This window comes from Rhinatrema bivittatum, chromosome 5 (assembly GCF_901001135.1).
Source record: "Rhinatrema bivittatum chromosome 5, aRhiBiv1.1, whole genome shotgun sequence".
Classification (NCBI taxonomy): domain Eukaryota; kingdom Metazoa; phylum Chordata; class Amphibia; order Gymnophiona; family Rhinatrematidae; genus Rhinatrema; species Rhinatrema bivittatum.
Window position 1 is genome coordinate 348,073,496 of NC_042619.1, and position 1,116,988 is coordinate 349,190,483.

The window sequence follows — 1,116,988 nt, forward strand, 5'->3', positions numbered from 1 at the left end:
GCAGGATTTACGCGCCCAGGTGTGCCCCCACTTAAAATCAGGTGCACATGTGAGCACGTGCAAGTTATAAAATAGCTAGGTCCCTGGGCGCGCACCAACGCACACACATGCCAGTGCGTGCCCGCAAGCCGGTTTGAAAGTTACCGTCCTTAAGCTCAAAATGTAACTCCTGGTCAGAGAGTAAAGTTCTGGTAGTCTACGAGGATAAACCTGGAGCTCATGATGCATATCAAATCTACAGCTTCTATTAAATTCTGCTGCCCGCCTCATCTCTGGTACCAAACGATATGAACACATCACTCCTACTTTAATAGATTTACATTGGCTATCCATCAGCGAACGCATTAAATACAAAATCGGAATGCTTGTGCACAAGCTTCCCAATGAGCAAAAATGTCACTGGGCCAAGGCTATCCTCAAATTTCACCAGCCAACCAGACTACTTCGTTCTTCACAAAGAGGTTTACTTGATGTCCCAGCTCCAAAATTCGCCAAACTCAGCACTACTCACGAATGCACCTTCTCCATAGCAGCACCAACTCTATGGCACTCTTTCCCACTTGAAATCAGACTGTGATTCTCTGCCTCAATTTAGAAAACTCATTAAGATCTTTTTATTTAATCTAGCTTATGGTTAATTTTACCCTACCATTTTAGCTATTTGATTATTATTCATATTAATTTTATGTTTTCAAGTTACTGTTTATATTTTTTTTTTATTATTTGTTTTGTTTATATGCAACACATTATTATTTTGATTTTAAATGTATGTTGTTTTCTATTAGTTTTTCATTTAAATTATGTATGTTTTACCGCCTAGGCCTTTTTAGTGATGGGCAGTTTATAAATGCAATAAATGTAAATGTGATGCATGGGTTCTATACACAGAGCAAACGTGTGCAAATCAAGATTTCTGTGCAGGAGTTGTTTTATATGCAGAAAACAAGATTTGTGCACAAAATGTGTGCTTTGTGCACACAAATCAGGCTTTCTGCACATAAATCATGTGTTATGTACAGAAAACAAAAGTTGTGTACAGAACCCATATTTTGCACAGAAAGCATGGTTTATACACAGACAGGGGCAGATTTTAAAAGCCCTACACGTGTAAATCCAGCTGGATTTAGGCGCGCAAAGGGGTTACGCGCACCGAGCCTATTTTGCATTGGCCCAGTGACTCGCATATGTCCCGGGGTTTGAAAAAAGGGGCGGGGTGTGGGCAGAGGCCTTCATAGGGCTGCTAGGCCGGGGGATCACTTGCCGGCACTCGGCCGGTGTGCGCAACCTACGACTGCCCAGAGGCAGGCGCAACTTATAAAATAAAGGTATGGGGGGGTTTTAGGTAGGGCTGGGGGGCGGGTTAGGTAGGGTAAGGGATGGGGGGACGGAAGGAAAGTTCCCTCCGAGGCCGCTCCAATTTCGGAGCAGCCTCGGAGGGAACAGGGAAAGTCATCGGGTCTCCCCTAGGGCTCGGCAACCCCTTGTGCGCGGCTGCGCGTAGGTATTCAGATTGTTTTCATATACACTTGGAGGATAACTTTCAAACAAATACTTGCAGTGGCACGTATATACGTATGTGGCCGTGAGTGGCTTAACATGCACACATTTTATAAAATGCATGTATCTCTACCTCGCAACATATGAACGTACATAGGCTTCTGCACAGATACATGCAATGCATTAAAACGCGTACGTCAATGCATTAAACGTATGTACTTTTCCTACCCATTTAAAAAAAAAAGACATCCTTCAGGAAGCCTGACGTACTGGGTAAATGCATTCAAGATCCATTAGCAGCGTGTATAGTGATGTGGGAAACGCAAATGTCATTCAGTAATTGCTGCCTTTCATGTTGATTAGACAAGCCACCATGCTCTAAAGCAGCAACCTGAACATGCTCAAATGCAAATGACTCTCTATATTACAGTCTAAGATAAAATATGTCTGCTCTGAATTTATATGAAGTGATATGAGTTGTTTGCCTATGTTTGTACGCCTTCCTGGTCAGTCTGGTACTGGGTGAACGGCATACAGAAATTTGAAATAAATACATTTTATGCACAAAAATAAAGTAACACTTACTCGTCTCAGTTTTGCTATCCACGTGTAAATTGTCCAATTTTTAAACTTTGTGAGCATCAAGTAATTTGCCAGTTTTACCAGTGACTACCAGTTTTCCCAGTCCTTATTTAGGTCATCGAGAATTTTCTGATTCTTCAGTCTGAACTCCCCCCACCGAGTCAGTATTACACAATAAACACATTTAAGGGGTCATTTTCAAAAAGATTTACATGTATAAATGTAACTACTAATGTAGCAATTTTCAAAATCCATCTTACTCGAGTGAAGTGCATTTATATAAGTAAAATTCTGTTTTACGTATATAAATGCTTTTCAAAATCAGGCTCTTAATATGACTTACACCAGATAATTAGCAGGTGTAAAACTATGCAACTAAATTGGCAAAAGTATGTGTGCAAGTGTATTTTAAAATAGCAACTTACCCGTGTGCTAGCCTTGCCCTGGATTCCCCAGACCACAGCTTTTTTACAATGTATACTTGCATGCGAAAGTGAAAATAATTGTCTATTTTTGAATTTTATAAAATATGTAACACGCAAGTAGCGGCTACTTACGTTACATATATGCTAACTTTTATGCATGTAACATTTTGAAAATTCACCTTGTGTGTGCACATTTTTGTGAACAGGGACGGTAACTTCCAAACCAGCGCGCGTACACACCTTTGAGCACATGTATTGGCCAACGCCCAGGAGGCGTGGCCAATTTATAACACACATACGTTTATAACATAGCCCCAACCATCTGGGATAAACTTCCCAGGATATATCAGGTACAAAAGGAGTATTTGTTGTTTAGAAGATCTTTAAAAGCATGGTTATTCTGAAAGGCTTCTCCTGTTGGGTAAAATCGTCGTGTGAGAGGTAGATGTTTTGTAGAGAGTGGATTCAGAGTGCAGCGGCTATGGGGCTGGAGGGATGGTTTTTACTTTGATTATTATTACCATCTGTCGTATATGGTTTGATGCTTTTGATGAGTTATGGTTCTTTTAGACGTTATGGTGCCGTTACTGGGCATTTTAAATGTTTGCCATACTTGCACATCACTTCAAGTCGCCGACAAGCAAATCACTAAACGTGACAAATATTAAATAATAAAATAATAGAAGCACGGAGAGTCTAAGAGGTGGGATTATGTAAGGGTCAGTGTGGGTGTTATCTATGTTTTTTGGTTGTATTATCCGCACCCCTGTTTTCTGTAAACCGACATGATGTGAACGAGTTCATGAATGCCGGTATAAAAAAACCTTAAATAAATAAATAAATAAATAAATAATTGAAAGGTGGAGCAGGGCACAAAAATGATGGGAAAGGATATGGGGAGAATGAGAGGAAGGAGTGAGTGTGCGGGAGGGAGGATGTGCATGGAGGAAAGGGTCTGTAGTCACGTGACTGCTCTGGGATTAGTGTCTGTCACTGCCATTTTCAGTCTTTTCAATGAAGCTGTGCATCCTATCTGATGAAGAAGATATGTGCCTAGGCTTTTTTTTTCAGAATGTTTATTTTCAGTGTAGCCCGAGAGAAGGAGTTCACCAGGGTGGTTCTATCGTTGGTTAAGGTGAGGCGGCGCCATCAGGCGACAAAATTTTGCGGTAGCAATAAGGGGGCCACCCCACCCCAAGCAGCGGCTGCCTCACCTTGCAACAGACGTAATTACCCGGGATTCAAAAGACAGGCCCGGTGGGGGCTACAGGAACTCTATCCCACCGCAGCTGAAGAGAGGCCCAGCAGGGTTGCATTGGACCCCCATCCCACCACAGACCAAAGAGAGGCCTGACAGAGCCACAGCAGACCCCATCCTGCCACAGCCTGAAGAGCGGCTCTGCAGGGCCACGGAAGACCCCATTCCGCCACTGCCCAAGCAGGACCATGGTGGACCCCATCCTGCCACAGCCTGTAGAGAGACCCGGCTGTGGCAGACCCCATCCCACGATGGCCGAAGAGAGGCCCAGCAGAACTACAGGAGACCCCCATCCCACCTTAGCCAAAGAAGAAAATGGGAAGCCCTGAGATTATGATTATATAAGAGAAAGTGAGAGCCTGTGTGTATATGTGTGTGGGGGGGGAGAGAGAGCCTGTATGCCTGAGTAACGGGGTGTGTGTGTATGTGTGTGGGAGAGAGAGAGAAAGGGTTTGAGTAACAACTTATGTGCATGTGTGTGTGTGAGAGAGAGAGCCTGTATGAATATGTGAGAGTGAGTCTACATGAATGTGTGTGTGAGAGAGAGAGAGAGAGAGAGAGAGAGAGAGAGAGAGAGAGAGAGAGAGAGAATGTGTGTGAAAGCCTATGTGCTTGTGTGAGTGAAAGAGCCTATATGCACATGTGAGAGTGAGTCTATATAAATGTGTGTGTGTGTGTGTATGTGTGTGAGAGAGAGGGTATGCATGTGAGAGCCTAGGTGCTTGTGTGAGTGAGAGAGCGAGAGCCTGAATGCATATGTGAGAGTGAGTCTATATGAATGTGTGTGTGTGTGTGTGTGTGTGTGTATGTTTCTGTGTATGTATGTGTGAGAGAGGGTATGCGTGTGAGAGCCTATGTGCATATGTGAGTGTATGTGTGTGTATATCAGAAAGCGAGGGTATGCATGATGGCGTGTGAATGAGGGAGAGAAAGCCTGAGTGTTTGTGATAGTATGGGTATGTGTATGAGAGAGAGTGCGTGTAAGTGTGTGTTTGAGAGAGAAGATAAAAGTTTGGATGGCCCTCCTCCCCCAATCCATGACAATCTCAGGATGACTGGAGATCAAAAGATCCCAGATATAGAGAGCAGGAAAAATGTGTATTCTTATTAATTGCAATTGCTGGGTGTTATTTGAGTGTCTATTTTAAAATATTTTATAGTTTTTTTGAGAAACTTTGAAAACATTTTTTAATTTAATTATTGAATGATGTTCTATTCATCGGCTGTTTTGAAGCATTTATTCTTTCTATTAATATGGTACTACTATTATGATTAATGTGTTGTACTTCTAGATTTTATTATTGTTTTATGAGGAATGATGGAGTTTCTGCTTTGCACTGTAGCATAACAGAGTCTGGCTTCTTGCAATTTCCAGTTCACTTTTTGTCTGTACATTTCTACTAACGGTGTCTTTATTCTTTATTTGGTGGGGGTCTGTCTGTGTGCTTCAACACGTGTGATCAAGGTCAGGTGTTCTGCTAGAATATAGTTTCTCTATAGGAATCTATAGCAGTCTGGCTTGTTCTTTTCCTAATACCAGCTGTATTGATAGGTTAATGGGACACAGTCAGCATGGATTTACCCAAGGGAAGTCTTGCCTCACAAATCTGCTTCATTTTTTTGAAGGGGTGAATAAACATGTGGATAAAGGTGAACCAGTACATGTAATGTATTTGGATTTTCAGAAGGCGTTTGACAAAGTCCCTCATGAGAGGCTTCTAAGAAAACTAAAAAGTCATGGGATAGAAAGTGATGTTCTCATGTGGATTGCAAGCTGGTTAAAAAGACAGGAAACAGAGAGTAGGATTAAAAAATCTGTTTTCTCAGTGGAAAAAGGTAAACAGAGGAGTGCCTCAGGGATCTGTTCTTGGATCAGTTCTTTTCACTAGATTTACAAATGATGTGGAAAGGAATGCGACGAGTGAGGTAATCAAATTTTCAGATGATACAAAATTATTCAGAGTAGTTAAATCATATGCGGATTATGATTAACTGCAGGAGGACATTGCAGGACTGTAAGATTGGGCATCCAAATGGCAGATGAAATTTAATGTGGATAAGTGCAAGGTGATGCATATAGGGAAAAATAACCCATGCTATAATTACACGATGTTGGGTTCCATATTAGGTGCTACCACCCAGGAAAGAGATCTAGGTGTCATAGTGCATAACACATTGAAATCGTCGGTACAGTGTGCTGCGGCAGTCAAAAAAGCAAACAGAATGTTGGGAATTATTAGGAAGGGAATGGTGAATAAAACGGAAAATGTCATAATGCCTCTGTATCGCTCCATGGTGAGACCGCACCTTGAATACTGTGTACAATTCTGGTCGCCGCATCTCAAAAAAGATGATTCTGTGCATTTTTTTCTCCAAAATATTCTCTTCATACACATTTTAAAAACAGACTCCTCAGTGTTGAAGGAAATCAAGCCTGAACAATATCCTTTAAACTAATTCTTCTTACCACAGCCTGAAACATGATTGAATCCTTTCTGCAGTCCATTTTCCTGACTCAAGCTTTCCTTTCTTTCTGGTTTTAAAGCTCTGACAAGCGTTTAGCAAATTTTTCACTCAAAAATCAACCTTTGATTGCGGTCTGCTAGTTGTATTTCTGCCTCCCGTATTCAATGTGTTCACCACTCTAATCCTCAAGTGCAGGCACTACAAACAGATTCACAATTGTGTCAAACGAGCAATCAAAAATCTAGAAAAATAAGAATAAGGTGCAGAGGCCACGCTGGTGGCTCAGTGTCAGTGCTCCGTCCTGCCGCGCCGAAGGCCTTGGGTCGATTTCCCATGTTAAACCAACGACATGGGGGGGGGGGGGGGGGGCAGCGGCCTAGGAGGGGTGAGGAAGCCCAATTACTGGCCGGAATTAGGGTGCAAGTGTACCGGGTCCTGTGGACGCTGCCCAAGGAACATCACTGCAACTTAGCGTTGCCCGTTTCTAGTTGAGTTAGAAGCCAAAGGTGCACAAAGAACCCGCCAAGTCAAGGATGCAATAAAAACAAAAAAACAAGACAGAATGCCTTCTTTTTCGTGGCACAGTTAGGCCATTGAGGGTCTCATCTGGAAATATCTTAAGTATAATTTCAAAGAGAAAGTACCCGGATAGTTTCCCCTTTGCAAATTTGTTAAAGTAGGGTCCCACAGGGATCTCTACTAAAGGAGTCCGGCTTAGCGGTAAATCCGCCAAAACACTGCTTCCAACTTTTATTCAACTCCATCCTCTGTCTTTTGCACATGCTCAGCCCCAATCTATATAGGGGCAAGCTGACCAATTCCAGCCTTGGGAGAAGGAAACTTTTAGGGATGGTCTAAAAAAAAAACTGCAAGTTCCTAGCGCTGGTCCAAAAGGGAAAAACATACAAGGTAAGGGGCCAGAGTATTCCTTATGACCGAATTTTCGATGACCCGCGCGCATGAAATCCAGGGGTTATGCGCATGGTTGGGCCATGCGCGCCGAGTGCGTTTTAGAAAGGGCCCGGCCACGCATGTAACCCCCGTTATGTGCAGAAGTGCCAGGCCATCAAAAAGGGGCAGGCTGGGGGAGGGGCGGGAAGGGGGGCCAGCCGGAACAGCAGCCATTAGGCCCTGTCCCAGGGAAGTGCACACCAGCAGCTTGGCCAGCACACAGAAGGAGCAGCAAGTATAAAAACAATACATCTGGGGATAGCTAGGGTTAGTTTGGGGGGTCGGGGAGGAAAGGGGAAAAGGAAGGAAGGGTAGGTAGGGATATAAGAAAGTTCCCTCCTAGACCGCTCCTTAATTGGAACGGACTGGGAGGGAAATGGGGAAGGCCCTGTTGCATCGCTGTGCATTTCAAAAATTCCCATTACACCCATTAGAGGACACCTGCCTACACATGAGCGCGTGGATATTAAAATCTGGCACGCAAGTGAGAGCAACCGTATTTTATAACATGTGCGTGCCGATGTGTGCATGTTATAAAATAGCCGCGTCCATTTCCACGTGCCGAGAACCGCGTGCACATGGACTCACACGCACTTCTTTTAAATCGGCCCCTTAGTGTCTGTGTCCTGCTTTGCTCTCTCTCTCCTTCCTTCCTATTGCTCCCTTGACCCAAAGCAATCTGGGACAGTTTACTTCCTGGAGGGTTTTTTCAGATGGGGAAAAGGCTCTTCCTCACAGCTCATCCTGAATCCTCCAACAAGCCCCTAGAAGCATCGCCTTTTCATTATTAGTGTAAGAAACCTTTGCTTTCCCTACCAAAAGGACTGGACTAACAAGCTGGTGAGGTTCAGAGAGATTTAGTTGTTTGGGTTTGATTCCCCTGACTGGCAGCTGCAGATGGTCTAGCAGCATATAAACCTCTGCCATCGTCTTAGAGGGTGGATTCTGATAGGTTAACTAAAACCTATCACACAGCAAGAGGTTCATGTCTCCTGTTGCAATTCTGTCAGTCTTTTGGGGCTCCTAAGTTGACCTTTTGGGTCAGGCTATTGTCTGACCTGTTTTGGCTCCATTTTTGGAAACCTTCCCTATGAGAGTCTTGGCACTCTTCACAAAGGATTTGGGAAGTCCCTGTGTAAGGTTAGATCAAGGGTAGGGAAAACTCTTCTGTTACCTATCTCACCTCAAGTGGATAGATCAGTAACTGATCCAAAGCAGAGGAGTTTTCATATTGAGTTGTTTTTCCTTATTGACGATCTTCTCATTTTCGGCAACAAGGAAATGTTTTCCCCTCTTTCTGCCTCTGGGTTTTGTTTTCTCCCTTTTGAGTCAGTCTAATTTTTTTCCTTCTGGAACTGAATGCCCTTAGTACATGGGCCTCAGTTTCCAAACCATTGGGAGAAGAGGTATCTTTCACCTAGGAAGAATCTGAAGAGTAGAGGCGTTATCTTTGAGAAATGGAACCCTGTCGATTACCAGGAGGAAGGAGTTGAATAACCACTGCTATTACTAGCAACGGTAACATAGAATAGACTTAGTTTTTGGGTACTTGCCAGGTTCTTATGGCCTGGATTGGCCACTGTTGGAAACAGGATGCTGGGCTTGATGGACCCTTGGTCTGACCCAGTATGGCATGTTCTTATGTAATGTTCAAGAGTTGTTTTTCTAGTGACTCAAGTATACTGCACTTGTGCCGAGAGTACCCACTTGGTGCTCCCAGAAGGTGATCTTAGATGTTTAAGAAGACTACAGGAGAGGTATGAGAATCGGAACTTGCTGTCTTCTAATTAGTACTTGGGGATTACATTTTAACCATTCTACAGTGGGGAGAACATTAAGATAAATTTGGAAGAAGGACTGCATTTTCTTCAATCTAAGTAACTGAAAAGGAGACGTGATACAGTGCATTTTTAAGGAACTGGATTCCATACATTTAGAAACTTTGCTAGAAAAGTGAGGTCACAAATTTATGAATTTTATTTTTCATCATTATTCATCATTTTTTTTAAACCATAAAGCTAGATTTTAAAAGGCGCAGGCGTCCATATGCACACGTTCCCAGCACATGCACATGGACACGCCGATTTTATAACATGCGCACCCGATTTTGTATCGGTACGCGTGTGGCGAGGGTGATTTAAAAAAATACACGCAGCAACGCGATCGGCCCGTTCCCAGTTCCCTCTCAGTCCGCTCCAATTAAGGACGTGGTCAGGCTGTTTCTAAAACGCGGTCACCGCGCGCACAGCCTGGACACGCACGTATCTGCCAGGATTTGTGCGTGCTGGTGATTAAAAATGTACCCGTCAGTGCTGTAAAGAATCCTGAGTCAATTTATCAACTATCAGTAAATGAGTTTTAAACCATATTGCTGCTATAGACTGTGGAGATTATCAGTTCTGTTTACAGGGACTGAAAAAGGGCTGTGTACTTTGATTAATGCAATAGAGCACTGAAGCTCTGCTTTGGAGGGATGTGCAATCGTTTAGGCAATTTCAACGAAATTTCCTAATTCGTCCTGGTTCGGGGAACCCGAAAACCAAACCAAATTTTCCCAAAATTTTGGTTTTCGGGTTAGTGTGCGCTAACGTTAAAATGTTAGCGTGCACTAACCCGAAATTCGGGTCCCCCAAATTACAAAGGCCCAAACCGCGGGAAATACGAAATTTCCCGCACATCTCTAACTTCCACCCAGAAAAAGCAATGGACCTCAGAAGTGGAAAGCTTTGCATGGAGGACTGCTTGTAGATAGGGTCTATTTTATTTCTATGTGCCCAGGGACTACATAAGCATCCACCTGCTATCTGTGTGGCTCTTCTTGGTGCCTTGTCATTCACAGTGAGTGAGGAACAGTTCACCATTCTAATAAATGTTTGGTACTCAAGAACTGAATTTTCTCTGGCATCTGAAGCTGAGAAAAAAAATTTAATTGGCTGCCTAGGAACACAAGCTAAGGAACCGTATTCCAAAGGCAGCACAGTCTGCATGGGTTTTTAGTTCAGCTACTGAGAAAAGAGGAGCGTTTCCTTAGTTCTTTTAATTTTCTCCTGTGTGAAGGCCCAAAACCTTTGCTTAGAAGTTTTTTGAAAAGTAGCACGAGAACTTATAACTCGCACCCGGTGTTTCAGAAGTGTCTCTAGTGAATTTTTTTTTTTTTAATTATCCAGTGAGGGATTTTGTTTGGAGAGGCAGCTTTTATCCACCCTTCCTTCCACCCTCCGGAGAGGTACGGTAATGGTGGAAGGAAGGGTGGATTCCACACCCAACCAGCAAAACCCCAGGGAGGAGGAAGGAGTGGATATTCCGGCATTATGCGGTGTCTGAGAGAGAAAGAGAAGAAGGTGCGGCACCCATCCAGTGTATAAGCACAGGAAATACCCTTCAAGGATGCCAGGAGAACACGTTTAGAGAACCAAGATTGAGGATCTGCATCTCAGGCATTTGTAACGAGGAGGATGCCATGTTTCAAGGCTCCACAAAAACAACGTACACACAGTTTTTCGAGGGATATAAATATCACAATTGCACAAAACATGATATCACCTCGGAAAAATATTCCAATGATTTTTTTTTACATTATTACAAACCGGAGAAAAATCTCTCACTGTTTGAAAAAACTATCAAATGCAATGGGTTTATCCACCAACAAGGCAAAACATAAATTTTTAGGGAAAGAAGAGGAAGGTTTCATACAATTTCATATCATCGCATCCAGCAATGTATGGCATTTTTAATCATGAACCAACCAACTCCAACCCGTGAATATTTTTTCTATTTTTAACGTGATTAAATTTAGTGAAAAAATCTTAAAACTTTTCCTTAGAATATTTCTTGAAGTTGTTTTTTTTTTTTGTCACCCACAATTGGGCTTTTCTCAACCTTCAATATTTCAAGAAGCACCAAAATCTCTCTCCATAACGCCGACACACCGTTTTTTCAATTTTACAGCGGGGAACCACCCCGTCACTTATCTGTATTAGAATTTACAAGTTCCCCGTTGTAAAATTTAAAAAAAAACTGTGTCGGCGTCATTGAGAATCGTTTGGGTGCTTTTTGAAAAAAGCCCAATTGTGGGTGGAAAAGCTCTAAGGCCTGCGATACTTTAGGAAACGAGGGGGCAGTCCTGCGCTAGCCGGCAGCGATCGCACCGCCGCGGTGTGATCCCTGCCGGTTTCACACCCAATAGCGCCACCATAGAAGGTGTAGCTATTGGGCGCGAAGTAGGACGCGAAAAGGCCCTTACCCCGGTGACGCCCCGACTCCTCCTCTTCCGGGGCCGACTCCACCCCCCATCTTGGTATTGCACGCGATAAGGGACTTTGAGTGAGAAACATCCCTTATCGCGTGCGATGTCTGGTAAATGACCCCCTAAGAAGCTAAAGTAAATAGTTTACTACATATAAGGTGCACCATACAATAAAAAAAAACCCAAACAGTAACTGGGCCATTTTACCTTTCCGGTTGATAAAGAAGCATGAAAATGCCTCCAGGGAATATGTTAAAAATTAGCCAATCAATTAGAAATGCAAGAACCACAACTTCAGCACTAGAGCAGGTTCATACTGTGCAATCTAAGAAAAAGTGCTGTCAAGAGTAATTTATTACCTCTCAAGCAGATGCACAGATTTATCACCCCATTAGATACACAATCCTTCAAGAACTTTTATTGGACTATGACATTTCTTGCAGCCCAAATAAAAGAAAAGTAGCCACTTAGGAGGTAATTTTCAAAGTCATTTATGTGCATAAAAACCCTGTTTAACGTGTATAACTGTATGTTCTAAAATTGACTCGTGCTCAGTGTGCAGAAAAGTAGGGTGTAGCCCAGTTTCACATCTATTTTTATGCACACTGGGAAAAGGCATTACAGGGAGCTGGAGCGGGGGTAACCCTTGAGATTTACATGCAAACTTTGGCATTTTAAAAAGCATGGCCCCCAGGGAGAAGGTAGGAAGCCCGAGGCAACGGCAGCTCTAACTCGTGTGCATATACCAGTCCAATAATCCGCGCACAAGTTCGCTTTGAAAATGTTGGATAAAGTCTGTGTGGACAAGTTACATGCAGCTTTAGCCCTCCATGTACAATTGTAAAATTACCCTCGATATGTAAAATGGTGAGGGCAATCAGGCGAGCGTCCATTTTCCTAACCCATGGCTCTGCACAGGTTAGGAAAACGGATGCTCATATAATTGAGCGTCCAGTTTCCCAACCTGATCGCCACCTCTCCCGGGCGCCTGCTGCCGAGGGGACGCTAGAGGTGCACTATTTCCCCAGCACCTCTTTTTTTTTTTTTTTTACCGCGGCACCCGATTGAAATATTAAATTGGGCGCCTGGGAGAGGTGGATCGGCGTGCGTCAAGGCAGCAGGCGCTCAATCATGCGTACCCGTTTCGACATGCGCCGATACTGCATCAGCCTGTAACTTAGGCGGATAAGTCATGAAGACCGCTATTTAGATGGACAAGTAACGTTTTTTGAGACTTATCCTGCTAAATGGAGTCAGCCACCACTTAAGCGGATGTCAAAATGTATCCGACAATGATGAAATCACATTCTGTGTATCTCTTATACGCGTGAATTTTGTAGGGTAGATTTATGCATACTTTATTTATTTATTTTATTTATTTAACATTTTTCTATACCGACCTTCATGGTAAAAGCCATATCAAATCGGTTTACATAAAACAGGGAGGAAACTTAACAGTAAATAAATAATCAATAACCATTTAACAGAAGGAGCAAAAGTTACAATCAACAAGGAGGCTAAAACTTGGAAGCATAGGTAGCTGGAAAAAATGGAGTAGAGGAGACAGATAACTGAGCACATAATAGTACATAATAGTAAACAATGGAGACGCATACAACAAATAGATCAGAAATTAATAACAATACAGATTAGAAAATTTATAAAGTTTATATAGTGCACACGCATTTTCCTGCAAGATCCAAAATACATGAGTATGAGCATGCAACCCTATTCACACATATTAGAAGGCACATACACATGTTTAAAAGTTATCTTCCCTGTTTATACATTCTCTCAGCAAAACTAGTTTTCCTGCAATAATTTTCAAAACACATTGACACATTAAGCACATTGATACATTAAGCACATTGACAGGCATTTACGTTCTCTCTATTTAATCCCCAGCTTCTTTTCTATGCTCCAAGTTGTATTACTCCCTTGTTTTATTGTAACTGCATACCTTAACCTTCTCTTGTTTAATGTTTTTTATCATTATTATTACTACAACTATTATTATTATTATTATTATTAAGATAAATGTTAGTTTTTTACCTTGTTTGTTACCTATCCACTTGTTTATTGTAAACCGACATGATGCGATATCTATTGCGAATGCCGGTATAGAAAAACTTAAAATAAATAAATAAATAAATAAAACATAGCTTTGTAAACCAGCATAACTTTTCTGCACGTCTATTAACAAGCTTATGCACACTGCAACAAAATTACCTCCATAACAGGGGATTTTCAAACAGCCTATGTAGGGCTAAAGTGTGCAGGTGCTTTCTACTTGTAGACATATGTGCATAAGTCCACTTTAAAAATTTGCAGGTTGTGCAGCTACACACATGAACATACATCCACAAAGTTACACATACTCAGGAGATAAGAACATAAGAACATGCCATACTGGGCCAGACCAAGGGTCCAGCAAGCCCAGCATCCTGTTTCCAACAGTGGCCAATCCAGGCCAGAAGAACCTGGCAAGTACCCAAAAACTATTCCATGCTACTGATCCTAGTAATAGCAGTGGCTATTTTCTAAGTCAACTTAATAGCAGGTAATGGACTTCTCCTCCAAGAACTCATCCAATCCTTTTTTAAACACAGCTACAGTAACTGCTCTAACCACATCCTCTGGCAACAAATTCCAGAGTTTAATTGTGCGTTGAGTGAAAAAGAACTTTATCCGATTAGTTTTAAATGTGCCACATGCTAACTTCATGGAGTGCCCCCTAGTCCTTCTATTATCCAAAAGAGTAAATAACCGATTCACATTTACCCATTCTAGACCTCTCATGATTTTAAACACCTCCATCATATCCCCCCTCAGCCGACTCTTCTCCAAGCTGAACACCTTTAGTCTTTCCTCATAGGGGAGCTGTTCCATCCCCTTTATCATTGTGGTTGCCCTTCTCTGTATCTTCTCCATCGCAACTAGGTCTTTTTTGAGATGCGGCAACCAGAATTATACACAGTATTCAAGGTGCGGTCTCACCATGGAGCGATACAGAGGCATTATGACATTTTCCGTTTTATTCACCATTCCCTTTCTAATAATTCCCAACATTCTGTTTGCTTTTTTGACTGCCACAGCACACTGAGCCGACGATTTGAATGTGTTATCCACTATGATGCCTAGATCTGTTTCCTGGGTGGTAGCACCTAATATGGAACCTAACATTGTGTATAGCATGGGTTATTTTTCCCTATATGCATCATCTTGCACTTGTCCACATTAAATTTCATCTGCCATTTGGATGCCCAATCTTCCAGTCTTGCAAGGTCCTACTGTAATGTATCAGTCTGCTTGTGATTTAACTACTATGAATAATTTTGTATCATCTGCAAATGTGATTATCTCACTCGTCGTATTCCTTTCCAGATCATTTATAAATATATTGAAAAGTAAGGGTCCCAATACAGATCCCTGAGGCACTCCACTGTCCACTCCCTTCCACTGAGAAAATTGCCCATTCAATCCTACTCTCTGTTTCCTGTCTTTTAATCAGTTTGTAATCCACGAAAGGACATCGCCACCTATCCCATGACTTTTTACTTTTCCTAGAAGCCTCTCATGAGGAATTTTGTCAAATGCCTTCTGAAAATCCAAATACACTACATCTACTGATTCACATTTATCTACGTTTATTAACCCCTTCAGAAAAGTGAAGCAGATTTGTGAGGCAAGACTTGCCCTGGGTAAAGCCATGCTGACTTTGTTCCATTAAACCATGTCTTTCTATATGTTCTGTGATTTTGATATTTAGAACACTTTCCACTATTTTTCCTGGCACTGACGTCAGGCTAACTGGTCTGTAGTTTCCCAGATCGCCCCTGGAGCCCTTTTTAAATATTGGTGTTACATTAGCCTCCGTTCAGTCTTCAGGTACAATGGATGATTTTAATGATGGGTTACAAATTTTTCCTAATAGATCTGAAATTTCATTTTTGAGTTTCTTCAGAACCCTGAGTGTATACTCATCCGGACCAGGTGATTTACTACTCTTCAGTTTGTCAATCAGGCCTACCACATCTTCTAGCTTCACCATGATTTGGTTCAGTTCATCTGAATCACTTCCTATGAAAACCTTCTCCGGAACGGGTATCTCCCAAAATCCAAAATCCTCTTCAGTAAACACCGAAGCAAAGAAATAAGATTAATCTTTCTGCGATGGCCTCATCTTCTCTAAGTTCCCCTTTAACCCCCTCGATCATCTAACGGTCCAACTGACTCCCTCACAGGCTTTCTGCTTCGGATATATTTTAAAAAGTTTTTACTGTGAGTTTTTGCCTCTACGGCCAATTTCTTTTCAAATTCTCTCTTAGCCTGTCTTATCAATGTCTTACATTTAACTTGCCAACGCTTATGCATTATCATATTTTCTTCTGTTCGATCCTTCTTCCAATTTTTGAATGAAGATCTTTTGGCTAAAATAGCTTCTTTCACCTCCCCTTTTAACCATGCCGGTAATCGTTTTGCCTTCTTTCCACCTTTCTTAATGTGTGGAATACATCTGGACTGTGCTTCTAGGGTGGTATTTTTTAACAATGACCACGCCTCTTGGACACTTTTTACCTTTGTAGCTGCTCCTTTTATCAAAGTTTCTCTTTTGAAAGTTTAGTGTTAGAGCTGCAGATTTACTTACTGTACCCCTTCCAGTCATTAATTCAAGTTTGATCATATTATGATCACTATTGCCAAGCGGCCCTGCCACTTTGTGCATGTAAATTTTATGCGCATACTTTTAATGTTATATGTAAGGGTTCTGCCCATTTGTTCCTTTTTAACTGTAAACCGATGTGATGTGTAAACGGTCATCGGTATAAAAGAAACTTTAAATAAATAAATAAATAAATAAATAAATAAATAAATAAATACTTTTGAAAATCAAAGGAATGAATGTAAATCCTTTCCCTGCTCCAACTCTGCTCCCCTGTAACAGCTCTTGTGACCACACACAAAAGTCTGAATTAAATTGTGTTTTATGCAAAAACTTTTGCACAAATTTTCAAAAGACCATTTATCTGCATTAAAAAGGTTTCATATGTATAAATCTTTTTGACAATCATCCCATGATAGGACAATTTTCAAAAGCTACTTATCCAGGTAAACTGTCTGAAAATTGCCCACCCTGTATGCAGATAAAAGTATGCATACAGGGTGGCCCATGGAAAAGTAGCCCGCCTCCAATACCAGTGCCACTCAGGCAGGCTACTTTTCCATGGGCCACCCTGTATAATGTGTGTATTTTTACATGCATTAAGGGGTAGATTTTAAAAGCCCTAAGTGCGCCAAATCAGAGAGATACACGTGCCTCTTGGGGCGGTGCACGGTGTGAGTATTTTAAGAAGTGTGCATGGACGCACGTGCACAAGAGCGCACCGGGGTCCCCTACCGCGTAACTACTTCTGCTCTAGATGGTAAGTTATAAAACAAAAAAAAAAACTAGGCTAGTCAGTGGGGTTTTAAGGGTTGGGGCAGGTAGGGTAAAAGAGAGGTTAGTTAGCTAGGGGGGTTAGGTTAAGTCCTATCCTGTAACTTGGCAAAGTGCGAGCGAACTGGTTTAACTGGTAACTGCGTCGGCGGGCGTGTATATTAAAATCCCCCCACACACACACACACACTTGTGCGGTAGAAGCAGCACATGCGTGCATCCATATAAAATGATGCACATTTACGCGCGTCCAGTCAGTTTTATTAAGATGCGAGCATGTTATAAAATGGCCACATCCATGGGTGCGAACCGGCATACACGCGTTCATGTAACCCCTTGCATCTGTTTTAAAGTTACCGTCCCTGAGAATAAGAAGATAAACACTGCCATGCTGGGTCAGACCAAGGTCCATCGATCCCGGCATCCACTCTCAGACAGTGGCCGATCCAAGCCACAAGTACCTGGAAGATAGCAATAGGTTTCTTCAGTCTACCTGGACTTTTCCTCCAGCAACCTTTCCAAACCTCGTTTAAACCCTGCTATGCTAATTGCCTTAATCATATCCTCTAGCAATAGATTCCACAGTTCGATAGTGCACTGAATGAAAAAGTACTATGATTTATTTTAAATCTGCAGGTTGTTAGTTCATGGAGTGCCGTCTCATTATTTGAAAGAGTACAAAATCATCCTTTATTTACTCATTCCACCCACTCATGATTTTATAAACTCTTATTATGTCCCCTCTCAGCCGTCTCTTTTCCAAGCTGAAGAGCCCCAGCCTGCGTAGCCTCTCATCACAGGAGAGATGCTCCATCCCCTTTATCATCCTTGTCGCCCTCCTCTGCACCTTTTCTAGCTCTGCTACCCTGTTTCCCCGAAAATAAGACCTAGTAGAGGTTTTGCTGAATTGCTAAATATAAGACCGACCCCGAAAGTAAGACCTAGCAAAGTTTTTATTTGGGAGCATGCCCGTCGCACAGAACACCAGAGTATGCAGCTGTGATTTTTTTACCCTGCAGGATTCACAGTTAGTTGTCATTACAAACCAGCACAACCAGACAACTATTCAGAATATAATAAATGTTCATTTTTTTGTTCAACAATATATGTGAATTCTTCTTCATGGAAAAATAAGACATCCCCTGAAAATAAGGCCTAGCAAAAATTAATATAAGACACTGTCTTATTTTCGGGGAAAACACGGTATGTCTTACTTGAGAGAGGACGACCAGAACTGCACTCAATACTCAAGGTGTGGTCGCACCAGGGCTCAGCACAGAGGCAGTATGATATTTTCCTTTTAATTCTTCAGTCCTTTGTGGATAATTCCTAACATTTGATTTGCTTTTTTTTTTTGACAGGGTGGAATTAGGCCAGGGGAGGCAACAACACATGTTTTGTACAGGGATGGGACTAGGAAAGGAAGCCCAAGGGGATGACATCAGCAGGACAGCTTTTACCTATGAGGATGTAGCCCCCAATGACTTTATTGGCTAATGCCCTGAATCTCAGGCAGCACAGAATAGCTTCCTGCTTCCTGTTCCAGCCCCTCCCCTTCCTTCCCAGGTAAGAATGCAAGGGACAGGGTTAGAAGGGGGCGGGGAATAGCCTGGAGCAGGCAGAGCACGGTGCAAAGCAACGAAGACCTCTCTGCTCCCTAATCCGCCCCCCTCTCCTCTTTGGGGGGGGGGGGGGGGAGAGAGTTGGGGAAAGCTGGATTGGATAGCGCAACAAAGGAGAGTGGAGGTTTTGTCTGCATATTTCTACTTCGCGATCCCTTATTCTGTATCTGGGGAGGGTCTCTGGCCAATGAGCTCTCTCGGTTGCCAGGCTCTGCGGAGGGAACGGCAGTAACCTGTGGCGGGTAACGTGATTATTAATGATTAAACTCTGCAATCGGAGCACGAGGGGGCGCCTATGCTGAAGGACCCAGGGAAGGAGCTCCCCAACCTTTCCTGGGGGGCCTCATAGCCGGATACCCGGGGCTGCCTCGGTGTCTGTTTTTTCCTGATGTTTCACAGCTTCTGTGCTGGGGGGGGGGGGTTGTTTCTCCAGCTGTTGCCACTGCTCCTGCTACTCCACAGTTATCAGCTGTGGCAGCCCAAGGAGCACAGAAGGGTGGAGAGAGACAGAGAGTGGGGGGGGAAGAGGGGAGAGAATTGCCGCTGGGTAGGGGATGGAGGGGAAAATCAAAGAAGGGACTCCTGCTGGCAGGAGGTTGGAGGGCTGCTGCCGGACCGGGGGGTTGGTGGGGAGAGGGAGGGGAGAGGGGGCGAGGAGGAAAGAGAGGAAGCTGCTAAGCAGAGAATGGATGGAAGTGGTGGGGTGCTGCTGGGAAAGGGATGGGTGGGGGGGGGAGAGAGAGGAGGGATCCTGCCGGACTAGGAAAGAAGGAGGAGAAAAGGGGGATGCAGGGCAAGTAGTTGAGGGAGAGGAAGCGGGAAGCCGGAGCAAGCAGTGCGGGGAAGAGAAAGAAGGTGGGGGGGGGAGGGCATGGAGTGGAGTGGATGGGGGAGATGGAGATGCATGTGAAGGGGTGGAGGGGGATCGGCAGGGGGTGGGGAAGGAGAAGCAGGGGATGCCGAGTAGGAGGGGGAAATAGAGAGAGGGGGTTGGCTTTACTGGCGCTGCCGCCATCAGAGAGGCAGCTGGGCCTTGGCTGCCGCAGGAGAATGTGCTGAGCTGAAGCAGCCGCCGCCGAATCGCGGGGCAATAATTCTGAACCTATGCCCCGGGTGGCAGAAAACTCTGGTCCCGGCACCCGGTTCTGTGTTTTCAGAAACTATGTAGGCCGTTTACACTTCAAAAGCGAGTGCCGATCTTTGGGTAATTTCTTTTTTTTAACTTTATATTTACTGAATTTATCGTATTACCAAGTGCAATTTCAGTAACAAACTGAGTGGCACAAATTCAAAAAACAACAACAAAAAAGAAACTCGTGCGAGGCAGAAAGCTGAACAATTCCACTCAGAGTGCGTACGTCAGGTGAAAGGAGAGGAGAGCCAGGGAAATACGGGAGAGCATGGAACGTATCCCCCTGCCTGTCAGACGCCACTCTTTTTTGAATCAATAAACATTCGCAGTGGTTCTGGGGCAAAGAAAAACAAACCATTTCTGATTATATCTGAAAACACGATGACAAGGACAGCTTAATAAAAACGATGCTCCCGAGGCATAAACCTTCTGTCTCGTGGATAAAAAAAAACAAAACAAAAATAAATAAATAAATCCTCCTCCTTTCCTGATCCAAAAATATTCTAGCAATCTGTCCAAGAAAACTGGCACGGATATCCCTGAAATATTACTTCATGACCAAAACTCAAGTCCCACTAACAAAGGCAACAAGCAGAACGCTCAAGAACGTCAATGTGAGAACTTTCCAAACAAAAAAAAAAAGAAAAGTAGTTAAATTAGATATTCCACAAGAAGCGGAACCTGCTGAGAAACGGGAGGCAGAAGATACACCTTGTTAGAGAAATATTAAGTGTCCCTGCTCCCTCCTGGTTTTCCCAGATATCCCACCCATCTGGAAAGAACCCCCCCTCGCTCCTGCATCATAATAGCATTAACTTCACTTTCCAATCCTGCTCTCTGATTTGCCTCACACGCTGCAGAAGTAATGGTTCAACGGGCGGTCACAGCAAGTCCCACCGAGAATCCAGTGTGACCACCGCCGGCTTGATGAAGCCCCAAGTGGAGACTCCCCAGGACCACAAAACCACACGATTCCATCCGTGAGGATCCCCATTGTCAACGCAACACCAGAATGAGCAGCTGCCAAGGTATCTCGGTCCTGGACTCCAACTCCACTGGGCACAGAGGCCCTTCCGACTAATGCCAACACATCCAGGACTCCCTCTGGTGCAGTCGCCCACGTCGCTCGTTTGGCAGAGACCGGAGGTCTCAGGGGCTTAAGCGATACTCCTCTTCCTGGCGAATCCAGCGTTCCCCTCCCTAGAAATGGCGGCGGAGCCTTCCGAATCCCCTCATAGCCACAGGAAGCCGTGCAGTGAAGGTTGTAATGGGCCTGCTGACCTGGAAGGCATTAACGAGGAAAAACGGTAAATCAGCAGGCCATTCATGCCGCCATCTTGGTTTTTCCAGCAGCCTGAACCGTTTTCGAAAGGAAAGGGTGCACATAACCTTCTCTTTGAATACTGGTGCAAACTCCGCAGTAAAAGTACTTATGGACTTTTCACCTGCCCGTACCGTACAGTCAGCACCATGTTCTCAATTCACCCAAAACTGGGACTTAAAACTTTTTTCATCAGAAACATTGATTTTGGTGATTCAAAATATTTAAATTCAAAGTAAAAAAAAAAAATCCCAAATTCAAAGACCCAGTATATCTCTGGAAAGCAAACTCGTCTTCGTGTGTATTTTTAGATCAATTTTTACCCAGAGTATCATAATAAATATATTCTCGGTTTCATTATAACAGATATGAGGTTATCCCTTTTCAGCGTGCAAGTCACTTTTCAGACATCACTAACATCTTGACTTCTGCGGAGGGACTCCACTGGGCACGCTGTCACCATGATTTCAGCTCAGACTAAAGGCTGGGAGTCAAAAATGCTTTCACATACGTCAATCGCTTAAATGTGCTCAACAGAACGAAAACAGGCCTACACAATAGGAATGAAGGAGGAGACAGGAAAATGTAAAGTTAAATGAAAATCTATCATTCACGGTGCCAAATAACGCCAAGGTCCATATTCAAAAGCATTTAGCTGGCTACCTCAGAAGTCAGCCGGCTAAATGAATATTCAGGCACTTATCCGGCTGACAAGATATCCGGGCTAGAATTTAACCGGCCAAGGCCTAAGCCACAATGTTTTTATGAGGGAGGGTTCCCACTATACTACAGACCTTCCCCTGAAAAAAATATCGCGGACGTATAGCACATTGTTTTATCTCACGGCAAAACACCACTGAACAAAGCAACACAGCTACGAGAAAACCAAAAAATAACCAGGAATCAATAATTCACAGAAAGGAAAAACCAAAAGGTATAAGAGCTTAGCTCTAAGAGAAAATCATAAAGTGGGATACAATTATTCGCTAAATGATTGTTCCACAGAAGAGCATAAGGCACATTTAGCGCAGTTCATTCTCCCCCCTTTCATTGGTCTCAAATATCCGTGCAAAATACATCTTTTTAAATGCTTTTTTTTTTTTTTTTTTTTTAATTGCTATCAAAGACCGTTTTGAAAACAGTCACTTATCTTGCAGACGCCAACAGACATATCCACCTTCTCCGCAGGAAGAAACAGCTGTAAAAGGATCCAAATATTTGACCGAACCAAACGCCCGACGCGTTACGCGTTTCTGTTCTTCATCGGGGGCGTTAACCATTTCTCGGCATTGCGGCGCTCCGCTTCCTATATCTCGTCAGCACATGCGCAAGGCACGTTACAAATCAGATGCAGCAGGTATTTCCCTGCCCCAGAGGGCTTACAATATTGTTTATGGTGGAGGCAACCAAGGGTGACGTGAGTTGCCCAAGGTCACAAGAGGCATCAATAGGAGAAGCAGGATTTGAACTCTGCCTTTCCTATTTCTCAGTCTGCTGTTCTAACCAGGTTACTCTGCCACTGCGAGGGCAAAATTAATTGACACTTTCGCACACAATATAGAACGCCATTTGTCCCAGAAATCTCCATTATAAAAGTCACCTTTCTATAGCGCTTTGCCTAAATTGCAGGATGAATTTCAAATAGCTGTGGCTGAGTAGCAGACAAAATTGCAGGAAACAGATAATTGCAGGCTCGCCAGCAGGAAATAGATGATCAGAACAGCCCTGTTCCAATTTTGTGGAAGTAGCAGATCCTGCAAAATTAGGCCTCTATCACAGTTTAAGTAGGGACTTGTTTATCTATACTAAGAGAAATTAGTTTGTATTTCAGCATTTCCCCGATTTTTTGAGCTCAGCACATAAAATGGATGAATTCCCATGTTCCAGAGTCTGACGTCTTATCTTTAAGACAGATAATTGTATTTCCTGGATGAGAAAGCTGAATAACGCCTTAATATTTTTATTTGTCTTATCAACCAGAAACAAAATATATACTTGCAATGTCGATGCAATACATTCAAAGCACGTTTTAACAAGTCGAACAAAGATTTCAGCCGAGTGGAGAAAAAGAACAAATGGAAGCAACATTTCTCTTTGCAAAATGGACATCAATCTCTGGCATTTGAACACCAGTTCTTGATACTCTTCTCAGCAAATGCACATCCCTAAACTACTCTCCACTGTTATTTGTTCATGAAATAGTGACTATAACCCACAGCTGCCCAGCCCTCTCCTGGAGGCATATCTAACTAGTCAAGTTTTCAGGATATCCATAATGAATACGCAGGGTATGCAAATCTATCTCGAGCATATTCATTACGGCAATCCTGAAAATGTGACTGGCTACGTGTGCCTTCAGGAGAGGCACTGGTGTAACCCCTTCCGCTGAGCCTTTAGTTAGCTCTGAATAATTAACCGATTGTAAACGAGGACAGATTTCCCCAATTCATTGAAATACACTATCGTTCATCCTCTTCCAAAGGGCAAAACTCTAGATTCAAATAACATTTCAAACCAGCGACCAATCTTCTCCCTCCCTTTCCTTGCTAAAATTGTAGAAAATAGTGTTACAACAATTAAGTGAGTACATACAGAATAATAAGATCCTTGATCGGTTTCAATTCAGGTTTAGGAAAAACTTTACTTCTTCCGCCAGTTGATAATCTACTGGGAGGTTTAGATAACGGGCTGAGATATGCGTTAATTCTTTTAGATGTCTCTGCAGCATTTCACACTTTACATCACTACATTCTGTTGATCTGATTGCAGGTAGAAAGGTTGTGAACTGTTTGTTTTGTAATCATATCTGAATGAGGGAAACAACTTAGGACAACTGATCAATGCACAGACTGACATACCCCAAGGGCTGGCTTTGATAGCCTTGACTTTCAACATTTATTTAACGCCACTGTGTAAATTGTTAGCTGGGTTATGATATATATGCGGATGGTATTCGATTTTTCATTCCATTACATATTCATGGGAGAAGATATTTAAATTAGCAGTTATATATTTGTCAGTGATCAGAAGTTATCTAATACCAGATTAACTTTAAAATTTAAAGAAAACTGAAGCAATTATTAATGGAAATACCTACAGAATTTTGATGGTTACTAGATTCCAATCCAATCCTATGTGTGTAATCTGGAGGTATTAATGGATAGCAGATTATCAATGAAGTCTCATATTAGTAAATTAATTAAAACAGAGAGGTCCATATTCAGCTGCTATGAGGCTGTGTTACTTAGCCAAATAAACCTATCTGGCTAGCTAGCGTTGTATATTCAGCGGTGCAGTCGCCTGGCTGAGTATACCCAGTTATCTTAAAGTTAGCTGGATAACCTTAAATTGGCTGACTTTACAACACCTCTATGGCCTGCCCAGAGCTGTCTGGAAACTTCTGCCAGTTAACTTATCCAGCCCAATCGATCTCTCCCCGATCCACTCATTCCCCACCCCTGACTTGGCTGGATAAGTGACTCTTTCAGCTATGTGGCACCCACTGATCCTAGCCAGATATTCAGCCGCGACACTTAGCCGGGTAAGTGCTACTTATCCAGCTAACTACCATTTTTGAGTATCGGCCTCAGAATTTTTTAAACTGTGTCTGTCGCGTAGGTTAAAGCTGGCGTTAGAATATTTTCATACCATTCTACGGGTTTTAGATGTTTAAGGAGTAGAATATTGTAATTCTTTATTACTGGGCTTCCCAGCATGTTGAACTGAAATCTTTGCAGGTACTCCAGAATTCAACAGCGTGTATATTATTGAGGACTCCAACAGGGGAGCAAACAACACCAGGGGCCTGATTCACTGAGCTATTTTCCCATAGACCCATTCAGTTTAGGATTCTATATAAGGTATTGATGTTAATCTTTCTTTAACTTGATAAACAATGTTACTTCACTTAGAATTTCATCAATGGTACAGATATACCAAACTTCATGTATGTTGTATTCAGTTAATATAGGATTACGTCATCTTCCATCCCCTGGAATCGTGAGATTGGCAGAGATAAGAGAGAGACAGGGCATTTTCTGGGCAGCTTCACTACTACAACAGAATTTATTACTTACAGGTTTGACTGTTGATAATTTTAAAAAGATGTAAAGTCCTGTAAAGTAATGTGATCTCATTACTGCTAGATGCGGTATAGTCTGAATGTTTGGTTAAGCTATGGCTGGCAAGGTCTTGAATTGTATGTTATTTATATTGTTTTATGTTTTATTCTGCTTGATATGTAAGTTATGATTTGTTACTGAATTATGTATGTTTGGTTGTAACCCGGCATGAACCAGGGAGACTGGGATACAAATATTTTAAAATAAAATAAATAAGAATCCAAGGGGCGATTTTGAACATATTTAAAGCATAACTATAAAACAATTAACAATAATAATTTCTGTTCCAATACACACGTGAGGCTTTACTGGAGTCAGCACATCATGTACAATAATATTCTTGACCAGTATAATGGTCTGATTCTCTCTGAAACACATTTTTTTAGATTTTTAATTGATAGAGATATGTTAAATGTTATCATTTTAACCAGTTGCAAAAGACAATTTATACATTTAGCACAATGATTTGAAATTAGTTCCTGAATGTCAACCATTTCAGCCTTTCCAGACGAGAGGTGTTTTTTGCTCATGATATACCTTTTAGCACAAAACACACGCTCGTACAATATATTTTGACAAAAGGTATTCAATCATCGGAATTAAGTGGTTCTTTCAAAATATCATAAGGAAAGAAAGCCAATTCTTTTCTCACCGTTTTGAACTGAGACAAAACTTTCACCATGCCACTATATTTTTGATAAAGGAGTTGATTTAATTTCCAGAACTTTTATAAGAAAAGTTTCTGTAGTATATTTTAAAGCAAAGGTGGACAATCCTGATTAAATGGCAGGCCACTCTATCAGGGGATTCTCTTTGGAGCAGCATGCACAGGAAGGAAGACTCACCACCTGACCTGCAGCATTGACATCACTCCTGATGTCACTGGATGTCACTTCCTCCCTGGGTCAGTGGAAGGGATGTCTTCACCATGGGCCAGGGCACTCATGCTCTGTAGGTTGGAAGGACATCTGCGGGCCAGCTGTGGACCAAAGTTTTCCTACCCCGGATTTAGAAAAATCAGCTTTCTTAAGGAAAAAGTAAGTTATCCTAGAATGTTTTTTATTTCTATGTAAAAACTTTTCTATAGTTTCTAACTGAAGCAGAAGTATTTTAGCTTTCACATCAGTGAGACCTTGACCATCCAACTTTAATGGCAAGCATTGTTTACCACACCAGAAAATAATTGCTTTTTCTGAATGTTAGGTACAAAGCTTTAAGGATGTGAGGGAATGATCAATGTCTGCCAAAGAACAATTTATCAACTGATTAGAGACAGCAACTCTACTTTGGTAGGAGAGTGCAAGAAATAACAGCCTATTTTTTCACCTTTATGAAGGTTTACAATCCAAAATTAGCCAATATGATCTGGAAACTTTGGTTCACTAAGATGGACACTAAAGGACTTTAACGCATTCAGGTCAACAGAGAAAATATATTTGCATGCTCTCTATATGGTTCAGTCGATCCTAATAAACCTACACTTTTACTTCAGTTGATTTTGAAATATGTGACCTAATATAAAACATGAGGAATATAAATCAAATAAATAAATTAAAGCATTTCATCTAGAACAACGAGGACTATATTCAAACAGTTTGTCCGACTAAGTTTGGCACTTAGCCGGACAAACCACAGAACTTAAAAATCGCACTGCGCCGACTGCTGCTGATTGATGCATTTGGATACGTTTTTAGATGGATGAAGCTTACCGGGATAAATCAGAGGGCTAACTTAGCTGGACAATAATTGATATTACGCATTATCTGGGTAGGTCGGATCGTGCCACGGAGCCATCCTAAAGTTATCCGAATACATTTATCCAGACTCCTTGGTTTTAACTGGGTATATTCATTAGTGTGGCTACCCTACTAAATATCCAGTTTACGTTAGCTGGATAATGCACCTGGCCAGCCTGGACTAAACACTGACTTCAGCATCTCTTTGCCGGTTCACGAAAGAAGTAATATCATCTGCATTGGCAGAAACGTTCAGTACGCTAACTATTCCAGGAAAGTAAACCCAATCAGGCCTCTAAGCAACGACAAAGAAGGCTCCATAGAAATGAAATATAGAAGTCCAAACAGCAGAGAGAGCTGTTGAATTCCATGCGAAATGAGTGCTGATAATATTCCATTTATCTTATAGACTTTGGTAGACAGTACTTCACAGTATCAATATATGTTATTTTTCCAAAATTCATTACAGGCATTGAGTTGAACAGATATAGCCAAGATCTACAAGATCAAAAGTTTTTTCTTGATCTAAACATAACTAAAACTGCAGGATATATTTCAGTTTCACAGCGTTCTATAATCATGAATCAAACCAATAAGATAAAGCAATGGAGTCTTAGCTCTTGCCTAGACGCACCATTGAAAAAATAAAGGTTGAGTCTATTGACAAGTACATTATCTGTGAGTAGTGAGATAGGTCTCTGGGTTGGGTTTTTTTTTATATTTTTTGAACCTCCTACATTTTGACAAAGTGACAACAGCAATCTTAGTAATAAAAAGGAAGTTCTCCTTTTGAAATGCATTTCACTTGTCATTTCAGTTTAGTTTCTCTAGCTATATGCAAAACTACTGCTTCCACAATTCTGAGGGACAGGCCATCAACTCCTGGAGATTTAGTATTAGGAGAACCTCATAAACAGCTGCACAAAACTCTTGCTAAGAAAACTCTGATTCTAATAGAATTGAATCTTCATAACACAATCTGAAGTAACTCAGTTTGGTGTTTTATATCTTGTTTTATATTTTATTTTACTTTTTAGAGTTATTATTGCTATGTCCTAAAATTCTTAAACATGCTAGTAAATGTATTTTATTCTGTTTTGCTTTAAACAGATTTAAACGTACTTTTATATTTTTTGCATTTCTTATGTGTTTATGTTAAGTATGGGCTACAAATCCACTGCTGGAAAAAGCCCCTGGCACAACTTTATCCACTTGCACCACTGAATTATTTTATAGAATTAATATCAGGATGACGCGGAAATAAATGGCTTGCCGGTAGCACTTTACATACTGATTTCCATATTTCAGACACTTCCTCAACTACAGTCTTCATTTCACAGCTTCTAATGCTCTTTCTCTAAGCTTCTTTCTTTTAAATACCTAGTATGTGAATATAGGGGCATCCATATTACTAATGCACTACTTCTTGATTCTGCTAGAAAACCTTTTGGCTTTATGGTTGAATAGCTTAGATAAAGAATCTTTTGTCATTTGATAGTAATAAAGATATTAACTTGATATCAGTTTAATTGATAATTCATTTAATCTTATTAAATCCTCCTCTGAAGAAGAGAGCTATCTCAACAGGCCGGGATTTAGGCAGAGGAAACGTAAGCAATTGCCTCCGGTGCCAATTTTGACAGGCAACCGGAGAGTTCGCAGACATTGCCGGTCATCTGTCCTGCAACCCTGTCTCCTTCCAGGTCACCTCCCAACTGCAGCAAGATAACATCTCCTGAGCAAACAGCGGGTCCTTGGCACTGGCGTGGCGGCGCGGGTCTTAAATGACCTCATACATTGGCATATCGTGTAATGCTAAATAGCATATTAGATAGTACGCCAATCAATATAATCATAGGTCAGCCATGAATTAGCATTTTTATTTGCTTCGTGAAAGGTATAGAGAAAGGTAATCAAAATAATAAAGGGAATAGAACGGCTCTCCTACGAGGAAAGACTAAAGCCTTTTCAGCCTGTAGAAAAGATGGCTGAAGGAATACATAATGGAAGTCTATAAAACCATGAGTGGAGTAGAACAGGGTAAATGCAAATTGGTTGTTTACTCTTTCAAAAAACTAAAAAGACTAGGGAACACTTCATGATGTTACCAAGTAGCACATTTCCAACAAACTGGAAAAAATACTTTTTCATTTAACGCACAATTAAGGTCTGGAATTCATTGCTGGAGGATGTGGTAAAAGTTGTTGAGTTTAAAAAAAGGTTTGGACAAGTTACTGGAAGAAAGTCGATAATCTATTATTAAGCAGGTAGATTTGGGAAAAGCCACTGCTGATACCTGTGTGTAAACAGCATGGAATCGATCTGCAATTTGAGATCCTGCCAGGTACTTTTGACCTGGGTTGGCCACGGCTGGAAACAGGATCCTAGGCTGGCTGGACCTTTGTTCTGTCCCAGGATGGTGGTTCTTATGGAAAGGAAGCCCATGCTCTGGCAGGGCAGTGAGTGTGGCTGGCTCTGCTGTGGGCATGCGCACCCTGGTAAAAGGCCCTGAGATTGTTGAGGGGGAACTTCTTGCTGCAGTGCAGACAGGAGCTTGAAGAGGAATAAAAGGGTTTGCAAACCTGGTCCAGAGGGAAGATGAGCCATGGGACACCAAGGGGAGAAAGTAAGACCTAGGCGAGGGGCCTGCACCCTTTCATTTCTGGGGGGGAGGAATACTCCAATCTTGATAATTACTGAGAGAAGGGGCCACCCTGCCCCCACCCTCCATAATTTATGGGGGAGCGCCCCTCCAGTGCCTATAGACACCCAAATTGTAAATCTGATGCTGCATCTCAGCATCCTTTATCAAGTTCATTTCCAAATATTTTTTGGCATAACATCCTAAATGCCCTTTTCTCTTCTCTTCTCTCATCAATATTTTAAATTAGAAAACATTTTTCTTGATATGCCAATTAGTCCAAAAAGGTCGAAAGGTATCATGAAAGTCAACATTATTCAGAAACGACTTACTGAAACACCACAGGGAATGCTTTCCTCTGAAGCTGACATTTTATCAATATTTTGACCACGCTATGGTCAGCAAACAAGGATGGAATTAATTTACATTGCCTATCAGCATACTTAGAGGAAGACGTTAAGTCTAGCCACGGAAATGAGGTTATTTATAGTCCTTAACCATGTGAGCTGCTTGGTTTTAAGTTGGTAGCCTCCCAAATTTAACACAGCAGATAAAGGATGGGGTTCAATCTCATTCCTATCAATGTGTCTAGAGAATACAAATGTTTGTATCATTGAGACAAAAATGCCAATGCGCTAAGTTACATGGAGTTTCACTGGAAAGTTGTTACTGTGCATACGTTTTTTTACTGAGATCTGCAAAGAAGCCTGGTAGAAAAATTGCGTCTAAACTTTTCTTATAGACTTCACAAAAGAAATACCTACCGAAGCATAGTTATCCATTTCATGAAAACCACCTCACAAAGACATCTTTACATGCTAATTTTGAATTGATAGCTGTCCTACACAATACTACATCGCAGCAGCTAAATCCCCGTCTGTGAAAACCTTCGCATCTTAGTCCGTCGGCTTCGCAGCGTGGACAAATATTTAGAGATGTCATCAAAGGCGGCAATTCTTTAAGGACCACAAACAGAAGTATAAATATTTACCAAATAAACTATTCTTCACAGGCAATTATTATATTTCTTTCTTTGCCAATTACAACTAAATCTATCTCATGAACAAGAAATGAAAGACAGGGGGAAAACAAGATGGTTACCTGTCGTGGTTCATCTGGTTGCTGATGAATGATATGTTAGAAAAAGAGACTGGATGGCCGAATTAAAGTGGTGGATCAAGCAGGGAGTCACTCAGGAGAGTAAAGGGCTCAACGGCAATCCCGGTAGAGCAGTCAAGACTGGTAAAACAAGGCCTAGCTTGGAAGGCAAGCAACTGTGGCACTAGAGCCGACACAGGTTCAGGAAGCCAGGAGAAAGGCACAGAGCAGGGACACGGGAGCTGGAAAGGCGTGGAGCAGGAGCTCCGGCTTAGGAATGCAGAGCTTGACGTGGAGCTGGATGTAGGGTAGAACCCTGGAGGAAGATGGCAGAGCAGGAGCACTTCAGCATACAGAAACAAAGAGCCCTCTGCATACTAGTCACAGGCTGAGATAATCAGATTCAGGCTCAAATCAATAAAAAACAGACATCAGCGCAAGTAATTCATTCATTTGCACGCAGTCAAACTATTTCCCTAGTCCAAATGATCACACAAATCAATAACCACACAAACCAAAATTCCAGCAGGCCACAGACACAGTCACGCATGAATCACTACTTGATTTTAAATAAATCAAACGATTTCACATTGTAAAACCCGAGTAAGTAAGTAAGATGATTATCAGCTTCTTCCTGAATTACCCCAAAGACATTTCAGACGTCAGCTCTTCTGGAATTCTTTCCAAATTGGTTGAGCCTGCAACACTGCTCATATGATTCGGCAAAGCCTAAGACGCCTGACCAAAGGAACATCTAAAAAACTTCACAAGGAAGAGCAGAGCAAATGGAATGGATGATTAAATTTTAAAACAGCATTAAAAACCATGAGGAGCCAGGCCATTAATTGCCTTAAAAACCAAGCGTTAAGACTGTAAACTTCACTCGACAAAGATCTGGGAGGCAGTGAAGCTTGCAAAGAATAGGTGTAATGTGTTCACGATGGGGAAGCCCAGAAACAAGTCTGGTCATGGCATTCGGGATATGCTGATGAACTCTTTATATAGATGGAGATAAGGCCCAGATAGAAAGCATTGCAATAACCAATCAGTGCACCGATAAGGACTTAAATGACTATTCTAAAATCCTCACTATTAAGGTGTCAAGTTCTGCTATAAACGTGGCTTTGAAAAAGGAACTATTAACAAAATGTTTAATATGTAAATGAAGAGGAAGAGCAGAGTCCAACTGGATACCCAGATTTTGTGCCTGGCAAGTGATAGAAATCTGAAGGACGCTCAGCAAAATGTCAAAGGCATATCAGCAATAGGGATGAGCATTTGCAAAATGTAACGAATAAGGGGCAATTCGTTTCATTTGGGGGCCACAAAATGAATTGAGGTGCTTCCCAAATTAAACAAATCTTATTTCTTTAATCCAGTCGGGCCTAATCCTAGCCTCGCTTACGGCAAAGCAGGGGCTGTGGCCTAAACCCCACTGAGACACCGGTGCCTCGGCCTTAAGTCCGGGCCATGGCCTAAACTAGAGTGCAATACTGGGATCTTGGCCTTGGCCATGAGCAGAGCAAAAACCCAGAATCCTCCAAAAAAATTACTTACCTGATCTGTCAGGTAACCAAAGCGTAGCCCGGCTGGCTCCCAACACCTGGGTCTTGGCCTAGGCTGGAGCTTCTGGCCCAGGCCTGATACCAGGGACCAGTCTGGAGACCGGGTCCTGACACCAGAGCCTCAACACAGGCCCAGGCCTGACACCGGGGCCCAGCCCAGGAGCCGGGTCCTAATGTCTTGGCCTCATCCCAGGCCAGAGCCTGGACCCTGGCCCAATGCAATGCCGTACTGCAAAACGGCACCTTCCACCGATGTGCCAGAAATAATTTACTCTAGTGCGACCCCAGCGGACGGCATCAATAGAAGAAAAAAAAAAAAGACCTATGAGGCCTGGGCTCCAGGTCTGGGCCTGAACCTAAGCCAAGGCCCTGGCATCGGTTCCAGGCTGGGCCATAGCATTAGGCCCGGGCCTGGGCTCTGGTCCAGGCATCAGGACCCAGTCTACAGACTGGGCTCCAGCATCTGGTTTTGATCCTGATGTCAGGCCTGGACTAAGGCATGGGGACGAGGGCTCCAAGCCTCGACCTTGCAGACATCTTAAGCCGAGGTTGTGATAACGAACCTGCAGCTTTGGCTTACACAAGGCCGAGGCTTCGGTCTGGGCCTAGGCCTTCAGTGGATCCCAAAGGACCAGGTTGGGGGCCGGGGGAGGGGATCCTGGCCTCAGCATTTTTCCAGGTGGGAGGGATGGGTGGTGGGAATGGGAGGCCCCATTTCCTTTTTTTTTGTTTTTGGGTGGGGGGGGGGGGGATTATGTTTGATTAAATATTTGAATGAAATGGAATTCGTGTAGGAAAAAAAAAAGGAAAAATGAACCGGAAAAGAAACAAATTTTTTACTCCTGCAAATCCCTAATCAGCAATGGAGAAGCACAAAAGCAGAATAGTTTCAGTTTTATTTGATAGTGTGACCCAGCTTTGCCCGTCACTAAGCTTTTGCCTTATTTTTTAGCATAGTAGGGGGGGGGGGTGGACAATTTTTGGGAATCCTCTTTTGCAGTTATCCCTACCTTTCTTTGGGAAGGTTTAAGGGGACTATAAATTCCCCCTCCCCCCCCCTGGCATGTGATTCGGGCCTTTGCCATCCCCCGGCTGCACTGACCAGGAGGAGACCGGGTTTCTCTGTCTACCTTGTACTGGAGGAGACCCAAGGGGGCAGATGTGGAGTTCTGAAGATTTCTACTTTTTCAAGACTTGGGTTTGCACCGGACAGACGGGATGCGGTGTTTCTTGCCTCTGTGGCTAGAAGGGTCTCGATTTCTGAGAGAGACTCGCTCTGAATTCAGGGGATCTTTCCCTCCTTTTTCCAGTTTGATGCTGGAGGTGCAATGGGGATGTCCTGTTTCTGGATATGGATGATGGGGGTAAGGGAGCAAAAGGTCCACAAGCAGTAGAAGCAAGGAGACAGGGACTATGGCATTTTTGACACTTATTTTTCTCATTTTATTTCTGATATTTACCATCTTGGCTTGATTTACAAATTGAAGTAAAATTTTTGTTTTGAACACCCCAGTTGGACTCAAAGACTTTATTTTATTCTTGGACTTCGTATCAGTAAAAAAGGAGAGAATGTGCTGAGATGTTTTTTGGTTTTTTTATTCTGTTTTGGGTTTTTTTTTGGCCCATCGAGCGTCACTCGGCACCAATTCAGAAGAGCTGTGAGAGCAGAAAGACTATTATTGACCGGGGACTATGTCTATGCCAAGGGCCCAGTAAGCTAAGCTTCCCCCTGCTGGATAAACCCCAACAACACAGTGCCCCCGAGAGCGGCCAACCAGCCAACCGAAGGGCCCACTACAATAGAAATATGGAAGTGTGACAACAGGAAGAGACCATACGGCCTGTCTAGTCTGCCCATCCATCCGATTAAACCAGCTTTACAATCCTTATCCCTCTCTCAGAGATCCCCTGTGCTTATCCCACGCTTTCTTGGATTCAGATACTGTTCTTATCCCCACCACTTTCGCGGAGAAGCTGTTCCACGCATCCACCACCCTCTCTATAAAGAAATATTTCTTTAGATCACTCCTGAGTCACCCTCATCCCATGGCCCCTTGTTCTAGAGCCTCCTTTCCACTGGAAAAGGCTCAGCTCCTATGCACGGAAGCCTTGGAGGGTATCTAAACGTCGCCATCATTTTTCCTCTACAATATACAGGTTTAGATCCTTAAGTCCGACCTCATATGCTTTGAAAAGAAGACCGCTGACCATTTTACTAGCAACTCTCTATACCAACTCGAACAGGTTTATTATCTCTTCTTGAAGGTGTGATCTCCAAATGAGATCTCACCAAGGACCCTTCCTCTCCCTATGCAGCCAAGCATCTTTCTGGCTTTTGCTGTTGCCTTATCTTATCTGTTTGGCCACCTTCAGATCCTCAGGAACAAACATCCCCAGATCCTGGTTTTTTTTTCTTGCTGAGAAGAATTTCTCCTCCTGTACTGTAACTTTCACTTGGGTTTTGGCACCCTAGATGCATAAGGCTGCATTTTTTAGCATTCAATCTGGACCCTGGCCCATTCCTGGAGTTTCTCTGCATCTTCGCTCCCCACACCTTCCTGGCTGTCTGCCATGTTGCAGATTTTGGTACATTCGGTAAAAAAAAAAAAAAAAAGACAAACCTTTCCTGACAATCGGGGCTCAGGGAGAACCAAGAATTAATAACAGATAAGCAGTGCGATATCCTCCCTGGGGAGTTCACTAACAGAGTTTGAAATCAAGAAGTAAAAACTGAACATCAGCAGCATAAAATCTGTAGCTCATTCCTCAGTTAGACAGAACCTTAGAGATCGGAGAGATGTAAAAGTTGAACAGAAAGAGCCGAGTCCTGAAGAACACTGGTAAGCAGAGCTACCTTCCCCAGACTCTGAAACCGCTCGTGTAAAAGCGACGAGAGCCAAGCGGGCATCACCGAAGAAACGCCCAAGGACTACAGGCAATTAAGCACTATAGCATGGTTTACTGTCATCACAGGCAGAGGACAGGTCCAGCAAAACCAGGAAAACGTTAGAGCCAGAATTAAAACTGCGACAAAAAAGGGTTAAAACCGGAGAGCAGAACCAGTCTCGGTGTTGTGGGAGACCCTGAACCCGAACTGGAAATAATCTAAATAATAGTTTTCATATAAAAAGACTATGTAACTGCTTCAAATGCAATCTTCTCGGTGATCTAGGCCTGGAATAGTAACAAAGAAATAGGCTGATAGATTTAAGGGTCCAAAATTGTCCTTTTTCACAAAAGGAAGAGATGTGCAGCAATCTTCATTATATCTAGTACTCAGCATTTTTTAATAAACGTCACACCACACCTCCTGCTGTTCTGATCTTGGCAACCCTTTAAGGAAATCCTTTATCCCATTATCTGCATCTGATTGTACATAAAAGCAGGCTCCTTTAAATTCCTGTGCTCTGCTGCCTGGCTGGTCCCATATGGGGTTCTCATGATATTATTCACATGATATGCAGAGGGATGACAGCAGCAGGAACTAACCCTACTTCACTTCCTGGGGACTAATTCTGCTGCCTTCCCATTACATTGACCTCTGTAATTGCCTTTGTAAAAGTTTATTTGATGTTTTGTTTTCTTTTACTATGATTGACATTTTTGATTTATTTATTTTATGTTTTATCTTGTTATGATAGTATTATTGATTAAGACTGTATTCTGTTTTTATTTCATTCACCTGTTTTATTTTAAATTAATTACTTATGTAAACCGTTATGATGGTATATTCTGAATGACGGTCTATATAAACTTATAAATAAAATAAATAAATACATTTTAAATAAAGGTAGAAGGGGTGGATAAATAGTAGCTAATGTATCCTATCATGCATGTTTGTGATTGCCAATGCCATTTATAAAATTAGTGTTAAGGTTTGAGATGTTCATGTTTGTTGAATAACATGAGTCTCTTTGATTTTATGTTTCAGACAACCACCTTCTATCTGATGAAGGGGAGCAGTCAGTATGTAAGGTAAAAACGTTAACAAGTGAAGTTTAACTGAAGCCATGGACAAAGTGAATTTTGGAAAAGCAATCTGAAGAAAAATAATAATAATAATAATAATAATAATAATAAAAGCCAGTTTGCACCCCTCCAGGGCAGAGGATGCTTAAGGGATTATTATGATTACCACTCTAGCATCCTTTCCCTGGGATGTATATATGTGCATATAAGCATACCAACAAGTACTGACACAGATTTATATTAACTAATTCTTATTAACAAAACAATTTTTATTAGTACAATCAATCCTTAAGCTAATTTACTAAGATGATAATATTGTTGAAACCACACAGTAGAAAATCACCCTTCACACTGCAGACCCTTTGCAATGTGCATCCACCCTCTCATACACGGAGCTGAACACAATCATCACACACACATACAAATATAACATTAAAACAAATGCATATCTTTGCAGATAGGTAGCAGACCCTTTGCAATGTGCATCCACCCCCTCATACACGGAGCTGAACACAATCACACACACACACACACACACAGATATAAGATTAAAACAAATGCATATCTTTGCAGATAGGTAGCAGACCCTTTACAATGTGTATCCACACCCTCATACACAGAGCTGAACACAATCACACACACACACAGATATAAGATTAAAACAAATGCATCTCTTTGCAGATAGGTAGCAGTAGTGCTGCCTCTTGGGAATGGATTACATTCAGCTCTATCCCCCAAGGGCTCACAATCTAAGGGCCCGATTTACTGTCTGCAGGGGGGGTGGAAATGTTTAGTAAATGAGGCCCCTAAATTTATACCGGAGGCAAGAAGCGTCCGCAAGATTTTAAATCCTGGCTTTCTTGGTTCACAGCCTCCTTCCCTAACCACCAGGCTGCTCCTCCACTATTTTATTTAATCATTAACAATGCCTTTCCAAAGCTCTCCATGACATAAAAGTGTATTCATAGCGTACCTTTCCCATCAAACATCCGAGACAAAAAAAAAACAAAAAAGCAGCCGACATAGGGTATGCGGGAACCTTCGAGTGGCTGTGACTCCTTGGGGGCGAGATGGGGAGGGAGGTCAAGCCAGAAGAGAAGCAGGACCTCTGGCAGCCCCTAGCAGTGTACATCACGAAGCTTTCATCAGTCAGTAATGAGGACTCTCTAACCTAGGCATTTCTACCAGAATTACATATTTAGGGGGAGATGTACGCGCGATTTTATAACATGTGAGCACGTTATAAAATTGCGGGCGGCGCACGCAAGGGGGAGCAGAGTTAAGCAAACATCGCGCAGCAACACATCATTGGGCTTCCCCAGTTCCTTCCCAGTCCGCTCCAATTAAGGAACGGACTGGGAAGGAACCAATTAAGGAGTGGACTGGGAGGGAACTTCCCTACCCCCCTACCCTAACCTCCCTTCCCCTCTCCTTTTTTAAATCACCTTTTCCTCCTCCAAAGGAGCAGCAGCGGGTTGCGCGCGCGCCGGCAGGGTGCTGGCGCACGATCCCCTGGCACACCGGCAAATGGCCACTGTACCGGCGCCTCCAGCCCTGCCCCTTTGTGCGGCCGCAGAGCCCCTGTTTTTTTTTTTTTACGCGCGCGGGCCTTAAGAGAATAGCACACAGCGCCCATCATGTACTATAGCATATCTGAAAAGTAGTTTAAACTTGTTATATAACAATTGAAAGCTTTGCTTCTTAGATGCTTTGAGAAATTTATCACAGTACCATCATCGCACACATTCATTATGGCATCCGAAAGATTCAAGCAGAATGCACATCATTATTTTCGGTAAACTGGATTAATGAAAATGTTAAGTAATATCTGACTCTTGCAAATATGATGGGTGTTACTATTAAGCACACAAACTTTATGAAAAAAGAGAAGACGTGGCACTGCAGAATGTACACGGGAGGCAGATGCACAACTCCAGCCAGCCCCTTACGGTTATTTGTCTGGACACTGGTTGCTATGGTTTTGACCTTCTAAAGTAATTAGCCATATATATTAAAAAAAAAGGAAGAACAGGAAACATAAAGATGGGAACCTAGAATAAAACAGGGAAAATCTCTCACAAACACCCCACCTAAAAAACATACAGCACTGGTAGTGGAGGTAAAGGAAGAAAGGTAATATTTAAAAAAAATAAACACTTTTTATTAGTACAATCAATCCTTAAGCGTACTCCGTTAGGAGGTCATTCTTTAAAACGCGAAGTGGCCTTATCATATGCGTTAGGGCCTTATCGCGTGCGATAAGGCCCTAACGCCCACAATAGCCACCCCATCACGACGTTAAAATTTAAATGAGGGGAAATGGGAGGAGTTAGGGCAGGGTTTCGAAAAATAAAATTTTCCGGTACTTCTGGGGGCAATTTTTTAGACATTATCGCCGGCAATAGCACCGAAAACAACACTACCTTTCACGGTGGCGCTATGGGGGGGCAATAGTGTGCGCCACGCCGCAACCGCGGTGGGCAACTCACCCCTTTTTTCTTCGCGGCTCATCATTCCGCTACATTTATAGCTATATTTATATTTATAGCGGCTCATCTTTCCACTATATTTATAGCGGCTCATCTTTCCGCTATATTTATAGCTATATTTATATTTATAGCGGCTCATCTTTCCGCTATATTTATAGCTATATTTATATTTATAGCGGCTCATCATTCCACTATATTTATAGCTATATTTATAGCGGCTCATCTTTCCACTATATTTATAGCTATATTTTATTTACAGCGGCTCATCTTTCCGCTATATTTATAGCTATATTTATATTTATAGCGGCTCATCTTTCCGCTATATTTATAGCTATATTTATATTTATAGCGGCTCATCTTTCCACTATATTTATAGCTATATTTTATTTACAGCGGCTCATCTTTCCGCTATATTTATAGCTATATTTATAGCGGCTCATCTTTCCGCTATATTTATAGCTATATTTATATTTATAGCGGCTCATCATTCCGCTATATTTATATTTATAGCGGAATGATGAGCGGAATGATGAATCTAGGCCTTAATTAGAAAAGATCAAGGTAGACTTCTCATGCACAACAAGTACTGGCTAGGGCAGGTCGCAAACCTTTGATACTATGTATATGAAGTATAGTTCAAGTCATATCTAAAACTGTTACTGAAATAAAAATATATTGTAATATTTAAGTACACAAGGTATGGCATTTTGCATAACACAACTGACATCTCGTGTTGGATAATATTGTGAATATATGGATATGAACAAGGTAAAATTACAAACAAAGATCGTTTTTGCAAAACATGAAACACGTTTAAAGGTCTCATTCAGCAACATTTTTCCCATTGACAGAGAATGAGAGAAAAGTCTTAGTGAATCAGGCCCTAGATCTACAAAAGCATCTATTTAGATTTTAATTCCACCTTTCGTGTTCTGCTAAGGCAACAGTTAGAGATGTCAGAACAACAGGCCCACTAAAAATTAGAAAAAAGATCACATCATGCCCAGTTTGGAGCAGATTATTGATTTATTTTATGTCTGACCCATCAACCAGCAGATGCTGGGGAAAGAGTCGGAGATAGAATTGATTGATATGATACCACAACTAGCATTAAATCACTCACACTTAATCGTGGTGGAGGTTTTTAACTGTAATCTAGCAACTACACAACAGAAAACAGCTGTTAATTTTCTGTCATCTTTGGATGCTGGGGATTTAATTCAGCTGAATGTATTCCCCACTTATAAGGCGGGTCGCACCATCGATCTTTTAGCAGTTTCATCTGCTCTTCAAAGATAGAGCATTGGTCCATAAGGTGGGATAGTTCGCCTTTAATTTGATCGGATCATGACTTTGTGTTTGGATCAATGGATGGTAAAGAGGTGCAATCAGTCTACTGTTTAACAACATCAGAGTAGGGGGATAAGCCAGATGTCGAGGAATTCCATGACTCAATTCCTTAACGTTGTGATAATAAATGGAAGATACCTTAGATAGGTCAACAGATAACTTTTGGGTCCATTGCACCTTTTGAAGACAAAAAACAGATGCTTCACTGAATCGCTTAGACAGAGTACCTGGCACAGCTTGCAAAACTGCGGATAAAGTCAGGAGTCTCTGGACTGACCAATTCAGAAAGCATAAGAAACCCGTTATAGCAGCAAAAGGATTTATTACAGGAAAAATACTTAAGGCAAAGAATTCTGTCAATAAGCCTTTTCGGATGTTTGTATGCTCTGCCCAGGACCCCCGGCAGGCCCAGTAGTCCCAGAGACTGATACAGTGGCCTCCGTCTAATTCAGAGGTGGATAGGCCTGATTAAGTAGAATCTCAGGTGAACTTTGGTTGGAGGAAGGCTGAAGGAAAAGGCCAATTAAGCTTCATAGTCTGACTACCTTTGAATCAGTGGACTTCACTATGATTAAGAGGAGGATGGATAAACTGCCTTATGGGAACTGTTACCTGAATCCATGCGCTGGACGGGAAAAAAAATCTACCTGAAACAGTTTTATGTCAATTAACAACTTTGGTCAGTCAATCTTTGGGGTAAAATTATTTTCCCTAGTGCTCTTAAGTTAGCAGTCATTAAGCCTCTGCATTAAAAAAAAAAAAAAAAAACAACCCTGTGGAAACTCTTTGATTGTGCTACTTACCGTCTGGCCTTAAACGTTGCAGCCAAACTGATTGAATCTATAGTTACACGGCAGCTGAATGTTCACTTGCAGGATTCGGGAGGGCTAGACTCCACTTGGTTCTGTTCCAGGCCCAGCACACGGCTGCTCACGGATCGAGGAGAATCAAGATTCCTCGTTCTTCTCGGTCTTTCGATACAGATACATCGGCAATTCCTTGCCTGACTGAGGATACTAGGGGTGGGTTGAGCTGGCTCTGAAATGGGATAAGAGTCCTTTTTGTCTATTAAATTCCAGAGAGTGTGCATCTCAGCCTTAGCAGTTATCAATGGCTGCACCTCAGGGCTCCCCCTACTCATCAGTTCTTTCTAACACATATCTTTACCCTCTGGAGTCCGTCATAAGAAGCCTTGAGGGTAAAAGTTATATCTAATGCCAATGATGTTCAGATTTTAGTCCTATGGGAAAAAATCCTGGAAAAAGTCCATCAAAACTCTTTTTAAGTCAGCAGAACAATTTGAAATTAAAAGGTGGATAAGACAGATTCTACGGGTGGGTCTGTCTCCTTTACCGATTATTACTCTGGCATTGATCTGGGAAATATATGTATCAAAACTAATGAGACAAAGGAGTTTGGGAGTCATTTTAGATTTAAATCGCACTATGTAAAAGGACAGATCCAGGCAATAGGCTTTTTCACAGTTAAGACTGGAAAAGCCTCATTTAAGCTGCATAAGATTGGTGTACGGTGATGCAAGCTTAGGTTTTATCATACTTGATGACTGCAATGCACTTTATGTTGGACTCCTAAAAACGATGACAGCTTGTTTGCAAACTGTACAAAATACAGGAAGTAGACGGGAGGAACAAGCCTCCTCATTCTTCACTGCTCTGCACCAGCTAACAGTATTCTGTAAGATTGAATGCAAGATTTTTGGATGGCCGAGATCTCCCATTAAGTGCCCGCCAAGACATTACATTCTAGCCGGGACGTGAGACTGGAGATTCCATCAGCAAATATGAATCTCTTAAAATCAGAACAAGGCAACACTCATTGGAATGTGCTACCAGCAGCATTTTAGGAATCTTTTAAACTATCCATGGTTTTTTGTCAGCAGCTGAAAACCTTTTCTAATCAACTGGAAAAAGGAATTTGGTGCAAATAGGGAATTTTGTGCCATGTGGTGTTGTGCTGCTTCTATGGGATTGGGGACGTGTTGTGCTTTGGGCTGGTTTTAATGATTAGGAATATTGATTGCATTAGATTGTTGTGCTGCTGCTATGGGATTGGGGAAGGGTATTGTATTTGTGGTTGTTTTAGTAATTAGGAATATTGAATGTACTAGATTTATTTATTTAGACATTTTATGTTAATATTTTAATTTAATGATGATATTTTAGGTTTGTTTGTTTGTTTTTTTTATTTGTTGTACTTCATGCCGGAATGACTTATGCTGTGGACAGTAGAACAGAAAACTGTGAATTAAATTAAATTGCTGTTTATCAAATGCATTTCAGATTTCACCTAAAAACCTTATAAACATACAGTATAATACTGACAAACAAGGCAGATTACAGTTGTCATCTTATGGTTCTATAACATTCTGAAAAAGCCCCGAAGACAAATGTGCAATCTATGCCAGTAGCACAACAAATCTAAGTTCAGAGAAAACTTTTTATTCTCTTGCCTAGCTTTCTGGAGAGTTCGGATTGCTATATGTGCCAACTGCAACTAGAAGAAGTTAAGAATCGGAATTTGAACTTCATTTGCTGCCTAGTGTTTTGAAACATTCTATTAAACTGAGTTTACCAGAAATCATTCAACAAAATTCACCGACTCTGCCGGTGAATTTTTGATGAAAAACAAAATTTCAGTTTTGTCATGGTAACTGATATGAGATGCGTCACCCCCTTCTATCTTCACAGTGTTTCCATTCTTGCATGATTAATGCAAAAAAAAAAAAAAAAGCTGACATTATACCACATTCAATCAACTGGAAAAAAAAAAATTAAACGTATTAAGGAGCTATAAGGAATAATCATATGGCATTTTTTTTATTTTTACAAGAGTAATTTTGCAACATCATGAGTAACTTATATGGCAACTACGCACATAAATTACCCCAAATGTCCATGCTCTTTGCAATGACTAACTCGTATATATGTGAACGTCTGCATATACTTTTTTAAAATCAAAACTATGTGCATATATCTAAACTCTACCCCAGCTCTGCTCGCTGGAATGTCTCTTTTTTGTTCACATACAAGCAGGGTTTTGTACATAATTCTATGCACGTAAAGCCTAGACTATTTTATAACAAGCCATTTACAAGCCTATTACTTGCAATGTTTTCTGCATGTGAATGGCTTTGAAAATGTGCATCTGCACGATGTATTTCCAGAGCAAACAAACTAAATCATCATCTGCCCTCCCAAGAATTTGAATTTTAACTTTGTGTTGCGTCATATTTGTACAGTCTCAAAAACAATACGAATAATTAATGCAAAAACAAAAAAAAAAAACCAACCATAAATGTAAATATTTATCAATCATTTTATGCACCACCATAATAGGGTGACTTAAAGTCACAAAAATGACATGTATGTCCCTACTGCAGCAAACTGGACTGAGTATCTGTTTGCTGCAGTTTGAAATAAATCATTGTAAAGGCCAGAAGCACTGTGTCATTCCACTCTTGCATGTCCCTATTGAGGGTCATTTTATAACCGCACACAGAGCCCCTCACTAATTTTATGCATGCAAATGGCTATAGTCTGCACGCACATCATACCGGCCATTAGTCAAATAAAAGGCCTTGTCTTCAAGAAAAGATTCTGCTCACCTCATGCCTGCTACAACTGTAGCATGCAACGTCAAGAGAAATACTGGAGATCCTCAGCAGAGCAGGCATTGGTGTAGGTCACCACAAGAATGATATTTTAGTGTCACAATAAAATTATGGACTCGTCTTTTTAAATCTTTTCCTAGAAAGGGGCCATAATCCTTTCATCATGACCTGTCACCTCCCATCCAACCAGACCCAGAACCCGAAAATGATGTCTTCGGTCACCCTTTTTCCTCATGAGGGTAAGGATGAATATTTTTAGGTTTGTAGATCTCATAGCACACCATTATGCCTCTTGGATTTCAACACAGAAATATGACATTTCCAAAAATAGCTTGGTATCAAAAAATAGCAATTCTTCCTAGAGAACCAGCAGAGGTAGAAAACGAACTCGATAGAGAGAACAAAGGACCAATGACTATCTGAAGCTGAAAATGACAGCTCAACAATTTAGATCTCTTCTCCCTCCAGCATTTTCTCCCATTTCTGCATGCTCAATGTGACAATCCTGCAAGTGCAGCCACTGCCAGAATGAAGAAAAATTGTCAAGTCTCCAAATTCTCTAGTTTTCAATTTAATATCAGACACATAACCTTTTGTTCCTCGAGGCTCTACGTTTTTAGAAAGTGTATAGCTCAGGCAATAAAATTAGTAGGGCATTCATAAGTTTACATGATCCAGAATTCATAAATCTGATCCAGGGTGCAGTGGTTTGATTGACCTAAGTCACTATCCTATAGAGAGATGTATATATAGATAGTGTGATGAGTTGAGCCAGAGCGGAGTCTCTGTGCTGTATAACTTTGAGGTGTTTTCCTCAAAGGGACTGTTACTTTGCAGGAAGGAAACTACATTTCCCAGGTGCCCTGGTAGTCAGCCTCAGGAAGGGTTGGGGGCAGGGAAACACAAGGGCGGTTTCTTCCTAGGGAGGGGCACTCTATCTGACATAAAGAGAGTAGCCTTCCAAAGGAAGAGGGAGGAGAGCTGGAGGGAAGGCAAGGCAAGTAACATCTAAAGCCTGAGGCAGGGGGATGGTGCCCAGGTAGACCCTTTTCCACTAAAGGCTACGTCAGCTCTAACAGGATTCCTTCACTCTTAAGGGCTGTGTAACAGGGGATATGCATAAGTGTCGTCAGCAGTGCCTTGAGGGTTAATTAGAGGGATTAGCTCCGGTGGCGTTGAAGAAGCTGCGGTAGGAAGGCTTATGCAAATGTGGAGAATGCTTATTGTGGGGTTTGGAACGAAGTATAAGGTAAAAAGGAAGAATATAAAATGGTTTTAGGACTGTACAAGCCAGGGGAGCTTGTGGCAGTGAAAAGAGTAGTTTTACTTAATGAAGTCAGCTGGAGGAAAAGAGGTAATTAGGACCTGGCAGCTGGCCTAAGGAGACGTTCCTGCAGTGGGGGAGGTTTCAGTACTGTGTTATGCTTGGGGGAAGTATAAGGTACTGGGGGAAAAACCTACTTTGCCCACATGTTGTGCAGGGGAACATATACTAGAAATTCAGAGTGAGAAGCTTGGATGTTTTGGGGGATTAGTGAATCAGGGCTTAAAGGGTATCAAACCCACAAGCTCCCAGTTACTGCTTGGTAATGCAGGTCTGGTAATACTGTTTATGTTGAGTGTTTTTCCTTTCTGTGGAGTTTTGTTTAATTAATAAACTTCAATACATAAGAAGCTTCTGCCTGAATGTAATATGTTGTTTTAAAGGGCTGCCCGGGGGGTGACCCTTACTCTAGTGGAGAATGAGGGAAGTTTGGTCTCAGGGGCCTAGTTGTACGAGAACCTTCCCTCACAGGTGGTGCTGACCCATAGCCTCCTTGCCTTATGGTTTATCCTCTACTCCTGTCTCCTGGGAGAAACTTCAAGAAGGGATCTGCTATAAAGGACTTTGTGGAAGCAGTCCTTGATAATTAGCCCCGAGCTTGAAGTCACCGCTGAGGACCTGCCACCAGGGGCACCATCATCGCCACAATAGATATAAATAGATATAGATATACTGAACTAAATAAGTAACATTTAAAAAGTAAAATTGTTGTATTCCTTCTTAATAGTCTATTTTCCTATTTACAACAGCAAAATATCAAGAAATTACCCTGGGCTTTTTTGATTAATAAGCAAGCAATACATCAACATATACAGCATCCAACTAAAATAATTAAGCTGAGATGCAACCATATGGACATATAAAACATATTAAAAAAGCACTGTAGACCATTCAGAGAAAAAAATTACCAAAAAAAAAAAAAGCCAGCCAACATATTTCCCCATTTTTTGGGAAGGAGTAAATCTATTGTTAAGAAAACAGTCTACAGGATAACATAGAAGGCATTTGGAGCACCACCAGGAAGGGACCATAGGACATTTGCCAATGAAAAGGATATAGTGCATACATTATTTTTTTCAAATTAACCTTTTGTTTACTAAATCCCTATACAAACATTACAGCAATCCTCGTTATATGGAAACTCACTTAATGGAATTTAACAGAATTTATGGTTTGGTTTCTAAATTCAATTTACAGAATGGAGACTCACTATATTTTATTAGAAATAAAAAAATTAATAAAGAACATGAACAGTAATCAAAAAGAGTGAAAAATGACTGATACAATAGCTGAAAATAATGCTCTACATTAATATATATTGTGTTATTACAAAAGCTCCCTCCCTGGATATGCATGGGAGTCTATGGGAAAATGGGTTTCAATGTAGGGAATTTCAATATTTGAAATAAAAACTGCTGAATTATATTTCTTCCGTACATCAAGGGACTGTTGTATAACACATTTGCATTCAAAATCTCCCCAAAAGTCTTTTTAGAACCAAGGAATGTCATGAACCATGGAAAGCTGTCATTGTTTGCTTTCAGCGATAACTCTGCAGGGTATTAGTTGTGTAAACAACTCAGAAAACATCTTTATTTACCACTAATTTAGAACGCTCTGCCGAAAATACCTCAGCAACCCCATTCAAAATGGGAAGGTGCCTCGGGCGGGCACAATGTCACGATAAGATACAGAACTTGGCTTGCTCGTGTCTCTATACCTGCTCAGTTTTCTATCATTTTTCTCTTCTCCCAGTAACTGAATTGTTAATTTCAGGTTCTCTTCTCTCCTGGATACGTCATGAGGAAGCAGGTAGGCAGTTACGGATGAGTAGGGAGTTATAATCGAACAGCTTTGACTAAAAAGTTATTAAAAAGGGAAAAAAAAAAAAGTGACTTTATGCTTCGTTCTTCCGCTTTACATGTCCAATTTGGGAAACTCACGTCTGCTAGTTTACTGGAGACTGAAAGGGAAGCCTTCTATTACATCAAACTCTACAGAGCCATTAGTAAGTACACAGAAGTAGTCACCGATTGCACGTACAATCCTCCCAAGCATACAACCTCCCTCTTATGTGCCTAACAAGAAGCCTTTAACTTTTATGCATTGGGCAGCAGTAGACAGAACTGCCTGCAAGTCACATGTAAGCTCATAACGCGTTTGATTAAAATACTGTGGATCAAAACTTTAAGACTAGCAATAATTTCCCCTTGATTCAGATTGATATTTTGGGAGGTTTAAAGATACTATAAGAAGGGTGGCCAACTCCTGTCCTTGTGTCCAGCCCACAAACAGGTTAAGGTTTTCAGGATTTCTGCAATGAACACACATGAGATAGATTTGCATGCACTGCCTCCATCGTATGCAAATCTTTATCTCATGTATATTCATTGTGGATCTCTGGAAAGCTTGGCCTGTTTGCGGCTCTTGATGACCAAGGTTGGCCATCCTTGTTCTATTCAAATTCTCTGCATCCTCAACTAGTAGGTAAGTATTATTTATAGTACATTTTGCTTAGGGATCAGCAAGTCACTTTAGATTTCATTAGAAAATTGCAATGCCCAGACTTTGGATAATCAAAGGCTGAAAAATTAAAATATGTGGGAGCTAGACTAATATGACCTGATTTGATCCTGGACATAACAAACTCGGAGTTGCATCAGAAATGTATTATACAGAGCCCTCGCTGCTGTACTTACCAAGAGATAGCCAAGCTAGAATCATAGTTTATTTAATCTCCACTCAGTTATAAAAAAAAGCCTGGCATACAGTGGGTAATTTTCCAAGGGACTTCTGAAGGTAAACAGTGTTTTCTGCGCGGAAGTGTCCTGTACAATAGCGCATGCCTGACAGTGGGTAATCTTAGGAGCACGCGTCATGTTTGGCCAGAAGCATTTCTGAGGATGAAGTTAGGACTTATGTGCAGGAGAGGTACATTTTCAAAGGAGTTACGCATGTGAATGTAATATGACATCGCGACAGTTTCCAAAAAGCCCTTTTACAGGCTTAAAGTGCACTTATTCACAATTCAATGGCATATATTAACAATTTGCTTTGTACCACTATTTTATTTTTCCCCTTCATTGTTCCACTGTTCTCTCCCCTCCCCTCCCCCCGCTTAACAAGTTTATTGTAAAGAACTATTGCATATGTTCGTTAACAAGTTTGTTGTAAAGTTTATTGTTTATTGGAAATGTTTATTGTTTATTGTAAAGCACTGTTGCACATGTTCGTTCTAGTTGGCACAGCTGCAATTGTGAACAGATGTGAGGTTACTAAACAAATGTCAGTATATAAAAACTGCAAATAAAATAAATAAATATATATATATATATATTGCAGCAATTTTAAAAAGCCAACTTAAGCACGTAAAGTGCATTTATACATGTAAATCCCAGTTTTAAGCATGTAAATCCTTTCGAAAATTACCCCCATATATTGGGAGGGCAATTTTCTACAAGGCCACTTACTGCCCATAAAACACTATTTTACCAGCAGATGTCCCTTTGAAAATTACTCTCAGAATGGTCAGAATCTTTCCTATTAAGGCCTTTTTGATTTAAGTTCAACTTAATTAGCTTTAAACATATTTCAGTCTTCCACTATAATAAACAGAACGACCTACAGCAATGAACTGAAAGAGACTTACTTCAAAATGTGTACAGTAAAGATGGGAGAGTGAAAGCTACTGAAGGAACAATTTTGGTAGCTCTAGCAGTAAAATGCTACAACCTACATTTGCATATTAATTGACATTGTTTTCACCAAATCTGCCATTTCACAATTGATCATTTCTTTAGTCTCAAATGATAACAAAAAAAAATGTCATTAACTTGTCATCTTCTTTCAAATCATAAATATTAGTTTAACATTACAGCAAACAAAGAGGACGCAAACAAAATGTGGAATAAATATAGTTTAAATATCAAATGCTGTATAATTACTGTAAAAAAACATTAAGTCTAGGAAATAAACTTCAGCTTGATGCAGTCTTTTTTTTTTCTAAGGGAATGTACAGTATTGCTGGCCACCCAAGGGCTTTTACGACTTTATAGACCCTAAGGAAACTGCAGCATCTAGAAAAAAAAAAAAAAAAAGCCTAAAAACATTTCTTCTCTGCAATGCATCTTAATCAGCACCTTAACTTGACCTTAAAGTACACCTGTAATTTCAGCCTGATTTCTAACAATCGTGAATAGAATCCATGTTAAAACACTGTCTCGTGTTTGTATGATCACGAGATAAATCTCAGTTGCAAAATTATATATTATATATATATATATATACATACATACATACACACACATAAATAGTCAGTGACATCTATATAAAGCTGCATATACTCACACACATGCGTATATGTAATTGATGTATAGGATAGAGAATGCACACATATATATAAGAATCTATCATGCTATATAATCTTCAGAAGATTTCAAGTCGATTCTCCTGCCTTTAATATGTTTACAGAACACATTCACAGTTTGACCAAGCTGTTAGGAGCAGATGAAGGCATGCAGGCCGAGGTAAAACAGATTTTGTTTTATTTTGCCTGGTTCTCCTCTGCATGGGATTGATTTTCAGTTATCAAACACAGCGTACACAGAACACAATAGAGAGCTTCCTGACTGCAGCACTGGCAGCCCAGTTTCAAACGGCACCTCCTGGAATGATTATATACATAGTAATAAGAACTGCAGTGCATTCAACAGTCAAGCAGCAGCTTTGCCCTGACAATCCCCTCTTCGGTAGGCTAAGGAACAATTTCCTTGCTGCACAATGTACAGCAAAGAGAGACGCTAAACATTTGTTGTTTGTTTGGTTTTTTTTCAATCCATCACTGCCAAGTCATCCAGCCTCACTTCTCTTTGTCTTTCTGACTTAAAAGCAACTTGCAGCCTTAACATAACATAGATAGATATAGATAGATATATGGAGACAGCAAAAGCCTTAGTCTGCAAGCCATCTCAATGACTGTGCCACTTGACTTGTTGATGTTGAGAGTGTCAGAATGGCAAGGAGAAGCTTATGATCTACTACACTGCAGTGCCAACGTCAGGAGCAAAGGAAAAGGATTTTCTGCTCTGGATGGGATTGGGGAACCGAAGGAGTCGCAGGTCACACAGGAATAGGAGGGCGCAACAGTGAAGAAGTCACCCCCACAGGAGAGATTCTCCACCATTAGGACATTAGGCTTGCAGGCAAATAAAGACCCTCAGCTTTTCTGCAGTTGCATTTATGGACTTCAGAATGATTTTCTTGACTGTTTTTTTTTTCCAAAGTAGCCTGTGCAAAAGCCTGGGAAAAGTAACAGGGCCTACAGAAACATTATTTTAAATAATGTGCAAAAAAAAAAAAACCAAACCAATTCCAGCATTGAGGTTCAAGAGTATTGCATCGATTAAGTGAACCTCGCTTTTGATTGCAGTCTCAAGCTCATCACACTACAGAAGCCTTGTTACTTTGTGTTTGTGTGTGTGTGTGCCTCCACAACAAGGATATTTATTATCCAACACAAATACCTTATGCATTTCAGATCTACTTGCGTTGTTTGCCTCAAGTACAAAAAAAAAGTATGTGGCTTGACTACTACATGGGGTAGGCAAAAGCTGCCAGGGTTTTGGTTCGTTTTTTACTTTTGAAAGATGGTCAGCGGAGGGGGAATATTTTGCAAGCTAATCAGAAAAAAAAAACATTGCAGAAAATCAATGAAAAAAAACAAAACAAACAACCACCCAGCCCTGTTAACCGACCACAGCAGAGCTTGCAAGGAAAATGTGATCGTGCTTTCTTTGCACGACTAAATGCAACCTATGGAAGGGGGAGTGTAAGTTAAACAAACCATTCCATTTTTTTTTCTGCAACCTCTAGCTTTCTCCTTTTTCTTGCCAACACAACACCAAAGCCACGGCGCCCGGCGCTCCTGCCCTACCGCATTAAGCGATCGCGTTCCCCCCCCCCCATGCGTGGCCTCCAGAAAGCGGCGGCCAGCAGGGTCCCCGGCGCCCGGTAAAGGAAGGCAGAGCCACGCGAGGGGGCACTCACCGCTGGGGTTCTTGCTTTTCTTCAGACTCTTCCCGCAGAGACACTGCAGCATATGCGATCCTTTGCTGAAAATGTTCCAAAGAAACCACATTGACTTGGGTGAGGAGCGAGCCCGCAGCTTAAACACCCTGAGGAGGAGGAAGGAGGGCGCCTCGCGGGTGCATAATAACAGCAGGCGGCGATCAGGTCCCCCGAGCAGGCGCCCCGCCGGCTTGACCATAAGAAATCGAGGCGAGTCCTCTCTCTCCGCCGTAGTTTGGGGGCTTATTTCCTTCCCACTTCTCAGCCAAGGCTTGGTTTTTTTGGTTTTTAATTTTCTTCCGCAGCCAGGGTTATTTCTTGGGGGGTGATCCCCTCCCTAGATCAAAGGCTGGTCCCTTACCCAAAGCGTGCACATTTCCTTTTCGGTGGGAAGCCAAAAGTAAAAAAAAAAAAAAAAAAAGTAAGAGGAGGAGGAGGAGATCCCAGGCCAAAAAAAAAAACAAAACACCCCCCCCACTAATGCGAACCATAAAAAATCCCCACGGAGAAAACCATGGCTTGATCGCTAGGAGGATGGGTGGATCTGCAGGACGTCAAAAAGCAAGGCAGGATTCATCTTACGGAGGGAACTGCGACTGTAGCCCCTGGAGAGAGAGAGAGAAGAAGGGAAGAAAAAAAAAAAGGACAAATACCATCCCACCCGAGCCAAGCTGACTGATGAAGATCTAGGTTACCTTTTCCAAGAGGCTCGGTTTGACCATCAATTGCCAGTGATCTGTGTAATTGGGTTTAACCTGCAGTTCTCAGTCAAAAGCTGACGCAGACGCAAAGAAAAAGCTCCGGAGCAGGAGATTTATTTTAAGTGGAGGTGTGAAAGGCGCGAGGCGAGCTCCAAACGCCGGGCGGGCGGGCGCGCGCTAAGGAGAAACCCTGCGCCCGCGCGGTCGGGGATGTGGAAGGCACCGAGCGGGCGGGGCTGAAGTTCGCACGGAGGGGAAAAAAAAAAAGGGAACTGGCTCCGCGTGACGTCACACGCGCGCGCGCGGGCCCGGCCCCCAGGCTGCAGCTCGCGCTCCGTCTCGCTCTCGTGCTGCTTTTGCTGCAGCCTCCCCGACTACATTTCACGCCGCGCTGGCGGTTCTGGGAAAAGTGAAACTGCCTCGCTCGGGGCTCTCCCGCTATTTCTTTGAGGGGGGGGGTGGGAAACGGCCGGCGACCTCCCCCGTCGTTCGTTGAATCATTTAATCGCAGGGCATGCCCCCCAGGACTGGAAAGACTCGGTTGCTAAAGCCGCCCTTCACATCATTGCTATTTTTATTGTGTTTCTGCTGTGGATATTTACGAGGAGGCAGCCTCTCGCATTACCCCCCCGTGCTCGCTGGAAACTGCAGCCTCAAAACTGCCGGAGAGCGCTCCGCTTCCCGGCGTCTGCACCGCGCTATGTCGTCAGCTTTCCCAGTAATCGCGCGCCCACCTTAGAGGCAAAACTTCAAGGCATTTCCCGTTGTGACTGTCCGTGAACGCCAGCGGGAATTGACGCATCGGTAGAGCCCAGGCTCTTCCTCGCACCTGCCTTTCACACTTCTCACTGCAAGCTGTGCCGAGAAGCAGCGCAGGTTGCAGATGCTCCAGGGGTGGACAAGGGAGGCAGAGAAAGGAAGCTGCTGAGCCTGGAGGAGCCTCAGCAGCCGTCCAGATGAATTGCCTTTATTTTACCACAAAAGAGAAAACCTCCTGCAGACAAATCGGTAAGATGGATCTGATCATTCCGGGGCCCTTGAAGCGCCCAGAACCATCACTTTTCTCATTAACACAATGGCTGCTTCTTTTCTTTTTTTAATAAACTTTATTGAAAACAGAAATATAAGCAAAAGGACAAGTCATCGCGGAATTTATTAAAAAAAAATTACCCCAATTCGCTTTCAGGCAATTTCCAGTTATAAATCCATTGTGTGGTGTTTCTTCACAAGCGTTTCAAGTACTGCCGGTGGCTTGCGCAGTTATGCCCAAAATAATATGCCACATAGGATCAGGGACAAGAAATGTCAACTCGGGTAAGCGTTCGGGATGCAGTGCAATAAAAATAACACAATAAATGGAAAATCAAACAAACTGCATTCTCATATGTACTAAGTTTAAATGCGCCCCAATCGTGGAGGCAGGAGTTATTCATTCCTTCAAGCCCATTGCCACTGCTGCTGATGGCATCCCATGTCAGGTCCCTGTTTGACTGGTCACATAGCCGTGAGTCATTCCTTTATATATATGCCAGCTTAGGGACTGACTTTATCACAGGCAGAGACTTTTTCCCATAGGCAGAGAAGATAAAACTATTGAAAACCATGCTTTCCAGTCCACCACCATTCCCAAGACCATTTTAGCTCATTTTAACTTATTGCAAAGAATAATGACAAACCATTTCACCATAGAATGGAAAATGTCCCTCTGGTGACTGCCACTGTATAAAAATGAGATTTTCATGTTTCCTGACCTCAGTGTTGTGTGACTTTCAGTTCTTATCTGTTCAGTTTACTAGTTAAAAGTATTACTTTACTACTGCAAGTGAAAATGGAGTATGATGCTCATTATATCCTTCTCTAATTACTGTCATGAAGCAATAGGATCTTAGCATCATCTGCAAAAAGACAAAAACCTCTTAAATGATCTGAAAATGACACACACTTCCGGTGTGACCTCTCTAAAATGTTATTCAGAAAAATAATAAAAGAGAATTAGACCCAGAACTGATTCCTGAGTCACTTCACTGGTGATCCTCCTTTCCTTGGAGTGACTTCCATTTACCACCGTGGCCACTACCTCCTAGTTGCCTACCATGCAACCAGCTTCTAACCCAGTTTACCACCACAGAACCCAATTCTGGCCTACTCAGCTTGCTCATGAGCCCCTTTCTGTATGGAACAGCATGAAAGGTTTTACTAAATTCTAAGTGCATGGCATTCAGCAATATCCCCTGATCTCGCGTCTAAGTCATTCAGTCAAAGAAATTGATCAGAGTTGCTTGACAGAACTTCCCTCTGGTAAAAAAAAAAAAAAACCAGTTCTGCCTGGGGTCCTGTTTACTGGATGCAAGATGCTCCACTATCATCTCTTAGAGTAGTGATTCTATTAATTTGCCCACCAAAGACGGCAGACTCACTGGACCGTAATTACCAGCTTCCTCCCTTTTCCCACATTTGTAGGGAGATGAGAATCATCTGCTTGTTTCCAGCCCACTGAAGTCCATTCTTGTCAAACTCTGAGAGAACTGTCAGTGGAGCAGCCAGAGCCTCTGTAAGCTCTCTTTATGTACTAGAATGTATCCTGCCTGGTTCCATTTTATCTGTGCAATCATCAAATATAGGAGCAAGGATTTTAAGTGATAAACTGAGAAGTTTTAAGCTGGAAATCAAAGGAACACATTCACATGCAACACCAAGGATACTCTTGTTATAGTTAGTGAGGTTTGGGTGGACCCTTGGACACTGGCAGCTGACCATGCCCATGGGGGAAGTCCCGTGAGGGGCAACAGGTCAGGCTCAGCTCTGGACACAAAAACACAGATTACATCTTTATTTAGACAGTTTGAGAAGGCACCAGAGGGGGCAGTAGTGAGTAGAAGATGGAGCCCGGCTGGGCCAGTATTCCTCAGGGCGCTGGGACAGCGGTTCCTCCGGTAGCAGTGCTGTAGTGGAGAGAACTGAGAAAGTGAGTACAACAGAACATTCACAGAGTCCCAAATATGGGGAAGCCCCGAGATAGGGAGAGCTGGCCCTCGAGGAGCGAGTACCAGATCCCTGGGAGCAGGGAGACTCATTGGCAAAGTACTCACACAGCGGTTCCACGTAGGAGATGGCACTGGAACGGGGGCTGGCCCTCGAGGAGCGAGTACCTGGTTCCAGGGAGACAGCTCTGAGGAGTGGATGGTAGTAGTACCCACTGATGGTCTCTGTAGCGAATTCTTTCAAGTAGAAGAGGAGATGGACACAGGCAGCGAGTCGGGGAACACGGGCCCCCGAGGAGCGAGTACCCCATTAGCAGAAAGAGCCCAATGGTAGTTGGAAGGCAGAGTAGCTGGGTACGGAGAGCGAATCCCATCCATAAAAATCCCCCTTGCTAACTCGACGGCTAGCGATAAACTGTAGGCTTAAATATCCGGGCAGCGTGACGTCATCACAAGGGGACGCCCCTGAGGAACGCGCCAATGAGGAAATAAGAATGAGGGCCGCACGGCGCGCTCGCCCTAAGGTACCTGTAGAACATGGCGGGAGGCAGCGCCCAAGCCGGTCCGGGGACGCCGAAGAGGACGGCAGGTGGACGCCGCGGCAGCCAGCCGTCCGGGAAGAGCAGGAGGAGCCGCAAAAAAAAAAAGGAAAGGTAGGCGGAGTGAAGCCGTCGGGAAGTGACAGTCGCAACAACTCTAGTGGACCTATTTACTAAATTGTGTTAAAAATGCACATTATTGCAGTGCATTTACCATGCTATTCACAGAGGGTCATGAAGCCTTTCGTGAGTACTGTGTTAAACTGAGGTTTACCATGACTGCTAACACATCCCAATAGGGGGCATTCGTGTAACTAACTCAGCACCCTTGAGAGGAAGAAGGAGCCCTGGCAACCAGAAGGTATCCGTGCAGCCCTAAATAAAAGGTCTGCTGTGGCCACAATGGGACCCCCAAGGCCCTGATGTCCACCGTGCAGCCCCCCTCGCCGTCAGAAGGTCTAGGATTAGTGAGGAGAAATCCCCATTCCCAAAGGAGCACAAGCACTGGTGGGCCTGAAGAAATGAGTAGCACTGGCCCTACGGGCAGCTGGAAGAAGCAGAAATGACATCGGCGGGCCCAAGGGGAAGGAAGAAATAAACAGCATTAGCCTGTCGCGCCCTCCCCTCCTGAAAGAAAAGGACAGGCGCAGAAGGGCCCGCATGGCCACAAGAAAAGCGAGGGCATCCCATCAGCAGTGCAGGCTGAAGAAGGAGGCTGCTGCTGCTGCTTTGTGCCTTGAGGAGAAGGGGAACAGTAAACCTTTGTGTGAGAGTAAGTGTGCTAGGATATGTGAATGTGCGAGTGAGCATGTGAGAGTGTGTCAGCATGTGCATGAGAATGTGTGTGTATGTAAGAATGAGAATGTGGGTGTATGAGAGAGCATGTGCATGAGAATGTGTGTGTATGAGAGAGCATGAGAATGTGTGTATGAGAGAACATGTGCATGAGAATGTGTGTGTATGTAAGAATGAGAATGTGGGTGTATGAGAGAGCATGTGCATGAGAATGTGTGTGTATGTAAGAATGAGAATGTGGGTGTATGAGAGAGCATGTGCATGAGGAGTGTATGAGTATGTGCGTGTGTGAAACAGAGAGAGAGAGCACATTTTGTGCACACCCTCTTTCCCCCACTAATCCATGACATTCTGAAGGTGACTGAAAATCATAAATTCTCAGGTACGGAGAGCAGGGGATTCATTTATTCCTATTTGTTTTCATTGTTATGTGTTATCTGATGTATGTACTGTTTGAAATATTTTATTGGTGTCTGGGAAATTTTTAAAAATTTTTACATGACTAATTATTTGATGTTATTCAATTTGTCAGCTGTTTTGAAATATTTATTCTTTATAGCAGTATGTTTTTGCTATTATTATTGTTTTATATTTCTTGATTTTATTGTTGGATGTTTTAAAAGGAATGGTAGTGTTTCTGTTTTTCCATGGTTGCACTGCATACAGCGTCTGGCTTGTTGTAGTTTCCAGACCAGTTCAATTTTTGTCTGCACACTCTATTTATACTTTATGGTCTACAAGAGGGTGATATTCAGTGCTACGTAGCCAGATAAGTTAGAACTTATATAGAAATGAAACATAGAAATGACGGCAGAAGAAGACCAAACGGCCCATCCAGTCTGCCCGGCAAGTTTCGCCCTTTTTTTTTTGTTCTCATACTTATCTGTTACTCTTGGCTCTTAGTAACCTTTTGGTTCTATTTCCCTTCCACCCCCACCATTAATGTAGAGAGCAGTGTTGGAACTGCATCTAAGTGAAATATCTAGCTTAATTAGTTAGGGGTAGTAACCGCCGCAATAAGCAAGCTACACCCATGCTTATTTGTTTACCCAGACTATGTAATTCAGTCCTTGTTGGTTGTTGTCTGTATATAGATCCACTTTTCTTCATTCCATCTGCCGTTGAAGCAGAGAGTTATGCTGGATATGCATTGAAAGTGAAGTATCAGTTTTCTCCCCTGCCGTTGAAGCAGAGAGCTATGCTGGATATGTATTGAAAGTGAAGTATCAGGCTTATTTGGTTTGGGGTAATAACCGCTGTAACAAGCAAGCTACTCCCCGTTTTTTTGTGAATGCAAATCCTTTTTTCCACATTTCTTCTTGCCGTTGAAGCTTAGAGCAATGTTGGAGTCGCATTAACCGTGTGTATGTTTATTGAATAAGGGTATTATCTCCAGGCACTAGCCGTCATTCCCGCAAGCCACCCACTCTTCATTCACGTCCTCTAGACTTTATGGATCCACAGTGTTTATCCCATGCCCCTTTGAAGTCCTTCACAGTTCTGGTCCAGGTAAGTTGCTATAGTTGAATATCCAACCCAGCTGAATGTCTGCCACCTAGTCAGAGAACTAGATATCTGGCTAAATAGTTAGCCAGCTAAGTGGTAGGTGGAATGAGGGCATATCAGGGAAGAGCCAACTTAGGGCCTGATTCATCAAGGCATTTTCCCATAGACACAGAATGAGAGAAATGCCTTAGTGAATCCCATTCTCCCATTTTCTCCCATATCTGGCTACCTTGGACATTCAAAGTTAGCTGGATAACTTATCTGGCTAAGTCTGATTGGCCCATAGGGCTGTCCTAACATTAGCTAGATAAACTTATCTGGCTCACTTTAAGAGAGCCTCTGAATATATGAGCTAAGTTGGCTAATTAAGTTTATCTGGTTACCTAGCCAAGCCACAAAGAGGCTGAATATTGACCTCTTTATTCTCTCTTATTGGGGAGGGTCTCTGTCTGTGACCAAGATGAGATGGTCTGTTAGCATGTAGGTTCTATGAAGGGATCTCTTGCAGCCTGGCTTGTTCTGTTTTCCCCAATAGAAGGTGTATTTGTGTTTTAGGGCCTGGTGTAATATTTGCAGAGTTGCTTTTTGTTAGGTGGGGGTGTTGCTATTTGAGTGCTGTCCTGCTATGGGAGGTTTACGATATTGTAATTGAAATTCAGTTGACTCGTGGCTTTTTGAGAGCCAAGCTGACACCCAGTATGCATTGCAATAGGTCCAATAACATATAGGTTCTAAGTCTCTTTTTGGGGTTTTTTTTCCCCAGAGTTTTCTGGTTGGCACTACAGCAGTTCATTTAAATATAATGTGCATGTAGTAAGTGACGTTTTTACTTCAGAAGACTGAATGTCATTTTTCATGTAAAATATTATTAATGGATAATTTTTAATTGTGTGTGTGGGAAGGGCAGGGCACCAGTCCTGATTACTCTCCTGCTCCTTTGTCCTAAGCACACAATTCTGCTCAGGGAGGGGAGGGGCAGACATCTTGGCAATGTACTACTGGCCAGGTTAATGCAAGTTGTGTGACTGACACGATGTACGTTTAACACTTTGGAGTAGTGATAGTTGATTTGCACGCATTCGCATCCAATGCAGCTTATTCCCATCTTGTTCATATCGTTTTATCTTTAACGGTGACAAGTCTGTGCTTTCCTATAACATGCAGGGCAGCCTCTTAACACTCGGTAAGGTGTCAATGCTGCTAATATGATGCACATTAATGCACTTAAGTAAACAGCCCTCTATGTTTTTTTGTGAATGAAAGAAAACGAGAATGCAAGCTAAGACTGAACAGAAATATACAGATTGATTGTCTCAGCTAAGAATTACTGTAATTAAGGCCTTAGCTAGAAAGCCAAACAAAAAAACTGTAGATATTCTTGGGTTTCTTCTACATAATTAACAGAGAAGCACTTAACCACTAACCACTTTTGAAAGTGTTGTGATGGAAGAATTGTGCTTATTAATTTAAAGTTTCTTTAGCTCCTTTTGGCATAAAACAAAAAAAAAAGCCTGGAAAAATTTCATCCCAGGTTTATTTGCTCCTCTAAAATTGGGATCTGTAACTAATTCATCTTTTTTAAAACTTGCTTCATCATTTCTTGTTGCATTTTATCTGCGGTATCAAGTCTATTAATTGTAAGTGAAGGTAACACAGGTTTAGATTATTAAGGGGGCAATGTTTAGTACGCTGGTTAGGTGTAACTGCATAATTTCAGAGAAGCTATGCTGGTAGTTTATCTTTAGAAATTAATTTACTCAGATACAAAGGGCCCATGTACTTTGCACCTGCCATTTGAGTGGGAAAAGGAGTGGAGGTAGATTAGAGGAAATTCTCAGCTTAATGCATTTAGAGTTAGAATGATTCAAAGCCATGTTTCTAAATTGATATCCATCCCAATTTACATTTTTTTTTAAATAATCTCTTTATTACAGTGAGATAATATCAACAAAACCTATGTCAAAGAAGCATGTTACAAATAACATAGAAACCACAAACCAAGAAGACATAATGGCTCAGAATTATGCTTCAATTGAACTCAGTAGGTGAGATCAAACCGTTGCGTGGTTAGATCAGTTGGTCCACGTGAATAACCGAGATAACTACACCAACATTCATCTATATATAATCAATTTAGACGCTCACTCTACAATTGTCTTCACATCACCATTGTACTAGGCATCATCGTATTAGCTTGCGTTTTTTAAACTCTGCCTTATGCTTAATCATAGGTCATCCAAATGGAAAGTCCCACAAAAATTCCTTTTTTTTTTTGAAAGTTTTTTATGCTATTAAAATTCGAAAAGTACTTAACTTAATAATCTCAGTCTTTCAACCAATTCATGACAGTCCTTCATCTCCCGATTAGGAATGGTAACCCGACACTGGTCCGGGTTTCAAGAGTAATGTTCCTGCGTCAAACAAAACTTATAAGTAGATATTCAAACACAATATGCATGTTACAGCAGGGGTCCCCAACCACCGGTCCGCGGACCAGGACCGGGCCGTTGGGGCTTTTTTGCTGGTCCGCGGCGCCGCACTCCCAGGCAGACGTTCATTGGCTGCCGCTGCTGCAGGGAGGCGGGTCGAGGCTGGAGGCCCACCTCCTCGAACCCCAAAAGGGAGGAGGCACGATCCGAAAAGCCAATTAACACGTAGCGGCTGAGCGGTGAAATACTCAGCAAGAAGATCAGCAGGGCCATGGTGGAGCTCCCGTCACCACGGCCCGAAAAAACCCGTCGAGTCTAAACGTGCAGGTGCTCCTCCTTCTTCCTGCCCACGCAGCCCCGGAAGAAAAATGTTGCAGGAGCCGCACGGCAGAAAGGAGGAGGAACATCAGCCGCGTGCAGAAGAGGAGCAGCGCGGCCTGAGAAGACCAGGGCCGCTGCAGAGCCCATCCTGCAGCGGCCTGTGAAGAGGAGGCCCAGAGGTGAGAGAGAGGCTGAGGGTTTGTAGAGTGTGTATGTGTGCGTGTATGAGATGAGTTGAGAGACTGTGTGTGGGAGTGAGGACCTGAATGTTTGTAGAGACAGCATGTGAGAGCCTCTGTGGTTGTGAGAGAGACAGCATGTGACAGTGAGAGCCTGTGTGTATGAATGATTGTATGAGAGAGAGCATGTGACAGTGAGAGCCTGTGCTTGAGCAAGACAGCATGTGGGAGTGAGAGAGAGCCTGTGTGTGAGAGACTCAGACAGCATGTGCCAGTGAGAGACTGTGTGTATGAATGATAGTATGAGAGAGAGCATGTGAGAGTGAAAGCCTGTGTGTGAGAGAGAGAGAGAGAAAGCATGTGAGAATGAGAACCTGATTGTGTTTGAGGGAAGAATACAGATGGAGAGAAAAGAAATAGAAAAAAAGGCAATATAAAAGGAATTGGCAAAAAAATAAGAAAGGTAGGTGGGAAAAAAAGCCTGTGACCAACTGATTAGAAAACTAAGATCAGACAGCAGATGTAAAAAAAAATAAATTACTGTTTACTGATTGGCACATGTAATCCCCAATAGCCACGTGGCAGCAGTGACAGTGGCAGCAGAGGAATGAGAGAGGCTCTGAGGTTGTGAGGGAGCCAGTGAGAGTGAGAGCATGAGTATGAGAAAATCCAGGGGAGTAAGAGTTTGTGGAGGGGGTGTGTGTGGAGGGGGAGAGAGTGTCTTAGAGCCTGAGAGTGTGTCAGCGTCTGTGAGAGCGAGAGGTTATGGTGGGTATAAGAGCATGAATGTGTATGTATGTGACAGTGTATGTGTGAGAGAGAATGGACATGTGAGTATGTGTGAGAGAGAGAGGATAACCTTCTAATCCTCGACAATATCAGGGTGACTGGAAATCAAGAGCTCCCACAGAAGGGGACAGCAGGGGCTTTTTAAAATCATTAGTTTTAATTATTATGTGTTATTCGATATGTGCTATTTTGAAACATTTTATTGGTGTTTGAGAAATTGTAAAAAATGTATATGATTTTAATTAATAGAAATTCTATTTATCAGTAGTTTTAAAATATTCTTTTATTAGTATGGTTTTACTATTATAACTGATGCTTTATGTTTCTTGATTTTATTGTTTTATGAGGAATGGTGGTTCTGTTTTTCCATTGTTAATACACAGAGACTGGCTTCTTGGAGTTTCCATTTCAGTTTTTGTCTAATTTGTGCTCCTTTATTTTGTATTCTGTATTTGGTGAGGATCTGTCTCTGCTCTGTGTGTGTGACCGTGATGAGAGATTCTGCTAGCATAGGGATCTATAGCAATCGGGTTTGTTTTGTTTCCTCAGTAGGTGGTGTATTGGTATTCTAGGACCCACTGTAATATTTACCCTTGCTTTTTCACAAGTAGGGTTATTGTTGTTTGAGTCCTTGGTGTTATTACTGTTATGTTGGATTTTTTTTTAATACTAACATTATTTGAACATTTTGAGAATATTAAGAGAAAAATCATAATCTCATTTCATGAAACATTATATTACTTAAATAAGTAATCATTTCCCAACTATCTCTTCCTTCTTTGCCCGAGAGTCTAGCAGTTTGGTGAATTAACAAGATCTCCTCCACCATATAATAAGTAATCGATTTTCTGCGTTTATTAAATGATTTCTCCGAAGCCTCCACTCACAGGAATCAAGTTAACTAGCACTGGAAAGAGCTGAATACTTTCACATTTCTTCTTGTTTATTTCCTTGGTATTGAGAGATGCCACATACAAAAAGGAAGGGGAAACTGAGAGAGGGAGCAACTACATCCTCCCCCAGTGAACCCCCCACCAGCTTAAAATTGAAAGTTTCTTCAACTCTGCCCCAGAAGCCTCTCGTGTTGAAGGAGGCGCTGTGATATCCACAATTGAGCCTAAAGTGGTATCACCTGCCTCGGTTATATCATTGAGTCCGGGAGCGCCAAATACTCCCTCACTCCCTCTTGGTGAAAGAACACCTACATCTAAGATATTTGAATTAAACCTTTTAACATCAGGGGAAAAGGCTCTACAAGAAGGAGGAGGAGGAGTAGAACCTTGCAAACGGGGTGAAGGAAAAAGCTCTGGCACAAGCCAAACTGTGAATGGTGCCAGAGCCCCAGATTTAGACACCATTACCCCCCCCCAAAAATTTGAAAAGCCATTGAAAATTTCGCTTGATAATGTCTGGACTGCAATAATGACTCTAGAAAAATCTATAACCACTTTAACAAATGTGGTGGCAGATGTGAATAAAAGAATGTTGAATATCGAACAACAGAATGTAGCACAAAAAACACAAATGCAGAATTTAGTTCAGAAGGTGCTACAATTAGAGAAAATGCAGTCTGGACTAATACAAGGGGAAATAGCACAGCAGAAAAAGATGGAGAGAATTGAAAATTAATTCTTAAATTTGAGGGTGATTAATTTCCCCCAAATTGAAGGCATTTCAATTCAAGAACAATTTAAACAATGCATGAACATGGTATTGAAGATACCTAAAGAATCTACACCGCCACTGGCCAAAAATATATTTTCTTTCTGAAAGAAGAGTGAAAGAACAAGGAGAAAAACAAGAGCCACTAAATGTTACTGAACTGCTTGAATCATCAAATGAGGAGACAGTGCAAAAGAGAGGAACAGCTCTGGTAAAATTCATATTTCCCTCTGATAGGGATATGGTGCTCAAATTATGTAGAGAGAAGGCAAAGCTTGTGTACCCCTCTCCTCCAACTAATCCACGACAATCTCAGGGTGACTGGAAATCAAAAGGTCCCAGGTATGGAGAGCAGCAAATTTCTTTTATCCTTATTAATTTTAATTATTGGGTGTTATTTAACCTGTCTGCTCTTTGGAACTATTTCACTGATTTTTTGGGAACATTTTAAACATTTTTATATGAGTTTAATTACTGAATGTTCTATTTGTCAGCTGTTTTGAAATATTATTTTTCTTAGTATGTTTGTACTATTGATGTTTTATATTTCTTAGTTTTGATGTTTTATGAGGCATGGTTATGTTTCTGTTGTTCCTTCACTGTACTGCATAAAGAGTCTGGCTTGTTGCGGTTTCCAGTTCAGTTTTTGTCTGCCTGTTCCTATTTATACTTTATTTTATTTAGCGACGGTCTATCTGTGTTCTGCGTGTGTGGACGAGGTGAGAGATTCTGCTAGCACGTAGTTTCTGTGTAAGGATCTATAGTACCTGGCATGGTCTGTTTTCCTAATAGGAGATGTATTGGTGTTCTAGGACCTATTGTAATATTTGCAGTGCTGCCTTTTCATAGGTAGGGTTCTTATGGATTGAGTGCTGGCATTTAGTACTGTTTTGGTATGAGATGTTTACTATATTGTAATCGTAATTCAGTTTTCTCATGCCTATCTGAGGGCCTAGCTGTGTTTAAAAAAGGATTGGATAAGTTCTTGGAGGAGAAGTCCATTACCTGCTATTAAGTTCACTTAGAGAATAGCCACTGCCATTAGCAATGGTTACATGGAATAGACTTAGTGTTTGGGTATTGCCAAGTTCTTATGGCCTGGATTGGCCTCTGTTGGAAACAGGATGCTGGGCTTGATGGACCCTTGGTCTGACCCAGTATGGCATGTTCTTATGTTCTTATCCAATATGCTTTACCGTAGATCTAACACCATATGGAGTTCCAAGTGTATCTTTTGCAGGGTTTTCCGGTTGGCACTACAGCAGTGCATGTAAATATAATATACATCTTATTAGTGATATTTCTTTTATCTCAGATGTGTACTTTGAATGCCCTTTTTTACATGTAAAATCTCCATTTTTTGGGTCGGGGAAGTGGTTGATAAAACGTTTTGAAACGCGTGCGTAATTTTTTATTGTTTGTGGGGGGCGGGGCTTGTGACACAGCCTGGTAATATTCGCCTGGGGCGCTTCGTGGCTTTGCACCGGTCCGGGGAGAGCGGTAGCTGCTAGAGATTCCGCGGGCGAGAGACGTTTACCGGTCCCCCTAGAAATATTCCCTCACTGACGCTTTACCTGCCTCTCCTCCGGGGTCCCCGGCCCCTGCTTGCCTCTTCCCCCCCCCCTCCCCCCATCACTTCATATCACTGACACGGCAGGCTCCAGCCCCCCCCCCCCCCTCAGTAATTTGACCTGGGCTGCTCTTCGGGGGGGGTGGGGGGTGCACCGTCTCACCCCTTGCCTCTGGATTGTCTTGGGACGCCCCCCTGGTTGCATAAGATTGAAAATAGTTCAGAAACGCTATTGGCGATAAACTAAAAGTAAAAGCTTTACGGGTACAGGAAAGTGTACAGGATTTTTCCCCCCCTGTAGAATGGGGGGGGGAAAGAAGAAGTGCTGACAACGGAAAGAGAAATGTTTTGATTGGGGTTAGAATTAGTTTAGTTTGAGAATCTTTCCCTTGGTAAGTGAAAGCAGCCGACATAAAAGCTTCACAGGCTGTGAATAGGGGGGGGGGGGACCTGCCCTCACCATCACAACTCACACTATTGCAAGGCTGACAAGGGGTTAAATTGTCATTATGACAGCTCTGGCCACTAAACAAAAGCCTCTTCACTAAGGGTCATTTATTATTAGTCCTGCTTTGTTTTATCTACCACAGCCCAAATGACTTTCCATCCTGAGTGAATGAAACAAAGTACAGGCTGCCGACTGTTTCCAACCGGCTTCTGACCCTTCTGAGAGAGAAAAGGGTAACACACGCGCGTGGAAGAGGAAGAGCTTCATAAGATAGGATGCATTGATTCAGCTCTCTCTAATCAGGATTGTACTCTTCAAGGGAACCTAACAATTTCTTTTAAAAAAGCCTTTACCTGTTTTTTTGTTTCTTTTGTCAGGGAAGGTTGTGCCGTCCTGGTTACCAAATCCATAGGAGGCTGAAAATCTATCTTGGCGTTCCCTGGCTGTTTCCTGTGGTGTGACGTTTTGGAAGGACACTTTTACAGAGGAAAGGCCGCCATTACAACAGAGAGAAGAATCCCCTGGTAAGAAAGGACATTCATGCATTTTTGGAAGTCCAGAACTCATTATGAAATAGCATAAAATCATCTGTTTACTTTTGCTGTCCCACAGGATAGTTCAACTATCCCTGTGATGCTGGCATTTTTGTCTTTTGCACGATAAAGGATTTGAGAATTGACAACATGGAGAACACATTAATTATTCTTTTATATAGCAACACTGAACTAGTGCCAGTAAACGGATTTTCCCAACTGCTATTCATGCTGTTCAGGCAAGCAGCGCAGGCACGGGAGGGCATGCATTCACTCTACCTGTGTTTGCTGCCACTCTGTGGGTATAAGTCGTGGCCTTCTGCTGCAGCTTAAAGATGTGCCTTGCCAGGACTGGTAGTGAAAGCATTTGAAAAGGTCTGACCCTCGCTGTTAAGCGGATTTCACTGCTCGCGCGCCGTAATGATGCACTGCGTGTCATCCAGGGCAGCTATTCCTGCGTAGGCACCGCCTCATTTGCGTGCGTTCCCACCTCCTCGCCCTGCATCAGCCATAGACACGTTTTAACACTTCCCTACGTCCGTGTGTTCGGCCGAGGGTTATTTGCCATTGAATGGGTTCTTACTCTCCCTGAAGGACGGAGAACAATCTTATCTTCAGCATCTTATCCGTGAAGTTCACGTGTCTAAAGCACCCAGGGATAGTGGCTAATCTAAGGTGCAACCTGTTTCTCCCTCCTTCCCTTGTTTTGGGTTGCAGATATATTTGTGATAGGGTGTGTACTTCCCGTCCCTGCACACAGTCCTGAGAGCACCCTAGCACTCAGAGTACTGGCCACGTTGTTGTAAGCTTCTGCCTACTATTACCGCATCATCTGATTTGCAGTGACCCCAGTGGTTACGAGGGATGCACATTCATTGGACACTTTAAATAAAGTCTCCCATTTTGTTTCAGTTTTGTTTTTAAAACGGAAATGAAAGAAAAATGCTTTTGCTTTGTTTTAAAAGGTCGTCACCAACAGTAAAAAAAAAAAAAAAAAACTCACCGTCTCTGACCACCCCCTTCATTCCCCCATCCTCCTGAACCCTCTCACCGTATTTCGCTTCTTCTTCACAGCGCTAGAACCGGAGGTGCGCCTAGAAATGGCGCTGGCAGGCTGAAGCCAGCACCTTCCATGCAAAATGGCGCCAGACTGATGCCGCTGTATACAATGGCGCCAGCCAGTGCCGTTCCTAAGCGTATCTCCAGGAATCTCGCCTCCTCTGTGAAAGTACAGAAAGTCATGGTAAAAGGGTTTGGGGCTTGGGGGCAGGGATAAGATGGGAGGCCTGAGAGGGTTTTTGTTTTTTTTTCTTTCTCTGATAGGGATCAAACATTTCATTTTGGTTTTCTTTTTTTTTTGTCTATTTCATTTAAAATAAATGAATAGAAAAGAAACAAACAGCAAACAAAATGAAAAACAAAAAAACAACCCAAAAACCCCACCAAGATGAAAAGCAAAATGTACCCCAAAAATTGTCCATGCACACCCATAGTGGAGATTATTGACCTGAGCATCTACACATAGAAGAGCTGAGTTCCAGGCATCCTCCTCTGGCAGTCTGAATTTGATGATCCTGGGATTCATCATGGACGAACGTTTTGGATTTGGTCTGCTTTGTGGATCATTTCTTGGCAGTCCTAGATGGAGCAATGAGATTGCTGGTCCACTGCTATCCATCATCCTCTGATAGTGATGCATTTCCAAGAAACCTAAAGCAACTGATGTTTTATCTGGAGAAAGGATGGAGACTGAAAAACCATGTGGGTTCATAAGCCATCTATTTATACCCTACTGTCTTTTACAAGGAATGGGTCAATCTCTAATAAACTGGGCACTCTACTTCTCTTAGCCTATTTGTAATGCCACCTAGTGTCCTGTCAATATATGTCTACCTTCTTTTAAAGAAAATATGTGAAATGGCAAACATAATTATATATACAAGTACTTTTTTTAGTTTATATTCTACATTTTGGCATTTCAAAGCAGATTCCATTCAGGTACTATAGGTATTTCCCTATCTCCAGAGAGTTTACAATCTAAGAGGCTGATGCATCAAGCCCCGTTAGTGTTCTAGCGCATATTATATTGCGTGGGTCGCATTATATACGTGACATTTTGCATCTCCCTGCCCAGATACCTTCCCCTATTCCAAAGATCTTCTTCGCATGTGATCTGCATGCATGAGTAATGCAAATGCATGTAAAGAAGGTCATTGCTATTCAATTTGATGTCAATATTTTATTGCGGCCGACCGAGAAGATGGTCTGCTGCGATAAAATAAGACCTATTTGAAATGCATTAGATGTGAGGTGGGGGAGGCCTGAGGCCTTAATACAGGAAAAAAAATAAAATGGCGGCAAGCGGAGAGATTGAGCGGGGAGGGGTCAGTGCTGACCCCGTCTCAACCGGGAGCCACTAGTCAAGGCAGCCCTGACTCCCCCCAAAATGTTAATTTTCAGTGTTTTGGGGGTGTCTGGGCTGCCTCGATTGACTTCCCCCGGCTTGAGATGGGTTTCAGCACTGACCCCCAGCTCAACCTCCCCATTTGCACATGACTTTTGTTTTTCAGACCAGCAGCCCTTAAAGGCAATGGCGGTCCCGTGAGATTGGGGCCGCCATCGCGTAAATGCGCCACACGTCACGTCCTTTTGTCGGGCAGTTTTTGGCCTTGAGACAAAAGAATGCGCCAATAGGCCGCAATACTTTTTCAGGGGAAGGCCCCACTATTACAATGACACACACACCCCTCCCGCGATAGTGGGACACCTCCTGCAAAAGCGCATTGCGGCTTAGTGCATCCAGGGGTAAGATTTTACCTGAGGCAAGGGCAAAAGAAGTAGCAGTAGGATTGAAACCCTGGTTTGTAGCCCACTGCTCAACCCCCCTAGGCTACTCCTCTATTCTTATAAGAAGGAAAGACGCCGGACTTGGTCTTGACCCGTTCTGCATTTGAACATACGAGTTTTCCCTGTGCACCATATTTCATTTGAGTTACAGGCACGACGTTACCGGTTTACATTGAATGTTAGCTTAGATTGTTCTTTTTTTCTCTTGGTTCTCCTCACGGGGATCCAAGTGTTGCTCTAACGCCAGCACCAGGTGAGCCATAGACGTAGGCCTTTGCAGTTGCAGTCAAGTACATGGAGAAGGCTGCACACTTGCTTTCAATTCAAACCTGCAACTTTCCCCACGAGGGCTCAAGATTGGTCCTCTGGGTTTATAAGGAATCAATAGGAATATCTCAGTGTTCCTGGCAACTTGAGATTTTGAAAGCTACACCTTGCGCTGTTGATCCTGGGTCCCGAAGATCCTTAACTCTGACTGAACCTGATTATATGTGAAAGCTGACTGGACTTTCCTGACACAGAAGGGATAGTGAGTATTGTGAATCTGCTGTTATATTCTGTATTCAAATTTAATGAAGCTAAAGGGAACCTATTAACTTTTAAATGTTTTGTATAAAACTTGCATTGAATGAGAAAAGGTATCTGTGTTTCACATCCTATGGCTAGCAACCTGACAGTGTTGCCCTGGAACTGTGTCTTGTATCTTCTAAGTCCTTGCCTAACAGTTTGCCTGGAGATTAACTCTGCCCCCAGTACAAAGTAAACTATTTTCTGTGCTGGCTGTGGAATCTTGCCTTGTCAGTGATAAACAAGAAGTAAGACAGGAGAGTTAGAGTGTGTAGCAGTGAATGGTGACATAGACTTAACTGGCATCTCAGAGACATAGTGGAAGGAGGACAACCAATGGAATAGTCCAGGGTAGAAATTATATTGCAATGATAGAGAGGAGCACCCAGGAGGTGGTGTGGCGCTTTATGTCCGGGATGGCATAGAGTCCAACAGGATAAAGATCCTGCATGAGACTAAATGTACAATCAAATCCCTTCATTGTTGGGGAAGAGTATAGCGATAGGAGTATACTACCGTCCACCTGGCCAAAATGATGAGATGGATGGTGAAATGCTAAAACAAATTAGAGAAGCTAACCAAATTGGTAGTGCAGTAATAACGGGAGGTTAATTACCCCAATATTGACTAGGTAAATGTAACATCAGGACATGCTAGAGAGAGAAAGTTCCTGGATGGAATAAATGACAGTTTTATGGAGCAATTGGTTTAGGAACTGACAAGAGAAGGAACAATTAGAGATCTAATTCTCAGTGGAGCACAGGATTTGGTGAGAGAGGTAACTGTGGTAGGGCCACTTGGCAATAGTGATCATAATATGAACAAATTTGAATTAATGACTGGAAGGGGGACAGTAAGTAAATCCACAGCTCTAGCACTAAACTTTCAAAAGGGAAACTATGAGAAAATAAAAAACAAACAAAACAAAACAAAAACTGAAAGGTGCAGCTACAAAGGTTAAGTGTGAGCAACAGGCATGGACATTTTTTAAAAATACCATTTTAGAGGCAAGATGGCATCCTGAACGGAGCCACATTTGAGAGCTGCTACTATATTTGTCTGCTTGTTGCTATTTCCTTTAGTCATACCACCTAAACGGAAGGACAAAGTGAGGAGTTTTCCCTCTATCTCTACTCAACTTGTGAAGCAGCCGTTGATTACCACCTTTATAGCTCCCGGAGCTGCATCTATCGGTGGGGTCATCCCTGCTGCAGAACCGGTTGGAGGAGAGCCGTTTTCACCTGGGGGAGAGGTTTACCTTGCACACCCCCCCCCCTTCCCCGACATCAGGCACCAACCGTTTGAGAGAGTCTGCATTAGGCGCGTTACAGACATCGCTGAATGATGATGTCAGCGACTTTTACTGCAAGAGGGAATATCTGGAGTGTCTCAGGAGCCAGCATCTTTGCAGTCTGTGTTTCTTCAATTTGTGAAGGATCTTCAGTGTTACCCCTCCCTGATGGTGCCCCCTCGACATCGGGTGAGCCAATTTTATCTCCAATTAAACCTGTGGTGGTAACATTAGATACTCTGTGGGAACTTACTGCTGGGCTCTCGGTTGCTGTTAAATCCTGCAATAATAAAATGGATATGCTTTCTACTTCTTTTAACTCTAAAATTAAAGCCCACGAGGACACCTTACAAAAGTTAAAGTCTTCTAGTGCCAAGATGGAGATAGACATCCAACAAATCCAAAGATTCAATGCGGCAACAATTAAAGACAGACATGCTCTATCTAGAAGGCTTGAGTTATTGGAGAATTGGCGTTGTCGTTTTGAGTCTTAGATTAATTAATTTTCCCAAAATTATGGGAGAACTTCCGCTAGTTACCTTTAAAATATGTCTTCAGGAAGGGCTTCTTATTCCAGAGACTGAGTTTCCTTTAATTAACAAAGTGTATTTTTTACCCACTACTTCAGCAGATGGACGTCCACCTCCGGACTCTGGGGGGGTCTTCCTTTTGATATGCAAAATCTTACTACTGTTTTTGGAATCTTCTGGTTTGGGAATGATTGATCGCTCCACCTTACTTGTCTCTTTCATAGCTGAGCAAGACATTTAGTAAATTGTCTTGTTATTTTCGTCACTAAAATTCTCCTTTTCGTGGCTCAAATGTTCGCATGTTTCCTGATATTTCTAAGATTACACAAGAAGGGAGAAAGGGGTTCCTTGCTATGAGACAAGAAACCATTTCCTCAGGAGCAACTTTCCTTTTAAGGTATCAGGTAAATGCATAGTTAAATAAAGATAGTGATTTGTTACATCCTTTTTTGCCTCAGAACAGCTGAGACCATTTTTGATTCTTCTATTCAGCTTTAATACTCATAGAGATCTAATGTTTTTGTAACTTTGTCAAGCAGCTCTATCTGTTCAGGATTATTCTTTTTCTTTGTTAGTTTCTTCTATACTCCTCAGTATAAAGCCCTTTCTCTCCGTTGGTTTATTAACCATGTATTAAGCCAAGGATTAGTATTTTCTTTCTTGTTTTTGTAATGCTTTTTTCAATACTTGGTTTATACGGTATTTTCTATCTGTTTCATATTTTGTATGTATCTGAAAAGTTAAAGAAGAAAACATTTTAGAAGTGCAGTCCAGAAGTATTCCAAGCATTAAGAAATGAGGAAGAAAGGTCAAATAATTACCGACATGGCTAAAAAGTGAGGCGAAAGAGGCTATTTCAGCCAAAAGATCTTCATTAAAAGATTGGAAGAAGGATCCATCAGAAGAAAATAGGATAATGCATAAGCATTGACCAGTTAAATGTAAGACATTGATAAGACAGGCTAAGAAATAATTTGAAAAGAAGTTGCCATAGAAGCAAAAACTCATTATAAAAACTTCTTTAAATATATCTGATGCAGATAGCCTGCAAGGGAGTCAGTTGGACAGTTAGATGATCGAGGGGTTAAAGGGGCATTTAGGGAAGATAAGACCACCGTGGAAACACTAAACAAATTCTTTGCTTCGATGTTTATTGGAGGATGTTGGGGAGGTACATGCTCAGGAAACAGTTTTCAAGGGTGACGATTCAGATGAACTGAAACAAATGGCAGTGAACCTTGAGTATGTGGTAGACCAGACACCTGGACTGGATGGTATACACTCCAGGCCACTGCAAGGATCTCACCTCATGGAAGCCCTGACACAAACGCTGCTCCTCTTCAGAACACAGCCGACGTTCCTCCTCCTTTCTGCCTGCGCTTCTCCAGCAATTTTTTTCTTCTGGAGCCACACAGGCAGGAGAGAGGAGGAGCACCTGGACGTGACTTTTTCTTCTGCCATGGTGGACCTGATCCCACTGGTGGTACCATGGACCTCCCCTTCTTCTGCTACCGGTGGGAACGGGTTCACCAGTGGCAATACGGGCCTCTCCCTCTTCCCAGTGCCGCCCTACCGGGTGCGCCACCCTGTGCAATTGCACAGTTTGCACACCTGGTGGCGCCAGGCCTGGTAATTTCAGGAGTATCCATTGCTGCATTGCTGTTTAAAACTGCTACGTTGGACTTTGTTGCCTCATTTTGTATTCCATAATGTAACTGGATTTGCAGTACTTTTCTCCTCACATTGGCTTGAGATGCCAGGGCCAGAGCCGCAACGGGGCCTACTCACCCCCGATGCCCGGGTCCTGGCCCGGGCCCTTCTTTGGCAGCGGTAGGCAGTTGCTTATGTGCTCGAGCTCCTGCCATATTCCCAGGTTCCTCCGGCAGCTCCGCAGCCTCCTCCGGTCCCAGTCGGGTCTCCCTACATGCCCCGAGGGGAGACGCCGCCACCACGTAACTCCATTCAGTATGCCTTAGACACATGTGCACTTTCCCCGACTTTAAAGGGGCCGCAGCTGGAAACCTTCCCGCGGCACCCAGATGATGACATCTCCGAGTCCTGATACTTAAGGCAGGCTCCGCCATCCGGTCTTTCCCTTGGCAACAGGTCTCCATGCTTCCAGTCGTGTGCTTAGTTGCTACTCCTTCATGTTCCTTTTCCTGCTCCTGTGCTTGTTCTGTACCAATCCTGTGTTCCTGTTCCAGTTCCCGAGTTCCAGTGCCAGTCTCCTGTTCCTGATTACCCTTTGGATGGATTCCTGGCTTTGACCCTCACTTGCTCCTGACCATGCCTTGGACGGATTCCTGGCTTTGACCCTCGCTTGCTCCTGACCACGCCTTGGACGGATTCCTGGCTTTGACCCTCGCTTGCTCCTGACCACGCCTTGGACGGATTCCTGGCTTTGATCCTCGCTTGCTCCTGAACACACCTTGGACGGATTCCTGGCTTTGACCCTCGCTTATTCCTGGCCACACTTTGGACGGATTCTCTGGCTCTGACCCTTGCCTGTATCTGACCTTGTCTTCAGCCGCCTGCCCTGTCTCCAGCTTGAATCTGACTTTGCCTTCAGCTGACTACTTGGACTTGGCCTTTCTTAGGCTCTTGTTCCTGATCCCTAGCCTGTCCAGGCTTTTGGATCCAGGCCCTGTCTCGAACTCAGCTCCTTCGGACTCTGTGTTTCAGTTGCTTCCTGGCTCCCTGCCTTGAACATCCTTCACAGGATCAACCATGCGGAGGTCTGCTTAAGACCAGTCGGCCCCGGTATCCAAGGGCTCAACCTGCGGGGAATGAAGGTTGGTATTGGCGAAGCTCCAGTTGGCCTCTGTTTCACATTCTGCTCCGCATCCCCTCGGGTAGTGCCAACTCCACCTCGGGCTAAGGGTCTACCTCCGCGACAGATGCCAGTTGTTCACCTTCTCATATGCCAAATCTATTTCTGTAATGAGGAAGGAGGCAAGGTACGTAATCTCTTAAAGCCGTATGTCCATAATGCATTTAATCTATACTATCTGCTGGTTCATCATCTGCTTTTTAAGGTTTGGTTATTTCTGCCATTATCTGCATGATTCCCCACATAGTCAGGAATGTCTCTGCTCTGACATCGGGTCCCTTGTGTCGTGGTAGCTATTTTGATTCACGACTCCAGCTTGGCTCAGTCTGTGAATAAGTTACAGAGGAATTCGGGGTCTCTTGAAATGTGATTCACTGTACCTCTAATACTTGAATCTACATATTCCAGCATGAAGTGCTCAATCTCTCTGGAGTCCATTTCTTCCCTCTGTAGTACAATTCTACTCAGCTGGACTGGGCAATGCATCCAGGTAGACATTAACAGTAATCCCATTAATTTTCTGATTGCTAGACTATCTGCTGAAGATAAACTTTAGGTAGTCACTACTCTGGTCTTGTGTTCATAATCTTTTGTAGTTACCTTTGTTGAGGTAATAGCCACTATAGGTGGAGTCAGTTTCTGATGAGAATCAGTTTTAATCCATAAATCTTCATCCCAGTTCTCTCCTGAATCAAAAGCCAAATCACTAGAGCTATCAGTTAGAGCTGCAGCTTTTTCAAATTTAGAGCATATGACGGTTCTTTAATGTGTAATTCACAGAGCTCATTGTTAGCTGGTAGCCCAGTAACTTCTGTTTTTAATCTCTTATAATCCTTAGTACATTATTCTAGGTTCATGAGCTGTATCTGGGAGTCTTTATAACCCAAAAAGGGACTTACCACTTGTGACTGATAAACGAAAACAATGTTTCCCGTTATCTGCTTTGTCTGTAAGCTTTCTAGAGATCAATAGTCAAAGGCATTTATCCAGATAAGTCAAACGTTATCTGGATAAATGCCAACTTTTAAATGTTGAGGCTATTTATCCAAATAAGTTTTATCTGGATAAATCAGTATCCAATTAAAATGTATCCAAATAAATGTTAGGCATTTCGGGAATGTTTCAGGGTGAAATTACGACAGCCAAATAACTACCAGCATTGTTCTCAGAGTAACCCTGGATTTTGTCAGGAGCCAGACACATATTCCAAGCTCCCAGTTATGGTTAAAGGGTTGGAGGAGTCCAGATATGGTAGAAGGGTTAAGGTGGGGATTTCGGGGGGAGGGGAGGTATCTTCCTGCTGCCAGCCAGAGATTTATTTATTTGTTTGTTCGTTTTTGTATACCTATGTTCAAAAAATATCACATCGGTTTACATGACAATAAAGGATAAACAATTCAGTAAAAACAAAACAAAAGTCAAAATACATTATCAACAATAAATCATAATTCAATTTCTAATGTATGAATCTATCAGTACATAAGTCATTTGTCATCATGCCCTCTAAAATTCTAATAACTATGAAAAATAAATATTAAAACTAAAGAAATAATGTAAAATTTATGAAAAATACTGGTAAACAAATGAAATATGTACAGAAATTAAAATGGAAATATTGAAATGATGCTATGTGAAGGCTTGTTTAAAAAGCCACGCTTTGATACCTTTTTAAAATATTTTAATATTAGGTTCTAGGTTCGTGTGGGAGAGAATTCCACAATCGTGGACCAGCAATAGATAATGCTCTATGTCTAACAGAATTGAGATGAGCGGATTTTGGGGAGGGGATGGGTAAGGTACCATAGCTGTCTGATCTAGTGTTTCTATGAGGCGGATAGAAATGAAGTGCTGCCGTAAGCCATTCCATTTTGTCATTATATAAAGTTTTATGGAGTAAGGCCATTGTTTAGTATTAATAACGATGGGTTATGGGGAACCAATATAAGCTTTTTAAAACAGGGGTTATGTGTTCAGAAAACTTTCTATTTGTAAGAATTCTGGCCGCAGAATATTGTAACAACTGGAGAGGTCTTGTGGTGGATGCCGGGAGACCTAAAAAAAGGGCGTTACAATAGTCTAATTTTGAGAACAATAATGCTTGTAAAACGGTTCTAAAATCTTGAAAACGTAATAAAGGTTTAAGCTTTTTTAAAACATGAAGTTTAAAATATCCGTCTCTGATGAGGTTGTTAATCCATTTTTTGCAATTAAGTTCTCTGTCCAGGGTTACTCCTAAATGTCTAATTTCGTGCAAAATCGTGTAGTTGTTATTAGTAGAAGTGCTAATATGCAGAGTAATAAGTCATAGTAGATGTGATGTGAATCGGTTATTTACACTTTCGAATAATAGAAAGACTAGGGGGCATTCCATGAAGTTAGCAAGTAGCACATTTAAGATTAATCGGAGAAAATTCTTTTTCATTCAACCCACATAAAGCTCTGGAATTTGTTGCCAGAGGATGTGGTTAGTGCAGTTAGTGTAGCTGGGTTCAAAAAAGGTTTGGATAAGTTCTTAACAGCTATTAATCAAGTTTACTTAGGGAATAGCCACTGCTATTAATTGCATCAGTGGCATGGGATCTTCTTAGTGTTTGGGTAATTGCCAGGTTCTTGTGGTCTGGTATGGCCTCTGTTGGAAACAGGATGCTGGGCTTGATGGACCCTTGGTCTGACCGAGCATGGCAATTTCTTATGTTCTTATGTTCTAATGGGGTCATTTATTTTGGGGCGAAGAATAAGAAACTCGGTTTTTGCCAAGTAAGCTAAATAGATTTCCCAAAGTTTAAGTGTTTTTTCAACAGAGTCAGTGATTGGTATTAGAATTTGCACATCATCTGCATATTTATAGTGCGTTAAGCCTAGACCCGCCAAGAATTTACACAGTGGAAGCATGTATAAGTTACGGTAAATAGGGTTCGATGACAGGGATGACCCCTGCGGTACCCCGTCGGTAACATTGAATTCCTCAGAAAAATGGGTATGTAAATGTACTCTAAAAGACCTATTCTTCGGGGAGGATACAGACCATTGATAAACAGCACCTGCGATACCAATTTCATTTAGTCTGTCTAGTAGAATCTCATGTTTAACGGTATCGAAGGCATAACGAGAATGTAAGATTGCCCATTGTCAAGACCTCTCAAGACGGTCTAATAAAGTCTCTGTGCTAAAGAATTTTCGAAACCCATATTGGGAAGGAAATAAAATATTGTTCGTTTCAAGATAATCCATTAATTGCAGGTTAACTGTTCTTTTCAATTAGTTTCGCTAAAAATGATAAATTAGAAATCGGTCTAAAATTTAAAAGATCAGTGGTAGGTAAGTTTAGGGTTTTTTTGAAATCGGTTTGATGACAGCACTTTTTAAATCATCAGGTAGAATACATCGGGAAAGGGACACATTAATTATATTAAGCCAGCGGTTTAGAAATAATATTTGGAACTAATTTTAATAGTTTAGTAGGAATAGAATCCAAAGGATGGGTAGTAGGTTTTAATTTTCGTAAAAAGCATTCTATTTCTGTTGAAGCAATAGTGTCAGAGGTGGACCATGAGGTGTCAGTGATAGATGTAAGAGTAATTTTGTTGCCAATATCAAATGGAATAGCATTTATCAACTTTAAAGGTTTGTCTCTAAAGAAATGGGCCAGCTCATTGCAAAGAAATTCGGATGTTTGAGAAATCTCTAGATTGGAGGAAGAATTGACCAAATCTGAAACAAAAGATAAGAGAACTCTAGGATTGAGTTTAAAGTCATGATTTTTTTTTTTTTTTGAATAGTGGTTACATTTAGTAATATTAATTTTATTTTGATAATTATGAAGGGCTGCTCTATAATTAGCGAATGTAGTTGGTGAGGGTGCTTTATGCCATTTTTTTTCCAAATTTCATAAAACACGTTTCATTGATTTTAATTCTGAGGTATACCAAGGAGAATTATTCTTTTTACTTAGTTTAATTTCTTTTTTAATTAAAGGGCAGCAATTGTTTGCAACCTTGCTGGTAATATCCGACCAGGACTTAACAGCAGTGTCAGTGTTGGAGACATCTAACTTTTCAATGGCATCAGGGAGGAAGTCGATTAGATTGTCTATAGAGCATGTCTTTCTGTATTCAATCAATATTCTGATTACACGGGATTATATTATGATTTTCAACGGTGATCATCATAGCTGAGATCAAAAAGTGATCAGACCAGGGAATGGGAAGAATGTTTGGTGGATCTTTGTATTGTATAAGGGAGTTAATAAAGATGAGATCCAGGGTATGGCCTGCTTTATGTGTAGGTGAATTAATGATTTGATGAAAACCAATAGCTGTCATGGTGGATAGAAAAGATTCGCAATTAGATGAAAGTGAATTAGAGTCCGCATGAATATTAAAGTCACCTAAAATAATCGATGGAATGTCGGAATCAATGTTGAACATGAAAAATTCAATTAAAGGAGACGGGTTATGCTCAATCAGAGCAGGAGGGGCATATATTAAACATATTTGTAGCTGTTTAGATTTCAGCAAGCCAATTTCAAAATTAGAAGGCGATATAGTAACTTGTAGCGACATCTTGAAAGTTTTCTTAATCAATAATAGTAGTCCACCTCCTCTTTTTTTTTCAACCGGGGAATGGAATAAACATCATAAATGTTTTTTGGTAGCTGAGTTACTGTGACAGAATATGTTGTTTTGAGCCAGGATTCAGTTACTCCACAAAAGTCAGGTTTATTATCCAGTACATCATCATTAAATACTGGCAGCTTTTTTGTTAAAGATTGAGCATTTAACAATAATATGGATATCGTTGACATTCCTAAAATGAATAATTTATTTGATGTGGGAATTTGCAAAGGACAGCGCGAAGCAGATTTTCTATATGGTTTTATATATCCTTGCCTGTTAGACGTGATAAGTAAAGTCCGAATATTTTCCATGTTGGAGAGGCTACAAGCTTAAGTTTTGGAGAAAATGCTGTTATAATGCAAGTAAAAAAAGCATCAAAAAGGACACAAAGAGGGGCACAAAGGGGCGCACCAAGGGGCATGCCCCTTGGTTGCGCTCCTTCGGCGCACGATGCCTAAAGCCCACACATGTGCTTTTGGCCCTCCTGGCGCGCAGGTGACGTCAACCGGGGGGGGGGGGGGGGGGGGGGGGGGGGGGGGGGGGGGGGGGCACAGCAGATTCACCCAGGACTCGAGGAACGTGTCTAGTGGGAAACAGAAAATGCAGCAAGTAAGTAATCCACACCTCTGATGAGGCAGCCAGCAGATGGCAGACAGCAATGGAGACGTTGCTCAGCCTGCACACTCGCTTTGGCCCACCCGGTGCGCAGGTGACATCAACGGGGGGGGAGGCACGACAGATTCACCCAGGGCTCAAGGGACGCATCTCTGATGAGGCAGCCAGCAGTTGGAGACGGCAGATGGCAATGGAACCGTAATGGAGATTACTGCTTCATAGTGCTTTGAGTGAAAAAATACTTGTCTACAATTTGTTTTAAATGTAGCACCTGTTAGTTTCTTTTCCACCTCCCGTATGAATTTATAAGCCACTATCATATCTCCTGTTCTCCAAGCTGAAAAGCCCTAACCGTTTTGGCCTTTCTTCTTAAGAGAACTGTTCCATCTCTTCCAACATTTGTTATTGCTTTCTCTGTACCTTCTGTAATTCTGCTATATCTTTTCTGAGATGTGGCAACCAGAACTGCACACAATAATCAAGATGAGGTCACACTATAGACATATACAGAGGCATTAGGATGCTCTCCGTTTAATTCGCCATTCCTTGCCAAATAATTCCTAGCATTGTATTTGCTTTTTTTGACCACCATCACCCTCTAGAGCTGATTATTTCAATGTACTGTCCACAAAACTTCAAGGTCCTTTTCTTGTGTGGTTACTCCTAATTTGGATCCCAACACTGAGTATCTAAAATTGGCATTATTTTTCCCTATGTTCATTACTGTCCACCTTAAATTTAATCTGCCATTTAGATCTCCAGTTCTCCACTCTCATAACAGTGTTTTCCTCACAGTCTGCCTGCATTTTAACTACTAGTACTTTGAGTATTTTTTTCCCATCTGCACATTTGATCCCTTCATTAATCACCCCTTTTCCAGGTCATTAATGAATAAGTTGAATAACACATATCCCAGAACAGATCCCTGGCGAATTTTACTATTCACCTTTCTCTACTGGGAATACTGATCATTAGTCCTCCTCTGTGTCATATTTCTTAACCGGTTACCAATCCAGTGTAAGACTTTGCCTCCAAATCGATGGCTTTTTAGTTTTCTGAGGAATTTTATCAAATGCATTCTGAAAATCCAAAAACATTATCTTGATCGGCTATCCACATGCTTATTTATTCCCTCACTGAGTTCTAATAGGTTAGAAAGGCAGGGACTTTCCTTGGTCAAATCCATGCTGGCTCTTCCCTATTCAGCTGTGTTTATCCATGTGACCAGTGATTTTGTTCTTAACGTTTCCACCCTTTTAACAAGCACAGGGTCTGTAGTTATGCAGGTCCCCCCTGGAACCCATTTTGAAAATTGGTGTTGCACTAGCTAGCCTCCAGTCCTCAGGTACAGAGGTAGATTTGAGTGATAGGCTACAAATTACCAGTAGTAAGTCCGCAATTTCATATTTGAGTTCCTTTAGAACTCTGGGGTGAATATTATTAGGTCCTGATGATTTGCTGCTATTTAGTTTGTCAAATTTCCCAGGCACTACTTCCAGATGCTCACCGATTTTATTTGGATCCTCTGAGACATCTAGAAAAATGGTTCAGGCATGGGTATCTCCCCCATCTTCCTCCTCTGTATAGTCTGAAGCCTTATCCTCTCTGAGTACCCCTTTTACTCCCTGGTCATCTAGTGGCCTAACTGACTCCCTTGCAGGTTTTTTGTTGCTAATATGCTTGAAAAGAATTATTTTGCTTTTGCCTCTTTGGCAAGTCTATCTTCAAATTCTTTCTTGGCCTATTTTATTAATGTTTTACATGTAATTTAGTAGTTGGTGTTTCTATTTTCCTCATTAGGCTCTGCTTTCCATTTTTTAAACACACACAATGGGTTTTGTGTGTTTTTCTTTTGACCTTTTTCAGTTTGTGGAATACATTTTACCTAGGCTTCCAAAATGGTGCTTTTAATAAACATTCTCCATTCCTCCTACAGACTTTTGACCCTTATAACTGCTTCTTTTAGTTTTCTTCTAACTAGTTTCTTCATCTTGTCATAATCTCCCTCTTTAGAATTATATGTTCTTGTAATAGTTTTGTAGTGACTATCTCAAATTTGATTCCATTCTGATCAGTGTTGCCTCTTGTACCAGATCTTGCATTCCAGTAAAAACTAGTTCTAATGTAGGCCTCCCTCCCCCCCCCCCCCCCCCCCCCCCACCTCCACCCTTGTTGACTACAGGACCAGTTCCTTCAAGAAGCAATCATTTATGATGTCTAGAAACTTTACCTCCTTTTCATGCCCGATGAGGCATTCACCTAATTAATATTGGGGTAATTGAAATCTCCAATTATTACTATGCTTCCATGTTTAGTAGCCTGTTTTAGCATTTCACAATCTGTTTCACTATCCTGATCAAATGGACATTAGTATACTCCCAGTGCTATACTCTTCTCCGTCATGCATGGAATTTCTATCCATAAAGATTCCAGATTGCGGTCTGTATCCTGCAGAATCTGTGTTCTGCTTGATTCTTTGGAGTCCTTGACATATATTGCCATACGCAAAGCTTTCCCTGCTTACAAGCAAGTTACAAATTCAGGGATTATTTATGTGGGGAGAATACAAGCACTGCAGCACCCTGATACTAATCAAAGCAAGCTTTATAGAACTGAGTACAGTCTATCAGCATCCTGGTACTTGTAAGGTAGGCTATTAATTACAACTGAGAACTTTGCGGAACTGTATCTGGATATCTTAGAACATATTTATTGATCTGAACGGAGAACTCTTGTATCGGAACACTGAATCTGGATCTTTAGCATCCATATGTATATTCGGAGAAATATGCATGGAGAAAATTCTATTTTGATTTGTTTGTAGGTAATATTCATTTTTACCTCTAGATGTCACTTTCTGTTCACATATATATTCCCTCTGGATTTAGCATTTCACCACTAACGTTGCAAGTGAGATGGTAAATTAGCTATATGAGGAATACTATAACAATAATGTTAGAAACCAAAATAATCTTAGGGTTTTATTATGAGTACAAATTACAAGGCAATCAGATTATAGTGCATTTCTTTATAGCAATTTCATGAGATTAATTTTTTGATAGAGATCTCCAAAGCTCCTATGCAAACAGACCTTTATCCCTACAGATCATTTTTAGATGTTACTTTAAGTCAGGTAGGCCATGCTGAATTTGTAACTATAAGGATGTATATGACGGCAGGGGGACCTGGCCGATCTTCACCAGGAAATCTTTGCAGGATACCTTTGTAATAATGTCTCCATAGTTCTTTGGTCTTGGTCATTATTATATCGTTTGCAGACAAGCAGTCATACATGACATATAGATTAGGCCTTCCTATTGTGAATGCTGTATTTTGTTATGCTTCAGTGGTCCCTGTCTCCTGTTGTTTTTTTCAAGATCAGTGAATAACAGGCAAACGTCCTTGTAAACCTGCATGTCTTTCAGAGCCTGCTTTTCGTAGAAAATGTTGATCTTTGCTTTTCACTGAAGTCAGAAAATTCTGTGGTTTTCCAGCTTCCTTAGTTTCCATCTTTGTTCATTCAGTAGTTATCAAAAGTTTGCCACATGAGTTTATCTTCAGCCAATAGTGATGCCTAAAGGTCCAGTTTAAGCATTAGGTGCAGTACACAACATAACAGATCAGACTGACCATCAATCACAAAGCAACTTTTTAACACTCCAAGGTGTGCTTGATGCCTCATTGTACCTCCTGCCTTCAGGGAGGATTACAAGAGACTATAACCATGATTGGAATACATAACCAGTCTTACCTGTAGAAACAAAGCAATAAGTTGACATTTCACTGGTCAACAAAGTATTAGAAGTTGGTATACTGAAAAAAACCTGAGCATGTTTTTTGGTGTAAAAAAAAAAAAAAGGGCCAAACCAATGCATTTCTTTTTACTTTGTTCAAGAATTAAAACTAAAATACATATATAATTTGACTTGGATTACTTTAGGCAACTGCAGGAATGAAAAGTGGCTGCTGAGTTTGAACATAGATGCCCACTATTTCATTGCCCTGTTAATGTCCACAAATCGTGGTGCAGGCAAGGTTTTGCTGCAGCCGAGATGAAATGTTAATTTTATATTTCATGCTCCAAGGTTTGCCTGCTTCTGCAGACGTACAGTGGGGTAAAAGCAGGAGCAGAAGATGCGCTCATAAACATGGCTGTGTGATAGCTCCAGTCCAGGCGGAGCACGGGGGACACCACTTTTCAGAGTGGCACGGGGACAGCAAGGCAAGGCTGGAGCAAAGCTTGGACATTTTGCTAAAGCTGGAGCAAGGCTGGGCCAGTCTGGTAAGGCTGGAGCAAGACTCGAACAGGAACAGAGTGCAGGTAAGACGGGACTGAGGCTTGGACTGGAATAGAGTGCAGAGAAGGCTGGAACCAAGCCTGAGACTGGAATTGAGGTTTAGATTGGAACAGCGTGCAGGTAAGGCTGAACAAGACAGGACAAGACAAAACATAGAACATACAGGCCTGAAGGCAGCGATAGAGGAAGGTCCCAAGGGGCAGGACTAGGCCACAGAGCAAGGCTAGGCCTATGCAGGCAAGAAGGCCCAAAGGGCACAAGGCAAGGGTCAGAAGGTCCAGGGGTCACAAGGCAAGGTAAGGGTGAGGTCAGAAGGCCTGGAGGTCATGAGACAAGACAAGGTAAGGGTGAGGTCAGAAAGCCCGGAGGCCAGAAGGCAAGAGTGGCTAGGGCAAGGAATCAAGGGTAATAAGAAACAGAAGCGTCAAAGCAAGGGGCAGGCAGGGTTATGTAGGTCTGGAGTCTGGGTGTAGTGCAGGCAGGGAGGAGGAGCTGACGGGGACAGCATGGGATGGAGCTTCGAAGAGGCCTCTGCTGGCGGGGAGGTGTCACTGTCAGGGTACGATGAGGCTGTGAAGTGTCTGATCCTTTGTATGCATGGAAGTCTCGGCTAGTGCTTGTTTGGCATCTGTAAAATATCAACTACGAAATATCTTTTACAAAATCTGTGCATGCTAACTTTTGTTGAGACAATGTATAAAGAAAATACATTACCTCAGGTGTTTTTGTGCTTTTTTGTAGAGAAAGATACAGATGCAAGTCTCACTGGCGTAGCTGCAAGCCCATAACGCATCTTGTGAGGCATTACTGGAAAACTGCAGGTCTGCCACTAAGCCCTGCCTCTACCCGCTGATATCATTTCTAGGTTGGCGCTTTGCAAAACGCCAAATCTGATTTGGACAGCCAGAGCCCTCGTGCGATGCAGAAAGAGGGTGAGCTTTGCTTGGTACCTCCAACTATTTCTGGATTTGCTGCTTTACTTGACAGTTTGCCTTCATCTAGCACTGGAAACTGTGGGGCGCCCGCCCGCCGACAACATTTCCAGGTCAGTGCCTGCACAATGTCGACCTAACCGGGGGTGGCATGTTTGCCGCTGGCAGGTTCGCCGTCGAAGGGGGGGGGAAAAACCCCAGGACTCGGGACTAACATCTGCCCTTTTGAACTTATATTTGTCTCCTTTAGGTGCACCACTCAAGGCACTTTAAGTGCACTGCTTAAGGTTTTTCCAAAAGTGCACATCTGATATAAAAATGTGGCTCGTGTGTAGTGGTGTCAAGAATGCTACGTGTTTAGCTGGTTTACAGCTTTCAGGCTATCAGACAGGGGCTTATTAGAGCCATGCAAGGAAATGTAAGATTGCTGCCCCCCTAGACTTTCCCAGGGTTAGTATTCAGGATGGACCCAGGAGGGAAGAGCCCGTGAGGGGTGCGGGGAGTCCACATCCTTCGGCTGAGCTGCTACCAGGTGCAATAATACATAGCGCAGACTTTGTCACTGAGCCTAGCATGGAGATGGCCTCTGAAGAAGATGAAGCACAGCCTCCCGATTCCTGGTGGCCATGAAGTTACGTGGATGCCTTAAGGTGATCACAAGAAAAAGACTTTGCGCTGGCGTTTAAAGAAGTTGTGAAGTGCTTAGATAAAATTCTGCAGAAACCCGGACATTTAGAAACAAAGGGAGTTTGATTTTTTTTTTGGAGAACCACTCTTGTTATATCGAGTTGGAAACCCATGGGTTGCTGGCTGAAAGGAAGCACGGGGTACGTTTGAATGTAAGCATACACAGAGGGAAATAAAGAGTGCAGTACTGCTGAGAGATTGCCTTAATACGGGAAGCTTTTCTCCTGGTTTAATCTGCACAGTGCAGCACAGCTGAGGGATTCTCTTGCTTGACACGAGCACTGTGACTGTGCTACTGATGTTAACCAGGTTAAGCAAAACTTTAGAAACTGGAGCAGGACCATTGTGAAAGCCAGCTACTTAAATTGCCCTGGCTGGGTAATAATTAAGCATGATATGGAGAGTGGCAGCACTGACACTGCTCGCTTTGTAGGTTTACATCCAGGATGCTAAGCCTTTGCTTTTCAAATTTGATTTGTATCCGGAAAGCTAAGTTTCTGTATTCACTGAAGGTAATGTTGGGAGTAAACCCTGTAATTAACACAGAGAGATTAAATTAAGGTTGTTCCTTGAAAGCGCAGGAACCTTGCACTTAAATTTAGTGCGGACTTTGTTAAAGAATGAAGCTTGTATTTAGGAATTGTGATGTATTAGTGGGAGAATAGAAAGAAAATTATGTAACAGAATTTCAGCAAAGTGACTGGTATGATGTATACTCTGGAAAGTGATAAATGTGAGGAGCTTGGAAGATAACCTTGAGCTGTGTAATAAAATAGGGTTTGAGGCTTCCACTTATGTCACCTAACTGAGTAGTTGCAGTCACGGAGAGCTCCATGAGAGTCGTTTTTTTTTAACTTCATCCACTGCGTTTTTGGAGATTTGAATGGGGCTGATTGTTGCCACAATATCTTCCTAATTGAAAACGCTACAATTTGCACATTTTGGGATGTCAACATGAGCTTTACGTACGCCGAAGGATAAAGGGAAAGACAGCGAGAAAATTATGTTGACTGAAGCAAAGATGGTGACGGTCTCTGAACAATCTCTTGCAGAGTTGAAAGATGCTCTGGTACGAGATATTTCTAATAATGTTACTGCGGCTTTGACTGATCAACTGAATAAGCTTCAATCGGCAATGGAAGAAATGACTGAGAAAGTCAGCGGCCAAGCCACAAAGATTTCAGACTTGGATAAGAGAGCGTTCAAGAATAACATTAGGGTCATTGTTCTCTCGGAATCAGTTAAAGAGCAAGATTTTTTTGCAGTTTTTTTTCAGGTTTGACTTCCCGAGGCCTTGGGACTTTCTCTTGAGATGAAGCCTATTTTAGTACAAAGGGCACATCACATTGGGACACGCAGAGAAGAAGATCTGTTATTGCCTGCATTTTGAGCTATGCAAATAAGGTCTGACTCATGAGGGCTTACCGGAAGCGGGATAACTCTTTGGAACGTGAAGGTGTTAAACTTTTTCTCTTCGGTGATTTTTCTGCAAAAGTATATGAAGACCATCGGAAAATGGCACCGATCTGCACCGCTTTGTATCGCTAGGACATGAAGCTTTCATTTCAGTTTCCAGCAAAGATGTATGTGTTTGCTGAAGGTAAAACGATTGTGCTTCACTCTAAAGATCAAGCACAGCGATATTTAGATTCTATTTGACTCTTTACAGTACATTTTCTAATCAGCACTTGACGATTGGGAGGCTCTACTGCGTACAGGTTTGATGCAGCATTACATTGATTTTTTTTTGTTCATTTTTTTCTTTTTTCATTTCCTTTTGGATGCTGAATATTAGCAATATGGGGTTTTTGGACATGCCAATGTAACTTTGCTGTGCACAGGTGGTTGTTTTTTAAATAGCTTTTTTGGTGGTAGCTCTCAGACTCAAGTTTTGACTACTGCATCATACTCTGTTGGGAAACCCGGCTGCGGCTGGTCCCCCCCTGCTCTTACCAGCATTCACCGGTGCTCCCCGCTGGCTTCCTCACTCCGGTCCGAACCGCGACGGGGCCTTCCCACGGCGTTCTCCCCAAGAGGGAGAACGTGATCTAAATTGGTCATTCCTCTTTGGCAAATAATGAATGTTACAAGACTGTTCACGATATATACAGTAATTGGTTGAGCTAAGCCTTAGAAAAACCGGTTCTATTTTGTCACCGGCTTTAACTCTTGATACGGCATAAGCTCAATTTGAACAAAATAAACTGTGTTCAGAATTAAAAAAAACATTTTTCACAACAAAAACCTAAAAAAAAATCTTTCTAAAATACATTTTGAATAAAATGACTTAATTGGAAAGAGGTTTTTGACCCATGATTGTAGCAACTGATGTAATCTCTGATGAAACCTTTTCAGACACATACCAGTGCTGAGGTCTTTTCCTCTTTTTCTAAACAAGTTATCATTTACTAGATTGAATTGAGATATTCTTAAATAACAGTCTTTTCTGTAACGAGAGTATACACCAGCCATTTTTTCCATTTTTTTCCATATTTGTTCCAGATGGTATGCACCCCAGGGCTCTGAAGGCACTAAAAAATGAAATTTCTGACCTATTAGTTAAATTTTGTAACCTATCATTAAAATCATCCATTGTACCTGAAGACTGGAGGGTGGCCAATGTAACCCCAATATTTAAAAGGGGCTCCAGGGGCGATCCTGGTAACTATAGACCAGTGAGCCTGAATTCAGTGCTGGGAAAAATAGTGGAAACTATTCTAAAGATCAAAATCGTAGAGCATATAGAAAGACATGGTATAATGGAACACAGTCAACATGGATTTACCCAAGGGAAGTCTTGCCTAACAAATCTGCTTCCTTTTTTTGAAGGGGTTAATAAACATGTGGATATAGGTGAACCTGTAGATGTAGTGTACTTAGATTTTCAGAAGGCATTTGACAAAGTCCCTCATGAGAGGCTTCTAAGAAAACTAAAAAGTCATGGGATAGGAGGCGATGTCCTTTCGTGGATAACAAACTGGCTAAAAGACAGGAAACAGAGAGTAGGATTAAATGGGCAATTTTCTCAGTGGAAAAGGGTAAACAGTGGAGTGCCTCAGGGATCTGTACTTGGACAGGTGCTTTTCAATATATTTATAATTGATCTGGAAAGGAATACAATGAGTGAGGTAATCAAATTTGCAGATGATACAAAATTATTCTGAGTAGTTAAATCACACGCGGATAATGATAAATTGCAGGACCTTGCAAGACTGGAAGATTGGGCATCCAAATGGCAGATGAAATTTAATGTGGACAAGTGCAAGGTGATGCATATAGGGAAAAATAATCCATGCTGTTGTTACACAATGTTAGGTTTCATATTAGGCGCTACATCCAGAAAATAGATCTAGGCATCATAGTAGATAATACATTGAAATCGTCAGCTCAGTGTGCTGAGGCAGTCAAAAAAGCAAACAGAATGTTAGGAATTATTAGGAAAGGAATGGTGAATAAAACAGAAAATGTCATAATGCCCCTGTAGCACTCTACTGTGAAACGGCACCTTGAATACTGTGTACGATTCTGGTCGCTGCATCTCAAGAAATAGCTAGTGTTGCTTACCTGTAACAGGTGTTCTCACAGGACAGCAGGATGTCAGTCCTCACGTATGGGTGACATCACAGGATAGAGCCCTGTATGGAAAACTTTTCTGTCAAAGTTTCTACAAAGCTTTGACTGACACTGGCACACTGAGTGCACTGAGCATGCCCAGCCTGCAATTATCCCTGTGAGCCACAGGTGTCTCCCTCAGTCTCGTCTTATAGCTAAAAGCGCAAGCGAAACTAAAATAAAAGTAAAAACGTATACAGACCCAACTCCACGGGGTGGCGGGTGGGTTTCGTGAGGACTAACATCCTGCTGTCCTGTGAGAACACCTGTTACAGGTAAGCAACTCTGCTTTCTCACAGGACAAGCAGGATGGTAGTCCTCACATATGGGTGAGTACCGAGCTGAGGATGTCCAGATATGCACCAAATGTACCCAAAGGCTTGCAACTGGCACAACAGGGGTGGAAATTTGGAACGGAGGGCATCCTGAAACCCTTAACAGGTTGGTGGAAGGATGTTGGGTAGTTAAACCGAAAAGAATAGGAGTAGACAGACTGGCCAAACATGGAGCATGCCGGCTAGTCGTATCTAAGCAATAATGGGCTGCGAAGGTATGGAGAGAGCTCCAGATTGCAGCCTGATAAATATGTACAAGCAGCAGCGGCCGAGGGGAAGCTATTAGGGCTGGGACGGACGCAACAGAGTGTGGTTACACACAGTGTTGTAGTGAAATGCCTGCTTGTCGGTAGGAAAAAGAGATACAGACCGTCAATTAGGAGGAAGAGGTCTGTTTGCCCACCGGAACTCGCAGCTTGACTCTTGCCACAGAAGGAAAGAAAGCGTTAGGTGGAATTCCTATGGAATGTAGTGTGATGTAGATAGAATGCAGGTGCACTATTACAGTCCAAGGAGTGGAAAAAAACCCTCTCGCTCTGGTGAGAGAGAGGTGTTGGGAAAAATGGGCAGAGTATATCCTGAGTAAGGTGAGATGCAACGTCTGCCTTAAGAAAGATAGGAAGTTGAATGCCTAAAAACCACTCTGTGACGGAGGAACGCAGGGTCGGATGAGTATGTAACAAAGTGTGTAACTCACTGACCCTGTTGGCAGAAATTACATTTATGAGGGAAAGTATTTCCCATGTCAAACTGTGAAATGACAGGAATGGAAAGGCTCGAACAGAGAACGTATGAGACTTATAAGCATGAGATATAGGTTCCATTCCGTGAGTAGTGAAAATAGAGGCGGCTTGATCAGTGGATAATCCATGGTAAGCTGACTGAGAAGGGGTTTACCGTAAATCGGGTATCCCCACTCCCAAACGATACACCAATTAGAACAGAGGTGTACCTATGTGAAGGATGTCTGGGGAGCAGAATCCGAGGGAGCAAGAGAAAAGAGTGTAGAAAAAGAAAAAAGGGTAATACCCTTTTGTATGCGTCATGTGGTAAATCATGCCATTTCGAATGGTAGGATTTATTGTGGAAGGTTTTGTGACGCTACCAGTACCTGAGAACATCAGTGAGTCTACGATTTGAGACTGACTGGTGAGAAGGCAAATTGGTTACTGGTGTGATAGATTGAGAAGTATGGGAAGCATACTGGTCTCGGCCAGGATGAAGGGTCTGAGGAACAGTGAACCCCGTCCCACTTCAGCATTAGAAGAGTGCTGGCTATGAGAGGCAGCAGAAGAAACACATTTAAGAGGCCCTTGATGGAAGAAAGGCGTCTATGGGAACGCATTGGAAACATGTCTAGGGAGTAGAATCTGTGCACCGTATGGTTCGATTCAGATGCAGAGGGCAAGTTCGGTTGACCTTTCAGAAATTAGTACATCTCAGCATCAGATTTCATAAGCACTTAAGAGAAGCTGGTGAAACCTGTTCCTCTTTTCCAATGCTTCTAGTTTTCTGTGTATAACCCCTTTATCTTATACCATTGCATCACTGGATGCTTGCATGAGCCCATTTGTGTTGTTTCTCCAAATTGTTCATCCTTACTGCATAAGTTGGAAGTATCACCTAAAGACCAGAGATCTTAGACTGAAAATTAGCAGAAAGAACCCTTGGATACTAAATGCTCCAATGCTACCAAGACTTACCACCTATAGGTTTCAAACCTATTCACAGTACATTTGTGAGTGTAAGTGGATGCATGGAGCTTTATCCTAGAGTTTTATAAAGGGAGGCGCTAATTTCTCCGGGCACTGGGAAAGTGCACAGAAAAGCAGTAAAGACTGCTTTTCTGTGCACCCTCCAGCTTAATATCATGGCGATATTAAGTCGAAGGTCCCGAAAGTTACAAAAAGTTAAAAAAAAAATAAAAATTTGAAGTCGGCCCGCGGCTCGTGTGTTGAAAACCGGACGCTCAATTTTGCCGGCGTCCGGTTTCTGAACCCGTGGCTGTCAGCGGGTTTGTGAACCGACGCCGGCAAAATTGAGCGTCGGCTGTCAAACTCGCTGACAGCCGCCGCTCCTGTCCAAAAAGAGGCGCTAGGGAGGCGGTAGTGTCCCTAGTGCCTCAATTTTTTTAGATCATGCACGTGCATCTGCGTGCATGATATAAAATACATGCTCATTAGCACATGAGGCTATTTATGCATGACTATGGCTTTGCACACCATTGTTTTTAAGTTATCCTCTAACAATGTAGCCATCCCAACCTACTCTTCATCATATATTTTCTAAGAATCCTGTCAGGTCCAGGTTTATCCAGAGAAAGTCCATGCTTAAGATCGTCTTCAGGTAGGGGAGACATCATCTGGTGGAATTTTGAGAATCTTTAATAAATACTTTTGTACATCTCAGCATCAGATTTCATAAGCACTTAAGAGAAGCTGGTGAAACCTGTTCCTCTTTTCCAATGCTTTATCCTAGAGTTTTATAAACTGCATAGTTTATAATATATTGCATGGTTCTGCTTTGAAAGCAAGTGCATATGTTTCAGTATAGGTGAGAATATTTCCAATGCAAGAAAATGCATACTTTGGGGCAGATTTTAAAACGTATGCACGGACGTAGATTTGTTCTCGCAACCTGGCGTGAACAAATCTACGCCCGATTTTATAACATGTGCGTGCTGCCGCGCGCATGTTATAAAAATCCAGGCTTGGCGTGCGCAAGGGGAGCCCCAATGGCTTTCCCCGTTCCCTCCAAGGCCGCTCCGAAATCGGAGCGGCCTCGGAGGAAACTTTTTTTCGGCCACCCCCTCACCTCCCCTCCCTTCCCCTATCTAACCCACCCCCAGCCCTAACTAAATCGTCCCCCCTACTTTTATTTCAAAAGTTACGCCTGCCAACTCGCCATCCCCGAGCACAGGCCGCTATGCCATGGAATTCTGCCCCGCCCCCGGACCACCCCTGAACAGCAGCCACGCCCCCGGATCCGCCCCCTGATCCCCCGGACTACCGTCACGCCCCCGGACCTGCCCCTTCCCACCCCTTTTTCGAAGCCCCAGGACATACGCGCATCCCGGGGCTTGCGCGCGCCGCCAAGCCTATGCAAAATAGGCTCGGCACGCGCAGGGGCAGATTTTCTCAGGTTATGCTCATATGTTACACGCGTAGCCTTTGAAAATCTGAAAATCAGGCATAAGGCCTGATTTTCAAAAGCATTTACACACGTAAAACTGGGTTTTACACATGTAAATACACTTTATTCATGTAAATGGGCTTTTGAAAATTGCTACAATATTTGCCATTGAATTGTCCATAGGATTTACTTGCATAAGTGCACTTTATGTGTGAAAATGGCTTTTAAAAATTGCTAGAATAGTATCATACATTTAAAATGTGTAATGTTTTTGAAAACTCACCTGATACATTTTAGGCATGTAAAAATATAACATGTATGCATAATAACCTTGATTTATTTGCAGGATCAGGTATTTTATAAAGTATTGTGCATATACCAGTTTGAAAATATACTTGCATACATAATTGAAATTATCAATTCGCCGAAACCTCTGCCAATTCACACAGTCCTTCTCCAGTTCATCTAAATCCGCTAGCACATCATTTGGAATTCCCACCAGTTCATCCAGACCTTCCACCCAAAAACTGCAGCCAACAGACAAGTTCAATTTCACTTGCACCCATCAATTAGTTGTTGAAAAAGTGTACAAATAAGTTTGGTAATGTATATGCATATATCTCTTATAAAATAGCAACTTCTGTGCATACTTCTGAATCCTGCTCTGGCAAGCTCCTTTATTTTCCACTAAGAAAATGTGTGCGCAAAATGGAAAATATGCACATCCCCTTGACATTTAGGAAATAGCATATCCGCAAGTGCATGCTACTTCCACATGAAACCCCTCTGAAAAATTACTTCATAGAGTCTAGAACAAATGGTTCCTGGTGTCATTAATGCAGGCGGTTCTACTTGGATTTTAGTAAAGCTTTTGAAACAGTTCCACATAGAAGACTCATCAACAAAATGAGAAGCCTGGGAATCAGCTCCAAGGTGATGGCGTAGATTACAAACTGGATGACTGATAGAAGACAACGGGCGATGGTAAATGGAACCTACTCTGAAAAGAGAATGGTGTTAAGTGGATTGCTATAGGGATCGTGTTGGGACCGGTTCTGTTCAACATCTCCGTGAGCAACATTGTGGAAGGGATAGAAGGTAAAGTTTGTCTATTTGTGGATGATACTAAGATCTGCAACAGAGTGGACATGCCAGAAGGAGTAGAGAAAATGAGATGGGATTTAAGGAAGCTGGAAGAGTGGTCGAAGATTTGGCAGCTGGGATTCAATGCCAAGAAGTGCAGAGTCATGCATCTGGGGTGTGGTAATCCGAAAGAACTGTATTCGATGGGGGTGAAGGGCTGATGTGCACGGAGCAGGAGAGAGACCTTGGGGTGATATTGTCTAATAACCTGAAGTTGACGAAGCAGTGTGACACGGCGATAGCCAAAGCCAGAAGAATGCTGGGCTGCATAGAGAGAGGAATATCGAGTAAGAAAAGGGAAGTGATAATCCCCTTGTACAGGTCCTTGGTGAGGCCTCACCTGGAGTACTGTGTTCAGTTCTGGAGACCGTATCTCAAAAGGGACAGAGACAGGATGGAGGCGGTCCTGAGAAGGGCGACTAAAATGGTGGGTGGTCTCCATCGAATGACTTATGAGGAGAGGTTGAAGAACCTGAATATGTACACCCTGTGGAGGAGAGGAGAAGCAGGAATGATATGATACAGAGATACCTGAAAGGTTTTAATGATCCATGGTCAACAACAAACCTTTTCCATTGGAAACAATTTAGTAGATCTAGGAGTCATGACTTGAAACTCCAGGGAGGAAGACTTAGAACCAATGTCAGGAAATATTTCTTCATGGAGAGGGTGGTGGATGCCTGGAATGTCCTTCCAGAAGAAGTGGTGAAGACTAAAACTGTGAAGGATTTCAAAGGGGTATGGGATAATCACTGTGGATCCCTAAAGGGTAGAGGATGGGAATAAATAATAAAGCTTTGGGGTAACCTGCACGGAGCAGCAGTTACTACCCTTAACAGAAACGAGGAGGTAACCTGAGGAGCAGCAGTTACTACCTTGGGAAGCTTGCTGGGCAGACTGGATGGACCAGTTTGTTCTTTTTCTGCCGTCATTACTATGTTACTTTGTTACTATGTTATATAACCTGTAGGAAGGGGGACGAAGTGTTATGCTTACAGTGGATGAAAAATCCTTGTGTGTGGCAAAAAAAACAGCTCACTTCCTCCATTGTTTCTCCCATGGCTAGACACAGCACAGGCAGGCAGCCAGCCAGCTGACCCCCATGAGCCCAGCAGTGAGAGGGCATTTTCCCACAGAGCCCAATTGCATCTCTCCCAGAGGACCAACCATTCTCCACCTCATCGGAGGAAGAGTGCAGGGCTCGACATGGTGTCAGCTACCATGGCCCGCAAAGGATCCAAAGGGTGTTCACCATCATCAAGACTCAAGGAAATTGAAAAATTCAGCCACACTGCTGCTCACTCCCACTGCACAGCAATGGAAGGACCCAACTGAAGGTCTAATGTGTGGTGAATAAAGCTTGACCCAGAGTAGCTTGGAAAGCTGCAGAAGTTAGTGAAGCTTCCAGAGGATAGTTCCTCAACTCTTCCTTGCCATTTCCTCATAGGTTATAAAGAAGATAAATAATTTCAAACACTTAAGGATCACCCAAGCACCACAAATGCTTTCAGCAACTCAGTACGATCTTGAATCTAAAAACAACATTCTAAACAAAATATTTGCTGCATCAAAATGACTGTGCATTAGTATGCATGTATTTGATTTATATTCTGTCTTTCATACACTTCAAAGTGGATGACCTTCAGGTATTTGTAGATATTTCCCTGTCCCCAGAGGGCATAAAATGTAAATTTGTACCTAAATGGAGGGTGAAATAACTTTTCTCAAGGTCACCAGGAGCAGTGGTAGGATTTGAACCCTGGCTTTCCTGGGTCACAGCCTGCTGATCTAATCACTAGGGCTATGCCACAGTTTAAAGACCATTTTAACATATGGTTTTATCATTTTTCACCATTATTGTCATTTAGTCATTGTTCATTTCACTTTTTAATTTTAACAAAATCTTCTAAACATGATTTATGAGACAATGATTGCAAGATGGTAACAGCGATGTGGATTGATGATTGGTTTTGTACAATGCCGCCTATTTATTTCCTTTCCTGTTTAATGTTTAATTTTACTTGTTCCTAACAATCCTAATCATCTTCCCAATAGACATGAAGAGTTTAATTTTCAAAGCAATTTACTGACATTTATTGGCTGTCTGAAAACTGCCCACCCTCAAGGCACCTAAACGTTTGTGTGTGCTTCCACTGTGTGCGTCCTTTTAGCAGCACTGAGAGGAGGCATTCCCATGGACTTGTTTAGGTTGGGGAAGGAAAAGCAGGAAAAAAAGCAGGTGCAAGTGATTGCATGCACTTTGTATCCACAGCATAGCAAAGGTGCCCATATACTTTCGCTTTGAGAACGGCACAATGCCTCCAATTGAAAATGATGTTCAATCTCTGACCCAATGCAGACAGATTAAAAATGTCCCCTCTTCAGTCGATTTGATCCTTGCTGTTTGAAGAAAAATAAGAAGGGAAACAATGTCTGAATAACATGTCTTGTTTTTAACTTTGTAGAAATTCTGAAATGCATCTGTCCAGCCAAGATACTTCTTCACTGATGAATAATTCTGGGAACTCTATGAAAGACAATTCACTGCTACAGATTTAGAATTTTACCATTTGGTGACTTTAAAAAAATTATTTTAAAAAATTCTACATAGATATTCAGCAACTAAAGAGAAAATTCCTGCATTCAATACACAGGCACAAATATATGCTAATAACGTATCTAACTCATTTATGGAAGACAAGTGTACATCGGTATCTTCATCACTTCTCTCTTCTTTCACAATGATTCATTCAGATCAAGGTTTTTCAGCAGACGACATTGTAAAAACAGGAATGTTGAGTACTTCTAGCCCTTCATATTCTTCCATTCTTTCAGAGATTTGTAATTTTATGTCAGATGAAGGCTCGGATACTGAAACTTTTTATGTGGAAGACTCTGTACCTTTCCTGGACTCTGAAACCAGAACTTACAGTTCTAGTTCTGAAAGTCATACATTAGGGTCTTTCACCTCGAGGAAAACAAAATTATATTTCTCGATGTTATCTCGATTAGGTAACTCACGTCTATTTACAAATGTATCAAAAACTAAAGCAAGATTTGCGCCACAATCAATTATAAACTCTTCATCACTGGACAGGTTGACATCAAGCAAATATAAAACCAATCAATTCAAGATTGATTCTGCATTGTATTACCTCCACTCTCCCTCTGGGCAAGAGGCTATTGCTGTGGAGAAACAAGACAGAGTCCAGAATCTAGAGTCCCTCCTGAGAAGAAGAATACTTTATCCAGTATATGGATACCCACCAGCAATAGTGGAATCCCACATCATAACCAAAATAACAGAAGGTACTAAACAACAAAGGAAATTCAAAGAAAAACAGGACCTAATTGAAATATACAACTTACCTGTTGATGTACCTGTATTGACACCTAATCAAATAAAAAACTTAGAAATGAATGTAGCAAAACTCTTTCTTCATATACAGTGGGGGTCGCCATGTGGAATAAATCATTTGCAAGTATTAAAATCGCCACTTTCACATAAAAGAAAAAAACTATTAACTGACATGATAATAGCAGTAGTTGATACTCCAGTACTCAGAATGGATCAGATCAGCCATCTTGAATTCACTCTTAGGCAAAATATTTTATACCACCAGATGTACCACAAAATGATGCCATTTGAACTTCAAGTACCTCAAAAAAATATATGTCCCATGGAGGTAAATATTATGCAACGTGATGTGCCTATCATTAGTGAAGATAACATTAATGACTTGGAAATATGTTTAGAGAAAATGGTGTTACAACATAATTGCACACCTGTAATACCACAAAAGTCTAGGGCAACCTTTGGTCCACTTTCTTCACTACTACCTCCCCTGAAAACATATGTACAGAGGAGAATATGCCCAACATACCCAAAACATGGATTTACACATCCATTAAGGACACTTGAATCTACTAAAAAATACAAATATAGTCCTAGCAGATGCACTTTCTCACCAGTTATTAGAAAGGCAAGCAATGAAGCGATGACACCAAAGCTGCATTTCAACACTATAAAAATTTGCCATGAAGAATTCCAAACAAAATACCAGCTAGAATGTCACCTTTCCAGAAAAGTTATTGAAATAAAAATTAATTTTGCCCCAAAATATGTGAAAACCTCCAATGATAAAGCTAGGCTAGCTCAAAGAAAAAAATCACTACCGATATTTGGCCAGAAAGACAAAAGATTTAGGAAAGCAAGATGTGAACAAATTCTGTATATGGAACAGAAAACTATTAACCAAATAAATCTGAACATAAAACAGAAACACCTTCAATTTCTCTGGGGAATCACAAATATCTATAGAGTGTCTTTGGCAAAACTGGTGCCTAAGTCCTCACAACTGTGCACAAGAACTTCCTCGGCAATAAGCAAAGAAGTCACAGATATGGATGTGCCTTTCATTCCTCAGAAAATCAGAGACGTTCTAGAACTGCATATTGCACACAAGGAATTGGAGCACCTTTTGAATTTGCCTCTACAGCTAAAGAAGTCTCTGAATGCAATCATGCCAGTTCCGCTAAAGTTATTTAGACCCAAGAATCGTGTCCAGCAAAAAATAGTGGTGGCTAATCTTCTTAGTCAAATAATATTTCTTAATGAAAGAAATATACAAAACCTGGAAATTCACATCAAGAAAATAAAAATTCAGAAAAAATGCAGAGTGCCTACAAAAGTAGCCGAATACCTCAATCAGTTCGCCCTCCTTGCACCATCAACACAACAAGAACTGACCCAAGCAGGCGAAGAAAGGATTTCACAATCTGGGATGATCTGCAGAAACAGAGAACATTGTCAAGTGGATTTCCTGACTCTTGGCACACGTGTACAAGCTGACACCAAACCATTCTGCTCAAGGTGTTTCAAAAACTCAAGTAAGCCTCAACTCCAGATCTGTGAAGATGATGAAATACATCTGCATTTCATCCTAAAGTCTCTTGACGTTCAAATGGCAACATTACCTGCACTGGTAACAAAGTCCTATAAAGTAGCTTATCTGATGAAAAAGGAAATGATACCCAAGTTGATTGGTCCTGGTAAGAATACTCTAAGGGTTAGAAGCATATTTTTTCCATTTATGGAATCCTATGTAATAAGTGTTTTAGATATGAATATAAAGCATAAATACATTGGGTTTCTGTGGGAGCTTCCTTCTTTTTATAGGAAGTCTTCAGAAAAAACGATTCCTAAGAGACCAAGTTTTCCTCAGCTCAAAGCAAGTGCAAGTGCTACTGAAGTCACGGACATAGATACATCATTCATGCCGAGATATGTCAGGAAGCTTTTGGAATGGCATGTTCAAAAGAAAATACTACAACTTGAGTGGGGTTTGCCAGCGACGGCGAGTACAAGCCTGACTGCATTTATGTCACCGGCTCCACAAATAATAAAACAAAATTATAACATTTACCCGCAGGTAGCTGTGACCATCCTCATTAGTCAGCTGCGCTTCATCTCTGGCAAAACGTGCTGTCTGTTTGAATCCCATATAAAAAAGATGATAACTGAAAGGAAACGTGGGCTTCCCCCAAAAGTGGAGAAATCACTGCCCCGATTCCTACCTCGTGTGCCGTCTGTGCAAAAGCAGCGCGCTCCCTCTGAAAGCGTGAAGCATCCAATTATGATCCTGCAACAGGATGAAGTGAAAAGACTCTCACAAGCCTCACGACTGCAAAACGGAACCCAGTTCCAAGCAGTGGAGCCGCCCGCAATAGCACATTCGGGAGTAACAAAAGCAATGGAACGCCCCATCATCCCAAAGTCAGGTGGAGATAAGAATGAATTATATATGCATTTTACAAAGAAATTTCTTGAAATTATTAGCGGGACAATACCTAAAGTGGCCGATCAATCATACAAGAGAAAGCATCCGTACAGAAAGAGGAACCTACCGAAGATAATCCATTCTGAAAATCTGGTCCCGAAAAAGAAAACTACAGGTCTCTTATTTATGCAGCCACATTTTGTAAATAATTTAAATATGAACATACTTCATAAATACCTCGACTTCCTCTGGGGGCTTCCCAGTATCTATACTGAGTCTCTAAGGAAAATCATTCCAGTGGTACCATCTATGTGCCCAATAATGAAGAGCCCTGGAAAGATGAGCGAGCTCATTGACGCGGAGACCCCATTCATGCCAGAAGCAGTAGGAAGCAATTCAGAATGGCAGCTGCAAATGACAAAATGCAAGGAGCATCTGGAATGGAACATTAAGGCGAAAGAGCTTGAAAAGCAATGGGGCTTTCCAGTAAAGATACAGGAATCCCTGAATTCGTTCATGCCCTCTGTTCCAGCAGTCAAATCTAAAGATAGCCTGCACTCTCCAACGCAGGTACTTTTCAATATAAGTGATCCACCGTTCATCAGAAGGGAAGCCAAGCAGAACCTCGAGGCACACCAAAAGAAAGCAATATTACTTAAAAAAATGAAGCTCCCCAAAAGAGTGCAAGATTCATTGAGCACGTTTATGCCTCTTCCGCCAACAAATGACGTAGTTTCCCATACCGAAACAGACAGAGAGCTCAGAACTAGGCCTCTCTTTTATAAAGTGAAAGACAAGGCATTATTGGACTTATTGAAAAATATGAAAGAGACAGATCTAGAAGCTAGGTCAGAGCAAACCTCTGTCTGCAAGTTTTACTTGAAAGCGCCTGGGGAGAAGGACAAACTGGAAAAATACTTGGTAATTAAAAGTTTGGAAATAAAAACAGAGGCAACGCCATCCCTGGTGCAATGTTCCAACAAATCTGTGTATTCAGGAAAAAAGTACAAGTTCCCTAAATTGTTCAATCCTGGGGAGAGATCTAAAAGAGCTAGAATCACATTTTTGCCATTTATAGAACAGGAGCCTCTGGACCGCATAAGTCTCAACTTAAAACACAAATATCTCCTGTTTCTCTGGAAACTTCCTTCTGCGTATGTTTCGTCCACACAGAAGTTGACCCCTTTGGTTCCTCTTCAGTGCTCAATAAACAGCACGGCTGAAACTCCGACTGAGTCAGCAGAAGAGCAGACGGCCTTTGTTTCCCGACATATTCTGGAGAACCTAGAATACTGCATCAAATGTAAGACACTAGAACATTGCTGGGGAACACCACTAGAAGTACAACAATCATTAGATGAACTTATCCCATCTGTCCCAAAATTTCAGACTGTCAAACAGTTATTAAAGGCATACGTTAGGGTCATGCCCATTGTTAATGACTTGCCATTCCTTGATTCAGACACAAAGAAAAACCTTGAAAAGGATATTAAAAGGATAATTGAACAACACAGTCTCCAGCAGTCACCACGGGCTCTTGAGCCACCTTCGCCATCACTGAATGATGTGCAGCCGGAGCTGTCTGACAACGGGAAAAAGAACGAAAGTGTTGCTTCAGAAAACAATCAAGAAACGATGCTTCCTCCCGAAAGTCCTGGGGTTACCCCTGGCACTTCCGAAGCAACGTTTAAAGAGTCAAAAACAGATGAGGAGAAAACAGTAGCACAACTTGGACAAACAGAACGGGATCCGCCAAGTGATTTTAAAACTCTTAAGTCCGCCATGAAAGTACGTCACCAGGAGAAACCACCAAACAACCCTCTTCCTGATATAAATGATAAGGCAGAAATCAAAGCTGCCATAGAATTCCACTTAAAACAAAAAGCAGATTATAGCGGTTGCATGAAGGTACCACTCCATGTTACTGACTCTGTTAAATTAAGCAAACCCCCGCCCGTTCCGCTTTTCCCCAGCTCATTTATTGACAAATCTAAAGTGCTATACAGTGCATTAGAACCACGAGAAATACTAAGAAATAAATTTAAGGAAAGGTTTACCTTAAATTTTCATTTAAGAAAGAAGCAACTTGAGGAAAACTTTGGAATCCCTCCCACGGTTCAAAAATCCAGAAGTCTAGCTGGTAAAATTGCTCCAGCAGAAGCTGGGCAAGGGATTAGAAGAACAGTGTCTGAAGATGTTTACAGTCAGTGCCGGAGAATGAAGGATGACCGCCGTACCTCTCATCGAGTAAAGCATGTGGAATTGTATGCTATTGATAACAGACCATTTAATAAAAAACACATCACTGACCTTCTGGAATTCAATTTCAAGAAAATGAAGTTCAATCAACAATTAGGTTCTAATAGTCTGAAAAGGTCTGTGTCATCTGATGTCTCAGAAAATGCAGATCCTAGCCTTTCTCCTTGCCGTGATAAGCCATGCAGCAGTGAACATCAGCATCCATCTACGTCTACACAGCTCCCTTCAGTTCCTAGGCATTGGATAGTGAGTGTGAAAGATTCGTCTGTTTGTCATCTTCCTCGGAGCCACTATTTTCACAATACAGAGAGCACGATAAAATATAGTAAAACTCCCCAAATTAAAAAGCACCCTGAAATGGAAGCTTATGGGGCTCGTTTTCAAGAAGGGTCAAAAATATCATCAATGTTTTCAAGAAAATTAGATACCTCACAAATTAAAAAGAGCTCCTCGGTAACAAAAAGCAGCATACCTGGACAGGGAGAAAATAAGAAAAACCTACTTAATATACACTTAATGCAGAAAATAGTAATGAATTCCAGTATACTGCCAGCTTGTGTTATAGAAGCTAACAACAAATATAAGGCTAGGCAAATTCAGGAGAAGAGAGATGCTGCTAGGAAATTGAGAGAAAAGCTGAAACATAATTTGCAAAAATTAAGATGGGATGCTGAAGAGAAGCAAAGTTATATATTTGATTTTGTCAACAAGCAAAAAATACTGCCAACAGAGGATAAACTAGAGGTTACTGAGGCACCCAATTCATTCAGAACAGAAGTTAACGTCTACTTCCCCCATGGACAGATATCTTTCTGTAATTTCTATCATTCTTTTGGAAAGAAGGAAGAAGAGCAATCAAGTGCTTCCAGTAACTTCCAGAATGAAATATTTACCAAAGCAATATTTAATGCCCCGTCCCAAAAACAAACCCCTTCAAGTGAAGAGTCTGAGGTTTCTGAAAATGACAAGTTCCAAGACACCACCCATTGTCAACGTTCAAGTGATTCTTCTCACCTTCTGCCTACAGCTACAGCGTCCTTTCATGACCTTTCACATCTAATGGAGAAGCTCAATAAAGGTGCTTACAATGAAAAGAACGAAGAAATCGATACAGAATTCAAGGTGCCCTTGAAAATGAAAGTTCATCACGGAGCACATAAATCCAGGAGCCACAAACTAACACATTCTGACCATGTTAGATTTGGACCAACTATATATTTCCCACATATTTCAAAATCCCACAGCACTGAATTCCCAGAGTCGCCAGCCGAGCATGATGGAAGAGAAGCTAAGAACATAAGCAAGAACGAGAACAGGAACTATAGTACGACGACAGATCAGAGCCAAGGGAGGAATAATAACGTTTCAAGGCAGCCAGAGCAGACAGTGAACGACGCACCAAACGGCAAAGCTCTGAAAGTGGATCAGGGAATTCAAACTTCCGACCATGCATTTCAGAAACACCTCGAGTCCAGCACAAATCCTGAGGACTATTCTTCTTTCAAGGGGGCAAGCAGGAATGGGAACCACGACAGGCCACCGCAGAGACCCTACTACCTAAGGTGTGTACAATTGCCAGCCAGCACAAGTGACAAGCATATTTGGCAAAGACTTCCTGAAATGGAGGGCTTGAAATCAGAGGCAGACACATTGAGGAAAGGGGGGTGTTCTAAGAAGACATTTTGGAATTCTATAAAGGAATTATATACTTGCCCTATTACATTTAAAGCAATAAAAGATTGTTTTCACAAATTAGGGCTACATCAGAAATAAATGATAAATGATATGTGTTGTGCTCTTTTCACAAATTAACGGTTTTACTCTGGACACCTCCTTTGGAATCGCTTCAAACCCCCAATTAAAATGTGGTTCCAGGTTTTTTAATCTTATGTTGAATTTCTTTTCACTGTTTGTTTTGGAAATTTCTGAGCCGGTGTGTGGCGGCAGCACCCTGGGAACCGGGATGGGCCAGCGGTACATGGCAGCCTCTGCCCAGTCCTTTTCCCCTCTCCTCCGGCCCATTAGGAGGAGGTGTGAGGGCTTTTCCTCCTTCACCCTTGGCTTCGTTCCGAACATTGGAGTCTTCCGCAGGACCCTAAGAGTCGTGCAGGACCCACCAAGAGCAGCATCTTCATAGCATCCGAGTGAAGCCTGCTGGACAGAGTAGGAAGGAAACGCTGCCTTCTCCTCTTCCAGCTGGAGAAAGGGGGGGAGATGAATTGCCAGGCTGGGGGACGGAAGAGATGGATAAGATAGCGTGTCGGTGGAGTGGAAGAGAAACCACACTGGGAGGGGGAAAGGTGATCGCACAGAGAAAGGGGGTGAGAGGTGATCACACGGTGGAGGGTGGGGGTAAGAGAGAGAATTATGCAAGGAAGGGGAGATAGGGGCATGAAGAAGAACCAGCAAATTAGAGAATATGTCATAAAATAGAACAATGCTTTCTCAATCTTTTGCAGGTACGTGCCACTAAAAACAGAAGTTTTCAACCTAACCGTTGGAAATGCTTCCCATGGCTGTTTGGTACTATTTTATAGCACTACAGACATGCAAAAAGTAAACATAACTTTGAAAAAAGCTATTTGCTTTTTGCTTGTGTTTTGCACCTTTCCCTGAATACTGTGGCCTCAATTCTGCAAAATTTATGAGTTGTAAATGTAAAATCCTTGAGGTCTCTTTACTAAATTTAAATTGAAAGCTATGCTGTAAGGGCCGGATTTTATTATCTACACCCAATTTTATAAAATGCACGCGCAGCCGCTCGCATGTTATATAAAATCCGGGGTTGGCACGCGCAAGGGGGTGCACACTTGTGCACCTTGCCCGCGCCAAGCCCTAGAGGAGCCCCGATGGCTTTCCCTGTTCCCTACGAGGCCCCTCCGAAATCGGAGAGGCCTCGGAGGAAACTTTCCTTCCGCTCCCCTCACCTTCCCCTCCCTTCCCCTACCTAACCTGCCCCCCAGCCCTACCTAAACCCCCCCCCCCGGACCTTTATTTTTCAAGCTGTGCCTGTCTCTGGGCAGGCGTAGGTTGCGCACGCCAGCCAACTGCCAGCTCACGATCCCCCGGCCTAGAGGCCCTATGGAGGCCTCTGGCCACTCCCCTGCCCCGCCCCTTTTTTCAAGTCCCGGGACATAACGCACATCCCAGGGCTTGCGCGCATCGCTGAGCCTATGCAAAATAGGCTCAGCGCGCGTAACCCCCTGCGCGCATAAATCTTTTAAAATCTGCCCCTAAGGAGGTAATTTTAAAAGGAGATACACCTGTAAGTGTAACACACTATTGCAGCAATTTTAAAAACCATTTACGCGTGTGGAGGGCACTGACACATGAATATCCTATGGATAATTCAATGGCATATATTGTAGCAATTTTCAAAAGCCCACTGACTTGAGTGAATCTCAGTTTTATTCGAGTAAATGCTTTTTAAAATCAGGCACATAAAACCCAATTTTAAGCATGTAAATGCTTTTGAAAATCGGGCCCTAAATCAGAGATGATATTGTGCTAGTTCCATGCTGGATTTTTTAAAATATTCTCAACATTTTCAAATGCATTGAAGTTTGCACAAAATAAATACAAATGACAGAATGCCGTTGCTTTTATTAATTAAGTCCACCATTAAGAGAACCAAGATTCAGAAGTAATAAGAAATCAAAAACAATGTGCCAGCACAGCCAACCAGAATAAGAAATAACAAAATACCAACTCAATCTTCCAATGATATTAAAGATCCAATTGTCTCATTCCGTGAATTTTCCTGATATTTCTTAAAAAAAAATCAGACAACTGATCAGGTTTAAAAAAAAACAACAAGGAATTGCATTCATAATTTGCCTTTCATTTGTAAGGATAACTAACAAAAATAAATGAGGAGCACCCATGGCAAGAATCTGAGGCCTTATCATACCAGAAACATCTGCTGACCCGAAAATTTCTATCCCATCTAGGAAAGAAATAAAATTGAAAAGCTAATCCTAGCTAACTAGCAACGTCCCATCCTCCATAGATTCCAGGAAGAGATCTAACTGGAAACCTCTCCTAATCCAAAATCAGGTTTCAGCAAGATCTGCTTGCTTGAGGCTTGTCAGATCCCAATTGTTGTTTCCTTTTAGATGGTAGGCAGTAGGTAGAGATTAATGAGGATATTCACTAAAACACAGTAAACTTAATGGAGCCAAAGTAAACTTGATGCAGCTGCATATAGGGCCGGATTTTAAAAGGGTTACGCGCATAAGGTACGCGCGTAACCCTTTTAAAACCCCCCTGTGTGTGCCGAGCCTATTTTGCATAGGCTCGGCAGCGCACGCGCAAGCCCCGGAACGCGTGTAAGTCCCGGGGCTTGCAAAAAGGGGCGGTCGGGGCGTGATTTCGGATCGGGGGCATGTTCGGGGGGCGCGTGGGCAGTCCGGGGGCATGGCCGAGTGCCCCGACACAGCGGCCTGTGTCGGGGTCTGCTGCGCCGTCGCGCGTATGTTACTACTGCCCAGAGGCAGTAGTAACTTTTCAGATAAAGGTGGTGGGGGGGGGGGGGTCCTAGATAGGGCCGGGAGGGTGGGTTAGGGAGGGGAAGGTACGGAGGGGTGGAAGGAAAGTTCCCTCCGAGGCCGCTCCGATTTCGGAGCGGCCTCGGAGGGAACGGGCAGCGCGCACAAGGGGGCGCACAAATGTGCGCCTCCTTGTGCGCGCCGACCCCGGATCTTATAAGATACGCGCGACTACGCGCGTATCTTATAAATTCCAGCGTATTTTTGTTCGCGCCTGATGCGCTGTCTTTTAAAATGTACCCCATAGTTTGTAACAGATGTTAAATGCGTCTGTGCTAAAATTAATGGCCCTAAGATGGCTAATAATGGCAGATGCATTATTTAATGCTGTAATTTCAGCCACATTTGCAATTTCAAAGAAATCCAAATGAGGGCAGAGAGGTGGGGATTGGAATATGTATGATAATGTTTGGAGCACATTGTAAGTGCAAACAAGCATTTAATGCAGGATTTTTACCTACACCTCCAGAGGAGTAGGTAAAGGTTTTTTGGAGTGTTAATACAGGCTGCATTAAAATGTCCATTATTTAATGCACATGCTGGCTTAGACCTCACAAGCCACTCCTTATCCATCCTTCTGCTTATAAACACTCTTCAAACCAGTCGACGTTTTCCTAATATTACCATCATGCTGAAATGGGTTGTTCAGGAGTCAGGAGAGGAGGCTGGAGCCCAGGAAAGCATGAGGTGTTGAGGATCCAGCAACCACCAACATCAAGGAGGACAACCAGGTAACAAGTGCAACATCTGTACTGACCATGCACCAGCTTGATGGGGCTCACTAAGCCAGAAGTGATAACATGGCACAGGCTGAAGCCAGAATGTTGCGCTTGCCGGCTGTGGCTTCCCTTAACCAATGCCGAGCTGTGGCCGCGGCTTGCCTCCCCAGCTCGAGTCCCATGGACGCCGATGATCCTCCTCGTCCCACGGCTCGAACGCCATCCACCTCCTCCGGCGAGCGGCCTCCCTCAAAGTGTGCTCAAGCACCTTTCTCAGTTTCTTAAAGGGCCCCTGGCAAGGAAATGTTGCTGGCCCTCCCTGATGATTGTTATGGGTTTTGTGGATCCTTGGGTGCTGTGGAGATGACCACGCCCACGGAGAGGAGCCCCGTGAGGAGCCACAGCACTGGGCTAGACTCTTAGACACAAAACACAGGAAAGGTCCTTATTAGCTTGAAGATTTCCACCAGAGGTGGCAGTAGTGAGGCATTCTGATGTTGTCTCAGGGACCTCGGCAGAGGGAGCCCTTCTCTCCTGGATGACGTCAGGAGGTTCCGTAGCAGGTCTCCCAGCGAGGAGATGCTGTGGATGTGAGAGACTGAGTTAGAGTACTCGCTAGGTGTAGCTGTTGGTATGCGATTCCACCAGGTATGTTGTAGAAGGTACAGGCACCGAGGCAGGGAGAGGAGCGAGTACCTGTTCCCTGTAAAACCTGAAATAAAGCAGAGGGCCCCCCGAGGAGTGGGTACCCAGGTTAGCAGTTACCCCGAAGGGCAGAGAGAGAGAGCTTCCTGCGGCAGCACGGAAGCGGCAGAGTAGCGTAGACAGGAACAGATTTGAGTCCTTGCTAACTCGGGAGCTAGCAAATGAGTGAAGGTAATATACCCGGATGGCGAGAGCATGAGGGAACACCCTCAAGGTTCGTGCCAAGGGTGGTACAAAAACGTGGGATGTGCTTCTATCCCTAACTTATCTTTTCTCTGAGAGACACACCTAGATAGATAGGATTATAGACAGTGCTGGGGAGGAGCCGGCTGTCATGGTACATTTGGGCACCAACAACAGGAAAATGTGGGAGAGAGGTTCTGGAAACCAAATTTAGGATTTTAGGTAGGAAGCTGAAATCCAGAACCTCCAGGGTGGCATTCTCTGAAATGCTTCCTGTTCCACGTGCAGGTCCCCAGAGGCAGGAAGAGCTCCAGAGTTTCAATGCGTGGATGAGACGATGGTGCAGGGAAGAGGGATTCAGTTTTGTAAGGAATTCTGGGGAAGGGGGAGACTTTTCCGAAAGGATGGGTGGAACCAAGCTGCTGGCACTAACTTTCAAAAAGGAGATAGAGAAGCTTTTAAACTAGAACAAGGGCTAAAGCCGACAGTCACTCAGCAGTGCATGGTTTGGAGAAATGTATCCTTGAAGGATACTAATGAAACAGGAGAGTTAGGGCATCCCAACAGAGAGGTTCCATTAAAAGCCAACATAGTCCATATGCCTATATGTAAAAAATCACCTGAGCTAAAGAATTCCAAATTATCCCTATCAGCTGAAAAGCAGGTTGTTAATACAAACAAGAATCTTACTTTGAAATGTCTGTATGCCAATGCCAGAAGTCTAAGAAGTAAGATGGGAGAATTAGAGTGTATAGCAGTAAATGATGAGATTGACATAATTGGCATCACAGAGACTTGGCGTCCCCCTGAGATGACATCATCCGCTTCAGATATTTAAAGGTCTCTGAATTGCTAACAACTCAGGTTAGCAAGGAATGGCAACGGACTCGCTTCGTCTTTCCAAGCTACTCTGCCTCCTCGGCGTTACCAGGGGTACCTGCTCCTCGGGGGCCTCGCGCTCTCTCTCTTACTTTGTAGATTGCAGTCTGGAACTGGTACTCACTCGTCGAGGGCCCTCGTTCCTGGACTTCTTCGGAATTCACTGCTGCACTCTCAGAGCTTTCCCTGGAACCAGGTACTCGCTCCTCGAGGGCCTATACATTCCAGCTCCTGGGCTTCTATGAGACATTGTGAGAGTGTTACCATCAGGTTCTGTTCATGAACTCTGCATACCCTGCCTACTCACTATATTTCAGTTTTCTCTGCAGCTCAGCCTCCAGGGATCGCTGTTCCAGTATCTGAGGGACTGCAGCCCAGCCGGGCATTCCAGCTCACTACTGCCACCTCTGGTGGTTCAGTATACTGTCTAATAAAAGAACTAGTGTGCGTCCGTCTCCTAACTCTGAGCCTGACCAGTGGTCCCTCTCGGGATCTTCCCCCGGGGGCGTGGTCATCTGCCACCGGTCCAAGGATCCACCCACAATTCTCCTAAATAATAACAGATTGCTAACTCCTTGCAACAGATTAATAACAAAACCCCCAGGATTTCCAAAGTGTTACATGAGTAAATCTTTGTCCTACCATATGGGAGTGGAAATGGTGTCAATTTCTGAATCCTAGATAGCTAGAGAATGTTTTAAATGTCATATGCCTAAATTTATTTCTGATAAAATCCAATCCAAGGACTCAATCCAAGGACTCCCCAAAACATTCAACCATTAAAAATACCATTTGTACATAGTATTTAATTAATTTAATTTGTATTTTGTCTAACCAGTTATTCTTTCCTATCTCTTCCTTCTTCTCCAAGTTCTGTGACCCTTGTTAATTGTAACTGTTTCCTTCGATCACCACAGTTTTAGTTTGATGTATTTAATGCACCCCGTTTCATGTAAACCAGCAAGATATGTCCTCATGATTGCCGGTATATAAAAACCTTAAATAAATAAATAAATAAATAAATAAAATGCCTGCTCTTCCAAAACTCCAATTCTTAGAGCCCTGCCTTCTGAAATACCTCATCTTCCAAAAGCCTTCTAAAGAAAGCCTGTTTCTGCACTGGTTTCACATAGCGTGCACTCACAGAGGTCCCTAGATCTTTCTGTAATTAATATGCAGCCCCAGACACTGAAAACTGAAGAACATGATTAATTGTTGAAGCTACCTTCTTAACTAAGGAAATATTTCAACAGAAAAACAAAGAAACACTGTAATCAAGTTAAAAGGGTATATTCTTTATTAGAGGACTCCAGTATTCCTGTTGTCAGTAGAAGCAAGACGGACGCCATGCAACTGAAACCTGGTTCCAGTGTGGCTTCAATTAAAACACATTCACAGAGCCCTCTGTATTGCACAATAGTTAATTCACAGTACCAAACACTAGAAAAAGAAAAGAAAATTATTCCTTACCTGCTAATTTTCGTTCCTGTAGTACCATGGATCAGTCCAGACGGTGGGTTATGTCCCCCGTCCAGCAGATGGAGTCAGAACAGAGCTCGAGGGCACCGCCTCCTATACCAGCGCACCCTCTGCTGGAGCTCAGTATCATGAATAACAAAGCCCAAAAGAGCAAAACAAAACAATTTGGATCAAAAAACCTGACCGAAGTCAATAACAAGAACAAGAAATAGGCACGAACCCAAAACGAGGTCGCCCCAGTTAACTTGTGAGGAGCTGTACAACTCTGATAGAGAACCAGAGAAGAAGAGAGACAGAAGACGCATAAGATTCCGAGCAGGAGCGGACAAACCCAGAGTGGTGGGCGTCTGGACTGATCCATGGTACTACAGGAACGAAAATTAGCAGGTAAGGAATAATTTTCTTTTCCCTGTACGTACCAGGATCAGTCCAGACGGTGGGATGTACCCAAGCTTCCCTAAACCGGGTGGGCCCTTGAGAGCCCTGCTCGGAGAACCTGATCACCAAAAAGCGCAGGATCCGAAGGCGGCAGGTGTAGCCGATAATGCCGAGCAAAGGTATGCAACGACTTCCATGTCGCTGCCCGGCAGATTTCCTGTGGAGAGACGGACCGGGACTCCGCCCAAGAAGCAGCCTGCGAGCGCGTAGAATGAGCCCTGACGCCCGCAGGAGGAGTACGCCCCGCTCCGATATAAGATGCCGAGATGGCATCCTTGATCCAGCGGGCAATCGTTGTCTTCGATGCGGAGGAGCCCTTCTTAGGTCCCGACCAGAGCACAAAAAGACGATCGGAGATCCGGAAATCATTGGTAGCCTCCAGATAATGGAGCAGAACACGCTTGACGTCCAAAAGACGAAGGGACCTCTCTTCCCCTGGAGGAAACGCCGGCAGTTCCACCGTCTGGTTCAAATGGAAGGAGGAGACCACCTTCGGCAGGAAAGATGGTACGGTACGTAGAGAAACTCCGGCCTCCGAAAGGCGGAGGTATGGTTCCCTGCAGGAGAGGGCCTGCAGCTCCGAGATGCGACGGGCAGAAGAGATCGCGACCAGAAACACCGTCTTCATAGTGAGGTCCTTGAGGGAAGCATCCTGTAGTGGCTCGAAAGGGGCACCCACCAGGGCCCGGAGAACCAAATTAAGGTTCCACGACGGACAGGGATCCCGAACCGGAGGCCGGAGATGCTTAGCACCCTTCAGGAAACGAGCGATATCCGCTTGGAGAAGCAGAGAAACTGGTGTCTGTACCAGAACATTCAGGGCCGCCACTTGTACTCGAAGAGAATTGTATGCTAGGCCCTTATCCAATCCGTCCTGCAAAAATTGAAGGATCAGAGGAACCGTTGCTTCCGTCGGCCGGATCCCCTGACCGACACACCAGGACTCGAAGACCTTCCACACTCGCACGTAGGCAACAGAGGTCGAGGGCTTACGAGCCCTAAGCATCGTAGAGATCACCGCTTCCGGATAGCCTCGGCGTCGGAGGCGGCGCCGTTCAAAAGCCAGGCCGCTAGACAAAAGAGTGCCGCCTGCTCGAAAAATACCGGACCCTGGTGTAGGAGCCGTGGAAGATGACTCAGACGGAGTGGACCGTCCACCGCCATGTGAACCAGATCCGCAAACCAAGGCCGCCGCAGCCATTCCGGAGCCACGAGAATCACAGGACCGTGGTGGTTTTCGATGCGTCGAAGAATCTTGCCCACCAAGGGCCAGGGAGGAAACACATATAGGAGCTGGCCTGCCGGCCACGGCAACGCTAGGGCATCCACCCCCTCTGCGCCGCGCTCCCGTCTGCGACTGAAGAAGCGCGGGGCCTTGGCGTTGAGGGCTGTGGCCATCAAGTCCAACCGTGGCGGTCCCCAGCGCCGAACCAGGAGGTCCATCGCCTCGGCGGAGAGAGACCATTCGCCGGGGTCCAAGCGCTGACGACTTAGGTAATCTGCCTGAATGTTGTCCACCCCGGCGATGTGGGAGGCCGCGAGACGAACGAGATGGAGTTCCGCCCATTCCATCAGGAGCGTGGTTTCCGCGGAGACCTGCTCGCTTCGCGTTCCGCCCTGACGATTGATGTAAGCCACTGTGGTTGCGTTGTCCGAGAGAATTCGTACTTCCCTGTCCCGAACCAGTGGTAGGAACCGTTGAAGTGCTAAGTGCACCGCCCTGGTCTCCAGACGATTGATTGGCCACTTCGCCTCCTCCGGGGACCACATCCCCTGTGTGGCGCTCCGGCCGCAGACTGCGCCCCAACCCACGAGGCTGGCGTCGGTTGTCACCACCACCCAAGTGGGAACGGCGAGCGATATGCCGCGGGCCAAGTGAGCCGGAACTAACCACCACTTCAGACTGTCCCGAGCCGACTGAGGGAGAGGCAGAATCACCTGATACTCCTGCGACACCGGTTTCCAGCGAGACAGAAGGGACGCCTGCAGAGGTCGCAGGTGAGCAAAAGCCCAGGGCACCATGTCGATGGTGGAAGCCATCACTCCCAGAAGCTGCAGATAATTCCACGCTGTGGGTTCCGACAGGGCCGCGAAGCGGTGGATGTGCTCCCTCAAAGAGATAGCCTTGTCCGGACGCAGGAAGACCATGCCTAGCTGTGTGTCGAAGGTTGCTCCCAGAAAGTCCAGGCGTTGCGATGGAACGAGAGAACTCTTGGGGAGGTTCACGACCCAACCCAGGGAGCGAAGCACTTCCAAGACTCTGGCCACCGAGTCCTGTCCATGAGAGAAAGACTTTGCCCGTACCAGCCAGTCGTCCAGGTAAGGGTGCACTAGTATACCCTCCTTCCGGAGGGCCGCTGCCACTACCACCATGATCTTGGTGAACGTCCGCGGGGCCGTTGCGAGCCCAAAGGGTAGTGCCCAAAACTGGAAGTGTTGACCCAGAATTTTGAAGCGTAGGTAACGCCTGTGGTCCGGATGTATAGGGATGTGCAGGTACGCCTCCGTCAAATCCAGGGACGCAAGAAACTCGCCCTGGTGGACTGCGGCAATCACTGATCGCAGAGTCTCCATGCGGAACCGGCTGACCCGCAACGAGCGGTTCACCTCCTTCAAATCCAGTATGGGCCGGAACGACCCATCCTTCTTGGGCACCACGAAGTAGATGGAATAATGGCCCGAGCCCACCTCTGCGAAGGGCACGGGGACGATAGCCTCTATTGCTTGTAGCCGGTCTAGTGTTTGTTGAACCGCCATCCGCTTGAGGTCGGAGCCGCAAGGAGAGAAGAGAAACCTGTCCCGAGGGAGGCGGACAAACTCCAAGGCGTAACCGTCTTGGATGGTGTCCAGGACCCACTGGTCTGAAGTAATCTTTACCCACTCCTCGACGAATTGTGTGAGTCGACCCCCGATGGTCGGGCAGGAGGAGTGGGCTGGTCTGGCATCATTGAGCAGATTTGGCGGGGGGGGTTCCCCTGCCCTGAGCCCTCCCTCGAGGGCCTCCGGCCTCGAAAGGAGCGCGACCACGGCTGTGGTCTACTGGAGGTTGTCCGAGAGCTTGGTTGTCGGTAAGATCTGTAGCGCCGTTGTGCCCGAGCCCTGGTTCTGGTGGAGGCAAAACCCCGATAAGGCCTTTGCCGATCCTCGGGCAGGCGATGCACTGAGTTTTCTCCCAGAGACTTGATGATCTGAACCAGATCATTTCCGAAGAGGAATTTCCCCCGGAAAGGAAGGGATCCCAGGCTCGACTTAGAGGAGGTGTCCGCAGCCCAATTCCGGAGCCACAGGAGTCTACGAGCCGCCACCACCGACACCATGGACCGAGCCAGGACGCGAAAGAGGTCATACAGGGCATCCGCCCCATAAGCGATGGCAGACTCCAGGCTGTCAGCCTGAGCGGCTTCGTCCGGCGGCAACTGCTGCGACGTTAGAAGCTGTTGGACCCAGAGAAGACTGGCCCTCTGGGTCAAAGAACTGCACATGACGGCCCGCATCCCTAAGGCCGACACCTCAAAAACCTTCTTGAGGAACGTCTCCAACTTGCGGTCTTGCGTGTCCCGTAGGGCCGTGCCACCAGTAACTGGGATCGTAGTTCGCTTAGTCACTGCCGAGACCGCCGAGTCCACCTTTGGAAACTGGACGAGATCCAGGAAATCTTCCGGCAACGGATATAATTTCTCCATGGCCCGGGAAACCCTCAAGGACGCCTCCGGAAAGTCCCATTCCCCGGTGAGGAGCTGTAGAAAAGACTCATGGACCGGGAACGCCTTGGCTCTAGGCCTAAGGGCAGCCAGTACCGGATCCCCTTTCTTGGAGCATGTCGCGACCGCTGGGGCCACAGGGGCCGAAGGATCCGGCGGTGGATCCAGATCTAGTTCCTGCAGAGTCCGTTGCAAAAGGTCTTCCAGCTCTTCCTTGTGGAAGATACGCAGGGCTCGCGGGTCGTCGCCCTCGGCTTGTCCCTCCGCATGTGCAGGATCCGGAGGGTCCGAGGGGTCAGGGCCCAGAGGGAGAGCCGCTCCCATCGCAAGTGGCTGGGATGGCAAAGTTGAGGGCCCTGCGGCCGCGCCAGGAGGAACCAGGGGCCCGGGGACGGAAACCGCGAGCTTGGAGATCTTGGGTGCCGGAGGTCCTGTGGTAGCAACCCCCGGGTCCGCCAGTCCCTGTAGATAGGCTGTGTGCATCTTCAAAATGAAGTCCGGCGAGAAAAACGGCAGACCGGGTGAAGCCGAAGCAGTAGAATCCCCTTGTGGTGGCCGGGCTGAGGGGCCCTCTTCAGGGCCTTGGTGCAGGCGGGGGGCGCCCCGAACTGCGTCCGCCGCATCCGGAGAGAGTACCTCAGCAAACTCTCTCTCTAAAATGGCCGCCGTTCCCGCCACTGACGAGAACGTGGCCGGCCCATCCAAATTATTAAAGACAAAAGAAAATGACAGGAGAGACTCAAAGTAATGAAAATAAACTCAAACCCTGTCACACTGGGGAAGCACTGTTTCCCCAACCCACATCTGCTGGAGTCAGAAAGATACTGAGCTCCAGCAGAGGGTGCGCTGGTATAGGAGGCGGTGCCCTCGAGCTCTGTTCTGACTCCATCTGCTGGACGGGGGACATAACCCACCGTCTGGACTGATCCTGGTACGTACAGGGAAAAGCAGTTCCACTCTGCCTCTAAACATCTGCTTTGACTTTTCCTGAAAGTAATTTCTCTGTGCAGAAATCAGTGGAGAAAGATGACAAAGAAAAGTGTTCAGTTCCAGAGATACCTGTCTTAATAACTGGTCCTTGTGTTCCAGCTTCTCCTAACACCATTCTGACTCCTGATTCTACCAGGTTAATGGCTACACCTGTCTGAGGTTTATCTCTAGCCCAGGTTAACACCTTTAAAACCAACCTCTGAACAAGAAGAATTATTAAGATCTAATTCAACTGCTTATGCGTTTCCCACTCTGTTAAGTAATACTGAAAGCCGTGCCCTGAAACTCCAGCTATGGCTAATCAGAATCTAATTAGAGCTCAAGCCCTATGGAAAGCAGCTTGCACGTTCTCTGCCAAGTACCCTGATTCAGCTTGCTTTATCTAAATCTGACCATGTGGATGAAGTTTTAAAGACTAGTTCGGTAGTGCAGGTTACTTCCAGTGCTGATCCTATGGCAGGATCTCGGCCAGCCAGAGTAACTACCTGTCCAGAATCTAACTTTGAAACAGACTATCCTAAAATTAAATCCAGTGCTACACTCTACCCCAGATCTTCTGTTTCACTATTCTGCAAGGAACCTTTTGCCTGAGAAGGATCTGGTAGTCAGTACCCAGAGTCTGCCCTTACTCTTTGAAGAGAATTCTAACCATGTTCAGTCTACTTTTGTCCCAGATTCTGCCGTGAGCAATCCGGTCCAAGAAGTGAGTGCTACTACAATGGCTCCAGCCAAGCTGCTCCAGGAGGGGTCCGGTCAAGCCATGCCACCCCAGGATGGGTCCGGTCAAGCCATGCCACTCCAGAATGGGTCTGGACAAGCCATGCCACCCCAGGTGGGGTCCAGTTCAGCTTTGCTGCTCCAGAAGGAGACCCAGTCAGCCATGTCTGCTTTGCTGCTCTTGGTGGAGCCCCAGTCAGTCTTACCAGCCTTGCCTTTGAGAGACTTTAGTCCATTAACTGTACTCCTAAATAACTCAGACTCAAACAACCCAGTTCCAGGTACTCTCTGTGGACTTTCAAAGACTCCTGATGTTCAGTTTCACCCTGGCTATACCTCCTTCCCAGTGGGACCTGGGGGGAGGGAGGGCTTAAGAGGGGGTACTGTTGTGATACTGCCTGTTATACTGCCTCCCAACCATCAGAGGTCCCCATGGAGCTGCTCCTACTCTAGCTCCAGTCATAGCTTCTATGATCCCATGACTCAATAGGCTTCTGCCTATTTAACTCTGCCTCCGGTTTTGCTCATTACCTTATCATTGAGTCTCGCTAGGTCTCTGCTTGGCCATGTCCTGCTTTGGACTGCGCTCTAGCCTTTGGGCCTTCCAGTTTTGTTTTATCTTGCCATGTGGCCTTCTGCCTTTATCTTGTCCTGTGGCCTTCTCAGGCTTTCTGCCTTTGCCTTGCCCTGTGGCCTTCTCAGGCCTTCTGCTATGATCCTGTATGGTGGCCTTCTCAAGCCTTTTGTCTAGTCTGTTGCCTTCAGGCTTTTGGGTTCCTTGTTTTGTTTTGTCCTGTCCTTGTCTTGTCCTGGTCTGTCCTGTCCATTCCAATGTTCCAAACTGTTCCAGCCTTACTTGCACCTAGCTCCAGTATTCGTCTGTTCCAGAGTTCCACACTAACTTGCACCCAGTACCGGACTCCAGTTCCACGCCTGCCTGATTCCAGCCTCGCATTGTCTCAAGTCTCCAGTCCTTCATAGCCTGCACGTCTACATCAGCCACAGTCTAAGTCCTGCCGAACACCAGATCCCGAGGGCTCAACCTGTGGGGGAGGTGGTCGGTATAGGCTGAAGATCCTTAGTCCTGTCTGTGTCTATCCTGAAGTCCTGGCTTGCCTCTGTGGGGGTTCACTAGCCCTAGCCAGGCCCACAGCCGTAACAGTGGCCTAGGCTGACCTCTGGTGCACTGATGTCCATCTGTTTTCTTGGACACTCCTATTTGCATAGGAAATAAAAGGCAGCTTCTTCCAGGGCCATTTATCAGTGCTGAGTGGTGCTAGCTGAGCTCTGAAGTAGGAATTGGAGGTATTGTAAGTGTTGGAGTTGGTGATTGTTTAATTGCAATTGTTGAGTGGTGTCTTGTGCTGCTTGTTTTTCCCTTGCTATTTCCCATCTTTTGGTCTGGGTTCTTGAGTGAATCTTTAGAGTGCATATGATTTTTGGTCTGGGATTGTTGGTATTTTTGTGCTCCTTTTTGGTCCACTTTTTTGGTTTAGGTTCCTGAAAGAGCAGAGTGAGTGTGAAAAGAACTGAATGTGACAGAGGGGGTGTGAGTGGGGAAGCAGATGATCATGACAGACAGGTGAGAGAATAGGAGGAGTGTGATACATGAGTAGGTGGAGTGTAGCCAGACAGGAGAGATGAGGCAGGAGGCGAGTGGCATGCATGAGGTAGAGGGGGAAGAAAGATGTAATGGCAGACCAGCTTGCAGTAAAACTACTCGTCAAGACCAGTGTGACGCTGGGATGGACCGTTATACATGCTGAGACAGAATGCATGAGGAAAGAAACATATCGGTTACAGAGAGTCCAGACTGTCTGCAAAGTAAAGCATCATTGCAGTCAATGTGGTGGATTGAGTTACAGCTTAGTCCAATGACATTATCAATGTCTTAAGAGGTCTTGTCTCATCTGTAGAGGATATTACAGGACCCTTACCAGTGCAATCGGGCTCAAAGTTCCCCAGGAGGCAAGCTCATTGTCTAACTCTGAAACCATAAACCGCAGCAGCCCCCCTCGAAGAGCCAGAGGTGAGAGCCATGGATGGAGGCCATATCCATGAGGAAAGTTCCCATTGTGCTGAACCATATGCTGGACCACCGATGACTCCATCTTGTCCTATCCTGACCCTATGCTAGACTGCTGTTCTGTCCCCAGCCGTGGGTATATGTTTGTATCTGTATATACTGTAGTTTAACTGTATTTAGTGCAGTCCTTCCTTCTGAGGATTCTTGATACTGAAACACTTTTTGTAACCCATGATAAAAGTCTGTGAGCCTTGCCTTTAAGAGGAGCCTTTGCCCTTAAGAGAAGCTCCCTCCCCCCTCCGCTTTCTCTCACTATTGGAAGAGCTTGAATGCCCCTCAATCTAACTTGAGTCTTCCTAGGTGCCTTATAGGTTCAAGGGACTGTCCTTCATGCTCCCCCTGTGTCACAAGGTTCTTAGGCTCACTGCCATTGGACCTTGCCCCCCTGCCCCAGCTTGTGGAGGTGATTCCCTTAGCAGCTCTCGAGGAGAGCCCAGTCTTGCCCACGCGGGCTTCAGAGTCAGCAGCGCTCTGTAAAACTCCCTGAAACGATCAAGTTTTTACCTTCTTTTTTACTGCCTTCTTCTGAAGACTAAATCAGCCTCATATCCCTCAAGCTTCCTACCTCCACCATAAACTCTCCTGCAACTCAAGAGACCTTCTTCTCCCTCCTGCTATCCTATCTCCCGTTACCAAAGATATTTGCCTTGGGGCTTATGTTTGAGATGCAACAATTGTAAGTAGAATCTATCTGTACAATAAATAATTTCAAACAAAGAATCTTTGTCTTGAGGACTGATTGGAAAGAAAGTTTATCTGCCTGGATGGCAAACTCGGATGTCTGTCTGATCCAGAACAACTGCCTTTCCTCATAGGACAGCTGTTCCATACCCATCATTTTGGTCACCCTTCTCTGCACTTTCTCCAGTGCAGCTATATCCTTTTTGAGATGCAGTAACCAGAACTGCACACAGTAGTCAAGGTGCGGTCTCACCATAGAGTGACACAGAGGCATTATGACGTCCTCTGTTTTATTTTCCATTCCCTTCTTAATAATTGCTAACATTCTGTTTGCTTTTTTGATCGCCACAGCACACCGGGCTGATGATTTCAATGAATTATCCACTATGATGCCTAGATCTCTTTCCTGGGTGGTAGCTCCTAAGATAGAACCTAACATTGTGTAACTACAGCAAGGGTTATTTTTCCCTATATACATCATTGTGCACTTGTCCATGTTAAATTTCATCTGCCATTTGAAAGCCCAATCTTCCAGTCTTGCAAGATCATCCTGCAATTCATCACAATCAGTTTGAGATTTATCTACTCTGCATAATTTTTGTGTCATCTGCAAATTGTGTCATCTGCAGATTTGGATGATAGCAAAATCTGCAACAAGTAAGATGGCCAGGAAGATTTAGAAAATATGCAAAAGGAATCTAGTGAAGTTTAAGGAATGGTCTGCAGTCTGGCAGCTAAGATTTAATGCTAAAATGCAGTCATTTTTTTAGGATACAAAAGTCCAAGGGAGCAGTACCGTATAGGGGTGAAATTCTTCTAAGCATGAAAGAAGAACAGGATTTCGGGGTGATCGTATTAGATGAACTTAAGGTGGCCAAACAGGTGGATTAGGTGATAGCAAAAGCCAGAGGATGCTTGGCTGCAAAGGGAGAGGAATGGTCAGCATAAGAAAAGGAAGTGGTACTACTATTGTATAAGTCCCTGCAGAGATCTCATCTAGAATGCTGTGTACAGTTCTAGAGACCACAGCTTCAAAAGGACAGAACCAGGATGGTGTCAGTCCAGAGGATGGCCACTAAAATGGTCATCAGTCTTTATTCTAAAGCTTTGGGCACAGACTTAAAGATCTAAACACTTCTATCCTTGAGGCAAGGTGGGATAGGGGAGATACAATAAAGATATTTAAATATCTCCAAGGTTTCCATATACTGGAAGTAGGCCTCCATCAAAGGAAAGGAGACTTTAGAACGAGGGGTCATGAGATGAGAGTGAAAGGGGATAGTTAAATATTTCTTTACATAGTATCAACATATCCTAGAAATTAATGTTCCACAATCAGTGAAGAAATTGAAGTTGAAATGAGTTTGGATATTTCAACAAGACAACTATTCGAAACATACCCCCAAATTAACCATGAAGTACTTAAGAAAAAAAAGATTATAATTTTGGAATAGCCTTCTGGTCCTCAGACTTGCATATTAATGAAAATCGGTGGTGAGATCTCGAACATAAGAAAATGCCATACTGGGTCAGACCAAGTGTCCATCAAGCCCAGCATCCTGTTTCCAACAGTGGCCAATCCAGGCCATAAGAACCTGGCAAGTACCCAAAAACTAAGTCTATTCCATGTAACCATTGCTAATGGCAGTGGCTGCCTGTTCCCTCCAAGGCCGCTCCGAAATCGGAGTGGCCTCGGAGGGAACTTTCCTTCCCCTCCCTTCCCCTACCTAACCCACCCCCCCGGCCCTATCTAAACCCCCCCCTACCTTTGTTGGCAGATTTATGCCTGCCGAAAGCAGGCGTAAATCTGCTGGTGCGCCATCACCTGACCCGGGGGCTGGTCCGGAGGCCTCGACCACGCCCTCGGGCTGGCGCCACACCCCGGGTCCCACCCCGGGTCCTGCCCCCTCCCCGCCCCTTTTACAAAGCCCCAGGACTTACGCGCCTCCCGGGGCTGTGTGTGCGCCGGCGGCCTATGCAATATAGGCGCACCCGCTTGCGAGTGCCCTGAGCGAGTAAATCCGGCCGGATTTACGTGCGCAGGGCTTTTAAAATCCGGCCCATTCTGTTTGCTTTTTTGACTGCCGCAACACACTGAACCAACGATTTCAATGTGTTATCCACTATGACGCCTAGATCTCTTTCTTGGGTTGTAGCACCTAATATGGAACCCAACATTGTGTAATTATAGCAAGGGTTATTTTTCCCTATATGCATCACCTTGCACTTATCCACATTAAATTTCATCTGCCATTTGGATGCCCAGTTTTCCAGTCTCACAAGGTCTTCCTGCAATTTATCACAATCTGCTTGTGATTTAACTACTCTGAACAATTTTGTGTCATCTGCAAATCTGATTATCTCACTCGTCTTATTTTTTTCCAGATCATTCATAAATATATTGAAAAGTAAGGGTCCCAATACAGATCCCTGAGGCACTCCACTGTCCACTCCCTTCCACTGAGAAAATTGTCCATTTAATCCTACTCTCTGTTGCCTGACTTTTAGCCAGTTTGCAATCCACGAAAGGACATCGCCACCTATCCCATGACTTTTTACTTTTCCTAGAAGCCTCTCATGAGGAACTTTGTCAAATGCCTTCTGAAAATCCAAGTATACTACATCTACCGGTTCACCTTTATCCACATGTTTATTAACTCCTTCAAAGAAGTGAAGCAGATTTGTGAGGCAAGACTTGCCCTGGGTAAAGCCATGCTGACTTTGTTCCATTAAACCATGTCTTTCTATATGTTCTGTGATTTTGATGTTTAGAACACTTTCCACTATTTTTCCTGGCACAGAAGTCAGGCTAACCGGTCTGTAGTTTCCCGGATCGCCCCTGGAGCCCTTTTTAAATATTGGGGTTACATTTGCTATCCTCCAGTCTTCAGGTACAATGGATGATTTTTATGATAGGTTACACATTTTTACTAATAGGTCTGAAATTTCATTTTTTAGTTCCTTCAGAACTCGGGGGTGTATACTACTCGGGGGTGATTTACTACTCTTCAGTTTGTCAATCAGGCCTACCACATCTAGGTTCACCGTGCATGCAAGGAGATAAGAACATTTCTGAGCTAGAAGAATGGGAAAAAAAATTCCAAAACCAAGAACAGAGAGAAGTTTAGCTGGTTACAGGAAATGTTGGGAAGCTGTTATTTCTGTCAAACGAGGCGTTACAAAGCGCTGAGTGAAAAGGTACACAAATATTTGCTGTGCTAATTTCTTATTTTGTATCTGTAAAAAATATATATATATATATATATATATATATTCAAGATGATGCGTCTGCAAATTTTATTTGCATTTTTTTTTTAAATAAATTCAATGTCCCTGAAGATATCATATCACCTTCTGTTCGCTTAAAGATCATTGAAACATACAATTTGACCGTGGGGAGCCTAAACCTTTGCTCAAAATTGTATATGCTGTCCCCTGCTTTGAACTATCTGGAAAAGGCTAAGCTTAAAAAAAACCAACAAATAAATAAATACAGCTTCCAACAAATTCTAGTGATCGCTGTCCAAAATATTGACAGAGTGCAGGCATCAGCAACAACTTCCTGCTAGGAGGCGGCTCCAGGGGGAGGCTGTTCCTTTAAGAACTGCAGGCTTCGCCGGCTCGGGACCCCGAGCGCTCTGCCCTGATTGGCTCGGCGTCTCGCGCTGTCGCCTCGCGCGTGAGTCTGCGAGTCACCGCGGCCTGCCTGCCTGCCTGCAGCCTGGGAGCCGCGAGCGCTTTTCCCTGTCGGTTGTTTCCGTTAGTGCGGCCTGCGCGTGCTCCTGCTCCGTCATGGCGTCCGTGGCCGCCGAAGAGCCCTTCCCTCTGCACGGCCTCCTGCCGAAGAAAGAGACGGGCGCGGCCGCCTTCGTGGGCCGTTTCCCGGAGTATGACGGGCGGGGGGTTCTGATTGCGGTGCTGGACACCGGCGTGGACCCCGCAGCGCCGGGCATGCAGGTAACACGCGGCGGGGGTGGGGAGCTCTCCGGGCACTGCTCGCTTCGCCACCTGGGCCCCGCGCGCGCGCTCTGGCGCGTGGCTGTAGTTGATTCGGGGGGGGGGGGTTTAAAGCGGCTCTTTTCGGTCTCGGCGGCTCCTCTCGTCTTGCCTCGGTTGACACCGGCCCTAGGGGCCGGCCGAGTGTCACACGCCCGAGACGCAGCCGTGCAGTCGTCTGCATGCAGTGATTCAGGAAAATGCCCCAGAAAGTGCCGAGCGCACACAAACCTTCACCTTTTCAGTGTACATATGTTGTTTGTAATTTGTGTGTGTGGCAGGGGCGGAAGGCGCCTAAGCGCAGCGCCCTTTTTAATCCGGTCTTGGGACCTTACGGGCCGAAATCCTTTCAGGAACCCTATGGAAAAAGTGCTGCTGCTTGCAAAACGTTATTTACATTTCTGCTGACTTGACACGAGAGAGCCTTCTGACGAAGTGGGTTACCTACTTTTCTTTGTGGGAATGCCTGCTGCACTGAAGCATGGTCTTTTTTACCTCTGGAAGATAGACCCTGGCACTTCCAGGTTAAAGCACCTTATGCTTTAACCCATATTCTTTATTGTATTATGTTACTATTACTTCCTGCCTTTACCTGCTTTCAGCTATTTAAGCTTCCCAGTTTCTACTCCTCGTTAAATGTAACTTTGCCTTATCCACCCTATTGTTAATGACTTTATTTATTGCTTCACTTATACCCTTGTTCTATGTAAACCGATCCGATATGGTTATTACTATGAAGGTCGGTATAAAAAAACTGTTAAATAAATAAGGGGGGTACACGGGACCCAGTCTGTCCCCGAACAGCTGATGCCTAGCATCATATGAAGAACTTCTTGAGAAGGGAAAGTCTCTGTCTCTGCAACACTACAGATCACTGGGAGCCAGCCATCAACCTTCCAGGCTGGCAGCAACAGGCAAGCTGAGGAGGGGAACGACAGGTTGGCTGGTTACCTGGGCGCTAGCAAAGGGGCTGATGCCAGACCCTGCGCTCGGCCCAGCGCACTGTTTAACCTGTGGCTGAAGGAGGGTTTTTGCACGCGCGTCCACAGCCCCTTTTGCTATAAGGGGATTAGCGTGTCCACAATGTGCGTCCAACGCGCCACGAAACTAATAGTGCTCATCGCATGCAAAATGCATGTTGATGCTATTAGTTATTCACCCCGCATGAGAAAAAAAAACGCGTGCGCCGGACCAGAGCAGGTGTTAGTTGCTGGGCAGCCCCCAAAATAGCTTTCTGTACATCCTCCAACTTTATATCGTAGTAACACAATATACATGACAATCTTTAACAGGTCGATACAGTAAGGCCGCGTTAGAAAGAGTGCGGCAGTGCCGGGCGCACCCTCATTCCCCGCACGCACAGTTCTCTTCACCTACCGCTCGATACGCTATTTAAATTGCTTGCAAATGCAAGCCACGTCTGCGAACTGTTAGGAGAAGCGTTAGGCCCGCGCTTAATACAGCGCCTATACAGTATCCTGGGTGCGCTGGTACCTGTCATTTCAAATGTCATTTCAACTGACATTTGAAATGACGGGTACCAGGAAGTGGTTGGTTTCCCCCCCCTCCCGAAGCAAGGCGCAGGGCGAAAATTAAAACAAAAGGGAATAAAGTGTAAAAAAAGTAAACTTACTGGCGGGAGCCGGCGGGCGCGCGTTCGAGGCGGGAGCGAGTTCATCGAGGCGGGAGCCGGCAGGCACGCGTGCTGTCATCGAGGCTGGAGCCGGCGGGCGGGTGGGCGCGCGTTCATCCAGGCGGCGGCGGGAGCCGGCAGGCGGGTGGGCTCGCGTTCATCCAGGTGGTGGCGGGAGCCGGCAGGCGGGTGGGCTCGCATTCATCCAGGCGGCAGCGGGAGCCGGCGGGCGGGTGGGTGGGCGCGCGTTCATCGCGGCGGCGGCGGGAGCCAGCGGGCGGGTGGGTGGGCGTGCGTTCATCCAGGTGGCGGCGGCGGGAGCCGGCGGGCGGGTGGGCGTGCATTCATCCAGGCGGCGGCGGTAGCTGGCGGGCGGGTGGGTGCGCGTTCATCCAGGCGGCAGCGGGAGCCAGCGGGCGGGTGGACGTGCGTTCATCCAGGCGGAGGGAGCCGTCGGCGAAAGCGGCCTCCAGCAGCCCCCGCCGGCAGTGAATGAATGCACGCCTGTGTACGCCCGTGCAATTTCGGCGCTCGAGGCATGACGTCACGACACTTGACGTCACGGCATGTGACGTCGGCGTTCGCTAATGCACTGCTTTGTGCGCCGAAATTGCACGGGCGTACACAGGCGTGCATTCATTCACTGCCGGCGGGGGCTGCTGGAGGCCGCTTTCGCCGCCGGCTCCCTCCGCCTGGATGAACGCACGTCCACCCGCCCGCTGGCTCCCGCTGCCGCCTGGATGAACGCACGCCCGCTGGCTCCCACCTCGATGACCGCCCGCGTGGAGATGGGGTATTCGGAAAGTGACATCCAAGGTATTTATAACAACTTTACCAACAACTTGTTTTAAGTTCATTTAAGGAATCGCATGTGTAGTGCAATGGTTCAGAATATCATGTAAAAAATTAAAAAAAAAGGTGGGGGCTAGCTGACAATAATAAAATAGACATGGACAGTAAATAAGAGATTAAAAGCTGCCCTTTCATATATTTAATGGTTTAAAGGTGTTCAGGTTTTCTTTTGAGGGAAAGTTTGCCGTCTACCCTTAACCCTTGCCTCTAACGCAGGGGTAGGGGTAGGCGGTAAGTTAGCAGGTTAAACGTGGGGCAAAATGGCAGGGTAAAATAGTGATAGTCGGGGCGCGCGTTACTGTATGGGAGGGAATAGCTAATTCGATCGTTTACATCTGATATACATGCCGCGTGCGGAAGGGGTTATCCGGGGATTTAAAGAGGCGGTAAGGATGGATTAAAGGGGATAGTGTATCGCGGGTTGGGCTAACACGGCCGAAAAGTGAGTAGAAAGCGGGTTAGGAGCAGGGTAACCGCGGCCGCACTTTACTGTATTGAGCTGTAAGTAATTTAAAATGTAATACAGAAAAAAGTTATTACTTAAAGATTCAACGTTTTAAATATTTTGAGCTGCATTTCACTAGAAGTACGTTATAAGAACATCCCTTTCACTCTCTCTCCATGCTCCCCTGGCCAGTCTCCTTTCACTTTTCCCTCTCAGGCCCAACTCCTCCATCTGCCACTATCTCTCCCCTTTCCCTCTAGGCTCAGTCCGCTTCACTCTATCTCCACTCCCGAGTTTGACCCCTTTCTCAGTACTACCCCTCATACAGTCTCTCTCTCTCACGCACACATCTCTCTCATGCACACATAAGGGCTCCCTCTCGCACAAACAAGCACACTCACATACACACAATCCCTTTTTCATATACACTCCTTCATGATCTCCTCACATAGGCTCCCTTGCTCTGGCACCCACATTCACACACCCTCACACATGCTGTCCCTCATCAATCTTACACACACACTCATTCACTCTCACCAAGGTCTGCTCTCACTCGAGGCACGCCAGGGCCTGCTCCTTTGCTGCGTGCGTGCTTATGGCACGAAACTAATAGTGAGTGGAGGTTGGCGAGCTCGCTGCCCAGGCATGCCGAAGCAGGAGCAAGTCTAAGCGTGCCGCACGCATAGGCTGTTACACTCACGGTATGCGGGGCCTGCCACATTCTGCGCAACTGCACAGGTGAATTCTGTGGGAATTCTGCTCAATTAAGCGCAGAATTCCTATAGGACTAAAACAAATACAACACATCAATCTGCTAGCGCCATCCCTAGTGGGGATTCCCTGCAGCAGCGGGGACACGGGGGCTTGTGAAGAGTGAGAGCAAGATGGATGGTGCAAAGTGCAGGCAGATCTTTGAGAAAAACCTTTCAGTTTGCCATAGACCTGGTATCAGACCGAAGAAGTACAATGGAGTGACTCAGCAAAAACAAGATACATATCCTTGAGTGACACAGTTCAATAGAAGATCTGGGCAAGACTTGAAGACTGCAATCAACAGACAATCCCCAGCCAACATGAAAGAGCTTGAGTTCTGCCAAAAAGAATGGGCAAAAATTACCATACCAACTTTGCACAGAGGGAGTCAGTTATCTTAAATAACTGTTATTGTTGTAAAAGAAATATGCAAGGGATATAAAGATTTGTGCGAGCAAGACGTTGTGTGTGTGCGTGTGTGTGTGGTTTTTTTTATTTAATTACTTGTGCAATATTTTTATTATTCATTCACAATAAAAGTGTAGAGTATGTTGTGTAATTAGTAAAACAAACTTTTTGCATTTTGTATTTAGACAGAATCTTGAGGCTTTTGCAAGGCACTGAATAAAAATGTTTCACTCATTTTATGCACTCATTTACGACTGTGCCGTTTAATGTTCTTTGTTCTCTTACTTTCAACATATTTATGTAAAAAAAAATCAGCTGTTTGATTAGAATATGTTGTTAGGCAATTTGTTAAAAGATTTCCAACATCTGAAAGTACTCTTTTATGCTTTTGTTTTTTCTCTAGATCACAACAGATGGGAAGCCGAAAATAATTGATATCATAGATACAACAGGCAGTGGAGATGTTAACACTGCTACTGTAGTCGAAGCAAAAGAGGATGTAATAGTTGGTCTGTCTGGAAGAACTCTTAAGGTATAGTGTTGTGTATTTTCCATTTCACTTGTTAATATCCAGTTGTAGTTTTCTAAGACTGATTGAATAAAGTAGTGTGATTGCTAAGTTAGTTCACTTGACTGTTCAAACATAAAGGTCAGTAAAAAAATATATATTTTGAAACGAATGGCATGGCTTCGAGCCAGCACAATAAGAGAGGATGTGCATGAGAGATTGGCTAATCTTCCTTGCCATCCCGATAACTTGTTTGGCGATCACTTCAGACACTGTTGCTCAATTAAAAGAGCAGAAATTAGTGGTCCAGTCTCTCACCACGCCATCACCTTTTTCCTACGGTAGAGGCTACTATTCTGGTTACAGGAAACTGAAATTTCAACGCCGCCCTTTCCGGCCTTATTCTCCCTCTAAGACCATCTTATTACCCATCATCTCACCCCCAGATGTCTCAAGCTTTAGCTTCTAGGCAATGTCAGAGAACACCAAAGCCTAGACCTCTGCAATAGCAAAACCAACCTACACCTTCCCAAGGTTTTTAGGACTTCACACACCATCACCAGTTGGGGGCAGGCTCCTACAGTTTTCCCTGCACGGGAGAACATCACAACTGACCTCTGGGTTTTAAAGATCATAAAGGAGGGTTATTCCTTAAATTTCAACACCCTTCCTGCACTGCAGAAGTCCAGGGATCTGTCTTGACTCCACAGGGTAAGCCAGCGAAGCCCCTTTTGATAGATGAGAAATAAAAACCCAAAAGGTTTCACAGATATGTGAGACATGATGGCAGAAAAAGGATAAGATTTACTAGTTAACCAAAAGTCTTTCAAGGGAATAATTGGCAAGAACAGCTGCTTCTCGATTATGGAGCAGACTGTACAGATAACCTGAAACTCCGTTTTAGCTTGGGGAATTGTGGAAAAAGCCACAGGGAAAAGCACTTAGCAAAGGCTCTTTCAGATATTGTCCATTCAGATAATGTCCGATATCAAAAGCCTGGTTGGGTAACTCTGTCCCTTTTCTCAGTCAAACTTCATCAATATTTAGTTCCATAAGGCTTCAACGTTGATCCAGATTGGATGTTGCCACTTCCTCTAGACACAGGATTGGTGGGATGCAAATGATGCCATCTGCTTCTCGAGACTCATAGTCTCATATGAGTTAATGAAGTTCAGAGAGCCTTAGCAAAACAGGTGCTAGAAAAATACCCATTTCATAACTGGATACAAAGTTTTTACCAAGGACATGCTTCACAGTTCTGGTGTCCAAGGTTTTCTTCTCACATTGGAAGGTGTTGACAACTCTCTGATATGAAGAAACAGTCTATTTTTCCTCTGTGTGAAAAACAGTCTGATTATAAAGTTGCCAAAATCATTATATGGCTGCAAGCTGTCTTTGCATTGCTTTAGGCCTGCACTTTCTACTCGGTTTGTGTGAATGGCAGTAGGCTTCAAGTTCATGATGCACATCCTGTTTATGGTCACTGGTGTTTATCCTACAACATGAAGAGACTTGAAGAGAAAGGGTGGTCATTTTAAACATATATATATATATATATATATATATATATATATATATATATGTGTGTGTGTGTGTATGTATATATATATATGACAAAAAGATACTTGAAGAGTATTTTTTTTAGAATAAGTGTTTTTAAATTCATATATTGTGCATGTTGAATGTGTATGGATGGTATTTATTAGTGTATATGTGATGATATGGGCCTTATATGTAATATATTTTAAAGGTTCTATATATCTGATTTGATTGTATTTTCTAAATCTTCTGTGTACTTCTTTAATTAGATGTTTTCCACATAATATGAAGAACAATTATTATGTTGTAACTTTAGTTTTGTACAAAGATGTGAAAAGTATTAAAGGTAATGAAATTTCAGTTTTGTGATATATAGATTTCTCTCATTTCATTTGAGATGTAAAAATAGAGGCCACCAGGATAGTTCATGACTGCTGCTTTGGCCCTCACCACAATTCTACAGGTCAAGTGCAGCAGTGTGTTTAAATCCAGATAATCTTTCACACGTCGACCTATGTAAAAATCTAAAGGGCCGATGTGAGAATTTCCACGTGAATGCTTTTTTCAATGCTGGTTTGTGTAGGGGCTAGTTGAGACTGACCCAGTTCTGATTTCATGCATTCTTCAGATCTGTGGTGCACAAACACCATGGTTCTTTAGATTATATCTTATTTCCTGGAGGAGAGATTTCTCTTTGTATTCTTAGTTATGCTTCTGTGACCTGCCACATCTGGGCTACTTTCTTTTAAAAGGCTGAGGAGGCCTCTGCTGATTTTTTTTTTTTCTTTTTCTTTTAACTGCTCTTCTAAGCACTGCTAGATCTGACCCTGTCTGCTCTATGGTGTTCATTTTATTCAAAATGGCTGTATTGACATGGCCCATGACATCTTTGGCACTGCTTTTTGTTGCACGTTTCACATACGGTTTAAACAATCTCAAAACCCCGTCTCAAAAGTGGTATTTCTTTTGTAAAGAGACTATGAAACACACAGCATATTCCTACACCATACATGACTGGAGCCCCATAATACCCTGAAAGCCCATGTTTGACCTGTCTGCATAATAGTTTTTGTATGCAGTGGGGCCATCATAGTCTTTAACCACCACCATTTAAAAAAAAAAAAAAAAAAAAGCACTCCAAGGTCACAGATAAAGCTTAAGGATCACCTTCCTGTGACAAAATGATGTGTTGGTTCTGATCTATCTTTATATCAAATGTGATGGTGTCAAGGTGCTGTTTGTTCATAGGGACATAAAGTGGCATGAAGATGATAATCTTGTTCTTAACACCTTTTAGCAGAAACAATGTAGCAGTGGCTGAAAATGGTCTCCAACCCCACCAGTAATATCTTTTGGAAACAAGCGCAGAGTATTTGTTTTAACTTTTAGCCCCAAAATGGTTGCTAAATTACCTTTTCTTAGCATCCAATTAGATGAATCCAGAAAAAGTGGGTTATGCACCTCTACCAGCAGATGGAGATGGAGCAAACTGACGTATCAGTATATATACCCCTGCAGTGGCATCAACCCACCAGCATTCTCCGGCTCCAGCAGATGGCGGATATGCATTTCCCTACTGGGGGTTATTTCGATTTAAAAAAAAAAAAAAAAAAGGAACAAATTTGCCCCACTTTCCTGTGGTGATAACAAAAGGTCCCTCCCTCAGTTAAGAATTCCTGAGGTGATTTACGTGGTCTCTCAAATGAGTGCCTTGGTCCGGTAGCTGGATTTCAGCTAGCGTGGACTTGACTGTTAAAAGCTGAAAGGCAGTGGGTGCAGGAAGCCGAGCGCGGCGGTGACAGCAAATGCCCTCTTCCCCCGCAGGTGAGTCTGGCTTTGTATTCAGCCAGATAAGGCCAAGCTCAGGTAAGTTTAAAAAAAAAGAAATACAGATAAGGGTTTTTTGCTGTAGGGCTTCCTCCTTCCCCGGGTCTCTTTGCTTGGTGCGCCATTCCGACATTTGTCCCGCTCCATGGGAGATCGAGGGATGTGGGCAACCTAGAGGATTGAGCAGACTCTGTAGGCTAGGCCTTGCTCTGAGGCTTTTTTGCTTCATGCCGAGTGGCGGGCCTCAAGGGCATTTGCACGCATTTTGTAGGCTGCCTTCTACAGGATTGTCTGTTTGGTGTGTGTTTCTAGCTGTGCATCCAGCTTTTGGATGGTAAGGCAGGCCTGTGCAGCCAGCTTTTGGATGCTAAGGCAGGCCTGTGCAGCCAGGTTAAGCGGTGCCTTAAATGACTGTCCGCTTGCCTGTGCGTTCTAGTTGAACGGAGCTGTGCGCTTAATTTTTCATAGCGCTTATTCTTTGGACGCCTAATTTTTGGATGTCTTAAAAAACAAAACAAAAAAAACCCCTAGACTTTCTCTTCCAGCCGCCAATTAGTGCGCTGCCGGTCTAATTGCGCCTAGATCTAAGAAACCTAAGCGCCTTTCTCTTTGTACTGCCTGTCTTATTTGGGCATCTCAACTAGGAGTGTCTGCTGACTTGTGCCAGTGCTGTTTGGAGGCTCAGGGAGAATAGTTTTTCTCGGATTTCACTAAGCCTGGTTCTTCCCAGCCGGATGTAGGTCAGAGTAAAGGGGCACCTGGTTTTGGAACTCCCCTAACTGGTTCTTCAGCAGGAGAAGACAGCTCTAGTGAGTATCCTCAGTTAACTCCTGGTCTGGATACTTCTACATTTTCATGGGTAGAATTTTTCCAGGGATTATAATTCTTTCTTCAAGCACAGTCCTCAACCCTGTCCAATGCTCCCAGGGCAAGAGTCGCAGGTGCAGACCTTGCCTGGACCTACTGGTAAGCATCAGAGTACTCCTAGAGGGGCAGCGGGACTACTCGATAGAGATCTGGATGGCACAGATGATGCCGATTCTGACTCTGAGGATGATGAAATTCCTCCGGGTTTAGAAGCGTATAGGACTATGTTACGGTTCTTCTATAGAGATGAACTGCCGGCCCTGATTTCCCAGACCTTGAAAATGCTGGGAGTACCTGGAGCAGATTTCGTGTCTGAGCCAAAGAAAAATCCAACTTTTGTTTCTTTGCATAAAGCCTCTTGTTTTTTCCCTGTGATGGAGGCCATTCAAGAATTGCTTGATCTTGAGTGGGCTGCCACAGAGGCTGATTTTCAAAGGAGGTTGGGTTTTGGAAGGCCTGTACCCTCTGAATCCAGTGGTGAGAGATTTTGTTTTCCGAATGTGGTTGCTCTTGTATATACAGTCTCCAAGCAGATGACTATCCCCATGGAGGAAGGAGCGTCCTTGAAGGATGTACACGATAGGAGAATTGAAACTATCCTTAAGCAGGCATTTGATGCAGTGGCAATGAATTTGCAAATAGCTTCTTGTTGTTCCTTGGTGGCTTGCTCATCTTTACTTCTCTCTCAAGAGGTTGATGACTCTGAGGTGAATTCCAGGCAGTTGTGGAGCCAGTGGTTGCCTTCTTGGCAGATGCAGGCTGCGATTTGGTCTGCACCTCAGCGAGGAGACATAAGGGAGAAATTATTTATAAGAGAAGCTTTTCTGTTGGGGAAGAAAATAGTCTATCAGTTTGGAAGGATGCCATACAACCATCTTTTTGACACTGGCGTAATTTATTACATAGTTCAATGCAGGTGAAAAATTTGGCTAGTCGTGCTGATTTTTTTTTTTTTCCAGAAGAGATCTTTTCTTGCCATTTGGGAAAGATATATATTCAGAATCTGCCTGCACGCGCCTGTATTTTGGTTTTCAACTTTTAAGATTGTCTGCTTTGCAGTTGCTTATTTTTCATGGTAATTAAACAGTTAAGGGGCAGATTTAAAAAAAAAAAAGTATGCCGGATTTTAAAAGATACACGCGTAGCCGCACGTATCTTTTAAAATCTGGGGTTGGCGCGCACAAGGCTGTGCAAAATCAGCAGCCTGCGCGCGCCGAGCCGCACAGCCTGCCTCCGTTCCCTCTGAGGCCGCTCCGAAATCGGAGCGGCCTCAGAGGGAACTTTTTTTTTTGTCCCCACCCCCAGCCCTAACTAAATCCCCCTCCCCTACCTTATTTCGTTGAGTTACGCCTGCCAGGCGTAACTTGCACATGTCGCCGGCTCCCTGCCCCGGCACAGGCCGCTGTGCCGGAGCACTCGGTCCCGCCCATGGACTGCCGCGCCGCCCCCCCAAGCAAAGCCCCGGGACTTACGCGCATCCCGGGGCTTTGTGTGCGCCAACGGCCTATGCAAAATAGGCGCGCTGGCGCGCAGGGCTTTTAAAATCTACCCCTAAATGTGGATCAGTGAGGGGTAGAAAGTAAGATCAGTTGGGGCTTTTATAAATGGATGAGATGATTTTTATACAATATCCAATTTGTGGGGTCTAAGTTGAGAACAGGAAAGTTGAATGAGACATGGGGTGGGGGTGAAAGGAGGAGGAAAAAACATGGAAAATATTGGATTGTAGCAAACTGTATGTATGATACTTGCTAATCATAACAAATACATACCAGGCAATTTTTTGCCTATAAACAGTTTAAACATAAAATGTGCCTTAGCAGGTCTATATAAAGAAAAAGAATCTTGGTCTGTTAGCCATTCAATTCCTTGTTTTTTAGTCATTCTATCATAGGGACCTTTATTTTGTTTTTATTTTTCTTGGAATTTCAATATTAACAAAAAAAAACCCCCAAACAAACCTGTGAAAACATAACTTCGCCACTGATTTTTCTCTTGTTATGACTGTCATTTTTCCATTGATTTTTTTGTTTTGTTTTTTGTTTTGTTGTAACATTGAAATTTCTAGGGAAAATACAAGAAAAACTGAGAACGAAGGTTCCTAGTGTTTCATTACATTTTTTTTTTTTTTGCAGCCTGAGAGAGGCTATTTATCCCACCAAAACTTCCTGTTGCACCTGGCTTATAACTAATTTTCTCTAACAGCTCTTCATGCATGGTTGTTGTGTCTGTAAACAAAGTAGTCTTTAAAAACTCGCTTGTTCTATTCGCTTTTTTGAGTTTCTAACTCCTGCTATTAATCATTCTTTTTGTGTACTACAATGGATCAGCTCAAACTTCATTCTCAATGGATGGCGTGAAACTTGAGCATAGAGGAGAGGAGGAAAGGGTGGAATTTCTCCTTGTCACTGTGTACAGCGTGAGAAAACTTCCTGCCACATCACAGGTCACCCTGTAGCAGTAACTTGGAATTCCAGGGTCAGGATCTCTTGTTTCTGGCTGTGTTACCACCTTGGTAGCAGTTGTTTGGACTTCAAGTGATATCATCAAAAAGGCAGGGTCCATTTCTGATTACATTGTAGGGAATGGATTTGAGACATGATTTAGGGGGTCATTTTCAATAGCTTTCACACGCGAAAAGGGACTTTTCGCATGAGATAGGGTGATCAGGGCAGAGTCGAGGTGGCACCGGGGCTGACGCGGCGGAGACATCGCTGGCGGCGAAAAGGTAAGGACCCTTATCGCCATGTTTCGCGCCCAGTAGCGCCACCTTTCACGATGGTACTATTGGCTGCGAAAGCCTGCAGTGATCGCAGGCCTGCCCCCCGGTACCGCGCGATTCAGGAAGCCCGGCGAAGATAGAAAATCTAGGCCTTAGTTGGACTTCATTTATTTCATCAAAAAGCAGACAGGGGCTCATAATTGTAATGTAATCAAAAGCAGCCAGGGTCATTATTTGTGATGTCATCAAAAGCAACAATGGCCATTTCTGATGACATTGGGGGGTGTAGTTTATGGGTGGAGCTATAGAAATTAACTTCTGTGGGAGGGGTATGGGTAGAGTTATGAGCAGGGTGTAGGTATGTCCTAGATTGGAAGTGAACACTGGCTAAAGTGTTATGTATCTCACTTGTCAATCACTTTGAGAGGTGTAGTGTAGTACGACTAGGGTGTGAGATACTGATACGCATCAAACAAGAGTGAGCAAGTGGTAATCATATCTGATGATCTCAAGGCTGATGAACATTGCAAGAAGGCAGTGGCCACAGGAATGCTAGGATGCATTATGAAAGATATAACCTGCAAACAAAATAGGGAACAGTACCAAGTCATTGAGACCTCATGTGAGTATTGTGTCCAGTTCTGGAGGCTGCTTCTCCAGAGCACATAGAGTAGAGGTTGTCCAGAAAGAGGCTACAAAAAGTGTGCAGAACCTGCCCCCAAAGCCCTATGAGATGAGGCTCATGGACTTATATATACTCTGGAAGAGGAGGAGAAAGAGGGACGTCTGACACATTGAGATTCAAAGGTATAAATAATGCATAAGATGAAAACATTTTTCAGTGGAAAAGAGGTTCCATTACAAGAAGTGATGATTCTTTGCTCCAAAGGAATAGATTCAGAAAACCATTTTCGCATAGGCTGATAGACACATGGAACGGTTTTCTAATGCAAGTAGAGAAGACAAAATTAACAGAATTTAAGAAAATGTGGGATAAGGACAGAGGACATAAGTGAATGGAAAACCAGATTTCAGCTGGGGTTTATGGTATTGCAGTCGAATTAATGTTAAATTATTCTTCCACAGATTCCGTCCACTTGGATAAATCCATCAGAAAAATATCACATAGGCATTAAAAATGGCTATGACATCTATCCTAAAGCACTGAAGGAAAGAGTTCAGGTAATGGTACTTTTCTTTTATTCTATATTTGTTTATTTTTTAAAACAGTTTTAATTCCAATTGTAGCTGCTGTAATTTGACTGCACTGAATTTATTGCCTTTCTCTGTCCACAAGCAGAGCTGAGCTGGCAATGATGTGAGTAATGTCATCTGATGGCGCCAAATGGACCTATTTCTGAGTTCAGTAAACTTCACTCATTGTATGTGGAAATATTTATTTATTTAGAGCTTTTATTTACCGACTTTCTTGATGCAAATCAAATCAACTCGGTTTACAGAGAACAAAGATCTTAATAACAATAAACATTAAACCATAACCAGATGAAGTAAAAGTTACAATAAAACAAGGGAATACAACTGGGAATGGAAAAGAAGAGAGGGAGAGCTAGATACTAAATACTGAGATGTCTTTAGGGAGGCTAGAGTGGCCTATCTCTAATCTATGTCATGTTTATATATGCACTGCTTTGTGAGCCTCTTCCGTCTGTTTTTGTCCAAGCTTCCACAGAGACATGGGACTGCTCTCTGCATTTTGTTGAGTAAAAGTTTCTTCTCGTTGCAGTCGTGGTTTTAGCCTTGCTGTCTCGGCAGCCGTTCAGCTGCACTTTTTAAGTGCTATTTCAAAAACGAAAGTTAAAGTTAAGTTTCAGCGATGTCTAGGGAAAGGCTGAAGAAACTTCTATCAGCAGCTTAAATTCCTGCAGCTATGGACACGATATCTATTATGAATTCCCATGATGTTTGCTCTGGGCTCTGACCACAGTATAATTAACTGCTATAACTGTGATCACATGTCCCCTTTGGGCACCGTAGTCTTGTGCTTTGAAGATGTGGTACCTCAGAGTGCTTAAGAGTAAATGCCTGGATGAGTCTGGAGCCATTCTTCCCGGAGTTGACATCCTTGGGCATCCATCAAGCTGGTTTGGGATTCTTTGCTCCTGCTCTGCTGTGAAGGCTTCCCCAACTCAGGGTGCCTTCTACTGAATCTGCCTCAGGTTCAGAGTCTAGCAAACACAGGAGCACTTGGCATGGAAGAAGATGCCTAAGTAATTCTTGTCTTTGGGGTGGGTCTTATCAGAGCCAAAAAGATTGAAAAGGAGCTTAGGCAAGGTTATATGGCTGCAGGGGCAGTCTGCACCAAAGAAAAATAGGGCCACACAGTTCAAATACTATCTTCATTCATGGTACGAAAATTCCCCATGGTTTTCTTTTGGGCCCATGCTCTTTCAGGGCACAGTCTGTAGCATCAGTGTGGCATGCCCATTATAAGGTGTCTGCATATAAACATGAGGTACTGGTGCAGAGACTCTCCATAAAGGCAGCTGTGGCACTGGTGAGGAAGGCACTGGAACAGGGCCCATTGGCATGGAAGCCTACAATAGAGGTGCTGGTGTGGAATCAAGTCTAGCTGGCATGGAGCACCTCTGAGCCAGAAATTGCTCTCTCCTTGGAGCAATTACTTCTGCTGGGTTTCAGCAAAGTGAGGAGGAACCTATGTGTGTTTCTGAAGCAGATGTCTCTTCCATTTCCATCCCAGAGGCACATGAACCCATGGATCAACTCAAGTTGATGAAGAATTTCTTCGCCTTGACTCCTGAAGACTGGAGAGGGTCCTTGGAGCCTTTTTTGACCAAGATGGTGGAAGTGTTCCCATAGAGTGGAGCTCCATGCTAGTGCACAGCCCACCACAAGTTACTGTTTTATAGGCTTTAGCCCTCAACAGTCTAGCAAGCCTTTTCCTGTGGCATGTGATCTCCACAATGAATCAGAGAATGTGGAAGGAGCTTCAATTAGGTCAGCCTTTCTCCTGGGCATGGTCCCTTTGGGGCCGTGGCCAGGTTCTTCATCGGGCTCATGGATAACAGTTTCTCCATGGTTAAAGAGGAAGGTTAAACAGGGATTCTGATGGACCCCTTTACCTGATAACCACAGCATTCCTACCCCTTTGAGAATCTCTGCTATTCCAACTATCTGAGTAAGTTGGCAAATGTATTTGACATCAGTATTAGGAAAGAAGATTAGAGGACTGAGGATTTTGGGCTTCTACAGTTCATGTAAACTTCCATGGACTCTGCAGTCATTCTAGTGCACTAGTTGCTCCAAGTCCTCCAGTCGAGGATGAGGCAGAATCCCACCTCTTTGCCTTCTGGTTTCTCAAGAGGTTGGCTTAAAGTTCAGAGTGCAGCTCCTGGTTTTGATGGTGGTGTGCTTTCTCAGCACTCTGTAGTGGTGGAATAACTTTCGAGTGGTCCAAAAATACTTGGGTATATACAATATGCTACCAGGAAAAGACCCAAAGCTTCTGGATACCTTTTAATAAGAAAGTCTTGTAGAGTTCTAGGCTGAGTGCTTGAATTGCAGCACACCAGATGTACATGATGCATTATCTACATGACTGCATCAAGAAGCTAATAACCTGATGGAGGTCAGAGTGTAAGAAACATCTGATCCATTGAGGCTTTTGATACTATGGCCAGGACATTAGTGGCAGCCTTTAGAGCACAAAGACTGGGTTGGTTTGGCTAGTAGTCAGCATGAAAATGTACTTGATCATCTTTGTACAGGAAACAATTTGGTTGGCAAAGGGTTAATTGTTTCCTGTACTTCAAGTCACTATTCAGACCTTTTCTGTCAGAGGAGGTGACTAGCCTCTGCCCTCCAGGCAATTATATAGATGGGCATTTCTTTCCAAAAAAAAACAGCAAGAGGGGGGAAAGGAAGGGGGATTTGACACCTATTCTGGATTTACATAGATTAAACAAAGTACTGGTTCAGTAGAAATTCAAGAGGAACGTCCTCTTCCTGCTCCCACCTCATCCTCCCATTCATTCAACCCAGAGGTTTGGATGTGTGTCATGGGTCTTAAGGACAATTATGCTCACATCTGCATCCGTCACATAGGAAGTTCCTCAGATTTGCAGTCCAATATTTTTTCTGCATTGAATAATATACATTCTACTTTTTACATGCCACAGTGCTGACAGGTATAACATTAAGTCATAGCAAAGTCACATAGGCACAAGATATAACACCACAGGGAAAACCAGACTGACACTTCCATGGGGAGCACTTTTTGGAATCAGACCACTACATCAATAACCTTATGATCAGGATAATTGAAGGAGAACTTTAAAACTGTCCAGAAACGCAGACTTTTGGAGTTATAAAGATTAAACACTTTGGACCTGACAAATATCGACTCAACAAAGACCTAAGTTTCTTGTTTCATTTTGAGCCATAAAATTATACCTCCTGCCATGTTCTGATCTCCCATCATCACCTTGCCCCCCACTCCACACTTTTTCCCTCTTCCACCTTGCACCCCACTCCACACTTCTTTTCCCTCTTCCCTATCATTCTATCACTGGAATTCCTTTTATGGTTCACTTAAGGCATCTACACTACTTTATATGTTCTGTTAATATCGTCTTTTGCTCCTTTGAATTTGGACTTGAAGAAGAGTTTTAGCTCTTGAAAGCTAATATAGATTGTTTTCTTGCTGACATTTATTGTTCTGCATTTTTGTATTGTAATTGTAAGCTTTGAAGTCTGTTTTTCCAAGCAATTGATATTGCTACTCTGTATTAAGTAATAGTTTAACAAAAATAAAGTATTGGGCTTTTCTCCTCTGGGTCTGGTGATTCATAGTGCATTGCAGGGGGTCATCAAGGACTTCATTAGTTAGAATTGAAGTGCCTTGCAGGTGGAGAGACACATTGCTACCTGTCCTTGTGACCAGTTAGGTTGAATAATTATAATTTAAAGTTAGTCATCATATAGAGTGCTTTCTTGCTAACATTTATTGTTCTACATTTCTGTATTGCATGCTTTGAAATCTCTTTTTTTCTAAGCTATTGATATTGCTAGACTGTATTAAGTAGCTGGAGTATTGTGTTCCGTTCTGGAGCCCTTATCTTGAAAAGGATAGAGACAGGATGGAGGCAATCTAGAGAAGGGCAACCAAAATGGTATGGGGTCAGTATCTGAAGACTTATGAGGCAGAAGGATCTGAATATATATACTCTGGAAGAGAGCAGGTGCAAGGGAGATATAATACAGATCTTCAGATACCTGAAATGTTTTAATGATGCACAAATGTCAAATCTTTTCTGTTGGAAAGAAATGAGTAGAACTAGGGGTCACGAAACGAAACTCCAGGGAGGATGACTTAGAACCAATGTCAGGAAATATTTGTTCATGGAGATGGTGGTGGATGCCTGGAATGCCTTTCCGGAGGTGGTGTTGAAGATGAAAACAGTGAAAGAATTCAAAGGGGCTTGAGAGGGAGAGTGTGTATCCCTAAATGCCAGAGAATGGAAATGAAAAAAAAGTGCATCGGGGTAATTTACTGATGTGGCGGTTATTACCCTTAACCAATAAACCTTGATACTTTTGATGCAAGTCCAACATTGCTCTCTGCTTTAAAGGTGGGGGGGAAAAGGGAATTGGACAGCAATCAACAAGGGCTCCAACTTTTACAGTCTGGGGAACTGATAAGCATGGGGATAACCTGCATAGAGCAGCAGTTACTACCCTTAACAGACTGCATGAGATTACTACCTTTAATCAATAAGCCTTGATGCTTTTGATGTAACTGCAACATTGTTCTCTGCTTTGACAGAGGGGGGTAAGGGGTGGCGGGAAAGAGGAATTTGGATTCAGAGACAACCAACATGAAACATGATTTTTTACAGTCTGGGGTACTAATGTGCAGACATTAGGGAAAACCATAGGACTGCTTTTGTGGCCAAGTTCGTAAGCAAAGCACATCAAGCAGCACTGACTGATACATGGGGGTAACCTGCATGGCGTGACAGATACTACCATGGGAAGCTTGCTGGGCAGAATGGATAGACCATTTGGTCCTTTTCTGCCATCATGTCTGTTTCTATGTTTTAGATGAACTCACCTAAGGGAACAACCATGACTTCAAGTTCTTATGGAACCACAGATAATTAGTTACCAGTAATTTATTTATTTAAGTGTTTAGGGAAATACACAGAGGACAAAAAAATAGAAATACACCATCAGCATAGACTATCAGCAATAATACAGATATCCATCTAGACTGCTGGGGAAGTCAGTATGCCATACACAGTAAACAATATACCAGAAAAGCCAAGGAAATAAATGAGAGGCAGAGAATTATGTCGTGTAGTCTCTTCCAAACCTAATAGGGTCCCCAGATTGCATCATATAATGCAACGCTATCTTTGAGCTGATATGTACATTTATCCAGGAGAGCTGTTTCTGCTAACTTGTTTTACCAGTGCAACAATTGTGGTGTGGCCTACTAAAAGAAAGCTATAGTAGTTCTAGCGGTGTGTAAACACTGGTTGATCAGTAATTTAGTATTTCTTTCCCTTGGGACCTCCTCATTAATTCCCAATAGAGAGAATGAGACATGATTTAAGGAAGCTTGAACGGTGTTTGAAGATAGATATGGACGCTGGGATTCAATGCCAAGAAGTGCAGTTATGCATCTGAGATGTGGTAATCCAAAAGAGCTGTATGTGATGCGGGGGTGAAGGGCTGTTACACATGGAGCAAGAGAGGGATGATGGAGTGATTGCTTCGCCATCTTCAGATCACTAGACACTATGTGATAAGGCGATAGCTAAAGCCAGAAGATTGCTGGGCTGCATAGAGAGAGGAATAACCTGTAAGAAAAGGTGATAATCCCCTTGTACAGGTCCTTGGTGAGGCCTCACCAGGAATAATTATGTTCAGTTCTGGAGACCGTATCTCAAAAGGGACAGACAGGATGGAAGCTGTCCAGAGAAGAGTGATCAAAATGGTGGGGTGGGGGGGGGGGGGTCTCCATCAAATGACTTGCGAGGAGAGGTTGAAGGACTTAAATATGTATACCCTGGAGGAAAGGAATTGCAGGAGAGATCTGATACATACCTTCAGATACCTGAAAGATTTTAATGATGCACATTTGACAAACCACCTCCATTGTAAAGAAATCAGGAGAACTAGGTGTTACGAAATGAAACTCCAGGGAGGATGACTCAGAACCAACGTCAGGAAATATTTCTTCATGGAGAGGGTGGTGGATGACTGGAATGCCCTTCCGGAGGAGGTAGTGAAGACAAAAATGGTGAAGATTTCAAAGGGGCAAGGGATAAACACTGTGGATCCCTAAAGGGAAGAAGCGCGACAAAGGAGCCTGCCCTTTTGTGCGTGCCTGAAGTGACGCCTGAAGCAGGTAAACTCTCTAATTTCAGCCATAACCAAGCACATCATAAAATGGAGCCAGTCCACCTCATTGAAACCATCACAGGACGAGGAAACTAGAGACATGATCAGAGAATCTCAAAATACAAGCAAAGAGAGGGTGAAAACCTGATCTATCCCGTTAAGTAACAACGCTCCTGTAATTTCTTCCTGCCTAATGTTTACTCTCCTATTACTAAATGTTCAATTGCTATCAAAAAAACAAATCCCACTGATAAATGACCTACTAGAGGAACAAAATCCAACTATCTTCTGCATTACTGAAACATGGCTAAAAGACAGTGATAATGTCCTCCTAAACCAAATTGATCACCCCAACTATATCTTTCACTTCCCTAGACACAAATGGAGAAGTGGGGGTCTCTTAATCTGCAAAAAAGAACTTAAACCTTACAAAGTTGAGATAAACCTGCTCAACAAGGTTGCAATACTAAAATTACCACTTCTAAATATTGGTTTGATCAATAGCCCACCTGGAACACCTCAAAAAGACTGCTCACCTCTAATCAAAATCTTCACTAAAGCGTTTCCAGCTCAAGAATCAACTCTAATCGTAGGGGACTTTAACCTACATCTGGACAGCATACCTAAATCTACAGCATGTGAAATCTTTCTAGATACTATGGAAACCATAGGTTGGTCACAATTCGTATCCAACCCCGCTCATAAAGCAGGACATATCCTTGACCTAATTTTTGCCAATCTCAATAACTGCGTAACCAATACTTCTCAAAAGATATTGCCTTGGTCTGATCACCAGCAAATAAAGGCAGAAGTAACACTCCTCACCACACAACAAACAAACTCTCATATAATAATCTTTCACACACAAAAAAGATAGAAATGGAAACACGAAGAAACTATTAAAAATAAAATAAATGAGTTTGATCACGATAATGCCTCCTCATCTTTGACTCCTGGGATAAAATCATCAATGAAATAGTGGATACCTTATGCCCAATCCAGAAAAAAAGTTCCAAAATGAAGGCAACCAACTAAATAAAAGAAACCTTGGTATAGCAAAGAGCTTAGACACACTAAACAGACTGAGAAAATCTGAAAAGCAATGGAGGAAATGCCAATCTACAGAATCCCTAGAAAAATATGAATCCCTATTAACAAAATGTCATTAACATAGAAACATAGAAATGACGGCAGAAGAAGACCAAACGGCCCATCCAGTCTGCCCAGCAAGCTTCACATTTTTTTTCTCATACTTATCTGTTTCTCTTAGCTCTTTGGTTCTATTTCCCTTCCACCCCCACCATTAATGTAGAGAGCAGTGATGGAGCTGCAACCAAGTGAAATATCAAGCTTGATTAGTTATGGGTAGTAGGGGAAGTAACCGCCGCAATAAGCAAGCTACACCCATGCTTATTTGTTTTACCCAGACTGTGTTATTCAGCCCTTATTGGTTGTTTTTCTTCTCCCCTGCCGTTGAAGCAGGGAGCTATGCTGGATATGCGTGAAGTATCAGTTTTTCTTCTCCCCTGCCGTTGAAGCAGGATATGCATTGAAAGTGAAGTATCAGGCTTATTTGGTAGGGGTAGTAACCGCCGTAACAAGCCAGCTACTCCCCGCTTTGTGAGTGCGAATCCTTTTTTCTTCTCCCCTGCCGTTGAAGCAGAGAGCTATGCTGGATATGCGTGAAGTATCAGTTTTTCTTCTCCCCTGCCGTTGAAGCAGAGAGCTATGCTGGATATGCGTGAAGTATCAGTTTTTCTTCTCCCCTGCCGTTGAAGCAGAGAGCTATGCTGGATATGCGTGAAGTATCAGTTTTTCTTCTCCCCTGCCGTTGAAGCAGAGAGCTATGCTGGATATGCATTGAAAGTGAAGTATCAGGCTTATTTGGTTTGGGGTAGTAACCGCCGTAACAAGCCAGCTACTCCCCACTTTGTGAGTGCGAATCCTTTTTTCCACATTTCCTCTTGCTGTTGTAGCTTAGAGCGATGTTGGAGTCACAGTAACCATGTGTATGTTTATTGAATAAGGGTATTATCTCCAGGCAGTAGCCGTCATTCTGGCGAGCCACCCACTCTTTATTGACGGCCTCTTGATTTTATGGATCCACAGTGTTTATCCCACGCCCCTTTGAAGTCCTTCACAGTTCTGGTCTTCACCACTTCCTTCGGAAGGGCATTCCAGGCATCCACCACTCTCTCCGTGAAGAAATACTTCCTGACATTGGTTCTGAATCTTCCTCCCTGGAGCTTCAAATCGTGACCCCTGGTTCTGCTGATTATTGATTAACAAATCAATAATCAATAATAATAATTTGTTAATCAATAATTGGCAGAACCCCTGGTTCTGCCGATTATTGATTAACAAATCAATAAAGCAAAAAAAGACCACTACATAAAACAGATTCATGGTGTAATATTTAATTCCAAACTACTCTTCAAACAGTTAAAAACCTAATCAAGGACCCATCTTCCTCCATCTCAAATAACTATGACTTTACAAAGAACTCATGCAATGAATATGCTACTTTGTTGTTAAAACAAAATCAATACACTTAAATCAAATCACAGTTGTCCCCCTGCTTACTAAAAAAAAAAAAAAGAGCCTGAAGAAAAATGTGGTCAAGTGAAATGGCACTCATTTGACCCAGTGTCTAAATTTTTGAAGTAAACTAAATCATCACAAAAATGAAGCCTACTACCCACCCACTGGACCCTATCCCTGCAAATGCCCTAAAAACAGTAAACGGCGTAATAACTCCAACATTCACAGCCATAGTAAACCACTCGCTATCAGAAGGACCGGTCCCCGCTGGGGCAAAACAAGCTGTGATTAAACCAATCCTAAAAATAAAACTGGCAAAATCGATGATTGGGACAGTTACCGACCAATATCCAACCTGCCTTTCATCATGAAATCCTAGAAAAAACAGTTTTATCACAATTAGAGAACCACCTAGAAGACAACAATATACTATACCCAAACCAATTCGGATTCAGAAAAAATGGCTCAACAGAAACCCTACTCATTTCCTTAGCTGACCCTGTACTACAAAGCTTTGACAACAATGAATCATATAACCTGGTACAAATAGATTTAACAGCGGCATTCGACACAATTGATCATATTCTATTCCACCAGCTGAGAGAAATAGGAATGGACGGAAATGTTAACAAATGGTTCTCTTCCTTCCTAAAAGGACATTCCAAGTCAAACTGGGTAACCAAATTTCAGACATCTTCACATTCGATAAAGGGGACCCCTCTCAGCCACACTATTCATCTATCTGCTGCCTATATGTGCATTACTAGCAAATCTAGGAATCAACTTCTTCCTATATGCAGACAATATACAATTCTATGTCCTCTTTGACAAAACATTTGAAAAAACTGCATAGTCTGTCAGCATACATGAAGACATACGATAAAAACTTTCTCAACTGAAACTAACTCTAAACACAAAAAAACCTGAAATTGTGGGGTTAAGGAGAGAGAAAACGAGAATCAAACCTCCAACCCTAGACCTAGGAATTACTAATATTACTCCCTCAGATAAGTACGAGACCTAGGAATTCTGATTGACGAGAACTTCACTATGAAAATGCACATAAGCAAATTAATCAAAACAGGATACTCCAAGCTCAGAATATTACATTGACTAAAACTATTGCTAACAATGCAGGATTTCCGCACTGTTTTACAAACACCTCTAATATTTTCAAACTTAGAATACTGCAACTCCCTTTTACTAGGCCTATTAAAACCACTACAGTTACTTCAAATTGCCTCTGCAAGATTCTTGCTAGGGACAAGGGAATTCAAACACATCATCTCCTCGCTGATTGCACTGCACTGGCTTTGTTTACAATCCAGAATTCATTATAATGTATTAACTCTAATTTTCAATATCATCAACAATATTAACCCATGTTTATTAGGAGTGACACTAACATTACACAGCATAGAGAAACCTAAGATCACAAAACAAAGGATTTCTGACTTCTATTTGGAACACACACCTAACTCAAATAAGAGACCAAATGTTTTCCACATCAGGTCCCAAGTTCTGCAACTCGCTTCCAGAGTCATTACGTCAGATAACAGATTTTCAAGTGTGATCTGAAAACAAGGCTCTATAGGAATTCATACGACTTAACGTAAAATATCAATATGCTGATAACATCAACGTCCGTACCAGAGATAAAGTTAGTGGAACGAGCAATAAGTAATGAATGATGTAAAGTGTATTGTTAGTAGAATTAGAATTTGTATTTACTGTTGTGTCAACCTAGAAAACATATGAATATGAACTAGATTATATAGTAGCTATTGTGATGCCCTAGAATAGTGGTTCTCAACCAGTGTGTCACCAAAAATTTAACATAGCAAGCCTATGCTTTCTATAACAGCTACATGTGTTTTGTTGCTTGAGGACAGTGCAGAGTCAGGAGCCTGGTACTTAATTCCTAATCACTGCTCTCTGTTCCTGCTTTTCCCTCACCCCTGGAAATCGCTGCCGCCACCAATCCAAGCCAGAAATGTAGGCATGCTGAATCCTGCCCCGTCATCCCGCCACATCTTCCCCTCCAGTTTTTCTCTATTCGCTTTTTTATAATTTATGATCTTTTATTCTGCATCAGATAAGGGTCAGTCTGAATTCTGCATATTTGACAGAGGTGAGGGATTCTGCTAACTAGGATGTAGATTCTGTGTAGGAATCTAGAGCAGTCTAGCTTTCTTTGTTTTCCATTAGTAAGTATATTGGGGCAGATTTTATAAATCTGCCCCAATATACTGGGGCACACGCCCAAGTACGCGTGTGCCCCAGATTTTATAAATCTGTGCGCGCCGAGCCACACAGCCTGCCTCCGTTCCCTCCGAGGCCGCTCCGAAATCGGAGCGGCCTCGGAGGGAACTTTCCTTCGCCCCCCCCCCCCCCCCGGCCCTATCTAAACCTCCCCCCTACCTATATCACGAAAGTTACGCCTGCTCAAAGCAGGCGTAACTTTGCGCACGCCGGGCTGGCTGCCCCGCTCCATGTTCCGGTCCAGGGGCTGGTCCAGGGGCCGCTGTCACGCCCCCTGACCGGAACCACGCCCCTGGATACGCCCCCGAAACGCCATGTCACTCCCGGCACGCCCCCAACACGCCCCTCCATGCAAGCCCCGGGACTTGCGCACGTCCCGGGGCTTGCGCGCGCCGCCGAGCCTATGCAAAATAGGCTCGGCACGTGCAGGGGGGGTTTGGGATAGGTTTTCGGGGGGTACGTGTGTATCTTGTGCACGTACCCCTTTGAAAATCTACCCCATTGTGTTCTATATTTGCAGTCTTACTTTTGTCTCTGGTTGGGTTACAAGAATCATCATACTGCAGATAGTTTGTATAAAAAATGGCAGTCACCATAAAGAGGACACAGCTGAATTGGCGGTGGGTTTGGGGGTAGAACATATGTTGGAAAGTGATGGATCTTGGGAAGATAATGCATGCAGTAACTGCACTACAGAATAGATATGCCTTTTGATTCTTCATCTGCTAACTTTTACTATGTAATTATGTAACAAAGATCCTCGGCTATAGAAAGGAATGAGGCTGAGAAGCTGCATGTGTGGCATGGCCTCCAGGCTTATTTCCCAATTTGAACGAGGCAGGCTAGTCATGACGATATGGAGGATGATAGAAATGTAGGCAGCGGATAGCTACCTAGGAGCCAGGCTTTGGATATGTGTCTTTTGAAATTCTTCTGATAGTCCTGACTCTGAATGTATACGATATGACAAGATCCTGGATTCTAGTCTAGGCATTACATACTACCTGCATATTCATGAAATGGAAACTTTACCTGTTCCTATATTTCTTTCATGCTGCATTGGAGGCTTTAATGCTACATGCATGCAACCAATAGCAGCAAGCATAGAAGGAAAATCCTCTATGCGAAAGAAATACCTTTTTGTTTCTACTCTCTGCTGTTACAATATAAAGTCAATCATTCTTCAGCACAGAGCTGTAATAAATTGATGGTATACAGTGGGAAGGGGCTAAAAAGGCCAAGGCTGTGGTGACTTTTATTTACACAGGAAAAGCATGGTTTCTCTGTGTGGTTTTCTAGATTACAAAGATCCAAAATAGTTTGCTTGTTAAACAGATATCTAGTGAACAAAATCTCTTCAAGGAGATCAAAGTAATGAATTCTGGCCCTGTTGGCCCTTTGAAACTATCTCTTCCTTTGCTGCCTTCTATGTCTCCAGTGCCGCCTCCCCCACAAATGTGGAAGCATGCCCTATTTCTAAAATGCTTCAAGCAGCTGAATTGTGACCTACAGCTGTGTAACATGCTGTCCAGACCGAGTTAGAAGAAAGGTTGAGAACCACTGATTTAGACATCTGCAGGAGCAGCCCTTTCAAAATACTCTTATATCAGGATATACCTGAGAGATGTCACTCACATGCATGACACACTGATACATGACCATCATGGGACTAAATATAAACATATACTCTGTATCCACAGGAATCTCCCACTTCCTAACAATGAGTGCAGAGCAAAACTATGGCATTTCCCTGTACAACTCACCATACAAAAAAGATATTCTGATTCTGGTGTCATCTTAATAACCATATCACAAACTCCTCTACTACCAGGTGCATTGTAAAATAATACATAACCAGGAAAAAAAACCCCCAAACAAGCTCCACCTTGTATATGTTTTATCATCAAACCTGCCATAACGAAGCAGCACCATGAAAAAGCAGCAGTTCACCACCAATGCAATATCATATTGAGAAAATACAACAAATAAGGCTGATACAAATCCCTACATGCTACATCCGTGTCATACAAAAAGAATAAAGACAGACCTATCTTCACCTAACATAGAATAAAATACCACAAATTACAAATACGGAAACTCCAAGACCTTCTGCATGGAGTGCAAAACTGGAGAACTAGAAGAGAAAGGTATTTTCTCCTACACTAAGCAAAGTTAAAAAAAAAATAAAAAATAGAAGAAATGCATATTCTCAAAATTGACATAGTATGGCTCTTGTACCTTGTCACCCCTCACTTCTCCCAACTACTCAGTCGTCCCTTCACATGCACATACCCCTGTCCAACATTTCCAACATTCCTCACTCCTGCATCCTTTTCCCTTTGACGCCTCTCTCCCTTGCTCAACTCTCCCTGCCCATCCCTCTCCCCTTTCCTATCCAGCATACCTCTTTCCCATCTCTTCCTGCTCAACATCCCCTGACCTCCCCTCTCCCCCAACCCAGCAGGCCCTACACCTCCCATCACTCTCTCCACTTCCATCTCTACCCAGCAGCCCCAGCCTCCTTTCTCCCACCCCTTCTTACCCAGCAGACTCCTGACTCCCTATCTCCCAAGGCCTTTCTGCCCAATACATTTCCCCCTTCTCCTGGCTCCCAGCCAGCATAAAAGCCTTCAGTCCAATCCAGAGACTCCCAGCATCAGATGAGGGCAAGAAGCATTGAGGAGAGGAAGAGATGAGGCAGCAGCAGCGGAAGTCAGCAGTGGATCTATAGAGCACGCATCTCTCTCCCTCATGCTCCTGCTTTCATGTCCAGGCCCCATGGGATAAAGAGAACATCAGCAGCCTCACTGCCAGGCCAGGCAGAGGAAGATAAAGTTGGTGTCCTGCCAGGCCCATATGAACAGAGTTGGTGATATCTCGCTCTGATCTGGGTAAAAGAGAAGGGAATAACCTCCCACTGGGCGAGGAAGAGGAAAAGGAAGCAAGAGCAGCTTCCTCTCATACCCAACTTCTATCCAGACTGATGAGGAAAGAGCAGCCTTCTGCTGGGTCTGTGACACATCCTCCGTGACCTTGCAACACACTAGTGTGTCCCGACACATCTGTTGAGAACCACTGGTCTAAATAGCTATCCTAAGTTTATCCGAATAAATGTGATCACTTCTGCATCTCTGTATTTTTTTTTTTTATGTTTTAACTTCCTGGGTGGCTGTTTTGGCAATGCCCCTGACATGCCCTGAAAAGCCTTTCTATAGCCGGCTCAATGCAACTGTCCAGTACCGATGTTTGGCTAAGCTGCCACTGCTGAAAATCAAATATAACTGGATAAAATCTATTTAGCTGGCTAAATGTAGTGTGTAAGGTTTGAATATGTACCTCAACATTTTTCTGCAATTCTTTAATGCAAAATTATTTCTGATTTTTAACAAATTAAAAATAATAAAAAAGAATGGATGGGGATGGAACAGCTCCCCTATGAGGAAAGGCTGAAGAGGTTAGGGCTGTTCAGCTTGGAGAAGAGACGGCTGAGGGGGGATATGATAGAGGTCTTTAAGATCATGAGAGGTCTTGAATGAGTAGATGTGACTTGGTTATTTACACTTTCGAATAATAGGAGGACTAGGGGGCATTCCATGAAGTTAGCAAGTAGCACATTTAAGACAAATTGGAGAAAATTATTTTTCACTCAATGCACAATAAAGCTCTGGAATTTGTTGCCAGAGGATGTGGTTAGTGCAGTTAGTGTAGCTGGGTTCAAAAACGGTTTGGATAAGTTCTTGGAGGAGAAGTCCATTAACGGCTATTAATCAAGTTTACTTAGGGAATAGCCACTGCTATTAATTGCATCAGTAGCATGGGATCTTCTTAGTGTTTGGGTAATTGCCAGGTTCTTGTGGCCTGGTTTGGCTCTGTTGGAAACAGGATGCTGGGTTTGATGGACCCTTGGTCTGACCCAGCATGGCAATTTCTTATGTTCTTATGACATGCCTGGTTAAGTCTCCTGCTGAATATATCCAGATAAAGATACATACTTGTCCTAAAGTTATTTGGATAAAGATAACTATATTTCTGATCAGAATTATGGGGTAGATTTTAAGAAAGTGCGCCTTCGCGTACTTTTGTTGGCGCACCAGGCGCCAACAAAAGTACGCTTGATTTTAGTAGATACGCGCGTATCAGCTAAAATCCAGGATCGGTGCGCGCAAGGCTGCCGATGTCGTGTAGCCGGTGCGCACCGAGCCGCGCAGCCTGCCACCGTTCCCTCCGAGGCCGCTCCGAAATCGGAGCGGCCTCGGAGGGAACTCGCTTTCGCCTTCCCCTCCCTTCCTCTATCTAACCCACCCCCCCGGCCCTATCTAGACCCCCCCCCCACCTTTGTCGGGGGATTTACGCCTCCCGGAGGGAGAAGTAAATCCCCGCGCGCCAGCGGGCCGCTAGCGCGCCGAGACGCGACCTGGGGGCGGTTCCGGAGGGCGTGGCCACGCCCCCGGACCGCCCTGGGCCGAAACCACGCCCCGGTCCCGCCCCCAAAACGAAGCACCAATCCGACACGCCCCCGACACGCCCTCCTCGAAAAACCCCGGGACTTACGCGAGTCCCGGGGCTCTGCGCGCGCCGGTAGGCCTATGGAACATAGGCGCACCGGCGCGCAGGGTCCTGCTCGCGTAAATCCGGGCGGATTTACACGAGCAGGGCTTTTAAAATCCGCCCCTAAGTGTAGAATGGAAGCTGCAGCGCGCTCAGTATGTACGATTACCGGCTAATGTTTAGCCCCTTTCATAGAATGTCTACAGAAACTGTTTCCCCAGTAGTCTACTCGCCATGGTGGAGTCAGGATTGCTTATTCAGTAAATATTCTGTTGCAACCCTCAGCTTGGACCTCCTCTTGTCATGGCTAATTCACCCTACTTGACTTACCATAAATGGTGTTTTCAGTAGATAGCAGGATGAATTAGCCATGCTAAATACCTTTCCATCTCCCTGGAGAGTTGAGTACCTACCTAGCTAGCTTAAGCTCTGATATCTACTGAGGAGGCTCAAAAGGCAATGACTGCATGGAGCTCCTGCATGTGCTCAGTAGAATTTAAAGCTCTACTAACTAGAAGCGACCATTAGGTGCTGCTAGATCATGACATCCACAGATCATAGCTGATTCATTCATTCTGCTATCTTTGGAAAACACCATTTAGTGGCTACTGTGGGGAGTTAAGGCATGGAAACAAAAGTTAGTAGTGTAGCACTGATCTATATCTAGGCAAATAAATAGCAGTTCTAAATTTAGGCCTAACTTTTAGGGTGTTAAATGCAAGTTAATGTTTAGCTGAAAACTTAAATTCTTAGATTTGGCTGAAAATAGAGAGTTTAATTTTGGTATCTAATGTAGGAAATCAGCTTTTCTTTTTGGATTACCATCCCCATAGTTGGAGGAAAGGAGGAATATGATATAAATATTCAAATATTTAATACACTTCTGAGAGGCTGTTAAATGTCTGAAATAGCCTACCAACAGAGGAAAACAAAACTGGGTGTTTTGTTTAGGTATGGCAATGGTATATGCTCATCTATTTGGTGTGGCAGAGGATCAAAAAGGAGAGTTGACCATACATGGGAACTTTTTTTATTTCTAATCACCCTGAGATTGTTGTGGCTTAGCAGGGGGGATGGTATACGCATAAATTTTGTTCTCTCATATATGCATACACTAACAAATAACTTGTTCTCTCACATACACCCATGCTTATTTTACACATGCTCAATAACATTCTTCTCATTTTGCCTCACATTCTCTCACACACACACACACACTCTCACATCCCTTTACTTCTGTTCCATATACACACATACCCAGTCAATCTTGACTTCTCTCCCTCACACCTTGACCTCTCATATACACTCCCTCACACATACATGCCCACCCATGCTCACATGCTTGCTGCTTTCCTCCCACACACATACTTACTCTCTGTCGACTACTCTCAAAACTGGGTTTTCAACACTTCATTTACGCAGATGATGTGCAAATCCTCATACCTATTAACCGTTCTCTCTCTAATGCCCTGAACACATGGAACGTGGCCCTCACAGAAATTAAAAAAAAAACTACTTACTGACAACTATTTGGCTATTAACACCAACAAAACTGAGCTGCTCATCATCTCACCTCCAAACAACTCCACATTGAATACAACTTTCCTATCCCAAGTCTGCCCAGCCACTGCACAACAAGTCCGCAGCCTTGGTATCATCATTGACAACAATCTCACGTTTAAAAAATTCATCACTGCCACTGTTAAAAATGGATTTTTCAAGCTCCATACACTAAAGCGTATCAAACCACTTCTACACCCGTATGACTTCCGCACAGTACTACAAGCTACAATCCTGTCAAAGTTTGACTACTGCAACTCATTACCAAAAAATACGTTACAACCGTTACAAATGCTACAAAATGCAGCTGCCCGCATACTCACAAACACACACTCCACGATCACATCACTCCTGCTCTTCAGTCTCTTCACTGGCTACCCGTTGCATACAGGATTATATACAAATCCATTACGCTAATACACAAGGCCATTCATAACCAAAACATGCAATGGTTTTCTGAACACCTGTATTTCAAGAAGACAAACCGACCAACAAGATCGCAGCATCAGGCCAAACTGCCGATCCCCTCTCCTAAAATTACCAAACATGCATCTACAAAAGAACGCTCTCTCATCATAGCAGGAACCACAATACGCATATCCAGCATAGCTCTCTGCTTCAACGGCAGGGGAGAAAGTCTGATACTTCACTTTCAACGCATAGCTCTCTGCTTCAACGGCAAGGGAGAAAGTCTGTTACTTCACCTTCAACGCACAGCCAGCATAGCTCTCTGCTTCAACGGCAGGGGCAATGTAGAAAAGAGTATCTATCTATCTATATAAACAACCAACAAGGACTAAATTACATAGTCGAGTAAACAAAAGCATGGGTGTAGCTTGCTTATTGAGGCGGTTACAACCCCTAACTAAGCTACATATTCAATTAGATGCAGTTCCAACACTGCTCTCTACATTAATGATGGGGTGGAAGGGAAATAAAACTAAAAGGTACTAAGAGCCAAGCGTAACAAATAAGAGGAAAAATAAAAAGTGCATAGCTTGCTGGGCAGACTGGATGGGCCGTTTTTTGTCTTCTTTTACCGTCACTTCTATGTTTCTATATGTTTCTATGCCCTCTGAACTGCTCCAGGAACCTTGCCACAGAAAATTTAAACAAAACCTAAAAACCTGGCTGTTCAAAAAAGCATACCCATGACTGACTGGGCCCCATACAGGCCACATATGGCGCTGTTAACCTCCCTTCTGCTTCCCCCCCCCCCCCTTACCCGCACTTGTTCCCTTGAAAAGCTCTCTATTGTATATTTCTATATGTAAATCAAATTCTCGGTAATCCTCGTTACTTTTAGTCAATGATATTTATTTGCTAAATTAACTGTTAAACATGTTTTGTTTTTTGCTCCGTTTAATATTTTATTGTAAAGCCTGTTGCTGCATTACTGTTTGCTGTAAACCGAGGTGATGTGCTGCACGTGCCGCGGTATATAAAAATCTCTAAACAAATTAAATAAATAAATAAATAAATAAATACTCATTCTCTCTCCCTGCCCCAAAGCAACAAGTGGCAGTGGATGCCTCTTTTGGGCCTGCACCGCTGACTGGACTCTTCTTTTGGCTGTATGGGCTAAGGCTGCTTCTGACCTTCTGGCTGCATAGGCTAATGGGATGACTCCTATTGCTTCTGCTGATGGGACTTCTCCTTTGAGCCTGTGCTGAGTGGGCCCTGGTGACTTTGTCTTCCAGGCGTGTTCAAGCTGCATTAGCAGCATGGCCCCTGGAGTTTTCCAGTGTTTGCCTAGAGACCTGGCAATTCCTTCAGAATTCTGAAGTCTCTGGTCAAATCTGGAGAGTTCCCAGGTATGGAGATGGCAAAACTGACTTGGATAAGGTGTGATGGGGGGAGAACCAAGATGGCGCGTTAGGGTGAGGGTGTGTGTCGTCTCTCTCCTTACTCGCCTTGCAATTTTTCCTATGCCTCATTTGAGGCACAAGCGGAGGACCCGCGAGAGGTTGAATTTGGAAGCCTCAACGCCGGGTCCGATTCGAGGGTCGATGGATGCCCACATTCTTAGAGGAAATGGAGAGTCGGGTGTAGAGTCGCAGGAGGAACGCCGAGGAGACTCCATGACATCTGGCACTTCCATGACTCCTTGACATCGTTATCCCCGGCTGAGAGAACAGCCCCCGAAAACCCGGCAATCATTCTGACAGCTAACCTGAATCGTCTGGAGATGTTTCCGAATGTCGCCAGGGAGGGGGCCTCGCGAAGTGCGGAGGGAACTCAGATTAGAGCGGCGCTCCCAGTAACTGCTGGATTGGAAGGTGGAGACCTCCATGGAGGAGAAATTCAGGATGTGGAGGAGTTGATATCCTGGCAAAGAGTAGGAGATTCTGAAGAGGGGATGTTGCAAGAAATGGAACCCGTTTTGACTCAGTTGGTAAGACCTGAACATTTTACATTAGAAACAAAGCTGAATAAAAATGTAACTGCGCAAATAACTCTGATAGTGAAAAAAGTGGGTTAAATTGAGACACAACTGCATAAATTGAAGGTCAAGCAAATAGAAAATAAAAGAGAAGTTGATTTATTGAAGACAGATATAGGGGAGATGAAAAATCAGTGCCAAGGAATGGTAAAAGATAATTTATATTTCTTAAGGAAGATGGAAAATTTAGAGAATCAACAAAGAAGTAAAAATTTAAGATTAATTAATTTCCCCAGAAAGATAAGTTTCTCTGACAGAGATGTGGACTAAATTTGCGTTAGGAATCTTGAAAATTCCGCAGGCAACTCTACCCCCACTGTCAAAGATTTATTATTTACCTTCAAGGAAAAAATCATCGCTAGAAGGTAAAGAGATGCTGCAGTTATCTCCAGCGAATTTTACTGAGATATTGGAATCATCTATTGAGGAAGAATCTCAGCCAGCAACATTGATCATTACTTTTCTTTTAGACTCTGATAGTAACTGGGTTCTCAGACTTTATTTTCAGAGTCAACATGAACTTTTTCTGGGATTGAAAGTACAAATCTTCCCAGATTTGGCTAAGGAGATGCAGCTAAGGAGGAAGGAGTTCCTGGAATTAAGATCTGGTGTAGTACAATTGGGAGCGCTGTTTTTTGGGGGTTTGTTTTTTTTTACATTTCTATGCAAGTGCCTTGTTAAGTTTAAAGATTTATTTGACAGCTTTTCTATACCGGTATTCGTGTGAACATCATATCTGTTCACTCGATCTAACCTACACCTTTTTTCAGCCTTCCCAGTTGAGTAAATTTATAAGTGATAGAACTCATGTTTTGCCAGAGAGGAGCCTCGATCTAGAGCCTGTATAACCTCAATATGTGGATATAAGTTCTTTATAATACTAACCACTTTCATGACCTAGTGCTTTCAATATTTAAGGTATAGTTTTTCTTACATCATTTGATGAATAAGTCGTCTCTGGTGGTGGTGCTCCCCCAACGTTATTGAGGGCTATGGGAAGCTATGACTGTGTTATATTTCCTGTAATGTGATAAGGAATGTAATTTATTGTGTTGTCATAAATGTTTACCTTTCAAGTGTATACTATTGTATCATTGAAAATGTAATAAATAGAAAATTTAAAAAAAGAAAAAAGGATAAGGTGTGATGATCTACGTGTGGTAAAACTTGCACGACTAACAGCTGAGAGAGATCTTTACTTGGAGCTTTGTATGCAGGGACAATTGGGTAGACAGTGTGGCCTTATCTGCCATTTGCTGTACTACTATGATACTATATATTTTTTGTGTTTTTATTACAGAAGGAACGCAAGGAGAAGATGTGGGATCCCACTCACAGACATGTATTAGCAGAGGCCTGTAAGAAGCATGAAGAGTTTGACTCCATTCATAATTCTCAGTTACAAGTTAGTAGTAATGTTAATTTGCAGTATTTTAAAGAAATATGTTTCATTGTGGGTTTAAAATGTTGTTTTTGATACCTAGTGCAGGCTGAATTTAGTATCAAAAAGAAAAAAACCTCAATTAAAAAAAAATACTTAACTTTTATATTAGAACATAAGAAATTGCCATGCTGGGTCAGACCAAGGGTCCATCAAACCCAGCATCCTGTTTCCAACAGAGGCCAAACCAGGCCACAAGAACCTGGCAATTACCCAAACACTAAGAAGATCCCATGCTACTGATGCAATTAATAGCAGTGGCTATTCCCTAAGTAAACTTGATTAATAGCCGTTAATGGACTTCTCCTCCAAGAACTTATCCAAACCTTTTTTGAACCCAGCTACACTAACTGCACTAACCACATCCTCTGGCAACAAATTCCAGAGCTTTATTGTGCATTGAGTGGAAAAGAACTTTCTCCGATTAGTCTTAAATGTGCTATTTGCTAACTTCATGGAATGCCCCCTAGTCCTTCTATTATTCGAAAGTGTAAATAACCGATTCACATCTACTCGTTCAAGACCTCTCATGACCTTAAAGACCTCTATCATATCCCCCCTCAGCCGTCTCTTCTCCAAGCTGAACAGCCCTAACCTCTTCAGCCTTTCTTCATAGGGGAGCTGTTCCATCCCCTTTATAATTTTGGTTGCCCTTCTCTGTACCTTCTCCATCGCAACAATATATATATATATATATATATATATATATATATATATGGTTCCTGTCTTTGAGCCAGTTTGTAATCCACGAAAGGACATTGCCTCTTATCCCATGGCTTTTTAGTTTTCTTAGAAGCCTCTCATGAGGGACTTTCTCGAACGCCTTCTGAAAATCCAAAAACACTACATCTACCGGTTCACCTTTATCCACATGTTTATTAACCCCTTCAAAAAAATGAAGCAGATTTGTGAGGCAAGACTTCCCTTGGGCAAATCCATGTTGACTTTGTTCCATTAAACCATGACTTTCTATATGCTATACGAATTTGATCTTGAGAATAGTTTCCACTATTTTTCCCGGCACTGGTCTTTTTTTTTACTCGTTTTTCCTTATGTCTATACAAAGTTTGTTTTTGCTTTGTATTTAAAATGTGTTTGTTTTTAAAATTTGAAAAATAAGTAAAAAAAAAATTTAAATTTATTTTCTCTGCTTTGGCAGTTCAAAACAGATTAGATAGTTGCTCATATGTTGGATTTTTATTGCCATTCTTCCATACAGTTGCATACTTTAGAATATATTCTGAGTGACAGTTGTTTTCTGCTAATAACTTTTTGTTTTTTTGTAGTTATACATAAAGGGGTAGATTTTCAAAGGGGTACGCGCGTAGCCCCCGAAAACCTACCCCAAACCCCCCTGCGCGCCCCGAGCCTATTTTGCATAGGCTCGGCGGAGTGGCATTTCGGGGACGGGCACGGGGGCATGGTCGAGGCCTCCGGACCAGCCCCTGGGTCGGGTGATGGTGGGCCAGCAGCCCGCTGGCGCTCGCAGATTTACGCCTGCTTTCCGCAGACGTAAATCTGCAAACAAAGGTAGGGGGGGTTTTAGATAGGGCCGGGGGGGTGGGTTAGGTAGGGGAAGGTGAGGGGAGGCGAAGGAAAGTTCCCTCCGAGGCACCCCCTTGCGCGCGCCGACCCCGGATTTTATAAGATGCGCGCGGCTATGCGCGTACATTTATAAAATCTACCCCAAAATGCAATCCTGTTTTGACAGGAAAAGCAGCATCAATTTCATTGTTAATATAGAATCTTAGAGTGAAAGAGGAGGAGGAGGTTATAACAGGACAGTGTCCTCTTCTCTCACCCCCCTCCAAAATAGACAAAATGCAGTTTTCAGAGGTTTCGATCTGTACAGTGGATCCAAATAAAGGAATTATACAGTTTATTGACTCCTTTGGATTACCATTTCACTTAATAAAGAAGAGAATTCATGCGGTTTTAATTACTCTTAGAATCTAACCACCTTTCCAGACTCCTCGGCAGCAGATGTTCACTATGCGGCAGGGAGCCGCCATTGGATGATGCTTAGGGCGTGCATGTGCATCGGTATGCACAATTCGGCACATGTTGATAGGAGAGTCAGGTACCCACCCAGATGATGTCACGTTCAAGACTACTTATCCTACCTGGATTTGGATTCGTTGCCTCGGCAAGAAGGTCTCCTGACTCCTGCTCCTCCTGATTCTGTCTTGCTCAAGCTCTTTAGCATCAGCCTGGTTCCTGCCTTAGTGTCATCCTGGTTCCTGCCTTTGGCTTCTGTCTGGTTTTGTCTTCTCAGCCTTCAGCTTTGCTTCACTCTTCATCTCAGCTTTAGTCTCAGCCTTGTCACAAGCCATCAGCCTTGTCCTTGCCTGGCTTCAGCTGCAGTCTAGTTTTTGTATAGACTTTTGGACTCTGTCATAGTCTGGTGTGCACCAGGTCTTGCTCACTTGCCGCTAGCATGGGTCTCAGGACTCCTCATATGAAGCTGCATAATGGCAAGAGGGGCTCACACATACACGGTTCCTTACAATTTACTAAGGCCATGAGCTCTGTGAATGCGTCCCCGCGATGGGCCATCACTGCTTTGATAACCCAGATGCAGGAGCAAAAAACAGACTTGATTGGTCTTCTGCCCCAGTTCATGAAATAGGCCCAGAAGCAATTTGATCAAGTAAGACACATTATGGACCTTGTCCCAGGGTTTAGACATAATACAAGTCCAGCTTCCAGCTTCAGTCTCCTTTCCAGTTCTGGTGAACTTTACACTGGCACCTATCTAGACTGGTGAGTTCTTGATTTAACTACCACTACCTCCAAAGTATGGGGGTGATAGTAAAGCATGCAGAGGATTCATTAATGTATGCAAGATGCAATTTGAATTATAGCTCGTTTTTTCTCAGTGTCAAGATCATGTTTGATGGTCCAGCTCTCGCTTGGGCCTCTCCCTTGTAGTAACAAGATGATTTGCTTCTCAGGAATTTGAACAATTTTATAAAGCAATTCCATCTGATTTTTGATCAACCTTGGGTGTCATGTCCGCTGCCCCAGAGCTCCTTCGTATTCATCAGGGCAATCATTCTGTTGGCGAATATGCTGTAGAATTCCATACCTTAGCTTCTGAACTCAGTTGGAGTGAAGATAGCCAAGCTGCTGACAGGGATTATCTGAGAAAATAAAAGAAGAACTTACAACCCTGGGACCTTCCTTCGTCCCTCGAAGCACTCATTGCTTTGGATGTTCGTATTGACCCGAGATTCCAGGAATAGGCTCATGAAAAGAACAACTTGGCAGACCTCCAAATCTCTTGCAGTCCATCCTGGAACTACCAAAGGTTGCTGCCTTCGAAGAACTCATGCAATTGGGTAATACCTGACTTTCGCTTGATGAGAAACAAAGATGAAGATTGCAAAATCTTTGTGACTAATCTGCCGCACAAGATCATTTTGTCCGTTATGTTCATTTTGTCTTATGTTATGTTAGTGCACCCTGAGACAGGAAAACTCTATAAAGAGAAGTCTCGGAAATGCAGCCTGGCAGCATCCTGGTTCCTCTTTGCTACTAATGATTCTGGTGTACTTACTTACTGAAAACACTCAGTTCAGACTGAAGGTTTAGTAGATTCTGGAGCCGGGGCCAACTTTATTCAAGAATCACTGCTACATCAGTGTGGTTGCCCTACTACCAGCTTAACCACTCCCTGTGTCATTTTGTCTGTCAATGGGAGAACTCCCATCTGGTTGTGTGACTACAGCTTCCTTGCCCATCATGCTGCAGATTGGGTCTCACCAAGGAAACATTCAGTTTTATGTACTATCTAAAGCATCCAGCCCTCTTGTACTTGGACTACCCTGGCTGAGTGTTCATCATCATTTTTGACTGGAATTCCTTACAGATTGACCAGTGGGGTCCATCCTGTCGGGATCATTGTATAGTTTTCATCTTTGTCTCTGGCCTCTTCACTTCGAACCACCTCGTCTGAAGTGCTGGTTTTGCCCACTTCAATGTACATCCTGTTCCTTCATGAATTCTGAACTGTTGTCCTTCTGCCAAAGTACTTTTGTTGATCAGAGCCAGTCTGTCCTTGTGCAAGCTTTCAACCTTTCTTCAGTTAAGTCTTTTGCTTTGAATGGTTTTTCAGTCCAGTCTCGAAACCAAAGAATCTCTGGAGCTTGGGTCTGGACCCCTGAGCCCCAGTTGGTAAAATAGTACCTTTGTCTCCTCAGAAGATGCTTCAGGAGGGGGAACTGTTAGAATACTGCCACTTTCCCAGACTCCTTGGCGGCAGATGTTCACCATGCGGCAGTTGGTTGCTCTGATGTGTGTGATACTAGGACTCGGCAAAGATGCTTAGGGCGTGCATACACATCGGTGCACACGATTCAGTGTATGTTAGCGGAAGAGTCAGGTACCAGCCCTGATGATGATGTACTGGGGTACAATAACCTTAAAACATTAACATAGTAAAGAAGCAAAAAGTTACAATAAAACAGGGGTGAATAACTGGGGAAACGAGAAGACAGCGCATAGGTAACTCAAATATAAGGACAGTTATATGAAGTGTACTGAGAGTTCTAAAAAAATATTCGTTGTGGTGAATCAGAGACCTTAGCTATGGGGAATCAGTGAATTTATGTAAAGGCTTGTTTAAATAACCAAGTCTTAAGCCTTTTTCTAAAAGTCAGTAGGCAGGGTTCTTGTCTGAGTTCAGGGGGAATAGTATTCCAAATGGTTGGTCCTGCTGTAGAGAAGACCCGTTCTCTTGTGGCTATGTGGTGAGTTGCTTTGGTTGGAGGGGCGTGCAGGGATCCTCTGTAGGCTTCTCTGATCGGTCTGGATGAGGTGTGTAATCTGAGTGTGATTTGAAGGTTAAGAGGTGCTTGATTGTGGATGGTTTTGTGGATAATGGTGAGGGACTTGTGTAGAATTCTGAAACGGATTGGTAGCCAGTGAAGATTTTTAGGATGGGGGAGATGTGTTCTCTTCTGCCCGAGTTTGTCAGTATTCTGGCCGCCGCGTTTTGAAGCATCTGAAGCGGTTTGATTGATGAAGTAGGTAGACCTAGCAAAATGGAATTGCAGTAGTCTATCTTGGAGAATAGGATGGCTTGGAGGACCGTTCTGAAGTCTTGAAAGTGTAGAAGTGGTTTAATTCTTTTCAGTACTTGCAGCTTATGGACACACTAACTGTAGCGTGCTTAGAAAAATCAATAGCCATTCATCATCTGAGAAACATTTACCAAGGTCTAGTTCCCAAGCTTTAACATGAGTGGGTTTATGGGGTAGACGGGCATTTAGTAGTTTATAGATTTTAGATATCAAGCCCCTTGGAGTGCGGGGATTGGAACAGTAACCTTCAAATAGGGAGCGTTGCATGGATAATAAACCTTGGCGACTAAATCTCATGAAGGAAATGCCTTATTTGTATATATTCCGTATATTCAGTATTAGGAAGATTATAGGTGGTCTGTAATGCAGTGAAGGTAGGAATAAGTCCCTGTGAAATAATGTGAGTTATCTGGGTTATGCCCTTTGCCTTCCACTTAATAAATGCAGACTTGGGAGTACTTGGTGGGAAGGATTCATTATGAAGAAAGTAAGAAGTGTCCCCCACCAATTTACGCTTCCAGATCCGCCAAACATTCAGAATATGTCTAGTGCAGGGTGACATGATGGGACATGGTCGCCATGTATATCGCGGTTGCTACACTAGGGTTGAGATCGGCATCTCTGGTAGCAAGGCCTGTTCGAGCTGGATCCATTGCTTAACCTCAGTAGCATTAGGCCAATCTATGATGGGCCTGAGTTGGGCAGCTGTATAATAACCTTCCTAACCTTCAGAGGTAAGACCTCCATGCTCCTTCGCTTGGTAAAGCACTGCCTGAGCCACTCATGGGGGCCTGCGTCGCCTCAGGAAGCGGAGTAATTTGCGCTGCCAAGTTTTCAATAATGTGCTAACAAGGATGGGTAGAGTTTGGAAAAGAGATAGGAATCTGGGCAATTTATTCATTTTAATTGTAGCTAGTCAGCCAAGCCATGTTAAGGGAAGTTGGTCCCATTTAGCCAGGTCCCTATCAGTATTTTGAATCGGAGGGATATAATTCAGTTGAAATAGTTGAGTTACATTTGCCAATATGGACTCCTCCTAAATATTTGAGCTTGGAAGTGGCCCATTTAAAAGTATGACGCTCTTGAAGATATGTAACCTCCTCGGAGACATTTAGGATCTCTGACTTGTCCCAATTAATTTTGAATCCGGAGACCACACTAAATTTAGCAAGTTCCAGTTCAACCTCAGTTAGAGAGATAGTAGAGTGACTCACAGTAAATAGGATTTTATCTGCGAATAATGACATTTTTACACTGTTGTGAATTTAGAGAGAAACTCTCAATGCTGGCTTTGGATCGTATTTGAATAGCCAAGGGTTCTAAAAAAATGGCAAAAAGAATAGGAGAAAGCGGGCAGCCCTGAGTTGTACCTCGTTGTACAGGGAACGGATCAGAATATTTACCATTAATTTTTAGGCGTGCCATAGGGGAATTATAAAGTGCCTGAAGCCAATTGTGAAAAAAATCGCCAAACTGCATAGCTGCGAGCGTTTGAAAAAGAAAAGACCAGTGGACCGTATCGAAGGCCTTTTCTGCATCGATGGCCAATAGGAGGTTGGAAGATTGCTGTTTGGTAGTTCCCCATAAAATATTAATAATCTTCTGCACAATATCGCCGGCCATCCTTCCTGGGATAAATCCAGCTTGATCCAAATGAATAAGCTTTGCTATGAAACAGTTTAATCGGTCTTCTAAAATTTTAGCTATTAGTTTAATATCAAGATTGATGAGAGAAATGGGTGTGTAGGAGGCACAGAGCGCTGGTTTAGCTATAATGGTGACACCAGCCATATTGGAGTCAGGTAGCAAGGTTGCCCCCCTGTCGTAGAAAATTAAAGTGGGCTTGTAAGTGTGTCACTAGGTAGGATCCGAATGTCTTATAAACTTTGGCTGTAAGACCATTGGGTCCCGGAGTCTTGCCCACCTTGAGATTTTTTATAGTGTGTAATATCTCGGGAGTAGTGATTTCGGAATTAAGAAGATCACGCATGACTACTTCTGGTACAGGAAGCTAGTAAAAGCCTGATTCTTTGGCCAGGCCTCTAATGCTAAAGTCATAACTTCTTCCATCCTAGATAAACTGGCACCAATTGCTTAAACATGCTGCTACAGCCTGTTGTGTAGAGCTGTTTATAACTTGTTGATTTTATGCCACTTTTTTTGAATTATTTATAGTCCGTTCCTTACTGTTTGCGCCTTGCTGCTGTTAAGATTGTAACTGCTGGGATTTTTGAGTATTACTTTAAATAAAGTTTACTCATTACTCTTTAATTTGTATATTAGTCTAGTCCTTATTATGCATCTTATTCTATATTAAGCTTTTAATGATCTTTGATTGTATGCTGCTGTTCTAATACATTGTATTCCTCTTCATGTGGATTATTTTCAAAAAGGTGGGTAGTAAATCAAAACTAAATGTAGCTATTGAGGATTCTTGTTAGCCTTTTATATTTGATTTCTCATATTTATTTCACTTTGGATTGATATGCTAACTTATGAAAATGCCTTATATTCTTAAAATGTTTTCTTGAATCCACTCTTTGCATGCTCATACATCAGGCTTTTCATGGAATAATGTGGTCATGCTTGGGGTACTTGGCATCACCCTGATTTATTTTAGTTTCTTGTATTGGGAATTCTTTAAAAGGAGGAACTTTCAAAAACTGGAAAGTTTTTGCTTTTAACTCCGGAATGAAATGTAAATCTGAATGAAAAATCTACTACTTCATTTCATGTTAAATTCAAATGGAATAATCTAAATGCTTTTGCCAATGGTGCCTTTTTAAAAGAATTCACAGATATTTTATCTAACTTGCGGTGACTTCTGATTCTATTTTATCTTTGTTTTAAACGTCAAGTCACAGTTTAAACCAGTTTTTGTTCTCTTTAAGGTAGATAAGTTAATGAAGGAGGAGCTTCAGAGTCAAGTGGAACTGTTGAATTCATTTGAAAAAAAGTACAGTGATCCTGGTCCTGTATATGACTGTTTGGTTTGGCATGATGGTGAAACATGGAGGTAATCTCAATTGCTGTTGTGTATTTATAAAGTTTTAGTTAAAAGCATAGAATAGTGGTCCATATAGAAACTGAAGTGCATGTATGTAGAGTTTTATAAAAAAAAAAAAAAAATAACAGAAAAAACAAAGTTAATATTGAAAGGGTTTTAGTTTATACAATTAAGTCACGTTTTTTGGATGCTATTATTTTACTTAAATCCATGAAGGGTAAATTTTCAAAAGCTTAGAGCTTACATATATAACGAGTTGCATGCATAAATTGTTACAACACACTTTAGTGAAATTTTAGCTAGTAAAAATATATACACAAATGCAGAACATGCTAAATTTGCTACTTAAAAAAGGTGTTCCAGAGATGTTAGGAAGTTATGCATATAAATTAAATTTTTCAAAAATGTGTGTATCCAGCATCTCAGTACCAAGCATGATTTTGTGCCTAATTCTACAACAGATACAGGCCGATACAGTACAGTGCGCTCCAGTGGAGCGCACTGTTAACCCGCATTTGGACGTGTGTTTTCGACGCTAGCTTTACCCCTTACTGAATAAGGGGTAAAGCTAGCGTACAAACCCCCCGAAACTAATAGCGCCCACAACATGCAAATGCATGTTGATGGCCCTATTAGTTTTATTTTATTTACGATTTTTTATATACCGATATTCATTTCAAAAAGAGATATCACATCGGTTTACAATATGGTACAATAGGTAATTCACTATCCCCTAAAAGGGCTTACAATCTAAAATTTTTGTACCTGAGGCTAAGAGATTACAAAAATAAAATCATCAAAATCAAAGTTCTTAACAATTAAGCAAAAGGTATAACAAGGAGCATATTAAACAAATAACACAAAGTTATTATTATTATTAGTTATTCCCATGCGATACAGAAAGTAAAATGTGCAGCCAAGACGCACATTTTGCTTTCAGAAATTAGCGCCTACCCAAAGATAGGCGTTAATTTCTGCCGGCGCCAGGGAAGTGCACAGAAAAGCAGTAAAAACTGCTTTTCTGGGCACCCTCCGACTTAATATCATGGTGATATTACGTCGGAGGCCCCAAAAGTAAAAAAAAAAAAATAAATTAAAAATCGGCCCGTGTGTCGGAAGACGGACGCTCAATTATGCCGGTGTCAGTTTTCCGAACCCGTGGCTGTCAGCGGGTTTGAGAACCGACGCCAGCAAAATTGAGCATCGGCTGTCAAACCCGCTGACAGCCGCCGTTCCCGTCAAAAAGGAGGTGCTAGGGACACTAGCGCGTCCCTAGCCACCTCCTTTTACCACGGGCCCTAATTTGCATAGGCCACCCTCCTGAATCGCGTGCCCAGGAGAGTGGCCTGTGCGCGCTCCGGGAGAGTGGGCGCTCGCCAGTTCTCCCGCGCGTTTTTCTGTATCGGCCTGATAGTTATGTGTATAAATCGACCTGCATAGCAGCCCACTATTCAAACCTGGTTTATGCCATATCTTGGGTTTTGAAGATCAGGCTGTTTTTGTGTACTGACAATTATGTGCGACTCCATAGTTAAGGGCACTACTGAAAATTTATCCCATAATGTCCAGCAGTTAGCATGCAATATTTCATGGCCAATGTTACGCGCACAAAATCAAATTATTTATTTTGTATAGCAGTTTTTCTTGGGCTTTTTAGTTAATGCACCCTTTTCCTTCTGATACTTTTAGTCCCTTCCTTTGTGAAAAAAAAGTTAAATTTAGGTGGGGGGTTTTTTTTTTGGTTTTTTTTTAAATAATTTTAAACAAAATATTTTGTCTCACCATGATCCTTCACCTGCTCCTTGGTTTGAGAACTGTTGTTGTACAGACCTTAGTTGTCTTTCATGCACTAGTTATGTTTACTTTCCCATAATTCCTGATTGACTATTTCATGTTAAGATTGTTCTGGCACCTTCCTCCTGCTCTTTTCACATTTCATAGTTAGTTGGAATCAGGGCTGGATTTTGGCACAATGAGCCTTTATTTGAAACTATCGAAGGTTGTTTTCCCTACTATTTTATAACCATTCCTTGCGCAACATACCTAGTTTGGTCATTCTAGTAACAGTCCTTCAGATGGAGGCCATACACACAGGGATCATTCCAGGATCCTGAATCTGGCCACTATTTGTCATCCTGGAACAAGGAGCAAGAATTCTGTGCCCCTAGGGCAGGGGTGGCCAACTTGGGTCTTTGAGAACCATAAACAAAAGTAGCATCTGTGGTACAACAAATGTCAATACTTTGTTTTGACATGGGGCCATGCCCACTTCTGGGTTAACTCCCTCCCCTCAGCCAATCAGTGTTCACTTCTGGATTAAGCCCCATCTCTTTGCCCACCCTATCCCCACCCCTTTGACAGTCAGCCTAGCTCTGCCCAAGCCATGCTCCTTTTTTGCCCATGGGGCAACTATTTTGGCTGTGGCTGTGAGCTAGGGGCAGCCATTATAGATGACGACATGGCTAAAAGGGGGCAGCCATCTTGGATGGCATCACTGGAAATTACATTACAGCTAAAAGGGGGTAGCCATGTTTGGTTAATAACACAGCAGAGCAGAATTAGGAGCTTCCCCTTACTACTCACCATGCAAAACAAAAAAAAATTTCAAATTTTGGTGGCATCTCAGCAGTGACACAAACACCTTCCACTGCAAGCACTCTGTGATACAACACCACACCCCAGCTCTGTAACACATGACGTCCTTTTAAACGAAATAACTGTTTCAACCAGAGGCAAAATAGTTTAAATTTATTCTTCTAAGGAGAGACTTTTGCATTGTTTATGTATCATTCCTGCAGCCTCTCACAATTAATTACAGCCAGGGACTGAAATGAATATAATGCTTATCTTAGTGTAAATAAGTCAGTTAAGATATGATCTGCCAAAGAAAAACAAGTGTAGGGCTTCAGTCATTTTTTTCCTTAACAATATATATTTTTTAAATCCACAGTTATAACGTGTAACCACAGAGCAGAATTAGGAGCTTCATCTTACTACTTACCATGCAAAAAATGATTGAGGTTTGAATACACACACAGATTGAGATATGCTGTAGCTGTCTTCCCATGCTGTGTTTTATGATTAAATCCACTGGAAATAGATTTCATCTGTTCACAGCTTTCAGTATTGCCAATGCCAAAATTTTTATAGCCCAATCCATCTTGAAATCTAGCTGAAAACTAAAAAAAAAATTGCAAAAAAAAGAAGATAGCGGACTCCTGCTCTGTCTCCCTAGTTTTTCTCTCCACTGGAGTTTTCTCTTTTGCTCTTGCTCTTAAAAATCAAGTGTTGCGTGTCCCGCCCGCGGCAGGCCTGCACCCAGGCCCACTTACCTCTGGCGCCCGGCTCCTGACCCGACCCATCCTCACTGGCGGCAGTAGGCAGCCGTGTGCACTCCCGCACCCCTGTTGCCTCCTCGGCTGTTCCTGGCTCCTCTGCGGACCTCCCTGGCTCCCGGTGAGTCTCCCCATGTGTGCTGCGGGGAGATGCCGCCATCCAGCATCCTGCCTCTCCTAGAATCTTAGGCCATTGCAGAAAGACTAAATTAATTCTTTGCTTCCGTGTTTACTAATGAGGGTGTTGGGGAGATGGTTTTCAAGGGTGATGAGTCAGACGAACTGAACCAAATCACTGTGACCTGGGAAGATGTAGTAGGTCAGATTGACAAACTAAAGAGTAGCAAATCACCTGGACTGGATGGTATGCATCCTAGGGTACTGAAGGAACTAAAAAATGAAATTTCTGATCTATTAGTTTAAAATTTGTAACCTATCATTAAAATCATCCATTGTACCTGAAAACTGGAGGGTGGCCAATGTAACCCCAATATTTAAAAAGGGCTCCAGAGGCGATACAAACACTTTAACTTCTGTTTATTCGTTGACTTACTGCCTATTAAAAGCACAAACAATAATATACCCAATGTTTTGCTTCACCCCAATACTTAAAAAAAATTCCCAAGCAAAACTTACTGATTCTTTTCAGCCACCAGCAAGGTGATCCTCTCCGCTCAGTGCTCCCACTGGATTGTGAGAACAGCAGAAGGAAGACAGTGTGATGTTGAAAGATAAAAGGATGCAAGAAAATACTGGTAAAGAGAGTAGGAAACCCCAGAGAGAAAAGAAAATGCCAAACAAAAATGTAAAATTCTTCTGTGAAAGGAAGCTTCTCTGTTAAAATCTAGCACCTGTGTCTGGGAGCAGACAAGTTACGTTATGAAACTCAGATATTTAACTTAGGTTCAGTAATACATTTTTGGTGTCAGCGGGTTCACGGTTTTGGTGATGAAACTAATCCCCATGCATTACATTGTTTCCTATGGAAAAATCTGTTTTGACAAGACAATCTTTTCAGAAACCAATTGGGACTTGTCTGAGGCAGACTTGTAGACCTAAGTTTTATTGCAACATATCATCAACAACTGGAAGGTTTTCCAATCTCTTTGCAATCTCTTAGTTGCTAAATTTGTCAAAGGTCTTTACCATCTTTGATTGCCTTTAAAGGTCCTTCCCCCATAATGGGACCTCAATGTAGTACTTTCTCAATTGATGAAATCACCATTTGAGCCCTTAACGGCAATTGATCTCAATTTTCTATCTTGGAAAGTGTTATTTCTCATAGCTGAAACCTCTGTACACAGAGGGGCGGATTTTCAGAGCCCTGCTTGCCTAAATCCGCCCAAAACCGGGCAGATTTAGGCGAGCAGGGCCCTGCGCGCCGGTGAGCCTATTTTACATAGGCCTACCGGCGCGCGCAGAGCCCCGGGACTCGCGTAAGTCCCGGGGTTCTCCGAGGGGGGCGTGTCGGGGGGCGGACCCGGTCGTCGCGGCGTTTCGGGGTCGTGTCGGCAGCGTTTTGGGGGCGGGTACGGGGGCGTGGCTACGGCCCGGGGCGTGGCCGCGCCCTCCGTACCCGCCCCCCAGGTCGCGGCCCGGAGCGCAGGAGGCCCGCTGGCGCGCGGGGATTTACTTCTCCCTCCGGGAGGCGTAAATCCCCGGAGAAAGGTAAGGGGGGGGTGTAGACAGGGCCGGGCGGGTGGGTTAGATAGAGGAAGGGAGGGGAAGATGAGGGGAGGGCGTTAGAGGATTCCCTCCAAGGCCGCTCCGATTTCGGAGCGGCCTTGGAGGGAACGGGGGTAGGCAGCGCGGCTCGGCGCGCGCCGGCTATACAGAATTCATAGCCTTGCGCGCGCCGATCCAGGATTTTAGTGGATACGCGCGGCTCCGCGCGTATCTACTAAAATCCAGCGTGCTTTTGCTTGCGCCTGATGCGCCAGCAAAAGTACGCCTATTCGCGTTTTTTGAAAATCTACCCCAGAGTGAGCAAGCTCTAGTAGCCCTTGCTCCCTTCACAGATTTTTAAAAATAGAGTAGTGTTGGACTAGACAATTTGAATCACAGATGTAATCTATATAGAATATCGCTTAATAGTTTTGAAATCTTCTAAAGATTGTTTTTTGTCAGATTTGGAATCCATATTTTAAAAGTTTTCCAGAAACATACATAGAAGCATAGAAATGAGGCAGACATGCCCAAACAATCCATCCAGTCTACCCAGCAAGCTTATGGTTGTATCTGCCGCACCATACAAGTCACCCTCATATTTAGTTTCCCAGATCTTCAAAGTCTTGGCCCTTGTTAGTTGCTGTTTGAGTCCAGTTTCCCATCACCTCTTGCCATTGAAGCAGAGAGCAATGTGGAGTTGCATCAAAAGTTTCAGGCTTATTGGTTAAGGGTAGTAACTGCCATACCAACAAGTTACCCCCATGCACTCTTTGCTTCTTTTCCATCCTCTAGCCTTTAGGAATCCATAATCTATTAGAGATGTGCATTGGGTTTTTGTTTTTTTTCCAGTTCATGTTTTGTTTTCGAGCCCTGCGGGAAATTTCGTTTTTCCTGTGGTTTCGGTTTTTTTTTCTCGTGCTAACATGAACTACGAATTTTTCCGAAATTGTCTAATTCAGGAAAAACTAATGCACTTCGCTATAATCCATGCCCCTTTGAAATCTTTCACCGTTTTTGGCTTCACCTCTTCTGGAAGGGCATTCCAGGCATCCACCACCCTCTCAGTGAAGAAATGTTTTCTAATGTTGGTTCTGAGTCGACTTTCTTGGAGTTTCATTTCGTGACCCCTAGTTCTACTGATTTCTTTCGAGTGGAAAAGGTTTGATGTTGTTTGTGCATCATTAAAACCTTTCAGGTATCTGAAGGTCTGTATCAATCTCCCCTGCACCTCCTCTCCTCCAGGGTATACATATTTAGGTCTTTTAACCTCTCCTCATGTCATTTGATGGAGACCCCCCACCATTTTGGTTGCCCTTCTCTGGGCCGCCTCCATCCTGTCTCTGATCATTTTGAGATGCAGTCTCCAGAACTGAGCACAGTATTCCAGGTTGAGTCCTCACCAAGGACCTGTACAAGGGGATTATCACCTCCTTTTTCTTACTGGTTATTCCTCTCTCTATGCAGCCCAACATTCTTCTGGCTTTAGCTATCGCCTTGTCATATTGCTTCGCTGTCTTCAGATCGCTAGGCACTATTACCCCAAGGTCCCTCTCTTTCTCCGTGCAAAACAGCCCCTCACCTCCCCATCACACAAAGCTCTTTTGGATTACTGAACCCCAGATGCATGATTGCACTTCTTGGCATTGAATCCCAGCTGCCAAATCGTCGACCACTGTTCAAGCTTTCTTAAATCACGTCTCATTCTCTCTAATCCTTCTGGTGTGTCTACTCTGTTGCAGATCTTAGTATCATTCATAAATAGACAAACCATCTTTTATCCCTTCTGCAGTGTCACTCACCGATCCTTGTGGTACTCTGCTTAACACCGTTCTCTCTTCAGAGAAGGTTCCATTTACCATCACATGCTGTCTTCTGTACATCAACCAGTTTGTAGTCCACGTCACCACCTTGGCGCTCACTCCCAAGCTTCTCATTTTATTCACAAACCTCCTATGCGGGACTGTATCAAAAACTTTGCTGAAATCCAAGTAGATGCCATTGAGCACTCATCCTCAATCCAATTCTTTAGTCACGCAATCAACTCCAGTATAAAATTAGAGCTCATCAGATGCGAGGAACTGCAACTTCAATAGCACACTTTAGCTCTACTTCAGTTTGAGACAGCTGCAAAGCAGCCATTTGATCCTCTATGCATACCTTTACTAAGCATTACTGTCTTGAAGAATGTTGTTGCAGGGTTTGTAGCTTTGGCCAAGCAGTTCTAAGAAGCATATTTTAATTAATAGCTTCAGCTGTCCCTCTGTTTTCTTTTCAACCAGGTTTCAAATACTCCTTAGCAGCAAAAGATAGATATTTTTATTCAACCCTCAGCTTAAGAAACCCCACTTGTGTGGCTGAATTTGTTCCTGCATGTCTACAGAGAAAGCAGAATTGCTTACTTGTAACAGGTGTTCTCCGTAGAGCAAATCAGCTATAGAGTTGAAGCTTAACTTATGAAAATGCTAAGGAGACTTGTGCGGTGGTGGCTGTGTTGGGGACACTTGTGCATGCTCAGATTTCTAGGTCTTTCTGAGCTCTGAGCGAGCACATTCTATCTTGGCATCGTTTGATGACATCACCCGCTTGTGTGGTCTGTCTATTTTATTTAAAAGCATTTATTTCCTGCTGATCTACAAAACTCAGTGGGTTACAACATAACATACATAAAATGAGTTTTCTGGTCCTGTGTGCAGTGATGCAGTATAACGTTGAACATATCCCTATACCTTAGTATATCCATTTTTAATTAGCATGTATAAATAATAACTTGGAACAGAAGCTCGCTGGGGAATGAACTGTGACACATGCAGCATTTTGTATTTACTCTGACATTGAACTGTACATATGTATTAAACGGTTGATGTAAGTGAATAAGTGTTCACCTGAATCATTTTTGTTCATCATTAGAGCCTGCCTGGATACAAGCGAATCTGGAAATCTTGACTGTTGTACTGTGCTAAGGAGCTATAAAGAGATGCAGGAGTATGGATCTCTTGGCACGACTGAGATGTTGAATTATTCTGTTAACATTTACAATGAAGGAAATCTGCTTTCTCTTGTGACGAGCGGAGGTAAGATTAGAATCATCTTAAAGATAAATATATAGTGCGTAATAATAGGACAAAAATTAAATGGTTTCACAAACATTTTGCTAGTATGCACCAGTGATGGGCCAATTTTTTTCTTTAGTCCAGACCCAAATTAAAATGAACTTTGTTTGCTGTAGACCTGTGATAATTTGTGACTTTAAATATTTTATAAAATGTAAAATAAATTAGAATTTACATTAAAACAGTGCATGTGGCAAAAAGTATTATAATGGTTTTATAGCTAAAAATGAGGGTAATGCGCCAAGAGATTAGATCTTTTGGTGCTTACTTTTTACTTCGCTATTCATGTAAATGTTTGGTTACCTTTAATTCTGCTTATTATGTTTTCCTTCGTCCTGAGCAGTTAAGGATATTTCTTAGTGAAAAAAAAAATTACTGCTTCCACACCAGAGACATCTACAATAGAATGCATTAGACCACGATTAGTTCCAGTTTCTTCGATTTTTATTTCCTTATTTTCTCCCCATTATTTCAGTTCCCATCTCCTCTCCCATATTTTCTTCTGTACTTTGTGAGGATAATTTGCTTCTCTATATTTCTTGGTATGTATTTGTTCTGATAACTTTGTTCCAGAAATAAAAAGGTTTCTTGGATGTTAATTTGGAGATTTAATAAAAGAAAGTTAAAAAAAAAATTGTGGGGTAATTATCTCATGATTGTGCACCACTTTCAATGGCTTTATCACTATTAATAAAATAGAGACCCAAAGATTCCTCATTCTGTTATTTTTGCTTGATGACTCCCACTGTATCTATTTTCCTTTTCTTTTCTAGCAGTTAACATACAGTACCTTTTCTCCTTGATTGCAAGACCTCTGCCCACCATATCCATGTGCCTTTTGGTTCATACTTACTGCATTCCATTCCATCAGTTAGTTGCCAGTTTAGATTTAACCTCTGTTATCATGGTACACTAGAGATCAAATCTGATTGACTGAGACTTTTCATTTTCAGTTTTAATTAATGTTAAGCAGAGAATAACCATGCAGTTTGCTCCTGAGACTCAGCCCATGCCCAGCTGAGCTAATAAAATTGAGTATTGTTGCTATAAATAATACTTAATTGAGAGTATCATACATGAAAACAGTGGAATTATCTTTATCAAGATTAACCTATGTGTGAGGAATAAGACTTGCGGTCCTCCAGTGCTTACCCACTCCAAAGATCTGCAGCCTTGATGTCTAACTCTTCCTCTCCACACAGCTGCCTACCTCATCCGATGATGAAGAAAGGCATTGGGGACAGTCAAGATTTCCTGCTATTATAACTCTGAAGATTCAGATGGAACTATCTAACCTGTTGCTCTTTTTTGCAACACAGAAGGCCCTTTGTGCACACCAGCTTGTGAATGAATGAGAAAGGGGCTGGGGCTTAGATCAGGACCTGCCAATGCTTTCGACAAAAGTTAACTACACCTGATCTTTTCAATTACTGCAAATCGCGTGAATCAGTATGATTGCAGTAAGGTATTTTCATATTAATAACCTGCATTGGCATGCTACACAGCTCATTAAAATGTTTGTTAGCGCGTTACGATTAATATGTATTAAAGCATTTCTTCATCGACAAGTAGGCTCGGTCATCTTAGAAATGCCTAGAAGGCTCTATCTAGGCATATGCTGCTCTCTTTAAAAGTTTTTAAGATTTCAGTTTTCTGAAGATTATTCTTTTCATATGTGCTTTAGGCTTCCTTGGATGCCCCAGTAATTAATTCCAGAGGCAGGATTTTACTGCATATCCTAAGTTTTGTTTATTCTTTACAACTGCAGTATTGCTGTTTCTGTGGTAAGACTTCTTCGCCCACCATGTTGTTTTTTTCACAAGGACAAGCAGGTTGGCAGTTACATGGGTTGACATCATCTGAGGGAGCCCAACATGGAAAAATTGTCAAGGTTTGTAGAACTTTGACTGTGCCTCACTGAACATGCCCACACATAAGAACATAAGAAAATGCCATACTGGGTCAGACCAAGGATCCATCAAGCCCAGCATCCTGTTTCCAACAGTGGCCAATCCAGGCCATAAGAACCTGGCAAGTACCCAAAAACTAAGTCTATTCCATGTAACCACTGCTAATGGCAGTGGCTATTCTCTAAGTGAACTTAATAGCAGGTAATGGACTTCTCCTCCAAGAACTTATCCAATCCTTTTTTAAACACAGCTATACTAACTGCATGAACCACATTCTCTGGCAACAAATTCCAGAGTTTAATTGTGCGTTGAGTAAAAAAGAACTTTCTCCGATTAGTTTTAAATGTGCCCCATGCTAACTTCATGGAGTGTCCCCTAGTCTTTCTACTATCCGAAAGAGTAAATAACCGATTCACATCTACCCGTTCTAGACCTCTCATGATTTTAAACACCTCTATCATATCCCCCCTCAGTCGTCTCTTCTCCAAGCTGAAAAGTCCTAACCTCTTTAGTCTTTCCTCATAGGGGAGTTGTTCCATTCCCCTTATCATTTTGGTAGCCCTTCTCTGTACCTTCTCCATCGCAATTATATCTTTTTTGAGATGCGGCGACCAGAATTGTACACAGTATTCAAGGTGCGGTCTCACCATGGAGCGATACAGAGGCATTATGACATTTTCCGTTTTATTCATCATTCCTTTTCTAATAATTCCCAACATTCTGTTTGCTTTTTTGACTGCCGCAGCACACTGAACCGACGATTTCAATGTGTTATCCACTATGACACCTAGATCTCTTTCTTGGGTTGTAGCACCTAATATGGAACCCAACATCGTGTAATTATAGCATGGGTTATTTTTCCCTATATGCATCATCTTGCACTTATCCACATTAAATTTCATCTGCCATTTGGATGCCCAATTTTCCAGACTCACAAGCTCTTCCTGGAATTTATCACAATCTGCTTGTGATTTAACTACTCTGAACAATTTTGTGTCATCTGCAAATTTGATTATCTCACTCGTCGTATTTCTTTCCAGATCATTTATAAATATATTGAACAGTAAGGGTCCCAATACAGATCCCTGAGGCACTCCACTGTCCACTCCCTTCCACTGAGAAAATTGCCCATTTAATCCTACTCTCTGTTTCCTGTCTTTTAGCCAGTTTGCAATCCACGAAAGGACCTCGCCACCTATCCCATGACTTTTTACTTTTCCTAGAAGCCTCTCATGAGGAAATTTGTCAAACGCCTTCTGAAAATCCAAGTATACTATATCTACCGGTTCACCTTTATCCACATGTTTATTAACTCCTTCAAAAAAGTGAAGCAGATTTGTGAGGCAAGACTTGCCCTGGGTAAAGCCATGCTGACTTTGTTCCATTAAACCATGTCTTTCTATATGTTCTGTGATTTTGATGTTTAGAACACTTTCCACTATTTTTCCTGGCACTGAAGTCAGGCTAACCGGTCTGTAGTTTCCCGGATCGCCCCTGGAGCCCTTTTTAAATATTGGGGTTACATTTGCTATCCTCCAGTCTTCAGGTACAATGGATGATTTTAATGATAAGTTACAAATTTTTACTAATAGGTCTGAAATTTCATTTTTTAGTTCCTTCAGAACTCTGGGGTGTATACCATCCGGTCCAGGTGATTTACTACTCTTCAGTTTGTCAATCAGGCCTACCACATCTTCTAGGTTCACCGTGATTTGATTCAGTCCATCTGAATCATTACCCATGAAAACCTTCTCCATTACGGGTACCTCCCCAACATCCTCTTCAGTAAACACCGAAGCAAAGAAATCATTTAATCTTTCCGCGATGGCCTTATCTTCTCTAAGTGCCCCTTTAACCCCTCGATCATCTAACATGCTCTTCGGCTAAGTGTCCACTTGGGGTCCCTTCACTCTTTCTTTTTCCATGGGGCCCTTGAGTCAGTTTGGGTGCCTTGCTCTGGTTTTCTGGACCTTTTTGGTTTTATCAGATTCATAGGATTATTCGTCCTGGAGCCCCACAGTTTTTTTTGGTAAGGTTTTTCAGTCACTTTTTCCAAGTTTTTGTTGTTTCTTTACTTGTTTGGCAGTGGTGAGCCTTTGAGTCACTACTACCATTCAGTTTGACTTTTGCTTCCTTTTTATTTTGGTCATCATGTCTAGCAGATTCCAGTGATGCCCTCAGTGCACAACATAAAATGCCATACTCAGACCAAGGGTCTATCAAGCCCAGCATCCTGTTTCCAACAGTGGCCAATCCAGGCCATAAGAACCTGGCAAGTACCCAAAAACTAAGTCTATTCGATGTTACCATTGGTAATGGCAGTGGCTATTCTCCAAGTGAACTTAATAGCAGGTAATGGACTTCTCCTTCAAGAACTTATCCAATCCTTTTTTAAACACAGCTATACTAACTGCATTAACCACATCCTCTGGCAACAAATTCCAGAGCTTTATTGTGCGTTGAGTAAAAAAGAACTTTCTCCAATTAGTTTTAAATGTGCCCCATGCTAACTTCATGGATTGCCCCCTAGTCTTTCTATTATCCGAAAGAGTAAATAACCGATTCACATCTACCCGTTCTAGACCTCTCTTGATTTTAAACATCTCTATCATATCCCCCCCCCCCTTAGCCGTCTCTTCTCCAAGCTGAAAAGTCCTAACCTCTTTAGTCTTTCCTCATAGGGGAGCTGTTCCATTCCCCTTATCATTTTGGTAGCCCTTCTCTGTACCTTCTCCATCGCAATTATATCTTTTTTGAGATGCGGCGACCAGAATTGTACCCAGTATTCAAGGTGCGGTCTCACCACGGAGCGATACAGAGACATTATGATATTTTCCGTTTTATTCACCATTACCTTTCTAATAATTTCCAACGACTATCTCTTATTGCAGAACCCCATGATAGATGTATCCTGTGCCTGAGGGCATCGCATTTTATCCAGGGGTATTGCAAATGTGTGACCATGACCCTAAAAGGGGACACACTCATAGAAAAGCATTTCAGGTACCAGAAGATCTATCCATTGAGGTTGAAGAACCGTGGAGCTGCATTGGAGGAAGGATCAGCATCTGCATCCAGAGGATCATTGGTTCCCTCAGTGCCACAGGCCGATAGATAACCCAGAGACTGGCCTTCATCTGACTGTTCCTGAATGAAGAAGATATCAGATTCTGTCTGACACAGCATCGAGAAAATCTTGTGCCAAAGATTGAGGGAAGCTGAAGAAACATTGGCATTGATTTCTATTAGTGCTTGATTCTGGGAGTGAGGAAGATCTGGCGCGTGCCAAGAAGCCCCCTAAATTGTCCCATGGCAAAGAGGCCAAAGACTTGTGGTAGCTTCACTAGTTGAAGTGTCTACCATCGATCCACCTGTCCTGAGAAGAACATGGTCACCCCCCTTGCCTCTCAGTCAGTGTTGGCATTGGCTGTCATTGAGGAGGAACTGGATATAAAGATATAATTGCGATGGAGAAGGTACAGAGAAGGGCTACCAAAATGATAAGGGGAATGGAACAGCTCCCCTATGAGGAAAGACTAAAGAGGTTAGGACTTTTCAGCTTGGAGAAGAGACGGCTGAGGGGGGATATGATAGAGGTGTTTAAAATCATGAGAGGTCTAGAACAGGTAGATGTGAATCGGTTTTTACTCTTTCGAATAGTAGAAAGACTAGGGGGCACTCCATGAAGTTAGCATGTGGCACATTTAAAACTAATCAGAGAAAGTTCTTTTTTACTTAACGCACAATTAAACTCGAATTTGTTGCCAGAGGATGTGGTTAGTGCAGTTAGTATAGCTGTGTTTAAAAAAGGATTAGATACGTTCTTGGAGGAGAAGTCCATTACCTGCTATTAATTAAGTTGACTTAGAAAATAGCCACTGCTATTATTTATTTATTTATTTGTTGAGTTTTATATACCGTCGTTCGGTAGAGCCATCATAATGGTTTACAAAATATACATTTTCTTAACAGTTGTGCAAAAAGTATAACAAGGTGGATATTAAACAGAAGTTAAACATTTCAAGTCCAGAAAGTATTAGTAAGTGGGACGAGGAGGGTATGTAGGTTCTGGTTGGAGAGAAATAATTCAGAGGATTTTGGATGAAAGTTCAGTTGTGAGTTGGGATGATCAGACGTAAGAAGGTCAGTGTAGCATTTGCGAAACATTAATATTTTTAGGTCTCTTTTGAATGTTTTTAGGTTGTGCTGGGTTCTCAGATCTTTAGGTAGGGAGTTCAAAAGTTTAAGGGAGGCAACGGAAAAGGCTCTCTCTCTTGTTGCCAGATGTGCATCTCTGATGAAGAGATGTTTAAGTATCCTGAGTTGTTAGAGCGTAGGTTTCTTGGAGGATTATGTTTGATATTTAGACCTTGATGATCATTGTTTAGAATTTTGTGAATGATTGTCATTGATTTGTATGCAATACGTGCTTTAATTGGGAACCAAAGAAGTGATGTCAATATGGGCGTTTGGGTTCATTTCTTTTTGTTCCTGTTAGGACTAGCAATGATACTAGGAATTGGTAACATGGAATAGACCTAGTTTTTTGGTACTTGCCAGGTTCTTATGGCCTGGATTGGCCACTGTTGGAAACAGGATGCTGGGCTTGATGGACCCTTGGTCTGACCCAGTATGACATGTTCTCATATTTTTAGAATTTGGAGAAGGTGCTGCAGGGCCTTGCTACCATGGCATTGAGGGCACTGAGGCAGGCCCAGATAGTCCTCAAGCCTCTGCTTGATTCCTTATGGGTACTTGGTGGCAAGGCACCAGCACCAATGCTAATGACCTCTGCCTCAATGTTGATCTTCGGCTTCTTGGGGAGAAAGCTTCCCTGGGCCATCAAAGCTCCTCTGGATCCATATCAAAACACCCAAGAGTACCGGTCCTGGAGATCTTGGCTGGGGGGGTTGAACACCGGTGGAGTCCTCACCACCGGTAGACTAGGGTGAGTCAGACTTTGAATACTCGGGGGTGTGGCAATGAACTCCATAAATGCCTCTGAAGAGGAAATGGTGATGGGGATCCCCTCTGACTCTTCCTCCACCAGAGAGAGAATTCCTCTTAAGGTCCTCTCCTTCACAGGCTTTTCCAGGAAAATGATTGAGGCCGTTTCATGTAATTTACAGATGGAGGATAAAACCTGAAGTAAAATGCTAGACATCTTTCAGTTTGTGGAGCCCTATGAAGTTTTTCAGGAGATGCGGATGTGGGAGAACCCCATAAATAAGAAGGGAGACATGATCTATTTCATCAAACAGGCTTCCAGATTCGAAAAAGGGCAGTTGCCAGACCAATCTGTGGTAGTTGAATCTGCTGTCAAGAAGTGTAAGAGATGCTGAACTCATTCCTTGGTGCCCTTCGGGGAAGGACTTGAGAACCATTGATACGTTTGTGGGAGAGATTTTCATGGGGCTCTACTCAATACCCACATAGCTTCCTACTAGCTCTTCATTTGCAGTATATGCGAGACTTGCTGAAGTAAATGGAAGGATGGCCAAGTAGCTTCCTCAAAAGCAGAAAGATACCCTCCAGTAATTAGTGAAAAGGGTTAGAGTGTAGAAAATACATGGTCTATTCTACTTTTGATGTTTTTGAGATGGCATTGAGGATCTGTGCTGTAGCAATTGAAGCCCGCAGAATCATTTGACTGTGTGCCTCGCATCTCTGCCCAGAAGTGCATGAAAGACTGGAATCTCTTTAGAGACTGAGTGAACGTTGCGGTCACGCAGTTCAGAGATCACTCTGCAACACTCCAGCTGCTTCTGCTGACACTCAAGACCCAGCTGCTGCCTCCAGGAGATATCCGAGCACAGGGCAGAGGGGGACGCTTTTTCCAGCCGAGAAAGTGATGTCCTTTGCTTCCTCAGTCCTATATACAACACGTCCCTCGTGCCTGCCCGAGGCAGGAGATTTGCCTAAGCTGCCAGACAGCAACCCATGCAATACTTCGTTTGTTTTTTTTTTTGTTAACTTTTTATTTAAACAAAAGTCTGATTACAAGCAAAGTTTCGTTATCATACACAAGACTCCAGCAATTGTAAACAAAATACAAAACTGAAATATTGCCCCCCCCCCTTTTATTACATTGAATGACAGAATTTCCAGTAAGGATCCCAAATCTTGTTGTATAACATAAACGTTAACTTTTCAATTAAGGCAACTGAATGGACCTGGGTTCCAAAGTTGGCACCGATTTCCATTTCAGAGCAGTAGATAAACGAACCGTATACCACAGCGGTTGTATCAACAATTTCTGAAACTTGCCAAGTTGTTGGCCACCCGATAGCCCCAAAAGACACAATCCAGGAGACAAAACCACCGAACATCCCACTATTTGTTCAGTTATACTTCCCACTCTCTGCCAAAAGGCAGAAGATATATTAGGGCATCTCCACCAAACATGCATATATGAACCATTTTGCCCGCAATCACGCCAACACAAAGGTAAGGCTGTGGCAGCAAACTTACAGAAGAGCAATAGGTATCTACAACTTCTCATTATTATTCTAATCAACAAGTCAGCCCTTTTGGCACATAATGACAGCTTATGTGCTTTATGCCAAATAAGCCTCCATGTCTTATATTCGAGCTGGAGCCCCCAGATCCTCTGCTCAAACTTCAGAATGGGGGTATGAGTCAAATAGATTTGTATAATTTGTATAATTGTATAATTGCCGTATACAGTACAGAGCACCTTTTCCTCCTAGCAAATCCCCCAGTCCTTCCCTACTGGTGAAGGACTAGACCACTGCCAGCTCTGTTTTCTACTCAGCGTCTCAAGCAAGTGAGAAAATGGAAGGGGCTGATGTGGTAAGCTTTTTTTCAAACCTGACTGCTGGCCTCTGTCAAGGCTGATTTTTAAAGGGAGCAGAGTAAAATTAGACCGTGCTCTTCTTGCTTTGGCACCGATGCCTAAGGCAAATGAAAGGCCTAGGGCATTTATAGTCCAAGTGTACAGCTTCACGGATAAATGCCAGCTCATGGAGGCAGGGTAGCAACAGAAAGAATTGCACTACCAGGGTGCGTGAATATTCCTGTTCAAGGTTTTTCTATGGAGGTTAAGCGTGAGCTGAAAAACCAGGGCCTGAAATACGCCATGCTCTATCCGGTGTGGCTGAGGGTGATACATGGTGGTAAACCAGTTATCTGCAAGTCTGTGCAAGCGGTGCAGACCTTCTTGCAGGAGTTGCATAAGGCAGAAGATAATGTTCCCAATGATGCTGTCTGTTTAAAGTTGCCTGATGACTGATATCCTTCATCAAATGCTATGCAATAGGGAATTTTTCCCCTTCTTGCACTCTTTCTCTTTGTGCTCTCACGGGGGAGGGAGTTTACACTCTGTTCCTCCACTTCAGTTCTCATTCTTTTTATGATGGATGTTTGGCCATTATTTCTGTTTTCTTTTACATATTTTAGTTCAGTGGGGTAGTTGGGTGGGGTGCAGAAGGGACATAAGGATGTGATGGTGTATGCTTCTGGGGTGGTTTGGGAAGGGGGTGGGGGGACTGGTGGGAGAGAGATATGGTTTCTTTTTTTCTTGCTTATAATATCTCAGAGATTTGCAATCTTGAGTCATGGATGGCGGATATTGACGACTCATCTTGAAAGTGCAGAGTTGACTACTCAACTTGTACGTTCCATATTAGAGAGTTGAAGATGCCTGGGGGAGACTCTGTAAAATGAACTGTGCTTTCACTGTGGCTTGGGTTTCTTCTACTGGACAGAATGAAGGATTGTTGGACTTTTGATGTGTTGCTCAGCAGGGTTCAGGGATGGGTGGGTTGGAGGCAGAAGGGCGAGAGTTTGGTTGATCTGCAGAGAAGAGGGCTGGTCTCGAGGTGTCCCTCACTTGTCCTGGTTCTTATTTGTTGGGATGGAGATTGGTCTAGAGTTTTACAGGTTGGGTCGGCCTAGGAGTGTCCCAGTTTGGGTGCCTGGATGTGGTGTTTCTAGGGGTTGGGTTAGGGGGCAGGGTTGTCTGTTGGGGGGGGGTGTAACAGCTTATTTAGGGGTTTGGGTATTAAAACAGACATTGGCTCTCTCTTACTATTGCTTGGGGGTGGTATTTTACCTTTGATCAGTGATTTATGGCTAGTTTTCCCCTTAATATATAGTCTCCTTAAATGTTCAGGGAATTGGGTCACCAATCAAAAGAAGGCAAATTTTAGATTATTTGAAGAAAAAGGGGGCCCATGTAGCGCTCCTTCAGGAAACACACCTGACTATTTTGGAGCAATCTAAATTAGTTAGGGACTGGGTGGGGCGTATAGAATTTGCCTCATTTAATTCCAAAAGTAGAGGTATCTGTATCCTTATACACAAATCTGTACCACTGGGTATGCATAAGGTTCAATCAGATAGGGAAGGCAGGTGTATTTTATTGGAATATTCTTTGCAAAAGGGAACATTTTGTGTTGGCTTATGTTTATGGGCCGAACTTAAGGCAGCAGGAGTTTTATGCCAATTTAGGTAGGGTGGTTGAGGCCTTTTCGATTTACCCTGCTGTAATCGGTGGAGACTGGAATGTCTGCCTAGATCCCAGGGTGGACAGATGGGTGGATTGGCAGACAAGTTGAAAGGTATGATGTGCTTGGGATTTCAGGACATTTGGAGGGTGCAAAACCCGTCTGACAAAGATTTTACTTATTCTCCTCGGTTTCAGTCACATAGTCGGATAGATTTTTTCCTCTGGTCTCGAACGTTTGTAGGTAAGGTGGACCTTGCAGATATTTTGCCTCGAGTCCTCTCAGATCACAATCCAATTTGGCTGTCGATTCAACTGGCTTTGAAGTCTTCGCAGGGCAAAAGCTGGAGGCTGAATACCTCCATGTTGCATCATAAACCTTTTTGTAATATGATCTGACAGGCTGTAGCAGAGTGTTTTTTTAAAATCCATAACTTAGATGAGTATTCTCCAATATTGTTATGGGAAACTCTGAAAACGGTATTACGGGGTCATATTAGTTTTACTTTGCATCACAAGAAAGAAAGACTGGCGGGAACAATCTCTTGAGCGGAAAATAGGTCAGAGCACACAAGCGTACAGACTCATATCGACTTTATTGAACTCTAGAAAATGTAGGGCAGATCTTAGGGAGCTACAGTTGGAAGATGTAGAATGAGCTATGCGTTATTCCAGACAGCGTTACTATGAACACGGAAATAAGGCAGGTATCGTTCTGGCGCCTTTGTTAATATGGAGGAATCAGTGAACCTTGATAACAAAGATCAAGTGAGTGGATGGTATGCTGGTTTCTACAGATGAGAGCATTAATGCACAGTTTAACATTTATTTATTTATTTAAGGCTTTTATATACCGACATTCTTGATACAAATCAAATCAACTCGGTTTACATCGAACTAAGCGGTTAACCGTCTCAGTAGTAATGTAGTTGATGATCTTACCCAGATGTAGCGAAGGTCCGGTAGTGTTCTGCAGTGTGGGATAGGCCATGAACCTGAAGGGTGGAGCGAGGAGAGCTTGGAGTGTAGTAGTACTCACTGGGTAGCAGCGATGATAGCTTCCTTCGGCAGTCCGAGGTGCAGATTAGGCCCTCGAGGAGCGAATACCTAGGAGCACCAAGGGCACCTGGAATAAAGCAGACAAGACCCCCCAAGGGGTGGGTGTCCTGATGGCTAAGCTGAATAACCTCAGAGGGCAAGTAGAAGCGAGGGGCCCCTGAGGAGCGGGTACCCAGAGCTTCAGTAGGTAGCGAAATACCCCGGAGGGTAGTGAGGAATCCAAGCTAACAGCTTAGAAGCGGTCAAAGTAGCAAAACTGAAGTCCTTGCTAACTCGTTGTATTGGAGCGTAGCGGAGGTTAAAATACCTGGAGGTACTGATGTCATGCGATGGGGCTACCCTCGAGGTTCCCCCCATGACGTGTTTAAGAACGTGGGCAGCGTGCGCATGCTCTAGGAGGCCTCAGGAAGAAGCATGATGGACGGGGACGCCCATGCTGGCTCGGAGATGCTGAGGGGTTCGGCAAACAGCAGCAGAGGCAGCCATCCTTCCGAAGGAGAAGGAGAAAAGTTAGAGAGGTGAGGCAGAGCGATCGTAGCTGTCTGCGACCGATGGATGCAACAGTTTGAAAAAACATAAGGTATCAATCGCTTGTTTGCAGGAAACCCACTTGTCCGAATTAGAAAACTCAAAATTGAAAAGAGATTGGGTAAATCTATGCTACTTTCTCAGCAAAAAAGAAGGCGGCTGGTGTGGCTGTTCTTATCAGTAAATCTGTGAATTGGCTAAAGGGAATTGGAATCCAATACCCAGGAGGTAGATTTATAATTTTAATTGGGAAGATGAATTGCAAGGAAGTGCTCCTAACAAATATAACAATTTCTTTCTCAGTTTAGTACATATTTTAATAACTCATACAAAAGGCGCTTTGTCCCTACTGGAGACTTTAATTGTGTACATGATCCCATCCTTGATAACCTATCTCGCCACATTACATTGCGAATTTAATGGCAAAGGGATACCATTCTTTTGCAAAAGATTACACCATTTGGACATTTGGAGAACTCTGAACCCTGAGGTTACTCACGTCTCTAGGGCTCATTCCTCTGTCTCGAATTGACTATATTTTAGTCTCTAAAGATATGTTTTCAAAAATCAGTAAAGCAGAAATTGGCCCGCCTGGTATATCTGATCATTCTTTGATATGGATAGATATCCAATTTTTTGATATCTGGAAAGGGGAGAAGATTTGGAAATTTCCCAGTTATTTGAAAGGAGATATTGATTTCCAAGCTTTTCTTCAACAAAAGTGGACAGATTTTGAAAAAAAAAATCAACCAAATGCATAGGGATAACCCTACACTCTCTTCTGGGAAACTAGTAAGGCTGTTTTAAGAGAGGAAATAATCTTTTACCTGATTGGGAAGAACATACACATTAATAAAACTATTTTGCAATTTTAAGAGAAACTATAGCTGGCAAAGACAAAATTTGTTACTTGTCCCAGGAAAACAAAGCAGAATACTTTACATCTCTAGAAAGTTTAACTTTCTAGAACTAAAAAAAAAAAATGCTACAGCGCTCATAATTTCTTTAGGTTTGGGAACAAAGCAGGGAAGTTTTTAGTTAATGCGGTCAAGGTTTGATGAGGAAAAACTTTCATTGAACATATGAGGACTGACCAAGGCTCTATAGTCAATAAAGGAACAGATATTTGCAAGGTTCTGAAAAATGTCTATAAATCCTTATATTCAGAAAACAGAAAAGACGGGTTGAAGGAGGAAAATCTGTTTTTCAAGGATATGATCTTACCCTAAGTCACAGAACAACTACTAGGATTTCTAAACAGGCCAATCCAAGCTTACAAAATTTTGAATGTGATAAGTTCTAGTAAATTTTGTAAAGCACCTGGACCTGATGGTTTTTCTTATGACTATTATAAGATATTGAAATCACAAGTGGTTGGGCCAATAAACAAATTCTTCATACAATCTCTCCAACAAGAATCTTTTCTTATAGGCTTTAATAGAGCTTACATCATGATTCTAGCTTGTCCAGGGAAAGATTTGCTTTTACCATCCTCATATAGACCGATTTCCTTATTTAACTGTGACCTTAAAATAATTGCCAAAATCTTAGTGGATAGATTGGGACAGATAATGCCAGGGTTACTCTCCAAAATTCTTGTGGGATTCGTGAAGGGAAGAACAGCTTACATACACATAGTCAGGTTACTTACAGCTATAACCCAATGTAACAATCAGAATCTGTCAGTAATGGCTATAGGATTTGATTGGGTCTCTTGCCCATGCATATTCTCAGCTTTGCAAAGTTTTGGGATTAAAGGCGATATTGTTAAATACATATCATTACAAAGATCCGATTTCTAATATAATAGTGAATGGCCACAAATCGTTAGACTTTCCTATTGATATGGGGATAAGGCAAGGCTGTTTTCTCTCCCCCCCTGTTATCCATCTTATCTATTGAACCGTTGCTTCGGAAAATTGATGAAGATGAGTTATTCAGGGCTATAGTAGGGGGGTTCATTCTTTTAAGGTAGTGGCTTTTGCTGATGATGTTTTACTCTTTTTGACAAACCCCAGAGACTCCTTCCTAAGAATATTACATTATCGGACTTGGTTTGGGCAATTTGCAGGACTAAAAATTAATCAAGAAAAGTCTGAGGCCTTAGATGTCCAAGGTAACTTGATAGACAGTTGGAAAGGTAACTTTCCACGTAGATGGGTACAAGGAGTAATGAAATATTTGGGAATTCAGATACTTATGGATATTGGGAAAATACATGAAATTAATGTATAACCTATGTTGAAGGGTATATCCAAATCCCATTCTCATCGGCAGGTATTACCTTTGTTACTTATGGGTAGGATTCCGTTGCTAAAAATGATGGAAGCCCCAAAATGGCTCTACTTTATGCAAATGCTTCCCATCTGGTTAACCCAAAGGAATTTAAAGAAATCAATAAGCTTTTTAGGCTTTTCTTATGGAATGGGAAGGAGGAGATAATCCCACTCTCCATTCTCATGAAACCCATAGCTCAAGGTGGTTTGTAATCCCCAAACTTTCAGACTTACAATCTGGCATGTAGGCTGAGGCATGTATCTAATTGTATGTTCGGGACCTGACACTTTTCTCCTATGGAGGTTTTACAATGTTGTCTAGGCTCTATGTCTCTTAACTCCTTTGATGCCCGGTTTTATCCCTTAAGTTGGTTACCTCATGTAAGAAAGTGTGGTCACTACTCTGTAGATTAATGCATCAGTCAGGCAGTATATCCTCTCTTATTTCCATTTGTGGTAACCCATACTTCCCCCAGGTCTAAAAAAGCCCTATTTTTGAGCAATGGCATAAGAGGGGTCTCAAGCAAATTCAGCCTCTCTTTACTACCAATACAAATGTAATTTATAGCTTTCAAGAGCTTCAAGAATGTTATTCCTTACCTCATAAAGAATTCTTTGCATACTCCTAGCAAGGTAGGAGTATGCAAGACACCTTGTTGTAGAACACAGGTGGCAAACTCGAGGGCCACAAACAGGCCAGGTTTTCAGGATATCCACAATGAATATGCATGAGATAGATCTGCATGCTCTGCCTCCAATGTATGCAAAACTATCTCATGCATATTTATTGTGGTTATCCTGAAAACCTGGCCTGTTTGTGGCCCTCGGACTGGAGTTCGCCACCTCTGCTCTAGAATTTAAGCGGGGGATGCATATTACAAGAAATATTGTCACACGACAAGCTAGGGAAACCGTCCTGTACCAAATTTAACAAAGCCCCAAATATAAAGGCTCACAACAAGTGCACTGAAACCTTTTTCTAAATGGAGTCAGTGGCCTTGCTTTACCCTGTCAAGAGTAGAGTTTCAAGACTGTTTCAAACATATATGAAATCACTGAAAATGTTATTTTAAGGGATACACATTACAAATTTTTATTCCAAAGCTTTCTATCACGGGATCAAGCACATAAAGCTAAGATTTGTGACACAGCGATCTGTCTTAAATGTGAAGTTGAACTAGGGACCTTCACCCATTGTTTTTGGAGTTGCTCAGCGACTCAGAAATTTTGGGGAGAAGTACAAAATTATTGTGGGAATCTGCTTGCTTTAACTTTATCGAATGACTCTTCGCTATGGCTCTTTGTTGTTTATGGAACACTCCACCTGCAGTTAGAACTGAATAAAAGATTATTTCTAGACAAAGCTAGTTTAGTAGCAAAAAAACCCACCCAATTCTATCTGCTTGGATTGGGAGTGACAATCTGGAATGATCAAATTACTTACCTTCGAATACCGTCTTGTAAAATGCATGTCTAACAAAAAATACAAAAATATGTTGGCAATTTGGCAAGTAGCATTTCTATCCCCAATGGTGAGAAATTCAATTCTTGATCTTTAGCTATGGACTTCTACTGAGTATTAAGCAAACCAAGAGGAGGTGAAGGTGGGATTCTCTTCTATTATAGCTTACATATATGATTTGTGTAAATTTGTACCTCTCATATTACTGACAGTTGTGCAGTGAACCTAACGTTGAGTCCAATGTACTCAAGATTAGTTTCACCCTTTGAGACTACAACCTATTATATGTTATCTCCTTTTCTTTCATCTTATTTTCATTTTGTTCTATTTTAAATTAATTACATTTGCTAATCATAGATTTCATCTGTACTCAACCAGTGTTTTCAGATATTCCAATATATTGTTCTATCTGGAGAGGGAGGGGGAAGGAAAGTAACAGTATGTTTATTTTGCTGATTGTATTATTGTCAACAATGGTTTATGCTGTTTATTGTTTCATCTTACTCATTGTTTTAAAACCCAATAAATATGTTTGGAAAGAAAAAAGACAAAGTATATTTTTAAAGAATATCAACCAAAAAATTTCAAGGGCACATTAAAACATATTACTGTGCAACAATACACTATTGTAAATACACACACAGTTTCCCTGTTGACTAAAATAAAAAAATCTACCAGCACTTGCACTCTTTTCTTCTTAAGCATCACAAGTGCTGCAGCTTTGGTTTTGCTAGCTTTGGCATTCACAGTTCACATGAAGAAAGGTAGAAGGAAGACTTCAAGGACAGACATGAAAATAACATTCTTATCACCATGTGCAGGATTCTCTTCCCAAAGCTTACAGGAAAAAAAATACCAGGACTTCAGAAAATAGTTGGACACAAAAGTAGCCCATTCGTGCTTTACCCAAGATTTAAAATTATTATAATCTCTGGCAAAAATAGACAAAACAAACATGCAACCTGTCTCAAGCTTACCATTCACACTGGACATCCCAAAGCACTAACACTGATCTGAAAAACTTTATATTCTGCCTGTCTCAGACAGGAGAATCTTCCCAGGGACTTTAACCCTGAGGCTCATGTCACTGTTACTAAATTGAGATCTCTTTTCCAGCACCATGGAGGTAAACTGTTTACTAGACCGAGCACTGTTCAGGAAACTAATTGCCCTATGTGCCTAAGCTCACCTAATAAACGCTGCAATATTCCAGAGGTAAACTGTAACAACCCATGTCCTGGATATTGACTTGACTCTAGGGGAATTTACTCAATTCCCCAGGGAGTCTGCCCTGTGTATCTGGGATAAACCTAAAATGCTTCAAATCTAAAAGTCCAATTTGTCTCCCTGCTGTAGGCATGTTGCAAAATACCCAAATCAGTGGGTTTCTTTATTTATTTTATTTAACATTTTTTATATACCGAAATTCTAGCAACAATGTTGCTAATCATTTCGGTTTACATATAACATTGGAGTGACTTAACATGCGAGTCTTACATGGAACAGGAAAATGAACTTGGAGAAAATTGAATAAATACTAATAACAAATAACATTAAAAACAACAGTAGTAATAGACATGTTATATACAGGCGATTTAAAAGAATCAGTATGAATAAGATATCTGCAAAATAGACTAGATGGATTGGAAAATTAATTCTTTAGTTGTTGAGCTAAGAGGTATTATATGGCATAGACCTGGAGGAGGGATTTGTGGATATACTCAATCGTAGGCTTGAGAGAAAAGCCAAGTTTTTAAGTCTTTTTTTAAAAGTGAGGGGCATTGTTCAAGCCTAAGATCCGATGGTAGAGAGTTCCAGTGGATCGGACCTGCAGTGGAGAAGGCTCTTTTTGTTTGACGAAATCTTAAGTGGAGGGATTTTCAGAGAGCCTTTTTGCGCAGTTCTCAGTGGACGGGAGGAAGTATGTAGCTGGAATGGGATCCTGAGATCTAGGTATGAGGCTTTGTAAATGGATTTATGAATGGATGAAAGGGTTTTGTAGGTGATTCTGTGTTTTATAGGGAGCCAATGGAGATTTTTTAATATTGGTGTTATGTGGTCCCTTTTTTTTGCTTTAGTTAAGATCCTGGCAGTGGCATTTTGGAGCATTTGTAGCGGTATCAGGGAGTCCAAGTAAAAGGGAGTTGCAGTAATCAATTTTAGAAAATATGATTGCTTGCAGAACTGATCTGAAATCATGGGGGTGCAATAAAGGTCTGAGTCTTTTTAGAACCTGGAGTTTGAAGAAGCATTCTTTCACTGTGTTACTGATAAAACTTTTGAAATTCAGTAGGTTATCCATGGTAACTCCTAGGTTTCTAACCTGAGTAGAGAGAGTAGAAAGAGGAGGTGGTGCCGACGAGCGAGTGTTGGAGAGTTGGTAGTTGCCTTCTTGGGTGATTAGGAGGTATTCTGTTTTGTTGGTATTCAGTACTAGACATAGATCAGCAAGGAGATTGGATATGGAGAGGAAGCATGAATTCCAAAAGTGAAGTGTTTCTTGCAAGGATTTGGTGATAGGAATAAGTATTTGGACATCGTCCACATAAAGGTAGTAGGTTAGATTAAGCTTAGAAAGTAGGTTACAGAGTGGGAGCAGGTAAATGTTGAATAAGGTCGGGGATAAAGATGATCCTTGAGGGACGCCAAGGTTAGAACTGATCGGTTGAGATTCATAGTTGTTTATCTTAACTTTATAGAACCTGTCTTGTAGGAAGGATTTAAACCAGTTGAGTGCTGTGTTTTTGATACCAATCTCTGCTAGACGGTCTAAGAGGATCTTGTGGTTGACCGTGTCAAACGCCGCTGAGAGGTCAAGGAGGATCAGTAGGCAAGGGTGTTTTTTCTCTTGGTTTAAGAGAATATTGTCGGTTAGAGAAATGAGAAGGGATTCAGTGCTTCGGGATTTGCGGAATCCAAATTGTGTTGTGGCGAGAATGTTGTTATCGTCCAGAAATTCGCAGAGTTGATGGTTGACTAATCTTTCTAGGATTTTAGCTATAAATGAGAGATTGGCTATAGGCCGAAAGTTGGCTGGATTTTCCGGAGAGAGGTTGGGCTTTTTTAGGAGGGGTTTTAGTATAGCGAGTTTGAGTGGGGTTGGCACTAAGCCCTGTGTGAGGGAGGCATTAATGATTTGAGCAATGGGCTTAGAAATAGCTTTGGCGCCAGCAATGAGCATATTAGCAGGAATCGAATCAAGCGGGTGGGATGCAGGTTTAAGTTTTTTTAGGATATTTTCAGTCTCAATAGTGGATGCTGGCTCGAAGGCTTCAAGGCTTGAAATTTGAAGAGGATTGGAAGTTGAGAGAGGAGGTTGGGGGGGAAGTTTTTTTCTGATCCAGGAGTGGTTTAAGTAAGTTATATACTTTCTCTTTGAAGAAGATAGCGAGTTCTTCGGCTTTGCTTGCAGATTTTTCATCTGGAATGATGAATGTGGGTGGTTTAGTGAGGGATGAGACCAGGGAGAAAAGAGCTTTAGGATCATAGATGAAGTGGTGGATTTTTCGAGAGTGGAAATCTTTTTTTTTCTGTAGGATAGCGATCCTGTATTGGTGCATGATGGTTTTGAAGGCTGAGTTGTTTTCCAAAGTCGGATTTTTTCTCCAGATGAGTTCTTTATTTCTAAGTTCCCGCTTTAAATGTCTAAGTTCGGGGGTATACCACGGCTTTTTCTTTTCTTTGTTAGAGTTGATGGTTTTGGAGATAAGAGGGCATGTCTGATCTGCAACTTTTTTGGTTATAGAGGACCAGGATGAGAGGGCTGAGTCAGCATCCGAGATGTTTATGTGTTTTAGTTCTTCCAATAGATGTGTGATAAGGGTTTCCTGATTGCATAGTTTTCTGAATTGAATCGAGGTTTTTAATGAGGTAGTAGTGCTTGGGAGGTGGGTTGCTAAGGATGAGCGGATTAGCTTGTGATCAGACCATGGGATTGGCAAGCAAACTACTGGGGCTGATAGGGAGAGACCTTTATTTATAAAGATTAGGTCTAGGGTATGGCCAGCTTTATGAGTTGATTCGTTTATTAGTTGATGAAATCCCATGGAGTTGAGAGTGTTGATGAAAGTTTCACAATTGGAGGAACGAGGGTTAGCATCTACGTGAAGGTTGAAATCTCCAAGTAGTATGGCTGGAGAGTCCGTGTTGATGTGACGAGCTATATATTCTATTAAAGGGGAAGGGTCGGAGTCAAGGCGGCCTGGAGGAGCGTAGATGAGGCCTATTTGTAGGTGAGATGATTTGAAGACAGCGAATTCAATATTAGAAGTAGCAATAGATGTGAGCAGAGATAATCCTATAAATTTTTTTGATGCTAATAACAAACCACCTCCTCTTTTCTTAGGTCTAGGGATGGAAAAGATGTCGTATGTTTGGAGAGGAAGTTGATTGATCAGGGCTGCATCCTCTAGTTTTAGCCATGATTCAGTGATGGCACATAGATCTGGTTTTTCCTCCTCCAGATAGTCACTTAGTAGGTGAGTTTTTTTTGAGAGAGATTGAGCATTCAAAAGGGTAACAGAGAAAAGCGTGAGGCCTAGGAGTTGGTTTAGCGGGGAAATCATGATTGGTAAGAGCCTTTTTTGTCGAGTTTGTGGTTCATAAGGGGCGGTTTGTTTGTTTGGTGTGAATCTCCTGATTTTATATATTATTGGGATTGAGTTGAGTCTCATATTTACTTAAAGATGAGACGCTGCAGTCAGACGAATGCTGGGCGAATGCAGTCAGACGAGTCAGACTGGGCGAATGCAGTCAGACGAGTCAGACTGGGCGAATGCAGTCAGACGAGTCAGACTGGGCGAATACAGTCAGACGAATGCTGGGCGAATGCAGTCAGGCGAATGCAGTCAGGTGAATGCTGGGCGAATGCAGTCAGGTGAATGCTGGGCGAATGCAGTCAGGCGAATGCTGGGCGAATGCAGTCAGGCGAATGCTGGGCGAATGCAGTCAGGTGGAGATAGAGGGAAACAGGAGACCCCTGGGAAAAGGAAGAGCAAAAGATGCCTTTTTTTTAATATCAAATAGGGCTCTGACACCTCTCCAATCTCATTTCACATCCCAACTGGGTTTCCAAAAAATTGGGGTGCTGGTAAGCACTGAATACCAACAATCAGTAAGAGAAAAATCTTTAGTCTTTTCTTTTAAGATATCTTATAATAGGAGCAGTGCAGAGTAAATAAAGCTTCAGCTCAGCTCTTCTGAGCTGTTACACTCAGTTAAATGTCACCATCTCTAACTTACACACCAATGAGTTAGTTTGTTCCTAATTGTTTGGTATTATATGCTAATAAGACTGGATTCTTGTAAGTCATATAGTTTCTTGTAAACTGAGCCCAGAAGGCAGAAATGAAACTCTGTGCTGACCAAGTTTATATACTTTTTAGCATTTCAGCAGAGATCAGTACAATCTCTATTCTTACATGCCTAATCCATGCAATCTCATTGTGCTATATTTATCTTTATTTCTTCACCGCCACTAAACTCTTCTGGCTTCATAGAAAACCGCTTTAAAGCACCCTTACAGGGTACTGATCTATTCCTTTACTTGTGTGGTCTGATAGGTAAGACCTTTCTCTTTTTCCTGTTCCAAGTCCCTCTTTCCTCTTCCTCGCTTTCTTTCCCTATCGTCTTCCCTCCCTCTGCACACTCCTCCTTTTTCCTTTTCCCTCTACCCCCTTCCCCATCTTGTCCCCTTTTTCTTCCTCTTCACCTCTCTAGCTAACTGTTGCTCCTACCTACACCAGCCAGCCAGAGAAGGAGAGTGGTACTTAATGCCATTTCTGCCCCCCTCCTGGAGCCTGCTCATGGTTTGAAGTGCATGGGGACACTGGTAGAGCTATGTTCTTTTTGGTTCAAACCACAAATCTATCTCAGGCAGAGATGGCATGAAGCGCCCCTCTTTTACTTCTACCAAGAGGTTGAGGGAAGGAGGACAGCTGGCTGACTACCAAGTAGGTTAAGGCTCCGTGGCTGACTAGAGGGAAGGAGCAAGGCCAGTCCCACAACCCTACTTTCTTCCTGTAGCTTACCCTCTTCCACCAACAATTTCTCCAAGAAGGGGCAGATTTTGCAGCCCTTGCCATTGAATTGCTGGACAAACCAGGGCTGTGGGTATAGCTTTGGGCAGCACTGAGGTAGAGATGAAACAGATCCAAGGAGCAAGTTAAGACATCAGAAGATATATACTTTCACTATTAGGTACATTGTATAGTAACACAAAAAGTAGACTCTGCTTCTATGTAGCAAACCTACTATATCATAACAGCACTAACGCCCAGGATACAAAAAGTAAAAATCTTGCTTATAAAAAGACGCACTGCAAGTATTGCACTGAACCCTAAAACACAAATGAATCTTCTGTTGGAAAATAAAGATTGAAAAACAAAACAAGCTGGACTTACATAAGTGCCTACATGCTAACAGCATAATCTCACCTTGGTTCCACAGAACATACACAGACCCTTACCAAATAGCGTAAGTGAACCCAAATTAAAAATAAATGTACCAAAAAAAAACTTGAAATGGAAATCCCAAGAAGCCTAGTTACATTGAGTGCAACACTGAAGGAATAGAACAGAAATGCATTTCCTTTTCCAGTGTGCAAAATGCAAAGGTATCAGAGATGCATATTTCTCAAAACTGATTGAGAAATTAGACTTCCTGCAAAAAAAAATCCATTAATGTCCTTTCTGTATGTTGTAACTTTATTTTACTGTTCTTATTATTATTATTATTATTTTGGTTGTTATTGAATCATTCTTTGAAATCCTTTGTCAACCTGAGTACAAAGGTTTCCTGAATCTAATCTAATGCAATATGTAGCTAGAAGAATATGTGCTTGGCAAGATAGAGCTTTATTGCAATATATTCTCTCTTTATTCATAAAGGAGCACATGGGACACATGTGGCTAGCATTGCTGCTGGATACTTTCCAGAAGAACCAGAAAGGAATGGCGTGGCACCTGGAGCTCAGATTCTTGCAATCAAGATTGGTGATACCAGGCTAAGTACAATGGAAACAGGCACAGGCTTAATAAGAGCTGTACGTTTTCTATTTGTATTTGCATTTGCTTAGAATTTGCCGGTTTAGAAGCATATTCTTATGATAAATGTAAGAAAATCCCTCATGAAATACTAGTCAGAAAACTAAAAAGTCATGGATGGTATAAATTTTACTTGTTAACTCTTTAAAAGAAAGGAAACAGAATGTGAGATTAAGTGGTCAGATTTTCCAGCAAATAAAAAAAAAATAGTGGAGTGCCCCTAGGATCTTTTCTCGGACCAGTGTTTTAACTTATGTATTAATGATCTGGAAAAGGTAGCAACAAGTGAAGTTGTACATTTGCAGATGGCATAAACATATTCAAAGTAATTAAAACAGAAGCAGAGTAAGGATCTGCAGAAGGACCTTGCAAGACTTGGAAACTGAACATTTACAGTGCATTGTAAGTTTTCACACCCTTGTACATTTTTTATATTTTGTTGTCTAACAAAGTTTTTCACTGATCTACAGTGAACTCTGTTTCATTGTAAAATAACAATTGTAGAAATATTCCAAAAGTAATTGAGTAGAAAAAAAAGAAAATATCTTATGTCTTCATACTGCTTGACTCAATACTTGGTGGAAGCCCTTTTTGCAATAATAAGTTATGAGTCATTTAGGATAAGTGCTTTGCACAGTGGGCTGGTGCAGTTTTGCCCATTCTTGGCAGAAGAGCCCAAGCTTTTTCAGGTTGGCAGGGGATCATCTGTGGACTGTGGTCTTCAAAGTCTTGCCACTGATTTTCTGTTGGATTCAGGTCTGGATTTTGCATAATTAAGCCCTGAATTCATTGTTAGTGGATATAGTGAAAGCAGTTAGTGTAGGTGGGTTTAAAAAAGATTTGGACAGATTTCTGGAGGAAAAGTCCATAAACCATTATTAAGGTGGCATTGCAGGAATCACTGCAAATCCCTGGGATAAGCTACCTGGATTTTGTCTGCCCTTTGGGATCCTGCCAACTACTTGTGACGTGGATTGGTTGCTGCTGGAAACCAGATACTGGGCTTGATGAAACTTTGGTCTGACCCAGTATGGCAAATCACATGTTCTTATGATCTTTCCAAGTTCCCACTGCTGTAAAGAATCCCTACATCATAATACTTCTACCCCCATGCTTCACTGTAGAAAAGATGTTAGCAGGGTGATGTGCTGTGTGTGGTTTTTTTTACTACACACATCTCTTAGTATGGAGACTAAAAGGTTCTACTTTAGTCTCATTAGACCACAAAACTTTCTCCCACTTTTACATAGTGTCACCTAAGTAAGTGTTTCATTTCAAACACTATGCAGCTCATCATGGCATGCATTCAGCGGTGGCTTCCATCTTGCCACCCTCCTATACAGACTATGTTTGTGGAATGATCTTGAAATTGTTGAAATCAACATTTTCACCAGGTTAAACTCGAAGACATCTCTATCTAGTTATTTTAAAGTAATCCTATAATGACCTTTTGCAGCATTTTCTTTAACACACAGCTACTGATTTTGGAGGGATGGTCTGATCGTGGAAGTGTCTTGATCATGCCAAAGTGTTTCCATTTACAAAGATGAACTTGACAGTGCTCCAGGAGTATTCAAACACAAGAAATTTTCTTTTAGCTTTCCCCCAATCTGTTCTTTTCCTGCAATGTTGTTCCGGAGTTCTTTCCATAGCTCTTTGTTGTTTTGATCTTTGCTTCAATTCACATCATACAACAGAAACAGTTTGCTTCTTCACCCATGAGTATTTGAATCAGCTCAACTACTGTGATTAGACATAGGTAGTCTAGTCTCTCTTTAACATCATATGGGCCTTGTTAGGGCAGTTTTTTGTATCTGCACCAAATTTGTTTTCTGTGAGGGTGTGAAAGTTATGAAATCAGACTTTTTTTTCCCCATAGTTACTTTGGCATATTTATATTGATTTTGATGATGAAAGTGTATTTTGTATAGATCAGTAACACAGATGCCTATTTTAATGCATTTTATTTTAGTTTTTTGAAACCTGAATGTGAAAAATGTGCAAGATTTGAAGACTTTTACAAGGCACAGTAAATGGCAAATTTACTATGGACAAGTGCAAAATGATGTACATAAGGAAAAATAATTCTAAATATAGGTGCACAGTACTGGGTTCCATATTTAGGAGTAAGCATCTGGGAAAAGGATCTTAGAGTAATAATAGTTGAAATCCTTACCAAATAATGCAGCTGGAGTCAGAACTTATTTAGAAGAGAATGTAGAATAAAACTGAATATCATAATGCCTCTGAATAGAACTATGATGCAACCACATTTTGAGTATTGTGTGCTTCTGGGTACAGCAGAACTAGAAAATGTACTGAGAGAGGTCACAACAACGATAAAGGGGGTGGAATGGCTCACTTACAAAGAGGCTAAACAGGTTAGGGCTCTTCAGTTTGAAGAAGAGACAATTCAGAGGGGGAGTATGATAGAGGTTTTTAAAATTGTGAGTGTAATACATATATAGGGAATGGTTATTTACCATTTCTTATAGTAGTAGGACTAGGGATACTCTTGAAACTAACTACAAATTTAAAACAAATTGAAATCTATCTTTTTTTTTTTTAAACTCGGTGCACACTTAAGCTGTGGAGTTGGGTGCCAGAGGATGTAGTCAACTCAACTACTATAGAGCTAGGTTTAAAATGGGTTTGGAGAAGTTCCTGGCTAGAGTCCATAAACAAGCATTAGCCAGATGGACTTGTGGAAAGCCATTGCTTATCACCAAGGTTGAACAGCAAGGAGTTGGATCTGTTTGGGATCTGCTGCATCCTTCCTAATGACCTGGGTTAGCCACTGTCGAGACAGGATGCTAAACTTGATGGTCTGATCTAGCATAGTACATATTATGGGGATAGATTTTCAAAACCTACGCGCACCCATCCATGTGCGCTCGCTATCCAGTGTGCACACATGGGCGCGCAATTTTATAACATTTGCGCGCATGTTATAAAATGCCAGGTCAGCGCACGTAAGGGGGGTCTACTTTTGCAATTATGCATGGCGACGCATCGGGGCCTTCCCCAGTTCCCTCCCAGTCCGCTCCAATTAAGGAGCGGGCTGGGAGGGAACTTCCTAACCCCCTATCCTGTCTTCCCCCTTATCCCTATCCTAGCTACCCCAAATTTTATTTTACCTTTTGCTCCTGCCTCGGAGCAGGAGCAAGTTGTGTGTGCCGACTCAGCGGCAAATGGCCATTGTGCCAGGTGCCTCTAGCCCCACCCTGCCCCTGGACCGGCCCTTTTACAAGCCCCGAGACTTGCACGCTTTCCCAGGGTTTACACGCATTGCCAGGCTGTTTGAAAATTGGCCCGGTGCGCATAAGGCCCGGCTACATGCGTAAGCCCCGTGATTTATGCGCACCGGGATTTACCCCTATATTTTTATGTTATATCTTTGTTTATGTGAGCCATTTTGAGTTTGGTTTCCCTCAAAAGTACATTTTTGAAAAAATGCAATCATAAGCAGTGGTGTTGATGACAGGGAAGGAGAGATTTAAATGTTATGACTCTCTTATGGTAGATGACAGAAAATTATTAAATTTAAATTGCACTAAATTGAATAAATATGGTCTTACATGTGCAGACTTTAAAATAGATCTGTTCCTTTGTCATGTATTTCAATAAATTTCACTAAAGGTATTAACTCTTTTAACAGATGATAGAAGCCATAAAATATAAATGTGATCTTATCAACTACAGTTATGGAGAAGCAACACATTGGCCAAATTCTGGGTAAGCTTAATTAACTATTTGTATTTCTCTATCCTGTAGTGGATATTGTATATGGAATGGAAGCTGTCTTGTTTCAGAGTGGTCTGAAACAAAAACACAGGCAAAATAGCATTTTATTGCACCCAGTAGTTAAGTTGTATAAAATCAGTAGTGGGACTATCGAGAGAGGGAATTTAAAGTTAATAGATTGTGAAAATCAGTCAAGTATGCTCATTGTAGAACCCTTGTGATGAACCATATTGATATTTTGTTTGTAATATTTTGATATTTTTGGTGTGCCATAATTTCAAACATAGAAACATGGCAGAAAAAAAAACGCATGGCCTATCTAATCTGCCCATCTGCACCAATTATTCAGCTCTACAATATCTACCACTTCTTCAGAGATCCCCTTATACTTATCCCTGTGCTTTTTTGAATTAATATACTATCCTTGTCTCCAAGTGAGGTGATCAAATTTGCCAGTGACACACAATTATTCAAAGTTCTCAAATTACAAGAGGATTGTGAGAAATTGCAAGAGGACATTGCGAGATTGGGCATGCAAATGGCAAATGAAATTTAATGTAGACAGGTGCAAGGTGATGCACTTAGGAAGAGTAACTCAAATTCCATAATGGTTTAACAGTGTCGCCCTTACCTTTCCTCACTTGTAATACAAAGAATCTGAGCTCTTCCACTCAATGGCCAAATGTTTGCCAGTGCCTCACCAAAGGGGCACCCTCTTTCAAAGTTCTTAAACAACTTTTATGTTCAGTAATCCTAACATGGACTTCTCTCTTCGTATGTCCAATATAGACCTTATTGCAGGGGCACACAATAGCATACACCATCAGAGTGACATGAATAATGTCCTCTAATGGTAAAAGGCTAACATCCCTGTATAGGTCTAAACGATTTAGTGACCAAAACATTTTCACATACCCAACAGTCATTACATTTATATTGGCCATTCTGCATACTAGGCATAAATTCCACATCATCTGAGACTAATAGATTCCTTAGATTCTTGCCCCCACGCATAGCAAATATAGGATTTTCTGAAAACCCCGGTAAGGCACTCAAAACTGGCCGATGTTTTAAAATGATGTGTTTAATACATCCTGACCTAGTGGAATAAGGAATACCACAAATAATCCTTTGCATCTGTGATCGGGATTCAGAAATTAACAGATTTTCTTTATTAGTATACAGAGCTCTTTTATAGGCTTGTTTCACACATCTATATGGATACCCACGTGAGATGAAGTTTTGAACCAACTGCTTGGCCCTGACCTTATATTCATCAATAGTGGTACATACCTGTCTATATCTAAGAAATTGTCCTACAGCGATCCCTTCCTTCTTTGGAGTCACTGCTATTTATAATTTATCATTTAAATCATTTTGGATTCATGTTGCATGGACATATATTTATATTTCCCCTGAGGAAGCCCTGTCGAGGGTGAAACAAGGATCCTTGTAGGGTCACTACATAGGAAAGGTTATTGTACAAAAAGGACATTATAACAGGGTTAATATATATTACAACATATTGTAAAAATCTAATGAGTGATAGATAAGGAGGATATTGTGTTGTAAAAGGTGATGGTGGTGATTTAAATAATGTATGAGTGTATGGGTATGTGTGTGTTGGTTTGATGAATGGATATGTTTTATAATGAGATATATGTAATATACATTATTTTATTATTTGGGGTGCATCTCAAAGTTTATACTGATTTTGTGTTTTGTTGAATAATAAATGTAGTAAATATAATAAATGTGATTGTAATAGTTATTTGAACCATTGTTGTGGGTATATTTGTAAATTATATATTAGACCTCTGTTTATGTATATTATTGCTGTTGATTTCAATGGGAAACATACTCCTTATAATTACCTGATTGGCCTGTAGATCACACCAGTAATAATGGATGCACCATTTTTTTAATTTTTTTTAGTACGGTCCATAATGCTATATGTCTATATTTAAAATCACCAACAATGTAAATCTGAGGGAAATGCAGCACAGAATTTTCCATAGAGTGGTATGTTCCCTGCAACGAGCATATCAAATGAAGTTTATTACTTCCCCTATATGTCAGAAATGTAATTAATGCCCTGCCACCCTGATACATGCATTCTGGGACTCTGCACTAATCCAAATGTTTTGGGAGGAAGTTCGTTCCTTGGTGTCTGACCGGTTTCCCACCCCAGTCACCTGGTCATGTTCATTTTGTTTATTAAATAACGATGTGGGAGACAGTTGAACAATGATAATACTTTTATTTTTTGCAAAGACTTGTCTTATTGCTAAGAAGTGCATTCTGCTTTGTTGGATGGATGGCACATCACCGGATGGAACTCTGTGGAAGGCAAAAATGACTGAGTTATATCACCTGGAATATGGATCGCAATTCTTTTACTTTTCCACTAAGAAAAAAAAAAGATTTTCCAGGACATGTGGTACAACTATTATAACTCCCTTCCACACAACATCCAGAAGTTGTTCCCATTATCAAAAGATATGGCTTAAAAGATGCTGGTGGGAGTGGATGATGTATAAGGATACTAGATGACTTAGTATGCTCCCTACACTATGGAGTTGATTATGCTTGACGTCACGGGAGGGGAGGGAGGAATGGAGATTGGGGGGAAGGGGGGAGAAAAGATTTCAAAACTACTGTAAGGATGCCAGTTGAAGTGTGTATATGCTTTGTTTTATATCTTTTATATGATGTATGACATTGTGAATAAAAATTATTGGGAAAAAAAAAACTAGGGAACATGGGTGGCGGGAGGTGCCAATGAATTTGGCATATCATCCACAAACAAAACAAGAAGGAAGCGGAAGAAACAAAATCAATCAGTTCAAAAAAGCATAAAAAGTGATTACGAAGAGCAGCTGGAAAGCTATGACTACAAATGTTCATAGTTTGGGCAATAAAACCCCAGACCTGCAGGCCCTAATAGTGGAGGCGGACTTGGACATTGTAGTTGTTTCCGAGACATGGTTCACTGATTCTCAAGATTGGGATATGGCCATCCCGGGCTATAATTTATTTAAAAAAAAAAAAGAGACAGAAAAGGGGGAGAAGTAGCTCTTTATGTCAAAACAATATCCAAGTAACCGAATTGCAAGGGGCATGGGGTAGAAAAGAAGCATTCTTTTAGCATCAAAGAGTCAAGTTCCTCTTTAACATCTACTTGCCATCTTGGAGCCAGGTTGTCAAAAATGGCATGTTTAGTAACATTCTGACAGAATTTATACAATAAAGACAAGGAACCTTGTTTACTTTGAAATAATTTGAGAAGAAATAAATATGTATTAGTCAGAGGGAATTTTCTCCCCATCAAGAGTCGGAACACAAAAGTACGTAGCTGTGCATACCCCAAAAAATTGGTAGTCTGCATTCCCAAATGGGCTTGCAGGTCCCCAAACGTCTGAAGGCAGTCCATCGCTGGAGTCAAAAAATTAACCCGAAGTCCATTGCGACAACGAGAGCGAGAAACCCCAAGAAAAGGTTTAGTAAAATAATACTTTAGGGTTTCCTTTTAATGGATAATGAGTTGATACCTGTGTATATAACTGTAAAAGGTTACGCAGGTCCACCCATATTTGCCTCATATTATGAACCAATTGAGCTTTAATGCCCAAATTAGGTGTAAAATAAATTTGGGATCTACCGGGTTACATATATATACAATTAACGGGTACACCGTATATTCGGAAGTGCCATTTATCCAATCACCTAAGAAATGAAGATTTGCCGCCCATGTATATTTTTTTAAAGTCTGGGAGGTTTAACCTTCCTCTTTCCTTGGGGCCATCAATGTGGCATAGTTCTGCCTTGCCCTTTTACCTTGCCATACAAAGCACATGATGCCTCGTTGTAGGTGTCTTAAATCCTTGTTAAGTATGATAGGAAGCATACTTAGTAAATAGAGAATTTTTGGAGTTATAACCATTTTAATTACTGCAATTCACCCAAAGAGAGTAATGGGAAAAGTTTTTTCCAAGCTTCCAATTTGGTCAAGATTTATCAAGCACAGAGTGTACGTTGACAGAGTACCATTTGTGAGTGTCTTTGTGAATGAATATTCCAAGGTATTTTATCTTGTCCCCTGCCCATTGAACCGGAAAGGAGAGCCAATTATGCTCCAAGCCGCCCATAACATCCAACGCCTCCATCTTATCTAGGTTTAATTTAAATCCGGATACCTCCTGATACGCCGAAAATAGCTGTAGTGGAAGGGATAGAGCTGTGCGTGCCCTAGATAACAATAGTAATAGATCATCAGCAAACCTCAAGGTTTTATAGTAGTGCCTACCAAGTGGAATGCCTTCTATGCCGGGATGGGACCTCAGGGCAATAGTGAGGGGTTCCACTGACAGAATGAAAAGTAACTGTGACAGAGGACACCCCTGTCTAGTCCCCCTACCCAGTAGGAACCCATCAGAGAGAGTTCCATTAACAAGAATTCTTGCAGTCGGGTTAGTATACAATACGGTGATAATAGTCATAGATTTTACCATGAAATCCAAATCTGTGGAGTACTTGTTTCAAAAAATTCCAAGCGACCCTGTCGAATGCTTTTTCAACGTCACAAGCCACTAAAAGGGGGTCTTGGACAGAGTGTTGTCGGCAATATTCTAATGTGCAGAGCACTTTGTGAATGTTTACAGTGGATCAGCGCCCTTTCACAAAACCAACCTGGTCCCCCTCTGTAATGTGGACATCACATTTTTCAGCCGGTTGGCAATAATCTTAGCATAAATCTTAATATCCAGATTTAACAGAGATATCTGTCTAAAAGACGCCGTCAGAAGAGGGTCATGCCCTGGTTTAGGGAGAACCACTATAGTAGCCATTGCCATAGAGTCTGGCATACAACCCTCCTGACACATAGCTTCATACACTGCATGTAGAGACTCTGGGACTTCTTGACTTAATATTTTATAGGATTGTTCGTATTTATTGGGGGCGTATATTGAAGCTAGCGTCACCTCTTTACCCATAAGACGTCCCAATTCAATGACACATCTCCCACCAGAATCTGCTATCTGCCATTTTAATTTGAAATCTAGAGCTTTGTGCAGAAGTATAGCGATCCCACAGCCGAGAAAACATGCCCAATCCCCTTTTTTTTTTTAGTTTGGCTGCTTCGGATTAAGTAAGGTTGGTCGCCTGTAAAAAAAAAAAATTAACTTCGCGCTTAATTTGCGTATTCTTTGTAAAATTTTCTCTCTTTATGGGCGCCCCCAAACCAGAAACATTCCAAGTCATTATAGTCCCCGCCATTTATCTAGCTGTAAAGATTCATACCCTGAGGTCAGTGTAAAACACCCCCACTGTTTCCTTGACATATCATGTCTTAACCTTTCCCACCTGAACAGCCATAGTATGTATATGTCGCAGGGAATAACAAGTTCAAAATGGAGTAACACTACGATAGGTTTCTTAAAGTATACTTGGCATCTCAACCCCCAGCGCACATCCCTTCCCACCCTCCCTATCCCCGAAATCTGAAAAACATTCTTAACGATTTGTACCTCCCCAACTAGTACAAACTTGGGATCAGGAGTCATCAACTTACGACGTGTTCAGTCGTCTCACATTAGGAAAACAAACAGTGAGAAGATCATAGTTTTCAGATGATGATGTACAACAAGAATATGAAAAATGAGAAACAGAGAAAAAAGGTAACATCGACTAGCCAGATGAACCATCGGCTCAAAATTTCCATGTTTAGTATCGAGTAGCCCCTATCTCGCACAAAACCTCCAATGCACTCCCAGGGCCACTCACAGCTAGTCAGATGTGGTAGGGTCCATGGACTTCCAAAAGTTGACATACTGAGGACAAACACTCAATTGGTGGCCTGTACATGCTGCCAAAGAATGCCCAATGAGTTAGTCATCCCTCCTGTGTGGTGCTCCCCTGCTAGATAGAGTCCACATAGTCTTGTGTTGGTGAGCCCTCATCAAAAATCTTGAGTGATCCTTGGTGCCATATTTTTAACCACGGGGTAAAGCAAGGAAAACTGAATCTTCTTAGCAGCTAGGAGTGAATGCCTTGCAAAGCCCTGACACCTTCGCAGAAAAATCCTGGAAGATTTAAATTTTCTTATCATATTTCATTTCCCGTTCTTTGCGGTAATGCTGTAATATAAGTGCTTTGTGGGCATAATTCGTCTCGCAATAATCACTCTCGATCTATGGGGGGTAGTTGCTTGTTGGGTACTCAATCGATGTGCACGCTCTATTAGGCCCCTAATACAGGCCTGTAGGTCCAGAATCTGTGTCATCAGCCAGGTTTCCAAGATGTGAGGGAGCTCAGCATCAGTAATGGCTTCAGGGAAGCCTACAAAATGTAGGTTGTTTCTACGAGTATGATTTTCTAGCTCGTCTAGCTTGTCATCCTGGGCTTTCACAATTTTTTCCATCTCTGTCATTCAGCATTCCAATGCTCCAACATTGTCCTCTATTAACGTGGTGCGGCCTTCCACACGTTCCAACTGATTGTCCATTTCTAATAAAGAGGAACGTACCTTGGCAATCTGTTCCGATATCTGGTGTAAATGTGCATAGAGTGCTACAATAACCACTTGGGAGATTTTATCTTCTAGAGATTCTTCCCCCAGGAGCTCCGGATTTTCTGGAGTTGTCGGCACCATTTTAGGTTCAGGCCGTTTCGCCGCCTTTTTCTCTTTTCTTTGTAATTTGGTCGCCATGCCTCTTCTGAAACTGCTCTCTGATCCTCTGTATGGATGGGCAATTCCCCGGAATACTGATCAGTAAATTGTGGATGAAAACAGAATTGCCCAAATTGCAAAAATGTGTGAGATGTCTGGAGCTCGGTCGGTGTGCTTCCAGCCGAGATCACCACATCACGTGACTCCCATGCTCCCTAGTTTAAATGCCTTATAATGTATGATAATCATTTTCACTTAGCCTCCTCTTTCCTGCCTTTGACAAATGTAGACCATCATTACCCTATCATATTTTATTGTTCCATACAGGGCCCCAGCTTCCAGTGTATCCAAATCCACATTCGTTACACCAAGTTTTGAGCCAGGCATTGAAACTATCTTTATGGCATAGCCTTTCCTTTCCCTTTCCATGAATAGGTAATACTTTGAAAAGGCAATAGTCTTTGCCATGTGACTAATCTTTTTCCCTAGATTTTGGAAATCTTTCTGAAGTTTATGGACACTTTCTAGCAATGTCATTGTTCCCCCAATAGTAAATAACATTGATATCAGAGTTCTTGCTTTCTTCTATAATAGCATTGACCACTTGGTTTGCATTTCTGTTAGCTGAAGATCTTGGAAGGCATTTAACTGAGTTCCCAAATTGATTACTCTGGTGACTGAATCTCCCAGGAGATGCACCTTTCTTTTATGACATTTGATCATGTTGAAGGTGCATTGGGTGACTACATCCCTTTTAGACATTTTACTCCAAGTATTTCCAGTGATCATCAGATGTATGATTTGATATCATAAATAAGATATAGAGAAGTCTCTCGAAGATGGAGTTTTGAATTTCAAAAATACGTACTTTGTCAAAATGGGGATGTTCCTGGAGGAAGAACTAAGTGACTGGGAGAAAATGGGTGAGGTGGAACAACAGTGGGACAAACTAAAAGGAGCTAATTCAAAGGCAATAAATCTATATGTTATGAAAGTAAACAATAGTAAGAGGAAAAAGAAACAGATATGGTTCTCAAAGGAGGTGGCTGAAAAAATAAAGGCAAAAAGAACATCATTCAAGAAGTATAAGGGATCCCTAAAAGAGGGAAGAATATCTGGTGAAACTAGGAGACAAATCGGGAAAGCAAAAAATCAAGGGGAAGAAAGGATTGCCAAAGAGGTAAAGCGAGGTAACAAAATATTTTTCAGATATATCAGAGGAAGAAGGGAGGCTTGAAGTGACGAGGAGCAATGTGTGGAGAGAGACGAAGAAATGACAGAAATATTAAACAAAATAATTTTATGCACGAACGAAGGCCGTTGAGAAGACTGTAGATGGAGGTGGAATAGACAAAACTCCATTTACAGAAGAGTATATATATAGTAAGAGCTAGAAAACTGAAAGTAGACAAGACCATGGGACCAGATGAGGTACTTCCCAGGATACTGAGGGAGCTCAAGAGATGTGCTGACAGGTCTGCTAAAAGACCTATTCAATAGATCCCTGGAAACAGGAATGGTGCCATGTGTCTGGAGAAGAGCTATGATAGTTCTGCTTCATAAGAGTGGTAGCAGAGAGGATGCTAGAAACTACAGGCCTGATAGCCTTACCTGAGTGATGGCAAAATTAATAGAAGTAAATATGTTTTTGAATGTTAGAATTCGCTAATGTTCATTGTTTAATGTATCGCCTCCCAGCGAAAGTTCTATTCCAATGTAAACCGGTGTGATCTGTATTCTTTATAGGAATGTCAGTTATATAAAAATTCAAAATAAATAAATAATAGTGAACTATCTACAAACTAGTGGGTTGCTGGACCTGAGACAGCATGGATTCAGCAGCGGAAGGTCCTGTCAGACAAATCTGATTGGGTGACTAGATTGTATCAAGGTAGAGTGCTTGATGTGATTTTCTTGGATTTTAGCATAGCGTTTGGTAAGGCTCGCATAGGAGGCTCATGAATAAAATGAGAAACTTGGGCCTCTGTGCTAAGGTGGTGGAGCGGACTTTAAACTGGTTGACTGACGGGACAGCGTGTAATGGTAAATAAAACCTACTCTGAAGAGAGAACAGTGTTAAGTGGAGTGGCACAGGGATCGGTTTTGGCACTGGTTCTCTTCAATATCTTTGCGAATGACATTGCGGAAGGGATAGAAGATAAAGTTTATCTGTTTGCAGATGATACTAAGATCTACAACAGAGTGGACATGCCTGAAGTAGTAGAGAAAATGAAAAGTAATTTAAGAAAGCTTGAAGAGTGGTCAAAGACTTGACAACTGGGATTAAATGCCAAGAAGTGCATAATCATACATTTGGGGTTTGGTGATCCAAAAGAACAGTTTGTGATGGGGGGTGAAAGATTGATGTGCACAGATTGGGAAGAGGGATCTTAGAGTGATAGTGTTTGACGATCTGAAGGTGGAAAAGTCATGTGATAAGGCAATAGCCAAAGCCAGTAAAATATATAAAAAACCCAAAATAATAAGAACACAGTAATAGAAACATAAAAGCATAATATCAAACTATTGTCTTAAGAACAATTAATACATCAATTAAAAATACAAATTAATCTATAAAATAGTGTAAAAAGTGCTAAGTAAATCATAGTCATAAGAACAGTCAGTAGACTTCCGGCGATGACGTAAGCCGAGACGGAAGCAGGGGGATAGAGCTCCGCTGCCCCACTCAAACTTCAGCGAATTTACTCACTTTTGACGTTGCCTTGGGCCCCTCGGATTCCCCCGACCGCTGTGGGAAGTGCCCCTAATCACGCCTCCGTGCCTGCCAGGCGTGGAATGTGCCGCACCGGCACTCGAGGAAGAACAGAGCGCCGGCTACAGAGACCACGTGGTGCCAAGATGGCGGAGACACCCACCCCTGCTGAGCCTGTTTTGGCAGAAATTTCGGAGGGAGCCCTACAAAACATTTCGTACAGCGTTACGGAGGCCTTGGACGGTCGGCTGATTAAACTGCAATCTGCAATAGAAGACACAAAAACGGCTGTTGAAGGGCACTCAAAGCGGCTGGACGTTGCTGAACACACCCTCTCAGATCTGGGTGACAGAATGGCTGCCTCAGAACGCCACGTGGATGAGCTGCATGACCAGCAAAAAGACCTGATAGCTAAAATGGAGGAACAGGAGGATCGTGGAAGGAGGAATAATTTAAAAATCATCGGCCTGCCCGAATCAGTTACTGAAGCTGAACTCCGCTCCATAGTTGAGGACTGGCTCCCTAACCAGGTGGGCTTGGACTTGGCGGGAGAGCGCCTGCAATGCGAACGGGTGCACCGAGTAGGCCTGCTGCGGGAGGGACAAGGCCGGCCGAGGCCCGTTATGGCCCGCATATTAAATTGGCACCATAAAACCCAACTTCTCAGGGCGTACCAACAGCAGGAGAAATTGGAGCATTCTGGTAGCAGGCTGCTGCTATTTAATGATTTTTCTGCTGGCACAGCAGCGCAAAGGAAGCTGTTGGCTCCGGCCTGCTCGGCACTCCATTAGCGTGGCATTAGGTTTGCCCTGTTATACCCTGCAAAGTTGAGGGTGCATCATAATAACCAAATCACGTTTCTTCTCTCCAAAGCTGAAGCGGACAGATTTTTGGCATCGCTTCCGCCCGGCGCTGCTGAGTGAGCAGAAGCTCTTTAAACTGGGAGATGTTGATCCGACTCCATTATTGATCTTGAGGACTGTTTTGGCCCCTGGATGGATTATTTTGCCTCTATGTGTCTTGGACTGACCTCAGTGCCAGATCACTCTGATTATAAAACACACTGGTCTGCTGGTTAGCTGTTTGCTGCGTTCGATTTCTGCCCAGTGGTATACTGACTTTCTCACATCCCCCATAAGGACCGTGAAGTGATCTAACTTCTCATGGGGGACCGATGTTTGGGCATTGTTGATGTGTTGCAGGGAGCACTTGGTCTTGGTTGGGGGACGGGGGGAAGGGTGGGGCTGGGGGTGGGGGACCCCCGACACTTGTAGCAGCACGTCGGGACCCCGCTCCTGGGAGTTGAGGTGGGCTTTGGTATGTTTGGTATGCTTGTGGGGTTCAGTGAGTGTGAATGTCAGGGGGGGGGGGGGTGAGTGAGCAAGGGGATATAGAATGGTCTCTAATGAAGTGTATTCCTAATGTGGGTTTACTATGTTCTGTATGCTTCACCTTTTTTCAGTCCCTGCGGCCTAGGCTGGGAGGCCGTGGAGACTTTCAGCAGATTGTTTCTTGGAACCCTACGGGGCTTCCGGGCTTAAGCTTGTCTTTCTTTTCTTCTCATGACCCAGGTTAAACTAATATCTCTCAATGTAGACGGAATCCATTCCCCAATAAAACGTACTAAGTTAACTGCGCTGTTTAAACGATTGAAGGCGCAGGTGGCTTTCCTTCAAGAAACCCATCTGGGAGATGCGGAACATGCTAAACTGAGACGTGATTGGGTGGGCCAATGTTATTATTCCTCCTTTAGTAGGCGGAAGAGGGGAGTTGCCATCCTCATCCACAAACATTTGCCCTTTCAACTTACCCGGGCCTGTCAGGATGCAGAAGGGCGCTATATCCTGGTGGCAGGCACTCTATCAAAAGAAAGTGGTCTTTTGTAACATTTATGCCCCGAATGTGTACTCTCCAGGGTTTTTCAACGCTTTATTGCGTCTGTTGATGGATTTCCAGGACCATGATTTCATAGTAGGCGGTGACATTAATGTAGTGGCAAACAAAAGTATAGACATCAAACCCCCCAAACTGGTTTCTGCGGCTGATGGGACTAAAGGGGTTAATCTACTTTGCCAGGAGCTGCAGCTTATAGACGCGTGGCGGGTCCTCCATCCTCAGGACAGGGACTTTACCTTTTACTCACATCCACACAACACGTATTCACGGTTAGATTATCTGCTCCTTTGTGAATGCTGCTTTCCTCAATTGCTGGCAACCTCTATTGAACCTATTGCGCTGACGGATCATGCCCCGATTACTATGACTTTTTGCTGGGGGTCCACGGCCCATTTACCATTCTCTTGGCGTATGAGACCGGATCTTTACTGGGATCCTGAATTTAAAACATATTTGCAAGATAATTGGGCAGAGTATGTGGCTACTAATTGTACCCCTGAGGTAGGCCCGGGAACAATATGGGAAGCGGGAAAAGTGGTGATGAGGGGGGCCATCATAGCTTATGTGGCCCGGCAAAATAGGCTACGAAATGCGGAGATCCTCCGGCTCACGGCACGCCTGAAGGCAGCTCAGCTTTTACATGCAGACTCCATGACGCCTGAGGCTAAGGCCTCTCTTGAATTGGCTCGTATTGCTTTAAATAATCTTTTACACTTGCGAGCGTCCAAATCTCTTCGCTATTATCGTTATCAATTACATCGCTATGGCAACAAGACTGGAAGGTTTTTGTTGCATTTGATGTTAGCAAATTTACAGAATTTGTATCAAAATGGAAGAGGTTTGTACAAAGAATTATCGCATTGATAGTCATTTGCTGTTTCCACCTTTCTTTTGTTGTTGAAGTCACTCTGCAGTAGAGAAATGTGTAAGTTACTAGGGAATCATACTTGCGTGAGTAGATAAATCTGTTTGCCTTCAGGGAATGCAAAGTTGCTTACCTGTCAGAGGTATTGTTGAAAAGACAGCAGTTCACCGGTCACTCAACTCCCTTTTTGGAGTTATTTTTTCCCAATCCATATGAATTGAATTAAAGGAAGCCACAGGACCATACAGTATAGGAGCACTTTCAATTTTCAGTAAGAACATAAGAAATTGCCATGCTGGGTCAGACCAAGGGTCCATCAAGCCCAGCATCCTGTTTCCAACAGAAGCCAAACCAGGCCACAAGAACCTGGCAATTACCCAAACACCTAGAAGATTCCATGCTACTGATGCAATTAATTGTTGTGAATTCAACACTGAGCACAGTTACATGATCCTCTAATGTGACTGGTAAATTATATTCAAACAAACATCTTACAGGTGAGCAACTTTGCTGTCATCTTGCTGGGCAGTAAGTTTAGAAGAGTGCTCTCTAGCTGCTGGGAGCTACAGATTTGTGATGCAGCAAAAAGACAATTAGAGCTTTCAGAAAGCATAATATTTTTAATGATGGAGAAGTGAAGTCTATTTTATATTTGTCTTTGTGTGTATTACAGGAGAATTTGTGAAGTCATCAATGAAGCTGTGTGGAAGAACAATATTATCTATGTTTCTAGTGCAGGGAATAATGGCCCATGCCTTTCTACAGTAGGATGTCCAGGAGGAACTACCTCAAGTGTAATTGGTAGGTTAACTCCCAGAGAATATTTTCTGCATCTCTTATACTTATTTTATGTTTCAATGAATGAGTGTTGAACAAAGGGGGGTTCTGCAGGTCAAATTTAGGTGTCTTGTTAGAAGACCGAAATCCAGTTCTCTAGAAATATTCCTAGTTCCATGCACAGGCTCCCAGAATCTGCATTTCTCAATATGTGGAAGAGGCAGTGATGTAAAGAAGAGAGATGTAGATATATTGGGACATGGGAAAATACATTTTCCTAGCGTGTAGACAGATGGACTTAGGATCAGTGAGTTATGCTCCCCTGCTAGCAGATGGAGACGGAACAAGCTGATGTTACATTCTATATACTCCTGCAGTGACCCCAACCTGCCAGTATTCTCTTCAAAAGCAACTGTGGAAAGACTAGCAAAAGATTAAAAACTTGATTAAACTCAGGCAACCATAACTGTACTCAACCAACAAGAAAACACTGAACTCATGTAAGAATCTAGGTACCCCAATCTAAGGACTGGATGAACACTTACCAGCAATCCCTTGGGATCCAGAGCTCCACAGGAGGGCTGTTGACACATTCATGCGGCAGCCAAGGGCGGGAAGCTGAGTCTATCTGCTACACTAAGGCAAAAGAAAATATCAGGTAAGTAATTTCTCCATTTCCTAGTGTGTAGACAGATGGATTCAGGACTAGTGGGATGTACCAAAGCTACTCCCTGACAGGATGGGAGGCTGCCCGCGTTCCAGTCAACACCGCACGTGAAAAGGCTGTATCCTCTCGGGTCTGCACATCCAAACGATTAAAACCTGGAAAAAGTGTGCAAGGTCCATGTCGCAGCTCGGCAGATATAGACGGGAGACAACTATCAAACTTCCACCCATGTCACTACCTGAGCTCTAGTGGATTGAGCATAAAATGGCAGATTTTACAGTGGTAATATGCAACCTATCAGTAAAATCTGCTAAGGTAATTCAAATTTTTACAAAGGGCTTTATCATGATCCTGGAAATGAAATACCAGTGAGCCTAGCCTTGGATAAATTAAGTTTTGGAATTGCAGACTATAAATATGTAAAATAAATACATTGATTTTGGGCTTAGTGTTAGAAAAATTAAGAACAGAATTCTGAGAGCAAGCAGAATATATCAGCCACATAAGAGGGTGACAACATTGAATAGTGACAACATAGACGGTCTCTGAGTAAATTAAAAATGGGCCATCAACACGTATCCTTCCATACCTCTGATGGCCAAAACCTTTGGCTTTCAAGGGTGATAAGTCAGATGAACTTAACCAAATCACAGTGAACTTGGAAGATAATATAGACCAGATTGACAAGCTAAAGAGTGGCAAATCACCTGGACTGGATGATATGCACCCAAGGGTTCTGAAGGAACTCAAATATGAAATTTCAGATCTATTAGTTAAAATTTGTAACATATTAAAATCAATTGCACCTGTTGAATGGAGGGTGGCCAATGTAACCCCAATATTTAAAAAAGGCTCCAGGGGTGATCCAGGAAACTATAAACCAGTGAGCCTGACTTCAGTGCCGGGAAAAATAGTATAAACTATTCTAAAGAACAAAATCATAGAGCAAATAGACAGTTTAATGGAACACAGCCAGCATGGATTTACCCAAGAGAAGTCTTGCCTCACAAATCTGCTTCATTTTTTTGAAGGGGTTAATAAACATGGATAAAGGTGAACCGGTAGATGTAATGTATTTGGATTTTCAGAAGGCGTTTGACAATGTCCCTCATGAGAGGCTTCTGAAAAAACTAAAAAGTCATGGGATATGAGGCGATTTCCTTTCGTGGATTACAAACTGGTTAAAAGACAGGAAACAAAGTAGGATTAAATGGTCAATTTTCTCAGTGGAAAAAGGTTGAGTGATATGCCTCAGGGATCTGTAATTGCACTAGTGCTTTTCAATATATTTATAAATGATCTGGAAAGGGATATGATGGGTGAGTTAATCAGATTTGCAGATGATATAAAATTATTCAGAGTAGTTAAATCACATGTGGATTGTGATAAATTGCAGGAAGATCTTGTGAGACTGGAAGATTGGGCATGCAAATGGCAGATGAAATTTAATGTGGATAAGTGGAAGGTGATGCATATAGGGAAAAATAACCCATGCTGTAGTTACATGATGTTATGAGCTACCACCCAGGAAAAAGATCTAGATGGCATAGTGGATAATACATTGAAATCATAAGCTCAGTGTGCTGAGGCAGTCAAAAAAGCAAACAATGTTAGTGAATGTGAATAAAACGGAAAACAACATAATGCCTCAGTATCGTTCCATGATGAGACGCATCTTAAGTACTGTGTACAATTCTGGTCATCACATCTCAAAAAAGATATAGTTGCACTGGAGAAGGTATGGAAAGGGCGACTAAAATAACAGGGATGGAATGGTTCCCGTATGAGGAAAGGCTAAAGAGGTTAGGGCTGTTCAGCTTGGAGAAGAGACGGATGAGGGGGGATATGATAGAGGTCTGTAAAATCATGAGAGGTCTAGACAGGGTAAATGTGAATCAGTTATTTATTCTTTCAGGTAATAGAATGACTGGGAGGCTCTCCATGAAGTTAGCAAGTAGTACATTTAAAACAGATTGGAGAAAATTATTTTCTCCTAGGACAAGCAGGATGGTAGTCCTCACATGTGGATGACATCATCCAGTGGAGCCCAGCACAGAAAACATTTGTCAAAGTTTCTAGAAACTTTGGCCAGCAGACTAAGCTGCTACTATCCACGCGTCCTCGCCAGGTCCCCCTTAAGTCTCCTCTTTTCCATGGTGCAGTTGCCTCGCGGTCCATGGAACTTTTCACATTTTTTCTTCGATTCCTCGAGTTTTTAAGATCCTCGTTTGGTCCCCCTTTGCGGTTGGTTCCCACTTGGTACGGTAGGTCTTTTTTTGGACATTTTCTTCGAATTTGCGGTCGATTCCTGACTCTCCACCCTACAGTGTCTGTTGGCCATCGACTGCACGCCTGTAATTTTCTTGGCGTCGACCTGTTTTTGTTGGTGCCCCCAGTGCCTGTGGACCATGTCCATCACAGATCTGCATGAGGTTTGCATCTTCTGCCTGGGGGCCTCGCATGATGGCCCCCAGGCAGAGGATGACATCCAAAGGGCATCGAGCGCCTCAAGAAAATGGAGAAACTTTTCGGGACCCAGAAATCCTCCACACCTGCGTCAGTTTTTTCGACGCCCAAGGATCGCGGAAAGCCATCTCAGTCACTCCCTTTCGTGATTCTTCTCGCTAGCATCCCCAAGGATCGGGGAGAGGGAGATCGATCCTCAGTGGTTTCTCTCCTCCCGCAGACCTTGGGGTCATACACTTCCTCAGTGCCGGGGAAAGACTGGGCCGAACACCGAAAACGATCCCGGAAGCACCAGCACCAATCACTGTCCAGATACGGTTCCGGATCGGCAGTGGTGGCTACCAAGCCACCAACGAAGCGGCACTGTTCACTGGAGGTCCCATTCTCCGGTGCCCCCAGTAGACAGAGGCGTTCCCCACCTCGGGGACCTGAGGATGAGCTGGTGATGCCTCGTCCTCGACGCCCGGGCCCAAGTGAGGATGAGGGTCCCTTATTACCCTTGGGGTGATGACTCTACAGACTCGTCCTCCGAATACTCTGACAAACCCTTCTTGGAGCCTTCCTCTCCAGAGGCCATTCACCACCTGAGGACCTGTCGTTCGCTGGATTTGTCAGGCTATGGCTGAAGCCATCCCCTTTCAGCTCCTCACGGAGGAGGGGACACGTCACAAGATGCTGGAAGTCCTCCAGTTCATCGATGCTCCTAAGGAGATCGTGGCAGTTCCGATCCACGATATTTTTAAGGAACTCCTCCGCACGTGAGAACACCCCATCTCCGTCTCTCCAGTTAACAGGCCGATGTGCAACAGGCCCTGGGGTTTGAGGGGAGACAGCTCCTCTACCAATCAATGGTTGTGGAGTCTGCCTTAAAAAAGGCCCGGCGTTCCCGTATCCATGCCTCTGCTCCTTGGGGACGCGAGCGTAGGGAACTAGACGCCACAGGGAGAAAAAATTTTCCAAGGCGCCATTCTGGTTGCCTGCATCGCGGCCTACCAAACTTTACATGACTCAGTACAACTGCAATCTCTGGAAGCAAATCCAGGATTTTGCAAAGGGCCTTCCCCAGCAACAGCAGGAAGTGCTTGCCGCCATTACCTCACTAGGTCTGGAAGCAGGAAAATATAAGGTGCATACCACCTATGATGTTTTTGAAATTGCAGCCCACTTAGCCGCCATGGGCTTTGGCACCAGACGGATGACTTGGCTACGAGCCTCGGACCTCCAGCTGGAGGAGGTCCAGAATAGGCTTGCCGATCTCTCTTGTACAGGCGAGAATCTGTTCAGGGATAAGGTCCAGGATGTGATGGCACAGCTGAAGGATCATCACGATACCCTCCAGCAGCTATCCGCTAGTCCCTCAGAAGGGCCCTCCTCGGCCAGGAAATCATCCAGGCAAGGTTCTTGTAAACCCTTCTGCTGCCGGAGGAAGTATTGCCCTCCAGCCGCTCGAATTTGCACGCCCCGAACCGGTTCCAGGGGTTGCCCCCACCTGCAGCGGGCCCCCAGACCCCAACCGGCGCCCCAGCAAGTCCCAGCCACGGGCTTTTAACTGGCAGCTAGGGAGCATAAGCCAGCTGGAAGTTTCCCTGGCGCCCAATCCCCCAGTCAGCGGCAGGCTCCTCAGCTTCGCCCGGTGCTGGGAAGAGATCACGTTGGACTGTTGGGTCCTCTCCATCATTCACCAAGAGTACCGTCTGCACTTCAGCCAGCTATTCTTCAAACAGAACTCTCCGATCTCCTTGCAACGGGCACAGTGGAACTGGTCCCTCGCAAGCAATAAGGCCAAGGGTTCTACTCGAGGTATTTCCTCATCCCAAAAAGGAATTGTGGCTTGCACCCCCATTCTTGACCTCAGGGCACTGAACAAGTTTCTCGTAAGAGAAAAATTCAAGATGGTCTGTCTGGGCACGCTGAATCTCTGAAAAAGGGACTGGCTTTGCTCCCTGGACCTGAAGGGGGCATACTCACACATTGAGATTGTCCCCAACCAGAGGAAGTACCTCCGCTTTGTGGTGGGGAAGGCACATTTTCAATACAAAGTGCTGCCCTTTGGGCTGGCATCAGCCCCCTGTGTCTTCACCAAATGCTTGGCGGTGGCGGTTGTCTATCTCAGGCTTCGCTCGGTCCATGTGTTCCCATACCCGGATGACTGTCTGGTCAGGAGCGACTCCCACTCCGGAGCCTTGCAAGCTCTGGCCCTGACTGTTCATACCCTGCAGACTTTGGGGTTCTTTATCAACTTCCCCAAGTCGCACCTCTGTCCATCCTTGCAGCTAGACTTCATAGGCACCAGGTTGGACATGGCACAAGTGAAAGGTTTCCTGCCCAAGGACCGGGCGATTGTTCTCTCCTCACTGGCCATCCTCATCCGCAACAGCAGGAGGGTGCCAGCCCGTCTACTGCTTCGCCTGCTGGGCCATATGGCGGCCTCCATCCATATAACTCCCTTAGCTTGCCTCCACATGAGGAGCCTTCAGTGGGCTCTGTGCTCCCAGTGGCAACAGGCATCCCAGAATCTAGGGTCCGATTATGGTCACAGACCCTCTCAAGCTATCTTTGGCCTGGTGGGAAGCCCTCCCCAATCTAGAACGTGGGCTTCCCTTCCAGCCTGCGCCGCCCCAGGTGACCCTTACCACCGATGCTTCCCCTCAGGGATGGGAAGCCCACACGAATGGTCTACACACTCTCAAGGCCTTTGGACCCTGCCGAAGCACGTTGCCAGATAAACTTTCTAGAGCTTCAAGCGATACGTTCTGGGATCAGTTGTCGGCCAAGGAAGTTCTGATCAGGACGGACAACCAGGTCGCCATGTGGTACATCAACAAGCAGGGTGGCATGGGCTCGTTCCTCCTCTGCCAAGAGGTAGTACAAGTCTGGAACTGGGCCCTCTCCCAGGGGATGTATATGCGGGTGACCTACCTGTCAAGTCACCTCAACGTGCTGGCAGACCGCTTCAACCGGTCCTTCCAGCCACAGGAGTGGTCCCTCAACCCTGTAGTAGCGGCCGGCCTATTCTGCTGCTGGGGTACGCAAGATGTAGACCTGTTTGCCTCCCCTCTCAGTCACAAAATGAGCAAATTCTGCTCCCTGGTAGCGGGGAACGGCCATTGGCCTGTGATGCCTTCTCCCTTCATTGGGGACAGGGCCTCCTGTATGCATACCCACCTCTCCTGCTCCTCTCGAAGATGCTGTCGAAGCTTCAGGAGAACGGGGAGGACCATAATTCTCATGGCACCCTCCTGACCTTGGCAGTTTTGGTTCCCACTTCTCCAGGACCTGTCGCGGTCGCCCATCCCACTAGGGACAGCGCCTGACCTCATACCACAGAACCAGGACACTCTGCGCCACCCGAACCTCCGGGCACTGGCCCTCATAGCTTGGATGTTGAGCTCATGATCCTCCAGCCCTTACAGCTCTCAGAAGATGTTTCCCGGGTCCTGATTGAATGCTGGAAACTTTCAACCAGGAAGTCCTACAGCCCAAAAATGGAAACACTTTTCGATCTGATGCGGAGGGCATAGGTTAGACCCTTTCTCGTGCCCTCTCCCCTGGCTGCTGGACTACCTGTTGCATTTGTCTGAGTCTGGGCTGCAGACCAGTTCTGTCAGAGTGCACCTCAGTGCTGTCAGTACATACCACCGAGGTGTCGCTGGTACGTCCGTTTAGGTCCAGCCCCTCATTGACCGTTTCATGCGGGGTCTCCTCCAACTGAAGCCCCCTCTTCGGCTTCCGACAGCATCGTGGGACCTCAACGTTGTCTTGGTGAGACTGATGCGGCCTTCCTTGGAGTCTCTGCAATCCTGTGACCTGAAGTTCCTCACTTGGAAAGTCATATTCCTGGTGGCGATCACTTCCGCTCGCAGTCAGTGAGCTTCAGGCCCTGGTTACATACGCACCATACACAAAGTTCTTCCACGACCGTGTGGTCCTGCGTACACATCCTAAGTTCTTGCCCAAGGTGGTGACTGATTTCCACATCAACCAGTCAATTGTTCTACCACCTTCTTTCAAGGTCACATTCCCACCCTGGACTGTAATCGGGTGCCAGCCTTCTATTTAGATCGCATGAGGAACCACAGACAGTCCACCCAGCTCTTCATGTCATTTGACCCCAATAGGCTGGGTGCTGCGGGTGGGTAAGCAAACCCTTTCAAACTGGCTGGCGGACTGCATCGCCTTCTGCTATGCACAAGCAGGCCTTCAGCTGGCCAGCAAAGTGAAGGCTCACTCTGTGCAGGCCATGATAGCGTCAGTGGCCCATTTGTGTGCAGTCCCCGTCGCAGAAATTTGCCGGGCTGCAACCATTTGCAGCTCACTACTGCCTTGACAGGGATAGCTGTCAGGACGGTGCTTTTGGTCAGTCTGTCGTGCGCAACCTATTGTAGAACTGAACCCAACTGTCTCTCCTTGTGGGACCAGACTGCCCCCTGTTTTTCCCCACAGCGCCACAGTTGTGTTGTGCCCGTTGGCACTTTGGCCGCTGTTGGTCTCTCTGGTCAAATGGGGCAGTCTGGAGCTCTGTACTCACCCACATGTGAGGACTACCATCCTGCTTGTCCCTGGAGAAAGCGCAGTTGCTTACCTGTAACAGGTGTTTTCCTAGGACAGCAGGATAGTCCTCAGGAATCCCGCCCGCCTCCCCGTGTTGTTGGGTTCACCTTCGGTTTGTTTATTTTTCGCTCATCTGCTTTGCTATGTTATGAGACTGAAGGGGGGAACCTTGTGTGGATGCATGGATAGTAGCAGGCTGAGTATGCTGTCCTAGGAGAACACCTGTTACAGGTAAGCAACTGCACTTTTCACTCAATGTACAATTAAGCTCTGGAATTTGTTGCAGAGGATATGGTTGGGGTAGTTAGTGTAGCTGGGGTTAAAAAAAAAAAAGGTTTGGATAAGTTCCTTGAGGAGAAATCCATTAACTGCTATTAATCAAGTTGCGTTATGAATATCCACTGCTATTACTGGTATTAGTATCATGTTTGGTTAATTGCCAGGTTCTTATGGCCTGGATTGGCCACTGTTGGAAACAGGATGCTGGGCTTGATGGACCCTTGGTCTGACCCAGTATGGCAGGTTCTTATGTTAATAGAGCAGCTTGGGGAAGTGTAGCTCCCTTTTGAAAAATTGATCTGGTTTCCATTCCTGTAGACTGTGACTTTGTAATCAGTGAGAAGAAGGTCACATTACTCCACTCTCTTGCCTTCAGATGCTGTATGTTGAGCGTGGGGGTATGTAATAAAATCGTTAGTTCTCTTAGTTCTAGGAAGCAATCCATCAGAAGAGGTTATGGTTTTGCAGTCTTCTGTGAGGGTTCTTTGGGCTCACTCAGAAACTGAATACCTTCTGGCCTTTCCAGAAAGCTCTGCAGGCTTATTTGGCACTGATATAAGTAAATAACTTCTTTCCCTACCTAGCTTCTGCTTTTCTGGAGACCATGCTTATTTCCTACAGCCTTTATTCTGACTGCAGCTCACTGGCCATATGAGGCATCTTCATGCTGTTTTTGTCACTTGCTGAAATTCTTGTTTTTGTCATTTTTTAGGTGTTGGTGCTTATGTTTCCCCTGACATGATGGTTGCTGAGTACTCTCTGCGTGAGAAACTACCTGCCAATCAGTATACTTGGTCATCTCGGGGACCTAGGTATATTAAAATGATGTATATTTATATACAGTACTGACTGTCAAAAGAAATGTAACTGTTTCTTGTGGGGGTCTTGTGTATATGAATAAATTGTAAATACATTTTTTAGGGGTAATTTCCCTCTAGTTTCCTCGTATTTTATTCTCAAGACAATGTGGGAGGAGAGATTTGTAAATATGAAAATGTTACAGGTGATATATTTTTATATCAAATTTTTGTTGAGACAATATCAATTATACATATTCAAAGTGCGAGTATATAAATGGAAGGTGTTAATTCTCTGGATGATGCAGAAAGAAATGCCAGGGGGAATTGGAGTAATTTCAGGCATTTTAAGACTAGATTTTAATAGCTGTATCCCTTTTTCAGGTTAACATATTGGCCTGTTGGAAGGCATGTCTGAAAAACTAATCAAAACTGTTTCATGTTTGGTTAAAAGTATCACTGGAAACAACAAGGTGGAATCCAATGCAAGTACAAAAGTTCACACACTTCAGAAATAAAGGCTCAAACTGTTGTGTTTTGTGAAATCTGAAGATTTCTAGGATTTTCATTAGTGGCTTTAAGTCTTTAATTTTATTTTTTCTTTTTTTTTTTTTAAGTACTGATGGAGCTCTTGGAGTCAGTATCAGTGCACCTGGAGGAGCTATTGCTTCTGTGCCTAATTGGACATTACGGGGAACCCAGCTCATGAATGGCACATCCATGTCTTCACCTAATGCTTGTGGAGGCATTGCTCTAGTTCTGTCAGGTAACCTCTGAATGTGCAAAATAGTAATACTGTTTCTAGTTTTGGACATTTAAAACGTATTAGAAACTGAACATGTAGCTCAGCAAGTAAGACTTAGTCTCCAGGTGCGTTATTTGATATTTAATGCACAAGAAATTGAAAATAACGGACATTATAGAAGCTACAAGAGCAGGACCATGTGTGCTGCTAGACAATTGAAAGAATTTTCTCAGATGTTAATTTGTAAAATAGAAAGGAAGGAAGGTGATATCCATTTTGTAATCTATTTTGTAATAGCAGTTGCATTCCAGGCAGGGAGCATGGCAACCATTTGAGATACCTGACCATTAACAACAGTTATGTTGTGATGTTTTCTTCTGCTGTGTCTGCTGTTAATTAATTGGCCTGCATAATTTTCTCTTGTAAGCTAGAATAGTTTATAATTTCTCAAAAATATTTGCTCAGAGTTGTATTTAGTGAAAAGTATGATTTTCTGATCACAAGCAGGTGCAGTAAACCACATGGATGGATCACATAACTTCTTGTACCAGCATGGATAACAAATTCCAGAGCCATCGCTTGTCTAGTGCATGCCAGATGTATGCAGCATTGTACAAAGATGGTTTAATATGTCTGTGCTATTTGCCAGTCCTGGTTATTTAAAAGCGTAGTTATTTTTTCATCATTTATTATGCTTCATAGTTTTTAGATCTAATTAGGTTTTAATGTTTTAAATGATATTTTATTTATATTTGTTTTTATTATGTATGTACAGTTGTAGCCCACCAAGTACATGGGATTGTGTGGGCTATACATCTTTTAAAATAAATAAATAAAACAATGTAAAATAAAGAGGTAGCAATGTTAGTGTGTACTATAATTGCCTGTTGATACAAAAATGTAAGTTTTGAAGCAATCTAATCTTCACAGCTTTATCCCAGGTCATGTTTTGGTCAGAGAACCAGCAGGTGACATTAACTGAGCCCAAGACAGATCTCTTCTCTAGAAGTTCACAGAGCTCCCGCTGAGTGTATCTGGGATGGTCCCTTTCAGTCAGTTTTTATCCATGACTCTTCTCTGCCTTGAATATTTTCTATTTTTCAGCCTTTTTTTTTTTTGGTCATGTGGGCCACCTCAGTCATGCACCTTCAGACTGCTTCCTCCCTTTTATAGCCCTAGTTAGTTATTAGATATTTTGAAGTTTTCTTTGCATTATTACACATTGCAAGCTGATCAGATTGTAGTCTTCTTTGTTCTTTATGGTATCAAGTAATGTTTAGCTGAATTGCATCATATTTTGCACTATCAGGTTTTTTTTTCAGCGGCTTCAAGAAACATGGACTCCTTTGTTGCATGATGTCTATAACAGAGCTTCAAGCTGACTCTATACATTGCTTCTGTGTTGCTCACAGCATCTTGTTTAGTCGCACATTTCAGATGATGTCCTCCAGGAGTTTGAGACTCTTGAGAGTGTGCCATGTTTGTTTATTTTGCCTGGCCATTAATTTTAATTCTCCCAACTCCTGTGTCAGCATAGGTGGCATCAGTATTGTTGGACCCAAGAGCTGCATTGTCTGCTGCAGTGTTCTGCACTGGTAGGCACCACAGAAGTAGGGGCTCTTCCCATTCCTCCTTCCCAATGCTTGCAAAGGGTTCTGCAGCATTGATATATAGGCATCAGAGATTAATGATTTCTCAGAGGACAAGCAGGATGGTAGTCCTCATACATGAGTGACATCAGATGGATCCCCGACACATAAAACTTATGTTAAGGTTTCTAGAAATTTGACTTGGCACACTGAGTATGCCCAGCATGCCCTATACTGTGCGTCTACACGGGTTCCCTCTCCAGTCTCTCTTTTTTTTTTTTTTTTTTTTTTTAGCCTTTTAGTCTTTTAGTCTTTTCTCCTTTCTCGTGTTTTTCATGGGCTTTTTCTTTTCGGTGTTCGCCAGGGTCCCTCTCAGTGCTTTCCAGTACCTAGTCAGGGTTTTCGACGTTTCTGATAAGTTTTCTTTCACGGTTGATTACCTGCAGTGGCAGTGCTTCAGTGTCCATTGGCTGTTGAGGCCTATCACCATTGAGATTGATTTTTCTTCCCTTTTATGTGTCCCGTCATGGCTGTGTCCAGGTTTAAGAGATGTTCTTGGTGCCCAAGGACCATGTCCATCACGGATCCCCATGATGAATGTGTCCTCTGCCTGGGGGCATCGCATAACATCTGGGCCCCAAATGCACCTTGATGACCCCCAAAGGACATTATCTTCATCTTGACAAGATAGAGGTTCTCTTCGGGTCAAAGAATACTAAGCCATCAGCATCAGTGGCATTGGCACCTAAGGATCATGGTGCTGCACCAATGGACACTGAGCCATCAACATTGGCAGGACTGGTGGTACTATCGACAAATAGGGGTGCTGGAGATCGGCCATAGTTGAGCTCCCCAGGACAAGGATGTCTGGTTCCTCATCTTTGGTCTCTGCATCGGAGAAAGACTGTGCTGAGCATCGAGGGAAGCTGAAGAAGCATTGGCATTGGTGTCCGTCTATGCATGGTGCTGGGCAAGGGGATGTGCCAGCTCATGCTGTGATGCCCCTGAAGTGATCCCGCAGCAAGGAGAGCCAATCCGCCATCAGTTCTGGAGATCCACAACTGTCTCCACCAGTCCTGGTGCCAGTCATCGATCCTCCTCTAGGTTCCAAAGAGGATCTGGGCACCCCTCCTTCCTCCCAGTCAGTGTTGACATTGGCAATGTTTGAGGAGGAGCTCGAGCAGCGAGTCAAACTGGTGGTTGAGTGCGCATTATGAGACATCGGTCCAGTGGCACCAACAGCACTGGAGCCGGTACCATCTGTTCTGGAACCACGGTTGGAGAAGTTCAGTGCGCTGATTGGCACGTTACCGTCCCAACTGGCATCAGTTCCTGGGCTGGCATCGGGGCACCGCAGCCTTCCCCTGCCAATCTGGTGGTTGTGGCCAGTTCTAAAGAGGAGGAAGCTCCACTGAGGCTGGCTGAGACACTGATGCCTGCAGTTTCCTGTCCAGCTCCACCAGTTCCTGCACCTCTGGACAAAGGCCGAGTGCCTAGGGCCCCGTCCCCTATTGATTTCAATGAGGATGATGGTCCCTATGACCCCTGGGGGGTTGACACCATGGAGTCATCCTCCAATGCTTCTGAGGGTCTCCCCTCAGACCCTTCTCCTCTAAAAGAGCGATGGCAGTGTGTCACTGAGGACTTGACCTTCGCAGGTTGTGTATGGGCGATGGCAGAAGCCCTCTTGTTTCAGTTGCTGACAGAGGAGGATGCCAGGCACAAAATGCTTGAAATCCTCCAGTTCGTGTAAACTCCTAAGGAGATCGTGGCAAACCCAGTGCACGAACTCCTTAAGGAGTTACTGCTGAGGATTTGGGAAAACCCCCTCACAGTGTCTCCCGTAAACAAGAAGGCAGACAGGGTTTACCTAATTAAAAAAGGCTCCCAGATTTGATAATTGACAGCTTCCCCACCAATTGGTGATAGTCAAATCCTCTCTCAAGAGGACTAAGCAGTCTTGGACCTGTTCCTCTGTGCCCCTGGGGAAGGATTATAGAACAATGGATGCTCTTGGGAGAGAGGTTTTTCAGGGGGCTATGTTCATTGCATATAGCTTCCTATCAGCTCCATATGAGCTAGTATTCATGGGATATCTGGAAGCAGGTGCAGGAGGCAGCAGCAGGACACCTTCATGTTGCTGGAACATAAGGGCCTGGAGTGCAGAAAACACAAGATCTTGCGACCTACGATATTTTGAAAACAGCATCAAGGGTCTCTGCAGCAGGAATTTTTGCCTGCAGAATGGCTTGGCTGCGGGCCTTGGGTCTCTGACTGTAAGTACAGGAAAGACTCATGGACGTGCCGTGTACTGGAGAAAATCTCTTCTGAGATAGGGTGAGGGATGCAATGCTCAGCTTTGGGATCACCATGAAACCCTCTAGCAACTTTCCACCAGCTCTCTGGACCCATCCGCCTCTGCTAGGAGGTCTGTGAGATTGGGGCAGAAGAGAAGTACTGTCCTCTGTTTCCTTATTCCCGTTATCAGTATCAGAGCTCTGGCACATGGCTGTTCCAGGCAGCAGATAGCCCCCAAGTCCCAGCCAGCGCCTCATTCAACTCCAGGAACAGAAATTTGACTGGGTCGTAGGGAGCATAGTCCAGTCGCCCTTATGCAGGAAGATGGATCCGGCGGTTTGGGGAAGGCCACAGTTCTTTGTGAACCAGTTGCCCAGTATAACTTCAGTCCAGTTGGCTCTTTGCATTGTCTGACAAGGGTAATGATTGAACCTATTGTGGACCCTACCAAATTGCTCTCTGAGCCTGCTTTGGGGGCCAGTAGTGCATCAGGAGTTACTACTAATTGAATCATCTCTCTGAAAGGCCAGAGTGGTCGAGTCTGCTCTACCAGGGTGCAAATTTTACTACAGGTACTTCCTGATTCCAAAGAAAGCAGAGGACTCCATCCCATCCTGGACCAAAGGGCCTTGAACAGATTTGTCAAAAAAGAAAAGTTTAAGATGGTTTCCTTGGGCATCTTGTCCTCCTTTTACTAAAAGGGGACGGGCTATGCTCCCTTGATTTGAAGGATGTGTACATTCATATCCAGATTTTCCCTGATCACTGGAAGTATCTTAGATTCGTGGTGGGAAAACAGCACTTCCAGTATCGGGTGTTGCTATTTGGGCTTGCATATGCCTCATGGGTCTTCACAAAATGCCTGGCCGTGGTGACAGCGTACCTCTACAGGCTAGGGGGTACATGTTTGCCCTTCTCTGGATGATTGGCTGGTCAAGAGTACATTTCAGGTAGGAGCTGCCAGGTCCAGCTCTTGTTGGAGTCACTAGGGTTCATCAGCTACCCAAAGTCCCATCTCAGCCAGTCACATCAATTGGACTTCATAGGTGCTCTGCTAAACACGGCTCAGGCCAAGGCCTTCCTGCCTCATCAAAGGGCCTTCACTTTGACATCCATCGTGGCAAAGAGTCGACAGAGATTCAGCAAAGCCAGCAGGCGACAGCCTGGCATATGTTGAAGTTGTTGGGCCATATGGTCGCACCCGTCCATGTCACTCCCTTGGCATGATTATACATGCGCAGGGCCTAATGGACCTTGATGTCGCAGTGGCACCAGGCCACGCAGAACCTCCAGGATCACAGCTGAATCACCTCTCCCTTTGGGATTCTTTGTCCTGGTGGCGGGTACTTTCAAATCAGGAATGGGGGATCCCATTCTGAAGTCCTCCTATCCAAATTGTCCTAACCACGGATGCTTCCACCCTGGGATGGGGAGCTCTTGTACATAGGGTCAGCACCCAGGGTCTTTGTTCTGCCCAGGAAAGCTTTGCCAAATCAGTTTCCTGGAGCTCTGGGTGATCAGATACGTGCTATGGGCTTTCAGAGATCGGCTGTCCAACAAAGATGTCCTGATCCAAACAATCAGGTAGCAATGTGGTATGTCAACAAGCAGGGAGGTATGGGCTCATAACGTCTGTGTCAGGAAGTGGTTCAGATCTGGTCATGGGCCCTGTTTCACTGTATGGTGCTCAGAGCCTTGTACCTGGCCGGGATGGAGAACATGTTAGCAGACAGACTGAGTCATACTTCAGACCCCATGAATAGTCTCTGGACCCCAGGGGGTTGCAAATCAGATATTCCGCCTCTGGGGGAGCCCGGACGTGGATCTCTTTAAGTCTTCTTGCAACAGAAAGGTGCCTCTGTTCTCCTCCCTGTACAGAACAGATGGCAAACTGGCCTTGAATGTCCTGCCCGTCATTGAGGCAGAGATCTTCTGTACGCGCGTCCTGATTCCCTTAGTGGCGAAAACTCTCTCAAAGCTTTGTGAGGACAAGGGGACTATGATACTCATAGCCACATGTTGGCCGAGAAAGGTCTGGTTTCCACTCATAGAGGCGTTGTCCATTCAGAGACCATTCAGTGTGGGGACTTTCCCCACGTCTCATCACGCAAGGCCGAGGCAGGTTGCGACATCCCAATTTCTAGGTCCTGTCATTCACAACCTGGATGTTGAGAGGTTAATTCTGCAACCATTTGATCTCTCAGAGGATGTGTCTCGGGTCCTGTAGCTTCTAGAAAGCCTTCCACTAGAAAGGCATATAGGCTGAAGTGGAGGAGATTTTCTGTGTGGTGTGAGCAGAAGACCCTAAATCTGTTCTCCTGCCCCACACAACTGCTTGATTACCTTCTACACCTGTTGGAGGCTGGCTTGAAAACCAAGTCTGTTGGAGTTCATCTAAGTGCAATTGGTAAATACCACCATGGTGTAGATGGTACACCCATCTCTGTACAGCCTACAGTTGTACATTTTATGTGGGGCCTGCTTCAATTGAAGCCTCTCCTAAGGCCTCCCGCTGTGTCTTGGGAACTCAACATGATAGCTTAGCTGATGAAAGCTCCTGTTGAGCTGCGGTGTATCTATGACCTGAAGTACCTGTCCTGGAAGGTCATATTTTTGGTGGCGGTCACTTCAGTGCACAGGGTCAGCGAGCTCCAGGCCTTAATGACTTATCCATCTTACACTAAGTTTTATCATGAAAGGGTGGTCTTGCGTCCGTACCCTAAGTTCCTGCCTAAGGTGGTGATGGACGTTCATCTTAATCAGTCCATTGTCCTGCCAACATTCTTTCCCAGGCTCCATTTACACCAAAGCGAACGAGCCCTGCAAAGTTTGGTCTGCAAGTGAGCCTTAGCTTTCTGTCTGGAGCAGACAGAAGCCCATAGACAGTCCACCCAACTTCTTGTTTCTTTTGACAGGAATAGATCGGGCATTGCCATTGCCAGACATTATCAAATTGGCTAACAGATTGCATCTCCTACTGTTATGCCCAGGCAGGACTGTATTTTGGAGGTCATGTCAAGGCTCATTCTGTCTCAGCCATGGCAGTGTCGGTGGTCCACTTGCCAGCAGTTCCCGTGGAAGAAATCTGCAAGGCTGCAATGTGGAGTTTTTCCACACATTCACATCTCTCTGCTGCTTAGATAGGGATATCCGAAGTGACAGTAGGTTTGGCCAGTCTGTCCTTTTGAATCTCTTTGAGGTGTAAAACCCAACTCTCCCCTCCTAGGGTCCATTGTTTGGGTTCAGGCTGTCTCCCTCTCTGTTACCATCAGCACCAGTATTGTTGTGCCCTTGGCACTTGGTTTGGGTGTCTGTTGGTCCCCTTTTATGTTGTGGGGTAGCCTGTAGCTAGGGATTCATCTATGTGTGAGGACTACCATCCTGCTTGTCCTCTGAGAAAGCAGAGTTGCTTACCTGTAACACGTGTTCTCTGAGGACAGCAGGATGTTAGTCCTCACAAAACCCGCCTGCCACTCTGTGGAGTTAGGTTTCTCCTCTTTTTTTGTCCTGCTAAGCCTGTTTGCAGCATAGAATTCAACTCCCTCCCACCTACTGCCCATTCCAGTTTGTTTTATTGGTTGTCTTCTGTGTCAGAATATGTTGTGTTTTTCTTCTATTTAAAAATGAGCAAAATGAAATGTAGGACTGTTTTTAATTTTGTTTTGTTATTTCTTCTTGTTTAGTATTTTCCCTTTTATTTTAAGATATTCGTTCTTTGCGGAGTCCTTTCCATGTAGCTAGTTGAGCCTGTTGTCATTGGAGTAAGTAATGATAGCAGTGTGACAAGCCACATAATCCAGCCAGCTCCTTGTTGGAAGTTTTCTTCAGTTATGGCTCTAGGTTTTCAATAAACAGAAGAGCAGCAAGTCTAATGGCATGATTGAAACTTCCATACAGGTTTGAAAGCTTTCATAGAAAGTTCTGAAAAATGTCCTCCATACTGGTATGAGATGAATTTATGTGGTCTATCATTGTGGCTCATTGTACTCCTGTCATCCAAGAACATCTAGTACGTGTAAATAAGTTTTGTTTTTTTTAAACATATACCTGAAGAGTGTCTCTTTATTTTAGGACTGAAAGCTAATGATGTTCGTTACACAGTGCATTCAGTCAGAAGAGCTTTAGAAAATACAGCAATGAAGGTTGAAAACATAGAAGTGTTTGCACAAGGGCATGGAATTATTCAGGTACTTGATGCACAATCATTAAGGAGCATTTATCTCTTGTACAAAGTTTGTGGTATTGAAGCTGAATCATATATATATTTTTGACTACTTAAATTCTGTATGACTTTGAAATTCCATTTTCATTTGTGTGTGCGTGTGTATTTATATATATATATATATATATATATATATATATATATATATATATATATATAGATATAGTTTTATTTAGTTATTGAATTTATTTATATTTTGCCTTTTGGTGCTTCTAAGCAGATTGCATTCAGATACTGTAGGTATTTCCCTATTCCCAGGAGGCTTACAATCTAAAGACTAGATTTACTAAGCTGTGAGATGGCTGTAAAGTGCATTAAAGAGTGTATATCGTGTGTTTTCCTTCAATAGCAGGTCTGAATTAGACATGATCTGTGGGTGACGTCCAGTAGCACTGAATGAAACTGTCTCTCCAGCTGGTAGAGCTTTTGAGTTCTATTGAGCATTTGCAGGAGTTCCCATGCAAACGTTGCCTCAGAGTCTCCTCAGACTTTTTTTTTGTCTACCCTTTACATTGTTCTGGGTTCAGACTGTGCACATTGGCATTCTGCCCTGGAGCTCTGACCTGGGGGCTACTATCACTGGGGTTTGTACTGGGAGATACTTGAGAAGCTTTTCACCTGCATGCACACAGGACTGCCTCGGGGGCTTACCCAATGTAAACACACTTAATTACTGGGATTATACCTTGGGACTTGAACCCAGAAGCTTATTCCCCACACAAATAGCCACACACACACACACTTTCATTTAGTACCTCAGGGTTCCAGGTATTTAGGAAAGTAAGTTTATTTGATCAGTAAGAGGATAGAACAATAAAATCAGATCATATAGAAGAATTAGTTGCAGATAACAATTGCATGTTTCTAAAGGATCAGTCTGTGGTATCACATCCGGAAGTGCACGCCCCCTCTCTTTCTCTCTTTTCCTTATTCACTAAATGCTTGTGAGAGCAGCAGTGTTCCCTCCTTCTGTATTCTTATCAATTTCAAGTACAGCAGTATGGCCTTCACTGTCTTATAAATTATCAGTTAATTGTTTACTTTCTCGCCATAGAACTACTGGCTCTACAGTTCTGAGTCTTTCCTGTTCATAAACATTTCATAGTGGAAAAAGTAAATGAGTTCACTCAGAGGTTGGCCTGTGGCCTTCAAACTAGTCTGTGTCTGGGTGAATCCATACAGCCTAACCTCTAAATACATCCTCAGCCAGAATAGTCAGAAATAATTCCATTACACACATAGATGGATTTGTATCTTATTCGTTTTCTCCCAGGACAAGCAGGATGGTAGTCCTCACATATGGGTGACATCAGGATGGAGCCCTATCATGGAACACTTTTGTTAGTTTCAAGAACTTTGATTGCACACTGAGCATGCCCAGCATGCCACTAACCCTGCATCCAGCAGGGGTCCCTCTTCAGTCTCTTTTATCCCAGGACAAGCAGGATGCTAGTCCTCACATATGGGTGTCGTCACTCACGGAGCCCTAATGCGGGAAAACTTCTGGCAAAGTTTCTAGAAGCTTTTAACTGGCAGCCTGGGGCTACTGAGCATGCCCGGCATGCCATGATATTCCCTGCCACAGGGGTCTCACTTCAGTCTTCTTTTTTCCTCGCTGCCATCGACATCGCGGTCACAGGAGCCCTGTGAGGTTTTCCTCACAACTTGACAGAGAAAGTTCACTTTTTCTTTACCAAATTTGCCCCATATTGGGTCTCACACGGTTTGTCACCGGCTGGTGACAAACAATTTAGCTTTCACTAAAAAATTCAGCGTTTTTTCCATCGATGGACGTCGAGTCAAAATGTCATCAGGCTTCAAGAAGTGCCCAGCCTGCAACCGAACAAGGACCATAACGGACCCGCATATCGAATGCGTTCGGTGCCTTGGAGGACAGCATGATATCGCTGCCTGTCCAAAATGCCAGGAGATGATGGCAAAAGGCAGAAAACTCTGCCAAGAAAAAATGGCACAGATTTTTCAAATCCAATCGGGGCCTTCACCGACAACTTCTACAAAATCATCACCGGTAGGCCTTACAAAAAAGATCCTGATCAAGAAAAGACTTCCGGAGGGTTCGGGGGATGCCTCTTCTCCAACACCCTCCACGTCATCGACAAGGTCGGTATCCGAACCACGATCGAAGCACAAGCACCGCTTCCGCCGCCGGAGGAACCGCTTTCGCCGCCGGAGGAACCGATCACTAAAAGAAGTCTTCCTCAACTATGATTCCATCGGTTCCAGAATCGATACCGTCGACATCATAGCAAGTATCGACTTCAATTACTGACTTGACTGTGTTAATCAGACAAATAGTCACCGATGCCTTACAGCATCAAATTCCGGCGTCATCGCCGATGCCGACCACCGTGTCGATGCCGGCGGGATCGTCTATGTTAACCACTCCTTCGATACCGGCTTCACAGCTGATGCCGGCGACTCCGCCGATGATGCCGACATCTCAGTCGATGCCGGCATATACGCCGATGCCAGCGATGTCTTAATCGATTCCGCTGATGACTTCTTCGATGACGGATCCGGTTCAAACATACATACCATCGATATCATCGGTTCCTTTACCATTCCCGATGCCTTCGATGCCAGCCAGACCTATACCATCGATGATTCCAATCTCGATGTTTACCTTCACTACTTCATCGATGCCACCAGTTACACAATCGATGTCTCTCTACACCATGACACCATCCAAACCACCTTTGCCAAGAAGAACATCTTCCACACAAAAGTCATCGGGGAAATTTAAACATTCTTCACTGAAGCCTTCTCCCACAGTTCCAGGCACTTCTAGTTCTGAAGCACATTTACACAGCATCCTCACTAAGAGGTATCAGGACCTTCTGGCTTCATTGCCCATGATGCCTGGGCAAGAAGAAGAGGAGCGAGAGGTTTCACCGGACCCACAAGATCCATTGCAAGGCCCTTCTGGAATACCTCCACCTCAAAGGCCTGAACCTCCTCAATATCCACTACCAACTTCTGATACTTGGTCAGATACAGAATCTGAGCCCTCATCAGATTTCATGTCTGAGGCCTCTCCACCTCAAGCCAAAAAACAGTCACCTCCAGAGGACCTTTCATTTTCATCTTTTATTCAAGAAATGTCTGAGTCCATACCCTTCCAACTCCAGGCTGAAAAGGATGAGAGGCAACAGACCCTAGAAATTTTACAGTTTGTAGCTCCTCCTAAGCACAATCTGGCCATCCCGGTACACGAAGTGCTATTACAGCTTCAGCAGAGGATATGGTAACATCCAAGTACAACCCCTGTTGTCAGTAAGAGGGTAGACTCTACCTATCTTGTTCAAGCAGCCCCAGGATTTGAGAAACCTCAACTTCCTCACGATTCCCTTGTGGTGGAATCTGCTCAGAAAAAACTCGCAGAACCAGAACTCATGCCTCAATCCCTCCGGGAAAGGACAGTAGATTTTTAGATCAGATGGGAAGAAAAATCTACCAAGGAGCCATGCTCAACTCCAAAATTGCTGCATATCAGCTTTACATGACGCAACAACAGAGAAATCTCTGGAAGCAGATTGAAGAGTTTCTACCCTCTCTGCCTCAACAACATCAAGAGGCAGCACAAATCATAATCCAAAAGGGCTTGGATGCAGGGAAGCATGAGGTAAGGGCAGCCTACGATGCTTTTGAAACATCCTCTAGAACAGCAGCATCCGGCATCAGTGGAAGAAGGTGGGCCTGGCTAAAGGCTTCTGATTTACGCCCTGAAGTCCAGGACAAATTAGTAGACCTTCCCTGTCAGGGAGATAATTTGTTTGGCACCAAAGTGCAGGATGCTGTCGCCCAACTTCGAGAGCACTCAGAAACGCTAAAACAACTCTCCATGCTGCCTCATGACCCTGCAACCCACACAAGTCGCAGACCACCGCGTAGAGAAGCAAAACATCCCTTCTATCGCCCAAAGAGGTACTATCCTCCCGCTTCTAGGCCAAGACCTCCAAGGTCTCAACAAAGACCACAACAAAGACGACAACGGTCTGCGAGGCCCCAACCACCTCCTCAAACAGGATCTACCTCGGGCTTTTGAAACAAATTTCAGAGCACAAGGCCAATATTCCAATCCCTATGCCACCTTGCCAGTTGGAGGGAGAATATCCCATTTCTACAAGGAATGGACAACAATAACAACCGATCATTGGGTCCTCTCCATAATTCATCAAGGCTACCGCCTAGACTTTGCATCTCTCCCTCAAGAGTTTCCACCACAAAACTCCCATCTCAATCACATACCTCAATTACAAACAGAATTATCCGCTCTTCTGCAAGCAAAAGCTGTGGAACAAGTACCACACAGTCAGAAGGGCAGAGGATTCTATTCCCGGTATTTCCTCATTCCAAAGAAAACCGGAGGCCTACGTCCCATTCTAGATCTCAGAAATCTCAACAAATTCTTAGAAAAAGAAAAGTTCAGGATGGTTTCACTAGGCACCATGCTTCCACTTCTACAAAAGGGAGATTGGCTTTGTTCTCTGGATCTTCAAGATGCTTACACACACATTCCTATATTCCCGCCTCATCGCAAGTATCTGCGATTCACAGTAGGACATCAGCATTTCCAATACCGAGTGTTACCATTCGGCCTAGCTTCAGCTCTCAGAGTATTCACCAAATGCCTGGCAGTGATAGCAGCACACTTACACAAACAAGGTGTTCATGTTTTTCCTTATCTCGACGATTGGCTCATCAAAAGTCAATCACAACAAGGAGCATTAACTTCACGGAATTACACCATAGCTATACTTCACAAACTGGGATTCCTCATCAATTATCAGAAATCCCACATGAACCCTTCTCATCAACTCCAATTCATAGGAGCAGAGTTGAACACAGACATTGCACAGGCTTTTCTACCAGAAGATCGTGCAGTCACACTGTCCCGGTTGGCACACTCAATTTCCATGCAACAACAAACGACAGCTCATCAGTTTCTTACCTTACTAGGTCACATGGCCTCCACAGTTCATGTCACTCCTATGGCACGACTCGCCATGAGAGTAACTCAATGGACTCTACGATCACAATGGATTCAAGCCATCCAACCATTACATTATCCAATCCAAGTAACCCACCAACTACGCTCCTCGCTACAATGGTGGACAGTCCGGGACAATTTACGCAAGGGCCTACCCTTCCAGAAACCGGTCCCTCAGATAACATTAACTACAGATGCATCCACCTTGGGGTGGGGAGCTCACATAAACTCTCTTCAAACTCAAGGAACTTGGACAAAACTCGAAGCCACATATCAAATCAATTTCCTGGAACTTCGAGCTATACGTTATGCGCTGCATGCGTTCAAGGACTGCCTTTCACACAAGACTGTTCTGATCCAAACAGACAATACAGTAGCCATGTGGTACATCAACAAACAGGGAGGTACGGGCTCATATCTCCTTTGTCAAGAAGCTGCACAAATTTGGGACTGGGCCTTGAACCACTCAATGTTCCTACAGGCCACTTATCTAGCAGGAATTCAAAATGTGCTAGCAGACCGACTCAGTCGTCAGTTCCAACCACACGAGTGGTCCCTGAATCCCTCAGTAGCCACCAAGATATTCCAACGTTGGGGACAACCAACAACAGACCTCTTTGCGTCACACCTGAATCACAAAGTAGACAATTTCTGTTCTCTACACAAACAGAACCAGCTAGCCAAGGATGCTTTTGCTCGCCCTTGGAACTCCGGCCTGCTATATGCGTATCCTCCAATACCGCTTATAACGAAAACTCTAGTGAAGCTACAACAAGACAAAGGGACCATGATACTCATAGCCCCATACTGACCTCGACAAGTATGGTTTCCCACACTGCTAGACCTTTCAGTCAGGGTTCCAATACGCCTGGGAGTAGCTCCCAATCTCATAACTCAGGATCAGGGTCGGTTGCGCCATCCCAACCTTCAATCCCTATCCCTGACGGCATGGATGTTGAAAGCTTAATCCTACAACCACTCAATCTTTCAACAAATGTTTCTCAAGTGCTTATAGCTTCACGCAAACCTTCCACAAGAAAGAATTATTCTTTCAAATGGAAAAGGTTCACTTTCTGATGCAGACAAAACCACTTTCTGATGCAGACAAAACCACATCAACGCACATACATTTCTCCCACCAAGTCCGAGACCTAGGAGTCATTATTGATGACCAAATAACCCTCAAAAAATTTATCAGTACAATCCTTAAAGAGTGCTTTTTCAAATTACATACACTCAAAAAATTGAAACCTTTGCTTCATGCATCTGATTTCCGGACAGTTCTACAAGCCATGCTGTTTTCCAAAACAGATTATTGTAATTCTCTCCTCCTAGGCCTACCTAAAATGCCATCCGCCCCTTACAAATCCTGCAAAACACTGCAGCCCGTATCCTTACTAACACAAACTCAAAGGAACATATTACGCCAGTTTTGAAGGAATTACACTGGCTCCCCATTCAATCCCGCATACACTACAAGACTCTAACACTTATCCATAAAGCCCTCCACAATCCTGAAATGAAATGGTTTAATAAATCAATACAACTTCAATCTTCTATTAAACCCACCAGAAATCAATACCTCGCCACATTACAAACCCCTTCACCTAAATTATATAACCATGTTTCCACCAAAGCACGAGCGTTCTCTTTTGCTGGCCCTTTGTTATGGAATACTATGCCCACTGAACTGCGCCTTGAGCCATCTCCCAAAACATTCAAGCAAAAACTCAAGACATGGTTATTCACACATGCCTATACGTGAAATATATATGTTGATCCTCTCCCATTTTCTCACTGCCTTCTCTACCCTTCTCCCCCTGTCTAGACACCATCTCTAATTCTCCTACCTCTGTTCCCACTGTAAATACCTCTCTTTACAATTGCTATTAACTACTTTTGAAATGCTTTCTCCCCCCTCTTACTACATCTAATGTAGAACTACATCTCCTCTTAACCCTTTTCCCTTACCTCAGCCCCAATTTACTAGAATCCCGTTGCTACATCTCCTCCTAACCCTTTTCCCTTACCTCAGCCCCAATTTACTAGAATCCCTTTGCTCCCTAGTTCTGTTTAACTTACCTCAACTAATATACCCCCAAAGTATAGTTCTGTGTTTTTTAATAGATTCTACTTTTATTATATTTAAATATTTATATACATACTTTCGTTTAATATATAACTTGTTAAATATATAATCTGTTAAATGTACAATCTGTTAAATGTATAACGCTCCGGCGTAAGTTAAATCTGTTAAATCTGTTAAATCTGTTAAATGTATAACGCTCCGGCGTAAGTTCCTGTTCATTGTACACCGACGTGATATCTTTGATGAGCGGCGGTATATAAAAAATTATAAATAAATAAATAAAATAAATAAATATTGATCCTTTCACTTGCCCCACTACTTCTCTTCTAGACTATTTGTACCATCTTTCAGACTCTGGTCTTCAAACTTCATCAATCAGATTACATTTGAGTGCAATCTCTGCTTATCATAACAAGGTGGGAGATGCGCCTATATCCACACAACCTCTTGTCAGTAGGTTTATGAGAGGTCTAACTCACCTTAAACCACCAATTCGGCCTCCAGTCACAGAATGGGATCTGAATCTGGTTTTAACAGCATTAATGCGTTCTCCTTTTGAACCCATTCATTCTTGCGATCTCAAATTTCTCACATGGAAGACTATCTTCCTCATAGCCATCACATCAGCTAGAAGGGTTAGTGAGTTACAAGCACTTGTCACGTATGAACCTTATACAAAGTTTCTCCATGACAGAGTGGTTCTCAGTACACACCCAAAATTCCTTCCTAAGGTAGTTACGGAGTTCCACTTAAATCAAACCATAGTTCTACCCACATTCTTTCCAAGACCTCACTCTCACCAAGTAGAACGAGCTTTGCACACTTTGGACTGCAAACGTGCGTTGTCTTTTTATCTGAATCGCACTACGTCCCTGAGAAAATCCAATCAGCTTTTTGTCTCTTATGATCCAAATAAGCCAGGTAAAGGAGTGGGTAAGCATACTCTATCAAACTGGTTAGCAGATTGCATACAGTTTTGCTATGAAAAAGCAGGCCTTCCTCTCCAAGGGCGAGTTAAAGCACATTCAGTACGTGCAATGTCAACTTCAGTAGCACATTTTCATTCAGTGCCAATCATTGACATATGTAAAGCAGCAACATAGAGTTCCCTTCACACCTTTGCAGCTCATTACTGTCTGGATAAACAAGGACGACAAAATTCAGCCTATGGACAATCTGTCTTAAAGAACTTGTTTCCAGTTTGATCCCAACTCCTTCTACAACCAACCTGCTGTAATCTTCGGCTGCCTCATTTCCTCAACAACGCATCACTGCTAACTACATGGACAATGACTCAGCCTCTAGTTTGCTAATCACCCATATGTGAGGACTAGCATCCTGCTGTCCTGGGATAAAGCAAAATTGCTTACCTTGTAATAGGTGTTATCCCAGGACAGCAGGATGTAGTCCTCACAGAACCCACCCGCCACCCCGCGGAGTTGGGCCTCAGACTTATTATTTTACTTTTGCTTACGCTTATTGCTACATACCAGACTGAAGTGAGACCCCTGTGGCAGGGAATATCATGGCATGCCGGGCATGCTCAGTAGCCCCAGGCTGCCAGTTAAAAGCTTCTGGAAACTTTGCCAGAAGTTTTCCCACATTAGGGCTCCGTGAGTGACGTCACCCATATGTGAGGACTACATCCTGCTGTCCTGGGATAACACCTATTACAAGGTAAGCAATTTTGCTTTGTGTAAAATTGGGATCATTTTCATAGCAAACCTATGTGCATAAATTCACTTTGAAACATGGTTCATGTATTTGTCTGCACATTGTAACAAAATTACACCCATTATGTCTAGGAAATTATTAATAGGTGAGTTTTAAATTATTTTCTTAGCAACAGTTCTGACTTCTGCTAATTTGTTTTGAAATAGCACATTTTCCAAAATTAGACAACATATTTTGAAGGCCACTTATTTTATATTGTACTTTTGAGAATGCAACTGATTATGATTTACTCTAATATAATTTTCTAATCTTAAACCTAAAACATTTGAGATGTGGTTTTGTATCTTCTTCATTAGGTTGATAAAGCATATGAATACCTCATACAAAACTCGTCACTTGCTAACAACATAGGCTTTACTGTTACTGTTGGAAACAACCGTGGAATCTACCTCAGGGATCCTGTCCATGTAGCTGCTCCTTCAGACCATAGTGTTGGCATAGAACCTGTGTTTCCAGAAAACACAGGTAAGCTCAAAAGTTCAAATTTCACATAGTTTAAGCTGTCAAAGTTCATAATGCAGGGAAAGCCGCCTGATAAATTGCATCTTTAGTCGCAATTGATGAATACTCTTTAATGCTCACTGAGCCCAACCTGTCTCTTACCTCTTCATGCGGTTTGCGGACTAGTTCCCCAAGCTTTTCCTGTCTACTTGCTCCACATGTAGCTCATGGGGTTAAGCTCCCTAGGACAGTGCTGTCTCTTTCTGAAGAAAAGTAGGTATAACAAAACAGTGCGATATGGATTGTGTAATTTCATGAAAGCTTTTAAACATGAACAGTGGTTTCCCATGTGCTGCTGGACTTATAGCAGATTTAGTATTTGATATCCTGCTGGCGATGTAGGAGTAAGCAGGACCGGCTCATGTAACCACTTTTTCTTCACAAGCTTTTCCTCTCAAACTGTTTTTCTGCTAAACTTTCTCTTTGTCTCAGTAGCTCTATAGTTAATATTTTTAATATTTAATTATGTCTTTAACAGCACTCATTGTTGGTGAAAAAAGTGATCCTTTCTCATAACCCTCTATCTGCTGCTATCAGTTCAGTTTTAAATTTATTTCTGTTTTGACACGTCAGTTCTGGTTGCCCCATCTCAAGAAAAACATAGTGGAACTAGAAAAGGTGTAGAGGAGGGCCACAGAAATAATCAAGGGGATGAAACCTCTCTCTTGTGATGAGAGACTACACAGGCAAGGGCTCTTCACCTTGAAAAAGAGATAGCTGAGAGGGGTCATGATAAAGGTTTTTATAAAATCAGAAGTGAGATGGAATGGGTAAATAAAGGGTGGTTATTTATGCTTTCAAATACTAAAACAAGGGGGCCCTACATGAAATTAGCAACCAGCAGATTCAAAACAAATTGAAGAAAGTACTTTTTTGTTTGGCGCATTATCAAGCTGTGGAGTATATTGCCAGAGGATATAATAAAAAAAAAAAAAAAAGCATAATGGAGTTTAATAGAAACGGACAAGTTTATGGAGGAAATGTCTATACACATTATTAGCCAGGGTGCTGACCCTGGGAGTGGGTAACAGAAATTAGATCACTTTATGGGATCTGCTAGGTACTAGCAACCTGGATTGGCTGCTGTCAGACTCAATGGACCTTGGTCTGACTCAGCATGGGAATTTTTTAATTCTTCTGTATAAGTAAACAAACTCAAAACTGATCTCAAATCCTAAAGAGAAGGCCCAGAGAGCTAACAAAGTTTGCATTGGTAACTTAAGTTGTGTTGAAGCAGTCTTGGCTACTTTTTATGCCTTGGATTGATGACAAGCTCTGGAGTTGGAATATATTCTTTTTTCCAGCTAAAGTCATTATAAAGGCAGGAAAAACTCAGTTTGAGTTGAAGTGGGTGTACCCAAGCCTTTAGCAGAAGCTTCAGATTTTGTGTTCGTTGTCGACCTGTTTGAGTTTGCCTGTGCTTCAGATTGTCCAAGACAGGATGAAAGCCACGCTGTGCTGCTGTGTGTGGGCTTTGAACAGCTCCTTCAAACAATTTTCAAAGCTGTATGTTTTGTCTGTAGCAGTGTTTTATACAGAGTGAAACAAGGTGATCTCTGAGGTATTGAATTGTCCGTTCAGATGTTCAAATCATGTGCATCAGGAATATAGTCACTAATGGCTTATGTTGAGCAGTGCACTTCTTGTAACCTTACTGTGTGGCTGGTCAATTGCTTTGCACCAGGCTCAATCACTTGTAGAAGAGAAGCACATTTATCCATGGACAAACAGAACTTAATCAGCCACACAAGTGGGTGACATCATCTGATGGCGCCAAAATGGAAACGCTCTCTGGGTTCAGAAAAACTGGAAAGGTCTTTCTACGCATGTGCAGTTGTTCCCGAGTAGCTGCTTGCTGCTGCAGGAGTTTCCTGTCGTCTTTCTCCCCCAAGAGCAAAAGAATGAGAGAATTGCTTTCTTCAGTCACTTGCTATTTTTTTTTTTTTTTTTAGGGTTATGGTATCAAGTTTGTATTTTTCTTACATTATTTTAATTTTTTTTGTTATTTTCAAGAAAAAAAAAGAAAATTAGATTTTTCTTTAACTTTTCTTTCTCTAAAAATTGAACTCAATTTAGTTTGTCCTCTTTACCATGAGGGACAGGTAACCAGGTTTCAAGATGTGGCCAAACATAATTTCAAAATATTTCTCTTAGTCTTGCATGATCGGTGCCTACGTTGTCTGGGACCATCTATGATATGCCAAATTAAGAACATAAGAACATAAGAAAATGCCATACTGGGTCAGACCAAGGGTCCATCAAGCCCAGCATCCTGTTTCCAACAGTGGCCAATCCAGGCCATAAGAACCTGGCAAGTACCCAAAAACTAAGTCTATTCCATGTAACCATTGCTAATGGCAGTGGCTATTCTCTAAGTGAACTTAATAGCAGGTAATGGACTTCTCCTCCAAGAACTTATCCAATCCTTTTTTAAACACAGCTATACTAACTGCACGAACCACATTCTCTGGCAACAAATTCCAGAGTTTAATTGTGCGTTGAGTAAAAAAGAACTTTATCCGATTAGTTTTAAATGTGCCCCATGCTAACTTCATGGAGTGTCCCCTAGTCTTTCTACTATGTCCCCAAGAGTCATAAAATATAGGGAATTTAAGCTTAAAGTACTTAAGCTTGCCTCAGGTTCTTTCTGGGAAGAATCAGAAACATCCAGCAAGAGTTCAATAACTAAAGCAGAAAGGTCAGAGTCCTCTTAAGCTTAGAGCCATGGCCATCCTAAGCCTCAGCGCAGACATTACTTGACAAGGGTATAGGCTACATTGGTGCCTAAAACATCCCAGAATCAAACTGAAGAAGGGCAGAAGAGAGCATTCATGTATACAGTTCTCACTGCTGAAGCATCACTAGAAAGTGTTTTCAGCCCTTGTCAGTACAGATGTTACTAGCATGTTTGCTTCTTTGTGCCAAATCATCCCCAGTGCCATCAATTATCAGGCTTCTTCTACCCTTGTTGGTGTTGACAATCTCTCTATGCAGAGTCTGATCGCCTTATTTTATCTGATTTTAAAAAAGCAATGCTCATATGGGCTCTAAAGTTAAAGTTTTTGTGCCTTATTGTGAACCGTTGTGATGGCACCCACTTAACGACGGGATAGAAAAGATTTTAAATAAAATAAAATAAATAAAATAAATAAATAGAACAGAAGGGCAACCAAAATGATAAAGGGGATGGAACAGCTCCCCTGTGAGGAAAGACTAAAGAGGTTAGGGCTGTTCAGCTTGGAGAAGATACAGCTGAGGGGGGATATGATAGAGGTGTTTAAGATCATGAGAGGTCTTGAACTAGTAGATGTGACTCGGTTATTTACACTTTCAAATAATAAAAGGACTAGGGGGCACTCTATGAAGTTAGCAAGTAGCACATTTAAGACTAATCAGAGAAAATTCTTTTTCACTCAACACACAATAAAGCTCTGGAATTTGTTGCCAGAGTATGTGGTTAGTGCAGTTAGTGTAACTGGGTTCAAAAAAGGTTTGGATAAGTTCTTGGAAGAGAAGTCCATTAACGGCTATTAATCAAGTTTACTTAGGGAATAGCCACTGCTATTAATTGCATCAGTAGCATGGGATCTTCTTAGTGTTTGGGTAACTGCCAGGTTCTTGTGGCCTGGTTTAGCCTCTGTTGGAAACAGGATGCTGGGCTTAATGGACCCTTGGTCTGACCCAGCATGGCAATTTCTTATGTTATGGTCTTATAGTTCTTACTATTTCAGAGCATGACTTTTTAAATAGGAAATTGTAGCTGGATTTTGTCCATAGTTATTTTGCAAAAATTCTTGATTCCCCTCCATCTTCTTCTCAGATGGAGTCAAATTTACATTCCTTTGCTATTCCTGTTAAATCCCAATATTCCATACTACCATTCCAAGCAAGAGAAGAGATGCTACCATTAGATTCTCCAGTTCTTAAAGCTCCAGTTCTTCTAAAGATAAGAATACCATACTGATTCAGATGAAGGATCCATCAAGCCAGGTAGCTTATTTCCAGTAGTGGCCAATTCAGATCACAAGTAGCTGGTAGCATCCCACATAGTAGATAGATTCCATGCTGTTTGCACCCAGGGATAAGCAGTGGCTTTTCCCAAATCTGCCTCTAACCTTTTGGCTGGGTGCTGGTTGTCCTGCAACTGGCCGCACTTACCTGCAACATCACGATTCACACTCCACCAAGATGCTGTCCTGCCATGTCAGCCTGGGGCCTCCTAGGCGTAAGCAACCTCTTAAAGGCCCTGCACAAAGAAAACCCTCAGGCGTCCTCTGATGTCATGCGGCAGGGTATTTAAACCCCCGCCACGCAATTAACCTATTGAGTGTCCCATCAAATCGCCTTGCAAGTCCATTTTGGGGCACTTCTGTCTAAACTCTCCTTTAATGACCAGAGCAGTTGAGCCCGTTCCAGGGCACAGAGGGAGGGGATTCTACTGATACTTCCTGATTTCAAAAGAAACCGGGGGACTCCGTCCGATCCTAGATCTAAACTTTTTTTTTGGAAGGTGAAAGCCACAGATAACCAGATGTTTTGTTATAGCAAAAGCACCAAGATCTTATGACTTAATATCCTTTTTTTTTTCTCAGAGGACAAGCAGGATATCAGTCCTCACACATGGGTGACATCTTTGGATGGTGCCCAACACAGAAAATTTATGTCAAAATTTCTTGAACCTTGAGCCTCATTGAGCATGCTCAGCATGCAATGTACCACATGTCCATGCGGGGTCCCCGTCAGTCTCTTCTTTTCCGCGGAGCTTGTCATTCCGCATTTGGGTGAGACCCTTTTTTCTAACTTTTTGGCCTAATTGGTCTGTTTTTGGAAATTTTTGTTTTCGTAGTTCTGAACTTCACTGCTTCGCGTGGTTGATGCTGGGACCCCCGGTTTTCGATGTTTATTAGTATGTTTATTTTCATAGTTATACCACAGGGCGGCAGTGTGTTCAGTGCCTGCCAGGTGTCAATGGCCACCACCATCGATTTCCATCTCGTGGTCCTTTTATTTTATGATGACATGTCCCCTTTGAGATTTAAGTGATGCCCTTGGATAATGCTCCAGGATAATGCTGAAGGGACGTAAATTCTAGCTCAACAAGATGGAGCGCCTCTTCGGGCCAGAAAAGACCGATCCATCAGCATAAGCATCGAGGGTCGTCGGAGCCACACCAGTGGGCACCAAGCCATTAACACTGGTGGGGCCGTCTGTTCTATTATGATGGTCTGCTGAAAGGGACGCTGGAGACTGGCCATCGACTGGCTTCTTCAGGATGAGGATGTCTGATTCCTTGTCATTGGTCTCTGCATGGGGAAGGACTATGCCAAGCATAAAGGGAAGCCGAAGAAGCATTGGTTCCTGTCGATGCACAGTGACATATACAGGGATGCACCAGTTTCTGCTGAGATGCCCCCAAGTGACCCCGTTGCGTAGAGATCCAGTCCTCAATTGATGCCAGGGATGCACCACTGGCTCCATTGGTCCTGATGTCAGCCACTGATCCTCCCCTCGCTTCTGAAGAGGTTACACCTTCTTCATCCCAGCCGGTCTTGACATCACCAATGTTCGAGTAGGAACTGGAGAGGCATGTGCAGCTGGCTTTTGAGAAGGCGACACATGGCATCAGGTTCATGGCATCGCTGCCCCTTGAGCCACTGCTTGAATCCTTGCATGCGCTCATTTGTGGATTACTGACCCAGCTGGTGTCTGTTCATGGCATGGTATCGATGCCCTTTGGAGCACAGCCGCCTTTTCCTGCTGATCCAGTTGTTGCTGGTTCCTTGGAGGAGGAGGCTCCCGTCAGACTTTCAGAGGCACCGGTGCCTGTGGCCCCATGTCCAGTTCCATCAGTCCTTGCACTGGTGGTTGAAGGCTGAGCGCCCAGGGCCCTATCCCCGGTTGATGACAGTGGGATGAGGGCACCTATGACCCCCTGGGGGGATGATTCACCCGTGGTCTCTGGTGATGCTTCTTATGGTCTCCCCTGAAAACCATCTCCTCCAGAGGACTGAAGGAAGTCCCCAGCAAAGGACCTCTCCTTTGCATGGTTTGTCCGGTTGATTGCAGAAGCCATTCCCTTTCAGTTAATGACTGAAGAGGATACCAGACACAAAATGCTCAGTTACCTCCCAAGGAGATTGTGGCAGTGCCGGTGCACAAGATCCTTAGTTACTGTTGAGAATGTGGGAACACTCCCTCACAGTTCCTCCCAAGAACAGGAAAGCAGATGTGGTTTATCTTGTCCAGAAGGCTCTTGGATTTGACAAGTGCCAGCTAGTCTACCAACTGGTGGTAGTTGAATTCGCTCTCAAGAAGACAAAGCATTCTTGGATCCATTCCTCAGTAACTGATTGACAGAATTATGCACATAATTGAAATGAAGAGCAATCAAGTTATGTAGCTCCAGATTGGCTTCGGAGACCATGGTATGCAGATGAAGACTTCAGCTTAACCATCCCTTGCATCTGCCGGAGGCTTGAGGGCTCTTGGTATATGGTCTGATTTTTCATGAAAGATTCATTTCCTTTCTTACTGCTTGGCTCTTGAGTTGAGGTCATGCTTGAAGAAGAGAGACTACTCTGCTTCTTTTATTTCTATTCTACTTAAGACTCATAAGACTTCTACTTCTCTGGCTTATATGCAAGTCATTCTGCTCAGATTCACATGTTTTCCTCTGGCATTCTAACGTGCTTTCATTTTAGGTTTTCTTCAGAGGAGTCTGGACAAGGGCTTGGCCTTGAATTTTCCAAGTGGCGATCTCTTGATAGAGACAAGATTCGGGGAGTTTCGATAGCAACTTGCCTAGATGTGTTGAGATTTCTTCATGGAATTTGATTGGCCTCCTTTTAAGCCTTTGGTTCCTCAATGGGATCTCAATCTTAATCTGGTTTTCACAGCTTTAGTTTTGCTTCCCTTTGAGCCTCTGATATTTTTGCTTAATGATCTTTTCTTGAAAGTGGTCTTTCTAGTAGCTATATGTTCAGCTTGCATTATTTCTGAGATTCAGTCCTTGTTGTGCAGATGCTTTTCTAGTCATTGCACCAGATTTGGTGTCCTTTTATTTTGAACTTTCCTTTTTGCTGAAAGGAGGACTGTCAGGGCGCTAATAGGTCTTTCAGGATCATGGACCTACGTCAGGTGATCAGGTATGTTAAAGTGACTAGCTCTTTCCATAAAACAGATAGACTTTTGTGTTTGGCAGGCCAAGTAAAGGTGAGGTGGCTTTTCTCTGGCTACATAGTTCAAGGACACAGTTAACATCAGTATAGCTGCTTAAGGTCCGACTGACATTGGAGCTTATTTGTGTTCATTATAATAGCTTACAGTGGTGGTCTTGGATGGAAGCAATTACTGTTGTGCCACTGGACATTTACAGAGCAGAGACTTGGTTGTCCTTGCAGTTGCTTACAAAGCATTACAGATTGGGTATTTTGGCTAAGGAGGATGCAATTTATGGAGCTGGAATTCTCAAGGCAGCCTTATTTCTTCCCTCCCACATTAGTTGGGTATTGATACTTCCCACCTGCATGGACTGGACTGGTGCAGTAGGATGAAATAGGAAAGGAAAGTTTTACTACTTTAACCTTCTAGGTACCAACGTTCCATAAGTGGAACATTTTTTCATATACTTTTAATTACTTGCAAATTTTTTTATACCATATTTGGGTCTAGTTAACTAACATATGTAAAAAGGGGCATCAGGAAATAATTCTTTCAATGAGCAGGATCTTAAAGGATAATTTCCTTTCCATAAATTCTTTTACACCAGTCCAGGAACCTACTAGGAAGTTCAGCCATTTAGGTTTGTAGAAATGTACTTGTATCAGTTTTCATAATATATATTTTGCAGAGAAACAGGTCTTCGTTGGGCCTGAGGTGAGCACGTTTCTGTTCTTTTGTTTTCCTTCCGGTATTTTAACAAGTGCTTGGTTATAGGAGAATTTTCTCCCTTAATATGTTGGGGAGAAAATGTTGTTCACAAATAGATTATTATAGTCTGCTTTTTCAGTGCTTTATCAGGGGAATACTAGATTTCTTTCTGCTGCACACCCTCTAGGTAGTGGTAAGGATGTCACAAAGGAATTGTGCTTTCTGCCGCCATCTGCTGATAGGGGACATAACCCACCTATATGAACTGGACTAGTGTAGTAGGATACATGGAATGGAAATTAACAGGTAAACATTTTTCCTTAATTCAGGATCTGTTGGCATGCTAATCATCTACTTTAATATGAAATTGTATTAGTAACTAAGAATAGAGGAAAAATTTGATGTTAGAAATCTTGCAAAGCCGAACTTGCATGTGCAGTTTCTTGATTTTCTTGATTTTATATTCCACTTTTTGGCACTTCAAATCACTTTTACACTAGGGCAAAACTGACTAGTGTAATTGTTATATCCTAGTCACGCCTTGGAAAATGACTTCCTACCATGTTTGCTGCTTAAAGGAATCATATATTTTTAAGTTACAGGCAGTATGTATCCCCAGACTGAGTGAGTGATTTTATCCTGAAAATCCACCTGTACGTTCCTTTTTATTTTTTGGAGGGTGAGGGGAGGAGGATTTGAATCATGGATAAAGATCTTACAATATAATCAAATGTATTTTCTTAACAGACAATGCAGAAAGAATATCGCTTCAGCTCCATCTAGCTCTAACTTCAAATGTATCATGGATTCAGTGTCCCAGTCACTTGGAACTTATGAACCAGTGTCGGCATATAAATATCCGGGTGGACTCCCGTGGTCTCAGAGAAGGCCTACATTATACAGAGGTACTTAACTCCATAGTGCATTAAATGCTAATGAAATGTAAATCCAAAGCTTCTTCCTTTTTTTATCTTAATAAAATGTATTCTTCAAGGACAAGTATGATGTGTAGTCCTCACAGGTGGGTAATGTCAATCAACAGATTCTGGCTAGTGAAGATTATATAAAAGCTTATGCCATGCTCTACTGAGTAAGTGTATGCTGTCCTACATCACACAGGGCAGTTTTTCTGTGGAGCCCAACAGTCACGTGTTTTTCTTTGAGGAGAATTGTCTGAAATTGTGTTTTTGACATGAGGCCTCTCTTTTTACCTTATCTTACTCCTCTTAGATTCACTAGGTAGGTTTTATGATCAAGTTTTTGTTTTTTTTAAATTTTTGATTGAGTGCTTTGTGCATCGTTGTCTGCATCTCAGGTTTTTAAGTCATTTGATTTTGTCTGTAATTTAACACAGAAACCTATTTAGACCTATGTCCCAAAATGAAACGGGGGGGCCAGTGGCTTCAACAAGTGTCATGAATGGATCCACATAATAGATATGTACTCTGCCTTGGGGGAAAATGTAGGAAAATAACTCCCAGAGGACCTAGTTCTCTCTGGAAATCATGGAGAAGCTATTTTGGAAAAGTAAATCTGGTCTATTGGCATCAAAGAGCCCTGGAGCTGTACGAAATGCTGGCAGTACATCAAGGAGGCATTAATGTCCATTGACATCGAGCACCCATAGAGGCAAGGGAGAAATATTATCGTCTAACTGCTCCCCCCTTCCCCCCTTCCCATTTTATGAAAGTGAAGGATTCAACTTACTTAGTTCTCATATTGAGAAATAACAATGCCAGGTGCCAGGTTAAGTCTAAGAAGCTCAGTATCAATCCTTTTTGATATGCAGTACCAGAAGTGGGGAGATTCTGATTGCAGTCTGAGGGCAGCCCATTAATTTCACGAATTGCACCAGCCACCAGGTCCAACATGCCAGTCACCAATCTTTCTTAAGTGTTCTAAGAAGATATGACCTCTCCTCTTGCTTTCCATGTGGCTGGTGGGCGTGAGGATCGTTAGATGATCGAGGAGTTAAAAGGGGCACTTAGAGAAGATAAGGCCATTGCAGAAAGATTAAATGATTTCTTTGCTTCGGGGGTTTACTGAAGAGGATGTTGGGGAGATACTCATTCCGGAGAAGGTTTTCATTGGTAATGATTCAGATGGACTGAATCAAATCGCGGTGAACCTAGAAGATGTGGTAGACCTGATTGACAAACTGAAGAGTAGTAAATCACCTGGACCGGATGGTATACACCCCAGAGTTCTGAAGGAACTAAAAAATGAAATTTCAGACCTATTAGTAAAAATTTGTAACCTATCATTAAAATCATCCATTGTACCTGAAGACTGGAGGATAGCTAATGTAACCCCAATATTTAAAAAGGGCTCCAGGGGCACTTCATCTGAATAATCTTGAAATAGAAAAATATGCTGACCCAAGTACTTCAGCTCATTCTGCTGTCTGCTCGTATTTAAGAGATGACACTTGTCCCAGAAATTATGCACTCTCACTGTCACCAATCTGGGCCTTTCATTTGCCTTAGGCATGGGTGCTAGAGCTCTGTGGGCCCAGTCCAGTTTAACCTTGCCGCCTTTAAATGTAACATTAAGTAGTATAGGCAACCACGTTGCAAAAACCACCGCATCTGCACCTTCAGCGTGTTCCAGCACTCCTATGATTCTTAAATTATTTCGCCGATTCCAATTTTCTTAATCATGTTGCTTTTCGGTAGTCTCTTTCTCACAGGACAAGCAGGATGGTTGTCCTCACAAATGGGTGACATCGAGGATGGAGCCCACCACGGAAAACTTCTGTCAAAGTTTAAACAGAACTTTGACTGGCCCCTACTGGGCATGCCCAGCAAGGCACTGACCCTGCAGCCAGCAGGGGTCTCCCTTCAGTCTTCTTTTTTCCGCGCAGCAGTTGCCACGCGGTGAAAGGAGCTCTCTAACCACGTTCCTGACAGGAATTTGGAAGTTAATTTCCTAAGAAAATTTGCCCCTCAGGGGTCTCCCTTCGACAAATTTTTAGTCATCTTACGGAACCCGGTAAGTTTTTTGCCTTTTTCCATCGACTACCGTCGATTTTGGCCCTTGAGGCCTGTTGGCACTTACCGATCCCCAGCCTAAATTTTGGCTTCAGGCCATGGCAACGGGGTTCCGTCGTTGTCCGGATTGTACCCGGACTATGTCCATCACAGACCCCCACAGGGTTTGTGTAATGTGTTTGGGTAGTGAGCATGATGTCCTGACTTGCACCAAATGTGCCTTAATGACACCCAAGGGTCGCAAAGCCAGGATGGAGAAGATGGGGCTCCTCTTCCATGCACCCACCCCAACGCCATCGATAGCATCGACGTCATCGGAACCGGCACCGTCGAAGTTGTACCATCATCGTCAACCTTCCGGTGACCGTCCGCCATCGATCGCTTCTCGGCCGTCGACTCCCGTCCCTTCCCCGGATGGGCGAGGGGATCGGAAGGAAAAGCACCGCCATCGACGGCACAAGTCTCGGCCTGTCGAGGATCCACAGCCATCGACCTCTGCTCAAGCCGAGCCACCGACAAAGAAGCCGCGAACAGACCAGACACCCTCCATGTCTCGTTCGCCGGCATCGAGGAAACCCTCACCCTCCCGGGGTGCGGGGGCCGTGATCCCACCGGTTATGGTGGTCCCTCCGGCCCTGCCTCAGCCTCCCTCTCCCGTCGAGCCGGGTATGGTTACCCCTGGTCTCCGGGCAGAACTGGACCGGCTGGTCCAGGAGGCCATCGAGAAAGCGATGAAGAAATTGCAACCTCCATCGGCACCGTCTCCGGCACCGGTTCCAGTGCCGCCCCCGACACCGGCACCGGCTTCGCCACCGAGGAGGGAACCGACCACCGAACCGTTGATACAAGCGCTAGCACCGCTACTGAGCCGCATGGAGGCGCTCATGACGGCCCTTCCATCGGTGATTCCAGTACCATCGACAACACCACCGTCTCCGACTGGATTTTCATCGGCAGGAGAAACACCGTTCCGGATTCCCCCTTCCGGGGTGGTTCCATCGGTGCCTTCTGGTATATCTCCACCGATATATCCTTCGGTTCCATCCATTCCATGCCAGGCACCGATTCCATCGGCAGCACCGAAGCCATCGATGCCATTTCTGGTTCCACCTACGGCACCGATTCCACCTCGGTTTCCATCGATGCCTTCAGAGCCTCAGCCAGGTCCATCAGGGCTCCAAGCCCCACTTGATCCCTACGATACCTGGGGTGATGATGATGATACATCTTCTGACACAGATTTGCCTTCGCCACCATCTCCTACAGAGAGTAGAAAAAGATCTCTTCCTGAGGATCTATCTTTCATTAATTTTGTGAAAGAGATGTCAGAAGTTGTACCTTTTCAACTACAATCTGAAGCTGATGACAGACACCAGATGATGGAACTCCTTCAATTTCTGGATGCTCCAAAAATCATCGCTTCCATCCCTATACACCAGGTGTTTTTGGATCTGCTCAAGAAAAACTGGGAATCTCCTTCATCAGTGTCACCAGTTAACAAAAAAGCTGACTCCACCTACCTTGTCCAGTCAGCACCAGGTTTCCAAAAACCTCAACTGGATCATCGCTCTGTTGTGGTTGAGTCCGCGCAGAAGAAGGCCAAGCGTCTTAAGCCACACTCTTCTACCCCACCTACCAGGGACAACAAGTTCCTAGATAGTGTTGGACGGAAAGTCTATCATGGAGCTATGTTGATTTCACGCATAGCTTCATATCAACTTTACATGACTCAGTACAACAGAGCCATCCTTAAGCAGATGCAAGACTATGCTGACACGTTGCCAGACCAATACCAACCGCAGCTTCAAGCCCTTCTTCACAAGGGATTTGAGGCAGGGAAGCACGAGATTAGGACTGCCTACGACATATTCGATGCTTCCACAAAAGTTTCAGCCACAGCCATCTCAGCCAGACGTTGGGCTTGGTTAAAATCATCCAACCTTCGCCCAGAGGTTCAAGATCGTCTTGCTGATTTACCCTGCTTAGGCGATAATTTGTTTGGAGAGCAAATTCAGCAGAAACAACTCTCATCTGTCCCACCTGAGCTGACCTCCAAGCAACCGCAAAAGAAAGACTCTAAGAAGTCATTCTTTCGACCACGCCGTTATTACCCTCCATCGGCCAGGCCTCGTCCAGCTCGATCCTCTACTAGGCCTCAGCCGCGTCAGCCTAGGAAACAAAGGCCTGCTGTAGCCCCTCCTCCTGGGCCTGCGGCTGGCCTTTGACTCCCCTGTAGGGAACACATGCCAAACCCCTCTTCCGGACATCCCTGTAGGAGGTCGACTGTACCATTTTCTACAACCTTGGTTGCAGATCACCTCAGATCAGTGGGTGCTAACAATTATCGCACAGGGTTACCACCTCAACTTCATAACTCTTCCGGCAGACTCCCCGCCTCTTCAAGCGTGGAGTCTATCCACCCATTTGGCTCAATTACAACAGGAAGTATCCCTTCTTCTGCAATCAAATGCTATAGAACCCGTTCCTCCCTCTCAACGAGGCAAGGGATTCTATTCCAGATACTTCCTAATACCAAAGAAATCAGGGGGACTACGTCCCATTTTGGACCTTCGAGCCCTCAACAAATACCTTCAAAAAGAGAAGTTCAAAATGGTAACCCTAGGCGCGCTGCTCCCTCTGCTACAAAGAGGGGATTGGCTGTGCTCTCTCGACCTCAAGGACGCTTATACCCACATTGCGATCACACAATCCCATCGCAAATATCTGCGGTTTCTAGTAGGCCACGACCATTATCAATACCGTGCCCTCCCTTTCGGTCTAGCTTCTGCCCCACGAGTCTTTACCAAATGTCTCGTAGTGGTAGCAGCATTCCTAAGGAAGGAAGGGGTCCACGTCTACCCATACCTGGACGATTGGCTAATCAGGGCCTCCACCCAACAGATAGCTCAATCCTCCCTAAAATTGACTATTCAAACACTCCTTTCCTTAGGGTTTCTCGTCAATTACGAGAAATCTTGCTTAGTCCCGTCTCAAACCTTATCCTTCATTGGGGCAGACTTGGACACCTTACAGGCAAAGGCTTACCTTCCTCTTCAGAGGGTCCACACCCTAATGTCCCTGGCTCGCCAGCTCCAGTCTCAGAACACTGCCACGGCTCGCCAGTTCCTCATTCTCCTAGGGCACATGGCATCCTCGGTTCAAGTCACTCCCATGACCCGACTAGCCATGAGAGTAACACAATGGACTCTACGACACCAATGGATTCAATCTTTTCAGCCTCTGTCCTCCATAGTCACAGTCACACAAGCGCTGCGCCTATCCTTAACCTGGTGGACGACTCAGGTCAACCTCCTTCAGGGCTTACCCTTTCTTCCACCGGATCCGGAAGTAATCCTAACCACCGACGCTTCTCACATCGGTTGGGGAGCCCATGTGGACAACTTTCAAACCCAAGGGTTATGGTCCAAACAGGAAGCCGAACACCAGATCAATTTCCTGGAACTTCGAGCAATCCGCTATGCGCTCCGCACTTTCAAAGATCATCTCTTTCATCAGATAATCTTAATCCAGACGGACAACCAAGTGGCCATGTGGTACATAAACAAGCAGGGAGGCACAGGCTCCTTCCTTCTGTGTCAGGAAGCTGCGCAGATCTGGGCGGAAGCCCTCTCCCACTCCATGTACCTCAGGGCCACTTACCTGCCGGGAGTAGACAATGTATTGGCAGACCAGCTGAGCCGTGTCTTCCAACCACACGAGTGGTCACTCGATCCTCTGGTAGCAACCTCTCTGTTTCACAAGTGGGGTTCTCCCCGCATAGACCTCTTTGCGTCCCCTCAGAACCACAAAGTGGACGATTACTGCTCTCTCATTCGGAGCCAGCACTCTCGGCCGAGGGATGCATTCTCCTTCAAGTGGACAACCGGTCTGCTCTATGCATTCCCTCCATTCCCTCTTGTGTCAAAGACTCTCGTGAAGCTACGCCAGGACGGAGGAACCATGATCCTGATAGCACCTTACTGGCCACGCCAAGTATGGTTTCCAATACTTCAGGATCTCTCCATCCGCAGGCACATTCCTCTGGGAAAGGACCCGCATCTGCTCACTCAAAACGACGGATGCCTCCTCCATCCCAACCTCCAAGCCTTGTCCCTGACGGCATGGATGTTGAAAGGTTAGTCCTTCAACCATTTAACCTTTCAGATTCCGTTTCTCGGGTCCTGATAGCTTCACGAAAGCCTTCCACAAGAAAGTCTTATTCATACAAATGGAAAAGGTACACATCATGGTGCACTTCTCAGTCCCTTGATCCCCTTTCCTGTCCAATCTCCAAATTCTTGGACTATTTATGGCATCTCTCTGAATCAGGTCTTAAAACCTCTTCTATCAGAATGCATGTCAGTGCGGTAGCCGCCTTCCATAAGGGTATTGGGGGTAATCCTATTTCAGTACAACCCCTCGTAACACGCTTTCTTAAGGGCTTGCTCCATCTAAAGCCGCCCTTGCGTCCTCCGGCCCCATCCTGGGACCTTAACCTGGTTCTTGGTCGTCTTATGAAACCTCCTTTCGAACCTTTGCACTCCTGTGACTTTAAATATCTCACTTGGAAAGTGTTATTCTTTTTGGCTATTACTTCAGCTCGCAGGGTTAGTGAATTACAGGCCCTAGTTACCTATCCACCTTACACTAAGCTCCTGCAGGACCGGGCGGTACTCCGCACTCACCCTAAATTTTTACCTAAGGTAGTTTCTGAGTTTCATATCAATCAATCCATCATACTACCTATCTTTTTTCCCAGGCCCCACTCCAACTCTGGAGAGCAGACCCTGCATACCCTAGACTGTAAACGAGCTCTAGCTTTTTACCTAGACCGTACAGTTTCCCATAGGAAGAGCACTCAATTATTCGTCTCTTTCCATCCTAATAAGTTGGGACAACCTGTGGGTAAGCAGGCTCTTTCTTCCTGGTTGGCGGACTGCATTTCTTTTTGCTATGAGCAAGCTGGCATTCCTTTTCAAGACCGTGTTAAAGCACACTCTGTGAGGGCCATGGCGACGTCAGTGGCACACCTTCGATCGGTGCCGCTTCCTGACATCTGCAAAGCTGCAACCTGGAGTTCTCTCCATACCTTTGCAGCCCATTATTGTTTGGACAAGGCTGGAAGACAGGACTCCATCTTCGGCCAGTCTGTCTTGCGTAACCTTTTTCCAACCTGATGTACCAACACCCTTCCACCTACCCGGTTGGGTGCGGATGCCCTTTCCCAAATTTCTCCTCACTTATTGTGCCTGCTGCACACCGTTGGGTACATTTGGTGCAAGTCGGGACATCCTCAGCTCGGTACTCACCCATTTGTGAGGACAACCATCCTGCTTGTCCTGTGAGAAAGCAAATGTTGCTTACTTGATGTAACAGGTGTTCTCACAGGACAGCAGGATGTTAGTCCTCACGAAACCCGCCCGCCTCCCCGCGGTGTTGGGTTCGTTTTATTTTTACTTTCTAGGCACTGCCTGTAGCTTTGAAAATCAGACTGAAGGGAGACCCCTGCTGGCTGCAGGGTCAGTGCCTTGCTGGGCATGCCCAGTAGGGGCCAGTCAAAGTTCTGTTTAAACTTTGACAGAAGTTTTCCGTGGTGGGCTCCATCCTCGATGTCACCCATTTGTGAGGACTAACATCCTGCTGTCCTGTGAGAACACCTGTTACATCAGGTAAGCAACATTTGCTTTATGTGCTCTTTCCAAGGTCTCAAGCCGTTGCCTCGTAGTAAGCGACATTTTGAGTTTCCCCAACCGTGGAGACTACCTGTGATACCCAATCCACAACTGACTCCAGTTTAGCATCCAGGCTGGATTGGGTCTTGTTACCAAGTTGATTGATCTCAGACTTAACCGCCTCAGCAATATCTGCAGGCAAGGTCCTGTCTGCCATATTATCCTCATCAGAAGCCAGCTCCTCGCTGCAGGCCACATGCTCCACTGCCGATTTTCTACAGGTGCACTTAGCTCTTACCGTTTGCTTGCCCCAAAACATAGCAGGGACTTTTTACCTATCTTATCTGCTATAGTAGCCAAGCTTTGTTAAAAAAAAAAACAAGGAGGAAAAGCTGCTCAGAGTGTCAAGGAGCCAAGAGACCTGCAACTGCTTAGTTCAGCTGCATCACGTGACCATGCCTCTTCTGTGTTTTTAAATATCACCAAGCTCCTCCTATTTTGTTGCCACAGCTGCCCGCTAGAAGTTGGCAGAGGGAGGGGCTACAGCCAAAAGCCCAGCAAAAGTTACAGGAGGTTCTCAAATTGGTACCAGCCAGCTGGATCTCTTATCCTGTGGCCCAAGAGATTTGCTTCAATACCCTTTTTTCCTCTTGGTCTCTGGCCTTTGTGCTTCTTCAGTCAAGGGTCAGCTTGGCACCATTGCAGTATATCACAAGCATGTGGCATTCTTTAGTATCCAAGTCATGAAAGATTTGTGGCATTCTAAGCTTAGTAAATTTCCAGTGCCATAGTCCCTAACTCAATTCATGAAACTTCTCTTCAAGCCCCTCAAGGTGGAGGACGAAGTATTCCACCTGTAAAGTGGTGTTTCTGTTGGCCTTCACCTTGGCAAAAAGAGTAAATGAATTACATGCTCATTTTCAGCATATTTGCAGCTTTTTCACAAGGTTGTTGTGCAAACTCACACCAAGTCCCTTCCATAACTGGCATGTGCATTCCAAATTAACCAAGCTATTTTGCTGCCTACCTTCTTTCCAAGACCGCATGAACACACAGAATGGTTTTCCGCTAATTGGATTGCAAGAGGGTCCTAGTGTATAATCTAAAGAGGACTCAGTCTCACTGTCAAGCTTCTCAACTATTTATGTTATTGGATCACATTAGTTTGGGAAGGACAGTTGCTAAGCAAGTTCTCTGTAATTGGCTAGTGGACTGTATGGCTCTAATTGGCTAGTGGACTGTGTATGGTACAGTGGCTTCTGTGGCCCATCTGTGTATCACATCTATTGAAGGTTATATGTAAAACTGCTACTTGGTTGTCAGTTCACATCTTCATTCCCCACTGCTGTCTGAGCAGTATGTCTTGAGGAGACAATAGCTTTGAACATGCATTTCTGCACAACCGGTTCACGCAGTAGTCCTCTCTCCACCTGGTGGATTTAGGTTGTTTAAGTATTGCTCCTTAAGGCAATCCTCAGCTAAAGCTTAGGCTCTGGAAGGGCTTATGAGGCAGTGCGAGTGTGGGAATTCCCTTGTATGCTCAGTAACAGGTGAATTTTCAAAGGTATTATGCATATAAATATAATATATTATCATAATTTTCAAAAGCTATTTATATGTACTTAATGCGGGTAAAACTTATAGACAATTCAGTAGCATATATTGTATCCATTTTCAAAAGCCACTTAACGCGTCAAGTGCATTTATACATGTAGAACCCATTTTATGTGTGTAAATGCTTTTGAAAATAGAGTCCTAAGATTTTTACAGAGTTCTGAGAGTTGAGTCTGTGTTGATGGTGTCAGATGACATCCATGTGTTATGGCCGAGTCATTCTGTTGCCTATGGCGAACTCTGTTTACAGGTGAGCAAACTTGCTTTCTCTTTTCCAGCTAATTCTTATAATTTTCTGATTTTTTTCTTGTTTTTTTACAGGTGTGTGGCTATAATCTAGTAACTCCAAATGCAGGCCCTCTCTTCAGGATTCCTATAACTGTCATCATACCAACCAGGTCAGAAGCCTTGAATTTTAGTTATTTTCCTTGTCTTTTGTCTTAATTTCTTTTTGAAGTTAAGGAACAGTAAAAATTGAGACCTTGCAACACAGATACAGTAAGACTATAGACACTAAAATTCCGAGGAGGTAATATTCAGTAAGCTGGTTAGTGGATAAGTTATCTGACTATGGTAGCCAGATAAACACTGAGGAACAATTTTTAACATAATTTCTGTTGAGTTCAATTTTTCAGCTGTTTTAGACTTAAATAGGCATGCTGATTTCAAAACTGCAGTTAGTTTTTTTTTGTTTTTTTTTTACATCAAATTTTTTTCTCTACAGCCTATCTTAGGCCTGGATTTATCAAAATGCACTAAATATCCCATGTGATAGGAAAAGGGGTGTGTGTTTTGTATAGAGAAGTGAATGCTCTGCCCCAAAATCTTCAGCCCACTGTCCAGCCAACAATGGTAGATGGTAATCTAGAATTAATATGCAGGGATCAGACAGCAATTTTATTAAATCTAGGTGTCCTATCCAAGAAGCTATCCTCCTCATCCGCCAAGGATATTGACTTCAGATTCCCCTTTCTTACTTTTAACCAATAGTCTTATCCCTGCAAATATGCAGAAAAACTGTGGCCTGGGCAAATCTCATGTTTCTTGCATCTGTTGGAATGGATATAACAGAGGGATTCCGAATCTACCCATAGCTCCACAAAGTACAATCCCTTTGCCGTCCACATTTTAAAAACCCCACCATCTAACCCTGGCAGGAAATCCCTATTACCCACAAAAGTCAAGAAAGGATAGATAGTGGGACAACAATACATTTTCTCCACCAGGTCAACGCCTTTCGCAAGGCCGTCATCCAGAATACTGGGGGAAGCAGCAAGTTACAAGGCTCATAAGGAAAGGTCCAGTCTCTCATAAGATTATCCACATCAAATTTTCTCTGTCTAGAGATCCAATTCTTTATGTAACAAAAGAAGACGAGACTTCATAATGTGTTGTACTTGATCCGTGCTCTCTTATGATTCCAAACAAATGAACTGATCGAAATGACTGAATGTCTTTTTCCTTAACCCATAAAGGAATCATCTGTAGGCAGGAAAGCAATTTGGATAGGATCACCATTTTAACTAGGGTGCATCTCCTTATAACTGACCACGGCAAAGTACATCTTTTCAATTGGTCCTTCACTTTTTCAAGCATAACTCCCAAATTTACCTCATATAACTTAGATGATGAGCATGCCAATTGAATCCCCAGATAGCACAAACGATCCTTAGCCCACATAAGAGGGAAAGGCCACTCCCACTGTATCAACAGTGATTCATCTAACAGGAATGCCTTGATCTTAGTATAGTTAATCCATAAGCCACAAAGGCACCAAATTGTTCAAAAACCAAGACGATGTCCTTTTAGGGAGACCCTGAGATTACCCAGGAACAGCAGCATATCATCCGCATATAAGCCCAGCCTCATCCCAAGGCACCAAACAGAGATTTCAGAGATAGGACAAATAGTAGGGATGACTGGAGGCATCCCTGCCTTGTACCTTTACATAAAGCAAATGGCTCATATAAGTTCCCATTAATAAGCAACTCTGCCATTGGGTTATACCCATTTGGTAAACTTGTCCAATGTACCAAATTTCTTCGAGAAACACCAGAGATAAAGCCATTCCACACAGTCGAAAGTCTCTGTGTCTAGGCTGATTATGGTATTGCAGAGTGAGTTTAATGCCTTTATTAAACAGTTGGGTACAGTAGGGCGTGTTCTCCCTGAACGCCGCAAGAACTCTTGCTGAGAAATCCGGGAACAGCAAGATTTTATTACTTTCATACATCAGTTCTTGCTTCCTCCAGTATGCTTTCAAAATCTTGGCTTTGTCAAGACAATTAAGGTATTTGGCAATCATCTGCCTGGGTCTCATGTGGGATGCCTCATTCACCCCCAGTCGGTGCGCACATTTCACAATAATGCTGCGCCCCATTCCAGATTTCACCAAAGCCTCTGGCAGCATTTTCCAAACCAGTTTAGGAGTTCTTCCCCCTGTAACTACTCAGGCAAACTGAGTACCCATTATGTTCCTTCTGCTGCGATTTTCCAATTCATTCAATTTATTTTCCAACTCTAAATTTTGTTTGTAGTAGTTGAGCAAATTGGGGTAGATTTTCCACTTGTGCACACCACGTCCATGTGCACGCGCTTCCTGGTGCGCACACATGGACACGCCAATTTTCTACCATGAGGGTGCCGGCACATGCATGGTATGTGAGATGTGCACCGGATTTTATAATCCGTGCACGTATGTGCGGGCGGCACGCGAGGAGGGCATTTTTGAAATTCTGCCCGGTGGCGCATTCTGGCCCTCCCCAGTTCCCTCCCAGTCCGCTCCAATTAAGGGAGCTACCCTTCCCCCCCACCTAACTTCCCTTCCCCTTCCCCTCTGCTCCCCACCCCCTAAACCCTACCTTTTTCTTTTTTTTTCTTCTTTATTTATTTATTTATTTATTTATTTGAAGTCTTTTCTATGCTGTCGCTAAGATATATTTATTTATTTATTTATTTAAAGTCTTTTTTATACCGAAGTATAGCAAAAAATGCCTTCACTCCGGTTTACAGAATAACAACTTGATACATACAACGAGTTTGATACATATAACTAACAATATGAAAGAGAATCCAAATAAAACAAGCAATGAACAATATAAATGGGTAACATGTAAACAAGATGTTACGGGGACTATTAAGTAATTATTTTAGGTTGAACAAGTCTAACTATGTATAAATATTGCTTATCAGGTTGAAAATAATAATAATAGTAAATATATATCTAACTATGTAAAATATTGCCTGAACCGGTTATAATAAAGTGCTGATGCATTAATTCTATGACAAGATATATATACCATCGCAACGGTTTACATGTAGGCACATAAGTAATGTTGGAGTAAGCGTACTATAGTACATTCTAACAGGTGCAATTAAGTTTCTGTTACATTATATCATCAAAATATGCATAAATGTTTAGTGATGTAGGTTCTGGCCAGGTGTACCTGGAAGGTACTTTCCAGGTAAAAAATCTCATTTCCTGTGTTTCATTATTACGTTAGTTGTGTGCTAAATTTATTAAAATATTGTAATGCACATTTATGAGAATAGTGCTGTGTGCCGGTGCTCTTCTGTTTATTCCAGTGTATTTTCTATTCTCCGGTCTCTTTATACAAGGCTTGGTTAAAAAGCCATGTCTTTAGACTTCTCTTGAATGTTTTGGGGTCTCTCTGTAATCTGATCTCCAAAGGCATTGTGTTCCAGAGTGTGGGTCCTGCTAAAGACAAAGCCCTTTCTCTTACCTGGGTTAGTCTCGCTGTCTTGACTGAGGGAATGGTTAAGAGAGCTTTGTTTGCTGAACGAAGGTTCCTGTGTGGTACGTGTACCCGTAGTGCAGTGTTTAGCCAGTCTGCTTTTTCATCATGTATTAGTTTATGTATGGTGCATAGTGCTTTGTATTTTATCCTTTGTTCTATGGGTAGCCAGTGAAGTTCGGCCAGAGTTTATTTGGTCTCTTCTTCTTTTTCCAGTTAGTATTCTGGCTGCTGTGTTTTGTAGAATTTGAAGTGGTGTTATTGTTGTATTTGGGAGTCCTAGACAAAGTGCATTACAGTAATCGGTACTGGTGAAAACTAGTGCCTGAAGCACTGTTTTAAATCTGCAGGAGTTAGTAGCGGTTTAAGTTTTCTAAGGATCATGAGCTTAGCGTAGCCTTCTTTTACTTTTAGTGATATGTGTTGTTTTAGATTAATTTCGGGGTCCATTATTATTCCAAGGTTCTGTACTTTTTTCGCTAGTTCTATTTTCTGGTTGTTTTGCAATTTACTTCAGCTCCCGGCCAGCTGCCAGCGCGCGAGTCTCTGGGACAGGGAACAATGGCGCTGTCCTGGCCCGACTCTTCGAAGAACCCCCGGCACTTGTGTGCACACTGGGCTTTACGTGCGTGGTCAGGCCCCTTCGAAAATTGGCTCGGCGCACGTAAAGCTTGGATTCTAAACACTGCAGTTGAAAATCTGCCTGAATGTGTGTACATATCTCCCAAGCATTCCTTATGCAGATCCACTTTCCATCAGGTTAACCTGGTTTCCATCGAGGAAGAACTGTAGTTTTGTAATTGGTCGTTCAATGCGGATGACACTGTTTTCGTTATTTCATGCAGTAGAATCCCTGAAACACCCTCTGAGGCCACAAATGACTCTACCATCTTGTCATCGGGTAGGCCCTCTCTCTCCACCAAGGATTTCTTCTGCCTGGTCATCATGTCAGCACTCTGCTTTGCAACAAAATTGTCCATTCAATACCAGAGCGGACCCTTCACAGGAAAAAAAAAAAAAAAAAATCACATGATTGGGCAGAATAGATTCCCAAGGAGCAGTGGAGCCTGACAGCCCACTAGCTTTGCTGCTACTATCGGTTTTTAATATTTTTTTTTTTTAATTCACAGTGCTAAACTGGATATCTTTTGAAGATATCCAGTTAACTAGTAATTTCTCCAGCCACACAAGGCCAGATAACTTTAGACCAGCTCTGAAGTAGTGATAGTTAAAGCAGGATTCGTGTATTCTCTGTCTCCAGTTGATAAAGTTACTACTAATTGAGCAGCAGTATTATATATCCTATTGGCCTGTCCTGTGATTTGAATTGGGATAAAGCAGAAAAAAGACCATTTTATCTGAGGCATTGACCTAGAAGATGTGGTAGGCCTGATTGACAAACTGAAGAGTAGTAAATCACCTGGACCGGATGGTATACACCCCAGAGTTCTGAAGGAACTAAAAAATGAAATTTCAGACCTATTAGTAAAAATTTGTAACTTATCATTAAAATCATCCATTGTACCTGAAGACTGGAGGATAGCAAATGTAACCCCAATATTTAAAAAGGGCTCCAGGGGCGATCCGGGAAACTACAGACCGGTTAGCCTGACTTCAGTGCCAGGAAAAATAGTGGAAAGTGTTCTAAACATCAAAATCACAGAACATATAGAAAGACATGGTTTAATGGAACAAAGTCAGCATGGCTTTACCCAGGGCAAGTCTTGCCTCACAAATCTGCTTCACTTTTTTGAAGGAGTTAATAAACATGTGGATAAAGGTGAACCGGTAGATATAGTATACTTGGATTTTCAGAAGGCGTTTGACAAGGTTCCTCATGAGAGGCTTCTGGGAAAAGTGAGAAGTCATGGGATAGGTGGCGATGTCCTTTCGTGGATTGCAAACTGGCTAAAAGACAGGAAACAGAGAGTAGGATTAAATGGACAATTTTCTCAGTGGAAGGGAGTGGACAGTGGAGTGCCTCAGGGATCTGTATTGGGACCCTTACTGTTCAATATATTTATAAATGATCTGGAAAGAAATACGAGTGAGATAATCAAATTTGCAGATGACACAAAATTGTTCAGAGTAGTTAAATCACAAGCAGATTGTGATAAATTCCAGGAAGACCTTGTGAGACTGGAAAATTGGGCATCCAAATGGCAGATGAAATTTAATGTGGATAAGTGCAAGGTGATGCATATAGGGAAAAATAACCCATGCTATAATTACACGATGTTGGGTTCCATATTAGGTGCTACAACCCAAGAAAGAGATCTAGGTGTCATAGTGGATAACACATTGAAATCGTCGGTTCAGTGTGCTGCGGCAGTCAAAAAAGCAAACAGAATGTTGGGAATTATTAGAAAGGAATGATGAATAAAACGGAAAATGTCATAATGCCTCTGTATCGCTCCATGGTGAGACCGCACCTTGAATACTGTGTACAATTCTGGTCGCCGCATCTCAAAAAAGATATAATTGCGATGGAGAAGGTACAGAGAAGGGCTACCAAAATGATAAGGGGAATGGAACAACTCCCCTATGAGGAAAGACTAGGGGGTTAGGACTTTTGAGGACTTTTGAGGACTTATGAGGAAAGACTTCAGAGGTTAGGACTTTTCAGCTTGGAGAAGAGACGACTGAGGGGGGATATGATAGAGGTGTTTAAAATCATGAGAGGTCTAGAACGGGTAGATGTGAATCGGTTATTTACTCTTTCGGATAGTAGAAAGACTAGGGGACACTCCATGAAGTTAGCATGGGGCACATTTAAAACTAATCGGAGAAAGTTCTTTTTTACTCAACGCACAATTAAACTCTGGAATTTGTTGCCAGAGAATGTGGTTCGTGCAGTTAGTATAGCTGTGTTTAAAAAAGGATTGGATATGTTCTTGGAGGAGAAGTCCATTACCTGCTATTAAGTTCACTTAGAGAATAGCCACTGCCATTAGCAATGGTTACATGGAATAGACTTAGTTTTTGGGTACTTGCCAGGTTCTTATGGCCTGGATTGGCCACTGTTGGAAACAGGATGCTGGGCTTGATGGACCCTTGGTCTGACCCAGTATGGCATTTTCTTATGTTCTTATGTTCTTATGGTCCAGAATTTGGTTATGCTCCCATTCCCATCAAAGGCTTTTTTGGTTGAGCCAATATAGTGTGTGTGTGTATGTGTATATAGATATATATATAGAGAGAGAGAGAGATTTTTACAATTGCCTAAATAGACACATATCAGGCAATATAACTTTTGTCTAAAGTGTTCAAGTGCTTATAAATAAAAAATGTTTGGAATGAGTACTAATGTGTAGTATAACTAAATTGTAAATACATTTATTCATAACTTATATATGTCAATTTATAAAACTTATACATAAACATCTAAATATATATATAAAAATACTGTACCACACAATGTGCAATAATTGCCAAATATTCAAAAGCAATATATCAGAATATCAGTATCACAATATCAGAGAAACACCCCCTTGATTCATTCATATGTCGAAATTGAAACAAGGTTGTAAAAGTTCAATGGACTCAATGATATGAGCTGCAGAATCTTTTATCTTTAGTGCAAACGAAGTCTCAGATGCAAGAAATGGTGCAGTGCTATCCCTGACAAAGGCCCTCATTTCAGCAATAATGACTTCCTCAGGGACCTCTAACAATGAAGGCACTGCTGACAATTATCCTATAAAATGGCGTGTGTCATTTATACTGTTTACTTTGACAAGCTCCATGGTACAGGTTCAGTAGTTAGGCGTTAATACCGCTTAGAATCTGCCTTCCTCCTCCTTGGCGAACCTCTGAAGGAATCAAAATGAGGCCGGTCTAACGCAGCTTATGATATTGGCCCCATTAATTCTCTAGAGCTCTCTTCTATCATGCAGGAACCTTTATTCTCAAAATCACAAGTATTATCTCACCCTTACTTTTATTTTGACAAGTCTATTATAATGGGTTAGAAAAAAATGTAGTCATGCTCGATCCACGACAATGGATTTTAGTAGTGAGATATACAGTTGCCAGCTTGGGAAAGCTCTCTGTGAAGGTCTCACCTAAAAACATCACATTAAATTATCAGACTTGAGAATAGTGCAAAGTTTTGTGTTATCCCTTTTTTCTGCATCTGAAGAGTAAAATGAAGCAATTTCTATGTGATAGTGCTACTTCAGAAGCATGAATAATGAAGCAAGGTAGAACCACTGAAATAGTTTTACTGGTAGGTGGTATATAAACAAACCTGCAGTTAGGGAATATCCAGCGTCACAAAACATTGTTTCCTGTACTTCAGATTGAGTGAGGTTAGAATTCCGAAGCCATAATCTTCTCTACACAAATGAGCAGGAGCTCCTTTAGAAAGTGTATAATTCCTAATCCCAAATGGCAAAATACAAAGATGATGCAGATTTTCCTGCAGAAACAAGGCATGAGGCATCAAGGAGATATACTATTACAGATTTGGCCATAGAGGAACTTGCAGTATGTTTCCCCTCCATGTCCTCTTTATGGGACCTATTTTAACATTTAAAAACAAAACAAACTAAAGGGGTACTAGTGGCACTGGTTTGGTTCACATGGTTGCTTTATGCACATGTAATGGGTTTGAGGTTTGAGCAATCTCTAAAATGTCTAGAAGTCAGAGATGATCTAATCCAAGGCATGTTATCATTGTAGGACCAACTTCCAGTTTTTATCCTTTAACATGACTTTAGCAAGGGTAAGTTTAGCTACTGAAGGCTTTTCATCGTCCTTGCTGTTTTCCCTATTATAAGTATTTCCATATCATATATTCATGTTTGGCATTCTTTTGAATCATTTTGCAAAGCTTCATCAAACTCCTAGCTATGCAGATATTTCTGGAACTTTAGCTGCTTTACAAAAAAGAGGCTAGTAAAAGGTTTTATGCACAATTAAATGTGGATGTAGATATCAATAATATGTTAGAAAGACAGTCAATGGAAACTGTCTCTTGATATGAATTGTACATCCTTAAGAGTGGTTTTATCTGTTGTGGATGCTAAATTTGTTCATGATGATTTCAATAATGGTGCCTTTTGAACCTATTACAAGGATGATGATTAAAGTTCTTATCTTAAGAATGCTTTTTCTAGTCTGAAAAACATTAGCAAGATGTTTTTAAATTAATCTTCCAATTAGAAATCCAATTAATCTAGCATATTCTACTTAAACAGACATGATTTCTACTTTTACTTGGAAGTAATCAAAATGTTATTGAGATATTTAGAGGTCTCAATTTTTTTTTCCAGAAATTCAGATAAATTCTTCATTTATTTTGGAGGAGTATAAAAAGTTTAGGTGATAACCAAACCAACAGTTGTAAGTTGGACAAAGGAGTCGATGATAACAGCATATATATTAAAAGGAAATTAGGCACTATCAGAAATCAGAGCCCATTCAAAAGGAGATCAGTCATCCTCCTTGGGCGTAAGAAGGAGTTGTATATGTGGCATTTATAAAGTGGCCACAAGATCCACATTACTTTTATGACTGGAATGTTTTCATGAAAAAGAATACTGCTTACTGCACGGAGCGGCAGTAGCCACAGAGGCATTCACGGAGCGGGATGCCAGTGGCCGGTGGTAGGTGTCCACCTTCACGGAGCGGAAGGATGAAGGGCAGCCATCTCCCAATTAAAAAAAAAAAAAAGAAAAAAAACAGGGATGGGTTCATGGGCTATAGGTATTACCAATTATTAGGCTTTTCAATATTTGATGATAGTTAATGTGACTTTCAAGGCATACTTCACTTTCAATGCATATCCAGCATAGCTCCCTGCTTCAACGACAGGGGAGAAGAAAAACTAATACTTCACACATATCCAGCATTGCCCTCTGCTTCATGGCAGAGAGCTATGCTGCCGCTTACCCAACTAATAAAACTTAATATTTCACTTGGAAGCAGCTCCATCACTGCTCTCTACATTAATAGTGGGGGTGAAAGGGAATTAGAACCTAAGGTTAGTAAGAACCAAGGGAAACAGATAAGTATGAGAAAAAATAAGTGTGAAGCTTGCTGGGTACACTGGATGGACCGATTGGTCTTCTTCTGCCGTCATTTCTATGTTTCTATATATATGTTATAAAGCAAGCATTCTATATGCATGCTGCTTATCCTCCCATCCAGAATAATTGGACTTTGGTACTTTCCAATAGTTGTGCCCAAGCCTCTGCTATCGATGTTGGCAACCCTCCTAGAGTGTCTGGACGTCCTGGGAGCCCTACCGATGCGGCTGGGGCCCGAAGGGCCATCGATGCCCTGTTGGCCACAGATGCCCTCCAACGAAGCGATCCCACTCCTCTGGTCTTCCGAGGAGGATGAGGTCAATGGGGCTGGGTACCCTCGCCCACAGTTCCCTGAGCTGCTGCCGGGCCAATGATCCCCCTTGATGCCGGGGGATACATCAGTGTCGCCAGTACCCCTTGCGTCCTCCAAAGCCCTCAGAGCCCAAGATCGATGTCCCTCAAGGCTCTCGGCGCCCCGGCCCAAGTGAGGAAGAAGGTCCTTATGACCCTTGGGGTGATGACTCCACAGACTTGTCCTCAGAGTACTCAGACGACTCCCTCTCGGAGTCTTCTCCCCCAGAGGAGCAGCACCGTTCACCACCTGAGGACCTGTCATTTGCGTGGTTTGTTAGGGCTATGGTTGAGGCCATTCCCTTTCAACTCCTCATGGAGGAGGATGCACATCACAAAATGCTAGAAGTCCTCCAGTTCATTGACACTCCTAAGGAGATTGTGGCAGTTCCGATCCATGATATTTTTAAGAAGCTTCTCCGTATGTGGGAACACCCCATCTCCAATTCCCCAGTTTATAGAAAGGCCGATGCCACCTATTTGGTGCAACATGCCCTAGGGTTCGAGAAGAGGCAGCTCCCCCACCAGTTGGTGCTAGTGGAGTCTGCCTTAAAGAAAGCCCGTCATTTCCGCACCCATGCCTCCACTCCTCCGGGACATAAGCATAGGGAACTCGATGCCATAGGGAGGAAAGTCTTCCAAGGTGCCATGCTGGTCTGCTGCATTGCAGTTTACCAACTTTACATGACTCAATACAACCGTAATCTCTGGAAGCGAGTCCAGGATTTTGCAGAGGACCTTCCCCAGCAGCAGCAAGAAGCACTTGTAGCTATTACCTCACTGGGTTTGAAAGCAAACAGGTCTCCCCGCAATGCACCCACTGTGCGCTGCTGTCTTGCAGCTATTATGGGCTCACCAGACACCGATTGATGACCACAAGGCTTGGGAGGTAATCACAGGGTGTCGGGACCCACAAACTCTCAGTCCTCTGGCTGAGCCCTCCTGCAAACAAGAGGTAGGTCTCCCCACAATGTTCCTGTCTAAAGATCTACATTTGTTCCCTCCTACTCATCTGCCCACCCCTTCTCCTTTTCTGCTCTCTTGTTGCCCTTCTTCCTTCCCCTTGCTCTCCCTCCTGCCTGCCTACCTTTCTTTGTCTCCTCCTTCCTCCTTCCTCCCCTTCCCCACCTCATTCCCTTCTCTCCATTTCTCCCCTTCCTCTTCCATCTTTTTTTCTTACCATTTATTCCCTCCATCTGACATTCCTTTCTCCTGCATTCTTCCTTTTTCTTTGCTTCCTGCTGGTCTCCTTCCTTTCACTGCCTTCTACTCTTTTGAAGGATTTATTGTACAAGTTACTCTAAGAGTAGTACTATATACCAGTAGATTGAGTAGTGTAAAACCTTAACTGGATCATTCTTTCTGCTGACCAGTTGATGATCAGGTTTGAGAGAGATTTCTGTTTTGGTCAGAGCATGCGAGACTGCCATTTGGTATACTTGAGATTGAATTTCCAGTCTACATACTGAAGTCTTTAAGAGCCTGTCTCTCCATAACCAGGAGAGAAAAGCTTTGGAGACAAGGTAGAAGAGACTTTGTCCAAGGTCAAGAACAGCTGGACTGCATTGTTCTTCATGTCCCTTGCTGTCACTGAGAGACCTCAAGAAAAATTTCAACAGAATAAGACCATTTCTTATAAGAACTATTTTCTGGATCTTCCCAGTAGCAGGACCTTGATTACTTCAGGAAAGGATAAACCAAGGTTGCTCACTGAGCTACTGAAATACTCCTTCAGCCACTAAATTTAAGTACTGAAATACCTTTCCTAGAATTCCATTCTTTGTGGTAATTACTTTAGTTCAGGGTTTTCCAAACTTTTAGCCTGTATGATCCTATTTTAGCACTTGAAAGTTCAGATGACCCCAAAAGAATGACTAAAACATAATAGGGGTAGGGTCCCCATCTAAAAATTACTCCAGTCTCCTCCTCTCCGTACCCAGTTAATCTATTCTCACAAATTCAGCCCTTTCCAGCTGATCCTTACTCTAAATTTCCACCCCTCCAGAGATTCTTCTTGAATCAGGAGAGAACAGTTATTTTGTCAAACCACCCCCAACAACTCTATCACTCCTACTCTTAACCTCCTCTCCCTCCAGCAGACCTCCTTTCTGAACCTTTGCCCCTATAACTGATCCCCTCTGACATCCCCCAGGTCCTCTTACCTCTCCAGAAACCCTCACCCACTTTTTACCCCTTTTGTTTCTCCCCAGCTACTTCTCTTACCCCAAGCCCTTCTTATCCCAACTGATCCTCTGCATTCCTCTCATCCCATACCCTCACTCTAATCACATCCACTTTTTATCAACTCCCTACTTTACCTCATCCTCTCCAACCCTTCTCTCACATCACCCCCAGCTGATCTTGTCTCACCCCATCAACCTTTTATTTGTTTGTTTGTTTGTTTATTTACTTACTTACTTACTTGTTTTTAAAATTTGTGACTCATTAATCCACAGACCTTAGCAGGTAACAAGAATTACATAATAAAAATACAGTAAGTTACAAGCAGTACAAAAACTTAAAAATTAAACATTAAAATGTTAAATACAACTGCAAAAAATTCACCCTCCACAGTCTATCCTTCAGCTGATCCAACCGTCAAACCCTTCTTGCATCTCATCCTTTCCTTCACACAGCACCAGGGCCAGCAGCAGCATTTTCCTTTGGGCCCAGGCCAAAGGTTGATGACCACTGGTAAGAAGAGAGGGCAAGAGGGATGACTGGGGCAAAACTTTTCTCTTGGCTAGATTCAAGTGGTGGATAAGAAGGAGAGGATCAGTTGCAATCTTCACTGGCCTATGCAGACTCAGCCTTTCCATCCAGTCATGGCTAGTCCCAAGCCCAGTGGTGATCTGCAAGCTCCAGCAGCATTAGTAATGAAGGTCAGCTCGGGGCCTGTGAGCCAGTGCAAGATCACAGGCCCTGCATGGATCCCAGTACCTCCTCACATAGGGCTTCCTGTTACCATAGAAACTCATATGAGGGCAGGGTCTGTGAGTGTGTACTGGTTTACAAACCCCACATTGCCTTCCAATACTAATGCTGCTGCTTCTGGTGCCTTAAGAGCATTGTAAACATACAATTGAATGAGAGTACACAATCTTTATTATTAAATGTTACACAGCATTCACAATAAATAACATTAAATCACTCATACCCATCCACATTCATTCACTTATTAAAATAGTGTAACAGGATGAACAAACACCTGTGGTTGAGCAATGATTTACAATACAGCAATTAAATTGACCTAATGTCTGTTATATAACAAAAAAATAAAATGATTATATAACTTCAATTATCACTTATGTCAATTATGCTATTCCCAAAACTCAATAAAATGAACTCATAGTCACAATGATTTCTTCAACAGTTTTATCCATCAGTTGACTGCCATGTTCACTGTGAGTGTTGATCTTCTTTCTATTGATGTAGGCCAATACTTGCATTGTGCAGCCTTTACCAGTGCTGAAACTTCCCTTAGTTTTCCAAACGACCGATGTTTCACAAATCACCCTACAAGAGGCCCTTGTTTCTCCAAAATGGCTTCATCAGGGGAAATACAACATTGACTCTGCTGCAACCATCACTTGCAATATCACCTTATAAGCATTTATCAATTTGTCCAAACATTATTCCATGCTCTGTTACCCAACCGGGTCGATAGTCGTGATCTTTTTAACTCTCCACCTCATCTGCTCGGGACTAAATTCTTCTTCACCATACATGGAAATCTAAACACCTTAAGATCTGGCTATAGGTAGCATGTGGGTGGGTATGAGTGATTTAATGTTATTTATTGTGAATGCTACCTATAGCCCGATAACTTTAACCCTAACTGGCAAGTCTTTGAATATCCCCAATTAAGCCTAAAGTTATCCGGCCATTGTGTGGCCAGATAACCTGGCACTTAACCGGATATCATCGAAAGATACCAGTTAAGTGGCGATCCTTTAAAAAAACAAACCAACAAAAAACACAAACACAGAATCATGGACCGATGCAAACCCCCCCCCCCCCCCCCCCACCACAAAAGTATGCCCTGCCTTCCTGCTGGCCAGAACCCCCCAAATTAACAAATCATATATTGGATCCAACCAGGTCCGTCCCTCTCGCCCCACTTTATATACAATCAATATGAGTGTCTCCCCACACACACACTGCCATCCTCTTCTTGAAGCCCTTCTACCCACCTGGTACCTTAATTGCTGCCCCATTTATCTCCCCGGAATCACACTACATAGCGATCCTGAGCCACTTCCAGCATTACTATAGGACTAATGCTGGAAGCATATGCTATCAGAGTAAATGTTCAACTCTGGACTGAACATATGCACTGCTTTTGTATGCTTCCAATGCAAATGTTCAACCCAGGACTGAACATTTACACTGATAGACTGTGCTTCTGGCACTAGTCCTATAGTGATACTGGCCCAGAATTGCTATGTATTGGAATCTCTGAGAGATAAACAGGCTGCAATTAAGGTAGCAAGTGGGTGGGAGGGCTTCGAGAGGGTAGCAGTGTGTATGTGTCGGGGGTAGGTGCCAAGAAGCCTATATTGATTGTATATTTAACAGGGAGGACTGGAGGGCCGGGCCTGGCCAGATCCAATATACGATTTATTTGTTAATTTCTGAGAGGATGGGGGCATACTTTTGTGATTGTGGTGGGAGGGGGTCACATTGGCTTGGGAGTCCCATGATTGTGTGATTTTTATCACCACTTAATTGAATATCTTTTGAAGAAATCAAGTAAGTGGTAGGTTATTCGACCACCCAAGGCCAGATAAGTTTAGGGCTGCTCTAAAACAGGCCTAAAGTTATCTAGCAAACTTAGACCTAGATTCATCATACTCCCCTTTGTGCACCCCTTCGTGCAACCCGTAGTGCTATATTTATTTAAAAATATTCTACAAATATTCGCCTATTGCTGTTAACTCTCATCTTAATATGCTTGTAACCTTCACATGTTTGTAATCCATTATGATAGCTTTATTGTGAAGCTTCCTTACCCCCTCCCTTGAACCCTCCCATTATTTCTTTGATTAGCAAATGTTAAATTAGCTTTATGTTTGATGCTTGTAAACCGTTGTGATGGCTTTACCAAATGACTGTATATAAAACTCAACAAATAAATAAAATCATTTTGCTATTAATTTCGCTAGAATAGCACCCGTGATACAAAAGGGGTGTGGTTAGGGCAATTTTCCAGATACTGCAAAGCACACTTATTTTACCGCATCACGTAGGTATTTTAGTGCCACGTGCGATTTACACAACATGCGCTGAGACGTGCCCAGACAGGCTTTTATCACATTTTGGGGCTGCTGCTGGCTAGAGAGAAAGAGAGAGGATCTTTATAAGGCTCTCATTATAAGTAAACTATTTTATACCACTGTAAGAGGGGCAACTAGTACCTCTGGTTCAGGTTTTGATGGTGGCTGAGGTTTTGGGGGGCAGGTTTACATTTACAGTCAGAGGTATGAACAACACAGTATACATCAGTGAAGATTTTGTGTGATTTGGAGTGACGACAGGTACACAAAGATGAGATTTGTACATTGAACTCTCGACCTAGCTTGATAGCAGCTACGTAGAGAGTGCAACAAGCTATGTGAAGAGTACATTGTACAAATCTCATCTTTTTTGACTGTGTGCCTCCCCAGAGACTCTCTCTTTCCTCCCCTTCCATCTCCCCTCTCCCAGCCCAAAACGGGATTTGTGGCATAACACAAAGCATAATGCCCAGAAAAATGGTGTATTTGTTTCCGGCGTTAAGTTGTGCGATAGCATTCATTACACTATCGCACGCAACGATAAACACCCCTCATTTTCATAAACTCTGCCGAAACCCCTCCCTTTTAACTAAATTTGTAAAATTTGCATACAATTTTGCAATTCGTTGTTTATCGCATGCATTAGGGCGTTATCGCGATAACGCCCTAATGTGATTTGATAAATGACCCTGTTAGGTGGATATAGTTCAACATAAGTTAAAATAGCTTGGTAACTAAACACCTCTTAGAAACGTCGGCAAAATGCCTCTCTTAGCCGGATTAGTCATTATCCAGCTATAATTTAGCTGGATAAGTGGCTGAATATGGCAAATCTTGCCATTTAGACAGAAAACTTGTGAATTATCCATCTAAATTGATTTTAATATTGACTTCAATATGTTAAGAATAATGACTCTTGCCTACTCATGCTTTTTTAAATCTTAAGTGAGCCATTAGTTTATTCAGAAACAATAGCACTGATTCATAAGTGGAGGAAGATCTTGATCCCAGCTTTGGCAGTAGAGAACTTCTAGTATCATTTAGCTGTTGTTCCAAGAAAAACAATTGAGGATGGTAGTATTTTTCACTGCTCATTGCATTTCACTGCTACAAGGTATAACTATATTTGTAGTATCCTAATTACAAAAAAGAATAATCTCCACAGGTTATCTGAATCTTCTGGCTGTGACCTTACATACAGTGAAGTACATTTTAAGCCTGGTCAAATCCAAAGGCATTTTATTGAAGTTCCTCAGGGAGCCAACTGGGCTGGTAAGCAAAATTTATAGTTCTTATTTTTTAAATTTTAATTGTGTCATGAATTGTGTTTTCAAATATATTACCTAGATAGTTAATGCTTCCATTTGCCATTAAAATAAGAATAATCCACCTCACATCTATTGAATAGAGTATTCAAGGGCATTAGTGCAGATGTTTTCCAATTTATTCTGTATCCAGAAAATGTTGAGAAGTTATTCATAGTATTTCATTTATTTATTTAGTCATTTTATATATCGTTGCTCCAAAAGAAGATCACAACGGTTTACAGAAGCAAGATTCACGTTTTGGGTAAACACATTCACATTAAGGGCAGGACTGGACAACCCTCCACCCAGCCTTCACTCGGTCCGGAGATAATCTGGCGGTGCTTACGGGGTGGCGATGACTCCTCTCGGTGTCGTTCCTGCACGTTGTAATCCCGTGCATGCGCAAGCCTGCAAGATTTCTAGGGGGCTGCGCATGCCGAGATGCCTGAGCAATGGCCGGCGGAACCAATTTAAGGTCCCGGCCATTGTCTGGGGCGCCATATTGGCAGCAGCATGGTGGCAGCATCACATGCAGTCGGTAGTCTGCAGCGCAGCTCAGACCCTGTATCACCCTCTTCAATCCTCCATACTGCAGTTCAGCACTGTGGCTAGCACCAGTCGGCAGAAGAATGAACAGAGATTTGTTGATTGTCTAGGCCAGTGTGCTCAGCCGGCGGAGCAGCGCCAAGCTCCCCCCCCCCCCCCCCCCCCCCGTGCTGCATCAGTTGACATCTTGGTGGTGGTAAGTGGAGTCAATGTAGAGCAATCAAAAGGGGGGATTCGATGGCAGGAGCAGCAGGGCGGTGAACATGTGCCAAGCATGGTGGGATGCAACTGACGACGTGCTTTCTGATCTGATGCTGCGTCAAAGGACACTACGGCATACAAGAGCGAGGGGGTGATTGAGACTAGCAGTGACTGGGGTAAGAAGAGACTGATTGGGGTCACAGAGTCAACGCGGACGTTGAGGCAGGGAGTCCCGAGCGGACGATGGTATCTAGGCAGTACCGGCAGGTGGCAACGAAGTGGAGGTGGCCCAGCCGCTATGTGGGGATGCGTGGTGTTATGGGCAGCACGGAGGCTGCACCAGCATGAAGAGAGAGCTTTTCTAATTTGTTAGCATTTCACTTAGAAATTAGTGACCACAATAATTATGAGACAAAGAAGCTCGGCTGCATAGACAAGAGGCATGGTCAGCATCAAATGGAGATGATAATGCCCCTGTATTAGGTCCCTGCTGTGATCTCATTTAGAATACTGTGTACAGTTCTGGAGACTGCAAAGGCATATGAATTAGTCTAGAGGGTGGCTACTAAAATGGTCAGTGGTCTTTGTTCTAAAGCATGTGGGCACAGACTTAAAGATCTAAACTTGTATACCATAGTGGAAAGGCGAGATGGGAGAGATATGATAGAGACATTTAAATAATCCAAGGTTTCCAAGGAGACTCTAGGATGAGATTGAAAGGAGAGAGTCTCAGAAAAAATCTTTCATTATCAAGAGGGGAGTGGATGCATGGAATAGCCTCCTAGTAGAGGTCGTGAAGACAAAACAACTAGCTGAATTTAAGAAAGAATAGGATAAACATAAGGAATCTCTGAGGGAGGGAATTGTAAAATGAAATTAGATGGGCAGACTAAACAGGCCTTACTGGGTTTTTTTTGCTGTCACGTTTCTGTTTCTAATATAAAGGAAAATTAGAAAAAACCTTAATGGAGTTGTTGCATGGATGATGTTTAGAAAACACAATATTGGAAGCTGCGATGGAGAAGGTACAGGAAGGGCTACCAAAATGATAAGGGGAATGGAACAGCTCCCCTATGAGGAAAGGCTGAAGAGGTTAGGACTGTTCAGCTTGGAGAAGAGATGACTGAGGGGGGATATGATAGAGATGTTTAAAATCATGAGAGGTCTAGAACGGGTAGATGTGAATCGGTTATTTACTCTTTCGGATAGTAGAAAGACTAGGGGACACTCCATGAAGTTAGCATGGGGCACATTTAAAACTAATCGGAGAAAGTTCTTTTTTACTCAGCGCACAATTAAACTCTGGAATTTGTTGCCAGAGGATGTGGTTAGTACAGTTAGTATAGCTGTGTTTAAAAAAGGATTGGATAAGTTCTTGGAGGAGAAGTCCATTACCTGCTATTAAGTTCACTTAGAGAATAGCCACTGCCATTAGCAATGGTAACATGGAATAGACTTAGTTTTTGGGTACTTGCCAGGTTCTTATGGCCTGGATTGGCCACTGTTGGAAACAGGATGCTGGGCTTGATGGACCCTTGGTCTGACCCAGTATGGCATTTCTTATGTTCTTTGTTCAAAATTAAATTCACAACATTTGTGACAAAGGGAAGCGAGATCGTCTCTAAGCAATTTAAAAGACACATTTGAGCAATCACTCAACATGCAATAGTTAACTTTTAGATTAACCAAAATAGTGATTTCTTCTGTGCTGGTTTCTGTAAAAGCTTCCCATATAATTGGGGTATCAAGATAATCAATTTTTGTGTCATTTTAGAGAGTTCAAGCGACTCAATTTTTTTAATAAAAAGCTGATGTATCAGATTGCTGTATTATTATTAACTGTAACATTAATAGATGATTTAATCGATTTTACAATGAAGAACAATTCTTTAGGTTGTTTATTGGCTTTGCAAATCTTATTAGAAATACATTGGCGCTTAGACGAGTCTGCCTTAACCCTGTGTTCATCAGCTTTACCAAATCTTTTTTAGCTTGCTGTAAAAGAAATTTCTCCAATGTCGTTCTGATTTCCTCATCTCTCTTAACAGAACTCAAATCAAGAGTAAACCAAGGTACAGAGTATGTTCTCTTCCTTGTTTTATTCTCATAGAGGGCAATTTGATCTAAAGCAGTTCTAATTGAACTTTTCCAGTGATCTACTATGTCTGCAGAATTAGAACAGAAAGCCTCATTTAATTTATGTATGAAGGCTTCTCAAAAGGAATCCACTTCAAACTGGGGACATACTGAGTGTGTTTACAATATTTACAAGGTGACAGGCAAGGTTGTTCATTTTCAACTAACAACTTAATTAGTGGTCAGACCACAGCACCATCAAACAATTGAATTCTAGCGTCACCGCAGTAACAGCCACACAAACGCCTTCTACTGCCAGAAAATGTGTGAAGTAATACAAAACCCTTCAAAAAAGACACTCAGAACTTATATAGAAAATCTGCTAAACCATAACTAACTCACAGGACTCAAACAGCAGCAACTGTACCTGGGTGGAGGTAGCATTGCACATTTTACTGTAGGCCCTAGAACACCAATGCACCTTCTACTAGAGAAACAGAACAATCAAGATACTACACGCCCCGTCACCTGATTCATACACACAGGGCACAAACTGACCCTTAACTAATACAAAATAAGGGACATCAAATTAAAAACAGAGGGCCTGATATTCAAATGGCAGATAGCTGGATAAATACTAGTTATCTGGCAATCTAGCGGCTGCTGAATATCCAGATAAACTCAGTAGCCACTAAATAGCCAGATAAGAAACATATTTTAGCCAGAGAAAAAGTGAGTGGACAATGGGCTGATTGGGGCAGCGCTCTTTAGCCGGATAACTGGCTAAGTAGTGTTTTGTATGCAGATATTCAGTGCCCTAACTTACCATTGAATATCCTTATAATTTAGCCAGATAAGCTATATCCGGCTAAGGGACTTAACTGGCTGTCCTTTGAATATCTACCCCAAAAAAATGCAGACAAAAACTGAATGGAAACCTTGAGAAGCCCAATTCTGCATGCAATGCAACAACTGAGAAAAAAGAAACAGAAATGCATTCCCCCTGAACTAAGCAAAATGTAATGATATAACAACTGCACATTACCAAAGCTCACTTTTTACATACTCTAAAAACTGAAAATAAAATATTTTCTACCTTTGTTGTCTGGGCTTTTTATGTTTGTGGATGTTGGTCCTGGACTTTCGCTTCTCCATTCCACTTTCCATTTTTTCTATCCTCTTGTCTTCTTCCCTTTCTTCCTTACATCTGTCTCAGACATTGATTCTTCCCTTTTTCACGTAGATAAGCAGCTGAATTAGCCATGCTGTCTGGGTACATCTTCCATGCCACTAGGTGGCGGAGCTCTCTAAGTATAGTAAAGTCTTTCAGCCGGGTGCTCCCTCTTATATCCTCTCTGATGAACCTCAGGCTCAGTCAGTTTTTTTCCACGCGGCAGTTGGCCCGCGGAGCTCTGCTCTCCTGTGAGAGAAACTTCTGTGTAGTAAAAAAAAAAAAAAAAGGAAAGAAACCAGTGAAAATCATCAGCACTGCTTTGAATTATCGACAGCTAAAAGGATGCCACGTCCTGGTTTCAAATTTTGCTCTTGTGGCAAAATTGTCGGCCACCGATGGCCACATCTCCTGTTACTTGTGTCTGGGACCCTCCCGTGACCAAGTAAATTGTGCGGACTGCGGACGCATGTCTCCACGCGCCCAGCATCAGCGGGAGCAAAGATACAGGACCTTCAAGCCAGGACTTTGGGTTCCTATGCCCCATCTGAGGCTTCAGTAAGGTCATCACCAGGACCAAAAAGAAGAAAAAGGTCTCCCTCATCGAGGAGAGCCTCCTCAGTAGACACCCCCCCCCCCCCCCCCAGGTCAGAACACACACTGTTGCTTACCCGTGAAAAACCGGGGCATGGTGCTGGGGATACCGACGCACTCGACGCATTGACGGCCAGCAGTTAGACGCGCCGACACGGCTCAGAAGCTACGAAGCGTCGACGCACCAAGGGACGTTCAGCACATCGACGCATAAGTACGCCTCTGCGTCAAAGCTTCATCACCCCAGCGCAACAACTAAACTGCTAACGCATCGACGCACAGATATTTCTGCCTCGATGCCTCATTTGATAGGCGCGTCGTCGAAGCATACCGGTGCACAGCCAACGCAAATGCCACCAAAACAACATAAGAAGCACCACTCTGGCCACAAAAGGCCAAGAGACATATCTCCTCTGCCAATTATGGAGTCTGAGCCAGTTTTCACCATCTCATATTTCTCCCACAACTCCTACCTCACCTGGAGCATTATCATCTGACTCCATAGTTTCGATTGGTGCATCAAGCCCTGGTCAACCTCAGCCGGCTCCAGGACATGATTCAGAGGATGTAATCCCACCTGCTTTATCAAAGAGTTCGGAGCCAACACCAGCACCATCCACTTTGGGTCTCGCTACTCAAGCCATGACTCAAATTACCAACATTCTGTCTCTGTTTCTATAATCAGTGGAAAAATCAAATATACCACCTCATATATCACCTGCTAAATTACCAATAATTCCAGTGGTCCCTGTCACACTGGGTCCAGCACCCAAGGTCCATCCAATACCACATCCATCCCCAATTGAATATGATACTGATTCCTCTGCAGATACTTCCACGGGTTACCCGTCTGACCCAGCAGAGATGCCCCCAGAACCATCTTCACCTCTGTTCTTAACCCTCTCCCAGTGCAAAGGTCCCTGCTTTCCCTGAGTCACTGTTCTTTCCCCTACTCTCCACCCCAGTTCCTGCTGTCCCTGAGTCTCCAAATCCCATTCTTCCCTTGAGCAACCCCTTCAGTCCCTGCCTTCCATCCTTCCTCTGCATTACCTCCAGTCCCTAATTCACATTCTTCTTCTGTTGCCCCTCCCTCATAGTCCCTGCTTCCAGTTTTCACTTGCTCTCTTCCTCAGTTCCATGTTTCCCCTGCACTTTCCCCTGACTTCCCTACTCTAACCAGCATCTCTAAGTCATCTCACTGCAGTTTGAATATGGGCACCTCCTCCCTCCTGCAGCCCTATGGTGAGAACATTCCTTGTTTGAACCACAGTCCTCTGCGTCTACAGAAGCCCGCATGGTTCAAACATCTTGTTCTTAGAACTGCATGGGGCTGCACAGTTCTAAAAGTAGATGTTTGAACCATGCAGGCCTCTAGATAGAGAGCCCTGCAATTCCAACAGAGGATGTTTTCACCCCAGTGCTTTAGGAGGGAGGAGGCGCCCGTATTTGGTGTTTAAAGTCAGTGGTGCACGGTGCACTCCTTTTTAAAATTCGTGGTGCCTGTGCACCACTGCACTATGGTCGCTATGCACCTGCGCTATTCCTTGAAGCATCTACTATATAAAATCATATCATCAAACCTCCTCTTCCCCTTCCACAAAGTCTCTTCTCCTTTCACTCTGTCTTAGGAATGGTTTTTATGATTCTCCCAGGACAAGCAGGATGGTAGTCCTTACGTGGGTGACATCAGGATGGAGCCCAATCACGGAACACTTCTATCAAAGTTTCTAGAACTTTGACTGGCACACTGAGCATGCCAGCATGCCACCAACCCTGCATCCAGCAGGGGTCCCCCTTCAGTCTCTTTTTTTTTCTGCGCAGCAGTAGCCTCGCGGATTTCTGGAGCTCTGTGTTTCATAAAAGCCAACTGCCCCATCAATCTGTGGTCGTTGAGTCTGCTCAGAAGAAGGCCAAAAGATCCCGGCCTCATTCTTCTGCCCCTCCAGGTAAAGAACAAAAATCCTTAGACGCCTTTGGACGGAGGGTCTTCCATGGCTCTATGCTGATGGCACGTATAGCAACTTATCAACTATACATGACTCAGTACTCAAGGAATCTTTGCAAGAAAGTCCAAGAGTTCTCAGAGACCCTACCAGATGAATATCAAGAAGGGCTTAATGCAATCCTTCAAAAAGGACTCTATGATGGAAAGCACGAAGTGAGAGCAGCATATATCTTTGAAACTGCCTCAAGAGTATCAGCAGCAGGCATAAGCCCCAGATGCTGGGCATGGCTCAAGTATTCTGACCTATGCCAGGAAGTCAAAGAAAGATTAACAGATCTTCCATGTACAGGGGATAATTTACTCTTGTCCTGACGTAACTTCACGAGAGTCTTCGAGAGACTCTCGTGAAGCTACGCCAGGACAAGAGAACCATGATCCTGATAGCACCTCACTGGCCACGCCAAGTGTGGTTTCCCATACTTCAGGATCTCTCCATTCGCAGGCACATTCCCTTGGGAAAGGACCTGCTTCTGATCACTCAAAATAACGGGTGCCTACGCCATCGCAATCTTCAAGCCTTGTCCCTGAAGCCATGGATGTTGAAAGGTTAATCCTTTAGCCACTTAACCTTTCAAATCCAGTTTCCCGTGTCTTGATTGCTTCACGGAAGCCTTCCACGAGAAAATCTTACTCCTATAAATGGAAAAGGTTCACATCATGGTGCTCTTCTCAGTCCCTTGATCCCTTTTCCTGTCCAATCCCGAAGTTTTTGGACTATCTCTGGCATCTGTCAGAATCAGGTCTCAAGACATCTTCCATCAGAATGTATGTCAGTGCGGTAGCCGCCTTCCATAAAGGTGTCAGGGATGTCCCTATATCAGGACAACCCCTTGTAACGCGCTTTTTGAAGGGCTTGCTCCATATCAAGCCACCATTACGTCCTCCAGCCTCTTCCTGGGACCTTAACCTCATTCTCGGGCGGCTCATGAAACCATCAGTCGAGCCTCTTCATTCCTGTGATCTAAAATATCTCATGTGGAAAGTGATTTTCCTTTTGGCTATCAATTCAGCTCGCAGGGTTAGTGAGTGACAGGCCCTAGTTATCTATCCACCTTACAGTAAACTCCTGCAGGACCGGGCGGTACTCCGCACTCACCCTAACATTTTACCTAAGGTAGTTTCGGATTTTCATGTAAACCAATCCATCATACTACCTACCTTTTTTGCCAAGCCCCATTCCAATCCAGGGGAACAGGCTCTGCATACCCTTGACTGTAAACGGGCTCTAGCTTTTTATCTAGACCATACAGTTGCCCACAGGAAGAGCACTCAGTTATTCGTCTCTTTTTCCACCCCAACAAATTAGGGCAACCTGTGGGTAAGCAGACTCTCTCCTCCTGGTTGGCGGACTGCATATCTTTTTGCTATCAGCATGCAGGAATTCCTTTTCAAGACCATGTTAAAGCACACTCTGTGAGGGGCATGGCGACTTCAGTAGCACACCTACGATTGGTGCCGCTTCCTGACATTTGCAGGGCTGCCACCTGGAGTTCTCTCCATACCTTCACAGCCTATTGCTTGGACAAAGCCGGAAGGCAAGATTCCATCTTCGGCCAATCTGTCCTGCGTAACCTATTTCCAATGTGACGTACCAACACCCTTCCACCTGCCCGGTGGGGTTCAGGATGCCCTCTCCCAAATTCCACCCAGTTATTGTGCCGGTTGCAAGCCTTTGGGTACATTTGGTGCATGTTCGGACATCCTCAGCTCAGTACTCACCCATATGTGAAAACTACCATCCTGCTTGTCCTGTGAGAAGGCAAATGTTGCTTACCTGTAACAGGTGTTCTCACAAGACAGCAGGATGTTAGTCCTCACGAAACCTGCCCGCGGCGTTGGGTTCGTAGCATTTTATTATTTTACTTTTCAGCACTGCAGGGGGGACCCCTGCTGGCTGCAGGGTTGGTGCCATGCTGGGCATGCCCAGTAGGGGCCAGTCAAACATTTGGAAACTTTGACAAGTTTTCCGTGATTGGGCTCCATCCTGATGATGTCACCCATATGTGAGGACTAACATCCTGCTGTCCTGTGAGAACACCTGTTACAGGTAAGCAACATTTGCTTTCTCCCAGGACAGCAGGATGTTAGTCCTCATGAAACCCACCCGCCACCCCCGCAGAGTTGGGTTCACTTATGTTTTATTATTTTATTTTTCGCTCGTACTTTTGCTACAAAAGAGACTAAAGGGGGAACCCCTGCTGGATGCAGGGTTGGTGGCATGCTGGGCATGCTCTGTGGTGCCAGTCAAAGATCTAGAAACTGTGACAGAAGTTTTCCGTGATTGGGCTCCATCCTTTGATGTCACCCACATGTGAGGACTAACATCCTGCTGTCCTGTGAGAACACCTGTTACAGGAAAGCAGCTCTCATATTTTCTCGTAACATCATCTTTTGCTCATTCTATTCTGACTTGAAGAAGGGAGTATTCCTTTCTAAAAACTAATCAAGAAATGTATTTAGTCCAATAAAAAGTATTGACTTTTATATTTTTTTGTTTATTTTGTTAACCTTTATTTCCGTGTAAAAAATAAAATTTCAAACTTTTTCTTCCCTTTAATGTTTTGGAACTTTCAAAGCCCAACATTCCTACACCGTGTCAGGCTGATGCAATATAAGTACAAAAAAACATGCGTCCAAACTGTGTGTCCAAACGTACACACATCCTCCTCTCCTGAGTGCAGGATCTAATACCCAAATGAGCTAGCGTGCTAAAAGGGCCACGCAGTAGATAATATGTGCAACCCTAGCACTCTACATCAGGAGAACAGTCTGGCCAGAGCTTCCTCCTCACCCCCAGCAGGGCTGTACCCAGTTTGGACCTTTTCAGTCAGGCCGATTCAGTAAACTCCGTGGGAGAGCCGGCACTCCGAGGCGAGCGCCCACTTTTCCGACGCGCGCCCAGGCACTTCTCCTGGGCGCGCGATTCTTTATTAAAATTAGGGCCCGCGCTAATGAGGCGCTAGGGACATTAGTGCTTCCTTAGGTCTTCCTTATTAGCGGAAGCGCGGTGGCTGTCAGCGGGTCTGACAACCGATGCTTAATTTTACCGATGTCGGTTGTCGAACCCGCTGACAGCCCCACGGGTTCTGAAAACGGACGCCAGCAAAATTGAGCGTCCATTTTCCAACCCGCGGGCAAATTTTTTATTTTTTTTTATTTTTGGGGCCTCCGACTTAATATCATAGTTTTTTTTCTGCTTTTTCTGTACACTTGCCTGGTGCACATTTTACTTTCTGTATTTTGGGTGACTAACTAATAGGCTCATCAACATGCATTTGCATGTGATGAGCACTGTTAATTTCGGGGATATAAGGGGTAATAATAGCGTGTCGAAAACGTGCAGCCAAATGGGGGCTAAATGGTGTGCTCGGCCGAGTGCACTGTTCTCTATCGGCCTGATTCACAATTGTCAGTGAAAGGACCAGTCCCCTTTCAGGACAGCCTTCTGAAAGTGGATTGGTCCTTTCACTGACATGTGACAGTGAATGGACTAATCCGGTCAGTAAAGAAGTGAATAAATTAATATTAAGTGCCCAACACTTAATTTATTCACTCCTTCACTTACCCTGCTACAGCCCCGAGATCCCTGTCAGCACCTCGCCCCTGGGAGGCTGCTTCTCATGCTACTCCGGTTTTCTAAGTAGCAGCAGGCAGCTTTTAGCTTAGCAACTGCAGCTCAACTTCCTGCCGTAGCTACCAGCATTACACTGTCTCTCAGCCTTGAAATTTAGTGGTCGATCTTCTTTGTGCTAAGCTGCAGCCTCTCTATCTCACTGGTGAGGGTTGCTTGATTTTAAACAATCACTAATGCACACCTCTGGGCTGGTGTTAAATTTGCTGCATTAGAAAGGGTATGTTAGCAAAGTGGCAATTTTCTGCATCTAGGGTAATAGCTAATAGTCTCATCTACATGGCATTTACATGTGATGAGTGCTGTAAGCTACGAACCTGTTTGGACACGTGTTTTGGACACGCTAATCCCATTATTGCATCAGGAGTTATTCTAGCACGTCCAAAACACGCATCCTACCGAGGGTTAAGCTGTGCGTAATGCTGGACGCACTATATTGCATTGGCCTGAGTATTAATTGCTCATTTTTTTCTTTTCACTATAGAGGTTATAATATCATCATGCTCTTCTGAGGTTTCTTCCAAGTTTGTTTAAGCTGTGCGTAATGCTGGACGCACAATATTGCATTGGCCTGAGTATTAATTGCTCATTTTTTTCTTTTCACTATAGAGGTTATAATATCATCATGCTCTTCTGAGGTTTCTTCCAAGTTTGTTTAAGCTGTGCGTAATGCTGGACGCACTATATTGCATTGGCCTGAGTATTAATTGCTCATTTTTTTCTTTTCACTATAGAGGTTATAATATCATCATGCTCTTCTGAGGTTTCTTCCAAGTTTGTTTAAGCTGTGCGTAATGCTGGACGCACAATATTGCATTGGCCTGAGTATTAATTGCTCATTTTTTTCTTTTCACTATAGAGGTTATAATATCATCATGCTCTTCTGAGGTTTCTTCCAAGTTTGTTTAAGCTGTGCGTAATGCTGGACGCACTATATTGCATCGGCCTGAGTATTAATTGCTCATTTTTTTCTTTTCACTGTAGAGGTTACAATATCATCATGCTCTTCTGAGGTTTCTTCCAAGTTTGTTTTACATGCAGTTCAACTTGTAAAACAAAAAGCCTATCGAAGCCATGAATTCTACAAATTCTCCTCGTTACCAGAAAAAGGATCAATAACTGAAGCATTCCCTGTTTTAGTAAGTTGTTTTACAGTATTATGTTCAAATTATAGTATAGCTTTGTCATCTTAAGCTGTTCCCATCTGCATTATCTGATGGTTAATAGGTTCAGATAACAATATGATCATCTCACTTTTTTAAAACTATATTTAGTGTTATAGGTATTTAACTGTATATCTGATTTTTAATGTATACTTTTGAGTGATACATTTGATAGCATTTTTAACGCTGTGCTTTTATTGGAGGAAGGAAAATGAAACATTTTCTGAAAATATAATTACTTTTTTCTAAATTTATTTATAGGCCGGAAAAACAATCGAACTTTGTATTGCTCGTTGGTGGGCAAGTCTCAGTGACGTCAGCATAGATTACACAGTTTCTTTCCATGGTTTAGTTTGTGCCACTCCTCAACTAAATATTGTAAGTTTGTCTCCTTTATTTTCACATTAAATTGTATTACCAATCCTGAAAACATATGTCATCTCTTAGTGGGTCCCCTTTGTCCTGAAGGAAAATGTGAAGGGTGTTCAGAAGTACTGATATGGGGGCAGAGCCTCAAATAGTTTTGATAACTGCTTTAAAAAATTGTTTTTTGTGTTTGTTTTCATGTTCACTTGTCTTTTACCAGCTTCTCTGATTATATTCTCTTAGTGGAAGTGACTTGCAAAAAGTAGCCTCACAGTATTAGAGAGTGATATTCACTGATTGAGGTTTTCATTTTGTCCTATGATGCATTGTTAGTATAGGTAGAAACCAGTGTCCAGGTGACTATGGCATCTATTACACTAGCTCTCTTGATCATCAGTTTTCATTATCAGGTGGCCAAATAATCAAGTTTAAGGGTGATTGCTCTTCCAATCCCTACCTAAATATAAAATATACATGTTTCAGATTTATTTTTCTTTCCCCTTCACTGGTTTCTACTGCCCCCTGCCCTCACCAGACTATTTTGTCTATGCTGCATAAGAAATCCTGCCAGCTACTGGTGCGGAATGGGCCCTAGCTCTGAGTTTCACCCTCAGCATCATAGATTGTTCAGTAGCGAATTGTAGTTGATGCATTCTTCTCTCCTTCCCTGGGCTTGAGATTTCCACTGGGTTTCAGAGAGTCATGGTAATGTTACCCCAGAAAAGAGAGAAAAGAAAAAGAATCCTCATCTCAATGGAACTGCTTTCCAGGCAAAGTTCAGCTCTTTCGTGGGGATGAAAAAGGCTCCAAGAAGGGGATGTAGGAGGCACAGAGGGTGTTCAAAACATATAATGAAGGTCAAAGCATTCACTCCCCTGTTGTGTTTATGGAAAGTCAGCTGGCCAATTTTTATAAGGAGTGGACTTGAATCACAACAGTCCAGTAGATTTTAACTGTGGTAAGATGTGGCCACTAACTTGAAATTTCCTGCTGCATTGTTGCCTCCCTATAGGCCTGGATTTGTCATTAGGCACCCTAGGCCTGTGCTTAGGGAAGCAAATATCTGGGGGGCAGCTGGCCAGTTAAAGATTTGCTTCTGCCCAACTGTGCTGAATCTCACTTAGCAAAGAACAGCTTTCTGTGTCCTGCTCCAGCCCTTCCTCTCTCAGTAAAGAGAACGGGAGTGGACGGGTGAAGCTGGAAGGAACAGAGCAAAGAAACGGGTCTCCACTCTATTCCAGCCCTCCCCTTTTGTTCAGTGCAGTGAACAGAAAGAGAGGTTTGAGACCATAATACACAGCAGAGAGAAAAGAAAAGCCACTCAGCTCTCTAATCCAGCCCCGCTCCTATCAGTCAGAGACAAGAAGGGAGGAGGTGAGCTTGGAACAAATAGAGCAGAGAAAGGGCTGTGCCATAGACCACTTGCTCTGTTGTTTCTTGTCCGGAAAGGATGGGGGGGTGGGGAATAGGGGACAACAGTGCCTAAGGGTGGCAAAATCCTAAATCCATTACTGCATCCTGGCCATTTCCCTGAAGGAAACAGTGGTGCGGTTTCACCAGAGTTGACTACTCCAGGTTGGATCGGTGGTTTAGGTCCCAAACGAGAAACAGTGGCAAGGACGATATTCCCACTGCTTTATTGTGCTTATCATGGCAGATCATCGGAGATTCTTAAGATTTGTGGTTCAAGGACAACTCTTCCAGTTTCTAGTGCTTCCTTCTGGATTAGCTACAGCCCTGTAGACTTCCTAAGTAATGATAGCCGTAACCAAGGTGCTTTGTAAGGAAGCATCTGGGTACACAGAGGAAAGTTTTCATGACAGCAGATAGTCAGCCTTGACATCAGATCTGAATGCTACTGCTAATGTGGATTACCAGAGCCTGGGGCTATATAAAGGTTCTGAGATTAGTGGGGACAACTTTTGGCATGTTTACAGAGGCTTCTTCATTCTTTCTAGATCATTTGAAGGAATGATCTCATGATTACAGTGTGAGAATACTGCTTCAAAGGGAGACCAGACTCTGCTTAGCCTGGTGTTTATTCAGATGGAATCTGTTGAAAGGATTAGAATTGGAATCTTCTAGGGAGGAAATGACATCACACTGAATGGCGGCTTGTTCTAAGCTCCCGACCTAATCTGCAAACATCATTGGTAGAACGGGGTAGAGCGATCAGTTTTGGCAGCATGCTGCAAGCAGTAACTGCAGAGAGAATAGTGATGGCATCCCAAAAGAAAAAAGTGGATCTAAAACACTTTTATTATGCGAATGCGGGGGCTTAGGGGGGTGAAGAACCTCAGCAATGACTCTGGTTTATCCCTGCTGAACTGGTGGTAGGCTGTGGTCTTACAGAAGCTGCCGTGAGGGATACGCCATCCAGAATATAATTTCAGAACTAGTTTAAAGAGCTCCAGTCAGATATGTTGGCAATCAAACAGGAGAATGTGGATATTGTGGCTAAGATGCAATATGCTTGAGTTGGGAAAACTGTGTGGCAGAAGCAGAAATAAGGTTAGAGGAACAGGTCTCTCATATGGTTTAGTGGAATACCACGAGTGATAAGTTGGCCCTCTCCAATGCAGAACTTAATGACCATCTGGAGGACCTTGAAAATAAGTCTTGAAAGGCAAACCTGAGATTCAGGGAAATCCCGGAGGGGGCTGAATTTGTGTACTGCTTCCAAGTGATGGATAGCATCTGCATAGCGATCTTTGCCTCAAATGCGAGGAAGCAGAAATCTCACCCATAAAACTGGAACAAGCACACTGCTCATTGGGAACTCCCGGGGGAATCTCCCAAGAAACATTGTTACGTGCTTCCATAGTTTTATAGTGAAAGAGAAAGTTGCTATACAAGCTCACAAGATGGGCCTATTGTGGAAGGGCCCTAAAGTGGAAATCTTCCAAGATCTTTTTCTGAAAATGATTTGTATGAGGAGGGAGTTTAAAGACCTGGTTGCGATTCTATGGAATGGGAATGTGAAATACCATTCGTTATTCCCCTTTGGCCTTAGTTTCATTATTAGCGGTGTTACATCAAGAATAAAGACTGACTGAGGCAGCTGAAATTATGAGAGCAGCTAGAATGGGGGTGCCACGAGCAAACCGCGTGGGTTGACCGCTTTTTGTTCTAGGGGGTTATCATCTAAATGGCAAAGGGTGACCAACGGGGGAAGGAGACTGAGGCGGCAGTCTGGAGGCTCATCTTAATCAAAGGAGGCTCCTGCGTGTGATAACTTTGTTCCCTGTACGTACCAGGATCAGTCCAGACTGCTGGGTTATGCCTCCCTTCCAGCAGATGGAGTCAGAGAAAAGCTGAAAAGCACCCCCTAGATAACCTGGTGTGCCACCTACGATCCTTCAGTATTTCTCTGACTCCAGCAGATGAAAGAGAGCATAACCTGTGGTCCAGATCCTGGTCAAATTCAGTGATTATTCGCTACCTTGAGTAAAAGGTTTTGCATTTGGGATATACCTTTGGCTAGATCAATCTTGTTTAAAAAAAAAAAAAAATTAATAAATCCTGTCAGCAAAGGCACGTGTATTGAGAGCGTTCTGAAGGGCAGGCAGGGCAGTGCCCTAATGCCACTTTTCCCGGAGATTGTAGCCCTACCTGGTGAGCTGGGGGGAGTGTTTACCGGTAGGCCTGTCACTCTCCCTCCACCCTTCTTCTGGTGGGTGCTGATTTTACTACAAGGAAGTCTTTGCCCCTGCTTGCTGGCTGATCAAAAAAAAAAAAAATTGATAAACAACCTTTTACCAGTAATTTAACATCCTTTCTTCAGCCCTAGCCTGCCATGGTCTCCCGGGCCTCCGGAGGGGGGGTGGAATCCTTCACATAGCTGCCTTTTCTTTTTTCGTGTGCTCTGATATGCCGCGTGGGTCGTGCTGCTGGGCTTGTGGGGAAGCCGGCTTCTCGGCTCTCTCGCGAAGGTCTATGCTCCGGTGTATTCCCGGGAGCGAGGGACCTTTGCGGAGGCCAAATTCTGAGCGAGGGAGCTCTCTGCCTTGACTGCGCAGCTTGGGGAGCAATTCAGCAGCTCGCAGGCAGAAGCCTGCCTCCTCCCCGCGCAGCTCGGGGGAGGCGACCATCTTGCCTGCTCCGATTCCTGACGCTGTGCAAGGCTCCGAGGGAGAAGATCTCCCTCCTCTCTCCCCGCCGTCCTTGAGCCCTCAATGGCCCCACGACCGGCAGCCAGACACAGGCCCTCCCTCGACTTTGCCTCTGGTAGGGTCCTTAAAGTGGCAGCACCCATTTTTGTCCCAATTTGTATTACTCCTTCATAGGGCATATCTGGAAGCTGAGGCTGACTGGAGCGCGCAGTATCCTGCTCCGACAAAACAATTTAGGTCGGCTGCAGACCCGGGGTGTGCTGGACCTCTGCTTCCTTCCTAGGTTTTGGCTGGGGGGGTTCCTATGCCCTCCATACCTTTGACTCCAGCGCCTCAGGACCCCTCCACGCTAGATTTGAGCAATGATGTGGATAGTGCGTTCCGCTGGAGGGAGATGATCCACAGGTGCTCCGCCTGTTCCGTAAGGAGGAACTGGATCAGTTAATCCCGCATGTGCTCCAGGAACTGGAGATCCCGGCTCCACATGCAGTGTCGGATTCTTCTTGGGGGGATTCGGTATTATCGGGGCTTCGAGATCCACCTCAAACTTTTCATTTTCATCCGAAGCTTTTCCAAATTCTGTCCCGGGAATGGGATGCGCCTGAAGCCACCTCATGAGTCAGCAGGGCCATGGAAAAGCTTTATCCACTACCGAGTGAGTCCTTGGATCTTCTTAAGGTTCTGAAGGTGGACTCGGCCGTCACGGCCATAGCTAAGCACACCACGATTCCTGTGATGGGAGGAGCAGCTCTTAAGGATCTCCAGGATCAAAAGCTGGAAATTTTACTCAAGCGGGTATTTGAGGTGTCCGCACTGGGAGTGCAGGCCGCCGTTTGTAGCAGCCTTATGCAGAGGGCTACCCTCCGCTGGATTCAGCAGTTGCTCTCGTCCCAGGATCTCCCTCCAGGGGAGATGGAGCAGGCGAACTGCATGGAATCTGCGGTTGCCTATACGGTGGATGCGTTATACAATCTTCTCCGTACCTCCGCACATACCATGTCTTCGGCGGTTTCCGCGAGGCGGCTGCTGTGACTCCGTAATTGGTCGGCTGATGCCTCTTCTAAGTCTCAGCTAGGTTCCTTTCAAGGGGAAACTTGTTTGGAGAAGATCTGTAACAACTTATTAAGGCTTTGGGAGACAAAAAAGTTTCAAGCTACCTGAGGAGAAGCCCAGACTGTCTCGACCCTTCGGCGCCTCCTGGGGTCGTTTCCGAGGTCAGCGCCACTTCCGTTCTGGCAAGGGTGCTTCCTTTGCCCCTCGGCAAAGGTTGGTACAGTCGCAGGCATGGGCGTATTCCTTTCGTGGCAGGCGGCCTCAGCGCAACGGAACCTCTCATGGTTTCGCTGCTACCAAAGCTCCCCAATGAAGGTGCGCCAGCCCATTCCTCCCAGAAGATAAGGGGGAGCGGCTCTCCCTGTTTCGCGAGGAATGGGTCAAGATCACGTCAGACCAATGGGTACTAGATATTATAAATCACGGTTACACTTTGGATTTTCCTCGCCCTCTTCGGGATCTATTTCTCGTGTCTCCCAGTGGGGCGCCAGCAAAACGCCAGGTGATTCTTCAAACCCTGTCTTGGTTGAAGGACCTGGGAGCGATTGTCCCGGTTCCACCAGACGAATGTCAGACCGGTCAGTACTCCATTTACTTCATAGTCCCCAAAAAAGAGGGCTCGTTCTGCCTGATCTTGGATTTGAAGAAGGTCAACAAAGCGTTGTGAGTTCCTCGGTTTTGGATGGAGACGTTGAGATCCATCATTGCGGCCGTGCACAAAGGCAAATTTTTGGCCTCTTTGGATCTGACGGAAGCTTACCTTCATGTAGGAATCCAGGAGCACCATCAGAGGTTCCTGAGGTTCATGGTTCTGGGGGAGCACTACCAGTTTTGCACCCTTCCGTTCGGGCTGGCGACGGCTCCTCGAGTCTTCACCAAGGTAATGGGAGTAGTCATGGCCTGCCTTCGGCGCGATGGCATATTAGTGCATCCCTATCTGGACAACTGGCTCATTCGAGCGAAATCGGAGGAGCTTTGCAAGGCGGCAGTGCAGTCTGTCTTGCACCTTCTGCATTTGCTAGTCTGGATCATCAATTACGCTGTCAGCGGCTAGATCCCGGCGAATGGGAACTGTCCGTGGAGGCGATGCAGCTCGTGATGCGCCATTGGGGGACTCCTTGACTGGACTTAATGGTGACTCGGCTGAATACAGTCGCAGAAGGTAGCTCGGGTCGGAAGGAGTGGATGCCCTCGCCTTCCATGGCCTCCCGACATTCTCCTCTGTGTTTCCTCCTTGGCCGTTGGTGGGAAAGGTTTTAAGACGAAAAGAGTCCCACTGGGGGCCGGTCATCCTTGTGGCTCCGGAGTGGCCGTGGAGGCCGTGGTTCACAGATCTGATCAACCTCGTGATAGAGGGCCCCTTACGTCTAGGTCATCTACTGAATCTACTGAGACAGGGTCTCGTATTTTTCGATCAGGCGGCTCGCTTTTGTCTCGCAGCTTGGCTTATGAGAGGAAGCAATTGAGAGAGGCTATCCGGAGGCAGTGATTACCACTCTCCTACACGCGCGCAAGACTTCTACTTCCCTCACCTATGTTCGGGTTTGGAAAGTATTTGATTCCTGGTGCAGTGGGTTGAAGGTGTCCCCGCGGCAGACCACTATAGTCCCCATTCTTGCCTTTTTGCATGAAGGCTTAAAGAAAGGTTTAGGGTATAGCTCCCTCAGGGTCCAGGTGGCGGCGTTAGGCTGTTTGAGAGGTAAGGTTGATGGTTCTTCTATTGCGGGACATCCGGATGTGGTGCGTTTTTTGAAGGGGGCCAAACACTTACACCCGCCGGTGCGAGCGATATGAACTTCGTGGAGTTTGAATTTGGTTCTCCGGGAGCTTTGCAGTTCTCCTTTTGAGCCTCTCAAACGGGCTACATTGAAAGACTGTGTTTCTTGTGGCTATTTGTTCGGCTAGACGAGTTTAGCCAAAAATTCCGTTCTTGGGAATTTCAGACTCTGGAGTTTCGCTTCAGACAGTACCCTCCTTTTTGCCAAAGGTGGTATTGGCTTTTCAAGTCAACCAGTCAGTTGAGTTGCCGGCCTTGACCCCTCAGCAAACATCGGTACGGTGGCAGGCAGCCTCAGCGCAACAGAACCTCTCACGGATTCGCCGCTAACAAAGCTCCCCGATGAAGGTGCGCCAGCCCGTTCCTCCCAGAAGATTGGGGGGGGGGGGGGGGGCTCTCCCTATTTCGCGAGGAATGGATCAAGATCATGTCGGACCAGTGGGGTACTAGATATAAATCGCGGTTATGCTTTGGAGTTTGCTCGCCCTCTTCTTCTGAATTTCTGTATTGCATGCTTTGAAATCTCAATTTTTCCAAGTTTTGATATTGGTAGTTTGTATTAAGTACCTCTGTTTGTTAATTGAAAAAGACTGCTATCTAGTTGACAAGACTGTGGATGGAGGTGGAATAGACGATACTCCGTTTACAGAAGAGAATGTATGGGAAGAGCTAGGAAAACTGAAAGTAGACAAGGCCATGGAGCTAGATGAGATACGCCCCAGGATACTGAGAGCGCTCAGAGATGTGCTGGCGGGTCTGCTGAAGGATTTTAGATTCCTTGTAATGGGAGTGGTGCCACAAGATTGGAGAAGAGCGGTGATGGTCCTGCTTCACAAGAGTGGGAGCAGAGGGGAAGCTGGAAACTACAGGCTGGTTAGCCTCACATTGATGGTGGGAAAATTAATGGAGACATTTTTGAAAGAAAGGATTGTGAACCATCTACAATACTGAAGCAGTATTGGTTGCTCGACCCGAGGTAGCATGGATTCACCAGGGAAAAGTCCTGTCAGACAAATCTGATTTTTTTTTTTTTGATTGGGTGACTAAAGAATTGGATCAGGGAAAGATTGCTGGATGTGATTTACTTGGATTTTAGTAAAGCTTTTGATACGGTCCCAGATAGGAGACTCATGAACAAAATGAGAAGCTTGGGAGTGGGTACCAAGGTAGTAGCGTGGATTGCACACTGGTTGACTGATAGGAGACAATGTTAATGGAACCTACTCTGGAAAAAGAACGGTGTTACGTGGAGTGCCACAGGGGATCAGTTTTGAGACCAGTTCTGTTCAGTATCTTTGTGAGTGACCTGGCGGAAGGGATAGAAGGTAAAGTTTTGTCTATTTGCAGATGATCTGCAACAGAGTGGACATGCCTGAAGGAGTAGAAAGAATGAAAAGTGATTTAACAAAGCTTGAAGAGTGGTCGAAGATTTGGTAGCTGGGATTCAGTGTCAAGAAGTTTGTCATGCATCTAGGGTGCGGCAATCGAAAAGATCTGTATGTGATGGGCGGTAAAAGACTAATGCGCACGGACTGGGAGAGGGACCTTGGTGTAATAGTGTCTGATGATCTAAGGCAGTGAAGCAATGAGACAAGGCGACCGCTAAAGCCAGAAGAATGCTGGGCTGCATAGAGAGAGGAATAACCAGTAAGAAAAAAGAGGTGATAATGCCCTAGTACAGGTACTTGGTGAAGCCTCACCTGGAGTACTGCGTTCACTATTGGTGCCCATATCTCAAAAAGGATAGACAGGATAGAGGCGGTCCAAAGAGGAGCAACCAAATTGGTGAGGCGGTCAGCATTGGAGAGAGGCTGGAGGATATGAATATGTATACCTTGGAAGAGAGGAGGTGCAGGGGAGATATGATACAGACCTTCAGATTACCTGAAAGGCTTTCAATGATGCACAATCATCAAACCTTTTCCATTGGAAAGAAATCAATAGAACTAGAGGTCATGAAATGAAACTCCCGGGAGGATGACTCAGAACCAATGTCAGAAAATATTTCTTGCAACAGATGTATCTGCACTTGCTTTTACAGAGAGCAAATGATTCAGAATTAACTTATACGGCTGTACTACTTGTTATATCTTTCTGACACTGGTCTGAAGACCAACTCAGTCAGAGTACACCTCAGTGCTATCCGGGACCTACCACCACGTAGTTGATGGCCTCCTGTTGTGTCCTGGGATGTAACATGGTACTGGCTCATCTCATGCGAGATCCTTTTGAGCCGCTGCGATCTTAAGTACCTGACATGGAAGATTATCTTCTTGGTTGCAGTTGCTTTGGCACACAGAGTCAGTGAGCTTCAGGCGTTGGTGACGTATCTGCCTTACACGAAATTCTTTCATGACAGGATGGTTCTATGCACTCACCCTAAGTTTCTGCCTAAGGTGGTGTCTGATTTTCATCTCAACCAGTCCATTGTCCTGCCTACCTTTTTTTCCCAGGCCGCATTCTCACCAGGGCAAATGGGCTCTGCACAGCTTGGATTGCAAGAGAGCCTTGGCTTTCTACCCTGAGCAGACAGCAGGCCACAGACAGTCCACACAATTCTTCATTTCATGTGATTAGAATAGATTGGAAGTTGCGGTCACCAAGCACACGTCCAACTGGCTGACGAATTGTATTTCCTTCTGCTGTGCTCATTTAGGCTTTCCTCTTGGAGGCCACATCAAGGATCATTCTGTCAGAGCCATGGCGGCATCAGTAGCCCACTTACATGTGGTTCCTGAGGTCGAGATCTGCAGGGCTGCGACATGGAGTTCTCTCCACATGTTTGTTGCCCAAACAGAATGTTGGGAATTATTAGAAAGGGAATAGTGAATAAAATGGAAAATGTCATAATGCCTCTGTATCGCTCCATGGTGAGACCGCACCTTGAATACTGTGTACAGTTCTGGTCGCCGCATCTCAAAAAAGATGTAGTTGTGAAGGAGAAGGTACAGAGAAGGGTGATCAAAATGATAAAAGGGATGGAACAGCTCCCCTATGAGGAAAGGCTGAAGAGGTTAGGGCTGTTCAGCTTGGAGAAGAGGCGGCTGAGAGAGGATATGATAGAGGTGTTTATTTATTTATTTTATTTTAAGGGCTTTTATATACCGATGTTCATGTACTGGTACATATCACGTCGGTTTACATAGAACCAAAGTTTGAAATTACATTGAACATTCTATCGAACAAGAGGGTACAAATAACATGTCTAACATCATGGGAACTTATTGATAACGCTGAGAACTTATAGGTAGAGCCGAGGACAAGTTAGAAATTAAACATTAGAAATCCAGATACATTATACCAACTGGCTCACCTATATCCATATATTTATGCCCTCAAAAAAATGTAGAAATTTGTGAGGCAAGACTTCACTAAATCCATGTTGCTTTGTCACATTAAACTATGCAGCAATTTTGTTTTTTATGATTGTTTCTACTATTTTTTCTGGCAAAGACATAAGACTCACTGGTCTATAGTTTCCTGGATAACCACTTGATCCCTTTTTTAAAAAACTGGCGATACACTGGCAATTCTCCACTCTTCAGGTACCATAGACGATGTTATGATAGTTTACAAATTTCCAAAAGCAGATTCGCAATTTCATTTCTCAGTTCTTTCAGCACTCTGAGATGAATACCATTTGGTCCCGGTGATTTGCTACTCTTTAGTTTGTTAGTTTTAAATGTGCTACTTGCTAATTTCATGGAGTGCCCTCTAGTCCTTCTATTATACAAAAGAGTAAATAACTGATTCACATTTATACGTTCTAGACCTCTCATGATTTTAAACAAAGTGCACATTGCAGAAGTGTGCATGGACTTTTTTACAAAGTGCACATGGACTTTTTTACAAAGTGCACATTTTAAACAAAGTGCACATGATTTTAAACAAAGTGCACATTGCAGAAGTGTGCATGGACTTTTAGCCACATTTGAAGGTGAGTAATTTTTAGACAGCCATTTTACACATAGGAAAAATGCTTTTCAATTGCCCTCATTAATCTTGACTGTTTATCTATATGAGCAACCTATAAATAACATAAATTGAACCTACTGTAGATGATTTTGAACAAATCTCAAGCTACATGAGCTTTCTGTTTCCTTTTCGCTTATCCCAAAAGAGGTAAATGATACAAATAAGCTGAATGTTTGCAGAAATTTCTGAAAATTGTCCCAATGTACAGATATTCGCTTCCTTCCATTTCCAGAAAATATTATGCTATTATAACCCTGATAGGAGATTAGGGCATTAAAAAGTCATGGGCTAGAGGGCAGTGTCCTTTTGTGGATTGCCAACTGGTTAAAAGATAGAAAACAGGGAGTAGGCTAAATGGTAAATTTTCTCAGTGGAGAATTGTGAATAGAGGAATGCCCCAGGGATTTGTTATGAGACCACTGCTTTTTAATATATTTATAAATAACCTCACTTGTTCCAATTTCCAGGTTATCAAATTTGCCAATGACACAAAATTATTCAACGTTTTTAAATCACAAGAGGATTGTGAGAAATTGTAAAAGGACATTGCAAAACTGGGAGACTAGGCATGGAAATGGCACTTGAAATTTAATGTGGACAAGTGCAAAGTGTTGCACTTAGGGAAGTGTAACCCCTTTTATAGCTACCTAATGCAAGCTTCCACATTAGGAGTCACCACTCAGGTAAAGGATCTAGGTGTCATCATTGATAATACGTTGAAATCTGCTCAGTGTGCAGCAGCAGCAGCATCCAACAACGCAAATAGAATGCTAGGGATTATTAGGAAAGGAATGGAGAATAAAACAGAGAATAACATAATGCTTCTGTATAGCTTAATGGTGCGACCTTACCTTGAGTGCTGCGTGCAGTTCTGGTCACCACATCTCAAAAAAGATTTAGCTGAATTAGAAAAGATATAGAGAAGGGCAAGCAAAATGATAAGGGGGATGGAACAATTCCCCTAGGAAGAAAGACTAAAGAGGTTTAGGTTTCTTCAGCTTGGAGAAGTTTCTTCAGCTTGGAGAAGTTTCTTCTCCAAGCTGAGGGGAGATAATGATAGAGGTCTAATGAGTGGAATGAAAAATGCGAAGACCAAGAGACATAAGGAAGTTACTAGGTAATGCACTTAAAACAAATAACAGAAAATATTTTTTCCCCAATGCATGATTAAGTTCTGGAATTTATTGATGTGGTGAAAGCTATTAGTGTAGGTATATTTAAATAAGATTTAGACAAATTCCTGAAGGAAAAGTCCTTTAACCATTAAGGTACAGTAAAATAAAATTAAAAAAAAAAAATCCACTGCTTATTCTTGGGACAAGCAGCTTGGAATCTGTCTACTCCTTGGGAATCCTGCCAGGTACTTGTGACCTGGATTGGCCATTGTTAGAAACAGGACACTGGGCTTGACGGACCTTTGGTCTTATCCAGTATGGCAAGTCTATCTATTATTTCAGGATGAGCTTCACAGCGATCGGATAAATATATCTTTTCATTAGCACATGCTGATGTGCAACTTGATTGGACATTTTTAGCTGCAAAGAAAAATATACAAAAAAAAATTTCCAAAACCTATTTGTTTGAACAGATTAAGTGGTAAATGATTACACAAATCTGCTTGTCCAATATCATGTCTATTCAAATTCATACACGGACTTGATTATTCGCAATATCTATTTATTTAAGTCATCCTTCTCATATTATATTATTTAACCGATTACTTGCAGACTATATACGCTACTAAAGTTCCTTGTAAAATGTGAACACAAATAATGTTATAATAATATTATCTGTTTGTTAAATACTATTGTTACTTTCACTGTTCCTTGTAATAATGTTCAATAGTTGATTGTTATTGTTCTATGTTCTATGTAAAAAACCCCAGTCTAACCTCCCAGACCAGGGCAACCTTTTCGTTACTTGTAAACCGGACTGATTTGTATTGCATACAGGAATTCCGGTATATAAAAATTAAAAATAAATAAATAAATAAATATAGTCCTTTGAGGGGAAAAAGACAGTAGATTAATTATCTAGCCCACTATTTGTCTGATACGTTTTAGAGAGAATAGTAAGTGTGGTGTACTTTACCTCTTTTTGATGTTTTTGTATTTCCCACAATGAGGTATTGTGCTTCTAGCTTTTTGACGTTTTTGTCCAAATGAGTATAGCATTCCAGTTAAAGAAAAGATTATTGGATAGCAGATTCCATATTCTTCATATATGCCTAAACAATTTGACCTTAGACGGGCATGTCAAGGCCTATAATGTTAGGGCTTTTTGGCTGCTTCAGTGCCCTTCTGAGTTCAAGTTTTATTGAATAGATTTGAAAGCTGCAACATAGTTCGTTCCACACAGTTGCATTTTATTATTGCTTAGATACTGACAGCAAGTTTGGACAGATTTTTCTTCAGGGTTTTTGAGGGTTGGAGCCCAACTTCAGGTCCCACAATGCCCCCATCCATGGGCCCATTCTTTCATTTAGGGTTGTCTTCCTGTTCAAAATGTTTAAAAATTTTGAGTTGTACCTGCCATAAAAAAGTTGTTCTGCTCTGCTGGTGGTGTTTAAACACTTTTTTTTGTTGGACAACAACTCTTTGCTAGGGAGTCCCAGGTGTGTAACTACAATGAATTACTTGCCTTCAAACAAAGTTCAATTGCTTACTTGTAACGTGTTCTCTGAGGGCAACGTATACTGGTTATAGTTAAATAACATTTCCCATGTATGTGTCTGAACTTCATAGAATACCTGTTTTAATGTAAACTCCTCTGCTTTATAGATTTAATTAATACAATTGTTTATTTATAGCATGCTTCTGAGGGTATCACGCGTTTTGATGTGCAGTCCACCTTAAAGTATGAGGATCTTACTCCTTGCATAAACTTGAAGAGCTGGGTTCAAACATTAAGGTACAGTATTGTCTTTGAAAGTATAAAACTGTTTTAGCCGTCCTTCTGAAAATGAGTATAAAATATGTTGCGAAAACCAAATAGGCACTCAAATATTTCCTCATTGAATGATAATGTATGGCCAGTTCATTCAAAAGCAACGACACATGGCAAAGTTCATAAAATCAAAATAAGTAAAGAGGAAAAATTATACTAGGGTCTGTGCCCCTCCTTGCTTCACTCGCCAACCCTGCCAATGGGCTCTCTGCCCTAGACTCCATGTTTGTGCCTTGGTGTCTGTGTGGGGATGTTTATTGGGGAAGGCATGGGTAGCAGGGGGAGCATGGGTAGCATGGGGAAGGCACCGATAGCAGACATTATAAATTGCTCCATCACCACCGGCAAAGTCCCCGACCCCCTTAAGCTTGCTATTGTAAAGCCTCTACTAAAAAAACCCACCCTTGACCACAATGATCCTGCAAACTACAGACCCATATCTAATCTACCTTTTATCTCCAAAATCATGGAGAAGGTGGTCAACACCCAACTCACAGAATTCCTAGAAGAGAACAATATTTTACACCCCGCCCAATATGGCTTTCGCCAAGATCGAAGCACCGAAAAACTCCTACTCGCCATAACAGATACTATCCTTAAGGGCATGGACCACAGCCAATCCTACATCCTTGCCCTCCTAGATATCTCAGCTGCATTTGATACTGTGAACCATCAAATCCTACTATCACGCTTATCCGAGATAGGCATATCAAACACAGCCCTATCGTGGTTCTCCTCTTACCTAGATCATAGAATGTACCTAGTCAAACTCGATGACTTCGAATCCGCTCACATTCCCCTCACGCAGGGCGTCCCACAAGGCTCCTCCCTATCATCCACCCTCTTCAATATTTACTTACTCCCACTCTGCCACTTACTCTCTAAACTAGGACTGAAATTTTTCCTATACGCAGACGACGTACAAATATTGATTCCCATTCGAAAATCCCTCAACGAAACCCTGCAGTACTGGGAAACTTGTCTGACCTCTATCAACTCACTCCTCTCCAATCTCCACCTTGCACTTAACACCTCCAAAACTGAAATCCTTATCCTAACAAATCAATCTTCCGACTCGATCCACTATATGATCCAAAACGCCTCACAAGCTCAATCACTACCACATAGCGTCAGAGACTTAGGAGTTTACCTAGACAACCAACTAAACTTGAAATCCCACATTAAATCACTGCTAAAAGGAGGCTTCTTCAAACTCCAAACCCTCAAAAAACTGAAGCCCCTCCTTCACGCCCATGATTTCCGCACCGTTATGCAAACCACCATGTTATCCAAACTCGATTATTGCAATGCCCTTTTCTTAGGCCTCCCAGCCTCTACTACTAAACCTCTGCAAATCCTCCAAAACGCTATGGCACATATCCTAACAAACACAAGAAAATCTGATCATATCACTCCCATACTACAAAATCTCCACTGGCTCCCCATTGCATTCCGTTCCCAATACAAAACACTTACCATCCTACATAACACTCTATACAAAAACAGCTCCCCCTGGCTTGAAGATATGCCTCAATTCCGGCAATCGAACCGCCCCACCAGAAACGCCCTCGCCGGCACCCTCCAAACCCCCTCACTCAAAACTGGGCACCTCACCGCCACCAGGGAAAGAGCCTTCACTATCGCGGGCCCCTCCCTCTGGAACTCCCTCCCGGCCAAACTCCGCCTAGAACCATCCCTGAGCCACTTCAAAAAAGGAATAAAAACATGGCTGTTTAAACAGGCCTACCCCAACTCCTCTCAACCCTAGGCCTCCCACGCATGCAGGATTCTGCATTCTATATACAGCCCTTCTCACCTTTCCCACCCTGGTAACCCTTCCAGTACTCCCCATGCTCACCCTCTCTCCCTCCCTCCACTCCCCCCCCCTCTCCCCGCCATTAGCCTCTACAGCCTTCCCCTTCCCCGCTTTCCTTACCTTTTAAATCCCTCCCTTATCCTTACCTCCTCTTTCGCATATATTCTCCCCCCTTTCCCTCTCCCCTCACCTCTCCCCCCAACTTTGTAAATAAGTTCACATATGTAATTTTAAATCCATATCTTTCCAATTTAAGTTATCCATGCTTGCTTTCTCTTTCTCTCGTACTTCGCTATTTACCTTGTTCTTTTTATCCAATTATTATCCAATATCTCCCAGTTAAACCCCCCTGTTCAATGTAATTTCCTTTCTCAGTTAATTGTGAACCGACATGATGTGTCCTACGAATGCCGGTATATAAAAAATGTTAAATAAATAAATAAATAGAGGTCTGTCAGAAGGCTTGCAGAGGATATGTGAAGATGGGAATGCGTGTTGGGGTGCGGTATATTGTGATGGCTGAATTGTATGTCTGTGATGGTCCATCCTGTCATTACGATATAATTTGTAGCATGGTATCACAATGTCCCATTGATTATCCTCCTTTTGCCAGGTCTCTGAGATGACAATTATATCTACCTCTTCATTCAGTGCTATACATTCTAACTCCCCTGTCTTTAGACTTCTAGCACTTGTATATAGTCATTTTAAAGTATGTTTTTTGTTTGTATGAATAACCTGCTTATCAGTTGGCAGGGGTAATTTGAAATCTTTTTGCTCTGCTGTTTTCTTAAAGGCACTTGGGCTACGTTAGCATTTGTTGCAACCTCTCCATCGAGATGCCCTAACTTCCCTGTTTTGTTAGTATTCTTCAAAGATACATCTTACCGAACCATGTGCTTCTGTGCGACTGTCTGCTTTCCCCCATTATCTAGTTTTAAAAGCTGTTCTATCTCCTTTTTAAAGGTTAGTGGCAGCAGCCTCGTTCCACTCTGGTTAAGGTGGAGACTATCATTTCATAATAGGCTTCACTTTCTCCATAATGTTCCCAAGTTCCTAACAAATCTAATATCCTCTTCCCTTCATCATTGTCTCATCCACATATTGAGATTATGGACCTCAGCCTACCTCTGGGGTCCTGCTCATAGAACAGGGAACATTTCTGAGAATATAACTCTGGAGGTTCTGGATTTCAATTACCTAAGAGCCTAAATTTATTGCCAATAACTTCCCACCTGCACTTTCCTTTATTGTTTATATCCACATGTACCACAACAGTTGGCTCCTGCCCAAGACTCTCTAAAATCTTATCTACATGGTGCATAAGTTCCTCTACTTCACATCAGGCAGGCAAGTTTCCAAGTGATCCTCATGCCCACCAGCCACCTAGCTATCTACATCCTAATCCTTCCTTTCCTCAGCCATTGTCCTGACAACATATCCTTGGTGCGAGAGGATAAGGCATCACCTGGAGGGCAGCTCCTAGCTATAGAATCACTTCCTGCCACACCTAGGTGGTGATCTCTTGCCAGATGGCCTTGCTAATCCAAAGCAATGCAAGGGCTGCTTGACTGGATTTGGGAGAATTCTACTGTGTCCTTGAAGATCCTCAATATATCTGTCTATCTGCCTCAGCGCTTCCAGGTCTGTCACTATGGCCTCCAGAGATCAGGAGCGCTCTCTCTCAGAGCCAGGAGCTCTTTGCACCAGGTGCACACATACAATACCTCACCAACAGGGAGATACTCATACATGTGGTACTCTATGCAAGAGACTGGATAGCCCCCCAACTCACTGCTGGACTTCTGTCCACATCTTCATTTTATTAGGTTGCTCAAATTTTGAAGCTGATTATGGAGTAGGTATGTCTCTCAATTTAAGGGTTTTAAATTTTGGTGTCTTTTAAAATCTTAAGTTTTTTAAATTGATAACTAGGTGACTTGTGTTAGTTTGTGAATGACCAGCAACAAAGCTAACATGATATTAAGTCGGAGGGTGTACAGAAAAGCAGTTTTTACTGCTTTTCTGTGCACTTTCCCGGTGCCGGCAGTAATTAAGCCTACCTTTGGGTATGCTCTAATTTCTGAAAGTAAAATGTGCGACTTGGCTACACATTTTACTTACTGAATCGCGCGGGAATAACTAATAGGACCATCAACATGCATTTGCATGTTGCGCGCCTATTAGTTTCGGGGGGGTTGGATGCGCGTTTTCGCTGCGCTATTACCCCTTACTGAATAAGGGGTAAAGGTAGCACATCGAAAACGCACGTCCAAATTGTTTTCTTCTGATAGCCCCTGAAGCAGCTCAAAGGAGCGAAACTCGGCCTGAGTCAGGCTTTTTATGATGATCTGTGCAGAATAAAGAACTCTTGGTGTTCACTGATCCTTTTGTTTTGGTTGCTACTGCAGTATTGGATTGGTTTCCGGTTTGTTTTTTTAAGGTGGGAAATATTACTGCATCACTCAGAGTTCTCATATCTTTTTAGCTGTTAGTGGCATATATTGTCTGCGTGTACGATCAGATAAAATAAGGATTCAACCCCTTCTTTGAATTTTTTATCCCACTCGTTTTCTTTCTTTGAAGCCTTCTCCATCCAACTAGTCACCCCATTACCTCTGAGTATAGGAGTTTTGTGGCATAAAAGTCAGAAGGGTCATCAATATGGAGGTTAAAGTTGACAAGAATAAGGGAGGTGAAAGTGATCACAGAAGAAGGAAAGCCAGGAATCAAAGTCAGTGAGAATAGAAGAGGGGGATTTATCAGAGGGTTGATAAATTACAGTTCCTTTACCTACTCATTTGATCTCCAGCTCTGCTCTACCACCCCTTCTCACAAGCATGACCATTGCCTTTCCTGTAACTTCTGTCTCTGACTTCTCCACCTCAATTTTTCCTATCTCAGACCATTATCTGATAACTTTCACACTAAACCACCCTCCCCACAGCCTCATCCAGATAACCTCTACTTCCCTCTACCTCCCTCTTCTTTCCTCTGCCTTTCTCTCCTCCTTTTCTGGAGTCACAATGAAGGAAACTGCTAATCTTTATCTCCTCCTCCAAACTCACTACTTATTCCTATGAACCAATTCCCATCTAGTTCCTCAGCTGTATCTCCAGAGGATTGTCACATCCTCAATCTTTCACTTTCCACTGTTTCTTTTTTTGCTGCCTTCAAACATGCAGTGATCACATCCCTCCTGCCAATTATCATCCCATCTCCTCCCTCCTTTTTGCTTCCAAAGTACTTGAATGTGCTTTTCACTATAGTTGTCTTGACTTTCTTTCATCTCAAGCATTCTTGATGCACTCCAGTCTTGTTTTTACCATCAATCTACAGAAACAGCCTTTGCCAAAGTATCCAATAGTTTATTTATGGCTAAAACCAAAGGCCATTACTTAGTCTTTATCCTCCTTGATCTATCTGCTGCTTTTGACATTGTTGATCCTTGATACTTTGATTTCAGGACTCTGTCATGTCTTGGTTCTCTTCTTAACTCTCCCATCACACTTTTACTGTTTCCTCTAATGGATCCTCCTATCAATTGATGTGCCTCAGGGATTTGTCCTGGGTCCTCTTTTTCTTCTCTCTATACTAATTCCCTTGGTGCTCTGATTTCCTCTCAGGGTTTCAATACCATCTTTATGCCTATGATTCCCAGATTTACCTCTCTACAGCAGAAATTTCATCCAGAATCCAGTCCCAGATCTGAGCCTGCTTGTCTGACATTGCTGTCTGGATGTCTTCAACTCATCAAGGGTGATAAGTATCAGTGACCGAATAGCCAGCCATGCTGAATGGCCACCACTTAGCTAGATAATTAGTTATCCAGCTAAATCGTTGGCTAAGTGGCAGGCAGGGCTAGGGTGTTCCAGGGAGGAGCCACTTTAGCCAGATAAGTTATCTAGCTAACTTGGATATTCAGAGTTAACTTATTCAGCTAGGTCTGGACAGCCCATAGGGCTGACCTAAAATTAGATGGATAAAAGTTATCCGCTGAATATATGGGCTACGTTAACTGACTGACTAGCCAAGCCACACAATGGCTCTCAATAGGAGCAAGTTCACTCCTCCTTTCTAACCCTCCCTCCCTTCCCACCCCCGTACCCTCCTGCAAATGAACAGAACAAAGTTGGGTATCAATTAGAATAACTTTTATGGGATATATTGAGGCCACAGCACAAGCTTAATTTTGATAAAAACATATACAAACAACTTTAAACTAACAACTTTTGTTATCCAACGAACTGCACCTAGGTAAGGCTGGGGTGACCCATATTGTTTGCTCTGCCTTGTCTCCATGTCCTCGCCATCCTGGCTGTCGAAGCCTTAGCTTGTTGGTGCCATCGATAAGAGTTTTGGCTGAATCCCCGTTCTGTAGAAGTTCGGGGCAGACAAATCCAGCTTCACCGCTTACCTCGTCTGCCGTAGAAGCGAGAGGCGTACTTCCAGTATACCCCAAATGCCGGGGCTTCTTACTGCTCAAGGTTATGCTGCCTTTGAGGACTCCTTTTTATGCCCCCTTTAGCCTTTTATGACCCCGCCCTCCTTGCTTGTGCCGTGACGATTTTACTGTCCTATTTCTAAATTCTTTTGAGGGTGGGTGGGTGGGCAGTGCTGGTGCATCTGTGGGGAAAAAAGGGGTTTTCCCTAGGTGTAGGATGCCTTATAAAGGGTTGCAGTCTCCAATGAGCCTGAGCTTCTTAATCCTTGCCCTTTCCTTCCCCTTTTCCCAGCTCCCTCCTCTTGTTATCCGACACCACCCCCTCTTGTTTTCCTTCCTATCCTATTACCTAATCTGGTTCCTTTTATTTTCCTAGCCTCTAGACGTCTGTCCCGCACGTATTGTGCCCTGCCTGGGACAATGGGTCCCAGGTGCAATGATCTTTATCTCCCTCGTCATGGCCAAGACAGAGCTCCTTATCCTCCCCCGAAGCTCACTTCCCCTCATCCTCTATTTCTGTGGATAACACTGTAATCCTCAGTCCCCTCGGATCATAACCATGAATTCATCTTTGATTCCTCTCTCTACCTTCTGTATGCATATCCAAAACACTGCTAAAAAGTGCCATTTCTTTGACTATAACATCACTAAAATCATTCATTTCTGAACACATTACGAGAATATTTATCCCACTCTTTTCACCTCCCTCTTAGATTATTGGAGCCTGCTCCTCACAGGTCTGTCAGTGAGCCATCTCTCTCCACTATAATCTATCCAAATTCACCTGCACGATTTATCTTTCATTAAAGTTGCTACACCCACATAATACCTCTTCGCAAGTTAATACATTGGTTCCCTCATCTGTTCCCACATACAGTTCAAGTTCCTCACCTACATTAGTCTTTACTCTACAGCTCTTCCATTGCTCTCCTGTCTCTGTCTACACCCCCCCCCTGTATTCTGCTGAACAGATAAGTCACACCTTTTGTGTATGCCCTTCTATACTCCATGCTTTCTACCTGGCTGCACCCATGTTTGGAATAGACTTTCTGAGCTGGTGCATCATGCTTCCTCTTTTGCCTTATTTAAATCTTGTTTAAAATCCCACCTTTTTAAAGATGCCTTTCTGTCTTAACCCATAAGAGCATGCCATACTGGGTCAGACCAAGGGTCCATCAAGCCCAGCATCCTGCTTCCAACAGTGGCCAAGCCAGGCCATAAGAAACTGGCAAGTACCCAAAACTAAGTCTATTCCATGTTACTGTTGCTAGTAATAGCAGTGTCTATTTTCTAAGTCAACTTAATTCTCCTCCAACAATTTATCTAATCATTTTTTAAACCCAGCTTCACTAACTGCACTAACCACATCCCCTGGCAGCAAATTCCAGAGTTTGTGTTGAGTGAAAAAGAACTTTCTCCAATTTATTTTCTCCTGCTTACAGCCTCATTAGTTTTTAACCATTTTTTTAATAAATGAAATTCCCCAAGTCTCTTTTGTCCTGTATATTTGTTTTGATTAGATAATAAGGTCTACCAAGCAAGGACTGTTTCTTATGTTTTAGTACAGCGCTGCTTATGTCAAATAACACTATAGAAGTGTTAAGTAGTAGCAGCAGCAGTAGTAGTCATGTTGTCCCTGCTTTAAGTACCGTATTTTTCGCTCCATAAGATGCACTTTTTTTCCTAAAAGTGGGGGGAAAATGTCTGTGCGTCTTATGGAGTGAATATAAAAAATAAAATAAAAAACTAACTATAAACCCCACTCTCCTGATCCCCCCCCCCCCCCTCCCAAGACCTGCCAAAAGTCCCTGGTGGTCCAGCGGGGGTCCGGGAGCGATCTCCTACACTTGGGCCATCAGCTGCCAGTAATCAAAATGGCGCCGACTGCCCTTACTATGTCACAGGGGCCACTGGTGCCATTGGTCGGCCCCTGTGACATGGTAAGGGCAAAGGGCCGTCTGTGCCATTTTGATTACTGGCAGCCGCCAGCCCAAATGCAGGAGATCGCTCCCGGACCCCCGCAGGACCACCAGGGACTTTTGGCAGGTCTTGGGGAGGGGTCAGGAGGGTGTGGGGTTGTAGTTAATTAAATTTAAAGGGTTGGGATGGGGGGGTCCCGCAGAAAGAGAATACGTTTTCTGATCTGGGGAGTGGACCGAAATGGCCCTCCCCAGACCCAAAAACAAAATGGGGACAAACAAATTTTATGCACTCCCCTAGTTTGCTCCATAAGAGACACAATGCCCGGGAACAGAGCCGGTTTAGCACACCATTTTTTTTTTTTTTTTTAATTTTCCCGCTCTGAATCCTAGGTGCGTCTTATGGAGTGAAAAATACGGTAGTCAGTAGTAGCAGCCCTCGTATCCCTTATCTTAGACGGGTATGTCAAGGCTCACAATGTAAAGGCCATGGCAGCATTTATCATTTAAGTTTTGTCTCCATTGATGATCGAATGACACCACAGAATAAAAATGTAGTGATACATATGCCCTCAAGTGCTGAGTTGGCTAAGTATTTTTGTAATAAAGTGGAAAGAATTAGAGCTCCTATAGAAGGAAAGAGGAACACCAAGTTGATAGTCAATAATGCTGACGAAATTGCAGTTAATACTTGATAGGATACATTTGTTTTGTATAATGAAAATTGGTTATAGGAAGTAATCTCTGTGATTAGAAAAAACTTTAATTTTCAGGATCCCTTTTCCTTTTTACTCTTTGCAAATAAGCTTCCTGCCTTTAACCACCAGTTGGTAGAAATTATAAATTTAACATTGACTCAAGGGGTTGTTCCACTTAGCCTCAAGAAGGCTTTTGTAACATCTATTCCGAAACTACCAGACTTCCGAGAGAGAAAATGTCTTATTTTCACCTTATCTTCAATTTATCTACTTCATCAAATGTTCTAGAGAAATGGGTGTTAAAACTATTGGAGGAATTTGAAACTGATGTCACAGTTTATGATAATGAACAATACGGGTTCAGGAAGAATTGCAGGACCAAAACATTGTTGTCCTTATTGGATGACATGTACTCTGCTGGAAGATAAGAAAACAGGTGTTCTTTTTCAGTTAGATATTGCCTCAGCTTTTGACGTGTTTTGTCATAGTAAGTTGTTTAGGCTGCAGGACTACGGGGTGGCAGGAATTGTCCTGCAGTGGTTTTGCTATTAAGTGATAGTCAACAGAGAGTATGTCAGAAGAATGATGTATCAGATTGGTATTCCTTGGCAGAGGGGGTTCCACAAGGTTCATGTCTATTGCCTTATTTGTTTAATATCTGTAAAAGTCCATTGCGTAAGGTACAGTCAGAGATGGGGCTGGTATACAAATGTTATGCTGATGATGTGCATGTATTTATTCCTAGTGATTGCCCGGCATAGGTTCCGGTGGAAAAACTCGAGTTATCTGCCAAAGGTCAATGAATGGTTGCTGGCAAATGATGTATTGTTAAATTGTGATAAGACATCTATTTTATGGATAGGGAGCATGCCACTGCCACCACTTTATCCTATTCGGTATGAGAAAACTAAGTGACTTTAATCTACTGAAATATACAGTTTGGGGGTTAGGTTAGACTCAGCTCTAACTTTAAAGGCTCATGTGACTAAAAGAGCAAAAATGGCTTTTTATAGATTAAAATTGCTAGTCATTAGAAAATATTTTCACAGTTAAGAATTTTAAGGTTATTATTCAAGCATTAGTTTTATTGTCTATTGATTACACTGATTTGTTTTATTATGGGTTGCCAGCGAAGTTGATAAATGGTTTACAGCTGTTACACAATGCAGCAGTCCAGATTATTTTTAATTTGCCTAGAGGATGTCAATCTCACCTTATATGCAGCATCTTCATTGGCTACCAATCAGTTATAGGGAGAAATTTAAAGTGCTTGTTACTATCTATAAAGGGGTACATAATGTTTCCTGTGGTTTAAGGGATAAGATTGAGAGGGAGGAGATTTGTGCTTCTCAGTGCAAGAATGGCTGTTAGTTCTCTCTTTGCAAAACTATAGAATGAACAGGGCTAGAAAGAAGGCTTTTTCTACATTAAACCTCGGTATATAAAGTTATAAATAAATAAATGTGCTCCATGTTTCTGGAATGATTTTGCCAATAGGGGTGCATAGAGAATCTGATTATTTAAAATTCTGAAAATTAGTAAAGACAGAATTATTTTGTGAGGCTTTTGCTGGAGGAGAGGTTGAGGCTCAGTCACAGCTATAATGATACTAGTAGGTGTGTTCAGCTTGGAGGCTGTTCAGCTTTGAGGCTGTTCAGCTTGGAGAAGAGACAGCTGAGGGGGGATATGATAGAGGTCTTTAAGATCATGAGAGGTCTTGAACGAGTAGATGTGACTCAGTTATTTACACTTTCGAATAATAGAAGGACTAGGGGGCATTCCATGAAGTTAGCAAGTAGCACATTTAAGACTAATCGGAGAAAATTCTTTTTCTCTCAATGCACAATAAAGCTCTGGAATTTGTTGCCAGAGGATGTGGTTAGTGCAATTAGTGTAGCTGGGTTCAAAAAAGGTTTGGAGAAGTCCATTAATGGCTATTAATCAATTTTACTTAGGGAATAGCCACTGCTATTGATTGCATCAGTAGCATGGGATCTTCTTAGTGTTTGGGTAATTGCCAGGTTCTTGTGGCCTGGTTTTGGCCTCTGTTGGAAACAGGATGCTGGGCTTGATGGACCCTTGGTCTGACCCAGCATGGCAATTTCTTATGTTCTTATCATTTATAATTTTAAATATTGTTTTCTTTGTGTTAATTGTTTGTTTTATACTTTTATGAATAGTTAGAGCAGTGGGCTATGACCCAGGGAAACCAGGGTTCAAATCCCGCTGTCACTCCTTCTGATCTTGGGCAAGTCACTTTACCCTCTGTTGCCTCAGGTACAAAATTAGATTGTAAGCCCTGTGGGGGATAGGGAAATACCTATAGTGCCTGAATGTAATCCTCTTTGATGTAAATAAATTAAATCCATAAATATTGTGATCTGCGTTTGAACATTGTGTGAATATGCAGAATGTTTTTGTTAAAATTAATAAACTGGGTCATGGATCTCAATTCATGTGTTTACATTTCCTTTTTGTTTGGACATATCCTCCTAACTGGGTAGTAGGTTTGAATTGTCTGTCCTCCAAGGTCTCTTTGAGGGACAGAGCTCTATGTCATCCTCCTTAATGCCCATTTTATAATTTTGGAATGTCTTCAATGTTTAAGAAAACATTAAAAGGGTTATCGCAATAAAAATATATTTCTGCCTTTTGATACTTATTAATGATGATGTTTTCATCTTTTTGTTGAAGGATAGGCCTTAGTTAAGAAGTCCAAGCTGTGTGAGTGAACCTGCTTGTCTTCATAGAAAACAATGTTGTTTACCTATAACAGGTATATTTGTAGACGGCTGTTTACCAATCACAGTGTCACTCCGACCTTCCCTTAAGAGTAATCCCAGTTATAGCTGTTTCTTAGAAATAAGGGAACTGCAGTGCTGTGGCAGCCCAGGAATGCTGCGCATGAGCAATAACAATTTGAAGTCTTTGTTGAAAGCTCCGGAAAAGCACAGTCACTTACACCTACTTACGTGACTGGGGAAATAGTCTCCAGACAACACCTGTTGACAGGTACATAAATCCAATATCTTTCACATCAAGACTGCTTCAGAAAACATATAGGATTTGTGAAATATCTTGAGTATGTTGTAACAATTATTTTGTTGCATAATTAATGAAGTATTATACAACTTCAACAAGAAACTGATGGCTTTTGACTGTGTTTTAGATAAGTTGTGACATAAAACGTGATAGAATTATGATCATCTTTCTGCCTAACCAACTGTGGAATAATATGTAAAATTGTAAATTTTTGAAATAGGAAGCATTCCACTTGTGTTTGGTTTTAAAATATTGAGTTACATATTTTTCTGTCTTGTGGTTTATTTACAGACCTATTTGTGCTAAAACGAAACCTTTAGGATCACGTGATGTTTTGCCAAATAATCGACAGATATATGAAATCATTTTAACATACAACTTTCATCAGGTAAGTGCTAATTGAAATTAGTAAAGCAGAATGGAAGTAGCCCATGTAACTTTTGGTATTATAATCTATCTTATGATTCATACCCTAAGATAAAAAATGGAGATTTTAATGATCTCTGAGAAATGTTTATTTTTCTTTTAGTATGTGCTTAAATAACTAAAGTAAGAGAAGTGACTAAGGTGCATTGCCTTGCTGACGTATTGAAATATTACAGCACCATGCATGCTCAAGAAGTAATGGTATAACTTTGCAAAAGTAATCTTGTTTACGTATTTGTGGGGCTTAGTGCACTCTAGGAATTGTTTTCACCCTTCCAGGCAATGTCCTTTTTCTCTGTGGACTAGCAGGAACAAACAACAACATAAATGGCTAATGCCATCCAACACTGAAAGTCTTTTGAGCACGCATGTGAGTTCCTGCGCTGTTGCTGCTGTGTAAGACAACTCAATTTTTGTGTCTGCAGAAGTGCTCTGATTAAAATTTCCTTCCTTTCTTCAAATCGATACCACTACAAATATTTTGGTTTTTTGATCGGGGTTTATTGGTATGTTTCAACTTCATTTTTGACTCTTTGCGGTGGTGCTATTTTTCTGATTTTTGAACAAAAACAAAAGTTTTTCTCCCTTCTTTTTAGCTTCATTATATCAGAAGTTTCTAAGATCAAACTGTGCAATGTATCACCATAAGATGGGTAGCCAGGATTTACACTATATGTTTCAGGTGCTTAGGTCCCCATCATGACTATACTGCTTGTGAGAAAATGTCTCTGTAAGGTATTCAGTACAGGAGCATGAAGCTAAGCAATGAAATTTCATCTTCTTCTGTCAGAGTTCCTCCTCAAAATGACCAGATCAAAAAAAGGTGAGTATAGATGGAAAGAAGGCTCAAGCTCCTCTTCAAACAAATGATTCTAGAAAGAGAAAGCATGATTCTTTGGTGCTGGTAGACAAGAAGCACCATGCCGAAAGATCACATAAGCATCAGAACCATTTTTTAAAAAAGCATTGCACCAATGAATCAGCATGAAAGCGTTCTTCGATATTGTACTTGGAGTTGTGCCCTAGGCTCTAAGGGATCAAAGTTCCTGCGTAGAAAAAGAGTGGTACCAAATTTCAGTCAATAAAGAAGAAAATATCTCATCACAAAACCTCTATATCCATTTTAGTACTTGAGTCAGATATCTCATCTAAAACAGCCTTTCCAAAGCAGGCATTGCCTCCATTTCCTGAGGCCTTCATCCAGAAATTATGGAAATATTTTTATTAAAAACTATGTCTGACACAATTAAACTGTCAACCTCAAGAGGACTTCTAGTCTGGAAAAATTTGCTACAGAACTTTCAATGCAGTCCCCTATTACACCTTACCAGAAAAATATTCAAGAAGCATCACTTTTTTTGACTTCAAAATAAAAATCTATGTCAAAAGATCCTCCCATAGTCATTCCTGATTATGAAAACTCATACTCCTTGGGCCCTTCGGACTCTTTTCATTCAATAGAAGAATCTTTGAACTATTACTGGATCCATTTCCAGAGCCTGAAAGGAGTAATACCCCCTTTGTCCCCTTTCTGCAAACATGACTTATGTTTTCTTATAGAAGATGTCAGAAAATATTCCTTTTTCAGACTTTGCAAGATCTGCAGTTTAGGATCTACTTAGTACTCCACTGGTAAAATAAAATAATGTATAAAGTATAGAGTACAGCAATATCTAGACTGTGACAGTTTTCAACTTCCACTTGATTCCATTATGGTTGAGCCATCTATGAGGAAAGCTAAAAAATCAAAAGGTTTTCCCTTAATTCCTCCACCAAAGGAGTCAAAATGTATGGGTGCTGTTGGGGAAAAAGGTTTCAGATGGTCATGCTTCAATCAAGGGTAGTAGCCATCATTTGTCCAGTATTTATATAATACCCTGTAAAAGCTAAGAGGTGCTACTAACTCCATAAGTTTTAAACATCAAAACAAGACAAATGTGCAAAGCATATGGCTAGATCAGTTTTAATGCCTATGATAACTCTTCAAGATCTTCAGTTATGGCCATAGCTACTAGGAGACTTGCATGGCTAAATGCATCTTGTGGTTGGAGGATTTTCATGATAGAATAGCAGATGCTCCTTGTTTCAGAGATAATTTATATGGGGAGAAAGTGGTGGAAGGGGCTGAGATCATCAGAGTACTACACCGCCATGCAGACTCTAACATCAGCATCTACTGCCAGCCAGCCATCACAAAAACAATACCAGCAATACCCCTATAGAAAGCCTTAGTTATTACAGCAGAAGAACATTTTTCAAATAATTAAAGACTAGAAAGAGTGAAATCCAAAATAACACAATCACTCTAAGGCTTAAGTGAATGTCAAAAAATATTAGTTTTAGACGACCATGATCAGATTCTTCACATTCTAGTTTGTAACTAAAATTCACTTGTAGAGTCAGGAGGTGTAATCACAGGTCATCAGCAAAATATCACTATTTTTTTTAGAGACATTTTTCTTTGCAAATAAAAAGCACTTTCTTGAGAAACAATCTTTGTCGGTTTCAAGATTGTATAGATGTCCTCCCGAATTGAAAATCTCTTAGCAATTTATCTCAACACTGAACCAGCATTTCAAAATTAAAATTTCTGCATCAGGGGTAACTCTGTCTTGATAGCTTCTTGTGCCAGAGAAGCTAAGAGCTCTTGTCAACAATGTCCTTGGGGAAGGCAAAGCAATACAAAGAAGTATTCATTCTAAAAATGAAATATTCATATGCGATATAAGTAGATCACTTAACCTTTAAAAATGCACAGGGAAACATTTTTTAAAAATTGTGTGACGTAAAATATTTTAAAATATTGAAAGATGTCTCCGATATTGAGTCATGGCAGAAATATCCAAATTTAAATAGTCAACATAATATTGAAGCAAGCAGGTAAAAAGTAGAGCAGAGAAGCCAAAAACCATCTTCAAATATTATAAAATGTCTCCCAATCATAGCTAAATATACAAATACGCAAAGTTGAAACATCTAGGTACAAGCAATCAGATAAAACCTTTCTTCTTATGGTGGAGGAGTTCTGCAGGAGGCTCGTGTGTTGTATACTCAGCTACTGTCTCCATAAACAGAAGCACAGGGCAGATACTGCCATATTTAAAGGGACAAATGGTGAGAAATTAGAGCTGTCAATTAACCAGCGGGCGTGAGAAAATGAGACCAAAAAAGCTCCTAAAACACAGCGATGCATTTCTTCTTTAAATGTGGTGAACAAATGTTATGGACCCAAAAAGCAAGAAGGAAGACGGTCTAAAAAAGCCGTGAGACATAAAACAAGGATTAGCCGAAAGTCCTCAAATTTTTTTTTATTCAATCAATATGTGGGCACTTATTGATTGAATAAAAAAAATTTTTTGCGGACTTTCGGCTAATCCTTGTTTTATTCCTCAGAACAAATGTTATGAACAGTGAAGACAGTCTCCCATTATTAAATAATGGTGGAATATTGCTGCTAACCCTCTACAAAGAAAATTAAGTGTGAGATCAATCTTTATACTAAGTATAAATGAATAGATTCAGGTGAGTTCATAGGGTTTTTTGAATAGCCATGTTTTTAGATCTTCTTTGAATTTCTTTTTTTTTTTTTTTGTTTTAGCACAAATAGGTCTGTAAATAAACCACAAGACAGAAAAATATGTAACACAATATTTTAAAACCAAACACAAGTGGAATGCTTCCTGTTTCAAAAATGTACAATTTTACATATTATTCTACAGAACATACTAATGAACTGGTAACAGCCTTGCCTTGTCTTCCAGCCTCACTTTGTCTCCTTTACTGACCTTACCCTATGTCTTCGTTTGCCCTTAGCTTACCCTCCAAATCTGACCTTTTGCCTGGACCTGACCACGTTTTCCTTCCACTTGCATCTGACCCCTTGCCTGGACGACTATTCTTGCTAACTTCCTGCCCTGATCTTGGCCCGTGTCTGACTCTGTTAGCCTGCTGCCTGCCCTGACCGTGGTAAGGCTCTGCTCTCTAATAATCACCACTGACCTAGGGACCCCCACCTAAGTCCTGCCAGCTGCCAGAACCAAAAGGCTCAACTTATGGGGGAGGTGGCTAGTTAAGATGAAGCTCCAGACTGTCCCACTGCCAGCATAGGCCTCGGGGCTTCACCCTTAAGACTGCAAAATCTCCTTTCACAGGCTTTCTTTTCTCAGTGAGATTCCTATTTTGATGATGTCATTAGGGAAATAGTTCTTACCCAGTTTATATTCCCTGTAGTCCCATTGATTCAGTGTTAAACCCTGTCAAATTTATATAAACAATGATTTTTCAGTATGTTTAAAATTTTCCTTTAACTGGGGTAAATAAGTAATTAAAAACTATGGCTTAAGTATGTGTAAATATGCTAGCATTTTAGTTTTTAGCTTCTGGTAAGCACTCCGTTTCCATGGTGTCTCCCTAGTGATGGCTTTAGAATTCTGAATTTTTTCTGTTTTTTTGGGGTTTTTTTATCATGCTCAGCACCAGAAATTCAAAATAAATAAAAGTAATCCCATTGAAGTAGAGTCCAAAACCACCCAAAAATCCCACCTTAAAACTGGTTCAAATCTACTCCATCACCATCAATCCTGACCCGTAGATGTCCTGTACCAACCAAACACTCCTATAACCAGTCAGAAACACACCAAAAACATTCATGCCCATAATTTGAAAATTATAATATTTTAACTGCATAGAATGGTCAAACATGGGTCCCTACCACCTCCGCAGGTGTTCACAACCATTTCCCCATTCTTCATGAGGTGTTTCACCCATCTCTAAGCCCTAATTGCGCTCTGTGAAAAATGGGTCCAAATGTGTCCTCAAAACTAATTTTTTACCCCAAATAATGGTTTATTTAAATCAGCTCCCTAGCCTTCACTTTCATGACCCCAGCCAGAATTTTCTTCAGATTTGGTGTTTTTAATGTGTTTTTAAACTTAATAGCACTGGATTTGCCAAGGTGCTTCCCAGGGGACTAAACTTGTTAGGGAACCTCCTTTAGGGCTTCCCAACTGATTTAGGGCATTTCAAAAATTTTATTTTGATTTCCCCCTTTTTTTAACTTTAAACTTGTTCTGGGGTCGAACGTAGGAGCTCACTGACATCAGTGATGACATCAGCGGGACCTGGCCTCTGCAGCTCAATTGTACCGGGGTGAGTCAGATTGTCTCTGCCCTGCAGTGCCAGCCTTCTCAAAGCTGCTGCTGTTTGATCTACCTCACCTGCTGCAGCCCATAAATTGCCACAAGACAACTGTTCCAACGCAGCCCTTTGCTGCAACTCTTCCCCAAGCCGCAAGGAGCTCCCCACACTCTTGCAGCCGCTCCCTGACAGCCACTGTAGCCACCTCATTCTGCGCCCACTCCAGGGCTCTCTATACTCCTTTATAAAAATGTTCATGGCCATGCTTCCTGGGCTTCCCAGCCCCACCACTGTACTGGGCCCCTGCCAGGACACACTCCAGTATGCACACAGTGAGGCAGGTAATTCAATATTTTTTAACCTCCTATTCACACTAGCTTTCCCTAGATCCTGCTTTCTTCCCTTTCTGCAAGAAAGGCATATATTTCTAGTGTACTACTTCTTGATTCTTGTGGAACAGTGGATCCCTTTACAGCCTCTTGGCTCCTTGGTGACATGTTTTCTTAGCATGGTCCATTATACTTGCCTTTTCTATCCCTTTGGTTCTGTTGCGACCGTCGCTGCCCGACGTCTCCACCCCACCCACTTTACCTCTGTGGCGACTCCCTCTTTGCTTGTTGGATGTTTGGCTGCCGCGGCATCATCTTGCCGTCCTCCTCCAGTCTTCCCGGACTGGCAAGGCGCTGCACTCTGCCATGTTTCCCAGAAGCCTAAGGGCGCGTGCGCAGCGCGGCCTCGACTCAAGTACCAGCAGTGGTGCGAACCTTGGGGAACCCTGAGATGACGTCATCCGCTCTGAATTCGCTAACTAATCGAGTTAGCAAGGACATGGACTGGACACGGAAACGTTCTTCGCTCCTAGCTACTCTGCCTTCACGGACTTACCAGGGGTACCCACTCCTCGGGGGCCTCATTTCTCTTTTGCCTTTCAGGTCGCAGTCTGGAACCAGTGCTCGCGCCTCGAGGGCCCACGTTCTCAGACCTGCTTCTGAATACCACTTCTGCCAGGAAGTCATCGCTGCCTACACCACCAGTGAGTTACCATCCTTCTCTCAGAGCTTTCCCTGGAACCAGGTACTTGCTCCTCAAGGGCCTATTCCATTCCAGCTCCTGGGCTGCTTCAAGAGACTATTGTGTGAGTGTTGCCATCAAGGTTCTATTCCTAAACTCTGCATACCCTGCCTACTCACTATACTTAGTTTCTCTACAGCTCTGCCATCCTGGGATCGCTGTTCCAGTATCTGAGGGACTACAGCCCAGCCAGGTGCTTCCAGCTCACTACTGCTACCTCTGGTGGTTCAATATACTGTTTAATAAAAGAACTAGTGTCTGTCTGTCTCTAAACTCTAAGCCTGACCGGTGGTTCCTCTCGGGATCTTTCCCTGGGGGCGTGGTCATCTGCCACCGGCCCAAGGATCCACCTACAACTATCCCAAACAATAACAGATTGCTAACTCCATGGATCCGGCACAACTCAATGCATTGCAGGCCATACCGGGCCTGGCCCAGCGCATTGTGGTGCAGCAACACACCTTGGAGAGACTTACTTCAGCGTTCCATCAGCTTCACACACAGAAGCTTCAAGGCACAGCTTCCAACCATGAAGGTCAGTTACAGTAGGTAACTTTAAAGACTGCTGTACCACTGGCGGCTCCAATCCGCTTTTCCGGAGAAATCCAGAAGTGCCGGGGCTTTTTAAACCAGTGCTGCATGCATTTTGCTTTATAGCCATCATTGTTTCCTACAGCTGTCTCCAAGACTACCTACATCCTTTCATACCTGGATGGTAGGGCCTTGTCTTGGGCCTTGTGGGAACGTAAGGACCCCATTTTGCAGGACATAGAAGGATTTATGGATTTGTTTAAATCCATTTTCGAAGACCCTGCTCGAACTTCTGTAGCTGATTCTGCTTTGGTTGAATTGAAGCAAGGCAACAGATCTTTGGCTGAATTTGTCATAGAGTTCAAAACTCTTGCAGTGGAATTCTGCTGGGACCCCAAATGCCTCAAAACTCTCTCTTATAGAGGCCTGGATACCCGTTTAAAGGACAGGTATCAGTGTCTCCGCCTTTACGGGCGCCTATCTTTACAGACGCCCATCTATCTGGCGTCCGTAGAGGCGTCCGTGTCTCCGCCTTTACGGGCGCCTATCTTTACGGACGCCTATCTCTACGGCGTCCGTAAAGGCGTCCATGACCGGAGCCTCAGAGAGGCCCAGAGATGGATGGATGGTACAGTTAAACCGAAACATATCACATACCTCCTCCGGTCTTGCTGCTGGGTTCACCGGTCGGATGGGTTCTCCTTGCTACTGGCCCCCCCTGTTCACCTCTCCAATCTGCCGAGCATTTCCAGCGTTTCTCATTCAAGCATTTCTCATTTTGCTTCTCAACCGAATGAAAAATAGCGCCAGAGCAATAATATACATGTTGTACATGGCGCTGTCTGGTACGAAGCTGACCGAACACCACACTAACGCCAGGGTAAGGGTACGCGGTAAATTTGCAGGTTAAAGACGCAGCAAAATAACTGGTTAAAAAGGCGATAATCTGGGTGCACGTGACTGTATCGGAGGGAATAGCTAATCCGATCATTAACATATATACATGCGGCGGGCGGAAAGGGATATGCGTCCATTTCAGTAAGCGGTAAGGACGCGTAAAACCGGATACTGAATCGCGGGTTAGACATACGTGTCCAAATGTGCGTCCAAAGCGGGTTAAAAACAGGGTAAACCGCGGCCGCGCTTTACTGTTTCGGCCCGTATGTTGGAGGGGTTGCGGGAAAGAAAAGGGGAACTTGTATACATATATAGTGGCATTGTCCTGTAGTGAGTGAATTCTGGAAACAGATCACACAAAAGATATCTGATATACTGGATGCCCCTGTGCATGTTGTATCTTTGCTAGGTCTACTGGGATGATAGTCTGTGGCACTAATACCTCTAAAGTATTGAAAGCTGATTGCCCAATTATTACTGGCTGCTAGATTCACTATTGCGGAGTTTTGTAACAAGTGCAAAATGTCATTGACATTGAGCGTCTGAGATTTGATCTGAAGGGCAAGGCCTGCAAATATAAGAACATTTGGGACATATATCATCAGTATTATAATTATCCACTGCCTATATCTGTTTAAAGAGAGCTGATGGGGAAGCGAAGGAACATTGTTTGGACCAATGTGTAGCTTTTGTGCTTGACATTGTGAAAGTAAAATTTGATGTATACCTATGCTTATAATGTTAACTGGCATATATGTCAGTCTTTTTAGTTCATTGTTTGCCAAAAAGTAACATAGAAAAAAAAAAAAAAAAAGCTGCTGATGCAGTCATTGCCCCACAACTTAGCCAGAAAGCCAATGACACTAGGTGTTGCCCCACCTCCAATTTGGAGACGCCGGAATGCCTAAGGTGAACTAAATACTCAGTCACTGTTCTTTCCATAATTTGCTTTGGATAGGAGTTGCTTTGCGAGTGACCAAAATTTCGGAATGAAGTTCATACCTTCAAATAAACTCTGCATGTACTCTCCTCCAGTGCTGGTCTCAACATGGAGGCAACTCCGGGCATCCCAATTCCCAGTTCCAAGGTGGGATCCGTGATGGCAGTGCTTCCGCCTCTGGCACTAGGAACCTGAAATGAAGCCACTGAAAACACAAAAGTGCATCTGTCAGCAGTGCCATTCTCAGTCCTAGGTGTACATTCTTAGCCTTAAAGACCAGGCAGAGCAATATTAGCTCCCACAAAAGCCTTAGGATTCATAGTGTCCCTATCGTGTAAAGTTCTTTAAAACTCCTCCTACATAGTCATTCCCATTTTTATCCATCTGTGTAAAGCTGCTGATGCTGTGATGTTTATCAGACCTCTATGACAACCATCGCACAACCACATTATTCAATACTGGCATTTAAAACTAATCGGAGAAAGTTCTTTTTCACGCAACGCACAATTAAACTGGAATTTGTTGGCAGGGGATGTGGTTCGTGCAGCTGAGTTTAAAAAAGGATTGGATAAGTTCTTGGAGTAGAAGTCCATTACTTGCTATTAATTAAGTTGACTTAGAAAATAGCCACTATTACTAGCATCAATAGCATGGGATAGTTTTTGGGTACTTGCCAGGTTCTTATGGCCTGGATTGGCCACTGTTGGAAACAGGATGCTGGGCTTGATGGACCCATAGTCTGACCCAGTATGGCTTGTTCTTTTGTTCTTTAAAGCATAAAAGCAACATGAAGAGCTCTCCCTACTGAAACTGACACTAAAACACTAACAAAACTGAAATAATTTGGTTAAGAAAAGAAAATACATCTCCAAAACTATCCATACTAAACATAGAAATAGCCAATATATCAACTGCTGATGACGTACATGATCTCGGAATCCAAATTGATGAAAACTTCAACATGAAAAAGCATATTTCGAAGATAATCAAATCTGGTTACGCCAAACTCAGAATGCTTCACTGTCTAAAACCTTTGCTAACCTTCCAGGACTTCCATACAGTGTGTTACAAACTCTAATTTTTTCTACTCGACTACTGCAATTCATTATTTTTAGGTCTTAATGCAAACTTAATTAAACCTCTTCTCCAGAATGCTTCGGCCAGAATCATCACCAAACTAGAAAATGTGATCATATCATTTTCTCCCAGATAGATCTTCATTGGCTTCCAGTAACCTTCCGAATCCAATATAAAGTTGTATCAGTTATCTTCAATATTATCAACAATATTGACTCTTCTCCTGGAATTTCAATACAACCCTACAATCCAAGAAGAGACCTAAGATCCCAAAACAAAGGCATTCTTTCAATACCTTCCAACAATATTGCTCATCTTACCCATATAAGAGATTGTTTTCTATTGCTGGTCCCAAACTTTGGAATTCCCTACTTAGTTCTCTAAGACTAACAACTGGAAAAAAAAATTCAAACAAGATCTAAAAACATGGCTATTCAAAAAACCCTATGAACTCACCTGAATCTATTCATTTATACTTAGTATAAAGACTGATCTCACACTTAATTTTCTTTGTTTTATGTACTTTTAAACTTATATTTAAATAATTCCTTGGAACTATTTTCCATTGTTGCAGTAATTAATAACTATCTGTTTTCTTACTTATACTTTTATATTAACGTGGTTTGAAATTTATTATCTTTCTACATTGGAATTCAATGCTACATTTGTAAACCGTTGTGATCTACTTTTGGAAGACTGTATATAAAAGACATAAAAAAATAGATATTAGGAGATTTTGTAATTAAAAATTGGAGGATTTAACCATTACATGGCCAAAATGTGTGAAATATGTAATATTTTATGACCAATAAGCGTTTGTAATAAAATTATGAAAGAGAAGCTGTAGAGCCAAGAAACAGATAAGATAATATTTTGGCTTCATGGCCAACTCAGAACTGGAGTTGTAAAGATCAGTGGCATAGCCACTGGTGGACCTGAGTAGGCCAGGCTCATCCAATCAGCGTTGCCTGGCAGCCCAAGAAGAGACACCGTGTCATAGGGCCACAGGAGACATGTCGGGCGAGAGGAGGAAGAGATCCATGAGGCTGCTGGTGGACCCCATCTCACTGGCAGCTGAGAAGAAGAGGTAGCCTTGAAACTGCCGAGAAAAGACGTAGGACCGGGAGGCCGGCAGTCAAAGAAAATAAAAACCTCACCAGAAGATGCCCATTCTCCTGGTACTCCATATTTACCAGCCCTGCGCATTCAAAACCAGTGCAGCCAGTAAGTGTTCTATCTTGATCTCTTGCATTGCAAGATCAGCATAGAGGAGTTCCAGCCATGCAAGTTTTGAATACCACAGGCAAGCACACGAGGACCAGCAGCAGAACAGGCTCCTCCTTTTGCTACTGATGGAGAACCTGCCTGTGTTTTGTGTTTGTCTGTGTGTATATGTGAATGATAACCTGCCTGAGTGTATGTGAATGGTAGCCTGCTTGGGGATGGTAGGGTATGAATATGAATGGTAGCCTGCCTGGATGTGTGTGTGTGTGTGTGTGTGTGTGTGTGTGTGAATGGTAGCCTGCTTGGGGATGGTAGGGTATGAATATGAATGGTAGCCTGCCTGGATGTGTGTGTGTGTGTGTGTGTGTGTGAATGGTAGCCTGCTTAAGGGTGTGTTTGTGTGTATCTTTGTGAGAATGGTAACCTGTGGTTATGTATGTGTATGAATAGGAACCTGGCTGAAGGGGTTGAGGGGTTCATGAATGAAAGCCTGCCTGGTGGGCTCAGGGGTATGAATGGGAAACTGCCTAGGGGGGTGTGTGTGTGTGTGTGAATGGGAGTCTGCTTGGGGGAGATGTTTTTGAGAGTCTACCTAAGGAGGAGTTGTGTGAGAGAGAGAGTATGTGGGAGTGGGAGCCTGCCTGTGCACGAGAACATATGGGAGCCTATGTGCTTGTGTGAAAATGGTAGCTTACAATATGAAAGAGAGCCTGTGTGCATACTTGTGTGTGGAAGTGGGAGCAGGAGCCTGCATGTGAAAGTGAGAGCAGGTGTGTTGTGTTCATGGGAATGGGAGCATGTGTATAAGAACATGAGAGAAAGCCTGTGTATGTGGGGAGGGGTGGGGTAGGAGCCTGTGTGAAAGAGCATGTAAGAATGAGAGCCTATATATGTGTGTGAGAACCTGTGAGTACGAGAGAGAGCATGGATCTTGTGTGAGAGAAAACGTGTGTGTGTGTGTGTGTGTGAAAGAACATATGTGAGGAAGGAAAGAAGACAGAATAAAAGAGACCCTGAAAAAGGAATAAGGAAAAGACAGAGAAGGGGGAAAAGAGAGACTGGGATCAACTGACTAGAAAAATAAGATCAGAAAACAAAGGTAAAAAATAATTATTTTGCCTTTCAGGAATTGGAATATGCCATCTTTGGAAATGCGCATTTCTTATCTATTTGTATTTGCTTTTTCTTCAGTGTTCCAGTGTTCACAGAGTCTAGTTTCTCAGGCTTTCCATTTCAGTATTTTGGCTAGCATCTAGTTTCTCTGTAGGTATGTGTAGCAGTCTCTTTTGATCTGTTTGCCCATTAGGTAGTGTATTAGTGTTACTGGGCCTGGTGTAATGTTTGCCTTGCTGCCTTTTCATAGATAAGGTTGCTACTGTTTGAGTCCTGAGAGTTACTGCTATTATGGTCTAGTTTTTATTTACTTATTTTTTTGCAGAGCTTGTGTTAGTTCACAAAGGGGTCAATTTTGAAAGGCATGTGCGGGCGTCCGTGTGCGCATGGTTCCCATCACGCGCACACGGATGCGGTTATTTTATAACATGTGCATGTTATAAAATCTGATTCTTCATGCACATACGTACTGGATTTTAATATCCACACGCGCATGTGCGGGCGGGTGACTAGTCGTGCACGTAGGAGGAGGGATTTTAGAAAAATACAAGCAACGGCACATTCCCAGTTCCCTCCCAAGGAGCAGTCTGGGAGGGAACTTCCCTACTCTATCCTTCTGCCCTCCCCAACCCCTAAACCTACCCTAGCTATCCTCAATTTTTTTGATTTTATACTTACTGCTCCTCTGGAGCAGAAGTAAACTCCACGTGCCGGCCAGCTTCTGGCGTGCGCTGCTGTCCTGGCCCGCTGCCCACTTCCGCCCCCCCCCCCCCCCCCCCCCCCCCCCGGCCTGCCCCTTTCTTCAGGCCCAGCACGTCTGCATATATCAGGAGTTAAGTACGTGTCTGGGCACTTTCTAAAATGTGCTCAGCGCACGCAGGGCCTGGCCATGTGCGTAACTCCCAGTTTGTGCACGCATGGGACTTTTAAAATCAACTTGAACATGTTTGGCAGTAAAGGGAATTTGTTTTGCTGTCACTAAGTTCACACCAGAATTTGATTTTTTTTATTTTTTTTTTTTGCATGTCCTAGTTCTGTTCTGTACCTGTTGGACATGTTTTTATGATGATTGTTATGATTATTGCTGTTTTATTGTAATTTTTTGCATTTTTGGAAAGAGGATTCATAAGACTATATTGATATTTGTTTTATTAAGTGATTGGATCTGATGTTTCTGAAGTGTTCTTTGTTTACTTTTTACATGATTGTATATTTATAAATTACAATAATATAAAATTAATAAAGATGTTGGTAAGTGCTTGAAGTAATAGAATTAAAATATTTTAAAAAGTCAATCAAGCATGATGCCTGTTGCAAGCTACTCAGAAATCCTTTGTAGGATGCATACTAAGGCATTATTTATCAATAAGAGTACAACTGTCTACTGCCCACTCATATTAACCTTGGGCCCTCCCCGCAAAAAAAAAAAAAATTCTAGCTACGCAACTGGTCAAGATCTTGCTGAATTGTGAAATCTTTATTTGCAAAACACAGCCTGCATCATTCCTTTAGCTCAGTACAACAAGTTGAGGATATGGACTTGGACCTGATTTTCAAAAGCATTTATATTCTTGAACCTGCATTTTGTATGTATAAATGCATTTTACCCATGTAAGTGGTCTTTTGAAAATGACTACAAGTATATACCATTGAATTATCAATAGATTTTACCCACATTAAGCAGTATTTATGATTTGATTTATTATTTCAAAATCATTTATATTCCATATAATCTAAAACATTCAAACATGGGTTACAATAAAACATTCATAAAATAATTACAAAAAATACAATTCAATACAATACCTAACACAAACACAGAATTTGCATCAAGAACCATCACGGCTGTCTCTACACTTCTAAATAATTCTCTGCAAAAACTCTACGAAACAACTCTGCTTTCAGTAGTTTTCTAAATTTCAGATACTCTTTCACCCCTGATTGCCACTGCAACCTATTCCACATATCTGGCACAGCAATGGAAAACGCTCTGTTCCTTGTTTTATGCATCTTATATTCCGATGCTGATAGAATTGCCAGAAACCGCTGACTAGAGGACCACAATTCTCAACTGGGAACATAATGCACAATCTTATTTTTTAAATTATGTGAATCATCATAGACTACTCTATGCATTGTAGCTAACAACTTGAACTATACTCTAGCACTAATTGGCAGCCAGTGAAGTCTTTTCAAAAAAGGCTTGACTGAAGTCCCCCTCGGTAAGTTGAAAATAACCCGGACTGCTGCATTCTGCATCATCTGCCAAACCCTTAGGGGAAGATTTTAAAAGGTGCACACATTTTATAAAATCAGTGGGCCACGCACACTGGATTTTATGCACCAAGTTGCAAATGCAACCCCAAATTTTTTATTTTACCTTTTGCTCCTCTTCAGGAGCAGTAGCAACTTGCATGCACCGCAGCCAGCCCCACCCCACCCCCCCAGACCACCCCTTTCTCTGGGTCCAGCACTTCTGCACGTAACAGTGGTTATGCGCATGGCTGGGCCCCTTTGAAAATGTGTGCAATGTGCATAAGGCCCACCTACGTGCATAACCCCTGTTTTTTACGCGTGTGGCCATTTTAAAATTAAGCCGTTAATAATTTGTCTGGCAAGCCACATGTATTCAATATACATTCCCACCAGTGCACTTAATGTGGGTAAATGGATTTTGAAAATTTCTATAGTATGTAACTCCTTTGAAAATTCACCTGTTTGTGTGTGTTAGCGTAACTCCTTTAAAAATTCACTTGGTTTTGTTTTTTTCCAGCCTAAAAGTGGAGAGGTGACTCCAAGTTGTCCATTGCTTTGTGAACTGCTGTATGAGTCCGAATTTGATAGCCAGCTCTGGATTATCTTTGACCAGAACAAAAGACAAATGGGGTCAGGTGATGCTTATCCACACCAGGTACAAACATATGTGTAAAACAAGCTAAATTTGCTTTACATGCATAAGGTGCTATGAAGAACCTTCTTTTTAGATCTTTTCTTTACTTCCATTTTAGGTATGTGTATTTATTTATTTATAATTTTTATATACCGATGTTCCTGTATAATATACATATCACACCGGTTTATTTAAGATGCTCCTTTAACAAGCAGGTACAGTGTGCCATGTGAATGGATCATGTGATTCAATCTCATGCTGATGAAAAGAATATATTCCAGAGTTTGCTTTTCTTTTAGCCTGCAGTTTCTTTTTTTCCTTTCAATTCAATCAGAACCTGATGCCATGAATCTTCATTCATAACTACCTGGGAATTTTTGCTCCCATTGTATAGCCCTTCCCAACTTATGCTTAGTACAATCATTGCAATAACAATCCTGGACTCGGGGTCCATCCTCCAGGGCTCCTTCTAGAACCCTGAAATCATAGGCACTGAATATGGCCACCTCACATCACCCTTAACCAATGACCATGACTTCCTCCTTCCCTGGGAAGACACGAGCCAGGGATAAAACTAGAGACCTTCCACAAGGCAGTGCACAGCACACCTGAGCCATCAGGCCAGCCTTTGTCAGAGACAAGCAGGGTGGCAGTTTCAGACACACGAGATGATAAGGAACCTGGCTCGGAAATTTGATTTCAAAGTTTCTAGAAACTTGAGCATGCCACATGTTCATGTGTATCTTTTTCACATAGCTCACAGGTCATGATTCTTTGTCTCTCTTGCTTTTGGTGAACCCTCAGCTTCCTGAAAAGGTAGGATTCGTCTTTTGTGGGGCCCCAAGATCTGTTTCGCCCCTGTAGTCAGCTAGGTAGGTTTTGTCACTGTTTTATAAATTTTCGGTTTTTTGAAAGCCACATGGTACACCAGCATCAATCAGTGCATTGAGGCAGCATTAGTTGCAGTTTTGTCATTGGGTCATTTGATTTTGCAATACTTATTATTCATTTGATGCCTTTACCAAAGAAGAAGGCCAGCGGTTTCAATAAGTAACCCCTGTGCAAGAGGTTCATGTATCTCATAGAACTCCATGATAGATATGTTCTTTGCCTGGAGGCTGACCATGACATGTGGGGGGTGTCCTCTTTGTAGGACTATGAAACCTAGAAGACATACATCCCAATTTGACCTCATGGAAAAGCACTGTGGGATGCTTAAGTCTGGCCCATTGATATTGGTATTGGAGGCATTAACATCGAAGGACCTGGAAACTGCATCAACATCAGGAAGGCATTGGATCCCCTTGACATCAAGTGCCAGGAAGGATCAGGGAAATGGACCTTGGTCTGTCCTTTCCCACCCAGAGAGCGGAAGGGTTCAGCCTCTTTAGTTCTGGCATCAAGGAGCTGAGATGATGGGCATTGGGTAAAGTCCAAGGAGCATTAGCATTGGTCTCTGTCAATGCATGATGCCAGGAGTAGAGAAATTTGTTTGGTAAGCATGATTCCCTTGAGACATTCCCATGGTGAGGAGAGTTCATCCTCAGTATAGTTCTTGAGAATCGCATCAGTCTCCAAGGGACCAGATGACAGGCATTAATATAGCTCTGGTATTCTAGAAAGACATGGCTCCACTTCCTACCTCCCAGGCCGTGTTGGCATTAGCAATCTGTGACGAGGAACTGAATAGGAAACTCCAGGAGACCTTCCAAAGCAGGTAGTGAACTAGGACCCCAGCACTGTTCCCTGTTGGTGGAAGCAGCAAGAACAACAACACTGGCCCTGTGGGCCACATAGAAATGAAACTTAACAGCAACTCTTCTTTGTCCTGGGAGCAGGTAGGATATGGGGAGCAGTAGTAGACAGCAGCAACCCTTCTTAATCCCTGCAAGCCTTACAAAAAGAGAAACTATGCTGTTCTTCAGCCTAGCTTACACATAGGAAGGAGATGACACTTTGTGCTTAATGTCCTGTGCAATTGCATAAGTCTTACACTTTAAAAGCCTACCTGACAGTAAGTTCTAATATATATTTTAGTATATTTAATAATAGTAGCATAGTAAAGGACAGTAGACAAAGACTAAAAAGGCCCATCACAAATAATATACAAATCTACCCAAAGTAGATCAAATTCCTACATGAAACCCAATCCCCTTTCCTGTTGTGTTTCCTTCAGGGTTGCATCTGCCACTCTTTTCAAGGTAACCTATGCCTTCCAGGAAGCACCATCTAGCAATATTGCTGTTGCCTTTGACTGCAACTGTCACTCAGTGAAGTCTGTCCAGTATTTCATTACTATTTTCTTCCACTAGGTATTATCTTTGTTTATCCCATTTTATCACTGTCCTTGTGATCACCAGCTCCTCCGAAAGGGCATACCAGGCATCCACCACCCTCTCTGTGAAAAAATACTTTCTGACATTTGTTCTTGAATATATCCCCTTGGAGCTTCAAATTGTGATCTACAGCTTCCTTTTCATTAAAAAAAAAACAAAACTTGGGCCGCTGAAATTACCTTTCTTGCTGCCTTGGTAAGCCTTGCTTGAATTCTCATTTCCTGCTCAAACTCCTGGCCTGCCGGTCAGTGGGAGGAGTCTGGTTGCCATAAAAGAACTGCGACCATGGTGTGAGGTTGCCGCTAAAATTACCTTTCTTTCTGCCTTGGTAAGCCTTGCTTGAATTCTCATTTCCTGCTCAAAATCCTGGCCTGGTGGTCAGTGGTTGCCATAAAAGAACTGCGACCGCGGCGCGACGCTGCCGCCGGTGCGACGCCTAAGCCGCGTGCGCCGAAGGGGCGTGCAGCTTTGCCCGGCTTAGCACGGAGAAGCACGGAGAAGCCATAGAGTATTAAAAAATTAACTGATCAAGTAAGAGGTTTATTTCTTAATTATTGAGTCAGCGGCCGAGAGACTTTGCAGGTAAAAATATTGTTGATTGTCGACTGAGATATCCTCTTCCTTTTGGTAATTGTTTCATATATTCCCCAATGCCGCATACCAAACGGAAGGCTCGAGTTAGTTAGCCTCTACACATATTACAGATATGATTCAGCCACGGATTGAGGAATGTTTCAGTAGAGCTTCGCCTTTAGTTCCGGGTGCGGCCGCTGGGGAAACCGCTTAGGAGCAGGAGCTGAACCAAAGGCCATTAGAGACATCATTGAGCCCCGGGGCCCCAGAGAGACCTTTGCCACCATCTGGTAGAATGGATGCACTTCCTGTACCCCTGGAAAACTCCCAGGATGGGGGCTCCAGGGAGCCAGGAAGTGTAGGGGTCGTAAAGGAAGATGGGAAGGCTACTGTAGTGTTAAGAGAGAGGGAAATCCAGGTAATAACTCCCAAGTTGTTAACACCTTTTACATCAAAGAATTTTTCTCTAGAAAAAATAGGTAATATGATAATAGGGATGCAAAAATCAATAAATAATTTAACAAAAATAATACAAGATGTTTTACAGCAGAATATGGACAAAAAATAGAGATATTAGAATCATCAGTAAGAAAGGTTGAAGAGAAGTTAGGAGAAAATGAAAAAGTTCAAATAAATTTGATTAGATCAGAAAAGATGTGTGTGGATAGACTTGAATCCTTGGAAAACCAAGTTAGAAATCAAAATTTGAGAATTTTAAATTTCCCAAGGATTCGTTTGATTACCCCGTTGGATTTGTTCCATAGTTATCTAATGAATATTCTGAAATACTCGGAATCGGCTATACCAGCTATATCTAGAATATATTATGCCCCACAGAAAACAGGGGAAGAGAAGAAACAATCTTCAGAGGAAGAACCAGATGTAAATTTAAATCTAACAGATATTTTAGAGAAATCCTTCGAGGTAAATGTAACATCTAGGGCTACTTTGATTGTCCATTTTGCATTTTTGATGGAAAGGGATTCGGTATTGAAATTATTTTTTAGAAATCAAAAACAGAATTTCTATGGCCAAACCATTAAAATCTTCCCAGATATAGCCCGCTCCACGCAATTACGAAGGAGGAAATATTTTTCTATGAGAACAGAAGTGGCGGATAGAGGGGCAAAGTTTATGCTTAGATATCCCTGTCGATGTTTTATTATCCATCAGAACTCTTAGATATATCTTCAATTCTCCGGAACAACTAAGAGCATACCTGGACTCCCACTCTTAATGGACTCTATAGTAATTGGGTTAAATTAGTAGTTAGGTGAAGCACTGACAATCATTTTCCTGTGTCAATGTCGATGTTCTGTTTAAACCGCTCTGTTTAATGAGAACTGCTACGTCTCTAATTTCCTTGCAATATGAATACAGGATATGTAAGAGAAGTATAATATTATGCTTGTGAATCTGAATTGTTTGAAAGTAACATTCTTCTCTGTATATTCTACTTTGTAAATTATGGAAAAGTTCAATAAAAAATAAATTTAAAAAAAAACTGGCTTCCTGTGCAATAATACTTTTTAGGAATTTAAATGGCTGTATTATATCCTGCCTGTTTCGCCTCTCTTCTAGGATATAGGTATTAAGTTCCTTCGGTCTTATCTCATACGACTTTTGGTGCAAACCTTGTGCATTGTCTTTCTCTAGACTGTATCCTCTTTCTACACTTTCTGAGTTGTGGCCTCTAGAACTGAACACAATACTCCAGGTGATGCCTCACCAATAACTTGTAAAGAGGCTTTATTACCTCTTACTATTGATTATGCATTTCTCACAGGACAAGCAGGATGGTTGTCCTCACATATGGGTGACATCACAGGATGGAGCCCAATCACAGAACACTTTTGTCAAAGTTTCCAGAACTTTGACTGGCCCCTACTGGGCATGCCAAGCATGGCACTAACCCTGCAGCCAGCAGGTCCCCCTTTAGTCTTCTTTTTTCCGCGCAGCAGTAGCCACGCGGTTAAGGAGCTCTGCAGAGATTCCTGACAGGAATTTTCCTCACGGAATTACTAAAAATTAATTTACCCTACAGGGGTCCTTCCTTCAACTTTTTCAAGCCGCGGTACTCCGGTAAGTTTTTTACCTGTTTTCCGTTGATTACTGTCGAGTTAGGCCTTCGCGGCCTAATGGCCGTCGACCGTACCGCGGCTCAATTTTTTCATGGCCATGGCGTCGGGATTCCGCCGGTGCCTGGACTGTAATCGCACCATATCCATCACAGACCCTCACAAAGTCTGTGTAATGTGTCTCGGAAGTGAGCACGATGTCCTAACCTGTACCAAATATGCCCTTATGATACTAAAAGGTCGCAAGGCTAGAATGGAGAAGATGGAGCTTCTCTTCCGTGCTCAAAGCCTGACACCGTCCATTGGATCGACATCGTCAGAACCGGCACCGACAACTTCGCGCCAGCATCGACCTCCGGCCGGTGACCGGCAGCGACAACTTCTTGACCTTTGTCACCCTCTACTCCCCCTCAGGACCGAGGGAATCATAGAGAGAAACATCGCCACTGGCATCGAACGTCTCGGACCATCGAGGGAGCAAAATCATCGACCTCGCCATCGTCCGAGCTGCTGTCGAAGAAACCCCGTCCAGGAAAGGCACCGACCTTTTCAGCGACTGGGTCACCGAGCAACCCTCACCCGACAGGATATCGGGTGCCGCGACTCCGCCTTTAACGGTGGTCCCTCCGGCTATGCCTCTGCCTCCTCCTTCTGTTCCGGAGCCGGGGCTGCTTGCTCCAGGTCTCCGAGAAGAACTGGACCAGATGGTTCAAGAGGCCATCGATAAGGCGATGCAACGACTCCAGGTTCCTCCGGCACTGACACTGGGTACCGATTGTGGAACAGACAACTAACCCGATTCCAGCAGCTCTCGAGGATGGAAGTGCTTATGGCCACTTTTCCACCGATGGACCCCGGGTCACCGATGGCTCCGGTGCCCTCCCCACTTGTGTTCTCATCGGGAGGAGAAACACTCTTCCGCATCCCTCCTTCGGGAGTTCTGCCGATGCCTCAGCCATCGATGCCGATATGTCCGTCAGTGCCACCGATCCACCCATCGGTGCCGACGCGTCCATCAGCTCCACCGATCCACCCATCGGTGCTGACGTGTTGATGGCTCCACTGAGCCATCCATCGGTACCTCCAGTTCTTCCTTTGAGTCCTTTGGAGCCTCGACCAGGACCTTCAGGGATCCCACCGCCCCATCCTCCTCTAGTCCCTAGAGGAGCAGGTGCTGATCCCTACGATACCTGGACTGATGATTCTTCACCAGATACCGATGATTTGCCTTCACCACCTTCACCTACTGAAAGTAGAAAGCGTTCTCCTCCAGAGGACCTTTCCTTCATAAATTTTGTGAAGAAAATGTCTGAATTGGGTCCCTTCCAATTGCAGACTGAACAAGATGACAGGCATCAAATGATGGAGCTGTTACAATTCCTGGATACTCCCAAGGAAGTAACCTCCATCCCTATCCACCAGGTTCTTCTAGATCTCCTCAAAAAGAACTGGGAACATCCTGACTCTGTGGCTCCAGTCCACAGGAAAGCTGACACAACCTATCTCGTTCAGCTCCAGGTTTTGGCAAACCTCAATTGGATAACCAATCTGTGGTTGTCTAATCTGCCCAGAAAAGAGCAAGGAGAGCAAAACCTCACACTTCCTTTCCCCCAGGCAAGGAACAGAAATTTCTAGATGCCATTGGTCGCCTTGTCTTTCAGGGATCAATGCTCATCTCCAGAATTGCCTCTTATCAGCTCTATATGACCCAATATAATAGGGTCTTATTTAAGTAGATACAAGACTTAACAGACTCCCTGCCTCAGCAATTTCAAGATTAGCTCCAAATCCTAGTAAACAAGGGTTTTGAGGCAGGCAAGCATGAGATCAGATCATCTTACGACATCTTTGACACTGTTTCCAGGGTATCTGCAGCTGCTATCTAAGCAAGATGATGGGCCTGGCTCAAGACTTCCGACCTTCGCCCTGTAGTACAAGACAGACTATCCGACCTGCTTGTGTATGAGATAATCTGGCGAGCAGATTCAACGAACAGTGGTGGAACTCAAGGATCATCATGAGACCTTAAGACAACTCTCTCTGATACCTTCTGAGTACTCTTCAAAACAATCCTTCCGGAAGGACTCATAAGAAGTCATTCTTCGGCCCGAAGAAATCCTACCTGCTACCATCTAGAACCCATTCTACGAGACCGTTCCAGAAAGCCCAGTCTCGTCAGACATGGAAACAAAAACCGCAAACAGCCCCTCAGCTGGGCCCTGCTTCCGGTTTTTGACTCTTACATAGAGAGCAGCAGCCAGCTTCCATTGCCCCACATACCAGTGGGAGTTCGATTGTGCCATTTCAACAACAGGTGGCGCTCAATCACCTCAGACCAGTGGGTCCTAGCGATAATTGCTCAAAATTATCATTTGAACTTTCTCTCCATTCCACCGGACTCCCCACCTCTACCGATGTGAAGAATATCCGACCACTCACTGCTCCTGGAGCAGGAGGTCTCCCTCCTCCTCCAGTCCAGAGCAATAGAACCAGTGCCATGCTCACAACAAGGCCTAAGGTTCTATTCCTGGTACTTTCTAATCCCCCAAAAATTGTGAGGCGTTCCAATTCTGGATCTACATACCCTCAACAATTCTGGATCTACATACCCTCAACAAGTACCTCCAGCGAGAGAAGTTCAAAATGGTAACCTTGGGCTCTCTTCTTCCTCTTCTACAAAGTGGAGACTGGCTCTGCTCTCTAGACTTCCAGGACGCATACACTCATATCGCGATAGTTCCATCTCATCACAAATACCCGAGGTTTTTCATAGGCCCCAAGCACCATCAGTACAGAGTGCTTCCATTCGGCCTTGCGTCTGCACCACGAGTCTTCACAAAATACCTCGTTGTAGTTGCAGCCTTCCTCAGAAATCAAGGTGTTCACGTCTACCCCTACCTAGATGATTGGTTAATCAGGGCTCCCACTCAGCAAGCTGCTCTTTGTCCTTACATCTTACTTTACACAGCCTAATTTCACTCTGACTTCTCGTCAACTACGACAAATCCTGCTTAGTCCCATCTCAAACCTTATCATTCATTGGGGCAGACTTGGATACCTTGCAGGCAAAGGCTTTCCTGCCTCGACAGCGAGCTCTCACGCTCGTGTGTCTCACACACCAGCTGCAGTCTCAACATTCCACGACTGCACACCGCTTTCTCATCCTCCTGGGACACATGGCGTCCTCTGTTCAGGTTACCCCAATGGCCCGTTTGGCCATGAGAGTCATGCACAACTCTGAGGTCTCAATGGACTCAAGCTATTCAACCTCTGTTGGCTATTGTCCGCCTCACCGACTCACTCCGTCTGTCTCTCGCCTGGTGGTAAAATCAGGCCAAACTCCTCCAGGGATTGCCCTTCCAAGTTCCAAATCCTCAAATCATTCTCACCACCGACGCTTCCAACCTCTGGTGGGGAGCCCATGTAGCTGATCTGCAGACACAAGGCTCTTGGTCTCCAGAGGAAGCCAAACACCAAATAAATTTCCTGGAACTTTGAGCAATTAGATATGCTCTCAGGGTCTTTCAGGATCGTCTCTCAAATCAAGTCATCCTGATTCAGAAGGACAACCAGGTGGCCATGTGGTACATCAACAAGCAGGGAGGCACAGGCTCCTTTCTTCTGTGTCAGGAAGCTGCGCAGATTTGGGCGGAAGCTCTCTCCTGTTCGATGTACCTCAGGGCCACCTGATTGCCGGGAGTGGACAATGTACTAGCAGACAAGATGAGTCACGTCTTTCAACCGCACGAGTGGTCTCTCAACCCCTCGGTAGCAAACTCCATCTTCTGACAATGGGGATATCTTCAGATAGACCTCTTTGTGTCCCCTCAGAACCACAAGGTGGACAACTACTGCTCCCTCATTCGCAGCAAACACTCTCAGCCCAGAGACGCATTCTCCCTCTCATGGGCAACCGGTCTGCTTTATGCATTCCCTCCACTTCCACTTCTCTCGAAGACTCTCGTGAAGTTGCATCAGGACAAGGGAACCATGATCCTAATAGCACCTCACTGGCTCTGACAAGTGTGGTTTCCAATACTTCAGGATCTCTCCATCTGCAGGCACATTCCCTTGGGAAAGAACCCGCTCCTGATCACTCAAAACGACGGGAGCCTACGCCATCCCAATCTTCAAGCCTTGTCCCTGACGGCGCGAATGTTGAGAGGTTAATATTTCAACCTCTTAACCTTTCAGATCCAGTTTCCCATGTCTTGATTGCTTCGCGAAAGCCTTCCACGAGAAAATCTTACTCTTACAAGTGGAAAAGGTTCACGTCATGATGCTCTTCTCAGTCCCTTGACCCCTTTTCCTGTCCAATCCCGAAGTTTCTGGACTACCTTTGGCATTTGTCAGAATCAGGTCTAAAGACCTCTTCCATCAGAATGCATGTCAGTGCGGTAGCCGTCTACCACAAGGATATCGGGGATGTTCCAATATCAGTACAACCCCTTGTAACACGCTTTTTAAAAGGCTTGCTCCATATAAAGCCTCCATTATGTCCTTCGGCCCCTTCTTGGGACCTTAATCTAATTCTCGGTCGGCTCATGAAACCGCCATTTGAGCTTCTTCACGCTTGTGAACTCCGATACCTCACTTGGAAAGTGATTTTCCTTTTGGCAATCACTTCAGCGTGCAGAGTTAGTGAATTGCAGACCTTAGTTACCTGTCCACCTTACACTAAACTTCTGCAGGACCAGGTGGTACTCCGCACTCACCCGAAATTCTTACCTAAGGTAGTCGGATTTTCATCTAAATCAATTATACTACCTACCTTTTTTCCCAGGCCCCATGCCAACCCAGGAGAACAGGCTCTGCATACCCTTGACTGTAAACGGCTCTAGCTTTTTTACCTAGACTGTACAGCGGCCCACAGGGAAAGCACTCATTTGTTCATCTCTTTCCACCCTAACAAGTTGGGACAGCCTGTGGGTAAGCAGACTGCATATCCTTTTGCTATCAGCAAGTGGGCATTCCATTTCAAGACCATGTTAAAGCACACTCTGTGAGGGCCATGGCGACTTCAGTAGCACACCTACGATTGGTGCCGCTTCCTGACATTTGCAGGGCTGCCACCTGGAGTTCTCTCCATACCTTCGCAGCCCACTATTGCTTGGACAAAGCCGGAAGACAAGATTCCATCTTCGGCCAGTCTGTCCTTCTTAACCTGTTTACAACATTTATTTATTTATTTATTTTATTTAAAATTTTTATATACCGGCATTCATGTTGCAAACACATCATGCCGGTTTACATGACGTACCAACACCCTTGCGCCTGCCCGGTGGGGTTCAGGATGCCCTCTCCCAAATTCCACCCCAGTTGCTGTGCCTGTTGCACACCTTTGGGTACATTTGGTGCATGTTCGGACATCCTCAGCTCAGTACTCACCCATATGTGAGAACTACCATCCTCCTTGTCCTGTGAGAAAGCAAATGTTGCTTACCTGTAACAGGTATTCTCACAGGACAGCAGGATGTTAGCCCTCACGAAACCCGCCCGCTGCCCCGTGGTGTTGGGTTTGTAATGTTTTATCACTTTATTTTTCGGCACTGCCTGTAGCTTTCAAATAAGACTGAAGAGGGACCCCTGCTGGCTGCAGGGTTAGTGCCGTGCTGGGCATGCCCAGTAGGGGCCAGTCAAAGTTCTGGAAACTTTGACAGAAGCTTTCCGTGATTGTGCTCCATCCTGATGATGTCACCCATATGTGAGGACTACCATCCTGCTGCCCAAATTGACTACTTGTTTTCTGACCCTGTTCTCACCCAGCTCTATTTCCCCTGATGTCACCCCTTCCATCTGTCGCATCCTCAGTCTATCACTTTCCACTGCTTCTGTTTCAGCTCCCATCAAACATGCTGTGATCAGACCACTTCTCAAAAATCCCTTACTGGACCCTACCTGAACTGTTAACTATCATGCCATCGCCCCACTCACTTTTACCACCAAACTACATCTACTGTCTTGACTTTCTTTCATCTCGATCCACTCCAGTCTGGGTTTTGCTCTCTGCTTTCCATAGTAACAGCCTTTGCCAAAGTCTCCAATGATATGTTTATAGCTAAAACCAAAGGCTTTTACTCAATCCTTATGCTCCTTGGACTACTTCCTGCTTTTGACACCGTTAATCACCATATTCTCCTTGATTCTCTTTACTCACGTGGATTTTGGATCTCCATCCTATCTTGTTTCTCTTCTTACTTCTCCCATTGCATATTTAGTGTGTCCTGTGGCATATCCTCCTCTACTGCCATCCCACTATCAATTAGTGTGTTTTAGGTCTCTGCCCTGAGCCACTATTTTTTCTCTCTGTATACTAATTTTTTGCTCTGATTTCCTCTCATTGGCTTTCAATACCATATTTATGCTGATGGTTCCCAGATTTAGTTCTCTATACAGGAAATTTCATCAGGAATCCAGTTCTAAATCTCAGCCTGCTTGTCTGATGTTGCCTGATGTCCCATTGCCATCTTAAATTCAACATGGCCAAGACAGATCTCCTCTTCTCCCCCCACCCCCAAGCCGCCTTCCTCTCATCCTGCTTTCTCTGTTTCTGTGAATAACACCGTAATCCTCCCTGTACTTTCAGCCCTTAACCTTGGAGTCACTGTTGACTCTTCTCTCTCTCTCTCTCTCTCTCTCTTTCTCTTTACATATTCAAAACACTGCTAACGTTTCTTTCTCTAAACATCACCAATATGCTTCCTTTCCTTTCTGAACAAACTATTAGAACATTTATCCACTCTCTCATTACCTACTGCTTTGATTACTGCAAGCTGTTCCTTTCAGGTCTCCTAGTGAATCATCCCTCTCAAATATCACCTATCCAAAATTAAGCTGCATGATCTTTCATCAAAGTCTCTGCGCACATATAACCCCTCTTCTCAATTCACCACATTAGCTCCCTATCCATATCTGCATATAGTTCAAGCTCCTCTTATTTACCTTCAGGAGTCCTCACTACCTATTTCTTTCTACACCCCTCCTTGTGAGCTCTGCTCATCAAGCAAGCCCATCTATACCCTTCTTGTCTAGTGCCAGTTCTCAGTTCTGTGTTTTCCACCTGGCTGCCACTTATGATTGGAACAGACTTCCTGAGTTGGTACGTCATGCTCCTTCTCTTGCTTTATTTAAATCTAATCTAAAAACCCATCTTTTTGAGGCTACTTTTAAATCTTAACCCTTGATTGTCCCGCTTACAGACATGGATTTTAACATTTTCGTGATAGATAAAATTCCCAAATTTTCTTTTGTCCTAAATATGTCTTGATTAAGTTGTAAGCTCTACTGAAAAGGGGAATGTCCCTTATATGATTTTGTACAGCATTGCATATGTTGAATAGTGCTATTGAAGTGATAAGTTTTGTCTTTACCCACGGACACTAACAGTGCACCTGCTGAAATAGCCATATGTCCACTGCTTTACATATAGTGCAATAATCACTTAATAAAACGTATAAGAGAGAGGAAAATAATTATTTGTATCCTATCCTCCTCAAATATGCAAAATTGACACATTCAATTTAGTGAAATGCTTGTGACATTGTGAAATGCTTGTTAAAATCAACTTGTACATTTGTATATATTTCTCGTATTATCATCTCCTGCCCTTGTTAACCCCCCCTACCTGTTAATGTTATTATTGTAAAGCTTGTTGCTAAGTTATGTTACATTGTGAACCGAGGTGATGTTTTGCAAACGTGCCTCGGTATATAAGAAACCCTTAAATAATAAATAAATAATAATAACATAAATCCCAAATTATATTTTCTTCTCTCTTTTCAGTACTCTGTGAAGCTGGATAAAGGTGATTATAACATTCGTCTCCAAGTTCGTCACGAGCAGATGAATGAACTAGAGCGCCTTAAAGATCTTCCATTTATTGTTTCTCACCGGATATCTAATGCTTTGAGCTTAGATATTTATGAAAGCCACAATGCAGCACTTTTGGGGAAGAAAAAATCAAGCAGTTTAATGCTGCCACCAAAGCACAGCCAACCCTTCTTTATAACATCTTTGCCAGATGACAAGTGAGTGACTGAGAAGGATCTCATTACAAGAGAAGATTATAAAATGACACAATTATTTGTATATTCTGTCTCTTTTCTAAAAGATATCTAGTTATTCCGTAAAGAGTTTTCATTTTATGATGAACAATGAAATGCTGCATTCTTTTGTACATGGGACGCAATCAAAAAAGTTCTTTGATTATTGCTGCCTTCCCCTCCCCTCTGATACAGCATGTGTACTGTAATCTGCATCAAAGCGTGGGTGGAGGTATATCCAGGAAATGAATTTAATTTTCAGATTTCCTTACGAACTTTGCACTTGCTCCTATCCAGGTGTAAAGTATTATGCCCTTGCTGTGTGCACCAGCTGCATTTCCTGCAAGTTCTTTCTGCCTGTTCTGCAAGAAGTTTGTTCTTTCCCATTGATAGCAGGGCTGAATTAGCCATGCTGTCATGGGATCTGTCAATCAGGTCCGGGAGGCGGAGCTTTATTAAGCAGAGGTTTGGCTTTTTAGTCTCTGCGACTGCGCGTGTGTTCCCGCACAGGAAAGTAACAGATTCTCCTCAGTCTGTTTCTTTCCGCGCGCGGGATTGCATGTGGAGCTAACTTTCTCCTCAGAGAATGTCGAAATCTGGATTCAAGTCGCTGCGGCAAGGTAATGTCGGTCACGGATGGCCATGACCGATGTTATCACTGCCTCGGTGCCAATCACAACGCGGGGGATTGTGAGTTTTGTGCTCTCATGTCCCCTCGGGCCCAAAGACAGCGGGCCTGCAAAATGAAAGAACTTTTCAGCCTGTCGGAGCCATCGGAGGCTCATTCCTCGCCGGGATCCCTGATCGGTTGGATCAGGGATCTGATCCAACCGATCGGCCTCGTCAAAACGACCGGCGCCACGTGATCATGCAAGACGGGCGCGAGATACGACACAGTCTCGGGAATGAGCCATGGAGCCGAAAATCCTACCAAGCGACATGGTGCCGAAGATTCAGGTGCAGACGACAGCCCCGAAGAGACCGGCGCCGAAGATGTCGGTGCAGAGTACAGTGCCGAGACCAATTACTAAACAACAAAAACCCCGAAACGGATCAAGGAGTCCATCACAGGATAGGTGAACACCTATGCCTTTAAAGATACAAAAAGTGACACATCCAAGCAGAAGCGGCCTAAAACGGAGGCATCAATCTCCACAATTATCCCACTCCACTTCTCGTGACTCTACGCCACGGCGTTCCGAGACTTCATCAAGGGGATCTAGACCTAAACATAAGAAAAGGTCACCATCAAGGGATAAACCTCATGTGGCGCCACTGCTTACCCATCACCACAAACATCATTCACACCATAAAACATTTCCACATAAGACCTCAGGATGGGACGTCGGCCCCTCTACCTCCATCTCTTCCAGGAGTAAACATCCTAAACCACATTCATAGGTCGCTAATATATCTCAGCTCTTCTAGGAGAATAGGAGATAAAGCTCACAAACCAGAGCACATCCCGCCTTCAGTGTCTCCGCCAGTACCGGAAGAACCGACACCACATCCTTCACCACACCATGCTGGTAAATCTGTCATGCCTCCTAAAACAAAAGAGGCTTTTTGGCAGCTATCGCAGTCTCTAGCGAGTTTCTAAGAGACCCTAGAAGCCTCCTTCAAAATATCAAATCAACCATCGACCGGCTCCAGAGAACAGAGTGTCCATCTCTCAAGGGAACCATTTGTAGAACCTCCATCATCACCGGTTCCAGACCGGCCACATTCTCCAGTTACAAAACAGGACACACTGGTGGATTCCACATCTCCACCAACATCTCCTTCATCCTCGATGGGGTTTCCTTCGGATCCACAGGAACAACCAAAAGAACCATATTCTCCGCCAGAAGATCTTTCATATCCAAGATTCTTGGAGAAGTGGGTACCATCTTACATTTAGATGTAAGTGTAGATGTTTGGAAGACCCAAGATCAGAGACCTTGGGTCTTCTAAACATTTTTGACGTTCCAGGAGAACCCACTTTGTTACCACCACAAGAATTACTACATAGTGTTCTCCAAAAATCCTGGGAAACCCCTCACTCTCTGACGGCGGTCTCACGAAAAACCGACATTAAATTTTGCATGCGAAAAGTCCCGCCGTATACACTCCCACAATTACCTCATGCTTCCATAGTGGTAGAATCGGTGATGCAATGATTCAAAAAGTCAAAAACACACACTACATACCCACCAACCAAAGACAATAGGTATTTGGACTAATTTGGCAGGAAAATGTACCAGAAATCAATGCTGAACACCAGAATTATGCATCACCAGTTTTATATGGTACAGTATTTATATGAATGTATCCAAGCTATGAAGGGTTTGCTCGCCTCCACGGCAGATCAAACTCCACAGACGCTCCATGATATGGAGGAGTGCTCCCAACACCTCCTCCGTTCAGTATATGAAGGACTGGAAACATCATCTAGAGCGTCGGCAACAGCCATAGCAGCCCGTAGGATGACATGGTTGTGTTCGAGCACTATCAGGGAAGATTTGCATGAAAAATTGGCAAATCTACTGTGTACGGGAGATAACCTATTTGGTGACCGGTTTCAGGAGACGGTGGGGAAACTAAAAGACGAAGCTATAGCAGTGCAATCATTACAATCACAACCTGCCTACTCTAGCACACGGCGTTATTTCCCATGTCATCGCCGATCCTCGTACAATCGCAGACCCTATAGGTCTTATCAATCTTTCCGTCAACAGACATACCCATCTTACCAACGACCACAACAGCAACAACAACATACCCCTCTTCAACGCAGGGGTAAACCTCGGAATCAGAGACAACCAAATCAACAACCAGCAACTACTGTAAAAACAACTCCGTCTTTTTAAACATACAGCCACCACCACAACATTTAAAAGAGATATAGTTGCACTGGCAAAAGTACAGAAAAGGGCAACCAAAATGATAAAGGGCATGGAACGGCTCCCTTTTGAGGAAAAGCTAAAGAGGTGAAGGCTGATCATCTTAGGGAAGAAATGACTGAGGGGGGATATGATAGAGGTCTACAAAATCATGAAAGGACTTGAACAGGTAAATGTGAAATGGTTATTTAATTTTTTGGATAATACAAGGATTAGGGGCTAATTATATCTGGGATATCTAAGGGTGTAATAGGAATTATAAAGCTAATTTAATTGGGCAGATGAACAAACTAGATGGGCCATATGATCTTTTCTGCCTATTTTCTGTGTAAATAGGGTTCTCTGTAGAAAGCATGATGAATCAGCCATACTTAATACTCCCCCATGTACCTGGAGAGTTGGCTACCTTGCTAATGCTTAAGCTCTGGAAGAGACTGGGGCCTCATGAGGCACTAGAATTCCCGCATATGCTCATTTAAGACTTCTACTGACCTCTTGGAGTTGGGTCCATTCCTGCACTTTTGGAAAATGTTACTCATGCATTATGGATGATTCATCCTGCAGTCTACAGAGAACTCTGTTTACATTAAGCAAACTTACTTTCTTTTCCAGTAAGCTTAGTTATTCATGTGATAACTTCTGATACTATCTCTTGTTTATATGCTATACAATAACTTTTTTCTATTGGCATACCTGGGGCATTTTATGATAAATGCAAACTTTATGTGCTTATGTCATCAGGCAATTAATTGACAATTGAAATATGACTGTTTTACTATTCGCTTTAGAAACAACTCATTCTGAACTTCAGGTTTCATTTTCACAAATGTAGTATTTCTTAGTGTCTAGATAGATTAATCCAGAACTGGATTAATCTATCTAGACACCTTGCATCACCAAATTCAGAGCCCAGCTCAAAACCTGGCTATTCAAACAAGCCTTTCCCCAACACCCTTGATGAATATTGAATTGTGATGGATCATGACCTGAATTTGACTATGACCTTGTTCTTATGACATTATAGTTCACTTGTTGTTTGTTCCTATGCTTCTCTGCTCTCCTTATGGTTTTTGTACCCCTTACCCTTCCCCTGTCACTTGTAATTTCCGTTGCTTTTGTTCCATGTAAACCGAGGTGATGTTTCAACTAACATCGGTATAGAAGACTTTTAAATAAATAAATAAATAAATAAATAAATCTAGACCAGATGAAAACTGAGCAAAGCTGACATCTCAGTATATATACTCCTGCAGTGACATCAGCCTGCCAGTATTCTCCGTCTCCAGCAGATGGTGGATGTGCATCCTCCCTATTGGGGATTGCTTCCACTTTTGGAAGGAGAAAGAAAGAAGGAAATTTAATTTGCCCTGTTCTCCTGCGGTGATATCAAATAGTCCCTCCCCCGGTTGAGAATTCCTGAAGTGATTTCTGTGGTCCCTCAGATGAGTGCCTTGGTCTGGTAGCTGGAATTTTCAGCCAGCATGGAATTTGCTGTTAAAACAGCTGAAAGGCAACTGGTGCAGGAAGCTGAGTGTGGCAGTGATCGTATATGCCTTTCCCCCCCGCAGCCGGAGACATTCTCTGTACTCATCCGGGATGGGCTAAGCACAGGTAAAGCTTAAAAAAAAAAGACAGACACTGAAAGGAGGGTGTTTTGTAGGGCTTCTTCCTTCCTCCAGTCTACGTGCTCAGTGCACTGTTCAGACTTTTGTTCCCATTCCCGAGGGAGGTTAAGGGACATGAGCAGCCTGACAGGTTGAACAGCCCTTTTTGGGCTAAGCCCTGATTTAGGCTTTTCTCTGTGCACTGCAAGGTAAGCCACCTCAGCATTTTCGTGTGCCTTTCCTTGCGCGTTAGGCTGCCCTCTTCAGGACCATCTGTTCATGCAAGTGCGGCTCACTTTGCATCCAGGTTGTGCATTCAGTTCTTGGACGCGTAATCAGGTGCCTGCTTGGGCGTCCAGGTAGTGGCTGTGTCTGTGTTAGGCACACGCTTACTTGTACACACAATTTGGGCCACATTGGTTGAGTGCTTAAGTTTGGGATGCTTAGATTTTGGATGCCTAAAATTGAACGCATCACCCCAGTTCTAATGAATTTGCATTGGCTTCCTATCAGCTATCGAATAAAATACAAATGCTTAACGCTGATTCATAAAGCCATATATGGCAATAACAATGAATGGCTAAATGCAGCTTTGCATATCCATATACCTCCTCGTAATCTACGGTCCTTAGGCAAGGCTCTTCTTTCTGTTCCTTCAGTAAAATCAGCTCACCTCAATGCAGTTAGGGAAAGGGCCCTCTCGATAGCTGGCCCTAAATTGTGGAATTCCCTCCCGCTCGAGCTACGATTAGAGGAAAATATTCAGTTTTTCAAGAAGCACCTAAAAACATGGCTGTACACGCAAGCTTTCACTATAACAGATTGATTCTAACAGATTTTTCTGGGAATTAAAATACTAAAATATAACTACTAGATTTTATTTTATTTTATTTTTAACCCTATTACTAGTTTGAAGATTGAATGAATGTATGTATTTTATTATTTTTTAATTGATTATAGTATAATTTAATGTTACTATTTATAGGGTTTCATTTTAATTTCTAATTTTGCCTTATCATTTATAATATTTTATTTGTTTTAAGACATGTCGTTAAAGACAGTCGGTTGTTTTATTGTAAACCGACTTGAAGTGTATACAATATGTTCGGTATACAAAAATGTTTAAATAAATAAATATTTTTAACGTCTAAATTTTGGACGTATATATTTTACAGCGTGAATTCAGCTGGATGCATACCTCTCAGTCGAATGTTAAGCATACTAACAGATTGATAGTGCCTATAGCTAAGAAACCTAAGTGCTTTTCCCTCTGTGCTGCCTGTTATATTTGGGCATCTCAGCCTGGCGTGCCCTCTAACTTGTGCCAGCGCTGCTTAGAAGCTCAGGGAAAATTACCTTTATCGGATTTTACTAAGCCTGGTTCTTCCCAGCCTGATGAGGACCTGGTTAAAGACACCTTGGAATTCTCTTAACTGGTTCATCAGCAGGGGAATGAAGTTCTGTGGGCATAGCACAAGTGCCTTCTGCTTTTGGCATGGATCCTTCTGCCTTTTCTTGGATGGAATTTTTTCAATGATTGCAATCCTTTCTTCAGGTGCAGTCCTCAGCCTCGACCAATCTTGGCAGATCATAGTCACAGGTTGTGCCCTCTCACTCGCCTAGTACTACTGTTAAGCACCAAAGTACACCTAGATTGTCAACAGGTCTTCTCAATAGGGAAAACTAGATGCAAAAAGGCCAAAGGGTGGAATAAAATATGGTTAAACATGAAATGTAAATAACATCCCAAATAATTAAAGTATTCCAAATAAACGTACACACATAATTACAATAAATATTTTCTCTATGTATGTAAGTTTATTTGGAATACTTTAATTATTTGGGGTGTTATCTACATTTCATGTCTTCTCAAAAGGGAACCAGATGGTATGGATGATGAGGCCTATTCTGACTCTGGAGGATGGGAAAATTCCTCCGGGACTGGAACTGTATAGGACTGGGTTGCGGTTCTTTCATAGAGATGAGTTACCATCTCTGATTTCCCAGCCATTAAAGATGCTGGGAGTACCTGGGGCTGATTCCATGTCTGAGATAATGAAAAATCCCATTTTGGTTTCTTTTGTAAAGCCTCATGTTTTTTCCCTGTTATGGAGGCCATTCAAGAACCTATTGTTTTTGAGTGGTGCGCCCTGGAGGCTAATTTCAAAGGAGGTTGGGTTTTGAAAGGCCTGTACCCCCCTGGATCCAGGGAGAGAAAGCATTCTCGTTTTCTGAAATTGGATGCGCTTATCTGTGCCGTCTCCAAGCGGACGGCTGTCCCTATGTAGGGAGGAGTGATCTTGAAGGATGTGCATGATAGAAGGATTGAGGTCATCCTTAAGCAAGCATTTGAAGCAGTGGCAATGACCCTTCAGATAGCTTCTTGTTGTTCCCTAGTAGCTTGCTCTTTTTTACTTCTCTCTCAGGTCTATGAATCTGGAGTGAATTCCAGGGCTGTTATGGAGCCAGCAGCCGCCTTTTTGGCAGATGCGGGCTGCGATTTGGTCCGCACATCAACCAGAGGGGTGGCTTCAGTAATAGCGGCCAGGCGTCGATTATGGCTGAGAAATTGGTCAGCCAATGTGACCTCTACGGCTAACCTTAGGAAATTGCCCTTTAAAGGTTCACTCTTGTTTGGTAGTAAGTTGGAGAAACTGGCCAATAAGTGCTGCGAATCCCTGGTTCCTCGGTTGCCAGAGGATAAGAAACTTCTTTGGCATGAGAGGTCATGCTAGGGGGATCCAACCATTTTCAACCCTACAGAGGAGCGACCTTTCAGAGGACTCAACCTTTCGGTAGATCCCAAAACATCAATCGGCTAGAAGACCTGGCAGTCCAGTTGGCATACTTGCATTTCAGCAGCAGGTTGTAGGGTTGAGCAGTCCAGATAATGTGAGACAATACAACGATAATGGCTTACATCAATTGGCAGGGAGGAACCAAGTGTGGCAGGAGATACACCTCTGACCTTTCCATAAGTTGGTCTATCTTCAGGAGATCTCAGCCTCACACATTGCAGGAAAAGTCAATGTAAGGGACTTTCTCAGCAGACAGTCTGGATCCAGGAGAATGGGTATTATTAGACAAGGCATTTCAACTGATAGGCGATTACAGGGGCCTTCCATTTCTAGACCTGATGGCAACTTGAAATGCAAAAGTTCCTCGATTCTTGTCTGAAGTCACTGGGTATCGATGTTCTCGTGCAAGAATGGCCAAAAGACAAGCTGCTGTATGCCTTTCCCCCAAGACCCATGTTAGGCAGGATGGTTTGGAGGGTCGAGAGTCACAGAGGGATGGTGCTTCTGGTGGCACCAGATTGGCCCAGGAAACCATGGTATGCGGATCTGTGAAGGCTCCTGGTAGACTCCCACCTCCTGTTTCCAGTGCACAGGGATCTGTTGCAGCAGGGACCTTTTCTTCACAAAGTTCCAACTCTATTTTGTCTTATGGCATGGCCCTTGAGAGGGCTAGCTTGCTGAAGCATGGATATTGATTGCCACCTTTCTACAATCAAGAAAGTTCTCCATTTCCTTGGCCTATGTGCGGGTTTGGCAAATGTTTGAGGCTTGGTGTGAGATTCAAGGTGTCCTTCCTCATGCATTTAAGATCCCACTCATTTTGGAATAAAGGGTTGGCCCTTAATTCCTTAAAGGTGCAAGTAGTGGCTCTTGCCTGTTTCAGGGGTCAGATGAATGGTGGTTCCTTGTCAGCTCATCCAGATGTGACTCCTTTCTTAAAAGGAGTGAAATATTTTCATCCTCCCTTGCGGTTACCGGTACCCTTGTGGAGTCTTATTCTGGTTTTGGATTTCTTAGCGGGCCCTACATTTACACAGATGCATAACCTTTCCTTGCTGTTAATGACCTTGTGAATGGTGTTTCTTGTGCAATTTGTTTGGCATGTTAAATTTCCAAGCTGCAGGCCTTGTTTTGCTGAGAACCGTTTCTTCGAGTAACTCCAGGGGTGATAGAGCTGCATATTGTTCCTTCCTTTTTGCTGAAAGTGGTCTCAGATTTTTCAGTCCATTTCCCTACCATCTATGGATAGGGAAAGAAATGCGGAGGAATATCGCATGTTGTGACCCTTGGATGTTGAGACATATCATGAAGTATCTGGAGGTTTCTAAACCTTTCCGGAAGATGGATCGCCTGTTTGTCCTCCACAATGGTAATAAATAAGGCCAGACGGCTTTGCAGGCTTCAATAGCTCACTGGATTAAGGAGATAGTCAAGGTCGCATACATAGTTGCTGAACAGGATAGGGCTCATTCCACTAGGGCTCAAGCATTGTCATGGGTTGAAATTAGATTGTTGTCTCCCGTCGAAATTTGCCGAGCTGCAATGAGGTCCTCCTTACACACCTTTTCCAGGTATTATCGTCTGGATGTGCAGGCCCGAGAGGACGCAGTCTTTGCATGTGCGGTTTTGACTGGACCGTGGGCAGCCTTCCATCCTATTCAGGAGTAGCTTGGGTGTATCCCACTGGTTTTGGATTCATCTGTCTAGATGCTAAGAAATGAGAAATTACTACTTTCCTGATGATTTCCTTTTCTTTAGGATAGACAGATGAATCCAGCTTCCCGTCCTTGGCTGCATAATGATTGTGTTATGGTCCTCCTGAATGGCTACATGTTCCGGGGGTTACTGGTAAGTTTTAGTCCAGTCTCTAGACAAATGTTGATGTATTCTTTGTTTGAGCTCAGTATTTCCTGTTGGCTGATTACTGAAATGATTATTTGTTATTAATCAGTTTTTGCTAGTCTATCCACAGTTGGCTTTTGAAGAGAATACTGGCAGGCTGATGTCACTGTGATGTCAGCTTTGCTCCGTCTCCATCTGCAGGTAGAGGTGTATAATCCACTGGTTCTGGTTTCTTCTGTCTATCTTAAAGAAAAGGAAATGTATCAGCTAAGTAGTAATTTCTCAGTTTTTAAAAAGTAATTTTTTTAATCAATAAGTTAAGCAGTTATATACAGGCAATCCAAAGGCTGCATAGTAAGGCGCTTTTAATTGTCTCTTTCTGCTTTGTTTAAATAATAAAAAAGAAAAAGATCCATATTGACTCTTTTCACAACTTGTCTTTCTAGAATTCCTAAAGGAGCAGGACCTGGATGCTACCTTGCTGGAGCTTTGACATTATCTAAGACAGAACTTGGAAAGAAAGCTGTAAGTTATTATTTGATTATTTTATTGTCTGTTCCTATAGGTTTATATTTTTTAATACATTAAACTAGGGGTTCTCAATCCAGTCCTCAGTACACACCCAGCCTGGTTTTTAGGCTATCCACACTGAATATGCATGAGAAAGATTTGCATGCATTGCCTTCAATGTATGCCAAACTATCTTATACATATGGAAGTCAATATTCAAAGCCATTTAGATGGATAACTCACAAGTTATCCATCTAACTTCATATTTTCCAAGTTAACCATCTAACTCCAAGTTAGCCGTCTAAATGTTTAGCTTTTAATATTGACCTGATTGTAGATATCCTGAAAACCTAACTGGCTGTTTTGAGAGCCACTGCATTAAACATTCTTTCAAGAGACTCCAAACATCTCCATTTACCCCAAATTATCCTTCTTCCCACCGGAAAATTTTTAAATCGGACTCTGCATGCTTCTGGTCATAAGGTCCATTGTAAAAAAACAAAAATAGATAAATCCTTGGGTCCTCTGGGATCACAGTCTTTGAAATAATTTCAATTGCTCATTTGACTTCCCTCTAATAAGCTACCAACATAGGACAGCTATATATAATGTGTGTAAGGTGCCTAACCTGCCCACACCCTCTCCAGCACAATTTCAAACACCCCTTATTAATTACTTGCAATTTAACCAAATTCAGATAAGCTCTAAGCAGGATCCGATATTGCTGTTCCACAATACTCACAGAGATGAAACACATCCATACCCCTTCTGTGATTTGATCCTCCTCCTCCTCAGGAATTCTTCAATTCCTTTTCCAAGATTGGGATCCTAGGTAATCTCTTGACCTTCTCCCTCCAGCAAATAGCTTTGTAAATATGGCTCAGCCGATCCTTAACTATCCCAACCATGAGCACTACTTTTTCCAGAAAGCACAAAGACCTCAAGATCCGTTGTGCTTTACCAAAACAAAAGACCTTAATTGGAGGTAGCCATAAAAGGGAAAGTCTTGTAGATGAAACTTATCCTTAAAATCCTCCCAGGAGCAAAAAATCCCTCTACTGAAAAGTTGAGGAAAGGTTAAAGAGAAAAGATACGAAGCATCTCCTTCATATCCTGATGCCACACCTCAGTCAGTGTAGCCCATGCCAGTATGGACATAAATCCCACCAGTTGTTCCTCTCTTCCCCACACCGTTAAACATCTACCATTTCCTAGCAGCTATCCTCAGACCGTATAGTCTCTCTTTGTCCCCAATCTTTCATGGATACCATGAGCCTAGCAATGTAGTTCTATCCATTCAAATTCCACCCAGTGCTGAGAAGGGGAAGGGCAATAACATTGGGCGAAAAGATTAAACAGAGTGGCCAGATATTTCTGGAAATCTGCAAACTCACCCCCCCCACCCCAAAAAAAAAAAGAAATTATTGGTCTCGGCAGAATCTTCAAATTTATTCTCTTTTTTTTTGTCTTTCCAAATAAATCCTGTAACTATTTTATTCAGAATGATGAAAAAGGGCCCAGGTATGTCCAGGGGGAGCATTATGAATATTTACAACAACTGTGGCAACTGGTTCATATGCATTGCATTAATTTTACCTAGCCAACTCCATATAGCCCCCTCCATATTTTCACAGCCTCCCTCAGCTTGGGCATAATAGAAACATAATTCAGTAGGAACAGTGTGCTCATGTCAGAAGACACATAAATACCCATTACTTAATGTGATCAGAGGTCCACCTCAGAGGATACAGGATCCTCTGTCTTAACTCCAGAAACTCAGAGCCAATCAAAGCCAAGATTTCCGATTTGTCAGTGTTCACCTTATACCCAAAAAGCAAACCTTACTCCTCCAGAACCCCCAAAATCCTGGACAATGAAAAGTTCAAGATATACAACAAAAAGTCATCAGCATAGAAGGCTATTTTCTGCTCCTGTCTGCCAGCTTAGATTCCAATTATATGCCCCCCCCCCCCCCATATAAGCTACCAAAGGTTCTATCTTAGAAACAGCATCCGCATCACGCAGCCTCTAAGGAGAACTCCCTGTCCTGGTCCATGATTTTGTCTCATTTGGCCTAAAGAATGCCTTTCCAAATCCCTGTAATGCAAATTGTCTTAACTATGGATGCATCCAGCCAGAACTGGAGAGCTTATTTAGAGTTGTTCTATATCCAGAGACTTTTAACTGCTGAGGAAATGCTTCAGCAGATACATTTCCTAGAGCTAAGGATGATATGGTACGCTCAAAGGTCACTCAGGGTTCAGTTGGCCAACAAAATTGGCCTCGTCCAAACTGGCAAACAAGGTAGGCAATGTTCTACATCAATAAGCAGGCAGGTTCATACTTCCTGTTTCGGGAGACACTCCAGATCTGCGACTGGGCCATTTCCTTTAGAGCCATGTATCTGATGGGCAACGAGACTGTCCTGACAGACGGATTGAGTCAGGTCTTACAATCTCACAAATGACTCCTGGACAGAGGGGGTAACTAATAGTCCTCTGGTTATATGGCTATAACGAAATTTCTAAACACAAAACATTATCTCCATAGATATGAAAATCCATTAAGACTTAATAATAGGCTCTACCAGCATGCAAATGCTTTCATAGCCTTTTTAATAATCATAGGTCGGATCATTGCATTTTTTTAATACATTTTTCACATGCACATAAAACTGGTACTTATACCGATGAATTTGTATGTATAGCCTCACATGCAATCAAAGAAACCCCGACACGGGTCCGTGTTTCAATGTAGAAATTTGCATCAGGGGAAATGATGTATTCTATTCCATCGTGGACTTGGTCAATTAGTTCGATCAACTCAGCATGCGTGCCTGTCTTGGCACCAAAAATCAAGGGGAGGTAACAAACCAGATATTCCACAAGTGAGCCACACCAGTCCTAGACTGGAGACGGGGCCTTCTGTATGCTTATTCTCCAGTTCTTCTGGTGACAAAAAACTTACTGAAATTCATAAGAGACAGGGTAACTATGATTTTCATAGCTCCTTAAGAACATAAGAAATTGCCATGCTGGGTCAGACCAAGGGTCCATAAAGCCCAGCATCCTGTTTCCAACAGAGGCCAAACCAGACCACAAGAACCTGGCAATTACACAAACACCAAGAAGATCCCATGCTACTGATGCAATTAATAGCAGTGGCTATTCCCTAAGTATAATTGATTAATAGCCATTAATGGACTTCTCCTCCAAGAACTTATCCAAACCTTTTTTGAACCCAGCTACACTAACTGCACTAACCACATCCTCTGGCAACAAATTCCAGAGCTTAATTGTGCACTGAGTGAAAAAGAATTTTCTCTAAGTCTTAAATATGCTACTTGCTAACTTCATGGAATGCCCCCTAGTCCTTCAATTATCCAAAATTGTAAATAACTGATTCACATCTACTCGTCTAAAACCTCTCATGATCTTAAAGACCTCTATCATCTCCTCCCTCAGCTGTCTCTTCTCCAAGCTGAACAGCCCTAACCTCTTCAGCCTTTCCTCATAGGGGAGCTGTTCCGTCCCCTTTATCATTTTGGTTGCCCTTCTCTGTACCTTCTCCATCGCAACTATATCTATTTTGAGATGCCGTGACCAGAATTGTACACAGTATTCAAAGTGTGATCTCATCATGGAGCGATACAGAGGCATTATGACATCCTCCATTTTATTCACCATTCCCTTCCTAATAATTCCTGTTTGCTTTTTTGACTGCTGCAACACACTGAGCCGACGATTTTAAAGTATTATCCACTATGATGCCTAGATCTTTTTCCTGGGTGGTAGCTCCAAATATGGAACCCAACATTGTGTAATTATAGCATGGGTTATTTTTCCCTATATGCATCACCTCACACTTGTCCACATTAAATTTCATCTGCCATTTGGATGCCCAATCTTATTGGCTGAGACAAATTAAATTTCTCAGGTTGGGAATTCCCCAACTCTCAACACTCAAGATCAAGGGTGATTGTGACCTCCCAACATTAGGTCCCTAACCCTCACAGGATGTATGTTGAGAATATACTCTTGCAATACCTGAATCTATCTGAGGATGTTCTTCTGGATTCCGGGAAGGATTCCACAAAGAAATCCTATGGTCTAGTAGAAGAGGTTTGCCTTTTGTTGTGGGAAAAGATCCTAAATATTTTCTCCTGCTTCAGACAAAAATTGTTCAATTATAGAAACTTTTCTCATTGATAAAAATGTGGGGAATTAGAATATACTTTTATTGTAATTCATGATTTGGTGGCCATATAACTGGTTAATTTTATAACAGTTTAGATCAGCCTCTTCCTGGTTCTTAATGATTTCTTTTCCTATTTTTTTTCTCCCCTTCCCCCTTTTTTCTTTTTAATGAGGACTAGATTATGATTTACATTGGGTATTTCTTAATGTTTTCTTTTTGAAATATCATATAGTGTTCATGATCTGTGTTCATGATCTTTCTGCTTTTATTTCATTTTTGTAAATGATTTAAACTTTAAAAAAAACATTTTTAACTGCTTGATTAATTTTTACTTCTTTCTGAGTCTGGTCTGAAGACTATCTCAGTCGGGGTTCACTTCAATGCAATTAGCACTTTTCACCACCATGCAGAAGGAAAACACATTTCTGTACAAGCCTTTATTTGTCCATTTCATGAGGGGATTGCTTCAGTTTAAGACTCTCATCATGCCTCATTCATATCATAGGATCTCAGTGTGGTATTGACTCAGTTGATGAAATCTCCCTTTGAGCCACTAGACTCCTGTGACCTGAAGAACCTGACTTGGAATGTATATTTTTGGTGGTAGTCACTTTGACAAGCATAGTCAGTGAGCTCCAAGCCCCAGTAACTTATCCACTTTATACCATGTATTTTCACAGTTGGAGATAGTGTCAGGTTTCCACCATTACCAGTCAGTCATATTTCCAACATTTTTTCCTAGGCCACATGTCCACAGAGGTAAATAAGAGTTACACAGTTTGGATTCTGAAAGAGCCTTAGACTTCTATCTGGAGAGGATTAAAGCCCTTTGAAAGTCCAACCGGCTTTTTGTTTCATTTGATCCACAACAGACTTGGAATTGCTGTTGTAAAATGCACCATTTTTAATTAGCTAGTTGACTGCATCTCTGGCTGTTATGCCCAGGCAGGCCTGAATCTGATAATACATATCAAGATGGGGGGGGGAGGGGGGGGTGTGAAGGACTGATGTGCACGGAGCAGGAGAGAGACCTTGAGGTGATAGCATCTAACAATCTGAAGTCGGCAACTCAGTGTGACAAGGCGATAGCTAAAGCCAGAAGAATGCTGGGCTGCATAGAGAGAAGGAATATCTAGTAAGAGAAAGGAAGTGATGATCCCCTTGTACAGGGCCTTGGTGAGGCCTTACGTGGAGTACTGTGTTCAGTTCTGGAGACCGTATCTCCAAAGGGACAGAGACAGGATGGAGGCGGTCCAGAGAAAGGTGACCAAAAAGGTGGATGGTCTTCATAAAATGACTTATGAGGAGAGACTGAAGAACCTGAATATGTATACCCTGGAGGAGAGGAAGAGCAGGGGGTGATATGATACAGACTTTCAGATATGAAAGGTTTTAATGATCCATGGTCAACAACAAACCTTTTATGTTGGGAAAAAAATCAGTAGAACTAGGGGTCACGATTTGAAGCTCCAGGGAGGAAGACTCAGAACCAATGTCAGGAAGTATTTTTTCACGGAGAGGTTGGTGGATGCCTGGAATGCCCTTCCAGAGGAAGTGGTGAAGACTGAAACTGAAGGATTTCAAAGGGGCATGAGATAAACACTGTGAATCCATAAAGGCTAGAGGATGGGAATGAAAAGAAGAACCATGGGGGTGGATTACCCTTAATAAGCCTTCGCACGGTTAATGCAACTCCAACATTGCTCTCTGCTTCAACGGCAAGGGGAAATGTGGAAAAGATGATTTGCATTCAGACAACAACCAACAAGGACTGAACTTCACAATTTGTGTCAACAATAAGTGTGGGGGTAGCTTATTATGGCGGTTTCTACCTTAAACCAATTAAACCTGAATCATCACTTTGAAAGCATAAACAGCGTTGCTCTCTGCTTCAACGGCAGGGGGAAATGTGGAAAACAGTATTTACATTCAGACAATACCAAAAAGACATGGATATATGTGCAGTCTGGGTAAACAAGCATTGGGGTAACTTGCTTGATGCGGCGGTTACTACCCTTAACCATTAAGCCTTATGCTCACCTTTGATGCAACTCCAACATTACTCTCTGCATCAATGACAGGGGATGGCAGGAAATTTGAATCAAACAGTTACCAACAAGGGCCCTGTATTTGGTGGTTGATGAAACAGATAAGTATGGGAAAATAAGTGTGGGAGTTTGCTGGGCAGACTAGATGGGCCGATTGGTCTTTTTCTGCCGTCATTTCTATGTTTCTATGTATGGCTTATAGTATTACACCATGGCAGTGTTGGTAGCCTACTTTTCAGCATCTATGGAAGAGATCTGCAAGGCTGCGACATGGAGTTCTCGCCAAACATTCCCATCACACTATTGCTTGGGAAGGGACCCTAATGCAATAGTATGTTTGACCAGTCTGTCCTGTCCTTTGAGGCTGTAGAACCCAACTCCATCCCCTCTATCCAAGTTACCCTTAAAAATAAAATATAAGCACACAGAAAATAATAAAATGGCCTGTTGCCATCAAAAGCTTTTTGCTCGTTGGCACTGTTCTTGTATATTTTTTATCCTGGTTTGTCTGTAGCTATGGTTTCTCCACATGTGAGGACTTTTATCCTGCTTGTTCTTGGAGAAAACAAAGTTGGTTACCTGTAACAGTTCTCTGAGTACAGCAAAAACCATCTTCCTCCCCTTGGAGTTGGACATCCAAGTTCATTACTATTGTACAGTTTGAAGGAGCCCCACATGAACACGCTAACGTGAATCAGGCTGCATGTACCCGAGCAAGCCTGCTCAAAACTTGTAGATGTTTTGAGGCCAAAACATTCTACACTGTCTCATGATGTCATCCACATGTGAAGCCTTACATCCTGCTGTCCTTGGAGAGCACCTGTTACAGGTAAGCAACTTTGCTTTATGAGGCATAACCTAAGTTGCTTCAATTTTGCATTCCATAATAAGTAATTTTAATATTAATGAGATGTTTTGCATGTAATGCAACCCATTAATTTTTGCTAAGTGTTAACTCAATTTTTCTGTGCTGTCAGATTTGGTGTTTAACATGTGCAAATGCACTTTAAGTAAACAGACCTCTTAAGTATGGAATTCTACATCACTAACCAAAATTAATGGGCTTAGCATCCTCAAGAATTTATTCTACTTGGAGTCAGGATGTAAAATGAGATTTGGCATATTGGAGGTTTTATTAGATGTGTCAACTCTTTGAAGCGGTGGTTGATATTGTCAAGAGCACTAATCACATACGATTTAGTGGTAAGTGCCACAAAATTCAGTCATTGCCACAGATTTCTGTCGTCCTGCAGAATCACTGGAAACCAGGAGATCAATATTCAGTCACTGTCCAGATAAACTTATCCAGCTAACTTTGGAAATGTATTCAATAGTGCAGTGCACTGTTTTATTTATTTATTTGAGTGTTTTATGTACCATCATTCCATGTGAGAATATATCCGGCTATCTTAAATTAGCTGGCTAGAATGTAGCCAGCTAACTTTAGTACAGATCTATGGGCTCACTAGACTTAGCCAGTTAAGTTGTCTGGCTAACTCTGAATATCACAGTTAGCCAGATAACTTATCTGACTAACTCAAGTCCTCCCAGCTACAGGCCCAGAATGTGCCCCTAACTTAGCCGGCTATCTTATTAGCCAGATAAGTGCCCAAATCATCATTTGGCTAATGTCTGAGTTAGACCAGATATATCAAGAAAAAACCACCATGAGTTTCAGCGATCCTCAATAATTAACTAGAAATCAAAGAGAAACTCTATCGCTGACAGATTATCATTTTTTGAAAAACATTTGTGCTACCTTTAAGGAATTATAACAAACTTTCATACACCTACACTCCGTGGGACTGTGAGTTTTCTAAAAAAAACTTTACTGACTCAAAAAATATATTTATAGAGTAGGAGGGAGGTTTCATATACAATGTAGGTGTCCCCGCACCAATACGTGATTGGTTATAATCATCAACCTGCCGCCTCCTCCGTGAGTACTTTTTTTGAAACTTTATATCGGCCGTACCACGAGACCGATCAAGGTCAGATTGGGAGAGCATAAATCAAGATTTACAACAGCTAAGATGACAGCTCCGATGGTACAACACCTTAAAGACTTTGGTCATACCATTGCAGAACTACAGTGGACAGTTTTAGAACATATATCACTTCCTTCCAGAGGCGGCGACATACAGACATTGCTTAATCTCCAAGAAGCATTTTGGATTTTCACCCTAACATCTTCTTCCCCCCGGGGTATGAATGATGAATTAAATTTCAACACTCTGTTGTAAAAATTTTTCAAAGGGGGTTCATCGCAGTTGATTACATATTATGTAGAGATATTCTGTCATTTCAACAATCAAGCATCGATATTTAAAGACACAGCTTATAGTTGTCACCAGTGATACCGCAGGATGTTGTCAGACTTTTCTTGTTTCTATCAGGTCCGATACTTAGATTATGTAAGTAGGACAGAAGTCCTCTATTAGGTCGGCTCCTGACGTCAGCAGGGATCGCCGCCATTTTAAATAAATGAGAGCGACATTGGAGGACCCTTTCAGGTCCAAACATGAGACAGAATCAACACTACAACAGTTTTCTATCAGGTCGGCTTCACACGTCATTTCAGTTTCGAGCAGACCTTTAACCATGTGAATCGCTGATTGGCTAGGATATGCTCTCCCACGCATTTTAAAAGGGGTCATGTTGAATTTCAGTTCATTCTTCCGGAGGCTCACGACTGAGCAGAACTGATGTGAGGTGGTAAAACCGATTTAACAGACAAGAAGGATCAGTGTGTGGAGAGGTCGGAACCCCAAATGGTTGGTTAGATATTGCTATTACATTCCCCTGAGGAAAGACCAACGTCTGAAACATGAACGGTTTGTGTCGGGATCATCATTAAAGGTTTGACATCAGAGACCAACAAATTCGGGAAGTCTGTCGTGGACCCGCTTTAAAATTTATTTCAAGCCTTACAGCTTGAACTGAATTATTCCGTACATAAATTTAACGTCTTTAGTGCCACGGAAGAATCTGATATTCTATTTGGACTTTCACTAAAAAAAAATTTTTCAGTTTCAAAAAAAGTACTCACGGAGGAGGAGGCAGGTTGATGATTATAACCAATCACGTATTGTTGCGGGGACACCTACATTGTATATGAAACCTCCCTCCTACTCTATAAATATATTTTTTGAGTCAGTAAAGTTTTTTTAGAAAACTCACAGTCCCACGGAGTGTAGGTGTATGAAAGTTTGTTATAATTCCTTAAAGGTAGCACAAATGTTTTTCAAAAAATGATAATCTGTCAGCGATAGAGTTTCTCTTTAATGTCTGAGTTAGCCAGCTAAATTCTTTTGAATATGGACCTCCCCGAGCCAGCAGTTATCTAAGCACATGCATTTTTATCTTCCCAGACCCCTCCTGCTGCTGACCCTTCCCCCTGTACTGTGGAAAGTCCGCAGCAGAAGGAGGAGGAGAGCCGCAGCCCCCCTAGCCATGTCATTATCCCCTCTCACCCAAGACTGGACTCACAGTCCAGTCTTTACCCCATGTGGAACACTACAGTCCCAGATGGTTCAAAATGCAAGTCAGGTCCTGGGCAGGAAGAAGGATGGAGCATCACTTCTCTCCTCCTTGCAGGATGCTGGGGGTGGGATTGGGGAAACAGCTTAGGTATTAACAGAGGGGAGAGTTTGAAGAGGGTATGTATATCAGCAGCTGGGATAAAAGATGGGGCACTTCATTTGGGGATAGGAAGGGGGATGGGAGGGAGGAAAAGGTGAGCTTATCTGAGGGAGGGACACTTTCTCCTTCATCCAAGATCCCAAAAACCCTACCCACAGCTCCCACAGAAATCCTTCCCCATTCTCTCCCCATAGCTTTCTCCACACTCCCAGAACCCCTTTTCTTCCATTCCTTCATTCCTAGAATGCTTTCCCTTTCCCCACCCAGATCCCAGAAGCCCCTCTCCAATTCTCCCATTGTCCCTCCTCCCTGTCCCCTAGGAGATTATGAACCCTCACCTCTTAAACCCTTAAAAGAACAAAATAAATTATACAGGCACACAAGGCTGAAAACTATTTTGCTGTACAAAATAAATGTACATTATTAAATTTTCAAAATGATGCAAATGTGTATATAGATGTGCTGCAGAACTGTCTAACTCCAGCAGAATCTGCCTCTCAGCTGTGCCCCGAAGAAGAAACATAATCAATTTGTTACAGTTAGGGGCTAAAAAATAACGGAAATAAAATTATCTGACACAGATGGCATACAGGTGAGGGGCTGAAGATCCATTGGCTGGAAAAATGCAGGGGTAGTGCAGTGGAGCTACTCCTATTGTGAAAAATAGTTTTTTTGTGCTGGGAAGCCTGGGGCTGTAGGGATGTGGACCTGTGCCTTGGCATAAAGGCATCCTGCTGCCGGAGTTGGGAAGCCACAAGCAACAGCATGAAGGGTCATAGAGGCCTCTGGTCACCGCAGCTCTGCAGGAAGAGATGGGAAGGGTCCGAGCGAACGAAGAAACGGTGCTGCTTCCACTCTTTCTAATTGTTTCCAGGGGCCTTGGGAAAACCCCGGTGCTGGAATTGTATGGAGGCTGCTTTAGTCAATGATGTCAGGCTGACTTTTCCCAGTCATCGTGGCAATGGAGGAAAAATAAAAAAAATATGTTAAAACAATTAGAAATAAAGATAAAATGGGAACAAGAGGGGTCCCTGAACCGACCCTTGTGGGGCTTTGAAAAGTACAGGAAGAAAAAATGACAGTTTCAGTGCTGGCACAAGGGAAATAAAAAAAAAATATATATATATATATATATTATTAAAGTGGTTTGGAGCCTCGAGCAAGCCTCCACCACATTGTCAAAATCATCGAATAGTTTGGATCTAACATCAGTGGCATCAATTAATATAGTGGCATATTGAATGCAAAAGTAGACAAAACCTTCAATTATTCCTTCAGTGTTGGAGCGTGTGTTAAACTATTTTTCTGCTTTCTCGGTACTTTTAATGCAGCACTTCTGACAGTGCTGCATTAAAGTACAGCTCCAACCATTACTCTTCTCACATGAATACCTAGCTATTCATGCTCTGGTGATGTCACTAGTTTCCTAGCGTGTAGATAGATGGACTCAGGACCAGTGGGTTTTGCTCTCCTGCCAGCAGATGGAGACAGAGCAAGCTGACTTCAAGGTATATGCTCCTACAGTGACCCCAGCCTGCCAGTATTCTCCATCTCCAGCAGATGGTGGACATGCATTTCCCTATGGGGATTGCTTCATATTTTGGAAGGAGAATTTAACATAGAAAAAGAAAAGCCCCGCTCTCCTGCGGTGATACCAAATGGTCCTTCCACCAGTTGAGAATTCCTGAGGTGATTTCCATGGTCCCTCAGAAGTGTGCCAGGTCTTGGCGTGGCAGCTGATTGTACAGCTTAAAGGCAGCGTGTACAGGAAGCCGAGCATAGTGGTGATGGCTCGTATCCTCTCCCTCTGTAGCCGCAGACTATCTCTGTACTCAGCCAGTAAGAGCTGAGCTCGGGTAAGTTTAAAAAAAGAAAAGAAAAAAAAAAGAAAGTTTGTAAGACAGCGACATTATAGAAGGATTTACAGGACTTCCTCCAGTCTCTGTGCTCAGCATGCCACTCTGACATTCGTTCCCACTTCCGTGGGGGCTAGGGGAACTGGGCAGCCTGGCGAGTTGAGCAGCCCCGGTGGACTAGGCCCCACAGTTAGGCTTTTTGCCTGTGTGCCACATGATAGGCCGCGGCAGTGTTTTTGCATGCTTCTCTGCGTACGTTACTGCCCTCTACAGGATGTCAGTGTATGTAGTGTGTCGGCTCTGTGCACATGTTGTATGTTCAGTTTTACACGTGCTTTTTGCACGCACAAATTTCTATGCACAGGTAGTGCGCACAGGCCTTGACACACAGTTTGTGAGTGTTTTTTGTGGTGCTTACTTTTGGGGCGCCTAGTTTTTGTGCACTTGAAATTTTGTCAGCGCAAGCTGGCTGAATGCACATTCTCCATTGCCTTTGCACTGATGGCGCCAGTGACCAAGAAACCTAAGCACCTTTCTGTGTTGCCTGTCATATTCAGTCATCTCAGCCTGACATCCTCTGATCTGTGTCAGTGTTGTTTAGAGGCTCAGGGAGCATTGGTTTCCTCTGATTTCACTAAGCCTGGATCCTCCCAGTCTGAATGTGATCTGGTTAAGGATCTGTCTGGAGGTACGCCAGATCTGGGAACTAACTTGACTGGTTCCTTCGCAGGGGATTGCAGTTCAGTGGGCCCCACTCCAGTTCCTTCTGGGTTTGGCCTGCTGCTTTTTCTTGGGTGGAGTTTTTTCAAGGTTTGCAAACTTTTCTTCAAGCGCAGTCCTCACATTTGCCCTCTCTTGTCAGGTTGGACCCTCTTCTTTTGGCCCCTCCCTCATCCAGCCCTATGTTTAGGCACTGGAGTACCCCTCGATTCGCTGTGGGTAATCCCAACAGGAACCTGGATGGCACTGATGATGGGGCAGATCCTGATTCCCTAGAACAGTGGTTCTCAACCTTTTTTCAGCCAGGATACACCTGACAGATGGTTCTCACATGCGTGACACACTGAACATGTGACCATCACGGGGCTAAATGTAAACCTGCACTCAGCATCCACAGGAACCACCTCGACCCCCAGCAGTGAGTGCAGAGCAGAACTAGGGCATTACCCTGTACAACTCACCATACAAGAAAGATATTCTGGTTCTGATGTCATCTCAGTAAAAGCAAAACAAACTCCCTTTACTACCAGGCACAATAGTCTTCCTTATGAAAAGACAGTAATTTTTATAAATATGGAGACAGAAACTGAAATGGAAAACCAAAAAAGCCACTCTGCATGCAGTGCAAACCTGGAGAAATGGAAAGAGAAATATAGCACCTAACATAGTCCCAGGATTTGCAATAATGCACACAAACTAACCAGCACAAAGTTACATCTGTATTGTGGAACACACTCAGAGTAACAACCTTATCTATGAAAAGGCAACACTTCAAATATTAAACCAGGCCCTAAATACTAATGCACTTTCTATTAGGAAAACAGAATAAGCCCCAGAGCTGCTATAGAGCCCCACACAGAAATAATTGTAAAGCAATACTAAAAATGTTACAAAACAGCTGCTGAACATCCAACAAAAACTCATAAAAATTATAACATGTCCAAATATCAATAAAATATTTCAAAACAGCAGACATCGCATAATACCCAATAATTAAAATGGCAGTCAATCAAGAAAAATAAACTTAAAAAGCCACCTTTACTTACCCTATCCAGCAACTCTCCTACTCCTTTCCCTTCCAGGCCAATTGCACTCACCAGAAGCAGCAAGGGCTGCTGAAGCTCTGTCCTTACATTCCTCTTCCTTAGCGCCCACAACCAGTCACTCACACACACACACAATTAGACCCCACGACCAGTCTCGTTCTCTCTCTCTCACACACACACACACCAGTCATCTTTCTGACAGTCTCTCTCACACACGCACCATTAGTCATCTTACTGACCAGTCTCTCACACAGAAACATCACCTCCCTGACCAGTCTCACTCTCAATCATACACATGCTCTCTTATATACAAGCTCTCAATCACACACAAATGGTATCGCACTCATTCACACCAGCTCTCACCCAGGCACCCATTCACACCCACACACCCAAGCTTGCACCCAGGCACCCACACACACACACCCAAGCTTGCACCCAGACACCCACACACACAAGCTGTCACCCAGGCACCCAGTCACACCCACACACACAAGCTCTCGTCCCCAAACCTTGTCTTCCTTCGCTGCAGGAATGGGCTCCAGTTCCACAGCGGCTTTACTCCGGCGGGCCTTTTTCACTGCCACAGGGATGGGCTCCCGTGACGGCCTTGCTTCATCGGGGTCGGATTTCCTCTTCACTGCCACGGGGATGAGCTCCTTGGCGGCCTTGCTTCATCGGGGTTCAACACTGCCATTCCACCCCACCCTCAGCCTATGTGATGCCCCTTCTTCCTGCCTCACCGGCCAATCAGAGGCTTCCTTCCTTCTTCCTACTTCCACTGGCAGGTAGAAGGGAGGAGGCTTCCGATTGGCCTGCGCAGGGGCAGGAAGAATGAAGGAGACTTCCCATTGGGCATTGGGGGCAGGAAGAAAGGAGGCTTTCCATTGGCCCAAGGGGTCTGGAAAAAGGGTGAAGAGAAATACCGGGAGCCGTGACACACCTGCAGGTGCTTGGCGACACACTGGTGTGTTGTGACACACCGGTTGAGAATCACTGCCCTAAAAGATGGGGAAATTCCTCTGGGTTTAGAACCATGTCGAACCATGTTGCGGTGCTTTCATAGAGATGAACTGCCGGCCTTGGTTTCCCTGACCTTGAAGATGCTGGGTGTTCCTGGTGCAGATTCCATGTCTGAACCGAAGAAGAATCCCATTTTGGTTTCCTTGTGTAAAGCGTCTTATTTTTTCCCTGTTATGGACACCATTCGGGAATTGATTGATCTTGAATGGGGAGCCCCAGAGGCAAGTTTCAAAGGGTGGGTCAGACATTGGAAGGCCTGTACCCCCTGGATCCAGCTGTGAGGGAGCATTTACGGTTTCCCAAAGTGGATGGACTGATCTGTGCTGTCTCTAAGCGGACAACTATCCCTGTGCAGGGAGGCGCGGCCCTGAAGGATGTGCATGATAGGTGGATTGAGGTTATCCTTAAGTAAGCCTTTGAAGCAGTGGCTATGACTTTATAGATAACTTCTTTTTGCACCCAAGTGGCACGATCTAGTCTGTTTCTTTCTCAGGAAGTTGATGATTCTGGAATGAATTCCAGGGTGGTTATGGAACCCGTTGCCCCCTTTTTAGCTAATGCAGGCTGCGATTTGGTTTGTACCTTGGCCAGAGAAGTGGCTTTGGTGGTAACGGCCAGGCAGCAACTATGGTTGTGACATTGGTCATCTGATAACACCTCCAAGCTAATCTTACAAAAATGCCCTTTAAAGGCTCGCTCTTGTTTGAAAGTGAGTTGGATAAATTGGCCAGTAAGTGGGACAAACCGCCGGTCCCTCAGAGGATAAGAAACAGTTGCAGCGCCCCTCTGGTATGAGGGTCGTCTCAAGCATTTTTGTTCCTACAGAGGGTCAACCTTTCAGAGGACTTGGCCTTTTGGTAGGTCTCAGTCCCAGACAGCCCAAGAGAAGAGCAGGCTCGGGGCACGGATCTTCCCAGTGAAGGTTTGCTGACTCATCTTCGGGAACAAGAGATAGGGGGATGCCTCTCTCTCTTTTATCAGAAGTGAGTTGAGATCACATCGGATCAGTGGTCCTGGAGGTGACATGAGAAGGATATGCGCTGGAATTTCACAGTATTCCTCAGGACATGTTCATGTCTCCTTGCCAGTCCCCGCAGAAGAAGCAGGCAGTGGAATCTACGCTTCTAAGGCTCCTCTGGTTGAGGGCTGTGGTTCCAGTGCCTACATCTCAAGAAAGTATGGGACGGTATTCCATTTATTTTGTTGTACCCAAGAAGGGGGGGGGGCTCTTTTCGTCCCATCATGGATCTTAAAAGTGTCAACTGTCATTTCAGAGTGACTGATTTTTGCATGGAAACCTTATGCTCAGTAGTGATGGAAGTGCAGTCGGGAATTTCTGACTTCCCTGGATCTGTCTGAGACTTTTCTGTGCCAAGGGAAAGACCCACAAAAGCCTCTCATCAGCTACTAGCAGCTTCCCAATTCTGGCAGTACACCGCTGCCTTTTCACCAAGGCACAGGCCCAGATCCCTGAAGCCCCAGGCTTCCCAACACAAACATACTATGGCTTTCCATAATAGAGGAAGCCTCCACAGCATTGTCTCTGCTGCCCTGCCTCTATGGCTTCCCAGCCAATGGATTTTCAGCCCCTCACCTACACCAAAAAGCAAGGAATGCCACCCTCCCTACATCAGGTAATTTTATATTTATTTTTTTAGCTCCTATCTGTAACCTTATTATATAACAAATTGTAATTCTGATGAGTAAAAAATGCATTTTTCTATGATCATAATTCACAGTAAATTTGATATTCAGTGTTGTAGAATTATAACAGTTCATATAGAAAATAATTTTCTGTATTTCTCGTATCAAATACTGTGCTGCAGTTTAAAGACTCTGGTTTGATCCATTTTAGCCCAAGCTCATTATCATTGTATAGCAGTGATTTTTAGATCCTGAAGCACAGAATATACTGTAGTTAATGTTTCACATGGGTTTTTCATTGGAAAATTAGATATTAAATATTCCTTGCACTCACACTACACATACCAGCAATGTAATTGCTCATGTGGATGAGTACAATTCTGTTGCATGGTTGCCAACAACAATGGCATCTTATTGCCATCACTAGTAGTTGTCACAGTGAATGCACTGACTTTGGGATGTGACTCCATGTTATGTTTAATACATTAAAAACATTGCCACAGTATTGTGTGCATCAATTTTGTATAAATGTCAACACATGTTCTTATAGTACTACTTAAATTGCACTTTGTTCATGTGTAATTATCATTGTCATGTGTAGATCACAGTTATTGGTGAGCTAAAATGTTAACACTAGGCTGTTTGAATTTAAAAAAAGAAAAGATAAATGCATACACAAATCTAAGTAAATTTTAACATATTTTCAGTAAAAATATGGCAGTGATACTACAGTATAGTAGAAATGTAAGCATACAGTGGTTTCTCCATTCTGTATAGTATGTACATGTTTTCTTACAGTATGTTATTCTGACTCCAGGGGCAGTCTGCTGCAAAACGACAAGGAAAATTTAAAAAGGTACTGAATGCCAGTTTCTGAAAAACAAGATTCTAAAGTCTTATTTTATGTACAGTAGTTTGATCTTTTCCTTTTCTTTTTTTTTTTACACTTGTTTTATGTCCCTAGATGCCTTCTTTTATAATTTTTTACGTCTTTATTTCAGTGACTGTAGTGACACTCATTTTATATATATTTAGGGACCTTCACTCATTTTTTTTTTATTTTTCCTGGAAATTTATCAGAATACAAATGGGAGAAATCAGTGGAAAACTTGGAATTTTTCCAGATAAATATAATTTTTGTTCTTGTTATAATAAATACCAATAAATTCTCATGAAAAATAAAATAAATTTAAATGAAGGTCTCAACATATACTGTTACAAGTTAATATGGTTGGTATTTGCCAACTCCGTAAGTTGGCAATTTTCAAATGTTGTATGGGTAGGTGCAGGGTCTGTGCTTATTTTGATTTGCACTGGTTCTCAAAGGAAAAGTATGCATGCACTTTACCATTGTAAATTGCCTAGGGTAAAAAAGATCCAGAGATTTGCACCAGCTTTTTCTGCAGGTACTTTTTCCTTTCAAAACTTATGTGGTTTTGAAAATGCAAAACTTTGGGCATTGTTGCATTCCCTGACTCTGGCGATGCCTCCACTCAGTGCCTGTAAAGGCGTGCATGCTGTGTTCAACAACATGCTTTCGGTTACCTGCAGGGAAGGGGGGCGGTTTTCTAAAAGCTCTTGTATCTGGGTAAATATGACTTTTATCCTCGTATATGACTTTTGAAAATTGCTTTCTAAAGTAGTTACTTTAGTAAACATGGTCTTCTATCTTATCTAATGCCCCATATTTGCCACTTTATTTGGAAATCACATGCGCTTCACTCTTAAGTTTTATTTTATTTATATTCCGCCTTTCATGAAAGTTTGTCTTGCTGTAAATAGTTATTCACCAAAATTAATGCTCATTCAATTACATAAGCGTATTTTTGTATCGTATTGTAAAATCTTAAGCAGGTTTCTGAAGCAAGGTCACTTTTGAAATACATCTTGTCTGATTCACTTCTGTGACTTGTAGCATATATTTGCCCAGTGTACTCATTAAACATGTTCAGTTCCAGGTGAATTTTCAAAGGAGTTATACATGTAAATGTAACATACTATCATAGCAATTTCCAAAAGCCATTTACCTGCTTTAAGACAGTGGCTTTCAAAGGGCTGCCTGGGCGTCCATGTGCGCACCGATTTTATAAGATGCGTGCGACAGCGCGTGCGTGTTATAAAATCCGCTACCTATGTGCACGATTTTATAACAGCGCGCACGTAAGTGGGGGGGATTTTACAACCTGCATGCGGCAACGGATTAGGCCTTTTACCCAGTTCCCTCCCAGTCCACTCCAATAAAGAAGCAGACTGGGAGGGAACTTCCTAAACCCCCTACCAAACCTGCCTCCCTTTTCCCCTATTAACCCCGACCCCTAAAACCCCGCTAACTACCTTAGATTTTTTTTATTTTAAATTTCTGTTCTCCGGAGCAGCAGCAGGTTGCATGAGCCGGTCTGATCCTGGTGCACACTTCAGCAGGACAGTGCCTAATGGCACTGTCCCAGCCCACCCACAACCTGCCTCTGGCTAGCCCCTTTTTTTAAAACCCTTTCTTCTGCGTGTACCAGGAGATATGCGCATGGCCGCAGGCATTTGAAAATCCACACGGCGCTCATGCGTTCCGGCCATGCATGTATCTCCTAGTATAGGCGCACATAGGCCTTTGAAAATTTGGCCCTAAGTGTATTTTATACTGGTAAAATCTATTGTCAATTAAATGGCACATAATGTAGCAATTTTTGAAAGCCCACTTGTATGCATAAAGTGCTTTTACATGTGTAAACCCCAGTTTGAAGCATCTAAATCCTTTCTGAAGTTACCCTCTTATTGTATAGCATTGGATAGTTCACATCTTTACCAGTATCTTCTATTGTTTGATGTTAGTCCCTAAAAAGCTCATCTGTAGCTTTGCATTTTATCAGCCTTTCATTAAAGAATTACTTAAGCTGAAGAAGTATACTCAAAAGGGTTAGATAATCACAGAAGTTTTTAGACACTTTTGAAAATGAAGTAGTAGAGGTTTCTTTATAGATCTTAATCATTAGCTGAGTAGCTGTAAGCTTATGTGGTCTTTTGGTGATTTGAATCATCAATACCTTCTACTCCCTACAAAATTAAAGCTTGAATTGAGTAGCAAAACAAATTTTAGGATATTAGAGTACAGGAAATTCCAAAACAATGTTCTAAAGCAATCCTGTATTGTTAAAAATATATATATTTTTTTTTACATTAACCCAAAGTAGGAAAAATGAACAGGTTCTTTCTCATCCCTCCTTCACCTTTCATTATTGTTGTGCCCCTGGTCAATAAGTGAGTGGCTTTTTAAGACAGGCTTGTTAGCTGGAGGCATGAAGATGAAGGTGGTGACTGAGAGCCACATTGGCAGTTCTCCTGGTTTCCTAGTTAATCAAAACAAAGCTGCTTTTTGTGAGAATACCTTAATAAAAAATTAAAGTATATAACTACCTTGTGACAGAAACTGCAACTTTGACTGATAAGACTTTTTTTCTGCATTGGGTAAATTATTGCAAGGAATGTTAGTGTCATCTATCTCTATTATATCTGTTGGTTTTATGTTGTAATCATATTAGCCAGATTGGCACATTAGAATGTGTAAAATAGTCTTAATCTACTCATAGTCAGAAACAGTGAAAAAAAAATCTGTTATTACAGAACATCATGTTGAATGATCCAGTCTCCTAAAAGAGACCCTCGAGAACGCACTAAAACTGTGGGATCTATCAGCTATAAGACACCTACTATCTCAAATGACTCTAAGACTCAATCACAATAAAACAGAAATCCTATAAGAACATGCCATACAGAGTCAGACCAAGGTTCCATCAAGCCCAGCATCCTGTTTCCAACAGTGGCCTATCCAGGCCATAAGAACCTGGCAAGTACCCAAAAACTAAATCTATTCCATGTTACCGTTACTAGTAATAGCAGTGGCTATTTTCTAAGTCAACTCAATTAATAGCAGGTAACGGACTTCTCCAAGAACTTATCCAATCCTTTTTTAAAAACAGCTATACTAACTGCATTAACCACATCCTCTGGCAGGAAATTCCAGTTTAATTGTGCGTTGAGTGAAAAAGAACTTTCTCTGATTAGTTTTAAATGTGCCACATGCTAACTTCATGGAGTGCCCTCTAGTCTTTCTATTATCCGAAAGAGTAAATAACCGATTCACGTCTACCCGTTCTAGACCTCTCATGATTTTAAACACCTCTATCATATCCCCCCTCTCAGCTGTCTCTTCTCCAAGCTGAAAAGTCCTAACCTCTTTAGTCTTTCCTCATAGGGGAGCTGTTCCATTCCCCTTATCATTTTGGTAGCCCTTCTCTGTACCTTCTCCATCGCAATTATATCTTTTTTGAGATTCGGCGACCAGAATTGTACACAGTATTCAAGGTGCGGTCTCATCATGGAGCAATACAGAGGCATTATGACATTTTCCATTTTATTCACCATTCCCTTTCTAATAATTCCCAACATTCTGTTCGCTTTTTTTGACTGCCGCAGCACACTGAACTAACGATTTCAATGTGTTATCCACTATGACGCCTAGATCTCTTTCTTGGGTTGTAGCACCTAATATGGAACCTAACATTGTGTAACTATAGCATGGGTTATTTTTCCCTATATGCATCACCTTGCACTTATCCACATTACATTTCATCTGCAATTTTGATGCCCAATTTTCCAGTCTCACAAAGTCTTCCAACAAACTTTTCAGTACTTAGCCCCGACTTCAACTCATGCCAATTAAAAAAATCAACTACTCTCTACAACAAAAGATCTAGGCATCATCCTAGATAGCGAACTAAACCTTAAAAAAACACATTAACTCCATGATAAAAATTGGACACTTCAAGCTCCAGATCTTAAACTCAAACCACTCCTGTACATCCAAGACTATCGAACATTTCTTCAGGCACTAATCTTCTCAAAACTCGATTACTGCAACACCCTCCTTTTGGGCCTCCCAACAGCCACCCTAAGACCAAGGCAGCTATTACAGAACGCAGCTGTTAGATCGCTAATAAACTGCAAAAGATCGGATCACATCACACCAATCCTTAAAGAGCTACACTGGCTGCCCATTCCATATAGAATTCAATACAAAGCCTTAACCCTTTTACACAAAATGTTACACAATGATAAAATGGACTGGATGAATGCCGTATTACACTTTCACATCCCACAAAGGAACCTCCGATCCACAAATACTGGACTTCTTTCAACCCCCTCTCCGAAATTGGCACACCTGATCACAGTAAGGGACCGCACACTATCTCTGGCAGATCCCGCCCTATGGAACTAACTGCCTACAGAGTTAAGAACAGAACCAACGACCCAAACATTCCAAAAAAGCCTAAAAACATGGCTCTTCCAAAAAGCCTTTGCATTTATGTCATGACGCCGATCAAAACACCCATCAAACACTGACACTGGGAAAAAAAAAAGAGAATATTGTGTACCCGTAGAAAATCTCTGATTGCACCATATTGAAAGCCCCTATGATATCTATAATGACAATTGATCGTAGCTATGTTAATATCAGTTTATACCCCGTTAATACCAATTAATCTCATATTAATATGTTTGAGTTCAGTTAAAGTTTGATTCTAAGTTTTACTGTAAGAAACAATAGGAAAACCTTTGTTTCCAGCACCATTTTCTCTGTAAACTGATGTATGTCAGATCGAATATCTGTATATAAAAAAAATAAATTAAAAAATAATAATAGTAAATATATGTATATATATATCTTTATATCTATATATCTTTAGCCATATGAGAGAATTATGTAAGTACCAAAACCTCCCCAAACAAATATGAAAAAAAAGGCAAATTCAATAATGCTGAAAAATATGCTTAAAGGGGTGGTCATATGAAGGGTAATTTTTATAACAATCGAAAAAACTCATGTGTTGCCAAAGCACATAAATTTCACTGATTTTCAAAGCCAACTTGTGTGCATAATTTCACTTTGAACACTGTCCCTAAGAATGTGCACAAACTACCTGCAGAAAGGTACACCTGCTCTTCGCAGGGCATAACTTGTGTGCGTAATTTATGTGCAGACTTTTTCAAATCAAAAGCATGCATGTAAATTCCAACTCTTTCCCCCACCCTCTCCCCAGAACATTTGTTTGGTTTTTTTTGTGCGCATAAAAGTATGTTCAAAATCAAGTTGTGCACATACTTTTATGCTCACAACCCTCACACAATTTTATAATAAGCCTTTTTTACAAGTATAAACCAGTGTTTTATGCACATAAATGGCTTTGAAAATTACCCCCATATTGTGATCAGGGATGTGGCCCCATAGGTGCACACATATGATGCCACACAGATATAGGCCTATATTTTCTAATCTGCATGCATACACCTGTGCAGATTATAAAACATGTGAATTTATTATTTAAAATATATGCACATATGTAAACTATTTGCATAAATATTCACATGTATGTGAACTCATGCATGTACCCTTTGCACTAAATCTCAAACATACGTGCGTATATTTTTCAACATGCACGGGAACTTCCAGCTCTTCCAGGGTGAACTCATTCCAAGATGCCCCCCCTCCCCACCAGCAAAGTACCCAACTTTACCACCAGGGACATCCATTCGCTGTCATCCCTGGTGGAGATCCAGGGGAGCCGCAGACAAAATCGTGTGCTCAGACAGGCCTGGAGGGATCTGTAGGCCCATTTCAATCGCCTGGCTTCCTACCTCCGTGGGGTAAGTATAATGTGGGAACTAGGAATGTGGGTGGGGGTAGGAGTGGTGGTGGGTATGAGGAAGCATTTGGAGAGGCAGTTGAGGGGGTTTTGGTTATGAGTGGCATTAAGGTGGGTGTGAGTAGAAGAGAAATTCAGGGTTGGGGGTGTTGGGGTGGGCTGATGTATGGGGCCATTAGAGGGCATTTGGGAGAATTTTAGAGGTTGGGGGGATATGAGGGTCTTTGGGTAGGGGAAGGGTTTTGGATGTGGAGGCAAGGAGGGCCATTGTGGGCATGTGGTAGGGCAAGAGGCAATGGAATATATGGAAGACAAAAATGATTTATGATACATTAATAGCATGGCATATATATATATATATATATATATATATATATGTCATTTGGAAAAAATAGGGAGAACTTGAAGCTAAGGTCATAAGTATGATAAATCCCAAGTAAAGAAAAAAACATCCTCTGGGACATTTCTTTTTGCTGGATGCTATTGCATACCTGACCTGTGTCCTTGTTCCAGAAGGGAGAAAATTAAGCCAGTCATACTTGCAAACTTACATCCCAAAGCTGTGTGGTATCAGTCATTTCTGATTCTTCCCTTTGAAATTATAATGCTTTAGCATGGCGTTGTCCAAAAGGCTGGCCTACTGTCTCCCTCCTGAAACTGGGTGCCTTAGCTGTTCTTAGGTTGCTCTTGCTCTGGTCAGTAATCTAGCCTGGTGGCAGGGCACCACATATAGCTGCATGAATGGAGAGCAGACAGCCAGGAAACAAACTCAATGCTTCAGTAGAAAAAATGGAAACATGACATTCTGGAGATCACATAAGCAGTTACATTGAACTTACAGCTATCTCTTCCTTTTTTTCTCTATAGATTATGGACCTCAAGAAGAAGGCCTGGAAGCTGAGGCAAAAGGAAGGGGAATGGCTGAACCTGCTGCATGCCTGGCAGGAGGAAGCACCGGAGGTAAGTTCGTCAACAAGGTCTGTCTATTTCCTGCTTCCTTCTCTGGCCTCACTATTGTCCCGTCCCCCCCCCCCCCCCCCCCCCCACTCTGTATGACCCTGTGTCTGCTTAAAGCATCCTAAAACCTTCATGCACTATCATTTTATCCATGCCTATTCCTTGGGTCTTGGGCAGCACTGCCATGAAGCACTACTTGTAATGCACTCACAGGCCTGATATAGTATTAGAGAAGGTATTAGAACATACTCATAACTCTTATTCCTCCAATTCAAAAAAGACCTATACTTGGGGCTGCATCCTGACCCCTGATGGTTCATACTCAAGGACACACCCCAATGCAAACTACCCAGACACTGAGCCTACTCCAAGCTCCTATCACTAGCTAGGCACCATGTTATTAAACACAGCTATACAAAAGATTCCGTATGTCAGGGTACCTATCTATTGCTCTACCACTTCCTATGGGACATACGTGTCCCACCACTAGGAGCACTTACCATGTCCTACACCTATTCCTGGAATGCAATGCCCTCTAACTGTTTGTATGGTGCTCATACCAGCTGATAACTGACATACCTTTTGCTGTGTTCACAGAACATCAGGACTGAAGAAAAGGAGGATGATGAGGAGCTCCTTGTGTCTTCTGCTGCAATAGCAGCACTTGTGCCCCTGAAGAAGACCTGTAGTCACCACCACCAATGGTCGCAGCAGCATCACAGCACCCATTCCCTTCCCCCTTCTCCACTGGAAGCGCCAAACCTATTGCAGACACTATCCTCTACCCTCTTTAGTAGGGCCTCCTCCTATGGTCCCAGAACCTTTGGATGCAGGTCCTGAGGCAGCCCAGCCATTGTTAGGCAAAATCGGTGGGCAGGTCTATAGATATCTTCACCCTGATCTTCTACAGCGCCCCTTGAAAGCAGAAGCCAGTTTTGGTGCAGGAGCCCCGTCTCCAGGCTAAAGGGCTGGACTCTAAATTCCATTAGAGGAGCTGTGGAGATGGTGGAGGAACTCAGTGGCCTGCGGGTGGACCTCAGGTGGATGATGGCAGTTTTGGAATGACTTGCCAACATACAAGAGAGCTACACAACAGCTCTTGAGGTGATGGCAATGAGGCAACTGCCAGAGCCACCAGCCCCTAGGTTTTCAGGACCGAGCCTCCGGTTGTTCTGGGGCCTTTTTGTTGTTTCTAAATAAAGTCCTTAGATTTTCCACCCATTTCCCATTTTTTTATATTGTTAAAAGTTTGAAAATATTCAGAGTCTTATAAAAGTTAGTTTATATTTTCTAATCTGTGTCTTTTTTTTTTTTTTGGATGCATGCTAAGGCTGTTTTCTGAGGACAGCCAACTTCACTCTCACACTGTAATACAAGGAGCTTGCTATGCTGCTCTGACCATTACTCTGTATCTTCTACTAATCTGCCCTTACAGCTCACTATGTGAAATATTTGGATGTGCAGTCTGTACTTAGCTCCCCTGAATGACCATAGAAACATAGAAGTGACGGCAGAAGAAGACCAACGGCCCATCCAGTCTGCCCAGCAAGCTACGCAGTTTATCCATTTTTTTTCCCCTTTTTTCTCCCTCCCACCCGTCTCTATTGGCTTCCAGCACCCTCCGGCCCCAATTCCCTTCCACCCCTCCACCAATGCAGAGAGCAGCGCCATCCTAGTGAACATCCAGCTCAATCAGGGGTAGCAACCGCTGCAACCAGCAGGCCACACCCCTGCCCCTTACCCACCCCTGTTTTGTTTGCTTGTTTGGTTTTTTTTTATTTTTTTGAGATGGCATCCCTCCATCTTTCCGCTCTGTGAAGGTGGAACACCAACCACTGGCCACTGGCATCCCGCTCCATGAATGCCTCTGTGGCTACTGCCGCTCCGTGCAGTGTTTTGTTGCATGAAAGTGGAACACCAACTATTGGCCACTGGCATCCCGCTCCGTGAATGCCTCAGTGGCTACTGCCGCTCCGTGCAGTGTTTGCTGCCTCCTCTCTATTTATGCCCACTAGACTTGATGGATCCACAGTGTTTATCCCACGCCCCTTTGAAGTCCTTCACAGTTTTAGACTTCACCACTTCCTCCGGAAGGGCATTCCAGGCATCTACCACCCTTTCCGTGAAGAAATACTTCCTGACATTGGTTCTTAGTCTTCCTCCCTGGAGCCTCAGCTCGTGACCTCTGGTTCTGCTGATTTTTTTCAGAACCAGAGGATCAGAGGTTGAAGTCTACATGTACCTCTTACCTCTCCAAAGGGCCAGAGATGTGAATACAGCCAAGCCACAAGCATGGGTTTAGTCTCTAGAGGGAAAATTTGGTATACTTCCATATTACTAAAAGCACAGTACAAGGTGACAAGAAGCACACATGAAGTAGCCCTTTATACTACAGCTCAACTTCAGAGAAGAGAAGAGATGTTGAATAAATGTGTTTGTAGGAGCTCCATTCACCTGAAGCTGCCTGCTGCAGCAAATCTGATTCACCTCTACATCCCAAAAGCTGCAGATGGTAATTAATTGTCAAGCTGTCTGTCTTATGTCACAGATATGAAGGCCTCCCTGGATTAGTACAGAAGTCTGATGTATCTATCGCACTAAGCCTAACCTTCTCTCTGCTCACATTGGTTATCTTCCCTGGTGGTGCCCAGCTTACCTCCACAAGGCTCCTGCTTCCATCTTCTAATCCCTACGTGCACTTAGCCAGTTATGTGTTTGAAAGACTACCTTTCAATGGAGATCTTCCTGCAAGAAGAATGGATTTCCATATGTGCTACAAGACATGTAGGATAATGTTCTAAAAACATAAATTGCCATACTGGGTCAGACCAAGGGTCCATCACACCCAGCATCCTGTTTCCAACAGTGGCCAATCCAGGCTTTAAGTACTTGGCAAGTACCCAAAAACTAAGTATATCCCACACTACTGATGCTAGTAATAACAATGGCTGTTTTCTAAGTCAACTTCGTTAATAGCAGGTAATGGACTTCTCCAAGAACTTATCCAAACCTTTTTTAAACCCAGCTATACTAACTGCACTAACCACATTCCCTGGCAACAAATTCCAGATTTAATTGTGTATTGCGTGAAACAGAATTTTCTCCAATTAGTTTTAAATGTGCCACATGCTAACTTCATGGATGGGCCCCCTAGTCCTTCTATTATTCGAAAGAGTAAATAACCGATTCACATTCATCCATTCTAGGCCTCTCATGATTTTAAATACCTCTATCATATCCCCCATCAGCTGACTCTTCTTGAAGCTGAACAGCCCCAACCTCTTTAGTCTTTCCTCATAATGGAGCAGTTCCATTCCCTTTATCATTTTGGTCGACCTTCTCAGTACCTTCTCCATCGCCACTATATCTTTCTTGAGATGCAGTGCCCAGAATCGTAAACAGTATTCAAGGTGAGGTCTCACCATGGAGCAATACAGAGGCATTATGACATCCTCCGTTTTATTCACTATTCGCTTCCTAATAATTCCTAACATTGTTTGCTTTTTTGACTGCCACCGCACACTGAGCCGACGATTTCAAAGTATTATCCACTAGGAAACCTAGATCTCTTTCCTAGGCGGTAACTCCTAATATGAAACCTAACATCGTGCAACTACAGCATGGGTTAGTTTTATGCATCACCTTGCACTTATCCACATTAAGTTTCATCTGCAATTTGGATGCCCAATTTTCCAGTCTCACAAGGTCCTCTTGCAATTTATCACAATCAGCTTGTGATTTAACTACTCTGAATAATTTTGTATCATCTGCAAATGTGATTACCTCACTTGTCGTATTCCTTTCCAGATCATTTATAAATATATTGAAAAGAACGGGTCCTAGTAGAGATCCTTGAGGCACTGCACTGTATACATTTCCACTGAGAAAATTGTCCATTTAATCTTACTCTCTGTTTCCTGTCTTTTAACCAGTTTGTAATCCACGAAAGAACATCACCACCTATCCCATGACTTTTTACTTTTCTTACAAGCCTCTCATGAGGAACTTTGTCAAATGCCTTTTGAAAATCCAAATACACTACATCCCCCAGTTCACCTATATCTACATGTTTATTAACCCCTTCAAAAACGTGAGGCAAGTCATGCTGACTTTGTTCCATTAAGCCATGTCTTTCTATAAATTCTGTGATTTTGAACACTTTCCACTGTTTTTCCTGGCACTGAAGTCAGGCTAACTGGTCTATAGTTTTCTGGTTTGTCCCTGGAGCCCTTTTTAACCACCCTCCAGTCTTCAGGTACAATGGATGATTTTAATGATAGGTTACAAATTTTAACTAATAGATCTGAAATTTCATTTTTTTTAGTTCCTTCAGAACCCTGGGGTGTATACCATCCGGTCCAGGTGATTTACTACTCTTTAGTTTGTCAATCAGGCCTGCCACATTTTCTAGGTTTACAGTGATTTGGTTCAGTCCAACTGAATCATTACCCATGAAAACTTTCTCCGGAATGGGTATCTCCCCAACATCCTCTTCAGTAAACACTGACGCAAAGAAATTGTTTAACCTTTCCATGATGGCCTTGTCTTCTCTAAATGCCCCTTTAACCCCTCGATCATCTAGTGGTCCCACGGACTCCCTCACAGGCTTTCTGCTTCGGATATAATTTTAAAAGTTTTTATTGTGAATTTTTGCCTCTATGGCCAACTTCTTTTCAAATTCTCTCTTAGCCTGTCTTATCAATGTCTTACATTTAACTTGCCAACGCTTATGCTTTATCCTATTTTCTTCTGTTGGATCCCTCTTCCAATTTTTGAATGAAGATCTTTTGGCTAAAATAGCTTCTTTCACCTCACGTTTTAACCATGCCAGTAATCGTTTTGCCTTCCTTCCACCTTTCTTAATGTGTGGAATACATCTGGACTATGCTTCTAGGATGGCATTTTTTTTTTTTAACAATGTCCGCTCCTCTTGCACGTTTTTTACCTTTGTAGCTGTTCCTTTCAGTTTTTTTCTAACTATTTTTCTCATTTTATCAAAGTTTCCCATTTGAAAGTTTAGTGCTAGAGCCGTAGATTTACTTACTGTTCCCCTTCCAGTCATTAATTCAAATTTGATCATATTATGATCACTATTACCAAGTGGCCCCACCACTGTTACCTCTCTCACCAAATCCTGAGCTCCACTAAGAATTAGATATAAAATTGCTCCCTCTCTTGTCTATTCCAGACCAATTGCTCCATAAAGCTTTCATTTATCATATCCAGGAACTTTGTCTCTCTAGCATATCCTGATGTTACATTTACCAAATCACTATTGGGGTAATTGAAATCTATCATTATTTCTGCACTACCAATTTAGTTAGCCTCCCTAATATCACTGTCCATCTCACCATCTTGGCCAGGTGGACAGTAGGATACTCTTACCACTATACTTTTCCCCAACCCATAAGGGATTTCTACCCATAAAGATTTGATTGTTTAATCTCATGCTGGATCTTTATCCTGTTGGACTCTATGCCATCCCAGACATAAAGCACCATCCTGCCTCCCAAATGCTCCTGTCATTGCAATATAATTTGTACCCCGGTATAGCACTGTCCCATTGGTTGTCCTCCTTCCACCATGTCTCTGAAATGCCAATTAAGTCTGTCATCATTCACTGCTATACATTCTGGGCCGGTGCGCACAGCCTGCGCCTGCTTCGAGCAGGGGCAAAAGGTAAGATAACTTTTTTTGGGGGGGGGAGGTTAGAATAGGGGAAGGGGTGGAAAGGATAGATTAGGGGATAGGGAAGTTCCCTCCCAGGCCACTCCAATTTAGGATCGGAAGGCCGCGGGCATCGGCGCGTGTAAGTTGCACTCATGTGCACTGCCTTACATGTGACGACCCCCAATTATAACATGTGCGCACGTCTTAAAATCTACCCCTCTGATTTTTCCATCTTACTTCTGGCATTATCATACAAACATTTCAAAGTGTGCTTTTTATTTGTATTTTCATTCTGCTTTCTTATTGATAGGGATAAATTGGAATCTTTTAGCTCAGATGAGTTTTTAATTACAGGCACTTGGATTACTTTTCTTTCTTTTTGTTGGGATGCCCTAATTCTAGTGCGTCATTAGTATCCTTTGAAGATACCTTCCTCTTGAACCATGCGCTGCTGAGTGACTGTCGGCTTTCCCCTTTATTCTAGTTTAAAAGCTGCTCTATGTCCTTTTTAAAGGTTAGCGCCAGCAGTCTGGTTCCACCCTGGTTAAGGTGGAGCCCATCCCTTCGGAAAAGACTCCCCCCTTCCCCAAAAGGTTCCTCAGTTCCTTACAAAACTGAATCCCTCTTCCTTGTACCATCGTCTCATCCACGCATTGAGACTCCGGAGCTCTGCCTGCACCTGCGGACCTGTGTGTGGAACAGGGAGCATTTCAGAGAATGCTACCCTGGAGGTTCTGGATTTAAGCTTTCTACCTAAGAGCCTAAATTTGGCTTTCAGAACCTCCCTCCCACATTTTCCTATGTTGTTGGTGCCTACATGTACCACGACAGCCGGCTCCTCCCCAGCACTGTCTAAAATCCTATCTAGGTGACGCGTGAGGTCTGCCACCTTTGCACCAGGTAGGCATGTTACCAGGCGATCCTCATGCCCACCCGCCACCCAGCTATCTACATTCCTAATAATCGAATCACCAACTATGACGGCCGACCTAACCCTTCCCTCCTGGGCAGTAGGCCTTGGGGAGATATCCTCAGTGCGAAAGGACAATGCATCACCTGGAGAGCAGGTCCATGCTACAGGATCATTTCCTGCTGCACCAGGTGGATGCTCTCCATTCATAAGACTTTCATCCTCCAAGGCAGCACCAGGGCTGCCAGTCTGAAGTTGGGACTTGGCTACTATGTCCCTGAAGGTCTCATCTATATACACCTCTCTGTCTGCCTCAGCTCCTCCAGGTCTGCCACTCTACATCCAGAGATCGGACTCGTTCTCTGAGAGCCAGGAGCTCTTTGTATCGCATGCACATGTACAACTTCTCACCGGTGGGTAGAAAATCATACATGTGACACTCGATGCAAAAGACTGGGAAACCCCCCTCTTGCTGCTGGACTGCTGCCTTCATCTCAAATTTGTTCAGTTCCTACTTAATTTTTTAGGTTCCTCTGGAAGTAGGAATGTGTCTAATTAGGGTCCTTTAAATGTATTTGTGTATTCATTATATATCTAGTAGTGGCCTACACGGGAATGATCAAACTCTCAATAAGGTGTGGGGACTTTGTGAAGTGGTTATAGGGCTGATTTTTTTTTGTGTGTGTGTGTGAAAGTGGCACTTGCCTATAAATTAAAGGATGAGCTAGGGGTGGGTGGGAGGGTTGGGAAATCAATCACACTAACTTGTTTATTAGCTAAAAAAAAAACACTACTGTTTAAAAAAAACAAACACTAACTTCTGTTTATTAGCTGCCTTTCTGTTTTGAGGTCTGTAACACAAAAACTCCCAGCTGTGAGCTATCTAGGGACTCCTTGCTGTTTCCATAGCCTTGCCCCCTCACCCACTTCTCCCACCTGTAATATGTAAGGATCCACACACAATACAATTTGCAGTTGGTCATCATAGCTTGGCTTTCACCTGAAGCTGGGTCAGAACTGTGAGTTTCCTCAGATGCTTCCCATCCAAACAATAATTATATCACAAAGAGATTGTACAGTGGATGGTTACACACATCCAGTGTTAAACTGTGTGCCTGATATATTGTAATACACAGGGCACATAACATTTCCCAAGAAAGTTCTGTTTCTTATGTGAAAAAAACAGGTATAATGAATAAAAGCAAAGGCTAAAGATAAAACATACAGGCCTCTGATGATGAATTCATCATCCATACATGCCTTGATTTCCTAACATCCAAGATATATCTTCTGGACATGGGATAGCTGCTGACTCCATGTTATCAGCGACACCCAGATACAGTCCAGGTGTTAGTTACATTGAAATTTATAGGGATAAACACTGGACAGGCTCTGAAAGTCCATGAAGACATTGCGTCTGCTGCTATTCCATTAATAGACCAACTATGCACACACCTAAGTGGCAAAAAGTATGCATATACCACTACATTACAGTGGCTATACATGAAAAATATAATGTACGCACGTGGAAAAATGACTTGCTTGCCTATAACCCCATTTATGCGTGGAAGTTGGTATATTTTCAAACATGCACATGTAAATGAAAGTTCCAAATTTTGGATACCTCCTCCAGGTCATCAAGGCCCTGTTGGTTCTTTAGCCTGAATTCCCCCCAGTTCACCCACATCTCCAGCCCATACTATTGTACTAGACAATAAACAAAGTTGATATCACTTAACCCATTATGTCACAATTTTTTTTAAGATGCTATCCTCTAAATAGGAAACTAGGACATAATGGGTTAAACAAGATAATTAGCAGGTGTAAAATTGCACAAGTAAGTTACCTAATGTATGCGCATAGATGTGTCATGCCCATAACATGCTCGCTTTTTTGTACATGTAAAGCTACATATACATGTGTATGTGGCCAGTTTATAATATAGAGTGCACACAGATGCTTCACATATGTGTGCCTGCTCTTTTTTTTACACATACCTTTTGAAAATTCACCTCAATATGTGTACTTGTACTTCTCTTACCACAGTCTTTAGACATGTGGTTTACACAAGCTCACCAGTCAGAAATATATAAAAGGTGAAATGCATCTTAATTGTATTTCTTCTTTAATTACAATTCCTAAAGAACAATTTTTGGCGGGATAATGAAAATATACTCTAAGAAAATGAAATTGATCATTAAATGGCCCTAAAAGGCAAAGCAAATATGCATGAATGACAAAATGACCAACCTAAAAATCTACAAATTATATATTTACTGAGAGAAGACTTTATTAAAAAAAAAAAAAAAAAAGTAGCCTAAAATTATTCTTCTTTGTGGTCCAGTGGTATCCTGAGCAGCTGGCAGAGCCCATCCCACCAGCCACTGAAGAGTAGAGTGCAGCAAGAGAGGCAGAGAGAGAGGGAGATGATCCTAGTATAAACTCTCTCACCGGAATATATAATGTCTAGGAAAAAATCTTGTAAAGAATGTGGACGCAAAATGGCTTCAGTGGATCTCAATAAGATATGCTTCAAGTGTCTAGGCAATAATCCTGACACTTCAAACTGTGAGACCTTTGCTAAGATGCTACCAAGACCTTAAGGTACAAACAAGCTTTTTTCAGAAGTCTCTTCTACAGAGGAAAGAGCAGCCTTATACCAAAAATAACCAGAGGCTCACAAAAAGAGAAAGCCAGAGTCTTCAAAGCACAAGAAAAAAGAGGCCGCCTCTTCCTCTCGATCCCATAAAGATAGAATTTTTGTCCCCTTCAAAGCGCAAATCGGTGTACGAGAAGACAAATCACGAAATCATCTCAGCATCATTATCTGTATCTTCCATGGTGCCAAAAAATGGGATTACTTCCACTGATCCCACCCTATTAAAAGTCAATGAGAAAAGAAGAAACATCTCGGATATAATTTAGTCCTGCATTTGAAACTGGATTATCACTTCTTGGAGTGTTATCCAGAAACAGAAAAAGTAACACAGCTCCAGAAAATCTTTCATCTCAAAAGTGGCAGATTCAATCTCTTTCATAATTCAAGATGAACTAGATCTGAAATGTTCTGAGGTTCTTAAATACACCAATGCCCCAAAACAACCATCTGTGATACCAGTGCACAAGTCTTGCAGATCTCCAAATGAAACTGTGGTTTATGCCAATTTCTGATCCACCAGTGGCATAATAATTAACCTTAAAAGGTAAAAGAATGCCCAGGCATTGACAGGATGCAACTATTCCATGTCTCAGTAACATAGTAATGATGGCAGAAAAAGACCAAATGGTCTATTCAGTCTGCCCAGCAAGTTTCCCTAGGTAGCAATTGCCACTCCATGCCACTACCCCCATGTTTCTCTTAAGGGTAGTAACTGCTGCTCCGTGCAGTTATCCCAAGCTTTATGATAGCCCATAAAAATTTCCACTAACAACATTTTTTACTGGGTGATGAGCTTTCTTGAAAATTCAGACAGTGCCTCTTGATGTGTGTTGTTTATGGACTTTGCTGTAGAAGCAGTCCTCTGCTTTTTCCCTTAGCCTGAGTATCAGTACCTGAGACCATAGAAGTCTGGGCCCTCTGTTTTCTGAATCCAATTCCCCTTTTCCTTCCTGCCTTCAAAGTGGGGAGCAATGTTGCAGTAAAAGCATCAAAGTTTATTGGTTAAGGGTAGTAATCTCCATGCCTTCTGCTAAGTGTAGTAGTAACCACTGCACCAGAAAGTTACCTCCCTGCATGCATTTCTTCATTTCCGTCCTCTAGCCTTTAGAGATCCACAGTGGTTATCCCATGCCCCTTTGAATTCCTTGACTGTTTTTCTTTTCACCACCACCTCTGGAAGGGCATTTCAAGAATCCACCACCCTCTCCATGAAGAAATATTTCCTGACATTGTTTCTGAGTCATCCCCCATGGACTTTCATTTCATGACCCCCTAGTTCTATTTTCTTTCCAATGGGAAAGATTCAAATTTCATGCATCATTAAAACCTTTTAGGTATCTTATGGTCTGTTTCATATTCCCCTGCACATCCTCTCTTTCAGAGTGTACATAATCAGATCCTTCAGCCTCTCCTCATAAGTCTTCTGATACAGACTCCATACCATTTTGATCGCCCTTCTCTGGACTGCCTCCATTCTGTCTATCCTTTTGAGATACGGGTTCCAGAACTGAACACAGTAATCCAGGTGAGGCCTCACCAAGGCCCTATACAAGAGATTTCTGCTTCTTTTTAATTACTGGTTATTCCTCTCTCTATGCAGCCCAGCATTCTTCTGGATTCAACTATCACCTTGTCACATTGCCTTGCCATCTTCAGAACACCAGACATTATTGCCCCAAGATCCCTCGCTTGTTCCATGCACACCAGTCTTTCACCCCCCCCCCCCCCAAATCACATAAAGCTCTTTTGAATTACCACAGCCCACTCTGCATTTCTTGGCATTGAATCCAAATCAACCAAGCTTTCTTAAATATCTTTTCATTCTCTCTACTCCTTCAGGTATGTCCACACTGTTGCAAATCTTAGTATCATCCACAAATAGGCAAATTTTACCTTCTATCGATTACGCAATGTCACTCACAAAGATATTGAACAGAACCGGTCCCAATACCAATCCCTGTGGCACTCCACTTAATACGGCTCTCTCTTCAGAGTAGGTTCCATTTACCATTAAATGCTGTCTCCTATCAGTCAACCAGTTTGTAATTCACGCCACCACCTTGGCGCTCACTTCCCAGTTTCTCATTTTATTCACTAGCCTCCTATGTGAGACCATATCGAAAGTTTTGCTGAAAACCAAGTGGATCACATTGAGCGCGCTCTTCCTCGGTCCAGTTCTCTAGTCACCGAATAAAAAAAATCAGATTTGTCTGACAGGACTTTCTCCTGGTTAATCCATGCTGCCGTGGCTCCAGCAAGATATCGGATTATAGATAGCTCTCTGTTCTTTCCTTCAGCAGAGTCTCCATTAATTTTCCTACCACAGAAGTGAGGTCAATCGGCCTGTATTTTCCAGCCTCCTCTCTGCTACCACTTTGGTGAAGTGGGGCCACCACCGCTCTTCTCCAGTCTTCCAGCACCTCTCCCATTTCCTGGGATGTATTGCAAAGGTCCTCTTGTTTCCAGGGATCTATTGAACAGTAGATGTGGAATCAGCTTTGTGGAAAATAAAGAAATCAAACATTTATTCTAATACCTCTCCAGGTAAAGAGCGTAAATTACTGGATAGTATAGGGTAAAATGTTTTTCCAATCTTCTATGCTCCAGATCAGAATCTCTAATCAATATCAAATGACGCAGTATCTGTATACTATCTTACAGAAAATCAAAGATGATTCAGCATTAAATTCCAACAGAGCGTCAGCAGAAATTCCACTCCAATTTCCTGGAGGAAGATGAGTGTTCAAATCAATTAAATCAAGTTTGCCAGTTTGATATTGCTTCCAGAGCATCAGTGGTTACAACAGTGACTAGAAGATTAGCATGGCTACATCATCTGCCCGAAGAGAAGATGTGCATGTAAAATTAGTGGAAGCTCCCTATAAAGGAGATAATCTATTCAGGGACAAAGTGAGAAATACTATAAACATTATAAAAGATCAGTGTACAAACATATATGCTTTCTTCAACATCTGTGTGTCCATCAACCTCACAGTCCTACAGAAAACCTTACTATTATTTATGGAGGTGTTATGCTCCTTACCATTATAGGTGTCAGTGGTACCAGCCTCAGCAACACAAAGCACAAACCAGACCACATACAAGAGACAGATCTCAAACAAAAGCAGTTCAACAACCTGGTCAGAAATCATTACAAGGATTTTGACAACAAACACTTTCCAGTGGGAGTAGGATACAACATTTCTATCAAGTGGTCCATGATTACTGCTTATTAACAGGTACTAACATTTATCAAAAAGGGTTACTGTTTAAATTTCCAAAATCTACTACCCAAGTTTTCCCATGCATGTCATGGTATTCCGAGAACAGTTGCTCATAATAAAGCAGGAGATAGCTCTTCTGTCTGCAAAGGCCATAGAAGCGATCCCCATTGCAGATAGAAACAAGGGGTTTTCTCCTGGTACTTCCTGATTCCCAAAAAGAATGGAAGATAATGCCTAATACTGGATTTAAGTAACTTAAGTGTTTATCTGAAATGGGAAACATTCAAAATGAATTTTATTCACCACGCTTCCTCTTCTGAAGCTAAATGACTGGTTAACTTCATTAGATCTCAAGGATGCTTGTACCTATTTTCCTATTCATCCAGTTCACAGGAAATACATGAGATTTATGTGTAAACCCTGTGATTGCTGAACCTGAATACTAGTTCCAGAGGCCATATCTCAAATTTATATTTTAAATAGAATACTGTTATGCCAACCATTGTAACTCCAGGGTTTCCTGTGCGGGAGGAAGTCTCCCTTCAAGGCCTTTCACTTTGATCTTAGTTTTTCCCATGTTAAAGTCTTTGCACAAGGCATTGAAATCACTGAGTGAAATCTACTTAGAAATTGGTTTCAAACATTTCTCTTTTACTAATAAGATGCAAAGTGATGATTTAAAGTCTTTACAGCTCTGTACTTCAATTTCAAGATGGTATAAGTGTATTTTTTTATTTTGAATTTATAGACCACCTATCAAAACTTTTAGGTGGTTTCCAAGCAAATATTCATAAATCGTAAGGCAAATTTGAAAGCATAAAAACTATGAAAATAAAACATAGACACAAGAACACACGACTAAAACAATTCATAATACATAAAACAAATATCAATCCTCAAAAATAGTTGCATAACACCATTACATGAAAAATCCCCTATCCAAGCCAGCATAGACAGCTTAATACCCAAGATATTAGTGAGCTGCTGCTTCTTTACAATACCATCCTTCAAAGGCCTGCTGAAATAAGCAAGCCTAGACCATTTTCCTAAATTTTAAGAGTACATTCCTCTCTCAGTTCTTGGGATAATGAGTTCCATAAAACCGAACTCTGAACGTAAAAGAGATGCTCACAGGATTTGTCCAAATGAATTACTCTAAATGATGGAACTCATTTCAGAGCTCATGTGTGATTACACATTTTCTCAAAGAGGAGCTCCTACATGTTTAAGAGCCACCACTGGGGTCTCTTGTTGCTGCCAGGCGCTAAGATCAGAGCCCAGATGCTGGCCTGGACCTAAGCATTATACAGTGATGACTTTTCTGTGGCAAACCTAATTAAATCTGAAGACACATTGGTTGGGAAACACTGGGATAAATGCATCATGCTATGGAATCTCTATAGTCTTTTTCCCAACATTATTTTGTTTTTATTTGTTTTAGAATTATTTTTATTAGCACTATGAAATGCAAACACTTCACTAACTTTTTATTTTGCTTGTATACATGAAAAATAAAACAATGTGCATCCAATCTTTGTAGTACTAGCAATTCCTGAGCAAAATGCAAAATACCAGGACAAACTAGAGAGCATACCCTGCAAATGGTAATTTCTTTATGAATACAAATTATTTTTCTAAGCCTAAACCTTATGAGAATGCAAACACTATGCTAACAGAGTTAAGAACATAAGATGTGCCAGGCTGGGTCAGATCAAATGTTCATCAAACCTAGCATCCTGTCTCTGATAGTGGCCAATCTGGGTCACAAGTACCTGGCAGATCTCAAAGAGTAGGCCCAATTCCTTATTACTCATTCCCAGGTTTAAGCAGTAGCTTTTCTAATTCTGCTATATCATTTTTAAGATGTGATAACAAGAACTGCACACAGTACGCAAGATGCAGTTGCATTATAATATTCTCCTTTTAAATTTTAAAAGGAGAATATTATAATTTAAATTTAAAAGTCTGTGTCCTCTCTCTCTTTTGCAGTATCAAGGTGATATCTCTTACTCCTCTTCTTCCAATCTTCAGTAAATGTACATGGGCCCTGAATGGGGTCTATCTCCTTTCCTCTCTTTCCTTTCTCCTTCTTCCAATCAGGATGGCTAAAAGTCATCCTCTCATTGGATCCTGATGATCTCCCAGTAGATTGAAGAGCAAAAGTAAATAAGCTTAGTTAAGTTCCAAGTGATTGGGCACTCCAACTCAAATTAATTTAAGATTTAAGGATGGACTGGGATAGTGGAAGAAAACTCTCATCCAAACAAAAGGTCAACATGAAGCCATTATTAAGTTAATAGAAAAATCAAAGAACAGCCAAGACATGCTGTCTCTGTGAAAAGGAAATCCACAAGGTAGCATGGTAATCTGGCTTTGAGCCAGAGGGACATCTCCATTGTAAGCTTCTACATAGGGGAGGTGAAAACCCATTAGGTTACTATTGTGTCTCTCTCCCAACCATTGGTATATTCCTCTAACTAAATCCTAGTAAGGGACTAACAGAATCCCTACACATAGTAGAAAACCTCCATTACCAGTACAAAGTTCTTTCCTCCGAACTCAGCAGCCCAAGAGTTTTTACCAAATGTCTACCAGTAGTGGCATCTTATCTGAAGAAAAATGTTCCTCAAGCAGGTCTATCGAGGGCTTTTGCTGTAGGCTCTGCTGGTCTAGTACATGTTCATGGTCCACTGGTTTTCCTCCTGCCCTTTCTTTACATGGTTGACAATCCATTGCAAAATAGCCTTCGACACCATCTGCTTGTGAAGACAAAGAGAAAGAAGTCCAAATGTGGCATGCTTAGCATTGTTTCCCTGCATTCCCCAGCATTAGGTTCCTCTTGCACCTTTCCTCCCCCCCCCCCGGCGAACTGCTCACTGGAGGTTTAAATCAGCGAGCTTCTGCCTGGCAAATATATATGCTGACGAGGTCCGCTTGTGCTATCTGTGTAGATGGGCTAAGGTAATCTTACTTTCATCCTCTAGGCAAGATACTTTTAGCAAGGGGTTACAGTTTCCTGTGTCCTCCAGTCTATGGCACGGCACTTGAACGATCCCCATCCTGTCGCCATGTGTAACGTACCTTTTGTGCAATGTTGTCTTCAATGCTTGTTGGTGCTGAGTGGCATCCAGTGCCCTCTGTGAAGTGTGAAGCAGTTAACTCTGGCCAAGACCAGCAGTTATTCCCCTCTCCTGGCTACATTTGGGTGCCAGGAGTCCCTTCCTCAAACCAAATAACCACAGCAGCGCAAACTGTGTCCTGGGGTTGTCTCTGCCAGCCCTGCAAGTCCTTGCCTGCATTCCAAAAAATACATACAGGCTTCAGAGTACTAGTAGAAACGTCAACCTACAAAGAGTTCCTGTAGGCTTGCAGTGCCTCATCCACATCACTGCAACAATACCTCAGTCCCCTTTCCCACCCAGAGGTTCTGTAACCTGCAGACTTTTGACCTGCAGACTTGCCAGGGAAAGTGGGCCTACCTGGTGGCCCAAAGAACTCCTCTGTCCTTCCTAACATACACCTCCATGGCTGTTGCTTCAGGAAATGGCCAGTCCATTACTACATTCATGTCATTCTTATCTGTTCTACTGTCTCTCCCAGCTCTTGGTTTTCTGCTTCTTACATCTATGTAATAAGGGCTATGGGGGGGGGCCCCAGGTCATGGTCTTCCCCATGACTAATGGGAAATGTTGTTCTTCAGCCTTTTCCCTTGTCTTGAGGATTATGCTTGCCTCTGGACTATGTATTTCTGTTGCTCCAGCTCCAAGTATTCAGGGCCTGTGCCTGGTGGTCCTGTCACAATACCCTAGAGGAAAGGCAGGATAGAGAAGATATGATAGACATTTAAATACTTCCAAGGTATCAATGCACAGAAGACGGCCTCTTTCAACCAAAAGAAGGCTCTGGAAGTTGGAGTCATGGGATGAGGGTGAAAGGGGATAGATTCTAAAGTAATCTAAGGAAATATTTCTTTACAGAGAGGGTGATGGATACATGGAACAGCCTCCCGGTGGAAATAGTGGGGACAAGGACAATATCTGAATTCAAGAAAGCATTGTGACAGGCCAGGGGATCTCTAAAAGGCAGTATGGTCTTTTTATACCATCATGTTTCTATGTCAGTTTGACTTTGTGGAATACCTGTGAAGGGGTAAGAACTTCCCCCTTGATTGAATACTTTCAGATGACCAGAATACTAGGTCAGGGAGATGCATATTAGATGTGACCCATCCAAATTTCAATAAGACTTTTTATGCTGTGCCACATATAAAAACTACAAGCAAGATAACCAATATGTGGATGGAAGAAGAACTCAGAATGGTGCTCATGAGGACCCATTCTGGTAAAAGAAACATGACCAGCAGGGTGCCACTGGGATCGGTACTCGGCTCAGTCTTTTTCATTGTCTTTAATAAATGATGCGGAAGAGGACATGTATCTGGTTACAGATGAAATGAAAACCTACAGCAGAGTATATGTGCCTGGAAGGATAGTTAAGATGGAAGATTATTGCAGAAAATTGAAAGAATTGAAGGAACTAAAAAATGAAATTTCAAACCTATTAGTAAAAATTTGTAACCTATCATTAAAATCATCCATTGTACCTGAAGACTGGAGGATAGCTAATGTAACCCCAATATTTAAAAAGGGCTCCAGGGGCGATCCGGGAAACTACAGACCAGTTAGCCTGACTTCAGTGCCAGGAAAAATAGTGGAACGTATTCTAAACATCAAAATCACAGAACATATAGAAAGACATGGTTTAATGGAACAAAGTCAGCATGGCTTTACCCAAGGCGAGTCTTGCCTCACAAATCTGCTTCACCTTTTTTAAGGAGTTAATAAACATGTGGATAAAGGTGAACCAGTAGATATAGTATACTTGGATTTTCAGAAGGCGTTTGACAAAGTTCCTCATGAGAGGCTTCTAGGAAAAGTAAAAAGTCATGGGATAGGTGGTGATGTCCTTTCGTGGATTGCAAACTGGCTAAAAGACAGGAAACAGAGAGTAGGATTAAATGGACAATTTTCTCAGTGGAAGGGAGTGGGCAGTGGAGTGTCTCAGGGATCTGTACTGGGACCCATGCTTTTAATATATTTATAAATGATCTGGAAAGAAATACAACAAGTGAGATAATCAAATTTGCAGATGATACAAAATTGTTCAGAGTAGTTAATTTATCACAAGCAGATTGTGATAAATTGCAGGAAGACCTTGTAAGACTGGAAAATTGGGCATCAAAATGGCAGATGAAATTTTAATGTGGATAAGTGCAAGGTGATGCATATAGGGAAAAATAACCCATGCTATAGTTACACAATGTTAGGTTCCATATTAGGTGCTACAACCCAAGAAAGAGATCTAGGTGTCATAGTGGATAACACATTGAAATCGGTTCAGTGTGTTGCGGCAGTCAAAAAAGCAAACAGAATGTTAGGAATTATTAGAAAGGGAATGGTAAATAAAATGGAAAATGTCATAATGCCTCTGTATCGCTCCATGATGAGACCACACCTTGAATACTGTGTACAATTCTGGTCGCCGCATCTCAAAAAAGACCTAGTTGCGATGGAGAAGGTACAGAGAAGGGTGACCAAAATGATAAAAGGGATGGAACAGCTCCCCTATGAGGAAAGACTAAAGAGGTTAGGACTTTTCAGCTTGGAGAAGAGACGGCTGAGGGGGGATATGATAGAGGTGTTTAAAATCATGAGAGGTCTAGAACGGGTAGATGAGAATCAGTTATTTACTCTTTCGGATAATAGAAAGACTAGGGGGCACTCCATGAAGTTAGCATGGGGTACATTTAAAACTAATCGGAGAAAGTTCTTTTTCACTGAATGCACAATTAAACTCTGGAATTTGTTGCCAGAGGATGTGGTTAGTGAAGTTAGTATAGCTGTGTTTAAAAAAGGATTGGATACGTTCTTGGAGGAGAAGTCCATTACCTGCTATTAAGTTCACTTAGAGAATAGCCACTGCCATTAGCAATGGTAACATGGAATAGACATAGTTTTTGGGTACTTGCCAGGTTCTTATGGCCTGGATTGGCCACTGTTGGAAATGATGCTGGGCTTGATGGACCCTTGGTCTGACCCAGTATGGCATGTTCTTATCCAAAAAAATCCACATATATGTAGATTTTAGAAACTGGGTGCAGAAAATTGCTGTTTTAGTGGTGGTGAACTAACAGTCTCCAAACAGAAAATAGGCCTATGGTCTTTGGTAAAAAAAAAAAAAGCTGGGAAAGCCATAATTATTTATTTCTGTAGCAGTGTAATAATGTTAGGTATATGCAGAGCTGAACAAATACACAAGATGTCTGCTCCATAGTTTACAGTCTAGTAAAGACAGACATACAGGATAAAAGAGACTTTGAAAAATTAATCTATTAAGAAAATGTTTAAAACTAGCAAGACTTTGATCAGGAGAATCAGGGTTTTTAAAATCAGCTTCAAAAAGCCATAAAAACAACTCCGGAAGTCTATTCCAAGCAAGCTGAAAGGTTTAGAATCAAGAGTTGGCAGTTAGAAGAAGGGCGTAGATAAGCATGACTTTCCCAAATGAACGGCATTCACGAGAAATGCTGTAGAGAGAGATAAAGAGGAAAGATAGTGAGGCGCTGCAAAATGAATATGATTGAGATAAGTAATACTCAAGTACATAAAGAGTGGTGTCATAATAGAAAAAGGCTAGTTGGCATTTGTTTCACTGATCTACACAACACATGTTCATCATTAAAGAACAATTATAGGAATATTTAAAAGTAAATTTAAAAAAAAAAAATCTTTATTTCATAAGTCTTCACACCCCTTCACTCAATACTTGGTGAAAGCTCCTTTGGCAGCAGTAACAACAATGAATAATATTGAATGCCTACAAGCTGTGTACATTAAAAAAAAAAAAAAAGGATGACACATACTACAAAATGTAAAATCTTTAATCACAAATCAAAAAGTTATAGTAACATTTATGTTCTCTTAGATTGAATCAAATCAGATTGAAGCAAACTGTGTTGAATCTTCTCTACCTTAGACACTCAGGCATCCAGAGTTTCAATTTTATTCCCATTTGAGGCTACCAACTTATCAGTAGCCACCATTTGCTGATTGGTATCCAAAGAAATTTTTGTTAAAGAGGAAATGGAGGCTTGTAATGTGAAGTAAAGCATTCCAAACAGCTTCCAATGAGAGCGGTATTAAGCGGAGTGCCGCAAGGATCGGTGTTGGGACCAGTCCTGTTCAATATCTATGTGAGCAACATAGCGGACGAGATAGAAGGTAAGGTTTGTCTGTTTGCGGATGACACTAAGATCTGCAACAGAGTGGACACGCCAGAAGGAGTAGAGAGAATGAGACGGGATTTAAGGAAGCTGGAAGAGTGGTCGAAGATATGGCAGCTGAGATTCAATGCCAAGAAGTATAGAGTCATGCATATGGGGTGTGGAAATCCAAAAGAACTGTATTCGATGGGGGTGAAGGACTGATGTGCACGGATCAGGAGAGAGACCTTGGGGTGATAGTGTCTAACGATCTAAAGTCGGTGAAACAATATGACAAGGCGATAGCTAAAGCCAGAATAATGCTGGGCTGCATAGAGAGAGGAATATCGAGTAAGAAAAGGGAAGTGATTATCCCCTTGTTCAGGTCCTTGGTGAGGCCTCACCTAGAGTACTGTGCTCAGTTCTGGAGACCGTATCTCCGAAGGGACAGAGAGGATGGAGGCGGTCTAGAGAAGGGCGACCAAAAAGGTGGAGGGTCTTCATCGAATGACTTATGAGGAGAGATTGACGAATCTAAATATGTACACCAGGTGTCATGATTTAAAACTCCAGTGAAGAAGACTCAGAACCAATGTCAGGAAGTATTTCATCATGGAGAGGGTGGTGGATGCCTGGAATGCCCTTCCGGCGGAAGTGGTGAAGACCAGAACTGTGAAGGACTTCAAAGGGGCGTGGGATAAACACTGTGGATCCATAAAGTCTAGAGCAGTGGTTCTCAACCCTGTCCTGGGGACCCCCCCCCCAAATCAGTCGGATTTTCAGGATATCCACAAAGAAACATAGAAACGACGGCAGAAGAAGACCAAACGGCCCATCCAGTCTGCCAGGCAAGCCTCACACATTTTTTCTCTCATACTTATCTGTTTCTCTTAGCTCTTGGTTCTATTTCCCTTCTACCCCCACCATTAATGTAGAGAGCAGTGATGGAGCTGCATCCAAGTGAAATGTCTAGCTTGATTAGTTAGGGGTAGTAGGGGTAGTAACCGCCGCAATAAGCAAGCTACACCCATGCTTATTTGTTTTACCCAGACTATGTTATACAGCCCTTATTGGTTGTTTTTCTTTTCCCCTGCCGTTGAAGCAGAGAGCTATGCTGGAAATGCGTGATGTATCAGTCTTTCTCCCATGCCGTTGAAGCAGAGAGCCATGCTGGATATGCATCGAAAGTGAAGTATCAGGCACATTTGGTTTGGGGTAGTAACCGCCGTAACAAGCCAGCTACTCCCCGCTTTGTGAGTGCGAACCCTTTTTTCTTCTCCCCTGCCGTTGAAGCAGAGAGCTCTGCTGGATGTGTGAAGTATCAGTTTTTCTTCAGCCCTGCCGTTGAAGCAGAGAACTATGCTGGATATGCATTGAAAGTGAAGTATCAGGCAATGAATATGCATGAGAGAAAATTTGCATACACTGCCTCCATAACATGCAAATTTTCTCTCATGCATATTCATTGTGGATATCCTGAAAACCCGACTGGCTGGGGGGGTCCCCAGGACAGGGTTGAGAACCACTGGTCTAGAGGATGTGAATGAAGAGTGGGTGGCTCGCTCGAATGACTGCTACTACCTGGAGATAATACCCTTATTCAATAAACATATACACGGTTAATGTGGCTCCAACATTGCTCTAAGCTTCAACGGCAAGAGGAAATGTGGGAAAAAAGGATTTGCATTCACAAAAAAGCGGGGAGTAGCTTGCTTTACGGCGGTTACTACCCCAAACCAAATAAGCCTGATACTTCACTTTCAATGCATATCCAGCATAGCTCTCTGCTTCAACGGAAGGGGAAAGACTGAAACTTCACTTTCAATGCATATCCAGCATAGTTCTCTGCTTCAACGGCAGGGGAGAAAGACTGATACTTCATGCATATCCAGCATAGCTCTCTGCTTCAACAGCAGGAGGGGGGAATGAAGAAAAGGGGATCTATACAGACAACCAACAAGGACTGAATTACATAGTCTGGGTAAACAAATAAGCATGGGTGTAGCTTGCTTATTGCGGCAGTTAATACCCCTAATAATTAAGCTATTTCACTTAGATGCAGTTCCAACACTGCTCTCTACATTAATGGCGGGGGTGGAAGAGAAATAGAACCAAAAGGTTACTAAGGGTCAAGAGTAACAGATAAGTATGAGAAAAAAAAAAGTGTGAAAGCTTGCTGGGCAGACTGGATGGGCCGTTTGATCTTCTTCTGCCGTCATTTCTTTGTTTCTATGTATAAAACCCTTCACAATAATTTTACAATACATAGAACCACATACTGACCAAGAAAAATGGAAACAAAAAATACCAAAAAACAAAAAATTGTGTATAAAACACAAAAGCACAAACTTTATCTTACCAAAAAGGCTCACAATATATAATGTAGAATATCATAAGCCTAAAGTCCCATATAATAAAGGCTTCTCATCAAACATGATCTTGAAACAGGCATGAAACACTCAAAGAGCCACATGTTTTGTGATGTTAAAAAGGTCTAGTCATAAAGAAGTCCATGAAAATGTTCAAATTTTAAAATCCTAATATGATTCACTCCTCAGAGCTTCCTCAGGGGATATATGATGAGAAGTGTGGCAGAACGACTCAAAACGATGAACAATATTCCACAATTAAAGGGCACATTAGGCAGATTTCCAAGAGCAACGAAGGAACACATGTGCCATCTCCAAATAAGTCAGAGGGCTACTGTATATGGTAACATTTCTATAATAAATATATACAGTGAAAAACAAAAAGACATTCTTGAAAAACTTTAACATATATGAACACAGAATACATTTCAAAATGAAAGCACACTCACCCAGCATGTCTTTGAAAATCACACCAACAGCAGAGAGACATCAAATGCCATCTCAAATCCAAAAAACATGTGGTCAGAACAGACCAATCAAACTACAAATTTATAGCTCCAATCACAGCAGGGCAATATGTCAATCAAAGACAAGCCACCCAATCAGAGTAGCTTATGACCAATTTACTGAGGTAATAGAGTGATAAGCTACTCTGGTCCTCAAGAGCCACAAAAGATCTCACTTTTAGGATATGGATGAGATATAACTGCAGACAATTGAAGCAATGTATTCAGCTCGATCTCATGCATGTTAATTGTGGATATCCTGAAAACCAGACCTGTTTGTGGCTCTTGAGGACCAGAGTTGGCCACTCTTGCTCTTAGACAAAAGGAACAGTTTAAATACTGTGGCATAACAATGTTTGGTTAATGCAGATTAATGTATACCATCTCTCTTAAAAGTCATGCTGCACAACTAAACATATGAGAGATGCTCCCCGCTTTGGATTCAGACCATGGATGCCCAGAATCCATGGTCTGGGATACTGGTATGTGGACATAAGGGAAAAAAGCACAGGACTGCTTCTATGGCCAAGTCCTAAATGAAACGAAGAAAAGCGTCAAGGGGGTAACTTGCTGGTGCAGCGGTTACTACCCTTAACCAGTAAGTCTTGCTACTTTTGATGCATCTCCAACATTGATTCAACAGCAGGGGAAAAGGGGAATTGGATTTAGACAGCAACAAATGAGGACCCTGAATTTTATGGTCTGTGGAACTGATGAGCATGGGGGTAACCAGCATGGAGCAGCATTACTGCCCTTAACAGAAGGCATGGGATTACTATTCTTAACCAATGATGCTTTTAACTGCAACTGCAACATCGCTCTCTGCTTCGAACGAGGGTGATGGAGTCTGAAAGAGAAGAGAAATTTGGATTCAGGGACAACCAACACAAGCCAAAATCATTTTTACACTCTGGGGTACTGATGCTCAGACATTAAGGAAAAAACACAGGACTGCTTCTACAGCCAAGTCCATAGAGAAAAGCGGGTCAAGCAGAACAGAATGATACATGGCACAGCAGATACTACCAAGGGAAACGTGCTTGGCAGATTGGATGGACCATTGCTCCCCCCTCCCCCCCTCTATTCTTCTCCCTCTGTCTTTTCCAAGCCGCATGTTAAATGTTATTTCTCAAAGTTACTATTTCCAGCTAACCATTCTGATTTACTATGTAAATCGTTATCTATAATTTATCTTTTTAAGTTACAATGTTACAATGTAAATCTCTCTAAATTATTATCTAAGTTACAATGTAAAATAAGCAGCCCCTGCCTTATTTATGTTTAGTTATATCTAAACTGATGTGATATTTTGATCGAATGTCAGTATATAAAAACAAACAAATAAATAAATACAATTTTCTGCCATCATGTCTATGTTTCTAAATAGAAGTAACATTTCTGAAGAAAAATGCTCTTTACAGAACATTAGGGAGTGCAGGCACCTTCCCAGTAATGCAGCAATTTTTAGGGGCACTAACAGGAATCAGTGGAAAGTTTGGTTATTCAATTCTTGTAAACTAACCGTCTTATAAGGTGCAAGCAGACTCTGTTTTTCTGCTACAGACTAGCATGGTTACCCCTCTGGAAGTTATGACATATAGTATAAAAATGCATGCCTGTCTCTTTCGATTGACTTGTGAGGGTTTTATTTCTGGTTACTTTCCTTTTCTTAGTATGAGCATTCTGCTTATTTCACAGTGCATGCTGCTAAGAGAGTTTCAGATTTTTGTAGAAGAATTGAAAATCTGGTGCTTTGCCTGGGATTCATAAAGGAATGGAGTTCCCGCTGGGTACCTACTTATTGCTATAGGAAAATTCAGCTTTTACTGGTTAGCACCAAGTGTAGGGTAGGGCAATCTATACTTCTCTAGTGTGTTTTTTTCCCTTGCTTATGAACCAACAACATGTGTCATAATTCAAAATATATTTGTTGATAAATGTTTATTCATTCTTATACCTCTGAAATGCAGTTGATTACTATTTGTCTTTAATGTAGCTTTATCTTTAATTGAAAAGCAACACTATTTACTGAAACATGATTTCCCTGTTTAATGAGCTCTTTCATTTTATACTGTAGGATATAATCCCTGTACACTATCATCTGATACCTTCACCAACAAAAACTAAGAATGGCAACAAAGAGAAGGAGAAAGATTCTGAAAAAGATGTTAAAGAAGAATTCTCTGAAGCTCTGAGAGATCTGAAAATTCAGTGGATGACTAAGTAAGTTGAAAAATCGATCACAAAATGATAGTCAGTATAAGTAGTAAGTAGTTGATGTTGCCTCTGAACCACAAAACTGTGCTTAATGCTGACACAAAACTTATGTTTGAATGCCTTGCTGAAATTACAGTGGAATATACAAGAATTGCCAAGAAAGCAAATAGAATGCTAGGGATTATTAGGAAAGGAATGGAAAATAAAACAGAGAATATCATCATGCCTCAGTATTGCTCCATGATGCAACCTCATTGTGAGTATTGGGTGCACTTCTGGTCACCACATCTCAAAAAAGATATAGCAGAATTAGAAAAGTTACAGAGAAGGACGACCAAAATGATAATGGGGATGGAACGATTCCCCTATGAGGAAAGGCTAAAGAGGTTAGGACTCTTCAGATTGAAAAAGACATGGCTGAGTGGAGATTTGATAGGTCTATAAAATAAGTGGAATGGAATAAGTGAACGTTAATCAGTTGTTTACTCTTTTTTGAAAAGTACAACGACCAGGGGTAATAAAAACCAATAAGAGAAATTATTTTTTTACTCAATGCATAATTAAGCTCTGGAATTTGTTGCCAGAGGATGTGGTGAAAGCTTTTAGAGTAGCTGCGTTTAAAAAGGTTTGGACAAGTTCCTGGAGAAAAAGTCTGTTAACCATTATTAAGGTGGAGTTGCAGAAATCCACTGCTTATCCCTGGAATAAGCAGCTTGGAATCTATTTACCCCTTGGGATCCTGCCAGGTACTTGTGATCTGGCTTGGCCACTATTGGAAACAGGACACTGGGCTTGATGGACCTTTAATCTGACCCGGTATGGCAAGTCTTATGTTCTAGCTATAAGTATTTAGATGGTAGACAGAAACATAAATATGTAATCAAATTAAATATGTATTTATACTTTCAAGATTTTCTGTAATGCTTTAGTGTACTGTACTATAAACTGCCTAGAAATTTTGATAGACTGTCTATAAATATTTTAAATACTGCTCTTTTAATATTCAGTTCCTCATGTGAAAAACTATTGTTTACTGGCAATGCCGTTAATAAATGGCAACATTTCATTTTATTTCTTTGGAAATATAAATAGATTGCAGATTTTCATGGTAGTGCAAACCTAAAAATAAATGCTGTTTCAAAGTGCATATTTTAAAATAAGATTTAACATCTGTTGTTCTCTGTTAGTAGATTTCAGTATTAAAGCAACAGGACTAGAAAGTAGGTCCCTTTTTGCCTGTTTTTCAATATGATTTTTAGTAACTAAGGAGATATTAATGTTTAAAGTTTTTTTGGAAAGCTGGTTCTCCTTATTGTGTTCAGCATTATACGTTTTTTGATTCCATTCTGGGTATCAGGATATGAGGTTTGATTGATAGATCTTTTCACTTATATTCTATTATTTTTCTATGTTTTCTATTACTTTTTTTTATATTGCTGTATTCTGCTTATAGCCTTCTTGAATTAGGTGACACAAATAAATACTATCATTATATTGCTGCTATAATTTAATATGCATGACTTCATAGTGTTCAGATCTCAGTAATGCATAATCAGTTTGTTAAATGGGTCAGTAATCACCAAAACAAATTAGGAAAATAAAGAAAAACTTGAATGCTCAATGTTGTTCTTCTGTTTGCAAGGTTGACCTTCTGCCAGCATGTATTAAATAAGTAACTGCACCAGAAATTAGTTTTGACCAATTGGCAAGGCCCTGGTTAGTACAAATATTTGATTCCCATGCTTAGAAAGCAATTAGAAAAGTAGGACATATTGAAAAAGTGTCTGACAATTTTAATAAATGTATTGACTGGCATAATATATAAGGCTGTCACAACTGAATGTATACCTGTTTGTGAAAATGCAAATGAAGGGGTTCTGATCATCCTGTGCTAAGTACATCATTGTCAGTGTAGAAATCCTGATGTGTGTTTCAGATAAAAGAATTCAAACTTCAGATTTATATGGAAAAGAGAGTTTATATGAAACTATAAAAAAAAAAATTAAAGTGAGCCAAGCCATGGGGCCAGATAGGATATATCCTTGGATATGGGAGGTCTGTTAAATACATCTTTGTAACTAGGCGTGGGAATAGAGAAGGGTGAATGTCGTTTTTTATAGCAGTGATTATGTGGAGGATGCTAAACATTACATACTGGTTAGTCTGACTTCACTGGTGGGAAAATTAATGGAAACTCATTCGAAAGAAAAGATAGTGAAGTATTTTGAAACTGACTGGTTGGTTATAGGATCTGAGGCAGAATGGCTCTACCAGATGGAGATTATGTCAGACAAATTTGATTTCTTATTTTGGGTGACCACAGAATTAGATTGGGGGCTGGTGCTGGATATTGTATACTTGAAATTTAGAAAAGCTTCTAGCACTATATCACATAGGAGGTTTATAAATAAACTGAGCAGTCTCGGGTGGTACATAAGGAGTTGGGCTAGATTAGAAACTGAGGGATAGACAAGAGCTTGATGGTAAATAGAGTTCACTCTAAAGAAAGAAAAGTGATCCCTCAGGGATCCATTCTGGGGCCAGTTCTGTTCAATATTTTTGTCAGCAATAGTGCAGAGGAGTTGAATGGAAAAGATTTGTCTTTTTGTGGATGATGCTAAGATCTGCAAAAGCATGAATATGCTTGAGGGAGCAAACAAATGTGCCATAAAAAAGGTCAGGGAATGGTTGGCAGCTAAGTTTCAATACTAAAATATGTTATGCATTTGAGGATGCAGAAATCTATAGGAGAGACGTTATGGGGGGTAACATACTAGTATCCACAAGCAGGAAAAAGACCTCAGGGTGATAGTGTCTGATTGCAAGGTTACAAAGTACATCAAAGGGCTTGCCAGAGCTAGAGGAATGCTAAGGTGTGTACAGAGTCATAACTAGTAGAAAAAAATGTGATTATGCCAATATACAGGCAGTTGATGAGACATCACTTTGAATATTGTTTCCAGTTCTGGAGGCTATACCTATGGGAGAGTATAAACAGGATAAAGGCAATCCAGAGAAGAACTATGTAGGATGTTCACCAAATGTCTGGCAGGAGTCCCCAAACTATGGCCCAAGGACTGGATGTTGCCCTTGGCTGCATGTCAATTGTCCCCTGGTAGCAGTGGCAGAAGGAATTTTATCTGACCCATGAGAACAACAACAGTCATTGCTGGATCTGGCCTGCAGTGGTGCAGCAGCAAAAGCGCATTCCACTTCTACCTCTAGTTAAGGTACTTAAAGTCAGAAGTGCGAGTGGAAGCACATCATAGCAGTGTGAGCAGGGCATGATGGTTGTGTTAAGCATTACTGACATAAGTGCGCCTTCTGCAGGTGGAGCCACGTGCCAAAGACAGGCTGCAGCTCAGCCACTATGGAGGGAAGTACAAGCCCTGGGGAAGAGTACACTGGCAGTACCAAACCTTGGGTTCTATAGGGCTGCCAAAGAAAGTTATATATATATATATGTGCCTCCAAAGCTTGCATTCTTAGGGGACTATGTCCATGGTCCCCCTACAGCTCTACAGATGGTGGCACAGTTGGATTAGGGTCTCCAGAGAGGGTTGTTTTGCTCGTTTCACGAATCTGGTGTGTTGCAAAAGATGGGAGCGAGAGGAAGGGGAAAGAGAATTAGGTGTAGGGGGGAAGGAAATGGAGGAGCAAGAGTGCATGTGGGCAGAAGTAAAATAGAGGGCACCACATACATACAAAAACACCTTATCACTCCTTCCTGCCTCCTACTTTCTTTAGGCAGAAGAAGGTTACAAGATTTCTGGCAGTGTGCCAACTTTGGAGAAATCTAGAAATAATATTTGACACCATCTGCCACACCTCTGCAAACCCAGCCTCTCTGTTTTTCCAGCATTTCAAATCACTGAAAGGGCTAGACATATTCCTCCCCCTATCAAACCTTTTTCAGCAAACAACTTTGAGGGGTTCTCTCCCTCCTCCCCCCTCTTCCCTGAGCTCAGCAAACTCTGAGGAAGACCCCCACCTCTGTCCCTGGCCCTCTTGGTGATTCAGAATTTCTTATGTGGCCCTTCCCTAAAGATGTATGCTCTAGAAAAGAGGAGAGAAGGAAGATATGATAAGGACATTCAAATTCTTAAAAGTTATTTAATAATGTACAGGAAACAAACCTTTTTCATTGGAATGGAAGTTGGACAAAAAGACATCTTGGTCAAAGGCTCCAAGGCAGTAGACTCAGGAGCAATGACAGGAGTTCCATACATCAACCATCACAGAAAGGATGGTTGATGTATGGAACTCCTTCCCGGAGGCTAAAATGGTAAGAGACTTGAAGAAGGTATGGGATAAGCACAGATGATCTTTAGTTATGAAAAAGTTAAGAAATAGCAGAAGCATAACCTTGCAGAAATTAACAGGCTTGCTGATGTCACCTTACATAGGCTCTCAGCTTGCCAGTATTCTCTGTCTCCAGGAGATGGTAGGAGAACATGCCCCATGCTCAGAGATGAGGCCTGGTTAAGCTGTTTGAAAAGGATTGGATTGGAAGGGCAGTTCCTGCTGTGAAAACCTTATGCTCCCTCCCCCAGTTGAGCATGGCCTTAAACCAGGGTGCTTCCAAGGGGCTGGTTTGGACTCCACATTTCATTCTGGGTTGCTCTGTTTCCTCCTATTATCCTTTCCCACTCTTCTCTGACTGGACCTCCTTAAAAAAAAGCTAGATTGGATTCTGATTCTCCCTCTGACTTGTTAATTATCATAAAGTTAAAAAAAAAAAAAAGCAAGATTTCTGCACAGGATGGTGTTTCCTTTTGGAAGGCTCAGTGTTTAACAATGCTTCAGACAATGTCACAGTGAGCATAAAAAAAGAACAGCAAGCTTCTCTTTTTCACATCCTGACACTTTGTTTTGTTTTACACGGTAAAGAGAAAATGAACTCTCTAATGAAGCATGGAAGAAAACCCATGCTCTGTATGTGTTGTGCAATACAGAGGCAGAAGCGATAAGGAGGTCTGTTGAGTCAAGGCAGAAGGGGTTTGTGCTGGTGGGGCTGGCAGTGCAGTCTGTTCTGGCTGGCGATTGGTCTGCCACAGCCAGTCCAGCATCCATTTTGTATGTGCTGCAAAAGGTTTGAGCTAGGCCCTCTACCCTGGGATCCTACAGTCTGTTCCTCCAGGGCCATATTAGCTGGTGATTTTTAATTGGCAATTTACTCTCCCTGATGTCTGTCTGTCTCCACTGCATCCTGTCAGAATTTCCTCGGACCTTTTAAAATGTGTGCAACATGTTTTCTCTTTGGGGAAGAATACATCTTCAGCTTGGGATTTTGCTTTCCAGGGGAGCAACCCTGAGATTTTAGGTGTTAAAAGGATGAGAATGTAGGACATTCAAAAAAAAAAAATCAGTTATTCTCCTTGGCCAGTGAGTGAGTTGTTGGAGGATGTGAAAGGGGAGGCATCTCTGGTCAAGACTGTTTTATGAAGAAGAGCTGTTCTCCTTAATTTCCCATTCCTTGTGAGTGCAAAACCTTTCCGAGGGAACAATGGAGGAATGTCTTCATACGTCAGATCATTTCATTTTACCAATATTCCGAAGCTAGCAAGGGTTTTCTGTTGCTTAGGTCAGTCAAGGATATTTTGGTTGTTTTGGAATGGGATTCTCTTGAAGCATGTTTTAAAGGGGTTTTCTCACTAAGGAAAAAAAAGGCAAGATTATCTCCCCTTATCTCCTAAGAAGTAGAAAACCTGTCTTTCTGAGGTGGATGCATTGACTTTTGCAGTGATGTGGAGCATCATGATTCCTGTGGAGCAGTGGTTCTCAAACCTTTTTCCCATCGTGACACACCTGACAGGCCATGGTCACATGTGTGAGACACTGCTCATTACAATTCACAGTGGAAATAAAAAGTAAAGGTCCGGTAATTATTTTTATTGTTTAAAATGACACAAGGAAAAGATACATATTCTGCCTGAACAGAAGTTGCATAAATAGTAAACAACCCACACCAAAACAGCACCAATTTCCAGCACTTAAACAGTAACCACCTTATCTAAGTAAAGGCAACACTGAAAATATTACACCAGGCCTTAAGACACCAATACATCTCCTATTAGGAAAACGGACCAAGCCAGGTTGCTATAGAGCCCTACACAGAAACTACACGCCAGCAGAGAACCTCACCTGAGTCACATGTGCTGACCCTCACCTAACAAAGAATAAAGAGACCAAAACACATAACTAGAAGCATGCAGGAAAAACTGAATTGGAAACTGCAACAAGCCAGAGTCTCTATATGCAGTGTAATAAAGGAAAAAAGAAACATCACCCATCATTATAAAACAAATCAAGAAATATAAAATCAGTAGCAGTAAAACCATACTAACAAAAAGAACAGATTATTTCGAAACAGCTGATGAGTGGAATATCCAATAATTAAAAACTCATATAAAAATTTTCTAGATACCAATAAAATATTTCAAAATAGAAAACACAAAGACCCAGTAATGAAAAATAAGGATACAAACATTTTTTTGCTCTGGATACCTGGGAACATTTGATATCCAGGTATCCTGAGATTGTTCTGAATTAGCAGGAGGAGGGGTGGTTTGCTTGGAATGTTCTCCTCTCTCTCTCTGTCACATACCAGTGCTCTCTCTCACACTGGCTCTCAATTACACACCTATACACACATGCTGTCAGTCACTCACATATATGCATACTTTTTCTCTCACTTATATAAGCTTTTAATTACACATTTACACACATGCTGTCTATCTTTTCATGCTTACACACACAGACTTTCAGTCCCACACACACATGCTGTCTTTTTCTCTCACACACAGATTCTCATTCACATGCTTACAAACATGCTCTCTTTCTTTCTCTCATGTACACACATGCTCTCAATCACATACTCAGATGCTCCCTCACCTAAACCAGCTCTCAATCACACATAGACACACATGCTCTCTATTTTACTTATACATACAGGCTCTTAATCATACATACACATGATCGCTCTCACACACAAAGGATCTCAATCATACACACATACTCTTTCACACAAATGGGTTTTCAATCACAAACTTACACATACAGGTTCTCAATCACAAAGTTACATTCATGCTCTCTCTCTCACAGGCAGGCTCTCAATCACAGACATACTCTCTTTCACATATACAGGCTCTCAATCATTCACATACATGCTATCTCACTCACACACAGGATCTCAGCACACATGCTTGCTTGCTCATCCACTCTCCTTTCCTCCCTCCCCGGAACTAGCGGCAGCAGCAGCCTCCTCCCAACCCTAACCTCCTTCATTTTCAGCCCTCGCGCGGAGAAAGGAGTCCCATCGGCCGCGGGGGTTTGACGTTCTTCTTCATTTTTCTCTGAGCCACGCTGCTCATTCCTCCGGCCACATCTTCCAGGCCACAGGGGGGGAGACGGGAAAAAGAGACTATGGAGGTGCCACTGACTCCAGCTGTTCTGCCGTGTTCCGCCCGGGCTGACTGCATATTAAGTCCGGGCGGAGGAGGACCGGGAAGTGTGGTGACGCACCGGTTGAGAACCACTGCTGTAGAGGGTGGTTTGACATTCTATTTGAAACAGTTTTTATTATTTTATCAAAAAAACCATATATCACACACGGGAGAGAGACGTGACACTTCATCCCTCTCCCCCAAAATGTATCAATTAATACAAACTATTAGAAACAATTCCCATGGCCCAAAGCCCCGACCTCCCCCCCCCCCCCACCATGGCCCCTTGGAGTCTTATAACTGTAAACAGTCCTGAGTTCCATTCGTCCAATATGAAACAATAAATGTCCATGGATAATAAAGCCTCTCCACTCAGTCCAATTAGACCAGGAAGGTCAGTCGTTGATAATCGAACTACGCACCGTCTGTGGAAGTGACAGTAAGTAGGCCTCCCATATGGCAAGAAACCGTTTCTTCTGATTCGGAGTTTGTCGCATAGTTGCGGCATCCAGCAGCATCATACGATGGAAGTTGTTTCGCCATGTCCAGTACGCAGGAGGGGATATCTCCCACCACTGCAGTAAAATAATTTTCTTCCCTACCAGACATGCCTTATGAATGAGTAAACGATTTCCCAGCCCTCTAATTCGAAGTGAAGAAATGCAACCAAACAAAAGCCATAATGGGGAAAACGGAAGCACCACATCCAGCAAGTTCTCTAAGTAGTGGGCCACTCTCATCCAAAATTGAGAAATGGCTGGGCATTCCCAAAATGCATGGGACAGATTACCCCTGGCATGTCCACAACGAGGGCATGCCGCTGAAGAGGAGATCCGCAACCGGACGGCCTCCTCTGCAGAGACATAGCATCTCCTCAAAAATTTATATTGCATTTCTCGGAAATAAGAATTTATCGAGAGCTGGGAAACCCGCCGAAATCCGGCTTTAAGAATATGAACATTCACTGTAAACACTCCATCACTATTCCATCTATCAACCAAAATAGAGTAGGTATCCACCGACCCCAATTGTCGAAGGCGCTTGTAATAATGAGACATGGAGGGCGGCTGGTCCTTATCAAGAGAGAACATCGCTCTCAATGCCTGAAGATGAGAGAGTTGCAAAGAGGAGGAAGGAAGGGAACAAACATAATGCTTTAACTGTAAATATGGAAAAACCTCCCCCACCGCTATACCATAACAAGCCCTAAGTTCCGACAAGGACATAAAGACTCCCTCCGGAGTTAGCGCCCGACCTAGCAGGTCCACCCCCAGCCCATGCCTTCTCTGAAAGGCCGCAGTTTGGGAACCAGGAGTAAAGTCAGGGTTTCCCCGAATCGGTAGAAGCGGGGCACAGATCCTCGGGATCTGGAGCAGCCTCGTAAGGCGCCCCCAGGAGGTTCGCACAGGTTTAATAATAACACTCTGCACTAGGAAAGACAAGAATACTTTGTGAAATGAAATGGGATTATGCTGTACAAGGTAGGGAGGGGAAGGCTTTCTGTTTTCTTTTTCCCATCATGTGTGGATTTCAGTATGTTTCTCCAACATTAACTTCATTGATCTCCAGTCAAGGATGCATTTTTGACAAACTAGGCTAGTATTTCTTGGTCACAGATCATCACTTATAAGAGGAGTAGTTGATTCAGCTTTCACAGTAGGGATCCGGGACTTGTAAGCTCCATTTCAGTGGTAATATCAACTCAAGGAGCCTGAACCAGGGATCAAACTTTGCTCACTCACATAATAATGTAAACCAATATGGCAAAGTTGGACCCAAGGAATATGTGGTCATCTTTGAATCTTGCTAACAGGGCTACTACCAAGGTTTTACAATCATTTTCAGAAACTACTTAAATAATTTCAAACTGACATGCCCTACGCTAATGAAACCTGTTATAATTAGAAAGAATTCAGAAAGGTCCTGAAAGCTTTTATCTTTTCCAACACTTTTAAAGACCTGCTCCATGATCAGTCCCATAAATAATCATAATCAGTCCAATAAACCTCTCCACACAGGTGCCAAGGTCCTATATTCTTTTCTTAAGTCGTTATGTTTTTGGCTTTTCATTATACTTTTGTTGTTATGTATGTTTATGTACCCTACCCCGAACTTCAGAGGGAGTGGGTTCTGAGTGATTTTTAAATTAAATTATAATTATGTATTACTACTGCTTATGTGCAATTCTAAACATGATACAAAAGATAGCACTTTCTTTTAAAATCTTACTTCAAAATATTTGGCTCCCTTTGCATCTTGTTTTAGTTTATCCATCATTTCGACACTTCACATAGATTTTAAACCGTTTATGGTAAGAGTTTTTGATTTTTATAATCCTTTTTGTGAACTTTGTAATTTGTGCCTGTTTATCGCTATATAATAATAGTGATTTGATTCTCTATTAATGATTAACAATAATGTAGTAATTTAGAGATATGTACTTTGAAACTTGACATGTCTTTCACTCGGTTTGTTGTTCTGTGTTGATAGATTGGATACCAGTGATATATATAATGAACTGAAAGAAGCCTATCCTACTCATCTTCCATTGTTTGTTGCAAGACTTCATCAACTGGATTCTGAAAAAGTAAGAGTATTTCCTGGCACTAGATAATTGTTTACAAATGTTCAATCAGAACCATCATTGTGATAGAGAATATATTTTATATTTGTGTCTATTTTTAAGGACAGATGTAGGGATGAAAGATTTATACCACTACTACAAATAATCTCTGTAGTGCTACTAGATTAACACAGCATTGTGCATATACATATAGGAAACATTGTCTGTTCTTGGAAGACTAGCAGTTCAGTATAATCACAGGTATGGATTATATCATTCAAGGGCACTGACAAATAGTTTTCCAGAGCTTTCTAGTGCCCACTAGTCCTTCTATTATCCGAAAGAGTAAATAACTGATTCACATTTACCCATTCTAGACCTCTCATGTTTTTAAAGACCTCTATCATATCCCCCCTCAGCTGTCTTTTCTCCAAGCTGAACAGCCCTAACCTCTTTAGCTTACAGGGGAGCTGTCATCCCCTTTATCATTTTGGTCGCCCTTCTCTGTATCTTCTCCATCGCAACTATATCTTTTTTGAGATGCAGCGACCAGAATTGTACACAGTATTCAAGCGGCTGTCTCACCATGGAGCAATATAGAGGCATTATGACATTTTCCATTTTATTCACCATTTCCTTCATAATAATTCCTAACATTCTGTTTGCTTTTTTGACTGCCGCAGCACACTGAGCCGACGATTTCAATGTATTATCCACTATGTGACACCTAAATCTTTTTCCTGGGTGGTAGCTCCTAATATGGAACCTAACATTGTGTAACTACAAAATGGATTATTTTTCCCTATATGCATCACCTTGCACTTGTCCACATTAAATTTCATCTGCCATTTAGATGCCCAATCTTCCAGTCTTGCAAGGTCCTCCTGCAATTTATCACAATCTGCTTGTGATTTAACTATGCTGAATAATTTTGTATCTGCAAATTTGATTACTTCACTCATTGTATTCCTTTCCAGATCATTTATAAATATATTGAAAAGCACCTGTCCAAGTACTGATCCCTGAGGCACTCCACTGTTTACCCTTTTCCACAGAGAAAATTGACCATTTACTCCTAGTCTCTGTTTCCTGTCTTTCAACCAGTTTGTAATCCACGAAAGGACACTGCCTCTTATCCCATGACTTTAATTTCCTTATAAGCCTCTCAGGAGGGACTTTGGCAAATGCCTTCTGAAAATCCAAATGCACTACATGTCCACATCTTTGTCCACAAAACAGAATCTCCTTGTTTTTAAAATATTTCTGCATAATTAATTTCTTGTCGCTTTCTCTGCAGAAAGTGACTAGCAATGTTGATCTTTGAGGAATATCATCCAATGAGGATTCCAAAAATGCTGTTAAATTTGGAGACTGCTGTTGGACAATGTCCATCCCTTCCTGTCCCTCCTGTTTTTTAAGTCTAGTATTTGTCACATGAAAAATCACTTTCAAAGATTTATTATCTATTGAAGATATGGCTAAAATTTCTACCAAATATTTTTTTAATAATTCAATAGGAGATAAAAGTCTCGTAATGGGGAAATTCAAAAATCTTATGTTTCTTACTCTATTTTCATTCTCGAGACTTTCAATCTGCCTATGAATACTTATACTGTCTTTAATAAAGGCATTATTGGCTGTTTGTAAGGTATTTATCTGTACATTAATCATTTTACTTCCTTCCTCCATTTGTTTCAGCTTATTATCATGTAAATCTAATACATTTTTAATTTCAATAGATGAATTATTACTCTGGGCCATAAAACCCAACATAGCCTTTTGCATTTCATTTATAGCCCTCCATACATCAACCAATGTTATATTTTGGGGAACAAAAGTACACCGGGTTTTATAAGATACGCGCGTATCTTATAAAATCCGGGGTCGGCGCGCGCAAGGCTGCGCAAAATCGGCAGCCTGCGCGCGCCGAGCCGCGCAGCCTGCCTCCATTCCCTCCGCGTTCCCCTACCCCCCAGCCCTACCTAAATCCCCCCCCCTACCTTTTGTTGTGCAAGTTACGCCTGCACTTGCTCACGCCACCTCAGCATCCCCCGGCACAGGCCACAGTGCCAGGGGACTCGGGACCGCCCTCCCGGACCGCCCCCTACCCCCGGACACGCCCCCTCCCGCCCCTTTTACGAAGCCCCGGGACTTACGCGCGTCCCGGGGCTTTGTGAGTAAATCCGGCAGGATTTACGCGCGCAGGGCTTTTAAAATCTAGCCCACAGTGTACCATCACCAAGAAAAGTGGCATCCAATTTCCCATAGTCCAATAGTAGCAAAATTTATGAAAGGCCTTTATAACATGCTGCCTCCGTTGCAGTGGGATCTCAACTTAGTGCTACAGAAATGAATGCTACCGCCTTACAAACCTTTAGCTTCATCAGACCTGAAGTATTTTTTGTGGAAAACTCTCTTCCTAGTGGCCAGTACTTTGGCCAGAAGTCAGAGAACTGCAGTCCCTAGTGGCTTATTCCCATATACACAAATTTTAAGAATAGTTTATTTATTTATTTATTTATAGCTTTTCTGTACCGATGTTCCTGTAAAATATACAAATCACAACGGTTTACAATGTAACTAAAACGTTCGCACAAGGTGATACATAGAACAGAGGTAGTAAATTAACAGTAAAACAGGCCCTAACATAATATATCCTTACACGATAACTCAAAGCAAATCATCTCAAAACAGATGAGATGAAAACTGGATAAAACAGCGGAGGTAATGAACTGGACAAAGGTGTCCGCATGGAAAGTTTACATGAGAAAGAGAGGATGCAAGTGAGAGAAGACTAAGTGTCCGGGAAGGCTTGTCTAAATAGCCATGTTTTAAGTTTTTTTTTGAAAGCAGATGGGCAGGGTTCTTGTCTGAGGTCCGGGGGTAATGCATTCCAATGATGGGGACCTGCTGTCGATATGGTACATTTTCTTAGGGATGTTTTCGCTTGAGGGGCATACAAGGTGTCTTTCTAGGCACCTGATTGGTCTAGAGGAGGTATGAGGTCTTAGTTGAGTAGAAGTGTGGAGAGAAGTGAGGTTGTTTTTGGCTTTATGTATGATCGTGAGGACTTTGAAGAGGATCCTGAATTTGATAGGTAGCCAATGGAGGCTCTGAAGGGTGGGAGTGATATGTTCCCTTTTTTTGGTATTGGTGAGGATCCTAGCTGCGGAGTTCTGAACCATTTGAAGGGGTTTTATGGAGTTGGCCGGGAGACCGAGAAGAAGGGAGCTGCAATAGTCCAATTTCGACATGATGATGGATTGCAGCACCAATCTGAAGTCTTGGAAGTGAAGTAGTGGTTTTAAGTTTCTGAGAACTTGCAGTTTAAAGAAGCACTCCTTAGTGGTGGTGTTCACAGACTTCTTTAGGTTAAGCTGTTTGTCCAGGATTACGCCTAAGTCTCTGATAAACAGAGAGATATTAATAGTAGTGTTAGCTGATTGGGAAGAGGACGGCAAGATTGGATGTGTTGCAAGACTTTCTTGCGAGATGATTAGAATCTCAGTCTTATTGGTGTTCAAGACCAGGTTGAGAGTGGAAAGTAGGTGGTTAATTGCTTGAAGGCAATTGTTCCAGTGGTTGAGAGTTTTTTGTAGAGATTCTGTGATCGGGATGAGTATTTGGACGTCATCTGCATACAGGAAATGGGTTAGTTTAAGTTTTGTAAGTAGGTGGCAGAGTGGTAGAAGGTAGATGTTGAAGAGTGTAGGTGAGAGAGAGGATCCTTGGGGGATGCCCAGGTTAGAGCGGACGGGGGGGGGGGGGGGGGGGATTCTCTAGTATTAATCCTGACTTTGAAGCACCTATGGGACAAGAATGATCTGACCCAACATAGAGCAGATCTCTTGATGCCTATGTCTATTAATCTTTCTAAGAGAAACGAATGGTTCACCATATCAAAGGCGGCAGATAGATCGAGAAGCGCAAGTAGGTAGGTTTGTCCTTTTTCCATGTTTATAAGGATAGTATCCGCAAGGGATATAAGGAGAGTTTCTGTACTGAGTGTCTTACGAAATCCATATTGAGACAGTGGGGAGATTGGTTTGGTGAGCGGAATCAAGGTATTCCGATTGCTAAAATCATGGAAAAAATAGTTAATAAACAGCTATCATTGGAAGGTTAACTATCGGGCGGAAGTTGGCTGGGTCCGTTGGAGACAAGTTAGGTTTTTTTAGAATGGGTTTAAGAATGGCGAGCTTTAGTTGGTCTGGTACTAGTCCTTGAGTTAAGGAGAGGTTGATGATGTCAGAAATTGGCTTTGAAATGGTGTTTGGGATGTTAAAGAGAATGTTGGTCGGTATTGGGTCTGAGGGATGCAAGGCTGGTTTCATTTTTTTTAGGATACTTTCAATCTCCAGCAAGGATGTTGGTTCGAAAGCTTCGAGCATTGAGTTATGTTGTAGCGGGGTGGGGAGAGCGAAGAGAGGGGACAATGCTGGGAGGGGTGGAGAGTGAGGCAGTAAGGTTGGAGATTTTTCTCTCAAAGTCAAAACAAAGCCAGTACCTTGGCTTTGTTGAGCACTTAATTGTACGGAATGATGGGGGGAGATGGTTTGGTGAGCGCAGAGACATATGCGAATAGGGCTTTCGAGTCGAAGATGAAATGGTGGATTTTCTTAGTGAAGAAGTCTTTTTTCGTTCTGAGGATGGCGATCCTATAAGCGTTGAGTAGAGATTTGTAGGCAGCTAATGACGCAGTGGATGGATTTTTTCGCCAACTGTGTTCTTTCTTTCTAAGGTCAAGTTTGAGGGCCTTAAGATCTGGAGTGAACCAGGGTTTTCTGTTAAGAGATGAGGGGCTTAGGACTTTGGTGGACGAAGGACAGGTTTGATCAGCAACTTTTGTGGTAACATTGATCCAGGATGTGATGGCTGCGTCTGCGTTTGAGAGGTCAAGATGTGAGAGTTCCTTGGAGAGGTAGCTGTTGAGGTGGTCAGAGGAGCAGGGTTTTCTGAATTGTATTGTAGGTTTAGGAAAGGATTGGGGAGGAAGATCCTTAATCTCAAGCGCAGTGGAGATGATCCTGTGGTCGGACCATGGGACCGGTGAGCAATTGGGCTTGGAGGAGAGCGAGATGCCGTCGTTGATGAAAATGAGGTCTAAGGTATGACCTGCTATGTGAGTAGGGCTGTTAATGATTTGAGAGAAGCCTAGGTAGCTGAGCGAGGAGAGTAGAGTTTCACAGTTATGAGATAGTGGGGAGGCGTCCACGTGCAAGTTGAAGTCACCCAAAATTACAACTGGTTTGCCAGCGTTGATGTGCTTCGCTATGAGTTCAATGATGGGAGAAGGGTTGGATTCCAGGGGGAGCGTAGATTTATCAGATTTGTAGGTGGTTTGACTTAGAGGGCAACTTCTATGTTGTGAGAGGAGTTGGTAAGTTGTAGGGTGAGGCCTAAACCTTTTTTTGCCGCTAGAAGTAATCCTCCTTTTAGTATTGTGCATGCATCCTAAATTCTCTCCAAACGTTTTTTCTTCCTTTCACCTAAACCAAATAATAACACTGCCAACCGCTTTTCCCAAAACCACAATCCATTGCTCAAGGAACAGGTTTTTTCTCTCAACTGCTGAAGAGCCATCTTGTTCTACCTAGACAGAACCAAAATTCAAAGGAAATCAACGCAGCTATTCATATCCTTCTGTGACCAGAAAAGAATTGCAGTCTTTAAACAAACTGTCCAGATAGCGTATCCACTGTAGATTACATGTTTATAAGTCTGCAAATAGTAAGGATGCACATCATGTGAAGGCAAATCACTACAAACTGTTGCCTCAACATTAGCTCACCTCAGCTCTTTGTCAGTTCAAGATTTGTGCAGAGCTATGACTTGGTCATCAATACATATTGTTTCAAAACATTGTCTAGAGCAAGCATCCTGAGTGGCTAGTAAATTTGGACAATGTGTTCTCAGTAACATTTTGAAAAAAAAAAAAAAGAAATGCAAACCTAAGCTGGGATGTCCCATCTTGTGTGGATGTTATATGGTGCTTGTCCATGAAGAAATCAAAGTTGCATACTTGTGACAGGTGTTCTCCATGGACAACAGAACAAATAGCCACAACAATTGAGTTATAAGCTTGGCAATGGACTAAGGGGAAATCCCACGCATGCCCATAACACAATCCTGAAATTTCTGGGCTAGAGGAAGAAAAAAGACCAAATCTGTACCATTGGATGATGCTGCGCATCTTGTGTGGCTGTTTGTTCTGCAGTCCATGGTGAACATCTGTCACAGGTATGCAACTTTGCTTTTAACATGCACTAAAACCGTTTAATGTGGACTAAATGGAAAAAACTAAATAATAAAAATGAAACAAAACACCAACAAAATAAAATGAAAGGCTTGTACGCCTGTGCTGCAGAATTGCTGCAGAATTTCAGAAACGTTTGCTACAGAATTTTCTGACTTTTCCCATTGAATCTAGCCTTCAGCTGCTTCCAGAAACTGGGGGCTGTGACGACAATCTCAAAAAATTGGTCTAAAATGTTATTTAGATGCAGTGTTACATAGGTTAAAAACTGATCTAAGAAAATTCAATACAGGTAAAAAGTTTGCAGTAGTGAGGGGAGTGCATACTCATTTTAATTAATGATGCTATTGTACTTCGTTAATTCTATGGAAGTGCTTTTGTAAATTTTTGAATGCATGCTTGGCTGTTTATGAAAGCTATAAAGATTTTAAAAATCATTTAAACTCAAGATAACTTATGTCAGGATTTATTACAAAATGGAATATCACATTGATATTGTTAATACTGTTTAAATCATATCCTGCTTCTGTTTTTATAGGAAAGAATGAAAAGACTAAGTGAAATTATTGAAGCTGCGGATAATGTTATCTCACACATTGATCAAACCGCACTAGCAGTTTATGTGGCCATGAAGATTGATCCCAGACCTGATGCAGCGACTATAAAAAAGTATCTAACCAGTAAATAGTGTTTTCTGTTGTTGCATATATCCCACATTTTGAGAGTCTTGGTTTAAAAGATGGGCTGCTGCTGTGGTTGCAGGGCAGAGTTGGGAAAGGAATATAGAGATGTGGTACGGAGGACACACTGGGTGGTTGGGAATGAAGACTTGTAGCAAATATAAAGGAAAAGCGGGAAACATATATTACTACTTTGTTCTTGATTTCCATAATTATTTCCCATTTCAATCACAAAGGTACTAAAACCTGTATTAAAATCATTAAATAGCCTTCTAGTAGGTTTGTGGGGAGTAGAAACCCCCCAGTTGCCTAAAACTTGGTGACTGGCATCTGCCACTGGCCTAACCTAGGAAGAATCACTGTCGTTGCAGATAAGTCCTAGCCCTGAAGAGATCTGCTTTGGTGGGCCGAGAAGGAGCAGCTGCTTCCTTCACTTTAGAAGACAGACTAGAGTGTTGGGGGCAGTGGAGAGGCAAAATAAAAAAAAGCCTCAAGCCCCTAACAACAAATTTGACAAAAAAATTCCCAAACAATATCCCAAAATAAAGCAAAATAAGACTAAACTAAACAAGTAATGATTATATATTCTCACCAGTTGTACGTATGTGGGATTGTAGATTGGTAGTTTTTTATATTAACTTATTAAATTGAACAGTTCAATTAACACATGATAAACTTGAATAAGCAACACCATGGTATGAAATATCAAATCAATAGTATGGAACATGAATTAACAAAAAAATCTTACTGCCTTATTAGACCACAATCTGTGGGATTTAAAAATAAAATTTTGCTAGGAAATGAAACTCACTATACCATTCAAGCAAACTCAAGGAGACTTCCAAATTAATCAAACCAAGTTAACTGGCATAAATGTGAACTGTAAAATTGTTGGACCCAGTTCTATATGTGATTCTCTGAACTGGATCCAGTGGGCCTAAAGCTGATATATTCCCCTAAAGCTGATTTATTCAAATTAGAAGTGGCATTTTTCAAGTTTGTTCGCACATTGCATATTAAGCATTTTTTTGCTGAACAACCTAGCGGCCCAGAGATATCTATATTTAAGAACAAATCGACATGGATGCCTCCTGGCCCACTGGATCCAGTCATTACTATTTTTCATCAAAAGGACCATACAAGACCTATGGGAATGTTTTTCCAGCAAGCGCTCCTTTTCCAATATGACTAGACAGGAGGTTTCTGCTTTGAAAACCCTCCATGACAATCAAGACCTGATTGTGAAACCTGCTGATAAAGGGGGAAAGATAGTACTCCTTGATCGCATTAATTACCAAACAGAGGTCTATAGGCAACTGAACAATCAGATTTTTTTACCAACCTTTAATGACTGATCCAACCAATGAATTGTCAAAAGAAATTGAAGTCTTAGTTAAAACAGGAACAGAAATAGGATATCTCACTTCCCAGGAGGCTACCTTTCTGATGAAATTTCTCAAGGTCCCTGTTTTCCATATCCTTCCTAAGATACACAAAAATATTACACAACCACCTGGAAGACCCATTGTATCCAGTAGAGGTTCTTTGTTAGAACCCTTATCCAAATTTATTGATCATTTTTTTTGGCACCTTACGTACCATTGCAGAAATCTTAAATCAGAGACTCGCAAGCCATGATCCAGTTCCTTGAAAACTTTGATGGAGACATATCCCATTCGAAGATGGTTACACTTGATGTGGAGGCCTTGTACACAAGCATCCCGCAAGATGAGGCTATGTATATAGCCACACAATTTTTTTGAAGCGCGTCCACAGCCACAAAGGATTCCCACTTATTTTTTACAATCTTTATTGAAGATAGCCCTCACAAAAAAATTTTTGCCTTTGAGGGTGCCTTTTTTCAGCAGATTTGTGGGACAGCCATGGGGGCTACCATGGCCCCTGATCTGGCAAATTTATATATGGCAAAATTTGAAAATCAGTGGATCTACATGAACAATCCTTTTTTGCACAAATCATAGCATGGAAACGATACATTGATGACATCTTTCTTTTGTGGTCAGGCACTGCTGAAAACTTGTCTCTCTTTTTGAACTGGTTAAATGGATGCAATAGCTGATATTCAGATGGAAAGTATTCATTTTTTGGATTTTACCATTAATAAGACCTCTGGGAAATTTATCACTACATTATATCGAAAACCGGTTTCAAGCAACATCTTTTTGCATTTTTCCAGCGCACATCCTCGCAGTCTAAAAGAAAATCTACCTGTCAGCCAATTTTTTCGAATTCGGTGGCTATGCACCACTACAACAGACTTTAAACTCCAAGCACGTCTTTTAAGTGCCAGATTCCAGGCAAGAGGTTATCCCACACGTTGTATTAAGAGCCTACACCAGAGCTAAATTCTCACACAAAGAATGGTTATTTCTACCCAAGTCTGAAGATCAACTGGCTATTCTGACCTGTGTGCTTCCTTTTTCTTCTATGATACACCAGATGAGAAACATCATTGTCAATAATTGGCATATATTGCAACTTTACTCAGAGTTTCGACAAGTTCCACGGTTCACGTACACCCATGGAAGCAATTTGCGAGACCAGTTACTATACTCTGATTCAGGTATACAACAAAATCCCACCGTCACAGGGTCCCATAAAGCATGTGGCTCCTGTTCGGTGTGCAATATAATGATTGACGCCTCAGTCATTTATTTCTCCAGATTCAACTTCATTCTTTTTTTTTTTTTTTTTTTATTGATATTTCAACAATTTACATTGTTCAATTGAAAATTGAATATTGATATAAAGAAAGAAATCATTGCAATACACACAAAATCTCCTAATCTTTAGGAAAGAGGAAAATAAATTTTTCTCTTAATTATAAGAACAATGGGAGAACCAAAAATATTTAGCGGATTACAGGAAATAGTTAAACAACTTCCACATGAAAAACTCTGTGTTGTGTACCCACTCTAACTATCCATCCCTCATAGTTCTGGGAGTTTAGGAGTCCAGATATTGACGGAGCTGCGCTGGGTCCGTGAAGATATATCTATTATCTTGGTGTAGAAGGATACATCTGCACAGGAACCTCAAAAAATATTTAGCTCCTCATGTGATCACTTCTTGTTTCATTATCAAAAACTCTTTCCTCTTTTCCTGCATTTTCTTGGTTATGTCCAGAAATATTCTTATTTGATAGCCATAGAATAATAAATTTTGTTTTCGAAAAAACTTCAATATGCTATCTCTATCCATAGTTTGTACAAACGATATTAATAAAGTCGCTCTATTCTCAATCTTTCTCATATGATTTCTCCAGAATCTCAAATAAGTTATCTGGCTCTTCAATATTTTCTCTCTTCTGTTCCTTTTTTTCAGGTAGGTAAATCATTTTTGAAAATGCAGGGATAGTTACTTCGGTATATCCCAAGATATTCTTAAGGTAACTTATGAAAAGATCCTTAGCCGTCATCCATCTTGATCTGGGGAAGTTCAGAATTCGTAAATTGTTTCGACGTATTTCATTCTCTAAGAAGTCCATACGTTTTCCCATACTAGTTTCAGTTTTGATAAAATTATACTGAACCTCCTTCACTCCAGCGATTTCAATTTCAACTTTATCTAGCGTTTTCTCTACAAATTGAATTCTTTTTTCCAAGCCATCCGATTTCTCCATATTTTGCTTTACTGCAGAAGTTAACTCACAAATTGCCTTATTCATGCTTATAAGAACTTTCCGAATTTCTTCCAAGTTTAACTTTTCAGCAATCTCCACCGGCTTCCCCACAATCACCTCAATTCTGGGCTCCTTACCTCTCCCTTCTATGAGGCCAATCTCTCCATTTACCTTCTGAATTGCTTCCTCTTTACCTCCCCCAGAGCCCCCACCGGAGCTCACCGAAGCAGACGGGTTCGCTCCGTCACTTCTCGGGGAGTCATAAGTCCTTGGAGCTGATTTTTCCATCAGGTTAAGCTGTTCCTGCCCCGGTGATCCTGGGACTCGAAATGGCCTTGCTGGAGCTGTTGGAGCCCGGGGGCTCAAAGATGTTTCGTCCGCCTGGGCGTCTGATGGTCGCTCTCCAATGCAAACGCCAGCGGCCTCTCCTTCCGGGTCCTGGTGCACAAGTCCGAATGCATCATCGATTCGTGGCTGCCTCATTGAGGAAATAGGTGTTGAGGTAATATTTTCACGAATCCTTGCTTTTCTTTTCGTGTGAGGCATCTAGTACCAAGAAATACTCGACAAGGAAAAAAAATTTCAAGAAATTAAGCAAGGAGCCACAGAGCCGAGGTGAATTCGTGTCACAGAGTGGCAGCCATCTTGGTTCTCCCTCAACTTCATTCTTTCATTAAAACACCATACAGATTGTACAACAGCAGGAGTGATTTACCTTATACAATGCCTCTGTAATCTCTGGTATGTGGGCAAAACAAGGCATCAGCTGAAAATCAGGCAGATCGAACACAGGTCATGTTTAAACAAAGCATGCACTACAGCGCCTTTGGTAGCTCATTGTTTGGAACAGGCTCATAGTTTCGATTCATTGCGTGTATGTGCTCTGGCACAGCTTTTTCCATCCTGGCGAGGAGGAGATTTTAATGCTGTCCTGCTGCAGGAGGAACAACGGTGGATTCATCTACTCAACATAGTACATCCAAATGGTTTAAATTCTGCTTTAGAATTGCAAGTTTTTTTTATGAGATTCGTATCAGCTGCTTTTTGTTGATACGGTCGCCATGCCATTGAGACGTCATCACGTTCTATTTTGCGCGGGCTATTTAATCTTTACAACCTGCTTGAATCGGTTTCTGTCCCAGGTTTATGAAGAATTGCTACGAGACTTGGCGTCCATAAGAAGGAGGTTGGCTCCGAGTTTACATCAAGCTAAGTGATTTAATTTTTTGTTCCCGTGTCTTACTTTGGGTTTCTCTGCTTGTTTCTAAGGTGATTCTCCCCTGATGAAGCTGCACTTTTGCAGCGAAACACCGGCCACCTTCGGGCTCAGAATTACATTTCATGTTGGGACAGTGTGACAAGCCTAAGAGCTGTTTTCTATACGGGATTACAATAATAATACTGCTGAGAACTCTGAATACAAAAAAATATTTCATCACAGGCTTCACAGCCGGTAAGAGCCGCAAATGATTATCAGACCGGCGGTTCAACTTTGTTTATTTGAACACGTCGCCAGGCTTGCTGATGCGGCTTTTACAAACAAGTATATTCTCTCATATATACATGGTTTTTTTATCCTTCTGGATTATCTTTGCAGAGCCGGATCTAATTGTAGACGGTACCTTTTGTTGATTAATTTTGATATTCAGGACCAACACAGTGTTCTTTGTTTTTGTTGAGTTTATACTTAACTTGGCAATGCTTATGTTTTATCCTATTTTCTTCAGATGGATCCTTCTTCCAATTTTTGAAGGATGTTTTTTTGGCTAAAATAGCCTCTTTCACCTCACCTTTTAACCATGACGGTAATCGTTTTGCCTTCCTTCCACCTTTCTTAATGCGTGGAATATATCTGGACTGCACCTCTAGGATTGTATTTTTAAACAATGTCCATGCCTGTTGAACATTTTTAACCTTTGCAGCTGCACCTTTCATTTTTTTTCTAACCATTTTCCTCATTTTATCAAAGTTTCCCTTTTTAAAGTTTAGTGTTAGAGCTGCAGATTTACTTATTGTCCCCCTTCCAGTTTTTAGTTTAAATTTGATCATGTTATGATCACTGTTGCCATGTGGCCCACCACCGTTACCTCTGTCATCATCAGCAGTGCTCAAACTGTGTGTTGCAAAGTACAGGCAGATGTGTCGCCATCATCCGCTGGCAGGATACTTTTCTTCCCAGTCTCTTGCTGGCCTGACTGCTCTTTCCATTCCTTCCTGATCCCCAGCCAGATGTGGAGTCCTCTGCCCGGGCTTGAAAATGCAGACAACCGGGCAGAATGCAGCAGCAGAGTTGGTGGAAGCACTTGGGAGGTGGAGACAGTAGCAGCTTGGCCTCTTCTTCTTCCCACCCAGAAGAGGAAATGGTGTGAGGTGGGCCCCCGCACATGCATGGGAAGAAGGACAAACCATGTTGCCATAAGAAGTAGGAGCAATATCATCCCTGGGCCCAATTAATCAGCAGAAAGAGCAGTGCGGGCCTGGAGCAAGAACAGAAGCAGCCGATAGGAGTGGGAGGCAGAGCAGCATAAACCTTTCCGGCCGATGGGACTGTTACTCATTCTTGGGGAACAAGGGCTGGAAGAACAGGAGGAGGAGAAGAGAGGAAAGTGAGTGAGAGAGCAAGTGTGTGTGTATGAGATAGAGAAGATTGGAGCAGTACCTTTCCCAACCCTGGTCCAGCCCGGGAGTGAGCCACAGGCACAAACTAGCCACCCGAGGGAACCACCTGACTGCCAGGGGCCTTAAATCATGGCAAGGAGCAGAGAGAAATGCGGGTCAGCAGCTTTCCCAACCCTAGTCCAGCCTGAGAATGAACTGCAGGCACAATGCAGGTGTCATCCCTTCCCTGGTGGATTCCATCACCTTGAAGGGAGTCCAGAATCTCACACCCCTTTCTTGCTCTGTTCTCCAGCAGTAAACTTATTTAACCTGATACATCTAGTGGTTGGTTGTTTTGGCCATCGTTTCTTTTAAAAGTTAAAAGCAAGGGAGCCATAGCTTGGGGAAATGTATTAAAATATATTTTTAAGGGTGGTCAGAGAGAAATAGGGGGTTGGGAAGACCCAGGAACCATGTTTTTTAAAGAGCTGGAGGGAGGAAACCGCTCAGGATCGATGAGATTTTTTTTTTTTTTTATTGTTTAATTATAAGAGCCAGAGGAAGAGTGGCCAGACAAATTTAGCACTGGCATTACAGTTCCCAGATTTGGGTGACTGATGTTGAAAATCAGTGCTAAAACCCTAACTTTTTGATCCTGCCCCCGGTCCACCCAGAAGTTGTCCAACTAAATTTAGCTGTTGTGAAATTATGCCGGTTAGGTCAGCTAGTTTTCAAAGGCTTTGGCTGAGCTGGCTTACATCCCTTTGAATATTGACCTCAAAATGACTTACCCAAGGTCAAAGCTATTGTCAGTAGATGAAACAGTCGGATACTAAAACCACTAGCCTACTCCCTCTTCCATCAGTACTCTACAGATTTTGAAGTTAGTGGAAATATTCTGTAGACTTTATATCCTTTCTGTGTTCTAAACATTGCACCCAATAAGGCTTTTGCACCATATGATGCTGTCTGGTTTGACTGCACCTCAGCGTCTGTGGAAACCATTGTGATTATCCTTACCATAATGTAACCTGTTTGAGAGAACCTGAGAGAATGCTTAGTTCTGTTTCTTGTATTAATGTTATACCTTTTGGACACAGTGACATGGAAAAGCAGAAGTCTACGCTAATTGATGCCCTCTGTCGAAAAGGAAGTGCTTTGGCAGACAAAGTTCTTCATCTTCAGTCCCAAGATGGTGCCGTTTCGAATGATACAGAAAGTAAAGAAGAAGATCAAGAAAGCTGCCTGGATGTTATATCGGAAATTTACTGGGAGACTGCAAAGTGGACTGATATTTGTGATGCAAAGGTTATACCCTTTATACCTTTTTTTCTTCAACCAAGGAAAGTTCTGCATACTCAATGTTGATGTAATGCAAGAACACAATCTAAATAGAATGTAATGCTTAGTACTAATTGTCTTTGTATAAAACAGATCTTTTGTATGTGGTCTTCTAAAACTGAATGGCACAGTTAGTGTCCTTATTTGCAGAACGTCATGTTGACTTGCCAGTATCATGCTTTTAAATAACGACAGCAAGAGAAACTCTCAACTTTATAAATCCAAGGTCTGCAAGTGTAAGTGAGCTTTTGATTCCATCCAAATGAAAGCTTTTAACCCAGGCAGCTGCAACAATTTGTTGCTAAAAGGGAGGAGGGGAGGAGCAACAGCAGCACACACTCACAAAGAGACCAGATGTGGGGTAAAATTGGCCGCAGCTTTATTAATAACAACATACAATATAACAGTCTACCCAAGCCATAACATAGAGCTGTCAAAGCACCCACTTCTGTGCAGGCAGCACGTCACCTCCAGCCCGTGGCCCTCTGCAACCAAGCAAGGTCCTGCCCTCTGGGAGGTAATTATCTTCATGGTGTTCCCAGTCACCCGCCTTGCCCAATCAAAGGGCGGGGGCATCTGGTCTGCTGCCGCTCCGAGGCCAGTGGGCCCTGGTGACAGACAGCCCCCATTGCATCGAAGTCGGGTATACCACATGCTGTGCACTGCCTCCAACTAGTGACCCCCCCTCCCAGCTCAGGTTCTCCCACCATAGGGATTGGATAGCTATACGGCTTATCAGGGACCCTGCAAACTAAACTTTCACAGCCATGATCAGTCACAGTGCAAAGAAGTTGCAGTTTTAAAATGTTTTTATAAAAGATCATTACACCACCTCCTTTCCTACCTACCCTAGTATGTTGCAAATCAGAGTAAGTGGTTGGGCAATAAAGATTAATAAGCAGACAGTCAGTTTGTGACAGCCAAGTTTCTGTCAAAAACAAAAAAAAAATCAAACTCTCCATCAGTTAAGACAGAAGAAATTATATCAAATTTGTGCTTGATCGATGCAAACTTAATGTATAGTTGAGGTGGTAGTTTTTTGTGATGTGGAAACTTGACAGTGGGAGCTGAACTGATACCACCGATTTGTTCTAGTAGCTGGCATTTACTCATCTTTATGCTTTTATTTACTTTGCTTTAAATATGTGCAATATTGTTCTACTAGACATCTGCTCAAAGCCTTTATAACTTTCTTTAAGGAAAACATGGAGACTGGTTATATAAATAAACTTTTCCAGTGAAATATGGAAGCTGATATTCAAAAGCCAATTTAGACAGATAATTGAAAAGTTATCCATCTAAATGGCTATTTGGCGATATTCATTGCTGTATGCTGCTAAATTCTAGCCACATAAGTCAGAGGCGTTCTGGAGGAGGGCAGGAGGAGTTTCTGGGCAGAGCAGAGTTATCCGTAGGGCTGTCCTATAGTTAGCCAATTAGACTAGCTAAGCCATACAGTTGCTGAAAATGGACCCCCATAATTTTTAAGGATCTCTGAGAGACATATTACTGTTAGTATTATTCTGATGTTTAATTAATTTCTGGCATAATATCTATGGATTACATCTTGATGCTTAATTGTGTTTATCTTATGACTTTTGAGATATTTGTGGTCTGCTTTGGAATGTTTTCATGCGGGGTGGAATATCAAATTTGACATTAAAGTAAAAGTGAATTCATTTTATATAAGTGCCAGACAGGTTTCAGATGGTAGTGACTTAAATCACTACCTATCTCAGTTGAATTTGAACAGACTTGAAGGTAAATGATATAAACTATTCCACCGCTACCCAAAGATTTTTTCTCTTTTAGCTTTGGATTTGAAATTAAGTAGTTGTTATATCTAGAGCTGAATTTTGCTGTTCATATTATATAGTCATGTTTGTTAAGGCCTGTCATAAAGTAGGGATGGTAAACTTTAGTCTTCAATGGCTAAAAACAAATCTTATTTTTTTCAGGGTAGTCAAAATTAACATTCTTAAAATTAATGTACATAAATATATCATTCATATTTGTTGTGGCTATTCTGATAAAAGCATCCCTACTGGAAAGTCTTGACATGCAATTGATGTTTCTGCTGCTTCTGTCAGTAGAATACTTGAACTCTATATTCCCCACCCCTTCAACCAATATTTTTTTCTTTTATATTTCACCCTTTCACAAAAACATTAAAAGTAGGGAGAGGATGGTTTCATACATCAACTGCAACTTGCTACCATAGCCTTGTATGCAGTGTGATTGATAATAGTAATCATGAACCAACCTCCCTCCTACCTATGGTTTGTTTTTATTAAATCTTCTATGAAACATTTTTTTTAGTGAATCTTATATATTTTAACCCTTCTAATTCAACTTAAGTAATTAAAGTCCATCAATGATTCGTCAGTAACGTTACTTGTATTTCGATAAAGATGATTTTTCCTTACTAATCGTAAAGGTGTCACTGAACTTCAAACGTGCGTCGCTCTTCTATTATTCCTGTTGGTGCTCGATTCTCTCTAAACAATCATTACTTGTAAATGCAGCTATTGCTTGATTCTTTTCCAACCGGAACCCTTCAGTTCTAATTCTTATTCATTAATAAGTACTGCTAGCTAATCCTTAAATGTAAATGCGGCAGCTACTTCAAATCGAGGCACTTCGATGTTTGGACACTCAGATGAAAACACGTTCATTCACATTCAACCGCCACTTGTGTCAAATTGTTGACTTATGGCTTATTATATTGCTTGCATCTTTATGAATGTGAATACTATATTTTGAATAAATGTATAAAGTCCTCTTTAACAGTTACCTCCCAGTCCAACTGATGGTTACCCGGTGCCAACAAACTTTAAGATCTTCTATGCCGTACACGTTTTGTTTTTTAAATCTTACAAATATATTGAAAAGATGGCTTAAACCTCCAAAGCCTTATACATCTTTAACTTATTATATGTCATTGATAATTCACTATATAGCTGTCGTAACAGATACATGTTAAATCTTCAGCGTCTTTTTCACACACATAAATCCCCATCGTCTTTTTTTCTTTTTTTTTCCACCGTTTGAATATGCGTTCCCGATCTACTTAGCTTTTTGTTCTCGTCTCCCGACATGGCCATGTTTCGATAAACGCGAGTTATCTTCTTCAAGGGAGTCTGTCGTCATTCTCCTTACTGTCGGGTCGCTCTTTACCGCTTGAAAAGCATTTTATGAACATTTTGCTTTAAGAACATAAGAACATAAGAAAATGCCATACTGGGTCAGACCAAGGGTCCATCAAGCCCAGCATCCTGTTTCCAACAGTGGCCAATCCAGGCCATAAGAACCTGGCAAGTACCCAAAAACTAAGTCTATTCCATGTAACCATTGCTAATGGCAGTGGCTATTCTCTAAGTGAACTTAATAGCAGGTAATGGGCTTCTCCTCCAAGAACTTATCCAATCCTTTTTTAAACACAGCTATACTAACTGCACGAACCACATTCTCTGGCAACAAATTCCAGAGTTTAATTGTGCGTTGAGTAAAAAAGAACTTTCTCCGATTAGTTTTAAATGTGCCCCATGCTAACTTCATGGAGTGTCCCCTAGTCCTTCTACTATCCGAAAGAGTAAATAACCGATTCACATCTACCCGTTCTAGACCTCTCATGATTTTAAACACCTCTATCATATCCCCCCTCAGTCGTCTCTTCTCCAAGCTGAAAAGTCCTAACCTCTTTAGTCTTTCCTCATAGGGGAGCTGTTCCATCCCCTTTATCATTTTGGATGCCCTTCTCTGTACCTTCTCCATCGCAATTATATCTTTTTTGAGATGCGGCGACCAGAATTGTACACAGTATTCAAGGTGCGGTCTCACCATGGAGCGATACAGAGGCATTATGACATTTTCCGTTTTATTCACCATTCCTTTTCTAATAATTCCCAACATTCTGTTTGCTTTTTTGACTGCCGCAGCACACTGAACCGACGATTTCAATGTGTTATCCACTATGACACCTAGATCTCTTTCTTGGGTTGTAGCACCTAATATGGAACCCAACATCGTGTAATTATAGCATGGGTTATTTTTCCCTATATGCATCACCTTGCACTTATCCACATTAAATTTCATCTGCCATTTGGATGCCCAATTTTCCAGTCTCACAAGGTCTTCCTGCAATTTATCACAATCTGCTTGTGATTTAACTACTCTGCACAATTTTGTGTCATCTGCAAATTTGATTATCTCACTCGTCGTATTTCTTTCCAGATCATTTATAAATATATTGAACAGTAAGGGTCCCAACACAGAACCCTGAGGTACTCCACTGTCCACTCCCTTCCACTGAGAAAATTGCCCATTTAATCCTACTCTCTGTTTCCTGTCTTTTAGCCAGTTTGCAATCCACGAAAGGACATCGCCACCTATCCCATGACTTTTTACTTTTCCTAGAAGCCTCTCATGAGGAACTTTGTCAAACGCCTTCTGAAAATCCAAGTATACTATATCTACCGGTTCACCTTTATCCACATGTTTATTAACTCCTTCAAAAAAGTGAAGCAGATTTGTGAGGCAAGACTTGCCTTGGGTAAAGCCATGCTGACTTTGTTCTATTAAACCATGTCTTTCTATATGTTCTGTGATTTTGATAGTTAGAACACTTTCCACTATTTTTCCTGGCACTGAAGTCAGGCTAACCGGTCTGTAGTTTCCCGGATCGCCCCTGGAGCCCTTTTTAAATATTGGGGTTACATTTGCTATCCTCCAGTCTTCAGGTACAATGGATGATTTTAATGATAAGTTACAAATTTTTACTAATAGGTCTGAAATTTCATTTTTTAGTTCCTTCAGAACTCTGGGGTGTATACCATCCGGTCCAGGTGATTTACTACTCTTCAGTTTGTCAATCAGGCCTACCACATCTTCTAGGTTCACCGTGATTTGATTCAGTCCATCTGAATCATTACCCATGAAAACCTTCTCCATTACGGGTACCTCCCCAACATCCTCTTCAGTAAACACCGAAGCAAAGAAATCATTGGGGGTGGTTTATGAACATGTGTTCATAAAATGCTTTTCAAGCGATAAAGAGCGACCTGACAGTAAGGAGAAGGGCGACAGACTCCCTTGAAAAAGATAACTCGCGTTGTTAAAGATGTATAAGGCGTTGGAGGTTTAAGCCATCTTTTCAATGTATTTGTAAGATTTTTTTAAAAACTGCGTACGGCGTAGAAGATTTTAAAATTTGTTGGCACCAGGTAACCATCAGTTGGATTGGGAGGTAACGGTTAAAGAGGACTTTATACATTTATTCGAAATATAGTATTCACATTCATAAAGATGCAAGCAATATAATAAGCCACAAATTATCAATTTGACACAAGCGGCGGTTGAATGTGAATGAATGTGTTTTCATCTGAGTGTCCAAACATCGAAGTGCCTCGATTTGAAGTAGCTGCCGTATATACATTTAAGGATTAGCTAGCAGTACTTATTAATGAATAAGAAGTAGAATTGAAGTGTTCCGGTTGGAAAAGAATAAAGCGATAGCCTCATTTACAAGTAATGATTGTTTAGAGAGAATCGAGTACCAACAGCAATAATAGAAGAGCGACACGCTTTTGAAGTTCAGTGACACCTTTACGATTAGTAAGGAAAAATCATCTTTATCGAAATACAAGTAAAGTTACAGACGAATCATTGATGGACTTTAATTATTTAAGATGAATTAGAAGGGTTAAAATATATAAGATTCACTAAAAAAAAATTTTTCATAGAAGATTTAATAAAAACAAACCATAGGTAGGAAGGAGGTTGGTTCATGATTAGTATTATCAATCACACTGCATACAAGGCTATGGTAGCAAGTTGCAGTTGATGTATGGAACTATCCTCTCCCTACTTTTAATATTTTTGTGAAAGGGTGAAATATAAAAGAAAAAAGAAAAAAATATTGGTTGAAGGGGTGGGGAATATAGAGTTGTTGTAATTGTTACATTTGTCCCCATCAGCAGCGGGGAGTGATTATATTTAGTAGACTACTTGAAGCATTGAGTACATTTTAGTTTATTATTCTCACGTACTTTGTGTTTTTGTAGGTTTTACCTTTTGCATATAAACATGCTTTGGTCAATAAAATGTATGGGAGAGGTCTCAAATTTGCAACAAAACTTGTAGAGGAGAAACCAACAAAAGAAAACTGGAAAAACTGTCTACAGGCAAGTGAATAGTTTTTCCTTATATGTTCAGAAATTAAAAGAGAAAGTCCAACATATAAGCTAAATCACTAGCCAGGAAAAGCTTAGTTGGAGGATAGGATTGCTTATGCATTTTGCTTTGGGGGTGGTTTCTAAGATATTTCAGGTTTAAAACAGTGCAGTATAATAGCTTTCAGGGCCGGCGCGTCCATTAGGCAAACTTCAACTGTCGCCTATGGCGCCGAGCCATAGGGGGCACTGAAGAGCAGCCACGTGGTGCCATAAGCGGCAAACAGAAATAGACACTGTGTCGCGCCCCCCCCCCCCCCCCCATTTCGGTGCCGACTGTTTCTATTTCTCTTTGCCGCGAGTGGGGTAGGCCCCGCTTGCGGCACCACATGGCTCTTTGGCGCCCCCTACAGCTCGGCGCCCTGAGAAGCACACAGTCGGTGCCGAAACAAGTAGGGTGGGGCGCGACCGGGGAGGGCGGCAGCGCAAGGGTCGCCTAGGGCGCCCAATACCCTTGCACCGGCCCTGATAGCTTTATATTGCTACATTCACAAGAAATTTCCAGTGTAATTTTCTTACCATTTCGTCAACGCACAGATTATGCTTTTTACTGGAAATTTCAGCAAAAAGTATGTGTATACATTAGCTGGTGAAATTAGTTTTTATCTGTATAGATCATTACTGTAAAGTTACATCATTGTGTTTTATTGGGTTTATTTGAAAGCAGACTTTAAATGGATTTCTACACAGAACATATTCAAAATTTAACAGAGCATTGACAGCTACAATATTAACATAAACTAACAGATGTACTATAGTGCAGTGGTTCTCAACCTTTTTCCCATCGTGACACACTGCTCATTACAATTCATGGCAAAAATAAAAAATAAAGGTCCAGTATTATTTTAATTGTTAAGAATGACACAAGGAAAAGACAAGTACTCTGTCTGGACAGAAATTGCATAAAAAGTAAACATCCCATACCAAAACACCAGTTTCCAGCACTCAGTTACCACCTAAGACAAGGCAACACTGAAAATAATACACCAGGCTTTAATACACTTGGTCCATTAGGAAAACAGACCAAGTCAGGCTGCTATAGAGCCCTACACGCCAGCAGAAAACCTCACCTAACAAAGCATAACTAGTAACATACAGACAAAAACTGAACTGGAAACCGCAACAAGCCAGAGAGACTGTATGCAGTGTAACAAAGAAAAAGAGAAACATCACCAGTCCTCAAAACAAATCAAGAAATATAAAATCAATAGCAGTAAAACCATACTAACAAAAAGAACAAATTCTTTCATTCTCACAAGACAAGCAGGATGTTAGTCCTCACATATGGGTGACATCATCAGGATGGAGCCCAATCACGGAACACTTTTGTCAAAGTTTCTAGAACTTTGGCTGGCATCTACTGGGCATGCCCAGCAATGCACTGACCTTGCATCCAGCAGGGGTCCCCTTCAGTCTTCTTTTTTCCGCGCAGCAGTAGCCACGCAGGTTAAGGAGCTCTCTTGAGATTCCTTCCAGGAATTTTCCTCATGGAACTTCTTTCAAAAATTTAAAAAAAAACCTACCCCATAGGGGTCCCCCTATCGAAATCCATACTCCGCAGTCAAAAGGTAAGGTTTTACCCTTCTTGCGGTCTATTCTCGACGAGTTAGTCCTTCGGGGCCTACTGGCCATCGACTGCACCACGGCTAAATGTTTGACTGAGTCATGGCATCTGGTTTTCGTCGGTGCCCCGACTGTACTCGAACAATGTCCATTACTGACCCGCACAGAGTCTGTGTTGTGTTTGGGGTCCGAACACGATGTCTAGAGAAAAAGACCGAGGAGATCATCGAGAAAGATGTCGATACAGTCATCGCAAAGCTCAGTCTGCCGATCCAGGCAAGCCCTCGGCATCGGCGTCGACAGAGCCACCGGTAAAGAAGCCCCGTCCAGGAAAGGGCCCATCCTCTTCTGTGACCGGGTCACCGAGGCATTCCCCACCTTAAGTGGTGCCAGGATCTGCGATTCCACCTTCACTAGTGGACCCTCTGGCTACACCAGTGCTGCCTCCTACTCCGGAGCCGGGGTTCCATGCCCCAGGTTTCCACGAGGAATTGGATCGGATGATCCAAGAGGCCATCTGTAAAGCACTTCAAGGCTTCCCACCTCCATTGACGCCAGTACCGATCATCGATCCGATTCCCATAGCACTCGCACAGCTACTGGGTAGACTGGATGCGTTGATCGGTGCCCTGCCTCCAATGAAACCAAGAGCAACCGATGGGTCCGGTGCCTTCCACACCGATTCCATTATCATCTGATGAGGAAACACAGATACCCATTCCACCATCTGGGATTTTACCACCGACTCATCCATTGCTGTCACCGGCCCCTTCAGTGCTTCCATTGATGCTGTCGGTGCCACCGATGCCTAGGCCTGGTCCTTCAGGATTAGTACCATTTCTCCCTGCTGGAGACCCACTAGGTGCTGGAGATCAGCCCTATGATCCTTGGACCAATGATTCGTCCCAAGATACAGATGATCTACCATCAGAGCCCTCTCCCCCAGATGAAAGATGACGTTCTTCACCAGAAGATCTGTCTTTTATTAATTTCATCAAGGAAATGTCTGAAACCATTCCTTTTCAACTTCACACAGAAGAGGACTCTAGGCACAAAATGCTGGAAGTATTCCAATTTATAGATGCTCCTAAGGAAATCATGTCTATACCTATTCTTGAAATCCTGCTTGATCTCCTGAAGAGAAACTGGGAACACCCAGGTTCTGTTCCACCTGTCAACTGCAAGACAGATGCCACCTATCTTGTGCAGTCAGCTCCTGGGTTCCAAAAGTCACAGCTGGATCATCACTCTGTTGTTGAATCAGCCCAAAAGAAGGCACGACGTTCAAAACCTCATTCCTCCAGGAAAGGAACAAAAATTCCTGGATGCTTTTGGCAGGCGTGTCTTCCATGGCTCAATGCTCATATCTCGCATTGCCTCTTACCAGTTATACATGACCCAGTATAACAGACCTTTTTAAGAGGATCTAGGATTTCTCTGATTCTTTACCAGAGCAACTCCAGGCTCAACTTCATACTCAGCTTCATACTCTGGCTCAAAAAGGTCTGGATGCTTGAAAACACGAAGTCCGCGCTGCGTATGATATCTTTGAAACTGCCTCTAGAGTGTCTGCAGTGGGGATTAGTGCAAGAAGATGGGCCTGGCTCAAATCCTCGGACTTAAAACCAGAAGTCCAAGACAGGTTGGCAGATCAAATATTGGTAATAATCTCTTTGGAGAAAAGATCCGAGAGACCGTGGCGCAGTTGAAAGACCACCATGAAACACTGCGCCAGCTTTCTTCTGTGCCGTCTGAGTTTCCTTCTGCCCCTAAGAGAATTTTCAGGCGTGACTCTAAGCGGCCGGCTTCCAAGTCAAGAAAATTTTCTCCTCTGGCTTCTAGAGGAGCCCTTCCAGACTTTACCAAAAAGGTCAATCCAGGCAGACTCGGCCTCAAAAGTCTCAGCCAGCTTCTCAGCATGGACCAGCGTCAGGATTTTGACTCCTTCCTAGAGAGAGTGTAAGCCAACCTCCTCTTCCATCCATACCGGTCAGCAGTCGGCTGTGCCACTTCAACAGTGTTTGGCATACAGTCACCGCAGACCAGTGGGTACATGCAGCGGTCACTCAGGGTTAACACCTAAATTTCCTGACTGTTCCAGCAGACTCTCCACCTTGGCTGACGTGGGGGACGTCCGACCACTCTCCCTTGCTCGAACAGGAGGTCTCATCCCTCCTCAAATCCCGAGCAATAGAGCCAGTGCCCCTCTCCCAGCAGGGACAGGGGTTTTATTCCTGGTATTGTCTAATACCAAAAAAGTCAGGTGGCATACGCCCAATACTGGACCTCTGCGCCCTAAACAAATTTTTACAGAAAAAAAAAATCAAAATGGTAACCTTGGGCGCTCTACTTCCTCTGCTACAAGCAGGAGATTGGCTATGCCCTCTAGATCTCCAAGACACTTACATACACATCTCAATTTCTCCATCTCATCGCAAGTACCTGCGATTCCTGGTCTGCCCTCGTCACTTCCAGTACCGTGTATTACCATTTGGCCTAGAGCCCGCTCCACAAGTATTCACCAAGTGCCTGGTGGTAGTCGCAGCCTTCTTCAGGAATCAGGGTGTGCATGTCTACCCTTATCTCGACGATTAGTTGATAAGGGCTCCGACTCAGCAGGGCGCACTAGCCTCCCTGCGTCTCACTATCCACACCCTGATCTCCTTAGGGTTTCTAATCAACTATCCCAAATCCAAGATAGCTCCATCCCAAACCCTATCCTTTATAGGGGCCGACCTAAACACTATTCAGGCAAAAGCCTTCCTCCCCCAGGATCGCGCTTTCACCATAGCATCTCTGGCGCATCACCTACAGACTCGACTATCTTCAACTGCTCATCGCTTCCTCATACTGCTGGGTCACATGGCATCCTCGGTGCACGTCACTCCGATGGCTCGTCTAGCCATAAGAACATAAGAAAATGCCATACTGGGTCAGACCAAGGGTCCATCAAGCCCAGCATCCTGTTTCCAACAGTGGCCATTCCAGGCCATAAGAACCTGGCAAGTACCCAGAAACTAAGTCTATTCCATGTTACCATTGCTAATGGCAGTGGCTATTCTCTAAGTGAACTTAATAGCAGGTAATGGACTTCTCCTCCAAGAACTTATCCAATCTTTTTTTAAACACAGCTATACTAACTGCACTAACCGCATCCTCTGGCAACAAATTCCAGAGTTTAATTGTGCGTTGAGTAAAAAAGAACTTTCTCCGATTAGTTTTAAATGTGCCCCATGCTAACTTCATGGAGTGCTGCCATGGGAGTGATGCAGTGGACCTTAAAATACCAGTGGATTGAAGCTTGTCAGCCAATGTCCAGAATTATCCAGGTTACCAAACAGCTCAGTCTGTCACTAGCCTGGTGGATACACCACTCCAATCTCATTTAAGGCCTTCCATTTCAGGCTCCAGAACCTCAAATTACCTTAACAACAGACACATCCAACCTCAGGTGGGGTGCACATGTAGGGGACCTGCAGGCTCAGGGAACCTGGTCTCCAGAGGAAGTCAAACACCAGATAAATTTCCTGGAGCTACGGGCGATCAGATATGCCCTCAACGCTTTTCAGGATTGCCTATCAAACAAAGCCATCCTGATTCAAACGACAATCAGGTTGCGATGTGGTACATCAACAAACAAGGGGGAACGGGCTTCTACCTCCTGTGTCAGGAAGCTGCACAGATATGGGCATGGGCCCTTTCCCGCTCGATGAACCTCAAAGCAACCTACTTGCTGGGAGTGGATGATCTTTTGGCGGACAGGCTGAGTCACACTTTCCATCCGCACGAGTGGTCTCTGAATCCCACCATAGCGGACACAATATTCCAATGCTGGGGTTACCCTTGCATAGACCTCTTTGCGTCAGTCCATAACCACAAAGTAGACAACTTCTGCTCTCTCATTCGCAGTCACCACTCGCAATCACGCGATGCCTTTGCTCTCTCCTGGGCCAGCGGTCTCCTTTATGCGTACTCTCCACTTCCTCTCATTTCAAAGACTCTCGTGAAGCTCTGGCAGGACAAGGGAACCATGATCCTGATAGCACCTCACTAGCCACGCCAAGTGTGATTTCCAATACTTTAGGATCTCTCTATCTGCAGGCACATTCCCTTGGGAAAGGACCCGCTTCTGATCACTCAAAATGATGGGTGCCTACGCCATCCCAATCTTCAGACCTTGTCCCTGACGGCATGGATGTTGAAAGGTTAATCCTTCAGCCACTTAACCTCTCTGAACCAGTTTCCTGTGTCTTGATTGCATCACGGAAGCCTTCCACGAGAAAAGCTTACTCTTACAAATGGAAAAAGTTCACGCATGGTGCTCTTCTCAGTCCCTTGACCCCTTTTCCTATCCAATCCCGAAGTTTCTGGACTATCTCTGGCATCTATCAGAGTCCAGTCTTAAGACTTCTTCGATCAGAATGCATGTCAGTGCAGTAGCTGCCTTCCATAAAGGTGTCGGGGATGTCCCCATATCAGTACAACCCTTAGTAACACGTTTTTTGAAGGGCTTGCTCCACATCAAGCCTCCACTTCGTCCTCCAGCCCCTTCTTGGGACCTTAATCTGGTTTTGGGTCGGCTCATGAAACCACCATTCAAGCCTCTTCACTCTTGTGAACTTCGATATCTCACATGGAAAGTGATTTTCCTTTTGGCTATCACTTCAGCTCGCAGAGTTAGTGAATTGCAGGCCCTAGTTACCTGTCCACCTTACACTAAACTTCTGCAGGACCGGGCAGTACCCCGCACTCACCCTAAATTCTTACCTAAGGTAGTTTCGGATTTTCATCTCAATCAATCCATCATAGTACCTACCTTCTTTCCCAGGCCCCATGCCAACCCAGGAGAACAGGCTCTGCATACCCTTGACTGTAAACGGGCTCTAGTATTCTGCCTAGACTGTACTGCTGCTCACAGGGAAAGCACTCAGTTGTTCGTCTCTTTCCACCCTAACAAGTTGGGACAGCCTGTGGGTAAGCAGACTGCATATCCTTTTGCTATCAGCAAGTGGGCATTCCACTTCAAGACGTGTTAAAGCACACTCTGTGAGGGGCATGGCAACTTCAGTAGCACACCTACGATTGGTGCCGCTTCCTGACATTTGCAGGGCTGCCACCTGGAGTTCTCTCCACACCTTTGCAGCCCACTATTGCTTGGACAAAGCCGGAAGACAGGATTCCATCTTCGGCCAATCTGTCTTGTGCAACCTATTTACAACATGACGTGCCAACACCCTTCCGCCTGCCCGGTGGGGTTCAAGATGCCCTCTACCAAATTCCACCCCAGTTGTTCTGCCTGTTGCAAGCCTTTGGGTACATTTGGTGCATATCTGGACATCCTCAGCTCGGTACTCGCCCATATGTGAGGACTACCATCCTGCTTGTCCTGTGAGAAAGCAGAGTTGCTTACCTGTAACAGGTGTTCTCACAGGACAGCAGGATGTTAGTCCTCACGAAACCTGCCCGCCGCCCCGCGGTGTTGGGTTCGTAACGTTTTATTATTTTAATTTTTGGCACTGCCTGTAGTTTTTAAATAAGACTGAAGGGGGGAACCCTGCTGGCTGCAGGGTTGGTGCCGTGCTGGGTATGCCCAGTAGGGGCCAGTCAAAGTTCTGGAACTTTGACAGAAGTTTTCCGTGATTGGGCTCCATCCTGATGATGTCACCCATATGTGAGGACTAACATCCTGCTGTCCTGTGAGAACACCTGTTACAGGTAAGCAGCATTGCTATATAGATTGCACAAGACAAAGAGGAAAGTGAACATTTGTGAAAAATATCCCTTCATGGCATTCTTGTTTAACTGGAGCATGTTTTTTGCTTTTCTTGATAGATGATGAAGTTACTTGGATGGTTTCATTGTGCATCATTTACTGAAAACTGGCTTCCAGTTATGTTTCCTCCCGACTATTGTCTTTTTTGAAATTTCAACTAAGATTTTATAATTGATGTTATTAAAAAAAAGGAAAATGTTTGGTTTTATATAGCATGTTTTCATCCATTTTCAGATGCTGATTATTAAATTGTCTGTATTTATCAGAAAAGACACTGGTGTGCAATATAATACTTGTTGAAATTGGGCTGTGATAGGCTTCTTGCATGAGTGGTAGATCCATTTACTGTTCTTTATGGCAAACCCGTGAAAGCTCTTTCCTATGTAAAGAAAGAGTTTTAAATTGTTAATATTTCATTTGTATGAAAGCCTTAAAATAAACTGTATCCATAATAGCTGACATTTTATTTATTAGATGAAAAGAAATAAAATGTTACCTGTATTATCATTTATATTTAAATTCTCAAGACAGACTCTCTCCACCTCATTATATCATTCGGTCATTTGAGCTTTTATATATCTTGATCTGCAAATCATGTTTAGTGTTACTATCTGAAGTACCCAAAATACTTAAAGAAGAATGATCTTGTTCAAGTGCCAGACATTTAATGCTTCTTAATCAGGTACTGTAAAGTTATATATATGACTGTGTAAGGAACACACAATTATGTAAATTGCTGCAGAATAAATGTGCAGATCAAAGAACATCATATGCATTCTGATACCTTAAGATTTTTTTATAATTATAATAAAAACAAATATGAAAATTTATTAAATCTGTTTCTTGTTTCACAAGAATTGGGTGTATAAACGTTTTTGCTAATATATTCAGTGTTGTGGGAAATCATTGAGAATGCCATGGAATAAAATATGTATCTGGGTAATGTTGTGCACCCCAACATTCTGCGCATAGTTTTAAAATTATGCATATTTTATTTGACAAAATAACACACTGTAATCAGTGTTTAGAGTAATAATTTAAACTGCAAGGCAGAAAATAGTTCTCCATAGACAAAAAGTCAACTACACAAGTGGGTGACATCATACAAACCCAAGGTAGTTTATGAACATGCCTGGGTCTCAGCCTTTTTTTTCATCCACTGATGTGCTTGCCAGATTTTTAACGCATGCTTTCTTTTTCTCTCAGAGCATTCTATTTTCTTGTCACATGTCTCCAAAATAAAATTTCTTGTTACTTCACATTTCTAAAGAGAGCTGGCTTCAGCTCTCTTGGCAATAGCAGACAACAAACCAAGTTTTAAATGATGTCCACATTATTACCGTACTTACTTTTTTCCCCAAAGTCAAACCAATGAGAAAGTGTGTGTATATCTCACTGTAAAATAGCCTTGGCTTATTACAAAATAAGAACTCAGCCACATTATCAGACTTTGCAACTATTTGTCTCGTATGATCCTAACAGACTGGGCAGAGAAGTAGCTAAATGTACATTGTCCAACTGACTAGCAGATTGTATTGCATAGTGCTGTATGTTAGCAGGCCTACAAGTTATAGACACCATCAAGTTACAGCCATGGCTGAATCAGTGGTACATCTTCAAGCCATATGTATCAAAGACATCTGCAAAGTTGCAACATTACTATCTGGACAATCTCTCAAATAATTGCAATAGATTCAGACAAGCAGTTTTGTGTAGTCTATTCATCAAGTAGTCTACTCTCTATAGTGGGATCCGAGTTGCTTATTCAGTAAATGCTCTGTTGCAACCCTCACCTTGAGACTCCCCACATGTCATGGCTAATTCAGCTCTGCTTGTCAATGGAGAGAGAGCATGTTTGCTTACCATAGACCAGGGGTGGGCAATTCCGGTCCTCGAGGGCCACAAACCAGTCTGGTTTTCGGGATATCCCTAATGAATATGCATGACAGATTTGCATACAACGGAGGCAGAGTGCATGCAAATCTCTCTCATGCATATTCATTAGGGATATCCTGAAAACCAGACTGGCTTGTGGCCCTCGAGGACCGGAATTGCCCACCCCTGCCATAGACTATGTTCTCAGTTATCAGCAGAATGAATTAGCTTGCTAAATACCAGCCTGCCTCTCTTGGATAGTCTACGATCTAGCTAGAATTTGCTGTAAAATTAAATGAGGGGCTGCTCATGAGACAACGCCTGTATGGGAATTCCCACACATGTTCAGTAGATCAAAAGCTCTAGCCTTAGAGAGAATGGTCGGTTTGGTACTACTAGATGACATCACCCACATATCATGGCTAACATGCTGTCCATGGAGAACTTTATGATAAGCAAACTTGCTCTATCCTAAGGACATAAGACTTGCCATACTGGCCAGACCAAGGGTCCATCAAGCCCAGTATCCTGTTCAAACAGTGGCCAAGCCAGGTCACAAGTACCTGGCAGGAGCGCAAGGGGTAGATGCCATGTTGCTTATCCCAAGAATAAGCAGTGGATTTCTGCAATTCTCCCTTAATAATTGTTGATGGACTTTTCCTCCAGGAATTTGTCCAAACCTTTTCAAATGCAATTATACTAATAGCTTTCACTACATCCTCTGGAAAGGAATTCTAGAGCTTAATTATGCATTAAGTACAAAAATATTTTCTCTTATTAGTTTTAAATGTATTATCCATTGCCTTCATTGTGTGTATCTTGGTCTTTGTACTTTTTGAAAGAGTAAACTTACTCATTCTATTTCATAGACCTCTTGTTGCATTACTGACTTGGACAAGTTTTCTTCAGGTTCCAACAAACAAGTACATTTTAAAAGGAGTGCACATGCGCCCAAGCAAAAATACACTTAATTTTATATTGTGCATGCAAGTACACACATCATTTAAAATATCCCAACCACACACATATGGATGGGGCCTTTGAGAGAGAGAGAGAGAGAATCTGGCATTCTATATATATATCTCACACTGTAAGAGGGGTAACTTCAACTCGAGGTGGGTTTTGAGGGGGTGATGGTACAAGGGGTTTACAGATTATTGTGCCCTAGGCAGACCAATGTTACACCACCCCCCTAAACCTACCTTGAATTGAATGTGCCCACCTTACAGTGAGAGATATATAGAGTTTCAGATTGTTTCTCTTTCTCTCTCCCCCTCCTGTCTTCAGGATCCCTCTGCTTCAAAATCTCCAGACTTGTGCCCCATCAAGACCAGTAGAAAAGTTATGCAGGTAACATGGCATGCACTGCCATGATCAGCCTTGCAAAATTTAGGGGTTACACGGTAAGTCTTGGCCCCACACCAGAATGCTCATTCCCCATCCCTTTTCTGCCTCCTTATTCTTGATGCACTCACAGGTATGTACGTGCGTACTTCCCCAATTCTTAAAATTCATGTTTGTCGTGCGCAGCCCACATTTGCATGCATGGGGCCCTTTGCGCGAGCAACGCTTTTAAAATCTCCCTGCAAATGTATAAAATACGGGTTACTCTTGCTGAATCCTTTCCTTGGAGATTGCTTATATTTCATCATAACCTACTCAACTTTTGCTGTTGCTTTAAACAACTTGATTTCCAAGCCTGGAAATTCTGCCAGTAGTGTTGTGTCAAATGTACGCCTGAATTTTTCAAGAAACTCAAAATCTGTGTTGAATCGGAACTTATTCGCCCATAACAGCACTGTCCCTGGCTGACACAAATATTTCATTGTGGTTAGCAATGGATCCAGAAATGTATGGTAGTACACAACATCAGCTGCTAAGATATAATCATAAAGGCATGAAGATCGAGGAAAGTTTTGCTCTAGGTTTTCTCCCCACATCAGTTCTCTCACTTGAGGTTGATGTAGATTTCTTCCTTGTGTATTTCTTGATAGATTGAATCTTAGGTTCCCAAGTATATCAGGCAGATCAGTAGCTGTAACATAAGCCCCTAGGAAAGAGAAAGAGACGTGTAACAGAGGATTTTTCTTTTCATATCCTGTTTTTTGCTGGGTTATCTTGTTACGGTGTGTTGTCCAACAAACTTGGCATCTTGTACAATCATTGAAACAGACAGCAATCTATTCATATCACATGTTTGACCAGTACCCCAATAGGATGGATTTGCCATTTTACTCTAAATACTAGTCCTAATATTCATCATTAAGCAAATATTACCAACCTAATATACTTGCCACAATTGATACAAGGCCTGTTCCAGCACCAATTTCAAGTACCCTTCTGTCTCTTAACTCAAATTCTTCCTGGTTGTCTTCTAAATACTGAGATAAGGCCAGTGCCTGTGAGACAATACAAAAAATTATAGTTCACATTTTTTTTCTCCTTAGATGATTCAACTGAAGCCCCATTATTCAGTGCTCAGCTAACAAGCATTTAATGGTGGTGCCTTTTATTTTCTTAACTGCTGCCTGGAAAATTTAAACAGAAAGCTAATTAACGGTCAGGAGCACAATATCTTCTCTCTGCTCTTTTCATGCCAGCATTGCTCCCTCCCCTCCTGTTCGCTGTAGCAGGAAGCAGGAGATTCTCATTTAAATGGCATTTGTTTGATTACCAATTACTGGCATGGACTACTAAACATACATGACAAATAATGTTTTTTGTTGGGGGGGGGGGGGGGTTTGCTGTATTTGGATTACACAATTACTAATGTAAACACAGAACATGAGAATTCTGTATTTTAAATTTTTTAAGTCTCTGTTCCTGAATACATCTGCATGCCTGTCTGAGTCTCCAATGGAGCTGAGGACATTTTCATCAGACATTTGTTATGTATTCTACCACTGCCGTTTCTTCTCTGGACTAAGGAAAAATAATACACAGATTACATTTTCAAATCCTTGAGCACTGCTGTATTCACTAAGTGTGTAGTCTTTAAAGGACAAGTCACAATTTTAAAGTTAATTCTGTAATAAAAACAGAGATAGAGACATGGACATGATTAATTACATTTAACATTATTGATCACTAACTATGTTACCGAACCTTATGGCATCCTTGTAAATGTGCAAATCACAGTGTCATTAATTTTATGTGCCTTGATGTAAACCGTTGTGACAGTATCCTCCAAACAACAGTATAGAAAAGATTTAAATAAATAAATAAACATTATTTTCCATTTAAAAAGTCACACAAAGCAGGTGGAAATGTCTGTGGCTATGTTGCACCTGCAGCAATTCTCAACTCAAAAGAATGCACATATGCTTGCTTTGAAACTTGAGGCAAATCACATGGATAAAAGTACCTCAGACTTTGTTCTAATAGACTTTACTGTGCATAAGTTAGCTTTGAAAATCTTATTTGTATGCGCACACACTGAGTCACAAAGTTACATTTGCTGTTCAGAGTGCATAACTTACATAGGATAACTTTCAGGCATACCCTTAGTAATCCAAAAGGTCTGTAAGTTCCAATTCCACCCCCAGAAGGCCCCTCTGTGGTTTGTATAAAAGTACATGTATGTGCACTGTGCCGTAGGGCTAGTTTAATAGAGCCATTTATGCATATAAAACTTGATAAATAGCTTTGAAAGTGACCCCTTATAGGTTTATTTAGATGAAGTGATCGGCTCTGAGCAATTTCTTCATGCATAAGCAGGACAATGATCAGCCACACGAGTGGGTGACGTCATTTGACAGTGCCAAGAAGGAAAAGCTCTCTTAGAGCTCGGAAAGACTGAGGAGGTCTTTTTGGGCATGTGCGGACGGCTGCTGCACGAGTGTCCTCCATCTTTATTATTCTACTCATGTGAAAGGATTTTTTGCTGTCTCCACAGGTTTTATCCATAAGCATTTGTTTTTAATTTCAAAGAGCTTATGGCTTTTTCTTTTTCATTCACGAGTCTGCCCCCCCCTCCAAAAAAACAAGATTTAATGTACATTTAATGTAAATTTCTCATCAAAATTGAATTTGACTTAGCCGTGGAGCATTTTGCAATGGTGCATATCAAACTTAGCTTTAGAAAGGTGTCCTCAATGTTCCTACATGATGACCCTGTCGGATTGCCATGACCGATCTGGCCACTGCTTAGGCACAACACGTGACAATCCTAACCATGCCACCTGCACCTGGAATGTCTTCAAGGGCAATTCAAAAGGTATAAACTAAAATAATTTCTAAGTTGTCCCCAAGCCACTGGATCAATAAAAAGGAAGACACCAGCAGCTGAGGGAACAGCACCTAAATTAAAAAAAAAAACTCTTAAGCTACGTGCCATGACTTAGCCAAGTCTCAGTGTAGGCACCATTTCCCCTCTGATAGAGGGAAAGAAATTTTTCTTTTTGCTACCAAAATCTTCAACTATAAGGAGAGTGCCTACAGGTGCCAAGAAATCATTGGTGCAGAAGATAACACCATAGCGTGGCCTAGTGCAGAGTCACTAGGGCCATCAATAAGCAAGGCCTTTGTATCCTTATCAGAGTTGTCAACTTCTCAGCACCAACTAGAAAATATTGGCATCAATTAGCAAAATTAAGTTATGCTGAATCTACTTCCAATAAACAAACAGTATCAATTTTTTTTTTACCAGGATCTGGTATTCATCCACTAGGACTTTTCTGCAAATAGGAGGAGAATCCCTTTGTAAGGAAACTGTGGCTTGACTTTATCAAGAACTATTTCAGCAATAAATCAGATTATCCACCTCCTCCATCCAACTTCTCAATGTTACCAAACTGGAGTTTGTTTCCAAAATCTGAGACTCAATCTTTTATTCCACCAAGAAATGTAACATCAGGACATGCTAGAGACATAAAGGGGTAGATTTTCAAAAGGGGTACAGGCGTAAGATACACGCGTACCCCCGAAAACCTACCCCAAACCCCACCTGCGCGCGCCGAGCCTATTTTGCATAGGCTCAGCGGCGCGCACAAGCCCCAGGACGCGCATAAGTCCCGGGGCTTTGCAAAGGGGGCGTGTCGGGTGGGCGGCACAAATTTTGGGGCGGGGTGGGAGGTGTGTCTGGGCGTGATGCTGGCCCGGGGGCATGGTCAAGGCCTCCGGACCAGCCCCTGGGTCGGGTGATGGCGCACCAGCAGCGCGCTGGCGCGCGCAGATTTACACCTGCTTTTGGCAGGCGTAAATCTGCCACCAAAAGGTATGGGGTGGGGTGGAAGGAAAGTTCCCTCCGAGGCCGCTCCGATTTCAGAGCGGCCTCGGAGGGAACAGGCAGCGTGCGCAGGGCTCGGCGCGCGCGGGTTGCACAAATGTGCACCCCCTTGCACGCGCCGACCCCGGATTTTATAAGATACGTGCGTATCTTATAAAATCCAGCGTACTTTTGTTCGCGCCTGGTGCACGAACAAAAAGTACGCGCACGCGTAAATTTATAAAATCTACCCCAAAGTTCCTAGATGTCATAAATGACTGCTTCATGGAGCAATTGGTTCAGGAACCAATGAGAGAGGGAGTTATTTTAGATTTAATTCTTAGTGAAAAGCAGGATTTGGTGAGAGGTAACAGTGGTGGGGCCACTTAGCAATAGTAATCATAACATGATCAAATTTAAACTAATAACTGGAAAGGGGACTAAGTAAAATCTACAGCTCTAACACCAAATTTTCAAACGGGAAACTTTGATAAAATGAAAATATAAAAAACTGAAAGGTGCAGCTACAAATGTTAAGTATTCAACAGGCATGGACATTGTTTAAAAATACGTGCAGTCCAGATGTATCCCATGCATTAAGAAAGGTGGAAAGAAAGCAAAACAATTACTGGCATGGTTAAAAGGTGAGGTGAAAGAGGCTATTTTAGCCAAAAAAAATCCTTCAAAAAGGAAGAAGGATCCATCTGAAGAAAATAGGATAAAACATAACTTGACAATGCTTAAGTGTAAAACATTGATAAGACAGGCGAAGAGAGAATTTGAAATGAAGTTGGCCACAGAGGCAAAAACTCATAAAACCTTTTTTAAATATATCCGAAGCAAGAAACCTGTGAGGAGTCGGTTGGACTTAGATGACAGAGGGATTAAAGGGGCTCTTAGGGAAGATAATGCCACTGCAGAAACACTTAATTAATTCTTTGCTTCCGTGTTTACTAATGAGGATGTTGGGGAGATACCAGTTCTGGAGATGGTTTTCAAGGGTGATGAGTCAGACGAACTGAACCAAATCACTGTGAACCTGGAAACTTTTGTAGGCCAGATTGACAAACTAAAAAATAGCGAATTACCTGGACTGGATGGTATGCATCCTAGGGTACTGAAGGAACTAAAAAATGTAATTTCTGATGTATTAGTTAAAATTTGTAACCTATCATTAAAATCATCCATTGTACCTGAAGACTGGAGGGTGGCCAATGTAACCCCAATATTTAAAAAGGGCTCCAGGGGCGATCCAGAAATTATAGACCAGTGAGCCTGACCTCAGTGCTAAGAAAAATAGTGGAAAGTGTTCTAAAGATCAAAATCACAGAACATATAGAAAGACATGGTTTAATGGGACACAGTCAACATGGATTTACTCAAGGGAAGTCTTGCCTATCAAATCTGCTTCATTTTTTTGAAGGGGTTACTAAACATGTGGATAAGAACATAAGAAATTGCCATGCTGGGTCAGACCAAGGGTCCATCAAGCCCAGCATCCTGTTTCCAACAGAGGCCAAACCAGGCACAAGAACCTGGCAATTACCCAAACACCTAGAAGATAAAGGTGAACCTGTAGATGTAGTGTATTAGGATTTTCAGAAGGCTTTTGACAAAGTCTCTCATGAGAGGTTTCTAAGAAAACTAAAAAGTCATGGGATAGGAGGCGATGTCCTTTTGTGGATTACAAACTGGTTAAAAGACAGGAAACAGAGTAGGATTATAAATGGTCAATTTTCTCAGTGGAAAAGGGTAAATAGTGAAGTGCTTCAGGGATCTGTAAATGATCTGGAAAGGAATACGACGAGTAAGATTATCAAATTTGCGGATGATACAAAATTATTCAGAGTAGTTAAATCACAAGCAGATTGTGATAAATTGCAGGAAGACCTTGTGAGACTGGAAAATTGGGCATCCAAATGGCAGATGAAATTTAATGTGGACAAGTGCAAGGTGATGCACATAGGGAAAAATAACCCTTGCTGTAGTTAGACAATGGGGGTCATTTATCAAAGTGCTATATGGTGCTTTCGCATGCGAAAACACCATAACGTTTGGTGCGATGCAAATGAGAAAAAGGGAAGGATATTGGGATGGGAATTTTGGCCAAGTGGGCTGGGCTCACGGTTTTGCGAAGCCGTATCGCATGGCTTTAACGCAAATTTTAACTCCCCTTTTTTCAGTTGTAAAAAGCCGTGCGATAGGGCTTTATCACGGTTGCGATGTTTTTTGCACATGCCGAGCCAGCCAAGCTATCAGGGCCCTGGGGGGAGGGGGGAAGAGAGGGAGAAAGAGAGAAGCCATAATGCCCTCACGCTAGATAGGTATTTATCTCTCTATGGGAGGCCCACCTAGTAACTCGAGGTGAGGGTTAGGTATTAGTGGCTTTTTAAGGAGGCCTACCCCAACCCATCTTAAATTCTGTTTTTATGCTATGATTTTACAGTTTTAACTATTTTTTTCTTGTTTTATAGAAGATGGTTTGGGTGTTTTTATTTATAAAATAGGAGACGGGAGGAGCAGCCGTAGGATAATTTTATTTAATTGTTTTATGAGATGTTTTTATCTGAATGATTGTAATTTGTTTTATTTTTTAGTCCTAGGAAGTTGATTTTAGTAATTTATTGTGTGAACCATTACGGTGGAACCCCAGTGACGAAATACAAAAACCAATAAATAAAATAAAAAATAGTGTAGGGGTTAGAGGTCACTTTGACAATCAAAGTGAGATGTACGAACAGAACAGTGCTCTCCTGTGAAGACGTGATGGCCTTCGGAGTGAGGAAACTCACCCAAAGATGAGATTTGTGCAATGTTCTCTCAACCTAGCTTGATGGACTCTGTACCTGGGTAACATCAAGCTAGGTTGAGAGAACATTGCACAAATCTCATTTTTGGGTGTTTCCTCACTCCGAAGGTCATCAAATCTTCACAAGAGACCACTGTTCTGTTGTTCGTCTCACTTTGAATGTCAAAGTGGCCCCTAAACCCTACACTAATACCTAAACCTCAACTCGAGTTACTAGGTGGGCCTCCCATAGAGATATAAATACCTATCTAGTGTGAGGGCATTATGGCTTCTCTCTCTCTCCCTCTTCTCAGTGGCTCTGATAGTAAACATGGTTCCCCCAGTGGTCGCAATTTGTGGTAACTTAGCGCTTCGCATAGCTATTAGCGCAAATTGCGATAAACTGCCTATTACCATAAAACACGCCCCTTTTTCTATCACATGCGATAATTTAGTGCATTTTGATAAATCCAGGCCTTAGTTTGTAATGTCAAATATCATTGATTCCAACCTTCAATATTTTTCTATATCAGTAATTTTCTAGACACAAAATGGGAAAAATCCTTCAATACACCTGACCCTTAATGAGAATGTTTTAGTCTTTTGGTTGAAAGCTGAAGATAATAAATATAAAAGTTGGACTTACAGCTGGCCATACCACAGCTCCATAGTCTTCAATAGATTCTTGAATAGTAATCGGGGAGCCCTGCATAGCAGAAACTTTCTTTAGCAAATGACGAGTACACGGTAGGAGTCCAGAGTCTTGCAGGTTTTGGACATGGTGAGGATTCACCTAAGTCTAAAGAGAGAGGAAAAGATAAAATGTGTAATCATGTTGATACTTTATTAAAATATATACTATGATTGTATATTGAGGCTCAATTATAATTTATAGGATAGTAAATATCCTCCAGGAAACACTGAAATCCTGTACCTGTTTTTAGAATATTAACCATTTCTCTAGAATTGTAACATAAGGATGAGACAGTTTCTCTGATCAAAACAGAAACTAGTTAAATGATGCTCCCAGAACAGAGTTTAAAATGAAAGTTATCCTCTCTTCACTGCATATTATTTATGGCACTATTGTATTTACATTTTTCTACCTAACTGTGATTTAATTTTTGAGAAAAGAGAAGGGGGGGTCAACATTTGTTTCACTGGTGACTAATCCAATGATTTTCAACCCAGTCCTTGGGACACACCTAGGGTTGCAAACTGGCTCCAGATTTTCAAGACAGTTGATCTAGTCCTGGTTTTACTCATCTGCATGCAGATACTTATAGCCTTGCTTTTCTTAGGGAATGCAATAAGGAAATCAGAATAAGTCCCAGCATGCAACAGGGTAAAACCAGGACTGGATCAACCTGTCCTGAAAATCTGGAGCCAGTTGGCAACCCTAAACACACCTCACCAGTCAAGTTTTCAGGATATCCATAATATATATGCATGCGGTAGATATGTAGACAGTGCATACAAATCCATCTCATGTATATTCATTGTGAAGATCCTGAAAACCTAACTGGCTAAGTTATATGCCTCTGGTTTAATCGGTACTTCTGAAGTGATCAAGCGGAGTGATAAGAAACTAGAAAAGAACAAGAAGCTTAAATGATTGAAAACTGCACCCCCAAAATCTAAATAAATAATGCAATAACCTAGAATAGTGATTTTCGCATTCAGACCTCAAGGGTTGCTAAAAGACCTCGTTTTTAGGTTATCCCTAATGAATATGCATGAGATAGATTTGAATATGATTGAGGTAGTGTGCTTGAAAACTGCTAATGAATACGCATGAGATAGATTATCTTGAAAATCTGACCTGTTTGTGACCCTCAAGAAATGGACATGAGTACCACTGCCCTAGAGCAGTGCTTCCCAAACCTGTCTGGAGAGTCTACAGATTGTTGGGTTTTCAGGATATCTGCAATGCATATACATGAGATACATTATATGCACTGCCTACATTGCAAGCAAATTTATATCATGCATATTCATTGCAGGTGATCTAAAAAAGTTCAACTGGCTAGGGGTCCCCCAGGACAGTTTTAAGAACCACTGCCCTAGAGTGTTTATATAAATAAAATATTAAACAAAATATTCTTAAATATTTTTTGGGGTAGGATCATATATGCAGTTTGTAATCACCCAAAGATGAGATTTGTGCAATGTTCTCTCAACCCAGCTTGATGGACTCTCTACCTCGGTAACATCAAGCTAGGTTGAGAGAACATGATACTGTAAGGGACTGTATGACAATCATACTTTTGACATACAGTACCTTACAATATCATGACATGCTAACATGAAATAATAAACAATGGACTGATGAATGTCCAAAGTCAAGTTAAGTTTCAAACAGCCTGTATAGGCTAAAGCGGAAGTTTTCAACCCAGTCCTCCTGACCAGTCAGGTTTCCAAGATATCCACAAAGACTATGCATGAGATAGATTTGCATACAATGGAGGTAGTGCATAGTCATTATTTATATCCTGAAAACCTGACTGGTTAGGTTTGTTCCAATGATTCAGTTGAAAAACACTGTGCTAAAGTCTGTAGGCACTTTTTACACAAAGGGGCAGATTTTTAAAAAGTATGCGCGACCGACGCGAACAAAAATCCGGGGTCGGCGCGCGCAAGGCTGTGCAAAATTGGCAGCCTGCGTGCACCGAGCCGCACAGCCTGCCTTCGAGGGAACTTTTTTTTGTTCCCCCCCCCCCCCACCTTTCCCTATCTAACCCACCCCCCAGCCCTAACTAAATCCCCTTCCCCTACCTTATTCCGTTGTTACGCCTGCCTCCCTGCCCCGGCACAGGCCCCGTCCCCGGACCGCCATCACGCCTCCGGCCCTGCCCACGGACCACCGCCATGCCCCCGGACACGCCCCCCAAGCAAAGCCCCGGGACTTATACGCGTCCAGGGGCTTTGCGTGCGCCGGCGGCCTATGCAAAATAGGCGCGCTAGCGCGTGTAAATCCAGCATGTCTTTAGGTTTTTTTTTAATTTGTTGGAGCAAGGCTCAAGCCGGAGAGTAGAAGGGAGAGAGTTCCAGTGCTTGGGGCCAGCAATGGAAATAGCGCGCTCCCGTGTGCAGGATAGGTGGGCCTTTTTGAGGAAGGGAACTTGAAGAGTTCCTGCTTTATCAGTCCTAGAGGGCCGATTGGAAAGTGTGAGGCAGAAGGCTTCATCAAGCCAACTGGAGTTGTGGCTATAGACGGATTTATGGATGATAGTGAGTGTTTTGAATAGGATACGAGAGGGGATGGGGAGCCAGTGGAGGTCTTTGAGTATTGGGGTGATATTGGCACTTTTTCTTGTGTTTGTGATAACCCTGGCTACAGCATTTTGGAACATTTGTAAAGGTTTTACAGTAGAGTAGGGAAGCCCAAGCAAGAGGGAGTTGCAATAGTCAAACTTAGAAGAGAGGGTGGCCTGGATGGCAGTCTGGAAATCATGTTGGTGGAGTAAAGGTCAGAGTTTTTTTTAAGACATTGAGTTTAAAAAAGCCAGCTTTAAGCATTGCACTAACATTTTTTTAGGCTAAGCTTCTGGTCTAGGAGGACCCCAAGGTCTCTTACACTTGTTTGCGAGGACAGAGAACTAAAGGCTGTGTCTTTGGAGATGGTTTTAAGTTTAGGGGATTGTTGAAGAGAAATGAGGATTAATTCCATTTTGCACATGTTTAGGGCCAGGTGAAGGTTGGTGAGCAGATTGTTTATGGAAGCAAGGCATTTATCCCAATACTTAAGGGCTTCAGATAGCGAGTTGTGGATGGGGATGATGATTTGTACATCGTCAGCATAGAGGTAGAACTTCAGGCCAAGGTCAGTGAGAAGTTGACATAGGGGTGTCAGATATATATTGAATAGAGTGGAAGAGAGTGAGGAATCCTGAAGGACTCCTTGGGACAGGGGGAGGGGTGCAGATTCAGCATTTCCTATTTTAACGGCAAACTTTCTATTAGATAAATAAGATTTAAACTAAAGGAGGACTAAGCCTGAAATGCCTATTTCAGAAAGCCGAGAGAGGAGGAGGTTGTGGTTAATGGTATCAAAGGCAGCTGATATATCGAGCAGTGCCAGGATGAAGCAATTACCCTGATCCATGCCTCTGATGAGACGATCAGAAAGAGTAAGGAGGAGAGTTTCGGTGTTGAGGTGTTTGCGGAATCCAAACTGGAATGGGTGCAGGAGATTGTTGTCGCCTAGGTAAGCAGTAAGTTGGGAGTTAACAATCCTTTCCATAATTTTAGAAATGAGAGGGAGGTTTGAGATAGACGGAAATTTGAAGGGTCACTGGGATCAAAGGAGGGTTTAACTTTATTTTAGGAGTGGATAATTATTTTAGGAGTGAATAATTTTATTACTAAGTGGGGTCTTTTGCAAATTATGCCAGGTAATACTTGTTAAGAATGGTGGAAGAGATGTTCTTGCAGAGAATTTAGATGAAATGGCTTATATCTTCTCTGCTCTAAGAGACTGTGTAGCCAGTTTGCATCCCCACTATAGTAATAGATTTTATCCCAGGACAAGCAGGATGCTAGTCATCACATATGGGTGACATCACTGACGGAGCCCTATCAAGGGGAAAAACTTCTGTCAAAGTTTCTAGAAACTTTTGACTGGCAGCCTGAGGCTACTGAGTATGCCCAGCGTGCCATGATATTCTCTGCCACAGGGGTCTTCGTTTTTCCGCGCTGCCATTAGCATCGCAGTGACAGTAGCCCTGTGAGATTTTTCTCACAATTTTGACTAACAGTCAGTCAGTTTTTTCATATTCGCCCCATTTTGGGTCTCATTTCCCATTTGTCACCGGACGGTGACAAAACTGATACTGAAATTTCCTTTTTCACAAGAAAATTTTTCATCGACGGCCGTCGATCCCAGTATGGCTTCAAGAAATGCCCGGTTTGCAACCGCACCATGTCGGTTACAGATCCGCATCTCGAATGTGTGATCTGTTTGGGAGAGAAGCATGATGTTTCATCCTGCCAACAATGCCAAGAAATGACCCCAAAGGGTCGAAAACTTCGACTGGAAAAGATGTCCAACCTTTTCCATCTCCAGCTACTTCGACAAAGTCATCTCCAACAGGAGTCACGAAGAAACTCCTGCTAAAAAAAAGAGACATCTTGAAAGATCCGGAGATGCTTCAACGCCAACTCCATCGGCGGCATTGACCAGGTCAGTCTCGGAATAGAGGCCTAAACATCGGCATCGAAAATCCTCGACATCTCCGTCGCTCCCCCACCCGGGAGAACTGTCTCTAAAGCGGCATAAATCCATCGACGCGCCGGTAACTTCCGTGTCCACAGTACCAACGTCGACACCATCGCCGTCGATATCCTCAAAAACAGCACAGTTGCCATCGACTACTCAAGACTTAGCTGTGCTTATAAAACAGATGGTAATGGACGCCTTACAGGCTCAAGTTCCTGCGTCATCGCCAATACCGACGCTTATGCTGACGTCAATCATAGAGTCTATGCCATCGATACCATTGCCGGTTTCGACGACCATACCACCGATGACAAGTTCCTTGGAACTTACGTCAATATCAACTCCACTATCAATGTTTTCTTTTCTTACAACATCGATGCCTACGGTTCCATACCAGATACCCTTGTATGCTACGGCACCCTCCATACCGAGATCTGCAAAGACACTGGTACCGAAGCACAAGTCATCGACAAGGTCACACTCCTCGATGCCAAAACGTATACCATTCTCTAGACTTCCACAGTCAGATGAATCAGTCTTACAAGACCTTCTCACCAAAAGGTACCAAGACTTACTGGCCTCCCTGCCATCTAACCCGGTACAAGAGCAGGTAGAGGATGTCACAATTGAGGATCCTATACCAGGACCATCTGGTGTACCTCCCCCTCCTAGGATTACACCTCTTCACCACCAACCTCCAGAATACGATACTTGGTCTGATACGGATTCATATCCATCATCTGAAACTTTTATGTCTAATCCGTCTCCACCTCAGACAAGAAAACAATCACCTCCAGAGGATTTATCTTTCCCAACCTTTGTGCAGGAGATGGCGGATTCCATTCCTTTCCAGCTTCAAGCTGAACAAGACATCAGACAACAAACTCTGGAAATCCTCCAGTTTGTAGATCCCCCTAAGCAGTTCTCTTGCAACTCCAACAACGCCTTTGGGAGCATCCCTGTACGGTTCCTGCAGTTCATAAAAGGGTAGACACAACTTACCTAGTACAATCTACACCAGGATACCAAAAATCACACAGTTACCACACCACTCAGTTGTGGTAGAATCCGCGCAGAAGAAATCCAAAAGGACAAGGGTCCATTCCTCAATATCTCCAGGGAAATGGGCCGCAAGGTATTTCAGGGGGCAATGCTAAATTCTAGAATTTCTGCATACCTATTATACATGCCTCAGTACCAGAGGAACCTCTGGAAACAGATGCAGGAGTTTGTGCTGTCACTGCCCACACAATATCAGGAAACAGCCCAAGCCATTATTAACAAGGGATTAGATGCCGGCAAACACGAGGTTAGAGCCGCCTATGATGGTTATGAGACAGCTTCACGTGTTGCTGCATCAGGCATTACTGCCAGAAGGTGGGCCTGGCTCAAGGGCTCTGATCTACGACTAGAGGTACAGGATAAACTGGTTGATCTCCCTTGCCTTGGGGATAATTTATTTGGCTCCAAAGTGCAAGATGCAGTTTCCCAATTAAAGGAACATATGGAAACTGAGGCAGTTATCCTTCCTCCCGCATGACTCATCCACGCATACTACGCGCTGGCCACCACACAGAGACATCAGGCGTCCCTTCTACAAGCAACACAGATACTATCCCCCTGCATCTAGGCCAAGACCTCCTAGATCACAACAGAGAACTCAACAGCGACAACAGAGAACAGCTAGGGCCCAACCACCTCCTCAAACTGGCCCTGCTACCGGATTGAGGACACGCTCAGAGCCTATACGCCAACCCCCACTCAACCCTACCAGTAGCAGGCAGATTGTCCATATTTTACACCAATTGGACCTCAATAACCGGAACCAATGGGTCCTCTCCATAATAAAACGAGGATACCAACTCAATTTCCTCTCAATTCCCACAGAATTTCCACCCAATCATTCTCATCTCAGCAAAAATCACATCCTTCAACTTCAAATGGAATTGTCCACCCTTCTGAGAGCCAGGGCTGTACAGCCAGTGTCCTGGGCTCTGCAGGGCAGAGGATTCTACTCCCGCTATTTCCTCATTCCAAAGAAAACCGGAGGCCTACGCCCCATCCTAGACCTCAGAAATCTCAACAAACTTCTAAAGAAAGAAAAGTTCAGGATGGTATCCCTAGGCACCATGCTTCCACTTCTTCAAACAGGAGATTGGCTTTGTTCTCTGGATCTTCAAGACGCTTACGCTCACATTCCAATATTCCCTCCTCATCGCAAGTATCTGCGCTTCATGGTGGAGCATCAGCATTTCCAATACAGAGTACTGCCCTTCGGACTTGCTTCTGCTCCCAGAGTATTCACCAAATGTCTGGCAGTAATAGTAGCACATTTACGCAAACAAAGTGTCCATGTTTTTCCATATCTGGACAACTAGCTCATCAGAAGTCACTCTCAAGAAGGAGCTCTCACCTCCCTCAGTCGAACCATTTCCCTGCTTCATTCCATGGGTTTTCTCATCAATTATCAAAAATCCCACCTTACTCCGTCTCACCTCCTTCAATTCATAGGTGCAGACCTGAACACCATCCTCTCAAGAGCCTTTCTACCCGAGGACAGAGCAGAAATACTATCCCTCTTGGCAAGATCGCTTTGCTCAAGCAAACAAGCAACAGCTCATCATTTTCTAACCTTACTAGGCCAAATGGCCTCCACAGTTCATGTCACTCCTTTGGCAAGGCTCGTCATGAGAGTAACCCAATGGACATTACGATCACAATGGATTCAAGCCATTCAACCATTACATTCTCCAATTCAAGTAACCCACCAACTACGCTCCTCTCTCCGTTGGTGGGTGAACAAAGACAATTTGCGCAAGGGTCTACCCTTCCAACAACCAGTTCCACAGATAACATTAACTACAGATGCATCCACCTTGGGTTGGGGAGCTCACATAAACAATCTCCAAACCCAGGGGATATGGACAAAACTCGAAGCAACATATCAAATCAATTTTCTGGAGCTTCGAGCTATACGTTATGCGCTGCATGCATTCAAGGACTGCCTTTCACACAAGACTGTTCTCATCCAAACGGACAACACAGTCGTCATGTGGTACATCAACAAACAGGGAGGTTCGGGCTCATATCTCCTTTGTCAAGAAGCCGCTCAGATTTGGGGGTGGGCCCTCAACCACTCAATGTTTCTGCGGGCCACTTATCTGGCAGGTATTCACAATGTAGTGGCGGACCGACTCAGTTGTCAGTTCCAACCACACGAATGGTCCCTGGATCCCTCAGTAGTGACCAGGATATTTCAACGTTGGGGACAACCAACAATAGACCTCTTTGCCTCACATCTGAATCACAAAGTGGACAAATTCTGTTCTCTGCACAAACAAAAGAACCAGCCAGTCAAGGACGCTTTTGCTCGCCCTTGGAACTCAGGCCTACTATACATGTATCCTCAGATACCGCTCATAACCAAAACTCTAGTGAAGCTACAGCAAGACAAGGGGACCATGATAATCATAGCCCCCTATTGGCCTCGTCAGGTATGATTTCCCACACTTCTCGACCTCTCAGTCAGGGATCCCATTCATCTGGGAGTAGCTCCCACTCTCATAACTCAGGATCAGGGTCGGTTGTGCCATCCCAACCTCCAATCCCTATCCCTGACAGCATGGATGTTGAAAGCTTGATCTTACAACCTCTCAATCTTTCAACCAGTGTATCTCAAGTGCTTATAGCTTCACGTAAACCTTCAACACGAAAGAATTATTCTTCAAAATGGAGAAGATTCACATTCTGGTGCAGACAACAGGCTATTGATCCTTTCAATTGCCCTGTTACTTCTCTACTGGAATATTTATTACATCTTTCAGAATCTGGTCTACAGACTTCTTCTGTAAGGGTACATTTAAGTGCAATCTCAGCTTACCATAACGTGGGAGATGCACCTATATCCACACAACCTCTTGTCAGTAGGTTTATGAGAGGTTTAACTAAACTTAAACCACCAATTCGGCCACCAGTCACAGCATGGGATCTGAATGTGGTATTAACAAGACTTATGCGTTCTCCTTTCGAACCCATAGATTCCTGTGATCTCAAATTTCTCACATGGAAGACTATCTTCCTCATAGCTATTACATCAGCTAGAAAAATTAGTGAGTTACAAGCACTTGTAACATACGCCCCCTACACGAAATTCTTACATGATAGGGTGGTTCTCCGTACACATCCAAAATTCCTTCCTAAAATAGTTATGGAATTCCATTTGAACCAATCCATAGTTTTACCCACTTTCTTCCCAAGGCCCCATTCTCACCAAGGAGAAAAGGCCTTACATACTTTGGACTGTAAACGTGCTATATCCTCCTATTTAAACCGCACGGCAATCCACAGGAAATCCAATCAACTTTTTGTTTCTTATGATCCAAACAAACAAGGGAAAGCAGTGGGTAAACATACTCTATCCAATTGGCTAGCAGATTGCATACAGTTTTGCTATGAAAAAGCAGGCCTTCCTCTCCAAGGGCGAGTAAAGGCGCATTCAGTAAGAGCAATGTCAACATCTGTTGCACACTATCGCTCACTACCAATTCTGGACATATGTAAAGCAGCAACATGGACTTCGCTTCACACCTTTGCAGCTCATTATTGTCTCGACAAAGAAGGACGACGGCATTCAGCCTACGGACAATCCATCTTAAAGAACTTGTTTCCAGTTTAAACCCAACTCCTTCTACAACCAATCTGCTGTGATTTTCGGCTGACTCATTTCCACAACACCACTTCACTGTTGCCTCAATACTAAATGACTCAGCCTCTAGCTTGCTAATCACCCATATGTGAGGACTAGCATCCTGCTTGTCCTGGGATAAAGCAAAATTGCTTACCTTGTAATAGATGTTATCCCAGGACAGCAGGATGTAGTCCTCACAGAACCCACCCGCCACCCTGCGGAGTTGGGTCTCATACCTTTTATTATTTTATTTTTGCTAAAGCTCATTGCTACATACAAGACTGGAGTGAGACCCCTGTGGCAGAGAATATCATGGCATGCTGGGCATGCTCAGTAGCCTCAGGCTGCCAGTCAAAGGTTTCTAGAAACTGTGACAGAAGTTTTTCCCACGATAGGGCTCCGTCAGTGACGTCACCCATATGTGAGGACTACATCCTGCTGACCTGGGATAACACCTATTACAAGGTAAGCAATTTTGCTTTCTGTGTGGCAGAATGATCATCTAGCTACAATGGCAGAAATAAGAGGAAAAGTACATCAGATTCAGATGTATTATGGTTTACCAAAAGGAGGTAAGAAACAAGGTATGGCAGCAGTAGGGACTACAAACATTGCATATAGTAATGAGGGTGGATGGAGTCACAACCTGGAGGAAGAGGTGGGTTAGGAAGAGATCAGACATATTCCAGTATGCACAAATAGCAGCCCCATTGTACAAGCTGTTAAGAAAAAAAATCTCAGTGGCAATGGGGACCAGAACATGATTAATCTTTCTCTCAGTTAAAACAAGTTCACTATGAGCTCCAGTACTTAAATTCCCAGATAATTCTAAGTCATTTATTATCAGACTTGCCACATTTGATAAAGCTCTCATAGCTATACATTTACAGAAAAATGAGGATGCTAAATTGGTACCAGTTGCTTATGATTTATGGAAATTGCAGGGAGCGGAATTAAATTTCAATCTGTGTGAGAGGGAATGTTTGGCTGCAGTATGGGCATTTCAAACTTCTGAACCATTGAGAGGTACATCTGCTTTAACTATTCACTGCATACTCTTCTGAAGAATATTTTGTCAGGTCAGTTGGTAGGAGGTAGAGTTTCAGGAACTAGATTGGCACAATGGACTCATATTTTGCTTAACACAGGACTCACTAGTTAGTGAAACAAATTAACCTGATTTGATGGCACATACACTAATTGTTTGATTAAGAGGATATCTGCATGTCACAGTGTAAGATAGATAGCTCCGTTATTAGCAGAGATTGACATTGCAGATTTACATCCACACATTTAGTTCACTGATGAGTTTATTATGGGAAAAAGAGGTAAGATATACTCAGTATGCAGCCATAAATCTGACTGTAACTGAGATCATACACTGTAACTGAGATCATACACATGTATCTGCTCAAAATGCAGACAGTTAAATATGTCTTGCAGTCTTATCCTAATCCACCTCTTGCCTTGTATGTGTAAAGTGACAGTGATTATGTGGCTAAAGGCTTACAATGTTGGATGTTAGACTGGGCAAAACATGGATGGAATACTATACATGGGAAAGAATTAGCTCAGCGAAAACAAGGGGAATATTTGTATACATGGACACATGCACATCCAGGGATCTTAAGAACAGCCCTAACCTCTTTAGTCTTTCCTCATAGGGGAGCTGTTCGATCCCCTTTATCATTTTGGTTGCCCTTCTCTGTACCTTCTCCCTCGCAATTATATCTTTTCTGAGATGTGGTGACCGAATTGTACTCAGAATTCAAGGTCCAGTCTCACCATGCAGCGATACAGAGGCATTATGACATTTTCCGTTTTATTCACCATTCCCTCCCTAATAATTCCTTACATTTTGTTTGCTTTTTTGACTGACACAGCACACTGAGCTGACGATTTTAAAGTATTATCCACTGTGATGCCTAGATCTTTTTCCTGGGTGGTAGCTCCTAATATGGAACCTAACATTGTGTAACTACAGCATGGGTTATTTTTCCCTATATGCAACACCTTGCACTTGTCCACATTAAATTTCATCTGCCATTTGGATGCCCAATCTTCTAGTCTTGCAAGGTCCTCCTGCAATTTATCACAATCCGCTTATGATTTAACTAATCTGAATAATTTGATTACCTCATTAGTCGTATTCCTTCCCAGATCATTTATAAATACATTGAAAAGCACCAGTCTAAGTACAGATCCCAGAGGCACTCCACTGTTTACTCTTTTCCACTGAGAAAATTGACCATTTAATCCTACTCTCTGTTTCCTGTCGGTGGTGGGAAAAGTAATGGAGTCACTGTTGAAAGAGAGAATAGTGAACTATCTACAGTCGGGAGAATTGATGGACCAGAGGCAGCATGGATTCACCAGAGGAAGATCCTGTCAGACAAATCTGATTGACTTTTTTGACTGGGTAACCAAGGAATTGGATCGAGGAAGAGCACTCGATATCATATACTTGGATTTCAGCAAAGCTTTTGATATGGTTCCGCACAGGAGACTGGTGAATAAAACGAGAAGCTTAGGAGTGAGTGCCGAGGTGGTGACCTGGATTGCAAATTGGTTGACGGACAGAAGACAATGTGTGATGGTAAATGGAACCTTCTCTGAAGAGAGAGCGGTTTTAAGTGGTGTACCGCAAGGATCGTGTTGGGACCGGTCCTGTTCAATATCTTTGTGAGCGACATTGCGGACGGGATAGAAGGTAAGGTTTGTCTTTTTGCGGATGACACTAAGATCTGCAACAGAGTGGACACGCCGGAAGGAGTGGAGAGAATGAGACGAGATCTAAGGAAACTGGAAGACTGGTCGAAGATATGGCAGCTGAGATTCAATGCCAAGAAGTGCAAAGTCATGCATATGGGGAGTGGAAATCCGAATGAACTGTATTCGATGGGGGGGGAAGACTGATGTGCATGGAGCAGGAGAGGGACCTTGGGGTGATAGTGTCTAATGATCTGAAGTCGGCGAAACAATGTGACAAGGCGATAGCTAAAGCCAGAAGAATGCTGGGCTGCATAGAGAGAGGAATATCGAGTAAGAAAAGGGAAGTGATTATTCCCTTGTACAGGTCCTTGGTGAGGCCTCACCTGGAGTACTGTGTTCAGTTCTGGAGACCGTATCTTCAAAAAGACAAAGACAAGATGGAGGCGGTACAGAGAAGGGCGACCAGGAAGGTGGAGGATCTTCATCGGATGACGTACGAGGAGAGATTGAAGAATCTAAATATGTACACCCTGGAGGAAAGGAGGAGCAGAGGTGATATGATACAGACTTTCAGATACTTGAAAGGTGTTAATGATCCAAAGACAACGACAAACCTTTTCCATAGGAAAAAAATCAGCAGAACCAGGGGTCACGATTTAAAGCTCCAGGGAGGAAGATTCAGAACCAATGTCAGGAAGTATTTCTTCACGGAGAGGGTGGTGGATGCCTGGAATGCCCTTCCGGAGGATATGGTGAAGACCAGAACTGTGAAGGACTTCAAAGGGGCGTGGGATAAACACTGTGGATCCATAAAGTCAAGAGGCCGCCAATGAAGAGTGGGTGACTCGCCAGAATGATGGCTACTGCCTGGAGACAATACCCTTATTAAATAAACATACACATGCTTACTGTGACTCCAACATGGCTCTAAGCTTCAGCAGGAAGAGGAAATGTGGAAAAAAGGATTCACACTCACAAAGAGGGGAGTAGCTGGCTTGTTACGGCGGTTACTACCCCAAACCAAATGTGCCTGATACTTCACTTTCGATGCATATCCAGCATGGCTCTCTGCTTCAACAGCATGGGAGAAGACTGATACTTCACGCATATCCAGCATAGCTGTCTGCTTCAACGGCAGGGGAGAAGAAAAACAACCAATAAGGGCTGTATAACATAGTCTGGGTAAAACAAATAAGCATGGGTGTAGCTTGCTTATTGCGGCGGCTACTACCCCTAACTAATCAAGCTAGATATTTCACTTGGATGCAGCTCCATCACTGCTCTCTACATTAAAGGTGGGGGTGGAAGGGAAATAGAACCAAGTGCTAAGAGAAACAGATAAGTATGAGAGAAAAAATGTGTGAAGCTTGCTGGGCAGACTGGATGGGCCATTTGGTCTTCTTCTGCCGTCATTTCTATGTTTCTATGTTTTAACCAGTTTGTAATCTACTTAAGGAAACCACCTCCTATCCATTGACTTTTTAGTTTCCATCGAAGCCTCTCATGAGGGACTTTGTCAAACGCCTTCTGAAATTCCAAATACACTACATCTACTGGCTCACCTTTATCCACATGTTTATTAACCCCTTCAAAAAAATTAAACAGATTTGTGAGGCAAGACTTGTTTTGGGTAAATCCATCTTACATGTTAGACTTGTGAAGGTACTTCAAAAGAATCAAGATAGTGAATCATATTGTAATAATAAGGTGAACAAATTAGCCAAGGAAATTATAGCAGCAGTTATCCCATGAAGGCAGACACAAGTACAAGTATCAGTTGAGCCTATCTACTATAGAAAGACAGAAATTGATTTGTTTGCATTAAGGAGTGGAGGACACTTTATATTGAATTAAAACAGCAAAGAGCAAATTAAAGAATGTGTAATGTCCTTAAGAAAAAGCTAGACAAGCTGTTACTTGTGATAACTAAGGCATGAACATTGCAACGAAGGGGGGAGATTCTCCCTGTCTCTGTGTACAGAATGAGAGACAGCTTCCTGCCACCTCATAGCTAGTAACTTTTAAAACAGAGTCTAGAAAAAAAAGCATGCTTCTGGCTCTGTCATCATTAAAAAAGCATCAGGGACATTTCTGCTGATGTTCTAGGGGATGCATTTTTGGGAATGGGTTGGGCTTTGTATTGTGCTTCCAGTGAGATCATCAAAAACAGCCAGAGTCCATTAAAAAGCGACAGGGCCCTTCCTGATGACAGTCTAGGGGGTGTGTTTTTGAGGGGGTGGACTTCCGGTGATGTCATACCTGTGACATCATAGGGGGGTTGGTTTGGGGGCAGGGTGTGGGAGGGGCCACTCCATTCACTTCTATTTGGGGGAGGAGCATGGGCGGGGCTATGTCCCCACTCACTTCAATGGGGAGTGGGTAGGGCTTAGACCGGAAGTGAACGCTGATTGGCCAATGTCATCCTTATCCCACCTGTCAATCAGTTTGATAGGTCGTGTACCCATAGGTATTACCCAAAAGCTACATATAACATACCATGCCCAGGCAGCAGGTCAATTAGAAAGAATGAACTGAACTATTAAAGAGGCCTTTTGTAAAGTTGTTAGTACCACTAGCAAAGATTGGTCCCAGAAATTACCATTGATTCTAGCTTCTAGTCATAGTACTAATCAATTACACACCGGTTATTAACCTTATCAAATTCTTTTTGGTCATTCTATGCCACTTATAATCACTCAAGATTGGATGTGTAAGGAAGGAGGTGAACAATCCATGGATTATGAAATAATTCAGCATATTAAGATAAAACAACTATGCAGGTTTGAATAGATCAGGCTTTGCAATCTATAATACAGGCACGTAACAAGAATAGTTCTGACCAAGAAAAATCAAATGGCTGTGATGTTGGCCATCAGGTTATGTACTTTAATTTGAGTAAAAAGAAGCACGTTTTAGAATCTAGGTAGTTGGGGCCTTGTAAGATCACTCACTGTATTAGTCCAGTGTTTGCCAGATTGTTTTACTCAGTAATAAACTTAAATGGGTACATGTCTTACAATTAAATAATTTTTCTTTTCTCTTTACAGAATGTATACCTGGAGACTTTTATGTGATGTGAAGCACTCACCCCAGAAAGAGGCTGCCTCACTCTAGACCACTTTCATAGCCTACTGGGTGTCTTTCATAGAAGAAGCTGTTGTGTGTCTTGTTCTATGGTTGTTTTTGTTGTCTGTTCATTTAAAATATACTCAAGCTGAAAGAGTTTCTCTTCATCTTTACTGTTCGAAGGAGTCAAAATTGGAAAATGGCCTATATAGGAAAATAAAGTGGAGTTCTACAAAACAAAGTGGTTCCTTGGCTTGGCAATGTATATATGAATATATAGGTAGTCCTTCCCTCCAGTGTTATGTCTACCATGATATTTCTATCCATTTTCAGAACTGTTCTGTTTCACTGGATAAAACAGCAAAAAGAGCACTGGATGGGTTCTATAAATCAAAATAAGCAAAAGACACCACTTCTTAAATATTTAATGTGGCTCAATCGGTATCAAGAAAAGCCAAAGGATATAATATTATATGTATAGGCGACTAACAAAGGTTTTTAAAGATGCCGCATCAGCAAGCCTGGCGACGTGTTCAACCCTTCAGAGTTGAACCGTCCGGTCTTCTAATCATCTGCGGCTCTTAACGGCTGTGTAGCCTGTGAATAATATCAAAAAGGTAACAGAATAGAGATCTTTTATACTCCGTCCAAAGCAGCAATGAAGCCTGTACATTAATGTACCTTTTTGATATTATTCACAGGCTACACAGCCGTTAAGAGCCGCAGATGATTAGAAGACCGGACGGTTCAGCTCTGAAGGGTTGAACACTTCGCCAGGCTTGCTGATGCGGCATCTTTAAAAACCTTTGTTAGTCGCCTATACATATAATATTATATCCTTTGGCTTTTCTTGATACCGATTGAGCCACATTAAATATTTAAGAAGTGGTGTCTTTTGCTTATTTATTCTGTTTCACTGGATGACATGTTGCCCATGATATTAGATTTCAGTTGACATACCCTATTGAAACTGCTGATTGTCTTCATGATAGTACATCTTTTGTACCAAGTACACATCATTTTCAGATTAAATATGATGAACCTCATGATATTTTATAGCATGTAGATTACCATTTTGTTATGTGGCATTTGCATTCTCATTTATTTTTAATTATTTCCACATATCCAAATTGTTCTAGCTTTGTTGCTTATCATGTCCAATTACTTAAATATTGGTTCTCCCTTCAGATTAACTTTTCTTCACTGATCAATATAAATGTAGCACATTGAATATTCGCTTAGGTGGTACTAATACCATATACACAGTTAATTTGGAAATACTTTGTAACAAAACATCTTCCACAGCTCAACATAATTCTGATTTTAGAATCCCAATAGAATATTAATGAAGCTTCCTCTCATCCATCTAATGTCATTGTACTAGTTTTGTATCATCTATTCTGGAGCAAAAATATTTACGCTTGCTAAAAGTCTATATGATCTTTCTCATGATGTTTCTTGAGTGATACCTTGTAGCCAAGTACTAATAGAGCTTAAAACTATTCTTAAAGAAATTTTAATTCTACTCATTTAGGTCTTCCTTCACTCATGCAACTTGCTAGTTGCATGAGTGAAGGAAGAATAGCCTAGTGGTTAGAGCAGTGGACTATGAACCAGGAGACCAGGGTTCAGAGTCCTGCTGTCGCTCCTTGTGACCTTGGGCAAGTCACTTTACCCTCCATTGCCTCAGGTACAAAAACTTAGATTGTAAGCCCTCTGGGGATAGAGAAATACCTACAGTACCTGAATGTAAACCGGTGTGATATCTCGACTGAGATCGAATGTTGGTATATAAAAATAATAAATAAATAGTAAGCATGTACCTCAATTTGCTCTTGAAAATTTAGACTGGTGGACTGTGAGTGTTCCTTTACTGATAGTACAGTTGATATATTGCTTCCTTGTTCTGGTAAACACACATGCTTAGCTTTGGCTTTACATACAAGTAGATTGGATTTCCCTGACACAGTCAGTAGGTGAAACACTGACAGCATCAGAATAAATAAGGAACAAACAACTGGGAGTATAAGAATTAAAGACTCATTGCCAAGTGGACATGTTTAAGAATACTACTATGCTCTTAACACACTTTTTGATTGGGACATTAAGATTTTGTTTTGAGGTCACTCATTCACTTTGAAAAATTAAAGAAAAAGATAAAAAAAGGAAAGTTTTTTGACCAATGATGATGCTTTTAGCGTTCATTTTAAAAGCTTTTCTGGCTTGATGTGACCATCTTAAAAGCCTCTTTTGGCTAGAGATTTGTGGAATCTGAAGTATTTTTCCTTTTATTTTTAAAAATGTTTTAAAACATGTTCTTGTTACATATAGATATAAAGTGATTGTTATTTTAAAATTATTTACTGGGTACATTTATATTTTGTTCATTTTTGTGCAAAGAGGTCTCTTCTGTTTGAAGTTTATGTTTTGACATAAAACTCTTGTTTTCTGATGGAAGTAGATGCTTGATTGTACTGTCAATTTTTGGAAAAACGCTTGGTACATTTTCTTTGGGCATTCATCAGCATGAAAATAATTTAAAAATAGACTAATTTGTATTACATAATTATACTGTAAGACATGATAAAAGCATGATTGCATGCTGACATACACGATCCAGTACCTTTTATAAAAATACTCTAGTAGGGTCATTCTTTATTGCGCGATGTGCCTGTATTGCGTGTGGTAGAGCCTTATCTTATTAAAATTAGAGGAAGGAGAGGAGTGTGGATGGGGTTGGACGGAGTTATCTCCTGGCAGCGCTGCGGGCGATAATGTCACATTATCGCTGGCAGCACCACGGGAAATAACTGCACCATTTTCCATAGCTCTATGGGGGCGATAGTGTGCGGTATGGCCGCACTGCGGCGAGAGAAACCACACTGTCGTGATGCGGTCGGCTGCCCACTATCACCCCCCGCCCCATTTTTTTGTGACACATCATTCTGCTATAAATATTACATCTATTAATTGGAAGATGTAATAGATCGTCAAACTAAAGAACTGCCCATCCCAGTGTCTTGAAAGAACTCAAACATGAGATTGTAAACCTATTAGTAATCTGCAACCTAGCCTATAATTTAAAACAGCTATAATATCTAAAGATGGAGGGTGCCCATGATTAATGTATTGCCAAGTTTTATTTATTTACATTATTTTTAAGCTGCCTAATAACTATAGCTCTGAGCGGCTCAGAATAAAACAATTATAATAAATTTTCTACAAACAACAAGGGGTGATCCTGGAATCGAGAGACCAGTGAGCATAACGTCGGTGTAGGGCAAAACGGTAAAAGCTATTCTTAAAAACAAAATTACTGGCCGTGTAAATAGACATGGCTTAAGGGTGTCAACAAGATTTTAGCAAGGGGAAGTTTTGCCTTTCAAATCTATTAGATTTTTTTTACAGATGTAAACAAACATGCAGATAAAGTTGAACCAGTTGCTAGTGTTTTTGGATTTTCAGAAGGCATTTTACATAAGAGAAATTAAAAAGTCCTCGGATAGGAGGCAGTGTCCTTTTGTGGACGGGTAATTTGTTAGAAGATAGAGGGCAAGGAGTAATTGGACAGTTTTCCAAATAGAGAAAGGGTCATGGGGATCTGTAGTGAGTTCTACCATTTAGAGCTGGTTATCACATAATAAGCTGCTTTTGAATGTTGCCAAAATTGAGGTCATGATTTTGAAGAAGAGGCCAGTCAATGACAAGACCAAATCGTTCTTATTTGAAGGATCTCAGATACCAGTGTTTAAGTGGGAGTTATATTGGACAGTGGGTTTACTACGCGCACTCAAATTAATGCTGTCTTTAAGGCTTTGTTTTAAATTAAGAACACTGCATATGTTGAAACTGCTTTTAAAGGCGGCTGATTTTTTAACTGTTCTACAGGCAATCTTTTCAGGCTTTGATTATTGCAATTCGCTTCATCTGGGGGTTCTTTTATCTACTTTGCCACCTTTGCAAATCATTCAGAGCTCTGCGACCTGTGTCTTAACTGGCACCAGTATTCATGATATTACTCCTATCTTGTTTGCATTAGCTCCCCATTGTTGTATGAATCAAGTATAAAACTGCTTCTATCATCTTTAAGTATTGGAGAATGTTACCTTTCCATGGATCAATGCTCGGTTGAAAATACAGGTTCTCGTGTGGTCACTTCAGTTCCCTCAGTCAAGATCTTTGATTGATCCCCCATTAAAGCAGCACACCTAGATGAAACCCATAAGAGGGCTTTTTCTATCACCAGAACAATCTACTGGGACACTTTACATTAATAACTAAGAAACGTATCCCTAGATTCTTCAAGCCACGGTAAAAATAGAAATATGGTGTACTAGCATCCCGTAATAAAAAGATGGGCATGGTTAGGGAAATTAACGAGATACCATTTCATGTATGTAAGTATCGGGTTGCATGTCATTTTATGTATGGCATGTTATTTTCTTTTATATATCTGTTTCTATAGCTGCCTCTTTGAGGCTATGGCATGAGTTAGAGGAATTTAGTAATTAGTTGGAGGCGTTCTTCAGTCGATTACCTAATTGAGTTGTCCAATTTATTTTGTTTCATCTATTTACTTTTACCTTTATCTAATGTGTTTATCTGTACGTGAAAGAAGAGAGTGTTACTTTTTGTATATTTGTCTGTTGTCTATCTGTTCCTTTGTGGGGAGGAGTAGAGAGGATTGGAGAAGAATAGAGTGGTGAGTGGAGCAGGAGAGGAGTGGAGCATGCAAGGCATGGGGGAGAGAGGAGGGTGGAGGGGGCAGAAGTGGTAGGGACCAGACTGGTAGGAGGAGGAGGAATAGGGATAGTAGGATTAGAGATAGGGAAGAGGGAAAAGATAGGAGGAGGAGGTGGGAGAGGGAGGGGTCTATGTAGGTAAGTGTAGAGGGAGGAGGATGGCAGGGTAGGGCTAGACAGGTTGTGTAAGCTATTTAAACACAACTTGCTTACACAATGGGGTAGATTTTATAATTTTGTGCAAGCGCGAACAAAAGTACGCTGGATTTTATAAGATACACGCGTAGCCGCGCGTATCTTATAAAATCTGGGGTTGGCGCGCGCAAGGGGGTGCACATTTGTGCAACCTGTGCGTGCCGAGCCCGGCGCGCGCTGCCTGTTCCCTCCAAGGCCGCTCTGAAATCAGAGAAGCCTCGGAGGGAACTTTCTTTCCACCCCCCCGCACCTTCCCCTACTTAACCCACCCTCCTGGCCCTATCTAAACCCCCCCATACCTTTTGTTGGCAGATTTACGCCTGCTGAAAGCAGACGTAAATCTGTGCGCGCCAGTGGGCTGCTGGCGCGCCATCACCCGACCCGGGGGCTGGTCCGGAGGCCTCAACCACGCCCCCGGGCCGGCGCCACACCCCCGGTCCTGCCCCGAACCGCCCCTTGCCCCTGGACACGCCCCTCCCCGCCCCTTTTACGAAGCCCCGGGACTTGCGCACGCCGGCGGCCCTGCGTGCGTAAATCCGGCCGGATTTACGCGCACAGGGCATTTAAAATCCGGCCCAGTGTGTACCAGTAAAAGATAATAAAGCAAAATTGCTTACCTTGTAATAGGTGTTATCCCAGGATAGCAGGATGTAGTCCTCACATATGGGTGACGTCATCAGATGGAGCCCTGATACGGAAAACTTCTGTCAAAAGTTTCTAGAAACTTTTGGCTGGCACACTGAGCCTAATGAGCATGCCCAGCATGCCATGATATTCCCTGCCACAGGGGTCTCCCTTCAGACTCGTTTGTAGCAGTATGCGCGCGCTAAAAAAATAAAATAATAAAACATATCGGACCCAACTGCGTGGGGTGGCGGGTGGGTTCTGTGAGGACTACATCCTGCTGTCCTGGGATAACACCTATTACAATGTAAGCAATTTTGCTTTATCCCAGGACAAGCAGGAGAATAGTCCTCACATGTGGGTGATTAGCAAGCTACAGGCTGAGTCATTTGGCTGAGAATATCATTGCATGCTCATTAGGCTCAGTGTGCCAGCCAAAAGTTTCTAGAAACTTTTGACAGAAGTTTTCCGTATCAGGGCTCCATCTGATGATGTCACCCATATGTGAGGACTATCATCCTGCTTGTCCAGGGATAACGACACATAGATCAAACTTTAGCTAATAGCTATCTACAGATCAACAACCAAAGGCAGTGCAGGGATGGTAGGGAGTATGAGGAAGACCTCCTGGTCACAAGCAACAGCAGGCCTCATTACTTTCTGCTGCTGGGCAGTGTGGACTCTCTATCCTCCACACCTCTAGGACTCCTCATTTGTCACACAGCAGGCTAAATGAGCTTTACCTAGAAGCTACTTTCTGGGATGACACTGTATTCTAGCAGGCTGCAAGTACACGGAGGTCCATAATCATTAGGCTGGGTATTGGACATGTGATGCGGCTACAGTTAGCAGCAGAACCTGTCCCATATATTCAACAGGCTAAATGTGCCACCTAATCTATTCACCCTAAATTTATGCAGCTATATATAGACAGATAACTGTAGGCCTAACTGCTCAGCGTGCAAATAAAAGGCGGAGTAAGCCTAAAGTGGTCTGGCTGGCTCACTGCTTACTTACCAGGATATCTTCTAAAATTATGTGGGTAAGTGGAACTCCATCTAGAAAAATATAACATCAAACTGGGGTCATGGCAGGCCTCCTGTTACCCCCCTCCCCATGTATCATTGACCCGCTAGCTCTGAGCCCTCCCCCTTTATCATGTGAACCTGAAAGTAGATGCCACCTCCCCATTCCCTCCAGCCCTGCCTCCACCAAAAAAGTAGACATCATTTAATGCCCCCTCCAACCACCACTTCCTCCCTGACAACTGATGCTCTCCCACCCAATACCTTAACAAAATAGGCCCACTAAAGTTATTGGGTGGGACAGGTGCCGGGGGGGGTATAGATTACAACCCAGATAATTTATGTGGCTATAACATAGCCAGATAAATGACTGAATATGGCACTTTCGAGTTGCCCATCTAAATGGCTTTTGATGATGGACCTCAAGATATATAATGTAGTAGTAGTAGTAGTAGTAGTAGTAGTAGTAGTACTAGTAGTATAGAGAAGGCAGTGTATAGTATACCAACAAATCATGTACAGAGCTGTTTCTGATGCAGGCAAGACTCACATGTTTTCAATGTGTTCCACAGCAGCACAACACCACTCACAATAGTAGTTGTGACGTGTGTACAGTTCTGCTACACTGGAGCACACTGAAAGCTATAGCTACAAATGTGCTACTCCTGTAGGCAGATATCCCATGTTTTACCACTGAAAGCACCAAATATGAAACAGAATAGCCAAAGAAGTATGCAGACCAGTGTACTGACAGGCCAAAAACACTGTCACAGCTAAAGAAAAGAAACTTTGGCCAGATGAGAACTGTAAACAAGCACTGAAGGATATTTATCAAGTTCTGCCTGTTTGTAAGAGCCTGGGTAAATAAAACCAAGGCAGAGGGACAATACAGCAACTTCTTATAAGCAGGAGTCATGGACTGGCCGAGAGAATCCCAAAGGTCAGAAGGACCCCCACCCTTGGATGAAGGGGGAGGCAGTCTGAGACGGAGACAATGCTGACTCTGGTATACAGCTTGGCATACTGATGTGGCAGGACCCCCCCTGAAGAAAAGGGGAGGGGGAAAAGACCTGGAATGTGGCAAGGAAACCCCCCCCCCCACCCACTATGATTATGCATGAACTTATGCATATTTATCAGTTGGAAAGTATAAGACGAGGGGGCAAATAAAAAAAAAAGGAGGAAGGAGCACAAAGGAGAGAGCAAACCTGAATAGAAGTGAACCTGAAGCAGCCCAGGACCCCCTGCTACCGAGGAGGGAGAAGACTAAGTGTGGCCAGGAGACCAGGAGAGTGACACGGAGTCTGAGATGGTGAGGGACCGAGAGCATGCCCCAGACAGCCCACCAAGTATCAGACCCAAAAGCAAGCCTCCTTCCCAGACTGTCCGCCAGCTCTACCAGTACCAAACCCAGGAAATAGGTCTTCTCCCCTGCCCACATTCTCCAGACCTCCAGCCAGCGTCTGCTTCAGAGGTGAACAGAGGGATATCACCTGAAGTTGGGACCACAAGTAAGTTAGACATAAGTATTAATATATGAAGCAGGCTAAGGTTTATGGCAAGTTTGAAACCATCCATGGTACAGAACTTTCTTTAGGGTAAATTGGTGCTTAGTGGCCAGGATGTAAGAGACAGGAATTATTGTTATCTTCTAATGCTAAATCCTGCCAAACCTGATAAATAAAAGTCTTTTTCTGAGGGGAACACGTTGTCTTTTTTCCTGAACTTAGGATCATGAAATAAAGTGGGAAGGTAACTGGAAGTGTCCTGTAGCAGACAGGTCCCTGCACCGCCTAAACTTACTTACACTCCCACTCTCTATGCTTACATTGCACAATTGAAGCTAGGGCTATTTAGCATTGTAAGACAGATACTGGGAACAATGTGAGAGTCCCATCATCCATTTGCCAAGCAATGGTGTTTTCTCATGGGCTGGTAAGTCACACCCAAGCAGCAGCTTTCAGCTCTGCTCACCTACAGCTCATCAGTATGCATGATGTCTCAGTGCTTCTTACTTTGCTATCTGGTGCAGGCATAGCTGAACATACAGCATATATACACAGTAAGGTGTTCCTTAGTACGCCTCCCCCAAGAGTGTACACTTTACTGTACATGGGTATTCCATGTTGAAAAGTCATAGGATGCTTGTACTCTCTTGGGAAGGTCTATTTACTAAGCAGGAACAAAGTAGCTAATGTGTTGCCTTGGCCATCTACACACAAGGTGTACCACAGTGTTCCCAGCACAGTGCAGGTGTAAATCTTCACTGTAAGTATCCTCTACCACATATAGGCCTAATAAACTATGATGGGCCTGATGTAGTATATACTATATTCTTGAGGGTCAAGACAGGGCATAGGAAACACCCCCTTCATTCACACTGAGTAGTGTTAGTTTCCTAGCCAAGGTAAAGATATGCATGTATAACTGTGTACATATATACAGACACCAGACATATACGTTTTGGCTGTTAATATCTGGAAGTGTGTGTCTTGCTCTCTGCCACTCAGGGTGTCCAAAACTGCTTGGTATATGCCTCTTTGGAAATGAGTATATGCTATTGGACTTCATAATCATCTAAATGGGCCCTTAAAGGCCGCGTGTAGCTGGGTGGTTTCATTCTCAAAATGCCTCAGGAATATACATGTGTAGGTTTTTGGGTGTATCATTAATACATGTTAGCTAACTACAATGCAGCTAAATGGCTTCACATTGGTGGCAAGGACCCTTAGGATATATCTTCATCTTGCATACAAGATTCCATTGACACAAACAGACGGACCTTCAGGCTGCAAGTGATCACTCAAGGAGCTTATTCCCCCTCACACTCAGACTGCCAGAGAGCGACACTGACACCCAAACATACTTACAATGAGACCCACACAAAGACAGTAAGTGAGAGACAAACACACCCAACAACCAGACCCTCATAAACCACAGCAAGCCACAAAGCCCACAGGCAGGCACGCACAGTGACTAGCACATACCACACATGCAGAGATGTGCTGTTAACCCAAGCCCACAGGCAGGCACGCACAGTGACTAGCACATACCACACATGCAGAGAGATGTGCTGTTAACCCAAGCCCACAGGCAGGCACGCACAGTGACTAGCACATACCACACATGCAGAGATGTGCTGTTAACCCAAGCCCACAGGCAGGCACGCACAGTGACTAGCACATACCACACATGCAGAGATGTGCTGTTAACCCAAGCCCACAGGCAGGCACGCACAGTGACTAGCACATACCACACATGCAGAGATGTGCTGTTAACCCAAGCCCACAGGCAGGCACGCACAGTGACTAGCACATACCACACATGCAGAGATGTGCTGTTAACCCAAGCCCACAGGCAGGCACGCACAGTGACTAGCACATACCACACATGCAGAGATGTGCTGTTAACCCAAGCCCACAGGCAGGCACGCACAGTGACTAGCACATACCACACATGCAGAGATGTGCTGTTAACCCAAGCCCACAGGCAGGCACGCACAGTGACTAGCACATACCACACATGCAGAGATGTGCTGTTAACCCAAGCCCACAGGCAGGCACGCACAGTGACTAGCACATACCACACATGCAGAGATGTGCTGTTAACCCAAGCCCACAGGCAGGCACGCACAGTGACTAGCACATACCACACATGCAGAGATGTGCTGTTAACTCAAGCCCACAGGCAGGCACGCACAGTGACTAGCACATACCACACATGCAGAGATGTGCTGTTAACCCAAGCCCACAGGCAGGCACGCACAGTGACTAGCACATACCACACATGCAGAGATGTGCTGTTAACCCAAGGCGCGGGTGGAACAGGTCCTGAAACCTCATATTGTGATTGGATACTTAACTGCTGATGCAGCAAGTAGTTTCATCGTTATAAAAATAAAAAAAGCCTGTAATCTAAGTTCTTCTTAGTGCTATGCTCATGAAGCCATTACATTTCACATTGTAACCCAGTGAGCAGAGGTGGATGCATACAAATCCATTTAATGGGAAAATTTGAAAGTCTGGGAGCAAGGTGTGGTTTACATTGGCAGCACAGCTGTAAGGCCACTGATAACCTCCTAGGCCACTATATTACCCACTCAGCTGCCACTTTGCCTCATAAGTATGTAGGTCTCTGCCTGTGTGGCACAGTGCTCAAGTTATATTGTGAGAATTGTCAAAATGTGGCAGCATAGCGGCAACTATAGCCAGATCTCAACTCTATTTCACGCTCATCCAGCAAAGTGGCGCTGAATATCTGAGCTCTTTCGCTACTAATGTTCTCAACCCCTTCTCCGCTCAATGAATACACAGGATCAGGCCAAGGACAAATGTTAGGTTACAATGCGAAAGGCCGTGTGCTAACTGCCTATACATTATCATACCTGTTACTTCCATCCTAAAGAGTGGAAGCACAGGATTGCTTGTGGCCAAATCCAATGTGTGCTCATTGGGTGCACGCACTGTGCTTGCTCTGGTGTATGCATTGGTGTGGTAAGCAAGAAAACAAGACCTAAATCACTCTCAGACACAGATATAGACAAAGGCTTACACAGCACATCACTCACTCAGACACACCCACACACACATATGTTAGGAAACTGTTGTTTACAGACTCCCTCCAGCACTTTAGTAACCCACAGAGGCTATAAATTGCTGTTCCTGGCCTGTTCATCATTAAACATCAATGATGTCTGTGCCAAGCTTGTCCCTACCTACTAATGAGGTAGTAAGAGTCATTACTACTCACAAAAGATTGTCTACACTAGGCAGCCTGACAGACATCTAATGGAAACATATATGCTTACTGATTCTTCTTTGTAATAGACATGGCACCTCCAGGCCTCAGGTGCCAAAAAATGCATGTATTTCTATAAAACAACAAAGAAAGTGCAAGAAGACTTCATGCCTTCCACAAAATACCTCTGGAGCAATTTGGCCTTGTAGTTTTCACTATGGCAGTCTTGAAAAAGAGACTTGATGTAACCTCATGAGGTCATTAGCTGACAACTTCTCTTGCCTTAATGCTATACATCGATCTGATGATTGAGAGTCTATCAGCACACCTGCCTTGGTCTCAGTATCCACAAAGTAAAAAATGCACTAACACCACAGGAGACACTTCCTATAGAAGTGCAACTCTGCTATGTTGGCCACAAGATATGTCAGAACATAACTCCTGTGTGAAAAAGCAAAGAACTCAAACTTATTTATTTAACACTTTTCTATACCGACCTTCATGGTAATAACCATATCAGATCGGTTTACATCGAACATGGTAAAAAATGAAACAAAAATACACATATGAACGGAGGCGGCAAAGTTACATTCAACAAGGAGGGTGAACTTGGAGGCTTAATCAGCTGGAAAGAGAGGTCTAGGATGGCAGAAAACTAGTAATATAATACAATAGGGTAAGCGGGCTAGTGCTTAAAGAACTTAGAGGTACAAGTTCCATCGCTCATGAAGGGAATTAGGTCATCTAGTGTAGATCCGGGGGATCTGAGAAGGCTTGGCGAAGGCTTGTGTACACCTGAAAGATTGCGCCTCTGCTTGGAAGATGACACTTCTGATGCATGTCTCCCCTGGAGTCCTCACAGCCTGTTTTAAGGGTGACCACATATAGGATAAGGGCTGTAACTGATTTTAGCAATCAGAGGAATAAAAAACTTCTCTGCAGATTTACTATGGAACTACATAAAGCAAGACAATATGAATAGCCCACAGCCGGACAGGCAAAGATCCTTGCTGGGCCCTGATATCTCAATATTTCCCAATGGCTACCTGTTACATGTCAGGGTAGGTTTCTAGCTTCTAACACAACTTTGCCTTTGGTTCCATGAGGTAAACATTTATTTATGACACATGTGGGTGCTATTATTATCATCACAAAATAAACTATGACCTATAAATTTCAGAGGTTTCTATCTACACCATGTGAAGGCATGATACCATCCTATTTCCAATCCAACCTTTCTTATAGTCAGACCAGCATCCTTCAATAGCCTCCCTGTACAGCTAACAACCAACATGACAGACCAAGGCCCTCAACATCTGTACAGGAGAGTTGACCGTTTACTTTTATAGGTGTAGCAAGGGCCCAGCTGTACATGGTCATGTGCAACCCCTATGAAATATGTTAGGAAGTTTTGGATTCCCACAATATAGGACATAGGCTTCAAAAATGGCTGTAAGTGAAGGCCTGCTACGTGAGCACTCAGATGTCAGCACTGCCTCAGAAACTGATGAGGCAGTGCTGACAGCTTAGTCTTTACATGCTCATCGGAGACTATGAATCCAATGAACACTGGATATATTCAGTTGTCAGCAAGAGAATCTGGCTGTAACATGTAGAGTCAGTGATTGATGAATGTAGCTGTCAACACTGTATTTTCAGGTTGTGCCTTTAAGTAGCTCAGCTACTTATGATTTATTGTACAAATAGAGAATCTCATAGGCCCTGCTGGACTTCCATTATATATATGCAATTATCTTGCCAACATGTGAGGACTGGGACAGGGTCAAAGTCGAAGCCAAGGCTAGCAAGAAGGGGCTAGCTATGCCATGCTATGCACACTGTTTTTGCACATAAACAAACATAATGGCGAGACATGACTCTTTTTGACTGACATTCAATATGAATATATTAGGACAGTCACTTCTTTTTGTTGTTAGGTTTATTTTGTGTCAACTTTGTCTACTATTGTCAACAGCAGACCAAGACAGATCAGTTAGTAAAAGATGTGAGAAGCCAGAAGCGCTCTGCTGGACTCCCTTCCATGCAATGGGAAGGCCTAGATAACGTCTAACAGGTAAAGTCACATTGTATAACACTTGGCTGAAGCTGGCTGCCAGGATCCCCCTTTTCCCCCTGCATAAGCCAGGTAGACATGGGGGATCCTCAGATAGATCTGGAACAAGTTCAGCTAGAATGCCATAACATAAAGCAAGATTATGAAATACACAGCAGACAAGTACTATTTCTGCTACTCTGGCTGGGGCATACATTAAAGCTCCCCCCATTTTGTCCAAACAGCAAAATCTAGCTTTTAGAACTCCAAAGGTGCATTCAGTGATACAGTGAGCAGAACATAAGGCCTTGTTGTACCTCGTCTCTGCTGATGTGTTGAGAATAGTTGTTAAAAAAAAAAAAAAAAAGTTAATGTTTCTGGTCATCTAATTCAACAAAATAGTAATGTGAATATTTATATACCTATCCGTTAATATTTTTAGGACCTACACAATGCCAGCTCACAATATTTATATAGACTGAATGTTGGTTTGGTACACTTTTATTTTTTTTTTTTGAACCTTTTTAAATGTATACAGTACCTGAATGTAATCCACTTTGAAGTGCTGAAAAAAGTGCAAAAAGTGGAATATAAATCTAAATAAATAAATGAAAGTAAAAAAGTCTCCACTTTACTTAAATCTTATAATACGCCCCAACCGAGGGTGTTCAAAGTAAGCACAATAACCATTACAACAAAAGCAGTACTTGGCTTCTGTATCCAAAATAAAATGAACCCAACAAGAATCCTTGTTTCGAAAATAGTCTGCTTCAGGGGGTTTTAAATATCTTAATATCATTCTCTCGTATTCGATATCTTAATGGCACTCACTCGTAGTCAGGCCTTCCTTTGCTTAGCGTTTTAGAAGTTTGTATATAAACATGGAGGAAACCAGTGAGATTTAAATAGGAAACAGGACATGACATCAGTCCGTATTGTTAAAGAATAAATTAAATTAATGAATACCAATTAATGATTTCAATTAAGTCTCTGCAGAGCCACAGACCCCAAATAAAAGATCCAAAATTGTTAAGAACATAAGAACATAAGAAATTGCCATGCTGGGACAGACCAAGGGTCCATCAAGCCCAGCATCCTGTTTCCAACAGAGGCCAAAAACCAGGCCACAAGAACCTGGCAATTACCCAAACACTAAGAAGAACCCATGCTACTGATGCAATTAATAGCAGTGGCTATTCCCTAAGTATAATTGATTAATAGCCATTAATGGACTTCTCCTCCAAGAACTTATCCAAACCTTCTTTGAACCCAGCTACACTAACTGCACTAACTACCTTCTCTGGCAACCAATTCCAGAGCTTTATTGTGCGTTGAGTGAAAAAGAATTTTCTCCGATTAGTCTTAAATGTGTTACTTGCTACTTCATGGAATGCCCCCTAGTCCTTCTATTATTCGAAAGTGTAAATAACCGAGTCACATCTACTCGTTCAAGACCTCTCATGATCTTAAAGACCTCTATCATATCCCCCCTCAGCCGTCTCTTCTCCAAGCTGAACAGCCCTAACCTCTTCAGCCTTTCCTCATAGGGGAGCTGTTCCATCCCCTTTATCATTTTGGTTGCCCTTCTCTACCTTCTCCATCGCAACTATATCTTTTATTAAGCAATGGTTGTATGTCACCCTCACAACCCCCCCTTGATATGGCAACTCCACCTGTTCCAAGATGGTCCATGTCAAATCCTTAAAGCTGTGTGACTTTTGTATACAATGAGAAATCAGAGGAGCCAAGGTTTTGAGAGTGTTAATACAGCTTCTGTGCTCAATCAATTTCACTCTTAGGGCCGGATTTTAAGAGCCCTATGCGTGCTGGGCCTATTTTTAAAAGGCCCGGCAACGCACGTAAAGCCACGGGACACGTGTAAGTCTTGGGGCTTTACTAAAGGGGCGGTCCGGGGGCAGGGTGGGGTAGTCCAGGGATGCTCCGACAGACCTCTGGCCCTGCCCCATTGCGGACCAGCAGGCTGCCGGCGTGCGTAAAAGGTAAGACAAAGGTCGGGGGGTTAGAGTAGGGCTAGGGGGAGGAAAGGTTAGGGGAAGGGGTGGGAAGGTCAGGCTAGGGGGAAGGGAATGGGGGAAGGCAGCGCGGCTCAGCGCGCATAAGGTGCACAATTGTGCACCCTCTTGCTTGCGCCAACCCCTGATTTTATAAAATGCGTGCACCTGCGCACGCATATTATAAAATTGGGCGTACATGTGTGCGCGCCGGTTAGCAAGTGCACATGTACATCCTCGCGCACCTTTTAAAATCTACCCCTTAGTGTGATCTATATAAATCAGATCGCAAGGGCACTGTATCAAATACACAACCCTTTGTGACAAGCAATTAGGGTTGGAATGAAGTTTGACACTATAGTGCGGCTTAGAATGTACCCATGTAGTGCCCGAGAGAGTTAATGGACACATATCACAAGAGCCATAGGGAAAGTGCCCTTGATCAAATATTAGAGCCAGCACGGTTTTTAGAACCAAAATCCAAATACACCACTATGTCCTTAATCTTGCGCCTTCAAGAAAAAGAAATTCTCGGAAACTTTGTGATAGTTATATGCAATGTCAGAACCCGCCAATGTGTCTGCAATATTTTCACAATATCTCCAGCACAATCCGTATAACACACACCTGGGCTGTGAATCAGAAATTTTGTCTTTATAAGATAACAACAAAGACTTAGTAAATAGAGCCTTCTTGATGAGCTATCAGGGGTGTATCCCCAATGCAGAAAACTTGTCCCCAGATTGAAGTTTAAAATCCTCCGTAGAGGAACAAATTCTTCTCAAACAGAGGAATTGACTGACAGGTAAACTAGAATAAGACAGAAGTTGATTGCGATCTGTGCTCTTTCTAAACAAGGTAGTTATTTTATTTTTATCTTTAATAATAGTCATGTCCAAAAATGAGATTGTATAACAATGGAAATTAAGAATTTTAGATGTTGATCTAAATTGTTTAGCTAGTCAAAAAAGATCTGTAGCTGGGCTGCATCAGATGTCCAGATTAAAAATATATTCTATATATTTCTGCCACAACAGAGAAGTCTTCAAAAGTAACTCACGGACAATGATAGAAATCCTTTTTGTGTCTCTAAAAATAGACTATTAGATTTGTAATCCTGTTCGTCCCTCCAAAATTTTTGAACTTTAAATTGCTTAAGTTGATTCCTAAACTGAGCAATTATTGTTTCCAGTTGTTTATATGATTTGTCATAAATGTCTATATTTATACTGATTTGTAGCCGAGTTTTAATATATTGTATCTCTCTTTCTAAAAGACTCTATAAAGATACTAGTGCGATCAATTACCAATACCATAAGATCTAAAGAGCATTTGTTTAAGATTGCAACCCATTTACAGACAAACTCTCAATCTTCTTGGAAAACACGGGGTTTCTTTTGCATACGCAAGCCCCTTGGAATCATCTGTTGGTTAATATACTCTATCATGGTAGCTTGATGCATTTCAGCTCCAATCAATTTTTTAGAAAATCGCCATCAAATCCGCCCAGGAGGTAGATGATTATTCAATTCTGCTGAATCTATAGAATGAAGTTTGTTCAATACTGCTGCTACATGTTCCTCAGAAAAACTGAGTGTATGTTTCCATTCACCGCTTGGTCCCGCCATGTGCTTTCCCTTCTACAGGAGATATCTACGTATCCTACGGATAGTTTGTTAGTGACTAGATATAGAGGCGCTCTATACTAATATCCCACAGGCAGAATCCTTGGCTCTTAGTAGGGAAGCTTTTGTCCTAGGCCCCATCGGGTCCCCATTGAGTTTCTGGAACAACTGGCTGAATTAGTATTAATGAATAACTATTTTTTGTTTGACTCAACATAATACCATCAAATTCAGAGGGTTGCCATGGGGCTCAGTAGCTCCCGATATTGCTAATCTATACGTGGCACATTTTGAGGAGACATTTTTGTATCATTTAATGTGGTTTCGATCAATTTTGTTGTGGCAGAGATATAAAGATATTTTCTTCATCTAGACATCTGATGTAGCCCAGCTACAGATCTTTTTGACTGGCTAAACAATTTAGATCAACATCTAAAATTCTCTATTAATTTCCACTGTTGCACATTCTTATTTTTGGACATGACTATTATTAAAAGACAAAAATAAAACAACAACTACCTTGTTTAGAAAGAACACAGATTGCAATCAACTTCTGTCTTATTCTAGTTACTACCCTAGGAGACTCAGGATAGTTTACCTGTCAGTCAATTAAGAAGAAATTGTTCTTCTATGGAGGGTTTTAAACTTCAGTCTGGGGACATGGTTCAACGTTTTCTGCAATGGGGATTTCCCCCAATCACTCATCAAACTCCTTGTTCCCCTGTTTTTTGTAACTGATTTTCCGACTTTGTTACCCTTGTTCCATGTAAACCAGCATGATGTCACTGACGAATGTCGGTTAAGAAAAACTTTAAATAAATAAATAAAAATAAGGCTTATAAAAGAGCTCCATTTGCTAATCGGTCTTTGTTGTTTTCTTATAAAGAAAACTTCTGATTCACAGTTGACATTGAGCGCTCTTCCCTGATCTAATTCTCTAGTCACCCAATCAAAGAAATCAGATTTGTCTGACAGGACCTACCCCTGGTGAATCCGTGCTGATGCGAATCGAGCAAGCCACCATATTACAGGTAGTTCACTATTCTTTCTTTCAGCAGTCTCCATTAATTTTCCCACCATCGAGGGGAGGCTAACCGGCCTGTAATTTCCAGCCTTCTCTTGGCTCCCACTCTTGTGGAGAGGGACCACCACCGCTGTTCTCCAGTCACTCGGCACCACTCCAGTTTCCAGGGATCTATTGAACAGGTCACTGAGCGGACCCCCCAGCACATCTCTGAGCTCTCTATGTATCCTTGGATGAATCTTGTTAGGCCCCATGGCTTTGTCCACTTTCAGTTTTCCTAGCTCTTCCATTACATTCTCTTCCGTAAACGGGGTTTCATCTACTCCACTCCCATCCACAGCCTTATTAACCAGCGACTGTCCTTCCCCAGGGTCTTCCTTAGTGAACACCGATCTGAAGTATTTGTTTAATATTTCTGCCTTTTCTTTCCACATATATTTATTTTATATACCAACATTTGTGTTAACTTCATGTCGGTTTACAGGACAGATCAAATCCAAACCTTTCTCCAGTCTCTGATATATCTGGAAAAAGTTTTGTCACCTCTCTTTAGCAATCCTTTCTTCCACCATACATTTTGCTTTTCTTATTACTTTCAGGCCAATACAGTAAAACCCACGGGAGAGCCGGCGCTCCAAGGCGAGCGCCCGCTCTCCCGATGCGCGCACAGGCCACTCTCCTGTATGCGCAATTTAGTATGCAAATGAGGGCCCGCGGTAAAAAGAGGCGGCTGTCAGCGGGTTTGACAGCCGACGCTCAATTTTGCCGGCATCGGTTCTCAAACCCACTGACAGCCACGGATTCGGAAAACGGATGCCGGCATAATTGAGCGTCCGTCTTCCGACCCGCGGGTCGATTTAAAATTTTTTTTTTATTTACATTTTTAATTTTTTGGGGCCTCCGACTTAATATCACTATGATATTAAGTCAGAGGGTGTATAGAAAAGCAGTTTTTTCTGCTTTTCTGTACACTTCCCCGGCGCCGACAGAAATTAACGCCAGCCTTTGGGTAGGCATTAATTTCTGAAAGTAAAATGTGCGCACTGTACTGTATCGGCCCATTTCTTTGTCTCTCTCAGTTTAACCAGATATTCTTCCCTATGTTCCCCCTTTTTAGGATCCTTTATATTTCTCATACGCTGTTCTTGTTATTTTATCAGCCACCTCCTTTGAGAACCAGATAGAAAAGTAAACAAAAATAGGAAACCTAACATAAAGATTAATTGCCTTTGTGATCGTTTCTTTTAGTTTGGCCCACAGTTGTTCCACTTCTCACATTTTCCCTCAGTCTTCAAGTTCCATCTCTAGGAATTTTCCCATTTCAGCAAAGTCCGTATTTTTGAAGTTCGAACCTCTGGTCTTTGTGTCTGCTTCCGTATCTTATTTGGATCATCAAACCATACCGTTTGATGATCACTGGTGCTAAGGTGGGCCCCCATTTGAACATTTGAGATGCTATCCTCATTTGTGAGCACTAAGTCGAGAATAGCTCACTCCCTCATGTGTTCCATTACCATTTGTTTGAACCGAGCCCCTTGCAGGGCATCCACTATCATAAGAACATAAGAACATAAGAAAATGCCATACTGGGTCAGACCAAGGGTCCATCAAGCCCAGCATCCTGTTTCCAACAGTGGCCAACCCAGGCCATAAGAACCTGGCAAGTACCCAAAAACTAAGTCTATTCCATGTAACCATTGCTAATGGCAGTGGCTATTCTCTAAGTGAACTTAATAGCAGGTAATGGACTTCTCCTCCAAGAACTTATCCAATCCTTTTTTAAACACAGCTATACTAACTGCACGAACCACATTCTCTGGCAACAAATTCCAGAGTTTAATTGTGCGTTGAGTAAAAAAGAACTTTCTCCGATTAGTTTTAAATGTGCCCCATGCTAACTTCATGGAGTGTCCCCTAGTCCTTCTACTATCCGAAAGAGTAAATAACCGATTCACATCTACCCGTTCTAGACCTCTCATGATTTTAAACACCTCTATCATATCCCCCCTCAGTCGTCTCTTCTCCAAGCTGAAAAGTCCTAACCTCATTAGTCTTTCCTCATAGGGGAGTTGTTCCATTCCCCTTATCATTTTGGTAGCCCTTCTCTGTACCTTCTCCATCGCAATTATATCTTTTTTGAGATGCGGCGACCAGAATTGTACACAGTATTCAAGGTGCGGTCTCACCATGGAGCGATACAGAGGCATTATGACATTTTCCGTTTTATTCATCATTCCCTTCCTAATAATTCCCAACATTCTGTTTGCTTTTTTGACTGCCGCAGCACACTGAACCGACGATTTCAATGTGTTATCCACTATGACACCTAGATCTCTTTCTTGGGTTGTAGCACCTAATATGGAACCCAACATCGTGTAATTATAGCATGGGTTATTTTTCCCTATATGCATCACCTTGCACTTATCCACATTAAATTTCATCTGCCATTTGGATGCCCAATTTTCCAGTCTCACAAGGTCTTCCTGCAATTTATCACAATCTGCTTGTGATTTAACTACTCTGCACAATTTTGTGTCATCTGCAAATTTGATTATCTCACTCATCGTATTTCTTTCCAGATCATTTATAAATATATTGAACAGTAAGGGTCCCAACACAGAACCCTGAGGTACTCCACTGTCCACTCCCTTCCACTGAGAAAATTGCCCATTTAATCCTACTCTCTGTTTCCTGTCTTTTAGCCAGTTTGCAATCCACGAAAGGACATCACCACCTATCCCATGACTTTTTACTTTTCCTAGAAGCCTCTCATGAGGAACTTTGTCAAACGCCTTCTGAAAATCCAAGTATACTATATCTACCGGTTCACCTTTATCCACATGTTTATTAACTCCTTCAAAAAAGTGAAGCAGATTTGTGAGGCAAGACTTGCCCTGGGTAAAGCCATGCTGACTTTGTTCCATTAAACCATGTCTTTCTATATGTTCTGTGATTTTGATGTTTATAACACTTTCCACTATTTTTCCTGGCACTGAAGTCAGGCTAACCGGTCTGTAGTTTCCCGGATCGCCCCTGGAGCCCTTTTTAAATATTGGGGTTACATTTGCTATCCTCCAGTCTTCAGGTACAATGGATGATTTTAATGATAAGTTACAAATTTTTACTAATAGGTCTGAAATTTCATTTTTTATACTTCTGTTAGATTCTGTTAGATTCCGCAGAAGGGATTCTCCAGTCTACATCCGGCAGATTAAAATCTCCAACAATCAACACAGCAGGGCCTTTCCTCCAGAGAAGTTCCACTAAAGAATTCAAAGAAACGTAAGAGCATCAGAGAAGATGCTCCATGGGATCTTCCCCTGGGACACAGGTACAGGCTGGGTAATACTGTGAGGATGGCAGGAACACAGTTAGGACTGTGAAAATCTTTAAGGGGATCCCCTGCAGATTAGGAGTCCTCCAGAGTAGGGGACCACGAAACTCTCACTCAAAGAGCGTTAGGAATCCCCAGAATCTGAGTCCTCAGCACATATTCAGAAAGCTAAATGACATTCATCTGTACAGTCATCTGTCTTGCCTGCACATTGATTCCTTTCTAAAGAAATCAGTAATTTTACTTTGAACACCCCGACCTGTGTCCTGCCTCCTTTGCCCCATCCAGCATCCGACAGGACACTGCACCACTGCACATCAGAAGGGGAATCATCTTACTGCCTGGACCACAAGCACTTGCTTACCCCCATAGAAAGGACTCACTCCTTGAGTGATAAAGTCGGAGGGGAGCAGTGGCAGAGGGAGATAGCCCCAGAGATATATGAATTACTTTGTCTGCCCCGAAAGATTCTCTCACCTTTAAAAACAGGGTTACACTTTCATTTGTATATCATAGGGTTGTGGTGGTCCCTACAAGGAGTGATGGATTTAAGTTTTTGCCACTTCTATGCATTGTTAGTATCATTGTCTCGACCCCTTCCCCCTTCTTCCCCTCTTTTCCCTCCTCCCCTGCTGAAAAGACAAATAGAGAGCAGTAGTCTAAGGCACAGTCCCTAATTTCCTGTGGCAGCTCAAGGATAGATTCTGCAAAAAGTTAGAAAATTCTGTAGAAAAGTTTCCAAAATTCTGTGTCATATAAGCAAACATGTCCATCCTTTGCATATTAAATAGTTAATTTTACATTATACAAATAAAAATACTTTTCCAAACTTAGTGTGTGTCTGCATAATTTATTTTGGTTTTGTTGGATAGGGGGGAAAGGATGTATCAACATCGGGAGGACAGCTTATGGATAAGGGTCCCTTGATCCAGAGTAATTTTATTATTTGTACATTTTTAGCTCCCGGCAAGGTTCTTTTTGTTTCATTGCTTCTGTTCCAGTTAATGCTTTGCAGGTTTTATGTGTTTGTATATTTCTGGATTGGTTTTGATTTAACAATTATGACCCACTGAGTATGTTGGATTGTGTGGGACAGAAATGTTTGTAAATAACTAAGGGATGGATAGAGAAGAGGAGGAGTACAGCATTGGGAGGAGGAAAGTGATGGAAAGAGGAGAAGGGGTGGATTGGAGATATGAAGGCTTGGGGGGAGAGGATCAGAAGGATGAGGGAAGTTCTGAATCAAGAGAAGGGCGCAGGAAGGAGAATTGGGTTAGGTGGAAAGATTCCAGGATCTGGGGGGTAAAATCCAGGATCAGACTGAAGACAGGAAGATATCCCTACCCCTGCTTTGGTCCTGCTTCACCTTCCTTCTCCATCCCCTCTCTATACTTTTTATCCTACAATGTCCCATTGCCACATCCCCTTGGTGCTAATCCCTTCTCTCACACATACACAAATATTCTGTCCCTGTTCACATCTCTCTAACACACATGCACCTCCCCCAACTGATCTTCATCTCATTCTCTCACACTCCTTCCTTCTCCCCATGACTCTTCTTTATCCTACCCAAAAATCCCCATCAGCCGTTCCTCACTATCCCATAATTCCCCTCTCAAATGATCCCCTTCTCAGCCCTTCCTCAACCCCACACCAATGCTCCCCCTCTCAGACCCCTCTCTCACAAAAAATCCCCAACTCAACGCCTCACCCCCTCTTCAAATCTCAATGGAGAAGGTACAGAGAAGGGCAACTAAAATGATAAAGGGGATGGAACATCTCCCCTATGAGGAAAGGCTGAAGAGGTTAGGGCTGTTCAGCTTGAAGAGACGGCTGAGGGGGGATATGATAGAGGTTTTTAAGATCATGAGAGGTCTTGAACGAGTAGATGTGACTAGGTTATTTATACTTTCATATAATAGAAGGACTAGGGGGCATTCCATGAAGTTAGCATGTGGCACATTTAAGACTAATTAGAGAAAATTCTTTTTCACTCAGCGCACAATAAAGCTCTGGAAATTGTTGCCAGAGGATGTGGTTAGTGCAGTTAGTGTAGCTGGGTTTAAAAAAGGTTTGGATAAGTTCTTGGAGGAGAAGTCCATTACCTGCTATTAATCAAGTTTACTTAGAGAATAGCCACTGCTATTAATTGCATCAGTAGCAGGGGATCTTCTTAGGGTTTGGGTAATTGCCAGGTTCTTGTGGCCTGGTTTGGCCTCTGTTGGAAACAGGATGCTGGGCTTGATGGACCCTTGGTCTGACCCAGTATGGCATTTTCTTATGTTCTTAATGATCCTCCCTTCAGTATTTCTTCATTTTCCACCCCCATTATCCTCTTCTCGGCCTTTCCTCCCTTCACTCAACTCCTATGATCCCCCTTTTTTAGCCCTCCCCACCACCCCATGATACTCTTCTGTCTTCCTTTTTTCTTCAATAATCCTCCTCTCTACCTCTCTCTCTCCACTCCTTCCATGATTCCTCTCTCAACCCTTCCTCCCTCCCCTATGATCACCATTCAGCCCATACTTTCCTCACTTCCCATAAGCTGGTCCAAAAGGAGGAGGAGGAGAGCAGAAGTATCTCAGGCTGCATCCTCTTTATCACTCAAGGCCTTCTTGCTGCTTTGAACTATGTATGGCCAAGTGGTTCAAGGCAGCATTTAGGATGAGGCCTGAGATGCTACCATGCTCCTCTGCCTGCCAGCCAGCCAGCCACGATCAGCATTAGTGAGAAAGGTATTGATGATGTTGCCAGTTAAAAGTCCTTTGCCCCTATATGCTACATAAGGAATTCATTACCAACTGAATTACAATTACAAAGTAATTAAAAAACCTTTAAAAAAAGAAATAAAGACATGGTTATTTACACAGGCATTCCAGGAACATGAGCAGGAATGAAATAACATAATCTAATAGGTAGAAGGCAAGCAATAACATGAAAAGCTAGAAGACCAGTGAGTTCTTACCTGGTCTCATTTTAGTCTGTTTTATCTTATTTTAGTTATCTTAATTTATATTAGTAAATATATTTGGTTATATTATTGTACTTAATTTCAATTTTTTATATTTATAATTTTACTTTTCTTGTTTTATGTGTTTTATAATTTTACTTTTTGCATGTATAATGTGTTTTTTTTAAATATTTTATGCCTTGTTAACCGTTGTGAAAGAATACTGAACGATGGTATATAAAACCAATAAATAAAGAAATAGCAGTGCAGGCACCTACAAATCTTCAGCTCCTTTGGGACATTTTGGGATGGAATGGGTGGGGTAGGGATGGTACAGTGCAGGTAGCTGCCGTCGCTGACTCCCATGACTCAAAACGGGAGAGGTGGAGCAGCACTGTGTGGGGGCCACAGGCAGTCAGAAGCAGCAGGATGTGGCAAATGTTTGTATTCACCTCAAGATTTTTGCTTCCCTATATACAGGCTTAGTATCTATAAATCCAGGCCTACCTAGAAGTTGGATTCAGTTTCAGACAACTTTATTGGCATGACAATTTGACATGCATTGCCAAAGTAATCTATCTTGAAACTATAATAAAGAGGAAAGGTGCCTGCACCTGCATGGCCAGTATGCAAATTCACCTGTACCCCCCCTCCCTCGTTGTACACACTAGCTCTGCCCCTCTATCCCTCTGTATGGGAACCGAAGATCCCTCCCTCTTTCCCTGTACTCTTCAGCTCCACCCCTCTCTCTTTATTATCCAATGCATTATCTGCTACCACATATGGAAATTGAGCTCCACCCCTCTATTATCCAATCCATTCTCTGCTACCACATATGGAAATTGAGCTCCACCCCTCTCTCTATTATCCAATCCATTCTCTGCTACCACATATGGAAATTGAGCTCCGCCCCTCTCTCTGGCTGAACTCCCTGCTCTCTCTCTCTGAAGAGTCAATCCATTCTCTGCTACCACATAGTACATCAGAGCTCAGGTGCACCCTCTCTACCTTCCCACCTCTCAATTACCTGCACCTCACTGTAGTGTTTCCTCATCCTTGGAGGGGCTTTTACTGCTCATATAATCATTAAAATAAAAGTAAGTAACACATCATAAAATAATAAGTTGGATACAGCTAACAGTCACTTGCTGGTATATTTAAGCTCCAAATTTCACGTTAATCGTGAAGTTACTATGGATACCGCCTCACCACCCACAAAACTTTTTCTTTTCATGAGGTACCGCGCAAAATCCCCTAAGAACCGTTAGCTCCCGTGCGCACCTGTCCTGCCTCCTTTTTACCGTTGGTGCAGGGGCGGGAGGAGACGCACGCGCAGTGAGCGGAGGCTTCCATAGCAAGCGCGAGGAGCTGGAGCTGCCGCCGCCGCGTGCGAGCGAGCGAGCGAGCCTTACCGCCGGGCTCCGGTCCCTGCTCGTCCATGGCGCGGCCGTCGCTGCCTGGGCCGAGTCCGTTGGCGGGTTTTATTGTCTAGCTCCGGGGGGGGGGGAGTTGGAGACCTTTAATCCCTGACACTCCCTAACATTAGCTTGCGCGCCAAAGTTCATCTGGCCGCAGCCCCACGCCCGACCCCGAGTTCACGTGTGCTGGCGCTGCAGCTGCATGCTCCACATGCCAGAGAGATGTCTGCAGCGAGGGAGGCTGCGCAAACACCGAGTTCCTGGAGAAAATGAGAGCAGGCTGCCCTTACCTTTGCTAGGTCTGCTCTGTGCAATGCTTTGCTTGAAAGTCCCCGAGGACTCGGTTTGCGTGTCCCAGCCAAACATGAATTCGAGCAGGAGATGCGGTGTCGCGTGTGTGCACGTTGCTCGGCGCCTCTCTCTCTCTCTCTCTTTTCCTCCCCGGTCTTACACCTCCCCTCGTTAAAGCACGGCTCGCCTGCAGCGCTCTCCCGGTTGAAACGTCTCGTGCCGGCACGGCGCGCGCCCGGGAGGAGGTGGGAGGGAAGCCACAGCTGCAGCAATCAAACCCCCCACCTGCCCGGCTGACGAAATCGGGCCCTGGCTCCCGATGTGAATAGGTAATGACCCTGCTCTGCCCACAGGACCTCAGAGCCGGCGATGCATAAGAGCGTCCAGAGCCTGACCCCACCCAGAGCTGTCCATCCTTTCTCCCTCCACTCGTTAAGCAGTTTCCAAGCCCCGCTCTTTTGTCCCTGGCCCCAGCAAGAGGAGACCATTGTGGCACATCTTGCCCACGCCAGCTCTTCTGTCAGGTGGCTCCAATCCCTGATGAACGGCCTTGGCTGCTGCTACTCACCCAGATCACAGGCCATACTGGCAGAGGAGGCTAGCCCAAGGCACTGAGGGCAGGGATGAAATGCCGTCTGCCAGGCGGAGCTAAAGGGCTGGGGATGGAAGGAAGAAGAGGATTGAATTGGAAAAACTTAGGAAGGGGCTCAATGGCCCTGGTTGATGTTGCCAGTGTGTCTTACTGGGATGGAGGACTCCTCAGGAAAACTGTTGGACCAGCAGTATTAGCAAGACGTGCTGGCAACAACAAACATCAATTCATAAAGCTCCTTCATAACGTATCACAGTAGTTCCCAACATTCGTAGTGTCATGGCACATCTGGCACAGAGTTCATTTCATCATACTACACATCACTATCACTTTAACTTCTCTTCCCTCATGATGCCTCCCCTTTCCAGACAGCATCACTTTCTCTTCCCTCTCCCACCCACCATCATCACCTCTTTCTTTCTCCTGGCATCATCACTCTCTTCCCTTCTTTCTCCACCACTCCCTGACATCATCATCACCACCTTCTCTCTCCCCCACCCTCTCCCTCCAGATTTCTCTCTTCCTGCACCCACCACCATCAACTTCTATTTCCTTCTTTCTCCACCACTCCCTGACATCATCATCACCACCTTCTCTCTCCCCCACCCTCTCCCTCCAGATTTCTCTCTTCCTGCACCCACCACCACCATCAACTTCTATTTGCTTCTTTCTCCCCATCCCTTTGCATCATCCTCATCACCACCACCACCTTCTCTCTCCCCCCAACCCTCTTCCTCAACCCACCACCGTCATCACCTTCCCGTCCTCTCTCCAGCATCATCACCTTCTCTTTCCTTCTTTCTCCCCCATTTAGGGGAGAGTAACCCAAATTATAGCTCCACAATGCAAGGTTCCACATTAGGAGTCTCCATTCAGGAAAAGGATCTAGGTGTCATCATTGACAATACGTTGAAATCTTCTGCTCAATGTGCAGCCGCAGCCAAGAAAGCAAATAGAATTACTTGGAGCAGGAGTGGAGAGGAAAGTAGACAGCACTAGGTCATGTGTCCATACAGATATGGAATCAACATAGGTCCAAATATAAGTCAAGTCATAGGGGGGAATAGAAACTTGAGTTAGGAACTGTTCAATTACTTGGAGCAGGAGTGGAGAGGAAAGTAGACAGCACTAGGTCATGTGTCCATACAGATATGGAATCAACATAGGTCCAAATATAATATCATGGTACATACATCATATATATATATCTATATATCTCCATCTATCTCAGTGTTTCCCAACATTTTCAAGCCCAAGGCACAGCTATATTAACAAACATTTTGTGTGGCACACCAACCTCCATGGAGCAGGCAATGCAGTCATGCAGAGGATTCATATGACCAGAAAAATAACTAGGGAAGCACTGAAAGACCTGCCAGTCCCTTTTGCTATTTTAAAATAAAGAGGGGGGTGCGGAGAGGGACCAAGACTTACATGATCCCATCACTGACAAGTTCTCTCTACATACAAGTGCACGAGGAAGGAGAAGTCAGTGTGGCATAGGTAGCCAGCTCAGTCAGTTAGCTTGGCTGCCAGAACTCCTCAACTACTGCTTCCAACACTCAGTCACATCTAGTGCTCAGTGCATGCGCTGCAGTATCCTATTAAGCCTAGGGGTGACAGAGGCTAGAAGGACTCAAAGGAGGAAGCTCAGGGGGTAGATATGTGTGCCAAACAAAGCGGGGCTCGGCTATTCATATGCTGCATGCTTATTAATTTCCATACTCCAGGGCACATTCTGTAGCTAGGAAGGGGAGGTGTATGTGACTATACACGTTCTAAGAAAAGAGCTTCTACGTGTTTAAGAACCATTGCTGGTGTCTCTTATTGATGTGAGGTGCTGAGAGCAGAACGCAGGTCCTGGTCTGGATCTGAAAATCAGGCAGCAGTGACTTTTCCGTGGCACACTGATTGGGTCTGAAGGCACTCTGTCTACGAAACACTGACCCATCGTTTAGTGCAGTGGCCTCCAATACAGACCAGGTGCTCTGTAGCCAAAGGGTGAATCGGCCTCTTCTCTGTGGGCACATGTGCCATCCATCATGATTCTAGAAGGATCTGCTTTAGGCACAAAAACTATACGCCATGTAGAAAGCTATTTCCTGACCCAGTAAGGTAAGGTATCTTATAGACGGTGCTTATCCTGCTGCTGCTCTTGCTGGAAGGTGTCCAGCTTCACCACCCCACTCACAGTGGACTCTGCTGTGGAGGACACCACCAGCCACTCTGCCGCTGTGAATGTCACTTGGCTGTCCACCTCCTCAGCTCGCAACCTGGCTTGCTTTTCACCGCCCGCTTCAAGTCACGCCCCTTGTGGCACAGTTCCCACACACTTCTGCTGTTTTTGAATACAGCGTTGATCTGCCGAATGCGTTCTCTATCCGCTCTTTGTGATATAAGCCCACTCTTTTTTTGCTGCTGCTCCATAGCGAACGCTGTGTGCTCTCATCACTTCCTTTACCAGCCTATCAACTTCTCTTGGAAGAACGTTGGACTTGTGCATGTGGGCATCACGCTCCTGAGACATGGTATCAAGAAAAAACAAGTACCCGTCCCTGCTTTTATCCCCGCAAAGACATGCAGTATGTGTATTCCTCCGTGCACACGAGCGTAATGTATGCAAATTCCTAGTGCTTCAGGCACAGGTCCCAGCTCTTCTTCAAGTCCTCAATCTATCGGATAACAAAATATGAGGCACATTAATGCATGGTTGCTGTCAATGTGAGTGCCATACTGGTATGTACTATTCATTGTTATTCATTCAGGTGTGAGTAGTTGTACCACACTCGATGCCACCCCCCCCATGCAAGACCTGACTTTTGCAACCCATGCCCCATCCCTAGTAGCCCCCCATGCATGGCCTGACCCTCCCCACACCATTAACTCCATTTCAGTTTAACCCACTTGGGTAGGAGGCACCATGATTGAAAGTGGTGCGGAGCTCCATCCAGGCCAGCTTGCTTTTCCTGAGGTCCCGGCGCACCCCAGGAACAAACAATAAATTGGCCTCGTTAGCCACCACCAGGGCTGCCAGATGTTGGACGACCCTGGTGGTAAAACTGGTCTGGGGGCAGGGCGAGGTATTTTACTATGTATGCCCCTGAGGGTTGGAAGTGGTGTGCTCAAGCAAGCACGCCACCCGCATGCACAAACGTGGGCGTGACACCTTGTGTGTGCATGCCTACGGGTGCAGAATAGAGGCACATAAAATGTGGGCGGTGCTGTGCGCATTTTGTAAAGTGTGCCCGTACTTTGGCACACCACTAAAATGTTTTGCTCCTCACCCATGTGCGCTCATGTTTGTTTTGAAATCGACCCTTTTTTGAGAGGCATCAATTCTAATCCCTAGAGTTGTAATAGTTTCTTCCACCTGGATAGAACGTCCCTTCCTACATGACAGGAGGAAGCAGTGAGGGTTCACGCTTTCTAGAGAACCACACAGCTTCAGATTTGCTAGGATTAACTTTAGAAAGTTTTAGCCTGTAAGCTACTGCAGTAAGAGAACAGTTAAAACTAGACAGGGAGAAAGAAGAATCAAGATCAAAACTGGCAATAATCTGTATGGTGTCAGCATAAAAATGTAGCTAGAAAATCCCTTACTTTGAATTAAATCAGCAAGTGGAGTTAAATATAAATCATATAAAATAGGAGACAGGATGGAAGCCTGAGGAGCACCAGAGGACGAGAGGCAGATTGTGTGGAGTTCCATGAAACAGAATAAGAGTCTGCATCAAGACTTAAACCAGAGTCGTGCTGGGACCTGGATTCCTGTGTTGAAAAGGTGATTAAGCAAGAGCTGATGACCAACAGTGCCAAAGGCAGAGCTCATGTCTAAGCAAACTAAAGAGGACTAGTTCCCTGTGTCCGTGCTGTGGCCTTTCCAGTAACTGGATTGTTTGGGATGTGGAACAAAAGCGCTTTCTAAGAAACTGCAAAGCTGAGACTGAATGACCTCCTCAATAACCTTGCAGATGGAAGGCAGGTTTGAAATGGGACGAAAATTGTCAGGAAGATCTGGGTCAAGAGAATGCTTGTCTAACACAGGTTTAACAATAGCAGACTTGAGAGACAGAGGGGGGAGGCTATCCAGGCTGGGATTTGTAATGTCAGCAAGAGGAGAGAATAAATTTAATACTGGATTTCATAGGCGAAAGGTAATGGATCAGCAGGTGAGGAAGAGGCAGACATTCGTTTCAGAAGAATGTGTAGGCCAGCAGGGGAGATCTCATTAAAGGCCGACTGGTGTAATATCTTTGAGAGGTGTAGAGGGTAAGTCCAGAGACTGTGTTGGACTGATTATGGGAAAACTAGAGGGGAATTCACTTCGGATATTAAAAATTTTAGTCTCAAAAGACTTAGCAGAAATGTCAGTAGTTATATTGGAATGAATAGGTTGGGAGGAATGAAAACCAGAAATTTGTGACATAAGTTTGATGTGAATATTTGTTTGGCGCTCACATCTACTATATAATGTTGGATAAGTAACTTCACAGGAGTATTTATTTATTTACAACACTTATATTCCAGATATACCAAAACATGTCCTAAGAGGATTCCATATAAAACATATCCTTCCCCCCATGGGAAGAATCTGATCCTCAGGGCTGTAGGATTGAGAGTGGATTTTGCCCTGGAACCCAGCATGACCCCTGCATTCCTGGCTGCATTATATACCCATAAGGCCCCACACTGCTTCTTCTAACCATACCTTAGCACACTTCATCTAGCACAGCTATACAAACCCAACGTCTACAAGGAAACAACTTTCATGGCTAGAAGCCACGCTAGCGCGTAGACACATTCATCGTTTACTGTCACCATCATGGGGTGTGTGGGGAAGGGGATGGATGGTGGGGGGGGCTGGGGAATTTGGTAGTCATGAGACCCCTAAAGAAGAGTTATATGAATGGTGGGGAGACCAGAGAGTTGTCTCTCTAGGAATCTCAGCATAGCTCAGTTGCTCCATGGCTTCCTTCTGGATAATGTAGGGTATGGGCGTCGGCCCTTGCTACTCATTCCAGTGACTTTCCTGAGGACTCTTGCAGACAGGAGGTACAATGAGACCCCGGTGTCCACTCGCTCCATAACCAAGTGTCATTGCAGGTATTTGAATCACCCACATGGGGAGGGGCCTTATGATAATCCCTAGAAAAAGTAGTTCTGTTTGTGCTCACCTGCTGCATTCTTCACAAAATGACAGTAAAGTACGGCCTAGAAACCAATATTAATCCCCACCTCATGCTAGATCCCAGCCATCCCTCTCCCACCAGACCAGAAGTAGAGTCATTGCAAAAGTAGGGAAGAGAATTCTGTTTTACTGGATCCCTACTGTATCTTATTTAATTCAGCTTTCCTGTCTGTATTTCCTTTCACAGGGCAAGGCTTATCCCACTGTGCAGTAAACTCAAAGCAGCTCCTGCTTCAGCCAAAGGAAAGTGCTTTATGGGTAGCTTTTGCTATGACACCACAGGCCTCTATAAGGAATGGCACAGTACACGCCCTGGGACTGGGATCAAAGAAAACCCTCCCTAGGGGCCATTGAAGACCTCGCACCAGACATTTTCAGAAAAAGAAAGGCACTGGTACATACTCTATAGCTGCCAAAAATCTCCACTTTTATTTACACAATAGGCAAAAAAGTTCAACTTTTCTTTGCATGTCAGACATGCCTCGCAGATTCTGCCTGTTTTTTAAAATATTGTTGTACACGAGAGGTTTGAATTCTCTCAAAGGGCCATCTCACAAGTTCACATAGCACGGCCTGATTCTTCACAACCTATTCACAGCATGCATTTCATGTCCTGCAGCCTCTGCTTTCATGGAGGACAGGTATTGTGGCAGAGAGGGACGACGCTTGTGTGCGGAGACTCCTAAATTTAAACTCTTTTGGTTCTAGGAGCACAAAGTGTTCTGCATCGGGGAGACCTTGAAGTTATCTTGTTTGACTTGATTGGTGACTGTTTTACTCACAAATGACCACAGGATGGCAGTTTTAGAGAGGGAGAAATTTTTGCTTAGGTGATAATGGCACTGGCACATGCGTCTTTTAAAATCCCCCCATTTATGCGGTAGAAGTGGCTTTTTCATGCATATGTGCGCGTCCACTTAAAATTGCACATACGTGTGGCGTGGTCCAGTTATTGTTTTAACACACGCATATATACACATGTATGTCATAAAATGGCCATGTTGCTGGGCGCAGGCCAACAAATGCACGCACATGTGCGCCTGCCGCTTGTTTGAAAGTTACCATCCTTGTGTATTTACCCCATGTGAGTGCATATTGGGGTAGATTTTCTAAATCTACGTGCGCGCGAACAAAAGTACGCTGGATTTTATAAGATGCGCGCATAGCTGCGCATATCTTATAAAATCTGGTGTCAGCGCGCGCTGCCTGTTCCCTCCGAGGCCGCTCCGAAATCGGAGCGGCCTTGGAGGGATTAATGTTTTAAATGAAACATGATGGCGCTTATAATAGCTGTAATCATGCTTAATTCCATTTTCTGCATCCACACTTTTAAAAGACTATTGTTTATGTGCTATTAGAACAAAGATAGACTTTAATCTTTTGCTGTGATGCCTAAACATAGAAAGGAATGTATTCCCCATTGAAACAGTATATAGTAATCTGTGCGCTATCCAACAAAGTTTTGTGGTGCTGTAATGCTGTTCTTCCAGCACATACACAAGACATTTGAGAAAGGAAATTCCCTGTCTGTGGTTTAAAATAGACAAAAAGTCAAACATTCTTTGGCATTCCTAATGGTAATATGAATTGATTATACCTCTGAGTCCAATTTATTTTAGTGCAGTTCATCCAAGCTAGTGGAAAATCTATAAATCCTTGAAATTAGACCTTGGTAGTAGCTTCTAAGACCTGAATTGCAGAGGACTTGCACAGATATGTCCTTAGTTATGGTTATCATACACCACTGTGCAGTTTACATCATCTCATTAATAATGTTCACAAAATAAAACTGTAATTACCATGATCACAGTTGTTTATTGTTTTCAGTTCGTGGCTCGCCATTCTACAATATGTGCTCAACACCAGGAACAACAGGAAACGTTAAAAAAAAAAAAATCAACCTTACACAACTTTAACCAAACACAGAAACTTAATCACAACTTTAACAAAAGAAACTGGATATTGTTAAAAATGTTAATACTAAGCTAAAGTTTAGTTAATGAAACAATAAGCAGGCAGAAAAAAACAGCAACGGAAAAAGTGGTCATGCCTGAAGGAATAGATGGTGCCGGAAGCACACATGCCTACCAAAATCATAAATGATTGCCAATTCACTACAGAATCATTTACAAGTCCATCACTACCATTTACAAATCCATCCATCACCACGCTCCGCTCAACTTACAAATTCCTTTCAAAAAAACACACCTCCTCCAGACCCATCAGAGAGTCTTATAGAGAATCACTTCATGTTCCACACCCCAAAACCTTTCAACACAAATCCCTCAAAGACAGAGCCTTCTCAACAGCAGGACCACCACTATGGAACTCCGTCCCACCGGACCTGCGACAGGAACCCTGCCTACCGACCTTCAGGAAAAGGCTGAAAACATGGCTTTTTAAGAAAGCCTTCCCAGACGCCAACTGATCCTTACCTTACCGGACACCTCCAACACACTGTTAACAATCTCCTTCACTACATTAATGCTACAACATTGTAAATAATTTGCTCTCGGATAAACTCCTTTCTTCTACTTTCTCTTCTGCTCCCAGTCGTGCACTTCCCTGTTTTATTGTAACTGCAATTTTTCTAACCATGCACTTGTTATAGTTTTTTTGTATTTCTCTGTATTAAATGTAAACCGGCATGATGTGATACCAGTCATAAATGCCGGTATAATAAAAACACTAAATAAATAAATATCAGAAGCACTAGTGTGAGAATTAACGAAGGCCATTTCTATGCCATTAAAGGATCAGCTACAGAAGTTGCAATCCTCCCTAGATGAACTGTACAAAAAAAACTGAGAATAACCAACAAGCACTCACCGCTCTAGATCTTAGGCCGCGATTTATCAAAATGCGGTAAATAAATATCACATGTGATGGGAAAAGGGGCGTGCGACGCAAAAAACTCAGGCGATTGTGAAGCATTTAAACTTTACGGATAAAATGAAAATATTGGAGGCTTATCGAAAACAAAAGGAATTCAGTCTAGAAGATTAAAAAAAAAAAAACATTTCTACAAAAGTGATGGCCACGAGAAAGGGAATCAAATTCACCTTGCAATACCCAGCATGCCCGCGAGTACTTTATCAGGGGAAACCCGAGTGTTTCTCACTAAGAATGGCGCAAAGCGATTTATGAACTCGCTCTAGTTTGGTTGGTGGAAATGGACACTGGCATCTTTTAAGCTGAAGTGCTCGACCACATGAGGATAATCATAGCCGCACTGCAAAAATAAATGAATGGCTGACGATTACCGTGAATTTGTCTTGAGACTTTTGAATCATAATGTAAATATATAGGAAAAAGAAAAGATTTCAAAGGAAAAATCACAATATGATATCAAAATACAGTCCTTATCCAAAAGGGTATCCAAAAAGCAGTGTAACAACAACAAAATAGGAAATAAATTAAACTGAGAGGACATACTAGCAAAAACTAAATTTATTACCAGGACCCCAGAGGCCTTAACTACTAATATCAGCAGCTTTATCTATAAGGAATGTGTCTAAATGAGCTGGGTCAGTAAAAACAAACTTATTCCCTTGGAATGTAATAATGCATTTGCATGGAAACTTTAGGAAAAAAGATGCTCCCAGAGTTAACACACGCTGTTTATAAAGCAGGAAGGTTTCCCTCCTCATCTGGATGTCTCTAGCAAAACCTGGAGTATAGAAATTCTCATTTCTATACATAAAATATTATTTAAGGACCAAATCTTTGTCAACATCTAAGGCAAAAGATATAATAAGAGTGGATCGCATTGATATATTATCATTAGAGCTTTGAAGAAAATCAGAAACATCTACACGCTCAAATTGTTGCAGAGGTGGACCCCCTGGCCAGAGGTGGTGGTGGCGCCACCTGTGAAGGAAGCCCCCGTGGGTCCCCATTGTCAGGAGGCGAGGCCAAGCGGGAAGTGGAGGCCGACTGGAGCTTCGCCAATACCAGCCCTCGTTCCCCACAGGTTGAGCCCTTGGGTACCGGGCCTGGCTGGACTTAGGCAAGCCTCCGCGTGGTTGATCCCAGAGAAGGTGTCCAGAGGCAGTGCCAGGTGGCATCGGAGATGAAGGGTTCCGGAAGGATGAGGCAAGAACCAAGGTCGGGTCCAAACGGAGGGTTGAGGCTGGCGGCTAGAGGCAAGGTCAGGTCCAAGCAAAGGGTCGAAGGCAGGCGGAAAAAGGCAAGGTCAAGTCCAAGCAAAGGGTCAAAGCCAAGGAGGTCCATCAGAAGGTAAGCAGGAGCTGGAACTGGAACAGAATTGAGCTGGAACTGGAGCAGGAGTAGCAACAAAGCACACGACAGGGAAGCGTGGAGACCTGTTGCCAAGGCAGGCTCTGAATGTCTGAGCTTGCCTTATATAGTGGAGCAGGTTGACGTATTCACCTGGGGCCACGGGACTCTTTCCCGCTGCGGCCCCTTTAAAGCCCAGAGAGGCGCGTGTGCGTGCACCTAAGGCCCACTGGCCAGGGAAGAGGAAACGGCGGCGTCTCCCCGTGGCGTACGTGGGGAGGCCCGGTCGGACCCGGAGGAGGCCGCGGCGGCACAGGAGGATCCCGGGAGCACAGGCACTTGGCGACCGCCCACCATCGCCAAGGAGGTCGGGCCAGCGTCAGGGGTGAGTGAGCCCGGCCGCGGGCCTGCCACGGATGTGGAGCACAAAACAAATGGGGTTAAAATATCATATGCTCCCTCATTACTAGCGTACTCACAAAAATACTTCTTACATACAATTTTTAAGTGGACTATTTAAAACATGTATTCAAGTGACCATCATAAAGCACTGGGTTTAGAATCTCTTATCTGATAACCCATGTTTTAAATAGTCCACTTAAAAATTGTATGTAAGAAATATTTTTGTGAGTACGTGGTTTGTTTTTTCTTACACCTAGAGGTTCACATAATATAGTATTCCCTCATTACTAGCAACATCCTTCTTCATAGATAAGAACATAAGAACATGCCATACTGGGTCAGACCAAGGGTCCATCAAGCCCAGCATCCTGTTTCCAACAGTGGCCAATCCAGGCCATAAGAACCTGGCAAGTACCCAAAAACTAAGTCTATTCCATGTTACCATTGCTAATGGCAGTGGCTATTCTCTAAGTCAGCTTAATTAATAGCCATTAATGGACTTCTCCTCCAAGAACATATCCAATCCTTTTTTAAACACAGCTATACTAACTGCACTAACCACATCCTCTGGCAACAAATGCCAGAGTTTAATTGTGCGTTGAGTGAAAAAGAACTTTCTCCGATTAGTTTTAAATGTGCCCCATGCTAACTTCATGGAGTGCCCCCTAGTCTTTCTATTATCCGAAAGAGTAAATAACCGACTCACATCTACCCGTTCTAGACCTCTCATGATTTTAAACATCTCTATCATATCCCCCCTCAGCCGTCTCTTCTCCAAGCTGAAAAGTCCTAACCTCTTTAGTCTTTCCTCATAGGGGAGCTGTTCCTTTCCCCTTATCATTTTGGTAGCCCTTCTCTGTAACATTTAGAGAGTAATTGCAAAACCTCTCGAGCATACTTCCTAAATGACTCCCTAGGCGCTAATAATCTTGTTTTTGGAAAATGTAACAATCTTAGAATTTTAGCCCTAATCGTATTTTCCAGCAATTCACATTTATTATGTAATATCAAGTTACCATTAATATTAGCAACTGCAGTAGACTGGAAAGTAGTAATGGGATTAGTTATAGCAGACTCAACAGAATCCAATCTTTTCTCTAATTCAGACCGTTTAGATGAGGTCCCAGAGGAAAAAAAAAGACAAAGCTATATTGGATAGTGGGGTCTCTGGGAAAAGTCTAACCCTGGTACCCGCAGCAGTTTCACCCATGCAACGGTTGGGAGGGACGACTATGATAGGGGGAATTTTGGCCGAGCCGGTTAACATCGCTTTTAGAGACATTTGGAAAATCGTCTCACGAACAGAATCATCTCTAGCTCAATCCATATCTCAGCTTTATCTCCAAGTTTTCATTTTCTCTACTGAACCTTTTGTTTGCTGACTCTAAGGGATCTCACAAAATCGTAAGGCTGGCCTTATTCTTTGCTAATAATATTTGGTTCCACTGTTGCTGTTTTTCTTTTTATGCTCAAGGATGGCCACTTCTTTGCTTTCATTTTTTCTATTCAGTGGTGATTCCTGGTTCCCCGAGGATCAAATACGAGGTCTCCAGTCTTTGGTTTGGTAACGAAAGCTGCGAAAAGCAGAATTGCTTCAGAGTTCAGCTGACTTGGCAGCTGGGATTCAATGCCAAGAAATGCAGAGTGATGCATCTGGGGTGTGGTAATCCAAAAGTGCTGAATTGGATTCATGCGACAGCCAATACTGGGCCCTGACTTTCATGCTCCGGGGTACTGAATCACTGACATTAGGGGAAAAGCACAGGACTGCTCGTACAGCCAAGCCCAAAAGCAAAGCACGTTCAAACAGTATTGTCTGGATTATCAGGAAGGCTGCTCACCCTGTAAAAGGTTGCTAGCAGTAATTTTGTTATGGGTTTGACAGTTGCTTGCCTTAACATAAGGCTTCAGGGTAACCTGCACAGAGCGGCAGTTACTAACCCTTAAACATGGGGGTAACCTGCATAGAGTGGCAGTTACTAACCCTTAAACATGGGGGTAACCTGCACAGAGCAGCAGTTACTGCCCTTAACAGAAACATGGGTGTAACCTGCACAGAGAAGCAGTTACTACCCTTAACAGAAACATGGGGGTAACCTGCACAGAGCGGCAGTTACTACCTTTAACAGAAACATGGGGGTAACCTGCACGGAGCGGCAGTTACTGCCCTTAACAGAAACATGGGGGTAACCTGCACAGAGAGGCAGTTACTACCCTTAACAGAAACATGGGGGTAACATGCACGGAGCAGCAGTTACTACCCTTTTCAGAAACATGGGGGTAACCTGCATGGAGCGGCAGTTACTACCCTTAACAGAAACATGGGGGTAACCTGCATGGAGCGGCAGTTACTGCCCTTAACAGAAACATGGGGGTAACCTGCACAGAGAGGCAGTTACTACCCTTAACAGAAACTTGGGGGTAACCTGCACAGAGCAGCAGCTACTACCCTTAACAGAAACATGGGGGTAACCTGCACAGAGCGGCAGTTACTTCCCTTAACAGAAACATGGGGGTAACCTGCACAGAGCGGCAGTTACTACCCTTAACAGAAACATGGGGGTAACCTGCACGGAGCGGCAGTTACTACCCTTAACAGAAACATGGGGGTAACCTGCATGGAGCAGCAGTTACTACCCTTTTCAGAAACATGGGGGTAACCTGCATGGAGCGGCAGTTACTACCCTTAACAGAAACATGGGGGGGTAACCTGCATGGAGCAGCAGTTACTGCCCTTAACAGAAACATGGGAGTAACCTGCATGGAGCGGCAGTTACTACCCTTAACAGAAACATGGGGGTAACCTGCATGGAGCAGCAGTTACTACCCTTTTCAGAAACATGGGGGTAACCTGCACGGAGCGGCAGATACTACCCTTAACAGAAACATGGGGGTAACCTGCACGGAGCGGCAGATACTACCCTTAACAGAAACATGGGGGTAACCTGCACGGAGTGGCAGATACTACCCTTAACAGAAACATGGGGGTAACCTGCACGGAGCGGCAGTTATTACCCTTAACAGAAACATGGGGGTAACCTGCATGGAGCGGCAGTTACTGCCCTTAACAGAAACATGGGGGTAACCTGCACGGAGCGGCAGATACTACCCTTAACAGAAACATGGGGGTAACCTGCACGGAGCGGCAGTTACTACCCTTTTCAGAAACATGGGGGTAACCTGCACAGAGCAGCAGTTACTACCCTTAACAGAAACATGGGGGTAAACTGCACGGAGCGGCAGTTATTACCCTTAACAGAAACATGGAGGTAACCTGCACAGAGCGGCAGATACTACCCTTAATAGAACACATGGGGGTAACCTGCACGGAGAGGCAGTTACTACCCTTAATAGAACACATGGGGGTAACCTGCACGGAGAGGCAGTTACTACCCTTAACAGAAACATGGGGGTAACCTGCATGGAGCGGCAGATACTACCCTTAATAGAACACATGGGGGTAACCTGCACGGAGCGGCAGTTATTACCCTTAATAGAACACATGGGGGTAACCTGCATGGAGCGGCAGTTACTACCCTTAATAGAACACATGGGGGTAACCTGCACGGAGCGGCAGTTACTACCCTTAATAGAACACATGGGGGTAACCTGCACGGAGAGGCAGTTACTACCCTTAACAGAAACATGGGGGTAACCTGCACGGAGAGGCAGTTACTACCCTTAACAGAAACATGGGGGTAACCTGCATGGAGCGGCAGATACTACCCTTAATAGAACACATGGGGGTAACCTGCACGGAGCGGCAGTTACTACCCTTAATAGAACACATGGGGGTAACCTGCATGGAGCGGCAGTTACTACCCTTAATAGAACACATGGGGGTAACCTGCACGGAGCGGCAGTTACTACCCTTAATAGAACACATGGGGGTAACCTGCACGGAGAGGCAGTTACTACCCTTAACAGAAACATGGGGGTAACCTGCATGGAGCGGCAGATACTACCCTTAATAGAACACATGGGGGTAACCTGCACGGAGAGGCAGTTACTACCCTTAATAGAACACAAGGGGGTAACCTGCACGGAGAGGCAGTTACTACCCTTAACAGAAACATGGGGGTAACCTGCATGGAGCGGCAGATACTACCCTTAATAGAACACATGGGGGTAACCTGCACGGAGAGGCAGTTACTACCCTTAATAGAACACATGGGGGTAACCTGCACGGAGAGGCAGTTACTACCCTTAACAGAAACATGGGGGTAACCTGCACAGAGCGGCAGATACTACCCTTAATAGAACACATGGGGGTAACCTGCACGGAGCGGCAGTTATTACCCTTAACAGAAACATGGGGATAACCTGCACAGAGCGGCAGATACTACCCTTAATAGAACACATGGGGGTAACCTGCACGGAGAGGCAGTTACTACCCTTAATAGAACACATGGGGGTAACCTGCACGGAGAGGCAGTTACTACCCTTAATAGAACACATGGGGGTAACCTGCATGGAGCGACAGTTACTACCCTTAACAGTAACATGGGGGTAACCTGCATGGAGCGGCAGTTACTACCATAAGAACTGTTTCTGGGCAGAGTGGATGGACCAGGTCTTTTCCTGCCATCATTACTATGCTAGTATGAATAGCAGATTATAATTCACATTTGGAGCTCATCTGAAATTAATACCTTTTCAGAAAAGAATTTAGATATTTTACAGAGCACAAATTGGGATACTCCTTTCACATGCAGCCTGGCACCATGTTTCTTATACTTAGAGATCTAACTAGAACCAGGCAAATTCCTGACAGGTTTTGAGTTCAACAGAAGTTTTGTACTTTCCCCAGATGTGCCGAATTGTTAAATTTTCCCAGCAAATTTGGATAAGTCGGTGTATGTGTGTCGAAATTTGAGGCAGATTTGGATGATTTGTAGAAATACACATTGGATCTGGTTGAGGCGGGTTTCCATGATTCACCAAATGTTTAGAGAGCCCAATTTTGAAACCTCTCCGAGGTACAGCATTTGCGTTTGTAAATGAATGCTTGGAGATTAACACGAGTATTTTATAAACTCTGCGGAGGGAGGAAGCATGTACAGCATATTTCTGATGCAATAAAAAGTAAACCTTCTTTACCCATTTTTATAAACATGATCACATTTTATGGGCAAAATAAGGATTTTATAAGGAATGCACATAAAGGGGTCGAATTTCAAAGGAGCGTGTGCCCATGGATGGGCACACGGTTCCCGGCACACACACACATGGATGCAGCTATTTTATAACACGCGCACGTGCGGGCAGATGGCCTCTGCGCACGGGGGGAGAATTTTAAAAGCCCACATGCAGCGACGCAATTGGGCCTCCCCTAGTTCCCTCGCAGTCTGCACCAATTAAGGAGTGGACTGGGAGGGAACTTTTCTATGCCTAACTCTACCCTTCCTACCTCTTCCCCTCTCCTCCTCAATCCCTACCCCCCTACCTAACTCTTAAATTTTTTAAAAATTTTTACACCTTGCTGCACCTCTGGAGCAGCAGAAGATTCTGCGCGCCAGCCGGCTGCCTGCGTGCGCTTCCCCGGGCCAGCGTCAAACGGCACGGTCCCAGCCCGCCCAGACTCCGCCCCCGGCCGCCCTTTCTGAGAGGCCTGGCACTTGTGCGTGGCAGGGCCCGGCCACGCATGTAACTGCCGGTATTTGTGCTCACGAGCCTTTGAAAATGTACTTGATACTGATTTGAAATTACTTACTTGCATGAGTACTTGGAATCGCCAGGTTTCCAATATCTCCTCTAGTTCACCTAACACGCTCTAGCCCTTCACCCTGAGCCCCCACCAGTTCACCCAGACCTCCACCCAAAACTACAGACAACAGACAAGTCCGATTTCACTTGCACAAGTTGATTAGCAGGTGTGAAAATGTAGGATCAAATTTGCTAGTCTATGCGTATATCTCTTACAAGAGAGCACCTACTGCTGACCTCCCCCCTTCTAGAACGTCCTGATTTTTCCACTAAAATATATGCATGAAACCTAAAATCTATATGTACTCGAGGGTTATGAAATGACAAAAGCACACGCATGCTATTTTTACGAGCAAAACTCCTTTGAAAATTCACTCCTTACAATCTGATTGGGATTAGCTGATTCGTGTCTGATTTCTACAAAAATGTTATGCAAAAGAATTTGGAAAAGTCACTAAAAATTCTTGCAGGTTTGTTGAATTAGTTCACAAACTTTTTTTTTTCTAAACTTTGAACATCTCTAGCTATGACATTATGAAGAAGGTAGTTTTCAGCGGTTGGTGTGGGGCAAAGTACCCGCCTGCAGAATTTGGCTTGAATTCCTGAAGCAGACGTACGTTCATGAGTCCGCTTTCAAAACATTCACAGACCCTGATGGTAAGTGCAGTGACTTCTTTCTAGTCCAGGGAAAAGTGCACACAAAACCGTGTTCCATACATTCTTTTTCCCCCAAAATAATTTTCAAAAGGATGTGAGAAACAGCGTGGCATGGTGTGTCCGTATATCATTCATATGGCACTGCATTACTATCCACGGAACTAATTCGGAAATGGTGCATGTGTACATATCCTGTCTTTTGCAAATGCAGAACCACAAATAATAAAGTGCCTGTAAAGCTAGGCAAGAGTCAGCACATTTCTAATCTGCTCATGTAAATGCCTGTCATGAAACACATTATCTTGCCACATGGGGCATTCATATAAAGTTCTGAAAGGTAATAACCCCTCTACTATAATTACAAACCCAATATCCTTTAGATAGACGTCTCTTTCTGTTCAACACATAATCATCCTGTTTGATTGCTGCCTGATTTTCAGCCTTAACCACTTCTCGAGAATAAACATATATTTCCCTTAGCTTCATGTATGTTTGCTTTGAGTAGATTCTAAGCTCCATGCAGCAGGGACAGTCTCTGACGTGTGTCTGCACAGTGCTATGCTTATTAGTGCTTTAGAAATGAGAAGTAGTGGGAGTAATAGTAGAATGTTTTATAATAATATGTTCTCAAGACCCTTTCTAACAGCACTAGATTCATTTTACTTAACAGTTTATGATGGCATCCCCTCCCCATAAGGGTTTTGAGAGAGCATCTGCTATCAAGTCCTCTGTAGGCAATATTGGAGGTCTATTAATCCATGTTCCTGTGGCTCTCTCAGATTCTTCGTTTGACTTTTCATTTTCTGCATGCAGTAAATACAACTTTGGTGCTGTTCCAGAATCTGTGGAAGTTTGTTCTCATCTTGCCCAGGTCTGTGAGCAACTGCTGCAGTCAGATTACCTCTTGAATAGCTTGTTGCAGCTGCTTTATACTCTGCCACCGTGGAGGGAAAGCAAGACTGAAATCTGGTTCCTGCTAAATCCTCCTCCCAGCAGACTTTCTGTTGGAATCATCCCTAGCTGGGTCTCATACACCGTCAGGTTGCTCTTCACCACATTCCAATCCTTTTAGCTTACAATCCCCTTCTCGCTCAAAACATGTCAGCAGGTCCTCAACGTGCATTGGCATAAAAATCCATCTGTCATCCAGTCTCTTAGAATACAGACAAGGCTCTTGCTGCTTGTGAGCACTGTATTTTTATTTTTCATGCCCTGGTGGCTTGCTCACTTGAGTCTGCATTGCTCTGTGGTCAGGTTTTTCTAAATCCTGTGTGGTCAGGTTTTTCTAAATCCTGGCGGCTCTTCCACATAGATTTCTTCATAGCACCAAACATCCCATGCTGCAAAACCCACAGTATGCTTAGCGAACCTGAAGCCCAACGAAGTACCGAAAAGCACCCACTGTGGAAGCAGCAGGAATAGTACACAGGAATGCTGGCGCAGAAATACTCATGGGTGGAAAAGAGACCAACATCAGTGAGTGATGGCTCAAATGAGGCGTCTGAGGAGGAGAGGCTTCTGTGCCAGGAGGACGAGCAGGAGCACAACCTCCATTTCCGCATACTTCAGAGCCGAGCGCCAATGATGCACCCAACTGCAAAGGGGAAAAGGGGGGGAAAATGAGTTTCCCCCCTTTTCGCCCACCAAGGAAACCAGCAAGAACAGTGCTGTGGAATGCTGGAGTGTAAATACCTAATAGATAGAGAGAACACGAGCGTTGGTGGTGGACAAGCATCTGCACAGGGAGGAAGAGTAGAAAGGAAACCGCCATTTCCGCATACTGCAGCAACGAGTGCTGATGATACATCATTGGAAAATAAAACCTCTCCCGCCATGTGGCCTTAAGAAGACATAAGAACCTACCATACTGGGTCAGACCAAGGGTCCATCAAGCCCAGCATCCTGTTTCCAACAGTGGCCAATCCAGGCCATAAGAACCTGGCAAGTACCCAAAAACTAAGTCTATCCCATGTAACCGTTGCTAATGGCAGTGGGTATTCTCTAGGTGAACTTAATAGCAGGTAATGGACTTCTCCTCCAAGAACTTATCCAATCCTTTTTTAAACACAGCTATATTAACTGCACTAACCACATCCTCTGGCAACAAATTCCAGAGTTTAATTATGCATTGAGTAAAAAAGAACTTTCTCAGATTAGTTTTAAATGTGCCCCATGCTAACTTCATGGAGTGCCCCCTAGTCTTTCTATTATCCGAAAGAGTAAATAACCGATTCACATCTACCCGTTCTAGACCTCTCATGATTTTAAACACCTCTATCATATCCCCGCTCAGGCATCTCTTCTCCAAGCTGAAAAGTCCTAACCTCTTTAGTCTTTCCTCATAGGGGAGCTGTTCCATCCCCCTTATTTTGGTAGCCCTTCTCCGTACCTTCTCCATCACAATTATATCTTTTTTGAGATGCAGCGACCAGAATTGTACACAGTATTCAAGGTGCACTCACCATGGAGCGATACAGAGGCATTATGACATTTTCTGTTTTATTCACCATTCCCTTTCTAATAATTCCCAACATTCTGTTTGCTTTTTTGACTGCCGCAGCACACTGAACCGACGATTTCAGTGTGTTATCCACTATGACACCTAGATCTCTTTCTTGGGTTGTAGCACCTAATATGGAACCCAACATTGTGTAATTATAGCATGGGTTATTTTTCCCTATATGCATCACCTTGCACTTATCCACATTAAATTTCATCTGCCATTTCGATGCCCAATTTTCCAGTCTCACAAGGTCTTCCTGCAATTTATCACAATCTGCTTGTGATAAATTAACTACTCTGAACAATTTTGTGTCATCTGCAAATTTGATTATCTCACTCGTCGTATTTCTTTCCAGATCATTTATAAATATATTGAAAAGTAAGGGTCCCAATACAGATCCCTGAGGCACTCTACTGTCCACGCCCTTCCACTGAGAAAATTGTCCATTTAATCCTACTCTCTGCTTCCTGTTCATGATACTTTTACCTCATTAGACTGTACTTTGACTTTTTAAACATAAAAACGATTATGTTTGAGGGAGGGAGGGGCTGGGAGGTACAAGGCTGTAAGCGTTACTTATGATGCCTAATACCTTTGCACCAGCCCTGGCTGCACTGGATCTACGCGGGAAAACAGGATTTTGGAGCTCTGCTACTTTGGGTCATGTGGCTCTCTCGTCTCGGCCAAGGCTTCATTTTAAGTGCCGGGGAGGCTTCAGTAGGCTGGACTTTCCTCCTGAATGGTCAGCTGGCTGTGGAACCAGTGAGTCTCCTCAAGTAGGAGTGGGGATGGGAATGGAAAAGGGAGGGGGAGGGGGCTGCTGCAGGTTGGGGAAGGGTTGGCAGCAAGCAGAAACGTTTTAGATAATGATGTCATACTACTGGAGCAGTCATTGAAACCAATGCAATAAAAGCACATAGAAAATGGGCATTGAGCATCCATTTTCCTAACGCCCACCTATTCTCCTCTCCTGGGCACCCAATATGGCATGTTAATGAGATGCCATTCTATAAAGGCCACGCTAGAAATAAAAAGTGCTCAGAGCATCCGTTTCCCTAACTCACGTACAACCACGGATTAGGAAAACGGACGCTGGTAAACTGAGCATCCGTTTTCCTAACCTGACTGCCGTCAAGACATTTTTTTTTCATGATGCTGCTTTCTGTGGTTCTTCCTACTTAGTATCTCGATAATATTAAGTTGGAGGAACTACAGAAAAGCAGTATTTTTTGCTGTTTTGTTGAGGCTTGGAGTACGTCAAGACTTTGTCTACTACTGTCTAGTGCACCTATTGCTCCATTATCACAATGTTACCTAACTAGGCCTAAGTGGTTTCTGTTACACACTGACGCGGACAGAGGATCTGTGAGTAAAAGAAAGATAGAGATGAGACCAGCGAGAACCACTCTGCTGGGCTGTCTTCAATGGAAGGGGATGGAGTAGATGAGGATTGACAGGCAAAGTAGCGTTGTATGATGCTTTGTCGAAGATGGCTGCCACTTCATGAAGTCTCCCTGGCTTCTGCAGGGGGACATGGGGGATCCTCGGGTAGATCTGGAATGATGTCTACTGTGATACCATGCCTTAGAACCAGATTATGAAACACACAGCAGAGCAGCGCTCTCTCAGCTAGTGTGGGCCCGGGAATAGATTAAAGCTCCCTCTATCTTTTCTAAAGAGCGAAATCTATATTTGAGAACTCCAAAGGTGCGTTCTGTGACACAGCGGGTAGAACACAAGGCCTCATTGTACCTCGTCTTCTCAAACCTGTTGGGAATTGCGATGGGTGTGAGAAACCAGGCCCTGCACCTGTATCTCGAAGCTCCTGCAGCAAAGAGAAAATGGCTGCATCACTCACACCAACGCGACTTTCTGCTATCGCTGCCCATCCCCAACTAAGCTCCAGCTTGACATGACCCTTAAAAGGCTCTTTTCAAACCCAAAGTACATGCTGCCTTTTACTGTGAGACTATATGAAGGCAATAGCACTTGCTTTTTCTGAATGGAATACTGCATATGGGGTCCCTATACAATGTGTCCATGTCACTCACAACCAAGCTATCATTATCCATTTCTAGCACTCCTCTAACACTGAAGCTCTACATCACAGCTGCCACACATTTCACTACAGAAAGACAGCAGCCTCGTGGGATGATTGTTCATGTCCCTGGCTGTTCTGCAATATATCCTCCAGAGATACACATTTCTCTAACATGATACAGTGACTAGGATTGTGCCAAAATGCGCAGCCCCCAGCTTCAATTGAACCCTTGTACTCCTGTGATGGTCAAGACAAACAGACCCTGGCTGACAGAGCACTAACAGGGCACACCTGACCTGGGAGTCCCTGCACCGTGGACAGAAAAAAGGTTTTCGTTGCCAAGTGACATTTCAACAGCTCCAAGAGAGAGGATTTGGACAGTCACTTGCTTAAAGTTAACAAGTTAAGTGCTCGGTCACACAAAGAGCTTTGCGGCAAATGCGCTGTTTGGGCACACAACATTAACAGGCCTCTCCGGCACGTTAAGAGAGAACAAGCGCGGCCCTGGCACTATGGCTTGTGGACTTTAATGTGCAAGCCACTTGTCATGTAACCGATGCAGCCACATCCCCGACAGCCCCCTTGTCACTGGTGTTTGCTGTAAACACATAGACAGAGAGGGAGTATAGAAAGAAGCAGCACTCTCTTACCTACAAGCCAGCCATCACCATAAAGGCCGTCTTCAAAATATTCAAACAGGCCAGGTTGCCTAAGGAATCATGCGTGGCTCCCGGGTACCTGGCCACCATGTCCAGGATGCACAGTTGAGTATCACAGACCGCTTGCACATTGATGGAGTGGAAGAGCTTTCTGTTGCAGTAGATCTCCTCCCTGCCACGGGGGTGGGATGAGGGCTACGCGAGTGAAGTCAATAGGTCCCAGAAGGTCAGGAAAGTTGGCAATGGCATTGAACCCTCTCCTCAAGTCCAACAAGTCCTGCCTTTCATGAGGGAATCCTATGTAATGATTAATGTGGCCAGGAATAGCTGTCATGGCCTGGTCCAGACACGGGGGGGAAAAAGACATTTGGGACATTCCCCCCCCCCCCCGACAACCCCAACTATGGTTTGGAAGAAGCCAGATGCCATAAAATGCAGGGCGCACACGGGTTTGGTAAGGCCTGGTATAGCATGAGAGCGAGATCCAGCTCCCCTCCGTGGTATTACTGCAAATCCATGATGGCCTGAGAGAGGAGGTGATACCTGGGGACCACGTGTTCCTCTGGCAGCCCCAGCAATGTGGTTTGTGGATGAAAGATGCACTCCCTGTACTGCTTGCATGGCCTTCTGGGTGGCAAACCCAGATGTGGGCAAGGGCACTCGAGGGACTTGTGGCTCTGGCTCCGGTGCGGGTACGTCCCTAGGAGGCGTTTGAACCTCCCGTGCCTGGTGGTGGTGTTCTTGTTGAGCAGCCGGGAAGCAGCCAGTATCCCATTACTAGTACAATTCCCCCTAACACTGTAGCTTCTGGAAGACAGGGCAGGTAAGAAAAGCTGGTTTTTATTGGTTCAGCAGGGCTGTGTACATGTGTCGGAGAAAAGGCCTCATTTTATCGTGTGCAATATTATCCGCGATCCGCAATACCAGCCACTATGGTGTGCTAAAAACATTTTTCCCCTCTACCGCAAAGAAAAAGGTGTTATTTCTCACATTAAACCCCACCTTAATCTGCATTATTTTACAGCAAAATGCGGTAGGGGTCCCTCATTCCCATAAATTTCTAGCATTGCCATAAACAGCATGCGCCCAACGCGCATTAAACCTCATTTATCAGACGAATCAGCCCTAACGCAGCTCGATGAGTGACCCTACTAGATTGTGAGCCCCTCCGGGAAGAGGGAATACCTACGGTACCTGAATGAAGTGGCTATAAAATAAATACGTAAATAAAATAGGGGTTCCCAAGAGTGTGGCAGGGTTGCCAGCTTCCTAGAAAGCATGTCAGTGATAATATATCTGTTATTCCTGTGAGGACCCCTGCCACTCCCCCTTCTCCCACCGACCCTCCGCATTACAAATAAGCCAAAGGGCCAGACTTCAAAGGAGACCGTCCTACCCCCAAGCCCTCTTGGTGATTTCACCTGCACTGCGCCATGAAATGAGGGCGTCATTTCAGGTCTCGCCTTAGGCAGCAGATTGCCTTGAGCCTGCCCGTGCCGCCCGCAACCACAGTGGCGCCCGTAAAAATGGCACTCGCGCTGTTGCCAGGTGTTGCTGGTACATCTGGGTTGTCGGTCATGAATGCGTCTGGCCATGTTAAGCGGAGCTCAACCATCTGACTGTCATCGTCTTGTGTATCAGGTGCCAGTGACTCACTTGGCAACTGCAGACTATCAGTGGGTTGCTCTGCTATTCCCATCGAAGTTGGACGCAGAGTTCCTGGCAGATTCTCTTTGGCCTTGCCCTCAGAGGCCAGTCCCTCAAAGCCCATCGGCTTTGACATATCAGAGCCTTCTGACCCCCCCTGCCCCCCCCCCCAGCCAGCCCTCTTCACCCTAGAGATACATTCCCGACCATACTCACCTGCTCCTCCTGCAGCCTCCTCTCAAGCTCCGTTCTCACCACAGCCGTGAGCACCCAGTCTTCTCTTTCAGGAACCTAAACACAAAAGTGGGCAAAAGAGCAATCACAGACCAACAACCAGATGCCCTCTAAAGATTCACTCAAGATCACAGACAAAAGGATGGGAGACAGCCAGGGAAAAACAAGCAGCACAAGACGGAACTCGGCACTCACAACTGAACAACCGCAAAGTTCAAGCAGTGAGACAACCTCCAACGCTAAGTCTAGAGCTCGCCTAACGCCATTCATAACCAATTAGAAATGTTAGAAAATAATTTGAAATCTTCCAACTGGCATTTTTTAAAAATATTCCTATCACCTATTTACAAAATATATATGTGAATTAATATCCTTTGATGGAGATAAAGTGCCAATTAGAGATGTGCTTCGGGTAAAAATTTCATGTCGGGCTTTGTTTCGGGGCCCCCTGCAGGAAGTTCGTTTTTCCCATGGTTCGGGGGGGTTTTTTCAGAAAAAATTCAATCGTTTTTCAGTTCTCCCAAACCATTCCGAATTAGGCAATTTGGTTGACATTGCCTAATTCGGGAAAAACGATTGCACATCCCTAGCGCCAATGCTTTGCAAGATTTGCTATCTCCCAAAAAGGAAAATGCTTCGAGAGATAGTAAATACTGCAGGGGAAAGGGAAATGGGTGTGTTGGCAAGTCCTGGGGTTTCTACGTTTTTAGAAGCCTCTCTGGATGACTTTCCAACCAGAGCTAACTTACCAGTTATTCTTTCCTTACAGCGAGACAAGGATCTGGTATTTTATAAGTATTTTCAACCTTGTGGCCAAAAAATCCTGATCTTCCCAGATATCTCACGAGCAAAGAATGTTTGGTGTTAGAGCAAGCTCGTTTCTTAAATTCCCATGCAAAGGATTAGTTTCCTACTAGAATAATAAATATGTTTTCTCTGATCCAGTTCATCTGGCTCATTTTCTAACTGCTAAGTCTCTGGGAACTCCTGTGAGTACTTAGCAAACTCGAGTTTAGGGGTAAAGATGCTTGGTAGACGGTTTAGCTGATATCCCCAATCTCTATGCTATGGTTTATTTTTATATTTCTTGTAATTTATTTTGCTGATAATTTGTTCCTCCCACTTTGGTTGTATTTCTGTTGAAATGCTCTCACTTTTCCTGTTATTTCATTACATGTGCTATAAATGATATAACTAATTAAAAAAAAAAAAGAAACAACATAAAATGGCAAACTACACAAAATGATGACACAAAACAGAATATGTTTCCGTGCACGCCACTAAGTCTGGAGCCATGAATAGCTCTGTTAGGAAACTCCTTTTTAGGTGCAGAACAGTCTATCGCCCCCTTGCACCTCGCCCTATCCCACCTTCATGGTAAGTTACACATGTCTGATGAATTTGCTATGAGGTTCAAATTTATTTGGGTGAAATCCTGTCCTAGGATTAAGGTGATCACCGATATTTTGATCTTTATATAGATCCTTTGATGATGTTAATGGGCTCCCAGGCTGAGGCTTTCGCTCTTAAGGGATAAAGATTGTTCTTTGGCAAATCACTGGTTATTTGCAGCTAAAAGAAATGCAGCTAGCCCCTGAAACAATTCCTGGCAAGTGCTCCCTTAAACAACAGATCTAAAGTGTATGGTATGTGTATACAGTGGAAACTATTACCTATTTCGCCAGAAATAACTGCCTTGAGATCAAATGCCATATGGAAACATTTTGACAAAGCTAATTAGGGGTTTTATCTTTTGTGGCTTGTGTGTTATGGACAGTTCCAATATATACTTTTTTTTTTTTTTTTTTTTTTAGAAGCTGGAGTCTTCAGGATAAAGCATTGATCCACCTTTTCTTGTAGATACGAGGGTATACTTGATGCTTGAGCCAAACTGATCCTGCTCATGCCTGCTATGTCTGTTTAAAACCCTGATTGTACATGTATATGTGTTACTGTAACGGGAAGGGCTCATGACGGTACATGTTCTGATGCATATTGATGTAGTGAAATAAAAGATTTACACAAAAGAATAAACATAAAAACAACAAAACAAAACAAAAAAAAAACCCAATAACCCATGTTTTCCATATCTTCACTCTAAACGAACAGTTCTAGATAGAAAGAAAGAACCCTGCCTGCTCAGATGTAAAAGTATGCCTGTCACTTACGCCAAAGGAATGATATTTCACGTTTGCAGGGCTAGGATGGCTTTACAGCTCAAATAACCTTAAGCCACTGTGAGATAGTGTCTGGTTCTGTTATGTTTATTAAATAGTTTTTTTTATTACGTGGGTCTTCTTTCTTTAGAAGTCTGAACAGTGCTGCTGGGAGGAGGGTCCATTTCAGTTTCTGGTACATGAGCATCGCTGAGACAGCAGCAGAGGCAGGTCCGGCTGCACTGGCCAACAATCAATGGCCATTCAGGAAGCTCAGGCTGCAGCTACTGACAGAGCCCGATGTAATAAAATTAATAAAAATTGCGAACTAAATTTTAGCTCATTTTTCATTACTCAACACGGTAAAAACTGAGTCAATTCTCATTCAGTAACCTAATGGGTTTGCTAATGGATGGCGAGTTAAAAGAAAAAAAAAATGACACACTAACCAACCCCAAAATGTATGCAAAGAGACACATCTAGAGTGCATAAAATATAATGTATGCACATAAAACGTGTCAAGCACGCAAATCATGATTTCTGTGACAAAAATAGGATTTATTTACATAAAAAACACATTTTAGCCCAAATTGTTTTTGACATAAAGAGCTACTCCTCCCCATTTTCTGTCCTCTCTGTCCCTTCTTAGCAAGTTATAGCAATGTCCAAGTCCGCCTCCAACATTAGGGCCTGCAGATCTGGAATTTTGTTACCCAGACTACAAGCATTTGAAGTCAGTTTTCCAGCTGCTATTCCTAGCTAACTTTTCTGCATTGTTTAACTGATTGATTTTGTTACTTTCTCTTCCCTCTTCATGTTTTGTCTGGGGGTGATATGCCAAGTTCCTTGGCCACGTCCTGACACCCCCGTCCCTTAGTTTAAACGTCTGATAATGTATGATCTGCATTTTTCACTTTCCTTCCATTGACAAATGTAGGCCATCATTACCATATCATCTTTTTTGCTCCATACATGGCCCCAGCCACCAATGTATCCATATCCTTTATAGCAGGGTTTGAGCCAGGCATTGAATTTATCTATAATGCATGACCAGATAATACTTCTGAAAAGGCAATGGTCTTTGCCATTTGTCTTTTCACCTAGATTTTGGAAATCTTTCTGTACTTTATAGGTATCATTTCTAGCAAGGTCATTGGTCCCCAGATGGATTATAATATTGATAACAGATTTCTTATTTTCTTCTATAATTCAATCCTACAGGGATCTGTATAATTCAGGATTCAGTCATCTGAGTCTATGACCATTGGCATGGCCAGTCCCCCACTTGAACAACCTCTGAGTACCTAATTACAATTTAAATTGGCTCTTAATCGCTACTGGAAGCAAAGATATGTATGCCCCCCTAAATTTGTACTGATTTAATTTTTAAAGTGTTATATAAACAGGACAGGTGAAATATTATGCAATCATAAATACATGAAAAGACGTAAATTAACAATTTATGATTAAAACTTTATGCACTATATACGCGATAGCCATAGATGTAAAATGTAAAACCTTAAATATCATAGACATGGTAGCCATTCAGCTGGTTTGTCATTTTTTAATTAATCCCACAGCATTATCCCTGTATATCTTTCCAGGAAGCTTTGTAAAGCAAAGTTGTTTACCTGTAATGTAATGGGTGTTCTGTGTGGACAGCAGAACTACTTTTTTTCTGTCTTGAAAGTAGATCTCTGTTTGCTGCCATTCTTTCGTGTGCATAGTTCAATAACAGCAAAGACCACCCTGAATTTTCCTTGAGAATTTGTTTGGGCCCCATTCAGTGGGTCCTTTTTAAGGGTGTGTTTCCCTGTGAAATCAGGTAACTGCTGTTTCAGATTCTGCAATTCCTACAAATTGCACATTATTATGCCTTGGGAGATTTTCAAAACCATCCATTGCGTCTTCTTGACCTTTCGCCTGCTTTTTCCATCCATTCAACTTTGTTCCTTCATATCCTCCTTGGTAGTAAGTAGCAACCTGCGCCTCAACACTATCTAAATATTTCATGATTTCTATTGTATTTTTCGTGTTTTATAATTGCTCATAAATGTTATTAAAAACGTATATTTCAAGAGTAGCCACCACCAATTTAGCTAAATCCATCACTCATTGAATCTTAAGTGCACTGGAGCCTATCTCCTCCTTTGAATTCGCTATCTCAGAATCTGCGGCCTTGGATGTTTCCTTCTCTTTTTTTTCCATGATTTTATTTTGTCGGCATTGGCTCACATTTTTTGCTCATTTCCTTTTCTACAAGCCTCTTACAGCAGTATTTAATGACCTGTTTGCAAGTCGGGGTCCATCTAGGTTTTTATAGAAGATCTTGGCAGGCAGCACCTCAGCTCACCAAAGCTCTATACCCTTACTTATTGCTACTGGCTCTGTCATACTGAATGTTCGGGAAGCAGGATGTAAAAAAAAAAAACAAAAAACAACCAACACGGATCTATTAAATATAAATACGACAGTGAGCTATCTTTTATGTGACAAAGAATAGCCATTTGTTAGAGAGGTTCACAGTACCATCCGTGGCAAATTTCAGTTGAGCATTTTTCTTGTATTGCCTTGCTTGCAATATTTGGTTTGCTTAAGACATGACCTAATTGATATATTTGGCAATGATCCTGGAAATCGGAAGGCAGATTTCTGTATGACAAGAACCTACTTACTGCTTGAGGCATCCATGACAGATTTGATATGCCAGAAACAACTGGTTTGAAAAACTGGTGGCTGCTTTTCAAGGAATGGTATTAACCTTTAAACTAGGGGTCATAAATTCCTATGATAAGTGAGTCATTTCTCAACATAAATCCCAAATGAAAGTCTGCTTCCAGTTCTATTTAAAGGGGAGGTAACTACAACTACTAATCTCTATATTATAAGAAAATACTAGTACTCGGGGGGAGCTCTGCGGCACGTGTGCACACATAGCAACGTTCACCTAGAGTAGAGAGACAGACCTGCATGCCGTTGATGCTCGTGCATGCCCGCCCGCAGCTTCCGCTCCCTCCCCCAAGCAGGAAGATCAGTGGGCCACAGCGGCGTGCTGGGGGGGGGGGGGGGGGTATGTGAAGTCACGTGCTGTCGGGTTCCCACTCCTCACCGGCAAAAGCGATGTCCTGCAGTGCCACCAGTGTTTCCTGCAAGCAGCGTGTGTGTGTGTGTGTGTGTATGAGACTGTGTGAGAGCTTGTGTGTGTGACTGTGTGAAAACCTGTGTGCCTGTGAATGTGTCTGTCCCCTTGTTCCGGAGACGTGCGCGACGGCAGCTGCCCGGCGCACGTAATTTACTTCTGCTCCAAAGGAGCAGTTAAGTTAGAAAGAAAAAAAAAATAGGATAGGTAGGTAGGAGTTAGGGGGAGGGGAGGAGAGGAGGGGGGAAAAGGTAGGAAGGTTTAGTAGGGGTATAGGGAAGTTCCCGCCCAGTCCGCTCATTAATTGTAGTGGACTGGGAGGGGACTGGGGAAGGCCCTACTCATGTCACTGACCGTTGGTTTATAAAATGCAGCCCCATTGCGCGCGTGAGTGTGAACCCACCAGCACATGCGCGCGACGATTATAAAATTGGGCACACATGTGCGCGCGTATGTCGTATTTTATGACATGTGCGCGTTGCTGCACGCATGTTATAAAATGGGCATGTCCGTGCGTGCGTGCCAGGAACCGCGTGCACAGATTTTAAAATCGAACCCAATGTATCTATGAGAATAAGGGAGAGGCAGCCTGTGTATGTTATAAAGAGGGAACGTGTGAGAGAACGAATGTGTTATTGTGTGTGTGAGACAGAAGATAAAATTTGTGTGACCCTTCCTCTCCCAATCCACGACAATCTCAGGGTGACTGGAAATCTGATCCCAGTTTTAATTATTGGGTGTAATCTGACTCTGCTCTTTTCAAATATTTATTTTGGGGGGGGGGGGGGGGGGAATAGAACATTTTTAAATTGGATTTTTATTCAGCAGATTTTTAAAAAAAATTTTGATGTTTGGGAAATTTTCGATATTCTATTCGTTAACTGGCTTGAAATATTCTTTTTAGGAATATGGTTTTATTATGATTTACATTTCCTGATTTTATTATTTAATGTTTAAAGTCACTGTTTTTCCATTGTTGTGGGTTCCAGTTCATCTCTTCTCAGCACATTATTGTTTATACTATCTGATCTCTTTATTATGGATTTGGTGAGGGTCTCTCTGTGTTCTGTATATGTGACTGAGGTGAGGTATTTTGCTGGCATGTAATTTCTGTGAGGGATCTATAGCAGCCTGGTTTCCTGATGGCTTTTATTACTGACCTAGGGCCTGGGTAATATGTGCAGTGTTGCCATTTCATAGATAGGGTTGTTTTGGAATGGGAGGTTTACTATATTGTAATAGTAATTCTGTTTGTTCATGGTTTTCTGAGGGCCAAGCTCACACCCAATACGCATTGCAAAAAGTCTAATTCCATAGGAGCTCCAAGTGCCTTTTTTGCAGAGTTTTCTGGGTGGCACCACAGGATTGCATGTAAATATAATATGCTTGTTGTAAGGGATATTTTTGCCTCAGAAAATTGTACTCTTGAATGTTCTTTTTCATGTAAAATTTGTTATAAATGCATAATGTGTGTGTGTCTGTAAAGGGTATGGGAATGTGTGTGTGTGTGTGTGTGTGTGTGTGTGTGTGTGTGTGTGTGTGTGCAAGGCTGTAAGGTTTGGCTAGGGTCCCTCATACACTTCCTTATCCATGAGTTCTGGGGGGGTGAATGGGTCAGTTTTTAAAAATATAGATTGCAGGATGGAGCTGTGCTTTATTTGATGGGCCTGGGACAGACACTGAATGAATCGGGGGAGGCGGGTGTAGCACAGTAATTTTTCACACAGGGCTGTAAAAAAAAGCCAGCACCGGCCCTGTCCCTGGGCTTAGAAAGAGAGAAAATTAAGCCCTGGCCGAGACTGGGGAAAGGGTATTAAGTGTCACAGGCGAACCTTACAGCCTTGCACACAACTCCTGGCCTCACCTTCCCACAAACAATTAAAAAGTAGGCATATATAGCAACAGATTTTACACGAAAAAGAACATTCAGTGTTCTAAGGTAAAAATATCACTTACAACGTGTATATTATTTACATGCACCTCTATGGTTGCAAAAAGAGACACCTGCATCCATGTGGTATTAGGACTACTGTAAAGCATGTCAGCCTTCAGAAAGCTTTGAGTAAACTGAATTACAATAAAGTAAACCTCCAATATGAAATGGCACTGACTGCCAGCACTCAAACAGTAACAACTCTACCTATGCAAATATTACACCAGGCCCTAAAACACCAATATACTTGATATTAGGAAAACAGAACAAGCAAAGCTGTTATAGATCCCTGAACAGAAACCGCACACTAGCAGAATACCTCACCTCAGTCACACATACCTTCACCAAATCCAGAATAAAGAGACAAAAAAATTTAACTAGGAACACGCAAACAAAACCTGATTTGGAAACCATAAGACAGACTCTGTATGTAGTGCAACAAAAGAAAAACAGAAACATCACCATTCCTCATTAAGCATCAAACAATAAAATCAACAAATATAAACCTTTAATTATAATAGTAAAACCATACTCATAAAAAGAAAATATTTCAAAGCAGTGGATGAATAAAACATTCAATGATTAAAAATATATAACATATTTTATTAATTACAAAATAAACAATTTCAAACAGCAGACACATCAAATAATACCCAATAATTAAAACTAAGGCTAAAATTATTCCCTTGATTTCCATACCATACATTTCAGTCAGTCCTTAATGATAGTCTGGAATATTTTGTGATAGTTTCTATGAAACCCATATCTATGTATGTTATTTTTATGTTATTGTTTTTATTATTATGTCTGTTTATTTTGTATATCGCCTAGGCCATTTTGTGTTAGGCGTTTAATAATTCTTTTTAAATGAAAATGAAATGAAACCCTGAGATTGTCATGGATTAGTCAGAGATAGGAGGTATGCATAATCTTTCGCCTTTCTCTTACACACACACACACTTTCTACCATATATCCTCACACAAACTCCCTTCTATTCTCCCTCACACACATGCTGACTGGCTCAAACTCTAGCGCACAATATGCTCACTGGTTAAATAGCCCTCTTGCTCACACATATGCTCATTGGCTTGCTCGTTCTCTCTCACTCACACACATGCTAATTGGCTCATTCACTCTCACTCACACACATGCTGTGGAAACCTGCATTAAGCCTGACTACTATGCAGTGCAACAATGGAAAACAGCAACATCATTCCTCATAAAAAATTAAGCAATAAAGTCAAGAGATATAAAACCCTACAGATTTCCGAACAGTTTTACAATTCCTTTTCTCTGACCTTGAGAACTGTAATTCATTACTTCTAGGTCTCCCGACTAGTCACCTAAAACCCTTGCAACTTCAGCAAAATGCCGCAGCTAGACTATTGTCTGGAGCAAGAAAATTTGACCACATCACCCCAGAACTTATGGCTATGCATCGGCTTAAGAACATAAGAAATTGCCATACTGGGTCAGACCAAGGGTCCATCGAGCCCAGCATCCTGTTTCCAACAGAGGCCAAACCAGGCCACAAGAACCTGGCAATTACCCAAACACTAAGAAGATCCCGTGCTACTGATGCAATTAATAGCAGTGGCTATTCCCTAAGGAAACTTGATTAATAGCCATTAATGGACTTCTCCTCCAAGAAATTATCCAAACCTTTTTTAAACCCAGCTACACTAACTGCACTAACCACATCCTCTGGCAACAAATTCCAGAGCTTTATTGTGCGTTCAGTGAAAAATAATTTTCTCTGATTAGTCTTAAATGTGCTACTTGCTAACTTCATGGAATGCCCCCTAGTCCTTCTATTATTCAAAAGAGTAAATAACCGAGTCACATCTACTCGTTCAAGACCTTTCATGATCTTAAAGACCTCTATCATATCCCCCCTCAGCCGTCTCTTCTCCAAACTGAACAGCCCTAACCTCTTCTGTCTTTCCTCATAGGAAAGCTGTTTCATCCCCTTTATCATTTTGGTTGCCCTTCTCTGTACCTTCTCTGGTGACCAGAATTGCCCTTCTCTGTACCTTCTCTGGCGACCAGAATTGTACACAGAATTCAAGGTGCGATCTCACCATGGAGCGTTACAGAGGCATTATGACATTTTCCGTTTTATTCACCAATCCTTTTCTAATAATTCCCAACATTGTTTGCTTTTTTGACTGCCGCAGCACACTGAGCTGACTATTTTAAAGTATTATCCACTATGATGCCTAGATTATTTCCTGGGTGGTAGCTCCTAATATGGAACCTAACGTCGTGTAACTACAGCATGGGTTATTTTTCCCTATATGCAACACCTTGCATTTGTCCACATTAAATTTTCATCTGCCATTTGGATGCACAATCTTCCAGTCTTGCAAGGTCCTCCTGTAATGTATCACAACCCGCTTGTGATTTAACTACTCTGAATAATTTTGTATCATCCGCAAATTTGATAACCTCACTCATCGTATTCTTTTCCAGATCATTTATAAATATATTAAAAAGCACCGGTCCAAGTACAGATCCCTGAGGCACTCCACTGTTTACCCTTTTCCACTGAGAAAATTGACCATTTAATCCTACTCTCTGTTTCCTGTCTTTTAACCAGTTGTAATCCACGCAAGGACATCGCCTCCTATCCCATGACCTTTTAGTTTTCCTAGAAGCCTCTCATGAGGGACTTTGTCAAACGCCTTCCGAAAATCCAAATACACTACATCTACCAGTTCACCTTTATCCACATGTTTATTAACCCCTTCAAAAATATGAAGCAGATTTGTGAGGCAAGACTTCCTGTACAATCAAGAATTCATTATAAAGTTCTAACAATAATATTCAGTAACATCAACCTGAATAACAATGATCTACTAGGAATAACTTTTAAACCCCACAAGCCTCTGCAAACCCTCAGATCACAGAATAAAGGCCTCCTCGAAATCCCGAACTTACTACTAACTACAGATGAGTGATCTCAGTTGCTGGCCCAAAACTTTGGAATTCCCTGCCAAAAGAACTTTGAAGATTAACAGATAAAGAAATTTAAAAATAATTTAAAAACTTGGCTATTCAAAAAAAGCCTTCCACTTGACTGGAACACCTAGTTCCCCATGACTCGGATAACCTATATATTTCTTGCACAATAACCTCCTCCTTGCAATTCCCTTTAATCCTGCTCTGTATTCATGTTTGATGTATTTCTTCCTCTGTTTTTATTAATATTTTACATCTTGTAACACATTATATTTTATGTTTTATCTGTTAACGATTACGATCTATTGATTCTCGCATGGAATGACGATATAAAAAACATTTAAATAAATAAATCATTCAAATTTAAAATAATAATAAAAAAATTTAATGTCAAGCAGGCAATGAACATCCAGTAATTAAAATAACTCACAATGATAATATTTCCCAAACATCAAATATTTCCCAAACATCAAATATTTTTTTTTCCATCTGCTCAGCGTACCATCCCCAGGCCATTGGCCTGGGGATGGTACGCTGTAGTCAAGCTGATGGTGATCCCAAACTTCTTGCATAGGAAACGCCAATATCGGGTGATGAACTGAGGAGCCCTATCAGGGGCGATATCTGTGGGCAGGCCGTGCAGATGAAAGACGTGCAAAAAGAAGAGACGTGCTAGCTCCGGGGCTGATGGTAAGGCAGGCCAAGGAACAAAATGAGTCATTTTGGAGAATCGGTCCACGATGATCCAGATGACCGTATTTCCCTTGGAAGCTGGAAGGTCCACCACAAAGTCTGTGGATAAATGGGTCCAAGGCTCTTCGGATGCAGGCAGTGGTTGGAGGAACTCCCAGGGTTGACCTACTGGGGGCTTCTGTCAGGCATATGTTGGACAAGAGTCCACATAGGCACAGGTATTGGAAGTCATGGTGGGCCACCAGTAGTAGTGTTGGAGGAGTGACAGAGTTCGGGCATGACCTGGATGACCAGCTAGTTTGAAGGCGTAAGCCCAGTACAAGACCATCTCTCGAAGCCGACGAGGTACCACGGTCTTCCTGGCTGGAACCTTGATGGTGGCAGACAAACAAAAGCGAGCAGGATTTATGACATGACACAGCTCATCTTGGGTGTCTTCAGGCTCAAAGGAGTGGGATAAGGCGTCTGCTTGGAGGTTTTTCTCCACCACACAATAGCGGAGTTAAATCGGGAGAAGAATAATGCCCAGCAGGCCTGGTGAGCATTGAGATGCTGGGCATGTCTGAGGAGCTCAAGGTTTTTATGATCAGTAAAGATCGGGAATTTGAACTGAGCGCCCTCCAACCAGGGTCGCCACTCTTCGAGGGCGAGCTTGATAGCAAGCAGTTTCCTAACCCCTATGCTGTAATTTTGTTCAGCGGGGGAGAACTTGCGGAAGTAGAATGAGCATAGATGGAGGACTCCTTGGGTCGAGTGCTGACTCAGAACCGCCCCAGCCCCTATTGAACTGAGAAGTTACTGAGCTGTTTCCCTGCAAGGCTCCATCCTCTCACCCACACTGTTGAATAGTAACAGTAATGACAGCAGAAATTATTTATCTGTCCTAGCTTTTAATCAAGGTACACACACTAGAAGTTTTTTACTCCACAATGTCACCTCGCCCCAAACTTTTAAGTACCAATATTACCCAGCAAGCAATACTAACCAATCCTCTTCAGCCATCAGCCAAATCTTCTCTCTATGCTCCCTCAGGATTCAAAGCTTGACTACTATCCACTTTCTGTTTCCCTCCTTATTCTTCCAACCCAAACATGAACCCATGGCCCCTGGGAATCAGAATGTAACCCTCGAACCACAGGAGATAAGCGGTATGACATCTATCAACCTTTTGGGATCCTGCCAGGTACTTGTGACTTGGATTGGCCACTGTTGGAAACAGGATACTGGGCTTGATGAACGTTTGCCCTGAATCAAATTGGCAAATCTTGTGTTCTTAAAGGCAGTGTGGATTCAAATTTTTATTTCCTTCAGGGCAACATTTGCTCCAATTTTGTATTGCAATTTTCCCTATTGAAAATAAGAAGGGGTGGTGGTGGTAGGGATAGATGTTCCTGAGCAAATCTGAAACAGGTTTTTGCACTAGAGCTAAAAATCATTTAAAGAGGGCGGGCAGCAGGCCATTGATAGCGACAGGTGAATGCAACTTTATTTATTTTTATTTAAAGAATAGTTTCTAATTTCTCCGAATAATATCTTATTGCCAGAAATACATTGAACTCCCTACAGGAAATCATGAGATTAAATACCACATATATTATACTAAACAATTCCAGAAGTTCAGTTAGCTTACAATATTAAAAACAAACAAAATAGATGTTAGGAACATAACACTGAAAGGCTGTAGTGGAGACCTGGGCAATAATAACTATTAGTGTCATCATCTGGCACCTTCGTGAACTTCATTTTTTTCAAATCCAGAAAAGATCTTAACTGTTCTAGGGCATAAAAGATATAATTTACTTGACAATAAGTAACTAAGCATTTCAGGGATATTGAAGAAAAATCAAAGCACCAAGAGAACATGCTTCCTGCCGCATAGATAAAATATTTCTGTTATCCTGTTACTTTTTGTTAAATCTGAAAAAAATCCACATTTGCTGTCCCATGAATTTTTCACCAGCCTTCTTAAAACTTAAGAGCATACCCATATCCGGATCTTGCCTGAACACAAAAGATGCTAACAGAGTAGCTCTCTGATGTTCTTCAGAATCCAACCTTTCCAACACAGCTGTAACAATAAGGCTCTCTTGGGATATTAGAGCCTCCAACTGATCTCCATTGTGTGAAGCCCTCCTTTTAATAGGAAGAAGATAAACTCGTTCATAGGAGGAACAGCATCTACCGAAATATAAAACAAACATTTAAGGGCCTCTGCAGGAGAAAGACTCAGGGTTCTAGGGAACATCAGAAAAACGAAAATGTAATTACTTTCCTTGATTTTTGTTCCAATCTTCCGTGTGCACAAAGTTTGTTTTCAACTAGTGGGGAATTCATGGCCTTAGTATCACATTTATTTATTTATTTTATTTTAATTTTTTTCTATACCGGCATTCGTGATAATATCACATCAAGCCGGTTTACAGTAAACAATGGGGTGATAACCGGAACAGAGAACAAAGTAATATGTACTATACATAATATAGATGCAGTTACAATAAACAAGGAGTTATACAACTAGGAGCAAGAAGAAGAAAAGATAGTAACTTTAACAGAGTATAAACCCGTAGAATGGTAGAATTTCCAATAATGGAAGTTTGTGATTTACAATGAATTGTTAAGTACAAATATGTAGTTTTTAACAATAAAGAATTAATCATAAGTAATGAAGAAGTAATCATAAGTAAAGAAAATTCTGGATGTTTATAATGCTTAGGGGCAGGATACCAGGATGGTTATAATACTAAAAGATGTTGATTGGAGGTTGAATATCGGATAGAATTGTTTTTAATCTGCGTCTGGGAAGGCTTGTTTGAAAAGCCATGTTTTAAGTCTTTTTCTGAAAGTCAGTAAGCAGGGTTCCTGTCTAAGTTCCGTTGGTATGGAGTTCCAAAGCGTGGGTCCTGCTGTGGAGAAAGCCCTATCTCTGTAAGTTATGTGGAGGGAAGTTTTGGAAGGCAGTACCTGCAGAGACTCTTTGTAGTACTCTCTTATGGGTCTGGAGGAAGTATGCTTTATGAAAGGGATTTGTAGGTTGAGAGGAGCGATTTGTTGGATGGATTTGTAGATTATGGTGATTGACTTATAAAGAATTCTGAAATGAATTGGCAGCCAGTGTAATTCTTTAAGGATTGGGGAAATGTGCTCTCTTCTCTTTGTATTAGTTAGGATTCTGGCTGCCATATTTTGAACCATTTGTAGCGGTTTGGTATGAGCTGATGGGGTACCTAATAATAAAGAATTGCAATAGTCTAATTTGGAGAAGATTATTGCTTGTAGGATGGTCCTGTAGTCATGGTTGTGGAACAGTGGTCTTATTCTTTTTAGAACATGCAGTTTATGAAAGCAGTCTTTAGTAGTTTGGTTTATGAAAGCTTTTAAGTTAAGCCTATTATCGATGATTGCACCCAAATCTCTTACTTTTATTGTTTGTAAATTAGTTTGAGGAATTGTGGGGGTGTGGCAGAACTCAGAGGATATGAGAAGGAGTTCCGTTTTTGAAGAATTTAGGATTAATTTCATTCTGGAAAGGAGGGAGTTGATTTCTTGTAGACGATGATCCCAAAGATCGAGGGTTTTTTTAATGGATTCTTTAATTGGTATCACAATTTGGATATCGTCGGCATAAAGGTAGTGTTTAAGGTTCAAATTGGTTAATAGCTGGCAGAGAGGGAGGAGGTAGACGTTAAAGAGGGTAGGTGAGAGGGATGAACCTTGGGGAACTCCTTGAGGTGAAGGGTAGCGTTTAGATTCTTTGCTGTGAATTTTTACCTTGAAGCCTCTATTTTTTAAGAATGAGTGGAACCAGGACAGTGCAGAGCCTGTTATGCCGATGTTTAATAGTTGGTTAAGGAGCATGGAATGGTTAACAGTATCAAAGGCGGCTGAGAGGTCCAAGAGAATCAAAAGATAGGACTGGCCTTTGTCTAGGCCTAGGATGATGTAGTCTGTTAAGGAAATTAGGAGAGATTCTGTACTTAACGATTTCCTGAAGCCATATTGTGAAGGGAAGAGAATTTTGTGGTCTTCTAGGTAGTCTGATAATTGAGAGTTAACCAGTTTTTCCATGACTTTAGCAATGAATGGGAGGTTTGAGATAGGGCGAAAATTGGAAGGGTCGGGTCGTCTACATACATATTTATTCTTTAAGACTAGTTTCATCAAACTAAAATAAAGCCCCAAATAGGCACGATAGCAGAAGAACGCCACGCTACGTTGAAAAAAAAAAAAGTATGTGCCACTGTGGGGAAAAAAAGAGCAACAAGACATGCATGTCCACAAGGATTTCAAAGGATTTCCTAAAAAAAACAAACCTGTGTGCATATATTGGACACTTGAGTATCTTTAAGAATATCCTAGAAAGTTCTAACAAATGTCTAATTGGCATCAAGCCGTGCCACTCATTTCTGATTGGTGATTCCGTTTGACTTCAGAAAAACTCTTGTAATATTTTGTGATGATATTTTGATTCACAAAACGTAAGCAATAAAAGAAGACAAGATTCATGTTTTGTTCATTCGTCTTTTATTATCTTGAAGTCTATATTGAGATAACGCTGTTAATTATCTGAATAAAGATTTTACTAAGTTGTTAGTAACACCATGTGGTGTTCTATACAATAATCTATGGAGCAGGCCGCAGTTCAAATAATTTATCTGAGCCGTAAACCTCACAGAAGGAAGAGGTGCCACAGGAGGCACCGGTAAAAGAAGAGCTGGATCAGGCCTCAGCTGCAAACAGGAATGGGAGAAGGGGAGCAAAACCAAACGAACCACCAGAGGTCTGGGTCAAGCTGGAACGTCTATTACCAGAAAATCCATTATCCCGAATATCTCTACCATTCCAGATATAGATTTTGCAGCTGGCCTGTCTTATTCCAGAGGCCCTCCTCAAGGAGAGGGAAGTCGTATGATGGGAATGGTGCCATCATAGAACAGTCAAGCGTAAGAAACGTCTACAGTACCATGCAGCACCCCAGGTTCCTTGAACAAGATTAAGGATAGCTTTACCTTTTATACTTCCTTATCTTAGAAATCACAATATTACCATAAATCGCTATTTCCTGGGACATGCAACATTTCCCGGGATATTGCAATGCAAATATTTTGATTTACTTGTTATAGCAATTCAAATGTAGCATCTACCCTCCCTTCTACCAGCTCCTGTCACTTGTAGACTCCTGGTTCCACTCCCCTACCATCCTCTCTTATGTTTTGGTTTCTGTCCCTTTCTCACCTGCTTGCTGGCTCCCCCCCACCATCAGGCAGGCAGGTCAGCAGGACAGTATGTACATGTTATGAGCAAAGGCATCTTGTAGTGTTGAAGGAGGAGCCACGAAGATGGGAGAATTCACTTACGCTGCTCCATGTTCAGGTCCGATGTGCTAATTACGAGCAAGGTGGGGAGCAAGCCATGCCAAGAGGGAATGGGGAGGAAAGGAAAGGAGTTGCACTGGGAAGGAAGAGGATTAATCAAACCAGTCAGAGATGAGGTGAGACTGAAGGGATGTTGCTACTTCTGCCTGTTGCTTATTGACTGATGTCACCATTTGCTGCCTGCCCACTCCCTTCTGACACCACATTGTGCTGCTATCTGTAATTCCTCCTTCCATCACTGGTGCTCTATGCCTCCCTCCATCATTGCTGTCCTCTCATTTTATCTCTATCCTCTTTTGGTGCTGCTGCTGCTGCTCACCACCTTTTTTCTGCGTCTTCCTCTCTCCACTTCTAGTCTGCTGCGGCATATGCTTCTTGAAAAACTTGCCGTACAATTTTGATTTAGTGCTACACAATGTCCTTTTGTACACATACATTTTGGCAATAACCATTGCCCAGTCTCGAGGAATCCTTGGTCATGTATTTCCCTGCCAGTAGTCTGTCCTAGTACACTTTGATAATTGCAGTCATGTTCATTACGTAAGGAAAGTAGTAGCATTATTGTCCCAGTGCACTGGAAATCAAGATAGAGCCAGGTCTTGCCTAATGCACCCTCATAATAAAGAACCCTTGGTACAAAGATACAGTCTGAATAGGGGGGCTAGAGTGGATTATGGATACACATTTTATAGTTACAATGTAAAGCAATAGTAATAGTTTGGGTTTGACTGGCACAGTGACATCTAGACAGTATTGTGCTAAACACACGTCTACAACGTGAAGGGTAGATAGTGAACAAAAATGTTAATGGAAAAGTGAGATGTTGCGCAATAATCAAATCAGCACGCCTACTCTTTCTTTTCCTTAGTGTGAGAAAAAAGAAAGTTAAGGTACAGAGGACTGGTACTATGTCTCACTTTAGCTATGCCTCACTTTAGCTTCTTCCATCTGTGCAAAAATAGAGGTTCAAGTGGGCAAAATCTTCTAAAATTTCATTTCTGGTAAACATTTCTCACTATTTGCCTAAAAAAATTTCATCACCACAGAAAACCAGAACTCAGATGCAAGAGTGTAAGACATACCAACAAATAAAAAACTCCAGAGCGAATCACTTTCTCCTCCTTCCTCTTGTACGCCCCGATTTCCTTTTTCCGTTCCCAAAAACTGATCTGGCGGTTACCATGATCGTTCTTCCTTCCTTCTCCTCCTCCTCTCCGCTGGAGCTGCTGCTTGTAGCCCCGCCTTGCCAGGCCTCCTCACCCACGGCATCTCCTCTCCCCTTCCTGCTCGTGATTTCAGGTCTACGGGAAGGGCTGGCGCTTGTGCTCACGGCTGCAACCTTCCTTTGGGAGTCCCCCGCAGGCTGCGGGGCATCGAAAAACCCCCCACTTTCACAGCCCGCACGTCCCTGGCTGGAGTCTGAAGGCCGTTTCCTTTTTTCACTTTGACAGTTTTCCCCACCAGACGCATCCAAGTGCCGCATTGGTCTTTTACCCTTTGACTTTCTGCTCAATCCAGCTTCCTTCTCTGGAAAGCCGGCCTCCTCTCCTTCTCCGGCTTCCTCTTCTCTTTCCTTCCTCAGCATGCAGGTTACGGCCCGTCGAAGCCTCTGGCTTTTAATAGCCTGTTTTTCATGCTGTTCCAGTCTGAAGAAAGAATCAATCCGAAGCTGGGACTACGAAAAAAGACAAAAATCGGTTGCAACACTATAGGGTCAGATGTACTAAAAGATTTTTCCTATTTTGCACTCATGACGAAAATGCTTAGTACATTAGGCCCTATAGTCCTTAAAAAAAAAAAAAAAAAAAAAACGGACTTTTCCCCATTCTGTACTTATGGAAAAAAATCTCTCTTGAATATGGACCTATGAACTCAGGTTGCCAGACACCAATATGAAATATAATACAAGATGAAAAGCAGGCCCAGCACTGGAGATTGAATGGAAATTGGGATTATAAAACTGTAACCCATTTCCTGGAATTCCCTGCTATACTAATTTTAATGCTTATAGTAATACATATACATGCATGTACACATATTCGTACATACACAAGCATACATTTCTATTTAACACTATCATCATGTTTGAGCCATGCTTATCCTCTCTACAATATAATTGTATCAGATATATATTTGGTGGCTCTTTATTTTTTAAAAGGCTATATGTATATATTTGGTTGTAATACCTTCCTTCTCATCTGTGGAATATATTTAATATATTTGGTGGTGGTTTGATTGCATGATTTATACATAGATAGACAGATAATACCATCAAATAAATTAAATATATACACACAACCTTTTAAAATATATTGTATATATTTACTGGTAATATGATTGCACCAAATATGTTACGGTTCTGGCGGCGAGCGCCGCGACCAGACCCTTACCCTCTGAGTTCCTGGACCTGTTCCCGCTTCTGGTGGCCTAGTTCGCGGCTTGTTCGGTGGCGTTCCCGCGGGGGCCGCACCGCCGGGAAGCCTCCCTAGGCGCGCGCGCGCGCACGCACGCAGCTTGGGCGCTTTTCTAGGCCATTTCCCGCCAGTGGTGAGTCCGCCCAATTACTGACATCAGACGCCACGGCCTTGATAAGCCGGCCGCGGCCACCCAGTCTTTGCCTTGCAACGGGCTTACCGACCCAGCTAAAAGAAATAAACAACCCTGGTACTCCACTGAGCTCAAAACCATGAAACACAACCTTAGAAGGCTGGAGAGGAACTGGCGCAAAAACCCCACCTCACCGCAACTCACTTCCCTTTAGATCATACCTCCACACATACAGAACAGCCATCAATAAAGCAAAAAGAGACTTCTACACTCAAAGAATACACCACCTTCAATTCAATCCTCAAGCATTATTCGAATTGGTAAACACCTTAACTAAATCAAACCCCCACCTTCACACAAGACCCTGACGAACAGGGCAAATGCGAGAACCTAGCAACATTTTTTCCACAAGAAAATAGACAACATTTTGTCTCGTTTCACCCCCACACAAGCCTCGTCTGATTTCCATTTGGACAGGAACAATGCAAGACTCCCTGCACTTGATACTACATCCTCCGTGGAAATCCCACCCAGCAGACACCATCCCTACCAAAACCCTCCTCAACATCATCGCCAAACCTCTCTCAAATATAATCAACAAATCCATCACCCTTGGCATTGTTCCCAAAAACCTTAAACATGCCATTATTAAACCCATATTGAAGAAACCTGCACTTGATCCTTACAACCTTGCAAACTTTCGCCCCATATCCAACCTGCCCCTCATAGCCAAAATCCTTGAGGTCGGTCAACCATCAATTAACCGACTACCTAGATGATCACAACATTCTATCGCAGTCCCAATATGGCTTCCGACGTCATCATAGCATAGAGACCTTACTCATAGAAACATAGAAATGACGGCAGAAGAAGACCAAATGGCCCATCTAGTCTGCCCAGCAAGCTTCACACATTTTTTTCTCTCATACTTATCATTTTCTCTTAACTCTTGGTTCTATTTCCCTTCCACCCCCACCATTAATGTAGAGAGCAGTGATGGAGCTGCATCCAAGTGAAATACCTAGCTTGATTAGTTAGGGGTAGTAACTGCTGCAATAAGCAAGCTACACCCATGTTTATTCCCTTTACCCAGACTATGTCATACAGCCCCTATTGGTTGTTTTTCTTCTCTCCTGCCGTTGAAGCGGAGAGCCATGCTGGTATGCATTGAAAGTGAAGTATCAGGCCCTTTTGGTTTAGGGTAGTAACCGCCGTAACAAGCCAGCTACTCCCTGCTTTGTGAGTGCGAATCCTTTTTTTTTTTTTTTCTTCTCCCCTGCAGTTGAAGCTATTCTGGATATGCGTGAAGCCTCAGCTTTTCTTATTCCCCTGCTGTTGAAGCAGAGAGCTATGCTGGAAATGCTTGATGTATCAGCCTCTCCCATGCCATGAAGCAGAGAGCCATGCTGGATATGCATCGAAAGCGAAGTATCAGGCACATTTGGTTTGGGGTAGTAACCGCCGTAATAAGCCAGCTGCTCCCCGCTTTGTGAGTGCGAACCCTCTTTTCTTCTCCCCTGCCGTTGAAGCAGAGAACTATGCTGTATATGCTTGGAAAGTGAAGTATTAGGCTTATTTGGTTTGGGGTAGTAACCGCCGTAACAAGCCAGCTACTCCCCTCTTTGTGATAGCAAATCCTTTTTTCCACATTTCCTCTTGCCGTTGAAGCTTAGAGCGATGTTGGAGTCACAGTAAGCATCTGTATGTTTATTTAATAAGGGTATTGTCTCCGGGCAGTAGCCATAGTTCTGGTGAGCCACCCACTCTACATTGGCGGTCTCTTGACTTTATGGATCCACAGTGTTTATCCCACGCCCCTTTGAAGTCCCTCACAGTTATGTGGTTGTTCCTGTGGGCGTTTGTAAGGATCCATGCAGCTGCATTTTGTAGCAGTTGCAGTGGTTGCAGCGTGCTTTTGGGTAAGCCTATGAGTTCCCTCATCTCTTTGATTTCCTCCTCACAAGCCTTGATAAAGGTCTTTCACATATCCTGGTACTCCTTGATATTTCATCTGCTTTTGACACTGGCAATCATAAAATATTAATACAGCGCCTCAATGATATTGGCATTACAGGAACAGCCCTCCAATGGTTCCAATCATACCTGCAGGACAGGCAATACAGTGTCCAAATAGGCAATTGTACTTCCAAACCCAACCCCCTCACACATGGTGTTCTCCAAGGCTCCTCACTATCTTCCACATTATTCAACATCTACCTCCTCCCCCTATGCAACCTTCTATCCACTCTAGGCCTCCCGCACTTCATCTATGCCAACGACGTGCAAATCCTTATACCTGTAAATGACACATTTCTCAAAGCCACCGAGACTTTGCATTCCACCTTAGCCCTCATTAATACACTACTGACAAGCAACTACCTCGCACTGAACACCGCCAAAACTGAGTTGCTCCATATCACACCGCAAAACATACCTGCATCCCTGCAGCTAGGCAGCACTTCACACCCTCACTGCCTCCAACCAACCGGTGCGCAGCCTTGGCATTACTATTGACAATCACCTTACATTCAAAAAATTTATTAACACTCTCAAAGACTGTTACTTCAAACTACACTGCCTTAAGAAACTTAAACCCCTTCTACACCTCAGCGACTTTCGCACCATTCTTCAAGCTTTCATTCTATCAAAAATCGACTACTGTAACGCCTTACTCATAGGCTTACCCAAAAGCACGCTGCAACCACTGCAACTGCTACAAAATGCAGCTGCATGGATCCTTACAAACGCCCACAGGAACAACCACATAACTCCAGTACTGAAACACCTACATTGGCTACCAGTCACTGCGAGAATAGCATATAAAACTCTTACACTAATCCACAAAGCCCTACACAACCAAAATATGCAATGGTTCACAGAACACCTGACCTTTCACAACATAAGTAGACCCACAAGACAACAACATAGAGCAACACTACTCACTCCATCACCTAAACAATTTAAACTATGCTCCACCAAAGCTCGGGCCCTATCATTATGGAACACCCTACCATCCTCCCTTCGGCAAGAATCATGCTCCAAAAAATTTAAACAAAACTTGAAAACCCACCTCTTCAAGCGGCATACACTAACACCTCATTCTGACTCATATGACTTTCTGACTTTATTCTTGTAAATACTTATACTGTTGTTAGTATCCTTTGTACCATTTTGTTATTATGCACTTTATTTTAATTTTATCTAATTTTATGCATATTGTTCTGTTTCACTATAAAGCTCTTTTAGCTGCATTTTGTTTATTGTGAACCGATGAGATGTTCCCAACGTTCATCGGTATATAAAAGCTTCTAAATAAATAAATAAATAACCTGTTACAAGTGCTTTCTGTAGGTAGCAGGATAATCAACCACAGCAATGGATGATGTCCTTCAGTGCTGATGTGGAGTGTTTCTTCCACAGTGATGGAAAAGCCTTAAACGGCTTTATTAGGTATGCGCAAAACTTCTCATGCAGCCTGCACTGCACAAGGTCCCCTCAATTCTATATAATGGTTTAAAGAAGCCAATTCCAAAAAGGGAGGCAGGAGGAAATGTGTAGGTGATTGCTCTGTCAAAAACAACATCCAAGCAAATGAAATGCAGAGGGTGTAGGAAAATGAAGAAGCATTGTGGGCTACCTTAAAAAAGAAATAAATAAATAAATAAATAAATAAATATGGCACCTCCATTTACTATGGTATGGACTACAGGCCCCTACCTCAGACAGAACTGGACAGATATCTGGCTGAAGACATACAGAAGGTTAGAAGGAAGGAAGAGATGCTATTTGTTGCTTCGTGCCCCGGAGTGAGCTGCCTTGGAACGTGCTCCGTTCCTGCTTGCCTGCTACAGTACCTGCCTGGTTCCTGCTTGCCAGCTCAGTACCTGCTTGGTTCCTGCTTGCCCGCTACAGTTCCTGCCTGGTTCCAGTACCCAAGTCTTGCTACAGTTCCTGCCTGGTTCCAGTACCAGAGTCCTGCTACAGTTCCTGTCTACTGTCCTAGTCTGGTTCCAGTTTTGTGGGTACTGGCATTTGAGGGATTTATAGTAGGTTGTGCCATCATCTGGCATAACCCCCTTAATAAAGCTCCTTCCTAAGAGAGCCCAAGGTACTAAAACTCTTAGTTTCTTAAGGCACATTCAACCACCACATACCAGAGCAGCAGCTGCTGCTTTTCAAAGCTTGAAGGCTGACATGACAATCACATCCATCTTCTTCATTAACAGGAATCACACAACTGCCCATGCAGAGGTTCCCTGGAAGAGTCTCACTGCCACAAGGGAGGTGATTCACAGGAGTGTTGACTTTTCTTCTAAATAGAGGAGTTCAGATCCAAAGTCTTATTCCTAGAATACCCTGCCTAGACTGGGCAACATGACGAAGAGTGAATCAGATATCACCTGGTTAGCAGGGTAGATCTCAGTTGCCTATAGGGCTCAGTGTGAACTTCTGCTGATTTCCTTAAAAAATGATTTGGCACTCTGATGACCATTCCATGGGGGTATCGGTGCCTGTCAATGATTCCATACAGAAGGGATACCTATTGGTGCATCAACAACTATTGACTGCTTTCATCCAACTCCTCCTCAGACTGTGCATGCCAGGACAGGTGGGGAAGTCACATATTGCTTGGTTCCAGAGATGAACTGGAACTTGAAGACTGCTGTGATTCCCAGGATTACAGTAAGGATGAGCTCTCCTCCCCATGGGAACACCTTAAGAGATTTATGGTTGACATTAGAATAGCATCGTACACCAATCCGCTTTGGATAGAGCATGAATTGAGGGTGAACGATACCATTGATGCAATCCTGGAACCCTTGATGTGGCCTCCGACATCAATGCCCATTAGACAGGCTAGAGTCTCCTGAAGCTCTCAAGAGTTCTGGTGGAGAACAACTGTCTTCATAGGGCATAACCTCCCAAGGGAAGCAGCCTGAAGCTCTGTGGTTTGTTCCTAGGCAAAGCCCAAATCTACCTTGAGATGAATAGACTTAGCTTGACTATGCAAGGCACTTATTTAAAGGCCCTCTGAGACATCAGATGAAAAGAAGAAAAGAGCTCGAAGGTTGTGAAAAGTCCGATCAGAGCTGCTCTCAGGAACCAAAGCAGGTGTACCATACAGCCAACAGAAATATAAAATAAAGGAAAAGAAACTTACATGGACGAAAAAAAAACAACCTACCTAAAGGGTAAAAACAACCTATGGGGTCCTGCAAGAAAAACAGCTCTTGCAGTTCCAGATACTTGAGAGAGATCGAGAGAGAGAGAGAGAGAGAGAGAGAGAACCATGACTTGCAGGCTCTGCAAAGAAGATGAGACTGAAGGACCCTGCATGGGATGCACATGCCCAATGGGACATCCTCAAAGTGAAGTCAACTGCATGCCAGGCTCAAAACGATGATGTAACCATGTGTGAGAACTGCCCATCCTGCTTGTCCTTGGAGAAACAAGCTTTTGAGAACAAGAGTCTTCTTCTGCAGATACAACTGGAGATGTGGACTCGTCCTTGAAAGTTCATACCTTAGTAAGTCTATAAGGTGCCATCAGCCTCTGATTGGTTTTGCTACTACATAGTTACACAGGTGTTTGTTTGTTTTTTTTCTAAGAAAAGTATGTGCTTAAATCTGGAAATCATAATTATAGTAATTCTCATTAATAAATAACTATGCTAACAATATACAGTTTAGAATATTTGACAGGTTGGTTTCATGTTTATTTCCCATTTACCATCCAAACTTTGCCTAATGAAAAGGAAATTAAAAAGAACTAAATCTAGTTTTGAAAACACAAAATGGTAAATCTTTAAAATAATTACCTGGCATGCATTCAGTTGTCGTAAAACAGGTAACAATACTTCATCAGTTCTTGACCGGTACCAGCCAAAACGACTCTCACAGAATATGCTTAGCAGTTAAGAAATACATTTTTTTTTAAAGATTGTATTTTATAACAACAGCTAAGGTAATGAATTCCAGTTCTACATCCTGGGGCTTCCATGCTTCTGGCCAGGATTACAATTAGCAATTACCAGATTGTACGTGCAAGGAGTAAGACCAGCGAGGCTTGTTTACAACTAACAGGTCCCATTGGTGCAGTGTGAGATTTATCAGGCAAGATTTATCTTGCCTTCGTGTGCAAGATGTGAACTTTAAAAACAAAATCCGAGTAATACTACTGGCCTGGAAGTAGCAAAATAGCACAGTTATTAATAAAACACTGCTACCAAACCTCTCCCCCCCAAATAAACAAACAAAAACTGGTGAAGGTGAATCGCTCCCTGAGGTCTGAAAGGAGAAGTTAATTTGCATGGTCCCAAAATAAAACCTCAATATCTCAGAGAAAATAACTCTTAAATGAAAAGGTTCTTTTGCCTAATTTGAGGGTATACAGGGCAGTTTAGCATCCTATACCAGCAAGGAACATTTTCAAGTGGACAAACAGCAGCAAATTATATAAGCAAGCAAACCTTAAGAGCAATAAATTGTCTCAGCATCAGACATCATAAAATAAGAATCAGTAATACAAAATGAACTCCGGCACCTTAAACTGATACAGAGTGAGAGCTCCAAAACGTCCCTTGTATTCAATTCTGGGGTGCATATTCAGTCACTATCCGGATAGTAAAGTTAGCTGGATAAACTCATCTGGTTCATTTTGGCGGCACATTCAACAGTGCAGCCACTCTTTTATGCAGCTAATTTTAGGACAGCTTTTTGGCACAACCAGACAAGTTACTGGAGTTAGCTGAATAACTTATCCAGGACACTCCTAATTCATCCAACTAAATTCTAGCTGGATAAGAAGATATCTGTGCGCCCAAATATTCATTTGATCGAGTAACCAGTGAGTTATCGAGCTAAATGCCTCAGTCACCCTTTAGAGAAAATGTAGGCTTCTCAATATATGGAGTTTCAAAAAGCAGAGCACGTCAGCTACTCAGAGATGGCGACTGCTTTTAAATGAATCTGCCAGCTAAAAGCACCGGGAAAAAATTAAGCTTTTCATTTCTGCAGACACTTGAGAAGCATCCAGTCCCCCAACAGTTCCAAGTTCAGATCACCAATCTTAAAAGTAACAATCTGAAAGATTTCATAATATATCTCCAAAAAAACTACAAACGAGGGCAGGTCCACCAGACATGAATACGAGAGCCAAAAATAAAGGTTTTCCATATTCTCCTTCAGTTATACTGCTGCAGCAAAAGCTTCATTTATCAAAGGACCTGCATATATTCTGAGATTATGGGAAACACAGCTTGCAGAAGCATCCAGTCAATTAAACTGCTGTCTGTGCCCCATTTCCGAATTCTATACAGGGCCAGCAAGCACAGTGAAACGATACTCGGACTATTCCCCACTGCAAACCATGAAGGGAAACCTTTCCTCATGGACATTTTAAAAGTAAAAAAGAAAATGAAGAAACCCCTGCAAATCCTTGTGTAAGGGGGTGTCCCCCAAATCTGCCCCTTACTGGAGTGAATCAGTGATCTCAGACAGCACGCGAGGTGTGTGATGGCAGAGAAGGAGCTGTGCATAGTTGGCGTTCCCCAGTGTGAGGCGCTGTGCCCTCACTGCAGAGGGTTCCTCGGCGAGCTCCTCTCTCAAGGGAGAGGTTGGGAGTCTCTCTACCTGCGAGGGGGGCAAGGACTGTCCCCCGCCTCCAGTCCTGGGAGAGTGGGGCCCGAGTCTCTAGGACTAGGGAGGTACCTGCTGTGGGGGATCCCAAAGGAGGAAACACAGGCCAGAGGGGTTTCTTCAGATAAGGAGAAGGAAGTCCTAAGCTTTGAGAGGACACAGAGAGAGGTGCACGTCCCTACGCCTCATCAGTTGGAGAAAGAGTGGAGTTTCAAGCTGGAGATCAGGGAAGATAGAATGACCTGTTATCACACTATCTCACTAGATTTTATGTAAACTGACCCTTGGGTGAATGTCAGTATATAAAAAACAAATAAACAAACAAACAAAGGGAAACATCCTGAGTTCCTGTCTTATTTCTTAGGGACCTTCATTTTCAGTTTGTAGTTTATTTTTCCTCGGAATTTCAATCTTTTAACAAAAAAAAAAATCAGTGGAAAAATCATGGATTTTTCATCTGCATTATTGAAAACCATGTTTCCACCTTTTTTTTGGTTGAAATTCCAAAAACAAAATAAAAACTGAAAATGAAGGCCCCCCCCCCTCCTTATTCTAGCATTGGGCCAGTTTGCTGGTGGACTACAGAGAGAGCTGCATCCAAGGAAGCGTCTGTTCTTCACCCAGAGAGAGTTTACTTCCCAGACTGTACAGTATTTGCTGCTATGTGACAGACCAGGGTTTCTTTTACAGATGTGCTTCAGGTAAAAGTTTTGTGTCGGGCTTTGTTTCGGGGGCCCCGCCGGCGGGAATTTCGTTTTTCCCACGGTTCGGGGGTTGTTTTTTTTTCCGGGGGGCCCCCGATTTTCGGGTTAGTGCGCACTAACTCAAAAATGAATTTTTTCCAAAATTTCGGAAAAAAATTCAATCTACCGAATTAGGCAATTTCGTTGACATTGCCTAATTCGGGAAAAACGATTGCACATCCCTAGTTTCTTTTTTCTCTCTCTGAATAATATTTTTAACAGCAATTGCCGAGTGAAGTATCAATTTCTGCCCAATGTGAGAAGCACCCAGGAGAATGGGTCTCGTCTTCACCTTTGACCTTCAGCATGCCAAGAGAAGTTGGGGCGGGGCTATACTTATAAAATTAACAAGTGCCTTATAATAAAATCAGATGTTACTGCAGATGTCTCTTACCTGCTAAGAATGTCAAAGTGTATAGGGGCTTGGCATGGTTAAACAGTGACATTCAAAAGATACCGAAAATATCTATTAATTTATTAAAAAAAAATGATGTTCAATTACCCACGAATGTTTAAAACTGTGATGGTTACTGGGACAGCGAGCAGTTTCCCCAGAATGACAGCAACATTTCCAACCCCGATCCGTAGTTCTGGTTTTCACTTTCACTAAAGAGAAGCTTTACTCAGCTCACAGGCTTCAAAGTTCATATTCGCCTCCTGTTAACCCTTTCAAACGGGAATTTGTTGTAATGGGAAAAAAAAAAAAAAAAAGATTGCATTCAGAAAGTTGAGTAAAGTGCAGCTAAGCAGCAGAGGTGAAAGGATATTCTCTAATCTGCTCCAGGTCGGGCCTCCCCCAGTAGAATGTCCCATGGGAGTTATCCACCACGGGCTTCAGGTAAGCCTCTGCCACGGCCATGTTTGGAAAACCTGGATAAAGTTCCAGCTTACATAGTTTCTTTTTCACTTTCGTGTCATTGGGATTGGGCTTCGCTTTCTGTCTTTCCTGAGATTCGGTCCACCATGTGCTGAAAAAATAAAGAGAGGTTACATGCAAATCAGTCTGCATTGTGCAGACAATTCTTCTGTACAATTATTTATACGTAGCTGCAATGATTGTTTCTAAATGTTAATTATATGCAGAGAAAAGACACGCATATTTCTTAATGGATCATCATACCACCCCATTTTTAGAAATTTTTCAAACTATGAGATAAAATGAGATGCTGCGTTTATATGGGGAAGTATCTCATTGTTTGAAAAATTACAAAAAATGTGATGTTGTGACAACAATGACGAATGATTAAGAGACCCTAGTGCAAAATAATTGGGTATCCAATGAACAGCGGCCACTGGATTCGCTAAGGGTGGTATGATGTTCCATTAAGATAGACTGGAAATACGCGTGTCTTTTCTCTGCATATAATTAACATTTAGCAACAATCATTGCAGCTATGTATAAATGATTGGAGGTTAACACAGTACTAGCACAGAGACGACATTGTAGGGTTTAATTCACACATAACAGTTTAAATAGCTAAATGAACATACTAATATTCAGTGAAAGTGACATTTTCATGTGAAACATCTATGTCTCCTGCCAAAATACCATCCACACACAGAATTTCTGTTATGTTATTTTATACTTCTATAACCAAATTTCTTGGACAGCAGAACGGCCTTTGGCAGCTTAAAACTACAATAAACTGAAAGTTGCTCTAACAGGCTAAAGGGTAAAGAGGTTAGGGTGCTCAGCTTGGAGAAGACGAGGGGAGATAGGATAGAGAGTGGGTAAATGTGATTTGATTATTTACTCTTTCAAATACAAAAACTAGCGGACACTATGAAGTTAGTAAGTAGCACATTTAAAACAAGGTGAGGTGATCAAATTTAGGGATGACACAAATTATTCAAAGTAGTTAAATCACAAGATGATTGTGAAAAACTGCAAGAGGACCTTGCAAAACTGGACGACTTGGCATGTAACCCAACTGAACCTTAATGCACCGAAAACCACAGTCAAACATTCTTAGAACATTGTAAACAATTCCTCCTTTTGTTAAATTCCTCTCGCCTTTCCTTCTTCTCCCAGTTTTGAACATCCCTGTTTTATTGTAACTTCAGAGTTTCTCCTCACTTGTTACAGTTCTATTTTATTTTCATTTTTCACCCCCTGTTAAATGTAAACCAGCATGATGTGATCCTTATCGTGAATGCCGGCATAGAAAAACACTAAATAAATAAAATAAATGTAAATGGCAAATGAAATGTAATATGGACAAGTACAAACTGATATAAGAGAAGAGTAACTCAAATTATAGCTATACAATGCAAGGTTCCAGATTAGGAGTCACCATTCAAGAAACGGATCTAGATGTTACTGTTGATAACACGTTGAAATCGTCTGCTCAATTTTCAGCAGCAGCAGAGTAGCCAAAAAAGCAAACAGAATGCTAGGGATTATTAGGAAAGGAATGGAGAGCATAATGCCTCTGTATTGTTCCAGGGTAGGACGTAATCTTGAATATTGTGTGCAGTTCTGGTCACCACGTCTCAAAAAAGATATAACAGAATTAGAAGAGGTAGAGCGAAGGGTAACCAAAATGATGGAACAATTCCCCTATGAGAAAAGGCTAAAGAGGACTCCTCAGTTTGGAGAAGATGCAGCTGAAGGGAGTGCCTCAGGGATCTGTACTTGGACTGGTGATTTTCAATATATTTATAAATGATCTGGAAAGGAATATGACAAGTGAGGTAAGCAAATTTGCAGATGATACAAAATTATTCAGAGTAATTAAATCACAAGCAGATTGTGATAAATTGCAGGAAGACCTTGCAAGACTGGAAAATTGGGCATCCAAGTGGCAGATGAAATTTAATGTGGACAAGTGCAAGGTGATGCATATAGGGAAAAATAATCTATGTTGTAGTTACACAACATTGGGTTCCATATTAGGAGCTACCACCCAGGAAGATCTAGGGGTCATAGTGGATAATACATTGAAATGGTCGGCTCAGTTTGCTGTGGCAGTCAAAAAAGCCCTTTTTAAATATGGGAGTTATATTAGCTGTCCTCCAGTCTTCAGGTACAATGGATGATTTTAATGATAGGTTACAAATTTTTACTAATAGATCTGAAATTTCATTTTTGAGTTCCTTCAGAACCCTGGGGTTCTGAAGGAACTCATCCGGTCCAGGTGATTTACTACCCTTCAGTTTGTCAATCAGGCCTACCATATCTTCTAGGTTCACCGTGATTTGGTTCAGTCCAACTGAATCATTACCCATGAAAACCTTCTCCGGAATGGGTATCTCCCCAACATCCTCTTCAGTAAAACTGAAGCAAAGAAATTGTTTAATCTTTCCACGATGGCCTTATCTTCTCTAAGTGCTCCTATAACCCCTCAATCATCTAACGGTCCTACTAACTCCCTCGCAGGCTTTCTGCTTCTGATATATTTTAAAAAGTTTTTACTGTGAGTTTTTGCTACGGCCAACTTCTTTTCAAATTCTCTCTTAGCCTGTCTTATCAATATCTTACATTTAACTTGCCAATGCTTATGCTTTATCCTATTTTCTTCTGTTGGATCCTTCTTCCAATTTTTGAATGAAGATCTTTTGGCTAAAATAGCCTCTTTCACCTCACCTTTTAACCGTACTGGTAATCGTTTTGACTTCCTTCCACCTTTCTTAATGTGTGGAATACATCTGGACTGTGCTTCTAGGGTGGTATTTTATAACAATGACCACGCCTCTTGTACACTTTTTACCTTTGTAGCTGCTTCTTTCAGTTTTTTTCTATTTTTCTCATTTTCTCAGTTTCCCTTTTGAAAGTTTAGCACTAGAGCCATGGATTTGCTTACTGTCACCCTTCCAGTCATTAATTTGATCTTATTATGATAACTATTGCCAAGCGGCCCCACCACCGTTACCTCTCACCAAATCCTGTGCTCCACTGAGAATTAGATCTAAAATCGCTCCCTCTCTCGTCGGTTCCTGAACCAATTGTACCATCCTTCTGGATCGCCTAGCAGATATCGGTATCTCCGGATCAGCCCACAGTTGGTTCAAGTCCTTCCTCTGCAATAGAACCTTCAAAGTCAAAATCAATAATAAAGAGTCACCCTTAACAAAGTCCACTCTTGGTGTACCACAAGGATCCTCCTCATCTCCAACCCTCTTTAACATCTACCTCCTCCCCCTCTGCCAATTGCTAACCGATCTTAATCTAATTCATTATCTGTACGCAGACGATGTGCAGATTTTAATCCCTATAACAGATTCTATCTCAAAAGCTCTCACCCACTGGAATAATTGCCTTCTATCTATCACCAGTCTTCTCAACAGCTTAAACTTGGTCCTCAATGCCTTGAAGACGGAGCTCCTCCTCATCTCTTCAAACGAAGATAATATCCCCCCACCATCCCCACACAATTCCCACATCACCCATAAGCATGTTAGAGACCTTGGGGTAATTCTAGATAATCGACTAAACCTAAAGAAAATGGTCAACACCACATCCAAAGACTGCTTCTACAGACTACAGGTTCTAAAACGTCTCAAACCACTCCTATTTTTCTATGACTTCAGGACAGTCCTCCAAGCGTTGCTATTCGCCAAGATAGACTACTGCAGCGCCCTCTTCCTAGGCCTCCCCAAATCTACCACCAAACCACTGCAGATGATACAAAATGCCACAGCGAGATTGCTGACCAACACCAGCCGTGGTGAACACATCTCACCCATCCTCAGAAACCTACATTGGTTACCAGTGAATTTTAGAATCCTATACAAATCAATCACCCTAATACACAAATCCATCCACCATCAACTCCAACTCGACCTTGAATTCCCTTTCAAACTACACTCCTCAAACAGACCAACTAGAGATATTCACAAAGGAACTCTGAAATTTCCCCCTACTAAAGCCACACGCCTCTCCTCGACCAAAGACCGAGCGTTTTCGATAGCAGGCCCATCTATCTGGAATAACATTCCATCAGACCTCAGATTGGAACCCTGCCTTTTAACATTCAGAAAAAAACTCAAGACGTGGCTCTTTCACCAAGCCTTCTCTGATCCTCCAGACAATCACTAGTTGCCCTTACTCTTACCTGGACCTGGATGGTCTTTTATCTTCATGAACGATGGACTCTGGCACTTCCAGGTTAAAGCACTTTAAGCTTTAACCCGTATTCTCTATTGTATTTCATAATTATTACCTGCCTTTACCTTCTTTCCAGCTATTTAAGCTTCCAAGTTCTTTACTCCTTGTTGAATGTAACTTTGCCTTATTCACCTCTATTGTTTAATTACTTTAGTTGGCGCTTCAGTTATACCCTTGTTAAAGTAAACCGATCCGATATGGTTATTACTATGAAGGTCGGTATAAAAAAGTGTTAAATAAATAAATCTGTCATTTATTCCATCCAGGAACTCTCTCTCTCTCTAGCATGTACCAATAATACATTTACCCAATCAATACTGAGATAATTGAAATCTCCCACTACCAATTTGGTTAGCTTCCCTAATTTCTGTCCGTCTCACCATCTTGGCCAGGTGGCTCTACCCCAACACACAAATCCCTTGTGCGTTGGGGTAGAGCAGTCCTCAGTCATTTTGACCCCTCCGACAGAGGGGTCAAAATGACTGAGGACTGCTTCAATGTGGCCTGACCACTGGCATGATTGTGGCTGGCTCTCAGCTGCGGTGTATTATTTATCATTTCCTTCCATTATTATTTCAGCATTTATGCAGCATCATACACCAGTAGGCTTTAAAACAAGTTACATATAGATAAAATAAGTTTCTGCCGCAGGCAGCTTACAGATTAAGTCAACACCTGAGGCAATGGGATATAAAATGAGTGACTTAAGGTTCGGATTATATGCAGAAGCGGGATTTTGAATCCAGGTCACCTGGTTCCCGGTCTATTACCCTATTAAGTGAACCACTGTCCTTCCATCCCTACGTATTAAAACATTACAATTTAATATAAATATGACACAGTGAGAACAACAGAAACAAACTCACGTGAATTTTATCAGTGGTTCCATTCCAGGACCAGGGAATTCATTTAGAATTTCCATCGCAGTTACACATCCAACAGTAGGGATCCCTTCAGTATAGTCGCTCCCCACCAGATAAGCCAGATTGATCAATTTATTGCGGTCTAATCCTGTAAAACAAAGGATTTGATGAATTAATACGCAGAAAAGAAAATGGTTACATTTAACCAGGCAATACCCAAGAACAGGCGCATTAACTGGTCACTGCAGCTGTTTTATCAATCAACTGCCATAAACACAAAAGCAAATTTTAATTGGACTTTACAAGGCTGTGGGGCTCCTTTTTCCTCCGTCACCTGCAGATGACCTTGAACAATTTTCCAGTGATAGAATGAGTTGCTGGCACAGAACAAGTATCTTCTTAGCTCATTCATCAGGAATTTTAAATACGACGACAGCAAAGCATAATGCTGATTCTTTTTAAAACTGCTTATTTTGTAAATTATTGAATTCCAATTTCTTACAATACAGCTCAACGTCAATACTACTTGAAAATGAGATCATTAATTCGAAACTGATGTAAACAGCAGCAGTTTTGGAAAATAAAATATTGAGTGTGGATATAGTACGAGGGATAGTGGCAAAAGTTCCTACAACCTGACACATGGCCCTATAACTCACAAACTACAACAGCTAATTTCATTCTACGCATAAACATATTTTGGTGATTTAGTATTATTGGTTTATAACAAGCTTTATCAGCACAGCTCATTCTGATTTCAAATTTATTACAAAGTCAATTGGCCAGGTCAAGTATAGTAGTTATCAGCATGAAGCCTTCTGGCATTTACAGCAGAGATAGTCAGGATTCCAAGCTAATATTCATTTACATATTAATACATTAAAATATTACTGAAAGTGCTTTATAAAATAAAGCAAAGTTGCTTGCCTATAACTGGTATTCTCAATGGAAAGCAGGATAAATTAGTGGTGACTTCATCTGATGATCCAGAGGATGGAAAGTTGATTAACTAGAGCTACAAAGGCCTAGAACAAGAATAGGCAACTCTGATCCTCAAGTGCCACAACAAACAGGTCTACTTTTCAGGATAACTTGTGTATCTCATGTGTATTTATTATGGTTATCCTAAAAAAACTAGACTTGTTTGTGGCACTTGAGGATCAGAGTTGACTACCTGTCATGGTCGGCGAATCCTCTGCACTGAGGCGCGATTCATTCTGCCTAGTAGGTGAACCCACTAAGCTAACGCTGGACACACATTGGGGACAAGAAATAGTCTTCACTTTTACCAACCCCTGCTCCCCTTTACCACAAAGTTGAGCCCTTATGTTTGGGGGGCCAGCAAGACTTAGGCGAGGTCCCAAGAAGCGGAGAAAGTCCAGAGAAAGGGCAAGGGTCAGGGCAGGTGGTGTATAGACAAGGTCAAATTCCTGGCAACAGTCGGGACAGGTGGCATTCAGGAATAAATGAATACCAGGCAAAAGTCAGAAAATGCAGCATTCAAGCACGGTCAGGAAAAAGGTAAAGGTCAAGCACGAGAGAGCAGTCCAAAGGGGCACGAATCAAGGCGAGAAACAGAAACCAGGACAGGCAGGAGGAGAGAGGACCAAAGCCAAGAGGCAAAGACAAGGCTCAGAGCAAGAGAGGAGGCAAGGCTGGGGAAGGAAGGAGGCAAAGCATAGGAACAAGAACTTGAGTGAGATGCGGAGTAGGGGCTGGAATGTAGGCAGAATCAGGATAGACCTATGCACTATGAAGCAGGAGGACCTATCGCTGAGGCACCGACAAGAGGGGTTTAAATGGTCCCAGAGGCTGACGTCATCAGTGACCGCCGCTAGAGGGTTTCCTGCTGTGGGGCCAATGAAAAGCTGCAGTGCACGTGCTTAAGGAACAGGGTTTCTTGCAGCATCCCAGGTGAGTCAACTGGTCACAGGATCGTTCCCGTGGCTGGCCCCTTGTTACACTAGCCCTGGCCAAGAAAATCTTTCTACTCATGCACAGTCAAGAACAGCATCAAGAGATTCCCCTCAAGCCATATCAGAGCTTGTGGGAAAAATTTTGAACTCTGAGGTGGGAGGGTTTGTGTGACTAATTTATCCAACTATCAATGGAGAACACTAGTTACAAGTCAATAACTTGGCTTGGTTGTCTTGAAATCCTCTAATCACACTCTCCTTAAGACAGCCTGCACAAATGGATGGTTGGTGGGAAGGCCTTGAACAAAAATGAGTCAATTTTTATAAAAGATTTATTTGATCAAATTTACTATCACGATGAGAGTCAGTCTCCAAGCAACAGTGAGAGGTAAATGTATGCACTGTATGCCTTGTAGCATCTTTATATAATTCAATGTATGTAAAGCCAAGGTGCACTTTAGATGCTGCTGTTGCTCTTACATTATGTGTTTGGGATGGTTTCCTAATGAGAAGCCCACGTTTCTAACGAGAAATACTGCATCCTGTCACTGATGGTGGTCAATCCAGGTTGCAAGGACCTGACAGATCCCCAAGAGCAGATAAATTCCTGAGTGCTGACCCAGACATAAAGCTTTCCCAAATCTACCTAGCAAATAATGGTTTATTTATTTGAGACTTTTCCTCCAGGAACTTGTCCCTCTTAAACCCAGCTATGCTAGATGCCTTCAACACATTTCATAGCTTGGTGTGCATTGAGTGAAAAAATAAACTGATTTGTTAAATCTGCTACCTGTTAGTTTCATGGCTGTCCCCTAGCCCAAGTACAATTGGAAAGGGTAAATAACCATCCCCGTATTTATATGTTGCACCCTACTCATGATTTTATAAACCTCTATCATGTCCCCTTCTCTAGCATCCCCTCTCCAAGATGAAGAGGCGTAACCCATATAAGTATTTCTTTGTAAGGGAGACTTTCCATCCCTTTCTCTGTATCTTTTCTAGCTCCACTTTATCTTTATTGAGATGGGGTGACCAGTATTGCATACAATACTCAAAGGGCAGTTGCATCATGGGATCACTATAGAGGCATTTATGATATTTTGCATTTTATTTTATTTCCTTTCCAAATCATTCCTAACATTCTACTTGCTTTTTTGACTGCTGCCACCCACTGAGCTAAGGATTTCAGTACATTGTCCACAATGACTCCAAGATCCTTTTCCTTTGTGATGTCTCCTCACATGAAACCCTGCATTCCTGTAGCTGGGATTTTTTTCCCCCCATGTGCATAATTTTGTACTTGTTCATGTTAAACTTTATCTACCATTTAGATGACCAGTCTTCCCAGTCTCTCAAGGACCTTCTGCAGTTCCTGCAGTCCACTCGTATTTTAACTTCTTTGAATAATTTTGTAGCATCTGCAAATTAGATCATCTCATTTGTTGCTCCCTTTTCCAGCTATTTATGAATATATTAAACACAAATCCCAGTGCAGATCTTTTGGGCACTCCACTAGTTACCTTTTGCCATTTGGAAAATTGATCGTTTCATCCAACTCTCTGTTTTTCATCTCTTAGCCAGTTAGGAAGCCACAAGTGGACATCACCTTCTACCCTATGACTTTTTAATTTCCTTCAGAATCTCAGATGTGGGACTTTGTTAAATGCTTTTTGAAAATCCAGATATACCATATTGACTGGCTCACCCTTATTTATTTATTTGCTGATTTTATATACAGTCATTCGGTGTAGCCATAACTGTTTACAACAGTAAAAAAATTACAACAAAATAAATACAATAAAATCAAAATACATAAAATTACATCCATATGTTTGTTAATACCTTTAAAATAAATATCCAATAGACTGGTAAGGAAAGATTTCCCTTTGCTTAACCCATGTGGACTCCTCCCCAATAGATCATGTCTATCCACATGACTAGTAATATTAGCCAGCACCGATGTCAGACTCGCCAGTCTATAAATTTCCTAACCCCCTGGAGCCGTTTTTAAACATTGGTGTGACTGTGGAGGCAGAATTCTTCAAGCAACCTTTAGCTTTGTGTGATATCTATACACCAAATACTTATAAGCATAACCTTTTCACTGATTTGGTGACGAGGTTGCTAGGTTTTGGAACAAAACAAAATTATTGTGGCTGGTGATATGCAATGTGTTTTTGACTTGTCCCTAAACAGGTTGTGTCATCAGCAGCATGAGAAAGTAAAGAGTGAGGGAATTCTATATGTACACATATAGGTCTGTGGGAGAACTCTGCATCCTGGGCTCATCAGATGATGTTTAGAATCAACTATTTGTTGATCTCTAGCTAATTTTGGTACTGCACCTATTTGGACAGACTGAGTGGGGGAACAGAGAACTTATATCTGCACCTATCTTGTTTTGAGAAACTTTGAAAGCAGTGATGAGGGGGAGAAATAATATTCATGATTAAACATAATAGAGAAATGGACTTTTCAGACTGGAAAAAGACAATAAAGGATAAGGAGCAGCTGTGATGTATGCACAGTGTTGTGGCCAAAATAAACTATGTTATGACATGGATGGCACTGAACACAGTAATCCAGCAAAGAGCAAAAAAAGAGTATGCATCATTATAATTTGTACAAATTTGGAAATAAGACAGGGAAACTGATGGCAGCACTGGTAACATTTTGGGCAGTAAGTAGATGACAGCCCTCAAAAGATAAGAGAGGCAATTTAATAAATCAGGGAATGTTAAATTTTTGCACAATGATATGAGGAATTATATGCTTGGGGAATAAGGGCAAGGCATGAATCTGGAATTGGCAAATCACTTCCTAAACGAATTGGAGACAGTGACATTATCTGCTTAACAGCTGAACAAGTTGAGTGCAACCTTTATTATGTAAGAAATCTCTGGATTTACAACAAGCAATGTTATAGATGGCGCCGGGCCTAGCCAGGTGTGGGAGAAATCCTTCTGGAAAAAGAAGACATTATCGATTCAAGAAGATACAAGTAGACCACAGGAAACAGCGGGACATTCACTTTCCAATATCCCCTGAGGAAGGACGCTGTTCCAGATTTCAAAAAATAGCTCAAAGCGATGTACAGTCAACATGTTTTCATACACATCAATAAAATTAAAATAAATTAAAACATAACAATAAACTTAAAATACCAATTATCATTCTAACAGATCTAAATACAATTCTGAATATGTACCTGCTGATTTCCTTCCTAACCAACCTGTTTTAAACCCATCTTCACTCCTTGACTCCTGCTGCTCATCAACCAAGTTCTTAGCTCTTTATGAAATTTCAGGAGATCCAGTTCCTCTCTTAGCACATAAAATTGATTAGACAATTACAACCAGTCTTGGATTCGGGGGCGTTGAAAAAGGGTAGCCTATGCACTTGCACTGTTGCTTCTGGACTACTGCAATGCTATATATTTAGAGTTGCCAGGTAAATTACAGGTGTTCCATAATGTGGCAGTGCGGGTAGTATTGGGTTGTGCATGAAGTGTTCCAGCGACACCACTATTGCCGACATTACATTGGTTGCCAACTGTACAACGGTGTAAATTTAAATATCTAAAACTGGTTTTTGAAACACTCTATGGCTTGGGTCCGCCTCAACTTATAGGTCGGATTCAATGGCATACAAGTGAACGTGAATTAAGGTCAAATTTAAATTTAAAACTTTCGTCACAGCAATTCCAAAGTTGGTTCCTAGTGGTGCCCTCCCCACTGTACTCTCCGCATTAACAAAACAAAGGACTTTCTAGCACACATAATCAATTGTGCCTTACCAAGCTGATTCCTGATGTCCGCAGACCGGTAGTACTCAACATACTTGTTCTGGCTATAGAAATTCTTGTAAACGTGTCGTGCCCCAAACAGCCAAACATCACTGTCGTCCGTGATAGTGCCAGCGGTCTGATCGGTCAGGTCTAGGAGAGCACACTGGGCCTCTGCTTCCATGGGAGACACAATGTAGGGGATGCCGAAGAGCCGCAGAAGTTCCTGAAGGGGGGAAGCCAAGGAAACATGCGGCTAGAACTCTTCGACATACGTCAAACAACATACAGACGAAAATCGTTAAGTTTTAAGCCACAGCCCGCCCTTGCCTCCGTGCATCTGTTTGGGCTTCCCCACCCCTAAAACCGGCTTACACCTCTTTTATTCCCGGCCCGGTGTCAAAGTCTCTCGTCCACAATCAGATCCTGAACCCGTTGCCAAGTAATGAGGAAACTCACATTCCCAAAGTCCCAGTTTTGTTTCTGTCTTTTGTTAAAAGGAACAGACGCAGTACACCCAGATGCACCCCGACAAACCACACTCAGAGAGGCACAGGCAGAGACAATCATACCATGTACCAGAATCCTCTTGTTGTGCAATTTCCTTTCTGCTGAATAAAGTTAGCTCCTTGGGCATTATGTATACCTACCTTCCAGGTATTTGAACATCTCTTGCATAGTCCAGCTCCTCTAGGTCAAGGATAATACATATTTAAATCCTTGTCTCATTTTTTGCAATCTTATTTTTACATACTGATTTTCACATAGTATCAAAACGGTGACTTCCGGGGCAGATTCTACATCATTATAATAGACCTCCTGGGGACCACCCCTTATTCTGTCCATATCCAGAACTGGATACAATACTTCACATGAAATCTCACTAACAACCTTTTACCTCTTTTTTGTTTTCCTAGATGTTTTGCCCCCCCCCATCCCTATGCACATTAATATTTTATTAGCTCTGGCTACAGCCTTATCGCACTGTTTCACTACATTGAGATCTGCTCCGTTTAATTTATGCATTCCAAACTCACGACTGTACTTTTTTTTGCATTGAAATTTAGCTCCTAGGCACTACACCCCCCACTCCTCAAACTTTGCTAGATCACTTCTCATTCGATCTATTCCCCATAAGGTGTCCACTCTATTGCAGATCTTAGTTCCATCTGCAAAAAAACCCCCCCAAAAAACCCAAAATTTTAATAGCCGCTCTAAATACATCACTCATAAAAAATTGAACAGAACTGGTACCAGGGATGCTCTACTGACCACCCTCCATTTGCCACCTCCTTCTGCTATCTAACTCGTTTCTGATCCAGTCAAAGCAGCCCAACCCTAAACTGCTTACGTTTGAGCCTCCAGTGGCTGCAGTAGGGTTGAGCGTTTTGTTCAAACCCAAGTATACCCCATGCAAAGCATGCCCCTCATCTAATTCTCCGGTCAATGACTCCAAGGGCCTACACTAAGCTTTTCCCCCCCCCCCCCCAGACACGGAATGAGGATAAAACTTTAACAAACCAGGCTTAAGAATTGAACTCCTTCTGGAAAAATCATTCTGCTTGCAATCCTGCAACCTACTGGATTAAAGACTAAGGAGATAATTTTTGATGGACTTGTTTTTTTTAATAAGATATTTATTCTAATTTTAATTTAATTTTAAGATGTATTGACCTTATTATTTTAATGTTTATAAACCATTCCGGTTGAATACAGAATGACGGTATACAAAAGCATTAAATAAATCATACTTTTGCAGCAAATTTCAAAAGCCTATTTACATGCGTAAAATGCACGTATGCGTGCAAAATCTATTGACAATTCAATGATCTATACCGTAGCAATTTTCAAAGGCCCACTTAAAGGTATAAAGTGCATTTACATGTGTAAAACCCATTTTTAAGCATGTAGACCAATTTGAAAACTATCCTCTAATTGTATCACTACTATAGACCAAAATAGTTTAATTCATTTATATGTCGCAATGAATTTTATGTTATTGCAGCATATAAATGACAAACTATCCTGCTCTCTAGAAGTGACAATTAATTGACCCATCACTAAGGTCAGTCTAACTGACCTTTAGTTAGCAACCTCCTTCCCATTATGACTTTTATGAAGAGGGTCAGCATCTATCTTTTTTCAAACCTGCAGAACCACTTCGATCTCCAAAGAGTGACTAAACAAATTTGACAGAACCACCACAATGTCTCTGATCTGTATCCCTTGTGGCCCCATAGGATTATCTACTTTTGAGTTTTCCTAGTTCCACAAAAACCCTCCCTTCTAATAAATGGCATGGCACCTCCCCAACTACTATAGCCCTGCCACCTAGACATGTTGCTTGCTGACAAAGGAGGGGTTTGCCAATTTATTAATTATTCTTGTTGTTCCTATATTAATAATGATGGTAGTATTAGAAATCATATGCAGGCTATAGATACTTTACTGTCCCACCTTCCTCATATTGACACAGAAAACCCCTCATGGGATGTCTTTGGTTTAGAAATAATATTTCTTCTTATTTTATGTGTATCCGTTCAATGCATTGTCATGTTATGGAAAAAAAAAAAGTATTCCTAAGATAATTGTCTCAGCAACAATTGCAGTGCCCCAGAACACATCCTCAGATGAGGAATTTAATAGGTTATGCACTATGAGTGAAAATATAGTAAGAATTTAAGGCAAGCATTGACCCCTGGACCAAAAGGAGGGAACTGTGATAATAAAATTTATGGTAGGCATCTGTTTAGTGAAACTCTAGGAGGCACTGCTTGAATCTTTGAAGCCTTCTTTCAAACTGTCTTACGCTTAGATAACAGAAGAAATAATGTATCTCTTTGTAGTCAGGCCCACAATGAAGAATCATAAAAAATGCATGTCTTCAGGGTTAGTTAGTTTCCCAGGACTCTTTGGAATGTCAGATATAAGCAAATGTTTCTTGTGACCTTAAATCAAAGGAGTGTTTTAATTACAAGGACAAAACTGTATTTAAGGCTAACCAATTGAATATCTAATCAAGTCAGTCTCTCAAACTTAGGAGCTGACTTCCTTATGCGCATAAGAAATAAAGGCTTTTGATTATGAGAAATACACTGTCTTTGTTGTCTTGTCCTTTGGTAAACTTTTTTCGTTACAGTCACCAAGGCTAAGGCATGCCCTGCAGACTTTGTACCATCCCTTCCCACAGTGTGCTTGGCATGCTGACATAGCATAGTACAACACAACATTATGGTAAAGGTTTAGCATTTCTGCTCAGACAAGAGCTAAGATTGGATAAGCAGGGGTTTATCTGTTGCTGGGGGTAGAGATGTATCACAAGAAGTATCCTGTGCACAGTGCTGGCTTTTATACCATCACCAGCTACATTTCTTCACTATGGTTGGTATTTTAAGCAATCAGTAACTAGACTCCCTCCCCAATCATGTATAAATAGAAAACTTCAAATTTCGGGAGCTGCAGTGTTGTGTTATCCATGTATCTATCTCAATTTTCTCAGGGCAGAATAAAAAAGGTATATGTAATGCTAAACCAAGCTCCATTCTCACTATACATGGGCTGTAAGGCATTCTGAAAGCTTTAAACCAGTGTCTGAGATCCCAAGGAGACACACCGTACCTGACTTTCCAAACACATCTGTCCTGTCACAGAAGCAGCCATGCGCTCTTGCTGTTGTTTCTCAGCCTGAAGTGTGGTCTGTTGGACAGAGAGAGCACTCTCCAGATTCTCCAGCTCCTCCTGCATAAAGAGGAGAAGCACACAAAGCATGGCATGCATAAATCAAACAATATATCCATTATTAACTTCCATAAAGTAATTTTATTTTTACAATTCATAGGCATTACTTACGGAAATACCAGTTGCTTATTTGTAACAGGAGTTCTCCGAGGACAAGCGGGGTGTCAGTCCTCACACATGGGTGACATCATCGGATGGAGCCCCAGTCTGGAACTTTGATCTCAAAGATTCTAGAACTTTCAAACATGCCTTACTGAGCATGTGCAGCTGCAGTCATCACCCTGCTCCCTAGGCAGAGTCCCTCAGTCTATGATATAACTCACACAAGGAGAAACCAACTCCCAGGGGAGGCGGGTGGGTTTTGTGAGGATTAACATCCTGCTGTTCGCAGACAACACCTGTTATAGGTAAGCAGGATGGTAGTCCTCACACATGGGTGAATCCCAAGCTATAGGTTGTCTGAGCAAGACAAAGCAGGAAACCGCACCACCTCTCTCTCCCTTTTGCCTGTGAGACAGCCAACCCATAAAGGGGTCTAGACAGGAAAAGAGTTGGGTTCTACAAAGAGAAAACTATAGAAACAACAGAGACACAAAACCCCAATATGTAGCAGGGACACCTAGGGCAGAGGAGTGATGCGAGTGCCAGCAAGAAACATACTCCGCATCACGGAAAACGTTACAAGCAGGATTTCAGAGCAGGAAACCCTGACGACAGTAGGTCTAAAACCTCCTGGATACAGGAACAAGTCTAGGGATGTAAACAAAATAAGGACCTCTTGAACGAAGACTGCATAGTTTCCTTTGTTGTTACAAAACCAAAAAACCAACTGGGGCCCTTATCAGAAAAAAAACTGCAGTCCACTGGCATCCGAAGGACAGACCGCATCTGCAGACTGTGCCCATGTTTGGCGGATAGGCACAATGGGCAGAAAAATCCAAGAAACACTTGAAAAATTAATCAGCAATAATGGTAGGGTTTGTGACAGACCTTACAAGCCAAAGCATCAGACATAGCTGACCATCCCCTGAAACTCTTGCATGTAAGACAACACCTGAATGGGATCTCCAGCTCAAACCTCCAAGGAGGGAGGTAGGCCTGAAGCTCACCCACACTGCACTCTGTCAAGGGCAGGGCTATCCATCCTGTCTACAGGATAATTCAGGTGAGCAGGAAGGCACTTTGGACAACCTAGTGAAGAGAGAAAAGCTAAAGGTGGTACTGGCCAGAACTTGGTAAAAATGTAGGGAAAAGGGGTGTATCTTTCCCTGCAGGTATACACTAAGATAAACCATGAATGCCCTAACTTTCCTTCCCTCTAACTGGACTGCAGGGGTAAGAACAAGTTGCTAGGTTGTAAATTTCAGCCCCAAGCGAATAACTCACTGCCTATTCCAGTAGGGAGTTACCCACCAAGATAGAGTCCTCAGCCTACTTGGAACAGCTGAAAATGAGAGCGAATACCCCAGGAAAGAAATCCAGAAACTCTACCAAGAGATAGGAAGCCGGGGTGCCGCAAGTGCAGACCCTATCAAACAGGATTTCTTCACCAGCCTGGAAACCTTAAGGGTACCAGGGCAGGGTCAGCGTGATCTAGGAACAGATAGATAGCCACGAACCTGGCTGAGGTATTAATACCATGATTACATATACTTCCCCCAAGGATGCACGTGGCCCAGTACATGGAATAATTGTTGTATGAACCAGGACTCCCCTGTTCATAGACAGGGTTATCCCTAAAATGGGGACATATAGCTTGCAAGCCACTGCGACAAAAGAGCAGCACCTCTGTTGCGGGGATCCCTCATCCCCCAACTTCCTCAGCCACGGTGGATATCTCGATAGGTTGAAAGGCATTCTTACCAATTAGATGAACTAGAACCCTCCTCACTGAGGTAGGGTCCCTGAGGCGAGAATGACTGGCAATAGTAGTTCTTATCAAAAAAAATTCCCTTTGGAATGGCTCCCTCACGAAATAAACCTGCTGGGCCTTAGGGCGACCTAAGGAGAGCACTATCGCTCGACTGGCTCTTGGAGCCTGCAAGGAACTGGGAGTGATAGACAGAAGCAGTGATAACCCTTCTCCGCGAAATGGAGAACGAGAGGGGTGTGTCACGCTCACCAACAATGGATCACATCAATAGGAATAGGGGCTTCCCAGTCCCCCCCAAAAAAACTTTCAACTCTCCAGTAGAGAGTTGTTACGATCACCGATCACTGAGGTTCAGAAATGACCAATCTGCCACTGGCTGCTATCCTCAGATGGGGTAGGCCACCACGGTAGTCAATGGAGGGTCCTGGCCTACAAGGAGCAGCACGATATAAAGAATTGAGGCTCCAGTTTGGCAATAACCTGCAATGGATGGAGTCCCAGGGGCTTCCCCACAGTGGATTTGTGACCCAGGAGGGGTCTAAACACATTCCTCTTCTGAGGAAGGAGAAGACTCCATGGCCATCCTCCTGATGTCTACTCCTGTAAGGGTTTGACCTGGAATACAGTCCTAGGTCAGTCCTGTGGCTGCGGCATACAACCTATTGTGCTCACCATAAAGTAGAGGACAACTGGAAGAATAGCATTCTCCACTGGAAAAGCACGCTAACTAGTGCTCATTCAGTGGTATCCCATCCTGCGGATGGTGGCCCTTCTATGAACCCACAGCAAGGGCCAAGCACCACCTGTTAGAGTCACTGGCTGTGTGCTGCCAAAAAGTGATCACAGAGTGTGTGAAGACGCCTTCCTTGCTAGTGCTCCCCAGAACTTTGAGGTGCAGAACTGACGAGGAGGCTGATACCTTGACATGACGATCGCAGAGCCCTGGCATGGCTGAATACTGCACAGAAAGGGAGAATGCTGCCTGCCATCACCTGAGGCGCTTGGAGCAGATGCCTTGTCATACCTGACTATGCATGCTGCACTTCACTGTCACACTAACTCCCAGTGGAGAGAACAGGACCAGTGTGACGATGGGATCCCCAGTACCACTGGGGCTCTAGTTATGGCATGGTAGTGGAGGGCATTCAATGGCATTGTGCCCTCCAGTACCTGATAACTCTCCAAGAGGCTGGACACAGCCCTTGAAATTGCATTGGGAATAGCTCACTGCTGTTTCCCTCATGGAACAGCAGCAGCGAAGTCCATGGTGACGGAGAGTGCTCATGATGCTCTACGATCATGTCCTGCAGTATCCGACCGTGTCCTCTGGTACCCACTGTAGTGATGGTGCCTGTAGGGCCAATAGCACTGTCACGCTCACCAACAATGGATCACATCAAGGACACCAAATGATGCTGCACCCAGGGCTTCGATGGCGCTTGACCATGTCTTGATCAGTTCAAAAGTATATAGCGCCATTCCCGGCACCACAGGTGCACGCGGATTTCGACAGCCCGGCGGCATCAATAGAGACCCTGATGCCCAAAGGCATCGATGGACCAGCAGCAACCAAGGTTGCCAGGAGCGCCTGCAGGCAGAGGCTCTGCAGCCCCAACAGGTCTCATTGGTACCTGGATGCCTCGGCGTCCTGGGGTGCAGAGTTCATGGTGACCTTGTCGCTCGATCCTTCCAAGGCCGAAATCCCTATTGCCCGAGGGCTTCAGCAGCACTCAAGGGATATCAAGAGCCATGGCAGTTAATTGCCTTGAGGACGACCAAGGCGCTCAACACCGATCCCAGTGCCTCAATAGTGCTTGACCTCATCGAGAGCAGCAACGAATGGCATCGTGGCCAACACATCTGATGGCCTAGATGGCAGCTCCGCACTGTGATGGCCTTGAAGTCTGCTGCGACATAGAGGCCACGCACCTCGATATCACAGAGGGTGGCCATGCACGCACCAACGGGACAGAGGGTGGCCATGCATGCACCATAAAGGCCCCGAGGACCTCGAAAGCCCCGAGGTCATCAATGGTATTGAGAAGGACTACAGCACTTGATGGAGGTCCTGGTCCCTGCCACTAGAAGTTGGTGTCGCTACTCTGCCACATCAAGGCCCAGGGCATAGAAGGCCCTTACGGCATCGAGGGCGGTCACGCATCTCTATGGTATTGAGGGCACCCTGACACCTCGATGGCATCCAAGGTGACCATGACGACGCTCAATGGCAGTTCTGGTCCCCGACACAGTCCTTTCAGCAATGCATCAGATCAACAGATGTGCATTGGCATGGCATCGAAGGTGCGGCAGCAAACTGCTTGCCCAGACTCCTGCTCACCCTCTCTCCAGAAGACTGCACTGTCATCTCGGGCAAGCAGGAGGGGAACCTACATCATCCCGGCCTCCTGCCCATGGAGACTAGTTCCTTTGAATGTGGGGAGGATGAGTTCTCCCCCCCCACGGGAATGGTGTGATCCTCAATCTCTTCACTGACTGAACCTCCATCGATGCTGATCAAATGGTGAAGCAACTTGTATCTCCTGCTCAGGTAGAACCCAGACAACTCCCCAAGCTCAGTGGCTAACATGGATCACCCATGATCCATGTTAGTCCTGCCAGCACCTGGCAGGACTGACTGCCAGGTGCTGGCAGTCAGTCCTGCCAGCACCTGACAAACATACAATAAACAGGCAAAGCAAGGCGAGGACACAGATACTAAACTGTAGGTGCAGTATTTATTTAATAATGGATAGTAATAGATTTTGCCAGATTAAATAGCGTCTAAAGCCTACCATGCGGCTGGCAGACAGAGGAAAGAAGAGGGAAAAAAGAAAAGAAAACTACCATACGGGAAAGGAAGAAAAACAGCTGCAGGTCTAGAAAAAAAAAATCACTTACAAAAACTGTGAGGAGACAGCAAAGCTGAATACCGTGACACACACAGCTCCGCGGAAAAAAAAAAGAGACTGAGGGACTCTGCCTAGGGGGCAGGGTGATGACTACAGCTGCACGTGCTCAGTAGGGCATGTTTGAAAGTTCTAGAATCTTTGACATCAAAGTTCCGGACCAGGGCTCCGTCCGACGATGTGACCCACGTGAGGACTGACATCCTGCTCGTCCTCGGAGAATTGTAAGTTTTTACCTTTTCTTTTTACATTTCTATTGCCTCATCATCATCTAAGAACATAAGAAAATGCCACACTGGATCAAAGGTCCATCAAGCCCAGCATCCTGATTCCAACAGTGGCCAATCCAGGTCACATGCACCTGGCAGGATGCATGTGACCCTCACAGTCAGTCAGTCATCAGTCATTCCTCATTCTCTCTCTCACATCCTCTGACAGGTTCCAGTACACTAGTTCAAATTATTGGGGACACTGTCAATCTTTTCTACATCTCACAGTAATCTGTCATAGATTTTTTTTTTTTTACATTTCAATAATACTAGTGGCAAGGGCTTTGATCAATGACTAACAGTTATAGGTGAGTAGGGCTGGCGGACAGTAGCATAAACCAATACTCCAGCTATCTGAAGTGAGCAGCAGCAAATCATATGGCCGATGAATTTCAACATTCAAGGTGACAGAGGGCATGCTTTCCTAAAAGCTATAAACACCCCACCCTCCTTGTCTGCCTATTCAAGATTTTGAGATCATGAAACAGATTGGTGGACCAGTTGGTCCACCAACAGTAAACCATGTCCACGAACAGTATCTGTGCTAAGTAACCAGGTTCCGGACACATCTAGAAGGACAGGTCCATCGTCTCCTCAAGGATCAACTATAACCAGGGCATTTTCCACAGAGAACAAGAGTGAATCAGCCTAGTACCTGGTAAGATATATTACAAACAGCTTTAGCCTATTTGAGTCAACTATCTGATGTTAATCCTGCATATATTCCATAATCCAAACTACTGCTATCTGTACAGATTCATTAGCAGTGCAGTTAGACATGCTTGGGCACTATGAAAGCCATAACTATAGTGCATAAAACCAACAGATGCTAACAAAATGAGGTAGAAACAGAATATATATGAAGGCGTGCCAACAGCAAGGTGAAAGCCTATGAAAAACTAAAACAGGAACAGTACTCACACCCTGGTGTGTAAGAAGAACAACCTTGCTTTGGAGGGCCAGTCCTGTGGTCATTACAATAACTATGGAAAACGTGGACAAATCTCAGATGGTTATCCTATTACTCCTCAAGCACACAAAGCAGCAGGCTCTTTTGTCAGGCTCCTTTCATGCACAGGTGCTCAGGCATCTGCCCTGGTGCTATGAAGCTCGTACCTAGTGATGTTATCGTAACAGCAACAGTACAGCTCTGGGGGGGGAAGGACCCACCAGAAACAGACCCCAGAGGCAGCAAGAGGGCAGACTCTGCAATATGTTATTTTTGTTTAATATTATGTATATTTTTAATATTATGATTTTTAATATTATTAATATGATTTTTTAATATGATTTTTTAATATTATGATTTTTAATATTATAATTTATGTATATTTTTAATATTATGTATATTTGTTTAATTGTTCAATCTGTTTGATGTAATTTTCTGTTCCTTGTTCTGTGTAAACCGAAGTGGTATGCACAAGTACATGAACTCCGGTATATAAAAGCCTTTAAATAAATAAATAAATAAATGTTGCTCATATCCTCTCAGCAGTTCACACATTAAGGTAACAGTGATGATCAATGGCTTAGTAATCTGATGCCATCTACCTGGTAACATCACTGGGGGCGAGAATAACAATAGTCTGGCGCCGGTGACATACTCTTCCAAGGTCATAAGCAGAGCATAAGCCGAGGATGTGTAATCCGCTATCTAACTAGACAAGGTTCTCTTGGACATAGCAATTTCAGGCTTCTTAGGGGGAAAAAAGAAACAAAAAGCTGGATGGAATTTGTAAGTTCAGCTCCAAATAAAAAGCCACAGCTCACTTGCAAGCCAAAGTGATGAAGATGAAGGGACCATTCACCTTTATTGGCCTGGGGCCATCGGAAAATGGTGGAAGGACTTGTTACAGAAATTACTACAGAAGTGGGGGACTAGAATAACGAGACAGAACAACAACAATAAGCCTTTATTACCATACTTCGGATAGACAAACAAAACCTATGGCCCAACCAGACTGCCCACATAAGTACACCTGCTTATACTCGATTTTCTCACCCAAGCAACTTGGTCTCTTCACTATGAAACCCAGAGAGAAGAACAGAATGTCACTGTTTCAGGAAATCCAAAATGGTTTGCAGCTTATCTCTGCTGGTGCACTGTGCAGTTGTTGCTAAAATTCTCGACCTTGCTGGTTTCTTTATAGTCCTTTCACACCGACAAAAATTATATACGATGTCTGTGCACGCAGATCTTAAGTTAAGAATATAAGAACATGCCATACTGGGTCAGACCAAGGGTCCATCAAGCCCAGCATCCTGTTTCCAACAGTGGCCAATCCAGGCCATAAGAACCTGGCAAGTACCCAAACACTAAGTCTATTCCATGTTACTGTTGCTAGTAATAGCAGTGGCTATTTTCTAAGTCAACTTAATTAATAGCAGGTAATGGACTTCTCCTTTCCAATTATTTTTGTAGTTATCAACAGAAACCCTTTGATCCGACAGCTGGCATACTCAAGCTATGGGAAGTACCATCTTTGCTTAAGCCAGTCATGGCTGATGACTGCTGGGTTCACTTCTTGGCATCATTTTGCACTAATGTGCCTCTTTTTTTGTTGGGCTCCAATATGGCATTTGTACCTGGGATGATGTTCTAAGTCTTGGCAATGATCATCTCACGGACCTTTTGAAGTATTCTCCATTGTTCACTGGACAAATGTTGAATCCAATGTAGACCAGTGGGTTGAGTTAACACCACTCAAGAAGCACCAAATTAGAACAAAGCTACACTTCTAGAATAATGCGGAGTCAGAAGAATTCCTTGAGATTTGTGCATAATTAAGGAACCAAATATGTATAATGAGGATTTTATCAAAAGCTGGAATTCCATTTTAAACAAATGCTCCTCGGATTTGATCTACTACTGATAGATACATCTAAAAAAAAAGTGTTAGAGAATTTTAAGATGGACATTGACAATGATTTGAGTTATGACACATTAATTGGTGATTTCAATAAGAGAATGGACGATTATACACAAGACATTAAGAAAATGAAATGATGATAACGACTATAAATTGGTTCCATCAATCCCTGGGTCTATAAACAGACCCAATCATTTTTATCACAAAAGGATGTCATTTGCAGAAGCAGGGAATAGAGAAGAATTGAGGAAGAACATAGTAGAAAGCACGTGAGGAATAGTCTTATGACCCTCCCATCTATTCAGACCACTTCCCCCCCATCCATCCAGTATCAAACAGATCGTTTCTGGACAAGAAGTAGGGAGTCAAAGCAATGTATACAAGGGAGGTCTCATCTGAGCAGGAAGATCCGATACACAAGAGGGAGGGGACGGTGCAGGAGATAACTTTTCTAATTGGTCCATCCGTAATTAACCTAACAGTGCTTTTGGTAATAAAGAGGAACCTTCTTAATAAAGGGATTTCTTATATAGCTACTGAAAAATATAACATGTTTTAAACTAGAGTCTATGTTTGTAAATTCATTAGGAAGTTGCATGTCACACGAATCAAAGGAGTGATCAAATAATGCTGTGATTATCCTGGGAATTTTACAAACCAGAAAATATAAAATGTCTATTGGAACTGAAAGGTCAATTTAGGTTTAATTCCTTTTTCAATTTTGGAGTGCAAAATGTATATGTTCCTGTAATACAATCTAAAATAAGTCTCCATTGCAAAGGCTTATTTTATTTTATCTATATTACGCTTTTCAACACTTCAAAGCAGATTACATTCAGGTTTCTAAATATTTTATTTTTTAGTTATTTATTGTTTTTAGAAATGTTGTATTTTTATTGAATTTTATTAGTCCTAGAAATATTTATTTTTCTAATTGTTAATCGCTATGATAGTTTATTAATCGAATGGCAGGCAATCAAATCAAATACATAACAGCTTTAAATAATTTCTGCCGTCCAAGGTCTGTATTTCTCAAGATATTTGTAGGACTACTTCTTGCATTCTTAGCATTCCAGATAAAAATCTTTTTATTGTAGATTTCAGATTTTGCCAGTCCTTTCAGTTCAACCAGCTTCCTGACCTGCTAGAAAAACCCTACACTGCTTTGAAGTGAGAGATTTTCGACACAGTGCTCCTTCTTGGCAGAGGAAAATAAAAGTTGTAGTTAGTACCAAGCTGTCTCAATGACCTTTGTAAATCCTCACAAGTCTTGCAAACCTGGCATTGAGTTCTGAGGGTCTTTTACAACAGATATTTAATTGAAACATAAAGACTTGCAGATCAGTTTTATTACCACATTGATATCCTGCCATTCATTCACGATAGCATCCCTTTCCTTTCCAGCTGCTTGCCGCTGCTCAATATCTTCAGTGCTGTTCTTGATAGCTGCGTCTGCGTCACTGCTGACACTGTCCATCTCTACTGTGGGACCTCCTTTTGCAGGAGCAGCTGTGATCTCTCCCTCATAAGTAGCCTGTGAGGGTTTCTCAGTCTCAGAATGGAACCAAGGGGCACAGGTTGTGTCTGCTTCCACTTCAATGAAGCTACCTAGCAAACAAAGCAAACTCTTTCTTAGTAAGTCAGGAAACAAACTACTCTGCAAGTAATAAAAAGGCCCCACAAAAATCACAGGTGCTTACCTGTAACAGGTATAGTTGTGATGGAGAAGGTACAGAGAAGGGGAACCAAAATGATAAAGGAGATGGAACAGCTCCCCTATGAGGAAAGGCTGAAGAGGTTAGGGCTGTTCAGCTTGGAGAAGAGACGGCTGAGGGGGGATATGATAGAGGTGTTTAAAATCATGAGAGGTCTAGAACGGGTAGATGTGACTCGGTTATTTACACTTTCGAATAATAGAAAGACTAGAGGGCACTCCATGAAGTTAGCAAGTAGCACATTTAAGACTAATCGGAGAAAATTCTTTTTCACTCAACGCACAATTAAGCTCTGGAATTTGTTGCCAGAGGATGTGGTTAGTGCAGTTAGTGTAGCTGGGTTCAAAAAAGGTTTGGATAAGTTCTTGGAGGAGAAGTCCATTAACAGCTATTAATCAATTTTACTTACGGAATAGCCACTGCTATTAATTGCATCAGTAGCATGGGATCTTCTTAGTGTTTGGGTAATTGCCAGGTTCTTATGACCTGGATTGGCCACTGTTGGAAACAGGATGCTGGGCTTGATGGACCCTTGGTCTGACCCAGCATGGCAATTTCTTATGTTCTTAGGTGTTCTTCAAAGACGGCAGGATACCAGTCCTCACACATCATCGGATGGAGCCTGGCATGGAAGAACCTTGACTGAGCTGCTCTGAGCAGGCGCATTCACGGGAGGTCCCCTCAGTCTTTTAAACGTAGAATTGAGGAACGGAATTAAATTAAGAACAATAGCCATGAAGTGGAAACCCAGGTCTGCACAGCGGCGGGAAAGTTTCATAAGGCCTGGCATCCTGCTGTCCTCGAAGAACACCTGTTATAGGAAAAAACAACTCTGCTTTCTCCCAGGCAGTCCCTCACACGAGTGAATCCCTAAGCTACAGATCGCCTCCCAACAAAACACTAAAATAAATGCGAACAGGCAGGTTTAGCCCTATTCGTTCTGTTAATGGAAGTAACTGCTGCGCCATGCAGGTCACTCCCATATCACAACTCCCATGTAGGTCACCCCCATATCACAACAACTCCATGCAGGTCACTCCCATGTGTTAAGAATAGCAGCTATTGTGCTGTGCAGGTTATTTCTCACGGAGAAATGTTACACCCCTTTTCCACATTACCAAATTCAAGCTTTTAGGGGATCTGCAATGTTTCTCTCTTACCCTTTTAAATTCACCCACTTCTCTCGTCCTCACCGCCTCTTTCTGGAGGGCACTCCAGTCATTAACCGCCCCTCCCTGCTAAGAAATATTTCCTGATGTTAACTCTGCGTCATCCCCCCCCCCCCTGGAGTTTCGTATCATGACTCCTAGTCATACAGTTACCTTTCCAATAGAAAGTGATGTTTCTGCATCATTAATATATTTCCCCTGCGCCTCCTTTCCTCCAAGATATACATACTTAGATCCTTAAGCCTCTCTTCATACATCTTCTGAAACAGACCCCACACCATTTTGTTGATCGCCTTCCTCTGGACCCTTTCCACCCTGTCTCTATCCCCCTTGAGATACGGTCTCCAGAGCTGAAGAGAATACTCCAGGTGATGCCTCACGAAGGACCTATACAAGGGCAATATCACCTCTTTTTCTGCTAATCAGGTTATTTCTCTTTATATGCAGCCCAGCATCCTTCTGCCGTCACATTGCTTTGCTACCTTCAGATTGCCAGGCACAACCACCCCAAGATCCCTCTCACTGCTTTTGTCACTGTGCATAAAAAAACGGGACCGATGCTGCTGCTTCCTGGCCCTCGCCCGACGCACATCAGCAGCTCTTGGTGCAGATACCAATAAAAGTGGGAGCTCTTTGCTTTCATCATGTGAGAGGAACTGGATTATGCTCTGTCCCTATGAATACCGATACACCGGCAGCGACTGGCGCGGTTCGTGGCTCCTCAACATCTGTGCTGAGCTTTTCCGTGAGCTCTGGATGGGTTCAACGCGTCATCTTCCCGCATGTGGAGCATCCTAAGATGTTACTGCTGTACTCAAGGCACAGCACACATTTTTCAGGTGGGAACGTAACCAGCAGAATGCGCTGTTACTTGGGGTACTTCAAGAAGTCAATGGTCCTTTTCTGTTTGGAGGACAGATTACAAAATAGCCAATGTGAAATCAAATGGCAATGTTCAAAAACAAAAATGGTTTTGACTGATGCACTGGTACCGAGGTAGGCACAGAAAGAAAAAAAACATAAGAAAAAGTTGACAACCCTAACTGGGGAAATAGAGGGAAATGGAAAATACTTTGACCAGGAGGTACCATTTGGAAAAAAAACAAAAGGAAGGATTTTTTTTTTTTTATGAGACTTTGCATCAGTGAATGTTGATGAAAAATATGAAACAGAGGAGGAGTATCCCAGGACGAGCCTGTACATGCTCAGCAGAGCCTGTGAAAGCTCGGAAAACTGTGGGTAGTTGAAGGTTTTCACCGGGGTCCTGTATGGTGACACCATCGATCTGCGAGGTCTCTCACATCGAGCTTGTTCCCTGAGAAATGTGTGTGCTTTATGTTAGTACTTACAGACCACTATCCTCAAACCAAGGTTTAACCCATAGCAGCTTATAAAACGATAAAAATACAATAAAATATGAAACCTGAATAATCTAAAAATACATACATTTCTTGTTAACAGTTTAGCTCACTATATATATATATATACATATACACACACACACACACACACACATATATATACACACACACACTGTTAATGTATTGCCCCCAGAAATATCAGAAAAGGAATTGTACAAAAGAAAAGCACATTAGAAGTAGCGTACTCCAGATAACATAGGCCGTCAAGTCTCGCCCTCTGTCAGCTGCACTGCATTACTGTGTGGGTAACTCCTTTATCTGCATTCCTTGGGTGCTGGAAGGGTGAGCAGTTAAAGAAGAAACCGACAGGTTCAGGGCAGTGACCAACAGTGGCTCAAGCTCAGTGCAATATTCAATCTAGTCCATGGCAGCTTAAGTCAACATTTCCTTCCAATGCTTCATCTTTTCATGCAAAATACTCAGTAACAGGCAATCAGATATACAGAGCAGCCCTAAAGTACTGGAATAAAAAGAAAAATGGGTATTTTCTTCTAATGAACCCTTGTTAATTTGATCATACTTATGTGGACAACAAACCAGAGTGAACGGACTGCATAAGAGCCCACTGATCTGAGGATACACTGGGCCACTGGTTCGCAAAGAACCGTAGCCTTCCCCTGACCATCGAGTCCATCACCGCTGTTATAGGGGACCGGGCTATGCTCCCTGTGAACCCAGTTAAAAATCCCATTCCAGGTTTTGAAAGGCATTAGCCGGGCCTTTGGAGCTCTTTGCTGCCTGGGATGGCCACGAGAGTTCTGATGTTATGGACGGGAGAGCAAGACGCTTCCTCTTGCAAAACAAAGATTTCTTCCGTCCCGATCTCACACATCTCCTAGATAAGGAGGATGGGTGGAGAGCTGCAGAGGGGTCTCATGATGGTCCAGGGGTTGGGCCACCGCATCTTTCCCCTTATCTCCGAAGAGATATTCTCTCCAGTGCACGGCATTTCCGGCACCTTCCCTTGGAGATCTGAGGCCTGCAGGCGCCTATTCCTACTGCAGAGACCCACGGTGCAGTTTCAAAAACACTGCAGGTCACGTGAGTTTTCCACCCTTCAGGCCTTATGTACCAGCAACATGAGGGTGTCCTGCTGCTGTTGAAGCAGCTGCTCGGCCACTTCTTGCACCTGATTTCAGATGTCCAGTTAGTACTGACTCATGCAGAGCTGGTAAGAAGCTATATGGGCAATGAGCATAGCCCCCTGAAAAACACTTCCTCCCAGGAGCATCCATTGCTCTATGATCTTTTCCCCAAGGGCGCTGAGGAATGGGTCTGAGAACGCTTGGCTCAAGAACAGATTCGCCCACCACCAATTGGTGGGGCAGCTGACACTTGTCGAATCCAGCAGCCCTCTGGATGAGATAAACCGTGTCCGCCTGCAGTGATTGTGAGGAGTCTCTGTGCAACTGAGGATTTAAAGCTCCTGAGGCAGGATTTATTTAGGTGCAGGGTAATCTGAAGCTGTGATAATCTTCCACCTAGGAACTACATTTCCCAGGATTCCTAGGGGGCAGGATGATGCTACCTGGCTGCTATAGGTTGATAGTTTCCATAAAAAGGGCAGCAAACAGACAGACAACAGAGAAGGGGAGAAGGACAGCATAGCCTAGTCTGTCTGCCATGGAGCAATTCTTGGAGGCTGAGGAGCCCAAGCCAGATGAACTTCTGGTTCAATGCTTTCCTTTTCACCGGAGAACTACTCTAGTATAGTTACAGCTTAGTCACTTAACGGCAAACATAACTTAGCTCAGAAGTTCATCTGGCTTGGGCTCCTCAGCCTTTAAGCATGATGATGTCATTTTGTGGGCGGGTCCCATTCTCTCTGAGGACTCCCTCCGTTGTCAGTTTCAGTTTCATGGCGATTCTTTTTCATTTTTTTTTTTATGTTTGTTTCAGCCCAGGATTGTCTCTCAGGGCACCCGATGCTAGTGGGCTGCCCCTCACCCTCGCTGCCCGATGGAACGGCGTCTTTTACCGGCTCTGCCGTTAGCATGATGATGTTATGTTATGTGATAGTCTTCTGGAAAGTGCCCTGTGTGATTTATGTTTTGGGAAAAACTATTGATTTTGAAGTTTCTGTAAAACTGCCTAGAAAGATGTAATAAAAAGGTGTTTAAACTTGTGAGTCAGTGAGACGTCTTGGGGCTGAAGGGAACAAGGAAGTAATGCCACAGGTCCAGGCGCAGGGGATAGTCTCTCAGTAGCGGGTCAGGCAGAACCCTGCCTTTGTTTGTAAGAGGGTCTCTAAATACCCGGGTAGACCTAGGCTAGCCTTTAAGCTTCCATGCCCCTACAGTGCACAAGTCCCACAGCACCTATCTAGGAAGAATCAGCTGGAACCAGGTCGTGCTGATTGGAGGTCACCTCAGGAGCTCAAGCAGTGCTTCCAAACTTCTCCTGTCTTATTTTCCTTTATTTATTTATGTTTTTACTATAAGCAATCCCCTGAATGGAGATGCATGTCCACCATATGCTGGAAATGGAGAATACTGGCAGGCTAATGTCGGGGACAGGACGTCAGCTTTACTCCATCTCCTTCTGCTGGTAGAGCTCGACTGGCCTGCCCTAGTGCAGAACAATCAAAGTCGTGAATCAGACTGCACGGACAAATTTTGCTTAGATCACTTGATATCTGAATAAAAAGATAAGCAAAGAATGCAGATAAAGGAAGATTGGTCAGGCCTGTCCACGAAACAAGCCATCGTCTCTTTAAGCTAAATGATAGTAATGTAGAAAAGGGAATAGAATCAGCGTGTGAACTAAAAGAACGCGGGCGACTAGAGAAAAGATACGTACCATCCGAATCATCATCTTCTTCGAGATCGCTGGATTCAGCCTTCATTGCTATTTCAGAGTCTCCTGTTCCTCCTGGAATCACATGTTCTAAGGTTAATGGCTCTGCCTTGGTCCGACTGCTCCTTGCCTGCACACGCTCGGATTCTCCAGTGCCTGCCAGCACGCTGGGGTCTATGCAAGTGCTACTTGACGGAGGAGTATCTCTGGAGGAGTCACTTGATTTGCTCCTAGCGCCTGTATCCACCTTGGCTTCACTGATAATATTCTCCGACAGAGAATTGTCACTGTTGCCTGACGCGCAGCACCACGTGCTGTCCACATCTCTTCTTTCTAGTGCTGGCAAGTCATCTGTGACATTTGCTCTACATTTTTCATCGGGAACGATGACCTTTTCTAAAATTGTGGTTTTTTGGCCTGCTTCAAACTTTTGTGTAAAACGGGGGTTTGCTGACTGAAGGCAGGGTTGGAGGAGTTCTTGTTCTTCTCTGAATTTGTGACCCTTTTCATCCTCATCCAAAGTGTTAACCAGAAGCAACCGCTTCCTCGCGCTTTCCATTTCTACTCCCTGAATTACTGGTTCATGGCTACCATTATCGTTTTTATCCTCCTCATTCAAAGCCTGCTGAACGCCTCGCAGAGTCTTGGGCGAGAGGCCGTCATCAGCTCCACCGGTGGAAGGCTGGGGGCTGTCCAGATTAAGAGAGAATTTCAGGCTTTCTTTCTCTGCCTCCTCCTCCTCCGAGCTGCTCTCCAGCATCGCTGCCTGGATAGCCAGCAGAGTTCTGGGAGAAGGAGGGGCTGCATCCATTGCTCTCTCTTCCTCAGCCCAAGATAACTTTTCAGCCGCGTGAGTTTTGCTCAAAATTTCAGCACACTTAGAACGCCCAAGCGATTTGGAAGGAAGAGATTCAGCTGCCGTTTCTTCTACTTCCTCTTTCTTTGCTTTAATACCTTCAAAAACAAAAATAAATGTGTTAAATAGTTTAAAGTCCCATTTATTAGCACAGTGTTCATGACTGTTCAGGCTTTTAACAGCTACTGTTGTAAAACAAAGTAACTGGTTCCAAGCTGCAACTCAAGTGACTCTAGGACTAGGTATATTTGCAACAGGTCAATTCCTGTTGACCATTATGCACACATACTACTTTATAAAATTTAACTGAAGATTAAAAACAAACGTCTGGAAAACACTCATGCTCCACTCTTCTTTTCCCATTTTTTAGTGAAGAATGGAAAGCACGAGGGCCACTCCACAGGGCCCATCTTCAGGCGAGTCCAGTGGTGTACAGAAATTAGATTCTTTTGGTAGACATTTGTTTATTTTTATATACCGACATTCGAGCTGAGATATCACATCGGTTTACATTCAGGTACTGGAGGTACTGAAGATGGGCCCTGTGGAGTGGCTCTCGTGCTTTCCATTCTTCACTAAAAAAATGGAAAAGAAGAGTGGAGCATGAGTGCTTTTCAGACGTTTGTTTTTAATCTTCATTTAAATTTTACAGTTACATTTTACAAAAGAAGTATTTATTTATTTTTAACTTTTATATACCGACATTCTTGCATTAAATGCAAATCATGCCGGTTTACAGTGAAACAGAAAAAGCAGGAAAAAAATTCCTTAGTCGAATACAATGAAACAGCTTAGTTAACAAAGGAAACATAGAAATAAATTTTATATATACACAAAGGTTTGCACGAAGGGGTGCACACAAAGGAGAGATCCCCTTTGTCGCGCCCCTTTGGCGTGCGACGCCCGGCACACGACGCCTGGTGTTGAGGCTTTCTTAACTATGTATGTATGCATAATGGTCAACAGGAATTTACAATTTAACTGCCTGCGGCGGCGCGGCTGCGTCTGGCCCTCGAGGGGTTGAATTCTATACGGGAGACTTATAACTAGTGGGTTTGCCAGTGTAGAGAGGTAATGAGGGCAGTCAGTCCCTCATACCCCGAGCTATTTCCTTTTCTAAAGCCCCGGGATGCATCTTCAGTGACGGCGCCCTCTCTGGTCACCTGTCACATCAGCAACCCATGTCACTCCCCCTAAACCTTAAAGGGCTGAAGTATGAAACACTAGTTCTAGACCCTTTATTAATCCCCCCCAGTCATCACACAACTATATTTTCCTTCTCCTTTAGTCACACAACAGGATTAAGAATTCCTCCCAAAACATCAGAGTTTAGGGAATTTCACTTAGCTTCAATGCAGGATTTGACACTGGTTGGTGCCCGAGTCCAGGTTAAATGGCCATTTCCATTAATTTTAGTAACCGCATTCACAGTTTTAAGGTTTCGCAAATATACCTCCTATGGGCTTATTGCCATGTATTTCTTTTAACTAAACCTGTACTTTCTTCTAAGGGCCATTTAGTTAATTCTGTGTAACTTGCAAACTTTCTAGCACAGGACGCTTGAAACCTTACCTGCAGTTTTTTCTAATGGCCATTCATTTAGGAAGATTCTGCTAACTGCAACCCTCTAAAAACAGTACTCTTGGACTGAACTTAGGTTTTTTTTTTAAGTAAACCACACGTTAACTAGTCTGTGGCTGTGCTTGTGAACAAAACCAAGCTTCTTTTAGGGACAATTACTTAAAAAACCAAACAAGAACAATGTCAGTGCTTCTGCCTGCTATGGAGTATTATCTTTTTAGGTAGATTACTTTTACTTTTCTCTGGGTCAGAGGGGGATTTTTTACAGCTAAAACATTTCACAATCAGGTTTCTTGTGTCCTTCTGTTCACTGAGAGTTTTAGATTACAGAGTCACAGTATAACTTGTTACCAAAGGAACCCACAACTCCTACATTCATAAAGCTTCTCAATGTTGCACAGCTAAGCTTAATCTCCCTGTTCTTTTTCCATTTAACGTAAATGTTCAACAGACTCGTATATAGATCACTTTGGCTTTTCCCTAAAGTTAGTCTTCAGTAATTAAAATAAGACTCTTTCTCTTTCTGGATAAGCATAACGTTTTAACTTAATTTCAAAAGTGGTTTTTCCAGTCAGACTCCTCCTCCTCTGTTGCCACCTCCTCCTCCTCCACAGCTGGGGGACTGCTTGCTCCCCCCCATTTCCTTTTAGAGTTACTGCAGACACTAAAAAGTGTTAAAGCAGCTACCAAAAGAGATGCGACTAGCCACACCCAATGCTCATTCATCCCTGCTGGCCCTCAGCCAAAGTCAGTCCCCCCTCCCGGCCACCCTACGAAGCCTAGAAATATACCCCGAGGAGCTGTACAAAACCCAACAGCCTTTCTTCCGAGTAACAACTCCCAGAACCTAGAAATAGTCAGACCATCAGCAAGGAATTCTGGGGGTTGTAGTCCTAAACCACAGTGATCTCAATTTCTCGGCTCTGTTATTCTAAGACAAGGAAGAAAATGCTGCTATTTTAAAGGCTCAGTCCCTTTTCTATGCAGGAACTACTCCCAAATCATCATACTGACATAGAAACATAGAAATGACGGCAGAAGAAGACCAAACGGCCCATCCAGTCTGCCCAGCAAGTTTCGCCCTTTTTTTTTTCCTCATACTTATCTGTTACTCTTGGCTCTTAGTAACCTTTTGGTTCTATTTCCCTTTGGCTCTATTTCCCTTCCCTTCTTGTGTCAGAAATTTTGTGTCTAGAAATTTTTCCTGCATGGTAACTCCTAATATGGAAGCTAACATAGTGTAACTACAGCAAGGGTTATTTTTCCATTATATGCATCACCTTGCACTTGTCCACATTAAATTTCTCCTGCCATTTGGATGCCCAATCTTCCAGTCTATCAAAGTCATCCTGCAGTTTATCACAATCCTCTTGTGATTTAACTACTTTGAATAATTTTGTTTTGTCTGCAAATTTGAACACCTTACTCGTTGTACCTCTTTCCACATCATTTATAAATATATTAAAAAGCATCGGTTCAAGTACAGATCCAGATCTGTCTCTTGTTTTTATCCTATTTCCCTTTAAGGGAAAAGGCACATTTCCTGAAATAAATGTACAAATGTAATTATTTTATTCAATCTCTATAACGTTCAGCACTGAGAATAAAAATACTTAAGATATGAAGCCTGTACTGTAACATCTCTACAAAATGGGTCTCTAATAACCATACTGAACTGTGCTCTATATATCTTGTCCAGGCTCTCCGTACGGTATTAGTAGAAATAAACGGAATGCTTAAAGTTACCTTTTATCAGAATATAATGAGAGGCATCTTCAGAAACCAGCCTCCGGGTCTCCATATCCTTCATGAAGCCCCCTTCATGCTCATACTGGGTTTGGACTTCTCCAGAACTCTGCTCATTCATCTCTCTTTGCACACTCCGGATATGCATATTCAGGCTGTTTTTCTTCAAGAGCCCTTTCAGCTGATACTGAGAGAAATCATTAGATTCCTAGAGAAAGAATCTAAGTGTTAATAATTATTCAGGCTAGAAACTCCATAACATCATGCTTTTTTTTTTTTTATCATCTTAATGATTGCTGCAAAATAAACAAACATTGAAGCCAAGTCCCAGTTGTACCAGGTGCTACTGGCTTGATTAAAAGGAACTTCCAGGTGCATTTAGACATTACCTGTGCATATGAACTACAGACAAAACCCTCTTTGGCACAATGCAAGTATTAAGAAGGGAATTAGCAGTGAATTTGATCATATTTAACATTCCCCTGGCTTACAAGCGAGGTTGTGCCAAATCAACCAATTTGGAGATATTACCCCAAAATTGATCTGTTTCGAATGGAGACCACCACACGATTTGTGACACGAGATTTCATGGGAGGCAGATATGAGCATAAAAACATTCACTAGGTCATGCAGAGAAGACCCAATGGGTCTAGGTGACAGTCTCTGGGATCTTGCTGCACTGAATAAAATAGCACTAAACATTTTTGCTGAAAAATGTCTGAATCAGGCTTCCTTACATTTGTCCTTCACCTGTTGCTACCAAACTCTATATGCTAAATACAGAATTTAAAGGAAAATTAGAGCCTCAAAAGCTCATACATATTGTCATACCTGGACAATGCTCATGTTGGTCCACTATAATATTACATGTTATTAAAATAACACAACTGCCTTGAAAAGATATTAACCTCATCGATTCAGAAGGTTAGTGAGTCTGAAATGCTTCCCTGAGGGTGTGCAACAAACACTAGAGTGCTACATATACAAGAAAATGCCATACTGGGTCAGACCAAGGGTCCATCAAGCCCAGCATCCTGTTTCCAACAGTGGCCAATCCAGGCCATAAGAACCTGGCAAGTACCCAAAAACTAAGTCTATTCCATGTAACCATTGCTAATGGCAGTGGCTATTCTCTAAGTGAACTTAATAGCAGGTAATGGACTTCTCCTCCAAGAACTTATCCAATCCTTTTTTAAACACAGCTATACTAACTGCACTAACCACATCCTCTGGCAACAAATTCCAGAGTTTAATTGTGCGCTGAGTGGAAAGGAACTTTCTCCGATTAGTTTTAAATGTGCCCCATGCTAACTTCCACGAAATACCTCTCTGCAATTCCAGGAGTTGTGCCAGCTGCCGTGCGCTAAGGCTGGAACCCCCAGTTTCCAGTGGCAGATTTTACGAGATTCTGTGAGCAGAGTTAGCAAATTCTGTGGCAGATTTTTCTAAGTTCTGCAAAAACTTTGCATAAAGATTCACACCTCTGACTATGCAAAAAGGTCAATTTTTTATTTAAAGCTATTCATGTTGTTTTTAAACATTTAAACTAGATACAAATAAAAAACTTGCCCAAGTACCAAAATCAACAATTTATCAGGTTATGACATGGAAGTTAAGTATTTAATTGTGATGTCATTTTTGTTTTGAAATGAAAAAGTGCAACTGGTACGTACAGGGAACTTACAGCTTGTCATCACTAGTGCTAGTTATTAGAGATGTGAATCGGAACTGATATCGGAGCCGATTCTGGTTCCGATTCACATCTCTACTAGTTATAAAATACTTCTATGAACTAAAATGAATGCCTTTCTGGCAGCCGAGAGACATCAGCAGTCGCAGACTTCTAAAAACACATCTGGGTCTTTGCACAGGATGTATGAGAGGCCACACATGCAAGTACAGGAACCTTTGTATAAAAGATGAAATTCTTCTAAAAGGAGCACGAGTCTTTGGTTTGATTTAAAAGATCTTTCAGGGATCAAACATGCTGACTGCTTCACCTACTCCAAGGTCACCTCTCCCTGCAGGACAGGACTAGGGAGCAGAGCGCCTCTTCTGTCATCAGCTGGAGCCTCAACCTCACACCCAACCACCTGTCTTCCCTGCAGACTCTTCACCATGGGAGGGGCTTGAACGGCGCCGAGACTGGGCAGACACTCTTTCGTTTACTTCCAAAGACTGAATTAAAGAGGGGGCGGGGGGAAAGATTCAAATATGTAGATTCTGCAGCAGGTTGTGAAATATACCGTTTCTTCCATAGCAGACCGCCCAATGGCAGGATGCTAGGGAGCACAGACTATAACCACCTGGAGCTGACGCAGGAGCCTTTGGGCTGCTCAAACGTTCTGTAGAGTCTGGCACTCTACCAGAAAAGGAATGCAAGAAACTAGAGAAAATTCAATTTTCATGTAAAAATGAATGTCCTTTTGAGAACATATAGCACTGTATTTTAGTGCCGCACATCCCTTATGAATGCTTTAACCTTGCAAATTGAGTTGGGAAGCCAGCCTAACAAACAAACAATTGTTATAAACTGGATAAAAGCATTTCTACCAACTTCAGTTTTTGTCAAAATCTGGCTATGCCCTGGATATGCTGCTCTTTCAAAGACATGCACCAATGGCTCTCAAATCCACACGCAGGTACTTCTCTAAAGACATGTGCTTTACTTCTGGCATGGGCTCAAACAGGGTCCTCCGACGCTTTGTAAACTCCTTCATATCCGTCAGGATTTCATGCTTCACTTCTGGAGGGAGGCAGGAAAAGTCTTCCGACTCAATGTCTACAGAATGAGGATCCTCAAAGAATTCTTCCTAGAAGACATCAAAATGTTTGTCCTTTAACATTCAGCAAAACCTATCACTGCTTTACATGTGTGACCTACATACTTGCAGGACAGTGCAATCTGCTACACACCGTCCACACAATTATGCATGACCTTACAAACCCCACACCCTATCACAATTTCATTAAAATATTCTACCAACGTGTTACAAAATAGTCCAAACAAAAGAAGCTTTTCTATTTAGTAAAATCCCACCCAAAACAAGTCATGTCACTGGATAGAGGAATCTAATATTTTCTCAGTCTGCTTAAGGTTAAAAATCAGTAGGCAAGAGGGAGGAAAATCATTAACATCCTTTTGCAATAAACAATGAAAAAAAGATCATTTCCAGAGCTCGAGAAGATAATGTACATTACCTGTAGTAATCGTTTCTGAGTCATTCTTTCTTCCCATTCCTTGTCATCTTCCTCTTCTGAGCTGGTGAGAAAAGAGGGCCACATGTTTTACAAAAAGGTACAATTCTGAGCATTACCTACCAACAAACAAGAAGAAGGTGTGGTCGTATAACAGCTGCCATCCAACAGGAGCTCAGTGTTGCCAGATGCATGATAATTATATTTGTATGATCATTTCAAAGATCATAATTTTAGAAATAATCAATAAACGCATGTTAATTTTGAGCTACTAGGCAGCGCAGCGGGATGCCCAGGCCAGGACTTGCCTGCCCTAGCTGTACCAATACTGGACACCTGACAAAAAAGGGGAAGGTTGTGGACCGGAGGAGTGGTAAAGACAGCGAGACCCGGCCATGCCCCTGCCTGGATAAATGCTTCTCGGTGAGCGCGGTACACCCCCTGCAGTCTGGTGGTTTGCTTTTTTTTTTTTTTTAAATCTCTGGTAGTCTGCACTATTTTGTGGCCAGCACGAGGTGAAGTGAGGCAATTCACAGACAATGGAGGGGAGAAAAACCAAAAACTGAAAAGGAAACAAGGAGAATTTGAGTTTTGCTGTTCATTTCATTTCCTTGAATCCTGCTAGATCAGTCCAGATACGTGGATTTATGCCCCTCTGCCAGCAGATGCAGAGAAGATATCAGTTTTCTGCCAACACCGAAGGCTCTTCAGCAGGGAACAGATTTACCAGGTGGGTTCTGGATTGGACTCCTCCTTTATCATCCTAGACTAGCACAGATGGCATGGGAAGTACCCAAGCCCAATCTAGCCTGGGTAGGAATAAGACAGGGCTGCCCTTACAATCCCTGCTCCAAAAGGTGGCAGCTGCTTTAGCCTGCACATCCAAACTGTAATGTTCAGTGGGAAAAGTGTAAAGACAACCAAGTGGCCGCCTTACAAAGAATCTTCCAGAGTAATCGCTGCGGCCCCTGCCCAAGAGGATGCTTGTCAAATGAGTATAAAGGGACTTCAGGACCTATATTCCCCTCAGCAAGTAAGCTGAGATTGCTTTCATCCCATTGGATCAAGGAGGCAATGTTGATGCGACCTCCTTCTTGCAAGGTCCGCCAGACACAAACAACCTATCGGAGTTCCTAAAGTCACTGGTCACTTTCAGATATCTGAGGAGGCCTCAATGAATAACTAAAAGGCAAAGAGATTTATCCTTCCCAAGACCAAGTGGCTGGATAGGGGGTGAGTGTGGTGCCAGCCCTAACTTCATCGTAGGGCTCAACTCCCCGACCATCAGAGCCAGAGGGGGAGAGACCAACCATCTACTGACCTCATCAGTCTGCGACAGCTGGCTTTTTAAAAGAGCCCTGCTGAAAGTGGGCCTTCCTGCCCGCAGGCCCGATGCCAAAGGGCTGCACCTTCAGGTGCACCAAATGTGCAGCTGATAGCAAGGCCTTCCCACGACCCCACAGACAGCCAAGATCACTGGGTATCCCTATACACCATCCTGCCGGAGCTATCTCTTAGTCACATAACTGTCCTCACAGCATGCACCCTGCTACTGCTAATCCCATCTGCAAGATGTGCTACATATCACCCTAAACCACAGCCTATCACAACTATCACTGGCCAAGGCAAATACTCAACATCCTACAAACCCAGCCCACATGGATCAAAGACCCCAGTCAGATGCCTCCTCTGTCCTCCTGGAGAAGCCTATCTCAGGAACATCGTACCACCTGGACAAGCAGACTCCCCTAACATAAGAATACTGCTCTTAAACACTTGTCCATTCATAAAAAGATCAATTACTTACTGTGTATGATTCACAACTAATGACCAGGCTGATATCTTGGTCCTCACAGAAACATGGGCACAAGACACAGATTTCCCTCAACTTAACTAAATCTGTCCCATTGGTTTCACTTTTGCACATACAAAGAGAAAGGTGGCGTAGCCATTACCTCCAGAAAAGCACTGAATGTTAACATTAACCCCTCCACAACAAGGACGAGATGAAACCATCTTCTGCAGGCAGATACCCACCCCACATGGGGGCTTCTTGTATTACACCGACCACCATCAAAACAGCAAGAACCCCTTGTACGATCTCCTGCAACCGATTTCTGAAGTTTCTCTGGAATACCCTAGGACCCTGGATCCTGGGCAACTTCAACATCCATGTTGCACCACATCTAAACTTCCCACAGGAAGTTTAGATGTGGTGCAACATAGAATCCCTGGGCCTAATTGATGAACCAACCCATAAGGCAGGCTACGTCCTTAATTTATAACTTGCCCCACCAAAACAACTACTGGAAGGCTCACTGGATAACAAATAAACGATTCAACTTTCTTGGATGGAGCATTACCTAGTACTTTTTGACTTTCGCCCACCCCCAGTAATGAAATCTAACCTGGAAATGACAGCTCACTTTGACCTAGAATCCTTCCTAATTACCATAAAATGTACAAATGAGAATACCCTGTGTACCACAACTCTAGTTGGCAACTGATACACTAATCTCAAAACTACCATGTGGCACCATGAAAAATCTCACCCGTTTATAGGTCCCTGGCAAGACCTCATTTGGAAAACTGTGTACAATTTTGGAGTCTGCACCTTCAAAAGGATATAAACTGGCTGGAGTCAGTCCAGAGGGTGGCTACTAAAATGATCAGTGGTCTTCTTTCTAAAATATATGGAGACAAAGTTCTGTATATGTACACTCTAGAAGAAAGGCAAGATAGGGAAGATATGATAGAAACATTTAAATATCTCCAAGATTTCCATGCATAAGAGGTGGGTGCCACGAATGTGACCCCTAAGCTGTGACATGCATTACTAGCATCAGTAGTGTGGGATATACTTAGTTTTGGGTACTTGCAAGGTACCCTGGATCAGCCACTATTGGAGACAGGATGCTGGGCTTGATGGACCCTTGGTCTGACCCAGCATGGCATGTTCTTATGTGAACCCACTAGGTCCATGCAGACAGCTGGTGGACACACTCTTGCTGGGACAGGAGCTGGAGCTTCACCTGTACCAGCCTCATCCCCTGTAGGTTGAGCCTTTGAGTTCCAGGGGCCGGCAGAACTTCAGAGAATTTCCCAGTATGGGCCAGGGATCGAGGCAGGCAGTGAGAAGACAGGTCTGGGTCCAGGCCAGGGATAGAGGAAAGCAGTGAGAAGACGAAATCCAGGTCCAAAGCAGCAGTCAGTACTGGAGAAGCAGCCCAAAGACAAGATGAGACACCAAGGACAAGGCAGATCAGGCAGGGCGCAGACAGACACGGACCAGAGAACAAACAAGACAAGGGCAGACACAGACTGAACAAAGGCAAGGCAAGGCAAAAGGCAGGGAAGCGAGGTAATAAGGAGACCCAAGAGCAATATGCACTGCAGACAAGACAGGGGACCTTTCGCTGAGGTGAGGATCCCCGAGTTCCTGTAGGGCTTAAATGGTCTAGGGTGACTGATGTGGTCAGGAGGTACTGAGAAGGGTTTCCATCCATGGGGCCCTTAAAGCGGGGGAAGGTGCGCACGCGTGCCGAAGTGCATGCACGGGAGTGGCAGCGCTCGTGCTGCGAAGCGTGGCATTTGGGCAGGCCAGCGGCGACCTCCAGCGAGTGTGGCCATTTGCAGAACCTCCCCGTAACCAGCCAAAAGTTACACTGGACTTCTTTCAATGGAAAGACGGCTCTAGAATGAAAGCTTATTGATAAGGGTGAAAGGGGGTAGACTTAGGAGTAATCTTAGGAAATATTTCTTTACTGAGGGGGTAATGGACGCATGGGAACAGCCTCCTGGGAAGTGGTGGAGTCTAGAACAGTATCTGAATTCAAGAAAGCATGATGTCATCTGGGTGCCGGGTCTAAGAGGTCGATGACACCGAAGACTTTAATCTTACACTACCTGAAATAAGTCAATACAAGTCACAAGTACATGGCAAGCACCCAAACATTAAATAGATCAAGATATTTTCACTTATTAATAGCAGTTTATGGATTTTTCCTCTGTGAACTTATCCAAACCTTTTTTAAACCCAGTTACACTAACTGCTGTAACCACATCCTCTGGCAATGAATTCCAGAGCTTAACTACGCGCAGAGTGAAAAAGAATTTCCTTCGATTTGTTTTAAATGAGCTACTTGCTAACTTCATGAAGTCCTCCCTAGTCCTATTAAATGAGAGAGTAAATAACCGATTTACATTAACCTGTTCAAGTCCTTTCATGATTTTGTAGACCTCTATAATATCCCCCCTCAGTCGTCTCTTCTTCAAACTGAACAGCCCTAACTTCTTTAGCCTTTCCTCATAGGGCAGCCGTTCCATTCCCCGTATCTTGGTCGCTCTTCTCTGTAGTTTCTCCAGTGCAACTACTATATCTTTTTTTAGATGTGGCAACCAGAACTGCACACAGTATTCAAGATGTGGTCTCACCATGGAGCGATACAGAGGCATTATGACATCCATTTTATTCACCATTTCCTTTCCGAATAATTCCTAACATTCTGTTTGCTTTTTTGACTGCCACAGCGCACTGGTGTATCTATAGCATGGGTTATTTTTCCCTATATGCATCACCTTGCACTTGTCCACATTAAATTTCATCTGCCATTTGGATGCCCAATCTTCCAGTCTTGCAATGTCCTTCTGCAATTTATCACAATCCGCTTGAGATTTAACTACTCTGCATAATTTTGTGTCATCCGCAAATCTGATCACCTCACTTGTCGTACCTCTTTCCGGATCATTTATAAAAATATTAAAAAGTACCGGTCCAAGTGAGATCCCTGAGGCACTCCAAAAATCCAAATACATCACATCTACTGGTTGGTCTTTGTCCACATATTTATTCACCCCTTCAAAAAAATGAAGCAGATGTGAGGCAAGACTTCCCTTGGGTAAATCCATGTTCTGTGTCTTTCTATATGCTCTATGATTTTCATCTTGAGAATAGTTTCCACTATTTTGCTCGGCACTGAAGTCAGGCTCACTGGTCTATAGTTACCCGGATCGCCCCTGGAGCCTTTTTTAAATATCTCGGTTACATTGACCACCCTCCAGTCTTCAGGTAGAGTGGATGATTTTTTTTTTCCATTTTTTATTTTCAAGTTTCAATATTACATATATTTCACTTTTACATTAATCATCAACAAATCAGGAAATGGATTTTTTAGAACTACATCCACATAACAATTTTTAAAATATAATAGTTCCTTTCCTTCATTACAAAACCATAACGGGATTCCTATACAGGAGCAAGTCTCCTATATATTATTTACCAAAAAGATGAGAGTAAGCAGAACATTTAATTCTATAACCCACTGTATTTAGGAATCAGGTTCTTCCCCTGGATTACGTCAGGCTTCCAAAAATCTCTCCAAGTGTTCCGGTTCAAAATAAACATATCTTTTACCTTCTATGCTCATACCCTGTTTCCCCGAAAATAAGACCTCCCCCGAAAGTAAGACCTAGCAAAGTTTTTATTTGGGAGCATGCCCGTCGCACAGAACACCAGAGCATGCAGCTGTGATTTTTTTACCCTGCAGGATTCACAGTTAGTTGTCATCACAAACCAGCATAACCAGACAACTATTCAGAATATAATAAATGTTCATTTTTTTGTTCAACAATATATGTGAATTCTTCTTCATGGAAAAATAAGACATCCCCTGAAAATAAGGCCTAGTGCATCTTTGGTAGCAAAAATTAATATAAGACACTGTCTTATTTTCGGGGAAACACGGTAATACATTTGCAAGGGAACCTAACAACAGTCTGAATACCAAATGTTCTTGCTTGATTCGCTAACAGAAACTTTTTTCCTTCTTAATTGGGTTTCCTTAGCTAAGTCTGGGTATATCCACAGCTTTTGACCCAGGTATAAAGAGGTTCTTTTCACCATAAACAATTTCAAAATTTTATCCCTTTCCGATGAAAGGTTAAACTTCACCATAAGAGTTACCTCTTTTCTCTACCTGGGAACCTAAAGAAGTCTCTCTAAGTTCTGTTACATTCAGGGATGTGCCAAGCACTCCCTGATTTGATGTTTCCTCATTTTTCCAACTTATAAAGTAGGCGCTTGATATTGATGGTATATTCTCAGAGGTTAATGATAATAATAACACTTCTAGGAAGTAATTCCTCAATTGTTCTTTAGGAGATATTAATTTACATTTTGGAAAGTTAATAATTCTCAAGTTTGCATATCTAATAGAGAGAATTCTATTTTCTACTTTCTTAGATAAATTTATTTCTCCCTGAATAATAGAGGACTGCACGGATTTAAATTTGTTTCATTTCTTCCTCAACTTTTGCTAAGGTCCCCTCATAACCTGTAACTATCGGATTCAGATTAAACAAAGCTGTTTGCATACCTTTCATGCTACAATGGCTTGCATAGTTACTCTTTGTGGATTTCCTGTCCATGCAGTAGGCATAGGGTTTGAAAACTGAATTAGAGAGGGTTCTTGGCTGCCTTTGTTCCCCATAAGGGGGGGGGTAGAAACTGTTCCTCTGGAAGGGGACCCCCCTTCACTAAGTTCCACCTCGTGTAAGGGAGGAGTCAAAACGCCTTCCTCGATCAACTAACGTAGAAAATGTTATAAACTTCTATTATAATGCATTTTGATTTGTGTTTTTTAGAAAGCAGAATGCCAAAATTTTACAAGGGTGTAAAGACTTTTTTTTTTTTTTTACAAGGCACCATTTAATAACTGAACAAAAGCAGCAAAACCAAACAAAAAACAGCTACAGTAGTATAATCAAAACCATCCATAGATATAGGCCATATTGATGACTCTATGGGTAATTAGCCACATTCAGAGGTCTAGTGCTAATCAGTTCAGTGCTTGCAGAATAATATCCCCCAACACCTTCCTTACCCCAGGTTTCTAAAATTCTGCAGAATAATAAATCAATGAGCTACAACGTTATTCTCAGCAGCATTAATCCTACTAACTCAAAGGCCTTCATTAATGGACCTCTCCAGCTTATGAGTGGGATAATAAACTCCCTAATGAGTTTATAGTTTGTACCTTAGAGGTACTCTAATCCAAAACATTTGAAGGATCAGGCACAAGAGCAGACAGGGATTAATAATTGACTAGTTTGAAAATAAAGGTATCCAAAAAAGGTTTCTCTTTTGACACCTTTAGAAATGATTTAACCACGGCAAATCAGTAAGAAGGCAGGACTACAACCCAAGAGTTGGAAGTGTTCTGATGGTTTGTAGGTCACTGCCCCAGGAACTGAACCCATGGACATGAGGAGCACAGCTTAGAGCATGCATACAATTTTACAACAATGAGTTAGTATATTTAAAAAAAATAAAGTTTAGAAGGGGAAGCCACCAGCATTACACAAAAGTGCATTTCCCCCGTCACCCACCCTTCTACATCCACTCCCCCCCGCCCCAACAAAGCCTCAATGGCACTGGCAGACCATTCAAGCAGTGGGGAAGTGGGGATGCTTGGAGCACCTCCAAGGACAGCACCAAAAGCTGCAACAGGAATGCCTGCTTCTCTCTCTTCAGCAGCGATCTGAGAAGCAGGAAAGACGCTCCCCCCGCCCCCACTGCTCTGGCCCCGGTTCCTCCTATGTCTGGTAGGTGGCATGCACGGTTCACGTCAGTAAAGCTATGCGGGGTCATGCACGGGCACAACCTCTCACCCTCATCAATAAGCACTCGGAGCAAAACACGTCTTAAGATCAGGGACTCTGCCGTTTTCAGTAGTATAATAACGCATACCTGTTTTTCTCTCTCTCTTCTAAAGAAGGCAGCACGTAGATGTCATCGACTTCTCTCTGAACCTGGGAGAGGCTGAGCATTGGTTCACTGCTACAGAAAGTAAAAAACATGGCATACTGATCCATCTATGTCCTGTGAAAACCAATTCCTTCCAAATTCTCCACTCAAGTCCCACTCCCCAAAAAAAAAATCTAAATCTAAGTTCCCTCTGTCCTTGCCTTTCGCCAGTTAGTGCCGTCTTTATAGCTTGTCTTTTTAAGAAGGTTTTCAAAAGTTTCTCCGTTGTTTTCTTTGAATCACTAGCAGCCACTTCTTTTCTTTGCCTTCTCTTAGCCTGAAGAATGTAAAGGAACATTAATTGTCAATGTCATGTTTTCCAATTACCATAACTTCTTTATTGAGATCAGTGAGGTTGGTCGGGTTAATATCTCTATCAGCCTCAAAGCATCTATGGCACTAAAATTAGTTTGTAACGTAAGTCACAAGCTCCAGGTTTTCTGCAGACAATTCAGGCGTAGATTCAGTGACACCAGTCTGAAATTTGGTGGTAATTTAGTGGCACATCTGCATTACATTTTCACCATCTTGCATACTAAAATTATATACATTTTTTACACAGATATATAGTAGATTTCCAACCTTACTGGTTTGTCTTTATAAGTAATGTTGTTCTCTTGGGAGATCTCAGTGCAGGAGAGGAAGAGGATCCTGGGGATGTAGGGAGGAGGCGCAAACAAGAAGGAGGAGAAAATGAAGAATCGCGGATCTTGGAAATGAGTGGATGTGAAGGAAGAGATCCCAGGAATTGGAAGAATAGGGGTTAGAACTCATGAACCCATGATCCCAATGTAACAGCCAGATTTAACCAGAGATCCTTAGCAAAGCCTTCCTACTTACTACTACTTATCACGTTATAGTGCTATTCAGTGTATGCAGCACTGTACAAAAAGACAAAAGAGAGAGTCTTCTCAACAGAGCTTACAGTCTAGCCAAGCCAAACATACAGAGCAAAATAAACTGTGGAAATTTATTTAGAATGATTAAAATCATTAAGTCTGTGAGCAGGATAATCAGAAGTTAAGCCTGAAAAGCAGCTTCAAAAGGTGAAATGTAAGCTTACCTGTTAATTTCCTTAAATCCTGCCAAACCAGTCCCAGCAGATGGAGACAGAAATAAAGCTCAAAGATGATTTCCCTCCCCCTATAAAGGTCTGGTACTGCCTTTCCTTTAAAATTACCAAATGCACCAAGACGGAAAGAGATGCTACCCTACAAAGCTCAACAATAAAGGATGCTAGATCCCTTCCAATTCAAGAAGACCTCTCACAGTGGAGGACTCCTCAGAAGAAAGTATCTGATCTGAAAGAGTAGCGGGCGTGCTTCTATGACCGTGTCTCAAAGCCAGTCTCTGCGAATTATGCCTTCATCCCAACCTCCTCTACGTGTACGGACAAGACGGAAGGAATGGATCCCTCAAAAAGGGAAATATTGTCTCCTCGTGTAAATTAATCTCACAAAGGCTCTAAACTCTATTAGGCCTGCTATATAGTCCTCTTTTGAACTGTGAAGGCTGTAACCCCCGATATGAAGTATCCTTGTGCTAGGAAGCTTGGTTCATTTATTTATTATACTTATTGAATTAGGGGTGGTTTTATGGATGTGAGTGAGGGGTGGGCATATGAAGGATGGTTGAGTTTGGGTAATAATATGAAGGTTGGTTAGGTTGTGTGAATGTGGTATTTATATTTTTTTTAAATGTGATTATCTAAAAGAATTATATGTGGATTTACATATTATGCCATATATTTTGTATTAAATACGGTGTGATTAGTGTATTTAAAATCAATGTTATATAATTACGTGCAGCATATCTGGATGTATAATAGGAGGTTTTTTTAAATTGTACTTTATATTAATAGGCTTGAAGTAAAACCAGCCCCGCAGAAAAACATACAAGCAAAGTTGTATGAAGATGGGTTTACCTTCTACATGGTGGTGATAGCACCAATTTCACCAAGGTGAACCCTGGAGAAATGTCAAAGGTACTCAAGCAGGTTCAGGTGAAACAGAGAAAGAACTAAGGCCTTTCCAAAACCTACTACTGGGATAGTGGAGTAGTCTCCAATCCCACTGATCAGCATTTGGGAATCTCCCAATTTGAAAGGATCCCAATGGAGGTCTCCTAAGGAGAAGGGATCAAAACTGTCTTGGCCCATATGAAGCTATGAGGATCATTATTCCCCATTTTTCCTGACGTTTCCATAAGCCTTGAAATGAAATGAACTGGAAGATCAAAGAGCTGACTAGGGCGAGGGTATACAAGGCTAGTTACAGTGCTTCCCTTTGCTATAACCAAAGTTTGGAACCATCCTGTTAGAGGAGATGGAACAAAAGCTACCACAATTGTGCTGCACCCAGAAGATATCTGGTCTACTGCTCCCATGTTCCAGGATCCAACACAGTTTGTTCACCAGGTATATGTCTCCATGTCCATACTCACAGGAGGTATCTTCCCATTCCTCCCTGCACACTGGTATACAAGATAGGAATTTGAATGACTATTTAGATGAGGACCAAGTCATTGGCCAACTGAATCTCAAGACGAGTTTGAACTTTATTGCCCTTAGCTCGAGAACATTTCTCCAATGAAAGGACCTTCTAAATGGACCCCAGTCCTACTATACAACACCCCCATCTAGATTAGAGCAGTATTTACAAGAAGAATCACCCACCAGAACAGAGTGTCTCTTGGTTGATGACACAAATACTGCTCCAGAGATGCCGAGCAGGCTGGAACCATCAACATCTGCCTACCCATACTGCATGGAATATGGGTGGCAGATACGGCAAAAGGTGAAAAAAAAGGATAAAAAATAGAAATCAAATGACAATTTTCATTACAATAGTATAAATGGAAATACCTATTATCAGGCGGTCAACTGCAGAGCTGAGATTGCTGTACTTTGCAACAAAACTAGTAAAAGCTGGTGATATTTATTTTCCCCAAGATATGTTCTTCTGCAGTGTATTTTTCTTTATTGCAGATATCTGTATAATTTAATCCATATAGATTCTGCAGTTTTACCCCTGCATAAAGAATTTGGGTTGACTCAAACCATTAATATACTAGGAGATGCTAATCTACAAGATATAGAAAAATATTTTCAGTTTGTACTTCAGTTTATACGTAATAAAGCTGACCCACAATATTTCCTAGGTTTTTTTTTTTGCGTATCAGCAAGCTAGACCCCACTCTAAACGTAGTACATACCAGAGTCTGCTTCTTCAGCAGTGGGGCATCGCCATCAAACACAAAGACAGGCTTGATTCTGAAGAAGAGGAGCTTGCAGAGGCGGTGGAAAAGCGCGAGCAGGTGGGCATTCTGCACGGCGTTCCCTTGACGGTCTCGGACTCCTTTCACTGCTTGGTTCAACCAAATGCTAATATCTTTCAACAGAATTAAGGAGAGAAAAAGGCAGCTCCGTGTGGAAGATACACAACTAAAAACGTACAAAGTGCTTCTGCAAGTGGATTCCAAAAAGCTTGGTATAGAGCAGGTGTTTACGAACAGATCAGAAACCATTTGGGTGGAGCAGGTCTGAACAGCTTATCATTCCCCGGCATGTGCGGAGGAAGTGGGGGAAATACTGAGCGAGGCTTGCACTAGAAGCTATATTCAGATGTTCATTGGAAAAGATGAAGAAAGAGAGAGTTACAACTCTCATTCCAAGGATCTGTATCCTGATCCTTTCAGTTTTGGGGTAGGGAAAGAATTTCTCAGAGTCAAGAATTACTCTTCTGCGGTACCCATAATCCGAATAAGCAGTGGGTGGGAAAAACCAGATCAAATTATATATCAATATTTTAATTGCAAACCATTTCCCATAGCCAAGTTGATCATTACAAAGCAGAAAGTAATTATAGAGGTTCATAATCAAAACTGCTTTTCTGATGAAAAGGAAGACTTATGCAACTTTTGAACTAAAAAAAAAAAAAAAATCAGATATTAGTGAATTAAAATATATAAATCAAAACAAAACTATGCAATGTGGAAGGCAGTTGGTGCAACTAGCTCAGCTATGTTTGTGGGGGGAAAAAAAAAGAACTTCACATGTGCATCAATTGCCAGCTGAAAAGCCATTTAAAGTCCCATGGCAGGATTTCATTATCTTTCAAGGATACCAATGGCAAGAATTTTTCCTTCCAGTGTTTCAGGATTGATGGGTCTCCCTGTACATTCCAGCATTTTCCAAAGGCCTTTGACTCCCATGCTGCTTCAAGAAGTAAACAATAAACAAGAGCTATAAGCGTAGGTACAGTAAAATTTAAAATACAAGGCTATAAAAGACACTAGCGATGACCACATTCAAAAGCCATTTAGATGGATAACATAATCGCTATCCGTCTCAATGACTTACGCAGCTATATTCAGCCTTTAGCCGGCTAATACGTTAGGCAGCTAGAATTTCGCCAAATAAATTAGGAGCGATCCAGAGGCACAACTGGGAGGAGCTGAGTTAGCCGGCTGACTCTGATATTCAGTTAGCAGGATGACGTAGCCAGCTAAGTCTGGCCAAGTGAAATAGATGTCCTAAAGTTAGACGGCTATATTCAATAGTTTGGCTGCACTGTTAAATATGCCTCTAAAGTTACCCGGATGTGTTTGTGGCAGCTAAGAGCCACGGGGAACCTATGAAGCCAGCTTTACAGTCATGTGTGGTTTTGTTATGAAAAGATTTCTAACATACCTGCAAACACAAATGTACACACGCTTAGGGCCATTTTATTTGCAAAATATATTTTCATAAAACAAGTTCACAAATCAATTTGATTTTTCAGTCTCTTGCCAGATTTGACAAATAAAATTAACACTAAACTGCAAAGTAAATGCAGTATGTGCAAAGGAATTTCAAAGATTAACATGCTAAAAATGTCTTCAAAAATTAATTTGACCATAACAAGCCTCCATAGGGGTAGATTGTAAAAATCTACGCGCGCGAACAAAAGTACGCTGGATTTTATAAGATACGCACATAGCCGCGCGTATCTTATAAAATCCGGGGCGCGCAAGGGGGTGCACATTTGTGCAACTTGCGCGCGCAGAGCCCTGCCCCTTCCCTCCGAGGACCTTCCCTCCGAAATCGGAGCGGCCTCGGAGAGAACTTTCCTTCTACCCTCCCCGCACCTTCCCCTACCTAACCCACCCCCCCCGGCCCTATCTAAACTTTCCCCCTATCTTTGTTGTTAAACTCTGCGTGTGCCAGCGGGCTGCTGGCGCACCATCACCCGACCCGGGGGCTGGTCCGGAGGCCTCGACCACGCCCCCGGGCCGGCGCCACGCCCCTGACACACCCCTGGAATGCTCCAAAATTTGCACCGCCCACCCGACACACCCCCCAACACGCCCCCCCTTGCGAAGCCCTGGGATTTACATGCGCTGCCGAGCCTATGCAAAATAGGCTCGGCGCGCACAGGGGGTTTTTAAAAGGGTTACACACGTACCTTATGCGCGTAACCCTTTTAAAATCCAGCCCATAGTGAATACACCAATATACATTATATGCAGATGTGCATGCCCACTACTTTAACTACACCCAGTTTATCAGATTGTATTTTTATGATACATTAAGTCACATCCCAGTTTACCACAGAGGTTGTCAAATGTACATTTTTGAAAGTAAAATACTCCATGTGTCCATTTTTCGTATAAGAAGCCCTAGGAGTCAGAATTAATCCTGATGAGGCAGGAGTAAAGCAAGTTCTTACTTGTAAATAGGGTTCTCCGTAAGTGGCAGGATGAAATAGCCATGACCCATGGGTGACATCCGGTGGTGCCAAATAGACCTCTCTCTCCAAGCTCATTAAGTCTTACTAAGAATAGGCAGAGGCTTCTGCACTCGCACTGCCTCATGAACCCCATTGCAGAGTTTAGCTTTAGTGAGGTAGGCAGGAGAAAAGCATGGCTAATTCATACTGCTCTCTAAGCAGAACCCTGTTTACAGGTATGCAAATTTACTTTCTTCATTAGCAGGCAGAGCTGAATTAGCCATGACACATGGGGAATCCCAAGCTGAGAGTTGTACAGCAAAGCAATTACTAAAAAGCAATCCGATCCAAGCAGTGGAGGTGGACTACTGGATGAAAAGGCATAAGAACATAGGAAATTGCCATGCTGGGTCAGACCAAGGGTCCATCAAGCCCAGCATCCTGTTTCCAACAGAGGCCAAACCAGGCCACAAGAACCTGGCAATTACCCAAACACTAAGAAGATCCCATGCTACTGATGCAATTAATAGCAGTGGCTATTCCCTAAGTAAACTTAATTAATAGCAGGTAATGGACTTCTCCTGCAAGAACTTATCCAAACCTTTTCTAAACCCAGCTACACTAACTGCACTAACCACATCCTCTGGCAACAAATTCCAGAGCTTTATTGTGCATTGAGTGAAAAAGAATTTTCTCCGATTAGTTTTAAATGTGCTACTGCATCCTGAACAGTTGGTAGAAGAACTGGCTGGCTGAGCACTTGTCTACTTAAAATTAGGGCAAGTCCACCAGCAGGTATCTGCCCTGAGCTGGTTACTGTGACTAAGCAGTCAAACCGCCTGCAGTGACTGGAGCTATGGAAAATTACCTCATTTGACTCTCAAGGTGCAGGTATTGGCAGGCAGTCTTGTGTTGCGTTTTGTTTTAAATTAAAAAATGGTCTCCTGCCAGGGAAAGCTGCGAGAGACTGACCAATCTGCTTCCCAAGCACTGAAAAGCAGCTGCTTTAGCGGAGCATCGTTCATTTCCTCCCGATGGCTGCCGGCAGGGCAGAAAGCACTTATTAAAAGAAGGGGAGGTGTCCCAAAGAAGGCAAACTGCTGCGGTTTTCTGAAGTTTCCCTGCAGGCCCAGCCACAACTGGACAAGAGGAATGAGAGAAAACTCTAGCACTGCCACTGACCACACAATCACAGCGGTAGCAGTTTTAAAACCAGGTAGCTGCAGTGCTGCTAGATTTTAAATGGGGTTTGTAGCCCAAAATAAGATATGCTGTGGCCCGAAATTAGCCCAACTGACTAGGGAAAAGGGACATCTTAAGCCAACAGTAGGACCATCTTCAGAGGACCAAATAAAGCTAATAGAAATGGTATTTTCAATCATTATTTTATCTCTGATGTATTAAAATATACAAACGTGCATATTTACAGTATGTCAACAGGTGAAGATGCAAAAAAACTGCATAAATACAATTATCATAGCCCCTCCCTCACCACTTGTACAAGGACATTCCAGCATTACTGTTAGGCCAATTGCAAATAGCTCTGGCTTTAAAAAGTTAAATTGTGAACCCTGATACAGCAAAACACCCCCTCAGCAAGTACATTTTTTTTTTTTACCAACATTTTGAGAGAGGACAGAGGCGAGAGACAGGGAAGGAAGGTGCGAGAAAGCAATAAAGAAGCAAAAATAGAGAGACTATGCATCCCTAACCAATATCCCTTCCCATAATGTGTTTCCCCTGCACAATGTGCCCAACAGCCTCTGCGTCTTTCCCACCCCTACCATCTCACTCTCTACTTCCCTTCAGGCCCTGCACTATCAGGGGTGCATTCTGTGCAAGTGCACAGGATGACACCCCTTGGGGCTGGGGGAAGGGCAGTGGCGGCAGTCGAAGCATTCAGATACGGCATCAGCCCAGTGTGGAGCTACAGGCAGTGGTCAGTACCTTCAGTCCAGTGGGTCCAATAGCGGACTCGCGCCAGCACAGGAAGATAAAAGGGGTACCGGAATGCAGCATTTGGAACGGATGTCTTCTCAAAAGGAGCGCAGAGGGATAGGCCATGAGCATGAAGTCCAACAGATTTACGCTGCTCCCGCATAAGCAACAAGATATGAACCCCCAACAGCAATATTTTTTTTTCCTGGTTCTGTGTGGCTACTGCTGACAAGCCATCCCTGCCAATAGTGAGGGTAGAAGCAGCAAGGGCAGGCTGTAGGCAGGGGCAGCATTGCTGTCTCAATTAGTCCCCCCTAGTCCACCCAGTCTCCCCCCTCTGGTCTCTCCCTAGTCTCTCCTCCCTTAATCCACCCAAGCCTCCCTTAATCCACCCCAGCCTCACCCCCCTCCACCCCCCCTCTCACCCCCCTCCCTCCCCTCACCCGTTCCTATATCCCCCCCAGCCCACCTCTCACTCCTGCGCTACCCATTACCGTCCTCCGCTGTATTTCAATTTTAAAACATTGAACCTGTGCTAAAAACCTTAAATTAAGCTCCCTTTTAGTACCTGCTATAACCATAACTGTTGTAAATAAGCTAATATGTTACATTTTTGTGTTTTTAAATGTTCAAATAAGTTTTCATTATATCCCATAACTGTTGTAAGTAAGCATCCATTTTTCTCCTCCATATAATCTTTTTATCCCTCTCTTAACCGCTGTAATTAAACAATGTATAACCCCGTTAAGCAACCTCTCTTGTAAATACTGCTACGTTCCTTTTACCTTCTCAGCTGCTGTCTTTCCTCCTTACCTTCCTCCCTCTCTCTCCCCCCCCCTTTTTTTTTCGCTCCTGCTCCATCCCCCACTCCCTGTTTTTTGTAATTCCTCCTTTCTCAAGTTTATTGTAAACCGGTGTGATGTGCTTGCACGAACACCGGTATATTAAAAGCTGTTAAATAAATAAAATAAATGACTGGAGGCAGTGTCAAGGTAAGGAGTGGGGGTGGGGTCAGGGATGGCCAAGGCAAAGTCTGGATACTCAGTACTGCTGTCTTTTTTTGTTCTAGTGTATTGCTCTTTTGGTGCCCAGCAGATTACATGTTCTTGCAGGACCTACTTCCAGGACCACAGGAGTCATGCGGTAAGTGGGTCAGAATTCTCATGGCAGCAGGAATCCTACTGCAGAACCAGGAGGAGGGGCAACACCCAATTAGGAGCCAGGAGGCAGTGTACTGGTGGACCCCATCCTGTAGTGCATGGGTGTGTATGTGCGACAGAGAGTGCAAGAGAATGTGTGTATGAAGAAGCAAGAAAGATAGAGCTTGTGAGGGAAGTGCATGAGTGAGGGAGTGAGGTGAGAGCATACAGGAGATTTGTTGATAAGGTGGTATATTTTATTAAAATTAGAGAGAGAGGCGTTTGTGAGTATGAGTGTGTCTGTAAGAGAAAGGGAGTGTTTGAGTGACAATGTGAGTGAGAAAATGAATGTATGTTTATGAAAGAGAGGAGTTAGTTTGTGCACCTCCCTCTGATCTTGTGCTGGTGTGTCAGATTTTTTTAAATTATAAAGAATTTCTACAATAGCATTACAAATGCAACTGAGGAAAGTTAGTGTAAAATATAAACAGGAATACATAAAACAAAAAAAAGAAAAAAATATTCTGACTCAAGGCTCCTAAAAAGGGGGGGGATCTGGTTTGCATAGCAATACAAGGAAAACAGTCCGATAAAGACAATCAACAGTTAATCAATAAATCCATGTTCGTTTTAAAGTTTAGAACACTAGAGGGGCTTTTTTTAGACAGGCCCAAGATATAGATTGAATGAATTGGAGGTGGAGGAGGGAGCACAAGCACAATAATTGTTTGTGCAAGGCAGCAAAAATGCTAGCCCTGGCACTGCTTCCATCTCTACCCCTCATACTCCCCAAATATTCCACCTCCCCTACCACCCTCTTATCCCCCACACTCCTCACTTTGTCCCTCCTCCATTCCCCTTTGCACCACACTCCTCCCTCAAACACCACACTCCTCTCTTGCCCCTCACCCTCATCTCTCTCCCCTTCTTCTGCTTATTCTACTCTTAACTACGCCAATATCCCCACATTGTCTTTGCCTCCTTTTCATGGTGTTCAACACCCTCTCTTCCCCTCCCCCCCAAACTCAAACTCCCTTTCTACCCCGTCTTATCCTACACAGTGGTTATTCACTATGAAGGTCGGTATATAAAAACTGTTAAATAAAATAAATATTTCCCCCAAGAAGCTAATCCTCAATCAAGCAAAAAATAATAATAATAATAATAACTTCTCTCAATCTCGCCTCTTACCTTTATCTCCAGCTCCGACAACAGCTGGGTTAGGAGGCTTTAGCAGAGGGACGATCAGCTTCAGAAGGGATAATTCAGCAGCAGATTCAGGGATGAAAGCAGACAGCTCTGTTTTCTCAAAATCCGCCAGCAGCAAGGAGGCATTAAAGAGCAGGGACGGAGGATGCCCGAAGAGCTCTCCTTCCATGCGACCGCGCGCGCGCACACACACACACCTTCCTCTCTTTCTTCCGTGTTCTGCACTAACCCTGGTGTTTGGGTCACCTCTGATTGGCTGTTGGCTATGAGTCATCACTCTGCGTCGGCAAGGCTGCCCGAGGCAAAGGAAAAAAAAAACCCCCCAATGCTGACGACAGCAACATGGCTGCCCGTTCAGAAGGAATCCAGCCTGAGCAAAAGATATTTTTCCCCGCATAATGGGGATAAAAAGTAGCTCAATCAGGCAACTCTTGGGCAGCTAATTTAATTTAATTTAAACTCCGAGGTCCTTGCACAAACTCCCGGAGCCGAAAATGGAGGTCAACGCGGGCTGGCGATGACGTCACTTCCGGAAAGGAGACCGGACGGGCAGGACATTAAAAGTTAAAAATAAAGGAAATTAAAAAAAAACCAAACAAAACAACAGCCGATACTGGGTGGGAGGAACAGGAGGAAACTCCCATTAAAGTCAGACCTCCGGGTGAACCAATAGTGGTACTGAACTGTTGTATTTCCCTGCAGTTGTCTGCAAGGAAAGGGTTACAGGCTGGCTCCCAGGGTCTGTGCTCCCCGTGACAGCGGTACTTCAAGCCTCTGGTTTTCTTAAAAGGAAGGCACTTTTTAGTTGTTGGCTCTGCATCCTACCAAGAACTTAGCCTGGCCCGAGTGAACCAGCTAAGCTCTCTTACAACTACATCTCCCAGACGGCTTTGCGTCCGAGTGACCTCCCTCTGCCACGCCCTCTAGTGATAGGCGGAACGGGGCTGGGAGTATTAAACTGGCTCGCGGAGCAGGTGCTGCTTTACAGCTCAGCCGCGAATGAGTTGCTAGGCTTCCCGGTCTCTGTATGGAGAAAGAGAATAACTTTTGGGCTCGATCGGTGCTTTGTTTTTTGTCGTAAGATATCAGCTGATTCCTTTAGTGTTTATCTAGCGGATGGGCTTCATGCCATCAACAAAACTCCAATGAAACAGCCATGGAAGAAGTGAAGATATTAGACGGTGGCTTATCTACCGAGTTAGAGGCAGCAGGTTTTCAAATCCAGGTATTGAGAAATGCGAGGTTTCTTTTTCTGTTGTAGAACTTAACCTCCTCGGAACTGAATTGGATGTGTGGAGTCGTTAAACTACTTTTGCCTACCAGATTTTACCTGAGTTACTCATATGTTGGTATATTTAGCATGCATCATCTGCCAAGCATATTTACTTTTGTACATTAACAAAAGCAACAGCAGTTTCAATGGAAATGTGAACAAGGCTATGAAATAAAAGTGAATAATAAGGATGCTAAAGAAGCTCGGTGAAAATACCTAAATACAATGTAAAACGTATGCACATATAAGTCAAGACTAATAAAAACAAGTTCTCGTTTAATGCTCAGCTCGTATTTACTGCAGTTTAGGAGATCAGTCCTTACAGGAATTTTATTTTTACTGATATAATCTGGCAGATTTTTACTTAACTCTCTTAATGACACACGTCACATACTTTGAAAGTCTGCAAAGTATCAAAAAATCACAAGTCAAAGCTGCTCTCTTCTCTGGCTAATATTTTTGGTTTGTGTATGCTGTGCTCTCTCCATAGACCTCTTTTCAGTACTGTATGATTGTTACAAATCAATATTTGGTGCATCCTGCAAGCAACTTGTTTTACAAGATAAACATTATGTTCTACAGTGTTTACAGCATACAAAGATCCTGAAGGACCTCTGGACTGACATTTTTTAGACATGATTTTTACTAAACTTATGGATTTGGGGGTTTTACTGGCTGTCAGTAAATGGTTGATAACTTTGGCCGTTATTGTAATAGCCAATAATCGCTGGGGATTTTCTGTTGATAAAGAGGCAGAATTAGCCATTATATGTGGGTGATGTCATCCAGCGGCACCGAACAGGCTTTTCTCTCCAAGCTCAGGAGACCTTATGGGGCTTACTATGCGGGTGTTGCCTCATGAACCTCCTCAGTCATTTTTTTGTCTGAGCTGAAGCACAGAAGTGTATTTTGTGTCTCCTATTTTTTTTTTTAACTTCAGATTTGCATTTTTGCTGTATGAATCTTATTCGGCCTTGTCTCGCTGCTTCTGCAGCCACACAAATAGCACATTTAACCGCCACTGAAAAAAAGAGCTCTGTTACAGCAGAGCCTACTCATGCGGAGGCTCCTCTGAGACCTCCACCAGAGCAATGTCCTTCCTTCTTTCCTTCTTCATCGGTCCTGACTGAGTGAGCCACTACCCTTAGGATCAGATGAACAGTCCATTGAAATACCGTTGGATCCTCTGCCAAATATTCTGGAGCATTCTTCTCTCGCGGATGACCTCGCCTATACAAAATTTATTGAAAAGCTGGTAGCAGCACTGGATGTTCATGTCTGTAAAAATGATGATCCACGATCCAAACTCCTCAGCCTATTAAAGATTCTGAATACACCAGCAAAACCCTGCCACCTTACCAGTTCATGACCTATGTAAAACATTGTTCTTAAAACTAATGGAAACACCTATATCTTTCCTCACCACATCAAGAAAGCTGGATCTCAAGTTTTGAGTCCAACACTCTCCAATATTCAGTGCAGCACATTTTCCACACTAGTCAATCGTACTGGATTCAGCTATGAAAAAAAAACAAAGAAATGTATTTTTTCCAATTTCTCACCAGGGAAAGATAAGTCCTAGACAATTTTGGCAAAAGAACATTTCAGAGTGCAGTGCTCTTAACACACGTTGCCAGTCATCTGTTCTACGTTTATGATCGACTCCAGAGGCTGAAGCCACCTGTTTAAGAACATAAGATATGCCATACTGGGTCAGACCAAGTGTCCATCAAGCCCAGTATCCTGTTTCCAACAGTGGCCAACCATTTTGAGATGCTAAGGAAGCAGTGCAACACATACTCCGTTCTGTCATTCTAGTGGCTCCGGAATGGCCTCGCAGACCGTGGTTTGCGGACCTCGTGAATCTAGCCACGGACGGTCCCTTACACCTCTGTCATCTTTCCCATCTTCTTCGGCAGGGTCCCGTATTTTTCGATCAGGCGGATCGCTTCTGTCTAGCGGCCTGGCTTTTGAACGGCGGAGATTAAGGAAGAAGTTATATCCACTCTATTGCAGGCCAGGAAGCAGACTACCTCACCTGCTTATGTCCGAGTATGGAAGGTTTTTGAAAATGCTTGTGTCACCCCGGGTATCCCGTCTCGTAAGGCTCCGGTTTCCTAGGTCCTTTCTTTTCTCCAGAACGGTCTCACCAAGGGGTTGTCATTCAGTTCCTTGCAAGTGCAAGTCTCCGCTCCCGGTTTTCTCTCTTAGGTACCATTGACGGTTACTCAGTGGCGGCTCATCCAAATGTCATCCGTTTTTCTCAAGGGAGCCAAGTACTTGAATCCTCCGGTCCGGGCTACTTGTCCCTCATGGAGTTTTAACTTGGTTCTCCGGGTTCTCTGCGAAGCTCCTTTTGAACCTTTAAGGAGGGCTACGCTTAAGGAGTTGACTCTCAAAACCGTCTTTTTGGTGTCCATTTGTTCAGCCAGAAGAATCTCAGAGCTTCAAGCATTGTCGCGCAGAGAGCCTTTTCTACGTTTTTCAGATTCAGGGGTATCCCTTAAGACGGTACCCTCTTTCTTGCCAATGGTCATGTCTTCTTTTCATGTCAATCAGTCCGTGGAACTTTCGGCTTTTTCTTCGTCAGAAGTAGCAAATACAGCTGGGGGTGATCTGCGGTGCCTCGATGTGAAACGGGTCTTGCTTTGTTACCTTCAGGTTACAAATGAGTTCCGGGTCTCTGACCACTTGCTTGTTCTGTGGAGTGGGCCAAATAAAGGTAATAAGGCTTCCAAGGCCACTATCGCGCATTGGCTAAAGGAGGCCATTGCATCGGCTTATGTCTGTAAGGGTCGGCCCGTGCCGGAAGGCTTCAAAGCTCATGCCTTACGGTCTCCGGCTACTTCTTGGGTGGAGAGTCAATCGGTCTCTCCGCAGGAAATATGTAGGGCAGTTACTTGGAAATCCCTGCATACTACTGCTCGTCATCACCGTCTGGATGTGCAGGCTCCAGTTTTTGGCTCCTTCAAGCGGCAAATTCTTCGAGTGGGACTATCTCGGTCCCACCCTGTTTAGGGAAGCTTTGGTACATCCCACGGTCTGGACTGATCCGGGTACGTACAGGGAAAGAAAAATTGGTTCTTATCTGCTAATTTTCGTTCCTGTAGTACCACGGATCAGTCCAGACACCCGCCTGTACTAGATCTGATACATTTGCTCAAATGTTCTGACTCTTTCTACAGGTTTTTTCAATTATCTGATTTGTTGTCTACTATTACTAAAGGCACTGGAAGCATCTAACAGATGAAAATAAAATTGTATGCAAGAACGTTTTTATTCATACAGAATCCTTTCAGTTGTTCACTTGTTCAGTTTGTTAGTTTTTTCTTATTGCTTGCTTGATCTTTGGGAAATTATATCTGCTTTGAAAGTACTTTATACTGAAGGGTTACAGGATGGGCTCTGTCCTGATATAGGATACCCTCACAGTTTTGATCTGTCTCCACCTGCTGGACAGGAGGCTCAACCCACGGTCTGGACTGATCCGTGGTACTACAGGAACGAAAATTAGCAGGTAAGAACCAAGTTCCAGAAAGTAGGAGCAGCGGCAGAGAAAGCACCCGCCTGCATATAAGGGCCAAGTGAACCTGTCGAGCCAAAGGAATGCCCAGAAGACCTCGTGTAAGTTTTTTACTACACGTGAAGCCAAAATTATGTGCAAAGTCCACTTCGTGTAGGAAAAGGGAACGTTGCTTTCCTAAGACCGAGGAGCAAAAGGTGCAAAAGTTGCCATTTTTATATGCCATGTTAGCTTTGCAATGTTAAATGCCCTTTAGTATATTTGCCTCCTCCCTTTTTACCTGTTAATTTGTTGACAATTTGTAATTTTTATTTTTTTTTTTGTCAAGGGAGACCCTCTTTGGAGTGCCAGAATCCTTCACACCAACCCGAAGGCTATAAAGGACGTACATTTGAGGTAAACCCAACCAGTAGTATTTATGCAAGAGCGTTGTGTCTTTAGGTAAAGCAAAGAATTCAAAGCCTTGTTTGGAGGGGACCTTATTGTGTTTTCAGTCGTATAATTTCTGATTAAATCCCTAGTATTCAAAAATCTCTGAGGAATTACCTGTGGGCCCCCTCTTGCATTATTATTATTTCTTTTTAATTTTCTTTACCTGTTGGCTATATTTTTCTTTAAATAGCAGCTGTTTATAGCTCGGCTGTTGAATCTGTTTTTAAAATGAATTATAGGGCTGTTCTTGCTTGATAAACCTGCTCCTTGGAAACAAATTGCCGCAGTGTTTTTCCCTGAGGATTACAGCACAAAAAAAATAATCAGTCCTACTACAGGAATTGTATCTTAGGGGATGGGGGATTAGCACATCCAAACCACCCTGTGGCTAATAGCGCTCATCAAATGTAAATTCATGCAGATGAGGCTATTAGCTAATCCCCCGTGATCGAATACATTTTCTGCGCAGCCAACGCGCCCTTACAACGCAGCTAATTTTACGCCAGCGTAAGGGAATGCCACGCTCGAGGGAGCATTAGAAAAAAAAGAGAAATCCTGCTTTCTAGGACTCCTCCTAATAGTATCGTCGTGACACTAAGTAGGAGGGAGCAAACAGAGCAGTATTTAGTAATGGACGCTCTTAGAGCGCCCGTTTTCCCAACCCGCTTGACGGCCACTTCTCCTGTGTGCCCGATGCCGAGGAGGTGTTAGGGATGCACATTTTTTCCCTAGCGCCTCATTTAAATATTAAATCGCACACCCAGGAGAAGTGGCTGGGCGCACGTTAGGGAAGCGGACGCTTAACACCGAGCGCCCGTTTTCTGCGCACAATGATTGCATTGGCCCCTAAATGTTAAGAGGCCTCTCTAGCCCAGTCAGATGTATTAGAATATTACAATATCTTAAGAAACAGAATGCACAAATGTCGACGTTCTGACATGAAACACACATGGCAAGAATTAAGTACCAGAAAGTGGGGTGGTATTGGGTTGGGCAGGTAACACGCATATCTCATAAGAGGGATCTGTGTATCGATTCACAAGGCTTTCCCATTTACAATAATTAGTTCATATAAAGACCCGGATGACCTGAAGTGAGTTCAAGAACAAATCCAAACCAGTGAAGGACAAATGAACACCATCTTCCTGAAAACTCTGACCCCAAATCCCAAGACCACTCGTGCCGAATGTGATGACCACCCATCCATCTTGGCCACGAACCAATCTGTTGATCGGCCTTTGCCCTACTCCTACGCCAAATTACTCATTTCAGAAGGCCTTGCGATTATGTCGGGCCAGGAACAAGATTGAAATAAACATCAAATCTTTCCTGACCATGCTAATAAATTTGCATCCGGACATCTTGCCCCAGTCATTCCCCCCCACACTGTTTTCTACTGGGTTTTTTTTGTTCGTTTTAATAAGCTTTGATAAATTCCCTAGTAAAATAAAATCTAAAATGGAAGCCTCTATGGATTAATTGCAGGGTATATTGCACAGTTAATTTGAATGAAGACACTGAATTCAAACTTGTGAGGGTTAGGTATTTGGACTATGAATATTATTAAAATGTATCTTTCAGATTTCTTCAGAGTGGTGCAGATGTCATCACCACAGCGACTTACCAGGCCAGCGTGGAAGGCTTTAGCAGACACTTGGGACTGAAGAGAGCGGAGGCGGCTGAACTTCTGCGGTTGGCTGTGAGTGTTGCCAAAGAAGCTGCAGAGGAGTTCTCTTGCCAGAGCTCGGGTAAGACTCCGTGGAAACATTGAATTTTGAGAAGTACGCAAATCCAGTGACCTGGAACGTCGGCTGCAACGCAGAAAACGTCATTGGTATATGCAGAGAGAGATGTGAGCGTATCAGTACGGGGCTGGTATCTGTGTAGGCCCAGGGGTTCTCAACCTTTTTTTTTTTTTCTTTTTTCTGTCGGGACGCACCGGACCCATGATGTTCACATGTGTGATACGCTGAACACGTGACTGTCACGGGGCTAAATGTAAACATATGCATCTGCAGGGAGCTCCCGAATCCCAATAATGGGTGCAGAGCAGAACTAGGATATTTCTCCACACAACACACCGTACGAGGAAAGATCTCAGTAACAGCAACACTAACTCTGTTTAGGACTAGTCACAAACAGGCCGATACAGTACAGTGCGCTCCGACGGAGCGAGGCCATAGATAGGTTCCCTATGATACGGAAGTTTCTGTAAAGCTGTATTGCTATACATGATAGCTAGGTAGTGTTGGGGGTTTGCTGGTGGTTTAAATTGGGGTGTGCTCTAGATTGCAAGACATCAATGGCCAGGGTGTTTTGTAGAATGGTAGACTCTCAGTTGGCTGGTAAGAGTATGAGGGGTGGGCTCAAACATCGTCTTGAGCTCAATGCAAGGCCCGTGAATGCATAACTAAAAATGCTTCATGACCAGTATTTCCTGTGAGCCAGAGAATAAGCAAACATGAAGTTAGTGTACAAAGGTTGCTTGAATAGACATAGGCAGGGCCCTGTAGAGTGGCAGAGCAATAGTTTGACCAGTGATATAAGCATTCCATTTCAATTACTTGTGGATATCTCCCTGATGATGATTTTATGAACCTACCCGTGCTCCTCCTCCCAGAACTGCCACTCCCTTTCTTTCCTTCTGAGTTCCTGGGCCTTCTTCTGGAGGTCCTCAATTTATATAGAGAAATAGGAATACTAAGCAATTTGTTCTATATTGCTCCCTATTTGCCTCCTACCATCCACACCCCCACTCCATATTACAACCATTGCCAACCCCTTATTACCCACAACCCCAACCTCCCAATTGTAACTACAACACCCCATAGCCTACTCCCATCTACCCCAAAGGCTCATCTGCACCCCCTTCCTCTCTATTAAGCCCCAGTAATATCCACCCCTACTACATTTGACCCCAATACTTCCCCACCCCAGTGCCCTATTGAGCCTCCAATAACCCCAAGCCATACCCCCACCACCATTTGATCCCCCCCCCAATACCCTCCTCCCTACCATATATAGAGATCCCCCAAATATCCCCACCCACATTCAACTTCCCACAATATACTCACTCCTGGGCGTAGTCTGCTCCATGATTGTAGAGGGCCTAGAAGTCTCTCCAGGCCCCCCTTATATAGGCATTGTGCCTCCACACTACCTCCTTAGAAACAGCGTGTGTTCATGCCTCGCTACTAGGGATGCCAGTAGATAGACGACCTTAGTGTTGAAATTTGGCTGGCATGTGGGGGAAGCCATTTTGGAATTAACCTGCCCTGGAAGAATTGGAAATTCATGTGCACATGGAAACATCTATTTATTTAATGTTTTTATAATTTTATTTTATTTATCTATTTTTATATACCATTGTTCGGTTTCGCCATCACAACGGTTTATAAAGTTATGAAGTTTAACAGTGTTTTCAAAAATATAGATTATAACATTATGAACTAGGTTTATAAATTAATCAAGAACATAATACAGAAATTAAATCCGCAAATCCACAGATTCTTCAATGCAGAGTACATCCAACATTCATAAAATAATAAAAACATTTTAAAGCAAACTAAATATAACACAAATAAAATAAAATACCATTAAGATGTACATGCATATGGTTTAGCTTTTTTTCATACATTTGTGCACGCATGTGAGTTCACATACATATGCATGTATGTTTTCTATAAAAGGTAGCCACATTTTATATCATGCAGCTCCATATACACGCATATAGTAAAATTTGAATATTCTCTGATGCATGCCAGGTAACTCGAGAGGTGTAAAAACGTTTTTACTACTATACCCCAAAGTGCCATCTCTTAGAGGGGAATTTTTTCAGAAGTTCCCTACTAAATGCTTGGGAATCATTATATTTGTGTCACTTGACCAAGTTGAAATTGTTTTGAAGAATAAGTCTGTCCAGATATGGCATCTTCTGTGTTAGAATGCCAGCGTCCCTAGCACTATGTAGGGATATTATTGTAATTCATGGTTTCCTTTCCTTTGGTTTTTTTTTTTATTGTGAATTAGAGTTGATGCTTTTTGTTTCATGAGATTTGGATTCTAGGATTGTATTGTGGACTTGAAGCTAGATGTTTTTTTATATGTTTATTTCTTATTAATGTTTGGTTTCTGATTTGCGAGATACTTTCAAATACTTGTTTTCTTATGAGAGAGAACACTTCTTATATGCACTTTTCTAAATGCATAAATAAAAGAAATTACAGAATTTCATTCTACTTGGTGCCATGAACAGTCACATAACCCACTTGTGTGACTGGTGAGCTGTTGTCTTCAGAGAACACCTTACAGTGTTACTAACTTTGTTTTATTTTAGATTTACTTCCTAGCTCTGGCTTTTATAAGCAGATGAGCACTTAGGGTTTTTTTGTACTAAAAATGAGCTAGTAGGACAGATTTTATGATTTGAATAAATATTTTTCCCAGTATCTCTGAACCTGCATAATACGTAGACCATACTATACATTTGTTGACATCCTAAATTGCACATGATGTAATAAACAAATAGCATTAAAGAGCGTGTTTTTATATGTACGATTCCCTTTTAGAAAGGAAGAGCATTCTAATTGCTGGTTCAGTAGGTCCCTATGGTGCTTTCCTGCATGATGGCTCAGAATACACAGGACACTATGTAGACACAATGAGTCTGGAGGTATAGTAAGAAGTATTTTTATGTCTCCTCTCCTTTTCTTTAATACTTGATTATATGCTAATATTACACCTTTATCATGATGATTAACATAAGATCACTTACCATGCAACTATTTAACGGGACAAAATAAATGTAAAAGTAATTCAAATATTTTAGACTGTGGACTTTTTTTCTCTTGTCATTAATTTAATCAGAACCTTCTTATAAAAAGGCTCCGGGGATGTATCCAACCAGAATCTGTCAGTCTATACATTCACCCCCACTATCTAAGCAGGCGTATTTATTATGTCATAGGATATAACTCATGGGCCTGACCATGAGTATAATGAGTGATGACCATGAGTGGCCTGACCATGAGTAGTGAGTATTGCGGAAAATCTGTGGCGCAATACTCATCACCTGTGACGCATTAGCAAATTCTTCTGTTTCCGGCAGACCTCGAATCCTAATATTGGAATGGCTTGAGTGGATCTCCAAGTCCTCCATTTTAAGAGCCATCTCTTCATTCACCTTACGCAGCTTAGAGACCTCCATGGCTAGTGAATTCATACATGCCGCCTGTTCCTCAACCTGCACCTCTGCATCCTCCATGCGCTTCCCCAAATCAGGCATATCAGAACGGAAGTCGGAGACCATCTCGTGGAATTCTTCTTTTAGTGATTTGAATATCTTGTTTAATGTCCATAAACCATTGTGGAAATCTTGTTTAGTATGTATGTCATCTTTACCAGCCACCCCTGTAATATCACGCTCATCAGGACCTACATCTGACATCGCTTCCGCAGGCCTCAGGCAGACTGCTCAATTCCTCGTACCGGGATCATCCCGCGTTGAAGGAGAACTGCTTGAGATCAATAGATTTTTTTTTTTTCCTTGGTTTCCATGCTCTCCAATCATAGAGCTCTCTGTTCTGTCAAAAATATCCATGTGCACTATTCGTTAATGGGGTTTTATTCAAAAACTTGTGAGGAGAAGCTGAGGAGAAAATAGCTCATATGTCCATTTTGATCAGGTGACATCACTTTCTCCATATGCAGATCTTCTTTCCCTTTGCTAATCACATTGTTCCCTTCTTGTTGCATATCTCTAGCTCTCATCTGAGCATATATTGACCTCAAAAGAAGGCCCATGGCACATGAGTGCTCACTGCACTTGATGTCATAGGGTATCTTCTCTTCATGCTTACATAACAGTTACCAAACAGTAAGTAGGACTCCTGTCAGGTTCTGGCCCCAATATGAAGGATCTTCCATACACTACACTGATGTGCCCATATGCAAAGCTAGAGAAGGACCAGATGGTCCATCCAGTCTGACCAGCAAATTTCTTATGGTAGTATCTGCCGCTCTGTTCAGGATACCCCCATGTTTTTCTTAAGGTAGTAACAGCCACTTCGTGCAGTTACCCCCAAGTCTTATGATAAGGGTAGTAATATTTACAATCAAAACCAAGCAACTGTCAAACCCATAACAAATTACTACTAACAACATTTTTACTGGGTGAGGAGCCTTCTTGATAATTCAGATAATGCTGCTTAATGTTCTTTGCTTTGGGACTTGACCATAGAAGCCGTCCTATGCTTTCTTTCCTTATTTTGCATGCTACTCTCATTAAATAAGCTGTCATTCTAGATCATATGTACCTGGCAGATCCCAAAGAGTAGATCTGCTTCTTGTTATTCACTCCCAAGGAAAGCAATGACTTTCAATAGTCTACCTAGCTAATAATACATTATTACTACTTAACATTTTTATAGTGCTACTTGATGTATGCAGCGCTGTACAAACAAAACATAAGACAGTCACCTAGACAGGATTATAGACAGTGCTGGGGAGGAGCCGGCTGTCGTATACAGAGAGAAGAGGACCCAGGACAGAACCCTGAAGCACACCAATTGATAGCAGGATGGCAGAAGAGGAGGATCAGTCAGAGGAAACACTAAAAGTGTGATAGGAGAGGCAAGACGAGAACCAAGACAGGGCAGAGTCCTGAAATCCAAGAAAGGACAGAATAACTAGGAGTTGGTGGTGATCAACCAACTCAAAGCAGCAGATAGGTCAAGGAGGATAAGGACTGAGTAAAGGCCTTTAGCTTTAGCCATAAACAGGTCACTGGAGACTTTTGGAAGAGTTGTTTCAGTTGGATGTAGAGGAATGAAGACTGGCATGGATAAGAATGGCTCGAGATGCAAGAAAGTCAAGACAGCAGCAGTGAGCAGCACATTCAAGTAGTTTGAAGGCAAAAGAGATGTTAGTTAGCAGAACAGGTAGGGTCCAGTGAGAGAGTTTTAAGGTAAAGGTGACCTGGTTGAGAACTCAAGATTGATTTTTGTGAATCTCGTCATGGAAGTAGTCAGCCATAGTCTCGACAGAGAGTGAAAGGGGAGTGGGAGAAGGAAGTTTGAGGGAACTGAGTGTGGCAAAGAGACAGCAAGGGTTGGATGCAAAAGAGTTCTTCAGGTGGATGTAGTAGTCTTGTTTGGAAAGAACAATAGCAAACTAGAAGGTGGTCAGCATGAATTAGAAATGTATGAAATCTGCATGGAGATTTCCTCTGTAAACTTGACTTGAACCTCTTTTAAATCCCGTTATTCTAGTTGCCTTGACCATGTCCTCCAGCAAGATTCCAGAGTTTGACTGTGTGCTGAGTATAAAAGTGTTTTCTATGATTTGTTTTGAATCTGCTGGTTGTTAGTTTCATGGAGTGTCCCCTTGCTTTGGTATTATTTTCCTGCTCCACCCCACTCATTATTCTATAAATGTCTATCATGCCATCGCTTTTCCAAGATGAAGCCAGTGTAGCCTCTCTTCATTGGGAAACCATTCTATCATTTTTGTTGCCCTTCTCTGCACCTGTTATGTCTTTTTTTTTTTTTTTTTAAATGTGACAACCATAATTGCACACAGTACTTAGTGTGGTCTGACCATGGATCGATACAGAAGCAATATGGTATTTTCCGTTTTATTCTCCATTCCTTTTCAGATCATTCCTATCATTCTATCTTTTTTTGTTTGGACTGTTGCTGCACACTAAACGGAGGATTTCAATAGAAATTTAATAAGAAAAGACGATCTGGCCTAGGCAGTCTGCCCGTCCAATGTATTGTCCGCCATGACTCCTGACTCCTAATATGGAACCCAGCATTGTGTACCTGGGATTATTTTTTTCCCATCTGCATTATGTTGCACTTTTCCACACAAAATTTCATTTTGTTTGTTCAGATGTCCAGTCTTCTAGTCTCACAAGGTTCTACTGCATTTCCTTACAGTTCACTGCTGTTATAACAGCCTAGAATAATTTTGAGGCATCTGCAAAATTAATCATCTCTCTTGTTCCCTTTTCAAGATCATTTATGAATGTTAAATAACTCTGGTCCCAGTATAAATCCCTGAGGGACTCCAAGGACCTTTCTATCTTGTGGGTTCCAGCAGGATTAATAGCGTATCACAGAAAAATTGTGGATGATTTTACAGTATGGCCTATAATGCTGTAATATTTTGTACAAACTCTGAAACCACAGCAAAATAACAGAAACAAACTCTATGCTTCTTCCTGTTGCAGGAGCTTAAAGCCTGGCATCGTCAGCAGATACAGTGTTTGGAGTCTGCAGGCATTGACCTCATTGCCATGGAGACTATTCCCAGCCAGAAGGAGGCAGAGGCCTTAGTGGACCTCCTCCGAGAGTTTCCGAATATTAAAGCTTGGCTCTCCTACTCATGCCAGGTAATTAACCTTTTAGTCAGGTAGATGAGACTCTTTTTTCCAGCATCAGTCTCGGTTGCACCTTAAACGATAGCTTTGCATCAAGATAAGCCCATGATTGACATGAACTTGCATAGGACCTATGTTAATGACTGTTGACCTTTGAGCTGCTGTTAAAATTGGATGACTAAACTCCAGTCTGTTATTGATGGCAGTTAGTACTTTATTTTCCATTTTAGCTATTCTTGTATATACTGTATTCTTATCTCTACGCCACTGTTTTCACAGGTTAAGCAAGCAGATTTCAATCTCATAACACTCTCTGACCATGCCTCAATTTCAATGAGTTTATGATTGGGCATTCCTGGATCCAAAGCCTTTACATGTCAACTGAGCCCCTCTTCATATTATGACAAGGAATTTTGTGAACAGCTTAAAATTAAGTCGCAAAATTACATGTTAAATAATGCTACTCCTGGTCACCGCATCTCAAAAAGATATAGTTGCGATGGAGAAGGTACAGAGAAGGGCAACCAAAATGATAAAGGGGATGGAACAGCTTCCCTATGAGGAAAGGCTGAAGAGGTTAGGGCTGTTCAGCTTGGAGAAGAGACGGCTGAGGGGGGGATATGATAAAGGTGTTTAAAATCATGAGAGGTCTTGAACGAGTAGATGTGAATCGGTTACTTACACTTTCGGATAATAGGACTAGGAGGGCACTCCATGAAGTTAGCAAGTAGCACATTTAAGACTAATTGGAAAAAATTCTTTTTCACTCCGTGCACAATTAAGCTCTGGAATTTGTTGCCAGAGTATGTGGTTAGTGCAGTTAGTGTAGCTGGGTTCAAAAAAGGTTTAGATAAGTTCTTGGAGGAGAAGTCCATTACCTGCTATTAATCAAGTTTACTTAGGGAATAGCCACTGCTATTAATTGCATCAGTAGCATGGGATCTTCTTAGTGTTTGAGTAATTGCCAGGTTCTTGTGGCCTGGTTTTTGGCCTCTGTTGGAAACAGGATGCTGGGCTTGATGGACCCTTGGTCTGACCCAGCATGGCAATTTCTTATGTTCTCTAAATATCTCAAGCCCTATTTTGGAATGCGGATAAGGCAGTAATGAGGGGAGAAATCATTGCCTATACAGGCCAGAAAAACAAAGCTCAGGATGCTGAGATTTTGCAACTACAAAAGCAATTGGTGTTGGCAAAGTCTTCACACATTGTACGTTAGAGGTTAAGGATAGGTTGGATTCTTTTAGGAAAAGTTTGAATCATTTGTAACATATACAGGCTCTTTGATCCATGCACGCTTTTAGAAGTTAACTGTATCGCTTTGGAATAGTAAAGCTAAACACGATATACTGGCTTTAAAATATAAGCAAAAGGTAGACATTAATATACACAAAGTGATGCACATTCTAGTAGATTACTATTCAGAGCTAAACTCTGTCCAAGTTCTGAGGAGATATGAATGAAGTTTTTTGAAAATCTTTGTATGCCTCAGGCCACAGGCACAAACATTAAATGCACCTGTAGCAAAAATGGAAGCTGATTTTGCTATTAAAGCCTTGAAACTAGGGAAAGCATTGGGCATAGATCGATCGGGATCTGAATGTTGCAAGATTCTGCATGATTTGATCTTTGACTCAGAAAAATTCTTTCAGAGAGCCAATCCATTTTTAATTACTGTTTTCTCCCAAAAAAGGGAAAATCCATTGTATCCTGATTCTTTCAGGCTTATTTCGCTAATTAATGTAGATGTTAAAATATCGGCAGCCATTTGGAAAAAAGGTTACATGCAATCGTAAGGGTTGGTATGGAGTAAATACTGTGCATAAGTTAATTGAAGCCAGTTAAACCTCTCATCAAGATGGGCTACGTCTAGGTCCCTCACCCTGTGCTTAATGCCATGCTACACTGCCTTGAGTGAATGTTTACTTTCAAAAAGGCGGTCAATAAATCATACTAAATGATGAACAAAGGATAATAGTTTAGATGCAAAAAAAGCCTCCGACAAGGTGCAGTGGAAATCTGTTATGATTTTTGGGTCAGTATGGGATTCAGGGTTCTTTTCAGTGGATTCGAATATTGTACAGCTCCCCTCAAACATGAGTGATTGTTATTGGTCAGATTTCTTGTCTTTTTTTCATTACAACGCGGTATTAGGCAAGATTGCCCACTTGCTGCCTTGTTATATGCAATATATTAACAATAGAATCTTTTGATTCTCAAAATTAAAGTCATTTCATCTGTCCATGGACCTAAACCGAGGAATCTGGAGAACAAAATATGGGGGTATGTTTGTAGAAGACATGGTACTATTTTGGGGCAGTTTTGTATCTCTTTATGACATTTGGGAGTTTTGCAGGACTGATGATTAATTTGAATAAATCTGAAGCTCTGCCCTTTTGAAATTACACTCAAACTGAATGGAAAGTGCCTTTCCCTTCAGCTGGGCTGCTTCATAAGCTAAATACTCTTTTATAGGCAGCATGTAAGAACAGGCTTCAGCTTGATCAGAATGATCACGCTCTCTGTTTGGTAGATACGGTCTGGCTACATAAGTGCCTATAGTAGAGCCTACACAGAATGCAAACAGCTAAAGATATTAGCAGGTTGTGATCTATGACTATAACATTTATTTGGAGCTCTAAGGAGGCTGGAATTAGTTATCAGAAATTAGTGAGACCTTAACTATGGGGGATTGAAGATGCCAGACATTAGATTTTATATTGTTGCTTGCCAATTGCCTTTTGGTTGGGATGGATGGATTACTAACCGCTGTGCATATTGTACCCCAGGGATAGCTGAATCTAAGACTGTTCCATTCTTGCCAATAAGCATATTACATATATCTGATACAATTCCCAATGCTGCATCATAGTTATATTGATACTGTCAGGTAAATATGCTGGGCATTGCTGATTTGGCTTTATCTCTTAAATGTCATATAAAACAATGTATTTTGGTGCAAAAGTTTGTTCTTTGTACCTTTTTGGGAAGATATATTGGAGGTAATTTTCCAAAGCATTTGCGTGCTTAAAATGGGGTTTACACATGTAAAAATGTTCTTTACATTTGTAAGTGAGGTTTTGAAAACTGCCATTGACTTGTCTGTAGGATTTACCCACATGAGTGCACTTTAGGCAGGTAAATGGCTTTTGAAAATTGCTACAAGAGTAGTTACATTTACATTTCCTTTTGAAAATTGTATCCATTGTAACCTATTCAAAACTTTACAGCCATTCATCCTCTCTTTTCGGGTAAGCTATTATTAGGATCATTGGATGTCTCTAAGGGCTACACAAAATTTGTCCAGATAGCTATTCTAATGGCCCAGTTTTGAAGTTTTGGCTTAAGGATATTTTGCCACCCATTGCGCTTGGGGTATCAACAGATGTCAGGTTGAATGCGTTTGGAGAGACTGGATGTAGAGTATTCACAATGTTTAATTGCTAAAGACTATGTAAAAGCATAGGGAAAACCTTTATACTGTGTTATCAAACCCAATTAAAGAAAAGTTACAGGATCTACATTACCCTATTATATGGAAATAAATTGTAAGTCTAGGGCTCCAGTTTGGTTATGAATGGTGCGTAAATGTGGAATGATTCCACATTCTATGAGGTTTTGATTGGTTAAAAAAAAAATGATGCGATGCCTTCCCGGCATTTGTTATCATTACCAACTGTACTTCTATAGTACTTCCTTTTGATTTGCTATTAAGAATCCTTGTTCATATTGCATTGTTATAAATAAAGCATTAAAAAAAAAATAAACCTCACAAATGCTTTAAAATATCTTTTAGGATGGACAGTGCACATCACATGGAGAAAAATTTGAAGAAGCTCTCAGAGTAGCAGCTAAATCAGATCAGCTGGTGGCAGTGGGAGTGAATTGCTGCCCTCCAAGTTTTGTTAGTCCTCTTCTGACTTCTGCCAACAAAAGCAGATGTCTAGGTATTGACTGGATTGTTTATCCCAACAGTGGAGAGGCCTGGGATCCTCGTGACGGGTAAGCATGAACACAGAGCAACTACAGCATTATATAATCTGTGAGATGTTTGTTTTGAACTTTTATCCAGATTGTACAGGTTTTTGTTGAGTAATTTGTAAACTGCCCTGAACAGATACTTCTCAGTGGTTGTGATATATACAGTTTTTAAAATGAGCATTTCTCAAAACTTGCTAAACAGAGATAAGCTTCTGAAAGCTCCTCTTCAAACTTACAGGAAGAAGTATTCTAACCAAATCTTATGTAGGTTTCTAAACCTTTGTCCCTTTCGCAATACCTCTTCTGCTGTACCATTCACGTCAGGTGATAGTGTCCAGGCCTTAAATATAGACAGATTGAAAACTGCCCTATACCATTTTTCTCCTCTACGTGTTTCCATTACAGTGAAATTGCACAAATCCACCCTCAGACCATGTCACCACTGCCATCTCAAAAAGTGCTCTATTGACTCCAGCCAAAGGACCAACAATGCAGAATTTACAGACCAGGTGGTTTGGGACTGCATCAGCAAGTCATCTGTACAAGTGGGCATTCGTATATTACAGAGAGAAACCATGAAATACAAAAAAAGTGCCTTTGTAATAAGCCTTGGTCCAGCTGGAGATGTCTCACACATCAGGCAGCAAGAGGGTCATTATGAAATAAATTAAATGGACAACATTTTGGGTACTTGCCAGGTTCTTATGGCCTGGATTGGCCTCTGTTGGAAACAGGATGCTGGGCTTGATGGACCCTTGGTCTGACCCAGTATGGCAGGTTCTTATGTTCTTAACATCACAGTCAAAGGAAAGTCACACCTTGCCTGGGGCCTTCTAGCAAGGAGCTGATGTGGGAGCTCTAAGAGCCCTTGTAAGCTTTCACTGAAACTCCTTAGCAGAATAGGCCACAGGTTTACAATGCAGCCACAATGAGAATCAACTCACGCACACACACACTGCAGGCACAAAGCCTGCAATGTGACATCCCTACCTGCACGAGACAACTGCAAAATGCTTGGCTGACACCTTGTGGAGACAGACCAACAGGCGGATGGAAAGATGGCCAGCTTCCTTCCCTGAGCCAGCTGTACGAGTTACAGCCTAAAATTAAGAACAGCCTTGTCATTGAGCACAAGGAGACTGCTAGTGGAGACCTTTTTATTAAGAGTTTATACCTGTAATGGAGACACAGGATACATACTCAGCAGCTTTTCACCTAAAGTGCCCACTATGACTCCTCTCCTCTCACATGCTATCCTTCTATGAGTCAGACAAAGCTCGTGTTGTCCTGCAAAAAAAGAAAATTACTGTCTGACAATCAGGGAATCAATTCTGGAACACCCACTCTGCATTTAAGTAATTTACTTAGGGCAAGATCTCGACTTACAGGCAAAGTGCTCGATGATTCTTCAGCGAACGTCTCTGTGTTCTTCTGATGACACACGGAGGGACAGGCTAGATCCACTGGGATGCCACACCTGACATCAACATTAGTGCTTACCTGCTGCACATCTTAACCACTGTGTGAGGTTCATTCGGCATCCCCTCCCCCCAATATTATCCCAACATTGGAATCTACTTTTCAACAAGCCAGAGGTGCTGGGTTATCACAGAGAGAGTGGATGAGAGGGCCTCATGGTACCTCCTCTGTGCTAGTGTCCTACAGTAGGTTGAGCCACAGAGGTGAGAAGCCATGGGTAGCAGCTACAACCTGCATCAACTGAACAGAGAAAGCGCTTGTGAAGTGCTGGCAGCTGACATTATCATGTGTTGCACTAGTCTTAGCTAGGGAGCTAGCCTTTAGCCATGCTACAGCCTTAGGACTGAAATGTTTGGTGCTACTATTAGAAAACATCACAAGGCTGACCCAAGAAACTTTGAGACAGTTTAAAACTTCCCCTGTTAGTGTATGGCATTAGTCACAATGAGAGTCCAGACATGGCTCACCAACTACATATCACTAAAATCTCTTAACATAAGAACATGCCATACTGTGTCAGACCAAGGGTCCATCAAGCCCAGCATCCTGTTTCCAGCAGTGGCCAATCCAGGCTACAAGTAAGGATAAGATAAAAGACTTGAAAGTCGTGATCGGAACGTCAGTATAAGATAATACTTTATGCGTCATTTAAATCGTACGAATCAATGTGTATTTAGTAATAATGAAATAATGTTATAAATTGTTTGAAAATATTGTTTGAATTTTTTGGGCCATAGTATCTATTTGTGTTTTGTTACATTGTTTTTATAGGAGTATGAATGGTGAATGGATGATATGTGTGAATTAGATAGGTTATATAATTGATATGACTAAAATATAGAGACTATTTTTGCACAGACAACATATTCTCTGAGTATGTTATATCAAAAAGGATAGAGACAGGATGGAGGTGGGCCAGAGATGGGTGACTAAAATGGTGTGGGGTCTGTATCGGAAGACCTATGAGGCGAGGCTGAAGGATTTGAATATGTACACCCTAGAGGAGAGGAGATGCAGGGGAAATATGATACAGACCTTCAGATACCTAAAAGGTTTTAATGATGTATGGACTTTTGAACCTTCTCCATTGGAAAGAAAACCAATAGAACTAGGGGTCATGAAATGAAACTCCCAGGGAGGACGACTCAGAACCAACATCAAGAAATATTTCTTCATGGAGAGGGTGGTGGATGCCTGGAATGTCCTTCGGAGGAGGTGGTGAAGAAGAAAACAGTCAAAGAATTCAAAGGGGCATAGGATAATCATTGAGGATCTCTAAAGGCTAGAAGACAGAAATGAGATAAAGTTGCTAGCACGGCGGTTACTACCCTTAGCAGAAAGCATGGAGATTACTACCCTTAACCAATATGCTTTGATGCAACTCCAACATTGCTCTCTGTTTCAATGGCAGGGGAAAAGGGGAATTGGACTTAGCAGTCAGAGGGCCTCCAACTTTTACGGTCTATGGATTTGATGAGCATGAGGGTAACCAGCACAGTGCAGCAGTTACTACCTTTTAATAGCAGCATGGGATTACTACCCTTAACCAATAAGCCTTGTTGCGTTTGATGCAACTGCAGCATTGCTCTCTGCTTTGGAGGGGGGTGGGGTCTGAAAGAAAAGAGAAATTTGGATTCAGGGACAAACACGAGCCATGGCTTTTTTTTTTTTATAGTTTGGGGTACTGAAGCTAAGATATTTAAAAAAAAAACCAGAGGACTGCTTCTACAGTCGAGTCCATAAGCAAAGCACGTCAAGCAAAACTGGCTGATACATGGGGGTAACCTACATGGCACGGCCGATACTACCATGGGAAGCTTGCTGGACAGACTGGATGGACCAGCGATTCTCTTCTGCCATCATTTCTACATTTCTATATTTCTATGTTTCTTAGAAGAAAAAAAAAAGTGAAAACAATTATCCCAGGATGCCTTGGGTCTAAGGGACCAATTGGAAAAAGAGAACCACTCAGAGTAAGGAAATGCAAAATAGGAAATGTCCACTAAGAAAGTTAAAATCAGAGTGCAGCTAATATGGATTTTATTACACATCCTGCAGTGAAACTAAGGTAAGTAGTACAATCACAGAACACAGCGTGGCAGTGCAACCAAGGAAAACATACAGTATAAGGTAACACTGTGTGTGCAGAACAAAACAAGTGCAATTGTACTGTAAACTAATGAGCAACTTTCTGTTCCTTTTCTTCCTACTTTTAGCTGGAAGGGAAGCAGCACTGAAAAACCTCTTGCAGCTTGGGCACCAGAATGGGTTCACCTGGGTGCCAAATGGATTGGTAAGAATTCAATTTCTATAGTTTTCTTTGAAACTGGAAAATCTCACAATGAGAGGGCATTGTATGTTTGCAAGCAAGTAATGTGCCCGCCATTGGATAACGGCAGGCCCGGATTTGGGCACAGGCAATGTGGGCAACTGCCTCCAGTGCCCACATTGTGCACGGAACAGGAGAGAGACCTTGGGGTGATTGTTTCGCCGACTTCAGATCATTAGACGCTATGTGACAAGGCGATAGCTAAAGCCAGAAGATTGCTGGGCTGCATAGAGAGAGGAATAACCAGCAAGAAAAAGGAGGTGGTGATCCCCTTGTACAGGTCCTTGGTGAGGCCTCACCAGGAGTACTGTACTCAGTTCTGGAGAACGTATCTCCGAAGAGACAGAGACAAGATGGAGGCGGTACAGAGAAGGGCGACCAAAAAGGTGGAGGGTCTTCATCAAATGACTTATGAGGAGAGATTGAAGAAATATGTACACCCTGGAGGAAAGGAGGAGCAGAGGTGATATGATACAGACTTTCAGATACTTGAAAGGTTTTAATGACGACAAACCTTTTCCTTTGGAAAAAAATCAGCAGAACCAGGGGTCACAATTTGAAACTCCAGGGAGGAAGATTCAGAACCAATGTCAGGAAGTATTTCTTCACGGAGAGGGTGGTGAATGCCTGGAACGCCCTTCGGAAGGAAGTGCTGAATACCAAAACTGTGAAGGATTTCAAAGGGGCATGGGATAAACACTGTGGATCCATAAAGTCTAGAGGATGTGAATGAAAAGAAGAGGCATGGGAGTGGCTTGCGGGAACGACGGCTACTACCTGGAGATGAATATCCTTATTCAATAAACATACACACGGTAAATGCGACTCCAACATTGCTCTAAGCTTCAACGGCAATGAGGAAATGTGGAAAAAAGGATTTGCATTCCCAAAAAGGCAGGGAGTAGCTTGCTTGTTATGGCGGTTACTACCCCAAACCAAATAAGCCTGATACTTCACTTTCAATACATATCCAGCATAGCTCTCTGCTTCAGTGGCAGGGGAGAAAGACCGATGCTTCACGCATATCCAGCATAACTCTCTGCTTCAACGGCAGGGGAATGAAGAAAAGTGAATCTATATTTATTTATTTATTTAACATTTCTTTTATACCGATATCCGTTCGCACATCGTATCGGTTCACAGTGAACAAAAAACCATTGGGCAGTGCCCGTACATATAACAGATAACATAATATAATATGATGAACTAGGCAACATATAAATAATTTTTGGGAGGAGCCCTTACATATAACAGGCATCAATGGGTAGATGCTATGGACTATAACTATAACTATATACATGATAGTGCAAAGTACAAAATCAGCAGACATAAAGGCGTTCGTACCAAGATATCAGTATAACATTCATAGGGGGGGTTTTATGTAATAGGGGGTGAGATGGAGTAGGCTTGCTGAAAGAGCCAGGTTTTAAGTTTCTTTTTGAAAGTGGGGGTATAGGTCTCTATGCGAATATCATGGGGCAGTGAGTTCCATATGGTGGGGCCGGCAAGAGAAAAGGCTCTGTTAATAGTGGAGGAGAGTTTAAAAGATTTAATAGATTGGGCACGGAGTGTTCCTTGGAGAGCTGGGCGTGTAGGTCTCTTGGAGGTAAGAGGGGGGGGTTAAGCCAGTTGAGGTTGGAATTTACTAGACTCTTATGTATGATCGAGAGTGTTTTATAAAGAATTTGTGACTGTATAGGGAGCCAGTGTAGTTCAATAAGTGTGGGGGTGATGTGGTCTCTTTTCTTTGTGTTTGACAATATCCGAGCGGCGGCATTTTGTAGGAGTTGAAGTGGCTTAGTGTGTGTTGCAGGAATGCCAAGTAAGAGCGCATTACAATAGTCAATCTTCGATAGAATAATAGCTTGGAGGACTGTACGGAAATCATTGAAGTGTAGTAGGGGTCTGAGTTTCTTTATTGTTTGGAGTTTAAAATAGCAGTCTTTTATGATGGATTTGATGAATGGTTTAAATGAGGTGATTATCAATAATAACTCCTAAGTTATTATCAATGGTTTAAATGAGGTGATTAAATGAGATTTAAATGATTTAAATGAGAGGTATTATTTAAATGAGGTATTATTTAAATGATTTAAATGAGAGGTATTATCAATGGTTTAAATGAGGTGATTATCAATAATAACTCCTAAGTTATTATCAATAACAACTCCTAAGTATATAAAGACAACAACCAACAAGGACTGAATTACATAGTCTGGGTAAACAAATAAGCATGGGTGTAGCTTGCTTATTGTGGCGGTTACTACCCCTAACTAAATAAGCTAGATATTTCACTTAGATGCAGTTCTAACACTGCTCTCTACATTAATGATGGGGGTGGAAGGGAAATAGAACCAAAAGGTTACTAACAGAAGTATGAGGAAAAAAAAAGTGCAAAGCTTACTGGGCAGACTGGATGGGCCGTTTGGTCGTCTTCTGCCGTCATTTCTGTGTTTCTATGTAAGTGCCAAATTTTGATAGGCATCACACACTTGGTGCTGCCCGCCTCTTTCCTGTTCTTTCGTATGAACTGCTGCAAGATCTTGAGCTAAACTCCGCGCAGGCTCTGTGAGCCGGTGCTTGCACTCACAAACCCTACAGCACTCTGCCTTTGGCACGGCAACAGGAAACCCAAGCTGGAGCAGGGAGCACGTACACTGGCACATAGTTACCCTGCTCAGTTTAGCTCCAATTCTTGCCACACCTTGGATGAAGAGGAGTATTTCTGGAAGTGATGGGAGAGGAGAAGGTCTAAGAAAGGGCAAGATCTGAGCAAGGGCCCTGATGATTTGGGAGTGGGAACAAATCATCTCCAAACCTTCTCCCGCCCAGTCCGTACGGGTGCCTAAACTTTAAATCTGATCCAAGGTAACTGGAGTCATAATTTCTGATTTTTTTTTTTTTTTTTTTTTTAGTACAAAACAAACTTCAACAAGTCGAAAGTCTTCTCGTCCAGCCTCAGATCAATTTCCTGAATGTTTTTCGGCCTTTAGGCTGCTGAAAAATGGACTTACATACCTTGGGATCTATGTTCCCAGAGATTATCACAACCTTTTTTCTAAAAAATTATATTGAGCTGATTGGGAAAATTGAACAGAATTTGCAAGACTGGGAAGAGCTGCCTTTGAGATGGGTGGGTAGAATCAGGCTTCTGAAAATGAATGTGATGCCCAAGCTGCTGTATCTTTTCCACCATATTCCATGCTCTATTCCAGCACAGGTGTTCTGATCTTCATAACTGGAAGGGAAAGTTTATCTGGAACTATAAAATGGCTAGGATTAAATTAACTCAAGGGGGAAACCAAACAAATCGATTGAAAAACGAAGGCTACCAATGTGAGCAATAATTTAATTAAAGTAGTCTTCCGTTGAAATTATTTAAAGTTTAAAGAAGACACTTCACATGTATTTTACCTTTCTCTTCAGCAGCTCATTTGATCCGGAAATCGATCGTACGTAATTGGCATGTTTTACAACTTCTCGATGGCTTTAAAGACCCCCCATGAATTACATTCACGAGAGGATCGAATTTATGTGACCATCTGGTACATTCAGATTTTTCCCAAAGTCCAGTCCAGCAATCTTTTTTCAGGCTCACACAATGCCTGAGGGACATGTTCAGTCTGTCACGTATCAATGAATACTTCAGGCTTTAAAAAAAAAAAAAAAGCCACTGCCTTTTTTTCTGCATTTAAAATATACCACGTCATGTAGATCTACAGCGGTAGTATACTTAATGCAATGTCCATGCAAATAATTCTATGTTGGAAAAACCTCTCACATGTTAAAAACTAGGATGCATTGATGTGCCCTTCTACATCGCAAGGAAGGTGCTCCTTTAGTGACCCACTGTGAAGAATTTGCCCATAATTTTGCATCTCCTTCTGTTATGCCCAGGTTGGATTGCATCCTGGGGTCATGTCAAAGCTTATTCTGTAAGAGCCATAGCAGCACAGCCCACTTGCAAGCAGGTCCCATGGAGAAGATCTGCAAGTCTGCAATGTAGAGTTCTTTCCACACATTCACATCTCACTATTGCTTGGATAGGAATAGCCGAAGGCAACAGTAGGTTTGGCCAATCTGTCCTTTGAGATGTAGAACCCAATGCTCTCCTGCCTAGGGCCTGAGACTGTCTCCTCCTCTTGTTACTAACATCACCATTGTTGGCACCTGGTTGGAAGTCTGTTAGTCCCCTTATATGTTGTGAAGCAACCTGTAGCTAGGTTATCACCCATGTGTGAGGTCTATCATCCTGTTTGTCCTCCAAGAAAGCAGAGTTGCTAACCTCATGAAACCTGCCCATCACTCCGTTGAGTTGGGTTTCTCCTAGTTTTTTCATTTATATATAATTCTATATTGTGACTGGAGAGGGACCCCCATGTGGATGAGTGATATAGGGCATGCTCAGTGGCCAAGTCAAAATCCATGTCTGGGCACCATCTGATGAAGTCATCCATGTGTGAGAACTAACATCCTGCTGTCTTTGGAGAACTACCTTTTACAGGAAAGCAACTCTATCTATCTTAGTGTATCCAGATAAATAGAACAGTCTAACATGATAAATCTCCCTTGGCAACTCTCTCAGACAGAAAATAAGTCCCCCCACCCCCCCAACTCCTGCTACTCTTCTGTGTAATATCCCAACTTCCTCTGAATAAACCTTTCCAAGATTATTCTCAGCCCATTCCCACTTCTATTTAAATCTTCTAAAATCTTTCTAACAACCTCCCATTAGATATCTGTACCTTGATATTCCTGCCAAAATGAGGTTGCTTATGTCTATGGTGCTTTCTCTTGCACCAGATACCTTCAGATTTCCAGATATGAATTATCATCCATGTGCCTCGTGGTTGTACCCACCAGGTTTGAGATGAAAATATAACATAGCAACGATGGCAGAAAAAGACCAAATGGTCCATCCAGTCTTCCCAGCAAGTTTCCTAAGGTAGTAACTGCCTCTCCATACAGGTTACTCCTATGTCTCTAGGATGGTAACTGCCATTCCGTGTTTGTTACCCCCAAGCCTTATGTTAAAGGTAGTAATATTTACAGACATGCTGCTTGGATATGCTTTGCTTTTAGTCTTGGCTGTAGAAATAGTTCTGTGCTTTTTCCTGACTTCTGTGTATCGGTATCATAGACCATAAAAGTCCGGGCCCAGCATTGGCTGTTGTCTGATTCTAATTCCCCTTCTCCTCTCCTACCACCATTGACACGGAGAGCGATGTTGCAGTTGTACCAAAAGCATCATGGCTAATCAGTTAATGATAGTAATCCCATGCCTTCTGATTTAAGGGTAGTAACTGCTGTTCCATGCAGGTTACCCCATGCACCTTTTTATTAATTTCCAACCTGTAACGTTTAGGGATCCATAGTGTTTATCCCATGCCCTCTTACCATTTTCAATCTCACTACCTCCTTCGGAAGCGCATTCCAGACATTGGAGCCAAGTCGTCCCCCCGGTGTTTCATTTTGTGATCCCTAGTTTTGTTTTAACCCCTGGTTCTCCTGATCATGAGCTCCTTTTCTGCAAATGTCCAGGCAGTACACACTCACATTCCTTTCTACACGGTTGTTCCAGTGGCTTCAGCTCTCTGCTCCACTTCCACATGGCCTCTCAATGATCTATCTGAAATACCATCATTACACTTCCATAGGCACCCTCATCCTACATACGTCTAGTCTTAGCGGGAAGCAATGCCATAGACCAAAGGACAATAAGCATCCTTGGTGCAAGCGAAAGCATCTCCCTCTACTCTCCAACCTGTGTCCTCCAACAGCAAAAACCCCACATACAGTACGTCCAACAAATGTCAGTCACAACCCTACCCAAACGCCCTTCTCTTCCGCAATCAGCTTCACCCCAAGTCATAAAATCCATAGCAAAGTTTAGCTTCCAAACCTGTTTTTAAAACTCCCCATTCTGACCCTCCAAACCTTGCTTTTGCAGTCTCAAAGAGAGTAACGTTCCTGGCAGGTGCCACTCTGTTTGGCCGTATTGATGAGCGCATACTGCTTGCCACACTGTCTCAGACACTTTTCAACATTCATAAAGCTTTTTTTTTTTTGGTAAGTCTATCAAGAAATCCTGAAAAATATAAATACATTTGTCATAAAAAAAAAACCTGTTCCTGTTTCTTCCTTGTGGCTCACGTGACTTTTACTTAATCCTTGAAGTTGTGCAACTGTAAAATTATCGCCCTGTGTGCTATGTCCACTTTATTCCTTCCAGTGGGAGTCTGTAATGTCATGAACTTCAGCAGCCATTTTGCAATAAAAGGTGGAGTCACTTCCCTCTATACGTTCTGGTATTCCAATAATTCTGAGACTATTGCGGATATTTCAGTTCTCAAGATCATCTACCTTTTCCAGCAGCATTTAATTTGATTTCTCAAGTCTATTTTTTGCATTGTTCGGGCCATAGACGTTTCCATCTCCTTGATTCTCTCTTGAAGATTATCCAAGCACGCTGACGTCTCACCTACTGTTGATACAAACTGCGCAATTTTATCTACAGCGGAATCCTGCTCAGCATCCAAACTGTTACGAATTTTGGTGCCAGTTGTGCTCATAACTTCCTTTACCGTGTCAACCATTTCTGCAGGGATCCCGGATTCTGCCAAGCACTTGTTCTTCAACATGTGCTCTTCAGTCAGCGCTGCTTTCTGTCTGATCGACTTTCTGACAGATTGTTTTGGGGGTTGTTTTTTTTTTAATGTATTTTATATTCCGCTGCTCCTTGGTCACTCCACATCATTGGTGTGGATCTTTTGGCTGTTTCTTTAGTTATTTGTGAAGGAGGGTACAGGAGGCAGGCTCAGAATATCCAAGGCCCACCTTAAAATATACACCAGAAGGGAATCCTGGTCCCAGGGGATAACAAGCCAGGCTCAGAAGGGGAAGATAGAGGCTCCAGAAAGGCATAGGAAGCAGGAACTACATGAAAACTGTGTGTGAGAAAAGTGATAGTTAATTTCATTACTGCAGAGGTAAGCAGCCTTTTCTCGGTTTATCTTTGTGTAAATGTATCATTTTTGTTTGCCTGAAGAATAGCCAGAGTCTAGACGCCTCTTGTGCAAGGCTTCCTGATCACAGAAACTTATGCAAGGGTAGTACCACTGCAGGGCCTATGCGTGTGTGCTGATTCACAGGCCTCATGGCGACTTCTGCTACTAACACCCCAGCTGAAGGTTTTGTGACCCCATTCAGGGTTCTGACCCACAGTTTGGGAAGCTTTGGCATAAGCACTGCATGTATTTGGATTTTATTGGTGCCTCTCTCTTTTTTCAATAATACTATGTATTCTGTCTATGGAGGGCTCCAATATATTAGGAGATAACTGGTTGACGGACAGAAGACAATGTGTGATGGTAAATGGAGCTCTCTCTGAAGAGAGGGAGGTTTTAAGTGGTGTACCACAAGGATCGGTGTTGGGACCGGTCCTGTTCAATATATTTGTGAGCGACATTGCGGACGGGATAGAAGGTAAGGTTTGTCTTTTTGCGGATGACACTAAGATCTGCAACAGAGTGGACACGCCGGAAGGAGTGGAGAGAATGAGACGGGATTTAAGGAAGCTGGAAGAGTAGTTGAAGATATGGCAGCTGAGATTCAATGCCAAGAAGTGCAGAGTCATGCATATGGGGAGTGGAAATCCGAACGAACTGTATTCGATGGGGGGAGAAGGGCTGATGTGCACAGAGCAGGAGAGAGACCTTGGGCTGATAGTGTCTAATGATATGAAGTCTGCGAAACAATGCGACAAGGCGATAGCAAAAGCCAGAAGAATGCTGGGCTGCATAGAGAGAGGAATATCGAGTAAGAAAAGGGAAGTGATTATCCCCTTGTACAGGTCCTTGGTGAGGCCTCACCTGGAGTACTGTGTTCAGTTCTGGAGACCGTATCTACAAAGAGACAAGGACAAGATGGAAGCGGTACAGAGAAGGACGACCAGGAAGGTGGAGGGTCTTCATCGGATGACGTACGAGGAGAGATTGAACAATCTAAATATGTACTCCCTGGAGGAAAGGAGGAGCAGGGGTGATATGATTCAGACTTTCAGATACTTGAAAAACTTTAATGATCCAAAGACAACGACAAACCTTTTCCGTCAGAAAAAAATCAGCAGAACCAGAGGTCACGAGCTGAGGCTCCGGGGAGGAAGACTAAGAACCAATGTCAGGAAGTATTTCTTCACGGAAAGAGTGGTAGATGCCTGGAATGCCCTTCCGGAGGAAGTGGTGAAGTCTAAAACTGTGAACGACTTCAAAGGGGCGTGGGATAAACACTGTGGATCCATCAAGTCTAGAGGGCGTGAATAAAGAGGAGGCAGCAAAACACTGCACGGAGCGGCAGTAGCCACAGAGGCATTCACGGAGCGGGATGCCAGTGGCCAGTAGTTGGTGTTCCACCTTCACGGAGCGGAAGGATGGAGGGCTGCTATCTCAAAAAAAAAAAAAAAAAAAGACAAACCAAAAAACAAACAAAATAAAAACAGGGGTGGGTAAGAGTATGGGGTAAGGGTGTGGCCTGCTTGTTACAGCAGTTGCTACCCCTAATTGAGCTGGATGTCACTTGGATGCAGATACGGCACTGCTCTCTACATTGGTGGAGAGGAATTAGGGCTGGAGGGTACTGGAAGCCAATAGTAACAGGTGGGAGAGAATAAAAGGGGAAAAAATGGATAAAGTGTGAAGCTTGCTGGGCAGACTAGATGGGCCATTTGGTCTTCTTCTGCCGTCATTTCTATTTGTATAAATTAGTTATTAACAATGGAAGAGACTCCTAAAAGAGATTGTATCATTCATGGCATGATAGCTATTTGGTTCTTCCCTGACAACAGATATTTCCATTTAAACAATCGGTGGGTTTATTTAAATTGCATACTCTCATATACAGAAAGTCTATATTAAAATGGAGATCCTCCTTATAATTTGTTTATCTGAAGTTAAAATTGTGTGTACTTTTTCAAATGCTTGCCTCGTTATGAACATCGTTGTAGGTGGTTGCTGTCGAACTACTCCTTCAGATATTGCAGATTTACAACAGACATTGAAGCAGAATCTAGCAGTTACCTAAGCCTCTGGATTCGGGCTGCGTTGTGGGAAGGTCACCTACCGAGGCACCCTGCATTCTTCAAAAAGGATAAGAGAAAATGGTGGCCAGAGCGAGGAAAGCTTGCAGGATTGTATTCACACTCAAACTTGTTTCATTTTGAGAAGATCAAAAAAGCTTCTGAGCACAAAATTGTTTGGTTGAGAAGAGTGTATTAATAGCATTTACAAAGACCCCTGAGCAAAGCAATCCTGTATGGTTGGATCGGTCTTCATAAGGAAGTATAAATGTGAAGTCATTGTCTTTGTCGTTTTTCACCTCCATTAAAAATCATCCTTTGGTTACTATGTTAGTTGCCAGTCTGTGGGGGTTTTTTTTTCCAGCTTTCTACCTTTTCTGAATCTTTAGTGTGGTACCACTTTCAAAAGGAGCTTTAATGTTATACCAAATAATTCCCTTTCCCAAAGCACATATTAAAGATGGTTAATTTGATTGAAGGGTTTTTTTTTTTTTTTTTTGCTGATATTGGAAATACCCTGCTAAGCAGGGAACAACAGGGAGCTCTGTGCAAGGTCATTGCCACTGCTTCAAATGCTTGCTTAATGAGGGCCTCAATTCTCCTATCCAGGGCCGGTGCAAGGGGATTGGGCGTCCTAGGCACCTACTGCCTGTGCTGCCCCTGGTCACAGCCCTGACTCCATCCCCCCAAAAAAACCTCACAAAACACCTGGTCCAGCAGGGAGCGATCTGCTGCTCCCTGGTCTTCAGCTGCCACTAATCTAAATGGTGCCAGTGGCCTTCAGCCCCTACCATGTGACAGAGGCTACCGGTGCCATTGATTGGCCCCGGTCACATGGTAGGGGCTGAAGGCCACCGGCGCCATTTTGGTTAGTGGCAGCCGAGGCCCCAGGAGCGGCAGATCGCTTGTGGGCCCTCTGCTGGTCCACCGGGGGGGGGGGGGGGGGGGGGGGGTATGATAAGTCTACAAAATCATTAATGGATTTGAACAGGTAAATGTGAAATGGGAAACATTTACTTTTTGGATAATGCAAGGAGTAGGGGGCACTCCCTGAAGTTAGCAAGGAGCACATTTAAAATGAATCGGAGAAAATTCTCTCACTCAACACACAATTAAGCTCTGGAATTCGTTGCAGAGGATGTGGTTAAGGCAGTTTAGAATAACTGGATTTAAAAAAAGGTTTGGATAATTTCCTGGAGGAGTCCATAAACTGCTATCAATCAATAGGGAATAGCCACTGCTTGTTGCCAGCGTTAACATGGGATCTATTTAATGTTTGGGGACTTGGATTGGCCACTGCTGGAAACAGGATGCTGGACTTATGGAGCCTTGACCTGACCCAGTAGGGCATGTTCTTATGTTCACCTAGAATCACAGTTGCTAAAAACAAGATAGGATTTTGCTAGATGCCAAATTAATAGCTGTTCAGCTTTAATGCCAAATGTTTTAAGATTTTATAAAACAATTAGCTGTTTCTCAGCCAGGTACAGGCAATATTTGCATCTCTTCTATGTGCAGACCACTGCAGAATAGGTAGTGGATAGATGGCACTGATAACCACAAACAGGACAATGCGTACTTTGACTTCTGAATTAAGCATCTCTTATTTAAACATTTATTTTTCTATTCTAGCTGCCCTTCAGGAAGGTAGGAGGCTGCTGCAGGGCTTTATAAAAGTATGATAGGAGGATATCATTCTTTCCAAGGACTCAGTGGCATTCACAGATTACAATTCTTTCAAAAAAATTTTTGGTGAAAGTTAAAATCACAATTATGTAAAATGTGTTAAATGCAGCTCATTTCTTTTATACAAAAAGCTAGGGTCTCATTTACTAAGCATTTTTCCCCCCAAAACGCAGAATGGTAGAAAATCCTTATTAAATCTGTTCGCAGTTCCAAACCCTTAGGAGCAAACAGCAACAGAAAAGACAGACTGAGTTCTAGAGTTTGATTTTTAAGAGCCAACTCCTGACAAATTGTCGTCAGCGATAGAAAAACACTTTAGAGACGCTCGTCACCACACAATTTTATAAAAACACCTTTATTTGATAAAAACAAGGTTGCTGAACAGCTTAGATTTTATTTAAAGGTACCAAGACCAGCAGCATCCTCATGGAAACAAAATAAAACACACTTTTTGCCATGTTTCTCTAGCTAACAAAATAAACAATGCTTAATTGAATAATGTCATTCTAGAAACGACAAGGTACAGAGCTAAAACATTTAGAGGACTAACCCAGGGACTGCAAGCGAACCAAATCATACCTGTAAAATCATGGATTAAAAGTGAGTTTTGTCTGTCATTACCACGTTTCTCCACGGGTCATGGCAAATTAACCAGATGACACTCACGCCACAGGAAGAATGAGGAGGTCTCACGCCCGAGCAGCAGTCTGCACCAACTTGTCAGTCTGTCTGCCACAGAGAGGTGCACTGAGATCCTTCCTAAGGAGGCTGCGGCAGGGCAGGGTATCATTCTTTCCAAGGACTCGGCGGCATTCACAGCTCATTCTATTTTTTTTTTTAAATGTTTTGGGTGAAAATTAAAATCACAGTTATGGTAAAATGTTTGATGCAGCTCTTTTCTTTTATGCTAAATCATAATTTGCTCCTTTAATTGAAAAGTATAACGATCTGTGCTTATATGATAATTCCGCAGGTCAACTGCCCTGGGCATCTATGTGAAGATGTAAAAAGGGGGTACAGGTGGAAGTAACACTGGAAAAGCATAGCACAACCTGCCCCTAGGTTTGGATCAGGGGTTTTTGTACATGAAAGGAAAATTAGTTCTTACCTGTTAATTTTCATTCCTGTAGTACCACGGATCAGTCCAGACAGTGGGTTGAGCCTCCTTTCCAGCAGGTGGAGACAGACAAAAACTGAAAGGATGCCCTATATCAGGACAGAGCCTATCCTCTAACCCTTCAGTATAACGCATGTCAAAGCAGAAAACAACCAAACCAAAGTAGGATCAAGCAAGTAACCAGAAAGGTCAAAGGAGCAGAAGTAGAACAATGTAAGGTATATGGTATGATAACCGCTCTTGCATCTACTTGGCGCATGTGCAACCAAGGCTTCCGGTGTATTTGCTCAGTATTTATGCCCAAAAAAGATATGTGGAAATAGAGGAATCTGTAAGAGAAACAAGCTTCGAGAGGACAGAAAAAGACAACATACAGGGAAGGGAGTCTGGACTGATCCGTGGTACTACAGGAACAAAAATTAACAGGTAGGTAACTAATTTTCCTTTCCCTGTACGTACCCGGATCGGTCCAGACAGTGGGATGGACCAAAGCTTCCCTAAACCAGGGTGGGACCAAAACAGTCCCGCTCGAAGCAATTGTAGCCCAAAAGAACCAAAGTGGAGCTTGCACATCCGGGCGATAGCGATCAAAAATAAGGAAGGACGACCAAGCGTCGGCACTGCAAATCCCCCACGGACAGATCCTGTGACTGTTCGCCCAGGAAGTAGCTCGAGAACGCAGTGAATGAGTTGTCAGACCCTCGGGAACCGCCAGACCATGCCAAAGATAAACAGAGGAGAACGCTTCCGTCAACCAGCGCGCTAAAGTGGATACCGAAGCCAGCATACTCAAAGTGGACCCACTCAAGGGGACAAAGGATGGACCGATACACGAAAGCCATTGGTAACCAGGAGGCACGAAGTGCAGCACGTATGGGCTCAAGGTAACTGAGACAGCCACCAGTCGCAGGGGAATGCGGGGAGTTCAGCCGACTGGTGGACAGGGAAGTAGAAGAACAGTCACCAAGAAGGAAAAGCCCGTACAAGGGATACCCCGGAGTTGGGATGACGCAGAATGGATCCCGACAGAACAGTGCTTGGATCTCCGAACTCAGACGAGCCTAGAAGCTAGAGGCCAGAAAGACCGTCTGCAGCGTAAGAGCCTGCAAGGGAACGGAGGGGGGAGGGGGGAGGGGGGGGCTCGGGCAGAGCCGCAAAGAGGGCCCGAAAAAACCAGATTAAAACTCTACGACAGGCAAGTGGGCGAGAAGGTGGACGTAGATGCCTGACACCCCTGAAACACCAAATCGCAGACGGGTGACCGCTCAGAGATGACCGTCCAACCGACCCAGGAGAGAGCCGAGAGGGTAGACCTGTACGTGCTGGACCCGAAAGGGAAGAACCTTAGGAAAGACTGACTTGGGGAAGAAAAGACCAACAAAATCGGAGCAGAGGACGCCGAGACAAACAACGCCGCACAGACTCAAACAGTCAGGTACGCCAGGGAAGTCGTCCATACCGGGCCCGCAGCAAGGCGGAGAAGACCTACTCCTAATAACCTTCGAGCCGGAGAAGTTGCCGCATCCAAAATCAGGGTGCTAGACAAGCACGATCGGCCTGGTCGAAGATTACCGGTACCTGAGCTGCAGAGGTCAGGCCAGCACTAGGTTAAGAGAACCGCGAACCAGCACCTGCGCGGCCACTCGAGTGCTAGCAGAACCCTGGAGGAAGTTCTATAGTTCTGAGGCTTTCCCGACCAGAGACCACGGGGGGGGGGGGGGGGGGGGGGGGGGGGGAGGAGAAAAGAACGTCCACTGGCCAGGGGAAAGCCAGAGCATCTACGCTCGCTGAGCCATGGAGCCACCAGCGGAAGGACCAATAGGCCATGGTATCGCGAATAGTCGCCATAAAGCCCAGGTGGGAGGAGACCACCTGTCTATGAGAGAGAGCCATGGTTGTGTCAGCGAGTTCCCACTCCCTGGGATCGAGCGACTGACGACTGAAAATTCAGCCTGGACATTCCCCTAGCCTGCAGAGCGGGAGGACGCCGGGCACTGTAGACATCACTCTACCCGGGTGAAGGGAAGGCTGATGTCCAGCGCCACCTGGGCGAGTGATGCAAGCCACGAAGGTGGAATTGCCGGGCAAGGCCCGTAGCACCTTGCCGCGGAGAAGGGAAAGAAACTCCAGGACTAGGATCACGTCCGAGCCTCCAACTGCTTGATATGACAGTGAGACAGAGCCGCTGGCCAGACCCCCTGGGCATGCTGGGAGAGGCAGGCCACACCCCAGCCCGAGGGACTGGCGTCCATGGTTACAATTGTCCACTGAGGGACTGGGAGGCATTCCCGGAAGCAAATGAGGGAGGGGAAGCCACCCTTGGAAGTCGGCGACGGCCAAGCCCAAAAACGGAAGAACTGTGTGAAACCGTGCCGCCAGCGAACGAGACAGCAAGTTGTCTGGAATGGACGTCTATGCGCAAGAGCTCAAGGGACTAGGTCAATGGTAGGAGCCAAAGAGCCCGAGAACTGCAAGCAGTCGGAAGAAGGCAGCAAGAACAGACTCTGAAACTGGTCGAACAACGTGAGGGCCCCCACGCGAGGCAAGAAGACCTTGCCTACCCGGGTGACAGAGGGTTCCCAGGTACTCTAAGTGCTGGAAGGGCTAAAGACTGCTCTGAGGAAAATCAGTATCCACCCGAGAGACGCAAGGAGAGCTAGCACGCGATACACCGCCCGCAAAGAACTGCCACCATGGCCCTGACGCACCAGACGTCTAGATCCGAATAGACAAGGAGTCCTTCCCGGCGGAGAACTGCCGCCAGCAACACCCAGGCATTGGGTGAGAGCAAAGGGAAGCGCCCGGACCTAGACATCCCGGCAGAGGACGAGAACACGAAGAGACTATGGCAACCACAATGAATCGAAAAAATGGAACATGCCACCATAAAAAACGAGTGAGACGAGGAAAGGTCCGGGGCAAAATGGGACGAGGACCGCTCACCGGGTGTCCATGCGGAGAAGCGGGATCGGAAGAGCCCGGATGACTCTGGGGAGGCTAAGATCCAAAGAAGAAAAATAGGATACTGGCCCGTGGCAAATACACCGTCTGGAACCAGGCTTCCGCGTCCAGACAGAAGAGCTGGGTGGGGTTTGCTCCACCGAGCGCCGCAGGTACCTACCGCCCGGGAAACACAGAAAGATCCTGACAATCTCGAGCAAAGCGTGGGCGTACCTGTCTGTGAGGAAGTCTGGGACCCACAGGTCCGGTAGGATCTGGCCCCAGTGCACGGAAGAACAGGGAAAGCTATCGCCTAGGAAGGAAGCCGAGGAAAAAGGCATGGAAAACTCCAGTGTGTGTGCAGGCGTGAGGATTGAGCGGGTGGGCCATCCTTGCAAAGGAATGGCGCCCACGAGAAGGCTGCGACAAAAACTGTGATCAAGAAGGGACCAAACCCCCTGAGGAGTCACCATGCTCGCGTAGCGGGCAGATTGGCCGACCAGTGGCGCAGCTAGAGGGGCCGAGGGACGGACATCGCCGAGGCTATTGCCTTTGCCTGGGGGGGAGAAGGGCCGTATGCGTAGCCTCTGGCCACGGTGGGGGGGGGGGGGTCCTGGGCGCAGGGCAAAGTTAACGTGGACCCCTCCTGAGACCTGCCCACAGCAACAGACTGCTGCAAATATTGGTACACACCCCCAGCGCTAGCACATCAAAGTACGCTTCACATGAGCCTCGAGCAGGCGTACTGGGGCCGCTTGAAAGCCAGGAAAAAACCTCCTGACACGTGACCGCCTAAATAGTCCAGGGAGGGATTATCGGTTCTGGAATTTTTTTTTTTTTTTTTTAAACGAACCACACCACCGGGAGAGGAAACTTGTCCAAGGCACGGCCCGTCCGGGGGGCCTGCTATTACCGCAGGGGCAAATGTGTGGGCGTGGGAGGAGGGGAAGGCGCTTGCCGAATCCCTGAATCCCGCCAGGACCAGGGCCAAATCCGTGGGCAACAAGGCGGTACCAGGAGTGGCAGGGTAGCCGACGCAACCGGATTGGCGGTAGGTCCCGGTAATACCGGATCCGTCGGGAAGTCAGGGGGAGGGGGCACCTCCGGGAGCACCCGCAACCACCCGCACCCCAGGCGACCCCGGGGGCTCCGTAGCCGGCCTATCAATGGCATGGAGCGGGGAATTGAATCTTATTGTTACATAGGGAAAAAATTTTTGTTTTTAATACTATTTTGTCCCGGGGTGGGGGGGGGGGGGGAACACACCTTCCACCTCCCACCTCCTCCCGCCTGCACGCTAAAGGATTTACGCAGGGGGAGGGAGCAGCAAATCAAAAATGAGCCCAAACAATCCCGGGAGGGGGAGGGTGCCAAAAAACCCTTCCTGGGGGGCTGGGGGACTCAAATCAGGGGGTAGCAGTCAAAAAAAAAAAATCGGCCCCCCAGCCCCAGGGAGCTCTGAAAACGGAGCTGATAAATTCAAAATGGCTGCCGTTCCCGGGCTTCCTGACCCGGGAACGGCCTGGCCAAGCTCTGGGGACGGGATCCCCGGGCTAAATTTGCCTTCCCTGCCGAGGAGGGACCTTCCCCACCCGGCAGGGAGGCATAGAAGAAGCCCCTTCGCTAAAAACTCAAAGGGGGGGGGGCTACAAAAAAAGTGGCAGGCTGCCTGCCGCGGCAACGAGAGAGCCGGAGAAAAAAAGCTGCTGAGAAAAAAATGTGATTGGCAGCCTGGAGGCCAGGAGTGAAGCAGGGGGGAAACCTGCTGACTCCTGCCTGTCTGGCTGCCGGTTCAATGCCACCTGAGACCCAAAAAAGAAAAAAATATGGGTCTACTGCTGCAATTAAGTCGGAGGTAGGGGAATACCTGCAACTTAGAATCCATTTATTGAGCTGATTTTTAATACTGAGCGCAGCAGTCGGGTTTCTAAACCCTCTCGGCAGCCGGGGGGGGGGGGGGGGGAGACGAGACCCCGCGAGAGCCTCGGTCCCCACACCTGGAAGCGGACACGGAATCAGGCTATGCAGTGCACAAGGGGCAAAGCCCCCCCCGAGACCGGCAAGAGCCGGGAGACGGAACAGTCTCCCACAGAAGAAAAGGAAAAAAAATCACTAAGAAAAGTTCCTCTAATACTTAAAGAAAAAGAAGAAGTACTTGCTTGATCCGTACGGAAAGAAGAAAGAGAAGCTGACCAGCCTAAAGCAGAGAACGAAGGGTGAGCTGCTAACACCCGCTGGAGACAGACGAATACTGAAGGGTTAGAGGATAGGCTCTGTCCTGATATAGGATACCCTTTCAGCTTTGGTCTGTCTCCACCTGCTGGACAGGAGGCTCAACCCACTGTTTGGACTGATCCGGGTACATACAGGGAACTACAATTTCTGGTGAACTTCAGTTTTCTAATCATTTCCATCATAATCCGTCTCACTCTCATGAGATCCACTGTTTCTTCTCTCGTGAACGCCAGGCAACTTTTTACAGCAGAGTTCCTTCCGGAAGCCGGTGCTGAGGGATCTCCCCAGACGCTCTTCCAGCTGCTTGGAGACACCATCTTTACTGTCAGACTTGGGGATGCCCCGAACTTGTGCACCAGGTCTGAGGTTGCCCAACTGAAAATGCCAGGGCCCAAACCTCTGCCAGTTAAGTCTTTGAAAAGCTAGGATACAATGCAGATTTCCTCCTACCTGTAAGAGTAAAAACAAAAACAAACACTTTTGGTTTAAAGCTGAATCTGTAAGAACATAAGAAATTGCCCTGCTGGGTCAGACCAAGGGTCCATCAAGCCCAGCATCCTGTTTCCAACAGAGGCCAAAACCAGGCCACAAGAACCTGGCAATTACCCAAACACCAAGAAGATCCCATGCTACTGATGCAATTAATAGCAGTGGCTATTCCTTAAGTAAAATTGATTAATCAAATACTCAGCAATGTAGAAATTACCTGGATTTGTACATTGCTGAGTCTTCCTATTGTTTTCTGAATGCCGACTTTCTTTTTAAAAGCAATAGTTAATGTGGGCTCCATCGGTTCTCCCAGTTGGGCGGTGCTCTCGTGTCGCACTGGATAGCGGCGAGCTCCAGCAGCGGCTGCTCGATAGGAGGCAGAACGGGGCAAGTACAGCTGTGCTCACCTTCTTTGTTTTCCGATACTGGAGTCCCCTCTCAAGATGCCTAATGTCGAGGAATTCTGGATTCTGAGTGCTGAGGTCCAAGACGATGTCAGCCCATCTGCAGGATACACACAAACACACGTAAATACCGTGAAATGATTTATTTCTTTAAAAAAAAAAAAAAAAAGACAAGAACCACATCTAAGTTGTTTTCGCTGAGGTAGTTAACATGCAAGATTCTAATGTGAGCGGATATGGATAATCACAATGTACTTATGAATTTGGATAAGTCTCTCTAAAGTGGTATACATGAAAAGTTCAATTTCCCTTTCTCAGATGGCCCAATTGTCCAGTAACTGTTTTCTCTACGATAGGAACTGCAAGCTCGTAGCAGGAGGGAGCTGTTTCACAACATTGGCACTGAACGGCAGGCTAGTGGCACCGTGTTGAGGAGATGGTTAACGAGACAATCCAGTCCTATCTCCCCCACTTCTCTGGCCCTTTCCCACACTCCCATCTCCCCCTGCCCGCATTTCCTCTCTCTCTTCCCCATCTTAATCCCTTTGACTCTTCTCCTACCACCCTGGCACCAGTGCAAACACAGTAAGAGAAGCAGCCCTTCCTCCCTCTCCCCATGGAAGCCACCAGTAGTAAAGCAAAGCACACAGCAGGAGGAAAGAGAGCAGGAACAGTAATTGTAGCATGTTTACTGCCCTCGTGCTGCTGCTGCCTGCGTGTTCTCTGCCAGCGATGCTCCCATGGCCTGCCCTTCTTCTGCTCCTTGTGCATCGCTACACATTCGATTCCCCCATTCACATCTCTATTTCTCAGCCAGCAATGGCTGGGAGTTTTGGGAAAGGAGGCACCAGATCACTAAGAAAAGCTCTAGAGAGAGAGAGAGAGTTGAATTCTATTCTCTTAGTCACAAGAGGGTGATGCAGTGCTCAGTTACACAGAGAGAAGATTAAGAAAGGAGGAAATATTACAAAAAAAACCCCAACCAAACACCACGCTGGACCAGTACGCAAACACTGCTGCACGCTGGCTGTCCCGGCAATAGCTGGTTTTCGCTAAACCCCAGCACTGGAACAGGCCGAACTCAGGAACAAGCAGCTTGAACACAAACAGGACTGGCCTAACACCAGGAATCTCCTGCCTGTGCGTGGAACCTCCCCTCCGGGTGAGCTTTCAGGTTCTGGTGGCCAGCAAGACTTAAAGAGCACCCAGGTAAATAAAAAGCACCGACTAAAACAAGACAAGAACAAAAGAGTGCCCACTAAACAAGACAGAAGAGACTAGCAGAGGCAAAGAACAGATACCAAAAGGTCACAGGCAAGACAAGTGCAAAACCAGAAGGCCACAAAATATGAACCATCAAAGAGGACAGGACAAGCACATAGAAGAGAAGGCCACAATACTTAGGCCAAATACATAGAACAAGGCAATGCAAGACCAGGAATCAGAGCATGAACCACAGCACAGAGTAAGAGAACTCCAGGCTGAGCCAAGATACTTATAGGGAGGCAGATTTATATCCAGCGGAAGTGCTGAGTCAGCACTGGGATCATGGCCGCAAGCAGATCTTGCAAGCCATAGGGCTTGGGAGCAAGGCAGCAGGTTACATGGCCCACTGAGAGCCTCGGCTGGCAGGATGACGACAGCACTGCACCCAGGTATCATTTCCCAAAACAGAAAGGGCTGAGTCCAGATGCCCCTAGCGAGCACCTCTCCCCTGGACCTCAGTTAAGGATGGGGTTCAGGGCATCTGGACCAAGGGCGGGTTGACTCCAAACGTGGAACAGAGTCTGACAGGACTGGAGTGTGGGTCAGACTGGAGCAGAATCTGGGAGTGGAGCCGGCAGGGGAGCAAAGCCCGACAGGGGCTCCTCTGGAGCCAGACTGGAATCAGCTGGCTGGCTTGTATGAACATCTGCAGGCTGGCTTGAAGGTTGCACAGTGAATATGCCTTTGAGGGAGACTGGAAATGCAGCCAATGAGAACAGGTATCGTTTCTGGAATGTCGACAAGGGCCCGAACAGAAGCAGATTATTCTATTACAAAACCTAGAGCAAAGCCTGGCCTGGAATCTGGAGATGGATTCTTTGAAGCTGATAGATGCAACTACTGCTGCTGCTGCTGCTGGTTGGGCCAGATTCTCTGGAGCTGGCTGAGAGACCACTGTTGCTGCTGCTAGCTTTTCTGAGTAAATGCTAAAATAACTCATTTTCTTTGAACCAAAGGAAATGAAAGATGGACAGCAAAGCAGGACAAATGCATAGGTTGTCAGACCTGGGTGCAGGTTTGTCTGCTGTTAGTTCTGCTGAAACAAAGAGATAATGATCTGAGGACACGTAGCTCTATGGGCATTTTGAGACTATGCAGGTCTCTGTGCTGACATGCACTCTACACTTTTATTAAAAAAAAATTATTTTTTTTTTAAGTGTGAATCTGCCAGAAAGCTGTGCTTGGCCCTCATCCATATGCGATGACTGTGTATGCATTATGCAGATGGACTGCAATAAAGTGAAACGAATGAACAAAAGGGCCCCGCCCTCCAAAGGTTCTCCCCAAGTGACCAGACCTGACGAGGCTGGTGCCTTCCTTTAACTGCTGTTAACCAAACTTTTAATTCTTAACTAAGAGCTCTGAAGTTATGTTTAGTTTACATAGACAGATACTTGCGATGGCTTTGAATTAAATCTGTGTCAAGCTTCTGGTCAATAAACTATAGGGCTAATTTAGAAACCGTAACGGCCCATAACTTTCTGAGTCACCTAAGCAGTCATTATATCAATCAATTATATTTAAATTCTCTCAATAAAACCTCTGATAAACTGAATGAGTCCCGGTTCTGATTAAAATGAACTCTTATCGATCATAGTTGGAGTAATTAATAAATTCATAAATTGTGTGCATTATACACTGGAGGTTCCAAAAATATGATTACTCGATATTAGTACTGCTACTATCTTTCTTATCTTGGAGGTTCCAGATTGGAGAACACTTATAATTGTATATTTCCGAGCAAGATTAGTTGGATTGTAAAAACGACAGAACTAAACGTTTTCCAGGGTTCATTAAATTGCTGGAAATCTGATTGTAAATGGTTCTACAGATTCATTTGGTCCTAAGGTTACAGAAGTAATGATTTTGCAGTCTCTGAAGTGGTTACTTTGGGTTGAATTGGAAGACAGCTGTTAAATATGGCTTTACGACCGCATGCCCTTAAACAACGGCATACAGAGATTTGGTCTTCCTTCACAGCCCCGTTTAGGCATTATCAATTGCCGATACAACAGAATCAGATTCCAGTGTGAGAGAGAGAGAGAGAGAGAGAGAGAGAGAGTCATTTGTCGGCTAAGGCAATAAAGACAGCAAAGAATGAACTGCAGCCATATATCTTTTCTGAGCTTGGATCAGATGATTGTTCAAATCCTCAGGCCATACTTGTAGCCCATCTAAGAATGGTTGTTGACAAACCACCTTCAGAGCTGCTGTTAGAAGCACAAATACAGCAGATAAATTTGGGTATGCTAGAACAATTACTGTATCTGAGAAAGACATTAATGTCACAGCCACAGGACTCTCACTCCGTAACAGATTGCTGAGGGCATGAGTTCTTTGGCTCAAGCTATTCCTGGGTCTAGCAAAAACAGGAAGAACTGAACCAAATAGCAGGCCTGCTTCAGGGACTGGCCGTCTGCATGGATGGCTTACAGGTGCAACTACTGGTAGCCGCTCCTCTCCTACTGCCTCCACCAATTCCACAGTCCGTGCACCACTTGGCTCTGCTACCTAGGTATGATGGAGATCCAAGGACCTGCTGAGGCTTCATTAACCAATGCCTCATGCACTTCGAGCTATAAGTGAGGAACTTCCCCTCTGATTAAAGTAATCTTCATCCAGAGCCTGCTAGCTGGTTCAGCCTTGGCCTGGGTGTCACCCCTCTGGGAAAGAAATGATCTCCTTATGGGGAAACCTAGAAGAGGTTCTGATGCAGTTTCATCACACATTCGAAGAGCACGGATGCTGTTCCTCCTCCACGGCTGTGGAGCTACTTCGCCTGAAGAAAGTAGGCAAAAATGTTGGTAAATGCGCCATCCAGTTCGGAACTTTTGCGTTGGAATGAGGAGAATCAAGTGGCCATATTTTGGCAACGCCCTAATGATCTCATTAAGGATGAGCTCGCTGAAGAGATGTACCACCCTGCATCAAGGTGTATATCCAGTTCCAGAAGCAAGCTCGGGAGAGGGACTCCTCTCAATGGCAGCTGAGGTTGGCTCCCAGATTCCAGCATCCCCCAGGAGCTTCCCACCAAGGAACCCACAAGGGCACCCACTGCGGAGGAGCCCATGCAGCTCGAAGAGCTAAATTGATGGATAAAGAAAAGCAGAGGCGCTGACAACGCAACCTGTGCCAGACAAGGGCACCATGCCACTAAATGCTCAGAGAAGTCAGGAAACCTCCAAGCTTGAGACTTATAAAATACCGACTGCACAAGTACAGGCTACTTATGCGTGTTTGTGCTCATTTTTACATGAGGAACTGTTTGAAAAGTCACCCCACAGTGCCGTAGTAAATGACAGCAGAAAAAAAAAAATAGTCCAAAAAGGCCCATCTAATCTGCTCAGCAACAATTTTATGCTCATCTACCCAAAGCAAATCAAATTTCCACATGGAACCCAACCTCAGCTTCCTCTGTGTCCCCTTAAGGGATGCAGCTGCTGCTCTGTACAGTTCTCCTATGCCTTCCAGAAAGCACAATGCAGCCTTCGCTCAGTGAATGCTTCCAAGTCTTTCATTACCATTCTCGCCACACTGTGCTTAGCCCATGTGGTTTTGGGTTTTTTTTGAAGTGTGTCACTGCCCTTGTTATCATTGCAGGCTGAAAAAATACCTCCTGACATGGTTTCTGAATCTACCCTCCTTGGAGCTTCAGATCGCAACCCATAGTGCTACAGGTTCCTTTTCCACTGCAAATGTTTAGCTTCCTGGGCATTAATAGCTTGCAGATATTCAAGTATTTACCAAACAGGAGTGTGGAGACCAGCAAAAACACACCAAAAATCAATGATAAAGGAGAATGTTGCATAAAAATAAATGATCGGGCTCTCCTGAAGGATGCCAGTCCAAGGGTTTTCTAATATAAAAACCACACACTCACTAGGCCTTTTAATATAGCTGGTTAAATAGCATTTTGGTAAAAAAATAACCAAACCTATCATGTGGCCCCCGCCTCCCTTCCACCCTACGGGGTCAAACTTTCCAGCCCCTCCCCAAAGTGCTGCATTATATTTGGGCTGGGAGGCATTGCCATGTAGTCCCCCTCCCTTTCCCGCACCACCTAACATGTCGTGTGCGGACCTCCCCCAACCCTTTCCATTCTGCACCCCCCCCCCCCCCCGGTACCTCATCGTGGTAGCCTCCTACCGTGGTCCGAGCCCTGCCCATCTGCCGAGTGTCTGCCATCACTAGGCTACTACGTTGGAAGCATATCCTGTTATGAAAAGTCACCACATCTGCCCTTTGCCAGTCCTGTGGGATCCTGCCGAACTCCAAACATCTACTAAACAGCTCCTTCAGTGACCCCGCCAAGACATCGTTAACTCCCTTAGTATGCTAGGATGCATCCCATCCGGCCCCATGCTTTTGTCCACTTTCACACAGACACTCTCCTCCATCAATGGTGGATCTGCCTCGCTCTCAATCGTACCCTCAGTCCTCCTCCAACCCTTCTTCAGTGGAAATGTAAGTATTGATTGAGCATTTTTGCTTTCTCCTCTACACATTGCTGCTCATCTTCTCTCCATCTTATTATACCACCTCGAGCTTCCTTCTTTAACTGATTTACCTGACGAAAGTTGTGTCACCGTTTCTTCCGTTCCTGCTTTGGCTATCCTGACTTCTTTTCCTTGCTTCTTTCATCTTAGCCAGATATTATTTCCTGTGCTGTTCTTTTTATGATCCTTCTGTACTTTTTCAATGTTAATCTTTTGGCCCTTACTTGTATTAACTTTCCTGGCATGAATATCTGTCACCCTTGCTATAGTTCCTTTTAGTTTAGCCCTCGCACTCTGCTGGAGCCTCATTTAGGTGCTTCCCCACTATACCACCGTCAGTGTTTTTGAAACAGACGACTAGTAGCTTTGATGATTCCTCTCTGCCTTGGTGGTAACCACATTGCACCACACTGCGTGATGGTCACCGGTGCTAAGATGGGAACCTACCCAGACATTAGAAATACTGTCTCCAACTGGAAGCACTACGTGCAGAATTGCCCCTTCCTTTGTGGGCTCTATTACAATTGGTTTGAGATAAGCCTCTTGAATCTAGAACCTCTACACTCCCGAGTCTGCCAATGGCTACGCCAACTGACACCTGGCAGGTTGAAATCCTCTACCAACACCAGTTCCCTGTGTCTTGCCCACCTTTTCAATGTCTTCCGCCAGATCTCTGTCCAGGTTCTCCCTTTGAATCGGAGGTCTGTAGATCGATATAAATGGAAGTGCCATCACCCCTTTCCAGTAGAGCCCCCCTGTGCCTCCCTTTTCCCCCAAGCTCCCTGAATTTCAGTCATTTTAATACTGTTAAAGCATAAAAAGCAACTCCATCCCCTTTTCTGCCAACTCTATCCTTTATAAACAGATTGTGGCAGTACCCCATTCACGAAACTCATTCAGCCACATCTCTGTGTTGGCAACCACGTCCTGGTTCTCCTCCACCATACGAGTTTGAAGCTCAGTAATTTTATTGCTGGGATTATGAACATTTGTGCTCATGGCCTTTCATTTATTTCTTCTTGGCTTGTCTGAATAGCTTCAAATCTGCTCCCCCTCGCCTTCCCTATTGCGCAAGACCAGACTAGTGAGTTTCCCATTTTTGTGATTTTACCCATAAATCTTTGCTTGTTTGTGTGGGCGTTACAGCTTCCATTTGCCATCCTCCTCCTCTAGTTTAAACAACAATAGGTACCTCCCTGGAGACTCTGGTTACACTACAATGGTCATTAAAAATAACGCATGCCAACGTACTTTTTACAGTGAATTGTAGGGTGCTTTCTACTTGGTTCTCCTATTAAGATCCAATATTCCACTTCTTGTTGCAAGAGATGACCTCTGTGAAAACATAAAACAGCACTGCAGTAGCAAGCTTTCCAGTTCCATGGCAATAATAAACAAGTTTGTGACTGGTTTTAAATAATTCTCGGCTGGGGAGAGGCTTGACCCAGCAGCTCTTCCTTTCACCTTTTCTTTTCAAGCTCTATCAGAACCAGTGTAGGGGTCCCGGTGCTATGGAGCCAGGGGATTTTTCCTCTATTTTTATAGATCACACTCTCTCCCATTCCTAGTCTGGTCATTACAGTACGAGGCCTAAGGTCAGGGCTCCTTCCAGAAGCCTGTATCAAAGGCTCTAAATCTGGCCATCCGGTGTGGTCTTTTTTGAATGACCATGACTTGTGGTGTAGAAGACCTGATATGGGAATCGAAATAAGGAACCCTTCACATGGCAGTATATGTGTCTGGCCAACAATTCAAGGTTTTCTTAGCATTTGGCATTGTTTTCTGCGAACCATCATCTTTATTCTCAAATATATTTCTGGCTTTGTACTTTGTTGGCAATGAACAGTGGCATCTGGGACTATAATGCCTGCTTACCTTTCACCAGCGATATGTGGACGTCAGAGTTACTTGCTGCCTGCTTACCTGTACGCTTTGCAGGCTTTCAGAGGAGTGGCTTCATACCCAATTGGACAGAAGTAGTGATTCTGGCAGTGATAAATGTACGCCATCGACTCATCCTTTAATCCTTGTGTTAACTTTGCCAGTGCCCCAACAGCTATAAATAAGCAGCAGGGATTAGAATCTGAACCCTTCATGAACTGCAGTGAACATTTCTAGGAAGCAGCACATTATGGACGTTGGGTTTCAAACACTAGTATTTGACAGATACTAATTTTCTAGCATGTGTGAGGCTTGCTCCTTACCAGTCTCTCCTGCTGTTTTGTTCTTCCCGTGGGGTTTGTACAGAACATATGAACATCCTTTCACATGGAAATGATCATTGATTTGTCTAAACCATCTGTGGAGATAAAAAAAGGACTTTAGTCTTTCTGTACGCTTTACTTTGCAATAAACAACCTCTGCCGAGGAAATCTGCGTTTTAAAATCAAAACTTGCACCAACATGAAAGCATTGAAAGTATTATTTGTGGGCATACTTGCTTAGAACTCGGAAGTGTGGGCCGATCCTGAAAGATTTCTAGATGAAAAAAAAAAAAAAAAAAAAAAGTGTCCCTTGATGGTCAAGTAGCACCATATCAATGTTTCAAGATTCCCAGGATTATAGCCTAAAAATGACTTTCTACTGGGATATTGAAGAACGGTTTGCTCTGTTGCTTATGGGAAGAGGTAAAATGAGACTAGATTCTCTTAGAAAAGCCAAGTCAGGCTTTCGCACTTAAGCTCAACTGGGGATGCTGCGAAGGCACCGTCCACAGCTTCTTGGTGGCTCCTGGTCTAAGATGGCCGCTGAGATATCTAGGTTAAACAGGAGCTGGGTGAGAGTTAAAAAATACCAGGAAAAAATAGATAGTGGAGAATGAAGTCTCTTGGTGCCGTAGTCCAACGGTTTTCAAGCTTTTTTTCTTGGGAACCAGTGGAAGAAAAAAAAAAACACGTCTCATATAGATGAAGGGAAATATTTGCTTGCTATAACCACTTCATATCAAGTAATAATTAAAACTAACATAACATAGTAATGACTGCAGATAAAGACCAAGTGGTCCAGGTCTGCCCAGCAATTTCCTTATGGTAGTAACTGCCACTCCATGAAGGATACTCCCATGAGTTCTGTTAATGGTAGTAACTGCCACTCCATACAGGTTACCCTCATGCAGAAATGTTACACCACCTTTTCCTTTTTCAATATGAAGCCTTTAGGGATCCGCAGTGTTTGACCAATGCCCTTCTGAATTCATTTCCTGTTCTCATCTTCGCAACCTCTTCTGAGAGGGCATTCCAGGCATCCACCGCCCTCCTTGTGAAGAAATATTTCCTGATATTGGCTCCGAGTCGTCCACCCTGGAGTTTCATATCATGACCCCTAGTTCTACCATTTACTTTCCAACAGAAAAAGGTTTGAAGTTTGTGCATCGTTAATTCCTGTCAGGTATCTGAAGGTCTGTATCCTATCTCCCCCTGTACCTCTTCTCTTCATAGGTCTTATGAAACCACTTTGGTTCACTTCCTCTGGAGCGTTTCCAGCCTGAATTTATCTTTCTTGAGACACGGTCTCCAGAACTGAACACAGTACTCCAAGTGAGGCCTCACCAAGGACCTATACAAGGTCATTATCACCTCCCTTTTCCTGCTACTTATTCCTCTCTCTGTTCAGTCCAGCATCTTTATGGCTTTAGCTACCACCTTTTCACATTGCTTTGCTGCCTTCAGATCACCCGACACGATGACCCCAAGGTCCTTTTCCTGGTCCATGCATGTTAGTCTTTCGCCGCAAATGGAAGCTGTAACTCCCACACAAACACTACCTGAGCCTGCATCCCATCTGGGATGCCTGGGACTAAAGGATTGCGACCAGCAAATGCGGAGTCCTCTGAAAGGCCGAAAACGTATGGTCGAAAACGTTTGGATCCCTTAGTATGACTTCTCATGCTGAAGGAGTGTGGCATCTGTTTCTTATCCTCTGACAATCGAGGAACCGTGGACTCACCCCACTTATTGGCCATTTTTTCCAGCTCGTTCCCAAACAAGAGAGCCTTTAAAAGGGCAGCTTTGTAAGGTTAGACTTGGAGGTTGCATTGGCCAACCAATTTCTCAGCCAAGACTGATGCCTGGCCGCTGTTACCAAAGTCACCCCCTCTGGCTGAAGTGTGGACTAAATCGCAACCTGCATCTGCCAAGAAGGCGACTGCTAGTTCCATCACTGCCCTCTAATTCACACCAGATTCATCAACCTCCTGAGAGAAAAGCAAACAAGAGCGAGCTACCAGGGAACAACAAGAATCTATCTGCAAATTCATTGCTATTGCTTCAAAGGCCTGCTGAAGGATAGCCTCAATTCTCCTATCCTGGGCATCCTTCAAGGCCACTCCCCCTTCTATAGGAATAGTAATCTGCTTGGTGACAGCTCACACAAGCGCATCCACTTTCAGAAAGCACAATTGCTTTTGCGCAACTGGGTCCAGGGAGCATAGTCCTTCCAAGGCTCGACCCCCTTTGAAATTAGCTTCCGGGCACCCAACTCAAGATCAATTAATTCTTAAATGGCCTCCATAATAGGAAAAAAACACGAAGCTTTACACAAAGAAATCAAAATGGGATCTTTCTTTAGCTCAGACATGGATTCAACTCTGGGTATTCCCAGCATCTTCAATGTCTGGGAAATCGGAGCCATGAAAGAACTGCAACACAGCTCTATATGGCTCCAATCCCAGAGGAATTTCTCCATCCTCCAGGAAGTATCTGCCTTATCGTCCGTTCCATCTGGGTCCCTATCAGGAAGACCAGCAGCCGGTCTAGTTGTTCTCCGATGCTTACCTGTAGCACCATGCGTGCCGGCTGAGCACAGAATCGTTCTCCGGCTCCAGGGGGAGAGGGCATATACCTTCATCACCATACTCTGCTTCCTGCATCTGCTGCCTGCCTTTTTTTTTTTTTTTTTAATAGTTAAGTCTAAACCGGCTGAAAACCAAGCAACTGGAACAAGGCATTCATCTGAGGGCGGAATCCAAGGATATCACCTCAAGAATTCTCGACTGAAGGAGGGACCATAAGGTATCACCACAGGAGAGCGAGACTAATTAAATTTCTCTCTTTTCTCCTTCTAAAACTTAAAAGCAATTCCCAATAGAGAGATGCACGTCCACCATCTGCTGGAGTCGGAGAATACTGGCAGGCTGATGTCACTGTAGGGGTATATATACCGTGATGTCGGCTTTGCTCTGTCCTCATCTGCTGGTAGAGGTGCATAACCCACTGGTTCTGGATTCACCTGTCTGAACGCTAAGAAAAGGAGTCTTTATATATATGTATTTTACCTATTTAATGGGGTTAAAGTTTCCTTTTCTCAATCTAATGCTGTTGGAGTCTAGTTGATTTAGTATTCTTAGTATAAGCAAATATAAAAATTGTCTGCTGTATTCTGGCATTTGTCCAACTAGCTATTCAGCTTTGTTTTCACTAGATTAAATAGGAATATACTGGCAACTACTTTTATCTGTAAGAGATGTGCTAATTTTTAAGTAGCTGTATACATTTATTTTTGTTGTTTAGAAAGTGATTTTTTTCTTCCATGTGGAATGCGTGATGTCACATCTATTGATTAGCATTCTGGGATTTGTGGGTTTTATCATCTTGTTTCGGTAAATAGTGTTGAGATTTTATTATTTTTATTTTTTTTTAAATAGATGCGATAATTTACTGATTTATGTTAAACTGGCAGTGAATTTAATATACCTGACATACTTATAAAATGGATAGGAAATGATTAACCGATTAATTCTATTAATTCTATTAAACCGATTAATTCTATTAATTCTATTAAACCGATTAATTCTATTCAGCCAGATTCTACCACTTCCACATGTAAAAATGTTATTACTAATGTAAATACCTATACCTAATGTTATTCTCTTTCTTTTCTTCTCTCCTCCCAGTTCTATTACCTTGTTATTTGTAACTGCTTCCTTCTACACAAATAGGTTATTGAATTGTTTACTGTACACCCCTGTTATATGTAAACCGGCATGATGTGTTTGCAACATGAATGCCGGTATATAAAAATTTTAAATAAATAAATAAATAAATATATCTGGCCTTTTGTTTATTTAGAAAGTAGTCTGGCTAGGGTAGAAATACACATATCTGAGTGATTTTCTGTGTCCATTGCAAATAATTTGAGCCCGGTCACTTTTTGCTCCTTCTTCATCTCTGCAGGCTGTACCTTGTGGTAATGTTTATTTTTTCTCTTCACTTTTAAAGCACTGGAAGCTATTTGCTCAGGGGGTCCCTAGCCAATATCATATTTCTATTTTTACCAGTGCACTGGCAACTATTAATTTGACCTGGGACTTCTTAATCTCTGTGCTGTTACTGCTATTATTGCCTCATGCTCCGCACTTCAGATAAAGTTTGTTCTACTTTCTTCTTAGGGTCTTCACGTTGTGGATTTTACAAACCTTGCAGAGACACTTCCCTGTTGCTGAACCGGTTAGGCCACCTTGAGACATCCTACTCTCTCTTCCTCTCCTGTCAAAACTCCTAGGACACGACTTTCTTTGCACGTTCGGCTATTCAACGCAGCAGCTTGGGGGGTCTGTCTTCATCTTCCTGATTCGGTAGCCACTCCACTGCTGGACATCCCTGTGCAATACAGACCTGCACAGAACTGGTCTTTCCGGCTACTTCTATACAATTAAACCTGATCTCTTGGCTGTGCCTGAGTTTCTGGGCTGGATCTCTGCCCCAGTCAAGGTATCGGTAGTCCCTAACTGCAAATTACCAAATGTCAAGCCCCAACTCTGATCAGCGGGTTAGACAGTCTTCTCTTTAGCACTTCTCAGACCCAAGGCCAGGCTAAGGTGGCATGGTATCATCTTGCTAATTTTCTAATATCTGCTAAGTTTTCTGTTGTCATGTCTTCTAGTAAGAAATGCCTCATCTGATTGCTAAAGTTATTATGGTAACTCCTGGAAATAAACCTTCTCCCTAATAAAATGAATTTCATTATCTACGACAAATGGACGTGTAATTCTCTCAAATTGCTGGTAAAAAAAAAAAATATATATATAGTGGGTGATGAGCTTAGGCAATAAATCTCTACAGTACAGCATTTTTTACTTCTTTAGGTGCATCCATTAAGAGCTCTCTTTTTTCCTTCACGGATGGTGACGGTAAAGTGTGCAATACAGACCTCAGCACAAACATGGAGGACTCAATAGCACGAGTGGCACCTCTACTCCTACTAACGAATGTCTTCTTCCATTGCACATCCCTAGTCAAGTTTCCTTAACAGATCCTAACAGTAAGATGGGAGGGTTAAGAGTGTATAGCAGTGAATGATGAGATAATAATTGGCATTTCAGAGACCTGGTGGAAGGAGGATAACCAATGGGACAGTGCTATATCAGGGTACAAATGATATCGCAATGATAGGGAAGATCAACTTGGTGGGGATTTTCAAAGGGTTGCGTGTGTAACATACGCGCGTGTAACATACGCGCGTAACCCCCGAAAAGCTGCCCCTGCGCGCGCCGAGCCTATCTTGCATAGGCTCGGCAGCGCGCGCAAGTCCCGGGACGCGTGTATGGACTTCGAAAAAGAGGCGGGAAGGGGTGGGTCCGGGGGGCGGTCCCGAGTCCTCCAGCACAGCAGCCTGTGCCGGGGGCTGGAGAGCCGGCACGCGCAAGTTACGCCTGCCTCTGCAATAAAGGTTTTTTTTTTTGTTTTTTTTTAATTGTAGCTTTTATATACTGACATTCCTTTAGACACATCACATTGGTTTACAATTAACATAAGGTCTAGCAATAGTGCTTTACAAATGAACGATTAAACTAGTTAGCAAATAACAGTAGCAAAAAACAACACAGGTAAAAACTATGGAAGGAATGAAGGAATTGAAGATACATGCTATATAGGACAAAGCTTATAAAGGAGAACAAAACAATCAAATAACATAATATAAAATACGAGTGCAATAAATTGCATAATTGGGAAGCATATGTTTCCAACTTCTGGTAAAAAATGAAATAGTTGTATATGCAAAATACAACTATTAGGTTAGGAGGGGGTTTTAGATAGGGCTGGGGGGCGGGGGCGGAAGGAAAGTTCCCTCCGAGGCCGCTCGGATCAGCCTCGGAGGAAGGCTGCGTGGCTTGGCGTGCGCAAGTTGCACAATCGTGCACCCCCTTGTGTGCGCCAACCCTGGATTTTATAACATGCGTGCACGGGTTGCGCGAACAAATCTACGCCCGCACGCACCTTTTAAAATCTACCCCTTTATGTCCAGGAGGGCACAGAGTCCAACAGGATAAAGATCATACAAGAGACTAAATGCTCAGTAGAATTTATGTGTGTAGAAATCCCATGTGTGTTGGGTAAGAGTATAGTGATAGGAGTATACTACCATCCACCTGGACAAAATGGTCAGACAGATGATGAAAAACTAAGAGAAATCAGGGAAGCTAGCCAATCTGCAGGGATCTAAGATAACTGTAAACCACAATACAAATAGGTGTAGTAATCAAGAGCAGGAAAAATCAGAAGTATATGCTGGAAATCTTCAAATTTTAAAAGATTTCAAGCGACAAAGCATACTTACTTTATAAAAGGCAAATGACCCTATCATTTTAAGCTGAAGGCACATAGAGTATGATCAATGATCACCCCCAGATTTTTTATTTGATGTCTGACAGCCTTCAAAAGCAAAGTCAGGTTGTATGCCAGCAACTGGAAATTGGCTCAATATCATAAGCTTAGTGTTGTCAAGCTGTTGTGATGCGGCCAGTGTTTGATAGCGGACAGGCATATGGAAGCAAACAACAGCTGCCTAAGATGACAACACTGGGGTGAAAAACTAAATATCGTCGGCATAAATTCTCTAGTTTACCCCTAACCCAGCGAGATGTTTACACGAGGGCGCAAGATTGATGTTGAACACCACAGCAGATAGGGTGGAACCCCAAGGGACCCTGTGGAAATCGGGTACCAAGTCAAAGTCTTAGAGGCAACCCTAATCTGCTGTGTGCGATCAGTAAAATACGTTTTAAACCATGAAAGAATAAGGTCAGAAAGTCTGGTGGTTCAGAGTATTGAAGGCTGCTGAAATGTCAAGTGACGTCAATATATACCTTCCACCGCTATCAAAGCCTCGTCTAATAGTATCTCTGTGCTTGATAACAGCAATGTCCGAGTGCTAAAATGCTTCCTGAAATCAACAGCAGTTTGGCTTCATCAGGATAGGCAACCAATTTATTCAAATGGAAGGGGTGATACTGGACGAAAATTTGCAAGGGCATTTGAGTTTGGGGATAGCTTTTTCAGCCACGAGCAGACCAAGGCACGCTTTAAAGAGCTTGGTAGGACGCCCTCTTTAAGGGAACAAGTCACACAATAGTAGTGACAAAAGGGGCTGTCTCTTCCCGGATGGCTTTTAATAAAACGCTGAATCACAAGGATTTAGGGGCAAGTTAAGTTTTTTTTACTTTCCTTTTCTCCTACAGGGCTATAAAATGCTACATTAGAGGAATTCCCAGCTTCAACCAGATCAAACTTGGGCCTTAGGCGGACATTTGACTTAAAATGGCATTTCAAAGACAGCAGATTTTAAGGGTTAAGTGCATATACAGTGCCTCATTAATGTTGTGTTTCCAGTAAAGGGGCCAAACCGGATCTCTTCAAAAGGTGCTTGAAAGCCCAAAATGTGCAAAGCTTCTTCTTGAGTAATTGGTGGAAATCTGCAGAAGAAATATTTTAAAAAATCAACATTAATAATCAAGAGATTTACAAATTTTAAGAAAAACACCGCAGCACGTCAGTTCACTAGACACATATTTAACAAGAACGTGACACTGGCTGGTATATACAGAACTAATAGGTGAACAAACAAATTGAAGGTATCAGAAATGGGTACCTAATATTAAATATGAGGCCCCACACGCCCTGCAATATTGTTATATATTATAATTCCTATACTTTCTTTTTCATGGGAGACTACCATAATAAAATCTCTTTTATTCAATGTTCTTATTAATTAATACTTTTAAGGATACATCCTATATTACCTCATATACAATGAGGGATAATTGAAACTCATTACAAGCAGTTCCTAAAGATGATTTAGATGAAAAACAGGTTGTTTCAAAAACAATGAGACATTTAAAGCGGAGGTGAAAAGAGTAAAAATGCAGAAGTGTCATTGTGACGAGATAGACTATGATCATGGGTTTATATATCCATGGATGAATATAAACACACAAGATTCCAAAGAAACACCACTTCATCATCATCTGAGGGTTCTTCAGATGATGAAACACTGTCTTCATCTATTTGATGAAGAAAAATGTTTTTTAGCGATCCTCTGAACCAGATGCCTTCAGACAGTGAAGGAGAATCATCTCATTTTTTACAGTCTCGCAACCAACATCCCAAGGGGAATCGTTATCGGATGTAGCATCTCAATCAACGGTTCAGAACCGATCGCAATCTGTATCATCAATAGACAAGTCGGCAGTATTCAATTTGTCGACTAGAATTGTGTCCCATGCTGAACTGAATGTTCTAAATAAAGGTTTCTCTTTCATTCCTGCATGTCATCATGACTTTTTAATGTTCAATTTGATTTCTTTAAATTTTTCAGGCAACTTCAAATTGCTAAATATTTTTCTAATTCTGAATATTAGGGTTACAATTCTTGGTTTGTTAAACCTTCAAAATGGATGCCCCTGATCCTCAGGATCCATTCATTTCAGTGTCTGAGAGTTTAATTCTTAGGGACGTAACTATTTTGGAACAAATATTTTTCCCTCTTTTTGTGTTGTACTGAAAATCAAGCTATATACTCTCTAAAAGATGATGCAAATATTGTGATCAGTCTGGCAGAAAAAGGGAGTGGTGTGGTAATAATGGAAAAGGAATTGTACATAACTGAAGCCCACCCTCAATTAGAAGATGCTCAGTATATGGATCCCACACCAGAAATCAATAAAGAGTGTTCTTCAATTAGCAAAAGATGCCAGTCATTAAGGAGAAGTTATTGGATATCTTTGAGCATAATCCCACAGTGCCTACTTCTTTTATTGTACCCAAAATACATAAATCTCTCACTGCTTCTCCAGGCATTGGGTCTATTTTTTAAGCCCCATCTAAGTATATTGATAGATTTTTTTTTCTTTTTTTTTTTTTACAAACTTCTGAGGTCAATATTTCATCTTGAATAAAAGATTTTGCGCATTTTATTTCTTTATTGCAACAAGAGAAAGTTGAACTGGAATGGTGCTTAGACACTACTGATATATATCTTTATATTCCTCCACCAGCAGCTTTCGATATAATCGAGAACCGTTTTGAGTGAAGGAGAGATTTCTTTGGGACTAAAAAAACTGTTTGATAAATCAACCATAATTCTCACTGAGTTAAATTAAAAGGCATAACTATGGGGTCCTGGATGGCTCCCTCCATCGCAGGTTTGTAGGTACATTTATACACCGTCACACACCGGCAGTACACAGTGGTGTGAAAAAGATTCATTGATCATAATATTTTGGTATGGTCAGGTTCTTTGGAGAATCTTAAACTCCTTTTTGATTGCATTAATACAGTAGATAGTAACTTGCAGTTTTCATTCAGTTACCGTCAGAAATGTATTACTTTTTTTTTACATCTATATTTCGCAAGCCCACAGATAAAAAAAAAACATTGCTGTACTTCTCTAGTTATCCTAGAACACTGAAGGAAAACCTACCTATTGGACAGTTTTTGAGATTACAGCAATTATAACTTAAACATCAGGCTGGTGAATTATTTCAAACACTTTATGGATTGTAGGTACTCTGTATTAAAAAGAAAGCATTTAAAAAGAGCTTTATATGTAAATCATGATAATCTTTTATTGAGCTCTTACAAACTGTCTATTTCATGGTTTATTGTGCAATTCCTTTTCCCCACTATTCATGTAAGATTAATTGTGCATTGAGTGAGAAAGCAAATTTAAACATGTCTGAGAAAATTCTATTTGCTAACTTCATGGAGTGCCTCCTAGTCCTTCTATTATCTGAAAGAGTAAATAACCAATTCACATTTATCCATTCAAGTCCTTTCATGATTTTAAACACCTCTATCATATCCCCCCTCAGCAGTCTCTTCTCCAAGCTGAAAAGTCCTAACCTCTTCAGCCTTTCCTCATAGGGAAGCTGTTCCATCCCCTTTATCATTTTGGTCGCCCTTCTCTGTACCTTCTCCATCGCAACTATATCTTTTTTGAGATGCGGCGACCAGAATTGTACACAGTATTCAAGGTGCGGTCTCACCATGGAGCGATACAGAGGCATTATGACATTTTCCGTTTTATTCACCATTCCCTTTCTAATAATTCCTAACATTCTGTTTACTTTGTTGGCCACAACGCAATGTATTATCCACTATGACGCCTAGATCTCTTTCCTGGGTGGCAGCTCCTAATGTGGACCCTAACATCGTGTAACTACAGCAAGGGTTTCCCTATATGCATCATCTTGCACTTGTCCACATTAAATTTAATCTATTTCAACACCCAAACGTCCAGTCTCACAAGGTCCTTAATTCATCACAATCCGCTTGTGATTTAACTACTCTGAAAAATTTTGTGTCATCTGCAAATTTGATCACCTCACTCGTCGTATTCCTTTCCAGATCATTTATGAATATATTGAAAAGCCCCAGTCCAAGTACAGATCCCTGAGGCACTCCACTGTTTACCCTTTTCCACTGAGAAAATTGACCATTTAATCCTACTCTGTTTCCTGTCTTTAACCAGTTTGTAATCCACGAAAGGACATCGCCTCCTATCCCATGACTTTTTAGTTTTCTTAGAAGCCTCTCATGAGGGACTTTGTCAAACGCCTTCTGAAAATCCAAATGCACCACATGAACCGGTTCACCTTTATCCACATGTTTATTAACCCCTTCAAAACAATGTAGCAAATTTGTGAGGCAAGACTTCCCTTGGGTAAATCCATGCTGGCTGTGTCCCATTAAGTCATGTCTGTCTGTTTTTGTAAACGGCCCGAAAAAAAACCGAACAAAAAAAAACCCACTCCAAATTTACTTAATTACAACCCCCCTCACCATCCCAATCCCCCCCCCCCCCCAAGACTTACTAAAAGTCCTGGTGGTCCAGCGGGGTTCCGGGAGCGATCTCTCCCTCTCAGGCCGTCGGCTGCCACTAATCCAAATGACGCCGGTGGCGCTTTGCCCTTACCATGTCACAGTGGCTACCGGTGCCTTTGGTCGGCCCCTGTCACATGGAAGGAGCAATGGATGGCCTGCGCCATTTTCTAAGATGGCGCCGGCCGTCCATTGCTCCTACCATGTGACAGAGGCCGACCAATGGCACCGGTAGCCACTGTGACATGGTAAGGGCAAAGGGCCACCGGCGCCATTTTGATTCCTGGCAGGCCCGACTGCTCTCTTCTGCGCATTCGCGGCACGTCGGTCACAGCTCAATTATAAGAGAGATTACTCATTATTATTATAACATGATTGCATGGACGCAGATCAGTGCTCCATCCATGCATTGTAGGTATGAACATATATTTTAAACACAACTGAAAACTTCCAAATGAGTTTTGCCATCCATCTCACATAGCAAATAAACTACATGAAACCAAACGTAACTTTACTATAACCGCATGAAACTCACCCTCCTGCTCCCAGGGTGCTGTACAAGAAGTTCCAGCAGGAAACTAATGAAGAGATGCCACAGGAAGTTTTATACTGTGGGCGACTAATACAGTGCCTGATATGAGAGAGGGAGAGAGAGAGATCATTTTTCTCATAGTAGTACATTAACAATACATCCATATTATAATGTGACTATACAATAGCAAGTATTATCACATCATTCTGATGCAGAAAAGTGCATTCAGCGTAGGAAAGTGTTCACACGCATTTCAATGCGCAATTTTTATTTATTTTATATATATATATTTATATATTTTATATTCCGCTTTTTGCACTTTTTTCAGCACTTCAAAGCTGATTATATTCAGGGCTTACAATCTAAGTTTGTACTTGAGGCAGTGGAGGGTAAAGTGACTTGCCCAAGATCACAAGGAGCAAGAGTGGGACTTTAAGCCTGGTTTCCTGCCCTCTGCACTAGGCTACTCCTCCACAACCAATACAGCAAGGAATTTTGCATACAGAAATCACAAGTTTCCAAACGGGAGTACTGCTTAGTGCCCTCACATGGAAATGACATGCAAATGGAAAAATTACTACTCACCTGATCATTTCATTTTCCTTAGTGTAGATAAATGAACTCAGGAGCAGAGGGTTATATGCTCCCCTGCCAGCAGATGGAGACAAAGCAAGCTGTCACAGTATTATATAGTCCTGCAGTGACATCAGCCTGCCAGTACTCTCTCTTCAAAAGCAACTGTGGACAGACTAGCAAAAATCTTGATTAAAAACAGTCAACTATTACTGTACTTAACAAACAAGAAACACTGAACTCAAGCAATGAATGAATGTACCCCAATCTAGAGACTGGATGAATACTTACCAGTAATCCCCTGGAACACGTGGCCCCACAGGAGGACCACTGACATCATCATTTGGCAGCCAAGGGCAGGAAGCTGAGTCCATCTGTTTACACTAAGGAAAATGAAATTATCAGTAGTAATTTCTTCTTTCCTAGCGTGCAGACAGATGGATTCAGGACCAGTGGGATGTACCAAAGCTATTCCCAAATAGGGTGGGAGGATGCCCACTGTCCAGTCAACACCGCACGTGCAAAGATTGTGTCCTCCCGGGCCAGCACATCCAGACAATAAACCCCGAAAAAAGTGTGCAAGGAGGACCATGTCGCAACTCGGCAAATGTCGACGGGAGCCAAAAAACTAACCTCCGCCCGGGACACTGCCTGAGCCCTAGTGGAACAAGCCTTCACCAGAGTGAGCAACGGCTTTTCAGCCTCCACATACGAGGCCATGATTACCTCCTTAATCCGGCGAGCAATTGTAGCCTGCAAGGCTGGTTCGCCTTCCTTCCACCATGAAGGACAAACAGCCGATCCATCTTTCGGAAAGGTTCAGAATCCACCAGATACTGCACAACATTTCTCATGACATCTAAGGGATGCAAGAGACAAAATTCCTCCACACCCTTCACCTCAGCCAAGGACAGCAAGGAAATTGACTGATTTAAGTGAAAATCCGAGACCACCCTAGGTAAAAACGAGAGAACCGAATGCAGCTGTAACACCCCTTGAGTTACCCGAAGGAAACACACCTGGCAAGACAAGAACTGCAGCTTAGAAATCAACTCGCAGAACATATCACCACCAGGAGCACTGTTTCAAGTCAAAACCCCCAAGGAAAGGCTACGCAGCAGTCGAAACATAGGGCCAGTCAAGAAATCCAACACCAAGTTAAGACTCTAGCAAGAGCCGCAACCCATACCTTCAAGGAATTAAGGGCCAAGCCTTTATTTAACCCATCCTGAAAAATTCCAGAATGCGTGGGAAGAACACCTCAATCCTCACACCAAGCCTCAAACACTCTCCAAACCCGCACATAGGCTAGGAAAGTGGAGCGCAGAGCAAAGTAGCAATCACTATATAAGAATATCCACTCTTCAACAAGCGAGCCTTCTCAAGGGCCAACCGTAAGACAAAACTGAGCCGAACCTTCGTGCTGTAACAAATTCTAGTGTTACGGGTCTCCACCAGGCGTCTTCGCAGATCTGCATACCACAGTCATCTGGGCCAATCCGGTGCCACCAGGAGCACCTTCCCTCTGTGGCCTTCGATCTTACGAACTATTCTTCCCAACAAGAGGCACGGGGGAAGGCAGAAAGCAACTTGTCTTTGGCCAGACCTGTACAAGAGCATCTATACCCAGGGACTATGGATCTCTCCTGCGACTGAAGAATCAAGGAACCTTTGCATTGCAAGAAGTCACCAGCAGATCTGGGAACGGAAGGCCCCAGCGATCCACCATCAGCTGAAACACCTCGTCCAATAACCATTCTCCTGGGTCCAGACTTTCCCTGCTGAGAAAGTTTGCTCTTGTTTGTTTCTTTTCTTGCAATGTGAGAGGCCAAGATCACCTGGAGATGTCCTACAGCCCATTCCATGTTGGACTATGTCCTGCGACACTTGGAGAAGGTTCCTCCCTTCTGGTTGATGTAAGCTCCATTGGTACATTGTCCGACATCACTCAGACTGACTGATCCTGCAGTCTGTGGCTTAATTGCAAGCATGCCAACCGGACCGTCCATGGTTCCAGGTGATTGCTCCAGAGGGGTTCTTCGGCATTCCAGCGTCCTTGTGCCGTTAACTCCTGACAGCGAGCTCCCCAACCCTGGGGACTTGCATCTGTCATGAGAACCAACCAGTCCGGCGAGGTCAAGGAAACACCTTTTCTCAGATGATCGTCCTGCAACCACCACCAGAGGTGAGAGCAGATTTCCATCAGCAAGTGGAGCCAAACAGATTAGTCCTGAGACAGCAGGAAGCACTGAAAAGGGAGCATATGCACCTCCGTCTACAGCACCACTTCCATGGTCGCCACCATTACACCAAGTACCTGTAGATAGGACCACACAGTCAGGCAGTTAGTGTTCTTTGAGATCAACTTCTGAATCTAAACTCCTGGCAGGAAAACTTCGCCCTGCCTCGTGTCGAACACCCAGATACTCCAGCAACTGAGATAGCTGAAGACTGCTCTTTGGCCAGGTTGACCACCCAACCAAGCTCCTGCAACAAGATTACCTTGCGGGTCACCAGGCAGCTCTCTTTCAGAGACTTGGCTCGAATCAGCCAGTCATCCAAATACAGGTATACCAGGATTCCAATCCTTTTCAGTACTGCTGCTACTAAGTGTAACTTTGGAAAAAGTTCTGGGAGCAGTGGCTAGGCCAAAAAGCAGAGCCCAAAACTGATAATGGTGCCCCACCACAAAATGCAGAAAACATTGGTGGTCCAAATGGATGGGAATATGAAGGTAGACCTCGGAGAGATCCAAGGAGGTCAGAAATTTCCCCCAATTGCATAGCCATTATCACTGAGTGCAAGGGTTCCATGCAAAAATGAGTCAGTCGCAAATGATGGTCATCTCCCTTCAGATCCAGGGTGGGACGAAAGGAGCCCTCCTTCTTGGGCACAACAATATAAATGGAATATTGTCCCATACTTTCTTGAGAAGTAGGCACTGGAACCACAGCCCTGAGCCTGAGGAGCCTTAGTAGTGTAGATTCTACTGCCTGCTTCTTCTGCAGGGAGTGGCAAGGAGACACTATGAACACGTCCTGAGGAATACTATGAAATTCCAGCACATATCCTTCTCGTATCACCTCCAGGACCCACCTGATATGATCTCGACCCACCTCTGATAAAAGAGAAGCCCCCCCCCCCCCCAGTTCCTGAAGGCGGGTCGGCAAACCTTCATTGCGAGGCTTGGGAGGATCCGAGCCCGTTCCCCACTTGGGCTGTCTGGGGCTCTGCAACTGCTTATTATCCTCCGTCAACTGAGGAACTGGAGATTTGCCCCGCTTACTGACCATTTCTCCAACTCTTTCCCAGAGAACAGCGATCCTTTAAAAGGCATTTTCATGAGATTAGCTTCAGAGGTTGCGTAAGCAGACCAATTTCGCAGCCATGGTTGACGCCTGGCCGCTATCACTGAAGCCATTCCTCTAGCTGAGGCACGGGCCAAATCATAGCCTGCATCTGCTAAAAAGGCGGCAGCAGGTTCCATAACTATTCTGGAATTCACTCCAGAATCATCAACGTCCTGAGAGAGAAGCAGATCTGATTTAACACTAGGGCATAACAGGAAGCTATCTGCAAGGTCAATGCCACTGCTTCAAATGCTTGCTTAAGGATAGCCTCAATCCTTCTATCATGCACCGCCTTCAAGGCTATGCCTCCCTCCACATCCGCTTAGAGATGGCACAAACCAGCGCATCCATTTCTGGAAAAAGCAAATGTTCTCTCTCTCTCTCTGCTGGATCCAGAGGGTACAGTCCCTCCGATGTCCTACCCCCTTTGAATTTTGCCTCCGGAGCACCCTATTCAATATCAATCAATTCTTGAATGGCATCTATAACAGGGAAAGGCAAGAGACTTTACCCAAAGAAACCAAAATGGGATTCTTCTTTGGCTCAGACCTGGAATCTGCATCAGGTCTGAGCCAAAGACCTGGTGCAGATTCCACCTCTGATGCAGATGCCACCCCTGATTTTCCTCAAGGTCAGGAAAATCAGGGGTGGCAGTTCATATCTATGAAAGAACCATAACATGATTCGATATGGTTCCAGTCCCGGAAGAATTTCCCCATCTTCCAGGGAATCAGGAACTGCCTCATCATCAGAGCCATCCAGGTTCCCGTCTGGAATTCCCGCAATGAACCCAGGCATGCCTTGGCGCTTAAACCAAGGACTGGAAGAGGGAGGGTCCACCAGCTGAGGATCCAACCTGACCGGATCAGGCGATGCTGAGGACTGCACCCACAGAAAGGATTGCAAGCTTTGAAAAAAAAACTCCATCCAAGAAAAGGCAGCAGGATCCAAGCCAAATCCAAGAGGAACTGAGCGGGGCCCATTGAGCTGCAGAGGAACCAATCAAGGAAGCGCCAAGAACCGGCGTACCTCCAGACAAATCCTCATCAGGCTGGGAAGATCCAGGCTCAGTAAATCAGAGAAAGACAATTCTCCCTGAGCCTCTAAACAGTGCTGACACATGTTAGAGGACATGCCAAGCTGAGAGAAGGTGCTTAGGTTTCTTGGTCACTGGCGCCCGAGTTGCACAGCCAACTGAGAATGTGCCAGCTTGCGCTGAAAAAATTCAAGCGTACTATTTTATGCGCACAAAAATTAGGCGCGCTCAGAGTAAGCGCCATCAAAAAGCAAATGCAAACTGTGCATCAAAATTTGGGTGCACTGCCAATGAAATAAAACGTGCGCACAAGAGTCACACGCAAAGTGACCGCACAACGCATGCACAGAGCCAATGCGCTGTGCTCACCGACGTTCCTGTAGAGGGCAGTAGAACACGCATAGAAGCACGCACAAACTCCGCCGTGGCCTACCACGCGGCGCGCAGGAAAAAGCCTAGTTGTGGGGCCGCTCAACCTGCCAGGCTGCCCAGTTCCCCTAACCCCCACAGAAGCAGGAACGAAGTCTGAGACCAGAGGAAGTCCTGCAAAGCCCCTCTGTACGACCTGAGTTCAGCCTTCACTGGCTGATTACAGAGACGGTCTCCGGCTGTGGGGTAGAGGGCATCTGTCGTCACCACCGCACTCAGCCTCCTGCAGCTGCTGCTTTTAAACTGTACAATCAGCTAAGTCCACATCGGCATAAGCCAGCTATCGGACCAAGGAACACATCTGATCACCACGGAAATCACCTCAAATGGGAGAGGGATCATTTGGTAATCACCGCAGGGCTTCACTTTTCCATATAAAATTCTCCTTCCAAAATCTGAAGCAATCCTCAGTAGGGAGATGCACGTCCACCATCTGCTTGAGACTGAGAATACTGTCAGGCTGGTGTTACTGCAGGTGTATATATATACTGCGACATCAGCTTGCTCTGTCTCCATCTGCTGGCAGGGGAGCATAACCCACTGGTCCTGAGTCCATCTATCTACACACGCTAGGAAAGAGGGCATTAAGCATTACCCCCGATGCACAGAATCTGCATTTGATCAGCACTGGAAGCAAACTCTGGTTAAAGCTGAAGTTAAGTTCCCAGAGCTGTGAAATAAAGATTTAAAAAGTTTTAGAAAAGTTTTTAAAACTCTCTGGGTAAGTGCCAGCAGCCGCTGCCCCAGTAAGTACTGATTTATCTCTGTCTGGCAGTAGGAAGCAGCTGCCAGATAGCCGAATAAGTACTGACTTGTGGGGCTATCTGGTGCAGTTTGCTGCTTCTTAGCCACATAAAGTACTTATTTATTTAATGTTTGAAAACATGGCTTTTCAAGAAAGCATTTTAAAACGAGAATGGAGATTCTGAAGTCTAAATGAACAAGCTTAAGTCACCGTATACCACACCTATTAGTATACAATATCATTTTTACCTAACATTATAATGGAATAACTTAAGAGTTCTGTAGTAAATAGTGCAATGGTTGTATGGTTTCCTATTAACCTTTAAAAAGGACAAGATACAGATCACACAACATATACCTTATATTATGAATACTTGTTACAGATAAATATTCTGGCACATTGTTAGTAAGAATTTCACCAAATATATATTTACGTGCCTCAATGTAAACCGTTGTGACGGTGCTTTACTAAACGACCGTATAGAAAAGGTTTTAAATAAATAAACACCGACATTCAACTAGAGTTATCACATCGGTGTACATATGACAAAAAGTTATAAATGTTACATTGTAATAATCATAACAGTGAGAAGACTAAATGTAAAAAGAGAAGGAAAAATAAAGTGTGAAAAAGTAGTAATGAGAAATAGTGAAAATGAGAATAGAAGAATAATACGATTTATCATGTTGAGTATGCTTTCAGTTTTTAAAAGACTGTGAAGAAGGCTCGTCTTAAATCAATTGGTAGGGAATTCCATAGTATTGGGCCAGCAATTGAGAAGGCACGTTGTCTTGTTGAGATGGTATCTTTTAGGAGAGGGAATTTCAAGGAGGCCAGTGTTGTGGAACGTTAAGTTCTTTTTGATGATTGAAAGGTGACTGTTGTATCCAGCCAGTTAAAGCTTTATACAATAATAAGTCTATGAATAAGATATAAAGTCTTGTATTGTATTCTATAAAATATTGGTGGCCAGTGTAGAAATTTGAGAACTGGGGAAATGTGATCTGACCTTTTGTGATTACTGAGTAATCTTGCAGCCGCATTTTGTAAAGGTTGAATAGGAGTAATGAAGAAGCAGGTAATCCTATTCTGGTAAATAGGAGAGTTTGCAGAACAATGCGAAAGTCAAAATGGTGAAGAAGGGGTTTAATCCTTTTCAAAATTTGAAGTTTGAAAAAGCCATCTTTTATAATGTGCTTCTTAAAAGATATTTCAGAGTCTACATTAATTCCAAGGTCTCTTACATTGAGTAAAATTGTTTTGCTAGATAAATAATTATTAAGATGTAGGTCAGGTTCAGATGAGGATTTGTTACAAATATATAGTATTTCAGTTTTATTATGATTGAGTGAAAGGGACATTTGTGTTAATAGATTTTGGATTGTAGTAAGATGAATTCAAACGATTAAGTGTGTTAGTAATATTAGTTGTTATCGGGAGGAGAATTTGTACATCATCTGCGTAAATATAATAAGTTAATTTTACATAATGGGAGCATGTAAATATTAAATAGAGTACAGGATAGTGAGGAACCTTGAGGGACTATGTGAAAGAGGTATAGTTTTAGATTCATAGTAGTTAGTTTTAACAACCTATGATCTATTATGCAAGTACGATGTGAACCAGTTGATAGTGGTATCACATAAGCCAATTTCTGTTAGTCTTTTCAAAAGAATAATACGATTTACGGTGTCAAAAGCTGCTGAGATATCGAGGAATATCAAGATGAATTTTTGGCAGTTATGCAGTCCTTTTAAAATTAAAATCAGAGAGTGAGATTAAAAGGGTTTCAGTGCTAAGAGAACTTCTAAAGCCATGTTGAGCTGGGAAAAGAATTTTGTGTTCTAAATGTTCCTGAAGATGGTGATTAACGATTTCTTCAAGTATTTTAGCTATGAAGGGGAGGTTAGAGATAGGTCTAACGTTGGTTATAGTATATTGATCGAGGTGAGATTTTTTGATTACAGCACATTTTAGTTTGTCTGGGAAAATGCCTTCATTAAGTGAGAGATTTAGGATATCTGCAATTGGCTTAGCAACAGTATTAGAGATTAATTTAAGTAATTTTATAGGTATAGCATCAATAGGATGGGAGGCAGGATTCATTTTTTGGATGATAGTTAACTTCAGTAGAAGCTATAGCTTCAAATATTGATCGTTTTAAGTTTGTTTATTTATTTAATGCTTTTTTTATACCGACATTCATGATACAGATCACATCATGTCGGTTTACAAGGAACAGGGGGTTATAACTTTAACATTTAACAAATTAAATTAATGGGAGGAGATATGGAGTCTTCATTAATTATTGGGGAATCTGTGATAAGATTAAGAATTTTGTCTCTAAAAAAAGAAAGGTAGCAAATTCATCATATGTTATTGATTGTTGGGTTTTAGGCAAAGGGGATTTGCATTGAGTGAGTTAACGTAATTAAAAAGTTCTTTAGGATTAAATTGATATTTATGTATTTTATCTGAATAGAAGTCTTTTTTTTGCTTTATTGTCAGTTTTGTAAATATAAAGCATAGTTTTATATCTGTCTTTCAATTGATCGGTTGGATTTTTTTTCTCCATTTTTTTTTCAGCTGATCTTAGTTTTTTGATTTTGTAAAGTGCTTGAGTATACCATGGTGATTTGTGTTTGGGAGTATGATTATTTTTTTGATAATTGGGCATTTGTATTTTGCTATTTCTGAAGTGATGGCTAGCCAAGAATCTACAGCAGCATTGGTATTAGAATTGTTAATCGATTTTAAATATTTGGGCATGATTTCAATTAGTTCATCAATAGGGCATACTTTGTTAAACTCAATATATTTAATTTGATTAGGATTTTCAAGATGAATAGAGTAAGCAAAATCTAATTTTAATGAGATTATGATCTGACCAAGGGAGGTTTGTTGTTGATAGAGGAGTTATAATATCAATCATGTTATTTATGAAAATAAGATCTAAAGTATGTCCAGATTTTTGAGTTGATGAATTAACTTTGTTTTAAACCAATTGCAGATAAAGGGGTGGATTTTAAAAGGCCTGCGCGCGCTGGCGCGCCTATTTTCCATAGGCCGCCGGCGCGTAAAGCCCCGGGACGCGCGTAAGTCCTGGGGCTTTCGAAAAGGGGCAGGAGGGGGCGTGTCCGGGGCGTTCCCGAAACGACGCAGCATTTCGGGGGCGGGCCCGGGGGCGTGGCGCCGGCGCGGGGGCATGGTCAAGGCCTCCGGACCAGCCCCGGGGACCGGAACACGAGCGGGGCTGCCGGCCGGCGCAGGGAACAGGCAGCGCGCGCTGGGCTCGGCGCACGCAGGTTGCACAAATGTGCACCCCCTTGCGCGCGCCGACCCCAGATTTTATAAGATACTCGCGTATCTTATAAAATCCAGCATACTTTTGTTCGCGCCTGGTGCGCGAACAAAAGTACGCGATCGCGCAAATATTTAAAATCTACCCCAAAGTGTCTATAATGAGTTGGCAGGGTGGGATTTTAGACGTGTAAATTAAAATCCCCTAAAATTATTAATGTTATTAGAAAGAGTTTCAATGAGTGGTGAGGGATTACATTCTAGGAAACCAGCTGGAGTATAAAGAAGTATAATTTGTAAATATTTAGATTTAAATAGAGCAATTTCTAATGATGGCGTCGATATCGTGATATATAAAATTAAATTTTTTTTAGAGCTATAAAGAGGAGACCTTTTTTTTCTGGGTATAGAGCAGATATCATATAGAGTTTTTGGTAATTGATTTATTAAGGCAATATCAGATTCTTTTAGCCAGGATTCAGTGATACAGCATATTTTTGGGTGTGAATCAATGGAGGAGATCATGGAGAATTGGAACTTTTTTTTTTTTTAGAATGGACTGAGCATTGACTAAGAAAAGTGTTATTAGTGTAAATTTAGAGATGTTAGTAAAATTAAAAGTGGGAACTGAAATAAGATTGTGTGGTATGTAATATGGGAATTGTTTTTCTTTTATTGGAGTTATGTGATAAAATTCCTATTTTATTAGATTGAGTTATCAAGGGCACTGTGAAGCAAATAATAGTGGAGAATAGGGTAATAAAGAAAAAGAGAGTAAAGGTTCACAAAAAGGGGCCTGCTCTTTTGGTCGCACGACGCAGAGAGAGGCCGGCTTCTTTTAAATGTCTCTCTTCAGCTGGTTTCTGTGACGTCGGAGGGGGGCGGAGTTAAGGCAAGGCAAAGCAAGAAGCCAATTAAAAATAAAAAAAAGTAAAGAACTGATAGCCGTATAAGTACTGATTTGTGTGCTTCCTGCTGCCAGAGGGGAATTTATCCTGGTAAGTGGCGAGAGTCTGTCAGGGTTGCTTCCACCCCTTTCCCTAGTTAAAATGTGCATTTTACACATTTTTTTTTATTTTGTTTAAACTCCCAGTGCATTAGCATATCATTAGCCTACTACATCAGGAGTAAAAAAAAAAAAAAATCTTGGCATCAAAAATGTACGCTGAAAACCAAGGCATATTTTATTAGCACCATCATTATTACACTGGCCTGTAAGAGTGGGTAGGATAACAGATTCGATTTTTGTAATATTTTTGTCTAGGGGGTTTGTTTTGTTTTTTTAAATATGAACTTTTTTTTTTTTATTGTACATTGTCGCGAGTGAAACTGTAGAGATTGGGTTACAAATTTAAAAAAAAAAATGTTTAATTAATAATGATGTGCTTAATATAGACAGCAGCAGAGAGAGAAAGAAAGAAAGAGAAGAATTCACTGAAGACCAAGATTAGAGTTCTGCTTTTGAAAATATTCTTTTGTGGTTTAAATTTATATTTTATCGACTGTATAATTATTCATAAAATTCTTAAAATATGTCTTTAAAAAAAAAACCCAATAAAGATTTGAACTAAAGACAAAAAACAGTCCTCCTAAATATCTAAGCCACTCTCTCCTCTAGTTTTGATATTTGCTACATTACACTAGGACATAGCAAACTGCAAAAGATAAGAGAATGTACTTGCAATACTACATATGATGTGACCACTAGCAAGAAGGAAGTTCTGTTGACTATGATTATGCTTATATTCAGACAGATGTAAATCCTACCATCTTCTCACGTCTAACACTTTCCGCTGCTTCGTCTCTTCAAGGCTGGGATGCTGAGGACATTCCCAGTATTGTCTGCTCTTCTTATCAGACGTTTTCCTCTTCAGCACTTGTTTTTTCATGTTGCCTACACAATTAGAAACAGCATTTGCTAAATGCCAAATACAAAATAAAAAAAAAATATTTAGTTAATTTAGTTTTGAAAGTGGACGCGTCTGTAATTTCTTTTGCGTGGTTAAGCCACACTATATGCAGAAGTTCTCCTCGTAGTAAACAAGGACTTCCAGCTACGTTATGCAATACTGAGAACCGTGGGATTCAGGATGCTGGGCTAGACGAACCTCTCATATGATCCAGTTTGGCAATTCCAACGTTCTTTTAAATGGCAGCTTTATTTCAGACTAAAATACAGCATTAAAAAAGTATTAAAAGCATGCAAGTCCATTTGCTTGCATAATTTTGCAATAGTGTATGTTTTGCCCAAAGATTCAAACGATGCAGCTTCAGGAAAAGAGAGAAATTTTCAGGCAAAAGGATCTGTGGAACTTTTGCCTTAAAACTGAATGTAACCTTTTCACAAGTTGTGATAAAATTACCGGCAATTAGAGCTAAAAGCTTCAGAAAGATGTAGGGCAAACAAAGCAAGTCTGTTTGCCTGCCCAGTTTTGACACAGCATGTGTCTTTTGCCCACAGATTTAGCTTCCTGCATTTTCTGAAAAGGGAAAATCCCCAGAAATAGTTTTGCAGGCAAAAAAAAAGCACTCTGCCTGATTTTTAAATTCAGCACATTTTGCTGCTGCATTTAGGAATCTTCTTATATCCATCTCTGCAATATTCCTTACCCTTCTTCTGATAAAATACATTTATCAGCACCTGTGTCTCCTCTCATCCCGACTACTGTGATTTTCTATACTATGGACTCGTCTATTTAACTCTGTATGCCTGGATGTATACATAGCTATAGCGAAAGGAATCCCAATTTCCAAACACTGCCATCGATGATCAAGTCAGTTCTACCATCTTGCGTTGGATTTCTGCTGCGTTGTGACGGAAGTGATACTAGGACTCCTTAACCACCGGAAAAATGTGATCACAATTAACCAATTCCAAAAAAAAAAAAACCCACACTTCTCCGCTTCCTCTAGCAGAACCTTTTACAATAATTGGTTGACAATACAATTTACAGTGACGACTCCTCTCTTTCTGATCTTGTCTCGACTCCCAACTGTCTATGCTCCCAGCTTCTCTTTGCGCTGCAGGTTACATTTAGCATTTTATACATTAAGCATATTTGCATTCCCGTCTTACGTTGTTCCAACGACATCAAGGAGGATTAAATAGGGGGAAAAAATGTAAAAAAAGTCATCATTTTAAATACAGAGATCCATGTTCAGCAGAGCAGGTGCTGAGGTTCTAGGCAAGACGTTCACAGTGAGTACGACCTGGGCAAGTTACCTGGGTGGTAGTCACTCATCCCCAGACCACTCTCCCCTCTTTTCTCAGCTAGAGTTTACCTGGGTAAAACCCTTTCAAATATAGCTACTACTGACTAAAAATATCCCATAGATTTAGCAATTCAACCGTATACCATCATCTGCTAGGCAGTAATGTCCCTACTCCACATCCACACCGGTGTGATATGTATATTATACAGGAACATCGGTTTGGTATATAAAATCTTTAAATAAATAAATAAACAAACAAACAAACTAAAAATAAATAAATAAAAAATAAATCCATCCTGTCTTACAATACAATACTCTGTAACCTTGTGTCCATGTTTTCCTCTTATACAATACAATGACCACCTCATCACTCCAAAAATTTATCCATAAAGCAATCCACTGGGGGGAAAGCAAAAAATGATTAGTTATGAAAAAGCATGAATAAAAATACCATTTTCTAAATGTATTGGGGCAGCTTTTCAAAGGCTACGCGCGTAACCCGAGAAAATCTGCCTCTGCGTGTGCCGAGCCTATTTTGCATAGGCTCGGAAGGCGAGCGCAAGCCCCGGGACGCGCATATGTCCCAGGGCTTCGAAAAAGGGACAATCCGGGGGCGGGGGTAGAGTGCTCTAGCACGGTGGCCTGTGCCAGGGCACAGTGTGCTGGCAGGCGTAACTTTTGGAGTAAAGGTAGGGGGGGCGGAAAAAAAAAATTCCCTCCAAAGCCGCTCCGATTTTGGAGCGGCCTTGGAAGGAACGGGGAAAGCCATTGGGGCTCCCCTCGGGCTCGGCGTGCACCCACTTGCGCGCGCCGAGTCTGGATTTTTATAACATGCGCGCGCTACTGCGCGCGCATGTTATAAAAATCGGGCGTAGATTTTAAGATCTGGCCCACTATAATTAGGTTCAGATCGAAAATCCATCTCTCATTCCACAACATGGGTCCAACTACTAAATACAGATTTGCAAGTCAAAACGGACAAAAGATCCCATGCGAAGTTCTCTGCTGCGGTCTCCTTATCTCATAAAAAGCAGGATCACCCTGAAACATCAGCACAAACTAAGGGCAAGAGGTAAAAAAATATGCACACTTTAAATTACAAGTTTGTCTCATTGGCTTACTCTGCCCACATTTATTCTGACCAATAAAACGTAACAGGAAAAAAAAAAATGTGGTAGTTAAACAGGAAAAAGCGCCCACCTGTCAATGACCTACAAAGCTAATCACAGTAGTGGGCAGGATAGGTCAGCACGTGTCAAAATATACAGAAATATTTTCCCCATCTCCTCCGTTCTAAAGCAGGGATCCCCAAACGTTGAGAGGTTAGGGCCACACAGGACATTTCAAATCATCAAGAGGGAAGCAGACCCCTTGCAGTTTTTGCCAGGGGGGGTGTGGGTGACTCATTTGGATGATGTGAAAAGCTGGGAAAGGAAGAGGGACAAGATTCCCAGGCTGTGGTGTATAAGACATTATTGTCACACTAGGATCTCTCAGACGTTTGCAACGCTGCTCCCTGCCTTCAAGTTCTCCTACATCAACTCCCTGAGGTAGGCTCTGTGTGTGTGTGTGTGTGTGTGTGTGTGTGTGGAGGGGGGGTGTTCACACACACGTGTGGAGGGGGGAGATGTGTGTGCACATACAGCAGGGGTGCACGTGGGGGGGGGGGGGGAGGCAGGGAAGTGGCTGGGAACAGCCATTGTACATTTCTGCCCATTTGATGTGTGCGCACGAGCCCATATAACTGGTGAGCTGAGAGCAGTCGCTTGATCTAAGAGAAGGAATGCTCCTTCCCATAGAGAATCCAGCCCTGCTTCCATAAATTTGATTCGCTGAGCGGAAATTAGGATTTTTTTTTTAAACTGATAAGGAATCCCAGGGACTGCAGAAGTTGTACGAGTGTTTGCGACCTGGGCAGCGCAGCTTCCTGGGAACTGCTGTCACCACGCAGTCGTCCAGGTAGGGAAAGGCATGAATGCTCTGTCACAGCAAGGCACTTTGGGAAGACTCTCGGTGCTGATGACAGGCCAAAGGCGATTACTTTGTACTGGTAGCGGGACAAGTCCACCGTAAAGTGCAGGTTATGCCAGTGGGAGGGAGGGACAGGAATATGAATATATGCATTAACTTCAGAGCGCGCATCCACACCGCTGGCTGGCTGAATGGAGGGAATTCATTACACATCGCTCCCGGGATTGTGCGCTCGTTCAGGCTCCTTCAATCCAGGATGTGCCTCAGTCCCCCAGATTTCCTGGGAGATGAGGAAACGGCAGGAGTAGGAATCCTTGGCCATAGAGAGTGGAAGGAAGTGGTTCCCATTGGCCACTGATGGAGGAGTGACCGCACCTCCAGGTGGCGTTGCGGTGAGAGAGACAGATCTGGATCGAAGGCGGAAGGAGGAGGACAGGAGCATGGGAACCTTGGAGAAATGCAAGTGGCATCAGTACTCGAGTCAATTCTAGTTCTCTTTGGTTTCTGTACAGCTGATTGTACCATTACAGATTGATGGGGGGGGCACTTGCACAAGTCTAAACCCTGAAGATTTTTGTTTAGTTGCTTTCATACTGGGATGCAGGTAACACAGCGATGGCGAACCTTTTAGGCTCGGTGTGTCAAAAATTCGGAAAATGCCTAACTTGACTAGGCATCCCCCCGAACAAAACACACAGAATTCTTAACATATTAATTTATTAAAATAAAAATACAATCCCATCCTATATTATGCTATGTATTATATACAAAAAATGTCAAATTACAAAAATTAAAAAGAGTAAAATAATGAAAAACATTATTAAAAAACTTCACATAGCAAATTAATCAAATAGGATGAAAACAGCAATGATACAGCCATACACACACACACGCTCCCTTGCACCAACTCACAAATACACACACATATATATACACACGATCCCTTTCACACTCTTACTCCCTCTCCTCTTATTCCGCCTGTAAATATATATTAAAAGATATGTATTTACATGGGTGGTCAGGAGGGATCAAGGCAGGGCTACCAGCTGGTGTGGGACAAAGGGTGAAGAAAAGCCTGATGCAGGATGGATGAGAGACCAACATAAGAGGGGCCGTCCGCAGAAATCAGCGAGGAGCCTTCCGCTGTGGTGTGGTAGCAGCGGGAGGTCTGCTGTTGCCTCCTGCAGGGGAGAGTGAGCCACGGGAGCGTGTCCCACTACTGCAGTGGTGAGGGGGGGGGACAAAGCAGTCCCACAGCTATCAGTGATGCTGTGGGGAAAAGAAAAGAAAAATACACACGACTGCAGCCAACTGAAGATAAGCAGAAGCCTACGAAGCTGCGAGAAAAGCAAGAGAAATGAGTAGAGAGCCTCACGGGCAGCTCCCACTCTACCACAGCTGCTGCGGAGCCTACTGTTGATCTCCATGGAGCACAGGGGAGGGGGGGGGGGTCCTATAATTTTGGCGGGTGCTGGCAGACACTGGAGCGTCACCCAAAACATCTTGGCGTGTCACCTCTGACACGCGCGTCAGATTCGCCATCACCGAGGTAAACAGGGTTTTCCCCACATCCTCAAGTTGTAATTCTTGTAGGATACGGTGGATCGGAAGAGCTGCCCTCTCTGCTGGCATTTCCAGGATTTGGAGGAGGCGCATAACATTTGTCTGAGGGTCTTGGCCCTTAAATGCCCCTTTATTGCGAGGGCTTTTATTTAATTATTTAATTCTTACCTGCACATTCTGCAGATCGTGACGGCACACAACATACATAACCCAATACATAATCAAATAAAGTACATCAGTATAATACCGAATGTCAGAATTCAAAACCAACGCATTCCAACAGATCTCATCCGACTAAACCTTCAGTGGCAAATATCACAAGTGTTCTTTCCATATTTCTGTAGGGAGATTTCCCATGTTTTACCCTGAAAGCAAATATAATAGCCAAAGAAATATCCAATCAAAACTGAATCAGTGGAAAAACAAGAGACCTTCCCCTGATGAGACCTTTACACTGAAGGAAACTTTATCTAGATCTGCCTGTTTAAATTAAAGATAGAAGGACAACACAGCAGCTAAACCCCAAAGCAGGAGTCGTGGATCGGCCAACAAGACCAGAGGTCAGAAAGACCCCCACCCTTGGAAGAAAGGTGGGGGCAGTCGGAGATGGAGAAACACACTCTGGCATAACAGCTTGGCATTCAGACATGGCACTTCTTCCCCCGAAGAAATGGGGAGGGAAGACCTGCAGTGCGACAGAGACCCTCCACCCACCACGTGATTATGCATGAGCTTATGCATATTTATCAGCTGGAAAGTATAAGATGGGAGACAAATAAGGAGAGGGGGAAGCGAAGGAACCACCTGAAGGAGCAAACCCAGAGAGCAACCCTGAAGGCAAAGCCAGAAGAGTGACCCGGAAAGGAAGAGCGAAAGGGGCGTCCGAAGCAGACCGGCTCTCCCTGCTATCGAGGAGGGAGAGGACTAGGTGTGGTCAGGAGACGCCCTGATGAGAGATGGTAGTGAAAGGTCTTTTTTTTAAATAATTTTTTTTATTTATACATATGCAATATAAACAAGACACAAATCTTGATAGACAACATGATAAATATATCCTTGCACTCCTATACTTAATTACATTTCTACCTTGCAATTCATATTATCTTAAAGGTAGGCTGGTCTTTATTAACTCAACAGCTCAGTGTGGTTACTCTTCAAACGCAGCTTTGACAGCCAGGTTTTTAATATTTTAAACTCTTTAAAATGAGTTATGGTAAGGAGTGAGGCCTCTGGACCATGGTGCATCCTGGACGCCTTGATGCTCCAGAGTGCCATGGGTCAATGGCGACCTCTGCGCTTGGCGGCACCACGGTCACCCCAGTCTCGAAACCTGTCAGCCTAGGGTTTCCAAGGCGCTCAAGGGCTCTCAGAATCCCCGTACCCCACTGGTCACTGGCCTCAAGGGCAACCAGGCACTTGATGACAATCCCTATGCCCTCTGGTGGCAATAGTGCTCGACATCGCTGAGAGCAGCCATGAATGGCAGCACTGGCAGCCCTGCTCCTCAATGGCATAGAGGGTGGCTCAGATGCTGTTCGATGGCAATTCTTGTCCCCCGACTCAATCCAGACTGCAACGCTCGAGGTTGGTGCTGCTAGTCCACTGAATCAAGGCCCATGGCGCTTGGTGACATCTGCAGAGCCCAACAACACCTACGGCATGGAAGGGCTGCCGCCCCCAGCCAGGACAATCAACAGCATGCACAGTGGTTGATGGGGCCCACAGTCTATGGCCCTTACCGCGTTGAGAGCACCCCAATGGCTTCAAGGGTGACCATGGCGCTCATTGGCAGTCCTGGTCGCGGTCCTATTTTCGACATGTCAGACCATTGGCATTCTGGCATGGGCAACAGTTACTGGGCATGGGTGGGGCAGCAATGCGTCCTGCTCAACCTCTCTCACAAATAGACTGTAATGCCATCACTAGCAAGCCTGAGGAGAGGATACATTGTCCAGGGATCCTGCCCATGGATGTGGAAAGGATGAGCTCTCACACCCCCCCCCCCCCCCAGGGAACAGTAAGGCCTATGATCCCTTCAACTGTCCGAGTCTCCATCGATGCCGATCAATCAGTGAAATGACATGGAACTCCTGCCCAGAATGAACTCAGGCGTGTCCCCAGGCTCCGAGGCCTATATGGATCGCCCACAGACTGCCTTCTGTCAGTCCCGTCTGCACCAGCCAAAGACACAAAAACAGGACACAGAAACTAAACTGCAGATGCAGTATTTATTTATTAAGGAATGGAATTAGACTATACCAGGCTGTAGAGCAACTAAGGCCCGCCATGTAGCTAGCAGAAAGTTGAAAGGAAAAGAAAAAATAAAATCTACTGTAACGAGAAAGGAAAAGAAAAAGAAAACAGCTCCAGAAAAAAATCACAACAAAAACTGTGAGGAGAGAGCAAAGATGAATAACCATGACCACACGGCTCCGTGGTGGGGGAGGGGGGAGACTGAGATACTCCAGCTAGGGGCAGGGTGATGACTACAGCTGCACATGCTCAGTAGGGCATGTTTGAAAGTTCTAGAATCTTTGGGATCAAAGTTCCAGGCCGGGCTCCTTCTAAAGATGTCAGCCGGGTGCAAAGACTGCTTGTCCTCCGAGAAGCTGGGTAAATTCAAGGTTTGGAATTTGAGTAACCTGTGATATACCCTCTCTGTTTGGGCCTCAATCAGTGCCAACGTTGTCTCCATCCTTTCCCCCTAAACTGGTTTTGTCTTCTGGAATATGCCTCTTTGGACTCGCACTATTACTCAGCATTTCCAATGTTTTACATATATTTGCTGTGCTCTCTTTCTAATGTCCAGTATCTTCTATAATAAAATGTCATCGTGTTGGCAGCATGTACAATGTTTGTATACTGCATTAAAAAAAAAAAAAGTTAATCCAAAGAATTTTTTAAAAATCTCACCGAGAAGATCTATATAAATGGGTAATGCACAGAAAAGCTTGCTATAGAAAATAGTAATGTCCCGTGCCAACACTACCTATTGCAGGACTTCCCACACCTAAGGACCTCTCAACCAATCACTTTGCAGGATATCCACAATGAATATGCGTGAAAAAAAAAAGTGTGTACACACTGGAAACTCTATATATGCTAATTTATCTAATGCGACGACTGCTCTCAGCGTCTTACTCCATCAATAGGGCACCTCGATGCCCCTCAATGTCCCTTCTAGACACTGCAAAGGGACTCATCGATGCTCCCAATACTCAACAGCCTCGAGGGCACTGGATCATGGTGCACCCTGGACAGCCTCGGTTTGGTAGAATGAAACGTTAAGATGCTGAGAGCAGTCATCGGATGGAAAGTAGGAAAGAAATATTTTTGTGGAAGGAGAAGTGTTTTGCACATACATGCGCTTAGTTCCTGGAGATCGGAACGGCAGAATGCCGTACTAGTGGACGAGCAGGCAGTGAGTTATCCAAGATCGACGTTGGAAGAAAAGACTTCTTATGAAAAGGATGATTCTTAGCTTGGAAGGATGTTAATTGTGTTTCAGTAAAGGTAACAGAGTTGCAAAGTTCTTGCCAGCAGCAAATGGGGCGCTCTCTTCTGAAATTTAACTTCAAGTGAAACAAGGGCCTTGTTGGGACAGATTCATGATATAACAAGAGAGAGATCGATTTTAGACACTATGTAATATAGTACCATCATTGACAGTGATAAACCTTATATGAGATATCAATTAGTTAATTGTCTACAATAATTGATCAATGTAATCATATCAAATTAATGATCTGTTTAAAGAGTATGACTATGTGCTGAGAATTCTCTATGTAAAGTTAATTTGTTGACCAATCAGACGGTTGACAATATTAATACATCAATTTGTTGGCATGGTTTACATGAGGTGGTAGGATAATTTGGAAATGGTTTCTTTATGATGTGAGCGATGGATGAATGAGTATGAATGTGGGTATGGGGCTATGAATAGGTTTTTAGGGAGGTTATTGGGCAAAGAGTTTTAGGTTATGACTAACCATTGCTATTAAGTAAACTTAAGAATGATAGAAGTGATATTTAATATTGTGAGATGATGCAACTACATTAAATACTTTTTGTAATCAATGTTTGTTGATACTAAACCTTTGTAATAAAAATTAAGAATTATGCTACATGTTGTTGGATCAATATTGATATAAAATGTTAACTAATGAAGACATAGTTTCATGTACTTGTTTTGCTCGTATCATGACTCCCTGCATAATAATTCTTCTCTTTAAGATATAATTAATGTTAATATAGCTGTCTAAGATACCCCATTAGATACTCCCTGTTCTTATATACATATATATCCCTTGTATTTTTTACATATATCTCTTAATTACATATATATCTCTTGTATTTATTTTTTCACATCTTGCTATTTGTTCATTGTAAGGGCTATGCCCACAAGTTATCAGTTGTATGTAAACCGATACGATGTGCAAACGGCTATCGGTATATAAGAAACTCCAAAATATAGTGCTCGTATCCCGCTCTAGCAGGCAATGGAGGTGACAAAAGAAGCTACTGTAAAACAGCAGCTTGCTCCCACCATTATAGAACATAGAATGCAAAAGAACTGATCATAATATGCAAGATCAACGGCATGCACTGAATTAATGGCCTACAAACACTTCCTACATATTGCATCAATAAAAGTGAGGAGCACAACCAGATAGGCAAGCTGACATTCTGAGTAACGTAAGTAATACTACTGCTTTCTGTGACCATTTCTAACTTTTGGGGTTTTTAAAAAATATTTTAAGTATAAGGCATGCCGTAGATTTTATGCTTATTTAACTCTACTCACTTGTCAGGTTTTTCAGATGGGAGGCCACAGTACTAAATTCCGACGTATCAATTTCCCAAGCAAGAGGAAGCGTGCCAAGCCCACTAGACAAAGTCTCCAAGTTGGTTTCTTCATCATAGAGGTCCTCTGTGGCAGTCCTCTGCAGATCAATTAAACTTGGTGACTCGCGTACGTTGTGAACCGCACTGGTACTCAGCGATTTGTGAATAGATGCTGCCTGGTTCAGAAACGCATAATCTGAGCAGATGGTATAAAATTTTTCTTGGGTGTGAGTCACAGGACAAGCCCACAGACAATGGGCATCTCCACCAGGTCCTAGGGGTGCAGTGGCAGCACCGGCAGCACAAAACGACTTTACAGATTCATGGAGACTGCCTCTTTCGGACTTTTTTACAGGCCTGCATTCATCTTTTTCAGAATGATCGGCTTCTATAAGGTTAGGCATTGAAAAAAAGCTAAAGATTTGTCTTGCTGCAACAGAAGAATTCTGTTTTCTTCATCTAAACTCACTCAGGTGTTAACGTCCCTAAAAAGGAGGAGATACAATCATAGCATAAAGTATTTATTATATACAGGTCAAGAATCAAACATATCTTCTGATGACCTAAATGGTTATAATGCTTTAATAGAGATTAATTTTGTCACTGTATTTAAAAAATTGTATTGAAGTTCCAAGCAAACAGTAACATACTTATAGCATAGACTCCCTTCCCAACAGAAAAAAAAACAAGAAAAATGCAGTGCCCACAAAAACACCAATTTAAATTACTATTACAGTGGAAATTGCTACCTCTAGCTTTTATGGCCGACCCCTCATTTAGTCACCAGATGGCCCCAGGTCCCTTAGCGGGATTTTCAGTCTCTCCACAGAGCTGACTGCGATTGGCTAGCCCAAAGGCAGTCAGCCTTGGATTTGAAAGGTAAAGAGGGCAGGGTCATCTTGAGTCGGCTCTTGAAGAGCAAGGGGCTGTTTTTCTTTTTACCCTGCTGAGGTGGCCAACTTTTTTTGCTTTAGAGGAAATTCCTCCTCAGTACATTCCCTGTCTGATAGGGTTGGCCTCCTTTTTGAAGAAAGATTTTTGGATTCGTTTTTCTTGTTCTGGGGGGGGGGGGGGGGGAGAGAACATCCTGTGCTCTGGAGAGGGCAACCCTCCCCCAGTCCTTCTACTCCCTACCAGGATGCGAGACCAGTGGCAGCACTACCCAGTGTGAGATATTGTTTGGACTTAAGAGTCATTTGGATTCTCTTTTTGTTAAGGATGGAGGTTTTTTACCACCACAACTCGGAGGAAGGAGCTAGAGAGCTTTGGTCAAGACGGGACCATCAGACCTTTCTCCCAGAGAAGTCACACAGAGTGGAAGAAGAAAATGAAACATCAAAATCTGGAGGCTGTGGGCACGAGACAGGACTCTGGACTCAGATCTTTTCGTGGCACACGGCTCCTCCCTAGGATTCCCCCAACTTACGAGGGGATAGGGGCAAGCTCCCTCCCAAGAGAGTTAGAGAGACGGACACAAGCAACCCCGGCAGAGAGACAACGTAAATAATTTGAATGTTCGGCTTCATTTGGGGTAACTTTGTGGGACAGCGACTGAGGTTTTGGAAAGGATCAGTAAATTCTCTTTGAAGCAGCAGGCCTGTTTGTCCCCGAGGAGAATACTGCAGCCATGAGACGCGGGAGAAATGCTCCCATCACTTGGGGTCACAGAAAGAGCTCACTCCCTGGGAGTTGTAGAGAGAAGGGGGAAGGATGAATAGCCATGAAGAAAAAATACTTGTATGGTCGTCCCCCCCCCCCCCAACAAAGGGTTAATACTTGTGGTGGTAAAACACTAAGATATTCACGTTATATCATAATGCCTAAAACTAGCTCTCTTAGCAGCTCCATATTCATAAATTTCCACTGAGTGATATTAGGTCTATCACATACCATCCAGCAAGATAAGATTACTTTTTTTTTTTTTTGCCATTAGAAAGACCTTCTATAGAAATAATTTCACTTTTCCTTCCCAGGGCCAAGATCCTTGAAGAGAGAGAGTTGTGGGGACATTGCCATACGGCAATAATCTCCTTCCAGAACTGCATCTGTGAGCAGGACCTGAAATTATGAAGCACATAAGCTCTGTTTGTGCTACATTTAAGGCATTCGTCAGATTTCAGTAAATGTGCTTTATATGCCCACCTCAAAATCATTATTGCATTTTCTCTTAGTATGGTATTTTCAGTAGTAAATCTAATCTAGTTAAAACATCTTTGTAGTTCTTCAAATCTCAGCTCTACTTCCCCTTCCTGCTCCAATTTATCTAATAAAACTTTTTTAAAAACATAACAATGACAAGACAATTGTTCAAAAATAGAAAAATGCGATCCTTATTTCACAGTTGCCTCCACTGTCTGTCTACACAAAAGATTTATCCTGGAGAAGAAGATTGTCAACATAGTGTCTGTCCTCCAAGTATAAAACAAAACAAAAAAAAAATGTCTTTATTATGCAAGGAGTATTTGTGTTTCAATTTCTGAAGAGTATTTACTATATTACTATTTGTTGAGAAGAAATGAAAGATTTGACTCTGTCCTTTCTTTCTTCCACCTCTTAAAAGTTACGCCAGAATGTTTTTCAGTGCCTCAGACTGCCCCCCCTTTTTCCAAAGGTATGGGGGGGGGGGGGGGGGGGTTGTCAGTCTGACCTCTGGACTTGCTTGCCAATCCGTGACTCCTGCTTAGGGGCTTAGCTGCTTTACTGTCCTATACAAAAAAGGCAGATCTAGATAAAAGTATCCTCCAGGGCAAGGTTTCTTGTTTTTCCCACTCAGGCTATTCTGATTCATATTTTCAGGGGTAAAACCTGAGATATCGCCCTACAACGGAGTGACCTAGTCAAAGCACAGAGCTAAATCTATCAGGAAATCTTTGGCAAGACTTGAAGACTGCAGTCCACAGAGTATCCCACCAGCCAATGTAAGTAAGAGAGCTTGGGCTCTTCTGCCAAGAAAAATGGGCACAAATTGTACCAGCCCACTGTGCAAAGTCGGTAGACCCTTATCTGTTTTATTATTGCTGCAAAAAGGAACTTCCACCAAGTACTGAGTCAAGGGGTGTGAAAACATGCAATTGAGACTTTTTGGATTTTTTATTCTTCATTACTTTTGGAATTGTTCTTTCAAGAAGAAAGTGCATATTACATTGTGTAGGTCAGTTAAACAAACTCCTAATTTAATGCATTTTGTTTTGTACTTTTTAGACAGCAAAATGAAAGACATACAAGGATGCAAAGACTTACAAGCTCTATAGTTATTATTGATTTTAGCTTTCTTCAACAATACACAGGTTCAACCCAGACTTGGTTTTCAAGATTCTTTTTAAGTATGCACTACCAGTTTTTAAGACATTTAAACTCTGCTATCCTCTACCTTTGATCTTTTGTGTGTTCTACAAATACATTCTTTGCTGTCTCTCAGCTGTGGTTTATGCTTTTAGGAATTTCAAAATCCAATGCACTGAAATATTGACCTTTATAGAGGGATCCAAAATGTGATATCAAAAATTGCCATAAACAAATCACCCCATTAAATAATATATCCTTGCAATTAGTAATTCAAATAAACGGTTAAAGATCTCGATTGAATAACTCCATTTTTTTCAAAAATATTTCTCAAACAAATTTTTTAGCTGGAAAGTTTCGTGCTTTGTTCTTTTTTGAATTTCTCGTGATGACGGATCAACTACGTGGTTTGACATTGGATAACATGGAAGATCCACTGACCTTTAAAAAATGGTGTCAGCGTTCAGCTTTGGTACTGAATTCAGCAGAAACAGACGTCTGTGCCGCCAGTAAAGAGATTTATTAAACCACAGAAGCATTGCCGCACTTGGGAGCGATATGGCCCCTTGAGAAAATGTGGCTGTACAACGATGAGTCCAATGGTTTGAAGGAATCTATATCCCCTGAGGAAAGATCCGTTAGGTTCTGAAATGCGGCCACATTGGGAGCTTGAATGGGGCTATACAGATAAGTCGGTGTCAGCATTTTTTTTTTTTTTTAAGAGAAGGAAAGTTAATATGTTTGGACATTACAGCATCATAATTTAGCTTCGGTTGAAGCAGGATTTAAGATCTATTACACTGACACGGCAGAATTTAATTTTTTTTTAAAGTCACTAATTACATGCAAAATATTCACATAAAAACTGTTGGCTGGTGGAGGTTATGTTCATGATTACAAATATATAAATTACCCGATGTGGGGTAAAAGAACAAAGCATGAAACTTTCCACCTAAAAAAAATTTATGTTTGAAAAACATTTTTGAAAAAAATGATTGAGTTACTCAATCGAGATCTTTAACCATTTATTTGAATTACTAATTGCAAGGACATATTATTTAATGAGGTGATTTGTTTATGGCAATTTTTGATATCACATTTAGGAATTTCAAGACATAAAGAAACCAAAAAAAAAAAAGGAAAAAAATACCTAATAATAATAAGAAATGTGCTTTGCTTTATCCTCATGGGGCTTCACCAAATCCCAGTAAGAACGTAATGAGACAAAAATAAATCCTCCATCCCACGTGGCCACATTCCTTGGTTGGGACAGAATGTAAGTTGAAAACCATCAGCCTCAAAATCACAGTATCCAGGGCACCAAACCTAAAAAAAAACATATTACTAACTCCACAATACACTACCCAACTAACGGGCCAATGCAGTAAAGTCCACTGTCCTGTGCGTGCGATTCTGTATGCAAATTAGGCCCGGCGGTAAAAACAGGCAAAAGGAGGCGCTAAGGACACTAGCGCGTCCCTAGCACCTCCTTTTGGCCCGGAGCAGCGGATGTCAGCGGGTTTGACAGCTGACGCTCAATTTTACCGGCGTCGGTTCTCGAGCCCGCTGACAGCCACAGGTTCGTAAAATGGACACCAGCTAAATTGAGCGTCCTGTTTTCGACCTGCGAGCCAGACTTCAAATTATTATTATTTTTTTTTTTTTTACTTTTGATAACTTTCTGGACCTCCGACTTAATATTGCCATGATATTAAGTCGGAGGGTGCACAGAAAAGCTGTTTTTACTGCTTTTCTGTGCACTTTCCCGGTGCCCGAAAAAATTAGCACCTACCTTTGGGTAGGCGCTAATTTCTGAAAGTAAAATGTGCAGCTTGGCTGCACATTTTACTTTCTGAATCGTGCGGGAATAACTAATAGGGCCATCAACATGCATTTGCATGTTACGGGCGCTATTAGGTTCGGGGGGGTTGGACGCACGTTTTCTGCCCCTTACTGAATAAGAGTAACGCTAACGCGTTGAAAACGCACATCCAATGGAGGCCGATACAGTGCTGGAGCGCACTGTATCGGCCCGTAGGATGGGTAACTATCAAAACTTGCTTAAATGTGTGGCAAGAAAGTTGGATATGTCATTTTACACCACTAAAATACATTCCACTAGATGGAATTTGTGTAGTTTGTGAAAGAATCAAAGAATCAAAAAGAAAAGATGTATTACCAGAATTCTAGATCGCTCCCTCACAGACTCTTCAGATTGCTAAAGACCTGTGAAGCTTCCAAAACTCAGGTACTAAAACATCTTTCGTGCTGATTCTTTCTCTACACCGATTCCAGTTTTCTCTAGGACCAATACAGCTACTAATATTCTCCATTATGCCAGACTGCATTTTATTTTTTTGCAAAAAAACAAAACAAAAAACAAAAACACACAACAAAAACTATTGCTTTTTTTTTTTTTACCAAACTGGAGAGCAATAATTTGGAATCCACCATAACTTGAACATGCTCATCCAACAAAAGGGGAAGGGACACAAATCCTAAATTCCTGGGTAAAAAACATGCTGAAAGCGGAAGAATAAAAAAAAAGGCTTGCTAGGGGGGATTAAATGTAGACCCGTCCGCGGGCAACCGTGCCCCCGCTCCGCGATAGTCCCACTCACTCGCCCAGGTGGCCCGGCTGCAAAACTGCAAAGCTGCTGTCGCCACCCCTGCCGTTTGGGAAGCGCTGCACCGAGCCACCCATGCACAGGACAGGACAACCGCCTGACTCTCCGCAACATCCCCCACGCCCTCCGACCGGGAGGAATCTCCAGGGCTGCGACCCCAAGAAGACACAAAAACCTACCAAGCCCCTCGCGCCCAGCTTCCGCCACGCCCCGCGCGGGATTGCGCGCGCTCTCAGAAGTCACAGGCACCTCCGCCTCGCGCTCCTGCACAGCCGCCGACGAAGAAGCTTCCCGGCGGCGCCTACCACCAACAGGCATGTAACCCGGCTCCTGATTGGCCACTCATCTCTCTCTTCTCATTGGCCGGCGAGGTTTTCACCGCCTCCTGCCCACTTTCTTCCTGTCCGCCTTCCATTGGATGTGAAAACGTCCGGGAACGTCGCGTGGTCACTCGGGTGCCTGCCTGGGGCTTTCTAAAATTCAGCCCGGAAACTTTACACATCTGATAGGAATAAAGTGACTGCCTGACATATAATTATTCATCAGTAATAAATACAGCCCACTCTCACTGTGACTTGCAAAATCATAAAGCTTTATAAGAACATAAGAAAATGCCATACTGGGTCAGACCAAGGGTCCATCAAGCCCAGCATCCTGTTTCCAACAGAGGCCAATCCAGGCCATAAGAACCTGGCAAGTACCCAAACACTAAGTCTATTCCATGTAACCATTGCTAATGGCAGTGGCTATTCTCTAAGTGAACTTAATAGCAGGTAATGGACTTCTCCTCCAAGAACTTATCCAATCCTTTTTTAAACACAGCTACACTAACTGCACTAACCACATTCTCTGGCAACAAATTCCAGAGTTTAATTGTGCGTTGAGTAAAAAAGAACTTTCTCCAATTAGTTTTAAATGTGCCCCATGCTAACTTCATGGAGTGCCCCCTAGTCTTTCTATTATCCGAAAGAGTAAATAACCGATTCACATCTACCCGTTCTAGACCTCTCATGATTTTAAACACCTCTATCATATCCCCCTCAGTCGTCTCTTCTCCAAGCTGAAAAGTCCTAACCTCTTTAGTCTTTCCTCATAGGGGAGCTGTTCCATTCCCCTTATCATTTTGGTTGCCCTTCTCTGTACCTTCTCCATCGCAATTATATCTTTTTTTGAGATGTGGCGACCAGAATTGTACACAGTATTCAAGGTGCGGTCTCACCATGGAGCGATACAGAGGCATTTTCCGTTTTATTCACCATTCCCTTCCTAATAATTCCCAACATTCTGTTTGCTTTTTTGACTGCTGCAGCACACTGGGCCGACAATTTCAATGTATTATCCACTATGATGCCTAGATCTCTTTTTTGGGTTGTAGCACCTAATATGGAACCCAACATCATGTAACTATAGCATGGGTTATTTTTCCCTATATGCATCACCTTGCACTTACCTAGGAATTTTTACAGCTGTTTTAGGTTTATGATTTTTAAGCTCATTATAGCCCAATGGTCAGCTTCTTCTCCTCTTAGCTAGGAGGGAATAAGGATGATCAATTATATAATCACCCCTGAAGCAGACATCTTGTTGAAACATGGCCATGTCAGGTGTATTGGATCTATTATTGTGCTGATTTTATGTTTGCTTTAATAGTAAATATGCTGTTATTGATATTAAATTTGTAATATTTTATCACATTAATAAATATTTATTTATATATATTATTATTTATTTATTTATTTTCCCGTGTACTGCTCTTGTTGTTTTCATATTTGTTTGCATGGTTCACCTACCTCTCTATTCCAATCTAATCCTATAGTCTGATACTAGGGAGAGGCACTTCCCTGTTCAGTACCCAGCTTGGTCTTGAAGGGATGTCTCAGTTTTGTGTGAGTAATTTCTGGAGAGACATTTTTTGATTTGTGGTGAATCTCTGTTTCCGACTCTGAGAGATTTTTTCCCCCTCTGCCTGGAGTAGGTCTGGGAAAAGAAGACCTGTTGTTTCCATCATATCACAAATGGAGAGTCAGCAGTCACTTAACAGAAAACAAGTATTTCTGAGAGTGTGTGTGTATGTGTGTGTGAGGGAGGTTAGAAGATTTTTGGTATCCTTTTTTTTTATGTTGGGAGGAAGTTCTGAGCTCCCTTCCTGCCCAGGAGAAGGGAGTGAGGATTTCATCCATTTGTTGCATATTTGTACTTTTAAACTGAGAGATCCATCTTAAACGTCTGGGAGGAGAGTGGCAAGCTGAAGTCTCAGCCTGGGAACACACAGAAGTGAGTGGATGGAGCTCTGGGAGAGGATCTGTGACCACAGCTAATTTTTTCCCTTCATCTTGGGAAGAGAGACTTGTTTTTAATAGGGGGATCCTCTGCCCTGCTAAGAGTTTATCTTTCAAACCCTGGGAGGAGAGGCTATTTTAGTGCCAGCCACCTGGAGGGACCCTCACTCAGAAAAATATAATTGAGACTGTGGATTGACATTGGACATAGCATTGACAACATGTACTGTTGCCAGGTGACAGCCCTCGAACATGTAACAGATCCTCCCAGGTTAGAGAGTGGGAGAGGTTACCATTCAAATAGTACAGTCCCTCCTTTTGAGGGTACTGAAATGGCGTCCCCTTGGGAAGATTTTTTTAAAGCAGTTCCCTACAGAGAGACTGTGGGCAGTCCCTTATTGTTTGCTTGAAGTCAGGAGGTAGTAAGTTTTTTTTCTGCATGGGATTTTCAGGCCCAGTCAGAGTAGTCAGGCACATCCTGCCTGGAGATCCTGATCGGGGTAGCGCATAGGTACCACCAACTTTAAAAAGGGGCCATGCCATGCACCACTGTCTTTAGATACTGTCACCAGTCCCTGCATCCTGTTTTTATCTGTGCTTCCCCAAGTCTCATTCATCCCCTGCTCTTCCCCTGTTCCAGTCGCCATCTCTTAAGTCATCGCGTTGCAGCTTAAATACGTATGGCCTCCTCTCTCCTGCAACCCCATGCTGAAAAAATTCCCTATTCAAACCACGGGATTCTGTATCTACAGAGGACTTCATAGTTCAAGCATCTGCTGTTAGAACTGTGCAGAGTCAGCCTTCTCAGATTTTTCCATTTCAGTTTTTGCCTGCATTTTTCTGTAATTAATTTGTATTAGCTAAGGGTCAGTTTGTATTTTGTTTATGTGAAAGAGGTGAGGGTGCTGGCACGTGGTGTCCGCCTTGTTTTGGTTTTCCAGTAGAAGACGCGTTGGTGCTCTAGGGCCTACAGTAATATGTGTAGTGCTGCCTCTTCTCAATACACTTGCTGCTGCTTGAGTCCTGTGAGTTAGTTTATTATGGTTTAGCAGGTTTTTTTTATATAGGTTCTGAGTGCCTTTTTTGAAGGGGTTTGTGTTACTCACTTTCAAAATTGACACATCCCCTGAACCTAAATTATCCCATCTGCAGGTCCAAAATGCTAAAATTGGGCAGTAATTATACCATATGCTCCTGCTGCACCAAGCAGTATGTAAAACTGGACCCAGTTGAACCTGTAGCTGTACCATTTTTTTGTGCAGAAATGCATGCCCTGCTGTGGTGCCACCCAAACAACCCTGCAAAAAAAAGACACTTGGAACCCATAGCAGAATACCCCACTTCGATTACACATGCAGAACACTGACAGACCCTCACCAAATACAGAATAAAGAGACCATAAAGTATATATAGGAATGTGCAGACGGAAACAGAACTGGAAATTGCAATAAACCAGACTGTATGCAATGCAGCAATGGAACTACATAAACATCACCAATCTTCATAAATCATTAAACAATAAAATCAAGAAATATAAATCAATCATATTAGTAAAACCATACTAATAAAAATAATATTTCCAATGGACTGATGAATAGAATAACATCCAATAATTAAGCGGTCATACAAAATGTTAAAAATTTTCCAAACAGCAAGAAAATATTTTGAAATAACAGAAACAAAAGATACCCAGTAATTGTAACTAATAAGGATTTAAAAATCCATCGCTTTCCATACCTGAAAACGTTTGATGTGGATTATTGGGGGAAGCATAAACTTTTCTGTACACACACAAACAACCCAGGTAGGCTCCCATTTGCACACACAGACACACACACACACACACACAAAACTTAGGTCTGAACTGTGCATTTCTGTGGCAGAGACCTTTTCATGCTGTCTTGGCCAAGGTTATATATTTCTGTATTGGAAGGTCTCTAGATGGAACCTCACAGGGTGTGCTGTTTGATTCTCTCTTCCCAACTGGGTCGCCTGTATAGAAGTGGGATCCAGAACCCACCAGCAAAGTGTTTCAGGGGCAGGGAGGGGAAGCAGGGATAAAGTTAGAATCATTGTCTTGAGAACCTCTGAAACGAATAATTCTTGAGTAACAGATTTAACAAGTTCATTTTTACAAACGTGGCATCCCTATGGGTTGGCCACTAGATGTCTCCTAGTCCCTATAGATAAGAACTAGCTAGAGGGGATAGCATTTTACAGCTCCTGTTGTAGAGGCAGCCGAGTGGGTGGAACCAGCTTCTGACTAGGGACTAGGGCTAGATTCAGGAGCAATTGAGAGGAGCCCTAGTGAGTGATTTCTTCTTCATAGGGCCTATAGCGTCACCAGTATATTTTTGGATACACTTCCTCGTGCACTCCCTGCCAGGTTGGTCACCACTATAGGCAAAGTAAGAGACTCTGTTAGTATTTTGACTGAGTTAAGGACTAATTTGCCTGGATTGAATCCTGGTACTCTGGGTAACGATTACCCCCCCGCCCCGGGATCCAGAGACCAGATCACACGGACCTGCTGGTACTCTTCAAGAGCCGAAAGAGGAGCTGCAGGGGCAGTGGCCCAGAAGATATATTTGGACATTGGGTGAATCATTCTATTTTTGGGTGAGAGGGGCTTTTTGGCTTCTCAGCTTGAGCAGTGTGCCTGGCTCCCATCAGAAAGGCTCAACAAATGAAATACAGAAACAAAAGAGCAGGCTGAGGGTTTATCCCCCTTGGGGCACAGATTCAGGCTGGGACCCAGCGTGATAACCTTTAAGGGGGATTCCCTGCATCTCAGAGAGTAAGGAACCCCGGACAGCGGGAATTGCCTTGGAACCTGATCCAGACACCTACACGGAGAAGGAAAGGGTGACTCTCTCTCTCTCTACATCCATTTATCCCGCCTGCCCATTGATTATCTCTTGAAGAAATCGATAGAAGTTCATTTTGAACACCCAGACCTGTATCCTGCGGTATTTTTTTTTTGACCCATCCGGCCTGCAGCTCACACACTGCACAGCTGCACACCAGGATGGGGCTGGCCCCCACCGCCTGGACCACAAGCACCCGCTCCCCCCCCCCCCCCCTCCATAGGAAGAACTCACCCCTGGGGTGGCAGAGGAAGATTAGCCCTCAGGCACCTACATTCGAAATGCCCCTCAGAAGAAAAGTTACACTAAAAAGGAAAAGAATTTGGAATTTGCTGGAAATAGACAATAAAACACGTAGTCAGCTCTTCCAACAGGAAGCTTTAAAAAACTGTCGGTAACAGCAGAAAAAAAAAATTGACATTTAAATGCTTTTAAACTTTTCTTTTACAAATAGCAATAAATAAACAATATTAACAATAATCTTTCTTGCAGGACTTTCTACTGAATTCAGCTTCAGAGACAGATACGTTTTTTTTTCTCTTCACGTTACTCTGACTGTGTCCCAAACTTGTGTCCAAACTTCAAAGGGAAGGCTATGGTCAAGGGCAGGCAGTGATCAGGCGAGCTGAGAGTCCAGGCAAGGGATAAGGCAGGCAGCGACCGGGCGAGCTGAGAGTCCAGGCAAGGGATAAGGCAGGCAGCGACCGGGCGAGCTGAGAGTCCAGGCAAGGGATAAGGCAGGCAGCGACCGGGCGAGCTGAGAATCCAGGCAAGGGATAAGGCAGGCAGCGACCGGGCGAGCTGAGAGTCCAGGCAAGGGATAAGGCAGGCAGCGACCGGGCGAGCTGAGAGTCCAGGCAAGGGATAAGGCAGGCAGCGACCGGGCGAGCTGAGAGTCCAGGCAAGGGATAAGGCAGGCAGCGACCGGGCGAGCTGAGAGTCCAGGCAAGGGATAAGGCAGGCAGCGATTGGGCGAGCTGAGAGTCCAGGCAAGGGATAAGGCAGGCAGCGACCGGGCGAGCTGAGAGTCCAGGCAAGGGATAAGGCAGGCAGCGACCGGGCGAGCTGAGAGTCCAGGCAAGGGATAAGGCAGGCAGCGACCGGGCGAGCTGAGAGTCCAGGCAAGGGATAAGGCAGGCAGCGACCGGGCGAGCTGAGAGTCCAGGCAAGGGTCAAGGCAGGCAGCGACCGGGCGAGCTGAGAGTCCAGGCAAGGGATAAGGCAGGCAGCGACCGGGCGAGCTGAGAGTCCAGGCAAGGGATAAGGCAGGCAGCGACCGGGCGAGCTGAGAGTCCAGGCAAGGGATAAGGCAGGCAGCGACCGGGCGAGCTGAGAGTCCAGGCAAGGGATAAGGCAGGCAGCGACCGGGCGAGCTGAGAGTCCAGGCAAGGGTCAAGGCAGGCAGCGACCGGGCGAGCTGAGAGTCCAGGCAAGGGATAAGGCAGGCAGCGACCGGGCGAGCTGAGAGTCCAGGCAAGGGATAAGGCAGGCAGCGACCGGGCGAGCTGAGAGTCCAGGCAAGGGATAAGGCAGGCAGCGACCGGGCGAGCTGAGAGTCCAGGCAAGGGATAAGGCAGGCAGCGACCGGGCGAGCTGAGAGTCCAGGCAAGGGATAAGGCAGGCAGCGACCGGGCGAGCTGAGAGTCCAGGCAAGGGTCAAGGCAGGCAGCGACCGGGCGAGCTGAGAGTCCAGGCAAGGGTCAAGGCCAGGTATCCGTCCGAGGGAGCAAAAGAGGGACGGATCGGGCAGAGGGACAGGCTGGGTAAATGAAGACTGGAACAGGCTGGGCAAACGAAGACTGAATGCCACACGTGCTACAAACATAGCTGGACCTGTTGCTGAGGCAGAGTGAATCAAGAGAGCTGCCCTTATATATGGCAATGAAGTGATGTCATCAGTAGGGGGCCATGGGGACTTTTTCCGCTGCAGCCCCTTTAAATACCCTAATGTCGGACACACGCACACCTAAAGAAAGCAGCAGGGGTAAAAGTCAGCATCATCCTGCCACACGGCATCCGGCAGCCTCCTGCCTGGGGAAGTATCATGCCGGGAGAATTAGTGGCCAGCCCGACCGTGGTTCGCGGGAGCAGACCACCAGCTATCGAACACAACTATCATGTGTATACAGTTAGTATTGGTAGAACTGGAGAGATTTTGCAGCCCTCTGAAACGGTAGATGATTAACACAGTGCTGGCTTGCTTATTCAAGTCTGTCATATCCGCTATGTGCCTCGCTTGAGCTACCTTCAGCACCCTAGTATATTTAAAATGTCTGCATTTCTAGCTTTGCTGACCCGTGCCACGTATGCTGTAATGTGCCCCCCGCATAACCACCTTTTCAGCCTCACAAAGTAACAAGAACTGGAATTATTACATAGATACCCGGCCCACTTTTTCTTAAGGTACTCTTGGAAGTTCTCATTGTAATGTAATTCCGGGCTTATTTTCCACGCGAAAGGCAAGTGGGCAGAGTCCTCCAGCTCCAATCTAAAAGAGACAGGCACGTGGTCAGAAATGGATATAGAGACAGGCACGTGGTCAGACATGGATATAGAGACAGGCACGTGGTCAGAAATGGATATAGAGACAGGCACATGGTCAGAAATGAATATAGGGACAGGCACAGGGTCAGACATGGATATAGAGACAGGCACGTGGTGAGAAATGGATACAGAGACAGGCACGTGGTCAGAAATGGATATAGAGACAGGCACGTGGTCAGACATGGATATAGAGACAGGCACGTGGTCAGAAATGGATATAGAGACAGGCACGTGGTTGGAAATGGATACAGAGACAGGCACGTGGTCTGACATGGATATAGAGACAGGCACGTGGTCTGACATGGATACAGAGACAGGCACGTGGTCGGAAATGGATACAGAGACAGGAACGTGGTCGGAAATTGATATAGAGACAGGCACGTGGTCGGAAATGGATACAGAGACGCACGTGGTCAGAAATGGATATAGAGACAGGCACTTGGTCAGAAATGGATACAGAGACAGGCACGTGGTCAGAAATGGATATAGAGACAGGCACGTGGTCGGAAATGGATATAGAGACAGGCACGTGGTCAGAAATGGATATAGAGACAGGCACGTGGTCGGAAATGGATATAGAGACAGGCACATGGTCAGAAATGGATATAGTACCTATTCCTGAACCCTGGAAAACTAAGCAATTCTGAAATGATAAAGAAGTCAATCGGAATAACTTTTGTGTGGGTTAGAGAAAAAGGTAAAATCTTGTTCGCCAGGGTAAAGGGTCCTCCATACATCTAACAACCCCAGCTCTTTACATAAAAGATTCACCCCCTATACTATCATCCCCTTTTCTGATCTCTTTCGCAAGTTTTCAGTCAATCTTACGATCTCCCACTGTATTAAAGTCATCCTGACTATTATTGTCTTATGCTCCAGATAAAGTAATAACTGAGCTGTCATGTCTATGAAAAATGTATGTGAATAGGTATTGGGGGCATATTTATTGCGGAGAGCTATCTTTTGTGGATAGAGTGTACTAATCACAGTGACATACCTACCTTCTGGTGCATCCAGAGAGGCCAGAAGAGCTGCCGGAAAAGCAGAGAGCGATAACGGAATTGCATGAACAGTATGAAGGTTTATTGGTTTAGGGTAACAACCGCCACACCAACAAGTTACCCCCCCATGCACTCGTTTCTTCATTTCCCATCCTCTAGCCTTTTAAGGATCCACAGTGTTTATCCCATGCCCCTTTGAAATCTTTCATTGTTTTTGTCGTTAGAAGGGCGTTCCAGGCATCCACCACCCTCTCCGTGAAGAACTATTTCCTGGTTCTGAGTCGTCCTCCCTGGAGTTTCATTACATGACCCCTAGCTCTATTGATTGCTTTCCATTTGAAAGAAATCAATAGAGCTAGGGGATCACTGGGGGAGCCAGAATGAGCCTCAACCTTCTATGACCCAGTTCAGGATTGGAGCCATCCCTGGCCTCGGCTTCCCTTCTCTCTCTCTTGCACCGGCCCGACCCGATGCCTCCTTTCACACCGAAGCTCCTCTCCTGGTGTGTTTGGGCCCGGATGCTCAGGGAGCCTTTTTTCTACAAATCGGTAGAGTTCTTCTTCTCGTATCTCCTCCAGCAGCCCCACTGTTTTAATATTATTCCACTGGTTCCTATTTTCCTGAACTTCCGTGTGACTGAAATGCGCAGCATTTTTTTTTCCCTCACAGAGTTCGGCTTCCACTAAAGCAATCATCCTGTGAGATGTGCTGCTCTGCGTGATCCAGACGCCACCTATTAGTTATGCTAGACCTATCAGTGAACCACGAAATACTTCTAGATAGATTAGAATAGGACAAAGCAATATAACAATTAAATGGTTCAAATCCTACCTAAATAACAGGTATTTCCAAGTACAGATAAAGGATGTAATATCAGATAAAATAGACCTTCAAACAGGAGTCCCACAAGGATCCGCCCTGTCTGCCGCACTTTTTAACATACACATGCTGCCACTATGCTACCTGCTAGCTGGACTGGGCCTATCACATTACATATACGCTGATGACATTCAACTAATAATTCCCGTTGATAACACAATTGAAAGGACACTGGATCTGGCAAATATGTACCTAGATATCATTAAACAGCTTCTCAACCAAATGGAGTTAATTATAAACATAGAGAAAACAGAATTCATACATCTAGAAAGAAAAAATTTAGAAGTCATTCAGAACCCAATCACATTCAAAAACAGCCAAAAGTTAGAACTAGCTGAGAAAGTGCGAAACCTAGGAGTGATATTTGATACTAAACTAAATATGAAGCAACATATATCCTTTAAAATAAGGGAAGGTTACAACAAACCCTTGCTAACACCAAACAATTTCCAATCAGTGCTACAAGCATTAATTTTTGCAAGCACTGACTATTGTAATGCCCTACTACTGGGCTTACCATACACAACAATTAAACCACTCCAGATACTGCAGAACACAGCGGCAAGAATTCTGACGGGAAAAAGTAAGAGAGACCATATCACTAACACACTCATTGAACTACACTGATTACCCATTGAGCAGAGAATACAATACAAGGCACTATGTACCATACATAAATTAATCCATGACGAAAAAACAGACTGGCTAAACACTGCACTTCGAGTACACGTCCCCAATAGGAACCTGAGATCTGCAAACAAAGCACTACTAACTATATCCTCAGTCAAAACAGCAAGGCTAACGCAAGTAAGAGAGAGAGCCCTATCATTAGCAGGGCCATCATTATGGAACACCATGCCGCTAGAAATCAGATTGCAAAAAGACATCAAACTATTCAGAAAAAGCCTAAAAACATGGCTATTTAAACAAGCATACCGCAAAGAGAATGGAGAATTGAATCCAGGGAATTGTAGAGAGCAATGAGTTTGTACACTAATGAAACACAACTAAGCAACACGACTTTGTTGTACTTTTAAGCAGTAACAGATTACATGTAGATTTTATATATATTGTTAAAAACTGTTCTAATAAATCTAAGCATATCTATCGCACTTATCACCCTATAGTTATTGTAGAGGGTAGAGAATGAAAGTGCAGGGTAATGCAGATGAGAATGAATGTACTCAATCCTACATTTAAGAAGTAATATGTCAAAGAGATAGTAACTCAATAATACACCTGGACTTGACCAACATTACTCAAATATTGATTTTATTTATGAAATTGTAACCGAACTTTATTGGCACCTGTTAGAATGTACGATATCCTACATTTACTTACCTTAGTCTATGTGCCTATTTGTAAACCGTTGCGATGGTACATAACTTAGCGGCGGTATAGAAACGTTTTTAAATACATAAATAAAATAAATAAATACCCTGGGGGCGAAGCCGGGGGCGGGCCTGCGAAAGCCGGCAGCGATTGCACCACCGCGGTGTTGTCGCTGCCGGCTTTCGCACCCAATAGCGCCACCAGCGAAGTTACCGCCGCGTCTTCCCCGACTCCTCCTCTTCCGCCCCCGACTCCACCCCCTATCAAGCTATCGCGTGCGATACCGATAGAAGATGACCCCCCCTTAGTCAGCATCACCACTGGACTAGGAAGCCTTCCTCAAGGGTATATGGGTTCTGACTGTGGTCTTTCGGGTCAGTGCGCAAAAGCCATTTAAGGACATTTCATAATATAATTGTGATTAAAATGTTATTTCATTTATTATATACTGCCGTACCAGATGCAAGACTTGACCACAGCCCATATTTTCTATATTATCTACTGGCAACCAGTAAATGATAACGCCGTAGCATTTTTCCTCAAATCGTAGTGCATGATGGCGCACACATTTACGATACCTGTTTAGGATATATCAGATGAGTGATGTTTAGACATTTTGGCAGGGACAAAGGAACAAACAGAGTGCAATATCTTTTCTTTTACTAGAGATCCACTTATAGATTTGTTTTCTGACCCCGGGGAAAAGGAGGGGGGGGGTCGGCTGAGGTAGTGTACAGATAAGCAGGTGGATAGGGGGGCAGGTTGTGGGAGAACTGGGCTGGAGTTTCCTGTTCCTTCTCCTCTCATTACTCATCGGGGTCACTTCTCATTCCAGCGGCCTCTGTTGATGGGAAGGGCACCGGCAAGGCACGCACACTGGGTGTTTCCTTTTACCAGGGCAGTGTCGCTCTGTCGTTCACCTCGGTGGGGTCCTACATGCGTGTCTGACCTGGAACCTTTTAAAAAAAAAACCCGACTGCAAGCAGGCTAAACTGGGAGGGTTTTTTTTACAATATTATTTTCAGAAAAATTGGCTCCATGCAACCGTTTTGCTGGGGGTGTGGTGAAAGAAGAAATGGCAGCGAGGAGGAGGAGGAGGTCAGGCCAATGCCCTGCAGTGTAATTGGAAAGAAATTCTTGGAAGAGCCTTGTGGTGTTTTACATTAGCCTTGAAGAGTGCAATGTCCCTGTAGTAAAATGGTGCGTGCCAGTGCTCTGCTCGGACAAACTCCTTCCTCACAGAAGTGCTGACGTAGTCACTGATTGCAGCTTCGTGCACTGATCATCCGCCATTCAGACATCTGGGGCTGGATATTCAAAAGCCGTTTAATACGGATAGCTCATAAGTCATCCATCTAAATCGTTTATTCGGCACTTTCAGGCTCTTATCCACCTAAATTATAGCCAGATATATTCTGGGGAGGGGCTCTGTTATCCGGAAAGCTTACCGAATATCAGGTATATTTGGCAAAATTAGCCAAAGACCGCTCAGAAGCAGGTCTAAAGTTATCCAGAAATATCGGGTAAGCATTGCCTCTTAGAAAGAAAAAAAAAAAAAAGGTTGTGGTCCTCCCAACCCGATAACACCACATCTATGTAACCTTCTTACCCCTTGGAGGTGCCCCACAAGACAGCCCAGAGCTTTAAAATTTGAAAAGTGTAAACGTTTTATCCAATGATCGCCTCCGGCACAGGCAGGAGGCTCCCACTCCCTCTCTGTTAAAAAATACTCTGCCCTCCCTCCTCCACCCCTGGCTGATACCCTCCCACCCACCTGTTTCCTCTAAAACTTGCCCCTCCATGCCGGGATGGCTCTTCTCAGCGTAACGTTGGCCATTACCTGAATAAACGCTTCCAGTTCCAGGCCCCGCCTCCTGTCCCAGGCCTCCTCTCCTGCGCCGGTCCCCCTGTTCCCGCCTGCTTCCCTTGGGCTGTCGCGCCTCGGCCCTCCCTGGCAGCCTTCCTAGGAACTGATCTCGTTGCTGACTCAGGAGCGTCTCTGGCCTTGTCCTCGCTTGTTTTTTTGCTCCCTGCCCTGACCTCCTGCATGGACCCCTGACCTTCTCTTGTCTGCTCGCCTGCTCTGACTCCTGCTTGGACCCTGACTTCATCTGAACTCTGCCTCCCCAGACCCCCCCAGCCTGCTATGTATTTACTCCTGCTCCTGCTGGCAAAATCCCCCCCATCCAGGCTATTCCCCTCCCGGTGGCACAGTTTGGGCTGAGGCTGAGGGAAGGGAGGGAGGGAGAGGAGCTCCCTAGAAGCAGAACAGTACCTGGGTATTGGGAAAGAGCAGTACCTAGGGCACTGAAGGGGGAGAGTGGGTAGTGAGATTTTAGGCGGTAAGCGATGCGTGTGTGTGTGGGGGGTGAGAGATTGGGGGTGGGGGGTGTGTGTAGGGAGAGCAGTAATTGGGGCGTCAGTGGTGACAGGGGATTAGGGGGTTGGTAGGTCTGGGGAGTGATGGGATTGTGAGTGAGAACGTGCGGGTAGCGCGACTGGGAGGTATTTATTTGTTTACAAAATATATAACCCGCACTGAATCCGCAGCTCGAGGCGGCGTACAACGGCAGTCGCAGAATCTGAAATGATAGACGTCTAGCGGGTATTAGCCGTAGGGCGTGAGACGAGCGTTGAAGGGTGGGGGAAAGGGCAAGAGACGGTGTGAAGGACCCGGAGAACTGGTGAGGCAGTGGAAAGTGAGGGGGGTGAGAGGGAAGAAATGGTGAGTGTGAGTTAAGAGAGAGACTCAGACCAGCACACAGGCCGATACAGTGCAGTGCGCTTCGGTGGATCGCACTGTTAGCCCGCGCTTGGCCATGCATTTTCGACGCGCTATTTTTACCCCTTATTCAGTAAGGGGTAATAGTGCGTCGAAAACGTGCGGCCAACCCCCCCGAAACTAATAGTGCCCGCAACATGCAAATGCATGATGATGAGCCTATCAGGTATTCCCACGCAATACAGAAAGTAAAATGCGCAGCCAAGCCGCACATTTTACTTTCAGAAATTAGCGCCTACCCAAAGGTAGGCGCTAATTTCTCTCGGCACCAGGAAAGTGCACAGAAAAGCAGTAAAAACTGCTTTTCTGTGCACCCTCCAACTTAATATCATGGCGATATTAAGTCGGAGGCCCCAAAAATAAAAAAAAATTAAAAATTAAAAAAAAATAATTTTTAAATGTGCCCACGGGACAGAAGATGGACGCTCAATTATGCCGGCGTCCATTTTCCGAGCCCATGGCGGTCAGCGGGTTTGAGAACCGACGCCAGAAAAATTGAGGATCAGCTGTCAAACCCGCTGACAGCCGCCGCTCCTGTCAAAAAGGAGGCGCTAGGGACGCGCTAGTGTCCCTAGCGCCTCTTTTTACCGCCGGCCCTCATTTAAATACAGAATCGCACGCCGGCTCTCCCGTGGGATTTACCGTATCAGCCCAAAAAAAAAAAAAGATATTTTCAGTTCAGTGACTGGAAGATGCGAGTTCTGAGAATCTGCTTCTTTATGGATTTTGCTCAGTATAGAGGAAATGTATTTCTCGTGTTGTACTCTAGTTTCTGTTTCTAATTTGAGGATATTTGGTGAGGATATGTCTGCTGTGTGTGTGTGACAGAGGTGAAAGGCTTTGCTATAGTTTCTATGCACTGATCTGTAGCAGTCCAACTTATCCCGTTTGCTTCTATGTTTTAGGGCATTGCGGTTTGATGTTTTACTGTTATATTTGTAATTAAAATGTGATTTAACAACTTTTTGCATACAGAGATACATTGGAAGATGTTCTTTTCTGCACTGGACAGATTTGATCTTGGAAAAAAAAAAAAGCGTTCAGCGCTATTTATCCATGTTAAGTATAATTTTTGTGGCTAAATGGCGGGCTGCTGAATATGCACTTATATGGCTAACACTTCAGCCTCATAAGTCGAGGGCGTGAGGTGGGTGGCTACGGGCAGAGCCCCTTAGCTGTATAACTTATGTGGCTTTTGGTCTCTTGACCGCACAAGTTAACCGGCTGTGCTAGACCTGGGTTGTGGTAAGGCTTTACAGCACGGCAAACGTTTTATCTCCAATGCATTTATCTTCTCACCAAAACCCAGCACGATGTTGGTTATTGACATGAGAGATAACTTCCATGCAGATGCATGTGAATCGGCTCATGAGTGTACCAGCAAGCCGTGCTGTTTGATGGAAAATGTAGCTTAACCCCTCAAGAAGTGTTGCGTGGCTAACTTTCCCCCAGGAGCATCGGGGGACTTTTTCTTAACGATCCCAAGCAGCCCCGGATACTGCTCATCCATTTGTATTAAAACCACTCGAGACTGCCTCTCCCTCCCCTCCACCTCCCTGGCCCTGCTCTTCTGGTACCAAACCACCCTCTCTTTGTATCATAAAGAGCCCCCCAGAACCTCCGGCCCCCCAGACCCTCCCCAGCTTCAGCTCTCCAGTAATGCCCACAGAACCCTGCCCCCCCCCAGATCATTTAAAAAATGGCACCAACTGACCTCCGACCTTCACCCCATCACTTGATGGAGGCCCAAGCCCCGCCTGAGACCGGCTGGCGCCGTTTGGAAACGGCACGGCTGGACCTGAAGCCCTAGGGGTCGCTTCAGGCAGCAATGGGGGCCACCCAGGGAGGTCAAGTGAATGCTGACGGGGGGGGACGGGACCTGCTGTGTGCAGTGTGGGGAAGGAGCACCAGAGGCAGAGGGGGGGGGGGGGGGGCAGGGCCGGGACTGGCACCTTTAAAAAAAAAAAGTATATCTATTTTTTTAAATTTTGGCTTCTTGAGGTTTTGAGATAATAGAGGGGGAGCCTGGGGCTGCCTGGGCCCTTATAAGATGGGGGGCCTGGCAGGATACAGGGCCCCCACCGTGTGGCGCCACCCTGCTGTGGTATTTTCCCGGTGGCATTTTCCGCAGGATTCAGAAACCTCTGATACTCGGTACCACAGGTTAGGAAGTCTCATGGTATTTTTTTCTTCTTTTGGGGGAATATAGCATGGCTTAGTAACATTCCTCCTATAGATTTAGGCCCATCAGGTTTTTCTCATCTCGGAATGAAATCAGGATTCAAACAGGGCCGCTCTCTGTAGCATTGTGCATGTGTTATTGACGACTAATCTGTTTCCTCTGCTGGTTTTGCGGTATAAATATTAGATTACTGTAGATGGAGCAGTGGCCGCGCACAGACTCCCCTACCTGCTGAAACCTGCGTTATCCCTAAGCAAGTTTCCATTTCTCATGAACATTTTCACAATGAGCTACAGCCCTGGAAACATTTCATTCCTGAGGGATCTCAGAAAAAGTGAACCGGGCCCAGAGACTATGACGAAGCTGCCTGTATCAAAGCTTTCAGCGCAGGAGAGAATTCAAGATGTTTTCCCACCTAATGTGCTGCTTACTTCAGCTAATTAGAAGCTGCATGAATAGAATTACTGATATTGTTTTTTTAAGTCGCTTTAATTTAAAATGTATCTCTAGAACATTATTTTTTAACTAATCTGAGAGAACTAATCAGTCCCGCACTTAAAAACCCTATCGAGGTTCATTTAAAAATGTATTTCCTCTCGCAGCTCATCAGAATTGCTGATTCAATACAATTACGAAGCATCGAGAAGGATAATGACAGAGTTGCTTCTTTCTGTCTGAAACACCTTTCTCTTGTTTTTGAAATGAAAATGGTATCACGTCAACCGGTTACTAAAGACAACTGCTCCTTCTCACCGATATCCATTTACATTCTAGTGATCCGTTAGGCTCATGCGAATAATGCACAAAATTGTATTTTGAAATATTTATTATGTAAAATGTAAAAGATATTGGCAGATAATAATACATGTGAGCACAGTCAAATCCTTAATGTTAAAATTAAAGGCAATTGTAAATATGAGTAATATGATTAAAGAGCTATCATTTTACACTGCAAAATATTCATTTATTTATTTACTTAGAGCTTTTCTATACCGGCATTCGTGATACAATCACATCACGCTGGTTTACAGATAACAGGGGCTGTGGTAACCTTGAACAATTAACAAGTGGCAGAAGTAAAGAAGTTACAATAAAACAAGGGAGATAGAACAGGGTTAGGAGGAAGACAAAGCTAGAGTAACTTAACAGTAGGAAAAGCAATTATTTACAAACAGGTCAATACAGTAAAGTGCGGCCGCGGTTACCCTGCTCCTAACCCGCTTTCTACCCACTTTTCGGCCGCGTTAGTCCAACCCGCGATACACTATCCCCTTTAATCCATCCTTACCGCCTCTTTAAATCACCGGGTAACCCCTTCCGCCCGCGGCATGTATATTACATGTAAACGATCGAATTAGGGGCTATTCCCTCCCATACAGTAACGCGCGCCCCGACTATCGCTATTTTACCCTGCCGTTTTGCCGCGCGTTTAACCTGCTAACTTACCGCCTACCCTTACCCCTGCGTTAGAGGCAGGGGTAAGGGTAGGCGGCAAACTTTCCCCCAGCCCCCGCTCACCTGCCCTGGCCGCGTCCATGGGTGCCGGTCTCCGGGGCAGCCCCAGTCCTCTCCCCTCCTCCCGAAGCAACGAACGCGGAAAAAGCGAAAAAAAAAAAATCGAGTCTCCAGCGATCACGGATCCTCCGGAGACTTACTTTTCTTGCAGCCCTCCTCCGGAGACGGACCGCGGCTCCCCTGCCTCCCGGGGTGGCAGCCGGTGGCGAAAACGGCCCCGCCGGCGAAAAGTCAAAAAAGCGAAAAAAAAAAATCAACGAGTCTCCCCGCTGGCGGAAAAATCGAAAAAGCGAAAAAAAAAAAAAATCAACAAGTCTCCCCGCCGGCGGAAAAATCGAAAAAGCGAAAAAAAAAAAAAATCAACGAGTCTCCAGTGATCACGGATCCTCCGGAGACGGACCGCGGCTCCCCTGCCTCCCGGAGGCAGCTGCCGGCGAAGATGGACGCCTGCACGGGCGAAAGCGGCCCCTGCGCGTGCAATTTGGCCACTCAAGGCGAGACGTCACGACGTTTGGCGTCACGGCATGTGACGTCACGTCTTGAGCTAAAGAGCCAGGGTGGTCAGGAGGACCTAGGTATAGACTGGGTAAACTGGTGGACAAACTGGTCATGGCCTGGATGCATGCCTGTTATAAAATCCCCTCACTTGTGTACCTGAAGACTGACGTTTCCCTGCTGTGTACGCATACTCGTACAATTAGAACACATGCGCGCACCTGGCCTATTTTATCACACGAGCGCGTACTTGCGTGCACAATATAAAACGTCAGCGCATGTGGCTGTACGGGAGTCTGTATTTATTTTCTTAAAGTTTGTAAACCGTTGTGAAAGTGGCAACTAAACGACGGTCAATAAAACCTGTTAAAAAAAAATATATATACACATGTATATGGGCGCCCAGACTCCCATTTTAAAGTTACCACTCCTGCGTTTAAAAAAAAAAAAAAAAAAGTATTTCAGCAAAAAATTGTAACACTACAGATTTTTTTTTTATGCAGCTCTGGAAGATATTTGAGAACGCTTTCATTTTGGGCAATGGACAAAATAATCGTGTCCAGTTATAGTCTCAGTTTTGTAGGGTGTGGTAACTTGAGCAGTAGTGGCTTGGGAACAGCCAAAGGAAAAAGGAGGCAGACTCTGGCAGTTCCTTAAGTGCAGTTTATTTACGGTGAAAACAAAACAAACAAACTAGGCAGCTCCCCTTGAAGTTCAGGTATCTCACAATTAACACAAGGCAGCAGAAACCAAAACAATTTAGGAAGTTCACCTTAACAGGTATAAGGGTATTTATTGTAGTGACTATGTTCTCACTCCTGTTTAATTGATCCATTGTGCCCTCTCCACTAAGCTCATCAAAGTCTGGAGTAAGGCAAGTGACAAAACAATTTCTTATGAAATTGGAAGACACCAAGATGGTAGCCTCTGAGTGTTTCTGGGATTTTCACTGAGGCACAAAAATGCACACTCATCCACATTCGAATCCTTAGAATCTTAAGAAATTAGTTGTCCATTTATAAGATGCTCTTGGCTCTAATTTTAAAAATGTTTTATTTTTCCACGTCTTCAGATATAGTAGTAATAATGGATTTTCTCTACATGTGTGTGCGCTGTTTACTCCGCCCGCCCTGTATGCTCTCGCTCAAGTAATAATGGATTAGCATGAATGCATCCAGTCACTTTCAGGCCACAAGGGTCCTAACTGCAACCAATTAGAAAGCAGACCATAGTGCCAACGTTACACAACTGGAAGAGTACATTGTGGGGCAACTCTTTAATAAAGGCATTTTTTACACCGATCTTCTTCGTCTTGTCGCTTATTAGCAACATTATATTACTGCTGCAGTTGATAAATGGCAAATACTGTATCTGACACATGACATAAACCTTTGAAAATCAATTCACTGAAATTTTAAAGAGACAATGATCACTTGACAAGTGTTGAAAATAGCTACTAATGACCATGCATACCATGTTTTCCATCTGAATAACAGGTAAGAGAGTAATTGATAGCTATATGTTTTCATTTAAAAAAATATGAAATGATTTCAGACCTTTCCTTAATAAAACTGTCATTTCCTGTTATAATGAGTAACACTAAGTGGATTGGACTGTAGCTGACATTTAATGGTTACATAGAAAATGAAAAGACACAATCCACTAAAATCTGACATTAGCCATGTCATCCTTGAGTACTTAAACCTTGGATTGTGCCTGGAACAATATAATTCCAGTAAACAGTAGCTACATGACTATATTTTATTGTCTGCTCTGATGCATTGATCATTATCAGCTACCTTGAACTTTATTCCTTTCATGATGAAGTGTAGATAATAAAACAAATGGATGAATTGCACGGGCTTGGGCATGGGGGATACATTAATTTAATGTGGCTATTCAGAGTTTATCTGTGCACAGTAGTCTAGATAAATGACTTCGATATGTACAAGGACATCCAGTGGAAAGAAGAAGCCATGTTCAGAAATGATCACACTAATTAATAAGTTTCTCTTTTCTAGCCTTTCAGGTTTCTTTTGTTTAAATAAATTCAGTGTGTCAATTTACGATATAATATTTCCCCCTCTCTCGCGTTTTGGAGGTTAAATAAACTGTATCTGTGGGACTATTAACAACAATGATTTTGATATTGAAATTAAAAGGAAGCGTTCTGTGACATTAGGCTTTGTCATACAGAAGAGTGCAGTTGGATAGAAATTACTAGCAGATTAAACAATGCCTAGAGAATGAGCTTCAGACTGTCCATTTTATCATAATAATTCTCTTTATCAATTTTCTCATACTTGGGAGCAGCCAAAAATTCAGCCTTTAATAATGTATAGAAAAGTATTTTATTTTATCTTGTATTACACTTTGATACATTCATACATTCCTTTGTTCTCTAATTTTTTTTTGAATATTGCTTTTCCATAAGTGCTGCAGAGAGCACTTCAAATTTCTTGTCAAGGTGAGTGAAAGGCAGCTATATATCATTTTATCAGAAACAAGAGTTCTTTACTCTTCCAGCAGAAGACCCTTGAGGTCCAGTTCTTGTTTTTACTGCATATAATGCAACATTGCACTGGATCCCCTCTGTCACACAGAAACAGAAATGTGACAGCAGAAAAGGACCACATGGCCTATCCAGTCTGCCCATCCACACCCGACTGCTAAGCTTTACAGTCTCTAGCACTCCCTTAGAGATCCTCGGTGCTTATCACAGGCCTGCTTGAATTCAGATACCGTCTCCACCACCTCCACGGGGAGGGTGTTCCACGCACCCACCATTCTCTCTGTAAAATATTTCCTTAGATTACTCCCGAGTCTATTCCCTTTCACTCTCAACCCATGACGCCTCAGTCTAGAGCCTTTTTTCATTGAAAGGGGCCCGCTTCCCGTCCATGGAAACCCTGGAAGTATTTAAATGTCTCTATCGTATTTCACCTATCCCACCTTTTCTCTAGGCCTTACATGATTAGATCTTCAAGTCTGACCCATACACTTTTAGAATGAAGACCACTGACCATATTAATAGGTCCCCTCTGGATAAATTCCAACCGAAGGTGCTGTCTCCAAAATTGTATACAGTATCCCAAATAAGGTCTCTCACCTATATGGGGGGCAATATCACCTCCTTTATTTCTGGTGACCATTCCTCTCCCTAGGCAGCTAAACATTCTTCTGCCTTTTGCCACCTGTCTGGCCACGTTAAGACCATCAGATGTTATCGCTCCCAGATCCTGCTCTTTTTTTCTGCTTATAAGAATTTCACTACCTATAGTATTCTGCTCCCTTGGGCTTTTACAGCCCAAATGCATGAGACTGGTTTTTTTTTAGCATTAAATCTTAGCTTCCAGACTGTAGACCATTCCTGAAGCTTGACAAGATTGCTCCTCATAGTTTCTAAACTTTTCTGGTTCAGATTTTGGTATCATCTACAAAAAAAGACAAACTTTTCCCAACGATCCTTCTGCAATAGTGCTTATGAAAATAGGATCAATTCCTGCAGCATACCATTAGTAACACCCTTCTCCTCAGAGTGAACCCCGTTTATCAATACTCTTTGTTGCCTCCCCAAAACCTAAGCCCTAGGAAAACCATGCTGTCTTGGATCTTGTAATCCATTGAATACCAGAAATTGCACTATCCTCTGTTTTACCAGTGATTCCATTAATTTGTTCACGAGAGAGGTCATTCTAACTGGCCTTTAGTTCCCAGCGACGTTCCTTCTACTCTTGTGAAGAGGAACCACATCCGCCTTTCCCCAGTCCTCTGGAACTATTCCCGACTCTAAAGAAGCATTGAAAAAGTAAGCCAGTGAAACTGCCAGAACTTCTCTGTTAATATTCTCAGATGTATGTCTGGACCCATTTTGAGGTAGATATTGAAAAGCCATTTAGACGAATAAGAACATAAGAACTTGCCATGTTGGGTCAAGCCCAGCATCCTGTTTCCAACAGTGGCCAATCCAGGCCATAAGAACTTGGCAATTACCCAAACACTAAGAAGATCCCATACTACTGATGCAATTAATAGCAGTGGCTATTCCCTAAGTATAATTGATTAAAAGCCGTTAATGGACTTCTCCTCCAAGAACCTATCCAATCCTAACACAGCTATACTAACTGCACTAACCACATCCCCTGGCAACAAATTCCAGAGTTTAATTGTGCGTTGAGTGAAAAAGAACTTTCTCCGATTAGTTTTAAATGTGCCCCATGCTAACTTCATGGAGTGTCCCCTAGTCTTTCTACTATCCGAAAGAGTAAATAACCGATTCACATCTACCCGTTCTAGACCTCTCATGATCTTAAACACCTCTATCATGTCCCCCCTCAGTCGTCTCTTCTCCAAGCTGAAAAGTCCTAACCTCTTTAGTCTTTCCTCATAGGGGAGCTGTTCCATCCCCTTTATCATTTTGGTCGCCCTTCTCTGTACCTTCTCCATCACAACTATATTCTTTTTGCAGATGCGGGCACACAAGTGCTATTTCTTCCTCTATTGCTGCCGGCGCCGGCCTTTTATTTCCGTTGCTGTTGCTGCTTCCTAGTCCTTGCACCTAATTCTGTGGGGCAAATGCAGAACTCCTGAGGAGGAGGAGGAGGAGAATGCAACACAACTCTCACTGGAGTTGGCATCAGTGGTGCCTTGAAAGGTGTCCTTTCCTGCTGCTGTTGGGGCCCGACTTATTATAGTGAATGACGGCAAGTAAGGACCAAAAAAGGTTCATCTGGTTTCCCCAAGCCTTCTGCCGGCCATCCCCAGGAACGGCACGCGCTGCCCTTCCCTGCAGGTCACCACATATGGCGGAGTCTTTGAACAGAGGAGTCAGCTTTCCTTACCTCCTTGACCTCCCCTTTAAGCCCCGGCATGTTACTTTCGCACTCTTGTTTCCCCCAACTTAGTCGCCTTAGTAAATCTGGACGCGCGTAAGGCGATTTCCATATTCCACGCGGGCGGCGCTACGGCTCGCGAGCACCGCCCCTCCCCGAACTGCTGCCCTTGTGGCGCGCGCGTGACTCTCCGCGGCGCGCGCGCCCTGAAGCCGTCTGCTTGCTGCCTTGATGCTTAGCAATGAATTCACTGCTGGAAATGGATAATTTCTCGGAGGTATGAATCCCCCTCCCCTCTCACATACCAGGAGCATTCCCTCGCTGAGATTTGTAACTCCCCCCAAAAAAGTTGCCTTGCTGGGAAAACGTTCCTGTCTTCTTAAAAACCCATTCTTGCAACGCCCATGAATGAGGTGGTTACTCGTGCTCCTCATTCCGGTTTCACTTTCGGAATCTCATAGCAACATCTGTCACAACATTGCATGCGCGTTTCTCTTTCTGAGTTTATTTTATTAGATTCATTCAGGGATTGGAGATGCTGAAAACTAATTATTTGAGCTGCGTCCTGTGCAGACTATCAAGCCAAACTGCTCTAGCAGCGGGTTTGGGGAGAAATCTGGTTTCTATTAATGATAACTCGGTCTTTCTCCGTTTTATTTTATACTCCCCACCATCACCATACGGATTTAAGATTTTATATTTGGAGGATAGAAATATAAAAAGGCAGGTTTGAGGTCTAGGAGAATTTATAGTAAAAAAGGAAGGTTTATCATCGCTTTATTAGTAAAACTGGCTAAGCATCATAGTTAAGAGAAGTCCATTAATGGCTATTAATCAATTATACTTAGGGAATAGCCACTGCTATTAATTGCATCAGTAGCATGGGTTCTTCTTAGTGTTTGGGTAATTGCCAGGTTCTTGTGGCCTGGTTTTTGGCCACTGTTGGAAACAGGATGCTGGCCTTGATGGACCCTTGGTCTGTCCCAGCATGGCAACTTCTTATCGGGCCAATCCTGTAAAGTGCGGCTGCGTTTACCCTGCTCCTAAGCCGCTTTTAACTCACGTTCCGGCCGCGTTAGCCCTTCCTGCGATCCCGAATCCCCTTTAACCTACTCCTACCGCGTCCTAAATTCCCCGGGTAACCCCTTCCGCCCGCGGCATGTATATTGCATGCAAACGAGCGAATTAGCGCGATATTGCATGCAAACGAGCGAATTAGCTATTCCCCTAGCATCCCGTAACCCGCGCCCCGACTAACGCTACCTTTCCCTGCCGCTTTGTCGCGCGTTTAACCTGCAAACTTACCGCCTACCCTGACCCAGGCGGTAGAGGCAGGGGTCAGGGTAGGTGGCAAGCTTTCCCCCAGCCCCCGCTCACCTGCCCGGCCGCGATCATGGGTGCCGGTCTCCGTGGCAGCCCCAGTCCTCTCCCCTGCTCCCGAAGCCAAAAAAAAAGCTTTTTTTTTTTTTTTTGGCTTCGGGAGGAGGGGAGAGGACTGGGGCTGCCACGGAGACCGCTTCCCCCGTGCAAGTAAGTTGTTTCGCCGCTTGTCTCTTCTCCCCCCTCCCGGAGCAGGGCGCGAAAAGCGCCTTGCTCCGGGAGGAGGGGGGACACTGACAGCGGCGAAGCTTTCCCCCAGCCGGACACCGGCGAAGCCAGAAGATAGCGGCGGAGAAAACGGCGAAACGACTGTCAGTGTCCCCCCTCCTCTCGGAGCAGGGCGCGAAAAGCCACCTTGCTCCGGGAGGAGGGGGGGACACTGACAGCGCACAAGCAGCGATGGAGAAACGGCGAAACGACTGTCAATGTCCCCCCTCCTCTCGGAGCAGGGCGGAAAAGCCGCCTTGCTCCGGGAGGAGGGGGGACACTGACAGCGGCAAAACTTTCCCCCAGCCCGGACACCGGCAAAAAACTTACTTTTTTGCAGCCACGAGCACGAACACGATCTGGCCTGCCTTAGCTCCTCCCGACAAGATGGCCGCCTGCACGGGAAAGCGTGCAATTGCCGCTGAAGACGTGACGTCACGACATCACGTCTTGAGCGGCCAATTGTACTCTTTCCCCGTGCAGGCGGCCATCTTGTCGGGAGGAGCTATCGGAGCCAGATCTTCGCGTTCCTGCTCGTGGCTCATGGCTGCAAATTGTAAGTTTTGCCGGTGTCCGGGCTGGGGGAAAGTTTTGCCGCTGTCAGTGTCCCCCCCTCCTCCCGGAGCAAGGCGGCTTTTCGCGCCCTGCTCCGAGAGGAGGGGGGACACTGACAGTCGTTTCGCCGTTTCTCCGCCGCTGTCTTCTGGCTTCGCCGGTGTCCGGGCTGGGGGGAAAGCTTCGTCGCTGTCAGTGTCCCCCTTCCTCCCGGAGCAAGGCAGCTTTTCGCGCCCTGCTCCGAGAGGAGGGGGGACACTGAAAAGTCCTTTCGCCGTTGCTTCTGCGCTGTCGCCGCCGTTGCTTCCTGGTATCTGTCATTTCAAATGACATTTGAATGACAGATACCAGCGTGGCGTGAAGCCTTAGGGCCCGCGCACCCAGGATCCTGTATAGGCGCTCTATCCAGTATCCTGGGTTGCGCGGGACTAAGGCTTTTCGGACGCGGCTTACATTTACATATAATTAGGCTTCAGGATCGCGCGGTAGGTGAGCTGCTCTGTGCGGGCGGTAACCGCGGGTGCCGTAGGCACTAACGCAGCTCTTCCTACCGCACGATACAGGATTGGCCCGTATGTTCTTAAGATAGCAGGTTAACTAGGGGTCTGGGGGAATTCTCATCCCCCCCCCTCCCAAAAAAACCCCCAAACAAACCAAAACAAACGTTTTTCAAAAATGTTTCTTGTGCTCAAAGACATTTTTTTAAGATTGTATAGCTCCAAATCTAATACCATAGTAATTTTTAGAAAATAACTCTTTGTCTCTGATTTCAGATTATTTTTTTACTTTTGGGGTCTTAGTCAATGCCTGGATTTTCCAATAGGCACTTTAGACCTGTTCCTGGGGTGGCAACATTTCTACCCACTTCCATCCTGTGGACCTCTAATCTCATGTTTCTCTTCTCCGGCCCCACCTGTTTCCTTCCCATTGGCCCTCTGCAGAGCTCTGAGCTTCTCTCTACATCTGCTGCAAGACTGGTGGGGATCCCCAGTCCCTGATAGTGAGAGAAAAATCTTTTTCACTCAACGCACAATTAAGCACTGCAGACCACGTGACTGGAGCGACTGGCCCACCGGGGGATGCCAGATCCCCCCGATAGGCCAATCCACCCCTGCCCCCAAGGGGTTGCTATTCTGTCAGGGAGGTCAGGCAGACATATGGCCCTTTATGGGTAATTCTGGGAAATGTTACCAAACATTATTAAGGTTATTTCTTAATAACCTTGTTTCTTATAGACGTGCCCCTTATGAGGCTTATGGAAATGGATGTAGTTATGTAACATATGTGCTGACTAATGGGTAAGTTGTTATCACTGAATGTAAAGGGACTCCAAACATATCGAAAGCGTCAGCTTTTATTCCAAGAACTACGCACTCTTCACATTGATATTGCGCTATTGCAGGAGACACAGTTGCAGTCTAGGCATGAAAGGCTGCTCAAACATAAGAATTTCCCAATGCAGTATTTTGCATCTAGCACAGTGGACACTAAATACACAGGCGTAGCAATCTTGTTATCATCTACAAGTGTGCATGAAGTTCTGCATCACTATGCTGATCCTGGGGGACACCTACTCATACTTACGATCCGTGTTGGGATGGAGGTGTTCACTATAGTAAACATTTATGCCCCCAATGTTGAGCAGATGCTTTTCCTACAGCAACTGGAGCGCCGGCTGTCTTCGTTTGCGGGCCACCACATGATCTTGGGTGATGATTTCAACTTGACGTTAAAGCCCATACAGGAACCATTACTGTAAAAGATGCAAGGCGTTTACTCTCCCGCCTAATGGACGACTGGAGTCTAGTCGATGTGTGGCGTCAGCGGTACCCGAGTTCCCGTCAATATACCTTCTACTCTCATGCCCATTCCACATACACGCTTATTGACTACTTTCTAGTGGACAGGGGTATACAAAATAACATTAAACGCGTGGAGATAGAAGCGACAACATGGTCTGATCACGCTCCTATCTGGATGGATGTCTCTATCACAGACATTCGCAAGGCACACAATACCGGCACTTGAATGAAAGCCTGCTGGAGGATGCCTCATATAACAAACGAGTTGAACATTCCCTGTTGGAATTTTTTCAGAATCAGAACAAACTAGACTCCTCCCCTGCTATCATATGGGACTGTTCCAAGGCTTTTATAAGGGGGGAATTGATATCTCGGGCCACTTATTGCAAACGGATAAAAGGGGAAAAACGAACCCAGCTTATGCAGGAAATCCGGATTCTATCTCGACAGCGCATGTCAAACCCAACGGACCGGCTGTCTCAGCAGCTCAGCTTAGCTCAAAGAACACGCTAGATAATCACCAAATTGCGCACGCCTTAAATATCACTAAACAGATGTATTTCGAAGGGGGCAACAAGGCGGGATGCCTCTTGGCTCGGCGTCTCAAAGGCACACAATTACGAAACAGCATAGCTAAGATAAAAAAACAACCAGGGGGAAATAGTGATGCAAACTGCAGAAATTAGTCAATGTTTTACTAAATTTTATAACGATTTGTATCGCGCCAGAAAAGATATCTCACTAAAGGATATAAATCACTATCTAGACTCTGTTCAAGTCCCCTCCCTAACAGAACTGCAACGGCAGCTCTTAGCCCCATAACCACAGTTGAGGTATACCAAGCTATAAAAAATCTTAAATCGGGAAAAGCCCCGGGCCTTGACGGATTGTCCAGCAAATATTATAAAACATTCTCAACAACCTTGGTACCCCCACTAACGGAGGCATTTAATTATTTAAGAAATGATGAGTGCCTAGGACCTCACTCCAACACTGCAGGCATTTCGGTTATTGCTAAGCCAGGGAAGGACCCCACCTTGTGTGGATCCTACCACCCAATATCTTTAATTAATCTAGACCTTAAATTACTGGCACGCATACTTGCGGAGCGCCTTAATAACTTATTGCCGAGCTAGTGCATCATGATCAAGTGGAGTTTATCCCAGGAAGATCCGCATCCGATAATGTGCGTAGGACCATAGACCTCATCTGGTGGGTCAGGAGAGAATCTATCCCAAGCGTTCTACTGTCAGTTGACACCGAAAAAGCCTTCGACATGGTCCACTGGCCTTTCCTATTCAGTGCTCTCACTAAAATGGGGTTTGGAGAACACTTTTTGAAATGGTTGCAGCAATTATATAACCACCCCATGGCTCAGGTTAAGGTTAACTGAGGATATGGCGCGAGTTTTGACATTGCTCGAGGAATTGGACAAGGATGCCCCATCTCCCCATTGTTATTTGCTCTTTTCCTCTTTTCCTCGAACCATTTACTTCTAAAGTTAGAGGGGCGGCAAATATATGTGGGGTGCAATTGGGTGCATTCCAATATAAAATGACTATTTTTGCCGATGACATACTTTTTACTCTAACCCAAACACAGATGTCTCTGCCTGCAGTGTTGGAGGCCATAAAGTCCTTTAGCTCTGTATCTGGGTTCAAGGTGATCTTTGAGAAGTTAGAAATTCTCAATCTAAATGTGCCGGATTTTGAAGCAAAATCGATACAGGCTATGCTCCCATTTAAGTGGACAACTAAGCCCTTTAAGTATCTGGGAGTATATTTAAATGCTGATGTGGATCAGCTGTTCCACCTGAACTACACCCCACTACTCAGGGCCATAGATGCGGACCTTCTGCGAGGGTATGGCGACGCACACTCTTGGCTCAGTTGAGTAGCCATAGTTAAAATGAACATACTCCCTCGACTGCTATATCTATTTATAACTCTACCCATCTATCTCTCTCCTGGTATGTTGAGGAAAGCTCAGAAAAAATTTTTTGACTTCATCTGGAAAAAGAAGCCACCGCGGATAGCCCGGACTGTTCTTTTTTGATCAAAAGAATGTGGTGGGATGGGTGTCCCCAATTTGGGATGGTACTACACAGCTGCTCAATTAAAGGAAATCTTAAATATACATAACCAACGCTCACAACCCACCCCCTGGCAACTCATTGAACAAAAGATTCTAGGTGATATGTCTTTAACATTGATATCTTGGCAGCCCCGGACAATATTTATTTATTTTATTTATTTATTTATTTATTTTTTATATACCGACGTTCGATCGAAATATCACATCGGTTTACAGGAAACTTGGAGATAGGGCGGGCCGCCCTATTTTACATTGTAACATGGTAGATTAAAACTGAAACTAAATTACATTATAACATGGTAACAGTAAGTGTTTTAACTATATTACAGTATATTACATTATAAGTTTTATGTTACATGGTAACAGTAACTGTTTTAACTGTAATACAGTAATACAATAATACAGTAAAGTCATACTGACATGATTTAAGTGACGGAGGGGTCACTTAAATCCTTAGGAGAGGAGGGGGTAAGGTAATTTAACAAATAGTATATAAGAGTTGGTGGAGGGAGGGCAGTGGCGTAGCGGGTCAGGGGGGGAAGCATGGGTGTGTGGGTATATGGAGACCTATTCATTTTCTCCCTCTCTCACTCCATACCACTCTGAGAGTCTGGTCACGGTGGAAAACAAGACTGGTGGGGAATACACCATATCATCACCTTTCTTCTTTTTTCCATAATCTCCACTTCCCAGTGGGCTTACCCAAAAAGGCATTCTCAACATGGAAAAGTTTGGGCCTGATGACCATGGGGTGTCTGGTGCAGCGGGGGCAGGTAATACCCTTTCCATCTTTAATGGAACAGCAAACCACAGCTCCTGTTTCCTTTCAAAATGATAAGGGGAATGGAACAACTCCCCTATGAGGAAAGACTAAAGAGGTTAGGACTTTTCAGCTTGGAGAAGAGACGACTGAGGGGGGATATGATAGAGGTGTTTAAAATCATGAGAGGTCTAGAACGGGTAGATGTGAATCGGTTATTTACTCTTTCGGATAGTAGAAAGACTAGGGGGCACTCCATGAAGTTAGCATGGGGCACATTTAAAACTAATCGGAGAAAGTTCTTTTTTACTCAACGCACAATTAAACTCTGGAATTTGTTGCCAGAGGATGTGGTTAGTGCAGTTAGTATAGCTGTGTTTAAAAAAGGATTGGATAAGTTCTTGGAGGAGAAGTCCATTACCTGCTATTAAGTTCACTTAGAGAATAGCCAGCCACTGCCATTAGCAACGGTAACATGGAATAGACTTAGTTTTCGGGTACTTGCCAGGTTCTTATGGCCTGGATTGGCCACTGTTGGAAACAGGATACTGGGCTTGATGGACCCTTGGTCTGACCCAGTATGGCATTTTCTTATGTTCTGGAGTATGCCCAGTTAGCTCATTTTTTAAGAGTGGTGATATCTTCCTTGAGTTTGAATACCACTAAATCTCTGTTTGAAACATATTGTATGTGTGCACAAGGTATGAAAGGGGCAATCTCTAAATTGTATAAGCTGCTACAGGGCCCACAATCTACTAAGCTGGAATATATGAATGCTTGGGAAAAGGAGTTAAACGTTACACTAGGCTTGGAGGTCTGGGAAGACTTGTTTCTTCGCACTCATAAAAGTTCTATATCAGCCCATCTGCAGGAGCACTGCATAAAGATTCCATACCAGTGGCACTATGTTCCTACTCGCCTGCATCGGATGTATCCTACCTCGGAGAATAAATATTGGCGGCAATGCGGACAAGAGGGAACTTACCTTCACATATGGTGGGCTTGCCCAGTGATACTCCCTTTAATGGAAACAGTTGACTGACTGGGTTAGCCAAATTTTAGGAAGTGATGTCTTCCTCGATCCAATAGCTGCGTTGTTGGGGAGGCCCATGGAAGGGCTAAATACACAACGGCTATGTCAACAGATAACCATAACCGTTCGTATAGCCTTGGCATGTAATTGGAAAAGTCCCAACCTACCACGCATGAAAACCTGTTTATTGTATTTCACTCTCTTGTTAATTTGTTACACTGTAAACCGGCAGGATGTTCCGACGAATGGCGGTATATAAAAGTCAACAAATAAATAAATAAATGAAACTACTTCTAAGCTGTTTACATAAAATGCGAGAACTGGAAGATATCACAGCCATACGTCATAATCGCTTATCCAATTACCAAGCTGTTTGGGCTCCTTTCAAGTCTTGGTGCCAGACCCTGATGCCTAACGACGCTGAGTTCTCATGAGTTCCTTCCCATATTTTGATTGATATTGCTGTCGTCATGTTTAGCTGCAAGTGCTTTCTTTAGGCACTATCTTCTGTCATGATATTGACACTTACACTCACGGCACATGCGTTATCTACTAATAGCCTTTCCATAACCTTATGATTGTAGTCTCTGTATTGATAACACAGTGTACTTAAAGTAATCAATGGGCAATTGAAAATAATATTGATATCACTTCTGATATACTATGTGCTGTAGCAACATGTTTGGTATGAGGGGGGTGGGGGAAGAGGGGAGGGAAATGATTGTTTTAAATATTCAGAAAATGTTGGCAATAGTTATGTATACTGTTCTTATTGACACGCAAATCTGCCAATAAAAGCTTTAAATACAAAAAAAATATATCATACATGTGGCACTCGATGCAAAAGACTGGGAAGCCCCCCTCTTGCTGCCTTCATCTCAGATTTGTTCAGTTCCTAGTTAAGTTTTAGGTTGCTATGGGAGTAGGAATGTGTCTAATTAACGTCCTTTAAATGTATTAGTGCAGAGCTTTTCAAACGTTTCATGTTGGTGACACACTTTTTAGATAAACATAATTTCATGACACAGTAATTCAGGTCTACTAGCAAACCAGAGGTTAAAGGTTAAACGAATGAAAACCTATTTCGACCATTTATGTATGCTTCCTTAAATACATACATAAAATGTTTCACGAAACAACCTATCTCATGAAAACCTTTCAGTTATATTAAAAATATATAATATTCCAAGATTAATGTTATTGTTATAATTTGAGTAACAATAATAAAACAAATTGCCTGTCCCACACACACTCATCTCTCTCCCCCCCCAGCACATGTCAGGCCCCCACACTCATGTACCTCTTCTTTTTGATGGTTGCCAGTTACGTGCTTCACTCCCTTCAGGGTTCAAGCCTGCCGTGGTGCGTAAAACCTTCCAGGATCACCAGACACTGTTGCTTGCGGTCAGAGCTCCTCGTGGCCAGGCCTCATCGGCGGCAGCAGCAGCAGCCAATGACAGGGACAGCTGGGCTCAAGTCCCACCCACCAAGCCCCCAAAAAAATGCGATTGACGGCAAAAATCGCCCAATAATAATAAGCAACCCACGAACTGAAAAAAAAAAGGGAATCGCTAGGAAAAAAACCCCAAACTCGCGTGGGAGTTGACCGGGCTCGCGCGACACGCCCGCACACAGCAGGCGACACACTAACGTGTCGCGACGCACAGTTTGGAAAGCTCTGGTCTATACACTACAGCATTAATTTACAGAAAGGGAGGAAATCGGGTGCAGTTACAAAACTGTATTTTCATTGATTTCTCATTGTATTTTATTGATTCTTAAATCTATGTTTTCATAGCTAAAACATTTATGATTAATTTGCTTCACATTAAAAGTGAGATTCTAAACTTTTTTTTTATTTTTAGGTGAAAGTTCAAATCCCATTTGGAAATAAACACATCGATGCTACCTGTTGTGTTCCAGCTAGAAAACAGCGCGAAACGTACAGCGTTATTCTGACCCATGGAGCTGGAGGAGATAAGAATTTTTCTCACCTGGTGTCTTTGTCAACCTATTTGGCATCACATGGACTTCTGTGTTTGAGATTTACTTGTAAAGGCCTCAATATTGTTTATAGGACAAAAGCATATAGAACAGTGTTGGTAAGAAAAGTCAGATATGGAAAATGAAGAACTGATATGCATCGTGCATGATGCTGCATAATGAAGAACTGATATGCATCGTGCATGATGCTGCATAAAAATAGTGTGGCCTGCTAGTGAGTGCATAGATACACAAGCCAGGATACGCATAATCTGCAGCCCCAACTTTTTCCTGGTTTTCTTTGTAAAGATTCCTGAGCAAATCAGTTTATGTAAAAGTAATAAGTCAGGGTTGGCCAAACTTTCACGTGCGAAGAGCCATGGAATCAGAATAGACCATACCAAACATCCTCATGTTTTTGAGAGGAGGGCCCAATGAGGACCTCATCATCCCAGCAGTCTCTCTCTTTCCTCTCACTCCTATCCGGTTCGCATTAGTCTTTCTGTTTCTTAGTCCTCCAACCTGGTCCTCACCAGTCTCTCTCCCTCTCCCTCCTCCCAGTCCTGCTCCCACCATTGTTTCTTTTAGTCCCATCCTGTTCTCCCCTGTCTATCTCTGCCCTGCCACCCTGTTTTCCATCGCTAAGCAGCTTCAATTAGCCATGATCTGTGGGTGACATCATCTGGCAGCACCAAACAGACTTGTCTGTCCAAGCTAAACAAGCTTTGAGCTCCACTGAATGTGTAGGGCATTGCCTCAGGATCCTCTTCACTCTGTTTTTGTTCGAGCTATCCACAGACAGTTCATCTGCCTCTTTTCAACTTTTTCAAAATTTTACTCAATGTTGCCAAATCCTTTTTTAGGCTGCTTACAACTACCCCAAACAGCATTTTTCAGTGCTGTAAAAATAAATAAATAAATAAATAAAAGAAGGTATACCACCAGAGAACAGAAAATTGTAGATTCTCTCAGGGAAACTTCTGGAATTCTTCTCAGACCATGTCTGACAAATGCACTGTTAGTGGTTTCAGGACATGTGCCTGTAGCCAAATCATGTTCCTTATAAACAAACATGATAGATGCTACATGTGTTTGGGAGCCGACCATGAACAACCCAACTAACAGGCCTGTGGTAAGATGTCCTCATGTGCACAGCGCTCCAGAATGGCCAAGATCACTGGCCTGCGTCTGGTCAGGAGCTGGAGTAAATCCTTCTGCTAGAGCTGCGTTTCATTGGGTTCCCTGGGTAGTAGTAGAAGTCACACTTCTTCCAAGGCGTCTCAATCATCCCACCAAGGGGAGCACGACTGGGAGAACTGACAAGAATCGATGCTGAATTGCAGGCAGTCTGTGGAGTAGACGGGTGCAACAAAGCGGCACAAGCAACTTGATGCTTCAATGTTCTCCATAGAACAAGAAAACCTTGATGGCAGTAGTGCTGCCCAGAGTTGCATAGAAGGCATGGAAGATGACGCATCGCAAGTGGGGATACATGACTACCAGAGAATCTCAGCTGATATGGCAGCTGAGATTCAATGCCAAGACGTGCAGAGTCATGCATTTGGGGAGTAGAAATCCGAATGAACTGTATTTGATGGGGGGAGAAAGGCTGATGTGCATGGAGCAGGAGAGAGACCTTGGGGTATAGTGACTAATGATCTGAAGTCGGCGAAACAATGTGACAAGGCGATAGTTAAAGCTAGAAGAATGCTGGGCTGCATAGAGAGAGGAATATCGAGTAAGAAAAGGGAAGTGATTATCCCCTTGTACAGGTCCTTGGTGAGGCCTCACCTGGAGTACTATGTTCAGTTCTGGAGACCATATCGCCAAAGAGACAGAGACAAGATGGAGGCGGTCCAGAGAAGGGCGTCCAAAAAGGTGGAGGGTCTTCATCGAATGACTTATGAGGAGAGATTGAAGAATCTAAATATGTACACCCTGGAGGAAAGGAGGAGCAGAGGTAATATGATACAGACTTTCAGTACTTGAAAGGTTTTAATGATCCAAAGACAATGACAAACCTTTTCCATCGGGAAAAAAATCAGCAGAATTAGGGGTCACGATTTGAAGCTCTAGGGAGGAAGAATCAGAACCAATGTCAAGAAGTATTTCTTCACGGAGAGGGTGGTGAATGCCTGGAATGCTCTTCCGGAGGAAGTGGTGAAGACCAGAACTGTGAAGGACTTCAAAGGGGCATGGGATAAACACTGTGGATCCATAAAGTCTAGGGGATGTGAATGAAGAGTGGGTGGCTCGCAGGAATGACGGCTACTACCTGGAGATAATACCCTTATTCAATAAACATACACACGGTTAATGCGACTCCAACATTGATCTAAGACTCCAACATTGCTCTAAGCTTCAATGGCAAGAGGAAATGTGGTTAAAAAGGATTTGCATTCACAAAGCAGGGAGTAGCTTGCTTGTTACGGCGGTTACTACCCCAAACCAAATAAGCCTGATACTTCACTTTCAATGCATATCCAGCATAGCTCTCTGCTTCAACGGCAGGGGAGAAAGACTGATGCTTCATGCATATCTAGCATAGCTCTCTGCTTCAATGGCAGGGGAGAAAGACTGATACTGCATGCATTCCCTGCATAGCTCTCTACTTCAGCGGCAGGGGGAATGAAGAAAAGTGGATCTATATGCAGACAACAACCAACAAGGACTGAATTACATAGTCTGGGTAAACAAATAAGCATGGGTGTAGCTTGCTTATTGTAGCGGTTACTACCCCTAACTAATTAGGCTAGATATTTCACTTAGATGCAGTTCCAACACTGCTCTCTACATTAATGGTGGGAGTGGAAGGGAAATAGAACCAAAAGGTTACTAAGAGCTAGGAGTAACAGAAGTATGAGAAAAAAAAAGTGCGAAACTTGCTGGGCAGATTGGATGGGCCGTTTGGTCTTCTTCTGCCGTCATTTCTGTGTTTCTATGTTTCTATGATGCCTCAAAGGCATTGAAGCATTGCACCTTGAAGACACTACCGCATGAGGCATTGAAAAAGCATGGTGCCTTTGAGCACCTGGCGCCAGACACATGCATCAGCATGCATCGGCCTGGCGCAGCACCTGCGCCAGACACATGCATCAGCCTGGCGCAGAATGTGTTGACGCACCTGGAACAGCCCGTGATGCATATATCATTTAAGAATGGTGCAATGCCAGTCAAGGATATAACGCCTTCTTCTTTGCAATCTGAACTGGAACACCCTATTCCACTGACACATGAGACGTAACCTCTGGGATGCATCCACTCTTCTGAGGTGCCTGATCCAGTAAGCCACTTATTGCCTCTTTCCACATCCTTGCGCCATTATAATTACGCTCATGTAGAGAGGATGCAGAGAATACTAGTACTGCCTTCTCTTGTCACATGAATGCTATGCCCATGTTATTCTGTGGACCGCTGTACCTATGCAATTGTACATGTCAGGAGCGCCACTCGAGGAAATACTCTCCATTTCCCGTCTACACTGATTAGATTTGTGCCAGTCTGTCAGCTCCGCACCCAGTTTCTGGAACCAGTTTGATTGTTCCTTTGGTCTTGAACCAATCACCAGTGGAGAAGTGGGATCCCACCCTAGTTTCAGAGGAAGATGTACCAGCCCTGATGCCCGGTCAATAGCTTCAACCCTCGGTGGAGCAAATCACATATATATTCAGAGGGTATTTTGCTTCAATTTCTGCAAAACTATTTCTTCCCTACCAGCCTTATATACCTACATTCCCTCCGATTCATGTACAGGCTGTGACATAGACATCAGCATTCAGTCTAATACCTGGAACTCCACCTCTTCAGGTGGATTCTGTCACTTTGGAGGACAGAGTTCTGCGTCAGTCATATCTGGATCAACCACTGTATCCTTCCACATCACCAATGTCCATGTATGCCTCTAAATCCACTACATATTCATTTGGAGAGTTCCCTAGAAGCTCGATGTATGTCCCCTCAGACTCGCCACCTGGTCCACCTAAGCATACATCTTTGGAGGACCCCACATACTCCAAATTTATGGAGATGATGGGGAACGGTGCTCAAAATAGAAATTTGCAAAAATTCCAACCCGAGAGCCCAGATTATGGAAGTATTAAAGATTCTGGACATTTCATCCAAGCTCACATCACTATCTATCAATATTGTGCTCAATGCGGCGCAGATCAAAATGTGGGAAATACCCTACTCAGGAATAACAGTAGCTCAAAAGCTTGAGCTGAAGTATAGGAAGATGATGTCCCCGGGGCTATGGAGAGGTATAGCTGCCACACCAGTCAGTGATTGTGGCTTTAGCCCTTCAGAAAGCCAAAACATCCTGTCTTCATTCTAACTCTCTGCCCAGCAAGGATCATCAGATACTGGATTATTTCAGAAAGAAGGTTTTCCAAGGCACCATGTTGACTGCCAGAATAACACAACACCAATATTGAAAGCCTGTGAGGGAGTCAGTTGGACCGTTAGATGATCGAGGGGTTAAAGGGGCACTTAGAGAAGATAAGGCCATCGCGGAAAGATTAAATGATTTCTTTGCTTCGGTGTTTACTGAAGAGGATGTTGGGGAGGTACCCGTAATGGAGAAGGTTTTCATGGGTAATGATTCAGATGGACTGAATCAAATCACGGTGAACCTAGAAGATGTGGTAGGCCTGATTGACAAACTGAAGAGTAGTAAATCACCTGGACCGGATGGTATACACCCCAGAGTTCTGAAGGAACTAAAAAATGAAATTTCAGACCTATTAGTAAAAATTTGTAACTTATCATTAAAATCATCCATTGTACCTGAAGACTGGAGGATAGCAAATGTAACCCCAATATTTAAAAAGGGCTCCAGGGGCGATCCGGGAAACTACAGACCGGTTTAGCCTGACTTCAGTGCCAGGAAAAATAGTGGAAAGTGTTCTAAACATCAAAATCACAGAACATATAGAAAGACATGGTTTAATGGAACAAAGTCAGCATGGCTTTACCCAGGGCAAGTCTTGCCTCACAAATCTGCTTCACTTTTTTGAAGGAGTTAATAAACATGTGGATAAAGGTGAACCGGTAGATATAGTATACTTGGATTTTCAGAAGGCGTTTGACAAAGTTCCTCATGAGAGGCTTCTAGGAAAAGTAAAAAGTCATGGGATAGGTGGCGATGTCCTTTTCGTGGATTGCAAACTGGCTAAAAGACAGGAAACAGAGAGTAGGATTAAATGGGCAATTTTCTCAGTGGAAGGGAGTGGACAGTGGAGTGCCTCAGGGATCTGTATTGGGACCCTTACTGTTCAATATATTTATAAATGATCTGGAAAGAAATACGACGAGTGAGATAATCAAATTTGCAGATGACACAAAATTGTTCAGAGTAGTTAAATCACAAGCAGATTGTGATAAATTGCAGGAAGACCTTGTGAGACTGGAAAATTGGGCATCCAAATGGCAGATGAAATTTAATGTGGAAAAGTGCAAGGTGATGCATATAGGGAAAAATAACCCATGCTATAATTACACGATGTTGGGTTCCATATTAGGTGCTACAACCCAAGAAAGAGATCTAGGTGTCATAGTGGATAACACATTGAAATCGTCGGTTCAGTGTGCTGCGGCAGTCAAAAAAGCAAACAGAATGTTGGGAATTATTAGAAAAGGAATGATGAATAAAACGGAAAATGTCATAATGCCTCTGTATCGCTCCATGGTGAGACCGCACCTTGAATACTGTGTACAATTCTGGTCGCCGCATCTCAAAAAAGATATAATTGCGATGGAGAAGGTACAGAGAAGGGCTACCAAAATGATAAGGGGAATGGAACAACTCCCCTATGAGGAAAGACTAAAGAGGTTAGGACTTTTCAGCTTGGAGAAGAGACGACTGAGGGGGGATATGATAGAGGTGTTTAAAATCATGAGAGGTCTAGAACGGGTAGATGTGAATCGGTTATTTACTCTTTCGGATAGTAGAAAGACTAGGGGACACTCCATGAAGTTAGCATGGGGCACATTTAAAACTAATCGGAGAAAGTTCTTTTTTACTCAACGCACAATTAAACTCTGGAATTTGTTGCCAGAGAATGTGGTTCGTGCAGTTAGTATAGCTGTGTTTAAAAAAGGATTGGATAAGTTCTTGGAGGAGAAGTCCATTACCTGCTATTAAGTTCACTTAGAGAATAGCCACTGCCATTAGCAATGGTTACATGGAATAGACTTAGTTTTTGGGTACTTGCCAAGTTCTTATGGCCTGGATTGGCCACTGTTGGAAACAGGATGCTGGGCTTGATGGACCCTTGGTCTGACCCAGTATGGCATTTTCTTATGTTCTTATGAACCAATTTTATATGGTTCAATATATCCATGAATGTAACCAAAACCTAAAACCATTTATATGTTCAGATTTGAGCAAACAGTTCTTTCCCACCACCTCTCTTTGACTTGGAGGAGATGGTCAGGCATCTCTCTTCCATTTGAGTCTTGACACCACCACCCAGACATCCTTGACCACCATTGGAGCAAGATACATGGCATTGCTCAGAGCTAGTGGAATTCGAGAAGATGACCATGAGAAACTGGCAGACTTACCATACCTAATGGATATCCTATTTAGGGGAAAAATTACGAGAGACTTTCCTAAATAAAGGAAGAGAACGTGACAGTCCAGTCGATATTTACTACTACAGAGCCACACCCCATTTTAAAATGAATCTTCTACTCGTATAAAAGGCTCTACTTTACCAAATGCTCTTATTGGTCCTACCATCAGTATCTGTTGCCCCCTCTCTAGTTTTAGCGGCAGCATCAACATATGCTCGCACAGTGCAGCCTCCAAAAATTCACAGTCAAGACCCTTCAGTTACTTGGCTTCCTCATCAACTGGAAAAAAATCCATTCTGACTCCAACTCAATGTCTGCAGTTTATTCGAGCCATGATAGACTCTTCATTCAAAGAGAGTTTCTACCTTCAGACAGCAATGCGTCTGACTCTTGCTCGCAGTCTTCGATCTATACAAATCTGACAGCACACCAGGTTTTGGTGTTCCTGAGGCATATGACTGCAATACATGTAGTCCTGTTAATACATTCATTGTTTGCAGTGGGGATTGTTTTCTTAGTGGAACCAACTTACACTGCCCCTGACTACACCCATAAGACTTGACGTGATGAATGAGGGCTCATGGTTGTAACCTCAAGTGCTTCCGGATAGTGCTCCTTGCCGCCATCCTTCCTACCAATTGATAATGCCAAAGTCAACTGGGGTGCTCACATCAAAGCCTTCAAATCTCAAGGCACTTGGTCCTCGGAAGAATGCCTTTTGCAATCGACTTTCTCAAACTGAGGGCTGTACTGTACTGACCACTCACTTTGAGGGAAGAGCATTATGATTCAGGAAGTCATGTTCTTCCTGAACAAATAGAAAGGACTAGGCACATGGGCACTAGGCCAAGAAACATTGCACATATGGCAGCGAGAATCAAGCACCGTGCGACAGTACAGACCATGTACCTTTCAGGACTGTTAAACACATTCACGGATTGCCTCAGAGTTTTTAGCCTTTACGAATGGGAGCTCAAACAAGATATAGCTGATATATTCATTTTGTGGGGGCAATTGTCAATAGACCTATTTGCAACAGAAAAAAAAACCAGAAAACTAGATCAGTTTTGTTCCATTCTACTAAGCGACCATTGAATGATACAAGATGCGGCTCTCCTAGACTGGGGGAGGACCTCATGTATGCTTTTCTTCTGTTACCATTTATTGAATGGACAGTTCAGAAGCTTCTTTGGGATCAGGCTTGCAGGCTCCTTATCACCCCTGTTTGACTGAGACAAGCTTAGTATGCATATTTCATGCAACTGTAGTCTCCCTTCCTGATACATCTGGGAACCGTCCCATGCCTACTGCCTCAAGAGGAAGGCTTACTCCTACATCCTGCACTACAGTTCCTCAGTCTCACACGACGGATGTTGATCATGTGCAAGTAGAGGATATCGTCCTCTTGTCTGGGAAGCCATTTGAGAGCCAAAAATACTCCTTTCAATGGAAAAGATTCAAACCTATGGAATCTGCTTCTCTTAAATACCTTACATGAAAGGTGGTATTTCTAATTGTGATCAACTCTGCTCGTCATGTGAATGAACTGCAGGTGCTTGTTCATTATCCTCCGTACCTACAGTTTTTCCATAACAAAGTGGTACTTCGTACCCATCCTAAATTTCTGTCAAAAGTAGTATTGTTTTTTCATATCAACCATGCGATAGTCCTCCCTACTTTCTTCCCATTTCCTCACACTCACGATGGGGAGAAAGCTCTCCATACCCTAGATTGCAAAAGAGCACTTGCATGCTACAAGAAAAGGACTCACTCACAAGATTTGTCAGTTTGATATAACTGTTACTTCTGTTTTATTTTTATTAGGAATATCTAAAGTTGTCAGAAGAATATAATGTCACTGGGGTTTTCCTTGCAGGTAAGTAGAACTGTGTACATTTATTTGGCATTATTTATTTTGCACAACAGTTTAGGACCAGTATTTCAACTGAGGGAACTAATGGCACATTCTATCATTTATTTATTTAGATTTCTATTCAGCCATCGATAAGCAGGGCTGAATTACCCATTACATTTATTTATTTAAATGATTTTTATATTCTGCTTCAAAGCGTATTACCTTCAGGTACTGCAGGTTTTTCCCTATCTCCACAGGGTTTACAATCTAACCCCTAGATTCATCAAAAAGTGTTAATAATGCATTGATAATGCCCACGTTAATAAAAAGGGTATGTTTATGGAAATTTTACAATTACTGCACCACGTAGTAACTTACCACTTTGCATCAATAATATCGCGTGGTGCGGTAAACTTAGCGTGCCCTGCGATAATCCCCATTTTTCGCATCTTGTGCTAAGGGGAGAGAGAGTTACCTCCATGCACCCTTTTTTTATATCCATCTTCTAGCCTTTAGGGATCCACAGTGTTTATCCCACGCCCCTGTGAATTCCTTCACTGTTTTTGTCTTCACCACCGCCTCCGGAAGGGCATTCCTGGCATTCATCACCCTCTCTGTGTAGAAATATTTCCTGACATTGGTTCTGAGTCATCCTCCCTGGAGTTTGATTTCATGATCCCTAGTTCTATTGCTATCTTTCCAAAGGAAAAGGTCTGATGATTGTGCATCATTAAAACCTTTCAGGTATCTGAAAGTCTGTATCATATCTCCCCTGTACCTCCTCTCTTCCAGGGTGTACATATTATAGATCCTTCAGCCTCTCCTCATTCTGATGCTGACCCCTCACCATTTTGGTCACTCTTCTTTGGACCACCTCTATCCTGTATTTTTTCTTTTTAAGATACGGGCACCAGTACTGAACACAGTACTCCAGGTGAAGCCTCACCAAGGACCTGTACAAGGGCATTATCTTCTCTTTTTTTCTTACTGGTTATTCCTCTCTCTATGCAGCCCAGCATTCTTCTGGCTTTAGCTATTGCCTTGTCACATTGCTTTGCCGCCTTTAGATCATCAGACACTATCACCCCAAGATCCCTCTTCTAGTCCATGCGCATTATTCTTTCACCCCCTGTCATATACAGCTCTTTTGGATTGCCTCATCCCAGATACATGACTCTGCACTTCTTGCCATTGAATCCCAGCTGCCAAATCTTCGAACAGTCTTCAAGCTTTCTTAAATCACTTTTCATTCTCTACTCCTTCAGACATGTCCACTCTGTTGCAGATCTTAGTATCCACAGAGAGGCAAACTTTACCTTCTGTCCCTTTCTCCAGGTCACTCACAGATATTGAACAGGACCGGTCCCAAAACAGATTCCTCTGGCACGCCACTTAACACCTTTCTTCAGAGTAGGTTCCGTTTACCATTACACAATGTATCCCGTCAGTCAACCAGTTTGCAATCCACGCTACTACCTTGGCACCTACTCCCAAGCTTCTCATTTTGTTCATGAGTCTCCTATGTGGGACCGTATCAAAAGCTTTACTAAAATCCAAGTAAATCACATCGAACGCTCTACTCTGATCTAATTCTCTAGTCATCCAGTCAAAAAAATCAATCAGATTTGTTACATGACTTTCTCCTGGTGAATCCACACTGCCTCGGGTTGAGCAACCCACTGGCTTGTAGATAATTCACTATCCTTTCCTTCAGCCTTTTAACTTAAACTCAGAAATTCCCCAAACCTTATCCAAAGTTTGATCATTCCCTTGTAGGTACTACCAGATAAATGAATACATTTAAAGGACCTAATTGTATGCAATCCTGCACCCATAGCAACCTAAAACTTAATTATGAACAAATTTAAGATGAAGGCAGCAGTCCAGCAACAAGAGGGGTGCTCCCAGTCTTTTCAATCGACTGTCACATGATGATTGTTTACCCACCGGTGAGAAGTTGTATGTGTGCATGCAATGCAAAGAGCTCCTGCATCTTAGAGAACGAGTCAGATCTCTGGAGGCTAGATTGGCAGACCCTGGAGGAGCTGAGGCAGACAGAGAGGTATATAGATGAGACCTTCAGGGACATAGTAGCCAAGTCCCCAACTCAAGTCTGGCATCCCTGGTGCTGCCTTGGAGGAGGAAGGTCTCATGAACAGACAGCATCAACTTGATGCAGCAGGAAATGATCCTGTAGCAAGGACCTGCTCTCCAGTTGGTGCATTGTCCTCTCGCACCGAGAATGTATCTCACAGGGCTTCTACCAAGGAGGGAAGGGTCAGATTGGCCGTCATAGTTGGTGATTCGATTATTAGGAATGTAGATAGCTGGGTGACCGATGGGCATGAGGATCGCCTGGAAACATGCCTACCTGGTGGGAAGGTGGCGGACCTCACGCGTCACCTAGATAGGATTTTAGACAGTGCTGGGGAGGAGCCGGCTGTTGTGGTACATGTGGGCACCAACGACATAGGAAAATGTGGGAGGGAGGTTCTGGAAGCCAAATTTAGGCTCTTAGGTAGAAAGCTGAAATCCAGAACCTCCAGGGTAGCATTCTCTGAAATGCTCCCTGTTCCATGCGCAGGGCCCCAGAGGCAGGCAGAGCTCCGAAGTCTCAATGCGTGGATGAGATGATGGTGCAGGAAAGGGAAGTCTCTTCCGAAGAGATGGGCTCCAGCTTAACCAAGGTGGAACCAGACTGCTGGCGCTACCCTTTAAAAAGGAGAGAGAGCAGCTTTTAAACTAGAACAAAGGGGAAAGCCGACAGTCACTCAGCAGCACATGGTTCATAGGGAGATATCTTCAAAGGATACTAATGAAGCATTAGAGATAGGGGATCTCAACAGAGAGGTTCCACTAATAACAAAAGTAGTCCAAATGCCTGTAATTAAAAACTCATCTGAGTTAAAAGATTCCAATTTATTCCTGACAACTGAAAAGCAGAATGTTAATACTAACAAAAAACACACTTTGAAATGTTTGTATGCTAATGCCAGAAGTCTAAGAAGTAAGATGGGAGAGTTAGAGTGTATAGCATTGAATGATGACATAGACTTAATCGCATATCAGAGACATGGTGGAAGGAGGAAAACAATGAGAGAATAGCCACTGCCATTAGCAACGGTAACATGGAATAGACTTAGGTTTTGGGTACTTGCCAGGTTCTTATGACCTGGATTGGCCACTGTTGGAAACAGGATGCTGGGCTTGATGGACCCTTGATCTGACCCAGTATGGCATATTCTTATGTTCTTATATTCTTATGATAGTGCTATACTGGGGTACAAATTATATTGCAATGACAGAGAGGAGCATCCTGGTGGCAGAGTGGTGCTTTATGTTCGGGATGGCATAGAGTCCAACAAGATAAAGATCCTGCATGAGACTAAATGTGCAATCCAATCTTTATGGGTAGAAATCCCTTGTGTGTTGGGGAAGAGAATAGTGATAGGAGTATACTACTGTCCATCTGGCCAAGATGATGAGACGGACAGTGAAATGCTAAGAGAAATTAGGGAAGCTAACCAAACTGGTAGTGCAGTAATAATGGGAGATTTCAATTAACCCAGTATTGACTGGGTAAATGTATCATCGGGTCACGCTAGAGAGATAATGTTCCTGGATGGAATAAAAAACAATTTTATGGAGCAATTGGTTCAGGAACGATGAGAGAGGGAACAATTTTAGATGTAATTCTCAGTGGAGCATAGGATTTAGTGAGAGAGGTAACGGTGGTGGGGCCGTTTGGCAATAATGATCATAATATGATCAAAGGGGGACAGTAAGCAAATCCACAGCTCTAGTGCTAAACTTTCAAAAGGGAAACTTTGATAAAATGAGAAAAATAGAAAAAAATTGAAAGGTGCAGCTACAAAGGTAAAAGGTGTGCAATAGGCGTGGACATCGTTAAAAAATACCATCCTAGAAGCACAGACCAGATGTATTCCATGCATTAAGAAAGGTGAAAGGAAGGCAAAACATTTACCGGCATGATTAAAAGGTGAGGTGAAAAAGGCTATTTTAGCCAAAAGATCTTCATTCAAAAATTGGAAGAAGGATCCTTCAGAAGAAAATAGGATAAAGCATAAACATTGGCAAGTTAAATGTAAGACATTGATAAGACAGGCTAAGAAAAATTTTGAAAAGAAGTTGGCCATAGAGGCAAAAATTCACAATAAAAACTTTAAAAAATATATCCAAAGCAGAAAGCCTGCAAGGGAGTCGGTTGGACTGTTGGGATGATGAAGGGGTTAAAGGAGCACTTAGAGAGGATAAGGCCATCATGGAAAGATTGAACGATTTCTTTGCTTCAGTGTTTACTGAAGAGGATGTTGGAGAGATACCCGTTCTGAAGAAGGTTTTCATGGGTGATGATTCTGATCAACTGAACCAAATCACAGTGAACCTGGAAGATGTGATAGGCCTGATTGACAAACTGAAGAATAGTAAATCACCTGGACAGGATGGTATACAGGGCTCTGAAAGAACTAAAAAATGAAATTTCAGAACTATTAGTAAAAATTTGTAACCTATCATTAAAATCATCTGATGTACCTGAAGATTGGAAGAAGGCCAAGGTGATCCGGGAAACTGTAGACCGGTAACCTGACTTCAGTGCTGGGAAAAATCGTGAAAACTGTTATAAAGAATAAGATCACAAAACATTTAGATAGACATGGTTTGATGGGACACAGCCAACATGGATTTACCCAAGGGAAGTCTTGCCTCACAAATCTCCATTTTTTTTGAAGGGGTGAATAAACATGTGGACAAAGCTGAACCAGTAGATTTGGTGTATTTGGATTTCCAGAAGGCATTCGACAAAGTCCTGCATGAGAGGCTTCTAAGAAAACTAAAGATTTATGGTATAGGAGGTGATGCCCTTTTGTGGATTGCAAGTTGGATAAAAGACAAGAAACAGAGTAGGATTAAGTTTTCACAGTGGAAAAAGGTAAACAGTGGAGAGCCTCAGGGATCTGTACTTGGACCGGGGCTTTTTAATATATTTATAAATGATCTGGAAAGGGGTGCAACGAGTGAGGTGATCAAATTTGCGGATGACACAAAATTACGCAGAGTAGTTAAGTGGATTGTGATGAATTGCAGGAGGACCTTGTGAGACTGGAAGATTGGACTTCCAAATGGCAGATGAAGTTTAAGTGGACAAGTGCAAGGTGTTGCATATAGGGAAAAATAACTCTTGCTGCAGTTACACAATGGTAGGTTCTTTCTTAAGAGTTACCACTCAGGAAAGATATCTAGCGTCATAGTGGATAATACATTGAAATTGTCGGCCCAATGTGCTGTGGCGAGCAAAAAAGCAAAAGAATGTTAGGAATTATTAGAAAAGGAATGGAAAATAAAACAGAGGATGTCATAATGCCTCTTATTGCTCCATGGTGAGCCCACACCTTGAATACTGTGTGTATTTCTGGTCACCACATCTCAAAAAGGATATAGCTGCATTGGAGAACATGCAGAGAAGGGCGACCAAAATGATATGGGGCATGGAATGGCTGCCCTATGAGGAAAGGCCAAAGAGGTTAGGGCTGTTCAGTTTGGAGAAGAGGCAACTGAGGGGGGATATGATAGAAGTCTACAAAATCATGAAAGGACATAACTTTACCACACTGGCAGTATTTAAAGCCAGACTATTTCGGAGCCATCGTGGCCCAAAAGGGACATAACTACTGCTACATCTGCCTTGGGCTGGACCACGACCAGTCCTTTTTCCGGCACTGTGGTCGGATGTCCCCCCAAGCGCAGCAAACAACGCGCCGAGAAAATGGCGCACCTCAGGACATTGGGCTCCTATGCCCTGACGCTGTCGACTCATTCCTCGCCAGGACCAGTGAAGAAGAAGAAGGTGTCTACTATGAAGAGAGCCTCCTCACTGGGACTGCGAGGCCCACCCAGTGCCGTTCCTGTCATCGGGCCCAGGTTGACACAACCTCCAGTGCCCACACAGAAGGCCCCAAGGATTGGGTAACTTACCTCCTCAGGGAGAAAAACCACCAGATGCATCAGGCGGGAATCAGGGACCTGTTCCCAGCCCTTCATGACCTTCGGTGCCAAAGACATCGAAGCATACAACACAACTGGAGCATCTGAAGCATGCGGCGCATATGACGCATTCGACACATACGGTGCGTCCAACGCATACAACACACTCCAGCCATAAAAAACGTTCATCACGTCCTAAACACTCGAAGCATCCCAAACATCACGCTCCTAAAACCTCATCGACGCATTCAGAACACTCAGGACATTCAACGCACCGTAAACAACCGCGAGGAAGTCCTGATGTTGATGTGGAACTGCTATCGGATCCTGACTCCCCATCCTCTAAGGGTCCTTCAGGAAGTGGAGATTCCTTCTGCTCCGACTTATCTTCCATATCCCAAAGGAAGAGATTATCACCTCAAATGCAGGAAACACTCCTTAAGAGACATAGACTATCTCCCATAATTCCACCGGGTCCTCAGTTAAAGTGTACAGGGGTGCAAGACATTCTTCTTGCAGCATTGTCTTCAAGGCCCCCATCCAGTGGAGGACAGATTCCTCCACCGCCAGGCAATCTGGCATCTAAGGCCATGCTACAAATCTCACAGGCCCTGTTCTTTTTTTGCAGAGAGTCCATGGAGACGGGGGCCAAGCAACCAGCGGCTTCCCCACCTACTTTGCCACCGATTGCAACACCTCCTAGACCTGCTGACACGGTAAATCTTCCTTCTCCAGCTTCAGTTCATCCACACAGCCCGGAATCACAGATATCATCTGTGTCATCCCCAAGCTCCTCTATGGGTATGCCCTCCACCAGAGGGATTACCGGAACCATACTCAGCACCAGAAGATTTGTCTTATGCGAAATTCATAGAAAAAGTGAGTCATCTACTCAAGGTGGAAACAGGGAAAATCCCAGATCCATGATCCGAAGTCCTGGGCATATTAAAAATCTTTGAAATGCCACCGGAACTGACGGCCCTACCGCCACACCCAGTTTTGGACTGAGTGCTTCAAAAGAAGTGGGAAATCCCTTTCTCAACCCTTGCTGTGTCACAAAAAGCAAACTTAAAATTCTGCATGAGGAATTCCTTGATTTACGAGTCTGCCCAATTACCACCTAATTCCATCGTGGTGGAATCTGCAATGGTGAAAGCCAAATGATCAAACTTCATGCCAATATGCCGCCAGGTAAAGATCACAGATACTTGGATGACTTCGGACGAAAGTCTTATCACACCGCTATGCCGTCTTCAAAAATTCACCATCACCAATTCTACATAACTTGATACTTATACGAGTGTTTGCAGAACCTACGACTGGCCTGTCTCTCAGCCCAGGAAACCTTGCCACAACCCTTCCTAGACATGGAAGAAGGCTTACGCCATTTACTGACCTCTGCTAGGTCATCTTCAATGACAATCGCTGTCCGGCGCCTTGCCTGGTTAATGGCAAGTGCAATTAGAGATGATGTCCATGAAAAACTAGAGGACATACCGTGCAAGGGAGACAGTTTATTCGGGGAGAGGTTCGGCGAAACAGTTTCGCATCTCAAAGAACAAAGCACTGCAGTACTGTCCCTTACTTCACCTTCAGAACATCACGCTGCATCTCAAAGGTATTACAAGCGTAGGTCTTATGCAAGAGGCCAATTCCGACTTTTTCCTCCTTACCGGTCGCAACATTACACACAACTGAGACCTTCAGGCCAAAGCTATCTGCCTTGCTCACGTCCATGCCAACAGAGACAACCCAGACAGAGCTCGACAGCTCCACAGAAGCCGCCACCAAATTTTTGAAACTCGCCAAGCCACCCCCACCTCTTTTCATAGGAGGATGACTCCAACACTTTTACAGCACTTGGGAGTCAGTCACCTCGGATCGCTGGGTTCTCGAGATCATCTGAGAGGGTTATTGCTTGAACTTCATAACGTCTCCTTCTCTTCCTTATGTAGCCTCTCTTTGAGTGGCATCAACCCAGTTACCATCACTTTGAGCGGAAGTCTCAGATCTATTAATTCAGAGATCTGTCCAACGGATTCCACAACAACAACAACAGGGTCAAGGATTCTATTCCCAATACTTCCTCATTCCAAAGAAGTCGGGCGGACTTCGCCCCATCCTAGACTTACGGAACCTCAACAAACATATTCAGAAAGAAGAGTTCAAGATGACCTCTCTCAAAAACATCATCCCTCTCCAACCCAACGACTGGATGTGTTCCATCGATCTGAAGGAGGCATACTCGCATATACCCATGCACCCATCCTCCTGGCGCTACCTCTGTTTTCGGATCCAGAACAAACACTACCAATACAAGGTCCTGCTGTTTGGCCTTTCCTCAGCCCCAAGAGTGTTTACGAAATGCCTAGCGGTGGTGGTGGCTCATCTCAGACAACTGCTATTCCAGATCTTCCCCTATCTGGACAACTGGTTTTTAGTAGCCTCAGACCCCAATACTCTGAGAACACACACAGTACGCACGATCAATTGTCTACAAAACCTGGGTTTCCTAATAAATTACGAGAAATCGCACCTACAGCCTACCCAGTCACTACAGTTCATTGGGGCCCTGATCAATACAGTAGCGGGAAGAGCCTCCGCAAGACAGACTCCTGACTCTCTCCGGCCTAGCACAACGCTTACACAGCCAATCTCATTGCTCTGCATGTCGAGTGCTTCAGCTGTTGCGTCATATGGCGGCAGCTATTCATGTCATGCCTCACTCGAGACTACACATGCGTCGCTTACAATGGGGCCTCAAACAGCAATGATCTCAATTCCTACAACCGCTTACAACCAGGGTACTGCTAACCAAACCAATGGTCGAAGACATTCAGGGGGTGGCTCTCTCCCACCAACCTATCCACGGGAACTCCCTTTCGGGTTCCTCTTCACCAGCTAACACTCATGACAGATGCCTCCAGAAATGGTTGGGGAGCCCATCTGGCCGATCTCAAGATACAAGGCTTGTGGTCTCCCGAGGAATCCAAATACCAGATCAACCACCTGGAACTACAGGCAATCTGGAGAGCACTAAAGACCTTCTCTTCTCAGGTCAAAGGAAAACGCCTCATGGTGTACACAGATAACCAAGTCGCCATGTTTTACATAAACAAAGAAGGAGGGTCTGGTTCATGGACACTGTCAGGAAGCATTTTGGATACTCCATTGGGCAGAGACAGCCAATGTATCCCTTCAGGCCACCTGCTTGCTGGATTTATTTATTTATTTATTTTTAGATTTTTATATACCGGTGTTCCTGTATTAAAATACAGATCACATCGGTTTACATTGAAACATAAAAATTACGCCAAGAGGCGGTACATATAACAAGGTTATAGAACTTGGAAAACATGGAAAACAGGTTCGAAAAATAACATTGAGAAAATTGTATAGTCTCTTTGAGAAACCAAATCATAAAATAAGGCGTAATTGTCTAAGATAAATGTGATCTGCAGAAGGGATTGCGATGGTGAGAAAATCTTGATAGCTGGAGGTAAAAAATAATCAAAGTTCTGGAAAAGCTTGGATCTGGACAATGTCACGGCAGATCACCTGAGCAGGGATTTTCACCCACACGAATGGACTTTAAATCGAGAGGTAGCCCTCACCATCTTCCAACAGTGGGGCTTCCCAACAATCGACCTCTTTACCATGGAAGAAAACAGGGAAACAAGTTTTTTGCTCCATTTACCCCAGCAAGATTCGGTACACTCCGGACGCCTTCCTCATTCCATGGATGAGGAATGAGAAAGGCCTACCCTCCTATCCCTCTAATATCAAGGACCATTCAGAAATGTATTCAAGACATAGCAGACATGATCCTTATTGCTCTGGCTTGGCCGAGACAACCATGGTATGCGCATCTCATCAGACTTTCCATAGTACCATCCATTCCTCTGGGGACAGACCAACAGGAAGGAGGTTCACTCCTCCATCCAATGCATCACTCCCTCCACCTAACAGCGTGGAGATTGAAAGGCAAATATTAAAACACCTCGGCCTTCCTTACCAGGTGGAAGATATACTTATTGCCTCGAGGAAACCTTCAGCTAGACGCAACTATGAAGGGAAATGGCATCGCTACTCTGAATGGTGCAGATCACGGAAACTTGATCTGTTCTCCTCTACTGCTATAGATCTTCTGGAGTACCTCCACTCTCTCTACCAAACTGGTCTACCTAACACATCAGTTAGGGTGCACATCAATGCTATTGCGGACTTTCATCTCCCCCACAATGGCCTTCCCATTTCCAATCACCCTCTGGTCTCCAGATTCATGCGAGGCATGCTTCACCTCTGGCCACCAGTGGCAAAGCCACCTGTTACCCTGGGACCTTAACATTATCCTGGAACAGCTAATGATGCCTGCTTTCGAGCCTTTAGAAACTTGCCACATAAAATACCTCACCTGGAAAACGATATTCCTGGTGGCGATCACATCAGCTAGAAGAGTGAGCGAATTGCAAGCCTTAGTTCACTACCCTCCTTTCTTGGAGTTTTACCACAATAATGTTACCCTTCGACCTCACCCTACCTTCTTGCCCAAGGTGGTGTCCGCTTTCTATCTCAATCAGACCATTACCTTACTGACCTTCATGCTGAAGCCCCATTACAATGAGCGAGTCCGCCTCCTGCACTCACTAGACTGTAAACGGGCTCTGGCTTATTATAAACAGAGAACTCAATCTCCTTCCAGACCTTCTCAGCTCTTCCTCTCTTTTAACCCCAGTGCTCCTGGTCAACCAGTCTCTAAAAGAACTATTGCCAGCTGGTTATCACAATGCATGCAGTTTCACTACGAGAAGCGTTCTATTAAACTAGACAAAAGACCTCATGCACACCAGATACAGGCCACAGCAACATCAATCGCCCATCTCAAGAAAGTACTGTTGCTACTTGGTCCTCCATTCATACTTTCACATCACATTACTGTCTGCAACAAGCAGCCTCGGACGCAGCACTTGGCTCATAAGTCTTATCAAACCTTCAAGACTGTCTTCCTTTTCTATGGGTTAGTATCCTGAACTTCTAACACAAACCTTACATGGACACAACCTGACAGCTTGGGACTCCCAGACAGCATAGCTAATTCAGCCTGCTATCCACGGGGAAAAAGCAAGTTTAAGAACATAAGAGCATAAGAACATGCCATACTGGGTCAGACCAAGGGTCCGTCAAGCCCAGCATCCTGTTTCCAACAGTGGCCAAACCAGGCCATAAGAACCTGGCAAGTACCCAAACACTAAGTCTATTCCATGTAACCATTGCTAATGGCAGTGGCTATTCTCTAAGTGAACTTAATAGCAGGTAATGGACTTCTCCTCCAAGAACTTATCCAATCCTTTTTTTAAACACAGCTTACAGTAAACGGTGTTTCCATAGATAGCAGGTTGAATTAGCCATGCGATCCCGCCCGCTTCTCTAGACAGTAAAAAAAACCCCAAAAAAACAAAAACATTCTTGATGAATACTGGCTTGGCTACAAAGAGACTGAGGGGTGGATACTGATTCGCGTGGGAAGACGACTGCGCAGCTGCACAGAGTTCAAAGCTCTGTGACTTCACTGAGAGAATCTCCGCCTACAGGGGTCGCGTGCACGCTCCCAGACAGCATGGCTAATTCATCCTGCTATCTACGGAAACACCATTTACGGTAAGCAAACTCGCTTTTTTCTTCAGGTGGATCCAATTTTTGAAGGATGTTTTTTGGCTAAAATAGCCTCTTTCACCTCACCTTTTAACCATGACGGTAATCGTTTTGCCTTCCTTCCACCTTTCTTAATGCATGGAATACATCTGAACTGCACGTCTAAGATTGTATTTTTAAAAATGTCCATGCCTGTTGAACACTTTTAACCTTTGCAGCTGCACCTTTCAGTTTTTTTTCTATTTTCCTCATTTTATCAAAGTTTCCCTTTTGAAAATTTAGTGTTAGAGCTGCAGATTTACTTATTGTCCCCCTTCCAGTTATTAGTTTAAATTTGATCATGTTATGATCGCTATTGCCAGGTGGCCCCACCATCTTAATACTGCACAAGTAATTGGATGCAAAGTTAAGCATTTTCATTTGGGATATTTTGAAACTTTGGGTAATTACAGTTCTTAGGGGTAGATTTTAAAAGAAGTGCACGCGGCCTACATGTGTGCGTGTTACCCGGCGCGTGCACAGGTATATCTGATTTTATAACATGCGCGCGCATGTTATAAAATCGAGGGTCGGCGCGTGCAAGGGGGTGCACAATTATGAATCTTGTGCGCGCCGAGCCACACTGGCTTCCCCCGTTCCCTTCCCCCTAACCTGACCTTCCCACCTCTTCCCCTAACCTTCCCTCCCCTACTCTAATGCCCCCCAAAATTTTTAATTTACCTTTTGTGCCTCCCTGCCGACTGTCAGCGCACAATCCCAAGCACAGCAGCAAATTACCGCTGTGCCTGGAGCCTCTGACCCCGCCCATGCCCCGCCCCTTTAGTAAAGGCCCGGGACTTACACGCGTCCCGGGGTTTTTCGCACTTCGCCGGCCCTTTTGAAAATAGGCCCGTTGCGCGTAACCTTTTTAAAATCCGGCCCCTGGGGTGTAATCACTTACCTTAAAGTATGTGATACAGACCTTACCATTCTGACAGGCCCTGTGTCAGTTCAGAGGTAGAGGTACAATTATGGGAAACGAGTCATGGCTGATAATCATCAATGTGAGTGATGTTGTTGCCGGTGTTTTGTTCTGTTTGTTGTAATCTTCGACGTAGGTCGTTCAATGGGCTCGCGAGCCGCTGCCTCTTTAATCCGCCAGGCTTGTGATGAGGATGAAGACTTCATTCGAGGTCTGATTTGTTTGTCGTATCCGCTTCACCCACCAAAGACTTTTGACAAACTTCGAACTGATGATTTACTTCTCATTAAGCACCCGGTGCTCTTCGTCTCTGGATCAGCAGATGAAATGTGCCGGAAAGTAAGTTCTGAGTCTCAAAAATGGGAAGATGGACTATTTTCCATTCTGTTACATGGGATTCTTTGCAGGTTGTGATACTTTTTATTTGGAAACACATCAAGGTCTGTATTCTGTAAGATGTTTAGTCAGCAAGTTATCCAGCGAAAGTTAGTTAAATAGTTTGTTGTGCATGTTCAGCAGGATAAATGTCCTGTTATAAATATACTAGCCTCAACTTATCTGGTTATATATAGCCAAATAACTTAAACCCTAACTGGCCAGCATTTGAATATGGCTGATTAGACCTAAAGTTAGCCAGCCTTGTGCAGCCAGGTAATTAGCTACTTCAAAGGATATCCGGATAAGCGGTAATCCTTAAAAAAACAAACAAACAATTGTCGCGGGATTCCTGCTGGGCCAGGGCCCTCCCACCTCCTCCCAGCTAAATATACCAAGAAATATTGCATTCACACTCCCCCCGCCCCAAAAACCTTTTGTGCACTGTTAACCTGCCCTTCCACCCAACTCAGTACCTGAATCGCAGCCCTCTTTTCTATACCCGGGATCGCAGTACAATGTGATCAGTGGTGCTTCCAGAGTTTCTTTGGTGATAGCGCCGGAAGCATAATCGGGTATTGAAATAAATAAAAATGAGTTAAAATTAATAAAATATAAAAAAAAGTGTTGGGGACACCAGTGGAGTGGTCGTGAGGCTCCAAGCAAGCCCCCATCACACGAATAGATCCCGATAGTCCATTTTGCCGCCAGCGATACCGGGAGTCTATAGGAAATTCCCTCAGACTACCTTAAGGACGCGGGTTTTTCCTTAACATCCAGACCCACCAGGAATCCTGGGCGAAGGGAGGAGCCCCTAACCGGAATATAAAAAAATTCAGGGCCTGGAGAAGCCAGCAGGAAGCCAACTCTATGAGAAAACCTACTCGGTGTGATGTTTCTGTGCTACCTGCACAGAACTGCATCATTTGTTTGTTTTGCCTTGCACTTCCTGGCTGTTTCCCAAGTCGCTATCACCAAGTTACCACATATTGTGGCAGCGGTGAAATCTCTTGCCTAAGTGGTAAGCACAAGTAATATCCAACAGATCCTCCCCAAGTGAGTACAATACACTATCCACAATCAATTCACCTGGTATTCTTTCTTTAATGAATTTAAACAAGTGATTTCCTATGTCCCCATAAAGCAACCCCAATCATATAACCAATCGTTGTTATATATTATAAAATATTATAAAATAATTAATGATGATGAATGATTGTTTCATATATTTAAAGTCACCATCCTGGTGCCATGTTAGTGCTGTAATCATTAACAACCAACCACCATCCAAATTTTAATCAATCAATCAACGATTTTTTAATTTTATTTTTATTTTATACTAAAATTGCAATAATGGGACACAGGAATCACCCGAGTCCTTTTAATACTAATATTCAACTGTGTTGTCTAAATTCCTCTCCGTGACTAGCACTTTTTAAACATTTGTTTTCAAACCGTCAAGTTACCGCCGCCGCTATTACTTAGCTTTTAAGAATGTCCATCATACTCCCGACTTGCGCAAGTTTCGACGAAATGTCTTCTTCAGGGTGTATTCATTCTCTTTGTAATGGTACTCTCTCCGATATTTTATTTCCAAATTTTGCGGTGCTCATGAGCCTCCGTTGCCATTCAATCTCCTGACGGTACAAAATGCCGTCAGGAGATTGAATGGCAACGGAGGCTCATGAGCACCGCAAAATTTGGAAATAAAATATCGGAGAGAGTACCATTACAAAGAGAATGAATACACCCTGAAGAAGACATTTCGTCGAAACTTGCGCAAGTCGGGAGTATGATGGACATTCTTAAAAGCTAAGTAATAGCGGCGGCGGTAACTTGACGGTTTGAAAACAAATGTTTAAAAAGTGCTAGTCACGGAGAGGAATTTAGACAACACAGTTGAATATTAGTATTAAAAGGACTCGGGTGATTCCTGTGTCCCATTATTGCAATTTTAGTATAAAATAAAAATAAAATTAAAAAATCGTTGATTGATTGATTAAAATTTGGATGGTGGTTGGTTGTTAATGATTACAGCACTAACATGGCACCAGGATGGTGACTTTAAATATATGAAACAATCATTCATCATCATTAATTATTTTATAATATTTTATAATATATAACAACGATTGGTTATATGATTGGGGTTGCTTTATGGGGACATAGGAAATCACTTGTTTAAATTCATTAAAGAAAGAATACCAGGTGAATTGATTGTGGTAAGTGGTAAGCACAGGCAGGAGCCCTCAGTTGCAGTAGCAGAAAGAAAAAAAAACCAAAAACCAACCCAAAAACCCTGCAGATTTTTTTTTTCTTTTTCCTGGAGCCTCCCAGTTCCACTCACCCAGCTGAAGCTACAACTGGCTAAGGTGCAGTCAGGGTTCAAGCAGTGAGTCAGTGCCAGACAGGCCAGCAGTTTAGTTTTTTGGGGGTTTTTTTCCCCCACTCTTTTCCCCGGAGAGATATCCAGTTTGGAGGCAGCTTGGAAACCGGGAAAGATGGAGCATTTGATCCAGATCCTCGCTACAGGGCAGCGAAAACTGCAGAGCGCCCTACAAACCCAAACTGAACAGCGGCAGTCACTGCGAGAACGGGTGATGCAGCAGCATACAGTGCTAATCCAGATAGCACAGGCAGTGCAAACTGCCGTAACCAGCCCACTTCCCTTGTCATTGACACTACTTATGATGACCTCAGGAGAAGACTCCAATGGTTTCCTGGGGTAGTCCACCTGTCCTCTGGCAGGTTGGCCAGAGGACAGGTGGACTACCTATCTGGGGAATCTACTTGCCAGTAGTCAAGATGCCTTCCAAACCACCAATCCGGAAGGGAGGGCCACATACCAGGAAGTCAAGGCCGCCATTCTAGTGAGAGTGGGATTTACCCCAAAATCCTACCCTAATGGTTTTGGCGAGGAGGTCTCCAAGCTGGGGAAAAACCAAGGAACCTATATCGTAGACGCATGGATGATGCTTGGAAGTGGCTGCGCCCAGAAGGGAAAACGGAAATGGAGGTGCCAAGGCGGTTCTGCTGGAACAATTCCTAAACAGCCTGGAATGGCTTATGCAGCAGTGAGTCTGCTAACACCCAAACCTTACACTTGAAAAGGCACTGGAAGTAACGGAGGCCTGTTACCAGGTTCAGACCATGCCTGACTCATCACAGTTCCCAGAGAAGCCATTCGACGGATGGAGTCCTAAGAGCCAGAGGCCTCAACGGTAGCTATCATGACCGATAAACCTATTCCCATGACAGTGTTCTTGTCTTTTGAGTCATGTGAAGTAGGGGGACTGTTTGTTGGGAGAAGAAACAAAATGATTTCTGTTGAAATCTTTTTGTATTACTAAAAGATGCATTTCACTTAAATGATTACAAACAGAACCATCATCTCTGGAAATGTGGAGGTCTCAGATGTTAGATATGTTTATTATGGAATTCAAGACAGTTTCATTGAAGGAACAGAAAGTGAAAGAAAACATTTCGGGGTATCTGGGGTCCGTTTCTATGAACCTTGTCATCTGTCTTTCAACAACAATATCGGCCGTGATCTTAGTTGGCTACCTGTCTTGTGCCTTTTTTTTTTTTTTATGAGACAACTATTTGTTTAGTGAATGATCACCCTTACTGCACTTATAGAAACATAGAAACATAGACATGACGGCAGAAGAAGACCAAATGGCCCATCCAGTCTGCCCAGCAAGCTTCACATTTTTTTTCTCATACTTATCTGTTTCTCTTAGCTCTTTGGTTCTATTTCCCTTCCACCCCCACCATTAATGTAGAGAGCAGTGATGGAGCTGCAACCAAGTGAAATATCAAGCTTGATTAGTTACGGGTAGTAGGGGAAGTAACCACCGCAATAAGCAAGCTACACCCATGCTTATTTGTTTTACCCAGACTGTGTTATTCAGCCCTTATTGGTTGTTTTTCTTCTCCCCTGCCGTTGAAGCAGGGAGCTATGCTGGATATGCGTGTAGTATCAGTTTTTCTTCTCCCCTGCCGTTGAAGCAGAGAGCTATGCTGGATATGCGTGAAGTATCAGTTTTTCTTCTCCCCTGCCGTTGAAGCAGGATATGCATTGAAAGTGAAGTATCAGGCTTATTTGGTTTGGGGTAGTAACCGCCGTAACAAGCCAGCTACTCCCCGCTTTGTGAGTGCGAATCCTTTTTTCTTCTCCCCTGCCGTTGAAGCAGAGAGCTATGCTGGATATGCGTGAAGTATCAGTTTTTCTTCTCCCCTGCCGTTGAAGCAGAGAGCCATGCTGGATATGCGTGAAGTATCAGTTTTTCTTCTCCCCTGCCGTTGAAGCAGAGAGCTATGCTGGATATGCATTGAAAGTGAAGTATCAGGCTTATTTGGTTTGGGGTAGTAACCGCCGTAACAAGCACTGTATGTTTAGTGAATGATCACCATTACTGCACTGTATGTTTGACTGTAAATGTATGTTGAGGGGATTGGATGCGAGGGAGGAAAAAAGGGGAAATATTTATGCTGTTTGCTATATTTGCTTAATTTTATTCTGTATATAATAAAGAAGTTAAAAAATAAATTGTCATATGCCAACAAAGAATTAACTATATAAAACAGCTTGTGAGGGCATAATGCTGCCGCCTGAATATTTTTGGTGAAAAATGTCGTTTTCATTGCTTTATAAGTGGCCAACTGGGTTTTATAGCATTCAGTACACCTTAGTTCACACTTAGCTTTTCTTATAGCATCAAGAAAACTAGGTTTAGTGGGGCAGTAATGTCCAATACTGAATCCAGTGATTCAGACCAGCAGGATACAGCTTCCTCTTAATGTTCAAATGAGACATTATCTAACTGGTGGGGTAGCCATATTTCACATACATGATTAGCATCGGTGTGTGGACACTTCAGACGTTTCGATATCTGGCTCTTCTAATTACTGGCAGCTACGCTAACTGAAAAGTGAATTAATTTAGTGATCAGAACAACACAGGAATAGTCACTTCTGTTGATTGAAGGCCAGTTGTCACACGAAAATACAAGATCTAAAGAAATTGTAATATAGCAGCTACAGGATGAACATAAACTGTTGTTTAACAAATACAAATAAAATTAAATTCTTTTCAGGGTCGGGAAATAAGTGCTTTTTCAAAATTTGTTTTTTTTTTTCTAGGACTTGCTGGAAAACACAGCAAGCAAGATGAAAGCCTCTAGGAGAATCCATTGGATTGAAAGCGCAAACCACACCATGTCAGTAAGAGGACGAGCAGCAGAGGAAGTTATGATGGAAATGAACATTCAGGTTTTTGCCTGGATTAAAGAAATTGTTGAAATCCAGTAAGAACTGTTCCTCATAGCTGAATAAGCAGTAAATAGCACTGGAAACCCCCTTGGAAGAAAAACAACCCTCTCATCCCCCCCCCCCCCCCCCCCAAAAATAGCAAACAAAAAATGATGTAACTTGTACTGAAATTACCGTTCTATTTTTTGATTATATAGTCTACTGCTTCCAATAAGATCCAATAGAAGTTAGAGAGCCGTGTTCATGGGTTCTTGTGTCCCAGTACCATAAAACCAGAACAATAAAATAAATGACAACAGAAGACCACTAAATATTAATGTGCTTTTTCCTTTTCTTCATGCTAGACCAGTCCAGACAGTTGGTTTATTCCACCCTTTGAGCAGATGGGGGCAGAGGCTCACACTTTTTGTTTAATTTCATTATTTTGGAGCCAAAAAAAAATGTTTAATTTCATTTCCTTTAAGATGTCAGGTAAGTCACCCAGGGCAGAGAAATAACCCTTCAAGATATATTTGAGGTGTGATGTCATTGAATTTCTTCGCTTTGACATCCAGCGCACTGGGCAGGAATCGCATCGCGTCAGCACCCGCTGCGGGCCTTCGCGGTGCCTTGTTTTAATTAGAACAGTTGGATTCCCCTGGTCCGTACCAGCTGCGATGTGAACCGGGGCCGGTAGGCTCACGTCGTTTGTAAATGTCAAGTCTGATAGAGATGTCCACATTTTTTGGCATACGATGCTCACATTGCTTTTATATCCTTCCTTCCATATTTTTCTTCCATAGAGTTCATTCTGAGCATTGTAAACCTTTTTTGTTTTATAGTGTTGGTAGGTCCTGTATCATTTTCTTAGCCTTCTCTGAATCTCCTAATATCTTTACAGTACTCAATATGAAGCTGAGCATAACATTGCATATATATTCAAGCAGACTGTTAGTTTTTCCAGTTGCTTTATAACATTTTTTTGACTACCTTGAGGCCACCTGAAACCTTGTCTGACAGTGTCCGGTTCATGTCCCAAAAGCATGAGTTCACATTTGGGACCCAAAGATCCATTAACAAACTATCAGAAGGATAAAACCAATCAGTTGTCAGGCACCAAAAAAAAATAAGAGTAATACGAAAGTATTTATTTTGTTTTCATTGATATAGATCTAACTATTATATATTAATCTTACTTTGACTCCAAATTGCATCAAGTCCAAAGTTCCAACGTTTCGCTTTGCCATGTTCAGCTCTAGGTTAATATTTCCTAGTCAGTAACTCTGTAACTGGGAAAGTAAGTGAGAAAATCTAGATATAGATCTAATTTGCATCCCGTGATACGGTATTGTCTAAAGTCCAGGGTCAATGCATCTTAAGCAAAATGACATTCATATCGTTCATAAAAACTAGCAATCCCATAAAATTATTTGAAATCCTGCTTTAAAATTTAAAGTTATTGCATGTGACTCATAGTCTATGTGTGCAAATGGTTAGAGCCTGTTTACTTTTCTTGGGTTTTAGTCCAATTAACTTTCAGGTCATTCTTAAAAGTTCACTTACTAAGACTCAGAGGAATTCAATCCCAGGTAAGTCCTTGGTATTTGTCTTGTGGGAGTAATGATGGGAAATACTAAGTAGGTACTCGTAAACATGACAAAGAGGGAAAAGGCCTTTTAAATCTAGGGCAGCATTACTGTCGTTCTCTGTCCTAAAATTACTGCCATTATAACATTTTGCTCTGTAGAATGTAGTACAGATTTCTAATACATATAATGGTCCTAGGATTCTTATGAGATCTTTTATTGGACTAACATGAAAATTATACAAAGATGATATTCTACATGAGCTTTCAACATGAACGTCCTTTGATATCAGAATAAGGCACCCAAGCTGGAGGGAAGTCCAAGATGGTGGCAATTTATTCTTTCAGCTGGCTTATCCTTAATAACTTATGATCAAGCATAAGGATAGACTCTGGGTTTTTCCCACTGAACCTGGGAGTGTTCATAAGAACATAAGAAATTGCCATGCTGGGTCAGACCAAGGGTCCATCAAGCCCAGCATCCGGTTTCCAACAGTTCCAATTGCTGGTCCCATTGACCATTGTGTTGTGCAGCTGGCTACCCAGGGAGATGTCATTGGAACGCTGAGGTGGATCATTGACGTGGATACAATGCTGAACCCCAAAGAAAGGATGATTACGCTCGGCCTGTGAGTCGTGTTCCATCCAGGCCTGAAGCTGCCCTGATCCTATAGATGACTTTGCCACTGTTGTTGCTGCTAGAGGGAATGGGATGGGAGCCACAATTTCAGCTGTTTTGGTTCCCTCTTTGCCGCCAGAATGAGCTTTCACCAATGCTGCAGGACTTTCAGAGTCTGTGGGATTCTTTCAGCTTCAGGAAGCTGTGAGCGATAGCAGAGGCTCAACAGAAGCCATCCTTAGCACATTTAGCAAGAAGTCTTCTTTGATTGAGGTACTTTCTTTATTGCGACCTAGTCAATTCAGTTTGAAATCTACATGAGAAGCTGAGGTAACTTTTGGTCACTCTCAATCATCTTGGTTGCAAAACTTATCTCATAAAGTTGACCAGGCAATTGCTATGGCAATAAAGCACAAGACCAAACAAACTTATTAAGACTTGGCTGGAACAACTCAAGAATAAATCTGTTGAGCAAAGAAATATTGTAGACTCAATGGTGAAAGACAACTTGTTGATTTCCAGTAAAATTGAATTATTCTAGAGCAGGGCTTCAACAACCATTCGGGTTTTCAGAATATCCACAATGAATATGCATGAGCTAAATTTGCATGTCATGGAGCCTCTGTATATGCAAATTTACCTCATGAATATTCATTGTGGTTATCCTGAAAACGTGACTGACTGTAGGGGTTCCCAGGACAAGTTTGGGAAGCCCTGTTTGAGAAGGTGCAATCTGTGCCTTATTAATGTTCCTAAGACTCTCATGGCCTCTCCTATTGATTTATTTAAAATATTTCTTAAATATTTATTTAAAATATTTCTTAAAACTTTGAAAATACCAGAGGAGAATATTTCCCCTATGTCTCGGGTGTGTATTACATACTACAGTATAAAAAAAGAGTTGGCTGAGAATGAATGTCTGAATTATACAGCAAGAAATAGATGTTTGACTGAGTTTTTGGAGAAATCTGGAGAAGATTTAGTAATGTCTGCTACTTTGTTGTCCTACTCATCTCTTAATTCAGATAGGGAATGGTTAATGTCTCTTTTCTTTAAAATTAAGAATATTTTCTTTTTAAATTGCAATATTAGAATTTTTCCTGATGATTCAGGGAGCACTCTAAAGAAATATAGGTAATTATTGTTAATGCTCTCTGTGGTATTGAAGATTGGAGCTTTTTTTTTTTTTAATATATATAGTTTTATATATATATATATATAGTTAAATTGCAATCTTGTAAATATATGTTTTTTGATCCTTTACAACTCGTGGCATCTTAAGTATTAAGCAAGCATTGAAATTCCCTTTGGTTGAATCATCTAGACTGGAATAAGATCATATGTGCCCTATTAGTGTTTGGTAACCTTGGTTTGAGCACCATCTTGCCTTTTCTTGTCCTTATTATATTTCTGATTTGCATGATCATTTAATGGACCGCTCTCATTGTGGACTAGGTAGCAGTGATTTGAGATTTTTTATCAATTTTTTTCTTATTACTGCTTATTTCTAATTTATTTCTTGAAGCATCTGTTAAAAAAAAAGAATAAGGGACCCATATGATCCTAAAAATGTATGCATTTCAACATGTTAGTATAATCTTTATAGTCTAATAGTACGAACTCAATTGGTTTCAGAGGGCTGGTTGTAACTCAAGTTGGTTGTAAGTCAAGACTATTTTTTCCACAAGAAATAATGGAAATACCCATAATGCGTTCCGAACCTCCCAAAGCACCCCCTTACCTAACCATTTCTATAATAAAAAAAAAAGGATTGTATAATGTGTGTAATTACTAGAAACACCAATAATTTCCTAGTGTACTCACCAAAAAGTTATAAAAGGTGTACAACAAAAAAAACAAACCACCAACCCCCACACACTCATTTCCCCCTCCCCACCACTTCTGAGCACATCTCTGGCCCCCAGTCACTCATTCCCCCCTCCCCACCACTTCTGAGCACATCTCTGGCCCCCCAGACACTCATTCCCCCCTCCCCACCACTTCTGAGCACATCTCTGGCCCCCCAGACACTCATTTCCCCCTCCCCACCACTTCTGAACACATCTCTGGCCCCCCAGACACTCATTTCCCCCTCCCCACCACTTCTGAGCACATCTCTGGCCCCCCCAGACACTCATTTCCCCCTCCCCACCACTTCTGAGCACATCTCTGGCTCCCCACACGCTCATTCCCCCTCCCCACCACTTCTGAGCACATCTCTGGCCCCCCAGACACTCATTTCCCCTTCCCGATCACTTCTGAGCACATCTCTGGCTCTCCACATGCTCATTCCCCCTCCCAGCATACTCATTCCTCTCCTCCTGATACTGTACCTTGCCAGCCGAGTGCTGTTCCACAATGCCGTGCTGGGTCTACCCACGTGCGCCTGAGATGGACAGGCCTCATTGGCAGCAGCAGTACCAGCCAGCCAATCGCTGTAGAAGTCCCGCCCACCAAGACCAAAAAAACACGATTGGCAGTAACAAAGGACCAATTACAAGCAATCCGCGGAAAAAAAAAAGCACACACGTGTGGCACGAGATGCATTCGGGTCGTAACTCGAAATCTGGTTGTAACTCAAAACCAGACAACTTGGTTCGTAGGTCAAGCTGGTCGTAACTCAAGGGTCCACTGCATATATTTTTAATTACTGGTAGGTAAACACTGAGAGGAGAGGATCACCTTGCTGGTGGCTGATTACTGGTAGTGGAAACACTGAGAGGAGCTGGTGGCTAATTACTGGTAGTGGAAACACTGAGAGGAGAGGATCACCTTGCTGGTGGCTGAAAGGAATCAGTAAGTTTTTGCTTGGGAAATTGACATTGACTTTTTTAAAAGTATTGGGGCAAAGTTAACTATTTGGGAATATTATTTAGTGTGTTTGTGTGTTTGTGCCTTTAATAGTCAGACAGTGAATAAACAAGTTAGACTGTTTGCATTTTTAAATAGTCAGTCAATAAGGTAGCAGTAGGTTGGCAGTGAATAAATAAACAAGTTAGACTGTTTGTATTTAGTCAGTCAATAAGGTAGCAGTAGGTAGTGTGTTTATTTTTTAAAAGTCTGCAGATCTAAGTGTTCTCCAGACTTTTAAAGAGCTGAGTGTTTTATTTAATAATAACTGAGTGCATTGTATTGAAAAACAAAAAAAAAAACACAAAAAAGTAGCCAGAAGCTAGAAATAAGCTAGGAGCAGTGTATACCTAAGTAAAAAAGTTGAATAGTTCAGCTCCGTTACTCACCTTGGAAAGGTGTTGAGGTAGTGTGATTGGGTTTGAATAGGGACCAACATTTGTTAATCAAGGGAGCTGTGAGTCACTCAGGCTGACTAACTAAAGTTAGACTGTTTGTAATTCCCAACCCACCCACCCCAAGCTCATCCCTTAATTTATAGGCAGGTGCCACTTGCACAAAAAAAAAACCCCATCAACAAAAACTTTATTGAGAATTCGATCAGACCCCAGTAGGCCACTACCAGACATATAGGGGCGGATTTTAAAAGGAGCGCGAATAGCCTACTTTTGTTTGCGCTCCAGGCGCAAACAAAAGTACGCTGGATTTTAGTAGATACGCGCGGAGCCGCGCGTATCTGCTAAAAACCTGGATCGGCGCACGCAAGGCTATGGATTTTGTATAGCCGGCGCGCGCCGAGCCGCACAGCCTACCCCCGTTCCCTCCAAGGCCGCTCCGAAATCGGAGCAGCCTCGGAGGGAATCCTCTAACGCCCTCCCCTCACCTTCCCCTCCCTTCCTCTACCTAACCCACCCGCCCGGCCCTGTCTACACCCCCCCCTTACCTTTGTTGGGGGATTTACGCCTCCCGGAGGGAGGCGTAAATCCCCGCGCGCCAGCGGGCCTCCTGCGCGCCGGGCCGCAACCTGGGGGCGGGTACGGAGGGCACGGCCACGCCCCCGGACCGCCCCGGGCCGTAGCCACGCCCCCGTACCCGCCCCCAAAACGCTGCCGACACTCCCCGAAAACGCCGCGACGACCGGGACCGCCCCCGACACGCCCCCCTCGGAGAACCCCGGGACTTACGCGAGTCCCGGGGCTCTGCGCGCGCCGGTAGGCCTATGTAAAATAGGCTTCCCGGCGCGCAGGGCCCTGCTCGCCTAAATCCGCCCACTTTTGGGCGGATTTAGGCGAGCAGGGCTCTTAAAATCCGCCCCATAGTGAATTCACAAAAACATTTAAAGGAACTTAGACACATTCCTACTCCCATAGCAACCTAAAACTTAACTAGGAACTGATCAAAATTGAGATGAAGGCAGCAGTCCAGCAGCAAGAGGGGGGCTTCCCAGTCTTTTGCATCGAGTGTCACATGTATGATTTTTTACCCACCGGTGAGAAGTTGTACATGTGCATGCGATGCAAAGAGCTCCTGGCTCTCAGAGAACGAGTCCGATCTCTGGAGGCTAGAGTGGCAGATATAGTATACTTGGATTTTCAGAAGGCGTTTGACAAAGTTCCTCATGAGAGGCTTCTAGGAAAAGTAAAAAGTCATGGGATAGGTGGTGATGTCCTTTTGTGGATTGCAAACTGGCTAAAAGACAGGAAACAGAGAGTAGGATTAAATGGGCAATTTTCTCAGTGGAAGGGAGTGGACAGTGGAGTGCCTCAGGGATCTGTATTGGGACCCTTACTGTTCAATATATTTATAAATGATCTGGAAAGAAATACGACGAGTGAGATAATCAAATTTGCAGATGACACAAAATTGTTCAGAGTAGTTAAGTCACGGGCAGATTGTGATAAATTGCAGGAAGACCTTGTGAGACTGGAAAATTGGGCATCCAAATGGCAGATGAAATTTAATGTGGATAAGTGCAAGGTGATGCATATAGGGAAAAATAACCCGTGCTATAATTACACAATGTTGGGTTCCATATTAGGTGCTACAACCCAAGAAAGAGATCTAGGTGTCATAGTGGATAACACACTGAAATCGTCGGTGCAGTGTGCTGCGGCAGTCAAAAAAGCAAACAGAATGTTGGGAATTATTAGAAAAGGAATGGTGAATAAAACGTAAAATGTCATAATGCCTCTGTATCGCTCCATGGTGAGACCGCACCTTGAATACTGTGTACAATTCTGGTCGCCGCATCTCAAAAAAGATATAATTGTGATGGAGAAGGTACAGAGAAGGGCTACCAAAATGATAAGGGGAATGGAACAACTCCCCTATGAAGAAAGACTAAAAAGGTTAGGACTTTTCAGCTTGGAGAAGAGACGACTGAGGGGGGATATGATAGAGGTGTTTAAAATCATGAGAGGTCTAGAACGGGTAGATATGAATCAGTTATTTACTCTTTCGGATAGTAGAAAGACTAGGGGGCACGCCATGAAGTTAGCATGGGGCACATTTAAAACTAATCGGAGAAAGTTCTTTTTTACTCAACGCACAATTAAACTCTGGAATTTGTTGCCAGCGAATGTGGTTAGTGCAGTTAGTATAGCTGTGTTTAAAAAAGGATTGGATAAGTTCTTGGAGGAGAAGTCCATTACCTGCTATTAAGTTCACTTAGAGAATAGCCACTGCCATTAGCAATGGTTACATGGAATGGACTTAGTTTTTGGGTACTTGCCAGGTTCTTATGGCCTGGATTGGGCACTGTTGGAAACAGGATGCTGGGCTTGATGGACCCTTGGTCTGACCCAGTATGGCATTTTCTTATGTTCTTATGTGTATTGGTTCTGGAGAAAACTGAATTATTGGTAGGTTATAATATTTTTTTTCAATCATAATGAAAGAACTAACAAAGATGTTATAGTACATGAACTTTCAAGATGACATTTTTGTTTCCAAAAGCACATGCAACAGAAAATCTTTGGGCAATGCCTTTTAAATATTAACATCTATAGTGCACTGTAGTATGTAAACTTGCAAAAATGAAGAGAAGTGGAAGCATTCATTTGAATCTTACTGTATTTGTCTCTCTCTGTCTCTTTTTTACATTTCTATCTTGTCTTTATTAATTTATGCAGAAACAGCACTGCAGTCTGAGAATTATGATGCTCTGCAACCGACAGCAGTGGACTAAGTGCCATTATCTATCTCTACCATGATAATTATCATGTAATATAGGCCTCGTTATCTCTCCAAAATCAAATGTCTGAAAGTTCAAACTTCAAATAAGGGGAAGACGCCTGAGGAAAAAATGGCCAAAATGCAAAAGAACCCTAGTGCTCATCACTATAAACAAGTTCCATCATATGCCAATAGTAAACAGTTCAAGCTTCATCAATATATAATAGTGAATAAAAGCAGATTCAAAAACTAAAATAATCAAATTTATTTCGGTTTGTTCATTCAGTCCATTGGGACCCATGTTAGTTTCATTAGTTTCCATATGAATTTTTGTTTTTTGTTTATTAAAACCTATGGGAGAAGTAGTACAGTCTATTATAGGCATAAGTGGCATAACTAGTAGCATAAGGCTCTATAAAGGGGTACCAGGCTTACGGGATTGGCAGGAGTTCTCTAATGCAATGTGAGTGAATCAAAGAAGCAGTAAGAGGAGGAAGGACACCCCCAATGTTTAAAAAGAGGATGGCTGCCCAACGACAGTGTCATGAACAGTTGATGGCATCACGAGAGGCAAAGTGGCACCAACAGTTCCGTGACAGCCTCATTCTAAAATGGAAAATCTGCATTTTTTTTGCCCTCCTCAATCTACACACAATACCCCATAATGATAAAGCAAAATCATTAGACATTTGTGCAAATTAATTAAAAATAAAAAACTTTACTCAGTAATTTGTTGAGGCACCTTTTGCGGCTATTACATTCCTGGGTATGATGTACCATCTTGGCACACCTGGATTTGGGGATTTTCTCTCCAGATCCTCTCACGCTGTGTCAGATTGGATGGGAAGCATCGATGCACATCTGTTTTGAGGTCTCTCCAGAGATGTTGGATGTGGGTTCAAGTCTGGACTCTGGTTGGGCCATTCAAGGGCATTCACCTACTTGTTGCAAAACCACTCCTGCATTGTCTTGGCTGAGTGCTTAGGGTCATTGTCCTGTTGGAAGGAGATTCTTTGCCCCAGGTGCAGAGCACTCGGGAGCAGGTTTACATCAAGGACCTCTCTGTACTTTGCTCCATTCATCTTTCCCTCGATCCTGACTGGTCTCCCAGTTACTGCAGCTGAAAAACGTCCTCATAGCATGGTGCTAGGTGACGAGCGGTGCAGGTATCATCCAGACATCATGCTTGGCATTCAAGCCAAAGAGTTCAGTCTTGGTTTCCTCAGACCAGAGAATCTTGTTTCTCATGCTCAGAGTCCTTTACATGCCTTTTGGCAAACTCCAAGTGGGCTCTCATGTGCCTTTTACTGAGGAGTGGCATCCATCTGGCCACTCTATTATAAAGGCCTGATTGGTGGAGTGCCAATCAGGCCTTCTGGAAGATTGTCCTGTCTCCAAAGTGGAACTCTGGAGGTCTTTCAGAGTGACCATTGGGTTTTTGGTCACCTCCATGACCAAGACCCTTCTTCCCTGATTGCTCAGTTTGGGCGGATGACAAGCTCTAGGAACAGTCCTGGTGGTTCCAAACGTCTTCCATTTAAGAATGATTGATGCCACTGTGTTCCTCGGGGCATTCAATGCTGCAGCAATTTTTTTTTGTACCCTTCCCCAGATCTCTCCCTTGACACAGTCCTGTCCCAGAGGTCTATTGACAATTCCTTCAACTTCATGGCTTTGATTTTGTTCTGACATGCACTGGGAACATATATAAGGTATGTGCCTTTCCAAAACATGTCCAATCCATTCAATTTACCACATGTGGACTCCAATCAAGTTGAAGAAACTTCTCAAGGATGATCAATGGAAACAGGATCCACCTGAGCTCAACTTTTGAGTGTCATAGCGAAGTCTGAATACTTGTGTAAATGTGATATTTCACTTTTTTATTTTTAATTCAGTTGCACAAATGTCTACAAACCTGATTTCACTTTGTCATTATGGGGTATTGTGTATAGGTGGGCCACAGTAGTGTTTATCAGCAGTTGATCTATATAACACCCATCTGTAAACTCACTGGGCTTGGGTTGGGTATCACATCTATGCCAAGCTAATGGTCCTCAGGAAACTTAAACCGTTACTAAATCAAACTAACTTCCGAACTGTCCTACAAGCTTTAATATTTGCAAGCACTGACTACTGCAATGCCTTACTATTAGGATTACCATACACAACTTTAAGACCACTCCAAATACTCCAAAATGCAGCCGCAAGAGTACTGACAGGAAAAAGAAAAAGAGATCATATAACTGAAACACTAGCTGAACTACACTGGCTACCAATTGAATACAGGATAAAATATAAAACCCTTTGCATTATACATAAACTAATCAATGACGAAAAAGCTGAATGGCTAAACACAGCACTCCGCGTCCACGTCCCTAACAGAAACCTGAGATCCACCAACAAAGCCCTCCTAACCATCCCCTCAGTAAAAACTGCAAAACTAACTCAAGTCAGAGAAAGAGCACTATCATTGGCCGGGCCGATACTATGGAACATCCTGCCCATAGTGGTAAGACTACAGAGAGATTTCAAGACTTTCAAAAAGAGCTTAAAGACCTGGCTCTTTAGAGAAGCCTTTCCACAAAGAGAGCGAGAGAGAATAAAACGCTGAAAGCTGTACACATAAAATCTTCATACAGCACTAGCACATTATATGTATGTATGTCATGGTCTGTCTTTGTACCTTTAAATTAAATGTATATTTTAACAGTCTTTATCTTAGTCACAGGTCAGATTAATCATACTAAACTCTTAGCCATTACGATGAAACGATGTCACCGAGATCATGAGGCACCTCCTTTCTAATAATAGGAACATTTGCGTATACATTGTACTATATGTGCCTATATGTGAACCGTTGTGACGGTATTCTACTAAACGACGGTATAGAAAAGATTTTAAATAAATAAAATAAAAATAAATATGCGGATAACAGTTTTTCATACCCAAATCTATCTCCTGAACTGAAACACTTGCTGTGGTTTCAATATACCTGTCTGCTATTAACCAGTAGCTATTTCATAATAAGTTAGCACTGAACTTCAGAGGTTCAAGTCAATGGATGTACTAAACCAATTGTTTCACAGGTAAAACAAAACTGGATGGCTAGAGTCAGAACTCTCTTTTTGGACACAGATGAAAACAGTCAAAAAAGGTGCATTTCTTAAATTATGTCTTTTGCATCAGCTGAAACCCTTGCTCTCCATCTGCAAGATTCATTTGGTATTGGAAACTATTTTTTTTTCATTTTTGGACGATATTGAAGCTCCAATGAGTACTCTTAGGGTACTGCAGTTGGTGCAGAACATCTGTGGATAAGCTCTGGCAGAAAAGAGCACATTAATCCAGTCCTTTGGTTGTTGCATTGGCTTCCAGTGCAACGGCGGGTCAAATGCAAGATTATGGCCTTGATTCATAAATTACTTAAGAACAATATGTCTCTGTGGATGTCTGCAGAGCTGAGATTGTGCAATTTTCTGCTGGAGGTTTTATCGTTATGATCTGCCTCTGAAAGGGCTTTCTCAGTGGCAAGGCCTGCTTTGTGGAACTCATTACCTGACAATCTGAGAATGATTACTTGTGCAGAGTCATTTAAGCGACAACTAAAGGAACACTTTTTTTTTGGCAAGGTTTTGAACTCCAGGATTAGAATGTTCTGTGCACTTGATTGGCTGAATTACTCTTTTTTTTGTTGTTAATGATCATGCTAATGTTTGATTCATGGTTGTATGTTTTTAGATTATGAATGTTTTGATGTTTGCCATTCTGAACATCAGATAGATTGGGAATAAATCCTTTTTTTAAAATAAATAAAAATTGTGTCTCTCCCTGGGGTCCTCAGCAGGCATCTCACTTTATGTGGGATCTGGGATTCAGAGCTGACTGTTTCTTTCGCAACCTGAGGCACTTCAGCATAAACAGGGCTTACTGGAAGGCACCTGTAACTTCCAAGGCGGCTTCAAATGTAAGCTTCAGGTGTTGTCATACCCACTACCAAACAGGTCCAAGCTATCTAAAAATTGCTCCAGGAGGACCAGCTTAGCCACTTCTGCTCCAGTCTCCTTCAAGCTGTAGCCACTTCGACATTATACCCTTTAACCGATAAAAGATACTCCAGGAGCTTATCTGGACTAGAAGACTCCCTGCCAGAACACTTCCTGGCTGTACCCTGCTCATTTAAGGATGGCAGCCTTCTGCATAAGTGGCCCTTCCTTCTAGATCTGTGGCCTGGAAGGTAGCTTGGCTGCTGCCTGTCAGCATCTTGCCCAAGTAGGTGGGCCAAATGCTAGCTGAACTACATATAGAATCAGAGGTTCCAGGCAAATTTACATGCCAGTTATGTTTTTTATTTTATATATAATGCGACTATAACCTTACATCAAACATATATTTTTACAAGTGGACCACATTGCACTGAATTTATCGTTATTCTAACCTCATATTACCTAAAATTTCCCATCATATTCCCCCATACATGCATCACCCTTCAATCATTCCATTTATACCAGTCATACAAATGCTAGCTGGCCATCCTGCTAGCTGGGTGGTTCATTCAGAGTTTATGAGGAAAGAGTCAGCATTGTCTCCTGGAATCCTCTTAAGTGTTAAAGGAGCCTGGGATGTAGGTTGGGCTGTAGTAGCTTGCATGCATTGTGCTATTTGTCAATGAAATTTCCTGCTGGTCAAAATACTCATGTAGTGCTTGCTGCTGGGCCTACTGGCCCTGTACAACAGTTTATAGCTGCTGCTGCTCTCTCTCTAAGTATGCCATGCTGGCTCAGCAAGTGCTTGGATGTAGTATTCCCCTTGCGCAGCAACCGGGAGAGAGAAGAAAAAAAAAATATCTCCTTTAGTTTTAATTAATTAATTAATTAATTAATTAATTAATTCTAGCCTGTTTGGCTCTGACTCACTAAAATTCTCTCCCCATCTGGGCAGGCCTAGACCCTTTAACCCGATGGACTGAACTCTTGGGGCCAAGGCCCAGAATCTGAAAATTGGTAGCATGGGTGTGCTGGTCTTAGACCAGTAAGTCCCACTTCTGCCACCACTTTCGAATAATAGAAGGACTAGGGGGCACTCCATGAAGTTAGCAAGTAGCACATTTAAGACAAATCGGAGAACATTATTTTTCACTCAACGCACAATTAAGCTCTGGATTTTGTTGCCAGAGGACGTGGTTAGTGCAGTTAGTGGAGCTGGGTTTAAAAAAGGTTTGGATAAGTTCTTGGAGGAGAAGTCCATTAATGGCTATTAATCAAGTTTACTTAGGGAATAGCCACTGCTATTAATTGCATCAGTGGCATGGGATCTTCTTAGTGTTTGGGTAATTGCCAGGTTCTTGTGGCCTGGTTTGGCCTCTGTTGGAAACAGGATGCTGGGCTTGATGGACCCTTGATCTGACCCAGCATGGCAATTTCTTATGTTCTTATGATAGCAAGGGACAGCCCTCAGCTTTTTGCAGGGGTACTGGAGAACAGAAAACATTATTATTTACAATAACAAAAACAGGAAAAGCCTGCTTAGCGCAGTAGAGCTACAGCAAAAATCACATATTCATATGTACAACGTTTTAATGTCACATTCCGGATACAAATAGATGCTCACCGTATACAGAATAAACTAGGAACTACAAATTAAAACTGTGCAGAGAAAAACTGAAATGAAAACTCAGAGAGACTAGACATGCATGCAGCTAGGAAAATCTGGAGAAACAGAAATAGAAATGTATTTCCTTCTGACCTATACTGCTAATATATTCCAGTCACCATTGTTGTCTAGACTGGATTGAACATTTTATTTTTCTAATTTGGTGGTCTCACTCTTTTTCCCACTTTCCTTTTCAGTGTTTTCCTAATTCCTGAGCTTCTCATTTCCACCTTCTTGTTCCCTCCACAGACCTGTTCCTTTCCTCTGTTTCTCACTCTCCTCACAGCCCCAGTACCTTCCTACTACCTTTCATCACCTCCCAGCTCTCCAAATCCTTCACATCCCTCAATTTCTCCCCACCCTTTAGCACCCTGTCTCAATCTCATTTAACTGCACTCCCCAATTATAACCCCCACCCAATAGCCAAATCCCTACTGCTTCCCCCCCCCCCCCCAGTCCTTGAATTCCTACTCAACCTGAGTCTCTACTCAGCTACTCACCCCTTTCCTTCCATTTCCCCAAGGATCTCGCCTACTGGGATCTGGGTCTTATCTCCTTCTCACCTTCCCTAAAGTAACTCGGTCCCAGCCTAAACAAGAACAATATCAAGGCCAGCAGGTTTGTGCCAGAAAGAGTTGTAACTGACGGCTCAAACAAAGACAAATTTAGCAGAATCAAGAGTTATCTCACATTTACAAAGATAACGTATAATACATATGGTTCCCAAAGAAAGAACAGCGTCTTTCATAGCTAAAAACTTCTTTCTTGTGTTACCTTTGGCCTTTGAATAAAGTGTCCTTATTGCAAAAATTTAGACAAAGAATATCATAATGATCTTGCATAAAGATGAAAGTCACCAATAACGTGACTCAATCAATCACATTTCCTTATCAAAGTGTTCAAGAAAATCAGTTAAATAAGCAGGAACAGCCATTGCGTTGTTATCCATTGATCTTCTACAAGCTGGAAGGAAAAAGATCTTCTCCAAAGGAGGGAGCGCTTCCTCAGGGATCTTTAAAACTTCTTTTAAATAAGAAGAAAAAAGATCAGCGGGTATATATAGGCATGGTGCAATGCAAATTAAGGAGAGAGAGAGCGAGCACCTAGCTATAGGGCCCTCATACTAGGTAGGTATTTATACTTCTATATGAGGCGCACCTAGTTACTCGAGGTGAAGTTTAGGTAAGGGTTAGGGGCCACTTTGACATTCAAAGTGAGACATACGAACAGAACAGTGGTCTCTTGTGAAGATTTGCTGACCTTCGGAGTGAGAAACTCACCCAAAGATGAGATTTGTACAGTGTTCTCTCAACCTAGCTTGATGCTACCCAGGTAGCGAGACCAACAATTCTGGCACTTATCGCAAAGTGTGAAAAAGTTACCGCGGTTTGTGCTAATAACTATGCGAAGCGCTAAGATAGCGCACTTTGCGATAAACAGCCTATTGACATAAAACATGCCCTTTATCGCATGCGATATTTAGTGCATTTTGATAAATCCAGGCCTAAGTGAGTTTTCAATATTCTCAATTCTATGAGAAGTAGAAGACATATCTTTAATGATATTAACTTGAACATCTTGGACCTTTGTAATAGAAATTTTCCCTTCAGACACCTTCTGCTCTAAGGAAGTTAACCGGCTTTCATAAACTTGAGATTTATTATGTAGATCAGTAGTCAAAGAGACCAAAGAGGAGGGAGATTGATTAACTCATGTTAAAACAGTCCATAAGCTATCCAAAGTAATAACAGCAGGTTTAACAAGCAGAGCAGGATCTTGAAAAGTTAAAGAAGGAGCCACAATAAATGGAATGGGGCCTGCCAAGCCTGCACCTATAGATGCAGCCAATGGAAAAGATTGTGGAACCGGGCTCTCAGCAACTACCCAGTTACCTCGAGTTTTGTTTGGCTGAGTCCCGACACCAGAGCTGCGCCGGCAAAGAGGAAAAACCAGAAGCAGACGAAGAAACCGGGTTGTCCAAGGTCCCAGGTACAGCCAAAGAGGCTTCAACTAAAGCCTCAGATCCAACGGGAGGGTGCGTAGCGGAGCGGTGATCGGGGTACTCGTGTATTTTTTAAAATCCGCGTGGCGCACACCAGCCTGACGTCTGCTCCTATCTCCCGGCTTTGGCACACATAGGGCTTTTAAAATTCACCTTTAAGTGTGCGGCTGCAGCCAAATAAACCAACTGAATGATAGAAATCATTTGGGAATAAGTGGAGAATAAAACTGAGAATATCATAAAGCCTCTGTATAGATCTATTGTGTAACTGCACCTCGAGTACCGTGTGCCCATCTAAAAAAAAAAAAAGACACAATGGAACTAGAAAACATATAGAGATGAGCAATAAAAATAATAAAATGGATAGATCAGTTCCTTATAAAGAAAGGCTAATGAAGGTCCATTGATTTCGATAAGTCCCTTTACTCTGCCCATTCTTGATGCGTCACCACATAGCCTGCTCTCTTATTTATTTATTTATTTATTTAATTCTTTTATATACCGACCTTCATGACGGGTGTCATATCAAATCGGTTTACATGGAACAAGGGGTAAACATTCTTATCAACCGTTTAACAGTAAAATATTCAGAGGTGAAAAAGTTACATTTAACAAGGAGATCAAACTTGGCAATAGAAGAAAGAGAAGGACAGAGAGATAACCATTATGATTAAAGGGTTTCGCTATGTATGTTGCCAGGTAGTCTTGAGATGTAGAGTTCCTAAAGTGGAAGGATTATGGGAAAGCTTGGCTAAATAGCCAGGTTTTGAGTTTTTTTCGAAATGTTTGTAGGCAGGGTTCCTGTCTGAGGTCTGGCGGTAAACTGTTCCAGATAGTGGGTCCTGCTATCGAGAAGGCTCGTTCTTTGGTGGCGGTGTGGCGTGAGGTTTTGTTAGGAGGCGCTTGGAGAGATCCTTTGTATGATTCTCTGATGGGTCTGGATGAGGTGTGGAGTTTGAGGGGGAGCTGGAGGTCCAATGGGTGGTGTTTGTGGATCGTTTTGTGGATTATGGTGAGGGATTTGTGTACGATTCTATAGTTTATTGGCAGCCAATGTAGGTTCCTTAAGATGGGGGAGATGTGATCTCTGCGGTTTGTCATATCTTCGTATCTAAAGATCCTTGGTGCTTAATCCATTACTTCTTTAATTCTGTTGCTGGTTTGGCTTCTACCACTGAGAGGCTGTTTCATGTATCAAGTTAAATGGGAGTCTTGGTTGCCATAAAAATTAATGTCAATGATATCAGTGATTTTATGGTCCATGCCAAGACCGAGATAGCATTTATGAGTTCAGTTTTTAGAAAGATAAGTCTTAGCATTTATTACATTTTTATTGCCTCTGGTTGAGTTTAAAACATGACGCGAAAAATAGCATTTTCATACATCTGCAAGTAGGAACTGGCTGCTTCTTTTTTTTTTTTTTTTCCCCCGTTGACATTTTAAAGGGCTTTAAACAACAGAAACAACTTTTTTTTGTGAAATACAAATAATCGGTTTCATGGCCGGTAAGGTTTTGAACGCGCAGTCGGATATAACCGAGTCGTACTGCCCTGCCAATGCTACAGTATGCCACGGCACCTCCTGCCTGCTGCCTCCCGACAACTTCAATGCCATCCTGAACACGGTGCTAAGCACGGTGCTTACAATTATGTTGGCGCTGATCATGTTTTCCATGGGCTGCACAGTGGAGATTCGGAAATTCTGGAGTCACATAAAGCGCCCCTGGGGGATACTGGTGGGCTTCCTCTGCCAGTTTGGAATAATGCCTCTGACCGGCTTTGTCCTGGCACTTGCGTTTAACATCCATCCCGTTCAGGCGGTGGTGGTGCTGATCACGGGCTGCTGCCCTGGAGGAACCGGATCAAATATCCTTGCCTACTGGGTCGACGGCGATATGGACTTAAGGTAAGAAAAGCTATTTTTGCATGTTTTAAGCAACATGAATGATAGCTTGCACACTAAACAAAAAAAAGCCTGTGTATATATTTACTACCTGTAAACTAAAACTGTCCACATTAAAGTTCCTGATGCAATCTTTTCTATCCCACTGGTAACAAAACTAATTTGTTGGCAAGAGGTTTTGTATGACCCTGGTAAACAGGAAGATTTAAATACTCCCTATTACAGAGATGCACGTTGAGCCAGCTCGCCATGCTGAAAAAAGCAGGTCAGGCTCGTGGGATAAGGCCATCATTTCTTTGAGGTCTGTGTGTGTATCCTATGACAATGAAAGAAAATACCAGAGCAAAACAGGAGCTGCTGTACAGTAACTGTTCCTTCATTTGCAGTATCAGCATGACAACTTGTTCCACACTTCTCGCAATGGGGATGATGCCACTATGCCTCTTAATTTATACCAAGAAATGGGTGGATTCTAGTTCAATCATAATCCCCTATGACAGTATAGGTAAGTGCGCATGCATTCTCTGTACGGGCTCTAACTTAAGGCTTGAGAAAGGATGAACAGCGTGAGATTGCAAGAGAGGATTGCCATGGTATATAGTAACTTTTCCCAAAGCCACTAACCAAAGAAAAACCTCAGGCGGAAAATTGTCTACCAAATACCAAACAGACAAAACAAGCCTCAGGTGAAAATCCCTCCCAAACAAAAGTACCAAAAGACAAACCGGGATAAACAATTATATGAGCCGATAAACTTATGTCCGGTATTGCTTATCCTGGGAAATGACCATTCAAAGGTACAAACTCATTGGATAGCCAAATACCGCTTTGCTCTATACAACTGATACATTTTTTTTTAATTTTTATTATGCAATTAAAAACTTATTTCTTTAAACACCTACTAGCGTTCATTCGTCTTCTATCTGCCGTCTTGCCATCTGACTTCATCCCTCGGCCCCTGACGCAGGCGCGAGGTGGCGAAACACGGCCAGTGGCGGGCAAGTCACGTTTTGTACTTCTGGGCAAGTTGGTGCTTCTCTCTAATTTTAGAAAAATACGTCCGATGGAAGATCTGTGCACAAGAAATAAAAATAACTGCGATTCAAGTTTCAATACAACTGCCGTATTTTGTTAAAACTCCATCGGGTGGACTACTCTATAAAGATTTCTACCTTAAAACGTTTTTCCTCACAGTAGGTGTTTAAAGAAATGTTTTTAATTGCATAATAGATAAAAATTAAAAAAAAAAAAGTATCAGTTGTTTAGAGCAAAGAGGTATTTGGCTATCCAATGAGTTTGTACTTTTGAATGGTCATTTCCCAGGATAAGCAATACCGGACATAAGTTTATCGGCTCATATAATTGTTTATCCCGGTTTGTCTTTTGAAAATGGTCTACACCAGCATTCTACAGTAAATATGCAGGAGGAAGATGCCTGAAAGAAAGCAGAGAGTGTGTATATCCAAATATTTAGAACAGGCAGACAGTGGGTAAGTGGTGGTGGTGGTGGTGGTGTTAGTAGGTAGAGACAAGATTCAAACTGAGGTCTCCAGGTATAATAGCTATAACATTAAAGAGCTATTCTAATGACCACTCTTGAACCGCGTGTAATAATTTTCATTGTCGCCTAATCTACAATATACCTCTACAATTCTTTATTGCTCCATGTTATGATACACAAAGGGGCAGATTTTCAAAGGGGTACGTGCGTACCCCCCGAAAACCTGCCCCAAGCTCCCCCTGCGTGCGCCAAGCCTATGTTGAATAGGCTCGGTGGCGCGCGTAAGTCCCAGGGCTTTCCTGTGGGGGCGTCTCGGGGGCATGTTGGGGGGGCGTGTCACGGCGGCGCCATCCGGGGGCGGGGGCTGTGGGTGTGGTTCCGGCCCGGGTGCATTTTGGGGGCGTGGCCGATGCCTCCGAAATCGCTCCTGGGCCGTGGAATTGCGCACCAGCCAGTTGGCCGGCGTGCGCAAGTTAGGCAGGCGTAACTTTTCGAACAAAGGTGGGAGGGTTTAGATAGGGCTGGGGGGTGGAAGGAAAGTTCCCTCCGAGGCTGCTCCGATTTTGGAGCGGCCTCGGAGGGAACAGAGGCAGGCTGCGCGGCTCGGCGCACGCAGGCTGCCGATTTTGGGCAGCCTTGCGCGCGCCGACCCCGTATTTTAAAAGATACGTGCAGATACGCGCGTATCTATTAAAATCCAGCGTGCTTTTGTTTGTGAGGGCATAGTTTTTTAAAATGTACTCCAAAGGGTGTAATTTAAAAAAAATGTACATGCTTTAAAACTGGGTTTTATGCATGTAAATGGGCTTTTGAAAATTGCTCTGATATATGCTAGTTTTATGCATGTAAATGGGCTTTTGAAAATTGCTCTGATATATGCTAGTTTTATGCATGTAAATCTTTTTGAAAATCACCCCAGTGGTTTTATGCAAATACTGATCTTTAAAGATTTAGCACCAAATTGAGACAGGCATATTTAGAAGAAGTGTTTCTCTTATTGCAGGGTTTTTCATAGACTGTGTGTATGAAAATAAATCTATAAATATTCACTGGTATCCTGAATCCATGCCAGCTTGTGGCCATTGGTGAGAACCCCTGCAAGAATCACATTGCAGGAGAAAATCAGTATGAAACTCGTATGAAAACCAATACAAGACAAATGTGAATTCTTTGCATGTTCCTCTATTTCAGGCATCTCTTTGGTATCTCTTGTAATTCCTGTTGCAGTTGGCATTTTCGTTAATCACAAATGGCCAAAAGTAGCTAAAATTATAATGAAGGTAAGACTGAAAGCCTGTGACATTACATAATGTTATATATACACTAATGCATGTTTCCAATGCATATTCCTTGTGGATATCCTGAAATACTGACTAGCTGGGGGTGGTCTAGGACAGGTTTGGGAACTACTGCACTAATGCACTCTGTTATATTACCTTAAAGGACTACTTATAAATAGAGCCTGTTTCAGAAGCTCTACCCTGGCCAATGTACAGAGAAATGGACAGCTTCTGTGATTAATTGGTTGGCAATATTTTTTGTCCTCAGCAGTAGCCTACCCTGTCTAAGCTAAATGCAGGGTTGTTCTGGTAATATTGATCCAAACATTAATCTATCATATTTCTTCCAGACAGTGAAAGTAAGGAAGTTTCTTAAAGACGCTGGCTGATCTCCTACTCTAACAGCATCTAGCCTAGCCGTCTTAGAATCGCTCCCTTTATTAACAAGCTTATGAATTTTTGCACACTCTGTTAAACATCGAAACTTTGTAAACCGTTGTGATGGCGAAACCGGACGATGGTATAATAAACTCGATAAATAAATAAATATGCAGAGAAAGTAGCCGGGTGCTTCAAAGCAGAGCCACAGAACCTAATCAAGCGCACATCAGCATTCTTAATAGGATGAACGGTGGAATATAAACCTAGGCAGGTACACAGCACCTGCTTGATAAGTTGAGCACATATTATATAGGCACACTGCTGTTTTCTGGTAGGCTGCATATTGAACTATAGGCTAGTGACCAATAAAAGCCTCAGATTTACAGAGAAAATATTTATTTTTAACCTCAGAACTTTTATTTTTAAGGAAATGATGCATCCAGTCTGCCCAGCAATTTTCATATGGTAGTACTGCCGCTCCGTGCAGGTTACTCCCATGTTTCTGTTAAAGGCAGTAACTGCCGCTCCATTCAGGTTACTCCCATGTTTCTGTTAAAGGTAGATACTGCAGCTCCGTGCAGGTTACCCCCATGTTTCTGTTAAAGGCAGTAACTGCCGCTCCATTCAGGTTACTCCCATGTTTCTTTTAAAGGTAGTAACTGCCACTCCATGCAGGTTACTCCCATGTTTCTGTTAAGGGTAGTAACTGCCGCTCCATGCAGGTTACTCCCATGTTTCTGTTAAAGGTAATAACTGCCGTTCCATGCAAGTTACTCCCATGTTTCTGTTAAGGGTAGTAACTGCCGCTCCGTGCAGGTTACCCCCATGTTTCTGTTAAGGGTAGTAACTGCCGCTTCGTGCAGGTTACTCCCATGTTTCTGTTAAGGGTAGTAACTGCCGCTCCGTGCAGGTTATCCCCATGTTTCTGTTAAGGGTAGTAACTGCCGCTTCGTGCAGGTTACTCCCATGTTTCTGTTAAGGGTAGTAACTGCCGCTCCGTGCAGGTTACCCCCATGTTTCTGTTAAGGGCAGTAACTGCCGCTTCGTGCAGTTTACTCCCATGTTTCTGTTAAGGGTAGTAACTGCCGCTTCGTGCAGGTTACCCCCATGTTTCTGTTAAGGGTAGTAACTGCCGCTCCGTGCAGACTGCCGCTCCGTGCAGGTTACTCCCATGTTTTTGTTAAAGGTAGTAACTGCCGCTCCGTGCAGGTTACCCCCATGTTTCTGTTAAAGGTAGTAACTGCCGCTCCGTGCAGGTTACTCCCATGTTTTTGTTAAAGGTAGTAACTGCCGCTCCGTGCAGGTTACCCCCATGTTTCTGTTAAAGGTAGTAACTGCCGCTTCGTGCAGGTTACCCCCATGTTTCTGTTAAGGGTAGTAACTGCCGCTCCGTGCAGGTTACCCCCATGTTTCTGTTAAAGGTAGTAACTGCCGCTCCGTGCAGGTTACTCCCATGTTTTTGTTAAAGGTAGTAACTGCCGCTCCGTGCAGGTTACCCCCATGTTTCTGCTAAAGGTAGTAACTGCCGCTTCGTGCAGGTTACTCCCATGTTTCTGTTAAGGGTAGTAACTGCCGCTCCGTGCAGGTTACCCCCATGTTTCTGTTAAGGGTAGTAACTGCCGCTTCGTGCAGGTTACTCCCATGTTTCTGTTAAGGGTAGTAACTGCCGCTCCGTGCAGGTTACTCCCATGTTTCTGTTAAGGGCAGTAACTGCCGCTTCGTGCAGTTTACTCCCATGTTTCTGTTAAGGGTAGTAACTGCCGCTCCGTGCAGGTTATCCCCATGTTTCTGTTAAAGGTAGTAACTGCCGCTCCGTGCAGGTTACTCCCATGTTTTTGTTAAAGGTAGTAACTGCCGCTCCGTGCAGGTTACCCCCATGTTTCTGTTTAAAGGTAGTAACTGCCGCTCCGTGCAGGTTACTCCCATGTTTTTGTTAAAGGTAGTAACTGCCGCTCCGTGCAGGTTACCCCCATGTTTCTGTTAAAGGTAGTAACTGCCGCTCCGTGCAGGTTACTCCCATGTTTTTGTTAAAGGTAGTAACTGCCGCTCCGTGCAGGTTACTCCCATGTTTCTGTTAAGGGTAGTAACTGCCGCTCCGTGCAGGTTACCCCCATGTTTCTGTTAAAGGTAGTAACTGCCGCTCCGTGCAGGTTACCCCCATGTTTTTGTTAAAGGTAGTAATTGCCGCTCCGTGCAGGTTACCCCCATGCCTTATGTTAAGGGCAGTAACCGCTGCTCTGATTAACCAGGGATGTGCATTTATTTTGATAGTTGTTTTTTACCAAATTTTTTACGTGCATGTTTATTAATTTATTTATAATCACCTATCGACCGTTCCAAGGTGACGAACAATTGTAAATTTATAATAAGATGAAAATACAAATACATGAAACAGCCAATAACGCGCGCGCGCATGTTATAGAATCGACACGTCCATGGGCGCGCGCCGGGAACCGCTTGTACAAGGACCGAGTGCACACTCCTTTTAGAATCTACCCCTAAGTATAACAAATTAAAATTACTTTTAACATCCAACGATTTTCATTCAGTCACTGTATATCTGCTTAAAGAATCTATAGTATGTTTTCTCAGGTTAAAAACTCAGCTTTTATAAATGGCCTCTCTCTCTCTCTCCACCCCTTACAGATCGGTTCAATAGTTGGAGCGATTCTCATTGTGCTTATGGCTACGATTGGAGGAATATTGTACAAAGGCTCCTGGCTTATTTCCCCAGAACTGTGGATTATTGGAACGCTGTTTCCAGCCATCGGTTTCTCATTTGGTCTCATTCTGGCTCGTATAGCTGGTCAGCCATGGTACAGGTAATGCCTACGTAAGGGGTGCAGCACAGATTTAATTATATAACATAAATCTGGCAAGGGACTGCTAGCAGGTAGATATTGCCCATCACTAACAAGCATGTGCAGCATTTAAAAAAATACCATGTTTTGTTTTGGTTTTTTTTAAACTAAATTATTAAACACTTCAACCAAAATGCAACCAATTATTTCTCCTCCCTGAAATCTAAGCGTCTGAATTTGTCCAAAAAGCAGCTCCAGTGAATAAGGCAACGTTTCTTCCTCCGGTCACTACCCATTAATTTCCCCATCTCCTTGGCTGATTTGGCACTGGAGAATGAAAAACAAGTTGTAGTTGTGGGTTATTCACCTTCGACATGTTTTTCTTATGTTTCAGGCAGTTTGGCACTACCGAATATTAAGGAGTCTTGCTTTGGGGCCCTCTAATTTCTTCTACTGCTGTCTACTTCATTCTCTCGGCTATCTTTTAAAATGATCGTCCACCTGCTCCAGCTCCTCACCTTGCAGATAACTCCTGCAAGTTCTGCTTCTTTCCTGCCCTCGAATCCTCACTGCTGTATGGACTCATCCTGTTTTTATCCCATCCCCTCGGTACTTCACCATGACATCTCCCCGCTCCGGTTCTCCAGCTCCACTTGTGGGAGAAGGCATAAACCAGTGCAAGCAACTGGCTAGCAGGCCGATACAGTAAAGCGCGGCCGCAGTTACCCCATTTCTAACCCGCTGTGTACTCACAATTTCGCCGCGTAAGTCTAACCCGCGATTCACTATCTGTTTTTACCGATCCTTACCGCTTCTTTAACTCGACGCGTATCCCTTTCCGCCCACGGCATGTATATGTATGTAAACGATTCGATTAGCTATTCCCTCCCTTACAGTAAAGTGCGCCCCGACTATCGCCTTTTTAACCTGCTATCTTGCCGCGTCTTTAACCTACTAATTTACCGCCTACCCTGACCCTTGCGTTAGTGTGAACTTAAGCCTCCCAGTCCCAAACCAACCCAATCCACAGAAAAAAAATGCTTCTTGCACTTAGCCACCCAGTCCCAAACCAAACCAACCCAATCCAAGCCCAAGCAGAGAGAGACGAAATTTCACAGTCCTAAACTTTCCCCCAGCCCCCGCTCACCTGCCCTGGCTGAGGCCACGCAAGCCCCCACCAGCAGCAGTCGTAGAAGTAGAAGGGCGGCGAGAGAGAGCGGCTTCAGCCGCCCCGCCGGCGAAGGCGAATACGTGCACGTCTGTAGGTCCAATATGGGCGCTCAAGGCAGCGAAGGCGCATGCGCACACGCTGTGACCTCCAATGTCCAGTCGGTCACGGCGTGTGCGCATGCGCCTTCGCTGCCTTGAGCGTCCATATTGGACGTACAGGCGTGCATGTATTCACTTTAGCCGGCGGGGCTGCTGAAGCCGCTCTCTCTCGACGCCCTTCTACTGCTGCTGCTGGGGGCTTGCGTGGCCACAAGCCCCCATCCCCAAATGGTCCATCTAGTCTGCCCAACAAGCTTATGGTAGTATTTGCTGCACCATACAAGGCACCGGCACCCCTATATCAGTTTCCCAGACCATCAAAGTCAGGACCCTTGTTGATTGCTGTTTGAGTCCAGTTTCCCGTTACCTCTTGCCGTCGAAGCAGAGAGCAATGTTGGAATTGCATCAAAAGTATCAGGCTTATTGGTTAAGGGTAGTAACCACTGCATCAGCAAGTTACCCCCAAGCTTGTTTACCCAGACTGTACAATTCAATGTCCTTGTTGGTTGCTGACTGAATCTAATTCCCCTTTTCCTTTTATGTGTCTTTATGTAAACCGTTGTGACGGTACCCACCTTAATGATGGTATAGAAAAGACTTAAATAAATAAATAAATAAATCTCCCTGCTGTTGAAGCAGAGAGCAATGATGGAGTTTCATCAACAGTATGAAGGCTTATTGATTAAGGGTAGTAACCGCCACACCAGCAAGTTACCTCATTCCCACTCTCTAGCCTTTAGGGATCCAAAGTGTTTATGCCCCTTTGAAATCTTTTACTGTTTTTGTCTTAACCACCTCCTCCAGAAGGGCATTCCAGGCATCCACCACCCTCTCCGTGAAAAAATATTTCCTGACATTGATTCTGAGTCATCCTCCCTGGAGCTTTATTTCGTGACCCCTAGTTCTACTGATTTCTTTTCAATAGAAAAGGTTTGTTGTTGTTTGTGCATCATTAGAACCTTTCAGGTATCTGAAGGTATCATATCTCCCCTGTACCACCTCTCCTCCAGGCTATACATATTTAAGTCCTTCAGCCTCTCCTCATAAGTCATTTGATGGAGACCACCCACCATTTTGGTCGCCCTTCTCTGGAATGTCTCCATCCTGCCTCTGTCCCTTTTAGAAACAGGCAGAAGAACGCCGGCGCACAGCATTTAGGATTGTACAGTAGAGTGGTCCACGAACTCTACATCACTATAAACATAATTGTAACACTATGAATAGTGAATTTTACACGTGAACAGTATCTCACTGGTACAATTGGTCATGACCTACCCCACTAAACAATTGATTGTCTTTAATGATATATTGTAACCGAACCTTTAGCGGCACCTGTTAGAATGTACTATTGTACGCCCTCACCTACATTAATTTATGTGCCTACATGTAAACCGTTGCGATGGTATATGACTTAGCGACGGTATAGAAAAGATTTTAAATAAATAAATAAATAAATATGGACTCCAGAACTGAACACAGTACTCCAGGTGAGGCCTCACCAAGGACCTGTACCAAGGGGATTATCATCTCCTTTTTCTTACTGGTTATTCCTCTCTCAATGCAGCCCAGCATTCTTCTGGCTTTAGCTGTCACCTTGTCACATTGCTTTGCTGTCTTCAGATCGCTAGACACTATCATTCCCTCTCTTGCTCCATACACCAGCCCTTCATCCCCCATTACATACAGCTCTTTTGGATTACCAACCCCAGATGCATGACTCTGCACTTCTTGGCACTGAATCCATGCCGTATCTTTGACCACCATTCAAGCTTCCTTAAATCGTGCCTCATCCTCTCTACTCCTTCCGGCATGTCCACTCTATTGTAGATCTTAGTATCATCCACGAATAGACAAACTTTACCTTCTCTCCCTTCCATAATGTCGCTCACAAAGATATTGAACCGATCCTAACAATGATCCCGGTGGCTCTCCACTTAACACCGTTTTCTCTTAGGAGTAGGTTCCATTTACCATCACTCGCTGTCTTCTATCCGTCAACCAGTTTGTAATCCCTGCCATCACCTTGGTGCTCACTCCCAAGCTTTTCATTTTATTCATGAGTCTACTAAAATCCAAGTAAATCACATCAAGCGCTCTTCCCTGATCCAATTCTAGTCACCCACTCAAAAAAAAAATCAATCAGATTCTTCTGGCAGGACTTTCCTCTGGTGAATTCATGCTGCCTCGGATTGAGCAACCCACCAGACTGTAGATAGTTCACTATCCTTTCTTCAGCAGAGTCTCCATTAATTTTCCCTCCATGAGGTAAGGCTAACCTGCCTGTAGTTTCCAGCTTCCTCTCTGCTCCCACTCTTGTGAAGCAGGGCCAGCACCGCTTTTCTCAAATCACTCTACACAACTCCTGTTTCCATGGATCTATTGAACAGATCAAGCAGCGGACCAGCCAGCACATCTCTGAGCTCCCACAGTATCCTGGGATGAACCTCATCAGGCCCCATGGCTTTGTCCACTTTCAGTTTTCCTAGCTCTTCTCATACATTCTCTTCTGTAAATGGAGTTTCATCTACTCCATCCTTATCCACAGTCTTGTTAACTAGTGACGGTCCTTCTCCAGGGTCCTCTTTAGTGAACATTGAAGTATTCGTTTAATATTTCTGCCATTTCTTCGTCTCTCTCCACGTATTGATCCTAGTCACCTTTCAATTTCACTATACCTCTTCGGACCTTTCTCCTTTCTCTGATGTATTTGAAAAATGTTTTGTCACCTTCCTTCACCTCTTTGGCAATCTTTTCTTCCACCTGACTTTTTGCTTTCTTGATTACTTTCTTCATCTCCTTCAGTTTCACCAGATATTCTTCCCTGTGTTCCTCTTTTTGGGATCCTTTATATTTCTTGAATGCTGTGTTTTTTTGCTTTTATGTCAGTCACCTCCTTTGAGAACCAGATCGGTTTCTTATTTCTTTACTTTTGTTTACTTTTCTAACATATAGATTTGTTGCTTTTGTAATTGCTCCTTTTAGTTTGATCGACTGTTATTCCACCTCTCCCATTTTCTCCCAGTCTTCTAGTTCTACCTCCAGGTACATCCCCATTTCGACAAAGTCGGTATTTTTGAAATGCAAACTTGGGTCTTTATGTGACTTCTCTGTATCCTATTTGCAATGTCAAATCATACCGTTTGATAATCATAGTGCTGAGGTGGGCACCCACCTGGACATTAGAGAGATTATCCCTGTTAGTGAGCAGTAGGTCAAGTATAACTCCCTCCCTCGTGGTTTCCATTCCCATTTGTTTGAAGAGAGCTCTCTGCAGGGCATCCACTATCTCTCTACTTCTGGTAGATTTTTCAGAAGGGATTTTCCAATTTACATCCAGCAGATTAAAGTCTCTAACAATCAACATTTCTCCCTCCTTTCCCACCTTTTGGATGTCTTGGACCAGATCTCTGTCTGTCTAGTTCTTCCATATGAGTCGGAAGCCTGTAAACAAACACCAGTAAAAATGGATGCACCATCATCTTTTTTAAAGATGGCCCATAATGCTTCTTCTCTACCCCATATTCCTTGCAGTTCAGTAGCATAGATATTGTTTTTGATATAAAGAGTTACTCCCCTCCTACTCTCAACCATACTTTCTATCCATTATGTGGTTTCGAAAGAACAAGCGCTACTATTGTTTTTCTTAACTAGGAGTTCAGGGAAGACTATATAAGAAAAGTAAACTCAGGGATGGGTGGGTAGAGAGATAGGGAGGGAGCGAATTAAACAGTTGCGATTACTAAGAGAAAAGTTTAGACTTTTCACCATAGCAGAAGCAGGACTCAGGTAAGTTGCTCAATGCTTAGCAGGACTGAGGTATAATGCTCAATGATCAGCCAGGTAGGACATGTGCCTGGAGATGCTGGCTCAAACTAGATTCTGGCTACCTCCAGCTGTGCAATAGGAGAAAACCCACTTTGTCTACAAAACTTAAATAATGAGGTCCTCTAGAGGTGAAGAGTGGTCTGGCATCTTCTCCAGCAGGTAGGAAGGAATACCTGTCAAACTATCCTAGGACTCCCCTGGAGACAGTGGTATAAGACTCTCTGGTCTTGTGGATATTAGTGAAGGGATCCCTAGAAGCTGCAGATGGAGAAGGGAGTTTCTGCCTGTGATGCTCAAGAGAGTCAGGTCTTGGTGACTGGGGCATTGCCAGCTCCGATGGTACAGACTCCAATGGATGTATGGGGTACACTGAGGGAAAAGTGGGAGGCTCAGCATGTGGAAATAGAGAAAAGAAAAAATTGTGGACAATGTCGGTGATTTGCTCCATCGCTCGTTGAGAACCTCTGTTAGCCGAATAACTGCATATAACCAACTATATTCAACACAATATAGCCTGTTGTGGTGAAACGAGACAAAAAAAAAAATAGATGGCGGGCCTGCTAAGCCAAATATGTCCCCTCTTTTCCCTCCTATCCGAGGATTAAATGAGGGCTAAGCCTACAAGCGCCCCACTTGCTAATCCCCCCCCTCCATTGAAGACAGTTTAAATTTTCAGCTCTAGGTCCGGTCTCTCCCCGTTCCTCTCTCCCCCCACGTCCAGTGAGAATTCTCAGAAATTGGTCTGGTGTCCCCTACCCCTACCCTCACCCCCTACCAATACTTTCCAATCTGTTTAATCTTCAGCCCGGAGTTTGGTAGCTTCCTACCATGATCTGGACCCACCGCGTCTGCCCTCGCTAAGCAGCTACGATGGAAGTGTATATTATACTTGTGCCATGGCTGCTTGGCGAGGGCAGACGTGGCGGGTCCGGGTGGCAGTAGGACGCTACCGCAATCCGGGCTGAGGGTTAAACCGATTTGGAAAGTGCTTGGAGGGCAAGGATTGGGGTGTGGGAGGGAGTGGCAGCCCTGAGAATTTCCACTGGACCTGGGAGAGGCGGAGGGGGGAGAGACCGGGCCCAGTGCTGAAAATTTAAAACTTTCCTCAATGGAGCAGAATTGGAGGGTGGAGGTGGGGCTGCAGCTTTGGCTTAGTAAGGCCAAGCATTTAACCCTCGGATGGGAGGGAGGAGAGGGTTGCGTTTGGCCCAGCAAGCCCGCCATCTAATTTTTTTTAGTCCCATTTCATTACTTAACCAGTTATACTCTTTTCAATATAGCCAGTTAGGTTTAAAGTTGTTCGGGAACACATTCCCGGATAGCTTTAGGCCTAGATGTAATTTTCTCCAGAACGTATCCTCTCCTTGGATCAGTTCCACTCTCCGCATTCACACTCCCGCCCGAACCTTTCGTTTCTCAAGTCGGTTCCTCCTAGATGTCCCTCCCCGGAAAGTTGCACTGTTGGCTTCCGCACAAGAATGATCTTTCTCTCTCTCTCTCTCTATCCATGGTCCCTTACTTTGGAACCCACTTCCACAGGACCCCAAGCAATTCCAGAAACCACTAAAAACGTTTCTGTTCTCTGAAGCTTTCCAGCACTAAGGTTCTCTGTTACCTTCCAGTCTTCACCTTTTCTGAGTCACACAGGTATATGTTATTACTGCTTTATGGTACCGCACTCCGAACTGCTGTGGAAGGGTGGGGTATAAATATTTGTAATTAAATAGGAAAAAAAAAGCTATCCAACCAGAGTGAGCTGCTTATTTGCCTAATTCTGCCCCTCTTCAGAACATCCCCAACACACTCTTTTCTTATCCGGATAAGAAGGGGGAAATATTCAAAATTAACCATCTACGTGGCATTGAGTATTGACCTCCTAGTTATGTGTACTACAACGGGTGTTACAGAACACAGTGTTTGAATCTGTTTTTATTCTTATTCCCTGTAGATGTCGGACTGTGGCCCTGGAGACAGGAATGCAGAACACACAGCTCTGTACCACAATAGTGCAAATCTCCTTTAGCCCCGAAGAACTCAGTCTCATGTTTACTTTTCCACTCATCTATAGTATTTTCCAGATGGCATTTGCACTGATGTTCCTGGGAGGTGAGCAGTAACTATCCTCTAGCATATTTTGCTTTGAAAAACACTTGAATGGTTGAAAGTGATGTTTTTCTGGCATGCGCCACGAGCTCTTAGGGAACTGAAGGGACCCCGGCGGTCATGAATATTCAGCCAGCTACATCAATCACATCTGATTGGCTGAAGATGGGTTGTTTCGTCAGCAAATTCCAATTCCAAAGTAGATCTTAAAAGTTCTAAAATGAAAGAAAAATATGGAAGCGTATTCAATGGAAACAAAGGCCGTCATATAACAGACATTGAGAAGATACAGAATACTGGCAATCCACGGCCATTACGTAGCTCTGACAGCAGGAGGTACGGTAACCTGCACCATCCCTAAAGGCTGTAGCAGAGATTTCCAACCTGGGGTCTGTGAGACCCTCACAGGGGGGGTCTATAAGAAGAGAGGCGAACCCCTACATCGCTAGCATTGCCGGAGAGCCAGCACCAGTCTTCACTACTTAAATAGGAGAAGCTGGTTTTTAGTCTGATATTACGTACGCCCAAGCACTGAATACGTTTCAAACTTGTATTATTTTTTTTTTCTTATTTCTAGGCTATCAGGCATATAAACGATTATGTGGTAAACCACAGAAGGCCATCACCGAAGAAGAAACTATAGAGTCAAAATCAGAATCGCCGCATGGTGTGGTGAATGGAGGACTTCAGCTCAGTGAGAAACAGAACGAAATAACTGCGTGCAACAATGCCAGCTTCTAAAAGCTCTTCACAAACAATTTCTTTTTTTTTTTTTTGCGAGCAGCACTGATTTTATGAAGCATTTAGGCTCCAAAAAAAAACCAAACCAAAATCCCACTGCCTTCTGCTGTAGTCATATCTACTAAACCGAATCAGCCACATAAGTGCTAAAAGACACATTATCTTTCCTTCTAGAAGAAACCTAAGAATCAATAATCTTTCTTCATTGTCCGGGACCATAACAGTTGCTCTAAGAAAAAAATAGCTTGCATTAGCAGCCCTCTCGTTGAGGCACAAATATTACAGGAGCGTATGAGGACCCTACTTTATTCATTTTATTTTGCTGTTCAAGATGTGCACTGGAAGAAAAAAAAAAAAGATTCAGAAGCCTATTTATTAATGCATGTAAAATGTGTTTCCAACTCACATTAATGCAGGCCTTTTAACCTGGTACTCATAAAAGCCTTTAGTGAATACCACATTAAAGCAGGTTTACCAAGGCCAGCAGATCTATTTTTGGGATCCAGCAGTTTTCTTCTGGTCGTCTGTACTTCCAGCTTCATCAGAAACAGGGCTGGGATTGAGCGTGGTGAGCCTTCATTTGCAATTACCTGGGGATTTTTTTTTTCCCCTCTTATTTTAAATCCCCTCCCAGTTTATGTTTAGCCCAATCGTTGCAGGGATAGCCCCCCCCCCCCCCCGAGTCAGGAAGAGGGGGCCATGCCCTATGGGCTCGTTCTGGTGATCACGGGCCCTGAATCTGCCTCACCTGTAAGCAATAAGCATCACTTGCCCCTCTCATCCAGGGGCCGTCAACGCTGCCTCCGCAGCATCCCCCCCCGCCCTGGCGGACCTGTGGGCCTTCTGCATGGCAATGCATAGAGTTTAGCTCCTGAGCCAGTACGGGAGTTGTGCGTTATCCGGTCGGTTACTGCAGTTTCATAGGTTAATACAAATTACAATAACCCATTCTGATATTGAGTTGTTTTACATGAATTTGCATGTGACACAGCTCATTAATATTTTTGCACATTCTAGCAAGGTTTTTGCTTTAATGGTAATACCAGCTTGTTTGTTACCATTACTGCCAAAAAAAGCAGGTATTAATTAGTCCCCCTGAGTAGTTCCGGCATGTACTACAAAGGTCAGTATATATTAAGATATTTTCTAGAAAAAGAAAACAAAGTATTGACATTGAATGCTGACAATGCAGCCATTTCTGAGTTCAGTTCTGCATCAACACGCAGTCCAACAGAACACAGCTATGTTGCATGACACATTAGTATAACATCCTTTTTTGTAAAATAAACACCAATTTTTTTTTTAAACAAGTGATTAAATTCACTGTGCTTTGCTGCCTGTTTGGCTTCCATTTTCACACATTGCATTTCTTTGTTGATTTCCAACTTGTATCAAACATAAAAATGTACAGACTTCTGGTTCTGCTCTGAGGGAGGAAAGTGCTGCCTGATTTAGATCTTAAAATATAGACTTTGTGGCCCATGGCTTTCGCTATGTCAGAGCAGAGAGTATGGGATGGCCAACTCCAAGAGCCACAAACAGGCCTGGTTCTCAGGATATCCACAGTGAATATGCATAAGATAGATTTGCGTACAAGGGAGGCAGTGCATGCAAATCATCTCATGCATATTCCTTGTGGACATCCTGAAAACCAAGCCTGCTTGTGGTTCTTGAGGACCAGAGTTAGGCAACCTTGGGGTAGTCGCTCTATACCTTCGCTTTGGGAAGATAAGGCTGAAAATAACAAACCCGCTGTGCAGGCCCTCAAACACCTGGATGAGTGAAGAGGAGGTCTTGGGGACCCCACAACCAATCAAGTTTTCAGGATATCCGCAAGGAATATGCATGAGATAAATTTGCATACCATGGAGACGCCATAGCACAAACGAGCAAACTTGGAGAGGAATTATCGATCCTTGCTGGAGAAACTTGATGACTTAAAAAATATATCTAAGAGATGTAATCTTAGACTCTTGGGGGCAGGGGTACCTGAGAAGCTGGCGACCCCATGACATTTTTTTCTACTTGGATGCCTGAGATTTTGCAGCTTCCTTGCCCTAAGGGTACAATTAAAACAGACCGTGCACTAAGCTCCTGCTCCTGCCCAGAGTGGTCGTCCCCGGGCCATTATCCTGAAACTTCACAACTTCAATGACAAAAGGCAAATTATGAATGCAGCCAGGGAGGCACCAAATGTGATTTATAAGGCCACCATTTATGATCGTCTAAGACATCTGCCACGTAAGCAACAGGCCTTCCGAACTATCAAGAGTAAAGTTGAAAGCCAGGGATGTCATGATGTACCCCACAAAACAAACACGTTGATACCCGCCAGTCAGTCAGTTGTTTCGCACAGAGTTCAATCGGTGAAGAAATGGCTGAAAGATTTCAAGGAGAAGCACGAGGTCCAGGCTTAACGGACACTGATTTTATCTATATCTGTCGCGGTCCTGACAAGGCGGGAGTGAGGATTGGCGAATTGTGAAACAGCGTTGCTACGATTCCTGAGCATATGGTAGTCTTGATAAACAGCGCCCACTTTCCTAACCCACCCCCAGGCACCTGTCCTGGGAGCACCATGCAATATTTAAATTAGAGTTCACGTTGTCAAGGGGGCGCTAAGGTTGAATGTGCGCCCCTGGCCCTCCTTGACAGCGGGAGCCTGGGAGTGCTGGGCTGTCCGTGACAGCATCTGTTTTCCTAATGGGCGCATAGCCACGGGTTCGGGAAACAGATGCTAGTTAACTGAGCCTCTGTTTCCCGAACTTGACCGCCAGCGCTTTAAAAAAATTTTTTTTTTTTAAATTTTTCGTTCCTCCAACTTAATATCGCTACGATATTAAGTTGGAGGATATACAGAAAAGCAGTATTTTCTGCTTTTCTGTACAACTTTTGGGAGTGCTCAGAAATTAATGCCTGCTCTGGGCAGTTAATATTGGACGCACATTTTTTTTTTTTGCATTGGGAGTGAATAACTAATGGCCTCATTCACATGCATTTTGCATGTGATGAGCGCTATTAGTTTCCCGGTGCATTGGATATGCATTGTAGAGGCACTAATCCCTTTATTACGTAAGAAGATTAAGTTGCGCCTACACAATCCCCGTCCAACTGCGTGTTAAGGTGCGCTCGGCTGAGTGCACTATATTGCATTGGCCTTTAGTCTTTATGCCCCAATTCAAAATGCTTCCTTTGTATTTTGCTGGGGGTGGGGTGAGGTGCAGGAGCGAGATGGGGATGGTAGAAAGAGCAGGTTGAGGGGTGGGGGTCTTTTTCACGTAATAGGATGGATTATAATTGGGTTGTTCTATGTAAATGGGATAGATCCCTACTTCCTGCTAAGTATAGGATGAAGGTTGGGCGTCTTCTTCTTGGAACCCAATTTACCATTGCAACGTTTGGGAAATCCAATCCTGGGACACATTATTGACACACTAGGTTCACAATATAGTGGAAATTTTGAAACCTGAGCTATGCCCTTAAGAGTGAAGTTTCTAGATATGATATCCTTGTTTCTAGAACGTTAACCGTTCTAAGTCGCACCTCTGGTTGTCCTGAACACTGCATTCACTGCATGTACAGTTGCTTCTTTGGAGATGATGTTATAGATTTATTTCTCCCCTCCAGTTTATGTATTATATTCCTATTGTCTTGTTTTTCTCCGTTGTGCATACCTCCTGTTTGTTTGTTTATGAAATAAAATACATATTTATTAAAGAACATAAAAATGTACTTTGTATTAGGTGATAGTTCGGCTAGATCATGAACATAATTCTGTTTTATAGTCAGAGCTAGAATCAAAAGGTGTTTGGAATATACCGATCACACCAGATACACGAAAAGAGGCGAAAGCTGGGAGGGTTGTATTTGCTCTTGGTATCAAGTGTGACAGAAGTAGAGGTGCAGCTATGTTACTCTAGTCCAGTGTTTCCCAATTAGTGTGGCTTCAGACTTGTTCAGGTGTGCCACACAACTGTCACCACTGCCCCATGCTCAGATACACACGACCACCTGGCTCTGCTCTCAGCAGCTTGCAAAATCAAGAGACACCAGTGGTGGATTTTAACTGTGCACGAGCTCTTTTCTGAGCACATATATAGTCGTACATGCCTCTCTTTCCCAGCTACAGTATGAGCAGCGCAGCGCAGTGTGGGCATTGACAGATAACCAGGCTCTATTTTGCGCAGCAGCACCACCTCATCTTCCTCATCATTAGCGTTCTAGTCCTCTGTCTTACCCCCCAAGGCTGAGTGAGATGGGAAGGGCACTTCATTCTCCAGTGGCAACTGAGCCATGGAACCAGCAGTGAAGGTCATGGGAGTAAGAAAATTACCAGCAGTAATCTTTCTATGTAACCACACTGATTAAAGCGGGTGGGGTAGAGTTGCTGTCAGAGCCTGTCATAACACAGGCAGGTCTGGATTTTTATTTTAAGATTTCATTGCTCATCTTTACAAAATGAAACTCGAGGCGAGTTATAGTCAGCTACAGTAGAGCAACGGAGGGTGAAGAGTCTTGCTCAAGGTCACAAGGAGTGTCAGTGGATTAGATCCCTAGCTTGCCTGGTGCTTAGACCACTGCTCCACCTCGGGAATGCTGCTCCACTGGAACGGGTCCATGTGCATCTCAATCTCTTCTCAATGACGTCGGTGTGCCATACATTTCTGTTAATGCACGTGCGCCTTGAGTATGAAAAGGTTGGGAAACCCTGCTCTATTCAGGAGGGGGCTAAATGCAATCAAAAGTAACAGCAGCATCTGCATCTACAAACCCTGAACTCCAAGAAGAGGTGGTGAAGACAAGAACAGTAACAGAATTCAAAAGCGTGTGGGATAGGTACAAAGGATCCCCAAAGACTAAAGGATGTAAATGAAGGAATGGGGAAACCTATAATAACTTTGATGCAACATTTCTGCATGGGGGGAAGCTGCTCAGAGCAGCATTTACAACCCTAATCACCGCTTTGGGCAGACTAGATGGATCATGTTGGACATAACTGGTCTGTGCACACACAAGGTACTGCTATCAGTGCTTTCTGAAGTCAAGAAAAAGTCTTCGCTGGAAAGGGATTACGATAATTCAGAAATGAACATTTAAAAATGACAGTTACATTTTTTGTTTGTTTCTTAGGACTAGATTTATCAAATTGCTGTAAATATCGCATGTGGTAGAAAAAGGGGCGTGACATAGCGCACATTGTGATAATTAGGAAATTACTATGTTAGCGCTTTGCATAGGTATTACCGCAAAGTGCATTAATTTTTCGCACTTTGCGGTAATACCTACATAATTGCATTTTCCTACCTGCAAAGTGCTCATTTCACCACTAGGGGGGAGGGAGAGGGTAGAGAGACAGAGACTGACTCTGGGGGTGGCACCATGGTAAACAGCTATTTCTGCTACTATAGGAGGCCCACCTAGTAACACGAGGTGAGGTTTAGGTAGTAGGGTAGGGGTTAGGGGCCACTTTGACAATCAAAGTGAGACGTACGAACAGAACAGTGCTCTCTTGTGAAGATTTGATGTCCGTCGGCGTGAGGAAACTCACCCAAAGATGAGATTTGTGCAATGTTCTCTCAACCTAGCTTGATGGACTCTCTACCTGGGTAACATCAAGCTAGGTTGAGAGAACATTGCACAAATCTCATCTTTGGGTGAGTTTCCTCACGCCGACGGACATCAAATCTTCACAAGAGAGCACTGTTCTGTTCGTACGTCTCACTTTGCATGTAAAAGTGGCCCCTAACCCCTACACGACTACCTAAACCTCACCTTGAGTTACTAGGTGGGCCTCCTATAGTAGTAGAAATAGCTGCTTACTATGGTGCCACCCTCAGAGGTGCGCTCTCTCTCCCCTCTCCCACATCTCAGGCCTTTACCCCACATCTCAGGCCTTTACCCAGCCTAAAAATGCACAAAATGTGATTTGCGAAAAAATCGCTAATTGCATTATGGGCATAATGCACAATATCGAACAGCTTAACGCAATTGAAAAAGGTGTGGTTATTTCTGGCGTTAAAACTGTGTGATATTGTGCGTTATGGCTGCGCAAAGTGCGAAGCCAGCCCACTTTTTTGGAAATCCCGCCCCTTTTAAAAATTTGCATCGCACCATGCGTTATGGTGCTTATCGCATGCTTTAAGGCATTTTTCGCATGCGAAAACGCCATAACGCGATTTGATAAATGACCCTGTTAATTTATAAACCTTACTTTAAAGTTTTATATGCACTCGGGAATTAAATGCTAACAATATTATAAAAATATTCTCCTGAAGTTAATGAAAACTTCCACCCTGTTTTTAAAGGCTGTTACATACGACGATTGCAGCACTAATGCTTTTGGTGGGTTATCAGCAATCTGCTACGTGGGTTCCTTTTTCCTCCCTCTCCTCCAAGTCTGACTCCTTCTCTTGGAGCTGTTCAAATCTAGAAAAACAGTGGTTTTTTGTTGTTTTTTTTTTAAGAGTCTTGTACATCAAGTGGCAATATCCACTCTGTACAAAGTACAGATCTTTAAGCAGCTGTTTTTTGAAATCCTCCAAACCTCAGGGAACAGTCACGTTAGAAGAGTCACAAATTTCCTCTTAACTCAAAGGAACTTACACTGTTCTGAACAGGACTTCAAGGAAAAAGTTACTTGCAAATAAAATGTTTATTTGATAAGGCGTAAATATTACAACGTCTGACACGTTTCTTTGCGAATCTTGCATAGTGTGCTTTGAAGAGTCAAAAGGGAGCAGCTACGGAGGGTGGCAGTAAACCTTCACAACCACAAGGTGGCACTGCAAGCTCAGGACAGGATTGGGTTACACCAGTTATAAGGCCCTTCATAATTCCGAGATTCCAGAAAGGAGCTAGCTCAGATTTCCTACTTTTTCACAAACCGATAGGAGAGATGCAGTCTACGGCCACACAATCAAAGGTCTCTCAAGTGAAGGTGAGAGAGGTTGCTCCGTGGGAGACCACATGGAATGGGATGAAAGATGATAAAACATCTAGTCGCAAAGTGGCTTATTTGTATTCTAAAGTATTTCTTCCTTCACTCTATCAAAAGAAGAGCAATAGCATCACAAAACTTGAAAATTGGTTGTCAGTGTTAAGGCAGCATTGCAAGATCAAACACTGACGGTTCAATGTCTGTTACAACATAATGAATCGCAGTCTCAAATATAACAATTATGCATAAAGTATTTTCTATTACAGTATTGCTTTTAAATGTTTTGTAAACAAATATCCTTTCCTCATCTGAAGAGCAATGATAGGGCTATTGCAATTACTCTAGCTTGTGTCTTCCATCTTCCTCCTCCTCATGAAGTGGCAATTCAAACCCTACCATAAAATACTGTCCTATCAGACACCCATTGAGGCAAATATATCATCGATCTCATCTTCATCCATATCTGCCTTAGCTCCGGCAGCTCTTTTGGATCCCAGTATTCCACTAACTTCCACCACATTTCTCTGAATGGGGAGCTTAGCGGTAATACAGTCCACGTTAAGGTTTTGGTCTGAAGACCTGCGTAAATAAGCATCATCAGTTCTTTGTGAAACGTCTGCGCAGAACTGCTGAAAGCAGTGAGCCTCACTGTGCAGAGAAATCCCACCTCTGGATTTCTCCCGTCGTCGTTTACTCTTTTTTTCTGGGACGCCTTTAGGAAGCTCCGGATCCTGGAGTGACCCGCCCGCCGGTAAAATCGTGGTTGCCTGTGCAGCAGGCACTTCCTTATAGACGCTTTCACACACCTCAGCTTTCTTTTTAAGCTACAAAAAAAATCAGAAGAAAAAAAAAAAATCTGAAACAATTGTACAAAATCAAATCCAGTTTGAGCTACATCACAAGGGTTCAAGAGGTATTCTAAGAAGTTTGAATAGGACAATGTACAATGCTCATCGATAATTTTCACAGAACTTTCCACTGGAGAGTCCCTTTCAAAATACAGTCCTGTATGTTACCTTGGTTATTCACCTTTTTTTTTTTTGTTCACTGTTTGATGGAAGTCAACTTTTGACATCTTTTTGCAGCTTGTTTCACCCTTAACACTAATCTCAACGCAAGCAGCTAAGTGGCACCCCTCGTGCCCAAACCCAATAAAAATCAATACTGTTTTTCTCTAAATTCTCCTCCTTCTCAGATGCTGTTCCTCCCAGGACAAGCTGGATTGGCAGCCCTCGCACATGGGCGACACCATCCAATAGAGCTTTGATGGGGCCTCGCTGGGCATGACCTTGCGGGCCGTTACACTACACATCCATGCAGACCCCCGTACGGTGCCTCACTGGGCATGACCTTGCGGGCCGTTACACTACACATCCATGCAGACCCCCGTACGGTGCCTCACTGGGCATGACCTTGCGGGCCGTTACACTACACATCCATGCAGACCCCCGTACGGTGCCCCTCTTGAAAATTTTCTTCATTGACTCTATATATTTATGGGAAGAAAGAGAAAGGTCAAAGTTTGGACTTCTTCTCCAGGGGTACCCGTGAGGGGTCCTATAGACTCTCATGTCAAAAGAGGGGTAAGTTACCCTTCTCGAAGGACAATTTCTGAAATATCATTTTCCTCCGGGTCACCAGAAGCATAAGGGTTGCAGCAGTTGACTCAACCTATAATGGCAGAGCTAAATCCTATAACCCAAGCCATTTCTTTAGGATCAAGAGATTTGGAGGGAATAACTGGTGAACGGGCTAAAGTGCATTTGGTATCGGGACCTAAGGAAAAGGTTACCGACCCCATAGCACCACAGAATATAACCCTACGAGAGGTATGGATAGCTCTAGATAATTTTCAAAAAATTTTGTCGAATTCAATTGAGCAAAATAGAGTAACCTTATTAGAATTTAAAAACGTAATAGAAGGACATAACACTCGTTTGAATCAGAGGAACAGGGGAAAACTCTGTCTACTCAAGTTGATGCACTTAAAGAGGTAAATAATTCTTGTATAAAGGATGGATTAGTACTCCACAGGCAGATGGAAAATCTGGAAAATCAGAATCGTATAAGAAATTTAAGAATACTGAACTTTCCGGAAACCAAATTGCTATCTGCTATGGAATTACTAAAAAAGTATTTGGTTGAGGTGCTTGCTATTTCTTCAATTGAGACATTTATTTCTAAAGTATATTATATTCCAAAAACTAGAATAGGGACACTTGTGGGACAAGAAGACATGGACATTGTTCAACAATCTCCTAATCTAACATCCTTCTTAGAAGCTTCTCTCGATGATATTCCACAGAGGTCAACATTGTTGGTTACATTTAGTAGAGAGAGGGACAAGAATTTGGTCTTACAAAAATATTTTCCTAATAAAAATTTAAATTTTTGTGGACAAAGGGTTCAAATATTCCCTGATGTCGCCAGAGCTACGCAACTAAGGCGAAAACAATTTTTGGCCTTAAAATCTAGTGTTGGCATTAGGGGCAACATTCTATCTAAAATTCCCTTGCAAATGCTCTGTCGTGCATCAGAAGAATAAATTTATTTTTCAAGATTCCTCCCACTTAGAGTCCTTTCTAGTAGATAAGGAATCAGGATGAGAATTTAACTGCAATTAATAAAATAAACTCCTACTTTCTGTAACGCAAGATTACAGTTTTCTTATAAATAATTTCTTGTATTGAAACCTCCCATGATGTGGACTAAATATTGGTTGTTTGATTATTCATTGTTAAAGAGGTAATTGCTTATGGTAGCTATGTTTATCAAACAAAATATTTTCCTGTGTTTTTTTACAATTGTAAAATTGTTGAAAAAACTTAATAAAGTATAAATTAAAAAAAAAAAAAAAAAAGGAATTAAAATCTACCCCTTAAATTGCATTTCTCTGAGTATTACATTTTCAGTAACCTGGTTTATAAGCATGAAGCAATATTTAAGCTCCTGTTTCAGAAATCCTTGTGAATTCTCCCTCATTTTTTTGATTGCTTTTAGTTCTATTAAAGTAAGCTATTGATTGCTGTGCTTTCTTTGCTCCTAAGAATTCTTCTTCAAAACATTGAAATGATTTAAGATGTTTCTTTACATAGTGCAAGAGGAGAAGAAACAAAAGAGCGTAAGCGAACCCAAAAGACAATCAACTCACAAAAAGGGGAGCTAGTTAATTATAGAAAAAATTTTTGCTCTTATTATTACATTACTTTTTAATTTGTTTTTTATTTGGTTATTTTTTATTATTTTAACTTTAAGACTAATTGAAAACGTGTGAATGCGCATTGCTTGACAGACCCCATCAAAGATAGAATAGCAACTGCATCAGCAAGCCAGACGGCGTCTCTTAATGTTATACAAAGAGCGCCCGGACTTCTCAATCATTTGCAATTACTTTTCAAGTGTTATAATTTTGAAAGACCAACCGGACTGATTGGAAAAGTCTCTTACGAAGGCACAGTCTATAAACACCGGTCTTGCTGAATCTCCAACGATGCAGTGACTTCGTTGCATGAGACGGAATAACAGGCTATAGCTACGGCTCTACTGCGGCCGAAGTTTCGCTGTAAACCAGCTTCATCAGGAGCCTAAGATCACAACATCATATAGTTCCGTCTTGTCAAAAAAACAATGCAATGTATTTCTGAAGGCACAGCTTATGCTGTTGCAGCCTTTTTCAAGTTGCGTCTTCAATTTCTTGTCATTTCTAATATCTCAGGACCATTCGGTCTCTCGCACAAATTCAAGAAGACTAGCTCCCCTTTTTGTGAGTTCTTTACATAGTGCCACAGTTTAGGTAAACATAAAAATCCGTAAGTGGCGACATAAATTTAAATTTATTAAAGAGATTTAAATTTAAATTTAAATCTCTTTAAATCTGAATTTCTTCAAATTCTATTAGTCTACGCACCCCCAAGCTTTCTTGAATCTGATCCCTCTCCTATGCTGGAAATAATAGCAGCTCACCTAAACTTAGACGCACCAGCCATTATCCTGGGAGACTTCAATCTTCATGTGGATAAGTCTCCTCTCTCTCCCAACTGCGAAGCCTTTCTCACGGCCATGACAGCCTTGGGATTCAAGCAACAAATTAACAAACCCACGCACAAAGCTGGTCATACGCTGGACCTCTTTTTTGCTAATTCCGGCATTTCACTCACAGAGCACCCGGAGTGCATTAAAGTCCCATGGTCAGACCATTCATTAATCTCCACATCATTCTCACTGTTTAAACCGAGCTACAATCTGCTCCCCCCTCAACCATTTCTTTACAGGAAAACATGCCCTTCGGAACACCTAGCTCCAGACCTCTCACTCATTGGCCTCTCCTCTCCTAACTCAGCTGTTCAATCATGGGCTAAAATAACAGAATCAGTAGCCAACACATTATGTCCCCTAACAACAAAAAATCCCAAACACAATGCGTCCAAGAATCAACCATGGTTTAATGAGGAATTGAGAAAACTCAAAACCACTTTAAGACAGAAGGAAAAAAAATGGAGAAAAGCCCCTTCACCGGCATCACTTCAGGATTACAAACGCTCACTACACCTCTACAAAAACAGCACACTAAAAACCAAAAGAGACTATTACGCCTGCAAGATCCACCACCTCATATTTGATTCAAAAGCTTTGTTCAACTACGTGTCCAGTCTCACAAAAACCATCACTCCAGCCATCCCAGATGACCAAGCACAGACTAAAGCAGATGAACTGGCTCTCTACTTCAATAAAAAAATCGCCGACCTCCTTATGAAGCTGACTCCAAACCCAAATGCATCCTACAATACCTCATTTTTCTACCATAACAAAGACTTCGCTCTCAACTCATTCGAACCCATCTCTACTGTGGACATACAAACGATCCTGAAGAAAATGAAACCTTCATCACACCCTTTTGACCAACTACCCACCAAAATACTCTTACTAATCCCGGATACTATTTCCAAAACGCTAGCGGACATCATTAATTGCTCCCTTGAACAGGGAATCTACCCAGATGACCTTAAAACGGCTTCAATAAAACCTCTACTCAAAAAACCAAACCTTAACACAAATGATCCCGGCAATTTCCGCCCCATCTCCAACCTCCCTTTCATATCAAAAATTATGGAAAAAATAGTAAATGCACAATTATCTAATTATCTTGAGGATCACCAAATTTTATCTCCTAACCAATTTGGATTCCGTAGAGCAGCAAGCACAGAAACGCTTCTACTCTCTCTCACAGACTTCCTCCTAGCCGGCATCGACAAAGGACACGCATTCCTTCTAATTTTACTTGACTTTTCGGCGGCATTCGACACGGTCAACCATCACATCCTTATAAACCTACTGGCAAACATCGGAGTTTCAGGCAGTGTTCAGACCTGGTTTAAAACCTTTCTGAAGAACAGAGGATACAAGGTAAAAATACACAACAAAGAATCTCGCTACCATCCATCTTCATTAGGGGTTCCACAGGGTTCCTCCCTCTCACCCACCTTATTTAATATATACCTGCTCCCACTCTGCCACCTTCTTACAAAACTAAATTTGAAACACTTCCTTTTCGCAGACGACGTTCAGATCGTAATCCCCATAAAAACAACCATTACAAACACTCTAAAATTCTGGGAGAGCTGTCTAACCGAGATTAGACAACTCCTCAACAGTCTAAACCTCATTCTCAATGCCTCAAAAACGGAATTTCTCATTATAGCCCCAGAAAACAACGACATCACCACAAACCCACCAGCTAACCTACAAACCTCACACATAAGAGACCTAGGAGCAATTATTGACAACAGACTAAACCTAAAACCATTTATTAACCAAACGACCAAAGATTGTTTTCATAAATTATACACCTTTAAAAGAATCAGACCTCTTTTCCACTCCAAAGATTTTAGAACTATTCTTCAAGCAATTATTTTTTCCAAGCTGGATTATTGTAATTCCATATTACTAGGCCTCCCCATCTCTCATACAAAACCTTTACAGATGGTGCAGAATACAGCTGCAAGAATGTTGACCAACTCTAGGAGATTCGACCACATCACCCCCATCCTGAAAGCCCTCCACTGGCTACCGATTCATTACAGAATTTTGTACAAGACCATCACTACTATATTCAAAGTCATGCAACTTCAGGCACCATTAAATCTACAAATTCCGTTTGAAAAACGCACCTCTGTCAGACCTACTAGGGAATATTACAAAGAAGCTTTACATGTTCCACACGCCAAAACCTTCCAACATAAATCATTGGAAGTCAGAGCATTATCCTCAGCAGGACCACGTCTATGGAATTCCATCCCATCTGAGCTACGCCAAGAACAGTGCCTATTAACTTTCAGAAAAAGGCTAAAAACTTGGCTTTTTAAAAAAGCCTATCAGATCTCTGATTGATCCATATAAACCCTACCCTTCAATCAGTCTATCCCATGTTACTAGAATCCCAGTGTAAAGACCATCACTCTGCCTTATTCATCATACTCTTCCTATTTTAGCCTCAATTTTTCCAGCCCATGATCACCTTTAGTCTTGCCTTTAATTTTGTACATATTGTAAATATTATTCTGTAATTTTGTTTTTTTTGTACCTATTGCTATATTTTTCTTCTTGCTTCCTCCTCTCCCAGTTGTATTTTCCTTGTTTTATTGTAACTGCTATTCCTGCACCAGTTCAGTTCATCTAGTTTTTATGTTCATTACACTAAATGTTAAATGTAAACCGGGTTGATGCGACTACCAGTCGTGAAAGCCGGTATAGAAAATAATAAATAAATAAATTCTTCTAACTGTTGAAAACTGTATATAATGTCTAATTTTTTAATAAACAGTTAAAACTCTTAACTAACTGGTTTAGGTAGTACAGTGATATATGCTCTAATGAAGTCACGTGGGAAGGTCCCTTGTTTGAGCACATCTATAAAAAATGTGTTCAGTGGTCCCACAATTTGCATATGTAGAAGCTTGAAATAATCATATGGGAAACCATCTGGGCCTGAGGCCTTACCTGATTTACTTTCAGCTATCACTTTTAATATTTCAGGAGCTTGTATTGGTTTATTGAGAAAGTCAGTTGATTTTTTGAAACCTTAGGGATTTCGAGATCTTTGAAAAAGATGTTTTCTTCTTATTCTCCCCCCAATTGATCTTCATAATAAAGATTCTCATAAAAGGTTTTAAAGATTTCACAAATTTCCTTTTTCCTAGTGACTATAGTACCTTTTCAATAAAGGTTTTTCCATGCCATACCTGCACTAAATTAGCTAAAATGTTTCCAGCTTTAAGAAATTGTGATCAGATTTTTGCAGTGTTTTAAGTGCCTACTGATGAAGGCAAATATTTAGGCTCTCTAAAATACTATTATATTCTCCCTTAGTTTCTTTAGTCTCGTGTTTCACCAATTTTGCCTTGGCCCGCTTCAATTTCTCCTCCGACTGTAGAATAGTCCTGTTAAGGCATTTATTTCTACTAAGTATGTATGATATTATTTATCCCCTAAGATCTGCTTTGCTCATCTCCCAAAACAACGCAATAATAATCTTCCAAGGGAATCTGGATTTCCTTTTTCAACCTGCAAATTCACATTTCTATGAACAAGAATAGCAACACCTGCCTTCTTGCCGCAGAAAAGTAACAGTACCTGACCCAATCTCTTTGTAATTTCTTACTTTCCATCTCAGAGATGTGCGTTTCTTGCAAATATGCGAGAGATGTTGAAATACTTTACTTCTTTTAACTCGAAAGCCTAAGCCATTAACATTCCAAGAAACTAATTTTGTAGCCTCACCTCTGAATGCGATCATGGGCAATTTCCATATTTAAAAATTTTATCTTGATATGGGATGCCCAGCCTCGTCCCTTATTTCTATTTCCTGTGCACAAGTCTCCATATAGGTATGTTGCTGCACTTTCTAACATTACCTTATTATCAGAATATAACACTTTGGGAATTATTTTTCCTCTAACTCTTATCCATCTGTCCTTCATCCAATGGATATTATTAGTATTACTGTCCCTCCCTCCCCCTTTCACTGGTTTCATATTCTTTATGGGGTAGATTTTAAAAGGAGCATGTGCGACCTACATATACGCACGCTATCTGGCGCGCACACATGTACACCCGATTTTATAACTTGCGTGCGCAGGCGTGTGCAAGTTATAAAATCAGGGGTCGGCGCACGCAAGGGGATGCACAATTGTAACCTTCGTTGGGATTGTTCATTGTGCCTATAGATTGGAAGGTGGCCAATGTAACCCCGCTCTTTAAAAAAGGCTCCAGGGGTGACCTGAGAAATTTTAGATTGGTAAGTGACTTCAGTGCCGGGAAAAATCATGGGAACTATTCTAAAGAACAAAATTGAAGAACATATAGAAAGATATGGTTTAATGGGACACGGCCAACATGGATTTACTCAGGGTAAATCTTGCCTCATCAATCTTTTTGAAGGGGTTAATAAACATGGATAATGATGAACCTGTGAAAGTAGTACATTTGGAATTTCAGAAGGTGTTTGACACAGTGTCCCATGAGAGACCCCTGCGACATTAAAATGTCATGGAAATGGAGGCAATGTCGTATTGTGGATTGCAAACTGGTTAAAAGATGGGAAACAGAGTAAGACAAAATCATCCATTTTCTCAGTGGAGAAGGGTAAACATTGGACTTGCCTCAGGGATCTGTACTGGGACTGATGCTTTTTAATGTAGTTATAATGTTCTTGAAAGGGTAATGACAAGTGAGGTGATCAAATATGAAGATAATACAAAATTATTCCGAGTTTTTAAATCATGTGACTTCTGATAAATTGCAGGAGGACCTTGCGAGAGTGGAAGACTGGACATCTGAATGGCAGATGAAATTTAGTAAGGGTAAGTGTAAAGAGGTGCATATGGGAAAAACTAACCAACACTGTAGTTACAAAATGTTAAGTTCCATATTAGAAATTACCAACAAGGAAAAGGACCTAGTGTCATAGTGGACAATACTTTGAAATTCTCGGTTCAGTGTATGGCGGCAGTGAAAAAAGCAAACTGAATATTAGGAAATGAATGGAGAATAAAACAGTGAATGTAATAATGCCTCTGTATCATTCCATGGTGAGGCTGCACCCGGAGTACTGTGCACAGCTCTGGTCGCCGCATCTCAAAAACACGGACCCGTGTTTCGCCAAAGGCTGCGTCGGGAGGGATGCCCAGAAGTTTCAAGAATTCAAGGCTCCCTGTGAATTCCGATAAAGAAATCCTTAAATAAAACTCTTCTGGGCATCCCTCCCGACGCAGCCTTTGGCGAAACACGGGTCCGTGTCGGGGGACCCCTTGTGTGTGAGAGACAATGTTGATTGTATACAGTGGAGTTGCCGTCTTTTGAATAAAGAACTTTTGGACATATAAACTCATTTGAAATCTGGGACTGTATCACTTTAATCCAGCATTTGTTGTGGTTCTAAAAGATATATACACCATACATAAAATGAAGAAAAGTTTATATTTAATTCAGCCTATTAAAATGTACTCAAATACAGTAAACATGCTCTGTGATACAGGTGTTATGATTCTGTGGGTCCAGCAAGACAATGAAGAGCAAGCAACTGGGTTTTAAAAAGATGAATGAAAAATTAACTTATTAGGGCTCTCTAAGCTCCTTTGCCATTTGTAATTTTCTAATCCATTACAATCCTGGATTTTCTTTCTTCCATTTTAAAATGTAAAATCAATGTGACACATACCTGTATCCCAATGCTTCCACGTATTTTAATCTGTTACATTTCAGAAATGTGTTTCCCAGAAAGGTGGCTTCTGATGTCCAGCGTTGGCTCCTGCATGAAACGACTACTTTTCTGAGCTCTTCTGACAGCTCCTGGAAAGATTGCACCATCTGAATTTTCAATACAAGTAACACTGCTCTGTCAGATCTCTTCTCTTGTTCTGACAAAATGGCTCCTGACCTTCTGCTGGAATTTTTGGGATCTCTGCATTTTATTCTTGAGGTGATATCCTGCAGTGGTACAGAGAGAAAATAAAGATACATTCCATCCTCACATAAACGCATAAAACAAAAGCGACACACAGGTCACATCTGACTGCGGAAAGGAACAAACCTACACAGAAAAACAGCAAAAATTCATTTTCTAGACATAAACAAAAAAATTCTGTTCAGACTTTAAAGTCCACAGTTTATAAACTGTCTACTCTAGTATGATACAAATAATATTTAATTGTACAGCAAGTAGACCCAGATAAAAATATGAATCACAACAAAAAGAGGCAGTGCAATAAAGTGAATACAGCCAAACAAATGGAACTTTATGAAAGTTTTATGGCTTAATCTAGGAAATTGCAAGGAGCACAATATTGTATATTTGTTGAAAAAAAAAAGGAGCAGATGACGGCTGAAATGCAGAACTTGCATGCAGCCAGATAAACCTTACTTTTGTGGAAGAATTATAAAATACTGTAGCAAAAGCCTGTCGAAGGACAGGGAAATACTGTGATTACATAGGAGGTGCATAACTGAGCTGCGTGATAGTAGAGAGCGGATTAGACAAGAGAGAGAGTAAAATACATTCAAGAAATAATTACTCAAATGCACAATACCTTTCAAATGATTTCGTAAAGTATATTGATTGAGGAAAAGACATCAACTGTCCCAAAAACTTGCATCGATGAACATTCAATAACTCAAAGTGAAATTTACTTTTAGCGCTAATTTCTTTTCCTCGAGCCCTGCTAGAAGAGTCCAGACAAGTGGCTTATACGCCTCTAAAAGCAGGTGGCAACTGTTTGCTGATGTCACCCTAGATAGGGTCCTGTGCTACACTAGCCTGCCAGTATTCACTGTAACAAGCTAAACTTCTAACCCCTCTTAACTATAGGACTTATCAGGAAAAGAAAAAGTGGCAATCTCCTCAGACTTATGAGACCAGTTAACTAGAAGCCAAACAAATTATAACATTGAAAAATCTCTGAACTATATACATACAGATATCTTCAGCAAGACCGGAAGTAACAACTTCCACAGTGGAAGGAGGACAACCAATGGGACAGTGCTATACCGGGGTACAAATTATATCGCAATGACAGAGAGGAGCACCCGGGAGGCGGTGTGGAGCTTTATGTCCGGGATGGCATAGAGTCCAACAGGATAAACATCCTGCATGAGACTAAATACACAATCGAATCTTTATGGGTAGAAGTCCCTTGTGTGTTGGGGAACAGTATAGTGATAGGAGTATACTACCGTCCACCTGGTCAAGATGGTGAGACTGATAGTAAAATGCTAAGAGAAATTAGGGACGCTAACCAAACTGGTAGTGCAGTAATAATGGGAGATTTCAATTACCCCAATATTGCCTGGGTAAATGTATCATTGGTACATGCTAGAGAGATAAAGTTCCTGGATGGAATAAATGACAGTTTTAACGAGCAATTGGTTCAGGAACCGACGAGAGAGGGAGCAATTTTAGATCTAAGTGGAGCACAGGATTTAGACAGGTAACGTGGTGGGGCTGCTTGGCAGTAGTGATCATAATATCATCAAATTTGAATTAATGACTGGGACAGTAAGCAAATCCATGGCTCTCGTGCTAAACTTTCAAAAGGGAAACTTTGATAAAATGAGAAAAATCGTTAGAAAAAAACTGAAAGGAGCAGCTACAAAGGTTAAACAGTGTGCAAGAGGGGTGGTCATTATTAAAAAATACCATTCTAGAAGCACAGTCCAGATGTATTCCACACATTAAGAAAGGTGGAAAGAAGGCAAAACTATCTCCGGCATGGTTGAAAGGGGAGGTGAAAGAAGCTATTTTAGCCAAAAGATCTTCATTCAAAAATTGGAAGAAGGATCCAACAGAAGAAAATATGATAATGCATAAGCATTGGCAAGTTAAATGTAAGGCACTGATAAGACAGGCTAAGAGAGAATTTGAAAAGAAGTTGGCCACAGAGGCAAAAACTCACAGTAAAAACTTTTTAAAATATAACCGAAGCACAAAGCCTGTGAGGGAGTCAGTTGGACTGTTAAATGATCAAGGGGTTAAAGGGGCACTTAGAGAAGATAAGGCCATCGCGGAAAGATTAAATGATTTCTTTGCTTCGGTGTTTACTGAAGAGGATGTTGGGGAGGTACCCGTAATGGAGAAGGTTTTCATGGATAATGTTCAGATGGACTGAACCAAATCACGGTGAACCTAGAAGATGTGGTAGGCCTGATTGACAAACTGAAGAGTAGTAAATCACCTGGACCAGATGGTATACACCTTAGGGTTGTGAAGGAAATAAAAAATGAAATTTCAGACCTATTTCAATTAATTTGTAACCTATCATTAAAATCATCCATTGTACCTGAAGACTGGAGGATGGCTAATGTAACCCCAATATTTAAAAAGGTCTCCAGGGGCGATCCAGGAAACTACAGACCAGTTAGCCTGACCAGTGACAGGAAAAATAGTGAAAAATGCTCTAAATATGAAAATCTCAGAACATATAGAAAGACATGGTTTAATGGAACAAAGTCAGCATGGCTTTACCCAGGGCAAGTCTTGCCTTGCAAATCTGCTTCACTTTTTTTGAAGGCGATAATAAACATGTGGATAAAGGTGAACCAGCAGATGTAGTGTATTTGGATTTTAGAAGGCGTTTGACAATTCCTCATGAGAGGCTTCAAGGAAAAGTAAAAAGTCATGGGATAGATGGCGATGTCCTTTCGTGGATTACAAACTGGCTAAAAGACAGGAAACAGAGAGTAGGATTAAATGGGCAATTTTCTCAGTAGGAGTGGGAAGTGGCGTGCCTCAGGGATCTGTATTGGGACGAGTACTTCTCAATATATTTATAAATGATCTGGAAAGAAATACAGCGAGTGAGGTAATCAAATTTGCAGATGATACAAAATTGTTCAGAGTAGTTAAATCACAAGCAGATTGTGATAAATTGCAGGAAGACCTTGTGAGACTGGAAAATTGGGCATCCAAATGGCAGATGAAATTTAATGTGGATAAGTGCAAGATGATACATATAGGGAAAAATAACCCATGCTATAATTACAGAATGTTAGGGTCCATATTAGGAGCTACCACCCAAGAAAGAGATCTAGGTGTCACAGTGGATAACACATTGAAATTGTCGGTACAGTGTGCTGCGGCAGTCAAAAAAGCAAACAGAATGTTGGGAATTATTAGAAAGGGAATGGTGAATAAAATGGAAAATGTCATAATGCCTCTGTATCGCTCCATGGTGAGACCACACCTTGAATACTGTGTACAATTCTGGTCACCGCATCTCAAAAAGAATATAGTTGCGATGGAGAAGATACAGAGAAGGGCGACCAAAATGATAAAGGGAATGGAACAGCTCCCCTATGAGGAAAGACTAAAGAGGTTAGGACTTTTCAGCTTGGAGAAGAGACGGCTGAGGGGGGATATGATAGAGGTGTTTAAAATCATGAGAGGTCTAGAACAGGTTAATGTGAATCAGTTATTTACCTTTCGGATAATAGAAAGACTAGGGGGCATTCCATGAAGTTAGCATGGGGCACATTTAAAACTAATCTGAGAAAGTTCTTATCCACTCAACGCACAATTAAACTCTGGAATTTGTTGCCAAGGGATGTGGTTAGTGCAGTTAGTATAGCTGTGTTTAAAAAAGGATTGGATAAGTTCTTGGAGGAGAAGTCCATTACCTGCTATTAAGTTCACTTAGAGAATAGCCACTGCCATTAGCATTGGTTACATGGAATAGACTTAGTTTTTGGGTACTTGCCAGGTTCTTATGGCCTGGATTGGCCACTGTTGGAAACAGGATGCTGGGCTTGACGGACCCTTGGTCTGACCCGTTATGGCATGTTCTTATGTTCTTACAGAGTAATTAATATAGGATGCAAAAACCGAAAGAAGAAGTACAGTATTGGAGGAGACATATATCTAAGCACAAAGGAAGAACAGGATCTGGCAGTGATTGTATCTGATGGTCTTAAGGTGGCCAAACAGGTGCATAAAGCAACGGCAAAAGCCAGAAAGATGCTTAGCTGCACAAGGAGAGGAATGGCTAGCAGATAAAAGGGAGGTTATATTGGCCCTGAATAGGTCCCTGGTGAGACCTCTCTTGGAATACTGTGCACAGTTCTGGAGACCGCACCTTCAAAAGGAAATAAACAGGATGGAGTCCGTCCAGGGGGAGGCTACTAATATGATCAATGGTCTTCATTTAAAGCCTATGGGGTCAGACTAGAGGAAAGACAAGATAGGGGAGATATAATAAATTTAAATATCTCAAAGGCTTTCATGCACAGGAGGTGAGACTCTTTTAACAGAAAGAAGGCTCATGGGTTGAGGGTGAAAAGGGGCAGGCTCAGGAGTAATCTTGAGAAATATTTCTTTACAGAGAAGATGGCGGTCCCAGAGAAGGGAAGTAGCTGGATGGGAGGATTTCCCCCAAAAAGAGAAGGGCAGAGCCAGAGGGGGCCTTCTGCCTGACCAGCCACTTCCCCCTTGGGAAGAATTATTGTTATCAACTAGAAGTGTCTAAACTTAATCTAAATAAGATTTTTTTTTTTTGGAGTTTGCCACTTGTTGGACAGATCTGAAGATATGCACAATGCACCCCCTTTTCCTGAATACGGTTAACTTTGTACCTTGTAGCGTTTATATCAGTTCCTGTTATGAGATTCACCGAGCCATACAATGTGACCAGGGTTGCCTAAACTTTTGCTCTGTTTTACTCCCTTTGGAAACATTTCGCTGGCTCATACAGTGACCCAAACATGAAATGTCTCTCTAAATTACGATTTTTTCTTCAAACAGCTTAAAAATATTACCACCCAGATGGGAGAAAATTAAGATAAAACAGTACAAACCTTGCAAAAACTGGTTTTAAGCCTCTTGCGCAATGTTTTCACATCAAATTCTGGCAGTGTCCCTGTAAAGGGCAAGGAAGACATTTGAAGAGAGAAAAAATGCACTTGCAGGTTCGGCACAGATAGATTCACCAGTAGAAAGTGCCGCAGTTCAGGACTATCCCATGCCTCAGCACAGTCTGCAGCCTGTCTAAACACCACCAAGGGTTCGAGGGATGACTTGCTAATGAGGGAAAGGGGTCTACAGCTTCACCAGCAGAGGAGGAAGACGTGGAGAAAAAGGGGAGACCCAGACGGCTCGGAAATAGATTAAAAGAGCTTAAGTGCATTCCAAGCAGGGAAAGCATTTCCATATTTACTGTCTCGGCGCTCTTACCCTTATCTCTTCTACTTTGCAGCACGGGCTGGCCGACATCGGATGCCCGTGTCCCAGGCAGCCGCATCTGTGGCGCTTTCCTCTTTCTGAGGGGAGCTCGTATCCCTGCCGCCGCAGGCACGGAAGAAAGTGCCTGCTCTGAAAAGAGCTTGCTTAGTAACCCGGTCGCCCCTCGCTGGGAATGGGTTAGGGGCAACTTCTTCTTCGTCTCTGAAAATGCGGGTCCCAAAAACGTTGCAATTTGTGAAGGGAATATAAAGCCATGAATGTAGGGCATTTGATGGACCCGTGACACCTCCTGCAGCAAACCAAACAAGGGTCCGTAAAAAGAGGCGAGCCTTTTCAGAATGCACTGGTGCATGACCCTGAGGGGGGAAAAAACAAATAATGTGTGTAAGAACAGGCATTGCATTTACAGTACATACGCCGAGCCTATGCCAAAATCACTCTACAGTCAGGAGTGAATTTCAAAAAAAAGAGTTGATTGCGTTAAAAGGCCCATATATGCGAGTATCTGGGCTGAGGGCACTCAACTTGTATTTTAGAACGGCCCAATTATGCGCATATATATGCACGAGCAGCCCGATTTTATAAGATGTGCGCGCTGCACAAAGTATTGCTTTTCTTTTTCATTCTTGGTCAGAAGGTTCTGATATTCTTAGATTAGCTTCATTCCTCTCTCAGCCACCTCATTACCCACTACAATGCTTCTCAATTTTTCCAGTCCATTTTTCCAAGTAGATGGGCAGTTTTTTTTAGAAAATTTGTGTTTACTGAAAATCTTGAGAAGCCCATCTTCAGTTCTTTGGAAATAAAATCATAGAAGGGTTTTTCTTTTAAACAATTGAACTCTTCACTACTAACAGGGTATTGTTTAATTTGATTTTCTGCATTGCTGACTTCTGTAGTCATCATTATAGTAGCCATTTTTTCATCACCAAAGAATGCGAATGCTGCAGTTTCTGGTGATAGAGACCATAAATGGTTTGCAATTTTTTTCATGGCAGCACTACTAATTTCTGGATCTATGCCCTTATACTCGATTAATTTCACTAAAAAATTATAATCTAGATATGGAGCTTTCAGAGCCAGTAGTGCTAGGAACCAGGCTCGTAGATACTGTTAAGAAGAATGCATGTTCTTCTGATTGAATCATTCTCTTTTTTGGTCATTTTAAATTGATCTTGGAATAAACATATATTTAGAGGCATAAATAGCCTTCGCCATCCGTCGAGCGTGGCTCACAGCTCCAGGAACGCGAAATGAGACTCCTTTTGGGGGGAGTACCACCGAGGAAGGTCATGGCCAATTCTAATAATTCGTGGTAATCATCTCTATACTGTTTATGACGTAACTGTTCTTGTAGAAATTTCAGCATACTGACACGAACATCTTCGGTGACATCTTCTATCCCACTACGGTATTTTTTTTGTTGTCTATGGCCGACCAGGTTTCCCTAAATCTTTTAAACAAATTCACATCTGGTCCGGACATTGCACCCATTACTGCATCAAAACTACTTCTCAAGACTAATTCAAAGACGTGATGTAGACATGGAAGGCAGAGTAAATCATGATCAAACATTTTCTCAAGATTTTTACAGGCATCACTTATTTGACCAGTATTGCTTGCAGTTGTATCAAAATACAATGCCTGTATTTTTTCCTCTATGCCCCAGTTTTCCACTGCTTGGTAAACAGCTACAACCTGATCTTCTGTAGTTGTTGGAATTTCAGGTATACCTAATAATTGTTCTTTGCCGTGAAAAGTAAAAATTATGGTTAATCTATCAACCTTTTCCGTGCCAGATAAAGCTGGAAGCAGCTTGCTATCCAGTGTAACACCAAAGCATTGCAATCTGCTAGATTAAATTTTCCTTTAATTTCTGCTTCTCTCTGTTCCCTGAATGCTTTCCATCGACGTTGAAACAAAGCATGATTAATAATTACGTTTTCAGTGTTACATCTGAAAGCCTCTGCTGCAGCCATTAGAAGATGAACCACATTTTGGTTGGAGATTTTGCATCTGTCTAGTGCTACAGACAGACGTGGAGTGAAAAAATCTAGTGTACCTCTCATACCTGAAATACTTGTTTTGCTCACTGTCATGGTATCACTTGAGTCTGGTTGTGTATCTTGAGCAGGTTCATTAGAATGGTGGCTGTCTTCTTCATCTTCACTATCACTGCTTGACAATGATGGTAGCTGAACCATGACGTTTTGTTCTATTCCCTCAAATTCTCTTTCTTCTCTCTGTTTCCTTTTCTATGCGTTCCTGGTTTTTTTCTTCACTGGCTTTAAATTTGCGATTAATGCCAGCCATGGAATCTGGTCGTCCTTTCTTGCAATAATAAAAACTGCTTATCCTCTTTGTTCTTAATGATGTTTAACGCATTCTCATGTGCAAAATCGAATAAATCATCTAATTTATCCAGGAATTGTTTGTTTTTTCGCTTCCACATCCAACCACTTCTATAAATCTTGCCATTCTTTATGAATATATATATGTATATATAACTTTTTCAACGCAATGATCTTTTCATTTTGGGGGAATTCGTCCCTTTTTCCCAAAAACTTCTTTGACAACTAAGGTTGCACTTTCTTTGACTGATTGAACACTGAGTACTTGCCGATTTGAAGGTACTTTTGCTCCTACAATTTGGTTTGTTATGTTTCCGATGAGACTACATTCGTAATCTTTCCGTAAGCAACGCAAAAGTCTTGACGTGGACTTTGATGATGATGCCATTATATCGCACAAATGAACTATACTTCTCAAAGAACAAACTCACTAATATGAGAACTTACTAAAATCTTAAGGCCGGATTTTAAAACCCCGGGGTTTACGCACATAGCCGGGCCTTCCATGCACTGGACCAATTTTCAATCGGGCCTGGCCATGCACGTAAACCCCAGGATGCGTGTAAGTGCTGGGGCTTTAAAAGGGGGCGGCGAGGCGGGGCTAGAGGCGCCCGGTACAGCGGCCATTTGCTGATGTGCTGGCACGCACATTTTGCTCCTGCTCCTTTGCAGGAGCGGACTGGGAGGGAACTGGGGAAGCCCGAGAATGTGTCGCCACGTGAATTTGCTAAATTATACCCCCCCTTTGCATGTGCCAACCTGGAATTTTATAACATGCACGCGCCGGGTAGAGCACGCATGTTCTTTTTAAAAATCTACCCCTTAATGAATAGAATTGTAACTTGAAATCTATGTCTGAACTTAGAAAACTGGCTTACTGGCTGTAAGACTTGAATTGTTGAGCGACGCCATCTATATATAGGCCTCAGAACTTTTTTAATGGTTTTAGAACCTTCTACAGCCTTCCACAAGCATTTTTTTTATTGCAAATTAAATTATCTTTCAATCATATTCTATACTTCTTTCAAAATAAGTATGATAAAGAAAATAAAAACAGTTTAATATAAAAAATATTGATTTTGTTAAAGTCTGAAACTTCAGGGCCTTTGGGGGCCATTTTAATATCTGAAATTTTACAGAAACAATTTTGGAGGTTGGGAGATGAGAAATATTTCACAAAATCATATACAACTAAGGTGCACTTGCACTGACAATTTAAAATTTCAATGTATGTACAAATGCCTATATATGGCCATTGAATGCTCGTTTTAAAGTTAATATCTTAGATTTTAGAATAGTCATTAGTACATGAAGCTGCTAGGAACCACAATAATTTAATAGCTTCAATTTGTTCTCACTCTCACATATTCCCTCTACCCTTTTCACATATTCAGAATACAATTAAGTGTACTCACTCCGTTTCTTGGAAAATTGATACATTAAATCAAGATATAATTGTTCTTGTGAAGTCACTAAAAATGTCCGATAGAATGAAGTAAAAGCTGCAAGAGGAAAAGCTCTTCCAGTGACAAGAACAGGAACAAAATCACACACATTAAAGACAATGAAAAGTAACATCAAGAAGGCTGCTCAGAGCCCTGCAAATAGCTTTCTCATCATAAAGCAGCTAAAGCCAGCAGACTTGAAAAACTTGTTACTTAAAATCAAGAGACAGATTTCTTATACACAAAAAATATACACACCATAAGCGGCTCACCAATCCTGCTATAACCAGATTCAGAACAATAAATTCTTCGAGATGCAGATGCTGAACAGACAAACTAGAAACTGTATTAAGGTTGAAAAACAAAGTTAAAATATGCTTGATAATTTTTTTCCTCGAGTCCTGCTAGACCAAGTACAGGATTTCTCTCCTCCTACTTCTCAGCTTATGGAGACACACGGCACTTTAGGGTCTGTAACCTTAGGTGACAGCTATCTTTCCTCCCCCCATCTCTTCCCGTCCCTCTGGGAAGGGGAAGTGCTACTGAAGATTACCGCTTATTTACCTATGTGATATGAGCAGCCCAGGAGAGAACACTGGTTCATCAGAATTAGACTTTTATTTATCAGACATTTTAGGTTTACCAGCTAGAATACAAACAACTTAGGAATTTTAGAGAAGACGCATACTGCAGTCCTTAACACCGCATATTCTTGTAGACAGAGCAAAACACAGCAGATAACTTTGACTTGCTTAGGATGTTAATAAATGTAGCTAACTAGCCCTCATAAATTCTACAAGATTACCATCATTCTTACTATTATATATATCTGGTTGTTAAAACAAGCAAAAACCACACTTTGAAATGTCTGTATGCCAATGCCAGAAGTCTAAGAAGTAAGATGGGAGAGTTAAAGTGTATAGCAGCAAATGATGAGATTGACATAATTGGCATCACAGAGACTTGGTGGAAGGAGGATAACCAATGGGACAGTGCTATATCAGGGTACAAATTATATTGCAATGATAGGGAGGATCAACTTGGTGGGGGTGTGGCACTTTATGTCTGGGAGGGTATAGAGTCCAACAGGATAAAGATCATACAAGAGAGTAAATGCTCAGTAGAATCTTTATGGGTAGAAATCCCATGTGTCTTGGGTAAGAGTATAGTGATAGTATACTGCCGTCCACCTGGACAAAATGGTCAGACAGATGATGACGTCATCACAAACGGAGCTGGACCGTTGAAAGGCACCAAGCCAGCAGGTGATAATGAAGGGGAGGGCTACCCACCAGTGCTGAACACCTTGTAACATCCAAGGTAAAAAAAAGACAAAAAAATTGAAAAACACTACCTTTGAAGCTGAGAGGAGAATGCTGTGGGGAAAGCCATGATTGAGAGACCCGCCCCCTCCCCCGTCATCACAAATGGAGCTGGACTGTTGAAAGGCATCAAGCCAGCAGGTGCCACTCGCCGAAGGGGCGCAACAAAGGGGCACTCCCCTTTGTGCAACCCTTAATGTTAACCTTTCCCATGTTTTTATCTCCCTTGTTAACAATTTCCATGTTTATTATTGTTCAATGTACTGACAAAGGAAACGCTTGATTTCCTGCATTTTTTGTTGGAATGTAAACCGATGTGATGTGTAAAATCGAACACCGGTATATAAAAATAAATAAATAAATAAATGAAATGCTAAGAGAAATCAGGGAAGCAAACCAATTTGGCAGTGCAATAATAATGGGAGATTTCAATTACCCCAATATTGACTGGGTAAATGTAACATCAGGACTTGCTAGAGACAAAGTTCCTGGATGTAATAAATGATTGCTTCATGGAGCAATTGGTTCAGGAATCAACAAGAGAGGGAGCTATTTTAGATTTAATTCTTAGTGGAACGCAAGATTTGGTGAGAGAAGTAACAGTGGTGGGGCCACTTGGCAACAGTGATCATAACATGATCAAATTTAAACTAATAACTGGAAGGGGGACAATAAGTAAATCTGCAGCTCTAACACTAAATTTTCAAAAGGGAAACTGATAAAATGAGGAAAATAGAAAAAAACTGAAAGGTGCAGCTGCAAAGGTTAAAAGTGTTCAACAGGCTTGGACATTGTTTAAAAATACAATCCTAGAGGTGCAGTCCATATGTATTCCACACATTAAGAAAGGTGGAAGGAAGGCAAAACGATTACCGTCATGGTTAAAAGGTGAGGTGAAAGAGGCTATTTTAGCCAAAAAAACATCCTTCAAAAATTGGAAGAAGGATCCATCTGAAGAAAATAGGATAAAACATAAGCATTGTCAAGGTAAGTGTAAAACATTGATAAGACATGCGAAGAGAGAATTTGAAATGAAGTTGGCCACAGAGGCAAAAACTCATAATAAAAACTATTTTAAATATATCCAAAGCAAGAAACCTGTGAGGGAGTCGGTTGGACCATTAGATGACAGAGGGGTTAAAGGGGCTCTTAGGGAAGATAAGGCCATTGCAGAAAGACTAAATGAATTCTTTGCCTCCGTGTTTACTAATGAGGATGTTGGGGAGATACCAGTTCCGGAGATGGTTTTCAGGGGTGATGAGTCAGACGAACTGAACGAAATCACTGTGAACCTGGAAGATGTAGTAGGCCAGATTGACAAATTAAAGAGTAGCAAATCACCTGGACCAGATGGTATGCATCCTAGGGTTCTGAAGGAACTCAAAAATGAAATTTCTGATCTATTAGTTAAAATTTGTAACCTATCATTAAAATCATCCATTGTACCTTTTTTAAATATTGGGGGCCACTGTAACCCCAATATTTAAAAAAGGCTCCAGGGGCGATCCGTGTAACTATAGACCAGTGAGCCTGACTTCAGTGCCGGGAAAAATAGTGGAAACTATTCTCAAGATCAAAATCGTACAGCATATAGAAAGACATGATTTAATGGGACACAGTCAACATGGATTTACCCAAGGGAAGTCTTGCCTAACAAATCTGCTTCATTTTTTTTAAAAGGGGTTAATAAACATGTGGATAAAGGTGAACCGGTAGATGTAGTGTATATGGATTTTCAGAAGGCGTTTGACAAAGACCCTCATGAGAGGCTTCTACGAAAACTAAAAAGTCATGGGATAGGAGGCGATGTCCTTTCGTGGATTACAAACTGGTTAAAAGACAGGAAACAGAGAGTAGGCTTAAGTGGAGTGCCTCAGGGATCTGAACTTGGACTGGTGCTTTTCAATATATATATAAATGATCTGGAAAGGAATATGACGAGTGAGGTTATCAAATTTGCGGATGATACAAAATTATTCAGAGTAGTTAAATCACAAGCAGACTGTAATACATTACAGGAGGACCTTGCAAGACTGGAAGATTGGGCATCTAAATGGCAGATGAAATGTAAAGTGGACAAGTGCAAGGTGTTGCATATAGGGAAAAATAACCCTTGCTGTAGTTACACGATGTTAGGTTCCATATTAGGAGCTACCACCCAGGAAAAAGATCTAGGCATCATAGTGGATATTACTTTAAAATCGTCGGCTCAGTGTGCTGCAGCAGTCAAAAAAGCAAATAGAATATTAGGAATTATTAGGAAGGGAATGGTTAATAAAACGGAAAATGTCATAATGCCTCTGTATCGCTCCATGGTGAGACCGCACCTTGAATACTGTGTACAATTCTGGTCACTGCATCTCAAAAAAGATATAGTTGCGATAGAGAAGATACAGAGAAGGGCAACCAAAATGATAAAGGGGATGGAACAGCTCCACTATGAAGAAAGGCTGAAGAGGTTAGGGCTGTTCAGCTTGGAGAAGCAGTAGGGATATAAAAAGGAGTGTATACTTTTAAACCATGATGATGTCATGCATGACCTATCACAACTATAAAGGGAGAGGTTAATATTCAAAAGCCATTTAGATGGAGAACACACAAGTTATCAATGTCAACTTTTGCAATATTCAGCCTTTTATCTGGCTTAATTACAACTATAATTTATCCAGATAAAAATCAAACATTTTGAGGGCGTGTCTGCATTAGCTGACCAAATTACAGTTTTATCCAGCTAAGGCCTGGATTTATCAAAATGCACTAAATATCGCCTGCGATAAGTAAAGGGGTGTGTTTTATGGTAATAGCAATTTATCGCAAATAAGTGCCAGAATTGTTGTATTTCCTACGTACAACCACTGGGGGGACCATTTTAAGCTGCTGGAGATCCAGCCTAGCTATCAGGGGCCTCCTACAACCACTGGGGAGGGAGAGAAAGAGAGAGAGAGAGAGAGCGAGTCTAGCCATAATACCCTGATACTAGGTAGGTAGTCCATCAAGCTAAGTTGAGAGAACATTGCACAAATCTCAGCTTTGGGTGAGTTTCCTCACTCCGAAGGTCATCAAATCTTATCAAGAGAGCACTGTTCTGTTCGTAGGTCTCACTTCGAATGTCAAAGTGGCCCCTAACCCCTACACTAATACCTAAACCTCACCTTGAGTGACTAGGAAGGCCGCTTATATTGCGGTATAAATACCTACCTAGTATGAGGGCATTATGGCTAGTCTCTCTTTCTCTCCCCACAAGAAGGGCCCTGATAGCTAGGCTGGCTCTCCAGGAGCTTAAAACTACTAAAAACGGCATTTGCGAAAACATCACAAAGCGCAATAAAGCTCTATTGCACGGCTTTACGCAAATGAAAAAGGTGTAGTTAAAATACGCGTTAAAGCCTTGCGATAGGGCTTCGCAAATCATGAAGCCAGTCCACTTGGCCACAAATCCCGCCCCAAACTCCTCCCTTTTTTCTAATTTGGATCGCACTATGGGTTATGTCGTTTTCGCGTGCGCTAAAGGTGTTTTACACATGCGAAAACGCCATATAGCAGTTGGATAATGACCCCCAAAGTTAGAGCTAGCCAGCTCGAAAAGGGCAAAGGATACTGAAAGGTTTTACAGCAACAGTCCAGCAAACGCAGGAGTAGCTTACAGCCTCCTAGGATCTTCAGACACACCAGTTCCAGAACAGGCTGGCTAGGCACGGAGATCTGAGCACCTTGCTGCAATTCAGGTTTCCTAAGATGATGGGGAGAGAAAAAAAAAAAAAAAAGATCACATTAATCGTTCACACCATTCTCAAAAACCTTACATGCAAAGGAGTTAGCATCTGCTAATAAGGACAGGAAATGCTACTAACCGCCCACACAATTCTAACATATCTTGAACAGCGCCTTCCAAATTCATCGCGGTCAAGCGCTTCAAGCACTGCTGAATCTGTTAAAAAAAAATAAAATTAAAGATTATTAAATCATAACTCCCACTTGGTAAACATATTCAGATTAAAACATCATTCTCCGGACAAGGCGTTCTCAACCCAGTCCTCGGGACACACCTGGCCAGTTAGTTTTCAGGATATTCACAAAAAATATGCATGAGATAGATTTGCATACAATGGAGGCAGTGCATGCAAATCTATTCATGCATATTCACTGTGGATATCCTAAAAACCTCAATGGCTAGATACGTCCTGAGGACTGGGTTGAGAATACCTTCCCCCAAACAATATTTTCATCATTCTGGTAATTGTGCCCTGTTTTTCTCCTCACCTGTTTAAGAGCCAGATACGTTTTATGGTAGCCCAGTCTGTTGTGGAAAATATATAGGATGGCGGGCAAGATTCTAACTTCTGTGTCCAAAGTTTTGCTATTAAGCAGGACTTGAACACTATGACATCCTTTATTGATAGCTACAAACAATTCACCTAGGGAAAAAAAAAAAGTTAAATGATGTCCGACTGTTCAGCTGTAAGTCTGACTCATATTGTGTGAGTAGCAGTTTTTACTTACCTAGTGCTAGCAATAACTACATAATTTAAAAATATCTTATGAATCAGAGAATACAAATATCTACCTAATTTAACGCGTGAAAGACGTCAATGTTTGGGTTTCATTAGTTTATTTTATCATTCTTTCACAGAAGTCTAGTATGGTAAACAGGAGAGTGAAGGGAAGGATTGGGATAAGCAACACATGGTAGCCAAATCCATAGTATGCTTTTCTAAGTTAAAGTTTAGAATATTTTGTTCAGGAAAAATATTTACTGAACCTTGAAGAAAATTATTATTGTTTGTTGGTATTAACATTCTGTCTGCATCACCATGTTTGAAATATAATAAACAAACATTTAAAATAAAATCAAGATAAGTTATTTAATTAGTTGTAAAATATATTCAATGCTAAAGTAATTTATTAATTAAAATTATGTCATATCCTAATGATACCACATGTATCACAGCCCTGTTTTTTTTAAGTGTTTGTAGTTAGAGTTAATAATACAGAAATATTTCCTGGATGGTTTTAAATTTAAAGATTCATAATTAAAAATGATTTATAGTTTCATGTATTCTAGTTACAATTTTCTATTTTCAACTAACACATTTAAGATTTGGAGGATCCAAAACACAAGGATTTGCAAAATGCCATTTGGTCTGGTTTCAAAGTAGAGGTTTCCCAATTGGTCTTGATAAACATTAATTTTTTGTTTAACATAATTTAATTATTGAAATTATTTTGATTTTTGACATTTATTTTTTTCTGATTTTATGCTTCGTCTGTCACTGGAGTATGAATTACAGCCCAGGGAAGGTGTCCCTCTTTAACACTGATACAGCTTATTTTGTAGATGGCTCCGCTCTCCATGATGATACAGGTTCACTGAAGGTTGGATATGAAGCTGGGCCTCTCTCGCACCCATGCCCATTCAGCACAGATAGCAGAACTGGTTGCCATTACCAGGGCCTGTTTAAGGGGAAAGGGCCTTGTGCCTCACTGTCTATACAGTCTCTCGCTGTGCATTTGGGGTTCTTCATGATTATGGCGCTCTATGGAGAATGAGGGGATTCCTAACTGGTAGAGAATGGTCATTTGTTAAAGACTTGCAAGATGAAATTCAACTTCCCTCTGAACTGCCAGTGGTTAAATGTGCTGGGCACAGCGAGGAAGACTCGGTTGGAACCAGCGGCAACAACCTGGCAGATCAGGGAGCTAAATATGCGGCCTTGACAAGTTACAACTGTGGGAGTTGTTGGACACCAGCTAATGTTACGGAAACTGCCTAGTGACAATGCAGATTTTAATTTCGACAATTGAGTTCTCTGGCAAGCACAGGAGAGGGATTATTGATTAAAGCACAGGATAAATTGTGGTTTGGCCCAAATGATGAGGTAGTGGCCCCACGATTTGTACTGCCCAATATTTTACTCACAATACATCAGGCTTCCTCAGCATTGATCACCATGTTTTTTTTCAGCATTGTTGGGGAACGAATTCAGTAGTCAAGGTTTTGGCCACTACAATATGTTCTTAGTATATGCAAAGCCATTTATACAAGGGAGCCAAAGGTTTGGTCATCACGCCTGCACATTTAAAGCACCCCCTAGGCTCCTTTTTACAAATCTAGGATCCAAAGACAACAACAAATCTGTCGTTGTCTTTGGATCATTAAAACCTTTCAAGTATCTGAAAGTCTGCACACTCCTATTTTGCTGTGACTGCAGCTGCTCTTTTCACTCCCCCAAAAGCCACCACCCTAGGCAACTACCTTGTTATTCTAAACTTTAACCTCGTTTAACGTCGGTCACGTAACCAGCAAGTAAGTGAGACCAAGGTGGAAAACTGCATTCTCCAGAATACTAATCTGCCGTTGTGGAGTTGTGTATTGCAAATAGTCTGACTTCATTCCACTAGCAAAGACTTAAGACTTGAATTTTCCTTCAAAAAGTAACTTCCCGGCTGCCCCTTTGACCAGCTAGGGCTCTGCGCATGCGCAGAAGCTGTAATGCACCCCCCACGTGCACAAACATGGCGCGCGCCGCGCTCCTTTCGGCCACTACTTCACCAGCTCCGGCCACCCTCCGGCTCCGGGCTGCACCGCTTGCGCTTAGTTGGACGGAGCGCAAACCCTTCGCGCCTCGTCGCCCGTACCTGTGATATCGGCCCTCGGCACCGCCACCGCACGCTGAATAGCGGGAAAGGGAATGCTTCCCCGGTTCCACGCGTCCGACGCCATGTTCGGGTGACGCAACGGACGGGGGCGGAGTCAGAGAGTGGAGGGGGGCGGGGGCGGGCTAATCCTAGCTTGAGACCATTAATGCTTATTTATCATCCTCAATTGCCGTCCTCGATGCCAAGCTCTGGTGAGCCGGTTCTCGCTCCGGCTAGCATTGTTTTATGTCCTCGCCCGCCCGCCATCTAATATTAGATGAACATGTTATTTGATATTTCCACCTGTGCACCCTACACAAGTCTGAACGGGGGGAATAGGGAGACGCTTGCTCCACGTTGGTTTAGATTCCTTAACGCAGAATTCCTTGTTTTATTCAAATCTAGTTTGTATTATACACAACGTGCATTCAGATTACATCTCGTTGTGCTTTTTAGGCGCTTTTTACAGTAAATATAAGAATTTCTTATGCAGAGCTCTAGCGGGGCAATTTGGCACCTATAGCAAAGTATTGTGCCCTCTCACCCATTACACAACACTTGACACCAGGAGTTGGGAGACTGTTCAATGTTTGTACAGCAACGCCCATGACCAGTGTCCCTAGGAAAACTTTACAGCCTTGCACACCCCTCCCCATTGCACCCTTCTCACACACCATTAAAAATTATGCATTTATAATACAGATTTTACATGAAAAAGAACATACAAAGCACAGTCTTCTGAGGTAAACATATTACTTACAATACGTATGTTATATTTACATGCACCGCTGTGGTGTAAATCCCTATGTAGAAACTACACACTAATGGAATAACCCACTTCAGTCACATGTGCAAAACACAGACCCTCAAATACAGAATAAAGAGACCATACAGTATATATAGAAATGTATGGATAAAAAATGAATTGGAAACCATAACAAACCAGATTCTAAATGCACTGCTACAACGTAAAAAAAACAGAAACATTACCATTCCTCAAAACAAAATTTGTAAATGCATACCAATAAAAGAATAATTCAAAACAATGTATAGAATAACATTCCATAATTAACAATTCATATAAAAATCTTCCAAACAAAATATTTCAAAACAGACATTTTACATCAAATAACACCCAGCAATTAAAATAAGGATTTACAAAAAAATCCTACATTATCCATACCTTGGAACTTTTGATTTCCAGATGCCCTGAAATTGTCATGGATTAGCAGGCAGAGAGTAACTGTGGTAGTTGTGCACACACATGCTCTCTCCCACACACATGCACACATGCTGACTCTCACTCTCCAGTACACATGCTCACTCTCACTCTGCCGCACACAAGCTCACATACTCTCTCCCACATACATGGTCTCACTCATTCTCCCACACACATGCCACACATGCTGTTATGTATCTGTTGGAAATCTGCTAAGGAGTTAGCAATCTGATGTAAATCTGTTAAGAAAGCTGGGCGTTAGATGGGAGGAGCAATCTGAATGAATGGCTCCTAAGAAGGAGGAGTCAGCTATCTTGTAGTGTCTCAGATTCTGTATATTCCGCTATGCTGGGAGTAGCAATCTGTTAGGGTTCTCCGTGAGGAGATAGCAGGTCCTGTTAGGAATCTGAGATAGTAGTGGTGAATCCCTGGGCCGGTGGCAGATGACCCTCGCCCCCGGGAGGATACCCTGAGAGGGTACCACTGGCTAGGCTTGAGTATGGAGACGACACACATTAGTTCTTTTATTAAACAGGTTTTGGAAACCACCCAGATGGTGGCTAGTAGTGAGCTGATATGCACGGCAGGGCTGTAGTCCCTCAGGCACTGGAACCGCGATCCAGGATGGCTGAGCTGTTGAGAAACTAGAAAGTGAGTAGGTAGAGTAGACAAGGTTCATGAACAGAACTAGATGATAAAACTCACATAAGGTCTCAAGGAAGCTCAGGAGCTGGAAAGGTTTAGGCCCTCGAGGAGTGAGTACCTGGTTCCAGGGAAGCCCATATTTCTGTCTAGTCCTACTAGTTCAAATTCTGAAAAGAAGGTAGCCACCCACATCCCTGTAGTGGGGGGCCTGTCTTTTGCCAAAGCAACCCAGAAGAGACTGTCCCTTCATCTGCAGCTCCACTTCAATCCCAGGAATTGCATGAAATATGGAAGAAAACCAATCATTTGATTGTGAAAGCTATTATCTGAGGCAAGAAACCCATAGGGATCTAAAAGAATCTTCATAGTCAGTATCCCATAAACCCAAGGTCTCAAGATGGGGGCTTAAGAGGGGGAGTACTTTTATGATCTTAGACATTAAAATAATAAGGTACCTTATGGAGAGGCAGAGTGCCATGCAAGATACTAACATAAACTCTCTCTCAAATCATTTTACTGATAACAGCATTATATAGAATTTCAGTTGTATATTTCCAGCCCTGAAACTAGATTATATAATTGTCAAAATTTCTGTGATTGGCTTTGTATTAAAAACAAATAATCTGAATGGCTGTATGGTAATTTGCTTTATTTCTCCAAGTTAAATAATCATCATCTCATATGTAAATGTTTTCTTGGAATTTGTCAGCATTAGCAACCTAGTATTTGTTCTAAGAATATTTCTATAATCTTAGATGGAATTTCAATTGGCCTCATCCTTGTTCTAGTTCTAGATATGCTTCTATAATCTTAGATGGAATGTAAACTGACCTCATCTCTGTTCTTAGATGGAATGTAAACTAACCTCATATCAGTTCAAAATGGCCGCTATGTCAGAGGCCTCTGGCCCCGCCCATGCTCCGCCCCAGACCACTCCGCCCACGCCCCACCCCTGGACCGCCCCTTTTTGCAAGCCCCAGGACTTTCACGCGTCCCGAGGCTTTACACAGGTCGCCAGGCCTTTTTTAAAATAGGCCCGGCGCGTGGTAAGCCCCCCTACGAGCGTAAATCCTAAAACTTAACTAGGAACTGAACAAATTTGAGATGAAGGCAGCAGTCCAGCAGCAAGAGGGGGGCTTCCCAGTCTTTTGCATCGAGTGTCACATGTATGATTTTTTACCCACCGGTGAGAAGTTGTACATGTGCATGCGAAGCAAAGAGCTCTTGTCTCTCATGGAACAAGTCCTATCTCTGGATGTAGAGTGGCAGACCTGGAGGAGCTGAGGCAGACAGAGAGGTATATAGATGTGACCTTCAGGGACATAGTAGCCAAGTCCCAACTTCAGACTGGCAGCCCTGGTGCTGCCTTGGAGGAAGAAGGTCTCATGATCGGAGAGCATCAACCTAGTGCAGCTGGAAAGGATCCTGTAGCAAGGACCTGCTCTCCAGGTGATGCATTGTCCTCTCGCACCGAGGATATCTCCCCAAGGCCTACTGCCCAGGAGGGAAGGGTTAGGTCGGCCGTCATAGTTGGTGATTTGATTATTAGGAATGTAGATAGCTGGGTGGCGGGTGGGCGTGAGGATCATCTGGTAACATGCCTACCTGGTGCGAAGGTGGCAGACCTCACGCGTCACCTAGATAGGATTTTAGACAGTGCTGGGGAGGAGCCGGCTGTCGTGGTACATGTGGGCACCAACGACATAGGAAAATGTGGGAGGGAGGTTCCTGGAAACCAAATTAGGCTCTTAGGTAGAAAACTTAAATCCATAACCTCCAGGGCAGCATTCTCCTGAAATGCTCCCTGTTCCACGCGCAGGTCACCAGAGGCAGGCAGAGCTCCGGAGTCTCAATGCATGGATGAGAAGATGTTGCAAGGAAGAGGGATTCAGTTTGTAAGGAACTGGGGAAACCTTTTGGGGAATGGGGAGTCTCTTCCGAAGGGATGGGCTCCATCTTAACCAGGGTGGAACCAGACTACTGGTGCTAACCTTTAAAAAGGAGATAGAGCAGCTTTTAACTAGAACAAAGGGGAAAGCCGACAGTCGCTCAGCAGCGCATGGTTCGGAGAGAGGTATCTTTAAAGGATACTAATGACCCAAAAAGCACAAAGGAAGGCGATCTATAACAGCCGTCAGGATGAAAAGAAAAGAATAGATGCCTGTAGTCTAAAATTAATCCTTTATTGAAGTGGAGACACAAGGGTAGCCCGACTCTGGCCGAGTTTCGCCGTCACAAAACTGTGAAGTCAAACAAGTGGAGATCGATGTTTGTGAATGTTGCAAGACGGAGCAGTATAAGAGATCACATCGTGATCTATACGATCATCTTTCATTTATTATGATTGATGAACTCAAGAAGACTGATTTAAGCCCCTGAGGCAGCCGTTTTGTGACGGCGAAACTCGGCCAGAGTCGGGCTACCCTTGTGTCTCCACTTCAATAAAGGATTAATTTTAGACTACAGGCATCTATTCTTTTCTTTTCATCCTGAAGGATACTAATGATGCATTAGAATTAGGGCATCCCGACAGTGAGGTTCCAATAATTAGAAAAGTAGTCCAAGTGCCTGTAACTAAAAACTCACCTGAGCTAAAAAATTCTAACTTATCCCTGTCAATTAAATAGCGAGGGTTCTGCCCCCACGGGTCACCAGCGCTAGGAGGCGAGGCCTGAGGCGAGCAGGGGCCAGCTGGAGCTTCGCCACTGCGAACCCTCGTTTCCCGCAGGCCGAGCCCCTGGGCACTGGGGCTGGCCGGCCCCAGGTGCGGCCCCTGCGGAGATGCCGGATCGGCCGGACAAGGTCCGATTCGGAGAACTGAGGCAGGAGGCAGGCGTACGTAGAGAGGTCTGGTGGAAATGTCCGAGGCAGGCGGCGAGCAGGCGAGGTGACGTCCAATCCAGGAGTCAAGCCAGGGAGGTCTGTCCGAAGGGTAAGAGGAGCAGGGGGTCCGGAACAGGCGGAGGAAGGCAGGGTCAGGTACTGGAGGGCGAAGGCAGGTTCATGTAAGCAGGAGAAGGAACTAGAGCCGGAGCAAGCACAGAACCACTAGCAACACAGAGAAAAGACCTGTTGGCAAGTCGCCGGAGGAACGACCGCTGCCCAGTTATAAAGGGCAGAGCCCTGACGTCAGGGAAGGAGGCCGGCGGCATTTTCCCGCCGCGGGCCCTTTAAATCTCCTCCGTAGGCTGGCGCGCGCCTAAGCGGAGGCCCGGCCGAAGACAGCGGTGGCGGAAGCCTGCACGCCAGAAGGCCTGCGCCGACAGCGGGGAGGAACCCCCAGCCTCGCGGGGGGGGGGGGGGGGTCCTCCTATGCCTCTACTCCTTCACCTTTGGCTCAGGCCCCCACCTCATGTCCAGTCTGAGTCGTTCCCTTAAAGGTGCAGCACATAGCGGTCCTAGAAGAACTGGAATCACCACCAGTCCACGGTCCCCTGTGCCTTTAAGGAGACTTAACTCGAACAGGGGCTAGTACCTAATGTTTGAGGCCCTCAATATTTTTCTGTTTACTTTTGACAGGTAATTACTTAATCCCCCCCTCCTCCCAGCCTCTTAAAGGTCCAGGACCGCTTGACCCCTGTGGAAGTTAATTTACATAATTGCTTTTCAGCAGCCTGAGAGATAAACACTTGCATAAAGTTAATTGTCTTAATAACAGAGGGAGGGTGAGAAACGGCAGAGCGGGGGGGGGGGGTGTGGGGGGGGGGGGGGGGGGGGGGGTGGGGGGGGGGGGGGGGGGGGGGGGGGGGGTGGTGGGGGGCAGGGACACAATGCAAAGGCAGGAGGTAACGAGAATGCTTGCCAGAAACGATAAGGCCCGTGCCCCGCCAGCCACTCCTGCCAAGAGCTGCATAGGATGAGGTGAAGATGGAGGAGGGGCAGGGGGACTGCCGCAGTGCCCAAACCGTGTTAACATCGGCTGCCTCCTCCACCACCCCAAAAATAAATTCAGTTCTGGCTGCACCCCTGCACTTTTAAATAATAATTTTGCAACGTATTTCCTGGAGGAAAATAGAAAAAAAAACCCCACTATAAAAGGCAAACGTGGTTTCCATTCTGTTTCAGATTCTGACTTTTTGACAGACGTTGACCTTCTGCTTCTAGATCTAATCTCGTTCCAGATTTTTGAAAATTAAGTATCAGAACTGGTTGTGGTGGGCGGCACGAGACAAATGAGAGGGGGGATCTCTGTGCATTCCTACCCTGAGACCATGAAAGATGCTCTTGCACCACACTTTATAGGCTCTGTTTAAAGTCGCAGACTTGAGCAGTTGTCCCATTATAGACCTGGGTTTTTTTGGGGGGTTTTTTTTAGTCGTAAAGACTAACCCAGAGAGAATATCCCTGTTCCTTAATGCAGACCCTTGATCGATACGAGGGCCTTCCATACAGGAAAGAGGTGTAACAGGAAAACACTCGATGCTCTGGCAATATCCTGCCATCCTTTAGCTTAAGGTCGCTAAGCAGAAAAGCCAAGTGTGTGTGTGTGGGGGGGGGGGGGGGGGGAGTGGTAGAGGAGAGAAGGGAGTAGATGAGAAGAGATATTCCAATGACACACAAAAAAAAAAGGGCTTCCTACGAGGTCCATGACAGCCAGGGGGAGGCGCTGCTGGCAGGGAGAAAGATCTATGGGCTGCAGGAGTCACACGTTCACTGCTGAAGAGCAGATTTACTTCTTCCCTTCTGCTGGAGCTCAGCTTTTGCTTTCTTTGCAGGGAGTGGGCTCTTGAGAGTGGCAACCCTGATATTTTAGCATTACCACATGTAAAAGACGAGGAAGCGAGGGGGGAGGGAGGGAGGGGGTGCACGGCACTGTAACGTGGACTTCAGCTTACAGAGAAGAGGCATCCAGGAAAGAGCCTGAGAGTGAATTTTCTTTTGAAAAGGATTAGGGCTGTTAATACCAAATAATACCATAATTATACCGTACGTACACTATCGTCGGAGATGCATGCACGTACTTTTGTCTCTGTTTTTCTAATGTCTGAGCTCCAATATGGAAGCATTTTAAAACAGGAGTGAGAAATTCACCTCTGTTGTTGTTGTCCATTCACACATTTTTAGTGTATTAAAAAAATCACATTAAAAAAAAAATCTGAGTTGGGGGTACAATACTAAAACAGTAAATCTTTGGTCCCAACTTTAATAATACTCATCAATTAGCTGTTTGATATGAACAACCTGTTGTCGAGAAGCGGCCATCATAACAAAGAGTTAATATTCATATTGTTCTGGAAGCAAAGGGCCGTCTCTAACTCTGTGTCTGTGTTAAGGTAGTGCGGCCTCTGCGTTAGTTCACTCGAATACACAAAAATAAAGGTGAGCAAACAAAAGAATATCGGATGATACTGTTGTATTGCACTAAATACGTTCTCTGACCTGCTTTTCAGAGCTAATACTTGCTTCCTCAGGTCAGAGTACAGGGGTGGGCTCTATCATTAGGCAGGGTGAGATGGCAGTCTCAGGAGGGAAAATGTTTGGGTCAGCCAAAAAATTCCTCCCCCCCCCCCCCCCCCAAAATACTCCTGGTGCAGCTATCTCACCCTGCATCCAGCCCCAAGACACGGGTGGCGTGGGTTTTAATAATGATGCGCCCACAGGATTCTCACACCTTGTGGGCAGGAAGCAATGAACTGAAGAGGCAGGAAGAAAAGACGTGGAATACTGGGGAGAGTGGAAGGGAAGGAAGCTGAGCTGAGCTGAGCTGAGCAAGTGAGTGCAAGGGAAGGGAATGGAAGAGGGTTGAGTGAGAAGTGAGGGGAGGAAATGGCAGGGAAGCGGTACATAAGTAAATAGGAAAGGAATGAGGGGATGTGATCTGTGAATGAGAGAGAAAAAAGAAGGCAGAGGTTATTAGTGAGGTGAGGTGTGGGAGGGAAAGGAAGAGGGGTAAGTGAGAACGAGATGGAAGGGAAGGGAAAAGTGAGAGGGAAGGTGTGAGGGGAAGGGGGGAGGAGGAGTGAGGGGGAAGGAAGGAGATACAGTATGAGTAAGAGAGGAGGGGAGAGTGAGAGGGGAGTGAGGAGATGTGAGAGGTGCCAGAGGGAGTGTGAGTGAGAGAAGAGGTTGGGAAGGGAAGGGGTGAGTGAGTGAGAAGGAAGGGAAGAGGGTGCATGAGTGAGAGGGAAGGGAGGAGGAGTGAGGGGAAGGAAAGAGATATGAATAAGAGGAGGGGTGAGTGAGAGGGAAGGTGTGAGGGGAAGGGAGGAGGAGTGAGGGGGAAGGAAAGAGATACAGTATGAGTAAGAGAGGAGGGGTGAGTGAGAGGGGAGTGAGGAGATGTGAGAGGTGCCAGAGGGAGTATGAGTGAGAGAAGAGGTTGGGAAGGGAAGGGGTGAGTGAGTGAGAAGGAAGGGAAGAGGGTGCATGAGTGAGAGGGAAGAGGCTGAGGGGATATGAATGGTGAGAGGAAAAAAGAGGGATAAAAGGTGGGAAATGTAGAGTGAGGCAGACTGCTGTGGGGCGTGTGTGAGTGGGAGATAGTGCAGTGCCAGTACAAGCAGTAAGTGGACCAGTGATCTGCCTAGGATGCCACGGTTTTTTGGGGGGATGGCGCAGCAGTGGCAGGGCCATGATGATCGCGACGCCTCGTTCTTCCCATCCACGCGGGCCTGGGAGAAGAAATTGTGTTGCGTGGGCGCCAGCGCGGGCAGGAAGGGAAAGGTGCAATTGCTGCAGTAGAAGGAGTAGGACCGGGAGCGGCATTGGACCTGTGTGGCCGGAAGAAAGGAGCAGAGAAGCAACTTTGACCCATGCCCAATGCTTTGAAAAAAAAAAAAAAAAGTTCAGTGCTACGTATAATTTAGCTTATTCCAATAGGGGGCAGTAAACTACCGCATATGAAAAAAAAATGCAGCTTTTTACTTCTGTTTCTGGGAGGGGGGAAATGTTTATTTTTGCATCCACATATCTCAAACTGGATAAGCAGAAGACATCAAAGAAAGAGAAACGCCTGCCCCCACCATGCAACCTCCCATTAGGCCGTGGCCGGTTTTCGAAAGGTATTTGGTTTCCCAGTGATGCTGACAGGATAGAGAATGGGAGACCACCAAGAATGCAAGAATGTCTAACAGAGAAAGACGCTCTGGAATGTTTTTACTTCCACAAAGAGGAAAAAAAAAAAATGGTAACGTTTCCGATGAAAGAGGTTACACAGAAAAAACAAAACAAATGTCTCTCTCGTTTGCAAAACCCATTTTTATTTCTTTTTTTCTCTTTCTTAAAATATATAAAAATTAAAAAGCTGCAGCAGCACTGTTGAATGTTACAATTTTCTGTCCTTTTCTCCTTTTCATGCCAGGAATCTGGCGTATCGTGGGGGAGGGGGGTTGTAAATACCTGGGGGGAGATTTTTCCCCTCACCCTCCCACCCGTTCTTCCTGGTCCGATCACGGCAGCAGTCCTTCTGACACTGGGACGCGTCCATCAGGAATCCTTCTGGAGCCCCTGCATCAAGGATCTAGATCTGACCGTGAGGTGTCGGTCCTTATTAATAACTCTGACTCCCTTCATCCGTGGAATGTGAACGCTTCCTTTGTAGCATTTTAAGCTCCCATCGAGCCAGGGGTGCGGGAGGCCTGATCTGGGAATTGAACCGACAGAATATATTGTTGCCGTAGAGCCACTGGGGCCGGCCTCATTTTCCTGTCTTTCATACAGTCTGTGGGAGGTAGCTTTAGAAATATAAAAAATGTGGCACTGATCTAAATTTGGAGGCTGCAGGTGTACCTTTATTTAAGACAGTAACTTTCCATCGGCTGCGCGTGGGTGGACACATACGCACGCATATCCCGGCTCCAGCCCAGAGACGCAGCCGTTTTATAACATACCCGCATACATGCACTTATATGCGCGTGTGATATTTAAGAAAGCAAAATCAACATTCAGATTCTTGGTCAACATTCACATTCTGAGTCAACATTCATATTCTGGGTCAATACTACAGCAATTACGTATTCTAGTTCATATTCATACTCATACATAATCTGGATCAACACAACAACAGATATATAATGTAGTTCATATATTTTCTAGGTCAACACGATGGCAAATACAAATTCTAGTTCTACTAACAATTCTCTTTACATTGTTCAGTATTTATTGCTCGCTCCACAAGCATTATCTCTGGTACTGACAGTGAAGTTATCGGCATATCGGTATTGTACGTTAAATCGTATGCAGTTCTAAAGAGCCATGTTTTCAGTTCATGTTTGACATTTTTTCTTTCTGTTATTTGACGTATTGACTCTGGAAGACAATTCCACGACTTGGGGCCTGCTAAGGAAAACATTCGGTCTCCTATTTGCATTAGGTGTGTGTTCTGAGCAGAAGGCACCTTTAGAAGATCGCCTTTCGTGATCTTAGGGCTCTCTGTGGTGTGTAGTGTTGAAGTGTCATCCTAATGGGCATGGCTTAATATTGTTGATGATATTGAAAATTAGAGTTAATACTTTATAATTATTAATTCTGGATAGTACAGGAAGCCAGTGTAATCAGTGAGGGAGTGATGTGGTCAAATGTCCTTGCCCCTAGTAAGAGTCTAGCAGAGACATTTTGAAGTAACTGTAGCGGTTTTAGGAGTCCTGAGGGAAGGCCTAGTAATAGGGAGTTGCAGTAGTCTAAGTTTGAAAATATTAGAGTTGTTTGTAAGACAGTGCGGAAGTCCTGTAATGTTAGTAATGGTTTCAGACAACGTAATATTCGCAGCTTGGAGTATCCTGTTTTAATTAATTTGCTTATATGCTTTTTCATAGTGAAGTTCTCATCGATCTGTATTCCTAGGTCCCACATTTGATCTGAGGGAATAATATTAATAATAATAACCAGGTCCAGGGTTGGCGATTTGACTATTGTGGTATTTCTCCTTAACCCCACAATTTCAGGTTTTTTGGGGTTTAGAGTTAGTTTCAGTTGAGAAAGATTTTGTTGTATTACCTTCGTGTATATTGACAGAGACAACGCAGTTTTTTTTAAATGTTTTGTTGAAAGGGATGCAGAATTGTATGTCGTCTGCATTTAGGAAGAAGTTGATTCCTAGATTTGTCAGTAATGCGCATATAGGCAGCAGATAGATGTTGAATAGTGCGGCCGAGAGTGCTGAACCTTGGGACACCTGCATCGATTGGGAAGGTGTCAGAAATGTGATTGCCCAGTATGACTTGGGGTAGTTGGGGTGACCCTATAAACCCTGCAGACTCTCTTAGTTAACATTTCCATCTATTCCAGTTTCTCTCAGCTGGTGGCATAGCAGGGTATGGTCAACTGTGTCGAATGCCACTGTTAAATCTATTAGTACCAGGATATATGATTCACTGTTGTCAAATCCCTGTAGTACAGGGTCAGATAAGGAAATGAATCCGAATTGGTTTGGGTACAGTATATTGTTGTCTTCTAGGTGGCTCTCTAAGTGGGATAACACTGCTTTTTCTAGGACTTTAGCAATGAAAGGCAGGTTGGATATTGGTCGATAATTGTCCCAATCATCGATTCTGCCAGTTTTATTTTTTTTAGGATTGGTTTAATCACAGCTTGTTTTGCCCCAGCGGGGACCGGTCCTTTTGATAGTGAGTGGTTTATTATGGGAGTGAATAATGGAGTTATTATGCTGTTTACTGTCTTCAGGGCACTTGCAGGGATAGGGTCCAGTGGGTGGATAGCAGGCTTGATTTTTGCGATGATTTGGTTTATTTCAAATTTAGATACTGGGTCAAATGAGTTTCATTTTGCTTGACCAAATTTTTCTTCAGGCTCTTTTGTTGGTAAGCCATTGGATAATTGTGTTTTTGGGTTTTTTTTAATTTATAGTTTATTACAATTTTATCAATCTTAACATCAATAAAATAAAGGAAATAAGGATTACGTATTCAAGAAAAAGCAAAACCATTTCCATAATTCTTGGATTTTCAATCCAACCTTACTTCTAGTCCACATCATAATTGGGGAGTGCTACAAAAGGAAATAATCATAAATATAAACATTCTTACTTACAGTGAGAGATTATTATTCTACTTATTCATTAAACATCTCTAGATACCCCTTTTTGACTCTTTATCCAGAATAAAAGTTTCCAAATGTGAGGGATCATAAAAAATAAATTTATTTCCAACCAAAGTAATACTGCACTTACATGGGAATTTAAGTATGAATAGAGCTCCTAACGAGATAACCCTATCCCTTAATAACAGGAATTGCTTTCTTCTTGATTGGGTGGATTTCGCCACATCAGGAAAAACCTGGATTTTCCTTCCACAAAAAGGAAAATCCTTATTTTTTAAAGTATTTTTGTAGTACAACATTTTTATCAATCTCAGTACTAAAGGTTACTAATAGGGTGGCCCTTGTTGGAATGTCATCTACCAATGCTTCCAGGAACGATGTTAGATTAGGACTGCTTCCCTGTACCATATCTAGCCCTACATCTGGCCACAGTGAACTGGTTCTAGATCTCGGGACATAAAATATTTTAGAAAACATCATTTCTTTGTATGATGACATTTGTAAAACTTCCCCCATGTATTTCCTTAATAATTCTGTAGCTGATAATAACCTAGTGGTTGGAAAATTTAAGAAATGGAGATTCTTTGATCTAATTATATTTTCCATATTCTCTCTTGATGTAACTAGACTATCTTTAATAAAAGATGTGTTAGCTAATTGTAAATTTGCAACTTGTGAATTAATAGTAATAAAATTACTTTCCAAATTACTTAATCTCTTTGCTTGATCTTGAAGTGTGCTTTTAGTTTCGGTATTTAAAGACCCAAATTGGGTCATTGCTTGAGTCAGTAATTTTTGCATGTTATTCACAGACCTCCAAACATCAAGCAATATCACATCTTTTAATTTTTAATTTTGCATTTTCAATAATTCAGACATTACAATAAAATGTCAAGTAATACAGAGATATTAAACATATAGTCAGAAAAAACTTTTTTCTTTACCATTTCCACCATCAAACAAATCAAATATTCATCATACCCAATAACTAAACAATAGAAACATATATTTCCTGTATTTCACTTATATACCAGTGGGAAGAGATCCATTTTAATTTAGAGCAATACCATCCAAAACTATTTTACCAAATAACTGAAAGTAGGCAGCTTTTATATTCGCTTGCTGACTCTATCTTATCCTGTATCTAGGGTCCATTGATGTGTTTGTATAAAATTTCCCAACTGGTCGGGATCGTAAAAAACATATCTATTCCCCTCCAGTCTCATAACACATTTGCATGGAAATCTCAGTATTGTCTGAGCTCCATGACTTCTTGCTAGTGGTAACAAAGTCAGAATTTCTTCCTTTTCCTCTGGGTCTCTTTTGAAACATCTGGATAAATCCAGATTTTTTGATTTAAATATAACACCGACCTATGTTGCAGAAATCTTTTCATTATTATATCTCTGTCCATAGATGACATAAACTTAACCAGCAAAGTGCCTCTTCCTTCCACTTGATGTTGTTGAGAGGTCTCCAAAAACTCAGTAATATTTAGTCTATTCCCATCCGTGTCCATCTGGTTTTCTGTATCTCCTTTAAGTGCAGACACAAAATATGCTTTACATATAACCGGCAAATCTTCATTAGACATTTTCAATATTTCTTTTAGGTAGCTTTTTAATTGCTCCTTAGGGGAGATCAGCTTACATTTCGGGAAATTTATTATTCTGATATTAACATTTCTCAGTTCATTCTCTAATGTTTCCATTCTTTTATTCGTAACTGCTTCTCCTTTAATTATAGAATTTTGAACTTCCTCCACTTTCTTTATTTTCCCTTCAATATAAGTTATTCTCTCTGTTTGACCAGCAATAACCTTTTTCACATTAGAGATCGAATCCTGGGTTATCTTAAATCCTTCCGATATTGTCATCAAAGAATTTTGAAGTGTTGAAATCGCAAACCACAAGGATTCTAATGTTATATTTTGAGGCCTTTCCAATGGTTTTAGGACAGGAAAAGATAACGGTTGCAAAACGATATTCAAATCATCTGTACCTCTAGATATTTCGGTTGGTATCTCCAGGATAGATCCCCCTCCTCCTCCAACACTGGGGCTTTTGGGGGACTCCACTCTTCCCACTGGGGTGGACGCCATTACACCACCCTCTACAGCAGGGACCACGATCTCTCCTGAAAGGCGCACCTCAGGTAAGCTCACCCCAACTGACGACATCCGTTGTCGGAGAAGCTCTGCACTTTCAGCTTGTGTCCTCGCAGGGGGGGAGGGGGTCAGCGGTGCTCCAGGACTTAGTGTTGTTTCGCCCGCTAGCGGTAACGGCTGCTCGCTCGTCATCGCAAGCGCGGGACTCTCTGGAGTGCTGGCTGCCTGTGAGAACAGGTCGGTGATTAAAGTCTGTGAAGTCGGCAGGTTAGGGGTCTCCGTGGAGGTATCCCTAATCCTGCCTTTCCTCTTCGTGTGCGGCATATTCCCCAACAAGTAAAAGGTGATAAGGAAACAAGTATGCAGGCTTAATCACGAGAGCTCCGTTCTGCGTCCTTTCAGGTCGGCGCCATCTTGGATCTCCCCCAATATCACATCTTTTAGATCAGGTATCTCTTCATTCACATTTTCCATAATCTCAACCGGAGCTGTCTCTGGTAGGGGAGTCACTGAAGGCCCCTCTAACGAAGCAGCTGCGTTACTTTGGGGATTTCGGTCAATCATAGAATCACTTAAAAGATTCAAATCTTTACCAATTCTAGTCTATACTTTGAGGTGATGAATGGTGGCTGGGACTCTGAATAGAGCCTGAGGAAAAAGATACTTCCGGATCAGGATTTAAAGCACCCAAGTTCATCCCACGAATAATATGTGTGTCCATAGGACCCCTAACCGCCACTGGGGTTGGAACTGAAGGAAATACCTTGATTTTCCTTTTCCTGCCCATGGATCTTCAAAGGAGCGGTTTCTGGTGTTACTTGAGACACAACAAGGAGCACGCCCCTTAGGTGCGCGCCTTTGGCAGCACGCCGGCGGCTTCGCGCCGCAAGTCCCTGGTTTTCTCTGCTCACAAGTCGCGTTTATATGTTATCACAGGGGGGCGTGGCTCTACTCGCTCCATTCAGGGTGGTGGTTGCAGTTGTTCCCCAGGCTCGGAGCAGTCCCTCTGGGCGTTTCACCTCCGGCAGGAGGTGTCTCTCTCCAGCGGCCAATGACAAATAAAAATTTAAAAAAAACGGACACGCAGGAGCACAAGGAAATGCTCCAGAACAGCTGAGCCAGCCCTGCTGATGTCATCAATGATGTCTGCAGGACACCGGTAAGCCCGGGGGGGGCATCAAACAAAGGCAAAAATAACCAAAAATAAGAACATTTAAGAACAAACAGAGTAATGACCAGGTAATAGAAGATTGACCACCTGAAGGACACCAACCCCTCCACCCCAAAGTCGTGCAAAAATAGTAAAATAGCCCAATTGAGAACCAGACAGTGGAAGAGTCATTAAAAAGACTAGAAAATAGAACATTTTCACATCGTTCATAAGAAGGAGTTTCAGTAACCTAGACATGATTTTAAGAAATATGGAAAGTTCTAATTTTAAAAGAAGATTATAAGAACTTTGTGAAGTCTTAGTGCCCATTAAAATGTTTGACTAAGTAAAGTAGAACTAGGAATGCATAGAGGATATTTCTTGCTATTATAGAAAATACCTTTTATATCAACAACTTATTTAAGATAAACTATGTTTCTTCAGTTGGCACGTCCCTTCCACCGTAAGGCCACTAGATCAGTCAAAGGGGCAGCAAAAGAGCAGGGATTGTCATCGCAATGAGCAGGGTTCAGAAGCCGTATCCCTTAGCAGCTAGAAATGTCTTCCCTAACAACAGGCGAGAAGTACTCCTGGGGGAATTCTGCACATAAATATAAATTCTGCAAAACTCTGCAAACTTTATATTGGGCAAAATAACACAATTTACATGACAGTCTTTAAGCAATTGCATTTTAAATTAATACAGAAAAAAGTTATTACTTAAAGATGCAGAATTTTAAATATTTTGAGCGGAATTTCCCTAGACATTCACTGTAAGAGTGTCCCTTCCACTCGCTCTCCTTTCTCCCCTGGCCACTTTGCCCTCTCAGGCCCCAATTCCTCCACCTGCCAGTATCTCTCCCCTCCACCTCTAGGCTCAGACCCTCCCACTCTGCCACTCCCAGAGTTTGACCCCGTTCTCAGTACTGCCTCCTCACACAGGCTCTCTCTGTCCCTCCCTCTCTCATACCCATGCTCCCTCTCTCTAATACACACACACCCCCCCTCATACAGGCTCCCTCACTCTCTCGCACACACACACATCCCCTCATACAGGGTCCCTCTCTCTCTCGCACACACACATCCCCTCATACAGGGTCCCTCTCTCTTGCATACACACCCACACAAGCTCCCTTTCTTTCTCACACATACATCCTCACACAGGCTCCCTATGTCTCTCTGTAACACACTCCTTCACACAGGCTCTGTCTCACACATACACAATCCCTTCACACATGCTAGCTCTCTCACATACACACAATCACTTTTTCATACACATAAGCTCCCAATCTCTCACACACATATACACACTCCTTCACAATCTCCTCATATAGGCTCCCTCTCTGGCACCCACACTCAAACACCCCCCCTGCTCTCTCTCTCACACCCCTGCTGCTTACCCTCCCTGGACTCTCTCATACTCCCTTTTTCTCTCTCTCACACCCTCCTGCTCACCCCCCTGCTCTCTGTCTCTCTCTCTCATGCCCTCCCCCCTTTGCCCTCCTCCCTCCTCATCTCTCATCCTTCCCTCCCCCTCTTCTCTCCCCCTCTCCTCCCCCTTCTCCCCCTCCCCCTCCACTCTCTCACAACCCCTCCCCCTCCTCATACTCATGCACCTCTCTACATACATGCATGCTCACTGCATATATAGACCAATTCAAGCTATCTGCAGAGGAAAAGCAAAGGCGCCACAATCTCAACTTCATAAGTTGTCCGAATATGCTGGGAAAACTCAATGTCCTAGGCCTGCTCTTCTCTACATTTGCTGGTTCCAGTATGTCTCTCTCAAGGGGACATCCTTGTAGAAATTCTTGCCTTTTTAGATACCAGCCCAGGTGGCAGCTTTATCCATGAAGTTTTAGTCCATCACTACCAGATACCTACTGTCCCGTTGGGCACGCTGCTCAAATTCCTCTGGATACCGAAAACCCTTGCCTGGACGTGTTACGAGAGCCACTGTACCCCTCATTATACAAGCAGGGATTCTGCACAAAGAATAAATCCGTCTTTATGGCTTGCCTGAGGCAGTCAATGCATTCATTTGGGTTCATCAGTTCACTGCTCCCAGAGTGACTGTCAACTGGAGCGGAGTGCACCCTGATCCTAATCCTAACCCTAACCCTAAATCCACTGCTTGTTCCTGGGATAAGCAGCATGGAATCGATTGAACTTAGGAATCCTGTCAGGTCCTTGTGATCTGGAAGGGCTACTTTTGGAAACAGGATGCTGAGCTTGATGGACCTTTGACCTGACCCAGCATGTCAAAACTTATGTACAATAAGCGTGCAAAGGAATGGATGACAAGGGCAAGAATAAAAGCTGGCAAGAACCATAGAGGAAGGGGATTTGGAAAGAGGCTTGTAGACACCTGGATTAGCGGAGGAAGCATCCTAAGTACCAAGATTGGCTTGGAGCGGCAGCAGTGGCAGTAGCACGAGCGATTAAAAACCAGAATGGTAGGATCACAATAACGCGGCAAGAAGAGTAGCCGTAAAACCACTAAGGTGTGCCTCATGGCTTGAGGTGCAAGAAGAATGGTATCAAAAGCCCAAAGGATTGCTACAGCCGTGTTTCCAATTTCCTCAGGGCAGAGGGAGATGTCAGCCATTGCTTCCTCCACCAGAACATCCCTCCCTTCATGAAGAGTTTGGGCTGGGAGTTAAGGAGGTTGGGGGTTCACTGCTTCCAGAACAACTGGAGCGGAGTGCACCCTGACCACATAACTCTGCTGTATGGGGAGGTCTTACAGGGGTCTGCGGTGATGTCGGTGACCAGTCAACCTGTAAGGAAACATTGACCAAGGAGTCAAATGCACGTGCTGGTTGTAGGACCTCCCAAAATCCTGCGGTGCAATGAAGGAGAGGGTCACGTAGCAGTTGAGGTGGGATCCCAAAACATCCGGCGGCAGGCGCACCACCAGATCACTTCTCCTGCCCCCATCAGGCAGATTGAGCATGAGCTTACATGCTCTGACCCAGAAGATGGTGAACTATGGTGCAAATTGGTCATCTGGCCTAGGTGCAGGCACAAAACACTAATCAATCTGTCTGGTTGCTGGTTACTTGATGCCAACATTTGGCAGACACCAGAAAAGGTATTCTTTAATATAGACAGAAGGGCAGTGGCCATTGAAGTCAGAATCTGATTGGGCCAAAGGGATTTGGCAGAAACTCAACACTAGAGAGGGAATACGGTGTTTCTGACACATGCTCAGAGCAGTGAAGGAAGCACAGAAATGCACCAAGACTCCCTTGGAATAGCAGCGGCAGTAGTGGTGGTGGTGCTGCTGACAATGGTTAAAACTTGAAACAGTAAGAGCAGAGCAGTCCCGTGAGGAGAAGAATAGCTGTAAAAACCCCTAAGGTGTAACTTAAGGGCTGAGGTGGGAGGAGAGAGAATGGTGTGAAAAGCTTGAGGAGCACCTTGCGGCTCTGGCTATGCCTGCCTGAGGTCTGCCTGTACATCAATCGCGTTGGAATATTTTTCTTTCTCTGAGTGCGTGTTTGGTGCCAGTCACGGGGGTTCCATCCTGTCCCTCTAGAAATCTTTGTCCCCTCAAGCGCAGACCACCGAGGTACCTGCCTTAGGAAGCTCAACCCGCGTGGAAGATCGACACAGCTTCTCATTTCCCCCCCCCCCCCCCCCACGCGAGTCTATCCTCCTTCACCGGGGATGTGTTGCCACTTCCTGCCTTCATGTGGCTGTGGTGATTCATGGCTGCACTGCTGCCTCCTTCAGTCAGGCTGTCTTCCTCGTCTTTTCTCCTCTGGGGTTCACCCTTTCCTGACTGCCGAGGGGAGGTGCCACTGCCTTCTTTCCTCTCTGACAATGACTTTAGATCTGATGTGGCGACCTGCTGAATTTAAGCATATTACTAAGCCATGCACTAGTGCACCGTTGACAGACTACACACACACACACACACACACACACACACAAAAAAAAGACTGACAGCCTGGTACAGACTCTTTGCTTCAGTCTGTCTGCACTGTTCAGTCACTTCACTGGTGCCTAGACATACAGAGACAAAAAAAAAAAAATCTGTAGCACTTCTTCAGCTCCCTACACTTTCCCACTCAGATCCTCCTCAGTGAAGAGAAAAATCAGCAGCAAGTGCCACTGCCTGTCTTTCTCTTGTGAATGGCACAGTGAGTGAGACCAGGGCAGCGCAGACTAAATTAGATTTCAGCAATGTTTTTTGCCTGGATTTCAGCAGAGCTTTTAATTAGGGATGCGCATTCGTTTAAAATGAATGGCTGATCCGCGATGAATATACTGTGCTCATTTGATTCATTTGCCCCCTCCAAAAAACGTACGAGCAGGTCCCATGAATGAAACACATGCCATTCGTTTCATTCGAGTACGTTTCCCATTGAAAATAATTGGTTGCACTGAAAAGAGAGAGCGAGCCTGAGGCTGGGCACATCATCTGGGAGTTTCCATAGCAACTAACCCTGATGCAATGACTCATGTGTGAGGTCAGAGGAGAACCGGGATCTGCAGTCAAGGAAACCAGACTGACTGACAAAGCAAGGGAACGAATCAGAGGAAGGCATTTTTCTAAGTCTGCGAATCACCGGTATAGTATTCCCAGACTATTACAGCTTGCATTTGGATCTCTCACTCCATGAAAATACACGGTGCTTTGCTGTTGTGTGGGAATTCTGTATTTTACTGCAGTCTTCTGTAGCAATAGTGTTTTTGTTCAAGATTAGAAACATTCCGTCTTTTTTAATCCTTTTAGCTGCTGCCACCCTGTGTTAATTTGCACAGGTTTTTAATTCTTTTTTTTACATCTCACTGCCACTGACCTAGAGGATGGTTATAGTCTTTTTCATTTCCTTCTCTCTTCAGGGAAGGCAGGCTGCTGCCCGGCAGTGGCTTTGTTTAGCAGTGATTTATTACATTTTAAACTTGGTGCTGTATTAACTAACCAGTGTATTACTAGTGCTGTAGCTGTGCCATAGTTTCCATTATAGAAAGGCTGTTGTAAGTCTCTGGGTCTCTGTGTGTGTGGAAATCAGTGCCTCTTCAGTCTGTGTCAGTCACCACCACAGGTACAGCCAGCCACTTTGTGGATTGATTTATTTTGTTACTGCATTTAGTAGTAGTGCAAGTTGTTCTACCAGTACTACTCAGGCACATATTCTTATACCATTCTTTGTTTTTTCTGTGTGTGTGTGTGTGAGTGCGTGCACTGCACTAATCAGCAGAGCAAAATACTAAAATAGTTGTCCTATTGTAGTGTATTCTCTCTGTGTGTTGTTCAACATCACATACAGAAGGATCACTGTAGTCACACTAGAGTCAGTGTGTCTCACATACATCCACCATATTTTCAGAAATAAAGATTAATTTAAAACATCTTTTATCCAGCACTGCAGCAGATAAAATTCCATCATGTCAGACAAAGGTAGTGACACTAGAGTACATGGGAAGCCCACAGTAGGGGATTTGCTAGCCAGATAGTCCCCCAACTAAAATAAAGAGAGATTTTTTTCAAATCCAAAATGTCAGCAGGAGAGATGGGCATGTCAAGCTGCAAGAAATTGAGATTTGGGGAGGATATGCCAGTTGTTCCATCAGTATCTCAACCAGATCCTGCTGCGTCAGAGGTGAAGGAAAGAAAAGGCTCTACTAGTAGCAGCAGCTACAGAGCACAACCAACAGTGCCTTTAGAAGTACAAGTACAAGTAGTGAATCCTAAAGCAGCACTAGTGCAATCCCTTAGTGCAACAGAGGCCATAAAAGCAGTTTTGTCACCCTCTTCTGATCCAGAGCTTGCAGAACCTCCCTTCAAAGGATTTCCTGAAATAGATTCAGGAGAGGCATTAGCTGAAGACCCAGTAATTAGCATAGGAGCCTAAACATTTTAATGTGTCTTAACGTTTTACTTATTCTGCTTTTACTTTTTATCTTTTGGTAATTTTATAGTTTTAAAAAATCTAGATATTTAGATGTATATTTATAATATAATAATTGTAGTTTTTCCACCTATTTTTAACACTCTGATTAATTGTGAATCACTGAGATGGATTTGTCCGTGCAATGGTGTATAAAAACTGTTTAAATAAATAAATAATAGGAGGTCTAGTCAGAACCGTGCTAGTATCCACTTCACTGACAGAGGAGTGTGAGGCAGGAGCTGATGTTGGTGAGGCAGAGCAGGCCACACTGTGAAGAAAGAGAGGATAAGTGAATCCTCTGCCACAGTTCCTCAGGCTCCATCTGTCTCCACCACCACTTCAGTGCCAGCAGCATCATCCACCCCCCCCCCAGGGATGTAGAGGCAAGGGTTCACGTACAGCTGCGGCATGACATTTTCAAACCCTAACCACTGAGGCCTGTCACTTACAGCTACAGAATACCAGGTTCCAACCATTACCACTGAGGCCTGCCACTTATAGCTATGGCAGGCCATCTTCCAATCTTTACCAATGAAACCTGTCACTTCCAGCTGCAGCATGCCATTTTCAAACCTTAACCACTGTGGCCTGACGCTTCCAGCTGCAGCATGCCATCAGATCTACTCAGTCCTGAAGTATCTGGCATAAGCTAATCTTGCTCCAGCCAAGATCTCTCTGGCCTGACACTTCCAAATGCAACATCCCATGTTCCACCATATCTACACAGACCTGATGTATCCTACCTAAGCCTATCTTGCTTCAGCCATGACCTCCGTTGCTTGATATTTCAAGTTGCAGCATGCCATACTTCACCATAAACAGTCAGGCCTGACGTATCCTACATAAGCCTATCTTGAACATGAGAACATAAGAAAATGCCATACTGGGTCAGACCAAGGGTCCATCAAGCCCAGCATCCTGTTTCCAACAGTAACCAATCCAAGTAACAAGCACCAGACAAATACAGAAACATTGAATAGATCCCAAGTGTTATTTAACTGCAGTTTATGAACTTCTCCAGGAACTTATCCAACCCTTTATTAAACCCAGCTACACTAGCTGCCTTAACCACATCTTCTGGCAATGAATTCCAGAGTTTAATTGTGCATTGAGTGAAAAAGAATTTTCTCAGATTTCTTATCAATTTGCTACTTGCTAACTTCACAGAGTGCCCCCTAGTCCTTGAATTATCCGAAAGAGTAAATAACTGATTTATATTAACCCATTCAAATCCTTTCATGATTTTGTACACCTCTATCATATCCCCTCCTCAGCCATCTGTTCTCCAAGCTGAACAGCCCTAACCTCTTCAGCCTTTCCTCATAGGGGAGCTGTTCCATCCCCTTTATCATTTTGGTCGCCCTTCTCTGTACTTTCTCCAGTGCAACTATATCATTTTTGAGATGTGACAATCAGAATTGGCTGGTGGCACTACTACAGTGCTGTCGAGAAAGAAGAAAGCAGGCGACCCTCTGCTTTCATTGAGACAGCATTCCTATACTAGTAAATTGTCCTTCTGCCTGGTTTGGTGTTGTGCAGCACTGGTTCCAGTGGTCTGATGTTGCAGTCCTTATGTGGGCCTACCTAGGGCTGCCAAATGGCATCAAATTTTCAGGTCAGGTTGACCCAGTCCTGGTTTTACCCCATTGCATGCTGGGACTTATTCTGATTTCCCCTGTTGTAATGTCCTAAGAAAAGCAAGACTATAAGTACCTGCATGCAGGGGGAGTAAAACCAGGACTGGATCAACCTGTCCTGAAAATCTGGAGCCAGTTGGCAACCCTAGGCCTACCAGATGGATGAAGATCTTTGGAGTTTACTGGTTTATATCAAGAATTATTTTACAGTTGCCTCACCGTGCTTACATTTTGTACAGAAATAACCAGTGTTGTTTTTTGTTTTGTTTTGCAGTTATTTCTGTGCTGCGATGGATGAGACACTAAAGTGGTAGCGGATCTGGAGTTTAAATTGTTATGCTGTTACTTTTGATATATTCAACTGCTTGGTTTTTAATTCAGCTTTGCTTGATGTTTATAACTGGTTGTGTGGGTTGGGGGGTGGCAGATTAAAAGTTTTATGCAATCTACCTTTGATTTAAAGTCTTCCAGATGTAGAACTGGAGATTTTCAAAGGTTACTCAATTTATTTGGAAACGGTAAATATTCTCTTGCAACCCTTTACAAGTGTTTACATTTGATTACTTTGTACATTATAGTAAAAGCTTTTGCAAGTGTCTGGGGCGTATCTATGGGTGTGACTCTAATGGAGGATGATTTCTATGAATGCAGTCGAAATGTTTATAAGAGCACGGAGAATGTACTTTTGCAAGAACAACAATTCAGGCTTTTACGTTGAATTATATCTCCATATTGTGCTAAACAGATAGGAAGTGTGGGAGGGTAAATGCTTCTCTATATCACAGGATGTGGGAATGTCCATTAATTGGGATGTTATGGAAGGAGAATAACTTTCTAACTCAAGTAAGACCTTTAGGATAAATGCTAAATGGGGTATACTGGGTTTATATCCTTCTGATACAGAACTGGAAGCTCTTTTGCTGAATTTTGTGGACAAGATCTGTGTGATTTTTAAGAAATGTATATTATTCGCATGGCTTAATCCTATTGCTCCATTGTTTTCATCCTGGAAAGCCAGAATGATAGATCTACTGTGCACGGAATATAAATTGTCATTTTTCAAACCTATCTCATGCCCTAAGAAGTTCACTGGGATATGGAGCAAGTTGATTGTGTCACTCTCACCTCTGGTGCAAAGGCGTTCCCCACTAACGGAGCAGGCAACCTCATCCTGATGAGTTTTTGGTTTTAGTTTAATTTATTAGTTTATTAGCATTTCTGTACCGTTACATCAGACATGCCTTCACAACGGTTTACAAGTTAAAACGCACAAGAAATACATTGTTTTGTTAAAAATAGTAACAGCTAAAAACAGGATGCTGGGCTTGATGGACCCTTGGTCTGACCCAGTATGGCATTTTCTTATGTTCTTAATAATACACAGGAATCAAACCTTTTTCGATGGAAAGAAAACTGTAGAACAAGGAGCCATAATATGAAGCTCCAAGGGGGATTGAGTCAGGATCAGTGTTAGGAAGTATTTCTTCACAGAAAGAATGCTAGATGCGTGGAAGTAGTGGGGAATAAGGATGGTAGTGGAATTCAAAAGGGCATGGGATAAGCGTAGAGGAATCCTAGTGGAGAAATGATGGAGACGAAGAAAAGGGTAGCCTATGTTGAATAGGGTAACCTGCATAGAGCAACAGTTACCCTAGAATAATCATCATCATCATCTTCATCATATTAATGATAATAAAAGCTTGCTAGGCAAACTGGATGGACCACTTATGTCTTTTTCTGCCGACATTTGCTATGTTACATGTTAAGCAGTCAAAACGCTTTTTTTATAAGCTCTGCGAGAGCTCCAAAATACTAGATCCCTCTCATATCAAATTTGGAGAGGAAACGCAGTGTTTGTTGCACATTGCTCAGAGCAGCAGAAGAAGCACTCTGAGGTACCCAGAGCAGCTTGGAGCCGCACCAGCAGTGGATATTAAAAACCCGAAACAGCGCGAGTAGGTGCGCCGATATGCTGGGACCGGAGGGTGAAACTCCCTTTCATCCGGGGATCACAAAGTGCAGCAGGCATGAATGTACAGCCTTTTGTGAGGGATTTTAGTCTTCTCTTGCACCCGATGCTGCAACACCTAACGGAAGCCTCCAACGTTTCCTCCGGAATAGGTGCACTAAGGATGACCCTGCCCAGGGTCCTCCATGGCATCCTTGAAGGACGTCCGGATTTCTGCCAGCTGCCTCAATGGCTACCCAGGGAGCATGTCACAACCATCTCTGTTTCTCGAGACAGATCTGTTGCTCCACTAACTTCTGCAGCATCAAATAGGCGGAATTCCGTCGGGCCCCAACACCTCGAATGAGACGCTTGTGAGGCGTCCCGAATTCTGCCTGCTTTTCACTGAGGAGCTGCCCTGCCTTCACGCTTCTACGGAAGTGCTCTGCTATTTTTCTGCACTTGTCTGTCTGCAACCCCAGGACCGCAACCCCAGGCATCCTTCACTGCCAGGTGCAGAGTGTGTGCAAAACATCAGATATCCTGAAATCCTTATTGTATGTTGCCTTAGCCATATTCTGACCATTGTCGGTGACTAAGAAACCTGAATTTAAACGCCTCACTCTACAGTCTAGCTGCCAACGCTCCAGCATGTCTCCTATGGCTGATAGAATATTGGCTGAGGTATGGGCCTCATCCATTGACTGGGTGGGCAGCAAAGTCTACTCTCGCTCTGATGCTCAGTCTCTGCTAGAGCTACTCTGTCTGTCCCAACCTCAGCCAGGTCCCACTTCAGAGAGAGCGGGGAGTGTGTGTAACATTCATGGTGGTCCAGATGTTACTGCTGAAATGCACACTATTCCCTGCTGCTTTAGCCAGCAGCACCCAGATGTGACTATAGCACTGGTTATACAGGCTGGGGATGACCTTCCTACTGAATGCAGTCCTGCAGGGGACTTTGTAATTTGGCACTAAGACCTGCAGCAAATGCTTAAAACCCATGTTCTCCACTACCTGAAGGGGCTGATCATCAAGTGTAATCATTTCCCCAGTGCTCTTTTTTACAACTTTTGATGCTGCCTCCCTCTTACCCCAGGACAGTGCTACCAAACACTCCACTTCCTTCTGTCGAATGGCAGGAGGCTGCTGACCTGCAACTTGACTAGTGGAAAGGACCAAAGGCATGGGATCATCTTGGGGAATACTTTTCCCCCTTTTCAACCACTTTCCTTTGACTGGAAGAAGAGGTCTTGCTAGTTGGTGCTGCACATCAATGTTTGTGAGATGCCATGCTTGCTTCCCTTGACTGATGTCCTATAAGCAGTGAATACCCTATGCAAAATGTGCGTCCCCCCTGACTTTGAAGTGCCACCAGACCAAAGATTTCTTCCACAATCCCTTCTCTACATCTTTGGGGTTGGATGGTGGTATTGGGGTAGAGATAGAGGGTGGACTCTGAGGAACAATACCAGGTGCATCTCTTATACTCTCTACCTGTGCTGCCTGCTCTTTCCTCTGTCCTCACTTTGCTCTATCTCACCCATCAATAAACTGAATACTAAGACACTACTGTATATTCCTCACAAATGTTTTTCTTCTAGTATCCTTTCAATGTCTTCTGGTTCAGGCAATCCCAATGTTGTATTCGTGGACCCTTAAGCTGAGGTGAGGTTGGCACAACCTGCAGGGAGAGCCTGCAGGTCTCCATTGTCAGCAGGCAGAGCCGGAGGAGGCAGAGGCCCAACTGGAGCTTCACCTTTACCAGCCCATATTCCCCTTGGGTTGAGCCTGTTATGTGCGCTGCACTCATCTCCCGCCGGCCCACCAAGGCAGATCCAGGCTCCCTGGGCCGAGCCGTCTCGCCGATGCTGTACTGCCACCCTCTTCTCATGATGGGGACGTCCCTACACATGCGCGCCTCTCCCCAAGATTTAAAGGGCCCGTGGCGGGAATCGCCTGCAGCCCTTATTGATGACATCACAGGTCTCATCTTACTTAAGGTAAGCTCTGACAGTCAGAGCTTGCCTTGGCAACAAGTCCCCTTGCATTCCTGAGCTGTGCTCTGTGCTTCATTACTTGAGTCTCCCTGCATTCCTGTGTTCCTGCAATCCCTCCTTCTTGCTCCTGACCTCGGATGGATTTTTGGCTCCTGACTCTCTGCCTTGACCTGACTATGAGTATCGCCGCTGCCCTGACCTTCTGCCTGGGCCTGACTCTAAGTATTGCCACTTGCCTCCAACCTCCGATCCAGACCCAACATTATGTGCTACCGCCTGGTCATTTCTTCACAGGATGTCCCACGCAGAGGCCCACCTAAGTCCAGCTGGCCTGGTACCCAAGAGCTCAACCTGCAGGGAATGAGGACTGATATTGGTGAAGCTCCTGCTGGCTTCTGCTCCCGGCCCGGCCTCGCCTGATGACGGAGGGGACCTGTGGGAATTTCTCCCACAGGCAGTGCTAACTCCTCCAACAGGTTGCCAAGGCCATGGACCCAGCGGAGGCCTCCACTCTCCAGGCCATTCTGGGACTGGCACACAAGATCCAAGAGTAACAGTGGTTTCTCGAGGCACTGGCCGCCTCTTGAGCGCCTAAATGCTCATTTAGACTCCTTCACTTCGACATCAGTATCATCATCAACTTCTTCAGGTCCTCCTCCACAGGCCGCATCAGCATTTCCATCCATTCCTCTACCAGCACCACCGCGTTACAATGGGGATCCGAAGCAAATCAAGGGTTTATCAACCAATGCTACATGCATTTCTCCCTACAACCCATGGCATTCCCAGATGATGCCACCAAGGTTATGTTCATCCTCTCGTGTCTGGAGGGCAAAACCCTGGCATGGGCCTCTCCGCTCTGGGAATGTATGGACTCCCTCTTGCTGAATCTCCCGTGCTTTATTTCTACATTCAAGAGGAACTGTGATGACCCAGGGAGACAGGCCACCGCCAGCACAGACCTGCTGCATCTCAAACAAGGGCAGCGCTCACTTAGTGACTACACGATCAAGTTTTGGATGCTCACCGCCAAACTTGAATGGCAGGAGGATTGTCTGCACCCTATTTTCTTGGACAGCCTCTCATCCTGTCTCAAAGATGAACTTGCCACCTGGGAGCTTCCTGAGACCCTGGAGGCCTCGTTGACCTCATGGATCGCATTGAACGACGTCATGCAATTGGGTCGACAGCTATCTCCAGAGGAATGTCAACTCAGGAGACAAGCAGGCCTCTGTCTATACTGTGGAACAGCAGGACATCGATTATCCCAGTGCCCAATCCGCCTGGGAAACTTCCCAGACTAAGGTCTGTTAGGGCCCTGACCTTAGGCCCCGTCTTTCTAGCCCCTCAAATTGGACTGATGAGTTAACAACTCCATCTCCCTCCTTCACTGGGAATCCATAATCTCTTCCATGTGTCCTTCCTCAAACCTTTGATCCTTTCCTGGCCATCTCGGAAGAGCCCCGTATGACTGCAGCTCTCCGCAGACAGCAACACCAAGTACATATGTCCTGGATGTCCAAAGATGAGGCCATAGATGGAAGTACCTCCTGTTCTGGGAAGGATACGGGCCCGAGGAGAATTCTTGGGAGCCAGTCACCAACATCCTCTACAAAATGTTGATCAGTTCCACGCTGCTCATCTCAAGAAACCGAGCCCCCAGGGGGGGGCTTAGAGGAGGGGGTACTGTTACGTGCACCATCTGTAGGGCCCTGTGGTCGGCTGCATTCACCTCCCACCGGCCCACCCAGGCAGCCCCAGGATCCCTGGCTGTGGCCGTGAGCCGGCTTTGATGCCTCACCACTCCTTCCCTTCCTGACACTGTGGCAGCCCTCCCTGGGCTGAGCCATCTCACTGATGCTGCACTGCTGCCCTCCTCTCAGGCCGGGGATGTCCCTACACGCACGCGCCTCTCCCCAAGATTTAAAGGGCTCATGCCGGGAATTGCCTGCGGCCCTTACTGATGTTGTCACAGATCTCCTCTTATTTAAGACAAGCTCTGACAGTCAGAGCTACAAGTCCTCTTGCATTCCTGAGCTGTGCTCTGTGCTTCATTACTTCAGTCTCCCTGCGTTCCCGTGTTCCTACCATCCCATGTTCTTGCGATCCTGCCTTCTCACTTCTGACCTCGGACGGACTTTCTGCCTGGACCTGACTCTGCCTCCGACCTCCAATCCGGACCCAACCTTGTGTGCTACCACCTGGTCATTTCTTAAAATTTGGCTGTCTAACCTTCAAGGCCTACAGATGGAATACTCCTCCATAAGTAGCCAACTGTTCCATATCATCCACAACGTTCAATTTGTTAATCTCAATAAGAACTTTTAAGATTGCCATCAGTTAGAGAAATCAGACTAGAGACTACTCATGAATCTAGTTTTTCCCATCTAAACCCCAGTATTTGGAATGCCTTACCACTCATGGTACACCTAGAGAAAAACTACCTAAGTTCAGAAAGGCATTGAAAATTTTTCTTTTATTCACAGACAGTTATAACACTATAGAACTACTACGTGTCGTTCCTGTACTCCAACCACACTCAACCAAGCAATTGGGGTTTGTTTGGTTTTTTTTACTAAATTCTTCTGAATTATGTACAAGGGTTTAGATTACGATTTTATGTACTATATTTTTTAATTTAGTAAACATAAATCTTTTTTTTTTTATTTTTATTTTACATTTATATTATGTGTTATTTTTCTAAAATACTTTTTATTAAACAGAAGAATCAATAAAGTTCAATAGATTACAATTCATGAGTACATAACAATCTAGTTTACTGTAACAGATACATCCAATCTATATTATTTTATATTTATAATGTGTTTTAAACACATCAGCTTTAATTTCAGTTAGCAATTTATACATTTTATTGTACATCGCTATGAATTACAATTTGTAAGATATAGCGATTCATCAAGTGGAATAAACCATAAACCATTTGTTTTTTTGTTTTACTTTGAAAAAAAAAAACAGGGTAAGGCCCCCATTGACTGGCTCATGATCAGGTCCCATTGTCAAGGTCCAGTTCTAGGTCTAGGCCTAGGCCTGGTGGCAGTCCCAGTCACCTAGGCCTGGGTCAAACACCAAGGCCTGATTGAAGCTGGGTCCCTTTTCTGAATCCTAGGCCTAAGCCCAATGCTGGGTCCTGAAAGGTTGGATCCCAGTCACTGAGGTCCAGATTTAGACCTAAGACCTAGGCCTGGGTCCAAGGTCGGGTCCCATTGCTGATGCCCCAACACTGGAGCCTGACCCAAAGCTAGATCTTGGTCATCAATGACCAGGTCTAGGCCTGATGCCTAGGCTCAACCCGATGTTGAGGCAGGGTACTCTCACCAAGGTCCAGGCTTGGCCCTAGCCTAGGCCTGATGCTGGGGCCTGCCCAGAGGCCAGGTCCTATCTCCAAGGCTCAGGACTAGGATCGAGGTTGAGGACCAGATCTAATACTAGGGCACAGCCAAGGCCAGATCCCATCACTGAGATCTAGGCTTTTTCCAGATCTTTGCTGATGCCAGGTAACAGTTCAAGGTTGGGTTCCAGTCACCGAGGTCCAAACCTAGGCCTCATCCCAGGCCTGGACAAGGTCAGAACCTGTCACCAGGGCCTGGGTCTAGGCTAGGCCCAAGCCTAATTGCTAGGCCTGGAGGCAGAGGAGCAGGACTTCCAGTGTTTTCTTTCTTCTGTTGACTCCAAATGACATCCTCGACCCATGCCTAGGCCTCGTCCCGCTCGATACTCATATTTTTTTAATGCACTAATCCAAAAAGTACCTGAAACCTTTTGGTTATTTTTGAGTGAGGCTTAATTTTCGGTTCACATCATTCATATGAACCAAAAATTTGTTTTTTGCATTTTGCATTTGTTGCATTTTGCCCATTTATTTATAAGAAATACATATCCCTATTGGTGAATGCCAGTGCTAGATAGAAAACCATCACAAGAGGCAGCAATAGACAAGCTGGAACCATTTTCCATGATTCTGCCACAAATTCCAAATTCTGAGGCTGTTGCCATTGCCATGGAATTGCATAAAACTGTGGACCCACTTTTAATCTGAAAAATGCTTAAATTGCTATATTTGTATATGCTTCAGTTGTAAGGCTATTTATGTAATTGAAATAATAAAAACCCTTATAAATAACATCAGGAAACGGTCCTCAGAGATAAGAAAGGAAATTGAGAAGCCTGTTTTAATTATAGCATCCTAACAAAATGTTAGTACTGTATCATGTTCTGCAACAACTATTATTTGTACCCTAACAAATACATGCAACCTTGCTCAAGAGAAATCTGCCACATGAAACTATGATCCTCCATTGTACTGGAATATTCCAGTGAGCACCATTTCATATAAAGCAGAGCTTCGTACTCGGGAACTGTGCGGCTTGGCTAGCTCGCTGAATAAACTTAGCAGTGAAAGCGCTGCTGAATATATCCGGCTATCTTAAAAGTTTATCCAGCTAACTTTAGGACAGGTCTCCGGGCTGACAAGAGTTAGCCCAGATAACTTTTCCGGCTAACTCAGCTCTTCCCAGTGAAGACCCTGGAATGCCCCTAACTTATCCAGCTAAGGGGGTCATTCTCTAACGCTATCGCACGCGAAAAGGGACTTTTTTGCGTGCGATAGCTAGCTCGGGGCGGAGTTGGCCCCGGAAGAGGAGGAGCCGGGGGCGGCACCGGGGGGCTGACACTGCATACACATCACTGTCAGCGAAAGGTAAGATTCCTTATCGCTGCCAGTTTTTCTCCGAATAATTACACCTTTTTATGGTGTAGTTATTCGGCGCGAAAGCCGGCAGCGATCGCACCGCAGAGGCGCAATCACTGCTGGCTATCGCAGGACCGCCCCCTGTTACTGCCGGATTCTCTAAGGTCTGTGACCTTAAATCCAGGCTTAAATTCTAGCTGGATAACTTATTTTTACAGCTAGAATTTATACAGATACATGCCCAAATATTCATTTAGCCAGATAGCTTCTGCTTTATCTGGTTAAATGCGTCTGAATTTTGGGCCTCTAAATGACCAATCAACAAACTAAGGGCCAGATTTTAAAAAGTATTTACACGCTTAAAATTGGGTTTCAGTCACTTTACCTGTGTAAGTGGGCTTTTGAAAACTGATACAATATATGGCATTGAATTTGTCCATAGGATTTACACATATAGATGGCTTTTGAAAATTGATACTGGCAGTTAGTGCTGTTTTGATATGAGAAGTTTATTATATTGGAATTTAGTTTACTTATGGCCTTCTGAGGGCCAAGCCCACACCAGCAGGCGTGAGATGAGACCTAAGGCCATATGAATTCCAAGTGACGGGATCTGCAATGTAGACCAATAAGGACTGTTTCCCCTTCCCGCTTCCTCAGTGTCCAGCCATGGTCGGCAGAAAAGTTGGCAACCCTAACGGGAATCTGGCACAACAGTAGCTGTGTCTTTTCTTTCAATAGATCAGTCATCCATTGGGATTCTTTTAAATTGGCTGATATCCCCTGTTTCTCTAGTTATAATTTATGGCATCAGTGCATTAGCACATGGGGTAACACATAAGATAAAAAAAGAAAATTTGGAGACATGAGTGCATCAACATATTTTCATTGTTCATCAGGGACCGGGAAGGAGTGAGCGGTGATAACAGAGACAAAGAAAGGTCAGAACAGAACAGAGAGAAGAGACCAAAAATATTGAAAATCATAAACAATTGGGTGTCAACATTTCATATATGTACGAGTGTGGTAGCTGAATGAGAATCAAAGCAGGCACCCTATTTAAAAATCGATATCTGGACACCATTATGTGAGCTCGGAACATAATGGGGGCTTGACGTGGCTAAAACATGATATTAAGTTCAGGAAAAGCATGGCAGAAGACAGTACGATATCCTGAGCCATACAGTGCTACATCTCTGAGATGGACAGGCAAAAGCCTTTCAACAACGACAAGTTACCCAACCTCGCTAATAGTTTCAGAGACAGATACACGACGGTGACAGGCAGGTGGCGCAACATGTGCAGGGCAGATCAATGCTGGTCAGGGTTCGTAGTCCCCTTGATGATTCCATCAGACTCTCTCCAATTGCAGTGCAACACGTCTAGCCACCCAGCATAAATCATCCAGAAATCGTAGGCAGCAGTCAGGCCAGGCCCAGCAAAACAACGAAGGGATTAGGGCCTACCCCGGTCAACACTGAGGTAATGCATCCATAGTTAAGACATTACCCCCCGAAGGATCAGGCAGAAAAAAAATTACGGGGGTTTCACATAAGGTTTTACTGTTTCATGCAAGAGAGACCTCTTCCCACAGCAGTCCAGGGTCTATAATTCGATGTTTTTGCTGTGGCCATGAATCAGGGACAATAGAAAAGATTAATCAAAAGCTTGCACTGGGGAGGATAGAGGCCCTTTCCATGTTCCCCTCCCTCTTCCATTAAAAGACATGATCATATCCCCCCTCGGAGTGATCCCTAAGAAGGAGCCCAGCAAGCTTAGGCTCATTACAATCTCTCATACCCTAATAACTGTTCAGTAAATGATGCAATTGACCCACTCTTATGTGTTATGCATTGCACCTCCCTAGACAAGGCCATAATAATGAAACCTTGGCAGTCGTGCGTACCTGGCAAAAGCAGATTTTGAATCTACCTTCCGTCTCCTACCAGTTCACCCTGATTTATTTTGTCTCTTGGGCTTCCAATTCAAAGGACGCTTTTATTTTGACAAGCGCACTCGATGGGTTGCTCAATTTCCTGTCCTTATTTCAAGAGGTTCAGCTCATTCGTGCATTGACTGTTGGAGCAAGTCTCGGGATCCACGAATATCATGTACTACTTGATGACTTCCTGTTCGTTGGGAAGGACATTCCAGAATGTGATTTTCTTTTGTCAACATTCTAGAAGGTAGCGCATGATTTCAGCAGCTCCTTAGCACATGGCAAAACAGAGGACTCTGTTCCAGCCATTAACATCCTAGCTATCCTAGGTGTCCGTGTGAGGGTCTCCAGGCTGCTGTAAGAAAAAGTACAAAGGCTCAAAGAAGCCATAGTGGTGATGGGGCAAGTAAAGAAAGCGATGCTTGGGCAGTTCCAAACACTATTGCGATTGCTCAGCTTTGCCTGTCGATTAATTCCCATGAGAAGAGTATTCACGTGGAGACTCACTTTGGCTACAGCAGGGACCAATAAGAAGCACTACCATATTTGAGTCACAAGTGCGATGAAGAGGGATTTATGGATTTGAGAAAAATTCTTGCGTCCCTTCAACAAACTGGCAATCTGGCCAGACCTGCCTCGATACAATAACAAGCTAGAACTCTTCACAGACGCTTCGTGGGGGTTGAGGAGGGGCTAGGCCTTGACATATATTTCAGGAAGTCATGGTGTGCGGAAGCATTGCTTGATACTTGGCACTGATTTGTACCAGAGATATCAACTTTCTCGAGATGTTCCCCTTTATGATCACCTTGACTATTTAGGGGTCTCAGTTATGCAATGAGTGTTATCTTCAGCACAGATAAATATGCCTGTTCTTGAATGTATCAATAGGCTATCAACCAAGACCGAGGAAGGAGTGCTGGTGTTATTAAGGAAATTGTTCTGAGATACTTACAGCACAATATTACCTTTTTCGCCATGAATGTCCCTGGCATGAAAAACAATATTGCCAATTTTCTCTCCCAATTCAAGTGGGCATCATTCAGGGTTCTGGCTCTGGAAGCGAACATAATTCCCATCACCAGGTCCTCCAGAAGTATGGTGACTTGACCTCTCGAGAGTTTGGGGAATGATGCTGGACTCTGTCTGACATCACAAAAAAGAGCTACTTAAACAATTTGCAGAGATTTCAGGTGAGTGTAGGTGCTGGCCGCACTTGGCCCATTAGTGTAGAATCAATGATGTGATACTTACCATAGCGCAAGAGCGAGGGAATGGCGAGATCTACGGTGGCAATCCAACTAGCAGGTATATCATTCTTTTCCAAGGCTCTCAGACATAGTAACCCCGTAGCAAATGTTATAGTCCAAAAGATAATACAGGATCGGAATAAAAAATTACAAAAAAACTCGAATTTTAAAATTTAAAAATGTTCCCAGTTTATTTATTGTCACAATATTGCCCAATGATATCCAATGCTGCCTAGAGACTCCTTAAACACTCACAAAACCACCCAATATTACCAATAACCAAATTTCAAAATCTAACATGTTTATGATCAAAATAAAAATTAAATAGGAGTCTCTACTCTGATGTTCCCATGCCTTAAAGCACATTTGAAGCCTGTATTTATTAGAATTTCAAAATCCAGTATCCTAATCTAGCATAAACCTCAGCATTTCCAGTTTAGTTAAACCTTAGTGTTTATCACACATTTTACTTCTCAGCTGTGGCGTGAAAGAGCAAAGAGTGAATGATAATAGTGTTAGCTACACATACTATATTTACACTTCGATTTCTGTTGAAAATCATGCATTATTTTACAAATGGAAATGAAAGCTATGTTATGTGTTGTTTCTTTCGTTTAAGGAAATACTGCTCAAATCAAGCAGCTTTCTGGGATTCGCAATTTGCACCTTTCTGGTACCCACACTCTGCAAGGTGCAATTCTAATTGTCACCTTGTAGAAGAAGCAAGATAGTAGCTTGAATTATATTACTAAAGTGACATTTCTATAAAAGGCAAACTTGATTTCAATTTAAAATGTGTATAAACTACTTTTTACCTTGACCATTCTTATAAATGTGTTTTGAGCATGGAATGAGTGTAAAAGAGATTAAATGAAAGAGAATTAAATATATAATTCAGGAAATTCTGACTTCGGGAGACGCTTTTGATGTAAAAAAAAGAAAATAAAAGACAGAGAGCTCAAATGATAACGTAGCACTTGGGGCTGGAGTACACGCAGACTTCAGCCATAATTTTGAAATCAGACTTACGTGTGTAAATCCACTTTGGAAATTAGTGGATATTCATGAACTCTTTCAGGGCATACTCCGGCACTTGTACATCTGCATGGGAGCAGGTGTAAATGTTCGCGCACGCATTTACATACATACTTTTGATTTTAGAAAGTAGCCGATTAATTTTCAAAGAAAAATGTAAATATAACATACTATCATAGCAATTTTCAAAAGCCTATTTACCCACATTAAGTGCACTTAATATAGGAAAACCCATTGACAATTCAGTAACATACAGTGAGGTTCATATTCAAAAGCCTTTTAGATGTAAACACAGGAGCTACTGGTGTCATTGGTTGGCCCCTGGCACGTGGAAGGAGCAATGGATGAGCTGTGCCATTTTTTAAAATGGCGCCGGTTATCCATTGCCCCTTCCATGTGACATGGGTTGGCCAATGACATTAGTAGCCCCGTCACATGGTAGGGTCTGAAGGCCACTGGCTCTATTTTGGTTGGTGGCAGCCAACGGCCTGGGAGCAGCAGATTGCTCCTGGATCCTCCGTTGGACCACCAGGGGTTTTTATGAGTCTTGGTGGGATCAGGAGGTTGACGTGACGGGGCAAGACTGGGTGAGGAGGGGGCTGGGCAGAATTTTGAAGGGGCACTTTTTGCCTCACCCTGCCTCATTGGCTTGTGAGTGGTGGCGGTGCCTCCTAATGGTTGGTGCCCTGGGCCCGGGCCTAGCTCGCCTAGTGCTTCCATCGGCCCTGGGTGCGAGGTCTAGGTGACCTGGGGGGAGTTGAAACTGAAGAACCGGGAAGGTCTCGACGACCTGGAGATTACCTGTGTGAACTGGTGGAATAATTGGTAAAACTGGTAATTTCACTTACTCTGCTAGGGGTGGTTCTATAATGAAGCAGGGTGAGATGGCCACCTCAGGCATCAACATTTTGGGAGTGGCAGCAAGGGTCCCCTTAAAAATCCCCTGCAGCAGCCGCCTCACTATGCCTTTTAAATTCAAATGCCTGAGGGGTTCCTGCACCCTGCCAGTAGGAAAACCCATGGCAGAGTGGAAGAATAACATGCTGTTGAGGTTCCCATCAACTATCTGCAAAAAGTCCCTGCAGCGCAAATGAATGATGTGCTGGTGGGGTTCCCAATCCCCACCAGCGAGGACTCCCCATGTTGGCAGGCAGTACAGCAAAATGACATCCTGGCAGGGTTCCAACTCTCCACCAGCATGAAGACTCTGCAACACAAATGAATGACGTGCTGGTGGGGCTCCCACTCCCTGTCAGCAAGATCCCATGGTGGTGGGCAGCATCGCAAATTTACATGCTGGTGGGGTTCCTATTCCCCATTGACAAGAAGGCTCTGTGGTGGCCAACAGCACAGCAGAATGAGGGTTCCCTCTCCACGCCATGCTGACAGGGTTTCTATTCCATGACATGCTAGTAGGGTTCCCACATCCTGCAGGCAAGAAGACCCATGCAGAAGCCCCTAATAGTGACCTGCCATGCCACAGGAGGAAGAAAAAAAGGGTAGTAATCCAAAGTGAGGGAAAGATAGGGGGTGTGAGTGAGAAGGAAAGGAAAGGAGGTGGGAGGGAAGGGGAGTGAATGAGTGGAAGGTAATGAATGAGTGACAAAGAAAGAAGAGGGGATGAGTCCAGCGAGCCCTGGACATACCTAGCTACAGATTTCCTGGTGGACTTACCTGCCTCCCGAGGTAATACCGTCATCTGGGTAGTAGTGGACCGTTTTTCAAAAATGGTCCACTTCACAGCACTACCTAGTCTTCCATCAGTTCCTCAGTTAGCAGGTTTGTTGTGCTACACATCTATCGACTCCACGGTCTTCCCCTGCATATCACCTCGGACCATGGCCCCCAGTTTCTGGCCAAATACTGGCAAAGCCTCTGTAAGAAATTCCACGTCACCTTGGATTTCACCACAGCCTCACCCACAAGCAAACAGCCAAGCGGAACAGACCAACCGCACCTTGAAACAATTCCTGAGAACATACATCAATGCCCGCCAGGACGACTGGGATGAGCTTCTCCCTTGGGCCGAGTTCTTGCACAATTCTCACCCCTGTACTGTGACAGGAGCCTCTCCATTCCAGATCGTCTATGGCAAACAGCCACTTCCTTCCTTGCCTCTTCCTCTATCAGTCCCTTCACCCGCCACCCAGATGATGGCTGAGAAACTGAAGGGACTCTAGACCCAAGTACAACAGATGATACAGGAAGCAGGCCACTCAGCCAAGAAGTTTGCTGATCACCACCGGAGACTGGCACCTCGATACCGTCCAGGAGAAAGAGTCTGGCTCAGCACCCGCTATATTCGTTTGAGGGTCCTGTCCATGCGGTTGGCGCCCCACTATATCGGACCATTTTCCATACTCCAGCAGCTAGGACCGGCGACCTACTGTCTTCATTTGCCACCCTCGCTGAAGATCAATGTCTTCCATGCTTCCTTATTAAAGGTGTTTGGTACTATCATGGCCGTTCAGGAAGGTTCCAGAAACTCCGCAACTCTCTGCCGAAGATGAGAATATTTACCAAGTTCATGAAGTCCTTGATGTCAGAAGGCCAGAGGTGGTAATATCTACTCTCATGGGAGGGCTTCGGACCAGTGGGAGCCCTCCACCCACATTCTGGATAAGAATTTGATCCGTCAATTCCACAAGGATCACCCCAAGAAACCCAGAACCCCTAAGAGGAGACCTAGAGGAAGGGATACTGTTACGGGAACCGGCCACGGTAGGCCACAACTGGCTCCCTCCACCTACTGTCGCGGCCATCCGCTGCTTGTCAGCCCCAGGAGTCTCATGGCCGCAGGAGACGCACTCCACCCATGCTGGGTCCCCGCCAGGCCTCAGACACTGCCGCTCCTTCCCGGCCATGTGCTCCATCCACGCTGGGTCCCCGCCAGGCCTCCAAAGCTGCTGCTCCTTCCTGGCCGGGACGCGGTTGTGCCATGTCCAGGCCCACTGGCACATCTCAGGCTTCTAGACGCGCACGGCATCTGACATCTTTTAAAGGGGTCGCTAAGGGAGGTGCCAGGGCTCCTCCCTCTTAACCCGGGAGTATTTAAGGCAAGGCCTTCCCTTCAGACCTTGCCTTGGCTACTTGGCTCCTGTTTGTGTTCCTGGAAGTTCCATTCCCGCGTTCCTGCATTCTGACCTCTCTGTGCCTAGACCTCTGCTTGTACCTGACCTCCGAGATACACTGCCTGCCAAGACCTCTGCTTGTACCTGACCTTCGAGCGACACCGCCTGCCAAGCCTTACCAGCACTTGTCTCCGACTCGCCACCGCCTGCCACGACCTACGCCGGCACTCGGATTCTGTCACCTGAGACTCCACGTAAGTCCAGCCAGCCCCAGTACCCAAGGGCTCGACCTGAGGGGATCGTGGTCTGGTAGTGGTGAAGCATCAATGGGGGTCTCAGGCCTCTCATAGCCTCGCCTGCCGACGGTGGGGGGGCCTGTGGGGTTCCTCCCCACAGGTGGTACCAACTTCCCCTCGGCCCAAGGATCCATGATCCGTAACAGGTGCTGTGCTGGTCATGGGCAGAGTGGAGGTTTGAGCCTCCAGAAGTGGCATGAGGGGGCTGGTGGGCTGCTCCAGCTCAGTGTGCTGGCCATGTGGTGTGCTGGAACGAGGTTGCGCTGGCTCAGTTTTGTGCCACTGCAGACTGGGTTCCTCCATGAAGCTGGAAAGAGTTAGGCTCACATTCAGTGGGCTTGCAGGATCTGGCTGTGCTCAGGAAGCTGCTGCTCCTCTTCCTCTCTGAACTGTGTCTGAGCATCCATAAGCCAGGGGGCATGGGAACGTGTTGCTGCACAGCTGATCCCTGGCTCTTCACTGCTGGTCCCTGGGGTTGCTTGGCTGGGACCGGCAGAGTCCTGGATGAGAGCTGTGGAAACAAATAAGAACACATAAGCACCAAAGCCAAGAGGCACACACATAGCCCGTTTGGCTTGAGATATGCATGCCAAACGGTCCATGCATGTCAATCAATGTGAGCATCCTATGCCAAATGATGTGCACAACTCAGTAGCAAGCTTTCCATATACAAATGAGGTGAACTTACTGGCTCTGGCTCGTTTGGGGTCCAGCCACTCAGCTATAACCTCGTACACATCTCGTCCCAGCATTTGGATAAGGCGCTTCTCCATGGGCGGCAGCACAATTGGACAAGAGGCTGCTCCTCCGTTCTGGAATATGTATTTGATGCAGTTCACGATTTTGGTCTTCAATTGTTCCCTTTATGTCCTGGTACTTGTGGGCCACCTGCTCCCCACTGCATCTCATGCTGCTGTGCCAGGAGATAGCCTGTGTGATGGGGCACCAGATCAGGCCCTTGGATGCCTCCAGGTCTTGGCCACGCGGTTGCTGAAGAGCATGGCGTAATGTTCCAGGACCCCAGCGATGATCATCTCATTGTCCTTCAGGCTGAACTTCAACGCTCTCAGATGATGTGCCCTGCTACCTGGCTGCCTGAAGGAGGTGCCACTTCCGCTTCCGGAGTGGTGTCCTCCCTTTCCTCACTCTCACTCCCACTCCTCTCTCCTCTCCCTCCCTTCCTTCCCCCCCCCCCCCCCCCCGCATCTGCCATACTGACTTCCCTCCCCTCTGCCCTCTCTGTCTATCTCTAACCTGTGTCTTCCTCCCACTGGACTCACCTGCCTATCCCATTCCCCCTCCCTATCTCTACTCCTGTCACTACTCCTCCTCCTTCCCCTAGTACTCCTGCCCTCCTCCTCTCCTCCTTCCTCTCCTCTCTCTCCTGCCTCTCAATTTCATCATTCCTCCTCACCACCACCACCACCACCACTCCTCCTCCAGACAAAAAGACAGACAAACTGTGTGCCAAACTGTGACTGACAAAAACTTTCAGACACAGATAAAGACAAGAGACAAAGGGAAAGGGAAACAGATGAGAAAGGAAAGAACAGAACAATGCACTCAGCTTGCTAAGCTCCTCCACCAACCGACTAACTAAACACCAACTCACCTCCTCTCCTCTAATCCATGCCTAGACACAGCCTCAAAGAGGGAGTTGCAGGAAGCCGGGATATAGAAACAGAAAGAAATAATGCCCCATGCATAAATCAACATGCGCAGTGTAAAATGATGTGTGATGTGCTGACGCATTGCCAGACGTGATAATGTAACGCGCTTAGCAATGGTTGCCTATGCAATGCAGAAGATATGAAATTAGCCTACCCATGCCCATTTTTTTATCACAGGCACTATTTCTGCTATATTTATAGCATTTTGATGACTCTAGGCCTAAGTTACGATGTATATTCAGCAGCATGGCGAAGCCGCTGAATATAGGAGTATATATAAGCACCCAGCCAGATAAGTCTATCTGGCTAAGTTTAGACCTGTTCTATGGCGAGTCTGAACTTGCACATATACTTGCGCGGCTAACTCTGTATAACAGAGTGATTTAGCCATATAAAGTATAGTTATATGGATTTCACTCCGCCCTTGATTTACCCAGTACACGCCTACTTTTTGTGCGCATAACGTTTAGCCGTATAAGGGACTTATATAGCTGAGCGGAGACTGCTGAACGTAGGTGTTACAACATTTTACTCTATCAACTGTGACTTCTGAGTTTAAAAATAGAGTATGTAAAATAGAGCAATTCTACACAAATGATTGATCTCATTATCTGGCTGTTTAAATATTTAATCAAGCTCTGCAGCAATCAATCTGATCCCATGGTTATATTCATTCATGGAAAAAAAATTAAAAGAGAAATTCAAATGTGTTTATTTCAACATGAGAAGAGGAAGATTGTTTCTGACAGGTTACAGATGACTTTATGACTTTTTTAAGTTGATAAGAATTAATGTTGAAATATATATATATATATATACACATATAATCTCCTGAAAATATACACTGCCACACCAGCACGTCACCCCATAAACTCTTTCCTTCATTTCATCCTCTAGACTTTATGGATCCACAGTATTTATCCCATGCCCCTTTGAAATCTTTTACTATTTTTGTCTTCACCACCTCCTCCGGAAGGGCATTCCAGGCCTCCACTACCCTCTCTGTGAAGAAATATGTCCTGACGTTGATTCTGAGTCGTCCTCCCTGGAGTTTCATTTCGTTCTACTGATTTCTTTCCAACGGAGAAGGTTTGTCGATTGTAGAGATGTGCATTGTTCTGTTTTATCGGTTTGGGCTTCGTTTTTGGGCCCCCTGTGGGAAATTTCGTTTTTCCGTTGGTTCAGGGTTTTTTTTCGTGTTTCTCTCTTTTCGGTGTTAGTGCACCCTAACTCCATGTTAATGTGCACTAAAGCACATTAGTGCGCACTAACCAGTTTTTCTAATTTCAGAGTTAGTGCGCCCTAATAGGACTTAGGATGCACTAACTGGTTGTCCTTCTAAAGAGACAGTAAGGAGACAGCCAATGGGAATGCAGAACCATACCTCTAACTAACGAACTACTCCCCAATTGACACATTTTGTAACTTATTGATAACATTTTTTGTTAGTGCGCACTAACTTTAGATCTTAGTAGGTCTATCACTCCTTGTGCCAACTAACTTTAGTTAGTGCGTGCCAACAACCAGTTACTGCACCCTATTAGGATGCACTAAGTCTGAAATTAGAAAACTAGATAGTGCCCACAAATTCGTTGAAATTGTCTAATTCCTTTAAAATGAATGCACATGCCTAGTCGATTGTGCATTATTAAAACCTTTCAGGTATCTGACGGTCTGTATTATATCTCCCCTGCACCTTCTCTCCTCCAGGGTATACATATTTAGGTCTTTCAACTTCTCCTCATAAGCCATATGATGGAGACACACCCACCATTTTTGTCCCTTATGAAATACAGCCTCCAGAACTGAACTGAGGCCTCACCAAGGACCTGTACAAGGGGATTATCACCTCCTTTTTTTTACTGGTTATTACTCTTCTATGCAACCCGACCTTGTCACATTGTATTGCTGTCTTCAGATCACTAGACAGTATCACCACAAGGTCCCTCTCTTGCTCCATGCTCAACAGCCTTTCACCCCCCATTGCATACAGCTCTTTTGGATTACCACTTCTCAGATGCATGACTCTGCACTTCTTGGCTTTGAATCCCAGCTGCCATATCTTCGACCAAGCTTCCTTATATCACTTCTCTTTCTCTCTACTCCTTCTGGTGTGCCCACTCTGTTGCAGATCTTAGTAGGTCTATCACTCCTTGTGCCAACAGGCCTCAAGCGATTGTAATCAATTCTGGCAACAGAAAAAAAACAATTATATTAAACATATCTTTAAAGAACATTATGTGAGCAAGATGTATTCAAATTTGTTTTCATATAGTAGGCACTAGAAGGTATGAAACATATTCGTTCCTTCTTTCCTTAGTAAGTACTAAATACCATGACACGTCTAATTATTTGTTGTACTGTGGTGATCTGAGGCATGCTTGGTAAAACACAAACCATGCAGGCTAGAGGGATACATGTTTGTGTAATCAACAATAGATCCCCAATTAGCAAATAATGCCCTCTTGAAGTAGTGTTTCAATATCTTCCTGGGATAGCCTCTTGCCTTGAATTTTTCAATCATTTGTGTTGCCTCTCGTTTGTATTCTTGTGCAGTCGAACATATCCATCTGAGCCATAAAAACTAACCTGTTGATATGTTGTCTCTGAGCCGTTGAGGATGATAACTTCTGTAAAGTAAAATAGTGTTTCTATCTACAGGTTTAATGTAAATTATTGTAGATAATGAACCATTCAAATTATAAAGGCATATATCCAGAAATGCTGTTTGATGATGATGGGTGGTCAATGTAAACTGAAGATTTTCATCCCATATATTCAATCACTTGCCAAATTGATCAAGTGAGTGTCCATCCAAATAAAAAATACTTCATCTATGAATCGTACCCAGCTTTTAATCTACACCCATGTTCTGAAGAGTAAATGAGGAAGCATTTTTAAAGATCAGAGTTACATGAGTCATCCTCCAATCTTCAGGTACAAAAGGAGGCTTCCTCTGCTCATTCCTTGACTTGGCAACTTTTGGGTTAGTCAGGTCTGCTTGCTTCGGTGAGTTCTTTTGCTTTGGACCCTTGTTCCTGTTTCGTCTTGGTGTTCTTGGTTCCTGACCGGATCGGCTAGCGGTGAGTCCTGATGTGTGACCGGATTGGTTAGCGGTGATTCCTGGTATTGACTTCAGATTGGCAAGCGGTGATTCCCTGGTGTGTGACTTCATATTGGCAAGTGGTGATCCCTCGGTGTGTGACCTCAGACTGGTAAGCGACGACCCTCTGGCACTCGACCTTGGACTTCTTCTTGACCATCATCTCCAAGGGCCCACCTAAGTCCCAGCGGCCCGGGTCCCTATGGGCTCCTACTGGGGGGACCGCGGGCTTCCAGGGGTGAAGCTCCAGTCAGCCCTTGCACCGAACGCTCGACTTCTTGACCTCCCAAAGGTCCACCTAAATCCCAGTGGTCCGGGTCCCTACGGGCTCCTCCTGGGGGGACCGCGGACTTCCAGTGGCGAAGACACACTTCCTCTCCTTGACGTCACGACTCTTCGTCTGCCTCCACAGTCGCCTCTGTCTCCAGTGCCGAGGGCCAGCTGGCCATATCTTCTGTTCCTGCCTCGCCACCCAACAGGAGAACCTATGGATCTTCCTCCTAAGGTATACCATCCTCCCGTCGGCCCAACGGTTCACAAGCCTGAGCATAACAAGCTTCCTGCATAGTCATTTTGTCTAGCCATAGGTCGACGACTCTTTAATGCCATTATATTGCGCTGTCCTCTGCCATAACTTTACGGAATTTTATATTATAGTTGAGCCAGGCCAAACCTCCCTAACGCTTATGCACTCTCATATGGAATCTAGATATTGTATCGGGTATGGCACTTGTTCTGGCTCCCTTTCCACTATCGCACTCATGAAGATGTAAAAAGCGGAAACCCAATTATTGAGTGATTTGGAAACCTTTGTTTTTTTTGTCTTTGATCTCTACCGAAGAATATTTTTCCTTGCCTTCACTGTAACCTTCCTCCTGATCTGGGATAAGGAGTGAGAAAATAGCTATGAATTCTCTCTTCCGTATTTTCTTTTTCATTTTTCTTGATACACCTCTAGCTAGTGTGCTGACCCCGCAGAGTTTGTCTTTGTGTCTCATTCTATCCTTTGTGGATTGTGCTGCAGGATTACCATGCGAAACCAGTTTCAAGCTGCTCAGAGGTACTGCTCTGGCTTTTGTGGCCTCCATGCTCTGGCTGGTGATGTGCTAACTCCTCGTCACTGTCGCTGGCATCAGGCCCTGACTTGGAGAAGGCAAATGACGTTGTGTCTATGGTCGACTTACCCGGCTCTGGCTGCAGATTCCCAGAGCCCTTACTGACACTGTTATTGCTGGGATTGGGGTAGTACGTTAATCTTTTTGTTGGCAGATCTTGCTGTTGCTTTGGAGTCCTTAAGAACATAAGAACATAAGAAATTGCCATGCTGGGTCAGATCAAGGGACCATCAAGCCCAGCATCCTGTTTCCAACAGAGGCCAAACCAAGCCACAAGAACCTGGCAATTATCCAAACACCAAGAAGAGCCCGAGCTACTGATGCAATTAATAGCAGTGGCTATTCCCTAAATAAACTTGATTAATAGCATTTAATGGACTTCTCTAAGAACTTATCCAAACCTTTTTTGAACCCAGCTACACTAACTGCACTAACCACATCCTCTGGCAACAAATTCCAGAGCTTTATTGTGCGTTGAGAGAAAAAGAATTTTCTCCGATTAGTCTTAAATGTGCTACTTGCTAACCATGGAATGCCCCTGTGATAGAGTATATGACAGAGAGCCTCAGACTGCCTTAACAGACCGGCTCCAGCTATCTGACCCGTCCACCTTAAGACAGACAGGAAAGGGATCCTCGGGTGGGAGCGTTTCCCTGAGGTAAGGGATACAAAGGTGAGGCCCTGAGAGAGAGTTAGAGAGGATCTAGGGAGAAGAAGGAAGCTGTAATGGAGTGCTGTGCTCTTTTGGAAAAACTGTTCTTGCATTGTCAGTATGCTGAGGTAAGCAGCCATTTTGATTCTGACTTGCTGAACTTTTTAGAATTAAACTGTTGAAAAGCAGAACAAACTCCAGCCTGGTCTGTTCTCCGAACTTCTCCTGTCTTAGACTGCTCCAAGGGCATCACAGCCCCCTAGTCTTTCTATTATTCGAAAGTGGAAATAACTGATTCACGTCTACTTGTTCAAGACCTCTCATGATCTTAAAGATCTCTACCATATCCCCCCTCAGCCATCTCTTCTCCAAGCTGAACAGCCCTAACCTGTTCATCCTTTCCTCATAGGGGAGCTGTTCCATCATCTTTATCATTTTGGTTGCCCTTCTCTGTACCTTCTCCATCGCTATATCTTTTTTGAGATGCGTCGACCAGAATTGTACATAGTATTCAAGGTGTGGTCTCACCATGGAGCAATACAGATATGACATTTTCCATTTTATTAACCATTCCCTTCCAAATAATTCCTAACATTCTGTTTGCTTTTTTGACTGCTGCAGCGCACTGAGCTGATGATTTTAAAGTATTATCCACTATGATGCCTAGATCTTTTTCCTGAGTGGTAGCTCCTAATATGGAAACTAACATCGTGTAACTACAGCAAGGGTTATTTTTCCCTATATGCAACACCTTGCACTTGTCTACATTAAATTTCATCTGCCATTTGGATGCCCAATCTTCCAGTCTTGCAAGGTCCTCCTGTAATGTATCACAATCCGCTTGTGATTTACTACTCTGAATAATTTTGTATCATCCGCAAATTTGATAACTTCACTCATCGTATTCCTTTCCATATCATTTATATATATATATTGAAAAGCACCAATCCAAGTACAGATCCCTGAGGCACTCAACTGTTTACCCTTTTCCACTGAGAAAATTGACCATTTAATCCTACTTTCTGTTTCCTGTCTTTTAACCAGTTTGTAATCCACAAAAGGTCATTGCCTCCTATCCCATGAAATTTTAGAAGCCTCTCATGAGGGACTTTGTCAAACGCCTTCTGAAAATCCAAATACATTATATCTAGCAGTTTACCTTTATCCACATGTTTATTAACCTCTTCAAAAAAAAGCTGATTTGTTAGGCAAGACGTCCCTTGGGTAAATCCATGTTAACTGTGTTCCATTAAACCATGTCGTTCTATATGCGCTATGATTTTGATCTTTAGAATAGTTTCCACTATTTTTCCCAGCACTGAAGTCAGGCTCACTGGTCTATAGTTACCCGAATCGCCCCTGGAGTCCTTTTTAAATATTGTGTTTACATTGGCCACCCTCCAGTCTTCAGGTACAATGGATGATTTTAATGATAGGTAACAAATTTTAACTAATAGATCAGAAATTTCATTTTTTAGTTCCTTCAGTACCCTAGGATGCATACCATCCAGTCCAGGTGATTTGCTACTCTTTAGTTTGTCAATCTGGCCTACTACATCTTCCAGGTTCACAGTGATTTGGTTCAGTTCGTCTGACTCATCTCCCTTGAAAACCATCTCCGGAACTGGTATCTCCCCAACATCTTCATTAGTAAACACGGAAGCAAAGAATTCATTTAGTCTTTCTGCAATGGCCTTATCTTCTTTAAGAGCCCATTTAACCCCTCGGTCATCTAATGGTCCAACTGACTCCTACTTCTGTAATCTCTTAGCATTCCTAAACATACGCTGTCTCAACCGCTCTGTCCCATGCTCTTGAGCCTGCTTCTATAGCTCAACCATTAAGTTGTCTAATACCTGCTGATTCTTCTTTGCAGAGTTAGCATTTTGTCACGGCCTGTGTGTGGGGCTATGCTTGACGCTTGCCTGGCCTTTTTGGTGAGACCTTGCTTTTTCCCTGCTTTGTCTTTGCCTTTCACAGGGCCCTGTGCACTATTCGATTTATGGGATTCCATCTCTGTGCAAACAATACTTGTGGGAAGGACAGCATTAAATATTGTGTGCCTCTTAACTATATATATTATTTATTAACCTTCTACTGCATTAAAGTAGTGCAGTTTGACCGCCTTTGAAATAAATTGATATTGCCTTGATTTGCAACCCATGTGGTGCTTGTCACATTTGTTCATATGCTGGCGCAATGTACCTTCTTATGAGCCAGCAAACATGGACACAGATTTTCTACCTTGCTACACAAAAGATGACCACCCTGTGTATTGGTAAAATTTCCAACCGCAAGATGGCTGCCCTGCCTTCACTGCAAAGCAGCCTCCACTCGCTTTTGATTTTCCATCCCAAGATGGCCACCACCATGTGCTATCCAGGCCACCATCCTTTTGCAGCGTTCAAGCCTTCTCCATCGAGTTAACCGGAAGGGCACTGGCTGCTGCCATTAAAAGATTACCAGCTGTGTTTTGACCCAACCTCAGAGATGCCTTTTGTAGCTTCCACTGAAGCCCATCCATGATCCCAGCCTCATTCATTCACCATCCCTTGCAGCCCATGCTAGGTAGAAACCTCTCTCCCCCATCCCTGCAGCGAATGCCGCTCTCATTGCACCAGCCCGAGTCCCACATTGCAGCCTGTTCTCCTGGCCCGACCGATGCCGACATGACCCTGAAGATGAGGCAGTCAGGCAGCAATCGAAATTGAAAAGTCCTCTAAATCACCAGTCCGTCTCTCCTGCTGAGCCCGAACCTGGGTGCAATGCCCCTCCCCCCTTTTTTTAAAATAAGAAGCATTTTTGTTGATGATTGGAAAGGGGGCCCATAAGGGGTTTTGCCCTAATCCACCACCGTTCTCCCTACCGGCTCCTCTCTCTCGGGTGGTCTTCATCTAGGAAGCCTTCAGTAGACCGCAGCTTCCCACTCAATTACTTTTTACCTGATTATTCAATCCAGCCCATGTTGTGATTCCAGAATGAAACAAGGACCGCTTACCAATTCCACCACTGTGGCAACTCCTGCCATTAGGACACAAGCTGCAGGAAAAAGGGGGTTTTTTTTCCCAGTGTGCTGGCGCTTTAAGGTCTGGGCTGTTCTATGGCTGCTCCTTTTCGCCCCTCCCTGCATTCCCTACATCACCCGTCTACTTCCTTTTCTCCTCCCCATCCCCGAGACATTCCTTCTCTGTCTGATTCTCCCTTCCCCCTGCCTGCCTCATCCTCTACCATTCCCTACCTTGCCCTGCCGTCGTCAGCTGCACACGCACATATTGAGCCCTACCCCAGATATTGGTCAGTGTCGCAGGGTACTATGTTTCACTAAGGATTAGGTCTAAAATGGCTCCCCCTCTTCTCGGTTCCCAGACCAGCTGCTCCGTGAAGCAGTCATTTATTTCCTCTAGAAACTTTTCCTTCCTAGCATGTCCTGACATTTACTCAGTCAATACTGGGATAATAGAAATCTCCCATTATTATTATTCTGCCAAATTTGTTAGCTTTCCTAATTTTTGTTAGCATTTCATCACCTGTCTGTTCATTTTGGTCAGGTGGATGATAAAATACCCCCACCGCTAGACCCTTTCCCATCATACATGGAATTTCCACACTTATATCTGTGTATTTAGTCTCCTGCAGGATCTTTAATCTGTTGGACTCTATGCCATCTCTATTATAATGTGCCAACCCCCCACCAAGTTGATCCACTCTGTCATTGTGATATTATCTATACCCTGTTTTAGCACTGTCCCATTGGTTAACTTCCTTTCACCAGGTCTTTGAGATGCCAATTATGTCTACCTCTTCATTCAGTGCTATACATTCTAACTCTCCCCTCTTACCTTTTAGATTTCTGGAATTAGCATACAGACATTTCAAGGTGCATTTTTAATTTATATATACAATTTTTTTTAGAAGTTGTTAGGGATAATTTGGAATCTTTTAATTCAATCTGTTCTTTACTTATAGGCACATGGTCTATTTTTGCTGTTATTGGAACTTCACTATCGAGATGCCCTAACTCATCTGTTATTTTAGTTTCTTTGAAGATACCTCCATCCAACTCATGCACTGCTGAGTGACTGTTGTCTTTCCCCATGTTCTAGTTATAAGCTGCTCTATCTCCTTTCTAAAGGTTAGTGTTAATTAGCCTGGTTACACTCAGGTTAAGGTGGAGCCCATCCTTATGGAATAGGCTGCCCCTTTCCCAGATTGTTGTTCAGGTCTTAACAAAACAAAAGCCCTGTTCCTTGCATTGATAATCCAAACGTCTGCCTGCCTCTGGAGACCTGAGTGTAGAAAAGGTAGCATTTCAGAGAAAGCTAACCTGGAGTTTCTGGATTTCAACTTTCTACCTAAAATCTAAATTCTATTTCCGGAATCTCCCTCCCACGTCTTGTTATGTTGTTGGTGCCCACATGTACCACAATAGCCAGCTGCTCCTATCTAGGTGATGCATGAGGTCCACCACCTTCAGACTGGGCAGGCAAATTATCAAGCAATCTTCACATCCATCAGTCACCTAACTATATATATTCCTAATGATTGAATCACCAACTATGATAGCCAACTTAACCCTTTCCTCCTCCACACAAACCCTTGGAAACCCATCCTCAGTGTGAGAGGATAATGCCTTACCTGGCAGTCAGGTGTTAGCTACAGGAACACTTCCTGCTATACTAAGTTGATGCTGTCTGTTCAGGTGACTATACTTCTCCAAGGCAGCACAGGAGCTGCAAGACTGGAGTTGGGACTTAGCTACTCTGTATATCTCCTCTGTATAACTATCTGCCTCAGCTCCTCCTCTGCCACTCTGTCCTCTAGAGATCAGACTCATTCTCTGAGAACCAGGAGATCTTTGCACTGGGTGCAGACGTACAACTTCTTACCAACTGATAGATGCTCATACATGTGGCACTTGGTGCAAAAAAACGGGAACGACCCCATCCTGTTGCAGGACTGCTGTATGCATTTTAATATTTATGTACTCTTCATTAATTTAGGTTGCTAAGGGAGTAGGGCTACCTAAACTAAAGCTCTTTAAATTTATGTGGTGTATTTAATGTTAATTTAACACAGGCCTGCAAGGGGACAATTAATTTGTTAATCTATTGATAAGAGCTGGTCCACTCCCTTGTTTTAGATAAATCACTGTTTGATTTTTGGTTTGAAAATGTCTCTTGTCCTCTTAAATGGGATAAGAATCTGTAAATAAAAGAATCTGCTTAGGGGTGGGTGGGAGGAAAAGAAATTAGAATTACCTACTTTTTTTTTCTTTCTAATAGACAGGCACACTTAGAATTACCTACCTTTCTTTCCTTTTAGATATAAACACTTAGAATTACCCAATTTTCATTCCTTTTTAGTAGACACACACATTTAGAACTATTTATTTTTTTAGATTCTTTTTTATACCGAAGTATAGCGAGAAGCCTTCACTCCGGTTTACATTGAACAACTTCGTACATGGAAACATTTAATAATATAGAATATAAACATAAAACATTAGAATTATAATTAACATCTCGGCTAAAGCAGAGTGATAAGGAAAATCATTAGATAGCATAACTATAGCAAGTATCATGTAGTAGGGTTTTCTTAAAATAAAATATTTATTTTATTTTTATTTATTTAAAATTCTTGTATACCGCACTTTCAATTAGTATTGGCCAGGGTGATTTACCTAAAATTCTTTTCTTTTTAACAAGTAATCACAGTTACAATTACCTACCTTTCCTTCCTAATGAAGCACACAAACTGAAGATTAGTTTATTCCACAATCTCACGATCTCCCTCCCAGTAAAGCGATACTCACTGGTTTTTCTTTAGTCACCAGCAAACTCTGCACTCAGTGCTCCGACAGGAACTGGAAAGAAAATGAATGGTCTGGCATGTCACGTTACTACCAGGTTATCTTTTTTTTTTTGCTTATACATAGTTAAGATACATAGAACTTTATAGAAAGTAAAAATGTTGGGATTTAAACCTCATATTGAGCAAGACATCGAGATACTGAAATTGTTTATTTAACTAACACAGAAGAAATGTTTTCCATCTTCTGTATTGCAAACATGAAATAAAATCTCTGAAATAAAACAAATGTAAACATTTATTGAAGAAGTATGTATGTAAATTAACAAGCACATGTTCCACTTTGCAAACAGTGGGGTGTAGCTTTGTGCAGGTCAGTTTGAGTATGTACTTTTGGATCACTGTCAAATTGAATATATACATATGTTTGCTTTGAACATTGGTATAACTTATATCCATAGCTGCTGCATAGGTTACCCACAGTGTTACAAAATTATGCATGCATAGTCCAAAAATGTGTTACTGATATAATAAAGTCATCAGATTATTTTACATTCCAGTTTAATTCAATATGTCACAGCATAATCAGGTCTATTTCACAGTTCCTCACTTTGCAAAAGCAAATTTGCTTAACTACAGTTTCTATGTCAGCATAGCTGAGAATAAAGAATAATGAACCCAGTCAGGCATATCTCATGGGCCCTGTTATGAGTGCAGAATGAATCCATCATGTTCTAAAGAAGCAGAGAAACCATGATAGGCTTGTTCAGACCTCAGAGTCATTTTTAGGTTTATTGAAAATTGTAATCTATCTACTTTGGAAGAACTTCTCTATTTCCTAATTCAGTACATGTGGTGTGGTCTGTCTCCTTCAGATAGGGCAGGCTTGATTCTCTAGGACATTCGCATCAAGCAGTTTTCTTTCTTACAGTGAGAAAAAATGAACTTTAAATTAAATTTTAGAGCCAAATTTTCAATAGTCTGCTTAAGTCGCGTGTTCACGGAGATTTATGCTAGTTTGTTATAAATTGTGTAGCATGGAAATGCCATATATTTCTGCTCTGAAAATACATGCATATGTTTCAGTACTTGGCGATAAAATATCATATACTAATGCTGGATTTAATGTGGGAAATCACACCTTTCAGTTTAAATCTTTTTTTATTTGCAAGAAACCAATTACACAGGCCTCCAAAGTGCATTTATTCCTTGTACACCCTGAAAGCACATCAGATATAAAAACCTTGACACATTAATAACAAAACACCCCCTCTTCCTCCCCAATCTGTACCCTAGATTCAATGAGAACATGTCAGATGATACAAAATACCCCGAAACAGAAGGACTTCAGTTAGTACTGTTCACAAATAAACTCCCCACTTTAGGAGAGAGAGTTTGAATATAATTTCCCCAAATAACAAGAAATAGTCGTCGACTTTTAAAAGATTCCGTTTGCAGAAGTTCATACAACAAATTTCACCACTGCCAATAGGAAGGTCCCTTTCCATCTCTCCAAGTCAACTAGGATAGGTTGTTTTTTTTCCCAATCACGCACGCCTTCCTGAAAAACAAAGCATCCCCTTTATTTTTAAATAACAAGAGGGAGGAAAATCTTCAAAGAGAATAGCCTCTGGGAACATAGACGCCTTGTATCCCAGCACCCTGTCACTTTAATCCAGAAGCCCTGAATGATGGAGCAAGACCAAAAAAAGTGTGTGTGGGTCAAAGTGCCTGTGTCCACATGGCATCTAATACACAACGCCGAAGCTGATATGCCTGCCCTGCATGCTTGGGCCTGGTAAATTATATGGACAGCACCCACATTTGTATTGCACTTCTCGGAAATATATGTATTTATTTACCAGAGATTTCTGCAAGGTTCTGAAAGAAAAACTTCACCATTCATTCTTTAAGTGCAATTCCTCTTTCATGAGACCAACGACTTACTGGTGTTTCAAAACCCATAATCTGCCCTGTGTTTCTGCATTGACGTCTGCAACTTGGACATTGATCTTTTGCCAGATTCAGGAGGAAAATGATCTTCCCAACCATCCAAAAAAGAAAAAGACAGCTCATTCGCAGATAAAGAGACTTTATAGTGCTTCAGCTGAATATAAGAATATAAGCTTGAATCCTGTAGACTATGTCTTTTAAAGCTGAAATTGGTAAAGCTTGCCTCCCTCAGTTAACACATGTTGTAACTGGGTAAAGCCACATTCCTCCCATCATTTAAAATCCCTGGACTGACTACCAGGAGTAAAATCTGGGTTCCCCTGAATGAGTAATAATTGTGAGCACTGAGAGTTCTCATAAATCTTTGTCAAGTGCCTCTAAGCCCACTTACGGGTCGATACAGTAAAAACACGTGCGCAAAGGCCACTCCTGTGCGCGCAATTCAGTATTTTAATTTATTTTAATTAGGGCTGGCGGTAAAAAGAGGCGCTAGGGATACTAGCGCGTCCCTAGCGCCTCCTTTTTGACAGACGGCTGTCAGCGGGTTTGACAGCCGATGCTCAATTTTGCCGGCGTCGGTTCTCGAGCCCACTGACAGCCACGGGTTCGGAAACCGGACGCCGGGCAAAATTGAGCGTCCGGTTTTCAACCCACGAGCTGCGGGCCTATTTCAATTTTTTTTTTCTATTTCATTTATTTTTTTTAACTTTCGGGACCTCCGACTTAATATCGCCATGATACTGCGGCTTGGCTGCACATTTTACTTTCTGTATTGCGCGGGAATACCTAATAGGGCCATTAACATGCATTTGCATGTTGCGGGCGCTATTAGGTTTGGAGGGGTTGGACGCGCGTTTTGGACGCGCTATTACATCTTACTGAATAAGGGGTAAAGCTAGCGCGTCCAAAACGCGCGTCCAATCGCGGGGTAACAGTGCGCTCCGTTCTTATGTTCCGTTGGAACATATGAACATGCCATACTGGGTCAGACCAAGGGTCCATCAAGCCCAGCATCCTGTTTCCAACAGTGGCCAATCCAGGCCATAAGAACCTGGCAAGTACCCAAAAACTAAGTCTATTCCATTTTATCGTTGCTAGTAATAGTGGTGGTTATTTTCTAAGTCAACTTAATTAATAGCAGGTAATGATCAGTTTTAGAAACATTTATTTTAATATTACTTCTGTTATTTTATAAACAATAGTCACATTATAAGCATCAATCAATAATGTATTTATAATGTATATTAATAATTGTTTGTATTGTTATTTTATTATGAATGTTCTATTGTAAACCGCCTAGATGGTCAGACTTCTGCCCTATATGCGGTATATAAAAACCTTTTAAATAAATAAATAAAATTAAAAAATAGTGCTTCAGTTTTATCTATATTCAATCTAAAACCTGAAGGCCCCAGAGTGAAAAGATGTAACAAAGCTTCCAGGGAAGTTGCAGATCAGAAAGAAAAACCAAGATATCATCCGCAAACGCTGTGTACTTTAAGGTATAATCCGCCATCCTTAAACCCTTTGGGGCGGATTTTAAGAGCCCTGCTCACCTAAATCCGCCTAAATCCGGGCGGATTTAGGCGAGCAGGGCCCTGCGCGCCAGTGCGCCTATTTTACATAGGCCTACCGGCGCGCGCAGAGCCCCGGGACTTGCATAAGTCCCGGGGTTTTCTGAGGGGGGCGTGTCGGGGGCGGGCCCAATCCGCGCAGCGTTTTCGGGGCGTGTCAGGAGCGTTTCGGGGGCGGGCCCGGGGGCGTGGCCGCGCCCTCCGGACCCGCCCCCAGGTCGCGTCCCCTAAGGACAGTGTGTGACCAAGCACCACAGTGTTTCAGCTTGTCAACTTTAAACAAGTTACTGTTCAAATCCTCTCTCTTGAAGCTGTTGAAAAGTCAACTTGTCAACCAAAACCTTTTAGGGTCCACAGTGCAGGGACTTCCAGGTCAGGCGTGCCCTGTTAGTGCTCTGTCAGCCCTCAGCTAACGATGCCCATATCAGTATCTGGTCTGTATCTAATCAGTATCTAATCAGGATGTCAGCCACGGTTTGTCTTGACCATACAGGGGTACACGGGTTCAATTGAAGATGTGAAATGTGCATTTTGGGCCAATCCTATTCACTGTGTCATGTCTGACAAATGAGCATCTTTGGAGGACATACTGCAGAACAGACAGGGAAGTGAATACTCATACCACAAGGTTGATGTTTTTCTGCAATGTCATCTGTGAGAGAGGTGATATACAGCTTCAGTGTTATAGGAGTGCTAGAACCAGGTAGAGATTGCTTGACTGTGAGTGACATGTACACATTGTATAGGAACCCTCAGATATAGTTTTCTATTCATGAAAATATGACACAAAATAACAAAGTGCTATAGTATAAATATAGTATAACAGTAAAAGGCAGCATTGACTTTTGGTTCTGAAATAGCTTTTTAAGGCTTAAGTCAAGCTATAGCTTAGCTTCTAATGTGTTATAGCATGCTGTGGGTTGGCAGTGATATAACAAACTAATGGTGGTGAGAATAATGCAGCCATTCTCTCTTTGCCACAGGAGATGTGTGCTTTGGTTGCAGGATCTGATTTCTCACACCTGTTGCTATTCCCAAAATACCAGCAGAGATGAGTTCAAATAAGGCCTTATGTTCTACTCACTGTATCACTGAATGCACCTTTGGAGTTCTAAAAGCTAGATTTTGCTGTTTGGACAAAACAGGAGGAACTTTAATGTATATCCCAGCCAGAGTAGCAGAAATAGTACTTGTCTGCTGTGTATTTCATAATCTTGCTTTATGTTATGGCATCCTAGCTGAACTTGTTCCAACTCTACCCAAGGATCCCCCATGTCCCCCTGCACAAGCCAGGTAGACAAGGGCTTGTCCTGGCAGCCAGCTTCAGCAAAGTGTTATACAATGTGACTTTACCTGTTACTCGTTAACTAGTCCTTCCCATTGCATGGAAGAGAGCCCATCAGAGTGATTCTTGCTTCTCGCATCTGAATCTTTCTTTTACTCACTAATGGAGAAGAGACAGCTGAGGGGGGATATGATAGAGGTCTATAAAATCATGAGAGGACTAGAAAGGGTAAATGTGAATTGTTATTTACTCTTTCATATAAAGGAAGGACTAAGGGGCACTCCATGAAGTTAGCATGTACCACATTTAAAACAAATTGGAGAAAATTCTTTTTCACTCAACGCACAATTAAGCTCTGGAATTCATTGCCAGAGGATGTGGTTACTGCAGTTACGGTAATTGTGTTTAAAAAAGGTTTGGATAAGTTCCTGGAGGAGAAGTCTATACACTGCTATTAATCAAGTTAACTTAGGGAATAGCCACTGCTATTACTGGCATTAGTAGCATGGGATTTATTTAATGTTTTGGGTACTTGCCAGGTACTTGTAGTCTGTATTGGCCACTGTTAGAAACAGGATGCTAGGCTTGGTTGGCCCTTGGTCTGACCCATTATGGCAACTTCTTATATTCTTATCCTCTGTCTAGTTCAGTATGCAACAGAAACCACTTAGGCCTAGATAGGCAACATCTTAAAAATATATCATTAGCTGCAATTGACAATAGTATACAAAGTAGACCCAAAATACACCTAACAACAAAAAAGATGTGGCTGTCCAAAAGTATTCAGATTGAATGTCATTCAAAAAGAGTCACGTCTCACCATTGCATTCGTGTAGGGCTGCCAAAACAGTATGCATAGCATGGCATAGCTAGCACCTTCTTGCTAGACTCAGCTGTGCCTTTTTACCCTGTCCTGGCCCTCACATGTTGGCAAGATAGTTGCATTTGTATGATGGAAGTCCAGCAGGCTAAAGAACATGGAGCTGAATGCTCTCTTTGTACAATAAAGCACAAGTGGCTCAGCTGCTTAAAGGCACAGCTTGACCCTGGTTATCCATTCAGCTGATAGTGGGGTTGAGAACATCGGCAGGGTAAGAGCTCAGGTATCCAGCGCCACTTTGCCGGATGAATATGAAATAGTGTTGATATCTGCCTGCAGTTGCCACCGTGTAGCCGCATAGTGACAGCTCTCACAATGCAGCTTGGGCACTGTGCCATGCAGGCAGAGACCTACATACTTACGAGGCAAATTGGACTGCAAAGGGGCCACAGCAGCAAAGTTCAAGATATGGCCCAGATAGTCCATGTTGAAGGGAGTGCACTCCAATAGGACTCCAAAGGCAGGACTACGGGCAGAGCATAGAGGAGGGCATAACAAGGAAGCAGCAGGACAACACTGGCAGACAGTAGGCCATCCACATCAGCAAGCTGGCACAGGGATGTTTCAGGCAGGACAGGCCCAGCAGCCTTCTTCCATCTAGCTATGTTTTTACATTTCTATGTATGGTTTTTACATTTCTGTAGTTTTACTATGAATGTAGCCCTTGTGAACTGCTTTGACCTAACTCCATGGTATAAGCTTCACTAGCTGCTGGCTTGGTTTCACACTGCCCCAATATTTCTGCCTCCAGCGGGGCTGGCACTTAGCTTGGATGGGGGCAATACCAGTTTCTGGAGGGAGATTAGAATTATTCAGCCTCCAGACTAAGAGGAGGCAGGCATGAGGTGTTGATCCGCTGCTATAGTTGTTACCCCGTTGCTCCCTCTGTTCATTGTCCTTGACCCTTATATCAAGCTTAATCTGTATTTTAGTGCAAATTAATTGGCTTCAAGATTAGTAACGCTATTGGTCATTCATACAGTCTTTCTAGAAGGTGGCACATGATCCCTTGGTCAGAGAGACATTGACCAGATGTTTGTGGCAAACATCTTCCTGATTAATTCACAAGCACTGATAGGTGGATTCATGTAGCTAGGCTACGAAACCCCCCCAGACATGGAGGTGCCTAGTCAGCACTGTTTTTTTTGCAGGAAAACAGCCCTTCCTGGTTTTTGTGAATGGAATCTCCCTTAGTGCGGAAAATCTTCTTTATTCAGAGAATATCAAGTATGTCAAGTATCCCGTTTGGCTTTGCAAGAGAGAGGTTCCATCTTTTCAGCACACACACACACACACACACAACCAGTCAGAAGATTTTCCTGGCCCTGCTCCTACATTCCCGCCCTGTTCACAACAGTTTTGAAAATGGTGCTGTCTGTCGCTCTCAAACTATTTTGTGATGTGACACAATCAACATTGTAAATGACGGCAGACAGACTGAAACGAGCTGCAACGCCACATGATGCAAGTTAACCCAGCGTTTGATTTCCGTCCTTTCGCCATTAAGGGTTCCTCAGTGCCTATCCTCCGCCTTTTTGAATTTTTTTACTATTTTTCTCTCCACTGTGTATATGCGAATATTGGATCAGGTATTAAAAGGAAAACAGCTAATGGTCTTCCAGTTGATGAAATATATATATATAGCAGCGGGGAAAACCGATAGCCATTCGTTTCAAGACCTACCGGGCATTTTTAATACTTTTTGATAAGTTGCTGGCATCCTTCACAGTGAGTTCTGCTTTCTTTCAGTGCTTGAAGAATGGACTTAGGGGGAGAGTTGCCAAGAAGTAGAAACATTGTGGGGGGAAGATGTATAGGCTTATATGTCACCTGCACAATGGGCTATATTCTGGAGCAGGAAATTGAAGTTTTCAATGTCCACATGAATCCCTCAGATGCTGTATTTCACTGTTCATAGGGCAGCCTGAATACCTATAAAAATCTCTAAACTCACAACTCCTGAACATAATGACTGCTTGTTTTGCTACACAGGCAGGCTCTGTTAATTCTACTGCAGGTCTTAACATACGTTAAAACCATGTTAAAGCATATTAATGGCACTCGTGTGGGTTAATAAAACACACTTTTTCTATAATGCGACGTTAACACAGCCTTCTCTGTTAAAATGCAAATTAACTCATTATCATGAAAAATCACACCAATGAGCTAATTGGTCTGCTGAAATGGCTTGCATAAGCCACATTAATATTGCAGATGAGCAGTGGTTAATTACAGCTAAATTGCTGAAGCTAACTTTCTTGGGTTGAGCATTGGCATAGTAATGCAGAAGCTGCAGTGGACAACCTGGGTTGCAATTGCAAGAAATGAAGCTACGCCTGAGTTAGGTAAGCCTACCAAGGCCCCACAAAATCACAGCTTCCCAAGGCAAAGTTAACTCCCCCGCGGCACATCCCCCTCACCAGGTCCCTCCCCAGCACAAATAACCCATTCATTATATGACTCCTATCAGCAAACTCTGCTCTCTTACATCCAAACATCCAAAAAATGTCCCCATTTATGCACCCCTTTCCCCCTCGTAAAAGACCCCTCTTTCCCAAAGAGCCTTCTGGTTTCATTATTTTGGCAGGGGCGATCCCAGTTTTCTCTCCTGCCATGCCAGCAACATAATTCAAAAAGGCGTTGGCTGACCACCTGATGCTCCCTATTCACCCTTGTATCCATGTTCTCCTGTTGCCTGATTTTGGCCTAAGAGTATATGTTTCATACTTTTTATAGTTCTGCAACAATACATGTACGGCCGGGGGGGGGGGGGGGGGGGGGGAGCTTGTCCACCCTGCCGCCCTTAATGTGGTGGCGGGTGGGCATTTCCTTCAAAGTCTTCAATTGGGTAGGGGAGAGAGGGTTGTGGAGGGAAGATTGGGTAACCAGAGCAATGACATTTGAAAGCTGCCAGGGTGCCCTGATTGGTTAGGATAGTGGGGTGAGTGTTAGGCAGGAAGCCTGGGTGCTGAGAGACTGCTGCAATGGCTACCTCAGTTCTGGGGTGGCAGCCATCGGGCAGGTTTTTCTCTGCATTATTTCCTCATTTTTTTACCCACTTTTTGTGGTCCTTGTCTAGGTTTTCTTCCTGGTTTGTTTTGCTGAGTTACTTTTCTGGTTATGGTTAGATCTCACAGGGGCTTTGCAGTGAGGCCAGGCCAAGGGGTTATGTCCACGCTGGGGCTAGCAAGGGGAGTGCTGTGGGCCGTGTCTTCAGCTTGCTACGTTGGCAGGGTTTGTGGTGTGCGCAGCATTAAGTATGCCTGTTCGTCCCGAGCGAGTTTCCCCTGCCGGTGCTTCACTGGAGATTCCAGAGGGGCCGTGTACGTTCAACAATCTAGGGCAACCTGAATGAGGGTGAGGAAGGGAGCAGGGGTCACAGCAATCGATACGGTGGGTTCAGAGGCTGGTGGTTCCAGTGATGGGGAGGAGTGAGGGCAGTGGCATAATCGCCGTATTCAGGTGAGATCTGAAGGGTCAGATCACAGTAGGCAGCATTAAAAAAGGTGGAAGAAGGCAAAATGATTACTGGCATGGTTAAAAGGGGAGATGAAAGAGGCTATTTTAGTCAAAAGATCTTCATTCAAAAATTGGAAGAAGGATCCAGCTGAAGAAAATAGGATAAAGCATAAGCATTGGCAAGTTAAATGTAAGACATTGATAAGAAAGGCTAAGAGAAAATTTGAAAAGAAGTTGGCCGTAGAGGCAAAAACTCACAGTAAAAACATTTTAAAATATATCCGAAGCAGAAAACCTGTGAGGGAGTCAGTTGGACCGTTAGATGATCAAGAAGTTAAAGGGGCACTTAGAGAAGATAAGGCCATCATGGAAAGATTAAATGATTTCTTTGCTTCGGTGTTTACTGAAGAGGATGTTGGGGAGGTACCCATAATGGAGAACGTTTTCATGGGAAATGATTCAGATGGACTGAACCAAATCACGGTGAATCTAGAAGATGTGGTAGACCTGATTTGACAAACGAGAGTAGTAAATCACCTGGACCGGATGGTATACACCCCAGAGTTCTGAAGGAACTAAAAAATGAAATTTCAGACCTATTAGTAAAAATTTGTAACCTACCATTAAAATCATCCATTGTACCTGAAGACTGGAGGATAGCAAATGTAACCCCAATATTTAAAAAGGGCTCCAGGGGCGATCCGGGAAACTACAGACCAGTTCGCCTGACCTCAGTGCCAGGAAAAATAGTGGAAAATGTTCTAAACATCAAAATCACAGAACATATAGAAAGACATGGTTTAATGGAACAAAGTCAGCATGGCTTTACCCAGGGCAAGTCTTGCCTCACAAATCTGCTTCACTTTTTTGAAGAAGCTAATAAACATGTGGATAAAGGGTAAACCAGTAGATGTAGTGTAGATGTAGTGTACTTGGATTTTCAGAAGGCGTTTGACAAAGTCCCTCATGAGAGGCTTCTAGGAAAAGTAAAAAGTCATGGGATAGGTGGCAATGTCCTTTCATGGATTGCAAACTGGCTAAAAGACAGGAAACAGAGAGTAGGATTAAATGGACAATTTTCTCAGTGTAGGGGGGTGGGCAGTGGAGTGCCTCAGGGATCTGTATTGGGACCCTTACTTTTCAATATATTTATAAATGATCTGGAAAGGAATACACCAAGTGAGATAATCAAATTTGCAGATGATACAAAATTGTTCAGAGTAGTTAAATCACAAACAGATTGTGATAAATTGCAGGAAGACCTACGAGGAAAGACTAAAGAGGTTAGGACTGTTGAGCTTGGAGAAGAGACGACCGAGGGGGGGGGTATGATAGAGGTGTTTAAAATCATGAGAGGTCTAGAACAGGTAAATGTGAATCGGTTGTTTACTCTTTTGGATAATAGAAGGACTAGGGGCCACTCCATGAAGTCAGCATGTAGCACATTTAAAACAAATTGGAGAAAGTTCTTTTTCACTCAACGCACAATTAAACTCTGGAATTTGTTGCCAGGGGATGTGGTTAGTGCAGTCCATGGGGGGCTGTGTAGGGTGCTCCCTGGCACAGGGCCTATCTCCAAGTACGTCTTCGCTGGATCAAGTCCTCAGAGTCCATCCATGTTTTTAGAGCTCCAAGTTCCAAGCCAAGTTTCAAGTTAGTTCTCAAGTTCCTAGTCATGTTCTTAGTTCCAGGAATCTTGGAGCTTGTCCAGCCAGTGGATCTCCTTCTTCTTCGATCCAAGCCATGCTCCTCATTTCAAGCCATAATCTTCATTCCAAGCCATGTTTCTTATTCCAAGGGATGCCCTGGCTCTTGTTCTCATCTGAGTCTCTGTCCTAAGCCTGTCTTGCTCCCAGTGTGGTCCATGACCAAGCTGTGGTAGGTTCTGTAGTGCGTGTAATAGGACAGCCCACAGAGGACTGTGTAGGGCGCTCTGAGGTACAGTGCCCTGGGAAGCTGATCACTTACCTGAACCTGAGCCTTTATCCATGTTCCTCACCTCCAGAGCTTTTGTCCATGTTCTTTGGATTCAAGTCTTCGTCCAAATTCCTGGACCGTTCAAGTGCCAAGCCTTCAGTGTCTTCGTCCTTGTTCCTTGTCATGCCATGTCCCATCCTCAGTCTTTGTCTGTCCTGATACACTCGCTGTTCCAAGCGGCAGGTCCGAAAGGGCTGTCGATTAGCCAGAGGGCTACCCTAGACACCAGCATTGTGTTGCTGGGTTTCACTCTGTGCATGCAGGTTCAGCGGCGGTCTGAGAGCAATGTTCCAAGTCCAAACTATGCTCCAAGCCCAGACTGTGCCTGGATTCACTTGCCTCCCATGGTGCATACCTTGGAGCACCACCCTGAGATCGTGCCTTGATCCAAGGGCTCACATTCTCTCAAGCAAGCGACCGCACCTCTTGCTTGCAACAGGCCGGATATTTGTTGGTGTAGGTGAGGGCTATGATTGCTGGGTTCTCCTTTTTTCAAAAGATTGCAAGTTGGAGCAAACCTGGGGCCAGTTTTGCAATTAAAAGAATGTTGGTGGGTTGGGAAAGGGAGCGAGGTAAAATACCAGATAGGAGGCAGCCAATACAATATAAGGATCTTAAGGTGATCTTGGGGGGGTTATCGACTCTCGGTCGTATTATGAAGCTGTGTTCTTCTGCGTTGCTTTCCTCTTTGCATGTTTTGGGGCCTTGAGAGTGGGGGAGATGGTAGTTGATTCTAAGACTCGATTGGGCAGGTCAGGTTTGTTAAGGGACAATGGAGGAGGGCATACGTTTACTTATTCTTAGATCAAAGATTGATCAGATGGGCAAGGGGCAAAAGGTGTCACTGGGCAGAGTGGGCGACAGTTCACGCGGCACAGGATTTTGCATAGCTGAGCTGGCATTAGGGGGTCATTTTTTAGTGCATCAGGACAGAGCTCCTCTGACATACTTCCAATTTGCAAGAGTGCTTACCCAGATTATTCTGGGTTAGAATCCTTACATTTATAAAATGCATTCTTTTTGCATTGGAGTGGCTACCATTGTGGCTGAGATGGGTATGCCTGAGAAGTATATTTAGCGCATTGGGAGGTGGAGGTTAAGGGTATATGCATCTTACATTCATTAATGGAAAGGCAGTGAATTGGAAGAGATTAATCGATTTTGTTTTTCGCCAAGAGATTTGGGAAAGAATGTTTGAGATTGGGTGTGCCTGGGTCGTGGGCCTCTTGTTCATACACTAGGTGCATCACTGGGCTTTGTCTTGAACATGTAGTGTACATTGGGCCTTGAGGCTGATAGTCGGCATTTGCATTGTATGGAGCTATGCAGAATGAAATTGTTACACCCGTCGGTCGCAGACAGCTGCGACCACTAATGCTCACCTCTTTCTTTGCTGACTTGTCATCACTGGGGAAAGTGGCGGCCTCCGCCTGCTACCGCCAACCTTCCTGGGGTTCCCGGGACAGATTGGGCGCTGCCGACCTCCATCTTGCCTTCGGGATCACTTAGGCGCGCGTGTGCGCACAGGCCACTCTTAAGCACATCATGGCGGGAACCTCGGGGGCGTCCCTTCCGGATGACGTCTTCACTCTGCTATACTTAAGCTGGCTGGCCCTGCCTATTGACGAGTTAGCAAGGAATTCCCTTGTTGCTGAATTTGCATCACTCTTACAGACTTCCTGTTCCAGTTTCTGCACTTCGGCGTGAGACGCTCTGGGTACCCGCTCTTTGGGGGTCCTTCCTCGTCTCTGACTATCCGCTCCTCGGAGGGCCTTCTGCCTTGGCCTGCTGTCTGTTCCTGTTCCCCGGGACCTCTCCTGGAACTACCAGGCAGCCGAGGGTGTGAGTGCAGGGGATGGCTCCTGGACCTCCCGCTGGACTACCAGGGAGTTTTGGTAAGTCTTGGGGGGTCAGGAGGGTGGGGGTTTTGTTTAAATTGGCTCCTTTAGGCAGCCGAATAATTCAGCAAAGATTCGTTGTATTCGTGGGGAATCGCGATACGTTTCGATTCCCCAAGAATACAACGAATAAGGCCCTATATGGTGCGGATTCCCAATTCGGAGGGAACGAATGCACACCCCTAGTAGGGACAGAGTCAGGAGTAGAGACAGGGATGAGGGAAGGGATAGAAGAAGATGGGAGGGGGAAAGGAATAGGCAGGCGAGTGTAGCGGGAGGAGGACAGCAGGCTAGGGAGAGACAGAGAGGGCAGAGGGGAGGGGAGTTTGCAGGACAGGTGGAGGAGGGGGGAGGAAGGGAGGGGAGCGGGGAGTGGGAGCGAGAATGAGGATGGTGACACCTCTCCAGAAGTGGCAACCCAATCATCTGGCAGCCAGACAGCAGTGCAGCCTCATCTAAGGGCTGCACTGCTGCCCTTAGATGAGGCTGCACTTCTAAGCCTTAGATGAGATGCTGATCCTGGAGCCCTAAAGAACTGGAGTCTGCTCTTCGGTAACTGAGCCGAAAAGACATCCAGGGCAGCCAAGGGACAGATATGGCACACACCATTGCCCAAGCCGTATCCCGGTGCACTGGAATCGATGGGAGGTGACCCACCGCTACCTCGATATCAAGGCACAGCTCAAGAGCAAGGTGGCAGGCAGGAACCAGTATCAGTGACAGGTGGAAGGAGAAGCCCCTTGCTCCATCATCATGGCCCATACGCAGTAGAGCCTGACTGAAAGTCTGGGACCAGACGTGTTTGAGGGGATGGAAGAGGACCTGGACACCATGTGAGCTGGGGGCCGGTAAGTTCACCTCACCTGTAAATGTCGAGCCTGCTACAGAGGCACACATTTTTTTGGCATAAGATGCTCACGTTGAGAGAGACTGATAAACTGATGCAAGGTGCACCTCTTATGTCAAACATTGCATGTGTACTTCTTAGCATTTTTACTTATGGCTTTTTTGTTTCCCCCAGCTTTTGTCCAGGGAACTGCCGGTCACAGCCAACAAATTGGAACATCAATAGCTGTCTGTTCCCAGGTATTTTCAACTTCCTTTTAGTTATATTTCAGTGAGGTACTCCTGTATTTGAAAAGTATCACGTTTTTAAATCAAAGATAATGCATGATAAAAACTGAAAATGTTAGATGCTGCATAGAGGAGCTGGCATTACCCGTTCTTTTGTTCTTATTCAGTGTATTCTCACAATGCTTTTAATACTAACACTTGAAAATAATGAACAGTTACATGGATTTTACCAGTTCACCCTCCCCTGAGTGTTTTAGCAAACTGAGTCTTTTGAGAAAGCAGCCTGAATATAATAAGGAAGGTTATACAGAAAAGCTAAGATAAAGGTTACAAGAAAAAGACTGCAATTTACAGCTTGATATTTCTTTGCACTCCACTTCACTTTGTGGAAGAGGACAAGCAAAATGCTTACTGAAATATTAGCTGTTATTGGAGATAGTTTAACTCCTGGCTGCCAAAACTATTTAGTCTCTATTTGAAGCAATGGTTGCACTGCTCTCAAATGTTTGCAGATGCCTTACCACCTAATTTAGAGGGAAAGGTTAACAACATTAAAAAAAAAAAAATATATATATATATATACAGTATATATATAAGGTAATACCTTTTTACTGGACCAACAAGGTATTTCCTGACTAGCTTCTGAGGGCTAATATTCTCCTTATCAGGTCAGAATTCAAAAGAGCAAACGATGACATTTACCAGTAATGTGGCTACCATAAATGAATTATTGAAGGAATTCCAACGATATGGTGAGAGGGAAGGACTGAGAGGGGTTTGTTGAATGATTAGATGATCAGTGTATAATTTTATGGCTCATAATGTGATAGGAAACAGGGTGAGATTTATCAAGCCACAATATTTTACCATGAGAGGGGCAATTTATTGCAGGGGAGGGGGGAGTTCCTAATATATTTCACCCCTCTTATGAGAAAATATCGCAGTGGGCTTCCCGCGATACTTTTTCTCATGGGAAAATTCCATGAGAAAAATATAATGGGGAAAGGGCAAAAAACCACGTGATGGTGGCCCTCTCCGCACAGGATCACCATCTTTTAAAAGGGCCAGTATTTGCCAGCTCCCTCAACATGCCAAAATGCCCTCAGGGAGGCTATGCAGACCTACCTCCTTCCAGCTGTTGAGGTGGCTCTAAAGTTAAAAAAAACAACTTTTAAAGTCACATGGTAATGTCCTGCCCCTTTCCCATAATCCTTCTCTTTTCCAAAAATATTTCCCCTGATTCCAACCCCCCCCCCCCCCCCAAGGGCTTCCTATCCCATCCTCCCATACCTCTCACATGCCCTCCCATATTTTATTACAGGTCCCTGGTGTTTAGTGGCCCCCCACACACACACACTCTTGCCTACCTCCTTGGATCCCCGATACCTTTAGATGAAATCCCTGGGGTGCCTGGAGCACCCCTTAGCTCTAGGTCAGTCAACACTATCTTTCTCCATATATCGAGGCAATGCACAGGGTAGGAACTAGCAAGCGGGTCTTAATAGCCAAGAGTTGCACAAGGTCCCTGAGAATAAAATTTCCCCCTGCTCCGGAATCTACCAGAGTAAAGACTGGGAAGGACCGGGAGTCCCAAATTAAAGTGAGAGTTGAGGGGCCAGAGAAGTTGCACCCAAGTTCAGGACTCCTACTGAAATTGGGCTCTGGACTTTCCTGGACGGATGGAACAATTTTGCAGATGGTGGCCTGGGGCCTCGCAATACAGACACAGGCCAGTTTATTTTCGCCGAAGGTGCTCTTCCGTTGTCAGTCGCCCTCTACCCAGCTCCATGGGTTCTTCTGCCTGGACCACTTTAGTGTCACTGGATGTGAAGTTAGAAACAGATGGTGAGCGAGAGCGGACCTGCAGGGGTCTTTTAGGCATACAATTCTCCAGGTTTCGCTCTTGAAGACGCCAGATGGTGATCAATTCGGCCCGTCAAATCTATAAGGTCATCCAAGGAGGAAGGGCACTCCCGAGCAGCCATCTTTCAAATGTGAGGAGAGTCCATTAAGACTCTCCTCAGGCGAGCTCAGTAGACTTCGCTGTCCTTGACGAAAGTGGAGTAAATTCGTGCCCTTGACGAAAGTGGAGTAAATTCGTGCTTGCCACAGCATGCCGCCCAGGGTCATTGAAAGTTCGCTTGAAGACAGCCACAAATTGAACCAATTCCCTTAACAGGGAGTCCGAGCGCTCCCAAAGGGGAGAAGCCCAGGCCAGGGCCTTCCCTTCAAGACGAGACAGGATAAACGTGACTTTAGTTAAATCATCCTGAAAGATGGAGGGTTGCAGAGCAAATTGCATATAGCACTGGTTGGTTTATAAACCCTCTGCAGAGCTTAAAGTCAATGTTGAAATGTGGGGATGCCGGAAGCACCAACAAGGCCTGTGGCAATGGCGGAGGTGGCTGTGAAGGAGACGGAGCTGGGTCGCTCAGGAAGGCATTGACCTGGGTGTGAAGACGGTCCATGGATGAGGCCAGCGCCTCGAGGAACTGCTGCTGTTCCTGCACCTTGGAAGCCAGGCCTGGAATGGCCTGGAGGGTGCATGGCTCCACCGAATCCATGGCCTTTGCAATCTGTTGTGCTGGAGGTGGATTCTTGGGCTGAGGTGGGGTTGACGCAACCCACAGGCAAGTGCCTACGGGTCCCCGCCGTCAGCAGGTGGAGTGAGCTGAAGGTTGAGGCCAATGGAGCTTCACCTATACCAGCCCATGTTCCCCTCGGGTTTAGCCTTTGGGTGCCGGGGCCGGCAGGACTTCGGTGGGCCTTGTGGTAGAGCAACAAAGAAGTACAGTTCAGCTCAAATTCATCAACCAGCAGGTGGTGTAAGTCTATCCAAGATGGGTTGCAGAACTGAAACCCAAGCACCATGGAACTGGAAACAACTGAAGGTGCTTGAGCAAAGAGAGGCAGAAGCCTAGTAAGTCACATCCAGAGGATAGAGACAAAGGTGTCACTGTCAAGCTCGGATGGAGGTAGGCGATCAATGGAAACTGCACCGAGCAATGTAGAACTCTGAATAAGTAAGAGTCTATAGAAGGTTAGTTGTAGCAAGGGTCAGAGCGCGGAGAAGGCAGGCGTGGTCATACATAGCAATGGTCAAGGTACAGAGAAGGCAAGCGAGGTCAGGCACAGCAGAGGTCATGCTTGGAGAAGGCAACGTGATCAGGCGAAGCAGAGGTCAGGCTTGGAGAAGGCAACGTGGTCAGGCAAAGCAGAGATCAGGCTTGGAGAAAGCAACGTGGTCAGGCAAAGCAGAGGTCAGTCTTGGAGAAGGCAAACATGGTCAGGCGAAGCAGAGGTCAGGTGAGGAGATGGTCGCAAGGCAGAGTCAAGCAAAGCAGGATCAAAGTCCATGAAGTCAAGCCGAAGGAAGGGAAAGGGCAGGAATGAAGAGACAGGAATAGGAACAACGAGGAATCAGGAACACAAGGCTGAGATGAATCTCTGGAAGCAACGAGCACTCGTTCAACAGGGAACCAAGGAGACATGTTGCAAACACTGAAGGTGGTGACATCAGCATCTGGGTTCGCAGCCAGGTTCCCGCCGCGGGCTTACTAAAAGCCTTAGAGTTGCACGTGCGCCTAGGAGGAGGCGTGGCGCCGTTGGTGGCATCTCTCCATGGAGCAAGCGGAAAGGCCTGTTTAGATGAGGAATCATGTCTGGAGGTTCCGGGCAGCACAGCAGAATCAGGGACACTTGCGAGGGCCCGAGGTCAGAGCTGGTGGCCGACTGCCACCAGCGATGGAGAACTGAGCACTGAGGTCCATCTGGGAAGGTGAGAGGGCCGCATTGCGGGCCTTCCGCGGGCAGCAAGCATAACACATGCCCTGCCGCAAACCAGTTGCAACCGGGGGATCTCGTCTGGTTAAGTACCTAGAATTTAAGACTTTGCATGCCCTCTCTTAAATTTACTCTTCGCTTTAATTTGCTCCTCACTTTGTAGGGCCTTTTCCGGTGGTATGCCAGATTGGGAGTGTGGTCTACAAGCTAAAATTATGCCCATACTTCATATACATGATGCATTCCATGTCTTTCCTTTTAAAGCTCGCCATTTTGTCCTGGTCATCTAGACCCCCATCTTTACTTTCAGATATCATGGTGGAAGAGGATACTCAGTATGAGGTAACCAAAATCTTGGATTTTAGAAGGATATGAAAGAAACTCCAGAATCTGATAGCCAGGAAGGGTTACAGTCCAGAGGAGAACTCCTGGGAACCAGAATCCAATCTATAGACTTCTCAGTTAGTCTGGGATTTTCATCGCTGATTTCTCACCTAAAATATCGGGGAGAGGCCCTTGGAGGGGAGGAACTGTTAGAATCCGGCCTCCTTCCCAGACCCCTCTGCTTTGGATGCTCACTGTACAGCAGGGAGATGCCATTGCATGCTCTGATGCATGTTTTGCTAGGATTCGGCGAAGAGACACATAGGGCGTGCGTACGCATCGCTACGCATGGTTGTGTGCCCTCCGGCAGAACCATTGAGTGATCACCCTGATGATGATGATGTCATATGCTCAGGAATATTTATCCCTGCCTGGAGCTGGACTCCTTGCCTCTGCAATAGATTCCTTGGCCTTCTCCTGGTTCCTGCCTTGCTCATCGTGTGTCTGGATCTAGATGCTGCTGCTGCTGGTTGCCTGCTGCCTGTTTTGACCTCAGACTGTTCTGGATTTTGCCTGCCTGCTGCCTATCTCAACCTTGGACCATTCTGGATTCTGCCTGCTTGCCACCTGCCTCAGCCCTGGACTGTGTTGGATTTCACTTGCCCGCCACCTGCCCTGACCCTAGATCTTCTATCAGACTCTGTTGCTTTCCACCTAATCCACTCAGGGCTTGGACCTGGACTATCTCTGCCTGTGGACAAGGCATTCACCCAAGCTTTCCCTTGTGGCACTTCGGCTACCATTCCACACAGGGGTCCACATTGCCTACTCCCAGTTCGAAAGGGCTTACGGAGTAGCCAGAAAGCTACTCCCCTGACACCAGCAAGGGTTGCCTCCCCTATCAACAGATATTGCCTTGCCTTTACCATATCTCAGCCCTTGCCAGTCACAAAGAAACCTGTGTTTTGACCCCTGGCTCTCTGCTCTAGCTGCCAGCCTTCCAGCATCTCTCTAATGGCTGAAAATATTGAGCAAGACATGGGCCTTATCCGTCAAGTGGGTGCGCAGCAAATCCCACCTACACTCTGATATACTCGGTCCCCTCTCGAGCTGCTGCTGCCTGCCCCCTGCCTCAGCCAGGTACCACTGGTGTGCTGTCAGAGAAAGGAAAGAGGTACAGATTTCCCTGGTGAAAAGCGCACTGCTCTTCTCTTCACCTGGATACGACCATGGCACTGGGTTGTACGGGCTTTTTACTAAATGGGGTTCCAGAGGGGACTTTGTTAATTTCAGGCCCGCACCTGCAGGAAACCCCTTGAAATCCCCCCATTCTGCGCTTCCTACAAGGGTTGGACATCAAGGGCAACCATCTCCCCGATGCTCCTGGTTACATCTTTTAGATGCTGCCTGCCTCTTTCCTTGGGATAGAGCTGCCGAAAACCACCCCATTTCCTCCATCGTGGGTTGTCACCTCTGATGTACGGCAGGGAGGGGCTGCGGGCCTGCCCACCTGACTACTGGAAGGAAGGTGCTGAATGCGTGGGATCAGCTTCAGGAACACTCTGCCCCCCTTTTCGGTGCCCTCTGAGTGGAAGAAGGGGGGGTCTCCTGACTCACTACCGAGACTACCATCCCCAGCTTTCAGTCATAGTGAATGCTGCTTCTTCCGCAGGTGACGCGGCATCCCAGGATTTGCTAGCTGTCCTACCTATTTATTTTATTTACTTATTTAAAATATTTATAGACCGTTTTTACCATAAAGTATTGGTCAAAGCGGTTTACAATACAAATTAAAACGATAAAACGAAATTGTTTAAGAAGGAAAAGATAGAATCATAATTAAAAGAAAATAAAAGTGAGATGAAATCAGACAGGGGGGAGGGGGAGAGTGCCGGTAATGTCTGAGCAAAAAATGGGTGACGTGAAAGGCTAAATGTGTTCTGTGGATGGGGGCGTCCAATGCTTTTAAGAACAGATGAGTTATTCGCATCAGCTGATCTCCTTGGTGTAATGACTATGCCCAGGTCCTCCCTGACTTGGAAGTGCCTGAAGATCACAGATTTCTTTCGGGATCCCTTCCCCTGCAACCCTTGAGGGGTGGATGCTGTGCGCTGGAGTAAGGGGTAGAGAGTGGATCCTGAGGAACGGTGCCGGGGGGAGCCATCCCTCGTGCTCTCTAACTGCATTGTCACCTTCTCTTCCTCGCCATCATCACCACCAGTTATTGAGTTTCCTCCATCGCTGAAGTGGAGGCTAAGATGCTGGAAACTAATCCCCCTTAATCTGTCTTCAGCTAATAGCCGTCCGATTTTTTTTTCTTCAGGCAATCCTTCATAAAGACTTTCCGCTTCTGCTGATGTCAACACTGCTTCTGCTGCCTCTTCAGTACTAAGGAAGACTGCGCTGCTGGTGGTTTTAGTACTTTCACTTCTACCTCTACTTCTCTGCTGGCTGTTACTGCCTGACCTTTCCCTCCCCTCAAAGCAACAGGGAGAGAAACATTTTTTAGTTTCTTCTGGCTGTAGCTGTCTGTCTTTCTTGCCATTTTCAATTTGAAAAAAAAAATCCCTCTTTATTTTAGATGGGGGCTCTCTGTTTTAGTGACTCCTTTAGTGACTCCTACATTCTTCCCTCAGCCTCTGCCTTTCCTTAACATGATGTGATTTTGTTTGTCACTGCGATGCCTGCTGGGGATTTGGATGATAGGGATTTGACCGTGTGCAGTGTTAGTGTACAACACTACTGACTAGGACTGTATCACTGTGTGCAAGTGTGAACTATACATGCAGAGACAATGCAGCTTCACCCTTTTCACTAGTGCACACACAGCACAGCTGAAACTGCTCTGTGCACTATTCACAGCCACAGGATCTACAAAAAAGGGGCCACGTGCCTGCTTTCTTGCTGTACTCTGCAGATCCAGAAAGAGAAAAAAAACACTCTGTACTGGTACTGTAGCACAGCTGGTCCACTGCAAATGGTTCCCAATCTCTTCCGCCCACCATCCTACCCTGCCTGCCCTTCACCCTCCCCAAAGGGAGAGGAAACGCTGTGCTAAATTTCCAATGCTAGCAGCCTGTAACAAGCCTTCCTTTTTCACTGGGTAAGTGTGATAAGACCAAGGCCAGTGCAGAGGAATAGCAGCTAACAGATTTTAAATGTTTCTAGTGTTTAATGAAAGACAAAGCACAGTTGAACGCTCTGTGAGATCTCAACCAGAAACACGCCATTTCCAGACAATGTACATGAAGAAATGTTATGTCTTTAGTCCTTTCCTCGCATATACTTAGAACCCAAAGTCAACCTCACTGGATCCACAGAGCTGTGATAAGCTACATTAGAAAAATGTTTCACTCTGATATATTGGCATTCTATTCTCCTTGCTAACAAATCATGACAAGGCTGTGAGGTTACAAAGGAGTCAAAGATAAAGACTGATTGCTATGGAGACTTCCACATGACCTCCCTAGAATCATTTGACTCCATAGACTTTAATGAGCCATAGAACTCTATCAGGCTGATTCTGTAAGAAAAGCGCTCTGTGATGAGCTCCTGCTCTCCCAACGTGCGCCCAGCCACCTTTCCTGGGCGCGCAATCCTATATTTAAATGAGGAATTGCACTAAAAGGAGGCACTAGGGATGATTAGGTGCCCCTAGTGCCTCCTTGGCCCAGGAGAGGTGGCTCTGTCAGCGGGTTCAGGAAACCGATGCTCAATTTTAGGAGTGTCGGTTTTCGAACCCGCTGACAGTGATCGGTTAGGAAAACGGACACCAGTAAAATTGAGCATCCGTTATCCTTACCAGACCGGCTGGCACATTTTTATTTATTTATTTATTTTTCATTTTTGGTTCCTCCGACAATATCGCTAGGATATTGTTGGAGGGTGTACAGAAAAGCAGTATTTTTTCTGCTTTTCTGTACACTTTTCCGGGTTGCTCATAAATTATCGCCTGCCCTTGGACAGGCATTAATTTATGAGCATAAAATGTGCGGATTGGACGCTCATTTTACTTTCAGTGCCCCAGGTGACTAATAGCCTCATCAACGTGCATTTGCATGTGAATGCAAATGCACGTTGATGAGGCCAAACCCCCTGAAAACTAATAGCACTCATGTGATGAGCGCTATTAGTTTTCAGGGGGTTTGGCCGCGCGTTTTTGAGGCGCTAAACCCCTTAGAGTATAAGTGGTAATAGACGCCCCTCGAAAACACGCGGCCAACCCCGTGTTAAATCGTGTGCACGGCCGAGCACACTTTACGGAATCGGCCTGTGAGAGGGCTAAATGAATGGGATATGCTTCATTCATGAGAAGTACCCCAATCGTTTTGTGGACTTCGCCAATGAAACAAATGTGTTCCTTTCCTTTCGGATATGCCATCCATTTTCAATGTTTGTACATCCCTATTGGTTTGGGAAGTTTATTGTTTAATTTCTACAAATAGTTTAACTGATACATAATGCGTACCTGACTAGTTCAAAGAACTTCCTATACTGAATTTAGTATTTCTGTACTCACGTCTATTATGACTAGTGATAACAAAACTGATAACTCTTGTTATATTGTCCTTTTGCTTGAGTACACTTCCTATTTCTTTCATAAGTTAAGGATTCTTTTAGAGAGGAGTCTCAATCAGATACTTTTAGTTTTTATTAATTATGCTTAAAATCCTTGTAATTATCTTTGTCTGCAGAAAAAGTCACTGAGTATTTTATGCCTGTCGGTTTTCTCTTTCAACCCAGGCTTTGCCAGACAGGTCACATTGTCAGTGGCCAGTTTACACAGATTAAAGCATAACTCACTTTATTTCCCTCATGCCTTAACTGAGAGCAGAAGTTATGATTTCTCACGTCTGCTCGTTCGTTCTACTTTCTAAATTCCTTTCAAACAGATTTTCTTATCTTTTCTTAAAAAAACAGATTACCCTGTCCTGCTTAAATGTATCTTCAGCGTCAAATCTTTTTCTCAAGAGAGAATCCACTCACACTCATTCTTGGCCCAGTTTTTATTTTCTCTTAAAAGATTTTTTGCGGAAGCCCACCTGGGCCAGACATCACGCAGCAGCAGCAGCATTAGCAGTGGGAGCCCGGGCTCGTGTTCCCTCTGCACTCTTAGCCTCTTCCTTGTGTTCCTGATGGCTCCCCTCTTGTGACAGGCAAACAGCCGGCTCCCTCTGCACTCTTCCCTGCTGGCTTCTCACTTTCACGCCACTGCCCTCCTCGCTTTGGGTCACCATGGCAGGAAAATAAAACACATTCAAAAGCATCTGCAGATTTTCTCAGGCTGGGACAGCCCTGCGCCTCACACTGCCTTTGCAGCCTCCGGGAAAAGCCAGGCCCCCAAAACTTCAACCCCCACTCAGATGTTACCTGACGTAGAGCACTCTGCTCAGGATCTCAGCATATCAAATCCCCACCACCACCACCGCACCCAGGCATACGCACACATCTTATCTTCGGCAGGTAAACACATCTCTTGTCCCTTTGAAGACTACATTTCCCAGGGGGCCTAGCTCCACCAAGGAGACCTGGGAGCCCAAACAGGAAGCAGCTAGGCATGGGTGTGGCTGGTCCCGGGCAGTAGCCTAGGTGATATTGATTGGGGGTTGGAGCTGAGGAATGAGGACACTGGGAACAACCAGAGCCTACTACTGAAGTAGAGCTGCCTACAGAAAGAGAGGAAGCAGCAGAACTCATGGAGACCTCAGGCCTAAGCCCAGGAAGCCAAGTCCTTGAGGACTGCAAAACAACGGTGAATTATTTTTTAGTTTGAATTGTCTCTGGCTTCTGTGGGAGATGTGGGGAGGTTGAACCCAGCAGAGCCTCTATGCTTGGCCCTGTAAAATAAAAGACTGTGTTGCAGTTTGTTTTTGGTTACTAGAAGGAGCAATTCTGCAAGCAGTGCTCTGACCGCTTGCAGGCACTGCAGGTAAAAGAAAAAAACAACTCTGTTTTGTTGTTTTCTTTCTCTGTGGATGGGACTAGAGAAGGAGCAGCGCAACAGCAGATGATCTGAACACTTGTAGACATTACAGTTAAAGCTTTTTTTTCTTTTTTTTTCCCTTTTCTTTGATTAATGGCTCTCTAGCAGTGCTCTGGACGTATGTGAGCATGAGAGTTACACTAAGCCTGGCCCAATGGTGGGCAAAACTGGAGTTTGGTGTCTGCACTCCTAAGCCAAGCAATGCAGAATAGACTGTGCTTTCATTTTTTTCTTTCCGAACCTTGTTGGAAAAGGGGATGGTTCAGAATGCTTTTCTGGGAGGATCTCGAGGGTCCCCAATCAAGGGATCTGAGCCCGGAGAGAAGCAGCGTTAGGAGGCATCACTGGGGAAAACCTTGGACTCCTGCCTTGTTCACGACCCCCGCATTCCCTGGGAATCCCACCTCCCTGAGTTTTTGGTTTTTTTTTAATGTTTCTTTGGGTAGAAAGTAGCCTTGCTGTTACCTGGAAGAGGGGTAGCCAACCCCGCAACCCTGTGCAACAGCGCCCTTTCCACCCCTTCTCCACAAGGAGGCGATATCACCAGTCTGGACTAGCTACCCCGCCCTGAGACTGCGCCCACGGGTGTGCAAGCAAAGTCTCACTCGTTACCCCCTTGCTGACTCCCGTATGCAGAGATGCGTCTCAGTGGCCACAGGGAGGTGCTACCCTGTGATCATTACAACCCCCCTAGCTTATTACCATAGCCTTGCTTTGTTACTCTGCTCCCATGGTTTAGGGGTTTAACCCCAGTGCTCTAGCTACTCTGAGCTTCTCTTTTGGGTGTTTTTGCATCAGTGCCTCCTGTCTTCAAAGGTCTTATCAACTTCCCGTATGGTACATGCTGACTGTGGGTCTTGCCGTGCTGATCTGATGCTTTACGTATTTCTTGCACCTCTCACGGTTCCCTGGGGGCATTTGTACCACTGATGGGAACCTATTTGCCCTTTCTTTTGTGCCAGGAATGCTGATGCCCCTCTTTTTTTTTTTTGCTGCCTTGCTCTGTACCTGTCGTTTGGGATTTTAAAAACCCAAGCTCCTTAGGCTTTTCCCCCTCTATTGAAGCCTTGGCAAGGTTTTTGCTTCCAGTCCTATTGCTTTGCCTTTTGTTCAGTGCCTTGGGTGCGAGGATCGGCTGCATCAACAATCCACCTTTTTTAACCCGACCGATCATACCATCGGTTTGAATTCTCCTGGTATATTGTATGGACCTTGCCGATTGAGGTTTAATGGTTTCGTGCCCTCTTGGACTCTTTTCTTCAAACTTTTTTTCAAATTCCCTTAATGTGCTTACTGGGGTAACTCTTACTGGGGAGATTTGGGTCCGAAGGGCGCACAAACTTATTTGTTCTCTTCGGGGCATGCATCCAGCTAGCACTTACTCCCACCCTCTCTATCCAACAGTGGACTCTCTTCTGGGGGGAGCGGAGGGGAAGCTCTTGCTTATGGCCCAGACAATGGTGTGTTATTCCCCATGTGTGGTGTTAGTAGCTGCATCCCAAGGGGTGACATGCTCAGACGAACCAGGCAGGAGAAGGCTCTGGGTGTTAAAATAAAGTTTTCGGATTTTGCAACAATTAAATTAAAGTCCAATTTGGTCATAATATTGAAGTTACAGGTGACCGAGTGATGGTACAGAAGTGGGTTTCTCTTCAGGTAGGTGTCCTTTATCTCGGGCATCTAGGTGAAGCTTCCCATATTCATGTTAAGTGCACAAAACCCTCCCAGTGGCTAAATGGGAATCCTATTGGAGGGGTCCCCTCAAACACAGAAACCCAGTCCTACCTGAATGCATCTCATCCTTGGACCCTCAGCCTGTCCTGGTCCCATAAGCGGAGATCCAATTGGGGGTCTCCCAGTCTTGATCGTTCTCCTTAGTTTTGTTGTTGGGGGACATCTCTTGCAGGAAAAGCCTTTAGGAGGAGGAGACCGGGCTATCTCCGCTCTGGATCCCCTTGGGGGGAGGGGGCAGTTAGAAAACATCTCCCCACAAAGCAATTGTTCAAATTACTTTCTTAATGCAAAACTGGATACATCTTCAGCCATCAAAATCGCTCTCAGAAGGAGCTGCCACCCGTCTTGCTGTTAACGCTCACCCCGCCAAGGGGGGGGGGCGGAGTTAGTAATCTGTTATTGATCAGCTCCCCCAGAGGGGAGGAGCTGGCAATCTGATGTAGATCACTCCGCCAGGGAGGCGGAGTTAGCAGTCTGATATGGATCTGCTTCCCCAGAGGGGAGTAGTCAGCAGAGTGATGTACTCCGTAGCTGGAGTTAATGATCTGTGGTGGGTTGGCTTCCCACAGAGTGGCAGTCTGTATGATACCGCTCTAGTAGTGTAAGGAATAAACACTGAATGGAAATTGGTGAATCCTTGGGCCGATGGCTGAGCATTTGGGAAGGCTTCTGAAGTGAAGAGTTATTTTATTTCAAGAGATAAATGCTTTTAATTCATATTATATACATAAAAATTGAAAATAATTTTTAATAAAATGAGAGAAATAATAACATTTTTATTAAAAATTAGTGTTAAAAGAATTTAATAGGTGGGAATAAGTAAATGACGTGAAAATGTTGTGCTCAGCTATATGATGCTGGTGAAGCCCCTTGAGCACAAGAGCCTGTAGATTATATTTTTTGAGCACCACCTCTCTGATACCTATTTCCTTTATAGTGGTTAGCTGCTTCGGTTGACGTATACTTTTTACAAAGCAATATATTTACATAAACATCAAGAATTTGAGTCTTAGCCCCCTTTCTAAATCATTTTTTTCTATACTCATCATTTTTTTTTCGCATAAAGCACAATTCGTGTTAACACATCTGTTAAGTTTGTGCTGCTTTTATTTCAGTTATATTCTCACAGAAACAGGAAGGATTAATTACAACAGTTCAGCTCTAGATTCACCAACATGCTTCATAAAGGAAAAAAAAAATTAATTCAGAGTTGACAAAACTCTTTCAGACACAACCTGCTTCCTGCTGATGGTGCTTAATTAGCATATTCTTCCCAGAAGAAAAATGCCTCAGATCCTTTTTACTTCTCCTCGGAGTTCATTTTGCAGAGTACTGAATGACAGGCAGCAAAATGGCTTAAATATATATCAGGCACGTTGCCAAAATCCTCATGATAGAAGTACTTTGGCGTCTTTGTTCTGAGTACATTAATGTTACAGAAGGTCTGTGTACTCCAGACAGTACAGGGCAGGCCGGCTGCTCACAGTAAGACAAAACAGTAGGTAATAAATTACTTCAAACAGAATTCACTACAGATAATATTAACTACTGGAGTGAAATGTTCTAAGGCTTTATTAACAGTGAATTTATAATTAAATGATGATGATTCTTTTTAGTGTTCAATGGAGACCATATATAAAAATGATGTTGATAGTTTTATTTGGCTCTAAAAACATTCTTCTAGAAGTGCTTATAGAATTTTGTGAAATAATTTTTAAGAACATAAGAACTTGCCATGCTGGGTCAGACCAAGGGTCCATCAAGCCCAGCATCCTGTTTCCCACAGAGGCCAAGCCAGGCCACAAGAACCTGGCAATTACCCAAACACTAAGAAGATCCCATGCTACTGATGCTAATAATAGCAGTGGCTATTGCCTAAGTAAACTTGATTAATAGCAGTTAATGGACTTCTCCTCCAAGAACTTATCCAAACTTTTTTTGAACCCAGCTACACTAACTGCACTAACCACATCCTCTGACAACAAATTCCAGAGCTTTATTGTGCGTTGAGTGAAAAATAATTTTCTCCAATTAGTCTTAAATGTGCTACTTGCTAACTTCATGGAATGCCCCCTAGACCTTTTATTATTCGAAAGTGAAAATAACTGAGTCACATCTACTCATTCAAGACCTCTCATGATCTTAAAGACCTCTATCATATCCCCCCTCAGCCATCTCTTCTGTAAGGTGAACAACCCTAACCTCTTCAGCCTTTCCTCATAGGGGAGCTTCGACTTTCTTCTTCAATTTATTTACCTGCAGCTCCATGCTACTTCTCCTTTCTTATGTAATCCATGTCCATTTTTATGATCTCTGTTCTTTGGGAAAAGCACTATTATCTATGCTTTTCTTCTTCAGTGCTAATTCCAGACCCTAGGCATTCTTGAGGAACCCTATGTCTGGAACAGCCCTTCTGAATTGACGAGTCATGTTTCTTTTCTGGCTATACACACTCTGGCCTAAAAACACACCTTTTTGTAGTTCCTTTTAAATCCCAAATCCTTGACTCTTCCAGAGCCCAGCCTTCTCAGTTTAAACATGTTTATTTTAATAGTTAAGTGTATACGAGAAATGTGTTTGTCTCAACTAGACAGTAGGTTCCATGCAGCAGGAACTATTTCTTATGGGGGTAATTTTTAATATAAAGGTTGTGTGCAAAGTATGCAGAAGGGGCCGGACTTTAAAAAGGTTACGCCCGCCGGACCTATTTTAAAAAGGCCCGGCAGTGCGTGTGAAGCATCTATAAATTTATAAACATAAGTATTTGGAAGTAAATTACATTGTTATATAGGGGTAGTTAATCAAACTTTCTGTGGTCTGGCAAACCCAGTCAGAAAGGGTTTAGCTGTGGAGTTTGCTACAACAAGCAAAGCAAAACTGTGCTGCTAGTTTTGCTTTGATTATTGCTCCCCTCAAATTTACCAATATAAATTTGCACCTGCTTTTTGTGCAGATACTTTTTAAAAACAAAACAGTGCATGGTTTTGAATATCCAAAACTACATGCAGAGGTATCTCCTTGCCATAACCCCACCCAAGAAATGCCTACATATATACACAGGTTAAAGTATGTGTATTGTTGACATGTACACAAACTTTTACCTGTGTAGAGTGGGCAATAATCACACAGCCGATTTCTGTGGGTGAAACTTTTTTTTTTAACTCTTTATTAAGTTTTCCAAGGTATGCAATCAAAATGCATTGAATAGAAATTGAGAACATTGAACATTCAGCACTGCATCTTTGTTAGCGTTTAGACAGGTGGATCCAGGACAAGTGGGTTATGCACCTCTACCAGCAGATGGAGATGGAGCAAAGCTGACATCACGGTATATATATATATATATATATATACCCCAGTACTAACATCAGCCCGCCAATATTCCCTTCAAAAGCCAACTGTGCCAGACTAACAGAACTTGATTATTAACAGATAACCATTCAAGCACTCATCCAACAGGAAATCACTGAGCTCTGACAAAGAATAATTTAACACTAGTCTAGTCTGGGTACTTGCCAGGTTCTTATGGCTTGGATTGGCCACTGTTGGAAACAGGATGCTGGGCTTGATGGACCCTTGGTCTGACCCAGTATGGCATTTTCTTATGTTCTTAACTGGACTAAAACTTACCAGTAAACCCTAAAACACGCAGCCACACAGGAGGACAATAGCACAAACCACCAGCAGCCGACCTATCTTTACTAAAGAAAAGGAAATTATCAGGTAAGTAGTAATTTCTAATTTCTTAGTGTTTAGACAGGTGGATCCAGAAAAAGTGGGATGTACCAAAGCTATTCCCGAACAGGGCAGGAGGCTGCCTACGGTTCAGTCAAAACCGCACGTGCGAATGCTGCATCCTCCCGGGCCTGCACATCCAGACGATGAAACCTGGAAAAGGTGTGGAAGGAGGATCACATCACTGCTCGGCAAATGTCAATGGGTGACGACAATCTAACCTCTGCCCATGTCACTGCCTGAGCCCTAACATGGCTGCTCAGTATCCACATATGCGGCTGTGACTATCTGCTTAATCCAGCAAGCTATTGTAGCCTGCAAAGCCGGCTCACCCTGTTTTACTTCCACCATGGAGAACAGGTGATCTGTCTTCCTGAGAGGCTTTAGAAACCTCCAGTTACCTCATGATATGTCTCTTGACATCCAAGGGCGATATTCCTCCGCATCTCTTTCCCTGTCCAGAGACAGCAGGAAAATGGACTGATTCAAGTTGAAATCCAAAACCACTTTTGCCAAAAAGGAAGGAACAGTATACAGCTGTATCGCCTTGGCATCACTAGAAGGAACAGTTTGCAGAAAGACAAGGCCTGCAGTTTGGATACTCTACATGCTGAAAAAATTGCCACAAGAAACATCGTTTTCAAGGTCGGTAACCACAAGAAGAGGGCCCGCTAAAAAAATCCAAAACGCCGCAAGGGCACCAGTAACTGCAAGGGAGGACGAAGATGCTTCACCCCTTTCAAGAAACGAGCCACATCTGGATGAGCCAACAAGGGTCCACCATTCACCTAACCCCTAAAACAGGCAAGAGCCACCACCTGTTCCTTTAATGAATTAAAGGCCAACCCTTTATTCAATCCATCCTGCAAAAATTCCAAAATGAGCGGGATCTTAACCAAATGAAGAATCCTTCGATCTTCAAACCAAGCCTCAAACACTCGCATAGGTTAAGGAAGTGGAGAACTTTCTCACTCGCAGCAAAGTGGCAATCACCACAGTAGAATATCCGTGCTTCAGCAACCGCACCCTCTCAAGGACCGTATCATAAGACAAAACTGAGTCACGTCTTTGTGAAGAACAGGCTCTGCAATTCTCTCTTTACTGCTGCAAAACATTGCTTCTGCAGCTCAGGCGAAAAATCTGGGAGCAGCATTATTTTAGCCCCCCTAATAGATGAGAGAGATCCAGCTGAGCAAGACACAGTAAGAATTCTCTGCCTGTTAGCAAAATTGTGCAGGCGAATTATTAAGGTGTATGGCATGTCGTGTCGGGGCTGGCGAGGCTCTCCGATGCACTCGATATATTTTTATGCTGACATTTTTGCACGGTAGGCCCAGAGGCTGGGGAAGCCATCGCCACGCAAAAGCCACAGCATCTTTCCCCTCCACTTTCTCAGGGAGCCCCCCCATGATTCAAATGTTGTTGTGCTCCGATCGGTTTTCCCGAGTCTCTAATTTATTAGCAGTCGACGTACGCTGGCAGTCCACCTTTTTCAGTTTTTGCCCACATAACCTTCAGCGTGCCCTTGAGGTCGGACAGCCTTGTTTCCGTCTCACCCAAACGTGTTGAGTTTGCTCTCATCAGCCGTATGCTCTTTGCCACCTACTGCATCAATCATCTCCTCAGGTTCGTCGTCTGATACCGGCGCCATTACGCCCCCTCGTTAAGTAGCTTTGTCGCTCACTTGAATCACTTTCCTTCTCTTAGCCCACAAAACCGGGATTAAACTCTGCCCCGCTTCTTTACTATTAGACATTTTAACTTTTTTTCCATTCAGACTTGCAAACGAAGGCGCAGTGGGAGCTCAGTGACGTGCATGCTCGCTTACTCAGGGCATCACTGGAAATCAGGTGAGGCAACATTTTATCTGTGAAAATGGTTTTCATTATTGTCCTCAGTATAAAAAATATTTTAGCTAAATGAACCTTTCTTTTAAAATAAGTACAGTACAGAAACTTTGCTGTGAAAGATCATTAAAAAACAAAAACAAAAGAAACACTATATGAGGGCTGTTGCCGAGATGGAGGAACACTGCTGAGCTCCATTTGCTGTTTTTGTTCTACAATGGGGAAGATCAAAACTTACCTTGCAGTAGCTTTGAGTCAACACCCAATTTTGCCCAGTGGACGTCCTTGTTTAGCGGCCGGGCTGTAGATTCTGCTGCCTGGTTCCAGTGGTACATCGTTAGGCATTTCAGGTTCTTCTCGTCATGCTGGAGCCATGTGAGCCTCCCTGGCTGCTTGGGAAACTTGTGAGGTCAGCAGCCAGAGACAGGGAGCAACTCGGCATGGACCGATGACATTACTATTGCCGGGGGAGCGTTGGAGCTTTCTCAGTCTTTTGACCCAAGTGGTCTCAGAAGAGGATTCCGCTAGCATAATTCAGACTATAGCGGGGAGCTCTGGAGTACTGCTGATCACTTCAGTGTCGATGGTGTCTGGAGGAGATGTTCTGGGTCTAGCTGAGGTAAGCCAAGATACTTTGCAATTGGTCTTTAAATCCTTGATTTCTTGACCTGAAGTGGTTACGCTGAAGGAATATGGGAAGCGAAACTTCTTTGTCAACTGAGATGACTCAGTTTTTTTTTCCCCCAGCTTCACTTTTTAACTATGGAAATAAGAAGTAATGAGAAGGAAATATCTTTGATCAATTAGAAGGTAGACATTTTTTAAGTGAAATTTTCAGTTGTGCAGAACTTGGATAATTCATTGGAGAAAGGACATTCACATTTACAGAATAAGCTGGAAGAATTAGAAAAAGTTGTCAAGCAGAAAAACCTTAGGGTTATACATTTTCAAAAACAGAGATGGATATGTTAAAAAAAAGTATTTAGCAGCAGTTCCTAATATCCCAGAGAATGTTTCCACCTGTTTTGAGGATATATTATATGCTACCTTACAGAAAGTTAGATAGGAACAAAAGGCCTGAGCAGTCATCTAACCTGATTGAAATTTTAGAAAAATCAAGGGATAAAGATATACTTACTACCGTAATAGTTAACTTATTGGTAGACTCTAATAAGGATTATTTATTGAGAGTATATTTTCATAAAAGAAGCATATTGCTTCTTAATTTGAAAGTTGCATGTCTCCTAATATTGCCAAGTCAACTCATCTCAGGAGGAAACATTTCTCATGATATCTGGAACATTACAATCGGTGGGGCAGGGAGTGCTTAGCTAAATTTTCCTTGCAAGTGTATAGTCAAATTAGTGGAAGTAAAGTACGTTTTTTTATAATCCTGCTCAACTGGTCTAGTTCATCAATGAACATAACAGCATTTTTTAAGATTTGCCAAACTGGGTGAGACCAAAGGTCCTTCAAGCCCAGTATCCTTTTTCCAACAGTGGTCAATCCAGGTCACAAGTACCTGGCAGGATCACAAATGTTCGATAGATTTCATTCAGGTTACCCCAGGCATAATCCATGGATTTCCCCCAAGTCCATTTTTTTAAACTCTTTATTTATCATTTTAAATCAGCTAACAAGTTTGAAACAACTTGACAAGAAATGGTAATCAGAGATCAAATAATATAAGAAAATAGCATAATAAGAAATATAAGATCCCTGTAATACACTATCAGACCACAAATAAGGGAAATTCCAATAGCAAATATGAGAGGAAATATAAATTATACAAAGGCCAAATCACACTAGAGTCTAGAGCCTACAAATCTTTACGTTGAGCCACAATAATTACGAGTTGGATATAAGAGCAGCTGTATCCTGTCTAATTTTGTTGTTAAGAAAAATATTGAGCTGGGAAGGGTAAAAAAACCCAACATATTTAACCCCATAATATTTAATAACACACGTACAGGGGAAATACTGCCAGAAAAAAGCACCTAAACTAACAACAGCAGGACGCATTAGCAAAAATTGTTTCTTTTTAGACTGTTACTTCAGTTACATGTGGAAACACATGAATCTTTAATCCTAGGAGGAACAAAATATCTCTCTTACGGAAGAACATTTCCAATATAAAGTCCCGATTAAAGCGAAGGTGTCAAAGTAGAAGATGTAAGAACTCCTTCCATTGAATTCTCAAGGAAGGAGGATAGATGAGACAAAACAGCAGGAGCAACATCTGCTGGCAATATGCCGGCAGCAAAAACACCGCCAAATCCACCCTTCCCCCACCCTCACTCCTCCCCTCCCCCTAATTTGTATGCTATCGCACGCAGAAAGGGTCTTTTTGTTTGCGATAGAGGCTTATCGCATGCGATACAGCTGTATCGCGTGCAATAACCCTTTGATAAATGACCCTATAAGGTTGCAACGTCTTATATTGTTTTCCAAGTTTTCCATTTTATTTGTAGAAACAAATGTCCAGCCGAAATAGTGTCAACTGATTTCGTATAGTTGCCCCCTTGGACTCCAGAGATTCCACATACACGTACCTCAATGAAATTTACGATCCTCAGGTAAAGCTCTTTTGTCTATTCCATCCCCCAAACTGGCACATCTAAATATGTTTCAAGACAGGGCATTGTCTCTTGCTGGCCCAAGAATATGGAATGAACTCCCAGGCGATTTAAGGTTGGAAACCCATCCATACTCGTTTAAAAAAAAAAAAAAAGTTGAAGACATGGCTCTTTGAACAGGCATTTTTAAGTTGAAGCTTATCCCATTTCTCCCCTGCTTCCCTCTTTCTTTGTTTTAATTCTAAATGTTATTAAGCTAGTTTTTTTAGAATTTTGTTAATTTTAATTGATTGTTTTATAATATTATGATGTATTTTAGAATTTAATTTTAGTCTATTAATGTTTATTTGTTTTGAATATTTAATATGTAAACTGATATGAAGTTTTTTTTTACAAATATCTGTATAAAAAAAAGTATATAAATAAAATAAGGTTAAATGAGGTAGGTAAGTATTTCATCCTACAGAATAGGACCTACCTTTTTATGTGTCTATTATCAACCTATTTGCTTCTATTCACGGCCTTGAGAATGTTTGTTTTTTTTCCAAATTCATAATAATCTATAAAATATTCTTCTGATTTTCCCCTTTTCCTCCACAAATAGCTAGTCGCCTCCGTTATCTTTCCTGCCTCTAAATATAAATAAACCCCTTTAGACCCTCATTTATAAGTACAGATCTTAATTTGTCATTTATAAAGTTCCATAAGATTTGAAGAGTTTACATATCCCTTCATTATTATTTTTCTTTCAAAGAATGTTGGTGAGTTTTCAAAAATTCTCCAGTCAAATGATCAATTACAATAGCTTAGCCTCAAGACAGCTATGCTTTGTGACAATGGCAAAGGCTTACCAAGCCGTGGAAAAAAAAATGTTACTGAGAGGATTCTTGAAGAATTCTAAACATGAATCATCTTTGGATGCCTGCTCAAAAGTAATTAGTGGAATATAATCAACATCTAATTATAATCTATGATAAATGACTATACTTTGAATAATTTATATTATCAAGAAACAACAGAAGACTTCTAATAATTGGTGGGTAACACTAAAACAATGCAGGATCTTCTACCACATTGTAATTTGATTGGATCTAACTATACAGAATTTGCATAGCAAGAATAATGTTTGCTTATTATAGCAGTGAGCAACATGACAGAATATAAAGGAATTCAAATACATCTCTGTGTAATTCATTGTACTTTTAACATTTGAAAGTCAAATGAAAGCTCTTTTGCTTTCTGAAATGTCACATTTTTACTTTGGCTTACTTAGTAAGATGTTTATTCAAATTTCATATGATACACTTTGAGTTGTGGAGTTGGACTTTTTTTTAAATTACTCATGTTGTTTTGTAGCTAGCATCTGTTCAAATTACCAAGAAGGCATTAAGGATAATTAAGCATATGTACATCTTTAAGAATTTATGCAGGACCAGCTGTTTTAGGATCTCAGTGCCCAGTGACTAATGAAGAGCTCGCCTACAGGTGAAAGAACCGGAAAGTTACTTTCCACAGAAAAAAAGTCAATATTTTATGTGACTCTAGACTTGTTATATTGGTATTTGTACATATCTTCAGCCGGAACACTTCTCTTCTCTTCTCTTCTGTCCCAAAGCAATTAATACAAGAATGTTGAAATATCATTGTTTCTTTGCTTTTGTAGCACTACTTAACCCATTATGGCCCAGTGTCCTATTTAGAAGACGGCTGCTTAACAATTTGGGGCATAATGGGTTAAAATGAGCCACAATGCCTTGAAATGGAATTCTGGTACTTTAGGGCTGAAAGGTTTTAATTGAATTTTGGATTTTAATTAAAATATGCAGATAATAAAAGTAGCTACTACCCAGGAATACCACAGTAGATTTGAAGCAATGCTGTTAATTCTCCCAGAAATGTGCAGGGCGTAAAGAGAACAGACCGAGTGACTCTCACTGTGAAAACTATTGTATTTCCGTATAGACAAATAAGAGCCACAAAATACATCTTCAGCATAGGAAGATGACCTCACGTGGAAAAAACCAAGTAGACGCACTCAAGAAGCCATTCAAAAAGCCACCGAGTGGGTATGATAACCCCTTTCCCCTATATTCCAGATTCTCTTAAAAATAATAATAATAATGGGCCCAGTAGCCCTCATCACTTTTATACACTTTCCTGATTGCCCCAACCCCTTTTCCCCACTCTGGGGGATGCTCTTTCTTTAAAAGTGAGCCCAGTAGCAAGCCTTGACCTCCCTCTCTTCTCCCGTCAGAATATTAAAAAGGCAGAGGATCACAGGGCTTCCCTGCAGCCTTTTTTTAAAAAAAATATTCTGAGGAGCCGATGCAATAAAGTGAGCCCAGTCCAGCGCACAGGTTTACGTGCGGTTGGACGCACATTTTGGACCTGCTAGACTAGCACCCGATGCAATAAGGAGATTAGCACATCCAAACAAATGCAAAGTCGATAGCACTCGTCACATGTAAATTCCACGTAGATGAGGCTATTAGCTATTACCCCAAACCCCTCCCCATGCAAAAAAAATCACTGGGTGTCCAATGCACCCTTTCTAACGCGGCAAATTGAACTCCAACCCCAGAGGTGGCATTAAGTCAATCCGCGAGTCAAGGGCTCATGAGAAATTTTAAAAAATACCGTTCTCTGGTTCCTCCTACTCAGTATCGTTGCGACACTTAAATCTATTGCTTGTGGTGTTTAAAAATAAAGGTATAATGTAATGGCTTAATGTAAAAAAAAAAAAATTCTGAACGCACACTTTATACGCGCTGTACACGCAAAATATACATTGCATAACAGCAAGGGGCAAAATCGATCTGAAGTCGGATAAAACAGACACGCGCCCGTTGCATTTGCACGCTAGGGAGGCACAATTCTTTCCCAGGGTGTCCTTTTTATGCAGGCCCTCGTTTACATATTGCATCGAGCGCCCAGGGGATGCAGCTGTGCACGCGTTAGGGAAACGGACGCTGATTTAATGCACATCTTCCATGATCCAAAATCCTTTTCTTTCTTTCTTTCTTTCTTTCTTTCTTTCTGGTGTGAACTTTTAATGGGATTCACTTGCTCTTGCTTCTTCACGTGTATTAGATGTTTTAATACTTCTTTTCACTTCTCTCAGGTTCAGGGTATCTTCTTCTTGGTTGTCGTTTGGAACCTTTTTCACTCCTGCAATATTTTGCTCTATGTCCTGGTTCTCTACACTTATTATAACACGCATACTTCCCATGTTACGTTTTCTGTCACTCCTGAAATTTCCAGACCTTGTCTTACCATTCAATGTTCTCTTAGGGTCTTATTTCTCTCAAACTGATTTTGGACAACCTGGAATAATTCTTGTTGTTGCTGATTTTAAATTTTCTCGCATCTTCTCAACACAGTTTTTGCATGGCTGTGGGAAAGGCATCAGTTTCACTCACAGCAGTCCATTCTGCTCCTTCACTTTTCCTATCGAGGATCTTCACATTCTGCTCTCTATCTCCTTCACCTATCAGTCTCTCTTCTTCCTCCTCTAACCATTCAATTGCTAAAGCTAGCAATTCTTGAAATGAGTTCAGGGTTATCTTTGGGTTTTCCCTCTTTTCTTTCCTGTGCAAACTATTACTTTGTAGGCCAGTCAATAACTGTTCCATTAAAACCTCTCCTTCATCTGGTATTGCTGAAAGCTTTCTAACTAGGATCTGTCTCATTTCATTTAGGTGAAGGCCAAAATCTCTCACAGTCTCTCCTAGAACCATTTTATTTCATAAAATTCTCTCTCTCTTGCGTATTTAAACGCACTTTATCTACAAACTCTTTCAGTAATCTATGAAAAAGAGCTTCCACATCTTTATAAACCTTCCTGTTGTATTTTGCTGATCCTAGGAGATGGTCAGTAAGTAACCACCTCCTATTGTTCCTCTGGAGGGAATCTGAGAATCTTGAGAGCTGGTCTTGGCAGGATAATCCACCCTTCTTACAGTAAGATTTGTAGATTTTACTGGCTGTCCAGAAAAAATATAGAATGCACTTGTCCCATGATACATACAAGAGGCAGGATATTTAGGGGTTTTTACTTTTTTAATACTATTCTGACAAACTCATTGGAATTTGTCTTCTCTAAATCTACAAAGTCTTTTAGACTGATCTTGTCTCTAACTCCTTCATACCTTCCTGCATTTTATCAAGCTCGATCTTCCATCTCTTCGGGTGTTGTTGGAAGTCAGGGGAGCCACCAAGAAACACAGTCCAGAGACTGAGGCAAAATGACCTCTATGCTGTTGTTAGAATTTGAGTGCAACTGTGATGTCACAATCTATTTGAATACTGTTCATCGAGGCCAAACCATGTAAAGCACTGGGTTCGAGACCTTTCCTTTTGTCTTTTGCCACGTGGCTGTCGGTAAGGCTTAGGTTTCTGAGGAAGGTCACCAGTTATTAAGAACCCAAACAAATGTACAGTGGGGAAAAATAATTTGTTTTAACATTTGGATTGAGATGATGATACCAAATTACATAAGAATACATTTTATTAAAGCTGGAACTGCAATGTTGAAGTAAGCTGACAGATTGACATGAATAAATTAGGACACTCACAATACTTTATAAATTTTCAAAATTATATTTCATATTTTTATGTATAAAATGTTCATACCTTTAACTTAGAATAATAAACAGTACCAATTATTTAGCTAGGAATAATTATTGCAATTATTTAGACTTTATTTCTTTAACTGGTTAAGCTGTTACAGTATAATCAACAATATTTATTACTATAACTTTCACTACTGATACGCCAATTGTATAATTCACAGAAACAATTCTTTCTGCTATGCAACATAGAAATCAATAAATCACTTAAATATCCTTTAACAAAGATAATTGAACCTATCCTTTGAAGCTTCACCCTTATTCTATAAAATGAGAACCCCCAAAATGGAGATTTCTTAGCAATTTTAAGCCTCGGAGGTCCTGAAATTATTGCTGGACAAGTTAAGATGAATCTGTGAATTCTTTTTTTCTTTTAAACAGGTTTCTCTTTCTGTTGTAGTTCTGTGCATTCTTTCCTATGTCTGTTCTGATGAATATTCTGAGTGCACTCATGTAGAACATGATTCCTTTTCTGCTTTGAATAGCAAGACTTCACTGCTTATATCAGCTAGGGATGTGCATTCATTAAAAATGAAAGTGCAAAACGCAACAAATAAGACTAATTTGTTTCATTCAGGGGCACCTGAACCAAATTAGGGGACCCTATGAATGAAACAAGCCTTTATTTTTTTTGTATATAATTTTTATTGTTATGAACAACACTCCAGTGTAATATGAACAACAAAAGGAAAAGAAATTGCTGAAGTCCTATGACATAACTTAACTTAAACATGAGAAACCAGCATCAGGTGATAAGATATCTAAGTGCCATTATCTAAACAGCCGGTTTCCTACAACAAATGTCACCGGTATAGGAATATACGACATTTGTAACACAACTCAAGACATATCCGTGAAACTGGTGCGTGTTACATATTTTTAAATTTTTAAACTGTAAACCCCATATATTTTCCCCAACCCCTCCCTACTCTCCCTTATATCTGCGTGTCCAGCATCTTATAAAAGTCCCAACAAAAGAGTATGCCAGTTGAATGTAACCTACTCGCCGACACTAAGTTCAAAATTTTTCTGTGTATCTAAAGGAAGAGTTTGAACATAGTCATACCATATTTCTCTCATATGGTCAAGTTTCTTTGTTGTCCCTGTCCGGGCTGTGAGATATTCCATGTGTAACAGCTGAAGAAATTGAGCTTCCCAAGATGTTTGCAATGCTGGTGTCGATTGTGTCCACTGTATCAATATAGCTGATTTAGCAATAATGGTTATTTTATCCAAAAGCAGTAATTGAGTGTCAGTTACTTCCTTCGGTAAATAGTCAGGGAAGCCAAAAAGCCAAACTTCAGGTATCAAGGGGATGCTCATTTGCCATAAGGATTGCACCATGTCCTGTAACGAACTCCAGAGCAACTGTAAAGTTGGGCACAGCCAGAAGCAATGATAAAAATCTGGGGAGTGATATGAACATCTAGAACATTTTTTTTCTGTTATAACTCCCATATAATAGGCCTGCTGTTGTGCGTAGTAGGCTTGATGTAGAAATTTAAATTGCTTTTCACGGAAAGTCACGCTTTCCAAGATAGATGAAATCCTCTTAAAACAGTAGAGTAAATTTGATCTGGTGAGATGCATTTGAAGGTGACTGTTGCATTTTTCTAACAAAGAATCTGAGTGTGATTGTAGTTGCATGAGTTCTTGATAGTACTGGGAGCATTTTATACGCTTGCCATCCGGGCCTGTTAAGAAACCAAGTAGATCATGATATTGAAGAAAGCGGGGGTTCCTTTTACATTCTTCATTGATATAATGTCGAACTTGAAGGTATCCATAAAAATCGTTTTTATCAAGATGCAATTTTTGTTGTAAGTCCTGAAAGCTCAGCACATAGACAGAGTGCTTGTCGCCACTCACCAGATGGAATAAAGTGGTAAGTCCGCATAATCGCCAACGTTGAAAAATGGAGCGGTCCATTCCCGGAAGAAACATAGGCGAACCCCAGATCGGTGCACATACTGTGGTAGCGGCCTTTATCCCAAGACTCCAACATAAGCGCCTCCAAGCCATTCGAAATGGTCGAATAATTGCACTGTCCAGTATATGATGCGGTAGCTGATGTCTGGAGGCATGCAAAACTGCTCCTGATGCAAATGGGGCCAACCGCTGCTTATAATAGGCAACAGGTGAAAACATCTCCATAATCACATACCCAATCCCATACATGACGTAGTAAACTTGCTTGGTTATACAAAAAGTTTGGGCAACCCAGGCCTCCCTCAGATTTTGGTTTCATCAATACATTTAGAGGAATACGTGCTCGTCTGCCACCCCATAAAAAGGTTCTAATTTCTCTTTGTATCTCCAACACATCTTTTCCCTTCAACCAGAGAGGTAACATGTTAAATACATAAAGCCATTTGGATATTTCCATCATATTCAAAAGGAGTACCCTCCCTGTTAGAGAGATAGGCAAGTCTCTCCACATCTGTAGATGTTGAATCATCTTCCTCGTCAAGGGGTTAATGTTAAGATCATATAAATGTTTGGGGTTAACAGGTATATATATATTCCCAAATATTTTAATTTGTCTTGAACCCACTTTAAAGGAAAAAGGCCTGGCCAAGAGGATTGTAGCGTACCCTTAATGTCCATAGTGTTATGAACCCTCCTGTAGCGGTGCTACGGGAGGCTCCTTAACTCTTCCTGGAGGCCACACCGAAGCCGGGGTCTCACCTACGAACTATCCAGGATTAGCTCCAGGGCCTGGGAGGCTGCAATGTTCTTGGGGCCTGCCTGAGGCTGCTTGTGTTTGCATGGACTTCCTGGTTTGAGCCACGCCCTTCTCCCTAGGGGCCGGCCCGCAGCACTCCTCTGTAGTTATAGGGCCAGCTAGGTGTGGGCCTTCCAAACTCCTCCCAGGGAGTCGCCTGTCTGCAGCCCTATAAAAGGACTTCAACTTCCAGTCAGCCTTGCCTTGCATCGGAGTTACTTCACTCTGGAGGCTCCTGCCTGCCAGAGCTCCGTCAGGTCTTCTTCGTGGAGCTCCTCTTTGTTTTGTTTCGTCTCGTCATGTCATGTTCGTGCCTGAGGTCCTCGTCCAGGTGTTTCAGCTTCTGATGTCTTGTCTTGATCCTCTGCTTCCTGATGTCCCAGGTTCCTTGGTGTCCTGCCCTTCTTGGTGTTTGCTTCAGCGCTCCTGAGCCTTCTGATACCTGTCAGACCTGACTCCCTTGGATGACGTCTTTCCCGAGCGTGGAGTGGCCTGCAGGTGGACTGGTGTCCTGTGCTCCTGAGCTGTCATGTCCTGCCAGCCTTTGTGGTGCTTCGGGCGACATCTGGCTTCGTCGTCTGAATCCCACCTCGTCTGGATTCTTCCCTGCGCTTGTCCCGTTCTCAGCGTGGTCCATGACCAGCTTCCTCGGGCTGTGTAGGGCGCGGTGGGACAGGGTGGTCTGCGACCAGCCCGCGGGTGGACTGTGTAGGGTGCCCTGAGAGACAGTGCCAATGTCCTTCCGCCCAACTTCTTGTCTCGTCTGGTCTACGTCAAGTTCGTCTCGTCTTGGATGCCGTTGCATCAGTCTTGGTGTCATGTCCTCAACTACCTTGGTGTCATGTCTTGTTCCAGCCCTCGTCTCTGATGCCGTCCGCATCAGCCTTGGTGTCATGTCTTCGTCTGCAATGCCGTTGCATCGACCTTGGTGTTATGTCTTCGTGTCAAGGCCCATCTGTCCTCGACCTCAGGCCAGGCCTGCTGCTCCATGCCGATCCAAGCGGCAGGTCCGAAAGGGCTCGGAATGGTCAGAGGACCATTCAACTTCCAACTTCATCATGTTGTTGGCCTTGGGAGCTTGCAGGCCTGGCAGAGGGTAAGACCGTCTGCCATGGTGGAACACGCCGTCAATCCTCGGTTCGGTCCTGGATCCGTCTGGGGTCGGGCTGAGGCCCAAGGGCACACTAAACACCCCGCTCTCAACACATAGCTTCTGATTTGTCTGCATTAATTTTCAAACCAGCAAAACGACCAAATAGTTGTTGGATATGTAGTACTTGTGGCAAAGAGAGGATTGGGTTACCTAGAAACACAAGCATATCATCTGCAAATGCAGCGACTGTAAAACTACTCTGATTGTAACGAAAGCCCTGAATAGTAGGAGTTTCTGCCAGTTTTCGCAACAATGGATCTAGAGACAGAATATATAAAATTGGGGATAGCGGGCAACCTTGTCTGACTCCTCTTTGAATTTTAATAGCTCCTGAAATTGAGTCGTTGGCTAATATATGAGATTCGGGATTGTGATATAATATAGATATAGCTGTTATAATGGAATCTGAAAAACCAAATCTATGAAGGACAGAAAACATATATTCCCAGTTTACCCTGTCAAAGGCTTTTTCAGAATCGAAGCCCACCACCATCAGCTGTAAATCCATACGATGAGATGTCTCCAATGCCAAAATTAACCTTATATATCAAAAATATACTACGCACAAAACTGTTTTTTGAGGGATATAAATATCTTGAATACACCAAACCCGATATCACCTCAGATCAATATTCCATGAATTTTTCTAACATTTTGCAGTCAGGAGAAAAAATCTCTCATTATTTCAAGACCACTATCAAACACACTTATTTATCCACCACCAAGGTGAAAAAAATTTTTGGGGAAGGTTTCATATAATTTCATGTTAATTGCATCCCGCGATGTCTGATATTTTTAATCACGAACCAACCTCCTCCAACCCGTGAATGTTTTTTCTATTTTTAACGTGATGAATTTAATAAAATGTTTCAAAACTTTTCCTCATAAACTGTTAACTCCATGTCCATATCCCAAGATTTTTACACCCACAATTGGGTTTATTTTCAAAATTCCTGTTTTTCAACAAGTCCAAAATAGTTCTCAATAGCGCCGACACACGATTTCTTTACAATTTTTCAACTGGGAACCTTTTATTAAATTCATCACGTTAAAAATAGAAAAAACATTCACGGGTTGGAGGAGGTTGGTTCGTGATTAAAAATATCAGACATCGCGGGATGCAATAAACATGAAATTATATGAAACCTTCCTCTTCTTCCCCCCAAAAGTTTTCAACTTGGTGGTGGATAAATAAGTGTGTTTGATAGTGGTCTTGAAATAATGAGAGATTTTTTTCTCCTGACTGCAAAATGTTAGAAAAATTCATGGAATATTGATCTGAAATTAACCTTATAACATGTGCACTAGCTGTTCTTCCTTTAACAAAACCGGCTTGATAGGGAGATATCAGGTCCGGTAGAACCCCTCCCAATCATAGTGCCCATATTCTGGCATAGAGTTTCAGGTCACAATTTAATAATGAAATAGGTCTATATGACGCCGCGAACACAGGATCCTTCCCCGGTTTCGGTAAAACCGTAATGTAAGCCTGGTTACACGACTGGGGAAATTGTTTCTGCAGCCATACAGTGTTAAAGAAATTTACCAGGGTTCCTGTTAAATGGGGATTAAGGATCTTATAATATTCGGCTGTAAGGCCATCAGGACCCGGGGACTTATTACCTTTGCTTGATTTTATCACCCCCTGTACTTCCATTACAGTGATAGGCCTAGATAAAAAGTCCAGCTGGGAGGCCGATAACCTAGGCAGAATTAAATCCTTAAAAAAAATCTTGCTCCTTAGTAGAAGAGGCCCAACTCTAGTCAAGCAGCCCTTGTACTGCTTTGGAGGAGTAAGGTCACCTGACAGGAATGACCTTGCTGTGGCAGGAAGCGATCTTGTAGCTAGGACCTGCCCTCCAGGTGATGCTTTATCCTCTTGCACCAAGGATGTGTGCCCAGCAGGGAAGGGATAGGATTGCCTTGACATATACTGGCAAGGCACGGGCCCTGTAGGTGGAAAGGTGCAAGTCCTGCTATTACTGCTGGCATAGATACAATATAGTTTCCTTGTTGAATCTGAACCTGAAATCCAAAAACTGTGCCCTAGTCCTGTATATTATCTGTTAGGGGTACCTGCTCCTCCTCTTCCTTCCCTCTTCTCTCTCTCACTCCTCAACCATTTTGAGATGAGAGTGATTTTGGATATAGTTTCACCACCGTGGAATCCCACCCTCCACTGCAGCTCTGTCAGTCCCTCCCTAGTATATACTCTGTCCTGTCCTCAGAGTCTGCTCTCTAGTTTTGACTTCCTAGACAGTCAGCTCAATCTTGTTTTCCCAACTTCCAAACATAAGAAAACTCAGTTCTTAGCACTAAAACAATGTTTATAAAAATGAAGAGAAACAGAGTGACTTGAAAGGCGAAAAGAGTAGCCATACAGACAGCAGCCTGGTTAGCTGATATGAGATCTGAACCTCACCAATCAGATCACTGCACCTTGCCAAATAAGTTGTAGCTACTAGCAAGTAAGGCAGACCAGCAGCATATGGGAAATAGACGTAGAAAGTAAGTGAAAGGACAATGGCTTTCTAGGAGCTTGAAGAGATGTCAGCTTGTAATAGCCTGCTTCTAACTGAAAACTTAGCAAGAAGTTAGACGTTCCCAGATAGCTTTAAGGCAAGGGGGACCAACAGGAAGAGGAAAGAGAACGCAAGCAGAGACAGAGGGCAAACAAGAACATCGCCCAACAGGGATCCAGCAACATTCAAACAATATCCAAGAAGGAGAGCTCCACAATTAAGGGCCAGATTTTAAAAAGCATTCATTAGAGTAGAACTGGGTTTTTACGTGAGTAAATGGGATTTGAAAATTGCCACAATATCTGCCATTGAACTGTCCATAGGGTTTACCCACGTAAGTGCACGTTACTCTAGTCATGGCTTTTGAAAATTGCTACGATGTTATGCTACATTTACATGCGTAACTCTTTTGAAAATTACCCCCTTTATTGTGCAATTATTGTAAGATAGCACAGGCTGGCAGCATAATAAATATATTCATACACTGCAGAGGCAGAACACTTTCTGCACGGTGTGATAGATACCACTATTATAAACATGATGCAAATAAAAGAATTATCTATAACGTTAAGTATTTAGATGAGATATAAGAAGCTTTGTCTCGATGACTGGTCTGAGGAATGTCTTAGCTGTTTTCACCAATGAAAAGGTTACATTTCCAAAGAGGGCAGTCCTTGGGAATGCTTTTGATTTATTTTGCTTGAGCATCCTGCTGTATGCAATGCAGAACAACTTTCTCTGACTGTGGGAGTCCATTTGGCACGCTGCCTAAGACGCGCCCCTCCTGGAAATTTCCTCTTAATAAAATAACTTTATGGGTAGGAAGAGGAAAGTGAAGGTTTGGACCTCATCACCAGGACTGCCTGTGAGGGGCCCAATGGACTCCCACGTTGCAAGAGGGGTGAGTCAAACTAATTTAAGACCAATTCCTGATATTTCCTTTTCATCGGGATCTCCTGAAACCCCTGGGGCTCAAGGGCCATCGCAGATGTCTCAACCAGGTATGGATTTGGCCTTACCCACACACCATGAGTTTCCTGGATTAAAAGAACTGGGTACAATAAATAAAGATGTTACATCTTCTCCTAATTTAAAAAATGTTGGGCAACAATTGGATTCGAGACCGCATGAGACGGTCAACGTGCCGATTGTTCTCCAGAATATTACCTTGCGTGATGTGTGGGTGGCTGTAGATAACCTTCAGAAAATTATGTCAAATTCAATAGAGCAGAATAGAACAACTATTTCTGAAATTAAAAATGTACTGGAAGGACATAGTAACCGTTTGGCATATGTAGAAGAACAACCAAAGGCTATGTCTTCCCAGATAGAAACACTTAAGGGTGTGTATAGTTATTCACCGGCAGATGGAAATTCTGGAGAATCAAAACCGATGTAGAAATCTAAGGTTGTTAAATTTCCCTGAAACCAGATTAATATCTGCCACTGAATTACTTAAAAAGTATCTTTCTGAAGTTTTATGTATTATACTAGTCTCATCTATTATTGTATCTAAAATATACTATGTCCCTAAGACGAAGTTAAGGACACAAGAGGGTCATGAGAATATGGATGTTGTCTAACACTCTCCAAATTTGACTTCATTTTTGGAAGCCTCTCATGATATAACGTTAAGATCTACTTTATTAGTGTCTTTTTGTAGAGAGAGAGACAAGAACTTGGTTTTGCAAAAATATTTTGAAAATAAAGATTTTAGTTTTTGTGGACAACGGATCCAGATTTTTCCTGATGTTGCTAGAGCAACTCAAATAAGACGTAAGCAATTTCTGATACTTAAGGCAAGAGTGTTGGCCTTAGGGGCAACATTCTATTTAAAATTTCCGTGTAAATGTTCGGTGATGTATCAGAAGAATACAAGTTCTCGCCCCCTGTTGATTGTAACTTTGACTTATTCCTGCTTTGGTTATCTTTCGTTTACGTGAATTTGTTACTCTAGTTTTTTCCCTTTGTTAAACTGTAAACCGATCCGATATGGTAATCTACTATGAAGGTCGGTATATAAAATTGTTAAATAAATAAATAAATAAGAATAAATTTATCTTTCAGGATCCTCCCCACAGAGTCCTTTTTGTTGGATAAAGAACAAGTGTTGAGAAATGTATCTGCAATAAATTGATATACTCTCCTTTTCTGTAAGAATTGAATACAGATTTTCCATGAGGTTATTACTTCTGTTAGACCTCCCGTAATGTGGACTATATATTACTGTATTAATAGTATAATGATAGATGATTATGTTTGTTTATGTTTTCGGTCAATACAGATTATTTGCCTGTTTTTTTACAATGTAATAATTGTTTAAAAGCTCAATAAAATATAAAGAAATAAAAAAAAAAGAAATAAGAGATATTTATCTGACTGAAGGTAATATTTATAACTATACTTGAATTGATTTAAGGTCCGTTACATTCTTTTTGCATCTGTACGCTAGCAAGCTCATGTGTATGAAATTCTAATTATTCCCATGTCTTATTGACCCTTTTTAGGTAATCAGCTTTGTCAGATTCATATTTCTCTAAAGTTTTAGCTTTCATCACATGTCTTCTTTTAGAAGTAGAAGTTGCTATGGGGCCAGTCTCATTTACATCTTCACAAACCACATTTTCTATAGTAGCCACCTCTGTCATCGTAGAACAATAGTAGATACATTGCCAGGATCATATTACAGCTCTGAGCAGCACAACACTGCTCTGTAGGCTATTGATGTAATCACTGTTGCAGGGGGGGACCAGCAGGGGTTCTGAAACTGCTCATTTGCTGAATAACTGACTTCCACAGTTTTGGAGTGATGCAAGCTTTTGGAGAGATGCAAGCAGTAAACCACAGTTTATGCTTTACTTTTACTCTGTAGACAAGTTCTCAAAAGTATCCTTGATTTATAATTCTTCAACATCCTTTCCCTGTCCTGCCCTTGGAGTTGGCACTAATTTAAATTCCTAGACCCTCAGGTAATCTTTGTCTTGCCAACTTCCAAACATCAGACAACTCAATTCTTAATGCCAAACAATTTTTATAAGAATGAAGAGAAACTGTTTCAATACTCACATAGCAGCGTGGTTAATTGTTATGAATTTATTTATTTACAAATTTATTCCTGCCTATCTAAAATAGTGGTTGTGTTACAACAGAGTTCTGGAGCTCAGCAATTGGGTGACGGCCACTGCAGCTTGTAGTAGAAGTTGTAGTTACTAGCAATTAAGGCAGACTAGCAGCATATGGGTAATAAATGTAGAAAGCTTTCTTGGAGCTTGAAGAGAGAATGAAGGAGAACTCTTAGCTTGTAAAAGCCTGCTTCTAACTGAAACCTCAACAGGAAGTTAGACATTCCCAGAATGCTTTTGAGTCAAGGGATCAATAAGAAGAGAAGACAGAACACAGGCAGAGATAGAGGAAAAACAAGAACATCTCCAATAAGAGTTAAGGAACATTCAAACAAATAATGAGAGTGCCACATCAGAATCAAAGCTGTGCAATTATCATGATAACATAGGGTGACAGCATAATAAATATATACATAAGTGCAGAAGCAGAACACACTCACTCTTTAACCCCCTGTGTAGCCCAGAATGTCCAGTAAAGCCCCATTATAGCTCAGTCTGACCCAGGTACACTCACTCTTACCCCTGGCTTAGCCTGCTGCTGTGTCCACTGACGCCAAACACCAAGTGGCAAAACAACATGAAAGTTTGAAGTTATATGTGTAAATGAGCAGTAGTAAATGTGTTCACACATAAGTTGCTTTTAAAATACTTGCATGTGCACTATTCATGCCCAGACATGCCCCTAAAATACCCCCTTTTACATTGAAAAGTAGTTGGTTTTTCTAGAAAAACTGTTTGTGACTATATTCTGTATATTTCACAGTAAATAAACCATCTTTTGCATTTAAATAAATTTCATGACTATTAATCCCATGTATGTTTGTGACTTACTTACTGACTTACCCTCGTACATTAGTTTCACCAAGTAAGTCCATAAAGCTTCCATTGTTATGGATGAAGTCTCACTATTACTTCAGGGATATGTTTTTTCAGCTTTTCTTTTCTTTCTCTTTCAGTCCCTTGATAGGGATTTTGGGCATTTAAAGAGTTGTCCAAACTTTCAGAACCTTGTATCGGTATCACAGTTGGTATACTGTTGTCATTTGATTCCCCAATATTTTCACTGATTTTCTCCATATTCTCTGAGTTGTGCTAGGAAGTGTCTGGTGAATTATAGGGCAACTCCCCCTCTTTACCAGGACAAGGTGGAACATCTGGTGCTCCTGGACTTAACGAGATGTCTTCCCCCTATAGCGGCCCCCCTCAACAGGAGTCATCTGAGGAGAATTTAACCACTCCGCTACAGTCCTCTGTCCTAACTCTGCAATTGGAGTACTGGAGGTAGGCTTTAATTTAGCTTTCCTCTTAGTATGAGGCATGATGATCACTATAATTTAAGAGACAAAAAATAAGGAGCTTGAACTTGGAGAGGCAGAGATTTCCTGCTTCATTTTTTTGAAGGGGGTTAATAAATATGTGGATAAAGGTGAACCGGTAGATGTGGTGTATTTGGATTTTCAGAAGGCGTTTGACAAAGTCCCTCATGAGAGGCTTCTACGAAAACTAAAAAGTCATGGGATAGGAGGTGATGTCCTTTCGTGGATTACAAACTGGTTAAAAGACAGGAAACAGAGAGTAGGATTAAATGGTCAATTTTCTCAGTGGAAGGGAGTGGACAGTGGAGTGCCTCAGGGATCTGTACTTGGACCGGTGCCTTTCAATATATATTTATAAATGATCTGGAAAGGAATACGATGAGTGAGATAATCAAATTTGCAGATGATACAAAATTATTCAGATTAGTTAAATCAGAAGTGGATTGTGATATGTTACAGGAGAACCTTGCAAGACTGGAAGATTAGGCATCCAAAAGGCAGATGAAATTTAATGTGGACAAGTGCAAGGTGTTGCATATAGGGAAAAATAACCTTTGCTGTTGTTACACGATGTTAGGTTCCATATTAGGTGCTACACCACAAGAAAGAGATCTAGGTGTCATAGTGGATAACACATTGAAATCATCAGCTCAGTGTGCTGTGGCAGTCAAAAAAGCAAACAATGTTAGGAATTATTAGGAAGGGAATGGTGAATAAAACGGAAAATATCATGCCTCTGTATCACTCCATAGTGAAGACCGCACCTTGAATACTATGTACAATTCTGGTTGCCGCATCTCAAAAAAGATATAGTTGCGATGGAGAAGGTACAGAGAAGGGCGTCCAAAATGATAAAGGGGATGGAACAGCTCCCCTATGAGGAAAGGCTGAAGAGGTTAGGACTGTTCAGCTTGGAGAAGAGGCGGCTGAGGGGGGATATGATAGAGGTCTTTAAGATCACGAGAGGTCTTGAACGAGTAGATGTGAATCAGTTATTTACACTTTCAGAGAATAGAAGGACTAGGGGGCATTCCATGAAGTTAGCAAGTAGCACATTTAAGACAAATCGGAGAAAATTCTTTTTCACTCAATGAACAATTAAGCTCTGGAATTTGTTGCCAGAGGATGTGTTTAGTGCAGTTAGTGTAGATGGGTTTAAAAAAGGTTTGGATAAGTTCTTGGAGGAGAAATCCATTAACTGCTATTAATCAAGTTGACTTAGGAAATAGCCACTGCTATTAATTGCATCAGTAGCATGGGATCTTCTTAGTGTTTGGGTAATTGCCAGGTTCTTGTGGCCTGGTTTGGCCTCTGTTGGAAAGAGGATGCTGGGCTTGATGGACCCTTGGTCTGACCCAGCATGGCAATTTCTAATGTTCTTATGTTCTCATGCGCACTCATGAGGATCCGGCTTGGTCCGTAGGGAACTCGTATAAAAAAAAAAAAAAAAAAAGGGCTGGGACACCTCACCAGTATTCCCAGCAATTAGACGACAAGGTGACCGTAGATGAGTGTGTGATCCCAGAGAGACCCATGAGTTCTAACAAGTTCTTTTAATGTGATATTCTGTTGTGAAGTATTTTCCCTTGTCTACGAACTGTGCTGGTATCATTGTCACTGAAAGGATCTTATGGTGCTGAGACTTGGACTGGTATTGAGTATAAGCCTATCCTATTATCTACCGGTGAGCTTTCCTGCAGCTATAAGTCAGGAGCTGTTTCTGTTTACATCTTTAAATATTAACCACTCTTGAGACATATCCTGTGTCCATGTGCTGCAGGGGCAATAGGGCCTGACAATGCTGTCTTAAAAGGTAAACAACATGGTTTGCCACTGCCAGAGGCAAACCATGTCAGCAACTGATCATAATCCACAGTGATTTGTATGGAGGAACTCAAGGTGTACGTGACTCTGGTTAAGCTTGAACCGTCCATATGGACCATGATGGAAGAAAGTAGAGAAATGGAGCAATTTCTGTGTGTCTCAGGCTAAATTGTTATAAAGCATCGGACCACAGAGCCTTATGCCCTCTATCGTGACTATAAACCAAGTAAGCGAGCAGCATGCCAAGGTTGCTGGCAAGGAGCATGCTGCTGGTTACTGACCTTCCCATGACTCCAGACAATTTGCAGAACCTGCAGCCAACAAAGGTAAGGTAGCAGAAAAATTGAGTAACCTGAGGGCATTAGTCTGCCGAAGCCAACATACGTGTCCTTAATGAAAAGCACTTCAGTGCATCTGGCAGAGCCAGAAAGGACACACTGTAGGAATACATTGAGTAAGAGACACGGCTGACTGTAAATTCTCAGCCGAATGACGGACGAGGCCATCCATATTGTGCCCTATGAGGATGGTTGTAGTCAAGAGCACATGCTGTAAACTGCTGGAGATGCACTGGAAATGTTGCAGGAATCTGCCGGGCTGATGCAAAGAGTTAGATAAAACCATTATGTTTGACCTAAAGCTTTTGTTAATCTATATATGCTGGTGGTGGTTATACCAATAGCCTTAACTCAGATGCTGCTTTGTATCACGTTAACGAGACCTCTGTCCTGCACCACAGTGGATTTATAGATGTTTAAATTGCTCCCACCCAAACTTATTGCAGTGGCCCTAGCTAAAATGACTGTTGTATTTATGTCAAATTTTGTTTCTTGAACGATAATTAGCAGCTATTTGGAGCATGAGGTTCTTAGTAAAGTATCATGTATGAACACTTTAATTACTTTCTTGAAGATGGGAGATATGATCAAACCTGTCCATCTGAGGACCTCAGGCCATGATGAAACTGGAAAACCTTAGTAAAAAAAAAATGGCTGCTGCCGTTCTACCATGGACCTTGTGAAAATGGCTGCAAAATGATATGGGACCACTGAGGAGGGATATGGGACCACTGAGGAGGCATACGCCTCCACTTCTTTTTTTTGTAAAAATATCAGTGACGCACTGTTACGACTGCCCGATGTCTCCACTCCTCCCACCTTACCTTTCTTGCGACTCCTCCCGCAGTTGATGGACGTATGGCTGCCGCGGCGTCTGCCTGCCGTCCTCTCCGGCGTCCCCGGTCCGGCTTGGGCGCTGCATCCCGCCATGTTGTCCAGGTACCATAGGGCGCAAGCGCCGCGCGACCCTGCTTCTTATTCTCTCTTTGGCGCGAACCTCAGGGGCGTCCCCCTGTGATGACATCACGCACCCCGGATACAAAAGCCAACACTTTTCGCTAGCTAATCGAGTTAGCAAGGATCGGGATCTCCTTACGGATAAGATTCGCTCTCCGTACCGAAGCTACTCTGCCTCTCCAACTTTGGACTTTATCCTAACGAGGTACCCGCTCCTCGGGGGCCGCTCTCATTTCTTTCAGGTCGCTATCAGGAACCGGTACTCGCTCCTCGAGGACCCATGTTCCCTGACTCGCTGCCTGAACCTATCTCTTCTGCTTGGAAGAAACCGCTGCCTACATCATCAGTGAGTTACCAACTTTATTTGCTCAGAGCCATTCCCTGGAACCAGGTACTCGCTCCTCGAGGGCCTGTCTCTATTCCAGCTTCTGTGTTACCTCTGGGAGAAAACGCTGTGTGAGTAATTTTACCAACGAGGCTCAATACCAGAACCCTGTGTATGCTCCACCGTACTCACTATCTCAGTTTTCTCCACTACAGCTCAGCCAGAGAGGGAATCGCTGTTCCAGTGTCCTGAGGAACCCTAAGCCCAGCCGGGCTTCATCTCTACTCACTACTGCCACCTCTGGTGGCTTCTCAACTCTGTTTAATAAAATATATAACTCTGTGTTGTGTGTCCCAAAGCTGAGCCTGACCTGTGGCCCCTCACGGGACAACCCCCCGGGGGCATGGTCAGCTGCCACAGTGTCCAAGGGTCCACCCAAAACCTTACAAACAATAACATGCACATTGTGGCAGAATCTTTGGGCTTGGCCTGTATAACGTATTGAGTTCATTCCTCTTATGTGTACTTTTGTTGGAGTTATGAAAAAGAAAATCACTAATATATTCTGGAATATTGTCTATGCACAAAATGTGGCTGAAGGGGAACTTACCACGAAGAAGTAATCCAATACCTCAAAATCTTTTTTTTTTTATTTGAGTGGTTTGTCTGGCACTCACATCTCAGTCAGCAAAACGATGGCTCCACTCTTAACAGAATGGAAACAACTGGACACGGACCCCCATGATCCCTTTTCTTCCTTCTGTTGAGAAAAAACCGGATGTGTTACCGAGTGTGGACTCACGGACCTGTACTCCCCACTGCAGTGATGCAACTCTATACTCCCAGCCTCTGACCTAAGAAGGGACCCCTCCATGCCAAACCTGAACATTAGAAGACTGCTCCTCTTTTCCTGGGAGTCTCACTTGCCTGCACACGAGGACAAACTTCCCTCTCCTGGCCATAGAGCTCACATGGCTGTCGCAGAAAGAGCCATTTATATTCATTTACTGCGCAGGCGTAACCCACCTTCAGTGAAGACGATAAACTGGTACTGATTGTCACAGGGACACTGCAGGGCTGCAAACTGGGTCTTATCTCTTTAAGGGCTGCTAGAACTATGGGACTGCAAGAGGGCACAGAGGGCGTGGGCAGGCAGACTTACCTAGGACAGACAGGCTTCCTGCTCTGCCATGCAGGTGAAAATTAATTAAATTTGTTGTTACTAAGGGCTTCTGCTGTGGGCAGGCGGGTGGCTGAGCTTGTGGATGCAGAGGGTTCCTTTGTGAAAGATTTTCAGCAGAGATGGGGCAGTTAGTCAGTCTGAAGAGCAGCAATGATTCTTTCCACCATTCGGAATTGTTCAAATATGCAGTACGGTAAACACAGAAAACATTTACACTGGTAAGTTGAACAGTGTTATTACTGATTCTGAGCTAGCAGGCAAACTACAGGTCTCTTTAGCCTTAACTTTGCATAATCTGAATCTGCTGAATATCGAAGGGGTAATACACAGCAAGGTTACACAGGCATCTGCACAGCCTCCCTTAGAGCCTTCATGTTGCTAGGCAACCCTAGCAGGGGGCCACCAGTCACCCAAACACACCAACAAAAAGAGCCTCTCCACAAAATCTCCTGACCCCAGCCACCGCCGGAAAACTAAAGCCCCCCCCACTGCACAGACTAGAGTGAGTGCTGGACAAGGAATGGGGCCACTCAGGCCCAAATTGGGCCTCTCTTCACAGCACCCAATGATAGCTGCCAGTTTTGAGCTCCCCTTTTGTTTTTTAGCATTACCAAGTAGGGAGGTCAAACCACTGCTGGAGACCCAATGACACCTGCCTGGCCTGGCCACTGCATGCACACATGGGGAGAGTCCCACAGCACTTGCATGGCAGCCCACAGAGCCCCAGTTCTGGTCACCAGAATCATCATGCAGTAGCCCTTTTATGAAAAATAAGCTTCAGTCAGTACCTGTATGCATGCCTCTCCGGTTCCCTGTCATAAGCATTGGACTGGTGCACCCTCAAACTGTGGGAAACGCATCACTTTGCTCAACCCCAAAACCGTCCTGGACACCGGCCAATGGCCCCCACCCCCACGCCAATAGCATCAGTACTAAATTATTTTTAAATTACCCAACAGGCACCCAAGGGAGGCCTTTTACTTCTCCTGATGAGGGACCAACCAAGGCCAAGACCACACACCTTGCCTCACATGGCTGTTTCCCTTCTGTTTCCGCTTGGTCAAAGCTTGCTGTCATGAAACAGGAGCATGCACATGAGCCAGGGCAAAAAAAAAAAGAGGTCTGAGAGGTGAGCTCTTCTAAAAACCTGCCAAAAGAAAAGGCTGGTAAATATTGTGGTTGCCAGACCATCCCCAGCCTCAATCCTCTCCCTGAGCCGGATCCTTTGGATCTGGAGGCGGAGCACCACCACGGTTGAGGCCTCCCCACCCCTATTTGGGGATGGGTTAGCTCCTTTGTTTATTGTATAATATTCGTTTTATTTGGTGTTCATTGCTTTGCGCTTACCTAAGGAAAACGAGTAATAAAAAAAAAAGAATATTCTCACTTCCTATAAACCTCTCTGGAGTGATTTCTCGTAACAGTGGGATGAAGGAATTGAAAATTCAAGGATGCATAACTGCATAAAAAAAATGGAGAATCTCTTTGGAAATAGCAAAATATCACTTCTTTGTCTCGAGAGGCAAATCCTATTTTTCGAAAATGTTATTCCATGGTGGAAACTGTTTGCTTCTTACCCCCCTTCATTTGGTTTGTAGCAATTGATCAGGTTAATTGTGCAACTATAGCGTAGCATGGAATGATCTTAGTAATTAAGCTTTACAGCTGCAGCTGTTCTTTGTGTCTTGGCTTTAAACTATGGTACTGGGGGAGCCTCCCCTTTAAACATCTGGACTCTTTAGTACAACAATAGCTTAGTTCTTTTGTGATATTGTATAATTTCTGATGAATAGCTGGGTCCATTTAAAAACACTTCTAATCAAATGAACAATATTAAATGACTGATCGTTCCTTCTTTCATCTGATTACAGGCATCTTGGAAGCTTTCAGAGAATTTATAATTTTGAATCTTTTCATGTCTTCAACTTGATAGTGACATTAATTTTCCCTATTTCTTGTGAAAGGGATAGGGAAAAAATGTCCTCAGACAGTTTTCTACACTGTCATGTCTTTTTATGCAGATGAGACTTATTAATTGAAAATATTCTCTTCACTGAAATGTTAAACAACTGAATGATTTCTATTTTAAGAGAAAATAAATTAAATCCTATGCATTTTGAAATCGTCGGTTCAGTGTGTGCTGCGGCAGTCAAAAAAGCAAACAGAATGTTGGGAATTATTAGAAAAGGAATGGTGAATAAAACGGAAAATGTCATAATGCCTCTGTATCGCTCCATGTTGAGACCGCACCTTGAATACTGCGTACAATTCTGGTCGCCGCATCTCAAAAAAAAGATATAGTTGTGATGGAGAAGGTACAGAGAAGGGCACCCAAAATGATAAAGGGAATGGAACAGCTCCCCTATGAGGAAAGACTAAAGAGGTTAGGACTTTTCAACTTGGAGAAAATACGGCTGAGGGGGGATATGATAAAGATCATGAGAGGTCTAGAACGGGTAGATGTGAATAGGTTATTTACTTTTTCGGATAATAGAAAGACTAGGGGGCACTCCATGAAGTTAGCAAGTAGCACATTTAAAACTAATCAGAGAAAGTTCTTTTTTACTCAATGCACAATTAAACTCTGGAATTTGTTGCCAGAGGATGTGGTTAGTGCAGTTAGTATAGCTGTGTTTAAAAAAGGATTGGATAAGTTCTTGGAGGAGAAGTCCATTACCTGCTGTTAAGTTCACTTAGAATAGCCACTGCCATTAGCAATGGTAACATGGAATAGACTTAGTTTTTGGGTACTTGTCAGGTTCTTATGGCCTGGATTGGCCACTGTTGGAAACAGGATGCTGGGCTTGATGGACCCTTGGTCTGACCCAGTATGGCATGTTCTTTATGTTCTTATGCTGTGCATACTATTTTGCTTGAAAAAAATACCAGCTCCTAATGGGATGGTTTTAGGATATTTTGGTTACCATACAGAGAAATAATTATGTGACATCAATGAGCATTAGGAAAAATACCTCCATGATTATTTTATAAACTATTTGGCTTTCAGATTAGTCACTTTTGGAACACAATATAACATATAGCAGGAATTCCCAAACCTATCCTGGGGACCCCATAGCCAGTCAAGTTTTCAGGATATCAGCAATGAATATGTATGAGATAATTTTGCATATTCTGAGTCTCTATGGTATGCTAATTCATCTCATGGATGTTCTGAAAACCTTACTGGTTGTACAGTCACCAGGACAGGTTTGGGAAACCCTGGCTTATAGGGTCAGTGCACTTCTCTGTCCAATTTCAGATGTTACTATCATCAGAAAAACAATATGGGTGAAACTATCCACACTCTCAAATATTATTACTCTAAAGCATACACATGAATGAGAGCATACAAACTTTATTATCAACATTTACATAACATTCACAATGAATAGTATAACTAGCATAAATTCACTCATACACATTCATTCTTCTATATAAAAGCTAAATTATAATACCTATTGGTAAGCACTGTTTTACAAGACAGCACATGGATTAACTTAATATGTTCTCTATAACATCAATGATTACATTACACACCCTTATGGCAGTTATGCCATTCACAAATCTCAATGGATAAAACAATGGTGACCATGGAAAAAACACATGGTCACCATAATATCTTCAATTGTTATCTCCTTCAGTTAACAACTATTTTCTCCATGACTCTTGATCTTCTTTACGGTAACCTTGACTAATGCTTGCCTTGTACTGTCGTTGTCAGTGCTGAAACCTCTTTGTATTTTCAAATAGTGAAACTCCACAAATCTCCCTGTATAGTATTCACAAATCACCCTACAAGAGGCCCTTGTTTCTCCCATATGGCTTCATCAGGGGACATACAGCATCTACAATAAAACCCAACACATATTACCTCATAGCACACAACTAATCCCATATATTAAAAACCCCATACCATGTGTGAAAAAATCACACATACACAAAACCCTTACAACAAGCACACTCTAAAAAATCTCCACCAAATTTCCACAAAAAATTACTGACCCTGCTGCAACCATCACTGGCTGTTTGAACGATGACCATTGATCGATTTATCAAAGTATGGATCGATTATTCACAACCTGTAAAGCACAAAAATGCAACTTATTTCAAATACTATCACATTTTAATCTTCAAACCATACACATTTCTACTACTCAATCAGTATTATTTTTTCTTTTAGTTAAAGCCGTCCATCTTCTAGATTGCCACCACCCAACTTCCACAGTCCATAAACTCCTACAATGACGACTACGAGCAACAAGCACAGTACACCACTTACCCAACAGGGATTATCATCAGGCTCTTATTTGCTCTATCTCCTCAGACAAAGACTCCACTCCGTCACGTCCATAAATTTAAATGGCGTTATATCCCCTAAACCTGTTCCTTTTTAAATCCCATATCGTCAACACTCGTCTATATGCCCCGGACCCCACCTACTGATGTCATCTATGTCAACCTATCTACCGACCTGATACCAACCACATCCATAAATATCTTTTCATAAATTTAAAGAGACAATGGTACCAGGCTTTACATAATCACCACCTCACTAGAATCACCTATATAACATTCATACCTCAAACATCGAAGATCCTTGTTCTTACAATCAAATATAATGTAATCAGCAACATCACTCCCATATCAAAACCCTTCATTGCTAAGATTAAACCTATTCAAGAAAAGTATTAACTATATGATCATGGTCCACTCAGTTTCACTGTTTAAACCCATAGGGACCAAAGTTTGCCACTCAAAAATACATCTCTGCTCCCATTGTTTCAATAACCGAGAAGTATCTCCATCTGCACAATGACAATGTTTAATGATGAAGAATTTAATATCATCAATAGAGTAGCCTCTCTGATTCCAGTGGGATACCAATGGAGCATTTTCCTTATTCATCCTGACACAACTTTTATGTTCTGTAATATGCTGTTGAATTGATCTATTGGTCTGGCCTATAAACACCAGTGGACACAGGCAACTATTGCGTATACCACTCTCTGGGTAGCACAAGTGAACCCACCCGGTAGAACATAAGGACATTTCAACATTGCATGTTTATAGTTTTGAATAACTAATGCATGTGGGCCCACAGAACACTGTGCACAGTTCCACTGGCCCTTCTCTGCCTCCTCTATATTATTGTCCCTAAATTTCACTTGTTATTTTTAAGATTTTTTTTTCCTTTTTTGGTGGCAAAAATGGGACCCTCTTTAAAACATGGCAAAGATTTCAGCACAGACCAATGGCGTACAATGATCTGTTTGATTTGAGTTATCTTAGATGAAAATAGCAATGTACAAATGATTCTGGGTAGAGGTTCCTTGTGCTATGTTATCAATAGGTTATCACGATTAGTGTAGAGATCCCGTTTATAAGCCCTCCGTACCGTTTTATAACTGTAACCCCTATTCATAAACCTTTGACATAATTATCGTAAAAACAATTTATACATTTCCACTGAAGAACAGAGTCTGCGATATCTGAGGAATTGACCATACGGAATATTTTCCTTTAATTTTCTAGGATGAAAACTTTGAGCATGTAACAATGTGTTCCTATCTGTCGGTTTTCTATAAACCGATGTTTCAATGCCCTGTACTCCTCGTTGTACCCGCATATCTAAAAATGTAACTTCAGAAAAATGTATATGAAATCTGAATTCTAAATTAGTGTCACATGAGTTCATATAGTTCATAAATTCTGTAAAGGTTTCAAGATTTCCTGTCCACAGAAAAAATAGGTCATCAATATACCTTTTCCATATCTGAACCCGTTGAAAATATGTAGCTGAATAAATCAACTGAGTTTCATATCTAGCCACGTACAGTCCTGCTACCGAGGGAGCCAATGGAGACCCCATTGGGATCCCCCGAATCTATTTATAAAAAACATTTCAAAACTTAAAATAACTGCACTTAATAACCAATTCCACTAATTTAACCAACAACCGGGTGCAGCAGGAAAGGATCCTGTAGCAAGGACCTGCTCTCTAGGTGATGCATTGTCCTTTCGCACTGAGGATATCTCCCCAAGGCCTACTGCCATGGAGGGAAGGGTTAAGTCGGCCGTCATAGTTGGTGATTCGATTATTAGGAATGTAGATAGCTGAGTGGCTGGTGGGCATGAGGATCGCCTGGTAACATGCCTACCTGGTGCGAAGGTGGCGGACCTCACACGTCACCTAGATAGGATTATAGACAGTGCTGGGGAGGAGCCGGCTGTCGTGGTACATGTGGGCACCAACGACATAGGAAAATGTGGGAGGGAGGTTCTGGAAGCCAAATTTAGGCTCTTAGGTAGAAAGATTAAATCCAGAACCTCCAGGGTAGCATTCTCTGAAATGCTCCCTGTTCCACGCACAGGTCACCAGAGGCAGGCAGAGCTCCGGAGTCTCAATGCGTGGATGAGACGATGGTGCAAGGAAGAGGTCTTTCTTGGTTCACTGATGATGTTTGATCAGACACAAATAACGTTTCAGAGAGGGTATCACAGCAGATGCAAACATTATCAGTGAATCAGGAAAGACCATTGGAAAGTATGGGAGCGGTGTTTAATATTTCCTCTAAAAAACTGACCACAGCTATGTGGGCAGTGTTGGATAAAGGGTTAACTTTTGTCCCCACTGAAAAATATGGTCCATTTCTGACCAGACTAAGGGTTCCTGGAATACCCCCAGTTCCCTCTGAAACATGTCACCACCAAACTTAAAACAGTAAAGTTCCTCACAGTCTTTAGAAACCGAGACCTCTCCAATTTTCTTCTCAGATGCTGTCTCCATGGTCTGGATGTATTTGTGCGCTATCAGCCGGATTTTAAATCCCCCCCCCCCCCCGCATGTAAAATCCGGCCTTTTACGCGAGTGGCCGGGCCTTCTGTGAGCCGAGCCTATTTTCAAGAAGGCCCAGCCACACGCATAAAGGCTGGTGCGGGCATAGGTGCCGGCCTTCCTGCAAGGGGCGGGTCCGGGGGCATATTCTGGGCGGGGAGGGACAGCGCCATTCCTCGCTGTCCCGGAGCCTCGCACGGCTGCCGGCACGCGCAAGTTACTTCGGGTTGGACCCTGAAGTAACTTGCAAAATAAAAGGTAAAAAAAAAAGGGGGTTTTAGAGGTTGGGGAGGAGAGGGGAAGGGAAAAGGAGGTTAGGGTAGGGGGTAGGAAAGTTCCCTCCCAGTCCGCTCTTAGTGGAGCGGACTGGGAGGGCGTTTTGCAAATAGCGTTTTCAGTATTTTAAGCTGCTGGGGGGTGGGGGGGAGAGGGAGAGAGAGAGATCCTAGCTATAAGGCCCTCATACTAGGTAGGTATTTTATTTATACCTCTATAGGAGGCCCACCTAGCAACTCGAGGAGTAGCCTAGTGGTTAGAGCAGTGGGCTATGAACCAGGAGACCAGGATTCAAGACTTGCTGTTGCTCCTTGTGATCTTGGGCAAGTCACTTCACCCTCAATTGCCTCAGGTACAAACTTAGGGGTAGAATTTTTGCATCAGTAGCATGGGTTCTTCTTAGTGTTTGGGTAATTGCCAGGTTCTTGTGGCCTGGTTTTGGCCTCTGTTGGAAACAGGATGCTGGGCTTGATGGACCCTTGGTCTGACCCAGCATGGCAATTTCTTATGTTCTTATGTATTAGTGTAGGGGTTAGGGGCCACTTTGACATGCAGAGTGCGACTTACAAACAGAACAGTGCTCTCTTGTGAAGGTTTGATGACCCTCGGAGTGAGGAAACTCACCCAAAGATGAGATTTGTGAAATGTTCTCTCAACCTAGCTTGATGTTACCCAGGTAGAGAGTCCACACCAGATAACGTATTTGAACAGGTTAGTTCCACCCAATAATGACAACCATTTTCTTAAGTATCCCGGCGCTGTAGATTAACATTGTGCGACACTGCTGTCCTGCAACTGTATATTGTAAAAGTTTCTAATAAATTACTGTATATTTTCCACAATAATAGTTATCGTTTGCCAGCTAGATTGCACAATATTATATTTATTTACTAAAAAAATTGCTGACATATATAGTAAAAATGTACTGGCGACATTATAAATAGTGTCAGTTCAACATTTTTCTTTAAATGAATCGATCGTTAGAATGCCAGCAGTGCAGGACTGCTGGCATTTGATTAATGTACCTAGACTTATCTTTTATATATGATTGTCGTCTAAATATTGAAATTGATTTCGAATAGAAATGCGCTTTTTAATTTTCACATGCCGGTTCCAAAAATGAGTCATGACATCTTTCAATCCATAAAATAAAATTAATCAATGTTTATTTTAATATTTTTAAGGAATATATAATGTATATGATAATAGTGGGTGAGCTGTTATTCCCTTTAAAGAACTCAATAAAATTAATAAATTACCCAATGAGAAATATAAATAATTTTTGATAATTCTAAAGATTTGACGGCTCCCAGTATTGTCGTGTATTTTAATGACAAGGGTTGTACCTGACCATAAAGTAACTTGCATAGGAATAAGTTATCGGGTGGATTTATAAATCTGTGCATTGGACACCGTACTCTTTGTTTCAGGTGGAAGGTATGTTTAATTATTTCAAAGTCTTTTTTTCTTTCTCCCTTCTTTTTTATCTGTCTTTTTCTGTCTCCCAATAAATCACACTACATCTCAGTTTACTTAAGATTATCATTATATTTATGTTAAAAATATTATTTGGTCTCAGCTTTTTCTTTCTGCTTAATTTGATTTCTCTGTTATTTTAACATGTGGTGTGTCTTCATATATGCATTTTGGTTTTTTGTCTACAAACTTATATTAATAATTGCTTATGTACCTCTGTTTTGATTTCTGTGTTATAATATGTGGTCTTAATATATGTATTTTATTTTTAATTTTATATTAATGATTGCTATATTAAAAATTGCTTGTGTATCTCTCTTGTAGTCCCCTGATGCAGCCCCATTATTGAGCGAAACTCGGCCTGAGACGGGCATAGATTAAAGGGCTTGTTTTAATCTTGTCATCATTGGATTGATTAATTAATAAAGGAGTCCTTATATCTAAGGAGATAGGTCTCATTCCGTTGTACTCACTGAGGGACCTATGCAAGGGCATCACTGCCTCCTTTTTCTTACTGGTTATTTCTCTCTCTATCATTCCAGTATTCTTCTGGTTTTAGCTATCGCCTTGTCACATTGCTTCGTCACCTTCAGCTTGGCAGACACTGTAACCTCTCCCAGTCTTTGCACATTTAGTCTTTCACACCGCCACCCCACCATCACACACAGCTCTTTTAGATTACCGCACCCCAGACGCATGACGTTGCACTTCTTGGTATTGAATCCCAGCTGCCTAGTCTTCGACCATTCTTCAAGTTTTCTTAAATCACTTTTAATTCTCTCTACTTCTTCGGGCGTGTCCACTCTGTCGCAGGTCTTAATATCATCTGCAATAGACAAACTTTACCTTCAGTCTCTTCTGCAATGTCTCTAACAATGACATTGAACAGAACCGGTCCCACAACGGATACCTGTGCACACCATGCAACACCATTCTTTCTTCAGAGAAGGTTCCATTTACCAGTATTCATTGTCTCCTCTTACCAGTACTCATTGTCTCCTCTTACCAGTACTCATGGTCTCCTCTCAGTCAGCCAGTTTGTAATCCATGCCACTATCTTGGCGCCCACTCCCAAGCTTCTTATTTTGTTCACTTGTCTCTTATGAGGGATCGTATCAAAGCTTTGCTGAAATCCTAGTAAATCACATCTAGAACTCTTCCTTTATCCAATTCTCTAATCACCAAATAAAAAAAAATCAGATTTGTCTGACAGGACCTTTCCTTGGTGAATCCACGCTGCCTTGGATCCAGCATCCTCCCGGATTGTAGATAGTTCACTATCTTTTCCTTCTGCAGAGTCTCCATTAATTTTCCCACCACCAAGGTGAGGCTAACCGGCCTGTAGCTTTCAGCCAGTTAGCCTCTTATGAAGTGGGATCACCTCTGCTTTTCTCCAGTCCTGCGACCCCACTCCCATTTCCAGAGATCTATTGAACAGGTCTGTGAGGCTGACTGAGCAAATCACCTATGCTAGAGCAGAAAACCACACCGACTTCAGCCTTTTCAAATGCAGTTTCTTCACACTAACAACACCAAGCACTAGTAGACTACCTACCCTCTTAGCAGTGTTCTCCCCAATACCTTCAGCTTAGGTCAGAATATATTTCCAGAAGCTGCCTTCTCCTGGAGATGCTAGGGCCTCCTGAATCCAGCTGGGCTTACGCTCTTATCCTGCCCCAGCTGGTCCGGCCTTCAGGACTCCCCCTGCCCAGCAGTGCTCCGCCCACAGAGCTCGCTTCCTGTGTGGAATTTAATGAAGGCCAGACATCCGGACTGGTCCTGCACACCCAAAAATGGGGAAAAGGATCACTTCATCACAGGGTCTTTCAGCAGACTGGCCACCACATCTCTGAGCTCCCTCGATATCCTGGAATGTCCTTGTCCTCTCAGTTTTCCTAGCACTTCCCATACATTCTCTTCTGTAAACGGAGTTTTGTCTGCTCCACCTCCATCTACATTCTTGTCAACCAGCAACGGTCCTTCTCCAGGTTCTTTTTTTTTTGTGAACACTGAACTGATTTAACAGCTTTAGAAAATTCCAGCGAAATACAAACTAGTCTGGCTAATTTAATAGTGAATCTAGATCTTGAAGTGGACAGGGGACTCGATAATGAAGTTATTTTTTTTAGACGTAGAGAAGAACTGTTTCTCAGTTGTAAGATAAGGAATTTTCCAGATGAGGTGAAAACCACACAAAAAAGAAGGAAGCACCTGTACTTTTAAGATTGAGATTTCTTGAAATTGGGTCTATGTTTATTTTTTAAGTTTCCATCAAAATGTTTGGTCAAATATCCTAATGTTAATTATATTTTTTATTAATCATATCAGCTTACAAGTTTTTGGTTTTTTTAGCGGTAAACCGGTTAGTGAAGGAAACTTGTCTTTTCCTTCTGAGGTTTTAAGAACCAAGGTTTAAATTCCTCCCAAAATAATTTTAGGATTTTTTTTTCAAATTTATTTATTACTTTTGGTTAGAGATTTGTTCTTCTGCTCCTTGTTGAGTTTCTCACTTTTCTTGGAATAGTGCTTACTCTACACCCTAAGGTGGTAACGTTCAAACCGGGCCCAGGTGTACATTGGCGCGCGTATGTACCCCCTAGGCACATATGTGCGCATGTTATAAAATAGCCCGGCCATGCACACACACGTGCACCAAATTTTAAGTGGACACACGCAAGTGCGGCTTCTACCCCATAAATTGGGGGATTTTTAAAAGGGGTTCGTGCTGACGCTATTCCCTGTTTTACCAGTTTGTCCCTAGTTCACCCAGTTAAGAGAGAAGGCCTCCAAATGCCCCCGAGTTTCAGTCCCCCCCCCCCACCCCCAGTTAGTCCCAGCCCTTAAAACTTCGCAGATATAATTATTTTTTTTAACTTACACATCATCCATAGCAGAAGTACAGTTACTGGGCAGCGAGCTTTGGCATGTGCCGGATTGTGTAAGTATTTACGCACACATCTCCGGTTCATATTCCGAAATGGGCATGGCCCCCACCCAGTCCATGCCCGCAACCCCACCACTTCTTCAGAATTTCTGAGATTATGCGCGCTCCTGTGGATATCGCGTGTATCTCGGCAGCTTTTTAAAATCTGCTTGGCGTGTGGGAGCCCAACGTATTCGTGCATCCCCCAACTAAATGCGCTTATCAGGCCTTTAAAATCCACCTTCAAATAAGGTGGATCTTTGTGCATTGTAGGAAACTATTTCATTACTTACTGCTTTATCTTTAATCATCCATATACACTTTTCCTAACGAGATGTGATTTCTTAGAATTTAAATTAAAAATAAATAAATCAATAAAATTATCTTCCCAAAGGTTTAAGCTTCAGACAGACACAAAAATCTTAAAAATAAAAAAATAAAACACCCCCAAAAAAAACCCCCAGACATGTTAAATCATCTAACAGGAAAGGAGATACTTTATGGAAATGAGCTCACAAGATGATAATTTGAATCTAACAAGGTGTTAATTGAATTCCTCAGCTAGATTCCTTGCACATTTGAATGTCTTTCAGTAACGTTGGTTAGCATATTAATTGCTGCTACAGAATACCAAAAAAATATTCATGCAATGTTAAACTGCACATTATTATTCCTTTCAGTTCGTATAGTAAGAATGTAACAAAATGCAGTGTACACAGTTTAACACAGGAATTAGTAAAATCTGTTATAGTCCTATTTTAAAGCAAGCAATGTATTCCAGTTTTGTGACACGCGAATCTCATCCCGTGAAATTCAATAGATCAAGTGATAATTGATGTTCCCCTCTCTTTGGCAGGAGAATAAAATATTATAAGTATCATTTGCATGTTACAAAATACTTAAGTGAAGACATTTTCTGAGCAGTTGGAAATAATTTTTAATATAATTAACCAAACATCATCTAGTATTTGTAACAGAAGTTACTTAAAAAAAAATAACTCTGCTTATAAAAATATTTCAGATTATAGCATTATTTGGTATCATTAAGGATAACTGATTAGAGCAAAACACCTTTTCGGAGATAAGAAATGACATTCACGCATTCAAATAATATGGAGTTTCTGTTTGGTTGCAGTTGTTTGACATTTGAAAGAATAATACTAATGTATTCTAAAAGACCGGAATTATGAGTGCAAGTTAAACATATTTGAATTGATTATAAGAAATTAGGGGTAGATTTTTAAACTTGCGCGCACACATGGACTGCAAGTGTTTTACAGCGCTCGTGCATTGGCGTGCGCACATGCGCAGTGGATTTTAACATCCGCGTGTTTAACATCCGCGTGCGGCCCGCGACTCGCACACGCGGGGGGGGAGGGGTAAAATTTTAATTTATGCGTGGTGACGCGATGGTCCCTTTTCCCAGTTCCCTACCCTAACTCCCTCCCTCTTCCCTGGACCGCCCCTTTCTCCAGGCCTGGCACTTCGGCGCGTAGCAGGGGGTCACGCGCGAAGCCCGGCCACGCGCGTAACCCCCGTTTTTATTACGCACACAGCATTTTTAAAATGTACCCGCTAATGCTTTAATTACCATGATAAAGAAATTGTTATTATGTACTGAAAGAAAACGAAGTAAAAACGAATACAGGGGTCGATTTTAAGACCCGGGCGCAAGGCCCCGGCCACGCGCATCAACCCCGGTTTTTTACGTGCACGTAGGCCTTTGAAAATTCACCTGTTGATGTTGGCTCATTGCTCTCTATGAGATGTGTGCTATTTTCAATGTAAATAGTGCAAATAAAATCACACTCTGCAAGAAATTTGCCCATGAGGGTATTATTCAGTAAGCCAGTGAGTGGACAGGTTTATCCGAATAAGCATCCTGGTGAATAATATACTCACCTAAAGTTATCTGGCTACCTTAGGCCCCATAATTTGAAACCTAACTGCCAGCGTTTGAATCTGGTCAGTTAAATCTAAAGTTATCCGGCTTGGTGTATCTACCCTACTTAACGTGATATCTTCAAAAGATATCAAGTGGCACTCCCAGGGAAGAGGGGTGGTCTGGGTGGGTGGGTGGGTGGGGAGCAGGTTGGGACAGGGCCCGCCAGCCAGAGGAGTAGTAAGTATTAAAATAAAAAAAAATTAGGGATAGTTAGGGTGGGTTTAGGAAGCGGGGAAGAGGGAGGAAGGATGGAGTTAGGTGTAGGAAAGTTCCCTTCCAGTCCGCTCTTTAATTAGAGAGGACTGGAAGGGAACTGGGGGGGGAAGCTCAACTGCGTCGCCGCCCGCGTAGCTTTGTGAGATCTCGCAAGTCGCGGGCCGCCCGCGCGTTTTATAAAATCGGTGCATCCGCTCACGCCTGCGCGCTCCTTTTAAAATCGACACCCCCCCCCCCCTAACTTTAAATGTTACCTTTCCTGAGGGGGTTTAGGGGAGGGGGTGCTGTTACACTCAGTGGACCACGAGCAGTATTTTATGCTTTTCTGTACTTCCTCCGATTTAATATCATGGCGACGTTAAGTCGGAGGAACAAAATGGAGGAGAATGTTTAAAAAAAAAAAAAAAAAGTGTGCCGTGGTCAGATCACGATAAGGGATACTCAAAGAGCGCCCATTTTCCGCTGCTGAGGAGGCACTAGGGGCGCACAATTTCCCCTAGTGCCTCCTTTTTACCCCGGCAGTCGGTTTCATCATGAGCCACCCATTTTCCCCCACGCCGATATTGCATCGACCTGTCCGCACTGGAGGGGGGGTTTTCTGGCCAAACAAGATCGACCCTGGCAACCTGCGCAACACAATTAAGCCCTGCAAAATAAAGGGGAAAAAGAAAACCACACAAAGTTGCAAATAATAAAACATAGTTATCAAAAAATGCAAAAAGAACTAGGTGCATGAATCAAAACAAAATAAAATAAAATAGGACAGGAATAATTAGGGAGCACAACTATTTACAAAAGCAGAAAAAGGGTCAGGGGCAGAAGGGAGGCCGGGGACAGCAGATTTAGGGGTGTGGCTGGTACATGCCCAGATGCCAAGCTAAGGCCAGCAGTACCAGGGCCTGGCACCCCTGGGACTCAACTTGTCCACCCGGATGGAGCCAGCCAGACCCCTCAAGGCCTGCTCGTCTCACCCTCAGCTCCTCCTCCATCATCTGCAGAGCGTTGGCAAAACTGCCGCTGAGAAAGAGGCTCATCACCTGGAGTGAGCGCCTCCAGGTGGTGAGCCCGATTCTCCAGGCAGGTTGGCAGATGATGATGATGATGGCGGAAGAGGCTGAGGGTGATGCAGGCCTCCCTTGGCCAGCAAGGGTTGGCCAGCCTGAGTCTTTGCATCCCTACTACCCCGGTCCAAATGGGGAAGAGGGCCCTACTGGGATGGGAAGAGGGTGCTGGGGCCCAGGCTGCACTTCTTGGCGGTGGGGGGGCTACCACCATCGCTGCTTCTCCTCTTGATGGTAGCAGGATTGGGGGAGGAGCATATGGGTTCCTCCCCAGTGAGGGTAGCTGCATCAGTGGGGCCTGGGGCCTGGGGGCTGGGTTTGTCTCCAGCCCCCCTCCTCCTCCTCCTGTTCCGGCAATGAGTTGACATCTGTGACGGGAACAGCAATATTTATTTATTTATTTATTTATTTATTTATTTATTTATTTCTTCATTTAAAGCTTTTTTTTTATACTGAGGTTCAGGTAACAGAGTTACTAATCACTTCGGTTTACATTTCAAACATCAAACAAATGACATGAGATATGTCTTACAATGAACAAGGTAGAAAACAAAACAACATGGTAGAACAAAGTGTAACAAGGTGGGGGAGTTGGTCTACTGTGGCCTGAAGCCAACTAGAATGGGGAAGGAAGACTAAGAGAGGGGTAGAGGAAGGATGCAATTATAGCTTTATTAAAAATGGTAACGGGTATTTAAGGGGATGCCCCTGGGTGAGGGCAGTCCATGGGAGCTGTGGAAGCCTAGTATTGTTAAGAGAAGGCTTGACAAAAAAAAGAAGGCTTGATAGTGTGTCATGGGCTCCCATTCTGTTGGAGGGTATTGCTTTAGGTGGGAAGGCGTAGGGCAAGTAAAAAGCTAATAGGTATGAGACTGTGACATCCTGTACATGATGCCTAACTGATAGATAAATCCTTGAACATGTGACAGGTAGTGGTCTAAATAGAAAGGCTTCTAGGGCCATGAGGTTGCACTGGATAGGGCCCATATAATTTGCATGCAAAGAAATGTTAAAGTGGTTGTAAAGAGCCCAGCTAGGCCAGAGGGGACCTTTCAGTGAACTCCTCATGACGACACTGCTTGTGACCCCTAAGAGCACATGTACTTGTAAGCACATGTGAATGAGGATTTTTGTGAGCTGAAAGCGGAGGCAGGGGCATGCAGAGCTGTAGGCCCACGTGTGTGTGCGCTGATACGGCCTTGATGGCTAGAGAAAGAACTTACCCCCAGCCCGCCCATCCCATAGCCGCTCTAGCCACCTCCTCTTACGCAAGAAGGAATAGGATGAAAAAGGTTGAGTCTGCACTGTAACCGTAACAGGAACTTGCGTGATGGTGCGTCATCACCTGTCCTACTGATGCCTGAAGTGGGTAGCATGGTTCTTGTCATAGCATTACCATACCTAGAAGTGATCTGATGGCTCCTGCACAGGCAGCCTGCATGAAGAGCCCTAATACCCCAGGTCACTATTAAGGAGGCTGTGCAGCACAGGCAATGAGAATATCCACTTACATAGAATTTTACTTCCTGCTCATTCTGTTTCATTGTAAACCGGTTTGATATGCATTTTATGCAGGAAAATCGGTATAAAAAAACTTAAAATAAATAAATAAATAAATAAGGGGGCAGCTTAGTGGAGTGCAAAGAACCATGCAATAGGCACTACCAATGTATGACTGACTATATATAAACATTAAGGTCAGAATTGGCCAAAATATAGCAGCAGAACAAATGTTTTAATATATAATAACATTATATAGGCATATTAGCCAGTTCTGGTACTCTAGTGTCCCCATGCCCTACATGCCCACTCACAGCATTCCCCCTCCCATGCGCTATTTACTCCACATCAGTGTGAGGCCTGCCTGCTGCGGTGGAGATTTCGCCTCACACTAGGGCTGGGAAAGTGCCTTTTCTCATTGGCTACCACCAGGGACACAAAACGGATGACCTTCCTGGTGGTAAAATTTGCTGCTGTGCTGGTGGAGGCGCGTTCCCGTCGGCACATCCTGCAAGGGCAGGAAGTTCTGCCCTCACGGAAGTGCGCGTGATCGCGTGCGCCCCCGTGCGTGCGCCTGTGCACGTAGATGTGTGCACACAACCGGCCAGGCCTCCGTGCGTGCGTTTTACAAAGCTGCGCACACGCTGCGATATGCTCTCCTTTGCACTGTGCGTGCCCCATGTACGAGTGCTCGTGGGTGCAGTCGCACATATTTGAAAGTTTCTGTCTTGCTGTTTCAGTTTAAAATAGGATGCATTGCTTCCTCCCCCGTGACTTTCATAGAAAATGTTTGAATAAATGACTCAAAAAATCAATACAGATTTTAGCCCCAAAATGAATCAGAGTTAGGAAACCATATATATATCTATCTATCTATCTATCTATCTATATTTATTTATTTATTTATTTATTTATTTAGAATTTTTATATACCGAATTTCCTGTTAGGAAACAAATCAATCCGGTTTACAGGTAACAGCAAAAATGCCTCGGGACGGGAAACAGTGCCCTTGGCTTTACAAGAAACATATTAAACAAGGCTTTACAAGAAACATATTAAACAAGGCTTTACATGTAACATAATGAAACAGTACCTATATATATATATATATATATATATATATAGTATATATAGATAGATGATTTCCATGCACATCTGTAATTGAAAATACAGTATATGTGATGATTTCAAAATGGAATCGGCATGCATTCTTTTGCTTCCTTGACCTTATCCCACCCTCTTTTCCATAGGGAAAAACTATATATATATATCTTTGTGAAACAGTGTGCATGCCTTTACTGGCATGGAGGGAAGGGGGCAATATTCAAAAGCCACTTTTACGCACGTAAACACATGTATGTTAATATTTAACATACATGTGTTTACGTGCGTAAAAGTGGCTTTAAACATTCTGATCTTTACTGATTCTAAAGATATATTTATTTATTATAAACCGACATTTGATCTGAGATATCACATCGGTTTACGTTCAGGTTCTTTAGCAGCAACAGGGTCTGAAAAAATTTGTTCCACAAAATTCACACTGCTTATAATGATTTACAAACTTACGCTTTGTGGTAAAGAAAACACAGCATTATGCTTTTTATTTTTAAATGTCGAATGAAAACAACATTTGTAACTCCTGGGAAAAATGCTTTACAATTGGCGTGGTGCCATCAGGAAGTCAAGGGAAACACACCCTGCCAGAAACAATGTACAATGCTGGAAAGGATAAATAAGGCTGCCAGTTGTGCAACCTTCATCAGATAGAAAACAAAGCCCCGGACAATCTTTCCTACAATGTGAAACTGCTTCTCACACGGAGGCTCCAGCAGATAAAGCTATCGCTCGGCATTCTCATGCAAGATCTGAGAAACACAGGATATTAAATCATAAACCGAAAACAGCAAAAATATATGGTCTAGAAAATAATGTACTCAAAAAAACAGAATTAACGGCAGGGAAAGTAGACCTGGTCTTGTGGGAAGAACCCCCCCAGCTTGATTTCTGTAACTCCCTCCTTCCTTCTGGTGGCCCAACAAGCAGCCCCAGACTCCATTTGTGGGATGTCTCACATTCTGGCATCACAGCCAATATCGCTTCCCCCTCCTTCCATTTTTTTTTTTTTATTACTGCACACTAATTAATATTCACTGTTATCCTTATAACTTCCATTTTAATTTTTTTAAAAAAGTGAAAAGGTAGCCTTTAAAATGTATTTAGAAAATGGAATTGTATTTTTTTTAAGCACGTTGTATAGTTTTCTGTTTCAGTCCTCTTCCCAGGGAAGCACATATGTATATATACACACGTTTTCTCGATAAGTTACTTGATGTTAATCTTTTTTTATTGCTAAATTTATTTCAACTTAAGTTATTCTCAACTTCTTACTAGCCCTATGTTAAAATAAGTTTACATTTCCGATTTGTTCCGAGTTCCTCGCCCCTGTTATATGTAACTTTGCTCCGCATGTCTAGTTGTTTTTTTTTTCCCTTGTTTGATGTAAACCGGTGCGATAAGACTTGTCTTGAATATCGGCATAGTAAAAAATTAGTAAGTAAGTAAATAAGTAAGTAAGTAAATAAATAAATAAATAAATAATAAATAAATAAAAATATATATATAAATATATATATATATATATATATATATAAAAGGACGACATGCATGGTGAAGACTTGGCTTCTAATGGATGATCTCTTCACTGTTTGCTCGAGGTTAGGCTTGTAGAGGTCCATATTCAAAAGGCATTTAGATGGCTAGCCTAATAGTCATGCGTTTAAATGGCTTTCCCGGTTATATTTAGCCGGATGAAGACCCATGGCCCACTGTCCATGCCACCAATGCCAGCAACTCTGAACCCTCCTATGGCACAAAGTTCAAATGTCATCTGACACAGGAAGGACGGAAGAGGACTTCATCCCATGGATGCCAAAGTTTTAACATGCTGGGGGCTTCTGTGGATTCCATCCTGCAGCCCCTAAAAACTAAACTCAGTGGTGCTGCTGAGGTCCCATTCTGCAGTGTCTGAAAACAAAGCCCAGCAGGGCCACTGCAGACTCCGTCTCATGGCAGCTGAAAATGAGACCCAGAGGAGCCACTGTGGACCCCATCTTGCAGTGGCCAAAAACAAGGCCTAATGGGGCTGCCAAAGACCCATCCCATGGTGGCTGAAAAAGTTGTGTATGTGTGAGAGAGAGAGCCAGACTGTGTGGGTAAAGGAGCTTCTGTATGTATGAGAGAGAGAGAGCATGTATGTATGAGAGAGACCCTACGTGTGTTTGAGAGAGAGAGGCAGTGTGTGTAAAGGAGCTTCTGTATGTATGAGAGAGAGAGAGCATGTATGTATGAGAGAGACCCTACGTGTGTTTGAGAGAGAGAGGCAGTGTGTGTAAAGGAGCTTCTGTATGTATGAGAGAGAGAGAGCATGTATGTATGAGAGAGACCCTACGTGCGTTTGAGAGAGAGAGGCAGTGTGTGTGTACATGAGAGAGAGAGCCTGTGCGTGATAGATAGTGAGCTTGTGTGGGATGAGACCCTATGGGGAAGATTTAAAAGGTACGCGCGCGGCGTACATTTGTGCGTGCAACCCGGCGCGCACAAATGTACGCCCGATTTTATAACATGTGCGCGCAGCCGCGCGCATGTTATAAAATCAGGGGTCGCCGTGCGCAAGGGGGTGCACCTTGCGCACGCCAAGCCCTTGAGGAGACCAACTGGCTTTCCCCGTCCCCCCCACCTTCCCCTCCCTTCCCCTATCTGTCCCGCCCGCCAGCCCGAAAAAAAAACAACTCCGTACCTTTATCTCATAAGTTACGCCTGTTGGCCAGCTGCCAGTGCACTATCCCCTTGTGCCGGAGTCCTCGGCCACACCCCTGCCCCATCCAGCCCCCTGCCTGCCAATTCAGAAAAGCCCTGGGATATACACGCGACGCCGGGCCTTTTGAAAATAGGCCCGGCGTGCATAACCCCCTACGCGCGTAAATTCTTGAAAATCTGCCCCTAAGTGTGTTTGCGGGAGTAAGAAACCCTGATTGTGTGTATAAGAAAAAGCCTGTGTGACAGAGAGCCTGTGTGTGCATGTGAGAGAAAGAAGGCCTGTGTGTGTGTAAGAGAGAGAGCGAGCCGTGTGTATGTAAGAGAGAGAACGTGTGTGCGTATGAGTAAGACAGAGAGAGCCTGAGTATATATGAGAGAGAGAGAGAGAGAGAGCATGTGGGTTTGATTTTTAAAAGGATTTACACACTTAAAATTGGGTTTTATACATGTAAATGTACTTTAGACATATGTGTGCTTTTGAAAATTGCTACAATATATGCCATTGAATTGTTCAGGGGTTATGCACAGGTAAGGTACTTTACGCCTTTTTAAAATTGCTACAATAGTGTGGTACATAACTCCTTTTAAAACTACCTCTCTTGTGTGTGTGTGAGAGAGAGAGTTTGTGAAAGAGCCTCTATGTATGTATGTGTGTGTGAGTGAGAGTGAGCATGTGTTAGACAGAGCCTGTGTGTGAGAGAGAGAGAGAGAGAGAGTGTGAAGAGAGCCTGTGTGTGTGTGTGAAAGAGAGAGGGACAGAGAGAGCCTGTGTATCTGAGGGAGAGCACACTGTGAGTGTGAATATATGTGGATGGTGGGGAGGGAAGAAAGAGCCACTGTGAGAGATCCTGTGTGTATATGTGATGGAGAGAGAGCCCATGTCAGTGAGGGAGAGAGAGAGATACAGGTAATGAGCATATGCCGCCTAATGGCTGGCACCCTATGCAATCGCCTAGTTCATCTATCGGGACCCGCCGGCCCTGGGTTTATGGTGGTATTCTGGAAATCACTAATACCACAGGGGATAAAAGTGCTCCCCTTCCTGTTGGGGCTTCTCTTACATAGGGGATAGGAACGCACCCAACTAGTCTCCCAGGATTAAAGAGGGAAGGCAGGGTCTTGTAAATGTAATAGATAGGTCAGATGAATACACCAATTTGATACAAGATCAGTTTTTGCAATTTTATTCCTCACAAAATACCTGCAGAAAAATGAACAGAAAAATGCACCAACTTTTTCAAACTTTACCCATGAAATAAGCAAAGTATACATTCCACAGGTATATTTCTGTCTAAGCAACTTCCTCCTGTACTCTGATTCCAGACCACCTTACCCCTCCTATCTGGGATCAGAGTATTTACCTAGGAGCACTCCTCAGATAAGTATAATTAAGTATATTAATATCTGAATATATACATATATTTGTCTCTGAATAGTTTAGCTTTGTCTCCACTGTATCAATTGTGTTTATTCAACCAATACCAGCTTTGAAAGGACATTCATTTTTTTTTCTTAAACTATCTTTTCCAGGTATTCCAATATATATTCCAATATAACGACTATCAGCATAGTCGTTGTCCCCCAGCCCTTTCTGTACATAAGTTCCTGAAGAGTTCGTCATAGATATTTAAATAATCATGAATGTTCACTGTAAGCTCCACTAAGTTCCTCTTTGCGCCTTCATGTTGTTGTTAATTGTTAAATGTTTCAATGTAAACCGCCGAGACGACAGTTTCTTCCTTGTAAACCGGTGTGATATGTATACTTTACAGCAACATCTGTATATAAAAATAAAAAAGAAATAAATAATATTTAATTTGCGTTTGTTTGTCTTTCCTTGGTGTTCTCTTCCCTAATTAAGTAATAGCAGTGTCTTTCCTTCTCCCTTTGCTTTTCTTTTCTGTTTTGTGTGTGTGTGTATGTATGTGTGTGTGTGTATTTGTGTGTGTGTGTGTGTGTGTGTGTGTGTGTGACTGACTGTCTCAGTTTGTCTCTGCCAACAAAGGTGTGGCACAGAAGGATTTCACTTAGCTGCTCCACCCGGTGTCTGACTTTTGTTTCCTCCCTCCTTTCAGGCTACTTCTCTCGATTCTCGGGCTGGACCTGGATCTTGGTGTCTGGGTGTTGTCCGTCTCTCCTCTTCCCCTCTGACGTCTGGTGCAGGTGACTGAAGACCTAGCTGTCTTTTAAATAAAAACAATGTGTTCCCTAAATACTCTAACCACAACTCCCTCTTCCGAAGCTGTGTTTGGTTACGTTGCTGCAGGTGGTATCTATGCCGTCTTGTTGGAACTTTGACAGACTTAGGGTGGAAAATAAAAGATAATTAGTTAGAACATAAGAACATAAGAAAATGCCCTGCTGGGTCAGACCAAGGGTCCATCAAGCCCAGCATCCTGTTTCCAACAGAGGCCAAAACCAGGTCACAAGAACCTGGCAATTACCCAAACACTAAGAAGATCCCCTGCTACTGATGCAATTAATAGCCACAGCTACCCCCCATTTGTTTAAGTCCCTTATCCCGGCACCCACCAAACTTAGGGCCTTATTTTCCAAGGCTATCGCAGGCCTGCGCTACCTACATCGGGGCAGAGTCGGCCCCGGAAGAGGAGGAGTCGGGGGCGTCACCGGGGCCGACTCTGCGAGGACGGCGCGGACAGCGAAAAGGTAAGGAGCCTTTTCGCTGCGTATTTCGCGCCCAATAACTGCACCTTCTATGGTGCAGTTATTGGGCGCGATGCCGGCAGCGATCGCACCGCGGAGGTGCGATCGCTGCCGGCTAGCGCAGGACCCCCCCCCCGCCCCTCATTACCGCAGTTTTCTAAAGTATCGCAGGCCTGCGGTACTTTAGAAAATGAGGCCCTTAAGTTGCCGCACTTAAACTAAATACCCCACCCCTTCCCCCTACTTGCGTAATTTCTGCCTCTGTCTCCCTTATCCATTTCCTGCAATTGGACTTCTCCTTAAATTCTCTCCACAAATTGTAAACTCGCTCTTGTAAGTACCCTGCAGCCTGTCTATAATGTAAATTATCGTTAATGTTCTGTTTGGTTAAATTTCCTATATTGTAAATTACCATTTGCTCTAAACGGTTAACTTTCCTCTCCTGCACCTGACTCTGCCACTCTCGCCCTTCTGTCCCCAGTTCCAGCTCCCTCTCGTTACATGTAATTTCTAATTCCCCTTCCAATAGTTGATCGTTTCCCCTGTTCAGTGTAAACCCACGTGCTGTTCCACTGAATGTCGGTATAGAAAAGTTTAAAATAAATGTATAGAGCCAGATAATATCCTGGCTCTTCCCACAATCTTACTGCTCCAGCGCTGCAACGGAGAAAAGTTTATCTACACCTTTCTCAAACAAACGTGACTGGGATTGTAAACCCACTTGTGTGACTTCCATTCAAACCATAAAATCCTTTCACAACTTGTCTACATTAATCCAACAATATTTTCACGTACTGACTGATTTTTAATGTTTGACCTCGCTGCTGTTCTGTCCTTGCCTAATGCTCTCTAAACAATAGCGATACATTGATCTGCACGCACACATCTTATCCGTTCACTCTCAGCATTATGCGTGTAATCTGATATGTTTTCTCTCTGTGTGGGTTTTTTTTTTTATACCAAGAGACACACAACTATTTCTGGCACAGGCTGCTGTGAAAACAGGCCTGTTCTGTTCCCTTCAGAGTCTCGCTCAGCAGCTCCTCGCGTTCTCATTGGGTCATTTTGGAACTCATCAATGCTCTGCTTGTGACATCAGTGAAAATAGTTCCGGTCTTTCCTTTGTATTATATTACGTTTTAGCCAACTTCACACCTCGGAACATTCATTTTCCTAGTATTAGTTTTGTTCCTAAGGGATTTTGCGAATTTTCAGTTTCCTTTTACGTTTAGATGGGCTTTTGTAGTTGTTGATCACCTGTGATATGAGAGGTGGCGTTACACCTGCCCTGTCACCATAGATCATAACGTTTGGTTTTGGGGTTTGTTTGGTTTGTTTTTTTCAGAAAATGGTGTGGAATACTTCATACATCTTCTATATTGGTGAGGGACTTCAGCTCAACTGTAAAATGGAGTCAATGTCAAAATAACAACACAGGCTGGATTATAACTTCAAGACTCTGAAGGTTAACCAGCGCTCAACCACGGTTTCTGACCCAAGTTTCTTTCACACTTAAATTTTTTTTATCCTCTTCCCATCTTTCACATTGTTTCCAGGGGCAAAATAAAATGTAAACCCACAAATAAGCCTCATCTACTACATCTTCTCCCTTTTTCCAATAAATCTTCCCACATAAAAGATTATTTCTGTCACACACAAAAAAAAAAAAAATTCCTTTCCGATGACTGCTTCTGAGCTCTTTGTTCACTTTTCTGATCTTTGCCATTTCTGACTTCTCACAGCCCGTAAACCACTTCTGACAGGCGTAGGGGGTGGGGAGTGGAAGATTTCTCCTCGCATGCACTCTTGTCAGAGCTGAGGAGCAGTGCAGCTTCTGTCTGCAGTCTGAGCACTCGTTCTTACTGGGGTATTCATCGTTCATTTTGGGGTTCCAAACCGTCTGTAGTCACCTCAGGGGCTTCCCTTAACACATCCCCCAGGATTTTATGTTTTAAAAGAGCCTGGGCACTTGTAAAATCAATTTTTGGCAAAATTCAATGGCGGCTATAAAACCAAAGTGGGACTTTTAGGCAGGTTTTCCCCCCACACCTGAAAACTGCTCTTTTTTTTTTTTTTTTTTTAATGTTGTTGCTCAGATCCATTTTTATACACTTTTAAAAGTTCCTCTGATCTTTGCATAACCAGGAAGTATCCCTCCAGGTCACTTCCAGGTCAATGACTCGCATGTCATTGCTCCTGAAACTTTATTAACCACAGGCTGCCTGCTTGTCTGCCCCCAACTGCAAAAACAAATCAGCTGATGGCTGTCTCTGATCTACAGCCATGGGGGTAGGAAAACCCTTGTGACTGATTCTTTTTATTTTCTGTCTCTGCAGCCTGTCTCTCTCAGGACTGCTTTCTTCTCTCAGGTTTTTACAGCATCATGCTAAAACAAAACAAAACAAAAAACCACCCAAAAAAAACAAAACAAAAAAAAAACCCAAAACAAAAAACAATAACAACAATCAGCATTTTCTTACTGCTCTGGCCACAACAGTCTCAGTGACAACATTTCCTCCAGTATTTTCAGTAAGTAATTGAGGGATTGGACAGCCTCACTGAATAATCAGAATTCATAGCACCCAGGCAGGACCATGAGACCTCTAACAGCTTTCTCTCCTTGCAGGAGCTCAGGATTCGGGCATGTGAACCCCTTACAACCCTGTCAGTCATCAGATTCCCAGAAGTTTCTCCCTCTGCAGCACTCCCAATCCGCAGGAGCCCAGGAAACAAGCAAGTTTATAATATTAAAAAAAAAAAAGTATACCCCCCTCCTTTACTTAATTTGTAACCACTGGTTACACTAGCACATCCTCTCCATATTTCAGTCTCTTTCTGATGTCACCGCCTGTCTCTGCTAACATTTTTGTCTTGAAAAAAATCCTTCTGTTTTTGTTGGGGGACTCACTGTTTTAGAGTCAGCTATGCCGAATCCTACGGGCTTCCCTCAGCCTCTACCTTTCCCCTACCTAACCTGATGGGATTTTATCTATCAGATGCAGTGACTTCCTACTGGGATTTAAATGACAATGAATGATGTTTTAATCTTTATCAGTCTGAATGAAGTGAATGAATGTGTGTGGAGTGAACACAGTGCCATTCACTTTGACTGACTGATCACCCTGGGGCAGATTTTCAAAGGGGTACGCACGTATCCCCCAAAAAACCTGCCCCAAGCTCCCCCTGCACGTGCCGAGCCTATGTCCCGGGGCTTTGCTAGGGGGCGTGGTGCCGGCCCGGGGGCATTCCAGGGGCATGGCCGAGGCCTCCGGACCAGCCCCCGGGTCGGGTGATGGCGTGCCAGCAGCCCACCGGCGCGCGCGAGTTACGCCTGCCTCAGGCAGGCGTAACTTTTCAAAGGTAGGGAGGTTTAGATAGGGCTGGGGGGGGGGGGGGTTAGGTAGGGGAAGGGAGGGGAAGATGCGGGGGATGGAAGGAAGGAAACGGAGGCAGGCTGCGCGGCTCGGCGCGTGCAGGCTGCCGATTTTGCGCAGCCGTGAGCGTGCTGACCCCGGATTTTAAAAGATATGCAGTGCAACAGATCCAGACAGAGAAACAAATCTATTTTGGGCAATATGTGGCATAGCCAGCTGGTTCATGGCAACTGGGCCCAAATCACTCCCACACCGACCCTGAAGGGGAGAGGAAGGCTGTGAAGATACGAGCCGTCCTTTCCCACGGGGAGGGACAGTAAAATGACAAAAAATCACCAGTGCAGGAGAACAGCAGCCAAAATAAATTGGAGAAATGTAGAAATATTTCTGGTGTCTAAACCCGAAAATCGCTGTTGAACACTGGCATAGACAGAGAGCTTAATAAAGAAGCAGACTCTTCAGGAAATACCAAAGAGCAAATGCAGTTTTCAGAGTTTGCACATGCTCAGAAGTACTACGCCAGCATTCTGGTTTCCTTGGCAACACCTCCTGCCTGTTCTGTGACATCACACGTGGTCGCTATGGAGACTCCCAAAGGACCAGCCACAGACAAGCCCCATGGAGGCCAATGGCTCAGTTCGCTTTAGAAGCCAAACCCACGAAGCGAATGACGTGTTTTCATTCATGGGAAGTGCCTCATTCGTTCGGGGCGACCCACAATCGGACGAAAGGGACTTGTTCGTTTCAGATTTGTCATTCACTTTAAATAAATGCATGTCCCCAGCAGACTGTGCAAGAGGTGCTCGCCGCCTCCTGCCTGTGGGAAGAGAGAGGGTGGCACTGTCCTGTGCAGCCGCAGCAGTTGTCAAACATCACAGGGCAGTTAAACGATTTATCTAAAACTGTTCCCCGAAGAAGGGTCTGCTGAGAGATGATTTGAGAGGTCTAGAGAAACCTGAATGGGGTGGAATGGGAAATGGGAAACGGTTATTTATTTATTTATTTGTGTGTGGTTTTTTATATACCGCTCATCGTTTGGAACATCTGATCGGTTTACAGTAGAACATGAAATTCAGCATCAGGCTTTACATAAAACTTAGTGTTTAACAGGATAAACAATAAATGGTTGGTAGGGAGGCAACGATAGGTGGGAAAACAGTCATGTAACTCTAAGTGAACGGCAGGGACAATATTACTATGTTTACCCTTTCATGAGTACTAGTATGAGTGGACACTCCACAAAGCTTAAGAGGTAGCACTTTTAAGAGAGAAAATAAATATTTTTTCACCCAGCAGACAGCTGCACTCCCTTCTTTTTTTTTTTTTTTTTTTTCCCTCCCGCCAGCATCATCTCCCCTGATTCTCCCTCCCAGGACCATCTCCCTGTTGCAGACCAGCACATCGGGTTTTTTTCCCACCAGCACTTGCAGCCTCCCTGTCTCCATGGTGGCCACGCAGAGAGGAGGAAGATATCGCTGGGGTTGTGTGTGTGTGTGATGAAGATGGGGTAGGCAGATAAGTATTCGAGTGAGAAAGTCAGGTTCCCAACGCTGTGGGAAGACACCTAGCCAAACCCCCGGCATTCTCCCCATCCAGCCCCAGCACTCCTCCTCCTCCTCCCCCTCCCCAGCTTGAATCTCAGCACTCCTTCCCTCCTAACATTACCCTTTCCAACCCCAGGACTCTCCCCTTCCCAAGGCTGGACCTCAACACACTCCTCCTCCTCCTCCTCCCACCAACTCCTCTCCCCTCTTCTTCCCTCTTTATCTCCAACCCCAGCATTATCCTCCTCACCTTACAATCAGGCTAAACCTCAGCATTACCTAAATCCTCCCTACACCCATCAGGCGAGATTCCCAACACTGCCCCCCCCCCCTCACCCTTCAAGCTAGACCCAGAACTCTCCCCTCATCCCATTCAACCCCAACACTCTCCCCCCCCCCCCCCCAAGCCTGGAACAATCAGTATTTTCCTCCTCCTCTTCTGTCCAGGCTGGACCCCAGCACTACCTCCTCCCTTCCCCCCCCCCCAAAAGGGTCAACCCCAACAGCACTCTTCTCTCTAAACCTAATCCCCATAAAGTCAAATCCCAATCTCTTTCTCCCCAATGCTCCCCTCCCGTGCACCAGGTCTTACCCTAGCACCAGAGGTCCAACTCAGATTCAGCCATGCCTGCCAGCCTGAGCAGGCCCGGGATCTGGAGTCACTGGGATCAGAGGCTCAGCGCCACAGTTTATTGCTGTGGACATCACCTGCTGAAGAGGCGCTGGCCAGGCACGCACTAGCAGCAACGGGCGTCAGAGAAAGCACGTAAAGTCACATTATTATGCCCCGTGTTACAGACTGAGCTATGATCACAGATCTCCGTGTTATGCTTTTACTGGGCTAGAAGTACTTGCTTGGGATGATTTTTTTTTGTATGACTTTAAACCACAGAGACTTTTGTTGTTACACAATTAAAACCGCACATTAATAGCTTTCAGACAACAATATCAAAACAAATACTGCAGCAAGATTCCAGGAGCATTAATCACCAGTTGCCGATTTTCAACAAAGAAAAAGCCAATTTCTATTGTCTCCAGGTTGACAGCATCGCCTGCCTGGTGACTAAAATACCAGTTTTAAACTGCTTGAAATTGCCTGATTTATTTTTTTTTTTAGTTATTTTTATTACTGTAACCCCCCTGTCCAGTCGGGGGTCACCTTCTCAGCGTCAGGATAACTCACCCAAAGGGAGGAAATCAGTCTCAGCTGGGTCATGAGCATGGGGGGGCAAATAAACTGCAGGCAAAAACTGAGCCTAGGACACTCACACAAACATCTCCACAAACTCACTCTCCACCACAGCGGGTGCGCGCCAAGAAAGAAAATAATGTATTCAATAATTCAGTCCCAGAAAAATGGTGGAAATCACACTTCCCAAAAAAGATCCCAGAATATCACTCTTAATCCTTTCCAAAGAGTTCAGGACAAAGTCACATCACAGTTCTTTGTACAGCCTTGAACCTAGGGCAAGCTTCAATAAAATCCTGTTTTACACCGATCCAACTACTTGTGTTCATTGCTGACAGCCATCTTGGATCGATTACCGGTTTGTTTTCTCGGACCAGCCTTGAACTAGGCCTGAATTCCTATGCATTCACAACGTCTAGGATGGCTGCAAGGCAACACCCTCCCTCTTCTGCAGATGAAATGCAGCTCCCCAGTGCTGCTCAGAGGCTACCATCAGGCACAGGTTCCTTTCTGCTCCTGAAGGCCATCCTTAAAGTTTCCTTAATTCACTCTGATTAGATATTCTCGCCACATTTCTCAGGCTTCCTTAAACACCTGTGTGCATCTCTCCCCAACCTTTCCCCCCTCTAACCCTGGGAGAGGGTCCCGACTGCCTCCCTTTCCTGGCTCGATGACGCTGAGGGGGGCCCCAGTCTACGTCCTAACCAGGGTTGAAAACTAACCCTGCCCAAAGGGGCTGAGCTAGACTGTCCGTCAGGGATTTTAGGCAACACCCCCTGACCGACAGATAACTTTTTCTTAACTGGAGTCTTCCCTGCTCCTTCCTCGCGCTGGTGTTTCCCAAAGGGGGAAAATCACATTAAACAGAATACATTCTTTCTGTAGCACTAATATGAAAAGTAATTGCACTTAATAATCATACACATATAAACTGTGCCTCTCAATCAGTATATTCAGCCATAGGTGAGGTTCTCGGGATGTAAGGTCAGGGCCCCCTTCTTGGACACAGTTCTGCTTTAAGTTGTAATGGCAAGAGGTCATTTATAAAACATTAAGTTTCTTTAGCAACAGTGCTGAACCAGGTTCAACACTGTCTGGGCCTAGTCTGGGCCTAGGCCTGCCAGGTTACTTCACCAGTATTTCAGTTCAGAAACCAGATTATTCCTTTGCAGGGGCAGACGTTCACCTTCCGGCTCCACAGTACGGCCATCGGCCATTAAGTTGCCAGAACACTGGGCCTTTCCCTTTTTGAACTCCTGAGAACTAAATCCCAAATCCTCTCAGGGGTGAGAGACCCCACAGTGGTCCGAGGTTACCTTAATTAACACCACTCTGTGGACTTGCAAGCATGGCGCACGGGCTTCTGACCGGATCACATTCACTAGTCACGACAATATGAACTCGATGAACTGGGTTAAAAGAACAAAACTCCACCGTCACTTTGGAGACTGCCATTTTTAACTTTAACAATGAGTTCATAATTTTAGGATTCAACAATCTGTTTCTCAGATGAAATGAAGTACAAATCTGAATGAAAAGGGATTATTTTACATCTATTAATTATCCCTGAAATTACCGTTACTCCTGGGTCATTGTTACTACTGAAATTACCACTGTTTATCCCTGGCATAAGCAGCATGAAATCTGAACTAGTGTTCACTATTTTGATCCTGCCAGGTACTTGTAGCCTGGATTGGGCCAGTATTGGAGACAGGATGCTGGGATCGATGGACTCTCGGGTCTGACCCAGTATGGCGGTTCTTATGAGACAGATTTACTAAATCTGTTCTTACATTATTTTGTCTACGGAGACGAAAGCTTACTAAATCAGATCCAAGATCTTTCTTGGAAAAGTGCATTTCCAAAAATTTACATCATCGTACAATCACAGACATGGAAAAGTCAGTCTTGGAGCCTGCTGGTACTTGTCGCCCTGCCTGATGAAGATTTTGCTCCCTGCAGCTTGCCAACCTGAAGATTTTTGCCTTCTAGTCTGACGCAAGACTTCTGGCTCCCCATAGCCAGCCTGAAGATTTATTTCCCCACCAGCCCACAAGGCCAAAGACCTTTTTGCTAATCCCACTAGCCCTCAAGGCTGAAGACGTTTTCCCCCTCCTTGCATGATCAGGCTGGGAGTAAAAAGGCCATCAATATTTTGACAGATACAACTACAGGATTATTCTGGGGTAGCTATAGGAAGATTGATGGGGCACGTAATGAGAGCTGTGGTAGGAATGCTGGGAAAGAGAAACTAGTGGGCCACAGGTACTCTTCCAGAGCCATGCTAAAGCATTTCACCAGTTCAAATAGAAAAGAAAACTACTTTATGAGTTTTCAGCCTATTCCTCATATTGATGTCACCAATACTGGAGAATGAATTCAAGTCTTGCCTTGACTAAGATGTGGCTTTTCCTGGAGGACTCTGCTTTACTTGCTACTCTCTGTCATGGAGGTTATCTGTTCTCCCATACACCTCACACGATGGTGCTAATGGATTACTGTTCTCCCCCTACTATAGATTTCAACCTCTTCTTCCACTTTAATCCCACAGTTTCTTCCTCCGAAGCCCATTTCATCTGCCTGTTCATCCCACTATCTCTCAGGTAGCTGTCATTTATCAACTCCTCCTTTTTCCCCTATTTTGATTCCTGACTTTCTTTCTTGAACTACCTTCTCCTTCCCTTATTTTTGGAAACTAACCTCCATGTTGACGTCTTATGCCTCAAAACTCCTTGCCTTAACCTCCTCATTCGATCTCCAGCTCTGCTCTATTGCCTCTACTCACAGGCATGGCCATTGCTTTGACTTAGTCCTTTTTCCAAACTGCTGTCTCTCAATACTTCTCCACCTCAGTTCTTCCCCTCTCAGATTATCATCGATAATGTCCACAAAAACCTTCGGTACTCCACATCCTCATCCAGTCACCACCAACACCCTTGGGAGAACTCCAGGCTGTCGACCCTTGATCTTTTTCCACTATTGCCTCATCTCTCCTCCAATCCATTGCTTAATCAGTTAATGAGGCAGTTTCTTCTTACAACACTTGTGCTCTATTCTAGATTAGACACTCTTCCCTCTCCCCTTAATCATAATGTATAATGCACCAAAGCCCAATCTTGGCTTGCTTACCCCTAGAATTTACTTCCTACATTCCTGTGCCCACTCTGCCTAATGTCTCTGGTTAAAATTCCATGCCCATGCCGACTTCATACATTTCAAATTCATGCTGCCCACCTTCCGGTTTGCTATTGCACTTGTCCATCTAACAAACTGTTTTGCATCCAACCCTCGCTATGACTTTGCCACACTATGCCCTCCTCAAATCTTCTTCACATCCCCCACCACCTTCTCTCTCTGCCCAGACTATGGCTGACTTTATTTATTTTATTTATTTATTTAGAGATTTTTATATACCGCAGCACGTTCAGAACATCACCTCGGTTTACTTCCATGACTTACTTCCATGACAAGGTTCACAAAATTAGTCTTGAGTTCTCAACCGGATCACCTCTATATCCCTCTCCCCTGTTTCATTCTTCTACCCTTCCGCCACTCTCTCCCCCATTTCTGAAATCACAGTGGAGGAAACTGTCCATCTTCGCTCCTCTTCCAAACTCACTTAATAGCTCCTCTGTCCCCATTCCTACCGAGTTCTTCAGCTCTGTTTCCCCTGCAGTCATCCCTTTCATCTGTCACATTCTCAATCTATCATTTTTCACTGCTTCTGTTCCCGCTGCCTTCAAACATGCTGTGTTCACACACCACTCCTCAAAAACCCTACTTGCCCTATCATCATCCCATCTCCTTCCAAACAACTTGAACAGCTGTTCACCACCGCTGCCGTGACTTTCTTTCATCTCAAGCCATCTTCAGTTCACTCCAGGCTGGTTTTTGCCCTCTACATTCCACAAAAGTCTCAAGTGACCTGTTTATAATCCTTATCCTCCTTGACACCTACTCCTTGATACTCTGTCCTCGCTTGGATTTTGGGACTCTCTTCTGTCTTTTTATCTCTCCCTTGCACTTTTAGTGTGTCCTCTGGTGCACATTTCTCTACCACCATTCTACTATCAACCGCTATGTCTCAGGGCTCTGCCCTGGGCCTTATCTTCTCTTTATATACTAATTCCCTTTGTGCTCTGATCTCTTCTCATGGCTTTCAATGCTGATGATTCCAAGACTTACCTCTCTATACCAGAAATTTCATCAGGGAACCCAGTCCTAAATCTCAGTCTTACATAATTGCCTGGATGTCCCACTGTCACCTTAATCAGCAACAGCATGGCCAAGACCGGGCTCCTTATCTTTCCCTCCAAGCCCACTTATCCTCTTCCCCCTTTCTCTGTTTCTGTGAATAACACCATTATCCTCCCAGTCCCCTCAGCCTGTAACCTTGGGGGTCATCTTTGACTCCTCTCTCTCTCCTCCTCTACACATATCCAAAAATACTGCGAAAATGTGGTTTCTTTTTCTATAACATAACAAAAATCTGTCCCTGGTTTTTTTTTTTCCTGTACAGACTACCAGAATCCTTACCCACTCTCTTATCGCCTTCCATTTAGACTAATGCAAGACGCCCCTCACAGGTCTCCGAGTGAACCGTCTCCCCTGTAAGCTATCCAAAATTCAGCTGCACGACTTATCTTTCGCCAGCGTCACTGTATCCCCCCTATAACACCTCTTCTCAAGTCGCTATATTGTCTCCCTATCCATTTCGGCATTCAGCTCAAGGTCCTCTTACTCCTCACCTATAAGAGCTTTCACTCTGCAGTTCCTCACCATCTCTCTTCTCTTTTTGTCCCGTACCCTCCTCGTGAACTCTGCTTGTTAGGTGAGTCCCTTCTATTTATGCCCTGCTTCTCCACCTCCAATGCTTTCTACCTGACCACACCAAATGCTTGGAAAAGTCTTCCTGAGCTGGTGTGTCACGCTCCCTTCCTCGCCTTAAGCTAATCCAGGCTAAAACACTACCTTGTTTTAGGCTGCTTTTAGATCTTATCCCCCGATTATCCCACTTAACAGCCTTATATTTTTTAACCATTTTCTTACCAAATGAAATTCCCAAAGTCCCCTGTTGCCATGTACATTTTGCCTTGATTAAATTGTTTCCTCCACTGAACATTAGACTGTGTTTCTTACAAGTTTTTGTTCAGCGCTGTGCACGTCAAGCAATATTAACGGAAGTGCAAAGTAGTAATGGCTGATTTTTCAAACATTCATTTTCAATAAATGATTGTTGTACTACTCTAATTTAGACCTTCCAGTTTATTTTGCAAGTTAAAATGTAAAGTTGATTCATTTTTACTCTAACATTTGCCGATACTTCAAGCTTGTCCTCGGCTAGTTTTAGGAACTATTATTTTGTCCCTTGTGGTGCTTTTTTTTTTGCTCTGGAAAGTGGCTGCTGGTGAATTTCTTACACAGTCACATACAATGTTCTCTTACAGATAATGTGCTAGTGGACAGATGATTTCTAAAATTTAACAAGGTGGCTAAAGACCATTGTTTGACTATGAAACACAGCGGCTGGCGGGAGCGGTGACCTGGTCAGCGGCCTTAGAATAATCACCGTGTGGTTGTTTTCACAGCTTTGCCCGCGAGCGGCACTGCTGTGGCTCGACACTCCCTGCAGAGCCTGGGAGCGCGCGCCCTGCCAGGATACCAGGCCCACAATGGGTTTCACCACCCGTGTGGTGGCCTGATACTCAGGGCCCGAAAAGAAAACAGGCTGCAAAAACATTAGGATACAGCATAGAGAAGATCCCCTTCTAGTCAGCGAGTTTCCAGAGGAAGCTGTTGTTGTTTTAATTTTTTTCTTCATATGTCGCCTGCATTGCTAATTGGCCGTTCTTTTTAAGTCAGGGTGGAGTTGGGTTATATTGTGACAGATGAAAGGGACCCCGAGGCCTCTGCAGAGAATAAATAGAAGGACCCAGGCTAACCGTATCCAAACTTGTTTCTCATAGCCCTGTGGTTGTGAAACTATTCCTGTGTATTGTATGGCAACCAAGTCACGGCTCGGGCTGAAGCTTTTTTTGTTTGAGAAACTGAAGAGTCTTCTGAACCATGGGATCCAAAATCTGGAATTGCCTAAGATTTAATCACAGCTGATCCCCTTCCTTTGTCTCCTGTCAGTTACTCAGCCATGTGTAACTGTTGGTATTGTCTTAAATATTTAAGTTTCACAAACTACTGCAAACAAAAAAAAAACAAACCATTGGTGATAAGGATTTCCTCCTTGTATTTTTAAATCTTTGGTTGTGTGCATGCCCGAGGATACCAGCTCTAAAAGTACTGAAATGTTGTGATTTAATTTACCTCCTAGCTTGGGTACTGGTAAAATGCCGCGCTGTTTTCGTGTTACGGTAAGATGTATAGCGCTGGTGTCCAGGTAATTATATAGTTATCCGGCCCTGTGTGGTGATGGACAATATATATATATATACCCCTGCTCATTCTGAAAAAATTCCCCTGCCGGCCGAGAGTAACCCCCACCCCCCACTCCCCAAATACCTCCAACTGTTCAACTGTTTATAGAGAAATGCAAGCTGAACTTTCGACTCCTGTTCCTTACTGATTTAGAGTCAGGCAGAAGAACGGTGACGGGAGCAGAAAAAGAGAGCTGGAGATCTCCAGGGCTTCCTTGGGGAAGGAGAGGGCAGAAGGTTTTAATGCTGGCGGAGGCGGCGGGAGCGTTGGTACTGGAGAGATAGGGATAAAGGAAGAGAATGGGGATCAGAGTTAGGTGGGGGGATTGGGTGGCAGTTGCAGAACATCACAGACTCATTGGCTGGGGATTGGGAGGTGAGTGGAGAGACACCGGGCGTGGGTTGGAGTGTAAGCGGAGACTCAGGGAAGGGGTAAGAGTGGGAGAATAGAGACTCGGTGATTACGTGAGTGGGGGACTGTCGCCTGTAAAGAGTGACTGATTTGGGTTTTCTTTTTAAACTTTAACCAAAGCACCAGCAGTCTAAGCCTAGAGAGAGAAAAAAAAAAGGGGGGGGTGAAGATTTTGGAGAGACACTCGTGCTCAGAAGATCTGCCTGAGCTATCCTCCTATCCCCTGGATTCAGCCAAGGCTTCACAAAAAGACCCTGGGAGGCAGCTAGAAAGGCTCAATCAGCCTGGAAGAACCGGAGAGCTTAGCCCCAAGCCTACTGAACTAGAGAAGAAAAAATTCCCCTAGGAGTCCAAACTTGCTGAACCAGGAGGTAATTGCCAGGTTCTTTGGCCTGGATTGGCCTCTGTTGGAAACAGGATGCTGGGCTTGATGGACCCTTGGTCTGACCCAGTATGGCAATTTCTTATGTTCACCGCCAGGCTTGCAAGAGGAGGAGGAATAGGGTGTACCTGAAGAGGAGTCACATTCAGTGGACCAACAAATGTCTTTACCAAACAAATAGTGGATGCTGTGGAGGGCTTGAGTGCAATACAGGCGGATGGAACAAATCACCCTCATTGTCTTTGCCCTCTAGCTGTTATACAGGGGTGCCTAGTCTCTCAATGTGATCTGGCCTGCCAGTGTGGCCAAACCTAAACCTAGCACCTCTCTAGGTGCACTGAAGACTGGAGGGCACCTTTTCACATACGGCACCTCTGAAAAGATGCACATAGATTAGGAAACAGCAGATCACTGAGAACGAAAATAGGAGACGGAGTAAATAAATGTCAAGCACGCAGCACCATCCCTGTCTGTTCACTGTTCACATAACCTTCCACAGTTACACTGTTAATAAATTGTCATTTTTCACATAGAACACTTGTTGAATGAATCTATTCTTTTTTTTTGTTCATATTTGTTTATTGGCTTTTACAATAACAAAACAGCACAAGGTATACAGCATACAGATCGGAAAATAGAACAACTATGGCTTAACGTAAGATCTTGAAGTATCAAACCTTAAGAGATAGCTTGCACAATCCATAACCCATAATAAATGAAAGAGAAGAAAAAGGAAAACTGTCAATCATGAAAATAACGATCCACTGATGTCCATATTTCCACCCAGCTAGTTATTCTGTTATATCAAACTACTGCTTCTTTCTCATATTTATACTAAAGCAGACAATATTCCACCAAAAATGAATATTCAACTGTCCCCACGAATATCGGTATACAAAAAGTGAATAAAATAAAAGAAGACTTCTTCCAGTTAAGAAGTACTTGCTGTGTAGCAATAGACAGCAGAAAATCTAACAATTTAGCCTTAGATCGCAGGGCTAAATACTTCAACAGCACAATAGTCTAGGTTAAAGGATGGGAAATGTTTAACATTTAGGAAATCCTGTCTCATATCGCTTGCCAGAAAGAGTATGAATACAATAAAGCAACATGTGGGAAAGCGAGGCTTTGGGTGATTCGCAAGATAGAGATGTGAATCGTTTTCTGTGTTCGTGTCGTTCTTCGTTTATCAGCCGCCATGTGAAATTTCATTTTTTTGCAGTTTGGGGGGGTTTTTTCGCGAAAAATCATTTTTTGGGTTAACGGTTTTTGTTAGCGCGCGCTAAAGGGAGTTAGCCGAATTGGACAATTTTGTTGAAATTTTCCAATTCGGCAAAAAACGAATGCACATCTCTACAAGATAAACCCACTTTATCTATTTATCTATTTATTTATTTAAGTCGCATATCCCGCACCATCCAAGGTTCGGGGTGGGTAACATAAAAACATCCATAAAGGCAACATTGGCACACACTTGTGTTAAAGGGAAGTAATGACTAACTGCTGGGAGCGTTTGTTATTAGATCTTTGAAAGCCGGACTGAAAAGATACGTTTTTAAAGCTTGCTTGAACTCTTTTGGGCTACTGATGTTGCAGAGTTGGAGAGGTAGAGAGTTCCATAATGTTGGAGCGGCAAGTGAAAAAACACATTTTTGTGCAGCCAGGATGTGTGTGACATGGTGAAGGAGTGTCAAGTAGCTGCTGTTGTGATGAGCATAATGTTCTGCTGGGGGTATGGAACGAGTGTTGCTTTGGTCCAGTGGGAAGGAATATTATGTGTTGTAATTAGAAGCATATCCCATTCTCTAAGCCAGCTGGAGGAAGGCTCTAGCCGGGGCTGGGGAAAGGGGCCTGCGACTATGCTCAGAGAACCCAGGCAAGCAGCAGATCCGAAAGTCACAAGAACCTGAACTCAGGTGCTAATCTAATCAGGGAGGAGGAGCCACAAGAGAGGAAAGGCTTGTTTGCAGTATGTAGTAAGAACCCTTCTAGCTTATCCAGCATCTAAAGTGGGTCTTGAAGATGCCACAGGTGTGGTAATGTCTCCAAATGGGTTAAATCTGCACATACCATGACAGGAGTAAACTAGAGTATGATCTCAATCTCTCAAATTCACCGCCAATGTACTCCTTAATACTTGCATTGTGCCAAAGAGAGCTTCCTTCTGCAGTTTAGATGTTTATGCACAGGCAACATGCTTAGATGTACCTGGAAATCATTTTTAATCAGACCTGTGACACTCCACTTAATTGGGACTATTTCTATATCTTTCTGCTACATTGTCTTGGACCAAGACCAATCTTGATTGCATCATTTGATACTTGAGGATCTTCTCTCTCTCCATACCATCCACAGAATAGGAACTTGATACTGAAACTTCTAAAAGCAGTGCTATTCATATGCTTTTCTCCTTTACCACTATATCCAGGTTTTCTTGCATCAAGCTTTTTATATATTAGGTGAGGATTTCCCATGTGATCACAACTTCCTCATTTTCTACAATTCTCAGGTTCATATTCTCAGTGCTTTTCTGGTATAGCGATGTTTTAATGTACGCACAATTTCCAGTGGTTGAGGCTCGCTACTTTATAAAGCCTTTCTGTATACAGGTCTTCTGACAGAATCTGTTTTATATAGGCTGGCTGTAAACCATCTTTGTAAAATGAAATCAGGGATTATTTCCATCTTGTAAAATATCAAGTCAAGGATCTGATTCTATTAGTTATTGAAACCAGCCTAGATGCTTGTTGTTTCCTTGCAAGAACAAACCACAACACACATAGATAGCTCAAAGAATACTTGGTTGTAAGATTATTTTTCCATGCAATTGACTGACTTTCATAAAAATCATGAGAAATTCTGCAATAATCTCAAACCCAACAAATATAAAAAATTCCAATGGGAAGCTATGGACTATTCTAAAGGGTCTGTTTGTCTGTGGTTCCCTCTCAATAGCCTAAACGTTAGCAAGTCACGTTTGAGCAGTCCTCCTCAGATGACTCATCAGGGGAGTAGCCTTTCAGCTCCTGCCACTTCATGTTCTTTGGACTTTTCAGCACCTTTTCTATTCCACCGCCAATCCAACACTCCACCTTGTCATCCTTGGTCTTGTGGCTGGGCTCGTCGGCACAGCCCAGAACATCCAATGCACCTCACACTTTCTCACTAGTAACAAACTGGGAACCCATGGCAATGAATTCCAGGAGCAATCTCCCTACTTTATTGATAATTAAATTTCAGGCCACTTACCAACTCTAAATTGCAGATTTTGCAACGTGGCATGTCTTTCATGCCAACAGTACCATATGACATCTTTAATACATGCATGTATATACAATGTTTCTTAGAACTGCTTAAAGTTGAATTGGTTTTCTCTACAGTTACGACCTCATCAAACCCATCTACGATCTCTAAGAAATCCACGTGGTGCCCACCGGCCTTCGAGAATGTTGTTACGCATGATCCCTCGCAGCTTGAATCGGGTCCAGGTCACTGTTTTTATAATCTTTCTATTTTTTTATCATTCGAACCTAAAATCATCATTGAGCCAGCAGACAATGGAGGAGGCATTGTTATCTAGGACCACCCAGCTTATATAGCAGAGGTCACCAGGCAACTTTCTGATATAGAATCTTATAAATCTCTACCAGGAAATCCCACTGATAGTCTGTCTATTGTAATTTATTCACTAATTCAGTCAAGTTTGGCTAATTCTAATCACTAGAGAAGTTGCATTCCTTCTTGAGAAATACCAGTGGTACTCTCTGTTTTCTTCCGAAAGTCTGTAAATCTTTGGTTAACCTTCCGGGCTGTCCTACTGTGGCAGGCATCAGCTCAATACTTGAACCTACCTTTCTTTCTTTCTTTCTTTCTTTTCTTCTTTCTTTCTTTCTTTCTTTCTTTCTTTATTTATAAATAAATAATTTTTATATACCGACATTCTTACATCCGATGTAAATGAAAGGCACCAAGTTTCTGTATCGTTTCTTGCGTCCTTTTGTCTCCCTGATTCCATCATGTGTCTGGGATACTAGTCACTTTATTACTTTATTAGAAACAGTACTATTTCCAACACCCCCGTTTTTCTTAGTCTCCTTAGATGTTGTCCCCCGTTATTCTAACATTCCCCAGGAGGTAGCTATTGCAGCTGTAGAACACACGCTAAACAAAACAGAAGCAGCATACCATGCTCCCACATCGCTCTGAGTATCCCTCATACGTTTAGCTCTTCACAAAACTGTTTTGTTTTCTTAGATATTTATTACCAGCAGATCAAGGGCATGGAAATGGGGGTCACGATGGCATCTTCCATTGCATGCCTGTATGTGTCTCTATTTGAATATGAGTACATTTACCCCTCTATATTTAAACCTTTCTTCCCTTTGTGGCTCCGCTACCTAGATGACATCTTTATATTATGGACGGGGACTGACGTGCAGTTCTTTAGGTTCCTGGATTGGTTGAACAGTTGTAATTCTCATTTGCAATTTGACTTTCGTGTACACTCTGCACGGCTATCATTTTTGGACATAGCAGACATTTGTAACTTCCATCTTTCACAAAACCAAAGACCGTAATACTCTGCTCCATTACTTTAGCCATCATCTGCGTTCCCTATGGGACAACATTCCCGAGGGATGATTCTTTAGACTTAGACGTCTCTGCTTTACTCGAGGTTACTTCATTTCTAAAGCAGCATCCATGACTGCCCAGTTTAAAGCAAGAGGGTTCTCCACCCCGATTATAAAAATTGCCTATAAATGTGCCTTATAAATCAGTAGAGATTTTCTGTTTCTCCCATGACCTAAGGCCACTTCAGATGCTTTAACCTGTGTCCTGCGCTTCTCTAATTGCATATCCTAGGTCTGCTCCATTATCCGCAAACACTGGTCAGTTTTATGCCCTCACACTGTGCTTCACACTCCCGCCACGGTTCGCTTTCCATAGAGGTGGGTAACCTTCAAGACTACTTGATCTCTTCTGAACTTTGTGTACCTTCTTTGGCAATACATCAGCCTGTGAGCCATCATCCATGTAACTACTGTATGCTCCTTGTCTTTATCCCTCTCTCCTTTTCCACATCCTAAGTCAGTGAAAAATCTACAATTTATAACGCCTCTCGGATTGTGCATCCACAGGCATGGTCTACGTTATTTTATGCCCTTGCCCTTTGATTTAGGTTGGCAAGACTGTAAGATCTCTCCACACACGAATCATCAAGAAAAGTCCCACACTATAATATGATCTATAATTCTTTGCATTAGAAGTTTCTAAGCCCTTCAGGACTTTTCTTTTTTTTTTTTTTTTTTTAATTTTCACTATGCATTACAGGAAATAATAATCTTGACATATGTAATATTATGAAAACTATATAAAGGTAATAAATACATACATTCACCTTTTTTTTTTGTAATAATTCAATAATATATGCAATTCTTACCAAAACAGAAGATAAATTTAAGTGATAACCTCAATATAGAGCGTTTTATATTTAATATATGGAAAACATTATAAGAAAAATGTACAATTTACTCCTACTTTACTATCTGACCGGAGTTTTAATCTACAAGAAGACCTTTAAGATGGTCAGGATCAGTAAAAAGATATTTTTTTCCTTTATAATCTATGGCACACCTGCAGGGATATTTAAGTAAGAAGGAACCTCCTTTATCTATTACCTCTTTCCTCAGGGCTAGAAATGTTTTTTTCTGAGTACTCCGTATCACATCTGGATTATACATCTGGGTTATACAGTACGCTCAGCCGAGCGTACTGTATAACCCGCAGTCAGACACGGGTTAAATAGGCGCTGAACCACCCCTAATGCAATAGGGGGATTAACACCTATTTAACATGCATCCGACGCGGGGTGAATGAGAGAGCGCTCATCACATGCAAAAAAATAAATGTGCGTCTCAGACGCACATTTATCACTCAGATATTAACGCCTGCCTGGAGCGCATTGAAAAGAATTGCAGAAAAGTAGAAAAAGCTGCTTTTCTGTACTTTAGTTTAAAAAAAAAAACCCAAAAAACCCCCAAATCTCAGCCGGCCACATTGAAGACCGACGCCGAGTTTATCGACGTTGGTGTTCATAACTGGCAGACTGGTAACCGCGAGGTCGTCTTAGCAAGGAGGCGCTAAGGTCACGCAAGTAACCCTAGCGCTTCCTTGCTAACGCGACCCCCCTAATGTGCTTATAGCATGGCGCCCCCCCCTTGCCGGCGCCATGCGCACATTAAGAAAGCGGGCGCTGACTTTTCAGCGCCCCCTTTCCGCCTTTTTTATAGCATCGGCCCCTGTATTTGTGTTTTTGGCCAATTGATTTTCCCTTAACTGCTAGTCAAATTCTTTAAAGAGGTTTTTTTTCTCTTCTTTTGCAAATTCTGTTGCCTCTCTCCCAACACCTGCTAATAAATTCTCACTCGTTCCTTTCACTCACCGAAATAATCATCTAAGCTTAAAGACTGAGATCAGTTTTGATAGGAATTACAAGTTGATTAATAGTTTGTATCATATTTTATGTTATTAAAGCACTTTTCAAAATCAATTTGATCTTTCCTCTCAGTAGCTTCATCCACCCCCTAGATCTATGTATCTGCCTTCCTGCTCAAGTACTTTTATGATGCTGTCCTCTGTCAGAGAGATTTTTTTCAGTTTTACTTTATTTTCCTTTGTGGAAAGTTGTCTTAACACATTTATCTAAGCCAAACTTCATCCTGATATCATCGGAGAAACTCTTCACTACCCTGAGCTCTTCTGCTAGACATTAAGTCATCTACAAAAAGTTGGTGCATTGTCTGCAGATCATTAACATCTCTGCAATTAAGGCAGAATCCATAGCCCAAAGCATTAATAACTAGGGTACTTGGTGAGTTCAGTGCCAGGCAAAACAAAAGTGGTGAAAGGGAATCTCCCTGAAATATTCCTCACTGAATCTTGATATTAGGGATAACATTTTTCATCTTCATGACTCAGATGTAGTGTAGTCTGCCATATTTTCATGGTAAACCTAATATACTCAATCAGTCCAGAATTCCTTTGTACATCTCAAAGCAATTTATTATCCAAGAATGTAGGGAATATCGTTTGAGGGGTAGCACAGGATGGGACATAGGATGGTCTTCTCCCTAGCTAACCCCATTTCCTGCAGGTTGGGCCTTTGGGTACTAGGGGATAGTAGGAGTCCAGTGCAATGGCAGTACATGGGAAGTCTGAGAAGAGGCTGGATCAGACCAGGCAATGAACAGTTAGGTTTAGGGGAAGCTGTAGACAGTCTAGACCGGGCAAGGCTGTGAACATGCTGGATATGGCAAAGCTGTAGACAGGCTGGACCAGACAAAGTTGTGGACAGGCTGGGGAAGGTCTGTAATAAGGCTGGGTCAGGGTCTAGGAGCAAGCATAAGACAAGAACTGGGACAGAACACAGGACTGGAACAAGGGCTGAGCAAGGAACTGGGACAGAACACAGGACTAGAACAAGGGCTGAGCAAGGCAATACAGTACACAGAATGAATACGCCAAGAAGGCAGCTAGGTAGATGGCCTGTAGGCCACTGGGCAACAGCGTAACGCCAGACAGGTCACAAGATAGACAAGGCAAGGGGCAGAAGACCCAAGGGCCACAAGACAGAGCAAGGCAGGGAATGAGAAGGCCAGATGGCTGCAAGACAAAGCAAAGCAAAGAGCAAAAAGGCCGGATGGCCACCAGGTGAAGCAAGCAAGGAGCGAGAAGGCTGGAAGGTCACAAGGTCACAAGGTAAGGCCAGAGGAAAAGTAGGAAGAAAGACAGAGGCCAGGGCAAGGAGCAAAGGTAACTACATGAACTGACAAGGTGTCTATGACAGAGACCTGGGTGTGGTGGTGATAACAGAAGGAGAAGCTTGGCCAGCCTGGAGAGTATGCTCATTGAGATCCCCTGGTGGAGGTGAGGCTGCAAGACAGGCTGAGTCATGAGATCAGGGAAGAGATGGTGAAGACAGTTCTGAGTGGGGCTCACTGGAGGCCTCTGCTGGTAAGGAGGTATGGTGAGGCTTCCCGTCTTAAGACCCCCTCCTCCTGGAGCCATTTTCTATGGGGGTTATAGCTGGGTGACCAAGGTGAGGCTTGGCTGGGAAGTAGTTGATCAGGACAGGCATCCCCTGTTGTGGACTGACTGTGGACAGGCGCCCTTTCCTGAGCAGACTGGCTGTGGATAGGTGCACCCTCCTGGATTGAGTGACTGAGGACAGGCACCCCCTCCTTGGTGGACTAACTGTCGATAGGCACCCTCTCCAGGGATGACTGGAGCAGAGTTGGGGTCCTCTCCTGGGCTAACCGGAACAGAATTTGAGCCTTCTCCTGGGCTGGCTGGATCTGGGCTAGAGCCCCCCTTCTGGGCTGACTGGGTCAGAGCTGGAACCTCCTCCTGGACTGACTGGGTCAGAACTGGAGTCCCCTCCTGGACTGACTGGATCAGGGCTGAACCCTTTCCGGGGCTGAGTATATCAGAGCTGGATAAGGGCCCAGTGTCTGACAGGCAGGGTCACTGGCACAGGGTGGTTGAGATGTGAGACCACTGACTCGTTCCTTAGAGGATGGAACCACCGGCACAGAGTGCGTGAATGGTCAACTCCCTAATATGGGGTGGCTGGAGAATGCAGCCCCTGGTTCAGGATACTTGAACGACTGGACCACTAGCGTATGGCGGGTGAAGTTCAACCAATGGCACAGGGTTTCTTTGAAGTGAGGCAACAGGACCAGCATGGCACATGGAGGTGTGGACAGTGCCTCCTTCTGAGTGCTGGGTGTTCGAGTTAGGGCTCTCCTGGGACATCTGGAGCAGGAGACTCTCCTGAGCTAGGATGCCCCTTCGGTGCTGATTCTGCAGGAGCAGAGGCTTTCAGAAGCTCAGGCTTAGCTACAACTGACAGAGGTTCTGGTGATTTTTCAATAATCTCTGGCTGAAAATGCAGAGAGGAATTAGTAAGGGTTATTGGAGGTATCCTCACATGGCAAGATGGCAGAACCTTCATCACATTATTTGTAATAGACACAGCATTTTGGAACGGGTCTTGTACACAAAGGTTAGACTCAAAATCTGAATTTTTTTGTGTGTAACTTAAGTCCAGGAAAGGTACATGCTGCTCTCTGATGCTTCACTGAAGGTCTCATTAGCAGCTGCTGGGATACAACTGATGACAGCTGAGCTTTGCCTGAGTCAATTAGTCCTTTCCACTTCAGATAGTCTAGTGTATGTGACTGGAGCCGGGGAACCACAGGATCACTGCAATCAAGGTCTAAGTTGACCTTTGCTGGTAAAAATTTTAAGTTATCTTGATGGATGGGACTTGCTATGTCTGTACAAGAAGTATAAATCAAATACTTTAGTTCAAGTTCAGGTTTTACTGTTTTAAATTTAGACTGCGGTTTATTGCTTGCATCTCTTCAAAAGCTTGCATCACTCCAAAACTGTGGAAGTCAGTTATTCAGCAAAGGAGCAGTTTCAGAACCCCTGCTGGTTCTCCCCTCCAACAATGGAGCCTACAAAGCCAGTGCTGTGCTGCTCAGAGCTGTAATATGATCCTGGCAGCATGTCTACTATTGTTCTACAGTGGCAGAGGGTGCTCCATTAGAAAATGTGGTTATGAAGATGTAAATGAGACTGGCCCCTTAGCAACTACTGCTTCCAAAAGAAGGCATGTGATGACAGCTAAAGCTCTAGAGAAATATGAATCTGACAAAGCTGTTTACCTAAAAAGGGTCCATAAGACAAGGGAAAAAATAGAATTTCATGGACATGAGCTTGCTAGTGCTTCAGATGCAGAAGGAATACAACAAGCCTTGAATCAATTCAAGTACAGTTGTAAACATACCTGGGAACTTTAGATCTCCTGTCACCCTGAGATTATCGCAGGGTTGGGGGGGCAGTAGCAGCATGCACACAAACTTTCTCTCTCACACACTAGCACACTTACATGTTCACTCACACACTTCTCTCACTCATACACACACATACATGCACTTTCTCACATATACACACACCTCTCCCTCTATCATACACATACATGTACTTTTACACACACAAGCACACTCACTCCTCTCCATTTTCCATATGCACACACTTCTCTCTCTTTTCCACATATATACATAAATGCACTCACACTCACACACACACACACATGCACTCACTTCTCTCCTTTCATACACACATACATGCATTCACTTCTCTCCCTTTTCCATACAGACAAACTCTGTTCTCTCCCTCTTCCACACACATATGCACACTCACTTCTCTCCTTTTCCACAAACACCCATACATGTACACACACACACACACACACACACACACACACACTCATTCACTTCTCGCCCTCTTCCACACACACATGCACTATCAATCCCTCTTCTCAGCTCGATCCTCATTTTCCCAGGTCAGTGGGACAAGCTCTCCACTTCCTCCTCCTCCTCCTCCTCCTGCAGCTTTGGGCCCACTCTGCCCTTGTTTCATTTTCGGTTTGTGGCCTCGACACTGCAGCTCCTCTTGCATCTGCAGTTTGTTTCCCATGGGGGGAGGGCACAGTTCCTGCTCATCTCGCTCTTGCCATGCAGCACCGTGCTTCATGGCACGGGGGAATGGGTGCTGATACTTAAGGTGGCCAAATTTTCCACAGACCTGAACTGGACACTCGAGGACTGAGGTGGGGATGCCCCTCCCCTCCCTCCATTTGCATAAAATAAAATCAAGAAATAGAAAACAAATATCGTAAGACCATACTAATAAGAATAGTAAGGAATGATTTACTTCAGATGGGGGCGGGGGAGGGATAGGTTGCATTCTAAGGAGGGTTGGAATTTCTTTAGTGTGTATGCCTAGGAGTTGCAGGGAAGATGAGGGACATTAGTTGCTCAAGTGTGCGTGTGTTGCTTGAGACAGGGTTCAGGGGAAGGGGAATGTTTCTAGAATAAATGACCATTGTGGGTGGAGGGAGGGGCATCATTTCATCCTTCACCTCAGGCAGCAAATTGCCTCGAGCTGCCCCTGGATGACAGCATCAGATCACTATTTCCCACATTCATTGAATGCAGTTATCAAACAAAAGGAGAGAAATTCCTAAGTCAGAAGTACCATGGTATCATCCCCATCTGAGATCTATAGCTAAATATCTTCCCAGCTTCAGATCCCAATGTTGCAATCCTATTCCTCCTTGACAGAGATGTCCTGGAGCTGCACAATGTTCATCAGCTGTGAAATGGTCCACACAGCTCTCCCTATGCTCATCACTTCGACCTAGGCTGGGTGATAGTGACATCTGTACTGACAAAATGCTTAAACTAAACAGTGTTAATACCTTCACCATTAATGTACTAGAGAATGGATACACTTCTTTGTTCAAGCCATGTCTGAACCATTTCTCCATCAGAGAGAAGCCTGTCTATAAAGAGCAACCAAACCATCATCCTCAGATCTATGGATCTGAGGATGATGGATCTGAGGATTGAAGCCCTCACGCCAAACGATTGGGAGGACTGTCTGGGAAATGCAATATTCCAAACTAAAAAGGACGATGACCAACCTGCCCTCTCTATGGAGGATAAGGAGTTCCTGAAGATAATGGACAAAGAATTCTTCAAATATGAGTTAAATAGCTGGATGGCTCCCCTCCCATTCAGAACACCCAGACATCAACTTCCCAACAACAAAGAGCAGGCCCACTCATAGCTTGCCTCACTACATCGAACCCTGGAAAGGAAGTCCAAAGACCAGGGACCACTTTATGACCTTTATTAAGGATATATTCAATAATGATCACATGGTGACTACACCACCTCTGACAGAAGGTGAAGAATGCTGGTATCTCCCTACCTTAGGCATATACCATCCTCAGAAACCAAGTCAAATGAGCGTTGTATTTGACTCAAGTGCCCAGTTCCAAGGAGTCTCTTTGAGCAATGTGCTCCTCACTAGGCCCGACAATCAACAATCTCTTGAAAGTCTTAATTCATTTTAGGAAAGAACCCATTGCCATCATGACTGATATCCAACAGATGGTCTACAGTTTCATTGTCTATGAAGACTACAGAAACTAAGATTCCTGTGAGACTAAGACAACATCAGCAACAAAATGATTGAGTACAGGATGTGTACATCAGCAACAGTCCATCACCTGCAGTAGCTACCTATGGACTCAAGAGGACAGCATAAGAAGGAGAGAGAGAGTATGGCACAGATGCCAGGCATTTCATAGAATGAGACTTCTATGTGGATGATGGATTGCAGTCAGTATCTACAGAAGAAGCAGCTATCAGTCAATGTTAGCTGAGGCCAATCTGAGGCTCCATAAAATAGCTTCCAACAATGCCAAGATAATGAAAGCATTTCCTTCAGAAAACCATGTGAAAGACCTTAAAAACTTAGATTTGGGGATTGACAAGCCACCTCTACAGCATTGTTTTGTCACATTCTAATCTCAAGCAAGAAGAAACTATATACCTGCCTTGGCATTTTGTCCTCAGTCAACAGTTTATATGATCCAGTTGGGTTTGTGCTGCCAGTCACCATACAAGGAAGGCCTGTATTAAGAGAACTTTCATCGGAGACAAAAGAGTGGGATGGCCTACTACCTCCAGAGAAGAAACGAGAATGGGAAATGTGGAAGGGCTCCATGGAAACCTCGAGCAGCTCCAGATTCCACCCAATTATCAATAGTCTGCACAAGATTTACAGTAGTATTTTAGAAATGGTGTGGCGGGAACCTTACAGTTTTGAAAATACCACATATTACTGCCCGAAAGAATGCATGTTATTTGTAATTTAAGAAAAAAAACATATTCTTTTTCTATTTTATAAAAGTACGTGCATATATTTTTATATTTTACCTCGTTAGTTAACCTGAAATATAAGCGGAGGAATGTATTTTACGAATGCATTCCTCCATTTATAATTTTATAAAGCATGTACTTTGTTTTTGAAAATACTTATTTGTGCAAGTACTTGGAATCACCAATTCACCGACACTTCCACTATTTCATCTAGACCTCCGCCAGTTCACCCTGACCCTCCATCCAAATACTGCAGATAAAAGGCAAGTGCAAATTCACTTTTGTGAATTTATTAGCATGCGGAAAAGTGTGCAGACTAATTTGGTAATGTATGCATGAATACCAATTACAAAATAGCAACTTTTTTTCCCTTAAGATTTAGCTCACACACTTTTATTGGTAGCTCAAGGCAAGTTACATTCAGGAACATTAAGTATTTCCTTATCCCCAGAGAGCTTAAAATCTAAAAGTCTGATGTACTAAAGACTTTTCTCCCATTTTGGGTTTATGGAAAAAAATTCTTAGTACAGTGGTGGCCATCTCTGGTCCTCGAGAGCCACGAACAGGCCAGGCTTTCAGGATATCCACCATGAATATGCAAGAGATAGATTTGCATACGGTAGTGGCAGTGCAAGCAAATCTCTCTCATGCATACTCATTGTGGATAGTCTGAAAACCTGGCCTGTTGGTGGCTCTCAAAGACCAGAGTTGGCCACGCCCAGCTTAGTAAGCGAGGCCTAACGTTTTATCTGGAGGATAAAGTGACTTACCTAAGGTCACAAGGAGTGTCAGTAGGCAGGGTCGGATTTCCCATAAACACCTGGCTTTTTACCAGAGCTTTTTCAGAAGATCTTAACTTTCAACACCAACAAACTCCCAACCAGACAACGCCAAAGAAAACAAAGACACCAACCTATCAACTTATGACAGACTAATCAAACCACGAACTCTACAACAGACATCTAAGAACTTTTCCCTATATAATCTAACCATTACCCCCATTGCTACCCAACTTTATCTTTAAAGTGTATTTGTTATAACTCTAATGTTACTCTCCTAATGTAAACCTAATGTTATGATGGCAAAACCAAATATACGGTATACAAAACATGTTAAAATAAATAAATAAGGCCAACCCAGGCCATGGCTTAGGGGGCAGCAGTCAGGGGGTGTATATACAGCAGAAATAACAAACAATTTACAAATGTTTCAGTATTATTTTGAAAGGGCCATATAAAATGCTGTTTTTTAAATTTACATCCATATACTTTAAATAAATTGAGCGGTACATTTACGTTGCCCATCTCTACAGTTTGCGCTGTCTTGCTCAGTCACAGGCAAAAAGCATTTGCTATTTCTCTCTCACGCACTCAGCGTAAACCGCGTGTTAAAGGAAAATTCCAGATTTGGCGTTACAATAGTGATTCCAAGCGATTCATTACGCTCATATCTCTTGTCTTCTACACATCTACTGGTAATAGGTACATAAAATATATCGTTAGTACTTTTATATACTGTTTTGTTAACTCAGGGCTGAAAGCCGTAAGCAGAAAAAGTTGACGGGGGTGTTCGCCAAATTATAAGGGGGCTGCGATTTTTATTACAAAACATGAAACATACACAACTCACGGCTCGTTTATGCAGCATCATTTAATGTGGGGTAATGTAAGTTTGACACAAAATGCAAAACATTTCAATAAAATTCTGTAATGTCAGATGAGGATCGATGTAAATCTTCCGCATTTTTATGTCAATTTTATTCACTGTTTTTTATTCGCTGTTTTTTGTATCGAATACGCCATCTGGGTGAATAATTTGAACTAAGCAAAGAAGTAATCGTCGTACCTCGTATGGGTTATATAGGCAGACGTCTGCATTTTGTGGGCTGGCCCGACCCGAACCTGCGGGTCGGACAGAAGAACTTCTGCAGAGCGATGCGGGTCCCGCGGGCTGAAAAACTTTTACTGGTTTTGGTCTGTTTTCTTTTGCTTCTGGGTTCACTCGTTGCAAGTTAAATACGTTTCGAATAACTGGCAGGGAATAGTTACAGGATATTTCATATTCATCATGTTCTGACTGAAGTAAAATTGCCTTCATGATACACGAAAAGACGGTTTCTGTATGTAGACAGCGACTATAGATTGCAATTAATAACATCACGCTGACTGTTCAAATCAGCCTAAAAATCGGAATCCTCAAAAGTCTCTAAAATGCTGAGTTCAGGAAACGTCAAGAGGGAATTCGCATTACCGCTGGAGCATCCTGAACCGTATCCGGACATTTCAGTCCCGCAGAATCATCAAAATTTACGCACTGGTGAACTACGCCTCAACCTTTGAAGGGGGGAGGGGGCGCAGAATTGTGCTTTGGCCTAGGGTGTAGAAATGCGTAAATCCGGCCCTGTCAGCAGGATGTGAATCCTGGCTTCCCTGGTTCACGGTATCCTGCTCCAACCATTCACTCTAAACCTGCGTGTGTACTTCCAAACCCCCAACCTGGAATGTGCATAAACCCTGCCCCTTTTTCTCCCTGTTGATATTTTTGTGTGAAACTGCAAGTAGGCACATGATGCTCATGATGTTTCCAGAGTAGAATAGATAGGCAGACATACTAATTACACACACACACATATATATGCTGATTTTAGATGCATGTAACTCTTTGAAAAGTATCCTGTCATGTTTAAAAACAGGATTCAGATCAATAATGCAATTAGAAATTAGGATGAATTTCTCACACCTATTTTTCTTCAAGGTCTTTTCCCTTTTTGATGAGATTTAGCTTGAAATATTTTCAGTCATTTTGTTATATACTAGGGGAGTTTTTTATTTCTCCAAATATTTTGTACCCTTCACTGCCTCCTATATTTTCTCATTTTGTCATAAAATCAACAGAAATAAATATCTAAATATCTGAGAAACCGGTTGGTATAACCTAATAAATCTGTATTATTTTCATATTCACTTAGGTCAGTTCCCACAGCATTGCACTGGAGGATAGGCGGGAAGCAGATGAAGGGTCCTACAATGCAGCTCTTGGTCAGTCTTCTGTCTCATATTGCTGCTACCTCTACAAAATAAAAGTAATATAAATGCTTCATACGCCCATGCTCCTGACGAATCTTTTACAAGTTTGCATGTATATCACTGTGAAAGCAGTGATGTGTAAAGTAGGTTTTCCTAATTTTTTCAAGACCAAGTCATTCCTTCATTAACAAAAATGTTGTGGGGTATGGAAAGGACCTTCTGTAACCAAAAGAAGAACAAGGAAGTACTAAATACTAAATAAGTCTCTCTCCCAAATGGTAAAACTAAGGGAGAAAGTGGGCAAAGATACTCATGGACCTATCAAAACAAAGCAGCGTTCCCCAGTAGCTTTTGAAATGAACCGATGTACCTGTGATGTTCTGATGGCTTCCCTACCATGCTAGCTTTAAGCAGGTGTGGTTACATACATTTTATATGGAGAGAGAGCGAGAGACACCCACACGCAGCTTAACTTTCGAACCAGTCCATATGGCCCCAGATGTGTGTGTATGGGGGGGTCTACGGATTTTGGAGGTTTTAAAATATGCACGTGCATTTCTGTGTGCACAGTATTTTGCGTGTACTCTGTGATCTCAAGTACGTGTGCGCTATCTCATGCACGCATGCCCACTTCCAGTTACACAGGAGCAGCTCATTCCAAAATGGCGAGAAAACCCAGTTTCAATACCAGGGACACAGCCAGACTGGCCCAATTAATTGTTATTAAAAAAAAATATATCTCCTTTGTGACCTCTATAAGGCCCACCAGAATGCATGGCAGTGTCCCATAGTCCTTGTACTTTTTGAAAGAGTGAATAACCAATTTACATTTATCTATTCTGTACCACTCATGGTTTTGTAGACCTCTATCATATCCCCCCCTCAGCCGTCTCTTCTCCAAGCTGAAGAGCCCTAACCTCTTCAGCCTTTCCTCATAGGGGAGCTGTTCCATTCCCTTTATCATTTTGGTAGCCCTTCTCTGTACCTTCTCCATCGCAATTATATCTTTTTTGAGATGCGGTGACCAGAATTGCACACAGTATTCAAGGTGCGGTCTCACCATGGAGCGATACAGAGGCATTATGACATTTTCCATTTTATTAACCATTCCCTTCCTAATAATTCCTAACATTCTGTTTGCTTTTTTGATTGAAATCATCGGCTCAGTGTGCTGCAGCAATGTATTATCCACTATGACACCCAGATCATTTACTTGGGTGGTGATTCCTAATGTGGAACCTAACATCTTATAACAACAGTTACTTTTCCCCACGTGCATTAATTTGCACTGCTGCGTATTAGATTACATCTGCCATCTGAATGTCCAATCTTCCAGTCTCGCAAGTTCCTCCTGCAGTTTTCACAATCCACTTGTGATTTAACAACTCGGAATAATTTTGTGCCATCTGCAAATTTGATCACTTCACTTGTCGTTCCCCTTTCCAGATCATTTATTAAGTATAATAAAAATCACTGGTCCCAGAATAGATCCAAGAAACTCTCCACTGTGAAAATTGACCATTTCGTCTATTTTCTATTTTTTTTTTTTGTAAATTCTCTTTACTGAGTCAACAGAAATATGTGTTAGGACACCTAACAACAGAACAATATATTAAAGATGCATCAGCCCAGGACAGCATGAACAGGACTGACAGTTTCCATTATTCTTAAAGAAACATTCCCATGCACACACCACATTCATGCCCCATTCACACCCACAGCTGGCCAACTTTGTGAAATACCATTAAAGTTTAACCCTGAAATGTAGCATGGTGCTCCCCACAGGATCTAGGAAGCCTAAACATGACCCTTATGTAGCTTTCAACACCTTGGATCAAAGATCAAAGTATCCCTCCCCTCCTCCGCATAGAAAGGACTGATCTGAACTGCAAAAGCTTTTACAGATCATCTCCAACTGTGCCGTCTGCTGCATCAATTCCTGCCATTGACAAAACATAAGAAGCTCTTCTGCCCTCCAGCACAATAAAATAGACTTTTTAACCAACATAGAGCCAACGCAATGAATCCTCCCGGCCGAGACAGACCAACATTATTTCCCATATATATATATAGATAGTTTAGTATCCATGACCAAGGTTCATCACAACCCAGAATTGTTTCAATGAGCAAAGTAATTTGGTTCCAGAAAGACTGCAGATTTTGGCAGCCTTTAAACATCTGGCAGAGATTAACAGGGACTGGGAGGATCTTACACTTTAGACATAATTCATAGTCCTTTAATTACTTTATTTTTTTTTTTGCTCCCAATAGCCTTGAAATATATGCCCTATAAAGTATCTTAAACTGCATTTCTCTCATATTAGCAGAGAGAAAATATTAATATAACAACACAAAAGCTTGTATCATGCTCCCATCCTGGAGAGTTTCCCCCCAAGCCCTCACTCCATTGTGCTGCCAAGCACGATACGTGAGCAGAGGGGAAGTTTGCAGTCAGCTGTCTCGACCATATTGCAATCTCGACAAATTTAGGAGTTATGTTTAAAAAGCTATCCTCTGCATCAGCAGGCCCAATGTGGTAGACTTAGGCTGCCAAGAAAACCCTCTCTCCGTGAAGACTGCAGTGCTGCCGTCTCACTCTCCTCGGGGATCCCAGCGAGCACTGTGCAGAAAGAGCCGCGGGTCATGGACCAACTAAAGGACAAGTCAACGTCTCACACTGGGCCAGGTTCCATTCATTGCGTCCGCCGCCGCACGGAGATAGGTTAAGTGCCTCCGCATTTCTAAAAACCCTAGTGGAGGTTTCTCCGACGTGTCAGTCCGGTTCCGGGTGGCTGCTCAGCTCAGGCAGACTCCGGAGTAGGTACCTGGGTTTATCCGGCAGTTTCCAGTAACATTTATCGTGACCTCTCTTCACAATGAGGCTTGTCAATCGACATTAGAGAATCAATGAGAACGTAGCATTGCAGAGCCTAAACTTCGTAGAATGAAGACCGCTGACCGTGGCCTGCAACTATAGCAACGGGGACATTTTACGTAGGCCCAGCAGATACAAATCAGTGTAGAACTGAAATTAAGCAAATTAGAACTGTGATGACGCCGATTACCTGTAGTCAATTCAGTTAGCTTCCGCTGCAGAAGGTTTGCAGGTGAGATTCTCCACTATAGTACACCATCAGATGGGCGGGAAACCGCAGAGAGAATTTAACACCGCGGTGGAACAGTTGCGTGCAGTGAGGAGTGAGCTCTCTCTGAGCGGCCTGAACTTTAGTTGAGTAATCCGGGAAAAACAGAAGCTTGGAGTTGCTGTAGGTGAGCTCCTTGGTTTTGTTGTTAGAATGTCCAATTTATCTGTGTAATTCAGATATCTAGCGATGACTTTCCTAGAGCGCGACTGCTCCTGACCGCCAGCTCCCCGTCTATAAGCTCGCAGGACCAGAATTGGTCTTATTGTATTAATGGCAAGTGTTTCTGGGAGTCATTTTTTTTACAAAGTCAAATTAGGGCCGTGCTATGCACCTATTCTGGGACCCCTATAAGCCACAAGTTATTGTGCCAACTTCAGTTCTCGTCTAGGTCATCAAGTTTCTTTTTGAGCTTTTTGGGTTTGTTTTTTTTCCTGGTGCTCATCAGCAATGGCCTTAATGGAAAACATGCAGTCCTCATGTTCCGATAACTTGTTCTGTATGCTGCTAATTGCAGTGATATACAGCTCTATCATATCGCATAATTCATCCACTGATGATCGTATCTTCTGATCTGTGAGTGCTGCCAAGACTGCATGAGTGAGATCCTTCAGCGCTGCATCAGAGAGGCCTTCCACCACTGAATGTGACTCCTACATGGCCACCTCCATCTTGTCTTTCCGCTCGTGATTTTGTCAGCCCACACTCTTAGTGCCCCGCCATCACCTCCTCAGCACCCACCAGTCAAGGCGACAATATGCCCTCGTCAACCTGACCACACACTTCCCTGGCTCCAAGGGAGCAAGACAGGGAAGGGTGTGGTCAGGTTGATGTCATCGCCACGCCCTCTCTATTTCCTATCTTATAACCAGTTTGCAATCCACAACAGGACATTGTCTTCTATCAGTGTTTTACATCTAATTTGCCAATGCTTATGTTTTTTCCTTTTTTTTTTACAGGTGGCTCCATTTCCTATTTTTGCAAGAAATTCTTTTGGCTAAAATAGCCTCTTATTATTTCACCTTTTAATCATGCTGGCAATCATTTGGTATTCCTTTCACTTTTTTTTTTTTTTAATGCATTTAATACATTTGGATTAGGCTTCCAAGATTGTATTTTTGAACAATGACCTCGCCTGATGTAAACTCTAAAAGGTGAATTGTCAAAGGTGGGCATGTTCAAAAAGGGTATATACATGCGCATGTGTACTCCGGGTGCGTGGGAATCATTTTATAAAGATGCGATTTGTGCACGTATGTATATGGGCACGCAGGAAAAAGGGGCATGGTGGGGGCGTGTTGAGTGGCTTCCATATATGTGCATACTGACACTTTATAAAGGATGCACACCTATGCAGTGGCACGTTTAGGTGCTTATACTTACACACATTTGCTACTGTCTTTGCTGGGCTGGGTGGGGAGGGAGTGTAACAAGGACAGACTGGGACCTACTAGGGAACTCTGGGAGAATTACATGGACATACCTCAGGGATTACAGTGAGTGAATCAGGGATAAAGAGTGTTATACTTGGTTAATGGGATATTCAGATGTAGACTGATACGTGGAGCGGGGTGACACAGGAGCAGTAAGGTCTACAAAAGAGGCTAGGAGAATGTGTTGTACCTACATATTGAGAAGGTTAGTCATTCTTGGACAATCCTTTTTCGATATGTCTATAATAGCCACATGGTTACTCAGATCACTACAGCTGGGAAAGAAAGAGTGGAGGAGGAGAATCCCCTTACACAGAGTTACAGGGCTAGGACACAGTTTCTGGATTTTTCAAGAGAACAAATCCTGCACAGGTTCAGGTTCAACAAGAAAATCATATTGCACCTATCTTGTAGTTAGAGCGGGACCTGCAACCTACCATCCAAGGGGGTCCTGCCTTCCCAGTGCATGTCAAGGTCACTACCGTCCTGGCCTTTTTTGCTACTGGCACCTTCCAGACATCTCTAGGGGTCACATCTGGAATTAGCTAGCTTGATAGCACCCAGGTAGGGAGTGCATCAAGCTAGGCTGAGAATACATTGTAGAACTCTCATCTTTGTGTATCTTTTCTCATTCCAAATCACATCAAATCTTCACTGATGTGTACTGTGCTGTTCATACATCTGACTATGCATGTAAAACTGGTCCCCAAACTCTACAACACCACCAAAATCTCACCTCAAGTTACTAGATGGCCCTCGTATAGTGGTATAAATAGTGCAATAAATTTAAGGCGCGTTGCGATAAAATCTCTGTGTGAAGCATTAAAATAGCACACGTTGCGGTAACTCAAAAATACCCTAACCATGCCCCCTTTTTAGCGCAACGTGTGCTATTTTAGTGCTTCGCATAGATATTTTATCGCAACGCACATTAAATTTATTGCACTGTGTACACCACTATACGAGGGTCATCTAGTAACTTGAGGTGAGGTTTTGGTGGTGGTGTAGAGTTTGGGGACCAGCTGTACATGCATTGTCAGACGTACGAACAGCACAGTACACATCAGTGACGATTTGATGTGATTTGGAATGAGAAAAGATACAGAAAGATGAGACTTCTACAATCTACTCTCACCCTAGATTGATGCACTCTCTACTTGGGATAAATACAGGGTCCTCCGACAGCCGCTATTAAGCTGTTGGGATCTTTTTAGAGACTGTGAAATCTGACAATTGGTGCCCTTGTAACCCAGTCTCGACTCCACATTCTTGGAGCTTTTATCTGGTTTTACCTCCATGTAAATAATATATATATATATTTTTTTTTTACTTTCTCTATTCACTGGTGATTTATTTCTGCCTCTAAATTAATCCTTTCCTGTATCTCTTTCTTGTAGTCCTGTTGCCTATCCAGTTCTTTGGGACTGTAAGGATAGTGTGTTGGTTATTTAGATGCTCCAGTGTACTCTATGGGAGGTATGAAATCCTCTGAATTTATGTGTTGTTGCTGTGGTGCATTAGATAAATAGCCAGCTCTTAGATATTTCTCTCCAGGTATGAAGTCCATGGGAGAAAGGAAGTGATTTTTCATTCTGGATATGAAGTCCTGGAATTGAAATGAATATGATGGATCAGGATATGTCAAGATCAGGATATGTCAAGAGTATGAAGTCCCTTTCATTAGCAATCTGAGGGGTAGATCTTAAAACATTGCGTGTGCGCACACATGGACACGTGATTTTATAACGTGTGCGCTGGCGCGCGCATGTTATAAAATGCCAGCTCGGCACACACAGGGGAGGGGGGTAGAGATGTGCAAATACACACGGCGATGCATCAGGGCCTTGCCCAGTCCGCTCCTTACAAGTTTTTCCCCCCCAAAACTGATTGGACAAAATTAAATTTATGTAAAATGTCAGATAATGAGGATTAAGTAGGCTGGCTGATGTATTTATGGCCCATTCTGGGTTAGCAGACCCTACTGGTGAAGCAAATCAGGCAAGCTCAACAAGTTATTTTTATATGGGTTTGCCCCCACCCAAAATTAAAGAGAAGGTGCAAAATGCATGCATTACTTGAGCTTCTGAAAAGCCAGCCGAGGTCTGTGCCAGAGCTCGCGCAGGCTATGAGCAAATGGACGTTGTCAAATCTGCACAACTTGATAAATTGATGGCCCTCCAAATATGTATTTATTTTTATTTATTTATTTAGATTCTTTTTTATACCGAAGTATAGCAGAAAGCCTTCACTCCGGTTTACAATTAGATAAATCAATTAGATCACTCCCAGGGAAATCGTGGACAGGGTAGAGGTGGGTGGAGAGGTAGAGCAAATAGAGGAATGGGAATTCCCCTAAGAAGGGGTTAAAAAGGAAATCATTTGCATTGCCTGTCATAAACCAGGACCCATGTGCAGAGCCCGTCCTGAAGATGCAATGCGTGCCTTACCTCCACTTCCACCCCAGCAGTATCTTTCACCACTGCTTCCGAGTATACTCCCAATGTAGGGGGCTACGTCACGCAACAGCTAGGAATTTGTAGAAACTGGCAGGGGCCCTTCCCCTTGAGTGCATTCAGCCCTCACCTATGCTTGAGCCTCTGGTGTCCCCCTTACAAGCCTATGGAAATCCAATTCAGTGTTTGGTAGACACCGGCACTGCCCGATCTATACTGCAAATGGCAGCTGCTCTCCACTTGCCAACTTCAACGCTTTAAAGTTGTGGGAGTGGCCAATGTCACAGAAAGACGGCCAACGTCAGAAAGGGTACCAGTGCCATTAGGTCCTTTGCATACGTCGCATGCTTTTCTGCTCTCAGCATCCTCTCTTATGAAGTTGTTAGGAGCTGATTTATCATGCAAATTGCTTTGCACTATATTTTGCACACCTGATAGTGCATTTTTCTCTCTCTATCAGAACAGAGACTATGTGATGTGCAAGCAGCTTTAAACACAGCAAAGATTTCCACTTGTGAAACTTCCTCCTTTCCTGAAACTGGTCTCACAGGCTGTAGGCAAACTGCAGAAATGGACTTTGATTTTTCAGATATTCCCCGAGTCCTTATGGGCTGTAGGTAACAATGCTGTTGGCCATCTTCAAATTGATTCGGTCCACATACCAGTCAACCCCACAAAGAGGCTGCCATGGAAACCACAATGTGATCTGAAACCTGAGGCTACAGAAAGTAGTCCACCAGTAATTAAAGATTTGTTAAACAAGGTGTTATAATTAAATTAACACCTGAATCAGCTACTCCATGTAATTTTCCCACTTTGCCTGAACTGAAACCTCACTCAAGTAAGTGGAGGTTTGTACAAGTTTTAAGATATGTAAATGCCATAGTACTCCCTGATCCTTCCACCTGGTCCTCACACATTCTCCCTGAATATTCCTATTTTGTAGTTATAGATTTTTGTTCTACCTACTTTGCTATCATTATTATTAAATTTCATGTTTTAGTAAATGTAGCTTTCGTTAGCTATTAAGGCTGAGATTATTTTAATAATTCTATGCAGCTATCTTGAAAACTAATCTTCTGCACTGCTTTATTACAAAAGAAAGCTTACAGTTTGATTTTTAATGTCCAGAATTGTAACTGTGATGATGTATGTATATTAAATCATTTTTTATGGCTCTTATCTTTTCCAGGCCTATGAAAGAAATTATATTGTCTATGAATTAATAAACATCGTTTTATTTTAAATACTAATCTGTAAGATTATTTTAGAAAAATAATCTTTTTATTTTGAATACTATCTACAACCCCGTTTTCTGTTCTACACTATAGAAATGTAATAAGACGTGCACAGAAATATTTTTTTCTCTCCTTTATCTAAGTCAGATGTTTGACTTGCTCTGTATATGCTGCTGAATTGAAATTTCTAAATGCATTTGGTTGGGGGTTAATTTAAAGTATACTCATCTGTCTATGATAGTAGCTATCTTTAAGAAAAGTTAAATCATTTTATTTTATTATCTGTCTTGTTTAGGCTTAGGAAGAAAAATGAATAATAATAATACAACGCTGTTTAAAAGCTAAAATGTTTATCTTTTCCTTTTCCCACAGGAATGGGTGGTATGTATTTTATAGTGCTGCATAGTGCTACATTTAGATTTGAAAAGCAATGTTCATATTTAGATTTAGAAGTTCTACAAATATAGCTTAATTTGTTGCATTGCCTTTATCAGAGAATAATATATTTCTCTTAGATTCTTTCTTGTTTCTGAATTGAGGGAATTATCTATGAACAATTAAATGAAGACTTTATAGAAAGATTTTATCGATTTTTACCTATTTGTATTTCAACCAAAAAAAAATTATGAATACCGCAACATTTATTAATAGACAGTTATATGATACTGTATGATGTGTATTACTATAGTATAAGATAACTGAGGAAAAAGAACAGTCTTTAATGTATCTCCAGTGCAAACAAAACTTATATTATTCACTACAAAAAGACACATTCAGTTGCATATTAAACACTGAAGTAAAAAATGTTAAGACTATCCAATGACCTTGCATATGTGAACCAATTGTATTTTTTTTTTCAAGTTCTTTCTCAGAACAAGAAAAAAGGGCAGATGTGTATGATAGAGTCTGCGTGGTATCATCATACTCCTGCTTTGCAAATGTTTAAAATCCTTTCCGTGTTGTCTATTAGCATTCTGAAGGTTTGTTTCTTTATATCCATGCTATGAGAAGTTGAAATATTCACGTATAACTTTTTTATTTTCAATTGTTTAGACATATAGGGTAGATTTTAAAAAGGTATCTTGCCGTGCACGTCACTTTGCTACAGCTCCGAGAGAGAGAAAGACAGTGAGCCCCTCTTTATAGGGCTCAGTCTGATACTCTATACATGGACCATTATAAAGGGGTGATTCGGGGTGAGTTTTCAGGAGGGGGGGGATGTTACAGACACATTCAGAGGTTTCCATTAAATTATTTTTTACCTTATAAGTGATTAAAAGGAGTCGATTTGTACAACGCAGTTAGCGGAGCCTGCAGGGTACAAATCATCTCCTCTTTTTTAGAATTTATCACATAAGATCGAAAACTCTAATGATCTCTCTCTCTCTCTCCCTCCCCCACCTCCCGATGTTCACTGGACTCCCGCGCCCGACACGGAGCTGTAGTAAAGTAGCGCAAGTAACATTCGTCTGCCAGCTAAGGAGCCTCAGTGCTGGCCCCGCCTCTGCAACGCCCAGGCCGTGCCCCTTTCCCGCCTACCTTTCTCTGGGCGTGCACACCTCAATTTGCGCGCGCCCTTCCCGGCTACGTTTTTTGCATGCGCAAGGCTTTTAAAATCTATCTATCTTTATTCCATGAAGTTAGCAAGTAGCACATTTAAGACTAATCGGAGAAAATTCTTTTTCACTCAACGCACAATAAAGCTCTGGAATTTGTTGCCAGAGGATGTGGTTAGTGCAGTTAGTGTAGCTGGGTTCAAAAAAGGATTGGATAAGTTTTTGGAGGAGAAGTCCATTACCTGCTATTAAGTTCACTTAGAGAATAGCCACTGCCATTAGCAACAGCAACATGGAATAGACTTAGTTTTTTGGGTACTTGCCAGGTTCTTATGGCCTGGATTGGCCTCTGTTGGAAACAGGATGCTGGGCTTGATGGACCCTTGGTCTGACCCAGTATGGCATGTTCTTATGTTCTTTTAAAGGTAGATTTTTAAACGGGCACGCGGGCGTCCGTGTGTGTGCAGTTCCCGGTGTGCACACGTGGAGGCGCCGATTTTATAATATGCAAGCGTCGACGCACGCACGTTGCAAAATCTGCTACCCACGTGCATCCGATTTTATATCAGCGCACACACGGGGCGGGGGGGGGTGTTTGTTAGAAGCGTACGGCGATGTAATAGGGCCTTCCCCAGTTTCCTCCCAGTCTGCCCCAATAAGGGAGTGGGACTGAGAGGGAACTTCCTTAACCCCCTACCTACCCTGCCGCCCTTTTCCCCTTCTCTGCCCCGACCTCTAAAACCCCTCTAGCTAGCTTTTTTTTGTTGTTTTTATACTTACCTGCTCTCCCGAGCAGTAGTAAGTTGCGCGGGCTGGCCGGCTGCCGGCGTGCGCTTCAGCGGGACAGCGCGCGATGGCACTCGGCCCGGCCAATTTGAATCGAGCCGGTCTTCAGGGCGGACCAGGAGATACGCACGTGTCTGTGGCCCTTTAAAAAAAAATCCCTGTGGCGTCGCTCGTGTATCTCTGGGTTTTTATGTGCGTCGGCGTTTTCAAATTCAGCCGCTAGTTTATATGAGTCTGTGAACACAAAATAGCCCCCACCCTTAGGAGTTCATGCCGTGTTGCAGAGAAAACGTAAATAACTAACCCCGACACAGCGTATTCTTATTAACCAAGTAAGATTTGTTGTGCGGACAGGAATGGAAAAAACATTTTCATTTCTGGATTCATACATTTCTTCACAAAAAGTGTCTTTTTTGTGATCTATTAAATTAGAAATTATTCTTTACCCGTTTTTCCAAAAACTGAGAGAAATATTAACATTAATGAAATAATGAATTATTAAGAAAAGGACATTGCTGAATCTTGAAGTTATTGAAAGTGCACCGATTCCTATAGAAAACCGCTCAGCTCAAATGGATTAACTTCAGCACGTATTCCGGCGAAAGACCTTCTTCTGGCCACTATTTACACAGATTCACAATGGGGCAGATTTTAAAAAACTACGCCCGCGCGTACTTTTGTTCGCGTGACCGGCACAAACAAAAGTACGCTGGATTTCAATAGATACGCGCATAGCCGCGCGCATCTTTTAAAATCTGGGGTCGGCGCACGCAAGGCTGCGCAAAATCAGCAGCCTGCGCGTGCCGAGCCGCGCAGCCTGCCTCCATTCCCTCCGAGGCTGCTCCGAAATCAGAGCAGCCTCGGAGGGAACTTTCCTTCCACCCCTGCACCTTCCCCTCCCTTAACCCCCCCCCCCCCCCACCTTTGTTCGAAAAGTTACGCCTGCCCTTATGTTAAATCATTATTAATGGCTTTATTTCTTCCCAAACAGTTAAGCTGGTGGTGACATTTGCTGGGCATCCAAAGAAGACTCGTTGGAAGCGAAAGGAAATGCAGCTGCTCGCCAAGTGCTGCTGACCGGGAGGATCTTCTTTTCCTCCTTACGAACTAACACCGCTGCTTTCCTTACAGATACCAGAGCAGATCACCTGAACAGGATCTCCTCAGATCACAAAAAGAAGCTTAAGCAGGAACATCTTTCCTGGCAACATGATCGTGGGTTTTTTTGCAGCTGGTTAAAAGCCGGGAGGCAGCGTTTTGCAGAAGTTGTAGAGGGCGAGTTGATGATGCAGGGAGACCGAGTAGCAAGGCCTGAAGTACTGTTCTAAAATCGTTGAAATGTAATAGGGGTTTTAGTTGTTTTTTGTTTTGTTTTTTTTTTAAATCTGTAGAATCCATCTTTCACTATGGCTTTGATGAACTTTTAAAATTGAATTCGCTATCTAAAATAATACCTAAATCCCTACCTTCATGTATGATGGACTGAGTAGTTTGAGACCGTTTTATTTCAGATGTTACCTTATCGCTAACTTTGTTACAAATCAGTAAAATCTCTGTTTTGGGATGGTTTAAAGGTAATTTAGCCTTATGATGACCAGCGGCGGATTCCCAATGAAGACCGGCCCGGGGATTCGCCACCCAGGAGATACCACATGGTCTGCCGAGCGCGGCTCTGTCACGGCTGCGCTCGGCAGACCACGTGACTAGCGCGACCAGCCCACCAGGGGATGCCCGATCCCCCCGATAGGCCAATCCGCCCCTGATGATGACAAATCTTCCAAAGTCCAAACAGACAAAGACTATCTGGTATTGTCAAGGGAGCTTGACAAAAAAGAGATTGCATTCCCACAGTCATCAACGCTGTAAGCACGACAGATATGTCAAAGGAGATAGAGAACGCAGAATCAACCTTTCCCTGGGTTAGAGGAACTAATAGACAATGAGCTTTCAGAAGCTAATGCTTGCAGAACTGACAGATGAGTCTGAGAAAGCTCAGCAAAAGAATTGTGATACTAGAACAAATAATTATTTGCTACTAATGTTTATGCTGTGGCTTATCTGACTTAAATGTTGCCCAAGTGCTATTGATCCCGATGGCTATCAGAGCCACTCTCCATAGGCTCTATAGGAGTGTCACCATTTGAAATGATAATAGGGAGAGAATTAACTAACTATGCATTTTCTTTGCAGGATGAAAGATGCTAATCTAGTGAGTGGAACAATTGCACATGAATCTGTTGTGCGCCTAAGGCAATATCTGCAGAATATCTTTGCCTTTGCTCAGTAGAACCTGGAACAGTCTGCCAGAGGTAGAAAAGGCTGTTATGATCAAGGGCGACCTCTGAAGAGTGTGACATTGGTGATAAACTGTTTTATTCTAATTTTGGCAAGGACAAGAGAAAAGGAAATTTAAATTTTTACCTAGCTGAATAGGTCCATTTCCAGTTGTGGACAAAGCTTCACCTTATTGCATATCTTCATCACATTCAGTGTTTTTCTTAATTTGATTATCTCCTTAAATGGGTTCCACATTTATCGACTTCAACCTTGCCATCCTAGCAGGTTTCCTAGCCAAGAATCTGTTCTTGAAATGATAGATACTAACAAAGCCACAGTATCTGAAATCAGGAGAGCATGGGATAAATACAGGGGATCTCGAAGGACGTGATGAGAATTATAATGCTAAATTAATTGGACGGATGGGCAGACTGGAATGGTCATATGGTCTTTTTCTGCCATCATGTTTCTAGTTTGTTTTCTTTTACAGATGGGGATCCTTTGCCTGATGCTGGAAGCTGAGGTTTTCCAAACTTATTGAACCTGGTCCTACCTCAGGAATTGTGGTACAGTACACCCTTGGGTTCCTATTTACCATCCAATCAATTGAATTTAATAAAGTGTTAGACTATTTGTTGGTCTTTAAAGACATCTACATTATTTAATTATCTGTGGTCCAAGATGCCAGATTACCATTATGGTTCTCATGATGTGGACATTTTACAGAGTGGTTATATTTGACATGTGACGTTCCTATCTTTGGTATTCTTTTGCTTATAAAATATGTTATTCTGTTTCTCATGAATAGAAAGATTTGGGCCAGACTCCTCCTGAGCAGAACCATTCTACTTCTGTCCCACTGTGCTTACAGGAGTTAGTAGAAGCCAAGTTTACTGAGTTATAATTTAACATAATAACTTAAGTACCCTTAATCTTGAGTTACCTAAAAGATGTGAACTCATATAACCCATTCAACTCACACTAAATATTTTGATTTTACACACAATCACACATTAAGTGAAATATATTTACTCATTTTTATTCATGCATGGTTATGTTTATCCTAGTTTTTAGTATATTCATCAATAGTTACTCCAGTTTGAATTATGTAATGTTAATACTTTGTTTTATTAATTTTTGCATTGATTGTCATTTATCATTTTTACCTTGTGTTACTCTGAGTTCAACTTGCACAGTTATAATGGTTAGTTAGGTTTAAGAGGTTAACAGTGAGAGTATGCATATACATCTGGATTCAAAAGACATAGCATCCCACCAAGCCTGTATATATAGATGGTGGTGACATCCAATCAAAGATCAATATTTGGTCCCTAGGGAATTGAATATGCTATGAAACCCAAGCAAAGAATAACTTTGGATGACACAGATTCAAGGATCTATTCAGATCTAGGGCTGCTACTGCTGATATTCCTGTCACCCTTGCAGAACATTTCAGTACACCCTGAACTAATACGCTTTAACACTGAGCTCCTTCTTCAGCACAGTTGGCTCCATTAACCTTGGAGTAGCTGCCTTGTCATATTTTCCAATCTTGTACCTGCCTCAAGCCTGGTAAGACAAGACATTTTTACCTGTTCCTGCCTACTCATAGATTGGTGAGCATCTTGAGCCTGTGGAATAACAGGAGGTATAGCTGGATTCTCTCCATGCCCAGACAAAGTCCCCATATCTTCTCTAGGAGCGTGATCCCTACGATGGCGAGAAGGGGGATATAAACTAGTTTTTATACTTTAGCTGGAGATAGCTATTGACAATTTACATTTGACAAGTGGAGGTTGATTTTAGGGTTAACAAAAAGGTGTTTTATATAATCTTCATAATCACAGTGCTTCACGCTGTAAAACTTCATTCTAGCTCTCTTTGGGCTTCTTCGTGCTCCTGCCGGGAAGCTTGAAACGTAACATAGCAACATGTGCCTCCTTGACAACACAACCCCTAATTTAAATATTGCACGGCGCCCCCAGGAGAGGTGCCTGGGGGCGTGCTAGGAAAGCAGATGCTGGATACTCAGCACCCGCTTTCAGCACACTTTTTTTTTTGCATCAGTCCCGAAGTGAGAAGAACGAAAAAAAATATCTGTACCTTTGCTTGGGTACCTCAGGGACTTCTTTTCTCCTCTAATCCAGCAGTCATCCCTGCTTTGGAAATTTTCCCTTTATAGTATGAACTTTAACCTCTAGTGCTGGCTGTGTCATCAAGCTGACATTCATAGGATCACTCTCTTCATAGCAACAGTCCTTGGCCAAGTGACCTCTCTACCCACAGTTAAGACAAGCTGGCGCGCCTGGGGTCTGTGAGCATAGTACAGAACCGGTGCTGTCCCGCTTGGAGGACTGTTGCTATGACCTTGTACTTTTCACTGCCACACTGGGTTGCCATTCTAACTTCTTTATTAATTCTGCCATCAACTGAGCATGAGGAAGGTGCCCGTCACTTACAATGCTCTTTCCAGGTTAAGGCCTCGGCGTCGACACAGCCAATTCTGAACGGATCGGTCCAGCCTGACAAAGAATTGCTCCAGCAGGACCTGGTTGACTACTTCTAGACTTTTTTTTTTTGCCTCAGACTGTAGCCACTTCTATCCAGCATCCTTTAGGAGATCAGAAAGGCTTCATCCACCTTCCCCAGGCTGGAATGTGCCATGCTGGAACTGTTGCCAATAGGTTTCCATAGCTTACCCTGCCTTTTCTAGGATGGTGGTTTTAGCTTCTGAATAGCCGGCTCTTCCATCGGAGTTGCAGCCTGAAAAGCCACTTGACTTCTGCTGGAAAACAGATTCACCAAGTAGGTGGTCCAAGTGGCTTTGGGCCAGCCCACCCTATGGGCGGCTCTCTCAAAATTCTTTAAGAAAGCATCCAGGTCTTCTTCTGACTTCATTTTAAACACCACCAAAGGCAATGGGGTTTTCTGGGGTGTGGTGGCTTGCACTAGCTGCTTAAACTGTTCATGTAGGACTTGAACCACTCAGTGAGGGCCTGCACTAATTGCCCCACGTGAGTTAATAAACCTGGGCTCTTCAGAAGCTTTCGTGTGGCAATTCCTCGACTGATTCAGAAAGGGAAAAAAAATCCTAGCCTTGCCAGCTCCGACTTTTTTTTTTGTGTGTCCAGGAGGGGTTACACCCACCCCCCCTATGATATTTTACCCTCATGGCTGCAGCAAGGGCCCAGAAAAGCTTTTAAAGGTTTGTTGCTCTCTGCCGCTGCTTTAGAGCCGAATTCTTCCAGCACAAGACCCTGCTGTGTGCAAACAGCCAGAACAGAGAAAAACGGTTTTCTTCCTTTCTTTATGGCTAGCAGGGGTCTCTGCCTGTGCAGGGGCTTAGCGCAGGAGCATCCCGCTGAATGACACCATAGCGTGGCCTTTAGCTTGCTGCACAACAGCGTAGGCTGGAGTCCAGTTATTCTTCTATAGACTTTATTAATTTACAGGCAACTTAAACCACCAAAAGTTTGCTTACCTCAGCAAGCAGTTCAGCACAGTTCTAGCTTTCTTCTCTCAGCTGAGGTTTCCCTTTCTCTCTGGGTTCTGGCATCTTATCCCACGTCCCAGGGGAAATGTTCTACAAACAGGATTCCCTTGTGGCTGTCTTGAGGTAGACCTACGCTAAATGCCTGGTCCTGAACTTTTAAGGAGGGTCTAATGTACACTCTTTTACACGGATTCATGGCTACAACCAGAATGATCTTACTCCAGACATCATGCAGCAATGGAGAGCTATGCTGATGATTTTTCACCTTTGCTTGATATTTGGTATCAGAGCTCCTCGCTGTCAGAGCCAGAGAAAAATTGAACCTTTGATCTTGTTTGGCAGGGAAGAGTTGGATGAAAATGGGCCCTGAAGCAACTGTGCTCCTCGCACAGAACAATTTGAAAGAACCCTTACGTTCTCAAAATGTTTTTTTTTTCCTAAATATGGATCCTCCTTGTAAGTTAAATTATTGGCGAAAACAAAGTTAACAAATCCATACTCTCTACCCATTAGTCACAGAAGCTAAATTTCTTATGACAATATGGAGTAATGTGCTGACCAATAGAACTGAGAGGCGTTTCTACAAGAACTGCTCCCATATCCTGCATATTCAGAACGTAACATTCTCTCTTTTTAAATTTGAATACGAACACATGAATTAAAATAAACTACAAATTCAAATCACCCTACAAAATAATATTCTTAATCTCCAGATTGTGTCTCTAAATTAACAAGCTGTAAAGCAAAATCGCTTACCTGTAACAGATGTTCTCCGAGGACAGCGGGATGTTAGCCTTTACACATGGGTGACATCATCAGATGGAGCCCCAATAGGGAAAACTTAAGTCAACGTTTCTAGAACTTTGCCTTGGGCACCTTGAGCATGCCCAGCATGCCCTATACCACGTGTCAATGTGGAGTCCCTCTTCAGTTCTATAACATAGAATATATATAAAACAGAAACAGGAGAAAGCCAACTCCGCATGGTGGTGGTGGTCAGATTTTGTGAGGACTAACATCCTACTGTCCTCGGAGAACACCTATGACAGGTAAGCAACTCTGCTTTCACAGAGGGCAAGCAGGATGGTAGGCCTCACAAATGGGTGAATCCCTAGCTACAGGCAATATAAAATGGGACCAACAAACTCCCAAACCAACGGGTATAACAACAATGGTGCTGTTGGTACAAGACGGGGATACAGTCTGAACCCAAACAATGGGTTCTAGGCAGGAAAGAGTTTGGGTTCTTTACCTCAAACATGTTCCGAAGGACAGCCTGGCCAAACCTACTATTACGTCGGCCAAGCAACAGTGAGATGTGAATGTGTGAAGAGAGAGGACTCCACGTCACAGCTCTGCAGATCTCCTCCACAGGGACTGCTTGCGAGTGGGCCACCAAAGCTGCCATGGCTCAAAAACAGTGAGGCTGGACATGACCCCAAGATGCAGTCCTACCTGAGTAGAACAGAAGAGGATGCAGTCTGCTAGCCAATTTGATGTCCTAGCTAGTATGATCAATGTGAGACCCCCAGGTTCCCAGCCTCCCCCCTAGCAGATATATTCCATGATCCGCTTATACCAGTAGCATTCATAGAACTGTCCCAAGGACACAAAAGTATTAATGGTACTACCAAACCTTTTTTTGCCTACCTTGATTTTGTTTGTACTCTTTTCTCCATTCTGTGTCCTCTCCCAGTATCATGTGGTACCCTCCCTTGTGCCCCCTTCCCAGTATTGTGTGGTGCCCCCACGTCATAACAATTTTTTTTTTTAAAGGAGATTTTCTTGCCACAAACTATGCAGCTATCCCCCTGGTCATTAACTTGGCCTAGAAGAAGTAGAGCCAAGCACAGCCCATGTGAACTCGTACAGGCCATCCTTCAAGCCCCCAAGGCTCGCTTCCTCCATCAGCTGTGCCTCCTGCAGGCCCCCTGGTCTCTGAACCCTCTTAAAACGCTGCCTGCGGCCGATGCTGGGAGCTTAAGGATGCAGTGCACGGCAGCCAGACGTCTCTGGCCTGCCGCCCCCATAGCCTGCACTTCACTTACACAAGCCCTGGAAGCGGGCGGCCACAGCTGCAATTTCACATCACCGACTTCTACTACTGTAGCTTTCATTTCCAGTCAACATTTCACTGTCTGGAGGACCTCCGTCGCAAAACGTCGTTTCCTTTCCCCAACGAGGCCTGAGGTTTTTTTTTTAAGAGGTCAAGAAGCCCACATGAAGTAAGAACAAAATGAAAATTATAAAGTCAATTTTAAAAGCCCACGTCATGTGTCCACCCGATTTTATAAACTGCTCACGTGTGCGCACAAGTCCCAAATGTGTGAACATCTCGCATCGGGGGGAAAAATAAAAGAGTGGAATGGGGGTGTGGCCTGGGCGTTCTGGGATGGGGGTAGAGAGGGTAGGACCTGCGTAGGAGGAGGTGCAAGTCTAAATAAAAATATTTCCAGGTATCTACGAAGTGTTTGAGGGGTGTGGGGTGTGCAGGCTGAAGGACCAGGGGAGTTTGGAGGACTTCGCCGTGGATGAACTGGTGAAACCGCTCAGGGTGCGGACGCCGGCCCGTTATAAAAAATTTCCCTCAACTTGCGTGGCTCGAAGCAGACATTGCGTGGCTGTGCGCAGACGCACATAAAATTAGGGGCTCGCATGCGCATGCCGGGGCTATATTTTATAACGCACGTGCGCGCAGGATGTAAAAAAAAAATCGCTGCCTAAGCTGGCCGCATGCCCACACACGCCCGTGCACCCGTCTGAAAGTTCAGGCAACTCTACATCCGTATTGAAAAAAAAAATACCACATGCCTCGCCTGGGCGTCTTTTTCTTTACAAGCAGTGGCTCGTCTTCGTTCCTTCTTGCCTTGGGCGGAGAAAGACAAATTCAACAGACAGAAAGTAGGCAGCTGAGGCTGTGAATAAGCAGTGCCTTTCCTGGAAAGTTCAGAATGGATTGTTAAGACGCCACGAGCGTTTCCCTCCTCCTCCTCCTCCTGCACTCACCTTCTCCCCAGCTGACAGCACAACTTATACTGATCCTCACTGTACCACGAGAAACGCTTTAGACTGGATAATATTTTGTGTAGGGAGAGGGGCAAAAAAAAAAAGTATGAAATATGGGCGTTGGTTCTTTTATTCAAATGTAAGAGAGCAGTAGAAGCCACAGAGCAGCCACGAAAGGTTCCCTGCAACGCACGTGCGTAGGGACGAAAGGGCGCGGCCTCAGCCCGCCCTCACGCTGCGGGGCGAGGGAAGAAAAAAAAGCGTCAGAGACCACGGTTTTTCCATAGGAAACAAGTTTTATTTTTTTTTAAGAACATATTCAGGTAGAAAACAGAGGCGGAATGTGACCCTTAGTGTGGCTTTTTTTTTTTTGTTTTCTGGAGGGGAATAACAAATATTGTGCAGCTAAAAACAGGATTTCAAAACCTAAGAGATAAGCTATCAAAACATTAAAAACGAATCGAAAATATTCATAACAAAAGCATAATACTGCATTACTTAAAAAAAAAAAACCCCTAAAAATTATAAATAAATATTTGTGGTACAGAAATACAGCAATTTAGCAACCATTTCTCATGTTTCCTCTTTACAGTGCAAAAGGAAATGACTCTGCCTTAAAACAAACTGTAACCAAATCCACTGTAAAAGTAATTTTATACAAAACATTTTCCTTAGACTTCATTTTTTAAAAAAAATCCATTGCTCTATGTACATGATCTAGTTAACAAAAAAAAAGAGTGTTCTCTCATTTTCAGTTTTGTTTTTTTTAAACGGCGAATGAGGCTAGCAAAAGGCACCTCATGCCCACGCGCAGTTCTGGACGTATTTACAGCGTTTTACTGCGACAGGACCCTGGCCCCGTTAGATAAGTTAGGTGACAGCAGGGAGCGGACGATCCTTCAAGCCCAACTCTGGGGAAAGCCAGGGTGCTTCGGACTTCGGCAGAGTCGGCAGGACCCTCAGATTCTGGGGTGCGGAGAGAGAGAGCGCTGTACGCTGCTCGCCGCTCGCAGTCTGTTTCATACATCACATTACACAGCTCGAATGGCGATTCTCGCCCAAAGTTATTTTCGTTAGAAAGAGGCGGGTGCGCTCTCTCTCTCTCTGAGAATGGGAGTGGGTGGAATCCAAGAAGCTTAACGAGTTTTTATATGAAGCTCAGAGACAGGGGGAGGGAAGGAACCGCGCAGGAACTGGTCAAACAGTCTGTGGTGCCTATTATTATTTCCTATTTGCACCACGATGATCGTTTACAAGTCGGAGAACTCAAATGCAATAATTTCTGTGACAGTTCAACTTTTGCAGATACTCCCCTACCTCCCTCGGAGGTTTGAGAGCTTCACAAAAAAACACGGTTAAATTCTTCTTTCCGATTCCAGAAAGCGAGCTGCTCCCATAGTTACGAGACAAGTGTTTAAAGATATCTACTTTGCATAGCTTGTGGTTTTAAAGTCCTGGGGGGGGGGGGGGGTACCATGGAAAATCGGAAGCGTGATTGATAACGTCTCTCTCTGCATGATCTCGTATCCTCCAAACAGCTTACGTCTGGCGAGGTAAAAAATAATAAGGGGAAAAAAAATAAAAGCCGTGAACGTTCGATCACCGCTGTTGTAATATGTGGTGCGAGTCAGGACTGGAAACTGGTGTCTGGCGCAGCCCCCCCCGCCTGTTCCCAAAAGAAGACGCTGCCGCTGCGGGAGAGAGGGCAATCCCCGTCCGCGAAGTCACGTCCGGACAGCTGGCGAGATGGGGGAATAACTGGCTGGAGGGAGAAAGGAACAAGCCGGAGGGAGAAGAACTGCAAAAGTATATAGGAAAATAAACAAAAAAACAAAAAAAAAAACCCTAGCATAATAAGCATAAAAATAACTAAGACAAACGTTGGGGTTTTTTTTTTTTTTTTTTTTGCAGAAAAGAAAAATTGATGTCCTTGTTCCTAAAATACTTTGCCTGGTGCTTAAGTTTTCAAAACAGGTTTCCATCCCTGGAGGCAGTGACATTGATTTCCTGCCTTACTGGGCTTGTATTTCCTAATCTGCCATTATGTACGACTCCGCCGACTGGCTTTTTGTATTTTTTTTTCCCCCCCTCCCCTCGGTTATTTTTTGGAATGGAGCTATTTTCACAGAAAGCAGTGTCCAGTTTCTCTTTATAGTCCTGAGAGTTAAAAACCACTTGAAGAAGCAGGGTAAATAGTGAATTCTGACAATCCTCCTCTAATTATTATTGGTAATTCTAGCTCGCAGTTAAATGCTCGGTGGGTGAGGTTAACCCGTCCTAGGCCAGGGGTTCGTGATGGCTTCCGGTCAGCTTCCTTTTTCCCTCAGCGGAGACAGGATGGAGGAAAGAGGAAAACGAGGAACAATACTGGGATCTGCCACTGGCGCTTAATTAGTCAATTGTTAAGTTTTCTGGAACCCACAGTCGGCTAAAACTTTTAAGCGCCGAGGGATCCTGGGACAGCACCAAACCGCTCATTAAACTGCTAAAGGGTCCTTTTTCAAAAGCTATTTACCTGGGGTAAACTGGCCTGTCTGAAATCCGCCTTCCTGTTTCCAGCTGAAAATACGCGTGGACGTCCATGGCACCTGTGCTTTAGGCAGACGGATTACGCATCCCTAAGGGCGTGTTTGAGGGAGCAAACAGTATGGCGTTTTTAAAAAGTATGCAGGCAGTTTTGCCCCTCCCTCTGCTGCAGGGGCAATGTATGCGGGTGCTTTTAGTAGGTGCATTTTATGCTAATTTCCACAACGAAACTATCCCGTTTCTCTTAGAAAATTAGCTACAAATTAGGCACAGTAAAAAGTACCGTGCACTTGGCAGCTATACAGGGAAAATTAAAAAAAAAACAAAAACCTGACAGCGCGAAGGCTCGTCAGCCATAAAGGGTCAATTTTAAAAGGCGCGCCCGTCCGTGCGCGCGCGGTTCCCGGCGGCGCGCGCACAGATTTTCTAACGCGCGCGCGTATCCAGGCCCGCGCATGCCACCCCCCCTTTCTCAGCGTGCCGGTCTTCGGCGCGGACCGGGAGATGTGCCCGCGGCCCAGCCACGAGCGTATCCCACCCCCGGTTTATACGCGTGCCGACCATTTAAAACTAGCCCGATGAGTTGATATATATATATATTTTTTAAAAATGTGTGCATAGTTTCCGGTTCTTCCACCAGTGGGCCCTGTCCTTTTCCACCTTGTGGAGATCCCTTCCGATTCTTCAGTGCACCCGGCCAGTCGTACATAATAAATACATCTCACCGAATATCGCTTACACAAGATAATTAAGCAGGTGGTAAATTGTGCAAGTCGGTTGCCAGATTTATTCACGTGAGTCTCTCTGAAAATAGCGACTGTCGGCTAGTCCTGGAACGCCCCAGACCACCTCTTTTTGTTTCCCCCGTGCGATTGTGTGAGCGCGGGCTACTTACACGCGTGAAGGCTAATTCTTACGCGCATGACTCTTTGAAAATTCGCCCCTTTTGTGCGTCTGGCCTGACTTTTGGAAGTTGAGATACCAAAGTGCTGTGCTACCCCCCTTTCTTTTCGATAACTTGGTATTTGAGGCAAAAGCATTCGACGGCAGGCAGTCAGTCACTTCCTTCCTGCTCTAGATTCTGTCGCCAACCTAACTTTCAGTTGGAAACCTTTCCTTTTAGGCAAATACAGTTTAAAAAAAAAAAAAAAAAAAAGATGCAGCCACCTCACGGTCATGACTGCTGTTTAATAAAACAGACGGATAAGGAACACTAAACGCTAATGCTCCTTTAGTGATGCGGGGTGGTTAGAAAAGGTGAACGACGGCACGAACCTACATCGACATTCATGTACTGAAGGATTTAAAACCTTACTCGGGTGTAAAAAAGTCCATAATAATGTCAGGAAAAGAAAAAAAAAATTGCATTTCAAATGCTGTAGGTTAGAGCACTTTCCCCAGGTCACTTAGAAAAACCTATCAGTGTTTATACATTACTCCATCCTCATGGCTTTTTTTGTGCACGCCTTAATGATCACAGCGTATGGCTTCCAGGATGAAGGCTGTAACAAGAAGGATGCATATACCAGAACGAGTGGGCTCTTACATCAAGTCTTCCAGAGCTTATTCCCTGCGGCAGGAAGTCGTCTTCAGACCCCCCCCCCCCCCCCCCCGACACACAAACTGTCCAGCCGAAGGCGGCTCTCTGATAAGAGGGATTATGCTGTATTTTCTCCTACGCAAATCAATAGTAACGCACAGGGAACCATCAAGGCTCCCCAGATATAGCAGCAGGTCGGCAGGCCCTCCTTCCGTCTTACGATGTACCCCGCGCGCTCAGGTTTCTCAGACTTTGTAGTAAATGTTTGCGGGACTCTGGGGCGGCATCTCCTGCACAATGTAGACAGGATGCCCGTAGTCCCCGCTCACTTTCTCGTAGTGGGGGCAGAAGACGCCGTCTGTAGTCCGTAGGGGGATGATAATGTCACTGGGCTCCGAACCGTTGTTGTTGCCGCCGGCGCGCTTCGGGGTGGCCAAGGTGCTGAGCGACAGGGTCGTGGCGTGCGGCGGCGAGTGCTTCCTGTGCCGCCTCCTGTACTTCAACAGGAGCACCACCAGGGTGATGATGATGACCAGGAAGATGATGCACCCGGATGTGATCCCCGCAAACAAGGCCACCTCGGATCCGAGGAGGCTGGAGTGCCCGGCGTTCTTACCGTCTGTGCTGGAACCTGGATTTAAAACAAAAACAAAACCAAAAAGTTAACTCTCTCACGTACGGAGTGACTTTTTATAGTTTTGTCATCTTTAAAAACTGAAACGATTAACTGGCCAGGCAAACCCTGACAGATCATTTACCATGCAAAAAGGCCTCACTGCAAACAGCGGGAGTAAGCAATCGATATTCAGTCCACAGCTATTTTAGTCTTATTCTTACCCCTCCTCTCCCTGACCCTATTGATTTGTTTCCAGCTATTATTCAGCAGCGCAGGCTATAACTGACAAGAAAGCTGGACAAATTGCGGGCTAGTTCCAGGCAAGAAAAACAAAAAAAGGGGGAACCGTGCTTTTCACTGCAGACAGTTGTATCGTGCGGTCACAGCTTTCGGACACTCGGGATTCCTTTTTCACGTCCGTCTGAAAGGAGCATAACACTCTCAAAAGTTTCTCAAAAAGTATTTACCAAGTTTTTTGACGGGCTTAACTACGACTTGCATCTAAAGTGGTTTAACATGGCAACCGCATTATATTAATTAAAGTCTTACAATTAAAGATCCTGCTTGTTTAACAGCAGGGCAGTGAGGAAGGGCCAAATTATTATTTGCTCATCTTTTCTGAAAGACTTGAGTTATACAGCTAGGAACAAAACTGTCAGTGACCCTTTGTATTGCATTTTACAGGTACCACTTTAACCACAAGAAAAAAATCGTACAGAAAATCTGTAGGGAAAGCAGGACGCCAGGAACATTTTCCCCACATAGATTAACAGAAAAGCTGTGTGTGGGACTGTGTGGTGTAGGGTGAAGAGTGTGTGTGGAGTGTGTGTGGAGTGTGCGTGTCTGAGTGCATAAGAGACTGCGTGCGTGTGTGTGTGTGTGTGTGTGTGACTGTGTGGTGTAGGGTGAAGAGTGTGTGTAGAGTGTGCGTGTCTGAGTGCATAAGAGGCTGCGTGCGTGTGTGTGTGGGTGGGACTGTGTGGTGTAGGGTGAAGAGTGTGTGTGGAGTGTGCGTGTCTGAGTGCATAAGAGGCTGTGTGCGTGTGTGTGTGGGACTGTGTGGTGTAGGGTGAAGAGTGTGTGTGGAGTGTGCGTGTGAGTGCATAAGAGGCTGCGTGCATGCGTGTGTGTGTGTGTGTGGGACTGTGTGGTGTAGGGTGAAGAGTGTGTGTGGAGTGTGCGTGTCTGAGTGCATAAGAGGCTGCGTGCGTGTGTGTGTGTGTGTGAGTGAGTGAGAGAGAGACTGTGTGGTGTAGGGTGCGTGTCCGAGTGCATAAGAGGCTGCGCATACGTGTGTGTGTGTGTGTGGTGGGGTTTTGGATGGGTGGGGAGTGGTTTTCCTTAGGGCGTAAGACAGAAGGTGCGCTGGTGAGGGACTGCATTGTGTGTGGATGTTTGCATTTGTATGTGGGGTTACTGCTGCGTGCCAGGGTTGTGCGAGGAAGGTGTGCCTACAGGGGTATGTGAGGTATGCGTGTAGGAAGTGTAAGTGTGGGTGCTGCAGTGGTGTGTGGGTGTGTGAGGGAGGGGGGGGTGGTGGTGGCAGGGTTGTATGTGCAAGGAGGATGCAGGAGGGGGTTTGCCTGTGTGTGTGTGTGTGGTGTGGCAAATATGTGGAAGTGTGCACATATGAGTGTGAATGCTGGAGGTGTGAGAAAGTGACTTCTGGGGATGGAGAGAGAGAGAGAGAGTTTGCTGGAGATTTTAAAATGCTTTTATTTCTGTACAAAAGCAAAAAAAAAAAAAAATAGAAGCTATATATAGAATTCCATAAGTATAAGAAAATAAATTTTAAAAACAAATCACATTTCTACAGAGTGCAGTACTAAGAGCTCATTTTGCTTTACATTTTGGAGTCCCGTGAATCTCTTTCTTCCGCTTGCATTCTAATTTAATCCTTGAAACGATCAAGAAACAGAAAAGAGCATGCTCCAGCCCTGAGCCAGAGACCCTGGTTTAGAAGACACAGTTTGCAATTTGCCAAAAAAATACACCAATATTTAATCCCAAATATATAAATACAGTGGGAAAAATCAGTAACAAATTAGGGAAAATAAACAATTGTCATCTGTGCTGTGGTATAAAATTACTGTTTCAGATCCCGCTAGAGAGGATTCAGAGAGTTTTACTGCATTTTGGGGGGGGGAGGGCTAGCAACCATTGGCTAAAACAGAGTATCCTGTATGTGTCTGTAGGGGGAAGGTGGTCAAGGGCGGATTGACCTTGTGAGCAGAACAGCAGCTTTCAGGCTTCAATCCCTGAAGAGATTATTGTTCTCCCAGGAGCCTCTCTCTCGGAGACAGATAAGCGTTCACCTTCCTGCAGAGGGTAGGGGCCAGCGGACCACCAGATAGCTGCTCTTGATTGAGACCCAAGAAGATTGATGAGGCCAGACTGACTGTTTTACCAATCTATTTTAAATGCATGGAGACGCTTGAAGGTCAGGATTTAAGGTCGCTGGAAATATCACCTCTTTTTTTCATAACCCTACCGTGGTACTGAAAGCTTCAGTTCGAGAAGCTTGGTTTCGTTATTTGTTGCAGGAGATTCGGCATTTCTGGTGGCTAGCAAAGGGTGCATCATCTAATGTATTGCACATTAAATCTATTTGCTAGAAAAGCTTTTCTTGGGGGTAAAAAAAAAAGTCTGCTTAGAGGAGTTAGAAATGTGCTTTTCAGAGAAAACGTTTTCCCGACAAGTTCCCTAACTTCTCCTCTCTCCTACATTTATCAAGGATATAGCAGATTGCTCTGCTCACTTAATCACTTTCAAAAATGCGTATAAAGCTTTTTCTGATACAAGAGAAAAAAAAAGGAACTCCACATGCTTGCTATATTGTATTCCAAGACTTTTTGGTGGCTGCCTAGCGGTGTGAGAAATTGCCTCACCAGCGAGCGGCTCGTGTGTTGTGTTGCGAGTTATTGTTCTTGAAATGCAATAAAAAAAATATTGAAACATAAAAAGGTTCGATGTTATCAAGAGCCGAAGAGTACGCCGGTTACTAGTTGGAGAGAGAAGCGCCAAGGGCAGGTCTATAAAGCCTGCCTGGAGGAAGACCGTATCAGCCTGCACTCCCCAAATACCGCGCCAGTCTCCGAGGAGGGTCCGACCTGGGATCGTTACCATCAGGGACGGTAAACTTTCAAACCGGCGCGCGCCCAGATACGCAGCCGTTTTATAAGCGTGCGGGCACGCATTCGTGCAGGTTATAAAATAGCCCGACTGCGCGCATACGTGCACCCGGTTTTAAGCGGGCCCTTGACCATGCGCGTAAATCCCACTTCTGCCACCTAAACTGAAGAGTTTTAAAAGGGATGCGCGTCCACGCCACTTTCACCAGTTTCCCTACCAGTTCGCCCAGTTAACAGCTAGGTGCTCCCCTGGTTTGATAGTCTGCACTCCCTCCCAGTACCCCAGATCCTTTAAACCCCTGAGAAATGGCTCGCTCTTTTAATTTTTTTTTTTTTTTTAAACTTACATCTTGTCCCGTGGCAGGGGATCTGGGCGCGCGCCTTTAGGCGCATAAGTATTTACGCGTGCAACTCTTGGCCACGCCCCGAAGCACCCGCGTCCTGCCCAGACGATGCCCCGCCCCCTTCTTGAAAACCTTTGAGACGTGCACGCATCTGGACAGCTTTTAAAATTCAGCGGGCATGCGCGCGCCCACCTTGCGCGTGTATCTCCTCGATGTGTCTGTGAAGCAGCTAACCCCCTGAGGCGCCAAAGACCTGTCTGTTCTCCTCAAATCAGGAAACTATCTTCAACAAGTCCTTACAGTGTTCTAGGTTAAAATAGTATTGATTTTATAAAGAATAATTAGTGCTTGCCCCTTAAAGGATAGAGTGGATAAAAGCCACAGACATCTCTGTAAGCCTCCTTTAAGTTGATCGAGGATTCCCTCCCAGTTCTGTTCAGTTATGCTCTTAGAGCCCAATATTCATTAAGACAGTGAGCTGACAGCTTGATGAGTAGATTAAAGGTAGTGGGTGGGAGGTAAGAGGCCCCCTGGGAAGACAACGTCTGGCAGGACCGGGGAGTAGGTGGAGGAAAGAGTGATGCCGCAACCCAGCCCTTAAAAGCTAGAGAAGCCACTTACCAGTTTTCAATGAAGAGCAGGACTCATACTCTGAGTAGCTCGCCCGAAGAAGGTTAATCACAATTCAAATTTCAGCAGCTGAGGGCGGGTCTGGAATTGACCTACCCTTACTAAAGGAAAGGAAGTTATCAGTTAAGTAGTAATTTCTCCTTCCTTAGCATTTGGGCTGGTCAATCCCAATGAGTGGGATATACCAAAACTAATCTAAAAAAGGGTAGGAGGCTGCCAGCAGTCCAGGCAATACCACCTGTGCAAATGCGGCGTCCTCCCTAGCCTTAACTTCCAAGTGATAATGCTTGGAAAAGGTGTGCAAAAAGATAACCATATCACTGCTCGACAAACTTCAGCAGACAATAACAAACGAAGTTCTGCCCATGATACGGCTTGAGCTGTTATGGAATGAGGTCTAAACCGTTTCAGTAAGGCAACCTCAGTAGCCACATAAGCTGCCATAATGACTTCCTTAACCCAACGGGCAATTATTGCCCATGTCGCTGGTGCTCCCTACTTACCTCCAAAATGGAGCACAATTAGGCGAGCAGACTTCTGAAGAGTCTTAGACATCTCCAAGTATTGAAGTAAATGACACTTTGGGATCTCACCTTAAAGGAAGGAGCAACCTCACTGCATTTTTCTGTGACTGTGTACTCCACCAGAAGAGCAATTGTGCTGAAGAGGGCGCATATGTGCTCTCGCCCAGGGAACCACTTCTAATGAAGCAGCCATCAACCCCAGGACCTGTAGATAAGCCCCCACAGTTGGACAAACAGAGGTCCACAAGGATTGAACTTACAGCATCAACTTGTGGCTCTGAGACTCCAGCAGAAACACTCATATCAAATCGAACCCCAAGATATCCCAGGGTCTAAGATGGCTGCAAATTACATTTGGTCAGATTCACCATCCAGCCTAGTTCCTATAGCAAGGTAACCACCCTACAGGAAGCACGAAGACTCTTCCAATTTCTTGGCTCAAATCAATCAGTCATATAGATAGGGGTGAACTAGAATGACCTCCTTGCAAATGGCTGCTGCTACCACCACCATGACCTTGGAAAAGTCTGAAAGGCAAGGCTTGAAACTGGTAATAAATCACAAACTGAATAAAAACAATGGAGCATAAAAACATACATAAATATCTATGCTGCCTTATAGATAACTACAACTTTACAACACCAACTCATACCAAATGAACCTACAAAAAGCTTGAAAGATAATTCTTCCAGACCCGTTCTACATAAAAACCAAAAAATAAAACAAATATAGTATAAAACCATCAGGACTGACTGTAGGCCAATTGAAACGGATGGGCTTTCAATAATTTATGAAATCGGTCTAGGGATCTCTCATTTTTGACTAGCTCTAGTAAAGCAGTCCTTAGGCACGAGATTCCTCCAGATATATTTGCCAAATGGAGGAATTTCTTCGCAAGCTCTGAATTGAAGATCTCAAAGTGTGAGCAGGGTGGTAAACCTTTAAAAGTGAATGAAAACATACGGGAGCAAGACCATGGCTCACTTTAAATACTAACAGAACAGTCTTAATAAACGTCATTCGCCAACTCATAGGTAACCACTGCACATGAATCAGCACAGGTGTTATGTGGTCTTGAATACTTGCGGCAGAGGCCTTTTGTGCAACAGCATTCTGAATCACTTACAGGGCTTTGAGTGTTATCCGAGGTAAGCAAGTTATAGCGCATTACGGTAATTGATTACAGAAATCACTAATGCATGGTTTACTGTCTGCAAATCAGCTTCAATCAAAAAGGGTTTCAAATGTCTCAATAGAGGAAGCCTGTAAACACAACTTCAAAACACTTTCCCTACTTGTGGTCTGAGTGATAGAGCTGTTTCCAAGGTGCTCCCTGAATGCATCATCAAAGGAAGAATACTCCAGTATGTAAAATGGATGTCGGCATAAATGTGATATCTGACATTCAGATTTGCCAATAATTGATACAATGGAAATAAGTATAAGTCAAATAATGCGGCTGACACAGCAGCCCCCGTGGCACACCAGTCTCTGTAGCTTAAGCAATGACGACTTTGTACCATCAACAGATAGATACTTGCTGAAAGTGATCAGACAAAAATGAACAAAGCCAAGAATAGACCTTGGAAGCAAGGCCAATTGCTTTGAAGATGACGCAATAAAATATTATGACTAAGTGTGTCAAAAGCTGCTGGTATATCCAATAAAATCAGAAAGTAAATCAGTCCTATTGTCAAATCCACGAGGAAAGACATCCAAAATAGAAAGTAATAGTGTCTCAGTGCCGTGGGCAGCGCAGAAACCGAACTGGAAATTGTCAAATTGGTTATGCTCTTCAGTAGAGGAACTGAGCTGTCCCACCCAATATTTTCTAAGATCTTAGCAAGAAAGGATAATGTAGATATTGGCTAATAACTTGCAAAGTCGCAAAGATCCAGCGTGGATTTTTATTTTTATCTAAACAGGACAAACAGATGCAAACTTTAGCATGTGAGGAAGAACACCTTAGGATAAAAAAATATTAACCAGTGTAGCAAGATGGTTACATAAATCAGATCTTATTACTTTGAAACGAACACTGGAACAAGTGCTGAGTGGACAAATGGATCCCAGAAACTAGCTACAATGTCAATAATCTCACCTGTAGATACCTCAGAAAAACAAACCCATCTGCATTCATCTACTGGCAGGAAAATTGCAGGCAGCTCTCTACTGAAAGATTTTACAAGATGATGGACTAGGGGTCAAAAAGGTGCTTCCAGTGCCCGCGTTAGTAGCAGTTAATGTCTTACCATTATAGAAGAGCTCCCGAGTTTTGAGATGGAGCAGTATGGATACACTTGGCATAGTATTCCCTTTTGCAGCGATCAATAGCACATCTATATTAATTTAAAATAGATCGGTACAAACCCAAGTTTTGACTACTTCCTTACATCATGCACTCTCAGCTCGCCAAAAGCAACATTTAAAAGTCAATAAATCATTAGAAAACCGGGATGCACAGTGATTACACTTGATTAGCCTATTTGTATGCAGGGTAATAGTTCCTAACACTGATGTAAGAGTATTCTGCCAACAAGCAACAGCAGACTCCACATCACCGAAAGACAAATTATCTAACTGAAGTAACCAAAGAGCTCATCACTGATCAATTTTAGTCTTTCCTTCTAGTGGTTATCTACCTCCAAGGGTCAGCAGATAATAGACTGCAATTTGGAAATTATATCCCAAAGGAGATCGAACAGTGGCCTCAGCAAGGAACAATTCACAGCTAAAAGAGAAGTTGTGATTGATCAATCCCTCATCTCAAATGAATACCAAAATCTAAAGTGTGCCCGTGACTATGTATTGGTAAATTAATCATCTGAGACCAACTTAAGGCAATCACGGAATTAAGAAAAATGTCACATGAATCAGATAACAGCAGGACATCCATGTTGCATATTAAATCACCAAACTCAACAAAATTCTTACAATCTGTTCTCAAAGTCAGTAACAAATCCAAAAGGGTGCCAGGGAACATGTTTAAAAATTCAGGAGGACCGTAGACCAAACATACACCCCAAAGATTAGAAGACAAAACAAGTGTCTGAAAGATAGCACCGGCTCAGTCACAATTTCTGTAAAGTTCAGTGAAGACTTAGCAACAATAAGTAGGCCATCCTCACATCTAAGTGATCTAGGTTGGGGGGGAAAAAAACCCCTTATATTGAGATGGACTATATTGACTTGTATTGCGGCCGACTAAACAGGGAAAAATCAGTGTCCAAAAAAACAGGTTTCTGTTATACAAAATAGGTCAAGACTAGCAGAATGCAAGTAATTAATATAAATAGGGAACATAAGAACATAAGAAAATGCCATACTGGGTCAGACCAAGGGTCCATCAAGCCCAGCATCCTGTTTCCAACAGTGGCCAATCCAGGCCATAAGAACCTGGCAAGTACCCAAAAACTAAGTCTATTCCATGTAACTTTTTTTTATAATAGCCTGGCTATTTCCTAGCATAAAAGATCATGTATAACGAGACCTAGCAGAACAAAAATGAGGTCCAAAACTGAAAGCATTCAAAGTTTCAAAATACAGGTATCATCAACATGATCAAAAGCCTTCACTTGATCCAAGGAAATAATACCAAATAATCAAATTAAGAAGCTGGGAAACAGCTTACATCATCTTGCATTAGGAATACGTTACCAGAAGTGGGTCGGCTAGGTATGCGATAGGTTGGAGGAGAGTGCACAACTGAACCAATAACGTTCTTTAGTCTGTTTGCCAGGGCTCTGGAAAAGGTTTTGTCATCGGAGCAGAATAAAGAAACCAGCCTCTAGCGCTCAACATTGTTAAGATCGCCTTCCTTAGGCAGGAGTGCGACAATAGCTCTTCGGCAACTTTAAAGCAACTCTCTTTCTTGGATGCGGTCTTCAAACACGCACACAAATAAAATAAAGGTCCCGTCCCAGCACGGACCAAAAGGGCTTCTAACACTTTATCGGCAGACCATCAATACCTGGTGCTTTATTGTAAATCATTTTCCGAAATGGCACCAGCTGCCCCTATCACGTGATGGGGCAAAGACTGGGCCTGGCCGGCCAGTGCCATTTTGTAAAAACGACCACCACCAGGGTTTAAAATTGTACATTCTCGGGGGGAGGGGGGGGGGTTGGCGTGTCCAGAGGGGTGGGAAGTATGTGACCAGGTCTTTGGGGGTCAGAATATGTACTTGATGGGGAGGGGTTGGGCCTGACCAGAATCTTTAACTTTGTGGGGGGGGGGGGGGGGTTTTGGGGGTTTTTTGTTTTTTTTTAACTTTTCTTACTGCAGCTGCCTCCATGAGTGCTGGTAGAGGGGGGGGAGTATCTGTAAAGACCCCCCCCCCCACAGCTTTTTCTTAACTTCTGGGGGGGGGGGAGGTTACTCTGGGCCAACTGGCCCCATGAATCCCAATGCTCCCAGGAGTTGTAGCTAATTTTAAATCAAATAGCGCGGCTTGTGATTTTTTGAGGCAAACCATGCTATTTTGATTGCATTACTTAATCAATGAACTAATTAGCATGAATTTGCATTTGTGGTGCCAGCAGCAGAATAGCTAAGGTATCTGAAATGCCCCATGGTAAATGGCCTAACACAGCTTTGGGAACGAACCCCTGAGGCAACGGAGGGTCAAGTGACTTGGCCCAGGCCACAGAGAGCAGAAGTGGGATTTGAACCCTGGCTTCCCTGCTGGATTGCAATTCTTCCCTGTATCTATGAGATCATTAACATTTACAATAGACAATAGCGCTCTAGCAGGCAATGGGTGAGGCTCTAAGTGGTGGGTCCCTATCATTGCATTCATCAGTTCTGCAGTTAAAATCTCCTCCCAGAATAAGAATATTATCAGACATGCATTATTTTATTTTATTTTTTTTTTTTAATAAAAGTGCTCAACTTTTGGGGGAAAAAAAAAAAAAAAAGGACTATTTCCTTTCCAACAACAGGTGCGTAAACATTATTATAGAAATCTGATTATGACTACATTTTCCTTGAACCTTCCTTTAATAACTTTATCTATTACAAGTCCTCAGAGAATAAAACAGCGACCCCTGCATTATGCGTGAGCCCCGACTAAGAATCCCTTCTCCTTTCCGGTCTCTGCACCAATCTGCTTGATTCTCTTCATCAGTAGGTGTTTCTTGGGACAGAGAGAGATTTATTTTTTTCACAGTCCATTAACATTCAGGGTTGCAAGGTTAAGTTTACTTCTTATTTACTGTATGTGAATGTAGGAGGCACTGTGCAGAGCATCCAAAAAAAAAATAAAAATAGGAAAGTCATCTTACTGATCTAGATCATTTTTACTATTTAAAGATTTATGAACTTTACTCGTCATTTTTTTTTTTTTTTAAATCAGTACCACTCTGACTTTGATGTTTTGCTTAGAATGTGTGGAGCAGAAACCCAAAATAAATTCAGATCTGGGAAAGTCGTTTCTACATTCACACGTCATTTCCCCTTGGTCTCTGTGATGAAATGTCTCTAGAAGGAATCCCTGGAGTACCTTTAAAAGGATCGGGTACAAGCATCTAGCTGGTCCACCTTAAGATACCCTGGAGGGAAGCCAAAGAGAAGGGCGTTCCCTGGAGAGAGAGCGAGAGAAGCCAGTGCTCAGAAGCAGCTAGAGAGAAAATAAAGCCTGGGATGTGAGAAGGCATGGTCACATACTAGGAGAGAGTGTCTGAGGGCCCTACACCCCTAACTAGATGACAGGGTGACCCTCTGGGAAAGCAGACTGCTTGTGGGACCAGCGAGAGGGAGGGCAGACTGGTTCTACTGGGACGCGCTAAACCTGAAGACAGGGCTGCCCTAAGCTGCTAAGGTCAGCAGACGGTGTGTGTTTTGTGGCCGCTGAAGGAACTTTCTGGTTGAGAAGAGTTTCTGTCCAGCTGCTTCACTTCCTGGCTTGTGTCCAGAGACAGGGCTACAGGAGGGTAGGTCAGCAAGGAAGATACTTTGCTGCATAGGAAGAGAGGGGAGTCCTAGCGAGGACCCATGATCTGGCTAGGAGAAGCCAATTAAAGGGTCAAAAGAGGCTGGATATAAAGATCTTCTGCAGATCCTTAGAGGGGAGGGTTGTGGGAAGAGTGGGTGCATTAATTTGTCCATATAAGAACATAAGAAAATGCCATACTGGGTCAGACCAAGGGTCCATCAAGCCCAGCATCCTGTTTCCAACAGAGGCCAATCCAGGCCATAAGAACCTGGCAATTACCCAAAAACTAAGTCTATTCCATGTTACCATTGCTAATGGCAGTGGCTATTCTCTAAGTGAACTTAATAGCAGGTAATGGACTTCTCCTCCAAGAACTTATCCAATCCTTTTTTAAACACAGCTATACTAACTGCACTAACCACATCTTCTGGCAACAAATTCCAGAGTTTAATTGTGCGTTGAGTAAAAAAGAACTTTCTCTGATTAGTTTTAAATGTGCCCCATGCTAACTTCATGGAGTGCCCCCTAGTCTTTCTACTATCCGAAAGAGTAAATAACCGATTCACATCTACCCGTTCTAGACCTCTCATGATTTTAAACACCTCTATCATATCCCCCCTCAGTCGTCTCTTCTCCAAGCTGAAAAGTCCTAACCTCTTTAGTCTTTCCTCATAGGGGAGTTGTTCCATTCCCCTTATCATTTTGGTTGCGTTCTCTGTACCTTCTCCATCGCAATTATATCTTTTTGGAGATGCGGCGACCAGAATTGTACACAGTATTCAAGGTGCGGTCTCACCATGGAGCGATACAGAGGCATTATGACATTTTCTGTTTTATTCACCATTCCCTTCCTAATAATTCCTAACATTCTCTTTGCTTTTTTGACTGCCGCAGCACACTGAGCCGACGATTTCAATGTGTTATCCACTATGACCCCTAGATCTCTTTCTTGGCTGGTAGCACCTAATATGGAACCCAACATTGTGTAATTCTGTTAGACAAAAATAAGACAGATAGAGGCTAGTGGGCTCCTGAAGGCTCGGAAAGAAGAAACATGGGGGTTTTTTTTACAGGACACAAGGTAAAGAGAGGAAGGAAGGAAGAGAAGTTAGTAGAGTACAAAGCCTTGCTTCAGAAAAGAAAATCCCCGAGAGAGGTCCCTTGTTGGGACAGGCGCTCACCCCAAGAAGGCTGAGCTGATGGAGAGGGAATGGGATAAAGTGTCTAGAAAAATCCCTGGGCTACCTTAAAGGGCCGGCTTCAAGTATCCAGCCAGTCCACCTTAGAGCCGCCGGGATCGGCTAACACCTGCACGTTTTTATGCCGCTGTTTTAGGAACTACAGCCGAAAGAAAACAAAATGATTTTGGAATAGGAACTGATGACCCCGTAATAAGTAAAAGACAAGGATTCTGAATCTTTACTTATTTCAAAGTAAAATCTTAAAAATGTACCACAGACCCTGCCAGGCGTGGCTAAAACCCTATAAGAGCCGTGTGCACCAAAATATGCAACTACGTTTTAGGCGCCACGATGGAAAGAAAACTTAAAAATTAACTTTACACCATAAATTAAAATATCTCTCTTTCACATTCTAACAGCTGTTTCTACAGGCATTTGGTGACATTTTTCACATCGAAGTACGGTTTCACCACAATCACCGACATGCGTTATGCAATTGAGAAGTGCAAAGGCTCGCACACACGAGTATACAGGATTGCAGTAGGTGCATGGACGACCGTCAGTATTGTACATATCCACAATGCGATTCAAGCTGGGTCTGCATGGATTTTGTATGATATACACAATACACATGATGTGATTATCTCACAGCCTAGAACAGAGAGACATATTTTCATGCACGCAGCTATTCCAGGGCGTTGGCTACTCCCTGCAGTTTGTAGAACATTTTTAGGTTTCCCTCTCTTTCTGTGCGCGGCCAGGATATTTTATAACATGCGCACACAGACGTGGAAGTTTTACAGAATAGCCTCGTCCCCCCCCTCCCCCGAGTGCCGGTTTGAAAGTCACCATCTGATTTTGTAAGTCTTTAAAATTTGCACTGGCAGGAAAATATGGAAAGAAGTCAAAGACGAGGGCAATTCCCTGGGGAGAGAGAGAGAGAGAGAGAGAGAGAGAGAGAAACCAGGGGCCCAGAAGCAGCTGGAGAGAGAAGCCTGGGACGTGAGAAGGCAGTGTCAGACACTAGGAGAGGGTCTGAGGGCCCTACAACCCCTAACTAGATGACAGGGTGAACTGCTGAGGATGCAGACTGCTCGTGGGACCAGCGAGAGGGAGAGCGGGCTAATTTGGCTAGAAGTCCTAAACAAATGTAATACATAAAATAAATAAATAAATAAATAAGCCTGAGGACAGGACTATCCTAAACTGCTAAGGTGAGCAGACTGTGTATGTTTTGTGGCTGTGCTGCTGCGGGAAGCAGACTGCATGAACTTTCTGCTACTGTCTGCAATAAATCCTGACCGGGTCCGGCTCCTTCTCTCTGTTTCGGGCTCGTGTCCACAGCCAGACCAGACAGTCTGCTCTGTTACAGTCTCACTGAGAATCATTTTAAGGCTTTCTAGTGAATAAGCCCCTTCAGTGTGCTGCCCAGAAGGTAAGATCACAGCTCTGGGAACTAGCAACATCCTCATCAACTCTTATCCAGCTCACCCTGGGGGCGATGTAATAAAACCTGTGCTAAAACCGGAGTTAAATTTTACCGCGGGTCTTACTTAACGCGCACGTTTAAAATAGGGGTCCTGGTGGTAACCCAATGGGATGCAAATCAGAGTTCAAAATGAGTGCTAAAAGGAGAGATGCATGCTAAAATGTGAGCTAAGCTGAGAAAGCTGCACTGGGGCAGAAAAGTGCTTTAGAGCAGGGGTAACCAGTTACGTGCTTGAAGTTGGCAGGGATGTCACCAAAACAGCCCTGCATGCAAGACCGGCAATGGTTATCCCGATCCGGGCATAATCTTACACGCAAGACCATTTGGACAAGGCATGCCAAGTGCAATCAAAGGGTAAGCTCTCTAGGAAGGGCACCTATAGCTGAACTGTGCGCACTTTGGCGCTGTGCATCTCAAACAGCTGTAACTGCCTGTCCCAAAGAGCTTACCCTTTGGTGTCACTTTGCAAAATGGCCTTGCATGCAAGATTGGCACTGGGCATCCCAACTTGGGGTACAATCTTGCAAAGCAGGTCCATTTCGGCCTCACTCCTTCCAACTTCAAGTTCTTACTTCCGTACCGGTTTAATGCACGTGAGTGGATTTTCAGGTTAACTCACATTTCTCGTGGCCGTGATCTTCTATCACTCTGCCCATGTGTAGTGTCTTTCTACCAGACTGGCTGCAGCAATAGAATAACTTTGTCCACCCGAAATATCAGTTTACTCCATCTCAGGCCATTTCAGCTCTCTAGGGCCTGCACCTACAGCCGAACAAAACATAAGCTCTCCTGGACAGGCACCTTCAGCTGAATGGTATGCGCTTCCGGCCCGATTTTAAAAACGCACGCACAAAAATCGGGGGGTTATGTGCCGAAGTGCTGGGCGGGAGAGCGCCATTCGACGCAGTCCTGTGGAAGTGCGTGCCGGCAGCCGGCCGGCGCACGAAGATTTACTTCTGCTCCGGAAGAGCAGTAAGTAGCAAAATAAAAAGTTTGGGGATAGGTAGGGTAGGTTTAGGGGGTGGGGAGGAGAGGGGAAGGATAGAGTTAGGGGGTAGGAAAGTTCCCTCCCGGTCCGCTTCCAGGAGGCCCGACTGTATCGCCGCGTGTATTTTTCTAAAATTCCCCCCCCACCACCACCACCGCGCACGGAGCAGGCCACCCGCCCGCACGGGCGCACGCGGACATGAAAATCCGGCGCACACGTGCGCACGGGACCAGTATTTTATAACATGCGCGCGGGGGGGTCTTAAAGTCAACCCCTCCGCCTTGTGCCTCCTGACTGAAATGCTGTTCAGCTGTAGGTGCCTGCCCCAGAGAGCTCACATGGGAAATGTAAATCCTTCTGGGTTTGAGGTGGAACAGCACATCGAGCACCACAGACACGTGCCACCAGAAATGTGACTTTACTCAGGAATTAAATTTCAAAGTAAGCTCTCTAGGGCAGGCACAAGTCACAGATTTTTCTACGTCAAATGTAGTGCTAAAGTGTGCACTGTTCAGCTATTGGCGCCCACCCAGTCAGCCTATGCTTTTGTTCATCTAGCTGTAGGTGCCCGCCCCAGAGAGCTTATGCTTCGATTTAACTTTCCATTACCTGCCAAAAGGTCCTTGAATGCAAGTAGTTGGTCTTCGATGTGGGCACTTACAGCTCAGTTGAGCAGAGGGAAAGCTCCCCGGGGTAGGTACGTACAACAGTCGGCCAGGGTGGGATGCACAATGCCCATGTGCTGATCAACTGTGGGCGCCCTTCCCCGAGAGCAGCGGAAATCAAACTCCTGGCTCCCAGACGGAGTCGACTCGCATTTCTGGTAGCCAAAGTTCTTCCATGGCCGAGCCTGCTCTGACCCATTCAGAAAATGCGCTGCCGCCTGCCCTTTAATGCACCTCCCTGCGTGGCGGGGGGAATAGCCAAGGCCTTCTTGTGCATGCACCTGCGCTGATGTTATTACATCGAGTCCTGTGTGTTAGACAGGGCTGCAGAAGCACCGGAGGTCCGAGGAGGCAGCAGCTCAGGACATTTAAACCCACTGCCCCTATCCCGGGAGCCGCTCTCGCTTCCACGGGATTTTCTCTGAATCCGTATTAGGAAGCGTAAGGCTAGAGAAACGGGGTTAGGTGCTTTAAGCAGTTTACTCTGGACACTTCTGCCTTCGCTACCCGCTCTCTTGGGCAAGGACACGGCAGCTCCCCTCAGCCTTCAGAGTCAGCCCTGAGTCATTTCCCCCCGCCTGGGGTCATTACCTGCACTCCCACCTCTGTTCTGGGTGCTTCCTGCCTTCTCTTATTTGGGTCACTAAGCGAGTCGCACTTCCACAGTGAAAAAAAAAAACACTTCCCCATCTTTTGTTGCAAGCAACACAATGTTATCAATATCTCAAGGAAACATTCGCTAAGCAAAAACCTGGATCTGCCGTGGATAAGCAAACCCTGCTTCACATCCTCTTGCTTTGGAGCTTGAAGAAATCTTTCTAATAGGGTGGGTTAAGCTTCCTAAAGCTGACCAAGCGTCTACTCCTGGAGGAACTCTGTGCACAAAAAAATGTAAAACGCCACAAGCGTCTGCATCCAAAACAACACAACATACAGTTATATAATTAATTCAGAGAGCAATACAGGAAAGTTATTACTCAAAGACGCAGCGATTTAAATATTCTGAGCAGAACTACATTGTAAGAGCCTCCTTTCCCCCTCTCTGCACTGCCTTGACCTCTTTCCCTCTGCCCTCTCAAGCCCCAACTCCTTCGCTTTCCTCTCTCTTCCCGTCCCCTTCCCGCTTAACTCCTTTCTCTCTACCTTCACGCCCAGCCCAGAATTTGACCCCCTCTCTCATATACTGCCTCTCACACAGCCAAGCCGCACATTTTACTTTCAGAAATTAACGCCTAACCCAAAGTCGGAGGCCCCAAAGTAAAAGTAAAAAAAAAAAAATTAAAAAAAATCGGCCCGCGGGTCGGAAGACGGACGCTCAATTTTGCCGGCGTCCGTTTTCCGAACCCGTGGCTGTCAGCGGGTTTGAGAACCGACGCCGGCAAAATTGAGCGGCGGCTGTCAAACCCGCTGACAGCCGCCGCTCCTGTCAAAAAGGAGGCGCTAGTGACGCGCTAGTGACATGCTAGTGTCCCTAGCGCCTCCTTTTACCGCGGGCCCTCATTTGCATAGGCCGCCCTCCTGAATCGCGGGCCCAGGAGAGTGGCCTGTGCGCGCTCGCCCGCTCTCCCGCTCCGGCCTGACTCTTTGTAACCGGAGGAATTGGAGGACACGCAGAGCCTCGCCCCAATCTAGGGCAAAGGGGGTGCGAGGCTAATCTGCTCCCTTCTTCCAGAACAAAAAAAAAAAGAGTAGGACCTGAGGGAAGGCAAACAGATCCCCACTGCGGGTCAGCCCCGCCGGCAGAAAAGCTGATTTGCTACCTCCCCCTCCCAGATTCAGGGACCGTTCGGGAGGTTTCAAGGAGCAACGCTCAATCTGTCCCGCTAGGCCCACTCTCTCTGCCAGCCGGGCGGCCCTGAGAAACGTCCCTTGAAAGATGGGCCCAGTCCCACATTCGGACAGACTCCCGTCCCAGAAAGCAGGGCCCATCCCCTCCAGGCTTCCTGATGTGCTGCACTGCAGCCAGGGGGCGGCTCAAGGGGACCCTCCTGCCTGAGGGGGTGCTCCCCGCTCCGGGCAAGGCGCAGGTCGAATCATGGAGGGGGTCAGATAAGAATGCCAGTAATAATACTTCTAGGAAGCCGGTAACCCTGCCACCTGCCTGCCAGGTTTCCTCCAGCATTTGCCCTGAAGACGTTGGGGGAATCAGTAAATGATAGGGGGGGGGGGGGAAGGGGGTCTGTGTGTGTGGCGAGCTCTCTGCAGGCCAGTGCAAGGGTATCAGGTGCTCCAGGCAGAGCCTTGCAACCCCTCCCTCCCAGCCCACACACCACCCACCCACACCCACCCACCGAAAATCTCTGCATTTATAATCACCAATTTTAAATGAAAAGTATAGTTTTGTGAGATGAAAATATCACCACATGCATTTTATTTTTACATGCACTGCTGCGGGGCCATCCGATAACTCTGCAAAGGAGCATAACAAACGTTTGGCGTGCGTACGCTATTACCAATGCATGTTAGGGGTGGGCTATACCCCCCCCCCCCCCCCGAAAGCCGTAAGTAAACTGAATCACAATTGCAATACTGTAAGCCTCCTCTACTAAGGGGCCGAGGCAATAAGACGCAGGCTGGAAACGCGCTGTCGTGCGGAGCCCCCGTTTTCCTGACCCGCGCTCGGCCGCCTCCCCCGGGCGTCCAATGCAGTATTTAAACGAGGGCCGGGGGGGAGGGCGCCCTAGGGGAGAATTGTGCATCGGGCGCCCTCAATCGCAACGGGCGTGGAATACGAGCCTGCGTTATCATCCTGCAGGCCAGTTTATTTGGTATTTTAATGAAGTCACTGAAGCCTCTTATATTAAGCGCCTCTTGCTGTGGGCGTTTAAATTGTGCGCCATTAAGAATTTTTTTTTTTCCCCCGAGCCAATAAACATTTATTTTTCTCCACCTCATGCACTAATAAAAGCGTCACAACGATGCTATGTAAGAGGACCCTCCTATTGTAACAGAGGAACATATATATATATTTTTTTTTAAATTTCTCATGAGCCCTTGACTCGGGAATTGACTTTCTCCACCTCCAGGGCTGGCGTTAAATCTGCTGCATTAAAACGTGTGCGTTGGGCGCCCAGCGCTTTCCTGCAGTCGGGAAGGTTAATAGCCTAATTGCCTTATCTGCATGGAATTTACAGGTGATGGGCGCTTTCCGCTCTGCGTTTTTAGGGCGCGCTAGTCTCCTCACTGCGTGGGGTGCTAGTGTAGCCTGCCCAAAGCACGCCCAACCGTGTGTAAACCCACGGAGACTTTTCATTGCATCAAGCCCCTGAGAATGAGCACTAACTGCCAGCACTCAAACAGTAAATACTCTCAAAAACACTCAAACAGTAAACAGTAAATACCTTAAATTGTGAAAAGGCATAAAACTATCAAATATTACACCAAGCCCTAAAAACTAATACACCTGCTAAAGATCCTAACACTAGCAGGATACTTCACCTCCATCACACACAAAAAAACACACACAGACAGACCCTCACCAAATACAGAGACCATACAGTATATACAGAAACGTAGACAGAAACTGAACTGACAACTGCAACAATGGAAAAACAAATGCCATTCCTCAACATGATAAAATCAAGAAATACAAAACAGCCATAATAAAACCATACTAATAAAAAGAATATTTCAAAACAGCTGATGAATAGAACATCCAATAATTAAAATCTCAAAAATTATAAAAAAAATTTCCCAAAAGCCAATAAAATATTTCAAAATAGCAGACCCATGAAACAGTACCCCACTAATGAAACCTAGTAAGAAAAAAAACAAACAATCTATACCTGGAAATTTTGATTTCCAGTCACCCTGGGATTTCTGTGGGTGAGTTGGGGGCCGGTGGCAGGAAGGGGGAACTTTCTCTGCCCTCTTCCTCTCGCATACACAAACACATGTTCATTCATGCTCACACATCTACACATGCTTTCACCCACCATGCATGCTCACACACAGTTACACTCTCTTGCTCACACACACAGGTTCTCACACTTGATCTTATACACACACACACACACACTCACAGATTCATACTTGCTCTTTCACACATACACACACATGCTCTCACACACGTTCTTTCACCCACACCCATACGTACACATGCACTTTCAGACGCACTCCCTCTCCCTCATTCACCTGCTGCCAGGCTCCCCTTTTTGTTTTTGGCTCTGGGTGGATGAGCTCAGCAGGCAGGCGTAGTCTCATATTTTCTTCTGCTGCCGCTGGACCTAGTCTATTCTTCAGCCATTCCTACTTGCTGTGGAAGCAAAACTAATAAAACTTTTTCAGGTGTATTCGAAGCCATCTGTGAGCCATTTGGACCATCAGATGATCAAGGGGTTAAAGGGGTAGTAAAGGATTTTTTTTTTTGCATCGGGAGCGAATGCTAATAGTCTCATTCACAGGCATTTGCATGTGATTAGCACTATTAGACTCACTCCGTGTTGGACATGCGTTGTAGAGGCGCTAATCCCCTTATTGCATAAGGGGATTAATTAGCGTCTATGTAACCCGCGTCCAACTGCCGGTTATACAGCACGCGCGGCTGAGCGCAGTGTATTGCATCGGCCCCTAAGAAAGATTATCTTTCTAAAGAACTCTGGCTGAAAATTGCACTAAGAAATTGTCAAATTCAAACATTAGCTGAAACAATCAGACATCAGAGGTTCTTCATCAACAACGGAACCCTTTGCTATGTTTTATGACGATAATTACAGAGGGAGTCGGAGGCTATATTTTCTGTTACAGAAGTATCACAGTGGGCTTAGACACGCGATATGACTGCTATATCAAACCATCTTCATATAAATACGTTTAGCTCTTTTAGTCTAATGGTATCCCTGGGTGCTGAGAAAATCCTCAGATCTACTGTGTATGAACTCTAGCACTTTTCCCTTGGATCCAATGCTATCTAGACACATCTCCCCTACCGGTGCAGCACTCAATCTGGCTTCCCGATTTCATCTCGGCGCCCTGCTAGGCACAAACCATTCTAATCTAGGGAGCAGATCGTGTAGGTACAAGTTCCAAGGGGGTTTAAAAGTCACAGTTAAGATCTTGAAACTAATCTGGTGGCTTACTGGAAGCCCTAGTTTAAGTCCCTGAACAGCGAATAGATGCTTTCCCAGTGAGGGATTTTGAAAATAGCCCTCGCGGCAGCATGTTAAATTATCTGAAATCTATAAGTCACTTTCTTTGGGATTCCTAATAAGCCACTACAATAGTTGTAGATTTTACTAATAAGCAGGACGTGGAACAGCATCTAAAACAAAGACCCAGCCGGCAGAGCAATCACAGCTTCCAAAAAAACCCTCTCTCACCACTGACATGATATGAAGTGCAAGACTGAAAGCAGAATTCACAATGATCCCCAGCTTTCTAACTGATGACCGAGAATGACAAGAATATTTATCACAGGGGCCAAGGACTATTTACCAATTGATAAAACCTCCATCTTACTAAGATTGACATTGCCAGATGGATGAGGCAGAATAAACAGCTTTCTACAGTTAAAACCACTGAGGAATGATCACCTCGAAAAGGATGTCCATCTGCACAAATGTGAAATGTAAAACCGGATTTCTGAATTACATCACAAAGAGGAGAAAGATACTAAATAGTATGGGAGAGAAGAGACCCTTAGGGGATTAGACAACTTTTTCCCACTCTTTATCTTCTGCTGCCCACCTACTAGAGGGGTTCTGCCTTTTTCAGAATATCCCCAATCCCCCAAGTCCAAAAGGATCTATCAAGTCAAATGAGGAGTCAAATAAATCTATCACAACCGGAAAAGCAAAGCAACCTTCGTCTATCAACCTCTCTGCACCTCATCCAGCAAAGATATCAGAAGAGTCTCAGTAATGAACCCCCAGCTGCTGCAAACTCTCAGACTGAAGACGCCACCACTTACTCAAGGATCTTCAACGAGGAGGAGAGGTCAGACGTTAAATCTCTAACTATCACAGCAAGAGGGATCCCGGGAGCTCTTCTGTAAAATGGGCTTTACAAGTAACTGCTTCAAACTATCGAGCGACCGGAGGCTTTTTTGACAGTCTGACAAAGCCTCCCACTAAAACATCACCCCCCTTCCTTTATATCCAAAAACAGGGATCTCATGCACTGGACGATGCTTGCATTCTACCTATTATACTGCGCAGGTTCAAAGCTCTGCCAGACTGAATCTACCTCCAAACTTCGAGGCTGAGCCGCTAGTTTCCAAGGGAGGTAAGGACTGCAATCGTGCACATTCCTAGTATTTCTATTAATAAAATCAAACAAGAAAAAAACCCCCCACAACTCTGCAAACATCTCCACATCAGGCATAACTCAACCCGTTTCATCCACAGTCCCTCCCGCTATCCTGAAAAACACTTCAGAAAGTTCCCTGCGGTCGCAGTAGTGGATACATAAAAAGAAGTTTTGGAAGCCCTTACCAAGCTCATTAAAAGGGGGGTCTAGAAAATTATTAGCATGCGAAGTCACGCACATGCAAACAAATGGACTTCATATGCAAACGAGGGGTTAATAAGTTGAAACTAAATGGTGCGATCTGCTCACCCTGCAAGCTTGCTAACTGGATGCTATTTAATACTTGCTAGAACATGGTGTTAAAAACAGAGCCTTTTATTTACCAAAGGGAAATAAATAGAATTATTATGCTAAATTGAGCCGGTCCCTTTTTCCTCTCGACTCCTTCTGCTGGCTTCGAAAGGATATAACGAAGGACCGTGTTACGCGGGGATTGCCTGTCAGTGCGGAGGAGAAACCTATTATGCTCCAGGCGTGGAAAAGAGGGGGCCCACGCACAATCATCACGGATGAGAGGCCAGGAAAGCAGGGCCTGCCCTACAGACCCAGCTGCTGGTTCTGCTCCTCTTCTGCGCTTACTCCCGCACGAACCCTTGGGATAAGCACAGAGAATGCCTTAGTTAAAAATAAGCGACGAGACGGCCGAAGAATTTGCAGACCCTCACTCAGATGGGCGACCCTCGGAGACCAGAGATTAGCCAGGGGGGGTCCCTTCCTTCAAGTCCTTCTCTCCTCCCCCATTCGGGGTAACAGCCCAGGAGGGGGAGACGAGCCGGATAGGGAGGGTGACAGAAAGGAGCAGGTGACAGAGGAGAAACACTTCGAGCACTCATGCAACTGTAAGGGATACTCTAGTCCCTTACCAATGTCTTTTTCCCTTTTTTGTACCAGCACTAGGGACCTACAAGGGTTGGGTTTTTTTAGACCATCCCTAGAATCCCTCCTCCCAAGGCTGGGATTGGTCAGCCTGGCCCTGTATACCTGGGCTGAGCAAGTGAAAAAGGCAGAGGGTGTTGGAGCAGAGCAGGAACTGCAAGGACTGTGATGGTGATGGTCCCTTGCTAGGACCCCCCCCCCCCCCCCCCGGCCTAGAGGTTAACTTTTTGGAAAAAGATACTGTTTGGGACTTCAGCCCAGTTTCAGGGAAAGAGAGTCTGGCTGGGTGTGATGCTTGCCCTATACCCGGCTGAAATGGGATAGCTTCCGCATCTGCCTGGAGAAAAGACGTTTTTGACAGATTCTTAGAAGCTTGCAAAGTTTTGGAACGTTGCCATTCAAGCTCCAGAATTTGATGACTCTCAGAGAGAACAAACCTAGCCTTTTTTCCAGGAAGCCACGTTCAGGCACCCAGAACTGGCTGTAGTTACACGATGTTAGGTTCCATATTAGGAGCTACCACCCAGGAAAGAGATCTAGGTGTCATAGTGGATAACACATTGAAATCGTCGGTTCAGTGTGCTGCGGCAGTCAAAAAAGCAAACAGAATGTTGGGAATTATTAGGAAGGGAATGGTGAATAAAATGGAAAATGTCATAATACCTCTGTATCGCTCCATGGTGAGACCGCACCTTGAATACTGTGTACAGTTCTGGTCGCCGCATCTCAAAAAAGATATAATTGCGATGGAGAAGGTACAGAGAAGGGCAACCAAAATGATAAAGGGGATGGAACAGCTCCCCTATGAGGAAAGACTAAAGAGGTTAGGACTTTTCAGCTTGGAGAAGAGACGACTGAGGGGGGATATGATAGAGGTGTTTAAAATCATGAGAGGTCTAGAACGGGTAGATGTGAATCGGTTATTTACTCTTTCGGATAATAGACTAGGGGGCACTCCATGAAGTTAGCATGGGGCACATTTAAAACTAATCAGAGGAAGTTCTTTTTTACTCAATGCACAATTAAACTCTGGAATTTGTTGCCAGAGAATGTGGTTAGTGCAGTTAGTATAGCTGTGTTTAAAAAAGGATTGGATAAGTTCTTGGAGGAGAAGTCCATTACCTGCTATTAAGTTCACTTAGAGAATAGCCACTGCCATTAGCAATGGTTACATGGAATAGACTTAGTTTTTGGGTACTTGCCAGGTTCTTATGGCCTGGATTGGCCTCTGTTGGAAACAGGATGCTGGGCTTGATGGACCCTTGGTCTGACCCAGTATGGCATGTTCTTATGTTCTGGAGAACAACGAAGTGAGAACAGGTACTTTCAATTTTTGTGGTTTTTGTGAAAACCCCTGAACTTTATCTTTTGAATGATGTGTGCAGTAATTTTTGTTACAGATAATTTTATTTCAACACCACCACCCGCTTTTACCCTGAAAGAAGGTAACCATCCCTGTGAACCAATGGACAGTGAGTACTAACTGTGAGAGAGTGACTGTACTGAAAATGGGTTCCCCGTTCCCCTGCACACTTACCCCCATTGAGAGCATCCACACCCTGGGTGGCTACACAAAATGGAATTTTGCCCCAATTCCCCAATACTGAAGCGGGGGCTGTACAATAAATCTACAGTTCTTTATGCAAAAAAAATGTATTTCAAAACAATAGATTCCCAGAAAACAAATATCTTTACTGTTATGTACAATGTGCAACCTCATCCTGTATAGTGTACATTTCTTTTCACCACATCTAAAAAAAAAAAAAATATAGAGCAGAATCAGAAAAGGTCACAGAGAAGGGCGACAAAAATGATTAACAGGATGCAGCAATTCCCCTATGAGGAAATGCTAAAGAGGTTAGGACTCTTCCACTTGGAGAAGAGCCGGCTGAGGGGAGAGATGCTAGAGGTCTATAAAATAATGAGTGGAATGGAACGAGCAAACGTTAATGGGAGTACAAAGACTAGAGGACACGGTGAAGTTACTAGGTGATACATTTAAAACTAATAAGAGAAAGTACAAATTTACTCAACACATAATTAAGTCCTGGAATTCACTGCCAGAGGATGTGGTGAAAGCTATTAATGTAGCTGCGTTTGAAAAAAAGTTTGGACAAGCTTCTGGAGAAAAAAAATCTATAAACCATTAAGGTGAACTTGGGGAAATCCACTGCTAATCCCTAGGATAAGCAGCATGGGATCACTATCTACCCACGCTCTTGGGATCCTGCCAGGTACTCGTGACCTGGATTGGCCACTGTTGAAAATAGGATGGTAGGCTTCATGGACCTTTGGTCTGACCCAGTATGGCAAGGCTTATGTTCTTAGTATAGCCGAAACCCACTGCAGGTGATCAGAAGCTTGAGACCGAAGAGCAGTCTGAAAAATGGTTTTCAGTTGGCCGATTGTTTTGATTTCAGACCAGAACTCAAGCCTGTAGCGCAGCCATTGAGATGCCTACACTATAGGGTGGTCGAAATGGGAGGGAATGATAAGATGCAGACGCCTTTCTAAGTCAGGACAACCAGATGCCTTCTTGTGTCTTTGCCTTGCATGCTCCCTTCAACCATATCCTCTTTGAACATCCTGACTGATATATATTTAGTCAATTTTTGAGTTTCCATGCACAGGAATAGCATGAGCACTCTATTGCTGATCGTTTACTATGAATACACAGGGAGGATAATTTAAAAAAAAGCATGCCCATATAGGTGTGTATATGGATGTGCAAAAATCTACTCCTGTACTTTCCAACCTGCTCATATGTGATATACGCAGGTTATGAAATATATGTAAATGCACCCTGAAATATGCGCGCACATGAAAAAAACACTTGAAAACATATTGCACTTAACTGGATACATAGTGACACTTATCTGAGCAAGTTCTGGCTTATCCGGCTACGTAGCAGCAAAGTCATTACTTATATGGATAAGTCTTAAAACGCTATTTATCTGGCTAAGTCAGATAGCCAGATAAGTCTAAAAAGTGCTACTTATCTGGCTAAGGGATTCATTATTGCTTTTCTCCCATTTGGTGTCCAGGGGAAAAACTATTAGGGGTAGATTTTCAGACGAGCGCGAACAGCTTACTTTTGTTTGCGCTCCAGGCGCAAACAAAAGTTCGCTGGATTTTAGTAGATACGCGCGTAGTCGCGCGTATCGGCTAAAATCCTGGATCGGCGCGCGCAAGGCTATCGATTTCGTATAGCCTGCGCGCGCCGAGCCGCGCAGCCTACCCCCGTTCCCTCCTAGGCCGCTCCGAAATCGGAGCGGCCTAGGAGGGAACTTTCCTTTGCCCTCCCCTCACCTTCCCCTCCCTTCCCCTACCTAACCCACCCGCCCGGCCCTGTCTAAACCCCCATCCTACCTTTGTCGGGGGATTTCCCCGCGCGCCAGCGGGCCTCCTGCGCGCCGGGCCGCAACCTGGGGGCGGGAACGGAGGGCGCGGCCACGCCCCCGTACCCGCCCCCCAAAACGCTGCCGACACGCCCCCGCAACGCCGCGCGCTCCGGCCCCGCCCCCCGACACGCCTCCCAACACGCCCACTCCGAAAACCCCGGGACTTACGCGAGTCCCGGGGTTCTGCGCGCGCCGGTGAGCCTATGTAAAATAGGCTCACCGGCGCGCAGGGCCCTGCTCGCGTAAATCCGCCCGGTTTTGGGCGGATTTACGCGAGCAGGGCTCTGAAAATCCGCCCCTTAGTGAATTAGGTACTAAGTCAGAGAGCTGGAAAAGTAGCGTTTTAAGACTTATCTGGATAAGTAGCGACTTTGCTGCTACTTCGCCGGATAAGCAGGAACTTGCCCAGCTAAGAGTCAATACTTATCCGGATAAGCCAGAACTTGCCCAGCTAAGAGTCAATACTTATCCGGATAAGCCAGAGCTTGCCCAGCTAAGAGTCAATACTTATCCGGATAAGCCGGAACTTGCCCAGCTAAGAGTCAATATTTATCCAGATAAGTCAGAACTTGCCAGGATAAGTGACCATTTCAAGATTTAGCCAGATAAATCGTAATTTATCTGGATAAGTAGCATGCAACTGCTATATTCGCATATTTTTAGTTGGATCTAAAATTGTACGCATGGAGATTTTACCTGTGTAATTTACACACATTTAACCCCTATAAGTCAAATTTGATATGTGTTAAGTCAAGAGGTTTTCTAACATGCGCGCAGCAATGAAATTACCAATTTTTCCAATTAGTCAACCAGTTCGTCATCACGATCCTCCTGGCTCTTCAGCCTCAACCTCCCCCATTTCATCCAGCCCAGACCCCCCCAGCCAGCATTTCACTTTTAAGACGTTTACTAACACTTACTCCAGATATAGATCAGGTGTAAATATACACAAGTAAGCTGCCAAATTTACATGCGTAAAATACATAAAACAGCAACTTGCTTATGTAAATATTGGTCCCGTCCTGGCCCACCTCTTTTTTTTCTTTTTTCACACATGCAAATTTACTCACGTACCCTTACGTGCTCCTAAACCTTACCCCCCAATTTTTTCATACATTGCTAAATTGTGTTTCAATATGAATGTTAATTTCTCAGTCAATGCAATGGTCATGAATCTGTTTTTTGCCACGCTTCAATGGATGGCGCAGACTTACTAGTCTGCGATGTGCCGCCCCGCAGCAGTCAAGTGGTCTGCAAGTTGACCTCCCCAGCAAGCAGAGGATCGGTGTCAAAGATACAATCTCCCCCACATATCTGTTATTTTCCTTCCTATATCCTCCTAGAAAGAAGTTACCTAAAGACAATGCCTCCACCTATGCAGATAGGTTTCCTCCGCACCACAGCCTCTCTAGCATAATCCTGTGGAGCTCAAGGAAAAAGATAGTATAAAAGAGGGGGGGTAACTATAAATTTGGTGTTCCATCCATACCATAAGCTCCCCCTCCATGGACAGATTGACAGCCCATGAGCTCTTCTCCAAATCTGCCCTCTTTCAACCTCATCTAATGAGATTTGCAAGCCCCTATCCCATTGTGATATACAGTCCCACCGCACGACGAGCCTACTCAGTATAGCTTTATAAAGCTTGAAAATCGCTCGTCCCGAAGGAAAAAACCTTCTCAAATTCCCAAAGTGAAACTGGCTCCCATTCACTACCCTCAAGCTGCCGCACAGCCTCCAGCAACTGCTCGCGATACCCAGCTGAGTTGTCAGGGAGCTCATATTCTGAACTTAAAATGGCAGGTACTCCCCCTGCTCCCTCCGCCACACAGGTCTCCAGGAAATACTACGTAGTAACCCATGCCAAGGCTCCCTGTGGCCTAGCTGCTCAGTAATCCGCCTGCATGTTGGGGAGGTCCATGCTGCCCATCTCCTTTGGCCTCCAGAGATGCTCATTATGCCAAATAAAATGTGACATCACATTGTCGAGATTGTTGAAGAAACCATCAGGCAAATAGCAAGGAACATGTTGAAACACGTACATCAACCAGGAGAGTACACTCATCTTCAAGATTCTCCCCGCCCATGATACCATTCCTCCAGATCTTTATGAATCTGATTACAGGAGCAATATTTGTTCTATTAAGAACATTTTTTTTTTTTTTAACACTACCTATGGCTGGCACCTGGATCCAATGATGCTGACGTTTTCCCACCGAAAGGTCTTAGAATGTGCAAAGAAACTCCATTCTCTGTCTGTTGAATTTCGCAAGGAAGGCTGTATTTCTGGAAGTCCTGTTACGGCGAAAGAAAATATTTCTAAAAGGATAGAGAAGAATTTAGGTATTGGAAAAGGGCTTTGTGTTATCTTCACTGCTGCAGTCACAGTGAGAGCGCTGTAAGAGAGAGAGAGACAGAGGCTCTGCTGCAGTCTACCCGTCCACTGGAGATAAAGAAGCAGTGAACAAACAGCAGTGATTTTTATTTCTGTCTGACTTTCCACAGTGGCAGTGAACTGCTTGAAGTGCAGCCGTGTCAGTTTCTTCTCAGTTGGACAATTTTCTTGTATGTGCAAGAAGAGTCAGTTAGCAGTGCACATACGTACACTATGTAGATGTAAGAGAGACACTTTTGCACACACTGTGAGGGATAACCAGGCAGCAGAGAGTGCCACTGTCAATCTGCTAACTTTGCTTGGCAGTGCCTCCTAAGCACTGAAGTGAACTCGGAATGTCAACTCGATTGTCCCTGATGGACATGGTCCGTGGTCACTGGGGGCACCGACGAAAAGTGGACGACACCATGAAAAAAAAAACACCCGGTGTGCGGTCAATGACTGGCAGTCACCATGATGGCGGGTAGTCAGGAGGTGACCACTATAAGAAGCAAAAAGGTAGTAAAAAAAAAAAAAAAAAAAACTACCGCACTGAAGAGGCACAGACCACGAAGGGGGACCCGACGAGGAAGATGGGGAAAACCCCCGAAACTCGAGAAAATAAGAAAAAGAGAGGAGGTCCACGAACCGCAAGGCAACTGCACCTTGGAAAAGAAGAGACTGAAGGGGGACCTCGCGTGGACGCACGGATAGTGGCAGGCTGGGCATGCTCAGTGTGCTGGTCAAAGCTGCTAGAAGAGACTGAAGGGGGGGGACCTCGCGTGGACGCACGCTTAGTGGCAGGCTGGGCATGCTCAGTGTGCTGGTCAAAGCTGCTAGAAGAGACTGAAGGGGGGGGACCTCGCGTGGACGCACGGATAGTGGCAGGCTGGGCATGCTCAGTGTGCTGGTCAAAGCTGCTAGAAGAGACTGAAGGGGGGGGACCTCGCGTGGACGCACGGATAGTGGCAGGCTGGGCATGCTCAGTGTGCTGGTCAAAGCTGCTAGAAGAAACTGAAGGGGGACCTCGCGTGGACGCACGGATAGTGGCAGGCTGGGCATGCTCAGTGTGCTGGTCAAAGCTGCTAGAAGAGACTGAAGGGGGGGGACCCTCGCGTGGACGCACGGATAGTGGCAGGCTGGGCATGCTCAGTGTGCTGGTCAAAGCTGCTAGAAGAAACTGAAGGGGGGGGACCTCGCGTGGACGCACGGATAGTGGCAGGCTGGGCATGCTCAGTGTGCTGGTCAAAGCTGCTAGAAGAGACTGAAGGGGGGGGACCTCGCGTGGACGCACGGATAGTGGCAGGCTGGGCGTGCTCAGTGTGCTGGTCAAAGCTGCTAGAAGAAACTGAAGGGGGACCTCGCGTGGACGCACGGATAGTGGCAGGCTGGGCATGCTCAGTGTGCTGGTCAAAGCTGCTAGAAGAGACTGAAGGGGGGGGGACCTCGCGTGGACGCACGGATAGTGGCAGGCTGGGCGTGCTCAGTGTGCTGGTCAAAGCTGCTAGAAGAAACTGAAGGGGGACCTCGCGTGGACGCATGGATAGTGGCAGGCTGGGCATGCTCAGTGTGCTGGTCAAAGCTTCTAGAAACTTTGGCAAAAGTTTTCCGTGCCGGGCTCCATCGGACGATGTCACCCACATGTGAGGGCTACCATCCTGCTTGTTCTAAGAGAATACAAATAAACTTACTTTAAAACGTCTGTGTGTGTGAATGCCCAATGTCTGAAAAATAAGACTGACGAGTTAGAATGGATGGCATTGCCTTGCGGTTCGTAACCATATTACATCAGTCTTAAAAAGGGGGATTTTACAAACTTATGGTCATAAAAAAACTCAAGCCCCTTCTCCACACACACGATCTCAAAACTGTCATTCAAGCTACCCTATCTTCAAAACGTGATTATTGTAACTCCCTCTACCTTGGCCTTCCCCTATCCACTATCAGACCATTACAGATACTCCAAAATGCGACAGCTAGGATGATTAGCAATGCTCGGAAATCTGACCACATAACTCCTGTCCTGAAGGAATTACACTGGCTCCCCATCTCTTACCGTATACTTTTCAAAACCCATACCATCTTACACAAAGCCATATACAATCAAAACTCCTCATGGCTAAATGAACCACTCAAACCTTCCCAGTCCTCCCGACCTTCTAGGATGAACCGTAAATGCACACTGCAAATCCCCCCACAAGACAGCCCGTCTTACTGCCACAAGAGATCGTGCTTTCTCTATCGCGGGCCCCACCCACTGGAATACCCTACCTCTCCATCTCCGCCTTGAGCCATGCCCCTTAAAATTCCGAAAAATGCTAGAAACTTGGCTTTTTCACCAAGCCTTCCCAGACTAAGTTTCTCATCGTCCCCTGCCCATGCCTGCTCACCCGCGCTCTACAGATGTAACCTTCCTTAATCCAACTAATTTTTTGCTGAATACTGTAAATATGTAATTTTATGCCTTTGCTGCATTTTGTAAATAGTTTTTGTTCCATTAGTTTTTTACCTCTCTTTTACACTACACTTTTAATCTCACCTCTGCCTTTAATTATACTCCCTATATTGTTTGTCTTGTTACCCCTTCCCCTGTTCATTGTAACTTTCCATTTCTTTCATTGTTATAATGTAAACCGATATGATGTGCATTTTAATATTGGTATAAAAAAAACCTGTTAAATAAATAAATAATAGGCATTTCAGAGATCTAGTGGAGGATAGGATAACCAGTGAGACACTGATTTTGGGTATAAATTATATGCACATGACAGGGCAGGGCAGAGTGGTAGAGGAGGGTGGCATTGTATATAATGGATGGCATAGTCAAATAAGAAAGAAAATGTACTATGGAATCCTTATGGATAGAAATTGCCTGTGCAATGGGTGAAAATATAGCACTGAATGTATACTAGCATCCACCTGGCCAAGGCAGAGAAACAGACAAATGCTAGCAGAAATTAGAAAGGCAACTAAAATAGTCAACACAATAATAATGGGCGTCTTCAGTTACCCCCATCAGGACGTGCTAGATGCCATCAATAACCACTTCATGCAGCAGCTGGTCCTGAACACTGCCCGTTTCATTTGCTAATAAGCAGATTGTGAATACAATGAGAAATAAAAGTACAAATAAAAAACATACGGTACCTTAAAATGTCTGTATGTGAATGCCAGAAGTCTGAGTAGTTGAATTGTTGAATCTGAATGTATGACACTACAGGCATTTCAGGGATAACTGATGGGACACTGTGCTACCAAGAAATATACTCTATCAACGTGACAAGGCACAAGGAAACTGATGAAGGGAAGCCACTGTAAAGTAAGAGATGGCATAGAGTCATCTCATGGATAGAAATTCCATGCCTGATGGATAAGAGTATAGCACCTGGACAAGATGAAGAAAGACTAGGAAATGCCGAATATATAAATTTCAGCTAGCAACACCATAAGAAGAAATTACTTGATAATTGATCATTTCCTTTCCTTGAGTCCGGTCAAACCAGTCCAGACTAACAGGTTATGCTCACTGACCAGCAGATGGAGACAGAGCTTAACGGGTTCACTAATGTCAATCCCTGTAGACATCCATGCTGACCACAGCTTGCCAGTACGATCCGTAACCAGCTAACTCTGGACAACATTATAACTTTAATGACCATAGGGTTTCCAACAACAAGTAACTGAGAAGCTGGAAGATAAAGCAATATAACGTGCTCACCCGTTCAGACGAAAGGACTGCGTAAGCAAAGTAATTTCTCTTTCGTCTGTCAGACCAGTCCAGATGAATGAGATGTACCAAACCTACTCCAGAATAGGGAGGGATACTGACTAAAGTGTCTGCAAGGCCTTGGAAGAGAAGAGGTCTCCTCCCTGATGCCCACATCAAAGCAGTAACTTCAAAATGACAAATAAGATCAAATTGCTGCTCTGTGACATTCCAGGGGGGAGGCCGAACGCAGCCCTGCCTATGAAAAAAAAGAGAGAGTCAGGACTCTCAAAGCAAGGCATTCAAGTGTATTCAGGCAAGGCCTTACCCAAAAAACACAGCTTCCAGAAATAGCCTTTTCATTCACCACCTTACAGCACAACAGAAGAACTGACGCCTGAAAGGAACAGGAAGTCTCTGGAGAAACCTCCTCACCTCTAAGTCATCTAAGATTTCATGTTCAGGCAAATCCAAACACTTGCTAAACAAAAGCAGCCTCGCAGGCCGGTTACAGTAATCCCCGAGCAGGGACAGCACAGGACTGCAGGGCGGGCAGGACCTGGCTGGAGGTGCTGGGGGTACGAGAGGGCGCCCCTGAGAGTACACTGGCTGCAGGGTAGAGAAGGGAGGCCCAGGAGACGAGGAACAAGGAGTGCACTAAAAGGACAGACAAACTAGACAAGGCAGGAACAAGACTAAACAAGCACGGAGCAAGACTAGGGCAGGGCAAAACTAAAACAAAACAAAAAAAACCAGAGTGAAAGGCAAGGCAGGGAACCAGACAGCCAGGACCCCAGAAGGCCAGAGACAGGAACGCAGGCAAGGCAGGCAGGCAGGCTAAGGCCGGAGCTGGCAGGGTACAAGCAGAGACCAGGTCAGGCAGGCAGCAATAAAAAACAGAAGCAAAGCAAGGAGAGAAGCGGTCAAGGTCAGGAAGGGAGGCAGGAACAGGAACTTTAGACGAGGCTACGTTCAAAAGAGCAAGGGTGGCCCCCAGCAGGGAGTAGGAGCGACTCGAGGCAGGGAACTGTGAGCGAGGCAATGCGGCCTCATGTGCCTCTGAGACAGGCTTACTCAGGTCGGACCAGGGGCCCACTGCGGACCCCGCCCCGAAGGCAGGAGGGCAATCCAGTGAGCAGGACAGTTACAGCACCCCCCCCCCCTCCCAAAGAAGGGTAGATACCAGACACCCCTCAAAGTGCCCAGATCCCAACTGCAAGGGATGCTCAAGGCAAATCCAGATCACAACGGTTTACAAAATAACACTCATAATGTCAGAAAATAAACCTGATGCAATATTCTACAACAAATCCAGACCACTTATTAAAATATGAGGAACGTGTGACAGAAAAGATATCCAACAGCTAATGTATAAAATCAGCACATTTTAAATTAATATATGGCAATCAGAGCATTATAAATCATGTTTCATTACATCTTATCCTCCGTACTTCTAATCCAAAAAACTCTCGTCATTCTTAGTGTTGTAATCCCCTCCCTCTCTCGTTACAATTAATTCCTCATGACTCAAATTCTCATTTCTCATCATTTCTTAAAACCCTGGTTCTTTAATCTCCTGATTTTTAAGCATTTTTAAACAGCCCTGGTTTTAGTTCACGTTTGCATCAGGCGCAACATCTCAAGCAATGCTCCCTTGCTCCCCCTGACACCTGTACACACACTGCTAGGGGGTTCTTTACCTCTTCCTTTCTTTCGGGGGGGGGGGTAGTCTGGTTGCCTCGGGGCTTGCGGCACGTCGGTCTCGGAGTCGGCTTGACCGGGACCGGCGTTCACTGGCCTTGCACATGCGCGCGTGGTGACGTCATCGAGCGCGCGCACCAGTCCCCTGCTGGGACTTCTCGTTCCCGTGCCTTCTTTCACGTGCGCGGTGACGTCGTCGCGCGCGTGCACGCGTACCGAAGGGTCCCGTGACACACTAATTATTTCCTGTGCTGATTGGTGGGGAGCTTCAGCGCGGGACAGAGAATATATCCCTCAGCTGCTTGCTTTATCGGCTGAGGGATATAAACAGCTTCGCTGTGGCGTTCAGGTTGCCTTGGCAACAGACTTCAACGGAATAAGGCTGGTAATTCACTTTGTGCTCCTTGTCTGCTGCTTTTTGTTATTTTACTTCAAATTATTTTGAATTCTAGTTAATAATTTTATTCTCTGAATTTTAGGAGTTTCTGCTTATTAGATATTTTAGCAATTTGTTTAATATATATATACATATATGAATATATTTTTGTTCTGATGCAATTGTTTTTCTATGACATCTAAAGACTGCAGTCAGATTCTTTGATTTGTTTTACATCATTTGCACGTCGTCTGACTGTTCTGTTTTAAACTTCGCGTACAAGTGATATTAAATTCACCTTTAACTGAACCGTCTCCTGTTTTGAACCGCCTATCGACCGATCAATTCATATTGATCAGCCGAACCAAGGATCCACAAAACACCAGCATAACTCACACGCTGCCCGGGGGGCGGCTTTGACGGGGTCCCTTAAAAATAGCCACAGGAGATACGCACTCCAGATGAATTAGAGCCCCCGGAGACTTATTTATTTATTAGGAAGAGCAGCAGGGAAGGGGGGAAATAAAAAAGGGAACCAACTGTATCTCCCCCCTGGGAGTCCCCCTAGCCCAAGCCCTGCAATATTGAGGGAGGAAGCATAGGCTTTCACCACTGGAGCCCAAAGTGATCCAAACCTCTGCTCAACTATGGGGGAGGGAGCCTCGGCTTTCACCTCAGGGGATGCATATTAGGAGATGGTCTGTGTCAGGGCTATGCTCTACTGAGGAAGGGGAAAACCAGCTTTTTAAATCGCAGGAGCTGCCCACTAAACTCACTCTCCTGTTCACCCAGCCTAACTGGGCCATGATCCACAGCACAGGATGCTTGCCTACCATCTGCTGGAGACAGAGAATACTGGCAGGCTGAGGTCAGCATGGACACATATGGAGTGACATCAGCGAACCTGTTAGCTCTCTGTCTCCATCTGCTGGTCGGTGAGCAAAGCCCATTCGCCTGGACTGGTCCGACTGGATGAAGAGGAATGAAAGCTTTAAGTTACACCAGTATTGACTGGATCAGTGTCTTTTCGGGACATGCTAGAGAGGTTAAGTTTCCAGATGCCATAAATGACTGCTTCATGGAGCAGCTGGTCCTAGAATAGACATTTCAGATCCAGTCCTCAGTGGAATGCATTGCCTGATGCAAGGGGTTACCCGGGTGAAGCTGCTAGCATAGTGATTATAAAGCAATCACATTTAACAGAGGGGGAGGACATTATGTAAAACTACTGCAGCAGCATATAATTTAAAAATGCAGACTGTGATAAAATGAGGAAATTAGTTCCTGAAAGGAGCAGTTGCAAAGGTTAAAAGTTTGCATGAGTTGTGGACAGTGTTTAAAAAGCCCAGATAAAAAGGGAAGAGCAAATGGTTTAATGGTGAGGTTAAAGAGGCAGTTAAAGCTTCTAATTGCTATCATTAAAAGATGGAAAGCAGACCCAAAATGATGAAAATGAGCACGAGCATAAGCACTGTTAAGTCAGATGTAAAACATTAACAGAGAATTTGAGAAGAAGCTTACCAGAGAGGCAAAAACTAAATAATAAAACCTTTTTCAAGTACATTCGAAGCAAAAAGGCCGTGAGGGAGTCATTTAGGTTGCTAGAAGGGGTGCTCAGCGAGGACAAGGAAACAGCAGAAAAACTGAATGAATTATTTGCCTCCGTCTTTACTGAGGAGGATATTGGAATTGTATCCCCACCTGAAGCATTCTTTAACGGTAACGATTCTGAACAACCAAAACAAATAACTGCGATAATGGAGAATGTAATAAACGAGACTGAAACTAAAGCATAACAAATCACTAGGACCAGATAGCATCCATCCCAGAATTCTAAAAAAAAAACCAAACAAAAAACATGACATTGCAAACCCGTTACTAGTAATCTGTGGCCTATCGTTTAGAACAGCCAGGACACCTGAAAACTAGGAGGCGGCCGACGTGATGCCGATTTTATTTTTTAAAGGGCTCCAGGGTTGATTCAGGAAACCATAGACTACTGAGCCTGATGTCATTGCTAAGCCAAATGGTAGCAGCCATTCGTAAAAACAAAATCACTGGCCATATAGACAGACGTGTCTTAAAGGGGAATAGACAACCTACTTCTATGCTAAGGGAAGTCTTCCGTTACCAATCTTTTAGAATTTTTTGAAGGTGTAAATAAACACGTAGATAACGGTGAGCTGGTTAATATAGCGTCTTTGCATTTTCAGAAGACGTGCGACAGAAATTGAGATGATAATTTTCAAAAGCATTTGTCTGGAGACGTCTGTATGACAGAGGTATGCTAACTTAACTAGCAGGAAAAGGAGGCTAACACGCCCCTGTATAGGTCAATACTGAGGCCTCATCTGGAACACTGCGTTCAATTCTGGAGACGACATCTCAGAAAGCACACACAGAGAGAGAGAGGATCGAGCCTATCCAGAGAAAGGCAACCAAAATGGTGCAGGGTCTGCATCAGGAGTCATACGATATGAGACTTGAGAATCTAAAGACGTGTACCCTAGAGGAAAGGAGAGGTGGTGGTGGGGGGAATACAATATGGATTCTGAAATGTATTAGTAACATACAAGAGGGAAACGTCTTTTAATGGAAAGTATGCTCTGGAACAAGGGGGGCAGGATATGAAGCTCCAGGAAAGGGTGGTGGAGAAAAAAAAATGGTACCAGAATTCAAAACGATATGGGATAAAAAACAAAGAATGCTTAGGATGTTAATAAACTACAGGGGTAACATGCACAGCGCGCGCTGGACAGACTGGATGGGCCATTTGTGTCTTTTTCTGCCGTCATTTTTCTAAGCGGTCACTATTCGGTGCCAGGTAGCTGGATAAGCAGCACCGTTTCAATATTTGCCCATGTTCAGCAACCAGCACTTAGTTGGATAAACTATTTACCCGGCTAGTTATTGGGCTAGATGAGCTACTTAGCCAGATACATACTGATATTCGGCCTTGCTCAGGATAAACCTATCTGGCTAACTTTCAGATAGCCAGGTAATATCAAGTTGCACAGCCACGCACTGGATATCCTTCTCAAATTAACCGGAAATGTTTATCTGGCTTAACTTGCTCAACTGGATAACAGCTGAATATGGCCCTCTCTGTTACTACGTTACAGCCGCTTACAAAATTTACTGTTGAAGTCAGGTTTGATAATGCTCTCAACTGCCGACGCAGTTAACAATTAAAAGGCCCTACTATAAAGAGATTTTCCCATCTTGTGACAAACAGTTTTGAAAACTAGTTAAAAAAAAACAAAACAAAAAAACTTTGAGAATATGAAGTGTCACTCAAGCACCAACTCTTGAAAGCAACAAGTCAGATTATCTAGATCGGAGTTTTCAAATTGTAAAATACAAGTAGAGATTTTCAAGTATGCACCGTCCACCAATGGGCATGAGGAGAAACAGTCTTCTATTTTATTTCACCAGGCAAAATGTTTTTTAGCCAGTTCATGATTTTACTGATAAATTTACAGCCACAAGAAACATCTTAAGGAAGACGTTCCATTAGGTGGCATAAAAAAAGCTCTATCTACCTGCAGGGACATAAGGAGGGTGATATTCAATGTCACCTAGCTGGGTTAGTAGGGGCAGCTGAAGCTTATCCAAATAAGTACTTAGCTAGATAAGGCTAGGAGGTGGGTGGGAAAAGGGTTAACTTAACTTAGCTCAATAACAGGTCTAAAGTTAGCTAGATAAGACTTATTTGGCTAACTAGTGATTTCTTTGGGGATATTCATGTTGCTGAATATCCCTTATAAGCCAGATAAGTCTTATCCAGTTAACGTACTTAAACATTAAATTTTGAATATCTACCTCTTACAAATGGACTGGTTGTAGAGCTTTTCCCATTTGTACCAGGCTCCTGCGCTGAATGTCTTGTTGGAACAACATTCCAAGAGGACCCAGAAGAATCAGCATCTGCAGGAAGCAAACAATTGCACTATAAACAGAAAACACATATCCAAGTCGTAAAGTATATTATCTCATGTAGCATGACAAGCTTTAGAACACAATATTCTTTATGCCAAAATGTGGAGAAATGCACGAGCTGAATTTTTCTTTAAGAGAAATCAAGTTTGATCATCATAAATGGGATCTCCATAGACAGCAGGATGAATTAGCCATGACAAGTGGGTGATGTCATCCGACTGCTGAATGGACCCCTCTCTCTAGCTCTGTAAAATTTTGCTACTGAGCATGTGTGGAAGATCCCGCACATGTGCTGCCTCAAGAGTCCCTCAGTCAATTGTAGGGATTAGCTTTAGCTAGGTAGTCTACTCTCCAGGGAGGCCGGTGGATATTAAGCATGGCTAATTCATCCTGGTGTGTACTCAGAACCCTGTTTATGGTAAACAAACTTGCTTTCTCTCTCAACAAGAAGGGCTGAATTAGCCATGACATGTGGGGAATACCAAGCTGAAGGTTGCGTAATGGATCACTTACTGAGAGTGGACTACAAGGTGAAAAGGCTGTATAAAACTGCTTGCCCAAAATTACTGATGTTTCTTGACTGTTCAGACAATGAGACATGAAACTGTTAATGGACAACCAAATTGCAGTCTTGCAGATATCTTCAATGAACATGGCTCTTAGGTCAGCCACTAAGGTAGCCATGGCTCTTACCTGATAAACCTTGACAGTCTGTGGAGGCCAGCCAGAGGATAGCAATGTGCAATACAGTCTGCCAGCCAGTTTGACAATATGCATTTGGCAACAGCCACTCCCAGTCTGTTAGGCTCATAGGGGATGAAAAGTTGAGTAAAATGATGTGGTTGAGTTCTTTTCAGATAATAGGCTAAAGCCCTTTTATAGTCCAGTGTTTACATTAAGTCTTGGAAAGAAGAAGGCCAAAATAATGGCTTGATTCAAATGAAAAGCAAAAACCACTTTGGGCAGAAACTTAGGCTGGGTATGGAGCACCACCTTGTTTTAGAGAATTTTGAACCAATGCTTAAAGCTCACTTTTCTAGCCAAAGTGATGGAGACTAGGAATAGCACTTTTCAGGCAAGAAGACAACTCCAATGGCTCATAGGGAGGCCTCATAGGTTGCGCCAAGACAACAGTGAAATCATAAGAACATAAGAAAATGCCATACTGGGTCAGACCAAGGGTCCATCAAGCCCAGCATCCTGTCTCCAACAGTGGCCAATCCAGGCCATAAGAACCTGGCTTCACAACCGAAAGTCTCGTATGCCACAAAACCTTCATAAACGTTGATACCAGAAGATGGATGAGATCTGTTTTCAATCCACCTGATGGTAGTGAGTGGCAATGGCACTGAAATACACTTTAATTGTTGATATATTGAGGCCCAAAGAGAAAAAGGAGAAAGCAGGTCTTTTGGAGCTCAGACAAATGGGTTCAGGAAGCCAGCCTAACACCAAATGAAAAATTCTTCCCATTTAAAATTCTACTTTCTTCTTGTAGATGACTTCCTGGCTGGCCAAAATCATAATGTCCTCAACCTCCTCAGATAGTGACAATGAAGAAGACAATGAAGAACTATTGAGCGCTCAATACCCATACCGTCAAGTTGAGGGAGAGAAGGCTCAGATGACCCCTCTCTCTTGAGTTAGTAGAGCCAGACTGATCCCAGGGAAGCAGAAGGTGGACTGACAACCTGACGAGGTAAGAGAGCCACTTTCACCTGGGCTAAGCTGGAGCAAAGAAAATAAAACATACTCAGGCTACGAGTACATTTCATACCATCCTTACCATGCAAATGCAGGTTGCTGGCCCTATTAGTTATTCCTGCGCGATCCAGAAAGCAAAACGTGCAGCCAAGCCGCACATTTTACTTTCAGAAATTAACGCCTGCCCAAAGGCTGGCGTTAATTTCTGCCGGCGCCAGGGAAGTGTACAGAAAGCAGAAAAAAAACTGCTTTTCTATACACCCTCCAAATTAATATCATGGCGATATTAAGTCGGAGGCCCCAAAAATAAAAAAGTAAAAAAAAAAAAAAAAAAAAGTACAATCGGCCCGCGGCCGACGGGTCGGAAGACAGACGCTCAATTATACCGGCGTCCATTTTCCGAACCCGTGGCCGTCAGCAGGTTTGAGAACCGACACCGGCAAAATTGAGCGTCAGCTGTCAAACTCGCGCGCGTACAGGAGAGTGGCCTGTGCGCGCGTCGGGAGAGCGGGCGCTCTCCTCGGAGCTCTCCCGTGGGTTTTACAATATAGGCCTGCCTGTCATGTAAGCCCAAAAATGCTAGGACCTGCAGCCTTGCTCCTCATCAAGAGCAGTAGTAAAGTTGTGCAGCTAACAAACCACTGCGAGCTGCATCCTCCTTTTTCAAAATACAGAGTTACACACAACAATTGGCCCCGCCTTAGAATGCCCATGCTCTGCCCCCAACTCCACCCCCTTTTTTTTTTTTGTTACTTGCACAGGCGTAAATATGTGTGTGAAACTTCTGGCTTTTAAAATACGCGTCACTCACAAACATCCCGCATACTCCTGTCTATGATGTTTTTAGTGCGTGCAAGGATTTTAAAGTTCGGCCCACGTTGATGCAACATCATAGAGACCACATGCATCACTGCCGCCATATGTCACAGGACAACCAGGATTACTCAGGTCAGTCCTCGATACCACTGCAGCAAGCTCTGAACCTGTGATCGAAGATAAAAAGCCTAATCTGATGGAGGAAATGCTCTCTCATCTGATGAGTCTGTCCATGCTCATCAGATGAGAGAGCATTTCCTCCATCAGATTAGGCTTTTTATCTTCGATCACAGGTTCAGAACTTGCTGCAGTGGTATCGAGGACTGACCTGAGTAATCCTGGTTGTCCTGTGACATATGGCGGCAGTGATGCATGTGGTCGCTATGATGTTGCATCAACGTGGGCCGAACTTTAAAATCCTTGCACGCACTAAAAACATCATAGACAGGAGTATGCGGGATGTTTGTGAGTGACGCGTATTTTAAAAGCTCCCAGAGAATCAAGCTCCGGTGAACTTGATTCTCTGGGATGAGGTTCAACTTGGCAAAATTGGCTATGAAAATTAGTGACTGAAGAAGCTGGATTGTCTTTTCAAGGGAGTCTGACACTCCTGCTTGAGAAAAAGATTCAGGTAAGGAAAGACACAAATCCTTCTACAATGATGTGCCTCTGCTACTGGTATATATACCATATATCCCTGGTGCCGAAGACTGACATCTGTTTCCAAAAAAGATCCTGAGAACAGGAGTTGCCTCAACGCTATGCCCACCTGGCCCCCAGGATTCAGAGGCCTATGTTATTCCTTGCCCAGCGTTTGCCACAGCCAGCATCCAAGGAGGAACCCATGCCTGCTGGATTAAGCCAAGCTCTCTAAAGAGGAGAAACATGAGCAAAGATTGCTCAACCTATGCCTACACTGTGCAGGCAAGGATCCCTACACCTCCTTGTGCCCTAAGAAGATGGAAACCCCCCCCCCCCCATGCCTAGGGTTAATTGGGGAGGCTGTTCTAGGCAATTCTCACTCCACTCCCCCATGAAGAATTATTTCGACTCTGCCATAGACCTAATGCCCAGTAAAATGCCACCCCCATGGTAGAGTCTACCTATTACCCATTTCGGAGACCAGAGCAATATAAGAAGAATCTCAAGAGGGAGTTCATTAGACCATCCACCTTCCCCACCCAGGCGGGGTTCTTCAACTTGGGCTGGGCTTGCTGTGGTATGTTACGCTGACCTCTCTCACACGGACATCCGCATGCTGGAAGCTGTTGCCGCAGCAGTGCATATGGAGCAGGATATCACTGATATTGGTGGAAGGAGCATATCTGGAAAAAGAAGCACTTAAAAGGGAAGCAAGGATGCCTAGAAGAAGAAGGCTGTTCTGCTCCCGCTAACAAAGGCTGAATGGCTGTGTGCTGCTCCTTAATCTGGGCTACAGCCTCCCTGACCTTATATTCATGAAGAGATGTTCCCCGGAGCAAGGGACCTTGGCCAACTTATCAGGAACATCTTCATACAGGCCTGCAGGCTCTCAAACAGGCCATCCGACTGTTGCAGATGATTCTTCCACAGTGCCAAAGAGCCTGTACACTAACTGGATAAGATGGCACTCTCACTTTTCTCCATCCAGAAAAGCCTGCCGACAACTTTCCTGCTCCCAATCTAGAGATTCTACCAGAGGCTTCAGCTTGCACATGCACTCATGTAATTCCCATTGAGCCTCAAACTCTGAAAGACTTTCTTCCCAAAATTGGCCCAATAACCTTGATTCTCTGCCCAGGGGTGTGTAAAAAAAATAAATTCTGATGATCTCAGCTCATTTTCACACAGAATCCACCACCACAGATTGGTCTGGTAGTGTAACTGCTCCAAACCCAGGAGTCCGTTGAATTCTGTATTTAAGGTTTAGTTTCATGCTACTGGTGGCCAGGAGGCTGGATTGTCCCACATTCTCCTTTGCAGATCCCTAAGAATATGATGCACTGGGATCACTGCTGGCTTGGAAGGACTTTCCAGAATCTGAAGAATGCCAAAAGTTTCCATGCAAAGCTCCTTGACTGTTCAGACTTTGACGCCAGTGGCCTTCCCCAACTTTTCCAGAAACCTGAAAAAGTAGAGGTCTTCTGGTGGGGACAAATGCTCTTGCAGGTCAGATAAAAGTACTGAAGGTATCCCTTGTGGCCCCATTGAAGAAGATGGCAATCAAGGCGGAGATTGCAGTTGCCTTGGAGGGGAAAAGTCCTGGGGGACTTTCGGCTAGATCTCTTCCTGCTCTGCATCCTCTGAGTAGTGGCTGGATGCTCCAGTAGCAGGGGTAGGGGGGGAGGGTTGTCCAATGAAGGAGACTAACTTCCATGGCTGGCAGGCCTGATAGGTATGGCGTGGAAGCTGCAGTGGACAGGAGAGGCTGAAGAGCACCCATCTTGTCTCTGGCCACCAAAGAAGTAAAAAAAAAAAAAAAAAAAAAAAAAGTCTTCACCAGATATGTAATTCTGTGTGCCAACAGCACAGAGGACTTTTGTGCCTGGTGCACCAATGCTGTGTTGAAAGTGCCTGGTGCATCAATGGTGTATGTCGCCAAAAAGGAGTAAATTAAAAACTTTTAATAAGGAGAAGATACATGTCCTTGACTGATTCACAGGGCAGCGCATACATGAGAGCTCCTGCACATGCTCAGTAGTAAAAAACTTTGCTGAGCTAGAGAGAGGGGTCCTTTCAGCCAAGGTCTCATGACTAATTCAGTCCTCTTATCAACAGAGAAACACAAATTACAACACAGAAGCAAGAGAGCATACTTTAAGACATGCATGGATATTCATGCATAAAAAAAACCAACAACACTCTGCCAGACTCCTCGCATGCTCTCTGAAATATCCTGAAATTTTGATGAGGATAGGATACCTATTAGGTGGAATACAGACACACAGACCCAGCAATCTCAAACCTTCTCTCTCTTTTGAAAACAGGCTAAAAAGTAAGTCGGAAAGTGCATGCTAAAATCATGGTGGTATACATTCAAAACCTATTCAGACAGAAAACTCAAAAGTTATCCATCTAAATAGCAAATGTGGCATATTCAGCCACTCATCTGGCTAAATTAAAGCTGTATAAGTAGTTATCCTGCTATAATCTGGCCGGATTAAAATAAATAAATAAATAGATGCTCCAGGGGCGTTCTGGGAGGGGCTGAGATATCCGGCTAACCTTGCCAAACATCGGGTACATTCGGCTGGGTTAGCCGGATCATTTTAGACCTGTTTCAGAAGAGGTCTAAAGTCATCCAGACAACTTGTTAACTTGCCCACTTATCTTTTAAAGATATCCAGATAAGTAGCACCGTCAGTGTCAGCATTAAAAAAAAAAGATATCCAAGGACCCACGGCTCTCAAGCATTTCAGTAAATCGCCCGTCTCGCCCATCTCTCCTGAAACTCCTAAAATTTCCAGGCTTCTCTCTTCCCCCTACCCCCACTTTTCCCCCCAGTTTCATTTTTAAATTTGCAATTGCAAGTCGCAACCTCCCCCCCTCCCAGACTTTGAAAGCCCCCTCCTCACAGTCTCAAACAAAGTTAGACCAATATCTCCCCCTCCCCCAGCTCCTCCATTCAATCCCCCAGCTCCTCCATTCAATCCCCCCTCCAGGTGGCAAAAAACTATCCCTGCCAGGAGCGAGCGTCTCCTTCACCTGCTCCTGGTGGATCCAGCGGAGCAAGTTACCCAGCTATATATATTTGGCTAACTTTAAAACCTAACTGGCTAAATTCAAACATAACCAGTTATGTTTTAAAGTTAGTTGGATCTCTTTAAACAAGTACCTGCAGCGGGACATTTATCCCACTGGATGCACAGGAGAAGTTATTCGGCTTACTTTAGCTGGTTAACTTGACCACTAAATGGCCTACGGAAAACTGGCCCTCATAAAACTAAGGCTTCGTTCCCCTATTGAAGATTTAAGGACACAAAATTAAGCATTTTGGGAATGGTTTTGTTTCTGTGAGTCTCCTTGGTGCGGTATTGAATGCTGCTGCATGGTTCTGTAAGCTACAGCCCTAAGCTCTTGATATCTCAGCTAGGTTTGTTTTTATTGCACTACTTCCCTGTTAACAGGCTGGTGGAGCCGTAGTTCCTGCAAAGCTGTCCAGTGGGGTCTCCGTGGGGCACCCACTATACCTTATTAGACATTCCTCGAGTCAAAGCCCAGACCGAAAGGTCACCAGATAACGCCAGATCATAAGAAACTGAAGCAGTCCTGGTTTAATCCCTTATGATTGCAGGACTGCTGAGTTGCGGCCTGCACGGAGGCAAAACTAGGACAGGCTCAACCATCATCAATGCCCATCCTCCCTAAGAATGGAACTTCTGCTGTCTGGCCCTCAGTTTCTGCAGGACTCCAGAACCACTCTCAGAAATCTCGCCAACATTTTCCAAAGTATATTTTTTGAACAAAGATCAAAACGTTTTCAATTGAACATGAAACTGAAGTCCAATTAAAACTCTAGGCTGGCTGCAGCTGCAACCCTCTCCAGCAGGGAATAAACTACATACAAAAAATGTGTTGGCAGTCCTGCTCAGGACCAAGCTCTCTTCCCACTCGGCAGCACTGGATCCTGTCCGGCAGTTGCCCTAGACCCACATCCCCAGGCAGCAGCTGCTATAGCCTAACCCTGGGGGCTCTGTCTGCAGGACGAATGAACCCAGAGGGCGTGCATGCTAGAAGAGGGTTCTGATAGTTTGGATTCATTTTATATTTTAATCTGTATTTCTATTTTGGGTATATTTTATCATGATTATGTTACCCACTTTTGAGGTACAAAGAAAACTGCAGGATCTCAAATGTAAATAAATAACTTGCTGGATCCCGGAGAACCGAATATAGCAGGAGGAGCATCGAGGATCCACCTGTTGGAGAAGGGAACCTGGGAGTCTATATAGGAAGGAGGAGAAGGAGCCTCGGATGCCTATCAACTAAAGGAAGGAGCTCGTCAGCTTCCAGGAATGCATGGGTGAGTCTAGGAATCAGAGGGGCTCCGAGGGTGTGAGTGCGAGAAGAGTGCTCACTGGCTCCAGTGGGTCTCTTCTGCCGGTGGAAGCCGAGAACCCTGCCAAAACAGTGTCCCGGATCCTTCCACTGGCAGGAGTTGGGAACCCTCAGGGCAATTCAGGGGACTCGCCCACAAGCTTCGGTACCATGAGGTTTAGTTTCAGAAGCACATGCACTTCGGAAATTGAAACTCAATGTGCATGAATGGCCAGGCAGATGGATGAACCCTCAACAGGCAATCTTGCCGGAGCAAAACACAACTAAAATCTGTTATGTTGGTTATTTCAGAGTTTTACTCCAAGGCCATCTGCAGAATCTATAGGAATCCTTTGTAAATCCTTGTAAATAATATTTCAATTTAGCTGAGCAGGATGAATATGAATGGATATTCTAATTAGAAGAATAAGTGTCTTGCAGCATAAAATCCTCTTATGTAATCAAAGTTTATATCTCAACTGGAATAACTGGGGAGGAATTCACCACTTTTCATTTATTTCTAATCATTTTAAATTCATCACGCTATTTGTAGTTATTGCCACATTTCTTTTTATAAAATGGTATTCACTTACATGAAATAAAATACTTGCATTGAAAATCTACTTGTGACAGGAATTCACGTTTTCATGAAGTCCTTTGACTTATCTTACAAAAGGTTGATCTGAATTTCCGTCAGAGGCACGTGTGCAGTGATATGGGCTGTGCCTTAAATAGTAAAGGTAAAGAATAATTGAAGACTCCCTTGACATTGTTCCACTCTTAAAATCCAAAACACTCACAAATGGAAGGGAACAGACAGATCGAAGCAGTTTCAAAAAGTAGCAGATGGTCCTTACCTTGGCCAACTTTTATGAGAATCTTCATGGCTTTTGTCTGACACACTCCTCCTTCTTGGTTATCCACACCTTCAGAAGACCCATTTGATGTAGCTAATAAAATAAATAGAGAGGAAAAAAAAAAAAAAAGTCAGCTTTAAACAAATATTACAGTTTATTTAGAACTGTCTCAGTTCCTCCCAACTATGAAAACTAGTCATAGAATCTAAGAAATACGGTTGTGAAGTGAGTTTGCTTACTGTCGATGGGGTTCTCCATAGATGGCAGGATGAATTAGTCACAACGTGCGGGTGATGTCATCCAATGGCACTGAACGGGGGGCCCCCAGTCACTTGTTGAGCTGAACTAGAGAAGTAGTCGACTCTCCGGGGGGTGGCGGGAATTAAGTAGGGCTAATTCATCCTGCTGGCTACAGAGAGCCTTGTCTATGTTAAGCAAACTCACTTTCTCCATCAACAAGCAATAACCTGTGGGGAGTCCCAAGCTGAGGGATGCACGGCAGAGCAATCTGGCTCCCCCATGGAAAGTGGACTACTGAATGAATGAACAGGCTGCATAAAACTGCTTGTCTGAAGTTACTGTCATTCCATGGAAGAATGTCCAGACAGAAGTGAGATGCAAAGGTGTGTACAGATGACCAAGTTGCAGATGTCTTTGATAGAAACAGCTCTTAGATGACCATCTGAAGTAGCCATGGCTCTAACTTGAGGAGCCTTAACAGAGTCTGAGACCTGAAGGCCAGCCAGAGCATAACAGTGTGCAATATAGTCTGCTAGCCAATTGGAAATAATACGTTCCACAACTGTTAGGATCACATAAGACAAACGGTTGGGGCACCTGTCGATGCGGTTGAGTTCTTCGCAAGCAGCAAGCTTTGGCCTTCTTACAGTCGTGAAAGAAGGGCCTTCCTGCCCTTGCGTGCATGCGGCTTTGTATAAACATGGGCAAGACAACTGACTGATTATTGTGAAATGCAGACACAACATTTTGCAAAAACTTAAAGGTGAGTACAAAGTACCTCCCTGTTGTGAAAAACTGCAGACAGGGCTTGTAATTTGCTCACTCTTCTCACTGAAGAGATTGCCATCTAAAATACCACCTTCCAGGTGAAGAAATTCAAATGACAATGGTTTGAGTGGAGACTTTTAACAACTGCTCAAAGACCATAACCTCTTCATGAATTTGGAAACCAGGAGGTGAAGGGAGACGGGCTTTTCCTAACATGAAAGTGCTATCGCTGCAAAGGTACTCAAATGCACTTTCACAGACATGCCAAGACCTGATGACGACAAGAACAGGCATTTGTTTTTTAAACTTTCTTTTTATTAAGTTTCCAAAAATATTAGTACTTGCTGTAAGAAACCCATGGTAAAAATGATCAGGAAATAAAAAAAAAGACAGCTTTAATACAGCAATGCATATCTAACCATTCATTAGTCCACATCAATGAGGAGGTGAAGAAAGAGAAGAGAATAAGGGGGAAAAAAATCATAATTCTATCAAATGGCCTGCCCAAGAGACTTCATGAGACTGCAGTTCCCGGCCCAAAAACTTTCTAGTTGAGTCAAACAATATATTTAAATCCCTGAAACTTAATTACACATATACAAGAAAAACCTAACATGAATGTCACACCTAGAGCCAGAACTCTAGGGTTGTTTGTTTGTTTAAAGAAAAACTTTTCTCCTAGCCTGAATTTCCCTTACAACAACGGGTAATATTTTGACCCAAGAAAAAGATATTGCTAAGGTGAAAAAAACAAATTTCCTTGGCAAATGTTACCAAAACAGCAGATCTTTCTAAGTTCTCCAAAATATCTGCAACACCAGTAGAAGAAATCTGGTAACGTCAGAACAACTTATTTTATCAGGCAAATAAAACATCTTTACAAAATCTAGAATAGACCGTAAGGAAGTCCAAATAAAACTTCCTCAGCATCTCCAAAAGGAGAGATCATAGTGTATGGGGCCGTTTTTGTGCAATGCTTTTAAAATCTACCTGTGAGTGAGGAGGGACTGTGAGAATGCACAGATCATGTCTGCCTGGTCCTGTACCGCTTTCTGAATGGTCTTCGCACAAGAATGGAGCAAAATTCTGTAATTTTTCTGATTTCTTTTTGAAGCAAACAGGTTTACTGATGGTCAACCCCACCTGGAGAACAGGTCATCTGCGACTCTCTGAGCAAACAACCACTCACGGGATTGGATGATTAGACTAACACGATCTGCCAGTATGTTGGTTGCTCCTAGAAGTAATATTGCTTGAAGGTAGGCTCTGACCAAAGCCCAAATCCATTGGGCTTCCCAGCAGAAAACTCAGGAGCCCGTTCTGCCTTGTTTATTCATGCAGAACATTGCTACTTGATTGTCAGTGTGCACAAGAATTCTTTTCTCTAGTAGTAGGTGAGAGAACAACTGGGAAAGTGCAAAAAAATCACTCAGCGTTCCAACATGTTTATCTGATTCTTGTGCTGTGACACCGATCATGTCCCTTGTGCTCAACAGATGCTTGTGTGTACTCTGACATTGTTGGAGGCGTCTATTGCTAGAATCACCCTATGTAGCAGAACCCATATTGGAGAACAGACATTGAGAACCCATGGTTTTGACCACCATATCCTGCAATCTAGCCTTTAACAAATTAAATTCTCTGAGTTGGTACTAGGGTTGAGTCTTGATAGCAGCAGATGTATTATTCAGCACAAAGAATCCAAGATTCTGGTCTTGGAGGATCCAGTCACTATTTCTGCTTCTCTTTCTTCATAGTTGTTCTCTTTCTTCAGGAAAGTTGAAGGCCAAACAATTGTGTTGCAGTGGTACATGGGCAACATTAAGCAGTAACCATATGCCATAATCCTTAGCACCCACCAGTTCATGGTAATCTCGTTCCATGTGAGATAAACTATTGGATCCTCCCCTCCTACTGGAGAAGGTGGGGAGTGAGGCTTCTCTTCCATCAAAAAACTGGATCCCGTCTTTGCCTTGCAACAATTGAGGAAGAGCTTGGTACGGAAGAGGAGCCGCTGAAAGTAACCCTCTTGAAGGGGGAAAAAACCCCAAAAAAAACCACCACACCTGAGCAGAGAGCTGATTAGTGGCAGGTGGCTGATTAGTAACTGCAGGTTACTCCTTGATCTGCACTTCTTTTTCTCTAACCTTGTCTCTAAAAAGGTTCTCTGGAACACAAGATGTCTTTCTATAGTTTCAAGATATTTGCATATGGAGTAAATGAGATGCTGCTTGCATTCTTCCACATCCAGGCATGCTTGGCGACAGGCCTTGCTGCACCATATAAAGCCAGTGGTTAGATATGCGGGCATTAATCATTGAGCTTTGAAAAAACTTCTTCCTAGATGAATCCAGAAGCCTTGGATCCTTCCTGGGCAGGGATTATTTTTCTTTCTTCAGGGCAGATCCACTACCACCAACTGATATGGACATTGGAACACCCCAAAACTTGGCACTCCAGCTTTCTCCCCACCGGATGCCAAGTAGCTAGATTTCTGCAGCTCCCACAGAAATTGGTGAATTGGTAGGTCACTGGCTCCAAAGGTGTTTCTGAAACTTGAAGGATGTCAAACATCTCCATTTGTGGATCTTTGCCCCTTCATCTATGAACACTAATGGCTTTGCCCAGCTTTGAATAGGAAAGGTCTTCTTGTGGAGATAAATACTCTGGTGAATCTGGAAAAGGGTCTGAAGGAATGCCCATGGAACACCCTCTGAATCCATCAGTGGAGGAATGCTTAGCCAAGATTCCGATGAAGACAGTGTTGGCACAGACCTTGATCTGGGATGGGTGCCATCTGGTGGATCCTCCAATAACTGAGAGAATCCTTCCAAAGCAGCAGCTGGCAGCAACGGAGGTAAATTCTTGACCAGTTCCATCATGTGATCTGCTGGCTGATGCATTGCTTGGACTTGTGCTGGTGATGTGATATCCTCTTCTGAAACCAGTATAGAACACTAACTGTGGGAGGTCTCCTCCCACCTCCATGAAGGTGTTCCTGATCGGTTCATCCAAGCCTGGAGCACCGTGGAAAATAGTGGAAGAATGGAGCAGATATGTGCTGGAGTTTCAAGCTGCAGGGTTACGGTAAGCACTATGAAGAAAGAGAAGCAGAAATATGTCCCACTCTGATCTTTCATGCCAATATGTTTGGGCCATGCATTGTGGTGCTAAAGACATTTTCTGCTCCTGCACCTGGAAAAGAATCGCCAGCACTGAGAAAGATTGAAGCATTGATGATTCCATACCCTTTTGCACCAATGGCACTAGTTGCACTGATGATGTCGATGTTTCATGCATCAGTGTCGCCAATGGCCCAGATGTCATCATTGGCACTGATGCTCCATACATCTATGGTTGCCCCTTGTGCTTCAACGGCACTGACCACGCCAGGCTCTTGTGCTTCACTGAAGAAACAGAACCTTCAGCCAGTGCATGGGAATCCTTCACTTGTGGCATCAAGGAAACCCACCCCCGCTCAAATGGTCTGAAGCTAGACACTTTTCCAACTCTCTCAATCCCCAGGCTGCACTAGGGACTGAAGAGACCTTGTTTGACTCACCACCCACCAATGCTGCTCTGCCACATTGTAGGCTCGGTTCCTCTGTGCTCTGTGTGGAGTCATGGTAGGGACCAGACACTTGTAAAAGATGTCGTTGCCATTTTACGTCTGCAGACACATCCAAGAAGCCATTGAAGCCTAGCTTTTTGGACCCTCACTTTTTTTTTTCTTCTGATTTTCCATCTCCTTTATTTTATTTATTTATTTATTTTTTAAAGTGCTGCTGAACGGCTACTAAAACAACAAAAACACTTGAAAAAGGAGGCCTGATAGTCCTAAAAAGAAACATTTTAGAGAGGTACATGTCCCAGGTGAAGCAAAGATGAAAATTGACCGAGGGGCTCACAGGGCAGTATTACCACGGGAACTCCTGCACATGCTCAATAGAACAAATGTTCTGCTGCACTCAGAGAGAATGGGACCGTTTGGTGCCACTGGATGATGTCACCCATATGTTACAGCTAATCCAGCCTTGTTTGTCGATGGAGAATATTGTGACTAATGTGTATGCTTTATCAGTTCTGTATATTTGTTCAAACACCTCCTTTGTACCCACAACTGCTTGTCAAAAGGAAAGATGGTTACATCTTTCAAAAAGGAATGGCATCTACAGCACAAAATAAAAAAAGTCCTTTGTAAAGTGAAAATTGTTTCTTCAGATTTAAAAGCTTTATGGTAGCATTTACTGAACCGCTTAAAAGGCAGCAGTTAATAACTGCATTTTACTTTTATTATGCTATTCGAGTATGCATTTTATTACGCAGTGCCATGCTTTCACAAATGTCCACCTTATTTTAATATTTTATTTTTTTTTTGGAGGATGGGGGAATAGAAGTGTGGTGCAGTGACATTGTGCAAGTGTTAACAGCACAACACATTTTTCAAAAATGAAAGAATAAAATATTAAGCTTGTCCAAGTATATTTACAGATGGTACAAGTTAGTTGTCTAGTAGTGCACTAGAATTTATCTGAGTGCCAGTCTTGCACGATACTAATATATACCAGAGTGTTATATATTTAGTAAGTTAATCAGTGTTTCACATCTCCCTGACTTTCATGGTATTCTTCTTGCTTATATAGAAGAGGCTTTGGTTTATATGTGGATTATTTTTAGCAAATCTTGAAAGCTGAATTTTCAACAGGGTTATTAATTTTTGAAGCACTACACGTAGAACTAAAGCAGTCACACTTTACAACACTGACTGGCACACAAAGGAGTCCTCTTAACAAAGCTGCTTTTTGGCTAGCAGTGCACTTGCTTGAACGCCACTTTCCTATGGTTTTCTAATTTCTCAGAATAGTAAGCTACAAATTTGTAGAAATAAACACCCAAAGCAACGGTACACTATGCCGTTTAATGTTTGTGTGAGCGAGCTTTGCCAGTCACTAACATTATCCCTAGTGTTTTTTTCTAGCAATGGGCAGGAGGGGCTTTTGATACCAGGATTCCTCCCCTTGCTATAACCCCACACACACACTTTTTGGGGTAAGGTTTGTGTGGGATGTAAAAATCCCCATGAGCATGCACATTTTTCACTGGGAAGGCAACTGGAGATGTTAAAGACCATCTCTGAATCTTAAGCATCTGAGAGTGATTTAAAGAAGAGTTATTGGAGAAGACTTCTGGATAGAGATTGATCCAAAGGCTGTATTAAAAGGATCGTTTTGCCCAGGCATCCAGTTAACAGTATGGTTGAAGAGAAATATTGAGGCTTTTGAGTAGAGAACCCAAGAGACCTGAAGATTTTGAAATTGGATTACAGTTTATTTTGACCCAATTTAGGATTTTTCGATAGAGTTCTTTTTGCTTGAGGATACTTTTTTTTCCCATTTTGATCAGTGTTGCTGGAGCTACACTCCAGTTACCCTACCTTCACCGAGGAGGATATTTTTCTAATGGATAAAGGTTCAAGACAGTGAAAGAATTCAGAGGGGCATGGGATAAACTCCGAGGATCCGTAAGGGCTAGAGGATGGGAATGAAGAAAAGAGTGCATGTGGGGTGACTTGCTGGTGTGGCGGTTACTACCCTTAACCAATAAGTCTTCATCATACTGTTGATGCAACTCCAACATTGCTCTGTGCTTCAATGGCAAGAGATAACGGGGAATTGGTCTCAGACAGCAATAAACAAGAGCCATGACGTTTGCAGTCTGAAAAACTAAGTATGAGGGTGACCTGAACGGTGCGGCAGGTGCTGCCATGGGCTTGCTGGGCAGACTGGATGGACCATTTGGTCTTTTTCTGCCATCATTCCTATGTTTCTATGAGAAGATCTAAATGGACAAGGAAATCATTGTTTTCATTATAATAATATTTTTTATACCATCTTTGATTTTCGTGATTTTGGCCTGATACTTCTGTTTAAGTTACAGAAAAATGATTCTTTTGAACACCACTTTGGGCTTCATTGGTTTCTCCTTCTGTTGACCAGTGCACTGGCTGAATGAATGGACACTAGTATGATTTTTACTTTCTACCTCTTTTGCTACTGTGGACTTTGTTATCTTGGCCACTCTTGCACATGGTGTGAGCCTTTACCCGCACTAGGTGATTGATCGTGCTAGGGGGCCCAGGAAGATAGCTTCCTTCCCATCTGGACTTGGACCTGGATCCGTAGCCCCTCTAGTTGATGCTAACCGCACAAATGGAGGACCTGTTTCATTTATTTCCACAAATCTGTTCTGAGGGAGTAGTGATTACTATTCAGAGAAACTAGAAAACCATAGCAAAGTGCACTAAAAACTAAAAAGCAGATTTGTTAAAATAAAGAGGAACCCTTTCTGCACTGGTTAGTGTTTCAAAGTGTGACTGCGTTAGTTCTGTGCGCAGTGCTACCAAAATAAATAAACCAGTTGAAAACTTGGCTTTAAAGATCTGCTAAAAATAATCTACATATAAACCAAAGCCTCTTCTATGTAAGCCAGAAGAATAGCATGAAAGACAGGGAGATGTGAAACACCGATTAGTATACTAAATATTTAGCACTCTGGTATATATTAGTACAGTACAACACTGGCACTCAGATAAAATCTAGTGCACAATTTAGTAATCAACCCCAAGATTAACCCTACCCCCTTCCACACACTCACACCTTTTAAGCAATTATTTAATTCTTGTACATGGTTAAGTTATGTATATCTGATCATTTTCTTTTGAGTCCTGCAAGATCAATCATTACGTGTGGTATTCCCCTCCCTCACAGCTGACAGAGACACGCCTCCTTTATGACATCACTTAGGGCTTATAAAGGGAAGCGTAGCTATGGTCCAATCCCAGTAGCCTACTGTCAAAGCACCGTGACCACATGAAATTCTTCCGATGCCTAATTTGGAATCTCCACCACAAGGTGCTGCAGTACTTCCAGTGAATCCAGAGGTGAACACAGGGAAGGCAGAGAGAGAGACAGAAATGGAGGGCGCTGGTGGGCTTCCTCATGCAATATGCTTAGTCTCTATACTCACGCTCACCCTGGTCTTTTCTGTGCAGGATCTAGACTGGTCTAACAGGACTCAAGGAAAGAAAATTATCAGGTAAGCATAATTTAACTTTCCTTGTCCTCCTGTTAAACCAGTCGTTATGCATGGGAGTTATAAAAGCTTTCCTTTGCGTGGTCTTAGCCTATACATCCAGCCTGAGTACTACATGAAGGTGTGCAGCAAGGACCAAGTAGTGGCTCTGCAGATGACCTCTGGTGAAACTGAGGAAGCTTCAGCACAGGATGCTGCCTCTCCTCTTGTGGAGTGGGCTCTCAACTCTGTCGGCGCTTGCTTGCCCATGAGCATGTACGCCTAGACTATAGCCTCCTTGATCCACTTGGCTAGGGTGGCCTTGGATGTTGTTTCCCCTCTTTGAGGACCACTGAACACAAACAGCTTGTCCATCTTCCTAAAGGTGTTCGTTACCTTTAAGTACCTTAATGTGTGGTACAAATGCATCTTGGGAAGATCTTAATCTTTTTTATCTGTGCCAGTAAAAGCTGGTAGGGTCATCGAATAAAACTTCTGACTTTGCAGTTCCCACGGACTATTGGGGGTGGGACATCCAAAATTTATTTTTTTATTATTTGGCCTCAAGATTAGCGAGTATCAAAGACTGTTTGGCATATCTTATTTATTTGTTTAAAAGTGTTTTTATACCACTTTTACAAACAAACATAAGAACATGCCATACTGGGTCAGACCAAGGGTCCATCAAGCCCAGCATCCTGTTTCCAACAGTGGCCAATCCAGGCCATAAGAACCTGGCAAGTACCCAAAAACTGTCTATTCCATGTTACCGTTGCTAGTAATAGCGGTGGCTATTATCTAAGTCAACTTAATTAATAGCAGGTAATGGACTCCTCCTCCAAGAACTTATCCAATCCTTTTTTAAAACTCAGCTATACTAACTGCACTAACCACATCTTCTGGCAACAAATTCCAGTGTTTAATTGTGCGTTGAGTAAAAAAGAACTTTCTCCGATTAGTTTTAAACGGTTTCCAAAAATATAAATCCTAAAATAAAGTAATAGCTAAAAATTTACATAAATCTCATAAAATAAAATTTGTAATTTATCAAAAAGTACACATATCAAAACAATAATCAGGTGTCAACTTATAGCCACTGCAAATATCAGGGAAAGAGGAGTTTGGGGAAGGTATTTTTCAAAAATATACACAAGCATTAATAGGAGGGGAATTTACAGATTGTGTAAATGAAGAGAGATTAGTGTATAGTAGATGTAATTTTGAAAACATTCTGAAACAAATATGTTTTTAAGGATTTCTTGAATTGTATTCGGTTTGAAAGTAATCATAGTGAATCGGGTAGAACATTTCAAAGGGTGGGGCCTGCTACTGAAAAGGCCCTTTTCCTTTTAATGTCAAGTCTAGCTAGTCGAGGTGAAGGAATGTCCAAAAGGATCTCAGGTGTCTGGTGGGTTTATAAATACGGAGTAAAGAGCAGAACCAGATAGAAGAGGAATTGTAAATAATGGTAAGGATTTTATATTGTATTCTGAATCTTAATCCATCTATCTGGGTAGCATTGGAGAGTTCGCAGTTGGGAGAGATTTCTTTATCTTCACTGCTTACTTTACCATTACCATGTTAAGATAGGTCAGTCGAACCCCATTGTGTGTCACATACCCATAGGATTTGGCATACTGCTCATACATTGTTAGACTGTCGAATTCAGGGACTGTCTCCTATTTCAAGCCTTCAGGGTTACCCGGTCCTATCCCATATTATATTCTGTTTAGATTTGAAGGTCTGGGGGTCAAGAAGGATTGCGATTTTTAGACCAGATTTGGGTAGTAGGTCAGTTTAGGAGTTTTGGGGACATTCAAGCTGAATTTCACATTCCAGAACACACACGATATGTTTTTTCACAATTGCGAAGAGCTATATAATGCGGCACCAGGAACATGGCAGGATGTTGCGTCTGCACACGGGACTGGAGTCCATAATGATTCGGCCTGGGTTTCAAAAACATTGGATTTCAAGAATGTGAATTTTCTTGATGGATGGAATATTTGAGCCAGAGACATGTCCCATCATCATAGAAAAATGGAATGAGGATTTAGCATTAACTTTGAATGAAGATGACTGGAAAGATATTTGGAGTTTGACTCAAACTTGTCTTGCTGTAATAAAGTCTGGGGGTTAATGTTTGGCCTGTTACATAGAACATACAGCTATCCCTTGCTTTTCTCTAAATTTAGTGCTTCTAGCCCTTTATGCTGGCAGGGGTGTGGAGAATCTGTTTCTCATTTTCAAATGTGATGGGACTGTTCAATTGTAAGCAACTTTTAGCAACCGACAGAGCCAATGACATTGGGTTGACCTAATTATCTGCCTGTGTATGTTGGGTAGATGGGGTGATAGTGATTTGATTAAACCTGCTAAATCCCTTGGTGCTCATATTTTACACACTGCCCATATCACGCTTACCTACTCTCTTGATCGCACACTGGAGGTCAGTATTAGCTGATATTGCTATTATGAAAAAAGCCTCCTTCTCTCTTTAATAGGCCAGAGGCTTATGACAATAAGTATTGAGTGATATTTTTGAGTGTTATCTTTGCTATTACCACTTTCGATGCCTCTGACCTTTTATATTTTCATTATTATTCTTTTCTGTTATTTTTACTTCTTTGTTATTGATAAGGGTTATATGACACTGTATCCTAAGCTTCATATTTACAATTTTGCTTGTTGTGATATTGTACAACTGTATCCTCTTTACAATGTTTTATACTGTTGCATCCCAAAATAAAGAGAAAAAAAATCAGACAGCAATAAGGTACAAAAGATTAATATAGTTAAGAATAGGTAAACTGATGTTCTGGAGAACCTAGATAGTGCTATTCCTTTTTAGAATGTACAACTTATTTTAGGAATATCAAACTGGATGAAACTCATGAACACCTTTTTTGTGTTCAAGGTCCATCTCTCTGGAGTTTGTTACCTATTGAAGTAAAGATGGAAATGTTACTACTTGTGTTTAAGAAGCTTGTCAAGTCCTCTCTCTTTAGCCAAGCATATAACCTTACAAAGGAGAATAACAGCCGATGATTTAACTACGATTGATGAGTTGCCAAAACAGGGATCCAAAATTTTAGGTTTTTTGTTTTACAACTATTATATCCTTTGGAGTTCGCATGTGTCTATTAGTATTCATTTTCTATTGTTATGTTTTTATTGCTCTGTTGCATTTTAATAGATTTTACTAATTTTATTATATGTTTGTTATAAAAAGTAAATTTGTGCTTGAACTAATTTTGTAATTAGCATGAATGTCAAATTGTAACCCATCTAGAAATGGTGATAGGCGGTCTATACATTCTAAAAAAATAAATAATATCCTGGAGTAAACATTTTTTCAATGTTATGCTAAGTTTAAGCATTCTGTATTGACATGTCTGCTACATTGCTTGTATAATTTTTTATGCATACATTCATTCTCCTAAGAGACTGGTTTATTAAATTCTACATTGCTAGTGTTATATAGTGTATATATATAGTATAATCAGAAAGACAGACCACTTGTTTAATTGCTAATCCCCACCTTAGTTAACTATACAATCATATGAGGATACATCAAATACATCCCACTTAGTATTCAAACTTATTTAGGGGCGGATTTTAAAACAATACGCGCGCGTATCTTATAAAATCCGGGGTCGGCGCGCGCAAGGGGGGTGCACATTTGTGCAACCTGCGCGCACCGAGCCCAGCGCGGCCTGCCTGTTCCCTCCGAGGCCGCTCCGATTTCGGAGTGGCCTCGGAGGGAACTTTTCTTCACCCTCCCCCCACCTTCCCCTCCCTTCCCCTACCTAACCCACCCCTATCTAAACCCCCCCCTTAACTTTGCGCACGTCGCCGGCAGCCCCGCTCCGTCCTCCGGTCCCGGGGGCGTGGTCTGGAGGCCTCAACCACGCCCCCGGGCCGGAACCACCCCCGAAACGCCACGGCACGCCCCCAAAACGTCGCGTCGTTTCAGGAACGCCCCCGGACACGCCCCCTCCCTCCCCGTTTTGAAAGCCCCGGGACTTACGCGCGTCCCGGGGCTTTACACGCACCGGCGGCCTATGCAAAATAGGCGCGCCGGCGCGCGCAGGGGTTTTAAAATCCACCCCTTATATTTTTTCACTTTTTAAACAAACATACACATAGCAGAATCCCTTCTATTACATTTAAATTCATCCTAATCATTACAAATATTGTTTCCCAAAAATGCCCACCAATCCGAAAAATGTCCGTATTTCTCTTCTCCACAAGGTGTAGCTCAATCAAATTGTAGCATTCCTGCTTTTCTCTGGTTGAACCAAATTTCAAACCTATTTTTTTGCCAGGCATGTTCACAAACGTGTGAATCTTTGGGAATATGTGAGGCGCGTTGAGGAGTTATAATACAGATTAGCTAGAGCTGAAGTATGCAGAACTTGGTTACTTTCAGTTGTTTGCTCTTTTGTTGTTGTTTTTTTTCATTTCAGTTGGCTACCTATGAACTTTTAGAGAAGCTGAAGTTGGTGTTTTTCTTTTTGGACCGCAGCCATTGCTGATGAATCGCAACACTGAACTACTGGCTTCATGGTCTAATGTTGGCTGTCGCTTTTTGTTTGGGAACATTATTTTTTTGAATGACATTTTTATTACAAAGACAGTTCGGATTCCTATTGTTATTTGTATTCTGGATGGATCATCTGGAGTCTTGTTCTAAGATTAGAGAGATTCGCATGATGTACACATTTTTGGCTCTGCTAAGGTTGTGATGAAATCGTTTTATGCCTTTTGTTTGCATTTATGGTTTTCTGGCAACAGCTGGACTTTGCATATAAAACGTTTTTTTCTTTTTTCATTTTCTCTTCTCGTCCTCTGTTATATTTGAACTGATTATTGGGTCCTGATGTCCTATTGTTTCATGCTCTTTATTGCTCTATGTCTCAGGAGGATTCTCAGTGCTCGACCCCTAGGGTGTCCCTCGGTTCTGACAGAAGACGTTAGAGCAGTAGGAGAATATAGTCCCTTGGAGATTGGAGGTACGTTTGTCAGTGTCTCTGTTTGTAGAATGGCTTGTTGTGTTTGAGGAAGTTATTTGGCTTATCCATACTGACAGACTGGGAGGCCTGTGCTAGGAGGCATCCTGGGTCTTGGATAAGAGAGTTTGCCTTTTCTTATATTTTTTTTTGTTTCGTTATTATGGCTGATTTAACAATTTTTTCTTTAAATGGGAATGGGATTCATTCATCTATGAAAAGGAAAAAGCTACTGACTTTTTTTTTTTTTTTTTGTAAAGAAAGATCATGTTCACGTGGATTTCTTTCAAGAAACGCATTTATCTCTTGTTGAACATAAAAAGTTGTAAATAGACTGGGTGGGGAAGCTTTTCTTTTCCTTTTATAGTAGTTAATAGAGAGAGGCTGCTATTTTGATTCACAAGGCACTTTCTTTTATTCCAGAGAAACCATACAGATCCTGAGCGGAGATTGGTGGTGTTTTTAGGAGAGATTGGGGGGAAATTTTCTTTTTTGCAAAAATTTATGCTCCTAATTTTCCTGATCATAGTTTTTATGTCAAAATGTTTGCCCTGCTTAGTCGGTTGTTTTGGGGGGAGATTTCAATCTTCCTGCTGATCCCATGGTTGATGCTAGACCCCAGCGATGATCTGGGGTCGGTGGCCAAATTACTAGTATTCTATTCCTTCTAAAAGGACTTCAGCTTTTGGATATTTGGATTTTTCATTTTATTCTGAATCTCATAAATGCTACTCCCATACTGACTACTTTTCCAATGGTTACTTCTGCAACTATTGGAAATTTTACTTTATCTGATCATGCACCTATATTCATACAATTTACATTGGGTAACCCTTCTGCATCTAAAAGGCGTCTAAACCCACAGTTGAATTTGGATAAGTATTGTAAAATTTAACTTGTTCTTAAGTGGGAAGAATATTTGAACTTTAATGTTCCTCCTGAAACCACACCTGATAATTTGGGGGAAGCTGGGAAAGCTGTAATGCAAGGTGCTATCATTTCATATACTGCAGGGAAGAATAAGCTTCGTGAAGCCGAAATTTTGAGACTTAATCGAGAGTTGACTAGTCTTAAATCTCTTCATGTTTCGCCTATGCAACCCTTCTTTAAACTTAAAAAGGATGCCATCAGGTGTAGTTTTAATCAACTGCTTCTTTTAAGAGCTTTAAGATCTGTACTCCTAATCTGGTTGCATTCAAAATTTACTCACTCTCTCTTATTGGGGCACTTCACACTACAAATAAGATTCCAGCTATATTACCGGAATGCTGTCTGTTTTACCAGATATTGTTGCCATGGCTATACTTAAACAAATGGTAGGGGAGAGATCCAAGATGGCTGCCTGAAGGACACACCTCATGCTGCTCCGATTCCTGGTTTTCTTTTTGGAATAAAAAGTTGCCTTTATTTGATGGGATGCCTCATAAAAGGATGGGGAAGACACAAATCTTTCCTCCAGAATCGGATACCCCCTCAGGTCAGCGGTTTATATCTGAATTTGCTGTCCTTAACCCGGAAAATAGGACGTCGAGCCCCGCTGGCGATTCGGCAAGAGGAGTGCCGTTTTCGCATGAGGAATTGTCTCTGAGCCCGCCGGATCCTCGGGCACCGCCGCGAGCTTCTCCCCTGCACGCCGTCGACAGGGCTGAGTCGCCAGTGGATGACATCACTAGGCAGACTCAGACGGGAGGACGTGTCGGCGTCTGTTCAGTTCGGGAAACAGCTTCCTTCCAGGCTGTGGGCCCCGAAGCCCAGGAGAGTGGAGGGTTGGGCAAGGAGTTGGCCCTCCAAGAACACCGGAGGAGAGCGGAAGCACAGCGGAGTCAGGAGCCTACCATCTACGCCCCCTGGAGATTAAAAAACCCGGCAGTGGTTTCTCTGGAGTCCCTACGGGACCTAGTTGCAGGTATTGCTCTTAAATTTAATGAACAGTCCCTATCCTTAGAAACTGTGACTCAAAAGGCTCAATTTAATAGAGAATGACCATCGACGTTTATCCCAGGAGCATGCTAACTCTATTCAGATGCTAAGGATATTCAACACTTACAGGATTTCAATGCTGTGTCTGCACGGGACCGGATTTCTTCAAGAGGATTGGAATTGATAGAGAACTATCTGCGGCACCTAAATGCGAGATTCTTGAATTTCCCTAAGGTCATTGAGGGAGTTGCCATTATTGACCTTTAAGAGGTATATGCAAGAAGTCCTCAAGAATCCTGCAGAAAAGATAATGCTTCTCCCACAGGGACATAGTTCCACACAGAAGTTTCAGATGGATGAGCGTATAGAAATTGATAATTTAACTGATTATCTTGAAAATTCTAAATTTGGAGATAACTGAACGACCTGTTCTTTTTGTTACTTTCTTTTCTGAACAGGATTTGAGTCAGATAATGAAAAATGACTTCAAGAATTTAAATGTATCTTACCATGGTGGTTTAGTGCGCATTTACCCAGATCTTTCGAGAACTACGCAGATGCGCAAAAAGGCTTTTCTTTCAATGCGGTCTGAAATTCTAGCTTTAGGGGCTAGGTTGTTTTTTTTTATTACGTTTCCCCTGTAAATGTGTAATTAAGCTATCGGGAAATACATATATTTTCTTTTGTCCTGAACAATTACGGGAGCTCATAAGTGGTAGAATGCAATGACCTCATATATAGGGGAGGAAGGATCCATAAAGGGAATTAGGGTATCATGCAGTCTAGCTATAATTTTCTTTGGTTTCATATATTGTCTCCTCTAATTTTCCCTCTCTCTCCTGCCTATTTCCTATGAAAAGAATAAGAGAACATTTTTTTTTATGTTAATGTTTCATGGATCTTATTGTATTTCAATCTGAAAGTCTCTTAAGTTTCCTTGCAAAGATGTTTTGTAAATTTTGAAAAATTTGATAAATAAAAAATTAACAAAAAAAAAAAACAAACAAAACAAATGATGGTGATCAGATGCTCAGATTTCAGCCTTTTCTGCTACAAGGGAATTTAAGTTTTGCCCCAGGTGTTTCAGGTGGATTATTCAAAGAAAGGTTTGCAAAAGGTATTTTGGATATTTCTTTTCTTTATTGCTCAAATACTAAATCTTTACTATTCTTTCAACAATTGCAATGAATTATCTAAATCACTTTTTTTTTTTTTTTGCATAACCAAGCCAGCCATTATATTCGGGGATTGTTCGTAGAGAACACAAATTTTAATCTGACTCCTTAGTCACTCATCTTCGATTTATGGGAGGAAAGAATAATAGATTATCCTTTTGGTATAAGATTCCCTTATTGAAGATCACGAATGACTCCTCATTGGATCTGGCACAATATTGGTCTGATTCTATGGGGGGTTTGTAGTCTCTGTTCAACATATTCGACAATGTTTTGAATATGGTACTAAATTGTCCCTTGATGCTAAATACCAAGAAATGTTTAAGATTTTGCATCATAGTTATATTGACAATGTGAAAGCTTATAAATATGGTATTACTGCTACTGATCTTTGTAGTTGTTGTAGAATGGAGAAAAGATAAATTTATGTATGAGAGAACCTATGTCATTGTATATTTCCCTTTTGGCAAGCTGTATTTCCTGCACTTGCAGAGATAACTCACTGGCGTCCCTCGTTTGATGGACGATTATTATTGCTAGGATCTTCACAATTTATTCCACCTCTTTCTAAAGGGAATAAGAGATTTGTTTATGTAGCATTATTGATAGCTTATTTTTCTATTTTAAAACAATGGACACAGCTGGAACCACCGTCTTTTACTCTCTGGCAGAATATCAAGGCAGACTGGATGCACACTGAAAGATTAGATGTTATATTTATGCAATGAAAAAGATGTCTGCTGATTATGTGAAAGCCGGGGTATTGTTTTTTGAATGCTTGCAGAGTTCTCCGCAAGAGTGATTTCAAACTTTAGGTTTCTCTAAACAATGGAATATTACTTGAAGTTCCTCTATATTTTATAATGGTTGTGTAGTGTTTGGTTTTTTTGCTTTGATCTGTTTTTTTATGTGTTTGTCTGGTTTGATATGTGGGTGTGAATGAGTGTCTTGTGTTACTTTATGTGACACATACATTACTTGGTGTTTATGGTTAAAAAGGGATGTAGGTGCATTGCTGACTTCCCATAGTAAGTTATTTCTTGCTGTTATTGATTGTATGTATGACTGAATAAACAAACATTAAAAAAAATATGTTGTAGGTTATGGGATATTGAGCCTGATGCCTTTTGGGAAAAGCAAAGACTTACCAGATGCCCTAGGAGGAATGTCATTACATGAGCAGTTAAAACATCTGGAATAATTTAAGAAGGCGGCTTGATAGATCAGAACCTAATTTAAATAAATAAATGGATAAGAGATCAGAATGTGAACTTTTCATAAATTACTAAAACTGTAGAAAATTCAGAAGAAATTAGAATACTCAAGGGTGGAAGTTAGTTCTGAAATTACTCAAAATGTTGGATTCGAAACGCTGACTTCTGATACAAGAACATAAAAAGTGCCATCCTGGGTCAAACCAAGAGTCCAGCATTCAGTCATCAACAGTGGCCAATACAGATCTCTAAGGACGTACCTGGCAGATCTTAAAGACTACATCGGTTTCATGTTGCTCACTCCCAGGTAGAAGTGGCTTTCTGCAAGTCTACCTGGCTAATAATTGTTTATGGACTTTGCTTCCAGGAACTTGTCAATCCCTTTTTAAATCCAGCTATGTTACATAACGTCCGCATTTTCGAGCAACATGATGGCAGAAAAATAATGTATGGCCCATCCAGTCTGCCCATCCATCCAATTAATTTAGCATTATAATTTTTACCACTTCCTTAGAGTACACCCCTGTAATTATCCCATGCTTTCTTGAATTCAGATACAGTTTTTGTTTCCACCACGTCCACTGGGAGACTGTTCCACAAATCTACCACTTTCCCTAAAGAAATACCTCCCCCTTTCACACTCATCTCATGACCCCTCATTCTAGAGCCTCCTTTTCATTGTAAAAGTTTCACCTCCTGTGCATGGAAATCTTTGAGATATCGAAATGTCTATCATATTTCCCCTAACTCGCCTTTCCCTTTAGGGTATACATGTTTAGATCTTTGTCTATTCCTATATGCTTCAGAACGAAGACCACAGACCATTTTAGTAGCCTCCCTCTGGACAGACTCCATCCTGTTTATTTCCTTTAAAGGTAGGGTCTCCAGATTTGTATACAATATTCCAAATGAGCTCTCACCAGGGACCTAATACAGGGACAATATCACCTCCCTTTTTCTACTGACCATTCCCAATGGCACGGATATCCTGTCACATGGTAAGGGCAAAGGGCCATCGGCGCCATTTTGATTAGTGGCAGCCGATGGCCCTGGAGCGGGAGATCGCTCCAGGGACTCCCACTGGACCACCAGGTACCTGTAAAAAGTTGTTTGTTTGTTTTTGGTTTTTTTTGGGGGGGGGGGGGGGGTCGGGAGGGTGGGAGAAGCTAAGGTATTACTTTTAAAGGGTCGGGGTGGGTTTTTTGTTTATCGGCTCGGGCACAGCCGATAAACAAAACAGCGATCGGGACCGATGAAAAAAAAAAAACCCACATGTGAATCGGAACCCGAATCCGAACAGATTCCAGTTCACATCTCTACTAGCAACTCCTTGAGGTACTCCCCCATTTTGAGAAAGTTAGTTTTCTTAAAGACCCTCGCCTCAGAATGAATCATTTCTTGCATCCTAATATGGAATCACAATATCCTGTGGTCGCTGGATCTCAGATGATCGTCCACTGCATCAGAAATACTGTCCCCGTTGGTAAGCATCAGATCCGGTATCCCCCCCACTCCCGTGTGGGCTCCGTTACCAGTCGACAGAACTGTTCTGCTTGCAGAGAATCCAGGATTTCCCTGTTTCTTAAAAGACACTGCAGTTGGGATGCCCCAATCAACATCTGAAAGATTACAATCCACTAGCAGAAGCACCTCCCCTTTCACAGCAATCCTGTGAATATCCTCCATTAAATCTCTATACATCTCTGTGAGAGAGGTCTGTATATTACACCAATATAAATAGATGGTCATTCCCTCTTTCCAAATCGACCCCGGGTGCATCTTCCTTACCCCGTAAGCCCAGCAATGCTGTTGCTTTAATACTGTTCTTTATTTATAATGCCACACCGCCTCCTTTCCTTCCTAACTGGTCCTTCCTGAATAGATTTGTAGCCGGGTATAACCATATCCCAGTCATGGTTTTCTGTGTACCAGGTCTCCATGACAACTACTATATCTAAATCAGCCTCTTCCATGACTGCCTCTAGATCTGGGACTTTATTCCCCATACTATGAGCATTAGTGTACATAGCTTTCCAAATAAATGTCTTTTTTTCCCCCATTTCTATGAGTATTTAATGTTATATTTACCTTACTGTTTTGTTCACCCATCCCCGATGATTCTAGCTTAATTGTGCGCTGAGTGGAAAAAAAACCAAACCCACTTTCCCCAATATATTTTAAATCTGCTACCCCAAGAGCTTGGGTTACCATGTAACTCCAGGTCAGCTTGACAAACTGAGTCTGTCCTGGTTTTATCCAATGCTATCAAGAGACTTCTTAAAGACTTTCAGGAATGTTTTTCTTAACACTGAAAGTCCAGGCATCCCCAGAGATATTTATTGTGTGCTGTGATAGTCACGCCGCACTCAGAGAAGGCAGTATTATACTTGTATCCATCACTGTCCTAGGTTTACCGTGATTTGGTTCAGTCCATCTGAATCATTAGCCATGAAAAACTTCTCCGGAATGGATGTCTCCCCAACATCCTCTTCAGTAAACACCGAAGCAAAGGCTGAGGTAGATCTTAAATATTCGCGCAACCGGCGCAAACAAAAGTACGCCGGATTTTATAAGATACATGCGTAGCCACGCGTATCTTATAAAATCCGGGGTCGGCGCGCGCAAGGCCCATTTATTGGCCATTTCTTCCAGCTCACTCTCAAACCAAAGTGATCCTTTAAAGGGCAATTTCATAAGATTAGACTTTGAAATTGTATTGGCTGACCATTTCCTAAATAACAAAATCTGCCCAATGTACAAAAAAATGCATTCCAGAGACTGATAGTCACACAAACGCAATTGAATTAGTCTACTGGTATATCCTTCAACATTTTTTTCTAATTGTCATGTAGCCACATTTGTCACACACAAATATCTATACTATACTCATCTCTGCATAGCTAGCATTAGTCCAACTCGGACATGATCATGTTTCGAGCCAAAACGTTCTGCCTCAGGGGGAATCTTCTGTTAAATTCGCACACGGTACCAAACATCCAATCAGCTCAATATCAAAGCGATTCTCTTCACATTTTCCTTCCACGACCTGACAATATAGTGTGAATGAAGGTAGTGATTCTGAAGTCAGACCCTAGTGCTCTTATGCGGAGTGAAGTTTCTAAAGATGTTCCATGCACTTCTACTATTTTATTCTGGGGCTGGGTTCAAAAGTACCCACGGTGGTAGCTATTTTGTTTATAAACATATATATTAGCAAACCTGTTCATACACTTTTACACCTGCTAATTAACTCACACAAATGAAATCAGATTTGTCTGCTGATGTGGGACAGGAGGTCTGGGAGAAATGGTGGGGATTTTGGGTGAAGTACTAGAGGGTCTAGGTGAGCTGGAAAAGGACTGGGTGAACTGGGAGAGGTATAGACACAATGGTGATTCCAAGTGTTCATGCACACTTTATAAATGCCTGCCTGTTCTCTTAGTGTCACAATTGTTTTGCATGTAACATAAGAACATGTTTATAAAATGATTAGAAAATGTATTTGTTTTATTGCACGTACCAAAACATACATGTGTAATTTCAGAGCAGAAAATTGCAGTATTTTATAAACTGTACAGCTTGTTCAGAACAGTTTATAAAATACTAGCATTAATCTCAGCACATCTACTTACTCATGCAAACAGTGTACTGCAGATAGGTTTGAAGGCTGGCTTTTAAAGGGAGTCATTTTTCCAACGTCCTACATCAATTATACCCATTTTCAAAGTAAAAATTATCCCACCAAAACTACATGGAAACAATTAAACCTATTTGGTGTGCATATTTCTATAGAAAGGATTTATGTGCAGATTTCTTTTTTTTTTTTTTAAATAAAAGTATGGCTTTTAGGTCCCTACGCCATCCAGACTCCACTCCTTGGTATGCTTCTCATCGATGTATGTAAAAGTAATGGCGTGCATGCATGCGACTGTATTCGTAGCTCAGGGAAGGCCCATTTCTGTGATCGCAGCACTACTTCACCCACCGAAGGACCTTTCTAAAATTACTCTTCCACTACATGAGCATTCAGGGATCTGGCCCCCGTGATGGGCAGCAGAGAAATCGCCCTCTGGTTCCTGCTGTGACTCCTCCTCTCCCGAGCAGCATGCATGCAACAGAAGGCAGGGGCATTTACAATGGGGGCAGACACAGCCGGGTGGGGGGGGGGGTGAAGGAACCAGCTCTCTGCTCTCTAATCCAGGTTCTTCTTTTGTCCCGTCCCCCCCTCCCTTCCTGTCTGCAGGGAACGGTGCAATGTTTCATCTCCATTGAGCGCCTGGAGATTAACGATTACATTGCAGGCGGGGGGCTCTATCCATCTGAAGTATTTTAAAGCAGCTCAAACCTGTCCCTCAAAGCACATGCACCTTACTATTCGGATACATTCATGAAGTTTTATTATTATTATTAATTTAGACAAAATCTTACTTTCAAAGTCTGCCTTGCAGTCTTGTGCTGGTTTGTTAAATTATTTTTTTTCTTGCTAGTATCTGTTTAGAATCTCTTGCTGGGGTTTTTCTAATTAAATTTGCCGAGATTTAAAGGGATTTAAAAAAATAGCCTTGAATCTAAGGGAGTTACTTATTCCTCCCTTGCTCCCTATCCCTATGGTCTAACTCCTAAGTAACCATTACAAGGTTCACTCGGATATACTGTAAGTGCTAATTTACCAGCTAGCGATTAGTCACAATAATAAATGTGATCTTCATAGACACGTTAACACAATGACTTTTATCCAGCTTAAGAACCGTGGCTCTGTAGTCCTAAAATATACCATCTGCAGACCAAAGGCTTGGGCCAATTTGCCTTCAGCTGTCTGCAATAAAAAGGAGCCGATTCATCTGAAAGAGGGATTGTCTAATAAATCCTCCCCATCTGTCTTGCATCCAGAATATCTGCCCCCAACTCCCAGAGAAGGCTGGCAATCCCAGGAATAAACAGATTACCAAGGTTTCTTGGGGGATTAGACCTCGCGCTACGCAGCATCCAGGACATCCTCCTCCACTTCCATAGAGGAGGGGGGGGGAAACTAGGAATCGATGCATTTTAGTGGACTCTGGAAAGGCAAAACGCCTTTTCTGCATTGAACAATGGAAGATGCTCCAACAACGGATGACGACGTGATCACCGAAAGGAAAGACGAAACCAAACGCACACAGAAAACCCCATAATACTATCCAACGTCACAAAAGGCATTCGTTTCTTGCCTTTTCATACTGAGTTGTTGCCGTTTGAGTTTTGGTATGGAAGGTTTACAGTACAGGCTCTGAGTGACTTTTTTTGTAGGATTTTCTTACGTCACCAAGTGCCTGATAATGGAGGACTCTCTCTTACCACTGCTGAAGTAACATAATTTGAATTTGATTTCTAAGGTGAGCAATAAAGGGGGGGGGGGGGGGGGGGAAATCCCATTTCAGACCAGCCAACCATTTCAGAGATTACCCACAATTAATGTACTTTGAATTCTTTTAATTGATAAAAATTTAAAGTATTTCTTGAGTGCTCTAAAAATCTAGGGTCCTGCCCAGCCAAGCCTGCAGCATCCCCAAACCCCCTCCAACTTCATATTTAAAAAAGGTAATTTTAAAGGGCCGGTGCCAGACTCCACCTTCCCCCCAGTCCTCCCAAAATTAAATCAGAATTTGCCCTCCCTGGCAGAGCATACACACACGCTTAACCATCCCTTTACAATCAGAATTTGCCCTCCCTGGCAGAGCATACACACACGCTTAACCATCCCTTTACTGGGTGCCAGACCAGGCAAGAACTAACTATAAGGTTTGAATGTTAATCTACAAACTAATTAATAAGACTGGTATACCATGATTGGGATCAATTCGACAAACTTGGTCAATACGCTCATGCACAAAGGGCTTTTGGAAATTCCTATGATACAATCGGAGAGGGGCAGGATCAATCATGTAGAACTCAGTGTCTGAACATCTAAGAGCAGTCAGAAACTGGTGCTTTAAAAAGGGGTTGAAAACATGGCTGTCCCAGCAGACTTTTGTCTAAATTAGCCAGCAAGCCCATTAGATTATTCAGGTTGAGTAGAAGATCAAAGGAATTTGTGTGTGATGATCACCACAGCAAAGGAGGCCTAATTTTGTGCGTCTTATGTTTTACATGATCGCTGGCGTGCACGGTACAGAAATGAGTTGCAAACAAACAATATTTCCTCTAAACGTTTGACAGGCTATGTGCACAAACATTTTCTTTTGTGCAACTTTTTATAAACCGAATTCAAACATTTGTGAGCTACAAGAAAAATGTCTCATGCATGTTCTATTTTGCTTTGTGCACTGGCTTCACGACCTCCCTATATGCACGCATGCACAGCATAGAGAGAACGGTGCCCAGGCCCCTCTTTACCCCACCCTAACCTTACACCTTCCCCACCCCCAAGTACTTTAAAACTGTACATCTTCAGCACAGATCGTGGAAGCAGCCTGCCGCCACCTCTTAACATGTAACACCATTCAGATCCACTCTATGATTGAGATGTACCGTGTTTTTCGCTCCATAAGACGCACCTAAGATTCAGAGGGGGAAAACTAAAAAAAAAAAATAATGGTGTGCTGAACCGGCTCTGTTCCCTGGGATCTGTGCTTCTTATGGAGCAAATTAGGGGTAATCCAAAAACAGAAAAGGGGAGCAAATCCTGCACTTAAACAATACACAGCTATGGGAGAAGTGCAGAAGAGAGTAAACGTCCACACAAGGATTTCAATAGGATATTCTAAATGATTTAAAGTGTGGAGTTGCCATCACCAGGTAAATCATTTTGAATATCCTACTGAAATCCTTGCGTGGACTTTTACTCTCTTCTGCTCTTCTCCCATAACTGCAAATTAGGGGTATGCATACAATTTTTTTGTCCCCGTTTCGTTTTCGGGTCTGGGGAGAGCCATTTCTGTCCACTCCCCGGATCAGAAAACGTTTATCGTTCTTTCGTGGGGGGGGACAACAACACCCCCAACCTTTAAATGTACTTAACTACAACCCCCCCACCCTCCTGACCCCCCCTCCCCCAAGACTTGCCAAAAGTCCCTGGTGGTCCAGGGTTGTCTCGGGAGCGTCCTCCTGCTCTTGGGCAGTCTGTTGCCAGTAATCAAAATGGCGCCGGCGGCTCTTTGCCCTTACTATGTGACAGGAGCTCCCGGTGCCATTGGTTGGCCCTTGTCACATGGTAGGAGCAATGGGCAGTCTCTCTTGCATACACACCCACACAAGCTCCCTTTCTCTCTCACACATACATCCTCACACAGGCTACCTATGTCTCTCCCTCACACACCCATTCACACAGACTCTGTCTCACACATACACAATCCCTTCATACAGGCCAGCACACTCACATACACACAATCCCTTTTTCATACACATGAGCTCCCAATATCTCACACATGCACACTCCTTCACAATCTCCTCATATAGGCTCCCTCTCTGAAACCCACACTCAAGCATCCCCCCCACTCCCCCTCTTACCAACCAAGCTGTCTCTCACCCTCCCCCACACCCTCCTCTCCTCTCTCACACACCACATTCTCTCTCACCGGCATCCTCCTCCCCTCATATAGGCTCCCTCTCTCTGAAACCCACACTCAAGCATCCCTCCAACCCACCCTCTCTTACCTCCCATGCTCTCTCACACCCTCCCCACCCCCCTCTTACCAACCATGCTGTGTCACCCTCCCCTCTCTCACACACACAGTCTCTCATTGGCTTCCTCCCCCCCTCTCTCTCACACACACACACATATTCTCTCTCACCGGCATGCCGCGGGATGCGCTCCATTTGCGGCGAAGATGAAGGCCTGGCACGCCGTTTGCGGTGAAAAGGGAAGACCCCCGTGTTCTGTGAACGGCACACCGGGCCTTCATCTTCGCCGCGAACGGAGCGTGTGCCGCGGGACGCGCTCCGTTCGTGGCATGCCAGGGTCTCCTCTGCTATTTTCTGCGCGGGAGGGAATTCTGCACAAATTTGCGCTCCACAGTAGCACACAATTCCCCCAGGACTATACATTCTGGTTCTCCTATCTTATTTTTTTTAGACATCTGGCATTTAATACAGACATTTCAAGGTATGTTTTTTGTTTGTATTTACAAGCTTCCTAGCAGTTGATAAAATAAACAAACAAAATTCCAAAATTATTCCTATTTATATTATTTTGTATACAGATATTCTGTTATCAATCATAATGGTTCACAATTTCAATATAAAATAAACCAGAAGCCATACAACATAAAAATATAATAAAGATAAAATCAATAAGAACTAAAATCATATACAAAGAACAATAAAATCTAATAGAAAAAAACTAAATCAGTAAACATCAATAAAACATTAGCCTCTCAATACATCAGTAGCTCAGCCTTTAATAAGATGTGAAGCCCTCGGCAAGTATCCTCTCCAGAGGCCTTTATAAATAACCATGTCTTTAAGTCTTTTTTTGAATATCTGATAATTCGATTGTAATCTCAGTTCAATAGGAAGGGAGTTCCAAAATCTAGGCCCAGCTAGAGACACTGCTCTCTCTAACTTTAGTCAAATGAGACAATTTAACTGATGGAATTGCTAATAAACCCTTATTTGCTGAAAGTAAACTTTGCTGCGGGTTGTGAATCCATAAAGAAGCATTTAACCATTCTGTATTCACATTATTAATTGATTTGTGTATTAAGCAAAGAACTTTGTATTCAACTCTGTATTTTATGGGTAACCAATGTAACTTTTTCAAAATAGATGTAATTTGATCTTTTTTTTTTTTTAAACTCTGGCGGCAGCATTCTGTAATAATTGCTATGGTCTCAGCGAATTATCTGGGAGACCTAAAAGAAGAGGATTACAATAATCAATCTTAGAAAACAAGTAAAACTGTTCTAAAATCATTAAAACATAGAAGAGGTTTTCAGTCTTTTTAAAATCTTATTAAAACTGTCTGACCATATTATTTATATTTGTTTTCATATTTAATTCATAATCACTCCTAAGTCCCAGGCTTAATCTCACATTAGTCAATATTATAAGAGGAAATTACCATTAGGTACAAGTCTGTTGCTTAAATAGACTTTCAGTTTTTTGATTATTTAATGCTAGTTTCATGTGTGCAAGCAATTGTTGGATTGGAGATATATACCCCAGAGTTTTAGGGCAATACACACAGGAGAACCAGAGAGTTGTGGGTTTCTCTTGGGCTTTCTTTTCTTCAGAAGCCGATAATGGAAAAAATGTATTAAAAAAAAAAAGTTTTTCTTGGAGGTCAGATATCCCTATTTCTGGACGTTAACAGGGCGACTCAAATGAGACGCAAATCTCTCTCTCGTTTCACAGCTTTCATCCAATTCAGTTTAAGAGGAATCTTCCAAAAGGCCAAGTTTTGCGACTCCGCAGAATGTGCACAGAAGTACAAGAATTCAAACACCAAGAGGAAGGCATGGCCAGAAGGTTCCTGCAAAGAGGGTACTCCATACCATGATTAAACATGCTTACCCCTGGGCCCTCGTCAATAAGAGAGCGATGTTAAGGTCTCCTGTCATTCGACCGATAAACCGACAGATCTAGGTTTTGAAATATTCATTAGCATCCACTTCAATTTGTCAGATCATTCATCCCCATTGGCCAATGTTGGACTCCTACTCGAGAACAGAATCTGCTGTGAGATTTGCTTTCTCGCAAGGACGCAATATGTGGTCCATGCAAGTCCACCTTTGGATACTAAGAACATTAAGATATGCCATACTGGGTCAGACCAAGGGTCCATCAAGCCCAGCATCCTGTCTCCAACAGTGGCCAATCCAGGTCACAAGTACCTGGCAAGTACCCAAACATTAGAAAGATCACAATGAGCTTTTCAGCTCCTCCTCTGACATGTATAATACTGATACCCAAGTGAGAACTGCAGATGGGAGACTGTTCCCTATACAAAAAAAACATTGTTATCTGCCGGATAAGTTTCGTTGTGTATTTGCTACAATGTCTATGTGGCCTTTTTTTACATCGGGCAAACAACTAGAACAATACGCATACAGTTACGGGAACATAAGAGCTGCTTAAAAAACGAAAAAAAAAAATTCAGGCACCACTTATTTCCCCACTTTTTGAAACAGGGACATCCGTTCCAAGACATAAAATGGGCTGTACCTGAAACCGTCCTACCGAACTGGAGAGGGAGGAATTAGTCCAAGATTCTAATACAATGTGAACAACGGTGGATCTTTCATAGAAACATAGAAACATAGAAATGACGGCAGAAGAAGACCGAATGGCCCATCCAGTCTGCCCAGCAAGCCTCACACATTTTTTCTCTCATTCTTATCTGTTACTCTTAGCTCCTTGTTCTATTCCCCTTCCACCCCCACCATTAATGTAGAGAGCAGTGATGGAGCTGCATGCAAGTGAAATATCTAGCTTGATTAGTTAGGGGTAGTAGGGGCAGTAACTGCCGCGATAAGCAAGCTACACCCATGCTTATTTGTTTTACCTAGACTATGTTGTACAGCTCTTGTTGGTTTTTTTTTACTTCTCCCCTGCTGTAGAAGCAGAGAGCCATGCTGGATATGCATTGAAAGTGAAGTATCAGGCACATTTGGTTTGGGGTAGTAACCGCCGTAACAAGCCAGCTACTCCTCGCTTTGTGATTGCGAATCCTTTTTTTCTTCACCCCTGTTGTTGAAGCTATGCAGGATATGCGTGAAGCATCAGTTTTTTGTTTTTGTTTTATTTTTCCCCCTGCCGTTGTTTGTTTGTTTGTTAATTTTTTTTTCCCCTGCCGTTGAAGCAGAGAGCTATGCTGGAAATGCGTGATGTATCAGTCTTTCTCCCATGCCGATGCAGCAGAGAACCATGCTGGATATGCATGGAAAGTGAAGTATCAGGCACATTTGGTTTGGGGTAGTAACCGCCGTAACAAGTGACTGTGCTCATCTGAGCACAGTCACTCCAGCGGGTTTGAATGTGGACACAGAGTGGAGCCGACGCTTTTAGCTATGCTTAATGTGATCATGATCAGCATGATCGAGGAACTAAATGCGCACAGTGTACAGTCATGGCTTCCAAGCCTGTTTTACCAGTTTGACAGCTGTCTTATGTTGGATTACTAGACTAACCCATGTAATCACTTTAGCATACATTTAAAATTGCATTGCTGACGTGGGGGGACATAGACCGGCACTGAGTGCGCAGCACGAAAGGGAGCAGTGTTTTTTGCGAGTAAGCGAGGAGGAATTTCTTTTGTCCCTTTTATTCGTGTGTTTTAAAAAAAACAAAAAACCCAACTGAATATTCTTTTGTAAAAGAAGAGACATCACTGCAGCCTTGAACCCTGATGCAGACCGCCTTGAAACAGAGTTATGTCGTGCCTCCTTACTTCCCCGGACATGGGCGAAAGAGAAGTAAAATATTTTTATCTGCATATGAAATATACAAAAAAAAAAAAAAAAATGGAGACCTATGATTAAATACGACCCGGTGTGGGACTAAATTATATGGTTCCATAAGGATGGGTGGTATGAAGTTTCTTATATTTATATCATTGGATCTGCGCTAAGCTGTTTACTAGCCTTGAATGCTTTGTTTTTTATATTAATAACAGGACACCAATGAGAAACCAAAACATACACACAGGACAAAACATACAAAAACTACCAAAAAAAGAGAAACCAAAAATGAAAAATATAAAAATGTAAAAGATGAAAAATGAATGAAAAAAAAGAGGGAAAAAGGAAGAAAAAGATGGAAGAGTGATGCCACTACCAGTGATGTGTGTTTCAATTTCATTATGCCATTGACATCAAAGTGCAGATGTGGCAATAAGAACGGGAGAGGAAGAGGAAAGTGAGGGCCAGCACCAGCAGTACTAATGATGGTGGCAGTGATAAGGACCAGAAGTCCCCTGACCAAGAGAAGAGATTCTTTTAAAAAAGGGGCAAAACAGCCACAGAGGCAGGACCAGGATAAAGTTGGAATAGCAACATCTACTTCCTTCTCCACTGTCACTATGAAGCAGGGGCAGGTGGTGGTTATAATTATGAAGGGAAAGAGGTCACAGCCCAAATCAGCACAGCACTCCCATTTCCTCCTTAAGGGCCTACATGAGATCTTTAAAGAAAGGACCGATTCACATCACACATATACAAGTAAAATTATTTTAAAAACAACTAAAATAAAACACAAATCAATATAAGTGCAGTACACTAGCTTAATCAGCCCTTGCTTATTAACCTTATTAATGCTCACTCTCTGCTACTGTTATGGGCTTGATCTGAGCCTGACCCACTCATGTCAAATAGTGAAGGCTGTGGACCTCAGGACTGGACATTGACCCCAAAATCAGAAGATTTATTTGCTGAGGCTTGCATAAGTATACTGAGAAACTGCAAAGCTTGGGAAACTAGAAAGCAGTAGACAAGCTAAGAGAGAGAGACGCGCCTGGAAAGGCAGAGAGGGAGGGGCTGCAACTATTTTGGGTGCAAAAGCAGAACTGTATAAAAATGATGAAACCTGTCAGAGATTAGATCTCTTCACATGCCAGACCTCTGAAAGTGGCAAAAAACGGAGGGATTTCATGGGCCCTATACAACATCAGTAAGGAACGTATACTTTGCCTGTTATATTTTATTCTTATTGCAACTGTTTAAGTTTTCAATAAATCAACCAGCGATTATTTATGTCATTTGCCCTTCATCTTCATGGTCCGTAACAAATCAGTTTATACTCATAATACACCTGCTATGCACCTGGAATTAAATGTGCTGACTCAGATTGTGTGTGCGTGTGTTGGGTCTGCAATCCCTTTCCCTCTCTGTAAGTACAGTGAGCTTTCCATCCGCACCCCCCCCCCCCCCCCCCCCCCAGAGTTGTTCACTCAGAACCCAAAACAGGATCTATGAAATAATTTGCTCTTGCCTTCAATTCAAAAGCAAAACTAAAAAAAAGTGTTCCAGAAAACCGGAGCAGTTGGTAGAAAATGCCCAGGATCTCATGGTTTCTAAATGGCAATCGTGTACTGCAGGAACCTGCGGAATCGAAACAACCCTGCGGGATGACACACGCCATACGGATAAGTCTGCCAGCCAGCAAAACGAGTCACTGTAAATGGTCTTAGAACCAAAAAACAGTTTAAAGCGGCAACCAATGGAGCTCTCTCATATGTGATTCAATGCTCATCCTCCATCGCAACACTAAAATCATTCTTGCTGCGTCATCTTGCACCAGCTGTAATACTTTAAGCTAATATGCAGGGAGTCCAAAATAGATCAAATTACAGTAGACTAAATGACTTACCACAAGGGCTTGTAACAGATTTAAAACTCATTAAGTGGACCAACAACCCTAAGTTTATAAAAGGCTAATTTAGCCACTCTACTGATCTGTGATCATAATGACTTCAAGACTATTATTAATCCACCCAAATTGTAAGCTTCACCTTTGACCTGCAGCATAGGATTACCCAGAGCTTTACTTGGATAAGGCCAAATAAACTGTTTCCCAATCCAGAGAATAGATGTTTTAACATCATTAAGAGTCAGCCCACTGTTTGTCATCCCATCCTGTATCAGTCTGAAGCAAAACCGAAATTATTCAAAACAGGGACTTCAGCTGGCACACACTAGGAATAAATAATTTCACACCATCTGCATACAATTTATAAATTAAACCAATAGCAGTTAATTCACTTAAAGGGCTAAGAAAAATATTAAAAAGTACTGCAGACCTCGCATCATGGGAATGCATTTCGAAAAATAATCATTCTATATCAACTGGGTGCCCTTCCCTCCACCCCAGTTCAACAGCATCTCCCCAAAGCCTATATCACCTAAACTGCAAAATAAGCTAATTGCAAGTTATTGGCTAATAACTTCATGTGACTCAGTGTTAAAAGCTAAGGTAATATGCAATTGTACCAAAATGCCTGCCTTTTTCTGTTCCAGGATAGAATACATCTCAGTGCCAGGATCTCTTTGGAAACCAAGCTGTTGCTCATCTAATACATTATGTTCTGCAATTAGATCATCCAATTGTTTTCAGAACTCACTTTTCTACCTAATGCACATAAATTCAGTATTGGATATCAACTGATGAACAGATCTGAAGATAGAGGCAGATCCTTCTGTACCAGTCGCACAACTGCCTGCTTCAACACAGGATGTTACAACTCCATTAGTCGAGGATAGATCAAGTAACTGAATAAGTCAGTTATCAAACGCAGACAACTTATTTCTGATCAACCAACAAGGGACTAGGATCTAAAGAGAACCGGGAGTCAGCCTGATCTTAGCAACGGTTTCGTTCAATCCAGTAGGAGTAAACAAATCAAAGCAAAATCAGAGGACGCACGTGACTCTGGCGAAGACTACAGACATTTTCCTGAAAAACAAAATGTAGCCAAAAGCACTACTTTCTGGTCTCCTCTCAATAGTACATGTAGGTTGTTTCACTGCTTGCTTAACTATTAAATAATTCTGAATAAACCACTAGAATTGCTTTCAACACATTTCTATCATATTTTTATCAGAATCAGAATCATCTTTATCTGACTGTTGCTTAGTCGTCCTCCATTTTCTCATTAATATTTACCTTAATGCTAATAACACTGGTAAACATTTTTCTGGGAACATTTTGTTTCCTCCACAACCTTTATGAAACAAGTAGATTTTAAGAAGCTGAACACAAATATGCATTTATTATGTCTGTATCAAGTACTGTTTGCCAGAAAAGTGCTGTTCGACATAGTCTGCTGCCTTATAGTTGCCTAGAAAGTTGCAAATATCAAGAGCCCAACCTGGGAAATCGAATTATTCCAAAGTACAAGTAAACATGAGTTGCAACTCGAGTTTTCTTGTATTTTAGAAAGTCACAAACATTCTTGAAGGCCGTCAACCTAACACATTCTGTACCTTGCAGAAGACCATCAAAGTGGCTGTCCTCCATCACAGCTCAGATTTGTGGGCCAATGAAAACACCTTCTTTTATCTTGGCATCACTTATGCATGGAAACATTTGCCGCAAATAAGGCAATGAACAAGCAAAGCCTTTGATTAACAAAGTTTTTCCATCAGCCCAAGTTTGATGTACAAAAGGTGGAAGAAATATCTTACTTGGATCCACCAATGGGTCATCCGCAATATTCTTCTTCCTTGGAACCAAACTTCTTGCAGACAGGCCAGACTTTTCTGATGTAATGCGAATCTCTTGCTCGACTGTCCCACTCATAAAGGAAGCAACAATACTTGGTGTAACCAAGCTGCAGACCCAGTAGAATTTCAACTACCTTGAGATCACCACAAAACTTTCAGTTGTACCTAGAGTACTCAATGTGGTTCAGCAGTAGCTGCATGTTCATACATTTCTTTCATATGAATGGCATGTCTGACAGGTATTGATGGGTAGATATTGCCGTTGTGCAGCAAAACAGCCTTCAAACTTAAGACTGATGAATCAATAAAACGTCGCCATTCTGTTGGGTCGTGGTCACATCCGAGAACACAAAACAATCCATTGATGTCACAGCAAAAAGTCAAACTGTCTACTTGGTTGAAATATTTTGTCAAATCTTCATGACAGCTGTGAAATACTGACATTTTCGTGTCAGATGACAAAAGATTCCATCCTTACAGCCTTGACCCACGCAGCTCTGCCTGACTCTGATAAAGCCAAATCTCTGACCAGATCGTTCAGCTCTGACTGAGATATTAAATGAGGATTGCTGGATGTTGATGGCACAAAGTCAGGATCAGCCTCAGCTTCCATCTGCGACGGCTCGCCATCATCGCCTACCTCCTCATCAAGTGTCCACACCTCTGACGGTTTTGGAACAGGAAGACTGTCATCATGCGCCACTGGTCTCATTGCCGATGCAAAGTAAACTTCCTGTTCTTTGATGAGTATCCTGACACATTCGTCATGCAGAAGTAACAGTCCGTTATATGATCTTTCTGTTCCCTCCATATCATTGGGATGGCAAATGGCATGGATGGTCGCACACCTTTCAGCCAAGCTCACATACTACTGGCGCAAGATGCACAACATATGAGGAGACCATGCTCTGTCCTGCTCACCAATTTTGCACCCGAAGTATAACTTGTATGCCTTCTTAATGAGTGCAGTCATACTCCTTTTCTGTGCTTTCAGAGTAAACACCACAGATGTAACAAAACGTGTCATGGCTACTATGACATTGGTGAGACATTTCATAAAGTATATGAAATTAAATCCATAAGCTTTAAACTCAGTTTTAGCGATACGATTCGCTCATTGACACAGATGTTGCATAGGAGACTACTCATCGCTGCTGCTTATATAAAGCTGTATCATCATGGAAACAAGTTGGAATCTTGCAGCTGAGCTGAGGCTTGCCCGAGCAAGTTCTGGCATGATCAGGCAGAGTTTATTGGTGTATTTTTAAAATAAAGTTAGTCTCTGTTACATGTTACATTGCTTATGGCCGTCAAAAATACGACATGAATTTTAAAAATCATAAAACCTACTGTCCAGCAAGAAAATATATGTACGCGAGATTGTTTAAAAATTTCAAAATTATTGTAACACAAAATTGAAGGTTTCCCAAAAACCTTATGTGATGTACAAATTTCAAAGTAATATCTGTGATCAGCATCAAAAAATCTATTTGGAACACCAAAAAGCCTGAAGGAAAATCATGAAGCATGGATGCAAACAATTTTTCATTTTTACAATTTTTTCGAGAGCAATCCTATCATAATGCTGCCTGAGAGTTTCATTCCACTAAGCTATTGCTTCCTCTGGAGAAGATAAAAAGTCGCCCTCCCCTTAACATCCTCCCATAAGGCCAACAACGCGCTGTTAGTCTAAACCTTTTGTAGTTTTACTCTCTCTATTCAGGTTAACTTCCGCAAGCACTAAATTAAAATACAATAAATAATGATCCAACCAGGAAACATATAGATGCCTAACAAGGCAAAAGTTGTGAAGCATTATGTAACTCCTCTCACCTCGTCTGAAGCGCCTCCAACACTGTGCTGCATCCCGGGAACATGGCTGAACCTCATGCAGGTCCTGAGCACCTTTTATAGGGCCTATGACATGCACAGGTGACATCACATCTTGCCTCGTTCAACCGGAAGCTCAGAGCCTTCACGACAGGTCTCCTGCTCGTTCAGCAGTGCTATTTGCTACAGCATGCTCCTGCCTTGTTCCTGCCCAGCCTTGTTGCAGCCTCTCTGTCGCCTGTTGTGTTTCTCCCCCTGGCTGCTTTCTCATTACCTTGACCTTAGGCTGGACCTTGATACTGCTTTGCTCTCCACCTGCCTCGATCTCAGCCCAGTGTTACATTTGCCAGCTCATGGGCTGCCCCCACGAGCCGGCTCGCTCACCCCTCGTTGCCAGGCTGGAGACTGCTGCCACCAACAGGCCATGCAGCAAGATGCTGCCAATGGGATACTTCATGGCCAGATATCATAGCCTCAATTCCTCTCCAGTGTGTCTGTAGGCAGGCAGGCGCATGACTCAGCCCTTCTTGAAGGGCCTGCTTCGGCACACTCACTTTGCCTCAGCAATGGGTCGATTACCTCCAGGTAGTGCGAGTTGCTACTTCAGATCTTCGCCTTCAGCCTTGCCTCAGTCTTCAGCTTTTCTCATCTCCAGCCTTCCCTTGCCTTGGACTCTCCCTTGATACCGACCATAGCCTATGCCCTGACTCTACTTGCCTGCTACCTGCCTCGACCACGGCCTGACTACGGAACCTCTCTTAGCCATCACCTAAGACCTGTTGGCTCCCGGAACTCAAAGGCTCAACCTGCAGGGAAAAAGGCTGATATAGGCAAAGCTCAAGTCTCTGCATTGTCTTTTGCCAGTTGGCATTGAGGACCTACTGAGCCTTCCCAGTAGGTGGCATCAACCTCACTAACACAAGGGTCCATAACCCTAACACCCGGCCACTAACTTTGCTTCTTCTACCCGGCCAGAAAGCCCTGCTGGCTGCCATAAATTGTGAGCTCAACTCAAATGGGAGGTGGCTAGTCAGGAGAAGATGTCATGCTGTGGCATATCAGCTGCCATCTGTTAAGTCCTATCTTTTGCTCACACAAGACAGGCAGTACCAACTTAACAGTGGTCCAAGGGCTCACTACCCTCACTTCGTGTCACATTAACTGATCTGATACCATGGTGAGATCTAAAATATGCCCTAATTAATGTGTAGGTAAAGTTACCAATCAATGTAAACCCATAGCACCAAATAATAGTTTTAAAATCTCACGCCAACAGTACATCATCATTTTCAAAACGTAGATCAAAATTACCAAACACTGCATGTTCTCTATATGTTGGGCTCAAAAAAGAAAGCATTTCCATTAGAGAATTAAACACAGAAATGTGCTGACTTGGAAGAACATATAACAGACAAAAAACCCACAAGTACATCCCTTGGGGAATGCAAAGGGAAGCTGAGTCTTGGAAACACTTTCTTTAAAGAAAATCAGAACTCTTGCACTACATTTGCCCTCACGGGACACAGCTACATAGGGGTAGCCAGGACGACATACATTTTATTTTAACACCACAATATCAGCTGCAGTATTCCAGGATAAAACATCTCAATCTTGCTGGAACAACATTTCTAAGACCTCATTTTCTTTTTTCCCATACCCACTGCGCATTCGGATACGCCGTATAAAACAGCTTTCCCCTCTAACAACATATTAGAAACCCCAATACTAGAAAGGTACATCAACCATCCTCCTCTGTGCAAATCATGCATAGGAGCAGATAATTCACCATCCCTCCCCTTTCCCTATTACCTCGATCTGTGAGCCAGACATAAATATTTCCTTAACCCAGAAGAATATAAAAGAAATCCACTCTTAAGAAACAAAAGGTAAATTATCATGACCCTATTCACTGTCCCACGAAGGGAACTACAATGGGGCAGGCCCCTTGGCGAATGTCCACCGGTAGGTCTTGCCTTTTCTATTGGCTTCCAGTGACATTGGCCGATGTCTTCTCAGCAGACAGAAAATGCCCAGCAACAAACAACTGCAGGTAGGGAGCTCCAACAGAAGGTAATAGTAGTCACAGTTCTTTTACAGCATAGTGCTCTGTGCCTCCATAAAGTGCTACGGCGCTTTTAACACTGCGAGTCTAGCCTTTAACGTTTGGCTCCTGGCATTGCTGGTTCATATTCATGCAGGGCGGGATTTCTCTCAGGGAAATCTGATTCAGACAGCAACCAACACGGGGCCTCGACTTTCACAGTCTGGGGTACTGATGGGCAGACATAAGGGAAAAAAGCCCAGAAAGGCTTCTGCGGCGAAGTCCAAAAGCAAAGCAAGTCAAGCAGCATTGTCTGAATGTTCAAGAAGGCTCCTCTCCCAGTATAAATGTTGCTGGCAGTCATTTTTTATGGGTTTGACACTTGCTTGTCTTTTTTTATTGTAAATATTAATACCCTTATCATAAGGTTTAGGGGGGGTAACTGCACAGACCACCCTTAAGAGCAGCACATATTACCAGAAGAAGCTTGCTGGGCAGACCGGATGGACCATTTGGCCCTTTTCTGCCATCATTATTATGTTACTGTATGTTAAGGAGCTCCACCAGAGGGTAACAGCAGACCGTTCTTTCACAGGGTGCTGTCTCTCAGTCATGGGAGATTTTCAGATTGCCGGTAGCTCAGGTCGGTTTGGGGAGCCTAGTTTCGAGCATTCAATCTAGTGAGCAGCTGTGGAAGGAAGCAAGTGATACAGCTGGGGCTAAGAGCACCCTCCAAAAAGAACAAATAGTAGTGTGAGATGCCCTGGCTTTTCTCCTCCTGGTCCACCCTCAACTGCACCACCAGCACCCATGGATCTAGAGAGGGAAAGGGGATCCTGCATGACCCCAGCAACGGGCTAAGCTCATAGTGTCACAATGCATGGATGAGATGAGGGTGTAGGGAAGAGGGTTAGATTGGTTGGGGAACCTTCTCTGGAAGGGGAAGCCCATCCAGCTGCTGGCACAAGCCTTTAAAATGACTGAGCAACTTTGAAACTAGATCATGAGGGGCAGCCGATAGTCACTCACACAGTGCCAGTTCCGGGTGGGGAAGGGAAGGACGGTATCTTCCAAGGATACTTGCAAAACAGGGAAGTAACAAAATCTCAGTAGAGAAGTTGTAGTTAAGGCTAAAGTAATCCAGAAGGATGCAAATAAAAGAAAAGAGTACATAGATGTAAATGATACTAAACTGCCTGTATCTTCTGCTAATAGAAAAACAAATTTAAAAAGAAATCAGTCCATATACAAATGCCAGAAGTCTGAAAAGTAAGACTGGAGAGTTGAAATGATTGACTTTATAGGCATCTCAGAGATATGGTGGAAAGAAGCTACCAATGGGTAGAGACCATCAGTTGCAATTTTTGTTTCATTTATTTTTGTAGGGGGAATTTATCAACGTTTATTACAAGAACAAAAAAATAAAGCAAGTTTGTTTACCGTAAATGGTGTTCTCTGTAGACCAAAAGCTATGTGGTGATGATATCAGATGGAATCAAATGGCTCCATCTCTCTTAGCTTAAAGAGCTTTTGCTCTACTGAGCATGTGTGGAAGTTCCCACATAGGTGTTGCCTTGTGAGCTCCTCAGTCAATAATCAGAGTTAAGTTTAGCTAGGTAATCAAATCTCCAGAGAAATGGGTGGGTATTTAGCATGGCTAATTTATCCTGCTGTCTATGGAGAGCACTGTTTATGGTAATCAAACTTGTTTTCTCCAGCAACATGCAGGGCTGAATTAACCATTAAATGTGGGGGTTCCCAAGCTAAAGGTTGCAACAAAACACTTCTGTAAAAATAACCTCGACCCCACCATGGAGAATAAAGAGGGCCCTTTGCTTTCAGTTTTTATTTTGCCTGGGAATTTCATGTTATAACAAAAAAGAATCTGTGGAAAAATACTTTTTTTAAAATTCAAATTGTATTCAAATTTAGATCTTCTTACATAAGTTCAAATTTCAAACACAAATATAATTATGCTTAATACCAACATAAAAAAATAACATCTTACAAAGATTTTCGATTTGCTAGCCCACATTATGGGGACTTACCAATATAGTTGCTCTATCATTCAAAAAAATTTTAAGATGCATTGGGTAGGAAATTTTTTTTTTTTTTTTTATAAGAAATCAAACATTTACAAGGAATCTTAAGGTAAAGCATTGCACCAATAAATAATACTCTGCTTTCAATAGAAAAAATGGTTTCCTTCGTAACTTGAATAACACACAAAACTTCCAGAAACACTTGGATCTTCTGTCCACAGAACTGAAAATCCTTATAGGAAAAATATTTTCAGAAAACCAACTTTATCACGCTCTAAAATGAAAGACCAAGAATGTGACCCTTAGAGAAATATCACCCAAGGAAGACTCCATGAAGGTGGATAGACTAGCCTCATTAGAAGATAAATGGTCTGGAGCTCCTTCTGCATTAATAATCCTTTTCATTTTCTTTTACAATTTGTACTTAATAATGCAGAGTATATGGTAGGTTTTTATGCTACAGTTGGTTTTATGGTCTGGTGTTCTAGATCTAGTTTGGCCAGATAGGTTGATGCTTTTACGTTTCAGTGTTTTATTTTTTTTTGTACTTGTCTGTTTCATGATGTTATATGTCTTGTTTTAACTGGATTGATTATGTACCTAGATTGTAATCCACCCAGTATTGTGGACAGGAGAGATATAAATTCTTAAATAAGTAAATATTTGAACAACTCCCATTTTCAGATGAGTCAGGAGTTCTAATGTTTAATATTCATTAGGACATGAATGAAGAAAAAATTATGGGAATTTATTTGCAGTCATAAAAGTTGTATCCAAAACCGGGCAAGCAACACTGGTATCTTACCAGCTGGAGAGAGCCAACATCCTGGTCGCTGTGGACCGTACACTCAAAGGATTCTACAGTGCAACCCAGAAAATATACATCCGTGCAAGAAAGTACATACTTACATATGATGTAATAATCTTTGTTTCTTTCGAATTCCAAACCCCAGAGATTGGGGCTGAACTCTTGAAACTTGATGGTGAATTTAACGTCTTGATCCGGTTTGGCACAGTTAAGCAAAGGTGTGTTGTCCTTTCTAATAGCACAGCTCTCTGCTTGCTCCTTATTCACCATATAGACCTTATAGTACTCATACTGGCCAATAGTTTTAGAGTCCACCTTTGGGCAGATAATATCCAATTTATCTCCTATCTGCGGGTACAGTATCAGTCCTTGTCCAGGGTGGAATCTAAAAGAGCCAAAAAAAAAAAAATGGAATGAATGAGAGAAAGCCATAAAGCTAGAGCACATTTTCATAACAAAAACACCTTCCTACAAAATCACAATCTGATCACAAAGTAAGAAGCTGCCATTTCCTCAAGGCAGAGTATTTAGCTAGAAACAAAGTATTGTGCGATTGATCAAAATAAAGTCTGCTTAAAGAGACCTGGCACGTCAACCAAGAATCTTACAAAAAGAAAAAAACAAAACAAAACGTTTTCTTGCCCCTGACGTTCTATAAATGACCACTATAATCAGAGTGCCAAGGCCCACACGTTAACCAATCAATTGCTTACAGTCACTTTTAAAGCGAGAGCCCATATGGACTGTACACAAGTTATACATGCTCTGTCAAGCCCACGCAGCACCAAGCAAAGCAGGTCCCTATCTCGTGCAAAGCTTCATCAGCAATAGTACCCAACTATAGTCTTCCTCAACTCTGAGCTTCATGCAATCATTTAGTCTCAATTCTGTTTCTTGAAAGCTTAATATATATCTACATATAAAACCAACAATCATTACTCAAACACGCTTTATCTAGAAAACCTATGAAGCTGTAGCCCAAGAATACCCCCCCAGCTCCACCCCTAATCTCACAAAACCCTATCCATACCCCTTTAATCCATTACTGCTTCATCAACTACCCCGGGCAGTATCTCATGACTAGACAAACGGTTCTGAACAAAAGTCACTGAGAGCCGTACGATGAGGTAATGAAGAAATGTAAAGCAACTCTAACTCCAAAGTATGCTTCTGCTGCTCCTTCACTAGAAAATTGTTCCGTGATCAGTGAACTGTGAATGCTGCTCCTCCACTGCGGAACAGCAGGGGCTTCAGCTTGTCACCAGCAACATAACGTGGCGTTCTGGGCTCGGAGGAAGATTTTGGCAAGCCTCGATTTCTGAAGGGCTGTTCCACTCGAAGAAAGAGCTATTTCCTCCTCAAAACAACACAGCTTGGCATTAAAATTCATTTTTATCCCCGCAACTCATTCCACAAACTCCTAAATCCTCACACAAGACCAAGACACGTGACTGAGCGTGCAGGGCTGGTGCGAGCTTTTTTTTTGCTTCCCCACACCTGATTCATCCAGGGTCTGTTCCCCCCCCCCACAACCCCAGAACCCATGGATAGTGAAGGGTATGAGGTACCCTAGGCAAACCTTACAGCCTTGCACAAACACTACCCCCATCCTTTATAGACACACAATTATATAATGCATTTGCAACAGATTTTAAATGAAAAAAAATATTCAAAAGTACAGTCTTCTGAGGCAAAAATTACACAACATGCACATTATATTTACATGCACTCCTGTGGTACCAACCAGAAAACTGCAAAAGGCACTTGGAGCTCCTATAGAATTAGACTTTTTGCAATGCGTATTGGGTGTGAGCTTGGCCCTCAAAGCCATGAACAGAATTACCATCACAATATAGTAAACCTCCCCATACCCAAACAATCCTATGTATGAAAAGGCAACACTGCACATATTGCACCAGGCCCTAGAACACCAATAAAACTCTTTATTAGGAAATCAGGCTGCTATAGATCCCTACACAGGAATTACATGCCAGCAAAATACCTCATCTCAGTCGCTTGTACAGATCACAGAGAGACCCTCACCAAATACAGAATAAAGAGATCAGAAACGCGCTGAGAAAAACTGAACTGGAACCCACAACAAGCCAACCTCTCTCTATGCAGAGCAATAATGGAAAAACAAATATTACCATTCTTCATAAAACAATAAATAATAAAATCAGGAAATATAAATCATAATAAAATCATATTCATAAAAACAAATATTTCAAATCAGTTAAATAGAATATCCAAAATTTCCCAAACACCAATAAAATATTTCAAAACATCTGATGAATAAAACCTCCAATAATTAAAAAAATGTTCTATCCCCCCCCCCAAAAAAATTAAACATTTTGAAAGAGCAGAAACATCAGATTACACCCAATAACTAAAACTAATAAGGATTAAGAAATCTTCTGATCTCCAGTCACCCTGAGATTGGTGTGGATTGGAGGAGGTAAGGCAATGCAAATTTTATCCTCACTCTCGCACAATCACACATTCATTCTCTCACACACACACACACAGGCTCTCGCACAGCCCCGGGACTGGCAGGACTTAAAGCGAGGGTCCCACAGGGCAAAGAGAAGGAAAGAGACTGGGGGCCAAGCTGAGGTCAGGGCAGGCAGCAAGCAGAGCGTAATCCAGGGCTACAGTAAGGGTCAGTGGCAGGCGGTAGGCAAGAGAGTGGCCAAGTCTAAGGCAGAGGTCAACTCCAGGAAGCAGGCCGAGACAGACAGGACTGGGAAGGACTGGACATGGAGAATTACTGTAAGGCAGACAAACAAGGCAAGGAACAGGGACAAGATTGCAAGGAAGATAGCGAGACCAAGAGGAAGGAGCAGGAGAGCCACAGGAGAAGCAATAAACACTGCTAGGAAGGAGGACGTCGAGTGAGGGATCCCCCGGGGTTTAAATGGCCCGCGAGGCTCGATGTCGGCGTGTGCCTGGAGCTGTTTCCTGCTGTGGAGTCTTGTTAATTTGCTCTGGTGTGCGCGCGCACATCCAAGGAGTAGGCGACACAAGGGGAGACTGACAGCGGCGTTCCAGGTGAGCAAGGGTTCTGGCGGCGCCAGGTTAAGTGCAGTCGCTTGCAGAACGGCCCTGCAACCAGCCAAACGTAACAACAGTCAAAGGAACTTTAGAAAAATTTCAAGGACGAAATGGCTTGGAATTACATTGACAGCTTATAAGCTCCACCTAGCAAATGCTGATTTTTACATGCACATGTACAGTATTAGGTACATCTAGTAGTACTGTAGAAATACAAGAGAACAAAATGTTAGTACTTAACAAGGAAATTGATGGAAATGCAAATTTGGATTTTAAGGGACACAGTGTAACTATCTCCTCAACAATTCGTGACCTAGGAGTGCTTCTTGTATCTAAATCTTTCTATGAGAACACGTATAAAACATCAAGCCAGGGTGGGAAACATGAAATTAAAGATGCTTAAACATCTGCAACCTCTTTTGGACAAAGACGTTTTTCAAGCCATCTTATAATCAGCGATTCTTATGGGCCTGGACTATGGAAATTCGCTTCTGTTAGGAGTGGGCAGATTCCACTCTCCGGTCTCTGCAGCCCAAACGCCTTACAGGCCAAATAAGATACGATCACATAACTCCAGCTCCCAATACGAGCGAGGATAAAAGTGCAAGGTACTGATGTTCTCACACAAACTTAACAAATCATGAGGAGGTCCCCTGGTTAGGCACGGTCCTGCAGTTATATTCTCCATTAAACGACATTACGCTCCCAGAATAAAAGGCCTGTCGGAGGAGGCTGCCGCAGTCCGTCAGGCGAGGTCAGCGCGCGCTCATTTTCTTTTTGTGGCTGGGCCAGCCGTATGCCGGAACCACCAAGGACCATAAGAGATTCAAAATTATTCACAAAAGTTGAAAAAAAGACCTGGCTGTTCAAACAGGAATGTGAAGACTAATGCAGGGAGTGCTAGGCCAAAAAAAAAAAAGGTGAAGAGCCACTGAACCCTGTCAACATATTAACAGCAGTGAAGGGTTTTTTTATTATGAAATTGTGATGTAATTTTTTTTTTATATTACTGTTTGGGGCAGTTAACTATTGTATTATTTTATTATGTGACTTAGCTTATATTTTGTGTAGGATTGCATGATTTGTTTTTAGTCGTTTTATTATGTTTACTTATTATATTTGGATCAGGGTTTCCTGCATGAGCGGTTAAGAAGAATGGATAAATAAATAAATATTAAGCTGTGTTTGATTTATGGTTTATTTGGGGGTTTTTTTTATACAAATTCATACTTTTTATTATGCATGTTGTGATGTGACCTGCTGCAGCTTACCTCGGAAGCAAGCGGCAGAGAAACATTTTAAAATAATTCAATAGCACACACATTAACCCCTTAGACTAGAGAAACCTAGGCACGTTACTGGCAGTGCTCAGCCAGAAGCTCAGTGTGCGCACAGTCTGGCTGCCGGGCTTGACTGGTGACATAGCTGTGGGTCCTCCAAGCCTTCCCCCTCTCTCTATCCCAATTCCTAAGGGGGGGCGGGGGAGAGAGGAAAGAATAAAAAGCTAAGTGAGTGTTGGGAATTATTAGAAAAGGAATGATGAATAAAACGGAAAATGTCATAATGCCTCTGTATCGCTCCATGGTGAGACCGCACCTTGAATACTGTGTACAATTCTGGTCGCCGCATCTCAAAAAAGATATAATTGCGATGGAGAAGGTACAGAGAAGGGCTACCAAAATGATAAGGGGAATGGAACAACTCCCCTATGAGGAAAGACTAAAGAGATTAGGACTTTTCAGCTTGGAGAAGAGACGACTGAGGGGGGATATGATAGAGGTGTTTAAAATCATGAGAGGTCTAGAATGGGTAGATGTGAATCGGTTATTTACTCTTTCAGATAGTAGAAGGACTAGGGGACACTCCATGAAGTTAGCATGGGGCACATTTAAAACTAATCGGAGAAAGTTCTTTTTTACTCAACGCACAATTAAACTCTGGAATTTGTTGCCAGAGAATGTGGTTCGTGCAGGTAGTATAGCTGTGTTTAAAAAAGGATTGGATAAGTTCTTGGAGGAGAAGTCCATTACCTGCTATTAGGTTCACTTAGAGAATAGCCACTGCCATTAGCAATGGTTACATGGAATAGACTTAGTTTTTGGGTACTTGCCAGGTTCTTATGGCCTGGATTGGCCACTGTTGGAAACAGGATGCTGGGCTTGATGGACCCTTGGTCTGACCCAGTATGGCATTTTCTTATGTTCTTATGTTCTTATTCAGTTTTGTAGCGCAGACAGATACAGAGACACAATGGACAGGCCCTGATCTTTGGGGTCTACAGTCTATTCAAGACAGACAAAAGGAACAAATATCAGAGTTTCAGTTACAATTGTAATGCACTTCCCGGTACAACATCAGCTATGGAGCACATTCAGTACCGGAGCTTAGTCCTAACTTAGTCCTGAAGCCCTCGTGTAGTCACCATAAAGAGCGGGTGCCGCCTAGCAGACTTGACACAAAGGTTCGCTGGCTCCAACATGAAAAACAGTGCACATTGACAGAAACGTCAGTTTACTGTCTTCATCAAGTGGGTTGCTGAGCCTTCTTGTTGCACCCTCCTGGGACATCGCTGGGCTCCCACAGACATTCCTGTATCTGACTCCCCAATGTCCACCTTTCTCCTTTGGACGATTGGATCCCTGGAAAAAGCAGCTCCCTCCCTTCTCTCCATCTCCTTCCAGAAAGGCCCCCCCCCCCCCCCCCCCGACACCCACCCGTTGTGCTTCTCATTGGCCATTAACTTGCGTAACGCCCAATTCCAGGGAAGCTCGGAGTAACTCAGCCAAGGTGAGGCGAGTCTCTCTGGAGGGCCAGACTGGGCCAAGGACTGGAAAAATAAGTCCAGTGCCCACTCCAAAAAGCTGTGCCCCCAACAAAAAAAAAAATGGATTAAGTTTATTCCAAAGAGTTCACCAATCAAAAAGAAAAAACACACAGCAGTGTAGGAAGAAAGCGCAAATCCCTAACAAGTGCTGCATCAATTCCACATTCCACCACAATCCCTTCTCCGGCCTTCCCAGGCCCTTTCTTAGCCCATGCGCTCTAATTTAGTTACTTCCAGTGTCCTGAGCAGCTTCAGGAAGACACCCCCTCTTTTTCCTCAGACAGGAGAGCAACCGAGCTCCTTGGCACTGGTGCGTCCAGTCGCAGACGTCTGTCTCACCTTTCTCCTCCTCCATGGGTAAAGATGGCTGCCTCCGGTGCCGAGTGCCGAAAACCTCGGCGTCTCCCAACACAGCATGGGCGGCCCCATCCGCCATGCTCCTTCCCGGGGCCTCCTATGGCGCGCGCTACCCTCCAAGGTATCTCGCTCCAGAAGCAGCTCTGGGCACCAGCCCCCTGGGGGCCTCTTGCTTCCATCTACCCTTCAGGGTTTCTACTAGACAACCGCTCCTCTTTTCAGGATTATCTGCGCTTCCAGGTACTCGCTCCTCAAGGGCCTATCCAGCTCTGGGTATCCTGCACCACAGACCTCGGGTCCCGCCTTCATCATCTACCAGGAGGATTCCTGCACTACTCTACTAGGGCTTGTTGCCTTTTCTTAGGTACAGATGTTTGAATCCTGGGAGATAGTACTGCGGATAGTGATACATTACAGGAGGACCTTGTGAGACTGGAAGATTGGGCATCCAAATGGCAGATGAAATTTAATGTGGATAAGTGCAAGGTGATGCACATAGGGAAAAATAACCCTTGCTGTAGTTACACAATGTTAGGTTCCATATTAGGGGGTACAACCCAAGAAAGAGATATAGGTGTCATAGTGGATAACACATTGAAATCGTCGGCTCAGTGTGCTGCAGCAGTCAAAAAAGCAAACAGAATGTTGGGAATTATTAGAAAGGGAATGGTGAATAAAACGGAAAATATCATAATGCCTCTGTATCGCTCCACCTTCAGTACTGTGTACAATTCTGGTCGCCGCATCTCAAAAAAGATATAATTGCGATGGAGAAGGTACAGAGAAGGGCTACCAAAATGATAAAGGGGATGGAACAGCTCCCCTATGAGGAAAGACTAAAGAGGTTAGGACTTTTCAGCTTGGAGAAGAGACGACTGAGGGGGGATATGATAGAGGTGTTTAAGATCATGAGAGGTCTAGAACGGGTAGATGTGAATCTGTTATTTACTATTTTGGATAATAGAAGGACTAGGGGGGGTATGCCATGAAGTTAGCATGTAACATATTTAATACAAATTTGAGTGAAAAAAAATTCTCAGTGCACAATTAAGCTCTGGAATTCATTGCCAGAGGATGTAGTTAGGGCAGTTAAAGTAGCTGGGTTTTAAAAAGGTTTGGATATTTCTTCTTTTGGCTCTATTTCACCAACAAAGTTTCAGCGTCAGAGTCTGGCGGATGAGCCTTGAGATATAGAGTCTGTTGCAGAAGGATCAGTCCCTCAACTTTCCTTGCCGGCCGATTAGATTGGAGCAGGTTTGGCAGACTGTTTTATCCTCTTTAGCTCCATCTATAACTTTACAGGACTCTGCTTCATTTGCTAAACCTCTGGTTATTACACTGTTATGAGGTCAGTCAATCTGTTACTTCCTCTGACTTGCATAATAAGCTTCAAGCTCATGAATCTTGGTTAACCACTCTGGAGCAGAAGTGGTCTGAGGGAAAAGCATCTATAGCAAAGGTTCAAGATCTTCAGGTTAATATTAAAGATCTGTCCTCTACTCTTCGTAGGAGAGAGAGAGAACACTGAGAACTCTCTCAGAGATTTAAATCTGAGAACACTTAACTTCCCTCGGACCCCTCTCAGTACACCTGATCTTTTCTCTGTTTATCTGAAAGAAGTATTCATTATTCCAGAGGGTGCACTTCCCCCTATGAGAAGATCCTTTTCCTGCCTGCTCGTAGAAGATCGGTGGCTAATGACGTGATGGATGTCCCACTAGCTTGACCGATTTCCTTGAAAGTTCTGATGAAGGAAATGTGATCGATCGAGCTACACTGCCGGTGACTTTTGTTTTTATGCAAGACCGTAAAGAACACCTTGTGTCTACATCTTCGTAATAAGGACGTTTTATTCAAAAGGCCAAAAGATTTGGATGTTTCCAGATACAAGCAAAGCAATGCAGGAAGGAAGAAAGAAGTTCTCAGCTCTGAAAGATGCAGTTCTTTCCTCAGGAGCCACCTGCATCAGACGTTACCCTTCCAAATGGGTGATAAATCTCCATTCTGTCAGATTTACTTTTTTCGATCCTTGCCCGTTAAAAACGTTTTCTGGATGCCAGACGAGGGGTTGTGGTTCCTTCTTCCTCTGCTAATGTGGGCACTGATAGGGTAGCGTTCAGCTCTGCAGCTCCCATCCTTATTTTGGTTGCATTTCCACTTGGGTTTTGGCCATTCCCCGTGGTTATTTTCTTGTCCCCCCTCCACCCCTATATTGGGGTCTAATGTGGCAATTTACGGCAATATAACTTCCTCTTATTGTTTTATTACTGGTATATAATTACCATGCATATTGCCTATTTTTCTTTATCAAATATTTTTTATATATTTGATTTGAAATTATAAATAAAGAGTTAAAAAAAAAAGGTTTGGATAAGTTCTTGGAGGAGAAGTCCATTAATGGCTATTAATCAAGTTTACTTAGGGAATAGCCACTGCTATTAATTGCATCAGTAGCATGGGATCTTCTTGGTGTTTGGGTACTTGCCAGGTTCTTATGGCTTGGATTGGCCACTGTTGGAAACAGGATGCTGGGCTTGATGGACCCTTGGTCTGACCCAGCATGGCAACTTCTTATGTTCGCTATATTGATTTTGAGTGACCTTTGCTGGGTTGTACGCTGCATCACAGAGTGACTGGTAGCTGAGGAAATTCGTGTTGTTTGAGCTGAAGGGAGGAGTTTCTGTGGACGCAGGCTATGTTACTGAATTTGAGGTGTGGGGTTAATAGTGGGGTTTTGTCCCATCCTGTAGAAACCCCAGACCTTCCTTAGCATTGCCTGACAGTGCTGGGAGTGGGGAGGCGCAGAGCGGCAGTGAGATGACACCAAGAGCATTTAGGGGTGGCAAAAACCCTAAGTTTGTTGCAAAGAGAGGGGGAAGGATTAGGGCAAAGATTGGGTGGGGGATGGGAGAGATCTCTGGAGAGGCTGCAGGAGTGAAGCCCGTATCTTCCATAAGGGGTAGGGGCTGCGATTGTGCCCCTAGTTGTGTTTACTTTAGGATGATGACGACATTTCTAAATAAGGTCCTAGAAGAGGTTTCCTTCCGACAACTCTCCCATGCAGATCATTGTTGTGTACAAAACTACTCCAAGTCCAGGTAAACTTTTCGGCAGGTTTTTTGCCGGTACCTGTGGAGTCTGTTCTGCAGATCTGACCAGCTTTTGCACAGTTTACGTCAGATTTTCTTGCAGCGCCGGAGCTAGCTTATGGACGATATGGCCGAGGCCACAGACACCATTGCCTGAAAGGTGCAAGCGCCGCTGGTCACGCCGTGGAGACTTCCATACCAAAGGAAGGCCTTTAATGCCCCACCGCGGCTGCTGCAGCTTCCCTCCCTCCCAGGACCAGTATGTCCAGAGAGAGAGAGGATCCAACTGGGGACTGCGGCTGCCACAGAAAGGAGCTTTGGACAAGAGACAGAGCAGTGCACCTGATAAAACTTGAGAGATGATATTTAATGTGAGAGGGGCAGAGGGACAGAGTGGGAAGTGAGAGATGTCCTGTCCCTGAGTGAGGGACAGAGTGGGACGTGAGAGGTGTCCTGTCCCTGAGTGAGGGACAGAGTGGGACGTGAGAGGTGTCCTGTCCCTGAGTGAGGGACAGAGTGGAAAGTGAGAGGTGTCCTGTCCCTGAGTGAGGGACAGAGTGGGAAGTGAGAGGTGTCCTGTCCCTGAGTGAGGGACAGAGTGGGAAGTGAGAGGTGTCCTGTCCCTGAGTGAGAGTGAGAGGAGGATGCCGGTGCTGGTGTCAGGGAAATACTGGTATTGACTGGAGGGGAGACAGGAACAGAGAGGAGGACACTGGGGAGTAAGAGGAATACTGGTGCTGGAAGGGAAGGAGGGGACAGAGAAGGGGACACCGGTGCTGGCCTGGGGGGGAGGGGTGTGGAGGCCTGGAGAATATGAAGGGGAGACAGAGAGGATATACACACGCACACACACATATACACACACACACACATATATGTGTTTGGGGGGAGAGAGCTTGTGTGTGACGAGAGAGAAATTTGTATGTATGTTTGTGAGAGAGAGCACGTGTGTGTTTGTGCGAGTACGTGGGGGAGAGAGCACGTGTGTTTGTATGAGAGCATGTTGGGGAAACAGAGGAAAAGGTTTGTGTGTGCACATCCACACATATAAATCCACAACAATCTCAGGGCGACTGGAAATCAAAAGTCCCAGCTATGGAAAGCTGGTGATTTTATTTTTTTTGATCCATAATAATTTTAATTATTGGTGGCTGCTTGATGTTTCTGCTGTTTGGAAATATTTTGTTAGCTTTTGGGAAATTCTGAAAAGTCTGCATGTGTTTTTCATTTTTGGACTTTATTCTATTCGTCAGCTGTTTTGAAGTGGTTTTTATATATCTCGTGTAACAAGGATTAAGAGTCAGTTCTTGCAGAGGTTAAGGATCAAATCTTTACAGACCCGAGGGTCAGATTTTGGGACAAAGGTCACACTTATAATGTAGTCCATATTCAGCTGCTGTAAAGCTGTGTTAACCAGAATTTAGCCAGATAAACTATTTAGACTGATAACTATTTTGTTAATTGTCTAAATGGCTTTTGAATATGTACCTCAATAATATTAGTGCTGTTTTAAATAAAAAAAAGAAATTTAACAGAATCTTCCAGCTCATGGTATCATGTTGTGGCCAGGGTAAAGGCACCTTTTTTCACTCGGCCATAAGTGTCATATTGCCTGGCTATGGCTCTGTTTTCTAGATTTTCCTGCAACATTTCCATGTAACTTACATTTCTTAATAATGTTTCTGACAGTTGAAATTAAAAGCTGGAAGCAGTGATTTTTTTTGTATAGCCTTCCACTGCTTTGTAAGAATAAAGTATCTTCATTTTCGAATTCTAAAGTCAACCTGCCTCTTAGATGAGCCCATGGTTGTTGAAAGTACACAGAACAACAATCACAACCTAAAAGAAGGGTCAGAGTATTTATTCAACTGTGGAATTGCCTTCACCTGACTAACTGAGGATCTAACAAATCAATCTTCGGGCCTTTACAACTTTTTAAAAGAAAAATAGTAATGAATTGACTGGAAGAGTGTCCAAACTTTTGCACATGCCATGTTCAGTCTGTTAAGATCTGCAAATAAATATTAATTTTGCATTTAAAAAATTTGCAGAAAAATGTTCAGGCCAATATTCAGTAAGCTGACCAGCAGTAAAAGTTACCCAAATAACTTTAGCCAAATAGTGTAGGACAAAAATGATGATAGATAGATAGATATACTTCCTATGACTATTTAGATTCCAGCCAATAAAATCCTGAACTCAATAGGGACCAGAATTATTTTACAACCTTTTTTGTATCTATTCTGAGGTTATTGTGATATGTAATAATTCAGAACGAATGATAAGTTACATGAGACAGCAACAGTTACCAAGTCATTCTGGATTAGAAATGCCTATAAATCACCAGTGCCAAAATCTGTTCCAACCAACAAATCTCACACATGCAGCGCAAAGCTAAAAACTCAGCAAAGAAGTGATAAATTAGCCCAGGTCTTGCATTGGCTCTTATCAGTCCCAGAATGGGAGACAACTCCCAGAGAGAGAGAAAAAGGTGGAAGACAGACTCTGCAAGTTACAGATAAGTCCTTAGAAGTTAGGCCGGTTTGCAACTTGTGCAGATAAGGTTATCCACAGTCCCTTACTGAGTGCATAATTTGCAATGCTACTTATTATTTATAGGATTTATATACCGGATGTTCCTGTATAATATACATATCACACCGGTTTAATTATGTTCTTCTGTTTTCCCATCAGGTACTGTTCCTTTTCTCCCCTCTCTTCTCTCGCTCCTTCTCTCTTCCTATCTGCTCCCTCTCTCCCCACCCTGGTTTTTTTTGTAATTTCCTCCTTCAGTTATACTGTAAACCGGCATGATGTACCCTCGAATGTCGCTATATAAAAGCTAATAAAATAAATAAGGTAAGGAGTGTACCAGAGTGGCATGCAGGAACTCTGTAACTGGCACAAACAGGGATGTAAGGGAAACATCCAGCAGGAAAAAAAAAAAAATATCCCATCCTCTTTTATTCTGAGCACGGACTGGAAGGTTACAGAAGCTGGTTTCCTCCTTAGCAGTGGCTTCAGATGACGGTGGCAGTACTGACAGATACAGCTTGTGCTGCTGAGAGAGATACAATATCTGTCAAGGCCACCGCTTGGACAAAACGTGGGACTAACCATGCCAGCTACCGTAGTTTCAAACAACGTCCTGTTTATTGAGCAGCTGGTTTTATGTCCCATATGATTCAGCAGTGTCTAACTCACACTCACATTCACAACTCCTTTAAGGGTAGCTGGGCTAGGCCCTAGGATGTACATTTTAATTACTTGTTACCCACTTCTTCCAAAGTTTATAGCAAGGTACATTTTATTCAGCAGGACAAATCTCATATGCTGAATATGCCGGGCTGGATAGTGATACCCGGGTAACTTTGGCCAGCCTACTGAATTTTTATTTTTTTTTTTAAATAACCAATAGTGCCAGCGACTGCCAAGCCTTTCCCCCTGATCCCCAGAAGGAAGAAAGAATAGGTAGTGGGGGTGACCAGCCTCCCCCTGGTCTGTAATGTGGATAGGCAGCGGGCGAGCGAGCAGCCACTGCGCCCTCATCCCCCGACCGCGCCGGCTCTCCTCCCGCTGGGGAACAGTACTTGCCAGCACGGTGGAGGCGTTTAACTTTCACTTACGCACGCCACTGGCCTCTGAAATACCCTCCCTGTACCTGACTGTGACCCAACTTGAGCTAGCAATGGAAAGTCAGGAGCTAAAAATATAAATAAATACAGTTGGCCGAGGATTCCTAAAAACTTTTGCCCCACAACAGAATATGAAGATGTTAATACTCTGATTTTTTTTTGAAGGACCAAAAATAAAAGTTTCAACTACCATTTACCCCGACTTTACATTCTTACCTAAAATATTTCTGATGTGCAACAGGACAGAAAGGCTGGGATAATGGTAGGCAAACGTTATTCTAGTGCTTTTTTGCACGACTCCGTTAATCGCTTTAACCCTGCTTCTAAGCGACAGCAGAAGGCCAGAGTAATTCAGTAGCTTCTTTTGTAATTTGCCTGCCATAAATAGGAACCAGCCCTGCATCTGAGAAGCAAGCTACGGCCACAAGCTTGCTGGACATTTATCATGTTCTGTTCCCTGTTAACAAGCAAATACATTAGTTGAATGGCCCATTAGCAATCACTGTCAAATGCAAAATGCAAGGTGCTTGGATGTGACCAGCCTGCAAATCAGAAGAGAGAGAGAGTGCCTCTGCATTAATGCTTCAGTATCAATACAGAAGCAATGGGATTGGAGATATTTTAAAGGTTAAATTGGAAGAGCGAAAAAAAAATCCTGGTCATTCAGAGGCTGGAAGTTACTTAGTAGAAAACGAAAATGTTTTACTAAATTTGACTATTTAACGAAGGTTGGGAAACTGGGTTCTCTCCAAAACCTAAGCTGGTTTTAATTAGCAGTACAGTGCTTTTAAAAACATGGATACTAGGAAATAAAAACAAGTTAGATGTCAGCCACACTAAGGGGCCGATGCAATACAGTGGGTTCGGCCGAGCGTACTCTTAACCCGCAGCTGGACGCGGGTCGTGGAGGCGCCGACCAATCCCCTTACGCGTCCAACGTCTAAGACGCACATTTAGCGATCGGAAATGAACGCCTGCCTGGAGCAGGAGTTGAGAGCCGAGCGCAGTACAGAAAAGCAGAAAAGCAGGAAAAAAACAAAAAAAAAACAAATTTTCTGTACTGCCTCCTACTTATTATCATTGCGATATTAAATAGGAGGAAAAGGTAAAGTAAATCAACGCCAAAAAGAAAAAAGAGTGCCGGCAGTCGAGTGCAGGAAACGGACGCTCAATTGAGAAGCCTCCAATTCCTGAACCCCCTGGCTGTGTGGCGTTCAGGAGAACCGACGCCGATAAAACTGAGCGTCAGCCTTCCTGACCGGCGGACGGCGGATGCACTCGGGCTCTCATCAGCAAGGAGGCGCCAGGAGCGCGGGCGAGAGCGACCCCCTAGCGCCTCCTTGCCAACGCGACCCCCGAATTTAAAATATTGCATGGCTGGGGGGAAGGGGGGGACGCATTAAGAAAGCGGTCGCCGACTGTTCGGCGCAAAAATATCGCCTCGGCCCCTAAGTGCTTTTAACCCCGGCTCCTGCCCAGAGACCGGCACTACTGCGCTTTCCAACGTGTGCCAGCTCTGCCCCTTTATGCAATCTGTGGATGGATTTCCCTATTAAACTCGACTCGGGGAGTGCGACTCCTATGTGCAGTGTAAGTGCAGAGTCCAAGGAGGCAATCGGAACTCTTCTGCCAAAAACCACTGCTTACAAGACCCATGCAGAAAGATTTTAAAAAGGCAAAAGATGTTTTGCTTTTGGATTCCATGTTTCCTGGTTGGGTCATAATAAGTGAGGTCTTCAATTAGCTTCCAAAGGAAAAGGTTTCCTACTCGCCTTGATCCGTGGGCCAGCAGCCGGACGTGGAAGCCAAGGACCTGCTTGATGTCTTACAATGGTTAAGCGTGTGGTGGGGGAGCCAGAATGGGGAGGGAAATAAAAAAAAAAAAATCACTTTCTGCTTTTAACGGTGAAGTCTAATAAAAAAGTTTCCTGTAGGCAGCAGTCAGGAACTCAGCTTTTACTGCTCAAGAACATTTCCAGCCACTTGCAGAAAAAGCCTGAATATTAACACAAGAAAGCCTTGCGTTATGCAAATGGGGTGGGGAAAAAAAAAGTGTAAATTACTTTTACAGAAATAAAAACAAAGCCGACAGCCCTGACCATTCTTGCTTCGTTGTATGAATAATTCTGAAGAAACAGCTGAATTTTGTTTTCTAAGATGGGAGACAAGTTGCAAGGAACACGATTCTTAATTGAGAAAGCAATGTGCATGCTGGGTTTTTTGGGGGGTTTTTTTCTCTCTGGCCCTGGAAGCAAGATCCAAATCATAGTATAAAAAGATAAATAAAATTTAAAAAAAAAAAGAGAGAGGGGGCCTCTGTTTTCTTTTCCGATAAGCCCAGCCTTGCCCGGCCCCTCTGCTCCTTCTCAGCAGGCCCTCTGCCCAGAGTCCACACAGATAAAAGGCCGCACTCTCAGAGGGCAGCTGATCCTACATAATGGCTGCTGCAGAGGCTAGGAGGTAAGGGAAAAGCCTTCCAAGACCCTGACAAGTGCAGTGATCTGTGCTAGCAATCAGGAAAAAAAAAAAAGCAGCAAATGAAAACCTAGGCTGGCAACCAGCAAGAACCCAGCAGCTTTCCTAAGCAGAAGCTATTCCAGGTCCCCGCCAGAGCTTTAGCTCCTGCGCCATCTTTCAGGGCAATGCCATTTCCAGCGCCCAACTGATCGATCTGTTGCCATGGCAGCTCCTGCCTCTTCTAGCTCTTATGGATTTAGCACTCTTTCAAAAAAAATCCCTCAAAAATTGTGGTTTTATTGCCGTACAAATCAGATTACTGCACTCAGTTTCTCTCTCTCTGCCTCTTGGCCATTCTTCAATCAAAAGGATCAGTTTCTTTATGCTCTCTCTCTCCGATTTACATTATATATCTGTTAAAAAACCTCCTCGTCTGGGCTGTAATCCCCCCCTATTAAACTATGACCAGGGTTGATCTGCCCAAAAATAAAAGCAAAATTGTGTCGGACCCTTTTCACTTTTGTTTTCGATTCAGAGCTACAAAACGGATTTACTAAAAAAAAAAAAAGGGAAAAATCTTCAGGAGTTCACACCAGGGCCGGGATGGTCCTGAATTTAAAATGAGAATTAAAACAAAACTTGAAAGGGGGAAGCCAAGTCAATGGTTTACAATTTTCCAGCATGGGAGAAGGGCCCCCGGGCTTTGGAGAGAAGACAATGAAGCCCCAGGAGTTTTCCCCCTCCCCCGCTCTGTTCTGTCTATTTGCCTTCCATATACCGGGTTTAAAAAAAAATAAAATAAAATAAAAATAAAAATGAAAGCCATGAGTACTGGGCTGAAAGCTGAGAGCTCTATGGCGCTGCATAGTTTAATCAAAATATTTTAAACACTTGAACACTCCCTATTTCACTCTCCCCCCCCCCCCCCCCCCTCCACCGCCCAAACTGAGCTCATAAGCCAATCCATGAAGATACTCGATAGGTGACCTGAAAAACAGGTTTCCCTTTGTGTCTGGGGCCCAGGCGGGCAGAGATTAGGCTCACAAAACATTTTAATTACTATTTTTCTCAGAGGAGCGCTGGCTTCTCAAAAGCTGTTTCGGAGTGGTACAGTCCTCCCCTCTCCCCCCCCCCCCTGATGAATTCAGACCGGATCTTAAGAGATCATAACTAAAGCAAACCCCCTGGCTCTCCAGACTCCCCCCCCCCCCCCCCCCAGCACATCTCAGAGACCAGAGACAGATTTCAGCTAAATTTCCCCCCACTGTGGGAAACCCGGGCTACTCTTAAAAAAAAAAAAAGTGTCATTCAAGGGAGATTATGGGCCAAAATGTACTGAAGAGTTTTTCTTACGCTATGTTTCTAGGAAAAGTACCTCGCAAACAAGGTGGAAAAGAGAGAGAAATTGTCATGATCTAAAAAAAAGAAAGAGTTACCAAACTAAGGGGCCAATGGAAAAGAGAGAGTGAGCATTGAAACCGTGCACTGAAATCCAGTGGAGAGTTTCCCAACGCACAAGCTTAAGGTTTTTTTTTAAGCTTCCGAAGCAGTAAAAGCTAATGGCATGCTAATGAATTGGGAGTTTAAAAATGCACACAAACCAGAAAGTGTGCACAAAAAAAAAATAAAAAAAAAGGCTTACCACCCAGCAAAACATGGATTCAATGCATACAAATCGTTTTATGCACAGAAAACATGATTTGTGCGTGCAAATCATGCTTTCTATGCATAAAATATGATTGATGCGCACAAAAAAATGTTCTCTGTGCGTTATTCGTGTTTCGTGCATGGAAAAATATGCTTTTTGTGCGTAAACCATGTTTTCTACACACGGAGTCTACAGAGCTCCAGCTTCTGCCTATAGACTAACTTTAAGTCCTAGAACTTTATTCCACCTCAGACCAAGGATTACATTTCCAGTATTAATAAAATCCATCATTAGCATAGAATTTGCATGTGAGAGCACTAACACACACACACACACACACACTCACTGTTGATCCAGTATGGAGTTTTGTGCACAACAGTAAACTTTGTGCACAAACAATGCGTGCACTACTGTGGGTTAAACTGTGCACTCTGCCCAGCACATTTTATTACATCGGTCTCTCACTAAAACATTTTACCTAAGGCTTACAGACAGGGGGCTTTAAGATAAATCAAGATAATAAGAATTATACGGTGCAAAGTTATTTAAAAGGTTCTGCCCACCTTTCAGATTTTGTTCTGAGCACAGCAAGGTATTCTCACAGCACAGACCGTGCCTGGGCACTGATGTTAAGAACATGAGGTACTGTTTTTCAAAGTGAGTTTGTGCTGTCACAGCAAAAACGTCAACAGCCTTCTTCCAGCTAAAATCTGGACAAAAGCCCTTTAATAAATCTCTTACTGTTCAGCTCCCATTTCTTCAGCTTGAAGTTATAATTGAAGGTTAAAGGGTTTCTAAATAAATTCTTGCACAGAGATGGCCACCAAGCACCTTGTGAGATACATTCCAGCAATCCCTTTGTGCTTGGATTGCCTTGCGCGTCCCTGTGAAAGTGTCCAACCTCCTCAGTTTATTATCCTGACAAAACGTGGCGTTGAAAGCACCAGCACCTCCACCTCCAGTGCTGCGTCCTTTCTGTATTAAAAAGGACATGATTAAGCCAAATGTAAATGGCAGCAGATAGTTCCAGGAGTTATTCAATCAGCAGGCAATGTGCATTTGTTTTCCTACAAAAACATGAACAATGAGAGGCAGATCTGGCTATATATATATATATATATATATATATATATATATATGACACCGAATAAACAATATTTAAATGGCCTATTTTATACATGCTAACTTTTAAAGGCCAACTGCAGAAGATTTCACCTGATGAAAAAGAAGTACATTGGAAATATCTCTAGGAGTTGTTTATTCTATTTTGTTTAAGTTGGAAATTTAGACAATCGTGTTTTGAAATTTGAAAAGAACTGTTAAGTGGCCCATTACACAAATAGGCTCCATTACTTCTGTACAGAATTTCGGGCTGAGAATACATATATATTAGGAGATATATTTTATAATTAAGCTTTTTTGCAGGTCAGGCAAAGATAAGCAATAAATTGGCAGGATTTCAATATGAGAAAAATAAGAACAAGATCTCAAAATGATTTCTAAAACCTGAATGTGACCACTAAATACACAGACATTGAAACCGTACTCTGTGCTTGTTGTTTTTTTTGTTTAACTTTTTTAGTTTAAATATACAAATAATGCCTGCAGCACATTATATTTTGCTACTCAGGTGTCTGTGATTCTATGGTTTGCTTAATACTGCTCATTGTTCAGCGATATAACTTTTTTATTAATGTTAGCCCATTTGCTGTTTTGTCACTTATTATTTTATGAATGCTACATTGCTACCCACCTAGAACCGGAGGTAGGTCAGGATACAAGCATCCGCCTTGAACGTAGGATAGGTGCGGACCACAACTTTTTAGGAAATAAAATATGTTTTTCTGTATCACTGCCCACAGAGAGGTAAAGGTGAGGGGAGGGGAAGAATCATTGATTTATACCAATTCATTTTAAGCTTCTTAAAACTGACCTCCCAAACGTTTTAATAGCCTTCCATACAATAGTGAAAAATCGCGCATTAAAGCAGAAATTATTTAAGATGAAAATTCCCATACATAAATATTTCAGCTATCATTAGTATCTTTGTAACCGGATAAAAATGACGACATGAATTGTTTCCACCTTTAGTAATTTGCTAAGAAATCTAAAGTAAATGGAAAGGCACTGGGGTTGGAAGCTCTGAACCACATGGAGCGTGGCACTGTGAACTGCAAGAGCGCCATCTATAGGCGGGAGCAGGGCATGGGCCATTCCCAGTCCAAGAAGTAACCTTTCAACCAAGAAGACCTGGCTCGCATTACACATTCTCACTGCTCAGCTCTCACTCGTCAGGTTTGAAATGCATATTAATAAATTTGTATTTTTCTTTCCAGACTTATGAACCTAGCAGGCAAAAAAAAATTACAAATATGCTAAAATGAATTGTGGTTCAGCTAGGTAAATCGAGTTTATTTACATGCAACACAATTTAGCAGAGAAAATTCTCAGCTATTGCATGCTTGCCTTAACTCCTGAAAACCCTGCAAAATATTTAGATACGGATTTTGAAAGGAACCTAAAGTTTTGCTCGGAGTTACTTAAATTGTGATTTCTTAAAACCCCCCACCATTTATCTATCCTACTTCCTTTTATCAGTAAACCAGTCACGGTTTCAAAATGCACCCTCCAAGGCCTTTCAGGAGCACTAAAATTCCTCCTCCGGCCCACTCCCATTTCAGAAAGCAAAAAAAAAAAAAAAAAAGGAAAAAAAGCACTTTTGACCCAGATTTAAACAAGAAAGACTGAATACCTACTTCAAAACAAGATACTGTTACAATCTGAACTAACATTTGGTTTCAAAGTCAGTCTGGTAAGTATTCAGAAAGGAAAAAAAAAAAAGGACAAACATTTCAGTGTTAGAGTTTGAGCTTAAGGCTTAGCTGGGTAGGAAATTGAGAACTAGCACATTGTTTTCGCCTTGTCACTTAGGTGTTTGAAAGGTGAAAGACGGCATTAGATTAGAAGCCTTGGCTGCTGTGAGATCAGAAGAAGAGATAAGGGCCTGATGCATCAAGCCTTAGGACCCTATGTACTAAACATCCCCCCCCCCCCCCCCGATGCAACACAGGAGAAAAGCCTTAAAACTGCGCATCCATTCTCTTACTGCCCGTGCTAAAAGCATGGTCACATTTTAATACAAAGACGAGTGCCGACACAGGGCCAGAAACTACAATTTAAAAAAAGTAAATAAATTATAGCAGATAAAGGAAAAAAAAAAAAAGGTACTAATTTGCCCTAAGCTTTTATGAAAATATGCAAAAGAAGGCAGAGAAGCGAGATAAGGAAAGCAAGAGGGGCCAGAACTAGGAACATTTCGGAGGGCAATCTACGTCCAACCTTCCACCACGGAGATGCACAAATCTCACAAAATATTTTCCAGAATGGGTTTAATGAAGAGAACATTAAAGCGACTTATATACATTTTATTGTGAAAAAAAAGTGTGTGTCACGTTTCATGTAAAAAAAAAAAAATAATAAAAATCAAGAGAAATATTAAGAGAATAAAACAAAAGAAATTCTGAAAAATTACCCCTGGAAAAAAAAAATTCAATCAGACTTCAGAAGACATGGAGCACCGGAAATAAAGTGAATTGTGAAACATTTGCTCTGCCTTAAAACCACAAAAGCAACAATCCACCTTTTTGAGTCAGAATATAATTTGCCTGAAGAAACGAAAGAGCTCTCCTGGGACTTTAGAAAGAATACAAATGGATAAGGATATATGGATGGATGGATGTATATCCTTGTTTTATCAGAAACTACCGTCACTTAAGCTGCAGGGGTCAACAAATTGTACACAATTCTCTATTTTAGGATCAATTGTTTCTGTACAACAGCAGAGACTTCACAGGTTTTCTACTAAAACTTTCACAAAGGAGGGGAAAAAAATAAAGAATATCTTTCTCTATAGTGTTTTGGTAAAGTTTTCTTTAATTTTACTTGGTCAATTCATTAAAAAAAAAAAGAAAGAAATGAAGATAACACTTGATTAGTATCTCCACCACTGAAAGCAACACATTATAAAAGATTGAAAAAAAAAAGGATTGAAAAGGTTCCCACCACTTCAGATGTTTCAGTCTTCTACCCTCCCCCCAATTTAAAAAAAAAAAAAAAGTTTGTTTTTTGTTTTATTGATAAGTGGCACAGGAACAAGACACAAAGCTTAAATAGAAGGCGGAGATCTCTTGGGCCATTTCACCACAAAAATAAAAAAAGTTTATTTTCCAGGCGGCTGACGGCAGAGGCCTAAGAGTGTGAGACAGAAGGGCGAGAAGCTCAGTAAAGTTTAAACAGCAGCAGAGCTGGCAGCAAGCGAAATACAGCCTGGGACACACGGGGCATCCTGCAGCCCGACTTCATAAAATGGCACTGCCGCTTCGGAAATATTGGGTGGTTCCCCCCTACCCACTTTCCAGCCATCGGGCAGCTCCAGTACAGGGGGCGGTCAAGAGGCTGAGAAATAAGAAATATAAACCCTCATAGAATATCAGAGTCATTAGCTCCTGGACTTTTTATACCAGGTCTTAGTCTGGGAAAAGAAAAAACTAACTTGTGTTTTAAAAAGGGGGATATATATAGATATATAGATTATATCATATATAGTAATTAGATATCATGTATATATATATTAGATATTATATCTATATAATAATATATAGATAATAAGAATAATATATCTATATAATATATATAATCTATATAATATATATATATCTATATAATATATCTATATAATATATATTATATATATTATATATATAATATATAATGCAAGGGTAATGTGCTTGATTCTATTTAACTTCGTTAGGTTTCTGCTAAAAGCCAGGAGCCTGAGACCCCCTCCCTAGCTCCCTGCTTTACCGATACCTGACGGCTACTTTCTCTCTCTCCCCCCCCCCCCCCCGGCAGACTGACCATTTGCACCACGGGGGTAGTGGCCGAAGCCCTACAGCACTCCCCCCTAGTCTCGGATGAGGGGGGTCAATAACCCTTCTTGCCCCGGGGCTCAGATTACTTTCAGTCCACCCAGAGAGAAAGAAAAAAAAAAAAAAAACAAACAAACCCCTCCGGGTCGGGCGCTGGTCCGGGCCAGATCTGGCACCCCCTGGGCGGCAGCAGCCTTGCGAGCTGGGGCCGGGCTCCTCTCCGGTGCCGCTGGAAATGCTGAACTCCGGGGGCAGTCGCCTAACAGCGCCCAGAGAAAGGGGGAGGCTACTATAGTCTTCCTAACATATCACACGCCGGTGTGATATGTTAGAAACCGGGATATAAAAGTCTGTAAATGCATAAAATAAAATAAACAGCAGTGCAAACTGAAAGGAAAGGAATGGGGGGGGTCGTGAACCGAACCGAACCTTACTTGGGATTCGAAGAATTCCAATAGATGGGATCCAGAACAATGGACGTCGATTCAGCGATCCTCAGGAAAATCAGCAAAACGCCCCAGTAGTGCTTCCAAGTCCAGTCCCTGCTGGCCATAGTCGGGCGGTACCGAGCCCCCTCGATCCCCCCTCCACCGCTCCCCGGGAGCCCGAAGGTGATGGGGAGGGGGAGAACCGCTTTTTATCCTCAGATCCCGAGCTGCAAACAAATACTCGGATCGGATCCGGGGGATGGACTTTTTTCCTCCAGAAACCGTGCACTTAAAAAGAAAAAAAAAAGAAAAGCAAAATCCAGCCCGGCCAGGAGTGCAGACTTTTTTCCTGCCCACCCTTGGCTTTCTCTGTTTTGTTTGCAAGCTTCTCTGGGACTTGCAAAAGGTTTATTAAGAAATAAAAAGAGCACCGCGAGCTGGGGATCACGCCAGGACCTGCTTTCTCCGGCAGCTCTTATTCGCGGGATTCGTCTCCCTGCTGACGCTAAACCCCGGGGAACGGCTCGAGCATGATCGCCGGGAGAGCCCTCGCCCCGCGGTAAATCCGGTGGCAGAGCGGCAGGGGAAGTGCATCAGAGCCATGCGCGGCGATCCATGCCCGATCCGCAGCTTGCAAGTCAGCGGGGGGGACGGCACCGGAGCTCAGGGCGCGCCGCTGCTTTCTTTCCTCCTCCCCCGATTCGGTTTCTTGGGCCGGAGGGGGTGGGGTGTCCTCCCCGCTACGGATGCACAGTGCGCGACCACCGGCGGCGAAAGAAACATCCGTGCGGGCGCGAGGTGAAGCTGTGACAGGCGGGTTGCGCGCGCGGCTATCGCTTCCTGCTCGCGCCGCCAAGCCTTTCCCCCCGAACTGAGCCGGACGCGTCCCTCCCGTCAACTGTCAGAAGCAGAAGGGCGCCGCCCCCCGCCTCTCGTCATTGGGCGAACCCCGGCGAGGCGGGAGCCCGATTGGCCCCGCGGGGCTGTCGCTCAGGCGGCGGGGGCGGCGCTTCCTCCGTGGAATGCTGCCGGCTTGCCGTAAAGGAGGCCCGGCCGCCCGGGGTGCGGAGCGAGCGAAAGTAGTCCGAGGGGCTCGCGCTGAAAGATGGACGAGGAGGAGCTGGAGGGAAGCTGAATGGGGAGGAGGTGCGCGGTTATCAGCAGAGAGAGGGGGCAGGAAGCACGCAAAGCGAGCACTCAGGCGGCGGGGAAAGAGCCCCCCCCCCTCCCGATTCGTTTGCAAACCTGAGAGCAGAGAGGGGGAAAAATTGCCTGCAGGAGCTTCTGCTCAAGGCCGGGGGGTTGCAGGGCTTCCAGGCAGGCAGAGATGCAAGGATTGGGGGCTAACCCGATCCGGGACAGGGGAAGCAAGCAAAGAGAGCAGGTACGGGGGGTGGCTTGTAAAGCAACCTCTTTGTATTTAAAAACAAAAATCAAAGAGTACCGGGAAAAAGATGGATTTTAATTTAGGTTTTGAATTTCGGGAACTAGAGACTGTGGTTTTTTTCAGTCCAGCACATGGCAGCAGAGTGAAAAAAAAAGCATGTGATGGGAATAAAAGAGGAAAGAGGTCAGTGGCCCAGGGAGAGAGAAATCAGATGGGATAGCGAGGTAGTAGAGACAGATGAAAGCATAAAGGAACAAAGAGGGACCTGAGAGACAGAGGCAAGGGACCGGAAAGAGATGCAGATGGATGACGAGTGGCGGGGGCCCCAGGAGAGCTTCGCTCAGATGCAGAGCCAGAGATGCAGGCAGACGGGGAGCAGGAACTCTCTCTGGGGGGCGGGGGCAGAGAGAAACATGGGGTGGGGGGGCGGGCTGAGAGAGAGAGGGCAGAGAGCAACATGCAGAGAGGGCTGAGAGAGAGGGGGGCAGAGAGCAGCATGCAGAGAGGGCTGAGAGAGAGAGGAGGGGCAGAGAGGGCTGAGAGAGGGGGCAGAGAGCAACATGCAGAGAGGGCTGAGAGAGGGGGCAGAGAGCAGCATGCAGAGAGGGCTGAGAGAGAGAGGAGGGGCAGAGAGGGCTGAGAGAGGGGGCAGAGAGCAACATGCAGAGAGGGGGCAGAGAGCAACATGCAGAGAGGGCTGAGAGAGAGGAGGGGCAGAGAGCAGCATGCAGAGAGGGCTGAGAGAGGGGGGCAGAGAGCAGCATGCAGAGAGGGCTGAGAGAGAGAGGAGGGGCAGAGAGGGCTGAGAGAGGGGGCAGAGAGCAACATGCAGAGAGGGCTGAGAGAGGGGGCAGAGAGCAGCATGCAGAGAGGGCTGAGAGAGGGGGGCAGAGAGCAGCATGCAGAGAGGGCTGAGAGAGGGGGGCAGAGAGCAGCATGCAGAGAGGGCTGAGAGAGGGGGGCAGAGAGCAGCATGCAGAGAGGGCTGCTAGGTGCTGGTGTGGAGGGAACCTCCCCCAGCCTGGAGAGAGGTGGACAGCTGGAGCAGAGGACGTGAGTGCTGGTGTCTGTGTGCACACACCACCATAGACCGGGCGGAGGGCAAGGCGTTTGAGAGACACTTCTAATGATATCTGTCCTCTTTTCCAAGAAAATGCAGGAAAGCCACGTTAACGGCAAAACTCTATGGACAAGGTATTGTAACGAATTTGTATGGTAGGAGCAAAGATGTGCTGGAAATAGTACTGGACTGGCAGCATGGGGCACGGACCTTTCCAGCTAGCCTAGAGCACTAAAGTACATACACAGTAATGGCAGAAAAAGACTAAATGGTCCATCCAGTCTGCCCAGCAAGAACATAATCTGAAATTAAAAGCAGTAATAGCACATTTTATAGAAGGGGGTCTGTTCCCCAGCAATACAACACTGGACCACTTTATATAAATGTTTGAGGTCTGCACTAAGTGGCCCTGGTCCCCAGCCTTTGGATACTGCTCCTCTCCCGGGGGCCTGCAGTCTGAGGATAGACCATGCGACGAGGAGGCAGTGTAGTTCTCATCTCAAGCAGGAGGGACGTGTTTCATCCTGCGCTCCAGAGTTAGGCCCTCGGTTTAGCAAAAGAAGGAAGACACCGCCCTGCCAGTTCTTGGCGATAGATTTCTGTAATTTTTCCTAGACTGAAAGTGAGGATTTTGGCTGGTTTTGACCTGCACCTTCTGGGAGGCTGTAGCCCCCTCTCCAGAGGTGGAGGAAGGACCCGTACATCCCTTCCACCCAGCCAGAGGTGGGTGCAGTGCCCAGCCAGTCAAGCCTTTTGCTTTTTTGCTCCCTCCTTCCTTGCCCACTGAGAGAGCTATTTTTCAAAGAGGAGATTGGAGGAGAGGACCATCAGGAGACTGCCCCCCCCCCCCCCCCGGGACACGGGCAGGCAGGTACTGTTGGGGACATCCGCCCTGGTTAGGAGACCCAGCCCCTTGGGACAGACATCAACCCACACCACGGATGGATCACAAGTTCCAGGTTTCTGTAAAGAGGGATGCATCACCTAAACTTCTTCTACACAAAAGACAAGGAATCTGCATGTATTAGGACATTTTATTCATACACTTTATCGATTTTCCTCCAATCAATATCAGTAAATATTATTTTCAACACCCAACCAGCAAGTCCTGCCTGTTTTGTCCAGGTACCTGTCCCGAAGAGCAAGGATAACACACACGAGGTTTCCCATGCCTGGGTCACGAAGGTTATCCTTCAACACCCCCCACAGAAAGACTCTCCCACCCAAGAAAGAAGAATTGGGGGAGGAGAGGAGCTTAACCCACGAGGAGGAGAGGAGCTAACCCACGAGGAGGAGAAGAGCTATCCCACGAGGAGGAGAGGAGCTAACCCACGTAAAGAACCCACGAGGAGGAGAGGAGCTAATCCACGTAAGGATCCCACGAGGAGGAGAGAAGCTAACCCAGGTAAAGAACCCACGAGGAGGAGAGGAGCTAACCCAGGTAAAGAACCCACGAGGAGGAGAGGAGCTAACCCACGGAAAGAACCCACGAGGAGGAGAGGAGCTAATCCACGTAAGGATCCCACGAGGAGGAGAGAAGCTAACCCACGAAAAGAACCCATGAGGAGGAGAGGAGCTAACCCACGGAAAGAACCTATGAGGAGGAGAGGAGCTAACCCACGGAGCTAACCCACGAGGAGGAGAGGAGCTAACCCACGGAAAGAACCCACGAGGAGGAGAGGAGCCAACCCACGGAAAGAACCTACGAGGAGGAGAGGAGCTAACCCACGGAAAGAACCTACGAGGAGGAGAGGAGCTAACACACGTAAAGAACCCATGAGGAGGAGAGGAGCTAACTCACGAGGAGGAGAGGAGCTAACCCACGGAAAGAACCCACGAGGAGGAGAGGAGCTAACCCACGGAAAGAACCTACGAGGAGGAGAGGAGCTAACCCACGAAGAGGAGAGGAGCTAACCCACGTAAAGAACCCAGGAGGAGGAGAGGAGCTAACCCAGGAGGAGGAGAGGAATTCTCATTACTCCTCCAAAAAGTGTTTATACAGAGAGAGAGGATGTGTCCATGAGAAATTTGATCAGCTACGGATTATTGAAAGAACCTGATAACACCCAGTACCCTGGGGTCTGTGGTGGTGTGAAGAGGTTGTGGGTGTACCTGCACAGATATACATATAACTAACATTCCTTATGTGCTGCATCCAGGATGCATAGGACTAGCACAAGATACTATATACTTTCAATTCATTTTCTACCAAGCTTGCCTACTAATTGTCTCCTTCAAGGAACCAACTTAAATGGCAGGAGCACACAGCTCAGGAAAATAGTCGCTTTGCTAAAAGTTGCCGAGGTTACTTTGATGTTAAATTATGATGAGAGAGAGAGGGGGTTATTGCTCTGAAGGTTTCTGGGGGAGGAGATGGAGTTGTTTTTGGAATACTTTCCTTGAGTTAACAGCGTGATCGGCAGCATAATCCAGGGTCGTGAGGCAGTGTCGAACCCGGGGGAGGCTCACGGCATGCGTGAGTGACACTCTGGCATGCGGTTACGAGAGCCCAGTGGGGCAGGCTTGGAGACTGCATTGGAGCAGCCCCCTCGGCATGCTTCGGCGAGGTTTTCAGGCTGGTAATGATGTGCATGTTATTTGGGCCTGCTGAAGGGACGCAGGACTCAGAAACCTGTGTGCAGCCTAAGAAGGTTACAAATTAAGCTGAGATAATTTGGGTGCGTGGCAGGGATAGGAAAACGAGAGGCTGCCAGGGACTGGATCAAATTTAATGAGTGACAAGGGGGGTCTGCAGAGTCATGAAGTGAAAAGGTTCCAGCAACACAAGTACCAGAGCAGAGGGGCCCACATTCCAGCACAATCCACTGAAGGGATGCCCTTTCATAAATAATTATGGTATTTAATTGTTTGTATGAATTCCCAGTCATGGATTATTATACCTGTATGATATTGATGTTGTGTGATTATTAATTTGATTTAGTTATAACAATTTATTGCTTTAATATTTTAGTTATTTTCTTATGTATGCCACTTTACTCCTGGGGGAATTCTGCACAAAAAAAACTTCAAATTCTGCAAACTTTATATTGGTGAAAATAACACAATTTACATGACAGTCTTAAGTAATTACATTTTAAATTATTACAGAAAAGTTATTACTTAAAGTTGCAGAATTCACTGTAAGAGTGTCCCTTCCACATACACACACCATCATATGTTTGCTTTCAACATGAAGGTCGGTATAAAAAAGTTCAAAATAAATAAAAATAAATAAACAAATCAAACAGGCTCCCTCACTCTCTCTCACACACACACATCCCCACATACAGGGTCCTCTCTCTTGCATACACACCCACACAAGCTCCCTTTCTCTCTCACACAGGCTACCTATGTCTCTCTCTCACGCACCCCTTCACACAGGCTCTGTGTCACACATACACAATCCCTTCACACAGGCTAGCACCCTCACATATACACACAATCACTTTTTCATACACACAAGCTCCCTTTCTCTCTCACACATACATCCTCACACAGGCTCCCTATGTCTCTCTCTCACGCACCCCTTCACACAGGCTCTGTCTCACACATACACAATCCCTTCACACAGGCTAGCACCCTCACATACACACGAGCTCGCAATCTCTCACACACATACACACTCCTTCACAATCTCTTCATATAGGCTCCCTCTCTCTGAAACCCACATTCAAGTATCCCCCCCACCCCCTCTCTCCTACCTCCCATGCTCTATCTCACACTCTCCTGCTCTCTCACACACACACACACACACACACATTCTTTCACCGGCATGCTGCGACCGGAACGTGTTCCACATGTGCCGCGGGATGCGCTCCGTTCGTGGCAAAGATGAAGGCCTGGGCACGCTGTTTGTGGCACACGGGGGCCTTCCCTTTTCGCCATGAACGGTGCGTCCGGGCCTTCATCTTCGCTGCGAACGGAGCGCGTCCCGCGGCACACGCGGGACGCGCTCCATTCACGGCATGCCGGGGTCTCTTCTGCTATTTTCTGCACAGAGTTTGACAATTCTGCGCACATTCTGCACTCCACAGTAGCACAGAATTCCCCAGGACGACCACTCGTAACCTGCCTGGTATTGTAACGAGGTGGGCTATACATTTTTCAATAAGCAAATAACTGGTTGGAGATGCAGGATGTGAGGAGAATAGAATGATAAAAGATTTCACATGCAATAGGGAAAAAGACAACTGACTTGGTCAGTTTCCTGCAAAGCTACATTTTGCTATTTTAAAGCCTTTGTGACTCGCTGCTGTAAACCCTTGTGATCTTTCTGTGGAAGGAGGGGTATATAAAATAAATAGGGTGCAGTTAATGGGTAGGACTGCAGTGAAAGGCGATTAACATGCAGTTGTGAGGTGGTGAAGCTGGAGCCAGGAAGCCCACATTCCCTAGCAGGGTCTGCGGAGAGTGACTGGAGAGCAGATAAGAACTGAATGATTGGGAGGGAGAAAAAAACCCCTTCCCATGCAGAGCAGCATCTGATAACTGAAAGCTTTTCAGGAAGATTAATCCGTTTTGACTAGCGGCTCCGAGGAGAGAGAGAGAGAGACAGACACACACACACCTTTCAGTGTTAATGTAGACAGACAGACAGCCCCTCCCCCCTGCTGGAGGAGCTTTACTGGGTGAAGCCTCAGTGGGAAAGGAAAACCTCACTGGTTTGACAATAGGTACCATTCCAGATGTATCTGCTTCACGATTGGTATTAAGTAAATATTCGAGGATCGGGACAGAGAGCTGGCAGGTTTGAGGATTGGGTGGCATTAGGCAGAGCTGCTGCTGCTGCCACCACCGTGAAGCTGAGCCAGCTCGTGGTCCTAAGGCAAGCAGAAGCAGGCCCGGCTTTGCTTCGCATTATTTCAGGTCCTTCAAAATGTGGGCGCTGCCTGTGTTTCCTGACCTAAAGCTGGGCCTGACCGTGTAGGAGAGGGGCATCAGGGATGCATGCAGAGGGCAGATAGTCCCACTTAAGTTACCATAAGCTTGCCTGAGAGGTTTAGAGTTGGGGGGGGGGCTGGAAGTTAGCTACTGTGGAGGGGGTGCAGGATAAAACCCGTCTCTTTCAGTCTGGCAGGAGTAATCACCAGTGTCTCTGAGGTCAGGCTGCAGTACAGGAGAGGAAGCTGTGGAAAGGTGCACACATTCCCTGCCACACCGCTGCAGCCGCTCCGAATGCTTTCAAATAACTGCTTGCTTTATAGCAAAACGGTTCCAGTTGCCTTATTGCAGGTTAAGGACTCCTGCGGCAGGAGGTTGAACTGTGAGGGGCCTGAGGTTCTTGGAGGTCTAAAAGATAATTCAATTAACTGGCTAAGCACGGGATATCCTAGCTCCAAAGGGTTAGGCTGTCACTATCAGAAAAGCAGGGAGAAGTTAAAATAACTTAGCTAGCCTACCCTGGAAAGCAAAGGTGCTTTGGGGAGCTAAGGGAGTCCAGAATGCATTTTGGTTTTTTTTAGTATTATCTACTCTTCAAAATTGGGCAGCATCACAGACAAATGGGGGGAGTGAGCATTAGCAAAAGGTCAGAATAGGGAGGTAGTATTACAGGTGCCCAAAATCAGCCATAAACAAAGAATAAGGATCCTACCCTTCACCTCTATTCCTTGAAACAGGGTCCGAGGGAGGGGCGTTCTGTGGAAACTCTGCTCTCATCGTCATAAGGAGCACAATTTTAACTGTTGTTTAAAGCAGTTTATAACGGAGGGCACCTGAGATAGGGGCAGTACAGTTCCTCAGATCATAGTAGGAGTGTTTTGGTTCTTCGGGATATTTAAGGTTAGCGATGCAAGGTCAAAAACCAGGAGCTCAACTCTTGGCCCAGCACTACCAAGAGTGGTTGTGCTAGCGATGGACAATCATATCGAGGTCCCCTAGCAAAATAAAATCAAAGCAGTTCACAATAAAATACATACTAAAAGGACAATAAGGCATATATTCAACATAACAGAAGTGCAATGACAAAATCCATACATATACAGGCAAATGTTTTAGGAAATGCAATCCTAAAAGACGTCTCCAGTAACAGCAACATAGTTTAGTAAAAAAAAAACTAACTAAAATAGGACAGGACCAAAGTCACTCAATCAGGTACATTAGACAACATAGGCTTATTAAAAACAAAACCCAAAAAAACACTCCTTGATTGCTTTGCAAAAGAAGAATAAGATCCGGAGGACAGGATCCATTAATGCAGCCTTGGGAAAAGGGCAGCGGAGTTGCACGTTCAGCAAAGGCCAGAGGGGCAGGGCTCATTCCAACAATGCTAGCAGTGATTGTGCATTATTATACTGCAGAAAAAGTAAAGGGCAGCAAGGGAACATTAACAAAAACGATGCACAACAAATATGAGGGAGAATTGTAAGTCTAGGGACTAGGGATGTGAAGTCTGTATTTCTGTAACTGCAAGGTAACGTTCGCCTTAGTTATTTTGCAAGTAATTTTGGTGCTGTATTATACACAGGTTCCCGTATATTTATTCTCATCTTTTAGCTCCTCGTATCTTCTGATCCTGGTGTTGTATATTTTATTTCATGTTATCTGTCAGGCGCCACTTGAGCGTAGTTTCCCGTTTAACGTAAACCGACGTGATATCCCCAGTGAACGTCGGTATATAAAACCGTTAAATAAAATAAATTCATTAGAAACAAAATAGGAAATGATTTCCTATTTTGTCTCCTTTTCAAAATGAAGTGATTGAAAAATCTGACAACATTTTGTTGGTTTTCGCATTACATTTTAGTCACCCATCGGGCGTAGGCCCCAGCCGAAGGCAGGGCCATGCCTAGGGAGTTGGTTGAGGCCCAAAGTGGGCCACAATACCTATGTCCCAGTGTGACACCGGGGTCTTGGGCGTAGGTCAAGGGCCAGACAGCAGGGTCTCGGACAAGACTTGATGCAAAGGCCCAGACTCCCAAAATTTCCCAGTTCCCATTTACCTTGTCTGTCAGGGATCCAATGCAGGGGCCCAGTCTGGAGGTTGGGTCCCAACTCTTGGGCCTCAGACTAGGCCCAGCCCTCATAAGGTGCAATGCTCTTCTTTCTTTTATAAAATGAGGGCATCCACTGGGGACGCGCTGGAGTTAATTAACTCTGAAGCCTTCTTCCTCAGCAGAGGGAACCATTTTGATGTATGGCAACTGCCGTACACCAAAATGGCTCCCTCCACTGAGGATGAAGGGGCCAGGTAACTAATTCCAGTGTAACCCCAGCGGATGCCTTCATTTTAAAGAAGAAATAAGAGGTTGGCAGTGTACAATGCCTGGGCCTAGGATTAGGCCCAGGTGTCTGACTTTAGGCCCAGGGATCTGGACCTAGCCTCTGGGCCAGGCTCCAGTAGCGGGCCAAGGCCTAGGCATCAGGACCCAGCCTCCGGATCAGGCCTAAGCCCAAGCCTTCGCCTAGACCGAGGCTCAGGCAACAAGATCTGGCTTCTGGGGTGAGTGTCAGGCCTGGGTCTCTGTCAAGGCCAAAGCATCAGAACCCGGCCTCAGGACCAGGCCTTGGTGTTGGCCTGCTCCTAGGCCAAGGACTCAGTGTTTGGCCTAGGCCAAGGCATTGGGACCAAGCCTCAAAGCTTGGCCTTTGCTTAGAGCCCAGGTCAAGGTCGTGGCAATCTGCCGTGGCCTAGGCCTCCTCAGTGGATCTTCCCCAGACCAGGTAAATGGGGGCCCAGGGAGGATCCTGTCCCTCTCATGTTTTCAGGTGGGAGTGATGAGTGGTGGGAACAGAAGACCTTGGGAAGCCCCATTTCTTTTATTAATTTGATTATGGGTTGTGGTTTTTTATGTTTATTTCATTTTTTTGTAAAGAAAGCAAAATAAACATTAAACAAAAATAAATTCATGAAAAACAACACCCCAATAATGAATTTAAAAAAAACAAAATTAATTTTGTCCCAATATATGCTTATTATGGACCAGGAATGGGGCAGCAATAAAACAAAAAAAATCAGTGGTGAAGCATTGGGTATAGACTTTATTAGATGGAGAAAGGAATGAAGAACAGAGATAACAGGTGGCAATTTTAGTAAAGATCTGGGGAGAAGCCAAGAGCAAAAGGGGATAAAGCAATGATGGGAAGAAAGTGAATAAAAGGTAAGTAAGATATGTTTTAAGTGTGCACTTGCTAACTTCATGGAGTTCCCCAATCCTTATGTTATCCAAAAGGGTAAATAACTGTTTCACATTTACCCGTTCATGATTTTAAACACCTCTATCATATCCCTTTAAAACAGTCTCTTCTCCAAGCTGAAAAGTCCTAACCTCTTCAGCCTTTCCTCATAGGGGAGCTGTTCCATCCCCTTTATCATTTTGGTTGCCCTTCTCTGTACCTTCTCCATCTCAACTATATCTTTTTTGAGATGCAGGGACCAGAATTGTACACAGTATTCAAGGTGAGGTCTCACCATGGAGCAATACAGAGGCATTGTGTAAATTGTTAGCTGGTCTGGAACTTAATTTCTATCTATAAGTGGACGAAATACAGTTCATCTTATCAATAGAAAAATCATTTGATCATACTGTTAAGACTTTGAATAGTGGAAAAATAAATATTCAAAGATTACTATTTCATCTCAAGCTAGTATTAAACCCACAGAAGTCAGAAATTATCTGGTTGGGCAGAAAAAATATTAACATTTTTCCATTACAGATAACAATTGGAATAAATAAGATTGAAACTCGCCCCCTCCAAAAACCCCGGGACTTACGCGAGTCCCGGGGCTCTGCGCGCCGGTGAGCCTATGTAAAATAGGCTCACCGGCGCGCAGAGCCCTGCTCGCCTAAATCTGCCCGGATTTGGGCGGATTTAGGCGAGCAGGGCTCTTAAAATCCGCCCCTAAGGAAGCAGCTGCCATTACACTTTATGTCTGGACAGATTACAGAAAAAAAGATTGCAATGTTGGCAAAGATGCCGTAAAAGATTTATTCTGAGATGTTATGCAATTTGTGGAAAGAGGGGGAAAAAAGTGGGGATTTTAAGACACTCGGAGTTAACCAGTCCTGCTTCTTTGGACATATTCATCCAATCTTTTTGGATCCTCCCAACTAATAATTATTTTAATAAAAAAAAAAGTTTTCTTAATTCCAGTTCGGTATAAAGACGAAATTCTGCATGCATGTTTACTTTGTAAATTGTTATAGGGTTTTCTCTCCTGCCGAGGTGCTGAGATACTTTCTCAACTTGCTGTGTCTTCATGCAAGGTTTACAGTGTCATGTGTCATGATGTGTAGTTGGTTTTAACAGTTCCCACTCTGTGTTTTTTTTTAATTTACAGAGCGATAAAGCAATCGGGCGTGGGCAGTGTTGGGTAAACAGGGCACTGGAAATGTAAAAACGACTCCTTGGGTGCCGGGGGCGAGCTGGAATGAGGGAGTGTGAACTTCAGCCCTGCTTCCACCTGCCATCGGATACTTCCTTTCATGATTCTGCATTGAAATCCAGGCCTTGTTTGCTTTGTTCAGCAGAAAGCACTTCCGGGCCTTGCAATTAGCTCACCAAACAGCCTTTGCAATGGAGCTCAAATCCCCGCTGGCGGCTGAGCCTGGGAGCCAGCAGCTCTCCCCAGCAAAGGTTTACAATACACAAATAATACTAACAGGGGCCCGGCCTTTCAACTCCTACCGAAGTTTGCTACCGGAAATCAGATTTAGTCCTAGCTCCAGCTTTGGCCAATTAAAATAAACATTTTTCTTCATGGTACAGCCATCTGCTCTAAAATAGTCCAGAATACCCTTGTGCATCTATAACCGAGCCAAAAATATGACTTCAACAAGATAAAAATAAGCTGTCATTAAAACCCTTCTTCTCTGTCTCTTCATAATTTCTATCCTTAATTTCTTGAATTGGTATTTCATTCAGTTAGGCCTGCTGCAAGGGAAAGCGAAGTTATTTAGAAAAACCCCCAAATACTTCAACGCCGCAATCATTTCTCATGTACTGAACTCGAAAGGGATAGATTAATTTGAATAATTTAACCTTTGTTCTTAGATTCATTTTGTATTTTATGTAGTCAATGCTTTTATTCTGTTTCTCAGTTACAATGCAGGCATTGACCAGGTTAAGCAAAGATGCAAATTCTAGTTACCTAAGTATCCTATTTATTTAAAAAAAAAAAAAAAAATGCATGTATGGTTCAATCTAAAATTCGGAATGGTTTACTATAAAACATTACACAAGCAATAAATGTAATAAAACATGAAAAGCCAAGCAAAGGGCAACTTGCAAATAAATACAAACGGACTTTAGCAAAAGTATTTCCTCTTTTCCATTTTCATGATTTTTTATCGTTCAAGAAAGAGGAAATCACTTGTGCTCCCACTGAATATCAAATAGGATTTCTGTAAATACATATTTTAATTTCTTGTTTCTCAGATTCTAAAGATCCATTATGTCTGGCAATAAAAGAAAGCATTGAAAGGTGTGTGTGAACCACACAATAAAGCTGAAAACAAACAGGAGTGGTAGGACTTCTGTTTTGTTAAGAACGGAAAAGATTAACAGAATGGGACAGGGCATCAGACTGGAAAGACGATTTTGAACATAACGTGCCTGAGATACTTAAATTAGGTGCAGAGTTAGAGCAAATCACAATATGGAAGCTTCCAGTCAGTTCATTTTCTGACAGCTGATTATATTATATAACACTAATTTATATCCTACAATAGCATTCTTTCTAAAACAAAACTGCGAGACCTTTCTAAATACTGTGAGCAAGCAGCGACATCTTATTGTTCACATCCTTAGTTTAACGAAGAGGAAATGGGAGAGCTGCGTGGTCCCAAGATAGCTCGCTACTGTTAAATATACAACTCCTAACAGATCCTTAGTATCCGCTTCCCGGGGAAGTCAACAGTCTCTTCCCGGCCAGTTACTGACTGTACTTGTGCTTCGGCATTTTCCAAACTATCTTCAGTACTGTAACCTTCCCCACAGTAAGAAAAGAGAAAGCCTCTCTCTCTCTCTCTCTCTCTATTTGTAGCACAGGCTTTTCATTCTGCTTTTCCTGGTGAGGCAGTGTGCATGGGTGTGGTATTCTGCTCCATGCTGAACTGGTTTTTGGAGAAGACAGCATTAGCTCCTGTAACATTACATAACCTTAGGAAACCCACAGGTCCAAGGGCAGAGTATTTGCTTCCCTGGGTGTGACCCACTCCAGGATTCTCCACTGCTGGAGTGAAACGCCACTAGATGGATTTTTTTTTTTTTTTTTTTTTTAAGGCCCCTGCAATAAGGAGAACGTGGTTAGGTCCCATCTCAGGGTGCTGAGCTTTATGAATTTGTTGCAATCCAATTTAAGTCTTGCTTATTTTATCTTGGTTATATGTAGACAGCCAAGACCGTCCTGTAAAAATCAATCCAATCGCTTTATTTAAAGTCATTTCTTGCGTGATAAATCGGGTCGCCTTTTGACCTTGAGGTTTATCCGGCTGCCAGCTGAGTCTATTAGAGAATTCTCGGGGGCTTAATGAAAGAATATTATTTTAAGGTGTTGAAGAAATGACCACACTAAATAATAATTTATACTTTTCGCCACTATGGCATTTTAAAGTTTTAAAAAATCTTTTGGTCTTTGTGTCTGCTTCAGATTAGTATACTTATGCTAAGGAAACTGACTTAGATATTATAGAATAACTTCATTTTAATAAATTATGACTTCTCAAGAAAAAGAAATCAAAATTCTTGTAAGTCAAAGCCCTGCTGGATAACTAATTCATTTGGAACAAATTAAAATGTCTGTCACTCTCAATTTTTTGAGGCTTTTGCAATGGAATAAATAAAGATAAAGCCCCTGCGTGTTGATTCCTGCTAATATTTGTGAGCCCTCATTTTAAAAAGCCCGTGCGCGTATCTCCCGGGATGCGCAGAAGTGCCGGGCAGGGAGGGGGCCGGCTGGGACAGTGCCATTAGACACACGCATGTTATAAAATCAGCGCGTCCGGGAACAGCGTGCACATGGACACCCGCGCGTGTTTTTAAAAATCGACCCCCTAAGTGTTTTTAAGTTTAATGCATCATTCTTTATTGTGCAGCAATAATTATTTGAGCACAACCATGAAATCGTCTACTTTCAAGACCAGCATAGACTTGCAGATGTGAAATCTGTTAATGCCGTGGACCGCGGCACTAAATTACCTGCATTTGAGTATACAATTGAAAACAAACACCAAACGGCATACCTCGAATTGAACGGGCTTTGATTGTATCCCCAGGTTTTGCTGAGGGGGAGGGGCAGGAGCAAAAATAAAATCTCCCGAATACGAGAACAATAACTGGAATGGAAGAGAGAGAAGAGAGTCCGGGGCCTTCCCGACGCCACCCGCTGTCTTGATTTTTATATCAAAAACTAAAACAAAAAAAGCATACAGATGCCATTAAAAAATGTAAGCGCTTACTTTAAAAATACAGGGGAATGGCCGATCTTCTAAAACTGATCTGCACAGATAACAGCAATGTGAATAGTAACTGTGGTGGAATGTAAAAAAAAAGGCAATGACCAAGACAATGTAAAACTGAGAAAAGAAGAAATGAGCCAGAAACTATCAAAAAAAAAATAGCTTCTGGTCAAACTGAATAAAAAATGAACCATTTGCTCCTTGCCACGAATGAATTTGAGAGCCATTTGGGATCCAACAGTTCTGCTAAATTGTGAACTCCCATGTGAAAGCTGGAGAATTGCACATCACTTACATAAAATCCCCAGCAGAAATTCAGTTTATAACTTGGTAAACTTTTTTTTAAAGCTATTTATTGTGGGATGGGGTGGAGCAGCCAAGGGAAGACTTGAGTTCCAGTGTCTTGCATTCCCCCCCCCCCCATGGGAAATGTCACAACCAATTGCAAACCAGTTACTTTTATTAGAAACAAGCTACAGAAAGGACGCAGAGCAAAAAAAGCAGCTAAGTAAAGATTTCTGAACTTCTGACAAAACCGAACAAGGCTGCAGGAAGAGCCAGCGGGCTCAAACAGTTAATATCTTAGATTCAATCAGAGAATGTTTCTGACCTGCACAAGTTTGGTGACACAGAGCAATTCTTTCCCAAAGTAATTAATTCGCGTTACCAAAAGGTATATTTCAAAGTGGTTTATTTTGCTGGACCTTTGTATCCGCTAAAGAGCTGACTTAAGCAGTTTCGCATGGAAAGTTGTTTTTTTTTTTTTTGTTAAAACAGGGCTTCCTTTCCATTTCCTTCCTTTCAGACCAGGTGCATGTAATTGTGCCGGAAAAATAGAGGTGCAAGGGCATGAAACTAGAAGTGAAGGGAACAGAGTTAACTTGCCGAACTGGTTTGAAGGCCCCGCATATATTTTTGAGACCTTTAAAGCCTATAATTAGCCCTGTTTGACTTTACATAAAACGGAGATGTTTATATAAAGTCTTTCTGTGATGCCACAACATTTAATTTGGGCCTATGATAATGCATTGAAGTGGAGAAACAGCAGGACTGGAACCAGCTGATACGCTAAAATTATACAGACCCTGCCGTATGTTTGATTTATTCTGAAACTTGAATTGCTTTTTTGATAATAACTTTTTGATTAGAATATAAGGAGAAAAAGAAGAAACATTGCAAGAAGCTTTATAATTTTATAATTGTGAACAGATCTGATGAACGTCTTCGTGACTTTAAGGAGGAAAATAAGTACCTTCAGTTCCAACTGCGGGGGGGAAAGCAGAGTTGCTTACCTGTAACAGGTGTTCTCACAGGACAAGCAGGATGTTAGTCCTCACATATGGGTGACATCACAGGAAGGAGCCCAATCTCGGAACACTTTTGTCAAAGTTTCTAGAACTTTGACTGGCCCCTACTGGGCATGCCCGGCATGGCACTAACCCTGCAGCCAGCAGGGGTCTCCGTCTCCCTTCAGTCTCGTCTTATAGTAAAAAGTACGAGCGAAAAATAAAATAAGAAAACGTAAACGAACCCAACTCCGCGGGGTGGCGGGCAGGTTTCGTGAGGACTAACACCTGTTACAGGTAAGCAACTCTGCTTTCTCACAGGACAAACAGGATGGTAGTCCTCACAGATGGGTGAATAGCGAGCCGAGGATGCCCGAGTAATGTACCAAAATCACCCAAAGACGTGAAACAGGCACAACAACAGGGGGGTGGGTTTGGTTAAGAGGGCAGCCTGAAATTCCCAGCGGGCCGTTGGAAGGAAGTTGGGTATTAAGCTGAGAATAAATTGTGCAGAACAGACTGGCCAAAGATAGAATCTTGTCTGCCAGGCAATAATGAGCTGCAAAGGTGTGGAGAGAACGCCATGTAGCAGCCCTGCAGGTGTCTGCAAGAGGTAGACAGAACGAAGGTGCGCTACTGACGTTGCCATTGCTCGAATAGAATGTGCTTTCACGCGTCCTTGGAGCGGAAGACCTGCTTGCTGGTAGCAGAAAGAAATACAGTCCACCGGCCGAGAGGACAGGGTCTGCTTGCCCACCGGGAGTCCCAGTTTAGTTTTATCAAAAGAGACAAACAGCTGGGTGGACTTCCTATGGACTGCAGTGCGATCCAAATAAAAGGCCAGCGCACGCTTGCGATCCAAGGAATGCAGAGCCCGCTTACCTGGATGCGAGTGGGGCCTTGGAAAGAAAGTAGGTAGGATAATAGATTGATTTAAATGACATTCAGAGACCTCCTTTGGTAAAAAATTTTGGATGAGTGCGAAGCACCACACGATCATGGAGAAATTTCGTGTAAGGCGGGTATGTTACCAGCGCCCGTAGCTCACTGACCCTGCGAGCGGATGTTATGGCAAGAAGAGCGAGCACTTTCCAAGTGAGATAATGCAGCTCACAGGAGTGCAGAGGCTCAAATGGAGGTTTCATGAGCCGGGCTAATACCACATTGAGGACCCAACTAGGGGCTGGAGGACGCAAAGGGGGCTTGAGGTGTAGCAAACCCTTCATAAAGCGAGCCACCAAGGTTGTGTTGAGATCGCGACATCCCCTATACCTTTATGGAAAGCGGCTACTGCACTGACATGAACTCTAATGGAGGAAGTTTGTAGACCAGATTCTGAGAGGTGCCAGAGGTAGTCTAGGAACTTCACAGTGGGGCAGGTAAAGGGATCTACTTCCTCTGATGAGCACCATAAGGAAAACCTTTTCCATTTGGAATGATAAGATTTCCTTGTAGAAGTCTTCCGTGAAGCTACCAGGACATGGGATACCGGGTCCGAGAGATTGTGTGGTTGTAATATTAGCCTTTCAACATCCAGGCTGTCAGCGGCAGGGCCTGGAGGTTCAAATGACACAGGTGTCCATTGTTCTGTGATATCAGCGACGGACCTGCGACCAAAAGCATAGAGGAATCTCTGTTCCTTCCCAGGAGGTGCGGAAGAATGAGGCCGTGATCTTCTGGCTTTCTTCTGGGCAGATTCGACCACCACTGAATGGTGGGCCAGTTGAGTCTTCTGGAAGCCAGGTGCTGATTGGACTAAATAAGTAGCATCAGACTTACGGTTGACAGGTAGGAACGTCCCTGGGTGCTTCCATTTGCGCTGAAGGTGATCAAGGAGGACCTCATGAACCGGAATGGACATTACCTCCTTAGGTGCATCTACAAACTGAAGGACTTCTAGGCAAGAATAACATAGAATATAAAATATAACTGACATAAAAACTGAAAAAATAAAATAAGCAATTCAATTTAAAAAAAGCTAAAAACATATCAAGGAATAACAAAAATTCTTACCAATTCTATTTCTCCCTGCCTTATTTAGTTGGTTCATCTCAAATGCTTGAAGGAAAAGCCATGTTTTTAGATTTATTTATTTTTCTCCTTTTGTATCCTTAGCTCCATTGGCATGGTGTTTCACAGTTTTGGACCTCCTATTGACAATGTTCTCTCTCTCTTACCCTGCTCAAGTGAGCACTTTGGAGTGAAGGTATACTCAGTAGGCCTTTATTCACGGATCTCAGATTGCATTGTGGGGCATGAAAGTGCATTGTAGCACTCAGCTAATCTGTATCTTTTTGGTTTATTATTTTGGGTATTAAACATAATAATACTTTTATAGTGGATGCAAAACGTTATGGGTAGATGCGATCATATTTCTTGTTTCCTGTAAGCACTCTTGCCGTGGCATTTTGTAACATCTGTCAGGGATCTGATGGTGGAAGTTGGGAGATTAGAGAAAATCAATGTCTGTAATATGACTTTGCGAAAGTCCTCTTGGGACAGCAAAGTCACAGTTTGTTATAGCCTGCTCTAATCACATTGTTGATGTGTTTTTTTTTTCATTGTTAAATTAAAATCAATTGCTATTCCCAAGTCTCAAGCAAAATCAACAATTTTGCTATTTTGTGATTGAATAGAAAAGACAGAGAGGAATTTGTTGTCTTTTTCCTATCTAGGCACAAGATTTCTGTTTTTTTGTAAGTTGAAAACCAATCTTGTGTGTGCTAGAAGTTTCTGAATAGCTGCAAAGTAAATTTTTAGTGTGTTAAGCGTGCGATCATTTGAAGCGTCGACTGGTATTAGAAATTGTACATTGTCAGAAGCATAAACATAAAAGTTTATGCCTAAGCCTGAATAATGTTGCCAATAGTGGAACATCAGTTTTCATAGTTGTACAGTTTGAAACATTGTTGCCTGTTTTTACTTTAAACGTTCTATTTTCTAGAAAAGAATTAAACCAATTGAATGCATTCCCACATAAACCAATTTCATTTAATCTCTGACCAAGAATGCGGTGGTCTACGGTGACAAATGCAGCTGATAGGTCTAATAAAATCAACAAGTATGCTTGACCAGTGTCAAATCCTTGCAATATTGAATCAGTCATAGATAAAAGTAAAGTTCCGTATTATGTTTTTTTTTTTTCATTAATCCAAATTGATTTCAGAAAAGAATATTTTGTGGTCCTCTAAGTTTTGGAAGATTGGGCTTCCAAATGGCAAGTGCAAAGTGATGCATATAGGGAAAAAAAATAACCCTTGCTGTAGTCACACTATTAAGTCGATTTTAAAAGGCCCGCAGGCGCAAATACCAGGGGTTACACGCGTGACCGGGCCCTGCGTGCGCCGAGCGCATTTTAGAAAGGGCCCGGCTACATGTGCAACTCCTCATACGCGCAGAAGTGCTGGGCCTGACGAAAGGGGCAGGCTGGGGGAGGGGTGGGCCAGGACAGCGCCATTAATCACTGTCCTGGGCAAGTGCGTGCTGGCAGCCGGCCGGCGCACAGAGTTTACTTCTGCTCCAGAGGAGCAGCAAGTATAAAAACAACAAAAAAAATGGTGATAGCTAGGGTAGGTTTAGGGAACTGGGACAAAGGCCCAATCACACCGCCACGCAATTCTTTTAAAATCCACCCACCCCCCATGTATGGAGGAGGCCGTCCGCCTACACATGCGTGCGCTGACATTAAAATCCAGTGCACGCGGGAATCGCATTTTGTAACATGCGCGCACAGACGCGAGGATATTATAAAATAGCCGCGCACATAGATACCATTAATTCCTGAACTGTTGGATCATTTACAAGGAGCTAAAGTTTTTACTAAACTCGATTTAAGAGGAGCTTACAATTTAGTACGAATTAAACCGGGAGATGAATGGAAAACTGCTTTTAATATCCACAATGGACATTATGAATATCTTGTTATGCCATTTGGATTATGTAATGCTCCAGCTGTTTTCCAGAATCTTATAAATGAAGTATTTAGAGATTTGTTAAACTCTTCAGTCATCATTTACTTGGATGATGTTCTTATATATTCTAAGGATCTTTCTCTTTAAGATACCGACCAGCTTCAAAAAATATTTCAGTGGATGCTCTCTCACGTATCTATGAGGTAGAAGATACAATCTTTTCACCTCAATTTATTACTGACCCGGCTAATATTTTTATAGCAAATACCAATTTATCGTCCTAAGGAAAGATTTTTGTGCCAATTCGCTTACGGAAACAAGTGCTCTCTTGGGCTCATGATTCTCTAACTGCAGGACAGCGGGGCAGAGCTCGAACTTTGGAACTATTGTCCCATTATTATTGGTGGCCAAACATTAACAGTGATGTAAGAAAATATGTAGATTCATGTCCTACGTCCGCCAAGCAAAAGCCATTGCCAGGTCATCTATGGGGACTATTGCAACCATTACCCATTCCTGTAGAACCTCACTTATCTACAGATTTCATTGTGGATCTTCCTCCATCAGAAGGAAAACAAATTATTTGGGTCACAGTGGATAGATTTTCTAAGATGGCTCATTTCATGGCTCTCAAGAAACTTCCTACTGCACCCGAACAACTGTTTACTGAACATATTTTCCACCTACATGGATTACCTCAACATATAACCTCTGATCGGGGAACACAATTCACTGCAAGATTGGAGAGCTCTTTGTAAGAAATTCGGCATCCAATTAAGACTTCACCATGGCATTCCATCCTCAAGGTAATGGACAGGCAGAACGAACATAGGTCTTTAAAGGCCTTTCGATTCTTCATAGGAGATAAACAAGACAATTGGGCAACTTTACTTCCATAGGCAGATTTTTCGTACAATCATCATACTCATTCTGCTACAGATTTCTCCATTTCAATTGGTTTTTGGAAAACAGTTAAAACCTCCTTTACCACCTTCCTTTCACAGTACAATCACCGGCAGCTCAACAACTTCGGTCACTTTGGGACTCTACACAAATTAATCTGATAAAAGCAACTAACATTGCTAAGAAGGCAGTAAATATCGACGTGAAGCTATCTTCAAATCTGGAGATAGAGTTTGGCTTAGTACTAGACATATCCGCCTTCAATGCATATAGCTCCAAAATATATTGGACCTTTTGCAATCACCAAACAAATAGGTACAGTGTCTTATCGTTTACAATTACCTTCAAGTCTCCGGATTCATAATGTTTTCCATGTTTCATTACTTAAACCATTGGTCATTTCAAAGTTTCATCCAGCTCCACCTGAACCAGAGTACAGCTGCTGACGTAGATATTGTCTAACAAGTACAAGACATTCTTGATGTTCACTTTCATCATCGACGTTGGGAATATTTGATTTCTTGGGAAGGTTTTGGTTTGGAGGAAAATACATGGTAACCAGCTTCTAATATTTTGGACAAATCTCTCTTAACTCAATTTCATCAAGATAACCCTAACAAACCCAAACCCCCGGGGAGGGGACGTAAGAAGGGGTGTACTGTTAAAGTTCCGCAATCGGAGTTTTTGCCTCGGGGTGGCTGAGTTTGGTGGGCTGGGTCGTTCTCGATCGCTGGAATTTCAGCTTGTTGGGGGGGGGGGGGGGGGGGGGGGGGTTTGCTGCGTGCTGGTCGGGTCGCGGAGTGTGACATCGAGATGCATGCTCATGCGCTGCATAGCGCATATGCGACATCATCACGCGTGCACAGGCCGGTGGGTTGGATTTTATATTTAGGGTCATGAGCATTGTTCATGGCGCAATTTGGGGAGGGACTGGCGGGAGACGGGGATCCCCTTGAGGTGTGACCTGAGCTGCACGTCATGACCAGAGATCGATATAGAAGTCCCAGTGAGGCATCAACATTGCCTTGGCAACTGAAACCAACTGTAAGAGGCTTGTACCGACTTTTATGCTGTCAGTTATCTTTTTCTTTATTTTTATAGTCTCAGTTTAGCTATTTGATTTAGTGTTTAAGTAATTATATTACTGGATTCCTCAGTTTATACTGAGTACTTGTGTAAATTGCCTGTTCAGAAATTAACTGTTTCCTGTCCTCATCTGACACACTGCTGTTTGGATTTCCGATTTGTCTCGTCACTTGAACTTTGCTTGGCTGTTCTGTCTTCAGATTCGTTCCAAGTTCTATTAAATACAAGTTACAGTATTTAAACTGTTTCCTGTCTTGAACTGCCTCTCAGCAATTCAATTCGTATTGATCAGCCGATCCAAGTTTTCAACAAATAAAATATTTCAAAACAAACATATCAAATAACATGCGATAATTAAAACAAAAAAAGATTTAAAAATCCCCCACTCTCCAAACATGAGAACTTAATTTCCAGTCATCTTTAAATTCCCACAGGACATGCAAACTTTCCCTTTCACTCACACACATCCTCATCTACTCACACAGGCTCGCACTGTATAAAGCTGCTTACTGAACTGTGTCCTACCAAGCTTGTGTGCCAATGTGTGTCAGTAGGTGCAGCTGCAGGATGCTGTCTGGTCAGCAAAAAGTAAAGGACATGGGAATGGCACACAGATTACATGTGTGGTCTGTGTGGAAACCAACTACAAAGGAAAGTGCAGATACCAATAAGAGATGATAGATGTCTTCCCTCAAGCCATGGGGAGGTAATACAGAAGGAGAACAAACATTTGGACACAAAAGAAAGAGAATACATGTTTAGTGCAGGTGGTGTAGGGAAAGGAAGCCAGGACAGAACGATGAATTTAGAAAAGATCAATAGTTGGCAAAGGAAATCAGGAAAAATGTATATAAGCCTTGTAAGATTATGACATATGCAAGGACGAGACGAGACTAAGGTGTCTAGTGGCTTGCTGAGGCTGCAGTCCTCCTTCCCAGACACTCATATTGTGTACCTGGAGTAATGTGTTTGGTTCTGGAGACCATATCTCAAAAGGGACAGAGAAAGGTTGGAGACGGTCTAGAGAAAGGCAACCAAAATGGAGGGAGGTCTCCATCAAATGACTTATGGTTGAAGGACCTAAATATGTATACTCTGGAGGAGGAATAGAGGAGATATAATACAGACCTTCAGATACTTGAAAGGTTTTAATTATGCACGATCAACAACAAACCTTTCCTGCTGGAAAGAATCCAACAGAACTAGGTGTCATGAAATGAAACTCCGGGGACGACTCAGTATCAATGTCAGGAAATATTTCTTCACGGAGAGGGTGGACGACACCTGGAATGCCTTACCAGAGGAGGTGGTGAAGGCAAACACTGTGCAAGGTTTCAAAAGGGCATGGGATAAACATTGTGGATCCCTAAAGGCAAGGGGGAAAAGGAATGAAGTAAGAGGCTTGGGGATAACTTGCTGGTGTGACAGATTCTACCCTTAACAAAATAAGCCTTAATACTGCCAACAGGAGAATTAAGACAACTGTAAGCCAGAACAGCGGCCTCATTACTGTAGTAGGTCATTTGAGGTAACATCTTCCTTCAAATGTATTTCTAAACATTTTATTAGATATTTATCATGATGAAAAAAATACAGTAGCACTAGCAACCTGATCAGAGCAGCCAGGTAATTTCATCCCATGTCATAGTACATCATAATAAATTTTATGCAGCAGAAAATGAGAAAAATAACTCATAGCCTTACAGAGGGCTAGTTTTCAAGAAAATGAAAACATGGCCTGATAAAAGTGAAGCAAGCTGAGTACTGTACACTAGTACATAAACATTTAAAAATTTCAGAAGCAGAACAGAGAACTTTAATAAAAAATACTTTTAGTGCAATGCAATACATTAAACTGCCCACCCACTTCAATTTTATAAAGACA

At 43.2% G+C, this 1,116,988-nt stretch overlaps 10 protein-coding genes across 29 annotated transcripts; 5 read left to right on the forward strand and 5 right to left on the reverse strand.

Moving 5' to 3' along the window:
• Positions 1-51,933: 51,933 nt before the first annotated feature.
• LOC115092982 lies at positions 51,934-102,712 on the forward strand. 3 transcript variants are annotated; one of them, XM_029604513.1, is made up of 4 exons: positions 51,934-52,636; positions 65,225-65,371; positions 83,716-83,906; positions 95,281-102,712. In XM_029604513.1, exon 4 carries the CDS (start codon positions 95,506-95,508, stop codon positions 102,625-102,627), a length of 7,122 nt encoding a protein of 2,373 aa, XP_029460373.1. In that variant the 5' UTR covers positions 51,934-52,636; positions 65,225-65,371; positions 83,716-83,906; positions 95,281-95,505; the 3' UTR covers positions 102,628-102,712. The 3 variants fall into 3 exon arrangements, with proteins under 3 accessions (XP_029460373.1, XP_029460374.1, XP_029460375.1); XM_029604515.1 differs by lacking the exon at positions 51,934-52,636 and adding an exon at positions 64,971-65,080; XM_029604514.1 differs by lacking the exon at positions 83,716-83,906.
• An 18,857-nt stretch (positions 102,713-121,569) lies between these two features.
• On the forward strand, positions 121,570-437,223 carry TPP2 (tripeptidyl peptidase 2). 5 transcript variants are annotated; one of them, XM_029604518.1, is made up of 30 exons: positions 121,583-121,936; positions 126,470-126,598; positions 134,616-134,711; positions 155,570-155,674; positions 163,686-163,810; positions 171,712-171,875; positions 194,504-194,658; positions 198,318-198,394; positions 211,221-211,348; positions 220,000-220,099; positions 220,702-220,850; positions 228,788-228,903; positions 238,069-238,237; positions 246,890-247,047; positions 256,740-256,816; positions 272,998-273,104; positions 284,348-284,502; positions 284,788-284,904; positions 298,619-298,719; positions 310,966-311,062; positions 325,863-326,000; positions 338,749-338,993; positions 348,581-348,659; positions 365,635-365,673; positions 397,146-397,291; positions 407,221-407,317; positions 414,088-414,218; positions 421,571-421,778; positions 427,874-427,993; positions 435,437-437,223. In XM_029604518.1, exons 1-30 carry the CDS (start codon positions 121,772-121,774, stop codon positions 435,524-435,526), a joined length of 3,783 nt encoding a protein of 1,260 aa, XP_029460378.1. In that variant the 5' UTR covers positions 121,583-121,771; the 3' UTR covers positions 435,527-437,223. The 5 variants fall into 5 exon arrangements, 3 of the variants coding, with proteins under 3 accessions (XP_029460380.1, XP_029460378.1, XP_029460379.1); XM_029604519.1 differs by lacking the exon at positions 365,635-365,673; XM_029604520.1 differs by lacking the exons at positions 427,874-427,993; positions 435,437-437,223 and having other exon boundaries at positions 121,577-121,936; positions 414,088-414,229; positions 421,571-421,740.
• Positions 437,224-437,925: 702 nt separating this feature from the next.
• Positions 437,926-486,661, reverse strand: METTL21C (methyltransferase like 21C). Its single transcript, XM_029604538.1, is given in 5 exon segments — positions 437,926-439,302; positions 439,534-439,651; positions 445,893-445,952; positions 445,954-446,045; positions 486,552-486,661. Coding segments are annotated over 5 exon segments (717 nt in total). The 5' UTR covers positions 486,604-486,661; the 3' UTR covers positions 437,926-438,907.
• Positions 486,662-488,915: 2,254 nt separating this feature from the next.
• ERCC5 (ERCC excision repair 5, endonuclease) lies at positions 488,916-593,846 on the reverse strand. Of its 5 annotated transcripts, none has more exons than XM_029604524.1 (17): positions 593,598-593,846; positions 587,746-587,834; positions 586,835-587,010; positions 583,783-583,898; positions 583,565-583,654; positions 575,821-575,881; positions 575,289-575,432; positions 572,620-572,827; positions 568,440-569,390; positions 562,690-562,943; positions 553,298-553,417; positions 549,692-549,905; positions 543,983-544,127; positions 538,777-538,977; positions 535,448-535,532; positions 510,810-510,884; positions 488,916-490,223 (listed from the first exon to the last, which is right to left on the reverse strand). In XM_029604524.1, the coding sequence occupies exons 2-17, from the start codon at positions 587,831-587,833 to the stop codon at positions 490,179-490,181; spliced, it is 2,973 nt and encodes a 990-aa protein (XP_029460384.1). In that variant the 5' UTR covers position 587,834; positions 593,598-593,846; the 3' UTR covers positions 488,916-490,178. The 5 variants fall into 5 exon arrangements, with proteins under 5 accessions (XP_029460384.1, XP_029460383.1, XP_029460386.1 ...); XM_029604523.1 differs by lacking the exon at positions 488,916-490,223 and adding an exon at positions 528,165-528,757 and having other exon boundaries at positions 510,813-510,884; positions 593,598-593,844; XM_029604526.1 differs by lacking the exons at positions 488,916-490,223; positions 510,810-510,884 and adding an exon at positions 521,484-523,888 and having other exon boundaries at positions 593,598-593,845.
• A 345-nt stretch (positions 593,847-594,191) lies between these two features.
• On the forward strand, positions 594,192-645,681 carry LOC115092987 (homocysteine S-methyltransferase 1-like). 5 transcript variants are annotated; one of them, XM_029604532.1, is made up of 8 exons: positions 594,193-594,840; positions 598,740-598,807; positions 600,425-600,591; positions 603,412-603,515; positions 607,077-607,238; positions 611,023-611,228; positions 614,903-614,979; positions 645,107-645,681. In XM_029604532.1, the coding sequence occupies exons 1-8, from the start codon at positions 594,772-594,774 to the stop codon at positions 645,217-645,219; spliced, it is 966 nt and encodes a 321-aa protein (XP_029460392.1). In that variant the 5' UTR covers positions 594,193-594,771; the 3' UTR covers positions 645,220-645,681. The 5 variants fall into 5 exon arrangements, with proteins under 5 accessions (XP_029460396.1, XP_029460392.1, XP_029460397.1 ...); XM_029604533.1 differs by lacking the exon at positions 645,107-645,681 and adding an exon at positions 618,442-619,319 and having other exon boundaries at positions 594,194-594,840; XM_029604534.1 differs by lacking the exon at positions 645,107-645,681 and adding an exon at positions 624,017-624,421 and having other exon boundaries at positions 594,201-594,840.
• BIVM (basic, immunoglobulin-like variable motif containing) lies at positions 626,546-679,636 on the reverse strand. Of its 5 annotated transcripts, XM_029604528.1 has the most exons (11): positions 679,461-679,567; positions 675,263-675,430; positions 673,332-673,857; positions 663,548-663,698; positions 652,351-652,446; positions 648,305-648,409; positions 640,926-641,020; positions 640,645-640,777; positions 639,973-640,056; positions 632,963-633,059; positions 626,546-632,516 (listed from the first exon to the last, which is right to left on the reverse strand). In XM_029604528.1, exons 3-11 carry the CDS (start codon positions 673,774-673,776, stop codon positions 632,232-632,234), a joined length of 1,491 nt encoding a protein of 496 aa, XP_029460388.1. In that variant the 5' UTR covers positions 673,777-673,857; positions 675,263-675,430; positions 679,461-679,567; the 3' UTR covers positions 626,546-632,231. The 5 variants fall into 5 exon arrangements, with proteins under 5 accessions (XP_029460388.1, XP_029460389.1, XP_029460387.1 ...); XM_029604529.1 differs by lacking the exon at positions 675,263-675,430 and having other exon boundaries at positions 663,548-663,674; positions 679,461-679,591; XM_029604527.1 differs by lacking the exon at positions 675,263-675,430 and having other exon boundaries at positions 679,461-679,591.
• A 22,503-nt stretch (positions 679,637-702,139) lies between these two features.
• TEX30 (testis expressed 30) lies at positions 702,140-746,880 on the forward strand. Its single transcript, XM_029604539.1, has 6 exons — positions 702,140-702,266; positions 711,686-711,922; positions 720,204-720,255; positions 732,987-733,189; positions 738,371-738,534; positions 746,664-746,880. Exons 1-6 carry the CDS (start codon positions 702,231-702,233, stop codon positions 746,680-746,682), a joined length of 711 nt encoding a protein of 236 aa, XP_029460399.1. The 5' UTR covers positions 702,140-702,230; the 3' UTR covers positions 746,683-746,880.
• An 8,889-nt stretch (positions 746,881-755,769) lies between these two features.
• Positions 755,770-770,765, forward strand: SLC10A2 (solute carrier family 10 member 2). The gene is made up of 6 exons (XM_029604542.1): positions 755,770-756,265; positions 756,649-756,767; positions 758,955-759,043; positions 762,071-762,246; positions 769,268-769,425; positions 770,000-770,765. The coding sequence occupies exons 1-6, from the start codon at positions 755,859-755,861 to the stop codon at positions 770,161-770,163; spliced, it is 1,113 nt and encodes a 370-aa protein (XP_029460402.1). The 5' UTR covers positions 755,770-755,858; the 3' UTR covers positions 770,164-770,765.
• Positions 770,766-776,796: 6,031 nt separating this feature from the next.
• NEPRO (nucleolus and neural progenitor protein) lies at positions 776,797-804,214 on the reverse strand. Of its 2 annotated transcripts, none has more exons than XM_029604540.1 (9): positions 804,078-804,214; positions 801,702-801,856; positions 801,293-801,369; positions 801,040-801,171; positions 796,378-796,455; positions 792,315-792,679; positions 791,939-792,000; positions 786,816-787,084; positions 776,797-777,924 (listed from the first exon to the last, which is right to left on the reverse strand). In XM_029604540.1, the coding sequence occupies exons 1-9, from the start codon at positions 804,160-804,162 to the stop codon at positions 777,486-777,488; spliced, it is 1,662 nt and encodes a 553-aa protein (XP_029460400.1). In that variant the 5' UTR covers positions 804,163-804,214; the 3' UTR covers positions 776,797-777,485. The 2 variants fall into 2 exon arrangements, with proteins under 2 accessions (XP_029460400.1, XP_029460401.1); XM_029604541.1 differs by lacking the exon at positions 804,078-804,214 and adding an exon at positions 803,695-803,847.
• Positions 804,215-981,119: 176,905 nt separating this feature from the next.
• On the reverse strand, positions 981,120-1,093,935 carry EFNB2 (ephrin B2). The gene is made up of 5 exons (XM_029604543.1): positions 1,093,079-1,093,935; positions 1,070,754-1,071,037; positions 1,031,398-1,031,490; positions 1,022,888-1,022,992; positions 981,120-985,456 (listed from the first exon to the last, which is right to left on the reverse strand). The coding sequence occupies exons 1-5, from the start codon at positions 1,093,195-1,093,197 to the stop codon at positions 985,071-985,073; spliced, it is 987 nt and encodes a 328-aa protein (XP_029460403.1). The 5' UTR covers positions 1,093,198-1,093,935; the 3' UTR covers positions 981,120-985,070.
• Between the last annotated feature and the right edge of the window lie 23,053 nt (positions 1,093,936-1,116,988).

What these genes read in the sequence shown, in the direction of transcription:
- LOC115092982 (XM_029604513.1), top strand. Translation starts at nt 95,506, where the DNA reads ATGGAAGACAAGTGTACATCGGTATCTTCATCACTTCTCTCTTCTTTC.
- TPP2 (XM_029604518.1), top strand. Translation starts at nt 121,772, where the DNA reads ATGGCGTCCGTGGCCGCCGAAGAGCCCTTCCCTCTGCACGGCCTCCTG. An exon ending in TTCATAATTCTCAGTTACAA is followed by an intron (nt 155,675 to 163,685) that starts GTTAGTAGTAAT and finishes GTTCTCTTTAAG; the next exon opens with GTAGATAAGTTAATGAAGGA. An exon ending in AAAATTCAGTGGATGACTAA is followed by an intron (nt 397,292 to 407,220) that starts GTAAGTTGAAAA and finishes CTGTGTTGATAG; the next exon opens with ATTGGATACCAGTGATATAT.
- ERCC5 (XM_029604523.1), bottom strand. Translation starts at nt 587,833, where the DNA reads ATGGGAGTCAAAGGCCTTTGGAAAATGCTGGAATGTACAGGGAGACCC. An exon ending in TGTTTGAGCCCATGCCAGAA is followed by an intron (nt 572,828 to 575,288) that starts GTAAAGCACATG and finishes TTCTTTCTCTAG; the next exon opens with GAATCTAATGATTTCTCTCA. An exon ending in AATGGCAGGATATCAATGTG is followed by an intron (nt 553,418 to 562,689) that starts GTAATAAAACTG and finishes CTCTTTATGCAG; the next exon opens with GAGGAGCTGGAGAATCTGGA.
- LOC115092987 (XM_029604532.1), top strand. Translation starts at nt 594,772, where the DNA reads ATGGAAGAAGTGAAGATATTAGACGGTGGCTTATCTACCGAGTTAGAG. An exon ending in CAGCAGGTTTTCAAATCCAG is followed by an intron (nt 594,841 to 598,739) that starts GTATTGAGAAAT and finishes TTTTTTGTCAAG; the next exon opens with GGAGACCCTCTTTGGAGTGC. An exon ending in ATAAAGGACGTACATTTGAG is followed by an intron (nt 598,808 to 600,424) that starts GTAAACCCAACC and finishes TGTATCTTTCAG; the next exon opens with ATTTCTTCAGAGTGGTGCAG.
- BIVM (XM_029604527.1), bottom strand. Translation starts at nt 673,776, where the DNA reads ATGCCTAACCTTATAGAAGCCGATCATTCTGAAAAAGATGAATGCAGG. An exon ending in GTGTTAGACGTGAGAAGATG is followed by an intron (nt 652,447 to 663,547) that starts GTAGGATTTACA and finishes CTCTCATATCAG; the next exon opens with GCACTGTATTAGTCGCCCAC. An exon ending in AGCACCCTGGGAGCAGGAGG is followed by an intron (nt 648,410 to 652,350) that starts GTGAGTTTCATG and finishes TTTCTTCTGCAG; the next exon opens with ATTTCCACCAATTACTCAAG.
- TEX30 (XM_029604539.1), top strand. Translation starts at nt 702,231, where the DNA reads ATGAATTCACTGCTGGAAATGGATAATTTCTCGGAG. An exon ending in AAATGGATAATTTCTCGGAG is followed by an intron (nt 702,267 to 711,685) that starts GTATGAATCCCC and finishes TTTTATTTTTAG; the next exon opens with GTGAAAGTTCAAATCCCATT. An exon ending in CACTGGGGTTTTCCTTGCAG is followed by an intron (nt 720,256 to 732,986) that starts GTAAGTAGAACT and finishes TCTTCGACGTAG; the next exon opens with GTCGTTCAATGGGCTCGCGA.
- SLC10A2 (XM_029604542.1), top strand. Translation starts at nt 755,859, where the DNA reads ATGGCCGGTAAGGTTTTGAACGCGCAGTCGGATATAACCGAGTCGTAC. An exon ending in GACGGCGATATGGACTTAAG is followed by an intron (nt 756,266 to 756,648) that starts GTAAGAAAAGCT and finishes CTTCATTTGCAG; the next exon opens with TATCAGCATGACAACTTGTT. An exon ending in TAGCTAAAATTATAATGAAG is followed by an intron (nt 759,044 to 762,070) that starts GTAAGACTGAAA and finishes CACCCCTTACAG; the next exon opens with ATCGGTTCAATAGTTGGAGC.
- NEPRO (XM_029604540.1), bottom strand. Translation starts at nt 804,162, where the DNA reads ATGGCGTCGGACGCGTGGAACCGGGGAAGCATTCCCTTTCCCGCTATT. An exon ending in CGTATCTGGCTCTTAAACAG is followed by an intron (nt 801,370 to 801,701) that starts GTGAGGAGAAAA and finishes TTTTTTTAACAG; the next exon opens with ATTCAGCAGTGCTTGAAGCG. An exon ending in GGATTGGTGAGCCGCTTATG is followed by an intron (nt 792,680 to 796,377) that starts GTGTGTATATTT and finishes TTCCCCCCTCAG; the next exon opens with GGTCATGCACCAGTGCATTC.
- EFNB2 (XM_029604543.1), bottom strand. Translation starts at nt 1,093,197, where the DNA reads ATGGCCAGCAGGGACTGGACTTGGAAGCACTACTGGGGCGTTTTGCTG. An exon ending in TGGAATTCTTCGAATCCCAA is followed by an intron (nt 1,071,038 to 1,093,078) that starts GTAAGGTTCGGT and finishes TGGCTCTTTTAG; the next exon opens with ATTCCACCCTGGACAAGGAC. An exon ending in CAAAGATTATTACATCATAT is followed by an intron (nt 1,031,491 to 1,070,753) that starts GTAAGTATGTAC and finishes TTATTTTATTAG; the next exon opens with CTACATCAAATGGGTCTTCT.